The sequence below is a fragment of the Aphelocoma coerulescens genome, chromosome 13, assembly GCF_041296385.1.
Source record: "Aphelocoma coerulescens isolate FSJ_1873_10779 chromosome 13, UR_Acoe_1.0, whole genome shotgun sequence".
NCBI lineage: Eukaryota > Metazoa > Chordata > Aves > Passeriformes > Corvidae > Aphelocoma > Aphelocoma coerulescens.
The window spans coordinates 14068022-15018528 of NC_091027.1; the positions used below are offsets into that span (position 1 = coordinate 14068022).

Here is a 950507-nt window from a genome sequence, read left to right on the forward strand (position 1 = left end):
AATCTGTGGATAAAGAAGGTGAAAACTTAGAGATTAACACAGAAGTTCAACAGGTTTCATTATGGTGAGCCTCGTTCTGTGTTTGAAGTGTGGTGCAAAATGCCAAGCAGGAAGTTGCAGTGGAGATCAGAAGGGGACAAATGCTATTCAGAGCACTTTCCGTACAAGAGCTTCTGACAAACCCATTCCTTTCATTTCGGTGGAACTGTTGGCTCAACAAGCTGAGTTTCTATTTAATCACTTAGAAATTATATTTGTAAAGAAGAAATGAGAAAGGGGACTCTGCCTTTGCAGTACTGAAATGTGTTCATTGACATCACAATAATTTTTCTAAGTCCTTTTCACCAGTTCCAATAAAAAGTCATGCACTTAAAATACTACCTTTTTAAAATGAAGTTGAATAACAGCCAGCTTTCAGAGATATCTGTAGTAGAAAATGAAATAGATAGAAAATTCTGAAACTTGGTCAGATAGCCGTATCTGTAGCCCATGACCTATCTCATCAAGATAGGTGAGTATATTAGCAACAGTCCAATATTTGGGAATTGCAATGTATAATTAGCTGAATCCCAGCTGCCATGCAGTGTCCTGGGAAAAAGGATGCATGTAATTCTTGGGGTGTAAATAAAGGAAGATCATGTTACAGAGGGATAAAATGTTAGTTCTGTGTCTTATTTTTCTGACTCTGAATCAATTTCTTCATTATTTCATGCCTCTGCTGGCAATATATAAAAGGGATATAATATATTGAAATTAACCTATCCTGTTTCTTGAAGTTCTGGAGTTTCTCAGAGTACAGCTCTGGGATATTCTACTCTTTATTAATACATCCTTTTCAAGCAGGTGGTAAAGCTAGTGTAGTCCCTGAGCATGAGAGGCTGCAAACAGAATTTTCCTTTCAAATTTAAAAGAAGGCCTCTGATCATCTGCTATTATTTTACTCTTCAAATAAACTTCTTTTATTCCTCACTTATATAATCCTTTGTTACACTGTGAATAGAGTCTGACATCTCTTGGATGAGTTGCTTTGCCTCTGGGTTAGTCATCTTCCAAGACTACCAGGTTTCTGTATCATGGGTTAATTTATACCATTCCTGATTATCCCAACCTGAGGCCATTCTTTCAGGGACAAAGGCTTTCCCAGCAGCTCAATTAGCATAATTTTAAATGCCTTCTAGCCTTTTGGAGCATTCTGCTTGTTATAGGCCACTTGATTGAATTCCAGATATCTTTTAAGTCTAGCTATACTAGTTTTAGCTGTCTTTCACACATTTCTCAGTTCATAGAATTTTATCTTTTATTTAGGTAACAGTCTGTTACTGTGTCCATCTTTGCTAATAACCAGGGCTTTTTTTCTGTGAGTTTATACCCTTCTAGTTCTGCAGACCAATGTCCCCTTGTATTAGTGTTCCTTTGAATAAACCATTCATTATGATACATGCATAAAGACCAAAAATCAAGTCTTACATGCTGCCATTGATGTTCAAGTGTTCCCTGAAGTATTCTGCTATGAGAAATTTTTCTTTTAACACAGTGTGACAGTTGGAGACAATTCCCTTGGTCCTGATCTTTGTCTTAGCCTGTTCTTTGTGATGCTTCCATAGATTTTATTGTCAGGTTCTCCATTAAGCATCTTTAAGAGCACTTTTTGATACTCTGAGGACCAGGCTTGGAAACCCAGAACCTGGATGTTGGGATGTTCTGGTGCTCAGTTTGTAGATATGTACCCCCTGATGTTGGGAACACCTCATTCTTCCCTAACCATTTTGGAATCACCCTTGATTTGCAGTAGCTTCGAGTCAAGTTCAAAGAAAACAAGTTTCTCACAGTATCCAAACCCCCCCCCGCCAACTGTTTGTGGCGTATGCAAAAGTTAAAGAAATAAAATAAGCAAAGAAACATGTCATTTTACTTAAAAACACAATTTTCTTACCCTAAACTTACACTGGAAAGTTTTCTCTGTGTTTATCCAAAGGTTTTCTTCACACTACTATGGCAGGGATATTCTTCACTGCTTCACTACTATGGCAGGGATAAAGAAAAACACAAAAGTAACTGTTCTTGTGAATGACACCTGCCATTGTATTTCAAGGAACATGGTGAAGAGGAGAAGTCTTAACACACCTTTTGGGGGAGGATATCTCCTAGTGAGATAAGTCTTGTCTTTGGTGTTCATTTTACAGTTGTGAAAAGAGAACTCTGTCTCTGCTGAATCACTCCAGCAGAAAATCTCATGTTTTCCTTTGATGGTTCAAACTTGCATATGATTTCTTTCTAGATTGTTCCCAGCAACCACAGACATTGTCTTTCTGATATATTCATCCTGTTGCATTTATTGCACTGGTGTGGACTGTGATGCTTATCTCTTGGCTAAACCTTCCTGTACTGTTTCTTTCTTGAATAAAAGTTAAAAGAAATTTATCAAGGATGATTTTTAATTATAAAAGTGCTTTGAAAAGATTTTTTTACCTGTATAATTAGAAGACATTTTAAAAGAAAATTTTCCAGTCAATTAGTCCCTAATGAAGCTCAATTTGTTTTACAAATTAACCTTTTCTTAAAATAACAGGATGATTTAATGCAAGAGTTATTCTGCTTCTTTCAGTCTGTACTAAGAGTTCTCTCTTCCACAGATGTACATCCCTCTGAAGTCAATAGGAGGTACAATTTAAGTTAATAGGGTTTTGTTCCCTATAGCTTAACTTAAGCTTATATGTTGACTATGCATCACTGGAATACTAAAGCTGTTTCCAGAACTTTGGGTTGAGCTCTGGATCAAAAAAAAAAAAAAAAAAAAAAAAATTGTTTAATCTTGTTGCTGAATACTTCCCATGCATATTGGCAGCTGTAGCAACTTAGAGGCCACATTACTTTTTTGAAAGTGAACACATGATGCTCCTTCTGTATCCCATTGTGGTTGTGTGATGGTATGCAGGGGGGAAAATGAGGAAGGACAGTGGTGCCTCACCTCTGCTCTGTCAAGGTGGCAATGTGGTTCACTTCAGTTGTTTTTAATGCTGGAGCGCTGCTGGGAACTAAATCTGGAAGAAAATGCTGGGGAAAAACTGATTTTGTTTTGTATTTGAGAAAATATGGCACATAGGAAAAGATCCTGGGACTCCGGCTTGCACATCTCTCCTATCGTTAGGAAAGACTGTAGCTGGACAAACATATCCTAAAGGCTTATTACACTATGCTATGAACAGAGGTGATGGTTGTAGGCAACCTGAATTCAGCTGGAGCTCTGCTGCCTGCAGGGAAAATACTGACTGAGCTTGATATTGAAAGCACCTCAGGAGGCTGAGGTAAGAAAGCCAGTCTGTGTATTACTCCCAAGTTATTCTGAAAACAAAACCCCAGCTAAGGGTTTTACTTTAAATGATCCCTTTCTGCAGCCAGCGATAATTTTGAAGTGGCTTAGAACAGGAGCTGGCCTTTTATTCATTTATTTTTTGATTTGTAATGGTAAGCCAGGTTTAGGCATAGCTATGAGCAAGTTCTATTGAAGTGAGGTGTCTGGGGTGGGCAGGTAGTTACAGGGACTTACATGTAGAGAGTTCTGGACAAAATCAGTGATTGGAGCACTTGTTTCCCTTGATCCAGTCTCCTACTGGCATTAGCTCATGCTCTGAAAGAAAGAAAATGCTGGTTAATGAGATTCTTAAGAGGTGGTTAAAACTGAAACCAGCAGAAGTATTGCAAAAGGGACTGATGACAATTTAAAATAGTTACCTGATGCCTATAGTGGAGCCTGTTGTCTTAGAGATTCACATTACCTCTACTCTGGATTTTCCACCATGTTCATTTGAGTGAGATTCTGTCTGACACATAAACCTGTTTATTTAGTGCAACATTCACATAATGTGCCTGTCTGTTTTAGTATGCAGGGTTTAGTGCTTCCTGGCTTTTCCCCCAGCATGTTCCCATTAGTAAAACTGCTCTATGTCCCTATACACTGCTCTGTTCTTGGCTATGTGGTCTGGGTGCCATGCTCAGCCAAGTATGGATTGGACTTGGATACTGCCTGACATGGTGTGGCCCTTACAGGCTCGGGGGTCAGGCATTAGCATCATCCTGAGGAAGGGATGGTGGCAGCACTTCAATGGAAATAGGAAATAGTTGCAAGTGTATGCAATATATCTGTTTAATGATCTTATCTCTCCTGTGGGATCTCTTCCAATATCTTAAAAAAGTTAGATCATTCACATTCAAGGGGGAAAACAGAGGAACAAATACAGTGCATCTCTCTATTAAGTATCCAGACTTCCCCAGCTCCCTGTTTCTATCAGAAACTCCAGGTCTTTCAGTGCTGTGTACCTTTTATTTGGGAATAAGTGCACTTTCACATTTTTTGCTCAGGGCCAAATAAGCTCTTCTGCGTAAGAACTGCAGTAAGTGGTGCTCCCTTGTTTCAACCCTCCTGGACTGAAGTGACTTTATATGCTGTATGTGAGCTGTTAGAGTTGGGTCAGTGCAAGGTTAGATATCTCACTGTGATTACCAACAGTGATTTTTCAAAAAATGAATTTACCATGGCAGTCAAAAATAAAATAACAAGCAATATTGTAATTTGTCTCACCAAAACAGTTTAAATGGGCAAGAAAGATGTCATTAACAAAGTATAGTTGCTTTAGGTGGCGCTGATAGAAATTTGAGAAAACTTCTATTATGTTGTAATTCTTCTATGTTCATTCTTCAATGCAAGTACTATACTTGGAACTAATTTTCATTTATTACACATTTCATAATACTATTAGTCTGATTAATTAATGCATAATACATCCTGGAGACTAATTTGTTTACTCCTAGAGGGCTCATTAGGAGTTTCTATATGAATGTGAGATGAGATTTTAAAGTGAGCCACCTTCTAAAGATTGAATCATATGTCTGCTTTGCAGTAAACTGGCAAATGAAAATCTGGTAATCTATATCCCTCATTGAGATGCAGAAGAGTGTTAAAAGTTTACTGAAGCCAGACACGTAGCTGGGCATTTCTCACAGCTAAAAAATACCTATTTCCTTATCACAGGTTCAGCTTTACATATTTTGAATTGAAATAATGATTTATTAGGACAATTTGTCACTCCTGTGAATCTGAATGGAGTAGTACATGCATTTTTATTTTGCATTTAAATGCATGCAGTATTCTCATAGGGTTTCAACTGTGTTATTTTAGTTTTTAATGATATTGTCTAACCAAATGAATTGTTAAGTCTGCACTGAAGTTCAGCATTTACCAAATACAGTAAAATTTGGTCCAGTTCCCTTGAGTGATGTGAGTCAGTCTAGGTTTTGTTCCCCACTGCTGTATAAAATTGTTACAAGGTTTTGCCCAAATGACTTAATGGGAAGTTTCATTTTTAAACCCTATTTTTTTGTCCTAGCATGAATTCTGAATGTTTTGTAATACTGGTGCAAGCAGAGTGAGAGGACTGAGTGTCATTACAGAGTCAGTGGTGGCTCCTCTAGGAGTATATATACTTATGTAATTATATGTAAGTTCTATATACATGTGTCTGGGTTTATTTATATTGTGTACATACATTCATAAATAAGCCTTATTTAGTGGGATCCTCCTAGTTCTGGACCAGTCATTAAAGCTGTTTTCTATTCTTTCTGTTTTCTATTACCCTTTCAAGTAGAACAGATCAATGCTTTTCCAAAAGCTTTATTTTAAGCCATGTTCTCCACAGACAGTTGATTTACAAATATTCTGAAGTTATTTATGGTCAAATTCTGAAAAAAAAAAAAAATCATTATGTCTTTTATTTCCAAAACTTGGATTGGAAAACAAACCAGTCAAGATTGTGTAATGACAGTTCCTGCTTTCTGTTAACTCTGTCTTTTTTACTGTGAGAGAACGCCACTTTTCACAATATTGGGGACCTCATGTTTGAGCTCTGCCTGGACTAGGAAAATGTGAATCCACAACATGAAGAGAATGAGTTACCTGAGTTTTTCTTTCATCCCCCTGCACAAAGAGTTCAAGCTAAAATAGGAATAACTTACAAGGCTTTGAGTTGTGATTTAACTGTCTTTATTCTTCTTTCAGGAAGAATATTTGCATTCCTCTTCATGGTACTGTGAAATCACAGATGGCCTTAAAGATTTTAGGTGGTGTCCCATTCTTTCTTTTCATCTTTTTTTTTCTCCTTGCATAACCTTTCATCTCACTGAATAGACATGATCTTCAAATCAGTCTTCAGACTGAGATCTTAGCCCCGCCAAAAGGAGATTTGTTATTTATTTTAGAGTCTAGATTCTGAGTGTTAGCCTTTTGTTGGTTACAAAATTTTCTATGGATCTGTGCCTTTCACTGATTTTGTGGATGCTTACCAGAAACACTTATTTACAGCCAATCAAGGAAATCCAGTTTTTGAATCATCCCAGGAAGACCAGCATACTGCTTCACACATTTGTTCTATGCTTCAGTAAATACAATGCCTGGATTTGAAAAAACTTCCCCTTGCAATGGGGTAAGTGTCCTTTGACAGGTGCACACACAAAACAGGACCCCCATCTTTTGCTAGTTGTTCGTTGTGTCGAATACACTCTGTAAATCCTTGGCACCAGTACTTTGCCCTTGTACTTCAAACAGAACAGGTTTGGGGAATAAAGAAAGACATGTTTCTTGAATTATGGAAAATGTAATGGCTCACTAATAGCTCTCAGTCTTATCCGTGAATTATATATTCCTTATAGATATATATCACTGAAAATCAGGTAGCAATAATCAATGTTTCTGGAATGTCACTGCACTCAAACTGATGGTCAGTTTAAAAGAAAAGGACTTATTGGGAATTGTCCTGTGTTCATTCCTCTGACCCTTTTGGGTCATTCTAGGGACATTCCAGCGATACCTGCACTGGAAATAGGACTATTGTGGCAAGGAAATGTAAGGACTAAGCTGATTGCCTAATTACTTAATATGGTACAAAACCTTTTGCTCTCAAAATTCCCTTTTTTCTCACCATCTGTAAACTCCAGCTTCAGTGACAGAGAAATACAAAACCACTTCTATTCTGAGGTTTGAATCTCTGCTTTGCTGCTGTTGTTGTATACAAACGATCTTGATCTATGCTACAAATTAACTTTGAGACCGAGTTTATGCACTTGTGATGCACTGGCAGCTGCCCAGCCAATACATCCAGAGGAGCACTGGCTCTTTAGGTGTCAGGGCAGGCATTGTGGAGAGAAGCATTTCTTGGATGCTTCTCCTTGACAACACTGTCGGAAACATTTAGAGTTAAACCTTGATCCCTGGAATGCAGTAGAATTTTGTTTTTTACTTCAGTGGGAAGAGAATGTGCCTCTGAAAGCAGTTAGTGAAGTGCCCAGCACAAGCTAATTTGTTTTGCTAACACAGTTCAGCTGTGTTAGAAAACACTTTTCAAAAAGAATTAAGCTTTCCTCTGGTATGGACAGGATTAATGAAACTTCCTTCAGAGCCCATCAGCACCATTCATTTATAATCAACCAGAGCCACTGCTGTCTTGTGACAGGAGGCACTGTCCAGTCCTGATGGAAACCAGTAGGATCTGCTGTGTCAGTGGGTAAGCAAAGCAGACAAGTTGAGATGTCTTGAGAGCTCTTTTGCAGCAGCAGGTATTTTATGTGATTCAAAACAGGGAAGGAAAAGCTTCCCATTATGAGTTTTCAGCATCTGTCCTTATCCGTAACTCCATGGGGCTGAGTAAAGTGTTTTACTTCAGCAATAGTGCTGCCTGTAAGTTCAAGTAATAAGACTCTGAATCTCTCTTGCATGACAGTTTTAAAGAAATGAATTCTTTATTATTAAGCACTTGTTTCCAAACTGCCCAAAACTGTGTAGAGGATAAGCAAAGCCTCTAACTGTCCTTCAGCACTGTTGATTAAAGCTTAGATTATTTCAACTGGTTAGAACAATTTATCTTGCCACTGACATTCCTGTGACAGAGACCAGAGCCCATGTGCAGAAAGCAGCATCATCCAGAAGGTTTTGTGTTCAGCACTCAGTAGTACTCTGTTCTGGGCTCCCTGGAAGCCATCAGGAAAGAAGGGAAAATTCAGCACTTTTCCTTCTATTTTACTGGTTTACAGTCTTTTAAAAATTACATTGTAAGTATTTGTTGATCAAGGAATGTTCTGCTAAGTCTTTTTGGGAAGCAGACATTTGTGGGTCACCTGCAAACAAGTTTTGGCAAGCTGCAGGTTTTACAGAGTTGTTTGCCTCTATTGCTGGGGTGAGGTAGTCAGCAGCAGCTGGAGCAAGGAATGCAGGCAAAAATGTACCTGTGTGGACACTGAGCAATGTGCACTACTTAGAATAAGTGCAATTTACAGGGACCTGGGAATCTTTCACCTGCAGAATTGAAGGATCCATAAGCAAGGAAGTAAACTGGCACATAAGACATTTCTGGCAATTCGTGACCCACTGTATTGCTTAGAGTCATATTTCTACTTATTTTGTGTTGCTTAGATTTGCCATGGAGATATATAGTGAGAATAATAACTAATTATCTCGTTTTCACTTCTTAATTCAAATTCACATTCAAACACTCACCACAGATTTTCTGGTTTTTTCCAACATCACAGCTAAGAAAAAGGCCTGAGATGTAAATAGAGGCCAGCATTGCAGGATTTTTTTTCCTTATTAATATTGCCGATGGAAAAAGAAAGTTTACTCCCCAGCTAACTCCTTAGAAGCTTTTCCAGTGTTCTTCCAGCCTAGTATGATCTGGGAAGTTGTATTCATCCTTTGAGATGAATAATGCGGTGATGAAGTGGAATAAAGAAGTGTTTGAATAATTTTTAATGAAGCATATTTAACAAATTTTGGATTTGGGTTTGACATTATGGCAATGAATGGCATTATATAGTGTTGAAAAGCATCATTCTCTTATGGGATGGAGGTTCAGAAGCATGTATCAGTGAGAAGGGAGTGGGTGTTTACAGTAGCGACCCATGGGATTAATTTAATGGCACTGGAGTTCCTGGAGTTCTAAATTATACAGCTGATTTAGAAAACCATAGTCAGCAATCTGCCAACAATTCCTGGATTCTAAAGATCACCTGTGCAGCTGATGAGGTGTGTTTCCAAAGGAAAATGACTCTTTTTGTTTTTTAGATACAGAGCACAATAAGTTGTAATGATCATGAGCACAGTAAACAGTTAATTTAATTAGCTTCCATAAGCGTAATACAGGAGGAATTCAAGGATAGTCAGCATTACCTGTGACTGATTTCAGATATGTTGCACCAGAATAAAAAGACTTAATGTTTTCAATTGCAGGATAACTTAGGTCACACATTCAGCATTGCTATGGAAAAAAGCTGTCCTCTCCTGTGTTTTCCAAGTTGGGCATCCATATCAGCCTCTTGCTCTCTGCCACTACAAGCATTTGTGCAGCTGTGCCATGAAGGGATAATGGAATTAATCTAGATAAAAAAATAATCTAGTATAATCTAATTTCAGAAAGCTTTATTTTATTCATTTATCCTTTTTAATAATAGCAAGACCTTAAAAAAACCATTGTCAAATGCAACGATGTTCTTCTCCTAAGTGTAGACATAAATGCTGCCTCTTACAGCAAAGGCATTGGATTTTGGCTCTTTCTGCACACAAAGCAGATTCCTTTCTGTGTTCTAGGGCACTTGTATGACACTGTATTAGAAAACCTGTTGTTTAAATCATCACTTGGCTTCTCATCCTAGTTCACCCCATATCATGTTAGTTTGTCAGCAGTTGGCTTTTACTCCCACCACAGTTTGTAAAAGTCTGAACATACCATGCCTGAAAACTGCTCCAGGTTCCGTTCTGTGGAGCACAGGCCGGGTTCTCTCGGTGCAGGGGGCAGTGCCCGTGCTGGGTGCCCGCTCGGGGGCAGGGGCTGCCTTCACCGCAGCTGGGCTCTCCTTTACTGTTCGCCTCGAATCCGATAATCTCAGGAGATTTTCTGTGGAATTATTCTGGGTTTAATTCATATAAGGCTCAGCTGCCTTACTGAAATTTTACCCAGAAAACGAGGCAGTGTGATGCCACTCCATCCAGTGTTGGAGGCACAGGGGCGAGTTTGTAGCTGAAAGCAGTGTTCCAAAAGGATGCTTTAAGTGCAGGCGGTTTTGTGCGAGCTCCAGGGAGGTCAGACCTGCTGCCCTGCAGGGCGATGCTCTCACTCTGCTTGTGCAGTCCTGGGGAAGTCCCTGCGTGTCTGTGCTGGCAGGAGGCACCGTGCCATGCTCCATCTGATGGGCATTTCAGAAGTGAAGCACCATCACTGAGCTCCTTGGGAACTGAGTGGACTTTTGAGTAGCTGCCTTCCCTCAAACTGCAGAGCCTCTAACAGGTGAATTGCTATGGCAATGAAGGAAAAAAATTCAGCCTGATGTTGTGTAAATCACTGAAGTGAGGCATAACCCTGACTGACTAAAGCCACAGAAACGTGGTCATTTACACCAATAAAGACAAGATTCTTTTCTCTAATCATGCAGTCCATGTACTAAATTAAGATGAACTGTAAGTGGCGTACTAATGAGAACATGACTTACATGTTCCTTTTAATTTAAAAACAAAATAATTAGTTGGATCTGAGTTATTGCTTGATTTGCATCCTTTAATGTGTATTATAAATTAAACCCTTTTTTTTTTTTTTTTAAATGTATTGAAATTTTTTCACTCTCTGTGCTTAACACTTTCACCTCTCTCCCAGGCTGCCTTCTCTTTGTCATTGAGTGCATTGCACAAGGACAGCTTCAGACAAGAAATATTCCCAGCTTTAAACAAGACTCTCCTTAAAAGTTCTCTTTGGGGAAAAAACATACATGGAACACGATCCTTCGTAATCACATTAGTAAGAGACTACCATCACTTCTTTTCACCTTGACAAATTAGGATTTCGTTAGCACGCTTTTAATTTCTTCCGAAGTTTGTCTTAATGAACACTCCAATCTGAGTTAGAGAAAATGGTAGAAATGTCGTCAGAAGATGTTGATTGCATTCAGCAGTAAGTATGCATTTGACAATAATATTTTGTGGTAACACAGGTGAACTCTAGATGGTGAGGTACCAAGGAAAAAAAAAGGGTAAAAAAATGTGATTCTGTAGAGAAGGATCTTTCTAAAGATTTTTGCATTTAAGAAATGTGAAGGAAGGCTGTAATTTTGCTTATCAATCGAGTCAATAATTTCCGATTTCCTTTATTTTGATGTTGATTTGGAGGGAAGGTGACAGGAGAAGAAGAAGGAGAGGGAACAGAAAAAAGTCTTTTTTTCATCACTACAAAACAGTAAAAATGTCATTTTTCTGCCTGTTGATAGACTAGCAATCCCTGAATGTTCAATAAAATTTCAAAAATGGAAACATAACAGAGAATCTTCACATCTTAATTTTTCTGAAGTACATGTTTTATGTAAAACTGTCACAATTTTTTTTTCATGGCAAAATACAAGGCTTATTCTACTAAAAAAAAAAACCAAACCAAAAAAGACAGAAGACACGTTCACTTCAGAGGGAGCAAAACTAAGTTTGTATTTTTTACAGGCATTACAATTTTTGAAGAAAACTTCCCCCCATTTGGCCACGCTTCCCGTGTGTGCCAGGAAGGCCCCAGTAGGATATAAGAACTTAGCTAAGATTTTCAGAAGTTACTCATAATTCTGTTTTCTTCATTTGTCAGACACTGAAAATTACATGCAAAAATACCTTGATGCCCCACATGCTTATTTTTTAGGTTATTTTTCTTCTCCTCCCTCCAGTATGAAAGTTTCTCAGAAAACTGCCTGTCAGTTTGCACAGCCAGATCCAGTTTCTTAAACGAGGTAAGAGGATTTTTCAGCTGACAGTTTTAATTGGTATCATTCTCCAGAGCAATGGCTTTCTTCACGTAGGTGTGGATCAAAGTTGGCAGGGCTAGACCTTAACACCACAGGGATGTTTTCCAACTGCGTAAAGTGCAGCAAAAGGGGTTAAAATGGAACATGAGCTGGACATCACCAGGCTTCTCACAAACCTGCTGTGGGTTAAGCCCTTTTTCTAATAACTTCCTGCATCTGGGGTGATAATTTAGCAGTGATTTTCAGAAGTTGCTTCTTCCCAAATCCCCTGTGTTGCTCTCTGCATTGTAGCTTGTGGAGCTAAATGGGGAATACTTTGGTAATGCTGAGTTTCCTCGAATACTCTTTAGAAACGTTTGGGTATCCAGTGCTTAAGGGTTGCTGCTTACATAGCAGCAGCATGTCTTATTTTCTGTTGTTTTGCTTCTACTGGTAAAGTACTACCAAAGTTAGTACAGACTGAGGTAAAGTTATTATTTATAAATTTGAAATTCTAAATATTTGAAAGAGCTGCTGGCTAGGACTTGCAAGACATGCAGTTAAACTATGTTTATCCAAAGATTGAATTCAAGAGGCCTCTCTCTGTCTTTATTGAATTTGGGCCTTACAGACAAACACATCCCCCCTCTGGTCAGGCTTTGTCACAGTACTCACACACCTTACACCCCCTGGGTGTGTTCACAGGAGAAAATGACACCTTAGCCACCCTGTGCTAAACTTCACATCCTCTGCATTTCTTAAATGCCTTTGTTACGTGTCACTGTGTAGATAATTTTTTTCTCCTTTCTTCCATTTTTTAATCCTTCAAAGATTTTCTGAATCTTTATTTTAGTCAAAAAGATTTGTTCCTTTTTCCTCTGTTTGCCCTGTCCTGGGAGCGCTCAAAGCCTGGGGGCACGTTCAGTTGCATTATTGCATCTCTAGCCAGATGTGGAACAGGATCAGTGATTAATTGCTGATGGGCTAATGGCTTTGCAGTGGCTTAGCCAGCTGTGCAGCAGAGTGCCCTCTACACAGGGATGGGTAGTGCTGAACTAAGTCCCTTTACATACCATTTTTAACAGTAATTTCTTTGCCATGTTTTAGATATTAACGTTTGGAATTAGTAGTAAATTCAGATCTGCTCATAAACATGCCCTGTAGATGCAGAGATACAGACATTTAACTGGTATGATATTCTGGAATGAGTGCTGGGAGGAATGTTAGACTGATAAGAGCTTGTTTGGACACTACAGCTGGTAAAAACACTTAGTTTTTCACAAAGGGAAAATAGAAATCAGAAGTAAGTGCTTTCTTTCTATGAGTATTCTATTTGGAGCTTACCTCAGAGACATGTGGGAAGTTAAAATGGAGACACTGCAAAAATAAAAATAAAAATAAATTAAATTTGAATTAGATACTATGCCAGTCTTTCCAAAAGGGTTCTTTTCAAAAGCCCTCCCTTTCCAAAATGGGAGCTTTGCTGGAAACCCAGATACAAGGTGAAGGACAGACTGAAGCATGCAGCCTGCTGATCCAATGCTTCAGTGAGAACAGATGGTATTCTGAAACAGTCCATTTGTGATCATTCCATAATAAAGATTAAAGTTGCATATTCCCCAACAGAGGTGCTTTCGGCAGCCTGCCAACTCATGAGCAAGTTCTTGGCCCTCCTCTTCCAGCATTTGACTCCTTTTTGTTTTTTTCATCTTATCTGAATCATACAATTTTCCAGTGATAAATCTTTCTATAAAAAGTCAAGATAAAGAAAAGGTTTTGTATTCCCATTATTTTCCCATTAGAATAGTCTATTAGGTACAGTCAGAAATAGTTTTATTGTTCCAGCCCATAATCTCACGGTAGTGTTTTTAGTCATACACATGTTGGAGCTTTCTCTGTTTCCAAGGTGTGTGAGGTTGATAATTACACAAAGAATGCAGGCCATTCTCTCATTGAACGTGTCCTTGTGAGCTGGGAAGTGTGGGGGTGTTATAACAAGGCAGCAGCTCTAACTGACGTTCTAATCACAGTTGGGAGTCAGAGATATATTTTTTTTTTTTTTTAATGGGCTGCAAATTGTTATTTTACTGGTTACAGTGGAGCTATCTCCTGCCAGGCTGTAGAGTAGCAGACAACCATCTAATAACCCAGGACAGCAACACTGAAAAACTTGTATGCTGCTCATAACTACCAGGTATACAGGTATTTGCATCACACTTTTTAGCTTAGTGTGACATGAATTTTGATGCATTTCCTGTAAAATTGATAAGTACATTTTCAGAGGTCCATTCTTTTATGTTAATGTTTTTAAATTTTGGTTATTTTGTTCTTTTTTGTTATTATGTCATGTCAGTTTTAGGACACTGTCCATGTATCATCTTATTGGTATTACATCTGAAAAACATATGTGTGCAAAACCAAAGTTTTTAAAGCAGGACTAGACCTTTGAATGCCCACACCAGTGTATTACAATACTGCATAAACACATAGATATTCAGGTCCTGATTCACTCCGAGCTGTCTGGAAGGCACTGAGTTCTTACGGTATTTTGATCAAAGTAGGTGTTCATTAAAATTGTAACAAATGCTTTGCTTTCACCCTTCTTCAGTTATTTATTGGTCAGTTACCATTCAGATGAGGAAGCTTTCTTTGAATTCTGTAATTCTTATAACACTTGCTGGAATTAAGCCAGTTTGCAATCTCTGAGATGGAGAATCCTGATCCACACATTTAGGGTGCAGCTGAGGTTACCAAGGATGGGATGTGCATAGTGCTGTGTTTCCTGCTCACCACAAATACTGTGTTTCCTATTATGGTACGTAAGGAATATAAATGCCTTCTTACTGTAAGTGCCATATATTATCTCTGATGAGATCTTCTGCCTTCCACTACTATTTTAGAAACCATTAGAGGAACCTTTTTAACATTTAATCCTTGGTTGCATTGCTGTGTCACTTGCAGAGATCCCTCACTCTGAGGCTGATGGCTCTGGCACCACAAGTGACTGGTAGGGCTTTTGTAAATAGCACTGAATACTTCTTGAGAACATGGCCCAGCATAAAAAAAGAATGCAGATAAATACATTTGAAGTAATTAATCAGTAAATAAGAGTTCTGGGTACTGTCTTTACTTGTCTTTATCTCTTGCAAGAGATAAGAGGAAACTAAAATGTACTTGGATGCTTCCACAGATTCTTGACTAGTGTAGCTTAAATGATGTTTGGTTAGAGTACATGGGTGTGCAGGACCAAATGTATTACTATATTATTTTATTGATGGCAATTCTGTAGCTTGAATATACCATGGCATGCTCACATCACAGGGGCAGGCAAAGAAGAAATTCCAAGTAGGCCATAGCCTTAGAACAGCAAGATCACTAAATAAGATTAAAAGATCTTTGAAGACAAGGCTTGAGGGGAATTGTAATATTTTGTGCTGTTGAGGTAAATTCCATTCAGTGCTAATCAGAGAGAATTTAACCATGTTAATAAAAATAGGATATGAAAATTTATTAGGTTTCTCTGTATGCTGTCATTTTCTAACCTAGAAGAAATAAACACTACTTTGCTTTAAATGTTTGAAACTGTTCACAACGGGTACCATTCTTTCTTCTTTGACTGTTACAGTCTGGAGATCCTTCCCAGAATCATTCTATAACCAGTTCTCCACTTAAGACATTTTGTGAAGAGGTGCAAAAGTGTGTCCTTTGAGACCAGACTCACATAAACAGTGCTGTTAACCAAACATGATTGACTCCTGATATCGAGATCCGTGCTGTAAGTGCAGCATCCATTCCTAGTGCTTCCTTTCTTTCTTTCTGAGAGCTAAGGGTCCCTACTAAAGTTGCAATGGGCCACATCATGAAAGGATTTGATACGTTTTTCCTAGCAATTACAATTTTCTTCCTTCGCAGTGGTTCCTTGCAGACTTCCTGCCCAAAAGTTGTCTTTAACCCTCTGTCACATGAGCACACGAGCTTTGTTATGTGTCCCTGAAATACGTCATTATCATCGGCAGGAAAGAGAACTTAACTGTTCTGCCATAAGAACTACATCCTGACATAGCTTAGTCCCTCTGGATGTCATAGAATACTCTGGTCTACAGACTTAAACATTTAAATTCCTTGTGGTTATAAGCTAGGAGAAACTCGGAAAGTACCCAACACCTCTGTTGGGCTGTACTTCTGGAGCAGTTAGAAAAAGCATCCTGTGAAGTTAGTACATGAGCTGAATTAAAGAAACAGTGTGTACGTACATATATTGCAACATGTGTACCTGTGTGTACATTCTTTTTTATTGTTAGATGTGAAACTAGAATTTTTCTTCTCCAGTGTAAACTTTGGGCCTCTTCATGCTTTGTTTCTGCTTTTCTTTCTTGTATTTTTAAACCACTGTTAAATAATAGAAAGGCAGAAGGAATTGTACTGCAGGATCTTTAGTGTTATGCTAGGAGATAGCAGCATTCCCACTTACTGGGTTTGGCATTCTTCTTCTTTTCTGTTTCTCTATCTGAAAACATTTGCTTTTGGACATAAACATAGTCATGTTGGTATCACATGAAATTTTAAGTATGGCAATATGGTTTGTGCAATTCCCAGAGGTGTGTGCTATGTCTAAAGCCAGCAGTGATCTAAACAACTGAAACCTGGGTAGGAGCGTGTCTTTGGAAATGACATGTAAAGATAAATAGTTTGACACCAGCTCTTTGGTGAATTTAAAATCAGTTAAAAGGCAGTAACAGATGTCTAGGAGAAGCAGGTCTGAAATGGTTGAAATGGTTTATATCTTCTGAGATTTTTAGTCCTGCATGTTTGGTTAGAGAGGGGTGGTAGAGAGGGAGTCACTGACGGCAGCAGCAAAATAAACTGACTGTCCACATCTTCACCTGCTGTTACTCAGGGGGAAGGTGGTGCTGTGACATCTTCCATACTTCTTTTTTAAATTCATCCAGGGTTACTCAGAAGAGAGACTACTTGAGTATCTTCATTTAAATGTGGGGAGTGGACAGTTGTCCTGTTGGGGGTGGGAGTGAAGGGAGCTTTCACTGTTAGAAATAATTTTCTCATGGCCATGCAAAGCAATTGCTTCTGTTCTCACACTCAGGCAGAGTCAGAGAAAGGCTGTAACACCATCAGAATACCCAAAGTGACAAGACTAAGGGACAAGAAAAACATTACAGAAATTCTTAACTATATGTTTGGTTTATTAATCTTCTTTTCCTCCCTTATTTAGTACTTCAGTTCTATCTCTCCTTTTTTGGCTGATTCATAATTGGTGTCATTTATGTCCTGATTTACGTCACATTTGGATTTTTTCTTACTGTATACCTTTCAGCTGCTGAGCAGAAGTAGATGTAAAACTGATACAAATAATGGAAAGAGCTGCTCCTCCCTGGATTTAGCAATCAGTTAGGCAAATGTTTACATAAAGAGTACCTGTATTTCTTCCGAGGTTTGGATCTCTACATAAAATCAAGACAGGAATTTCTCTGTGCCTTGAAGCAGATAGACACTGTTTAGCTACATTAAACAAAGTGTTTGCCAGGAACCCGGTGTGAAGCTTTCCCCTGTGTGCTTCTGTTCTTCATACAGCAGGTATCTGAGGAACTTGAAAGCAAAGGGATCTGCCTGGGAAGGGCTGCCCCGAGCTGGCAGTGGGAGATGTCCTCTGGGCAGCCACTGAGAGCACTGAACAGTAACTACAAATGGAAGGGTTTTGTTGCCTTCCTGTTTTGCACTGTTTGAGTGTCACTGCAAGACGAGTGGCAGTAGGGGCAAGACATTCCCCATTGCCTCTTTCTTGTGAAAGCTGTTAAACAGCTTTTGAATGTGCCTGTACCATTCTTGGTTTGTTTTCCTTTCACTTGGGCTTCTTTCTCATCCCTGTGATTTCATGACTTCGGTGAGATCACTCTGTGCAAAGAGTGATTTAATAAATGGAGGTAGGTCTTCAGCTGGTGTAAATCAGCCTTTAATGTTCTGGGGGTTTGACTGATTTACATCACGTTATGATTCAGTGTTCATCTCCAGGCTTAAAATTTAAAAACCAAAAACAATTTATGTTGTAACCATTTCACACTGGTTTACATAACAAATATTTTAAATCAACAGTCTCCTTGGATCCTAATTTTGGGGGAAGGTTTTCAGTTACATCCAGACAAATGACCACAGTGTTATTGATTGTTTGCTTTTCCAGACAGCTTTTAATTCATGAAGTTGCTTTAAACAAGAAGCACTTTGAAGAAGCTGTGTTTGCTGCTCCATGCCTTTGGCCATTGCAGCTAATTACCAAAATGTGTGCATAAGAAAAAGCATTTCTGTGCTCATCATCCTTTCCTGGCTGTGATTCATTCCAGGTTGCCACAATCAAGCATTTGTAGCATCAGAGTTCATTACTGCATAAGTGGGTTTGATGTCACAGAATCACTGTTTTCTTCCTGTGCCTGTAGCTGAGAAGGAACAGACAGTGATTAGGAGGGAAGTTGCTTCTGTGATGCACAGGCACATGTGAGGACTCGGAAATCAGAAGTGAATAAAGAAGATAATACACGAAAAGAAATAATTTTAAATAGAATTTTTAAAGAGACAATTGGAAGGAGATGACTGAAAAAAATTATTCAAATGTGATGCTATATTAAAGATAAAAGGCAATTTGTGTATCTAGGATATATTTGTCCTAAAGAGATGAAGTAGGATTTAGAGTATTTATACCCAACTTGAATTAGATGACAACTTCACTACAGAATATTTTGTTGACTTATAGATATATTCAAAGAGATTGAATTTCAGTGCTGAGGAAGAGCAAACACAAATCCAAGAGTTAACATTTAAGAAATCGTATCACAAGTCTGAAAACCATGTTGTTTTTCAGGGGTCCCTCCCTGCTAATCCTTGTCTGCCTCCTCGCTGGGCTGGTGCAGGTGCTTGTGGAGTTGCATCATAACCACACTATTCCATTCCCAGTTACAGTGTGACTACTAATGCAAATACTATTTTTTCAAAACCTCGTGAGGATTATATTATTCTTATCAGTGTTAGATGTCCAAATACTAACTTTGAAAATGTCAGAAGATGCTCACAGTCATATAATGATACTGAAAAGCCGTAACATATTTTGAAGGTTAAAATTTTAAGTTTATTTTAATTAATGCCAGCTCTTACTGAATATGTACTAATTTCTTTTACAGCATTGCCTGCAATTTTGCCAGTATTATTGTCAAATAGCAGTGACATTTAATTTTAGAAAGTATTTTTTACATTCATTATTTTACTTTTCCTTTCAAAACAAAACAAAAAGCCCCAAGCCAAACCAAGGAGATGGAATCATGCTAAGCCTTTCTGGACAGTTTTTAGGACCACTGGTACCACTAATAAAGAACATGAGGAAGTTCTCCAGTATTTTGCACACTAGCTGGAAGTTCATCAAGCTGTTTTCTTTTGATTCTACACCACTAAGGAGATATGTATTGAATTTCACAATCAGTTAATTGGCCTCATGATACCATGTTGAAGCTTATCAGCACTTTGAGAACTGTCTTTCCAAATGGTGTTTAGGCCAGATTCCAGGCCTGATGTTTCTGTGAAGGTCATCAGATGATTTCCATGGTGTCACAGGCTGGGTCTCACCAGTAGAACGGCTGTGGCTCAGTGGGCCCCTCTGTAGTTCATGTTCCTGCTGTGACTCCTTCATCTCTTGTTTTGATTTCCAGTCCCAGCTCCTGTGACAGGGATGATGAGCTGTACTGTAGGTAGTTGTTTGTTCAGGGTAACATCTGTTATGTCCAAAATTACATGGTGAAGTCTCAACAAGTAAGAAATGAGACAATCTCCATGTCCAATTGTGTGTATGGTACTAGTATATTATATTATACAAAATAACAAAAATTCCCACCAATTAGAATGATAATTAGTTTCCCCAGCTGTGCAGGTGGATTGGGCATTTGTTAAGGCATTAGAAAGCAGGGGAACATAGACATAGTCAGTCAAAATATGCTGTTGATCAGTGTCCCTAGGATGTGCATTTTTACTACTGGATTCAGTCCCAGAATTCTTTGGCTCTGTTTTATATAACATGGAGAACTTGGTTCTCTGGTCCTTGCTGCCTCACAGCATCACAGCCTCAGCTGGGTACCCCCTGCAGGAACGGCCAGAGCACATTCCAGGAGTGTCTGACTGAGGCAGAGCTGGTGCAGGTCACTGAAACACTGCCTGCAAATTAAGGCATCAGGATCTATTTTGTGTAGTACTACTGCTTTTATAAGGGTGCAAGAGGTGATGGAAGCACAGCCCACGTGTGGGTCCTGGCAGCTACCTGGAGTTTTTCCAGTAGGTTCTAATTTGTAGTGGGTTGTAAGGTGGGAGCCTGCAGAGGGGGAGAGGGAGGGTACAGCAGGTATTGAACAGCAATACAGACTGGTAGGAATACAAATTAGCTCGAAGTTAGACCTGGGTAGAATTTTGAAAGTGATAGAGATGAACTCTATAAAAATTCACTATGTTTCAGTAAGGTTCTTTGAAAATTATTCTTGTGTAGAGTATATATTGCTAACACTTCACAGTGAGAGCAAAAGCAGAAATATATAGACTTTTAAATAATTCTTCTGAGGTCAAATTAAAAGATTTCTCAAGCTCCTCAACTAATCACGCACTTATTTATTAAAAATCTATTTAAAGCATTCCATTGTTCTCTATAAATATTCATGTTTATTTTAATAAGTGCTTTACAGATTTATTTCAATTCTATCTAAAACCCTCCAGTGGCTAGAAAACTTCATATTCAAGTCCAGGTGTACAGGCAAATCCAGAATGTATTTCTAAGATGTGGTAGCACAGTTATTAATAGTATTATTAATGACAGCTATTTTTGTTGTTGTTTTTGATGGCCACAAGAGAACAGCAAAGCTTGCAGCTGGGATTCTTTGAAGCAATGTTCCACTCCTTAGGGAGCTGTTATTTCTATAAAAACAATGAAATGAGTTAGCATAGGTAATAAAATAATTATACTAATTTATTTTGGCTGTTAAGTGTTGAATCCCTTTAGCTAATCCTCCACTTGAAGCTGTTACTCACACTGCCCTGGTTGCTTTTGCCTTGAGGTTAAACATCACGAATTCTTATTCACTGATAAATCTATTTTTAATAAATTCCTGCAGTGCTTTTCTTCTAGTGTTAATTTGAACGTTATCAGTAATCTAAGGTATTGTTACCCAAAACTAGTAAATGTATTTCCCACTGTCCTATCAAAGACAACAGCCATTCCTTGACTTGTTTGTACCTGGTTACAAATGTACTTGAGGCTCACCTGCTTCCAGTTAGGAAAAGCTGGCTGCTCACAGAGTGGTATGACAGAGACTTTGTTCATGGGGTGTTGAGGAAACCATCTGTGAGCTGGCTCAACATCCTTCCACAGAAGGGCCCATCCTCCAGTACAGGAGGAGCCCAGTATTTGCTGTGCTGAAACCAGTATAAATTTTTCTCTTTGATTAATTTAAACTTCATTTAATTTTGCGTCGTTTTGGCTCCCAATAAGCCCTTTAAATGACCAAAAGCAAAACAAAGGTCAATTTCTGTCTTAACTCAGAAAATGTTGTTAGTCTTGCTTAAGAGAAGAACTCTAGGTCTGTCTTTATTTTATAAGGCAAGAGTCCAGGGAATCTGTAAAAACTCTGATTCTCACTCCTCTTTACAGAGCACCTAATTATTTACAGATATCAGGATTTGATCCTTCAGAATGTTACTGCTAAAGTACTGTTGGATAAATTGATCATTTTATAAAAGTGACAACATTCAAACTCCAGAGAACACATAATTCTTTGTGATTTAACATCCTTTCCCTCGAACTGACCCAACTGTTCCTTTCCTCAGTAGACACCGATTTGCTTTGGACTGGGCACTTTGTGTGACATAGATAAACACGTGTATCTCTAGAAGTGAGATACTATCAACCTGTATATGAATGTATGACCTAAAATCATTTGAAATCAGTCAAAACTGTTCCAAAAACTTCACAAAACATAAAGTCCATGTCCAGTAGGAGATACAAACATGACCAAGTCCAAGTGTGTGAATGGTTCCAGTGAGGTTTGCCCTCATGTAAAGCAATCTTACTCCTTTTCTTGAAGTCAGAGCCTTACAAGCATATGAAAAAATGAAAAATGTCTATCTGTAGCAGCAATCTATATTGAAGCTGGGACTGCAGTGGTAATTTTAGCTACTTTACAATCAGGCCACAAAAAGCAGCAGTTTCTAAAGTTGTAAATCCCCTCAAAGAATAAAGTTGATTTTTTATATAAGTGGAAGAGAGATTCTAGGATTTGGGTAATCCAGAGTGTGCTTTCTTAGGTGTATGTGCTTCGTGGTGATCATATGGGTTAGGAAAGGTGTTTGAGATGGCAGGTTTTGGGTTTTTCTCTTTGTTTCTATGTTTGTTTGTATTTTGCCTCATAATGTTTAATAGCAGTGACTGTTTTTAGGCAGTTTCACTGTTTGATACTCCTGAGAAGTGCTGGGGCAATCTTTCTTTCGAGAGGCCTCTGAATCTAAGAAGAAACCAATGTGCATTTTATTTAATTAAATGTAAATAAGGAAGAGGTAAGATGTATTGGAAAAGCAAAAAAAAACCCCCAAACCTTTTCTAGTAATTAATCTGCTTCAAAAAATGAAAATTTAAAGTCTAATTGGATAAATACAGGTGTGATTAAATTATGGTACAGTTAGTAACTTATTTGACTTCATTGGGATTAATAAAATGTTAAATACATGTACAATTGTTCATTGCTTTAAAATATAAACTAGTTACTTTAATAGTTTACAGAATGGCTTCCATATTCTGTTATTTGTAATTTTGTTGGATAGAAAAGTGCAGGTTTTTATTAACTCTGCAGTAGCAATACAAGTGGCAAGACAAAAGTTAATCATACATTATGCCATGGTTTCCTTAAAGCCTCTGCTGTGGAGATTATTTGATTATTGAGCATCAAAGCTTTCACATGCATAGTAGAGAAAAAAGCTTGAAAATGAACTCAAAATATTGTATAGAGGCGAAATAAATAAGATTACAAAAAGGGCTTGTTTAGAGGTTGAACTTTGTAATTGTAAAGACAGCTTCATGTTGTCAAACAGCTTGCTAATGGTTTTGACTGCTTTTGTTCATCAGTAGATAATTCAAGGTTTTCTTCAAATCTTAGACCTTCTTTATTTTCTATTTTGACACATGTAGACAATAGGAAAGTAAGTAGTACAAAAATAAGAGTTTTCAGGTCAGGGATTGTGTTAATGTGGTAGCAAATTTAGGAATATTACTGTACAAAATCTTACATTAAATAAAATTAGAACCAAGACTCTAAGCTCACAGTCAAACAGTACAGTGCCCACAGACTTTTTCAGTCACCATGAAACTTTTCCTCTCTCAAAATGCAGCAAAATCTGTTCATTTAGAAGCAAGAAAAAAATTCTGTAAGTGATGGATTTAACACACTGGATAACCTTTTCATTAGACAATTATGTGTTTCAGTCCATGGGATATGAAGTGTATATTTTTTGTAGTACGTTTTCAGATGTCAGTGACCCCATTTCATGGAATATAAGTCACACTGTGAATTTAAAGATCTGAAGAAAATCAATAGATGAGACATTGAAGACTCTTATATCAACTGAAAATATTTTTTGCCATTTTTTTCTCTCTCTTTTTTAATCTTCTTGCCAGAAGCTCAACCCAAACATCAAAAAATCACTGAAAGACTTGGATAACAATTACTAGAGTCTTGGATTTTACTGTGAAAAGCTTTTTTGTCCTCAAAGTATTTGAAGTCCTAATCCACTAGGTACAATACCTGTGGGTAAGACACCAGTGATGTGAGAGAGAGTTAATCCGTGGAGCAATAATAAATATCGCTCTACATCAATATTGAAAATCTTCTCTTACCTCCACAACCAATAATATCCAAACTGTACAGACACAATCCACATTAAATTAATTAATTAAGGTAATTACATTTATAATAATGTGTGCTTTTGGTATTAATAATAGGAGAGACATTTTCACAACCATACCTTTCCTTAGAGCTTTAAGCAGAGCTGAAGAAATTGGGCCATCCTTTAGTATCCTTCTCCCCATCATCCCCATATATGTGTGCCAAGCAGTCACCTTGTTCCTGTTTCTCACCTATCCCATAGATTTGAAAGTCCAGTGTTGGACACCCAAAATTTTAAGAGCCAGAGCCATTCTCAGAAGTGCATGATTAGGCGTCTAAACACAAGTTCCTCAGAAAAAAAGCCTGGCTCACCATATGCACTGATTGTATGTAATCCAGTGGGTTTAATCCTGAAAAAAGATGACGTTTATGAATACTTTAGTATTGTGGGGATGCAATTTTATATTCTCTTATTAAAGCTGTTTAGGATTTGCACAGAGTCAGAGCTTTGGAGCTCTCTGCTTAATTCTCTCCAGTGCATGGATATAAACTATGAAAGTCACTTTGATAGTGGAACATGAGAGAAAGTGAAGAATACAACAAAGCGGAACAACAGCCCCAATCAAACTATCATAGATTTCAAGGACACTTACTCTGCTACTTAGTCACAATTAATAATGATTTAACCTTTTTGAATGAACAAAACACGAGAAAAAAAGGCAATTCTTAATGCAATATAAATTTAAACAGAAAATTAAGGAAAATCAATCAGTGCAGGTTTGCAAAGTAAATATTTATCAAATATTATTTGTTCAATTTGCTTCTACTCAAGTTGAATTGTGCACAAAAAAATGGTAAGAATTCATCTTAAGGCTATATTCAGCTTAATGATGCACATGAGAGTGATTATGCATCTCCAGAATTGCTGACAAGGTAATTAAAAAGTTTAAAAATCTAAAAAAAATGAACCATAAGTCTCAGACTGACTTGGCAAGCTTTTTGACTCAAAAAATTTGCCTGGGCTTTTCTTCTTTTCGTCTAGTTTGGAGCAACTATTCATAGTTAACTTTCATCTTTAATGCAGTACTGTAACAATCTGGTTTGGTTTACTAAGTGCCATCCTCCCTTGAGGTACTTTAGAGTCTCTTAAGAGGTTTTCTGAAAGGCCTTTAGGGTACAGGCAGGGACTGCTGCTGCCTGACAGGCCATTCTGGGAGCTATGTGGACAACAGGGATTGTCAAAAAACAGTTGTAGGATACACACAGTTTAGTGCTGCACATTCTTCAAGCTGAGAATTTATAATGCAAAACCTCATTTTGAGCACCAAGTTGTAGAACATGATAAAAAGTTCTGTTAGATTTGTGTCAAGAAGAACAATGTGAGCATCAGATAGAAGTGGATTACATTAAGAAAGAATGTCTCAAACATCTCTGTGGCTGTGGAAACTGTGACCAAGGAACATCAAGGAACTGGCTTAAGGACTTGGCTCTCCTGTGCAACCATCTCTATGCTCCACCTCTCACACAACACTTCCTAAATCTTATGTGCCCAAGTTACCCACTTTGACTTATTTAGTTGATCTAATAAAATCTGGGTAGTTTTCAGTATTGATTGGTGTAAGTGTGGCTTAGTGGCAGAATCATTACTTTTTTAATTTTGGAACTGCCAGCCCTTACTAATCTAAACTGAAATTCAGCTTCTTCGATTAAGGCCTGCCATTACTAATTGTTTTAAAATGTTCCTTGGATGGTTCTAGTTCAAAAAGTTTAGTTCTTTGGAAATATCTTATAGTTCTACACTCTTAGTAATTCATTAAAACTCTATGTTCTGAGGCATGACCAAACTGAGGAAAGGAATGGTGTTGGAAAATCCAGGAACAAAAGCTGGGACTTGGAAGATAACTTTCAGAAAATAGTGGCTTAATGACTTCCTGTGCTGCACATGAGCTGCATCTTTGTCCATTCATTCTTTGCATTAAACTGATGCATGCTGGGTGGCAGGCAGGACTGAGCTTGCCTGCCAACCTCACATCTACTCGTGCAGTTCTGGAGGAAAGGTCAGATAAGGATAATATGTCAAAAGGGTGTAATTAAGATTCAGAAAGATTAATACCTGTGGTATTTAGTGAAATTGCCTTCTAGTGGAATGCTCATCTATTATTTTGATATTTAACATTTCTGCTGTTAAAATGTTAGTGCTTGTAAAAGTACAAAATTGGTGGCAGACATTTGGTTTATATACTCTTCTATATAAAAAAGGAACCCTGTAGGAGAAGCAATCAGGTTGGGGTTTTTTTAACCTGAAACTTTTCTGTGTAAGTAAGTCTTTGAGTATTTCCACTGTAAATTTGTATTTGATAAGGTTATTTAAATTATGTCGATCAGTTTGACAAGTGGTGCCAGTTTGGGAGGACAGAGGAGAATGTACTGCTAACAGTATCTGAGATATGTGGAATGGTCTCCAGTGAAATGAAAATGATACATCTGTAGGATGAAGAGGAATAAATGTATTTAATTCAACATTAAGGGAAAGATCTTTTTAACATGATTCAGCACATACTTAATACATAATTGAAAGCAGATGAGCAGCCTCACTGGATTTTTTGGTACGTAGGAGTTACAGTTCCTCCAACTATTCCAGCTACTACACAAACACAAAAAAGATGGCACACTTGCCAAAAAGTTCAGTTAAGGTGAGAAGAATAGCGCAAACTGGCAACCCAAAGGAGCTAAGGTTAAAATAGTAACTAGACAGGTAGGAATATAATAAAGGCATAACTTTTCCTTACTCATTATGAACATCAAAAGTAGTTTTTTCTTTTACACATTTCCTTTAAGTCTAAAATATATGCACAGTACACTGCTGAAATTTTTAGCAAAACAAATTGGAATGAAAATGGGCACTATTTTCCTGAATTCTTGTCCACTTTTTAATCTTTACTTTCAAAAATAAATGGAAATTTTGCTTTATTGAGAAATAGGTCCTGCAAGACATTTCCATGAATTATCCTTCCACAGATGAAGCTGATAATAGTGAGTCATACGTAGAGACCTTTTAGATTTAATCAGTAAACTTCTACATGACTTTGCTACAAGTTAAACAAGTCAGGGTTTAGAGTACTGGCAGTACTAAATATTCTGCATTATTTGTTATGACACAACATGTCCAGCCGTTAAACTGTAGAATTTCCGTTAGTATAAAAATAGGATCTTAAATTGCTTTCAAAGCAACGGAATTCAGAACAGTCACTGACATCACCACTAGAGTAAATTGTGTAAGAATTTACAAGATGGCATCCCAAAATTTCTGCAGTTCTGAAGAGAGTATAATTACAGTGTCATATCACTCCTTCATGCATTTAATTGTGGGTGCATTTTATTTACAAAATCACAGCTATGTTTAGTAAATGTAATGAACAGTGTGTGTCTATCTGTCTTGGCCTGGGCCTGTCTATAGGTCAGCAGAGCACAGAGGGATATTCAGCTGTTTCAGGATATTTCTGTTTTAAAGGAACTTTCCTTAGATATATTCCAAAGCTTTGAGAAGGTCTTTTTACTCAACAATCATGTAGGAAAGTAATTTATCTATTGGTAGAATTTTAATCCTTCTCTTATACTAGGAAGAAGTGTTCAGCCTTCTAAAACTGAAATACAATTTTTAATTTCTCTTGTGAGTCTGAAAACTGGATAAAACTTTGATAATTTGTTCATATAATCACATTATAAGCCGCAACAATACTTTTAGTAAGCAGCTAGGATGCATATAGGTTAGACAAGGTGACGTAGGAATTCAGAAGACAGCATCTCTAGGAGTTTTTAAATAAGTACATTGTTTAGCTTACTGGAGGTTTCATTGTGTAAATCTGGTGGTTGAATGATATGTGATGAGTTCTTTTTCTGATCATTGAAAACAGATGTGAAATCAGGAACCAAAACAATTACTTTGATGTCTTGTAAGACTCTGACAAAGCTAATAACTTTGTATTCATATAAAAGACAAGGTTATTCCCCAGGCCATTTTGAGAAAAATGTGCTGTTTGTTCACAATTGTGCTGTAAAGACTAGGAGCAGGAAATATGGTGTTCTTTTGGGTTCCATGTTTGTTGTTTGGGTTATTCTTCATATTTGAATATATAGAACTACTGACTCTATTAAAATAGTTCACATAACAGTTTGTGGGATCACACCTGAAGGATTTTGCTGTTTTGTGCAATTGCTATGGCTGTTACATTCCAGACTGCCCTTTATTCCTCTATATCCTCAGAAGGCTCTTGCTGTAATCTGCAAGTCTCCTGTACATGCTCACAACTGCAGTGTAACCCAGGGACTGCATTCCCTGTTACTGCTATGTGACTGCATTTGAAAAAGTGGAATATATTTAGGGTTGCCTTCAGATCCACAGCTGCTTTCACAGGAGTCTTCCTGAGACCACAATTTAGCTGGCACGGCTCATGTAAAGTTTCCTGTTTAGCCTCACTAGGTTGTTTTGTAACTACTAGGTGCTGCTTTGTTTAAAATGCATGGAAATTACTTATTCATCTTCATCGTGGTTTGATGCTGGCCCAACGCCAGGCACCCACGAAAGAGGCACACTCATTCTCCCCTGCCACAGCTGGGCTGAGGAGAGAAAAAAAATTAACGAAGGGTTCATGAGTTAAGGACCAGAAGAAAACACTCCAAGGGCAAAACAGGTTCAGCGTAAAGTTACAAAATTAATTTATTACTAACAGAGTTAGAGGAGGATAATGAGAAGTAAAATAAGCCCTTGAAACACCTTTTCCCCCCAGCCCCTCCCTCCTTCCCACCAACAGCGCAGGGAGGCAGCGCATGGGGGTTTGGTCAGTTCGTCGCCTGAGGTTTTCTTCCGCTGCTCTGAGAGAGGAGTCCTTGACCCTGGGGAGGCCGTGGGATCCCTCCCACGGGAGACAGTTCTCCATGAACTTCTCCAGCATGGTTCCACTCTCACAAGCAGCAGTCCTACTGCACCTGCTGCAACATGAGTCCCTCCCACGGGCACACAGTGCAAAACTGCTGTGCCATGGCTCTCTCTTTCCACAGGGTGCTCCAGCCTGGAAGCAGGGCCCTCTCTCTCCATTGGGTCTTCCACTGGATCACAGCCTCCTCCAGGCACCCACCCGCTCCGGCACGGGCACCTCCCACACGGGCTGTGGGTGGATCTCTGCATCCCCCGTGGATCCCCACGGGCTGTGGGTGGATCTCTGCATCCCCCGTGGATCCCCACGGGCTGTGGGTGGATCTCTGCATCCCCCGTGGATCCCCACGGGCTGTGGGTGGATCTCTGCATCCCCCGTGGATCCCCATGGGCTGCAGGGGCACAGCTGCTTCACCATGGTCATCGCTACGGCCTGCAGAGGCACCTTGGCTCCAGTGCCTGGAGCACCTCCTGCCCCTCCTTCTTCACTGACCTTGGTGTGTCCATGTTGTCTCCCTCACATGTTCTCACCGCCTCCTCCTCTCTGACTAAAAGAAAAAAACTGTGTACACTTTGTTTTGATTTTTTTCTTAAAGATGTTATTACAGAAGCGTTACTGGCTTCTCTCATTGGCCCAGCTTTGGCCAGCAGCGTGTCCATCTTCAGAGTCAGGGATTGGCTCTGCTGGACATGGTGGAAGCTTCCAGCAGCTTTTCAGAGAAGCCACCTCTGTGGCTGCCCCACTACTAAAAACCAGGCCCTGCAAAACCAACACAATCTTTTATGGCTTACTGGAAGAGGGTAACAAAAAAAGAATTAAGGCATTAAGGACTAAGAGAACAGTAAAAGGAAAGAGAGTAAGCTGAGAAAGGGGAGATATGACAGTTTGTTTGGAATAAACACAGGTGTGTTGTTCAGTATTCTTTCAGCCGGGTGTAATGGAATGTTGTGACCACAGAGGCTTTGATGGAGATCATGGCTGAGTGGGGAGAAAAAGTGGAAAAATATTGTGCGTGGGGTGAGATGGGGGATCAGCTCTAGCTGAAAAGGGCCAAGGCAATCATTAGAGCTCAAAGTAAGTTACAACTGATGGGTGCTGAAGATACAAGGAGCTTTAAAGGATTTGCAGCCTTTCTTGTTGCCATTTATATTAGTGATTTTGGAACAGAGGGGAGATAAAAGGATGGGGCTATAGCGTGGAAGCTGTTCTAGACTCTGCATCATCCCAGAGTATAAAGGCCAAACGTGTCTTTTCCTTTCTGCTGCTGGCCAGAAAGGAAATGTTGGAGCTGGACCTTTCTGCTCTAGACACAACACTGTGCTACTCTGGAACTGGCTAATACAAATAGTAAAGCAAATTATTAAAAACCTTGTTGAATTTTTTTTTTGTCAGCATTTGATGGCAAAAGATAAATGTTAAGTGTCACAAATAACTCATTTTTAATAATAAAGTAGACTGGACAAAACAGCTAAAACACAAAAGTTTAAAATTCATTGTCTTTACTCAAGCAGAATATCCAGTGAAGAGGGAAGAGTAAGGATTGAGCGAGCAGTAAAAATGTCTTTACTTTAGCAAATTTGGTCTCTCTGAGAAGTAGCTAAAACATAAACTCAAACTGTGGTTTTAATTGCCAGATATTTGCAGAATAAGGATAAACTCTGTAAGTACACCTGCTGGAATAATGGATTCTTTCACCCCTCCTTTTTACGTAGAAACAAGAAACAGAAATACTAGCCCAGGCATCTTAGCCATTTAGAATCAGAGATGCTTTATATGCACATACCTACATTTTCTATGTATGAAGCAACAACTCTTTGAATTATGGGAGTACTTGCTGGTTTCTTGTTACTTCTGTTATCTACTTAATTAACTAGTTGTGTCTCTTAGCTTGTTATAAACTTTTTTTTTTTTTTTTTTTTGTGGCAACAAAGGCAATTGCATTGAAGACTTAAGAGGCAAATAGAGGATTTTTGTCACTCATGAAGGCATGATTTGCCTTTGTAAACTGCAGGTATCAAAGCGGTTTTTCTATTCTGTTTGGACACACTGTGTAGTAACAGGGGGATAAGAGGCAGCTGTGCCTCAGACCACATGAGGTAATTTGCAGACACATTTTAATTGCCTTTTAGAGAGCATGAAGGAGTTCCAAATAGTCTAATGAGTTACAGCAAACACCTGTGAAATGCTTTTAGCCCACCATGTAAAACAGAAATTAAGGAAGAAATAAAGCAGAAATCTAGCATGTATGTTCAAATGGAGGTAAGGGAAGAAAAATAGATTTCCTTATTCACCGCATTCTGTAAGTTAGAAATAAAGAAGACTACAAACCATTCTGTACATTCATACCAACAAAAAGCTAAAGAGATGAATTTCAGGAAATGGTCTTTGTAGGTCAGTTAATATATGAGCCTTAGGAGCAGAGGCTTGTTTGAGGTTGAATTATAAATTGTTTCAATGCATAAGTCTATTTTTAAGCATTATGTTGCAACTCAGCAAAGCAATTTTGGCTAGTCTTAACTTCAAGTGTAAGGGAATGTACCCACTTAAATCAGAGGTGTTCTGAAGCGATTTTGCTCCTTTGGGGCTTAAAAATAGCAGTGGAATCTTACTGCAAAGATCCTGCAAATGAGTTAACATCAATTATATTTATGCCTATGTAGTGTTCTGTATACATGTATTTTTGTTGGAATTGTGGGTTGAAAACCTCTGGTGATAGTGCATTTGTTGTTTGTGTTCAATATTTTAACAGTTTAATGAAAATAGTACATGAAATCCTCAATGAAGTTGATCCTTGAGTTGGAGCTTTGAATAACACGAGTTATTTATCCCTGTTATGCTTCATCTGTATGAAATACAACTTATCACCCCATCAAGAGTGCCATGAGATTTTGAATGCATAAAGATGAGGGATTTTCCCAAGTAGATTTTTCAAAATAAAGTTCAGAAATTTAGAAAAAAATATTCCAAACCCTAAATAGTTGTAAGCATTAGAGAAGGGAGAGATTGTGGACATTGCTGTGCGGTGGCTTGTCTTTCAAAATCTATACTGGCAGAATTTGCAGAAGGAAATTTTCTAAAATGTTTTTCTTTGATATTTAAAAAAATGCCTAACAGTAACTCCTTTTTTCCCCCAAGAAATCCAGCAAGTTAATGGAAGGTATATAAGTTGTACCTTAAACATACAGTAGAAGAATATTAATTTGACAAGAAAAAAAAAAAAGTTTAATATTTGGCATTTGATCATTTGAACTTCCAAGACTGATTTGTGGCATGCAATATGCTTTCTTAGGCCTCTTTGGAGATGTTATACTTCTCAAATGATGAGAACACTGAATGTTTGGTTTTATAGAGAAAGGAAGGAAAGTTTGCTCTTTGAAGGACATGAATGAAATGACAGGTCATCTCTAGAACTGTGCTGTAAGGCTGCTGTGTCATGACTTCCTTAGCAATGAAAAATTCCATTAAAAATAATCTCCATCACACACTTTGTGGTAACTTCTTCCTCACTGGCAAGGACAGAACTCTTTAGGGTACATGAGTTGAAGGAAAAATTTTGTTTGTACAGTGCATGCTATTGCTTAGCAGAGATACCAAACTGAGGGAGAAAGTGTAGAATATCCATTCCTCTCTTGTGGTTAATCCTTCAGGATTAATGTCCTCTGTTTTTCAGATGAGGTTCAGACATGAGTAGGAGATAAAGTAATCCATTTTCCATTTTTGATGCAATAGAGGCAGACTTGAGGAAAAAAGTCCCCATCAAGTACAAATTATACAGTGCCTTAGATCTGGAATTTTTTAATGGATTTGTATAGTTTTTCTCCAGTTGTCCAAAAGGGGTACCATGGATGGCATCAAGGAAGCACCAAGGCAGTGTTGAAGTGGTGTGAGTACAGTCAGCCTGCTACAGGATTGGCAGCACAGAGTCAGCAGCTGCCCAACACAGTCCCAGGGTGATCCTGAACACTTGGGATGAGTGACACAAAGGTGGAATGAAGGACATTAATACTGAGCAGTAATTAGCATTAAAGTTCCTGTTAAACAGCAACAAGCTGCAATACCAGGAATAATCTGTCCTGAAACCATAGAAACTGAAGGGGAGTCTCCACACCTCAGGTGTTGATATTTCCAATAAAACTTAGAAAAGCCTTACAGAATCATGGATTTCTTTCAGAAGTAAAATGCTACATCCTCTTTTGCATATAAAAAGGTCTCTAAATTTAAGAATGAGCAAGGGTTCTTATTTTTGTGGAAAGAGAAGAAGATTTATATTGACCAGTAGTGATGATTGAAAGTATAGAAGCCCTGTGGTCATACAAAAGAATTGAAGAATAAGAAGTTTTTTAATTATATTGAACTCAAGGAATCTTAAAGTTAATGAGTCTTTTAAAATGCTGGTTTTGAGATAACTTAATGCTTTATACTTAGTAACTTTTTGTGGCATTTTGAAAGGGAACAATTAATCTGAGTAATTTATATTCTGTTTAATTTCAGTATTAAATATATTTTACTTTAAAATTTTCAATAATTTTGGTTTACATGTTAATATAATTGTTTATTTAATATTATGTGTCCTATTTTATAATACTTCCAAGTTATTCCTGCTCAAGCATTCGAGTCCTTTGATAAAGTTGATTTAAACCTGATTTTCTATGGTGTTTGCAAAAATACTGCCAGTGATGTAATCATAAAATCCACACTGAGCAGTATGGAAATTAAAAATAATAAAGTAACATGGTAATAAAGATCTGGCCAAGAACATTGCATGTCATTTAAGCTAAGGCTTTGCAAGGTCTGTACTTTAAAAACAATAAACTTCACTAGAAATACTAACAGCCAGGGTTAACATTTTTATACTCATTCCATCCCCATCCACCCCAGTTTCATTTTCCTTTCATTTTTATCTACTTAGTGTGTTTTTTCCTCTCCTCCCTTCCTTCTCTGTGCTTTGAACAGATTCTTGTGTATGAAGACTGCTCTCTCTGTTCTTGGTTAAAAATTGAGGAACTCTTATAAAAGATTTCTCTCTTTCATCCAAGCATTTCTTTTGTTTACCCCCTCCTCCTCCTCTGGCAGGTCTGAACATCTTTTACTACCTTTCTCAAGACTTAGTAAAGCATCAGAGCACACTTTGCTCCAGCCATACCTCTTTATATCTCCAAGAATTTCCATTCTCTTGCTCTTATGTACTTTCTAAAGGGCCTAACACTGCAAGAACATTAAAGATCAGTAAAACCATTATTCAGAATTTCATTATACGAGTACTTGAGGTAGGCAGGTTTGGGAGGCAGCTGGACTCTGCTTGTTTTTCATTACTTAAATAAATACATATATTTATTTCCTAGTATCTTTTAGATACGAGTGTTTTATCTCATTATCATCATAAATACACTGCGGCATTACCAAGCACCATTCAAAAACATTACCTCCCCTTCATAATGGCATTACCACTTTTGAGGATAGCCTGAGGAGTTCCCTGCAGCTGGAATGTGCTGGAATTCTAAGGAAAGCTTTACTTTGGTCTGTGTTTGCCAGCAAATTGTCTGTGCATATGGTGACTTTTGAATTGTTTTCTTTAAGCTGTCCATGCTCAATACTTGGATAGTCCTAAAGAGATTTAAGAGCTTTTTAAACAAAAACGGTTGATATCTCCTAGTCATGTTTGTGAATAAAAATAGGAAGTTTATTTTGAAACTTAAGCTTTCCTTTCGTTTTTCTCTGAAATTACAGTAGAATCTGTCGAGATTACAGTACTCTGTAACAGAAAGATAGTCCTAATTTCAGAAAGATGCTGGCTCTCTAGAATCTGTGGACTGTGAAATTCAGTCAGGAAAAATAAGCTGATACACATTTGATAGGTATTGCCCAGGCTGAAGAATTGCTGTCCTGTGCTGGGAGCCTGGTTCAGCAATTCTTGCTCTGGTCCTGCCAAGTAGCAGATGTACCTGTTCTACTGCTCAGGACTCAGGGAAAGGAGAGATTATTTGAGAGGACGAATACTTTTACTGTTAAAGTAGGAGCTGAAGAAAGAAAAACTCACCATCCAGAAAGCCCAGTAGAACGTTAAGTAATCAAACTTGAAAAGTAATCAAGGACCAAGAAAAAAAGCTTTAAAATACTTTATACTTATTTGCCAAAATTCATAGCAGCAAAGGATTTGTAGCATTAGTGTCTTATGCATATTTATGTCAGTGTAGGGTACAGAAAAGGGACAAATAGATGGGAAAACGTAATGAAAAGCAGTAGCCTCTTTTTATTCCATGTACTTATGTACAGTTGCTAGTGATAGGTGCACAAAGCCAGAGGTGGGAAGAGAGGGAGGAGGTGTTAAACCATCTAATAGTGAAGTTTAGGTTGATCTAAACACAGCGTGCTCTATATATGCATCCTTAAACAGGATAGAAATATTTTTGTTTAGCAGTGCATAATTGCAAATAGTTGTAGCACTGTCCAGAAATTTGTGTATCTCTAAAGAGGGTACAGGAAAAAGCATGTTAGAATCACAATTATATCATTCCTCCTGAAATTTCTGATTGTGATAAACTGAGGAGAATCTGTTACTTGTTATGAAAATGCCTTGCTTTTCTATTTGCTTCTTTATTGTGCCCTACCTACTACAGAGTTGCCCCAAAAGAAATATTAAAGGAGTGGAGTAGGGAAGAGGAAAAAAGGATTTGTCCTGCTTTGTTAAGGCATGTTCTCTCTTTGGATTCCCTCCGGCTAGAATGGATTATTCTTTCCAGGGTTAAAGCCTGGCATCAAAGAGGAGCCTATGTCCATAGTAAAGACAGAGGGACTGAGTGAATTGAGTAAATAACTGCCAGGGTGTCAGTAGAAATCTGACACTTTGGCAAAAGTTTAGAGAGAGAGAAAGGCAGAAAATGAGCTGAAGCCATCTGCTGCCCTTTGCCATGGATGAAACAAAGTGGTGTAAGCGATAACCATCCTTGCTGGCCTTTGCCTGCTCATACCTTTTGTCTCCTTAATTTACATTTATATTTTTGAGTAAAGAGTAAATAACATTTTTCCCTGAAGAATCATGTCACTGCAAACCTACCACGGGCTCCTGGAAGGAAACCCTCACAAATGCCAAACCCCGACTGGAAGTTGTTCTCACAGACACTGTGGGGAGGTTCCTGTGGATGCCAAAACCCCAACTGAGACACTGTCACTGACATGACTGGAAACCAGACAGGTGTATTCCTGCATCAGAGAGGGCTTGGATCAGACAGACCTTTGCTGAGCACAGGACATGAAGCCAAGTGTCAGATTTACACTAAAATGGAACCAGGGAGAGAGGGGCAGATGAGAGAGAAGCTGCTGTTATACAGCCAGTCATAATTAGGAAAAGGATATAAATATGAATTACTGTTCATCATCTTAAGTAAAGAGTTCAATCATCTGACTTTTAAAAAAGTAACATGTTTTTCTATTAAAATCCATTTCTATTACAAATATACATAATGTTTATAACAAAAATTTAGGATGTGAACATTCTGCCTCTACATTTTTTGTTTAAATATGCTGTGACTCAGAACAAAGTAAATATTACTAAATGCTCTTAGTGAGAGCAAAGTAGAGCAAGTGTTTAGTGACATTTCATGTTATCATGACTGCTTTTTACCTCTGCATGAAATGTTAAAAGTTATAGTACATCTCTAACACAAAGCAAGGTGAATTTTATTTTAATCAAGGTAGAAAATTTGAGCTTTCTCAATTACAGGGATAATATTGTAAAAAGTTTGTGAAACTAGGTTGCTGTAATGTTTGAATTGGAGTCAGATCTCTGCTGCTGGCCTTCCACCCTCAGATGTTTGGATGTATCATTAAGAATTTATGAATAATTAAGCCAAACCAAAATATCATCTCACACTGTCCTAAATATGAGCCTCCTACTTCCATGGTCTTCATTTGTATAAAATTAGCTGTCCACGTATAGTCCTCTACCCACCATTGATTACCTAATTACACAATCACTCCATCAGTAAATCAGCACAATATCTGTGACCCTCCATGTCACTGCAGTACCCCCTGTGATTCCCCAGGAGCTTTGCTGAGGCGGTTCTGCTGACATAATATATTCATTATCCATTAGATCTGGCACACGCTCTGCAGTGCTCAATTACAATACAATCGAGCGCGGGGCCCGGTGTCAGCCCATGTAATGACTTTCTGATTATCTGTCTTTAAATGATGAATGAAATGAAAATGTACTATTCAAACCCAATGGAAGATTGCTAAAGATGCTAAATGAAAATTTTATATACACGCTTTATGGAAAGAGGGATGAGGTTAGAGGGCAAGGGTTTGCCTCACATTCAAAAATAAAAGGTAGGAATCTTAAGCCACTATAAAACCATCTGGTGAAACGGTGCTGCCTTCAAAGGTGTGGTCTTGTGCCCATGTATTCTTTGACCATCTCAGATGTTTTCAGTCTCACAGTAATTTACTGGAAGGTTTTAAATTTCAACAGTTTTTTACAATTTCATATTTCCCTTTTCATTGGAGAGACTTAATTGCTAGGGTTAACTCTGTATGTAAAACCATTTCTTTAGATGAAGTTTATTATAATAAAGACCTGTAATAAGGAGTCACTTCCAACTTATTTTTTAATTTTATGAGTTATGGGAAAAAATGCTCTGCACTGTTGCACTTTAAAATACATTTCTATGTGGAGCTCAGAAATTCACAGCTTATTTTTAGGGACATGTTTGGGAGCAACAGACCTGGCCTCCATTTTATCTTCGGATAACAAGATAAAATATATTCATCTTTTATGATGAACATCTGTATTGCTGTGCAGTGCTGTAAAACCTTTGATAACCAATAATGTAGATCACTGCCAGGTGTGGTTCCTTACATAATTTCTTAAAATCCCAACTTCACACAGTGTGTAAGCAAGTCTCGAAGAGTAGGCTGTTATCTCATAGAGCAAACACCACATATCAGTATGGGAAATAATATTTTAACTGAACAGTAACCCTCTAAGTAAACTAGAACAAATTGAGAGGTATCAATATATTCCAGGATTATAAATAGATGGGAGATTGTAAGCAATCTGCTGTTCAAACAATTATGAAGCAGATGTTTGATGATACAGTCATTTCTGTTTCTGTTTGCATCTTCAGTTATTTTGGTTATAAATGAAAATCTTAAAAAACCACAGGTTGGAGTGCTCTTTGACTCTTACATAAATTATAGCTTCCCATTTCACACCCTTAAATTGAATACTTCACGTTTTTGAGTGGTGTACAAGTCTGATGGGAAATGCAGCTCTGTTTTTTCAACCACAATGTGACCAGTGGAAGGGTTAATTTTTTGCCAGAATACCGGGGATATTATTTAAAACTTTTCAACTGCATCCAGATACGTTTATCAGCATCCTGATGTCTCTATTCTAGTAGTACTTTTAATACAAAATTATTTTCACCTGACACACACTGTGGAGAAATTAATTTTGCTCCTTTTAAATCTTGTGTGCACATTCTAAGTATACAATATGTGAACAATAAATATGATTGCAATACACACATTTATGCTGTACAAAAACAAAGAAAGGCAGTGGCAACCCTCTGGAATTGGTGACAATGTCCAGTTCAGTTACAAAACTTGATGCTGTAGAGCAGCTGAAATAAATTTGGGTTTAGAAATATTGCCCTGTTTGGAGAGCTTGAGGGAGGGAATCAAAATAAATGGTGTAGCTCACTGGTTCTTCATTATTTTTGACAAATTTATGATTAAATTCCAGATGGAAATGAATTTGGGTTGAAAGTGGCATCACTAACTGAAAAACTACCCAAAGATTTCATTGCACTCAGGTGTATGTTTGGGGTTGAGACAGCCCATTCCAGAGGCAGAAGCATTGAAAAGATTTGTAGCCCCTTAAGAACTTGGAACCTTCTATTTTCCCCAGGCTCTAGGGTCTCATTTTGAGTAGGTGTTCAATAATAAGCTTTCTGATAAAATACAGAGAAATATGCCAAGATAACGTGAGGTAGAGAGAGATGGTGTCAACAGAAAAAGAGACATTCATCCCTTACAAATACATTAGTTTAATCTAAACCAAGGGACAGAGTTGCTCTGGGCTGGTCTCAGGAATCCAGATGGATAATACAACCTCATGAAAGGAAATTGTGGAATCTATTAAATAGAAAGAGGAGATCTCCTGCTGAAATAACTTTAACACATACATTACTACTTTTCATACTGTTCATACTATTTTAGTCATCATCATAGGACCATCCGAGCCTCTCTTATTTTAGCTTATAAAAAAGCAAGGGCTGATGTTTTTGGAAGTCAGTACATTCTTTCAGTTGAGTAATACTTTGTCAGATGGCAAAAGAATTGTCTGCATTCAAACTTTTATTTTGAATAATAAAGATGTTTCCACCATATTTAGTTACAGTACAGTCCTGTCCCCCATTAAAAAAAAACCCTAAAAATGAAAATTCTCATGATTTAATATTTTTACTTGGTTGTAGAACCCAAAACGTATAAAAGGCTGAAATATCTGACAAGTAATTCTTGTTTTCTTCATTTAATTTTCTCCACTCTTTCCTCATTGGATATAATCCCCAGCAGCTCTGGAGATTTGTAGTATCAGGTAACAAAGCTGGGATAATGCAGCAGAGCGCAAACCTTAGGCTGTTTCTTAAAAAGAGGATAGAGATGACCTCTGGAAGAATAATGCAATTTAGTGCTGCTCCACTGGATTTACTCCTGTTTGTGCTTGTTAGCATTAGAAGGCAAAAAGCCAGACAGCAAGGAGAAAAAAAAATGTGAGGAAAGTCAAATAAAGGTAAATGCTCAGGAAGGTTGTAGTAATTTTAAGACCTTCTTAATAGATTAGAGAATGTGCAAGTTTACAAATTAATTGGCATAAATACACATACTAAAATAATTATGAATTATAATTATATTGAAGGCTAATTACAGTATCTCTTTCTTCTGTAAATCAGCTGCTGATCTTCTGTAAATAACTCTGGAGAAATCTCATGAACAACATATAGTTAGTATTTGTTAGTATTTTAATGTTAGACAATCAGAGAGAATACAGTTCAGAATGTTGTCGTTCCTAGTGATTTTTTTCTTCACTTCTTTCTTTCTTTCTTCCTTTGTGTTTCACACTGGAGCTTTTCCTTGCTGGGACAAGGGGCTCTCCCAGGATGCCAGCCCCTCTGGTTCCTGTGCCAGTGTCCAGCGAGTGAGATGCTGGATAGACAAATTCCATGGAGTGAACTGAGGAAATTTCACATCCATGGAAATTTCACTGTCAAACCCAAGGGCTTTGGAATGATGGAGAGTGAATGGAGAACAGACTGAAGCAGGACTTTCCTGCTCTCCTGTTCCTGACATTGCACCCACAAAAGAGCTCAAGATGTCGCCTTTGTTTTAAAGGAAGCCATCTAATGCTTGGATTTATCCTAGACTGGAATACAACTCCCCTTGGGCTTGGAATTACCTCAAGTGATTTACAGCTCATGCTGAAAGGCTCCATTATATTCCCAGGCTTTGTTAGTGGCGTGGGCTGGATGATTTAGGATGGAGGCTATCAGAGGTTATTGTGTTGTCTGGATAACGTGAGGAGATTTCTGCTTGTGTTTCCCACTCATGTAGTTTTCTCAACCTTTTATCTGCAGGGCATAGAGACTGAGCTTTCAGGAAAGAAAGAAAGGGAAATCCATTGTGGCAGCCTGGTAGAAATGGGAGTAATCTTTCAGTGGTCAGTTGTTATTTGCCTCCATTTTGTTTAACCAGGCACACATAGAAATATACTGCAGGTGTGTACACACACATATATATATATATGTATGTATGTATATGTATGATTTAATCACCTCATGACCACCTTCTGACATCTTCTGGCATGTGTTGCTGTGCAGACAGTGAGGCTGAGAAGCACAGCCTTCAAGGACAGTCTGAAAAGCTTAAGACATCTGCTTTCCATGATATCAACTACAGCTGCTCAAAGATGCTGGGGTCTGAAAAGAGTTTTTAATCTCCCACAAGTAGATGGAACGTGTGTTGATGCATTTCAGTGGCATTGGACGTCATCTGCTAGCCCTATTATTCTTCTTGCTAGTGATAATAAAATGCTATTTACCAACACAAGTAAAACTACAACTGTAAGGCTTTTCCCTGATCTTTGATAGAATAGTGATGTGCACATTACTGATCTATGTGTGTGGGCACATTTGAGAAACTCAGAAGAATGCACAGGTGCTTGCCAAAGGAGTTGTAAGCTTCTACTAAAATACATATTGATAATGCTGGGAAACACACAGGCTTTTAATTAGAAAACTTGCTTTGCTACTAACTGGAAGTAGAGTTTCAAGTCTCTTAGTAAAATAACTTTTTAATCTCAAGCCTCCTACAGTATTAAACAGTAATTTAAATACTCAACAACTGGAAGGCCAATGTTTTTGCAAGCCATGTGGGGTTTGTGTGAGTGTCTGTTAGTGGTTAATAGCTGTTCTCAGCAATCAGCACTTTTCAAAGCCAGGTTTAAAACACTGGGCAAGTCCAACCTTTCCTCCTCTCATTTTCATATTTGATCACTGTTTTCCTGCAGATAAATTACAAAGACAAGAGGGCCAAATAAAGTTTTCTGGTTTCAGTTACGATCTTTTAAAGCAATGCCTTATAATTTGATAAACACAGAAAGCATAACATGCCTCAAAAGCTTAAGAAATAAAGCTGGGTTCTTGTTTTTGTAGTAGCAGAGATTCCAGCCTCTCTTGGTTGTCAGGTTTTGATTGACAATGATTTTCCTACAGTTATCCCCTGCTTCAAAATACCATGGGAAGGATATTATGCATTCCCAACCTGTCAGCTTTGGCTGCCTTACAGTGTTCAATTATGCTCTAATCGAATAGCTGCCCAGTGTAGGCCACATAATGACTTCCTGATTATCTGACTTTAAATGATAAATGAAATGAATATGTAACATTCTTTTCAAACACAGGATAGTCACTGAGCCAAATGAAAACTGATTTTGTGCCCTTTTTTCTGAAAAAAAAATTATATTTTATTGTAATTCCATTCAACAGTTGTTCTGTTGCTTGTTTTGCCTTCATTAAGATAAACAGGGAATGAGTTATCTAGGAAAATGCTGGTCTTTTTGTTTTCAAACAGATGCTGAAGGTGCTAAACACTGTTTAGATTGTTCTCCTTCCTCTCTTTACATTGACTTTTTATAAAGAGCAAGGTCAGATTGATATGATCAGTTCCTATTGGGAATATTTCAATACTTGCTGGCACTGCAACAAGTCTGTTTGGAGTAATGTTGTATAGACAACATTAAGGTCTGCATAAATTATTTAGTGGCAATAGTGCTAGATGTTTTTCATTTCCAGTTTGTGGTATTAGTACCAAGCAACCAACACAGCATTTGAAATCAAATAAACCTCTACCACCTCATTGGGATAGCACACATTTATTATGCTGAAATCAAAGGCTTGTCGGGGAGGTTCTTCAGCCTCTTTAGCCAACAGCCCATGATGGGCAGCTCTCTGAAGCACTTCAGCTTAGTTTTAGGTATGATGGATTTTGCCAAAGTCATTTGTGAAAAGTTGCCTTGATACCAAGACTTTATATAAAGCAGACTCTGAGTTTTGAGCACAGTCTGATGCTTGGGGCTTCTATACCACTAGGAATATCATGTGATCTAATAGATAAAAAGAATACTTACGTGAAGTTGAGCTCATTTTGAACATTGTTAATTGGCTAAAGCACTGGCAGCCCAGGTCCAGTTCCTTGATGAAAGATGCACTTTGACCCCATTCTGAGCAATTCATTCCTAAGATCAGCTCCTGAACTCCTATTCTTTCTGATTTTCAGCCTAATGTGAACAGACAATAGCCATGTAAAATTCTCCAACTTGGCTGCAGCAGAACTGTCTTTTCAGTATAATAATTTTACCACTATTGTTCTTATTAGGCAGATCATGCCTGGGAGTAGGATCTCAAGGACCACTTAATTCTTGAAAATGCTTTAGTGATTGAAATATTTGAGAGAAACAACCCCTCTTCATAGGGCAGCATTTTGGGAATGACCCATTCCCTCAGAACTAAATCCCTGTTATGTAATGGAGACATCGACAATGATCCAGTCACAATCGTGTGTTGAGTGAGACACATTGTGTGCCTCTGTAGCAGAGCAGGTGACAGAGGGAGGCTGAACAGCCCCCTCACCTGCTGTGATTTCAGTCCCAGGTGCCAGGCAAGACCAATCGGGCAGACCTGAGCAGGAGGTCATTTCTGCAAAGCAGCAGGTCTGCTTCTGAAGTATCTCCTGTATGTTTATATTGCTGCTACAAGAATTGCCACAGTTTGCATTTCAGTAGGTAATGTTTACATGTTGCATGCTTTAAAATACTGTAACATAGTTCTTGCACTATTGCAGCTTTAAACCATGACAGGAGCTGTCATGCCAGCGAGGAGGAATGTGTTCTGGGAGGGAAGAGCTTAAGGACCAAGTCCATCGTGCTCTGAGAGCCTGTAAGAGGAGAGTGAGGCAGAAGAATGTGGTTGGCAGAGAGTCTGTGGATGTTGGTAACAACTTCATCACATCAGCAGCCTGCCAATAAGAGATGATAGTCCAGCTCAGCTTGACTTGATGTAGCAAAATTGTCTTCCTGTGTTATACAGCCCTGTTAGAGCGTGCAAAGTTAATTCAGCTTTAGACTCAGCTGTATTCCTCTAATTTTTACCCAGTTGCTCTCCATATTCCATTTCTAGGGGCTGGTAATATGTTTTACAAAATATGAGAATTGAATTACCTAAAGGAAACTATTTAAGGTTTGAAAACAAACCTTGTGGCTTAGTAGGTTGTGATTCAGGAGATCAGAACTCTTGTTGTAGTATTTTCTCCCGTAAAAGAAACAAAGTGACTTGAAAGGGACTAAAGTGATTTTATTTTAGGTATAAAATAACATCTATTTTGAAATGAAATAAGTAATTCCTGGATTCTGGAAATACATGGGGTTTCTAATTAAACTTCTTGGGGCTACATTATAACAGTCCTTCTAGCTACTACTTCACAGTTGGTACACACAACACCGGTGAAACTAAGGAGTACCTGAGCTCTTGCACAGTTAAAGTACTTTCAGCTGCCCAAGTTCACTTGATTTTGTACTGCTGTGTTTGTGATTCTTTAAATTAGCTACAGCTGAGCTGGCTGCAGCTAATGAATCACTGCTGTGAGCATTGTTGTTTCCTTAGTAGATCCGAAGCGAGATGGAGGAGATTTCTGGGTTTTGATCAGGTAAGGTAATATTTATACATAGAACAAAAAAAATTTAGTTAACTAAAGTATCTCTCTTCTTTTTATTTTCTTCTAATTTATCTTTTGTGGTTTTTCTGCACTAATTGTTATTATGCCATACTGAGGTAATTATAGTGTGTCTATACTGCTGCAGTGACACTTCTTAGTTACAATGCAGGCAGACCAGTTCACTGTCCCTAAGCCCTGCACTCTGCACTTCAGTACAGTCAACTGTCTGAGTGTTTGCCCTGGTTGTTTGGGGGTTTGTTGTTATTGTTTTCTGTCCTTTTCTATGCTTCTGTGTGTAGCTGCTGTGTTCATTTTAGCAGTGCTTGAGCTGCTTTCTTAGAAGTGATGTCTGTATGTCACACTCATACAGACATGCTTTCTCTTACTCTCTGGAATTCAGTAAAGAAGAAAGAAATAGATGTAGTTTAAAAGGTATTTTGAAAAATTAAATAATGTGAAATTAAGAAGAGAGAAAGCTTTCACTTGTTTCTTAGTTCATCTCTTGTAAAGACTTAGAGCATTCTTAGAGCAAGAAAGACTATAAACACAATTCTGAGAATTTTGTTTATTAAACAGATGAGAATAGGAAATGAATCAAAAATGCATTCTGTTTCTCTTCAAAAGTTCTTGTGGGAAGAATGTGCCAATATATTTTGCTATGCTTTATGAAGTATACTATTCCCTCTGCTTTGCTTTCTTTCATCCCTGTGTTTAAGTCACGCAGCCTCATGAACAGGTATTGCTGGTTATCTCTTAAAGAGGCAAATCCAGCTAAATGAAATCTTTCTTTTCTGAACTCAGACAATATAATATGAGTTGTTTTATAAAATGTCCAGTCTTGGAGCTAAAGTAGAAAGAAGGATAAAATAAAAGGTGGCAGCAGAAATACCTGTAACAGTCTATCTTCCCCCATTCTGCAGTATGAGAATCTCAAATAGACCAGCATTGTCTTATCCTTCTTAGTTGTGTAACATTTTATTGGGCCTTGAAAAGGGTAAGTGAAGATGGCATGCAAACAGCTCATCAAGACCAGTATGAACATAAAACAGAAAATTTTTTTCTGGACCTGTAATAGATGAGCATGTGCTCTGATGATGTTAGTCAGGTGGGCAACCTAAGATAAATTTTTCATTTTTGAAGTTTGATGTCACAGGAAGCACAGTTGGAGCAGACAGAACAGAATGGAAGTGTCTGTAAAGGAAAAGATGACCTATTGTTAATTCCTCAGAATAAAGGTGTGTTGCTCCTTAATGATCAACAGTGAGAGGTCAGAGATGATGATTCATTTAAGAGGATAGTTGCGCTTTTATTGACTCTCTGAATTTGGATGAGTTAAATTAAATATATAACTTAGGGTTGTGTCTGTTTGGAGGACTTGGAAATATTGCTGGGGTATGAGGCATAATGACTGGTAGAGCTGTGTTGGCAAGTTGTGCATTTCTAATTGTATCAAGATTGTTTCCTGTCAGGTTCAATTACTCCATGGAAAATTGAGGCACGAGCAGGAGTCCTGCGAGCTCACAGCAGCACTCCTTGAAGGCTCGGTACTGGCCGGCAGCAGTTTTCCCAGCAGTTAGCAGTTGTTTAATTTTTCACGTTGGGTTTTTGCGTTTTTTCCCTAGTATTGGTTACTCTGTATCAACATAAAATTATTGATTAGTGTTTGTGTGGTTGGTCCACGAAGTCCTGGGCATTCAGAGGGAGATTTTGGGTACTGACTGGAAATTGTGTGTTGGTAAGCAGGAAGCACAGGAGGCAGTGCAGCATATGGAATAATGGGAATGTTTTGAGGAATTTATTCTTGTGAAAGGAAAAAAAAAAAACCAAGGATGTCCCTGAGTCTTGATGCACATGGTATATGCAAGTTTGGTGGTTTTTAAAAAGAAACCCAGCATGTCTCCTCTCTCAGGCCCCTCTGGGATGTGGGCCAGTCTCTGGCGTGGTACCCACAGCACCTCTTCCTGTGCTCACTGGAAAGAACACACCAGCATGGGGATGTTTGCTGGTGTTGTCATTCTGGGGTAGAGAATGGCTGGATGGCTGTGAGGGCAGCAGCAACAAAAATGAAATTTTGGCTCAGTAATGAGAACTCTGAGGTATGTACCTGAGGATCATGAGATTGCACTGTGAGTTTGGAGCTTGTCAGCTGGACACAGGGCATGGGGCACAGGGGCTGCTCTGGGAGCTGCTCCCCCCCACAGCAACCTGCCCAGGATGTGCAGCTGGCAAAGGGTCTGCTATACACAGGGAAGTGTTAAAATGACCTTGCACTGGTGTAGTGTTTAAAATCTGCTCTTTCATGTTAAATAAATGGGGGCGGGGGAAGGATGGGTCAGATGCTGTACAATGACAATTAGGATAATGGGTAACCTGTCATGTAAATGAGTCTAAAAGGCCTTTAATCATTGGGCCCGCAGGAGAAAGGATCTGAATTTATAACTACTTGTTATAAATGCATTAAGAATAAATACTGAGAAAGGGAAAAGGACTATTTAACCTGAAGGAAAATGTGGATAAAAAGCCTGGAAGGTGCCATCTGGCCATGATCAAAGTGGATCTGTCCAGCTTACCAGGATTGAGATTCGCCTTTGAAAAGTTCCATGGGGTCAGCAGACCTGACTTATTTCAAGGCAGAGCGATGGCAGTTGGCAAAGACTGTAAGAATGGGGGTAATTCCAATAGCAAAGGATTGTCCAGTTATCCAGAATCTTTTCCCTTATAAAAGGATGCATCTAAGTCAAGACATTCTACCTCCTTTCACAAAACAGAAGTGTAGCCTTGCAGAATTAAATGTGGTGGGAGAGTAGTGGGTGGTATCATTGGGAGCAGAGAGGGGCTATAAATAATCATTACTGCCTTGTGAAACTCAAAGCACTTAAGAAAGAAGTGTGAGCTGAAATATTTCCTTTTTTTTCTTCAGCCCTGTCAGTGTTGACATTTGACATAAGGTAGGGGAAGGGCAGTGACCAAAACATAATGATTATAAGCAGCAGCAAAATATATTTCATTGCACAACAATGTTGAATGTGGATTTTCTCATCAGGTGTTTGTGGTACTCTAACTACTGAGAATCAGCAGGACAGCCACTGGACTCTGTTTTTAAAGAGGAAAGTATGGCTTAATGAAGTTTTTTGTTGTAGAAATTTTATCTGAAGCCAGTACCAGTCAGTATTGCATTTACCTTGTAGTAAACACAGTTATACACCTTGTCACTTTTGCACACTAACTCATCACTTTCCTGTGCTCAAGTCTGGTTGTGCTCTATGTAGACAGCATCTTTCAGATCAAATCAAATTATTTTTCTTTTTTCTGATGGTCATTTGGAAAATGTGTATTCAAGAATACATTTTTGATCAAAATGCTGTACATAATAGTTATACTTGGAAGCAGTTAGTCCAGGAAGATGCACAAGCTATGAAGCAGTTGCATCAGTAGTTGATGTTCTTTTAATGTGTTTCAAATCATCCATGAAAAATGCTCTACTTAAAAATCAAAGAGAAGATATGGTTATTCTTATGTGGGATATAAAAGTATCTGAGTAACGTAAAGTTAATACTGACTTTTAAAAAAATAATTCTGAAATTTTCTACCAGGTGTGCTTCTGTGTCCTGTCTGACTTAGCAAAGTTTGACTATTTCATTACAAACTTCTGTTTTGATTATTGGGAATGAAAACCAGTTAAGGCAGGAAATGCAGCTGGGCTATAGATACTGAACACTTTCTAGGCAACCAAAAGTAAATCTTCTAAAGCTAAATATATATAGTTTACCCTAAAGACATTTCTTCAGAGAATGGGATGTCATCTTGCAGTCCTTTATAACAGCCAATATATGAGAAAAAGCCAGGATATTCAAACACACAGAAAAGAACCCTAAAAGTCACTGTAGTTTCTGAATTTCAAATTAGGACAAAGGGAAGTGTTAAGTCAATGAAGCCATTTGGTGTTTGTTTTCTTAAGAAAGTGGTAGCAATGTACAGATAGATTGTACAAAGGAGGTCTGAGCTTTGTGCTGTGTGTCTGCCAATTTCAGAACAGGATACGTGATTTAACTCTGAAATATTTTCATACCTGCTCCTTCCAACCCTCCTGCCCCCTCTCCCTCCCCTTCTCTGGATGTATGTGATAAATGACAGATTCTCTCTGATGATATTCCTGTGGCACTCCAAAATAATTCTCCAGACATGGTAAAAGGTTTTAGAGACTGTAAAACTGATTATCTCTTCTGTAGCTCTTTTCATCTTCAAAGCACTTACCAACATTAACTAATTAATCCTCACAGCATCCCTCTGAATTAGATATCATTGCCATTATACAGATGGAGGAATTGAAGCAAACACTTTGTGAGCAACCAAGACAGTTTGTGACAGAGATGGAATTAGAATGCCCAGACCTGTATGTCCAGGTTCTCTGGCTGAACTGCCTCACCATTTCTCTCTTGAGAAATGTACCTATAGGTATTGGTTGTATAGTTTCTGTTAACGAAACCCTGTTAGGAATGGCTTTGATGGGAAATTTATTTATAGTCAGACAGACTATTTTCTGTTTAAATCTGCCTTCTGCAATATTTTCTGGCTGGTCCAAGTTAGTCAAAAGATAAATCTCTCCTATAGAATCACTGTCTGCTGACTGCAAAGTTCAAAATTAAAGATCAAGCAATTGTGGTGTTTAGGCAGGAAGCAGAAATTGGAAAACAAGCCTCATTCCTCTAGTCTGAATTTAGTGGCTTGTTTATCAACTATTGTCATACAATTGAACTTAAAAACATGCAAATTTACCCTGATGCTGTAATAAAATAATCTACACGCTAGAAAGCTTAAGTTTTGAAAGCTGAGAGGACAGACAGAAGTTCCAGGTGTGGTTGAGAACTCTCCCATCTCCTTTAGGGGTGTGGTTTTTAACTGTCTCGAGGCTGATGAGCCCTTGTCTGCATTTCTTTGATGTCTGTGGCAGCACTTGCCATTTGTGGGACCTTTTGCCAGAACAGCTCCTTAGGTGTAGAGCAAGTGCAGGGATTGGTGAGCAGATGCTGGAGTTGTTGGTGCCATGGCTTCAGCTCTCTCTGGTTGCCCACTGCTGTGTGTGATGGCTGTAGCTGGTCCTCAGCAGGGTGAGGGGGATTTTCTGCTCCTGTGTGAGCAAAGGGGGCTGCTCTGAGCAGGGCAGGGTGGGAGCTCAGGTGCTGTCAGTAAATACTGCTCAAAGTTCAGCAGACGTGCTCTTAAATTAATATTTAACCAGATTACTACATTTTGTCTGCTTCATTAATTTTTTATTAATTTAGGAAAATGATGTTGATGGAAGTAATATTGACAGGGTGTGTTGTCTGGTTTTGGATGCTGGGGGTTTTTTAATATCTTCTGGTAAATGGAAACTTATCTTCCTTATGAGCACAAACCATCTAACAAGCCATATGGGGCAAATGCTCTAATAAGACAACAATTATTAGGGCATGATGCATTAATGTTTTATGTTGTTCATAACTCAGCTTTAAGAGATTAATAATGGAGATGTGAGGGGAATGCTGTCTTAAGTGTTTATGATTATGTTAATATTAAGACATAGTGTAGGAGAGGAAATTGCTTTCAGGTAGTTACTGTTTGTAGAGAGAGTATTGTGAAGGAAATGTTCTTTCTATCTTCTTCCAATAATTCTTAAGGAGTTCTGCTGAACTGAATTTACAGGAGCAACCCTCCATGACTAGAAATCTATGGGAACCTCTTATAACTTAACTTCCTTAAAAAAATAATTCTAAAGTTGCCACAGCTGAAACTCTTTACCCCCACATTACTGGGGAGTAAGATTTCCAGAACTTTTAATTAATTTTGTAAATTTCACAATTTTTTTTCTTCTATGCCTGAAACAAATCCTAGTGGCTCAGAACTCTTTTTATGATCTGACCTGAGCATTTGCATTTGGCCCGTGCACTCAGATTAGCAAAGCCACTTATAGATAAGCAGCTGTCCTTTCAAAAGGCAGAAAAGAATGCTTGGAAAGTTTGGAGGTATTATTTAATCACAAGGATAGGGTGAACAAATGTAGTAAGGAGAAGGAAAAAAAAAAAAAGAGATGAGTTGAATTTTGTAATGCTGTTCAGTTGTGTGCATAAAAAAATTATTCTGAATGCAGATATTTTTTCTTAGCTCTTTTTTCAATCTTAAGCAACTGCTGAGTATTCTCCTTTCTTCTAAAAGTCACTAAAACAAAAGTACCTTTTGTAAGAGATGAGAGTTCTTTGCTATGTATTAGGAACCAGCGCTCTTCGAAGTGGTGGTTGTGTTACTTTGTCCCTGTAGGTAGAATGAAAACGTGGCATTCACACTTCAATGGAGTAATTCTGTCTGGCCCTCTTCTGTCACGGAGTAAATGTAGCTGTGTGGTCTTCACTTGGCTCCGTTCTTCTGTGTTGAATTTTTTTCTCTGCCCCTTCTCTTTAAGTCTCTATCATATTTTCTAATCAGAACCTGAACCCTGTAGCAGTTGAGTTGAGCTTATGAGATGCTGAAGTGAGATAGAGGTTAAGCAATAGAAGTTCACTTATGCAGAATTGCTCCTGCTCCCAGCACACTGCAAACTTCTTTGTGTCTCCCTCCTGCTCTCGAGTGCCTGCACGGGGACTGTCCCTGCTTCTACCCAGTGCATGAAACACACAGCTGTTTATCACAGCCCAGCAGGCAGGATACAGAGATTTTCAAACACCACTACTGTACCTTTATCTCAATAGCATTATCCCCTGCCAAGACAGATATGATATATTGAAGTATCTGTAACCGTTACAGGATCTCTGCATATTCCTTGAATTTAGCCTGCAGCAAGTCTGTCATCCATGGTGATCCTGATGTTGCAAGAAGCAGCTTTAAAATATCATCAGGGCATTGGTACTGACTTAAAAGCAGCATAGGCACTACTGACCTGTGAATTGAGACATGGCCATTAAAATAGGCTGTCTGCTTTTTCTCCTTCCCTACTGCTTCTTTATGTGCTGGTAGTAGTCCCCCATCCTGTTTGCAACCCCCTGTCAGATAGAGGTGGGGTTCAGATCATAGCCACAAAATAGCTAGGGTTCAAGATTATCTAATTTTTAAACAGTTAACAATAGTTAAGAAAATAGATTCCAACCCACCAAAGTCTGTTTAAGTTTTGAGAAAACTTTCCTTTATTTTTGCTGGCTGGATTAAACCTAGCACCATATGTAGGAAAAGGACCAGTCCAATACTGCAAACCTTTTTATGTTTTATTACCTACAATATTTGTGTACAGCAGTGCTCAGTTACACCACAACAGTGCAGAGATCCAATCTTCACAATGTAATGACTTCCTGATATCTGTCTTTAAATGATAAATGAAAAGAATATGTTGCCTTCTAGCTGCATATACAACAAAGTTTATTGCCACCCGAAATTGTTTTGTATTCCTTGGGTGGGTGGGGAGGTGTAGAAGGAAGGTTAAAACCAGACTTTTTCCTAACCTGTCCCCAGGTTATATTACTGGGATATATTTCCAGTGTTGTTCAATCTCCCTGAAATGCATCTCTCTGAAATTCAAAGGGGAGAAGTGGCTGTGTGGGGTTAATGTTGGGATTTTACAAAAGAGTTTAGATCAAATCAAAACCCTCAGCTATTGGTGAACCACAGGTTCTCCTTGATCGTGTAAGTCCTTCCATCACCCACTCCAGCATGGCACTTCTGAAATGCAGAAATCTGTCACTTCTGAGATAAAGCCACTAATCCACCTCTCTCCTTGACACATTCTCTGTTCAGTGGGCAGATTTCTTATATGGATATTTTCTGTCACTTTTGCCAGTACTGCCTCTGTGTCATAAGCTGATGGCTTTAACCAGTGATTTTCTGTTTTTCAGACTCAACGCAGAAATCCAAATACCTCTCTGTGAAGTGTTTTCAGAGTTTATCCCCTGCTGAAAGTCTCCTCAAGGTACTGGCTGTGAATGACAGCAGACACGTTATAAACTAAATTTTTGAAAAATGTTTCTTGCTCATCCCCAAAGAGCTTGTGAATTCTATAGTCTGCATTATTCCTCTCAGCACCAGCAGCAGTCTTGCTGCTTAAATATCCATAATTGTCTTTGTTCTGATTATTTTGGGTTAATTTTTTCAATCATACTTTCACTTTCCACGCTGTTGTGTAAATTTTGCAGTTTCATATCTCTCTACTATCTTTTCCTCCTTTGCAGTCACCTGATCTCAATATCCTGCTTGATTTTTTCTTTCTGAGAAGTCAACTTGATTATTGCCTTTGTCTGCTCTTAATTTTTTGCCGCATCTGCTCAAGTATTTAGTCTGTTTCTCTCTTAAAAATACATTTGGTGTTGTCATGAGCTTGTGCACTTTATTTCTGAAATAGCTCTCAATTTAGTTCCAGTGTGGTTTTCGTATTAACTCATTGTGTGGATTTCAAAAGGATTTCCAGTGCAATGGTTCCTTTTGGGTTCTTTAGTAGAAGGTTTATATGTTCACATCTTTAAGATTGTGTCTGTGCATATACATGTGAGTGCATCTGAACACCCACTTCTGTATGCATATGTAAAAATATGAATGTATATATCCATACTTGTATATATACACCTGGAACTTTCCCTACTACAGTGAAAACAAACCATATATATGTAGGCCTGTATCGCTGAGTGAGATTTTCTTCTGAGAAGAGAGGACATTGTGATGACTGTAAGGTTCCTTATAATCTGTTGATTTCCTTCCTGAGCTGTGGTGATGGTTTTGTGCTTGGCAGGATGAACAATATCTGTTGTATTATAGGCTGCAGTCGTGGGGCTTTGAGATTCCTACTGACACGTGCAGCAGTCTGGCTCCCTCTTCTTGGACTTCTTTTATCAGGAAGTCCTATTATTTAGGAAAATAAAAATTTCTATGTTATTCCCAGTGCTTTGGCTCCCTGGTGAAAATTCAAGACCTAGGATGTAATCAGAAGTCTTTTCAAGTGCTTGCACTGATTGCCGATACTGTCTTGCTTAGGTTTGGATGCAGCAAGATGGTCAGCTGCTCACCCTGCCTTGCCTCTGTGTCCACTAGGAGCAGTTCCCACTCAGCCCGGTCAGCTCGGGACACACCAGGCTGCGGGGGCCAGCCTCCAGTATCGGAACGACCAGAGGGCTGGCTCGTGGGCCCTTCCAAGGGACCTCAGGGATAAAGGCAGATGGCAGAGGAAAGGAGGCAGGCTCAGCGTTGGGTGAAATCCAGAATGTTTATTAGACCCCCTAACGGAGGACTTCACCTACCAGGGGTGCCCAGCTCTGAGCACTGAGACAGGCGTGTGCAAGGGGTTTTATGGGGGGGTGGCGGTCAAGGGAGGGATTACAAAGGGACCAATCGGGGAAGGGAAGGGTAGGGCAAACAAGGTGAGGGACACTTATAGGAACCAATGGCAACAAGGGAAGGGAGGGACTCCTATCCCAGGACCAATCACTTGGCCCCCTCGCTAGAACTTTCTAGATGCCTGGGAGGGGTGCCAGAGTGATGGACAGAGCCCTGGGAGGAGACAAAACTGATATATGGGGAGATTTACATAAAACAGGGAGGGCGCCAACTGGGATATACCAAACACACCAAACTTAAGGGGGGGACCCGGACTGAACCAAACAAACACACTCCCACACTGCCTCACTGGTTTGTAGTCTGCTGTTGTGAGGAGGGGTTTCTCTCTTCCTGTGGCTACCCTAGCACTAGTTAATTATTTATGTCTCTAGGTGTTTAGAGGCCTGTTTTACAATATGGTTCTTTATCACAGCAGAAAGATCTTATCAGCAGAAGATTATGGCACATGTAAACTGGTGACACGAGGGGTTGTGTCTGTCTACAGCTTCCCATTCTACTTACAAGTCAGAGATGTACTGAAAGACCTATTTCTGAGTTTTGAGAGTTAACATAGCAACACTCAAAGATGCTACTTCCATGATTTCACTGTCTGGATAGTTACAGATCACAGGGCTGCTCGTACATGCAGGTTACACAGAACTGCCAGATGAAAAATCTGCAGCACATACGTGGCACAGCCAGGCAAAATTGTGTTTAGAAGACTGAAAAATTTAGACTGATGATTCCAGAAAAGTAATAGTCAAATTAGAGAAAATTAACCTACATGTCAGGGGGAAGATAAAGTCAGAAACCTAGAGAAACATAAGAGTTACACTAATTGACAGTGGAAATTCCTAATCCTTTCACCTGACACATTTCATTTTGTCATTGTGTGTTGCCCTGTCCCCTTATCCCGATGACTGCCAGCTTCTTGTCCCAAAGGCTCTGGAATTTGTAATGCTAATGCACCACAACCTGTAAGCAAGTGGTTGGATCTGATCTCTCACTTTCTTACCTGAAAGGTCATCAGTCTCTAAGCAGGTCTCAAATATTCAAGTGCACTTTTCAGCTATGAACTCAGGTTTTGTGCATGTGTTAATTATTCAGCACTGTATAAGAAGGCGAGAAAAACAACTTGGGAAATTGATGTTTGTATCATAGGTCATCCCTTCAATTATATTAACTATATTTATTCCTAAATGAATTGGTCACATTGCTCAAGAGGACAAAAATTTGGAATAAAGAGTTCTACTAGTAGTTTTTTAATAATAAATGCATTAAAAGGAAGGCAATCCAGAAGATATACCCCCAACAACTGGATTAGAATATACAGTAGCAATTCACAGGGGATATTTTTACACACTGTGTATTGATGAGGTGTATTAATCCAGTTTCTCACGAGATGGTAATTATACTTAATGAAAATGTAACTTAAATTTCAGCAATTCAAAGCCACATTCTCTGTGGGTTTTTTGTTGAGATTCAGTTAATAGGCGAGCTCATGGTTTATGCAAAATTGTTACTTCATATCTTTCTTCTTCTTGGGAATTCTTCCTCTGCATGTTGAGTATCGCTAAATGAGATCAGTCAGTTTGAAACTGATGCCTTATTTTCAATCCCAGAGTTATTTAGGTTGTTTAGGTCCACAAACAACCTTGGAGGTCACTTGAGGAAGGGATATTGGGTAGTCAGTTTCTTTTGTCTCTAAAAGTTTCCACTGCTTCTGTCTTGCTTTGCTGTCTCATATAATGCAAAAAAACCACTTTCAGAAGTGTGTATTTGTGGAACTTCTTTAGAAACTTAAAGTATATTGTTTCAGAAACTATTGTAAAATAGCAGAAAATAACTTAAATACAAATGCAAATATTGAAGTTGGTACCTAGAGGGATTATAAACTAGGATTTTGCCAATCATGAATAAAAACCAAAGCTCCTGTAATTGCTGGTGTCCTGTGAAAACACTGGATGGAAAGAATAAAGAATTACTCAAGTAATTTGGGCTTCTCAGTGGTAGTCGATATTTGCTCACTAGTGGTGTTGGGGCTGTTTTTTTCATTTTGTAGTGGGGTTTGGTTTTTGTTTTTTTCAGATACATCAAATAGACTGTTTTATAATGATCTTCTTCTAACAGTGGTGTAGATTCCATGATAAAGCATTTGTGGATTTTTTTCCTCCTCAAAGCTTTTTTCCTGTTTATAAGTCTTTCAGGAAATATCTTGTTTCAGTTTAGTTCCTGCAAATTTACTGCTATTGTAGCAGGGCAGCCACTTTCAAGAAATTTTGACAAGAATACTTCACAGCCAGCTACAACTATTTATAAACTTGAGGTTGTCTTTGATCCTAAATCAGCTTTCAATTACCATTTTAGTTACACTGGGGGGAAAAAAAAAAAAAGAAAGATTTTATCATATCCAGGGTACAGCAAACTTGGGAGGATGGAGATATTTTAAGGCTTGGGTTACTAATTATAGCTAACTTATTACCACACATTGTTACTGGTATTCTACAATACTTGTTTATTTAGAACTTGTCTGGCCATTTAGCATGTTCTAGCATTGGTTCTTTCTTTAGCAATATATGACTTGCTCGATTACTTGAGTTGTGCTTTTTAATAATTGCTAAGATTTGGCTGTTGAATACTGTCAGATTTTCCTTTTTGTAAATGTTAATTGAAGAGGGTAAGGGGTTTTGGGATTTTTTATTTAGCTGGCTGGTGTTCCTCTTGTTCATTGAGTAAACAACAAAAAATCCAACTTGATATTTTAACTTCCCCTATTTTAACCTTTTCATCAATGCAGGGAAATTAATTGAAATAGTTGTTCTTCTCTCCAGTATTCCATCCTGTATTTTCGTGCCAGATACATCCTTGTGCCAATGTCTTTAGCAAAACAGAAAAGGGGGCTGTCCTTGTAGCAGAATATTGAGCACTAACGTTATTTTTTGCCATTAAGCCAATGGACATCTTAAAAGAAATGTTTTGAGGAATAGAATCTCTGTGACTTCTGTACCAAAGCCTGCAATGGTTATCACAGCAAGTACTCATTGGGAGACAGTGTTCTCACATTAGAGTCTCCAAACTGTTCATTTTCTTCCTTCAGTTTCCTTGTGCAATAGTGAGGTATCTTTTTCATGTCAGTAGAATAGGAACTTTATGATCAAAGGTTGCATTCATTTAATATTAGTCTCTGTTTTAAGTATAAAGAGAGAGACCTGACGTAGAATATGAAAGTCCTATGATGGTACTGTAATCTCTCAAGGTGTTAATCAGAAAGTGCCAGCAGAAATCTTGAAAGAGCAAAATGCAAATGAAGAAACTAGAGAGTGTTGTGTGAAAGTACCAGAGGATTGTGGGATATTGTATGTTCCTATTTTAGGTTCTGGGTAGATTTTTGGGAAAAGGTCTTAGAGCAACACTGCTTTGCCTGTTATGTTGGATCACTAGCTGTACCTCTGCATTTTGACTCCATGTTACTGAACACACCCGTTCTTCACCTGCTAATCTAGCAAATATCTATGATGGTGAGACTGAGTGCTAGGCAAAAACATGAATAAATTGATGGTTAGTTTCACAGCAACTTCAGTGTGAGTATTTTTGCATCCAGTGTGCATCTGCCTTCATGAAGATGCATATATGTAGAGAAGGGCAGGGGGATGTGTATTTCTAAATCCAGCCAGCAACCTTCATGTGCTTAGAGAGGACATGTGTCAAATAAAAAGGAAAAGCATTATATTCTTAATGTAATATTTAAGGTTATTTGCATTTAAATTCTTCTTTTTTAGAAAGCTGCATTTTCTCTAGCAGCAGTTACATATTTGAATATAAATGTCTTAATATATAAAATCCTTCCTGCTTTCTACAAACTGAAGAGTAAACTCTGCTCTAATTATTTGCTCAAAAATCTTCTATGTATATCTTGGCTGCAAGGCTGGTCATACCCAGGGTTCTTTAGGGAATGTTTACATAAATAGCTTGCTCACATATCTATTTATAAATATGATTTGTACAAATGCTGAAATAAATATTTGTTTTCCCTTACAGTACTACTCTTTCTATTTGGATTCGTAGAAGAATAATTAATGTGTAAATATCCTTCAGCTAATACAGTATAACTTTATACCTTCAAGTTTTAGTTTCAAATGAATAACCTTCAGTCAGTACAGTTTCTTTAAATGTCTAAAAGCTATAGATTGTTGCTTCGGTATGGTTACACCTTGGCCAAAAATGAATGGAAGAATGACACATGACTGATGCTCCCATATGCAATTATATTTTTGCCCATGAAATAAACCAATAGAAACAAGGAAATACACCCCAGAGCTGTAGCAGTCATTGTTTTTTTGGGTGAGGATCTTGTGCTTTATCCAAGAGATGTTGTACTGCAGCACAGTGTGGCTTTGAGAGACAGCTCATCATAATCTCTGGGGCCATGACCTAACAGATTAAATAGAACGATGAGTTTGTATTGTCAGAGCCATTCTGTCTAGAGGACAAAACATTTTATTTAGAGGGTAGATTGATGAGATTAAAGCTTTGCGTTTATTTCCTTTGCACACTCAAATTTATTGTCAGTTGTTTTTTATTAAACCAGACGGTGGATTGCTAAAGGAATTACTTTAAGACAGATGATTTCATTTAAATGAATATTGAAGGATCAAAACCCTAAGAATTTATTAGTAAACTCAGTCCCTGCCATTCCTTTGCTCAAAAAGCCGCTTAAACTTTTCTTATTTCATGTTTATTTTAACTTGCAGACTATTTACCAGAATTGGAGGCATGTAATTCTGTCTTTTCATTCCTTTTCAGCAGTAAATACACTTGGAATGCTGCAAGGTATTGGAATAATCAGAAATTCAAATTATTCTTAAGTCTGTTTTCTTTAAATGCTTTTGACAAATGGCACAAATAAATAGTATTTATTATTTGTCATCCCTTTTTGTAGCTACACAGCTCTGCAGAATAAACAGATAAATGCGCATGAAAGCATATAGCCTTTTCCCAAATTTAATTCCTCACTGTAAGAAAATTACCTAAATGTTTAAATAAACAGTTTACACGGAGAACCTTTTCATTGTCTTTCCCTTTTCCTGTAGCTCTCAGCAGGTGTTTAAATGTTTTATTTTTTTCACTTCAGACTATCAGTGTAAAGGAATACCAAAAAATGTGATAGTTTTAGATAATCCAAAATTCCCTTTGCTCAGCTTCTTAGTTCATAGTTATCTGTGTGAATTAGAAATCTATTACTGAGTGTTCATTTTTCACCCAAATCTATTCACCAAGCATCAAAACTCATCAGTGAGATTGAGTAATGCCATTTAATTAGTCTTTGATATACAGTTAAATTAGGTCTTAATAAGGGGTAGTGCATCCTAAAATCAATTATCTCACTCTTCTTAATAAGAGCAACTAATTAGTAGGTAAATCGCCACAGTTCCCCTTTTATCCTACAGTTTTTACAATCTTGTGGAGGAGATTAGGCTGAGGAAATTACTCCTTGATAGCTCTGAGAAATTTTAGGGCATACCTTAGAAAATGTTTTTCTAAATGAACTGCGGTACAGAAAAGAAACAAAAAATAAATGGGAAAAAAACATTCAATTTCTCGATAATTTTCCCCAAATTGCTTGCATGAGGACCAAAGCAAACAGAAACAAGGTTTTGCCCTGCCTGATGCATCCTATAAATGTACAGTGAGTGTCTGCCCTGGCGTTTTTTTCAATGCCATTGTCAATTACCCAAAATATCTATTTTCTTCATGGAAATTTGTCCAGCTGCTCACAAGGGTTACTTCATGGGCCTTAAGTAGTCTTTACAAAATATGGTTTTATGTGGAGAATGAGAATGGCCTTCTTTTAGATGGAATTCCAGAATTCCAAAGCTGAAAATTACAGCCATGCCATACGAAAATGACACGATGCTAATGGAAAAAGTCAGGTTTTATTTGTAGGTACCAAAAGTTTTACACATTTTGAGCAAAAATTTTTGCATTTGAGATTCCAGGCTTTTAGTTAAGACTTCTAGCTTCCTCAAATGAAAGTTTCTTCCATTTTTTTAATCTATATTCCCAGTTACAACAACCTAACTGCTAGAAGAAACTCGTGGCTAAAGGAGAGCATTTTGAGGATGCTCAGGTTTTCTCTGCAAGTTTCATCTGTCTGAAAATGCTACTCAACTTCTACTGACTTTGACAGCCCTTAATTTCATCCAGTCATGTAGGCCAATACACAGTATATTGCTGTAGGTTTGTCAAATTTGATGGTGCCCTGTTGATGTTTTGCTCTCAAAGCATGGTGTCATTCTCTTTCCTTGGATAATCTTTTTTTTTTTTTTTTTTAATGTCACAGTCAAAAGTTTGAAGGTAACTCAAGGACACCCTTGTGATTAATCAACAAATGCAGAGCCTTTTTTTCATTCTTTTTCTGCTGCTACTACATCCTGCATATACTAGTCCCTTCAAACTTCCTTGCCAAGCATGTCAGAGAGATGTTATAACTGTGAAAGTGTGATGTTATTGCTTCAGTTTCCCTTATGCTTATTGTTGCAGCTTTTCTAGACACTTTCTGGTGTTAGTCATTAATGACAACACAGTGCCCCCGTTTAGAGAGTGAGAGGTTGCCGTCTGTTCTTTGTTTTTCCTCCCTGCTGCATTACTCATACTTTCTGTGGAAGGAAATGTTCTGCAGGCAACCATTCCTCCCTGAGAGACTTGGAGAAACAATGTAGTCTTTGATACCTATTTCTGCTTCAAACGCTTATCCCAGCAGCTCAGTTCGTGATCTTAACAGGGCCAGAACCTGGGAGAAGCAGTCCTCCTGTTTGACTTCTAACTGCTCTGAGACAGGCAGCGAGAGGGGTGAATATCTGACTCTCTGGACAGTAACATTTGCAGCAGCATATCTGATGTTATGTTGGTGATCAGCTTAAGCAGCAGAGAGCACCAAACCAAACGTGTCCAGTTTCCTTCTGCGTTGTGTGGGTATAACCAACACAGAATGAATGCAAAGTGTTCCTAAGCCTTAATACAGTGTAGGTACCCATACCTGTGCTCTGTACACGTGCCAATGAAATCAGCACAAACTGGCTGAGCACACCCAGAAAATGCCTGTAGGTAGTGGGATGAGGGAGCCAAGACAACACAAGCAAAAACCCCAGTGAACACTATTTTAGTCTTGCCTTTGGTACCTCAGATGACTTCTCAAGTCTGTTTATCTTTTCTGACCCTCTCAGCAGTGGAAAGTTTAAGATGGGGTGGAGATTTTCATAATCTATCCAATCTAGGTGCAGTTTAAGCATCTGTGTTAAAACCTACTTCTGCTGATGACCTCATGTTAAGAGGACTGAAGGAAATAACATGACCTCATAATGTGGTTTCATGGCTGTGTTTTCTACATATGTGTGGGTGTCAAGCTTCTGGATGGACACTAGTAGCAAATGTTAAGATATTTTAAAAGCATACACTTCTTTGGTTTTTGTTTAATTGAAGTCAGAATGGTGGATTAAAATCATAGATTGGTTCAGATTGGAAAAGACCTTAAAAATAATCCAGTTCCAACCCCTCTGCCACGGGCAGGGACACCTTCCACTAGAAGTTAGACTAACTTGTAATTAGTAATGAAGCACTGGGCAGTTGGGGAAAAGCCACTAAGCTTATTCCTAGCATTCTTGTTTATATGCTGAATTTAGCATGTATGCAAATTCTCTTAAAAAAGTAGAAAAAGTCAACAGGCTTTGAAATACAGCTGGAGAATGCAAAATATCAGAAATTCTTCCCTTGATCTCTGCAGATTAGATGTGGTTCAAAATGGGGGCTAAAAGGTCATCACCTCCCACTCTTCCTTTTCCCCAGCTGTACATTTTCTGTGAAGGCCAAGCTGGAGCCCAAAGGGGTCACTGGGGTTTCAGGACCAGCTGTGCCCCACGCCTCAGAAGTGACTTTCTCTTACAGTATTTTGTGATTTGCAACAACAGGTTTAGATCAAACTGCTGTCACAATAAGTATTAACAAACTGTTTAAGTGGTAACAGAAGGTAGTTTTACAGACTGAAAATTAAGTTAATTATTAGTTTTTTTCAATTTAATGTAGCCCTGACAAAATTACTGTACCAGTTTTACGTTCTTCCACGTCTCTTTCCTGTTTGCAGTGGACCTGGTTCAGGTAAGAGTCTTTGTTCTTGCGAAATTTTGAAGGGTTGGTGGCGTGCACGTTTGAGAAAGTACCTAAGTCAGTATGTTTGCTTTTAAATGAAATTCATTTTTCCTTACTGAAGGCTAGGTGAAGAGAAATAAAAGATATCTTTGTCTTTTTGTCTACTCCCTATTATAATAGCAATGCATTTTTTCCCTGCCAAGGGGCATGGTGGACTCATGAAATCACCAGGCAGGACGAAATGTCATCTCCTAAGGCCCTCTTTCTTTGTTTGTCCTTTGACAGCTTTTGTTGCGTGACCCACAGCTCTGTGAAGTGAGGTGGGTTCTCCTCTTTGATTATCTTTGTAAATCGCTGAAGCGATTTTATGTAAAACTGAAAAAATAATGGCTAAAATTGGCAACCTATGGTTGATGTCAGGAATTATCAGCTGAGCAGGTCTGTTCTGTTCCCTGTCATCTTGTCTCCTCAAAGGAGCTCGGACATTTTGCTGCTGTCACATTGCCATGGTCGCATCATGATTTACATCTGCAGAGTGTAAACAGCAGCACTGAGAGCTGTTTGACAAGTGGCAGTTTCCCTGGTAAACAAATCAGGGCTGCACTTAGAGTGATTAACAGGGACTGCCAGCGTTTGAGTTGGGGTTGGTGCCTGAAACAGTTTGCCCTAAGCAGAGCTTCCTCTTTAGGATTGGTGGAAGAATGAAGAAACAAACAAAAAATTGCCTTGCTTCAAGTGTAATGCCTGTGTGAGGTTCATATTTAATCAGTAGCTTGTATGAAACTTTTGGTAGTGTTTGATCCACTGGCATTCTGTGGGTATTATTGCAAGATCTAAGACCCGGGATCTTTATTGAACAAGATTTTTCTGAGGCAGACAGTTGTTCTGCTGGGTAAGTAAAGGACAGGAAATGTTAATGTGACAATAAAACTTTTGCTACAGTTACAGCTGTGACTGGGTGCAGAACGAGGAAGAATGGCAACTTTGACATTGGGTGACAAACTTGCCCATGGGTACTTATTTTTGTCCTGTCTTTGATTATTTGTAATACAGATTCTTTTCATGCGTTCCAAAGGTAACAATGCTCACGTAACTCTGCTGTGATCTTGAGGTAACCTCTCAGAGCCTCACCCCCGGTGCCAGGGGCCTGCTTTTGAGCAATGCTTTGACTTAAAGAAACATACAGGTGCTAAAGCAAAAAGGAATTTGAAAAATTAAGACAAAATCTCCCTGACATCAAGGTGAAATGATCACATCTGTAACAGTTGTTTATCATAAACTTTTCAGAATCCCTCTCTTAACCTTACTATAATTCAAATTAAAATGTTATTTAAAACCACCAGACCTATTTGTGACCAGAGACCAGTGACTTTCCTGTCCTTTTCCTTATATGATTTGTTTAATCCTGCATCCGTGCAGTGTGTAAAACACCACCAAAGAAGAAACACTGCACAAGTATTTCAAAATAACTTTCTATTGATATAAAGCACTACACAGAGGAACTGGTGATAGAAATAACCTGTATGGCTGCATCCTGGTGTTTATTATTCATGAAGGGTTGTTAGTTCATCTAGAGATGTTCTTTGCTAGGTTCACTGCTTCCCCACATATGCCTGTGTGATTTGTCTTCCCATTCCATATCTTCTCCTCAGTGACAATGAGCTGTTCTGATTTAAAGGCTAAGATTGAGATCAGAACCAAGAGACATCACAGGTTGAATGTTTTTATGTATTCATCTTTTCAGGAAGAATTTGATTCCTGTCCTCCCTCTCTTCTAGGAGATAAAGCCTTCTAGCCTGTCTGGGAGTCTGGGGAAAAACAAAAATGTCAGCAGCTGTACAACAAATTATAAATTTCACCTGAATTTAAAATTTAATTTAAAATAATCTAACCTTGACTTTTTAAATGCTAGACAGTTTGATGTTTCTTACTACATGAACTTGAATTTACTTTCCACAATGATAGATGGCTATAAATATTCTTTACTCTGTTGGCTGTTTATCATTCTATGTTTCATGTCTGTGCTTTGGGTAAACAGAACCATGTAAAACAGTAACTGAGGAGTAACTTTCTTACCCTGTTGCTTCCTTGCTACTGCAAGTATTTAATTCCTTGGTAGGTTTTTTCCTATTGCTTCTTACTCATATCTGCAGTTTGTCTTCTTCTTTCCCCCTTCTCTTAATTTTCCCCTTTTACCTCTCAATTTCTTTTTAATTTTACAGCTCTCTCCTCAAAACACACCCCTGTACTAATATGAAAATGAAGCAACGTCTTCTCTGTTCACTTTTCTGCCCCAAGCCATGGGGATTTGCCCCTCTCCAGAGCTCATTACAATCTGAGCCAAGGGCAGCATGTGGCAGTTACAGTAAACTTAAACCTCTTCCCAGCCTCTCTGGCTCTCTCTGGCTGGGGAGGGTAAGTTCAGCAATACACTGCTTTGCTCAGTGAAATAATAACTTTTAGCCATGCTGCTCAAGCTCCTTGGCATTGGAGAGGAGGCTGGGGGGAGCAGGATGGAGGATGCACAGAGCAAAGCTGGGAAGGGAGATGACAGTGGCAATTCTCATGTTATTTTTCCACTCTCAGCAGCATTTTTCCCTTACACAAGTCTGTGCTCTACCTATGGCTACAGCTGTCATACAGCTGGCTAAATGTGTAAATAGTAATTGACTTATCTTGACCCATTGTTCCATTGCTGAAAGAGGTTATTTAACAAATGAATGTCAAATGCTTTCCCCTAATTCATGAATTGCACTGCTACTGCATGGGAAGTCACTGTGAGTATTTTACACAACAGAGTATTGTGAGTATTTTACCATCCATTATGGCCGTGATTAATCCTGGCTCCATCCTACATGCTCACACAGGAATCTTAGATTATCAGGATTTTTTCTTTTGGAAACAATATTAAGGATGGGCTGTACATTGACCAGTCCCATTTCATGTCACCAGGACAGTGAAAATAGTCCATACAATCCCAATTCCTATTTTAGCCTGAATGTTACCCCTACTGTTGTGGCTAGACTTTCATTTACAGAAAAACACTTATCAGGATAAGTAATTTATTCAATACTTTTCACTTCACATCACAATTATATTATCTGAAGGCAGGATACATAATGCACTCTCAGATATGAATGTGAATTGTTTTGCACGTGTGTGCTTTGCCATCAGATATGGGAAATGCAAAAACAAATGTAGAAGAGCAAATGTATGAGACCTAGAGTTTTTATCTTGCTAAGGAGTTCAGAAAAAAAGTAATTTTTGTTATTGTAGTTCATGTCCTTATTTTGATACGTTTCCATTTCTGTCAGTGGCCAGTTTTATCATCCGAGCACTGAACATGTGCATAGTTTTCTAAATGACACATATTTAAAGCTTGATACTCATCTTTCCTTTCCTGAAGATCCTAATGTCATGAAGGATCAAGGCATTCTGGACTGTTTTCATAGTACCACATCAAAAGATGCTTTCCTTTCCCAGCTTGTGGTGGCCTCAGCCCTCAGCTGGGCTCCTGAGTCACCGGGAGCTCGGAGAGGAGTTTTGCTGCCATCGATTTTGCCTTAGCTGCACGACAGTAATACTTTAAGCTTTCTAGGCTTCTGCTTTTTTTATCTTTTGAATACAGATGCAGATTACACATCTCTCCCTTCTCTTGTTCTTACAGTCTGCTGCAGAGAAGGGGGATGCACACTTCAACTAGTCATGAGCTAAAAGCTTCTGTCACAGCAAAGAACTTTTTAACCTGTCTGTATATACCCAAACTCAGAGAGGAAACACTTTAGTCTTTCAGTTCTGATGACTTTGAATCATTTATTTGCTGAAGCTCTGTGTCTGTCTGTCCTGCATTGCCTATTTCATTTTGAGGGCATTCTGGTAACAAGGAATCTCTCACCACTGTGAGCTGTGTGCAGTGCGGCTCCTACGTGTGGCCAAGTGATGTTGTTTATTCCTGTTCCAGTAATCTTTAGGCTATCATTGTGTTTAAAGAGGTTTTTACCCAAAGGGGAATTACAGTCTCATATTATAAGGCTCATTTGGGTCCTGATCCAAGGGAAATTATTACTCAGATGTTCTAAAGAACTGACAGATGTGACAGTATTGCTGTCCTCACTTGTACAAAATAATTTTCATATATTTGCCCCCTGACCTTTGTCTTTACCACTGATGTTGGATTTATCCTTGCCAGCTGCCCTGTCTGGAGTTCTCAGTTTCCTTTAAATGTTGCTTGACATTTTGTTCATTCTTTAACCAAGTCTGAAAGGTCAGGGACCACTAACACATTTAAGGTAATATTCTCCATATTTTTGGGTCAGAATCTTTCCTTCTTTCCTCTTTTGTTAGTACAGGATTTAGTGAGACAATATCGGATGCTGCCTCAGCACAGATGATCCTGTGTATTCAAATAAGAAACAAATGACTGTGAACTGTAACAGGTATGAAATTATGATTTGAATACTATGGGCTTATTTCCTTTTAGTTGTTTGAGACCTAGGTGTTCCCATTTCCTATTTTGTTTGCACAACCATGAAAACAAAACAACTTCTGTTTCTATCGTGCAAGTTTCTTGCACAGTTGTTGTGTAGGAGTCTTAAGAAATAAAACCCTCCACTTTTTGAATTTGTAATACCACGTGTGGAAAGGAAGCAGGTTCTGTCCTGCGCTAGGCTCTGGATTTTGTTTGTTTTACAAAATTAACAACATAGGCAGATCTGTGTCTTGAGTAAATTTGTACATTCATTCTAAACTTACCTCTTGTTTAGGTCAACACCACATGAAAGTTTTAAAATTTTTTCTTTTTTTATTATTATTTTTTATTCACAAATTAAGCACAGAGATACTTCTTTTATTATCTATGAGTTTTATGTTCAGCTCGAAAGTGAAAATATTATTGTGAATGAAATGAAGAGAAATTATATTTACTATAAAGTCTTAAACACAACGTTCTTATTGTTTGTGTAACACATTTATGCAAAATCTGAATATCTAAAATAACTTAGCCATATTTATTCTGTTTATTGGTTTGGAAAGAAATAATCTATAATTAATTAGGGTACTTAATTTAAATATCTCAAATTTAAAAATCAATTTAAAGTCAATTACTGCTGGTTACTTTTTGGCTTGGTTTTGTTGAGGTTGTTTTTGATGATTGGTTGGATTTCAGCATCCTTGATAACTATTCAAAAGATGTCTGCCCATTTTAAGCTACTAAATTTTATGCACAGGTCTACATATGATGCTGTTCTCTGAGTATTCTGTTGTGGAATATAGCAACAAACCATGAAAGAGAAGCTGCATTTCCCCAATAATTTTAACTGCATGTAGGTTTCTTCCACAGTTTTCTTGCAAAAAGTCATAATAATTGGCGTCCTTCCTGTGCAAGCCTTGCCGTTTCAGATTATGAAAGCAAGGATATGAGGGACTGTGTATTTGCTGTGGGATCATTGCCCATAGGATGTGGGAGGATTCCTTCTTTCATTAGTCAGTAACACCATTTGTAGGAAATAGGTGAATTAATGTCCATTAGCAATTAACAGAGTTTCAATCTTTAGATATCTACATCAAGCTTTAGATATCTGTATCAAGCTTCTTTAGTGTAATAAAGAAGCAGATACATGCTATTCACATAATCAGCAGTAATCATGCCAACAATTAGTTTGATTTTTTTTTTTTTTTTTTAGTATCTTTTTAATGGATTAGTTTGGCTTTAGGTGTCTTTATGAGGTAGGAATATTCTACAGTGTAAATCTAAATATGGAGACAAAATTATGCTGAACAATGAGGAACAGTATCTCTCATGTCACTGTAATGAAAACAACAATAAATTCTACTTGCCCCTTCTGACTGGCTGTAATTACAGCATTGGCTGCAATTCATTTGAAGAAAATTGTTTTGGGTGTTTTACCAATATAAATTATGACAAAAATATTTATGAAACTACTTAAGCAGCTTGTCAAAAATGTGCCTCCTCTGATAAAGAGAAAGAAACACTATTACAGCGTTCACATGGTGATTTTTAGGCTCTTCCTTTTCAGCACCCCTGTTCAGGAATTTAAAAAAAAAAAAGATTGTTTGTTGCTTTGTTTACCTTGTCAAAAGATTATCTTAGTAAAATTTCATAATGAACACAGAAAAGTTCATCAGGGGAAAATGAAAACTCATACAACTGAGAGGAAATGACTGTGGAGTAACAGCACTGAGAGACCTTGAGGTGATAGTGGGAGAACAAATGAGATGTTAATCTGCACTGAGATACCTGAGTGTGGTCAGTGCTACCAAAACCATAAACAGCACATACAAAGTGTTCTCAGCTTGGGGCAGGGGAAGAACCCTTTCAGCATGAGCTCATGAAATAATAAACTCAAGATACCACATTAATGATGAGTCTGATCAATTATAATCTGCTTAGAGAAAAGCACGGTAGATAAGGGAGCTAGAATCAGATTTAAAGAACAACAATGCTTGGGAAATAGCAGTTTCATTTGTCAGTTTAAGGGATGTATTGTTCATCTATTCAACTGCACTGCAATAAAATGACAAGCTTTGTTGTTACAGCATGAAGATGCTGAAGGCCACGTTTTTATAAACTTTATAGGCAGACAGTTTCTTTGAGATGTATAAGATGAGCTGCATGATATATTCCATTTTCATACAGTACCCTTAGAGTGTAGTTACATGCACAAGTATCTTCACAGTTTTCTTTTGTGTTTTAAAAGGAACTAAACATTCAATTAATGTTGACTATCTGGGCAACTTACCTGGTTTTGTTCAGAAGAAAGCAAATGGAAACCTCAATGAAGGCAACTCAGATCACACACACACATATATATTTTACAAACATGTTAAACTGTCACTCTTCCTACATGTGCCTGTGTTGGAAATTAAATTTTTCCAACAGTGTGCCAGGGAACTATAGAGTGCCAGGGAACTATATCCCCCAAAGGAATAGGCACAAACAAACTCTTAAAATTGAATCCATAAAAATAAAAAAAATTACAGTAATTACATCACTGAGAGTATCTTGAATCTCCTAATAAAGAACTTAAAAGATAAGGACCACAGGCATAGTTGTTACCCAGAAAAGAAAATATTTCTATAATCTTTTATCAGCAATCTCTTGAAGGAAACATTGATTTTCCTATGCTATTAACAAGAAGATTTAATCTCTTGGCACCATCTCTGGTAACTTGTTGGGCATTTCATCAAGCAATAGATACAGAAGTGGATCTATCTGACTCAGTTTGTCATGTCCCATGTTTGGCACACAGTGTTTGAGTTGCCTAGTGCTGTTTTATTAATTATATTCATTGTAATCCAGCAGTAGCAAACAGAAAGCATATTCACAGGGAATTCAGCTTCAGCTGAAGTACCATAAGCTGTTAGGTAAATGAAAACAACAGAGTTCAGGAAACATTAAAAATGTAGCTGTCAATTCTAGTTCTGTTCATCACAGAAAAATGCAGACTAATGAAACTGAGAGAAATGATGACGAATACGAGTATATCCATTTTAGAAGTCATCCAAAAAAGCTCCCACTCAGTAATTTCAGGACTGATTGAAAAAAGTATGTATAGTTCAGCAGAAATGAAGGTGATGGTAGCATTGTTTGGATAATTGGTGATGTCAGATATGAGGGGACTGTATATACAAATTTCTGTAAGCATGAATTATACCTTTGATTTTTTTTTCCTCAATCAATGCTCCTGAAAAGTAAAAGGAAATGAAAATCTTAAGAAAAATGAAGTATGAAAAGCCCCATTATACTATGTGAAAATATATTCTTGTATAAAAACTTGTCATACAAGAAGCAAAAGGGCACAGGTTTCCCTTCTGTTTGCTGAAGTGATGTGTAAAGCTGTAAGATTAACCGGTAAGCAGAACAGTTTATAGAAATCATTACAGACAGAGGGGCTTCTTACAAAAATACTTGTTCAAAACAAGCTTGTTCTGTAAAACAGGCTTGTTAGGAACAGAGGGACTGTTTGTCAGGCTTTGTCAGAAAAGGACTGAGATAGCAAATAAGCTCTGTGTTCACACCGTTCTTATAGGAAGATGCTTTGTCTAGAGTTTGAATTTACACTTTTTTAAAATGTGAATTCTGATAGTATAGAAGAAAAGGTGGTAGCAAACACTGGAAATAAAGATCCAAATAGCATTTTATAGTTTTAAATTGTATCTTTCACACTGAAATGTGTTGAATGGGTTATAGAAATAACAATCCTGTTCTGACCTTTCTTCTTTCACTGTATTTTTTCTGTCTCTGGTGTGTTTAATTGAATTTTTTTCAATATCAATCATAGCCAAAACAAATAAGGCAGTTAATATCTCAGCACTCCTCCCTCTTCTTCCTCACCCCTTTCAAAAAGGCAATTCTTGCCCAGATTTACAAGCCAGTTTGGGACTTGTCTTTTTAACTATTATGTTAAAATCTCACAGTATCTCCCTCAATGAAGTGTCTACCTGATTTGCTTCATCTTCACTGACATCATCTTTACTGATACAGCATTCTTTGATTTGGTTTCTCTTCAGTCTCTAATAAATGCAACAGATTACTTGTCTGACCTGGCAGTTTGTTAATATTATCTCAGTTATTTAGCTCTTAAGCTGTGTGATAGCAAACCCAGCCTCAATTCTGTGTTGTTCATGTAATTTTTCTCCCTTGAACCTGCCCCGCCTTCCTGCATGAAGCTTTCTTTTTGTTAGTTTTCTTTGTTCCTGAAGTTTTTTCCATTATCTGCTCTTTTTTGTGTCCCTCAGTGCAAAGCACCACTTCTTTCTGAATCTTTGGATGATACCACCCAGGTTTAATGTAAACAGTTGAGTATCAACAATTCCAGTCTCAACAGCTCTGCTGCCTTTGCCAGTTTAAGATAGAAAAGTGAAGAAGGATATTGTTTCCTTATAGAAAGGTTCTCTGTTCTGTACATAAGTCTTTTGGGATAGCAAATCATGTCCTGCACACCAAATTTTCATATCTCATTTCTATGCCAATGCAGTGGAATTTGACTTCTTTCAGTGTTAGCAATTAAGTCCCTGGGGGGAAAAAAAAAAAGATCGTAGAGCAATCCAAATTGGTCATTTCCACATTTATCAAAATGAAATCTTCAAAATTTATGCGGATCAAAATTGGATAAATCAGTTTCAGAATTTCCAATGAAAGCAAAGGAATGGCAGCAGACTGCATTCAAGTCTTCCAGAAAGCCTGCCTTTATCTAACAGTTCGAGGGATCATGAAGGAAAAAGTCTCAAATTCAACACCCTTTTGTCCCGTTCCATTGATCCAGAGGTGCTCTAGTTAGCTTTAAACACCCTTTACTTTCTTATAGTTTTCAACTATTATATCCATTTTCAGTACTTTTTGAAAGAGGTAAGGATAAGATGGGGTAAGGTTTGGGTTGTGGCTGTTGAGGAGCCAATTTGAATGTGTGATCAACAGTCCTTTCCACCCTCGTTTCTTTGAGGTTGGGATTCGCATGCGTACACACTCCCTGTCAGCTTCCACATCAAGCCCAAGGGGTCTTAAACAATATTTTAGGTAACATACTAAGCATTTAATTTTCTTTAGAAAAACCCAATTATTCTAGAAATTAATAATTAAAAATTATAAATAGAATAAAGAGGAAAACATGAATATTATATCCTAGGGCGACATTTTTCAGCGTGATGTGTGGGGAATTAGGTGCAAAAATCCCATTTATGTTAATGGATCTTGTGTGTCTAATTCTTCATATAGTACAGTGCAAATTTACCCCCTGGTGTCTTTGATGGTACAGAGGACCAGCACAGAGGGGGATAAGAGTGATTTATTTGATGATCTGTCAATCATAATGGCAACCGCAGAAAATTGCAAAGCTGATTTTAACCTCTCTAGAAACAGCTAGTTAGACCATATGCTTTTTTTCTCTTGCCAGATGTCATCATTCATCAATTTCTCATTAAGAAAATGGCACTGAAAAAAATATAAAAGGGGTATAGCTTTGTCTTTTTTTTTTTTTTCTTTTTTTTTTTTTTTAAAGTCCAGAAAATCAGACTGTAAAACCCAGGATGAGGTAACCTTTTTCTGAAATGGAAGTACTCTATGCCCTGTACGTTTTGCAACTACAGCTCAGTCTGAAGTGCTTAAACCTCTTGTGTAGTTTGTTAAAAAGGTCTTACATATTTACAATACTTCCAAAATCAGGGACCATTAAAAAAATCCATTTATTCTGATGACCCTTAATCCCACAGAGTAATCTAGATATTCAGGGTATCATCTCAAGTTTATATTTTCTTTCAGTGTCATTGGCTTGGATGTCACAGATACCTACTTAAGCTCATTCAACTCATGTGGATAATAGGGGTCTTCTCTGCCTGCTATTATGTGTTTGGTATTTTAAAATGAAGCAACCAATAAACAAAAATCACTGACAGGTAACAAAGATCTTAATAACAGAATAAGGCATTATTTGTTTTTATTTTTATGAAGGCTGTCACAAGTCAGTGTACAGACAAAGCTTTATAGCTAAGTAAATTGTCAAATTGTCATTTTTACTTCTACACAGGTTAAATTTAAATACAGTTAAATAGGGTTTTTTCCCCTCTCTCTTTTTTTTTTTTTTTTTTTTTTTTTTTAATTTTCAAATATGTGCTTAAAGCATCCTGGAGAGCCATAGGACATCATTTTCCAAATACGACATACCCTCACTTCTACATAACATCAACATGTTGTAATTGTTTGGTAGGCTGCCGTTAAACAGCTGTTTTGTTATTAATATTTTATTGCCCTACGTTTTCCAAGATATTTTGACACTTGCTATTATTTCAAATGCAGCTTTTCTTGGAGTTTTTAATGGTTTGTGTATATCTCTAGACAGTTTCAAGATCTTGAAGCTGTCATAACATGTTAAGTAGGCAAATCAGCTAACACAGTAGTTTCAAGAAAGATAATTTTCTTTGCATAACTTCAATCTGCATCGTTTTGCATGACTTATTAACAGGAGCTGACTCATTGACAAACAAGGCATATAGCTTATGGAATCGAGAATGGTTCAGAGTAAATGTCTTCAAAAAGCTAAGCACTGATCAAAATACTGCATTTTCTGTTGCTGACAGACAGTTCAAAATGTGCAGAGGCTGCTTGTGTTTGAGATTTCATTGGAAAGATTTCCATGAGTATATTACAGTTTTGATATATATAAAATGTTTATCTGTGCAACTCTCATGCCTTTATGCATGCAACCACACTCAGTACTTGAAATCTAAATTTCTGAAGGCCATATATGGGACTGTAGTTCCTTCAACATTTTAATTTTCTTTTTTTTTCATTTACTCCTTCCATTCCTGGAGTAAGTAGGACAGTGAAGGTCAGAGTGATGGTGAAAATAAAGAGTTGTGACTTTTATTCCTATAACCAGATCCTGTGCATCCAGTCAAAGACGTACACTGTCATTACATGGCATTGCTATTAACCTGTGCCCTTCTCCTGCTTAACACCCTTCCCAGGCTATGAGAGGATTCACAGCCTGTCAGAGCTTCAGGCTGAGTCTCTTCCAAAGACTGTTGATTGCTCTGACTGTGTGTGGTGATTGGGTTTCTGATATGAACTGCTATCATAAAGCAGAATGCCGAATTCTGTTTGTTTAGGAGCTTGTATTAGACAAAACATCTGTCCTAGAGGTGAAAGGATTAATGTTTTATCTACTGAAGCGGGCCTCAGTCTTACCTCTTTTATAAAATGAATCACAAAGCCAGTAAAGACTGAACAGTGTTTCCACTTCTTGTGCTTTATAGCAAAACAAAAGTAAGCAAGAACTATTGCTGCTCCTTTCTGTCTGGTTGTTTGTCAGGTGCTGTGATAGCGACTTCAGAAGAGTAACTGACTCTCCTCTCCACAACAGCAGATGGTAGCTGTTTTGAAGCTTCATAGGAAACTTTAGGAACAGCTATCCTAAATCTGTGTTTGAGACTTTTCAAGAAAAGCAAAGAAAAAGCTGCCTGCATCCTTTGAATTCAGTTAAGAAGGTAAAAGTTGATGCTAAATATTGGTTCTTTTTCAAGTAAAAGTCTGTATTAATTTCAAAGAAATTGTGCAGAAGTAAAATCTTGAAGATCGAATTTTTAGAAAATAAAGATTTTGATATTTAAATCTTTCTAACTGTCATTTTGCTTAGTAGAAAGGAAGCAGCTCTTCCCACTAAATAAGATTTATCAGGAGGACTGAAGTTTAAAAAATACAAATGAATACATTTGACTTTTTAAATATTTGAAGAACTAACATGACTTAAACTGCCTGCATGATGACACTTTGACTAAAGAGAGGTTGTCTGTCCCATGTGTATGCATTACAAGAACACACATAGAGCCCAGTTTCTCCCTGCTGTTGGGGTGCAGTGGGCTGCCTCAGTGACACAAAAAACAACCCTTTGGATGTTGAGCAATTGTAGGGGTTTTTGTTATAAAAGCTCTGTGCAAGCCCTAGAGCAGAAAGCATTCTTCAGCAGGAGAAGAGTGATTGTGGTACTGCCCCATTCAGCAATCCCCAGAGCCAGAGGGGGCCCTTGCAGCCATCAGTCACTGCAGCAGGCGTGGGCTGGGCTGGGTCTCAGTCCTCCTCAGAGGACTCACACATCTCACAGTCTAGTTTCCTCTACCACCCCCTATGTCTGACCTGGAGCCCAGGAAAGCTAAGAACTCAGCTGTGTGATGGGAAATGGGAATTATAAAACTGGAACAACTCTGATGTGAACATCCAGAGCTGCACCTGAGGTTCTGAGTGTCTGTAGAAGCATCTCAAGGTACAAGGGTCAGCGTGGCAGCATTAGGTTGCTCCTGTGGTCCAGGTGCAGCTGCAGCCTCGTGCTGACCTGGGCAGTGACACGAGCCTGGTTTGTTCTCTTGGCTCAATGAGGCTTTTGATTCAGAATATGATGTGTTGTTTGTTCTGTAGTGTGACTCTTACTGTGCTGCTTTCTGAGGACACCTGCAGTTTGTTTGCCTTTAAAGAACTCTTTGGCTTTTATTTCGTGCCCCTGCATTTTTACAGTTTGTATTATAGGCATGTAGGATACCTGTTGGCTTTTTGATCCTTGAGCATTTTATGAATTAAATCATTATTAAATGGAGTAGACAAGAAGAGAGAAAAGGAGAACACATTTTACTTAAAAGTAACATGTCAGGCTCATTTAGAAACATTTACTGGGTTTTACTAATTCACTTATGGGCCTAGCCTGTTGGCTCAGTGGAGAATTTGTGCAGTCTGTTAGCCCCCCTGCCCCTAAGGGATTCACCCCAGCAGTGATGTTGAGGTCAGTGCTTCATTTTTGTGTTGAGAGGTAAGCATCTGAATTTTGATTTTTTTTCTCTTTTGTTCTCATAAGTGGGGAAAAAAACCCTCAAGTTTCTGATGGCTGTCAGCAAACCAGTTCAAGTTATGTAGTTTACTGCCTGAATACAGGGACAGAGAAGACTCCAGTTAGTCAAGTTACTTCTCTGTTAGATGTTTATATGAATAAAGAATTCATCTGAATTTGATCTTGTGAAATTTATAAATCAACTGCCTCATTAAAACAATTTCTGAAAATTGGGAGGGAAAAAAATGGAGTAACAGCAGCAGTGTGCTCTTTTCTTTTCCTGAAATTAGATGTGCAGAGCAGATGAGCATCTCACAGATATATGTGCATATATATCTCACAGATACATATGCAGCAGTCTATAGAACAAAGAACAGTAGACTTTAAGTGCTGATATGTAATTTTGATGTCCCATTCATTCCACTTACTTGCCATTCCCCACCTAGAAATGCATAATCTCTACACAGAGATTAAAGCAGAATCAATACAAAGTAAATAGAATGGCCATTTTCATCTTTTATCCCAACTCTTTTCCATTCTACACTAATTTCAATGAATCACTTCTGACATTATGTTCTTGAAAGCAAGAGAAATTTTTCCTCTCATATTATTTTCTGAAGTCCATTGTTCAGGGGAGGTGGAAGATTCAAAATGATATAAAGGAAAATACCACACCACAAGTTGTACATAGGTGTAATAGCCTTGATTGATTATTTTTTTCTTTTAATGCATTTCAGCTAGAGATACAGGGACCTGAAGCATAAAGATTACTTGATATTCTATCATCAGTGACTTTTGAGAAACTTTGAACAAATATATCTATTCTTGCTATCCATTTAGACTGTTTTGTGATATGAATTATTTTTGACTGGAGTTTTGAGTTTAAAAAAAGTCCTTTGAGGTGAGAAATCCAGATGCCAAGGGTGATGAAGCCTATTCTACTCTAATAAATAATGAAGACATTTTTGTGGCTTGTTTACAGAGTAGTAGCTGCCTATTCACACTGCACATTTTATTTGAGGGTCACGATCACCAGAAGTGTTCCAAACACCTACCAAGTGTTAGCTGCAGTTAAGAGCAATTCATTTCCTCCTGTGTCAGCAGTGGTTTAGTTCCTCCAAGAAGGGGAGAGAAAAATACTGGAAATGTTTACTATTTTTAATTGCTCTCTGCAGCTGAATTACTTGTAAATGGAACAGTGTAAATACGAGTTGACTGACTCAGAGCTGTGTTTTACTGCCTAGCACTGGAGGGACTGGATTCACATAAAGACAATCCAAAATGGGAAGCAACAAAGGAACCTGGATACACAAGCTGTTTTTAATAGGGCCTATCACTGGGCTGTGGTTAGAGACACCTTCTGAACACATCAGCTTCAGGCATAGCTTTAGTACCATTACCTGCTTCAGTCTTCTCTTTCTGTGTTGGGATTGAGACTATGTGGCTGTGACCCACCTCTGGTGTTCTCTGCAGGCCCCTTCCAGGATTGTCACCTGCTGCCAGAGCTGTGGCTCCCTTGTGAGTGAGGGAACTATCTCAAATGCTGGTTCCAGATCCCAGTGCATGCCAGCTTAGATTAAGTGATTCTTAGGGTGTCCAGGCCTGGAACAGTCCCACCTTACTTTTTTTTCTGCCTTTAAACTGTGTTTTTACCTTTTCTGTATAGTGACAATCTAGTGACTGGATGTGGAGAGAATTTAGGGCATGTGTAATGAAAGAATTGCTGGGGAGAGAGGCTGTGTGATGAGGAGGATGAACGAGATCACTCCGTGTTTGTAAAAGCACAGAAGTAGCCCAAGGGAAGGGCACAAACAGTCAGGGAGGGTGTTCTGGTGGAATCCTCACTTAAATTGACCAAAACCACTGTGCAATCTCATGCTCAGCATGTCAGTCCTCATATGCATCAGCACAGTTCTTTCCTGGAGACTCAAGGGTAATGCAAGGACAGAGCTGAGGTTTGCCCCTTAAGGAGCCGAATATCATTTCACACTATCCAATGTTTAATTACCACCTGCAGATTAACATTTTCCAATAAAGAGCCCAGGAATAAACTGCAATCCCAGTCTTGAGTATAGTGAGTGCATTGCTTAGAGAAGCAAAGCTGTTACAGACAGAGAACACGAATCCCCTGAGAAAATGAATCTCAGGCTAAACTGTAAGCTACAACAATAAACCAGCAAAGCTGATTTGGGTGAATGTTATAAATAAATAAATAAATCTTCATTTCTAATTTGCATGAGGGATTAATAAAAAACCAAAACAAACAACTTAAAAAAGATGAGGCATAGATGCAATTTTATATCTTGGGATTATAAAATAAAATACACAATGGATATTCATCTAAAATTTTGCTTGCATAAGGTGATTCAGTGCTGTGTAATCCCTTCCAACCCACATAACTGTGGAAATACCAGACTTACAGGGCCAAGATATGCAAGTTAACATTCAGATCTCTTATATATGTTCCAATAATGCATTTAATTGAGAGTATGGTTAAGTCCTCTTTTATTTTTCTTTTTTTCTGCCTTTTTTTGTTAGACAAAGCAACAAAACAGTCTTTGCAGGACTCTAGGGATACGTGATACAAATGAAAGTGTAGATTTAAATATCCCTCCACTGCAAGAGACATACTGCTCTGTCAAGTCTCTGTGTGGATTGATCTCTGAAGGACAATACGAAAAATTTTATTTTTAAATGCTTTATTTTCATCCTAAATTAACTACTTCTTCTCTAACTTCTCTTGACTATTGAATGAACCCCAGGGTAAAATGCAGATTCTGTTTTAATCTTATTTTGCATAATACATTTATACATTGTGAGTCATGGTACCCAGAAGGAAAGAAGCAGTGTTTAATTATATAATTTTAGAATTCTTTCTGCTAACTTTAATATTTTGATTCTATTCATTTGTAGCATGTTAACAACAAAGCCATGTTTTGAAATATGTGTGGGCTAATAGGCACTTTCACATTGAAGAATACTGGTGTTAAGTGTTTTCGGTCTTTCAAAAACACTGCACAATTTCTGTTTATTTTTGTTGCAGCCAGACAACACAAATGACTACAAATATACATGTGTGTTTTTAAACAAAATTGTGCCTGCATATACATATTTGCTGTGCATGAGATCTCTGTGGCAGGCAAGATTTCTTGATACACAGATACAGTTGATCTTTGGTTTAATCAGATTTTGAACAAGTACAAAGTTTGAAGCTGTATGAATGCTTCCCTTTAAAGCTTCCCATATTTCAGAACAGCCAGTGCTGGTTAAGTGCTTTCACTGCAATATTTGATGAGGTGCAGAATGGTGTTCAGCCTGTGCTGGAGGCTGAGCGTGCCTGGTGCCTCACGTGCTCCTTCTTTGGTAGCATAAATGCAAAGACTGATGTGACAGATGGATTGTTGGGATTGGTGGGACTTCTGTCCACTAAACACTGCATCTGTGTTTTACTGAGCTGACTCAGTAAAAGGGTAAGAACTTGCCCAGTATGGTCAGGGTTCTTCATTCATGTCTGTGCCTAAGTTTAAATGTGCTTCTTACAAGCATTGAAACTGAAAACATCTAAATTTTGTTCTGTTTCTTGGTGCATTTGGTGAGTGCTCTCTACATTAACAAGTCTAACTGCTCTGAAGTAGAAGCTCTGAAACACTTTGCTGAATGGAATCCTTTGTGTCTGGGGTTCCCTCACACATGAGGGTGTGTGTGTATAAAATTAAAAAGAAAGTTATTTGGCACAGTATGCTGCATTTCAATTTAGCAAGGATCTAAAGCATTACTGTAGTCTGATTTATTGTAGAGGCTCTGAAAAACGAGGTTTATATTGTCTTGAGCTATTTCAATGGTGTTGCTGGCATGACACTATAATCCAAAGGACAGAATATCAATCAAGCTAGGATGTACAGGAATGTAAACAAGCTTTAGAAAAAGCATCCAACAGTTTGTTAAATAGACCACAACAAAACAAGTCCATTATCATTGCAAAAATAGCTCTGAACTTAGTATGTCTAATTATCTGAATAGCTTGGGAAAAACATAATTAATCCATCAGCAGTATACAGTATTCTAATTCGGATACTGGATGATGAGTTTTGTGATTATTCATATTTTTGTCAATATATTGGCATCTCCTAAAGATGAATAAACATAAGATTTTTCTTTTTTTTTCTCCTCATGGTATTCTTATTCTGGCAGAGTTTAGGAACGTAGTCCAAATCCCAAGATACTTTTTGTTTTATTAATATCAAATTATCTTTTTCTTTAATATCAAGGAAAGAGATTTTTCTTTTCATTAATCTAATATTGTTACCATTTTGGGAAGCCTTCTCAGATTATGTTTTGCTGCCTCACCTAACACACCTTTGTGTTGGATGCTTCAAATGTATTTTATTTACGTTTCAGTCATACTAAGTGAGCCCACAGATGCTCCAGTGATTTGTGTTGGGCTACCCAGTGCACTGCTGGTTTCTATGGAATGTGGGTTGTGTTATAAGGAGTTGAATGTGCTCCTTTGCAAAATGAGGGGGGAATGTGAAGGCACTGACCCTCCAGCTGGTTAACCCAGTTCCGAGGTCTCTGGGTATTTGCGGGTGGAGCAGGTGATGAAGCTCTTGAGTCACTGTGGCACCTGCTGCAGGAGCTGGTGGAGGAGTCAGTTTGCAGCTCTCTCTGGGACAGTATGACGTCTTTGCAGAGAGTTTACGTAGTTTCCAGGACCAGAAATTGTTCATTAGATTTATATATACACTCCCATTAAGCCTCTTTGTAAGTCCTTTTAAATCTGGTTTGTATTCCAGGTGGTACATTTTTTTAGCATTTGCTCTTTCTGTTTGCTGGAGTTTGCAAATCAAATAATATTGGGGAAGAAATCAATATTTATGTTTCTTCAAGTTATAAAAAATGTCAGTCAAGCCAATGCTGAAAAGTAGTTTTGAGTGCTTTCTTCTATTTGTATTTTATACCATATCCCTTTCTTTGCCTCTACCATACCTGTTACTGAATCTCATTGTTCTAATGGCACTAAGTGAGCACAAGGGAAAGTATTACAGAAGTTTATGCAGATGCTGGTGTAAATAAATTATCATTCACTTCACATTTGGCATCCATTGCTTCAGTTTGGCTTACAACCTCTGTGTACTTCCGTCTTCTGATATGACTGGCTCTGCTCTGTTTCCCCTGAGGTGTGCAAATTTCAGAGCCCTCGGCACTGTGTGGCATATAACAGATAGACAGTTCAGGAGAGCAGCAGCTCAACGAGATTCAACCTCTCCAAAATCAGCCAGCCATGGAGCTGTGTGTGGCGATGACACTTCATCTCTGCAAAGTGTTTTCCTAGTGGTTTACAGCTCTCATATCAGTTGGAGCCTTATCTAATTGCCCTGCTCAGAGTATCTGCATGTGTATCTATTTCTTTCCCCCAAATACTTGCACTAATGGCCAGTCCCTCTGTTTCTCAGTAGCTGAGACAACTGCACAGTTTTGCCCTTTGCTGCTTGTCTGATTTGTTTTTATGTGAGCTTCCTGGCTGTTGTGTATAAGATATCTTCAAGTCACAAACCTCTGAGAGGACTGTGAATTTGTTGAGAGCATTAACATTAATACAAGCTTTTTAAATTTTATGATATTAGGATAGTTCCCTCTTCTTTTCCTTTTTTTCCTTTTCCCTTTTTACTTCTGCCCCTCCTTTTTCTCTCCTTTTCCTATTTTGTTTTTGTCTTTCCAGAAACAGTATCCTTCCTTGAATTTCTGACATGTGTCCTTTTTTTTGTCATTGTCAGTATGATAAGGGAGATCATAGAATGGAAACCTGTACTGTGAACTGATTGGAAAAGTTAAACAACTTTCTTTATAATGAAGTAAACCTTGGCATTTTTTAAATCTGCAGTACTCTGTTAATAACTGACTTGAAGTTAGCCTGAATTTTGGAATAGAAAACCATGTATTTCACTGAATATATTCCTGAGGGACTTGAGTCTGTTCTCCATTGATGATATTCTCAATGCATTATCTGACTCTTGTTTCAACCTGTGAGTGATGTCCTGGCCCCAAAGCAATTAATTCAGGCACACAGCATTTTGATTGTTGCTTTGTGAAATACATGTGTTCTGCTCATAGCCAGCTCTGTCAAACTCCTTCCAAAATCTGTATTTCATCCTGCATGGATATCTCAATTGCAAGTTAAATCTCTCTTGCTGCATTTCCAGTGTTGGTTTCCTGTAAGCCTAAAGAACTTAGCAAGGTTTTGGATGTTTGTTTTTAGCTTTGGATTTACCAGCCATAGGCCACATGGTGAACGTGCATACCATAGGTCATTGTTTGAATGTCTTATCTCGTGTTGACACAGTGACATCCCATCTCAAAAGTACCATAAACACACACTGCATGTGCCAAATTGCTAGTGTTGGGATGACAAACAGGAGATTTGTATGGCAAAAACCACAGGGCTTCATGGCTTCTTTAATGGCCGAGGGGTTTATTTGCTCCTGTCTTAAATACAAGAGGACTTTGATTCAGCTCAGTCTGCTTTCTACAAACTTTGTTTTATGTAAACCCTCTTCCATGTCAGCAGCCCTGCTTTTTCCAGCCCCCCATGTGTAGTGTGCCTCTTGTCCAGAGAAATAGCATGTGTAGGCACCAGTGCCCCCATTCCTGATCATGAGCCATTTTTCCCTTTTTAGGATCCTTGCATTTTTATGGCAACAAGTTTAAACAGTATCTCATTAATTTCACTCTGGATTAATTGCTCAGCCTTTGATTTATTTAGTGGAATTGCCTCTGTGGTCTGAGGCAGCACCCAGCCAGAGTCAACTCCAGGCCCTGTTCCCACAATCTCGAGTCCAGCTCTGACTTTCAGACCCTCTCACTAGAAGTTAGAACCAATAACTGCTAGTGTACAATGTACAGGTGTAAAATATGGAGCTGTAGGTGCTTTGTTTTAATGCTAAAAAATCTCAGCTCCTTTCTTCTGAATGAGTGTTGTACTATATAATCTGTCCCCAAATAGGTGATAAGCCTTTTTAAAGAGGAAGATTTATTATTTAGGGAAAATGTACTGATATTAAATGTGTGGATGGGAATCCATAGTATTGTGGGAATACTGGAAAAAAAAAAAAAAAAAACCTTTGGCAAACTTTTTAAAAATAACAATCAGCAGTGGTTAAAAGTGTATGGTTTATTTCCCAGTAATCTGATCCATGGCAGCAGTTTAAGACTGTGGAAGTGAATTTTTAATCTAGATGGTGGATGAATGATGAAAATTTGATTTGATTACATTTCATTTAAGTGAATGAGTCACTGGTCCAACTATGAAAGCTCCTTTTTTTATCTGGTAGTTTAACTTGAGAACTATGTAGGCTAAAATGTCAGCATTTGCAGACTCACGGATAATGTGCAGGAAGTCTATAGGAGGCTGTTCTCAGTGCTTGGGCTCTTCATTTCCTATTCAGAGAAGTTCCTTTATTGCGTGCTTGGATAGTAACTGAACATAAATTTCAAGCAAGAAGGCAGCAAACTAAGTTGTGTTTTTATCCTTTTGAAATAGATTTGATATTAAGTTATTCCTGCCTTTTGTGTAGATATGGTTCAGCAGGTCTTCTGCATTGCAGATACTGTAAAATTCATGGGAAAAAAGAATTCCAGGCTTTGGAGAGGGTTTTTTCCCTGAATGACAGGGACAGGATTTCAGCTTGTAGTAAAACAAGAAAGTAATGGTTAAAGGAATATTTATACTACCTGATGTTTTAAGGGAAGTCTGGAATTGTGCAAGATCTTTTTAAAACATTAAGTTCTAGCAGTACATTTTTTTTACTGGTAAGTGGTAAATGTACCGATGATACTGACTTTCCACTAAATTTACAAGTGGCATTCAGTATTGTTGACATTTAAATTATTTTGTAAATTGAGTCTTTACGCCATGACTGATCAAGGCAAAAATACTTAGTATAAAAGTTTTGAGAAAAGGTCTGGTTCTTTAGTAGCCTAAATCCCAATAATAATGACTTTAGAATAAAACCCTGGGGCTTTATTAATATTTTTATTAGTTTTCCACTAAAAAATATTCATAATATCGCCTGTACAGGAAACAGAACCTTTTACTTGACTTTTTAAAACCAAAACAACAACAAACAAGCAATACCAAAGGGTTATTTTAAAATTTCAACAAAGGAATCTAACCATTTATTATTAGTAATCACTATGTGTTATTTTATTAATATCAACTGTTAAAGAATTTGATTCAACATTACTTACATTGGTATTACCTACGAGCTAAAGTTATATTATTCCTGAAGATAACAATATTTCTTTTCTAATCCAGTGTATGTGCAAGCTTCCACAAGAGCAGTGTTTAGATATTTCTTTTCCTGATATCAAATAAAATTAAAATAACTAAATATCATGGGAAAAAATGGCAATGCTAATGCATCCAAGCAGTGGATTGTAGAGCTCACTGTTCTGTGTGTATTTGAAGGTAACTTGTCTCCAGGGCTGGAAAGGTACTCATCAATAAGATTTTACATCTCTGGAGAACATTAATAACAGGGCTTTAGTCTTCTCAGTTGGAACAAAATGTATCAGCAAACACAAAGCAAAGCAAACTGAGGTGAAGGAAGGAGAACGGAGTGAAAAGAGTGGGCCATGGGTCCTATGTGTGATGGATATCTGGGGGATGTTTCCCAAATAACTGAGTGCATGTTAACTTTAAGTAGTAACAGGAGCAGTTTTTTTAGTCTTCTCCCACATTTCCTGATTAAATGTTCGTATAATGATTTGCACAAAATTAAGAGGGTGGGAGTTTTCTGGTACTTTTTCTTCCCAGTAGTTCTTTAAGTACAACTGCAGTTAGAAGGAGATTGTAAATCAACATGTTATTATTCCACATATCATGTATTCTGCTTTCTGCTGCTGAGTACAAACATTCAAGGGTTATACCTATTTGGTAAGAATGCATTGAAATCATGAGCAGCACAATACTTGGGTCTACACTTCACAGAGTTGCTCGTAGGCACTTGTTGCCATTCTGTTGTGCAAAGGGAAATCACATGAGCATGATGTTGTGATATTTTTTTCACAAAAGCATTTTGCTCTTCAGTGTAGGCTTTTTATACCCAATAGTTATGTCAAAAGCATTCATTTGGTATTATCCTGATTTTCAGAGTTGCTGAACACAGTCATTTTTTCACTGAAACTGAGGAGAATTCTCTATTTTTGTTATCTTCAAAAGTATGGCCAAACAGGCACAGTGGTGATCCTGCTGTACAAGAGTGAGCTTGTTACTCAGATTTTGCCTTCTGCAGTTCCTAAGTGTCTCTTAGTGGCTTGTGTCAGCTGTTCTGAAGGAACATCTGAGCAGTGGTCGGTTTTCTAATTGCCATTCTTCTCTAAATCATTTGCATCTGAGCTGAAGAAATCTTTGCTCTCTAAATACTCTGCAGGACTTGGTTTAAAATCAGATATTGTCAGAGCTGTTAAAGTGTAAACACTCTCAGGTGAAAAAGCATCAATTCACTCTACATGGCCAATCACATAGTGTTTACTTAAGGGAAAAAAACCCAAATACAAACCTAAGCCCCTATTTAAAAAAAAAAAAAAAAAAATTGAGTGTTCTCCAGAAAACAAAGGAACTGCCTGCATTATCCCTAATTACATACTGTGTACTTTGAAAGCCACCCAGAAAAATATCACACTAGAATTACAGAGAAACCAGTCCTCATTATCTCTCTTAGGGAATTAAAGAAATAGCAGTTTGCACAAAAATGTACAAATTTAAGGGGCATTTAAAATGGATCAAAAAGGGAAAAGCCAACCAACTTCACGTATATTGTTATATTTAGAAAATTAAGAAAATGGAAAAATATTTATTTACTTCTATGAAACTGTGTTTCATTTTCAAATGTCAATTCTGTAAAAAGAATACCTGCGCTGTGTAAAGGATTGGTTGGTGGATTCTCAGTGTTTGTATCTATTGAAACCAATGGACCCTGGAACCTGGGATTACTGCTGCCATTGTCTGTCCACTTTTCAGAACTGGCTTTAAAAAGAAGTGGTCTGTGCATGTTTAGAAAGCCACTGCTGCTGTTCTGAACTTGGAGATTTGATGTTTGCCTGCTCTGGGACTATGTTTAGCCAGGGGAATTAATGAAATAAAAAAAAACAACCAAAAGACTGAGAATGTAATAATTTAAATTAGAAGGACTGTTTAATTAGGATATTTTTATTATTGATTTTTTGGCAGCTCTTCTGTAATTATGATGCCTAGAAATACTTCAGAGTGATCTTTTTTTAATCAACAAATATTCCTAGCAAAAAAAGAAATGTAGGTAGTTCTTCAGCAGAATTTAAAAAGCATTCTATTCCAAGGAAACAGAGTTACCACAACCTTACCCCCAAATATTAGTCAGGGAGAAGTGGAACAGCCATAAACATATCAAGCATAGGAAAAGAGGATGTAAACATTGATTCTATTCTATTACTTTATGGACTGTTATTTAAAGACAATTTAATGATGAAATTAATTTGTTTCATTTTCTCTGAAGTCTTAGTTTTCAAGCATTTGTGGTTTTCTTTACTATTATGTAATTCTCAAAAAGGAATCACTTTAAACTCTTTTTTCCTTTTAATTTTTTTACACACCAGATATGGATATGTTTGTTCAAAATGTAGTTATTGAATTTGGGCTCTTTATATTAAATACAATGAGGTTTTCAGATCTTCAAGCAACAAGCTTATTCAAAATTTGAGCAAATACTCCTTCAGTGTAATAAAAGATGTGCAAATAATGCAAGGGTAATTCAATATATATTTGTCTCTGACAGCAATGCTGAAGACTCTCTAGTCAGCACGGCTTCAAGTGTGTACATCTGTGATTTTTAAGTTTTCATCATTTTACTTTCAATTTTTATCCACTTCTTTCCTCCCCCTTCTTTTTTTCCATTAACAAAGAAGATCATATAGAAAAGTCACCTTTCCTGTGGGTTCCCTGGGGTTATTAGGTTCCCTTGGGTTATTTGGTCAAAACAAGTAATATTGTAATTTCTGTTGAGGCTTTTTAGAACTAATGAAAATTATCAACATGTCACACAGCTGCATTTCAGTTTTGTTTGTCAAAGCCCAGAACAGAATTGATTTTATAAATAGATACTAAATGTGAGCACAGAATATGCATACTGATGAGCTCAGGATAAAACTTTGTTTAGAAATACTTTTACAATTTACCCATGAAGAGGAAAAAGAATTATATGTCAAACAGAACAATATAAAGCAATTTTTTTCTAAAGTCATTTATGCAATTTCATATCCTTTGCAATTTATTTTCCATAAGTGTTTTTTTCTTTCTGCTCCTTGGTGAGATAGAAAAAGGTTTCGTATGCAGTAGAAAGGAGTCACATGCTCGGAAAATAGAACATCTTGTTTGACTGTAGCACAGATTCAATGAGTCTGACAGGAGTTTTTTTAGATAAAGTTAGTTAAAATCAAGTTGATCTGGGCACCGTTTCCCTACTTAAAGCCACTTAAAGTGACTGGATAATTCCTACTGCTTGTAGAATGACTGAATTTTTGTTCAGCAACAGAGGAGGTTGAGTAGGGTTCTTCCAAAGTCTGGTTTGCAACACATTCTTCACGAGTCTTACAGACTTGTTGATCTTTTTGGTACAACTTCCAGGGGTGTCTTTAGGATTATCCAAATTCATCTGCTGCAGTGACCTGGAAATATTTTCTCTCTAATCTTATTATATTAATCAGACTATATGGTTGTTAATATATAAAAGCTGCTTGGATTGTGCTAATGTGGCACTGGTTAACAAAGCTATTTATATTGAGGGAAAAGAAGCAAATATCAGATATATAGCACGCTTTCTATCAAAGCTGAAGTGTGCTTTGCTGTTTTGAATTATAGAGCAGGTGTATGCCCACTATGTGTCATCCAGTTGCCAAGGTATGACTTCAGTGAATACATAAAATATGAGTTTGGGCAAACTGTGCTGATGATTAAGCTGTAAAGTGGCCCGGTGGTGTGGCTGGAATCAGAGGCGTCGCTCTCGAGAGTTCGTGCACTCCAGCTAATTCTGGGTGGCCTCTAAAGCCTGCCTGACATTAAAAAGGTTGTTGTCTAAATCACTGGTTGTAATAACCATTCTGGTTTGTGGTGTTTGGAAAATGATGTTTGTTCCATAGAACAGCTGAGGATAGCTCTGAAAAATCAACATCACTGACAGGGAAGGAAAAAGCTGCTTAGATTGACAGGTACTGGCCATTTGTATTGAGCATAACCACTGTGGCTGGTGGTGTTAGCAAGAACAGGAGCAAAAATTGAGAGATGTAAAACATTGGATCAGAACTGAAATAATGTTTGTAGCATGCATAAGTGTTGCAATAAAGTGAAAATAATTTTGCTGGGGTTTTTTTGTTTTGTTTTAAAATTTAATGTGTCTTATTTTCCCATTAGTTTTCATATTACATCAAGAACAGTCAGTCATTCATTTTCCTTTAAGTTATAGTTTGCCAGCTGTATTTTGCCACCAGGTTATTTTGTTACTGCTGTGCTACATACCCTTCTTAAAGTGATTTAACTTTGTAGTAAGTACTCAAAAATAATATGCATGGCTAAAAAATTTTGATTCAGCCATACTGCAGAAGTGAGCATCATCCTTGGCTTTGATTTTGACAGATTAATACCTCTGCCTTCATCTCTCTAAATATAAAATTGACAACATAGCTGATAGATTAGCCCTTAAGTCTGCTCCTAAAACCTCATTGCTAGCTATGAATTTGTGTTGTACAAAATTAATATGTAGAACAATGGCTGTCAGAGCATGGTTCAAAACTAAGCAGGTCCTTTTACTTTAGTTTCTTTGGAGAGATAAAATACATCTTCCATTTTTGAAGGAAAGAAAATTTTAAACACTTATCTCCATTCTCTAATTTTGAAAATTTCATTCTCAGTAGTTTAGGCCTGGGAGTTAGGGTAAATAGATGTATGGATGCAAATCCATGGTTTGATTTCAAGTTGGACTGGTCCTTGTTAATTCTGTGCCACAAATTTAACAGAAGGTGCCTTATACAAATTACATCTTGTTCAAAACGTAGCTGCCAGAATATTAATTTGAATAAAATATTCACAACCCACATTTTTTCCAACTTCTGGATCTTTTGCTGAATTTTCCAATCTGTTGATTATGTGCTTCTGTGTATTTCCTGATTAACTGGCAAGTTTTTGAAAAAAAGCCATCTTAGGGATTCCTTGTGTTCCTCTGAACCCAGGCTGAGTTCTGGCTCTTTTGTCACACTCTTTTGAATATCTGCTTGTTGGTCTATCACATACAAATGAGTGACTGGTATGACTGTGTTTATTTGTGAGTTATTTCATTTTGATACAGACTGAATCAATTCATTCCAGCTGATACACAGGAGATTTTTCCAGCTTCACTTAACTAGACTTGAGAGCCTTGGATTTTCTGAGGGATTGAAGTGTTTCTAAGTGGCAGACGATGGAAGCTGATGTGACTTTCACCCCTGAGCTGGACGTGACCCCTGTTCCACATTCTCAGCACTGCGTTCTCCTGCAGAGCAGCTCAGAGTACGGACCAGGAGCTGCATCCTGCCTGCCCCTCTGGCCAGCCTTTGGGATCAGACTCCTCACTTGTGAGGGCTGCTTGAGAGTAAACTGAAAGAGTCAGTAGCAGGTTAGAGTTAAAGAATAATGTGTAAGCATCTGTCATAGACTGGCAGAGGGATCTCTCTGCCTTCCATGGCAAGGGAACTCAAGACATAACAGAGCTGTCCCAGCGCTGTGAGGTCTGTGCCATGGGATGGGATGGGATGGGATGTGTCGCTCCTACCTCCCGTCTGTGTCCAGCTTTTCACAGTCTCCCACAGAACAGACTTCTAAACCAGTTACAAAGTTGGAGATCACTTTAACAGATAGTAATACACTGGTTTGATTGTATTTGGATTGCTTCCTAAGGAGAAAATGTTATTTATATTATAACTGTCAGAGAATAGAAGAAGAATTGCCTTAACAAACGCATTACATCCATGTGTTTATAGATCCAGACTCCCTTAGGGAATGCTGCCAAAGATTATATTCCTCACATTTGGTTTGTGTGTTGCATCTTACAGTAGAAAAATACACGCTGTAAAGGCATTATTATCCTCATAAATGAGGTCTGGATTAAAAAGAAAATTTAAACGTGTCCTTAAATCTCACTGAGGCCAGGGGGGCATAAAAATAAACTGAAAATTAAGTATACGTTCAGCATCTTTAATAACTTGACTATATTCTACTGCTGGGCCCAGAATTTTATGAAATGTATTTTTGAAATTATTCAGATGGGGTGCAGTGTATTTATGAAATAAAAATCCTTTTTCTTTCTTTTTTTTCCTGTTTGTTTTTTTTTCACAGTATACTAATTTCACAGGTTAGATTTAGCAGTATGTATGAAAGATTGAGTTTTTGCTGTGCTTTAATGGTGTCCTGGTTTTTAATAACGGAAAGTAAATGTAAAGTAGTCCTGTCCTTTTTCTTCCTTTCAGGATAAGATATTTTTCAGTGTAATCAAGGATAGCAAAATCTGGTGTCTACATTAGGAAAATACTGTGTACTTGCAGAGTTTTAGCTATGCTACCTTAGGAACAGGCTACTCCAGTGCTCATACCAGGACAGGGCTCATAGCTCTTGCTGCTGGTGTGGAGGTCAGTGCCCAGGTCCTTAGGTTTAATTTTCCTTTAAAATTAATTTCTGTGTAGGAAGTTTCCATAAAAGGCAGAGGGGAATGGGAGTGGCTGCTAAAGATGAAGCATCATGTTGGTAACATGAGACTTAGGCTCATGAAATCTTGATGCTATTTTGTAAAGTACTGTAAAATCCAATGTTCTATTAAAGTAATTTTCCACTCTGAGGTAAATACTAGGTTAAGAAAACATAGATAAAGAAATCGTTTTTATAACATATAATTCAGAAATATTTCTTACATAATTGATCTTTCCACATTGTTTAAATATGATGTCCTTATGCTTAATTAAAATAAAGTAAAATTCTGGAAAAAAAAATTTGGAAGTGTGTCCTGCTTGGACATGGGGGATGGATGTGCCAGTGGAGTGCAAATGTCTGTTCACAAACACACTGACTTAATTTTTTCTCTGCTAATAGATTAAATTGTATAAAACGTAAGGAAATACCATTACATTTGAAGCCTGTGTTTTCTCAACTTTAGTTGAGGTAAGATGTTAGAGATTCTTGAGGAGGAGCAAAGGAGGCTGGCAGCTTTCTGCAGTGCATTGTTGCTTCAGCAGCTGAGCGTAAAGGAGCACTTTGCTGCCCTCTCATTAGGAAGTTATTATCTATAGCTGCTTAAAAAGGGAGCAGCTCTAGGACTGGAGGGGCACTGTCTCCCTTCATCTTCCCAAGTGCAGTTTTCCTTGTTTCATCAAGGGTATCATCATAAATGTCAGTCCAAGTTACAGGGAAATGTCTGTTGGGCCAGCAGTGCTGGGGTACCGCAGTTAAAAGGTGAATTCTCACACAGTTTAAGGTGGACAGAAATGTACAGTGAAGTCCTGCAAGGAAAAATAGACTTAGGGCAACTCTTACATTTAGGAATGGAAGGTGTGGTTGTGAGCTCTAGTCTGCAGGAAGAAGGCAGATATCTTTTCTTGGTTTATGGTATGAAGTGTGTTTCAAATCACTTGGAAACTGTTAACTGATAAATAAACACCTTTTACTGGAAGCTTTTCATGTGAATTTTTGGATTGTGTATTACAAGCAATGAAAATCTCGTAACACTGGAATGCAAAAAGCAATGTACCTTATCAGCTTTTGTGAAAAATAAACCATATTACATGTATTTACACTAATTGTATAATTAGACATTCAAATTACAGTATGTAAATACTTAGTAATCAGCTGAAATTTGCTTTGAAAAACAAGATAATTCCCTCAACACAGACTACCTTAAAAGAATGTTAAGTTAGGAGAAACCCCACGAAAGTACAATGAGAAAATTAGCCTGCAGTAATCAAAACCTCAATAACAAGGGAGCAATGTGTAATTCCATCATTTTATTTTGTGTGCAGCTATTCTTAATGATTTGAAGCCTAATCAGGTGATGTGCTGAGCACTGTGAAATAAATAGGAGTTCTCAAGGATGTGTAAAAGCTAAAGCCTAGCTTACTCTAAGGATTTGCTTTATTCCATTAAAAAGGGGGAATCTCTCTTTTCCTTTGAGGAAACCTCTTGCTCTTTAGAAGATGTCTTGGAAGATACACACAGTGAGGAGTTGGATGTGGCAAAGAGCCACACAGTGAAAGTGCAGCCAAACATACTTTAAAAGGCAGTCCCAGGCTTGGGGAGTTTTGCTGAATTAGCAGAACCCGTAGTATTTGTTATGGTTACTCCATCTCAGCCTAAACCTGTTCTAGATACAGTGTGTAAATAAAAACACTTCTCCCTGTGGAATGTAACTCCTTCAGTGTTAAATAATCGAGCATCATTTTTGTAAATTGCTGGTTGTTGTTTTTGACTGACATGTTTACTCAGATAAAGTAACAGTTTTTCCTCAAAGAAATCTACTTAGTGTCTAGATGACATAAACACTTAGGGGTTTTTGTGGAAGAAAGAATTCCCAAGTGTTCTTTACAGTTATGCCTAATTCTCTTTCAGGCTTACAGCTTTATTTAATGTTTTTCTCTCCTTAGCACTGGCTCAGTTACAGTCTGTATTTTCCTGTATTTGGGAAAAAGTGTATTTGGGGAGTGTAGGACTGGTCTTTGCTTGGGCAACACCTTCTTGCTGTGTAGACTGAACCTCATGAATCAATTATAGCCTGCGCTGCTGCTGCTGCTGGTTTTGCTGGCTGGCATGAATGGATGTGATAAGCCACACACTTTGCTTGACACCAATTTTTGCAACTCTAGCTTGCTTTATTTTTCTAAATGTGGCCCTTGTGGCAGTGGAACGAGAGGTGAGGGGCTGTGGTCGCGTGACAGAAGTCAGCATGACTTTGATGTGAGAAAATGTTCTTCAGGGCTACTGACTCAGAAAACGATGGCTAAACCCTGTGTGCTGACACTTCTTCACTTCTGTGGTATGACAGTAAATACAAGGAGTGAAGGGCTGAGAGAATTTGGAGATGATGAGAATTTTGGGAAAGAGAGAGGGCGGCAAGAGTGTCATGAGATGTACCCCCATGCCAAGTTTTCTTAGCAGTTGGAAGGCTTCTAAAATTTAGTTCAGAATTACAATTAAATCTGAAGCAGCAATAAAAGAGCCAGCACAGCTACAGCACTAATGCCTTACTAAAATGATGACATGATTGTATAACCAGTATTATTAATTTATGCTAAGAAAAAAATTAAATAGTATAGTAACTACTGATGTTTAAGACCTTATTCCTGTTGGTCCCCAATATCTCAATGGAGAGATTTGCTCTTTGTGACAAAACCAGTAGATCTCAGACCATTTACCAGGCAGGGAACAACTCTATGTTCCTTTCTGGCTATCCATAGTAGGTAGGAGAGCCAGTAAAGAAAGTCCTCAGGTCTGTAATCTCACTGCCTGGATCACTGAGGAGCCCCTGGCAGGTGCTGCAGCCAAATGGGGTTTCCAGCCACCAAAAGGCAGTGCCAGAGCATGGCTTTCTTTCCCAAACATGAAGTTTGCTGCTAAGGACATTTAGCAGGTGTGAGAAATGCTGCCTCACACAGAAGTAGGATGGTAAGTGGATCAGCCTCATCCCCTGGCTGCAGTGGGAGTCTGGAGCAGCTGCTCAGCCCGGTGAGCCTTGACTGTGCCTTTGCCCTGGCATCTGCATTTCAGGGTGCTGAGCATCTGGTTGTAAAAGAGCACGAGATTATGTGTGGTAGCAACTTGGAAATGTTGAATCATGGTCATCTTGACCAGCTCCAGGCAGCCTGCTCTTGCAAGCTGCTCTTGCAGGTTATGTATTCAAAAGCTTGAGTTGGGTAAATTCACTGGTAAATTGAAGTAATCCAAGCATGGCAAGGGAACATCCTTTGTAATCCAAATGTGTGGTCAGGATAACCATGAATATGTTTTGCACTGAATACATAATGCAGCAGCTTAGAACACAGACTGGCTGCAAAGGCAGACGTGATGAGCAGTTTCTGGAGTGCAGCTGGTGGACACTCAGGCTCCAGCAGTGACTGAGAGGGTACCAATGCTGTTGTATTGTATTGCAAAGTTATATTGATTTGCTACTTGTGTGAAGACAACACTGATGAAAACCAACAAGTGACTTCTGGAAAGACTCTGGGCAGTGCTGTGATCCCAAAATAACATGCAGAGGCTGACAAGGCTGAGTCATTCCACTTAGTGTAGTCACTACTACTGATAAAGATGTTAAAAAGATTTCTTTGCCTTTTCTTATATTTGGATAATTCTATCAATTTCTATCCATTGACTCTTAAAGAAGATACCTGACTTTATAAAACTATAGAACTTGCATGCAATAGGTTCATGGTGGTATCTCTGGAGTTTTGGGCAGTTTCCAAATTTTACTAGGCAAACAATGAATTGTCACTCTCTAAAAGAGAGAACTACAGCCAAGAATTATAATAACCAAACAAATCCATAAGGATTTCCAAGAAATAACAATTGAACTCACCAGTCAAGATGGCAGTGGCTTTAAAAAAAACTTCATTCCAAGATGGGCAAAATTCCCAGGGTGACAGCAACAATTTCTCCAGAAACTCAGTTAAAGACAATTTAGATCCTTTGCTCTGAGACAAAAGAGCATATTTGAACATACCACAGTCATAGATCCAGGTACAAACAAAAAAGAGTGTCAGCTCTAAAATCCAGTGTAGTACTTCAGTGCTGTGCTCTTAGAGGGCCTCTTGCATAGAGTGGTTTTGGTTTTATGCCAGCCATCATGTATCCAAACTGCAGGCTCCTTACTTCATCACAAGCTGGAAATACACACAGGAAAATACTCTAATAGGTGTTAGAGATGAATTTAAAATTATTAGAAATTCAACAGCCAAAGCTTGCTATAATGATCTATTTCTGTATAAAACAGGACTTTCTGAAAGTGTTCATTTTTGTCCATTGCATATTATCTTATCATGTCAATGAAGATAATGGTTCTGTGTAGCTTTCCCTTATCTGAGGGGATATATTTGATCAAAAAACTCTTTAAGAATTCTTATGTTAACACTCTCTGTCTGAAGGGAAACTGATAGCTTAGTTTTCCTATGAGAGCTTATCATTGATCCCAATACGTGGACACATAGTAATGGGTTTCCCTTGAGCTTTGCTCATTTTTAATAGAACCAGATGGCTCAAATCATAGCAATTGGAGAAATCTGATTCTCCTTCTTGTAATTTAAGGTGTTGTCTTGTCATCCATGTATTTGGACAAATGCTGTGCATGGTTTGTATTCAGAGCAGTTCAGTGAAAAGCAGTGTCATTAATATTAGTCCCAACTCTGCTGCTCTCTTACCTCTTGTTTCTTGTGTACATAGCTGTCAGTGTTGCTGCTGACATCCTTCTTCGGGGAGACTTGATTAACATCAAGAAGTTATTGGGAAGTGCTCAGTTAGCAGTGTCTCACTGCTGGTGGTGGCACCTGCTAAGCCTCCTGTGCTTTAAGCACAGTATTTCTGCAGGACTTTTCAGGCCTGATGTTCATGAGTCAGTTCGTGAGGAGTGTGACAAGGAATGTTGGGTGCACTGGTGTGTCTTTGGTGGGACCCTGGCTGGGTGATGGCCGGGACAGTGACAGGCACAGGGAAGGGGAAGCCTGAAGTGCTGTGAATCTGCCGGGCACTTCAGTGGGTCAGAGAGACAGCGACTGGATGCCCACAGTTAAATAAAAGAGAATGAAAGGGAGCCAAGTGCTTTGTCCTTAGGGTTCAGCTCAGTCCTTTGTCTCTCCCCTTTTGTCCATGATAAACGATGATAGCAAAAGATTTTTTTTCTTTCCGCTCGGTTCAAGCCCACTGTGCAAACCAGGTTATTTTTCTGTGAGGGGAAATTTCAGGATTTCAATTTCATGGACACAGCTATAAAGTGCTGCCACTAAGAATTCCTGTCAGTTATTTGTACTAATTAATAATCCCTTTCTGCATCATTGTGTGCCAGTATTTCAATGCAAAAATATTCCTTCCCAATTTCCTTTTATTGACCACACCCTAAACCTCATTCTTACCAAATGAAAAGGACTGATTACTCAGGAATACAGTCTCTGTCGAACTGTCAAGCACTTACAGGAAAAGAGCAATTAAGCAAAGCTGGAAGCAGTTTGAAGGCAGTCTCAGATTGATGGGCAAAGGAGCTTTCCCAGACCTTTGGCTGGCCATGAGATGTTAGCACAGTGCAAGTGCCCTCTTTATTTTTTTGAGAATGCATTTTCTTTCTGTGCTTTTTGAAGGTGTTCATCACCTGGTATTTGATCCTCCATCTCATGAGGTACCTGGTTGATACATTGTTTTTTTCCAAGTTCTATATTATAGAGTACATGTGCATAGCTTGCCATACTTGGATGGGAGAAACAGAGTGTTTGGAATGAATTATTTCCAGTTTTAGTTATTTTCAAAGCACTGAATAGATTTATTTTTCCTGGTGTCTGAGTAACTCTTATTACCCCAGACTTGGGAGAGCCACTAACTGCTTTTTTGTGTGGGTGGCACAGACTCACTTCAGTAGCATTTGTTACTAGAAAGTACATGGAACGTGAAGAAAGTCACTTTTCTTGGCACTGTTAAAAATAAAATGAATAAAAATAAAGGCTTTCAAGCATCTACATGTACTTGTTTAGCTTATCAAAATATTAGCATTGCTTTGATTTTGGTAATTTCCAAATATATGCATGTGAAATGTGTGCTGTCTGCTGACTGTTCTGTACAGGGCTGCAGTGCCAAATTGAGATTGGCATGAAGGGTTTCAGCTCAGCACCTTCCCCAGTGCCATGGTACCCCAGCACAGCTGCCCTGAGCCACCTCTGGACCTCCCTGGTGGCCCCAAGGCTTTCTGAGGCCATCAGCCCTCTTGCCCTGGGGTTTCTTGAGTGCCCTTGTGGAGCCTCATGACTGCACCTGTGGGTTTGGGTGAGTTGGGAGTTGAGTGAGAAGTCAAGTCATGATGCCAGACTGAGGAAGAGCACATGTCCACTGTACCTTCTCTGACCCATTGTAGTTTATCCTGAAAGGCAGGAAAGCCGGGGACAACACAAATATCTTCTCCTTGAAGTCCCACCCCAAGGGTCTGAAGATCAGCTCTTTCAGGAGGCATTCCTCCTTGGACAGCCTGGACCCAACCCAGCTCTCAAAGCCAGAGATCATGCATTTTAGAGTTGTTGTTGTGGCATAAAAGTCACATAGATATGTCTTGGAAGTATCAGGGTGTCCCACATGTTTTCTCGTGGTTGGGATGAAGGGAAGGTAAGTCACAGTGGTTTCCATGATGAATTACATTTGCACTTCTCTAGTTGGAAAATGTGAGACTATGCATAGGAAAAAAAAATCTTCTAAGGCTTTATGCTCAGTGGAAATCAAAGGTGTGTTTTAGTTTGGATTAGGTATCACTAATTTCTCTTGGCCACTGTGTACTTCATTTCCTGCTTTCTCACTCATGTTGAATTTCCCTGTTAAAATTTTTAGGATTCATTCTCTATTCTGAAGTACTACCACCCCCTTCAATAATCTGTCATTTTCCACATTGATTTTTCTTTCTTCTTCTTTCATTAAAGTGCAACACTGTTACTTTGTTGACCTTATTTTTGGTTTCTCACCATCCTTTTTTCCTTCACTTGCTGTGTCTATGCCCACTGTTCTTTAACATGTTCATGCTCACAAACACACTCACACTCTCACCTTGTTTAATTGCTATTCCTTCTGAACTCTTCCAATTCTCACCTCCCTATTCTGGGTCCCATATTTCATCTGTGCCAGTTTTTATTACTGCCACTTTTATCAGTGTCTCCTTCAAGCTTCCATCGCCCTTTGTGTTACTGCAAACGAATGATCACGTGGGAAGTGTATCTGCTCTTTCATTTTTCCTTCTTTCAACACCAGTGTGATTAATCCTGGTCTTTCTGATTGGACCATGCAATGATGATTGAGCTGTCGCTCAGACTTTCACCCTGTCTTACCACTGGTATGAGATTGAGCTTCAAACCCGGAGAGATCCAGCACTGTCAGGAGAATGGGAGGCAGTAATTTACAAAGTGGTTCTGTGTCTCATGCACTTCCCCAACTTATGAATGCAGAAAATACTCTGCAGGACTCACTAATGAATCAGGATACAGCAGTGCCACTACATTACGTAATCTTGCATCCCTTGAGATGAATGAATTATGGATACAAAACCATTATCACTTCCTCTTGGCAACATTTTCACTCTCTGTCAAGCTGTATACCTGTGACTTGTTGGCAGTGCTTTATTTCCTTCCTCCCCCAGTATATTACAAAGCTCCTGGAAGCTTTGTATTTGTACTATTTTTGTAGATCTGCTTTAATTATCTTTCCTCTGTATTCCCTTTCTCTTTGCTATTACACCATTAACCTCTTACAGCTTTCATTTATTGCTTTATTAATTTTAATAATTTTAGTTTCATGAATAAGAAGCATCATATAATGCAAAGTGTTCTCAAAATCACTAAGAATTAAAATTGATAATATCAAGGTTCTACTATATTTATATTAGACTTTCTAATGTGGAAAATTCAAAAGTTCAGAGAGACCACAAGGAAAACTGCCTTTGTCAATAGTATGGGTACCTAATCAGAAATATGAACACATGGTCCAGGCCACCTTTAAAATTCTGATCATGATACTGGAAGAAGAACCTTATGAAAATGCAACTTTTCTTATTAATAAGTGAATTTTGCATCTCCAACTAGGATTTGAGACTTTTTTATTTTAATGCAAATGTCCTCTCTTCTGATCAAAAAGCTTATATGCCCTTCCCATGTGTGAACTTCTTTTAATGGCATCTTTTCAAATATATCATAGTGCATATTCAGTATAATTTATAAATAATGTGGTGTGTTAGGTCAAAGCATCTTACAACATTATATCAAGGAATGGGGATGTGCAATCTTCAAGGCTCTGCTCCTGTAGAGGCAGGCGCTGTATTAATCTCCTTTCGGCTTTCATTTTCACTCTTCCTTCTCTTTATAATCCATTTTCACAAGTGGGGTAACTAAAATGAACAGAGGATGGGAATATGCCTTTAAAAGGCCCAGTGAATTGGTTTCTTTTAAAGCTGCCTGTGTAGGAATGGGCCAGTGAAACTAGCACAAAGTCAAATAGGGGAGAGAGAGATTAATTCATTTTCTGTCACTCCTGAGAGCAGAGTTCAAACCAATCCAAGGAGACAAAAAAGACTTTTTGCATGTGTGCTTAGTATGTACAGCTGTCAGCAGCGAGGTGCTTCAAACTGCTCTGTCCCAGTTCTTGGTTTAGAGAAGTATCACAATGCCAAGCACAGGGGCTGGGGTGTGGAAGCCGCCCAGGAGCTGAGCTCGACAGGCTGGTGGTGCTTTGTTAGCAGCTGAGGGATAAGTCAAGGTGCTGCTGGAAGGGCCTGATTAAGGGATGCTACACCAGCAGACAAGTTTATTCTTCCAATGCAATAAAAATTAACCCTTCTTAATCAAATAGAATATGACAAAATGCATTTGTTAGTTTTCTAGAAATGTGTGCAACACCTGTAGAAAGCCATAATTTTTAACTTTTTAAACCACAAGACATATTTCTGTAATATTATTAAAGCAATTTTTTAAAGTTTTACAAAAAAAGAAAAAGTCTAGAGGTTTAATATTCTATTTTCCATTTTCTTCCATAGAATATTGAAATAAAGGCAGAGGGCAAGTTGTACTCTATTTAGCAGCAGTAAAATGGCAATATAGAAGAAAAATAAAGTGAATGATATGTCAGCAGGATTTAACTGGATGGCATGAGTAGCAGGTGAGCTTTTCTGCAGCACAACGAAGGAGATGAGGCCATGTTTTTTAATTATGGCAGTGTTAGCATGGACACTTTGTGCAACATCTACAAAAGATGTAATCTCTAATGACAAAAACCTCTAATACTCTGAGGACATCAGTTCAGTGTTGTTCCCAGAAAGATGCTATTCTCTGAATTTATGTAGCAACTTCCCAGAACAGTTATTTTGATTAAAACAAAAACTGAGGCAAGAAAAACCTGATTTTTCTGGTGAGCCACAGCAGTTGCTGGCTCTGTACAGCAAAGAAACTGAAATGACACGACACACCAGTACAGCTGTCATCAGTGGTCTGTGGGAAGACTGCATGATTTGTCTCCATGTGCTAAACCCAAAGATTCCAGTCCTTTAACAGCCCTGTAAGCACAATCAGTGTCTTTTATGCTAGTTTTGCATGTGGCAGAGATGAGAGCACAAAAATAGACAAATCTTGCATTTTTCTTGTTGCAAAAAATGTACAGGTTTTTTATCTGCTGACTGTTTTATGGACAGTTTTAGTTGTACTTTGCTTGAGCTCGGCTAAGGAGGCTGTGACTAGGCCAAGGACCCAGCAAAGCTCCCAGAACAGGGAGCAAGCACATGATTTAGTCTAAAGGCATCACTTGGACCCATTTTTGCTTTATTCTAAATACCTCTGCTTCTCTGTTGTTTTCCTCTTCGTGTTATCTTCTTGTATGATCCTTTGGCTGGATTCATGGAAGATTCTTTACCAAGTCTTTCTGGGATTACTTTGTTCTTTTAACAAGAAATGTCATATTGGGTCAAACAAATTCAGCACTGACTCTGTGTATGTATTTCTTCTCAGCACTTTGCCTGTAAGGCTTTTTTTCTCTCCATCTGTTAATTATATGTAGTGACTTATGAAGGATTACATTAAAACATTTAGAATAATTGGTATGATGGGGATGTTATTAGTCGCCATTATCACCAACAGGTGATTATTTTCTGCTTTGTCCCTTCTGTTTGGGGATAATGCAGGGGAATTCTGGTAATGGGGGCAGAAATGCTGACTGGATTAAAGAAATGTTGGACTTGATTCATTTCTCATGCACTGCATCTCCGCTGGTTCCACAGAGTCGCTCTTCATTTATATCAGTGTAATGTAGGGGAAAATAATTTTCTTAAACTATACTATTGTATGTGATTCATCTTGTTTTATCAGCCTAGAATGTATATATTGTATTTTCAATGTTGAGCTACATATCATTCAAATCATAATCCCATATTTAAACTAACTAAAATATTATCCATTACACCAGAGTGGTGTTTCTTTTTTTCTGGTGCTTCTTTATGATATGATTTGATCTTCATCTTTTCTGTTTCCTGTAAGACTTGAGATTTTTAATATATATATATTTAATATTCTTTGAGCAAATACTTTTATTCTCAATATACATCAGGCATTCTGATTCATGAGAGTAGAGTTGGGAACTTTAAAAGGTGTGGTCTAACACACTGGAAAATATAGAGTGTAATACAAATATAGTTAAATAAAAATAGAATTGTTCTTTTCTGAAACAATGGGTTTTCTCAACAGGGACAGATTATAAAGAGAACTTCGTGCAATTTTCTTAAGATTCTGAAGTTGGTGAAAAATGTAAAAATTACATTTGTGGATAAATAATTTTTAAAATTGCATAGTTTTCCTTAAGGAGAAGCAAAAATGTTTATAGTTGAAGGAGGGGATGTGATCTACAGCTGTGGCTGAAAGCCTGAGAAATAGCAGGCACATGGAAAGAGTGTTGGAAAGTTGTCTTTCATGAAGCCATGATAGATCGTTCTGGAGAGAAGCCCCAAAGCCTCTGTGTACACATTCATACCTGTCCAGTGTATCAAAGAGTTGAAAGAGTGGTAGCAGGTCAGTACTGTATTAGACAGCACAATTTAGTCCTTTATTCAGCTTGCCTTTTTCAGTAGCAGAACAGGTTTTATATTGATGCTTCATTCACACATGACCTTGAAGTCCTGAAGGATCAGGTTACCTTGTATTGAACTTGAATTTATCCTTGAGGCTGGCCCTGCTTTCACTGAAGGTCTCAATGAGGTGATTTCCAGAGGTTCTTTGTAGTCTTAATTATTCTATATGATAATATGATGCAGAGGCTTGTAATCAGCCTCTGTTGCCCATTTCTAGAGGCAACATAATTATTAAGGTGCAACGTCCCACTGAAGAGCTGAGTACATAATGAAAAACTAGTGATTAATTCATAAATTCTGTCTGAGATACAAATTGCAATATTGCTGTGTGTATGTTAAGGTACAGATGTTCCCAGATACTTCTCATGTTTGATGAAAAAGGTCTCCTGATCCTAAAAGCACCTAAACTGAAAGTGTACCGCAGCCTTGACCCTGGACTATTTATTATTTAATCACATGCTTTAAAAAAAAAAAAAAAATCATTTAACAGCAGTGACTGGCAATAGAAAAGTAAGCATGCATACATTTGTAATTAATGCCTTTCACTACAGACCTTCAACAGCTACAGGAAGAAAAGGAAAGAAGCTGTATTTAGGGTAGGGCTGCACAGAACCAGTGTAGTGTACTTAAACCCTCCTAAACGGCTTTCCTTATTCTTCTCTCCACCAAAAGACAGAAACAAAAAAAACACCACAAAATCCCACAAATAAGAAGCCCCAAGAAAATTTTTCAGCAGCTTTGGAATAATAAAGCTGCATTAGAAGAGAGTAAAATTACAGGACGGAGGACTGGGTGTAGGGGATGAATCTGAAGGAAGAGTCAGAAAGGTAAAGGCTCTAAAGAGGTACCATTAGTAAACTATGTAAAAGGCAGGAAGAGCATGCTTTTAAAATGCATAAGCCAGGGAATAACCAAAGGAATTGTCAGTCCTCTGCTTAAGAGAAATGTAAGTAGAAGAAAAAAGGCATGAAGAGAGCTGAATAGCTTAATAGCTATTTTGTGTTAGTCCTTCCACTAAAAAGATAGTAGTTAAAGGCTTAATGTGCTATTAGTAATAACAGAGAGGTGAGATGGAATCAGGAAGGAACAGGTTAAAAAGTGCCTACCAATTTAACATGGAACACATTAAAATAATCTCTGGAGAGCCAGACAAAATTCTCACTGGAGTGAAGTAGCATCAGTATCAAAGTCACTGGCAATTTAATTAGGGGGTTCATGGAGGGGAGGGAATTTCACAGGTGCTGGAAATGAATGTCATAGAATGAAATCAGGCAGGTATAAGATCCTCATACTCAAATTTCACTTTTTCAGTTTAGATTTGTAGGTCCGAAGGAGTACTCTGTGCTCTGCGAATCCATTGTTCAATGTGTGTGTGGCCCTGCCTGAGCAGCCTGTGAACGTGGCAGGCTATTCAGTACTTACTTTGGCTGTGGTCACTGCATGGCCACCAGCCAGCCTTGCAGGCTGTGGGGACACCGTCTGCAGAGACCTGGGCTTGGAGTGCCAAACGTGACATGGTATCATTTCCTACAACACTGAATCAACCTCCCAGTCGCCAGCAGTATGATCTGGTTGATAATTCACATTATTTTTTAAAGTTGAGGGACTCGACAATATTGTGCTAAACACACATGAAGGGGAAGCATGAAATCACTGTGGTTGCTGTCCAATCTTTTCTTTATAATTATTTCATAAGCTGCCATCTGTAATTAAGTTTAAAATGTCAGTGGTTCCATAGCGTAGTGGTGTCATCGATAATAACATGTACACAATTATATAATCCTTTCTGTTGAGAAACATCTAAAAACTATGGCTGGGAATGCATAATAGTTTTTTTTCAAATGAGAGCAGATAAAACAGAAATTTCAATAGGTTTCTATAACTGCATATTCTTATTCTTGTTTTCCTTCCTTTTTTCATTTTTTGTTTCTGCAAACAGGGTAGTTTTGAAACTAGAATATTTCTGTGTTTTCTTTGTCAAACAGTCATCCTCAGATAGTTCAGGTTCCCATTTTAGGCCGAGAAAGCCTAAACCGTGGGCAGGTACAGTTTTTTTTTCCAGAATAACACATGGGTCGTTTTCTCTGGGAAAATTTGTCCAGGTATTTCAGTCACCTATTCACACCCTTTCCAGTTTTCGTGATGTGGAGGAGGTATCCAAATCTGTCCTTTCTTTGGGGGAAGCTTACGCAAGTGAGCACATGATTCTTCTGGCCCTTGAGGCTGTCACTGTTAAAATGTTCCATCAAAGCTGAAAGCAGCTGCATATCAAGCCACGGCAGGAGCACAGCAGCAGCTCAAAAATGTTGCTGGCCCTCCTCAGAATAAAAGAGCATGTTCAATAAAAGGAGAATGACTAATTTCTCCAGGCTCCCCTTTCCCCTGGGGCCCCTGTGGGAAATCTGCCGTGCAGGAGTCGTTCTCACTCTGTGGACAAATCATCAGGTTGATCACCAAAGCACAAGAGGAATGAAGTGCAATTTGCTTCACTTTATTTCTGTGAAAGATGATGTAAATAATCCTGGGTTTATAGAATATACATAGCATACACAATAGCCATGTATGTATATGGTATGTATGGGTGTATATATGTATTTGTACAGAGTAAATAACTGCAGGCCTTTATAGTTTCAGTCACAAGAACCTCCACCACATTTGGCTCTTCCCTCCCTACCTGCCCTCCAAGCTGCTGGCCAAGACTATTTGTTTTCATCTCACCCACCTTTAGAGGCCACATGCTGTCATATTCCCTAGTTGTGATTCTGCTTGTAGATGGGAGATGATGCTCCCTGTCCAAATAACAGAGGAGGTAAAACTCTCTCTTCTAGGCTGTCTCTGGTGACTTCTCAGTCTCGTGTCCTCTTCTCAGCAATCATTTCTGAGAGCCTCTTATTCTGTTTGTGAACCCACCTGGGATTAGGAGTTAACACACAGTTATATGTCAGCCAAAGCCTTTGCAATTTCTCTGTAAATGATACAACAGATCTTCAGCTGTAGAGCAGCACCTTGGGAATGGGTAGGGTGCAGTCATGGCATGGAGGCCATGCCATTGCCAGGCTGCTGTTTACTGTCCTTGAAAAGTTGTGGTGAATGTGGAAAGTTCTTCATTGCAGGAAAAAGCAAATGTTATACCTGACTTGGTGAAAGGCAAGGAGGGTCCCCCAAGGAGAATCTGGGTGTCCTAGTGGAAAATAAGTTGACTGTAAGACAAATTAGCCCTCATTTTAAAGGGAAAATTTGGTAGATGGTGTTAAGGTGACCTTCTAAACTTAACTTTTCTATGATTTTTTGTATTTCTCTGACTTGGGTAGGTGTAGGATTCCCAGCTCTGGCCTTGTATGGCCTCAGGAGTTCATCCATCTTTATGTCCCTGTCCAGGAGCACTCCCAGAGCTGTGCATGCACCAAGTGCTGGGGAGCCCTGGGGAGGTCACCAGATTTGTTCCTTGCTGCCAGAAGGGCTGGGGGGTCCATGGAGATGGCATCAGGAAGCTGCCTGTGGTCTGGCTTTGTATGGTTCTGCTGAAGGTGCTGAAAAAGCCTGTGGCGTTTTCTGCCACCCGTGTGTGGAGAAACTGTGCTCCCTGCAGGGGGGCTCTGAAACACAGAGCAGGGTGATGTTCACTCAGGACCTGCTCTGGTTGGATTTATCTCTTATTCCTCTTTGCCAATACCATAAATTGTCTTGCAGCCATTTGGCACTTCCAGTGCTCCTTCAGTGGGCACTTGTGTTGTGTCAGGGAAGTTGGATTCCAGGACTCCTTTGAGTTCAGTCTGTTTAATGTGTGTTGATATTTCTGCCAGCACTATGCCATATTGGACTAATATTACAGAACATTTGGGAGTGACTGTAGCAGTGCTCACCTTTTCTTTAAGGAGGTAAAAGCAAGAGGGCTCATATAGCTGCAATATATATGTGATATTAGATCTGTGAGTTACACATAGTATAGATAGCAACTTCCCTGGAGACACAATGGGTGACAGTGAGGCCAGGGTGGCCTGAAGATAAGGGCTATCTGCTATCTCGCCATGAAATATTAGTAGCAAACTTTTAATGTCGTTCTGTTTCTGCACTTTATTTCAAAAGCAGAATCAAATGGGTTTTGTTGCATTAAAACAAATTAGTAACCCTGTCAATGCTTGCACTTTATATAACTTTTCTAGACAGTGAACCATGTCAGTGAGGACAGATCATTTTAAGAAGCTGCCTTAAAGAAAAAGCAGAAAAAGAAAACCTTTGTAATTATAAACACTGGTTATGTAAAGTAGTCAGATATGGGGTTTTTGGCTTGGGTTGTTGTTTCTCTTTTAGGATGACTTGTTTAGAAGTCCAAGTGTTAAAATGGAGGATTTTCACTTAGCATTTAAAATTAAATCAACCATCTGATTCCTTGTGTAGCTCTCTGTCTGCAGTCTTTAGGCTTAGCTGTACAGCAGCATTCCTGTTTGCTGGCTGGGTCTTTGAACCTCAGTGCTGCCCCTCCTCATTTTGTTATCATAAATTCAAAACACTTGACAAGGAAAAGGACTTCACAGACTACAGCACAATCATACTTCCCCAACATCAAAGTGAGGAAAGACTGAGATGAGCCATCTTGACCAACATGAAACAGGACTTTGACATTGTAATGCATTGACATCACTCCCGTTTAATCTTTTTTTCTCTTTTTTCTCTTTTCTTATTTTTCCTTCTTTTTTAAAAAATGTATTTAGGACAGTAAAAAGAGGATATCCTAAGGACATTTTACAACATACACAACCTGTAAGTGGCAGAGGTGTAAAAAGCATCTGTATCCACGCTTTTTCTTTGAAAACAGAATGAAATCTATCAAACAACATAGGCAGTGCCTGGCTGAATCATATACAGTGCCCAATAAGCTGAAGTTTCCTTGCTGGCCACTAAAATTGATTTATTATATCAGTTTACAGCAAATAAATCGTACTTGATCCTGGTAACACACTGGAACATGAAAAACACAAGCTTTATAGGGTATGTCAAATAAATTCAACTCTTGTTTAAAAATTATCTTCAATAATGACAAAAAATGAAAATATTCTTCTTTGCTATTCTAAATTCAGTTTCAGTAAGCTAATGTCATTATTACTGAGAAATATAGGTCCTTAAATACAAGTTGAAAAGAAATTATTAGAATCATATTTTCACTATAGGACAATGTAGTTATTTAGCACTTGGGAAATACCTGTGTTTGACCTGGAGTTCATGACAGGCAGGCATTTACACACTCAGGAAAACAGAGAAGTGCTTTGTGCAGTAAATGTCATAATGTCTCAGCTACTGGAAGATTATCATAAGTTTTGTATTAGGCAGCCTGAGGACAAGAGCTCTCTGCTAAATTCTAAAATATTTCACTTATTGTGCTTAAATATACGTTGTTGTGATTATTCAATAGACAAACATGCAAAATTCTTTATCCTCAGTGTGACACTGACAAAGAGTCTAAGTGCTACATTTTGAAAGTGTCATATTATTAAAAGCAAAATACTGAAAGAAAAAAAAAAAAAAAAAAAAAAACACAAAAAAAAACCATGAAAAAGGAAGACCTAAAGCTTGTTGGGGTATTTTCCAATGCTATCTGCAGCATGGCATGATGTCATGATGTTTAGGCTGGGTAAGCAGGGCTGTAAATGAAAATTGAAGTAATTGTATCTGAGGAAAAAACCCACAATTTTAGGATTATTGTAGTTCTAGTGTTTTGATGTCTTTAATATTTAACAAATAAGTTTAATGAACATATGTCTCACTGACAGTACATTTTTGAGCTAAATTGTGTATTTATAGACATAACTATATTTATTAAATATTGGACAGAGTATATTGATGAAAATAGTATGACCAGTGTTATGATTATATGATTAACAGATGATTATATTTTATTTCTCTAGGTTCCTCATGTTTTTTATTAAACAAGTATTTATTGTTGACTTAAATAGAAGTTTCTTTTAAACGCAATATGGTTTGCTGTGTATGGAATGTGTAGTCAAAAATTCACAGGAAAATATCAGTCCTTTAAATAATAATGTAAATGGCCTGCATAAGTCAGCTTGAACACAAGTCAGCACAACTCATATCAATAACTGAGTTTGGTTTTTTCTCAACTGCTTTGTCTCTGGATGCATGAGAACATCTCCATAGCACTGTTGTGATAAGTAATTATCTGTTGAATCATGTAGAGCTTGTGCAGTGAAGGTGGCACAGAGTGTACACCCCTGGCAGAACTGATAGGGAATGCTGTAGAGAAGAAAGGCAATGAACAAAAGTAGTAATATTTATCCTCTAGTTTTTTTATGACAAGCAGCTGCCTTTATCTCACCATCTCATCATCAGAACATTTATTGTATGTTATTCTGTGCTGTGACTTAGTCGTAATGCTGTGTGTTATGACAGGATATACATTAAAAGGGTATGAAATAAAGATGAAAAAGTGCATGAATTGTTAGTAAATACAGAAAAGGATCTTGCACCTCCTGCTCTCTGTGATGTAGCCACAAATAAGAAAGTCAAGTCCTGTTGTATTTTTCAAGTATGCTGAGGGTGTGCATGGAGAGAAGACGAGAATGCTGATGTATAGATAAGTGGTCACTGCTTTAGCTTTAAAAAGGACTTGGAGCAAGCAAAGGAGGAAAGTCTTTTCCTGCAGCAGTGCAGTGAAATCTGTTGTTGCTATGGTCTCAACTGGGTGCCTGGAAGCACTGATGTACATGTGAAATGTTTTCATATCACAAACATATTAGAAATTTACTTGATACCAAGCACAGAGAAAGAAACCCATACTGTTCATACATATTCTTGTTTTCCTCTTTTTTGTATGCTAGTGTTAAATGAGGATGTTGTTGGCAGCCAATTTGATGTCAGGTCTTTCTGTGATTCTTTCTTAGTGCTCATCAGGGTGCCCATAGACTAAAGCCATCCAGCATGAAGAGATTCTTCACATCACAGTTGCAGAAGCAAAGTGCTTCTTGCCAAGCACAGAAAATACCAACAAACATTACATATTCACATTTCCCTTTTGTTGTTTAATAAGGGAAAGGTGTCCTGGTGATTGCTCAGCCATCAAGCAGAAAAATCACAACTCCTTTTCTTCTGTTTTTGCTCTTTTGTCAACACAGTCTTCTTCCCTCAGCCTTCTGCTGTAAACTATACAGAGTCTCAATAGGAGACATAATGGGAAAATAGAAAATTGCCCAGCTCAGTCACCAGTCACAAATGAAGGCTCTTCTCCTCTTGGCTGCATGGGGGTTCCTTTGTCAGCCAGAATTGTTTCCCTGATGTTCAGAGGCCTGTTTATATATTTAGGATACATCTCTTTCTTCAAACACTGTGCTGTAAGATTTATTATTGAGTTGTATGTGTGCAACCTGGGTGTTCCCCTTGGTCTTTTTTTGTAGAGTTTTGCTGTACCAGCTCCCACCTCAGTGGGTGGGGGTGCAGGGCACTGCTCTGCAGTGTGGTCTGAGGGGCTGCCCTTGGAATAACCAATTCATAGAGTGTGTGTGTAAATGAAATTCTTTGTTTGGAAGTCCATTTTGCCTGATTTTAGTGCTGCCATCCTCTCCTTCTCACTACTTACACTGTGAGTTTCTGCTCATTGAGAGAAAGAAAATTTGCCCTCCCCCTTTTTTTTTTTTCTTTTTTCCCCTCCTTTTCAAGATGACAGAATCCAGATCATTGCAAAATATTTGTGGAAATTCCTCCTTCTTTAGGCCTGAAATATCTTTACTAATCTTTGAGTCTACTAACTTACTCTGTCTGCCAGCATGAATTTGGCTCAGTTCCTTACATGACACTAGACCACTACTAAACTACTGTTACTATCCTAATCTGGTTTTGTATGCCAGTAGTCATAATAAACCAGCAATAGAAATACCATCAGTAGACATAAATATTAATGATTTTCTGTTTTTTGGCTTGTTTTTGTTGTTTGGGTTTTTGGGGGATTTTTATCATTCGTAATAACACAGAATGGAAATTGAAATAAATATGAAGCCGTCTCATTATTTTGGACAGCTCTGCTCTCAGCCTTTGTGGTCATCTCTGTGGTAGGTGTGCACTTTTACTGCTTTCACTTTACAGAAGTGAACTGCAGTGTGCTGCAAATATCTATATCTAACCTATATCTGTATCTATATATCATCTATATCTATCTATTCTTTCCTTAAAATGGAATCCCTCTTCAAAGGATCTTGTAGTTTCAGACACTTGCTTATTTTCCAAGTATTTTGAGGTTAATTTCTTTCTTATAGATAGAAAATTGTAGATGTAAAAAATAAGGCAATGTTTCAACAGTGCTGTTTATGGAGTGTATCCCAGTGTTTTACTGAATATCCACTTCTATGTCTCTTTAAATGTGCAAGTTGGGCACAGCCTCCGTTGCTGGCAGACCCTTTAGAAACCATTACATCTCAATGTTTGTCAAAACATTCTTATACTTGGACTTCTTTAGCAAATGTAACATCCTGTACAGTATACAGATAAAATTTAACCTTTTTTTGTAGCACCTGTAACAAAAGTATCTAGGAAAAACATAAGAAACATATAGATGAACTCTCAAGCAGTCATCTAGTGCTATTTTTCTCAAATTCCAGGTATTTTCCCGGTAAATTTGGACAATAATTGTACTTAATACATTAATTTAAAAAGTATTTATACAAAAGCTTATAGATATTAATTTATATTTAGGATACTGGGAACAATCCTTATGTAGCTCCATATTAGACTACATTCTGATTTCTGTTTTCATTATAAGACATGAATTTATATGACTGGCTGCTCTGGGAAGTTCTGGTAAGAGTTTTCTAATATATTGCTTGGCAAAATAAACATACTGTATTGAATGAATTCATACATTAGCATGACTCACATACAAGGCTGAGCAGTTGCACAGTTAAGCCAGCCACTTCCAGTAAATGGAATTCAAAATCTCATGTTTATTTTAATTTTATTTACTGTATTGCATATGCATATTTTCATGTTTTTCCAAGTAAACATGATTACTCCCCCTGCCTGCACCACTCTAATTGGAAGATAGGGGTGGCACCTTCTCAGAAAAACAACTTTCTCCTGTGGAGTCATATTTTTCAGAAACTGCATATCCTTTAGAAAGCAGGTCCCTATATGTAAATCAGTATGGAAGGGTAATGTTGAAAACCTGCCTGGCAGAAAACAGTTAAAGCTGTTTGACCAGAAGGTCTGGACAAAATATAATTGTTCTGTACATGTTTTTCCATTAAAAAAAAAAAAAAAAAATAAAAGTTACCTGGAAAAAAAGGAAATATTAAGAGAGAAATTTAAGCCCACGATACCACCATATTTGGAGTCTTTGAGCTGTCCTATTCTCTTTAGGAAATATTGTAAGTCTTGTTGAAAGAAGTGCTTTTCATATCACTGTATGCAAAGAGGATTTCTATTTCAGATACTGGATTAAAATCTAAATGTTTTTCAGGATACAGGGTTACACTGAATCTCTTCCAACTCTTTTCTATATCTTAAGATTTCTGATTTAGAAAATTATAATTTAGCTTAACCTTTGGATATTTTTTTTTCTGTGGAATGGGGCACAAAGGGTTCACAACCATCTTCAAATATCCCATTTTTCAGTCCTCTCTCCTGTACAAGGTGGGATACTCGTCATCATCCACTCCTACCATCCGCCCTGCTTGAAGGAGAGGCATGGGCCAATATCTGGCAGTTCCCCAGATAAAGACTTGGACTTTAAAATGATATTCTGTGTAGGTGAGTGTAGCTCGAGTGAGGGTGAATTAGGGTGACACATAAATCACCACACAGCACATCAGCTTTCCTTCTCTGAGATTACAGCCATGCAGATTTATGTATTTTGGTTTTGCCAGTTAAAGCAAAGAGTAGTAAGGAGGTGACTTCTTACCTTCTGTGAAGACTCTCATTACACTCTGGTGGGATTCTTGCATATCATTCTGCTAATGGACCTTCCCTGCTGTGCTGAATAGCAAGCTTGTTAAGTAAGATCATACACAAATAAAGGACAAGTGGAATTTATTCTGTAATTTTTTTAAGTGATGGGCAGGAAGAGTCTTTCGCTGTAGTGTACATTAGAAAAACATTGTGGAGTTTCACACAGTTCCTAGCTGATGGGGAGGTGCAAAACATCACTGCAGCAGGGGATTTTGTAACACTCAGGGAAGGAAAGGTTTCTGGGATTAACATGTCGTTGCTGGGGATTAGAAATTTGTATTTTTGTCTCCAATCAGAGCCTTGTTCTCAGTTCAGCTGAAGTTAAGGTAATTTGGGGCAGTGAGTGCCATCAAAATCTTGTGTTTCTTAAACTTGCTTCTTGTTCATTTACCTTTTGCTATATTGTCTGGCATCTTGTAGGGTTTTTGTTTCTAATCCATTATCATCTCTGATAATAGCATCATATGATATTTTGGGCTGGCAGGGACCTCAGAAGGTTGCAAGTCCAAACCACCTGGTTGTAGCAGGGGCATCTCTAAGGTCAGCCCAGGCTCTGGTCTTGAAAACCTCCAAGGACAGGGACTTCACAGCTTGTTCAGTGCCTGAACACCCTATGACCCCCCCACCAGGTTCTGCTCTCCACAATGCCCAAGTGGGAACAGAGAAGAGTCTGAACTTTCTTTGCTGAAGGTTACTCGAGTTACAGTGTCACCTCCAAGATCTCAAACATTATTTAAGAAAGCATTTGTATCAGGAAAAAGAAAATCGAGGTGAAAGAGTCTGGTAAGAACATACCACATAACAATGAAATCAGTTTCTGTAGGGGGTTAGTTTGCAGTGTGGTTGTTTCACTTGAGTTTAATTCTGCTGGAGTTCCTCGTGTCACCTGGTGTTATTCAGATTGCCTCTGTGATGATCTTGTACCCAGGTGATTAGTCCTGGAAGATCTAAAGCACAGGGACAGAAGGGAAAACACGTTCTCTGGTTAAGAATCTGAACTAAGCATCTTAACCAGTGAATCAGTGTATTCCTTTACAGCAGCAACTCTCATGGGGTCTCTTGGTGGGTTTTGGGTCACTGACAACTTTCAAGCCTTCTCTTATCAGCAAAATTAGGAAGAGTTCAGTAGTCCCTAAAGGACTAAGAACTGATAACTTTTGTAAAGCATTAGGACAACTGGGGAAAGAGGAAGACAAGTAACAAGCAGAACAAGAACTATGCAAACAAAATATACAGGTGAGAAGTGATTTTCATGCTAAGTATATTACAATTATTTAGGATATGCCTATAACCTCATCCTAACTGGTTTTTTGTGTGTTATCCTATTATTTTTTTCATGCTCACAACTGAAAATCGACATACAACTGTCTTATAGCAGGGCCCAAATCAGAGTGCACACTGGAAATAACACCAGTTGGAGGTATCAGTCCTTAACTCCAAATCCCAAAATTCACTCAAGGTGATTTGTGAGCAGTTGCTGCAAAGCCTTCCTGGGGGTCATCACTGCTGTAGCACCAGTGCCAAGGCAGTAGTCCACACTCCCCTGTCAGCAGCCAATGCTTCTGTATTTCTTTCATTTTCAGACATATTAAAAATTTATCACAAACATTTAAAGGAGAAAAATGCATTGACTTTTCTGAAAGCAATTTGTTAATTAACATCAAAGGGATGAAATTTGCCTTGCATTGCCTGGTGAGTGGCATTCTTCCATCGTCCTGGTTGCTATGGGGATGAAGGAAACTCTTGTTGCGGGTCACTCCTAAATTTGCACATGAAAGCATTAGAGATTACTGCTGTCTAATCAAGTTATATGGAAAAGTTTAAAGGGAGGTACAGTATTTTACAGCCAGCAACCTTCAACAGAATAAAACACAATAGCTGTGAAAAAGGATTATCTCCTGCTTTTAAAAAACATACTAGGAAAGTTCAAAATGGTATGAAAGCTTTTTTAGCCAAAAATCTCGATTTTTTTTTTTTAATGCTATTTTACAAATGATGAATGTAGAATAACATTTCTAATAGAGAATTAGTGTATGCATTGCCCAACTCCAGAGCTGGATTCAGCATAATGAATAAGGGATGTGCTATGCATTCATTAAATGATTTTACTTTTGAACTTCAGATTCTTGTGTGTCAAAGTCCTTGGTATTGTCACATCAGTATTGAAGTACAAAAAAAAATTGTTCCTATGAGTATGAACTAAAATCTCAAAAGCAAAGAAGTCAGAACTGACACCAAACTTCCAAGAAGAAGCTTCAGGAGGAAGCTTCCTACATCCTGGTGCAGATCCTTCTTGGCAGCGGGGTCTGCAAGCAGCATGTGCAGACTGCCTTGTGCCTGTGTTGAAAGGTGTTCTGCAAGACTTTAGGAGGTGCCAGGTGCATTCCATGGTAGAGAAAGCTGTTTTTTGCATGAGCTTATATTTGTATTTTCATGTGTGGATTAGGGGTTTTTCTTTTCTTTTTTTTTTTTTTTTTTTTTTTTTTGGTTGGTTGGTTGGTTTTAGGGTTATTATTTTATTTTTGTTTATTTTTTCATTTTCATGACTTGTGGGTTCCAAATAACATGGCAATCATTTAAATGCTTTCTAAATGGAAAAGTCTAGAGCTTTGTTTAAATAAACAGCTCCATTACAGAACAGAACATGAAGTTACCTTAATTTTGGATATTTATGATTTAACAGTACTGCTGAGAATCCCCAACTGAAGAAACATGATGAGTTCTTCAAGTTGTCTTTTCAATTCAATATAAACAAGCATATAGCATCCTTAATTATATGAGGATACTCTTGCTATAAAATAGCATTGTTGTCATGGAAGCAATCAAGACTCAGCAACAAGGAAACTGTGTTTGATTGACCAAGGCTGGTTTTAACAATACGGTGAAAAAATACCCATTTTCAAGTGACTGCTGAAGAAATGGATCTGCTTAAATGTTGGCTTATTTTTCAGTACTAAACTGGCAATTTTCACTGGTAAACCAAAGTATAAAATATTTTTGTGATGGTACAAATAAGTACCACAAAAATATAGAAGGAGCCTCTGTCTACCCACACATCCTCACTAAAGAGGCCTGAACTGGCAGAACCCTGACATACACATTTGTGTTTGCCCAGATATGAGGAAGGGCCAATTAAAAAGGATGTATTAGTTGCATACATTTAGTAATCTGCATCTTTTATCATCCCATACTACCAGGAGATTCACATCCAAACCTTTTGATTCTCCTGATGCTTCCTTCTCGATATGAGATTTTTCTGTGTGACTCCCCGCATTACTTTCCTATGGAGCAGAAATATGATTATTTTTTAGATTAGTCTATCTGATCTATTTGTCTGATCCATGACCTAGGTCCAAAAACTTTGAATTTAGAGAGCTTTTCTGTTCTTTGTCTTATTGGCTATTTTTAAGCTGGGTTTGTTTGTGGAATGACTGTTCTTTGTATAAAAGTGGCCCCAAGCACTTAGAAGCAGAGATATTCTGACATGAGTAGGCATATTTTCCATTCTTCAGTTTGAAAGTGTTTTGTCTACACCAGGAACAAAAGTGATGCGGTGATTTTAGCTGACCAATTGCACATCATGAATAATGCAGAGTGAAATGAATAACTCATCAGGAACTCTGATGCTATATTCTCATCCAGGGTCCACTAATTGTGATCTGATTCATGTAAAGTAGTCTGCTTATAAATGTGTTGTGAACAGAAAAAGGAATACATTCTCAAATGGTATATTCAATAATTTTACCAACTTCAGTCATAACTTTTCATTTAAATTCAAAATCTTGTCCTTATTCTGTGCCCTATTTTGATCTGAAATGATAGAATTATTTTTTTTCCTTATTCAGCATTTAAGAACCATCCATTTCCCAATTCAGCTTCACAGCAAATCCCACTGTTGGTTACTTTTTAAGCACACAAGCGAAACTACTTCATGAAAATGTATCAGAAGGACTAGATATTTACAGTGATTGTTCTCCCTTTTTCTGAGTTGCTGAAGGGAGGAAAAGAGAAAAACATGTTATGTTCCCTTTAGCCCTTTTCATGTCCTTGAAATATACAATTTTATGTAATAAGCAATTGGCAATTCTCAGAAAAAGCTGTGGTTATGAATGCTGAATAACCATTGCATCATGTTGCATTTTCATTTTTATTTTGAAATTGTGATTCTACATTCAAAACTGAGTACAGAATGGATATATTGATAATTTAATAGGAGATGAAAAGAGGGTGCTTTTTTTCTTTTAAATCAGTGCAAGTAAGTAAGAATGGTTACTTAAGGAATGACTCTTTTTAGAAGACGCATTCTTAAGGAATGGAACCTGAGCAGCTTGCTAAACACATGGAGAGCAGAAGAGATGGAAAAGTTATTGAGAAAAAAGATGGGTTTTAAAAAGTAAGGAACAGAAAGATGACAGCTGGGGGCCCGGGTTTTCCTTCCAAAACGTGGATTCTGGGATTCCATGTGGGAGAATGAACATGGCCTGAATGCCACCTCCCTTCCTGCCTCACGTGCCTTCTTCCATAGTGTCAGGGTATGGGGAGATTCTTGAGAGGTGATTTTTTGGAGATTATTCACAGCACCCAGCAGCGAGGGACTTGGCTGATGAGTCTTCAGAGGCTGCTCAGGAATCAGTGGAATTGAGTAGGTTCATCCAGAGGTCACTGGGAGTATCAGTACTTGGTTGCTCTTGCACTGAAGCTGGGTGATCAATACATATCTCTTTTCACAGAAATTGCTTAAAACATTTTAAGCTCCTTTCATCCCTCTTTGTTCATATTCAGAGCAATTTTCACAATGTCAGTGTGGATATATCATCAAAATGGAGTGAGAGTATGTGGAGATGTCGTTTTTGTGCAGGATGGCACCAGCCTCTGTTGTCCCATCTTCACAACCCCTCGTCCAGCTGGAGCAGCTCAGAGTGGTTCACTTCATCCTTCCCACAGAGACAGTAATGCTCCCCATGCTCATCATTCTGAGGAGAAAATGAAGTCGGAGTAGTAATGTTCAGGGACCTTGGTGACAGTGGCTGGTGGAAATGTGAGGATTTCTACTTGTCATCATGGTTTTAAAGCTGGCGTAGGTTTGCAGCAATGCGAAAGTTCATTGCTAATAGGCAAGGGCTCACAAACCAAGCCTCAGGCTACACTGAGATATAATTAACACCCTTCGACAGTCTCAGAAGGGAGTACAAAGACCATCTGAGCTGGGGAGGCTGAAAAACCCAGTTTCTGTTTCAGCTGAGATCTTCAAGGCTGAGGAACTTTGCTGAGAGAATTGAGAAGTCAACACTAGTACTTTAGCTCTTCTGCTAGTAGTCTGGATATTGGGGACTGGGACTGTGGAATCTTCCACTAGCCTAAAAAACACCCTTTCCCTAATATTAAGTAAATTATTAGAAGAATAAAAATGTGGCATGTAAGTATGAAATGCATGAGAACCTTCACAGTTATTTAAATTAGTTTTGGTCCTCCTAAAAGGAAAAAAAAAAGGCAGAAAAAAATTGAAACAGCACTGTCTTGCAGTGTGAAATCTTTCTGGCATTGGTGAAGCAGGCTGTTTTCCACCTCTCCCAGTACTCATTGTTTTTTCCAGATTTGTTACAGTAATATTGCTTTTTCCAGCACTATATTGTTGTGATAAATGTGTGCATGTTTTCTTCAGCCCTGAGTTTTGGCTTCAAGGAATTGATTCATGGTGGTATTTTTCACAAATAAGCTATTATAAGAACTTCTGAGAGAGAAAATAATTTTAGCCTTCAAAATGAATTGGCTGCTGAGATCAGGAGCTGGAAATGTCAGGTGTGGCACCTGCAGTTACCTTGGACTTTCAGGGTCAGGTGCGGGCACAAAAGTGAGAAAGAGCTTGCCTGCCAAAGGTGCTGGAATTCCAGAGAGTTCTTAGCATTTCTGATTTATTTCTGGTGGTTATTTTAGGACTGAATTTTTAGCTTCTGAAAATATTTTATATGCCATTTAATTGCTGCAAATAGAATATAACTTGGCTGTTGGTTTGATTTCCTCTAAAAGCTGATGAATTTTATCAGACATGCAAACATTTCAAAAATACTCAGAAAAATGAAACATTCTCTAGTAGCTCCTTACCTTCTGAAACACTTATTTGCATGCCAAAAATCAGGTGGACTGTCCAGTTTTCTAAAGGTTTAATGGAACATAATCACTAATGATTTGGTAATTTTTCTCTTAAGTGTTTGTTTGTATGTCAGGCTGTGAGAATTAAATGGAAATAAAAATACAAGGGAGTGCTGTGAAGTGTTGCTACACTACACATACATACAGCATGTGTTGAATTCGCTGTCTCTGAATTTCCTGGCAGGTTCCATATTTCAGTTACTTTGCTTTCCTTAGTTCATTGGCCTGAAAGAGTAGAAGTAAAACTTCCAGTTTTACACAGTGGGAACAAGAATCGTAAGTTGCAAAATAGTGCATTAACTTTTAAGTTACTCCTAGGTATCAAATACACACACATCATTTCAGAGGCATCCCCCAGTTTTTTGTTCTCTGAACACTTCTCAACTCATTCTGAATGAAAGTGACTGGAAGTACACTCATGAATAATAATTTAAAATATAGTATTAAGAGCTAATCCAGTTAAATCTCTATCAGAGTCTCTAATTCTACCTATCTGTGATTCATGCAAAAGCAGATTTTTTTAGGCATAGCTTTCAAATGCCTCAGGTTCGTTTTCTACTCTTCCTTAGCTCATAGCCTCAGAATAAAGAAGGAAAAGTGCTGGTAATATAGACAGAAATGAAATGTGTTTGTTTCTCTCAGCTTTTTTCTGTACTGCGTGGCTCACAAACTGCTGTGTACTTGGCACTAAATCCACATGAGAAAGTGGAGTTATATTGTGAAATGGCAGCAGTTACTGCAGCATGGTTTCAGGACAAACTCACAGCTGTCAGTTTTTGGATCAGTCAAGTGTGGAGTTAGTGCAGGGAAAATGTTTAGCCTCAAGAGGGAGAAAGCCAGCTGCCATGTCCATTAGCACCCTTTGTTGACCATCCAAGAACTCCAGCAGCATCCAAGGCAGCTTTGTCCCAGCTCTCTTTGCTGGAGGAAATTATTGGAAGATGCCCAGTAAGTGAGCAGAGAATGCATGGGTGAAAATAAGGCAGAGGTAGAAATGCATTTAGATTTTGAGGTATAGGTCATTTGATTCTTTGGGCATCCTCAAGTGAGAGTTAATTTGCACCTGTCCTTTCAAAGAGAAAGGGATTATTGAAACACAAGACAAGAACAGAGAGCCCCTTTGCCCTGCATGGTGAATGCAGAAAGAACAGGCCCCTCCAACGGATAATCAAGGGAATGTGCTAATGTTTGAGCCAGCACTTTCAAAGTCCTCAATTAATTTTGGGGCTGAGGATATTGGGTGCTCAATCTGAGCACTCCAGCTGCACTTGAATTATCTGACAGCATAGATGCTTGGGATCTCCTAAAATGAGATCCCAGCTGTTTCTGGTTGATAAGTCTAAAATTAGTAATCACTTTTTTCAATTTTATTTTAAATTAAAAATTAAATGCTTTCATTCATTATTTGTATTACATCATAGCATTTGGGAGCCCAGTCACAAATCAGCATGCTGCATTATTCAGTACATACAGGCAAAGAACAAAAGATTGTTAATGTCCCAGACATCTTACAGTGTAACTATAAAACTCTTTATGGGAAAAAAAGTAAAGGATGCAGGGATATATGAGATCTGATTCATCAGGACTGGTTTAACATAACCAGCAGACTAACCAGTAATAACTTCTTCCTTTGTAAAATTATGTTGTTGTTGTTTTGTGGTTTTTTGTTTTGGTTTGTTTTTTTTTGTTTAAGGGGCAAAAGTTTAAGGAGAATTGAAAAGAAACAAACCAGTAGCTCTTTTGGATTACACGTCAAGCTGTGCATCTCTCATCCCAGGTATACCTTGCTGCAGCTGGTATGCACAGTTATCCTCATCCCTGCAATGGGTGGAAGTGGCTGGTTTAATTGCAATATGCTACCAGTTGTTCTTTTCCTAAACTTTTAACCATTTCCACAGTTTCCTTTTTTTTTTTTTTTTTTTAAACAATTCTTCCTGGGACTATAATCAACAGATGAAGCATTATTTTGTATAGATTATAGTTGTTGAGTTGACTAATAACATAAGGCATGACAGAGAAATTGCTATTGACGTCCAGATAAATATCACTCAATGAAAATTCTCGACTTTAAAAGTTAAGAGAAGTACTAAGGAGAAAGAGGTACAGCTGACACTGTGATCAAAACTCACATATTAACACAGTGCATTTGTATTCTGTAGTAATTTCCTCTAGAGAGTGTTTGTGTGTCTGTGTACATAGAGTTGTGTTTTCCTGGATTGTGTGGATAGACGAAAACAAAACATACAGGGAAATATCTGAGTACTTTGTTGTCCTTTTGTGTAAGCACTGTTATTATTCCCCAACTAATTCTTGTTATAAGACTGAAGCATTGTATTTCAATCTGTGAAAAAAGAAAAGCCATTGTTTAAAAAACAAAGTAGAGGCAGGAATCTGAGTCATGACAGAACATTGGATACACAAAGAATAAAATCCTTAGCAGGTTGCTTGAGTGTGGTTGTGTTGAGTCTCCTCAGCATGGATGGTGCATCCACACTGCTGTAAGTATGCACCAGATGAAGAGCATTTATGTGTGTACTTATAAAAAAAGGAGAAATTGTATTGACAATGTGGAAAAAGAATTTTTGAAGAGTTGTTTAGAGTTTGCTGGAGTAGAGGAATAGTACAAAACCTACTATAGTATATAAATGTGTATACTCACCATTTCTTCATAGTTTTTACTTTTTAATTAATTTTTTTTTATGAGTCCAAGCCAAATTTCTGAATCTGATCATCATATTTGGATGAGAGTAGGAAACAGATGTGAATTTTAGCATTCAGAGATATCCTAGCTATCTGACTGGCTCTCTGCTGGCTATTTTTTATGGGTTTAATCACTTTCTCAAGTACATGACACATTCTTGATTTGGGCCACCAACATTCTTCCATCTTGGCACTAAGTGATAAGGAATTATTTCTCTGTGTAGGTGCAGGTGCAATACAGAATTATCCTGAGTGCTCATGGCTTTCTAATTCAAATGAGACAATCATAGAAGGTTGTACAAATCCACTAACAGCTGAGAATACCTCTGAAATATCCATGTAAACATCCTACAAGAACTGTTGTCGCATTGACCCCAAGGGCACTTTTATAAATCTGAAAGTTTCTTGTAAAGCTCCATTTAAAATATTATCTTTTCTTCAGACTTTCTTGTCTTCTGCAGGACCCTCTAGCCCTGAAAAGCTTTATCCTCCTACACTCCATATTCAGCTTGCTCTTGATTACAGTTATTTCACCCCTGTAAGAATTCTACTTCCAAAAATACATATAAAAGCTTTTATTTCTGTGCTATTCATCAGAAAATAACCACAGCATGGAGGCTACAGAAAACTGTGGATCCTGTTCCCTGCATACTTGCATTAAACAGTAGAGAAGGCTGCTGAACCATTTCCATCCACCTCTGTGTGTCTCTCCTCTGGAGACCTGACATGGAGCTTTCTGTCTCTAATAAGCCCTTTCACTTGGTTTACAAAATCTGGTCATCTCCACACTCCAAAACAGCATTTTGTCTGATTACTTAGACAACTTGAGGCTGAATGTCTTTCACCATCACTTTCAGTGAGGGCCTTGTCCTGTCAGGAGGAAAGAAAAAAAGGAAAAATGCAGTTCTGGCTTTAAGTCCCTTTCATAAGCAAAAGGGCATAATAATTTAAAAACGGTTCTCTTCTAGATTATCAAGTTATGGCTGGGGAGCCTTGAGCCAGTCTTACAAAAACATTTTCAGGAACATTCACCAGTACTGTCTGATGTTGTCAGCTCCCAGAACTTCCAGAGGAGACACCAGTCCTGATTGTTCTCCATTCATGGAGAAGGGGACAATACAGCAAACTGCCAAAAGGTCAGGCTTATTTATTTGAACTTCTTTTCTTTTTCCTTCAGGAATTAGAATTCCTAGATTATCTTCAGCTGGTTAAGCAAGAAGGGGCAATTTCAGAGAATCTCTCAGCTGAAAGGAGACATTCCACTCCTTGATTTCCAGGGAGAGGTTGTTATTATAAATAAAACAAGTTATATTAAAACAAGTGTAAACAACAGGACAATGTATCAATAGTTAGATATAGCTTTAGTGTTTTTTATTTCCCATTAGGTTATTTGGGTACACTTTAATGGAATTAGACCTAAATATTTATTGTGAAAGTGCTGTCAATATAACAAATGTAAGGAGAATAAAACTGCAGGAAAATGTTGCCATGCTCATAATAATTAATGTCTTTACAAAGTAGAGACATAGTAAGTGGGTATACAGGGGGGTTTTTTTGGACATTCAACCAGACCTTACAGCAAACTTATCTCTTTTACAATTTTTAATATATTGACAGCAGGAAAATCAAAGTGATATATTTCTCTATGGAGTTGAATTTTCAGCAATTTCCTACTAATGGTTGAAAGTTTTCCCTCACATGGATGTTGATCATCACTGTATGTAGTTTTGAATGCAAGCATGATTTGTGAAATTAAATCTTAATATCTAAAAAATTTTGTGTAACATAATTTGTTTTTTTCTGCATGCATGATTTTTAAATATTCCCAATTAGTCACCTCTGCAACATATTAAGAGCTCCCCTTTTCCACAGCTGAATACCAGCATTTCCTGGCAGTTTATTTCCTCAGCAGCCTCACCCCAGCTGACGGAGTCCTCTCAGAGCACATCCTCTGGTCTGTGTGTCACAAATTAATTCCAGAACCTCCACAGTACAGAGAAGGGTGATAAATGAGGCTTTCTCTGGGTTCCACTTTTCTGAATGCTTTGTTCTTCAGTTTGATGGAGTTAGAGATGTGATTTTGAGTCAGAAAGGTCATGTAATCTGATTTCTGCATTTGTGCCCAGAGTAGGTCTTTATCTAATTATTCCTGTAAAAGAGGAATGACTTATTTTTATGAATAGTATATTTTTGAAAATCCATTTCGTCTGGGTCTAAAGATTTTAGGAAATGAGAATGTAAAAATTCACTTGGTCATTTTTTTTCAAGTGATTAATTGATGTTAATGTAACATGTCATTAGAGTAGAAAAAGAAAAAAAGATTCTGACACGACTATAATAGGAAAATTCTCAGCTTTAGAAAGAATAGATATTTCACTGTGTTCAATTTTCCTTTTTTTTATGAGTTACTGGAAATTTTTTGATAATCTGAATTGGAATTGGAGTAGGTTCTAGTAGCTCAAGTATTTAAAGAATAATAAATTCAATTAACTATTTTGTTTGCTATCTAAATAGCATCAGAATGAGACTCTTGGTTTGTTTTGAGGGTTTTTTTGTATATTATTTTAGGATTCTTTTTTTTTTTTCATTTTTGTTCCCTGTAATGGAAGTGATAGAACTAAGTGATACCTGTGGGGTTTTTTGAAATTCTTTACCATCTTGTAGACATGTTTTCAATGAAAAGGTGCACATATAAACAAACACAAGATGTATATTTAGGAAACAGGTGTTTCTGCAGAGCAGAGTCCTCTGAGATTTCAAAATCTAAGTGGGGTGTTTCAAGTAATGTTTAGGTTTTGAACTAAGACTTTGCACAGGATAAATTTCACTGCCAGAAATGCAGAACACCAAGAGGAACTCCAGTGTACATCTAGGAGGGCTTAATAAATAAGACTTGGGAAAAAATTGTTATTGTGTCATTCACAATTTAATGACAAACAATCAGCACCAACCCACAGTATCAGAAGAGTTTATTGCCTTAAATTTTATTATGTTTTCCTTACAAACTGTTAATTTTTTTCAGTTGAGTGAAAAAACCATCATGTATTCCCCTAATTCAAAACTTGTGAGACCAAGCAACTTTGTGGATTTTCTTCATCTTCTCATATTTTAATAATTTTCTTGCTGCTGTAGAGAAGATGGTAATAGAATGGGCACAACATTCTGGGAAAAGCATCTAAAATTTCAAATGGTGGTAGAAAACCCCTGAGGAAAAATATTTCCATCACAAAGTGTTCTCTTTTCAAGGAATCTTTGAAGTCTGTCATAGGACTCCACATTCAAAAATCTCCCTGCTTTGTTTCTTTTTTAAATTAATCATTTGAACATTTTGGGGGCTTCAAATGTTTACTGGTGATTATTAAGACACTGAAGTACTGAAGAAGACTCATGAGGCTGCATATTTACCCTCACAGCCTTTTTATATTTTATTTTGACAAACCATCAATTGGAATTTTTAATTTAAGCTATTCTCAAATGTTACAGCATTTTTACACAGTATATTATCAAAGTATCGAGTCCTTTGATTAGGGTAATTAAACATGCCAAGTTTGTTTCCATAGCCCTAAGTCTGCAATTGCTTCGTCTTCAGTTCATGACTGACTTCAGCTCTATTTATTCCCAGCAAAGCCAATGGCAATGCTCCATCCCACTAAATGGGGGTATATTTATATCAGAATTTATGATAAATGATTATTTTGGAGTAGATAATAAAGCAGTGGGGATTAGAAAGTGCAATCACAGATTTTAAAAAAAAGTCATTTTTACATTGATTATTGATGAGAGTTGTCTGATTAGAACAAGAGTGTTATTTGTCCTTGACTTGGGATGACAGAAGAAATAAAAAGAGCATCCCTATTTATCTGGAAAAAAATATTTGAATAAGTTACATGAAATGATTCTTTAAAAAAAAAAATTAAATGTAGTATAGACTTTGTACATTTTACCGAAGTTTAAATGTAGGTTTTGTGATGTTTCACAAACTCATACCTGCCACATGGTAAGTGGTTGTTTTGAAAGAAATTGTATTTTGAATTGGAAGCCAAATGTTAAGCTTGTGAAATCATTTCCCCTGTCCTTAAGCTGGCACTGAGTAAGGTGGTTTTTTTCTTTTTCTAGTCAGGGAATGGCAAGGAATTCTCTAACATTCTGTAATTGTCTTGGTTTCACAACATAGTACCAGTTTTGTGTCACACACCCTGGCTGATCCTTTTTATTTCCTTTCTCTTTGTCTGAGCATGCTGGAACATCCCATGCTGGGCCTTGAATTTGTCATTGGAATACATCCTAACAGAAATTTCAATTCACAGAACAGGGTCCTCTTTCTTTTAGATTTGTGTAGAAGTGAACAAATTACAAGTATTTTAATAAAGGCAGTAGTGGTAGGTCAGGAGTAAGGTTTAGACTTAGTGTCTGTGCCAGGGAGTACATTAGTGAAAAATAAAAGCATGTGAAATGGCATACTAGTGACATGAGCTGATTATGATAATGCCTTAGTACAAATTTTTGAAAATCAGATACTATAAAAATATACCATTAACTTTATGTTAATAAAATATTTTGCTTGATGCCTTTTAAATTATTCATTTGAAGTAGTCTAAAAATATAAAAGAACTCTTATTATCATTCAATTTACATGATTACTTTAAGTTCACTTTTTTGGTTTAACATAAACAGAGTATAAAATCCCCATCAAGGTTTTAGATATTTAAAATGTATCATTTTTATGCAAAAATTGGAGCCTGTTAGGATGTTAAGGTTGTCATTAGTATAACTATAACTCCAATTTCTGATTTGAAACTATTTTACACATAGAAATTACTGCGTTTGCTGATTTGTCTCATTATTTCTACTTTGATTATTCATATAGTCTTTTGAAAAACACAGTTTCACAAAATAAAAGCTAAAAATCTCTATAAATTAACTTAATATTGCTATGAGCCTTTCTTGCCAGTGACACAGGAATCAAGGTAGTCAGGGAAGGAGACATTTGGCTTGTTGAATATGGGAGTTGTTATTTTTTAAGTAAGCTGAGCTTTCTATGACCAGTGGCATCAATCCAAGTATGGCTGAGGCACACTAGGACTCACCAAAAATTTCAAGTGGGAAAGGTATCTCTTTCTGATAAGGAAGACCCCATGAGCCATAGCAGGGAGGCTGAGGGACGTCTCCGCATTATGTGAGGGTGGCTGAAATTTGGAGAAGGTATTACCTGACCTTTGGCTGTCTCTGATGGTGTGAGATCACAGATTCAATCAAGTTTCTGACATTTAGGATCACTCTTGTTTCCTAAAATTGGTGACAGCTTCTAGAGGATCAAATGATTTTTTTTCCCCCCTTTTATTTCTATTTGACTGTGAACTATTTCCTTTGGCTATAAAGACAATTTTAACAGTACAGACTTCTGAGTCTGATCTGTCCATCTTCAGGAACACTCAGTCCCATGAATACCAAGAGTCCCCCTCTGGGAGGACCCCAGGCTCAGCAAGTGATGGGAAAAGGATGATGGTTGCAAAAGCCAACTCTCAGCACTCAGTTTTGTAGTGATGAAAGGAATTTTATTTGGGACTTCCTATGGAGAGCTGTGTGCACAGAGGATTGAGAGACTGGGGAGATAAACCTTGGCACTGGAATGCAGCCACGAAATGAATAAGCCAGCTTTGCAGTCATTCACAAGGGATACGGCCTGAAATCAACTCAGGCCTGGATTGCCATCAGCCAGCATATGCAGGGGATTCTCACAGCTGCTGTGCTCAAGCCTTGTTTATTGTAGGAGGTCACAGAAAATAGATGGTTTCATTTCTTATTTCTAAGAGTCATCTCTGTTTTCTGTGCTACAGACTTAATCCCCACCAAAGCCACTCTGGCTGAGAAACACTAGACAGTGTTATTTCCCTCTGATTAGCACTTTTTCCCAAATGGTTGTTTAATCTCCATATCTGGGTTAATTTGAAATAGCAACTGAGAACACAGAGACTTCCAAGAAGGAAGGAAATATATTGTACTGCCTTGCTAAAAAATTATCTTCACAAGGTAAAAGCAGTTGGATGAGGTGTTAGCTGTTAAAAGGCACTTTCCAGGCCTCATACCACTCACTATATCAGAATTTACAGACAGAGAAAATGTAGTAATTCCTAAAGGGAGGTTCCAGAAGCAAGTTAGTGTAATATATGAGTCACTGAAACTCATAAAGCCTGTTGGGGGATCTTTTCTTTCTTTCAACTCAGAAGTCATCTTGTGGTGCATCATATCAGGTCATGTCAGCCAGAGACATGGTTTAGTGATGGCCTTGGCAGTGCTGGGTTAACATTTGGACTTGATGATCTTAAAGGTCTTTTCCAACCTAAGGGATACTATGATGATTCCCTATCATACCAGTTTGGATCCATCAGCAATTTTTTAAAAAAATTGACATAATAAGAAAAATAAAAAAACCTTCAGCAGAGGAATTTAATACCTATTTCCATATTCAGTTTTCATCTTGCATTGTACAACTGTCTTAGCCTAAAATAAAAAAAAATGCTAAATTTGGTGTTTGTACAGTACCTAACCCTCCTAGCTGGAGAGAAAGCAGGGTTTATGCAACAAAGAGTGGTTTTACTTTGTGCATTAGTTTCTAGCTTCAGGGTTTTTTTAAAGTTTAATTTAGTTTCTTTTTTAGCTCCTTTTTTCTTTGCTACCTTATTCCCCTTTTCTTTTGGTCAGCTCTCACAAGGCTCATGCCAAGGTGTGAAACGTTCAGCATTGTTTTGCAGCAGTACTTGTCTCTCTGGGAGGAATCAGAGTTTGTTTCACTGGCAACTCTGAAATCACCTCTGGGTCTGTCATGTGGTTAAGCTGCAGATGGTTTGCATGAGTTGCTTGTTTGAACTGCATGAAATATCCCTCTGGACTGTGCTGTGATTCTGAGGAATATATGCACTATCAGTCACATGAAAACCAATCCATGTTTTACTTTTCTGTGACATTAATCCTCACTAGCCATAGGTTTAGTTGTACAGTTCATCTGCTTCTTCAGGTGAGGGGAGAGGCACCGGTGGGATGCCATAGGAAGCTATAACAAGCAGGCATCACAGCCTACTTTAACCTCAGGAGATACCACTGCAGATAGTCAGGGATGGATGGGGAAGAAAATTCTCACACAGAAGTTGATGTCAAGTATCATATCATAAAGGAAACTTTTTTCCCCCCCTCAATGTATTGCCAATACAAGAAGGTTTCAAATAAATACAATAAGTAGGTTTTTGTTTTTTTTTTTTTTTTCTGTAGTTTTTAAAGGATGAATTCTCTTTTTCAGAGGAGTTTATATAAAACAGATGCTGTGGTGGTCAGGCTGCTTTTCTTCAGCACTGTAACATTTTTATATGCAGCCATGCTTGATGTGAAAGCCACAGGCAATGCTGCAGCTTGTTGATGGTTTGTCACTCATTGAATTTCCCTGGCACAATTTATGTATATGCAAATACAACGTCTTGTCATGCCGCTGGATATTTTAAATGTCAAAAAACCCTGGTTACCCTGTACAACAGCAGAGGATTACAATCCTTGCGTGGCATCCGTGGTTCAGAAAGAGATTACAGAGCAGCTGAAACAAGTCTAATATTTCACACTGAAAATAGTGAATACATTGAGGAGGAGAGGTTATTGTCTTCGTGAATTTAGGGCTCATGAAAGGTGTTCAGTTATCATTTCAGGAGTTTCATCTCTAATTTTTGGTAACCTAAGACACCAGCACATTGTGATTAGAGACAGCAGGGCAATATTTTCAAGAAATTTGTTCATCATTTAAATATTGAATGACCACACTTTCAAATATTCTCATTATATGAAATACTGACCACTTTTGAACACCTGGATAGAAATGCCAGAAGGGAAACACCTTGAGTGCTTAGTCCTTCTGAAAATCTCCCATTTACTCTTATCAAACTTCAAAAATCTCAGAATGTGTGGTTTCGTTACTCAGATTAATTATTTAGCTGGCTCACTGATTTTTAAATTAAATATATTCTATACTGTTTTAAAAATGCTGAATAATATTTTGGATTCCAGAGGCTGTCACTCTAACTGAATATTGGAATCCCGCTAAAATGGGATGTTTAATTTGATATAACATACTGTACTAGTTTGAAAACAAACCAGTGGGAGGCACCAAGTCAGAACAACAATTTAATGGAAATTAAAGAAAAGGAAAAAAAAAACTAAAAGAAAACACTGGTTCAAACTGACAGAGTCAAGATACAACCTGAGTCCCTGTTAGGCAGGGTGGTGGTAGCAGTCTGGTGGAATGGCCGCTGCAGCCCTCTGAAGCAGTGATCCTGTAGAAAAAGGGTCTGGCTCTTCCTCAGGAGGTCCAGTGGTGGCTGTGTAGCTCCTGTCCTCTGGAAATCTAGTGGAAGGGTTCTCTCTGGTGCTCAGAGTCCCAGATTATATCCACAATGGGATGCTTGGTTCCTCCCTCTGGGTGGAGCATCTCACAATGGGGTAATGAGTCATGAGGCCAAGTGTTGATTAGGCTCATTAACAGAAGATAGTCCGGAGGGAGTTATCTCTGAGTCATGCGGCAGGACAATGATGGGTCATTAACAGCAAGATAGTCTGGGGGGTGGAGGCAAGGAAACACTGCCCCACCTGATTTCCACTGCTCATGAGGATGGTAATAGAATACACTGCAACCCAGGACACCTGCATAAGTAGTTTGAACTGGATAGAAGGCCAGACTGTACAAACTGTGGGTAAATAAGGTGATAATGGAACTTCAAACATATCTGAGGTTAATTAGACTTTGTATTGTCAGTCCTGAATTGTAGATGAAATGCAAAAGTATTTTACTAATGAGTTGGTTTAAAGAAGAAGCAACAGCTTTGGTGTGAAGAACTGGAAGCCAGATTTGCTGCAATAGCTGGCTTTCCTACCTTAAAAAAAAGTTTACTTTCATTCTGTGGCACAACATTCAAATTGTAAGACTGAGAGTTGCATTTCTCCTCATCCTCATGCAAGACCCAACCTGATGGATCAGTTGTGAGTATCACAAGGCAGGCTGTGGTCAGCTGTCAGACCTCTGGGATGTTCTGGTGAGAGAATGTGAAACCATGGGCTCTAGCCAGCTATGGGATATGAATGTTGTATCTTCCTATTTCCTCCTTCTCCTCTAGGAAGAGGAAGTTGCAAACTAAAGAGAAAAGAAGAGCCTCTGCATTTTCTTGTGAAGTAAAAGTTCCTAACTTGAGCTGTTTAGTTTGCAAAAGGGGCGTGGGGGTCACTGTGAAGAGTTAAGCTTTGCCTTGCTGGGGAGTCACTGTTTGTAAGGGCAGAGCTTTGGTATCGGCTCGCGAGGGTCACAGCCCCTGCGAGGGTCACAGCCCCTGCGAGGGTCACAGCACCTGTGAGTGTCACAGCCCCTGCGAGTGTCACAGCCCCTGTGACTGTCACAGCCCCTGCGAGTGTCACAGCCCTGCGAGTGTCACAGCCCCTGCGAGTGTCACAGCCCCTGCGAGGGTCACAGCCCCTGCGAGGGTCACAGCCCCTGCGAGGGTCACAGCCCCTGTGACTGTCACAACCCCTGCGAGGGCCACAGCCCCTGCGAGGGTCACAGCCCCTGCGAGGGTCACAGCCCCTGTGAGGGTCACAGCCCCTGCGAGGGTCACAGCCCCTGCGAGGGCCACAGCCCCTGCGAGGGTCACAGCCCCTGCGAGGGTCACAGCCCCTGTGAGGGCCACAGCCCCTGCGAGGGTCACAACCCCTGCGAGGGCCACAGCCCCTGCGAGGGCCACAACCCCTGTGAGGGCCACAGCCCCTGTGACTGTCACAACCCCTGTGAGGGCCACAGCCCCTGTGACTGTCACAGCCCCTGCGAGGGTCACAGCCCCTGTGAGGGTCACAGCCCCTGCGAGTGTCACAGCCCCTGTGACTGTCACAACCCCTGCGAGGGTCACAGCCCCTGCGAGTGTCACAGCCCCTGTGAGGGTCACAGCCCCTGCGAGGGCCACAGCCCCTGTGAGTGTCACAGCCCCTGCGAGGGCCACAGCCCCTGCGAGGGCCACAGCCCCTGCGAGGGTCACAGCCCCTGCGAGGGCCACAGCCCCTGCGAGGGCCACAGCCCCTGCGAGGGTCACAGCCCCTGCGAGGGCCACAACCCCTGTGAGGGCCACAGCCCCTGTGACTGTCACAACCCCTGCGAGGGTCACAGCCCCTGTGAGGGTCACAGCCCCTGCGAGTGTCACAGCCCCTGCGAGGGCCACAGCCCCTGTGAGGGTCACAGCCCCTGCGAGGGCCACAACCCCTGTGAGGGTCACAGCCCCTGCGAGTGTCACAACCCCTGCTCCCTGTGGGGGTGACCTTGGGGCTGGGGCAGTGCTCGCAGCACTGCTCTGACACTGCAAGGCTGGAGCTGCTTGCCGATGGCAGCCTCACTTTATTTGTGTGGAAATCACTCAGCTCTGACAAATATTTGTAGTATGATTGCTGCTCTGCTCAGGTCCTTCCCTGATATATTGATTTGTGCTTTCCTGTCTGCTAAAAAAGTATTCCATCCTTACTTATAAATCCTTGAAATTAACAAAAGGCATCACCATAACGTTTTGGTATAAACTGGGGATTCACAAATTGCCGACAGGTCGTGATGCCTGTAGGAAAAAATGTGCTCTGGCCCCCAGTCCTGGCAGTGTTCATCCAAAAGGAGAGGCATCTCCCATGCAAGCCTAAAATGTGGGCTCGAGTTCTGAATTTGTTTTACCCTCTCATTAGCAGGGTTGGAAAAACTGTCAGGTTTGACAAAGAGCTGCCTTGCATAGTGCTGGAGAATGCAGTTTTTGATGCCATTCCACACTCTTTTGGGTGTGCAGTATGCTGGGAAATTATCCCACACTACCTGGGATCAGCTCGGGTGTCTCCTGTTGTACTACGACCAAACCAAGCCTAGGCAGGTCTGTCCTGAGGGAGGAGCCCTGTATGTCCCTCCTCTTCACCTTACAGAAATGTAGAAAAGTATATCATGTAGAAATTAAACTAGCAGTTTGTATGTCTAAAATATATTAAATATGATCTTTATAGATAATATTGAATAATATTAATATAACAGTAAATCCCAAATCAGTTTTTAATTTATAAGGAATTGGGTAATGATATCTTGCAGAAGTTGTACAGGTGCAGATCAAGGTGGCAGTGGCTAATTATTTTTTAATTTCAGCACTCATAATGTTTAGTGGCAGCTTTTTGAAAATGTTTTGGGAGCTGTAGTCCATCTCTCAGTTGATACATGTCTGTACTACCAAGAATAATGACAGATGTATTTTTTTCATATTTGCCAAGGAGAGAACCAGAAAAGCACTCAACAGTGAGTGAATGATTTCCATGCTAAATCCCATGCATTATCCTTCACTTCATTTGGAGAAGTGAAATTTCTCACTCATAAGAGACCAGGCTGTTGGGATGTACAAAATCTGTGCTGATCATGACGATAACAGACTGTGCAATACATGGAAAGATATTTTGCCAAAAGCTTTGCTAGCAAAAAGTTTTGCTTCATTTATAAATTTCAGACCTAAGACACTACTTAATGTTCTCTTAAGAAAAGAGATCCTGATTGAAATATAATATGGATTTCTTCAAACAAAATGGAGGATTAAGACAGTGGGAGAAAAGAGAAGTTTTACATGAACTGTTTATTTATTAACCAGGGCACATAGCTGGACTTGTGTACTCTGGAATGGATCAGACACTCTGGCAGATCATCAAGGATCATACAGAAGTTTAATATGGTTTGCCATTTTTATGTAGGATTCTGTCTCACAACTATTGAGAAGAAGTCAGTGATAGCAGCCATAAAGGAAGAGAGTCACTCCCCCAGCAGTAGAAATTAACAGTAGTATGCAAAAAATACTGGAATTCATTTTGGATGCCAACAAGTAAAAATAACAAAAACCAAGTATGAACGTATGAATAAAAAATTCTCATTGCTCTTTAAAAAAAAATTACTTTTAGAGACATTTCAAAATGCAGAGAATAATAGATGTGCTGTTTGGATATAAAATATTCTAAAAGGTATTTTCATCATCTTAGTCACTGTGGTAGCTCTGTCCCCTTTTGGAGACGTCTGGCTGCACATAGCATTATCCTTTTTTAGGTTCTCATTCCCCCAGAAAGAATATGTATTAATATTTTGAGTTGTATTTACATGTTGCCTGCTCTCACAAATGAACGTTTTAAGGTCGATTCAAAAGGAGGTGTGGTGATGCACCACCACACCTACACCAGAGCTGCTGGTGTTTGAATTTTCATAGGGCTTTCTTTTATAAGTGACAGATTCACAAAATGTCTCAGTAATTGTAGGTTGGGTCTCTGAATGTATCATGGCTACTCCTAGTGCAGTGTATTTTCTGTTGTAAACAAGATTCTGCTTACAAGGCCTGTCCCCCAGAAAACTGCAGTAAAAAATATATTGTCTCCATTTGAAAGACATGTAGCTATAAAAAAAAAAAAAAAAAAAAAAAAAAAAAAAAAAAAAAAAGGATGATAGATACCTGCTTGCTTTTCAGGTTTTTTCACCTTTTCTTTCTTCCTTTCTTTCTTAAACTGTGATGGAATTTCTCATGGTTTATTTTTCATCCACCTCTAATATGCTTCCATATTTTAATTTATTTAAGGCTCCTAAAATTACTGACTTGCAGAATATTCAGAATTTTTAGCTGAACACAGTGAGCAAAAGTCTCTGCTTGAATATATGACTGTACATATACTGCTAAACCAGCAGCACTCAGCTGAGTGTAATAGCCAAAAATTACTTGTGCAGTCACAGTTCATGAAGTCTTGTTCATTTGATGAGGAAACCTTCATTGTGAGCTTAATGCAAGAGAAATCTGAGCTGTTTAACATTACAAGTCCCTTAAATGCACTTTGAAGCAGCATCTGATTCTTTAACTGTCTTATAACCTGTACCAGACTCGAATTGTTGCGCTCACATGTGTTCAGTTTCTGCTTAGTATTTTCACTCAATAAATTTGAATTTAGCTTACATACATAGTAAATAAACTGTTTACCATTTATGTTCCTTTTGACTTTTTTTTTTTTCAATTTGAAACTTTTAAGTGTATTGAGGAAGAAAACTTACTTAGCATGAGCGGAGTTACTTCAATTGCATTTTCTATTGTCATCTAGGTGCCTGCAAGTCAATTTGCAAGAGTAGCATTTTAACTGTTAAGTGAACTTTTTAAACAGATGTGTGTATGCTCTGTGTGTGTGTTGAGAAAAAATTGAAAGTCCTCATCCCAGTTCTTGGAGAACTCATTGTGTAAATCTTCACCTGACTCAGATGGCCAAATTTCCCACGAGTAGTGATTCATCAAAAACCTCATGAAATTTCTAAGTTCCTATGTAAAATATCAAATTTTTTCCTACTGGAAAAATTGCTGATCGTAATTAGAATCCCAGGTATTTATCCATAATAAAGGGGCACTAAAAACTTCATGGTATTAAAATATTGTGACTTTGGAGGAGGAAGGGGTGATTGTTTTAATGAGGAAAAGCAGAAGAGCTATCCCCTGCCTCCATGTTTAGTTTACAGACTCTCTTTAGATGAAGTATTCTGCTCTGTTAAAAAAGATCATTTTTCTTAAAAATGTAGGAAGGAAAGAAAATGGTCAAAACCCAGCTATTATTATATGGGTAGCTAGCGAGAGGGATCAAATTCATACAAGTGCCCAAGTTTTATTAAAACTGCTAATGTCTTTTCTATTTAGATGCACATAAAATAAACAGCACATCAAATTTAATACATATATATAATCGATGATCTCAGATAAGCTCTAGCCTTTATTCCAAATGTACAAGCATTATTCTCATTTATAATTATATTCTCCATTGTGAGACAAACACAGTAGGAATTCTCATATTATTAAAAAAAAAAGATATCAAATCTAGAGAACAATTATTCACTGTAGTTGCCTGTAATCTTCCAGAATCTCTTTTTTTCTTTTTGTGCAGATACTCCCTTATAAGTACATTAATAAAGAGTAAATCTAAACAAGATAAGAAGAGAAAATTAGAAGCCTTCTCAATACATTTTCTTCCCTACAGCACAAATTACAAAATAATTTTGTTTCTCTTTTCCAGTTCTTTGCTGTTGCCCAGCCAACACCTGAGGGATCACAAACAAACCTGGGAGTAAGTAATTAAAATTCAAAGCTCCAGCATTCAGATAGTTTTTACACTTTCTTTTGCTTCCAACTAGCAAGGAATTTTCCAGACAAGCTTTTAATTAACAGGTGAGTTTAATTGATATGTGTGTATTCTGTAAATGGGAAGGATATCAGTGAGAAGCATGGCAGGACTCTTTCATACTCCCAGTTTAAGACTGTTTGCACATCGACAAATCTGTTTTCTTTAGTGAATAAATAAAACTGAAAATCCAAGTATTGGGAAGAGCTGAGGCAGAGTTAACTAGAATGATGCTGATTTTCGTAGCAACTCCTCAAAGGAAACTCTACCTCACCTGTACCTGGCAGAGATTAGCCTGTTGTCTGGAATAAAAAGCAAGTGATGGAAATTCATAGGCACCATAAGCAACCTGTTGTGCTTAAACCTTTTGTGATTTCATTAGGTTGGGTCTAATTTCACCTAAGTTTGCCATCTAAAACACGGGTGACCACCGGACTTGTGTTCCGGCAAGTGGAGATTCAGAGTGTTGTTGAATCCACCTGAAAATGAGAAGAGCCACCTTCTGTAGGTTGCTAAAACCTGGTTGCAATGTGCCTTTATGCCTATAAGTATTTATTTCTTTGGAATTAAACATGAGCAATGATTGCTACAGCAATGTTGTAGTCAAATACATAAAATTTGAGGTTCAGACAAGAACTTGAGAACTCAGCCACCCATCTAATTACCAAAACACCCATTTCTGTGCACTGACCAGCCAGGGAACATGCCTGTCTTTTCTTCTAGAACAGATGGTGCTTTCAGCGTGCTGTAAGGTCACCAAATTCAAGCTGTTACAAACCAAAAGCAAGTTCCAAAGTTTTGCAGCTCTCACAGAGATGGCTTTGCCAAGCAGCCCACTCAGCTGTAATGTGCAGGAACTGGTGGACTGGGCACAGTGGTGGTAGAGTATCACCGAGTGTCCAGGAGGCCGATCTAAGTCACTGCTTGGGACTGATCCAAGGATTGGAGAGCAAAGGCTTAAAGCCACCTTTAACTTCCCAGGAGTTGAATTTGGCATCATAATACCAACCCAAAGAGCTGGCTCAAAGCTTTATGAAATTGTAGAATATGTGAAAGCAAGCTGTGAAGATTTAATCCAGATAATATCACAGTGGTATAACGATGGGCTGGGGTAGCAACTGGGAGATTTGGCAGGGGCTCCGTTGCAAAATGGCCAGCATTTCCTTCTTCAGGATTATTTCTTTGTTAAAATAAAGGATAGGTTGTTAAAACAAATATTTTCAAAGTATTTCACCGTATACTGAACAGTGAGCACTGCTGTACACTGAGAAACAAATTAATGAATCAAACATTGCAGCACTATCCACAGGGGCTCGTTTAAAAGCAAATGCATGACAGAGCTGGAAACTGGCTTAAATGCAAATGAGTGAATGTGATGAAATCTGTAATGTTTGATTCATTAATTTGTCTCTCATCGTACAGCAGTGATCATTGTTTAGTGTGTGCTGCTAATGAAAGACTTTTATAGCCAAGGATTTCCAAATTTATAGATGAGCTTTATTTTAACAGAGAAGTTTTGTCACAAAACCCTTCATGGCCATGAGATTTTTGCATCTGTACTAATTAGTTAAAAAAAAAAGAATTTAATATTTATATTAATATATATATTAGTTTTTTTTTATTATGCAAGCTAGCAGATGGAAGGAGAGCCAGCATCATCTGATCCTCTAGTTTTCAAAGGCCACCAGCAGCTAATATGTTATAGTTAAAAGGAGAAAAATACTGGAAAAAATAAAATCTTGGCTGTGTGATGAAAAGAAAAGCCCCCCTCCCAGTTTTTAGAAACAATTACTTTCCAGATTTTAATCTACTGAACAAACATGACTGAATCCCCAAAAGGGTTGCAGGAGGGTGGTCAATGTTATTGTTTTCCTTTTATAGAAGTTAAACTATGGAATATCAGTCTGACAGATATAATGGTAATATATATTTAGTCTTGCACAGCAGTGACATCAGCCTCTATTTGTCTGCTTCTTGACTCTCAGCCTGTAGCTGTGATTCCCTTCTTGGTCATTCACATGACTCTAAATTGGGGCAGACAGGACAGAAAAGTATTATCAAAGTAAACAGCCATAAAATTTATCAATTTGGGTTCCAATGGCAAACAAAATTCTATCTCAGTCTCATGATTTACAGCTTTAACTGCAGCAATTTATCCAAGTTTCTTCAGCATGTGATGGCTTTGGTTAGTCAGGATCGCCACGTGGCATTTTGAGAGTTCTGTGGCACTAACCTCCCAGTATACCAGGAAAAAAAGAAAGACAGAAGTCTTTTGTAGCATATCAGCAGCATATAATAAAAAATTGGCTCAGTTAGGAACCACATTTCCAGGATTCCTGTTCCAAATCCAAACAACATGCACCAGGCCAATCTGTCTATTTATTTCCACTCTGTATTTACAGTGCGGTGACATTTAGGCAAGTACAGTGCTAATTGCCTTGCAGGTACCTCTTGGTATTGACATCTGCAATTAATCACTAAGCAGGCAACTCTTGATTCAAACATTCCGATTTTGATCACGTCGCCATAGAAATGGGATATATTTACCAGCTTCTGAAGCCATTCTTTTTCTGACAGGACAGTTTCTGTTCTCTTGGCTTTTTCTGAGATTGCAAACTAAGATGTCAAATATTGTCTGCTACAAAACAGCTAGGTCTTGAGGGCAGCTAGAGAGGGTTGTAATGTCATTAGTAATGACATGTAAAGGTTTTTCTGTGAAAATGACTGTCTAAAATAATAGAAAATCTGGTTCTGCTGTAAACAGAATTTGGTTTTTACAGCTTACTATATATTGAAGCAAAACAAACCACATTTTTTCTGTGGTTACCAAAATGATTTGAAAAAGAGGATTGAAATAGGCATTTAGAAGTGTATGAATCATGATAAATATTTCCTCAGCGAAAAGTTTCTGAAGCCTTGTCTCTGGAAGTCTTCTGTCTTTTCTTTTGTTGGCTGGAAAAACAGCCAACAAAAGAAAAGAAATCCACATGCGAAGATATCAAAAAGTAAATTCCATGAAAATTTCATTTCTGTTTTCATGTAGCATTAGACTTCAATCTTTCTTTTTGCTTAAATCTCTTTTTCTACGTACAGTTTTTCACGTTAGCCAGTTAGTTTTCAGCTTCCCCAGCACCATTTAAACTCCATTTCTCCATCCTATCTTACTGTAGACCAATGGCACTGTGTATTCTCTCAGGATTCAGAATTATTTTGAAATTTCCAAGAAGAAAACTTTTACTCCATTACTAGCTAGTTTTGTTCTGCTAAAGCCAGTGGCAAAAATCCTCCTCGTGTCAATGATTCAGAAACAAGACACAAGAATACTGCAATGTATTTTGCAAGAAACCATAGCTTTACCTGCTGTTTTACCTTAATCCAATTAAAAATATTTTTTGTAGCTGTTTCTGAGCTAAGAAACCTGGTATTTCATGTAATAGCTGCATCTTCTACCCTTATTAAATGACATTTAATTATCTATTCCGTGCCCCTCTTTTGAATACGTTGGTTCCTATTCTCTGTGATTAGAAATACAATATCAAGGGGGCTTTCCTCCCAGAGCCCAGTGATTCGTGTGGCTTCTCTCTGACGAGGCAGTTGTGCATTCTATGGGTCTGGCTGGGAGTAAAATGAAGATGGGCTGGGCAGGGGAGCTGCTGTGCCTTCCAGCTGGGAAGGGAAGTGCAGGAGCTGCCAGAGATACATCGAGGGGTGCAGGGTTGGAGAGCAGGCTCAGGAGCTGCCTGGAGGCAGCAACTGCTGTGGTGCTGAAATATTTACTGTCTTTGATCACTAAAATGGTTCCACAGCATTGGCATCAAAGGGTTAACAGGGTAATAGCAGGGACATAGAATAAGTTGATCTTGGTCTTAGTGGGATTTTTTTTTTTCTCTCTTCTTTTGTATTTTTTTGTATTGTTCATTTCTGTCTATTACAGTAAAGTCTTTGAAGTCCTACCTGCCATGCTGTTTTTTTCTTTAAAAACAATTTTTGCTTATTTTGAAATGCACAGCTCCTTTGTGGCTCTTATGTTGATAAAGCATTTTCTCGTGGTTATGTCTATTTCCATTTGTGGATCTATTGCTTCTCTCCTGAATGTTGTTCCATTTCTTAGCAGCCTCTTTTTACCATCTCTTTTAGCATGTCCAATCCTTTACATCAGACTTTTGGAGGGTTTAATTCCTCAATTCTTCATCTGATGGTATCAGACCTGTTTATGTTGCCAGGCACAGGCAAAGAATTATAACTTGTATGCCCTGTTCCGCTTCATGCACGTTTATTAGTAAGCTGGTAACGTTGTAAGAAGTTGCAGTAGCCATTGCCTGATGCAGTGTACAAAAATTACAGTGTAGTAATTCAAAAATGTGTTATCTCAAAAGAAGGTTGTTCTTAAGAACTTTTACTTGATTCAAGTTACAGCAGGTGGTTTTAGCTAGTTAGAGAAAACTTTTTAAACTTTCTTCTTTTAGCTTATTTTAGATATTGTAGAAGCTTTACAAATCCAAAGGTGTTATTGCTAAACAACTGAACTAACTACTTCACAAGCCACTAGAGATCTTATTTCAGTATTATCCAAGGTGTTTCTACTGAACAACAAAATGTTGCACTTTTCTCTTTAGTGACATTGTAATTTAATGTTATGTAAAGTGGCTTTCAAAAGGGACAGTCACTGCTTCTAGTCCACAGTCTATGTCCAAGGGCATTTTTAGTTTTTCCTTTAAGTGTTTAGGAAATAGCTTTGTAGTTTATGCACAGGCATGTGAAAACAACGAAAATGGAGCTAACAGAAGAGACTTGAAATTAATGAAAAAAGTTACAGTTACTTAAAAGTATTTCCAAGGCCACCGAGCTGTATGTTTAATATCTTGGAAGAGCACTGGGGTGGTTTGAAGGCTCTGATGTGATGTGGTTACTGCACCACCCCACAGAGAGACCCGTGGGAGGAGTGTGGTACGGGGATCTCAGCTCAGGAGTGGGTGTCTGTGACTCGGGAGCTCAGGATTCCTGGCAGGGCTGCAGCTGCCTGTGTACAGCACTCTCAGGCTGCCACTGTGCCCTGGCTGATGTAAAAGGGATTCTGTAATGCTGTTCCACAGGGTCCCAAGTGGCAGAGAGGTTTATTAGTTTTATTCTTGTCATTCTTCTTAGGGATTCTGCACTAAACAGACTAAGTATATGAAGAAAGGTTGAATGAGTAGTTTTCTTGGAGTGTAAATAAAACTTTCAATTTAAAATTTTCAATTTAAAAAATATATTTTTTTGATTGGAGCTGACCTGTGAAAGATGATGAGTAACATCTAAGCTCTAGTGAGAAATTCTGTTTTCCTGGCCACCTTCTCCATATCCACAGGCCTTGACATAAAGAAAAAGTCCTCAGGGCAGTGAGGGCAGTCCAGCACTGGAGCAGGTTTCCCAGGGAGGCTGTGGAGTGTCCATCCCCGTATTCTTTCAAGACTGGAATGACCTCTGTGTTGAGCTCAGGATTGGGTAGACAGCTCCCTCAGGTCTCATCCAGCCTCAGTTACTGTCCTCTCCTCTGTTTGTAACCCCATACATTGTTTGTGCTGCCTTTTCCAGCAGGGAGTTGTTCAGAAATAACAGCACTGCTTAACTCACAGCCAGCATCTTCCCATGAATGAATCTCCAAGTATCTCTGAAAGGAGATAGAGGTGATTTGGGAAATAACTGGGACAGAGTGAGCTGTTTAACCACTTGTTAAAGGTCACCCATGCAGGCAGTTGTAGAGTTGGTGACAGCCAACAAATCTGCTGCTCCCCAGTGGTGCTCCCTTTATCCATGACACACTCCTGTGTGATTGTGGAGGTGCATGAGCTGGCTGGAGGAGTGTCCTTGAGCCACATGGCATCGAGCTGGAGACCCAAAAGTAGAGCAGCTTCTGAAGCATGATCCTGTGACTTCTCAGCAGGGCTGATTGGTTTGGGGGCAGCATCAGGCTGCCACAGGCAGACTGGTTCCTCTTCTGGAGCTGGTTACCTTGTTCTGGTAACATAAGCCCACTGCACCATACTCAGTTCTGTGTCCTGGACTTGCCTGATGCTATTCCATAGGAGAGGCAATGTATTTTTGTGTTCCTATAATACAGAAGTTATTAGATATTTTTTAATCATATTTTTCATAAAGACTTCTGAGAAAATATGGAAACCCCATCAGTACTTTAGTCTCTTGTATGTCAGAGAAAGCACAGGAGCCAGGACTGGTCTCTGAACCAGTCACCTGAAAAGCTTAAACTGCATAAAAACCCCCTCAAAGTGAAGTTCACTATGAAGTACATAAAGCTAGATGAGCTGTAGCACCTTATCCCGGTATTCCTAGTGCCTTCTAGGTATTTCAGGAGAGTGCACAGGAGCTGGGACTGCTCCTGAGCGAAGCGTGTGCTCACAGCAAGGGTGCCTGTGTTACAGTGAGTTATGTTTGGTGTGTGGTGCTTCTTAGAGGCTGTTCCACCCTTAGTGTAAGTTATGGGTGTTATTAGCAACAGAAATTGATCCCCTGAAAGCAGCAGAACATGAATAGATCAGTTCTGAAGACTCATTACCAGGATAAGTGAATACAATGTGTTATGTTTTGTAATGGATTCTTTTATTTAATTTTTAAGTACCACATAGTTGATCAATCAAAAAGCGCTAGTACTGCCCATTTTCCTCTTGAGTAAAATTTAATTTAATTCCTGTGAAGAATCTTTAAGAAATAACATCAGGAATTGCAGTAAATGTTAAAGACATTGTAGAGAAAAGCCTCAGAGACTTTCTTAGTTAACTGGTGTTTCTTTAGATCTGAGTTTCCCCTCTTTGTGCTGTAAAACACAGGACTAAAACAATTTGGTGTTTAATCCCTAGAATATGCTGTGAACCTCACCTGTCTGTTTTTGTGTCAGTGCTTTCTTGACTATGACTACAGATGGGAAAAATTGAATAGTAATAAGTCTCTTGCTTATATTTGATATGCGATTTTTAGATGGTTTATGCTATTTCCATATATTCATTTGCCGAGAACTAGTCTTTAAAATTACTTTTTACTTATCTTCATGACTCTAGACTTTGAAGTAATACTTCAATGACAGCTGAACTGAGACATTTTAACAGGGTCTGGACAGACCTCTCAGTGTTCTGTACCATGCTAAAGAACTCCTTCCCTCTTGAAAGTTTTATCATGTAGGAGGCTATTAAAGTTACGAGTTCAGGCTGAAGCAGGAATAAATCCTGGGTCGTGCTGATGATGTCATTACAGCGGTCAATAAAATACATGGGAGCAAACGCTCCTCATGTTACTAAGATCAGCTAACCAAATCTGGATACACGAGCAATTAACTCTTTAATTAAGATGAATGGATGACATTAGCCCTCCTTAAACCCTGCTCGTCAGCATTTACAAATAGAAAAAGACGGATGTCTCCTTCCCAAGAAATCTAGCTTTTATTTTTCATTCTTTGACAGCATCTCATTCTTTCCACTTTGTAAACAAATTCACTGATGAGCACTGCCAGCCACAGAGATTGAAACAGCCCTGTTCAATCAGGGCTATTGCTCAGAGGTGATATATGTGGATTTCATTTATTTTCTAGGCAAGTTGCATTGAATCGTTGTTTCTAATTAAGAAAAAATACCAGGCTTTTGATGCCCAAATATATAAGTTCATATGAATTCAATCATCATGACATGTTAGAGGCCACATAATTAAGTACTATGAAACTTCTTGCCTTTGAAGTGGATTATTAGTTCTGACAAAGGTGTGTGTGTAAACTGAAGGAATGAAGTCTCAGTTTTCTGTCCTTGAAAATCAGAATAACCTGTCTGGAAGGAGATAGATTATCTCTCCCTACTTTTAATACATATATTGCAGTATATTTTCAGAAACATTTAAATTTCCCAGTGATTGAAATATTATTGCCCTTTTGTTATCCTAAAAAAATTCTAAGTTTCCCACTAATAAAGTCAATTTATTGCTATTTTCTATTTTAATGATATATGGTGCATTTGTAAATTCTGGAAAGAAATAGTCTTTTTCCTACTACCTGTATGCAAATAGGATACCCCTACATGTGGGACACAGATTGGAATCAACATAACTATTGAAAGTAGGAATTTATTAGTGTTTGCACCAAAAATCCTATGTTTTAAGGTACAATTTTTTTTCTGTATTGATGTTGCTGTTGCTAATTTTTGTGAAGCAGAATTTTGGGAAGCAATATGAGGATATTGCTTTTTACTTCTGTAACAAGTTCTTTGTTCAGAGTCAGAAATGCTGAGCGTGTATTTAAACCCAGCTTCTCTGAAGAACAGAACGTCTGTGTGATCTTTCCTCCCACAGTTGCATTGTCAACTGGAAAAAAAACCTGAAGTTCTTGTTTCAGGTGCAGCAGTGTAGGGTGCAGCAAAGAAACAGAAAAGTTCTTCTTTAAACACAGATTTTTGCACTGTTGTTGGTTTAACAACAGTTAAGCATAATGATGTTTTCAGTTTTCCTGTAAGCTCACCCACACATTAAAAATAGTAGTCCAAAATTTCTTGAAATATATCATCTCTCTGTCTTGAGCTAATGGATCTATAGCCATTCTATCTTCTGCTGGTGTCAGGTTCATGGAATTATTCAGATAATCTTCTGTGCTGTTCTGTTAGCCACAAACCCCATCCAATAGATAATTATTGAGATGCTTTGCCAAGTCTATTCTAGGGGGTTTTTATTAAAAAAAAAAACAACAAACAAAAAATAACCCCAACAACAAAAATCCCCAAAAACAAACAAACAACAAAAAACACCCCACAAAACAAAACAAAACAAAACAAAAAAAACCCAAAAAACAACAACAAAAAAACCCCAAACCCAAACAAAAAAAAAGAAAAACCAGCATAGTTTGAGAAGGTGGAGACGTACATATAGGAATGAAGAGGGAATTAGAAGGGTTAAGAGCAAATAGCTGATTACACAATGTGTGACTGTACCAGGATGTAGAGGAGTTGGTGGCAGTCGATGTCCTGGTGGTTTTACACCAGAGGTGTAGCAGAGGGATTTCCATTCATGGTCCAGATGCACCCAGAACTGGCTTTAACTTTGCTTAGCTAGATCCAACAAAGGAGAATTGAAATTTTGCCCCAACTTAAACAGCAGAAACAGGCATGGCAGTAGTAGAATATTTTTGATGCCCTTTTGTGGTTCAAAACCTATGGAGCCTTTTATGAAATGGCTTTTTGATCCCTTGACACAGCTGCACGTAGTGAGGCTACATGGGACATGGGGGAAGGACAGGACTGGAGGAGCAACGGTGTCATTTGCTTTGTGTAAACAGAAACTCCCATCTCTTTTGGAGTTATGATTTGCCCAGCAGTCTCCCCTGCAGTGCAGCCAGTAACCTGCATAGGCAAGTTCTGGCTCCAGTGTTTTTCCTGCTGTGTGGCTGCTGCCATGCAAGATTGGAATGTGGGGACATAATCCCTGCAAGCTATTTTTGCCATTCAGTACTCATGGCACAAGGCCTGGGAGTACCTGTGATATATTTATGACATTGTGCCTGCAGTACCCCGAGCCTGAGGCAGTCTCCCAGCAGTGTTGTCTGCAGCAGGACTGTCTCATCCACCATCAAAACACCCTCACTTAGCAGCTTGTAGCTCTTCCCTGAAAAAAGAAGGTGCAAAAGCTTCCCTACTCAGGGATACTGACACAGAGAATGTGGTTGAAATGGTGAGGAGATCAGCGGAGGAGGTGGATGATGACAGGGAAATAGCCATCTGTGTTTCAAGCAGATTTTTTGGATTCCTGACAGAAAATGGAATAATGCAGCTATTTGAACTGCCCCATGATTGTCTTACCCACAAGTCCAGTCAAGTGAGATATTCTTTCAAAAAGCTTCAGATAAAACCCTACAAGTACAGAGAAAGATTTATAAAGGGCACAAACCCAAACTACACAGATTTTGTAAGTGAACTCTTGCAGTTATTAAAATGTTTTGGCTTCGTAACAGGATACAAATCTGCAGTTTTGCCAAAACCTGGATGCAAGGCCTGTGTGGAGGTGACAGTGTCACTGTTAGGGCTGGGGGAGCAGTTTGGCACAGGGGGCTGCTGACGTGGGCAGAGCTGCCATGCACGTCTGTCTGCACTGGGGGGTATGGTGGGGAGCCATACATGCTCCTGTGATTCCTTTTGTTGTGCCATTGGAATCCAGACTGATGGATTTTCTAGCAAGCTTTTTAAAATGAGGAATGAAAACAATGTTTTATGAGTATTAATAGCTTTTCAGTGTGTCGATATGATGACTTTTCATACTTTTAATGCTTATTTATAGTTAAACTTTCCACCAAAGTCTCACATTTTGATTATAATTTTCACCATTTGGGGTTTAGAAGACTTGAGAGGATTTGCACTGGGATGTGAGGATGCTTTTAACCTCCAAGTCAGACTTCCCTAGGGTTATCCTGTCATGTATGTCAGTGCATGTCCAGTGCTGCTGAGTTGGTAGGCTGACCACACACCATGGCTGTGGTTATCTGTGTTCATTATTGGCTTTATCACAGATGGCTCGGATAGAAATACCAGTCAGGACACGCAGCACAGGCTGGTGCAGAGCAGGGGCCGGGGCAGGGCACGGGCCGGGGCAGAGCAGGGGCCGGGGGCAGAGCAGGGGCCGGGGCAGAGCAGGGGCCGGGGCAGAGCAGGGGCCGGGGGCAGAGCAGGGGCAGGGGGCAGAGCAGGGGCCGGGGCAGGGCACGGGCCGGGGGCAGAGCAGGGGCCGGGGGCAGAGCAGGGGCAGGGGGCAGAGCAGGGGCCGGGGCAGGGCACGGGCCGGGGGCAGAGCAGGGGCCGGGGCAGAGCAGGGGCCGGGGCAGGGCACGGGCCGGGGGCAGGGCAGGGGCCGGGGGCAGGGCAGGGGCCGGGGGCAGGGCAGGGGCCGGGGCAGAGCAGGGGCACGGGCCGGGGGCAGGGCAGGGGCCGGGGCAGAGCAGGGGCCGGGGCAGGGCAGGGGCCGGGGGCAGAGCAGGGGCCGGGGCAGGGCACGGGCCGGGGGCAGGGCAGGGGCCGGGGCAGAGCAGGGGCCGGGGCAGAGCAGGGGCCGGGGCAGGGCAGGGGCCGGGGCAGGGCAGGGGCCGGGGCAGAGCAGGGGCCGGGGCAGAGCAGGGGCCGGGGCAGGGCACGGGCCGGGGCAGGGCAGGGGCAGGGGCAGAGCAGGGGCCGGGGCAGAGCAGGGGCCGGGGCAGGGCACGGGCCGGGGCAGGGCAGGGGCAGGGGCAGAGCAGGGGCAGGGGGCAGGGCACGGGCCGGGGCAGGGCAGGGGCCGGGGCAGGGCAGGGGCAGGGGCAGAGCAGGGGCAGGGGGCAGGGCAGGGGCCGGGGGCAGAGCAGGGGCCGGGGGCAGAGCACGGGCCGGGGCAGGGCAGGGGCCGGGGCAGAGCAGGGGCCGGGGGCAGGGCAGGGGCCGGGGGCAGGGCAGGGGCCGGGGCAGAGCAGGGGCCGGGGCAGGGCAGGGGCCGGGGGCAGAGCAGGGGCCGGGGCAGGGCACGGGCCGGGGGCAGAGCAGGGGCCGGGGGCAGGGCAGGGGCCGGGGCAGAGCAGGGGCCGGGGCAGAGCAGGGGCCGGGGCAGAGCAGGGCACGGGCCGGGGCAGGGCACGGGGCAGGGCACGGGCCGGGGCAGAGCAGGGGCCGGGGCAGGGCACGGGCCGGGGCAGGGCACGGGCCGGGGCGGAGCAGGGCAGGGGCCGGGGGCAGAGCAGGGGCCGGGGCAGAGCAGGGGCCGGGGCAGGGCACGGGCCGGGGGCAGGGCACGGGCCGGGGGCAGGGCACGGGCCGGGGCGGAGCAGGGGCCGGGGCAGGGCACGGGCCGGGGCGGAGCAGGGCAGGGGCCGGGGCGGAGCAGGGGCCGGGGCAGGGCACGGGCCGGGGCAGAGCAGGGGCCGGGGGCAGGGCAGGGGCCGGGGGCAGGGCAGGGGCCGGGGCAGGGCACGGGCCGGGGCAGAGCAGGGGCCGGGGCAGAGCAGGGGCAGGGGGCAGGGCAGGGCACGGGCCGGGGCAGGGCAGGGGCCGGGGCAGGGCAGGGGCCGGGGGCAGAGCAGGGGCCGGGGCAGGGCAGGGGCCGGGGGCAGGGCACGGGGCAGGGCAGAGCACGGGCCGGGGCAGGGCACGGGGCAGGGCACGGGCCGGGGCAGAGCAGGGGCCGGGGCAGGGCACGGGCCGGGGGCAGAGCAGGGGCCGGGGCAGAGCAGGGGCCGGGGGCAGGGCAGGGGCCGGGGGCAGAGCAGGGGCCGGGGCAGGGCAGGGGCTGGGGCAGAGCACAGGCTGGCTCCCCACCACACAGCTCTGCTGGCAGGGCTGGGGACTGCTGCCACCTCCGGGTGCTCTGCTGCTGCCACCCACCTGCAGCACCAGCAGGGATTTGGGTAAAATAATTCTCTGTAGTTGTGACTTTGCTTTGAATATAAGTGTTGGTCACTGCTTCCAGCAAGGGCCACATCTTCAAGATGAGTTTGAAACATTTGGCCTCTATATCCACGTAATCATGTACCCAAAGTGATGCTCACATCTAGAGGCCAGGCCTGGAAAGAGGTTCTGAAGAAGAATTTAATTCTTTCCTGTCTCAATCTGAAGTCATTATGCTCCTTGAAATCTTTATAGAAAAACCACTGGAAATTTCATATGGAATCCTTCTTTAACAGAAAATCATTGATGACAATTAAAGATGGGCATGAGACTGTCAAAGCCCAAGCAACTCAGAAGTAAACCTGTTCAGAAATTAATGTAACTTATGCACCAGTTTCTTAAAAATTTTTGGCAATTCTATTGCATTTTAAGGCAGGAGTTTAAAATATTGTTATATATATACGTAAGCCTATGTTTCCCTATGGAGATGTAGATACAAAAATATTTTCAAATTCCTATATTTATATATATGGTTATAGGGAAAAGAAACTGAACTGTTCAAATTTTGTATCCAGCTGGTTGGGAAACTAGTGCTTATGAAAAGGCACTACTCACCACTTACATATTTGTAAAAAGGTAAAGTGGTGCTCTTTAAAATGGTAAGAGGACATTAAGATGGAAGACATGAAATAAATAAAAAGTCCATAGTGGAAATGGAGAATAATCAGAAAGAAACTTGATTACTTCATTTTACAGCTGACAATTCAGTGAAGTTTCTGTTTTAATATTATGTGCAAGCCAAACTGCCAGGTTTTATTTATCATCTGATATAACTCTAGCTCTGGTCCAGGGTACTGGAAAACCTCTCTTGTAGAGTTTTACCTCTTTAACCTCAAATGAAAACTGGCATTCCATCTGGATAGTGTCCAATGTGTCACATTTTGGTAGTCATCAACCAGCTCGCCTTATAAATCAAGAGCACTGATTAAATAATCAAGATTTTTGAAATGCCTTGAGGGAGCTGTACGTTTTTTGCATCAGTGATTAGTATTCAGTGGCAATACTGAAATCTATTTGAGCTGCAGCTATAAAACTGCATTTTGCATACTAGGCATAATCAGAGAGATTATATTCAGAAAGTGTGCTTCCCCTAAGACAGCAGAAGGTTATGACTTTTGCCATGGCTCCATTGTTAGCTTAAGTGAGCTTTGTCCTTGCTGTTGTTCAGCCCTTTATTCACCAGAATAAAATCATTTCTGCAGCTGTGTACTGGGAAAATGAAAACTTTAGGTAATAACTTTCATAGGGCAGCTGGTTAAAGAAAACTCTAGCCCCTGAATGGAAAGCAATTTTAATTAAAGATCTTTTTAGTTATTAAAGCCTAGTTTATATTGTGTCATTTCTTTTGTTGTTGCAAGTTAGCATTTTGTCATTTAAATCATTCCCCCAAATCACATATTACTGGCAACAAGAGGGGCTGCAGTTTACAAAAGAGACAATAGCTATTGGCTGCAAGAGAGACTGGCTAAGAAATAAGTTATTGTTCATATCAAAAAATAGAATCTAACCGTTAAATTCAGTAATGAACTTCTAAGAAGTATAACAATATAAATCAAAAAAAGCTTTCCTGAAAACCAATGCTCAGGTTGTGCAAAATGTTGCAGGTTGTTTCAGTTGTTTCTGCCTCTCTCCTCCTTTCTAATGGGTGGGTTCTGCTCCTCTGGGTACCCGCTGGGACCTGAGTGACGAGAGCAAACGGCCCCAAAGGCTGCAGTGGCAGTGTGCTGAGCTGCCTGGCAGCTCAGGGCTGTTCTTCACACATGGAGCCTTCCTGGGCGAGGCTGAGCATGCAACGCCCTCCCTCCCTGCAGACTCATCTTCCCAGCTCCCAGACAGACAGGTTTTAGCCAAGTCAAAGTGTATCTTGTTACCCTTGTGATGGGCTGGAGAGAATCCCTTGAACAGTGCTGTTTTTCCCCAGGCTTGTTAGGGTAGCATGCCCTGGTGTTAAGCAATTATATTTAAATTACCCTTACCTCAAACATGTAAAAAGTAAAAAAAAAAAAATTTAAAAAAAAAAAAAGTTTGTGCCTTGACATGGAGCTCTGCCATACATCAATCCATACATCTCATGTAACCTTGCAGTGTAATGTGTGATCATACTAAACACAGTCTGCATGAGTGGGCTTAATGCATGCTCATCACTGGCCTGGAGGTGATTTGGGATGATGATGTATAATGGAAGGGGGAATGGAATTATGATTTGGGGCTGATCTGTCTCACTTCCTAGCCCTGCCTTTGGTGGATACTCTGACATCCCTCCATATCAATTTGTCGCCCACTGGAAGGCAATGGTATCGGTACTGATGCTCACCTTCCCTACCAACAAACCTTCAGACCTGGAAAGAGTGGGGTTTTGGTGTCACTGCCTCAGTTAGCTTTAGAAAGAGAGTAACTTTTCCTGAAAGTTTTGCTTGTACCCTTAATTTATCATAACTACAATACCATTGTTTCATCTACAAAAACCAGAGCTTTCTCCCAGGAAGTAGAGAGCCTGAGTTCACAGTCCTTTCACTCATGTTACTCTCACCCTCCAGCTGGAGTTCTACCATGATGCAGAAGGGAATTCAAGCCTTATTCCACAGGTGGGAAAAGGCAGCAGAAGTAGCATGGTCTGTTCCACAGGAAGCCTTTCCTTTCAGTTTTGATACTTCTGCACAGGGTCTGTGCTTTGTGTTAAATGGTTACTGGGTAAACATGCATTACGTGAGGGTAGGGATCTGTATTGTAAAGCAAGTGGGATGAGCCTGGCATGGCACCTTTCTCAGGCACATGGACAGATTTCCATAGAGCCAAACCAGGCAAGCTGGGAGCTGGCTTTGCCCAGGGCTGTCACATCCGCTGTGTGCCGGGGCTGGCTGGGAGGATTTTGACCAAAGGCACACTGAAGATCAAGTTAAACACGTTCAGGCCCAAACCTGGCCCAAGTATAACCTCCACCCTCCTGTCTAGTGAAATCCTTACAAATCAGGTGGAAGGACTTCCCTGAATCTAGCCTTTAGGCAGAAAGCACTATTGCATACACTGCTGCAGAGGGGAGACTCAAAGCACGTGAAATATTATCAGATTCCACAATGAGAGGAAGTGCTGAAAGGTGGTGTTGCTGCATTGTTTTGGTAAATACATGAAAATGTTGTTATAGACACACACGAAATAAGGGCTAAAACCAGGAAAAGATTAGGATAAAAGTGTGGCTTCTAATAACCCTCTCTTCTCCTTGTCCCATTATAGAGATGGCATTGCCAAATAATCTCAACTGTGGTCAAAATCATACAGTCATTAAGATCCATTTCCTAGAGTCCTCAAGCAGAAGTTGATCTTAGGTAAAAAAAAAAAGGACTAGGATGTAAATGTAGATATTGTGCAATTTTAAACACGCTTTATATTTTTCTAAGTGAAATTCATCACTAGTTCCACTGGCATCTAATGTGTTAAGAGTATGTGGAATGGGATCTCAGCATGTTCCAATTGAATGCTTCTTCATTTCATACAGTAAATTGGAGATTAAAGATGTTTGACCCTCTCATAGCATACTTGTTTTGGTGTTTGATGAATATATGTCCTTCAAGTGCTCTGTTTGTCAGTTATCTGATATTGATGCAGACTTTGCTTGTCTTACTTCTTAAGACAGCTACATTTTTACCCTCTCCATTTCCCCCTTATACTTAAAAATAGATAGCGTACCTTGTGAGAAGTTAGGCTACTTACTTTTTAAGTTCATCATTATTCAGTGCTGCTAACTTCCAAGCTAGTGCAGTTACCAATTTACTGTTAATCAGTACACGATCTTCTAGTGTGGCTAAATCCTCCTTGTCTTTATTTTCCTAAAATTAATACCATATAATAATTTGTTATTGACTCCTGTTTTATCCCTTTCCTTTACTTGATTTCATCCTGTTGGCATCAAGCATTATCAAAAAAGCATTAGCTTTTGAGGTTTGGTTTTTTTTTTTTCAAGTATTTTTTGGGTCAAGCTTTACAGACTTGTCATTTAACTATTCTGCAATGCCACTTTTGTCCACAGTGGTTCCTTTCAGTTCCTTTTCATTCAGTAGATCCACTGTCTCCCTTACAGGCTTGCTGCTTTGCCTGGAAGTGTTTTTCACTGGTTGTTTTATGGCTGTGGCCAGCTGCTTTTCAAGTGTTTCCATGGGCTTCCAATTTGAGCATCCTATTTCACCTGAAATATATGTACTTCTCATAGGCTTTGAGTGTCTTTATTAAAGACTTAATTGAAAAAAATTTTTTTTTTTTGCTTTGCCCTAAACTGTGATATTTTCATTCTTTAGCTTTTAATTGAGTTACACCTTGGCATATGTAAGAGGTAAAGTACATGGGCAGAGAGGATTCTCAGCAGAAGGACAGAAAGACAGTTTTGTGGTTTGGTAGAAAAATCAACTTTAGAGATTTAAGGGCTCATTTACAGGGTACAAAATATTATTAGCTGATCTCAGGAAAATTCTCTGCTGAGGTTTGTGAATGTTTTGGTGGGAATGAGCAGGGAATACTGAGCTGAGCCCATTGATGTGGGTATTTTAATTTGTGTGCCTCTTAGCTTAATACAGAATATTAAATTACTCTGCTGAATAATTAGGCATTTGTCAAAGAAAATAGATACTTATTAATGGATGGTTTGCCATGTTTCATCCCCTCCACCACAGACATGCTTACTATTCTATTATTTAGCATGCAAAAAGTTCTCTGTATTCATCTATTCACTTATGCACCTGAAATCTGTATGAAACCCTTCATATCTGTATGTACAAACTTCTGACTCCACTTTTCCCAATTTTTTTTTAGCTATAAGTTCTCATAATTCATTTACATTGTGCTTTAGTTAATGTGTTATTGTGAGTAAATGTTATCCATGTAGTATCTGTCCAGTTCCACTCTCCCCAGTACAAAAGAGATCTGGAGGTACTGGAGAGAGTCCAGCAAAGGGCCATGAAGGTGATGAAGGGCCTGAATCATCTCCACAGGAGAGCTGGGACTGTTCAGCCTATCCAGCCTGTAGAAGGGAATGCTTGGGGATCTCAGGAATGTGTGTGAATTCTGGAAGGGAGGGTGGGACAAAGATGGAGCCAGGCTTTTTTTGGTGGCCTCCAGTGACAGGATGAGAGGCAATGGGCACGAAGTGAAACACAGGAGGCTCTGTGCTTTCCTGTGAGGGTGACAGAGCACTGGAGCAGGTCCCTGCAGGGGCTGTGGGGTGGTCACTCCTGGAGATACTCAGAAGTTGTCTGGGTGTGGTCCTGGGCAACAGCTCTGAGGTGCCTTGCTTGAGCAGGGACAAGATGATCCCCAGAGGTTTCTACCAACCTCAGCCAGTCTCTGATTCTGGGTGACTGTGTATGACACTGATCAAACTGACCAGGCATCGGCAAATGCAGTGAAAAGAGCAGATGCCACCTTTATGTTGACATGCATGTGGCTGTGGCTGTGTTGGGTACCTGCAGCTCTCAGCAAAATATGGCCACAGTGCAGTAGTTAATTTCATAAAACACCAGTGGCTAAGAGAGCATTTCTAAAATGAACATAAGAGATGTGATGCATTGTAGCTAAGAGCATGTGGAAGTCTTTCAGTGATATCACAGATATTTCTTCTTACTGGCAAACCACTTTTTTTCTCTGATGCTAGGGAAGCAGGGAGGCAGTAATAAACAGGATTTGAAAGAGTTGAAGAGGAAAACAACATGAATAAGTGGTCTGAGGTTTTTAAATGTTCTACCTATTGGTAGTTACTTGTAAAGAATTATCTAAGACATAATATATTCAGCAAGTAACATAAGTAATTGAATTATACAAGGATCAAGTGCTGTTCCATCAAGGGTTGAACTCCATGCCCACTGAATGCAATAGCCAGACTCTCACGGGCTTTACATCAAACCTTAAATAAAACAGTTTGATTAGTGCTATGTGACCAGTATAACTGCAAGTCTGTGTGAGCTTAGTCTCATGCTGTGTTTTCAGCGTATTTAAAATTATTTTAACATAACGCTGACATGCTGTAGAACTTCAGTTTAATAAATGCAGCGTATGTCAGTTTTAATTAATTAAAAAGCCCTCTTGCACTTTTTAAAAATATTGGTGGATGTTTGTATCTCCTTTTCCAATTCACATGACACAAATCTTTATCACCTTGCAAACTAATGTTCTCCATGATGACCTGACAGGGTAAGTTGTAAATGGGATGCAATGGGATCTGTCTTGTCACAAATGCAGCTGCTCAGGGCAGGTACAGTTCCCAGCTGCTCAATCCCTGGCAGAACGAGGAGAAAATTGTGCAGGTTGTACCCATACAGTAGCAGGTCAGTGCTCCTGTAGGAGGGAAAACAACCCCAACAACTGATAAAGTTTATAGAAGGATTGCAGTGATAGGAGCCTGAACTTCACCTGTGTGCTCCAGCCTGGCCAGGCACTGCTCTGGCAGCACTGCCTGAAGTGGTGGAATATGTTTCTGTCTCTGAGAATCATTCCAGCAGTAAAACACTGCAGTGGAATACCAGGGCATTTTGTGTGTTTGTGCTCACTTAGCTGGGTTGTTTCTCCACGGAGAGAGAAGGGATATCTCACCTCCCTAGGAACAACTACACTCCAGCTGGTAAACACTGCTCGAGCTGAACAACTCTGACAAGTATTTATAATAAGCTATTGCAGCTGTTCCAGCTCATTCTTTGCTTTTGTATATCAGATTTTGCATTTGGTATTTTCTTTTATGATTTCATCTGTTAACACGAGCTAGATTACTCACAGATTCACTCCAAATAGTAACAACAAATTATACTACCATTAACAGAATTGTATTATGTTTCTACTAGTAGTGAAATATTTTTCCACAATTTAGGCTACATAAAGTGGAATAAACAGATATTCTGCTATTCCTTGGTGGCCTTGCTTCTTCTCTGTAGGAGGCAGTGAGTCTTTCATTTCAGCTTGCTGTCCTCAAAGTTCATGCTATTTGGAGGCCAAGCTGTGGATGACAAACTGCAAAGCTGACAGGAAAACATGCAGGGTTGATATATAAAACAAGCCACACTGCTCGTGCTTTGACTGTCATCACTGCTTTCAGGAAAATAAATAATACTGCCTCGGTCTAAGGCTCCTTAAGAGTTTCTTCAGCTTCCATGGGGAATATTGCAAATTCCTTCAGTCTAAGTTTGGAACCTAAGAGCTCAGTTTTCTAAAACAAATTCAGAAAAAACTCTTTTTTCCCCCCAACCAAATTCATGGGAGAAAATAAGCTTGTATAACTTGTTCCCAAATTGAACAAAGCTAACAGAAATTGATGGTCCCTTTCATGAACTGTGAAAAATGCTGTGGATATTTCTCTGGTTTAACAACTGAGTGAAAACATTCTCTGTTCACCACTTGCTCTGCAAATTTTGCTGCGAGCACCAACAGCTTTACACCAAGAAGACCCAAAGGAATTTTCCATCAAAGCAGAACTGTGCATCACATGAGCAGGTGAAAATGTGATGGAGAAAGGTGTGATGTCTCTGTAAACTTAACCCACGCCAGTCTTCATCTAATGTGCAGTATTTTGTTTTATTTCCAAATTCCTGTGGATTTAGTAATTGAACATTATTCTTGTGATAAAGTATTTGGCGTTCATGTACATAATGATATGCTAATATATCCTTAAGAAAAAATAATCAGAATTCATCTTGGCTGTTAACATGCTTCGAATTGTGCATGTAATAGAAATGGATATTTAAAACATCTTTATTTCATTATCTCATTTATTATATTGTAGGTTGGCAACTAATTAGTATAGATATTTGAAGTTGCAGATCGAGGAAACTAAATTAGTGCACTATAATATAATTAATCATAGAAAACTTTTGTTCAGCTGCTAATCTATTAGCTACTTTGCTTCTTGTTGATACTTGTAACTTTGATTAAGATTTTCAGTGCTTTATTTAACATCATAGCTTACTAATATGAAATTCAGTGAAGTATCTACTATCTCTGAATAACAGTCCTGGAATAAACTTACAATGAAAATCCTCCTGGTGCTAGACTTCAACAAGAAATAGCCTATAGAGACCTCCAAGGGCCGCCGTGTGCCAGCAGTCCCTTGGCAAAGGATGCCTCAGGGTATCAGACATGCTTTCCATTTTTGCCCTCCCCTCTAGCTATCCTCCTGTGCTTTCACACGTTCCAGCCACTGAGTATTACATCCACAGCTGAACGTGCTGGAAGAAAGTAGCAATCCAAACCAAGACCAAGATTCTTGCTTTGGAAACCTGCAGCAGATGCAGAAACCTACCCAGGGCAGAAGTGGTGGTTTGTGAGCATCTCTGAAGTGCATGCAAGAGCAGGACGGGGTCTGTACGGGCACTGCATTCAAGGGGGGTAAGATATTCCTTACTTTTCTCCTAGAATTGCTGTGTTCTTCCTGTCCTTTCATCTACCTACTGAGAGGCAGAAATACATGGTAAGATTTCAGAATTGAGAATCAGTTATCTCTTAACAAAGTTCAGAAGAATTGTCCTGGGCTTCTCTGGTAGAGTGAGTACATCAGTGGGTGAGGGAAGGGCTACAGATGATGTTTATCTGGACTCCTCTAAAGCCCCCAACACACTCCTCAACTTCTTAAACAAATGTTTGCTGGTGTAACTGAAGCTACTCTTTCAGAAACAAGCCTTACCTTGCCTATTTCCATTGCTAGTATGATTATAAAGACTTACTAAACTATGAAACTAAACCTTTAAATGCTTAATCTGTATGGTTTTTAATCTGTAGGATTTTATCCAGTCAAATGGTTACCACTTGCTACTTTCAACATATGAATAAAGTATCTGAGCAATCCTTTGGAAATGCCAAGTAAACAAAATGACAGGCTATTGACCAGTCATTTAAAAACACTGTTTAGTCCATTTACAAAATATTAGAATATTTAAGTGAGTTGTTTTTACTGTAACATGGTTTTATTTAGAATAGTCCAACAGAAAATAACTATTTTTAAAATTGTACTTTCTGTTGGGGTAACATATTGGTAAATTCTAAAATACCTGGGTTTTGATTTCACTGAGTCTTTTGGTGCAATTTGACACAAATGCAACCTATATTTATACATTAACTGTGTATTTATGTTTGATAGTTATTTACAATTCATGCCTCAGTAGTCATTTTTATAATTTTACTTTCCCCATCAGCCAGCTTTGACATTATCACGACTCTGATTTGTTATTTGCTTTAACTAATGACCAGCAAACAGGTGAAGACTAAGCAAAGCAAATACCTTTTTAAGAATAACAAATCATAAACTGATAGAGTAGCAGTAAAATATGTATAGAAAACACTTCTTTTTAACCAAAATCCCCTTTATGGATGTTTGAAAATGTTACTGGACAGATTGCCTGCTAAAGCAATATTTCTGGCTCAAATAATGATATTAATACAATCGAACATGGGTATTTGTTATAGCAGACCATAAGTATTTAGAAAGTAAAACCAGTTTTCCTAACTTTTTTTTAGTAAAGGGATGGTATGTTTTCTGGTATATATTTGAAGTCTTTTTTCCCCCCCAAATATCATTATGCTGTGTTTCATTATGGAAAAAAAGTAGGAAACATCATACAAATAACCATTGTATACTGGTGAACAGCTTCAGGTATCTTTAGGGATTTTATTTTGAAAACTGGATAATGAGGAAAAGCTATCAAAACTCAACACCCAAAATATTTGTAAGAGCAGAAGGATATACATAATATAAACACAAGATTTTCCCTTCTGTATATTCAGATGGATTTTTAGTTGCATTGTGTTATTATCAAAAATTAATATTTGATATTACAAGTTTGCATGACACGGATTTCTTTAGACACCAGTTTTATTATGTGTGTATAAAATAAAATGCACATATGTGGAATAGTAGGCTCTGCTAGGCTGTAATACTTTATAGTTAGGTCTCCAGGATATTTGTATTGTAATTTACTAGTTTTCTTTTTTTCTTCATGTTGCTTGAAAGCAAAAAGTCAATGGCATCATTTTATGAAATACACAATAAATGTCCATTTTACAGCATCAGGAACCAGAATCAGAAATAGCTGAGCTCTGAACTATGCTCACACTTTATGACACTGTTTGATTTCTTTGTAAAAATTCATTTGACTTGCATGGAGATCATCTGTAAATCCTCATGAGTCAACACATTAATGGACTTCTTCTTATCAAAATTCCCAGTGACATCACCAGTCCATCCTTAGTGAGAGCCACGATGTGCATGTTAACATACAGCACAGTGCCAGTTTGTGGTCTCTGGAAAAACCCACAATTTTTGATGTTACAGTTACAGCTCCTGGGACTTTCCTGTTCCAGCTCTTTTACTGCTACAGAGAAGCTGCACTGGTAATACCAATGGTGGGAAACAGTGAACAAAAATGCACTTTATGCATTCCCATTAGGAAATTAATATGCCTGTTCTCCTCCTTAGGCCTTGCTCTTGCCATGAAACTAAAAACATGCAAGTCATAATTCTACTTAAACACATTTTCACTGACATAATTCATGGCCAGATGCTGTCAGTAATCATGCACAGGTATCATTACTGTGTATGGTCTCTTGCAAATAAATCAATAGTGGTACAGGAATTACAGACTTGCTGCAGGAGTAGGGTTTCACAGAATCACCTGCTGAGGGCCAAAGGGGATCATTACATTGTGTAACCTGACCTCCTCTCTAGCATATCCTGCCATTTCATCCATTTACTCTGTACTGATCCCAATAACTTATGTTTGACTAACACAGCTCTTCTCTGTTTGCCTTTATATTGAGTTTCTTGGCCAAAAATCCATTACCATTTTGGTCAGGTCTGCCATCATCCGAAAGAACTTCTGAGGATTTCTTTTACTCTATTAGAAACCTGTCATTGGGAGTGTGGGACCAAGTTCCTTTTAGTAGCAGTGATTATCCTCGAGTCTACAGCAGTGCCTGATCAGTAGTGTTTGTGCTGGGCTTTGGGATTCTTCTGAGTGAAGTATGCATTGAAACATAGGTGTATTACTGCCTGCCCTAGTTTCTTATTTGCAGGTTTTTTTAGGAAGTATTAACCATTTTTTAAGACAGTGGTCACATTAGTAAAAGCCCAGTGGTTCTGCAATTTTCAAAAGAAACATTATATACTCAAAACACATTCTGTCACCATGCAGAGCCTTCCTCCCAATCTTTTTTTCTTTATCCTGTGTAATTCATAACAACATCTGACATGCTTCTGCTAGCATCAGATGATTTGAGAAGGATTTTTAAACAGGAAAGGGAGATTTGGACAAACATACATTTGGACTGTGGTTGTTGCTACCAAGGTGGACATTGCCAGCATTCTTCAGCCTCCCAGATGTACACTGGCTCATTAAATCACTCTGTTTTGTTTAAAACAGCCATCTCCTCCAGGCTGTTAGAGAATTGCATTCCCAAAATTTACTGTTTGTCTGTAGTCAACTCTAATATGTATTTAGGAGAAATGTCTTTACATCACATACGTCACATATTTTTCTTCTTTTTTTTCCCCCAGGGGAAATTCTAGGCTAAACAAAAAACATTTTTGATCATCAATAAAAAAAATTAAACTATTTCTGTAAATTTGATTCCTGTAATATGTTCCTTATCTTCCCCATAAAAAACCCCCACAAAATAATAAAGCAAAGAGCAGATATCCCTCTTACAGATCTCCTTGTAACTGAAGAGAGGAGGCTTTTATCTTGCTGGCTGTCTCAGAGCTGCTCTTTACTCCCTGTAAAGGTAATGAAGACTGGAAAATACAGCTGGATCTTTTAAATTAGGAGTCTTATTCTCTTCCTCACAGTATAGTTTGTGTTCCTGTGGACACTTGAGCTCACTGGTGTGAGCACCTGTGGGGAGGCCGTTTGTGGCTGCAATTGCAGAAACCAGCCCCAGTTGCATGAAAGACACTGAAAGCACGAAATTAATTCCACAAACTGGCATTTTTTCTAAATTCTTTACACCCTCAGTCAGCAGTCGTACAATATTTTCAACAGCAATAAGGAAGACAATGGCACCTTCATGCACAGTCTGGGGAAGGTTTTATCTCCACAGATGAGCACGAGAGCTTTAAGCATCTTGTAAAATTAATTGGAGGGGAGCTAACAGTTTGTGAACACTTCTCATGCCTGCCATCACTTCTGAGAAGTTGTTTTGTTACTTATTTAAAGGTGATCATGCCTTTCTGGCAAACCTGCTGCTTTCAGGTATTTTTAATAAATTCACGGTACAAAGTACATGAAGTACACAGATGTTTATAATGAGCAGCAAAAATGAGAGGTATTTTATTAGGCTGTGTAACTATTGCTTGCTGATTGCTTTTAATTGGTGAAATAACAAATTGCTGGTTTATCTCTTTAAGCTCTTGACCTAATAACTGCATGGCTTTTCATGAAACATCCTTTTTGGATGCAGCTAAAGGCTTTCTCAGTGGTTTTGTTCACAAACTTTTAAATTACTCTCTGGTATTAGTTCAGAGAATCATAGAATAATCAAGTAGTTTGGGTGGGAAGAGACCTTTAAAGGCCATCTATGCCAACCCCCTGCCCTGAGCAGGGACATCTTCAACTACAGTAGACTGTATAGTTAATATACATCTCCAGCAGTGTATTTATGAGTCTCCAGTAAAATGCTGCTGGGTTTTTTTTCAGCTTTTTGTGTGACTTTTCAAATGAAAAAATATTTTTCTACTAGCTCCTAAACACCACTTCACATAGAAGTAATTGCATTACTATGATATGTATTATATATTATATATATATATATATATAAAACATCTGATATCCCTGAGAACAGTTGTCTCCAACAATCTGAGAAACAACTAATTGATTTAGTTATCTTTTTTTAATTAAAAAGATATTCACAGTATCACTGTGAAGTCAGACCTAATGAGTTACTACTTCAAATTATTTTCCCTTCTCAGACTGTTAGAATATTTATACAGAATTCTGTATATTTTCTTGCATCTAAATGAGACCATTCTTATTCATAACCTATTTAATATGAAAAACTATCCTCTGAAATTGATTCTAGTATAGAAAGGTGTACACGTGCACTGATGTCCTTTCCTTGAGCAAAGCAGAAATTACCTTATTAATCATATTCAAATGTTATGGGTCTCCACTTTGAAAGAAGTTAGCCCACATAGAAAACTGGGCTTCAGAGGAATAAATGCCTCTATAGAGATTTTCCTGGCAGAGAAAAAACACAGCTGCCACACTACAAAAAGATTTTGGTAGACCCAAGAAGAATGGATTTGTATCTGGGAAAAAAGAAAAGGACCTGAAACCTTTAAAAAAACAAACAAAACCCACCCACAAACAAACAAAAAAAAAAACTCCAAACAAACAAAAAATCTACCTTGGAGATATAATTTTATTTAGGCAAAGATTAGTCTCTTTATTTACCCAGTAATCTCTACAAATGCAGTACAAGTTCTATGGACAGGGGCATTACAAAGCTCAAAAGTCCTACCCCTAAAGCACTGGCATCTGGTTTTAGTCAAGTGTTGAAGACCACTTTAATTTAAATTATTTATTAATGAATTTATTTACCAGTCCTTTGAAAGTGTCATAAGATTTCCTTGTGGAAGTGCTCATTCTGAGGGAAGTAATGCCTTAATTTGGAATCCACATGGACATTAGTCTGCTGATATTCTCTTAGTAGAACAGAAATATTAGAAATAGCCCCTTCTAAAGAACCCATGAAGCCATGTCATCAACTCTACCCCTTCTAAAGAATAAAATTAACAGAAAAGAGCAGGCACCTGGATATTTTGTTAGTGGTTATTAACTCAAACCACCCTTCAACTCTTTACTGAAGTAATGATTGAGAACAAATTTCTGGCTTAATGAATGTAAGTGGGATTAAAAAAAAGATAAAAATAAGTTGGCTATCCCTTTTGTTTTGTGGCTTTTTAGAAATAGAAATAGGTTTGCTGGTTTGTCAGCGTTCATCCCTCCTGATTGGCTCTTCCTTGCATGGCCAAATTCAGCCCTTGGGTAAGTGATACGGATTCTTCCAAGTGAAGAGATTGCTCACTGATTTGGAGCTGCTCTGAGCTATGCTGACCTGTTTCCAGCTACATGTGATGTTTAAGCTGGAGTCTAAAACATCTTATTGGACAGTAACACAGACAAAAATAATCATAGGAAAAATCCTATTATCAGATAAATATTTTTAGTAATGAGAGAGCAGGATATAGTCATGCAAGATGCTTAATCTCAAGGCCAACAACTCTTCAAATCACAATACAGTTGTAACATTTTCCATTTCCAAACAATGAGCAATCAAACATTAGCTAATTAAATGCTTTCAGTGGTGAAAGAAAATATAAAAATACATGAAATTATCAAATAAAAAAACCAAGTGACTAATTTGTCAGCCTCAGCATCACTTTACAAATAGCAGCAGCCAAGTTATCCCTACACTGAATATCAATCAATTTTACTTTTTACAGCTGATAAGATATTCTCTAATTAAATTATGTTTTAATTGCCTTTGACTTTCAATGCAAGGAAAATGACAATATGCTTTCCATGGAAATACTCCCTACTCATTTCTGTATACTGTGACTGTCATTATGCAATTAACAGTTGTTCCACAGTGGTATCAAGAATCCACATTTCCTCCTGAAACTAGGATCCTGAAATAAATGTGATTTAGGAAGTGTTATTCTCTATATGCTAATATAATTCTTTTAATTGTTGGCAATGCTGAGGTCTGCCCACTTATAGTCTATTGTCATTCTCAGAGTTTTTTAAACAGCATCTCCAGAACCGTTTGATCCTACACGTGACTGCATTTACAATTAAAATGCCAGTCCTGGAAAACACAGCTTTCCAGTTTTCACACTGAGTTACTTACTAATTACCTTTCAAAATATTTGGGTTTTATAAGGCTACCATGAAGTGCATAGATTGAAATATTAATCCTGCTTTATGATATGATAATTAAGTTAATTATAGTACAAAAATGTGTGTCAGTAAGAATGTGCCAGGATTAGGGCAGGAGACCCAGCTCAGCCTCAGCACGGTGCACACAGTGCAAGGGTACGAGGGCGGCGCTGGCAAACAGACCAGGCCCAAGATGTCAAGGAGAGTGAGCACCCCTGTCTAAGTGTCTCTTCTGCATCTGCAAAGCAAAGGGTGGGAAAGAAGCAGCAAATGCCTTGATAGTTCCCACTCTACAATTATGAACACACAGGCGTGGTTTGGGTGAAGGCATTTTGGATGATTCAAATAAGACTTCATCTTAATTCAGCTCAGAAGTAAAGGAAGGTAAGCAAGCTGTAAACAGACACTGCTGCAAGATAGGAAAGCAAAACCAGAAAAACAATAAAGAAGAGACAACTTTTTTCTCTGGGCTTTGAGATAAGCAGATGGAAGGAAAACTTGAAGTGCAGCCATACTGCATTTAGTTTGCCCTCTTACCTAAAAATTAATTTCTACATCAGTTACAAAGAAAACATCACCTCAAGGTTGTACGTGAAGGATTTGGTCACACTGTGACACAATTACTCAACCTTTACCATTCACTCGTTGCCATATGGACCTGATATATGCTCCTTATCCTTGATTTACAAATAAAGTCAGAAGTGCTGCAGTTGTGTTTTCCAGCCATTCCTTCAATGAGCAGATAATGATATAGCCAGTGCTATTTGGTGTAAATAGTGGACATTTCAGTCACTGCGTGAATCCTTAATCTCCCTAGGATCCACAGGAAGAAAAGTATTTGATATGATAATGTTTGATATTATAAGTTGTATTTAACATTTTAAGGCTCATGTGAGTCAGCTTAGCTCACTGAACTGCTAAAGCACACAGGACAACACATTCTGTCCAGAGGAGAAACCTATAGATGTGTTTAGTAGCCTAAAGGTATATCACCAAAAAATGAGTTGCTGAAGATTAGGCCCAAAATTTTATTGGTGCTGTTCATTTCAGATGTGATCTGACAGCCAGGCCTGGTGCATTACAGAACAGAAGGGTGGATGGATCAGTAGCAGAAAATACTGCTGACGTCTCTGAGATGCACTGAGAACTTCTCATGACAGAAACTCTGTTATGACCCACAAATACCTGTAGAGCACAAGACATGAAATTTCATATGGATGCAAAAATACTGTATTATAACACTATATCCTGATTTATTTTCCTCTGTTGTAATCCATTAGGATGCTAGAAAACTTGAGTTTTTAGTAGTGATGTGCAGCAGTAACATCTGCCTCCTGTGCCTTGGCAAAGGACTAAAGGCTGTTGCAAAACACTTTCTGTAAGCATTCAGCCAGGTTTCTGCCCACAGCAAATAAATGAATAAGGATGTTTTTAGTGCTACCCCTGTTAACACAGTGTTTTGTAACCTCAGTATAAAATAGAAACAAAGAATAATTTCAGGGGTTGTATATTTTGTGGTACATTGAGGATGGAATCCTAAACAGAAGGTTTTATGCCATTAGAAAAGTGTGTTTGTACTTCTCAAAGAGCTTGGTGTCTAAATACAGCACTGATGCTTTCCGAGTGCTTTCTGCAGGTCTCTAACAAAGGGCGTGCTGATAAAGGAGAGGCAATCCTGAGGCTTTTCTTGGGTGGCCCATTCTCAGTGACCCATTGGGATAGATTTTGCCAGGGGCTTGTTTCTGTTAAGAGGCCTGAAGGGTTAAACTTGCATTTATTTTCTAAGACCAGACAGCTTTGGACACTTATTTCTGCTGGTGGTATCAAGTGATAGCAAAGAAAAGACAGGATACAATGTGCACATTTTCTTCTCGTGGTGTTTCTTAGAGAGACAACATGAGTCGGTGGTCTAAGAATCAAAATTTCACAAAATTCAGTGAAAAAAAAGATATATATTCTAGAGAAAGTCAGACTGCCTGATGTATAAGCTTGTATTTGTAGAAAGAATAATTCTATGCAAGAGTGGTACCTCTTAGGAAGCACAAAAGGATACAGGGATACATCACCCAGTTCCTGCAGGGGAAGGTCTGCTTTAGGCTCTGAAAAGTCTGTAAGATTCTCTCTGTTAATTCTAATCAATTGTGGGTCATGTCCTAGATTTATAATAATTACATTTAAAGTGTTGTGATTAAAAACGAGCCCTAGCTTTTATAAATACAATGGGAATTAATACATACCTTAAAAGATCTTTCACAAATGCAGTCAATGTGCATGGGTTTAATTTTTTTATATGTGGCTTTTTTTTTTTTTAGGCAATAATCAGAACCCAGAGAAAAAGGTTGCAATCTACAGGAAGCTGGTAGGTCAAATTTTAAAATTATCTAAACTCCAGTACAATTAGAGACTAAAAAAATGTAAGCGGTAAAGTAATGAAACTTGCATTTACTGGATATTCAGAGAATATGCAAAATCATTTAAATTTACATACTGAGGGGGTGAAAATGTGGTTTAGCAGAGGCAATTAACATGAGAAAGTAAGACAGATGTTGTGCAAATAATTCATAATGAATAATTTCTTTGCTCCATTATGTGTTTGCAAGTTTTCCAAACAAACTAGTTTTTCTGATGTATATGTTCAAACTGTTTGCTGAATAATATCTATGCATAATTTTTTATGTAATTCATTCATAAGCAGAGCTTTTTGAATATTCAAGCTCTTTTTGAGTGGATACGTAGGTTGTGCAACACATTTCTCTTTTCCAATTGGAGAAACATGACTTATAGGTTCCGCTATGAATAATCACAATATTTAACAATATTTGCTTCATTATTTTACCAAACATTCCTGCTAGTAAACTCATTTGTTAAGATAATCATGGAAAAGGAGATGCAAACAAAAGCAAATAAATTAGTCTGGCATCCTCTCTTTTCTTTCTCACTTGAGAAAAATAATTTGCACTGTCCATAATTCTGTTTGTCTTTCATTAAAATATATGAGGAAGCTGAAAATGCAAATCATAGTCTTAAATAGACTTGGGTTTCCTATGGCTGTGGAGGAATTACATTTAATGCAGAGTGCCAGCCCAGCCCTTTGGAGCTGGGGCTGCCTTTGGCTCCCTCCCCGAGGGGCAGCGCCTGTGCCTGTCCCTGTGTCCCTCCCATGGAATCTGCGTCCCTTGGCAGCCAAACGGGGCCTTTAGAGCTCCTGCTCTACAGCATAAAGGAAAGGCTCCCGTGCAGGAAGCTAATGAAGATAAATATACTATTTGTTGGCAGTCAAGGTGATTAATTGCCAGAGGCAAGTTAATTATGCCAGGAGTAACAATCAGCATCACAGACAGACACCAAGTTTTGTGTGGCCCATTGTTAGACATGTGTTGGAGTTTGAATTTGAGCACATGAATGAATTAGTATGGATTGTGTCTTCTTACATAACAGCCACATATTCTTAATTATATTTAGAGTCATATTTATTTGGAAGACTGGAAAAGACAGTTTTTCTTTAAGTGAAACAGGTCATCAGACCTGAGAAACTGCAGCATTCCTAGGATAAATTGGGTATGATGAACTCAATGATGGGTGAATTGCAGTTCCAGAATCTTATTAGCAATGTAAAGACTGCATTTGATTTTATATATTTAATTTTATTTTGTGCATGTTTTTATATTGAATATATTATATTTCAGAGTTTCTATTTCAGTTTACTATTTCAATAGTGATAATTAAGAAAAAGGTAATATTGGTATTAGTAAAATAACTTTCACATTCCTCAGGAGACAGTGAGAGAATTTTAAGTTCTCTTTTGAGGTACCTTAATATCCCGTATATATCCTCTCATTGAGGATCTGACAGTCTCAGCTTACACCTTCTTTTTTTCCTGAAATCAGAAATTAGCCTGGGAATAGCTTATGACAGGAATAGTACAGAGGATCCCCTGCACCTTTCTAACACTAACAGGACAGGAGAATGCAGAGAACATATAAATACAGTTTCACGAATATCAGTTCTGCAAAAGTGTGTCAGTGTGAAAGTTCTGCCATCCTCATGTTTTACACTGAATAATGTGAGAGCAGCAAGACAAGTATTTTTAAAAAGTGAAGTATACCTACACGTCTTTGGAAGAGAATGGGAAGAATAAAATATAAAATAACTCGCTTAGCAAATGCTGCTGTCATAGTGTGTTAACCAGCATTTACTAGTTCCTTTGGGAGCAAAGAAATGATGTCTTTAATGAGCACAGAAAACTAAACAACTGTTTGAAAATACAGAAAAATTATAGTGAAGTGACATTAAACCGAGAAGGAAATTGTAGATCATTAAGCTGGCAGATTTTATATGGCAAGCATGACATTTTTTAAAATGAGATATATATATTTAAGAAAGAAAACAACAGAAAACATGCATTAAACTAATCTAGTTGAGTAAATATTCTGGTTGTTCCTTGGATTACTTGCATTCTCTTCTTTTCCCTTTTTCAGCACTTTAAATTTCAACTTTATAAAACATCTAGACATAATAAACGTTTCAATTCAGTTTTTGGTTTGTTCTTTCCTATTTATCTACAGTTAAAACCCCCTTATTTTAGCATTTAGGCATTTCATTAGTCATTCCTGGTATTTTCATAACCTTAAAACAGACACTAGATTATACAGCCCTGAAAACTTATTTCTAGCTCAAACTTGCCATTCTTCTATGGCTGCCTTAATTTCTTTCTGCACTGCAGGAGTTCATACTGGTAGAAGTGATAAATGGACATGTTTCTTTGCATTATACATATTTACAGCAAGTAAACTGTGTCTACCATATCACTTTATAAATCTATTGCCCAGTGCTGCTATAGCCAATGCATTAAATATTGGGCTTCTCAGGGACTGCTCAGTGCAGTTTAACACAACAGATAATGAAAGGAGATCAGGCATGAAAAGTTCCTCTTTATCTTGCACCTTTCCTCACACAAAGTAGCTGATAACAGCTAAGTTCATCATCCTTCTTTCATACAGTATTCAGGAAATCAGGCACTTAAACCACGACCTTCACAGAGAAAGGACTGTGTCATCCTCTTTAGTCAGTAGAAAAAAAAGGGCTCTGATCCTGAATGGAGTTGTTGGATTCTGTCAGAAGATAAATTAAGCAGCTGAATAATTTTGTGTGCTTGTATGGAACTTCTTTTCAAGGAAATACTTTGCATTAAAAGAAAAGAGGGCATAAGAAGGCACAGAACATAAAAGTCAGTAATGAAAGATGGGGTAAAATTAAGGTTGAACAGAGCAAAAGTAAAATTAACTTGTAGCTTACTTAAAGACCTATCTCTAGTATTTAAGTATCGTATTAAAAATGCTGTGCAATAACAAAGAACTCATGGTACCTGTTGGGGGAAAAAGAAAATTCTGAAAATTTATGTTGGTTTATTAATATTTAATATTTCTCGTTCTCTTGATAGTTCTTGTGTACTAAAAAAATGAAAAAAATATTGTTCTATTATATTTTGTAATGGTAGGCGAGCCTATGAAAGCTAAAATATTCACTTATCTGTGAAAGTATTTTTAGATAACAAATTCCGCTTTCCCCCCCTCTACTTCCTCCCTCAGTCTCCAGAGTGGTCTTACTTAAAAGGAACAAACTCTGTTGGTGAAGTTTGCATTGGCATTTCATATAGGGGTCAACATGTATCATTCAGAAGGTAAACTGAGGTAAACTTTCACAAACTGCACATCCTGTTTTATATACTGGGCATTTCTAGTTTCTCTTTTTTTTTTTTTCCCCCCACATGTACCTTCCAGGAGATGATTTGTCTGATTTGTCTGTACCAGTTCACAGGCTCTCTGCTGCAGCAGACTGCAAACTTAACATTGATTTTGAGGGAGGCTTCAAATCTTGGACTGACTGGGGTAATTTCCATCTTATACAAAATAGCTACTGCATCCTTTACACCTTGCTACTTGCCGTTTTTTTTTTTTCTCTGTGTAGTTTTCCAGATATATTATTCTACCACTTCTTGTGGCAAAACAAATGTAAGTGACCTTTCACCTAGACTAGGTACTAGAACTGTCTGTGGGCAGTGCCATTTACCTAAAATCAGCCTGTGGGGTACCTCATCCACACCAATACCACTTCATGCAGAGCTGAGAGAAAACTACTTCTGACATCAGAAATAAATGTTGATTTTATCCTCAGCTTACTTTGTCAGTGAACTCATTGTTACCACCCAGAATGCTCCCTGACCTCCATGGTTTTTATCATAATCACCTGGTGGTATTTTCTCCCACTCTCAAAAAGCAAAGGCATTTTTATATACAGACAACTACAGAAAGCAAATAGTTTTTCTTTAATGTAATGGCTACAACCTCTCAGTAATTGCTGCAGGAATACAAGTGCAACTGTTCATCCTCTGTCGTGTCAGAGTCATTAAAATGGCTGAGAGAATTAACATTGCAATTACACTCAGCAGACAGGAGCTTGCAAAACCAAACTAAGGACTAGTTAACAACCGTGTCTTCCATTTATGTTACAACAGCAATGACAATACAGATTTCAGTCTTTGGGAACTGGAATCTAAAAAGTCTTTAGAAACCAGTATGACTCCAGCAACTGGGTGGGCCAGAGGAGGTAAGAGACCTGGGTCCTGATTCACAGAGTAAGAATGGCCCTGACATTTATGTCTTTAGTTTAACATTTGTATAAGTGGTTTAGGATTATCATATAAGCATTCTTAGCACAGTACTGTGTGAGCAGGGCATCCCACCAACTCTTAAACAGTGACACCCAATTGTAACACCCACAAGGTGTGTTTTCCTGTGAGCTGGACAAGTTAAACACAAAAATTCTTCTCAGTGACCAGTGAATTCACCTCTTGGTCAGCCAGATGAGCAGAGAGTCATCATTTGTTTACAGCTGGTACTAATCCACTTTACAGTTGGTTGACAGCCATATTCTTCCAAATGCCTTTGAACCCTTTGTGGTCAGCTGTAGGGAAAAAAGAGGTTAGGTGTGCAAGTCTAGAGTTTCCTGTATGCAGAACACACATCATGGCACACAGGTGGTGTTCTGGTGAGTTTTGCATCCGCTAGGGATAGCTGTGCATACTGAACATGCTCATTTGAAGACAGCAGTTCCTCAAAGCACAACAGAGTTCCCAAAGTCTTCACATTTTCTTAACTTTCCATTGAGCAGGTATTACCTACAAAGATTTTCCATCTTTTTTTTCCTCGTCTTCTTCTTCCAAAACTGCAGCCTTGTTGATGGCTTTGCATTGTTGAGAGCTGTTCAAGCATATAGCAAGTGGCTTTCTACCTGCTCAGTGCTTCCATTTGAGCCACTTCAAAGACAGGCTATAATTCTTACAAGGTGGGTGGGCTGCCTATAATAGAGAAGGGGAAAAAAAGATGCTAAAGAGACTGAAAACTACCTGAAAATTCTGGTACAATTTCAACACCTTTCTTTTCTTTTTGTTTGACAAATTACACACGGCTTCTGGCAATATTTAGGAGGTGACACAAACTCTCTTATTGCAATGTCAAACATACACCACACCTACTGAATTACCAAAGATGGTAATTCCAGTGTGTTAAAATTCTGTATCATGCCACTGCTTCTCTGCTGGGTGCTCACTGCATGATACACAGCAACTTCTCCCATAACCATGGTGTGGTTACTTCCTTGGAAGAGATAGAAAATCACATGTGTGTCTTTTTGTCTGTTTTTTTCTTTATTTCTTACTATGCAATCGCAGTCATAGGATAAAGAAGGAAAACTGGACATTTAAATAAGGCAGTTGCATGACTGACTAATGATATTCCAGTATACATAATAAATGTAGGAAATTGTACCAATTAATTAAAATAATCCTCTTTATAACACATTAAAACATTTGAGAGGCATTGTTCAGGAAGATAAGCTCTCTCTTTGTTCTGAAGAGTCCAATGTTGTTACAATGGATCATTGCCTTTCACAATTTCCAGCCTACAGGGTTGGAAAAAATTATGGTTATCAGCCAGAGTGACCTCTTGTGTGATGCCAGCCAGTGAACTTCCCCCAAGTAACCACTCCATCAATCCCATAACTTACATTTGAGATGCAATATAACTTTCAGAAAGATCCTATTTAGAGTCTTAAGCAACACCAGAATGCACATTCCATAGGTAAAATGTTCCTATTATTAATCAGCTGCACTCCTAAAATTTCACCTTCATTGTACAATGTATTTATATAGCATCAGCTTCCAGAAATTCTTTTATCATGCCTGTTTTGATCAAGCTATAGCAATGTGTGTGGTGGAGCACCTACATACTAATAGAGAAATAATGATGTATAGGGACACATTGAAAAACCAGCAGTTCCAGGTTAGAAAATTCAAACGTGTGCTTAAAAGGCAAGGGGACAACATCCAGCAGTTACCACCAGTAAACTGCTAATCTTTCTTGTTGCCTCTTTTCTTCTTTCCTTTCAAATCACACTGAAGGTCAATTTTTCAAAGAAATGTGAAAAGAGAGAGCCATGGCCCTTCTGAAAGTGGACAAGATGCTTTCGTGTCAGCAGGCTCTGTAAGTGACAAGGTGATTCTGAGAGAGCCCCTGAAGGCATTGGGGACCGAAGCTGGTAACACGTGCAGGCTCCAGGCTGTGCCTTTTCAGCAGCTCAGCCATGGAGCAGTGGCTGATGCAGCCAGCAGGGCAGTGACACAGCTGCAGTCCCATTCCTCGGGCACCTTAATAAAAGCTGAAGAAATACGCTTATATTCACTTCAGATTCACTGCTTGGAACTTGTTTGTGAAGGTAGGCATGCACATTCTTTCCTCCAAAGAACTAAGCAGAGCTAATGTACTTAAAATATGCTCAAGGAGGAGTAGCCTGTGGTCACAGTATACTGACTAATCCGGTATTTGGAGACCTAACCCAAGAAATGAGGTATTTGGGTTATTCTCTGCAGCCTCATGCATATTCAGTCTCACGTCTCCCACTCCCAGGAGAGTACCCTTACCTCCAGATTAAAGGGATGGGAACAAACCTGTCTTCCACTGAAGCTGTACCACCACATCTAAAGGAATCCAAGATCAATTTAAACAGAGAACAAGAGGAAGAGAGAGCATGGTTCCCTATCTTGTTAGGACTCTCACTTTAGGGAGAAGACACAGCTATCCTTCATTAATTGTCTACACATTAATTGTCATTAATTGCCTCTCAAATATTCTAGATTTATATAGTTAACATTAATCCTGAATGTGGACACAAAGTGAGTATTTCCACATTGGTCTTACTGACACTGCCTCGACATGTAACTTCTGGTTATTTTTGTTTTGATACTCTCTCTGCCACCCATCCACTCCCAGCTGTCATCCTCACTAACCCGTAGCAGTGGGAGCATGTACTCAGTTAATCACCAGGACAAACTAATGCTGCTTATCGTAAACTGCCTTCCAGAAAACAATCCCCCAACCTGAAATGTCACCCGTGTTCTTTTTCACTGGATGCCTGACCTTGACTTCAACAGCTCTGTTGAACAAATGAGGCCACCTTACCAAGGCAGCTGGATTGGTCTGTGCCATTAACCCGTATCCATCATAACTGACCAGCAACAAATCCTTGCTGCGTGGCATTTAATAAGCCTTTTGCTTGTTCTCTCTCAAATCACTGGTCTGTTTAAGTAGCTTTGTAATATTCTGTATGCCACTCCAATGAGGTGAAGATTTCCAAATATCTTTAGATTGTATGAGCTGAATGAATTCTGAATTTTGTTAATTTGCTTAATCATCATAAGCATCAAGTTCCACACTTTATGGACTGCTATTACACACTTTCCATTACCTTTTTCACTGACGCCTGCCTCCACCAAAATGTAGTTTGACAAGATTTGCTTCCAAGCTCAGTGTAATTCTGTCTTTCTTTCCTGATAGGGAAAACTCATTACTTAACTGCAACAGCCTTTTAAAGACTTCTCTAACATTCATTTTTGCAATCTAGTTTACTTCCAAGCAGAAATATTATTTCTAGTAAAATGACTGTCACAGTATATCTGTACACAAGTTTCTCTGCAGAATCAACACATCACCGTGCATATATTAAAATCTTGACCACAGCTTTAGAGACAAGGACACATCTTGAAATCTGTGAAATGCCATGGAAAAGGATGAGGCCAGGGAGAAGTTATGGCTCTGTGGATCTTCTTCACTCCTGTGAATAGATGCAGTCCTCAAGCGACAGCATTGCATGTAATTTACCGAGCTCTACCAGTACACTAGGCTCTCCCCTTTTCTCAATTAACCTTGAAAAGCTGAGAGATGCTTCCCTGCTGGTTTCTGGATTACCCCTTAAAATTCTTGCTCTTTGTTGACAGTTACAAAACTACAGTTACAGTTGGGAAATTAACTCTGCTGTAGTTTCTCTCTAATCAGAAATTTACAGTGCACTTTTCCCAACTACAGCTAATCCAATGTGCTCCAGTTTACTTCATTTCTCTACAGAGATTTTCTATGGTATGGAATATATACATGAAGTTGTTAAGTGGCACCATTAGCCCTGCTGCCATGCATTACCCATGCCCAAGGCTCCTTTTCGCTTCTGTTTCTGATTTCTGGCTAATTTCAGTTGCTACTTTCCTCTTGGCCTTGGCAAGAATATCTACAAAGTTTTACAGGTTGACATCAGCTTGTGCCTTGTACCTTGTCACTCTCTTGTTTCCTGATCTACTTTGCTTTAGTGCTCCGGTTTTTGGTGCTGCTGGTGATCTGACAGATATGTAGCAATGTGGAGGGAGAAATTAAAGGTTCAGTAATAGTCAACATCTAGTTATTTCAGTGAAAAGATAAGTATTCTGCACACAGTTCGGAAGTAACGTTATATAGAACGTGATGTTGGAGGCTAAAGCAGTTCCGTTCTGCAGAAGTGACAACAGTTGTTGGAACGGTTCTAACTTGTGGCAAAAAGATGGAAGCGATTTTTTAACAATTTTTTTTTCCCCTGCTCAGATTTTGTTGTTGTCTCTGCGCGCTCCTCGGGCTGCGCAGCGGCGGCGGCGGCGGGCCCCCCCTTGGGAAGGGACCCTCCCCTCCCGACCCGCATCGCCTCCCGACCTGCATCGCCTCGCCGGGGCGGCGGGACGAGCATCCTGACGCCGGAGACCCGGGGCGTCTCCGGCTCCCGCGCCTCTGCGGCAGCGCCCGGCCGGGGCAGCCGCCCGCTGTGCGCAGGGTCGGTCAGGGGAACAAGGACGCGCTCGCGGTGGCGGTGGCGGTGGCAGTGCTGCCGCTCCCGCTCCCGTCCCCGTCCCCGTCCCCTCTCCGCCGCCGCCCCCCGCCCGCCCCGGTCCCCGCGCGGCCGCCGCGCGCCCCCGGCGGCGCGCGCCCTTGCGCCGAGCGCGGGGATTGGCTGCGGCGCGCGCGGCACCCGCGGGGAGAGGCGCGCGCGTCGGGGCCGCGGCGCGCGCTCCCTCAGCCGGGCGCGCTCCCCCCGCGGCCGCGGCTCCCGCGCTCCCCGGGGGCGGCGCGAGGCTGCGGCGCTTCCCGGCGCTTCCCGGCGCTTCCCGGCGCTTCTTCCTGGCGCTTCCCGGCGCTCCGCTCCTGGCGGGAGGGACGGGTCGCGCAGCGAGAGCAGAGCGAAGGCGGGGAAGGGCAGGGAAGGAAGGGGTGTCCCCTCCGCACTGAAGGAATCCGCACCGGTGCGAAGTTATCGCCCAGAGACGGTGAGAGGCGCTCGGGCTGCTCAACCTGCTGCTGCCGCCGCTGCTGCTGGTAAATGCTCTTCACTTCTTACTTGCCGACATGCTCAGGGCTCTCCTCCCCTCTCCGCTGCGCTCCGCGCTCGGCAGAGCCGCAGCTCGCGGGGCTCTGTGGCTCCTGCCTCCCCCGCTGTAATTGCGTTCGCGGAGTTGACAAGTTGGGATGTGTGTGTGTGTCACAGCCGGCAGTGCGCGGGCTTGTGCCGAGCCGGGGAATTCAGCACTTGGAGAGGTCATTAGTTGCATGAGTTCCAGGGAAGGAGGATTCTCTGTGCCTCTGCAATAAGTGCCGCTGCTGCTTTTCTGCCCATTAATCCTCATCCTTGACGGCTGGTATTTCTTATATTTTCACGATGTTTTAATGTTGTCTTTGTTTTTTAAGCTGCTGGTTATTAATTTATTTATTTACTTTCTTTTCCCTTTTCCTTCTGGGATTGTAGCGCAATGTTATTATTTATTTCTTCAGTGTTTGCCAACAGTGTGGGAAGGTATCGCTGATTCAGAAACTATTGTCCACAGTGCGTCTCGGTTAGGAAAAGGCAGCAATAGGAGAAGGCAGGCATTTGTATTCCGAAAGGGAATTTAAAAAAAAAAAAAAAAATGCTGCTTTGCATCATTGCTGCAGATTTGCGGGAAGCACTGAGGGACGGTGATATTTTGTTGTTTGCAAAGGTAATAAACGTAGAAGCGCTTTGGTGTTTCACATAGCCCTGCGATTGAGCTGTTTCAGAATTGCTGTTAATAATAAATTCCTGGCTGTGGAGGCAGAGATTGCTGGCGTGTATCACATCCAGCGCCGAGACAATGTACCAGCGTGTGCTAACACCGGAGCGCGTCCCTGCTAGACCTGCCGTGGAGTGGCACTTTGACAAGATGCTGGTTTGTCTCCTGCATACACCCAGACTGAAATTTTAATAAGGTGCTTCATGGGTGCGAATTGAGCTCTAAACTCTCTGTCTTTGGACCAGACTCCTTTTTCAACACTTCTTGTTAGGATGCTTGTAAATGCTTGTGTAAACATTTATTTGTAGCAATTTTAAGGGATTTAATAGTACTGATGTCTTAATATGTGCTTTTTATGCCTTTATTTTTTAATTTCATGCTTAAGTGTTCTGTTCTTCTAAAAGGCTCAGAATGTAATGGCAAGTACTCTCTGTGTGTGTGCATATGTGTGTGCATAAATATTTAAATATTTATATATAATGTTTGGTTTGTACTTGTTTAAATTTACCGAATCTTCTATTATGTGGAGGAAACAGGTATTATAGCAAATTGAAATGCAGGAACACAGACTTAAAGGAGACTTTCTTTATAAGATTTAGTTGTGTAGTTAGAAGATTATGTAAGATCAAAGACATTCAAAATGCATATGTCCTAGAGAAGTAAAGTCTAGAAGTAGTAGCATTCTAGCAATTTAAGAATACAAAGCTTTCCTGAAACAATACAGAATGAAAGCTGTCAATAAGTCTGTGTAGCCATCTAACATCCTCACAGGGTACTTTATTAAATGCTATTTAAAATCTGTTGTAGTTAAACCACAGTCTCTGTTAAGGGCAGAGTTCATGAAAAAGTAGCATCACCTGTTAGCGTGGTAACTTTATCTAAGGGTAATAGTTTACATTGGTTGTACAGACTCAGAAGTTTTTCTTCAAACTTCAGAGGAATTGAGAAAGATGGTTCTTTCTTCAAGACACTTCTATTTGTCATTCAATGGGTACACAACCACTGTACAGAATAATGACTGGTACTTTTCTAAGGGGCTTATATAAGTGCTAGGGAAAGTCAATTTTTACAAGGGGATGACAACCTAAAGATAAGGAACATTTCTTGCTTTGTCAAGATTTAAAACATACACAAACAATGTATTTGAGCATCATTTTTCTGTGTATTGGCAAATCAGTGGCCAGGCTGATGATTAATTTGGCTTGGCCCATATGCTGAGGTTTCTAGTTGCTGAGTAATAAATGAAAACTAGTCTTACATTACACCCATATAGATTGTGTGGTATTCAAAAAGCCAACTGTGAGGTCTGAGCTTTAATTCATTTTGAGAGGAAACTTTTCTGGCTGTGGTTTCTTAGTGTCCTGGCAACGTCTGAGAACTCAAAGAAGTAATTTTTAATCCAATTGTTAACACGTTTACAGCATGTTATTTTTTAAAAAAAAAAAGTTTTGTCCAGATAATGTTTGAATTTTCATTCTGCTTTTTAAAAAAAACCTTTCCCACTAAGACAGCGCTTCTAGGAAGCAATAACATTTTAGTCCTCTATGTGCTTATTTTTTATAGGGATAATTAAAATAATGGTTTTTCTGTGTCATTAGATTTCAACTGCTTGTGTAGCATGGGGAGAATTAACACGTGAACATCATTAGTGATGTTTTCCTGTAATTAAATTGAACTGTATTTTCAGTTTTAATATTTCACACTGAAAGTCAAAGGTGCATGAAGGAATTGAGGAGGCGCTTTCTCTTATTAGGTCGCAGAGATTTGCAGTGGTTATTGACTTGAGGGGGCTGATAGTTATTTTTCTTTGCCTTTTTAAAGAACAGTTTCATTTCTGAAATATATATATATATATATATATCTATATATCTCAGCGTTTCATATATGGACATGGTTTTGGCATTTTCCTGTCAAATACTGACGTTTTTGGTTCTGCAGTCAAAGAAAATTTCCTGTGAACAGTTTTATTGTTAGTCATGGTGCTAGCTGTATTACTGATTGTGTGCTTAAAATTATTTAGAACAACCTAGAAAAGGGAAAATGTTGAGTTCAATCAAGGGCAATGTCTAGACTTTCTTGTCTGAGAGGTCAAACTAAACTGAAGGTCAAATTAGATGGAGACAAAGCTCAAGCCACTATTAGACTACTCAAGTCAATATACCAATGTTTGAAAAGCTGTTTTGTGTTTGTTTGCAGTTTACTGTGAATTTAATCCCTCAATCCTTAATGTTTTTGGCAAAAGATGCACATAGAAGCACCACTGAAGTCCATGCTTAAAGATAAGACCAAAAAATTATTGGACTGATCCTTTAAACAATAATATTCTTTTATATAAATGGATAGTTCTAAAAAGTTTGCCCTTCCCTGCCCTGGATCTGTAATAGAAAATATAACCTTACAATATAAATTAAATTCGTTTCTACTAAACTAATTAAGATAAGAGATGCTTTAGTCCTGACTTGCTCTTTCAGAAGGTTAATATTTAATGGAAATGGCAAGTTTTTTTCCCAGGCTTTTTTTTTTTTTTTTTAACTATACTTACAATTTCACAAGATCCTTATCAGGAAGAACAGTTTTATATAATACTGCTGTGCTACAACAGACAAGAAGGTTTTGCTGATATTCACTACATGTAGAGCTGGTCCACACTTTCTGACCAGAGGTGTCACAACCCAGAGCCTTCATGCCAACTGATGGTGACTCATCTTTCTAATTTCTTACTGCACAAAGCAGCTCCTGCACAGAGTGCTTTTAGTGATGTACGAAATGACTCTGGCTGTGTCAGACTGTTCCAGCCACAGACTGGACCAACTTTGTATCCTGGTTGTGTCTGCAGCCTGGAAGAGCCCCTGCTTCCTTCTGCTCCTCACTGAGAGTGGCTGAGCTGAGCGGTTGCAGCAGCGTGGAATGTGTTCCCTGCAATACAGCCTCCCCTAATCCACACACGGATTGAGAAGAGACTTTGGGGCATTCTCTGTTAGCTCAATTTTGTCTCACAATTATTGGTCTGCATTGGGATCTCATAATGCTGGTGAAGTTCAAATACATTGTTTTAAATCCACCTTGCTGACTAACTCAATATAATCAGATAGACTTTTCGGATAAGTAGGAAGCGTGCTAGGCTTAGATATTATTCATTTTTTATTATTTTTTAAATAGGTTCTTTTTAGTTCAATTGATTGACGTTCAGTGCCAAATAGTAATAAATTGTCTACTTTCATCTTTATTGCTGAACATTAATAACCCAGTAGTCATCCAAATAGGGGTGTAATTATAAGATTTTCAGTGACAAGCTGCACAACACCGGATTACAAACTTAGGTTTAGCTGAGCAGGTTGTGAATGGATATGTGGTGCACACACTGCCTTACACCAATGGCTGTATTCAGATTCATTCTGGGCAATAGTTAGGGAAGCAACTGATCTTAAGCCATGCCATTTTTTTTCCCCTCAGGAACAGGTTTTATAGAAGATACATTTTATTCTCTGATGAATGGAAATAAAGTTTCACTGAGGAAGGGTGGTGTGGCTTTGGGGATATTTTTGGTTTGCATTTGTTTGCTTTGAGTTGTTTTGGGTTTTTTAAATGATCATGCAAGTCAGTATGGCAAAATTAAGAATAGAGTATCACCCTTTTTGGTTTTGGATAATAGGGTCTTCATTCTATTTTTGTTTTGAAGAGACTTCTTAGCCAAAACACATTTAGCCAAAATATTAATTGTAACCCTTCAGAACTACAAATATGTGTTAAAATAGTATAAAATATATAAATAGATGCTCTTGAAGGATTTTCCTAGTAGTTTGGGGCACCCTGCCTTTACCTTTAGTAGCTGCCTTTGAAGCTTTGTATTGGTTTCAGTCCCCCAGATTTAGCTGCTGTTTCTCAGCTCACAAGGCAAGGAAAGCACCAGGGCTTATTCAGAGGGGTGGGTGCGAGCCTATCTAAAATCCTTAATGGACATATCAGTGAACATTTGAGGAGGATAGAAATAGCTTCTGGATAAAGGCTTTGTGGGAGATGGCACGTGAAGTACGTGGAGAGGCAGCAGTGGAAGCCCAGGCCTGGACCTCTGCACTGGAAGAGGCACCATAAGCACATCGTTTAATCTCAGGCGCTGCCTGGGGGGAGCAGTTTTATTTCAGTTGCTGTTTGGGGGGAGCAGTGAAAGTGACAGAAACAAAACTGTCTTCTCCTGCTTTTCCTGGGCCGTGTAAGGGCACAGGGATAGCAGCCAGTGTAAATTTTTTGAACCACAGTCTGAAAGACCCAGAGAAGCTTTTTATACCAGTGTGCACATGTACAAAAGCAAAGCCTAGCTCCATGTAAGTACTTCTGTGCTTAGCTATGTAAGAGTCTCAATGCCTCCTGGGAACTTTTAGGTGTGTTCCCTTAATTCTGAACAGGACTTTTTCTTTTTTTTACTTATTATTATTTTTTGGGATAATTTTTAGGAAAGTCACTTTTCCTAAATAGTTGAGTTAGGAATGTTGGTTCTGCTGTGGTTTTGAGTTGCTCTGTACAGTGTTGTCAGCTGTGTTGTAGAAAACTATCTTGTATTAAGTTTAAGAGGTATGGATGACTGTATGTAAGTGGAAACTACAAAAATTATTTTATAAAGCCATTGTGTAGGAGTGGAGGGCTTAGATGTAAAAATGCAAAATACAGAAAGTCCTACTAAATATAAATACTAGATTTTCCCCAAGCTTTTTGTGTGTGCAGTGGCCTAGTGACTTTTCTAATATCTCTAAAAAAAGAAGAAATAAGTTATCATAATAGTGTGCTCCAGTATTGTACCACATGCTAAACCAATGGTAAGCACCTTTTCCAACAATGACAACAAAAAAAGTTTAATATTTAGAAAGGCAGAAGACCAGATGTTGAAATATAACAATGACACTAGAGAGAAGCTTTTTGATCTTGAAAATAAGGTTCCATTTACTTGCTACACTTGCCAGTGTTTCAGGAAATACTCTGATTCAGATTCTGGAGGAAAAGTAAGTCAATTGAAATAAAGTAAATAATAAATTCCTCCTAGCATATAAAAATACATTCCCAAGGGAGAAGTGTTGTACACTTCATACTTGTAACATTAAATGAGTTTTCTGAACCAAATAAAGCAAGTAATATGCAGTTCTGCTGTCACTGTGTGGATACCTAATTGACCATTACTAGGGAATTAGGCATTAAAAAAAAAAAAAAGATACTTTAAAGATACTTTTCATCCTAGTTCCTAATTATAGATGCTAGAGGGTTGGATGTGCAGGTGCAGGCTCTTGCTGCATTTGGTTTTGGTTCTGTGCTCAAGGACATTCAGAAAGTCGTGGTCCATCAGGAGGTGGCAAGAGCATAGTCTGGAACACAGATCTTTCTTTTATGAGATGTTTTCTAGGGTGGGCATTTCTTCTAACTTCTCCACATAGTTTCGACACAAAGAAAATGCTTTAACGTTGTCTATGGTTTTTGGGAGAGTGAGCTGTGGTTGGTGTGTTGGTTTTGCATGAGAATGTACAAATATGAGCATCCACAAGAGCATAAGCCTTGAAAGGATACGGAAATAGTTTTCGCTCCTACTTTAATAAAGCTGACTGAGCATTGAAATCAAAAGGATTATTACTGGGTCTCACAAAAAAGATTATTTTGTCAGACCCCTTCCAATCAGGGTAACGTTTTAGGTAAATCTTCTTTTATAGAAGAATATTTGAATGAGTTGAAACTTGATACATTTAACAACAGCTGTAAGTAAATACAAAAGTACCATGGAAGTGGATTAGCAATTTCAAAAATCTTGTAGCAGTTTGATTTGTTTATGGTGTTTTTATAACATGTTTATAGTTACCTAAAACATGATTGAGTTTATGCAAACATACATGTGACACATGGAGGTCTAGGTAGCAATGAAGATACTGAAAATTCCCATGGTGAATGGCTTTGATCAGTTTCTTCTGTTTTGGGAACATGTGGCCTAAATATCAGCTAAAGAGCAGTTAAGGGAAACTGTAAATTGCTATTGAGAGTGACGCAGTACAGAACAGGTTTTTAAAGAAAGTTGACTGTTTAGAGATGCGTGGATGCCTATAAGAGGATGAAAAATTCTTATTAGCTGTACTCTAAGTTTAATTCTTAATGGCCCTCTGGACTTGGTCTTGGATCTCTGGCTGTGGAAAATCCTTGAGGAAAAAAAAACCTGTATAAAGGTATTTCTTTTAAGTCACCTGAAATAAATGCATATGTTTGGTAGTTGAATCTTTTCAGGAAAGGTTTATAAGAAGCAGACTGTCAGGCAGATTATTAATAATCTAAAAAGCAAGGATAGTAATAAAGATTTATGTATAGCCTTGGTCACAAAAGGAACTAAACCTTTTTTGTTTTGCAGAGAAGTCAGCTAGCTTTAGTCATCTCCTTGCATAGTGACTAACCTAAGTCTTCTCTTTTTCCCTGTCTCTCCAGCTGCTTGTTGTGGGCACAGAGCAGCCTGAGAAGAAGTCTCTTAGTGCAGTGCTAAATTTAGAGGTCGCAGCTTTATTAACCAGTTCTGATGTATGTGGTATTCCAGTGCAAATCTTAGCTGACACCAATGGCCTCAGCTGTGGAATAAAAAATAAGCTTATTCAGCTCTCTTTTCTTTCAGCTTTTTTACCTGCCAAGGAATGCTGACTGAAATCCAGAACATTGTCACCTTCTTTCCTCTGTGCAACATACCTGAGGCTGAGAGATGACATGAGAGTGGAGCTGCACATAACATATTTCAGAATCATGGCACTGGTCAGGACCAGTGCTGAAGTGGCTGAACATGCAGCACAATTCGGTGCAGCATTTTTCTAGGCCATCAAAGTCACAATTATTTCAGTATTCCTTATAAAGCAGGCCCTCTCGGAGGTGGAAGTATCTTCATGGTCCTTTGTTTCATCATTGCAGGGTAAAGGAGAGACACAGTGTTTTTGAGATCACAATGTAGATAACCAAAATGCCTTGCACAGGAAAAAAGCTGAGATAGTGAATCCTCAGTGGATTGCTGTCATTGCTCTCTTCCTCCTGCTCCTTTCAGATCATTCCCCAGCAAGGTGCTACCCTTGCTTCAGCAGCCTGCCTATAAACAGCAGTCTCTTTCCCTCTGGGGCATGAAGAAGGGGAGAAGGAGAAAAACGCAGGGAAAAAAGTAACCTGAATAATGCCTCAGCTGCCCTGGGGTGTGTCTTTCTCTCTCGAAGTGTACTCAGGGCCTGTGGCTCCACCAGTGCATCACTGTTACTGGGTGAGTGCCTACGAGACCCCACGCCCTGCGCTTGCCTCGGAGCAGTGGAGGGAAGAGCTGGCAGCTCCTCCTGGTAGTGTGTCCCTTGTTGTGTTTCCAGTGAGGATTAGTAACTAATGAGTTGAATGAGAGAGACCTTTCCCTTGGCTTTCACAAGCAGATGTCACTGCTGGAGAGAAGAAGTGGTGAGAGGTGAGTAGAACCTGTGGATTGCCTGTGGAATATATATTCTTCTATTGAAGCTCTAATTACCTTACTGCAACTCTTCTTCCATCTCTCCAGTAATCCCAGGGGCCTCCGTTAGTTCCTCTAGTTCAGCTGGCATTCTGTATCAGCTACCTCCAGGCTTAAATTGCCTTTCTTTTTCCTTTAAAGGAGCAGTAATCACTTCCCTCTGTGTTTCTCAATCCAAAATATAAGCCCTTATAGATTTCTCTTTTACAGAGCATCTTATGCATTACCTCCCATGCCTGTCACTCTGCCCATAACCTGTGAACATTGTGACTGTGAACATTGGAGTTTATACATTGTCAGTTCTGTAGATCTTGTGTTACAAGATTAGAATTTACAGTTGTACCCCAGTTACTTTAAGGCCAGCTTCCATATGACCTTTTCCCACGCAAGGATACTGGGATAGAGAGATCTGTGTCATTCTCTTTGTCTCAGTAGTCTTCTTGGGAAAAGTCATAATTTGGAGTCTGTTGATATTCCCCACATCGATGGCCATTCCCTACTTCCCTGGTGATCCCTTGCAAAGGAGACAGCCTTTCTCATTCCTCTGCTCTTGCAGAAGAGAAGCACTATGAAGTGTGGGGTTTAGATCCTTTGTAAAGCTGCTATGATTGCTACTTTGTTCTGCCTCCATTTGCCAAAGGTTTTCCATCTAGCCCTGGATACAAAAGAGTCTCTGATTATTGAAAATTTCCTGGCCCCTGGAATGAAGTGTTAGAAGTCTGATGTATAGTTAGACTGGGTTAGTCCTTGTCAGGATGAAACCTGGTGGGTATTCAAAAAATATTCAAGCAGCTTTTATGAAAACAAGTATTTAATCTCATGTATTATAGGAAGGTCTTTAAATTTGCAATATAAAAACACTTTGATAAAATGACAGTTAAGCCTGAATTAGGTACGTTTGACTATTAGGGTCTGATCCTGAAAATAGTCATTATTGCCCTGCTGTTGTTCAAATGACTGTGCATGAGAAAGAATCACCTGCTTAGGGCAGCCTCTACTAGAACACATTTTCCCTATTGTTGTCCATTTGCAGTTTAGTTTAATTGATACATTTGAAAGAAGGACACTTAAAAGATGGTCAGATGTCACTTCAATTTTGCTAATGAAATGCTGTTTTGTACTGAGTAGACCCTACTATTGGCATAGCAGAACCTATCATTTATAGCTAGTAGGTATTATTTTCAAACTAAGCAGAAACAAACATATATATGAGCTTGAACTTGTGGTAGTTGAACTTAATTTATCCCTAGCAGCGATTGTAGTGGCTTGGGATCAAACCTTGCTTATACATGCTACAGTTTTAGCTGGGTAGGGAGGCTCACTTCTTGTTTCTAGCTGTTTTTCTTTAATGAAAAAAAAAAAAAAGAGTCTTGGCACCACACATTGCGTAAAGAATTGCTGAGGTTAAAGAAAAAGGTGCTCAATACTTGGTTTGAGATTGCTTTCCATTTCAGCAGCGCGAGCAGAAGTGAAACCCGGGGCTCTCATGGTAGTTCAAGAGCAGCTATGTCCTACTCCATCTGTGTCTTGCCTCATTTGCAAAAAAGGATCTTGGCAGGCATGGCAGATGGAAGCACTGTGGCTGGTGTGCTGTTTACTGGGTCTGGATAGTAAACTAGCAAAAATACGCTTTAAAAATGTCTTGCTGTCCTCCTTCTTGTATCACTTTTGTACTCTACATTTAGGTCTGACACAGCTGGATGTAAAGCTCCAGGGTGCAAGCTCCATAACCAAGGGTTATTTGACTTCATTCAGTCAATTCCTGAATATTATGGACTGTAATTCCCCAAATTTATTATGAACAGGTCTGTCTGTGTCAGAAGTCATCGTAAGAATATTCCTGTGTACTTTTCCATAATGCTTTCTGTGTTGGGTGGTTGGGTTATTTATTTTCTGTGTCAGGTGGTGGTCATTTATGCTATGACCCTAAAAGGAATCTCTTTGTTGGATGGTGGTACTTTTTCTCCCTTCCACCTTCCTTTCTCCCTGTTCCCTACCCTGCTCCCCTCAGCCATGACATTACTGGGGAAGGTTTTACAAGTATAGTTTAAAGTTTGTAGTTGACTAATTATCTTATTGCCAGAAGTTGTGTGTATACTTGGTGACATTTCTTCTGTTGTGTATGAACTCTTATTTGTATCCACAACCAGTAGATTATAGCTAAATGCTCAATGTTAAGAATTGATGTTTATTCCCACTTTGATTACTTGTAAGTCCATAGAGCTGTTTATTCATCTTCTCTACTTGGCAATTGTTTAATGTCCCAGTTTGCTCACATAGTAAATCTGTAATAGCTTTTTGTATTATGGATAACTTATCCTTCCTTGAATAAGGAAACAGTGCTGCAGGATAAGCTAATGCATTGAAAAATAAGTTTATTTTCCACTTAGAAAAAAGAGCTGTTGCAGTCCTGCAGATAAGGGTCTGGATCTGTTGCCTCTGAAGAGCAGACAAAATTCTGCTGGTCAGTTCACCCACTCAGCTCACAAACTCTGCCTTCCTTCCAGACCTGCTGTAGTAGGTCCATTTGCGAACTGGATTTACTGCCAGAAATGTATCAGTTTTGTGGGAAGATGTGCATCTTTGGGGTTGCTAATTAAGCACCTTTTGCAATTGTGATTTTTTTTATTAGCTTTTAATTGTAAATGTTTCAATTAGAAAGTATTTTGGAAGATGATAGAAGTTGGATGATGTTTGAGTAGCGTAGGAGGGAAAAAAAATTAATCCAATTTTTAATTTCAGATAAACAGCTTTATTATAGAGGCTATCTTCTCTCTTTGTGATTAGTCTGAACATGGACAAGAGTGTTTTGAAAAAAAACTAAGCCAGCTGTATTATTTTGGAAGTACGGGGCAGCAAGATGGCCCATTCACTGATGGCTTTTACCACACTATGGAACCATATTCTTCTTTCAGTTACCAAGGCTCAGGTTTGGTCGAATAATGTTTAGTCAGTTTAGCCCTTCTCTTTAAAATTCTCCAAGGCTGAAATTCTTTGGTGAGCAGGGTGGATGTACCTCCCTGCTGACCAGGACCATGCCATAGAGGTGCCTCCCCCAAATTAAAACTGGGTGGTAGGCAGCACTAAAATCCCAGTGTCACTTTGTCTTCCATTTCCTCCTCATGTCTGCAGTCCTAAAAGCTGACTAAAAGCTGAAATTCTGGAATGGAAGAGCTGCGCTTCTCTAAACTCCTGGGACACACCTGACAAGGACTATTTCAGTCTTCTCCTACGACTTCATCCATTATCCCCGTGAATAACGGAATACAGTGTCTCACAGTGGAATATGGTGTCTCAATGGGAAGCATGTTTTTGGGAAAACTGAGTAAGTTAGACTTTGGAGCTGCCTGCTTTTTAAGTGGTTTATTTATAGCTGTCTCTGAGTCTGGTGTCTGTGAGTTATCAAAGACTTTGCAAGATGAGTTTGCAGTTTTATTGCAGAGAGTAGTTTCTTTCACCATGAGATGGACTTTCTTTCCCCCTCCTCTTTACTGTGTCTGTGTGTTATGGTTAAGGCTTGTTTTCAGGACACTGTTATCTTCTCTTTTGAGTGTCATGACTTACAATGGCAGAGACAGTACACCTACATGGAAACATAGCTGGAATGGAATGCTTAACCTGGCTGCTCAGTTCCCAGCTACCATTTTACAGCTTTTGCATTCTTTCATCACAGTTTTAAAGTCCACAGGACTTCTCTTCAGACCTTCTCATCCTTCTTCTTTTCCCACTTTCTTGCAGGAATTCCAGCCCAGAAAGATTTGTTCTTTACCACAGTTGGCAAAGCTGTTTACTTCATGTACCCTTTGAACAACCCTGCTCTCCCATGGGACTTCTGTAAAGCTTTCACCAAGTGAGACTGAGTTAGAAATTAGAGAAAACAAATAAACCCAAAACCCCAAATCCCCTTTCAAATGATAACAATAGTAAAGCATAGTATATCTGCAGTGGCTGTGAAATCCTCACCATTACTGATATTACAGTGCAGACTAGCCAGCCATCCATCTGGGATGATAGCATTACCATTGATATTGTCCTGCACTAAGGGGACAGGTTAGACAACTTTGCAGTGGGAACTCTCCCAGCTGTATTTTTCTGCAATGTACTGGACTAGCACTTCATAATAGAAATAGGTAGATTTAAACAGATGGCTACCAAAAACCCTCCAACTTTTCTCAAAGTATGTTTCCTAGAAATCGAAAGTATTTCTCAAGTGACTGAACTCAAATTTTCAGTTAGGACAGCTGAGTAGGACAGGGTAGTTAGAGAAGGGTAAAAATTTTGTTCCTGGATACAAAAAGCCTTGCAATGACAAGGTAGGCTATTGTGTTGTTTCCATTAAACTGTTTTTTTCCTTTTCAGGCTTCCTATCTAAGCAAGCCCTTACTGTATGGAAAGAGGCTAGGATCATAAGATAGCTGTTTTACTGAGCTGTTCTATACGTGCTGCAGCAGCCTTCTAACTCCACAGTTGAAATTTTGCAGTAATAATTATCTGTATATTCCAAACAATTCATTTGGCATCACATATCCTAAGAACAGCATCCAAATAGCTGCTGAGACTTCACCAAATGCCATGTAAAGACAATGCCAGTGTCCTTCCTTATTTGGTGACGGACGTGATGTGAGAAATAAAAGCCCAGAAAAGTAGATCATGATTTACATCATACAGGGACAATGTGAGGAGAGGATAATAGGAGCAAAGTCTTCATGGTAGTCCCTGGAACACACATGAAGTAGAGCAAGATGAAAGATGTAAGCTATAACAGCTTTGTGAGGGAATCTCTCCTTGTTTCCCTGTATTGCATCAGTACTGATCTTTTAAAAAGTGGAAATAGGTGCCCTTTGTGAGTACCACTGTATCAGTACTGCAGAATGGCTCCTTGAACTCTGAATTCCACTGAGGTATCCCCGGATGCCCTAGATATTGCTGAGGCTTTCCCTAGAAAACAAAATGGCTCAGAAAAAATGACCGATTATCCAGGCTGGCATAACCTTCCCACATACTTTTCAAATATAAATTACAGTAGAATTAGCAAGTAAAATATTGGATATCGTCTCTTTTAATGCTGTCCTTTGAAATTAATGGTAATGATGATTCTTGAATTTGGAGTACATGGCAGCAGCTTTCTAGTGACTAATTGCCTCAGTCAGTATTATAATAGATTTTTGCAACATGATAGTGAAGAAAATTCTAATGAAGGTCACATAGCAAATGGCTACTGAATTGTTAGTTTTAAAAATCTGTCAAAATGTGTAATAATTTCTTCAGGTTTTTTAGGAAGGATTTTCCACCCCTGGTGACAGATATGTGATCATTGAAGGTATATCAGTGATTTTGTGGGAAAAACACACCTATTCTGTCAGGCTTTTGAAGAAGGGAATTTATGGTGCTTAGCTTGATGCATGATGTTGAAGTCCAGTTGGGTTTTCAGACTTGTTAGGGAAGAGGCATTTTTGAACCCGAAAGTGCAGCCAGGGCTGTGAAGTCTCATTGGCTGAACAGCCATCACAGGCAACCCAAGGGCATGATGCAAGGGAATGTATCACTGTGGAAAGACAGATGTTTTCCACTAAGTGCCTTCACTGTAGATGACTAAATCAGCAACACAGTGATGCAAGAATACCTGCCTTTGAGACACAAGTTTGGCTTTGTAAGTTTGTAGGGTTTTTTTTGTTTGCAATATTGTGAGCTGTTACAGTGCTGGTATTCTGCAGGGAGTGGTGGTAGTGTTGATTTGGATTAATGGATCAGGCTTTTCATGTTCAGGTAAAGGACTTTTACAAGGACATTGGAAGGAAGGTGTCATGTCTTGTAAACAATCTTGTAAATGCATTTCTAAATTGTGGCTAAAATCAAATGTGTTACTGTAGAATATTTTTTCCTCATTTGCATTTGTGAATCATTCATCTGTTTATCATCAACTGGTGGTGTTTTTGTAGTAAGTGAGTTTCCAATAGAAAACTCATGATGAAGCTACCTTTTCCTGTGAATCAGTAGTTTAGAGTGAAGGTATTACTAAAAAAGTATATTTCAAGTGAAGGCTTGGTCAGCAATCCTACATAAAACCCTTGCTTCTCAGGACGTGTTTTGGAGAAGCACACCACCACACCGGCTGTTATTTTGTTCTGGTGTTGAGATAAATTTGTTTGGCTTTTGGAAGGATATGCATGTATACATATGATTTCCTTCAAAAAAAGTTTCTGATTATTGGTTCTGTGAAGATAGAAGAGAGAGTCTCAAACAAATTTGTGTTAAGAGGAGGTATTAGCTATAAGATTATTATTGAATTAGATAATTCCTATCATGTCTACTGAGCTTTTTAATACTAAAATATTGTTGCCTAGTTTGAGATTGGTATCTGAAAACTGGAAAGAAATACAGATATTTACTGTATTAAAAAGACCCTAGCTCTTCATCAGATACTAAGAGGCTTTTAATGGTTGATTTGAAAAAAATTATTTTTTATTCAATGAATTGGAAAAGGGGGTTACGCCTTATTTCCAGATAGAAAACAAAACCACAATATAGTACAAAGTACAGTATAGTATTTGATTGTACTATATGTGCAAAATATTGTTTTAAGATTAGGTTTCTTCAAATTAAAAATAAATCAGGTTAGAACTACTGCAGAAAAAAATCTGTGTACTTCATTATGTTTCATTTAGTAATATGTTTCATTTTGCTGTTGCAAAACTACACAAATGAATACCTGCAGTCTGCAAGTCTTAAGTAATTCTATTATGTTAGAGAATTTAGAAAAAAAACGCTTAAAGCTTTATTAATTTAGTTGCTCATTTTATAAAACATTTCTCTCTTTAATTTGCTTTCCTGTTACACTTTCACAATATGCGTTTTTGGGGCAAAACCCATCTGAGCAGATTTCTCATACATCTTTAGTGTAGCGATTATTTCTGTGCAGTGACTGTTAAATCCTTGATTATGCTGTGGGAAAAATGTAATAAAGTTACCCAGTACCTCTTCTGAGAAGGAGTAGCTGTTGTGTTCTTAATAGGTTTGGTGTGGTGCTTATGGAGCTGTCCGAGGTGAGATGTAAAGCAGGAAATTTGTATATTGCTCAGCTGCTGCACTGAAGGTTACAAATTCATAGCTGTTGCTCGGTGTGTTTGCTTGTTGCAGCCATGCAGAGTGACAGGAATGCAGGTTAGAGGGCACAGAGTTAATGGTCCTGCTGGCTCTGAATTGGTTATGGTCCTAATCTCTGTGATTTTTCTTGTCTGTGATGCAGAAAACTAGAGAACGTGTTTTGTCTGTTGAGCAGTTCACACTGCTGCCTGATGACCAAAGCATGTCAAAACCAGCTGCATAACATGGTGTTATTATCTAATATTTACCTTTTGCTGGTGCAGCATGAGCCAGGCCCGGGTGTTGGCGGAACTGCTTGGGTCAGTTGTGTGCAACAGCAGGAGTCACTTCAGTTTAGTCTCTGTTGCCTTTATAATGCCCTTTATAAGAGAAAAGGCTGTCATCCTGCAGCTGGGGGTGTAGCCCTTGCTGGGTCTATGGTGTGAATCACAGAATCAGTAAGGTTGGAAGAGACCTCCAAGGTCATTGAGTCCAACCTTTGACTGATCCCCACTGTGTCCAGAGCACTGAGCACTGAGTGCCACATTTGGTTGTTCCTTGCACGTCTCCAGGGATGGGGACTCCACCACCTCCCTGGGCAGCCCATTCTGATGCCTGACCACCGTTTCTGTGAGAAATTCTTCCTAATGTCCAACCTGAACTTCCTCTGGCACAGCTTGAAGCCATTTCTCCTTGTCCTGTTGATGGTTCCCTGGGAGCAGGCCCCAAACCCCCCAGCTGCACCCTCCTGGGAGTTGTAGAGAGTGTGAAGGTCCCCCCTGAGCCTCCTTTTCTCCAGGCTGATCCCCCACAGCTCCCTCAGTTGCTCCTCATATACTTAATCACTACAGCACAGGTACTAGTTGAATGGATTATGCTGATTCAGAAGGGTAGGAATTCTTAGATTTGGTATCGGGGTGACTTGTTTTCTCCTCTCACTTGAAGCGGGGATGGTATGGTACCCAGTGTGAGAAATTAAAAGTGGATGCTGATTCATAAGAACAGAGTTTTCATTTTGTAATCTGTGACAAGCTGACAGAACAAGAGAAAACATGATGGCCTTTCTGCTTCAGACATATCTGTCTGTCTGGGCGTGAGTACACAGCCTGTGACAGCAGCCTGTGCAGATAAAGTACATGTGATGATTGGATACACAGGGATATGCCTGGGCATCTCCAAATTAGATGTATAAAGTATCGTGAGTGAACTTTTAAAAGCAAATGTGTTGTCACAGGTCTTTCCTACACACTGTGTGAACTTTAATACTTGATCTCAATCTACTGGCACTTTGAATTCTGGGCTTGTCCAAGCTGTATGGAATGGTGAAGCAAGGTTTATTCAATTTTTCTCAATGCCACATTCTCTGTTAGTGGACTTTTCATTTATTGCGTGTGCTTTGAAGTGGAATATTGAAGCCCAGATAGTTGTACCCTGGTACCTTCCCACAGCTGAAAATGCAGGTTCCCCCTTAGCCATGATTTCTCTCTCACTAAGGATGTGGTAAGTGTAGCAAATGCCATGAATGAACTTAAAAACCTCATCTCATCGGCAGCCAACTCTTTTGATAGATCTGAAGAAAATGAGGTATTTCTTTACCCTGGCCACTTGAAAGTATCATCTATATCATCTAAAATTTGCATAGTAAGCACATCATTTCGGGGGAGCTTAGTAATAAAAGGTGTGTGGTTTATCACCTTGGTTAAAGGTGATACAGTTCAGAAACAAGAAGTACAAGAAATAGGAATTCTGTGTGTGATTCAGAATGCACGTACTATGGATTTCTTTCATTCTTTCACAGTTCACAGAAAATATATTCTCAAAGAGACTGTACTTTATAATACTAAAAAAGAAAAGCTGCAATAGCTATATGGATTTTTAAGTCAGCTTTGATTCCTGCCCTGCTGAATAGAAATGAGCAGTCTGATGTGGAGTCTTCAGAATGCTTCACAAGTGATGGTCAAACACCTGGTGTTATATCGAAATATATGGCAATAGCTCTGCCTCAGACAAGTGCTCGTTATTTGACCAAAGAACCTATTTTTTGGTATGGTCTCTTATGCAGAATTGTTGAGGCACACGAGAAGCTTTTCTTTCATATTTCCTTCCCAGTATTTGAGACAGATGATGGAGAAGCGAACATTTCATGGTCTTGCTGCACTTTCTGTTGCAGGAGATTTGAATGATTGCATCCCCATCTGGTCATTTGATGGGAACATTCTGAAGCTTTAACAGTCTGTTTAGATTTGATAACATTTCACAGCTTGGAGAGATCTTCCCCAGCATTACTGCGCTGTCTGATTGAGTCTGCATTTACTAGAGATTACAGTTGTGATTCTATAACCAAGAGATCTGGACAGATAGATAAAGATGAAAATCCTTTGTATTATTTGGCTTTGATTTTGTTTTGTTGTGGGTTGTTTTGTTTTGCTTTTCCCTCACAGATTGGAGTTGAATGCAGGAACTTGAGAGAAAGAACTAGAACACAGACTGGGGAAAGGAAGACAGTAAACTGCAGTTGGAAACCATATAAATCAGGGGTTTGGAGAGGGTGCATTGTCTTTACTATATATATAGATCGACATAAATATATATATATTTGTTTATGTGTCTACACACATATGTGGAAAGGCTTACAATGCAGATGCCCTTGCTGTGATTTAAGAATATTTTTTCTTAAAGAAGAACAAAATGTTCTTCTTTGTTAATTGTTAATTTTTATCTGACCATTTTTTATTTGGGTGAAGATGGTAGTGGTAAGTAGTTGTTTTGCAGTAGAAGAATTCAAACTTCATTAGGAAAACACAAAGCTATCTTCTTTGCCATCTTATTCTTGATGGAAGTAGGATTTTATACAGAGCCACATTAATTACAATTAACTATAGCATTCTAATTTGTTTATTTATTCAGAACTCTATTAGTGTTAAACAATTAATGGTAAGTTGAACTTTAAAGTGGATAAGAACGTCATTCTAAGCTGTAATAGCTTAGTGGATGAGCATATTGTCCTAAATTGGCTTAGCTGCATCGTTCAGTGGTTGTTGTATACAGTCTGTGTAATTATGCGATGACTGAATGCTATTAAACCTATCTCTCTTTCAGGTACATGTCATGATATCATAGCAAATGTTCCTAAAACTTCCAGTTATGAAAAATTGTTGTTGTAAGCACTATCTTTAAATGTTCACTGGATTAATTCTAGATCAATTTGCAAAAATATACAGGTCAGAGGATTTAACTTATTCCCTAAATCTGGTTTTGCAGGTGTGTTTACTGTTTGGCAGCATTGCTTTCCAATTGTGCTGGGAGAAAAATTATTTTACCATTTGCTCAATAGCTTTATTCTTTTTCTATATGCTTTCACTTACAGAGGATTTGCATTTGTAACACGTTTTTCCATTTAACATGCTTTATATTATTGTAGGAAATGGGAAAGAAAAATTGCCAAGCTGTTTAAAAATTCAAATAAATACTTGTTTGTCCTGTGAGTTACATTTGAATTCATATTTTTTTTCCCCAAACTGCTAAGTGCAGTGAGGACACAATCCATTGATGAAGTAATCAGTTTTCTAAAATAAAAATATGCTAGCACACACAGTTTAAAATAAATGTCTGTAGGAAGGATATTTTCTCTTTGCATTTGCATTAATGTGCGTGGGAAGGATATTTTCTCCTTACTTCTGCATTACAACCAGATGCACACATGCACTCAGACACAGCTATTTATCTCTCTGTATTTATAAATATAGGCAACTCCTTTCAAGCCGTAGTAAGGCAGTGTGTGTAGTGGGAGCAGTCCAAGGCAGAAGAAGTGTGACTGAAAACAGCTGTTGCATCCTGGTGCCCCTACTTGCTCCCTGGAGAAATAAAATGTTGCTTATCTCCAGACAGTAGTTGATTATTTTCTCCTACACGTTGCTTGGCTGTTAGTGGGCTCATGGACGAGATGAGGCAGAATCACAGCACCACGTGCGTCTACTTAACTCGGAGAGAGGGAATAGTGCCCTTTGTAGGCTGTGCTTCCCCATCAGGCAGCCAGCAGTGGCCTACACAGGAGAGTGACTAATTCGTGCTCTCTGACCTTCTGCATGTAAAACAAGCAATATTATCATCCTCATTTGCACTTCTTTATTATTTGCTATGGTGATAAAATCAGAGGTTCGCAGATGGGTTTGAAGTGCCGCTGTCCTGGGTTCTGCTGTGCAGGAGCTGGCAGTTCCTGCCCGTGGGGATGAGGGGGGATGTAAACAGACTCCCGAGGGATTCCGGAGCTCAGGTGTGTTCCCTGCTGCCTTGCTCCATGCCCCAGTGCTGCTGTGCTTCCCTCCTGCTCTCCAGCAGCACTGGCTGCTCCCCTGTCCCTGGGGATGCCATCACCCCTCCAGGGCTCCTGCACAGACAAGGTCAGCCTCTGATTTTCTGGCTTACCCTGTGGAATATCATGTACTAGGGAGCTAAGAGGTGTCTTACCTCCCGCCTCATTTCATAGACTGCCACAGCCTTGAGAGGGGATTATTTTGTGTTTAACCTGCTGTCTTCAAATCACCCTTAGCTCAGGTCAGGCAAGGGACAAAATGCTGACTGAAAGCAGTCGCAGCATCCAAACAAAACAACAGCAGTGTTGCCAAAAGGGTGTAAATAAGGAGAAAGATTCTTAATCAGTTTTTAACTAAATGATTTCCGGAAGTTCTCTGTCACCTTCCAGCTGTCAGCTGACCTGCAGGTTTTCCTGGCCGTTCCTCCTTTTGCATCAAGTATCTTATGACAGCTGTTGCAGAGAACAACTTCTTGGTGAAACATAGCATTTACTGCCTATCCTGTTTGTCCTTGGCCTTAATGGAGAAAGTTCTTCTCTTTCTCTCCAAAACTAGTTTATTTCTTACACCAGAAAACAGTGCAGCTGTTCCTGTAAATTAATGGGTTTTGTGACTTCTAGAAGCTCCCTGTCTGTTACTCGTGTTGTGTTCCCTGTACTTACCTGCCTGTTGGTGACTCCTCCCTTCCGCTTTTAGTGATTCAGTGTTTGTTTCCCAGCGTGAACTCTCTTGTTGATTTTTTTTCTGAACTTAGGATTCTCTGTCTGTTCATCCTTAAACAAGCATAGTTGGTATAAATGTCAAAAGAAGGTGAGCGTAGGTGGCTCTAGATTGAGCTGAGTACCGTGGTAATCACCATTCTATGACCACCAGGGGCTTGGAGCAATTGACCTCCATCATCACGATTTCAGAGTACAGAAACACAGGGTTTCAGAGGCAAGGCAGAAGCACAAAACAGTGGGTCTGAATTAATTGCCATTTTAAATGATACCTTTCCAAGTTTTCTTTTGACTCTGGGCCTCCCTGGCCTTTGTTGAGCAGCTTTCCAGAGCTCTCTGTCAGTATGACTAAGGATGCTGAACGTCATCTTTACCAGATTTAATTGTCTTGAACAAATCACCCTTACTATGAGCGCAGTTACACTCCACTGTCAGTGGTCTATCAATAGCATCTTCATTAGGAAACCATTTTATATCGAGGTTTTGGTGTTTTTTCTTTTTGCCTGTTTACAACTGACACAACAGCTCTACTTTTCTCTTTGGACGTATATGGCATATCATATAAGAAGTTACTCCTGAGGCTCAAGATGGAGCTGGTTTTGCCACATAACAAGTCTTTTGTGGTCCAAAATCAGTCTGTGTTGATCCATAGTCAGCTTGTGGGTGTTCCCTGTGGATTCAGATTTGGAGGAAAAGGCAGGCTAGATGTGGCATCATGACCCCACACTCCTTTATTGCATAAGAGGGAAAACTAAGCATGTGTGCTCAGAGGGAACAGATGTGGACAGTTAATTCTGTTGCCCTGACCAAGTGATTAAGGGAATTAAACCTGGCCCATTCCATTATGCTGAGTGTCCTTACACCCACTCCTGTTTAGAAGCAAAATGCTGCTTAAAGTGAAGAGTTATTGAAAAGCAGAGCACAAAACAAACATTATCAATCACACAAGTGACATCTAACCTCTGTGCCTAAACACATGCCTTGATGAATACGAGATTTCATTGCTGTGATCCATTGAATTAGACAATTCAAAAAAAGAATAGAGCGAGACACCCATTTGAGTTGTGCTTTGTGATTAGACTTCATGAAAATTGCATCTGTTAAAAAGGAGTAGGGGAATAAATGCATACAAAAATTACAGTGTGTTTTCTTTATAGTGTTAGGATATATTTTGATACTGGTTTTAAAGAGTATTGCTCTACACTTTTCTATCAGGTTTTGCTCTAGGGTGATGGTTTAGAATTTTTAATTTAACTTTGTCTGTCATAACAAATGTAGAGAACTAGACAGCTGGGAAACTGTAAAGTTGGTTTGAAAGGGAATTATCAAGTACCGCCACTCCAGTGGATTTAGCAAACCAAATTTTACCAGTGTACCATTGATTCTCCTTGCTGAAGTAAAAGCTCAGGGTTATTTGTAAAATATGGCCATGCTAATTATTTTTAATTTTTCATAATTAAAGGACCATAATATTCCAGAACTGCTCTCCTGTAATATTAATAGATGATTAAAGATGGGCTGCAACTTTGAACTTCAAGCTTTGGCTTCAATGTTTGGAACTTTGTATAATGTGGTAAATATAAAAGGAAGGGTTACCAGCAGCTTGACTGGCTTTTCAAAACCAGCAGTGGTTTTAGTTAAAACCCAAATTCTGATAACTGTATAACTCATAAAATGTTCTTATTTATTAGGATAGAAAATTGATGTGCTCAGCCAAAAATAGATGAAAGGCAGGAAAAGGGTGAAAGTGGACAGCAGTAAGTTCAGCAGCAGCACTTTATAAAGACTTTACCTCTTCCATCAGAAGAGAGAGCCCTGTGATGTTTCTGCCATACCACACCATCACTGTGTAGCCACCCCAGACAGGTGGGTGATCAAGAAATGTGATGGTTCAAGGAAAGCACAATGGCCTCTCCTACTTGGACTCAAAATCTGTGAGGATGCACAACTACTGTCATGTCTTCACCCTGTCTTCAAAGCCTCCTGCCTACAGGTGAGGGCAGCAAAAGATAGATATCCTATTCTCTCTGTTCTTCACACTCGCTGCTTCTCAGGGAAGTATTGGAGTTCAGCCCTATGACTTTCTGAAGCTGTAGCTGCAGCATAAAAAATAAATTGCGAAACCTCCCACATGTTTCTGAACAAGAGCTGTGAAACTTATCTTTGCCAGTTGTTTCATTCTAATACTCATCAATATCCTGAGCTAAAGGAGACGGGCTGGAACTGCCCATAGATTGAGGAAAGGAATGTTGTAGCTGTTAACTCCCTGAACTGTTAACTAAGTGGTGTCATTGAAGCTCTGTGGATGGAAATGTTGGTGTTTGAATTTTACAGAAGCTGATAGCTTAGGCCACTGCTCACTAGGGAAGCATGTTCGAGTGTGTTTTTCAAGTGTTGATACATTAGACTGCTTAATTTTATGGTCCTGTGACTGAATGTAATTAATATTTTTAAATTAATTTAAAGCAACCTACTTAGTGTTCTGTATTAGCAAGAACTAATGCTAGTATCTATTTAGTTTTTCTGTGCAGTTACTTTGCAAATATTTGTTTTTGTTGCTGCATTTTGTAAACAAAATGAAAGCCTTTTATTTAAAATGGAAAAAAAGTTTCTGTTTTTCAAAACTAAATTAAGTCTAATGAGAATATTTGAACAGGAACTATATTTCAGCATTAAGGAACTAAAACAATTTTTTTTTTCCTTGCTTATAATAGGCTGCAAAGTAGTTATTGTCAGACACATTTTTTTCAAGACATTGAACCATGTTGGTTCTCTTTTACTACAGCAATACCTACAGCCTATGTTTTTGGGCATATCTTAGACTTGTTCCCATCATACCTTTTGAGCTCTTCAAGGTGCAATGGTATTTGTCAGTCTTTGAATCAAAGGTGTTTCTAAACAAATCTTAACTTTACATATCAGGAGCAATTGTATGCTAATATAGTTGGGGTTTCACTGATTTTTGGGCTCATCTGTTTTGATTCTGGCTATCCTTTATTTCTGCAAGCTTTACAGCACCATGTATATTCTTATGTGATCTTTCAGCCTGCTGCTTGCAGAAAACCTGGTAGAGGGAAGACTGAATTTAATAATGATGAATGCAAATTCAACAGGCTGTTCCTCTCTGTTCTTAGTTGGAGGATTTGTGAAGCTGAATCAGCTCTTCTCTACTCCTCCATCTTCTTCCCAGTGCTGCACCCATTGCTGGAACAAACTAGAGACCCCCTGGAATCTCCTCCCCTAGGCCATGGAGGGATGGCCCCTGACTGATGAAAGGCCTGGGTGTGTACACATGTTATGTCTGTTCTACCATTTGTCTGAGACCCACAGGCAGACACAAGAGTTGTACAGGGAATGGATCAAAATAGAAAAAAAAAATGAAGTGAGATTCAGAAGTATGAATTTTGTTTTTCTAACCTGTGAAGCAGTATGGACTTATTTTCCTTTCTCCTTGTGCAGACTTTTAGATAATATTCTTGGTTTCTAACAGAGCAGGATGACCCAGCAAGCCTGACAGTGGCCCAATGGGCACGTTCCTTCCAGTGTCCACCTTCTCTGAGAAGGTAGGAGTGTTGTGAAGCTGTGTGTAGTGATTAGTGTGGAAGGCTAGAAAGGTTAGGGGGGTGCATTTATGTGTGTGTCAGTGTATTTATTTCTGATAACATTAGTTGTCATGGAAAAGATACAATTCCCCAGTATAAATTCTAGGGGGTTTTGGTTTAATTACCAGGTTTTTCTGGTTTCCAGGCAATTTCACTTTGAAGTGTCCAGCTGATGTTACACATGGGTGGTCTCTCCTAACTTTTAGTTGCTGCCTTTTGCCACACGACTGTTGGTGTGTTCTATTAATCTTGCAGTCGTTGCCCTTCTGGTGGAGCACTGTTTGATTTGTATCCTGCAGGATGTTGGAAAGAACGGCAGAAGGAAAGACAAAATGCAAAGTTAGAAGAATGAGATGAAAGAAGAATCTTGGATCAAATGCTGCAGTAGCAAGCAGCATTTTCTTTTTATGTCATCCTAAGTCAAACACAAGGTAGAAATACCTGGGATACTTCTTGTCTAATAAACTAAACCATGAAACCACTGCAGATCTATTCATCTGCTGCAAAGAATCCTCTCTGCTGGTTATTGTTACTATACTGGGGAAAGGAAGGAAAAAGAAAAGAGAAAATGCTTCATTTTTTTTCACTGCTGTCATCACTCATCCTAATGAGGAGAAAAAAGGTTACCTCTACTAGGAGCATGATGCTTTCATGTACTCTGAAACCCACCTGCTCACTTCCTAATGAGAATGTGAGGTTTGGAGATACTGTGATCGTGTTAGGTTATTTCTGAAATACATTACACAAGAAGTAACTGTCAGCTGCCTATTTGGTAACCAAGACTTTTAAAATTCAGACATCTTGTGAAATGCTCTTGAAATAAATGTTGAAATCTTTTATTCCTACTGGTTTAAACCTTGTCAAGTGTCAGGCATCAGCAGTATTTGAGTCTTGGGGGTTTACAAGTTGCACTTTATACAACCATTTTTCAGCATCTGCACATATAATACGCAGTATATATGTATGTATATGTAAATAAATATTCAGATCAGCATCGTGGTTTGAATTTAGAGAAGATGTGACAATGTCTGTGAGCTTTCAGAGATTATCAGTAAGATGAAACAATTTTTCATAAGGTATTTTGACATATCTGACCCATAAATTTCACCTGGTGTTCTGTTTCTGAGTTTGTGTACGTACCTTGGAGTTGAAGTGTCATCACCATCCTGTGCTTTACAGCTGGGGTGCAAAGGGGAGTCTGATATTATTGAGATGAGCGGGATGTAGTTTTATTTTGAGACTGAAAGCTGTGGGTGAATTTAGAGAGGCTTTTTTTTTTTAATTTTTCTCTTTGGAAGTTAGGGCATACTGCACACCATATTTCATACAAAACAAGACATACAGCTTGTTTTTTTTTTGCACCTGTGTGTTACTCCTCTTGCTGCTAAGTGTATAAAGCATAAAAAGTCTGTCTGTAAACTTCAGTGGTTAAAACTGTCTTGAAACTGATAGAAACAATGTGTTACAACCTCATTTGTGGTCACTGGAACCAAACAACTGCAAGAAAACTTTAGCTTTGGAGCTTTGTCAGTGATCATAAAGTTATCCTTAAGCTTTCTCAAGTCCTGACTGAACATCTTTAAGCACAGGATGTTTTGCTCCATTCTCCATTTTGTTCATGTGAGTATTTCTCCTGTTAGAAGCTGCACACAGAGGAAATAGATCCTCTATAGGCAGCTGCCAGATCATTTCAGCATTTCAGGGAAAACCCAACACTTGGACTTCCTCAAGCACTTTTACGTAGAGTAAATTCGAGTTGGGACCAGTTAGTATAGTTATGTCTGTAGGTCATTTAGATTAGGCAGTTCATGGCTGCTTCTAGTATTTATAGTTTTGTTTCATTTAATTAGTCTGCTTTATAACCTGACCTTGTGACTTCCAGTGAAACACAAGGGTTTTTTCAGCTTACTTGATAACAGATAGATCTGGCTGTTCACAGTCAGTGTGTGGGGGTTGGTTTGTTTGCTTTTTGGTTACTTACATGGTGTATGATAAGAAATCAGCTTGCCTGGGAGGTGCAGGTTTACAGTAGTAATCAATTGCTTCCTCTAACACAACACAGTTAAACTTGATGGAAGAATTGCTTAAGTTGATTTGTGCTGAATAGCTGTCTGTTGTCAAAAATTCATTATGGTCATTGGCCTGTTAATAAAAGTAGCTCATAGAGCAAAGTAATTTTGAGTTAGAGAAGCAGATGTAGGCTCATTAGTGTCAAGGAGTTCACCATCAGGAGTTCAAGCTGAGTAATGATTAGCCAGTGGAAAGTATGACTTAAAATCTTAACATTCTTTTAACCCCTGTACATACGTATCTTTTGAGGGCCAAATTGACTTGCTAATTTACAATGCAGTCTGTGTATCAGACTGCTCAAAAAACTGCTCAAGAGGTGGCAGCTGGGGTTAGTGGAAACTTGGAGAGACCAAGTTAATGCTCAGTGAGGAGAGGGCAAAGTGGGGGCACATCATCCTGCCCCCTCCTCCCCCATTTTAGCAAGAATTGGGAGTGGGATTCATGCTCTTTGCCCCTTGAATTTTTTGAAGGTCCTTAAGCAGTAGCCATGGGCTTCACCCTAACTCTGAAAGTAATCTGTCTCTGTGCTTTTAGATTCTTTTATCTTTTATAGTTTCATTTGAAGGGAGTAGAAGGAAGACTGCTGACATGGCAAGATTTGGCTGTTACAGGGTTGAAAAAATCTGTCCTTGCCTATGGCTGCTGGTATTTAACAGAATTTTAGGCTGATTCCAGATTAGTCACCTGATGTTTCTGATACAGGAGTTCTTCTCTTGCCTCTTGAGTCTTCTACCAGCTGTCCAGCACTTGGAAAGGAGCACACCCTCAGGTGCTGGGGCTCCCATCATCTCACTGTTCTGTGATGCAACACCTTTGCTGGGACCTTGGAATAACAGGGAAATGATTACAATACTTTGTAATTATAGTTTGTTCCAGAGGGTTCTCGCTTCCTCCAGTGAGTGAGTTGTGCTGTTGGTCTATCTGGGGGAAGTTAAAAGGCCACGGCATAATGCCCATCATTTTTTTACTTATTCAATTGTGTTTAAACCTGGACATCAACTTGGAATTACTGAATGAAGAAACAAATGAAGATTCCTAATATGATTGCAGTATATTCCCTCAGGTCATAATAGAAAGATTAGTGTTACATAAAGACTTTCATAATAAAAATTCATATTCTGATGAAAAAGAGATTGTGTTAATGACATGAAACTACTGGAAGAGAGCCCTACATGGCCACGTTAAGAGAAGTGTAACATTTTATCCTTCAACTTATTTTCCTTCCTAATGTGTATTTTTTGTTCACTTTCACATAAATGTTTCCTGTATTTGGTAGATAAACTCAAATAAGATGTTTGATAGGTATACATTGGACAGAAATGCTTCTAATCTGAAACATCAGCATAGCTGTATCTTCTCATCTGCCTTTTAACTGTGATTTAGCTGAGAGCTGAAGCACAGTTGGTTCCATTAATCAGTGTTGAATCAAGTCTGCAAGCTTTAGACTAAGATTTAAGTGTAGAAACCTTTATTTTGAATGTTGCCAAACTTCACGCCTGAATTTTCTTTCTCTTGTGGGAGTTGATAACATCACTAACACCTCAGTAGAATTGGAACAGTATTTCTTGTGGTGATTTAAGTGATAGTGATAATCTCTCTTCCTGCTAGACAGACAGAATGCTCTAAGCTTAGGTCAGCACATAGAAATAAAAAGAATATTTCAAATGCATTGTTTGGAAATATGTGGCTATTGTTTAAAATTTTTCTTCTATAAGGATTTAATACAGCTCTTCTATGAATAGAAAGTTGTTTGGGGTTATCCAGGCTATAAAGACAGAGAGGGACACAGCAGTGGGAGGTTCATTTGGTGCTCACTGAAAATGGAAATTATCACAATTCCCATTATTAGAAAACTTCAAAATGAAACTGTTAATGTATAGCAAAACACATTTGCAAAAATAAAAAAAAAAAGCTGTGAACTGCAAAATAGATAAATATTGAAGATAGTTGTAGATGGAGTTTGTCCACATTTTTGAGAAAAACATTATCTTTTAGCTCAAAGATATGATAAATAACTTTATGATTTCCTCCCCTCAACTGTTTGTCTGTATTTATCAATATAAGTGCAAATATCTTATTTTTTAATAAACTTCCTTGCAGAACATGTGCTTTAGCCATATTTGTGTTCCCATGTGGTCACCTGGGTGTCTTTTTGTGCTTGTTACAGCACTTCTGTGACAACCACCTATACTGATTTCTGATGAAAAAGGAGACTTACGATTAGATGATGGTTTTGTAAGAAGTGTCTTTTCTTCAGTCTACTTTATCACCATGTTGCAGCTTAATTTTGCACTTCAAAAAGCCCATTTGTTGGCCCAGAATAAAACTGTCATGAGCACAGATGTTGAAAAGTATCTTTGAAAAAATAAGACAGATCATGACCTTTTCCATCTAGGTAGTGAGAACATCACTCCGTCCCATTCCACTGGTCTCTGGGTCTTCCTCTTTGGTCTCAGCTCTAAGGATGTAACAGGATGAAAGTTCTATAGGACGAGGAGACCACAATTTTTATTCTTTCCCATTTTGACTTTTAGGTAGGCAATGTGGGAAATGTTAAGGAAGAGAAATTATGGGTCACTGGAGAAATTCCTGTAATAGGATTTTGTGACGTGAGGAAGTATAAACCCATCATCTTCCAGGCATAACAAAAATGGGAAGATAAAATTAACTAGTAAGACACTGCTTTATTCTCTATTTTTAATAATTTTTCAATTGTTATCCCAGGCTCTTCTGGCTTACACATCATAAACTGTTAAATAAAATGAAGAATAGCATCAATGTACACTATTATTATAATGTGAAGTAAAATTTGGCTCAATAAATGAACTGTTATCTATTACAGGATCCGTCAAAGATAGGGACAAATGTGTTTCGCCTACCGGTCTGTGTATGGTGCTCCAAAGAGAATTTCAAGTATGCATGTGCCTGAATTTTTAATTCTCTATTTACAGATCTGAATTTGTAAGAAAAAAAAGAAAAAGTATGAGTACATTCATATTTTAAAGATATTTTTATAGAGTAAGCTTTCAGCATTCAATCAGGCTAGAATTCTACATTCAATTTTCCAGTTTTATTAAAGCAGGGAGAACTGTATAAATCACAGCTAGATGCTCAATTTACCCCTGAAATCCATATGCTCTGGGCTTACTTGCTGAACCTGTGGTGCTGTTTGTGGTGTCTGCCTTGCCTGAGCCATTTTATTTAGCCCTTATCCTGCTGTGCTCAGATGGGGGCGGTGGGGCAGATGGGAACAGGAGCCATTGGCAAGGGCACCCGGACACAGAGAGTCCTGCACAGGGTTCTGGATTTTGTGTGGAGGCCCACCTTCAAGGATCCTGCACTTTGAAGAACAACCAGGCTGCTCAGTGACTAAAAGGGCTGCAGAGTGCATTTCCTTTGGGAAGTTGGAGGGTTTCTTATGAAAAAGACTTCTTATTTGGTGCTTGACTGGCAGACCTGGAGAGTAAGTTAGCGCTGGGAATATGCTTCTGGACATCTAAAATCTGTCTGTGTTTGGAGTATTAATAAGCTTTTTTGAAAAACTGTGCTGTGGAAGTGCAGGCTGAGATGTAACATTGTCACAGACATGACAGTCGGTGCCACTTGGCTTTCTTAGGCTGGATGGGGATGGGGATGGGGATGGGGATGGGGATGGGGATGGGGATGTGCTGCCTTCCTTGAGCTTGGGGCTGTGGCTGCTTCCAGCTGCTCAGGTCTGCTACAGCCAGAGCTGGAATCACCTTGCCTATGCTGCTGGAGTAGGAGTTCCTGTGGCTGGGGAGGCAGTGGTTTGGCACTGTGGAGCTCCTTGAGGATTAGTTTCTATTACTTCTTTGAGGAGGAAGCTGTGGTGGTATCTCCAAAGCAAGTAATACCAGATGTAAATAATTTAAAGTTGGTACTAGCAAACTTCAGTCAAACACTGATGGAGTTATTTCCTGCATTCCTGGTCCCAGAAAAATGTCCATTACAAATATCTGGCTGTGCACCATGAAGAAAGGACAGAATCTGAGAGAAGTTGGGACAGGAAGTCGTTTACTGGCTGTATCGTACTACAATAGTGGACTTGTTTAGGATCATAAAAAAAGCTTTATTTTTCTCAGTTTCATCCTTCTTTTAGTAGTCTCGGTAATACTCTCCTGAATAATTTTATGCTTGTCAATTGTACTGTGCTGCTCTTTCATTAACAGAGAAATGAATATTATTCTTGTTACAAAAAGAGCTGAAGTCTTATATGGGTCACAAATCCTGTTGCAGTTTCTGGAATTCAGACCTAGTTGTCAGATCAAAGCATTTAAATTCCACCAAGGTACTCCTCCTTAACTTTGACTTTGTTTTTGCCAAGGCTGCATATGTAGCAAAGAGTCATGCTAGACTATCTGGATATTCTCTCACTAAATGTTGGCAGTGATCCATGTTAGCTGATATTTACATATCTGTATTTAAATTTTGGTGATAATATGTCTTGTTCTGTTAACCTTTCCACTAACTAAAATAATTGTATTTTAATGTTGTTTTTTTACTTTACACCTTATTCAGCTTCTGATGTTTGTTTTAAACAAATCCTTTCTTTGCTTCAGCAGCACTGCAATAGTATATACAAAGTATTTTATTTATATATATATACATAAAACTAGTTAGGTTAGCCCAGTGTAGTAAGACCCATGGAAGTTAATGCTCACCTCTAAAGCAGAAGGTGCCTCTAGGGCCATTTTAAAGACACAAGTTTATTTGCAGTCTTCTTTGCTCCTCTCAGAGGTCTTTCAGAATTAGCTTGGAACAGTGCTTTCTGAGGAAAGAATGGGATTTTTAATATTATTTCTGTGGACAATAATTTTTTCATAATTAAAATATTTTATTACTTGATTCCAAATGCCATTTTCCTCTTGACATTAAAAGGGATGAGGGGATCTCCAAGTGAAGCAAAAAACTGTAATTTGAAGGTAATATTTGATTCACTTCACACTATTATGAATTTTTACTTTTTTCTTTTGTGCAAAAAAATTTAAAATACTTAATTACAGTTAAAGTCAAGATTAACCTCTCCCCACATGATTCAGACACTGGTCCCACCATCCTGACTCCTCATTAAAGTGTTTTCTTAGACCTACTCACAAGACAGAGCAGTGGAATCAGTTCTTGGGCTCTTGCTGGATGATCAGGTAGCTGTGATTGCCAAGAAAGTTTGATTTTTAATTTATTTTTAAAAAATAGTAAGTTGGTCTTAGTTATTTTTCCATTACAGGCAGCAACTACTGGAGGGTGTTTTCCCAAGGCATGTATTTAAGATGATCTAGAAGAGTAAGATGTTGGAGTAGCACTGGCTACCACTGAGGATCTTGCCTACCTCATTGCTTCATCTTTGTGTGTTTCTCCAGCCCTGGAGTTTTATTCTTTATCAAACTTCCAGCTGGTGGCAGCGGAATGCCTTCACCTCTGCTACTTTTCCCTGTGTTTTACTTCTTTGAAAGCCCTTTGATGAAGAGAGCCTAAAGTTCAGAGTGTGATGCAAGCTCTTTCTTTGCCCTTATGGAGGGAGCTATCTGACCCCTGGGGAGGAGGGTGCAACTCAGTCAAATCTTGGAGACTTGGTGTAAAATGTTTCTGGCTCTTAGGTGACTCTGGTCTGTTGTCTTTTATGCTTAATATAATAGTCTATTTACACAAGTATTTTGAAGTTAGCTCAAAAAGAAAGGTTATAAAGTAGATAGATTATTTATGATTAATAATTCTGCCCTCTATGTAAATAGTAGAAGAATATTGGCATCTGTTAGTGAGGTAGCAGAGAAACAAATTATATATATGATTAATAGTGATGCTTACCTGGAGGTTATGGTAATATGAGCAGAATTTTTTATGAATGAAGCTTTTTTTCCTGAGGAGCTGAGATAGATAACCAGATTTCTTTGGGATTTAAATTAAGTATCTCACTATTTCTGTTAACACAGTATGCCCAGTTCTGCTATGATAGTTTATCACAGAGTTCCGTGGTGCTGAATATTTTTGTCTGAGCTTCAACCTTGAACATGGGTTATGCTGTTACAATTTTCATTATAAATGATTATGCAGAATTGTTGATATTCACTAATGAAAAATCAAGTTCTTGAATAGCCACAAAAGTACGTTTAATTTACACGTCTTTTATGTACTCCTGTCAAATTAATACCTGTACATTAATGTGCTCATTAATGCCATCAAAATGAAATTTTACGTCTGGATATTTTACATTCCTAGAGTTTTGCTTTGTATTGTTCTTTACATTAACCTTGTTAAAAGCAATGAACTTGTGCATAACAGTTCTGTTATTGCACTGAAATTCTGTTAACTATTACATGTCTGTTTCAGAGAAGCTGAACTACTACCTACTACTATGTCTACAGCAGTGAACCAATGCACAGCCCTCAGCCTTGTAATTTTAGAATTTGGTGTCTTAATAAGATCAAATGAGTAATTACACACAGCTCAGTCTGCTGCCTTCACTCACGTTGAGTTGCAGTCTACGCTAGGATTGATTATAGGGGAGGGAAGTGCAACGCAGCATTTAGAGAGTTAGCCTGTTTTGCTGTCTTTTTTTCAAAAATCAACAGCACTGGGTAGTGAAAACTTGTTGGTAACTATTAGAATCAATCAAATTAATCATATATGGATAGCTCTGTGGTATTTTTTCTTTTCATACTTAATAATGTTTTCACATAAATCTCTTTGTGCTGTTCTTTTGCTGAGCTGGAGGTTACAGTTCCCTGGAGAGGTGGAAAGACAACAGCCTTGGCTCTGTCACAGAGCAGTTGGATTTGTAGATTGGGGGTGTCAATAGCCAAGTACTGTCATCAGGGTCACTGCCACTACCCTTGGCTACTGCCTGTGGCCAGAGATACAGAGCAGGGCTAAATGGGCTAGGGTGGCTGGGTTTGTTTCTTTGTTTAAGATGGAATGTTAATTGAGCTGTGTTGCTGCAGTTTTGGCATATGCACAACCCTTTAGACAGCTGGTACCCAGAGCCAAGGTGTTTGATCCATGGCAGTTCTCTGAAAATCTTCCTGCCTTCCATCAGTTCTGGACTTTAGGTTCAGGTGTTCACTTTGGTGGTTCTCTTCACCAGGATTGTCACAGCAGTACAGAGTGAAATTCTGGGGCAAGAAATGTGTGAATGGTACTGAAGAGCAGTATTTGAATGCTGTTCAGCATCTGAAATTCAGAAAAATGAGGAACGTGACTTTTGCAGAAATTGTTGCCGAGTTACCGCAGTCTCGTTTCTAAAGGTAACTAAGGATGGTAAAATCCTATAGTTGCCTCTGTAAAGGCAGAATCCAAAAAATTTGGTGAGAAGCAGAAGAGAACCTCTTTTGTCTACAGTGGATTTAAATTTGAAAGGCATTTTTCTGTATCTTAATATCCTAAGACTTTAATAAAAAAAGGTCATTAAACTCTGTTAATGCATGAGCACTTGCCCCATGAACTCCTCTTACTGTGTTTCAGTTCTGGAGAGGACATGGTTAATGTCATGGTACCATGAGTTCATACATGGTTAATGGCAAGGACGTGGTAAGATCAGATACTCAATCCATAATTAATTCCAAGTCTCTCCATGTTTGCTTCTGTAGAGAAATCTTCTGTTCTGGAGACAGACTTGGAATAACTGCAGGTTGAACATCCAGACATCAGTGCTGGGAAGGATACTGTGAATCTTTCAAAAGACTCATTTACAAAGAAATAAGCAATAGGGATGTAATTCTCAGTATGTGCAGCTTTACAGGAAATGAATCATGAGCAAGCTTAATTTCAGTATTTAAAGAAGTTCAAAGGTTTGGCTGACAAAGGTGAAGGTGTAGCTGTAACAGCCCTTTTAGAAAGACAGTTCTTTGCATTGCATGACATTCCAGTTTGAAAAATAGCACTGCCCTGTATCAGTGAAGCACAAGTTAAAAGGATTAAGAACTGGCCAACTGACAAACCTAAAAAATTAGTCATAATAATAGAGTGCAGCTCCATAGGGATCAGCACTGTGCCTGACACCATTTAACAGTTTCAGCATTGATCTGGAGTACATGGAACTGTGGTAAAATTTGCAAATGACTCAGAGATTACCAAAGCGGTAAATAATGAGGGCAGGGAGTAATACAGAATTATCTCTACTGATCCTGCCTGTATTCAGCCATAACTTTGATTCAGTCAGATGCTAAGCTTTACAGCTAAGAAGAAAAGGCATTTTAAGTGATGCTAATAAGAAATTAAATAATGAGAGACTTCAGGAATGAGGCATCAGCACAAGTTTTATCCAACTGCAAGAAAGGCCCCAAACCATCCTTACCTGCATAGACAGAGAAATGGGGAATAATGGACTGACCTGTAAGCACTAGAATCAAGTACCAAAGGAAATGGTGTTGTCCATCTCTCTCAATCTTTACATCAAGAGTAGGAGTTTAGCCATTGCTTAACATGGATTCTTGGCCTCAAACCAGGAGTCATCAAATGCCACAGCATGTTGTTGTGTAGGAGGTCAGGCTATATGAATTAGAATTGCCCCTTGACCTCAAACTAGAAAAAAAGTGCTAAGTTGACTCACAAAATTGTTTGACAGACTGCTCTTGGGAAGCTGTTGTATCTAATGGGAAATTACTTGTCCCTTTAATATAAGGTTGAAGCTTTATTTTTAGGCTCCACTAAAATGAGCCTTTTCCCACATACTAAATTTAGACAAATTAAATTGTCTTTTTTTCTGGCACAATAATATGGGCATTTTTTTGTTGTTGTTTGTTTTTCCTTTTAGCTTTGAGGCAAAATGTGTATACAAATTAAAGGCTTCCCAGAATGAGATATGCTTTTCATATACTTTTGTGACTTGTGATAAGAAGACATTTTGACCTAAGAATGAAGCTTATTTTTGGCATAGAGAGTGAACTTCTTTCAAGACATGGAAAGTAGGAATATTTATTTCAAAATGTTTTAAGAGCAGATTTAGAGTTGAAACCTGAACACCTGTTGTCAGGCTTATACTAATCACCTGTGAACTTTTAAGTAGGGTGACAGTGCTGTGTTGTGGTGCTCACATTCTTAAGGATCTTCACAGGGACTGAAATTCTGTTGTGGCAGTACTGGAAATGTGGAGGCTCTTGCCACTCTTTTCCAACACGTTTTGTGGTGGCAGATATGCTGCACAGTCCCTGCTGTCTCAGTATTTTACCTTGTACTTTCTGTGCATCAGCCCCCACATGGAGCCTCCCCAGCAGTGGGGATGGAGCAGCATCACGTAGGGACTGACAAATCCCTCCCAGGTGAGGCTCAGCCTTAGCAGCACTCACTGTCTGTGCAATCGTGCAACTGCTCTGAAGTGCAGACAGAGGATCTGTGTGCTTCCCCTCTTTTCCCAGCTGCCTTCCCCAGTGCCTTTCAGGCTGATGGTCCCTCATGTTGCTCAGTACTGGGGGGCATTCATGTCCCATAATAAGAAGCTGCCAGCTTCACTTGTTAAGAGGTTACTCCTATAGTCAGTGAAATATTTCAGGAATGATTCAGACTTGGATGTAGGTTAAGGAAATATTCTTTAGAAGTTTTACAGGGAGTGTAAGTGCCTATGGCTTGTCTGCCTTTAAACTCCTAAGATTTGTGTTACCATTCCATCCAGTATAAAAAGTTTTCTATAAAGTAGGAGTTATATTTTTAGATACAAAGATGAACTGATCTCATCTCCAACTTGAAATTTTTTTGTAGTCATCGAATAAAGCAAAAATCAAGGCTGTTTTATTCACCTTTCTGCATGTTTTGTTTTGTTGTGAGCTTTTTTGAAGTGTGGCCTGGATTTTTTGTTTCCCAGTCCTGACAAAATTTTAATTTGCTTTTTAAGTTAAATTGCAGTGTTCTTTCAAATCACTTTCCAAAAGAAGGTTTAGTTAGATAGTAGCTATCCAGAGAGCACCTGTGTGTGGCAGTGGTATTTGTGGAAGGGGAGGGAGTGGCAGGGTGGGAGAGATGCTTTCTGTTTTTCTAGTTAATCTTTGGTATATTTCCATGCGATGTGATGATTTGAGCTGCTATAGAAAAAAAAAATGGTGTCCATGTTTTGCAAGACAGCAATGAAGGTGTCCTGCTGCTGAAAACTACAGGTGGAATATTGCAAGGTCATTACCTCAGTAGCCTTTAAATGAAGTGCACAGTAATAAGATGTGCTTTGTTTTCTATAGACTGCACAAAAAAACTATTGGAAGCCATTGGAATGACAGGGCAAACGCATGATGGGATTAGTATTATGTTCAGAAGAACAGTAAAAAAATATGTTCCCTCAGGAAAATTGGAGTTGCATAGTGTGAGATTGTAATACAGCCATGAAAGAGCAGAGCCAAGCAGGAATTTTCTGCTCTCATTGAATAAGGCTCTACAGATCTTTTATCTTGATTCAGGCTCAGACATATGGTTATTATGCTGACTCACTTGGTAGTCGTATGATATGAGGCCTGTTAACATGAAGCCAGACTTGTAAAAACACTCAAGTTATTCTTTAAGGTACGGGGGAACTCGGGACAAAGAATTTGATAACAACAAAGCACCAACTGTAGAATGAAGGTGTAGAATTGGGTGGCAAAGGTCAGAAGAATATTCTTGGTTCTCTTGTGTGAATTAGGGCAAAAAGAAAATTCTTGGAAATAGGACGCTGGGAATTATGTCTTTGAGAAGAGGTTTTTTTATGGTGTTCCAGTAAAGAGCATAAAGTAAATCTGGCTTGGAGTGCTTGTGTCAGCCATTAGCAGCATGGAGGTGCTTGGAGCATAGACTGAGAAATTTGTGAAATTCACACCCAAAGTAGGGGTTTGAAGGCCAAATAACCTGAACAGGTGAAAATAAAAGGCACACAGCATGAATGAGGAAAGAGGAAGTTCTTCATTTCACACGTGGTGACCCCAGATGAAGAAGGCAAATGAGCTCGCACACAACAGCTGTGCTGCTGCAGCATGTGCTCCAGCTTGCAGTTCTGACAAGTGAATCTTGTCAAGACCCAAAACCTCATCATTTTAATGCAAGTCATTGCTTTAATCAAGGGGAAAAGGAGAATATTCAGATTTTTGGATTAAGACTATTAAAGATTCAGTTTCTGCATGATTCCCTTCATAACTAAGAGATGTGTGATAAACCTTCCAACCCCCTCTGCCACTTGCATGCCTGTGCAATGCTTTGAGGTGGTATAAAATCCTCATGGCTGAACATGAGCATTTGACTATTGCACGAAATCAGGGTTGATCCAACAATGCACAACAGTGCATTTTCCCACCCAGCACCATTCTCTGAGTTTTAGGATGTGACATCAGTGGGTTTTGCACTGGACTTTACCCATTAACCTCTCTCTGTATGAGGTCTGCCAGTGGTTTACTGGGATTCAGGGTATGCTTTAATGACATCAATGGCAGGAAACTTGCTATTGGAGGGGAGGGCTTTAAGGGCAGGTAATAGCAAGCAAAATCAAGTCATAGTTGCAGTTACTCATACACTGTTAGATAACATGGCCAACTCCAGCCAAGCAGAAATGATAGGATCTACAAAAATAGGACTGGAGATGACTCTAAGAGGGACTTTGGTTCATTTCTTGCCTGAGGACAAGATACAATCTCCTTAATGGCGCTGGCATCAGGTATTTAGCTAAGCCATTTTTAAAGGCCTCAAATGATGGTCAATCTATGAAACCTCTGTCCCACCCATCCAGGTCATTCTCTGTCATTAAAAAGTGTTTCATAACCTCAGCCTTTACTTTGGTTTGTGCAATTTGCATGCTGTTGCTGACTTCATGAATATGAATATACCTATTTCTTTTCTTTTTACTTTTGCATTATCTGCAGCTGAAAGTGTTTTATCTTATCCTATTCCCTTCTTCTACCACATCAACTCCTCTTTAGACTAAATAATTTGAGATTTTTTCAGTCTGGTTTTATGTAGGTCATGTTTTCTCTGATTATCCTTGTGGCATTCTTCTGGACCTTGTCTGGCTTTCCTTGTTCTTGAAGTGCAAAGCTGCAAACTGTGCAGAACTGTGACTGAGCAAAGTTGGAAGGATTATTTCAGTCTGTGGTCTTGTTTATACAGCCCTATATAAATATAAACATAGTATATATTTAGAGTGAGGAACAGCATGATATTGTTGATTCATGTGCAGCTTGTGATCTGCCGCAGCCAACAGCTTTTTTTACTGCAGAATTACTTGTTTCTCATCTGTTTGTGTGAAGTTGAGTATTTTTGCATAAAGGAAAGATCTTGCCTATTTTCTCGCTGTCATGGGTTCTTTTTTTCTGAGACATTTTGACCATATGTCAAGTTGAATTTTAATTTGAAACCTGTCTGGTAGCACACCACCTCCTCATCTTTATGTTGTTTCTAGATTTAAATACTCCATATTTTATTTTGAATAATACTAGAATAGTTTAGTTTGGAAGGTTGGTTGTGCAAGCCCTTGCTGCAGCTGCTCAGTGAAGGTGTTGGTTGCACTAGATCCAGCACACATCCCTACAGATCTTGACACAATGCGTGGTGTTTGGACTGTGATTCTTTGGAGTATTCTGGAAATAGCTTTCTCCCTTTTCCCTGTACTTGTCTAACTCGACTGTGCTTCACTAGCTTGGCCAGCTTGTCCCTTCTGTTGTCAGTTAGGAGGTCAAACTGTGAGATTTTCAGAAGAAAAACACTTTAGTTTCTCAGTACAGCTTTACTTCAGGGTTAAACAAAAGCTTTAGGTAGTCCCTGTAAGCATTAACAGGCTCCTGCCTGGGGGGTTTAAATTTGGCTTTTCGTTGAAGCAGTACCTGGTTGTGAGTTGCATATTGTCAGGGCATGGCTTTACTATTTAGAATATAAAGCAATTCGAGCTGCATCTGCCACTAAGTTGGGAGAAGTCCTCTCCCTTCAGACTGACAGGCTTTGACATTATGGGAAGAAAGGGTGTTTGGAAAAAAGTAGAATTGGTAATAGTTGTTGCTATAAATCCCTTGTTTTGATCAAATGTCCCTTAGTTCAAGGTAAATCGAGCTGCCTGACGAGCAGCTGAGTTCGGGCGCAGAGGGGCTGATGCTGAGTTCTGTGGGAGGTGTGTCAAAGGGAAGAGGGAGGTGCAGCTGGGGTGAGATGTGTTGCAGTTGGGCTAACCCAGCAAGGAGAGGTTATGCAGCTTTATCCTGCAGGAGTAATGGTCAGATATGGTTGGTGACTCGAGAAAAGCCTTGGCCACGTGTGCTGTCATGATCTGGGTCAGGGACTGCGTTAGGATTTGGTCCTGAGGCTGTGAGAGACCGTGGGACAGGTTGTGATGGTGACATCTGGCTAGATAAGCAAACTCATTTAAAATCAGAATTACAGATTTTTTTAACATAGACCAAGTTAGAGCTACTTAATGGATTAAACCAATGTCTACTCCTGTACTTTTTTTTGGTACAAAATGTTCTGTGTGCTAAGCATGCAAAAGGAGCTTAATGGCAAGGTTTGATTTAAAAAAAAAAAAAATTAATAAGGTGTGATTCATCTTTGCTATTCTCTGGTCTAATTAAAGATTAAAAATCCACCACAGAATACAAAATTGTAACATCGTTCTACAGTTGCATAATCTTGTAGCACTTAAAAAACATAGTTTCTAGTTCCTACACTACAAGTAAAGTATTTGGATGAGTATGAGTATCCTGTACTGCCCCATGGTACAGCCTGCAGTGCTCATACTTTGCTCAGGTCAAATTCCTTGGTAACGCTGCTGCCCTAGAGGTGGAAGTCAAGGGGACTTGATGGAAAAGGTTTTCAGTAACTTGGGAAGTTTGGGATCAGGTCCGAAAAGCACAGCCCTTTCTCATGTATATTCCTGTGTGCTCAGAAAAAATGGATGTTTTGCTTTTCTGGAAACCTGGTATATTCTTGCTGATGTGAGGTGATAAACACTGCCTTGCCACCAGGTGATTTCACTGTGAAACAGAAGGCAGAAGTATCAAGACCTTTAGCAGTAATATCTGCAGATTAGCAAAGCTCACTATTGATGTGTTTTGGGGTGGGGGACAAATGGTGAGCAGAGAAAAGCTGAAGTGTCTGAGGGAAATTATTAGTCTTTACAGCCTGTATCTTTCTCTGAAAGACTGTTCTGAGAAACTTAGCTTTCTCTATGTAGTGTTTTTTCTAGCATGGTCTTTTAGGAGATCCTTCCTTGCTATTACTAAAATAAAAAATTTGGCAGAGAAGGACATCAGTCCATGTAGATGAAAAGATTTTTTTAAATACCTGAATGGGCAAAAAAGCTGGAGTTTTGTTTTGGTTTGTTTTTTTTTTTTTTTAATCTGGTTACAGATAGCAGTGTTTATCATTCAGCCAACCAGAGAGCCTTTCTACAGACATCCTAACAAAAAAGCCCTAATAATATTTTTAAAGCAGATTAGAAATAATCTTCCTGCATGACCTTGCCTTGGTGACCTCCTGGTCTGTTGCTTTCTAGTTGGGCTGTGCTTCATCAAAGCAGCGTTTTGCTGCTGAATACAGAGTGTGTGAGGTGGCACTGGACCTTTATCTCGATGTGCTCACCACAGAGCCACGGCAGGCAGGGCAGTGCCCTGCACGGAGCCTGCCTGCTTGCTGTGGCACACTCTGGGAGATAATGACATGCTCGGTGACACTGCAGCAGACGGCAGCAAAAGAGAAAAAGACAATACAGAGGATCTTAAAAACTTCTTTTGGTTTAATTTAATATGATCTCAGTGTATAATTATTTAGTATGATTCCCTTGTTTACCAAGTAATTATAGCTTTAAAATCTGTTTGGGTTAGCATTTAGCTTCTCTCCATCCAAGGGGATCATAATATTGATGGAATATGTATTAGCCTGTTCTTGTGAGCAAAAGTAATTAAAAATATATCTTTATTATTCTCAGTATGATAGCAACCTATAATAAATTTTGAAATTAGCTGCTCAAACAAAATACCCAAGTAATGTGCTTCTCTTCCTTTGCATATAGAAAATGAAGTCAAACCTCCTTAGTTTTACAAGATTTTAATTAAATTAAGGGCTTCTAAAATGACATAAATTACAGAAGTGAAGCATGAGTGGTTTAGTACTGGGAAAAAAAGTCTTGACACCAAAATTTAAACAGTCTAACACAAACATTAAAGTGGCCTTCAACAATGACTTGAGGATTAGAACTGTGGATATCAAGAATTAAAGGATTTTAAAGGAATAATCTTTCTGTTTTGATTATTAAAAGCTAGTACTGATATATTTGACCTAAGGAAAAGCTTTTTCCTTTAGCTATGTGCCACCTAATAGCTTTTATTGTTGTTCTCATTATAAAGAGAAGGTCTGTAATGAGTGCTTGAATGTTTGCTATTTTTCTCATTTGTCTGTGGTAACATTGGCAGTTAAATACAGAAAAGTAATTATTATTCCAACTTATTAATACAAGCTTGTTTTTAATGTACACACTTCCTAGATTGCAGTAGATGAAGATTTATATTCTAAAATACTAATTGCTGTAAATCATCTTTTGAGGCTTCAAACATGGTATATGATACATAGACAAACCAGAAGACACTTAATGGTGTACTAACTTACTCTGAAAGTAGCTGAAGTGATAAGGTAGATTCAAAGATAATTCTTATCTTTCTAAGCTCCTATAATATATGGAACCCTGACATTCTTAAACTGACAGTTATTGTTTTACAACATTTATATTAGGCTTTTTGAAGGGAGGTATTTTATTACTCCATATCTGTATACTCAGACATACAGGCATGCTGTAGGAGAAAATTCTAAATTTAAATTCTAATGATTTTTTTTAATAGCCTGGAAAATTCATGAGGTCAGTTTCTGGACTCTAAAACTGAATGAGAATTTGAGACTTGCATTACAATTGTGAAGAGTCTGAGCAAAGAAAGTGTGCAGTGAGGCAGCAGTTAAAAATATCCTTAGCTTTTTTGGTGTTTATTTTTTTTAAATTTCTTTTCTCCCTTGCTGGGAGGTAGCACAGACATGGTCATTTAATTGTTCTATTTACAGGTTATGCAGTACCCAGAGAAGAGGAGTGCTCAGTAACTCTGCTTATTCTGTACTCCCCCTGCCTCTGTCCTCCATAATGATATTCAGGCTGTGGAGGGGTTGAAATATCAACCTCATATCTGAAGACAAATTTACATTTCACTCCAAACACCTTAATTTAATGAAGGTATTATGCTGTTGGTGGGTATTTAATTATGCTAGAGGCAGAGCTGAAATTTAATACTGTTCCACATGCAGGGAAGATTTACTAGTAGCTGATTTTCAAAAGTCCTCTAAAAGACTAATGCTTATGCAGTCTACTCTTGTTTTTTAAAGCAGATTAGAATAAACCAAACTTCCATAAATAAAATTTCATTTTAATTGCTCAATGAAGATAATATATGTCTTTTTAGATTATGGGTTTTTGAGGAGCTATCTGGATTAGCTGGTTCTGCAGCAATGATCAATGCAACGTTTACTGCCCTTAGCATCTAAACCTTGATGATTTACACATAAACAAATGTAATAATTCAGGACAAGTAATGCTGTACATGCTCATCTTATATATAAATCAAGGTGGCAATTTGAAAATTATTGCAGAGCACACCTGTTGGTTTCTCTGTAACAGTTCCTCTCTGGCACAGCAGAAATCTGCCTTTTCAATCTCAGTTTACCGTGTTCTTTCTAATAAGAGGACACTACTCTGAGACATCATTTCTCAGCTTTGAGTCATGGCACTTTTCTTTTTCGAGGCTGTGGGGCGGAAGGTGTGGTGGCTGTCATTGTTAGGGCACTTGAAGGGGGGGTGTCATTGTGATGGGACGTTTCTGAGAGACTGAGACTCCAGGAAACGTCAAACAAGCATTGGTTTATGTACAACTGCTAGGCAATCTCTGATTACAGTGAAAAACAATCAGGAATTAGGAATATTAGCCAAGCCAGCCCGAGCTATGTTACACCAGGCTGGCTGCGATGGTTGCTCAGTGTGAAATGCCCATGCTTGAGGGCTCTGTCTGGGAGGGAGTGGGGCCAAAGTGGGTGTCACAGCTCTACTGCTGCTCTGCAAACACAGTTTGTGCAGATCAAGCCCAGCTTATCTCTCTTTATGGGTCAGAGTCAGTCTGCTCTGGCACAGCTGTTCTGGCTGGAGGTCAGTCCCACCCAGCTGCAGCTTGAGGGTCACTCAGGTGAGGCCTTTAGGTAATTGCAGGCTGGATGTTGTTGATATGCATTTCCTGTGTTTTTACACCTACACCGAGGTGGTTTTACTTGTGGCACTGAATGAAGCTGTCTGGAGATATGTCTGGGGCCAGGGCAAACAGAATGTTTTAGAGGATGCTACAATACACAGCTTAAATTTACACAGGACAGTAATGTGAAAATATAAGGGGGAATGCTGATTGGAGATGTCACAGTAGGATTTATTGATGACATAGAGGCAGTGTAACTGAGAACTCAGTGAAGCAAAAGTTGATGTAATTAATATCAGCTAGTAATTTTATCTTAATTACAATTTCTGCCCAGTGCATCAAGATACTATACTGGGGTTTTGAGTTTTTTACTGCTACTGCTCTGTTGCCAAGGTAGTGAGATGTGCCTGTTTGCTTTGCTTTGTTCAACTAAACTTGACAGAACTGTTTCTTCAGTTCCGACTTCTTTTAATGAAGCCTTTAAAACAAAATACACTGCCATTTTGGGGGGTACATTTTTTTTCAAAGCTATCATCTAATTTAAAACATGTGACAGTTTCACGCCTGATAACTTTGCTAGCACTAATTCCTTTTCACTGAGAACCTAAATATGACAGTTCTCGAGTCCTGAGATGTCCTGTTTCTTGTCACTGGGCAAGAGAATTAGACTGAGTGACTTCAGCTGGGGAAACATCTGCTGTAGTTCTGAGCTGATTGCTGGCTTTTGGCTACCTCAGCTGTAAATTGTTCTGTAGTTAAAAGAATCCATGTTGGAGTTTTAGGAAAAAAACCCTTACAGGAGCACTAAGTTCTAAAGCAGAATTATTTTTAAAAGGTGAGAAAACTTTCTAGCAATTTCAGATGTGTTTGACTATTACTGGAACTGTTTATATTTGGGGGATTTCTTGGTAGAAGGAATTTTTCAGTACAGCAGAATGTAGAGCCAGTGTTTCTGAGATCACAGTGAGTTTGGTACAGTAAGGGAGGTGCTATTTCATTTGGGCTGCTTGCCCCTTGCTTAAAAACATATTTACTTTCTGCCTTCACCCAGTTGGGGAAGGAAATAAGTTGCTCCAAAGCAGAAGGCACGTGCTGTGAGTTTCAGCCACAAGAAGCTCTGCAGCAAAGCAGGTTAGTCCCAGGTGGAGGCTGAGGGTGTCGTCGTTGTGCAGGAACAGGAGCCGAGGTGATGAACAGCTGAGGGCAGGGGACAATGGACAGTGCAGGATGAAACACATCCTGTCAGTGCACTGCCAGTGGAGTCTGGGCGTGCTCCACATCAGAAAGTGGAGTGAAATAGCAGGGATGTGGCTGCTCTGTGCAGAAAGAGTAGAAGGTTGCCTAATGGAATGTCGTGCTTTTAAGACTGATTTAATGCTTTTGCCATAATAACCAAAAGACTTAAGCAAACAGCTTTGATGTTTAATTCCTGCTTTGCTTTGAGACAACTGGTTGTTGTTTCTGGGCTTCCAGCACATTTTACATTGAAATAAAAGAAATTAAAATCCTAAAGAGAATTAGTCTGATACACTTTTCTTTCTGGTGAAGCATATCCCTTATGTAAACAGCTTAGGTGAGGAGCATGTTATATTGGAGTTGGGACTTCAAAAATTACACTGGAGAAGTGGCAAGTCTCAAAAACAATATTATGTACATGATCAGCCTTGTAAACAGTGAGCTCAGGATTCTGGCTCTGTTTGCAGTTGTTAAGCATCTTCTGTGAAATCAGCTGCAGAGCCAGTGTAGCACTAGTGGAGAAGAAAAGATATCAGCACGTAGAGGGAATGCTGCAGAGAGCATGAATCTGGTGAGTTTGGAAGAAAGGGAGAGGTGGTGAATAAGCTGAAGGGACAGAGTAGCCAGCTGTTTATTTTGCAAGCTAAGAGATGTGCCATTTGCCAACCATGAATATTATCTACAAATCTGGGGAAATATGGAAATGGAAAGATTTTAACAGGTCACAAAAAGTGAGATGAAAGTGCTGAGGTAATCCCTGTTTAACACTGCATTTTGGTATATTTTTTGTAAATATTAGTATTATCGTACAGATTGCTGGAGCATGTGGCATGTTTGTTTGCTTGCCACTTGTCTAAAGCAGCATACTCTTCAAAACATGAACAGCATATTTCTCTCGACTTTTTAACTGTCATAAAAATGTTTTTAAGCAGTTTAAAACAGGGAATGAAACAACTGCAAGATGTAATCTTTGTCCTGTTTAGGGGAAGCAGAAAGGAAAATAACTTTAGCCACATTTCCCTGCAGATGTTCCACTTGACTATTGAATGATATGGTGCACAAGGGATTCTTATGCAAGTGATATTTGACAGTGCCACCTATTGCTAGAAAAGCAGAACTCAAATGAGTATTTTTGTTATGAGCATGCCTAAATTGAGCAGAAAAATGAATTCATCTTTTAATTATTTCAAGGTAATTTAGCTATATAGGTATAAGCTCACCTTTGTCTTTATGGCTATGAAATGGACTGCACTTTTAAAAAATGGATTTATCATACAGTTGCATCAGATGGTGAAATAAGTTTCTATTCCAGAAAACTTGCAACTGTTGGCATGTGGTTGAATGCCAGTGACTGTATTTTCGTGATTGTTCCTCCCCCTTTAATTGATGATAGAAGATTAATCTTAGAAGTCCTCAAATTGCTTTAGATTTAGCAAAACATAGGAAGTTAGTTTTTTCCAGTGCTTGCAGTTTATGTTAACGTGAAGAGAACAAAATGTTTTTTAAGATGCTTCCAAAATTTCTATGAAAAGTAACTGGAAAATGATGAAAATTCTTTGAAGACAAAGGCTTAATGATCTGGATGCATCTTAATGCTTAGTATCCTTTATCAGGTCTTTTGGTTAGCAAGCATGAAAGCTGATTTCTCTACCTGCCCTTTCAAGGATGGTATTTGTTTTATTATAGAAGTCTAACTAATGCTAATGGTAGGAATAATGAAAGATTTATAGGGGCAGCTTGAGATCAATTTTAAGTTTTAATTGTGGTTTTTATTACCGATCCTTCTTACTGCCTCAGTCCTGTTGCTCATCTCTGTTAGGGAAACACCCAGCCCTAAACCTCCCCTCCCATTTTTGGCTTGTAGTCTTTAATGGAAAGAAAAAAATTTTTTTTTCTCTGTGTGTTTTTCTCTTAAAGGATCTAAATGGCAAGGTAAGAGCAGGAAAAGATGGAGCAGCTGGGGAGTAATTTGCTCTTTCTCAGGTCCAGGCAGGTATCTCTTAGGAGTTTATTGCTGCTTCCATAACTAATATTCTTTGGCTGAAGCTGTCCTCCTTCCTCAAAGATAGACCAGTCTCCTGTTACCCTGCTGAGCTTCTGAAGAACTGGATTGCTGTAAAGCATAAGGGAATCAAAGGAAGCAGCTCTTGAGTCTATAGGTGTCTGTAGATTTAGAGAAGGTTCAGAAGTGTCACCTACCCACCTCTCGACCAGAGAAATGGTGTGGAGAAATTTGATTTCATCGTCCTAGTTAAGTTCAATCTAATTTAGCCAAAGTGAAAATAGCTTGCTTATTTCATGGATGGATTTCTGTATGCTCTCTCTTCTTGAATCTCCTTGCTCAATCTCCTCTGCAGTCTGTTCCTATACATTTAATCTTCTATTTTATCTTTGTATCTACCTGCTCTCTTGGTGTACCTTAGCATCAGTCCACCTGTTTGGTCATTCTCTTGTTCATTTAATCTGCCTGTGACACATCCACAGAATTAGAGCATCTGAGCCAAGCCAACCAACCTTCAATTCTTGCTGCAAAGTTTAAACCCCCTTTGTAACTTTCCCTTACGCAGATTCTGTAGACTTAAAAAGGAAAACAACTTTCAGCAATTAAGTTAGGTGTCTTTGAAGGAGTCTGTATGCCATCTTGTAGTGAAGTTTCCTGTTAAAAAGTGACACACAATGTGCGAGCGAAGGCATCTGGACGCGTGTCCGGTGAGCGCGGGGCCAGCAGAGGGCACTTCAAACTGGGAATGGGAATGTGCGCCGAGCTGGCATCCAAATCCCGCAGAACGGACTCTCTTTGATTAGAAATGGGATTTTTTTTCTTTTAAGCGTTAATGAGAACCCTTTAGGCAAGGGGTATTTCTGTCGTGATTGGTGCTTTGTTGGCAATGTCTTCTACAAACTCTCTGTGGCCAAACACTGTTGTACAGTGGAAGAATTTGGGAACTGGAGGAGAAAAAACATGTTCCCCATATTGTTTAAGGTGTGACTTTACTGAAAGAAATGATACCTTTGTTGTGACCTTGTATCATCTAAAATTGAGCATAATGGTGGATGTTAAAACAATCCTTGAAAAACTTTTTTCCCCAATGTGATGCTTCTAATTTCTTTTTAGTTGTGATTTGATTTATTCTTTTAATTGAAAAGCAACTGAAATTGGAGAACACTACAGCCAGCTAACTGATTTTTGTGGGTGATGGTGTAAGTTACTTAACAACAAATCACAATCTATTTCCCCTTCCAGTCCAGTGCCGATATTGTTGTCTTGTAATACAATACTAACAGATGATTGCATCTGCCATTAATGCATTTAACAGGAGACGACAAATTATATTAGGATAAGAAGCACCTCATGCTCTTTCATTTGCCCTGGTGTAGATCAGAAGTTACTGTCTTGGATAGAAAAGATTTGTTCTTGTGTAAGAGCTTACTGGTGTAAATGAGGATAGTCAAGCCTGACATGTGGTGATGTACCAAATTATGTTACGGGATATTTAAATTCTGTCTCCCACTGTGAACAGCAGGATACCATTTTTATCCTTCCTGTTGAATGCAGAATCACTTTTCCATTTATAAATTGAGCCTGAACAGAGTGCTCTTGGTATTGGCTGTTCCTCTGTTACTCCACATGCAGAGTATATTAAGACACCTGTTCATCCTTGTAAGGCAAACAACAAACAAACCAAAATACTCTCCTAAAAACAAATTGTTCTGTGATAAGTGAAACTAATGAAGCTTCACTGCCTGCAGGTTTCTGTCCTTTTTCCCCGATCCACTCAGCAAGCCTCCCACCAGAAGGCTTTACTAGTTTCTATTTGCCCATATTTCATGTGATCTTCCCTTTGTCCTTTTTGCCCTGCAGTAATGCCAGTTCCTGTTTCTCTCTATCCTGTAACCTTTCTGCAGTACCTTCCTCAGGTTCCTCCTGCCCTGTCACCATCAGCAGTGCCCTGGGTGCCTGGGGTGCCCGGTGGGAGCTGCTCAGGTAGCCAAGTTATTAGCCTCAGATATCTCAGAGGGGAGGATAATTCAAGCCCCTTGTTTTACTACCTGACAGATTTTCCCAGCGCTCAGGGGAATTTAATATCTTCAAGGAGCCTGCCTTCTGTTAAATTTCTTAGAAATGCACCAGCAGATATTAAAAGTGTGTCTTTATTCCCTACTCCTTGTTCTGGTGATCGGTCTTTGTGAGACTAATTTTGGTTTATTTTTGTTGAACTGTTGCTCTTTTTCTGTCTTACCTCTTGTTTTGCAAGTCAAGTGCAAGTGGTTACCAGTGATGTTGTTAACTGGATAGAAAGCAAGCACAGATTAGGAAAGGAGAGTTTAGCTCCTTGTTATTTTTTAAGAGCATGTATGCAACTTATCTTGTAGATCTTGCACTTGAGGACAGTATGAAGTGATTGCCTTTAGGTGTACCAAAATCAAAAGTGGAAGATGAATGCTGAAAGTTTTAGCTGGAAGTTTTAGCTACCAGTTCCTTGTGCTTCCAGAGTCCCTCTGGAATTCTGGTCTGGCTCCCTGCTCAAGCAGAGTGTACCAGAGCAGGTTGCTCAGGATGCATCCAGTTGGGTTTGGAATATCTCCACAGGGTCTCCACAGATGGAGACACCACAGCCCCTCTGAGTGACCAGTGCCAGTGTTGGGACACCTGTGCTGGAAAGCAGCGTTTAGGTGGTGTCTGTGCCTGCTGCTCCTTGTCCTGTCAGTGGGTTCTGTGCAGGTGCACCCTCCCTCCAGGTGTGTGTGGTTCTTCTGGCAGATTTTGGTAGCCAGAGCTACATAAGGCACCATGTTGGAATTTTTTTTTGTCATGTTACAAATGGTCAGCCCCTCTGTTCATAAAGTTTTGTACTTTGTATATCACCTTTTTTTTTTTTTTTTTTCACCAGCAGTATTTGTTTGAATTTCTGAACACCTACGTGCTAGTCACGGTATTCTTTCTAATCCAAATATTTTTCAAAAGGCGACTTGAAATTCCATACTTTGAAATTTAGGTACTAGTTGCCTTTTCTAGGGGTTTATTATCTAGAAGTTGAGCTGCCCTTGTATGTATGGGCATTACAGGTTTTTCATTGTAAAGGGGAAACCATTCAAACTTCTTGCCTGTTATTAAGTTAGCAAAGCCAGGAGCAATCGGTGTCCTTTTAAGCTCTGCTTTATTCAGTGGCTATGTATAGATTCCCTGTCTTAGCTTTTAATACTTGAAAATCCTATCTGAGTGTATTTATGCTCACTTAGGTGCTATTCAGTATTCAAATACCAGTACTCTTAAGTGAGGTCTTTAAGCTCATTGGTGCATTGAGTCTTTTCTGTTTTGTGAAAAGGAAAACATGTACAGTACTTTTTATCAATATGTGTTTAATGAAAACACCTGCAGGTTTTAAAATTGTTCTGTTTGCTCAATGCAGAGTGATAGAGATGGCTGGGAGAAGAAGAATTACACCAAATCTCCTGGTGGATATCAAATTTGCTCTTTGTGTTACTTTCCCAAAGGCTTATTAAAAAAAAACCAAACAAGAAACTTACCAGCCAAAAAAACCAAAACAAACAAAACAAGTATCTTGAGAAATACTTTTTTTGAATGAAAAAAAATTTTAGATTGCAATAGTTACCATATAAACATACTGAAAATAAATGTTTTGCAAACAAATAAACTACAGTCAGTAGTTGGATGCTGCTGAAGAAGGTGCATGTTGCTCTTTAGGGATTAATGAACAAACATAGTTATAAATGAGGGACTGTGGATAAACCATAAGCATTTACACATGGTGTGTTTTATTGCTGTGTTGTATCAAGGGCCTAAGCTGAGGAGTTGACAGGTACTGTAAGAGATGAAGACAAAATAAACAGAACCTACACAGACAAAGTAAATCCATCTTAAAACTACAATTTGTAAAAGTATGTGGACTGTAGTTTTATGATAAAGAACCCTTATCTGAAAGACAACTGGAAAAGTGCTGCTTACTTCCCTGAATATTTGGTACTACTTATTTTGAGATCATTTTGGAAGAAATATCCAATACATAGGCCAGATTTTTTTATCATAATTTTGAGGGGTTTTAATTTTTAATTAACTGTGAAGGCTCTTGCCTTTTCTCTTGCATAGCTGAAGAAATGTAATACTAAAATATTTTATGATTTCAAAAGACTTTATGTATTTATATACATCATTCTGTAAAAGTAATTAGATAAAAAGACCCGATGAAAAGAAGTAAGAATTTCTCTAAACTGCTTTAATGAGACCTAATATAAATCTGCATTTCAGATCACATTAGGGTTGTCTTATGCCCTAATTTCCAATGACAGCTCTGGCTTGCCACTCAGTTGGCCTTTTATTTTGTGTCACGAATTAACCAACCGTGTGTTCTTATGTCACCGTTTTATCAGAGCTGCACTTAAAGAGGGGAAAATTTCATTACACTAAGTTATATGAGAACACAAGTTACAGTAGGGGGAATAAAGGCAGTTTCAGACCATATTTAGATATTTCAAATATGGATAAATATAGAGGAATGAAAAGCTCCTAGTTTTCTGCACTTCCTAACAATACAGTGCAGTGTAAAGTGCAGTTTATGCTCATTAGCAGCAATGTATCAGCACCAACGTGCTGTGCTGATCTTGCAGCTGTTTCTGTTAATGGGTGACTAATGTATTCTCTGGCAGAGAATACATTCACAGGTGAAACAGTTCTGGAAAACGTGGTGTTTGTGACACTTTTTAAAACAGAGTATCTGCAGTTTGTAGTTGAAGAAAGGGAATCTACTGAAAACATGAAAGGGCAAAAAACAACTGAATGTTGCAGGGCTTTTTATTGGTGGGGTTTTCTGTTTGGTTGGTGGTTTTTTGGTTGGTTTTGTTTTTTTTTTTTATTTGTTTGTTTGTTTGGTTTTTTATTTGCTGTTTACTGAAGGGGATTAAGATCTCATAATGCCTCTTTTTTAGTGCTGTGGTTTGATTCTGTGTCTTTGAATCGTACCACCTAAATAAATTAGGAAATACGTAGTGCCTGATGTACCAACAATATTCTGGGGTTGTATTAACATCTTGGGGAAAGACGAAAATATGACTTCTTGTCTTCATTTGCCAGTGCAGAAGGCATTATCAAAATGAGGTGTTAGTGATCTGCCAAATCATTGTTGTCTGTCTCTGTCCAGAGTTGGATGCCAGAAGGAACTAGAAATAGGATAGGCTGCACTGGCTGAGATCGATGGCCGCAAGTGGATGCCTGGGGACAGTACCAAGAGGCAATCATAATTGAAATGCCACTTAGGCTTTCCCAGGCTTGCAGCCCTTTTGGTCTGGGGACTTTTGGAGCTGGATGTGGCCTTGGCTGCTTGGGAAGCCTCAGTGGGGCTCTCTGAGGAGCTTTCTTGCCATTGCTTAAATCCTTGTAAACCTGTGGCCTCCGCAGCATTCCCTAGCAAATGTGCATTTGCTGCCTAAAGAACCATCTTTTTTAAGGAGAGAAGAAAGAAGGGGGGAAAAAAGAATTTTGAACCAGACTACTGCTAGTTCTGTTTGTCTCCTGGTTCTCATATGAAAAGAGTCAGGAAGGTCAGGATAACATGCCTTGCAGCTTTCTCTGTGGTGTCCTTTCTTCAGAGTGGTGGGCTTTGGTCAAAGGGAAGTAAATTCAGTGCATTGTGGTGTTTGCCGTGCTGCTGTTTTCAGTGCTCTGCCGGGTGGGGAGAGGTGATGCTGCCCTGGGGCTTTGGGAGGGAATCTTTTCTTCGGAAGTGCCCAGGCAGGGGAGGGGAAGGTGGTGGCTGATGTATTGCTGCTTCTCTTCAGATCTAATCAAAGCATGCCAGGACTTAGACCATTTAATATAAAGGGCTGAATCACGGTGGTGGTGCTGTGCTGGTCTGGAGAGCTTATAGAATATGCTCCTGTGCAAGATTGCACAAAGCCAGAGGCATTTTCAAGTGCACGTGTCTGCAGCAGCTCAGTTTAGCTGCCCTTCATATAGAGAAGGGAATGTGTATTTATACATACACACAATTATATATCTGAATGAGAGAGAGACTCTCCTGATGTAACTTTATTCATCCCTTTTAAAGAGACAATATACTGCTTATCTCAGTAAGCCTGTAAATAATAATGCTTATCCAAAGACAGTGGTTGGAATTGCAATTACTATTGATTTTTCATAAAATACTGCTGGAAGAGTTCTTCATTCAGTGGAATATTAAGCTTTGCTTATATCCAGACCCAGTTACACTTGTGTTTCAGTGGTGCCTGGTGATGGTGCTGTGAATGGGTGCAGAGTTTCATTTCCTTTATCCCCCCTAAAGAATGCTTTCCAATGCTTGAGGCTGCTTCAGGTGCCTCTGCCTTAGTGTCTGGTGCAATGTAAGGAAGGACTTGACTTGCAGGGTGTTTTACGATTCAAGGCTGCAGATCCACCTCAGATGTTGTCCAGCTGCTGCTCCTAGCAGCACTAAAGGGCTGATAGAGACAGCTCTTCTCCCTGCCCTGATGATATTCCCTTCGCTTTCTGGTAGCCCTTGTTCCTTTCATCCTCAGGTGAGCTGTGTTTGGCCTAGTGAGATCACCCACCTTGTCTGTTCCCTCTCCTGATGTTTTCACCTTAAATTACTGTCTCTTGCTCTTTGGTTGTGGTTACCATGATGCCCATCTTTGAAGCTCTGCAGTAATTCTGGAAGTTCATGATACTCTGGCATTTTCACTGTATGTTTTATTGTTTTCTCCATTTTATTTTATCCTTTTAAATTGGAAACTCAGTGTAAAGTAATGGTAAATACAGTTGTATTTATTTTCAGGCTTACAAGCAAAGCTCCTGACTAATTTTTCTGGTTATTATCTACTTGGCTGTTTGTTTCTATCACTTCTTTGAATCCCCTGGATTCAGTGGAGGCACTGTGAGTTGTGGTGTTTATGTGTGCGTGGATACAAAGACTTTGCACCTTTCAGTATTTGCTGAGATTTATGCTGTGGTCTGTACTCTGTGGAGACACTGATTAGAGTTTTGGTTAGTTGAGCTACTTAAAAAGAAAATCTAACCCAAAACTCAGTATCGAGAGAGAGTGGTTTTCTCGTTGGTTGTACGGCCTGGGGCCTTACTGGGTCACCAGCTGTGGTGTGCACAGCCCCAGATGTTTTGTGCTGCTCTCCTGCCCAACACCAGAGTGCCTTTCATGCATCTCACTCAGACATTTTCCTTCCTCCTTCCAACACCTTTTTTTTCCTCTTGAGAAATGAATGAATTCTTCATTGTTGGTCTCTTGTTTACTCTCCAAATTATTGATAGATGTTTCCTGTTTACCTGATGCTGTTTCAGTCCTTTGTTTTGTTAGTAAACAAGAAATATTATTTGTAGGTGTTAAATACACACTGTACCTGTTCTGGGGGGGGAAAAAAACCACAACAACCTTTCAGATTTTGTCTTTTTTTTAAATATGCAGGAAAATACTTAGTTTAGTCATTTCTCCTCTAGAGATGTTTGTGTCTTTTTCTTTCAGGTTCTTCCTCTTGCAGTTTTAGGACCTCCTGACACCCTTGAACAGGACAGAGTCTTTGAAGTTTGTTATCCAGGGGTTGTAATCCATCCAAAGCTCTGGTTTGTAACTAGATATAGACCATGGATGAACCACCCAGCAGTGGTGGTAAATGATGCAGTTTTTCACTGAGCACGATTTTGCTTTATTTGTGTTCTGATTTGTGTGGTGCAGAGGCTTCTTCCTACAGCTGTTGCTTGTTAAACACCAACTTTTACTGTTATTCTTTTGTAGCACTTTTAATTTCTTTGTGAAATCATGGTCTCCTTTATGTTTGGATGACCATAGTGCTTCCCTTCAGCTTCTGCATTCTTTCCTCCTGGTCTCAGGGTTGCGTATTTCAGTAGGCATGTCAGACTGGTATGTTTTTTATTTTTCCTGCTTTGCTTTTTATTTGGATTAAGGTTGCTGTGTCTCTGAAGATGTTACAGAGTTACTTCACTGGTATATTGGGGTTTTTATTCTGCTATGATTCAGCTGCAATTTTTGCTCTCTGCCTCTTGAAAGTAGTGATATTAGACTTTGGCCATGATCTTTTTTTATCTGTTACTATCAAAGACTGCATTCCCATTCTTGCCAACTTTATCCAATATTTCTCTTGAAAATATAAAGTGTTGTCTTCAGCTAGTACTAATATTCGTTAGAAAAAATGATGCTGTTTTTAATCTAGACATTTGGAAATATGTCAGTTATGAAGTACAAAACTTACATACTTGAGAAATCCATGATTTCTTCCTTTTTGTAATTTCATTTCTTTTTTTGTTCTACAGCTGTAATATATTGAAAAAACTTATGTTTATGATTTCATGGCTGTTAAAAGCTTTATTATTATTATTTTTCATTACCCAGAATTCAGTTAATTTCCATCTACTAATTCACCACTCTATCTCGTATCTTTTGCTGGCTAATAGGAAGAAGAAATATTTTTACTTTCAAGTTTGGCCTACAGCTCATAAACCTGATTTCCATTATATGTATTGATGTCAGGATGAGGAAAAACATATTTTGAAAGTTTTACTCCAATTTGTCAAGGGTGCTATGTTGTGATCATTATATGTATTGATGTCAGGAAGAGGAAAAACATATTTTGAAAGTTTTACTCCAATTTGTCAAGGGTGCTGTGTTGTGATCAGTATCACTTCAAGTAATTGGCATTTATGTTAAATATTAACTGAATAGAAATTCTAGATATTCCCTAGTTTGTTGGAATGTTCAGAATTTTATAAATCATTAATTTATTTAGGTTTCTGGAGGATGAATACGCTATACATTGAATATAAAGTGTGCTCTGTGCATATGAAGTGAGTTGATGTGAAAGTACTAGATTTGTTTTTTGAATACTGCGTACCAGTTTTTCTTTCAAGTAATCTCTCTGCAAGCATCCCTCTGTCTTTATTGAAATGCTGGCTACATTGCAAGGCAATTATTCAAGTTGCCAAAGAAAAAGAGATATTTGTGTGGGGGTGGAGCAGTGAGAAAAGTCAAGGACTTAATGGCCAAAACACAGATCTTTAATTTGAATTTGTCCTGGCCTTTGGGTGAAGTTGCATGATGATATATTTTCTTAAGAACCATTGGTGCAGTGCTTTGATCAGATGCAGTCTAAGAACAATTCAGTCTTGGGAAGTCACGTAGGGTGGTGTTTGTAAGATCAGTGCTGTGGATTTGTTTTGCTGGGGTGCAGTCCATGAAGCAGGTTGTTCAGGAGGGGGATATAATATAATGCAAATGGTTTGTGTTGTCTCACACTACAGTTCTGCTATCAGCTGTCAGCACCTGATCAGGACATTCCTGTGCGTTCCCACTCCTGTCCCATGTGCTGGCACTGCCTCCTCACCTGGCAATACATGGAGCCAAAGTGAGGAACTGATGCAGCCTAAACCGTGGCAGGAGGAGACATAAGAAACAGGAATATTTTGGTGAGGTGCCCAGCCAGGCTCATTGAGTAACCCATCAGTCCTGTGCTGGCTCAGAGGAGGGCAGGTATTGCCCAGCTGGCTGCTGAGGTAAGAAGCGACTTGGTGCTGGGAGCAGTGCTGCCTCTTCAGCCTGAACACAAAGCTGGTGACTGCTACTGATGTGTTCCTGTGGCTGCAGCCTTGAGGAGAGAGGGGAACTGGAATTGCTGTGTCCCCCAGGTGCCTGCATGGTGATAGATTCCTGCTTAAGCAGGCTGTGGCATGGCCAGTAAATGTGTACTTGTCCCTTATTTACCGGGCATGTAAAAATGCTTATCCCTCTGAGCTTGCACTGAAGGCACCCAGATCTGTCCTGTTACATGCAAAGTGCTGTATAACGTGAAGTGCAAGGAAAATTTGGCACGTGGTATTCACAGACACTTCTTTCATCTTCTTGTGCCAAGATCTCAGTCAGTTAAAGCGCAGTAGTGTCCTCTGGGGAGTGATGAGCAGGGAGGGGTTGGTGCTGAGCGGCAGCGGGGGCCGAGTCGGGGAGGCTCCCTGGCCTGGGGCCAGCAGTGTCAAAAACGAGCAGGAAATTGATTTAGTGATGCTCTCAGTACCTTGTGCTAAATCATCTACTGACTAAAAAAAGTAAAATTAAAAATACTACTAATAAAATACAACATAGGGTGTGTACCAACCAGGACAAGTTGTCTGTGTTATGTAGATTTTGGTGTTCCCTGGCTTTTATATACTTGCAGCTGTGATATTTAATTTCTGTCATTACTGTATGTGTAATCTATAACCTTCATCTAAGAAACACGACTCATTAATTAATCATTACCAAGGGCAAGACATGGAACAGCATCAAGTGTGCCAAATCCTCTCTCAAAGTTTTTAAGTGTCTGGATGCTCATAGATACCATCTTGGCAGTCCTGGCAGATTACTCTAAAGGACCAGATCTTGCAGCACATAGCAAATTCATGGGTTTTTATATCAGTTCTTCCAATGACACTCCAAATAATTTACAACCCTGCCTTCCATTTATTTAACCCTCTTTGTACTGCTGCTCCATGCCCTGCTGCTGTGGCTCCTAGCACTGCTGGAGTAGCTGGGATGTGAATGGCAGCACAGACCTGAGCGTGGCACTGGTGCAGACAGGCAGCCCTGCAGTTTTTAATGCTCACTGTGCCTCATTGGCACTGCTGTGGAGAGGCATTATGGAAATGGGCAAACTGCTGCAGTGGTGTGGCCACTGTGACTTCTCTTCTGAGAAACAGTGCACTCTATACTGCTTGTGTAGTACCTGCCAAAATTATTTTAAAAGTATCCAGTAGTATTGTAAGAGATGCCTGAAAGGAGCAACTTCATTCCCTTTGGCTTTGCTTCTTTTCTTGCTTGGTTTGGCTTGTTTGTAAATACTGGTAGATGTTTACAAACACTTTCCCCCTGCTCTCTTACAGAAAGGCACTTCAAGGCAAAATAAATATTAGAACTTGTCAGATTGTACTTTTAGTCAGTTTTGGTAACAAATACTTAATTGAAAACCCTGTAATGAAACATGAAACCTGTTTTTATTTTTGTTAATTAATTTACTACATGCATTTATGATGGGGGTTTTTTTGTTTGGCTTGTTTGGGTTTTGTGGTTTTTTTGGTTTTTTGTTTTTTAAATTCTGTTATAGCTAGACAGTTTAATCTTTCTTTGGACCTCCCACATGTAAAACAGGACAGAGGAAAAATTGAGAATGTAGCTCTACTGTTCTTTTTTTACAGTGTCATATGCTTTTACATCTTCTATGAGTTTGAAAAGCTCTGTACTTACTTTAGCCTTATTTTTAAAGTCATTTTTGTATGATCTTGTCTCTTCCCTATGCGTTGCTCCATGAGAAGAGGTGACTCCAGCAGCACAGTGAGGGTGACAGGCTGGCGGTGCCTGGGCAGGGGGCTGGGCTGGACCTGTCCCCTCCTGGGGGAGCAGGAGCTGGGCCATAGCAGAGGCCTGAGCACGGGCACCGTGGGCTCTGGTTTGGCTTTCAAAGCCAAAATACTTCTCAACTTGAGTCGCAAAGTAGCCGCGTGTCCTTTTGTTAATCAACAGCTCCCCGTGATCAGTTCTAAAAGCCTGAGTGAGGTAGGCTTTCCTGAGGTGTAAAGGTGTTTTCTTATGAGGTAGATCTTAGCTCTCACAAATGACTTGCTCTTTTTCTTGGTAGTTTATCAGTGTTTGTATCTCTGTAACCCAACACTATTCTTATGGATCTTGCTGTTCAAATCCAGCAGCTCCTGAAACAGTGATATACAAACAGGGAAGGTATAAAAGAATTAACAATTACAAGCAAATACTGTAAAAGGCACAGAATTACCAAAGCAGGAGGTGGGTATTAGAAGTGTAATTTGCACTTAGGCATAGGTTGATAGGATTGCATAAAAGAAAGTAAGCATAGTAGTGAAAATAAGGAGATTATGAAAGTAAAGACTGCATCCCAAACCCTAATTAGTCAGGTTATCTGTATTTCAGCTTTCACATTTGCTCATTAAAAGCACTGGGGGTTTTTTTCACCTTGATTCATATTCTTAGAAAATCTTATGCCAGGATTCTGGCCATAAAGATTTTACATTATACTAATGTACAATGTGTATCAAATTCTTTGTCTTATTCAAATAATTGATGCTTTATGGAAAGCTGTTGGCCTGAAATACAATTATGCCTATTCATTTCCAGGGAGATAAACCTCAGCAGTTAAGCAGTGCTAGTACATCAAGCTTCTTTTTTAACCAAAAATAAGTACCATTAATTTAAATTCAGTGAAAGCTGTGGATAAAGCAGTGTTAAATGCTCTCAGTGTGAAAAGAAAGTAGCTTAAAAGTTTCATGTGTAACAGTGAAAAGCATTAGCTTGGCTTAATAGATTTTTGTACATACTTATGAAACATTTGACTCTAATATTGATGGTTAACATGTCTGTTCCCCCCTCCAGCCTGTGAGGATTTTGTATTTTTTTGAGTGGGCTCCATCAACTATTTGAATTTCTTTGGCAGAATGACCAACTACTTCTTCACCATTATTTCTTACTGTTCAGTTTCATGATGCAATGTGAAACATATATTTTTATCAAAGTCATCTTACAAATGGTTTTGGCCCTGCCCAGATCATTTCATTGACCGGGCAGAAATTGCTGAGGCTATGGACATAGTAAGTAATATTTGTTTTTCCAAAAATACTTCTGTGGCTAATAGAAACTCTGAAGAAAATATGGGAATCAACAGGTGTTAGAAGGTATTGCGTACTGAGAAAGACAAGAATAAATTGACAGAAAAAGCAACAAACGGTCTGTGAAGTGGTGACATCTAAGAGTATTTTAATTTAAACATTTTTGTAATAAAAATGCTTAGTGGGAAAAGTGTCTTGATGCAAAAGTTTTGAGGAATGCTGTTTAAGATCATTGTGTCTTTTTGTTCTTTTGAACTGAGTAGAGGAGATGTGGTCCCTTCTAATTTACTAGTGTAAAAATTAAATTACTAAGCAATCTCTGCTTGAGTGTCTGCATTTGGGACAGGGAGTAGGGGGAAAATAGGAGGCATAAGGAAAGAGGAATATAGAAGGTCTATTTCTTACATCCTGGTGTTGTTAGATTGTGGGGTCCTTTTGGCAGTTAAAAACTGTAAAAGATGAGTACTAAAACACTGTTAAAGCCTTTGCTTACTGTTAGTATTTTACAGATTTTTTTTTTTCTGAAAGTTATACTTTTTTCTTTCTGACAGATCCTTCTTGCTTTTCACTGCCCACTGCAGTAAGAATTCCCTCTCACCTGATGAGCTAAAGACACGACCCCTAACGACTGCAAGACTGAGCACTGCCGACCTCCCGGTCAGTGAGTACTCACAACTTGAGTTTTGGTACTGTTTTGCTCAGAGATGTGTTTATATTGTCGACCAAAATGGTTCCATCTATGCTTGAAAAGTGCCTGGGAAGATCTCTGCAGGAAAGTGTTTTTGCAGAGGAAAGCAATTTGTCTCAGCACTTTCCTTTAAAGCATCTACTTCAGTCTTTTCCAGCCCAACTGAATTACCTCAGAAGGCCTCACTAAAAGAAATGTGCCTTTTTCCTATCTACCTGCATGTTCATTTGCTGGACTTGCTCATTCTGACAAATTCAGGATCAAATGAGGATGTTAGGAGTTTATTGCTCCTGGCATCAAAGGCAATTTTTCTTCACTCAAATGAGGCTTTTGTTCAGATTCTGAACACAACAAATACATAGTCTGTAGGATTGGCTACATACCATGAAGTTCTGTGTCTGTGTATAGAGCATATAGGCTGTGCAGAGAAAAGACAAAGAGAAGAAACTTTCCCATTATCTGCCCTTTGGTGGTGTCTCTAACTGCTGGTCAGAATGCTCACAAGACACCCTACAATTTAATTACCGTTGTACATATGCTCTGGGAGTTCAGGTAATTAAAGTGCCACACTTATCCTGGTGTGTCCAGCAGTGGAAATGGGCTGTCCTGCTTAGAAGTGGCTGAAGAGTGAAGGAAACATAACCTTTGGTTGATAGATTCCCATAAGGAAATAAGACAAAACCAAACCAAACTTACTTAAAAAAATTTTTTTTTCTTTTCTTTTGGATTTTAATTTTACTGAGTATAATTTTTGGTGATACACCTGAGAATTCATACTCGAGTCATTAAATTCAGTGGCAGTATTTCACAGGAAGCTACTTCTAGATTGTGTCTTTTGTAAAATAAGTCTCTCATTTGGAGTTAGTTTAATATAGCATTTTAAATTGTTTCACTTGTCTTGAAAAGCATGGCAAAATTGTGGGGTTTAGATATGGCAAGCACCAAATTCTGAGGGAATTCTTTTATTCACGCTGAAAAAAATCAGCACATTCTTCTGCATTGTTTGCAATGGGTCATTTGGTTGTCATTACATGTTTTCTGCTGGAAGGTTAATTTCTGACTGCAGGACCATACTTGTTCAGTCTTTAGGCCATTGAGATCCATGCTCTATGCTTACAAAGTAAATACCTCTAAGGGCCTGAACTCTTAAATTTTCAAAATTTATGTAGTGCAAGAAAATGAAAATGAGAAAAACAAGATACTTCAATATAAATAATGCTTTATACTGAGAAAGCAAATCTGGTGGGATTCTGGAGGTTTTAAAATTTATTTTTATTGTTTTATGAGTCTAAGTTTCATGACAGTTTTCTGTCAGTTCTGTATAATTAGAAAAATGAAATAGGGGATTCCTGAAATCTATTTTGACTGTTATAAATGTATCTACATAGTCTATGTATAAGTTATTTGTATATGCTCTGTGTATAAATTCATGTGTTTAAGGGATCTTCATAGCCCATCTTCAAATAGTTAAGGAACAGATTGAACTTCCCACACCAAGTTCCAGGAGAAAAAACATTAAGTGATAAAAAATACTGGTCCAGAAGCTCTCACTTTTGCTGTGTATCTCAACAGCAGTTTGTCAGGGAAAGGTTGCAGAAGTAGGTCCTTGGTGAAAATTTGAAAACACCTGATAGCTCGATCCCAAAATCCCCTGCTCTAATTTTGGTTTGTTTGTTTTTGCTGTCTGTTTTTTAAAATAACAGCAAGCATTAGGTTCCAACAACCAAGTGATCTCCCAGGGTCAGACAGTAGGTCAGTAGCAAAGCTGAACGTGAAATCAAATTCATAATTCCCTGCAGTAATTGAGGTTGAGAATGTGCCTTCTTAAACTTTTAAAATGGTGGCTAGATCCTGTACATTACTTATTTTCATTGCTCTAGAGAATACTGAGGCCAGGAAGGATTTTCAGGGCCTGAAGAAAAAGCTTTTCTCATTGCTCCCCATCATATGTCTGGGGCAGTTTGCTCTGCGTTTGAAGTGTTTGCCTTAGAGGATCTGCAGCTGTTCCTCCAGCTCCGAGAGGGCTCCTCTCAGAGCCCAAGGACAGGGGAGGAACACCAGCACTACGAGATCACACACAGTGTGATACATCAGCTGATCTGGGGTTTCATTTTGGGGCTTTAGGGTTTTGGGGGATGTTCTGTCTTTACGTACCATGTGAGTTTTCTTTAGCTGCAGGTTTGGGGTTGGGGATTTGCCCTGGGTTCTGTCCCAGGTGCCAGTGGCATCACTTGTTTTCAGCCTGCTGTAGGTTCCATTGTTGACTTTACATTTTTGAGCTGGTACTGTCTGTTCTTTATTGCACTCCTTAAACTTGTGTTCCTGTGGATTTTCTGGTGTGATGAGGAAGTGCTGGTAACTTCCCATTTAGTGGAAACCCTTTTGTGTGGTTTGCCCAGCCCTTCAGCACTGCCTGTTTCTGCCTTTTGTTCTTTATGCTCTGTCAAAGACTCACCATCAGTTCCCAAAGAACTATCGAGACTCATTTCTCTCCATTGTCCTTCTCCAGCATCCTCTGTGTTCTTCAGAGGTCATGGCTGTGACATCAATATTTCAGCATATTTGTTAGGTTTGCTGTTTTTAAAACTTCCTTTCTTTTCAACAAAGGCTGCTATCATCCCATCATGGTGGATCAAAGCCTTTAGAAAGTAACTACCTTAGAGAAAAAAACAAGTTTAACTTCTTGAACAAAACCCTTCTGGACTTATCCTCAAGGGAGGACTCAGTTTCTTAGCTTTATGCAACTTGACAGTAAATTCCCTTTTTCTGTGGGATTTGGAAGAAAACAGCCTGTTCATCATGCCAGCTTCTGTGCTCTTAGTTCTGGGTTTGGAGGATTCAAAATTTTTTTCAATTTTAGTGCTGCCACTCTGTATAAAAGAGCATATTCTGTATGGTTTGAAAACCTGCTGTAAATTCCCATTGGTATGAATAGTCAAAACTACTTGAACAAATAGCTGAAGAAGCCCTCTTTTCACTGTCAGACTTGGATGCCTCTACCATGTTGGATTTATTAGTTTGCAACGATTTTTAAAGGGAAAAAAGTTTACAAATAATGTGTTCTTGAGTATTTGTATCTTTTATTTCTTAAGCAGCAAACTCACAGCTAGAGCTTGATAAGTTAAAATAGTAGCACTCAGAAATGGAGCCACAAAACCAATGCAACTTCTGCTATTGATTTTTCTCCTGAGTAACTCTTTTGGCAGCAAAGGCAGATTACCATCCTGTGTAAATAAAACTTACTTGAATTGCTCTAAATTATAAACTAACCAATAAATCAGCATTGCTACAGTGTTGTCCTCCCATTCCTTGCCCCATACCTGAAGTCCGTATCCCAAATAAGAAACAATGCATCAGAAAATTGTTTTAATTTTATTTTTTAAATAAATACAGAAAAATGGACACTGTCCTGGAATTATCAGCAAAAATTAAGCATGATGAAAGAGCAGGGACATATATGCAGTTAAAATAAGTCACTGTAATGTGGTAATTACAGAAGTAGAATTAAAGTGTTGCCATGCTTTTGAAAATTATGCCATAGCACCAAGTACCATTTCTTTACATTTTTGTCTTTGTTATGAAGTTCAGGAGAATATTAATGGGGCTTAACCTATCTACTTTTAGGAGTGGTTTTAAATTTATCAGGACATATGCCCACACGTTGGCCTTAGCACTGCAAATATATTTGTTGGGAGAGAAATTTATTTGGCAGCATTCTCTAAGACACAAGATTTGATAGGAGGAAATGAAGCACTGCCATTTCTCAAGAACTACATGAGCAGATGAGGAATTGAATATTACTATGGATAAATTCAGGCCTCTGTCAGATGTATGGAATATGGGAATAATTCAAGCAGAGTAGTAAGTCTAGGATAATTAAAAAAATAAATTACTGTATCTTAGAACATTTTAATGGACTCTAGATATAAGTGTTCAGACTGAGAAGGATGTAGTGAAAAAACTAACTATATAAAAATACCAAATTATCACTAAAGATCAAGTAAAAATGTACTGGAAAAGATAACTGGATATTTGAAGTCCTGCTGTTTGGTTTGTGGGTTTTCGGTTTTTTTATTAACTGACTACTATGTAGCATACAAAGTTGAGAGTTGACAAATAGATGCTGATAATATTTGCTATTTTGTAAGAATACTCTTGCAGTCAGGTACAAATTTTGTTAACAGTAATCTGCATTCTGTGCCATGACATTCCGTAATTCATATATTCTTCAAATACTTCGGTGGTATATGAGGTATTGTGTGAAAAAGGACATTGTATAATTAATATATTTTTTATAAACTTGAGTAGGATATGAACCTCTGTGTGAAAAAGGCTCTGTGGGGAAAAAAATACTTGAGCTTTGACCTTTGATTTTTCTCACAAAGGGCAAGCTTTAATATATGTCATACTCATTTTAAAAAGAAAACTCCTCTTTTGCCTTCTATGGGAATATGAGACTGTGGGTGAAAGGGTGGGGGAAAATTCTGTAGGTATTCAGACTGGCCTAGAGTGGAAGGTTGTGGGAAATGTTAGGATAACCACCTGAATGCTTCTTGAAGTGAGACTGAAGGGGACAGGTCTTGCCTGGAAACTCTAGAAATGACATTCTGTGCATTCTGGGGCTGTCCTTAGAGAGCCCAAAGAAAACAGTTACAGCTTGTGACAGATTGTTCTCTATGAAATAGTCTGTATAACCTGCTGCAGGCACTGAATAGGGGCATCTGACGTGAAGGAAGATGTAAAATCCTGTCTGTGGTGCTCTTGGTAATCTTTCCTTTACTTAAAGTTTTATCCCTTTCCTGTACTGAAAACTCAGCAATGGCAATTCTAGATTTTCATGCAACCGATTCTGAAGTCTTCCTAGAAACTTGGTGGGGTTTCAAAACAAGTTCTGTGTGTTGAGATTGATGTAGCCCTTCTTGTTTGATGATGAATCCTGGGCTGAACTATTTCAGAGCTACCTTGTGAAAAGGGAAAGGTTCTCAGTCAGCATCTGTCGTGGAAGAAACCCGGTTTGTAATTACTTCATGACTGGTGTTTGAGATGGTGTGACTGTGTAGGTGTCTGATAAATGTTTTTGGTGGAATAGAGCACACATATGAAGAATGAATGGATAAAGCTACTCTCAGTTCCATTCGTTCCAGTCCAGGCTGGTGCCTTTGCCTTCATGAGCAGGTTATTTTTGTGTATTTAAGGAAAAAGAAAAAAAGAGATCTTTAAGATAAGGGAATATTGATAAATAGATGTTTTCTTTCAGGTTTTTCTTTTGCTTTTTATTGTGCTCTTTGTGTTTCTAGAAGTAGCAGGTACAAATAAAAAATGAAGTTATAAAATACAGTCAGACTGAATCAGTCTGAAATTAAATCACAACTTCTAGTCAGCAACCTGTGTCTGCTTGGATAGGATCTTCAAAAATCAGGTGCAATAGAAAGAAAACAGAAGTAGATAAAAACTGAACTGCCATCACAGTGGGAATCAAAACATTCATCGTTCCCTGCCATTGTTTGTAGGGGAAGCACTACTCCATCACTACTGACAGCCACGTGTGCTTGTGGCTGAAGCTGGGACATGAATCAGGGACAGTGAGCCTGAAGAAAGGCTCGGGTGTCATCCTGGTATTGACTGCAGGAAAGGAGTCACGGAGTGAGCAGGACACCTTGCAGGAATAAATGAGTTTTGCATCATAGGGAGGCCTCCAAGGGTGCTAATGATGCAGTAGAGGAGCGTGTCAGTAGGACTATGGAGAGCGACAGGGCTGTGCTGCACTGCAGCCCTGTGCCATTCCAGGAGGTCTATGAGCCAAGATGAGCCATAACACAAATATTTTGTGTTCTACACTCTTATTCTGCATTTAAACTTGAAGCTGTGTGCAAGGGAGGTTGTGGTTTGCTAGTTGTCTTCAAGCTATTATTTATCATCAGTGTCGCTGGGCCTCTTACTAGTTTGTATTTGCATAAATATGTCTCAGAGTGTTGGTGCCTTTACAGCGACCTGAAATGGAAAACAGCATGACTACTATTGTCTTACGTGATCTACTATAGAAAACCAAAACATACCTAAGCATGAATTTCATCAGATTAATTTAAAATTATAAACTCAATATAACTGGATTTTTATTTTATTTTACCTTGTACCTGCCCACCTATTTTACTGGCAGCTGGGTCTCACTTTTTTGAGCATGTGCAGCAGAAGCAGCTTTGCTTCATGCAGGTCCTTACTGACCCAGCTTTTTATACCCCCTGGCAGTCTGCTCCGTGCTTGTACAACACCAGGTTAATCACCAGTCCTGTGAACATGTGCATTAAAACAATCTGCCTACTGGTAGAGATACATTGTTTTTTTCTTTTGCTTTACAAGACTTCTTATTTTTTAATATTAGCTTTGTCCTAACTGTCATGTGGCACATTTCACGGACAGTTGAAGTTTCCCTCACTTTAGCAGAAATCCAGCTTATTTTGCAGATACCCACTTTTGAGAATAAGCATCTGCAGCTACTCAAGACACAGAGATGCTGGTGAATGTGTCTAGGCATCTTCATTTGTTGTTCTGTGCTGCCTCTGAATAAATATGCAGAATATCTGGCAGTTGAGCAGTCACAATGCAAAAAGAGAATCACACTGGTGTTTTGTTATGTGATAGCGGGCTGTGCTGCTGATTGTAAAGCACGTAGTTGAACCCAAGTGGAAGGAATTTTTCTTTTTTCAAAAAATTCCTAAATATTTGTATTATCTCTTTTTTTTTTTGAGTCGATCTCCTTAGCAACAGAAACAGATGTTTCTTTTCTCTTAGTCATGCATTCAAAGAAAGTAGCTGCTTCAAAAATAATGAAAGCAATTTCTATGAATTGGGTAGCTATTAATTGTTGCCAAGATGTTTTAGGATGATAATAAGATATGCAACAATTGGCTTTTTTCTTTAATTGAAATATAGCTATCTAGTTAACCTGTGCTGGTTAGGTGAGCTATAATCTATCTGCTCTTATAGTGCAGTTGTTGTGTGATAAAGACAAGAGTGAGCTTGACTATTTCTGGTTTCTTGAGGAGATACACAGTATCAATGTGCACCTAATGTTTTATTAATTTATGACTTCAAAGCAAGTCAGTGAAGAGTTTGCCTTTAAGACAACGAACTAAATATGCATGGCCTTACAAATATATATTTTTGTGTGTCAATTTACAATATGAAATGTTATAATTAATTCTAAACATGGACTTCGTTTTACAGTGATGCTCTTTTTTCATATTACTGTATATTTTTCTCTGGATTTTGATTGTACAATTTAAAGCTGTTATTTGGTTTCAAAAGGGTTTAATGATCCGTAATCTTCATCTGTATCGCCAGGACTGCATTCCTAATTCACAAGAAATTGGCACATGTAGGTGAAATGTAGAAAGAAATGAGTTAGGACTGCAACAGCAGAATATGGACTGGTCTCTCTAAGCCAAGAGAAGCAGAGTTACCTCTGCAACTGGGAGAGGGAAGGACCTTTGCTGCTCCCCTAGTCCTGAGTGATTGTCATTTAGGATAACTGCATGTGCATGGACCCACAATGCACGAAAACCAGCGCAAAAAATGAACCTTCATTCTTGATGGTATTGATCTACTTAGTTCATCACATGGCGATTTAGTAGCAGTGTAGAGGGGAAAAAACTCTTGTTCAGATGGGTGAAACTGGGAAGCCTTAATCTCAGCTGGAGCTAAACTAGCTGGTCTTCTTTTACAAGCACATTCTCCTGCAGCATGCATGTGCACAGCAGGAAAAAGAAAACAGAGCCTTTGACAAGAATTTACCAGCAAAACTTGGAGAAGGAAAAGGTGAAGAGGATTAGTGTTCTGCCACAACCTTTAATCACGTTTGCACTCTTCCTGATGCTTTCCTTTTTTCTTTGTCTCCCTCCAACCCTGAAAATAATAATTCTGGTTGAGACTACTTTGCCACGTGTCAGTGGCAAAAATGGTTTTAAGAAGCTTTACAAAAGAACCATCTGGAGCATATATGAGGGCCAAGAACACTGAGAACTTCCTCCATGGCAGAACTGATGAGCTGGGAGGAGCAGTGAGAAGGAAACCCTGGCTGTAATCCTTTTACCTGGCCAGCACATCAGACAGATGGGCAGGCTGCCCAAGTGCTGTTTCCCCGGTGTTTTGGGTATCAGGTCATTCTCCCCTTTAGGTTTTGCTAAAGCCGTAGTGGAACCATCTGCATTCCAGTTGGATGTGCAGAGTAATCAAAAATACAAATATGAAACCGTCCCTGATTCCTCAGTAAGCGCAGAATCTTTGTTGTATGCTGGAGGTGGGGCTGGTTATCGCAGCTCCTCGGGGATGAGAGTGCTGAAGGAAGGCGAAGCAGCATGATTTGGGCGGGGCTGAAAGGGGAGAGGCTGAGTTTCAGAGAAGATGGACACGGTTACCTGTTCACCCCAGTGTATGTACCCATATGTACATGTACCCACTTCTGTACATGGGTGAGGAGCAAAGGTGTCTTGTGGGAGGACCTCAGAAGGGAAGGCTTTCAGCTGTTGTGGCCAGGGACAATGTTGCAAAAATGACAGGTATTTTTGATGCAGGAAGGAATCTTAGAAAAGAACAAAACCTTGGTGTCTGGTGTGTAGGCAGGGAGGCAGCCTGCAATGGGTGGCTGTTTCTCTGTAGGCAGTCCTTGCTTGGTGCTGGCTGCTAAAGTGAGTTATTAAAGTAAGTTAAATGTTATTCCTACTCAGTGTTGAGTTTACTCCATTTATTGTAGGTGAAACAAATATTGACACTATAAAATAAGAGTAGTTAAATGAAATCTTACTGCCAGTGTCATCTTCTGTAAATGTAATTAAAACATGTATATGAACTCTTTAGTCAGGCATTTCATCCAGGCTTTGGTTCATTGGGTTGCTGCTGACTCTCTCCTAGTTGAAGTCTTGGAGTAGGAGGCCTTTTCTGGGAAGCAGGAGATGGTGCAAATTCTTTCACGGCAGCTGCAAATAAGGCAGTGAGGAAGCCCTTTGTCACTTGGAGAAATAATGAGCATGGCTCTTTGCAAGATGCCCTGTTCTGCAGGAGTGCCTGAAAGCTGGGGACTGCAAAGTGGAAAAAGAGTAAGGTGGTTTGTGATGAGAGCAAAAATTCACTTAGCTGGTGTCTCCTCTGCTGACCATCCAGCCTTTCAAATATTTCCCTTGGCACCAGCTGTCCTGGTGTTTCCTGGATTTTGGAATATCACTGCTTACATATTGGTGCTCTTTTTGAATAAATGTGGATGATTCCTACAGGGTATTTTAGAGGAAAATGCAGATATTTCTTTTGTCTTCCCTGTGTGTTTGTTTCATGTGCAAGCTGTCTGTTACTGTCCATAGATTTACTTACTTGCTTAAGAGAGAATTTAGAAGAAAATTGCTAATTCTTTTATCATGAAAGTGGACTAAAAAAATAACACTGTCTAAAAAAGGAAGTGTTCCAAATGTCTACACAGTTTAATGGGCACAGCTCTTCAAATGCTCCTGTAGCAAATGGGGGCCTTTTTAACCTTCCTGGTAAATTACCCTTTACGGTAAAATAGCTGATAATTCTGCAGCTCTTCATGATGTCTGTCCACAAGTTATTTTTAAAGACAGGCTTGTCATGAAGAATACTTCTTTGATATTGAAATAATGAATTCCACTCAGTTTAATGCTAATGAGAATGAGACATGATTTTTTTGTTTCAAGTCAAATTCTGATTTAACTTGAAATGACTACAGTTGGTAACAGAGAAGAGAAATTACACATGTAAAGTTAGTATTTTGAATTATATATGAAAATATAGGGGTTAAATATGCACTTTAATTGGACTGTTTGTGCATAATATCTGTTGGGGTTTTTTTTCCTGCATGAAAAATGTGTGAAGGTAATTTGTTGAATCAATATTCTTGACAGGACTGTTTCAACTGTGGTTTGTGTGTGGTTTGTCAGGGGCCAGGAGAGGATTGTTTTGGTTAGTTTTTTTGTAGTCTGATTTTAATAAACAATCTGAATTAATTGCTTTAGGTTGGTTCTGCCACAAAGTTAGAACAGGCCCTTTGTCTGTGACACTATATAGAGGGTAGTGACACTGTTCTCCTGGAATGAAAGAAAATATATCAGAAAGAAAGCAATGAGGAGTAATTGTCTTCAAATGTTTGGCAACAACCACTCTGAGGCTTCATAGTTACTCTAAGTTGAGGGTAAGTTTTCAGTAAAAATATTGCATACATTAGAATCACAGAACCTCAAATTACTTAGACAGTGATTTACTATTTTTTAAATGATTACTGTAATGATTATTAATTACTGTGACAGATCACAATCACCCAGATATCAACACTGAAGACCACTTTTCATTATATATTCCAGGTGTACTCTTAAAAATCTTACTATATTTAAATAAACTTGTAATACACACACCTTCACAGAACTTACTGTTGTGTGGAATTCATTGTGCTCTCTAGAGAAGTGTAGAATCTGTGGAAAAATGCTTTTCATCCACCAAAGGAAATAGGAAATTTGACAACATGCATTTGTCTACAAAATGGGAAGCAATATCTGATGAAATATGCTTTGTCAATAAAATAAATTGCCAAACAAAATGTAATCCTTCCTCAAAATATGTTTAGCCTACACAGTGAAATAAGCCACTTCCACAAAGTGCATTTGGTTTCTTGAATTATTTTCATTTGCTGTCTATCAGAATCTGTAGATAGTGTGGTGTCTTTTTTTTTTTTTTTTTTTTTTTTTTTGTCAGACACTGTATATCAACCTTTTTTTACTCCATATAGCTAAAATATATTTAATTTGAAGGCAGGCATTGATAGGACAGCTGAAGCTGTTGTTGGTTTAGGTGAAGTGATGCTCGGCAGACAGGCGGGTGTATTTCAAGTATCGCCTCTGAGTGGGGGATTCTGCTGCTCTTGCCGTGCCTTGGGTGTGTTTGGCTTCCCTGTGGGGAGTGGTTCCTGTGAACCTCTGGCTGCAGCAAAGCCAGGTGTGGCACTGTTTGTCTGCGGGATGCCGCTGGGAGCCCCTGGTCAGGTTCCCGGGCAGGCTCTGGTGCCTGTCTGTACTCCCTGTGCCCCTCGGGGCCTCAGCGGAGCCTTTCCCGGACTGCGGCACAGCCCAACCAGGGTCCGAGCCAGACTCGGCCACATGGGCAGGGGGAATGTCTAAGCTGAGGAATAGCTCTTCAGTGTCTAATTAAAAGTTCTGCAGTATTGTAATTCTATTAGACAATACATACATTTTTGTTTTTCAATGACAATTTTTAATGATTTCAAATTTAGAATATTCTCATTGCATATACGGAAACACATATATGTATGGAGTTGGTTATAATTTTAAAGGAAACTTGAGGCCTGTTAAAAATAAATGTATTTGGCTAAACAGAAATTCATTGCTAAGCTTTTGCATCTCATGGAAACAAAAATACACAGTGCTAAAATTGGAAAAGACATCACAGGTCTGGCTCCTTCAAAAATATTTTCCCTGTTGTGTCAGGAAAAACAGAGAGAAATGTGTTAATTCTTGTATGTCACAAAGTAGAAATTCCTTCTAAAATGTTATTTAATGTTCACTGAATTAGCAGCTCTATAACTCTACAATGCATGTTTGTATAGAAATGGGTGAATTGGCCCACTGATATTACCTGGACATTGTGCAGTGTTCCAGGAAGTGTTCGCCTCCTTCCTTTCTCCTTCCAACCAGGATGCTTCTGTTGGTAACTTTATTTGAATGGAGTGTGACTGCCTGAATTAAATAATTAATGCAACACTTGTTGAGATATTTTTACATTAATTTGGAGGGTATTATTTCTCCTGCCCTTTCAGCTGCCATGTTTCTGAGCTAACACAATAGTAATACATTAAAAAATACACATGGGCATAGGACATTGGAAGATTTGACAGAAAGCAGCAGACTAATCTATATGTGACATATAGGAGCTGTTTTTCTCTGAACAACTTAATCATTGAAATGAGAGATGAGCCCAAGTACCTGAGGATAACTTGGGTACTTGGGTAAATGTCAGAGCTGTTGCATTTTCCTCTATTTTAATGTAAATCAGGATTGTTCACTCTTTCCTCGTGTGATTTAATGCAGTAAATCTTTATGGGAGCTGTCTGAAAATTAATAGCTGTTGTAGAAAAAACTAATAGTAATAGAGCTTTAAATTATGTTTTTGAATTATGTATCATTTAATATTGTATTTCATAATTGTATATAGCACAATTAATGAAATACCAATTAAAAAAAGAAGTCGTTATTTTTAAATGTAGCTGTTGCACATCAATCCATTCTTTTTGCTTCAGCTTGTTAGTGCACCAGTGATTAAATTACAGTTACAATTCCCCCTAATATATTTTGCAGTCTAAATAACCTGAATAACATTATTCTGAGTTTGGGAGACAGGGGTACTAGAAGAGATTAGGACTGAAAATTAGGTCTTGAGGCATTTGTAGCTTCTGTGTATGAGATAAGAAGTTTTATGAATTGGTGTTTTCTGCATCTCTGTCAACTTCAACGTAGATTTTGAACTTTTTCACCATGTCTGCTGACTTTGATTAAGGGCTAAGAGATCTCAAAGATAATTAATTTCCTGTAAGATGGCAGAGAATTTTCAATGCTTGTATTATGGGGACCTCTTAGAAAAGAGAACAGATTTCAAACTGCCTCAGCTCTAGAAAAGTGTCCATTGGTGAATGTAGCTGGGAGGGCAGCAAAGTCAATCAAACACAGACAAACATATATGCAATCAGCAACTGAATTTCATCGCTTCCATTGCTCACAGAATTAATAGCTTTTGTTGAGAAATTAGCAATGCATGGTTTCATCACAGAGGGTTTAAAAATATATATAGTGTTTGGCTTTTGTGGGGTTTTTTGTAGCTTGCACGTCTTGCTTTTTATGAAATTTTCTGCAGTATCTCGCTTTAAATGACTACGTTGAGTCTTCATGAAAAATTAATATAAAGAGTAGGGAAAATTAAGTGAAAATGTGTACGGGCCTGATAAAATTTGGTGAGGTTGTAGTATAACTGTAGATAATTTTATATCCCGTCTCTGAGGTAGTCTCTTGCAGACTGTGCTGTGTATTTGCCCTTGGATGAAGAAATAAAGTATCGAATTCTTTCCCATTATATTGAAATTGATTAGAGATAAACAATATTTGAGTTTAATTAGTTTTAAGGAAGCCTAATAATTGGAAGGCAAAAATGACTGCTATTTGAATCCCAGCATTCAAAGTGTATAGAAAATGCTGGAATTTTCTCCAGGTTAACATTGTATTTAAGCATTCTAGTTGTTTCATAAAGAGAAAGGCAATGTGCCTGTTCATTTGGGTTTATTCATACGGTGGTATTACAGACAGAAAAATGGATGCACTTCAGGAATAAAATGTCCTGCATAAATTTTTAAAATACATTTCTAAAATCCTGAAATGATGAATATTAAAGCAGTTTTATACACACTGTGTTAGTGTTCCATAGCAGCTGGCTAAAGTGATAGCGACCAATATTTTTATTCTTATTTTGTTTGGTCCTTTGTCGTTCTGTGTTAATGTGCTGTCCCAAGGCCTTGAGTGCAGCAGTTCCTTATGCTTAGGTTATGTCCTTTGAAGGAAAGGAACCAGCCTTTTTCTCAGTGATACCCAGCAATAGCTCATCTCTTGATCACTGCATGAAGAGCAGTATTAAGAGTTGCTGGCCCTGAGCATTGTTGCTGCAGAGCACAAAAAAGCAAGGAGTGGATGGTGGTGTTTAGTCCTGGGCTCCTGCATCGCGTCACCTGCTCTCATCATCCATCATCACCAACCGCAAACCTCTTCACATCACCTCTCGCTAACAGGAGGATAAATTGACTTATAAATCTTACTTGCCATTAAAAATTATTAAATTACTGAATTTGTGTATATTACTGTAAGAATAATAGCATTTCTAGATGAACTTGTATAAAACTCTGCAGGTAACTTACTGGAAACCTGTCCTCGAAGACTTGTATAGGTTCCTGCAAGGATTTTGGCATTCAAAGATACTCTGTACCTATTTCTGTTGGGTTTTTAGTGCATTTTTTATTATCTGACGTGCTGGAGTGATTTCTGTCAGTTTTGGTTTTCAGTGCACTTTCTCTGTGCTTTATGCTACAGCCTCTTCCCTGAAGCTGGTAGCCCGCTCTTTTAATCTGAACTTTTCACTGTGGTGCCTTTGCAGCTTCTTCAGCCATGAGCTGTTGACACAGACGAGCTGCATTTGTGGTACAAGCCTGTGTTTGCTCCTCAGCAGTGAGCAAATTATATATACAACATGGAAAGTGCCTCAAACTGCAGTTTTTGGTGTGCACTTGAAATTTTCTTTTCTTTGATTGTGACATTTTTTTGTCACGAAAGTTGTCAGGGACCAGTGGTCCTTGAAGTGATGCAGCTTAGTGCTTTGGTTTGCTCTGTCTGAATAAGCTCCCACTATCCATTGTGGATACAGGAATGATATGCCATCAAATTGGCACAGTGATAACACACACCTTTGGAATTTCTCTCTTTCTGTAGTGTGTGTGCCATGCTTCAGTTGCTGCAGATACGTTTGGGTTTTTTTTGTTGTTTTGGTTTTTTTTTAAGTGCTTTGGTGTATTTAAATGGCTATGTTCTCAAAAGGCTGTTTTTTAATTTTCCTTCTGTGTGACTGTGTAGGAAGGGGGCCCAGGGAGCAGTGCCTCACAGCATAATTCTCCTGACTTCCCTTGTTTCTCAGCATTAATTGTCAGAGTTGATTTGGAAAGAGTTACCAAAACCAGGAGTTACAGACACCACAACTGAGACAGTTCCATTTTCAATCTTTCTCTGCCAGTCAAGGGGGCTCTGGTTACACTGGAGTAAAATTATGTGATAGTTTTCTTAATATAAACCTTACAGTGTGTGTTGAAGAAAATTGTAGTTCTAACACTCTTTGAGACAATTTGCTTTGTTTCTTTTTATATCAAGATCCTTTATGAAAAATGGTTGTTTAAAAGTAGAGAAAATGTATAATATTTGTGAAAATCAAATGATTTTTGATAGAGCTGGGAGGATTCATTTCTTGGGAAGGGTAACTGCAGTCTTAATCCATAACTTAGAAAGATGAATCATTTGGAAAAGAAAGTCATAATAAATGTTCATTTAATTAGTTTTGCAGAGGAACAAACTATAGCAAGAAACATTGACATTAAAAGAAGTATAATTTTAAATTAAGTTCTAAATGAGAATTGCTGTATTGATAAGTTGAACAAAAGCAACTGTCTAAGGAGGATTCAAAAAGCAATGTGTACAACTTATCAGAGTGAAATAGCTTTGTGCAAACACGTATTTTGGTAAATTATTGAAGTGAGCATTATGAATGCTTTTTTGAGTGGAGTGATGATGCAAGCCTTCATCTAGGAGTTAATATATCACCTGGAAAAAGTACCAGTTATCTCCATGCAATTTTCAACAATATGAGTATAACTGCAGAAAAACCAAAGCACAGCCTTCAAATTAAGGCAGTGAGCTTCCAAGAAAAATTAAACAACCAGAATATAAATGGATTAGCAGAAGAGATGAACTTAAATATAAAGGAATGGAAATTAGTTCACATGAGGTTGCTCACTCTATGAGTTTTATATTAATAAGAGGTTATTATGTACTGATTGGTACATGAATGCATTTATTTTTTAAAAATAAATTTGATCTCAAGGAGTTTCATTGACCTTGTGTCCTGAGGTGTTGCATGTTGTGTTCTTTAAAATGTGAGACTGTAGAAGCAGTATGATGCAAGCCCACAGTTAAGTGCTCAAGAAAGCAATCTGTTAAACTAAGCAAGACTTGTATCTTTTAAATGTTTTATTATCAAAACCTACCAAAGAATATAAATACATACCAATGCTTGCTGTTCTGATCCTTACAGTTTTGGTCCATTTTTTTTAAAGATGTTTGGTTTGTATAGGGAGAGTACAATTGATGCCATGTTCAGGTGCAACATCTCAGTTTGCATCTCTAGTTTAAAAAGAAATATTTCCAACTCAAAATAAAATTCCTTCTAGTATGGATAATTAAGTTCATGGCTGCAAATGACAGAGGCTCAACCAAACCAAGATATTGCATATCTGAAGTATTGTAGTAAAGGGAAGCAGTGGAATAACATCTGCCCTGTGTAATACAAGGGAAGGTAGTTTGAAGTCTTGAAAGCAGGAGGGATGTGAAATAGTTATTGACATGAATGAGTAATTGATTGATCAGGTAATAACTATCCTAATTTAAACCTGACAAAGAAATTGATACTTGATATCGTTAAATATCCTCTAATAAAGCAGAAAGGAGATGGAAGAAAGGTGAGGGTGGTTGTGAGTGGCTTTGATAAACAAATGCAATATGGAATGACTGAGAAACAATAGGAGACAATTAAAGGTACAATTTTCTAGTCATTTTTTAGACTGTAGGCATTATGTCCAGCTTTAACAATGGAGGAAAATGAGGGAAATTACTGAAACTAGGAAAACATGGCATTATCCTGTGTTTGCAGAGGGTCTGTGTGCCCTACGCAGTTATTACATTGTAATTATTTTAAATGAGCTCTATAAAAGCATTATGTCATTCCTAAACTTTTTGATGAGTTTAAGAATCTGTGTTCTGATTTTTTTTGTGTGTGTGTTTGTGTGTTTTTTGGTTTGTTTTTTTCCCACATCACATACATGGGATTTGCAACTAATTAATAGATTTAACACTTTTAAAAATGTTTGTGTGCGATTTCCACTTCTAGGTAAGTTCTTGCACAGAACTGTGTACATGAAAGAGATCATAAAAACAACAATAACCTGAATTCGCAGATTATTTGCTTTTGCTTATATTATTGTTGGTGAACTGTCAAAATACCAGAGAAAAGAAGGCAAAAGTTATTGCTTTTTGCTGTTGTCTAATACGTGCTTGTAATTTGGTAACCTGCTCTCCAGGGTAATTAAAGATGTAGTTTATTCCCACAATTCTAAGGGAAAAGATCAGAAACATTTCACTGAAGGACCAGACTATGTGCATTAGCCCTTAAGTATAGGAAAATAAGTTTATGGTTTGTAATAATTGTGATAATCATTGTGTTTAGGTAACTTAGAACCCTTTATTGATCACGTTAATTATTAACAGCTCCTGAAGATGCATTCTAAAAGTGTTCACAAAATTAATCTACTGTACCAAGTTTTTGTTTTCTGGATTTCTTAATGAAAATGAAGCAATATTTGAGTTAAAAATCAAATATCATTTCAATGATTATTAAAAAAAAGAAGTACTCAGTTGCATAACTTTAGGACTAAAGAGCCTGCACTCCATCAGAATTTCTGCATAGATAGCAAAAAGAAAAGGAAAAGCAGTCCTAATTAGGATGATCTTCTGTCCCATGTGGTTAGAATTTTTTTTGACCCCAATGTAAATTCCAATTGCTTGAAATTGAAGTTTTGTGTGTTTCTAAAATTAACCAAAGCTAACCTGTGTTTTTCTAAGATAGAATATTTAACGTTTATTTAATGTATGTTATCACGCTACATTTTTTTTGTAACTATTGCTTTGGAAAAATGAGGATTTTGAGTAGTTTTTATAGGGTGCTCCACTGGGGCTTAATGTAATTAAAAAACATCACTGTGATACAGATCACACTCAATTATAACAGTGGCCATTAAGGAGGCAGAGAATGCTAAAAATAAAGTAGTTAGGCTCCAATCTTATGTTCAGAGTAGAAAGAACAAATACCATGGAAGTAGTATGTATCCATAGGATATTGAAAAATTATTTGATAATCATGAAAATATGCTCTGATGGCAAAGTTACTCAAGATCTTTGGTGCCACAGAACTTAATAATTTGGACTACAAAAGTCTTAATATTTTTGAGGAGTTTCATATAGAAATTTGTGTGCAAGAGGACATGGCTTCTTTAACTGAGCCCAGTGAGTGCAACTGTAAAACAAGGTATCATATGTCAACTTTAATAGAAAGCCTCTTGCAAGAGAAAAAGAGGATGTTCTAGAGAAAGTGAACCAAGTCAAGTAAGGAAGCACATGCTCAGATATGCACATTATTGGAAATTACATGAACAAGGAAAAAATTATGGTGATATATCAGTTGCTTCCATCATCTGTTGGTCTGAAATTATTTTGTCAATTCATTTTTTTAGAGATAATGACATCTCCTGAACCAATCAGTTCCTATTGCCAGTGGCACTTAGCTCCTGTTAGCACCCTGTGGAACCATCAGATCAGATCAAGTGAATTAATCTGTGACAGGCACAGTAAAGGACAGCAGCATTTATCATCTCTGAGGTCATCCTTCACAGCAGCACTGCCAGGGCTGCAGTCCTTGCTCAGCAAAGCACTTTTCACTGAGTGAATGATCTGGATGGGCCATGTGTGCCTCCTTTGTGTCACATGTTTAGCTTTTAGAGCATCTGTGATAATGAGGGGTGCCCAGAAGTGGCACAGCATAACAGACTGGTTTGGCTTTTACATTTGGAATGGAACGTCCTGTTGGAACACGGAATTTTAGAACTAGAGGTGAGAAAATTCAGGCTGTAAATAAAAAGACATCCTGGAAGACTGCAAGATCAGGAAGAAAAGAAAATACAAAACATGAACCCCAACAAACCACAAAATTTTCTTTATATGGTAAAAAACACCATAGGCAGGTTAATTAAGTAGGCATAGTTGACATGGACTTGAAAAGACCATGACTCTTCCTCGTTACTCAGTAGGCAGCTGTAGTATTTGTTCTGCTTAACCTTGTAACTGGGGCACTTGTAAGAGCAGAGGATAAGGGATGTTTATTTAAGGATGTTTCTCCTTGGGTCTCAGTGTGATGAAGCTCTTAGTCTGTGCTGTTTTCCTTGCTTCTGCTGCTCCTTTCCTGTCCTCACTTCTAAATTTGAGACTTTCTCCACATTTGACAAAATCCTAAAGACAGTTAAATTATGCCAGTCTATAGGACAGACATCCTATAACCTTGAAGGAGGGCTGGCATTATTTTTCCCAGTGGTCCAAAATGGAAAATTTATTGGAATTTAGTGCACATTCTCTCTGTTTCCTCATATGTATTTTCTTTGGATGGTTCTTGTAAGGCATCCTGTCACTGGCAGAGATTGCAGATATGTGGCAGTGCTGAGGTCATGATTGCCTCAGGTCAGCATCCTGTAGCCTGCAGACCTCCATGAAGAGTCCTGCAGACCAAGAGCAAGTCTAAGCTGTTGGAAGTGTGTGTACCAACAGTTAAAAAAAAAAAAAAGTCTTGAGACTTAACCACATCCTACCCAAGCAGTGTCTATTTCTTTTGAATGGTTCTGTTGTAGAAAGGCTCCCTCATCCACAGCATCTCTGGAATGAAGCCTGCTTTCCTGGATTACATGGTCTCACTGTATTTTATTTTGTTTATTTTTCCCCTTTTTCTTTTTTCCCTTGTGGTTGGAGCATTTATTAAGTTTCCCTCGAAGGAAATGCCCGATTTTTCATAAGAAGAGGTATCAGGTCTAATGTGATCATCATCATAGGAAGATCTGTGATTATGAAAGTCTTAAGTACCATTGGTCCTTAATGGTCTGCTTCTCTTAAGTACAAAAAGAACAAATGATCTCCCTCATAGTATGCATAAGTTTCAAAGAAATCAAACTATGCTGTAATTTGTCTCAAATAGCAGAGAATTCAGTTATAATATATCTAGCTCGTTAAAACTGCACTTTTTGATAGAAATTTTAACATTTGAAATATAATGATAAAAGATGAGGAAAAGCTGAGATAAAGTTACTGTTGGTTTTGAGTTTGTTGGTTTTTTTGTTTTTTTTTTTTCTATTGAGCTTTTGGCTTGTTACAGCTGGACTGTGGAACAGTGAGAGAGGGGAATGGATTTCTTCAGCATCTGTTATGCCTGTGCTTTTTCCTTACAGAGCTCATTTAGTGTCAGTGGCTGTCTTTGATTGCATATATCTTTTAGCTCACGTGCTTTGTTTCAGTCTGGTGGCTAATTTAGTCTTTGTATTTTAGTCCTCCTTCCTTATTCAGGAAAAGTTTGATTGTCTGTGTTGCTCTGTGTATGTGAAGGATGAGCGCAATCTGCAGTTGTTGGAGGGTGCTCTTGTATTGCATAGATTAATGCACATCTGTGTTATAGGTGACTCACAGCACTGACATCTCTTTGACCACTAATGATATCTCATAGGGTTGTTTTTGTAGCAAAACCTATCTATATAATGATTTAATTATGTTTTTGGTCAGGGTCTGTCTGTCAAGTGATTTGCTGCTCTAATATCAATCATTTGAATACAAGTTCAATACCTTCTAAGTAGATAATGTCAAAGTATCAGGCTTGTAATCAAGCTGAATTGAACAAATTATCAAATTATCAAGTCACTCTATCAAGGGGCACTTGCAATTCAGTTAAAAAACCCCTCAATTTTTATGGCATAGCCTTTAAACAATTTATGAGCTGTCTTGGATTCCTGTGTTTGTGTATGGTTGAGGGTTTTTTTTAAGACAAACAATCTCTTTGACATTTGTAAGCTTTTTATCAGGGCTCTTAGCAGGCTGATGATCGTGTAACTTGCCATTTCCAGGGGTGCGTTTTCGCCCTCAGTTGACAAGTGCACAGAGATGAGAAATAAATAAATGGTTCTTTAATTTGCAGTTATCTTTTGCAATCATATTTCAGTGATCTGGGAAAGACTGTGGCCTTTGGTGTAGCTGTAACCAGAATTTAACCAAGTATTCAAGAAAGTGCTGTAAACCTGGTGGAGATGCCTGTATTCTACAAAACCCTGGAACATGGTCCTAAGTTTGCGTTCTGCAGGATGTTACTCTGTTCATCAGTTAACTGTTGTTCAGATAGTGAATAGAGTTTGATATCAAGACTGGCAGTAATTGTGATTGTAATGAATGGATCAATGATTTTCAGTGGGCTGATGCTGTATGGGAAAATAATAATGCAAACAAATTGAGAAAAAATACTGCCTCAACTTCAATGGATGCAGTTACTGTCATAGTTAAAAGAACCAAATGGAGCTCATTTATTTTGTGAGAACTTGAGAAAGGACTTTCTTGGCAGTGTTGCCTTTCCCTGTGCTGATAATGACCATTGAAAAACCTTGCATTGAGACACCCACATCTGAGTCCTTTATTGGCCAAAATACCAACAGTGCAGGTAATTTAGTAAAACCAAAATTAACTTTTTCCTTTTGTTCATGATGTTCTTACACCTTTATTATAAATCATTATTTCTTCAGTAGTACACATAGCTTGAATTAAGCTACATGCCATGGTGTGGAGAGGGATTCGTTTCGTGTGTATTGTTTCATTCTTTTGCAGTTGGTAGTAGTTCATTTCCCACGTACTACAACAAAGGAGATACTCTTAAATGGTGTAGATTTGGCTTAAAGTTAAATATTTTGGACGTTTGTTTGATTCATGGCATCAGTACTTTCTTAATTTTTCTAAGCCTTCTCGCTACAGCTAAGCAGGCAGAGAATGAAGGCTGTAAATATCAATTCTGTATTCACAGCAGGATTTGCTTGTCCCTAGCACTAGGTTTAAAGGAATCTATATACATCAAAGAATTTGCATGTATAAAGGCAGCTCTCAGCTTTTTTTAAAATGCATTTTGCACTGTAAATTATATTCTAGTTCTTAGTTTGACATTTCAACCCTATGATCCATGTCTTGGGCAATGCCAGAAATTGCTCAGTCCAAGTTGAATGGAAGGATGGAAGGAGGGAAATTGTGCCTGAAGAAGTCTGTGCTCTTCTGTTCACCAAACACTCTGTGCTAATGGGTAGTTACTCCTGTGATTGCTGTTTTTCCCCGTATCCAGCTTAGCATCCCTTCTTGGCATGGATACAATGGATTGTGCTCAGCCTTTTGCAGTTAGATGTTAAATGTTACCAAGTGTGACATGTGGAAGAGGCAGTGTTCAGAACCTGCTGTTGAATCCGGCCACATAATCAATCTTTACTTTATTAGTAGATACTTAAATTATAAATAAACTGAATTATTTGATGCATTGTCCAATACTATTGTTTAAATACCACGTTCTTGACATGCTGAATAAATCTTGTGACTATAATAGTGTGCTTGATTTTGCTTTGGAATGACTGGGTTCATTTGTAGAGAGCCATTTCATGATACAAACTATGCATGTGCTTGGACACATGAACCTCAGTCTTTTATATGTGCATTTTCAGACTAGGTTCATTGGCTTTTAAGTAGTCCTTAGCTTGTCTTCTCCCAGTTAAGGGCTAACAATCTCAAGTGTTTCCTGGCCCCGTGTGTCTTTATGGAAGTAAGATCAGCAGAATGCATTGTTTGGAGCACCTCTGCCCTTGCTGAGTTGCTGTAGCATGTCCTGAACACCATTGATTAACATAGAATTGACTTCTGTCTTCTTTCTGCTACTTTGTGAGTTTGAAACAGAATATGTTCATATATCCTCATTACAGATTTCTTATAGATGAAATTCTGCAACAAATAAGGCAGCAAGTGCATGGTCAAATGGAAGGAATGGTTAAATAAAGGAGAAGGCATCTAGGTAGCGGGCCTGAATCAAGTAGGAGCTGCTGATTTTTTTTTTTAAGGATTTGATCAACAGAATCTGATTTTTGACCCATCTCTGTTGAGGAAGTCAAACAAATCCTTATGCTGTAAGAATCAAGTAGTGGTGGCATTGAAACTGAAAACTATCTGTAAAACTGACACCCTTTCTATCACTAGAAACTGGTTCGTGAGTTAAGTGAGCAAAATCTTCATTATTTCTGTTGCATTTTACAAACTGACCAATCCATATGTCTTGCTAAATGTACTTTAAAAACATGTTGAGACAAATGCATTTGCCCAAAACTATTCAAGAAGGAAGTAAAGACTATACGAAATAAAATAACTCCTCTGTTTGAGCAGCATCTAAAATGAATTTGCCCTCATTTTCTCATCAAGTATTTGTGCCATTTACAATTGCAAAATGACTGTGGAACTTGCTAAACAAAATGGCATGAAGTCCTGCATTTGAAGTACTATTTTTTGTTTTTTCCTGTGGAAACATTCTTGTACTTTAGAGGAAAACATTAATTTCCCCATTTACAATGCTGAATGTGCATGGCCGTGGCCTCCCAGGAACTCAGGAGAGCCAGATTTCTGATTCTGTCCTCTGAAAACAGAACAGATAATGTGCTCTGCTGTTTTTCAGCAGTAGGCACAAAACCCAGATGTTAAATTGTGGCCAGGGAAGCACAAAGTCTCCATTGGCCATATGGTCCTCTGGGGATCTGACTGTTTGCCTCTTGATTCTGTACCCTACTCAGTGCTTGCCACTCCAGAAATTAACCTACCTTTTCTGAAACTCCTCCAACTATATTTGTTCCTAGACTGGAGAAGAATTCTGATAAGGATATGTATTTTGTAAGGCCTGCTTGCTTCCACGATTCAGAGCTTGTTGGCACTTCTTTAAAAGAAGGATCAAGTAGAAGCCCTCTGGCACATCCTGCCAAACCTTTGATGCCACTGTCTGTCACAATCCGAGAGCACACTGACATCCCTTTAAAGTGGGCCAGGAACAGCATCCCACACCTGCTTCCTCCTGGTGCTAGTCACTCTCACATAGTGACATGCTTCTTGCCTGGCAACAGTGGCTTCTGCTAGCATTAAAAATTTACCTGGGGCAGTTGCTCTGAATGTCTCTGGTTGTTTGAACATGACTTTTGAAGCTCCTTTTACCTCATGACTCAGGAACCGAAGAGCATTTCTGTTATCCTGAGAGAATGCAAAGGGTGCTTTGCCTGGTGTTTAGCTTGAGTCTGAAGTCAGGCAGGGTATAAGTTCTTTTGCTGGATATTTTTAATAATGCATTTTTTGTTGCATCTCTTCCACTCTTGAAGGCTGTTGAGAGACTGACACTTTGCCAGTTCACTTACAAGCAAACAGAATATTGCTGTAATACTACTTTGAGTGCCACTACTGCTGTTTTCTGTAATAAAGCAGAGTCTAGGAGCATGTGACCCACAGCCTGGGAATGTCTGGGTGGCCAAAGTCATTGGCATTTGCTCAGCATTGTGTATGGGTGGCATCCTGTAGCCTGGATTGGGTGATATCTTGTGCCTCAGTTTCTGTATTGAGACAGATCTCTCACTTGGATGAAAAAATAAATCTTTATCATGTGAGTGTAGATTTTAGAATGGCCTGAATTACTCTGCACTTTTAAAATATGAACCTCTACCAAAGCATCAAAATGTTATTGGAGATTTAGTCTCTGAATTGCCAACCATCTTTTATGACTGTCTTTTTATTTGCTTTCCCCCGATGCACTCCCTGGCACCCCCTCGCCATTCTCACGTCTGTGAGGTGTTGATGTCCTGGCTCAGGCACTGCCACGTGAGTTCTGCAGCTCCAGGTGCTTGCTGGGCTGTGCTGGAGCTCAGCCCCTGTTCCTGCCCTGCCTGCCTTTCACCTCTACCCAAACCTGCACTGGCATCTGCAGCCACACATGGCATAGGCTGCTGTGTTTGGCAGAGCCAAACAAAAATCAACACCATTTTTAAAGCACTGCTGACTAGGAGATCTCAAAAATGGTGCTCACGCAGACGTGGTGTTCAAAGAACGTTTTCTCTCGTCAACCTTCCTTCCTTTCATGGGTGAATCCAAAGAGGGTGGAAGTTAAGGTAGTGTTGATTGCTGATGCTCTCGGGAAACATTAGATTTTAAAACTGAGGATAGTTCTCTTCCCTAAACTGCCATTTGGATAGACCTACTTACCTTCACCAAGTACTTTAATGAGATATGCAGTGTATTTTATTTTTTCTTAATGCAAGAAATCTCTATGGCATAATTAGAAACACAGTTGCACTTCCTGTTGTGACATTGGAAGGAGAAGCGTAAGCATTGCTTACCTAATGGAAATTGGCAGCCCTTCTGTTGCTGTATTTTCAGTCTGTTTTACTTTAAGTCTAACCAAAAATAAAATTGAGGTATTTTCAGGCTGTTTTATTTTGAGTCAAACTGAAAATAAAATTGAGGTATTTTCCTAAAAACATCCAAACTTTCTAGTGATGAAATGATGAAACTTCAGCTGAATTTCAATGGCCTCACATTTAGATGAGTAGTTTTTTCTTTGAAACTGAGGGTTTGATCCATTCTTTCTCATAAAAATTAGTTTAAAAATATAAAAAGGAAAAAAAAGCTTCCTTTAAAGGATTGTGTTTCTGGGAGGAACATAGGCTAACACCTTTTATTCAAATACACTGATTTTCCAGGGATCATGAGTTTTCTCATTAAAAATTAAATTAATCACCTTTTTTCATCATTCACCACTCTCTTGTGTCTAAGGCTTTCTCGTTTTATTAAAAAAAATATCTACGTGTATGTGAAGGTTTGTACGCAGAGTTTGCATGTGTAGGTACCTAATTTTGGTAGTAATGACTTTACCTGGAAATGTTCAAGAGCATTTTCTTTATTCTTTCTGGAGTGTTGCAGTCAAATGTGCTCAAGTTAGTATGTGTGCGTCATGCATTTTCTCATGTTAAATCTACTTCTTTTTTCCTTTTTCCCTAAAACGGATTTCAGGGAGCGTGGGTCTTCTTGGTAGACACAATTACCCAATTTGGAGCCTTATAAATATATATATATATATATATGTAAAGAAAATAGTGGGTATCATTGCAGCCACAGCATAAACTCATTTTCAATCCTGGGAAGTTCCTCTGTGTGCTGAATGAAGATTGAGACGTGTGGTAGTGTCTCTTTAAGGTTATTGTGAGGAGTAAGGACGTATGAAAATGATTCACCAGGGCTGCCACTTTTCTCCAGGTTCCTATAACAGGGAGATGATCTCAATCTGCCTTCATGCTGTTAAAATGATTCATAAGCCTCCCAGCATTCTCAAATGATGGAGTATTATTGCACCCTCTTATAGTTGGGCACTGAGATAATTTGGCTGATGTTGGAGAAAGAATGTACCATAACCCCTGTGGCTCAACTTTCATTGAATAAATATGGCACGCTGCTGCTTCTGTTCTCCTTGTGTATGGAAGAACAATTAACATGTCAGAAAAGAAGAATCACAGAATGTTCTGGCTCCTTCCTGGAAAAGTGCAATTCCACACTGAGCTGTGTTTTTGAAGTTGCTGAGCAAGATTCAAGGTTTTATCTCTAAAATATCAGAGGAAGTCAGACTTATGCTTCATATGGAAAGTTGGAAGAACTTTATCACTATATTACTTTAGCACTGTCATATGTCTTAACAGGACATATTTTTATTGCTAGAGGTAAACAGGATCTGCAATATGATTACAGCAGTGGAGTTGTAAAAAAAAGAAAGGCTTTTGCGTAGATGGTATGATCGTGATTTCCTTTTCTTTTTTAGTTAAACAAAAATAAGCTTTATCGGCTGTCCACAAAAACTCAGGGAGGACTGTTTATGAGCTGAAGATTTCCCTTCTTTTTGGTTGTAGGAGTGATACCATGAGAGATATTGAAAACTTCGTAAGACTTGGTTACACATTGGCATACCTTGAGTCTTCTGACATTTATGACCTTAACTGAAATGATACCTTCTTTCTGTGTTTTCTCCTTTGTTTTGTTTTGTTAATGCTCTACCCCCAGTTGTTGAGGGGACTTTGCTGGTGCGTCCTGCAGTTTAAAAAGCTACGGTGAAATACAATTATTTCAAGTTTCTAATCCATAGTCTGAAATTTGCATGAGAGAAGCTGTGGAGAGCAGACTCATTAGGTGTTTCTATTGAAAAACTGGTGTTAATTTTTGAGCAGATGTTTCTGACTGGGGAATACCTTTCTAACAGCAATGTGGAAATTCAAATTTGGTGTAACATGAAATCAATAGAAAGCTACTGTTATAATTTCTTGTTCTCCAAGTGAGAATGAGCAGTGAGTGATTGGTTCTTTTTAGGGCTGTTTGGATTTCATTCTAATACAGATAGAGTTTGCCAATGTCAAAACAGTGATCAGAAGTTAGGTAGTAGTGAATGAGAAGCAAGTGTAGGTTCATGTTAGTAAATGTCTTGTAGAAAGCAAGTGGATTAGCCTGGTTTTCGTAAACTAAATCTATTTGCAAGTAAAATGGTTGTGCAATGTACTATTTTGTTAAAAAATTGGAAATTAGAAGTCTTAGAATTTGAAAAAAGGCAATAGTAGGCGACAGGATGCAGCTAATAACTCTTTGCCACATCTTGAAATAATCTGTGCAAAATGCTAACAATATCTAATTTGGCAGAGCAGCAGTCTTTTCAGACAGCAGTTCAAGTGGAGTTTGTGGAACTGTAGCATACTCTTATCTTTGCTAACACCTCTCTGTCTTGAAGCATACTTTCTAAGTCATCTAGTTCAAAGACAGTTCTCTTCTGAAATACATTACAGGATGTCTTTTACCTTCACTTCTACTTGTGTTTAACCCAGAGGACCCTGAGAATCATAATTTCTATAAATCAGAGCATGCATTTTAACAGTAACATGATTGCATCTATCTTGAGAAGGACTTGTTACTTCTTAAGGGCTTTCTTAGTGCAAGTGCAGCTGCAAGTTGCCCTTGTTTGGGGCTGTATGTTGTACCGTGCTCCTGATGCAGCTGAAGTGCTCAGTGCCACGGAGAGAGAAGAGATAGACGTGCCCTTAGTTTATATTGTGCTGTCACTGAAAGAAAAAACCAAGATAAATATGTGCCTTTGTAGTGATAAGGAAGTGTCCACAGCGTGTACTCAATCTTTTAACTTGACTGCTGTGATGTACCCTGCTTATTAGGTCTTACCTTTCCTCTGGCCTGAGTGCAAGTCTGAAATCCAATAGTTTTGCCTAAGACAAATCAGGTAATTCTGAACTCCTGTGGCAATACCATACCTTCTGTTTTGTGAGAAATATTTCCCGTTGTACCCTCTTTCAGTCTGAGGAAGAACATGACGTTATATAATCACACTGGATCAAAAATTGCTTTATCTTCTTTTGGTAGCATCCCTTTCTGCATCATGTGCATGGTAAAATTTGGGTTCTGGAGTCTTCAAAATACAAAGTGTTTGGAGTTTCTTCACTTCAATCATAGTGATCGTGTACTTTTTTTTATCTGATTAGCAGTTTTTGACAGTCCTGTCTTTCTGAAATTTAGCCTGAAAACTCCCAACCTCAGAACTGTGCCTGAAAATGCAGTGCTTTGAAGGAGTCAAGGTTTTGCCTCTCAATTTCCAGATGAATGTAGATTCCTGAGAGCTTCCTTTCAAGTCTGATCAGAAATTTCTGCCTCACTGGATTTTTGACTTATGCATTTCCCACCCTTGATTGCTTGGAGGGCAATTCTTGCAGCTGCTGGCACTGATTGGTTTCTAAATATAGGGAAATCTTGCTGCAGGAAATTTTGAGACAGATCTGATAAAAGAAAAGGTGAGAAACTCTGTTATCAGAAAGTGGTGGTTGAAGGTCAATTTTATGTGGGCTTCTGTAATTTATCTAGCTGCTGCAACTTGAATGAAAGCTTAAATTTACCCTTTTCTGCACAAATCTCGAGTAATCAGTCTTTGGGTGAGGAATTAGACCAGATTTGTAGAATTTGTATTTGTCTTTTCACTTTTGATTAAGGTGGATGGCTAAGTAGCATTGGAATTCTTCTGGGATTCAAATGATGAGTAAAAGCAGGGCTGTGGCTTTTCCCTTTCCCCCATAGGACCTTGCAGGGTTGTTTGTCACCTCAGACTGGCTTTCAGGGTGGACCCTGTGTCACTCGTTCTCTTTCTTCACAGAACTTTAGTTCTGCATTAGTCAATAATTTACAACTTTTTCCTCCAAGTGCTTGCTCCCCCCACCAGCTGAAGTCGCTGCAGCTGAAGTTACCCCTGCAGCAAATGTCTTTGTGGCTACATTGCAGAGATGTTTAGTTAAATGCAAAATTATTACTCCAGTGTGATAATTTTACAATCTTTTGTAGCAGGAGAAAATCTTGTGCATTAGCCCCAGTTGCTTTGGCACCTTGTGTGTAACAGTGGCTGCTTCTCCCTCTTTCAGAGGTTTTGTTTTGCAAAGGAGGCAGACATCACCTATTATCAGAGAATAGATCAGAATTAAATTCAGATGGTTTATATATAGAAAACCACAACAGTCAGGAGTTTTTATCCATGTCACAGCTTGGGAGTTTGATTACAATTACTCTGTACTTAACCATGAAGCATCATCCCATTATTTTTCTTGTACCATAGAAGTATAAAAAAGAAATACATTATTGTCTAAACATAAGAGGACAGAAAAATGTTAAAAATGTTCAAGAATAAGCCTATTGCATGAGGACTAGAACCTTCTCATTCCTGGTCACAGGAACTGTGAAAGCAGCATTTTCTTCTGTTCCCTGCTCTAAGGGACGCTTGGAACAGTTCATGTCTGGGTTTTCAAACACAGAGACTTCTGAATGAGGAGCCTTGAAGCAGCTTCCTGTAGTGGATCAGTCGAATTAACCACTTCTGGGAAGCATTACATAAAGCTTACTTTAAGGGCTTAGAAGAATGTAGTGCAGTCTGAATTGGTGCTCAGGACAATTGTGATGAAAGGTTGCCTTAATCAGAAAGAGGTGTCCACTCTCTGGAAGATAACTGGAAAGAGAGCTAGAAGATGAGTATTATCTTGAGCACTGAGTAGATGCTTCTGGGCTTGAATGGCAAAGCTTGAAATTTGATTAGAAATGAACTTTAAGAATTTTGATACCTGTGATCTATGTGTTACTACCAAGGAAGAATAAGGCCAAGGTTTATAAAATTATTGCAATGTTTTATGAGACTGTTGGAGAATATTCAAATGTTGTCCCTCACTAAATTGCTTGCTTCCTAACTTTAAATATAATTTTCTCTTTGAAGGATATTGCAGTCTATTTTGCATTGTAACTTAAATGTTAATTCTTTTATAGTTTTCTTTATTGTCAGTTATATGCTTTCTTTTAAAAGTTTATTTCAGTCCCTAATGCAGTTTCATTTGTTGGACAGTAAGGTATATTCTGTCAAAAAAAAAGGATAATATCCTCATAATTAAAAGACTAGAGGAGCAAGATTCATGAAAATGGTGTCATCCAGGGTGTTTTCTGCCACAAATTTCTGTCTTTGTCCATTCATACTGTTATCTAGAGCAATAAAGGGGGTCTCACATTTGCAGGGAAAAGGAGGAAAAAGGTGTGTCAATGTGTCCATAAATACACATGTATATATCAGACTCGGATAAACTAGGGACAAGCCTTGTGAATAAACTAAAATAAATCCTAGAATGAGACAGTCATATAAGTACTACCATTATTTCCCTTACTTTGCCTTTTATCTTCCTTTTCTCATCATCTACAAGAAATGTTTCATATCTAATACCAGATCTTAATCATTTACTATTTGATAAAACACTTTAATGTTCTCAGTGTTTATCAGGACTGCAAAAGGAATGCAACCATCTCTGATTTAGTCACAATTTTGGTTGGTTTCCCTTTCTGTAAATTTTTCCTAAAGCACCATGCAGTCCTTTCTGTGTATTTTTTCACCCCTGGAGCGGTGTTCCCTTTTCTGCTACAAAGATCAATGCCAGAAGCTTGATGCTCACGAGCAATCCTATTATAGCAAACCAGTATTCACACACACTGCGAGGAAACACTTCAGTAAAGAAACAGATTTAAGTTTAAAGCTTGCAAAGGATTACTACATACAGCATAGAAAAATCTTTTTTTTTTTTAAATAATTACAAGTATCATAAAATTATCCCTTTAATGTGATTTGAGCACGTCTTTGTGTCTGTAATAAGTATACATTTAATTTTGATGAGCTACTTGCAAATGAATTTACGACTGTTAGAAATGAGGATGCTTTTTTCAGTCACTTGTGTCAATTGCAGGGTAATTGGCTGGTTCTTCAGAGGACTTGTGGGAAAAGCATTGGAGTACTGTCAGCATTTGACTATGCTGTTTTATTTCCTTACTGTAAAGTACCCATAATTCAGCATAAGTTGCAGGCTCTAACCACAAAGATTATTTTATGCTAAATTGCCTCCAAAAGCAAGGTCAAAATGCTGCCATGTGGACTGGGTGGAAATGTCAGCTACAACCTGTGTAAAAGCTGAAAAAGAGAGCAAAATGAAATGTATGCTAAACAGAATCTCTTGGTGCATGTCGTGTGCTCATGTTGATAGAATGAATGCATTAATCAATGAGAATATACAGATGAACTAAAATGGAGCTCTATTTTTACTGACTGTCGTGCTATTATGTGAAAGTGATGATTGATACAGCTGAAAAGGCAAAGTTGTGCAGCTCATCTTTAAATCCAGATGTGCTGCTTCAAGACAGGCAGCTATCAAAAATACTGAGGTGATCGGTGTTTGTGTACATGCAGTGCAGCAAGAGCATTTAGGGGAAAGCTGGACAGATACTCTTATTTTCATCTAAGCTATTGTGCCTGGTGGAGGCAGGGGGTGTGTATGTTGCACAGCAGTAGAGGTCCATAATAAAGTGTCAGCATGAATTTTTGTCCCTACTTTTATCTGTTTAAGACAGAGCATTAATGTTATTTTAATAAACTGTTCTGTGGTTGAATGTGCTGTTACAAATGCAAGTTGAAATACGCTGTGATACAGTGTGCTCTGGAGGAATATGAAATGGTTGGATAAACTTGGGTACTTGGAAATAATCAATCTTCCATTCTGATTTTGAGACAAATAGTGTTAAATAAGGCTTTCATTAGTTGTGAGTTAATTTGGGGCAAACTACTGCACTTAATATTTAGTAAATGGAAATGAAGGTGTCTCATGCTGATTGATTTTATTTTGCTTATATATTTTGGTCATTGCTCAAGCTGTGGCATTTTTGATACCAGATAATTAGGTTCATTCTGGGTAGATGGACAGCCCAAGTGACTCAGCAGGGCAGAGTTAAATTACTTCCGTCCATCCTGCTAGGTTTGTTAGCATCATGAATATCCTGATTATTTTCCTTTTTATTATTTGCTATGTATGTCTCAGTATTTTCTTCTTGTAACTCATAGGCTAAAAATTATACTACAAGAAGGTTTTAGATATGTTGCATTATCTTTCTCCTTTGAAATATCCCATAAACTAGCACTGAAGGTTAGTGGAAAGGTGGGTTAATGAGCTGAAGTATGGCAGCTTTGTGCTAAAAATTCTTTGCAAAACTTTGCTGTGTGAAGACCAGTGATATAATTAATCTGCCTTAGAATAATTTCTGTATTTCATAACTGGTTTAAAAAATGAAATGTTAGAGAGTTGTTAACCATGTAAAATCTTTGAGAATTAGAATCCTTTGGAACCAGGAAAAGGTGCAAAAGGTAGAGGATTTCGCAGGATGACAATATTTGGTCTATGTTAGGGATTGCAGGAACAGAACTGGTTTTACTAGGAACACAGTGAAATAGATGCTTTTGAGGGACAAAATGTTTTTCTATTAAACATAACCATAGTTTACATAGACAAACTAGTCTTACAAACCAAGCACTAAAAGCCATGCTCCTAATTTCTTTCTCAAGAGAGGCTTTTATGATTTTGCATTGTATTTTCCTTTAGCATTCATCTAAGGTACTTCCAACACCTAGGACACTAATTGTTCAATAAGCAGCAGCTGTTCCAAATGAGTAACACTCCAAGAATATTTGCTTTTATTTACATTTCTTCCTGGATCTTGCTAACTAACTAGTCACGTGGTTTGCTAAGCAATCTCTTTGATTCTTCCATGTATTACCTTAAATATCAGTTGGGTAAGAAAAGCTGCAGTGGTGCCTCAGGGGTTTGCTGAGATATCTGAGATCTCAGCTTGTTGGTGAGCCATGGTAACTGTGGCAGAGGCTCCTGACTCTGAATTTCCTGTTCACATTAATTAGGTAGAGATGTGAGGTTAGCTGGAGCAAAATGAGTCAGTGCTGGTCCTCAGCTCACAGCTCCCTGTGAAAAATCTCATTCTGCTGCTGGGCTCTTAGCACACCAAAGAATTTTTTCTTTTGAGTTGAAATTGTTCTGGTTTTTCAAGTATGACTCAGTAAATTTCCAAAGCAGATGTGCCTGGTACTCACCCATACACACACACAGGCCTCTCTGTAACCAGCATTTGCATAACGTCTGCATGTTCAAGGCCTACTTGATGATCTTTTAAGATGATGAGGGGTTTTATTTTAAACTAAATATAAAGCCACTTTGAACTATGAGCATAAAATATTTAATCAAACTGAAATGCCTGGTGTGATAGATTCTGCAGGCATAAGATACATTTGCGTAGATGCTGGTTTATGTTCACAGGTGGAATTTATTTAAACTTAATGTTGTTTGCTTCAAAAGATGGCTGTTTTTTTCAGGGAAGTGTTTTTTTTTTTTTTTTTTTTTTTTTTTAAGTATTTTTGACAGTTTCTCTCAGTGAATGTTAGCTATTTCCAGAATCCTAACTTAAAGAAATCCTAACTTAAAGAATCTTTGGTGAAAGTATGTTTTAAACATTTCGAGCACACAGGAAGGTGCTGTGGCTGCAGATCTGCTTTGGAACCCCCTGGTTATGTGGAACAGACGGTTTTCCTACAAACTGCTCAACTAATGGATTTAATGTTATTAATCCTAGAATACTACATTTCTTGTTTACCCAGGGGTAGATCTTTCTCCTGTTTTTAAGAGGAGACTGTGAAGAGGGAAAGATGTGCAGACCGAATTGCAATGCAGATAAAGGTTTCGACAGCATAAATAACACAACTGCAAATACAGAAATCAAAATGGCCACTCTGCTCCCCATGTTTCAGTGGTTTGGAAATATTGTCTTTATCGAGCCATGTATTTAGGAAACAATAACAGATAACTGCAATCATTGCTTTATTTTTCTCAGTTTATTTATCTCAACTAACACTGAATGGGTTGTTATGCCCCACAATTTTCTTTGTTCTAGCAGGATTGATGAAATCTGATGAAATATTACTCAGCCCAATTTCAATACTCAGCTTCTGGTAATTGCTTTGGTTACTAAATACCTGACATGAACTTTTTGTTTCCCAAATGGATTAGATTATCTAAGCAATGGGTTCCCTGTGGGCATTGAATTTTTCAGCTCATTTCCATCTGGATTTTAATGCTTTTGTAACAATGAAAAAAGTTGGTTGAACTGAAAATGATTGATATGACTAAAAAGATGTCTGAACCTTGGAGGGTTTTTTAGTTTTATTTTGTATTTTTTTTTCTAACTTCTTACATGGCTGTATGAGAAATGCCTTCTAGACTTAATGAAGGAAAAGCGAAGTTCTACTTCTTATCATATTAATACAGTTTGGGGTTTCCCAAGAGAGAATTTCTCATTTGTCTCAAGGTGATTTTTTGTGTTGTACTTAGGTTGTCTGAATGATAAATAGTGCCCTACGTAAGTTGCTGGCTGTGTATGTAACAACGAGTAATATGGCATTTGAAAGTTTTCTGATAAAGTGGAATCCAATTTTGCATGGAAAAGCTAAGATGAATTTTAACCACTTTTCGCTGAAATTTCATCAATCTGGACTTATTAGGAAATGAGAAATTATTCATTTAAACCTTCAGTGATTAAGGACTGACAAGATGGCTTTTCTTTTGAGCAAAGGTACAAATTATCATAACTTATTTACCTTATTTTAAAAAAAAATCTCTGTATAAATATCTATTACATACAGATATATTTGCATGCATATAGGTACTTACCCAGTGATCTATGTAGTTTAATAAAAAATTCTGCATTGTTTAGCATGAGGAGATCTTGAGATTAATTCTGAATTGGTTGGTAACTAACATGCAATTATTTCAGTCAAAATGTTTTTAGATAATTTTGTTATTTTAATTGGTTCAATTTAAGAAGATAGCAGATAGAATTTAACTGGCTTAGCTTTACCTACAGCACAGTTCATCCTCAGCGAGACCATGACACCCAATCCCACATGTAAACTAGATGACACACGTGGTTTTACAGTGGCTACAAAGAAAGCTGCTCGTGCCACCTGCACTGACTTGGATGGGCAGTTTAATAATTTGCTCATAAACTGAGAGTTCTGCATATCAGTAAATGATAAAATACTCTCCAAAGCTCTGAAAGCATGCATAAGAAACAGGGCAGGCTAAAAAGGACAAAGTTGTTTTATGTGTGCAATATCAAAGTATGTTTCCCACAGTTAAATCTAGGGAGAGAAGGAATATGGTGGCTGCTTTATACAACACTTAGCTAAAGAGCTGGGATGAAAAATAACTGCCACGTTGTTTCCCATTGTGTTGCAATGGGGTGTATGTCCTGAAAGTGAGTAAATGTGATGTATATTAAAAATACTGGCTATGAGCATGAAAAAAAATCATCTGAGCCTATTTTTTATTGTCCTCATGCAATAATTATATCATTAACAATTTGCAATATTTTTACATGTAGTTGCACTTAGTTTTCCAGATTACTTTACTCACCAATTGCTCTAGTAACTAGAACAATTTTGCATTAGTAAATCTAAATTCTGAATATGTTACGGTAGAAACACCTGATAATGAAGATGTCTTACAGGATTGTTGTGTCAAACAAGGTGGTTTTTTCTTTATCTTGCAGAAAGCTTTGCTTATGGCAGGACAGAGTGGTTGGCAGAAGCTCTGGTAGGGTGGGGAGAGCTGAGCTTGGGAAAGCCTTCAGTTCAGCGGGAAACATTCAGCATTGTACCCTGGCTGCTACACCTGGGACTTGGAGCAGTTCCTGCTCTTACAGCCAAACCCTGCAGGCTGATTCACAGCCTGGCTGTGCCAAGGGCAGGTTCCTGTAGGGTTTGGATCAGGCAGGGTGGTCAGTCAGAGGGACAGGGATGTGCTCAGACATCTCCCATGCTCAGGAGCAGCGGGGGTGCCGTGGCCTCCCGAGCCTTCAAAGAGCTCGCCATCTGCTCTGTTGTCTGGAGATAAGAGCGTGCCTGTTCTTTGGCCCAGACAGAGCAAGTGGTTGCAGGTGAAAAACCTGAAACCTACTGCATGCCCAGAGCCAGCTTCAAGTGTAACCTCATGGGATTTAGGTGTGGCTGCAGGCAAAGGTGGGAAAGGGAAGCGTGCAGAGATACAGATTACGGATTTGGTGGTGTGGGAGGGAAAAAAACAGATTCGAAGGGGAAATGACAGCTCTTGTAAGTGGTGAGAGCAGAGATGCAAATTTACATGATATCTTTCCAACCAAACCTGGGTAGTTTTGGGGCCTCTGGAGTTAATTGGTGTTATTTCCATGCCTCCTTTTATGTAAACTGCTTTGGCATTTGTCTGTCTCGGTCTCCAAATGAATAATTTACTTTTTCCACCTGCTGCTATCACCTGTTTAACTCTTCTGCTTCCAATTTCATGCTTACATCACTTCCACTTTAAATTCTTTATTAGCTTGCACCATTTTAGAGAAACTCAAAAGAAGTTTCTGATCTCAAACTCCAAATAGTCTGTGCGAATATAAAACACACATTATGTGTCACTTTTCAAGGACACACTGTACGAGTGGCTTGCTGTAATCTGTTCTAGGATGCTTAAATTTTAAAAGGCACAAGATTTTGATAGCTGATTTTGTTTCTGTATGTGCCTATTTATATTTTTAGCACATTTGATAAAGTACCATTACACAACCGCCTCTTGGCTCTGGTGTAAGGCTTTGTACCAATGTTTTTTAATGCTTCGCAATGTGATTATATGGCAATCTCTAGGTGTATTAAAAGCAGGTTCCCTTTCTACTGCAATAGCTAAGTCATCTCCACCCTTGTATCCTCTACCTGACAGACCCTTCGTGTCTGACTCAAGTTTAAAACACTTGTCCTAATTTCTGAAACTTTTCTTCTAAACTGTATTTAAAACTTTCTGTTTTTAACATCCTCCTCTTTTATTCTCTGCTGACTTTGTTCCAGTCTTCATCTTATGTCTGACCCACTTAAGTGCCTGTGACTTTCCCATTCTACTGCCTATAATTGAAGCTGTTTACTTTGCTTTGTGCCCAAAATACCCCTGTCTCTTCAGATCTGTTTTCAGACAGCAAGAACCCTCTTTACATGTAAGTCAGATTCTCCCACAGAGAACTTGTCATCACCACAGCCCAGTGGCCACGCTCAAATCACCCGCACGTGATTTCCAACAGCCCAGTTTGTGCTAAAACAGAAATTCTTTCATGTTTCATGTTTCTGTAGCACCAAAGAGATTTGTAATGTGGTGATATTCATGGTGTACTTCTGCTGCCTTTTTTTTTTTTTTTTTTTTGTGTGTGTGTGTGTGATGCTGTTAAAATGAAAATTATAACCTATTGCTTGAGCACTGTGTTCAGCAGGTCTTGGGAATATTTTTTTGTCTTAATAAACAAACCCTGTAATTTAACAAAACTTCTATTTTTTTTTTTTGTTTTATGACATTTACAGCAAGGTAGCAACTGTAGGGCAGGGAACAGGAGGGGGATTTTTACACACCTCTCCTTGCCTTGTAAGTCCATCACTGTGTTTTAGCCTATTCTCCCAGTGGGAAAGTGTGAAGTGTAAGTGCAGGCAACAGAGTTAAGCTGGAATGTCCTGCAGAGATTCACTATCACAAAGGGTAATGCTGCTTTATCGATCCTTTCCATACCGTCTCCCACAGTTGTGTTACGCCCGTAGCAAGTGCAACCTTTACAAAACAAGATCAAGAGATATGCCTTACCATTTAAGTTGAATACTGGCTTTAAAATAGGATAAAAGGATGTTTCTTAGGTATGACATATTGTTGGCATTTTAGTGTATACATGATAAAAAATCCACAGAGTAGAAGTTAGCATTTATTGGAATAATTCTTTTTTTGAGCCCTACATCTGTGAATGTAAGTGATAGGGCTAACTTAACTTTATATAAAGCATAGCTTAGAAGAGGAAAACTATTTTTAACTTTGACCAGACATTCCTAGAGAATTCGAATTCCCATTTCTCCTCATATTCTGCAATATATTACTTAGTCATAATTTTGTCACTTATACTGTAGGAGTGAAAAAATATTGTCTAAAATTTAACAAAGACCATCACACATTTTTTTCTAAATATTTTTGTATTATTACCACTTGTCTGCTTTACTCAATTTCATTGCCACAGCAGTTGCCAAAGATGTTGATAAAATTTTTCACTAGAGCTTGGTTAGAGTATTAGCACCCCAGGCTTTCAAGAGTGCTAGAAGGCTTTCAGTTTTCAGTGCAGATTCTTGCTTCCAGTGTTGGTCTGTACATAGAGAAATACATTAGTGAGATAGACCTTAATTTCTATTTCGAATTTCACCAGGAAAGCATCGAGTGCTATAGATCTGACTGGACTCTGTATCTTAGGGGACTGCATGTTATCTTCAGATGACTGAGGCAGAGCTGGGGCCATTTTAAAAAAACAAATGAAATTGGGAGACCATTCTGTTCAGGTTCAAGTAGTGGAATTTTGTTATGCTGTCTCAGCCCAGCCTCAGTGCCTGTCTCTGTAACCAAAGGCCCTTTGTCCTTGAGCGCAGTGCCCAGGCTTGGCAATGCAGACCTTTACAGCTGTGGCAGGAGCTCTTCTACAGCTTGGCCTTGAGGCAAACCTAAGCACCTTCTGTTTTCATTTTAAAGTTATTGCAGTGACTGACTTGAAGAGAATGCTCTCATCCACCAAAACCAACAGCAATGGTAAAAAAGAAAAGAAACAACAAAGAAACAACCAACCAAAACCCTTAACCAAAACACTACACCAAACCTAGATACCAACAAGTCTTTATTTCTTCACTTTCCTTACTACAATTATGCTAATGTTTGTGTTCTCTAGCAAGGTGAAAACAAGTAATATGTGACCTGGATTATAAAAAAGTTATGGATTTTCTGTATTCACGATATGGAAGCAGAATTACGAAGACTGCTGGGAAATGATAAAAGTGCGAATAAAACTCTGGTGATCTCAGTTCTGTCTCTTGTGATTAACACTGCTTGTCACATAGAGGATTTATCCAGATGAGGAACTCAGCAATAAATTAGGAAGAATTTGGCAGCAAACTTCAGTCAGGAGTAAGAGGAAATACCTGTCAGGAAACCATATCTCCAATAACCCCCTCTGACTCCCTCAGCATGGTTCCATCTTAGACCCTTCTGTCTGAAAGTTGTTATAATGAATAACATGAATAAACGTTAAAATTCCTCATATTCAATTCTAGATAGAATGAAAATAGTGAAGTACATTGATTGCAGTGCAGTGATCCTCTGACCACATTGTCTACAGAGGTTACTATTTTCTAGTAAAGCAATAAGATGCAAACAGGTGATTGACTGTCAGTGAAGTCAGGCTTAGCACCACACTCTTCTTTTTGTTTCACATGCTATAGATGTATTTTTAGGGGGAAAAAAAATTTCTAGATTAAATGAGTTGTCATAAAAATCAATTTTGAGGGCAAACCCCCCAGGTAATACTATTTTTTTGTATTATTTTAACAATGAATAGATTAAAAAAAAGATCTCTGGTATGCACATGCCACATGAATGGAATGCACAGAGCTTAGAAAATACATTTCCTGCTATGAAGGAACTGATAAATAAGAACAGAATTCCCTATATCCTGAAATAATTTTAACACAATCATGAAGAAATTGAGAGAAGTGTTTAATTGTTTTGAAACTTTTGATTCTCTGATGCTAATGACATAACCATTAAATCAGTATTTTAGTATCTAATTATTATAATGTTGTATAGTATGAACATAATAACATTAAAATATTTTATTTCTATATTTAAGTAAAGAAAAAAGACGCCTTAATAAAGCTCTCCCTTTTGTTTATGGTCCAGATTGCAGGTCTGATAAGTTCTAGCAGAATTAATTAAAGTCTGAGGATGAACTCAGACCTGGAAGGGTGGACTGGAGAGATACTGTCTTAAAATGCAACATGTAGCTGACAGATAAGTTCCTTGTTAATTTAATTAGTTGGAACTTTTTAAAGGGTGGTTGATAGAAAAAAATCAAAGCCTGTTTTCAAACAGGCAGCTGTCAAATATGGGTACTTAAGTGAGAAATGTTCCTGAGAATGTACTAATTTTTACCAGTGTTTATAAACCATGTATGGCTGTTGTCTCTTTTTAGTTTATCTACCTCTGCAATGTAATTAGGAATATTTAGAGAGAGGGAAAAAAAGGAGGATAGGATGTTTGGATTGGCAAATTGCAACCAAGACAGTTGTTGTTTTTGCCACTGTTTCATCAAAAAGTTGTGGGTGTGCCAGTTAAAAGGACTGTGCTGGAAAAGTAAAACTAAATAAATGAAAACCCCCAATGCTTTTCAAAGTTACTAAACTGTAATGAGACTTTGGATAAAAACACATTATGTGGTAATTTTAACAAAAATCATTAAATTGATGCCACCACATTAAAACCAGTCATACAATACATCATAGTCACAATATGGTACAGTTGCTAAAATACAGGAATTCAGGCTTTAGGGAAGAAATGTACTGTGTTATTAAGTCTGCATTTGGTAATGCACAGTAATGTGCAGTACTTTCCTGATCCCCCAGAACCTTTCACCAAGCCATTAGTTTTTCATATTGTTAGAGAGAGCCACACACAAGTAGTCTTGCTAATCCATGGCTGGAAATTATTCCTCCTTCAAGTACTTGGCGTGTTGTACATGTGCTGTACATCTTGTGCACTTGGGTTGCTTTGTGAAAGGCAGTAGCTGGAAGTAAGGAGATGACACCAGGAATTTTATCCATCCTATTGCCAGGCACACTGTTTCCCACATTGTCCCCTCCCAGGTTTGTAAGGGAGATGCTGCAGTGAATGATGGCACTTGTGAATGGGCAGATACTGGTGCCAGTTCACTAATCTGTACTTCTGACCGTCTTTGTCCTGAAAAAAGCTTTCCACGTGAAGAGCATGGGCCAAGAGGAGTAATTCCAGCAGACTGGAGGTAACGTGTGTCCTACAGGTTAAGCACTTCTGTAGAACAGTTGCTCCAAAGCCACTGACAATGCTTCAGCTGTTTATTTAAGAAAGGGTGCACTTCACATGGAACTGTGTTTAGGGTTCAGTGCTTGATTTTTAATTCGTACTCACGGCACACAAAAGTATTAATGATTTCCTAATAAATGGAGAGGTGGTAATCACTGGATCAATGGCATACTTGTGTTTCAGAGAAGCACTCTGAATAATTACTCCATTCTGATATTCTGGTTAATTCAAGTTGGGGTTTTTTTCCATCTGGATTATTTATAGGTAGCACAAGGCACATCCTTTTGAGACATCCCAGTCTATTATGTGTGTATTATGCTTTTATGTAGGAGTATAGTAATAATCATTTAAATTTGTGTAAATAATATTCTAGAGTCATGATATATTGAGGGAATGCTTTGGGTTTTCTGATGTGGTGGCTTTCAGAGAGGTGTCTGTATGTGTTTGCATTTCAAGGATTGCAAAATATAGATAAGGTAAAAGAACTGATGGATGCATAGACTTAAAGCTCACCCTGACCCTGAGTCAAATCGCTTTTGAGATTAGGAATGGAAAAAAAGTTCCATATTATCATTTTTGCACAGCTTTGCTATTTGCTTCCATTAGGGATTGGAAATGTGGAAATATGGAGTAGTTGCTGTCAATCTGAGCAAAATGGAAATCTCATTAGCCTCTCTATCAGGTGAGATCTAAAACAGAGGTCTTGGACACTTGGGGTCATTAAAGAACTCACTCACTGCTCACAGGAGTAAAGGTGTTGCATACAGTGTCTTGGATAAATTCCAGCTTGTGAAATTAGGTTTGGCCTAAATTCCCTGCCAGTTTAGTACTTTCCTTCTTATTCTTAACTAAAGTGTAATAATGTTTTGAGTTACTAAATGGATCCTCACGTGTTCTAAGCACGTCTGCTTTTCAGTGACAGGAAAACTTTGATGTTAGTGTATGTTAGACCTTAATGGAGTAATATAAACAAAAAAGTTACAGCAGTCTTAATTGGAAACTACAGTGTCAAGGCTTTACTATGCACCAATTTGGTCATGTATTGCCAAAAATGTATATGCTGTGTTAGGGGAATAAAAGTCAATTGATTTCAGCTTCCTTTTTTCTGTAGCTCAGATAAGTTAGAGCTGTAGGAAATAGCAGGAGAAACATGTAACGAAACAGAAGTTTGGAAGAGCAGAATCACTGCAGTCAGGACCACGGGAGTGGTGTAACTGTGTCCCTGATGTGTACAAGGAAAGAGCTGTCTCATTTCAAGTATTCAGAAATGTACCAAACCTGTGTGCTTGAGCATCTCCTTGCACTTCAGACATGGGCACACCTTACCAGGTTATTGCTGGGTAAGTCAGGCTGTTTCCACAAGTCATCTGCTCTGCCGTGACTGACTAATCATGTTCTTAGATTAGGTCTTATTTTTTTGTCATTTATGGACAAACTATTGTATATCTTCATGGAATACAAGTAATCACACAGTAATATCAGACTTTTGATGCAGCATATTTACACCAGAATTTACTTTCCTTAGTTTGAATGTCCCTTTCAATTATATATATATATATATTAATTATATAGGATGCTTCTCTTTATTTTTTACCTTTTACCTTTTTTTTTTTTTAAAGTAATATCCTAATTTTTCATACATTGCTGGTTTTCTACATCCATCCAAGTACTTTTTAGTTCAGGCTGATTTAGTCTTTGAATTATGCATACTCAGCTTGTCAGTCAGGGCAGCACTTGCAACGTTTCAGTAGAAATTACTTCTCTTAAGTCTTTTCCTCAAAGACCTATTTCTGCTACATTAGAGTCTGCTTTGAAATCCAGTGAGAATAGCTATAGAGTCAGGCAGCAAACACATAGATAAGTTAAAAATGATATATGAGTATCTGTTGTTAATAGTCGTAATTTTGTAATACTCATAGGAATCCAAACTGTTGTTTCTCACATGTTTACAAAATTTCATGCATTTCCTTCTTAATCTTTCTTTAATGTTAATATATATGTTTCCAAACATACTTTATAGAGAACATATAGCTTCTTCAATATGCTGTTGTTCTCCCCATCTCTTTGTACATAATAACTTGGTAAGGCAGGTGAAAAATAAGCCAATATTATTGTGAGAGCTGTAAAAATACTGGGGGTGGGGGTGTGTATTTTATGATTTTGAAAGTTGATTTGAAAGTATTCAAATATACAATTATAATTGTTTAATTTTACACTAAATTTAATGTTTGAAAAAGTGAGGGAGAGTGAAGTGGTTGGGAGTTTGAAGCATGGGAGGGGAAAAAAGTCAATAGCTGCTTTTTTTGCCTGTCACGGGTGAACACTGCGTGTCAGGACAGGTCCTGAGCTGGTTCTCCAGCAAAAGTGAGAAGTAATTGCTGCACTTCTATTCTACAGCCACTTAGATAGTTGGCCTTCATCCCAAAGAGACATAACTCAGGAAAGCAGCAGTCAGCTCTCCCTAAATGCAGTGAGAATTTTACTTTTTTGAGGGATGACAAATATACCTCTGAACCTCTGCCTCATTAGGAGCTCATCGTGATGGATCTCAAGCAGAATTGCATTCTCCTCTCATAGGATCGAGTTGGACATTATGCCCATATTTTGGTAGATTCAAAACTGGTCTTGTTCTAACTGGTTTTAGAAAATATTTTCTTAGTCATTCCCTTTCCTATTTGATGAGAAAAATAGCAAATATAGTGTAAGATTTAGGAAGTTGTATGATATTTAAAGCAGCCAGAATTTGTCTTGCTCAGGTTTCTGTTCATTCACGACAGCCATGGCCAACTGTGCTGGGTTTCAGTCTGCGACTCAAAAAGCTTAAAATTTACCAGAGGAGGTTTGGCTGTGTGCCTCCAGGAACTGTTGTGCTGCCACTGATCTAAATCATGTTGTCTAAGCCAGGCAGATGAAAATGTTCACATGTACTTTTTCAGGTACTCCATCAGAAGCTAGACCTTTTACATATATAAAAATATATATAAATACATGTGTGTATGTGTGATTAGTTGATCAATTTTTAATAGCTGCCATCTGATATATTTTTGTCCAGTTCTCTGCTTCAAGAATAAATCTATTTTTTAATTTAAAATTCCAAACTATATCCAGCAATTTCTTTGTTGAACAAAACAATATTATTTCAGCTGCAATCCAGCTAATTTACTAACTCCAAGCTGAAATCATGTTGCCTTTCCTCATTTTCTGAATTAAATCCTGTTTTAGACAGATTTTCACATAAAATCAGCACCTCTAAAAAGCAGGGACACGTTGGATGTTTAAATTAAGCTGGGCTTAAAGTGAAAATACCCTCCAATATGTAAAATATTTACTATCTTGTCACCATGTGAACACATGAAGGTAATAAATGGTAGTGTTATAATGTAGGAATAATATTTCCAGTGCAAACAGATGTAAATGTATTTTTATTCATTTTAATAAATTTAATGTCCAGGGTTCAGTAAATAATTTGCCACATTCTTAGGAGTAGTTAATATCCCTGCTAGGTAAATTAGGACTATTAACCTAATATTTAGATTTAGATTCCAAGAAATAGTTAAATGTGTATGTGTTGGCATCACTGGTAAAATAATTGGGCAGTAAGTTGTACACATTAAACTGTATGTTCAATACCTGACATAGGTATTGGATAGCTAAAAAAAAAATTGTGAAAATCTAGGACTAAGTCTTGAAGAGAAGTGAGAGCAGAGGCCAACCTTCCTGGGGATATTCACATGGGGGAAGGCTGGCAGAAGTGGTGGGCTAGAAAGCAAAGCAGAAAAGACACTTTCTAGGCATGGGGAAACATGAGTCCTGTGAAACACAGCTGTGAAACTGTTCTACCTTTAATCCTCGTTTGAGTGGCCTCATACTATGGGTAGGATCTGTGTAGAATCTGCTGCTCAAGCTTGGTGATTAAAGATTTCTATTTGACTGTACAATTGTGCAGTCTCAAATCTACTGAAATGAAGGCATGTTGTAGTTTTTCTGTGCAGAAAAATTCTCCTTGAGGCAGAGATCCCAGAGTTCAAGTAACTAAAGTTAACTAGAAGGTTCCTCTAGACACAAACACCCACACTCCACCCTACCCTCAGTTTTCTACGTTTGCATAGTGATTGACAAAGGTGTTACTTTATTTCACTTTTAAAAATAGTAGAAGCTGAAGAATAAAGGTTATGTCTTGGTTCTGTTACAACATCTGCTGACTAGGACACCTCTTTTCCATGGTTAGTCATTGAGATGCTTTGACTGATTTGGGAAATATGGCTCAAAAATTCTGTGAAATAGCTTGTCAGCATCAGAGTAGTGAGTCCCAAGTCTCTTCATTTCTTGATTGCACAAATTAGACATGGATACAGCAGGCCGACAATGATTTTACTGCAGAAAGGGCAATAATGATAGGTTAATTTTAAACATATTTAAATCAACATTAAAAACTGGGATTTTCATCGTACTCACAGTCAATGTTTTCTGATCAAAATCTGAAATGGAAATTACATGGGACAGAGTGGTGGTGTCCTTGAGAGCCAGCCTGTAGAAGAGTAGAAGTTTATGGGCTGTGAATGGATGGGCCAACGAGGGCTTGAACATGGCCGAGTTGCAGAACCCCACAGTCAAAGGTGCTAAAGCCGACTGACATAAAATTTCTAGGAAGTCTTAAATGCTAAGTATTTCTGTTAACATGAGTTCTTTACAATATGTGTATTGTCTTTACAAGGTTTCACAACGCAGAACTTGCTTTCACTACTGTGGCAATTCAGAAGGAAAAGAGTAAGGATCCAAAGCTCCTGAAAGTTTTGCAGGAGGTACTGGATCATCGTGATTTCCATCAGATGCAGCATTATCCTCTGTTGCAATGGGGACATTGCAACACGTGTATCAGACAACGAGGCCCATGGAAAAGAAATACAAGGACTGATTCTTGATAGATGTTTCAGAGATGTTTATTTCTCCAGCCGCATGGCTGAGGATCTGCTGAGGAACTGCTCAGTCACGGGACCCGAGGGTCCTTCCCCGTGCAGGGGAACACAAAGCATCCAATGGGGAACGAGGCTGACCAGGGGCAGGGAAACCCCATGCCTCCCCTCAGGGCTCCTCTCCCAGGACCCCACGGCAGGGGGGAAGGGACCCTGACAATCTTCATCTTATTTTCATGAGGAGTTTGGTTGGTTTGTCCTTCCAGTGTGAATTTGTGGGGTGGAGCTGCTGGTACATCATTTATATATGCCTGTAATACCTGAGTAGTCCATGTTTTATCTTCTTTTCTGCTAAATTCTACTGACTCTTATATTTAAATATTGACTAAATTTAAAGAATGCTGGATCAGAGTTTTTGAGATGTATCAGTTATTTTGGGATTAGAAAGTGAGTTATAGCTGGTGCTTTGCTGCCAGGCCTGTGGGGCTTTGTGTCTCCTCATTAACATGCTTATGAAATAGAACCAAATGTGCGGAAACTTGTAATTAGTCTTTCTCCTCTATGTTAAACAAGTGTTGCTGTTGCCTTTCAAGGGAGTGTGGTTTATTGCTGCCTTGGGGACACAGGAGAAGGATGGAAGGAGTCAGTGGCCAGGCAAAGGATGGTGGTCAGTTCATACTAGATGTCAGATGGAAAGACCTTTGGAAGAGTGAGACTGGTGAACTACACCAAAAAGGCCTAAATGTGCCAGACACTGGAAACTGTCAGCTATGTGCTTACAATGAGGTGCATAAAACATAAAGCAATATTAGCTTGTATTGTCAGGGCTTTACAAACTACTTTGTCATAGCCACCCCAAGCTCCAGGAGAAAGCTCATGGTCCCAGCTGTCTCATTGATCATATGCCACTAGTTGTTGCAGCACACACAATTGAATTGCTTTTCCCTCAGGGAAACAGTGTCTCCAGGTGTGCTAATAATAAAATTAATAGCTTAGAGAAACTGCTTGCCACAGCAGCTGTGGCTTTACAATGAGAGGATCGATTCCAGTGTTTAACTGTCCTAATTCCATAGTGGATACCAGACTCAGCCACCGCTGAGATACGTTCGGTCTCACAGTTAATCAATACATCCCTGATTTAAAACAAAAAGCCAGGATTCAGGATTAGAAGTCTTTCTGAATAAAAGGATGTAGGCTAAAACTGTCAACACCTTTCAACTATTATCTTAACATAAAAGTTAGGAGTGCTTTAGCTAGTGCCTCCACAGGAAGTGGATGTGATGCTACTGACTATATCCCACTCATTTTGTGAAGCATTAGCTTGTAAATATTAGGATGTAAAATGGCACTTAAATCATCTTGACCTGCCATTTTGTAGAGCTTCATGAATTCTGATTGTAATTGATAATATTACTTTAGTGTGAATAATGCATGTAGTCATACACCGTAGTTATTACTCTGTCATAGAATGCTGCTGTCAGTAGCCACAGATTTGACTGCCAGCAATGTGTCTTGAGGGGCACAAATGCTTTTCATATTGGATTTTGTGAAGATCCTGATTCTGAATGCTTATAAATGTCAAGGTTTAGCTTGTGTATGAAAGGAAATATACATTTTTATAAGTCGATAGTGGAAAGTGAAAGAGCATTAAATATTATTGGACATGGGGCTGAAATTCCAGTGACAGCTTCTTAGTTGCAAGAGAAATGAGAAAGACATTGAAAATCACAGCTTGTTTGCCAAAGCTGGGTAGGGTTGGTTGGTTTGTTTGTTTGTTTTATTAAACTTGCAATTTGGGCTGATCATAGCCATTATTGTTCCTTGTCTTGCTTATGTCCTTAGATGACAACCGCTCCACCACAGCTACCTACCACAATTTAGCACAGCGAGGGAGGGAGCTCTGAGACATTTCTGTCAGCCATTAAGCACAGCAGTTCCCTGCAGAGGGAAAGTAAATTCTCCTTTCCTCTCCCCTGGAGTTCTGTGAAAGGGATCAAAATCACCTCTCCCTATTGCATTTGATACCACTAGAAGAGTGTGGCTTCATTTGATTCTTTTGAATTTAAAAAATCTAAAGCTAACCATAAGAAGAAGGTTGAGATTGAGATTGCTGCCCTAATCTAGTGGAGGCTTTGTAGGTAATGGGCAATTGGAAGTGGTACCAGACCTGAAAAAGAATGAAGCATTTAGGGAAGGAAAGACTTCTAAACAAATAAAAGTGTTAAAATGCTGTTCATACCCTAGCATAACCAGACCAAAACCAAGCCTCTGTGGTGTGTTTCTGAGGCAGATTACTTTAGATGGTTGCTGAGAGATATTGGTAGGAATAGATGCAGACCTCTGTGGTTTTGATTGTTTGAATAAATAAATTTGTTTGGAAAAACGTGCTTTGAGTTACTTAGATACACTGCTGGACAGAGGCTTCCAAGGGGGAAGCTCTTAAAGGTGAAAAAATTTGCTAAGCAGCAACCAAGTTTTCCCTAAATGGTGAGCATGGCCTGCTTAGGAGGGCAGGCAGGCTGCAAACGAGCCTGCGTGCTGTGTTTCTGAGGCTTTAGATGGTTGCTGAGAAATATTGGGGTACTGTATCATCATCTCCCAAAAGATCTCACCACCACTCTCAAAGTTCAGCTGCTGTCCTTGGCAATGAGGACACTTGGCAGGGAAAGATGACAGGGATGAAAAGACCCAATAAAAATGCACTTTAAAAAGGGACTTCAGCCACCTCCATTTTATACCAGCAGGTAAAGCATTGCTTGTATGGATGGGGAGCATCAACACCAAAGAAGTGCTGGTGGTTTTTGCAGGCCTGAGATGTGCACACTGCTGTTTGTCTCAGACATTGCTTTTTGTCTAGTGACTCTGGCCTTTATTTGCATTGCTTATTCTGACAGATGTGGGAGAGGTCTGCATTTATATTTTTTTCAAGTGTGTTTCAGTGACTTTGCTTTATAATAAATTGCTTTAATTTTTTCAGCCTCTTAATGAATTAAACAACGTCCAGAGATAAAATGTCTCAGGATAAATAGTTTCAAGAGACTGTCTAGGGCCACGACTAGATCACTAATTAGTTGTTTCTTCTTTTCTTCTCTGTGTCCCAGTGCCACACACTTTGTACACAAAGGTTGAAGGCAAGAGAGATGAAGATAAATGTTAAGCAGCAACCAAGTTTTCCCTAAATGGGGAGCATGGCCTAGTTAGGAGGGCAGGCAGACTGAGAACAGGCCTATGTTTCTGAGGCAGTAACTTTAGAAGATTTCTGGGATATATTGGTGGGAATGAAGGCAGACCCTTGTGGTTTTGATTGTTTGAATAAATAAATTTGTTAGGAAAAATGTGCTTTGAGTTACTTAGATACGCTGCTGGACACAGGCTTCCAATGGGGAAGCTCTTAAAGGTGCAAATTAGAGTTTGGTCTGTTGCTTCAATGCATTTGCAAGTAGTGGGGCTGAGAGTCTGAGAAGCGTTAGGAGATCTGTAGGATTGTGTTTTGGAAGAAGTCCAAGAAATTGGTTTCATCTGAAGAACAAAGTTCAAATGGAGATTAAAGAAATCATGTCTCTACTACTGCATGAGGGTGTCCGTCTGAACGAGAAATCTGTCTGAACATGAGCAGAGAAGCTTAGAGGTCTCACAGAGATTTTTAATTTTTTTTTTCCAGTGGGTGTCATTGCAGGTGAAGTTTTCCACTGATCTGTGGAAAATTTGGACTGCATTTCCAGTCTTTTCTTAACAGCTGTGAGCATTCAGCTCTTTATTTATTAAAAGCTTTAATTTTCAAGAGATGAGCATATACTGCAGAGAATTTTGTTCTAAAGCTCTTTCAGGTAAAGCATATCCTTCCAACATATGACTACAAGTTTCTTCCTCAGTCCAAGTCACATGGATTTTTATTAAACAATAATATTGTTGTTAAACCTCTTAAGCTATTGTTAAATCTGTTAAACCTCCTAGTTGTGTGAGAGTCATTTTTGTGTAAGAAAATGTGGTGGTGGTGTGTCCGTCACATTGCAGTAGTGCCAGTCCATGGTATTGGCCTAACTGGTTTTTGTTCCATTAGCAAATGCCATTGAGTTTTTTATGGTGCTTTAAAAAATATTCAGCTTTAAGAGAACTAGTTTTATAAGCTGCAGAGAAGCATCAGTAACTGACTAATAAAGAGACATAATTTAGTTTTCATTAATATTACACTTACTAGATTAAAACAATGAATTTTTATTAAATAGACTTGTATAAGAAGTCATTTTGATTAAGACACTGTCTTTGTATAATGGATGTTGGTTCCATGCAGAGTAATGGATGAAAATTGCCTCTAGGGGAAAAAAAAAAAAAAGAAAAAAGTGTAGAAAGAGATGAAGGCAAAGGTTTTCCTCCATTGATTGCCAATACTCACAAACTTGATTTAACAATTCTTTTGTCTGCTTTTAATTTTAAGGAATTAATAGTTGGCTTAGAGTCATGAAGTATATTTAATTTTTTAAAGAACATCTTTAGATGTTTTGCTTTAGACCTAATAATTTTTCTTAGTTTTTTTGAAAATAAATTTCAACTAACTAGAGGGTTTTAATGTCATGGTGTATCTTGAAAAATGCTAACAGTACGTTTAAAACCACAAAAAAAAATCCTGAGGAGTTTCATTGGATTAATTAGGATTGAGTATGTCTGCGTGTAAATAAGAACCAATGTGTGGAAGTGCTTATAAGTTGGTGTCAAGGAAAGTCCCACAAACACAGTGCAGTGTAAGATACACATTTGTAATAAGCCCTGTCAGAATTCTTCGTGCATCAAACCCTTGCATTTCTGTGTGGTGGAGCTGATGTGAGGCTGGCTGGCGTGGCAGGAAGGCAGGGGATGGGCTGGAGGGCAGGTGCCATTTCAGGGGACATCCGGAGGGTCCCTCTAGGTCCCTGTTCCCCTGTGTGTTGTCTGGAGCAGGAGGAGGAAGGACAGCTGCTCCACTGCTGCTGCAAAGCTGGGAGTTCAGTTCTCACATTTTAAAAAGGGAGAAGGCAGAAGCTCTGCAGGAAGTGTTTTGCTGCTCCCTCCATCTCTCTGTCTCTCTGTACCCCCTCTGCATTCCCGAGGCCTTGGTTGGGGCAGCAGAGAGAGGACCTGTCTCGAGAAAGTTCATTCTAAATGACCCTTATTGCTCCTGTGCTGCCATCATCTGTGTGAGCCAAGGGACAGGGATGCAGGTGGGAAGCAAAATTCTGTGCTAAAGCCCTGCTGAAACTAAATAAGGGGTGAAGTCATGTTTTGTTTAACCCTTAGGCTATCTCCTTGATAAATTTCAAAGGTTTGCTGTGAGCAACAGAGGTGTTAGTACTTTGTAAGTATCTTGTAAAATATGAAGCTAAGCCTTGAATTAAGTTGGCAAGCTTTGTACAAGTCATTTTATCAATCCCTCCTGTAGCATCCCAGTGTAACTTCCCAAAATTGAAGGTTTTAGTTTGTGATGCCATTAAGAAGATAGTTCCACACAAGTGCAATTGTCTGTCTTTGGTTTTTATTTTGATAATTTATTTAGCAATAACCTAAGTGCTATTTTGGCATGGAAGAGCAACTGTGTTGTGTAAAAGCAGAGTATTTTCTTTCATTTTTAGGCTTGGGCTCTAGGAAAAAGGTGTTTCCAGGGATTAAGTGTAATCATATTTCAACTCTCATCTCTTAAAAAGTAATTAAACAAAGGAATGAAGGACAGAAAATATTTTCAGTCATTTCTACAATATGTGGCTTTGTGTTGCATTGAAAATACCAATAAGCTACAGTCTCAGAACAAAAGCATGGAAAATAAATATAAGTTCATAATACTTCCAAGGCCATGGTCTTTATTATCCTTTTAATGAATAGATGAATTACACTGCAATTTTATAAGCCTTCTGTGAACATTTTTTTTTCTTACACAATGGCTGTTTATTTTCACTTGAATTCAATGAAATTTTATGAGGGGTAAATGTAATTTTTAGTTACAATCTGAAATACTTTTTGATCAATGTTGTTACTTTACTTTTCCTGTTGTTCAAACTCATCTTGCTGGAGAATATAAGGCTATAATACTTTTGTAGGTTTTTTTACTTCTTTGTTTCCTGCTACAGTTTTCATCTTCCACTGGAGAGCCAGAACTTAGAGAAGGAGGATCTTCTCAGATTCTCTCCATCCCTAATTTCTTTGCCAATTGTCTTATTTACTTTCTGTCATATACAAATGCTGTTGCTTGATTGCACATCAGAGCTTTCGTCCATCAAAATTAAAGGATGTGTAATCCATCCTGTTACTGGAATACTTCCAGGAAAAGCAGTGCTGCCAACATAGATGCTCAAAAGGCAGAGATTCAAACTACTTAAGTGTTGTTGCACTAAGTAACCAGGAAGAGTCTTTCTTAGGTGGTTACAGAAAGTCTGTAAAAATATTTTTGAAATAATAGTAATATTTGTTAGATAATGTACAAAAGATACAGGTGGCATGTAATTTCATATGTATATTCCCAAGACTCTTATGGAATGCGAGCATCGTAGGAAAGGAAAATAATTTATGTAGAAGCTTTAGGTCATAAATGTGAAATAAACCCTCTATCATTAATACCAGCTGATGTCAATCACTTTTCTCTTGCAAATAATCTCTATAAATAGAGCAATTACTACATAAGCAGTCAATTATAAACTGTTGCATTGTGGAAAAAAGCCACAGTACATTGGCTTGCTGTCATTTCCAGAAAGGCTTTAACCTTTTACTAAAAAATAAATAAGTGATTATGATTCAGTGGGAAGGATCTAGAAAAGCAGTTAAAAGAGGAAAAGAAGAAAGTGGTGCTGCATAGGTTCCCTTACACAGGATTTAAGAATTCCAGTGTTCCTTAGCTGAGTTCTGTTTTCTGATGATTTGGATTGAGATGCTGGATTGAAATGCAGAGCCGTGGTCTTTGCAGGGCCACAGGGGCCACAATTACTATTTGAGTAGTGAGAGGAAATGGGTTTTTTGAGAAAAATGTTCCCAGCTGCAGTTGAGTTCCTCAAGCCTTCGTTCAGCAGGGCCGAACAACACCAGGGGTTACAGGACTGACGCAGCTCTACAGCAGATGTGGATTGTTTACAAACTTCTTTTTGTTGTTCCTGAGTAATTTTCCTCACATGGCTTAGAAGAATTCAGGTAGTCACATTACTGAGCGATGGACCACAGTTGCAGAAATTAGCACTCTCGTGTGTAAGTGTTAATATGATACACTAAAATAGAACCACCCTATTATTTAATATTTCTGCAGATTAAATTGCTGTTATGGGAAGGTACTTGGGTAAGTAGTTCTTCCTGTGTTCCAGTGACACAATTGGTTTCTTCCCACTGTGTTGCAGAATTGGGAGCAACCAATCTGTGTGTTGGAAACACTCAGACTCTGTCATGGTTGAGGATTCTGTAGATACAGCTGGACACAGGGTGTCCCCATGCTGCACTAGAAGTTCCCAATATGAATAGCATGTTTGAATATCAAAACGTGGAGTGATGTCTCTACTACCTGGAAAGAAGGAGCATGTGATACACATCCTAGAACATCAAATCAACTTCCTAGAAAGGGGGAGAGTAAGGTCAGTTAGATACAAAAACTGTTTTTGAGGGCCCCCTCTGACATCAGATGTGTTTGCAACCAGACTCAAGAAGTTTTGGTCAAGTTTATTCAGTATAGTGAGGGAGCAGCCACATGTTCCTACTTTCATGTACAAGTCTCTGTGCTGTGATTTTGAGGCCTCTTAATCAACTGCTCTGCTTTTATATTGAATTGGGACTCTGTACATCTCAGCCAGTAAGTACTCTGTAATGAGTGCAGTAAATGTATGTGCATCACTAGTAAAATCCAGGAAGAGAGATCTGATACCTCTTCGTGCATAATCAGTGATTCTTGGGTCCTTAAATGTCTGTTTCACAGTAGAAACAACTGTGTTGTTCTTGTATTAATATTACAGTAAGATCTCTTCTGCCTCTGCGTTTGGGTGCGTGTTTAAATGAGAAAGAAACCTCACTGTATTATTTACATACACTGTATAATATATAAGTAGTTCTCACTGTGGAATAAGCTGACTATAACTGACATGGTTTGTTCTTATATTTATTGTAGACATGACTGTGCAGAACCTTTCCCTGCCAGCTCTGTGTCAGTGATGCTTTTGCAGGAGGCTGACTTGTCTTACTTGGCAACCCTTTTGGAATTGTAATTCAAGCGATGCTGGGAACCAAACAAGTTTTCTTTCTAGAAATAAACATTGTGCAAAGTGAGACACATTCCCAAAATTCTGTCTAGGAAAATATGTGTAACCTTTGTTTATCTGTGGTAGCTACAAATAATTGTAACTACTCCGTGGTGAACATGTAACTTGTTAAAAGCGGTAGCACTTAAAGGGATCAAATGATTAAAGTGAGCTCTTCAATCAAATATATCTGGAGACTAAAACAGGCTTTGGAAGTACATACCTCAAACAAGAGCTAATTCTGTTTCTGAGATGCAGAGAAAAGTGAGGTCAGAACCTACAGAGAAGTTAGAAATCGTGCAATGCCAGAGCATGGGGTGTAGTACTGCAGTCTGCCTCCTGTTTTGTGAGCGGTTTCCCATAACACTGCTCTGCTGGGAACACAGGTTTATGAATAGGAAACTTAATTTTGAAACCTTTTGTGTATAAGGAATGATGTTCTGAAGAGGTGAAAGTAAAGGGAAAAAGAGATGTGTTTGTTGTTTAAATTATTATTCAAAATGTTCGAGTTGGTTGTTTTGAAAAATGCCCGGAGTGAATGAGATGCAGGGAAGTGGTTGGTGTTTAATTACACAGGACTGCCACCTAGCATCAGCTCACAGCTCTGAGCAGCGGCAGAGAGTTGCAGCAGCATCACTCTCGGGCTTTCACTGAAATTCGTTTTTCCATCCAACCTTGTTATCAGAGTATAAATGTCTATGCTAAAAAAAGACAGTTCTTACATGGTAAACCTCTGATATTAACATTAAAAGCTTTTTAATTCGGACAAATGGAAACAGGACTAGTAAAAGCTTTTTTGTTAAATAGATATAATTATATTATAGCTAATATTAATGGCTTCCAAGTTTGTCTAGGTAGATGCCATGTTAATAAATGTTACTATTTCAGCAGCTCTCAAAAATCAAATTTTGCACTTAGTATTTTTACTGTTCTTTCAAATTCAAGCATAAACTGGAAAATGAAGAAATCTCTTCATGGCATTAGTGCACATACCCCAGATTTACATACTTCTAAAAGGAAGAACATCTGTGGGGTCATAACAAAGAGGGCCACAGTGATCAAGATGTGACTGATTCTGTATGTGGCAGCAACTAGATACTTTGTGTTTGAAAATTTGTGACATTTGTCAGGACATTTGATGCTGACAAAAAAGGGAAATGCCAGGTCTCAGTCATATATCCTTTCAGTTTGAGTACAGGACAGAGTGAATTAATCCTTCATATTGCTCTCAAGTGCAGTATGAAGCCAGCACACCAATCAAAAACCTACTTTACCTGAATAATCTGTTAGTGCTTTTTTCTATTTTCTTACACCTTATAGTAAGTAAAATATAAAAAAAAAATCTAAGAAATACAAAATATTGCATTTTGATTGATCTTGTATTTAATGAGTCCTTTATAGGATGTAATACCAAGTGTTAATCAATAGACATGCCAGAATAACTTCCAATACAACCTTGTAGAGTTTTTAAAATTAATTCTTATTAAAATTATTGACTTGTTGTGACTTACTGGGGTTGCAACTGGAGCAGTTTTTCATCCTAATTAGGAGGTTAGGTTCCACTACTCAAACTGCAGATAATAGTGTAATGATTGTCATCTGGAAACATAAAAATCAATGTGAGATACCATCAAAATCTGCCGACTGTCACAAATTATGGAAATTGCTCACGGTTTTAAAACCACTGCTGAACGGTGTTTCCTTTTATTCTTTATAACATATTCAAGCACAGCTACTCAAGAGAGTGTTTATTAATATAAAGCAAGTATCAAGTGGTGCTCAGATAGTTAGGGCCACCTCTTAAGCTGTGATGTAATTTAAAAATATTTTAGGAACAATATGGAATAGTCTTCTTTTTATAGTATTAAAAATCAAATATCTTGTTACAAATTATGTAGCAGGATTGTATTGTAAAAACTGCTCTGTTTTCTGCTCAATTATATTTGTTGACGCAGTAAAGAAACTGGAATGTGAAGATAATGGCCACACACATGGCTGTACATTTCACTCACTGGTAACAGCATGAGAATTGGAAATTTTTAGGTCATTCTGTATATATATATTCCATCTTTTCTTTTACAGTCTTCACACTGCAGTGTCAAGGGGCAAAAATGAGAGAAAAAGAAAAAAAGAATGTTAGTTGTCACTGGGGCTGTGCTTCAGTTAGAGGTTATTTATAGTGATTTTGTTTTTAATATTTGATGTACACAGACCTTTCCATTTATATTTCAGGTGTAACTCTGAAAACTCCTCTGCTATAATTGCTTTTGGAGGTCTATGGGAGGTTATAAAAACATGATACATGCTGTTTGATTAGCCCATTATAAATTACTATATATTTTCCTATTCTATCTGCCCTGTCTGTAGAATTTATTCTCCCATTTTCTTATAGTCATTAAGGAAAAAATAGCGTTCTTCATTTGAGTGTTAGTATATGTCATGTGTAAGGGGAAATGAGCAAAATCTTTGGATTCAAATGGAAACTAAGCTGATGCTTGCATGCAAATATTCACCAACTTGCCAGGGTGTTGGTCCTTGTCTCCTTGGAAGTACCTTAAAGCAACTAATTTAAAGTTTTGTGATGAAGCTCTACAGGTTCTGGGTCCAAATCTTGTATCTTATTTTTCATTTCTATTTCATCATCTATGTGCAGGTGGAATTGCTGACAGTCCTTCATAATGATCTCTTAAAAGAAATGTACAGCTTTAGAGATAAAAAGCACGGAGTCCCAGATGTTGAGGGCCAGTGACATACATGTTCAGGGACGTGGAGATATTATTCACTTTTGCTCAGAAATTTAGAATCAACTGATTTGTAATGTGTACTCTGATGAGTTGACTGATATTTTAAGTGGTGTATTTAAATTTTAATGCAAACAAATTTTTGACAAAACCAAGACTTTTACTGGTATGCAGCTTTGTGTTTTCACTGAAAAAGAGCTTTGAAAATCATGATTCTACCCCTCCTTGGGGCAGAAACTGGCAGAATCCCCAGCTCTGATGCAAATCAACATATCTCCATCAACTCAGGTGATTTATGGGAGCTGCAGAGATAATCATCATTACCTTTGTGTGAAGAAGATAAAACTGGTTCTGAAGATCTACACAGTAGATTATGATATTATTTGAAAAGTGTTTATTAACCTTGCACTGTTAAACAGAAAATAGCTTCTGGTATCTGATATAAAAGAAGGTAAGATTTAAAACACTTGAGAGGGAAACAATAAACAGCTGTGCCTGTGGTGGGCTTTGGAGAACATGCAGTTGTGTGCACATCTGGATTCAAACCTGCATGCTGCTGGGGTTAACTCATTGGTCAAAAATTCTTCAAATTGCTCGGATGGTGAATCAGAATTTTTTGGAAGAAATCCTCTTCTACAGAAGTAGTGCTATATTTCAAAATTTAGGTCACATTAAATTCTTTCTGATATAAAACAAAGAAAATTGTGAGTATAATAATTAGAAGCACAAGCTGCTTTTCTCCATTAAAGTGTCAAATTCAATCCTCAATGTGAAAACAAAGCAAAATGTAATTTTAGTGAAATGTTTGTGAATAAAAGAAGAAATATTTTTGTTTGCAGACTCCTTAGAAACAATTAAGCATTAGCTCTGTCAAATACTGAATTATAGGTGAATTCAGTTTAAATTATGTGAACTGTACATTCTTTGAGATTTGCCTAAAAAGACCTAATATAAAACTAATGCTGTGAAAAAGCACTTCTTTTCACACTGGGTAAAGCTCCTGAACACTTATTGTAAGTGGCTGCACATGTTTTGTGAAAGCATTCTAGTAATGCCTAAGACCTTCCAAAGTACCTTTCAAGCAGCAAATCTCATATTCAGCACATCTGTGTTCCTACAAGACTTGCAGTAATAATCAGATTGGTTAACTATGCTGGTTTTTTTTAAGATTGATTTTAATATTTTCATCAATTTGAGGCAGATAAACTCAGTTGTGTGTAAAATCTTATTTATTTTGGGACAAAAGGGAATTGAGTCTTGATAGGAAAAAAAATTTACCTTCCAGAGAAGAAAAGTTCTTAGGCTCCACTTTTTAAGACATATTCAGTATACTTAGAAATTCGTAATGTTGGTCAGCATTACTCATTGGATATGGATTTTACTCTATTTTAGTGCATTTTGGATCCAGGATTGCAGTTACAAGTGTTGAAAAGTAGTGTAGGTACAGGGATAGTGTATTAGTTATTTTTCTTTCATCAATCCATTTCTTCAATCGACTTCTCTTGGCTAGTAATGATTACTTCAAAGAGCTGCATATAAATGGACACAGTAGAAACTCATTAATTTTCAGTAATTTTGGAAATGCACGGGAGGAACAGATGAATTCTGAAAATCTGTGCTCTTGCCCCATGCTGCATTCATTTATAAGGAGAATCATAGATTGTTGCAAATGCACTCCACCTAGAATATGTGAAACCAAGAGAAGAAAGGAGAACAGTTTCTAGAAGTGCAGATGGGTTTGGGGAACCATCAAAATTAAGAAGCTTATGAAAGCTCAGGTGCAAAAATGGGTCAAAATAAACTGAAACCCCCAAAATGTTAATGAAGTTCTGATTGCAAACAGGGAAAAAGAAAGTCTTGTAATCTTGTCAGTTCACTGCTGTGAAATGTGTGTGTCATACTCTGACCTTTATTTGTTGAGGGGTTTATTTATTTATTTATTTATTTATTTGAAATCTTTTTGTTTTACCTGCTGCACTACAAATTTTGTCCCTTGAATCTCTTTTGGGCACCTCCTGTGTTACTGCTTTTGTTACACACACCTTAATCTGGAGCAAAACTCTGCTGCCCCAAATTTTCCATTGTTGTTCCTTTGTTTGCTATTACTGTACCAGGTTCTCATGTGAATCACAGAGGTTTGGTTTAACTGTGGAGCTTGAGAACAGCATTTGTAATCTTGTGTGTGTGTGTTTTAGTAGAAATTTTGGGTGTTCTTCATGATATGACACTTTTCCTAGTTAATTCTTAGTGGGAATGATAAAGAAATCTGCTTTTGGTCCCTCTGGTAAATGATGCTATTTAGCAAAGTGAGGATTAGTCTGGTTCTACATAGATAAGTAGACTTATCCTTAGATCTATCTAATTTCTGGAATTCTCAGGAAGTATGGACAAATCTCTCTATATGAAGAAATAACTTTTAAAAGCATTCTGATTCTTCATTAAAAAAAAAAATCTAATTAACTGATATGTCACAATTTCATGTTGAATTACAATTTTTAAGTCACATATATTTGAAGCCCTGATCTGACCATCTGTCTGGTGATGCACTTGCACTGTGCAACTAACATTAGTGCAGTCTAAATGGAGGCATGGCTCTATAGACCAGTTTGTAATTCATTCTCATCACTCAAAACTCAATTCCTAAATTTCCTAATTCTGTAGTCTTGATTATTGGAAATTATTCCAGTAGCCTCCTATAAGTTCTTTATACTGACTATAAAAAACATTTCAGATGGATAAATGACTTAAAGAAAGCCACATATCTATGATTTTTCACCTGTGCAAAAGAGAAGAGAGACATTGCTCATTCAGTCTGGAATTTCTAAGATGCTTTCAAAATTTAAGCCAGCCCACCTGGAAAACTGAGAATTCCATCAAGATATTATGTAAGTATATAGACTTCCTTGAACATGTTTATAGGAAATGAGATATAACTATTTTATTTTATGTTTAAGAATCACTCTTTTCAGTTAAAGGTTATTCCACTTCCACAAATTCACTTGCAATTTAGGTTACTACAGGTCTTTCTCTTGAGGAGTTGCCCCAGGCACTGAGATCTGTGTGTTGTAGAATCTCTCCTTTGCAGATCTTCTAATATATAAATGTTACCATCAATTCAAAATTGCAGAGATAACCCCAATCTGTAAGCTACTCTTAAGAAGTTTATTTCTTTTCCTTTTACTCTTTTTTTCATTTTATTATTTTCATTCAGGACTATGCTGTCAGGCTACTTTTAAAAAGTATTGAAAATTGAAGTAGAAAGTTGACCAGAAGTTGAAAACTAAAACTAAATAATTTAAAAATATATATTACATGAACAAGGATTCATGCAAACTGCTTTGTCCTTGACAATATTTTTATGAGAATGATAAAAGGGACTAAATGCCAAACTAAATAAATATCATGTTTATTTATTTAAGAGAATATCCACCGCAGAAGTTCAAGCAAAGGAATTTGTAAGTTGTGTATGTGTATCTGATCTTGACTAAAAATTACTTTTCAATCAAAATTGTGAAGCTGGACAGTCTTGTTAAATTGATGAAGCTTGATTTCTGTTCCCAGTAGTTAACTCTTAGTGTGCTTGCTCAGTCTGGGGATTTTAATTTTTTTTATCTTGGCTCTCAGGAAGTGGGAATGAAACTGGACAGCTGAGGTGATGGAAATGGAAATCCTTTTTTCCTATGGTAGCTGAAATAAAAAATAATGGATCATGTATCTTTAATGCAGTTAGAATTGAAACTGAAAGTATTAGTGGTTTAAACACAGACTTAGTTTGGTGTTGGTTGTCTCGTTTTGCTTTTTTCCCCACTCTGATTGAACAAATACTTGTTTTCTTTTTCTGGTTGAAATTCCAGCTGCTTCTCTAAGCACAGAACTCTTGTCTGTAGGAAGCTGTCTGGTTCAGGGAGTGCTTTTTCCTGGAGGAGTAGGAATTCCTGGTCAGGGGGTGTTCCTTCCTGCTGCCTAATGCACTGCACTGCACATCACCTGTTCCTCTGTGTTAGTGCACGGAGAGAACGAGCCTTGTCCAGGGTCAAGGATTGCTGTTGTGCAAGGAATCTCTGTGGGAGTGCTGGAAGAGATGGCACTTCAAGTGGCTTTGGCTATGCCACTGACCAAACACCCAACTACACACTTGTCAATCCTGCTCTTTCTTGGATAGGAGACTCTTTTTGGTGAGTATGAGGGACCACCACCTCCCCCTGTCGTAGGCTGAGCTCACGGATCCACCCTTCTGGGAGCTGCTTGTCACAGTCTCCACCTCTGTGCAAAATCTGCTTTTGAGGAGCAACATGTGCATATCACTGACAATGGCATCAAGGAAGAGATCTCTTTTCTCTCCTTTACCTTTTATTTTTTATTTTAATAATTCATGTAGGTTTTCATGCGAATTAGAATTTACTGAGGTAATTTGGGCAACTGAGTAAATCGGTAATGGTATATGGATCATTTTACTCTAGGTCATTGTGTGTCTCGATATTGACCTGAAATTACAATCTGATGGCTCTTAATGTATATGAAAAGCTTTGTCAGATATCTTTTCAGTTCTGTTTGCTTGTAAATTAGGTTACAACTGTTCATAGTTTATTGATTTCAGTTAAGGATAATAAAGCATTTATAGTATTTATTTCCAGTTTCCTTCCTGCCCTGAGACACACCGATAGAGGAGACTCTTCTACCCACTGCCTGTATGGGAGAATGACCTATTGCACCAAGGGAGGCTTTAAATAGCAGGGCTGCTGCCCTTTGCTCTTCTCTGCCTCAGTCACTTTTGTATTAAAATGGGGCATTGCAGTGCTTATCTTGGGAAGAGGAGCACCTCCTTAAAGGGTGGAGCATTAGTAAAATCACTGGTGGAAGGTGCAGTAGCTTGTTACTTAGAGCACTCTTTGTCCAGGGAACTGAGATGCAGCTGTGACTGCTGCTAGAGCCAGATGTGGGAGTGGGGTGAGTTCCTGAGCTTAGAAATAAAGTGTGAAATTCTGGGTATCTCAGCATGGGTGGGAACTCACCTGGGCCACAACTGCCAAAAGGGGAATTACAAAGGAGGTGGTTAGTTAGGACACTTTATGGACTTTGCACACCTCAACAACAACCAGCACCAATTCACATCATGGATACCAGTAAAGGATTCCTTCCTTCAGTTTCTGCTGGCCAATTGCTCTCTCTCTGTTCCTAGGCCTAGTAGCTCTTGTTCTCCATACCCCTGATTTGGCTTAAATACAGGAGAAAGTTAACATTAGCTGCACCCACCAGCCCAGCTGAGCCAAAATGCCAGTTGATTTTAGCCCATATTGGCTAAAATCAATGAGCCTTTTGAAGTTTGGCAGACAAGATTGTACAGGAAGAGAAAACACCACTGACTTCTGTGGGGTTGTGGGTTCACACCTACTGTCTGTGCCATACTCAGCAATGGCAATAGAAATGGAAGGATTTTGTTGGTAAATCACTATAACAATTTAAGTTTTGATTTTCTTTCTTTTTTTTTTTTCCAAATTCTGTTTTACAACAATCTTTAGATTTCCAGACAGAATAATGTACCATATGTCTGAGTACCACACACAGATCTCAAGTTGGTCATTGGCCACATAACTGTAGGATAGGCCCAGATGAATACCATGGCTCCTGGACTTCCAAACAAAAGACAAAATCTTCAGTGGGAAAAGAATAGGCCTTGTTTTGATTTATGTGACACAGGAATGTGGCTCTGACTGGTGGGGAGGTGAGTGTTAGAGGTTACAATTCCTTCTCATGTGTTGTTTTCTTTAGATTTATGGTAGTGTCATCATAACATATGGCAGAGTTGTTTTCTTCTGGGTTTGTTTTCACATTTTTAAGGGACTGTTTCAAAGTCAGCACTGTCAAATGACATGTTTGGAAACGTATGAGCTTGCAGCAGTATCTTGGGAATTGTGATAGAGCTTGTGCTTCTTACTTTGGTTAAATTGTGCTTTTAGTTCCTGTGTGTTTTCTTCACTCTAGAACTGTATTTCAGGCATTTTTTGTTCCCTCAATGGTCTGTACTGTGAAACTGAAGAGGGAACAAAGCCCATTCATTTTTCCCTGACATGCCACTTCTGTGTGTCATCAGTGTGACTGTAGCAGGACCCCACTGCAGTGGTTTCTGGTCCTCTGCAGGCTGCACGTGTGTGCAGATGGAATGCAGCCTCTACCTTTATTGTGCTGCTCAAGCTTGGAATTGAGCTTTAAACCTGCAAGCTTAGATGATTTTTTACTTTAAAACCTCTGACCTTTTAAGCCTACATACTCAGCTTACAAAGCTTGCATCATCATGTGCATTTACTTTGTGGGCTTGTTTCCAAAATAAATGTTGTTTTTTTTGTTTGTTTGGTTTTTTTTTGGTTTGTTTGGTTTTTGTTTGTTTTTTTTTTTTTTTTTTGTTTGTTTTGTTTTTTTTTGTTTTTTTTTTTTTTTTTGTTTGGTTGGTTTTTTTTTCTTTTTTCTACTTTTTAATGGCTATGGAACTTTTCCTAAATTAAGAATATCATAGTCACAGACCGCTGAGGCTGGAAAGGACCTCTGGAGCTCACCTAATCCAAGTGTCAGTGTTTAACTAGACTAGGTTGCAAAGGGCTTTGTGTAGTTGAGTCTTGAAAATGAGCAAAATTCCCCAGCCCCTGCAGCAACCTCTCTAGTGTGTATTTGTCCCCAGAGTGATTTTTACTCACTTCATTTCTGTTCAGAACTTCCTGTGCTTCAGTTTGCCTGGTGGTTTCTCACTTCCCTTTGGTTGCCCCCAGTAAAGCCCCGTCTCCCACTTCTCCGTAGCCTCACAGAAACAGCAAGGCCCCTGCTGGCCATTTCTGCAGTTGAACAAGTCCAGTTCCTTCATCTCTCCATGTAGATCCCATGTTCCAGTCCCATGAGACACTGGCATCCTTCCCTGGTCTTGCTCCCATTTGTGAACATCTTTCTTGTTTGTAGGAGGAGAACTTGGTGCAGTATTATTGCCATCTGTAAAGTACTGCTAAAAATAATGGTACTAAGAAATCTTTTAGCTTGGTAGGTAATACAGCATTGGAACAGAGAGCATTCTAAGGCTTGTGTTTAACTTGCAACAAGTTGGTTATGGCTGCAGAGAATTCTGGTTTCACAAGGTAAGTTTTGTTAAACTGTATTATTAATTTTGTTCTTTATACTTAACATCCTTAGAAAAAGAACCGACTAAGCTTTGGACCTCTAGTTAATTCTCTGTTTTGATAAACAAAGCTATAAACTTCGTTCAAGCTGTCCAATATCTTTGGAGAATAGGCAATTTTAAAAGACTACCAATTTCATATTCTGTGGATGTAGATCAGGACGTCTGTATAGCTGTACGGATACAATAAATACTTGAAATCAAGTGTCTTCATTGAAATGATAAATTTTGTTTTGCAAGACTCAGTGATAGAACTGAATGTGGTAGGTGAAACAGAATTTGCTTTAAATTTGCTTTAAATCCTTCTTGCCAAGTTCTCTTAGGTTTGATCTCTGTCCTTGTCACAGAGTGCTGAGGCTTTTGTCTGGGAAGTTTGACCATGGCAGTTGAAGAATGTAGGGAACTCTGTGCTGGATGCACGGCAATCTAGGCAGCAGATGGCAAAATTGTGGGGGCTGGCTTCAATGCAGTGAGCTTAGACTCGTGAAGAAATTAGACACTGCAGCTTGGTTATTGTTCAATCTGTGAAAGGGCAACAGAAAGAAAGGACCAAATAGATTTTGCCAAGATTCCATGCACTTTTAAGAGCATTTTTAAACTTGTTTCTCCTTTCTGACTGTTCTTGCTTGGTAAAACTCTGCCACAGGTGATGAATAGGAGATGGTTGTTGCATTTCTCATGCAGTAGCTTATCTGAGATACCCCCACGTGAGCTTCCCATCCTGGCCTGGTGCAGCTTCAGCCCTTGCTGTCCCCAGCTGCCTTCAGGCACCCGCTGTGGGGTGTTGAATGAGGATCTCAGAGAGGGCTGAGGAGCCAGGATGGGATCCTGTGACAACTCAGCCCCGTGAGCAGGGACTGCTGACAGAGTGACACAGAGGAAACCCCTTATCCACCAGCAAATCCCAGGCTTTCTTTGGAGACACTCACAGCTAGAAGATGGTAAGCAAAATGATGCTCCTGTCTGAGAAACCTGCAGAAGGAAGTTGCAGTGTGAGAGTAAATATTGGAGTACATGTTCTGTCCTGAATGATTAGGTAGATAACAGAAGATAATGTCTGCTGGAGCATGTGGCCTTTTCTCCTGAGAGATTTTCCTCCAGAGGGATTTGGGACTTTTTCTTCATGATTTGAGATGGAACAGGGGATGTAGTGATGTCTGTACAGTGACTGTACAATATTATGAGGTATTTGCTGCTTTTTGTGATCTTGGATTAGTTGATTTCCTAGAAGTGTATTTTTCTTTACTGAAGTTATTTAAAAAAATTCCGTTAATCAAGATAACACTCTGTGTCCTCTTCTGCTATGATAATAGACAAGTAAACCTTGCACTGCAGATTTGGGTGGACCAGCTTTCAGGGTGACAAGGTCTCAGTTCCATCCCTGATGACTCCTTGATGTGTGGAAACTGGAAATTCACTTCAGAGATTTTTGAGTTACAGCTGGTCATTTTTTATAATGGTTGTGTTCATTGTATCCATCACTGCAAAGTTTAATTAATTTATGTAAAGCAATTCATTTTCCTTTATTGAAAGATGGAGCAACACTTGTAGCTGAGAATCTTCCCGTGGAGCTTTCTTACTTCATCACGTGAAGTTTCATTGCTGGCTGAGGCAGCCTACAATTTAAAGTACTTCAGCAAATACTTGTATGGAAGCTGTTGAGATATAATGTCATCCATTTCGTGTTCCTTATCACGATGTTCTGTTGTTTTCCATTCCTATTTATTTTTTCTTTTAACTTTTTCTTCGCTTACCTTGAACCTTTTAAAACAAAGAATTGCTTTAGGAAGCTGTTATTTCTGATAAAATCTGTGTGTTTACAAAGGTGGAGAACTCACAAGGAATAAGGCTACCAGTTTACACAAATAAACTCATTTTTCCCCCCTTTTTTCCCTTTTATTTTTTCCCTTTTTTTCCCCTCTAATAGATAATCAGAGCTTAGCTGAGTGGACTATTCACTTGTGTCATTTGGAATAGCTTTATTGAAATTCTGCTGAATACTATTAGGCATTTTAAAATATTGTTGATTTTTCTTACCATATGAGTTTATACAGCCTTAAGAGTGGTCTCTAGTAAAGCCTTCTGCAAGGAATATTTTTATAGCTTGACACTACTAGCAAGGAGAAAGTGTATTAAAGCCTCTTGTTAATAAGCAAAAATTGTTAGTATTAAATTGAGGCAAGAGAGGTTCTGTGGAAGCTTTAAAGAAAGAAGGGGACTGTTTCCTAGAGTGAGAGAAAATGATGTAAGTGCGGAGGGAAAAGCAGGTGGTGTTCTTGACTGAAGTGACAAGTAAAGTACCTAAACCCATAACTGCTTGCATGATTTCTACATTTGATGAGTTTTGAGAATAGTCTTGTAAAGGTTTGAAAATAGCTAAGAAACTTCTTCAGCAACACGATCATCTCACAGTAGGATGAGATGTGCACAGGAGCTTTGCTGATCTCAGATTCTGGCAGAGTTCCCCTGCACAGTGTATTCATCTGTAAACAAGAAATGAAAGGCACATTCCTGATGTTTTTCTCTTGGCTGATCTTGTACCCAGTGGTACAGGTTTTGCTGTTGCCAGCAGGAGTGGAGGTGCCCAATGGGTGTAGAATTCCAGAGTGTTTTAACATAAGTAAGTGAAAAAGAATGAGGAAGGAACTGTCTTAAAATTCTTGGCATTGGACTCGCTTGGGTGCAAGAGAAATAGCAAGTCCTTTGATATTACGTTTCTACAACTTGATAGCACAGTTATTTATTTAAAATCAAAATCCTTGAGTCTAATATGGAAGCACCATGCCCAGGAGCACCCAGAGACAGCTGATGGATTAGCGTGGGTGGGAAGGAAAAGGCTTGTGGATATGGACAGTATTCAAATCCATAACTGAAACTCTAGGCATAAATAAGGTTTTTGCGAAAATGAAAAGATAAAGGAGCCTGACAAGAGAACAGAATACTGGAAAATGCTGGTGAATAATTAGATGAACTAATGGCCAAGTGTTGTTGAAAGCAAAACAGAGGGGAAATGGCTGGAGCACAACTTGTGCTCCTACCAGCTTGATGTCTTGGCTCTGTGCTGGTAAGGTTAAAAATCCCATTATGTTAATTAAAGACAGCATTTTACCTAGGATTAGAATAAAAAAGGTGCGTCACCAGTGGACAATTAAATAAATCAAGTTGTCACTCCTTGTATGGGCATTTAGATCTGTCTCACTGCTATAAATGTGGATCAGTTTGATCAAGGACTTAATCAAAAATTATTTAGACAATTACTCCCTGTTTCAAAAGTATTCTCTAGTGATAGGAAACTATTATACAGAATCGTTAAAGCATGCTTAATGGCATTGTCTTCATTATACAATGATAAATTATTCTACCTTTCTTCATTAATAGCATTTAGCAGTAGATAATATTATTGTTTATTCTTTCTAGGCAATAAAAGAGTAACAGTGTTCTTTAGGCAATTAGTTCTAGCAAACTTAGTCTTCTGAAGTGGCCAGTTTGATCTTTAAATCGTTATCGTGAATTTGTTCAGCTATACTAATTTTAAGTAATTATATTAATTGAGACCTTGGCTTGTTGTGTTGTTTTATGGTGGCTTGATTTTTTTTTTTCCCCCCTCATCTGACTGCACAGACTGATGGAAGTATGTAGATAACAATTATACTGAGAGCAGGAAGCCGAGCACTGGAACTCAGGGTTTCAAGTGTGCAGCAAACTCACTGTGTGACCTCAGGTGGGACTCTTATCCTTATGGTGTTTAACTTTTGCTGTAGAATAATACAGATTTAGCTCACAGGGCTGTTCAAAAGCCTTATAAATATCTGTAAACAGCTTTGAGTTAGTGGTGGAAATATGTTATTTTTTTTCTTTTTCTGGAATGAGAGGATTGTTAAGGCGTCATCCAGAAAAGAAGGAAGAACACTCTCTGATAGGAAAAACTTTAAAACTTTGCATGGTTTTGCCTCTGGGAAGAAAGGATGTCATTTCAGCCTCCTTGTGTAAGTGTTCTGCTTAGTACCGCTTTGGGGGATTTTTAAGCCTTTCACTGAAAAATGAGCTTTTCTAAAGCATGGCCACCTCTGAGTCACTGTGACACAATCCTTGTAATGGCTGCTGTAGCTTCTAGGATGGGAATCAACATGATAGTTGATGATCACTTACTGAATTGTGTACTATCCAAACAATATTTTAGAGAAGGTAAAATAATTTTCAAGAAAAATCAACTAAATATACTCTGTGGGCTATTGAGGCACTAAGTGAATTTTGTTTGTGAAGTTTGCCATTTCTCACGCTCTCAGAGAGGGAAAAGCACTTGGTTTGTAGCAGCTGAACACAAAGACTTGGGTGGTTCATGTGTGCCACGCTCTACCTCAGACCTGGGACACTGCAGATGCTTTGCTGATAGTGAAATTTTTCTGGTGTGGTTTCCAAATCTGCAGTGGTCCCCAGCTTGTGAGCTGCATTAACCAGCAGCCACATTTAAGAACATTTATGACTTTGTACCTGAATTTGTCTAGCTGCTTTTTCAGCTGACTTCTGAGAAAGAAACTCTCCATTTGGCCTCGGTGTCAGCTGTGATTCTGAGGCCCCTCGGGACAGGCAAGAGGCTGGGCTCACATCTACCAACCTTCTCTGCCCAATGGAAAGGGGAATAAATTCAGTGAAGAATAAGGGGTTAATCCTTAGCAGTCAGTGAACGATGGGAGACTGTTAGAGCACTGTCTCGTAGCTCCTGGGCTTTTCATCAGTTCTTGATGGCATGTTATTTTCTTAATGGAATGCTATTTTCATAATAGATTTAAACAGTTCTGGGATTTATAAGAAGTTCCAGGAGTACAGAAATCTCCAAAGATAGTCTAGAAATAAAAACATGTATATTTAAATAGATAAAAATACATATATGAGATAAATATTTGGCTCAGTTCTTGATTTTGTTGTTGTGTGTACCATTTTCACTGCCCTTAGCCTGAAATAATTCCTAGAGCTTTTGTTTATTACAAGGAAAAAATAAAGCAGGTTTTGTCTGCAGTAAAGCAGAACACAGAATGCCTTTTAGCATTGTATATCTTGTACTACTTAACTTGAATCATTCATCACAACTGCTCTGAAATAGCTATTTACCATGTCATACTAAATACATCTAATTTTCAACTTCATGTAGAGTGGCTCACTAAAATGAAAATTCATTATTTGGACAGAAAAAAAAAAAAGAAAATTCAGAAGAACAATTTATCAATGAAAAATGAGGCTACACCAAACAGACTGTCCAAATATACTTTCATTTTTGGTGCAAATCAAAACCAGCATACTTGTCATCAACATTATTTCATCTAACAAAGTGCACATACTATGGTGTACTTAGTGGTAGTATTTAGTTTAAAATTGCACTTTATTTATTGCCTCTTTTTTTTAACGGGCAGAGGTGATCCAGAAGTAGAGATGTACTTTTTTACTAATATTAAAATCAGGAATAAGTACAGCAGTTAAATAACCACTTTAAATTTTGCCTGAAAATTTGTACTGCACCAAAGCTAAATTGTTGCATTTTCTCATTTCAAAAATAGTTTTTGCATAAAATAATGAACAGCATTTGAATCCTGAATCACAAGCTTATTTCCAATTGCTGCTCCTGAAAAAGAGTCCAAGCTTTTAAGATACTTTTTTTTTTTTTTTTAATGAACAGAATGGTACACGGTGTGCTACTTCTTTAAATTAAAAAAAAAGGAAGAAAAAGGTGCGTTTCCAACACTGTCTGCCCTATTGTAATGTTTTGATTTAGCTGTGCCAGGTGATTTAGGGGCACAATGCAAATGTGAGGTGCTTTGTTTCCCTTGAACTTCCAAGTGATTCCTGGGCTCTTTGTGGCATGAGGGGCAGTTCTAATGGCCTTGTACACTGTAATCGTGTCAAGATAGTTTGAAAATGCAGGAAACAAGCCCGTAACTTTAGATAAATGTGTGAATCAACTTTAAATTTACAGAGAGTTTTAGCATAAGCTTTGCTAAGCCATGAAAATTCATGTTGAGCTGTCCCTCCATGCCTCCTATTGACTTGGCTGTGCTAACACAAAAAGAAATGGTCAATTTTTTTAAACGTCCTAAACAAAAACCTGTTTTTCATTTCTCATCTCCTCAGCTTTTTCTTCTCTTATCCTCTCTGCTCTTTTTCCCCTTGTCTCTCTTTTCCCTCTAGGACGTGCAGTGTTTTAATGTCCTTGGACTGCCCACAGTTACACTTAGGGTAACCCTCATTACCCCTGCTGTAGTCATGTTCAGGTAAACAGCTGCTTCACAGAAACACAGTAAATGTTATAGTGAGTGAACAGTGAGTCAGAAGTGTATTACACACGTATGCCTTGGGGCACATGGGATCTGTGTACATCAGCAGCAAATACATGAGCTGTTTATTGCTTTACATTGACTACTATGGTGGGTCCAGATCAGCTGAGACTGAATTCCTGTGAAACTTGACCAGCCCTTTAGCAGGCCATTATAAATAATAAATATTTTCTGAATAAACACCTTTCTCAGCAAGTTAGACAGAGCTCCTGTGTTTCTGAAATAATTAAACCAAAACTAGATGAGAAAAACAGTTGAAGTCACTTGTTAGTGGTTGTACTGCTCTGTAGTGTAAGTGGGTCAGAATGAGCAGTATTAGTTAAATCCTTTGAAACAAAAGGAATTGTTAAATCAGTTATGATTTAGGTCAATTACTCAAAATAAACTGTTCACAGAGTGCCCTTGGGACAGGCAAGTCAAAGAGTATCAGGAGTTCTGAACTCAAATTGCATCTCACCATTATTCTCTGAGCAAAGCTATCACACCTTGCCTTTCCAGGAATACATTACATAAAGATTTCACTATCTGACAGGGAAGGTGCTTAGCACTGAATTGGATCCATGTTTCATCTATTTAAGATAAGCATGAAAAAAATGTGAAACAGATTTTCTAGGAGTGTTTCACAGCTTAATTAACTGTGTTCTAAGCCATGTCTGGTGATACCGATGTCTCAATTTCAAGAATGGTTTGGGCATGATGCTCTGGAACTGGTTTTTGCCTGGCTGCTTTGAGTTCATAGAAATCCCCAAAGCACAGGTGAGGAGGAGAGAAGAATCTCTGAGAATATTTCATTGTGTTTAGGTCGATGTATTTAGTTTCAGATGCTTGGGATTCGTCCTCAAGCAATGGAAAATAAGGAAAACAAAAATTAAAACTACTCTAATAAATGTGAACATGACATTGAACAACAGTTCTAGTAAAAATGTTATCATTTTATCGATAGTATTTTAAGGACCTACTAAAATTAGTAGAGTTCAAGAAATTTTTAATAGTCTGGTTTATAAAAATCAAGTTATTCACCAAATTATTCTGATGTCTAATTCTTGTAACAAGGTTTTCCTTATGAAAGATCAAAGTAAAGATCTTGGGACATTTCTACATTTATTTTCTTGTGTTAGCCAGATGGAGTTTCTGTAGTGCAGACATTGTGCCTCACGTTCTGCACATGTAGATGACTGAGGAATGTTTCCAGGCATGATCAGCAGTGGAACACTGTCTTACCATTTCCTTTTATTTTGGTATTTGTAGGGGAATTGCACAAAACTCTACAAAAGAATGGTTATTGAGGGAACAATTTCAAAAACTCTTGTCTGTCTGAGAAGATGCTTTAAGAAGCTAATGTCCTGGATATACTCAGAAGTTTTATCTCAGTCATAGCAAATCCTTCTTTTAACTACAGTAACAAGGAATTAAATGTTCTTTCAGGAACAATAGAAATCAGGCCAGACAGCTTTAAGTTCAGCAGTCATAAAAACAAAAAGCTGTTTGTTTGTCTGAACTGACAGACAATATAGAATTCATATGGAATAACAGGCTTTGTGCTGAATAGCAGCATGAGGACTCCAAGAGAGTAACTGGCAGGTTTTGCTCAATGCTGTTGTGCATTTATCTGTTTCTGTCTTTATAATTGTGATATATTGATATCTAAATTTGATGAGAGAGTATTAAAATGGGATTAAAGAGCCAGGCATTGTTAATCTAAATGATTGTGCGTCTCCTGAAACTACAAGAAACTGTTTGTGCCACCAGTGTTAATATACTTTACCAGTTAACGTGCTTTCCAGTTCAATAAATATTACAGGACCAAAGAATTGAAGTGACAAATTCAGATATAAAGGAGTCAGCATAGCCACTATATGTTCAGAGAGATGAGAAACAGGAATGTGTGTTGAATATTTCTTTCTCTTTAATCTGAAGTTATAAAACGAACCTTGACAGTTTGAAGTGCCAAATGTCTCTGCTTTTGTTTTGGCTTTTCTGTATGTGTTGTTTTGTGACTTTTTTTCCCCTCTGAAATGTTAAAAATAAATGAAAAAGAAGAAAAAAGTAAGCATGTTTACAGTTCTTATTCCTCACAGAATGCAGAGTACCTGTGGGTGGCTTAAAGCAGCTGTTTCTCGTGGTTACCTAACTTTCTTCTTTAACATACAGAAAGAAAAAAAAAACCAAAAACCACAACAAGGCTAAATGTCAAATCTAAATGAAGCCAAGAAACCTTTTCTCTAGGTCACCAGCTCCTCTGGCCAAGTACATTTATTCTCTCTTAGGGCCATAATCTGTTTCAAAGAGCATTGATTTAGCCAATACTTATGCCAGTGCTGTGACCTCTTCTCCTGCAGGTGCAAACAAGTACCACAATGAAAGGCTTGGCTGCCTTCTGCATGTTTTATCATCTTTTGCTGCAGTTTGTTCCTTTGGTGGCAGAGATGGCACAAGGAATCACTGCTGAAATGCTTTAGTGGTTTGAGCAAAGCTTCTGGCCTGGGCACATTCTGTTGGGTGGGCTTGGGAGAGGGAACCTGGACTGAGAGGGGACAGGGCAAGGAAAAGGTCTTCAACCATCCCAGCTAAATTCACCCAAACCATTCCTTCACCTCCTTAGCCATGTATAGAAAAGCAGGATGTTTTCTTCCAGTTTTTGCTTGTTAGCAAATCTGAGTATTTTTCTATGTGGGAAGATTTAATTTCCAGCAAAAAAATTTGTCATGAGGATTTCTCAGGACTAGCACAGACCTGGGCATAGTATGTCACGAGAGAAAGACATACATACTAATACCAACTGAAAATAATTAGTACCCCAGTGGTTACTGTTTGGTGTTTGTGGGTGTTTGTGCTTACTGTATTTCTTCCTTTCTACAGTATCTTTCATTTTGCAGTTTATGCATGCTAACGATGCATATGTTAACGTCTGTGTGCCACAGGAAGGGTGTCCTAATTAAGCACACTGTAAGAAACTCTCTTTCTGGTCCAGTGAACAAGAAGAGATTTAGACAGTTTTCAAGAGCTCCAAGTGCTGAGTTGGATAAACTGGCCATCTTGAGGGGTTGTGAAGAAGCTCATTTAGTCACGTTCTGAGGTGCACAAGAGCAGCCAATCCCCAGAGTGTGCTCAGGCACTCATAGCCATGCAGGAATGTCAGGGTTGGGTTGGACCTCTGGAGACACCTGGTCCACCTTCAGAGCAGAGCCTTGGATTATGTTAACCTTGCTGCTGCTTGTGAACACGTCGTTAAAGGATAATGTACAGCTTTGTAATGCATTAACGCTGAATGGGAATAATCTCCTCTATGGAGCTCTCTTGCATGCTTCAGTCTTAATTGCAAGTCCTCCTGCAGGAAGAATGAAAATAATTAAAGCTGGTTTGAGTCTACTTTCCTTCTGTTGTATAACAGAGACAAATATCATTCTGTCAGTTCTGTGTTGTTACCAGAGTTCATTCAGAAATCAAAAGATGACAGTGTTTTTGTTTTATCATTATTTTTTAAACTCTTTGATGGTACAATAATTTAGATAGAATGCAATTATCTTACTGCGTTCAATTTTTTTCTCCCCACTGATTCAGGTCAATTATTTCAATTTCTAGAGGATGCATCATGTGGGTCTTCCCTTTCTTCTCAATCTGTGCCACATTGTTCTTCAAGGACAAGTCAGGGGAAGTAGAATAAAACAAAATGTAGTGACAGCATTACTTACTGTTTTGTTTTCCTTTCATGGTTTTAGGTGCCAGTGCCTGACCCCAAATAGAAGAGTGGCTTTTCTGGAACCACTGTTGCTGGCTGAGAATAATGGATATAAAGGACAGACGGCACCGCTCTCTGACCAGGGGCCGCTGTGGGAAGGAGTGTCGCTACACGAGTTCCTCGCTGGACAGCGAGGACTGCAGAGTGCCCACTCAGAAATCCTACAGCTCCAGTGAGACACTGAAGGCATATGATCATGACACCAGGATGCACTATGGAAATCGAGTGTCTGATCTGGTGCACAGGGAGTCAGATGAGTTTCCAAGACAAGGTATGTTTAAAGTCAGAACTGGTTTCTTTTATGGTAATCCTCGGTAGACAGTCTCTGTTCCTTGTTAAAGCATCTCAGTGTTACAAGGAGTTTTAATGAAAGAACTGCAGGAGAATGGATATTATCTTACCATTATTTCCACTGCTTTGTGCTAAATTAGAAAGTTCTTTCTTTTCTCAGAGTTCTGGTACTTTTGAAATTCATAATTTGTAAATGAGGCAAACTGAGATTCACTGTTCAAAACGTCTGATAGACACAAGTGCCGTGACCCTTAACCAGAGTGTGTCTTTTGCACAAATCTTGGGGTTAGCCAATGTGCTAACTTGGTATCCTGTTTCCTAGGTTAATTTTGGGAATGAGAATGGCATTTTCACCTAAATGTGACTCTTTTTAACACAGTATCTGTACTGAAAAGACAACTAAAACACTGTTATGGTAAAAACCCCCTATAGCCAACATACATTCATTATTCATCACGTGCCTTGGAATTCCTTTTCTCTTCTTAAATGCTGTGGAATTGAACTGTGGGAATGGGAGTGCTGGTTCCTTTTACTTCATTTTGTCACTGCTTACCCATATTGCTTACTCTTGACCTTATAAAAACTGAAAGGAGGAAACCCATCTGATGTCTTTTGTAATTGGCTGTAATACATTCTCACAGCATTGAGGCCTAGAACTAATATTTGAAATAACCTGCCTTTGTAAACTTGTAAGCAAGGGGAGTAAGCAATCTCTTTTTTTATAAAATGGTTCTTGCTAGGTCCAATGGATTAATGAATTAAAAATATAAGTGTTTTTAGTTGAAAAACCTGTAAATGTCCACTATACACACATAGGTTTATTCTCATTCAGGTATGTGCTTGTCTCAGTAAATTGTAAGCCTCTCTGCTGAAACCATTAGTGAACATTGCTTCATAGGAACTGTGTTTAATCATCTGGTTTACTTGTCCAAATAGCCAGATTAAATTGGCATTCAATCAACAATTCGATACGGCATTTGAATAAAAAGCCTTGGTTTAGTGTCAGTTAAGAATCAGGTATGGTTCATACCAGGTAAGATACAGGCAGGCTTGAGGGATAAATGTATAGGTTTTGTGCCCCTCTCAATGGAAGGTAAATCATCTGGTACATAATTTAAATGCAGAAACTCTACTGGTTTGTATATGTGCTTGTTGACAGCATGTGATAGTTCTCTGCTACACATTTCTAATGTTATAACTCAGGGAATGGGAAGTTATCTCACTTGTGGAAATCATTCAATGGAAGGTCATTCCTTATACCTGATATCCTGTCATACATCTTGTTTAAAACATTCTGACAGCAGTCAGTGTCTGTCTTCACCTTTAAATCAAACTGTCTAATAATTAATGTTGATAATTAACCCCTTGTCTAATCCCTCGTTTCTCTGACATTTGTGTGCAGGCATGTGGGAGTGTTTGCATTGTGCTTGTCTGTCAAACACCCAGTTCTGTTTTCTGGGGTAATCTCTGTTCTTGGAGGATCTTTCTTTGCTTAGAGGTGTTTACCTATGATAAAGCATCAAAGTGCACCTCGAACCTCTGAGCTACTGGAGCCATTTTCACTGCAGTTTGTTCTGCTTTACTGTACAGGAGTCATCTAAATATTACTTTTCCCTATCAGGATGATTGATGCTTCAGCTCAAGTGCCTCATTTTAGTTTGCAGGTCATTATTCAGCATTTCATAATGGTCTTTTTCTCTTGATTACTGATTTGACAACTGTTCGTCCTCCCCCTGCTCTTGATGTGTTCTTATCTGCCCTCTTTATGAACGGGAATGCAAATTGTTGGTAACTGAATTGAAACACTCAGATTTTTTTTTTTATTGTTATTTTTTCCCCTACTAGTCTGTGGTGTTGTGTCTAAATAAATGGTGTTTATTTTAGAGAGCCAAAGTAATTTTTTTGTTAGATAATGAGCAGCAACTCCTTATTTTCCTGTTTTTAAGTTAAGTTTAGAAAGCAATTTTTTAGAAAATAAGTTGGTATGATGATTCTTGGCATTTGAAAGCTGGATATTTTTCTGATTGAACAGTTTTACTGACATGAAATTTGAGATAATGTGACAAGTAGATCCAGATTAAGATTTGGTAGCTGTTCTCACTTTCTATATTAACATTAGATGGATAAAAATGTGATTCATATAGTAGGAAGTTCTGTTTGTTACATCTCATGCATGCAGTTTCCAGCTGCAGACATCTAGTAATTTATACACTTAAATTTATTGTAACTTTGACTGGGTGTTAGGATGGGATTCAATTCTGTAGGAAATAAACATGCTTAAAATAAATAGTCTTTAGAGGCTTTTTGTTCTTCTATTATAAAAAAGCTTGACTTTTTTTTAAGGAATTGTAGATATTTTCCTCAGTATTTTGTCTCTTCTATTAGAAAAGCTAAATACTTTTGACTTACTGCGAAGTATTTGGTTTTACTATGGCACTGCAACTGCTCACACAGTTGTTTTGAGCTGCTCCTGGTGGCACATTTCTGGGTTTGGAAACCTGTTAAGACAAAGTTGCACTCATTCTGTTTTTGCTTATCATGCTTTGTCAGTGAAATACTAATAAAGAAAACCCCTATATTCAGAGTTCAGAAGTCTGAAACAGTTCTTGCTGTGTTGCTTTCATCTTTTCCTTAGAGGGATGAAGCTTGTTCAGACTTAAAACAAGGTTTTAACTGTTCACAGTGACTGATAGGCTGCTACTTAGAAGCTACAGCCACTCTTACAGGTGCTTGGGCTGACCAGACTTTCTCTCACTGCTCATATTTCCAATAACACCAAGATGAGATCTTTGATCATCCTGTCGTCAACCCTGAGTCATCCTCAACTCTTCGGTTAAAATTAATGTATCCCTTCCAAATTCAACTGAGTTTTGGAAATTACAGTTCTAATACTTCTTTCCAGAACCTGTGACCTTTTGAAAATGAAATGTTTTGATACATAGATTTGGATTAAAGACATTAAATAAAACTTTTTCTTGTATTCTGTCTGGAGTGAGAGCACATTCTTAGTTTTCCTTTGTCGTGCCAGGTTTTTGAGTGGCATTCTGCAATCTGTTGATTTTCATTATAGCTGTATGGTTACATAATCAAAGGAAATTGGAGAAGCTTAAGGAGGAAGCCCTTAGAATGGAATCAGATGTAGGGTAGCTTGTGTGAGAAAGGGCCTCAAGGCAACTTTCCTGTTCTAGCCAGGACATATAGGCACTTCCCTTGAATCAAAGCTTACTTTGGTTTTAATGGTGACCTAAGAGAAACTCCATCCCAGTGTAAAATATTTATTAGGGTGAGACAACTGCCTTCTATTTCTCCTATCTAGAAAGCACAGTCTTATTGAGAAATAAAAAAATTATAATTTGTGTACCTTATTTAATAAAGATGCTGAATAAAACTTCCTTCCCTTACCCTCTCCCTCCCCAGGTCATAAAAGATGATAAGGTTCTTATTGTTAAGTGATTTAAAAACATGAAAGCACTTTTCATCTGTGCTCTCATCTGTGGTGAAGTTGTTAATAATGGAGCAGTGTAGCAGCATTACTAGACTAGCAAATAAATAAAAGTGCAAACCTTTACAGCAGCCTTCTGTAAGTATGCTTTTAGGAAAGGAAAAGGTAAGAAAGTTGAACCCAAACCTAACATTCCTCCTCTGATTTATACTCTAATATCAGTCAAGTGCCCTTTTGAGCTGTAATAGCAAGATGATCTGATAAACAGGAATTAAACCAAAACTTTGTTATATTAGATCTGAGTCACAATAAAAACCAGAAGGAAGTCTCCTTAGAAGTGGTTTTTCAGGGAAACATCATGGGATTGACTTTCAATCTTTTGGGTACTTCTATTTAAATATGCATAAATTGTTTTCTCTTGGTATTCTGTGGATTTTGTTATTTTTTGGGGGTTGGTTTGTAATGTTTGGGGATATGTGTTGTTTTGATTTTTTTTTTTTTTTTTGCTTTGAGCAACAAGCTCTCTGGTTTGCAAATGCTATTTTAAATCAGTTGTGATAATCTCTTCCTTCTCACTACCCTTTCATTCCCCTTCCATCCTATTTTTTTGCCATTTTAGCACTTTATATCTTCATTCATTGTGACTTTGCTGGGCGTGGTTGGGTGCTCAGACCATCTGGACTGACCATTGAGTCAGAGTGTCTGACACAGACTTGCTGAACAAAGGTTCATCTTCATCTCTTCTCACCTGCTGGACCAGTTAGGAAGCTGTGATGCTGACAGAGGACTCCAGTAATAATTAATAACAACAGTGCTGACAATCACAGTGCTATTCTAATATTAATATGTATTTGTAGAATAAACAACAGCTAGACATAATATGTGAATTCTCTGTACACACAGTTTCTCTCAGGGAATAACTTTTTATTCTTGGCAGTTTCTCTCAACTGATCATTATTAAAAATCAGCATTTATTTACAGTTTAAATTAGAGACTCAGAATGCAGGGATTTCTGATGCTAATATATAAGTATATATAGATTTATGGTCCTTTTTTTCCTTTTTTGCTCCTTTATTTAGCTTTCAAAAAGAACTTCTATTTTTACTGCTTGTCTGCTGGACTCCTCATTAGCTGATGATTAAGTTAAACTAGGTTCTTTTTCTTTTAACCATTTTCAAAGTTACATGCACATTATGTAAACTACATATAAAAGGATAACGTCTAAAAAGTAGGTGTTATCAACATGGAGTAAGCCCAGACTGAATAAAAGAAAATTTTAAAAACCTCAGGTCTACTCTAAAATAGGCTTAGTAACCATTTTCATGCAAATACCTTTTCAGAAGAACTTCAAAATTAATACAAATTATGCTTTCTATACTTCATAGTTTCAAATTTCTATCAAGCAAAAAGATCCCGTGCTTCAACTAAAGTCCTGTTTGCACGTCTTGTAGTGCTGGGGCCTGAGTGTTGAACAAAATCTTTTTTTTGTGTATTTTTTCCCCTCATCCCTTTACTCTGCTATGTAATAGAATTCTAAGACTTTGGATACTGAAAATGATAATTTTTGATCCTATAAACCCTTCTCCATTTTCTCATACACACATGTGCACACACTCTTCTAAGAAGTTTGTAATATTTACGCACATCTGTGGATGCTCTTTCTCATATTAAAATCTACTGTAAAGGGAAATAATGTACTCCACGGAGATGACATAATAATTTTATTTTAAAAAAAAGGTATTTAAAATGAAAATAATTCTTGGTTAATTCTAATAATGAAAATGGCTAACATTGAGCAAATGGTGTAAATTTTTTCCACCATCTACATCTTCTTTTCTTCAAAAGGATCTGCAGTTCAACTGATATTTTTTAGGATCTGGTTTTCAGCAAGAAGTGTTTGGAAGGGAGGCTGATTACTTGTGAGTGTTCTCAAACTGGAAGATACTTAGATGCTTTTCTAATCCGTCTATTAACACTGAAATGTCGGATTTAAAAAGCCTTTACATTTGATCTGGATTTGAACTGGGCATCTCTGTCCCTGCATCCAAGGCATGTTCTAGAAAATTATTCTTTAGATGTAGTCCTGAATTTCCATTAGTGAATATCGTTTTGTTTCTGTGAACTTGGGAGCCCCTCTAAAGCTTGTTTTTTGGGAAGGAGACATTAGGCCATTTTCCTTCTCCTCCTCTTCTCTCATAATACAGGAAGAAAGAACTATTTAAATAAAACAGAGTTCAGCAAATATTTAACTGACAACAGCATTTATTTTGGATTATACATTGTTGAACTCTCCAGTGCCCCATGTTTTTAAGGTCTGCATCTTCAGAAAAAATAAGGAAAGGATTAGATACTTGTATTTTAGTGGAGTGTGGGGAAGATGGGTTAAGCACCAGAGGGTATTCACTGCTCCAATGCACAAGTCAGTTTTCAGTTCAAACCTTGGGGACAGGTTTAAGGTGTTTTTGTTTACTCTGTAATTGTCTTTTGTGCTTTATTTTTTTTCCCCCCATGTTCTTTTGAAATGTCTTACTACTATGGACTAAATTTTAGACTCTGGACAGCTGGTTGATCTGTGGTGATGATTGCTGTGTTTATACTTGCTCTGTCCTCCCTGTTTGTTCTCCTAATACCTTCAATGGATTATGTGATTTTTAGAAGCTTTTAAAATATTATGGCTGGACCTAAATGCACACACTTCACACAGTAAGAAAAACATATGGAAACTTTCAAACAAACAAAAACACCACCCAAAACTCATTGTCTTCCTTCGAGAACCACAGGGGTTTTGGAATTGAGTCAAAGTGCTGATGACCAATTCATTTAAAGGCTATAAATCAGTAGAAAAACAAAATAATAAGGAAGTATAATTGGATAAGCAGGGCCCAGCATTTGTTCTTTTTGTTTTATATTATTTGTCTCCGGATTCAGAGTTCCAGGTCAGAGGATCTGCCAGTTTTGGCCTTCTATGGAGTTGCTCATTAACTTTCATCAGATTATTTCTACATTGATCCCAGTAATCTGTCCTTGAATTAAGCATATTCTGAAGTTCTGGAAACATCAGTAGACAGAAAATCTATGATTTCCACTGATTGGCAGTGACTGTGAGAATTCAGCCTCCATGTTAAAAGCAGATGCCAGCTTCTCTCTGGGTTTTGGAAACTGGCTTCGGTTTCTAGCCATTAGGTCTGGTGATGCCCTTTTCTATGTTCTTGAAACACCCATGATACCCAGTGTTTTTCTGTACAGATTTAATTAGATGCTGCATTTAAGTCTGTTCTGTGAACTGTCAATCTAAGTAGAGCTCTTCAAGCATCTGCCTGTATAATGTCATCTTCTGTCATGAATTTTGACTTAGTGGTGGTTTCTAAGCCCTTTCCTACCTTTTAGTTTATCTCTAATGGAAACAAAATATGCCACAGCAATACCCTGTATGCCCCAGTGATGTGGATAAAGACAGGCTGAAGAGACAGTGACTTGTATAAACACTATTTCATGTTTTTACATCCAACTTCAAATTAGCTTTTGCTGGTAGCAGTCAGTTCCTGTTGAGGTGCTGATTGATCCTTTAAGGTTCTGAAATTGTTTCAGAGTCCAGATAGCTGATTAGACAAAATAGCATGCAGATATCTTTATATATTGCCTTTTTTTTTTTTTTTCCTATATGAGTGCTTAGCTGGAAGTGACTTACAGTGAGTGCAAAAGTACATGTCTGTGAATGTAGACCATATTGGAAACAGAGATTTACTGTCCCGAAGTGTAATGCTTACTCAGCCATCTGATGAGATTTGAGCACTAAACAGTTTGAGAGGGATGCATAAAGCTGTTTTATTACAAGATGCTGTTATGAATTGTAGCAGCTTTCCTTATGCTATGCTGCTGTTGCCAAACAAGTTGCATGAATGTAAGCAGTTTTATTTGTGATTACTTGCTTACATTTCCTTAGAATAGTTGGGTTATAGCTGTTTGTGATTTCTGCTCCTCCACTGGTGGCAATCCCTACATCCTGTTTAATTCAGAACGAAAAGATACCTTTTTAAAACTGTTTGGAGAAAAGCCTCTCTGAGGAATGCTATTGCTAATGTGTGAGGTGGAGTGGGGCTCAGATGTTTGTGTGTGTGGTAGAATCTAGTTAAAAAGGATGCAGAAAGCTCAAAAAAACAGTTGGCTGTTTCTTCATAATTCAGTGAAAAGTAAAGAGATTTCATTTTAGCTGAATTTAAGCCGGTCCAGAAATTAGAGAAATAAATCACTCACGTAAAGAAATGTTTTGGGAAATACAGTAGTTAAGACCTATACTGTTTTCTAAACTTTAGTCAAAACCTGGATGTTGCAAACTGAATTTAACACTTGAAACTGTTCTTGACGGAGCAGTGAAGGCAGTTCCCGTGGTCTTGCTTATGGGCAGCTACAGTTGCTTTTGATGATACTGCTGAGCTCTGTTTTCCTGATGGCAGTCAAGTGTGTTCCTTATGACAATCACTACTTTAACAAAGATACTTGTTTGAAGTAGATTGCAAGAGAAGAACAGTTTGATCATCAATGCTGAAACGTCTCTTCAGTGTAGTTTGTCCAGTGTAATTCTGAATGTCAAGTCTTGGTCTTCTGTTGATTGCTACGGAAGATTCTTCCTCTTAAAAAAAAAAAAAAAATTGCTTGGAAGACCTTCCTGATATCTATCTGTTTTATTCTTAGCATTGCTCTTTCTATCCAAGTTCTGAGCCCAGGTATGCCCTGCCAATCCTAGTATTGTTAGACATCCTTTAGGTACGTGTCCATCACTCTTATTCCTTCTTTCCTTATCACCTCATTTATCCACTCTTAAGTTTGGAATCTTGGTAGTTGCTGTTTGCTGTGTTTCTTCTCTTGGCATGTTATTCCAATATATTCATATGTCACCTAAACCTCATGGAAATTTTCCATGTGTCAACAATGGGTTGACACTGAGCACTGCAGCTGAGGGGTTTTGGTTTGGCAGTTCCACCAGCACTTGTAGAAGATAAAGAAATGTCTAACGTTAAGGCACTTTGAACAGCCAGTTCAGCTGAATTTTTTCCACTATTCCACATGAAAAACATAAAATAGCAGGTGGTCAGTTTTTACCTAGAAGTGAGCAAGTTGTCTGCTGTCTGTGGAAACAAGTTGAAATTTTGATTATGAAACTGATATGCATAATCATATTTGATTATATGAAATGGTAAAGGCTCACTTGCAGGATGAGTCAGTTCAGTATAAATTTGTCTTCTCAAATACATTAATCAACTCAATTTGTTTAAATATTGAAGTAAAAATTACCAGTATTTTAGGTTTTGCTACTTAAGCCAGAAGCAATGTTAGTCAGATAATTAAAAAAAAAAAAAAGACTGTCATGTAGGACAAATTGCATAAATGTTATTTCTTCAAGCAAATGGCCACTCTGTGGTAGCTGGTCTAGAACTGTATACTCACTTTTTAAAATTACTTCCAGTAGAGTACTGTGTTTTAAGGATGGCGGTTTAATATGGCATATGAAATATTATAAATATAATATTAATATGTCACATTATGTAGTTAGAGTACCAAAAAAACTTTTTATAGAGGGTAGTCAATTTGATTTCATAGCAATATCTGATTTTCTTTTGAAGTTTTTCAGTCCCTAAGGTAGGCATTTGAATGATATTGAAGAAAAGCTAAAATGGTACTTAGTCTCTGTGGGGGAAGTATTACCTTTGACTAAAATTATTCCCAATGTGCTAAAAGTTTACCACGCAAAAAGTGATTATGTGGACTTCATTCTTGCTTAGGTAATCTTACCAAAGAGAGAGGCAGAAAGAGTAGTATTAGTCACATAGTTTCTCTTTTTGGTGGGTTGGGTTTTAGTTTCTACTGTGTCTGCTAAACTTGCTGCTAATATATTTTGACAGTAATATTAAAGTCATTACAGCAAATAAAATTTTGTGTATGACTAGGCAACTAAGTATGTGTGCTCCTATTAAGTTCATTTCTAAATTCTTACAAAAACAAAACTCATAAGGCATTATTACCAGTATGTGCTTCAAGCACTGAATTTATAAAGTAGATGGTTAATAATATGAGCAATGATATATCACAGCTGTAATGCCATGTCTTTCAAAGTTAATGAATACTTACAATTTTCATAATGAAAAATTAAAATAAGGTTAAAGTGGTTTATAAGACTGCCTACAGATCCAGCAGAAGTCTAATTAGACGAAAGAACATTAAATTTGAAGGACTTGGAAATATGTATTACCTGGTATTATATATGGACTAAAATCCTGCACTTGTATTTAGGGTTGGTCAAATGTGGACGATTCAACCAGAACACAGCACAGAAAAATGAAATGTTATTTGCTCTCTGAAATCACTGTGTACACAACAGATTGTGGGTTTAGATGTCTTCAGCACTTCAGTTATGTGAATCTCTCTTATTGACTCAGTGCAACAATCTCTCATCTCTGTTTGCCTGTTTCTTTACCATTTCTGAAGTAAAATGAACCTTTGTGCTTGTTTTTCCTACTAACAAAGCGTAATGAAGCTTTTGTTACTGTGCCCTGGCGGTTCTGGGGCAGCTGCCACAAAGCCACGCAAATGAGGTGCTGGTTTAAGGTCTGTTTGAAAGAGGCCACTGCCTGCAGCTGCTTGGTTTTGAGAGATGCTACCACACAGGTGAGGCTCAGCTGCATTTTTAGAATTCACCCTCAAAGAAAACCTTGAACTTCCATGGTGATGTTTGGCTTCAGAGCACAAGAAGCTGCTGTGACGTGTTCCATGTTCCTGTCGCAGGGCAGGGGTGGGAAGTGTGAGGCACTGCTGGAAGAGAGGAAACTGCCTTCTCTTCCCACAGGTGTTTGCCCAGGCAGGAGCTGGGAAGACTGACAACACAGAAACTGAGATGAGCATTGTGATACTGCACTTCCCTGAACTTGTTTTTCCGTTTTGTGTAATGCAGAATGACTGTAATTGAGAGTGTATTTGGAATAACCTGCCTTTGTGGTTATCAAATATGTCAGCTTTGCTTTTCATGTTTGTTTGTCAGGTTTGTAACTCTTATAAGCTGTTACTGCACGACAGACTCCTCCATCTTAATTTCAGTCTCTTAAATTCATCTTCTTCCTTCATTTTTTTGACAGCATAACAATGTTACACCTTGATCCCAGTGTATCTATCCCACAGGGGGTTTGCTGTGTGGTGTTTTTTGTGGCCATCACTACACTAGCAGAACAGTTTAACAAAATTCCTCTGAAATATTGTTTTAGAGTGGATTTTTTGTTGATCTCTTTTCTCATTACATCTACAGCTTGCAAAAGCATAATGGAATAGAATGTATCTAGTTTTTCTCCAGCATCTCTTTTACTCCTGAGGATTTTAGTGTCCAGTTTAGGGAAATGTATACCAAAAACTGTTTCAGAAGCGTGGCAACTTATTCTCTTAACCATACAGATGTGATGTTTATAAAACAGAAACTTTGGCATTTCAAAACGTGATGATGATCTGTAGAATAAGATGGCAAAGGAAGAGCTTGGAATAAACAGAATGACTTGAGAGAATAAAGAAACCTGAAGTTGAGGTCATTTTTACAGTTGTAATATTGTGTTGTAAGATATAAAAATATTGATTAAGAGTACTGATTCAGTTATTGAATCTAAAGTATCCATTTGCTCAACTGTGGAGTAGTGAAGAATAGAGATTTAATTTAGATTCAATTTTTTCCCTGAAAATTATGATTTTTTATATCATATGGTTTTGAATTAGAATTTAATTTAAATTTAATTTAAATTATTTTAATTACCCCACCATCATGATTTTTTGTATCCTTATTGTTTATAGTTGGAGCAGGTGAAGTTGATAATCCTTTTTATGGAATGGTTTGAATTGGAGGGGACATTAAAACCATCTAGTTCCAAGTCCCCTGCCATGGGCAGGGACACCTTCCACCAGACCATGTTGCTCATACTCCATCCAACCTGGCCTCAGAAATTTCCATGGAAGGGAACCACAGCTTCCCTGGGCAACCTTTCTATTTAGAAGAGGGAATGACCATTCCAGATAATAGAGAAAATACAGTTCGTAGTGTATTTGCCAGGCATGGGAAAGACTTGTTTACTTGTGTTTGCACCAGGGATGTACAAACCAATAAATGGCTCAAACTGATGGAGATTTACCTTAGATCCTCTTCAGGTGGTGGAAATAACATGCTGCAAGAGAGGAGTTATGCTCGCATATCAAAAAAGGCTGCTGCAGAGATGCACAGTAAATTTCCACAAACGATTGAATAAATTAAGCCCCTGGACACGTTTATGGTACTGTTTTCAAAACAGAAATTAAAATCTATGTCTCTGGAGGTCGTATGACTACTTAGCAGGGAAACAGACTCAATGTTATTGGTAGCGTCAGTGAATACCAAATATGCTTTTTTAAAAATAAGATGTATTGTACCTCATATGTTTACTACATTTAGTCCAGCAGTATAATTTGCTTAATGCTCTGCAATATTCCTGAAAAAAAAAAAGCCAAATTGTTTGGCTTGAATTCATCTTGTTCATATGTAATAAGATGACTAAAGTAAGTACTTCATTTATTTTTTGCTCTTGTAAGGGAATGTCTTACAGAGATGATGCATCTCAGAGGCCTTTATCACTTCATCTTTCAAGACAGAGGGTGAAGTTGTGCTAAATCTCTGCACAAACTTTACTTCCTACAGCCTTTTTACTGAAAGGTGTTTTTCTGTAGTCAGCAGCTCCAAGAACTGAGTTCTGTGGTTTGGTCCTGCACTTGGTCTTTGGCAGACACAAACCTCGCCATGAAAGAACCAAAAGAAAACTTTTAGCAGGGTGAGCAGCTAAAGGAAGAAGTAGACCCTGTTGCATGAGAGGGCACACTGCGATTTCTTATCATTTAACTTCCTCCTGTTCCACTTAAAAACGTTTTTCTACGGACTATCTTAAATTCCTTATGACTCCAGGTTGTAAATTAACATACGGCATAATCTGAAATGCAGATGAGGGGAGAGAGGGCACTTGTGGAAAGTGGCTTCTTGTCTTACTGTCAAGGAGACTGTTATGCTTGAAGTTTTATATTTCTGCTGAAATCCATAGATATTTTTGGATATGCAGGTGGTAGAGTGTGTCTGTCAAATTTTCTATTTTTTTTTTCTTTCAATGAATTCTTTGCAAGAATCTTGGCAAAATATTTTGAATGCATTTGTGGGTTTTTTTTCCTTTTTTTCTCTATATTCACTATTCAATTACATCTTTTTTTTGATTTTCTTATCTCAGTGATCCTTTCTTAAAGACTTCTAAGCTGTGTAGAAGGATACTGGTAAATAAAGGCTTGTAAAATGACAGAAAAAAAATAAATCTAGTGAATTTAGTAGAAGTGACAGTATCTTCTGTGTTGAAAAGGCAAAGTAAATTTTGAGATGTAAGGATTGAAGTGGAAGAGATTTACCAAGATAAAGAGAAGATGAACAAGGCTGGTCAGGAATAGTGCTGAAAGAGGCTAAAGAAAAAAAGATGTCATTGTGGGCTTTTCGGTGCCAGCTCTGGGCAGAAGCAGCAAGAAGAGAGAGCATTACTAGAACCTTAGGAATGAGCTCTTATCTAAATCAATATTATACAAAAGATACAAAAAAAAAGTATACTGAGGTACCTGAGTTTATTGGAGGCAGAGTCAGTGTGTGGTGCTTCATTCATTGCTCAGACTGTGCTGAGCACACCAGGCAGTGTTTGCACAGCCCTGGATGGATTTGGAATTGTGCTTGTGGCGTCATCTTTCCCCACCTAAATTTTCCTTTTTCCCCTTTTTTTTTCTGTGTTTGTCATGTGTGTCACTGAACTCTGAGAGACTGGAGCTTGAAGTGCTATGCTGATGCAGGGCCCCCTGCCTATTTTAATTCTTTTTCCTTCTAATAATTAACCCTTAGTAATTAATGGATTATACATATATACCAGCCATGGTACATCTGAGTTCTCAGTAAAAAGCTGTCACTTTATTTTTTAGCATTTTCATTATGACATCATTAATGCTTGATTACAATGATTTTGGGTCTTTTTGGCCACCACTACTTCCCATGGATTTGAATTCTCACTTTACAGTTTTCTGATGTTGGGGCTGTATTAAAGCAAATGGCATTTTCCTAATGGGAAGTGAAATTTCATGTCAGCAGGACATTCATGTGTTGAGCTTGGCTTTATTTCTTCCATAAGAATGTAATATTTTATTCTTCTAGATAGTGTCATATATATTCATACCATAGTTTTATGTATATAATTGCATTTTCTATTTATTTTATATAGACATCATTCTTACCTTCAGAAAGCAACTCTTATTGTATTTTCTGACAATGAGCATTTACTTACTGAGAAAATAATTTTTACTTTCAGAGCTTTTCGATTAGAAAGGAAGAAAAGCAAACTGATTATTATGAACTATAAAATTATTCAGTACTGAATACCAGCAGATAATCCAGGGCACTTTAAGATGCAGTTCTTTTTTCATCTATTTAACAGGCCTCTAAATGATAATGAATTTGTCTTGATGTGCATGTTAATTTGTGGTGAAAGCTGGTAAATAAGAAGTTACCCGAGATTTAAAGTCTAAGAAAAACAACTTGAAATGCCTCTGCTTCATCCTTTATGTAGCTAAAAATGTTTTAAAATGGAAGAAGACAGAGGTGAAATGCTTAAGAGTGAAAAATGTCTCGATTTTAAGTAATTCATAGGTTTTTTTCCCGAAGAGAACAAAAGCTAAGATTATATGTGTCATTCTGATGTACCAAATCCTATTGAAATAATTGAGATGTTTGGGTTTTGTTATTTTTTTGTCTTACTCTAACTCACATATTACGCCAGTGGGATAAATTATGTTGGTTCATTCCCATTTTACAGACAAAGTGCATGAGAAAAAAGATTAAGTGAGTTGCTCAGGGGCATGAATAACATTGTGAGCTGAAAAAGGCAAAAAAATCTTTGCACTTAGATTAGTAATCCATTTTTATTTGTATTAGCTAATATTTCCACTGTTGTTTTTTTCCTTCCCTTTCTGTTGTCTGTGTAGCATGTATTCTTAACTAATCAGAAATTATTTTACGAGCTTCTCTGATTAGTGAAACTTCGAGGCATCAATCACAAGGGAGAGTTCCACTTCAGTTAATTCCATGTGTCTTGTTTCCATCTAATTTTCCGGTATTTCTGGAAAATACATATTGCCTTTATCCATCACAAAAACGTAATAATAATTTAGAAAAATAAAGATTAGAGTGCCTTATTTGTTGCTACAAAATAGAATTAAAAAATATGAAGGTGAAGTCAAAGACATGCTTTTCCTGGGTTTTATTAACATAGGAATTACCCCTGTTCAAGCAGTTTGACAGCTTTATTAATATAATTTATTTAATAAAGATGTCTGAAACTGCTGGATTGGGGAGAACAAAAGACAGTCAAAGAAATAGGAAAGGTAGGCATCAAGAGAAACAATAGTGAAGGCTCAATGAGGGCTCTCAAACCTTAGATATGAGATGTGAAATAAATGGGAGGAGGGAAAAAGAGGAAATATGACCTGAATTTGCAAAAATTTTTCGGAGTGAGTCATCTAACTTTGACTTACATGTGTGAATAACACCTCAGAAGTCAGTGATAACCATGTCTTTCATTGTGAATCCAAGTTTATTATCTCCCTAGGGTGACTCCTAGAAAAATGTCAATAGTACTTGACTGAGCATGTTTGGAGACTTTGCCTTGTTGGCTAAACCCAGGATTCACTATGGAGGATCTTTTCCAGAGACAGAATTCTTTATTGATTCTCTGAGTGTTACTCTGAAAATTGACCACAGTCTTCATGACAGTGGCACTCTCTTACTTGTGGGTGTCCTGTGGTGCCAGGAGATCTAATAATAAATCAGTTTTCCATTAGGAAAAGGCCAGAGGTGAAGTGCAGCCCCTGAGAACCACATGGATCTCCTTGTTTCATGAGGAAAGAAAAGAGGCCCTGTTTATGGATATGGCCCCCTTCACACTGGGAAGGTCTGGCACCAGATTTTCACCCACTCTTGGTCTGTCTCAGAGGAATTTTTGTCGTAATAATCAATGAGTTCCTTCATGGTTGAAGTGCACAAGAAAAAATGTGTTTGGAGTGTGCTGTTGTGGTCACTTGATTCTTTCTAATACTGTTATTGATAGCAATTTAGATTGCTTGTACCAGTATAATTTGCAGTTCGATGAGCAACTTTTATAGTGTTCAGCAAAAAAATGAAGTAGCTAAGTCTTCTAGATGGGCTTATTCAGATTATACTATCCTTCTAAGCACTGTAAATCATTGCATAAATTAAAAAACCTGAAACAAGATGATTTTCTGATTTTCTGAAATTCAGGGTACATCTCCCTGTCAAAAAGAAGCATTCCTTTTAGAAACTTATGGAGCCAACCTTGATTTAAAACATGAAGTGAAAATACAGGGTTTGAGTTTGTTTTTGTCCTTCTTTGGTCAATAATCCGTCTCTCTTCTGACCTGTTGGTAGTGGTAGGAATCTCTTCTCTGTGTGGTACTTCAGTATATTCACAAAGCATGATAGAGCTAAAATATGGACTAAATATGCATGTAAGGATTATATGTGTGGTGGCCAGTCTGATCTGTCTGTGGGGAGGAGTTTCCTTTTCCATTCATTTATATTGAGAAAGCAAGAAAATATGAGTTATCCTCAGGTAACTTTTCAGCATTTGATAAAGCCTTTAGAATTCATGGAACTTTAGAAAAAAATGCATGCAAGAAGTATTTTAAAATCCAGGTAATTTGAAATGTTCATGGTTAAACAAAGCACCTCATTCATACGTAATCCAGTTAATTTAAAAATATGTTCATAAAAGTCGAAACATTTTACATGGAGACAGTGCTTGTAATTATCAGTGCCACCAAGAAAATTAAAGTATAGGTGTATCTAAATGAAGACACTGAGGGGAAAAAAAAAATCACAGGAGTTTAAAATAGTAGTTAAACTGCATTAATTCAGTTTGTGGACACTTTTATTCATTATTTTGGTGACCTTACTTCAGTTTCATTAGTTCATTTTTGGTAGTCATTACATCAAAGTAAAGCTATTACATTTCTAAAAATCAGTGTTTGTATAGGTATACTTAGTAGTTTAATCTTTACTTTTTAACTTTTTGAGGTTTGTGCAGTTAAACTCTAGCCCAGATACATTCATACAGATAATCAAGTTTTTAAAGATCCTGGCTGTCAAACGTTCGAAGGCAGCAATTCCATGCACACGTCCCAACAGAAGTCAGGCTCCCATTCCCATGTAGCAGTTGTGGCTGGTCTGGTGTCACAGGGTGGGGGCCAAATATTTATTCAGGTGCTTGCAAATAATAATGAAATATGTTCTGAGTAACTAAATGTCCAATAAGTAATCACTTTATTGGCACTGCTCTATGAAGGGGATATGTTCTGACACATTTTATGTGACTTTTGATGATTTTTATTTTTTTTTTTTATTCAGAACATATATTACAAAACTGAAATCTAAGTCAGAGGTCTTTGTCATGCCCATTATATTGTAATTTACCATTAATTTCTCTTCTAGCCTGAAAAAAAAAAAAACAGCTTGTTACTCTCAGTTTGGAGGTGCCATTAACAAATTCAGGTCCAAGGGTCACTGCCTCTTTTCAATTCTTGTACATGCAGCAGAAGGAGTCAAAGCACATCTGATCCAGTCCTACATAAGTTAGGACTTGTGTGTATAACAGTTGTAGGTTCACAGCAGCCATTAGCTTGTTCTTCCCTAGCCAGGAAACTTTGCCCCAGAGAAGGTCAGGCTGTCATAGGAGGGTGCAGCAGAAGTCAACTTTATAGTTTAATACTGACCTCCCTCCCTTTTCTGTCTTGAACCATCCCCTTCATGAAATGTGGTATCATATAAGTGGTATGTTGTGGCTCATTTTTTATGTTTCTGCTGAACTGGACCAAGAGACTGGAATCATGTAGCTGCTTTTTTTCCCAGCATTTCTTCTGCTGGAATTGTGTTTTCCTTGTGTTTACAGTTTTTTGATGCACGGGGCAAGGGCTGTTTCAGTCCAGGTGAATGTGATGTAGCTGCTCACAAAGTGACTGTTTCTGCACCATGCTGCCTTTAAAATGGATGTTCGGAATTTAGCCGAAACGTGACCTTTGAGTAATGGTTAATCTGAGTAAAAATTAATCTAATGGATATTTTTTCATATCAGGGTTTCTTTTAATTCTAAAGCAGGAGGGAAGGTTTGCACAGTGCTTGGTAAGTTTCCTCCCCCACTTGAAAGGATTGCAGGTTAAATGGGAAGGGAGCCAACTCCTGGTTTCACGTCGTTGCAATTTCAGCTGGACTGTTCCTGTCAGGTTATAGCAGATATTGTCATACGTAAATGGATTCAAATCAAATAGAAATTACTTTAGATTTTTTTTATATGGGTGTAATTCACAAAGCTGAGTCCCTATAAAATCCTATTAAATTCTGAAGTCTTTTTTTTCACATGTACTGATACATTGAGCATTACAAGCCTTCATTTTTTTTTGTAATGGGAAAATGTTTGGGGAGATAAAACCATAAGCTGTAACTGATCAAATGTTGGCAGATGAGGATTTTGTTTCCTAGTTGATTCACCTCCCTGTCCTTTTTTTAGGCTTGAGAAATCACTTAGAGGTGGCTTGAGAGTAGAATATGGCTCACTGATAGGGAGGATTTTGTGGAATTTATGGTGAGAAACTGAAAATGTGCTTCAACAAGTGAGAAAAAACAAGGGGAGTAAGGAGAGGAGACTGAGGTGTGGGAGCAGATGTGTTTTTACTTGGGTCCATCCAACCGTTAATAAGCTCAGATTTGAGTCCTACTGGACTTTAATTAATAGCCCTCTGCTGGGAAACATAGACTCACTAAACCAGTGGTTAGGAATTCCAAAAAAAAAGAGCTAATCTGACAAGTATTATCTCTACAGGCATACAGAGAAATAAATGCTTTGTTGTAAGAAATACACTCTAACTGATCTGTGACTTTCCTTGCTAAAGCAACAGCCTAGGGAGGTTATTTTTGACTCTCAAAATGAGTGCTGTACTATCATTGCTGCTCTCTGTGCTGCAGCTCACAAGACTTGTTTCCTAATGTAATTTTACCTATAGAAGAAATTGAGAAAGCTGTTCTTGAAGTTAGCTTCATGGAATGAAACAGATATGATCTGGGATTTCGTAGTGTTACCAGGGTTTACCTATAGTAGGAAAAAAATCGGAATACTTGGTAATTTCGTCTTGATGAAATCTCTACCACTGAGTCTTGACTAGTAAACACATAATACTCTATTTTTGTAACTGAAGATGATGTTCTGGCTGCTTGGCTTTACAGCTCAAGTAAGGCAGGACTCTGGGTAGGCTATATTGACTATAACTGTATCATGCACGTGAGATGAAGGAAATTCACCCCTATATGCTTATTCTTTTACAATACCTTTAAAATTCTTTTAAGAGGAGCAAAGATTGAATTTATTCTATTAAGAAATTGCGTAGTGTATTTTCTCTTTGTGCTTTCTTTCTGCAGAATATTTTCCCTGTGCTTTTTCATATTTAGAACATGTCTGAGTTGGAAATGGAAGCCTAAAGGTTTTTCTGACAAATTGCTGAGGTCTATTAATTTGTATGGTTCGTTTGTGCTCTCCATAGTCAAGCAGAATTTGCTGGTGCATACTTTGTGTCGGAAATGCAGTTCTATTTTAAAGTGATATCTAGCCCCTGTAATATTTTTTTCTATCAGTGTCAATGTATTTGGAAGACTGAGTCCCTGTAAGGTTGAAAAGAGTCACTTCAGGAAATAAAAATAAATTGTATGTGAGGAGTTTGTGAAGAGAAGCTTCAGTGGCTGGTGAAGGCTCTTCCAGGAGTACTGAGGGGAGGAGAGGAGCTGTTTAATGCCAGCTCTTCCTGTAGCCTGTCAATTTATTCATGCAGTGGACCTTGCAAGCCCAATCCACAGATGCTATTTTCTGCTCCTTACTGAATAAAACTCAGTGCTGGGTCCTGAGTGTAAAGATTAATTAGTCAGTGAGTGTTAAAGGTCTGTTAAAGCCATTATGGTGTGTGTCCACAGAGACAAATAGGGGCTATAAAACACTGTGTTCGAAACCTAATTTTACATGTGTATTTTTCATTAATAATAATGATGGTAGTAATAATTATGGTCTTTTCATTCTGAAAGCTCTCCAAGGACTAAATGCATAGTGCAGTGCATACCTTGTAGGAAGGATCATGCTTTCCATCACTGAAATGCAGGCTGTCAGAAGGCAGCCTTCGAGTGACGTGGAGCTCAGGCTGTTGTTGGCCATTGCTCAGCTGTGCAGTGCAGCTCCTCCAAAGAAGCTTCTTGTGTCCAAAACTAATTGTTTCCTGAGCTGAGGGGCTAAATGTGTATGTCACTGTTGAAAATGGCAATCAAAGAAATGTGTACAGTTATCTGTATTCTACTTTTATTTTTTTGTTTGACTTCACAAACATATCCTTACATTTGGTTGCCAGCTTTCAAATAAGCTTGGACTTACAACATTGTTGAATGCTTGACTTGTTATCAGAAATTTTTAGCTAAGATAATAATTTTTAGCAATTGGCATAAATGGGAAGAATATTTTGTAAATATAAACATACGCATGAGTTGAAAATACTCTTGCTCATTTCTCAGGACTAAGCTGCAACTGAAAATGAACATCAGCATTACCAGCACCTTCAAAAGTGAAATGTTCCCCTTTGCATATTTTGCAGAGTTCTGTGGGGTTTAGTGGCATTTTTGTGTATATTTTTGGTTTTTGGAAAACTGGTGAAGCTTAAGGGGACTGAGATGAGTGAACTATCAGATAGGGCCTATCTCTTACACTTAAAACTGTTCCAGCATGCAAATCTAGAATTGATTATAATACTTATAAGAGTATTCCTTCTTTTTTTAGGATGAGACTTAAGCAGGGAAGGAAGCCGCTATAGATGTTCCCAAAATTTGGGTTTGTTTACCCCATTATGTCCAGCTATGGGGTAGTTGTTTGATTAACACAACAATTTACAAAACTGACTATATATATTCTCTATCTGGTTACAAATGAAGAAAATTGTCAACATGATTGGAAGGGAACTTCCTGTTCTAGTTTGGACACTTGCTTTGTACAGTGTTTTCATCACAGTGCCATACTTGGATCAGAAGATGCCAAGATATATTAGATCTGAAATACAGAAGAAAAAAAGATGGTGTTTTTCATGTAAAAGCAATGGACTGTCAGGTCAGATTCCCACTGTTTTTGTCAGAATGCTTTCCAGACTCCTTGTTACGCACTGACATCTTAGAAAACTTAAAATATTTGTTGTTTCCATCCAGCAGTGAAGGGAAGAACTTGCATTCAGCAGTGTGTGCAAAAGTGTTCTGAGGTTTCTTCCTCTCTGAGGTTGTCTAATTCCTGCAGTGTTTAAGGGAAGTTGTAGCGGGTTCGGTTTGTAACCAGACGGAAACACCAATTTCGTGTAGTGGTTTGGCCCAAAATACTCATTGCTGTTTATCTTCTGTGAGATAAGAATTAGGAGAAATGCAAAGCAGGCACCAAACTTGAAAGAATATAAAGAAGTTTATTAACAGACCTAAAAGAAGAAAAAAAAAAAAATTGTACCATACCTTCATAACTTTCCTCCTCCCCCCCTTCCTCCCTTCTCCCACTGACAATGTAAAAAGACAACCCTTAAGATGTTCAGTCTGTTTACCACTTCCATAATAACCTTGTTCAGTCCATCTAGAAAGAGAAGTCTCTTCTTGCTCATGCTATGAAAACAGTATCACACCGAGACAGCCGCCCACTTCCAAATACTGTTCAGTCCATTTAGGAAGAGGTCTCTCTGCTCGCATGAGAGTCCTTTCCCCTGACTTGCAGCTTTTCCCACAACTGCTTTCGAGGGTCCACTCTTGAAGTTTTTTGGGGTACAATTTTAAGGTTGAGCCGTTCATAAACAAAAGTTCTCTTCACCCATCTCTGGGAGCATTTCATCTCTAAGAACAGAGGCCCTTCTCCTTCCCTGGGAGCAAAGGGTCTTCTTCAGCTTCATATTTAGGACTATCTCTGGGAGCATCTCTAGGGACTGAGGTTTTCTCCTTTCCCATTTGGAGCAAAAGTCCTCATCACTTTCATCTCTCCCTGTTCAAATTTCTCATGAAATTACAGCTGCATCAGCATCTGCCTATCTCAGCACAGGTGCTTTTGCTCACAAGTACAAGTTGAACGCTCCACTCCCGATATCTTCATGAAGTTACAACGGGATACTCTGATATATCATAGCTTCACAGCAGAATTTCAGCTTTAAGCATCTCCTCTCTCTCTCTTCCCTCAGGTTTTCAGCTCTTCACAGCACTAAAAGGGTTAATCTCACCCAGGCCTTGCAGCTGGAATGTGGCTTATCGCTGTTGGTCATCTGACCTCTGCCGGACAGAGGTGCCGCTTCAGCTGAATCTTGGCCGCAGGGGGGGGGGGGAGCCGGTCCGGCTGCCCACAGCCACAGCCCTGCTGGGGGGGGGTTCCATGGCTGGAACAGGAGGTCCATCGGCTCCAGGCTGGCTGTGGCCCGGCCTGGCCTGGCCTGAGCAGGGCCTGGGCCGGGCCTGCTGGCCCCCACACGGGGCCTGCAGCCACCTGTCCCAGTGCTGGAAATGAGAGAGAGCCTGGGGGGGAGTTTGTCTATTCTTAAGTGTGTATCACAGAGGCGGTCACAACTTTAAGTGGCTTAAAGAATTGTCCATATTCAAACTGGCCAGCTGATAGGTTCTGTCAGGTCATGGGGAAAGCTGTAAGCACCCCTTTGTGAGAACATCACTTGTGAGACTATGCTTGCTAGCCCATGACAGAAGTCTTGTTCCTTCAGGGGAACGGTAAGCTGTTGTTTCAGCTGTTGTGTTGATGTCAAACCTGGGAAGCGCAGAAAAGAAGTGGAAAGATGTTGATTTGTTGAACAGGCTTCCAGCACAACGATGACTGAATAAAAATGGATAGAGATGATGATTTTTTTGGTGTCTATGTTACATGAAACTATGGTGCAGCAAGAAAAGGTTATTCTTGGAGAGAGGTTGAAGAGGGAAAAAGAAACAGCAACTTAGTGGCCCTTGCCAGATTTCTAACTACAATTGATAGATAACCAGTTATGTTTTGGAACCTTCATGGGCAGTCATTCTAGAGGCTTCAAGAATTTAGCACTCTTGCCAAAGAAATGGAATTAATCCCTCACTTTAGCAGTGCATTTCTATTAGCCAGTGAATGAATGAAGTCAAAGGGCTAATAGATCTAGTGAGCAAAATACTTGCCTTTCAGCTGCAGGTCAAGCAGCAATTGCAGATCTCTGAGGAGCTCTTATCCCAGAGACAACTTGGTTTCCGTGTCCTGAAGTGACTGACAGAGTCAGGGGTGTGACTGGCAGCTGTGCTTGTTCACCTCCTCAGAATACCTAATGCTGCTTGAAGCCCTATCCAAACATTTCACATCTTGTAATGAAAGCTCAGTAACTGTGATGTAATCTCTTAAAATAACATTAGTTTATAGAAACATGTTTTATTCTAAGATAGTTATAATCAAAAAAAGTCTTTATTTTAGGCCCTAGTTCATTTTTGAAGTAAGTAACTTTGCACATATGTGTAATATTAATTGTGTAGGAATTGTGAGGGCTGCAGAAGGTCTTGTGAAGACTGAGTAATTCAGAATATTTTAGATGTCTTATTTGCCTTTTATTTGGCAATCCATCAACACTACACTGGAATAATACATGTGTGAAAATTAATACTTGGGTGCAACAGTTATTTCAGATATGTGCCAAGGTACATAGTTCTGCGTATGTTAATGATTCTTCACAAATATTCAAAATAGTTACAAACAGTTGTAATTAGGGCAAAAATTTGTAATTTACATAGGGCAGCCCATAATCAAAAATTGTAAAATGGAAGAATGCCTGTTAATAGTCATAAGCTTTGATTTAGTTCTTGGCTTTTTCAAGCACTTGCCCATTTTGCTCTACATTTGTTGCAATTCATGGTTTTGTATTTTGATGGCAATCTTCACTGCTTATCAGTGATTAGAGAAGCCAGTGCAGTCCATTAAGATGTCTGAGAAGAGCGCTCGCAATATAGCAGGGTCAGAACGTGTTTGCAATTTGCAAACAATAAGTAACAACAGTAAAAGTTTTTAACAAGAAACATTTCAGAGGGAAAAATAATGTCTGAGTGATCTCAGTGACTGAGGATTGAGAAGAGGCAGCGATGTTCTTTGTCGATGGAGGGCAATACCACATTGTGGCTTTTTCATCATCCTAAGCTTCTAAATCTCCCTTTCAGTCTTTCGCTGCAAAATTAGACTTTAATGTTTCATTATTTACATGTAATATGAATTCAGCTCTTTTAATATTTAGTCTTTTCTCCATTTCATTGTTTTACTCTGTGCTTTTTATAGATATTAGCCTTTTATTTTTATTGGCAAAATAATAAAAAAAAAGAGTGCATTTTGAACACCACAAATTAAACTGATTTTTTACTGTTGCCTTTTAAATCTTAATGATGTATGTATTATTGTATAAATCATGTGAATGGCTCATGTAGAACACTAATAATAGCACTTCCACTAACAAAAAAAAGCCAAGTTGTGAGTGGTGGATCTTGTATACTTTATGTATGATTATTTCATAGGGAGTAGAGACTAACAAAAGCCAGTAACGATGTATAATTTAATGCATACAGCATGGCTAGCAAATAAAGTGCCAGAAGTTGCATCTTAATTTAGGCAGATATTTTCTGTATTCCTTCTAAAAACCTCCACAAATACTACAAATGCAGGTTGTGAATATAACGTTGTGGATGTAACATTGTAGGGTAGCAATTTATTGCACCGTAGTTTTGTTTATGGCACTACTGATCAGCAGTTTCACTGTAGTGGCTTAAAGCTCGACTTTTATTGGAATAGACATTTTGTGGAATAGCAATGACCAACAATTACACAGTTTTTGTCATTTTCATGTGGATATCATTTATTAACAGCTATATCCAAATTAGCATTTCAGAGGTTTTTCAGGCTAGATGGTTTTAACCGCTCCTTCTCACATGAAAGTCTTAATTTCCTTCACAGCACGGACCTGTGAACTGTAGGAAATGACTGTGGGGGTCTGTACCTGATAAATCTGCCTACTAATGAGGGTCTTAGCAATGTGGAGTTCCTTGCGGTGGGAGCATCCTTGACAGCCCCCTCTGGCCCCAAGGCGTGGCGTGTCCAGAGGGCAGAGCCGGGCAGGAGGGGCTCTGTGCCACCCGTGCAGGAGGGGCAGTTCTGCTGGAGCTCCTTGTGCCAATACCTGAGGGAAGGGAAGGTGCCAGGCTCCGAGCTGGAGTAGCCCAAGCCACAAGGGCTCACCCTTGTTCCTCGTGAGGCTCCACCAGGAAAGAGCTGTTCCTGGCTCGGGATGGAGCTGCTGCTGCCCAGGCTCACAGAGGGGGCCTGGGGATGGGCACGGGACAGTGCCCAGCTCAGCACAAGCTCTTGTGGCTCTGGGAGCTCTCCTTTGTGGTCCTGTGTTACCATGTCCGTGATAATGAGATAAGATGGACATCTTGGGTTTGACCTCCTTTAACAGGGTTAGATGCTGGGGCCTGTTCATGGCTTTGGAGTCAATCTTTGACATGTGTCACAGTTGTTAAGGAAGGTATTAATATAAAATATTACATTTGTGTAGTGTTCAACTTTCCTGTAGCTGTCTATCAGAAAGTTCTGAAGTGGATTTCTTTAAAGACTCCCCGTCTCCTGAGGAAAAGGGGATAAGGCAGTGTGTCCCTGGACAGGATCTATGACTCATTATGTCAATCAAATTCCACTTCAGAGGGGAATAAAGAGATTTGTATCTCAAAGCTGTGCATAACGACTTCTTGGCTTTTCATTTCATATTTATGAGCGGTTTACTTTGAAGTGTTTATCAGGCAATACGCAGAAACATGAGAGAGCATTGCCTGAAACCATGTTCAAGTGTCTAATCTGTTAAATGCTTGCTGAGCAGGCTAGTTCATCAGTGCATGCAATGCAAAAAAGAGAGGAAAAAAATAAACTTTCTGGGGTTTTGAAGCAGAATCTTTATATTAACAATATAAAAAGGATTAATAATGCCAGGCATTTTGAAATAAATGTAATATATGAAACTTACAAAAGTTGGTTACGTTCTGTGTTAAGTAGATAAATAGTTTTTTGCTTGAAAGGAACCTTGACAGTACTTAATACCAAAACTATACAGTGCCACATCTGCTTTTAAGACAGGCGTATACAGTATCCACAGGATTCTCACTGCTAATTTTGAAGGCTTGTGGAATTCATAAGAGAAGGCTGGTGTAGGTTTCTTTTTCCCCTCTAAAAAGGGCATTTCCTGATAACATGAATGTTAAAAGCTGATTAAAAAAAAACCAAAAAAAAACCCAAAAGCGGTGGTATTAGTCTGCAATGGAATCAAATTTTGAGCAGTATTACCCATTTGCTGTGTGCTGTGCCTGCAGTGGGACTCTGAAGAGGCAAGTATTGTTAAATAGGTCAAAAATTAAACCCCATAATTTTAGGTAAAATGGAAACAAAATGGCAGTGCTTTTCTCATTTTCCTATAGCTCCAGTGGGTTTGTTAGAAGAGACCATATGCTTTGTGGTGCTTGTTCCAGTTTCCTATTCACAGATTTTCTGCTACCAGTGCACTCAAGTCAGGTTGTACTAAATCTGGCTGGATGTGACTGGTCCAGGGAACCCTGTGAGAGGGAGGCACAGACACTGCAGCCCCAGCCTGCAAACCCCCCCAGCAGTTCTGATGTGCACGTGGGCAGGGCAGTGTTTACCTGGGTGAGCACATCCTCAGGGCTTGTGGTCCATGCTTTCTGTGCATTTAATTTGGAAAGCAACTTCACTTCCAAGCTCATTTTCAAACATTTTCCTACATATAAGTAATATTAAGAAGGGTCAACAGGAATATCATTAGTTTGGTGCTTATTTTTACCAAAAATGCTTTAAACAAAAGAAGTATCTTTTCCACCTACAGAGAACATATTTGACTTTGAATGGCTTGATTTGTGGGTTCCTGCTTTGGACTTCTTAAAGTTATCCCTAAAATGACTTAGACACCACTGCTAGTCTCAACTGTACACTTGTGATGATTTTAACTATAGATTTCTGCTTTGACTTTCCAGGTCAGAAATCGTTGGAAACTTTTGGATTGTTCACTTTTCTGGATTGAGGGTTCTTTCCTCAGGCTTTCCTGTTCAACGATGAAATGGCTCTCTCCTTGATTTTATTTCCATGCACACTGTTCACCAAATTCCCAGCTTAAAATGAACGAACAAACAAAAAAAAAAACTATGCAAAAAAAGACCCCAAAGCCCTATAAAACTTATTCTGTGTTCAGTTCCCATAACAAAAGTAAGTTGTAGAAGAACTTTAATCCAAGGGTAGTTTTGTGACATGTATCCCTGTTCTCTGTTCTGAAGTCTTTAAAGAGATAACAAAAAAGAAAATAGAACAAGAAAATGCCTTTGAGAACCACAAATCTGAAATTTAAATAGAGGTGTTGGCAAGCTTTAATATGCTTAGCCGAATCAGAGTTCATCAGTCTGAAAGTGATGGATAAATCTGTGAGTATCCAGAGCCTGTCATGGTGGCTTAAGCCACCTGAAGCCACCGGCCAGCTTAGCTCATGTGCCCTATCACACTGGTAATTAAGAACACATTTTTTTCTGATAAGACAGTGACTGCAAGGCCACAGGCAGGAGATGTCCAACAGTACCAGACAGTGCTGCTGTCAGTATTCACATCATGGGCAGAGAGTCTGGGAGCAGAATGGACAAGCTCTCATCCAAGGCATCCTGTAAGCAGCAGAGAGGAGTGGGTTTTTCCCATCCGTATTCTCCAGTGCTGTCCTTACAGACTCCATACTGCCTTTCAAAGAAACCCTGATTTTAGGTTCAGAACTGCCTGTGAGTCCCATATTACCAAAAGGGAATTACATGAACTAGCCTAAAATGCTTCTTTGCAAAATGTTGGAAGGCTAAAAAGTGTGAGCTAGTGGGAGGATTAATGAATAATCCAATCTAATCTCTCTCTTGTTAAATCCAAAGAGTTCTTTAATTGGAGTCTGCAGACTCAAAAATAATAATGATGATGATGATCAAAAAAAAAAAAATAATGTAATCGTATGATGCCTAGGCATACTTGACCTTTATCAGTGAGATGTGAATTTATCATTTCACCTGATCTGCAAGGCACTTATGAAGCAAGTAAAGGCACTTAGCAATTGAGATGACGTGTGTGTCAAAAATAGTCAGATAACACTGTAATTCTGTTTCAAACCAACTGAATTTTGGTCTGGTTTTGTAGTATTTGCTCTATTATCTTTTAAAAATAATGCCTCACAAAGATTTTGGGGTTAGGCTGAAATTTTTTTAATGCAGAACTAAGTGACAGACAAGTACAGTGTTTTTTAATTACAGCTGGTTCTTGTGTAGAATATTTGATCTAGTGGGGGAAAATCATTCTTTTTAAAGTCAGTTTGTGAAAATCAGGGTCAACGTTTTCCCATACATAAAAGATTATTTGACAAAATTGTTGTTCTAATTGAGATATCTTGATAGCTCCTCTTCAGAGAATTGCACACTGCCACCTGTTAAGCTCAATGCAAAGTGATGGTAGGAGCTTGACTTGCTCTTTGGCACACTTGCATGTCCCTCTATTATTAACCAATAAAGTCAGTGCTGGCAGTCCTTCAAATCTTAGACAAAAGTGGAAGGGAAGGGACAACAGAAGTGCAACAACTGGCCTTATTATTCCAATGGAGTTTTATAAAACAAAGATGTAGTTTCAGACAGCAAAATATTTGAATAAACAGAATCTATAACCTATTTACAACATAACACAGATCTTCTCTGATCATTGAAGAAGGGAAAAGTAGTCTAAATTAAAACACTTGTACTGAAATTCTAGACCACTGGAACGGAGAGAAGTGTAGATGAAATACAGAAACAGTTTGGAGGGGGAGCTGTGCTGCTGAGGTGGGAAAAGAATCTTGGAACAGCCCGTGCCTGCCAGCGCTGCTGCCGAGTGCAACAGGCTGAAATCATGGTCTTGAACTTGGGTACACAGGGACCAGGAAAAGAAAATCAGAATAGCAGCATGTTGTGAGTGTGTGGAAAACACCACAAGGTAGGGAAGGAAAAGAGGTGCATGGGACCAGGTCATATTTCTTCCTTCAGTTCCTCAGATGCCTGGCCAGACCAGTGAGTTCCAGCAATGGAGCTGGTGGCTGTGCAGTGCTGTTGCCGTAGCCCTGCAGCCACTGGATGTGCAGCAAGGCAATTCACTGCATTTCTTTGTGCAGTGTGCAAACAATAGTCATTGGTAGAATGAAAGAAATCCCGTATTAAGGGTGCGTATTTCATCTGTAGCAAAGTTCAGGACTGAGAGTGATCTGGATTGGTGCCAACTGATGCATTCATAGTACCACAACTGACTGGCCAGTGAAAATAATTTATTATTTAGCTAGGATTAAAAATGAAAAGCTGAAAGCAGTTTATAATTTAGTCAAATAAATACAGATGTTTCCTGATCTTCTTGTATAATGAAGGCAAGTGGTGAATAAAAGAAAATGTGGTTGTTAGTAGGTAAAGTTCTCAAAGAGCTTCATCTGTTTCCCTTGATACCTGATTGTAAGATATTTACCTTTTACTCTGAAATTATAGTGCTCAAATGATTCTAATTTCATTATTCTCTAAGTTTGGCATGAAGTTTATGTGGATTTTTTGAATATGCTTTTTCAATTCATGTGGTTCTCAGTTTAAAATGTTTGATTTTTTTGCGAAGCTCTTAATTTTAGGTGTATTCTTTTCTCAGTCCTCAAAGTAATTCATATTGGTCTACTGATGGTGCTCCTAGTAGGATTAGAAATGCAGAGTTAAAGGCTGGCATCTCTGTCATTTCTAAAACTGTTAGGAGCAACAGCATTCCGAATATAAACACACGTTCTCAGCCAAGTAGTGGTTTAAACTTTTTATTCTACTGTACAGGTTACGATTTACTTTACCATTATTTCTAAGTGACATGGTATTTACAGTGAAGAAGCACCTTTTGACTAAAGAGCTGACAGCTGCTAGTGCTCAGAAATCTTTATATGTGCCTGGGGACCTTCATAAAATATAGAGTATCCGTGTTCCTAGCTTGTGAAGCAAGGTATAGAGAAACAATTAAGATTTTGTCTGTGTTGACAGCTGATTCAGGTTTTTTGAGAGTTCCCAATTAAACAGTTATGGAAGTATGAAAGCTTATTACCTGTGACTTCCACTGTTTCTTGAGAGCACAGTTAATTTATCAAATCATGAACAGCAGTTTATTTTTTGTCACCTTTTAAATCTTGTTTTAAGAGTATGAAAATAAGAAAAAGGCTTTTCATTAATTCAGCAAAGTATCAACAGCTCATTTATCCCCTGGTTGTTTACTGCAGATTTTTGTAGACCTTTTTCTTAATAATTGAACTCAGTTTAGTGTATCAGTGAAGATAAACAGCCATACAGTGATTTTATCAAAAAAGTACTTTATATGTGTGTGTATATAGATATATAGTCAACTGGACACCAAGGAGAATTCACTGTCCTTTTCTGACATAACTGTAAAAACTTTAACTACAGGAGACCTAAATCTTTTGAGCTAGACTAGAATGAAAATGATGTTTTTTTAGCGGTGAAAACTTGTGACTTTGAGTTTTGTGGGACCATGGTGTAATTATTGTACTGCTTTGTGCCAAATGAGCCTAAGTGTGCATTGCAAACATGGGAAGTCAATACAAATACTAAGTGGTAGCTCTTCTCTATTGGGATTGTACTTCATACTTTCCTTATATTGTCTTTAAAACTGACTACTCTTCAAAGTTTGCATTTTTCATGGAGCTGCAGTTGTTATTCCTTCATAGGAAAATACTGTGCTTGTGTGACAGGAAATAGTATCAGGTGTTGAGCAGGTTAGTTAACATAAAAAGGCAAATTGAAAATCATTCTTTCTGTGTTCTTTATGCTAGATATCGCTTTAAGTACACAAAAATTCCTAATCTCTTCATGTGTGTCTGGGATGGATTTTATTTAGAAATTCACTATCTCTTAAAAGGGAACAGGCATTTAACAAAATTATTCCATAGTATCATCCATTTTGAGGATCTAACCCTTTTTCATAAGATTCTGTTATAATACCCCAAACAAACAAAAAAACCCAAACACCACCTCCAAAACCCAGTATTACTTTGATGGCATTTGGACTGGAGATGGGGAGTTTACAAGAACTTCATTACTTGCCATGAAGCTTCACATTCTGTTCTTTCTCTGCTGCTTGTAAAGGAAAAAGTCACAGGAACTGAATTTTAGTGTCTTGGGGTTGTTTGGGTTTGCTTGGAGATGGGACAGGGAGTCTCTGACCTAAGATGGGTGCTGGAGAAAATCCCTCACGTTGCCTTCAGTGACTGTTGTGTTGGTTAAACCAAAGTGTCTCCATGCTTTGAATCGGAGATTCCACATCTGGGAGTCTTTCTCCTCTATCTGTCTGTGCATCTCTGCTGAAATACAATAGAATTACTGGGGTCTGAGTGCAGAAGTGCTGGAAGCTCTCAGGTGTGCCCAGGAGCTGCTGCCTGCTGCTGGCCCAGGGGTCAGCTCTGAGCAGGACTTTCCCAGTGTTCTGCTGCCTGACAGGGGATAGTAGGGGAGGCTCAGCCTGGAATTTTCTTTCTGCTGGCACTTAATCAGTGAGGAGGAGGAGGAGAGGTGTGTCCAGGGAGAGCACAGAAGCACAGAGGAGAGCAGAGCAATTGCTTACAGAATTGCGTACATCTGTCTCCTTCAGGTTTGAGAATGGACAGTCGGTAGGAATAGCACATCCCTTTATAATAAATGAAACAGTACTTCTTTTACCATTCCTCAGAGCTTGGAAAAGTTGGAAAGATTGGCTAGGAAGCTAAAGTGTTAGCCTGAAGAGTTGCATTTCAATGTGGACTGTGTGGGGTAGATAATAGCCTTGTTTCCCACCTAGCTCCATCCTCTTGTCCTCTCAAATCTGATTTTGTCTTTAATCAACATCAGCACTTGAGGAGAAAGCAATAAATGCATGCTTTCCCTAAGACAGCATATCATCAAAATCAAGTTCATCACCCTAAGGTGATGCCAGAAGTACTGTGGGTGGGATAGAGTGGAAAAGGCCCTGACTCTGTGTAAGAACACTCAGCAGTAGCTGAAACCTCACAGTCCCATACCAGCTGCAGTGAAGAAAATCAACAAAAGCCAAAAGCAGCCCAGCATGGGCATCTCAGAGTCAGAAACAAGCAAGGCAGATTATAAAGGACTATTAAAGAATGCTTCTGTCATTGATGAGAGAAGCTAGGAAATGAACTTTACATTCAAACCACGTGTTGCAATGAGCACAAACATTTCTGTTTGCTGCTTCTAGTCAGTTCGCTGCAGAAGGGACCAAGGCCGACTGAATTTATAAAGAATTGAGCAAAATAAAGTCTGCATCCGTTTTTAAACCTCTTCCAGAGACCTCTTCTTTTTAGACCTCTTCCAGAGATTGGACCTAAATTGTGGTACTCCTGCCAGCAAAATCATTATAGCTCTGAACATAACAAAAACTTGAAAAAGGATGGGATATCTTAAACAGATATATTTTTGTTATTCTTACTTTCTGTAATTGATTGTAGTAGCAAAGACTGTGAGTGATATTTATCCTTTTGATTTTAGACTTAGCCCAGTCTTGAACTTGATGTTGTGTTGAAGGCAAATTTACCTTATCTGTGCATTACTGGTTTCAGAAATCTTCTTCTGAGGCATCTTGTAGCGATCACAGCTGGGTTAGATTAATCTTCAGAAAGGCAATTCATGTAGTTTGTGATGACCCAAATGAGACCTCTGCCTAGGGGTTAGGTGAAAGTAACCTTTGCTTAAATGGTGATGCTTTCTAGGCTTAGCAGGGATAATGAGTACAGTAGTACATCATTGAATTCAACACATTTAATAAGTGTTTATATCCTAAATAACTGAAACAGTAAATTTCTGTACAAGGAAGTGCACTGAGGAGATAATAGAAGTAATGTCCTCATTTAAAGGAAAACATCTATTCTATTGAGAGACTATTCACAGCGTGTAGATTATGGGCAATGATGATCAAGTACATAACATTATATTACACTTCTAAACTAGAATACTGCTGATCTATTTTTGTATGAGATTATGTACACCTTAAGGGAGCAGCTGGTTTTAACTGCCTTTCTTTAATGAAAATCATCTAGTGGTTTCTGCAGGTGGGGATGAAGGGACTGGGGATGGAGACCACTAAGTTCTGTTTCACATGAAAAAGGAAAAACCTTGTGACTTTCTGGTTTTGGTTCTGTGTTCTTTAAGAGAAAGAAGTTTCTTTCTTTTCCATCAATAAGGATCTGATGTTATTTATCTCCCTTCACTTAGTGTCACCAGCAAGGTAGTAGATGCTACAAGAGTCTGAAAGAAAGTTTTCAGTGTGCAAGAACGGATTCTGCCTGCACATTTCAGTCCTGCTTTGCAAGTGACATCTCAGGGAAGTGCAGTTCCGTTCCTCTCAGCTCCATGCAAGCCCCAGGTGTAGAGAGCACTGTCTCACACTGCAAGAAGCCACCCTTGCCTGTCTGCTCATGCAGGCAGTGCAGTTTGGCTCGTGGCCCAGCGTTCTCTCTGTGGACACACAGCAGCGTAGTCTGACTGGCCAGGGCATGGCAAACAGTGGGACTGCTGCCCCTCTGCCTTCACTTGTCCCCTATGAGGTCTTGCTGTGCCTGAGCTCCCAATACCACTTAGAGCTCTAAGGATGGTTCTCCTTGAAGGAGACACTAAACCTTAACCCCAGGCCAGGCTGTGCCTGCGTTTCCTCACTCCAGTTCCTAAGTGCTGTAGTTTGTACTGGCACTGGGCAAGGAGGGCTGTGTTGTTCTTGCTGAACTTTGTCACCAGGATTCCACATGGAGTATTCTGGCAGGCTGAGTGGATATGAAATGACTGAGGTATTTTTTCATCTTTTGTGAGACTTCATCTTCAAAGTGCTAGTAGGGTGCCCAAAGGAGGGCAGCCAGGATGGGGAAGGGCTTTGAGGGGAAGCTAAGCTGTGTGAGGAGCTGCTGAGGGCACTTGGTCTGTACAGCTGGAGAAGAGGAGAGTGAGGAGAGAGCTCACTCAGAACACAGCAGGATACAGCTTTCTTGTGAGGGGAAGAGGAGGGGCAGACACTGATCTCTTCTCTCTGGTGACCAGTGACAGGACCCGAGGGAATGGCCTGAAGTTGTGTCAGGGGAGGTTTAGGTTTGATTCAGGAAAAGATTCTTTACCCAGGGCATGGTTGGGCACAGGACCAGGCTCCTCAAGGAAGTGGCCACAGTGCCAACCTGACAGAGTTCAAGAGGTGTTTGGACAATACTCTCAGGCACAAGGTGTGCTGGTTGGAATGTCCTGTGCAGGGCCAGGAGCTGGAATCTATGATCCCTGTGGGTCCCTTCCAATTCAGCATATTCTCTGATTCTGTGAATAACTGTGCATGCAGATTATATTTATCCTCTGTGTGAATGTACAGGGATGGTCTACTGATGCCATTAATACGTTAATAGGCAGTACTGGCTGAGTAAATGAGAGGGGAATATGTTAGTTGAAGCAGTTCATTGTTCAGGACATATGGGCAGCTTCATTTTAGGAAAACAAGGCATGTAGGAGAACATGGTCCAGATCAAGAAAAGGTCTAGAGAATATAACTGTAGTATTTCCATCTTCCTTTCCTCAGATTTGACAGTAAATTAAGGGTTATGAAGGTATCAGGAATTATAAATATAGAGATACATTTCTATATATTTGGATGTAAAATACATATCTGAAAACCTCTTTTATGTATGTATGTATGTATGTATGTATGTATATTTGAAAAAATGATTATCCAAGGACAAGTTATTCTGTTGCTATATGCTGCCTTACAGAACAGTCTCAAATAATATTTTACAGAAGCAAATGCCAAAAGTTAGTATATAAAACTAATTTAAAATCTACCAGATTTCCTGTCTTTACTAGACAGGAAAATTTCTAGAATATTTCATGTCTACCATCAGATCATAAGACTATAAAGGGATTTCTGAGAAGCAGCGTAGAAAATCCTTTCCCAGAGGTTCAGGAGCTGATTCCATTTGTGCTCTTGATATGATCCACTTCTCAATTTTTAAAAATTTGGTCAGTTACTGAAAAATGCCAAGTTCCCAGATAATAAAACTCAAATGGGTGAATGAGTTTTGTAAATACTGTATTTCACTTCCAGTGCCTTTACCATTTTCCTCAGACAAATAAAGTAAGAACAGGATGCTAATCAAAGTGAAATCATCTGGGCTTGTAAGGGCTGTTAAAATCCACAGAATATCATCGAAATGTCTTACTGTGTATGTATAACAGCTTGATTAAGCTAATATAGTCATAATTTGTGTGTATTTGTAGACATGCCACCAGCAAACAAGAAAATTTGAAAAACTTCATTTTCACAATGAGTTTAGCAATTTTAATGTAGCTAAAGTCAACATGTACTCTACCTGGGGGGCAGGGGGCTACTAAGCTTCAGTTCAGTCCATTTTTTATATTTATTTTGGTTTGATTTTGACCTTTTTATTAATAAGTCTAAGGTTAATTTGTTAACATGTCTGAAGCAAAATTCTAATCAATCAAACTGTTTTTGTTAAATGTCTTCTACTGAAATTGTGCATGATTAAAGTTTACATTTTCCTTAAAAGTAGCTTTATCTGTCATGCTAGAGCTCTTCACTTATTACAAACAGAAAAGTAAAAAATCTCTAGACTGAAATGCACTTGAGAAGCTCATTTTTAGGACTGTTGAGTTCCCTGCTTTTGACTAAACCCCTAAATTTCTGATTGCTACATTAAATATTAGAAGGCAGGTAAAATATGCTCCTAACTAGAAGGGTTCGGGTTAATTTGGTGTTGATGGAAGCGAGCTGGCTTTTTTAATGTCAGCCTTTTTATATTCTTCTTACCTGTTGCCACTAAATGCTTCATTTCTTGAGAAGCATTGTCTGGTGATAGTTCTTTTCCTTGGGCTGTGGCCACTGTCTTGGTGCTGGCCTGTTTGCAGGTTGACCTCAGGGTGACAGAGCCACACCCAAGCTTGGTCATTGCTGGCTGAAGACATAAGTCAGGCTTCCAGAAGAAATCCATCCCCTTCCTTTAACAGATGAGCTCTAGGAGTAAATTTAAAGTGGGGCCCAGTTTTACTTTGTACATGTGTGCATACACCCCTTATCCAAAAGTGCTTTGGCTGTTAGAGATGAGACTGGAGAGAGCTGATACAGGAAGGTGAACCAGATAGATTTAAAAGTCTATGAGGTTTCCTGGCTAATCTGTGAAAGAATTTCTAATTAAAAAAAAAAAAAATCTAGTTACCTTCTTTATTAATAGAAGACACTTATTTGTGTGTTTTATTTAGTGTATGAATTTCCATTGTAGAGCTTCATTCTGAGAAATATATAATGGAAGAAGAGAAAATATAAACTGATTTTGGATGAAATAAAACTACTGTTTTAGAAACACAGACCCCAGATCTGGTTTCCCTGTGAATTAAGAAATTAATTAAGTAATTGGCAGTTATATTGCCAGCAACTTCAGTCTGGTTTTTGTTTTTAGCCCAATGTAATGAAGCTCAAATTACTTTGCGTTATGAAATCTTTGAAAGACTTAGAGAGCAGTGAATATTTCCCTTTATTTTTTTACTGCCCTGTTACTGTAGGAAACAAGTACATAAGCAGAAATCAGGCAGCAACTCTGGACTTCCTGAGAACCTTGGGGGACTCTATGTGCTTTAAAAATGTATAAGATTTTTTTCCACTGAGTCGTTATTAACTGCTAAAGGTCATGTGTTTTGACATTGTCTCAGAAAGTTTGCCTTTAAACCAAATGACCTCCTGATTTTGGTCTTGATGCATTCTTTCTTCTGGAATAAGGGAATAAAGGTAGAAAACAGTTACAATGTAAGGTCTGTCTTGGTTTCTTTAGCAGATATTAAATTACCAATTGTACCAAATGTAAATATAAAATTGGTGACAAAGTTTCATGTTACTTCACTGATGGATTTACATTCTCGCATTATCTCTGTGAAAGACTTGTGTATATGAAAATGAGTTTCATTAAAATTTCTCTTTTTGAGTAATCGAATGCTCAACTTCAAAGCTCATGGTCTGTCCTACGCATACAAGGTTAGATACACACTAAAGCGGGTCATGTCATTAGCACTTGTCATGAGGTTGATGTTAATCACACACCTAAGTGATTAATTATTTGGGGCAAAAATAGTAACCTAAATTTTAGAGACCTTTCCTACCTTTGTTTTGTATATTTCATCCATTTTAGATAGATACATTCAATATTTTTAAGGTTAAGTCTTGCTAGACCAGTGCACCAGAGATCTCTGTAAGTAATTCATTGGTATACAGCAGACCTGAGCAAAATTTAAAAGGTCTGGTATTTTCAAGCGGAAAAGAAATCTCCTAGCTTTTAAATTACTTAATTTTTTTTGTGTGTGTGTCCTTCCAGGAACAAACTTCACCCTTGCAGAACTAGGGATCTGTGAGCCCTCTCCCCACCGAAGTGGCTACTGCTCAGACATAGGAATTCTCCACCAAGGCTATTCCTTGAGCACGGGCTCTGACGCCGACTCGGACACAGAGGGAGGGATGTCCCCGGAGCATGCCATCAGGCTGTGGGGCAGAGGGATCAAATCCAGGAGAAGTTCCGGCCTGTCAAGCCGTGAGAACTCGGCTCTCACGCTTACCGACTCCGACAACGAGAATAAGTCAGACGAGGAGAATGGTAGGCCTTTTGCTTCTGTGTATTCCTAACCTACAAGTGTGAGAACGTGAGCATACTTAAAAACACATGAGTCTTCTTTTAAAGGTGAAGTTTGCACTTTCTCAGTTTGACTAAAGCTGGTTTCTTACGTGTTTTGGGTTTTTTTTAGCATCACTATCAGGAAACTATTATATGTGCATCATATTATAGGTATTATGTTTGATCTTACAATTTACTTTTCATGCCATAATCTGTCACAGAAGTTTGTGCTCGGAGTATCTTAAATTAAATTAATGATGAGAAGCAGAAAGAAATTTCCAAAGAGAAATAGTTTTTATATGTGATTTTTCTACACAGCTTGAAGTAATATTAATAATGCAGAATGTGCTGGTAGCTGTAACACCGATGCTAATTCGTAAAAATCAGATTTAATTTTATGTCCTTTTTTCCGTGGTTTCGGAGTTGTAAAAACAATTGTTTTGGTCTTTTTATTACTGGTATTGGGGGGCTTTTAGAAAGCAAATCTATGCATCGGACTGAGGCACAACACTTGTGTTTAGTGTAGTTTATTAAGGTCACAGGAATGAGACTTTGGGCACAGCACCAATCACTTGTGACCTTAGCACAGCTTGGCAGTGGCAGAGTCTGAGTTTCCTGTGTTCAGCACTGTCCTCTCAGGTGCACATACCCAGAGTCAGGTTCTTCATATAGATCACCTTAAAGTTCTTACCTGGGGAATTTTCTGTGCTCACATAGGTTTAAATTGAACTCAAGAGGGAAAATAGTAGAAAAGGATTTGCAGGAATTTGTCCTCTATCCTATAGGGTGATGAAAGTGCAAACTCAGTTTTGTTAAAATAGAAGCTAGGGGGTTTGGATCTTGTCATTCTGAGGAGGTGAAGAGGAACCTCCCTAAGATCATGCCCTCAGAGCAACTGTTCCAGCAGCTGATACCAGCCTGTGACATCAGCTCTCTGCTAAGCATATTGTGATAATATTCTGTTTGATACATGTTGGGTGCCACTCAGAAGAGGATTTTTGTAGGTGTTTATTTTGGGCTCCTCCTGTACTTACTGGCAGTTGTCTTGGTTTCAGCAAAGCGGGTGTGCCAGGCTCTGGAAACACAAGCAACTGCTTGTCAAAGCAAACAGGGCAAAACCAAATTACAGTTTATATAGATAGAAAGAACAGCAAAGTGCAATTTTGTTTGTAACACCAGTCTTTTTTGTTGTTGATTTAAATTGAATCTTCAAGTAATATATCCTCTCCATAGGCATAGCAGGATACATTTCTTCATCAAAACCAAGGAGGGAATGTGCATTTACTAATAATGGTTTGTACAAGGAAGCCCATATTTTAAAAAGAATTCAGTGACTGGTTACTTGATTTTTCCTTTTAATAATAACTTTCACAGAAAATATGGCAACTTGCATTGATTTTAGTACAGTTTTGGTAAGGCTTCTGAGCATAATTTCAAAAAAAAAACCTGACTAATAGAATTCTGCCGTTATGGAATGATTGGGCTTCAGTGCTGTAGCAGGAATTCATTCTCTGAAGGTGGTTGTCTCCATTTCAGTGGCAGCAGTGTGTCACACCTTTTGTCTAAGAAAACATGATCTCAGAACCTACTTCTATACACACTGTCACAGACTGGTAAAAGAATGAGTCTGTTCACTTGTTTCTCATTGACCTCCCTATAAGAAGTGAATTATTATGTAATTGAAAATACAGTGCAGTGAATCCATTTTGCATATTTCTAACAATGGTGTTATTAGGAGAAAGAAAAACACAATCAAACAGCAAGCAAGTAACAAACCAGGATGTGGAATTAATTTTAGGTTTCTGTGAGAAGGGTTTCTGTGTTGATTTAGAAGGTTTGGTTGATTTAAAAAAACATCATGTGAGCATGAAGCAACTGTTGTATACACAGAGGTGTTAACTTCAGTAAACTTTTTAGCCTTACTCTCTCACAAATCCTGGTTAGCTCAAAAATCAATGCTTCTTCACATCACTGATTTTATGAAGTTTTGGGATGCATTATCATATAGATTGACAGTTGCCCCACTGGTTCAGCACCACAGTGTGGACACTTACAAAGCCATCATTAATTTCTCACACTTGTGCCCAGCAGTGGTTTCCTACATAATAAACACTGTGTCCTTCAGAAGCAGATCAATAACCTGCTAGGTGCTCATCTTGAGAGGAAGTAACAAGAATCTATATTTCATGAGAAATTTGTGCTCTGATATGGTTTCATATTTTCAGGATACCAGCATAAAGCAAGACATTACTTGGTATGAGACTTTGCCTATTTATGCTGAGCAATTTTAGAGGGAACTCATGATGCTTAGACTTCTCAATTTATTGAAAGTACTGTTAAAGCTTTTTTCCTGATACAGCTCAAGTGTTATGAAAGAGTAGTTAAACTCCAAAAGATGATTTTTTTTTTTTTTTTTTCAAATATTGAGATGCTATCACAATTTCAACTTAAAAAAAACCCCAACCAACCAAACAGGCCATACCTCTCGTCTTTTTTTTGTATCAATAAATCCATTTTGTCATTTTTAGTACATCTCCAAGCAGCACAGAAGAAGCTTAATTTCTAAAAATTGCTCCAATTCAAATCCATTCACAAAGCTTGTGACCATTTTGTGTGCTTGTAGATTTAGTATGATTTAATTTTATCATAAACCAGAATGCTGTGAACCTTGAAATATTATCAGGCTTGGAATGCCTACAGATAAATTGAAATAATGCAAACTCATTAAGTTCCATGTTTTACTTGGTATACTGAAATTCTTCCTAACAAAACACCTACTGATATTTTAAAAACACTTTTATTTTCAGAAGTCTGATTAGGCTCTAAATTCTTACTGTATCTCATAGCTTTTGCTACTGTCTAGATGCGGCCATCTCTTCTTTACACAAGTCAGTTGTGAATATGTAACATAAATCTGTCATCAGATTGTTACTCAACATGATGTACTGAGTTGTGAGATTTAAGTATATTAATCTTTTTGTGATTCATACAAATGTAAAAGGCCAGTTAGAAATACAATACCTCTGATGTCACGTGCCAGCTTTGTAGAGAGAATTACCTGTGGGGATGCAAGGTGTGAGCTAAAGGGGATACACCACTGTTCCTGAATGCTTATTTTTTCTGTGATTAAATCTTGTAACTATTTATTCCAAAACATCATGGCTAACTTTTCAAAAGGAGGTTTTTCATCAGTTGCCATGTTCTTTCCTAAGCCTACAGTATTTCTATTTCCAGAGTAAAGCTTAGAGGCTGGTCATGTTTAGGTAGTGACCTTGAAGCAAGTACTCTTTCAGGGTTGGTTTTTGCTGTTCTTTTTTAAGTTGAACTGAAAATTATGTTCTTCTGAAAAATATAAAACATTGTAAAATAAGGTAACTTTCAGTTTAAAAATCCATGAAAACAGAATGATCATAATTAAGAAGCATTTATGCACAGAATCCTTTTGCAACAGATCTGCAATTTTCTCTTTTCCTGGCTTCACTGTTATTGAATGACCAGTTGCAGGCTGTTAGGAAGGCAACGAAATTCAAGTGACATTAGGCAGATGGTAGTGAAAAGCTGAACAGACCAATAACAGAGAAGAGATAACCCTCAGTAGAGGAAAGGAGAATGGAAATGTAGACTGTAAACTCAGGGCAAATCTTGGTTTGAGTGCTGAAATGAACTCATAGGCTCAAAGTGAACCCAGAAGGAGGGTTTTCAGTTTGATGTGAATCTAAATCCTGTTAATTAGCCTGTTGTCAAAGAGAAAATGTCTGGAATGATGTTGGTGGCTTTTCTTTTCGTGGTAGAGAAGGTTGTTACCTTGACACTTTTAGTACTGTATGTAGTGTACATATTAGTATTGTATATAATGGATAGAGAATGGGACATAACATAAAATGCTTATCATGAGATTTCTACTCTGATATTGTAATATCAAAGACTTGAGATGTTTCTGGTTTACGTTTGTGTGTCAGAAAAGAAAAAAAAAAAAGAGTGTCTTGAGAGAGGAGGAGAAATTCCAGGATGAAGCCATGTTATTAAAATAATGTCAGACCAAAACAAATATATTATCAAGGCATGCTTTTATCTGAGTAGCAGCAATTCTGAAATGAACAGCAAGACAAGAATGAATGAAGAGGAATAAAGCAATCCCAAACTTGAGCAGAGCAAGGGAGAGTTCAAGGTCATGCTGTGATGATCTGGGCACATGTTTGAAAGAAATCTACCCCAAAACACTGTGGTTGTGGCAGCTCTTTTTAGATAATGCCTATGAGAAGCAAATAGTTTTGCTCATAAAGAACCATTTCTGTGTCGATAGCCCAGCTTGGGAGGTGTGGGAAAGTGGTGCTTTATTGGCATCAACATGGGGAGTCCTAACAGGGACTCCTGTAGGGCTGTGCACTCTCCTCACGTCACCTCCTTTTCTTCCTGGAGAAAACCTTCCATTCTTCACTGACTGTCCAGCATCAGGTGTGACAATTCAAGTCAGGGGGAAGGGTGCTGTAGGAAGCTGCACTGATATTTTCAGGTTAATATCCATCAGTGTTTGCTATTTTAGACATACTGGTGACAATGACTTTTGTTGATTTTTCTGTGCTGCTTTGATGGTGCTTTTTATTGTAGTAATTAAAAGTTTGAATATCAGACAGTACCTTGTGTGCATATCACTTACTAAATGAAAGAGTGCCATGAATAAAGAAAATAAAGTTGGAAAAATTATGAGGTAAAATATGAAAATCTGTATTTGTGTTGTACTTCTGATTGAATCTTACGAAAATTAGGTAAATTATATTTTTCTTTCTTTTTTTCCCTGCTATGAAGTTTTCAGTGGTGATTTCCTGTAGTAATTTCCCAAATGCATATGTAAATCTTAAAATCAAACCCCACCTCATAATTCAAATGACCTCACAGTTTATCATTGTTTCAGTTTTATAAGCAGTATAATCTGAGCTTTTCCTGGGATGTTGTTGAATAGCAAACTTAGAATTACAATAGAACAGAAAAGATGTTATTGCATCAGAGGAGTTTACTAAAAGGCACCAGACAGATGACAGCCGAGGAGTTTATTTTCTTACTTTTAGTGTTGTAATTTTGACATGTTGTTATCAATATTTCATTTTTTTAAATTTTTTTTCAGCTTTCTATTTCACACTTCATAATTTGCAGGAAAGATTATAGCAACACTATGGTTCTGCTCTTGAGACTATTTTGGGTTTGTCGTGCGCATGCTAATGTCTCTGAGTTGTAAGGGAGTAGAAAGTAGACATTTTTTATGTTGTTGCTCCCAGAATTCTGTTTGGGTTAAACAAGTGGGAGATTAAGCTCACTTTATCGAGTTTCCCACTAAGAAATATTCACTTTCACCAGTAGAAAATACTTTCCTTGTTAAAAGGGAATGTGGTGATGCAGCTGGAGCAGATCTGTGTCATCTTTAACTGCATGTGTGTGGGAAATATAATATGGCCTCATAATTCTGGGATAGAGTATCGATGTTTTGGGTACAAGGAGCAGCAGGGAAGCTGGAGCTCCACTCTATATGTCATAGTGGAGTGCTGGTTTCTGCAGGTAGCACTGTCTGGGAATGCTGTGCCTGTTTCTCTTCCAGAGCAACCCAGGTAGCTTGGAAACAACAGGAGGGATGGATCTGAAAGAGAAGAGAGGAAGAGCTGCCACAGTTGTATGATCTGTTTGTAGCTGAGAAAGTGGCCAGATGGTCCCAAGGAAATGATGAGATTTAAATGAAATGTCATATACTCAGAAAATGGCACCGCACACGTCATACGTCACCGAGGCTCCTGAAAGAGGAGAGCTGGGAAGGTTAGCTCCTGCCTGGGCAGACTTCAGCTCTTCTTTAGGAAGGCTTGTAAAGTACTTTGTAAATGACAAATTTAGAAAGTCATTAAGCGCAGTATCAAAGCTCGGTTGTTTAAGTGGATCCAATTTTGATGTGCTCTCAAAACCTGAGGGCACTTCTGATAGGAAGTGGTTTCCTAATGAGGGAATTGACTAGCAGGGATGACTTTTAAAGACTTAACTACACATAAACTCAATTTTATCCAGGTAAATGGCTTATGTATTCAGTGCAGAGGGAGTCTAGATGATGGGGTTAAAGACAAAAAATGGATATGTAGTACTGGTAAACTTTAAAGCCTTGTGTAAGACAGGAATATGAAATGACAGTATTAAAAAGCTTAAACATTTGTTGCAATTTTAATATAACACAGCGAGACTGTAGTGTAGGTTGGCAGGATGATGTGATGAATTACTGCTACACTGTCTGGTACATATTGAAAGAGCTCAATAAATACTATCTGGAACAGAGTGCTTGATGATATTCTAGAAATTAAGGATGGAGATGTGGCAAGACAGCTCTGCTTTGGTGGCCTAAAAGGGCCATCTTGACTTTCAGTACTCGTGGCTGCCATTCAGCACTTGGGCAGCCATTAGATTTTCCATTCAGGTCAGTGTTGACCTGAGAGACGTACATCAGGATCTTGGGTTTCATCTTCCCAGAGATACAGGTGTTTCTTAGAGGAGGAATGTATGCAATGCTAATGCAAACAAGCAGAAAACCCAACTCAAACCCACAAAAACCTCAAACCAAAGCAAAAAAGCCTCTTATGTATGGTGGGGTGAGGTCTTACACCATGAATGTCCGTACTGTTCTCCCCCATTCATGTCAGTCCGGGCTTCAGCACCTGTAAAATTTTCCATTGCCTCTGAGGTGTCAGTGACTTCAGTCCCACATTCTGTGCCCTGCTCTGGCACAGCATCATTGGGCTTTTTGTCCATATCCCATACGAGGGCCTGGCTGAAGCTGTATCCTGTTTGCAGTCTCTCTCTTCATGGTGTTTTTTTTGGATTATATGAATGGCCCCCTCATAACTGAATGAACTAAGGCAATCAGGAATTGAGACCTAGGAATTGAAGTCCAGTATTTAGCCAGGAAACTGAGGAAAACAGAAATATGGGCTGATGAATTAAGGCTATCAGGAAAATAGTGCAGCAGCTGGGTTCATAAACTGCTGAGGCTAGCTGGGATCTTCCTTTTTCCTGAATTCTAAGGGAAAGAGCTTTTGCCTGCAGCTGTATCTACATCATTGTGTGAAGGTCACAACATGGAGAGCTTTAAAAAAAAAACCTCTCAAAATAACCACAAGATTTTTCAATTATTATTTAATCATGAGCCTTTCCATCTAGTAGAGAGAAATGATGAAACTATGTTTAACAAGAACTCCATTACAGCACATTATTCAGTTTGTCAATTATTAGTTTTATAAAAGAAAACTTAGATGATATAGGTCACCCAGGTAAGCTAGCAGCAGTGCCTCTGTTCAAACCATAACTGAGTTAGAATAATGCCTTTTTATTCTTTTCTATAAAAGAGATTTGTGTCTGATAAAGTCAATCCAGCTTGGTGCTAAATGCATTGTGTGTGGCTGATGAGTGATAAAACCTTTGCAGGAAGGTTTGCAAGTTTGTCTGTACTTGGTGTTTAACTAAATTTATTAAGGTGAAACAAAACCCTATATGTTTTACACTTCCCTTGTAAACTGAAGCGCAGATCACAGGAATCCATACGCTGAATTTATTTTGTCTTGCCTTTCAAAGTGAGAAATTGTACCAAAAGCTTCCTCTGAATTTATCACACCAGAGACTTGTACCTTTCCTCATGTATGGTATGCCACTATTAATAATTTCCCTCATTACAAAGACTTGCATACTTCACTGACTAGTGCATAATCAAGGTACACTGTGTTTTTTCTAGTCAATACTTCATTTATAAAGCTCAACCTGAGTCTGGCCAATCAGCTCTGGTGGTGCAGTGAATGCCTATTGTCACATGTATAAAGTGACACGTGTAGATGGATGTTTAAGTGTCATTACATTTTCTAAATATTTCATGGGATGTGCTTTGTGTTTATGCTCTGCACACTGTTCTTTTCAAGGAATCTGTCAGCTTGTCGAAGGCGATGGATTTGAATTGATTGTTAATGTGATGTTGAAGTATAACATTTTACTCAGGTAGGATAGAATTCCTCTTCAGTTGGAAAATGGATAGGAAATGGTGCCTTAGCTCTGTTAGTGCCAACGTTTTCGTATGTATATATTAGAATAATCAGAGCTTGTTGGAAATTAAATTATACCATAACTAATGGGCTTTTAAAGAGATTGTTATTATTTTACTGTCTTTTATTATAAAACTTTTTTCGCTTAGTTTTTAAGTAGTAAGTTATAAAAGATGTTTCCTAAATTCTGTTCCTTAGGTCAAAGGAGAGAAAATCTAATTAATGAGCCCAATTTTGTTGTTGTTGTTTGGGTTTTTTGTTTGGCTAGATTTTACCCATAAAGTTTTTTTGTGACTTGACTTTTTGCCAAAGCTCCAGGCAGAATTGAATGGTTTCTGTCAGATACTCTAGGAGCAACCTGAACATCAATTCTTTTCTTTGCCTTTAATTTCCTTATATTTCACACAGGTTGAAGATGACTTTCTGCTTAATTTAAGCTTTTACAAGTTCTACGGCACTCTCCTTCCTTGGCAGTGATAAGGAAGTACTTTTATCTATTTGTTCAGCCTCTCTGTAGTATTAGGAATCGCTGACTCTCTCCTCTACATTCTTCCTGTAAGAAGCTCAGGGGATGATTGGCAATGATTCAGGAAGGCTGAAGCTCTGCCTCTTGAATCAAGTGAGAGATCTCTTATGAGCAGCTGTTTGTCCACTTCCCTGTTTAGTCTTTGGCTCACAGACCTCTCATCAAAGTTCTTCAACACCTCCAAAGCTGTCGGTAGCACCACAGAGACCATGCTGAAATCTTAACCATCTGTGAACAAGAAATACTGTCTCTGGTAAAAGAAGAGGACCGTTTTTTCAATTTATGTTTCGTCTATCTCATGGTTAAAGAACATTGGATGAGACTAAACCCAAAAAAGAAAGATATGACGATACTGGGGAGATGAAAATACCATGAAGAACTTTTCCTAAAGTTACCTGCTCTTGAAGGCTGGTTATCATTGCTTAAGCTAACTCCCTGCATTTTTCAGCTTGCAGTAGGAATCCTTTCCATGTAACATTACTTGAAGTAGCTTTAAATGTTTTTCCAGGCTGATTATTGACCCCCATTATGTGCTGCTGTTTGTCACCAGAGGGTGCCATTGCTGTGATCTTCCACATTCTTGTGCAACCCCACTGACTTTTGGAAGAGGTACTGCTTCTATATGGTACCACTTCTTTTAGTTGTGCAAAGAAATGGCAAGAAAAGTGGCCTTATGGAGAAAACTGGCCAAAGAGCTATGTGTAGATTAAAACAGTAGTTGGAACAACCCAGTCCTAAAATGGGGCTGTTTTCCTGGTGTCCATTTGGGTTCCTTGCATTTAATCAGCACCACTTATGCTGTAGTTGTGTGCAAACCCATTTCTTACCATGAAAATAACCACAAGTTTCTGGATACTTAGTACTGTGCAGCAGAAGAGAGCAGGTGTCAGAAGAAGAGGCAGTTTTATTTGTGAGTGAAGTCACAGAAGGAGGTGTAGCTACTACAGAGTAAGTTGCTGGTGTATTCCGTGCTGGCTCCTGGAAGCACCTGTCCTTATATTGGACATGTGTAAGATCCTTAGGCTTGCATGAACTATTTGTTCATTAGCTGTGTTTGCACAGTGATTGTCCATCTGTGCTCAGGTCTGAAAAAGAGATTTACACAAGCTGGACTCTAAGAAACATAGTTCATTCCTGGAATGTATCACAGGCACAGTTCATCCCCAGAGCATATCAGACTGTGTCTAGATGCCATATGAACTCATATTTATACCTTCTGTCCTTCGGTATTTTCTTTGGTCTTCCAAATACATAATGCAGCAATCTGGGTAAATGAAATAAAGATGTGAACTTACCAAGCTTGATTTCCTATGGGCTGAGATGGAAGGAGCAGCTCTGGTAGTTTTTTACTTTCCATATTATTAAGAACCATGCTGGTATTATTGAGGGCCTTCAAATAGCATCTCCCTGGGTCAGATCTTGCAGCTGAGCAACTATTCAGTGGGAAGGATGACTTTTGTGGTTTCTGAAGTTGTTATAAATATCTCAGGAATTGCTGACTGTTCAAGTCATTCAGGCTTTTCAGTAGTGTGTTGCTGATAGGGAGAAGATCATCACTGAGTTGGTGAAATTGTACTTGCCTGAAAGTCCAAGGAGCCTATGAAAACTGAAACTTCCTTGCCATGTTTGCCCTACTGAAACTGAGATACCATCTTGTAAAAAGGCATAATATCATTCCATTACAGCAACATGCCTGTAGGCAAGGCACAATATGTGAGCATCATTTGTTTGCTCAGAGCCATGACTGTCATTCAGAAATATTGAAAGGTAGCAGTTGGATTTTTTCACACAAATGGTTAAGGGACTTTTCTCAACATCAAATTAGCGTTCAAGAGTGAAAATATAGCTTCTGTTTCCTCAGATGCTGAGTTGTAAGAATGAGTAATCGTGATTCCTGGGGGATTTTTTTTTTTTTTTAACTTGAGTGGTACTAGATAAATAGGTTTATCAGTTTTCCACAGAACACTTATATTTAGTAAACTTGAAATGAGATGAATTACAGTGAAGTTACTCCTCTTTCCATCTTTCTTTGAGAGGGGAATTATTTTAAGGAGGCGTATGCTATTTATGTCTCCCACATAATGCTATAGCCTCAAGCTATGTTATGCAGTGTGGATATGGACAAAACAAGGGAATGGCTGTAATTGCTTAACTGACTTAACCTAAAGGAGTTTAACTCCTTAACTGACTGGAGTTTGTCTTTTGTAGCTCTTTATTTTTCCTATCTAAACTTCTTTTGCTCAGTGAAAACAGGACATCACTAACTCTCGTGTTAAAAACTTGTGTCTGATCAGTTTAGTTCAGTGCATAGAAAGTGTGGTGTGGGAAGGATAGGTCAAGGTTAGGACTGTGGGCAAAAGAAAGAGGAGTCCAAGGAGGCTCTGAGTTTGGGGCAGCCAATGGAGCACCACAGGAAGCGACTGTCCTGCTTCCCAGCTGTGCAGAGAAGTAGGAATCTGCCATCCAAAGCAACTTTGCTCACCATGTGCTGGGTGTGCTGCTTTTCAAAAGCAACCCAGAGCAATTTGGAGAATAAGTTCTGAATGTTTTCATCTGTATATAGATGCTGGTGTTCACTTTAAAGCCTCTTTTAGTATAGCAAACCTTCCAAGCTGTATTTCTGAAGCTAATAATATATGTAAAGCAGTTCGTTTTCTTCTTGTGCAGAGTTCTCTACATTTTCAGTATTAAATAGTGAAATAATAATCCTTATGTGCCCAGTCCTGTCAATATATCCCTGGGCAGCTTCTCAAAGACTCCTTGAGTCTCAATCATCTATATTCATTTGCCAGTTCTAATTTTCTGGATAATTACTGCATATTTCAAGACCACTTCTGTTGTGATACTTAGCCAGATTTAATTTTTTCAGATACTTTATTTCTTAACCTATAATTTGACTTCGCTAAGAGTATTTGAAGATGGGTATGCATATTCAGTTTAGTCCTAAATTTTGGGATTGAATCACTCTCCAAGCATGTCCTGTCTCAATCAGGACTTGCTGTCCTGTCCCCTGAAGTCTCTCTATTTGTGAACTAAATGTCCTTTCACAGGAATAAGGACACTCAGTATGTAATGGAGCCCGGTATCAGCTCTTGTGGGTGACAGAGTGCCATCTAATCTTTCCAAATGAAGGGTTTCTATTAATTTAAAGCAGAATTTCTCACATGTTTTCACATTTTTTGCGTGGTTTGAATTAATTAATTACATTTTTACCTTTCTAGATAGCAGGACAAATGAAGACAGTCTGGTGTGATGACTATTATGTGGGGGTTTTGGGTTTTTTAAGGAAAAAAGATAAAGAGGCCTGTGATAAATGCTAGGAGACTGACCTATAACCACGGCAGGCAGACGTCAATAATCAGTGTTTTCTGTGTTACTGGCAGTCCAGCTGTTTTGCTAAAGATCCTGAGAAAACACTCTGGGAACAGTCAGAACTGCAGTGCTTCAGCTTGAAGACTGGAGTTGAGGGGGAGGATTTGGACAGAATTCTGAGGACTTCACAGTCAGCATCATGAAGATAAATAATTCTACATGGTGAAGAGTAAAGGAGGTAGAGCAGGCATCAGTATGCTTTTTCTGGCTTTGGTCAGTTCCCTGATATTTTATACTAAAGGGATTTTTCTAGCTGCTTTTTTTTTTTTTTTTTTTTTTTTTTTTTTTTTTTTTTAACTATTACATTTCACCATCTTTTTCCCTCATCACTTTCAATCTTGGTAAAAATATTATGGCATTTGCTTGACTTTGTCTGAAAGATCATTTATTCCATCTTCCTACAATTTTTCCTAATGTAACATAGTGCCTTGAGCTTAAGACATTAATGTGGTTCCAGATAATCTCCTAGTCTTGTTTGACATGTGATGGCTTAAAAGCACTCTTTATAAAGCAGTATATTACAGTATTCATGTGCAAAGTGAGGGTTATTCTCTTTCTCTACATCTGATGAATTCTTTGCATGGCTTAAAACAAATGGAGGAACAGATCGTCTTACAGAAATAATGATCATCTTAGAAAAACGATCTGAAGAAATCAATATTTTTCTTTTCTTGACTTTTGTCCCTCCTTATTTGAGTCTAGTTCATGAAGTAATGGAATGTTAAAAATGCTTCAGATCACTTCTGTGGTGATAAATTTGGACACTCTTTCAAATATTGGTTTCATATATTTCCTCTTTGTTAGTCTTCTTGTGCCATATGTATTGCAATATACTCTCATTTCTTCTTAGCTTGAAAGAGATGTTGCTTTTTTTTTTTTTCCAAACAAAATCTTTTCAAACCATTTTAAATGTGATTTGAAGTATTTCTTGGGCTTTGCTGCTACGTCTCAGAGGAGTAGAACATATGTGGCAACTTCTCCAGAAAGAACCTCTCAAAAGAACATATTAAAGATGAAATATAAGGATTTTTAGATCAAAAGGATAATGATTTTTTAAAATCTTTACTATGTGATAAATTAATCAGAAGGTATTATAAAGATGTACAAACTTGCACAAGGAGAGAGAAGAGAAGGAAGACAGTGACTTTGAAATTAATGTAGATACAGACCTAAAGACACTGTCAGAAGCTGGTTATAAACCAGCAGACAGAACTGTAACATATGCACTTGTTAGAAATCTGAGCTGTGTCAGAGTGAGCATGATGAGAGAAATCATTGGTATGATCTCAAAAACCTCATTTATCACAAATTTTATTGTATTTGCAGAGGTGCTGGGATGCTGTGACATGAAATAACCAGGAGTGATGCAGGGGCTGTTCAGAAGCCCAGCATCAGCCTTTGGTGTCTCTCAGGCCCCCTGGGCACTGTGAGCTGTGGGCTGAGCTGGGGAATATGGTTTTACCTTCCTGTGATGCTTAAAGTTGAAAGAAATCAGCTCACATACATCAATATGAACCAAAGTTGTGTATTTCTGACAGGAATTTTAACAGACTTGACTCTATAACTGTGAAAAAAAAATGTTATTTAATAAAAGCCCAACAGATTTTCAGAGCAACTAGACATATGTATCTAACAGAAATGCTGGACCAAAACACCTCACACTATGATAATTTCTGTTTCAGATTTCATATGTGAGCATGTATATGACTCATTCATGCTTTAAATGCAATTGTGAATGCATTTATTATTTGGTTAGTTAATATTTTTTGCATCAGAATACAAACATAGTGAAACCCGTTTTAACAGATCAGCTGCAAGAAAAGCCAGCAGCAGGAAAGGAGAATGTACTGGAGATTCTGACATGAGGTTCATAGATCAGCCATGCCTATACCCCCAAAACAAAGATACACTGTTATTAAATTTATAGTCTTTATTACAGTCTATCTAATTTTTCAAGATCTATTTTACTTATTTATGAGACAGGTTGAATTCCACAACTCTTTGAGCTGTTATGATGCTTGTGTTGTAAGCACAAAATAGGTTGTAATCGAGTTTAGTAAATCTCAACATTCAAAGGAATTCTTCAAGAACTAGAAACTAAAATCTTGGTTCTGCAAGTCCATGTAAGCTTTAATGAAACAATACTAATGATATTTCAAAAATAATTTTGAGAAATAATCAGAGAGCAAGTTAGTTATTTTGATTGATCAATAATAATGAAGGAAAGTTCTGGTTTGCATGCATAGAAACTGTGAATTTATGGCAGTGCTACCAAAATGTGATGATTGTAGGTCTGGAACCTGGAATGAGCCTGCACAGCTCTAGAAGTGCTTGGTGTACCAGAGTGTAGTCCATACTCCATTTATTTGTGCCCAATAAAGCATTCACCAGTCTGGGAAATGGTTGCAAACTTGATGTAGTTTGTTCTGTAATGCTGACGGTCTGAAAATACTGACTTACCTTTTAAAGAGTTTCAGAAGTCTGAGGAATGAAAATTTCACAGGCATATTTTTTATAGACTCTTTCTTATCTAATTGAAACATAAAGTCCAGAAAGTGAATTGTGATAATTTTGTACAGGGGCTTCTCTGAAAGATCCATCCCATTAGGTAAATGTGTTTTCAGCTGCTGTTATTGAGGTGCTAATACAGAGCCCTTGCCAAGCAGCCCTTTTTAGCAATAGCTAAAATAGCTAAATTTACATGAACTTAGTTCATGTAAACAGCTAAATTCATGTATGTTGAACACATGCTTGAGTTCTGCTTCATAATCTGAATCAAGCATTTGGGAGAAAAATTAGGGTAATTTTGTTACCTAAGGATTATTGGTCATCCAGGTGTACTCTCACATGGGACTATAACAGGCAGCACCTGAACTGCCTTCACAACACATGCTTGATGAACACCTGAAGTGGTTTCTTGTGAGCCTCTGAGCATTCCTGCTATCAGTGGGGAGCTGGAACCAGTGAGGAGCTGTGCCTTCCCTGTTTGACCTCACTCTTCCTCAGTGTTTTCCCAGTTCTTGTCCTCCTCCCCCAAAAGCAAGGATCTCATCTACTCCTAGCATAACACATCTTCCTTTTGACCATGTTCCTCTGGATATCCTTGCTGCTTGTTTTGCAACTCTTATCTGTCAGATTTTGGTTCTCACACATTTTCCTGTGTCCCATTTGTCAAGCTGTATCACAACTCTGCTTTGGCCCCTGTGGGGTTATATATTATTTATGTACTTAATTGAACTGCATCACAAAATGCTTCAGCCTTATTGCTGTTTGTGCTTCTTGCAAAGTTAAAATGTGAAAAAGTGTTCCTGTGCTGCTGGCACGTTGTACCGGTGTTATCCAGAGCTGCTCTGGCAGAAGGCAGGCAGCCTGCCTGAGGGAGACAGCAGCCTCTGCTTTGACTGGGCTGTCCCAGGACAAAAGAAAAAAAAAACAACCTAGCTTAAAATGCAGTTTTTAAAACCCTTTGTGTTACATCTTTACAACCTTTATATAACCCATTTCTGTCTGTAGTGTCCAGAAAAGGGAGTGTCACAGGGATGGTGGCCAGGGGCACAAGGGACAGCACCACATGTGCATGTTTCACTGTTTTAGGGGTGTGGGTTAGGAGCCAGGGTAGGGTTTGGGGTCCAGTTCTCATTCAAAAGTGCTTTGGTTAATACTATGATTGATACAGTCAAGTGTTGTAGCAATAAATCAGTTCAATAATATACATAGGACTTGGGTGCTGGATCCTGTTTTTTTATTTATTTTGGTGGTTTTACCACTTGCAGATTTCTGCCATGCCTGTCGCTGTATATCGGGTTTATTTTTGTTCAGCTCTGTTCTAAGGTGCTGAACATAATATGCCCCAGAGTCACAGCTGAGGCTTCCTGTGATTTCAGTGAGCAGTGGTGCTCACCCTGTGAGTCAGAACCTCCCCGTGCAGTGTTCCTGCAGCAGCCATGCCGAGTTATCCCACGGGTCCCCAGGACTGATCAGGGGCCATTAATCCATCGATTGCTGTCCCTGGGCTGCTCTCCCGCTTCACACAGGGCTTGAAAGAGATACTCAGGGACTTGGGAAGTAGATGCAGAATCTGAACATTTATCAGTGGGAATGAAAGAATCGTTTTTGTTCAGACACAGGTGAGTTACTGCTTGTGTGGGCTTGAAGGCTACTGGCAAAAAAAGATTTCCCTAGAAAATAACTAGACAAGAAAAATGAGCTGGGCTTCTGAGGATCTGAAGTATAAAATATGCAAATTACAAGAATTTGGCATACTGTCAGACTTAGACTTTTTCCCTTGATACACAGAATTTGTGTGACCTGCTCAGTCAAGCATCCTATTTGCAATAGATTTTTACAATGAAATTTGCAAGTGGCTTCCTTTTTTATTTTCTCTTTCTTTAGTGTGAGCCTTTCATGACAGAAATTCCAAGTCCAGTTTGGAGCGTTATGTTATGCTTTAGACATCTGTCTCCTTAAAAGCTGAGTGAAAATACAAGATGCCTCTTTGAATAACACGGTGTCACCAACAGTGCTTGAAAGTGATGCAAGAGGTGATGGTGCTTCCTTATGCTTCTCTCATCACACATCATGTAGTACATTTGGGCACGTATGTGGGTAGTTCTTTGAAAAAGAATAATAAAACAGGTCCAAGATGTGATGTCAGATCTAGTTAATCAGTGTACTAGAAATACATTACCCTAAATCTTGGTTAGGAAAATAGTAATCAAAGTCTTGAGTTTCTTTTCATTTGGGGAGACAGATGGCATATCTGCTTAACGGCAAATATCCAAAAGAAATTTTTTTAAAATCCTATCTTTCAAAACATGGCAATCAGAATCATCTTGGAGAGGAACTATTAAATTTAATAAGCCATATGTTCAGTGAATTTACTTATTTTGTTCAAAGATGTAGACATAGAATTCACCTCTGTGTCCTTTTGTGTAAATTAAGTGCCTTATTCTATGCTACACAATTAAGGTATTTAACAAAGTTCCAAATGTGCAACATATTATTAGCCAAACACAGCTACTAGTTTTCATGTTGCTGAAATAAATGCATTTAGGTGAACAGTCTGCAGTTTACTAGAATTCCCTCTGTGGAGTTCAGCGTGTTTGAAGATCAGATTGACTGGCAGCTTCCTTGGTATACATAAAACAGATCTAAAATTATTTCAAATAGAAATTCTCTGAGGATTCTATCATCTTTGCCATTCTGTTGTACTGAAGATGCAGATGTGCCAAACTGTTCTGCAGGATTATAAATGCATTAGTGAAACCCTAATACACTCTCTAACAAATATATGCAGTGCAAGAGGTTTTCTTAGCCATCTTGTACCCACTCATTTTATTTATTTCATGTAATTGGCATGTTGTTCTGCTTTTATAGCTTGTTAAAATGAGATGTGAAAATGGCTGTAGCTAATGGCTGCTGGAAATCTTTTCCCATGGTAGGCAGGAGGAAAAAAAAATGCATTGCAGATTTTAAAGCACAGAGCTCTCCCAATGAGAATCAAAGATTAAAAAAGATGGATAAAATGCATTGCTGTGTATGGTAGAAGCAAGTTTTAATGACCTTGGATACATAAATGGACATTGTAGACCAGTGCCCAAGAGCTGAAGGGGCTTCCTGTGGTAGGGGCAGGGGCACTGGGTTGAGGCAGGGCTGCTCTGTGCTGGGGTGCTGATACTGAGACAGGTGTGCTGTGAAGAGTCTGGTGGTGGTGAAGGGGTTTTTCTTTCCTTCTGCAGAGAAGATGATAATGTATATGTGATAATGAGAATACGTGGAATGAGGTGTTCTGAGTGTCTTCCCTTGCAAAGTGCAGGACTTGGCTCCAAGAAACTTAGACAAGGTAAACTGTGGGCAGACGTCATCTCCTCCTTCCCTGGAGTCAGGACACTCCAGCCCAGTGGCTGGACATAAATTAACCTGGTTTTATTCTGATTTAGCAATGAACTGTTGAGGTCTGACTAGATAGAAATCCCTGTAAATGCCCAGTGTATACATCATTAGTTTTAAAGAAAAGCTTTCTTGTTTTTCTCCTGGACTACACTGTAGGTACTGTCACATTATTTTATGTTATTTGAATTGCTGTCAGGAGAAACACACAGTCTGTCCTGTGATTCTTAAACATTTAGATTTTAAACTTTAGTGGCTTTAAAAAAATTAAAATTACAGTGCTGCACAGCATGATTTTAAATGGCTGTTCTAGTCTTTAGCAGCTCTTAGAACATGAAAGGATTTTAGCTTCAGGATTTGACCTGAGAAAGTGGAAAACAGCAGAGGAATTTTGGTGCATCAATAGTCTTCTCTGTCACTAAGGGCATTGCACTGTCTCACCATATTTAATGAAATGAGCAAACAATCTATATTTCCACCTGATCTAGGAACCTCTGTTTCTTCCATGGCAAGACATTAAATTGCAAACAGAAATAAAAACAAAATTTCCCCTTTAAAAATGTGTGTCTTGCAGAGCACCTGTCTTCTGGTTTATTATACAAGAAAAAATTTATTTGGATACTTAAAAAAACACCAACAAATTAAGAATTTTTTCCATTATTAAAACATTTTAAAAGCTGCTGAGAAAGTGCTTGAGTTTTGTTCTGTATATCAATATCCATTTCTTTAAAAAATCTTTTCAGTGTATCATTAGATTTCTATACAATAGCATAGCACCTGCTAGATGTGTTCCAGGGAATGATCAACTGTTGTGTGCCCGTTCCTGTGTAAAATATTGGTAAGATGAAGTGTATCAAACACATTTATCTGCTGCAAATCAGTTTGTCTCAGAAAAGACTTAGTTAAATTATATGGAACCTAATTTTTCTACTGATACACCTTCTGAATTTTATCTGATATACTGTATTTTTCTTCCCCAATAGGTCAAATGAATCATCCTTTACTTTCTTTTTTAGAACGGACAGTAAAAGTAAATTCAGCACATGCCATTTGTGTATAACTGGCATGATTTACTGCACGGCTGAATATAAAATCATAAAACTTACAGGACATGGTTAATACATAACCATCAAAATAACAGAGTGCAATTCTAAATTTATGAGGCTGAACTTAACACTGAATATCAAATAAGAACCACATTGATTTCTGTAGCGCATGGCTTAAAAACACATTAGGTGGCATAACTGCAAGACAGTACATTGATTTAAGCGTAAAATGCATAGCACTCAATACTTCACCACCTAACGTTTCCCAGTAATGAACAAAGCTGTTGTATATTGATGAAAGGAAAATTATTTGTTTTGTTAGATTATGGTACTCAAGCAGATGCCTTGCTTTTAGACTGGGTTGGAATAATTGGAATTGCACTTAGTAACAAATGACGTTGGACACCTGAAAGAGAGAGTACACGGTGAACTTTGCATAATGTGTGTTAAGAAATATGTATTTAGTCTGGACTTAATGTAAGTCTGAATTCAGGCTCCCTCATTTCAGGGAGGGTACTTTGGCAGGTACAGAAGATTAATTGCGTTTTGGAGGCCTCTAATTGCCTTTAAAATGTTAAACATTTGCCTTCCTGAATCATGGCCAGAGAGTAAGTCTATAAATTTCTATCACCCTTCCTCACTGACTTTTGCCAAAATTAACTCTATTTACATCAGGAAACACACTTTTTGCCATATTTTTGGTCTCAATACACAAACTGGCTTAGCAAGTGAAGAGTTACATTGACTTTAGTCTAAGGTCCCCAAAAGATAAATTGAACTGACATTGGCAGTTCCTCTAGATTTAGTCCTCAGTAGGAAATTCTGTGTGGGGGTTGAAATTGGGTCTTTTGAACATGATTTACTTACAATGCACTATATCCAGGCATCCTTGTCCTTTTTAATGCTCCAGTGGTGCAAAGGGTACTTGAAGCAGCACAGCCAGAAGCTTCAGGTGAGTGTGGTCCCTGGGCTCTTCCCGGAGTGGGAACAGCCAGGAACTGCTCAGTGACTTCTGCCCTTGGTGCCACGTCTGAGAGAGTGCTGCTCCTCAGCCTGTGAGAACAGGACAGCAGAAACACCTTGGGCTTGAAGGGCTTGAACTATTTAGAATGTACAGGTCTGCATATTAGCTCCAGTTGTGCACACATACACACGTGTGTGTTTTGGAGTCGTTGTACAAAGTGGGGCTACTCCCATGTTCAGTCCGTGGCCTCTGGGGCAGGATGTGCCCTTTGGGCTGTGGGCATTTTGTAGCTGAAGTGAGCAGATATCAGCTCCAAGTCTGTGTTGCACATTCAAAAATTTCACAGGGTGTTATGTTGATAGTGAATTTTTTAGAAGACAAATTGGATGCAGTTGTGTTCTAGTCTTGCTTACATTTTGGGTTACTTTTTTTTTTCAATCCTGCAAAGTTTAAGTATTAGTCTTCATGACATGCAAAACGGTCTGAGGTGTTAGAGAATAATGTTTTAATCATCATTGACATTTTCAGAGAAGATTAAAATTTAATAAAATTAATTGTCCATTTTTGAATGGCTCACTTTGCAGTTAATCACACACTTTTAGCTTCCACTGCAGACAGATATTTCTTTCCTGCAGTATTTTTTTACCTTGAAACTTACCTGTAATGATGATAATTGATTAAGTAGTTGGTTATAATTTTTTCTTCAAATTAATGCAATGTAATTTTAAGTTATGCTTAGTGTGAAATAAACTGCTTTTTTAATCTTGCTGAAAGAACCTTTTCTAAATGTGTAAAAATATTTTTTCTTTCCCTTTTAAAGGAAAATCTCCAACTGAGTAAAAGAATATAACGTACTGGGGTTATATTTAATGGAAAGTATAGAATACATTGTTTTCACTGCTGTGCATCTCTAGTAATATAATTTGAAGTGCTAGGGCCCTTTGCATCCATTTCTGAATCTATTATTAGTTGATTAAATTAACTGGCTGGATCAGTACAGTGAGAAGAGACACAGTAATGATATTACAGAATTAGTATGCTATGATGAATTGTCAGGAAAAGTAACTGTGACAGCCCTGTGGCCATATGCACTTAGCCATGCAATTTATAGTCATTTGAAAAGCCAAGGACTTTTCAGTTTTGGTTAGGAAATTTGTTCTTGCTTTTGACAGAAGTTGAGGGATATGTGTGTCTCGAACAAGAGGGGGTTTACAGTGCCAACGTGAAAAGAAACCAAAGGCTCTCCTCAACTGCTAGCATTTGGGTAATTTACAAAGAACAAGCTACAAAAAAGGATGATTTTTATTGTAGCTGTGCCAGTTCTTTTAAATAGATTATAATATGATAGTGCATAGTATATAATAGTGTGGTTCCTTTGCAGTTGTAGAAAATAGTATTGCTTAGGGTAAGGTAAAAGTGAATGCGATCTTGTATCACAATTTCAGTAGTTATAGAGCACCACAAATTTTGGTACAGCAGCAGTAGGGCCTTTTTAGGAGGACAGTAAATACAGCTGGGTTTTATTCTTACAACTGATTTGAGGCTATTTAAAATGCCTTATTTTGCCTTTATGCAAGTATTTGTAAGTAAAATAAAGATTGCCAAACACCACCAAAATTACTGGTAGTTACAGTAGGTAATCAGCATGTAAGAGTTGACTCATGGCCAATGCTGTAGCAATTCCCACTCTTTTCATCTTGCCCTGCTTAGCTGCTGGACACTTGATATCTAAATTTAAAATCTTGCCATTTTCACATTTACCATATTGTGGGTTGGCTCTCTCTGTAATATTCTTAATCATTAAAGCCAATTACACAAATATATTTTCAAAGTAGTAACAGGCAGAGCCTGAATATAAAAGCAAGTGGACTAAGACAAAAGACAGCAGATTGTGTGGTTAACTCATTCTTTTTGTGAGCCTAATAAATGGTGTATCAGTAGTACTGTGGACCTGTAATCTTCGCTGAACGTAAGACTAAAATTCTTGCTGAGCTTTATGAAGTGGAGTGTTAAGTCATTTTTCTCAATATTGGTTATGTCAGTTAAAATGTCTATAAAGAAAAGGAAATTATGAAATAGGTTTTTAGTAGTTAAATGAAAGGATGTAAGAGGAATTCTTAATCTTACAGGAAACCACTACACAAGTTTTTACTCCTCCTGGGACCTCTTCCTGGTACGTAAGTGCTGGAGATGATTCTTCAGACTGCTCTGTTTGGTACCTGGTGCCCTGAGAGCAGATCCTTGTGTCTGCTCCAGCAGGTTTTCCTTCGTGCACGTTGTTTTAAGCTTTAGGAGGAAATGCAACTTTTCATTTTCATAAAATAATTTCACTTTCCAATTTTAATTAGAGGAACATTTTCCTAGCTGCAGTCTGAGGCTGACCTCTAAAGGTTACTTAGTCCATAGGTATGACATATCAGTTTATACACTATTGGATCAATTCCACTCATCTCTTCCTCTGCTTTGCTTTCTTTGTCATTAGAAAGTTTCTCTGAGTGTGAGTCTTTTCCACCACAGTTGAAGCCCACTCTTTATTGTTTTTTAACGAAGAATGGATTTTTCCTGCTGTTTAAAATCTTGTCTCTTAATTTAATTATTAGATTAATTTAAAATCTTGTGTTTCAGTTACATTAATTTTTCAGAGTTAATACATTAAAAAAAACATGTAGTATAAATATATTCAGAAAAATAATGGCCCCATAACCGTTTTTAGTAACAAGAACCTGCAGCAGTTTTGTTATTTTACTGGGAGAGGTCTTAATATTAATAAAGAGTTAAATACTGCTGTTAATGCTGGTGTTAAATAAGAAAAACATTTCTACAGTTCCTCAGTTTAAGCAAATAGTCCCTTGACTTCAAAGTAAAATAGCTCAAAAATTTAAATGTTAGTAGCTTACATACTTAATTTTGTAGACCTAGATAAAGGTATTTGTCAACTATCAAAACAAGTTCTTAGGTGTCTGTATTTGTGTGGACTGACCTGAACAGAATCTTCCCTGAAGTTATAACCTAATACTAATAATGGTGGTTGCTGGGGTTTTGTTTTGTGTTTTGTCTTTACCTTTATTATACATATATTTAAAGCCATAGTCTGGTAAGGTAATATTTCCATAATTATTGCATTTAACTCTTCAGATATTGATCAGCTCATGTTTCAGTGAGATTTTGGCTTGGTCTCATGCTTTATTTTTGCATTTTGTGAGCTCTGTACTGTTACCTGCATGCAGCCTCTGTAATAAACACTGCTGTCACATAATTGCCTAATCTTCCTGATCTATGTATTCATAACAATTAGTACTAAGTTACTCTCATGCTTATTTGCAACGGTAAGCTCTGAACGTTGGAAAAAAATCAACAAAAAACAAAGCCAAAAAACCCCCTCCCTCCACCCTTACTAAAACCTAACAGACAAGATAGTATTTTGAGTTGTTCTTTTTGCCACATTTACAGCATTATTATTTTAAAATTCTTTTTTGGTGTTACTATAGAAGCAGCTTCTGAGAATAGATGATCAAAAGTTGCCCTTGCAGGCTGCTGTTGGTTTCACTGGGTGTTAGTTGGTATAGGGCTAGAGCCAAAATTTAAGCTAAGTAAAATTGGAGGAGCCTGAGATGAAAATAATTCTATTTTTTATTTGCCTTGCTTTTTATGGCAGGGAGTTTTTGCAGTTAGGGTATTTGATTTGGGGTCATGTTACCTGAAGTGATTAAATTTTGGTTCTGATCTCTGATTCACCCAATACAGGGGCAGATAAGCTTTTAAGATCTTGCTTCTGAGTGTGCACACAGAAGTGCTTGGTCCCTTTTGTAGCGTGTAGTCACACTTTGGAGTATTTGTGTTTGGCAGTAACTTTTCATAGACAGAGACCACCAGCTAGGAAAGAGCAAAACATTATTTTGTTTAAAAAGAGCTTTGCTAGCAGGAGCTGTTTGGAATACGGACAGTGCAAATCCGGGAGCTCCAGGCCTGTGACAGGCATCTGCTCCGTACTGATGGATGTCATGTGCCGTGACCCAGCAAAGAGCCTCTCAGCTCTGCGGTGCCTGGACCACTGTGCTAACCACTCCTCAGAAATAACAGCGAGTCAGGATGCTCTGAAAAATATTGCCCAGGATATTTTGTCACCGTATTCGGTATTTGGAATCTAAAGAGCACTTAAACCTGAGCGGGCTGATGATAGTTGCTCTGAAGAGTCCACTCTTGCTGCCCGTGGAAATGAATGCCTTTGATGTCCGTGCACTGCAGAGAAACGCAGTAAGCAGCTAAATGCCTTAATGCATTCTGCCGCTGAGCGATCTAAAAGCTTCCATGTGCATCGTGGAGCTTGTGCAGGAAGGTTTTCACTGTCAGCAAAGCAAAATGAATGCCTTTAGCTTTAAAGTTTAAATGCCTTGCTCAGCAGGGAGCCCAGAGAGATTTGTTCAACTGAAATGAGCTTATAATAAGGCTTTCATCCTAAGATAAGTAAGGACAACATTCAGTAGCTCTGTACTCCCTCACCAGAAAATACAAATAGGTTTCTCTATATGTTATGATGCTGTTATTGTCTTTCATGTGATATGTTGCAATTCATGCTAATAGACATTTTCCATCGTGGGCTGCGGTAACGCCATGTTGTAACTACGTTACATTTAGAAGTTCAAAAAAATAAGAGTTGCAGCGTTGCAGCTTACATATTAATTGGTTTGTTTATTTTACCCCCAGAAATGAGCACTAGGATAATATCTACAGAAGGATTTGCAGTAGCAAGGTATTTTAAACCATTTAATTGTGCTCAAGTATTACAGAGGTTCAAAATGCATTTAGAGAGATTCATAGCAAAAGAAAATCCATCACTGGCTATTAAACATGAAACACCACTCCTGGCTTAGGCAGTCCCAGAGTTGCAGATTGCTTGAGGCTGAGAGGATGTGTGGGAGCTATCCCTGTGCTTGCTGCTGCTGGAGACGAGAAACTGGGCAGGGTGGACCATTTGTCTGACCTGGTGTGGCTGTTTGTATATTCTCACTCCTGTATCTGTTGATTTTCTAGCCCCACCCCTGTCATAATTATTTCTTTTGCAATCAAGAGGCAGTATTTGATCTGCAGGTTTCAGTTGGGATTATTAAAATAGCACTTATGGCTCAAGCCTCTGTCCACTCTTGTTTTTCGTGTGATGTTTGTTACAGGGTTTCTGAGTCCCTAATAAGCTGTTAACAAGCTGTCAATTATAGTGCTCATGCAAATTAGTGAAACAGACAGTGAGCGGCTGATGTGTACAGTATGCTATCTCAGAGGAGGTAAACTAAACCCTTCTAATTTTCATCATTGTCCTTGCAAAGCCATCTTCATAACATCTATAAAACATTCATCTTGTCTTTTCCTTTTTATCATGTTTACAAATTGAATATAGTAGTTAAATATCAATTATTACAGGTCATATTTTGTGTTAAATACCAGGCATCTAAAAATAGAACAATGACATTTAGATACCAAGGACTTCAATGAATCTGTCTTCATGCTGGTTTTAATGCCTTATTTACAATTTGCTGGATTTCTGGGTTCACCAGAATCATCCTGCTTTTATTTCCACCACCCCCTCTGTATTTTCTATTCACTTGTTTTCAATATATCACATTTTTGCTTGAAAATCCATTATTTCTTGGACTCTTTTTAACTCTTCCCCAAGGACTGCAAGCCAGGTATAAGTCTCTGTATACCACTCATCAAAACTTCTCTGGCTGCTTATTTTTTTTTTTTTTCCAAGTAATTCTCAGAAATGAAGTCTCATAGCTCATACTCCTTATCTTGGTCAGGGTTCCCTCAGGAGCATACTATAAACCTAATCTCTTTCAAATTCTCCATCAAAATATCAACATAAATTTATTTGTGTCCCCCTTGGTATCCATTAACTCTTGGAATACTCATGCAATGTCATTTCATACCCTGTGTTACTCGACTTGGCTGTGTAAGCACAGATCATTTTGACCTTACTAGTTCCAGTTAAAATTCAAATGCTTCTGGTTTGTGCTTACTACTGCAAAATGTTTTTCATCTGTTTTGAGGAAGTAGAACAAAGTAGCAATTGGTTGACTTTGCTGTTTGAGTGGGGAAAGTGAAATTACTGGTGGAGTACAAGTATCCAACATGACTGCGATGTTTAGCAAGATTTCTGTTTAATAAAAATGACTGGAAGATTTTGAAGGGAGTCACATAGAAAACTCTACTTTTCTGGTGAATTCTAAAGCTAAAATGATCATCAAAAGCCTCCTCATTTGTGAGTTTCTCTTAAGTCCATGTGTAATTATAACTGAGGAGGAAAAAGGCAGGTAACCTGGGATACAGTTGTGAACGGAATTAAGTCCATGCCTCATTGTTCTCATCTCAATTGGAAGTGTAAAAATTTTAGACACTTGGCACTTCACAGACAATTATGTTTTGGGGGGGCTGCATAAATAAATCAGATTTCAAAAGGCACAGTTCTATTCTGGCTTTGAAAGGTCCTTTTGAACAGCCAGTTCTATTTGTGGGCTCATACTGGAGCTATCTAGATCATTTTATTTAGCTATGCTTTAAAAAGGCAATTGGTGTCCTGGGCTTAAGCCTGTGTTAGGGAACCACAGAGCATTTTAGTTGGGAGGAAGGGATGGAGATCATCTGGAGGTCACTGTTTTCTTCAGAATGTCCATTTTATGTCCTGCCACATGTCCCCCAGCACTGTACAGACTGTCTGCTGCCTCCAGCACAGTGACTGCAGTGGAAGGGCCTCGGCACCTCAGTGCCAGAATGATTTGGTCATCTTGACTCAAACCTGTCACCAGCTGTAGGACAGCTGGATCAGAATGGAGTCATCTTTCAGCGTGTAGTATTTGGCTCTTGAATTTCAAATATTTAAACTGAATCTTAGGAGTGCATAGGCATTAATTTAACTAGAGTTAAATACTCTTAACTGAGTATTCTGTAGAAATTGAGTGGGTTATGTGCCTGCCGACTTGATTCTACTGCATTAATATCAAGGACTGTTTTTCTTCTGTGAGCTGAATGGAATCAGGATCAAGAGCTAAGTAAAGTTAAACAGGCATTCATATTCATTCAGGAGCAGTACAAAGTATGTATTCAACTTGGTGCCATAATTTTCGTGTGATATCTGGTAAGCTTATTACTTAGCAAGAGCTATTAGATGAAGTTAGGCTCACAATTACAAGGAGACCCAATCAGGCTTTTGCTTCACAGAGCATGGATGACTGTAGGAAGCTGATTAGGATATTTGTAGGATATTAGTGGGAGGCTGAGGAGTTGTCATTCCCTTTTCTGAAAAGATAGATTTATTCAAAAAGCAATCTAATTGGATAGATAATTGATTAACTGAGAAATTATATTTTCAACAAAAAGCTGTCACTAGTCTGATAAAAAGCTTGTCCTTTACAGATTTTTGGAATATAGGGACAGATGTCTTGCAGTTATCATTTCCCAGCTGGAACTCTAAGAAACAAAAGAGTTGTAAGAGATCATCATACTGTCAGGATGTGTTCAAAATTACTTTTTTTTTTTTTTTAATAGTCAACAACAACTGGCTGCAGCATCTGGCATTACTGTAGAGTTTTAGAATTGTTAATTCTACCAACTCTAGGTTGGAATAGCATTACAGACTGAAAACAACACAGTTTCTCATTGCTTTTCTTTTTTCTTGAAAACTTGTTTTATTGGTTCCAAATGTGCATTTTGTAGTTAAAACAGGAGCCTCAGAGTTACTGATTAAATGCTTTGGGGCAACTGAAGAGAGCCAGGTATGGTGATAGCGTTGCTTGTGTGGAAATAGGCAGCAGGAATTCTGTGTCTCCTCTCATCTCTCGTGGCTGCAGCCCCCACGGAACTGCTGCAGGGAACCAGGGGCAGCTCTTTGCCCTTCTCTCACAGAACTGCAGGACTCTTGCTCACAACAGCAACACCTTCAGTTTTAACTGGTTCAATGTCCTCTGAACATCTTGAGAGGCTTTCTTCGATTCTCGTTACCGTGGGGTTTGGGTGGGGTGTGTGTTTGGATTTTAGAGTGCTGATTTCAAGGGATTCTGACCCTGCTGATGATTTAGATCATAATGCACGACAGACTGGGATTAAGTCCATGACTGGTTAGGCCTTCTAGTACTCCAGAAAAAGAGAACTAAATAATACTTTTTTGGGGCATTCCACTTTTCTTTTGAGTAATCCAGTCTCCAGTCCTGTTTATGGTGAGTCTCTGGGGTCTAGTGCTTCATATTCTTATGTTCTGTGTGGTACCTGGCTGCTTTTCATGCATATGCTAATTCCCATTTCAGATCCAGCCAGCAAATATGTGTATAGTTCAAGGCACAAATTTAAAGTCTGGATTTGAAAGTTTGGTTTGGGGTTTTTTGTTGTTTTGGTTTGATTTTTGTTTGTTATTTGGGGTTTTTTGTTTGTTTGTTTTTTGTTTGTATGTTTTTGTTGGGTTTTTGGTTTTGTTTTTTGGGGGGGTTGTTCTTTTGAGAGGGGGTTGTTTGGTTGGTTTTTGGTTTTTTGTTTGGTTGGTTTTGTTTTGCTTTTCTCCTGTTAAACCATCAGAGTTAATTTAAAATTTCACACACAGAGTTGGAATGCCTTGCTGTAAATCAAAAATAGCTGCGTTCAAATGAGTGAAGTTGTGAATAGAAATTCAGATAAGTAATAGAAAACATAAAGAATGTTCTCAAAAAATGAATGTTATAGAATCTCCCTCTAATTTTCTGCAGAAGACTGCTTAGTTCTTAAGACATTAACCAAAAAAATAAAGTTAACTACACTGGGGATTTTACATGTTTTATGCTTCTTGAACATGGACTAAATCAGCTGTGGTAAACATACTTATTAGTATTCAATTTATTTCCCAGTGTCTTGAAGGAACCATGCTAATGTTTGGACTTCTTAGTTTGTTTTGATTTCATAGCAGGAAATTGTATCCACGTAAGTGAGCATGCACTGAACAGCAATAAATCATCATTTCTCAGATGACCAATATCAGCAGGAATCTCATACACTTCCCTGCTGGAGTTGATTTCTAAATTCATTGAATAATTATTGGTGCTGCTTTTCATATGTGACAAACATTCTTCTCTCTGATTCTGTTAAGTCTTACAGCGCTGTTCACACACATCCCAACATGCAGAGATACTTATTTTTGGGATGTGGTAAAAAGAAGAATAAAGAACCTACATACATTTAAAAAGAACAATTTATAATATACTGGGAACTTTGTACTATGTAGTTTAAGAAAAAAAAAGAAATCTGACTCAGATTATTTTAATAAGTTTTTAAACATTGTGGTTTATCAAAATGCAGATATTTTATTGAAATGTTAATATTCATGTAATATCATGAACTGTTTCTGTCATTAAGAATAATGTTGTCAATTTTAAATTATCATAACAAAAATGCAGTGGTACAGGGTAAAGTGTCTCTACTGATCTCAAAATTCGGTGAAGCTCCCAAGGTTTTAGCAACAATTATGCAGATGGGAATGATCAGTGGCTGCATGAAATTTTATCTTTTGCTGTAGATCTAACACCAATTGTGTCCATGTCTTTTGGGGAACAGCAATTGTTTGTATAATCTGGACCAGAAAAGCAATCTGAATTCCAGCTGGGCTACGTGTCTGTGGGATTATGTTCACAAAGCAGGGATGGGAACTGAGGGGCTCTGGAGGTGGGGCTGAGGAGGCTGAATTTACCCAGATCTCAGGTGATGCCTTAGGTTTTAACTTTTGTATTTTTCAAATCCTGCACTGCCTAGTGTGTAACTCTGAAGTTTCGTGTAGCCTGTTAACAACTGTTCTCTCGTGCTGGTTAGACATAACAAACCCTCTCTGGGTTTGCTTTTCAAGGACACCAGGCCCTAAAATGTGTAAACTAAAGCCTCTAAAGGGGGGGTGGGGCAAACTTGGAGTAATTACATCATTAACTGAGGTTATAATTGGAGAATTAACCCTGATATGCAAGTGGACCAAACTTATAAAAGTGTGAAGAACCCGTGACCCAGCGTCCATCTTAGATGTAGCTTTTTGACTGCCCAGGGTGTACCTTTGAAGGCCTTTCAAATAAATACCTACTTTTATTCTCTTATTCTTGTCCAGTCTCTGTTTTTGGGTGGCCATCTCAGGCATCACAGGGATGTTCATTCACTTCAGCTGCAGTGAATGTCACCCCATCACTGATGTGCTACCAGCTAGAATTGGGGAAAAGTGATTGGTTCTCAAAATAAAATTAAAAGGACAGTTCTTCACAATTTAAAAATAGATCTGTTATAAATGTTAGTTAAGTCCATAACATCTTTGCCTGTCAGAACAATACAACAAATTACTGTTTCATTAATCAAAGGGTTAATTGAATTTTTAAATAAAACACTGCAGAAGTTCTCTATGGAAGTGAGACATCAATTCGTTAGAGGGCAGAAATCCTTTAATAGCCTGTAATTTAAATAATTTTCCACCAAAATGAATTTATTGGGTATTGATTGCCTCCCAACTCAATTTTAATACTGATTAAATATTACAACTTCGTTTTAGCACTCCTGCTATCTCTTTTTTCCCTTCCCTCTTTTTTTTTTTTTTCATATAAAAACCTGAGTAATTGGGTTAAATTAATTTTAGAAGTCATGTTTAGGATAAGATAGGTTCAGTGAGAAAGGCCAGTCTGTTTGCAATTACTTTCCTTTCTTCCTTGTGAAATACTGTTCCTTTCTTAGCCCATGGCTTGTGCCTTACAACCAGAGAGAGCAATTTTGCAGATTCCCTCTTCTGGAAGCTGCTTCACTTAAAACAATGCCATGTTTTTCCATGTATTTACCATATTATCTTTTGCTCTCAAAGCCAAATCTTTTGAAACCAAAGCAAAATTTAGTTTTCTCAGGGATCTTAACTGTTTTACATTTAAGGATTTTAAACTGGCTTCCATAAACTGAAATGTTGTGGAGTTGATTTATCATCAGTTAATGTATTGTCCTCCTGAGTGACAGAGGTGGAATGTTTCAGAGAGTGCTGGTCCCTGGGTTTTTTTCCCTCCCTGTATGGCCTGTGTTGCTGGCATCACCTGTCTACGTGCAACTAATTCATCAAATAGCAAAAATAAATCTTATTTTATTTCTCAGATTATTTCATAAATTTCCAGATATCTTTTTAGTCACACTTTGGGAATGAAAAGAGGAAAGAGAAGGTATATACATATATGTGTTATACATCCCCACAGGTGCACACCTGTCAGCCTCAGGCAAGTTGTATCCATTAAAAAACTTGAAACTTAACTTTGCCCTTGTATCTTCTCAAGCAGTAATGCCTGCAGTGCCAAAAAGGAGGGATTTGGTCCCCCCTCTGCAGAGCCAGGCAGCACAGCTGGTACTGCAGGGGCTGGAGAGCTCCTGGAGAGGTCCAAGGCAGGGAAAGCAGAGATGGGGCTGCTCTTAGTGAGACGTATGAGAAACGAGATTGAGGTAGAGCTCTGAGGTGTTTGGTAAGGCTGAGGAACCATCCTGGCTGCACAGAGTACATGTCTGCTTCTTCAAGCTTTCTTTGTGCAAATGCAGCTATATTATGATGGAACTCAATTTCTTTTTCTTTTTTTGTAATCATCTGTAGAAGGTATGGAAGTGTTTATTAAGAAAAGCTGTCATTGTTAAAACTTTAATTAAATCACAGTTAAGAGTATTTGCATTTGATGGATCTGTTAGGTTAATAATGACTCAGAATGAATGTTGTTGTTTGTTCCTTGAGCATTCAGCATAATGGTAATTTTTCTTTTTTTCTTCAGGTGTTTAGACTCCAAGATACACTTTTTGTATTAGAGGGTGGTTAACGCTTGTGGTACAGGTAAAATAATTCCTAAATGGACACTGTGACGTAGGTTTTTTTTTCCATTTGCTCACAAATGACTGACCCTCTCACCCTGGCTCAGCGTTGCATTCCCCTGGAAAGCTGACTGTGCATGGATAGGTGGTCAGGGGTACCCACATCACCTCACTGGACTGGCTAAGAAGGTGGATGAGGCAGCTAACAAAGCCCAGAGCTAAACAGTCATGGTTGAAACGTTCAGGTTTAGTGCTGGGCTGTGGTGAACAGCAGTGTTTGACACCTTTAAGCGCTGTCATTCTGTGTGACTGTTCAACAAAATATTCTTGGGTCTGGATAATATGTGAAGGTTAAGGTAGCCCTTCTAGTTGTGATCACAAAGAGTTTTTTAAACTTACACTTTTTAGTACAGTTATGCAGGAAGGTTTTTAAAACATTCAGATATGTGGAATGTGCATCTGCTTCTGCCCACAGTACGTTGGTGACCCCATGCTGTGAGAAACTCCTATCTGTATAATTTTAATAGCTATAATTAAAGTATCAGCAATTCAAATAACATTAGCTTATACAACTTATACCTATGCATTTTTTGTTGCTTTTTGCCTACGTTTACGTGACTCTACGTTTCTACTTTCTGTATAATATCTTACACCTAATTGATGTGTTGGAAAGAGCTCTGAAATAAAAGGTTACCATAACTTCCAGCATCCTACAAGCATCCCTAAAGAGAGCCACTCTTCCCAGGCAAGGCTGTTGCTCCTTATCCCTTTGGCCTCAAAGTCATTGATAAAAAGTTGCAGGGGTTTTGTTTCGTTTTTATGAGGGAATGAATATTTACATTTTGCTTTCTTTCATGCAGGCAGATAAACATATAGAATGGCATTTCTTATCTCCTTTACATAGCGCCGTATTGCAGACACTCAGTGTTCCTGGGATGCTCAGGTTTGTGATACTTTTGGAAATAAATTTGGCAGCATTTCTTCGTACATCTTTTCCAGTAACAGCTGCAGCTTCTTTGCCTGTTGTGTTTTCCTTCTGTGATGGGTTGCAGTCAAGTGTCGTTATGGGAGATGGCTGCTTCCGCTTGTAAGTGTCGAAGCCAAGCAAGTTTTGGCTAAGTTTTTGCTCTTCTTTCTTCTTTCTCTTTTCTTGTCATTCTCTCCTCTCTTGTATTTTGGCAGTGTGCTGTGGGAGCAATAGCTTCAGCAAATTTGCTGAAGGGGAAAAAGCAGAAGATTCCATTGCTGAGAATAACATAGTTAAAACTGATGGACTTTTTCTGACAGTAAAGAGCATTTCAGGTGTTAAATCTGTTGTGCAGTTTTATAAATATTTGTGGTTTGCATGGAGGCTGAAGTCTTTTTCATGTCCTGTTTTTGAGGGTAGGACTAGGGGCTGTATGGTGGATGCAGAACAGTGGGACCTGTCAGATGGGTGTGTTTGGCAGGTTCCTTTCCTCACAGGGTTCCATGTTCCCTGGAAGGAGAGGCAGTCAGGAGTGAGCGTGGCTGTGCTGAAGGGCTGCAGGTAGAGCCCAGCTCCCCTCAGGATGCTGGTGGGGACAGGGGCTGCTGAGCTGAGGGCCTGAGCTCAGCATGGACGATGTGGAAGCAGTGACCTTCAGAAGGGTGCAGGGGTTTGATGGCTGGGTGGTGGTGCCTGACATTTAGGGCAGTGTCAAGGTTGAAGGCACACAGTGCTGCACATGGTGACTGCAGTCCCTGCTAGAAAGGATGCTTAACTCAAAATTTAATATCTGATGCTTTTAGCTCTGGGTGTGTGTTAATCAGCCATGTGTGTAAACCAGGATGATGACTTTCACAAAACCCTCAGCCATTAGTTAATTCAAACAAACAAAATGTTTGACCACTCACAAATACTGCAGAGGTTGAATGGGTGAAAAGGAAGGAGATTATAAGTTTTATGTGTGTGTAGAAATCACCAAGTTTAGAATAGTAATGCTATTCAAATGATTAATTTGCATCCAGATGGAAAGAGTTCTTTTTTATGCATAAAGCTACTGTGACATACCAATTTATGCCCGAAAGCACAGGTGTGACAGGGAGCACCAGGTTCATGGGGTTTGTAATTGCTAGGGGTCTGTTTGTTTTGGTTTCGTATTTTCTCACTTAAAATACAGATAATAAGAATAATGTCTTTATCAGTGACTAGGGTGTCTTCATAGTGATACATTTTTTAATCCAAGAATTAGGAAATCCAGGCAAGTTGCTTATCTAGTACGCTAACTATGTGTGTATATATATTTTTTTTAAATGTACTGTACCAGCAGATAAGAAATCAAGCTCACCTTCTGGTTCAGATTTAATGGTTTACGTCAAGGTAAAATTTTCACAGTACTTAAGTGAGATTTTTTACATGCCATCAAATGCAGACAGGAATTTCAGACTCCCACTAAAATTGATCTGTTTCCAGAATGAACATTGCCAAGTCATGTAGGTGCTTCAGAGCATTTTACCCTGTTCCTTCCCATACTTTATTGTTTGTGTGCAGTGACTTGCTTGAATAAATCTATTTCTATGAATTCTTATTCTTTCCAGAAAGATCTCTGTCAGAGGCCTCTCTCTTGTCCTGTACCATTATTCCAGATCGTCTTCCCTCTTCCCTGCATAGCCTAAGTGGGGAATACCTCTGCAAAACCATCTCTCCAAAGCAGTTTGGATCTATCCAAGCAGCCCTTCTTCCCTGTGTAAGCTCTGCCTTTTCTTAATCCATCTCTCAAATGGGGCAAAGCCAGCAGTCCCCCTTTTTCTCCTCTCTACCCAGGCACTCCGCTCCCTCTCTTTGACCAGTGGAGGCTGAATGGGACCAGTGATTCTGATCCCTCCCTTCAGGCAGCCCCTGAAGCATCACAGGGAGGGAACTGCCCCGAGCTGGTGGCTCAAACAGGCTGGGTTTGTCTTGGGGTGGAAGAGCAGGAGATGCTGCCTGTCAGCACTTACAGCAAACCTCATGGGATGGGGAGGCAGAGGCTTGGAGGAGTTTGTCTTTACTCACAGGCTTTTTAAGCTGTGCAGATACTACACTGTCTGGTGACTGGGAAAAAGCTGCACACTGCAACTGAGAGTCATGAAGACAACCTGAAATTTAAAACAGTAGCTTCCTTTTACCTGCATTGCTTGTGAAGATTTTGGCAGTGTAGATTAGGTAATGGCTTATAGTCATTTTTTGTCTAGGGTTTAGCCTAGTGTTGGAAATTTGTCCCTGATGTGCTCTTACTTCCACCATTTTTATTCAAGTAATTAAATTAATTAAATAAATTGTACTTCTTAATATAGAAATTTACATATTAACAGTCCTCTGCAACTAAATTTTAGTAAACATTAAATATCTTCTGACTTCACAAAACTAGAAGCCTAATGATAAGCAAATATCTTGAAAAGCCTCACAGTATTTAGGAGTCCTTACATTTTTAGCAAGCTCTTTTCACTATAATTGGTAAGCTGCATTCTGCCTTTGATTTACTTTCTCTAACTACATTGATTTCCGTAGCCTAATATATATTTAATTTGTAGGGATGTGATTGCAACTAATATTACAGAGCTTTTAAAGGACAATAAATTCCAGACTATGTTTTATAGATTTTTTTATTATTTTTTCTACTCCAAGTATTTTAACGACTGAGGAAGGTATAATTTATCTCATGGTTAGATTTCCATGCATTTTTTATTTATTGCAACTTAGGTTGCATTGAGATGGAGTGGTATGCTTACATTTTTCAGACCACATTCCAACATAGTTCTCTATTTGTAAACTGCCACCTTATTTATAAACTAGTTTTTTAAGGGAAATTCAGGCTAAGACACAGTTCCTGAAGTTCCTTATAGCTCAGTTGACTCGCAGACATTGAGTGTACAGCTGATGGAGCCCTTCCTTGCAAGGAAGGAGAGAAAAACTGCAGGATACTGAAAAAATAATTTGTCCTTTAGATTGTTTGGGATGTAACCTACAAGAAGGAGTTTGTTCCCAAATCTAAAGATGGACAGAGAAAAGTGGAGGCGAGTGTTGCAGCCATAACTGCTGTGGATATCCAAGGTCATTCCAGCATTCTATACATGTTGATTAGCTTTTGTACCCACCTACCTGTTTTCCTTAGGGTCATAATGAAGTTTCGACTACCTTCGTTCTGCCTCGGAATTCTTCTTTTGAGTGTTGATGATTCAAGCTGTGGTGGATTTAACAAAGGCTGTGGATACCACAGGATATAATGACAATTTTATGGAATCGTACTGAAATTTGCATTTTGTACTTCAGATGTCTTAGCAATAAGATAACATATGCCTTAGATTGTGGATTCCTATTGTATGGGAATTCTTATAGCTGTGTTGATAAAGAGTATTGACATAGGCTGTGTCTTTCCCTAAGAAAGGATAACCAAAGGAAAGTTAAATACCCCTTTCTGACAGCAAGAGAGAGCTCCCAATTGGAGGAGTGAGAAGGAACTTTGAAAGGAGGAGGTTTGTTATTTAGCATGACTAATGATAGTTTGTATTTCGGAAAAGAGATGAGGAAGTTACTCTAAGCAGAGGGGCTACACATGGCAAATGTACTAGATCAGTTATTACTGAGTATTGTAGAGAAAATGAAGAAAGAAAGAAAAAGTGGCTTAGAAATTTCTTTTCCAGTCTCTGCTTATCAACATGAAACATCTGCTTCAGCAGCAGCAGCTCCCCCTGACACCAGGTACCAACACGGGGAAGCTGCTGCTCACACCAGCACAGCCCCCTGAGCTGCCCTGCAGTGATTTATTGTTCGTCTGGGAGGTGTGGGATGCTGCAGGTTAAAATGTAAATGGTTCCAGTGAACTTGGATGAGCATCACATATGGAAATTAATGTTGGCACAATTAATTTTTGTTTGTTATAGTCTTAATGTTGCTAAGCTACAGAAAGAAATGGATGACGCTGAGGAAGTCTACAAGTTGCTGACTGTTTGCACAGAATCTTTTAAATATTACACTAATCCTGTGCTATAGCTTAGCTTTTATTTAGTGTAAATAAAATGGGTACTTTATGAAAAGCCACCATCTTAGTTTTAAAATATTCCTGTCTTTACTTGCTATGAAAATACTTGTACCTATAAATAGCAAAACAGCTTTGCTTAGATCAGCTGGTTCATCAGAGGAGTTCTTGGTCAGACATGTACAGGCATGAATATGATCAAATCCTCTATAGTGCCAAAGAACAATACATTTTTATTTAAGACTTGCATAAGCTTCCATTTATAGCTGAATAAAGTAATTTCACAGACAACACAGCCCAGGTTCAAACCCACAAATAAATACAACTGAACTATGTCATGTTAATAAGATTGCTTCCTAAGATGAAGTGCTTAACTTACTCCCCCCCATGAATTCCCAGGGCAGACGTGGATTATTAGAGCTTGAAATATTGAAGGTAAGTGCTTATGGTTTCATAGGCTGATGGAACAGCCAAAAGAAGAAAGGTGAAACCTTGACCTCAGGATGGAATAGAAGTCATCTATGAATGCTCCTTTTCCTCTACATCCCTCTCCCCCACTCTCCAACCTTAGAATATCTTTTGATACTTCAGTAAAACTAAAGAGAGGAGCTTGATTTTTCCTTTTTTTCTTCTCGCATTGACCATAAATTTAGTTGATTTGCATGATGACCTAAGCCCATTTAATGTTGGAGATTGAAAAACGTTTTAGGGAGGGAGTAAAGACAGACCTTTGATGTTTCTGTTTTTACTTAATCCTCATGTTTTGAACTGTTTATGAAAGCATTACAAAGCCTTACTATAGAGAGCAGAATTTGTCATATGATAGTAAACAAGTTTCAGTGTTTAAGAGTAGCAGTAAACGCATCAAATGCATGAAGTACTTTTGTTGTTTATACTTCTGAAAAAAAGTAGCATTAGAGCCTGAAAGTATAGTATTTGTTCTGAAAACCTCTTGCTGTTCTCCAGACAAAATCTGCAGCTCTCTTGCACTGCAGAGACCTGTGTCTTTGTATTTTTCTGTTGCCTCAGCTTATTTGGCAGTGCCTTACTTTAGAGGACAAGGAGTATTCTGAACAGTCACAGAATTTTCACCTGTGTTTCCCTAATGAAAGTTTACTCATTAGCTTAGAAGTGTTACAAAGTATAATGAAATAGATATAATTGTGTTAAATTCTACAGAAGTGTCATTATCAGACTTTAATTTTATATATTGCATCAAATATATGGGTTTCATTTCAGGGCATATTAGAGGAGATAGTTAGATGGTATCTCCTCCAGAAGTAATTAAAATTATACTTAATATTAAAATCATATATTAATTATTTCTGGGCAGAGTACTTCCTTCTAAAATGCATTCATTCTTTTTAGCAGTGGAAAGCTAGTACTCAGCAGATAAGGACTTGCAGTAAACTCAGTATTTATCATATAGCAAAGTATTACAAATCAATTATTTAAACCATTGTTATATTTTAATTCTGTGAATATAATATTTTCCCAGGTGATTTATTTTGCAGATGCTTAGACATGCCATTCACTATCCCATGGGAGCTGGACTTGGAAATCAATTTGTGGCTCTTAAATATTAGATAATTTTAACATCCTAGAAGGAATAAGAACCCATATGTACTAACAAATACATAGGTGAAGAGTCCTTGACTCTAAGTATGCAAAAAATCAGTCCATGGTTAGCACATGAGACAGCTCAGTCAGAGCCAGTAATGAACCCACTACACACACGGCGTGGTTTCAATTACAGCTTTATGTGAGTAGACGGCATGGTGCCAGAAACAAAAGATTGAAACAATTTAAATGCTTCTCTTCATGGTTCAGATACTTGAGCCTCTGGTTTCTGTTCCCTTATTAATGTTCACTTTTATCTGTGCAGAACTCAGGCTTGGAAAATAGGAATTCACTGCTTGAATATGTAGAATGTCATCTTGTTAAAGGACGCTGTAGTATGATCTCGTAATATATCACTTAGTTAATTATTTGCTGTGTGATAGTTGCCTTCAAGGTTTATGTGTTCAAGGTCAAGAACTATATCTAGAAATTGCTAATTTGTCCTAGTCAAAATTACAGAAGTTCTTCTAATAGACAGTTAGCAAAATAAAGGTCGTAGTCCCCTCTTCATATAATTACTTAGCAGTTAAATCACTTACACCTCCAGTGGTGTCATCTCTTCACCACCTCCACAACCTGAGGGAGGGAGGGAGGGAGGCAAGTACTTGTGTCTGTAGGAAACTGTAATCTCTGTAGCTCTTGTTGAAGGTGTCTCACTGCCCGGTGCTCTCTGAGAAATAAGAGCAGTCACTGTTGCAGTGTGTGGAGATGCACTGAGCAGCCCTTGCTGCTGCCCTGTCAGGCTGCCAGCCACACGCTGGCCTCGGGTTCGCCTCGGGTCAGGCCAGCGGGCAGTGGGAGCCAGTCACCACAGTGCTCCAGCTCCTGCAGGTTATTTTGGGCATGGCTTATGGGAAAGCCCGGAATTGGAACATCTTTGCAGGCTCTGTGCCATCAACCATTAGCTTTTCCAGGCTTCTACCTCCATGGGTGTGATGGGACACTAAGGCTGCAGAGCAACTGTTTACTGGCATTGCCAAGCACTCTGTGGAGGAGACTCTGTGCAGAGCCTCCTGTCCTGGGATGCCCAGCAAAGAGGGATGTGATGGCATTCCAGTGTGCAAGTCTGTCCTGTAGACCTCTGCTCTGTGCATCTCTATTACAGAGCCGATGGCTCAGGAATGGAAAGAGAATTAATCACTTTGTTAAGCACTCTGAGATGTTTTCTAAAGACTTTGAGCACACTTTTAATGGAAACAAGGCTTTCTAATAGCTTCAATTTATTTATTTTTTTTTTTAACAGGCTGTTTAGGCATAAGAGACTTTCAGTTGTAAAGCTTATTAAAATGGAAGAATAATATAGTCAGGTTTCCAATTGCCACTACACTAAATTATTATTGTAATGATTAAGCAAAGTAGGAATTGTAGAGTATTTAGTACTTTTCTTCCAATGAGATAATTAAATGTAACTGAAGGTATGCAGATGTGAGCAGAAGGTTTGCCTTGATGTGTAGGTTGGTAGCTAGTGAAGCTTATTTGCTTTGTACAGTTAAAGCAAATTAATAAAAAGATATTGGAAAGGTAGTCATCTATTTGTCTACCTGTATTAGCATTTTACAACAACACTTGCTTTATAAAATAAACTGTGTTGATGCTTATTAAATGCAGTGATCCGTATTTGCTTTAAAAAGTTATATTGTATTCCATCCAGCTCATTTGTCAGTCACTCAGAGTTGTTTCTGTTTAATTGCCACCATTATAAAGGACTTCTTCAAGATTTTCTAGGAATCACTCATGGGCTTGCCATTCCAACATGCCTTCTGTTATCACTATTGCACTGGTTTGGCTTCTCATCCTGGAAGATTTGCTTGCCACATATGACCTATCTCATAAAACCATTCTACATTCTTGAGCCAGCTTTCTTGGCCAGGATGCATCTTAACTCTGTATAAAATGCTTCTTACTGCCAGAAAGTATTTGTTTCTTAAAATACTTCCTCCCTCCCCCCCAAAACAGCAGTAAAATATCATAAATGCCTGAATTAATATGGGTTTGGGGATGCAACCTATTGTAAATATTAATGCTGCCAGAAATAACATCATCTTTTCAAAATCTGATTTCCATTTTATTAACCTTGCAACAGCATGCCTTGTCTTCAATATTGCTGTTCTTTTATTCTTTTTTTGTAAGACCAGGCTATAACCCAACATCTAAATTTTTTCAGTCTTGATTTCTTGTTCTCTAGTTATCACAATTGTTTATTCAAATCATGGTGGTTGCTTCCTTGAGCTTATTGTCTCTGTTTTGTAAATTGACATCTATCATTGTTAAGTACTGCAACTTCAATTTGATATGAATTTTCCTATCTTGAAATGGGGAATCAGGATGAGAACTCTGGTTCATCTTTGCTAATTTAAACTAGATCCAACTAATTTTTTCTTGTTCTTATGTGTAAAATATAAAATAAGTAATTTAACTATGTGGTTCTTTCTGTTCTGTAAAGTAGTTTTGACTTCTGGAAAAGGTTGAGAGTGAAAATATATAAGTGAACTGGATTGTGGAGGTCCTTGTGGAATGTGAAGTGTGTTTGGAATTGACTTACACCTTCATATCAAACTTATGTCTAAACTTTCTGCAGTAACCTTCCTTTCACAGTATTTATTGCAGTCAGGCAAAAAAGTTTGGCATAAAACACATAATTCTCAGTTTAACTTTGGGGGGAAAAAATTACTTTTACTTTATAAAGTAAAACATCAGTTTAATTTTTACTAGAAATATCAAATTAAGATAAAATGGATTCATCTGTACTTCCTAAAACCAGAGAGGGAAATAACAGAGAAACAAGTCTCTTTGTTCTGTGTGAAAGAGAATACTTAATCACACATCAGCACAGAATTAAAAAACATAGCAATACATGAAAGTATTCTTTTTTTCTTCACTGAACAAATTAATTGCCAGCAGTGGAAAGAAACTACAAAGTGCTGTTTAAAAATAAAAAATACATATCTTAAATTTAATAAACAGGAGCTAACACAGACAAAATGAAGCTCCAAAAATCAGCTAGGAACTAGCAATTGGTTTTGGGTCTCATCAGCTTGAAACACATATCAAACAACTTTCTTGTAAAGGAAAATTTGAAAGAGTAATTCTACATGCACGATTTTCTGAGACAGACTTGGTGCAAAAGCTGCTGTATAAATGTCAAATGGACACTCTTCCAGCTTACTTCATTTCATAGCTGAAATCTGGCCAAAGTGGAGGTCTTAAGCCAACTAATAATATTCCTTGTAATGTTCCTCGTAATATTGTTGTTATGCTTTTGTAAAATAGGTAGGAATAATCTTCAGTATTCACAGGGAAGTAGCATTTGTCTATTGCTAGATATGCTGACAAGTGTAGAAAGGGGATAAAGGGAAGAAATTATTACCAAGTGTGTGAGAAGGATGCACGATAATTACCTCCTTATCCCCTTCTACTGACCTACAAGACAGCAGGATGTTGCACAAATATAAGGGATATAAGCTTATCTTGCAACTGGAGGTCTCTGAGAAATTGCAACATTTATGCTGTGTAGTCATATCCTTCTGCCTTTTTTGGGGGGTAGAATGACCTTAAACATGATATTCAAGGAATGATCATTGAAGTTAATTCTGCCCTGCTGACACATTCATTCAAATCCGCTTGTAAAAGAATGGTTTTGTTTTCTAAGATTGGCGATATAAAATATAAAATGTTTTCACAAAATTCAGGACTGTGGACAGGGCTGAAAAAGGTTCTTCAGGAAAAAAAAAAAATCATTCAGAATTCCTGATGAACATATTGCTGCTATATGCTTTACACCTCCAACTTCCCAAAATGGGACAGTAATGAGAGGGGAGGTATAGCTGGGGCAGGGCTGGCCTGGGAAGCATTGAATGTAAAATAACCCCAGGGAGACAGGGAGTTGATCTGCAACTTATGGAGATGAAAATTAGAATTGAATATTGGAACGTTTTGGAACTTACTCTTGTTTCTGTGTCTTACTGATTGTAATGGGAGTAAGTTGTTGGTCATATTCATCTTCTGGTTGTATTCAAATGCAGAGAACATCTTTCAATAACAGTAACGTGAGATGCACATAAAAAGAATTTGAGCTGCTGCAAATTTCCCCCTAAACACATAAATAGAGAAATGCACATTTAATTAGCTTTCTTTCTTTTTTTAAGCACTTTTTGCAGCTTAAATGCTTATCTCTAACATGGTGCTAGTATTTTTAGCAGCATAGTAAGGGGGTTTTTACTCACTGTCACCACTACACATGGTTCATCACACTGCAACAGATCAGGATAGATCAGATCTAGCTGCATGACTAAAATTTTGCGCCAGATTAGCCTGTCTGAGATGGCAGTTTAATTGTCCTGAACCACCTTTATACTTGAAGATAGTAGTTTATTAAAGAAAAAAAAAAAAAACAAAATGGAGCTTTGTGTGTTGTTCACAGGCTGGATGACTAATGGGGATTCACCTTTCTATTTTAATCTGTTTCTCTTCACTGAGCACCACCCATCAGCTCTCTAAGATGTGTGTTTTTTGTGGTCTTCAGTCAATACTATTTATAGCAAATCAAAATTTTGCTGTGTGGTTTAGTTTCAAGTATTTGTTTTAAACTAGCAAGTGGGTTGGTTGTGACTTCCACTAGTAAGGGCTGGTAGCAACTGATGAGAAACAGATTAGATTACTGCTTAATGATGACGTCTTCAAAAGCCCTTGAGTGACTGAGGAAGATAAGTCCCAGGGAAAATCAATGGACTCAGGCTCTGGAGACAGTTAGGTGAGAAGAATATGTTTCTGTAATGACCTAAATGGTCGTTCTCTCTCATGGTCTCTCAGCTGTAATATACAAGAGAGAATGGGTCTGTGTAAAAATACCCAGCATCTCTGAACATTTTAAGGCTGTTAAAAGTCTGAGTGCTGGATGTTTATCTGATTACTATGTCCTGCTCTTACCTAACTTCAGCAGCGATGGACTAAAGCATTTCTAATGTGGAAGCTCCAGGGAAAAGAACAATGAAAAAAACCACAAGCCCCCAAAACAAAACAAAGAAATACCCCTTTAATAAAAGTAGTGGCTGTGCTGGTGACAAAGCATAAAATACGTATTAAAACCATGCACATAATTAGCTAGTTCTTTGGTTTCTTGGTTTTATCATCTTTAAAAGGTTGGGATTTTGTAATGGTGATCATTTTAGACATACATTTGGGGTTTGTTCACATCATACTAAAAGGACATGATTTGCTCTTAAAATTTGCAAGGCATCACAGACCTTATTTCTAGGTGGTCGTTTTCAGTTCACTCCCCTTAATCATTTATGTGGTTCTTAGGTTGGTTTTCTGTGAACCCTTTGAGGAATTCATTGTTCTCCTTCCTGGCCTATTAAGTATCAAAAATAAATGTTCACTGTTACTGGGCTGATGGCTCAGCATTCAGAAAATGAGGGGGAAAAGGAGGAGGAGGAAGCTAATTTCAGTCCTGGTAATATTTTTCAAGAGAGAAGTGATCAGTCATGTGTGTGATGCTGGACAGTGGTACCAGCATTCTGTTACCTTGATGTTTATCTCTGCCTCATGAGGTTCTTTGAGTCACACTCCTGTCTCACAGAAGTTGAATAAATAATGGCTTACAACTGTATTTTCTGCCCTTTTTCAATGGGGTACAGCACAGGAACTGTTTTTAGTCTTCCATGTTCTCTGAATTTCTGTCTTTTTCTTGGTTTATATCTTTGTACCATGTTGAGTTCCTGTCAGCCACCTATTGGATATTTGAGGTTAGGGTTATTAAGCCTATATTTGAACTCATGCTGTGGGATTTTCTTCCATTACAATGACCCAGAAAAGCTCTGTGGACAGATAAAATATTAATTCATTGGTTTCTCCATAGGATTAGAAACAAGAAGATGGGGCCCTGGCTGAGTAAGGTGCTCTACTGGAATATGAGGATTTGCATAAAAAGAAATGCTCATAAACTGGGTGAGAGTAGTCCCCGTGGCGTGGTGGTTGAATACCATCAAAATTGATGAATAAATTTTCTTGCTGCAGTATCACTTTGATCCATTGTGATGAACCCTTGTGTTACAGACTGGAGAGGGCGACAGAGATCTGGGAAGAGATTTGTCCGGGCTGCATTGAGTTGGGAAGGGAAGCTGGGAGTTAGTCTTCAGTTGTAGCTGAGTGTGCTGCTGCTCAGAGCATCCTCTGTCCTTGCACCAGATCAGCTCCGTGACAGAATGAAAAAGCTGTACTTTCTGATAGTGTTTTATGTATTGTTGTGATGAACATTTTGAACTGATGCTTCTAACAACAGGGGAAAGTGTGTGCAGCCTCAGAGATCCAACTGAAGGGCCTGATCTGGAAAAATAAATCTTATCTTAATTGCTGCTTGCTTGTCAAGGATTGATGCTTGAAACAGAATGTTCAATGGCTGTTCAGGTGTCTTCTTTTTTGTCTAGCTTCATACATTGACCTTCTTATCCTTTTTGTTATGAATTCAAATTCTACTGGGATAGGACTTGCAGTGAAGATTGTGACTAATTTCATGATCTTGCTAGTAGAAATCATTCCATGTCATTACCAAGGGATGAGAGCATCAGAATTTGTGATTTTAGTCACTGTATCAAGTCATCTGGCTACCTGAGTATTAGCTACGATAAACTTGCTGTTACTGCACTGTTGCCCTTCTGTAACATTTTAAATGCTCTTGTAGTAAAGGTAAATGCAGTTATAAAAATGGGCACAAAAGTGAACAAGAATGTTGAGGATTTTTTTTTTTTTTTCAAAGAAATGCTTAAGACTTTTCTTTCTGTGTTAAAAATAACATTTTTATTTTAAGTTTGAGGGGACAAATTTGTTTCAGTGTAATTGTAGTCTACTCTTTTAGAAAAAAGGATGACTCTGGAGAAACACTTCTGGTAAACGTAGGGATTCCTCTTAGATCAGGAGTACAAAAGCTAACATTTGTTGAAATGTAATGATTCATTTGAATGACCAATTTTCTTAATAGTTTTTTGGGCTTTTTTTTTTTTTTTTTTTTTTTTGAAGATCACAAAATGATTAATAGGTTGATCCAGGCTGCATTCATATTACAGTTTAATTCTGCATTATATATTCTCCAGTGTCAAAGAGCTAAAAGTTCAAATTGGACTCATTTTCATTATCAAGTTAGGGGTGGGGAACTGTAAATTATTCACCTCCACTGAGGAGACCAGATTCATAAATCTGTTCAAAGGAAAGTGAAGAAAGGTTTCTAACATGTCTTGAAGATTCTAATTCATATAATAATTTCAGTATGTGGAGCTGACAGCCAATAGCAGTTTTCAGACTAAGGCTAGGTATCCTTTCACCATTCACATTCCTTTCACTGGTATTAGCAAGAGACTGATTTCCTTCAAAGTAAATTACCCTAAAATGTCTGTAATTCTATTTTTGCTGGAAATATGGACAAACTAGTTAAATTTAATATGAGAACCAGTATGGATATGCTGTGTGTGTGAGCATGTGCTGTGATCCAGAGCACGATCCTCTGTCATGGTGTTCCCTATGGTTCTCATGTGTCATGGTGGTCAGGCACCTCTCTGGGGTTTGTGGTAGATATTAAAAATATGTGTTGGGAAAGTAATAAGAGGATGAGTCTTGTTTCAACAGTTCATACATCCTTTTAAAAATACCTGATACATGTGTGGAACAGGAGAAATTAATTCAAACCACAGTTTGTGTGTGTTTTCCTTCATTTCCCTTGAAACATTTATCCTATTTTGTCATAATTTAAACATGAGTTAAATGCTCTGCTTTCTTGAAAATCAAGCAAGCGAAGCATGCAGATTTGTTTCTCACCATGTACATTTTCTGACCAACTGTCATCAACACAGTTAAACTGTGCTTCATGTTGGATTGAATTAGAGATTATATTCGTGCATAACACTGAGATCAGTTAGGCTGTGTTCTGAGCTCAGATTTTCTTAAAACTTTGGTAATTCTGTTGATTTAATGCAGAATACTCAGAGGAAAAAAGAGTCAGTTTATCTTAGACCACACGTGGATATTGTAGAACTGTCCAAAGCCATGTAGAGAAGATATTTAACAAAATAAGAAGCTCTGAAATAAAAACAAAGCAGAAAATACCTTATTTTTTTGTAAGGTAAAGTGAGCTATGAATTTATTCTTACACACATGATATTTTAAATGCCTGCCTATTCAGCTTTCTGTGAGTCACTTAAGTGTTCTGTTCCAGATTTGAATATCAATAATGACAAGTTTCCTGACATCTGGGTTAAGGTGAAGCTATTGTATCTGTCAGTTAACCTCTTTTTTTTGTCAGCCTGCCATACTGATAATTTTGTGTATGTGGCACAGTCATTAAGGTATTCACTGTCCTCTGGCAGAATGAAAATTTAGGTTTTCCATTCAGTATGAAGACATGTTTTATTTTCTATGCAAAATCTGTATGCTAATCTAATTCTAATACATAAACTGTATCCTAAGCTGTCCGACAGAGGCATAGAAAACATTTTCCCTTCCTCACGAGTGATGTAAATTTTGCAAACTTTATTGGTAAGTACAGCAATAACTATTTATTTAGCAGATATTATCATGCAAAGTTCATTTCAGTGACAATATTAATGAGAAAATGAAACTTTGAATGCCATAAGTATATTGCAAGGTATTTCATAAATATATAAAATACTTGTGTCACTTTATACTTGTTTTCAACATATTTCACTTCTTTACAGCTTGCATAATAAATTAGTGACTTTTAAATGTGTTCTCCCATTGCTTGTGGCATCGTGGAGGTTATTTGGTTTAAAGCAATTATGCTTCATCACAGATTTATGTTCCGGTCAGAGATCCAAACACTGTTGAGCTCTACGGTGTATGAGTGATTGCAAATTTTCAAAAGAGAAGAGTTTTTGAAGGTGTCTGTGTGTTAAGTTAAATTTTTGAATTAATAGGAACATCAAAGCTCCAGCATCTGGGTCAGAGAAGGAGCTCCACAGAACGGCTGTTTGAAGCCTTTCATTCTTGACCTCCAGGACTGTAATAAACTTTTAAATAATTTTCAAGGACACTTCAGATGCTCTGTCAATTAAACTGCCATGCCAGCCGTTTTCCTGTTGGCCTGTAGCCATTATTTAATACAGTCATTAAAATTTAGTTTTAGGAGATATGGTATGACACATGAACTGTTTTCATTAAATGGATTTCCTACCAAAAAAAAAAAAAAAGGCAAAAATAAAGGAGGTAGAATAATTATTTTTAAAAAAAAGAACTAAAAAACCCAACCAAAAATACTGTGATCTTCTAAAGGAGCATTTTAAGAGAATGTACTTCTTGGCTACACTGTGCTTTTGTAATCAGTTCATAGGTGGGATATGATGAAAGTAAACAATGAGCTTAGAAGGACATGTAATACTAAAAGAGCCCACAAAATTAAAAATCTCATAGTGAATTCTCTTGCCATTCTGGAAATCCCCATGAGGAGCATGCAGTGCTGTGGACACAATGAAAGATGGGGCTACTGAAGACTCAGTTGTTTTGAGATGTATTTCCAATATTGCAAACCAGAATATTATGACGAAAACAGAATTCTTTCTTCTGGAAATAACTTTTTGAGGTGCTGTGTGCACCAGTATAGAAGGCAGTGTTGTCTCACTGCTCTTGCAAGAGTTGATAATGACCAAAGAAGAAGAGGAGGAGTTGGGTGCTGTTCCTTCTTTTGTGACTCTTGTGACTTCAGGGATATTTTTTAGTCTTTTTATTTCTTCTCCCCCTTGTCTGAGTTGTAGGGTGGCAGGAGCAGCAGTGATATCTGCTAACCACAAGATTGCTTTGGGCTCTAAGACATTGGTGTGTAAATTTGTTCAGTGTCCTTTAGTGGACTGTGCTGTGCATCTGCACACTACTGGTGTTGTCCATGGTTAAAGGGCTTCAAACACATCTGCCAAGGGTGCTGAAGTGCTGGTTCCCCTCACAGGCCTGTAGGAGTTCTCTGTGAGAGTGTAATACCCCTCCAACTCACCTCTGGCCCTGGGTAAGAGTACTTCACCTTCAGTTCAAACACTGGTGGCACTATCCGAGTAATGATGGGGAGACATCTGATAATGTGCCAGTAATGTTACCTGTGCTCTGTTTTCAGCAGAAGTTGAATTTTATTGAGGCTCAATGTTGCTTGGGCAGATAGTTTGATTTAAAGAGAGAAAGAGATGATACTGTCAGGAAGAGAGGGGGTGGTATGACAGCACACATAGCTGAGAGAATCTTTCAGCAGCTGGTTCTCTTGTCCTCTTGGACAGAAAAAACCCTAAAACAACAAAATAAACAAACCCCACCAAACCAAACAAACCCCCATAACACTGGCACTTGTTTTCAAAGTTTGGCCTTTATTTCTGGGCACAACTGACAGCATGTATGAAGAGGATTCTATGAAGCTTGCACTCTGCCTTATGATCTTGATAAAGTTCTCTTCAGTTGCGTGTGTGTGTGTTTATGAAGGCCACAGTTTCTAAACTTTAAAATTGAAATCAATAAAGGTATATCCGTGGTTCTGAAATAGCAGCAGCTGATATCCCATTCATTTGGGAATGGAAATCTTACTTCCTTTCTGGATTTATGGGAGCTCTTGAGTGGTGAACCCCATCATGCTGATCTCCTCAGATCGGCTTCAGAGTTGAGGCCCTATGTTTTATTTCCTGTACCTAACACTTAAGTTTGTTGTGCAGGATAGCAGAGGTTATACAGTCAAGTTACCAGGAATTGTGTCAGGTTGTTGTGCATTGCCTCCTCCCTCTCTCTCCTGCCCACTGAGACTCAGATACCTGGATCCTACCTTCTGCAATAAGTGCAACCTTCTGTCATTTGCTGCACAGCAGAAAACCTGCTTTATGCTGGATACCACCGAATTGGTTTTATTTTCTTTTATTTTTTGGTTTGCTGCTCAGTCATTCAATTGGTTGATTTTCAAAGACAATATGGAGGAGTGTGACTTTGTCCATATGTATGTATTTATTATTGCAGGCATTAATCTCTTGCTTAGTGTAGTTTAGTTCACACCAGCCTGCCTCTCCACTAAGTTATCTTTCCTTAAGCGATCAGGTTCTGCAATCTGCTGCTTATTGCATCCTCAAAAGCGTGATATAAATTCAAGTCAGGGACATTGTACTCTAGTTAAGGGACTGAGAGGATCGTAAAGAAAAATGAGAGGTATAGCAAATGTGTTTCCAATCTCTGTAGTATATATAATAGAAGATTTTATTCTGCAATTGTCAGAGAGGATCTCATTAGAGCTCAGACTTTCCTGTTCCTGAAAAAGTTCTCATGTTGGGTACTTTAAAGGGAAGAGTTCACAGAGTTAAGATTTAAGGGCATAGGCTCCCTTCTAATACAGGGAACTGTGATCACAATGGACTGAAAAGTTCATAAGCTGTTTTGAAGGCAGTACTAATATGTACAGTTTGCTTTATTCAGAAGCTCCTTCATGATGCAAGTGCACCTGCAGAGCTGCAGGAGGAAAGGAATTTTCCATTCCATTGTCATCCGCTGCCTCCAAAGGCAGCAGCCTAAAAATAATGGACTGGATCAGCTTTAACTTGATGACTTTTTCTTTTCCTTTTTTTTTTTAAGTAAACTTTCCAAGGCAGGCTGAAAGGTTTAGGAACACAAACCCCTCAATTTAAGTAGCCCAGTGGAGGGGAGTTTTAGCCTTTGAGGTGTCCAGAGCTGCCAGCTGTCCCCGTGCTCTGAGTCAGAGCCCCTCTGCAGCTGGGGAACTGTGCTCACCTCTGCTCCTGCAGCCAGGGACAAGGCTTCCCCATGCTAACCTGCATCCATTGTGTGTGCTGGAAGTATTAATAAGGTTGTTACATGTTTTAGAAAACCAGGAAAAACTAACAGAGAAATCTGAAAAAAACCCGTGTTTTGATCTCTTGTTCTAAGTCTGACAACTGGAATAAATCAATTGGCCCTTAAAATCTGACTCCCAGCAGTGTTTCAAAGAGAAACAGGTGTCCCCAAACAGTACAGGTTTGAGTTCTTAAAGAACATATTGAAATGGAAGCCAATTCAATAATTAGATATATAAACCGAGAAAGGGAAATGATCATTGGAGTTTCTGGCCCAAGTTCAGGAAGGCTTCTATCTCTGAAAATTGCATTTTTCAATTTTTATCATTTTAGTCTACTATTTTTTTCTTGCTTTCCTTTTTCTGTTCCTTGTCTCTTCTGTTGACTTGCTGAAATGGTTTATTCATAATATTTTTTCCCCTTTTATTTAAAATCCCAAAGTTTCCTTTTTGAAACCCTTTTATTTTTCAATATTTAGAAATATTAAAGCTCTTTGTCCCAAAGCAAGCTGTCCTTTCCCAGCTGGGTGGATGTCTGTTTAGAGGGAAGATACTTTATGCTGGTGCTGTTGTTTGGAATTGGTTCACATCAGAACACAGCAAAATATTACTGACTAAGCCGAGTAGCTGGGCCTTCTTCTTTAGTTTGGCTGTTCTTCCAAAAAAAACGTTAAAACATCATTTTTCTCCTTGCAATAGGCAACTTTTTATCAGTATGGTGCTTATTTTTCTAAACTAAAAATAAAAAGAAAAGCATACTTTTCTGATCTGCGTTTAACTGTTCTTTCAGGTCTTACACATATTCATGTTATGATCTTGTTAAACCTTTTCAACAAATTAACATTATGGAAAAAAAAAAAATCAGAACCCAAACCAGGAGATTGGTCAGCTTTGGAGAGGCCCAGCTCCAGCCTGACAGAGTGAACACTTACCATATGTTTGATTTTAAGGAACATTTTGATAGTTTCCTATGCTAGTTTCCTAAATGTATTTATTTTAATTCACAGATGGGTATCATATTTAGGCAGTGTGAGAATAATCTTTGAAAAATCTGTTGCTTTTAAAAATCAAATTTCTGAACTTGAAATATACTGACAACACATCCGACAGAATCCTGGAAGCTGATCCTGGTAGATTAGGTCACCGTGTTCTAATATGGAAAATAGTTTTAAAATTCCTAATTCAGTGTATTTTGGGATAACAATTAAATGCTGTTTGGGCTTATAGTGATACATCTAATTATTTACTTAGAGATCTCTTAGCTATTCGTCCTAACTGCAGGATGAAGCCGTTATTGCAATCATTTCTGAAGTTCTAAAGGACAATTTTCACTTATTTTACTAATTTATTTTTATTCTAATTTCTTGCTGTAATACCTTTAGAAAAACACCAAAATGCTTTGTGTTGGAGTAATGAGCTGCTCTTAGTTGGTTTATGGTCATAGCTACTGAGGTAAATTTTCTTGAATATGCAAAATAATATGAAATAAGACCATCTTAACTAGGGCTAGAAAGCAAATAATTGCTTCTAGATGACATCAAAGCTGAAGACCTGAGCTGGAGCAAATCCTCTGTCCACGTCTCATAAATGTGTGACAGTCTGCTGGGAAATGTGCTTGGTTCTGGCACGGGGGGGGGGGCAGTGGCACCTCTGCTGAGAGCTTTCCCCACGGGAAATATGTGCACATGTATCATTTGCTATGCACACAGATGAAATGAGGATCTTTCTTGCTCCACAATGCTGCATGTTAGTCTTGAGTAACTTCCTCATTTTAGCTAAGGGAATGAAGGCTCAGAGTGTTACTGTGAACATTGGATTGGTCAGCAAGTGTCAGACTCATTGCTGTTGGAAGGTACTTCTGTAGGAAATGACTAAATCCAGAGAGAAGAGCCTGGACGGGGACCAGGACTGACATTTGGGCTTGATGATATAATGAGACTTTAATAAGCCAATAACAGGCAGCCTCACAAAATGAAATGAGCAAAGACTGCAAACACAGAGATCAGTTCCTTGGATCTTAAATACAGAAATTGTATTAATCTGTATTGATAAAAATTAATTGCTTATTTTATATGGTCCAGATGTAATTATAGATCAAGATAACATTTCTTAATAAGGCAACATAGCCTTTCATTTTTCAAACCTCGTGAACTGTTGCAGCCATGGCTTTGGGAGAGCTGAAGCACAAGTTCTATTCCTTCTTTACTCGTTCTGGCTTTCCCCCTGCCCTCTCCCTCTCATGTGCTGCCTGTGCCCTTTCTGCCTTGATTCTATTTGTTCTGAACTGCTATACTGGCTCTGGGGTCCTTGTATTTAGGCCTGAGTTTAAAGTCTCTCAGTACTGAAGGTTTATGGTACAGTGTTTTGATGGCCATATCAGGCCTCCAGAAACTTATATTTCCAAATTTAAGTTCAGTAAACTGACTTTACTGCAACACATGTATAAGTGTGCACAGGTTTATGGTTGGAAATTTGCTCTGCAGACCCAGGTTTACTGCAGTCCCTTGAAAGACAGTGGTACTGGAATCCTTCCCCAGAACAAATCAATGTCACAGGGACTTCAGTCAGCAAAATAAGGAAAATAAAGAAGTGAAACTTTTGTAATAATGTACCATTTCTTGCCTACTAATTTCGAAGATGTCATCTCAGGTTGTTGTAATGTTATTTTATCATAGCATTTTTACTGTGAAATGTATAGGAGGACTGCACTGTGAGCTGTTAATTATTATTTTTTAATAATGCTTGGTTTTTTTGTTTTTTTTTTTCTCTCACCAAGTATCAAGTCTTCTAATTCAGGTCTTGTTTGCTCTGATTCTGGTTTATCTGGACAATAACTGATGGAATTGCAGGTAAACATAGTCCTAAAAAAATGAACAGGTCTTTTTTTTTTAAAACAAACAAACAAAACCTGTCCAAAATTTAGGTCTTAATTTATAGCAAACAGGTCTGAGGAAAACAACAAACAGATGCCCTACACAGATCACTGAAGATCCTTTTTCCTCTCTGTTGCTCAGCTTCAATTTTCTGTGAAGTCACTGTTGCACTTCTTTTCTGATTGCCCTGGTATTTTAAGCTTTCTGCCAAAATAGGTGCTAAAGATCTTTTGTAGAACAGAATGTGAAAGAAAAATAACACTTCGAGGTACACTAAAGAAGAAAAAGGATCATAACCAACACTTTCTACTGGGCTTGAAAAAACTCTTTTTTGTGCACATTAACCTCAGCACACCCTGTATGTGCTGTGCACGTGAGCTCTTTGGGAAGGCAGGGCTTGTTCAGAAGGTTCTGCCTGGGGTTTTGCAATATGTATTTTACATGTAACACCTTGAGTTTGTGTGTTTCCTACATGTGTAAAAGCTATACCTGAAAAACAGGAAGGATATATTTTTAAAAACACCAAAAGTTCCTTTAATTTGGTTTACAACATTTTATTCCAAAATTGATGTAAAAAGTGCATCTTCTTAGTCACATATTTATTTGACATCTCTAAGACATCTTCTCCCTGAAATAGTACAGGTGTATCAAGGAAAAATAGGGATTTTGAAAAATATTTTTTTTCAATTTGTGGAATTATTGTGTACTTGCTTTTTCTAAAATCTCAGACCTCTCTGACTTCACCAAATAAATTATGAAAAAAAAAGAAAAAGAAAAGCTTACAAAAACAGAAGTGATGTGACACATGAGTTTAACATAAGATAACTGGAATAAGTTTCATATCCCCGTTCACCATTCCCACTTGACTAGACATTTTCGTAGTTCAGATGAGGCTCTAATAACCTTCCTGAGCTCTGCTGGTTCTAATGATGTCCATTCAATAAATGAGATTTGAGCACAGCTGCCATGCTAAACAGTATACTTGTACATAATTGCAGGGAAAAAAAAGCTGCCATGAGAACGAATATTTGGCATTCTAGTCAAAAATAGAATCAAAAATACATTTTTTAATAACAAGTACAGTTGCCTTGATAGATTTTTTTTTCCCTTTGAAACTTGATTATTTTGCTGACATCCCTATTTGCTCCTTTGTCTTAAAGTGATAGTGATTCAGAAAACTTGCTGATGTGATAACTCAGTTTCATGTTGGCATTACCTGTGTCTTTGACAGCATAAGCTGTGGACCTGCAGAAAGAAGGCCATGAGCACTGCAGAGTTTAAAGCCTGTCTGGCCCTGTAGAAAAATAGACTAAAAATTAGTATAGACAAAATAGGCAAAATATTTTAAAAAAAATATACAGTAGTTCTGCATATTTTTTTTTAGTAATTTTTACACTTTTGTTTCAATTCTTTTTCATGCTCTACTAAATGATGTCTTCAGGAAAGACACCAAAAGATATTTTTACTGTACAACTAAATGTGGAAAGAATCTAAGTGGCGGAGAATGCTCCTGGAGAGAAAATGAGAGAATAGATGCTCCATCTGTGAGGATTTTCTTGTTTGCCACAGCACTCTGTCAGGCCTTTTTATTTCTGATGTTCCGTGTTTGTAAACTGGTAACTTTTTGTAAATCGTTCAGATGGAGCAAAGAACCCTTTAGCCAATATTTGTTTCCAAACACCAAGAGCTGATGGTGAACATGTTGGTGACCTTTAGTGGCTCCTGGAAATGCAGAAACTGAGTGAGCAGTGAGTGGCAAAGGCACTTGGGGTATGCTGGGAATGTGTGACAGCATGTGCTCCCAGCAGCTGAGCTGCAGGATGCCTGCAGTGATGGCATTTCCTACTCCCTGTGTTGTTGTTGCAGGGGGAGTTGAATGCAGAACTCTCTCCTTGGAGTGAGCAGGAGAAACTCAGCTCAGCTCTCACACAGGTTGGGCAATGGGGTCCCCCTACCCCACTGCCCAGTTTGCCAGACTGGTGGAAGATGTTTGTATGAGCAGCTCTGTAGCCGTACCTGGAGCTGTGATCAATCCAGCAGATTTAATCACATTATTCTCTGGGACAGGTTCTCCTCTGGTGTAAGGCAGTGTGTACACTCACACACACACACATATATATGTAGTGGGAGTTTATAGAGCACATAGTATATAGTGGGAGTATCTAAACTGGCCCAGCAATCACAAATAATTTCTGTAAAAATGGATTTTCTTCAGATCACAAGATAAGAGAAAACAGAATTCAGAAAACAGAAACTCAAAATTCAGAAAAATATCCCACTAGAGATCACATTCCCTTTCTGATACCCGGCCATATTAGTCAGTAACACATTGATAGTGGAAATGCCTGGCTGGGTGCTGGTTTCCTCCATAGATTGGCTGCATGTGGAGCTTTTGCCTCAGATGTCTCAGTTTACACTGTAGAGCAAGAATTGTAATGATAGGAGTAAAACTGGGTCTTGCTTCAGCAGAGTCAATGCCAAAAACTGGCTGGTTTAAATTGGAGCTCCTAACTTGAGGAAGAGCACCCATGTGGTGAGAAGGTGGCATGGAGGAATGCTGGAAATTTTACATTCCCATTGACATGGAAATTTTGGCAGTTCTGAGGGTCGAAGGGTGGGGAAGAACCTTCAAACTGCAGAGACCATGTAAGGAAATAACCGGTGTGAGTGTTATGTGGGGTGAACCCAAACCAGTGACCCTTTTCTGTCTACATCAGCACTCTGAATTTTAGTGTAATTAATGAGTTTGGGCTTGAATGGCTGTGTTTGGGTAGAATTGGGATATCAGTTGGCACCTAACTATTTGAGCAGCTCTAAAAATATGACAATATTGAGACAGACCTAAGCTTGAAATGGTAAGAAGTGTTTCTTTATAAAGACAAAGACAGACTCGGAGATAATTTATGTGTTTGTTTAATAGAAAAAACAAAGCATTTTTAACAGCTAGTGAATTACTGCCTTGTTTAGAAGCACAATTGTTTTTTACATCCTCTGCCTGGGCATGGCAGCAGCTTCTCCCAATGATATTTATATGTTAATAAAATAGTGAAAGAATAAAACAAAGACAAGGGTGCATTTTTAACTTATATTGCTTGTACTAGATCCTGCATACAGACAGTTAATGGTTTTCTTTCCCCTTTCCAGCTTTATACAATGAAAAATAGTTTCAAGAATAATAAGAAAGCTTCCTAAAATTTGTTTTCAGTAAGTTATGTTCACCATTTAAAAAAATAGTCTGTAATTTGTTAATCTCCTTTCCCTGCCAAACTGGTTGTCTTATTCAACAATAAATTGAATACAAATCTTCCCCCAGGCAGAGAGACAGAATACCAACCCCTGAAAGTCTGGCAGCTTAACTGACATTTGGTGGTAGCCTTAGGCACAAGTTAATTCCTACCCTGTTTATATATACACATACACTTTTCATAAAGCATGCAGGCAGTACTGCAGATAAATTAAGAGTAATTCATATTGTAGTTCCCAGGTACACACTTGTTGAACTGACATGAAGCCATTTCATTTTATGAGTGAAAGAGTTCCTCACAATTAACCAAATCTGTCAACCTTGCAGGAACAGTGTGTTTTCCAGGCAGCTGTGTGAGGTTTACAGAGCACTATTTTTATTCAATTGCCATCAAGTGAATACAGCAATCTCAAGAAATGAAGCTGTAGGTTTCAGACCTTATTCCCAGAAGATGTCCCACCTACCTGAAGGCTGCTATTCATGACTAAGGATTACTAGACAGGCTGTTGGGGCAAGCGTAAACTTTATTCATAAAAGAAGTTCTAGATATGCCTAACTTGGGTTCAAGTGAGTGCCAGGAAAGCTTCCTTAATAATGCATAATCCACAGTCAGGTAAGAATAGCAATACCAGGGCATTCAAAGTTAAATGGAGAATTTATTTACATTATTTAAATTACATTTTTAATTCTGATCTTTCTCTTTTGCCTAAGTAAACTGAAGTCAGGTAGTGAAGTCTAAGCTGCAGTAGTAAAACCTGAGGCTTTGCAAAGCAATTGTTATGCTCAGTTCCAGCTGTGGAGTTTGTCCATTTCAATTCCTGTACCAGTGAAGGTTCTGGTTTGTAAGGCTAATCCACTGGAGCTATTTGATTATACCTATCAGTGCTATAGGCAGAGAAAATATTTGTGAAATTACTAATGTAAAGTGCAGTATTGAAATAGATGTGCACAATGTTTTTTTTTTAGTCAGTGAGACTCTGTGTGCTGCTGAGTATGGGGACAATGGCAGGAAGAAAAACAAATATATTTTTTCAAGTCCTTTAATGTACGTACCATTGAAAATCACATTCCTAAGTGACAAGAAAGCAACAACTTTGAATTGCTCTAGTTCTTCGAGTGAACTTACTTTTTCTTTGATTTCACAATACATATTGCGTTATTTTGAAGAAGTTCTATGTGAGAAAACTGTTTTGATGATACAGGTCATCAGCTACAATAAAATTCTTTAGTAAAGATTCGTGGGGTTTGGGCATTTTTGAACTATTCAGGAATGACGAGAGGCAGGTATTGCAGAAACCCTGTAGGAGCAGCACTTTTACTCAGAAACAGCCACAAAGCTGGAAATCTGCTTGATGATCAGAGCTGCAATAGCAGCAAATAATTTCTAGAGACTTGCTTGTAGGTAGAGTCACAGGAAATGGGGATGTGCTTGGCAGCAGTTGGGATTTGAGAGTCTCCTGCTGGGGGCAGTGGAACCAGGTGTTGTTCCCACGCAGCATCAGGATCTAGAGGGTGAAGTGGCAACTGCATCATTCCACCAACTCACTGAAAGTTCTCCCTTAGTTCTCACTTTGTATAACACTCATACTCTGTGATAGTATTCATCAGCATACCTTTGACTAGTCTTGCTTAAAGATGCAAAGGAAAAGAATTCTCTGAAGTGGCAGGTGATGAAAAGAGAAGTCGGGCAGTTCCCTAGCACGGATGTGGCACCAGCTGTGTCCCCAGCTCTCTCTGAGTTCAGCCTTTCTCTCCATTTTAATCTAAAGAGCAGGGTGGCACAGAGAGGTTACTCCTCTGAGCTGGTGCTGTCAGTGGGGTTTAGTCGCTCCTCACTGATGCTGTTCCCCAAGGAAAGGTGCCAGCAGTGCCTGCGAGAGCGTGCTCGATACCCCAGAGCTGCCCACAGCAAACCACCTGCAGGTGATCCACAAAGCCCTCTGTGCTCTGCTGCTAAAATTAAGATTATGGATAATTTATTACCTACTTATCTCTTGAATAAATTACACATACAAATGAAGACAGAAAAACTGTAACAAGTGTTGCTTTTGGCTCTGGCAAACAGGCATGTATGAATCTCTTATCAAATATCTCACAGACTGTTCTATTTAGCAACTCCTGGTTGTGAACAAGTGATTCATTCTTGTAGCTCTTGTCTTTTTAGTACAAACATTAAATATTCTTTCACTTCCATGACAATTTAGAAATTATCTATTATATTTGGTATGTCAAAACAAACCCTGATGTATAAAAAAATATCAGAATTTTGTTTCAGTGAAACTGTATCTGTGGATAAAAATTCACAGTTATTTTGCTTTCATTTAGTGGATTTTGCAACTTTCCCATGTATCTTTAACATAAAGATGTTACATTATGTTATAAATATGCTGCATGTTTACTAAGGTGTTTTCTTCCAGTTTCCTCTCAAAGAGGAATTTTCAGGATGTTTTTGTGGTGTTTGTCTTGTTTACAAATGCCCTTGTAGGTTTCTTAAATGTAAATAATGACAAAGGAACCAAATGAAATTAACTTTGGAAATTGCCAAGGTAATAAATGCCCCATTGATTTTTGTATTAAGCTCCACATGTACATTTTACAATACTTCATTAATCAATAGATTTTTTTTTTTTCTTAATTTAACTTTTCTAAAATCTCACTTCTCCTGGATGTCCATGTGCTGTGCCTGGGTTTCCTTTAACTCCCTGGTGCTGCACTAGGTCTGTCATCACAAGGATGAGAAACGTGAAGGGAATGCTCGAAATTCTAAAAGTAGGTACAAGATTGGATCCCTTTCTGTGCTGAAAACTTGAGGTGCTTTTTTTTTAAGATATTTAAAACGCTTTAATGTTAAAGTTTTTTTGGCTTTTTTTCCTTGAATTGTGGTAGCCTTTGGCCAGTTCAGGTGTTTGGGCTCCTTTCCAGGTGTGCCAGGCTGCTGCTGTTCCCCGGCTCCGCAGCTCCAGCATCACACGGAGCTGGGCACGGGCACTGCAGAGCTCTCAGCAAAGCTGCTGCAGCTGCTCAGGTGCACATTAACCCTCCCACTCACTCATTTCAGTCCAAAATGTCAAAAATCACAGGAAGCTTTCAAAAAAAATACACCCCTTAAAAATAATGGACTCGGATTCTTGCTGTGGCAAATACATGAAGTTAATGGTTGGTTTCCACAAGTAATTATACTGTTAATGGAGCAGAGCAAAAACCCCTCAGCTTATACAACTGGATCAAATCACCTTAGTTTTAACAATGTTGATGCTATTAAAGCACCTTATGCCAGCTTTCTTTTTTTTTTTTTGTGGGGGGGTGGGAGAGAAGTGCATTTTATTTTGAGTTTCTCATTTCAATATAAATTTTATAGTTTAATTCACATAATAAATTTTAGTTTAATTCACAAATAGAGGAGTAGACAGTACATGATAAATAATTGCAGTTATTCAAAGTAAATATTTTTAGGAAAAAATGTAATAATATCTTTGAGAAAATATGTTTCAATCTCTGCAGAAAACCTGAAATTTAAACTTTTTATCATAAATCATGCTTACAAGGAATTTAATGCATTAATTATCTACAGTACCCTTTTGTTAGTGCCATCTATATTCAAAGGGAAATAATGTAATTACATAGCCAGTACATCATTCTTTTATAACATACTCTCAATTACAGTAGATTTATACCATTTCTTTTCAGATTTACTAGCAGTTGGTAGAGATTCCCTAATTTGCTACATAGTAAATGTTCTTTCTATATAGTATCTCTCTCTATTGGAATTTCATAGAGAAAAAAAAGTAAAAAGAAGAAAGGCTTTTATAATGAAGAGGTTTCTATGTGCTCTGCTAGTGGAGTGGGGGAGACAAGCAGTCTAAAAAAAATCCAATTATGTGTAATTTGTGTTATTGCTAATATAACTGTTATGAGTAGGATTTGAAGCTGAGCCCATGCAGAATGCTACAGTAAAATCTAGCTAATGTATTTCTGTGAGAAAAGTATTCTGACAGTTTAAACTGTGCTGACGTTTGTATCATAAAGTTTCTAATAAAAGAGGGTTCAGTGGGATAAAATTTCCTGAGCAGGAGTTTGTGTAATATTTAGAAGTAGGGATTTGTCTGCTGAGGAGTTAGTGAAGCTTCTTCTACAGTGTGGTTGTCCTTCTCAAATTCATAGTAATCCACAAGTGTAGAACCAGCTAGGATTTTAATAAGACACATAATACCAGGATTAAACATTGCTTGATTCCTCAAGCAATGCATTTTCAAAAACAAATCAAAGGTAACCATCTGGTAAAATTTCTAGTCAATATAACAATGACTGTGATCTTTCAATCTGAATCTCGGTGTGTTGTTTTTATTTTCTTTCTTTTCATGTTGATTTGAAGATTATGTAGATTTAGGTATCCAGTGTTCTCCCTTTTCTTCTTGTAAGAAGGACGGGTTTTTTTTAACATGAGGGGCTGGGGTATCAATCCTGTCCCTAAAAATTTTCCTATCCCAAGTCTTGACTGAACTGTTCTCAGTCTGTAGTGCTCTAAGTGCTTTGTCTTCCTTTAGGATACACAGCTTTACAAAATACTAGTGCAAAAGCTACCATAAAATTCATGCCGTTTTAGGGTTGAGAAATCAAGCAGAGCGGTTGGAGAGATCTAAGCTAACACATCAAGCCTTTCACAGAGGCACAGCATGTCCTGTGTACCTATATGATGTTTCTCAGGTATCAACATTTAAGGTACTTGAAACATTTCTTTTTTTCTTCCCTCTTAATGTTACAGTAAGCATGAAAACATTGCAATGTTTGTCTTAACTGCTGAGGCTGGTCAAAGGAGGCACAAGCAAGCCAAGTCCTTTGATTTCAGTGTTATGTTTTTAATTTGGGACTGTATATTATTCAGGCCAAGGGTTATGCACAGTTTGCACAGAAATATGCTGAGGCAGTTATCCTGAGTCATTTTAAGGCATGGTATCAGTTTCATGCATGTACCATTTCTATCAGGCATCATAACTGGAGAACGAAAAAATTTAGGCAAGGAAAAACCAGAAATTACCCACTTTCTTTCCCCCTAAAATTCTGTATGCTCACGTTTTCCTCCTAGATTAAGTAAAAACTCCAACTGAGAAATCCTGGCTGCAGAATGCTTTCTCTCTCTCAGGGAGCTCTTCAGGCAGGAGACACGAGGCCACGAACATTGGCACACTTAACTTGCTGTGTGTAGATAGCTTTATGTAAACCAGATTGAAAATACACTTTTAAGCATCACAACTTCTGCTCAAGCTCTTCATAATCTGTGAACATTAATACCATTTTCTCTTTAGATTTGGTTAGGATTTTGTTGAAAATGTTGCCCACACGAGGCTGGGGAAATCTCTGTCCCTGCAGGCACCTGGTAGAGCCCTGGGCAGGTCTGTGCTGACCCAAGCTGAGCAGCAGCTCTTGGGAGGTTATCTCTGGAGAGCCCTGCTAACCTGACTGGTCCTGCAGCTCTCTTATCTCAGCTCTGTCAGTGGAAAAGGAAGTAAAAGGAGGATTAAGTATCAACAATAAAATAAATCAGAACCCAAATCAACTGGAAGCATTTCTGTTCTTTTTCAGTACTCTCATAACATGTTAATTAATTATTGTGTACCTGGTGAGATCTTCTCTGTTCTATCAACTTGAGCTTGAAGTTGTTCCTTTTCTAGGTGCTTCTCTGTCATCTTGATGAACAAAATTTTTATGTGAAATTGGTGACCTCCGCTTTTCTACTAATCTCTATTTCTTTAGTTCAGATTTTTGTTGTACTTGTGAGTACTTGTACTTCGTCTGTACTTTTCTTTTTCTGCTATGCCATAGGGTTTTTTGAATGAATAATACTACTTTGCAATTCCTAGTGATGTGTCTTAATTTTACCTTTTAAGAATCTATTCCATCATACAAAACTAGCAGTACTGGGCATTTTGGTCATCTGTAAAGACTGCACTGGGGAATTTTTTGACATCCTGAAGTGTCTACTCTCTCTTTAGGCTTTACAAGTTTTCAGAGGCAAAGAAAATAGATTTGCATGAGGCTTAACCCTGTACCCTCCTATTTGAGACAACTTCATTTCCTTTACTAAGAGAAATCAAAGAAACAAATTTCAAAATGGAGTAAGATCCCCCTTCACAAATAGCTGGTGGGGTTTTTTTGGTTGTTGGGGTTTTCTTTAGTTCTGAGTACACTGATCTATTACTGCTGTTGCAACCTTCCCACAAGCTTTCCCAGTCCCTCTGGCCTGTCCAGGGCTATGCTTTTGAAGATGGATTCTTTACTTCCCAGAAGGAATCATGATTACCCATCTCACAGCCATGCCTTTGTAACTAACGTCCTTGAACTTTTGCCACTCTGGCCCTTCAGGGAGCTGCGTGGTGTGGGCTGGCATTGAGGGGCACTGGGAGAGCTCTGGCAGTTTTTCGGGACCTTTTACCTGCATTTTGCACAGTTATTGTTCACATGCAATCACAAACTCTGTGATACTGACATGGGATGCTGGATGGTGTTACTGACCACGTCTGGGTGTGAAATGAATCCATTGCAAATCATTTAAGTGTATAGACCATGTAATTTGTTTTCTATTCTTGTTATCAGTTCAGGGGAAAAAAAGAAGGCTCAGGCAAAAATGTCACAGAAAATGTGGTGTTGTTAATGACGTTGCTGTCTAGTTATGGGAACTGGGAAAATGACTGATATTGGTGAATGTGCTTTGATGTCTTGTGTCCAAGGTCTTGGAGGATGTGTGCATGACAGGTGTGTCAGGAATGGAGCATCAGGAATGGAGCTCTGGTTTCTGGCATTTGTTCATGAGTTACCTTGTTCTTAGGGGTTGTATTTAGGAACAAAAGCTAAAATATAGACAAGCAGGAGTGGTAATGGGAGCAAGGAGAAAGTGAAGAACAGAAAGGCAAAGGTTTTAGAAGATTGGCAGAGAAAACAGTGGTCTGAACAGGCACAAAGTAGGATAGAAGATAAGGCAGAAAAGGAACGTGGTTGTGAGGCTGTTGAAGGAAGGATTTATCTCACCAAATGCAATACAGTTTGTCAGTCTCTGTATTTGCTGAAGCTCATTCAGTATTTGTGATGATATATGGAAATAATAGTAGAGGGAAGAGGAACACTTAAGAGTGTGAGACTTTCCTTTCAGCTGTGTTTATTTAAATGAATGGGAAACCCTGCCATGTGGTAGACTTCTCAGATGAGCTTCTTACGAATTACTTAGTACTCCATAACTTAGTACTGATGCAGTAATTCTTTCTCTAAAAGCAATTATTTGTATGTATGAAAGTGTCAGCAGCTTGTGATGCATTACAGGCAAATGTAGTATGCTGCTAATAGAAGTTAGTCTGCCAAATTAGCAAGGCAGAGCAGTATGAGAACTGGTATTTCTGCATTTCTTACAGGAATTCAAACAGAGGAGTAGCTGTAAGAAAATCTTAGACCCCAGCATTGCTTTCATAATCAACTCCCAAGCAGTGGGATATGTAAGATACCAGCTCACATGGGAAGAGAACAATAAACAGGATTTGTGTGTGTCACTTGTAACTGTAGCTGTCGGGAATATTCTTTCTGAATTCATTTCTGCTTCTCATTTTCAAGAGATTAGGTTGTTGTTAATATGTTGACAGCTACTGCTTTATTTATTTTACTCTAGTATTTATGCTACAAATTTCATCTCTCCTTCATTGTCTGTGCTGTCTAGAGTGAAAACAGTGTTTTGTGTAATGCATTTCTGTATGGATTTCTGGCCATGTGAACAAGTATCAGCTTACCTACTGTAACAGAAACTTGCATAGATGGGAACCAAGGTAATAATAAGGTAATAACTGAAAATACTGCTACTGTTGTAGTTTATTAAGGTGTTGACTTCAGTTGCAAAATGCTAATAAAGTACAATACTACTAGAGGTTTTCAGATTTTAGAAAGCAAAGCTAAGCCTATCATAAAGCCAGGTGGAATTGTGCAGCAGAATTGTCTCTTGCTTTTTTATTCCATAATTTTTCAAGGATTTTTATTTTTTTCCCCTTTTCCTGTTGCAGGTTTCAGAGTAGTGAATACTGTAGGTGGAGGTCTGGCAGCACATCTCTGACAACTTGTGTGTGTTTCCAATGCTTTATGGTGGTAGAGAAAGGAATTGGGATATGGAAAGTTCTTTGGGATTATTATGGGGTGAAAATACATTTGAGAAACATTTTAAGCATCTCTTAATTAATCGGGAACTCAAAAATAGCTGGAGAAAATGCCTTCCAATCTCCACATGATTAAATAACCCTTAATGAGAAGTAGGTCCTTCGTTAGACACTATGTCTGGCTAATTGAAGAAATCATTTCTGAATACACTCCAGAGCACAGGAATGAGCAAGCATGGCCTATACAGGAAGATGTTTCCCTGTTACTGGTATTTAAGAGTTGCTAAATGAATCTTATTTAACTGGCTGTGCACAGCCAAAATAGTGTTATGGTAATTGTACTCTATAACTTCAGGGGGTTATTCTGCTTCAATGTAGAATTTTAAAGTTCAATGTATTTTTTGACTTTTTTCCTTGCAGATCATTGTTGCTGTGATTAATTCATCATGGCTACTTAGATATGTAGAATCTAAATACGATACAACATTGGTTTTCCTTTTTGTTGTGTTTCCTGGATATGAAGCTTGTTGTAAAGCCGCAGGATAAAAACTCACGGGCATTCTGAAGGATAAAATACTGCTTTAGCCTGGCAGTGAGCAGCAGTGACTAAGGGCTCCATTACAGAACAAGACTGTAGAAATCCTGAAGTTGGACAAATCTGGGAAACACCCCCAAGCACAATCTCTGGTTGAAACAGATTTTATTTTTCTTCCATGTCCATGCTTTTGATCAGAAGGAATTCCTTTGGGTTTCCTTTCTCCCTTGGTTGTTTTGTTTAACTGAATTCCACTTCCTTATTTCTCCTTATTTCTTCTTACAATTGTGTGGACTGGAGCACACAGTGTGTATTGAAGTATGAGGCTGGGTGTGATTTGGTCATTTCTGTGTTCATGTCATTGTGGTTCTCCCAGTAACCAAAACGCTGTAGCTGGGGGGGAGACAATGGCTGGCAGCAAATCCTAAGCAGGTCATGAACTGGGGGGAATGTTTTGAACATGAGTGTGCCTCTTTGCCGGTCATTTGACCAGTAGTTTTCACTGGGAAAAATCCTTGAACTGGTACAAGAATGCGAGGTTGAAGAGGAGAAGCAGTCATTTTCCTCTATGAGGGTTGGGATAATCACTGAGACCACAATCACCAAGACCATTGCAAATCCTGGATTCAGAACACTTGCACTAATAGTTAATAATAAATTAAGATGTATTGGAAAAACATCACAGAGGTTAAGAAAAATTCATAACCACCACAGGCTGTCTGGTATTTCCCTGTTGGAAAAGAATGAGGGGTGAGGTTGAGAGTTTAATATCATACTAGCAGAGGTTAAACCAAGATGCTTATTAAAATAGAATATAATTAACCTGTTGCAGCAGTGCTACAATGTAGCCTTACGAAAAGCAAAACGCTGTAACACAAACCAACAAAACAGAGGAAAACAAACCCTTTGTATCCAGGGGAATGCAGTGCCCGTATTTGTCAGGCAGGGAAATTGGGCAGCAGAGCTGTTTTACTTTTCTTCGTGAAATTGGTGATTGATACCAGAGGTCGCGTTCCAGAGCTGCGTGTGCTGGGGGAAGAGAAGAGCACTGGGCAGCATCACCTGCAAGGTGCTGCCTTCCCTTGCCGGGAGGGGAAATAGCTCCTGGTGTTAATTACCTGTTAATGGGCAAAGATTCTTCCTAGAAGGAGGCATTGCCAGGCCAATGTGACTCATTCGTGCTTCCATTTCTCAAGCAGCAAGAGGAAGCCCCTTTGGAGCAGCTGAAAAGGCAGCCAAAAGAGGGGGAGTTTCTCTCACCGAAGAGGTGTCTGAGATTCTGACGGGACTTTCTCTGCCCTGCAGCTAATTGTCAGTTCTGGCTGGCTGCTTTCCTGCCCTCATTACCCTGGCTTCCTTCTAGTCTTCCTTCGGCCTGTTAATGCTGCTGGTTTTCAGCTGGTTTTCTCTCCTTTGACTTTTCGTGGCTGTATCCCTCTTGCACAAACTTGTGCTCTTGCTCACAACAGGTCAGGGAGGAGCTGTGTCCTGCCCTTCTTCCTCTCCTGTTCCCCGTGCAGCACCGTGACTCCAGCAGTGCTGTGATGGGCGTGAGGAGTCCCGCTACAGGCAGGCACCAGCGGCTGGTTGTTGTGGTTGTGCTGCTGTTTGATTTCATCTTCTGTGCAGACAGATGCTGGGTGTTTCCCTGAGGTGAGTATCCCTTAGTAAAGAAGGGGCAGCAGGTGGTTCTGTGCCTTTTCTTCCAAAGACACCTCTCCTTTGTATGGTGACTGGGTTCTAATCTTGCTTGGTCCTAAGGAAATACTCTGATGAACGGGCATAGCAATCGAAGCAACCATTAATGTACTAATTATCTGGTATTTTTATTGACATGCAAAGCACAACAGTGCCTGTAGTTCCTCTCACCTTCACACACCAACAGATTTCAGTTACCATTTTTCCACTCCAGCTCTCCTACACATGGAAGTGTGAAGTACAAGCAATGCTTTGTGAGAGTGGTGAAAAGGTTTATGCTTCTGGGATCCCAGAATAATAGGGGCAGTCAGTGTTTCTCGGTCCTCATTTGAATGTAGTTTTTGCAAGTGTTTCAGTTTGAAAAGTTCTTACTGATCCATGGAAACAAACGTGGATACTCTGTCCAGGTTCTTCTGGTACTGGTTGCTCAGATTACTTCGAAGTATGTAAACCTGATATTTTGCATGAACTGGGGATTGTGAGAAGTATGAACCAACCAGCTGTCATTTCATAATAAAGCCGCTTTCTATTCTGAAGTGTTTTGGCAAACACTAATTTAGTTTGAAAAATAAATAAATAAACAAAAAATAATCAAGCAACTGATTTCCTGATATCAAAATTGCTTCCTATAACAAGAGTCAAGGATTCTCTTGAATACAAGGGACTTTAACGATGTCTGGCTTGGTATTAAGATAAGTGTTTATATTCAAATGCAGAAAGAAGAGTTGCTCTTAAAGCTGCCGCTTTAATGGTTTTGTCTAATTGAATTCTTGTTTAATTCTTAGGATGAAGAAGTGATTGGCTTAGGTTAATTCAGAAATTGTGCAAATGTTACTGTTTGAAACCATTTTAGGATTTTATTTTCACATTGCTAATTAGCATTTTGAACACTATACACGCTCTTGATTCTAAATGAACTAAAATAATGAATGCCGAGTTAAATTTGTTTAAGTTTGGGCCTGCACCTGTTTAATCATTCAGTCAGAAGATGTATATGGGTTTTACTGCATTTAAAATTGCTACTTAATTATTAGTACTATTAAAATGTTATTAAAAGATAGCAAGTTGCTAGAAGCCCTTTCAAAAGGTATTATTGAATCTTTAAAAACATTTGATAAGAAGTTGGGATTGCATTCTGCTCAGTTCATTTCGGTGCAGTGAAGCCTGCTTCTGGTTTCAGGTAGCAACACTGCTGCCCATGTCTGAAGAAGTTTCTAATACTATGAGAAGATCACTGGTGGTAATGTTTCTAGTACAGTACCAAGAGCAAGGAAAGGACAGTAAGATGGTGACTTTAATTACGTGTATAAATTAAACTCTTTGCTAGAGTCCTGTGATTGAAACTCATTACTCTATTGTTTGTTGTGAGTGTAAACTACAACCCAATTAAATTAGAAAGGATGGCTTGATAAATGCTCACAATCTATGGCTTTTGGAAGGAAAAAAACCCTGTCAAATAGTTCAAGATGATCTTGTTGGCTGTGCTTTCTAGTCTCTAACCCAAAACAAGTTAATGGATTTAACTCTGCAGCAGGAAAAAAAGAATTCTGCATGGGATGGGGTGTACTGAAGCCTTCAAGAAGTAGACTGTCTCATTTTTTTCTGTCTGGATGGAATGATGCTGTGTCTTTTCTTATGAGTGGGTATGACCTTCTTGAGGTGACACAGAAAATTAGTCATTTGGGATGTCCCCAAACTTCACATTGGGCAGCATCAGGACCTTCTGTGGCATAGGAGCGTAAAGCTCTGACGTACCCTAATATCTTCTACCTGGTTGGACTGGCCATGCCATTCTTAGATTTTTTTTTTTTTTTTTAATGGCTTTTTAAATGTAGGTGCCGAGGAGTAATGCTGGCTTTGCTTTCAGCATGTTCCCTACACCATTACTGAACAGGTTCCTCTGGGTGGCTCCAGGGCTGTACTACACCTTGTGAGGTCCTTGCTTGTACCATGGATAGGTAGGTCCAGGGTTTCACATGAGTCATTTATTTGAAAAGATGCAAGATGATGTCAAAGCCTTGTACAAGCAGTATTATGGGACACTGATGTGGGCAGAATGAGTTTTTCCCCTCCTTCCTCTTTCTCAAACCTGTGTCTATGCTGACACTAAACTTGTGCCTCATTAGCCTTAGTCATTAAGGTTGGTGGGAAATCACTTGAAAAAAGTTACCTCATTCTTTCAGTAGATCCATTTTTAGTCTCCTTTTGCTGGAGTGTAACACCAATCCTTGTGGTTATAAAGGTATTTGAAGTCCAGATTTCCTTCTTGTTAGAGGAAAAAGTGGCTGCGACTCAGTGATCAGTTCATATGGGGTTGCTCTGCAAACAAGATCCTCCTTAGGATATGATGACCATATTTTGATCTGGATCTTTGTGTCAACTCAAAATAGTCATCAAAGGAAGTTGCAGAAAGCTTCTCTAGTTTTAACCTCCCAACAATAATTGAAAAATTTGTCAGTCTCCTGAATAACTTCGATACACCTACCATATGTTCTATACATGAGTTTTATTTGTAGTGGTTTGAATGATGTATTAATTTGCTTGTGAAATAAATGGTTGAGAAATAATGAACTCCAAATACTTAACTGCAAAGTACTGCTGTGGCATAGACTTATCTATCGTTGAGGTGCATCTTCTCCAGCGTGGCCTTCTCTGTCTATGGGCCACAGTGCCTTCAGGGATGGACCTGCTGCTCCACAGACACAGCCAGGGCCACATGCTTTGAGATGTACCTGCTCTGGTCTGGGCTTGGTTAGGGCCACAGGCGCTTCAGGGTGCCCCACTCCCACCTGGACTCACCCACTGGTCACAGTCCCTTGGACTGGAGTTCACAGAGGAGTTCCAGCCTGTCCAGCACAGGCATAGCAGCAATGCCCTGGCCACCTGCCAGCCCAGGTGTGTGGCCACTGCTGTTATCAAATGTTCCTAGGCACAGCAGTGAGGTGATAAGAGCACAGCACAGCAGCAAGAGCAAAATGCAGCCACTAACAAGCACTGGACTCTAAGAGACAGGCAGGCAAGAGAGCCCCATGGCAAGCACAGGAGCCTGCTGATTAATAGCTAAGCTGCAATGACAGCTATAAATTCCACCTGACACATTCCAATCAAATCTGTCGTTATCTCAAACCCTTCGAGCCTCACATTGGGCACCAAAAACGACTGTCATAGTTTAACCCCAATTAACAACTAAACCTCACATAGCTCTCTACCCACCGGTGGGATGGGGGAGAGGATGGGAAGGGTAAAAGAGAGAAAACTTGTGGTTTGAGATAGAAACAGTTTCATAGCAAAAGCAAAACCTGTGCAGGAGCAAAGCAATACAAGGAATTCATTCACCACTTCCTATGGGCAGGCAAAAAATGTATCATTTCCTGAGGACAGCAAGAACCCCACCACACATTGGTGCTTTGGGAAGACAAATGCCATCACTCTGAACATCCCCACTTCCTTCTTTGGGAAGGGTTTATACACTGAGCATGATTCCATGCAGTCTGGGGTATCCCTGTGGTCACTCAGGGTCAGCTGTCCCAGCTGTGTCCCCCCCCAGCTCCATGGACACCCCCAGGCTCCTCGCTCCTGGCGTGGGGTGAGGAGCAGGAAAGGCCTTGACTCTGTGTGAGCCCTGCTCAGCAGTAAGGAAAACATCCCTGTGATAGCAAACAATTTCCAGCACAAATCCAAAACTCAGCCCATACTGTACTTACAGAAAATTAGCTCTACACCAGCCAAAACTAGCACGGTCATTTATGAAAAGTGTTGGGGTTTATTGCTTCTTTCCAGTCTGTAAATGTTCAAACAACTTCATTTTTTTTTCTTCTAATCATGAGAATCTCAGCTTCCTCAATAGATTCATTCCTCAATCCCATATCCATTTAAGTAGTCTTTTAAAATATGCATTTACTCCAAGCTTATAGATGGGTTTACAAAGATGATCTTCCTCATATTCTAAACAGTTTCTGTTACCCACTGCATATTTTAAGCAATTAAATTCTCCTATATGGATTTGTTCATTTTAAGGTATATTTGGATATGTATTTAAAAGAAATGGTTCCTAGAAATGACAACAGAATTTATAGCATCTAGTAACTGTAAACAACTCAATATTGCAATTGTACCATTTGTATCCAAGAAACCTGAGAAAGAAACTAATATTTTAAGTGCCAAGACTATTTATGGCTTTGCAAGAATGATGGCAATAATTGCAGCTAAATAAAATAATTGAGCCTGTCATGGCTATAAGGCAGCTGCAGCATGAGTGATGGCCCTAAGTGCATGATGATACTTTTGGAAACGAAGCACCATGTTTCTGTTTGGTTTTTACGGTTTTCTGACTGATGCTAATGTAAGCAAGTAGCAAGGAAAGGACTGTGACAAACAACAGAGGCCCTTACCCTGAGAGCATTTGCATTCCTCAGCCAACGTGCTGAGCTCCATGGAGGGCAGTCACATACAAGTCTTGTTTGCAGTAGGGTTGCCAGATGCTTTCATGATGGGGCCTCGAGTCTAGCAGAGCCATTAGCTGTACATTTTACTCAAACGTCTCCCCAGAGCCTCTGCAGTGCCCTGTGCATGCTGCAGTGGAGAACATGCTGATGCACCATGCTGGGCAGGGTGCTCAGTGTGTCCATCTCGCTCTCTGTGGGTCCCCTGGTCCTCAAGGATTTTCCCAGCACACATCCCTGTGAGTGCATGGCATGTCTGTGTGGGGTCTCACTGCAGTGGGCAGTCTGCACTGCCCAGTGCTAAAGCTGATGAGGAACATGAGCTTTCCTGATGTGGGCAATGGGCATTGGGACAGAATTACCTTGGCAGCTGCTTCCTTGCCTCTTTTGCCCAGGCATAAGAAAAGCATGGTGTATGACTTCTGTAGGGTTTCTAAACCCACCACAGAAGACCATGTTTGCGTGTGTGAGCCATGCAGGATTAGCTGAGCAGCAGGTTTAGGTTTGTCCTGAGTATTCAGCTGTGAAAATAAGAAGCAGGAAACATCTGACATTTAGGAGGAAAAAAGACAATATAATATGAGCTTCTGAAATCTTGCCTTCCATTGAGAGAAGGAAGAATGCAGCTTTTTTTTAAATAATTTGAATGTAGTTTAATACTTATTTAATATAGATATCTCTGAGTTTGTTCTCCTGTGTTACTTTTCTGAGTTTTCTAGGGCTGAAAAATTGTCCATTCAATGGAAGTAGAGCACATTAGTACAGGCTTTACAGGCCTTGTGGAGCTTCTGTAACCCAAGTGAGAACTTGAAGTTGTCGCTAAATACGCAATATGCACTAATTAACGAACTGTAAAGTCAGTAACTTTCTCAATTGACAGTTTTCCAGGAGAGAGGGTAGAAGGCAGAGAGGCCTGGTTTTATTTGGTATTAGTTGTCTGTGCGCTGTACACATGCATTCACAGCCAAGTCCCATCTTTACCCAGTGCAGTGTTGAATCTCTTTCTTTACATTCTTGCTGTGTAACTTTTATTAGTCTTTTGTGCACACTTCTTTTTTAGAGTGCTGGAAAATAATGAAGTTGCTCTGATTTCATTGCTCTGTGAGTGCTCTGTCTAACCGGGAAGCTGGTTCATCTTAATCTTCATTCTAAAGGGGTTTTTCTTTATAGAAACTACCAAAGGAAGACCTACATACAATCTCTATTGGAAGCTTTCACATCATTCCATTGCTTCATGAAGAATTTATTAATTTTATAAAGTATGTCTAAGCAATGCATCAGTAATTTATGAAGCTTTCATCATCATTTTTGCAGACTGAGGGCATGTGGGAAATATCATTTGTGCCACTGGAATGATGCTCAGAAAACAAAAATGAATACATCCACCAGGCTGTGTTACAGCTGTTTCCTACTGCACCATTTTGGCTACGCTTCAAATATGGAAATCCTCTGGATGCTATTTGTTCTTGTGAATGTAGTATCTGCAAAAAATGAGAGGGATGGGTTTTTACATCTTTCTGTATGGTTTCCTTTATTTGAGGACAAACTTTGGTGGTGGACCATTTAGTTCAGTTGTAACTGGAACAGGGAACTTTGTATGCTTGCTAGTCTGATGGCATTATTACACCAATGTCAATGAGTCTGTTGCCTCTACCTCTTTTTCCAAGTCACTGAAAGCCATGCAAAATGCCCTGCGTGGCCAGGTGATGCTGTGCTCAGCCTCTCTGTGGTCCAAGGGGAGATCTATGGGGTCCCTGTTTCCCAGCTGAGCTGTACAGCTCCCACTTGGGGCTCTGGGACCCAGCACAAAGTTATTTTATATGGATGAAGGAAAGACAATAGAGTTCTGATATCAATTGTAAATTCATCTCTCTGGCCTGGGGCATACTGGTTTTTACAAGGTCAGCATCTGATAAATTTGTTATTGGAAAGAAGGTGTGTGTGTGCCATTTTCAGTTCTATCGCAGTGAGCAAGGGAAGAAAAGCTAAAGATTCCCTTGGGACAATTAAACATTTCTCTTTAGTTAGTTGCCTGGATTGAGTCTTTGAAGCAATTGATTTATAGACATGCTCGTGCACTGGTTATTGCCAAGCAATCAATTTGAAAAAAGAAAAGAAAAATGTATATGGTTCTTTTTTGCTCTGGTTCTTCTTTTATGTGCTATGGAAGACATTAAGATTATTTCCTTGAAGACCTGAGCATTCGGAACCTAATTGAGGAATTGGTAGGGTGTAAACTATTAAACCTCATGCATTATAATTTTAAAGGGCCATTGCACTACTACTGTCATTTAAATATTTCAAATGTTTTGTTTTCAAACCTAAAGGGTTAACTTTCAGTTCCTGATTATTTGGTGTTTACTACACAAAGGCTGTAACTTCTGTGCAATAATTAGAAGGTTTATTGTTCTCCAACTGAAAATGTAGGCACTTACTTTTCATTTACTGACATTTCTTTGGCAACACTGTCAAACTCCTACCTACTCTCTGTAGGCAAGTGATAAATATGCAACGTTTACAATGGAGCTATTTTAAAATGTAACTTAAACGGTACCTATAGCAAGCTAACACAAAAACTTCAGTGTTTACATGCACTGAGCCCAGGCCTCACTCCTGGAAACTTCTGTGGCTGAAGTCAGTAAGAACACATTGAACACATTTTCCATTAAGCTGGAAAAGGGCTTCCTTTCCTTTGGTTCACCTTGGCTCTGAAAAAGAGAAGCTTCTAAGAAGTTGTGGTTAGAGCAGGTTTCATTTGATGGCGAGACTAAAGTATGCATGAAAGCCATCTGTTGATAACTGAAACAGTAATATCTGTTCTTAACACTTCAGCTGGATTATACTAATAGTGATTTGAGAGAACAGGGAGGTAGGTGAAACAGGTTTAGAAGCAGAGACATTTATCCAACTAAAGCAAGCTTGTAGAATAGCAATTTTTATGATTCATTTTTACACATTGAAATACAAATCCCAGTGAAAATAGAGCCCATGTTAGAAAGATATTTATGAAGCTTCTTTTATTTTCATTAAAATAAGATACAATTCTAATGGCTCATGTTTTCTGGCTGTGTATGTGTATAAATACATGCCTTGAAAATGTCCAGTATCTGCAGGAATATCCATACAGGAACCAAAATACCCTTTTTCAAGCTATTCTTTGATATCTTTTTAGAACATATGTTTTGCAGTAGGTTGTAAAGAGCTGACAAGTATCCACTTGGTATAGAAATCCCTAATTATACATTAAAAAGCTTAATAAGAGAAAAATTCTGAAAGTGCTCAGAGATGATCTTGTGTTCATGGCTGAATGAATATCCTTGGCACCAGTGATCTTCAGTTCACTGAAAGGGGAAATCAGGAGCGCTAAATAATTAGCTGAAGGTGCTCAGCAGGTTATAGATTGAAAGCTTGTGATACAGATGTACCCAATGCCTGTGTTGTATTGTTCATGAGCATTGCAAATAAGTCACATAAATTGTATTTCTAGCGCAGAAAGTGTGTTCAGGTCACAGGTTTTCTGCATCATGAATTATTTTGATTGTGATTGGGAGAGGTGGGTGTGTGGAATAATTTAAAGGTATTCATCCCAATGTACTCTGGTTTTTCCAGTTTCTTATCGTCGTGGGTTTTTTTCTTCTAAAGAAAGACCAGAGTATACGGCCAAGGAAAATGAAACTCTAGTCACCTTTCCCACCACCAACGTGTATGCTTTAAGCTATAATAATAGAGGCATTTTCTGTGTGGGCTGATACTTCACTGTAAGTCAGGGTAGTTTCATTATATTTGTACTTACTAAGGCGTTGGTGCACACATTTTAGTTTAGATCCTTTCTCTGCTTGTAGGGATGCAGACTGGAATTTCAACATGCTTTCCCTTTCAATTGCTTGTTCCTTTTTTTTTAATACAATTCTTGAACTTCCTGATTTTCTTAATTAGGTTTTGCCAAATTCCATCTAAATGTATAACTTTTAAAGTTACAATAGCAGGGAGAAGAGTAAAAATGTCGCTGTTGCCCCCAGGGACGGCGAGAATAACAACACGGAATTCCAGGATAAAGGGCATTATTTAATTAATTACCACCTCGTTTATATAACTTGATTCACAATAGAGAAATGGCATTATTGGGTGCTTGACCATACACCTCCTAGAGTGATTGGCTGAATGCTATGATGCCTATTTCAAAATATTTTCTTCAGTGAACCAAAACAATATCCACTGCATTCTCACAACACCCTCCACCTGCAAATAGTTTACAAAATTGTCTTTCACTGTTTCTCAGCTAAAGCATGAGAAGGGAAAACTTCACATAATGCTTCAGCAGCTGGAAAACGCCTCTGCTCCTGCTTTTTAGCATCCACATAAAAATACACAGGAAACATCCTTAAACTTTTTATAAGATTATCTAAATATGGAGAAATTTAATTTGGCATAGTTCTAAAAATGTGTAAATTCATCCAGAAGAAATACAGAACCAAAACTCGTCTGACAGAAAATAACACAAGGTATACAGTCTGAAGGGTAAAGGCTTAATGAAAGGATTAAAGTACTCCTAGATGTATTCTGTAGGCACTTGCCCTATGTTTTGTGAGTTCTGCTGTTGAGAAATGCACCCCAGGTTTACCCCTGCTAGGGAATATTTTGTGTTGAAGCTGATGCTTTCATTTATATATCCACAGGATTTATAGTCCCACGTACATACAAATATATCACACACACATTCTTTGATGGATTCATATGTCCACATGAGCATCAGAAGATCACAGTTTCCCCCACAAATAATGTGACTACATTTTTAAAGCAACTTTTGACACTTTGGGTTTCAAATCTGGCATTCTGGATTTTTACATTTTCTAGGGCCCTTGAAGGTGCTGGCCAGCCAAGCCAGTAATACTGTCAGCCTGACTTTCCCAAGGATATCTCTTATTCAGACATCCTGGAAATTCTCACCTGCCTTTTCATAAGTTTTTTGGAGTTCCCCCATTGTTGAGCCATTTTACCTTCTCTCCTTCAGGAAAATAGTTAAAACCTTGTCCCTCTCTAGTGCAAACTAATAGAGCCAAGTTGATCAGACTGTTCTGCATTTGTATTCAAGACTGTAGATCCTCATTCTGTGTTAGAAATCACGTATCTGGTGTTGTCAGAAGATGTTGCCCATCGGTTTTACAATGGACCTTATGAAGGGAGACTGATGCTCTGTTTGTTGTTCCGACTGCTATACCTGATATTCTTAAGGTAGCCCTTACAGAAAGGAGTAGCTCCCTCCCTTTGTTAATGCTCTGTCATTTCTCATTGGCTTTCAATGGCAGAAACCCAAGTGGATGTTGCTTCTAAGGCTGAGCTAAAGAAATCCTCTGTGTAGAAGTAATTTTCTATGCTCACTTTTTGGAGTTTAAAAAGTAAACAGCATATGTCCAAAGTGTGTGGGAGGCAAAAAATGCATACGCTTAACAACTTGTGTGCTTCACAAAGCATGGACCAGCTAGCTGCAGAACACAGTGCTGCTAGTGATAGCATGTGCTTGACAGAAAGAGAATAACCTTAATAAAGTGTGTGAATCATTAACAGTCTAATGGAATTCTACTGAAATAGTTAATTCATATAAATCAAATGTCATATTTTTTTCCCAAAATATTTCTTCTGTATATTTTGCACATGGGTTTATATCTGATGCAGTCCTCCTACTAAAGATCCACTCCTGTATTTACATTCAGGCTTAACTTGAAGCTCACAGATACCAAAACAAACGCTGTTGCAAACTGGGTATAAGTGCAAGTGCTCATTTATACCGCAGATAGAGATGTGATATTTTTTCCCTCACCCACTCCTTTGGTTTAATCATGTGAGGAAAACTAAAGGGCACTTGGGGTGGTGTCAGTTTGGGAGACCACTTTCACTCCTTTTCATTCCCCGCCAGATGTTCTCCTCTTAGTAATGCCTGGGTTTCGTTTTAAACTGGCAATTTCTTTATCAGAGAAAACTTTTCTGAGATGTGGGGCTTGCAAGAATAATTTTTTTAAAATTATTTTTTCAAAATTACTTTGTTCCTAAATGCCAATCAGAGAATGTCTTTGTTTATAGTCTTTTTAAACTGTTGGAAAGGATCTGTGCAAATGTCATGATCGGAGTGATTTGGGTGGTTTTCTGATATGATAAGGATGCTTTTAGCTCCTGTTTTGGGAAGGTCTCTGAGCACACGTCAGCAAGCCCACACAGAGGCTCTGTGCCATCTGCTGCTCACACCGGAGGAGATGGAGACTGGGGGCTGGATTAGGTGCTCGGTGGAGATTTTTCTGCTGTTGTTACTGTAAGGTCAGACTTGCCCTTCGCACAGCCAAGCAAATCATTAAATCTGCATGTTTTAGCAGCAGGAGTTGGACAGACCAAAGGCGAGAATGATGAATCCCCCTTTGAACCAGGCAACCCCACCCCTGAGGGCTTGTCCGGAGCCTCTCCCTCCTCTCCCGTAGACCTCCCGGTCACCGGTGCCTTACAAAACCTGACTTAATGACTTGCTGCACCACATTGGCTTGCTGTACATTAAGGAGGATTTTTTAGTTGTGTTCCTGCTTTTTGTCTCTTTTAAGACTACTTTCAGTGTTTTAGCATCATGTTCAAAAGGCTAGTCAGACTCGTGTGCTCGCAGCCTCATTAAAATTCTGTTCTGCACATCCTCTGACTCACACTTTATAATCTATCAGAACACCTGTTTTCTTTACAATGGCCACAAGGCAGCTCAAAACACTGTGGTATTTATCATTTAATAATGAGCACAAGATATGTATTTTTTGACACTTAAAATTTCCTTTAGAAAAGTGTATGAATAAAATTCTGGTTTGAATGAATTATCTGAGTTCTCTTGTCCTCCCTCCCTTCCTCCCCATGTTTCGTTATTTGAATTTTGAAAAACTCAGTAATTCTGTGGCAAATGGAGAACTCGTGCATGACATTAGGCAGTGGTCATGAGGAACTCTGGTGGAATCTATGGAGCAATCGCTTTCCCCGCAGTATTAGCAGTTTTTAAATTTCTTAGGGCAGGAAGTGATTGAGATTTGTATCTACATTTAAATAAGAGCCTTTCACAAGCAGTACATTGTAACTCTACCCCTATGAGGATGCTTAGAAGCTTAAGTATATTGTTAACATCTGTCTCTTTATCATTCCATTACTTAAATCAATAGCGGGCATTGCAAACATTTTTTTCTTTTAGTTACAGGCTTTTAGAATTGTAGTATTTAGCTTAATATTAGCCATTTGATATAGAAGCCGTTTGAGGGCTCAGTATGGGGTGAAAAATGTGATCTCAAAGGGCAAAAGCCCGTCACTGTTATGTAAGTGAAGAATCATTTCCCAGTGGATATGAAATTCTCTATCTTTAGTGCTCTTATAGAGGACATACTGCAAGTTGATTATTGTAATCCTACAGTGTTATCTCATCAGTGAGCGGATTAAGGGAGTTCTTTCTGCTGAGGGGTCAGAATAAACATTTTCATTTACTCCCTGCTGTGTCACAGACAAATAGAGGTGTTATCGAAGAACGTTTTGCCACACACGGTAAACATAAGTAATGTATCAGTGATTCTTCTTGCAGCTTTCCACTGTCATAAAGAGTAGAATGGATGCTGACAGTAAAGTCAAGAAACGGTCACTAGGAAGGGAAAAATGTATTATCATACTTAATGTAGAGGGTTCTAGTCTTCTCTAATAAATTATCTCATCTTGGTTCAGATTAATAAAGTTTCAAGTATGGGATACTGGATGTAATTTTTAGCAGGAAAGTGAGTTCACTGCTTCGGCTGGTCCAAGAATCAAGGATGTTGTAAAGTATTTTAAAGGAGTGAGCTGAAAAGGTAAGGAAAAAATTGTGCAGGTGGAGGAGAGGAGGATCATAGGCAGATTTAACATCCTGCCTTGCTGGAGAACAAAGTTTCTGCCGCGGTGCCGTGCCGGCTAGCACGCTGTCCCGGCTCCGGGAATGTTCTGCCCGCTCCGAGCAGGGCGGACGGAAACCGAACCGCGGCGCGGGAGGGCCGGCGAAGCTGCGGCTCGGGCTCGCCTTGGGCTCGCCTTGCCCACCGGTGTCGAGGGCACGTGAAGGAGGCAGGAAAGAAGCAGAGGGACTCCTTCGTGGAGGGACAGGGTTTACTGGAAAGAAAAATCCACGGAGAAAGCCGAAGCCGTGTGGCTTGCAGGGAGTCTTGTATCCCCCCGAAACGGGCGTGGAAAACACACAGTAACCAATGGAACATGAGCCAGGGGCTGTTACCAAGGCGGGGAGAAGGAATTACAGCAAATGGGAGAAGGGGTAACAAGGACCAATTAACAACCGAAGAACATAGAACTCTCTGGAAATACAACCAAATATGAGAAATAAGGGGCGGGGAAGGCTGCGGCCAGTGGTAAGGCACGGATTTATATATTTTTCACAGCCTTTTGAATGCTCAAGGGTTTTGGGCTGTGGAAGCATCAAACCAATGGACCTTTGGGTCCACTTGATCCGGCTGACCCTGGGGTTGGTCATGGTTCACCGCAACAAGTTTCCTAGGAATCCTGTACTTAAAAAGGCATTATGCATAAGTTGTTTACCCCATATACTCTTCCAGGGAATTTTCATAAAGTACCATAAAGAGCAGTGATTTGTCTTTTCCTGCTAAACGTTGTTCTTTTTGAAAACTGTTGCTCCCAGGAAACCTTCTCTGAACAGAACGATTGCAGGGCACATTTCAGTCGAAGAGCTGTTCTTGGTAAGCCAGCAGCCAAATTGTGTGTGGCATCAGAGCACTGGGAGCATCGAGGGTGACAGCAAAAGCAAATGGAGAACCAGTATCACATGAAAGGAAAAGACCTGGAGGTGCCTAATGCAGAGGGTTCCTGAGTCTTGTAAAGCAGGTGTCAGCTTGGCTCTGTGGTCTGAATCACTCAGTAGGTACTGCAGGGATTTTATAAATGGAAGAACCACTCTCTTAGATGACTATGGAGTTGTTAGCTTCCAGTAATTCTTAGAATGGATTTCTTCCCTATATGGCTTATATATCTGAAAGATATTTTAAAAATAAATAGGTAATTTTTATGGACAATACATAGAGAAAAAAGCAACAGAATGCAAAATTGCTGTGGAGTAGTGCCAAGATTCCGTAACCCGCAGAGTGTATGCCTGTATTCCTTCAAACAAAATAAGAGGATGGATGTCTTGATACATAGTGAATAAAGTATACAAAGGCAACTGAGCTCAAAATTATGTCTCTATAGAGGAAGAAATCTTGAGCAAATTCTCTTCTTTGTGAAAGGTACAGGATCATGACCTTTCTCTTCTAAGGCGCCTGTTTCCCCCCATCACCCCCCTTCCCTGCCAGCAGAGGTCTGCACAATGATCAATTCCAGCAAGGCTGGTGCAAGACCTCCCTGCTCGGCTCCTGCCCCTCTTCTTCCTCCCACATCCCGTGACAGTTCCTGGAGTTGTGTGGGTGAAATTGCACGGTGGAGTTCCCACATCAGTTTATAAATGATGCTCAGTTTGGGGTTTCTTTGTCTTTGGTTGGGTTTGGGGATTTTTGGAGGGGCATTTTGTTTGTTTGTTTTGTTGGGGTTTTTTTTCAGACTGGAGCAGTTCCCCTAAGTCAGCTCCTCAGCCCCTGTGTTTGCAGTTGTGTTTGAGCGGGGGAGAGCTGGCAGGCTGGGCAGGGATGAGTGGGTGCGAGAGGAGGAGGGCAGGATCTGTTTACACCGGGTTCAGCGCTAGCAAAAATTACAGCATGGAACTGCACTCTCAGCAGACAATTTGATTACTGAGGCACTGCTCCAAGCACATGATTTATCCACGTAGCTCAAAACAGATAGGAATAGAGCCAGTGTGCTAATGCAAAGTAAGAGTTTCAAATGGAGCTTAATCAGATGTGACAAAATAAAATGGAATATAGACAGAATTAAACAAAACATGTGAGTGTTGTATAAAAGAGTGAACTTAAACCACTAAACAGAATAAAACATAAAATGCTAGTTACATGACACACTAAAATCTGTTTGAATGTGGTTTGCCACATGACAGGTTTCATTATATCATTCATTTGACAAAAACAAAGAAGTTTTCTCCAGAGTCTAAAAGCAGGAGTATAACCAAGGTCACTGTGTATTAGATTTGCCAGTGCAGCAGAGCATGGCTGTGACCGCTGGGGCTGGAGAAGCTCTGAGGACATCACACACACACTCCTGGGTGAGTGCTGAGGCTCCAGCAGTGACTGGCACAACAGTTTGCTGGATAACTTCTGATGCAGGAATCAAAACTTCACCTAAGCTGATCTAGCTGCCAGCTCTTGGTCTTTCCAGATCCTATCAGAGAAATGCTTATGGAGTACTGTGTTGGCATAAAACAAACCTTGTCAAGATTTCTCTGTGTGAGATTTATGCAGAGTGAAATAAAAGTGTGACATGGACACCTGATGCGTGAGTCTTCTGTATGAAGCATGACACTTGGCAAGAGAGACAGTGCTGAGCTCTGCAGACCTGCCAATTCGCACTCGTTTGGAGTGACTCAGGCATTTTTTCCTGTTGGTTGTGCGCAAATATCCAGCTAAACAGCTCCTGAAGTTAGAGGGGGGTTTATGCAATCAAACACTTTTCTAAAGTAATTTTTTAACAGTGTTTCTTTAGACGTATGTTTTCCTTCTGTTCTTTAATCACAGCCTTTCAAAACAAAATCTATATGGATTTTGAGTATGAATAATTAAAAGAATACATTCTGCCTTTGTCTCCTTGTCTTACAGAAGCATAAGGTGATTTGGATCATCATTTTTCCTCAAAGCTCACTGTTTCACTGGGAAACAGGGGACCTAACCTTAACTCCAGGTTAGCAAGTCTTAGTTATGGGCAAAAGAGAAAGACAACCAGATGTAAAGTCAAGAATTTGTTGTTAATGTAATAGAGCAGGCTAATCAAAAAATTACTGTTAGGCCACATGCAGCTGTTACAGGAAAAGGAGGAAAGGGAGAGGGGAGAAAGCCATTACACAAAAAGTCTCAATAAATAAAAATGTAATACAAGTAATAAATTTAAAGTTGTTGCGTACATGACCAAGCACCTACCCCTTCCTGTTTCCCATTGTGCCACATTCCCATTGCCCCTGCCTCCAAGGGCTGCAGATTTCAGCCTGGAGGGAGGTTTTGGTGAGTCATTCCTGTTGCAGGAGGGGTATGGCACTGCTGGCCAGGGGTTCCTCTTTCTCTTTGGCTCGAAAAAGCATGATGCTGCTGTTGGGGATTTTTCATCCTTCTCACTTTGGGAATGCTTGGGGCTCCCATTAAGTTTCTGACGTGTTTTTGCACCTTGCCCCTTCTCAACAGATCTGCAGCTCTGTGTAACATCTGCATTTGCTGTCTGAGCAGTCTCTGCTGTGTGTCACAGACTGTTCCCTGTTTTCTTCCTTACCCTTAGAAACTGTTCTGCCCTCCCAGGCCTGGACCCCTGCACGTTCACAGTGCTGGTGTTCCCCATGTCACCCTGTGCTCCCTCTCTGCAGTCAGCCTGGCGCTGGAGCGTCACAGTGGGGTCAGAAATAGGGAATGGTGCCCAGACTGACCACTGGTCATAACAGTTTCTTTTAAAATTATGGTTATTTCACGTGTCTGTACAAAGCTGAGGCCAAGTCACACTGATCAGACAATAGTCACTTGGTTATTAAAAAAAGTCATCATTAGAGCTAAAAGCAAAGCTCCAGTGAGACAGGACAAGGCTGGCATGTCCAGAGGCACAGGCTGTTGGGCAGCATGGAGCCTGCTACTGCACAAACACTGCCAGAGCCTCTTCTACCTAAACAGGTCAGCAAGAGTTCTGCTGTCTGGTTCCCACAGAATTGTCCATTGGTTCTGTCTTCCCCGTGTGCACTTATTTATACTGATGAGGGGATCATACTCATCCACCTGAGCATGACAGGATAGAACAGTCTCACATCTCCATGGAATTCAACTATGTGAGAGTTTTGAAGAGATGGAAAGTGAATGCATATCTTTTCTTAAACGCAAATAATTTCTGAGTAGAGACTGACATTAATCCTTTGAGTGCACTGAGTGTAAAAACAGTAAAGGTTAAGGAAGTTTGAAATAACAAAAATGCCATGAAAAATTGCTATTGATCACCAGAGTGACTCCTTCAAAATCTATCACATTGAAGTTACAAAAGGAAAATCAGTCATGTTTGGAGAAGCATCCTGTCAATACAGCTGTGTTTTAGAATCCTGGTGCTGGCAGAACTGCTGTGCACCCTTGGTAGCAGTATCTGGAGCCATGTTGACACTGCTGCTTTAGGGGCCAGTCTTTGTCATGCAACTTATTACCATGGGAATTTTACTGTTAGGTTGGAGTTCAGTGTGACCAGTCAAGCTTCTCTTTCTATTGGTCCTGTGTCACTGGAATAGGTAACAATCTGTTTTTAAATATACATGTATATATAATATGTAAATTATTAAGGGGAAAAATTGAAGCCATGGAGAGTTATTGGTGGCAGCATGAGGATTTATACAGTTCAGCATTTTTATTTAGATTAGATTTTAGAAAGGAATTCTTCCCTGTGAGGGTGGTGAGGCCCTGGCACTGGTTGCCCAGAGAAGCTGTGGCTGCCCCATCCCTGGCAGTGTCCAAGACCAGGCTGGACAGGGCTTGGAGCAACCTGGGATGGTGGGAGGTGTCCCTGCCCATGGCAGGGGTGGGATGGGCTTTAAGGACCCTTTGAACCCAAACCATGGCTGGGATTCCATGATATGAATGTACGTGATTTTTAATCAGTTTCTTTTTTTTCTCCAGAGCAGTTGCTACCATTGCCCTTCTCATGAGTGTGACAGGATAGAACAGACTCACAGCTCCCCAGAGTTAACCTCTGGGAGGTCAGGCTTAGAAAGAGCTGTGCTGTAACAGGGGTGCAGATATTTACTTCATTTCCTGAACACAAGCTTTCTGATTTTTTTGTTTTTTGTTTGTTTGGTTTTTAACCCATCCTCCATTTGATCCATTAGGAGGAACATTAAAGCAGAATGTTCAGCTCATTAAGTTTCAATCATGCAAGACTTTCATTCTCAGAATAAAAGCTCATGCACTTGGAAATATTTGAAAAAAAAGAGAGAATGTAGAAACTTGAACTGTTCCAAGGTACAATGGACTTGTGTGAAGGACTAAAATTCATTTGATAAAAAATAGCAGGTTCCATGTGCCAGGAAACATTAGGAGAGCATGCAAATGCAACTGGGTTTTCAGGCTTTTCACCAAGGTGTAGAAAGATCTGCAGCTATGTGAATCCAGGCTATTAAATACTTTTAATACCTACTGTTATTCTTTGACAGGTGTATAAAATCAGTCTTCTGACAAATTCTTCTCCATTTTTTATTTAGATAAAAAGTTCAATAATTAAACTTTGCCAATGAATGTCAAATTTCAGTTAGTGAAAGAGAGAGAGAATGCAGAAACAATCATTTATTACACAATATAATGCCATTTCATTTTCATAGAAAGTGAGTTTCATTATCTTAGAACTTAAGCTATTACTCTTTCCCCAGACATTTAAATGAAGAAATGTTTAGTCATAACAGAAACAGTTTTAAAAATTTGTTTTTATTTTAAGAAAGGCATTTTTCTGCTCTGATTTTCTCTATGTTCTTTCGGAACAAATTCCCTGCTAAATAGGTGAAGCATAAGAAGTTTGCCTTTCTAGAGATTCAGTTAATTCAGTATTTTGCAAGGAAATGCCAGAAACAGCACAGAAAGTGGTGAGCTTCTGAGTTACTAGACAAGCCTTTTCCTAAGCATAGAGATGATGGCTCAGAAAACAAGTCTTATGAAATATTCATTTTAATTAGTGGGGGTTTTTTAAGCCATACAGTGAGGTTGATTAGCCCTACACTACAATTCCATACATCTGTGCTATAAGAGTGTCAAGAAAGCAGGTAAAATTAAAAGAATTAGATACTGAATATTAAATATTTTTATATATTAATGAAATACCCTTAACAGGTTGTAAGACTGATGTAAAACAGAAGAATACAAAGGTGCAGATTATTAGTATTCCACACATGAATGATGTAGGTTTTCTTTGAAGTTGTCTGTTAAAAAAAAGAGGCCGTGTTGCTTGAGCTACATGTGCTCTGAAAATAGATACATTCCTGCCCTTCCAACACTTCTGCTATTTTTGCATAAGTAAAAGTAGCTTGAAGGAAAGTCTGATTTGTCCCTTGATCATCCCTGGTAAAAATGTTTCTTATGGACAGCTCTAGGACAGCAGCTGCTCCTACTCCATTGATGATAAAGTGGGCACATTTTAGTGATGAGATAGGATCAATTCTTTTAGGACCATAATGATTTCTGCAAGAAATAGCAACCTGTGCTTACCTCAGCCTGCACAGGTGCTTGACTTGACTTCTCAGCTGGGGCTGCTGCATGACCTGACTGAACTCTGGAAGTACTGGCAAAACTTTCATCAGAAATATGCTAGCACAGACTTTTTCAGTCATTCTGTACTGCTTCAGAATACCCAGCGATTCATTTCAGTTTCAGAAGTCATGTGTTTGAATCAGAGTCAGTTTCTGTATTGGAAAGATCCTCGTTGTATCCAAAGCAGAGAAAAACTGGATGATGGCTGTGCTCAGTACCAGTTGTACATCCCTGAACACAGCAACTTGTTCAAGTTGAGTGACTATTACAGTCTTTTTTGTTCCTAACAATTTCTCCATTTGTCCAAGTACCTAAACTTCCTTGCCTTTTCCCTCCCTTGTAGATGCACCATAAGCACTGTATTTGTGAGATGTTTGACTCTAGCCAGTCATTTATTTTACAGATCAAGGAAACAAATATGTTGTGTTTCTTTTTTACTTCACAGTGTCAGCAGAGCATGAATAGATTAATACGTACAGAACTCAGAAATGTAAAGTTTAATTATTTACAAGCATTTTAGCTCATGTTAATTGGCAGCTGAGTGCAAACCCTTTGTTGCCCAGCCAAGCAGGTCTTGACTCTACAAGAATGGTGACTGCACTTATCAGCCAAGGAGAGAACTCGGTGCTCTTTACAGTGAGTTGCTTTTGGTGACTGCTGTCACTTTTGTCATGGACTGGGAAGGAGAATGACTCCTAAGGCAAAGCTGGGGACGGTTTGCCCTGTGTAAGGGAGTGTGTAATAGGAACCCTGACACTCAGTGTACCAAAAAAACCCCACTGACATATGGATGTGCTGTATCATGTCATATACATCTGTCTTCATTGGTCCTTGCTGCTCTCTGTAATCCCAGGGAAAGCAGTCACTGTCTGTGTTAGGCTTCTGTCCACCTCCACGGACCACTTGGATGCAGCTTTAATCAGAACTCTTTTGTATCCCTATTGCTGTCTGTTACCACAGTGATCTTTAGGGTTATAAAAGGCAAAACGTGTCAGTAGGGGCTAGAAGATAACCCATAATGTTTGTCAAGGAGGGAACAGTAGTTAAAGGTAGAAGGCATAGCCATTGTAGTTGACGTTAATATGTTTACATCAGCAAACAAACAAATTTAAATGAAATCAGAATTTGCCCCTGAACATCAGTGTGAATCATATTGTGATGCTTTAATTATTTGAAGTTAGATAAAAGTATCAAGCTAATGTGAAGTGTAAATTACTGTCTCAGGATAAATAGATATTGAAGAGCTTATTCTTCTGTTGAATACATGAAAAATGAAAAGCACAGTGTATTGGTAGAAAAGGCGGTTTCTATTTCAGAAACACCTTTGGGACTCGTGAACTGCCTAACTTCAATCTGAAACGAAGAAATTTCATTGAAAAAAGTGAAATGCAAAATTGTAGCTTCACTTGTCATGTATTATCTTGCCTATGTCTGTTTTATTCTTTTCCTTAGAACTTGCCTTTTATTATCGTTTTAATCACCTTGATGGATGTTATTATAATCGCAAAATGTCAGCCTGGGGAAAGTGATAATCATTATCGTCATTATTTTGTTTCAATGTCACCTTTGTCAATTCATGCTTAGCTACTATTTAAAACGTTGGTGTCAATCCTGTGATTTGATACCAGGTGTGATGTGGCCAGTATTTACAGGTGAACAGTGCTTCAGTGTTCCTAATTGGAATTAACTTCTTCATCAGGAATTATTCACCTTAATGATTTTTTTCCTTTGAATTTTTTTCTTAGATCTTAATATTCTGATAGATAAATAGTTTTGTATCATTAAATGACACCAGTAACCCTCCCTGGAAGTTTGGAGCAATTTTCTGTGCATGATCACAGGTGGATATTGTTCAAAGATCTCTAATATGAATTAAGAAGTTACTTTTCAAGACATTATTCCTTTTTAACTATCGTAACATTCCAAAACCTTTCCTGGAAATGATCATCACAGACACTAATTTGATGTTCTCAGTATCCGCTTAAGAAAAAAACTATTTCATCATTTGTATTTTATTTGGGATACATTTGAAATGAGATAAGTTTAGTAAATTATTCAGAATTGTAAAAGATTACTCAATAAAGTTTTGCATTCTTAGTTTCAGTGCATTAAACTATTAAAAAGAGGGCCCAGTTAACACAGCATAAAGATGATGCATGAAATGTGACATCTCTTTAACATAGAGAGAAAACACTTCCCTCCATTGAGTGCTTTACAGCTAATGCAAAATATTGACACAGCCCTATTATACCAAACAATAGACTGCTTTCAGAAAGATAATTTTATAGAAGGGGTAGTATCATGTGATCTTATTAATATTTATGAAATATGATAACAGAAAAGAGGGAATTGGGATAGCGCTGCTATCTTTATAGACCCTATCCATTTCAGCTTCAAAATGTTTTTCATTTCACACATCAGACACTAATTAGCAAATATCTAATTAGTGTTAGAAGAGTAATCGCTCATGGGAGTTGTTGAGGCTTTGAGCTTTCATGCATGCAAAAATAGTGCCACTTTAGGTACATTTGTTAAGGTACAGTAACTTTAACTTTTATTTTTCTCTGAGCTGCGTGAATTAAAATAAAAAGCAAAATTAAGCTCCAATAATTGGGGGTGGGAAAATGAATGCATTCATAAAGAGTGAGGCAAGATCCAGAAAAATTAAAATTTAGGTATTTTGAAACTTCTGCAGATGCTGGTAAATTCACTAGCCCAAACAGAATATAATATTAATTCGATTTGATTCTACTTTCCAGGTGAAAGACTATCTGTAATGTTGCTCTTTACAAAACAGATAACTATATATACCCCAAATGAGTGGAACACACAATGCAGCCAAGGATGGAATAATCAAAATGCTATCAGAATTCTATTGTTCTTAAGTTTTATAGTTCAAGTGTGTCATGGTGATAAGTTTCTTGTTATGAATATTAATTATTAAGTTATGTGGGTTTTATTTTGCATTTTCTTATATGAGAGACATAAATTCTATATGAACAGAATCTACCTTAGTAGTTATTTTGTCACAGAGAGGATAAATACATCTTAGCTAGAAACAGAGTGTTCAGTACAGAGCATTGTGCTTCTGTCAGCATCAAAATTACCAGTGTGAAGGAGGAAATAAAACCAACTATTCCTCACACCTGGTTTTAGCAACACTTCTAAGTTCACTCTAAAATAATACAAGCAGGAGCCTGATTTTGAAAATAGACAGACTGTAGGAAATGTATGAAAATAATATTAATGATAAAATATTTAGATACTGTTTAAATATGCAACAAAATATTGAAAAATGCTGGAGGACTGAAGAATTAGTCTTTTTTGATTCTGCTGCATTTAATAGCACAACCCTTTTTGCTCAACTTCCTGAAAATGAAATGTCTGTCTATCAAATCTGGGTGCATTCTAATTCATATTCATAAATATTTTTCAATAACTGTTTGCTATCAGTTTAATTTTAAAGATAATGTGGGTTCAAACTGTAGCTTTTAGATGGAGAAAAAGCAATTCATCTGTGATCTCCACTAAATTGATTTCCATTTCAGTGGAAATGGCTTGTCCTGAAGTTTCAGCTGTCCTCAGTGGAATGTTTCCTCCTAATGATGCAATATTTACACAGTATCAGATTGTCATACTCTCCAGAATCTGGTTCCTAAATATTAGAGAAATTGAATAGTCTATTTTGTTGAAGGAGCTGAATGGAAAACAGATGTAAATAAACAGCATAAAGGCTGAGTGTACCTAATTTTTCTCCTGTTCAGGCAGCCAGATCTGCATGGGGTTAACACCTAAATCACAAATTTATTAATAAAGCCACCAGTAGGTCAACAACACAAGAGAAGTGTCTATCAACTGTTTGATCAAGTGTCAGCTTTTTAAAAATCTTACCCATCGTATTGCTAAGCAAAGTATTTATTCCCCAGACTCAATCCCAGTGAACTCAATTTCAGGGTTTTTTTTACCTTTTGTTGGTTTCTGTCTTAGCTTTTTTAAAACCACCTTGAATTCCTAAGCTTGGGTTACTGAGTACAGCTGAAATTTTTAAACACGTGAATGAAAATGAAGTGTGAAAAATAGTGCTTAGATTACTGTGTGAGGACTTAATAGAAATGTTAGGGGGAGAAAAAAGAAAAGTTTTGAAAGAGACCTCTGGAAAATGAAGGAGATGGTATTTCTGTGCACTGAATCTGTGAAAATGGAAAAATGAGTGTGTTTTATAGAAGCCTCCATGCGTGGCTTAACAGCATTATTGGAAATGGACTGATTTACACTGGTATGGTCTGCTGATGTTCCTTGGAACTTAAGGGGGCATATCAGCACATTTTTTTCATCATCAGAATGCTGCTCAAATAGTTTGCCTAATGGCAGTTTTCCATATATTGTGACTTTTCTAATTCCAGCCTCTGTTTACGGTAATGATGCTCAGCTCTGACACGCGGCTTGGAATGGCAGAGTGTTTCCCTGGGAAAGGTTACTGCCACCAGCTTCAGCTACAGATGAGAACATTAAAGAAGAGGCAGGCAAATTACTTGAAGCAAATTCAAGAATACATCTTTCTTTTCCAAACCCCAGTCTGCTCCTCCAGTCACTTGTCCTCACTATCATATTATCTGTACCAGAAATGAGAATCTTACTAAAATATTAAAGCATATACTGCTGAGTTTAGGTAAAAAATCTTACTTTAGAGGTTTTTCCTTGCTTTAAGTCCGTAGTTGGTCAGGAATTGCTATAAAAGTGAATACATAATGCTTTTAGCATTTTGAATTTATTTTTTTAGTGTTTATTTAGTTTAAATTTATTAGGTGCTGGAAAAATTCAACACAGGAAGGTTTTCTTCTGTTGAATAGTATTGTTGTTGTTGTTGTTGTTAGGTTGTGGGGTTTATTTTTATGTTTCTTTAAACATGGGAGGAGTCTTTTATTTATTTTGAATTCCTCACATTTGTCAAAGCAGGGCAGGTTTTGTCAGGACAAGAATTTTGTCATGTAACTTTCAGAGAATGTCTGTCTTAAAATTCCACTGAGAGATGAAAGAAGAACCAGCTGATAGCAGGAATGCTGTAGGACTCTGACTTTCTTCTGTCCTCAAAGACTGAGCTAATCACCCCTCTGTCAATTTGAGTGTCCTAATTTATAACTCAACACCTGTAGGCTTTATTCCTGCTCCCCTTCCAAGTAAGGTGACATAAAGGAAAATGCAGGAGCAACCCCTCCATGGGTAACACAGATACTGAGGCACTGCTCTTACCCTCTCTTCAGAGGATATCTGGAAATGCCTTCAGTGGATCCATTCCTTTGTGCCATCTTTTAGTTTGTGTCAGTCCAGAGCAAGGGGGTGTTATTTCATTTTAAGCCCTTTTTTTTAATCAATGTGAGGTGTGCTCCATCTATACAGACTTACTGGTCTGTAGGGACTATACATAGCAGAATAATAAGCAAAATGAAAATAGTGAAAATTGTGGAATTGTTACAATAGACAAAACAAAAATAATGATAAATATCTTCATTAGTAATGTTTTCCAGTATTTGTACGAAGATTTCTGTTAAGTCAAGCAGATGGAATCAGGCTTGTGAACATCAGTTTATGGACTATTTTGCAGGTGTTTAACATCTGTCTCAAACAGTGGATAGTATTTCCACACAGCCTAATTAGCAAGGTCAAAAATCAAAGATGTGTTTATAAAGCAACAGTAACCAGATCATAAATATGGATCATAAGCAGATTCTTGCTATGCCATGATGATTTACTGCTTGTGGAAAAACTTCATCTCATTTTATTTATTCTTTTCTGTTATTCTAAAGATATACTAAAAAATAATATTTTGTGCTTGATGTGGTGACATAGTTAAGACAGTTAAGGCAAAACCATTCCTTTGGGGTCCTGATTTATTTATTTCTTACATTTAGATTATGTTAACCTTGTGGGTTTACCTTTCTCTGTTACAATATGTTACCCTGTAGAAGCATTTCCATAAATCTCAAAACTTCTCTTTAAGTCACTCCAGGGCACGGCTTCACCAGAGAAAGAAACTTCATCATTCCTTAACTTAATTTTTTGATTTTGGTTCTTGAGAAAGTTGGTTTTGAATAATCTGAATGTACTTAGACTTTTTGTAACTCTGTGTACGTTGAAGAAAAACAATCTTCAAAGTAAAATACTTCGTCTTCCAGAATTCATGGAGGTGTCATTAAGGTTATTCAGCTTGTGGAAGTTATGTGTTGCAATGTCATGTCTTAGCAAAAGAAAAAAAAAAAAAAAAAAAAAAAAAAAGGGATATATTCCAAATTAAGAAAAAACTGGATCTTTTGATCTAACCCAAATGCTTGTTTGAAAAAGAGTTAAAACTGTGTTGGGGTTGTGAAATAACAGGTGTCTACTTATTGAAGGTGCTAAACTTGCTAAGGAAGCAGGAGCAGATGAATGTTGTCTCTGGGGAAGCATGTTTGCCCTTTTCAAACACACAGGTTTTAGGTCTGGAATCAATCGCAGAAATGCCTTGGCTTGCAGTGATATGTAGATCACAACTACAACAGGTAAATGCAATTTGTGTAAGCATATAAATCAGAGAGTGTGATTTTATGTACCCTTAAATGAATTAGATTTGTCTCATAATATTCCTATTAAGTAGGTAAATATCACTGATCCTCATTATTTAGAGATCAGGTGGCATTAGCAAACACATTTTATATTTCAGCAACAGAGTTTCCAGCTTGTCAGTTTGAATGTAAGGATTGTTTTGAAATCAGCAGTGAGTAGTTCTCAATCTCCCATGTAATTAAATCTCTTTATTTTCTATTTCCTTTTCTGTAAAGTGAGAACAGTAATACTATGTGCAAATTCAATATAGAAATTCACAGACCAGCTCTTGCTGCTTTTGAGATCCCAAATGGATATAGCCATCTGTGTGGTACTGTTCTGAGGAAAAATTCTCCCTGTGTAAAACTTCTGCACTGTATAACCCTCTGGAGTCGTGAAAGCACCAAAATGGGTTTGCTGATGATGACTGAATCCCAAAGCTTTCTAAGACTGTAGGTGACTGTGCTAGCAGCACCAGCTTTACTATAGTTATTTCAGTTTCTTCTACAATCAATACAGAACCACAGTTAAACTCTTTTGCAGAAGCATATATGGAGTATGACAGTATACTCAGCATACAAAGATTTGTATTTAAGACGTGCCAAACAGAATAAAAAAATCCTTGGTTTATATATATCCACAGGATAATTAGTTTTGCAGGAATTTATTTGAGTTTTAGGAGACCACCTTATTTATTTTTCTCATGTAAATTAATGCTTTTAACATACAGTCTCAAATAAAGCCCCCTTATTCCAGACTGTAATGTAGTGACAATGTATTGGTTTCATTATCCCTGGATGTGTTTACTTGCTTGATCAGAAGTACAACCAGGTGGTACCATCTTCTTAAAACAATTTTACTTCCCTTTCAATGAGAATGGTTTGTTTGAAGTTTGTGAAAGGCCTATCTGTATGGAATTCATAGGATTTCATGTTGTGATACAGCAAGGAGACTTGCTAGAAATTGCCAGTTTAGGCTGATGATGCAGAACTAGGCATCTGTTAAATTAACATCTATCTAACATTTTTGCCTTTCAGGAAAATGCATTAAAAAAATTTAAATGTTTTTTAGCTGTCAAAACAATCTGTCACAAGATATTTATTTTTTTTTTTGTAAAATGGGTTGCTTAAGGAAAGCAGCATATGGTTGAGTAAGCTGCACCTATGCTGCAGCTTCCCTCACTCTGTACTACCTATGAACTACTGGAAGATGCACAGACTTAAATTATTACTTTTTAAAAATTAAATAAATAAATTAGAACTTTATACTTTCTAACCTGTTGGATTCCTTTATAATTTGCGTTTCAAATAAAAAACAAAACCGATTTTGGTAAAGAAACCTGAGAAAATGTTGCCCTGCCTTTCTGTCCTAGAACAGTCCATAGGATGATAAGTAAATCCTGCAATAAATCACAGTGGGAACAAGCCTGCGTTCACCTACAGGCTTGTTTCTTTCCTTAATTTAGACTATTCATTACTTCTCACGTAGAGGAGGATATAATAACACATTAGCAATTACAATTATGCATAATTTTAATGAAAACCTGTAATAACAGGTCCTAATAATGACCAAAACCAAAAAGCCTTTAATGCAATACATAGTGCTGCATTGTACTGGGTTCTCATTCATCAAACTATGGCTTGTGTGTCTTGGTGACTTTCTGGGTCTGCTTTTATGTGTCCCTTTCAGTCATGTAGCACTGTGCCCTGCCCTATCCTGCAAGAATAGTCAGCTGTGATTTTTCCAGATTAAATTCACTGTGAAATCCTGGCCTCATTAAAGTCAATGGGTCTGCTACCTCCAAGTCAGTGAAACCTGAACTGACTGCTTGCATTAGTATTTTCTGACAGATAGACACACTAGAAGTCCAGTGTTAAAGCTGTTTAAATTATTTCTTTCAGAATTTATTTGTATACATTTCTTCTACTCTTAGGTTTTGATTTGTGTATGCTTGAAAAATGGGGGTTTGTTTTGCTTTTTTTAGTCCCACAGCACATAAAGCATGTGTGAATTAGATATTTCACTCTTGGACTAGTCAGCAGCTTTGCAGAGGGGTGAGATTGGAAGATCTCAGGATGTGATGTACTTCACCTCTAGGGAGATGAGAAATGTGTCACCCACACCATACAGCCCTTCAGGGAGCATCTTGCGTTGTTCATTCATGGTTTAGTCTGGATTAGGTTCAAGGCAAGAGGAGTATATTATAAAACTATTGCTGTAAGTCACTGTATTTCATTAGTTACTAACACAAAACTGCCCATCCCCCCGGAAGGAATTCTGTGGGCTTCCGTGTCACTGCGGTGTTTCCAGAGAGGCAGCATTTGAACATGGAAACATATGGGGACAGACTATGGAAATCATTCACTTAAATGTCACTTCTGTCTTAGATTTGTCATCTAATTTTAATATGTTGAATGCCATGAATATGTTTGATTGTAGTTCGCTTCACAGCGAGCTGTATGTCTTACTACTGACTGTGGCCAAAATACATCCATGTTTATTATAATTATAGGGGAATTTTTAAAAGCTAGTTATTTTATTTTTTGTTTGACAAATACGCTATGTGTATTACAGGTGCAGAAACTGTTTTAGGGTTTTCGGGAGAGTTTAGAAACAAGTTTACTCTAGTAAAGACTTGATTACAGTGAGGTAAATGGTGCTAGTATCAGAGAAAAATGCAAATTTTAAAGATTACATTGTAAGCTAGTGTACATTGCTAGAGTCCTGTGGACTTCAGTGGAGCTTGTAGCACTTTAGGATTTTGGCAAGTGGGAATAAAAAACCCCATCCAACCCACTGAGCATCTCTAGGCAGCAGTACCCTCTGTTCCCCCACACCTGCTCAGAGTTTCCTCCTTTCCCCTCCCTCCTCCTGCCCCAGCTCTAGCAGGACACAGGCAGGCTAACCCAGCCGGATCTGATGGAACAGGCAATTCCTGGCTTCTGTCAGAACCCTTCTGGCTAAAGGGTCCTGTTCTCTATTCATTTGAGGGAATTTGTGAAACTTTTAGGCATTTCAGAGCTTTGAGATTCACACAAGTGTGTGTGTACCCAGCTATTTCAAGCAAGGACTGACAGAGAAGGAGATTTGCTCAGAGACACAGGAAAAATGTACCAATGTTACTTAATGTTTGATTTCTAAAGCCCGTGGTCTAGAAACTAGAACTTTGTTTTTCCTCTGCATTGCTATTGTGTCTATTCTTTAGGAGTCATGAGGTACTTTGAATATATGATAACTTTAAAGTGTTGATACTTTTAGTCAGACTGTGACAAGCTGAAGCATGAGCCTTGCCTTTTCTGGGCAGTGGTAGATTGGCAATTATCTTTAGTAAAGGTGACAATAATCATTACAGCCTCAGGGCTGTACTGCAAGTCCACTAGAGGAGCAGGAGGCGTAGGTATTAACAGGTTGGTTTTTTCCTACACTGCTTAATGAAATGAAACATGTGCTTTTGTTTGATATGCTAATAGCAGTCCCTTTTGTTTATTAGGGAAATCCTTAGTATGCTGCAGCTTCCTGCTGATCTGACACACCCCTAAGCTAATCATTGGCAAGTTGATCCTAATATCCCACGATGCCAGTCAGTCCCCTAAAAGTGAAGGGTCACTCAAAGTCCCCAGCGTACCCTGCTCCCACCCTGCGCTGCTGCTGTCATCCCGGTTTTCTCTCATCCTCCCCTCATAAGCCTCAGCCTGTGGCTTCCTCTGCACGTTCCTCCCTCCTCTGCAGAGGGTACCCTGGCCAAAGGCAGAGTGGGCTTTTCTAGAAACTCGCCTGGGAAATGGGTGGTGTGGGGGTTTTCCCAGTTTGAAATTGAGATTGTGTCGTTCCCACCTGGCCGGCCAGTCAACGGAGGGTTTTTTGCGGGCCCTGTTTGTACTGGCCCAGTAAAAGCCATGCAAGCAGCAGAGCCCAAGAACCTCCAGTGTTAGAGAATGTGGACAATGAACCTCCAGGCTTAGTTATAAAAAATCTGAAGAGTAAGAAAATGGTTTTAAAGTGCTTTTGCCTTAAAATGTGTTCTTGGCTTTCCCTTTATCTCTCTCTTCTTTTTTCTTTTTCTTAAATGAAAACTGTTCTGAAGAGGCAGATTTTGGGAGCATTGTGCCGGGAACAAAAGGATTCTTTCAAAGACTTGTTGCTCAATCTTGTTTACAGGATTTTTCTTTTCCTGAAGCCTTCTAAAGTAGTCTCAATTATTCTCTTCCCTAATGTATTCATATTTGCTGGAATAAAACTTGCTCTATTCTGAGGAGGACTACACCAAGTGCAGTTGTTCCCGGTGTTTTCTGGGTGAAACGTTAGCTGAGAAAACTGGCAATGGCACTTCTTTCCACAGATCTCCCTCCCATTCTCACCATGACTCCTGCTGCTTTCTCTCTTCTTCCTCTGTGTCAGGACTGCTGCAGCCACTTCCTTGGCCGGCTCTGCTGGGGCTCCTGCTGCTTTCTCCTTGAGCTCCCAGCTCTGCCCTGCCCGAGAGCTGAACCAGCAAGCCACACTGGAGTCTGAATGATTCAGATTGACTCTAAACTGGGCTTTTTAAGGCATTTCAGACTGTGTTGTGAGCATATTTTCCTTCCAGTATTTCCTGTTCTAGCATAGTTGTAACTTCTGAGGCGCCCTGCCTCTGCTGCCAGGTGCCAGGTGTGTCACACACAGCTCAAACCTGGGTGGGCGAGGAACAATTACATTTGTCCATGTGGCATTAATAATAATCATTATCATAATCATCTTTGGGAATACATTAATATTGTTTTCTTACATATGCATTAGGTTAACACTTAGCTAAATAATCATGATTAGCAACTTGAAAATTTTGTGTAAGCATTAGTTATTAAACCCTTAAATGAGTCCTATGAGGTATCATTACCACCATTATATAAACTAAAAAAAATTGACCACATCAAAGATAATTGTCTTTCCCAAGATCCAGCAATGAATCTCAGACTGAGACGTGATTTGATCTCCAAGGCTCTGTTTCAGTCATGGATTTTGCATGCTTTAAAACACTGACTCCCAGGAGTTCAATGTAACTTGTCTGAACAATAAAAATATTATTGTTTACATTCTATTTTCTAGTCAGCATAGAAGAAATAAGTTGCCAGTACTAGCCCTGTGGTTTTGGGGGGATCCCTACTGCAAATAAAAAAATATTTTTGGGGATTTAGGATGGCTTCTGTATAACTCTATTAGTAGTTGTAACCTTAGGTGTTGTTTTCTACTTTGAAATAGAATTACTGAAGCAAGATATTACCTGAAAAATGACAAGCTCTGTTAGAATGCTGTTGAAAGTTAACCCAAATGGCACAGAAATGTCATACATAGCTGATTATAATCATGCTCTGTGTAGAATGTTATTTTTGTATATTGCTCTGGTCTGTTTATAACCATTAAGAAGGGAATTATGCACAGTAATGTGTCTAGATTCCAAGGAAGTTATTTGGCCTGTACATTATGATTTTTATTTGTTGCTTGGCTGCAGGACAGCATATGGAGTCATTATCCACTTAATAACCGAAATAGATGCAACCTCCCTTCCCCCTGGTGAGCGTGGGGATGGGAGGAGGCAGCAGCTGTCACCTGTGCAGACAGACTGAGAGGGGCAGGGTCAGGCAGGGCTCTCATCTCTGCCTTTTCCAAGAAGAGTTGTTTGCTTGTGCATTTTTGTTGGTTTTTTCTTTTTAATTTTACTACCTGGAATATCAATTTTCTAGGAAGGTGTAGGTGCTGCGATGGGAATGTCTCTTTGCACTCCTGCTCTTTGTGGCCCATAGAGGTGAGGCTCAGCAGTGCCCCAGGGACAGTAGGGCATCTTTGGGTTCTGGGAAATTTATGTGCCAAAGTATGAAAGATGAGTTTGATGTACTTTGAGGCCAAAGAGGAGTTTGCCGAGTTAAGATTCCAAGCAAGTGATTTGCTTTCAGACTTAAACAGTCACATATTGAGTGAGGTCTTTGTAGCCAGAGCAAAAGTATTTCCATGTTTGCATATTGTTCTTTGGAATATGTACTGATTCTGCATGTCCCTGTCTCCCTCTGTTGTTCAATTTCCTACTCTTTTTTTGGATTTTTTTGGTCTTGCTGAATTGTAATCGAGTCGCTAATGAGGCAACTAAATTTTAATAAGGTTTGATTATAACTTAAAGTGTTCAGCTCAGACTCATGTAAAAGGTGGTTTTGGTTTGGTTTTTTTTTTTTTTTTTTCATTCAGTGGCAGTGTAGCTAAAAATTCACTGGAATCCTGTGTTTAAAATTGTTAATTTAAAGTGAAAACTATAGTCCTTAATTGTTCACATTACTAGCAGCCATCAGCTGTCCTAATTTTGGGTTTTATGCATGAGCTAAGCCCATAGTCTGTACCTGGGTCTCTGAGAAAATAAAAGATCTGTTTCTTCAGGCACCTACGGCATCAGCCTTGTCATGCTGATGACTGTGGCGAGACAGACTTGCCATTAGTGTTGGCCCTTTGGCATCTCTTTTTGATCGGTGAGCCCAGCCGGGCTGCTCAGGAATTCATAGCACATCACAGCCGCAACTGGTATCCGAAGAATCTCTGCTCTCCTCTGGCTGGAGCTGTGTCTCTGCTCAGCCGCTGTCAGTTCTGGTTTGTATCACATCCCGCTCCTCTCTCCTCTGACCTTCCCTCAGCAGGGCCGGCCGGCAGGTGCTGCCCGCAGCCCTCCGGCTGCAGCGTCAGGCGGGTCCCGGCCGCGCTCGGAGCTCGCCCGAGGGGCTGCCGTGGGTGCTGCGAGGCGTTCGTGGGCTCTGCCGTGCCGCTGCCGCCGGCCCAGGACGGTCACCTCCTCTCGCTCCAAAGAGAAGCCGTGTGCCGGACCCCGGGGGGGGGGTGGGGGGTCCTGTCCGTGCCTCTCCATGCAAGTGCCTTCCCGAGCGCCCCAGGTGCGGCTCGGCCGTGCGGGGGCAGCGCCCGCGCATCTCCGGCCCGCCAGGGCCGTGCTGCGGGGCTGCGGGGGCACCGCCCGCTCCCCCAGGGCCGGGAGGGAGGCTGGGCGAGGCGGGGCTGGCAGCGGGAGCGGCTCCGCTCCGGCCGGGGCTCCGGCGGGGCACGGCCTCGGGAGCCGGGCTGCTCGGGCAGCTGCTGGGGGCCGAGCTCCAGGTGAAAAGAAAAGCAACTACAGCAACAACGCTGCTTCCCTCCGCCCAAAAAACCAACAAACCAAAAGAACCAACAAAAGCCCTCCTCAGGTGGAAGGTGTGTGCCTGCCGAAGGGAGGGGGATTGGGACTAGATGATCTTTAAGGTCCCTTCCAACCCAAACCATTCTGTGACTGAAAAAAACCCACAGCCATAGCAAAATCGGGAATTTCCTGTCTTCTCCTTGCTTTACCCCCTGGGGCAGCTGGCTGCAGCTAGGCCGGGCAGGGGAGAGGGAGCATTGGGTTCCCCTGTCCCGAGCACCTTTGTGTCTAGAAAGATTCGGTCTGCAAAGGGCCCCAGCCTTAAGCGAGTGCTGTGTTAGAGACGAACATCCCTGGAGTGAAACCACCAGCCTGCCATCCCTCGGTGTAGATGCCACCTCTCCAGCTAAGTGTTAAACTCAGTTTTAATGGTTTGGGGGGGCAAAGCACTGTGTTTGTAGCTGAATAGCTCCAGCAGTGACATCCTCCTTATTTGATGTCTTAGTAAATATTGGATGTCATAACAAAACCTGTAGATGTGTTACAGGGTTAGTGAGTGGTGCAGCTCTAGTTTGGCAGGCTCAGCCTTCCTGCTGACCCTTCTGGCAGAGGAAGGTCACTGGGTACATGTGAGCACAGTCAGCTTGGTAAGAACAGGTTTCTCAGTGTGTAACATAGCAGAGCACTGGGGTGTTTGTCTAATTCCATGAGCTGCTTTGAGACCTGTAGGTGCAGTCCTACAGGTGGTACTGCACTACAGCAGTGTGGCTGGGCAAGGTCTGAGAGGAGAGAGTGGCTGATGGACCTGGGCAGTGGGGAAGGGCCGTGGTTTCCCTGCCCAGGTGTCCCTGTAGTGGAGAGTGGTGATTGCTGTCACTGACGGTCAGCCGAGGGAGGCACAGCTAACGGGGCACAGGTGTTGGCACTTGCCAGCTCTCCTCCCCTGCAGTCTGGACTTCCCCAGAGCTGGTCTGTGCAGCCCAAAAGCTTCTGGGTCACCATCGCAGCCAGAGCTATGTGAGGGTGGTATGAGGCTCCAGAAATGCAAGGCTGGCTGCTGTTTTTCCATGGATGTCATTTTAACACTGTAAGCAAGAGAAATGCATGTGTGTCTTTAGTGTTGGGTGGTTTATCCAGGACTAACATTTTCCTCCTTCTATCTTTGTGGTAAACATTTGTTTTATCTTGTGGACTTTAAGCATCAGCAGGTGTTGAATGTATTTCAATAACATCCTTTCATTGTTCTTAAAGGACTTCTTGATAAGCATAAAGAAATATTTCTATTCTGGTGAATACCAGAAGATATGTTGGAACTACTTAGGCCTTGGATCAGACATTACTTATAATGTTACAGTGGGTTTGGCTAATTCTTAAACTGAGAAGCATTTTGAAAATGAAATTCACAGTACTAGGTGTTTCTTCACACATTTTGTTTCTTTGTTGTGAACATGTATTGGTTGATGACAATTAATAGTCTGTGAATTTGGCTGACAGGAAACCTGTTAGTTGAGACAAAAACTAGGTGCTACAGTAGAGATAAAGGCAACAGAATGCATATAACGTTTTATGATTTATGCTTTGTCTGGCTCATATCCTTTATGCTAAAAACCCCCCAAACAGCAGCAGCATGGTATTGCTTTACATTATTATAGTTACTTTGAAGCCTTAATCAGCAGAAAAATCTATAATGAATAAGGTTATATAAAATATCATCAGGGATCCAAGTGTTTTTCTATTGAGTTCATCAAGCACAGTTTAAAGGGAGAAAAATGGAGAGAAAAAAAAACAAACCAGGAGGCTCAGAGAAAGAGGAAATGGAGGTTATTAGACAATGTGAGGCACTCTAAGATTGTCTCTCTGCTTTGTTGTTTGGGGGTTTTTTGTTGTGTTTTTTGATGTTTTTTCAAAATTGTTAATGTTAATTAACAATTAATTGTTAATGTTGAGCACTTAAATGTTGTGCTTTTGGTGTGCATTAAGACGAGCACTTTCTGGGAAGTGTATGTGGTGACTGACATGTTGTATAGTGTCATTAATATCTCTTCCTGGCAGCTTCTAGAGGTTTTTTTATAGGTATTCAGTACCTGAAGTTGTACCATTTTATCCCAGATTTCCTAAGTAAGGATGAGGTAATTGTAAAAGAGCGTTGGCTGATAAGTAAAGTTTTGAATTGCGTCCATGATTGTCACAGAAGAGAGCATGTCAAAAATGACAATGCCTGTAATAAACTGGCTGGGTGAAAAATAGTAAAAGTAAAAATAGTTCTCTCTTCTTTTTGTGTTAATTACTTTTTCACTTTGTCAGAAACTGTTTGTGGGAAAGCTTTTGCTTTAATGAGTCTCTCTTCATAAAGTTGAAGAACATTTCAAATAACAGCCAGATAGTTCACCCATGCTCTCAGTCAGCTGTATGAAAGATGTGGCACAGTCTCAACTGAGTTTCCATGGAATCAAAATCTGTATATTCTACAGAAAAAAAAAACCACATTTAGGGGAAAAAAAGAAGAATGTTATTATTAAATTGGGATTATTTTTAAATACATCGAATTACTTATTATCGATAACTTTAAGAAAATGAATATATCTAAAAAGTCATATCTTGCTATTTATAATTTGATCAGGTTGCGTTTCAGAACTGTGAATCAGTTGTAAAACCAGACCTAAAATGTGCATTTTTTTTTTTTTTACATTTTAGTCATTTGTAATGTCATACTCACTTTTTATAGCATTTTTAATATGCATATGCTTTTTTGAACATTTCTGTCACTTTTTAACAATTTAGTTAAAATACTATATCTTAAAGGTCTCAAGAGTCAATCATGTCAAGCTCTTGCTGTTCTCAACATTCTAATCAGCACTTCACATTTACCTTTTTTTTCTTTCACTTCAGTGTGCATTCTCTTAGTGGTATGACAGGGATAAAGGCAGGAACAGCTGTTGTGGTTCATACCACAGGTTCACCAAAACCAGTATCCTGTGTCTGATGAAAGCTGAGAAGATGCCAAATTAAGGGTGGTTTTTTATGCTTTTCTTTCAATCCTTGTTGGTGGAATTTTACTCTGTGTGCTGTACCAAAACAGATGGGGAGTAAACCAGACTTTCTTGAACTTGACTTCCCTTTTTCTTATTAACTCGTTCACTTGAGTCACAGCCTACATGCAGCATGAAAGTGTTTAATAAAAGAACCTCTTGACTCACGTGGTGAGTAGGGCTCTGCATGTGGGATCATGCACTGCTTTTTATACCCTGTTGTTATGGAATTGCTGGTTTAGCAGTCCCTCCAGTGTTCCTGCTCATCACAGCTCTGGGATATCTGTGCAGGAATGGAAGTCTTCCAAGTTCTCACGGGGTCTTTGAGCTGACTTAGTAAACTCAGAGGGCTTGACAATTTTGTTTAGTGAGATAAGTAGCATTTTAGGTGTTCTATTATAGTATATATGTCCTCTTGATCATTATGTGAAACAATTTGAAGCACTTAACGAATTGTCAGGTGTTACTAGTAGGGTGAGACCTTATCCTGTAAGACCTTTGTGCTGTCCATATAGTAGAAAAGTGGAGTTCTGGTACAAAAATTGTGGATCAGAACATGAGTAAACAAGAGCAAGTTTTAAAAAGGTAAGACTTTTGCTTCCTCTGCTGTGTCCTGTATTAGAGATGGAGAGCCATTTTTCTGTTTTCATCTTGGAACTTTTCTCTGAAAATAAAAAGTTACTCATTTCCCTGTCTCCATTTTTGTCATCTCTTGCAGTTTTTGGCATCCTTGGCTCATGCCACAGATCAAACCTCAGTCCAGCAGGGCAGCAGGTCTTTGGACCCTGACATAAAAGCAAACAATTTAAAAAGGTTTATAGATTTGGTTCTGTGCTTCCACATTATCGAGGAAATATGCTTGTGTCAAGATCAGCTTACAAAAAAAAGGGTTTTTTGATTACCCTTGTTGTTAGGCAATGACAGCAGTGGCCTTTTAATTTGTTGACATCCTTCTGCTTTTTGCCATCTGTATCACAGGTGTAGCAAAGCAGTGTATGTAGAGGCTGGAATTGAATTCACAGCAGAAATAATCTCAGAATAGAAGTCAGCCTGAATATAGGTCAAGTTAGTGCATAGGAAACCAACACATCTTCAAAGCTGTGGCTCAGAGAATGCTCAAGGGTATACTTAAGGCATGAATGTTGCATATTAATTTAGGGGACTGGGCAGTAAAACTAGGCTTTGTTCAGTTTCTAAGTGTGTTCCCCTGTACTCTGAAATAAATTGTGCACTCAGTGAAGCTGTGCACTCTGTTGTCTCAGCGTAGATTTGTATTTCATGTAGAGAACTTAAATTACCTAGTTGTGAAGAAAATGCTTTACGAGCCTCACAGTGCTCTCCTGGAAGCCAGCCTTTGTCTTTGCTAGCAGAATGTGCCTGCACAGCGTGGTGGAGCTCTCAGCCCATGGCAGGAAGAAATCAGGTACACCTGAACCTTGTAGGTAAATGATTCTTCCCATCCCTGATGTTAATTGAGGCATAGGAGGTTCACATGCACTGGCTGCCATTTAGGCACAGATGAAAGTAATCGGTTTACTGCAGGTTTAAAAAATGTAAATCTTCTGTGGGAGATACTTTAGGAATTGTTTGAGGTACTGAGGAGTCTTGGAAGGCCTTAGCATGTGTGACTATAATTGGAGTAAAAAGTCTGAATGTAAATGTATGGAGCAGACAAGAAGTTGGTGCCACAGAAGTGTGACTCTTGAAATGTTGTTTAAATGCATATTCCTCTATGGTTTTACAAATAAATACAAGGGTGGGGTGGAATTACATGTTCTTTGAAAATTTTATACCCAAATAATCAAGAACATACTGATTATCTCCTATTCTAGTATTTTAGCAGAATTTATAGAAGTACTGATTTCCATTCATTCATTAAATGATAGGTTTCAAAACATTAACACTTATTTTTATGAAATAGAGAAAAATAGAAATTAACTATGTAAATAAAATAAGAACTTAGGTATTAGTTATTATCACTCACTGAGTTGACAATGATAGGATTCAAAGATTATTTTCAGTAGCCATTGAGAAATCTGCATGAGTCATTACAAGCTGCTTTTGCTGGGATTTTCTTTTTGTTTCCTTTTCAGAAACTTGGCTATCCCTTCTATCGCATAACACAGGCAGTCATAGATCAGTTTGTTCAACCATGCATATAGTGAGTAAGGTTGTAGTGTTTGGACCAAATGGAGGTCATAAACAGTTTTAATTTATAATGATGTTATCACATGTATTCAGTTATGCTCAAAAAGCAGCATTTAAGGGGTTTTATAATTCTTACCAGCAATAGCATCACAGTTTTTCCTCACCCTGTCAGGATGTTGTGTGTAGCTTATTCTTGTGCAATGTCTTTATTTCATGCCTCTCACCAGTAAAATCATGTCTGATCCTTTACCACACCAATTGCATTTCTCATTGTAAATTGGGTGCTGGGAAGTTAAGTATAGGCAATACATGACACAAGGGACTTTCTTGTATGCTTTGCCTCACTTCTAGCCCTTGTGCTCCTCCTCTATTCCCTCTGAGCAGTGAACAGATCCATTCTAGGGAATGGAGTCTGGGGAGAGATGAAGGGCCACACCATGCCCTTCTACTTTTATAGTGCTTGTGGTGTTAGAGATCCAAAGGTGATATTGGAACAGGGTTTGTGACAGAAAAAAGTGGTATGTTTTATTAAACCAACAGATGTAACCGAAAAAAAAAATAATAGATGCTCTCAGATACAGTCTGTCTTCAGGTCAGAAACAGAAGAAACAAAACCAAAAGGCTGGAAAAATTAGTTCTGTGTTTGTGTCACCCAGCTAGATAATTGGCAAAGAAAGTCTTTGCCAGATGTAAAATAAAGAAGGATATTGCTAAGAGGGTCATTGACCCTTCTGCATAACCAGAGCCTTTCCTTAAACTCCAGAGGACTTGCAGTCAATCATTGTTTCTGGCCAGTAGTCCCCGTGACAGGTGTGAGTGCTTTTGTAGTCGTTTGCCACTTTATTTCCCCATGATGTGCTGTGTGATGCTCCCTGTTCTAGAAGACACTGTGTTTGCTGGGAGAGGATTGTAGGGGATGGGTTGGACTCGGCATCATTGACACAACGCAGTGTGGTGAATGTTCTAACACCGTTCTGTTACTGCAGAAGTTTGAGGTCACAAAGGATGTGTTTGCATGGGGACTAAGGATTTCTTAGACCTAAAACACACAGGAGAATAATCCAGATTTCTAACAGAGTAGACAAGTATGGTATCAAGAGGTTTTCTGTGATTAAACTTAAACTTGGCTTCTTCAGGTAAGATTGAGGGGAAAGCTCTGGTTTAGTTATTTTCTCTGTAATGGTGAAAGTGTGGAAAAAAAGGCTGGAAATCAGCTATTTATATCTCTGCACAAAATGGCATTACTGGTACATTTCTGTGTGTAGTTATTTTGTAATGTTCTCTGGCATAGTGCTGGTGTGCTTCTGGAGTACTGCTTGAGGAAGCTTAAGTGGAAGCACATTTAACAGCAGTAAAATACAGTTTTCACGTTCATGTTCGTCAAAGCCTCACCTGTCTTATGAAAATGTGGCTGATTTATAGAGTAACTTCCATAGGAGAACGACTTGTCTTGCTCACTGGAGCTGTAAGGAGTCAAGCAGTTCAGTGTCCAAACACTTTTAGTTCAAACATAAGGTCAGTTCTTGTAAAAACCAATTTATTTTTTTCAGTGTATAAGCTCATGCTTAGTTTTAGCCACACAGTCTTATGTCTTCCATGAAAACAAACAAGCTGCATGCAAGTTTTCAAGTGTTTTGTTGACCTTGGATGCAAATGTAGGCATTTGAGTCCATTGTGAATTTGTAGATAGGCCTGCGAGAATGAATAAATACTTCTAGAAGTATGTATGTATGTGTTTGCATTTTCTGAAAGTTGTTGTCATGGATATAATCTAGTACGTTATAAGAGATGTGGAAACTTCTTATCAAGACCTGCATGAGAAAAGCAATTTACCAATAAGGTTGAGAAAATACAAAATGAATGGGAAACAGGAAAGATCTCTCCCCTAATTGTTCCCATTACTCATTCTAGGTGTGCACAGGCCTGTGCCTGTGCACACACTGCATAGACAGAGGGGCTTCTTATAGGGCTTGGGACTTATTTTTGCTTGTTTTCTTTTCAAAAGGTAGTGAGGCAGTTCCTTTAGAGTATTTGCTAATAATACTCTGGAAAAAAATGCAATAACTAAACTCATGAATCTCTATTTCTGCTTCATCTTTCTGTCCCCCTGAATTTTCACGTGGTGTTATTTCCATAAAACAGGAGGCTTTTAAAACAGTGTAAGGAATCCATTGGACTCCTTAAACCAGCAGAGCATGAAGGAATACTTAATCCATCACACAAACTGCTCCTGTGCTAGGTCAGCTAGTGGTGCACTGATACACATACAGAGAGATTTAAAAGCCTAGTGTACTCACTAGTGTTCTTGTGGTAAGTTTACTCTTAAGTTCACATGATGAAGGCTGCTTTAGAAAGTTAGTGAGAATCTGATTTCAATGGATCCATATTTATGTCAGTGTATTCCCAGTCCCCAGGGGACAAAAAATAAGAGGTGAAATGCTGAAGCAATCACAAATTTATCAATAGGTTGGGGTTTGCAACTTTAAAGAGTTGTTTTGCAAGTGTTGCTATACAAATATGAAAGCTGGATTCCATCTGTCCAGAGCTTACTATGATGGTTTCTGGTGTGATTCTTGAGGCAAACATTCATAGAAAAGCATCAATTCTTAAAAGTTTTGTGGTATAATAATGATATAGAATTACTTGGGGTTGAAACTGACCCCATATTCCCTGATAATCATTTGTGAACTCATCTTTATAACCTCCTCTCTGGAACTGGAAAACCCTTACAAAAGAGGATGCCGGGTTATGCAAAGCTATTGAAATATTCTTTTAAGGTACCTGAGTACCTTAAGACCCAGATGCCAGAACGTAGCACTGTGTGACTTGCATGAGCTACCACAGCACTACTCTGTACAGTCCAGATGTAGATCCAGATTTCCAGCATCTTAAGTCACTGACTTTGTCCTTCCTTTTCCCTAATGCAGTTGAGGTGGTCAGATCCAACAGCCCAAATAGGGCGCTGCAGCAAGGAAAATATATCTTCTTTTTTAGGTTTGTTCCTATTGCATGTTGGCTCCTTGTAAATCTGACTCTGGTTGTGGACTTGTGTCAGTTCTGCAGACAGGTACCTTGTGTGCTTTGGGCCAGCTGACCAATTGCTAGTTGGCAAAAAGCCCATTTGCCTTGCCCGTGTAAAGGTAGAAGGTTTGAACAAAGCAAATTACAGAAGCTGCCTTGATGTTACGTGTTCGTAGTTAGGAAAAAACCTCCAACCAACCAACCAAAGACCCAAACAATCCACACACCCATCCTACACCCATCTTGCATGAAAATGAACCCTACTTGTATGAGGACTTAGTGTGTGCATCTTTTCTGAATGGGTAGGAATTCAAAATTAAATTTGAAATTTGGGGGTTAGCTTGTAATTGTTTTTTAATAACATTGGAAATATGAACGTATCTCTGATGCATTCCTTTAAAAATGTTAGTTCTGGGTCAAGTTTCTTCTTCTTCTACCACTTAGAGCAACTTCATCTAGAAATTACAGGCTAAATAAAATAGTGTCTGTAATACTTTTTCTTAAAAACAGATTTATCAATACTAATATGTTGCTATGATAACTCAGTTATCAACATCAAACATTTGTTCAGTCATTTGTTTATCAGTGGCAGTTTGTTAGTAGTTATAAGTAGAATTCCATCTGCCAGTTAAACTACATTGTAAATTGAAGTAGAAATTAGCAGCTCCTGTTTTTTGGGGGCACGGGGGGTGTCTCTCCTAATGAATATATGAAGTTAATTGCACATAAATGCATTTCCAGAAGATGGTTGGGGGGCATCTCAGGTATACTGCACACAAGTGTGCCAGTCAGGCGAAAACAGGCACACACTGTGATTATCTCAGTTTTCAAACCTGGAAGAGACAAGAATGTGTTGCTAAATGAGAGAGGCAGTATGTCATGCTCACTGAGATAAAAACAGAAGCTGCCAGACACTTTGGCTTTATTCTGCGAATTCTTTGCTTCAAAACTCTCCTCTTTTCTTCAGGCTTATTCTGCCTCCCATTCTCATTCTTCCTCCTTCCCTCGTTGCTGTCGCGATCTCTCTCTCATTGTTCTCTCCCTCTTCCCCGTCTTTGATGCACATACGTTGTCACATTTCATTGACTCTCCCCTCTTCTCTGTTCTTACACTCACGCCTAGTGGTGCTTCAGCCAGAGCTCGCAGCCTCTCCGCCGAGTTTTAGTCATGTGTGAAGCTCAGTTTGATCGAGCGCTCCTTTTCTGCCTTTTCACTCTCGCAAAAGATTAAAAGGTGGCGTCACATCGCTCCCCGGCTTTTTCCTGCAGGAGGGACTTAAAAGGGACAACAAAAACTAATCACTTTCAATAAGCGTTTTCTTGCAAAAAAGGGACTTAGCGGTGCAATTTGAGGCCGGTGCTAAGGATTGGGAAGGCTGGAGAATGCTTCATACTGCTAACAAGGGAAGGAAGCCTTCAACTGAGGCAGGTAAGAAGTGTCTGAATCCGAATGGTTTATGGAGTGCTTGGTCGGAGCGGTGGATTTTCAGCGTTCTGTAACTGAGGCAGGCAACTGCAGCAAGAGGCAGCATCGGTGTTGTATCAGATTCCTTTTGTTTAAGATGTAAAGTATGTGCTATAAATTGAATTAGAAATGGGGTCTGAGGATGCTGTATTCACAATGAGTGCTTGTTTTTCCCCCCTTTTCTCTGTGTGTCAGAATAAATCAGAGAGTCAGCTTTTATGAAAGCTGGACTTTGCTTGAGGTTAAATTCAGTGCTTAAATCTCAGTGTAAGAAAAGCTTTAGAGTCTTACAACCCTCAGGGAGCTTGCATTCTGCAATTTGATTGCAACAGCTAAATTTTAAAAAAAATTACTTATTTACTATTTATTGTGTAAGGTAAAATCTAGCATTGAGTTTAGGTCTAGGTGAATATGGTTTGTTTGCCTGGCATTTTGTCAGATGAGTAGCTATACCCTTTTAGACATACTGTAAAACCTATTTCGTGTTTATGTTTTGTAAATTGAGATTAAGTAGCATCCTGAATGAAATACGTGACTAAAACTCATAAAATGCATCTGTGTTTAGTAAAGCAATCACCAAATTAGAATAATGGATTTATGTCAGTTGTCAAATGGAGTTAACTCTGAAAGTGCTGTCCGCAAGTGCACTTGGATTACAATAAAGGGCTTTCTGTTTAACTGTTACTGAGAGGAGCTAATTTAGCAGGCAAAGCCTATAAACTTAAGTCTTGTGATAATATAAAATTCTGTAGCCTAAAGGGGTTGTGGTTTTGGGAAACGTGCCCTTTTATTCTCTATAAAAATACATTGAGGTTTTATAGGGACTCCAAAGGCAGAAATAATTTTAGTAAGTGCTTTTTATTCACAACTGGAATATTTAACTATTGGGGCGCCTGTTTCTGGTCGTCACTGGCTTTGGTGCCTTTTTTCTCTCCCTGCATTTTACAGTTGCTCTCTGTATCAGCAAACTGACTCAAAATAGGAGGAAGGGATTCTGAGCAACAGTGACATTCTGAATTTCATTGTCACACTGAAGAGTGAACAGGCAGTCAAGGATAGTTAGACTATTATTAGGGCTCTAAAAGAAAGCAAATAGTATTGTAGTGATCAGTTATTTGTAAAGTGGAGCACTTACTGGCTGGCTGTAAGCAGAGCTGGGAAAAGCGAACTTTGTAAGCTGTCATAGAGTAAACATTGTTTGATAGGCACAATTCAGTGTTGCAGACCTACAGATGAGCACCCTGCACAGTGAAATGAATATGTTTACTTGAGAACTTTGGTCTTTATGCAAGTTTCCCCAAATGGCTCGTTCCTGCCTGCAGCCATCCGAATGCGCAGTGCTCGTGCCGTGTGAATTCCGGGGCAGTGCTGTGTGTACCTTTGCAGGAGCTGGTGGTACGAGATAGGCAGTGACAAGGCACCACACAGCTGAGAGGGATCGAGCCCCCAGGCAAGCAGCGTCTCCCATCAGTGAAAGGGGACTTCAAACCATGCTCCTTACCTTCAGTGGGAGTTAATCACGCACTTTCATTCTCATACAGAGGGACAGATTTTTTTCTTTTCTGAGGACTTGAAATCAGAACTTGTAAATGTTTCACTGTTTTGCTGTGGATAATTTTACTTTTATTTTTACTTTTTAACTATGGTTTTGCTGAACTTGTTTATTTTTTTGGCATTGGAATTGCCATTCCACCTCTGTTTCACCTTTCAAAACATTTCTGTATGTTCTTCCGAGCTCTTTTAATGCTTCAGTTCTGTTTGGATCAAACCGAAATTAGGAGTAACTTCTCTGACAAAAATGGAAGTCCTGGATGTAATTTGGTACTTTAAATGATATTTGGGGACTTAAATAAAGTATGTCTGAGTATAAATGGTAGATGACTTCTGGTAGCAATTAGTCATGAAGACTTTGGTCCTTATGAAATGGCAGAAAAGTAAAAGGCTGAAGCTGAGCCACCTTGATGTGCTTGAGCCCACAATGCAGGATCTGAATTGCAGAGCATTTATCTCTGCTTTTGGCATTTGCTAACTCTGCCCTACTAGATGTTAAATGGGTGATTAATAGAAATAGCAGCATTTTACTGATGTTCCAGTAGATGTTGCTGGAGAGCAATGTAAAGATTACTTCATCTAGAGAAAGAAATGCAGTGAGATTACAAAAACCAAAGAAAAACCTCAAGGCTGTTGGTAGTTCCATAATATGAGATCAATATTTTTTACATCATTATTGTAGGTGCTATTCTATCTGAAAACCTAAAGAGACACGTGCTGAAATGAGACACATGTAGATAAACCATTTGTCTTCTTTTAAGGCTTTTAGTTTTTACTCACCTCTTAAAATTTTATCACTAGTATTAACATTGTTTGATCTGTGTTGTCTTAGAGGAAGGGCTGAAAGAATGTCCCTAAAAGTTATGGGTTTGTTTTTTGTTTTTTAAATACAGCCACAAAATACAGATGTTTTATTATAAATTAAGAAAATAAATGCACGTCACCTCAAAATTAGAATTCTAGTACAGTGAAGTTGCTTTTCTTTCAGAATAGCAAGAGCTTACCAAATCAACACATAAAAGACAAAAAACACACCCCTCTTAATGTGTATGCTATTTTATGTGTACTTTTTTTAGGTACCATCTTCTTAAGTGGTTAAATTCTGAGAAAAGCCCTATGATGAGTCTCAGATCAATAAATTGTAAGCACCTAATGGCAAATGTGTGAATAGAAAACTGTGATGTTCTATGCTAAAACTACTGTTTTAATTAATCTGATAATATGATAAAGCAGTCCCAAAGGAGTGGAGGATCAGGCACTAACTGATGCAATTTCAGGCAACCACTGACCTCTATCTGTGGGAATATTTATTTTTGGAGATGATCATCAACCGTAACGGATTTCAAATTCAAAACCCTAATGTGTGTTGTTTTTCTTTAATCCTAGCTTTTCATGTAAAGCAGGATAAACATGCAAAACTTAGGCTAGTGATGCTAAAAATATGATCTCTCTGTGTGCAACTGGTTTGTATCTATTTGTACCTTGACTAAAAAAGGAAAAACAAGAATTATTTGAAGACCTTTTAGAGAAGAGATTTCAGTTTTTTGAACTAAAATTGTTTGACTGAATTTTATAATACATAGGAGCATGCCTTTATTTTGTTTGCCACTTAATGTGTAAGAAAATTTCAACTTCTGCTTATAATTGGGGAAAAATGCAGATTAAAAATGAGTGGCAGATATCTACAGTCCTCTCATGTAATTAGCATTGTAGGCTATTTATTTATTGTGGCTTAGGTTTAGCATTTTTATGGGTTTTTGCAGCTGTGTGTGCCAAAATTTCTTTAATCTGACAAGCTTTAGGTTGGTTGTGGGTTCTTTTTGTTGTTTATTTGGTTTGGGGGTTTTTTTCCCATATAGGTTTGCTATTGCCCGTAGGAGTTTCCTTGATGTTCTGCTTCTTTAATTTCTCAAGTTGTGCATGCCCACAATTGTGTACATTAGGTAAGATAATTCCTTCACCTTCAGGAAACTGTCTGTGTCCTCGATATGCAGAGGAAGTAAAATCTTTCTGCATTTCAGGAGTATGGTTTAGGAAATGTAATGCTGTATGTATTTATTGAATGGTGGTGTAGTTTTTCTTCTCAAACTTAGTAGTTCCTACTGTTTTAGAGACCATTAGCCATGGCCATTGAATGTTGTGCATCTCAGTTGGCCATGGCCAAAAGTTCATGAGCACTTTCCCATTTTTAAAATTCTGTGTCATTCAGAAAAATAAGCCCGACTGTTGGCAGTGAGAACATCACCAGAATTATGTTCTCGTACCTTCCTCATTCTCAGACTTGTCAATTCAATGAAATGGTACATAATTTAGTTTAAAAGATTCTAATATGTCACCAGTTTCTAAAGAGAATTCCCTGTTGAAAACATTGGCAAATTCAGTTTAAAGGCTTATGACACAATATAGCCCTAAGGAATAAACTTTTATCTTTGTATTTCTCAGTTCTCAAAGTCAGGAAGAGAAAAGCAAGCATACTTGTATACTGGAATTTTATTTAGGAGTACACTCCTGAAAGCTCAGAATAGCTGCATAGGGTCAATAATTCTGGCCACAACTGAGTTTAGGGCCATATTTCTCAGTAGCAGCAATAGTGTATTTCTAGGTTTGTCTCTGGATGCTTATTTATGTACAAACAACAGCAAAAATCTGAATCCATGTATTTTAATTTAAGCCCATTAGAAATTTAAAATTACATATCTAGTCTCACATTATTGGAACTCAGGAGGAATATATGTCTAGGAGTCTGCAGGAAATTATTGAAATATAAAGCTGGGATGTGTGCACAGGAAAATGTACTGCAGATAACAGTAATTTAATGACTTATTTGTGAGGCTTGCATCTATATCAGAGACTGTGATAGTATCATTAAAATAGGTAAATAAAAATATGAATAAAAATAATTTTAAAACTAGAAATATGATTTGGTGATGAAATCATCTTAAGAATCTTCTAAAGGAGGACATGGTTGTATATATTTTCCTCATTAATGATGCATTAACTCCCAAGTAATTCAAAGCAGGGGATGTAAGTCCTTTTAGCTGTATTGTGTAGAATATATTTAGCTAGCGCAGTTCTTACTCTATGCATGCAATTTTTGAAGATATGGAGCTCAGTTGCTATCTATAGCTTACTCTTATTTAATAAAATTCAACCTGTGGCTCATAGCTGATTCCAAATCAAATAAAATTTGTATTGTTATCACATGAAATGTGATTATAACACGGTAAAACATTGCATTAGAGGGCTTTATCCCCCTGACCTCCAAAATAAATTATTTTTAAAAAGTGAAAAAGCTTTTCAGAGAAAGGTTTTTTGAAGTAGGACTGTTCTTCTAAACTTGTCGGTGAGATTTCAGGAATAAAATCACATGAAAGTGTCTGATAAGTGGGCCTTCTCTATGAAACGTTGACAGTGTTAGAAAACCCAATACAGGTTTTCTGGGAATTTTGATAGGGAACCGAATAACAACTATTTTCAGTTGGAGAATGTGCCTTTGAAATGCCACCTATTAATTTTGTACATATTTGTGGCAATACCTCTTGTTGTACTTGACCACGCAGTACCACCAAGTAATGGCTCTTAACGGTGTCAGTTATTCTAATGTTGTTAGGGAAGAACACAGTCTCTTCTGTTCCCCTCATTTCTCTTTGTTACTGGATTAATGTCTATTTTGAATAGATTTTAGCTGACAAATTCAACCACTTCAGTCCTTTCTGTTTGGTCTAAATGTCAAACCTAACACAGGCTTTTGTAGACAGTTTTTTTCCCTGGCAGCAGAATGGAAACAAGGAATCTGCTGCAAGATGTTATCATTTGGTGGGGGAACAAGTGTTGATACTGGGCTGGGAGAGACTGGTCTCCTCTCCCCACATACAATAATGTCTGTTTTTCAGGTACTCAGAGTGTCTGACCTGTGGCACTCCCCTCCCCAACAGGTATTAATGCTTAAATGAAACCTGGATTATCTCAGTATTTATATTGATATTTGTAGTTGTAGCCTAATTCTGTACATAACTGATAAGGCATAGTGGGTTTGTGTTGGTAGGACACAAAGAGAAGAGGGGGGGGAAATAGCAAGAGATTTCTGCAGGAAAGAAAAACGTTTCTGAGAACAGTGTGGGATTAAAGTCAAAACTGTAACATCAGATGCTGAATGCAGATTTCTCCTAAAGTCACCCTATTGTACTGTTGCTCTGGTATGTGTACGTGGACATAAATAATGTATATGTGCTATACATATATACATGCAGTCTCTAGAGGTCAGTAGAATGTAAGGAATGGACAGATGTTCAGTTTTCTAATATGAGACTTCGAGATGCAGCATATCAGCTGTTGCAACCTAGAAAAGATGAATATGTTTCTAATGAAATTTGGAAGTAAAGTAATTAATCAGAGTTAACAAAGAGCTGAATGGAAGAGAATCAAGTCTGTTGTGTTGCAGAAATGAGTGTAAATTATTTGTTTTGGGCAAATTCCTGATAAATGCTCATTTGTGTTCTGAGGAATTTGACAGAGATCCAGACCATGATTATTGTATTATAGCTCATTATATTGCATCTCCTTGCTACCTTTTCTGAGAGGATCTTTTAGAATGACTGAAATAAAAATGAAAATGGTGTTTTGAGACAGCACGTGTCAAATGTGAAGCAGATCGGGCTCCAGTGCAGGCAGCATATTTTCTCTTCATGTTTACCCCATTAGCCATGGTCAGCCTTAAGAAATTATTTCATCCTCGTTCACCACCACCTAACGTGAAATCTTCTGAATTAACAGATCACTTGTGGTTGAAGGTTCTGTTTTCTCTTTGAAAACTGTATTCACACAATCACACAATCATTTAGGCTGGAAAAGACCTTGAAGATCATTGACTCCAAGCTGTGACTGAGTCCCACCGTGTCAACCAGACCAGAGCACTGAGTGCCACACCCAGCTGTTTCCTGAACACCTCCAGGGATGGTGACTGCACCACCTCCCTGGGCAGCCCCTTCCAATGCCTGACAGCCCTCTTAGTGAAGAAATTCTTCTCGATGTCCAACCTGCACCTCCCCCGGTGCAGCCTGAGGCCATTGCTTCTGGTGCTGTCCCTTGTTCCCTGGGGGAGAGCCTGACCCCCAGTTGGCTGCTCCCTTCTGTCAGGGAGCTGTGGAGAGCCAGAAGGTCCCCCCTGAGCCCCCTTTTCTCCAGGACAAACACCCCCAGCTCCCTCACATGACTGACTCTCCAGACCCTTCTGCAGCTCCATTTCCTTCTCTGGACATGCTTCAGCACCACATTATCTGGACTTGAAAGGAATCCTGACTCCAGAGCCAGGCTGTGCCACAATGACATATATGCATTGTTCTATTATAAACAGTGTGGTTAGTTAAGTGGAATTAGATGTTAAATTTACATATATATGTGTGTGTGTATATATATAAAGGTCCTTCAGAAATTAATGGTTCATATGCTCTCTGTTTCTCTCATTAAAGAGGCTATTTGGGTGGTATTTGACTCTTCTGTTCATGTTGTCGTTCTGCTTTGCATTGTAAAATATTGATAGGACAACTCCTGTCATAGAATTAGTTAGAGCATCAGTTCCCTTTTTATTTGGCTTCTGGTTATTTTTGTTAGTTTGCCTGGAAGCTATGCTTCAAAAACCTCTGATCTCCCTAGATATTCTGGAAGGCATCTTTCAAAGTAGTTTACAAAACTTGTTTCAGTAGTGAGCTTAACAGAGTCAATTGTTGAAGGAATCACTGTGGTTTCCCTCCCCCACTGTTCTTTGAGTGTACTGAAAACTTTCTTTAAGCATTAGATGTGACAAAACAAAGTTGTGGAAGTGGATCTCAAACTTCAGTGTTTTCAGCAGGAAAACTACCAGCTCAGTTTTTATTAAGTTTATGCTTTTAACATAAAATTGTGGTGGTCATAAAAGATGTACTTGGATTCATTATTAACACGTCGTGATAAATAGTGAATATGCATGGATGTTAATGAAGTCTAGTAGTTCTCCACATAAACAGCACATAAAACTTTGAAGATCAGCCTGATTCTGGTGTGTGAAGTTGCAATATCTGATTATATGAAAACATCACCTCTATAGATGGTGGAGAACTGGCTTCCTCAATTTGAAATGATGGCAGGCCTTTGGGTTTAATTGTTTTATGGTCATATATTTTATTTTGCTTTCCTCTTGTTTTGTTTGTGTGATTATGAGCTCTAAGGCACAAAATAATTATTTTAAACAGCAGTGGTCCATATTTTTAGATACAGTGCCTCTTACATACCTGACTGAGAACTGTATTAATGTTTGTGGGGGTAAAACTGAGTTCCAGAATTATCACTTCTAAAAAACACGTCTGTTTTCATCGGGATTTTTTTTCCCCCTGTAAGAAGTATGTGGAGGCGTATCTTTGGGTTCAGGAGATGCAAGGAGTGGACTGTTCTTTATATCTCCAGCCAGTTACACAAGGGAATGGGGAATAACTGGATACAACAAAAATATAGATAAGATGATTGTGTTTTAAAAGGACCTAAGAAAATCTTCAGCACATTTGCCTTTCAAAAATACATTAACCAGTGTTTTTAAAGAACAGTAAACAGCAGGAGAGTTAGTTTGTATTGTGCACCCTACGTTTCAAGACATGCTATTAGAAAATGATGGGTTCTTTTGAATCTACAGCCTAGTAGGCAATCCAGTTGTAGGTGATCATAACATCAAAAGATTGTCTGTGTGGTTATCTGCGATTGTGGAGAACATGATTTCATTACTTACTTGGTCCCATAGTTCTTTGTTGAGTGTTTTATTTCTTTGTGAGGAGAGGTGGATGCTTAGAAAACAGGACAAAAGTACTTGTCTTCTACAACAAACACCACGTAACTCTGAATTATGTGCAAACTTGAGTAACCATGAGATCTGGATATAGAGAAATATGAAATGACAGTAATAACCAGTATCACTGTAAAATTACAAATTATTTCAATTTAAGTGATTTCATTTTCCTACACACATTTTTAAAGTCTGTCACCATAAGCTGTTGACTTCATCTTGAATGCATTCTGCAGTCTTGGCAGTTGAGGATTTGTTAATACTAAATCGGTAATTGTGTTGGCTTTGAAGAGGGATCCAGCATCTTCAGCAAGAGCTTATTAAACTGTAAAATATGGATTGCCTTTACCCTAATGGCCTCTGAATCCTATTACCATCCCATTAGAGAGTGTGGGATTTTAGTAATTCTGTTGTTGTTTTCAGTGGGCAGCAAGTACAATGGGGAAGGGCAGGGGTTAATGCAATTCATCTCCTGTAATAGTGTAACAGTGAGTCCTTTATCATTCCATGGGAGTCTTTTCCTTCCTGCCGGGAGAGTGTCTGCAACCAGAACTAGTCCCCCACGCCCAAAAAGCCCACCAAAAACCCTGGAGATTGCCTTCATTAGCACCACTTTGTAAACACAATAGAAGTGAATAAGTTGATAAATAAGTGCCAAGAAGGCTGTGGTCTGAGAGTTTCCAGTTGCTGTCATTGTGCCAGGAGGTATATTGAAATACCTCTTCAGACAAGATCATTATATTTTTAATTATTTAGTTGCATCAAGGCCATAATATTTGGAGTGTTTTCGAAAAATATGAAAGCACCTTATTCCTTTCCCCATAAATTCAGTGTGAAAAGTGTAAACCAAAATATAAAACAAACAAGGAGAAAACAAGTGGTGTAAGGAGTAAGAGTGAAACTTTTGTGCATGAAATGATGGTTGCTTATTTTAATCTATCCAGTGATAGTAAGTCTTACTAGAGGAATAATTTCTGAAAATTTAAACTAGAAAGGAATGTGAAGCATTGGTAGTTGTTAAGAGGGAGTAGAAGAAGTCATGTGTGGGCGTTTTGTCTGCCTTCAGTTCTGCATGAGGCCAGTACATAACTTTTTCAGCACCTGGTGTGATTTTTTTTTTTTTCCAAATGTTCTGTGGAGATTGATTTGACAGCTAAATTCCAAATGCTGGAGGCAACTTGCTTCTGATTTCAGAACAGGATCAAAAAGGGGAAGATTTCAAACAGATATTGCAGGATGAGCTGAGAGGGGCTTGGCTTGTCAGTGTAACTTTTCAGATAAACAATATCTGATACACTGATGTGCATACCCTATTGAGTTAGGGTTAGTTTGATTCATGAGATGCTCCTAGCTAATAATTTTCTTTTCAAATAGAGATAAAATGGTTTGTTAGTCAGGGCAGTTACTTTACCTTTATTTATTTATTTATTTATTTAAGAAATTAGAAGATATTTGTATGGATTGGGGTCTTCATAATAGTTTTCCTTTTTCTCGTGTGTTTGTATTTGGTTCACTTGTAGTATTGCCTATAAATACAACACTTGGCTTTATTATGAATAACCAGGATCTTGTGTGCAAACAGTGAGAAGAGCTAGAGCAGAATCTGATAGGAGATGGATGACTACTGCTTAAAGCATAATGAGTAAAGGTCATGTGAGTAGCTTTTCATGTCCTACCTGTATTTATTTGTGCCTTTTGCATGTTTTGCAACAGAGCCCAAGAAAGCAAGAGAGACATCTTTATAGAAGCAAGATCTTTGAGATCAAGTTCTCTATAAATACTAATCAGTTCATCTTTGCAATCTTCCCTCATTAAGTTTGTGGGTCCTTGCAGTTGTTGTACACACACACACACACACACACACACACACACACACACTTGCTCATGTGTGGCCAGATCTGGTTTCTGACACTGGTAATGATGCGTCTTGGAGAAAATAGACTGGTTACCTCCTGGTCTTTCTGCATTCATTCCTTCCCAGAATGGGCTATCACAATTGCTCACCCTTCCCATGAGTGCTGGAAAGAGAGAGCCTGAATTCATCTGCTGTAGGAGTTGCACACAGATAATCTGCTCACTTCAACTTATAAAATCAGGGAGCGGTAACCCAGTTTGTTCCCTGTGGAATAGACAGGTTCTCTTTTACAGGCAGTGAAATTTAAATGCCTTGCAGTATGCTGTACAAGTAGGTCAGTGTTATAGCTGGAACCAAGTCAACTGATTTGTCAGAAAACTATTTTCCCTCCTGAAAGCACTCTCTTCTTGATCCTGTGTTGGGTAGAGTCCACAGGTCTCTGTAGGTCAGTCTAGTTCTGTTAAGTGCTGAACAAGTCTGTGGGAAGGTATGATCTCCTTCTTTGAGTTAATAATCTAATTATAGCCTACTTACATAAAGATGTAGTATCTAAAAATTTTAAGGGCTTTCTTCTTGCTTATGAATAAACTTAAGCAAGATTCTATTAGAAGAAATGTGCATACTTTAGAAAACAGCTTTGTTCTGTGAAATCTCAGAATGAATCTTTGTTCTAATCAGGTGATAGATAGGTGATAACAATGAAATGAGGGAGGATTTATTGCATTTCTTTATTTAAATTTTTTTGTCATTTCAGAAGGGCTAAGGCCTTTCAGAACACAGTGAAACAAAAAATCATGAAGCAGCTATACTGGAATGAATCCTAATTAATTTGCAGACTCTGATGTATATAAATGATGGCGATCAGTAAACAAGGTTTGACAATACAGGTGTTGCAAAAAAATTGTTTTAATCACAGAATTATAACAAAGGGCTGTGTTGCAGGACTTCTGCTCATGCTTTTGTGTGGATAAGGGAAATGTGCATCATGACCATCAGAAGAGTAGGAGAGTTTGACTGCCTTGTGCAGGTGCAAAGCACAGTGTGTGCTGGAGTGACTATGACCGTTTGAAAACTCAGTTTTTTTAGGGATGTAACGTCCAGTAGATACATGAATTGCCTCACTGCTGTTACCTTCAGCCTCGCTCCACTGGGTTAATGCTGTTTGTTTATCCAGCAGCGTGGTGCAGCCACTGTGATCACTTGAGATGTGGCAGTAGACTTGTGGGGTTTCATTGCTTCCTATGATACAACCAAGTTTTAATTTGAAACCCTTATTTTATATTGGATTGTGTTTTGTAGTGCTACAGCTTGTTAGGAATATAGTTAGTAGAAGGCCTTTTTTACAGAAGGCTTTTCATTGCAACTTTTGTTTCAAGCCTACACTGTTACATTTCGTTCATATACTTCTAAACTACTGATTTAGAATGCTTTAAAACTGGGAAGTGCTGGCATGGATTAGTGGGTTTTGGGAGTTGTTTCTCAAGTTATATTTTGATTTCAATACATTGTGATTAAACTAAAACTATATAAAGAAACTTTAAAACAATTAGTTTTATTTTAGTTTGCTTTTTGCATCTGAAAGCTGACCTTGTACTATAAGTACTAAAATTAATCTGCCATCAAAATAATATTGTTTAAACATTTGACATATGCTGGAGAGGTGGAGAGGGGAAACAACAAGCAAATAAAACATTTGTGCCAAAGAGCTGCTTCTTAAATTAACAAACAGCATTGGTGTCTCATCCCAAATAAGAGAGCAGAACCTAATAAAGCATGCAGTATTTTCATTTTAATCTGTAAAATAAAAATGGGGAAACACTCAGCAAAGGTGGAAGTAGCCAAACATAGAGGTAAAGAATTGCTTTGTCAGGAATAAAATAAATTTGATGCTGGTTTAGTGGTCAGTTGTTAAACCCTGGACTAATAACTTGGGTGAAAGGTTGCAATCTAGTTTCTGTAATGTAATGAAAGAGTGTACCTGACGGTTGAAAATCATTGATCTAATTAGTAATTGTTCTTTTGAATTGAAATTTGTTTCTCTCTGGGCTCAGTAACATTTTATACTTGGCTCAAAAGGAAGATTGAAATCTAAAAAAGTAGTTTAGACCTTTCAAAGTCTCCAAAAAATGTGATTGCTGGAAGCTGCAGCTGACACGATTTTTCTGTATACTTCTGTTACTAAACAGTTTTTTATTTCAATGACAGAAAAAAACTCTTTCCAGATATGGTTTCAGTTGCATGGGTTTGAATGAAGGATGGAGGCCCAACATGCCTGACTGCTGTGGGCAGTGTATGGGCTGTGACCTGCTGCCTCCAGTTACATTTTAGGAGCTGGACTGTGCTCTTCTCTGTGTACTTGGTTGAGTAGTTTTGTCTGCAATGGGCATATAAGCTAAGCAAGCTGATCTGTTGTTGTTTGGATCACAGGTTTACTCTTGGTCGCATTGGAAATAACTTCCTTACAAGAAATAATTTAGGAAGGATAGAGCCTTGTTATGCAAAGGCAGGTAACAGGAAAGGTTGAGCTTATAATCTAAAAAAAACCCCGTAAATTAATTAATTCTTGCTTTCAGGTTTTTTTATCCTGGCATACCACATGGGGGAAAAGCCAATAAGCTAAGTGAGTCAGGATTAGCTTTGTTCTAGCTGTAATCCAACAGAAATTTCTGTTATTTTTCTGAAAAGGTAATGTCAGGAGGCCCAGGATTGAAAGGTGTCATCCTGCTCCTGCCTCCCACCCCCCGTTGCTTTAAACAGCAGGAACTGCAGTTTCACACTGAACAGTGGAAAAGTCCATCCTGAAAAGTTTGAGAGATCTATTCCCAGGGGTGTTTATTTGAAATTGATGTTTTGAGGGCAGAAAATAATCTGCCCACCTGCAATTCTACTATTACATAAGAACTGGTGATTAGTTCTTGAGGTATTTTGTGTGTTGGTGATCAGCTAACAATCCTTTCACAGAAATGTGCAAATTGGAGTCCTGAGCTCAAGTTAGTTGAAGAGTGGGATTGGACTTTTTAGATATTTTCACAAAGGGCAGCAGTCTCTGTTCCTGTTTTTCCCAGTGATTTTACACAGGATATCCCTTTTCTCATTATGGGAACTTTAGCACTGTTTACCAGCCATACTTATCCCAAGTGCAACTTGTTTGTTTTCTTGCTAAAAGTTCTCATGAGCTTGTGTATGCAGGGAGCCTTTCTGACCTCAGAGTGGAAATTTCATTATTTTCATTTTATTCATGATGCTCTGAATTCATTCAGTGTTGTGAAATGCAATATCCTTTTTGCAAAGTAGAAGATGCTGCCTATGCAATCTCAGCATTGTGTTCCAAACCCATGCTCAGCTGCAGGTTTTGTACAATGTGTTTGCAATACCTGTATATTAAACTAGAGCTCTCCAGATATCAATAATTCTGTGTGGTAGCACATGTAGAGTGTTTTAATATTTATTCCTTCTCTACCTTCTGATGAAAAACCCCTTTCACCTACACTAACAAAAAGTCTGCCTGCATCAGAAGGTCTGCTTTTTTAATGAAAACATTGAGTTGAATTTGTGAATGAATTTGTATTCTGGTAACTCTGCCATTTGAGAGACAAAAGTGACACTGACTGAAGCAAGTATTTGATTCAGAGAGAAGGTTTGACTATTCCAGATGCCTCTGACTATGTGAAAGCCAGACATTGCATCTGAATTTTATATAATTCCAATGTTCTGACCATCAGAAAGTAGAAGAGTCACTGTTGGCTTCCCCACTATAATCTTTCTACTTGTTCCCTCAAAGTATATCTTAAGTACAAATACCACTGCTCCTGCAATGTAATTGTAAAGCAATATTCTAATATGTTCCTTGTACTTCCTTAACAAAATTATTAGCACAAGTTTATATTAACCACTTCCAGAATTGCTCTGTGATTATATGGAGAAAGGGGTACATAGAAATTACAAGCCAGATTTATAAAATGAGAACTGGGGGAATTGGTATTTCCTTTTCACTCTGAAGCCTGCTAATTCAGAGTGGTTATTCTGATCAGCGCTATATGGAGTTAAATCCTTCTCTGGATGTTTGCAGTACAGCATTTTCATTCTTCATTGCAATTTTGAATGCACCCTTCAACTAGTAGAGAATTAATTTGTTCTTTTGTGTGAGTGGGCATTGGTATGATATATAGTCTATTTTCCCACTGTCCCATCTGCTGACTGCAAAAGAATGGAATGTACCAGTGGCTGGTTTGATACACGAAAAGGAAAAGCTGCAGCTCTACTGCCACTACAGAAAATTGGAAGGGAAGGTGCTCTTTCTATAGTAGAGGTTTGTTCTGGTCCGTGTTGGCATTGTTGGCTGTGTGGTACTTTGCCTCCAGGACATGTTCCTGTGCTGCGCTGGCTTTTCCCAGAAAGTCCAGTTCAAAAGTTGGGAGCAGTGGTGAAGTCACTGCAGTACATTTGTACAAACTGCTGCCAGTTTTTGTGTGATATGTTGTGTATTAGTTTACAGATATACTCCTGATAAAAGATATATCCCTTGTCTCTCTGACACAGTTTAGGGAAAGGGGGGGAAAAAGAAGGAAAAAGCAACCAAACACCAAACATGGGCACTGTTGTGCTGTGCAGCAGAACTGTGGATTTTGGCATGTTGTGGTTGTAGGGAAAATCTTCATCTCATGCCTGAAACTAAGATCTAAAGGGATCTGAAGAACTCTGGAATCTTTTTACTCAAACTTTGTTTTCATATGGGTTGTTTTTCATACTCCAGTCCGTTGACAGCACTTTCCCATGTATCCAGCAAACTGCAGGACCTTGCTTTTTGGTGTGAGTAAAGTGGATTTCACCTTGAAATAATAAACACATTAGGAATTGTTTGTCTGTTTAGGAAACTGTATGCTTCTAAGGTTTTGGGGGTTTTGTTCAAGTTCTTTAACATCAAATTAGCAAAAATAAAAGGTATATTAAAATCATTAGAGAGAGAGAATTCCTGCTTTTACGTGAGCTCAATTTTCTCCTGTGCTAAGTCTCCTGGGATCTGTAGACAGTCAGTGCCAAGATAACATTGGCACCATTTTCTTATTGCCATGGTGATCTTCAGCTCTGCTGAATACTCAAGGGAGACTATGGTATTTTAAAGCAAGTAGAATTTTGGTAATTAAAAAGGCTGGAAGGAAGGATCTTTCTAAATTTTGCCGGCATGGGTAAATAAGGATAATGAATTATGTCTGAATAGGAAAGTTATTAGTCTGCTTTACTTGATTAGTATAGCATAATAGTCAACTAAAAAGGTTCTGAGGGTCCAAGGGGGGCAGGTGGGGTCTCCAGTGTCCATCAGAGTTCAGTATCCGAGCGAGATCTCGAGCAGTTCCCCCCGAGCAGCGGCTGTGCCTGCACAGGAACAACGCTGCCCTTTGTCGGAGCGGGACTGGCAGGAGCCCTCCTCCTCTTGTCTCTCATCTGCACTGGGATTTAAGGGCAGGAATGCATTCCAGAAGATTTTCAAATTAAGGCTCTTTCTTGGAAGTTGGACTCCTCCTTTGTGTGCTGTTTTATTGGATGCCAGTTTTACACTTTACTAGTGGCAGTGGATCTTTCAGGCTCTCCATCGTTTCTCCATCACGGCCCAGTTTTCATTTCTCTCTGGCTACAGCATGAGTCAGCTCCTGGGATTGTTTCATAATGCTCTGATATTCCCTCCACTTTTTGTTTTTTTTTTTTTTTTTTTTTTTTTTTTTTTTTTTTTTTGTCCTTTCTCTTTTATGACCCTTTCAGGCTCACCAGTCAGTGCACAAAGGCAGTGTAAAGCATGCAGACAGGAAGGGTGGTGAGACACCTGTTATGCTGATATGTTGGGGTCAAAAAAAAAGTTACAAAATCTTTCTACTAGCATGATTTCAACCCTTTATTTCAGGTCAAATTTAGCCCTTCAGCCACAGTAGCTGTTTTTGCAGAGCTGGGTATTGTCTTGAACACTTTTGCAAAATATGCTTTTGGCAAGCAAATAAGCACTTAAAATGAAATTTAAATTGTTTTGTGTTAAGTTTCTTGGATAGTTTGTCAGAAATACAAATAATTGTGTCGATTTTTTAACTCCATCCATGTGCTTTTACTCATTGTTATTTCTTAATACTTCTTGTGATTTGGGGCAGGGGTCATTCTTAAATACTTTTTTCATAATAGACAATATTAAAGATTAAGTTCCAAAGTAGAAAAAGCAAGCTGGATTCTCCTTCAGTGTACAGTTTAGTCATGGCACACCTGAAAGCTGCCCATTATGCTTATTAAATGTTAAAAGAGATTTCAGTCCATTTTGTATGTTAAAAACCAATTTCCTTAACAAGCCATATTTTAAGCAGAACTCCAGCTGCCCTGGTGACTTCAGAAATGCATAAATGTGGTTCCTGCAAAACAGAATCACTGTGCAGTTCCATATTGATACTGTGAGGTAAATTGTGAAGAAAACTTACTTGAAAGATTTGGGATTAAACAGGAGATTTGTATTTGGTGTCCAATGTGTACATGCATATTTACTGTTTTTCTTATTTGGATGTGTCCGCAAAATTAGCTGTATCCAGGGGATAGACTTCTACTTCCTTCAGTGGTCTCCATATTGGAGCTCTGGAACAGCATTGCTACTGTGGAAGTAAAGGCTTGGCAGCTTTGAACAATCTCCAGCACAGGCAGCTAATGAAAAAAAGTAGTGGCATTCTGGGGGGAATACAGAGCAGGTGCTGTGCATGTGTACAGACACCCACCCTGATCCCCCAGTTCATCTGGAATCTCCTGATCAGCACTGGATGCTGCTGCCTCATCCCATCCTGTGCCAAGATGTGTAACACAGCAATTTCACTTCTGAAGAGGTAGGTGGATTTGGACAGCTCTGTATCAACTCCTGAGGACACAGAGTAACTTTCCCCAAATGGTTCACTCTCTAATTAGTGGGCACAGAGCCTTGCCAAGAAATGTATTTCTGGCAGAGCTCCACTTCACTGAGTGGGTCAGGATTTTCCTGACTTTTATTGCTGTACTCTATATGTGATTGATTTTGTTCAACTGAATGTAACCCCCTGCTTTGTTTGTTTTGTCATATCAGCATAAGTAAATTTAATCTTTGGGGTAATCGTTTTAGGTTTGTTTTTTTTATGGCATTTTAGTTTTGTGGTGGGTTTATGTGTTTTCAGATATTTTCATGGATGTATCCATTTAGGTAAATTAGAAGCATACCAGCTTTTTTACTTATTTGCATTTAGTTTTTATTATTTAAAAACTATAGTCTAAATATGCTCTAAATTTACCTTCTTTTAGAAAGGATAAACCTGTTACTTGCCTGGATCTGAGCAAGGATTACAGGAAATAAACAAGCCCAAGACTCTATCTAGTTATTTTTAGCTTAACTATACTACTTTTCTTCTTATTTCAGTTCACGATGAGATGAGAACTGCAAATAGCCTAAATTAGTCTGTAGCATTTATATCTTGTTAAGTTTCCTGCTTTGGAAAATATGCAGGAAAATGATTATACGTGGTATTCATCTAGAGGCTGATGAGTTTGTTATAATTATGAAGGTAGATGTAATGAGATGAAAACATCTTTCTTTAGGCTCTCTGAGGAATTCCTTCCCTCCATATTGCTGTTGGGTTAACTATTTTCTTACCAACGTGTTCCTCAGCATTCACTTCTCATATTTGGGGTTTCCTCAGTTGCTGTTTAGGAGATTGATTGATTGACAGCTCTGCTATTAGCATGTATAGGTGATAACTAATTAAATTCTACATGCACATGAGTGGATAATAAAGACCCCTTCGCATCTCATTTATTAACACAAATCTCCAGTGTAATTATCATTTTACCATTATTTAGCATGCTTAATAACTCTTTGTTGAGTAATTTTCTAGTTCCTTCTAAAAGGCACTGAGATACAAGTGTATCTAAAATCTTCATCTTGCACAAAGTTATAATATAGTAGCTTTGGGTTTGGTTTATGCTTCCTTTTATCTTTCAGAAAGTAAATCTCTGGGTTTTTTCAGCTCAGAGTTTTTCAAATAACTTTATAATTCCTAAATTGTGTTCAAATATTTAATAGGCATTATGAAGCACTTAGCTGAGGAGACTGGAAGATGTGTGTGGGTTCAGTTTATCGTTTCCTTTACAGAGAATAGTGTCAGCAAGGAACTGATGAAAATGGGACTATGAATATTTAGTATTTGAGAAGGAGTGCTGAGTTTGCTTGATATCACTGTCAGAGTAGATTAGAAACTGCTCTTTTTATTTTGTTTGTTTTCATGATGATGGTTTTTGTTTGTGTGGTGGTAATATTATTTCAAGGCTGTGTCCAAAGTCCTCCTTTCCCCAAAGGATATTTTTCCATATGCTTTTATTTATGTGTAACATGTATGTGTATATTTACACACAATTGTTCAAATAAAATCTGTGCAAGTAGCTATGTTTGAGAACTGGTTATGATACCCTTGTTTTCATGTGAAGAGAGATCTGGACAGATGAAACAGATTAGCAAAAGTTTTCCTTCAGGGTGGTTGATAAAATTGTAGCATTTTTATTACGTGATTTGTCTGTGTGTATATATATAATTTCTGTAAATGCCTACTGTTACTGTAATTCACAAAGGTTTAGTTGACTTTACGTGGCAATACCAATTTCTAAGGAATGCAGGGTTTGGGGGTATCCTTCTGTTATTCTTTTGTTCATTTGTACTGTACCTGTAGAAGTGGTAGTTTTTGGAGAGTCATACGCTGACTATTTTGCTGTGAACTTTTATGACAGCAGAAGTTTCACCCACAGTTGCAGTTTAACTCTCCTGTAATGTGGTGATATTCAAGATTTGAACGTAAGAAACAGGACAAGTTCTTTCTTCACAAGAAACTGTCCTTTCCCTGAACTGTAATCCCAGATCCTGCTGTCACAGTTTTCTATCATTAGTCATTATTCACCTTTAATGCTTATAGTAATGCCAAGCCACATTTTGCAGCCAAACACAGGCCTTCTGGCACAGAAGGCATGTTTGCATTTTTTACAAGTTGAGATCACCACCTGATCCAAATTTTTGTTAAAGAAATTGTCAGAAGGAAAGGAGACCTTTAAAGAGAAACTAGTCAAATGTCCTGGTGGGTTTTTAACATGTTCTATTATGAGACAGCAATTCTTGGGCTAGACCAATTTAGAACTAAAGATATAAACCGTGCCTGCCTTTTTTGGTTTCTTGACTTTCCAACATCCCTTTTCCTTAATCCTTGAGTCTCTCTTGATGTGATGATATGCTATAGAAAAAGGGAGAGGGCAGTTTTTCTGTAGTAACTAAGACAGTAAATGTGTATTCACTTTCCAGTCATAGAGTGAATGTCCACTCAGGTTAGAGACAGTACATTTACAGTGTGTGAAGGATTTATCAAACAGCTTGGAGGTCTCTGCAGTTTAGGATGTGAGCAGCAGGGTTGTGAGTGACTTTGCATTAGTGGAGGCTTTCTCAGCTGTTGTCAGTTCTTAAGGAGCTCTGGAGAAATGCACAGCAAAAAAAGCCACATAGTATCAACATTTGTGAACTAGATTCTCTCACTTTCATCTTGTCAATCCTTGAAAACAGAAATAAGTGTCAATAAGATTGGGGTGGATTCAGCTGTGAGAGTAACCTGGTGCAGGGCTACCCACCTTGTTCAGGCTTTTGTAGTCGGCAGAAGATGAGTGTGGTTTGATTTCTCTCCTTTTCAGTTAATACAGCTACTTTCTGCCTGTGTATCTTAAGGGATTTTTTATCTTGAATGGTATTTTCTTACAGGCTTTGGGTTTTGGCAGCAAATATTCAAGATCTAGGAAGGCAATGTGGGCAAGTGCATGCGTGCTGATTTGTATTCTGCCTCATGGACTAACTCATGTTTCTTTAAGTGAAAGAGTGACTTACATATTGCATTCTGTCTTGGTCTGTACGAGACTGTTCTTCAGGAAGCTGTTACTTGTTACTTCACAAATGCCTTTGCTATAACCTTCCTCTCACATTGTGTATTAAACTCCTCAGCTAATTTTTTAAAATTCTTTACTCCCTGAAGACTGTGCATTTATATAAGTGACTGAACATGGAGTTAACTTATTTTTAAAATGTGTAAGCATCTAAATCTCATGGGTGTGTTTATATTTTGAGTGTTGGTACAAAAAAAAAAAAAGGAAAATCATTAAAAAAAAAAATTGGAGGCTGCTAAGCTCCTATATGGCAAAAACAACAAAAAAGTTTATAATATGCTTTTAGATGCAATTAGTGCAGAAAAAGTTACTCCTTTTCTACATTTTAAACGGTCGAGAATAAGGGTCCTCCTTTTCTCTGGTTTTCTTTATATATGTGTTTTGAAAGCTCTAGTTTATTCAAAATTTCATGATGATACACAGGTATATTTTGTAGATATGCCACTTTGATTGTTTAATCATTCTTCAGTTCTGTGCTGTCTATATATTTTAAGGTGTTCTGGTGACAAAAGTCCTTGGAATGTTAAATAATTCTTAAATTAACTCTGTCTTGTGAGAACCTGACAAGAAGGGCTTTACCGTAAACCTGCATCTCTGAAACTCCCAATTTGTATTGATAGCTAGCTGTGCAACTTTTTCTTCCACGTGCTTTTATTTTCATCTTTTAATTTAGCATTTAATAACACAGATATTTTTCAAGAACTTTAAAGAACTGCTAGAAATAAACTAAATGCCTTGAAGACCAAGCCATTCACGCAACCAGTAAGGATGAAAATTTCATTGTGAGTTCTCCTGTCGCTGCCAAAGTGACCTTGGTTGGTGGAAAGATGACAGAGTGCTTTCCTGGCTGTGCCTGACAGCAGCGCGATAGCGGCACATTTGACAAATCGCTCACATTAAAATGGGGGGCACTTTCGGCAGCACCAGCGTCCCAATCCATCAGTCCTGATTACTACACAAACGTCAGCCGTGGCACAGAGCACATTTGTCAGGGGGAGTAAAAAGCAGTTGTTAGTAGGAGCACTCCCTGTCACAGTAATGGACTGAGGCTCGCTGTGGTGACTCGCAGCAACCAGTGTATTTGCAAATGGCCTGACCAGGACTTGGAGAAAACACTTTATTTACACAGAACAATGGGATAATTAAACAGGCAGAATTAGAAACTTTATATAGGGATGACTGAAAAGTTTCCTGAGTGCTTGAGGCTACCTGAAGAGTATCAGAGAGAGTGTGTTCCATAGAAGGCTCTATGCAGCAGGGAATCGAAATGCATACTGTAAAAATTCTTTGAAATGCCTAATTCAGATGAGTTCAGGTTTGGGGTTTTTTTAATGCTAATGAAGAAATTATGCAATAGGAATTCAGTCAGAAATATAAGTAATTGTAGAATTGAATATGAATTAATATTTTCAGTCATAGCTACTTATTCATGCATCTTTCACCCATTTTTCACAGTTGTTGTATATGTGCATAACTGAGGAATTCTACAGAAAGACTATCATTTAGAGTAAAAGAAATCGCTGGAAATGGTGGTCTCTATATAGAACAGCTGATTTTATTTTTATTGAAGAGAGTAGGACTATCCCATAAAGAAACAGCATTGCTCTAGTGTGCCTTATGTATTGTAAAACTGATACTCCTAAGAGCTTGTTAGAAACAAAATTGTTCTCATTTTCACTCACTGATTACTCAGTGTTGAGTGGATAATAGATTTAATAAACCTTCAGATAATTATTCCAGAAATAATGAGTCATTTAAGTTCAAATGTGTTTACATTTGATTTGTTTTGGGTTTTTTGGAGGGAATCAGTACTTTTATTAATGTCAATACTGTTTTCAACACAGCTTTTCTGTAGAAGAATTTCTATTTCATATTTCAGATCTTTTGTCTTGACTTGAAATAGAATGCAAAATACATGATAGAGAATACCTCACAGTGAATGAATAAAATACTGTTGCAATTGAGAGAACTTAAAAGCCATCAATTGGTATTTTTTTTTTTTTTTTACCCATGTGGAGTTTTTGTGATCTGTTTTTTTCAGAAGTTTCACCTCACAGTTGTCCTACCCTAATTATTACTAATTTAAAAAACAAATCCTTCTGCCAAGCACTGTAAATGCTGTAAAGAAGATGGGCTGGGGGAAAGCTGCATTTGATTTTTCAGTTGCACTTAGGTTCTTGTGTGGGAAACATTTTAATTATTAGTTTACTTTTTAGGAGATGGTTAAACTTGTATTCATCAGAAAAGAGAAAATGAGGTTCATCTGAAATGGCAGAAACTTGAGTATTTCTTTGGCTCTCTGAGATACTTCTGACTTCATGTTCTGAATTAGAGTTTAGTATGCCAAAGTCAATATACACATCTTTCAGTGTTTTGACTTAAACCTCTCTTCTGCTAAATATAAATTACCTGTTTCTTACATGGCACAAAAGAACTGGGAGCTCTCTTGTCCCTCCTCTAGCACTTTAAATTACATTTAGATCATTTGATTGAGTGCAGCATTTGCTACCGAGTTGAAACAATGGAGAGATGGGTTTGAAATATGGGTCTTCTTCTTTGGGATCTCTGATCACCTCCTGGATTACCAGTAAATGTCTCAGGTGTGTTACCTGGGCACATCGTTGCTTTATTTCCTCACAATCTCTGTGCTTTGGGAAGTATTAGTGTGTTTATGCTCACTGACTTAATGAAATTAAGAGTGTATAACTAGGATCAAAGCTTTCCTTGAAAGGGTAGTAGCAGTGTGTTCCAAAATGTAACTGTTTTTAGCTATTGAGATTTCATTCAAACACTGTTGTAAGCCTTTCTTACCTCAGCAGATGTGTGGCAGCAGTTCTGTTCTGAAACCTCCAAACACGTTTTTGTGTGTGTTACTAGAAAGATCCCTTTAATATTAGGTTGTGGTGAATTTCAGTTACTGAAGATTCTTTTGAACCTGTGGAATTAAATGAAAGGTTATCTAGCTGTACTATTTTGCTAAGCATGAAAATGTTGATTTCTGTGCTTCAGTATTGATAAAACAGTGGCTTGAGGAGATAAACATTCCTTCCATCCTTATTGCTTTACTGCTTTGCCATTCCCTTCTTTTTTCCTGCTGAATAGACAGGATCAGTTGTATCTGTACTTGCATCAACAACTGTAGGCCACGCATAGTTCACCAAGCTTGCTAAAGACTGTCTCTAACTGTTATTTATTACTAGAATTTGCACACAGCTGAGAACGTCCAATATAAAATGTTCACAGAGTTAATCCACATCTCCAGTTATCTCTTCAAATTTGATCTACTTCCAAACCAGACTGAAAAGTCTGGTTGTTTTTCAGTTTTCTGGAAAATGGAAATTTCTGTAACATTCTCTTCCCAAATCACACCAGTTTGGGTAAGAAATGAAATTCTCAATCGTTTCATGACTTCTCAGCATGACCTCTGAGCAGTCCATCAGGTTTCCAAGGAAGCCAGTGCCTTAGGAGGAAGGTAGGTAGAGTTTGCAACCTGTGGGCATTCTGTGGAGTTTTTTCTGTTAAGGCAGCATGGAACAATTTGTAAGGCAAATTCTGGCAGGCTCTCATGGCATCTGTTGGAAATAATGAGCTGTGACAGTTGGGTTTTCCAGCTAACTCTGATCTTACCCAGTGACCTCCTCTAACAATATTTTTACTGCATTCCACTGCAGATTGGAATACAATGGCAGGGATCTGTGAGGAATGGCCAACTTAATGATTTTTCTAGAGACTGTTCAGGAGGGCCTGAGGTTTATAGATTATAGCATCATTATGTCTCAGAAGTTAATAGGAGAGGGGTGTGATCAATAGATCATTTCAGGGTTTTTAAGGCGAGTTCAATAGTGCAGCACAGAAACAGGATCAGTCCACACTTTGGATCTGGGTCATGACAAGTCCTGCTTTGGCAGAGCTATATAAAGCTGGCAAAGGAATGATCCCTAAATAGGGAGGTTCTCAGAACTTTTCTGCTACAGCAATGGGAGGGATCTTCCCCTACAATCCTTTGTGTTAATGAAGTTGTACTTCATCTTATTAATGATTATTTTATTTATATGTGGTTTATGGATATTGTTGCTTGCACACCTCATCCACTTTGCATGTGCTTGATGTATTTGCATACTCATCACAGAACGCAAATAGGATCATCCGTTTGCACATGGTTTATATGGATAAATGCTTTCATTAAATTATCTCTCTGGTACAACCAGCAATAGTGTGCTAAGGCATGAGAGACTGCCTTCATTCAAGTGTCAAAAATGGAAGTTTAGGCTCACCTGATGTTTCTTACTCTAAATCTATATGTGTGTCTGCTTTTTCAGGCTTTCCTATCTATATTAAATTTTCAAGGAGACAGGGCAATACTGAATGTGTCAGAGTTCACTGCTCAAAATTGATATGTTGTAGAGGACAAGCCCTTTTTTTTCAATATACTCTATTTTGAACAAATACTAGTACAATCATAAAAATTTGTACACTTACGTTAGTACATAACTTTGTTGTTTCTTTGAAAAGAACACCCCTTTCTTGCAGGTCTCATTTTTTCATTTGGAAAATTCACTGGTCCCCTACCTTGCCAGTGCACTTCTCTTTTTCTAGAGGCTGCCAAAAAATAATGAAACAATGGACACTGCCACTGTCTGAGTTCAAGTCCTCTTTAGCTTTTGAGGAGAAATACTGCTTGCATATCTTCAGAATTTCATGCTGTGCTCAAAATGTTTCATAAAGAACTATTAGACAAAGTTGAGAAAATGCATTAGACATTCCAACCATCAGCAATATTCTCTAAACCATTGGCATACTTATCCTTAGTCACACTATATTAGCTTGCTGTCTCTCTCAACAGTGTAAGTTTATACTTTATGAACATGATGAATTAAGGAAGTTGATAATGCTTGCTTTTCCTTGTACAGGTTGACCTCCCTGATGAGATAATAGTAAGATATTGCTTCAAGGGGATAAAGAAATAAATACTTTATTTATCTGTACTTTAAAATGTATGTGTATGAAAGAATTCTATCAATAGATTTAAAGCTGAGTGACAATTTTGCTCTATACCATTCTAGTTCAAGCTTTATAGTGCTTTTTGTTAAAAGTAACAGCTAGAGGAGGCAAAGGGATCTTCAGACATGAAATTGCTTGAAGTGATGGAAAAGACAGCAGTTCCCCAAGGAAGGAAAAACAACCTTACAGTTATTTTATTTTCTGTATGTACACATCTGAACAGCTGGAGAGGAGCTTGAGTTGGGAATCATCACTTTTGTTGATGTTTGTTTTGGCTTTTATTTATCTCTTTCTGTATTCCAAAACTGCTGCTAACTTGCCAATATCTTTGGGTTTTGGTTTGTTTGTTTTAATGAGATAGTATGGAACTTTTTACTTCTTTTTCCCCCCAGCAAAATAAAAGAGACTATTCTGGATAAAATGAAATTAAATTTTACTTGAATACTGACCTCTTCAATATTTTGCTCATCATTCCTCTGCTGTGGAATCATGTACCACCCATGTCCATGAGCCAGCAGTGTGTCCTCATGGCCAAGGAGACCTATCCTGGGGTGCAACAGGAAGAGCATTGCCAGCAGATCAGGGAGGTGATCCTGCCCCTCTCCTCAGCCCTGCTGAGGCCTCACCTGGAATATTTTGTCCAGCTTCAGGTTCCCCAGTACAAGACACATGGAGCTTCTGGAGCAGGTCCAGCAGGGGATTTCAAAGATGATTAATGGAGTGGAGCATCTTGGTTATGAGGAGGGGCTGAGAGAGTTGGGCATGTTTAGCCAGAAAAGATGGGTGAGAGGGGACCTCATCCCTGTCTGTCAGTATATGCAGGGAGTTAAAGCAGTCATTTGTATCTGGAAGAGCAAGCCATGATCAAAGAAGACTTAGAATAGATGCCTCTTTTTTCTTTTCTAATTTCACAAATTTACATCTCAAGAAAGGACAGATGTTTCAAATGTGAAAAGGAGAGGGTTGTTTGGCTTTGGTTTTGTTTGACATTTGATACACTAAGGAGAAATAAGGAATAATAAATAAGAGTCCAGCACAGGCCCCTCTCTACATGAGCATTAACAAAACAGGGTGATGGAAGTTTTTACAGGTGTGGTGTATTTTATTGGATTTGCAAACACCTATGTAAGCATATTAAAAAAAAATCAGTTTTCTGAACTACTGAAAACCTCAATAGCTAAGTTAAATATTAATTAGATTATACATTGGTTATGAATAAGGAGCTTTGGTACTAAAATCTTTTGGTGCCCAATTTGAACATAAGGGTGCACAGTTTACCTTTAGCAAGAACAGAGTCTAAGGTGACTAGCTGCCAGCAGGGATGACTTGACTTGAGAGACCAGAGTGGAGGAACAGGACTTCAGATTGACTCATCTGAGACTAGGGATTCTGAAATGACACACTCAATCCCTGTGGATAAGGTACTTGACAGTGCAGTTTACATATTCCCCCCCAGTAATCTGAAAAGAAGCCATGACATTGGCTCCGGAGGGAGCTGCTTGGCAGCTTTTCCTGTGTGTGAGAGAGAGAGAGAAGGTGCTGCAATTAGAGACAATAGGATGTGGAGCAGGAACACAGAGGAAAAGGCTGAATTTTATTAAAGTGAATGTTTTAATCAATAGCCAAGCAACAACCCCCATGTAACACTGTGAATTAATTGTGGAGAATATTTGTTGTTCTGCCGCACGCTTGCTGTGTAAATACTGCTACCAGCAGTACAGGCAGCTCTGTGTTGTATTTAACAATGCTGTGAAATACAGGTGTGTGAAAAGGGGAGAGCAAAATTTCTGCTTATTTTATTTCTCTCCTTGCTAATTGTTCTTTCTCTTTGAAGAGGAGAAAATAAGCTTGAGGCTCTTTGCTACGTGTGCACCTCACATAGTTCCATGTATCAAATCTGTAAGTTTTGAAGGGTTTGTGAGATTTTGTTTGATTGCTTTGGGTTTGTTTTGGTTTGTTTTTTTTGGGGGGGTTTTGTGTTTACTTTAGGCCTTCCAAATAGTACAAAGGTGTTTGTAAATAATGGTTCCCCATACAGAAGCCCTAAAAATACAGCATGATTCATTACAAAAACTGGCAATGATTTTCATAGTAGGAAAATAGAAATGGCTTATTAGCTAATTTAGCATTGAAATATATTTGAGATTGGAGGGCTGTTAAAGCTGGGATAGGGACGTCATTCCATGTGTTCTGAAATACTGTTTGGTTTTTGTGATTTTTGGGGGTTTTTTTCTGATTTTTAAATACCGAGTTCATTTTCTAAAGTAGCATCTGCACGGCAGGCCGTGTATTTTTATGATGCTTATTTCAGTTCTTGGGCTTTATAATGCTACCCAAAGGCATGCTGTGCTAACCTAGAAATTCGCTTTTTATGTCTTGTTGTGTCTGAATAACTAGATGAACTAATAATAGCCTGAAAGTACATCAAAAGTGAGCTTACGGTTTGCAAGGTAATGGTGTCTTCGTATTTTACTTGAAAATTTTTGATTTGTGAATTAAGCACATAAGTAGCAGCTGAGATGTTTTATAGAAGGAGTTATGTGAGCCTGGAATGGGCAGACTGGGTGTACAGCACAGGAGGAGCTTTACATCTGCTACCATCTTTTCAGTGCAATAAAGAAACAGGGTTCTCATGCTTCAGAGGAAGTGTCAGGTCTTAAACTTTGAAAGTAGCTCTCAAATTAGGCTTCTCTAGTGAAAAATAAATGTAATCGAGTGCCTGATTCTCAGTGTGTGCGTTCTGAAGTCAGAGAGCATTATTTGCACAGTGCTGAGTGCGAATGGAGACTGACAGGTTTTTTCTGTGTCCAGATGATGTTAAACAAGAGCTAAGTTAGAATATATGGCACACAGCACTGAGTGTTTAAAGCCTATACTTGGGATAACAAGGCTGCAGTAACTGCATAGTATCTCTTATTTGGGTATTAACAACTGACTTCACTTTTCAGTCAGTCCCTTTTTTGCTTCCTGAGAAAACGGAGAAGGTCGTGCATGCGGAATGTCGGTGTCTCGGTTCCCTTTCACACCTGAAGTTTAGTTCTGGGATTTCTCACCCAGGCTGAGGCTACTATTTGACCATCACAACAAGGACTTCCTAAATTTGTGACAAATAGTATAATGCATAATAAGACCCCCTTAATACTGTTCTCTAACTGTAGCTACAGATGTGGAAGGAAGATTTGTAACTAATATTCCTAGAAATATGCTGTCTATGGCTTTTGGAAGGATTTGTTCCTCTTCAGTTAGTCTGTTTGCAAACAATTTTAAAAATGTGGCACATCTGTTTTCCTGTCACTTTAAAATAAGTTTGAGAAGTGCAGGATAGCAGGGATTGCTTTCCTTTTTATCACATGTATTTATCAAGACTACGGATTCTCTAGCAAGTCTCATTTTTCTTCATGTTTTTCTGAAACTTTTTTTTATGCTTTTCAGCTGGAATCTCCACTGTAAGAACTGTCATTAGTAATATTTATATCATAATCTCGTATTGATAGAGTAATTTTTAAATGTAGTGTAGCTTTGTGGTCAAAATGATCAAGACATACAGCTGAGTTTTGAGTTAGGTCAGATTTTACTTTTTCATTTACTGGGTGATTTCTGAAAGACTTAGTGAAAGTTCTTAAAAACCTACAAAGTAAAATCTGCATACCAGTGTCTCTTAGGATAACCAGCTCTCAAGTTTATGGTCCTTCCAGGAGTGACTTGTTAGTCCTCCATTGGGCCAGGCATCTTTCCATTGCCTTTTCACAGTGAAGATTAAATTGCTGTAAAATGTATCATCTGGTACACCATGCTGAAATCCTTTCCAAGAGTGCCAAATCCCTTTTAGCTAAAGAAACAAATTTGAATTTGTTCTTAATTCACTCATAACAAATTTATGTTGCCTGCTTCTTATCTTCATTTCTTATCTTCACAAAACTCGTGTTTGGCAATTGGTTCCATGTCATTTGATATCAGAGTTAAGCTGACAGGTCTATTAATTTCTTTTTCCTCCCCTACCCCTCACTTTGCAAAGGCAGGTATTGCTTTGTGTTCCTCTGGGATGCTTCGTCCTCTCCAAGTGTTCTGAGATGATCACAAATTGGTTAGAGATTTTTGTTGTTGTTGTTGTTTTCTCAAGTATTTTCTCAAAAGCTGTAGGCTCAACTTTTGATATTATTGATGTGAGGATATCTGTGATGCCTAAATATTCTTTACTCATTGATTTAAAAAAAAAAATACAGTTTTTCCTTTTAATTGTAAGTTTGTTATAATACAGTGCCTTTTTGAAGATAAAATCAAAATCTCTGTTAAGAATTCATCCAGTTTTAGCACAACTTTGCTTCTTTTTTTCCTCCCTTATACTTAAGGGGTTTTTTATTTTTTCTCTTCCTTACAGTTTCTGACTCATGTTGTGCTTTACATTTCTAATGATCAGGAATAAAAGTACAATGTATAATCTTATTCTGTTATTAACAGAATTAGCATAAAAAACCCACAAAGAAATCATGAAAAAATTAATATAAGATGTTGTCAAGATTGAAATGAAAAGCGTCTCTAACAATTAGAGTTCATAACACACAGCATGAATGTAGCAATTGTTCTGTTATGGCAGCTGACTTGATTTGATGTATATACAATTAAAACCCTGAAAAACTAATTTTTAAACATTCTTTGCGTATGTGAAATACTTTGCTATCTACAGTGCTTTTGTTTGGACTTGCTAAAAAGCTCTCATATATAGTAAAATAACTTTAATGGAAAGAAATAAAAGCCAGAAAATGGTACTTTTTTTTTTTTAGCCAAGTGCCGAACGTGCACATTTAATCCCCTTGTGATTAAAACACTTAAAGGTGCACTTACCTTCATGTGTGAGTATTCCCATTCTCTGAAATGAGGCTGCTTATGCTTAAAACCTTTAGCAAGGCCATATGAAAGAACAGGTTTTGTGCATTGTTCACTAAATAGTACTGATGACTCCATTAAAATGAACATGCATACAGTATCTTTGAATTTATGCTCTTATTGCTCCCATTTTTCAAATTTGAAATATTAAAAGGAAGGCAAAGCTATCTTCAGCCTTTAGAGTAAAGCAAAGGAAAAGAAGCCTCTCATCATAAATATCATTACTTCAATTGCATTTCTCCACCAAACTGGGTAATTCTGAAGACACATCCTATAACTCATGCAAAGGAGAGGAGTGAAGAAAGAAATCACACTGGGTCTGCTGTGCCAGCCATACCATCATAGTTTTAAGGTTGTATTTTATACATGTCTACTTGCTGGTTTTTAAACCTTACATTTGTAATAAGGTTTTCATTCAGCTCCAGTGAAGTGTTGTAAGGCTCAGTTACCTGCCATACTGTACCTATTCCAAGTTGAAGGTTTTAATCCTTCCTTAGCTTTTTTGGTAAATATATTGCCACTGTATTATTTAAAAATATTCATAGCAGTGCTCAGGTACTTGTTGAGCTCCAGATAGGCTTTGAGACCGTATTTTTGTTATGTACTGAATAAACATAAGTTGTCCTCACATCCTATCAGAACAATATGTAGTATTGATTCTACACGTAATCTTTCAGAATATTTACAAGGGAAGTGTAAATCACCTGTACTTGGTATGGGTGGCATGTTTTTAAATCTGTTCATGAAAGTTTTGCACTGAGTTCTTAATATGTTTTTTGAGGTCTGTCAGTTGTTAGTAATTATTATGTAAGTATACCAATCCATGTCAAAGCTTATAAATTCAGTCTCTACACCTGCACTCTCCTGCAATGACTTCACACATATGAATATGCTGGTAATTTCCATGTGATTTTCCCCTTAGTTATTATTTTGAGTTATTCATGTTTATAAAATTGAATAGAGGTCTTGAAGTATCAGTGGCAAGAGAAGACTGAGGAGATTATACCAGCATTTTAGTGTGCGTTTATGAACACTGTAATTTTCTGTCCTTATTTTTCTTATGTGCTCTAAAGCTTTGCCCCAACCAAGCCAATAAGGTTGCCTGACACCACACTGTGAGGTGAAGGACTGAGCTGGTGAGGTCTTTGGCTGTTTGCTAAAATCAAGTGATGTCTATTAAGTTGTTGCTTCATGTGGGTTACAGATCTCAGCATTCGCTTGAAAATGTTAATCTCACTCTAAAAAGTTTCTTCATGACTGTTCTTTTTAATGAGGACAAGTCCTTCATTTTTAAATATCCAATGAAGGTGCATAGACAGTAAAACTGTAGTTATGTTGGTGCTTACTTTCCTCATGCTGCTGTATTCACACTTGGAAACCTTTTGAGTCTTTTTCTTGTTTTGCAGTCTGAGTTGTGGAAACATGTCCTTATTTAGGTATTCCAATATCCAGCAGCTTGTGGTTAATAGCTTTATCCCACATTTTTATCCAAAGCCTTAAATATTTGCCGTCGTGGTTTTGATTAGGGCATGGGAGTAGATGAGCTTTGAGTGCCTTTGAACCCAAACCATTCTGTAGATAGTTGTGTGAAGAGGTTCTTTCATTTGTCAGTCCTCATCTAATTTCTGTGAACAAAGCATGTAGGACTCTCAGGAAAGTGCAGGGCAAGGAAAAAGGGCTTAACTTTCTTAAAACAGGCTTGCTCTTATTTATTGGTGTCAACAATCAGGAATTCTTGCATGCCTAGCAAGAATCAGCTGGGTGAAAGAAAAGCACCGCTTTTGCCATAAGATTTTAATCCCAGATGATAACACCCTAAACAGGATACAGTTTACAGAAGTACAGAAATGACCACATATACACATTCTTCAATCTTGTTCCTTTTTCAAGCCCAGAACAGGTATTCAGTGGGGAAGTAACTTGCCATGCCTAGTGAATTTTAGAATCATTGTGTCATTTGGAAGAGCTCAAATGTCACTGTAAGGAAATAAACAGGAAGAGGTACTACAGAGAAGCAATATTGAATGGAAATGGGCTAAGAGGATATAAATGTAATTTGCGAAACACATTTTCATGACTAGTAAAATTAGCACCCATTTATACATGTTATACACTTGAACCCTTGTTGACACCTGAGGCTGGGAAAATATATCTGCTAATCAAAACATGTAATTATATCCTATGAAGCTGAAGTAACGCACTGAATCCTTGCTCTTCATGTTGTTAATGATTTGTGAAACTCATTTACCCGATCACCTCAGTTTGTCCTTTCTTGCTGTATTTCTGTTCCCCAAAATAGTGAGGTCAGGGACATTATAAAGCAATTAGATCTATGGAGAGCGAACATTGCATAAATTGTTAGATGGCATTGATATTAGAGAACAAGATGCTCTCAGTAGTGGGGGAAAATTCTCTGGTTATAAAACAAGCAAAGCAAGATAAAGTATTAACTTGCTGGAGAACTAAAATTTCTGTGGACTTGTAGTGGGGTGGTTGGTAACTTGTAATTTCCCACTGGCGTGACCTTACTTTGCTGTCTTCAGAGCCCATATCTACATCTAATTGAAGAACATTATGGTCTGACACAAACATGAAGGGGAAAATGTATCAGTGATTGGTTTTTCTAGTGGCTTGGGTCTATACAGGAGAAATACTGAGGAAAAAATGGGATATAAAAAATGTTTACTAAGTTTCATGATACAACAACAGATGAATTTATTTTGGTTTACAGCCCAATTCTAAAGTAGCATTGTGGAGATGTGAGAGATGAATCAACCTAATGTAGAAGAACAATTTATTTAGTCAGGCAATAGTGAAGTGTGTTGCTTCAGTGGAAGGGGTGCTGCCATAGCCATGGATGCAGTTCTCTTGCAGCTTTTGGGTTCTGTGTGTAGGTAGCACAAGTGAGAATTGGAAGGGGGAAAGGCGGGTTTAGATAAGAGTTTTTTGATGATGAAAAGTAAAACCAGAAATTAACTTATTCACAATAGCATTAAAATCTTCTTTAGTTCCTGCAGTTCAACAAAACCTTCAGGCTAGTTAAATTATAAAGATGACTGTACAAGGGAGAAATGCATCTGCTGTAGCATGAATGTTATCCATCTTCATTTAGCAGCTCTGGCAGGTACTTTTGAATAACCAATCCTAAATACTCTTTTTAACCACTTTCAGTTTCTATATCTGGCTGTCTTAGATGAACCAAACAAGAAGAATTTTTATAACAATGCTACTTTACCATTCTTCACTTGCACCATTTTTACTGACATTCAGTGGGAATGTTTTCTTTCTCTGAAAGACAAGATAATTAAAATTTAAAACTGAATAAACGTAGTATACATAATGTTTATTTATCAGGAGGGTCTGTGAAGAACAGTTTAGTACAAAAGCGCATTAACTAGTACAGATGCATTAATGCATTTAGTATTAAGAGATTTCTTAGAAAACTGGAAATGAGAGAAAAATTTACTGCTTCTAATATTTGAAGGTAAATTAATTCAATGTATCATAGTTCTGTTGATATAATCTTCCTTTGTACAATGATTTCATGTAAGGGAAACTGTGGCAATATTTACATATTGTATTTGCTGTATGCAATGTAGTTACTGTCCTAAATTTCCCACTTAGATGTATTAATCTTATGGTTTTAGGTGAAGACTCATGGAACACTATAGATGTTCAGGAAAAATCCACAATTTAAGTCAACAAAATTTATTTTAAAAAACTTGCTCTGCCTGCCTTGAGATAAGATTGGAGAGTCTAAATAAATTACCAATTAAATAGGAATGGTATAATAATATACAATGCTGCATTGAATCTGCACATAAGTCATCTATGCAGGAATGTTCTGTTAATTACTATTGTGCATCTCATTGAATTGTTGTAGTTGTTCTTTCAGTGTGTTCTATTTGTGATAGGATATCTGGCAAATCCTCTAAGTTGTAACATTAACTGAAAAAGTCCATCTTATTTCAATATCGACATGATTCTAGTTCACCATTTAAAGTCCTTACGTATGACTTTTGAGTATGATTTTAAAACTTTCTGTCCCTTTAGACACTGCTCACCTCAAACCAGTGATGTGTTGTGGAATCAGAATACCTGTGTAAGGAGTGGACTGCTTGGACATTCAGAATGCAGGAACAATGCCAGAGGAATTAGGTGAAAAGTAGTGGAAGCTCAGTCACAGACTCCAAGTTCTCTTCAGAGTGAATTGCTGTCTGGGCTGCACTACTCATGCCTTAACACAGTCAGGGGTTGCTCATGCTTAGTGACATTTAAATTTAACATTTTTCCTTGCTTTATCAATTTATATTACCAAGTCATGCAAGAACTTCTTTTTTAGGGAGGCTGTTTTTGCACTCTGTTCTGAGGATTAAAAGAGCCAAGTGTCAATGCACAGCTCTAGGATGAGGGCCTCGGTGGATGGATGGATGGATGGATGGATGGATGGATGGATGGATGGATGGATGGATGGATGGATGGATGGATGGATGGATGGATGCCCTGTTGGTCCCTGCTGGGTCCCTCGTGGCCCGCTCAGGCGGCGCTCTCCCGGCACCTCCGCGTGCGCACACTCTCACCTGCGCAGGTGGTCACCAAGAGCCGCTCACAGCCCCAGGCTGTGCACCAACCGCAGACAGAGAGGCGAGAGGGGCTCTCTGCATGCGATTCCAAGGTGTTTAACAGCAACAGCCCCAAGGGAACAGAGGCAAGAAAGAACCACCACACCAACAGCCCGTGCCAGTTTTATCCCAAAAATTCCCAAAGGCGGGCAAAGCATCCAAAACCAATGGTCTGAGGGCTCGGGGGCAGAGGCGAGGTTGAATGGCATAACAGGGGCCAATGGGAAAAGGGATGGGAGGGGGAGAGGGCCAGTGACCAGCAGGATCTAGACAAAGGGAGAACTTTCTAGCACAGTGTTGTAATGAGAGAGCACTTTTAAGGCAACTTGGGGGGTGTAAAGTGGACTTAGCCACCACAGCACAGAGCTTTAATTCACTCAGTTCTGTGCCTACATTGTGCTTAATGAAGCTGTTTTGTAACTGAAGTGCTTGGTTTTCCTCTTGGAGTCAGCAGAGAGTGGCAGAGGCTTTTGGATACTTTCCAGAGGAAGACCATTCTGTCGTGAATTCACTCACTTAAGTTAGGTGGACAAGACCATCCTCTGAACACATCTCAGGAGTGCTTATTTCTCTCCCCCAGCTGCAGAGAATAGGTTTGGCTTCTTTGTAAAGAATCTGGCTGTGGTCTAAGTGCCTAATTTAGGTAGAGAAGATCCCACCCATATGTTTTTTTAATGCATGCTGAACATGTTGACCAGTAAGTAACAGCTTAAAAGGGTTTTTGTCAGTGTTAGATGATAAAAGGAAAGGTCATAAAGGTGAACTTTGAAATATTTGTTTGGGAAAAGTCTGCTTCAGCTGAGACATTGCTCACTTGAACCTTCCAGAAGTGAGATGTTCCACCTTGTAGTTGTCCCTTTCTGTGAAATACTGCCATAGGTGTGATTTGCCTGATGGCCTCTGTGTACCAGATATCTAGGGTTGGTCACGACTGACAGATAGGATTTGATATGTGGAAATTTAAATAGTTCCAAATGCTTGAGTAAGACCACCAAGTAATTGGGAGGGACTAGATAAAATGTCAGAGTGCCCTTGGTTACTTCATCAAGAAATGTGTGAATTGTATCCTGATACCCTACTTGGAAATTCTTACAGCCAGAGGTGAACTAGTGAATTTGCAACTTCCTCTATGAAACAGAGGTTCTGCTTTGCCATAACTCCAAGCTCTGTTTGCTCTCTCCTTCAGAAGAATGCTGGTTTTACAGCTCAGCACTTCTCTGTGTTGGAACAGGGTCAGCATCTGTATGGATTTTATCAGTGGTACACATAAATGTGTCCAGTAAAGATCCGGGTTTCAATTCTATTTTCTAAAACACGCCTTTGCTCCCAGATGATTGAGTACAGCTCTTGGCCATGGGTGACTGGTGGCATGTTTAATGTCCCGAATTAATGACCCCTCAGTCCCTAGCTAGCTGCATCAGAGGTGTTGTGATAAAAGCAATGATGATTGGGGGACTACTGCTGGGCTAAGGCACAGTCTGTCCACTTGGAGAAAACAGGTTTCTAGCGACCCTTCACTTGACTCATCTCCTCCTGCCTTTGTGTCATCTTCTCTTATTTGGCAGATATTACATACATTGAAAGCAGAAAATCATGTTTTCTGACTGATGTAACTTGGTCCCATGGCTAGTACTAAAAAAGAAAGTCTAAAAAAAATTACTGGCATGTGAAAATTCTTATTATGTTCTTAAGTTTATCTCTTGTCATGTTTTTACATCAGCTGGCAAACTAGAAGCTGTGTGCAGTGAGCACATGAGCATGCTTTCCATCCATCCTAATGCACTTTTTGGATCTGCTGACAACAGGGATGTGTTCAGGAGTTGTGCCCTGCACAAAGAGAAGGGAGAAGCTTGTACAGAGAGTGCCATGCCAGGAGTGAAAGGAAAGGAAATATGACCTCTGGACAGGGCCAGCCCTCTCCCGTCCCATATTCTAAATAGAACCTTAGTGTTTGGACAATATATAATCCTTAATCTGAAAGGATGTGTGAGGTGTTCGGTTTATTTACCTTGGAGGAATAAAATGCACAGCTGCACCTATTACAGTCTGAACGTATTTCTTCAGGACAGTCCTCTCTGCTTCTTGGTCCTTCTGAGTTGTTTTTTTTTTCCAGGTCTAACAGAACTGTAACCAGTTTTGTTTGTTTTCTCACCTTCCTGGCTGTCTTTTCAAGTCATTTACTCCAACTTTTCCTGAAGGTTTTGTAGTTTGTTGCTCCATTATATGCAAGTGTGGAGTGTGCAATGCAAAACCAGCTGTGAACATGAGGTAGTTTCTGTAGGAACATCTCAACTTGAGACTCAGATTTCTATTTACACCTAAGGTCATCCTTGTGTTATTTGTATTTTTTATCTCTGACTTCATCCTGTGCTCCTACTCTTGTCTCCAGCTCTGCTTCTAACCTCTCATGCTGAGATTGGCAATGAGACACTGTGTTAAGGCAGTTTGATGGCTCCTCTTCATATCCTAATGATTTTTCTCTTATTTTTGAGATTACTCTGACCCATTTATTGCTTTGTTCTTTTTTATATGACATTTATGGACAATGATGGACACTTAAAAGATGGACAACAATTGAAAATTTTCAAATGTCAGCCTGTTTCAAATACTATTTAACACTCCTAAAGTTCAAGTCACTACTTGGCCTTTTTCATGTTTCCTCTTTAATGAAGACTGAAAATTTCTTCATTCTGTTCCCTTTAAAGCAGAAGTGTTTGATGTAGATTAACACTGAATCTACTGTTCAAACTCCCTTCTTCATCCTTCAACAGACCATGTATGGGATCAAATGGCATCATTTTGATCAACTAAAATATTTGGAGATAAGCTGTCTGAGAACTGTCTTACGCTTTTGGCATTTCCATGGTAATATATGTGGAGGAGGAAAAAATCTGACTTATACATGTTTTCCCAGTCATGATTTGTCATTATAAGTGAAGATTCTTTTAGGTAATGTAGTCAACACAATTAAAGCTAAAAGGCAAGTCTGGCATAATCCCAGTTTTAGCCTTTCTGAAATATCATTTATACAGAGTGAGATTACATTAAGTTCTTAATTGCCAGGATTGATAAGATATTACTTCAGTCTGCACTGATATTTCACTGTATACACAAATAGTTGTGTATGATGCCATAATTGTGTGTATGTGTGTAACAGAGGGCAGAGGTTTTTTCTGGAATTTTTTGTGGGAAGTCTGGAGATTCTGTGTAATAGCACTGTCTTGTGCTATGGTTTAGATGGCTTTTATCTATCCAGTAGAAGCTATTTCAGGATAAATTGACAACTTTGCACTGTGTCTTTTTACTCAATCACCTCTATGTGCAGAGTGCCAGTAGTGTTTTCAGAACAGCACTTATGATAAGGAAAAAGTAGGCATAAATGTGCTGCTGAGAATTTATTGGGAGTCCTCGTTCTGTTGATCAGGAGCTCTGCCAACACAGTGACTCCACTGACTGTTTAGTGAACAGGTAGAGCCTTTTCTAGCCACAGTATTTCTCCTCCTCAGAGATAAAAAGGGTAGAATGAACAGGAGCTGAGACAGCTTGTCACTGCTGAATCTTGTCCTGACAGCTGCCTTAGCAGAATGCATTTGATAAACTGTGATTGACAAAATACTTGAAAACTGCAGCTTAAAACTGAATTTCTGGAGAGTGTGAAAGTAGACAGGATAAAGTAAGAATAGTCTTATGAGCACGCAGAGCTGTCATCATGCACATAACTCTCTTCAAGTTTGAAAAATAGAAAGCTGTAGGGAAACCTAGACTGTCCTAATATAATTATCAAGATAATTACTGAAATTGAGCCTTTGTTTGAAGCTAGATGCTTATGCAGTATTTTGCTACACAAAATCTAATGTTGAAACTTAATTCAGTGGTAGACAAGGGGCAGAACAAGCAAAAAAAAAAAAAATCATGGTTTGCTCTGAACCTTTGGATTGCATACATAAATTTTGAAGTTTTATAGTTCATTCTCATACTAAAGAAAGAATTGGTAACAGTGGCCTTGCTTTCCCTGACTTTACATTTGTGGTCTGAGAACAATTAGTTTCCACTTACTGTAAATTAAGCTCATCATTTCCCAAAAAGAAAACCCTTCTAATGCATCTTCTACATGATTGGAGGCACTCAGAGGGCTCTTTTCTTAGGTGGGTTTGCTGTTCTATTTCAAATCAATATAATCTCATTAATAGCCTATATAACATGTTATATGTCGTCCCACAAAACTCTGAAAATTAATTACATCACTCCTGTATAAATACTGGGATGATTTTCAAAGTACTTCTGTGTATATTCAGTTGTAAAGAGCAGATAGGGGTCACTGCCAGTCCTGCTGACTGCAGAGTGCTGTGGCAGTGAGCAGAGCACAGACTGTTGGTTGTAGTCATTAGACTGCACCACCACTTGATGCAATTCTTGGTGTTTGTTCTATTTTTCATTTGCATTTAAATTCCTGAGAAGGAAAGATAAGATAGAGGTAAACAAATGATGCTTATTTGCTCTTCAGTTAAGCTCCTACTAGAATGTGACTTTAGGAGAGAAAACATTGGGGAAAAATGCCTAGGCATCCTTTGCAAAGCATCATACCTCCATTCATCCTCCAGCAGGCTTCAAAAGACACATCCCTCAGGTTTTAATGAAAACATAAGTTAACAAGGAGTAACTAAAAATACACTTAACAGGAAACTAGGTCAGTCACCACATGACTCAGTATTTGTAGCTTAGGTAAAATACGTTGCAATGTTTTTCACATCATAAATATCCTTCTGGTACATGCAGAAGGTGTTGACCGTGTTTATTTCCTCCAACACATTATCCCTTTTGAGTCAGGGAGTGTAATGCTCTAGCATGAAGCTGTGATGTGTTTGGGTGTGGCTGTCTTGTCCAGGGCAGTTTTTCTGCCCCAGCCATGAACCGCTTTTTGTGCAAGCTGGGTGCTGAGGGCTCCATTCCATCAGGAAGAAGATGAGTGTGTTTGTTGTCAGCCCATGTTGTGTTCAGAGGGGAGCAGCTGCCATCATGTGTGAGGTAACATTTGTTCTTACAGAAAAGAGCTGAATTTATCTGGGTTTTTTTTCTGAGTGTCACAGCCTCTTCCTGCACTTTGTTGTTGTGTCCATGGGACAAACTTAATTTTGGTGGTTTTTAGAATGAGCTGGAGAAACAGAAACGTACTGAAGTGATTGATTTCTCTATGGCAGTGTAGTGAAGACAAAGATGTTGAAAATTTCCTGAATAATCTCACAATGTGAGTGGGTAGGATAGAAAACAGGTGAAATGGATATTATTGAGGAATTATGATGGGCTTTGAATTATCTGTTAAGATTCAGGAAAGTTATGTTAGTACAACAGTGGACAATCCTGTGAAAGGATATCCATGTCATATTCCAATAATGGAAACAAACTTCTTCTTATAACAAAAAAAGGAACCAGTGGAAAGTTTATTTAGAGAAGAAACCAGAAAATATTGTCACTGCCACTGTATAAAGGTGTGGAAGGTCCATAAACATTGAACAATATGTTGAGTTCTCGTTCTTTCATTTAAAGAATGATGCAGGTGAACTGCAAAAGGTAGGAGCTGGTGAGCTGAGTTACCCAAGGTATGGCATATTTTCCATATGAAGTATAACTTTAATATTCTTTAGTGTAAAAACAACTGGTTTTTACACCAGTTGGTGTACAATGGTTTACACATGACCGGAGCCTCTGCAGTGGTGACTGACTAACGACTGTGAATAAGGAATGGTTGCTCACTGCCTTTTACCTGTATGGAAACCATACAGCATCAAATTAGCAAATGGCACTTCCAAAATTAGCAAAAATCTACCTTATATACATCCAGGACTTCTTATCCCTGGACTTTGTAAATACTAACAATTTACACTGGTTCAGAGCCAGACTTGAGAAAGTGGTGGAAGAATAATCCAACCAGAGCTGTTGAATAAAATCTTTAGGAAACAGGAGAGGTGAGCTCCTGGAGTTAGAGATGATATTCTCAAGTTAGGAAACAGGAGAGGCAAGCTCCTGGAGTTAGAGATGATATTCTCAAGTATTATTTTTGTGTATTTATTCTAGTTTTGTACTTTTCCCTGGGCTAGAGAAGTGATAAAATATCTTTGATATGATTCACTACAGGTTGTACTTACATTCTTTATCAAAGAATGCTGAGAATAGCTTTGTTTCAAAGCTATAGGTGATCTCATTATAGAAGCTGAACAGATATTTGGTAAAGTTTGAGAGAGAAATCTTGTTCTTCCTATCTTTTTCTCCAGCAAAAAGCACAATGAAACAGTAAGCTTGTCTTCTTGTAAGTTGTGTGTCAGTTCTGAGTTCTTCAAAATTGTTTACAGGCACAGATGACAGGATCTTACCAGCTTAATTACTTGAAAACTGTAATTTGATTTTTTTTCACTAATAGAACTTGCTGTAGAAAGACAAGAGAGATCAGTAAGTAAAAGTAGGTTTAAAGGTGGTTGAGGCTTATCAATTAACTTGCCATAGCAATTTAAAAACAAACAATAATTCTTAACAGTGAAGAACATAAACGAGTAATGAGGAAGACAGATGCTGAAGTTATTACTTCAAGAGCTTTGTTTTGTTTTGTGAGGCACTGCTATTGCTAGAACACTGATCTCAATCACTTTCTTTGTATTTTAAGGGGCTTCCTTGGTTTTAAATGAGTAATGAGCTACAAGGTTAGAGGCAGACAGGATGTTGCAGTGCCTGTGGAATATTCAGGTTGTTGGAAAAAATCAAGAGCAGCTAACTAATTTTTCCCTAATTTTACAAAAGAAGTAGGAAATTAGTATGGTCAGATAACTTTTACTGGTTGACTTATCCTTTCTTTATGCTTTCAAGCTGAAAAATACATATCCCACAATAAGGAGAAAAATTATTTTTTTGGAATTGCTTCTAGGATTTAAAGTGGTTTTACCCTTTTCCATAAAGCTTTTATTTATACAGTTTTGTGTGCTGCCACAAGCGAGGAGAAAAAGTAGTGGGTGCCTTAGTTTAAGTGTTGACTGGTTTGGGTACAGTGCATGTGGTCTCCTCTACATTTTAAACTTTTACCTGGCAGCTTCTATTGTAAAATTCCATTCATGTGAATCTTGTCACCATATTTATGTAAGGATACCAGGTTCAGAGATTTAATTTTGTTTTTAACAGATTTGAAAAAAATCATTTTGTAAAAGAGTTATTGGTCTTTCCAGGTGTTACATTTTTGATCTAAAAACGCAGTCATTGGCACAGAGAGTGACCTGAGGGTAAAGTGTTATTTGTGAGAAGCTTGCATGGAAAAGGTATTAAAGAAAGAGAAAGCAACCACAGAGAACATTCAGTTGCTGTTCAAAGATTTTATTAATTTTTAATAAATTATTCCCATGAGAATTGTGACTTATATCTCCATAATTATTAAATCATGACTTGTAGCTGAGTCATTGGTCTGTATGGGGCTACTAAACCATTCCTAACAGCATGAAGTAATAGTTGTTGAATTGACCTTTACTTCAAAAGGCAAAGTAAAACCAGAAGGAAAAAATGTTGGGAAGTTTCAGTTAGAGTTTTACTTTTTGTGTGAGTCAATGACCATGTTGAATTAAGAGGCAGTTATGAGTATTTTAGATGTTAGGGCTTGGCTGTTCAGGGGAATTTGAGAATATTTAAAATTACCAGATGTAGTGGCATGATCTTAATGTGATATTGTGAAATTGATTGACACTCCTGTGTAGACATAATCATTTGGACTTAATAGGGCTGTATTTAATTCTTTTGGGAGATAAGACTAAGAGAAATAATTTCATTTGACTTAAATACATCTACTTGAAATTTAGGTTCAATTATCTTTGACTTCATAGTCGTAACAGACTTGTACACAAATAAATAGACACATCTCTGTACTCTTAAGTGCTGATCTGAATTATGCATATCCCTGTGATTCTTATGGTAGAAAGACATCCCAATGCTTTTAGTATTCCATAGGAAATGAAAACAAAAAATGTAAGTATTTTTCATTTAAAGTTCTGTGTTGTTGTGTTTAATGTAGCTAAATACTTGTTTTATTCTCTAGAAAAGGCATGGATACTGCCCTTGGAAAACCCAGCTCCTGGTATGGTAGATCTGTTGCTGGTCATACTGGTAACATTTAGGAGGTTTTAAATTACAGTGCAAGTCAAAAATTCTTCTGACTCCCATTTTGTAACCTTACCTTTAGGCTGAGGAGAGGGGAAAATGGTGTATTTGCTGTGGAGTTCACTGAGCTAAAATACACTTTCAGATGTACTTGAACTGCATTAGAGCATTTTCCTTTGTAGTGTTTGTCAATTCTTCATGAATGTTTGGTGTTGTGTTAGCATTTTATTTGTGGAAGTATACTCTTAAATGTCTTGTGGGTGTTTTGCATTGGAGAATAATTGTGCTTGAGAGCTGCCAGTACAATATGAAGGTAAAGCTTTTAAAGTCTAATTGACTTGTTGAATGTGCTTCAGGGGAGAGAAAACTGAACACAACTTTTACAAAAGCTCAAACAAAACACTGGATGTAAAATGTGCAATAGAACATAATAGAGTAATACAGGAGAGAGTAATTCTGTCAAGACAATACAGGAAAAGAAAAACTGTGTGGCCTTTTTGTTGCAGAACAGTTCTTATTCCCATACCTTTGTGCATGACTTTTGTATTACTGAGTTATTTTTCGAACTGGACATTGTGCACGTAGAGGTTGAGTGCTGCACTTGTTACATCTGCCCACCCAGGCATGGTCTGAGGTATTAGGGTGGAATGTGATGGGGGAAAAAAGCCTGGTTTTGAGGGCAAAGTAGAGCATTGACCTGCCTGGTACTGAGAAAGTGTTCTGTCAGTTGCTACAGGTTTTGTCCTTTTCCTCAAAAATCATAATGATCAGCAATAATTGTGAGCAAATGGCAGTGAAAATATGCTGAGATATCAACAGAAGAGAAACTTGTGCTCACAGAAAGTAGTCAGTAGGGAGGAAATCAGAGATATTTGGGACCAGTCTGAGCCACACAGGTGTGACAGGAAAGGAGCAGGTGTTTGTTACTGGATGTTTTTGTGTGAATATAGGGAGGGAGGGAAAGCAGCTTGAGAAATTCAGGCTATTTATTTGTGAGGGGTTTTTTTCAAGGTTTCTGAAGTGCTAATTTATGAAAATAAGCCATCTTTTTATTGTATATTACTAGTAAAAATTGGGTTATGCCACTTAGATAAATAGAAGAGGAAAAATGAGAACAGAGCTTAGGAGGCTGTTTAGGCTCTGGTCACATTTAATGTTCCACAGTTATATTCTAGATCAGTGTTGACTGAGAGGCACAAGAATTAAGGGTGGAGGAAGCAACTCTTATAAAATGTAAGGAAGTTTTCATATGTACAAACACCCCCAAACAACCCAACCATAAACAATGTGCTGTTGTCTGAAAGGGTGGAGCACATCTTATGTGATTGGTTGCCAAGATTTTAGTGATGCCTGTTGGAAAATGCTAAACAGCAAAATGCCAGAATACCTGTGAACTAATAAGATTGGGAATTTATAGTGCATAGCAGGAAGCATCTATTTAAACTATGAAGGGGAGAATTTCAAAGGAAGGAAACAACTGGGAATGAGGGAAGAGAGAAGAGAGAGGAGTGATGCTTGTTCCTGGATGGCTGATGGTTAAGAGCAGTAGCTAGGACAGCTCAAAAGAGGAACTAGAACTAAGAACAGGATATTTGGTGGTCAGCCTCCTTCCCAGCACAAAGACATGTCCTGTGGGGCCCAGGCTTGCTCTGCAGTGGGATCCTGAGGAGTGGAGCCCCTGGCTGCTGCTGTCCAGAGGTGCCTCCCAATTGTGGGGGAGAATGGATCTCCTCAGGGTGGTAGGTTCCCTGGGAGACTGTTGGGGTGAGAGGGAAATTAGAGAAATATTTAAAATATGCAGAAGGCAAGGAGCTAGTCGGAACTCTGTATTCCTCACGGGAGAGCAGGTCAGGAATTGCAGTGCCTGTTTTCTCAGTTCTCAAAAGGTGTTGCTAGGATTTATACTGGTATCTAAAATCACCTGTATCAACAGTGGTTTTTAGCTTAAAATGGGGCTTGAGACATCAAGCAAAAACTGCTACTTGCTCATCTTTGCAAGGCAAGGACAGAAAGCAGGTTTCTTTCTCCCTGTGGGAGGAGAAGTATTTTAGGGCAGTATATAGGAGGAGCACAGGAAATTCACACAGGTTTTACCTTTCCAGATATAACTGCAGTGTCTGATAGGGATTAAAATTAACTTAAAGATCTAAAGATTTACTTACAAAAGGTTTCTTTTTCCTAATTTTTGGTAAGGCCAAAGACCGTAGGTCATACTCTGCTCTTTCCTGTCTGATAATTGCAAAATCCATTACTATCCCTTCGAGATGTTTTTTTATAAAAGGCTGTACTAAATCTGAATAAAAGCCTAATAAGTAGATTAGTTAGAACAATAGTCCTCCTGAGGATAGTTGATTCCAAGTGTAGCTGCTAGAGATAACCCTAAATGCAATTAGGTTTAACTCCCTGTGAGTGTCAAAGGAAGGTAATACCCACAGAGACTTCCCTTCAGATGACACTATTTTAAAGTGTCTTAACATTTCAATATTCTTTCCTTTGGGCACTGGTGACAAACCTTTTCTTTTTTTTTTTAATTCTTGGAGAAACAGGGCTTGGAAACTTGAGCTTTAGCCATTAGTTTTAGGTGCTTCCCACAAAAAGAGGGATGGTTCAGCTTCCTTGGGGTGAACACTTTGTTGTCCTCGTCTGTGTCCATTATAAGGATCAAATATCCCAAGGTGGCCATGGACAGGTGAAAGAGAAAATAGCAGATTCAGTAACATACACAAGCTTAAAGGGTAATGTGGTAAAATGTCAATAGATGAACTGTTGATGGATTAATTCTGTTTTTCCTCATAAAAGAGAAATGAAAGCTAAAGCTTATATTAAAACAAATAGAGACAGTAAAGATTTCAAAACTTTGCATAGTATAGAATGGGATATAACAGAAATAGTATAATTGCAAACTACTAAAATGGTTTAATTTAGCTGTAAGTACTGCAGAACAATTGCACTGTATTTAAGAGTTTGGTTCCATTTTCACATAGAAAAAGAAAAGAAAAAAAAGCTTACTGAAACAATTCCATTACTTCCTCTTTGATATATGCCTGCAATGCATGTGTTTATGTATATTTAATTTCTCCCATTTTTAAAATACGAAAATAATACCAACTTTTAGTATTTTGGGGGGGGGGGGAATTGCTGGTAATACTAAAACAAGACATTTGCAATATTTTTTTATTATTATTTACCAGCATTTTTACATTGCTATTCACTGTGCTCTGCCCTTCACATTTCTTTACTTCACTTGTATGTTGTTCTTTGAATTATATTGATAAGTGAAGCGTTCCTGAAAAACTTTTTTTGTTCTTTGTTTTTAAATCAAAAGTCTGTATCATCAAAATAAAACTGAACTAATTAGATGTGAGCCAAAGTACCCAAAAATGTCTTCTAGTTGCACCTTATCAAAATTTAACTTCCTGTGTGGCAAGGAGACATTGGGCCAGTTTAGTAAATTCTGCCTGGTTTTTATTGTTTGTAACTTTTCCCTTGAAATTCCTTTCTCCCCAAAGCCAGAGATGTAAGACTCAGTTGCTGTCATTCTTTCACATTATTCCACTTGAATTAAGGTATTTTTGCTCCTAACAAATAGCTAATTTGTTGTCTAGTATGTAAAGTGGTTTATTTTCTATTGTCTTGGTCAACTCTTTTTTTATTTGTGTCAATGTGTTGCCTTTTTTCTTTGCATATAATAAATTGCTGTGTTTACAGAACACATTTTCACTGTTGATTTTATTTGAGTGTTGGGTGAAAGAATCAATTATTATCTTATAAATATTATGAAGGATTTGAACCTGAGATGCACCAAGTAAAATTATTTTCCAGTGAAAACTTAGAGAAAAACAAGAATCAGAGTGACCATACATTAATTATTGGGCCTCTTGTCTGGCTGGTTTTTGCAAGGCAAATCATGTAAATAAATAAAAACAGGTTTTATGTTTCCTGTTTACTACATCTTAAAATTCTCCTGATGTTATTATGAAATTCAATAATAATTTGCAATTGATTTTGAGCTTTTCAAATGTAAGAGGACTCCCTACTTATGTCATGTGTTCAAAATCCAGGATTATTTTAGTTCTTCTTAGTCTAAGAGAGAGATGATTCAAAACTAAAGGGGTTTTTTTTGTATGTTTTTATTAAAATCTGTTTTCCTAAAGCTGAAGTTTTTATGAGACAAAAAAGAAAAGAGAATGCTCCTTGCAACAGTGGAGTTTCATTGGTTCCTGTTTAGTTAAGATGCTGCAGAATGAGCCTGAGTATGTTGAGTCAATGTAAAAGTCATAGTGCTGCTGCAATAAACATGTAAGAAGTGATTTATTACAGCTGAGAATGTCCATTTTCCAAATGTATCCTAGGAGTCTGGTTTTAGATAACAAAAAATATATTTTACAAGGATGTAATGATATTTGGCTATAGGAGGAATGGATAGCATACTGAAAATAAGTTAGTATGAACTTAAGCACGTCTTGTACAGCCTGTATGGAAATTCTGCTGGCCTTTGGATTAAGTTCTACCCAAAGAGAGATTTTAGAGAGATTTTGTGCACTCAGGCCTTTTTTTGGTTAATGATGCTGGCAGTGGGAATATGGACTTCCTGCAAAGCAAGATTGCACCAAACTACTGCTACTCAATATGCCTTTTTATGTCATTGATAACAAGATAAAAGAATTCCTAATCTCTAGATAATAACGAGTAATGTATTTTACTTACTGTTGAGGAATGCTTTGGGTGGGAGGAGGTGAAACATTCTGTTGGCTGTATTGCACCAAAGGTGAATGGAATGAAGGAAAAGAAGGAGAAGAGCCATCTCTAAAATGTTATTTGTTTTATTTCATTTAGATTTTCACACACACCTTTCTGAGAAATTGAAAGACAGACAGACAAGCTGGCAGCAGCTGGCTGAGACAAAGAACTCTCTCATACGTAAGGTTTTTATTTTGCTTAAACTGTATTCCTTGTAAACTTAGAACCTAGTTTAGACCTTGTGTGTTGTGCAATGCTTTATCTTGTTCTGTGTATGTTCTGTTTATTATGTGTTGTGGGGTGTTGGTTGGTTGGTTGTTTTTTTTCTTCCTGGGTATTTATATTCTGATGAATAAACCTGATCTCTACTACTTATTTCTATCTCATTGTTGAGTATTACCTTCCTGGTTGGATTGAACTAATTTAGGGGTGTTTTTTTCACTGGGAGACTTGGTTGGGTGGTGAAGAAGCTGTTTTCCCTGAGCTGATCTTGCTTCATGGGGTGGGGCTTGTTCCATGAGAGGAGAGCTAAGACATGGAAGAGATGGCAGACCTGGGTACACACAGGCATAAATTTAAAACAAAATGGTACCTGTACCTGTATTTTCACAAAAGCAATTGCAAATGTTGTCTTCCACTGGTAAAGGTTTGCATGGAACACATGTTTCTTCAGAGATTCTTAAATCAAGCTTTCGAGTGAAAGATTTAGTGATGACTCTGTTCATCTTCAGTCTTGATTTCAAATTTTTTTTAATCTAAGATTTTGAGATTCAGGCAGTCACACTTGATGTGCCACTGAAGTTTTTTATCTTAGGGGCTGTGCAGAACAATCAGGGAGTTGTGTTGGGTTTTGTGGTTTTGTAGGGAATCGTGTCATTGCTGGACAGGGGTTTTTGAAGTGCTTCCCACACACATACACACACACACACTTCTGCTTCCCTGAGAGCAAAACTCCTTTGGGAGGAAGAGGATTTTTTTGGGAAAAAAGCCTGCAATGTACTTTTTTAGCAAAAGAAAAAATTGCCAGGCTGTAGTAATACAAATCAAACTCAAGGAGTTTTAGTACAAAGGTAATGATTCAGTGACAGCTTCCTCTTGATATTTCTTGAAATCAAAATTTATTTTCATTCATTGGATATGTGCACTTACACCAACTAGAGTATCAGCACATGCCCTTATGCAATTAGTAAGGGCTGTTTTTATAAAGTATTTTGTCTTCAACTTGGCAAATTTTACCTTGTATTTGATTGCCTAATGAGATGAAAGATGCGTTCTGTTATTTCATTCTTTTCTTCCATTGCACCTCTGACTTAGTGCATACACGAAACACACCTTTCTGTTTGGGCTTTTTTTTTTAAGCACTTACTTAAGTGCTTTTCAAGGTTAGGGCCCTCACCAGGAATAATACTCTGCTTGCTTAATATTTAAATGAGACCTAAACCAAGGTTTCCTCATCAACCCCATTTTCTGATGTACTTCCTTCCATAATTGCTTGATTGTTGGTAAAAACTAGTAAATGGCATTATTCTTTGATTCTCACAGTGTTTGAGCAAATACTGGAGCAGTTTCTTAAATCAAATGCTGGAAGGTACTGAGCAGCTGTGACCATTTCCTAGTTAATGCAGCCCACGAGTGTTCAGTGTGTTTTCAAACTGGAGATGAGGACTGCTTGTTGTGTTTCCACGCTGCTTAGAAGAGTGGGAACCAGAGCTTTTGGTAATTAAATTTCTGTAATGCTGATGCATAATGTTAAAACTGCCCAAAGTGGTGTGTATGGTTGGTAATAAAGATGGAATTAATAAAGAACGGAAATGATCCTGTACATATCTCTGCATTTCTGAAGCATTTATGATTATTGGTGCTGCAGGAGGATTTTGGCACAGGTGATATGAGTGGGTTATGCTCTTTAGGCTGTACTAAATCTCAGAGAATAATACTTGAATCCATTTTCCAGGCTCACAGAAAAGTTTTTGCCTAGCAAATTACATCCAACTGAACAATGTCTTTCCTCATTTGAAGCTTTGAGGCTTTTCATCAAATATTTTTTCTCTTTGGTTTACTTCTTTTTCACTTGCAACCTGATACTCTTCCCAATTCAAACAAATTAGATTGATATATTGCTTTCAGTTTTTGGTACTGTGCTTGTTCAGGGCTCTAGAAATTAGGAAGAATGTAAGAATGTATTACTAGCTACATCTCAACTCAAAAATACTTGATAGCATTAATCCTTGATTTAACATGCATCTAAGAAAATAATTGAACTGAGAAAAGCAATTGAAAAACTTAGTACTTTTTATGACTTTTATGAGTCTTAATTTCTTGGACATGCTACATCTGAGTTGTGAAATAGTTTGTTGAATGCTCTAAATGTGGTAAGAAAGGTGCAGTGAGCTTATTGACTCAGATGTGCTGTCTGGCCTTGGTATCAGCCACATCTTTTATGTTAATAATTGGAGGGAATTGACCAAAAGCAAGCTTTATCTCTGTTCCTTTTAAACAGTGCCATAGGATTTTTTACATCAATCTGGATGCTGCCAAAACCAGACAGATGGCACCAACCTTGGTTTAAAGCCTCAGCTGGCTGAGAACGCACCTAAATAGTGTTGCAAGGTTTTCAGTGTGCACGTTGTGCCAACAGAAGAGAACTCTTTGTATCACCATAAGTAGGGCCCTTAGACTTTGCATTTCAAAGGTATCCAGTTCTCATGTGTGCTCATCTAGAGCACGGATTGCTTTGCTGTGCTCTAATAAAATGATAGGTTTCTTGATCTGCTCTGCCTTTTCTTTGCTAAGGACAGAGATGCCACTGGTGCAGCCAGACAAAAAAGGAGGTGAAGGGTTGAACATGGATGTCAGAATGGTCAGTGGTTCAGAAATACAGGCAGAAGGATTGTTGTCAGAGTCATGGTCAGACTCTGGAAGGAAAGAGAATAAAAGTGTCTTACAGAAAAAATATCTCCACTCTCTAGTATTTGGAGTAGTCCTAAATCTCTCCATTTCTGAATGCTCTCTGAAAGAAGAATTCTTAGTAGATGTAAAAAACTACAACAAGCAGCCCGCTCAACCACCCACCCCCCCCCCCCAAAAAAAAAAAATCTTAAATCTATGTCATTGTAAGAATTTAGAATTAAAAACAAAATCCAACAAACAAAATAACCAGACCACCCTTGGTTTCTTTTCAGAGCTGTAAAATAATGCAACAAAAGTTCAGTGATTTATCAAAATAATGAATGCTTTTTAAGCATTCCATAGGTATGATGTTGAGTAATATATATATATATATAAAAAAAGAAGTGTACAAGTGAACTGCTTAGGGTATGATTTGAATAGAACACTGAGGGGCCTCATTAAATGGCAAAGGCAAAAGGATCAGCTCCTGGTATAGTGAGTGCAAGCCAACCTGAATTGGAGTGCAGTAGAAGACTTGACAGGGAGGGAGAAAGGATTGAGTCAATCAAACCATGTTGCAGTGCACTAACAGGGGATTTTTAGGTTCAAATTCTAGTGCACATTCTTTCAAAAATACATGAGCAAGACCTGGGTTTATCAGGAGATTTTAGCAGTGATTTCTTTAGGCAGCCAAGTCCAGGTTGTGCAATTACTCTTCATGCAACTGTTTTGTTAAGAAACTGTCAGCCAGAGAATGGAAACCACACAGCCAAAAGTGTGTGATAAAATAAAATACAGAGAATATAGGAAATTCTGAGGGAGAAGTAAAAGTCTCTTGCATAGTGGGTCCTAGAAGAAAAGAAGCTGACAGTTGTACCAGGTGCCTCTTCTAGGAGCAATGTTACAGAATTTGTCTGAACAGCACCAGTAGTGGAAATAAAGGATTGGAAATTTGCTTAAGAAACAAAAGAGGTTGTGTGATGAAAAGCTGAGCTACTGGCAAAATACTTGATCACCTCAGATTTATACACATCGATCTCCTGTGTAATGCACCATGTCCTAAAAACTGGAAGCCATGAACAGAAGACATTTTATTTTAAGGAATCCTGTGGCAGCTTAGAATAAATAGCTTTTCCACTTTTTGCATGAAGCCTCTACCTTAAAGATACTGATGAAATAGGTGACAATTTTTAACACAAGCAGTGACAAAATAAACACCATCTGCTAGTGTTGGCTTATCCCATAGTCTTCTCATGCTGGGTGATTTTATTTCACCTTTTTTCAGAAATAGTTAATGACACATCTGCTGTGTGGTGGAGGTGCATTTTCAGTGATTAAGTGTGGACATAGGATTAGAGAAAACAGTAACAAAACTTTGTCAGGAAACTGAAGAAAATATTAGTGCTGTAAGGAACTAACTGGCTAACTGTGTTGATGGCTTTTGGTTTTTTATTTTGACCTGGTTTATTGTTGGATCAGAAATTTCAAATTATATTTGTTCTTTCAGAATACATGTTTATTGTGGAAAACTGCTCATTTAGCCTTTATTTTACCAAATCAAAAACCTTGCCACTATGACATTTGTAGTCCTCCAAGCAAGCCTGGTTTTGTAGCACATTCGTGAGTCTGGGGATGTGGAGTCAGAGCGGGTTTGGGTGTCCTGAGGGATGAGGGTCAGATTTGTTTACATAGGAGAATATGTTTAAGGGAGCATAATGTACAGTGGGGCCTGGAGAACAGAATAATGAGTTTATCTCAAGGTCCATTTGAGTACTGACAATACAAAATTGTACAGACATGCAGAGTTGTTTACTGGTATAGAGTATGTCTTTATCCTGTAAAGCTCCGTGAATCCATCTTCCTCCCAAACACCATTGTAGGGCAAAGTGTCATTGTCTGGAGTCCCTGGGTTATGCAGACAAAGTTGTAATTCCTGATGTTTTGTGTCAGGCTGTGCTTTCTTCCCTGTAGCAGAGCTCGGTAGTCCTGTGGGTTTGAAAATCCCTTTCCTGTGTCCCTGAAGAGCAGTCTCTTTCCATCACCCCAGGATGTCCCAGCTTTCCCTTCTCAGTCAGTCTTTGTGATGGGAATTCCAATTTAGCACTTTACTGCAGAGTCATTAGCATAATGATCCACAAAAAATCCAAGCAATTAGGCTGCTAAACCTGTGTTTACCGTGCCAAATCATACATCCCTATGCTGTTACCAGTATGAGTAGATGTTAGTAAATCAAAAAAACTAAATGTCTGCATCTCCATATGGATGGGTGGATATTTAATTTTAATATTTAATATTTAATTTTAAGATAGAAATTAAAGCCATGGAAACCCTAGGAAGAAAACCACTTTTGGCTACTTTGTCTCTGGTAGGTGAAAAACCGGGATGGAGTGCAAGAGGCATTAATTCTGACTCTGTCTAAAAATTCCAAGCAAAAATAAAATCATTGTCTTCCCTTCCTGCCACCAAGGTCTGTTTAAGGGTATGAAATCCTTGTCCTCATTTTACAGTTTCACAAAACCACAAAAACTAAGTTATGTAAGTAAAGCTGTGTACAGTCCAAGAGCAAAATTACATCTGGAAACAGCCCCAACATGCTACAAATATTTTGGAAAGAAATTGCTGTCTCTTTATTGTTTGTTTGGTTTTTTGTTTTGTTAAACCTTTTATCAGCTCCTGATGAACACTGGCTAAGGAAATATTAATAGAAAAATATGTAAGGGTAAACATCTCTACCTGTAGTTATTTTAATACTTTTGCTCAAACTTCATTCAATTTATTATTTTAATAATGAATGTGTAGCAGTGCCTGTGAAGTAACGTGTCATTAATGTTAATTGTTCTGATAAAAGAAAAAGAGAGCAATCTGACTCTTGATTTTTTGTCTTTACAGACTGCATAGTAATTAAAAATTGGAATGAGAATTCTTGCAAGTTGCTCTAAATGTGTACCGAGTACATTCAATAGTGAATATTTGAAGTCATCTCATGTTCCTTCACAGTGATAAACAGATTTACATAAGTTAAATACTTTTAATATAAACCTTTTGGCTTGACCTCATCACTGTAAACATTTCATTTACAAATTATCAAACCTCTTTGAAAGACAGCCTTATGTACGTGAATTATCATTTATGTTAATCGGAAATATTTTTCAAGCTGCTGTGCATAAAGTGAGGGTGAAAAATCCCTTGCTTATTCATACCCATATGTATGCTGTGAAACTTGAATAAGGAGGGAGACAAAAAGGACTGATTTAAAAAATAAATTATATACATATTTTTTTATGCTCATGCCATATTTCCATAGTTCAGGTGTACTTAAATCCAGTGGTAGGGGTAAAAGTGTGGTGAGTCAGAGCAGAGCTTTTTTGATTAGTGTCCATAGCTTGCTTTTATAAAAACTCTTTTGTTTATATAATGAACTGGAAAGGAAGGTGCTTCTTTACTCCAACTGGATTTGCATCTGTGGCAAAACTTTTATAGTCTCTAACAGATTACATGTTATATTACAGTGCATTTTTAATATGGGGAAGCAATAAGGAAATTATGACTGTACATGATTTTAACCTGTTCCTTGCAAACCCTTCTGCTTATTAAAGAATTTTACTTTGGCAATGCATAACTGCACTCAGAAGTTGTCAGTGGAAGGCCAAGTATTTTGATAGAAATGTAGTGGATGATTGTATCTGAAGATTGAAATCTGTTTGGGATAATAAGTAGAGGTGAAAAGCTGACTCACAGAGGCCATGTCTTTATATCCATTTCCATACTGGCATAAGTGAGAGTTCAGTATTTGCAACCAACTTCAAAGTATTTCTCCTGTTATTAAGACTTACAGACACAGCTGATAAAAGGTTTTCATGCTTCTTCAAAGTTAATGTCCTTAAACAGCATTGTTAGGAGTTAGCATTTGATCCTGTATCACTGTTTAGATTTAGAGTGATGGTTCAGCAGTGTGAATGTGCTTCACAGACAGGCTTTGCTCTAGTGCATATGCTCAGAATCTGCCCGTGCTTGATTGTACTTAGTTCCTTTTTTATTTAGAATGAAAGCTTTGCTTTCTCAGTTAAAATCTGGGGTAGGGAAATACTGTGCCTCAAATCCCATGTGGCCTGAACTACCTGGTCCCAATTAATGAAAATATTGAATGTGGTGTTAATGCCAGGAGGGCCCTGAAAGGACTTACTGAAAATTACTGACATAATCCTTTTCTAAAATAAAAGGATTTTTATATGATTAAATAGAATGTGGAAGGGGGAAATGGAGTGCATTTTGGAAAAGTAAATGATCTGCAATGAAAAAAAAAAATCAGGTGTTTTGTTTCTCATTACAAACCAAAAATTGTCGTCTCTTACCTATCCAGCCTGGAAAATCTTCAGCCTTCGAGCACTGTAGAATATTCATTTTTAGGGGAAAACTCTACTGCTGCCTTGCCTTCTCTTTCCACTCAAAGGATAGTTGGTCATTCTTAGGATTAGTTGGAGGTGTTGCCCCTGAGTTTGGATTCTGAATTTGACTTTGTGTATCCTGTGATGAGATCACTATTTAGGTGAACATCTATTGGTTCTTTCAGTAGTAAAAACCGCTTGTGCACCCTCCCTGACAGCTTCTTACACAGCAGCCGTGCTGAGAATTCATCAAGTGCCTGCTTTAGAGTTTAGAGTTGACATATACAGAGTAATAAAAGGCATCTCTTCTTTTAGTCACCGTCAGTCCTCGTTCTCATAGAAAGCCTCATCAAAATAACAGCTGTGCACTTGCAGTCAAACTTCTTGTTGTCTTGTACTCACGGCAGTAAGGATTGAATCCTTCCCTTTTTGATCTGACTCAGAACTAGCTTCACTCTAGGTTGGTTTCTGAACATTGTCTGATTTAAATTCTGTAAAAAACATGTGAGCTCCATGTCTTACAGGCAGATACCAGCATTTTCACAGCTTAAATTTAGACTGTACCAACAGTCTCTTGAATACAGGAAGAAATTAAGACTAAACCAGGAAATCAAGGCCATTAGTGCCATGATTGTGCAGTACTGCTACATGTAATAAAGGCTCTAAGATGCAAATTCTGCAGAGGTAGAATTGAGATAACCATGGACAGATTTAGGACTTAGATAGATAAGGATAGATTTAGATAAGGAAGATAGATAGGACTGATGTGTTTTGTATCGATTTCTTCATTTTCTAAGTCACTTGTGTGATATGCATTATTGGCATTCCATTTCAGGTGACTCAGAGAGGCCAAGTCTGTAGTGTGAGGAAGCAGCTTCATGTCAGGCGTGTGTAGTTCTCAGAGTGGTTAATACAATACTGCTGCTTAGGTAATGAAGCAGTAATAATGTGAAAAGCATGGCAGATGTTAACAATTACAAAAAATTTAAATGATACTTGCCTTCCTCTACTGTGCTATTTCAGATCTGTCCTTCTAAAGCTATGGTGATAGAAGAAACTAAATTGTCTTGATGTTAAATGTGAAGTAAGGGCAAAGGATAGAAATACCTCTTAGGTGTGGGTACACAGTTACGCTAAATACTTACAGAGATCTGTGTAAACAAAATTTGAAATCACTAAAAATCTGAGCGCTTGAGCTGCTTCATATGAATCAAGAAATGTTATGTAAAAACAGCTGCTGCTGTTGCAGAATCTTTCTAGCTCTGTTTTCCTCATCAAATTAATATGGAAAAACGTCGTTTTCTATGCTGAATATGTGCACATAGTTGAATTCCTTGTTCAGCTTTTAGTTAAATGAAGTTCTAAATTTGGTTCTCTGTCCAGGTCTTATGACCATTGTTTTACATGACAATCAAATTAGCATTTAGAAATTCCTTTTCCTTCATTGTTCTCAATATAGAAATACCTGCTTTAATTCTTCTTTTGTTCGTGCTTTTTTCTAACCTGAACCTGATGTTCAGCTGTGCTGTGTGAGCCTGTGCTGAGAGAAACCCTTCTTGCCTTACAGTCTTAGAGCAGAGAAACACAGGCACTGTTCTTGAAGTGGTTTCACTTAATAGTGACAGAGGAACTTATTTTAGTTGGAGGGCAGCGTGTAATAGAATTTCTGTTTTATTTTTCAGATACGTATGCAATGAGTTCCATTCTTGTGTTATTTCTGATAGAAAAGCGTACAGTATGTAACTTCCTGAACTCCCAGCAAGACTTAAACTTTTGAACCTAATCTCTGTCAGCTTTTTCTCTTTACTCCATAGTAACTGCGTGTCTCCTTTTCCGCTGTGTCTTGTATGTGGCAATTATTACTCTCTGAGACATAAGGTAATTAAGTTGAATTTCATATTGAGGGATATGGGCTAAAAATAAATAAACAATCTGATTTCATAGTTTGCTTCTTGATAAACTCCAGCTATCAGAAGTTGGAGTTATTTTTTTTTTTCTATTTCACCTTGCATTTTTCAGCTCCCCTGTGTCATCTCCTGGCTGGGTGCTCTCTGGCAGAGCTCAGCTGCTGCTCCTGTGCAGGCAGTGTCTCCTGCAGGCAGGTTTGTGAGTGTCAGCAAACGCCCGGCTGTGGTTCAGTGCACGGGTAATTCTCAGTCATTAATTTGTTGAAGCAGTGTTTGAACCTATCAGCTTAAACGTAAATCACTTCTCGGGCATGAGGCACCAGAAGGTGCAATTAAAGAGGCAGTAAAATTAGATTGGGTTTAAACTGTTGCTTTTTCATAACTGAAGGATGCAAACACAAAGTTTTTCTTCTATTATGAGAAAAGGTTACATGTCCAGAAATACCCTGAAGTGTATTATGCTGAGTGTGCTTCCTAAAGAGAGCAGGGGAGTTGAGAACAATCGTTTTTTTCAAGCTCTTAACATTTCTGATGTATTCTTTCAGTTCTTTGATGAATGTTATGGAAATGCAGAATTCGAGTAAGTTAGCCTCTTTAACAGGTGCTTTGTTGAAGGTTGGGTAGGAATAAACTCTGTGGCACTTCTTTCCTAGCTGAAAACCGGCATCAATGTGGTATCCAAAAGGCTGCAAGCACCCTGACAAGAAAAATAAATTCCATCAAAGAAAAGCTAAGTTGTGGGTTTAGTGAATTTGCGTTGTTAAGTATGAGATGTGCATGTTCTTTATGCCCACTTCACAAAATCCACTGCCTTTGCAGTGCTTCTCATTGCTCAGTGCAGTTCACCTGATCGAAGGTTGGTGTAGGGTGATGAGATGTTGAGTGTTCCCAAATGCCCATAGAAGGGGAGGCCAAGGACACTAAATCTGGTGTACAGAACAAGTTCTGCTTTGCTGAGTGACCATGCCAAGAGCCACAGTATGTAAGGAATCCATGATAAGCATGCACAACATGCACAAGATGCAAACTGAGTGCTAAATGTACTCCAGCAGCTGTTTCAGTGTAATCCCTTCTTCAATAAACCGAAGCATTTGTTGAAAAGGAGTGCAGCATACACTTTGTATTGGATTCTAATCAGCCAGTTAAGACACTCAACAATTAATACTCTAGAGCTGAAAATTAATCCAGAGTGAACAGAACTGTGTTGAAAGAAAACAGTTTCTATATTGATTGAAAGAGCACTGAACTGAAGGGGTTGTTTTTTTTTTTTTTGCCTGTGAATATAATATATATGGTTCTTTTAGTTCAGTGCACAAGCAAAGCACATAAATCATTCTCCTGGATGCGTTTAAGGACAGCATCTGCCCTTCCTGGATAGTGCTGCCTAAAGTAGCTTTATCTACAATGTTTTCTTGGTGTTCCAGAAGCCCTGGAAGCATAGGATATTTGATCCTCACAAGTCGTAACCACCTGCCAGATCTTAAGTTAATCCAAGGTGTTTTATTCCTGCAGCTAGGTCAGGATGTGGTTTTCTTTGACAGAATTTTTTCTTGGTTTTGGAGTTCTGCTGTAGTGTTTTTTGTTTTTTTGGTTTTTTTTTAAATTTTCCACTGAGGTGTTCATACACTTCATTGTTTTCTTGACTGTATGTTGTACTTCGAGCTTTCAAATATCCTTGGCAGTGTTTTTATTTTTTTTTCTAGAATGTTACTACTTATAATATTCCCATGACATTGCATGAGTTGGCTTTTGCAGGTTAATATGTTTTGTATAACTGTAACTTTAATCATGTTTCTTCCAAATTTGTCTGTTCTTAAACTTCTGTAACCCTGGAGTTCCATAGCTTGGTGAGGTTGTTCAATCCCACTTTTAATTTTCATCTTGATGTATTATAAATTTTACCTGGCAAGTAGTAGCAGGAGGGAGTTCTTCAGGAAGCAGCGCACTGCTGATCTGTGTTGGTGTAAGTGTCACATATTTCAGTCGAGTGATGTGACAAATTACTATTGCTTAATTTCTTTCTTAAAAAAAAAAAATCTGACCTCAAAGAAATGTCAGTATTAGAATTTACAATTTCTTGTAAATGTAGTAGCTCATTTTGAAAAAATGCAAGATTTGCATTTAGATACCAATAGAAGATTGAAGACAGAGTATTAGTTAATGCACAAGAATTGCTCAAAACATCATAAATGGAGAAGGCAAATCATTATTTTTGTCACAGTTTTCAAAGCTATTTTATTATGTGAAAATAGCAACTATTTATTTTATATATGCTTATACATGTTTACATTTCCCTTCCTTCCCCCTCCATGTCACACACTGATTGGGACAGTCAGGATTTCTGGCAGATTTCTTGTTAGTGATAAGTGGTGACACTTCTTTTATGTTCATTAAAGGCTTTCTTCTGATGGAGATAAATAGATAAATGACATGCTAGGGGTTACCAGGAAGATGTGATTTCATCATTCAGTAAACAAGCTTTGAAACAGTCTTCCTGATTTACAAGGAAGTTACGATCACGCCAGCTCTAACAGAAGCGTTTATTCGAATGCCTGAAGCTCTGACGCTGGAGTCACTTGAACATTGTGCCTTGCTTCAGCTATTTCGGATAGATTTTGGTAAATAACAAATTTCTAAGCTCTAGAAATAATCTCTATTATTCACATGAAAGCGCATTGCATAATTTGTCTGAACATAGTAACATAACGTACATAGGGTAGAAGGCTGATTATTGCCAAAGTCTGCGTGTGTGCAGAGGATCTGATGTGCTTGTGCCAGCAAAATTTACACTCCTTATGTCACTGGTAGGAAAGGTGGGGGCTCTCAGCTCATCTCTTCCTCGTTCTGCTCCTATTCAAGGCACCAAAAATAGGTATCTGAAGTTTCAAAATGTGGGTATTCCTATCAAGAATGAAACTGAGTGAAACTTGTGTAACTTCAAGATTGGCTTTTGAGGTCAGAGCATTGTACTGGATGACCTCGAGAGGTTCCTTTCAAACTTAATTGTTCTGCAAGTCTGTATTAATAATCTCCCTGTGATATGGAAAGGAGATAATTAATTTGTGTGAGACCTGTAATTTGTTTCCTGAAATCCTAATAATCTTGACCTAAGTATAGGCACCTGTTACTGAGCCTTTTGATATCATTTTTGGAACTTCTCATCTATTCAGAACCCAGATCATTGCTTGGTCTGTTGTGACTGCTGCAGGTTATTCCAGCAGCGTGAGTAGGAGACACCCACCATTCTGAAATAAATCCCAAATTCAGAGTGTTTCCCAGCACTGATCTTTAAAATACCATCAAAAAATCTTATCTGATCACTGAGTGCTGTGCTGCCCGTGAGACAGCACTACTGCAGCTTCTGTACTAGTCAAACATTAAACTGTCTGAGGATGCCAGATGATAAAGCAGTTGTTTTTTCCTAGATCCGCAGGCTTTAAAGGCAGCACTGTTATGGAGCCTGTTGCTATTTGCAACAAAAGGTTCAGTGCCTCAGAATGTGATGTCAGTTCCATACATAAGCGGGATTAAAAATACTAAAAATTACTCAGTAAGTAATTAACAAGCTGTAAATCTTCCTCTCCCTCCATGTTGTACTGGAGAGAATCAGCTGATCTTTGTGTGCGTGGCACATATTTGGTACACGTGCAAGGTGCGAGGCAAGGTCAGCAGTGATAATTGCATTACAAACTGGCAGCCTGCCACCACTGGGAATGTTTTGTGGGAATTTGCAATGGAGAGTTTGGTGCTGTGCTGTGTTTCACAAGACACTAACACACTGTTTCCTTCATTCTCTTTACATTCTGTGCCAGAGATGTTCCTTTACATACCTGAATGTAAGGGGATTATGGCAAAGATTGGTAATTTCTTGTTATTTATCAGGCAATAACAATACACAGCTGATGAATTCTCATGCTGGTGTCCCATCCAAAATGGATGGCCACGTGTACTTTGGGGATGTGTTACTGAAAAGATAAGTAGGTCTGTAGGAAATCAAGCCAAAATGTTTTGCCTGTGTTCTTCTCCCTTGCATTGGGAAGGGTTTCTTAGCTTTCAGGATTTGGTGAGGCTCTTCAGACCATATTTTATGGTTTCATTGTTATTCATAGGAATTTCTTTCCATTGAAATGAGTAGCTATGGTTACTGGATGGCTACTGCAGCCCCATGCAGTGAGGCTGTGAGAGGGGTTAATTGTTGTGTGATGTATGTTTTCAAACTGTAGTAAGAATCCTTCACCTTCTAGTCTGAACTCTTATTTCTTGGGAAAATAAAATTTGATTGCATAAGTTCCATAAGCCTGCCTGAAACAAGGGAATTTGGTAAAAGGTGATGTTTTAATAATGATGTTAAGCCTTTTGTGAAGAAGCATGTATTCTCTTTCCATATCCTGTTCCCTTGGCAAAAGGAAGTTGTTTTAGTAAACCTTGTCCCAGTTGCAGGTTACCATGAGAAATTGAAAACTTGCTCAAAATAAATGCAGTAGTGGCTAGACTACAGTGGGCAAGAGTGTTTGGGAGAACTCACATTTGTCTGATGGGGAAAGGACTTGAAAGAAAACTGAATTAACAGTGTCCATAAGACATTTCTCAGGGCTTTTAAGTTTAAAAGAGAAATTTGAATTTAAATTGTTGGGCCCATGTTCACCATAATCTAAAGCAAAACAGCTGTTATGCATCCTGTATGCAAAGGGTTTGGAATCAATCATCTGAGCTCCTGTGTTCTGTCTTATATTTTGCCTACAGAGCCATGAGATCGATTTAAAAAGAAAATAAGGAATATTATGTAAACCACTAGGGCTCCTCTGCATTCCTTTGTGAGCAAAGCAGCAACAAACATCAGCATCCACATGGGGTGCCTGATAACACCAGATATTCTCCAGGATTAATCATGTTCTGGCATGGGGAGTGTAAGGCTGCTGTTCTGTGCCACACGGTTCTGTTGCTTTTGGTGCAAGGTGGCACGACATGGAAACAGTGTATATCAGAGACTTGATGATACCCTGTTATTGTCTGGCTGCCAGAGCACCTTGTCGGAGCTGCAGGAGTCTACATTTAAATCAAGGAAGTCATTAAGCTATTATACATTAGAAGAGCAGCAAATAATTTCAGTGAATTTTGTATTTTTATATTGTGCATGTACACTCATACAAAATTCACAATAATCTAGTTGCTTTTATGTTGTTTTTATACGTATTTCTGATCTTTATTGGAAAAAAAATCCTGAGTAGTTAGTATACATAATTGCATTCTTGTTCATTGATTAGTAGCTAGAAAACAGCAAAAGTAAACAATGAGATTTCTCCTAATGTGTATCTGTTGATTTATTGGTAATCAGCAAAGCAAATATTTAGAAGTTTAATTGTTGATAAATAACCTATATTATTGTTTTAATGCATCAATTGATGTGTAGTGTTTTGCTGCAGGCTGCCTGATCAATGCCTTCACTGTACATTCTGGTTTAGGTTTTTTAAACATGTACAATATGATAAGAAGGTAAGAAATTGAGGAAAGGAGATACACTTATGCTGAAGGAACATAAATAAACTTGAGTTCAAGGGAGGGATGACTATTCAGAAGCAGAACATATTGGATGCAGGACATTTTGTCAAAGGTAACGGGTACAGCAGTTACTGAACACAAAGCTGCCTGGGACAAATAATAGAAGAGTTTTTATGGTGTTAGAAAAATCTTCCCATTAACTGAACACAATATGCAGGAGCAAACATATGGATTGGTCTCATTAAGAACAAAGACATTTGTTTGAGATGAGCCTCAAAAGGAAGAAGAGAAGTGGCATTTCACTTTGGGAAAGACAAAAGAATAATGAGGTTAAATTAGAGCAACATCACATTATCACACTGGTGGAGTTTGGACAAAGACAGAGTACAATAATCTCACTCTGTGTGGAAAAAAAAGGAAAAGGATTGAGTGTTATAGGCACAATAAAGTTTTGTTTGGTTGGTTTTTCCATGTTTCAATGTTAGAAAGCTTTTTCCAGTTTGTTTGGTGCTGTCATTCTGTGCAGTTTGGGCACTCCTGGTTCCACAGTCAGTGCTGTCACGCAGAATATCCAGAAGAAATCCTGAGCTTTGAGTGTAATGGTTCTCTTGCTCCTCTCATGAATTTGCTTTTCTTTTCTTTTTTCAAACGCGTTGGTTGTCAAAGCCTTTATGTAATCTTTGGTCTTGATTCTTGGAGCTGAATGCCTCAGCTTTAACTGGTGAACTGCAGGTGTTGTTCCTTGTTCTGCTTTTTTAGTTAGGGGGACGTTGGTAACCTGTGTGTCAGAACAGCTGTTCTCACTGAAACTCCTGTTTCTGTGCCTGACTGAGGGCGCTGACAGAAGTCACCGTGCAGTGTTCATACACTGTGTAGGGAATGCGAGTGCCTCGATCCGTCTTCAAGTGGCACCTTTAACGCAGAGCACAAAAAAAACTTGTTTATAGGTTACCATCTGAGTTTCCACTGGTGCTAACTCTGTACAACGTGGTTATCCTGATGTCAGTAAACAGAACAGGGAAAAGAAGTAACAAAATGAAAATATAAAAGAAGCTCCTGTGTTGCCTTTGTCTCCTTCTTTTCAACAGGTCTGTGAATGCTACGAGATACTTGTAAGGTAGGGTTTGCTGTGTCTGATGCAAGACAGAATTTCTCAGCCAGGTAGGCTTGTGTTTTTCACATTGATCCCTGAGTCAAGCAGACAGGTACTCTTCATCATCCTCTGGTTAAAACAAATAAATAAGTCTCAGCTTTTCCTTCACTGTGTTTTTTTAGCTCCCTTGTCAACAAGTCTGGGTATCTCATGTGCTGTGTTCCTTTCTTTTGCTGAACTCTCCAGTTCACTTCTTTCTCTCCCGCTCCCCCACAGTTGTATTCCCCTGCATTTTAAATAGTTCATTTAAAAAGTAGCAGACTTACAGAGGAATTTTAATATGATCTCCCATTATGGAGATTTCAATCTGTTCCACAATCACGATTCAATCTGTTAGCTAGATAGGAGTTTAAGAAATTTTTAGGCTTTGAGAACTTTGTAACAAAACGAAGCAGTTTAATATGCAGTTAGCAATAAAGTGTAATATTTACAGTAATGTAATGCCAAGGGAAGATATTGCTCAAATTGAGATAATAATTTAAATGAATCAAAGATATAAGTTAAAAACAAATCAGTTATATTTAAGTCTTATAAGAAATATATGCCTTTAATATTAAAAAGAAAAGAGGGGAATGGAAGAAGAGAAATTAATTCTTTTAGTTCCTGAGAGTCCTGTGATGTGCAAAATCACTTTCCAGTAGCTGGGATACGTGGTGTTACATTATAATGCAGGGTGCTGCAATATCATACTGCATGCAGCAGGACTGGCCAGTGCAAAATAAGGCAGAAATGGCACCTGTTGTACACCAGTGTAGTGCTAGTGTGGATCCACTACCTGGCCTGAGATTGTGACCAGGAGGAATGATAAAACTGATTGTATTCATTTATTTGTTTATTTACAGAAGACAGTAAGACGTTTTCTGGGGAGTAGTAAGCACATTAGGAGACTAATGAAATCAATCTTTACCAGAAAAAGTCTCTAAAATAACTTCACTTTTTGTCTTCCGCCAGTATAGGATACAGTTCACATACTGGTAGTGTTTGAATGTCCTAAGTATGTTCAGTGGTAAACATCTGATAATTTTGGTAGCTTCAGAATTAGTTGAATGCATGGTTATACTGTCTCTAGCACAGAAACAGATTGACAAGACAGATCAGATAAATAAACTTTATTAACCTCCTCTAAGTGTTAGGGTATTCACAGTCCCAGAAGTGACATAGGACTGGAATCAGTCAGTTATGAAATTTTGTTAAAAATTAAAGCTTTTGGTAAACTTCTAAACCAGGTTAATCCAGAAAGTATTTCTTAGGAAAGAAAGCAGGAATAAAAAATAGCCACAATGAAGGCTAAGTCGTTGTGTCTATAGCCAAGAACAATCACAAGCTAAGTCTAGCTGGTGAGTCAGAGTGGTGGTCTGGAAGGTGGGCAGTTCAGAACAGGGTACCAAATGTTGGATCCTGAGAGGGGAAAAAAGGAATTCAACTCTTAAAGAGCATGTCTTCAATGTGATGCTGTCTTGGTCTTGAACCTGAGGCCAGTCTGAAGGCACTCTGTCCTCTCTCATGTTTGCTTTTCTTTCAAGGGTATTGAGCTGGGTTATCTTCTGTTAAGTGGAATGATAAACTTCATTTCTTTTATTTATTCATGAGAAATATTTTGAAATATTGTGATTTCAGTTCAAGTGAGAAATACTTTGATGACAATGTTTGCCATCCTCTTTATAACTCTGTCAGTGTCTATTGTGAGTTAGAAGGAAAAATGAGTAGTTGTGGCTGGGTCAGATAGCAGGAATTTACAGAGAACTCGCTGTTCTGTATTGCATCCAACAAGGTCTGTCTTCCTTTGAAACTGGGATGACCTCTCTGACTGAATACCAAGGAAGTTCAAAACCCTCTAATTTTCCTTGAAATCTATTTTTATCATGATCAGGGACAGGCAAAGTTAAAAAGTACAAGACTGACAGTTCAGAAAGGGAAAAATGCCTTTACTGAATGGTGCAGGTATTCTATAGTGGAGCTGAAAATTCTTTTGGTTTTCTGGTCTTCATCACATCTCTTGTGTGCAGCATGTTTCCGAGGATTCTTTATTTATTCAATTGAACATCTAAAAGAAATTATAGTAATTAATGAAACCCACTGCGAAATCATAAAATTACATTAGCATCAGTGGCTGTTACTGTCATTGACAATATCATAATTATTGAGAGAAAAATGTATACTTAATGAGGAGAAATTATTTCAAATTTGAATTCAAAAGCATATATAAAACATATGTGTAAATGTGTGTAGATATATGTTAGAACTCTTTTACATGAAGCCAGGTACAGAACAAGGGTCTCTCCAGGTGACTTAGATAAAATCCCTTTCCATGATTCCCATTTTGAAGCTGAGCACTGACCTACTCTCCAGAAGTATTTTGGAAGTTCCAAGAAAAATTAATACAATGCCCATTGTGTGTAATGCCCAAAGACTTGTGGAAGGTGTGCACAGAATCTGTTCAGCAGGTGTTAGTGCTGCACTTTTGCAAATGCCTGCTGCTCTTAAGAAAAATGGTTGTAGTGACTCAACTACAGCAGTTGATGCACCAGTTCTGTGTCTGTGCCAGATCCCACTTTGGTTTTTAAAAGTTCCCAACTGGGAACTCACACTGGCATGGGAAAAAAATAGAAGTAGTGAAGAAATACCTTTAACATTTGAAAGTTTTGCAGATTTTCCCAAGGTCTCCTACTGCAAAGAATAACAACATTAAAGAAGGTAGGGTGTTAAAATATTTTCAGTGCTGCCCATGTTAAATGTGTCAATCATGTTGAGTCTTCTCAGTTTTTCACAGTTTTGTTTGTTTGAAGAAGATCAAATTTGCACTTTTTATACCATCCATCAACTGAAATATACCCATTGATTCCAAAAAGGAATTTGACCCTGAAAAAGCAATTACTTCTACTCAAATCAAAAGACAAATGTGGAGGTGTTTCCATGAGTAAAATAGCATTTTAAAGCATTATAAAGCGGAGATAGGAAGGTAGCAATAAAAACACATTTTAAAAGACATATATTTTTAAGCACTTGTCAGAAACATGAACCTGGTGAGATGTGGAAATGTCAGACACATTACATGTGCAGGACGTGCATTTGGCATTTTGCTGTCAGCAGGGGAGTTCTTCTACAACTAATTCCTCAGGAACCACACGCTGAGTCTGTCTGCAGGGAGGAAGGAGGGCTAGGGGTAGAAGCATATATTGTTTATTTTGTGGAGGGTGTATTAACAGGATTTTTTTCTCTTTAGGAGGAGACCATGAGTTATGTCAGTCACGCTGTATGATAATTTTCTGGAGTTGGAATAAATTCCATATTTTATGCAAAAATGAGTCAAGCTGTGCAGCTCACTAGTACAGGTACAAATGGGCACTTTCTAGTACACTGCATGTAAAATCAATTAAAAATCCTATCTTGCAATTCACACATGTTTAATAAATATTATCTACTGATGAGTTACTGGCTTTTGCAGAGGAACCTGTATGGCAGTGTTTTATTGGGCTCTCCTCTCAGACATAAGGAAGGGGTGCAGGGACTGATTCTCTGATTTTGCCATTTTAGTTCATCTCCCTCTCCCTTCCCCTCAGTTCTGCCAAATAATGACCCCCTGTTTGTTGTGCTATTGACTGGAACAGGGACTGTTGGCCCCCAGAACACGTTCAGTCCCAGCAGGGCTATTGATGCTGCTCCCGTTGTTGATTTCAGCTGTGGATGTTTAATTTGACACAGCTGTTATAGCACATAGCCTTAAAAGCATGGTAGGGAGATGGAATTTAAGTATCACTGTAAACTCAAAACCAAATTTCCTGCAGGACAGCATCACATGAAACCAATATATTCATGAATACACAGAACATAGGAGGTAGTTATAATTTGTTTATACACTGTTTCCCGTAGAGACCTTCATAAACAGACCAAAAATGCAATCAGTTATGATTTTTATCCTCTTTTAGGCTATAAACTCTAAATGGTGGAATCAATATTGTCCAAATTTAGCAGCAGTATTAAATAGAGAAGCAACAGTGAATGGAAATTCAGATTCATAACAGTTTCCTTTCCTTAGTGGTTTTTTTTTTTTCAAAATTTTAATGTTTATTATGGTTATTTCATGCATTTGCAGTTGCCACTGATAGGCAGGTTTTTTTGTAATATGATCAGAATGTGGTAAAAAATAAGACCTAGTTTATAATAAGAAAAATTAGATACGGTGTTTTAAATATTCCTTTGGTTCAGGTAGATATGATTTTAAAGTTTAACCTGCATGAACAAAAATTATATAGACTTGAAAGTTGAAAAAAATTTTTTTCAAGTTAGTGTGATGTTCTGTTACTAATTTTTCTCTCATTAAGACAGTGTTCTTCTTATGTGAATAAACTACAGTAATTGAGTGCATATTCTTGTTATGAATCCAGAGAAGGCAGAAACTGAAAGGGGAAAAAAAGAACCAAACCCTTTTTGTTTCCTTTTTTTTTTTTTTCAGGATTAGGCTGAAATTCTGATTACTGTGCAATACAGCATCACTGACATCAAACAGATGCAAATGCTGAACCACACTTACTCCAGCAGTAATCACTTTTTGACTTTACATGTTCTGCAGCAGCACTGTTTTTGCTGTACTTAGCTATAGTTAACTACATAAGGAAAATACAAGTAGGAGACAATGAAATCTTTTAATCTTCCAAAATAGTTCATTAGTAGATGAAGGAGAAATTCTTTCTTGCAGAAGTTTTTAAACTATATGCTTAAAGATGTGTAACTTACTGGACAGCACATCATTGTCAGAGGAGGATATAAAAGCTGAATTATCCCCATGCTTCATTTGAGACAGCATCACTGGTCCATATTAGTAAAAAATGTTTGACATTCTTCATAAAGTCACCAGTGCATTGTCAAGCACTGATGCTCTGTTCAGTGAGTGCCCTTGGTCCCTGTACACCTGTATTCCTGATCCCACCTCTGCTACACCAGTGTACCTGGAAAACAGTGGGGATTGTGATGGGTTATTGGGCTGCTGTGTCAGCTGCTCCTTGTGAAGCTCATTCTGTCATTCCCCTGAAAATCCCTTTGGATTGGTGAGTGCAAGGTCAGCGTTCCCACATCCAGGTGCCTCCTCTAGGATGTCACTGTACCTTTTCTGTGCCACCCTTCTTCCCATGTTTATAACTTGGTGTCATTGCTATCACGTTATGCAGCAAGGGCTGCAGAGGGACTGTGCCTTCTGCAGCAGAGGTGACTCAAGTATAAAGATACACTTCATTTTTACCCAGAGTGTTGCAGTTACAGATCTCTGAGCACTGGGCAAAGAAAAGCGCAGGGTGGTGAAACAGGACCATATACTCTATGTCAGGCAGTAATTATTTGTAGCCTTACTGTGGAATAGAATTAGATTCATATTCTTGGGGTTACTCTTAAGTTTTCTTAAATGGGAAACATTAACAGTTATTAATACTTTTCATTCTTATGTCACATGAGGATGTAAAATGTAAAGCAAGTGATTCTGTCCAAACTTTGTCGCTGTCTCTGAGCAAAGGACGTGCAATGACACATAGGAGAAGGTGGGGAAAAGATTTAGTAATTGCATTTTATATATGAAATTGTCATTTCATGGAAACACATCTTAATTTTTTTTTCTTAATTGTAAGCTGCATAATTTCACTTTGTTTTATAGTCTTTCTCAAATGAAACCTAAGCACAACTGTAAGTAGTGCACTTATCGAGGAAAAAAATTCACCAGCTGTAGTTCTTCAGTGTGCTTGGGGCTAGCCTGAGGACCTGACTGTTCCTTTGAACCATACTTTGATTCCCACTCTGTCTGTTGGGTTTGGAAATGAAAGTAATTTTGACCATTTAAACTTCTGGGTAGAGAAAAGTCTTTATTCTTTGGCGCCGTTAAAGGAGGAAGAGAATTTGATCATTTTGGGATGCCTCCTGAGAATTTCAGTGACGCCTCTAGATCCTCTCAACTTTTTATCTGGATGTTGAAATTTTTCCTTGGAATCTCAGTATTTGTTGCAATGTGCAAATATGCTTAGGGTAATATTAAGAAATAAATGGTAGGGTATGGGGCTGGACTTTTTCAGTAGTTGGTTGTAGGGTTTTTTTTGGTTTCTTATTTTCTGAGAAAGACATCTAGTACTCCTATACTAATGCATCAGCATGGAAGTGCACCTGTAGCTATATGTGCTGGTAATGGACACTGAGCATCAGTGAAGAGAAGGAGTAAATAGAAAAGTGTTTTGAATCCTTTAATGTTTAAAAGTAATGTCATTTTCATGAAGCTTTCTGTAACTTTTCTGAATGATGGTCTGAGTCAGCGTTAATGGGATTTGAAGATGCGATTTCATGGTGCTCTAATTATTTCAATCCTCATTTTCAGACAATGTTTTATTAATGGCATTGTGTTAAAAGCCTGATAAGTTACTCTTAAGTGTTGCAGGAAGAGGGGCCTAATTAAAAAAAAAAAAGAGAGGGAAATATTGTTTGCACTGATGATTTCATAGGGGGGTTGTTTTTTTTTTTAGTGGGAAATATTACCATTTAAGACATTCAGTGAAAGAAAAAGAACTTCAGTGAGCACAACTAAACCCTAGTGCTTGATCCTTGAATTGCGCATGTTTATGTCTCAAGTTATTTAATAGAGTGCTGAAATGGCTGCTTTGTTCCTCCAGACTCATGGTGCTGGTATTTGATTTTTTCTTTCTTTAGTTTTGTCTTTCTGCAACTTAGAACTTGCAATGTTGAGCTTACCAGATGATCAGTAAATGGCAAACAAATCAAAGTGTTGCTGCCAGCAGAGCTATTCAAGTGCCACATTCTGAATGTGACTGTTTTTAATTGATTCCTGAGAGGTCGAAATAGAAAGTGCCAATGCAGGAGCATCAGGGGTTCATGGAAACAGGCCCTGGCAGTCCAGCTTTTGTTCTCCATGTACCTTATCCATGTCTCCTTACCTTGAGCAGATGGGAGCACCTGCTTATGCTCAAAGATATAATCACCCTAAGAAGTGCTTAACGTTGTAATGTAGCTTTAATTTTGCAGGGAATTACCTGATCTCAATTCTGAGAAGACATTTCAGGAGAACATTCCCTAAAATTGAGAGGGAAAGACATTTAACTGAGTAGCACCCATCCTTCAGAAACAGCAGGGGCATGCTGCAGGCTCTGAGCTACCAGCATAAGGTGTCAGTGGTGTTCCCTGCTTTTCCCTCGCCTGCGTTCCCCCTTCATCTCAGTGACGGCAGCTTCCTCTTTGCTCATCTGCTGGGATGAGAAGGATTGCATGTGCTACGTGGCCCATGTTTTCTCCTCCTTGCCAGTCTGTAAGTGGTTTTTTGGTAGGCCAACTGTCAGGCAGGGCACTCTGGAATGTGGTGATGAGATTCCTGTGTTCCAGCCCCTAGAAGTCAAGTGCAGTCCCAGCAGCGCTGCCCAGCCAGGAGATGTGTCCTGTGAGTCAGCCCACTGCCTCTTCTGTAAAACATGGCATAATTATGGCTCAGCAGAGAAACAGGGGCAAGAAAAGGGTGGTATTTACTATTCTTCACATGTAGTGTCCTTTGAATTGGTAGCAAATGGCTTCTGTGTTGTTTTATTTTCTAGAGTCCTTTCAAGTTTTAACTTCTCTGCCTCTCTGTTGGCTCTCTCTATTCTTTTTACTCTTTTAAACTATGCATATAATTTTGCTTTTCCCAAGGTTACAAAAATATTAGTCCTAGGAAGTTTCAATTTAAAGAGAAGAATTTTTGATCCACCGTGCAAAACATGGTTTTCGTGTTTTATGTCTCCACTTTGCAACCTGCCTGTAGACAGCAGATAACCATACAGTCCATCACAGCTTCCTTACTAAAAAATAGGGTCAAATCAACTTAAGCTAAAATACAACTTTTTGTATTTTGATGCTACTTCCCACTCTGATTTATCAGAATAGTCATGTCAGATGCAGAAAGATGATGATCCCAAAAATCAGGCTTACTCATCTGTGTAATCATTTTTGAGCATTTTCTAATCAGAGGTGCTTTCTGCATTAGCATTGGTGATTTTCAGTTGCACTGATATGTTTGTTCTGTATCTGTGATTAATAAGCTGCTTGGAATATTTTTCCACTTGACTGTGAGTTTTCACCTGTACAAAAAAAAGCATTGTTACAGAGACTCCAGATTATGTCCTGTGTTTGTTCTTAGTTATTTCATATGCCTGAAAAATACTTGGAAGCTGTGGGTTTCTGAGGGTCTGTTTCAGTACTCTTTGCTATTCTTGTCTCCCCTTGCTAGTGGGATGGAATAATACATATTTATGACTGCTGGATAAATGTTCATGCTCGGTGTGTCAATGGAGAGCTCTACCAATCCTATGCTATTTTTTCTACAACTGACTCAAACGTGCATGCAAATAAATATGTAGATGAATTCTTCCGTGCCACAGTAAACATCCACAGTGAGCTTTATCTACTACAGGCATAGAATGATAAAGCTTTGGCAGAGTAATTTCACCCCCAGCCTGAGATTACCGTCTTGGCACTTGTGCAGTGCCATGTGTATGCCCAAATTCCAAAGGTGGTGGTGGAAGGAGCTGGGTTTGTATTTGCTGGTGTAGCAGAGCAGCCTTTGTGTGCAGACTTCAGTCTCAGTGGAGTTTGGCAGGTGGGTGGAACTGTGCCTGTTAGAAACTTCCCCACACAGGAAAACAATGGAAACAAAGAATGGCCTAAAAATACCCAGAGCAGTCATTAAAATGCTCTGACACTGCCAGGGAGGTTACTGGGTAGAAGAAACCCTCATGTTTCAATGTATAATACTAGGAAACATGCAAATTAGATGTTGGTGTTTTGTCTAGATGGTTCTGTGGCTGTCATATTTCCTTCCATCAACAAGGTTAAAATATATGTACAGTTAAATAACAGATCTAAAAATAAGAAGAATTTTGAAGGGCAGGTTATGGACTAAGTCTGACAGTATCAATGAGCTTATTTTCTATAAATGGATTATTTTTATAGGCCTTTTAATTTTACATCCTTAGGCTACACCCGCATCCTTTTTAAAAAAGCCTTTTCATGGAGTTTGGGGGATTGTAACGCTAAGAATTTCAAATCATCAGCCCCTTCTAGGAGTGGGAGCTTGAAGCAAAATACTGAATAAGGAGGTTAGTCATATTAACAGAACAGAACATACGTGACTCAGGAGATGTAAATAGCACCTGATTCAGCAGGGTAATAAAGACTGGCCTATGCTAATATGTTAGAGATTAAGGGAGGTGGCACAAGTGACATGCTAAGGCAAATGACATTGTTCTGCTGTTCTATAGGCTCCAAATAACCTCTGGCCCGAGGGCTTAAGATTCTTATTACTTGAAAATAAGGATATAAAGATAGAATTAATCTTGTCTAATTTGCACTAATATAAATGATACGCTATTAATCAAAGTTAATCATCAGTAAAATAAGACAAGCACTTACAGAGTGATCCATCCTGCATTCTTCATCTGGGGATGGCATGGGAGAAATGCCCTTGCTTTGGTGTGTATCTCTGTCCATTAACTGCAGAGGTACCTACTGGACTAGTTATGATTACATAACTATTTTTAAATTAGTTGAATCAGTAGAATTAGTTGAAGCTCATCCTAAACATCTGCGTTAAGATAGAAAAGTGTGTTTCATTTTGAATTATCTCACTAGTTAATTTCTCTGCTCTGTCCTTTGGCATCTGTTGTCTTGTTGTCATCTGCTTCTCCATGGAGGGCACCAGGAGATCAGAGGTGCTAATTTTTCACTGCTGTCACTTGAAGGCTCTTTGGATTCATAGCCTAAATTTGGATATTCCCGAGACTTGTCTCACCTTGCAGATATTCTTAGGAAATTGGATAAGAAAGAGTAACCTGACTTGTAATCTTCTCTTCACTTAGCTTTTATGGTAGATCAGTTTAACAACTGCAAACAAACAATTTTCAAAGCAACAGAATTGCTAACCTAGAAATGGATTTCTTAAAGTGAAGAATTAAAATACTTTTGGACAACGGCATTTATTGTGGTTGTCATGTAAAGATTTTTTTGAAACAAATCTTGACCACAGGAGCAGTAGCTTGGTAGAACTTCAAGAAGTCCTGTGCTGGGGGCATGGTCTCCACAGCTGTGCTTCTCAAAAGACCACTCAGGCTAATGCAGGAGAGTTCTTCTGAAGAAATTCTTTGTGGCTTGAAGACAACATAGACACACATAACCCTTCTTGAGTTTATCTGACAGTCTGTTCCCTGAAGTTTAGCTGAGAATTCTTTGAAGAAATGTTTTTAGTGATCTGGGGCTGCTTTGTCTTAGGGATGTTTACATATGGGGAATCAGACTGTAGTTATGGACTCACATGGGCTGCAAAGGCTCAGGTCACAGAATAGAGCGCTGTGAATTTCATAGACCTAAAGAAAGTAGGCTTTAGTAGGGCTGCCACTCAGCTGTTCACTTCCCAGGTTGTGACTGGCAGTGATTTTTCCCAAATGGGTCTCACTTTATCTGTACCCTTTTTCAGCTGTCTTGGCAAGCCCTATCCAATGCTGTGCATCCATCCCTGCCTCAGTGCCCCCTCGCTGTGTGCCACAGCTGCTGCACATCACCTTCATGGCTCTGCCCCAGGACGTTCTGTGTAGCCACTGCTTGGTTACACCAAAGCCTACACTCGGGAGTCCCAAATCTTTGCCAGTTGCCTTCCCAGGCTTTCTCAGGATCCCAAACTCGGTCATTTCAGGATGTCTTCAAACGGATACTTTGTGCAGTCAGGTGGTATTCCCTTCCTTTTTCATCCTTGCTCTTCCTCTGTAAATCAGCGGCCCTTTTTTCCAGTCATGCACAACTTTCTGATCATGATCATGTCGCAGATTACTGAATTAACTTGAATTTGTTCCTGATTGTTGCCCAAACTCTGCACAGTGGTAGACAAACACCTGAGGAAGGTGTCTGAAGGCCCTCCCTTAAGAGCAGGAATGTGGAAAGTGCCTCTTGTTTTCCTTTGCATTTGATTCCTCCACTTGCAGCTCCTCCTTCTTTACATTTGTTTCAGTCTGTGTTGTGTGCTTGTACCCCCAGGCTATGTTAATATATTTACTGACAGCTATGGTAAAAATTGAGTTTTACAGATGTGCATGAGCACATGTGCATGTATAACATTATACTGTATTACTTCAGTTTGTCATTTTCAGCCTTGTATTATCTATAAACAAACACAGCTCATACTTAGTTGCTTGACAAATTTTAGTTGCAATTATAAAGCATAAATGTAATTGAAATGAAAATTCATAGCCAAGACTGTAAGGCAGGTGTCAGGCACTATTTTGCATTCCTTCCCTCCACCCGAACCGGCCACAGCTCTTGGGTTGGAAATGTGTATCAGGAACAGTGGCAGCATTTCCAAATGCTCCTCTGGAGCTTTTTAGAACTTAGAGAAATTAACTTTGGAAATTAAGCTTTGAAAGGAGAAATTGTATTTTATTTGAAAGTCTTTTAGTGCATTTAACAGTCTGGAATAATTTTTTTGCTGTTCAATAAAAACAAAATGTCTCTGGTTTATAAACCTACTTCAGGGTTTGGTTTGTTTTTGTTGTTTTTGAGGTTTTTTCTTTCCTCCCCAACATTCCCTTTGAAGCTTACCACTTGATAGATTAGCCCATTGCTAAATAAAATGCCCCTTTTTATGTGTGTAAGCTTGGTAATTATTGCCAGAAGATTCTTAGTGGCTCATAATATACATATAATCAGATTAGTCTTGAATTCTGTCTCAGCTGAGGCTGTAGGGGTAATCCAGTTGGAGCTCGTTTACCTCTGCCTTTCCTGGTGCCTCCAAGGGTGCCAGTGGTCCAGGGCAGCACAGCAGCCCGGGAAGGAGAGCAGCAGGGTCTGTGCTCTGGGGCTGTGCCTCTGAGGGGGATGTGAGACCAATCCCAGAGAATTTGGTGTCTGTCTCTCAAAACTCCCAGGCCTGCCTGGGCAGTTCAGCTCTCGAGTCTCTCACAGTTAGAGTGAGAAACCCTTCCTAAAAATTGTGTGGCTGTCTCTGATCCACAGCTGAGTCCATCACGTAGGACTTACAAATGCTGCTTTTCAAGGCCCCAATGGTCAAATGTGTGAGTTTCAAACATGCCTGAGCAGAGATTAAACTGCTGGGGGTTTGCACACTCTGTGTGTAACATGGAAGGTTGAGTGAAGACCAAATCCATGGCATCTTTGGGTTTTTCAGGAATACTTTTACTACTTTCCTAGGATTTATACCTTTATGGTAATAATTAGGAGATTGAGGGCAGCTCAAAGGTCAGCTATAGCTTTTAAAGTATTCTATTTTCTTCTCCAGCTCCTTCAAAGGAGTCCCAGACATCATTATATTTAAAAAGCATTTAACAATTCTTTCTTTTAGTAGTTCTCTCGCATCTTTCCCAGGCCTCATGTTTTGTTATAGTTGCATCTTCATCTATTGTAGCACAATGTTGATTGGTGCGGGTCCTGATCTTATAATTAAATGAAATTAGAGTTACAGCAGGGGAAAGGCAGGCAGGAAGTAGCCATTTTGTTATGCTAGCATGTATATATAATATACATTTAAATGAAATTCAAACTGTAATTATCCAGTCCTCACTAAGGATTCAATCTGCTTTCAGTAATAATCAAATGTACATATATTTATTAAATGTAATGTGTGTGAATTCGTATGCATCAGTACATGTATACAGTGATGTTTAATGCCTTTTGAAACTTACATATTGGGCATCTGTTCCCACTGCCTCAGGATTATATCTCAAGGAATATACTTGTAAACGGTGTATTTTTATAAATGTCCATTCTTTGGTACTTTCTATGAAATGTTTGGTAAAAGAAGAGCAGCTCTCTGGCTCTCAGAGTGCAACTGAGGGTGTCATAATGTGGTTGGGGCAGGTTTCCCCAGTACTGCCCACAAGGCCTGTACAGGTACATGTCCTAGCAAAGGGTGCAGTAGAGGGACTATTAAGATTTTTAAAAAGCAAACATTTCCACATACCTATTTGTTAGAGTGTCTTAAGCTTTAATATGAAAGTTTTTCATTTTTCTTGAACAATGGGTTTTAAAACATATAAAATTTTAGCTGCTACCAAGTGTTTGGAAGTGTAGAAACTAAAATCACAAAATGTGAAATTAAAATGTCATGGTAAATATCTGCTTCGTTGTGTTTCATGTTCATCAAGAGATAAAATAGGTCTTGTTCATAAGGATGAAGGGATTCATTGTTTCAGTTTACTTGGTATGCTAGCCAAAAAAAAAAATTCAGCAGATATTTGAAGCATTCTTTATAATACTTGAAGAGGGATGTGTGGTTTTTGTAGTAGAATTTGGGTTTTCAAACTTGGTTAGACTTCTTGCATAATTTGAAGTTACTTAAATTGGATTTAAAAAAATACAGAAATTTATATTCTGCCTACATGGACTATATTTTAAAGATACCAGCACTTCAAAGGGAATTACTGCAAGGTACCAACCTGTATCCAGCCTAGCAAAAAAGTTCAAGGTTTCCTGGGGTAATGCTAAATGAAAATGGTATTTGTGGTGTCAGAGCACACAAAAATGGTTACTAATGTATTCTTTCTTTTAGGAAAGATGTAAAAGTATTTCCTTTTAGGCAGCAAGGTAACATTAAACAGTATTACTGGATAGATGTTTGATGAGATACTCAGTGTAAGATTCCTGTCTGAAGATGTGCTGATTTTCAGTCTGCTGGAGCTGCTGTGATTGACACAGGGGGTCTCTTTTAGCAGTCCAGAGTCTCTTTTCTTACTGCAGGATAAATTAGGTCTCGGAAACAGTGACGTATGCACGAGTTCTGGATGTGGGAAGCATTTTGGGGGTGGGGTGAGGAGTAAGGTTCTGTGGGTTTTTTTTTAATGAAGCCAGAGAGATGGAGAGATCTGCTTGATAATAAAGCTTAACTTCAGTGCCAGCGCCGTGCTGTTACAGCATATTACCACGCAGCAAGAAATGTGGCACAGATGTTGTGGCAGCCATATTTTACACCCTCCAAAAGGTCATGTCGCTTGTTATTACATTCAGAATCAATATTAAGTGAGCGTTCCAAATTTCAGCTGTCAGTTGAATTTATTGCTGCAAACCAAGGCTGAAAGGTTTTCAACTGTGATTCGAGCAAGCTAACAAATTAATAATACAGAAGTATGCGTGGTGGAGCAGGTGATCCATGTTCCAGAAGAAAAGGAAATTTAATTGAAAATCATAGAAATCAGAGCTGAGATGTTCAGTCCATTGGCTCTAGCACAGGGGACTTGTAGTGTCTGTGAGGACTCATGTGATGGTCACTGGCAGGGAGGGTTTGCAAACGGTCAGTTGTGTGCTGCACAGTGAGGTATTGCCTGTATGTGTGGTACCTTTATGTGTCTATCTTGGAAAATATTTTCATCTCTGTCATGTGGAAGTCATTTGCATATTCCTGTGTTCTGTGCATGTCTGACAATTCTGCCTTTTTGTCGCCGTCTCTGGTAGCAGCAAAAGGGAACAGGTCTGGGTGGGGAAGGTGCTCGGTGGTGATCCAGGAGAGCTGCAGCTTTGAAGGCTGAGTCTGTACCTGTGTTTTCACTTTCTTCAGGGTAAAGATAAATTCCAACTCCAAAACACTTTTTGGAACAGAAACATTCCTGTTGTTCAGTGGGGATTGGCTTCTGGGAAGGGACCTCATGCCCTTCAGTAACCACAGTGCTCACAATTCAAATCTCTCTAGTTTGGTAGTGTGTTAGAATTTTTTAAAGCTTCTAGATGTTTTGTATTTCTGGTGCTGCTTTACAGTGCTAGATTCTCAGAGATCAGAAGGAAGAGAGCCCCTTGCAGTCTGGAATGTCTTTCTTTTTTTCAGTAGGTGTTGAAGTGACCTTAGCTGGATGAACAGCACGATTTTCACCTGATTTTTCTCATTTCTTTCTTTCTTCCCGATATTCACATAGTTTCATTCTGCCAGTTTGCATTTTCTTAAGGACTTTCCTACAATATGTGCAGTACCTCTGTGGCTTTGTTGCTTTTCCTCCTTCTGTTCAAAAATAGTGGATTTTGTTTCACACATCTGTGAAGGATTTTCCTCCTTTTTAGAGTACAACTGATCAAAATTACAGATAATCTGCAGCAATTCTCCTACATTTCACATAAATTTGACGTTATTCATGCTACTTAATATAAATTCTTCAGATAGAAGTTTATGGTTCTTGAAGGTAAATGTGAAAACAAGGAAAAATTGTAAAGGAACTGTCGAATTGAAATGAGACCAATAAGAGAGACAACATGCCTCCACATCTGCCTGTTGTGTACTTTTTTCCTTCAAATTGTGTGGGGGGGGTTTCACTTTTAAATTTTAAACTACCTTCTTCTCATTTGTGCTAGTGCCAAGAAAAAAGCTACAGTGCAAAAAATGTAAATACTGTCTGGCTTTAGGGACAAAACCAATATCTTTTCTTAAAAATAAGTAACTGATATAGGGAAAGCTTATCAGTTTATTCAGTATAGAGCTTTGAAAAATAAAGGGTTAATATGAAGGAGATCAAAGACCGAAGGGGGGAGCAATGGGGCAAATGTATTCATATGCCAGAGGTATTTTGCTGCACCACTGTGCACTATTTTGGACAAAGCATAAATCATGGTTATTTAAAATTGACTGTGAGGTTCAGAGAGCTGATTGAAGTTACCCTCAGTGTTACATGACTTAATATTGCAAAACAGAGCTGGTTCCAGCCTTCCTGCTGCAGGGAACATAATTTCTGTCACCGCCACTGCTATTCTTATTCTTCTCATTGTTTCTGTTTCCTCAGTAACATCTACAGCTATTTGCATTTGCAATGGTCTTTTGAGACTACAAGCCCTGAAAGGATCAGGCATGTGTATGTACCTTCAGTTTTAGTGAAATGGCATTTTCAAACCTTTGTAAAAATCCACATGCTTGTTTTCTTCTAAAATGCAGAAAGGAAGCTATGGAGACATCAAGAGACAACCAGGGCTTGGTTTTTTTTCATCAGAACATCTCTACAGAGATGAGACATTTACTTCAGTGCTTAAGTTTAAATGGTGAAACTGTAGCATAAACTGATTTTATCTAGTGCTGTCACTTAAATCTAGATAAAAAACTTCTTATGTCCTTTTTTCCTTCTGTGTACCTCAGTGAAGTAAATACTTTAAGTTGCATGGCAGCCAAAATCTGGTACATTAAAATTTACAGATGGTAAAAGGCATGTCTTTTCATCTGCCAGTGTGTGATTCAGATAGCACAAGCAGACTTCCATCCGCTTGACCGCAACAGAGTTGGCACAGCCTTCCTTCTCACTCCATTCCCAGGCGTGTTTGGTAAAGCAAAAGCAGTGATGCTTCTGTGCAAAGAGGAGTGTAGCTTTTAGATCTAAGGTAATTAAAAATACTTAAGAAGTATTTATAGAAAGATTAATTTTTGCGTGTTTTCAATTCTGTGTTTGCCAGGAGAATGCATCGTGACTTGTTTGAATCTCTGTCTTTCTTAGAAGATAATACCATCTTCTAAGTAATTGACATGTCAGAATCTGAGGTCAGGTACACATTAAAATAGATAGAACATCTTAATTCCACTAAATTAAGTCAAAATTGTAGAGCTAAAACTATAACAGTATCAAATAATGTAATTTGTGTTAGCAGTTTATAGAATGCATGTTTAACCCTATTAGAGTAAGCAGAGACTGTTGTGACATCCAATTATGAAGCTCCAAAAAGAAAAGTTTGTGGTGGTTTGGTTTTTTGGTTAGTTTGCTTAAGAAATTGATAGAAATTTTGTGGGACAGTTTTTTGCAGTATAGGGTTTTTGTACATTTAGGAAAAAGGTTTTCCTAAGCAGTGGAGGGTAAGCACGTGGATTATTATAGTTCCAAAGGACTCTGCACACCATTCTTAGAGCCCTGAAGTTCTTTTCACAAAGGTCAATTGTTCATTCAGCAATACACATCAGTCTCTGTGGTCTGATTTGTGTAAGGAATTGAGATTTCTAAGATGTAGACTTTTATTTGATGGAGCCCAATGGGGTGCTTGTATCATGTAGAGCAGCCCTTCTCAAGATTTAACAATCAGCATGCCACATGGAAAATTCAGAAGCACTTACTATACCACCTGTAAGATTTTGATTAGTTTAATTATAAATCACTGTTGTTCTGATTTTTACTGACTTGCACACGGGCTGATTGCAGCTCACCACTAGTGTATGTAATACAGTGATATATTGTACTCCAAATTCAGATAACCACTTTTGCAAAAAGACCTGTCTGCCTGCTTTGGACAATTACATATGTTGGTAATCTGCTCTTTCTGGTGTTCTTTTTGTTACTTAAATAGCTCTGTGATAACAATGAATTTTTATTAGATCAGAGGTGTACCTAAGTGATAGTAGGACCATGAGCAGGAAATCTTGAGAAAATGAGACTAAATTGAATTTAAAAGGTGAAAAGCAAGGAGTCTGTAATGTCTGCAGCCCTGATTATGTTGAATCTAGGGGCAGGAACCAGAGTCCCAACTGCTTCCTCTGTTCATAGAGTTCTTGAAGGCAGAAGTGTTCTCCTTCCTCCTGCTAACCAGCCTCTGCCTTCCTGCCTCTCCTCTTATGTAGGAAAGTTCTGTCATTAATCTTTGCCCCCACACTTCCCAAGCAAAACACTCATTTCCACGTCTTTGTGCACAGCCTCGAGGCCAGTAATTCTGCCCTTCATAACAGAGTTTGGTAGAGGTCAGTCGGTCCTTTACAGAAACCATTTGGACTCAAGAGGGAATAAACACTTGTAACAATGATGTGTTGTCATTTCAGATGTGCTGGACTTGAGTCAGGAATTGTGCATCAATAGTTAGGTTTTTTGTGTTCTTCTCTTCTAACCTTTCTCTGAAGAGAATCCAGGTACTACTTCCCACCCACCTCATTCTGGAAGCACTTTCTGGTTTTATAGATTTCTCCAAGAGTTAAGGCTTTAACAGCCCAGAAGCCCATTGTTCACAGTAGCACAGACTGCTCCACAATAGCTTTTCTTCAAGAACTCTGTGATTAAAGATAGTCAGTTCTTTTGGAAGACTTGATAAGTATGGCCCTTACTATTTATGCTTGGATTTGCACTGGGCTTTCAAGGATGGGATCCATACAGTTTTCAGAAAAAGTGTCATTTACTGCAGGCCCACAGGTTACGTCCCAAAAGCATGACAAAACAGATTAAAAACCCCACTGTTTTTCAGTAAATTTAATCACTTGTGATTTCTTTTTAATTAGAATTTTTATTCTGTTTTGTGCTGGTGGGTTTCAGTGTTCAGGCTGATCAGCTCTGACACTTGTCTCTTGAGCCCCACTCTCTTGCCATTGATTGGCATCATTATTCCAGCAGGTGCTGAAGGGACACCATAAATTTATGGAAACTTGTGAACTTCCTGGGTTATCCTGTAGCTAATACATATAAATGATCGAAAGAAAAATTTTAACTGAATGATGTCAATGTGGTATTCTGGAAGTTCCTGTGTTACTATATTTCTATACTAATTTTGAATATTCTGAGGGGGGTTCAATCTTTTCAGGGGTTTGTTTTGTTTTGTTTTCTGTTTTCCCAAATTTACTCAATGTTTTCTCAACTAAATCACACAAACATTCTGCTTTTGACAGTTCAGCACTAGACATTCACCTCATTTCTTGAGGTGTTTATAGGCAACACTCCATGCCAAGCTTCTAGCAGCCTGTGTTGTGGCAGTAGTAGTTTTGTTGCCAAAAAATTCACCACTGTCAGCCTGTCAGGAGCAAGATGAAATTGCTCATGGTTCCCTGTCTGTAGGAAAGTCAAATGCCAAAGATCACTGGGAGGATTTGGAAGGAAAGCAAATGTCTTTTTTTTCAATTATAATTTCACAAAAAAGGGTGTGAAGCAAGAAACTAGAAACAAGTAACTAATTGAAAGTGCATCTGTCTCTTCATGGGGGTGTAACAATCTAGTGGTAGCTGTGGCACTGCGTCGAAAATGGTCAGTGACCATTGGTTGCAATTAAATAGAAAATGTAATAATGTGGTAGTAAAAATGTATATAGTGTACAGGGAGAGGGAAGGAAATTATCAAAACATCTAAGAAATGTCTGGGGGAAAAAAGGAAAAGAAATTAAGCTTGCTGCCAGTAATGTTATTATTCAGAGACAGTCCAAAATTCTTTCTGTCCCCAGATTGCATTAAAGGACTCATAAAAGCAATTAACATGTAGACTATTTTTCTAAGTCACTGGAATTTTCAGCATCTAATTACCCATTATGTAATAGCTTGAAGCCAGCAGATAATCTCAAATTATTGATGCCCTAGGATAATTTAAAATACTTTGGTAGTAGTTTGGTTTAAAAAAAACCAAAACCCAAATGAAAAAACAACCAAAAGCTTTTTTAAATGTATGGACATTCCTTTAGCATGAACATGTTCAGTTGAAATTATTTAGTCTCAGACTGAACATCAAATGATTCTGATTACCTTGGTGTTACTGGCTTTTGATCTTGTTCTAGTGAATTAGAACTGATGCCTTGTTGAAATGCACTGCACCTAGAAAAGGTACAGGAAAAAACAGAGCTTGTTTAACTGACATCAGAAATTGATAGAATGCAGCTGGGTAAAAATTATTCTGTCCCATGCACTCTATTTAGTACCTGAAACAAGGTAAGAGATTTCAGTGGGTTATTCTTGCTGTAAGTTTTAGCTTAGTGGTATCATTAGTGGTATCATCATTATATGTCAGGCCTTGACTCTCTAATGACTTAAAAGAGAGAGAAATGATCTAATGACAAGCTCTGTAAATCAAAAAGGTAATTGAAATGATAAAGTTAATTTTGTGATCTTTTTCAATATTCATAGTCCAGTTTTCCAGCTTTCCGTAGCGTGTTTTTGTTACGAAGCTACTGCTTTCCATCCTCAATAAAATATCAATTTGGTTTCATTCTAAAGAGTAGTTTTTATCTCAGTGCTTATAAACAGTATTTTTGAAATCACCTATAGTTTTTTATATTTTGATTAGTGCTGCTATTGTCCTCATTCACTGAACTATTTAAACATATTAGAAATATATTCCAAAAGTTTAATAAATGCGTACATACCTGCTGAATATGACTGAAAGCTACTCTTGTATGTTTATATAATACTTACAAAAAACTCATCCTTTATTGCCAAGAACTCTGTTTCTTTTCCTTTATGTTTTCTGGGGGTTTTAGGGTTTTTTTGTGCTCAATTATAAGTTCATAAGTCCTTTTTTTCCCCATTAAAAGTAAAGCTTTGAAAGTAACAAAGATGAATGAGCCTGATAGTGGCCATTTATTTTCTATTTAAAACCTTTGTTTTCTTATTAGATTTCTGTCTAAAAGAGTACAGTGAAGAGGTTATGATGTCCAAATATTAAGATGCTTGTTTGGGAGTCTAAAGACATTTTCTGGCCACGTCTGCCCACGTGTAAGGATCACTAATGGCGTGATGGGTGTGGAGTGTTCTAGCACAGTCAGGGACATGGGAACCAGGAACTGGACTCAGTGATCCTGATGGGTCCTTTAAACTCAGCACATTCTCTGATTCTGTAGGTGCTGGCCTGCCACCTTTATTCTCAGGCATGAGAACAGTTAGCTCTCAGACACATGGTAAGCATTTTTTTCATCAGCACTACGAGTGAAAAATAGGAAGCTTTCAAAGTAGTGGCTAATGATTAATATTTATTGTAACACTTAGTCACTCTGTGTGTAAAACTTAGGCTTAGGTTGTGTACTGAAGGCCAGTTCATGAAATCAGTTGTTTCCTTGCTGCTTCTTATTTTTCCTGCATCTTCAGACAACTGAACTCCCAAATGTCAGAATGCTTTTGGAAACTTCCTACTTCCTAAAGTATGTGTCATCCTACGTGTGTGATGGCTTTGCAAAAGAGGTCCAGAAGAGCATCTTCAGCCTCCCTAAACTAATGATGTGTGAACAAGTGTATTGCTTTACTTGCTGATCCAGTGCAGTACTGGTGGCTGTTGCGAAGAACAGCATTGCTGCACACTTTGTGTTGAGAAATACACTGAGAGGACAAATGCTTGAAGGAAAAAGCAGGCAGGGGAATAAGATGTATTTGTGAAGTATCTCACAAAGGCCTAAGTGAATCAGGGAACTCTATTACAACTTCTCATTCAAGAGCTAAGGGGATAGGAATTAGTGTAAGTATTGATTTATTAATAGTTTTTAAACCACTGCTCCTGAAAGGTTCACACAGCTTCCATTGTGACTTGCTATTTCTTCATCATCTCTGCTTCATGGAGGTAACTAAGCTCATGTTAATGTTCCTCAGCTGTATCTTGTTTTCACCTCATGACCTGGAGAGTTGTTGCATTATTTATTCACCCTGTATATGGTACTAAGAGCTTTTCAGTGGCTGGTCCCTGCCCTGGTGGGCTTGTGGGCTACGTCAGACACAGGGACAGCGAGGAAGAGGACTGGTTCCCAGACTACCTAGGAATATCTTTAATTGACTTCCACTTTCATAGCAGAAGGTTCCAACGAGTTGATTTGTTTGATTCTCCGTCTCTTTGCTTTTGATGGCTGTGTTTTGTAAACAGTTGTGAAAAGAGAAATTAAAGAACAGGATTATTTAAAAAAAAAAAAAAACAAAACAGCAAGTGGCAAATGATTAAGATCCAGTGGAAGAAATGGCTATTCACTTTTCTGCCAGAATGTGAGTTGCTTTCCATGAAGCAGAATAATACCAATTTTTTTAAATATGAACTGAAGTTATAATATTGACAAAGAACATGGAGTCATGTTCCTCATTTGAAACATTCTTATGAATATTACAGTAGTTCTAACACTTTAATATTAAATTTCTTGGATTGATTCAAAGTTATAATGGTTTATGTTTTCAGGGTTTTGATAGCAGGTGAATTTAGCTTAGCATTTGCTACTGTTAATAAGTCCCAAATAAGATTTTATTAATTCTAAAAGAAAATTCTAGTGATTAATTTTAAGCCTAGAACAGTAAACTTTCATATAAGTAACAGTCAAATCAGAAATTAAATTAATCCCCATATTTAAAACATGGGACTGTATCCAACTGCAAACATAACAGTAATTGTTCCATGCCTTGCAGGGGTTGCAGGTCCTAGTATAGGTTAATGTATCTTAGTCACAACGTTCACTCAGACTATGATATTATGCTCAAGGTGCACACTGAGCTGTGACCTGTTTAGGGAAGGCAAGTGCTGCTCCTATTGAGAAGTACAAAATTATGATGAAAGCAAGAAACTTGTACTTGAGCTGGAAGCTTGTAGTGCATATGACACCAAATATGTAAGGAGAATTTTGAGATTAAATTTTGAGTTGGTAGAGGGAGGTTGCATTATGGAGGCAGTAAACATTCTGAAACATAGACTGAGAAAGATGAAAAAAAAAAAAAGAGAGAATAAATCCCTGGAAGCAAAATAAGATGTAGATTTGAGAAGGTTGGGAATTTCTGCATTATCCAAGTGCCATGTTTACAAGTTTCTCTCCATCTGTAAGCAGTGGATAGAGGATGCAGGTCAGATCTCTGGCAGACAGCAGCTCTCAGGAAGCAGTAATCCTCTCTGTCACTCTTCTCTAAACGCTATTGTTCATCTAAACTAAAATGGTGCTAAACTACAGCCTGCCGGCATTTCAAATATAAAGATTATCAAAAGATCTTAAGCTAAAGACTGGAGAAGATTGACAAGTGCAAAAGCACACATCATTCAGGATTCATTCCTCCAGGCGTTCACTCATAAACTATTTTCTATTAAAAGAATGAAACATAAGCTGACAACATGAAGACAAGAAATGGCACGGGTAAGCACAACAAATGAAGCCAAAATTACAAAGGTACATAGACATCAATAATGAGACTGAGAAGAGGTGTGGCAGTATTTCTGTATCGTCTCAGAGGCCTCCAGTGAGAACATTGAGAACATTTCTCAGCCTCTCTGGAAACAGATACAGAACGTGGCCTTTCTGAGTTTCAGGTCATGATGGGGCTGTGACAACCAGGAGGTGGTTCTACTCTTTATCATGGTTTCACCTTGAGGGAGGTGGAGAAATGTTATGTTTATCTGTGCAAATCTTCTGCAATGTCAGTGTACAGCAGTGTCAGTTAAATGCAAATTTTGAGCAGAAAATGAGTAGCATGCCAGTAGACACAGAGTGAGGCCTGAATAGAACGTACTCGTGGAATAGGAGGATGTCAGGGGACAAATAGGATAAAAATGAAAGGGGGAGCAGCTCTGTAAAGCACTGTAAGGCAAAGCCCGTAACTGGGTCCAGTTTGTGCCATTGTATCTTTGTGACTTGAAATTCCTTGCTCAAGTTGTAAGCACACAGGATGAGGGCTGTACTTCTGCCATCTAACTAGCATGAGGATTGACTGCTAAATGTCAAGGAAGATGAGAGACTTTCATGCAGGTGAAAAGCAGTGTAATGATGGTTATAAAATGCTCTGTAGATTAAGTCCCAAATGATAAAAAGACTGGGCATTTTAGATGCCCCAGATTACTGCTGCTTGGAATCCACTGAAGCTTTTACTTTAGCTTTGGGTTGTGCTTGAACTGCTTCAAGATGGGGATATGATAGGGAAGCTTCCTATAAGGGCGACTGGACCTTGCTTAAGCTGTCTTTATTTCAGAATGGTTTTACATGTTCCCAGAATACTTCAACAGCCTCACACAGGTTTAAGGGTCTTAGTTTGGAGAATCGTTTGCTATTTGATGGGGAACAGGAAGGCAAAGAAGGGGTTACCAGCAGAGGTTGGACAGGGAGGGGATGGGCTGGATGATTTGTCAGCTGTAGTCCACTTTTCTATCACCGACTACTCCGTGAGCTACAGGAATTGGAACTGAAGAACTCAAGGTGATACCTTCTAAATGCAGCAAATCTTTTATACCACATAGCTGTGCTGACAGCACCACTAAAGAAATTGGCTGTGACTGTGAGCACCTCTGTGGAGGTGAGCAGGGTAAAATATGTGCATAGTTTTCTTGATCACATTTCAGCATAAAATCTTCTAGAAAGAAGTGTGCCCTGTGGATTTTTTAGGACATTATGCTAGGATCTTTGAAGAAATGGGTAACTCAGCTTTCTGTTTCCTTCCTGTCTTTCTACTAGAAGTGTCTCTATGTAATACAGGCTTCAAGTGAGTGCAGTGAAAAGTAGGGCTTCTCAAACAGCTCATTGTCAAAGATTGAACTTTGATGATATTTTTTCTTCTGTTTGTTTCTCGTAGAATACACAGGGCAAAATAAAATAATAATGATTTTTCATGGGTTTTTTCCTAGTTGTGACACTGCTAACACTTTGTCATTAATACTCCTCCTAATGAAAGTGTTAGATTTAGTGTTTACAAAGGGACTTTCCTCCTGGGGGACCCTTTCCATTATCAATTCACATACCTTTTATTATGCTTCTAACAAATCCCTGCCATATATGCTAACCGTGTAATAGAGCTGAGATTAAAATAAAGTAGTATCACCTCTTGTGCTACTCCTTAATTTGAGACAAATAAGAAGGAGCCACTACAAGGCAGTAGAACTTCAGATCCATTGAAAGACCTGGTTCTCCATGTTGCCTTCTCAGTGTAAGCTTTGTGTGGCTGGAACCATTCTTTGCCTGGTTTACAGCTTTGAACATGTTTAATAATACCTCTGTCCAGCTAAGAGCCCCTTTTTGTGTGTAAGACATTCTAAATGCGAGTTTTTTCTCAACTATATGACGAAATCAAATAAAATGGCTGCAGAAATAATGATGTTCTGTGCATCCTTTGAAAATTTGATGTAACATAGTAACAAGTTACTTGCTGTCAATTGCTACTGTTGAACAAATACACATTTTTTCCAGGATATTGCTCATCTATTTTTTCTCCTAGTGTGTGCATATATATATATATGTGTGTGTGTGTGTGTGTGTGTATTTATGAAGTGAAAATTGTCCTTATGGAATAGTGTGATATTAGTGTCTAACTATTATTATTAGGATAAATTATGAAGTTAATAAGCAGCACAACACTAAAAAGATGGGGATGGTCAGATCTGCTCTTTGTTCTGCCGTGGGGTGGTTTTGCATCCTTGACCTAGTATTTTTTCTTTTTTTATACAAAACTAAGGTACCAAAGTGTACATACCAGAGGGATACAGAAATAGCAGCACTCAAAAGACTTTTTAAGGCAGAAACAGCCTCTGTACCTTTTAAATTAAAGTACTATTCTACTGCAATTCTTCAGCTGAAGAGAAGAAAAACAGTTTTCTTTTTTAAACAGGAGAAGAAGAGCCATTTTCCTTCCAGGGTAGAGTTGGTTGGAAAGCTGTGAAACCTCATCAGTTGGATGAACTTTATGCTTTTGAGTAATACTGTACAATTTCTTTATTCCTGTGCGTTTCCAAGGGCTGCGACTAAAGGGCAAAATCAATACTTCTATCTAGCATTAATTTGTTAGTAATTGTGTGGAAATACTAATTAAATCCAGTCTAAATAGCTTATTTTTCATTTTGCACCCATATATCCCTAAGTGTTTTTTTAAGACTTCTGGTGCACAGCATGAGCAAGTTCTGTGTGTGTCAGCAGAGCAGCGACCTCATCACTGGTGTGAAACTGAGTAATTGTTGGTTTGTTTATAGAACATGTTTCTGTTTGCAGGTTTTCTGGCAGATATATATTGGCCTTGTTATGTTTTGACCAGAAAACCCCAGATTACTGTTTGGTAATGAGAAAACTACAAATAATATGACCCACCCACATGCAAAAAAAGGAACTCTTGTAATATGGTTCTGTGAGTGTTATTGGATCATTGTGTCCTTGGCCCACAGAAAACAGGTTTGATGTATTTGACATTGGATTGACTCATAGCTTTCATCATCTAACCAATAATTGCCTTTCAGATATTTATGTTTTAATTTGCATTACTTTGTGCTTTCTGACTCATGGAAAAGAAGATATGGAAAGGTAGGATATGGAGAGGTATTCATGTGGCTTGTATTGGGTGTGTTTTTCCCTGAGAGGTCACGAAGGCAGTGGTACCAAACTTAAATCAGAAGCTGTGCCATAAACTTATGGCTCACAGACGAGCCAGGTTTCATTGCAGTTCATCTTGGAAGGACCTTCCCATATCTAGGCTTTTTAACATGCCTTACTGGTATGGCAGAACATGCTTTATTTTGCAGAAAAGCTGCATGTGATACCCTCTAACAGAAACTTATTGTAAAGGAAAATTTCATGTCACTGAGATGAGAAAAACAGGTGACACCAAAGACAGATCCCAAATGGATCTGTTATGTACAGGCTTTTCCTTCCCAGTCATGCCATCTCTTTAATTTCGACTGGCATTAGCAAGACTCTAGATTATGCGAACAGTGTAGCAATCACTGCAAATAATAATAATAATAATAATAATAATAATAATAATAATAATGAAAAATCAGCAGATTCCTTCTTGAAAATCAGGTTTGAGACATTCTTTACAAGAATGGGAATGGTTCCATTTATTCAGTGGTGGTTTGCAGAGGCACCTGGAGGAACATCACGTTCCTCCTTCCAAGTTTCAGAAGGATTTTGTGTGAGCAAAGAGCTCACATGTTATAACTGTAATTTACTTCAGTCAGCTTTATAGATACAGAATGAGATACCTAAGTCTCAGGGGTGGTAAATAGCTGCAGAAATGTGGCAAAGATAATTTATTGTTGTATCTTAATTAAAACTATAATTAACAAATAAACATTTTGCTAATAACATGCTAACAAATTTTCTGAAAGGTAATATAATCAGAGACTTGATTCCTATTTTTCCTTTACAGTCGTGTGTTTCCGTTGGCATAGATGAAAAGACTTGTAGGCTTGGGTTTGGGTTTTTTTTATTTATTATTATCATAGTCAGACTCTGGACCAGATTTTCTAATTAAAGATTTGAAAGTTTCTTGGATTTGAGCACCTGTTGGCTTTTTCTCTCTTCAGTGTGTGTTTTGAATGAGTAGTAAATGTTCTGGTGCAGCCTAAAGTCAGAATGCAGCCTTTTTACACACTTTGAACAGAAATAAAAGGAATGGGTATCTGATCTCCACTACACTAACTCTAAGAAATATAAAGTACTTACAGGTGGCTCAGTCAACTGACAATTAGATAGTTCCAGTCCTTTGTAAAAAAAGGAGTTGTATTCTAAGATATTTTTACATAAATTATATTTTGAAACAGTGGAAGACTTGGATAAAATGGTGCATTTGTACTGTGGCTGCAAAAACAAATTGGTAAATCAAATTTTTTTCATAGTACAGTGTTACCTGATTTTCAGAGATTATTCAGTTTTAAAAACACGATTGTTCAATTAAGCCACTTAGAACTGTTTATTTTGAAAATCTTTTACATGTGTAAATGGCTTTGTGATTCTAAGCAAATTGGAGCTCTGGGAGTGTAATGCATATTTATTAAATGTTTTGGCCTGTAGAAAATGTTTTCAAAAGCCTTGTTCTCCCACAACATTCTGAAAGTACATGCCAATAAAAGAGCATCCTCCTCTGACTGCATGGTGCTAAGAAACGAAGTGACCTGGAGGAATTAGAAGAGGTGATAGAAGGACATATTTTGGCTGGCAAAGTCAGGGCTTCATGTATAATTTACAAAAACATTAAACTTTTCATGTTTAATTGAAAGGAACAGTAGAATGTTGGGATTTGTAATCCCAGTGATGCTATGTCAGAGCTACATGATGGTGGCACGGCTGCTGTACGGGCTGCAGATGTATGGAAACATTTTACTAAATATGCCTTTATTTTTGTTTCTGAGGGGAAAAAAGGAGAAAACAGCTAAGGCAGCAACAACAAAAACAACACATTAGGCATGCACTACTAGTCTAGCTAATTCTAGCAGTGCTATTAGCAGACATTTAGGCAAATCTATTAACATTTAGCATCAGCACAAATGCGATTGCATTCCTACTTTTCCTCTTTCTGGCAAAATATGCATGGCCCTTCAAGGGAGAAAAAGGATATTGAGGCTGTTTCTTAGGTAGTACAGCCTAAATGGGGACAGAGGTTTTAGGAGATTGTGGACTTGAAAAAGAAACTTGACAAACCTTAATCAATAATCTCACTTAAAAAGGGAGTGAGATGTCCGAAAGAATAATGCTGATCAGGTGTTTGGTCGGCATGTTCTGTGCATCACTGCTGGTTTTAATTTTTAGCTAGGTATTCATCTTCCAGCTTTTCTAAGCCTTCATTTTGGGTTTGTTTTTTTTTAGACTTGGAATTTGGGAATGCCTTTTCCAGCTGTATACAAAGTAGTCTTTTTCAACTGCATCCATTGTGCAGTTCAGGTTAAAAATACTAAAACCAAAGTTCATCTTCTAAGATATACCAGACAACCATACAGCAGGACAGGCTAAATTGGTACTGCAGTAGTTATCTTATCTTTGACAGTGACAAAGGGCAAATGCTTTATTATAAGTCATAAAAAATCAATAGAGTACACATATTGTAATGTGATGCTGTAAACAGGAAAATTTTTCCTAACACTAGCTGAGGTGTTTTGTGGGTTGGCTGACATCAAAAATTATATGAGAGAAAATTTCTCTTGAACTTTGCAATTAAAGGAAAATATTTGGGGGGAAAAAAGTTGTCATGAATTCTAAGTATTGCAATTATTTTTAAGGGCTGAAGTGCATATGTTTTAGTCAAAGACTCAACATTTTTTAAATGGCTGGCTGTGTAGCCCTTATAAATTTATCATCACTGATGTTACATCTCCTGTTTAAAAAAGAAAACAAGCAAACCATCATTATTCAACTGTTGCTACTTTTCATCATTTCAGTTTGCATTTTGTTGGTTATCTTGTTCTTTGAGCTACCCAAGTAGCAACTTGGCATCAGGAAGGAGAATGTGTGAGCCAAAATAGAAGAGTCTCTGTGTGTACTGAGTTATTACAGATACTTCTGTTACCTGGTCTCCCTGCTCTTCTCCTCAGGGGCTGTAACTGGTGTTAATTTAGTGTGACCTCTTGGTCTTTTGGAGACCCTAGAGCTCCCAGGGATGTCCAGAAAGCTTGGTGCCTGCTCAGGCCCTTTAGTTTTTTCCAGCTGTGTAAAGCACTCATTTGTAGAGAAAAGATTTCTGACCAAGTGTAGCATGAATTTTTCCTATAGTGAGAGTACTCTATATTAATTTCTGCTATTTTTCTCTGTCTCCTACTCCAGTATGTGGGCAGGCCTGATTTTCCACTTCATTTCAGTTCTGTATTTTGAGTAATAAGTAGAGGTGCAGCAAATGAAATACCAGGTCTTGTCTGGGGTTTTTATTATGTTGATTTAGGAACAGGTTTTGTAGTAGGATTATGCTGTTAGAGTGTCTGAGGTCTACTATAGCAGAAAGGTATGGATTTTGACTGATTTTACAACTCTGCACTTTTGTTTTGCCCTTTTCACCTTTACCACTGTGGTTTGCAAGTCTTTCCCCCACCCAATACCCCTTTGCATCCTTCAGCCCCAAGGAAAGGTTCATGATTCAGGGTAACCCAGGTCTCAGGGCTGTCACCTGGAGGGACCCATGGCCAGGAAAGGGGGGATCCCTTTGGTGCTCTGTCACCATCTCCCCACCAAGCCTTGGTTGCCTGGTCCTCTCCCACACCTCCAGGGTCAGACTGGGGACCCAGCTGCAGGAGGAAGGGCTGGAACCCGATGGGGAAGAGGGAGCAGAAGCTTGTGAGCCCAGGGGGGTCTTAAATTCCCTTCAAGCACTGAAGGGTTCCAGGGTCATTGACAGTGGCAAGGGGAGGAGTGCAGAGTTTCTGAGCTGAAGTGAGGGGCGCTCGCTGCATCTTCTTCCACTGACTGCACTCCAGATGAGTCCATTGCTTAGGTCCTTATGCACCTTTTTATACTTTTATTACTAAAATTCTGTGTGACTTGTGGGCATAAGATGCTGTAGCCATTCTAAATTTTTTCTAGTAAATATACTGCTTTTGCTTGCTTAGCTATTTACTTCCTCAAGCCATTGCTTTGTTTTATATATTTTTTTAATCGTTTCTTCTCTTTCAGTGAGGAAGGCAAAAATCGCATTTCTATGAACCAGATACTTTGTTATGCTAACACATATTTTGTACTTAACAAGTACAGATTTAAGTGATTATTTATATAAAACGTGTGAGAATAAATTCTTTCTCTGCTTGTCTCTTGAGACTGATTCACAATTCTGAATTTTTCTACATCTAGCAGTTAATGATTTAATTTGTATTGGTGGCAGTTTAAATCCTGTCACTGCTCAAATGGCATTGACTGCTGCTACAAAAATACACAACCATCAAACTTTCCCAGATTGTTGTTTAAAAAAAAGTAAAGATTTAAATACTTAATTTCTCAATTAGATACTAATCTTGTAAAGTGAACTGTTCAAATGTAAAAGAAGAGTAAATACACTATTCTTCTACAGAATCCTTCAATGTATCTCTCAAAAGTCAAATTTGTTCTGCAATGCTAATGTTATATTCTGGGTTTCAGAGGATTTGGGACCTTTTAAGCTGTCTTAAATTTTCTCTGCTACCTTTTGACACATTTTGGAAAGGCATAATGAACTTCTGTTGAAGGCAGCAGAATTCGAAAGTGTTCGGCAGTGTCAAGCATGATGCCAGAAAGAGTGCAAAGTCTTTTAAGTGATCATAACAAAAGTTGATCTAGAAGTACCCCCCAAAGTTTTCTGATTTTTTTTTTTTTTTTTTTTTTTGAGGCATATTTCACATAGGAGCTGATTTTCTTCCAGCACCCTGTAACGCATTTCAGGGATTGTTCTGACACCATCATAGAGACCCCAGAAATTGAAGCCCACCTGAGAGCATGGCATGAAGTTATTGCTGGTTTTAAAACCTTTGAAGAAGTAAGAGGAGACTTTGGGGGAAATTCCTTGTTCTGGAGAGAAGGCAGTACCTGCAGACCTCCCCACGCCGCTGAGGCACAACACCCGGTTAAGCCTCTGTGTGTGGGGTAATCGTGGGCAGAGGCAGCAGCCACTGGAGTTACACAATGTCATAAAGACTTTCAGCTGCTCATCTGAACCTGCTTGTTGTCTACAGGCAAAAACATGTTAAAACAGTAATTTTCCTCTGTAGGAAGTCAGCGTATCAAATTTTAACCACATGGAAAGTTTGAAATGTCAGCTTGATTCCGTTGTTTCACGCAGTTGGGCCAGAGCAGACACGGAGGGTGGTGTTACCCTGTGTTGTAGCTGCTGTCTTGAGGGTGGCCAGGCCCTGGAACATCTTCCTGGACAGGCCCAGGCCTGGCACTGCTTGGGGACAATGCCCTCAGCAAGGGGCTGTGACTCCATCAGCCCCGAGTCCCTCAGGCAGCTGGACCAGATGAGCACTGAGGGTCCCTTCCCACGGAATAGTCCCATCCACTGGAGTGCTCCTTCTTTGGGGTCACCTTGCTCGTAGTGGCAAGGCAATGTATCACCTGTAGCACATCCTGGCTTTAATTGCTGACCAGAAGCAACACAAATGAGCAGGTTAATGCAGAAAGGCATCCTTAGTTACTTTTAGGTTGAGAAAAAGCCCTGAATGGCCTTGTTCCAGGAAAATGTGGCTGGTTTTGACTTGTTTGTGTAAATATTTAAATTTGAATGCTGCTCTGTTAGAGGTTGTTCAGGTTGATGGAACAAACTGAGCTTTGACTTACATAAGAGGCAAACTCCAGCTGAATGTTACCAATCTAAATATCAGAACAGTTCTGCAATCACAGGTGTCAGCTTTTCCTGAGCCATGTACCTGTAATATTAAACATAACATCATTGTAATAATGAAACCTCTTTTCTGGCTGCTGTCCTCATCTGCAGTAGTGGCAGAAGTTAAATATTCATGGCTAAGTTTTAATAGTACAGGGCAAAGAATGAGCTGGATACTATAAACATTTTCTGTCCTAATAATTTCTGTAGATAGGAAGGACATAGCTATTGATGTAGTTGTTAATTACTTTGGGGTTTTTAAACCCCTATCAGGGGTATAGTTACTTTAACAAATCTTAATCATGTCTTTCAGTGGCAATATTGAATTTTAAAAGTAATAGTTACTGGTTGCAGCATGACTTCGTTAGTATACAGGAAAATCATTCCGTGGTGATTAACATCTATTCACATCTTGGAATGCATTATGGGCTCTAAATTATCATAGAAATTAATGCAATCTTCTTAAAAGGGTTTAAAATATGGTAATAGATACAGCATACCAGCACCTGCAGCTCAAGGTTCCAAAGTTATTTAAGTTGGATATAATTATATTTATTTTGCAAGCATCTAAATGAGGGGGAGAATAAGATACAGAGTTTAATAAAAATTTAAAATATAGGCACTCAATTAGAGGTCAAGACAGACTTTTAAAAATTCTCTTTTATTTAACCAAGATATTGCTATTCCTGATGCATATGAAACACTTTGTCCATTTTAAAGTTTGAAACCTATGACAGAATTGTGACATTCCTTGTACTGACTTCATATTAGTGAATTCAGTCAACTGGGTTTCTTGTGATTTTCACCATTAAATCAAGGAGGAAAATTTATTACACAAATTTAATTTTTCAGGGCTGCTGCTTCTCACTTGTGCACTGTGCTCGTATATTTTTTTTAAGGGTCATTTGCAGATTAATTTTCCAGCAGTCTAAAAGAACAGGATATATAAAAACCAAAATAGGGCAGTTGCTTGAAACTCAGCTTCTAGTTCATCCTGTTGGAGTAGCAGGGAGCAAACAGGAAAATGTGCAGGTACAATTAACCTGGGGCTGATGTCCTGCAGAGATGTGGTGCATGGGTACATAAGTAACTTGATCTAAACTTCACTTCAGCTCCCATTCTGCAGTTAAATTAAAGGAGCTAGCCAAAAAAGAATAGTGTTTTTCTTTCCATAAGATATGATTATTTCCCCAGTGTAAAAGGGGAAAAAAAAAAAATGTAAATGTGTGTGTATATATGTGTGTTTGTGTTGAGTATCTGTGGCACAAGAAGTAAATATCTCCATATTCCTTATCTTCTTGCTCTCTAGATGTTTCATTGAGTGAATCCCTGCCTATCTTTAAGATAACAAGAAGACACGCTGACGTTTGATGGCAGTGTTCATTGTGCATAAAGTGGAGCGTGTACAGCACATTAAGTGCAGAGTTGGAATGCCAAGAGAGATTTACAGATAACAGAAATCAGCAGAAAATGCTTCTTATTACCAGTAGAGAAAAGCTGTATTTTAAATGACAGCCAGATGCTTGTTTACTGTGATTATAATGTGATGGTAATATTCTGTTCTGTGCCGTGGCAGCCGCTGAGGGCCTGGGGAATTCAGGGACACTTCAACCCCATCCTTTTTTTTTTTCTCTATTACTTTTTCTGAAGTAAAATGATGAACTCCTGCTCACAGTGCCAAACAGTAAGAAGTAACATAAAAATGGTATCTGTTTAATGGCAGGTTTTGGCTTTTGGTGGAGGGACTGTTGGGATATGTGTCTTTTGCTAGATGTAATACAGAAAAGTGAAGTCTTTGCAGTATCATTAGATTATCATTCATAAGTACTTCTGTTTCAATTTTCTCAACAGTTCCTTCAGCACTAGAGGCTTTTAAGCATCTGTTGATATTGTATGATGATCTTAATGAGATAGAAAAACAAGTGTTTTCTGCATAGGAATGAGTTCAGAATATTTTTGTCCCATTTGGAATGAAGTTTGAATTACAATATAGTCCTTATGTAGATATCTTTGTCCAGCTGTAACACTTGAGATTTACTTTAGCTGTAAGTTTGAGACTAAAAGTGAAAGAAGTAAATGAGAAAAGGGAATAAAAATGAGGGGATTAAAAAAATGCCAACACACTACATCCTACAACAAAACAGAAAACAAGGAAGGTCAATAAAGAGTGTAATTACTAAGTCATTCAGAAATGGAAGTAATGTTTTTTTAAAGTGAAATGGCTAAAACCAATAACTAACACTTCATTAGGCCAATTTTACTAGTATTTTTATCTCTCTTAATTGGTTTTAACCTTTCCTTTTGTGTGGAGCTATTAAAAAATTAAGGGAGGGAATATTTAAAGAGACAGATTTATGTTAACTTATGGTTTGCACTGTTTCAATGAGGCCAAAGCAATAAAGACTCTCAACACATCCTGAGGTCTGGATGGTGAGTGGCTGTCTTCCACACATGAGTCATGGTGTCGTGCTTCAATCTTTGAGTTGCTGTTTAAATATGGAAATACTAATTTCTGCAGTTAGCAACTATTCTCGAATGATTTACTCTTTCTGAGTAATATGTGTGCAAATGTATTTGAATAGAAATCAAAGAAGTCTTTTTTCTTTGCAGGAAGAAGGTTGAATTGGCTGGATTAGAGAAAATGTTTTTAAGGTGTTGCCAATTTGGAAATAAATAAATAAAACACATGTGCACGTGTGTTCCAGTACATTTTTGCAGGTGGTTCAGGCATGTCTCCAGTAAATTGATCATTAATCATATGTAGTAAAGTTACAATGAGAATTTAACAATTGCCAGCTGGGCTGTTTACCTAATGCAAGGTTAACATGTGGTCGGTAAGTAAGTGCTAGCTTTAGTGAAGTGTGGATAGTAATTATTGCCAATTGATCTTTCTGTAATGGCTTCATTTGTTATTTGTTTTACTTGATTTGGTAGAAATCTACTGTGAATCAAGCTCATAATTGAAAGATGATGCTTAGGATTCATCATGTCATGATCCTCAAGATTTCTTATTTTAGACCTTAATTTTTCCATTTTTTTGCCTTGAAAAGTATGTGAAAGAGCAATCTAAAAGTGGGCAAGCAGTGATACCTCTGGTTCACATCCACATATGCATTAAAGTGTATATAGTGAGCTGCAGAATCTAAAAATAGACTTGGTAAAGACATGTATGATTGCTGAGTGTCTTCCTAAAGGAAGTTGAAGTTGCTCAAGAAAGAAATATTGCTCCTCTTCCACTTAGGAGCACCGTGAGAAAAAAATCCCCTGTAGTTACCTTCTCTTCGCTCACAATTCACGTATCATTCACAAGGGAAAAAGCACCATCCAAAAAAAAATAGGTATTACTTTCTGTGACACAGCTACATTGTTGGTCTGAAAGTTTTATTAACAACTCACATTTATATATTTTTATGATACTTTTAAAATAGTGAATTATGAACGATTGAAAATACCCTCCAGCTTAATTGAGAACCATTATGTCTAGTAATTGCCAGTGATTTCAGAAACAGCCGTTGTTCTCTGGCCTATTAACATAATTTGAATTTTTTATTGCACTTCATAATTATCTGTTGGAGTTAAAAAACAGGCCCATTTACTGAAGTGTTTAAGAACAAAAGCCCCAAATGGGCTGGATTGTGATGTATTATTTCTATTAACCAACCTTGCTGGAACCATTTTGTACATCAGTTTTTGATGGGGTCATGACTTCTGATAGAAGAAGAGGGTGGATTCTCTAGTTTTCATTTCACTAAGTGTAGGTAAAATGGCATCTTTTAAAATTGTCTTTGACTCTTCCTTACATATCTCCTCCATTTAGTCCTCAATCCCACTTCTACATGATCTCCATGATAGCTGAGAGAAGCACTATTTCAGCCTTACACACTTAACAAATTTCATCTGTTTGCCATGGCAAGTTAGCAAGGACAGAAGAAATTTGTCCCCTGCTTAGTTCATAATAGTTTTAGATCAAGACTTCCTTTCAGTTCTGTGATTTGTAGTGAAAACAAGCTCCTTGTCTATCACTTACCCTTCTATGTAATGCAATAAAAAATCACTGAAACTTGCTGCGTTATTGCTGGTTTTCCCAACACATGATAACATACAGCATGCTCTCATTTGTGGTTATAAAAGCCTGCACTGACAGGAAGATCTCCTAGTTGTTCCTATTTCTGTCAGCATTCTTTGTCAAAATCATTTTAAGCAGGTTTTTCTTTCTCGAGCGTTTAGACCTCAAGCCTTCAGGTAATCTTCTCAATTAGTCCCTGGGGCTGTAGAGAGACAGGAAAGTGAAGTTCTCTTAGCAGCTAAAATTGCAGGTGCTTGTTAAAATTAAGGTTTTAAAGAATCTGGTATTGGAGGGGAAAAAAAAAAAAGAGGGTAGGAAGAGATAGAAGTCCTGGACTCTTGCCTGATGGTAAGGATAGTAAAATATGTGATCACCTTTTTGGAGAGAATCGTAACTATTTGTAACCCGCTGGCAGTGTGCACTGCTTCTCTCTATATTGAGCCTCTCTGTCTTACTAACTTCGTCTACATTCTCCTAAAATCCATCAGACCTTGGGTTTAGCCTTTGTAGGGCCCTAATAGAAAATCTGAGAACATTTGGAGGATAGAGGACGTGGGGCTGGGCAGAGAGGGGACAGGCTGTGAATTTCTCTGACCTTAACCAGTTGCTTATTTAGGGCATTCAGTTAATAAATAACTGCACTCATCACCTACTGCTTCCTTCTGTGGCAGAAAAATTTTACATTGCCTTTTATATTCATAGTCAGAAAGCACACACCAGAAAATTGGTACAGCTTGTTGGGGAAACATCCTACTGATGAAAAGACAGGCTTTGCTGTGAGCCAAGAGAAACACTTCCTAAGCAGGTGTAGGGAGTTTGTTTGTTGTGTTTGAGTTTATTCTGGAGAAAATGCTTTTCCAGTAACTTGACCAAGCCCAGCTGTAAACCTGAATTCCAGACATGAGCTTTCTGCAAACTCTAAGTAGCATTGATGTAGCTGAGAGGACTGTAAAAATCTTATGCATGCCTTGGCCTGTGGCAAATTTTAGATTTGAATAAGCCCAGAGCTTTCTGAGGATTTTTTTTCCCTAGGAATGTTTTTGGTAGGTGCAATGGAATGAAAGGGAAATTTCGTGATTTGTAAGTGATCTCCTATCATTGAAAATTCTAAAATAAATGTTATGTAAGTGTGGTTCTTCGTGCTTTAGTGTAGGAGGCATCTTTTGGAAGACGGCAGGAAAATCACCCTTAATTAAAACTGGGAATCAGGTATTGCTATACTACTTTTATGATAGTTTTTACTGTGGGATCCTGGCTATTGTTACTGAAGTAGATCTTAAATTATATTGGCATAAGTCAGGCTAACTGGTTTTGCCATGCAGGACATACTTTTTAATCCCTCCAGCTTGCTGGTTTGCTGGTTTTGTTTTTGTTTGTTTTAGTGGCATCAATGTCAAGTAAAACACATAACTTCCTTCTCATGAGTAATGAGAATATTTTTCTGAAAATAACTCAAAGATCAAGTCTTGGAAGTGTTAGGACCCCACGTATCCCAGGATGCATACACATATACTTGTGTGCGTATGTCTATATTTGTATGTGTTTATATAACATCCCTATACGTGGTATACTCATAGCTCTTATATATGGAGTGAATTTTTGGGGCTTTTTTCACCTATTACTTGCAGCAAAGTAAAGGAAGATCCTTAGATAGGGGCCAGCCTGAGAAGGGTAGACCCTTGAGGAGGATAAACAGCAGAGGTTTTTCCTTCTTAAGAGACTTAATACTCTAAACTATTTAACATTTATTTTATTATAATTAATCTGGAGATCTGGAGCATTCTTTACCCAAAAGATAGTGAAATGCATCCCATTTGAGTTGTAGCATTTGTTATGCTGGTAGAATGTAAGGATTTTTTAAATACACTGCTCAGGATGGGACTGGTGATTGTATATGCCTTGTAACACACTTGGATTAAAACATACTTGTTTTATTTTTCACTCAGTCTCTGACTCTGTCACAGGCATTTTATCTATTTCCTTCTGTGTGCTATAGATCAAGAAGATATTAGGTCTCGTACAAAAGTACAAGCAAATGACCAAGGATCTTCTTGGCATTAAATTTTACAAGGTGTTAATTACAGGCAATTTTGAGAGTTTTTGCAAATTCCTAAGTTGTTGACCAGAGAAGAAACTGAGAATTTTTTCTCTCTTAATGGCCATTCATTTTTTAGCATAAAGAGAGTGATGTATTTACTCTCATATGTGTGTGTATATATATATGTAATATCTATAAAATAATATGTAGTCTATGTATGCTAGCCCATGTGTGTGTGAGCTTGTGGGGTTCTGAATGTCTCGTCCTTTTGTATCTTTTAGAATTAAGGGGAGGAGTGGATGGTCTTACTAATAACAGTAACACAGTCACTGTCTTTCACTTCAGTATTAAAGGAGTATGACCTGTGTTACCCATAAGAGATTACTCCTTTGGGGATCTTAGTGCTTGGTCTGACTTGCATTTTCTCTTGTTGCTCTTGTACATTGTTGGATTTAGCATATGGGCTTAATAAATAATGGTATTAAACGTAATAAATCGATGCCAGTCTCTGTAGTCGTAGCACCTAAACGTGTGGCTCAGTATTTAATGGCTGTTCTACTTCAGAACCAGTAGTTCTGTGTGCCACTGTTGTGAATTGTCATGGGGTTAATTCTGCAGTCTGTGACAAACCTAAAAACTGAAACAGCGTCGTGCCCAGTAGAAAAGTTTTGTAGGTATTGTTTGTGAAACCAAGTTACTGTGCAGAAGCAAATTCCAAGTTTTAAATGTTCAGGTGTTGCCTACTGTAAGTGCATATTGTTTCAGTTGTTTACCTTAAAAATTATGTAATGCAAAGGATGTTCTTTCTGCCCTATTTCTCTGCCTCGATGCTTACAGGTGGTGCCAAGGTAGTGCCAAAATTAGATGTGATGTGACCTGGGATTGTTCTGCGATTGTTTCATCTGGGTGTGAGAGGGAAGCTGCCAGTGTGTTTAACACTGGGACCAAGTTCTAAGTTGGGAGAATTTTTTTTTTCATATATTTATTTGTAAGATGCAAAGTTGAGCTCCCTCTTACCTTAAAATACCAGCATAAATGGATATTTGAAATAATTATCCAGAGTTAAGAAATTCAGACAAGTTAGAAGTTGTTTTTATGATGTTGAGACCTGTCTTCAAGCAAGGGTGAAAAAGAAACAATCCCAGATTATTTAAGTACTTTTTAATGTCCTCTGTCTCCATTGATAGCCTGAATTTTTGACAGCAAAAGCATATACAGTTATATGCAGTTCATCTTCCTTGACTGATTTCTCCATAAGCCTTTGGCTGAGTTTAGTTATGACTTATAGCTTGAGCATGGCATTTGGGAAAAACAGAAAAAGTAGTATAAATGTAAATGTGAAGAGCTACAGCTCATTCTGTTTTTGAAATTGTTGGTGTGAAAAGAACTCAACAGTGTTTTATTTAAACAAGGTCTGCTTCAACCTTGATTGACTTGCAGTAAATTGCCTGGTACAAGAGGCAAAAGGAAGTGGATAGAAAAATGGCAATCAACACCAAATGTTTCACATACTGATTGACAAGCACCAGAGATGTGCTAGAGTAAGATAAATTGGCTAACAGAGCCCATCTTGACAGCTCCTGAGATGGGAAAATTGTTCCTGTTAATTTGCTGCTGGGACCTTGTCATTTATGGGGATATATATTTGAGTGCCTTCTAATGGTGTAAACAAACTTTGGATTCCTAAGTAGCGTATTTCAGCTTCAGTTGCTTTAATTTCTCCCTGTCCATGTATTTCCGGGCTGTAGTTTTAAAATGCTTTAAGATTGAAAAGATGGGAGAAACTGTCATTATTTTAAAGATACAGTTTGTGCTGAAATACAGAATGGTACATTCAAACTATTCTGTAGCCTGTTTGATTTTCAGTGGGGTTTTTGCTTTACCAAAAAGCATGGAACAGAGCCCATTTGTTGCAGGGGAAGAACAAGTATCTTTATTCCTTCATTCTAGCAACTTAAGCTGTAACTATAATGAAAAAAATTCTTACCTTTTTAACACACCTGGTTTTGTGCTTCCAAATGCCTTTTAATCAGGTTACAGGTTTTTTTTAGTACTGCAGAATCAAGATCCCTTTTTCATATAGTGGCCTTTCATGTCTGCAATTTCTTTTCATTAAAAGGAAATGTTATCTTTTTAATTTCCTGTATTGGTCTCACGGAGTACCATTAATTATGGCAATACACAGCAGTGGTAAAATAATTAATGGTCTGATCACTGTTGTTGCAATCTGCCACTCAGGTTTTATTTTGGCTAAATCTTTTCACATAAAGTGAAATTTGACATAAACCTTCTCACTTAAATATTTTTCAGTTTTCATGTAAGCAAAGTGAGCCGATTCCAGTGTTCAGCTCAAGTGTGGCCTACAAACAGTAATTTATATTCTGTTTCTTTATTTGAGTCTACTTCCCAAACTCTGAACTGGAAATCACCTTTACAAAGATGGAAATATTTCAAACCTTGTTCAATGCTAGGTGAGAACAAAATTTTATCTACTTATCATCTTCAGGGAATAGTTAGCTCTACCAGAAGACATCAGAGAGATTTTAAAGGGTTAATTAGGCCTAGTTCACCATTAGGGATGGTATTTCACTTCCCCTTAGATTTTAAACTGTGGTTTGGGTCCAGTCTGTATTCCTAGGTCTGAGCAGAGGGGATCATCCTGCATTGAATGAACACAGCAGCCTGGTATTCCAGTCAGGAAAGGACTGTGGCTGGGGGAGCTTATCCCTGTTCAGAAGTTTTGCAGGACTTCAGAAAGCTGCAGAAACCCTGGCTGTGCTGAAAGCAAAAATAGAGTTTGCATTGACTTACATGGAGGTTTCATTGTGGTTTGCTGTTAAATGCTGGGATGATTGTTCAGTCTGGAAGGAGGATGTGTTACAGGCATGGTAACTTCTTGTAAGGGCACACAAAAGTTCATTGTAAAATGTCATTAACAGTCTTAAACTTTTGTAGCACCTGTAAAATGTATAAGGAAAAGGATGTTTAGCTACCTGAAGTGCAGTAAGACAGAGGGAAATTAAATGCTGACATGCTTTTGTGCTTTGGAAAATCCCACCAGTGACAGAGAGGACTGAAAAGTCAAACCATCAGTTTGCTTGTGCACCCAAAACTCCTGCTAAGTCACTATGGATGGTGTAAGAAATGCAAGGCTGGATGTTGAGAGAAAAAAACAGATGAAGCAAGAAAAATGTAAATCTTAAGATTATGTCGTCTAACTTTAAGTATCAGTATCAAGTATAATGGAAGATTATTTCCCATCATCCTGATGCTTCTCTGACTACACCTCACTATCTGCCAGCATGAAGATACAAACACCTCTAGAGTGTCACAGCAGTGGGATAGCTCTAATTCAGCAGTGTGTTCACCACACATTTAGAAAGCAAATAGAAACACCATATTTTAACTGTAGGTGGAACTAAGAAAAGTAGACTTTAATAGCCTGAAGCAGAATTAGCCAGAATATAGCACTGGCACATGATACAGCAGATTTTAAGCATATTATTTAAATTATTTGGCCATTTACATAATGTAGGTCATATGAAGCCTTGTTTTCATTTCTCATTTGTCCACCAGAAAACAGAGCTGCTTTTTTTGGTAGGCTTCAAAGAGTTAACACAAATTACCCAATCATTATCCAACTCCCACCAGTTAGTACTATGTACAGCTCTCACAGAGTTTGGTAAATAATTACAGGTTGGAGTTTCCTCATGTTTGTTCAAGATAGTGTTATTTTTCCCACCTATTAGTGACTCCAGGCACTTGAATCCCTAAGTGTTGCAATGTTCCTGGAAATAAATTTCTCTAATAGACATAAAGCCAACATTCAGGGGGATATGCAGTGGAGATGGTGTGAGTGGTTGTTTAACAGTACTTAGAATTTCACTAAAATAAGGTGAAGATAAACAGAAGGTGTTTGGATAGTAGAAACAAGTTTGTGACCCAGTTTAGTCTGAACTCCAGGTGTCCCCAGAATAAAGATCAAATCAAGTACTTCTAGATTGATCTGAGAGGGTAGATTTCACAGGGTGCCTGCTAATTACCTACCCAGGGCCTAATTACAACCCCTTTGTTAGTGGGATTCCCTGACATGTAAGATTGATAAACAGGGAATTTTCTTTCTTCCCAGTTTTTAAAAGCTGCACATATTATTAAGTTACCATAAAATTCATTCACATATGGTTTGGATCTTCCAATAAGTTTATTCTAAATACATTCCTAATCTTAGAATGTTATTTCTGTCCCACAAGGAACTGGCAGTTGATAAGTTGTTACAATTTAATGCTGGTTATAGTTAGTTCAGTAGAACCTTTTTTTAGGAAAGTTAAATTAATTGTGGTTGGTGTGAGTTTTTCTCCCATGGATTTGTCTGTTTTTCCTGGCTGAATCAGAGGTAGGGTAATATTAGAGGAGACATTTTGACTTTATGAGTGATGGGAAAAAATCATTGAAACAAATTACTGTTTTCCAGCTATGAAAGTATCAAACATATGCCAAGTAATCAGCTTGCTAGTGTAATAGGTTCATGAAGGAAAAGGGTTTTCTAATCTTATTCACTGATGTTTTTCCCAAGACAGCAACAGCTTTTATAAAATGAGGCTTGTAACTTCTCATTACAGAATCTAATCTGCCCAGAAGACATTGAACAGCTGCAGAACCCTAACATCTTCTAGCTGTAAATTGCTTTTATTATTTATCTTTGTTTAACTAAAAAAGAAAGGGACATCAGATGATTTAACTAGACAAGAATTAAGTGACATTAGCTTTTGACAGCAGCAAATTATTCCTTTACATACTGAATTGGTTTAGATAATTCTGAAGTCATGACTGTCTCCTTATTTTTAATATCCAAATTTCATAAAACTGGTACATTTTGTAGATGGATTGCTTAGAAAAATTAATTTAACTTTAACACTGGAAGTCAGAAGTGATTGATTTCCAAGTCAGTCTCACTCTCCTGCAGAGTTTTGCAATGATAATATCTTGCATTGGTACAGTGATTTCCATATTCAAAGATTACACATGCGCAGTACTGCAGAAAATATTAATCACATACAGAGGTCAAATGGTTTAAGGAAGATAACGAAGCTTAAACAAGCTTGTAGAATGGATCTGTAATAAAAAAAAACAGAGATCAGGACTTGCTGGTGGTTCTTCATCTTTCCCTTTTCTATTATCTACAGTTCTCAGACTGTATTCCTGGTTGTTGAGTAAATGGTTTTACTTCAGAGGAGAGGGAGAAGGAACGTATTAAAGATTAATATATTTTAATGGTTTGTTGTTCTGTTTTGTTTTTTGTAAAATAAATAATTTTAAAATTTTTTGTAACAAGTTTTGAGAAAACTAAGCAAGATGTAGGGAGTGATTAATTTTTTTAAATGGGAAAAACAGACCTGTGGTACTGAATTGCCTTTGCTGACTCACTGTTGTATAAATCACAGGTGATGACTTACTGTGTCTAAATCTCTCTTTTGCCATTCTCTTTTAATTGCTTCAGAGGCATTCTCTGTCTTGCTCTGGTATGATATGGTGGTATCAGCTGCATCCTTAGTGGCCCTTACTGTCCATTTTGACGCAGAAAAATACCTGAACCCATCAGCAAACAGGTCTGGGCTTTTAGAAAGACCTTGTTTTCTCCTTTGACTTTTGTGAAATAGACTGTGTGAAAACCTTTTTCTTAGCTTGGCTGGTTTTGTGCCTGTTTGCTTTTGGAGATACGAGCTTCAGGAGGACTGGAAGTACCTTTCTTCAGTGATAACTCTCTGTCATCCAAATCCTGATTTATATCTTTATCTTTTGCTCTTTTGAATCCTGTTTGCCTTAGAGAAAAAATGCAGCAGTTTAGGCAAGAGAAAACAACTTGGTGCTGAAGAAAACGATCACAGACTGTTAGATTCCTTTCCCTCTTTTTCTTGCATACTTCATTTGGGGCTTTTGTCTTGCCCCCTTGAAGTGTGGTCTGCAGAGTCACGAGTTAACCGAGTGCTCTGCACAGCTGGCTGAGCATTGCTGCTTGCTCCTGGGTAACTCCTGGGTGCTGTGTCCCTCTCTCCTGGGAGCTGGCAGCGCAGGATGCTTGGCTCTAGGGGGAATAACTTTCTCCCCTGAGCAGAGCTTTGCCTGCTGGGGCTCTGCTGGCCCCCAGTGTGTGGAAGCACAAATGCCAGTTGAGCTATAAAATCATACATTGTGCTGTTCCCCACCCCTGTCAGTTAACTGCAGTAATTTCACCAAATATGAAATATTTATGTTCCTCATGCCAGTTAGGACAATATGTATTTAATTTATTAAATATAACACTGCTTAAGAGTGCCCAGGCCAGTGGTGAGCAGTGCTATGCATACATATTAGAAGGAGATTTTTTTTTTTTCTTTTGCAGAAGGCAGTTTTCCTGGGGAGCAAAGGGAGAGTCTGCTGAATGTGCTGTAGCTCAGCAAAGCTTCACCTTCATCAACTGTCTGCTCAATTTATAGTGCTTTGCACTGCAAAAACGTGCATCTTACGTTATCTAGCTGTTTCCTGACACATTTAGCAGCTCTTCTCACTCTTTAAAGTGAACTTAGCAATGCTGACAGTGCAGGTGCTTCAGTTTAGGCTGACTTGAAAGCCTAGTGCGAATGTGTTAAGTGGAGGAGGGCTGTGAGCTGTTACAGGGTCCTGCCTGTGGTCCTTGTACTGGTTCTGTCCAGCTTTCCTGACTGAAGGGAGCAAAGGAGGCCAATATCTGGTCCTTCTCTTTTATCACCTCTAGTTAATATCCACCCAGTTCCGTTGCTAGATAGCCTTCTGGGTATAATTTTGGTATATATGAGCAATGCAGCAACTGCAGTTAATGATCCTGTCCATCATGTAAGTCACTAACATAATTTTATGGGATTACTTTGCACAGGGTCCTATGCTTTGTATTGGTGTAACATGAATATCAGCAGCTTCAATCAGTAAATGTCAAAGTCTTAATTGCCAATTAAGTATTTTACACAGTGTTTCTGATGCCATCAGTTATGGAGAAACAACTCTTCTGCTTTCACCCTTTACTTCCTTAGCTTCCTGCAGTAATACTTGAACGCTGCTACATCTTCTGAAGAGCTGGTTTTTAAAAACATAGTTATCTTAAAGTTTCCCTTCTTTCTGCAGTCTAACCTGCCAAGGGTTGCACAGGGAGACATTGGCTTGTGTGGATCTTTTCTGTCTGAGTCCTGGTCCTTATGACCAGAGCTGTAGAACGAAGGGGCTTTGCTGATAGCAATATATGTGACTAACTGTAACTATTACAGGTCATTTATGTTTATTGGCTGCTTGACTAGCAGATAGCCTTAGAGAAGAGCAGAACAGTTATATAATAACCCCTTGATTGTGAAGACTATCAGCTGTTTAAAATTTTGAAAGCTGATATTGCTTATAAAAGCCTCTACATATAGGAAGATTTTCTGTCATAAATATAAATTATCAATGAAGATATGCTGCTTAGGAATATGAAATTCATGCTGAAAATGCGTGGGGTCGAACAATCTACACAGGTATTTGCTACACATGTCTAACCTTAGAAGAGAGATTCTCCTGATGGGAAAAGCTTGAGAATTCCATTCCAGATACAATGAGCTTTGAGATCAGTATTTACCACCCCTGCGAATGAGCTACCTTCTAATGACAGGACTTACTGAAATGAGTAACTTAAGAGTGTGAGATGGCAACACACAGGTTGTGATCTTCCCTCCTGAACAAATTAATGGCAAAATAGCTATTTAAGGAGTCTGGATTAATCTTTAGACCTGTTAAAATAATGTATGTTTTTGGATATTATGCATGTCTGTCTAGAGGTGTGTGGGTAATATACTTCAGTATATAAAAAAGTATATAAATAGATGCACGCACATTTGGAATGCATATCTATATGCTTACTGCTCAAAATTGTTAAATTCCAGGGGGGGGTTTATTGGTTCCCTGTTTCCTGTCATGCACCTGGGTGCAATATAGAGATCAGGGTTTTACGTACACGTGGGCTTTATTTATCCACAAAACTCTGTAGGTCCTTTAAAGGAGAAAGAATAACAGAGGGAGTATGGAAAGAGTATCTCAAATATCCTTCAGTAACTGATGAGCAGCTTGCACATCTTCTTTGATTGTGTCTCTTGTTTATGTATATTCATGCTGGGAGTGATTGCAGACAGTCTTTTATCTTTTGTATTTTTTTTTTTTCCTTCTGGTGATGGTGTGGTCTTTCAGGCTAAATAGCAACTGAAGTATCTCTTTTCCCAATGTGTTACTGTGATTGAGATGAACAGAACTCCCCTTCCCTGTCCGGCCTTGAGACATTACCAGCTGTGAGCATGGCCTGATTTCTAAATGTAGGTTCTACAGCAGATTTTACGCCTTAAGGACTTAAAGTGTAGCTGTAACTGAGGAATGGTTTCATAAAAGCTCCTGAGCTGGTGAAGAAACATGAGACTCTGATTTAAATGGAAAAAGGAATATAAGGGATAAGAGGGTAAAGAAGGCCCTTGCAGACTGAGGTGCTGTGTGGTGTGAAAGCCCAAAGCAAGCCCAAATCTGAATTAAGAGTTACCAAGTTTCTTCCTTCACTTTAAAAAGGAAGATAAGATAAATGGCAGGAGAAAGGGGTAGGAGGAGAGGAAATTTGTTTTTTTCTTCTTGGCTGCTTGCTCTTTTTGAAGAATGCCTTACAACTGCTCTATTCAGTATCTGTACAAGTCTTTGTCATGCATGAGTATATGCAGTATGAACATGCATATGAACAGATACTGCAAAAAGAACTAATACAATCCCCCATTGAAAATGTAATGTATCAGCTTTAAGTCTGGTTCCCTTTCTAGCATTTGTATCTGGTTTATGTTTCTTTGACTATGTCACACAATTACATTATTGCTGTCACTGTAAGTATCCATTACATAGGGGTCTGTCAATACACAACTAGATAAAAAACTTATTCACAGAAGCTTTAATATATTACTATATGAAGACCAGACACAAATTCGAGGAACTTCTATTATGATTTAACTTTTGAAAACAGCAGTGTAATAGAACACTGATGTTATCATAAGTCACAGTAGTTTTATAGACTGTAGGGTATTGCAAATCCCATTGTGAAGCAATGGAAATTTAGAATCTTTTAAAGAGCTGGGAAGTTTAAAAATATGAGTGTTGAGATATCCGTAGGCACATGAATGGGTCTGACAAGGAGCTCAGGTTTGTAGAACCTGCAAAGCTTAGTTTGTTCTTTTAAATGTTACATTTAACGTATTTGACCAAGATATTCATATAAGTATGAATCAAAGCCCTTATTTCTCACTTAAGAGTGGATAGTAACAAATAAATTACATTTATGGTGCTCTTTATAGCCTAACTGCATTCCCACACTTCTCTTTGGTACTTTCACAAGCCATTCTCTTAACTGTGATGCTGCAGATAGTTACCCCTTAGATTAATTTCTTAAGGCAAAAAAGCTTACTGGTGTCTTTCTGTTCCTGTTAAGTAATTTTTCAATTCATTTCCCACCATATTTTACAAAAGACTGGGTGTCTTAAGAGATGCTGTGTGTTTCAGGGGCTGGGAGTGGAGAAAGAGAACATGATTTTTTAGAGAGCCTCAAAGAGGGAAAGGCTGTAGTGGAAAGTTTAAGGTTAAGTAGATGTAAAAAAATCAACTTGATAGAAAGATCAAGAATGCCCCAACCACAAGAAAAGTTTTAATTAAATTTGGCTGTTTATTAGGCAGTCTAACCAGAGGATGGATTTGCAGTAGGTTCTGTGACTCACAGACATCTCTGTTTTCCCATTAGTGCGTGACTGTGGACAGATCTTCCTCAGGAGCCAACTTCCCACCAAAATGATGCAACATTTAACAGCTTCATACCTTCTGTTTCCTCTAAACTACAAACAGAGTTGCAGTAATTAGACATTTTGCCTTTTCTTTAGGGATTTGGGCTGTATTATTTCATGATGGTAACAATGTCATTAGCATTCCTGACAAAGGAATTCTTAAGGTTTGGGGGTTTTATCATTTTTCAATGTATTCTACAAAAATATTCCTAAATTGCTCTAAAATACCATATGCAGTTTCCACAAAAGGAAAAAATCTTTTCTTTCATCTCATACCCTCACACATCTAACAGTTTTATATTATAGTAATATATTTCCATATGATATATGCAGTAAATGCAGATTTAGAATTTATAAAGCTGCTGCTTTCAACTTCACAGTGCTGAAGCAGAGCCAGCATATGTGAAAATTAAATGCACACAGTGGGCACGAGTGTCACGTTCCTGTCAGAGGTGTGTCAAACCTCAGCCTCTCTGGTTCTTTGCAACACATTGCAAAGAGATAATTAGAAGCTGGTCTTGCTCAAACTTCCCTTGAATGTTTAGGATATTCATGGTAGTATTTCATAAGAATAGCATAAGCATGAATAATAACAGTAATTATTCCTATCATCAATATTAAAATTATTTCCTCTCAAATGCAAGTCCACAATGAAAGTATTCAATGCATATTTAATTTTCTGTAGCATAAAAGATTGTAGATGGGAGTTACTATGGAGTAGCTTAAATCCATTTTTGTCTTACAATAACTTGGTCATTCAGTCTTATCAATTTATCCAGTGCTAAAAATATAGTAAAAAATAATGATGAAAGTCACTTGCCTATGTTCTGGTATTTATTTTATTTCAAAAGTTTTTGAAGGGACGGAAGTACTTCATGCTATTTGCTGGTACCAGGGAGTGCAAAGTTGGTGGTTTTCAGTATCTACATGTGCCCTTGGTTGATTGCTGCATCCCAAATATAATTTATACGTGGGAGCTGTAACTTTTCATTTTCTTGCCTTTTTTCACCCCCATTTGGAGTTTCTTGTGTGATTACGTAAGTTTACCTAATGGTACAAACCCAAGGATAATTCATATAAAGTGCGGGGTCCTTGATTCAAAAGTGAAGATGTAACTAGTGAGCAAATCAGTGTGTATTTTCTCTGCTACTCTTTCTTTAAGAATGATGGCAATAAGGATACACCATTTGATGTAGTTTTGCTGTGTTTTAACATTTGTAGCAGATCTCTGCCTTACAGACTTTGGCAGTATCACAAAGGTCATATTTTCTTACATTTAAATTATTCATGAAGGATTTCTTCAATGCACTAGATAAACTTGCAATGCAAAACAAAAAAAAGCCCAAAAAACCTGTCTTCATCTCTGTGCATTTGATGGAATGGGTTGGTGTAAGGTTCTGGGACTTCACAAAAGAATAGGATACATGAGTATGAATGTTGTTGTTGACTTGATGCCATTGCTTTAGGTGACCAAGACCATGTTGTTGCTGTGGGCTGAGGTATTGTACCCGTTAGGGTTTGGCCTTCAGGGTTGGAACTAACCTGTCTGGGCAGGAAATTCTGCTCCTACAGCTCTGGTGCAGAAGGCAGTGGGTGAGGAAGGACAGCAGTGCTGAGAGAGCCAGCCCAGATTCCAGCTTTAACCCATCTCTAAAGTGGAATAATTGCCTTTCAGTCCTGCTGTCCCCTGTGCCTCCTGTCACATCTCTTCAGTGGGTTCTGGGAAGATCTGCGGCATCACAGGAAGAACCTTAGCTTGGAGAAAGCCCTGCTATGGTTGTTTAATGCCTCAGAGATTCCTGTGCTGGAGCAATTTTCCTGGTTAAAAAAAAGTAAAATATCAATCAGCCCATTACTATAAGAGATTTACAGATGTGATGTAAATTCAGGAAATGTGATACAAAGGGACAGGTTGGTACCAGGGCAGAGATTGAGGGGCTGTGCACAGCAGTAATCGAGTGTAACCATGGGCAGTTACAGTGCAATTACTTGGCTGGTGGGGTTTTTCATTACATTCATTGCTGATCTTTGATCCCTGTGTCCTCTTTCCCAGGTCGTCCCATTCCACCTACATCCTCGTCTAGCCTTCTCCCATCTGCTCAGCTGCCCAGTTCTCATAATCCTCCACCAGTTAGCTGCCAGATGCCATTGCTAGACAGCAACACGTCCCATCAAATCATGGACACCAATCCTGATGAGGAGTTCTCTCCCAATTCATATCTGCTGAGAGCGTGTTCAGGGCCACAGCAGGCTTCCAGCAGTGGTAAGAAAATTACAAACATATGGAGTTTGTTTGTGACATGTTTGTGCCAATTTTATGCATTCTTTTTTAATGTGCAAATGTGTTCTTGCATCAGCACAAAACTGAGAGCATCTATGGAAATGGGGCAAAGAAAATCTCACTGGTTCATTTAATGGAAAATTCCTGGAAACACAATCCATCATATATGGTGTTCCATCATTTTACTATAGAGAGATTTTTTAGTCTGAAGTATGGTAGAAGCAGCATAAAAAATACTACTGAATTCTTGTCATCAGTGGGATTTATTTTTCAAAGTAGGTTTCCTGCTCCTCGTTGCATCTGGTAGGAGAGAAATGTACACACAATGGTTCTTCGTTCTGCATGAGCTAATCTAGTATATCATTTGGTGATGAGGTTTTGTATCTAAAAATGCACGTTGCTTCTGCCAGTCTGTGTCTGTTCTTGTTTCCAAATCTGTCTGCTTCTATACTTATAATGTCGCATTTAACTAAGATCTGCTATTTTTCAGCAAATTAATCCTTGTCTTTCAGGCCACTATTTTAAAACACTTGCAGCTCTATCAGTCGTGGAATCTGTAGTGCCTAGGGCTTGCTTTCTTCTTTTTTTCTCTTCTCTTCTCTTTTTTTTTTTTTTAATTTTAGTTTTTATTAGTGGGTGCTGACTTTTCATTTTGACAGCCAAAAACTGAAGGATGAAGATGCAATCCCTTTTTAGAAATACAGGCAAATCAAAAGAAGCTGTTCTAGCTCCCCTTTTTTTTTTTTTTTATCATAGATACATGTTGGGTGTTATTTAACTAAACATGATAGGTTTAGAGCTTCTGTGCAGTTTCTGGTCTGCCTGAGGGGTCTCTTTGCTGTAACAAGGCAGCTCTGACCAACACTGGAAGTTCTGTGTGGCATGGGACTGCTGGGGTGCACACAGCACACCTGAACACCCCCTCTTTAACAGGGGCTGGGGGTGTGTGCTGGGAGGGTGAGACAGGGAGCAGAAGCTGAAACAGAACATTCAGAGTGGATATTAGGTATAAAGTCTTCCCTAAGCATTGGGTTAGAACAGGTGGCCCTGGGAGCCTGTCCAGTCTCTGTCCTTGGAGCTTTCCAAGAACACTTTGGCTGAAATCCTGAGCTGCTTGTTCTGAGCTCAGAGCTGCCTTTGCTTGGCAGGACACTGGACTAGGCACCTCCTGGGGTTCCTTCCATCCTGAATTATCCTTTAACCCTGTTCAGGTATGCTAAAATATAATTGCACAAAGAAATAATAATTCAGAGATTGAGTGTGCTTCCTTACTCCTCGAGTTTATTATTATGGAAAAAATGATACCACTTTTGAGGGGCTTTTAAGAGATTCAGAGAGTGATCTGGGAGCTGCAGACCTCACAATCTGTAATGGGCAACTCTGTAGAAACCATGGAAATGGGGAGAGGGTCAGGAAGTGAGTGGGTGTGATTAATCTTTGAGTCAGTGTAGCTTCAAGGGTCCTTTGCAGGGCTCAGCCATTTCTGAATAAGGGTGATCCAGCTGATTGAAGGGTCTTTGTGTTGTCAAAAACGTCTCAGCAAAATCTGTCAATAAATGCTTTCAAGGAAGCATTTCACCTAACAAAGAGTAAGAGGGAAGGTTCCTGCATGGTGAGCAGTTACTTGAAAGACAGTGAGCACAAGTTGGAGCTCTCCAATGAATTTTCACAGGACATTAAAATACTCAGAGAAGATGGTGGCGTAGGAAAGTAGGTGATGGCAGGGTGCTAAGAATGAGATCAGCTTGTGGAGAACCACAAAAGCACCTGTGAGTCCAAGTAACAGAGAAATAAAATGACAAGGGGACCTTAGGGCAGAGAAATGCAAAGGGGTATTCATGGAAAAAGCAGCTCTGCTTCCTGGGTTGGTGTTGGATCGTTACCTATGAGAGGAGGAGCTGGGGAATGCTTGCCTCATCTCAGGAACAGGGAATGTTCACGGCTCAAGAACAGAATAAAGAACAAGAGAGAACATTGTCTAAAGGATGTGGTGGATCAAGCAGTTGATGAGATTTTAAAAGGGACTGGGAAAAGTAAATGGGAGAGGGATGAAATAAGTAGAAAAGAATTAAGGTCAGGGAACGTGAACTAAAAAAAGAGACTTGGAGGATCCTTGAGTACGTGGTAATTACAGCCACTGCTGGGACTGAGGGAACCAGCATGGCTTTTCTTAGGAAGCCAAATGAAGGAAGTAGCAATAAAAGAACATCAGAAAATTTGATGGAAGAGCTCTTTATGTTTCATTTTAAATCATAATCATTGTTTCTTTCTATCCTTAAAAGCTTCGTGTTTAACAATTGTTACTGAAGGCTGACCGAAGGAACCTTTTTGGCATCCTCTGATAGGCTTTGCTTTGTCCATTCTCCATTTTAACACTTTTCTCCCCCCATATCCCATTTACTTCTTTATGAAACAGTCACATAATATATAATGATTTTAAATTTTCAGGGTATAAGGTGCAGGTGTCCTTTTTTAGTATTTTTTTACCACAGACACATGCATAATTGCTTGATCACCACAGAGGGTTCTGTAGCATGAGTTCTTCTGGACTTAATGCATCCTCTGGAAAATAATGACCCTTTCCTAATGGTGTCATTTCTTTTGTTTAGTTCTCACAATGTTTCTTTAGAGAGTTTATAAGAAAATACCACAGATAATGACTTATACACGAAATTGGAGAAGGTTACTACTTTTTATGGCTTATCGTTATCCCTGAAAGATTTGCAGAGTAGCTTTTACCATCTACATGACAAGAAAAGGTTGATCAGGCTCTGGTCGTGGTTTTTTTATATTTTTCTTTTTTAATTTTTTTTTTTTTTAATATTTTCCCATGTCTTCTACTAATTACACAATAGAAGTGTCCTCTTGTTTGTCTGATTGGATACTTCTCTTGCTCCAAGCTCTGTAATTACAGGATGGCTCCTCAACAGCTTCATCCTTTTTGGATATGACACTCATCCACGTGTGTTGCCCTGTGCCCTTCACAAGAGCCATTCTTAATATATATGAAAGAAATCATTTGCTTAAAAAAATTACCTAATCAAATATTCTATCAAATGAGCAATCTATTGTTGATATTATGAAGGCCTTTAATCTATAATAAATCTTTGTTAGAACTCATCAGAACTCCCAGTTTGAGAGAAATGTGATTATAGCACTCTTAAAATGACATTACATCATCGGGGTGATTGGTTTATCATTTGGAGAAGCGACATCAATCATAACTAGCATAACCACACAGTAAATGAATTCAACCTTTCTACTGCAGAACAATGACACAATAATTGCTCAAAATCAGGCTTGAAATGAAATCAGAAAATGCACTTTCTTTAAATATGATGTTAACCTAATGGAATATATTATTAAAAATCATGTTCGAGAAAGTTCTATGTAATTAAAAATATGTGAAAATGTATTCCTTTTTTCTCTCATTAGAACCTGTTTCAGTTGCAGAATCATTTTCTATGCAACGAGATATTATGCTGGTTTTAATTGAACTCCCATCACTTACATTCCTCTGCTTGTATTTCTTAATATAATATGCAGCACAATTATATGTGATGAAGGACAAGAGGTTTTTGAAATCTAGTGCACCTGCTGATAGTATTTTGAAAAACACAAACATTGTAGAAGGAAATGAGACCTTTTACCTAAGAAAAGTTAGTGGATTTTTTTTTTTTTCTTTTGAAAGAAGGTCAGTTCCTGTCATACCATTTTCTGAGATGGTTTCTTACAGCAGTAGGAATAGGTTTATTTCTTCTTCTTGTATGTGTTTCATATATTTTTTTCTGGTAATGTAAGGTGACTCAGCTTGTTGAAATGCCATCTTAATGTCTTCAGTCAAAATACAATAAAACAGGCTGTTTTTCAACCTTACATGGAAAAAAGAGAAGGGTTCTGTTATCTGCACCTTTGCCTTTACTGTAGAGGATTTACTGCTATTAAACCAAATTTTGAACTCACAACACAAAAACTGTTTGTTCATTTTTCAACCTGAGTAAAAGCCATAGGATGTACCTACTCACATATTAGGTTTTCATATAGTGGATCCATAATTGGACACATGCATCAGCTTCTTCCATTCTAACAATGAGAAAGTAGAAGCAGAACGATGGCTGGAGTATTTTGGTTTGGGGGAGATTCTAATCTGTGGTTTAGATATTGTCATGATTCCCAAGAACTTGCTGAAGTTTGACTGGAAGGGAGATGGTGCCCATTTTTTCGGTCTTTGTGTCTTTTTGGCTCAGAAAAATGATACAAATCATTTGCCTCAATGTAACAATATCTGCCCATGGAGTAGTTTGGACGCTGCTTAGAAGACAAGATTTGCTTCGATTTTTTATCAAGCAGTTTTTGGCAGCAAGGAGAGAAGAAAAGAGAAACAGGTTGGCTTGAAGGAAATAATTGTTGTTCTTTAATGATGTCTGTTAGTTAGAGTTGAAATAAAGAATAAGATTCCTCTTGCTTATGACCCTATTGGGTGGAAATCTTGTGTAAAATATCAGTTTTCATTTTACATTCAGTATAATTATCTAGATGCATCTCCTGCATTCAGCAGATACTACCTGTCGATAGAATTTCATTATTATTAATGTGTAATTACCACCACCTACATGCAGTTTAATCCAGTTTGTAAAAATCTTTTCTGAAAGAAGCCAGAACTTGAACTAATGCACTGTAGCTGGGGGACTTATTTTAGATCCTCTGCTGGGAGTGCTTGGAAGTGTTTGTTTTTTAGCCCTCTTACAATCTGGCATCAAGTAAAGAATTATTTCCAGTTTCTACTCTATAATGCTAACCAATATATAGAAGTATAGTCATCTTTAAGAAATAAATGAATCCAATAGAAAAATAATTACATGCCTTCAGGTGATTAAGCATCACTCCCTACTGAACTAAGACCTCAATTTTCTGTACCTATCAACATACAGGATAGAAAATACAGTAGTGGCCAGAAAAATCTAGAATCCATAGCTTTTTCTTTTTTTTTTTTTTTTTTTAAATCCTCATGTAGGATTGACTTTGGTTTGTGTAAGAGACTGAATAAAAGAGTTTGGGTAGCTCAGTAGGTAATGAAAGAAAAGCAGCAACAAGAGAGACAAGGAATTGGAATCTTCCTCTCCTTGTCAATATTGTAGCTGGGGCCAGGAGAAAGTGTGTTGTTTTCTCTGGTGCTTGTTGGTTGTTCTTGTGTTTGTTTACTTTTGGTTTTGTTTCATTTGATGTCTGTTCATCACTTCTGAGATCAGGTAGGGAGGAACAGTTAATCAGAAAGAAAATGTTGGCCTCCTCCACCATCTTCCTGTCCTAACTGCTGTATATGATTAAGAGTTCAGCAGCATCTTTTGGAACCTCTTTCAGAATATCCCATTGTAGAATTTGTCAAGTTATGCTTAGAGCAGCAACAGTTAAAATCAGTTTAGGTTCCAGATTTGCGTTTTCTAAATTACTTCATGTAGTTCCTATAACTGTCTCCAAAAGGCAGCCCTGCATTACAGCTGTGTATATAATTCTCCTGAGAAAGGGTACTTCTTATTCAGTATATTCCCAAGGAAATGCCATAAGGAATTTTCTTCTGATGACATTTTACAGCAATGCAAAAAAAGGGTGGTAGATTGATCATTTTCATTTCTGTTTCCAAATTCAAAGTAAATAATGTATTTGTTTCTGCTCTGGAGCCTGGTCTAGCTTTGAGGCTGTAAGCAAGGGTGTCTTTGTATACATATTATTTAAACAGTGTGTGGATGTAGCAGTAAGGCCTTTAAATAAATAATTTTTCTCCAAATTTGTTTCTAACACTCACTTAAATTCTCTAAATCCTTAATGTCCGGTTTCATTCTCATTCTGTTGCATCTCTTGAGCACTGAGTCTAATTTTAGAGCTTAGAACTGGAATTAAAAATGGAGGAAACAGCATGAACAATGTTTTCCCATTGAAACCGAAGAGTGTGCTTTTTCTAAAGTATTGGCTCCATGTTGCTGCAACTATTACTGATATTATTGCTGCTGCTAATCTCTGTACCCTGTGTTGATGATGCCTGCAGATGTCTGAATTTCAGCCAGAAGACATGATTCTAGATATTAAGATATTGCAGAAACATTCTATTTATTAATGTATGAATTCATAATAACAGCAATCAAATCTCAAACAGAAGGTTCTATGGTAATAAAAATGATAATGAATTACAAAAAGCTATAGAATTGAGAACAGACTTGAATTCTGTTGTTTACATATTTTTCTTAAGCTCACCATGGTTTTGAGAACTGGAGAGGTTTTTTATCAGCTGCTTTTCATTGTTTAAGGTTTGTAAATGTGTTGAACTGGGAACCCCTGTAGCAATAAAAGCCCCCCAGCAAAGCAGCTGCAGCACTGAATTTCCAAGTTTCCATTTCTCTGTGTATTGCTCTGCTTTCTGACAGCTTCCCTGATGGCTGGGACACAACCCGGTGACTGTGGCCAGTCAGGCCTTTTCTCATTTCCAATGCATGTTCTGTCTCATGGCAGCTACTTAAAAATCACCAATAACTGTGAAACTTTGGAAAGCTTTTGAAGCTTTTGAAACTTAAAACCTCAATATTGCTGCTCTGTTTCATTGCACCAAGAAGATCAGTGCCTAGACTTGGTACCTTGCTCGAAAACTGAAAGGCACTGAGGATACTACAATATAAGCAGAAAATATCCTTTTTTTTTCTTCTCTTTCTTTCATATGCTGAGTCCAGATGCTGCTTGTGTGTTTTTCCTTTGTGTGTAGAAAAGGCTAAAACTGTTCTTGCTAACTCTCTCTGCTGTAAGTCATGCTGTATGGGAAGAATTTTTCAGGCCTTCTAATAATTTTTTCTTTCGCTACAAAGTTTTTTATCTCCTGAACTGCATCTCCTTTTCATTGGCCATGGCACAGTCCTGACAATTTCCATAGTGGGTCGTGCTGCTGTTCATGTGGAAAGGCAACATTTAGAAAACAGTTCATGTTTTTAGCTGCTACCAACACAATTTGGTAGTTGATTGAAAGTGAAGAGTTGAACATATTCAAGCTTGCACTTCATGGGCTACAAAGCAGAGAACCTCAAATTTAGGACATCATGGTTTCAAAATATTTTGCAATATTTGTACACAGAAGGTTCTGTGGGCAGCTTGGTTGGTTGGATTTGTAATAGCCAACAGTTTAATAACTTCCTTCTTTCTCCCTATAAATCCAAATAAGTGCCATTACAAACACTTGAAGGCAAGGAGGCATTTTTCATCTGAGTCAATATCTTGTCTTATGGATTTTCTGATTTTGATATGCCATACACTTCTGGTTTATTTAAATGATAAACTGTGCATTTATCTAGTGCTTAATTATTACTCCTAGTTATAAAATTATATTAATAGATTTACAGTTTTGATACCTGTTTCTAATATGATTATAAATATTAGCATCTTATCAGGCAAACTGTAAATATATTTCACCTATTTATCACATTAGCATCTGTAGAAACTGAGTTTATCTTCATATACAGTATAATGAAATCAATAGAAATTAGGACTTTTTTTTCCTTCAGAAGGTATTCAGTCTTATTTTAAAAAGTACAAGAGATGGGAAACTTCAGCACAGCACTGGAGAAACTGATCAGTGGTTACTAATCATTCTCAGTGTTATTTTTTTTTTTTTTTCCCTATTAATGCCTGACTCTTTGCCTGGCAGTTCTCCCATGCATGTCTGCAACATCCCTTCAGCATAAACAGAAAGAAATCTGTACTCTGTCATTTTACTCAGAATATTTTTCCCTTTGTATTTCCCTGCCACAGCCCTGTTGCCCTCTGGGAGCATGTGCCCTAAAAGAGTTTGCAGAGAGAGCTTTATTGATGAAACCTCTGCTGAAAACAGAGTTCAGCCAAGCAAAATATCCTTTCCTGTTACTTCCTAACCCAGCTCTTCAAATGCCCTAAGCCTTCTTGTAAGGATGTGCCTGCCTCACTGCATCTTCTGCAGGTGAACGCTTTTGCAGACCAGCATTTTCTTACAGCCTCAACTTTAGCTACCTTGTGCAGACACTGCTGCAGTGGGAATGTAATAGAGATCTGGGGTTCCTCCACTAAACAACTGCTTTATTTTGGTGCGGGGTTACTCAAATTTCTCTTGGGAGAACAAGCAGATGTTCAGATGGGCTGCACTCTGAGCTGAGCATGGTGTTTCATGGGGCTCTCTGTGGTGATGCTCTTTGCTTGCACCGTGTCTGCCCTGGTGTGGCCCATGCACAGCTGACACTGCAAGACTCCAAGGACTCAGGAACTCCAGTGCAAGTCTTGAACTGACCAGTTCCTGTGGAGTTTGTAATTCCCACAATGTTTGAAGTTATTATGGACTAAAACTATAGATGAGGGGTTGTTTATTCTCATGGAAGCAAATCAACCAAACAACATTGCCTTTTCTATTACATTGCAAATATGCATAATTTATGTTTCTGACAGATTGTTACACAGAGAAGTCAAGGACTTTGAATGTTTGTAGAAGTTAATTACTGGCCTGAGTAAATGCTTCATTTTCAGATGGTTTTACATCAAGGCATAGAGGGAATCTTTTTCCATTTTGTCAGCTCCCAAAATGATTCCACAACTCAGTCTGACATTCACACGTGAAGGAAGTTTTGTCTCTTGCTCTGTTCCATTTGTTTGGATTTTGTGTTTTCTTCCAGTCTGTAGCAACACTGCACTTGCTCCCAGTTCCCCAGGTTGCTTTTATTGCAGTGACCTTTTCCATCCATGTAGGATGCTATTTGTCATTCCTCTCTCCTTGGATCCCTGCCTCGCCCCACCAAGGTATTGCCTCACACGTCGTTCCTGTACAATGGTTCCTTTCTGCCTAATGCACCTGTGCTGGGTGTCATGGGGCTGGAACAGTGGGATTTTCAGAAACTGAGTTTTTCTCTCCTTTTATTCATGTCGGGGGTAATGATTTGTGAAATAAATAGATACACACCTACAAGCAGAACCATAACAGCATCCTTACGGTTATAGTGATAACCGGTGTTTATCTTGCATAGTTTGGATTTGAAAAAAACAACCTAAATCAAAAGGAAGGGAAACTGGCAGCTTAATATGGAAATTGGATTGTTTTGAGAAGATTCCTTGTACCTGATGCTCTGCATATTTAGGAGCAATAACTAGAACACTGGAGAAAATGAGAATGACTTTTTATAAATGATAAAAAATGTGTGGGCATAGAAGCCTATGTACACCAAACCCCTGAAAGCTGGGACTCTTACTGTGCTGATAGATCTTTCAAAATCTGCAAAAGAGGGACTGGTTTGCTGTGAACTGCCATGCCCCAAAATCTCCGTTTGTAATAACAGAAAAGTTCAGTATTGTCTCAATACTCCCTAAGAAAAAGATTTCTGACCCTGCTATTTTGAAAGGTCTTCAGTCTTCAGACCTGGAGAACAGTTGTTAGTATGGAATGAAATGGGAAGTCCCAACTGCAAATCCACGTGATTCGGGAAGAACTCGGAAATCTGGACTTTAATATTGCATAGTGAGTAATTAAATCTGTAATGTGTATGACATGGGAATTATTTTTTGGGTAAACAAATAGCTTATTCTACTGGAATCAGCAAGAATTTTGTACACTGAACACCAGGCTAACTCCTCAGTTAAGTAATGAGGTGTGAAATGTTCTGCCTAACGAAACAGTGTTGAGCATGTTTGTTAATACTTTTTCCTGCAAACAGGTGGATAATTGTTTTACTTGACAGAAACCTGTCAGTTATGGGGACTAGCAAACAGGGAAAAGTGTAAAATCTTTGTTAGCTTGTGAGCTTCAGTTTTCTGAAAACATAATGTGAAAAAATAAAATAATTATAATAATTTATAAATTTGAGAGGAGGGAGTTTGGGGAGTTGGAGCTCAAGTAGTAGAGGATGGCTCTGAGTGATTCTCTCAGGTGCTGAGACTGAGGACAGGGACTGGGCATCTAAAACCTTCCTGACCCTGCCACGAAGATTTTGTTCACTCCTGGCACCTGCGTCTCCAGCTTACCTGAAAAAACTTGCTGCAAAACCAGAAAGGAGTAATGTGGAGGCCAAACAAGTAAAAAGGCCATTGGTAAGACTTAGAAGAGATGAAAGAAGAAATTTGGCATTTTCCAATTGGAAAATTTGTTTAGGAAGGGCAATATGAATCACTTCAGTCTACAGGAAAATGCAGGTTAGGCTTTTTCTCACTCTAAGTTTCAACCTTTTTGTTTTACTTTTCAGTGTGGGTTAAAAAAAAAAAAAGGAAAAGCAGACTGAAATCCTCAAAATGAAAGGTGAAAATATTTGCTTTAAGGTCTTCAAAATAAAATGGTTCCAAATTTCAAAAACTGAATCATTATTGTTTCTGCATTTTCCAAATCTTTTGTCTCTTCTCTATCTTTTTTCAGCGAAAAATGTAGCAAAATTCAGTTAGATATTTGTGAATAGTTTGTCTCCTTGTGGTCTGAAGCAGGCACTGGGCAGAAGCCAGTTAAAAAAAAAAAACAGCTATTATTCTCTGAATTTAGTGGATATGTTAAGGCCAGTCAGTTATACTTGTGAGCACTGTCTGCAGCTGGAGAAGATGGCAAAGAGAAAAACAGGGAGCCTTGAAGAAATGGAGGAATTTCCAAGACTTAAGTTTCTACTTTGAGTCTGACAGGAAAGCATGATGGGATTAGGAGATTATGGAGATTGCTGTGTGTGACCAGGCTGAGAACTGGTGGTTCTGGTACTGCAGAAAGGCTGGTGAGGGACTGTCCTTACAAAACCAATCTAAGGAAAAGACTTGGGACTGGCTGGAAACTCACCTTGCCTAAGAGCCCTGTCAGCAGCTGAAGGCCAGCCTGTCTCACAGGTGGCACAGCCATCCTTCCAAATGATTTACAGGAGAAAGGGAGATAATACAAATCACTACCAGTTGTCATCCAGACTCACAAAAAGGGCCACAAAACTTAGTTCTTCCTTTGCTTTCCAACTACAGGCCAGTTCTAAGTATCTTTTTCCTTCTCTTTATTTTCTATTGTTGACAGCTGGAAGGATTCCACAGTCTCGATTCCTCAGTTCCTCTGAGATCATGCCAGAAATGCAAATGCATTAGAGAGCCTTGTTTCGATTTCTTTTTTTGGAAGACTTTCCATTAATAGCCTGCTGTCACAAAGCAACTGGGGCTGTTTCACAGCTCTTTATCAAGGCAGTTTTATTCTGGGGAGCTCCAGCAACTGCTCCTTGAGACCAGGAGCCCCCCAGTGCAGCTGACTCTTCTGGGGAACACTGAGCAGTCACTTTGGGTTCAGCTGATGCCAACTGCTTCATGTTTAACATTGACATTTCCTTGAGCAAATGAGTACTGGTGGATCCTGCTGGATCAACAACCTCTGCATCCAGTGGTTTCTTCACAGCATAGTATAGACTGGCTTATAGAGTGATAGTGTCTTTATAGAACAGGCAGATTCAATTCAAATTTCTAAATTCTTAAGGGATGTAGAGGCACGAATTCAAAGTCTGGATAGCTGGTTTGATGTTTGATTGGTTTGGGGAGAAGGGTAGGATACCTGGGGGTTTGTGTTGGGTTTTTGGGGGATGATTGTTTTTCCTTTTTAACTAGATGTTTGAATATACATATTAAATACTTGCTCTTTTTTCTGAGAATCTTAATTGGTTTTGAATAACCAATCTGTTAGGTTCATTTGATTAACAAAAAAGTTGCTAAGTTTCTGTTGGTTTTTTTCAGAAAATCATGCTCTGTCATTATAGGCTTATATTGAGAGGATCTATAGAAATATGACCATTAGGTTTAAGTCTGTGCAGAAATTTTGCTATTAAATTAATTCTAATTTCCACAAATGCTCTCAGGTGGTTTGATGAGAAAGCATCTAAAAAGTTTGAGAAAACAGTATGGAAATTGTATTATTTCAGATTGTGGTTTCAGTGTAGTGTTATCAAAAACAGAATAATAGGTAAAGAGAAAGATATAAAGGAGAACTTCCCCCTCAAGTTTTTCTAACCCCATCATGTGTTTTCTAACCAAAACTCTCTGTATCTCCCCCCATTAGTCTCCAGTCTGAGCCACTGTTAGATTTTTATTCCTTTTTTGAGGTCTATGTTTTTGTTTTCTCACTGCAGGGCAAACACAGAGCAAATGTCTCAGGTGGGAGCAGGGAGTGCTGCCCACAGCAGCTCAGCCATGAGAGTGGCTCTCCAGGCTGCTGTGCTCCTGTAGAAACTGCCCAGTTCATATTTTCATCAGATTTAATGCTTTCTCCACCTTAGATTTGCACTTTGAGATTTGTTGCAGGTATGAGACGTGGTTAAATTAATAGTATCACAACAATATGTGTGTGAGTGGCACTCACAGGGATGGAGAATGTTTAGGGCAGACACAGAGCCAATTGCTCAGACAGGGAAGGAGCTGTGGCTGGGCTCTGCCTGCTCTGGCAGCCTTCATGGAATGAAAGGGAACCGATTTTTCTTACAGCTCTCCCAGGTGCTTTTATTAGTTTGTGTTATTAGATGATGGTTAAAGGCTCTCTAATGATTTCTTGTTTGCACCCTATTCATCAAAATTCACGTAATGAAGCTGCTTGCCTGCTTTTATTTGTTCTTAAATCTTGTTTGATTCTCTAACTCGATGCCTAGTGCTACTTTTGGCACCTTTTCATGTGGCAGTCTCTGTTTCACAGTTACAAAATGTAAACCAACAAAAGGATTCTCCAAGCTGAATTCTCACTGCTAAGCAACTTGCTATAGGACATTAAAACCACTCATACTTACAGGTGATGTATATCAGAATATGGATAGGTTTTGTGTAGACTTCATGTAAACCTTAAGATTCTTCTTCAAGAAACTTTTATGCCACATTTTTTTTTTTAGCTGAAAGTGTTAAAAGCTTATTACAGGATCTGAAATGAATTGATAAGCAAGCTTGAAATAGTAGATTTATTTACTGGTCCATAAACATTATATATTAGTCAAGACAGAGACAGTATTATGAAGAACTTTTGAATTTAGAAACAAACTTCCTGCACCTCCATTGAGCTTGGTTGAATCCTTTTCATGAGGCATTAGAGATTCAATATTGATAAAAATTAAATCACCAGGGGGAAAAAAAGTTGAATTTTCTCAAAGATGAGACAAAAAAAAGCAATATAATGCTGTTGTTTTTAATAACAGCAAAGTTAGGTCCCTCTTTTGAATATTGGAAGAGCTCAAAAAAAGCCATTGGCACTCACTTTGGGAATACTTAAATACCAGTGGCTCAGAGCAACATAGAGTTCTGCTGTGTTATTATAGAGGATTGTTATGCCTCACGTAGGCATTATTGTACTAATCAATTAAGCAGGAATTTGCATATAATTAAAACTGCATTGTAAAGGTTTCTGGAAATAAAATTGTGTCTCCACTTATAAACACAACACACGTGAGGAAAAACTTTTGTGTAATGAAGCAAATTAAAATAGCAGTGGATTTCTAATTGAACTTGGGATATCCATGTTTCTTCTAGAAAAGTAATGGAATTTCCCAAGTGAAGTTTACTGGCACCTTCTGAGTAGATATCACTGTGTTCAAATCTGACATTGCCCAGCATGTCATATGATGAAGTGTGCCTTTTTTTATCCTCTGGAGAGAGTAATGGAAAATTCTGACAGCTGTCAGTTAAGCAAATATTGTCCAATAGAAAATGATGCTCATTAGGAAGAACAGGGCAATTAACACCTGTGCTTGCAGCTTTCACTGCTCCAGAAAATGGGTCCAGTAGAGATGGTGTGCAGTTAAATAGGTGCACGTCAGCATTGGTTTTGTTTCTTAAATCTTCAAAATCATGAAGCCATTACTCTTTAAGGTGATCATTACCTTAAAACTTTTATCTGTAATGTGATAGAAAATTTTTAAAGAATTGGGCAGAATTACACCATAGAAAACAAAAAACAAACAAAAAAACCCCCCTGTTCTGTAGAATTGTTATTTTATTAAAGTGGTTGATTTTGACAGTTAAGAATATGTTGGAGGAGTCTTTCAAGATGAGTCGATTTTCAAATAGGATGGATTTTAGAGCACTGCTCTTATATGCAGCCAATAGTTTAGGAAAAAAGAAATCTATTTATTTTGAATACTTACTTTTTTTCTCATGAGGAGAAGAAGCTAATCCCTCGTTTCAAACCATTAATGACTGTTTTTAACTCCTTTGTTGAATTATTTCAAGGCTATTATAGCATTTGCTACCAGTAGTATTTCAGCAGATATTCAATAGATATTTATATTGCTAGATGTGTATGGTTATTATCCATATCCTGGAAATCTGTATTGTTTATAGGTGATTTTTATACAGAACATGTATATATGCATATATACATGAACATAACCTCCATGGGTCACCTTCTCCTTCCCATCTGTACAGGTACATAAATGATGTTACCCAGAGTGGGTGAAACACGTTCCACTGCACAGTTTATTTGTCTTGTATTTTGGCAGTGCCCAGCAGATGGTGGAGACTGCATGTCTTAAGTTAATGGAAACAAAAATTGCATGAAAAATACTACATCCAGAGAAATAAGTCATGCCAACTTAAAAAAAAAAAAAAAAATCAATTAATAGGAGCCAAGAAATGATGGAAAGGTGGGTGATGACAGACATTAGTGATGGCAGGACTTTGAGGCATTTTTAAAAATTATATTCTCTGCCAGATTTCTCATGACTTGCAGCTGTCATTTAATCACTTGAATCAGCTTTTAGAGTTTCAGAGGGTCAGAGCAGAGAGAGTTATAGTTCATTTTGAAAATGTGCTCATTGTTCAGGCAATTGCTCTTAAAAAAACCTTACTACACAGTATTGAAGAAGCTGAGATTTGCAATTTTCAGATTTCTGCCTGAAATAATCTTTGGAGGAGTTTTACTTAAGTCTTATATTGCTCTTTATTGAAGGGAATAAGGAGTCATGTAAAATTGTTCCCAGATCTTTTCATGTCAGAGATGATGTGAAAGCATTTTATACATACTTTATTTCCACTGTCGGGTGTTGGCCAGGAATTATATCTTACACTTGGTAATATAACCTTGAAATTCATTAGTCTGGTAGCTGGGAAATGTACAGATGGTGGGGTTTGGCAAGCCAGTGAATTTGGTAAAGGTCTTCTCTGTTTGAAGTCAGTGATTTGATCATTGATTTATTTATCACTGGTTTAGTGTAATTTAAATGAAAACTTAATTAAGTGAGCTTTGATTTAAATTCCATATGAAGAATGAAAATGGTAAATGATAATTAATCTCAGAATTGCTAAAGTTTTGAAAATAACAGAATGTCTCCTATTACCTGTCTGGCTGCTTTTTTTAGCAGTACCTCTCCAGCTCCTCTGCTGTCTTTTTTCAGGAAGTACTTTTATGTAATAGTGTTCTGTCCTACCAAATTATAGACTGGTTTAATTACAAGCAGCTCTTCAAAACCCCAGAGTGAACCTCGAATTTTCACAATTATATGTATTAGTTCTTAGGCATTTCTACTGTTGTCTTTTATTGAGGGCTTGAACTCACTCAGCATCAATAAACAGCATCCTGGCTGTAAATGAGGGCAGGTTGATGTTTGGGTTTAATGATGGAAATGTGAGCAAGAGGCTTAAGGGTAGAGAGCCAAAGCCCTTGAGTTTATTAAAGAGGGAGGGACAGCAGAAATAAGGAAATGTTCTTTGGGGCAGTGTGGGGCTGAAATAGAAATGCTGCAGAGTGCACTCATAATGCATTTGAAGTTTCCTCCAAGGCTCAGTCCCTGAGTAAAATCCTTGCTCAGAGTGAGCACTTAGTGCTACTTAACATTTATAGCTGCATTTGACTGAGCCAGTATCAGCTGTAAATTATCTCTGTATGTGTTGGTGTGCCTGTACACATCTGTCCACGCTCACACGTTATTAATAGATAATGTACAGTATATATTTATATATTACACATATATATATATTAGAATGTGTGTAACAAAAATGAAGGTGCAGAAATCAGTTTGTTGGGCTTTCTTTTTTTAAATTAGGAAGAGTCTGGGTATTTGGGAAATTGTTCTGGACAAAGCAAGGAAAAGGGCATTATCTGTAATTAGAAATAATAATCTATAATTGGTTCATTTGCCATATTTCTGCAGTTCTGATTTAGTTGAACAATGTGATCATTATGCCACCAGTTTTCAGTAGAGGTGTCACAATGAAAAATAATTGCAATATTCCACAATATTAACTGTACCCTAATTGCAAAAGTTTTGAAATATAATTACCATGAAAGCTAATGCGACAGGGAACATTAAGCATAATTAGTGTATTTTAAAAAAGGGGAAAACTGTTAGAAGCTTGTTATTGTCTCATAAGGTAGCTTCAAATTAGCTGGATGCAGAGCATTTTCATCTAGGTTTTCTATAATTCTGGTGATTAGCACAGACTGCAATAAATTTGTTTGACATAGCCCACACCTGCTAACCCTGCAGGAAGGAATTTCTAATGTGCACGGGACCCAGGTTTCTCACAGAATCTGTCACAATTTCCTGGGAGACAGCACTGGGTAAGATTTAGGGGGGGAGTTGGCTGTGGGGGTGTTTTTTGTTTGTTGTGAGGTTTGGGTTTTTTTCATATAGACAGTCAGCTACACTGCTCCAATTTCACTGTGTTTTAAGAGATTTCTGCAAAAAGCCTTGTAAAAATGCTGTTATGAAGCACTTTAAACAAAACATTCATTACACATCAAAAACATGTTCTGAAAAAATATATTGTATATTACTTATCTGTTTTCTCTACAGAACAACTGCATGCTTTTACATAGAGCATGAATGTTCACCCATATAATTAGAATTTATTTTTTGAAGCAAAGGAAAACAATATATCACACCACTTGCACAGAAATGTTTTTGTGCCTGAATAGCAGGGGAGAGGATCCAAGCCATAAGAAGCAGTGCTGGCTTTCTGTAAGATCAAATTTTCTCTAAGAAATATGTCAAAGATTTTCCTGTGGTTTTTTGGTAATATTTTTCAAGTAGAAAATCAGTATTTTTCTGGTTTTGCTGTGTTTCAATATGACTGAAACTGGTTTGGGAATAAGCTAGATCCAAACAAATTTACAGAGGAGCACCATTACTTTAAGTATTGTTAGTGGACACTGTTTTAAAAAACACTTCTGATGCTTGTTCTTAAATTACTATGAAGTATTGAGGCTACTTTTTATCATCTTTATTTGTTGTTATTGCAGATATGTAACATATTTATTTTTAGAAAGAAATTATGTTATATATTGGATAAAGTTTTGGACTGGATAGTGCAAATCATTTTTCCCTACAATCTTCTCAAATTAGCATCTGATGCTTACGTTTGAAAGTGTAATTTATGACAATGTTTTGTTTTCAGTTTAACTCCAGTGACTTTTAATCTCTTCAGTGTCTATCAGCAGCAAGTGCTCTAACATTGCTTCTAGGGCGTTTAAGATCTTATGAAAACTTGTAAGAAAGGTCCTTGGTTTTGGGGGTTTTTTTCCACTCAAAAGTAATTCTTAATTTAAACCTTGAACAGAGATTTTTTCTGTGGAAGTAATGGAAAGTTTAAAACTGAGGAAAGGTGTGGAAATCCAAGTGATGTCTGCAGAGAGCCTTATGGATGTCAGCCATCTGAAAGCAAGTAGGGAGAATAGAAACCTATTTTTTCTTTCAGAAGTTAAACTGATTCATTTATTCAGCCTAGCCCCATTTTCTGTCATTTTCTGTTCTACAAGGGTGAGGTGGTTTTTTTAAAGTTCTGTTAAACTGTGGACATGGAAATCTGCAGATATTTTTGAGTAGCCATTTGGTATATATGTTCTGGAAGTTAAAAAGTCTTCCTAGAATTCTTCCAGCTGGGAAACAGCACTGCAGAGCTATCAAAGCAGGGGGGCCAGGATCCGAGCAGGAAGTGGGAATGTGTCATGTAACACTCGGAACTGAGAGCCAGCCCACAGAAAAATTAAGTTAGACAATACTAGGAAGCATGCTGTGTTCTCACTTATATTAGTTAAATTTACTTTAATAGAGTAGACTACAGACTGTTCAGGGTTGTGCTTAAAGAAAGTTAGTCACAATTTTTAACTTACAGTAGAAGACAGCAAAAAGCCTACTTGAGCTACAGAAGAGTGCGCTTACATTTTTTAAAAGGAAAAGCATGAGCTGTAATATGTAGGGCTGGAATGCCTTTATCCCTTCATTTAACTGGCTATAACCCCATTTTATTTTATTACTGTGACCTTTACACTATTTCTCTCAAAGTGCAGAAATACAACCCCAATTCAGAAGTTCCTCCCTACCCTGCTCCAGCCCCTGCTCCTTCCTGCCCAGAAGGTGGGATGCCTCAGCATGGAGACACGTGGAGGTTAATCAGTGGTGCTGACAAGCAGCAAGCCTCAGATGGAGGCTTTTCCAAAAGGCCCCTTTTCCAAGTGTCTCAGTAATGATGCCTACATTGAGAGCTTTTTCGTTCGATTATTCACCAGAGCTGAGACTTACGGACAAAACATTGCCTTCATTTGGCAGCACAAGTCAGCCCTGCCTTAGCTCAAACTGAGCTCATTGCTGTGAGCAGCCACGGCTGAACCGCCCTGTCCCTCCCGAAAAGGAGCTGACTGATGTCACTTCCACAGCAGACTGACAGCTTTGACTTAAAATGCATTAATGTTTATAAAGCACCTCGTTTTCATCAAAGTGATACACAGCTTCAAGGGGTTATACCTGTAAGTGCAGCCTGCATATGTCACCTGCCAAAATGCAGTACAGACTTGGCTAAAAATCATGTTTGGTAAAGGAAGAGAGTCTTTGTGATCACTCAGAGAGTGCCATAGCCAGCTGTGAAAGAGTTCATTCATGTACACAGGCTGTCACGGTCTTAGTTTGGAGTCTCTTTTCATCACTGGTTGCCATCAGCCCAACACTGCTGCCTTCTCTGCCCCTGGCTCCACGCTGCCACTGCTCTCCCTCCCTTTGTGCCAGCTCCAGCAGCTCTGTGTTAGCTGGATCATCAAAGCTCCTGCCTGGCAGCTCGACCAGCCCGGTACAAGGCTTGGTCCCAGCTGGGTTGGCGGGCTGGTGTCACTCAGAGCACACTGCTGGTGTCACTTGCCAACAGCAAGGGAAGGGGCTGGGGCAGGAGGGCTGGGGCTGAACTGCCTCTTTTGTCAGCGCTCTGGACTTTGTCAAAAACAGCTGGAAAGCTGCACTCCTCGAGATAATTTGTGCAAAGATGAGGTTCTAATTAGCTCTGCTTCAGGTCCACTGTCAGTGTGTCCTTTGGAGAATGTCCTGCCGTGCTGAGAGGTGCTGTTCCTTCTTGGCCTTTTCAAGTGTAAGTCTAAACTGATTCTCATTGCTGACCTCTCTGGAGCACATGCCACACTGTGCCTCTTGCTAGTCCTTTCTCTGATGAAGAATTCTGTACTTTGCTCTGTGTCTTCTATTTTTTGCCTTTCTGTGATGGTTTTGGATTTTTCTTTCTTCTCACCTCCTCTTATTCTTCCTTCTTCCAGTTATCAGTAAATGGTTCAGTTCTTATTGCAGCCATGGCAGAATCACAGGGCCTTCTGCCAGCAGGTACAAAATAAGAGAGATCACCCTTCCCAAGTAACTTAGGGCTCTGCTTCCTTTTTAAAGATCAAATCTGATGTATTTCTTTTGCAAACAACTTTAAGCTATGCGCCAGACTTGCATTGATTCATTATTTAGTGCTTACTGTTAACTCCTTGGCTTAATTCCCCTGTTATTTATTATATAAAGCATTATTTCATTAACTAGATTGAAACAGATGAGTGTGGAAAACAGAGCTCTGTCAGACAAATTTAAATGAGTATTCAATATCTAAAATCAAGCTTTGGATTTTCACAAATTAATCTCCATTTAAGCTCCTATATGAAAAAGAATAATTTCCTTCTTTTTGCCTTCACTCTTAAACATGTACACAACTATTCATGCATACAAAGCAACGTCAATGCTGAAAAGTACAGAATTTTTCTTTTTAAATTGAGCATTTTTTTATAGCAAAGGAGCCTCATGACTACCACGACAAACATCTGTGCTTACTACTGCTCAGCATATCTATATATGAGATGTGCTTTCTTGCCTGTTGAAATTGTCTTTGAAAATGAATATTTGGAATTGTGGTGCTTAGAGTTTGTGTTTTTGGAAGGTTTGCTTTGGTGGGAGCCTCAGCCCAGGGAGCTGCTGTGCTTGTAGGAACACTCACAGCACTTCTGAACATTCCTGCAATCTTTGTTGGAGCATTTCTGGATAAAGTGAGAAGAATTTTGTTCCTGAGAAGATTTGGGTAGGGTGGATTGTGGATCTTTAACTCACTATATTTCACTTTTCTCAGTGGTTTGGAACAGAAGAGAACAGACTGATAGAAAGAAAAAAAAATCATGTTATGTCTGTGAGTCAGGCATCTACACCTGCCATTCCCCACAAAACCTTTGCCACTGGGTTATTGGGGATGTTCTTCAGTTCCCTGAAGAGTTCACAATGTGTCCCTACTGTTTGTAGCAAAAGAAAAAGTAGGCACTTGAATCTTCTTCAGTCTTTCCTTTCTTTTGTCCCTTTCCAACATAGTTTACATTGAGAGGATATTAAGATGCCAAAATCAGTTTGCTTCACTCTCTCTGTTGAGCGGGGGGGATGCCTTTGTTAATTATCATGAGAATTAGTTTAGTTATTACCCTTAGCTCCTAAAACATACAGGTATAAGGGAATATCAGTAACTAATTTGTGTTCTCTGCTTCACACTGTATAGGAATGCACAGTCCTCTTCTCATTAAGCTTTTCTACTTATTTTTCATGGGGGTTTCAAGTCAGACATTTCCTGTTGGGATTTTCAGCCATAAATAGCTGTCCATTTTTTATTCCCACCAGCTGTGCATTTGAGGAGCAGGCAGCAAAGTTTATGAATCACTTCTCCCTGACAGATCACAACAATCACAATATTCTGCCACACAGCCAACAGCAGCAAGTGAATGATATTAGCTCTTAACTCTCCAGAAAACTCTATTCAGTAATTAAACATTGAGCTTCTGATGCCTATCATCATTCACTGCCGAGACCCTTTACAATCCAGGTTTTCTATGTTCAGGTAATGATATTAGAGATGATCATTTATTCTGGAAATGTAGCTGAGAAGAATGAATCTGCTGAAATCAGAATTTCATTTATGAGCTGGCTTTTCAGGACTTTTCTCCTAATGCTGACAGTCACCACACACAAATATTTATTTAGTTAAAAACTACTCTGAACATAGGATAACTGACAAAGAGTGATGAAAAGAACAATATTTAAAACCGTGGCACCAGTAGCAGTGTGTAATATAATGTAGAAATCTGCCTTCATTCAATAAGGACAAATGATCCAACAGCACTTCAAGCTTTGGGCATCATTTCCAAGTTAATCTGCTCTGCTTTGGTGTCAGCATAAAATTGAGATCAACTCTCTAGCTAACAAAGCAGCTCTGGAAACTTCAAATGAAAATTCAAACTTGTAACACACACAGCACTATTGACAGAAACTGTGAAGTCTGTTTTCCATCAGTGTATGAACATAAATCATTTAATGTTATTGTGATGAGAAATAATAAGAATAACCCTCAAATAAATTAATAGCTGTGTGTTGTTTGGTGGTGGCCACAGTTCCTGCTCACCAGCTGAAGCTGTCAGTCTCTGTTCACTGAGAGTAATTTTCTATTTTATAACAAAATGGCCAAAGAAAATAAAACACACAGAACTTTAAAAGATCTGAAGCTTAAGCTGCATAATCAAGTCTGGAGAAGCCTCTGATTTTCAGAAATAAGGCTGGCTGTGCCCAGTCTCTTACTCTGTAAAGCATTGTACCAGAAGCTGGAGCACTGCTCTGGCCCCCCAGCCCCCAGCTTTGTGACCAGCCTGGGAATGTGCCCCAGGGTAGCAGGGCACCCTTCCCACCATTCTCCTCGTGGTCCTTTTCTAGCTTCACTATTTTATTCAGTGCACAGTCTGCTTGTCTGTGTAGTCCTAATCATCGTTTCCCTTGCTCATCTTCTAGTGATTTTTGTGAACTGACTTTCACCCTTTAATTTTTCTAGGTCTGTTTCAGGTTTTGTTTTGTTTTTTGTCTCACCTTTCTCAATAATTTTTATTTCTTCTTTCCTCTACTGGGAACTCCAAATATCTCTTTTTCTCCCTTCTGTTAGGTCTACCTTTCTGTCTTGTTTCTCTCAGAACCTCCTTGTGTTCTCTTGTTGGTTTCATCCCCCGATGGACAGCTTCCCATTTCCCAGCTCCTCATCCTGCCTCAATCTTTTTTAGCCCTCAGTCCTCGGCTTCCTACTTTCATGACTAAAGTGCCAACATCAGCCAGCCTGAGATCCTCAGTCTTTGTGGATCCCACACATTCAGGTGCTTCTCCCTGCTGCAGTAGATGGCTGAAGAAAAAGGACTGCAGCTCTCTGAGCAGGTGGGAGCACAGTGTTCACCACTTCCAGGCTTTCCTGCCTGTTCCATCACCTCTGCAGAAGGTCTTTGTTGGTGATTTCATCCCCAGTCCCTATAGCAGAGACAGCAAGGGGAGAGTATGAGGCTGCTGCTGCTGCTGCCAGTTTCTCATTATTTTGTTTGTATTTGTTCTCATGTGTCTTGGACAATGTGATGTTCGTGTGGGTTTGTTTTACTGCCTGTCACAGCCAGGGTTTAGAGTAGGAGCCCCCACTGCAGGAGAGAGAGGAAAGCCTTTGATCCTGGCAGCAACTGGCTGCAGAGTCTTTGGGAATGTGAAATTCGGGAAGCAAAATGAAGCTGTGGTGTCCATGGACACAGGGATGGCAGGAAGCATTTCACCAGTGGTCACTGCAGCTCCGCGGGCCATGTCTGTGCTGCTCAAACAGAATATTCCTCTGCTCTCTGGCAAACCAGAACATTCCTGCTGCCTGACACTTCCCAAAGCAAGACTAGGCCAATTTTTGTAGAACGATGGCCAGGTTATCTGGGGCAGTTCTAAAGAAGAAAACCAGAATATTCAAGTAGGCAACACAGAAAAGTTTAATAATTGGTGGAATTTGTAGTGCATGGGGTGGATGTATAGATGGAAAATTGTCAAACAAAATCAGTAGACATGTAAATTAATATATTCTTTTGTCATTCAAATTCTTTTATCAGTTTTATTAATCTTTAGAAAAATGGCAGAGGAGAAGCTACATTGAAATGAATCTTTATTTACATCTTTAAAAATAGGACAAGTATTAAAAAATCCCTATGCAGAAAATAATAGAATGCTTACAAAATAAATATACATTTCTGCTTGGAATGATGATGAACAGATGCAGTATTTCAAACAGCTCTATTGCATATTTAGATCTCCTTTTAATATATTTCTAGGATAGAAGCAAAAAGGAAAATATTGAAAATACAAAGAATCAGTGTTGGTTTTTTGTTTGTAAATAAAAAGGAAGTTGACGTTACTAGAATACAGAATAGTTGTGAATGGAAACCTTAGATTATAAGGCAGATTTGGCAGCTCATGTTTCTAAAAAGAATACTTGAAAGGCAAATATTATGTCTTTCATAAAATGAGATTAACACAGCTAATTCTTAATGCCCAAAAGTGAGATTGCCTTGCAAGATGTTAGATGTCAGGCAGTATAATTGCCTCATAACAGAGTTTTGAACAGTAACTTCCCCTAGTTATGGAGAGCCTCCTGAAGGACTCAAATGCAGCAGCAGTCATGCCATATTTTATTAATCTAAAATTATTCACCTAGTGTTTGGGGACTGTATTTCAAATAGGAGTTGCATTTCAGACTTGGAGGAATAAAATGTACGTTCTCATTTTTCCCCACCTTTTCTCACCTCTAAATGTTTGAAGGCATGGGTTTGAAATGTTAAACTAAGGAGAGAGTTGAGGTGGCAGGGAACTGTGCTGATGGCCACCGTTATCATATATTAGTGCAGTCTGTAGCGTGACACTACCTCCAGGCACCTGGAATGTATCATTATTTAAATGCACAACGTGATGGAGCATCAGTTGTGTCACAGCTGCTGTGTAACTACACTGACTGCAGTTGTTTGTGTGGAGCTGTGTATGTCTGTATATGCACATTTTTTGGTTAATTTGGTTTTGTGTTGATTTTTGCTCACATCAAAAAATCGCTGTTGACAGGTGGATGGGACAACCCCAGATACAGGTCAAAATCTTAACTGGGTTCTCTCCCAGTTGAGTGGCACTGTGAAAATCTTTTTTTGTACTGGGCTGTGCTTTACCAACTGATTCCTACATGTAGCTCTTGATAATTTCATTTGTATTTGTGACCTTTTTTCATTAAGTTAAATTTAACCTTCTTCCCATAAAAAAATAAATGTTTGGTTCATCCAACAGTATCAGGTAGATTTTAGCTGACTGTGGTAAGTAAATCTTGGGTAGGTCTTTGATCTGTGTGACTGGTTATTAGGTCACAGGTTGGGTGAAACTATTTGGGTTTTTTTCACCAGGGCTAGAATAGGTGTAAGATTATTTAAATGAGCTTTGAAACATTATAGTTCATCGGGCAAACTGCTGTAGGGGACTAGAAAATGTGAAGGGAAAAGACAGAGGAAATTCTGAAAGCAATTAGAGAACCCTTTTGACAGTTCTTTCAGCAGATAAAAAGCCATCTTCTTGTGAGAAAGGAAAGCATCTCCTGGCACTGGCTTGTGTCTTATGGACAGTTGTGTCGTTAATAATTAAATGTAGTGTGTAGGGGAAAGCATGTGTTGAGGCACTTGCAGATTATTCAAAATTAAAATAAAATTACCAGGAGTATAAATAAGACCTTTTTTTTCCTTCAAATCTAGCAGTCAAACTTTTTAAAAATGGTTCAGTATTTTGCTCTAAAATCTAGTTACTTGAGCCATCAATCCAGTGATTTGAATTTTTCCGTATGCATATTCATGCATGTGTTTACATATTTGTTTGTTTATTGCATCTGGTACTTGGGTAATGTGTAATTTCTATTTCTCCCTTTTGTCTGGGGGCCTCTCATATTACATTTAGATTGTATCCTTTATCATTCTAAATTGACATTTATGCTTTTACTGCTATTGTTTGCCTAGCTCCTCTCTGGTATGGCTCAACAATTTGTTTTAATCTGTGTCACTGCTCTTATCTCCCCGCGCGCAGAGCTGCAGTCACTCCGCTCCCGCGCACGCCCACAGAGATTGTGTTCGCAGCAGCGCGGCGCTGCCCCCGCCCCAAAATCCCGGGGATCTTAATTGCTTTTCCAGTTCGTTTATAAGAGCGCAGAGACAACAGTATGTGCGAGACCGGCTTTGACAAAAGTAATGGTATGCCAGTGCCTATGAATAAATAAATCCCATTTACATAGAGGAATACTGTGGCAACAGAAGGGAAGTCGCAGAATGAAAGCTAATGATGGTTTAAAAACATTATTCCTTGTTCTTAGCAGGGAGCCGAGCAAAGTCCAGAGAGCTGCAGAGCATGGGCTGCTCTACAGGTACTGCTCTCTTTGTAAACAATAGTTTTGGTTTTAATTTTCTCAGCTGACTGGCTTGAAAACTTTGCGGTATAAATGGGAATTAAACAAGAAATGTTTAAATTTCCAGTGGCCTCAGGAAGCTGTTATGCTTCCTGTGGATTTTTTGCTTTTTAATAACCATTTTAACAGTTTGTATTCCATTCCTTCCCTCTATTCCTTCCCCTGTTCAGTTAAAAGCTGTGATGTCAAGCAGTTTAGGAAGTAAGAAATAGTGGCATAATCTGTGTGTGGTGACAGATTTGGCGCTATAAGCAAAGGGCTGGAGCGAGTCAGTTTTACGCATTGAGTAATGAATCTCTCTCTGTTGGAAAGAGGAATAATGAGGGCAATCAGAATAGGCTGGCAGAGAGCAGGCGTGGAAACAGGCTCTGCAGTTCTCAATAGATCAATTTAGGTGTGGAGGCTGATAATGGGAACCTAATAAAATAATCAGAGGTGAGCAGGGACGTAGAAATGAGATAGCTGGGGCACCTGCCTGCTCCCTTTTCCTGTCTACAAACCAATGCCTGTGACCCCATAGAGAGCCTTCCAATGCTTCAGTGACCCTTCTGTTTCGCTTGGGGCAAATTCCACACACCACGAGTTCCCCATTTGTTACAAAGTCTGATGGTGGCACACTCTGCCTTCTCGGGAGGGAAACAAGCTGCACCTTGCAGAAGAGCATGGCGTGGGAGGAAAAAGCTGTTTGCATTCCTGTGTATCCCAGGATAAATGCCAACTGATTAGAAGGTGACAGTCACCAGCTTGGGAGGAAACAGTACTGATGGATATGTTTAGGAAGGAAGAAATCTATGTCAGAATTTGAAGGAGTAATTGGAGAAATGTCATAAGAAAGTGCGGTGTGCGTTTAAACTGTTTATTGAGTTACTGATGATAGCAGTGATATATGTATATGCATATATATATATATATATAAAGACAAACAAAGATAATAATCACCTGCCTTGTTCAGGTCTGGAAGCTCTACCATCATGAAACATCAAAGCAAGCGAATACATTTTGTGTGTTTCTTTCAGCAGTGTGTCTCAGTGACAGTCTTTCCACTTCCATCTCCTTCCCTTATTTTTTTTCTTGGCTCATGTAACCATTATCGTTGGTTTTACTTCAAGAAAATAAATACAGTTTTGGGGAGTACATGATGTTTAGAAAGAAAAGTAGAAAGGAAAGAGATTGTCCTTTTTCAGAGGTGTCCTGCTCTGTGGGGTGGGAGCAAAGGCAGCCCAGCAGCGTGCCTGTGCAGGCCTGACAGCAGACAGATAATTCAGGGACCACAAATAAATGATAAGCTATTTCTAGCTCTTATGTATTGGGGGATTCTTTTTTCTTTCCCACATCCCCCATAAAAACTGAGGCAGGTAGCATGCCTGTCTATTCCAGCCTTCTCAAATGTGAATAAACAATGCCTGTAGTACTGTAGTTCTTTAATTTTTGATCTTGAGAAGCTTTATTCTGTTTTTACTACGCTATGTTTCCTTGACCAGCAGCTTTGTTTGCAGTGCACTGGGCTTCTAATTGCTTGGAGTTAAAAAAATCAGATGTGTAAACTAATAATATCTGAAGAACAAATTTGTTATAATTGTTTGTGAACTGGTTAGTATGAGCCTTGTGAATTACCAAGAAATAAGAGCAGAAGAGTATTGTCTATTTCACTGAAAAATTATGAAACGTTAGAAAATTGAAGACAGTGTATTATTGTTTATCATTTATGACAGTAATATCAGTACTTAGGCTGTGCCTAAGTGATGCCTTTTTTATTATTTTGCTCTGATGATGCTGCAGTTCATTTGAGCGATATCCAGCAATAACTGGTTTGACTCACAAGTGAAGAGAATAATTTATATAATGCACAGTAGCTGGTTTTAACAGGAAGCTGCACCTTCTTTTAGTTTATGTCCAGCTATGAACTGTGCTTAGGATGTGGACACAGGACCCCTGCATTTGGAGATGGAGATACCTCATTCCCTTGGACAACTTAGGGATCCTTTGGGGTGAACCAGAGGGAAACTGAGCTACCAAATGCCTCCAGTCACTGCAGAGCTCACAGTGTCCCAGGCTGGCCTCTGCCCTCTTCCCTGGGCACTGGCTCTTGACCATACTGCCCACATGGGAAAAGCCACGGGAGTGTGGTAGGTGCTGTCAGACACAGCTTCCAAGAAATGTTGCCAAGACACTCAGTTGGAAAGCATCCAGGCAGGAATCTGATCCCTGCACAGTAAGTGTGCCTTTTTGAAACAGCTCTTGACACTTGGGAAATTACACCTTGGGCTTGATCAACAGGTTATTGTAACCTGGTGTTTGGGTTTCCCACACAATTGTGACTACATGCCAGAAGAGGAGTGTGTTTCTGCATGTTTTGGCAGCGTGGGTGATCTCCCAAGAGAAATGCTGAGCTGTGACTGCTGGAAGAACAGCCATCCTGAGCCAGGAGCAGTGTACCTGACTGTCAGGTCTGAAACCACTGATTGTACTCATGGCTGTGTCTAGGGAGACAATCCCAAGCCACCTCTTGGCTACCTGACCCTTTTTGGCAGCTTTCTTTTCTTTATTAGTCCAAGGCATATCAAAGTATGGCCAAATTCTGTGCTTGTCATCCGATGCTGACCTTACAGTAATGTTCCCTGCTGCCTTAGTCAGATCTGCACGTGTGTCTTGCTAAAATACCAGTGTAAGGATTCACTGAAGACATTATGGACTGATTTTGAAACACTGACTTCACTCAGCTGAGACTTGAGCAACAAATATGTGTGTCTGCACACCTTGTTTTTTCAATTCTTAGTTTTCTAACAGAATAAGATGTCTTATCTGAGTCCACATTGAGACAGAGGAAAAAGTTTTCAGGGGCATAGTCAATAAAGAAATGCTGGGATTGTATTCTGTAAGGCCCAAGTGCAAATGAAGATCTCTGGGAGTCTCAGGGAACACATTTGTCCCCAGGTCCCAGCAGCCAGGGTGGGTGTTAGGGTCCTTGTGAGTTCTGTGCTTCCTCTGCTCCCAGAGAGCACAGCTCAGCTCTGACTGCAGGGAGCACACGGGGAAGTTCCCAGGCTAAATGCTAATCTGGGTTTACAGACAGCTGTTGTGTTCAGTAGACACTTTAAATCTTTTCAGCTGGTTTCACAAGGCTAAGGAGGAATGAGGCAGGATGGATGTGGGATAGCACAGAGCACCTTTCAGCCAGTGTGAGTGAATGACACTGTGTTTCCCAGCTTGGCTTATTTCTGATGTTTGCACAAGGCACGTTGTAAGTGAGCCCCTGGCTGTCTCTCCTCTATAACAGGGTGCAGCACTTGGTGGCAGAGCTTAGCAGATATGCTACATTTTTATTTTCCTCCATTGTTATGCTTTTAGAAATGTCATCCTGGAATATTTACTGCATTATGCTTTTTTCCTTGGTCTGCTCACAAAAATTCATCCTTCCACACCTTTTTTCTTCTTGATGTTCAGTTAAGCAATCCACATTTAGTAGAAGAATTTTAAGTTGCTCTTGCATTTGTCAACACTGAATGGTGTCTTCTGTCCCATCACCTGTTCCATAGCCCTACTTGCCTTTGAAGGACTGTCTAGTGCATTGTATTTTAAGTATGTTTTAAGAAAATGTTCCCTCTATATCTTCTCAGTTTTCAAGACCTTTTGTTAAGTACTCTTTTCTAGACTTTTTCCATTCCTTAGACATTTTCTATCTAAAAATGTTGAATTCGCTATTACTTTTTTTTTAACAGCTATCTATTCCTATTGTAAATTCCTGATCTGCATGTTTGAATCTAATTTTAGTGGGCATTACAACTCATGTATCAATACAGAAGAGCTCCTTGATCTCCAAAATACCTACTTTTTCATTTTTTATATGCTAATGCATGTAATATAGCTCTGCCCTGTGATACTGTAGTGGTTTTTAATTAAGTGATCCTTAATTCTTATTCTTTGAGCAGCTTAGCCATCTTGTTCTCAAACTTGCTCAATATTCTTGGTTTTTAGATTGTGTAGGCCTTTGACATCCTTCTCAAATTGGCAGTGCTATGCCTGCTGTGTTCTCTGCTCTAGCTTAGTTTTGGAGTCTCTTGAATTTGTCTTTATTTCTGCTACTATAAAAAAAAAAAGAGGTGGATTTCTGAGTATTAGTGTTTAGGAATTCAATTAATATGACACCTGATATTTTCTGAAAGTATTAGCATCTGGTGGCTTTCCTGTTTCCCTGTCTCCCTGCTAAGGGAGAAGAAACATTTGAACAAGTCATTGAAGTTACTGATTGCACTTGTCACATTACTTGATCATAGTATTGTTTCCTTATGATTAAATTCATTGGCTTGCTCATGCCTGTCAAATATATGAATTTACAAACCCTGTATTTCTTGGCCTTCTAATATAAAACCTGATTTGGAACCTGGAGTCCCTACTGGATGTATTTTTCACAATATTTAACCTGATTTATTTGTGATGTGGAACAATCTCATGCTGTTCCTTGCATGTTTGACCTGTCATTTAGAACTGCTGTATCACCAGCACAAACAAAATCTGATATTAACTCTTAGACCATGAAATATTTCTGTTGTTCCAATCTACAATTTCTGCTCCTAATGAAGCAACGCCAGTAACAAACCAGAGAAGAGATTGCATTCTCAGTTTGACACCAGCAGCTGTATCAGACTCTTTGCTTAAGTTTGCATTTTCTTTAACCAGTGAAGCCATACCTTGAAATACAGTTAGGTAAATTTAATTATTTTTGCTTGCTTCCTGTAATATTTCAAGATATGTGAAAATGAATCACAATGGGGGTTATCACCTGCTTTCCAAAAATCTATAAAGTTTATAATGGGTAGATATTGCTTTATTGCATCACACAATTTATTATCCTCCATTCACACCATAAGTCCTTTTATTTCTTTCATTTTGACTTGAAAAGCTCTGCCTAGCTTGAATTATTTTGTTTAAACCTTACCTTTTTGCCTTCACACAGTTACGATTTTTTTTATTAATCACAGTTATGATTAATTCTTTGTTCCCATTGAGAAGTTTGGGTTGTAAACAGCTTGATTGACACCACCCATTTTGGGTGGCAGAGGGACACGTGGAAACACAGTCCCATCCAGGGAGTCCTGTTTGGGATTGGATGCGGCTCAGAAAGCTCAAAAAGCAGTAAAACTGTGGGGGCATGAAGCACTGGGCATGCAGAGTGCTGCAGTGGGTGGGATAGAAGTCCCAAACACTCCTTACAGCTGCCATGAACTGAATGTGAAATAATGTTCAAATGTCTTGAAGGAAAAATAGAAGATCCATATGTGCAGCCTCTGTAGGAAGGTAACTTCTGGGGAGAAGAAGAGGGAAGAAGAAATGCATTTTTACCCTAGGGAATCTTTTCTGTGTAATGCCATAAAAAAAACCTGCAAGGAATCTTGCAGCCGACAGAGTGTTCTCATTGGTGGGAGCACATGCCCCTGGAACTGGGAACACAGACTGCACACTGGGAAAGCAGGAAACCAAGCAAATATTGTTAATCTTAATCAGAAACATGCAGTCATGATCAGGTAAAATACTGAAGGCATATGTGCTATTCATAGTTTGCCCCGTTGATGCAATTTTTGCATTCAAGTCTCAAGAAAATTTCTTTTACTACCCAATTAGTTTTTATTTTATTTCTCGTGAAGATTTGTAATATTAATTACCAACAAAAAACCAAAGATGCAGTGCACTGAAACAAATGGATGTGTTTTTATACTTAGATTAAAACATTACTTGTAATTGTTTACAGTGAAATCTCCTCGCTGTCACACTGGTCTTAACAGGGTTATAAACTTTTAAGTTCTTAGAAGGAAACACAAAAGTATTTTATCTTCTAGCTGTGGTGTAATCCACCATTAGCTACCCAAATATTGCTTCATTTATACTGTATCATGTACTTATCAAACATCTACATGACTCCTTAACTATTTCCAAAACAAAAGAGTCATTATTTACCCACTGTGAAAATAGCCTTGTGTTAGTGGTATTAGAAATCATTAGCTCTATTAAGTCCGTTATCAGCTCTGCTAGCAGCTGGAAATACCCTGCAGCTCAGGAGGGCTCCAAAATGTTCCCCACTCATTATATTCTAGATCACTTTGTTTTCTTGTGTGCTGGAAACAGATTATAATCACATTCACAGGCAAAAATAGAAGCTGACAACAGTGGTAGAAAAAAGATTTATGGAAGTTTTCGTTGCTTGGGGCAGTATTTTGAACATGATAGCAGTGTTGTCCCTTAGATAGTGAACAGTTCAGCTATGTCTTTCTATCATCTTGGTGTTCTGTATCTCAAAATGACAATTATCACACCATAAATATAGCCCAAAGCATTACAGATGTCTGTAAGCAGAATCCATATTAATTGTTAATGCATAAAAAAGAGGGCTCAGTTTGTTAGCTTAGGAAATAAGAGTCTGGTTTTTTATCGGTATAGAATAACATAGAAATATTAGTTTTGTCTTTTCATTGGTTGCTTTGAATAGGATTGACTTAAAAAATGGTATCTTGAAATGTCTGGGGTTAAAAGAATTCCTTTATTAGTCTTTGCTCCTTTGGGTGAAGCTGGCCCTCCAAACAGTATGTATTAAGTAGCAGAATTTAAATAATTTGTTTAACATGGCTTAAGATCGTGGATTTGGTTTTTTCCCTTAATAGAAGCATTGTTTGCAAAAACTGCTCCTTCTTGAGAAAGAAAAATAATTTACTTTTGCAAAAGCTACTGTGGTGAAAGAGTAATGATATCTCCATGAAAGTATCTTTTTAATTTGCTGTTTTACATGTGCATAGCTGTGGACTCCCTATTTTCCAAACCCTCTGAAATAGTACTGAGGTTTAAGAAGGATATATCTTAGGACCTTGCAGTAATGTCTCTGAATTGGGAAACAAGCTGGTATTACTGGGACTGAGGGGAAGGCATACGTAACCCAGACTGCTGCTCATCTGTAGCACTAATCAAAAGGGAATGGATTTGTATCTATAATTACAGATATAGATATGTCTGCAATATGGGAGCTGGCTATATGTGATGCAGCTCCCAAGGCATGCCTGAAGTGGGAGGCACAGTTTACCCTGCTCGATACTCATTCCTCCTGCCCATGCAATTCCCTTGTCCTGTCTTTCACAGCTCTCCTGGTTGTTTCCCTCGCTTTTAATTTCCCCTAAATCTTACCTAAAGAGAATGCAACTGTCTTGGAGCTCTGCCCCTTTTTATTTCCTTCTTTTCCAACTCTCCTGATCTGCCCTCATGGTTGCGTCCCTTTGTAGCTCCCTCTCACCTGAGGAAGGTGCAGCCAGTGGATCCTGCAGTGCCTTGGCCACCCCGCTCCTCTCCCCCTGGCCACATTCCTACTGACTCCTCTTCTCTGCCTGTGCTGGCTCTGGGCTGGCAGGGCCAATGCTGTCCTGGGGCAGGGCTGTACCTGCCCCAACAGCCCAGTCTGGCTCCACCAAGAGCCCCATGCAGGATTATTTGCTTCACCTGCTCATCATTTGTTCCTATTTTTGTACATCAGAGTGTTGTCCTGTGTAGAGCTGTATACCCAGTACCTGTGAATGTCCAGATACCTCTGTGTGCCTAATAAGTTTTGATGTGATAGGTATAAATTCTGTCACTTCAGAAATTCTATTTTAGCTATGCTCCCCTTTTTTTGATCATCTGAGTTAAATTAGTATAGGACCAAATCAAAATGAATCTGTAACTCTCCCTATTGTTCATGTGAAGAGCTGAAATCTGCATCACTTGAGTTTCTGTCTGAGCATCATCTGAAGTATTTATAACCAAGGCTCTAAAAATCTTACAAAGATAGTAGCATGCCATTTCTTTTTATGCAAAACCCATTTTGGTATGACATATCTGGAGCAGGGAAAAGGCTAACATGCTTATTTTGCCAGCTAACCTAAGTGAACAAATAGGTATAGAAAGATTGGAGTGGGAATTGTTATATTTTATGTGATGAATCAGGTTTTGAAGGAGGCTGAGAGTAATTTGGTATTGTACAGGGATGTCAGAATTCCTGCCAGTTATGCAAGATGTTTGAATCAGTGCAAGAATTGGAGTAACGATTTTAAGCAGAATTATTTGATTAAGAAACAACCTATTTTGTCTTTTTGATGTAAAGATACTTCACACACGTGGGGAAATATGGGAAGGAGGATGGCATTAAGGGAGGAAAATTCCTATCAATTTTTTAACTAACTAGGAAGTAAGTTTGTCCAAAATTAAGATGGAGCATCTGATTTTGTGTTTCTGTGTCACAAAACCTTTATGGACCTTGATGTTATTTGAAAAAATTTCTCAAACATCTAGAACAAGGCATGCCAGTGAGTGGGGATTTCATATTTCAGCAGATGCTACAGAAATGGTTGGGGTTTTTTGCTGTAGACATGTTTTAAGGATACTATCTTTAAAGAACACAGATCATACTTGTCACTAATTATGTATTTCAGGAATGGAATCATAAGAGGTCCTTTGTGTTGCTGTGGGTCAGAGCTGGTTTATCAGTGGTTTTTCTTTGTTAGACCAGGTGGGTTATCTTGGAGGATAGATTGTAAGAGGTGAGGAGCTGAGGGGAAGATCTCCTGAACTACTGATGGCAGGAGAGGGAAAGCATTAAAAACAACAAAAGGAGAGTATGAGAAAAAACACAGGCTTAAATAACCCCACAATCCTAAAAAAGGTAGGTAGCAGACAGAGAGGGATGAGAAGGAAAGGAGCAATGGTATTTCATGAAGAGTTTTTTAGACCCCCTCAGAGCTCTGGCCCTGCACCAGCCTGTTGGAGCAGGGTCTACTTTCTTTGCATGTTCTGGTTCAACTTCATAAAAAACATTGCACCAAAGTGGTGTCTCTCTCTTCCCTTTCTTATTCCCTTTCCTTCTCTTCTCCACCTCTGAAAGACTTTCTATGTCTCTAACATGATACAGTTCCTTTTTTAGCACCTGCACCATCGCAGCCTCAAAGGAGGAATATCCCTTCCTGCCCACAGGTGGTTGTTACCCACTGTGCAGATGGGCAGTGCTCATGTTCAGCACATCCACAGGACCTGCTGCTGCTTGGGAAACCTCCCAGTATGTACCAGTGCCCCTTTGGGGTCTGCAGCTTTGCTGTTTGATAAACAAAGGATGTGAGGCAGCAGCATGGGGTGACTCAGTGACCTGGACACCATTCTCACCACTGGGCTCTGTGCTCAACTGTTGTCTTATTTGGTACAAATAACATCTTTCCTAGAGTTTTAAGCTAATTTCTTTGTAGTCTGGTGCATCAGCACAAAGTTGCCAGAGGCTGAGGCAGCTTTCATGTCATGTTGTGTCTCCAAAGTACAATAAAGTCACATCACCTCTTTGCCAGGAGCAGGGGGTGTGCAGCTCACACCAGCCACACACTGCTACCCAGAGTACACCACCTTGCTCCTCACATCAGCGTGTCTTTGTCACTTGCTCCTAAATTTGACTCTGAGGCTGCTTTAGCAGCAGGTTTCCTCTGTTCCGAGGGTATTTTGCTGCCAAAACATACTTTTAATGAGAAGACCAGCTGTTCTCCCTCAGGACCAAGCTTCCACTTGCTCCTTAGTTTGCTTCTTAATTGTCTTATCACTGATGAATAATTTAATAATTTTTCTTGAGTATTTCATAAATTTAGAGTTTTGTGGAGTCTCTGTTAATAAAAACATAATGTACAGCAACAGAGAGTTGGTTCTGCTCCCTTCCCTTCGTGGCACAGCTTGTCATATTTCCCTGAGTAGTATAAAACAATATGCAACTAAATTGAAATAGTGAAACCAGATCAAGATGTCTATCAGCATCCTACACTGATGTGCAGTTTGGGTTTTATTCCAGACTACTTTATGATGCAGAAAATATGCATAGGTCAGTCTTCAAGCTTTAAGGATGACTGGCTTGCATGCCCTGTATGGGTATGGGGGCTGGTTTTTGCTCTTGCATTTCTGTTAAAATACACTATTTGGACATTAGCTTAAAAGTCTAAACCTCCCCAATGGGCAGGACTTGGGTTATGTATCAGTTGGAAAAGTCTTTGATCAGCTGTGTGAGGTTTTTTTGAGGGTTGTTTGTTGTTTTTTAACAGCTGTAAGAGATCTGGCAGAACAAAACTGCATGTCTAGATCTTCATCCAGTGTAGAAATTGCCTCATTTGGTTTTGCTTTCTGAGAGGTGTTATTGAAATATTCTGCTTTAAACAAACAAACAAACCAAACCTGTTTGAAACAGTAGTTAAACTGGGACACTTTGTCAGCACCCACTGGAATTAATTTTCACGTGTTTTAGTTTGTTGTGACTGGAGAAACGTGTCAGATGGACACGTGGAAGAAGAAAAAGTCCAGGGTGAAACCAGTGGACCAGGGTTTGGTCACACAATTCCGTATGAGTTCTCTGCTCTGTGTTTCAGTTTGTCACATAAAATTCTGGTAAGATCTTTACCTTACTGGGCTTTGTTTGTGAAATGCATTGAAAGAACACACAGCAGATACTGTAGAGAACACTAAGCGTTCCCACTGTTGTTGCTTTGTGGTTATTGGTATTGATAATTTCCATGTATGTGACATTGACTGCAAACACTTTTCAGAGATAAAAACGCCACAGACGACGTTGTCAGAGTACAACATTACTTGGTTTAAGATCCCATTCTATACCATGTTTAACTGCCCAGTTAAAGGCAGTTCTCCTCTGCCTTCCCATGTTTGTGAATATTTCTTTCAGATACATTCATTTGAAATAAAACTTTTCTGTGTGGGTGTTCATATTCCTTTAGAGCTATGTATAAGAAAACCCTCATTTTTAAGAGTTGTGTTAAAAAATGATACTTATTCCTGGTCCAGGTGCCATGTGCATGTACCCATCTTCTGATAACCTTCTGAAAGTGGAGTTTGATTTTTGTTATCAGAATAAATTCCTCCATTAGTGAAGTTGTCTGAGTTGATAAATGAGTGTAAATTAAAATCTTTCACACATAACAGATGCAAGAAAATTACTAAAAATGAATGGATATCTTAATATTTTTTTTTTAATTTGTACGGTAACTGTTGTTGGTGTGGAGAGTCATCACTAGCCAACAGCAATAATTTAGTCAGATAACTTTATTTTTAGAAGTAATTTGGTGTTTGTTCATTCCATTATAAGTATGGACACCTAGTAAGTATCCCACTACCTAAAACTATAGATATTTGTAATTTGCTGGTAACAATATAACAAAAATAACTTTCACTTTAATCACTACACATGTTTAGGAGAAAAAATTCTCTTTGCTTTGGAATTTCTTAAGCTTGACAACACATCTGTTCCTAAATGTTCCTCTGAAAGTGTGGTTCACAGAAGGTCCATGAAGAAAAGTCTTGATGTACTAAGTATGTCTCTATAGAAGACTTAACACAGATCTTTCTTGCATATTAATTTAGAAATAGGAAGAGTGTGTGCTGTCATTCTGTATCCTAGTTGTGATATCAAATTAAAATAATAATTGGATTTTTCATATAGAGAATTGCGATTTAATATCTGCAGTATTAGAAGTGTTGACAAATTAATGCAAATGGGCTCATTCTTCTAGTGGGCTCATGAGAGGAGGAAAAAACGACTGGTCCATGGCACTGCTTCAAAGCATGTGCAGGGGAAGACTCTTGATCCAGGTGTATCAGATGAACTCTAATCCAAAGTTACTGCCCAACACTGTCCAAACATTCTCTGTATAGACCAGGGTGTCAAAGGGCTTCTAATCCCATCTACTGATAATTCCTTGCTGATCTGCATGGGGATTATACATGTAACACACATGATTGTCAAAAGCTTCATTTCTCTGTGGAAGAAGCTTCTGCAAGAGCTCTTAGGACAGGTTTATATAGTGTCTTTTCCCCTTCTCTTCTGCTGACTCTTTCCTTGCCCCCCACGTCTCAAAGAAGTCAAACTGTCTGACTCATTTCAGAATGCTCATCTTTTCTCCTCTGCCATGAGTTCACAAGGCATCTTTAGTATCAAAAACTTTTGTTCCTTGGTCTGTGGGTTTGTTCAAATATATCTATTGCATTATGGCTTTACCTGAACCTTTTCTGTCCAAGGGATTCCAGCAGTCCACACTTAAAGCAGAGATTTCAGGCACAGGTTTTGATTGCTTCACATCATTAGAAAAAGCTGCTAGCAATTTTTGCAGGGTGAGGTTTTTACCCAAATTGCAATCTTGATATTTAACTACTCTCTAGATTCCTATGACTTTAGTTGGATAAAATATTGTGGTCATCCTCTTTTCCTATTTTTGAATTCTTCTTTAATATTGCCACTGTCATTGTTATCAATACAGCATGGCACTTGACAGGTGTTTTTTCCACTTTCTTTTCATGGTATTAAACACCACTTAGTTCTGTGGCAGCCTCAGACATTCTGAAGGAAGAAACAGCATATAATGCAATTACGATAGCTGTTCTTGCACCTTAAGCAGGAAATGGTATGTTCTTTCATTTCTCGATTAATAGCATATTTCTGTGGCTTTTTACTGGAGTACTTTTACTTTGTGTTGCTGGGCTCAGAAAAATAAAGCCATGGCCTTGAGACAAAGCAGGCCTTTAAAGCTGGTGTTGGTGTGAGTAGCTGGGGTGAGGCTGTGCTTTCAGAAATGTATTCAGTGGAGGTGATGGGTAGGGCTGTGCTGTTCACTCTCCCCTTGACACTGGGAGCAAGCAGCATTGCTGAAAGGCATTACAGTTCCCTGCCTTCTGTTTGTTCTGGTAATGTGGGAACACTTCAGTGTTTGGTATCTGCCAGGATGATTACACACGCTCTTCAGGCTGGGAATTCGATTGCCTTCCCCATGCTGGCAAGGGAAGAGCAGTGCGTATTTAAAGTGGCAGCCCAGAGCACGGCTGCACTGTGATGGTGCTGTGGGAGACAGGCTGTGGGAACTGGGCAGAGGGTGTCAGGTAGGCAAACAGCACCGTCCCAGGAGATGAGTAGTGATGGTGCTTCCTATTTCACTAATTGTAAATGATTAGACAGGTTTATTTAATTTTTTTTCAAAATGGAAAAGACCCATAGCCTTGTTCTGAGACTCTCTTCAAGCTCACGTAAGAGAATTGCATGGAGGTTTAACGTCTCAGTAAGGATTAAGTCTCTGCAAGATGTTAGTAATGCTATTTAGAGAAGACAACACGTGATCTTGAGCAAAGTTCTCAGTGGGCTGTTTCCTTTCTGCTGTGCTGCAGAGTGAGTTTCTAGCTTGCAGTGAATTTTTCCATGGTAAATGCAGTAGTAGTGAAGTATTTGCTGCAGTGCTGTTGAGAGGATCGCTGGCCAGCACAAGCTCCGTGGGTGCCTCATCACGCTGGTGTTGCTCAGTTAATTTTCTGGTCTCCAAGCAGACTGAGAGCCAGCTGCAGGCAGGGCTGTTTGGCCATGGGGATGGAGCTGTTCCTGAGGCAGCACTCCCAGCAGCTCGCTGTGGGACTGCTTCCCAAACCAGCACTGACCTTCCCCACGCTGAGCTCGGCTCAGCTGCAGCTCCCTCTGCCCTGCACTGAGTCCTTCATCCCTGGGCAGTGCCTGGCAGCATCCCCTGGGGCTTGTCTGTCCCTGAGCTCTGCCACACCCAGGGCCAAGGAGGGTTGGCACTGAGGCTGTGGGTGGTGGGAACTGGGATCAGCCCCTGCAGAGTCACATCAGGCATTTTACTTTGAGAAGTTCCCAGTGAGAGGGGCCCATCATTCTCACAGCTGAAATCATCTTGTATTGATTTTTCTCTTTTACTGTGTGTGACTGAGGGGTTACAGTTGGTTTTTAGTTGTTCATTGTCCTTTTTTTTTTTTTGCCCTTCACACAAAAAAAACCTCTCTATTTAAAGAATTGTGTAAGATTTGCTGGTTTAATGTGCTGAGTGAAGCTGTGTGAGGGCTTTCATACACCACTTTATGATAATCTGTATTTTATTCATTAACCCATGGTTTCATCTGAGTAACAGAACTTTTTCCTTGTAGTAGCTGAAGGTAACATCTCTGGTACCTTGAAAAGTCAGGAAACTTCAACAGGACTTCTTATCTGAAAGCTTTGACTCTCTTCTTTTAGTCCAGTAACAACCAATAAAGAATTCAAACGAAATCTCACTGTGAAAGAAATGCCAGTCATGTAGTATTGCAGCTTGCAGTACCCTGGAGCAAGACAAATCCTTGTTTCTGTCTTGTACTTGCTTGTATCTTGCCTGCTTTTAAAAAGAGAAATAACCCATCGAAAAGCCTGATCCAGTGCAACTTGTACATTGCATTGGCTTTTCTTTACTCTAGAATTATGCAACATTCCTCTTACTTTTTCCATAAATTCTACACAAATTATTTTTACCTGTTCTGCATGTTGGGAAACAGATGGTCCAGGTAGTAAATAAGTGGCTCCCAGGAGCTATGAAATTGAATTCTCCCAGGTAGCTCCTCCAGGAACCTTGTGTTTACTGGTATATGTCAGTGAGCCTTCATGTTAACTATGCTTATATATCAGTGTTTATTTCCATCGTTTGATTATCACTTGGTTCAGCCTAAAAGTAAAACTTTTTAAAATTACTATTTTCATGCTTTTTGGGGGCCAAAATATTGTAAGTATTTCTGGGAAAAAAAATGCTCAAACCCTGAAAACCCATTGAGGAACACTGTATTAAGATAGAACTTTTTTTTCCTTTTAGACAAGAAAAATATCATATTTTTGTTGATCCTGCTGTTGAACTGAAAAAAAATCTAGATTGGTGTGCACTGTGCATTATGGTGAGTTGTCCTAAGGCCAGTAGTATAAGATGGAATAAGAAAAAATTCAGAAGTTGAAAAATAGTTAGTGCTGCTGGGAAGACATGATAATACTGCCTCAGAAACAGAGAAATTACGTGATGCTGAAAGCCTTGTTCAATATATTTAGTTTCATTAGTAGTTCAGCTGCCAAATTTGTCAGTGGTGCAGCTTGACCTTACAGAGTCTTCAAACAACAGAAAGATTCAAAATCATTACTCTGCTGATAGACCATTCCTTCTCTTAAAGATCTGCAGCACCTGGAAGGCTGATTTATTAAAAATCTCAGTTTCCTATTAGATCTTCTCTCTGACACAATTACTTTAGTAATTTATTTTGAGAGATTTCTGGTATAAACTTTTAGGAGGTTGGGTTTAACAAAAAAAGTGTTTTGGATGACATGTAACATTCTGTGATGCTTCTGAAATAATCAAGGTTGTGCATTGCATTAAACCACTCATGACTGACATTTCTTTTGCCCCTTGGAAACCAAATGTGTTCAGCTCACTCAGTGATGCAAGATCCTAAGTGCTGCTGTAACAGCTTCAGGGATGACTCCAGACTCACAATGAATCAGAAATTATGGCACAGTTATTCTTATGTCACCATGAAAATTATCAGGCTCCCCCACAGACTATCCAGAGAAGCAGCAGTTTTCAGGCCGTAATCCTATGAGGAAAATGTCACCAGGTTCCACTGCTGGCCTAAATATTTCTGTTCAGAAATTTCTGTCTGTTGTTCAGAAAAATCTGTGTCTTCATTTTCACTTTGGTGGGATTCCCAGTGCTTCAAATTGTGTGAGCTTAGGCAAGAATTTGTCTGAGTCTTTAGACAGGGTCCAGCTCTTTCCCATTCTGCAGAACCAAGTCTAGAGAACGTTTACCTTTCTGCACTAAAATGTTCCATGGTAGCAATGACAGTAATAATGAAATTCTTTGCTTAGAAATATATATGCCTGCTTTTCTTTTTAGTTCTTCTTACATTAGTGCCTTCTTCAAACAATAGTCATGTACCTGAGCTGCAGAAGATAAAGACATCCTTAAATTCTCTGAGATATGTTTTATTGGGAAACTAAATTAAAAGATTGTTTGAAAAATATGTGAGATGATTGTTTTTCAATTAGAAGGAAGAAAACTCCAGCTTCTCTGTGACTCATTTTTAGGTTAAGCAAAATTTGAAATAGTGTGCCTACCTTTTCATATATGTATAACATACACACATACACATATATAAAAGTACCACAGGATACTGAGGCTGCATAAAGCATTATTATTGAAGTGATGTGATTTTCCATTGACCAGACATTATTTTATGCAGCCTGTGCACCTCATGCAGTGCAATAATGAATATTTAAGTGATGTATTTCAGCAACAATAATTAGTACATGGTGTCTGAGATAATAATATTTTGTAGGGCAGTGAGTTTTAAGCTTTTTGCAGGTGACCCTCACTTGAGAGAAGTGGTTATATGACTGTAATCCCTTAGGTTTGACTTCTGGTGAAGGGTCCAACTTTGCCTTTGCTTGTATGACTGTGCACACTGGATATTGTGGGTAAGCAATGGGGTATTTTTTCCTTGGTTTGTTTTTTTGTTGTTGTTTTTCGGGGGCTTTTTTGTTTTTTTTTTGTTTGGTTTGGAGTTTTTGTTTGTTTAATTTTTTGCCACAGCAACATTTAATTTTCTACTGTAATATTGTGCTGGGGACATGGCTGCAATGCACTGGCAGACTCTGATAAGTGACTTACCGTTTCGTATCACACATTTACTGAATTTTCAGTTTGAAATGTACAGTCTGGGATGACAGCCAGTCATTCAACCTATTCGTGCTTCAAAGAGTGTAAAAAACAGGCAGACAAAAGAAGGAACACCTGGCAAATGTCTTGGGTTTAAAACAACAAGAGAGAGAGGTAATAGTATCCATGGTTAGGAGTGAGATACCTTTCTTCTTTACTGAATGTGCTGAAAACATTTTCAGAACATTGAGATAGCATTTAGCTACAGCCTTGCACAAAATAATGTAGAGAATTAAGCAAACAAACAGGAGAAGTGAAGCAGACCCAGCACAAAGCCCAGGCTGTGTTGCTGGGCAGGAGCCCTGGTCCCACCCCAGCTCGCTGAGGGCTGCAGTGCCAGGCTGGAGGCTGGTGCTGGAGAGGGAGCTCCTGTGGCACTTTGGCATTCCTGGGCGTTCCAGTGCTCTCTGCTCTCCCTTACTCAGAGTAATGTGAGCTGCCTTTGAAGATGAATTTAGCTTGGAAGGTGGCCCTGTGGTTCTGTGAAACACCCGTTACTCATTGTGATGGCAGATGATGTGGTTTCCTTGAGAAAACAGTGTGGCAGAGGTATTTGAATAAAGAACCAGGAGTGCTGCAGACTAGGTTTCTAATGCTGGCTGACAAGGGTTGTCTGTGGGCTTTTTAATTATTTTCTTTCAATGCATCAGCTTCGGTTTTGGGGGATTTTTTTGTTTAGTATTTGTATTGTTTAAAGCATGAGGAAAAAGTTGTGTCATTGTTCATTTCAGAAAAATAATACGTTTGGGTTTTTTCTCCTAGTTCTTTTGTGAAAAAGAATGATGAGGAGGTGTTTATGTCTCTTTAGCATTTAATAATGTCATGGAGGATAATTCAGCACAACTAAGATACAATCTCCACTACTTTTTTGAGGTAGTATTGACAAAGAACTGGGATGCAGGGAAGCGATTGCTTTGCTTAGATTAGGGATGCTGCCTTTTCTGCTTTGTATTTCATCTCTGAGGTGGGAGATTAACTTGTTCTCCTCGGATCATTGTGTTGCTTGGATTTAGTGCATGTGTTAAGTGAGTGTACCAAAGCCTGGGAAGAGCTATGAAAAAGACCATGTTAAAGCAGATCTGAAGTTTCACTTTGTATTTTAGTCAACATTTGAACTGTAAAAAAGGCCGAGCAGTGATGTTTGGAAGGGTGTGCTCAGGAGCACTTGGCCATTGCTGATGTGCCTGTAGTGCTGGGAGATCCAGGGGCTCTCTCTGATCCCTGGGACTGCCAGGCTGGGCCACAATAGGACTGTTATGGTGCACAGGCTCCTGAAGGATGTGCACCCTGCTTCCCATGGCAGCCCTGCCTTCACCTGCCCTGTGCTCAGCAGGGCGCAGCCACAGGCTGGGCTTTGGGCTGCACATTCTTTGCTCTTTCTTTGCATGCAAGGGAAGGGAAGATCATAGTAGCCACTCAGGTTTAGGGTTTTGGTGGGGTTTTTGTTCATTTTCAAGGAGAAAAGTGCTATTTTGCATCTCATTTCAGCTGAGTGTTACCTCTGTGCTAGCCTGGTTTGTTTAAATGTTTCACCAGATAGAAGAATGAATTGAGCAAAATATTTTTTTTCTTTTTTTATTATTTTGGTTCTGATTAAACCCAAATAAGTCAATTGGATAGCTTATGATTGCTTCAAAACTACATAGAGCAGACTTTTTATTCTCAGATTACTTAATTACAACACCATTTCCCCTCACTCAGCTTCTAATTTGAAATGAGTGCTGCTGATATTCTTGACTGCAGTAAGATCTCTTGAAGAATCAGGTTGATTATGTGGACACTAGGCTGTGATTTTTTGAAAATGCTCAGGACAATCATGTGTACTAAAATTGATTGGAATTAGATATATTGTATGTTTGTGAATTTAAATGAGAAATTTAAAAAATTAAAAAGCCAAAGTGTGGAGAGTACCAGTATTTCAGATTTCCAGGTCTCTGATTGTCGTTATGGTTTTAAAAGACTTTTCCTTGAATCCTAAATGTTTGAACTTTCATAGTGCATCCTGGTGAAATGACTAATTCAGCTAATAATTGAGAAAAGGCATCATTTCCTCAGTATTCTCCCCCAAACCAATACTGGCTACTGCTATATCAAAAATAAAATCTATTTCCCGATGTAAAAAGCCAGATGTACTCTATCAAGACACTCATTGTGTTTAAGCTTCCAAATAAAAAGCAATTTCCGAGGGGCCTCAGAGCGTGTCGTGCCGTAGGATCCTTCGGGCCAATCCCTTCGGATCCTTTATTACAGGACAAGTGATTTACTCCTCTGAACTTCAGAGCTCAGCAGATTTGCAGGTACTGCTGGTGAAGTTTTAATTTAGGCAAAGATGCTCATAAAGAAGTGCTCAGATGTTCAGATGTGAATCCAATTTTATATCCCTGGCAAGTTCAATAGTGTTCGGCTCCTGCTTTTGATTCATTTGAACAGGTTTATGAAGAAGCAGCGTATTATGCTTTTATCTCTCACATAGACACAAGTGTGTGCATGCTCCCTAGTTAGTACTTTATATATATAAGCTTTTGTATGTTTTAATATAAGCTATATAATATCTATACGATAATATTGGTATTTGTTTGTTTTTCTATATTAAATGCTACATTTGTCTTGCAGCAGGTTTCAGAGTTTTTGCGGCTGCAGTGTGTGCTCAGTTACCCCTGCGTGGCTTATTTTGCACAGTGTCTTACATTTACTGTGTGGGAACAGAGTCCTGAGGCAGATTAAATAATTTGTGGTAATTTGATTTCAGCTCTTGCTTCCTTCATCTCAAAGAAATGCTGTTCATTCTTATTGATGCAGACTTGGCTCACTTTTAAGAACAACGTCCATGATATTGTGGTGACAAGATTCAGAGTCTTTATTTAACTGGTGCTACTGTGGCTCTCAGAGCAAAACTGTTTTGTTTATGTGGGTATGACTTTTTCATACTTATCCTTGAGAAGGAAAAGCTGCATCTAAAGTAAAGAAGCACATGAATCTTTTGAAGTAACTATTAACATAAGGGCACATATTTGTATTTTATCACTCATAAATATTCACTTATTGAAATCCAAGCATGCTTTGTTTAAAGTCAGAACACAGACTAGGAGAGTAATTCCCCTTAAGCTTCTGTGTATGTGGATATTGTCCAAACACATTTTCTTCCTGCTGTGTCTTGCTCTGCATGCTCTTGTGGAATGGCACAGGACCTAGTATAGACTAGAGAGTTGATGTTCTTGGTGGTCCAAATGGGGGTTTTAAATATAAAACTTCATTGGCTAAACAGTCTTTTTTATGCTTAGATAAGACATAGCCAAGGATAGTAAGAGGAGCTGCACATATGATGGCCTTAAAATTTAGGAGGTGTTCATGAAAGGTGACTTTGTATTCAAAGCAGTTGACATACCCACAGGGTGCACATTTGGGCAACAGACATTCAAGAAAGATAAAAAATCTGCTGTGTAGATTTAGGGCAACATGTGGAGGATGCAGAATTTATTATAATTCATTTCTTAAAGTTTCTTGTCAGAGGACAAGTTGTACTTGCCCTATGTAAGTCCCAGTAAACCTGTCTGTCTGTTCTTCACCAGCCTGCGCTCCCCCAAGCCCACAGAGGCGCTGAAGAAAATGAACGGCCTCTCTCCAAAAACGCTGTTCTCTTTCTGTTCCCTGGTCATATTGCTGTTAGGAAGAGGTGCTTGCACTGCTTCTCCCTGGGGCAGGCAGTCTGCAGAGCAGTGCCAGGAGCTGCCCCTGGGGGTGGTGCACTGAATCAGTTGGGTTGGAAAAGCCTCCCAAGATCCTCAAGTTTGACCCCTAAGCCAGCACTGGGACCTCACCACTAACCCATGTCCCTAAGTGCTGCTACAGCTCAGGGTTCCGTACCAGTGAAATACCCTCCTGGTATTTGGGGGTTTGGGCTCTGGGGTTTGGGGTGTTATTTTGTCTCTTGGATTTTTTTGTTTATTTTGGGTTTTTTATAAATATTGGCCGTAATTAAGTTACAGTAATTACTCAGTTCAGCAGCTTTTCTAGACTTTTTTGTTTCATATGACAAAGATCAATCTTGCTGCAAATGATGTTTTGTAATGTTTTCTTTTATTATTTGATTCATTAAGTACAGAATTTGCTTCAGTTTCTAAAAACAAACATGCATCATTAGAATTATGATTTCTCTAGTAGTAGATTAATGTTCACTAGAAAACTACAACTTGATACAATGTCTAAAGCTTGCAGTTCATAATTGTGTTTGTTTTCTTTATTCTTTTGCTGGTTTTATTAGACATAAATTATTGCCATGTGTGGAATTTCATGTGAACTTATTTACCAGTCTGCATTGGTTTAGAAAAGTGACAATGTTAGAATGACACCTGCTTATCAGATTTTCTTTTCATGTGCTGTTATTTTAATCCATTTGCCTTACTGATTAGAAAAAAATATTTTTCATTATCGATGCAAACATGTCAGTACTCAAAGAATGAGAAAAGGTTTTTTTCCTTCTTTATCACAAAAAAAATCATTTTTCAATGAAAGAGACTGAAAGAGTTGCATAATTTCCAGATCTTGCTGTGTGTTTGTTGCATTACTAAATAGAAAAATACAGGCCAAATCCTGACCACATGGAATAACATGAAAGATACCATCACTGCCTTGTTGCTCTTTTTTCATATTTGGAGTTTAATCTTCTTGTGCGGGCACAAATCCTGTTCATTTGAAGCTGATTGGTAAAATAGCAGTGGATGAAACAAGATTGATTTCTCTGATTAAGTTTTATAGGGGCCTAAAGACCATATTCTCAAAAGCTATTTTTAATCCATTAAGGTTCATCTGCTCAAAGCCCCTGACAGAAACAGAGGGGGGCAAAGTTCCTGTCAGTAGCTGTAGGGAATGGTCAAGCTAGGCTTCTGTCCTGGCTGCCCCACTGAGGAGACTTTCTCCAGGGAGAATCCATAAGGAAGCATTTTTAAATTTAAATACAATCTTTGTCAACATGCCAGCTGTGCAGGCTGGAAGCACTGTTTTATGTTGCTGATCTCAAATAATCACTGATCTGATTTGCCCACAGTTTGATGCCCACAGGTCCAAGAGGCAGTGGCCCCTTGAAAATGCAGAGGAGAGCAGTGTCGTCACACACAGTTGTGATTTGTTTTTCTTTTCTGTTTTAGGCCCTTCAAATCATCACAGCCAGTCAACGCTGAGGCCACCTCTCCCTCCTCCTCACAACCATTCCCTGTCCCATCATCATTCCTCTGCCAACTCCCTCAACAGGAACTCGCTCACCAATCGCCGGAACCAGATCCACGCACCCGCTCCGGCGCCCAATGACCTGGCCACCACCCCCGAGTCCGTGCAGCTCCAGGACAGCTGGGTGCTCAACAGCAACGTCCCGCTCGAGACCAGGTGGGTGGCGTGGATGGACACCTTGGGGGATGCCACTGATGGTCCTCCAAAGGGCACAGAGAAAACCCTTGGCTTGTTGGGAGATGGGGTTTGGTGTCCTGTGCGACAGGGGTGGTTTTTCTGACACAGCATGGGGAGCGAGTGGCATTAGAACACCCAACAGCCCCAATCTGCTTTGCACTGGGAGGTAGACAGTGAATAGCTCTGCTCACATCCTGTTTTAAAGCCTTTTATTCACTTGGACCTTCCTTGCATACACAGCTCATGCGATTAGTACAGCACATTTATATCACAGGCTCAGGGACAACTTACTTAGAATTCATATTGACTGTGCTGCTGAAAAATTATACATTTTGCCTTTCCTGAAGCAACAAACAGAGGCTCACTTGACATTATGCATTTTGGGAGACTTTGAGAAACAATCCGAGATTCAAGACTGACAGTACTATAATTTTAATTTATACCTCATCCAGCATGCAAGTTCATTTTAATCTCTTCTGTACGTGTTAACAGCTTGATGCCTGTGGGGCAAACAGCAGCATATAAATGAAAAGGTGCAGCACTTAGGCCTGACAGAGAAATAAATAAATAAATGCCTGACATGCTGCTGGTCTAAATATTCTGGTTTGTTGTCATTTGGGGTATGGAATGTCAAACATATTTAACTTGCACTTTAAATAGCAGAGTTGGCAGAGCTGATCTCTCAGAATTTAAAATTAGCCATTGTGGTGCTGAATAAAGTGCTTGGAATAGCAGGGTGGTGTTGCTTGCCCAGATAGTGATAAACACAGCGAGCAGGTGGAGGAGCTGGGCTGCTGGGAGCACTGGCTCCTGCCAGGGTTTCAGCTGCCTGGTTGCCACAGCTTCTGGGATGTTACATTTGGTTTGCAGCCTCCCGGGACTGTAATGCCGCTCTGCTGGATTACACCCCGAGTAGCCACATACGGGGTAGTTACACCCCCCTGCAGCCTCAGCCCAGGCCCTCCAACATTTGATTAAAGACTGGTCGTCTGGTGTGGAGCTCTGGAAGGGGCTGGGTTGGAGCTGACAACACCGAGGCTGTTGTTACTCAGCAGTTGGGTACAGCTCCATGGGGAGGGAGCAAATGAGATGGGAAAGGGCAGGGAGCCTGTGCCAGTCTGTGCTGGGCTGGGATGTGCACAAGGGGCTGCCCTCACATTGTCCTGCTCTGATAAAATGGGAACGTGGGTGCCATGAAGAAGTGGGGTGCTGAAAAGCAAATACAGGATATCCAAAGCCAAGATGGCCAAAAAAGGAAAGGAAGGGGATTCTTGCTTACTGAAGGTTTGGAGCTAACTTTCCCAAAAAAAAAACCCATCCAAAACCACACAAAAAACCCCATGATGCTGACCTCTGAACTGCTGCTCCTGTGAGAAGCTCTGCTATTTTATAGAACTTAATTTGGACATCCTGAATTTGTTATTTATTGCTAAGAATCACAAGATGGAGATGTTGGTCCTGTTCAGCCCAGACTGGTTCTTGCTGTGTGTTTCATTGCCCAGGATTAGTACTTACTTTTAATTCTGGTGTCGAGTGGCCAGCTCTGTGCCTGGTCTGCCTCTTTCTGTATGGAGTTGTTCTTGGGTACAACAATACTTAAATCTGTCCTTTCTGAAGGCTCAAGATTGTCCCAATTTACCAGTAACTTTACCTGGAGGGAATTCCTTGGATATTCACAAAAGGATTATTTGCCGTAATGCTGGTGTCTCTGAGCCACAGCAGGGGGCATTTTGTCTGGCTGGGGTTTTACTGTCTGATTTTGTACCTATTCCCAGCCAGAGGTGACTGTGATTTCCATTATTTGATTCTTCTCTTTCTTGCTACCATGAAACCTGTGGGTGTGTCATGTTGATGACAAAAGGTTACTCTGTGAGTACTGTTATTTTTGGAGGTTGCAGGATGCCCGACAGTTAATTGGAGCTTTTTGGAAGACAGGTTTGTCACAGGCAAGTATTAAGCTATTAGAAAATGTCCTGGCAGAATTGCTGTGTTCCAAGTCTATTCCAGAGCTGCTTCAGGATCGATTTTAGTTCTTTTCTGAAATTACACACCTGACAGGGCTTGATGACAAGTTTCATCACAAGAATATTAACTCAGAAGATGACTGAAATTGATGCTTGTAAAATCATTGAGACTTTCAGAATTAGCCTGTAATTTTTTCATTTTAAAACTGGCATTTCATCTACATTCATACCAATAGCCATACACAAAAAAACCCAAAAACATCTTTTTGGGAACTTTTTACTTCAGTCTTTACTTCATAGCTTTAGCTTGTTGCAAAACACTGACCCCTCTCATACTGCCTCTTCACAGTGCACTTCTCTAATTTTTTTATCTTGTTATCTGTTTATTAATCTCCATAGTGGAGTGCTCAGGAGGCAAAGCCAGCACTGACAGCACCTTCTTTATCAAGAGAGGGTTTCATAACTTTGCGTTTTCATCTCTCAGTTGTCTTCAGTAGATTTTGCTCTCAACTGAAAATGATGTGCAAGTGGTCACGTTACTGATTATGAAACAAAAAGTGGCACCTGAGCTGTCTGAAGGGAATGCTTTGTGTCAGCCCTACAAAACTCAGATCACAATTTAGATTCCAGATATCTCTTTATTTAACAGTACCAAGTGCTGAAATCATTGAATAATACAACACGTGTCTGCATGTTGGTTTTTTGTTTTTTTTTTCCCTGCTAAGAATATTTTAACCTTCCCTTTGTTCCTTTGGTGTCTTAGGCAGTTTGGGCTAAATTCAGACTGGAGACATCTCATTTCACAAATACATCCTTTCTCTATCTCTTGTTTCAATATTGATTGGGGATTGTTAATCACATTTGGTTTATTTTCTTTATGATGTAAAGGAAGCTTTGACTGCTTGCACATGTTTTCATGTGGCCTTTTCAGGCAACTGTACCCAAATCTTTGTGTATCCTTTGTGGTGCTGTATTTTTTACACAATTATGTTTAGCTGTATTGCAGCAGCTCGTTGCTTCTAGTGGAGTTATGAGTTTGCAAAATGCCTATGCAGAGTTCCTAATTGTACTTTTTTAGAGTCATAGAATGGAATGGGTTGGAAGGAGCTTTAAGGATCATCATGGGCAGGGACACCTTCCACTAGATCAAGTTGCTCAAAGCCCTGACTAACCTGACCTGGAACACTTCCAGTGATGTGTGCTTGATTTTAGTGTGCTTATTCCTGGTTCAAGGCAAACAAATTGGGGCTGTGCCTTCCCGAGTCTGCTGCTGCTTTATGGCTGCACATGCTCCCAGGCTGGCTGCATAATCATTCTGTTTTCTTTGAAATAAGGGTCTGTAATGGAAGGGTTGAAATATCTCTAAGTAAGGACACAGTAATGCATGGCTGTAGCACTTTTATGGTGCTATTTTTATGGTTCATTTCTGCAGTATTTAGCCGCTTTACCTTTAGGCTCGGAGCTGCTGTTTAATGCTCTTTAACTTTTATTGTCCTCTTGCAGTCTGTCTCAAAGCATCTCCTCCTCCTCCTAACAAAGTGCTGGTTTCTACCTTCTCCAGTTGAGAGGTGTTCCTTTATTGCTGCTTTAATCATTGCTTTCCAAGGGGATGTGTGATGAAAATACTGCCTTTGAACATCCCACTGTGGGTCTCGTTCCTTCCTGACAGCCAGAGAGGCAGCGCTCTGCTTTAAAGCTGAGCATGCTTTGAGGGCACAGGGAGAAAGGAATGGCTTTGCAGGGGAGGTTCCCAGGGCTCCTCACACAGCAGGAGTCCTCTGGTGTGGGAACCTCAGACAGGCACTGGGCATAATGGGATGGCTGGTGAGGGAGAACAGAGGAGCTTTCATGGATGGATGTTTCACTGAGATTGCCTGATTTACTAATGCCTCTTTCATTACTTTATATTGATGTAAAATTAATTGATACCATTATAATTAATAATACTTAATTTGGGAGAAAAAAAGACTTGAATTAAATAGAAATTACTCTTATTCTTCAGTTCTCATAATTAGTCTCGTAATTTGAAATATTTTCAGTCCGAATCTTTCAGTTGTAAAGATAATTTTGTATCTATGTCTATAATTTCTTTGTGCTTGCTCACAAGGAGCTGATGCTAGGCTTTAAGGAAGACTGTAACATCCTAATGCTTCTTCTGTGTTTCAGGAGAAAGGATGATGGCTGCTCTTCTGGTGATTATGAAATCATTGTCTTTAGATCTTGTGGGCTGTAGTATGAGACCAGTGGTCCAAATCTGGGGTCATTTGTGCAAAGTTCAGTTTAAAGATTGAGAAATCTGAAAATTTAACCTGAAAAGAATTCCTATGAACCCTAAAAGAACTCCCATGTTGCACTTCAAAATATTTGCCTTTTCCTGGGTTTCAGGCTGCATTTTTTACTTTGCCAGTGTGATTCCAGCACGGTCACTCTGGGTGAGCCTGAGGACAGCAATGAGAGATAAACAGATGGAGCAGCAATGTGAGCTGTATCCCAGTCTGCACCATGCAGGGCTTGAACTCAAAATCATGGGGTAACACAGCTGGGAAACATCTGCACCCAGTGCTCCTGGAGCTGCAGCCTTGCAGGGCAGCAATGAACAGTGCCCTGTGCCTGTGCATAGGCTATGGCAGTCCAGAATAGGGCGCATGAGGAGAGGGATTTAATTGTGGGGGACAGCACTATTAATTTTTTGAGCAAGAAATTAAATATCTGAAGTGTTGTTAATACTGCATTCACATTTTGTACCATGTTTGGGTGCCAAGATCAGCTGCAGAACTTCTGAACTGAATATGTAAACTTGAAGTTTCTGAATGTGCTGAAGTTCCAAGCTACAGCTGCTCTCTGCAATTGTCTGCCTATTTTCAATGATGTCTCAATATTTTGATATCTTCGTACATGATGCAAAATGTTCTGGAACAGAACAGTGAAACAAAATTTCTTTTCCTTTTGTTAATGCAAATTCCTAGGATATATTGGGCATAACAAACAACTGCGTGGAACAGTGAAGCGAGTCCTTACTCTAATTTTGCATTGTCTTTTGTGGCTTTCTCTTACCATTTACTTGCAGCTACAGGTACATGTGCTAGAGCAGGTTATTCCCCTGAGACCGAAGGTTGGGGCAGGAACTGACTCCTTCATTCTCTTGTTCCTGCATGTGAAGGTTGCAGAAAGGTTGTGGGGATTTTCCAAATAATTGGGATCTGCATAGATAGATTCTGGACCTGTCTAAAAATCAAAAGCATTTTAGAGAGTTAAGGAAAGCACAGTCAAAAGCATCCCCAAGGACTTTAAACACATTTGGGCCATGTACTTGGAAGAATTCCAAAAGCACTGTAGAAAGGTCATTTTTAGCAGGCTACTGGAATATCATTTTCATAACTAATATAGGCATGAATAGGAGAGAGAAGAGGGTGAAGGGAAACACTACAAAAGCAGGATACATAATGACGATTCAGAAAATCAGTCTAGATGTACTCCCACTCACGTACACATAAGCTCAAAGAAGTTTTTACTGATTGCAGATAATTGCATGTTTTCATGATCTTGTTTTAACTTCTGGGTTGTGCAGAGTGAACAGGCAGCGTGAGTGACTGCACAGGAAGAGACAGGCACGTTTAGGGTCTTTATGAAAAAAAAGTCTAGAGTTAGGAGATTTTGGTTCCTCTTCTTTTAAGTTTAGGCGTCAGCTGATAAAGTTCTCTCAGAGTTCTGAGTTTTATTATTCTGTTCTGTTACTTATAGACTTGAAATAGCACTGTTAGTACTTTTTCTTTTTTTCTTGTTAAGTGAGTGGTTGAATTAAGAGGTAGTGAAGAGCTTACATGTATGCCTTTTAAAATAGAAGTGTTTTGAAATTATGTTCATTAACTGATGTAGAAATTTAAATCTGCATGGACCCATTGAAATGCAATACACTGTTATCATTATCCTCACCACTGGAATAACAAATGGAGGCATTATTGTACTTTATCACTTGGAACCATGCAACAACCACTCAGAACCCTATGGCAAAAAAAGACATTAGGTTTTCTGCTTAAGAAGAGAAAGTTCCTGTAGTTGAGCAGGTTCAGAGCTGCCTAAATGTTCCAGGATCTGCTGATTGATCCTGCTACACTTTCATGTAAGTGCATCTGCAAAGACCCTGATTTTTTGTGTTTGTAGCTGTGCTGTTACTCTTTACTAGGAGTTAACCAGCAGTTTCATTGCTGCATTCCTGGGGAATAAACAATAGTGCAAGAAAGAGATTCATAAATTTAAAGGGCAAAGCAGTTGTTGACTGGCTAACTCCCACAAAAGCTAACTAGGATTCAAGCAGACAGGCTGAGTGAGTGGGCTCACCACCTCTTGCAGAGTACCTGGAATCTTGTTGACCACACAGGCATCAGTCAGGAAGGTGATGGGTGGCTCCTGTAGCTCGTGTAGCCGTGTGCCAGGAGCTCCTCTCCCTTGCTGGCCTTCCTGGGTTTTCCCTTTCTGGAGTTTATGCCTTTTGAAGTTGGTGTTCTCCATCTCAAACTCTCGAGCTGCTCACAATCCCCATTTCAGCAGTCTCTGAAATATTTTCAGAGACTCTCCATATTTTCCACCTTACCTTTCTACAGCCTCTCTCACAGCTCTGCAGTGTCACAGCTCAGCAGCTTCTGAGCAGCTGGGGACAGGGCAGTGCCATGAGGACATGCCAGAGCCAGGCCAGGAGCACATGGTGAGACCCCCAGAGAACGCTCCAGGGGTCAGCTCGCAGTGGGATTAGGGAGAGAGAAGCTTGTAAGAGTTTATCCAAGAGTATCTCAGTCTCACAGATGAAGAGCAGGTGTCCTGTGGAGAGGGGCCCAGCACAGAGCTGTCGCTGTCACGCAGTGCAGGTGTTTTGCCTTTGTGGCTTTGTGAGCGATGCCTGCTTGGTTTTGTTTAATAATATGACAGATCAAGGTGCCCAAAGGTTGGCACCTGCCTTTCTGTACAACACCCTGCCTGGCTGTCAGGCAGTGTTCAATTACTGTGCTTCACATGTCCAGCTGTGTCTTTGTTAGAGGGTGGCAGTGGCGGTGACAAGCCAACAACTCGCAGCAACCTCGGTGACATTGCTTTACACTCCGTGGTTTTTAGAACACTTTGCCTGGGGATGTGAAGAACCCAGCCTTTAAGGAATCATCAGCCTTTCAAGAGCTGAGGAGCTGGAATTGGAGCTGCTCTGGGTGCTGGAGGGCTGCTGCGAGGATCAGCAGGTTACAGTGGGTACAAGTGTTGCATTGATACTGATGTCTTCATCCTGAATTACTGTTTCCATGCCTAACAGAGTGTCCTTAGTTACTGCATCAGTATCTGCAGCAGGCTGAAAATCACTGAAATAGGGTCTTGTCATGGAGTGTCCTTTGTTTCCACAGGCATTTGGGTGTGGGGGTGCACAACACACAGGTGTGTAAAATGGCCAGTTGGTTTATATAAGTGTGTATTTGAAATAGCTTTCCATTGAAAAATCTGTCTTTCTGAGTTTAGTCTGTGGATTTGACATGATTGAGACAATTTCTTGTAACTGTACAATTTAAACACAAATAGATAACACTTGTTAAGCTTTATTGCTGGCTTTAGAGTTCTAGGCACTCAAAAGGAAACTTCTGTGCAGTTTTACTACATCAGAGAGCCCTCAGCTGTGGAAACGTGGCTGATGGTCCCATGTTTTCTGCAAGAACCTGAGAGAACATGCAATTAAATCCCATTTGGGGAAAGACTGTGAAATAGGTAACCAAAGCTTGCACCAGTCTATCACTCAGAGTTCATTTTTTTCATAACAGGCATAAGAACAGCTTATAGTTTTCTTCAGAATTGGTTTCTTTTTGTTTGGAAGCTAGAAATCTTCCATAAAACTTCACTATCTGAATTTGGTAGCCACTTCAAGGCTTCCACTGACATAAAATGACTCATGGCTACTTTTATGGCAGACTTTGAAAACTGCAGAAGATATTTTTTATCACAATGAAAGCCAGCATACTATGTTCTGTAGTCCATTGTTTCTTTTCTGCTAAGAATAAATGTCCAATAAAATTATAGACAGATGTGATTTTACCACAGCTTGAAGGTATTTTTAAGTCCTAGAACAACTAAATTGAGCAGTTACTATTCGTTTGGCATGTAGCTTTTTTTTTTAATTACTATTAAAAACCCTGTAAAATAAAAAAAAAGACAATTTAAGCATTACAATTCTATGTATGCCTTTTTTTTTCCATACAGAAGAAGTTTAGGACAGTATGAGGAGGGAAAGAAGCAATTTATGTTAGAAAATGTCTTGTTCTTCCTTTCTATTACAGTTTTTCATCGCAAAACCAATTTTTTTTTTCTCCTCATTCTTGCAGTGTGCTGCCATGACAATCTGTCCAGAAAGGAGGGGGGGAAAAGCTGATTGTTCTCTCAAAAAATATGGAAGTTAATACAGTCTGTCAGACCACTATTCCCTGAACAGCAGAGGTCCTTTTGACCTGTGGGAAAGCACATGCTAGAGAGAGCTCTGAATTAATGAAGAAAGCAAAATATAGCTTTTTCCATTTACCATTAGTGCAGAGAACAGTGGTCAAATGTCCCCTTGCAAGCTCAACTTTCACAGATGTCACCTTTGTGGTGGTGTCAGCGATGAGGTGCACGGGTGTGACCCCCCACAGCAGCAGTGCTGAAAACAGAGGGGGTGAATCCTGAATCCTGTAGCCTGGATCCGGAGCCTGTGAGCAGGAGAGGAGAGCACAGAGTGAGCTGCAGGGTTAACTTATGTTCTGTGGGCAGCACCCAAGCTCCTTCCACAGCTTTTCAAGGACACTGAAATTACAGGATCATTGTAGGCTGGCAACCATATTTTGTGATTATTTTCAGTATGGAATTGTCTTATTGATCCACAGAAATCAGGGAGACTGGGCTGAGACTTAGCAAATTTACTCCCATATTTTCAAAATATTAGATTAGTCCTAGTCTGATTCAAATTGCTAACACTTAATTGTGAGCTAGAAAATGTGTTTTTCTTAATTGTGTTTGATAGGTGAACACGTAAGACAGAGAATACAATTTTTTAATTCTTATATGGAGTGTATTTGAAATTAAGTGAACTGGTATAAATCAGATCATTTCTTTTCATAAGCAGGCATTGTACAATGCTCCCAGCTTTACCACTGTGAGGCTGTAATTAATGTTGATAAATGCTCATGTTCTCTCTGTGCAGCTTCAGCCCACAGACAATTGGTTGTACCAGAGCATGTCAAATCTCACATAAAAATATGGCTATAGATCATTGGGTTTAGGGATAGAGTTGAGACAAGTCAATTTATTTCCATTAGTAGCTGAATCTAGATTTAAAACTCTGGGGGTCCAAGTGTTTTTGTCCATTATGTTCTCAGTCTTTCTGGTGTGCTGTGCTATGATTTAAGGTATGCCTGCTAATCTGGCCCCCAGCTTTGGAATGCAGTGTCCATTTCCAAAGTGTCTTGGGGGATATTTAACATGTCTTTAGTTAAATGTCTTTTTTAAACTTTTGAAGGCAGAACTTGTGTACTTGTGTACAGAAGATGGTGTGATATCTTCTGATAGCTGCCACTTTGTCAGGGTCCATATTGAGACAATGAACTTTCAGCTTTCAAAATGCATGGGTAGGACAAAATTCAGGGTTTATCCAGTGACATTCTTTCTTTTTGGCTTTGATAATGCCATCGTCTCATGTAGCCTTTTCAGTCAGCTTTTTTTGCTTCTACAAAGTTCTGATTAGTTTTAACAATATCACAGAGATCCTGTTTGTATGGACAAGTGTTTTGGTTTTCTTTATATAGTTTATGTATCTCAAAGAGGATCACAGTGGAACTGCTTTTTTGTTCTACTTTTTTTGTCTTCTCACATGCAACAGTATATGATTGACATGTTCTATTAAAGCATATCTAGATATTCATTAATTCAATTTTAATGGGAGCAGAGTTTCATTATATATCTGAGTTTACTTTAACAATGCTTTATATTAAAATTTCTGTTGGTGCTGTAGCTGCCTTCTCAGCTAAAGAGGACATAAAATTCCTGGGTTTAAAAGTATTTCAGATAAAGGCAGTTCCAAGGACTCTAATTTCCAGTTTCATTCTAAAAGATCTGCTTTTGGGCAGGGAAAGGGTAAGCACTGTTTGTTACAGACCCTTATGTCCAAAGCTAAGAGGGTCGTTCCTGCCGTGGGGATTCTGGAGGAGAAGGGGTCCTGGGCTGAGGCAGACGCAGAGTTACCCTGAATAAGAGGAGCTTTCCTGCCTGCCTTTGTCTCACCAGCTCCATCTTCCTTCTGGCTTTCCCTTGTTCCTAACTCTCCGTGTCATTTCAATCCCTAGGTCCAATCATGGAAGTGGTCTTGTGCTCCCAACACTGGAGAGCAAGCAGAAAGGACTAAACCTGCTTCTGCTGACAAGTTAATCAGGTTCTACCCAGACAGAGGGAGCAGAAGAGTCAATAGGTCTGGTGCGACACAACAAGCCCCATAGTATCATTTACCCATCAGTTACTTTAATTGAACTGTTGCAAAGTAAAGAAACATTTAAAATGAAGGGTTCAAGACATCAGTCTGCCATTATTTCTTGCTTTCCTTTAACTGAAATATGTTTTTCATAATTTAAAAGTCTGGGTAATTTTAAGAGGAAGTGTTTTAGCATTTGCCTTTATTGCTTTTTCTCATAGATCACCTATGATGTGCAGAAAAGAAGCAATTCTAACCTCTAATGTGCCTCTCTGATGAAGAAAAAAGAAGGGCAGATTTATTTGTTAAAGAAACCCCAATGTTTCTATTAAGTAACTGGTTAGAATTAATCTGTTTGAGTTTGATTGTGTTTCTGAAGTCTCCAAAGTTCAAAGAAAAAGTTTTGATGGTGGATACTGCCACTGTCTTTGTGTATTTTCTGCAACAAACTAGATTTTGGTCACCGTTGAAAGGTATGTACAAGGCTACTTGGAGTTTAAAAATCAATAACAAAGGCAGTGTCAAAGTGATTGTTCATGTTTGTTAATAGAGTTTATTAACTGATTCATTTAAAAAAAACAAAAAAAAAACCCAAAACACGCCACATATTTTCAGAGGCTGTCTTCAACTATAAATGTTTAATCAGAAATCTGGGGAGCCTAGCCAGCCTTCCTTTTACTGTCTTTTAGCTGTGTGCAAGTTCTGTGCAATCTCTTGTACTCTGAGTTTTATTTCAAAACTAATGTTTTTAAAAATGCCTTTTAAATCACTTCTGGTATTCTGTAGAATAGGTATACACTGATCTATGCTTGACAGTAGGCACATTCATGATCGTGGGCTGGAAAACATACTTGGGAAACACATTTCAGCCTCAAACTTCCAAATTGTTGTTGTCAGTGAGTGACATGGATTTTAAAGCTCTAACAGGTGGTTTGAGAGTGACATACTGGATTGTATCTGAATAAAAATGTTAAAACATATTTTACATTGGAAGTAAGACCTGCGTTATTTTAGGCTGTGATTTTGATTTTGGAGATTACTGAGTGTCTTCATTCTGTTTGATTCCAAGAAGCACTTGTGTGTCAGAGCTGTGAAGGGAGAGGGTATGGAGCAAGTCTTCAGAGCTCTCTGTCTTAAGCCAAGTGACTTTCTGTAAGACCACAGCCTGTATTCTGTGCTTCTCCTTTCATTGTCTACTGGAACATGCTTGTAGTCAGTTCTTCCTGACTGTGAGAAGTTAATCTAAAGAAACCAGTCTTACAGTTTGCTTTCTCCATTTCTTCTGTCTGGAATGTGTTGACAGCATTTTCTGAGATTCATTAGAGAGTGTATTCTGTCCTAACAAATGTATGGGCAGTTGAAATCCTCTTTTTATCTGCTGAATCATGTGCTTTTGGTAATTGTCTTAGGTGTTCAAACGAAACCTGTGTACTATTAAACCACAAAATCATGCTTAATTCTAGTTCTGGCAAGATCTTTTCCTACAGGACTATGGGTTTTGCTCAGTATGTTCTTACAGTTTTGCTGGGAGCTTTTGCCAAGAGTGTAAATGAGACTCAGAGTGTGGTTTTCTTAGAATATTTTGAGTGGCGGATTCCAAAGGGAACTCCCAGACATTTCATGGGTCATGCTGGTGTTTTAGCTAGTATGTGGTCAAGTTGCCTCTAATTACAGAAAAGATTAAGAAAGATATCCTGACACTGTATTTTAGTGCCAGTTGTTAAGATCTGGTAGCAAAAAGACTGAGAATTTTCATCTCCCTATTTTCTTCCTACAAAATCCTTTTTCTTTTTGGTTGAATTTACCAGGCTGTGGCAGCTGGAATGGTATAGGAGTAGGAGATGTTCTTTCTTAACTGCAGGACTTGCCATTTTCAACTATGTTCCATTTTATGTTTTTCAGGCATTTCTTGTTTAAGACATCTTCTGGAACTACTCCGCTGTTCAGTAGTTCTTCCCCTGGTTACCCGTTGACCTCAGGAACGGTTTATACTCCACCTCCCAGACTGTTACCTAGAAATACATTCTCCAGGAATGCATTCAAGCTGAAAAAACCCTCCAAGTACTGTAGCTGGAAGTGTGCTGCTTTATCTGCAATTGCTGCTGCAGTCCTGCTTGCCATCTTGCTAGCATATTTCATAGGTAAGGCCGTGTTTTCTCTGTCAAATCACATGGCTGTGTCAGAAAATGAAAGTTCAGCAGATGAAAGGATGGTCACTGTGTTTCACAAATGTGTGTTCTTAGTGAGCAAAGAATATTATTATTCCTTATTCTGATTAATGAGGAAAAATAAAATGTTCAAGTCACGTTCACTGTCATAAGAGCAGTGGAAGCAAGAAATTGATTCAGGATTCTTAATGTGCAGTGTTAACTTTAGGTGTCAGATATGCACATCTCATAGATGGTCCAAACAGAGTGATTTAATGACTTTTTGATGTAGTGCCATATGTTTAAAAAGTATTTAGAAAAAAATGTGATAGGTGGTGAATTCACATAAATAACAGAAGCTAGTGGCATTTGAATTCAAATATTACCATCACACGCTGCCTTTAGATAAAAAAAAGAAACAAAATAATTTTGATTACTAGATCTCAGTCTGTATGGGTCTGTGTGCCTAAATCCTGGTGGTGTTAAATTTGAATCATTAGATGGTTCCATTTTGCATGCAGTTATTTTCCATATTCCACTCATCCTTAGCATTTTGTAAGGAAAAATACAGAAACTCTGAATGTTGCATTTATTTCCCATGATTCATATATTAATAGCGACCACACTGTGTCCTAATCTGTTCTGTGTTTTTTTGAGATGTTTTTAACATGCTGCTGAGATTTTGTTTTTCGTAATTCAATTAATTTTGGATTTCCTCCCCCTCCCCCGGTACCTCTCTCAATCTCTGTTGTTGTAGAGGTTTATCTAAGTGTCTACACAAACTACCAGTGTATTTTGCACCTTTTTCAGGGCCTTTAACAATATGCTGATGACAGTGATGTGCTGCACAAACTCTTTAGCTTCTCTGACTAAATGGCAAAATTATGGTAGCTTGACAATATTTTCTGTTAATACTTTCCAGACCTATTCTTTGTAGGATTTATTTCATCTGTGAAGCTATTCTCACATATGGCACTCAAAAGATCTATAATGATGTGCTGAATTTTCTCTCTCTTTTTTTTTTTTTTTTTTTTTTTGATCCTATGTAACCTGACTCTTCAGGATAGACACCTGAAAATCCCATTTTTCATACTAATGAGCTTCCATATGTGATTAATATATACAGTAGTAGGAAAGAGCTGGCTGAATATTCCTGCTGTCTGTTTAGTCCAGACCTACATCCCAGCATACTGAATACTACAGATCTAACCATCTTTCTGTATTTCCCCTGTAGAAAGCCTCAGAAGAATAACAAGCTTAGTTTGGTATATAAATGAAAAGATTGGAAAGCACATGATTCATTGAACTTGACAGTTATCATACAGCAGCTCCCTGTTAGAGTGATTATGCACATGGGAAATGATATACTGCGAGTTGAACATTTTATTCATGTGCATAACTTTGAAGTGATGGATTATGAAATGTGTTTTTCCTTGGTATTTAGGTTACTGTAATCTTAAGCAAAGCTTTGCAATGTGGTTATTGCTTTTTACACTTTCATATGTAAGACAAGAGAGAATGTAAGGCAATGTATTGACTCTTAATAATTGATGAATGATCTATCATTTCAAGTAACTACATAACGGATTCATTTTGACAGAAGTTTTTGAGGTCGTCTTTCCTGTTGAGAGAATGATGAGCACAATAGAGTTGGTAGTGAACACAACAAAGCAGGGTTTAGGAGTGTTGGCTCAAGGTTTAAATAATGAGAAGTTACCTGACAAGCTTCATGCCATACACAGAAAAGAATAAGTATATGTCAAACCCAGAAAATAGCTGAAATTAATCCAATGAATAAATTTGATAGATCCACTGTGATCATAATTTAGAGTGATGGAAGAGAGAGAAAAGAAAAAACAAAATAGCAGTGGTGTAGCCTTGGATGCATGAGAACAACAGAAAGGTAAAAGCAAAGTGCTTAAGTTAGGCCATTTATTAAATTAATTCCTTCACTTTCAGCAAAAAATCATACAATTCATTGCACATGACAAAGAGCAGGTGTAAACCATGAGCTATAAACTAATCCTTGCTGTCCTCCAGCAGTGTGAGTTAAGGTGCTAAATCATCTCCTGATTTGAAAAAAGGAAAGGCTTGGAAGGTGCTGCTATTGTATTTCTGCCTTACATGTCCACAATGAAAATTTCTTGCTCTCTAACAGAGCAGAGGTTCCATCGCCGGGGTTACATTAGCTAAAAGTAAGAGTTATGGAAAAAGTCATCAAAATTTGCAGCAAATGGTTCTGCTCCTTAGGCTTGTCAGTGTATCTGGACTGTGTGAACGTGATGTATCAATGCTGATCAAGACTCTTGCAGGGCCAAATGCAAAAGGCAGTGATGGCAAATATGGGGTAAATTATACTGAAAGAGTAATTTGAAGTTGTCATATTCTTCAGGATTTCTAAATGAATTTTCCTATCATTAAAGAGATGGGAGAATTGACATGGATGGATCATTGAAAACATAATGTCTACAGGTTTAAACACGGAACTTTGAGACTGCAAAAGATTATGGCTGGCACGAAAAAATTTCTAATGAGGATGATTTAAATAGAGAAGCAAAAAAAAAAATCTCGTAACTGATGGAAAAGATAAAATATTTAAAAACTTATTAGGCATTCCTATTGCCTTTCCTCCAACACACAACTAAAAATACAGTGAATGAAATGAAAAGGCAGTATGTTTAAAGCTTTAAAAATAAATTCATAGTGCATAAATAACCTTTGGAACTTCTTGCCACACTACATAATTGATGTTAAATAAAGATACTACTGAGATTTTAAGTTAAACATTTGTCAAAATAATGGCAATATGCCTTGTTAGAAGGTAACTTCGGGTTTTCTTTTCTTTTTAAAGATACATATAGATTGATGGTTTATATCATAATATGTCATCAAAGTCTAGCTATTTAGATAGACTCTTCCTTTATAGGCCAGTCAGTACCACAGTTATCTGAAATTTCCTAAATCTTTCTCTGCAAACTACCCTGACTGATGTCTGGGAAAAATTCCTGCAGATCTGCATTGCACTGGTCCAGTGTGATAGGACAGGTGTTTGTGCAGAATATGCTTGGTTCTGTGTGCAGACATTTTGCCACCTTAGACATACTGGTCTATGTGTGAATTCCTTTACACTAGGAGGGTTTCTGCAGAAACTTTAACACAGATCAAACTCAACAGATTGAAAATAAATCAAGCTACTTTTGGTCTTCTTGTTAAAGGAATAGACCATGGAAAAAAGTTCAAATGGTGTGTATGAAAGAGCACTTTAAGATGTTTCTATGGCTGATTGTTATACTATTTTTAATAGCAGAGAATAGGAAAGAAGTCACTTCAGTTAACTTTTCCATTACATGGTGTACACAAGGCTGTCTGCACATTTAAAGCCAAGTTTGTCACTTCTCCCTGTTTCCTCAATAGCCAGATGTGAATAAAATGCAGAGTATTAGTTTCTAGTATTGCACAGCCTTTTGGTAAATTCCAGCACGCAGGATGGAAATAAAATTGTCCCACAGTCCTTTCTGAGACTTGTGCCATTTCACAAAGCCCAGGAGTTATTCCTATTATCCAGGGGTGACATATGAAGAATGTAGAACCAGCCATTCAAATTAGGACATCCTGAAGATATTGGGCTGGTGGTAAAACCCAGTTACAAGAAAGTAATTTATAAAGTGTCAAAAGGAAAGCATATACCACACATATTGTCTTTGTCAGAGTGTTCACTTCAGAGGTTAACGGAGTGATGAAAGCATTTGTCATGTTAAATTAGTTTTTAGCTCTTTTGATTCATGCCAAACTTGGAGGAGAAAAATATAAAAAAGAAGAAAGAAGGAGCATAAAAAGAGTCACCTTGTATTTTTCACAAAGTAATTGCTGCCAAACATAAATACCACGTTTTTGTAAGCCCCTATGCTGCTCTGATTTCTGCCAATCTATCTTTGAGCATCAAAGAACATCTGACCATCAACATGTCAGTACATTAAAAATATGGTAATTTAAATATTTAGACTTTCCTGTGGGGGAAAAAAACCTGCACTGTTACTTCCTGTGGAAATTAAAAACTGTGATGGGTTTAAAGATGTTTCACTTGCAAACAATATCTTGATACTCATACTGCAACTTTTAGATATTGATGCTCTTTTATCTACTATCATATGCAAGAAGATACAGGAAAAAAAAAAAGAAAAATAACAGACTATGAGAGCAGCATGGTTGCACTGCCCCTTTAGTGCCTATGTTGCACATGAAAGTATTAGTCATTTATTCCTCAGTGTTATTTGACCTTAAATACACAGGAGGTTTAAGATAAATTTCAGGTTTCTGCATAAACTTGAAATATATTCACTTCAGTGCCACAGAAAGGACTGAATTGCCAAAGCGTCTGGCAGTTAATTAAGCAAATAAAAATGTCTTTTTTTTTTTTTTAATTTGAAATTAGAACCTGAAAAATAGCTATTCACAGAACATAAGATATAGGGAAATAAATGCTTAATTTATGTAGTTATTCCTCTTGTACCCCCAGAAGTATTCCTTTGTTTGTGTGGCAGACAAAAAAATCTATAGGATTTCTGACTTGGAAGTAGAAGTCTCATCTTTACTCTGCATCACATATCTGTACATGGTACAGTTTGCATAAAATCTTATCCTTTAGGTGTTGATATCAATTTATTTTCTTCCCACAATTTTTTGCTAATGTAAGTGCTTGGATGAAGTTTGTTGTTCACTCATGTTTGTAAGTTCTTCCACTTCTAAGCCAAGTTGTCTTTTTGACTCTGATTCCACAGATGAGGATTCATCAAAATGGGTTGCTCAAGTGCCTGTCTTATGTACCTATTGATTTCTTTTTCCTCTCTCTGAGTTGTATTTGACAAACAGGAACTTACATTTAGTTTGACTTCTTATATTGCATTTGTTTTTAACTTGTGGAGTCAGAAAACCACGGCCTTTGTCTTGTCCAGACTTCACTGAAATCAAATATGCTAGACATTCTGGAAAGCAAGACTGAAAAAGGGAAAATCATGCAAAGCTGGAACCTCTGAGAGGCAGAGGGCATCTGGCTGCCAATCACTGCGATCAGATTCGCTTGAAATCAATGTAAACCAAGGGAACGCTGCATCTTGCAAGATTAGCTGATGACAGAAGGTTCTGTTCTTAAATTTGCATTGAAAATAGGTGTCAGTTAGGGGCAATAATTAAATTTTAGAATATGCCTGTCATATTCTAAATGTCACACATTCAGTGATTCTTATTGACTGCTATCAGTCAATCTGAGGAAGAAAAGCATGGTAGTAGCTCAATAAGCCTGTCTGACGCTACCTCTGAGAAGTTTTGAGCCTTTTAGGAAAAAGCATCTGGCTTCATTCCAGAAGAAAACTATGCACTAGTGTTGGCAATTTTGGTGCTCATGTCCAGGAAATTTAGATGTGGCTTTCTAGCTAACAAGTGTCCCTATTCCACAGTCCAAAGGTGTGAGAGATTGGTAAAGTGAACGAGACACTTTTCCTGGAGACAAGATGCTCCAGCTGCACTATATGCTTAATGCCACAAAGAACTGGAGGACTTTGACATGAAATTACTTGGGTGTCGTTTTCCTGGGCTTTTCCTGAGTCAAAAGTGAAAACTTGATCTGCAGATTTGTTCCCAGAAAAGCCAATGTACAATTGTTTCACCTAGCAGAGATCTCAGGCACAGTGGGAGTGGGAGGATTTCTTTGTGGAGGGGCAGTCTTACAGCTTGGTCAGTTGTACATTTTCATACCATAAACCTCAGCACTTGAAACTAGAGTGAGACTAATGTTCCCATAACTCTCAAAGTGCTATCATGTGCTTAGCTTAGCTCTTGCAATTAAAAACCTTTCTTGCTCAGCTCCAGGCTGAACATACTCTGAAGCCTTGGCAAGAGACAGGGGACAGAGAGGATCATAGAATGTCTTCTTTCGTGTGTTACTGGAGTTGTGTTTTCAGGGCACGTTTTGGGTTGTTAATGCAAATTGCCCAGCACAATCTCGGATGGGTCTGAGGAAACATTTTTCACACATGCTGGTAATGCTCCCCAGGAGCTGTTAAAATGTATTGCTTTGAACTTGAGTAAAGAAACAACTGCCTGGCTGGTGCTCGCTGTCCTGGCTGGGGCTGCCCTGCTCAAAACATCTGCTTGGCCAAGGTTAGTGCCACAGAAAGGAGCAGTGTGATGTGACAGGACAGAAATGGCTCACCTAGACATTACAGAGAGATGCTGTTTAAAATCAGTAATTTATTAGTACAGTTATTATTTATATAGTAGAAACTTTGGGGTTTTTTAGTTATAGCTGCAAGAATGGCTTCCTCAGAGGTGCTTTCTCTTTTTTCTCTCAGTTGTGAAGTACAGGTTGTGCTTCATGTGCCCTTGCCATCCTCCCATGCACAAACTAGAAAATATGCTGAATTTCATGGTGGCTGTGTGACAGAGCCTATTCTCACTTTCATCAGTTCAAATACCTAATATTACGAATTTTTTAGTAGTCTAGGATTTAATCCTGGAATCACAGGTATGAGGTCTTGTCAGGCCAAAGAGATAGCAGAGAAAAGTAGATGCAAAATGAGACTTACAGGAAGTCAGGGGGAAAAAATGATGAAAAAGCATTGAGATATTTTTGTGAGACATGCTTTATAACCCAGCCCAACAAACTGAGATGAGGCCATTTTTCAGGGGAAGGGTAAGCATAAGGGATATTGAAGATTAAATTTTGCTAATATAATGCCAAGTCAGAGATACCTATCAAATAAACCTGTGGTCATTGTCTCTGAAAAGTCAATGTTCAATATCAGTGTAAAATGTCTCATTTCTTCCTAGGGAAACATTGCTCACTTAGCAGTTATTTAGATTGAGATCACCAGTTGATCGTTTATAGATTCATTTATATTGATTATTTGTTGCTGTGTTTCTTTGTTGACTCACTGTGTTGTTTTGCACTTAGCATGCTTATGGATTTTATTTAAGTATAGCGGTACATATTTGTCTTTAGGAATAGAACTATTGCTCTATGGGTTCATAGAGGATTGAGAGATTTGACATGGATTTTTAAGTGTGGCTAATGTAGCTCTTAAAGCAGCATTAAGAATGCCATGGAAAAAAACAAAACACATACGTACTTAAGTGTACTAAAGAGACAAGAGAATATTCAAGGAATATTCAAGGACCTTGAAGGAAGGCAAAACAAAAAATTGGAATTAAATTCAACTAGTGGAAATAATAAGATAGGGTAACAGAGTAGGGAACTTACAGAGCAAAAGAAGTTGAACAGGGGGAAGAGAAATGATCTATCACTAACAGAAAACTTTACTCTCCATATAATATAATGGGATGAATCCATCTCAGTGATTTAAAAGCTGTTTAAGAAACAGTTTTCAGGATCATTTCAGCTTTTGCTTATTCAGGGTTTAATTTTATGTAGTCTTGCTGCATTACACTTTGACCTGCCTTCTCATGTCACTGCTGAGATCCCAGCCATCGTATATATTCTGTATGTCCAGTAATAAAGTCATTGACTTGCCAAGGTCAGCGAGTTTGAACACCTAATACACCATATTCATGTGATGTTGTGCCTTGTTAGTAATTCCTTACATGATAGCCTTGTAGCTATAAACAGGAAAAATGACATCTTCCGTGACAACCTGTCTGACCCCTGGGACAAATTTTGCACTCCAGATTTGGGTTTGCAAGGTTAGAGGATGATTTGTGTTGGAAGGGACCTCTGGATGTCTCTTCTGCTCCAAATGGGTCATCTCTTATGTCCACTCTGCTCTTGAAGACCTCCAAGGACAGAGATTGCACGTGGCTTTATCTTCTTCAGGACCTGTAGGTTCTGACAGGCTGCTTTGAAGCCCCCCAGCCATCTCTTCCCCTTCCCCCAACAGCAGGTGCTCCAGCCCCTAACTGTCCTGCTGACAGCCCCTGCACTTACTCTGGTTTATTGATGTCCTTGTTGTATTGGAAGGTTCCAAACTGGAAGCACTTATCCTAGAAGTAGCCTAATGAGAGCGGATGGGGATAACCCTCTCCCAGTTCCCTGGCCATGCTCTGTTCCTGCAGCCCAAGATGCTGCTGCCAGACCATGGTGCTGGCTCAAGTTTGTCTGGGGGGCAAAGACCCCAGGGCCTTTCACACAGAGCCCTCCCCAGCCAGGCCGTTCCTCTTTGGTACCACTGCAAGACGTTTATCCCATTTCTAGTGATCTGAAAAATGTAGTCCTTTTCCTGAGTGTGAGTGAATGTCTGTTTTCCAGAACAGAATTAGACCATGATGGGTAGAGGCAGGCCAAAGATTATTTTATTTATTAGAGCAATGTGTTGTCATGGTTTAGCATAGTTTGGATTTTTAGAGAAAGAGGGCTCCATCAGCCACGGAAGTGATTCTTATGCAAAGAGGTGCTTACAGCTTCCTCCAGACCCAACAGAACCAATCAATTTGCTACTTTGAATATTGGCAACTTTTTAAAGCCACCTAAGAAGCTTGACACGCCTCTGTGATCCACATTTAAGAACAAACAAATCCCGGGAAAGCTCTCTTGTTTCCAGCTTTCGGACAGGTGTCTGGGGGCCCGCGGCGCAGCCCAGCGGGGCCGGGCTGGGCCCTGCTCGGCGCGGCTTGGCTGAGATCTCAGCTGCTTCTGCTCGCTGGACAGCCGGTGCAGCCCCCTCAGTGCAAGCCGGGCCGGCCGGGAGACAGCCACCCAGAGCCCCCGCAGCCCCCGCAGCCCTGCTCCGTGCGGGCCAGCCCCCGCAGCCCCCGCAGCCCTGCTCCGTGCGGGCCAGCCCCCACAGCCCCCGCAGCCCCCGCAGCCCTGCTCCGTGCGGGCCAGCCCCCGCAGCCCCCGCAGCCCCCACAGCCCTGCTCCGTGCGGGCCAGCCCCCGCAGCCCCCACAGCCCTGCTCCGTGCGGGCCAGCCCCCGCAGCCCCCACAGCCCTGCTCCGTGCGGGCCAGCCCCCACAGCCCCCGCAGCCCCCACAGCCCTGCTCCGTGCGGGCCAGCCCCCACAGCCCCCACAGCCCCCGCAGCCCTGCTCCGTGCGGGCCAGCCCCCGCAGCCCCCACAGCCCTGCTCCGTGCGGGCCAGTCCCCGCAGCCCCCACAGCCCTGCTCCGTGCGGGCCAGCCCCCACAGCCCCCACAGCCCCCGCAGCCCTGCTCCGTGCGGGCCAGCCCCCGCAGCCCCCACAGCCCTGCTCCGTGCGGGCCAGTCCCCGCAGCCCCCGCAGCCCCCACAGCCCTGCTCCGTGCGGGCCAGCCCCCGCAGCCCCCACAGCCCTGCTCCGTGCGGGCCAGCCCCCGCAGCCCCCGCAGCCCTGCTCCGTGCGGGCCAGCCCCCACAGCCCCCGCAGCCCCCACAGCCCTGCTCCGTGCGGGCCAGTCCCCCCAGCCCCCACAGCCCCCACAGCTCTGCTCCGTGCGGGCCAGCCCCCGCAGCCCCCACAGCCCCCACAGCCCTGCTCCGTGCGGGCCAGCCCCCACAGCCCCCACAGTCCTGCTCCGTGCAGGCGGCCCCATGGCGCGGCCAGGCCAGCCCCCACCCAGTGCGGCCGACATTCATCTGAGGCCGCTGCCCGGCAAAGACCATGTGCCCAATAACGAGAAGTGAATTCCAGCTGCGGGGCCTGGGTGCGATTAACCCTTTTACTGCTGTAAGTTTTCTCCAGAACAGATGAAGCCTGCAGACATCAATCCTCTCCCAAGTCAAAAGAAAAGGAAGGGTTGAGGGCACGTGAAGAAAACACCCATAAAGACACCAAAGTCAGTGAAAAAGGAAGAGCTGAAACCCCGAGAGAGGAGAAAGAGGAGATGCTTCAAAGCCTAGAAGCTGAAATTCTGTTGTAAAGCTATGGTGATGGACTATGATACATCAGAGTACCTGTTGTAATTCCATGAAGCATGGGAGGTGGAGCGTTCAAACTGCAATTGTGAGCAAAAGTACCTGTGCTGAAACAAGCAAATGTTGAAGTTGCTGTGATTTGATGATAAGCTTGAACAGAGAGAGATGAAAGTGATGAAGACCCTTGCTCCCAGGGAAGAAGACCTCTGTTCCTAGAGCTGAAGATGCTCCCAGAGATAGGTGAAGAGAGCCTTTGCTTTTGAAGAGCTCAACCTTAAAATGGTACCCCAGTAGCTCCAGATTGGGTCCTCGAAAGCTGTTGTGGGGAAAGCTGCAAGTCGGGGGAAGGGACTCTCACATGTGAGCAGAGAACCAACCCGGGCGGCTGTCTCATTGTGATACTGCACCGTGAGAGAACTCTTTCTTGTGGAGATGTCTCCATAGCATGAGCAAGAGAGACTCCTCTTCTAAGTGAAGTGAAAAAGATTATTATAGTGGTGGTAAACTGACTGAAAATCTCAAGGGTTGTCTTCTTACATTGTCAGTGGGAGAAGGGAGAAAGGTGGGGGGAGGAGAAGTGTTCTGGAGATTTAGTCTTGACTTTTTTTCCTTCCTTTAAGGTCTGTTAATAAACTCCTTTATATTCTTTTAAGTTTGTGCCTGCTTTGCTTTCTCCTAATTCTTATCTCACAGAAGGAAAATAAGTAAGTAATGGATATTTCAAACCAAATCACTACACTTAATTGGTGTTTCTGCCTGGTGTACGAACTGAACCCGCTACATGTGTGTAGGAAGGAGAGGCTCCTGTTTGGACTGCTGCATGTATACTTTATAGTCAGCAAACTCTCTCTTAATTTCTCATAATCATTTCTGACATCAGAAGCTTGAATTACAATGCCAAAATGAAGAATGTAGTTGGTTAGAAAAATCCTGTTTTGACTTGTATGTTGAGCAGATTTGATAATGAGAGAATCACTACTGAACCCCACTGTGTGATTATGAAGCACTCTTAATGTCTTTGTCTTGGCTATTACTAAATAATTACTAGAAAAGGCAAGCATTTGTATTAATGCAGTTCCTGAATGGAAAAGGAATTTCATTCTCTAATGTTGATCTAACAGAACCTTACCTAAAACTGTAAATATGCTCTAGGTTTAGTTTGTTTTCTTCTCTGGGGTGTCCAGATTTATCCCTCTGTGTCATATTTGATTTTTAAAAGATATTGTACATAATTCATAACAGTGCCGCAGTTAATTGAATTTTAAGCTTTATTTTAATTTGCTGGTTGGTTGATCAGCTGATTTCCTCCAACATTTTTCTTACTAAATACTTTCTGAGAAAAGCCACAGAAGAGAGGATCTTTTCACATCCTGATGCCATCGTGGCAGAGCAGGTTCCCCATGTGCTGGATGACAAGGTGTGTCTCCAGCACCTTACTCGCCTTGCAGGAATCAGCCTGGAGTAGACAAGACTCTTGGAAAGGTCAGACAGACTATTCCACATATTCTGCTCATCCCTGCATGTTAACAGTTGTGTCATTTAAATTTGGGTGTAGTGCACTATTCTCGCACTTCTCTTTCATATTTTCTGTAGATTTGCATCTTCTTTCAATTCACTTATTTCTCCTGCAAGAGTCTTCCTGCATTCTGCGAGGTGCAGGTGGCTGCAAATCTCAAATATAGGGATCAGAGAGTGAGGAATGACCTGAGGATGCAGGAGCTGGGCAGAAGGCCCCATGTGTGCTGACTGCAGCAGTGGGGATCCACTGCTGGTGCTCAGGATCCCAACTTCACATAAACTGACTTAAGTGCAATTGTATCTACAGCGAGTCCAAAGCCAGCCTGCTATAATCAAGAGATGTCATTTTTCAGTTAGGATCTTTTTGCTACAGTTTTGTCTCCTAAATATGGAAACCATGAAACCCCTCTGTAATTCCACAGGAGCTAGTTCAATCCAAGGCAGGTCGTTTGTCAACAAACTCGGGTTTTGCTCCTCATAGTTGGAATTGGAGTTGTGAGGATAATGTTTTCTTTTGCAGAAGGAAGGAGATATTCCTTCTGTCAGACTGTACTGTCACTAGAGGATTTCTCTGTTCAGTTATTAAAGGCTTTAAAATTGAGGTAAACAGTGCTTGATACGCTGAGAAAATTAATGAATGCTAGAAAAATGTCAGGAGTACATAGCAAGGTAATACAAGAGTAGCTATGAACTTGTGACATCTTTGCTGGTCTGTGAAAAATGCAAAAGAACCTTAAACTGAAAGAGAAATTAAACAATTTCACAGCAGGCACCCTAACAATTACCAGAGACAGGAAATGCAACACCATAGCCGCATGTACCTGGCAGTGATGGGTTACTGTGCCTTTAGCATCCAAGCCTCTTCCAAGGAGACATGTGCCTCTTGGTAGGAATGTGGTGCAGAGCTGGGACCTGAAAATAGAGAATCCTGTTAAAACTGGCCACAAGGTAGCAGGGAGCAGCAAGAGAAAAGAGATGCAATTTAGGCTTGTATGATTTATTGAGCCAAAAATTTATTTCACCTGTTGTTTATTTCATCATATATATCCCCCTTTTACATCTCGAGACTCCCTTAATCACTGAAATGCAAAACTCCAACCACATGAGAAAAGAGAGACCATAATGGAGTCTGCTCATTAAGAAAAGCTCAGGGATCTGGTTAGTCCTACTCTTGCAGGGGGAGTTTTAACTTTTTTTAAAAGCATTTTTATGTCATTTTAACTCTCTTATCATGTTACTGTCTTCATGGCCAGAATCTGAACGTTAAAAACATCAAAGTTCTTATACAAGGGTTTAGGGATTTGGGGCTCTGTTCATGAAGAGTATTAGAGTCTTTTCCAACCAGAAGAATTTTTCTGCACCTCTGGAGGCTTCCTGAAAATCCTAAAACAAATAATAGAAAAATAGTGATTTAAAACCTAATTTCTAATACAAACCAGCTCTGGCTGTCTAGATGAAGAATAAGCTTCAATAAATGGGAGACAGACGCAGCCTCTTCAGTATGAAGAGTAGCGAGGATGCAGAAATAGAAATAGGTTTTTCATTACTTGAGGGATTATGCTTGGGCCAGAAATGCCAAATATTCTGTGGACCGCAGCTGCACTTTCAGTCTGCTGTTGTATTAGCTGGTAATAGTAAAACAATGATGTGGTGGTAGAGACAGCTATTTGTTCTCAGAAGTACAGAAAAGCTGTTTTCCCTTTCTTTGCTCGGATTGCCGTCTTGTCCTCCATGGCATGTCTTAAACTTCTGTCCTATTGCAGTAAGTGGGCTACAAATTAAAATATACATTCTCCTTGAGCACCACCTGAGGATGCTCCTCCAGCTGCTGATGTGCTCCCTTAGACAGTTTTTTCTTCTGTCCTTGTGACACTCCTTAGTCAATTCAGGGGCTCGTTATTTCCTTGAACAACTGGGTCAGGGCAATTGCCTGAGCAGCTGTGGGCAAGTGCCATCCATTAGACCTGTGGCAAGGAAGGAAGGGGCTTACTGTCCCTGGCAGCAGGGAATTCAGAGACATTCAGGAAAACAGCGGGATGCATCCTACCCCTCAATTGTTTTTCTGTCACCTGATCAGCACTGCCTACTCTCATATTAATACCGAGACTGGAAATAGTTTGGTTTTCAGGATGTAGCTGGGTGGAGGGTTTCACTCAATCTCATCTGAGAATATTTGTAAAGGGGAATTACTTAAGTTAAAAGGCTGTGGGTTTCATCTCTTTAGATTTTAGATCTCTGACAGAATGAGTTTTATCTTTTGCTTAAGGCCAAATAAATAAAGGTTTAACAACATTTAACACCATTCTCTTCATCATTAGATTTTTTTTCCCTGTCAAAAATCTATGCATTTCCTTTCTATAAAAATCACCATGAAAGTGGTCTGCTTAACTCCATTTCCCCATGCTATGAAGCATTGTTTTAATATGTTGTTTGACTTTTTACAGTGAGCATTCATAAATCATTCATCTTTTCTCCCATATTTACCATTAGAAAGCTGTAAACAGCTAGAACAGAAAAAGGCTTTTTAACACAGTGCAATTTGCTTAACATTGCTCTGGCACTCCTGGAGTACCAAATACACAGCAGGCTCCTTAGCAGTGAGAGTTTTCTCTGCTTTGCTTGTGTGTTCATTTCCATGTACAGTTTTCCTGTGTTGCCCATGATTTGAGAAGTCACTATTTAGTATGGAATTCACTATTTCAATGAATTTGGAATTCCTGGATACCATTTCAAAGCTGTCAGCCTCCCAACCTGCGTTTCAACTCAAGTCTGAAGGAGGAGACCTTTTAGTAGCTACTTTTAGCAGAGTGGTGGAGTTTTGAGGCGAGTAGTTCCCAGTGCAGTGCAGCTGAAGGGCTCAGGTCACCAGGCAGGGCAGCCTGCTAGAACAGTCCATGCAGTCCCAAGGCTCATTCTGGAACTCTTTTTTCCAGGGCCACAGAGTCACAGGAAAAGCATGAACTACAGGTTGTGGATGGTGCTGCAAATCCGCTCTGGCAGCTCTGCTGCTGGGACCTTGGATTTCCAGTTTGCACAGTGGGTGCCTTTGCCTGGGACCTGAGACCAGTGTGGGTCATTGATGATGGATCATTTCCCAGGGATGGGGCAGCACAAGGCCATGGGTTGCCTTCATAAGATCCATCTTATTTTTTAGCTTTCGAGTATGGATCCTTATTTTGAGCACAGATCTTTGCTTTTGTAAATAGAAAGGTCCAAAGCAAAGCTCAGGGCCTAAAGTTCAGGAATTCCAGTTCTCTTAATATATTTCCATTCTTTAGCTGTAAGCAATCCTTTACATACTTTCAGCAGATTTTGTTTTAAATGCTCTCCATTAAGAGCTTCTGCTGAGTGCTACAACTTGCATACTCTGACAATCCCAGAGCAGTTTGCAGAAGAGGTAATGGCTGCATGTACTGCACACCTTGCTTTTTCTTGGGTATAGTGGTGACTTTGGAATCGTCAATATTTTTTATAGCTGTACAAAGCAGTTTCCTGAGTTCAGTGTTCAGGAGTTTGACACATGAGTAAATTACTGAACATAGCAAGTCACCAGTAAGTGTCTGTGTGGATGCTTTTAGCCAAAATTTGCAATTTTTTAAAAATTCAGTTGTACTGTGTGGCCCCAAATCTTTCTGTTTCCAGAGACAAAATATTTTTGTAATTCCTTGCAAGGGAAAACAGGCCTTAAACACCAAAGTTTAAGATTTGGGGGTTTGGAGATGGCAGAAATTCAGGTTTTCACTTTGCTTAGTAACGTTGCTCACAAAAATCTTCTGATGAAAGAGTTACTGATCAGAGGGCAGGAGAAGGGCTTTGGAAGCAAGTTGGTTCTTCTCAATGCTCACTGCTCAGCTGGTCTCAATCCCAGTGCTCAGGCACGTGGTACTGGTAGGTAAAGGTGAAAGTTTACAATTGTGTGGAAGGTAATGGTGAATCTTGGTTTCCTTTGACTCAAAAATTAAAACCAGTCATGTCCTTTCTTGGCTGAAGGAAAACACCAATCCTAGATGCTTTCTCCTCACTCGCAGGGCTGTAAGACTGTGGAGCTTCTTCCCACTGCCCTCTGCTGGGGTATCCTTTGTTAGATACGATTTATGTCAACGAGCACTGGGCAATGTGTGTTCAGTCTTTAGTAAGTCACGCGATTTATCAGCGCCAGCTCTGGGCTGGGGGAGGCCTCTGAAACCCGTGCGTGCCACCTCCATGAAAGTATCCCCTTTGTCAGCTGGAGAACTGGAAATCCTGCGGTCATTAATCCCTGGTTTTCAGTGCTATAAATGCCCCACATGCCATTTACCAATAGAGACATTATTGCTTAGCATGAAATGCCATTTCAGTTTGAACTCTCTGACTCGTCTGCTGAGATAAAGATAATGTTATTCTATGGTAGTTTTACCTTTCAAAGCTTTTTCTAAATATAAGCAGTTTTTCCCTAAAGCCTTTTTGTGGAAGTCAAAGGTCTGGATTGAAATGGCAAAAGCATAATAGAGTTTGGGCTGCAGATTATGAAAAGGCCAAATTTGTAGTAGACAGAATTATATTTTACGTGTCTTTAGGTTGCTTATTGTTTGTGTTTGTGTATTGATATGTACAAACTGAACTGATTTCTCTATAGATTTTACTGATTTCTTTCATCTACTTTTTGTTGTGTGCTACTAGATGCTCTTAAGTCATATCTAGATAATACTTTGTGATGTATTAAAAGAAATAATATTACTACAAGCTGACAGAAACTATGAGAATATTTCCCCTACTTTTTAGCTTGCTTATTTCATGTATTTTTTCAGAGTTTTACCCTAGGCCCATTCTTGAAAATAGCCCATGTGTACTGTTCTGAAGTTTGTTAGAAATGCACATGTCAGTGAAGTCAGGAATGGGAAAATTTGTCATAGTTTGTCTAAACTTTTCTGAAGCAGGGGAGAAGTTTACAAAAACAGCTGAGACAGTAACTGGAGGTAGTTTTATTTTTTGGGGTAAAATTTACAGTATCTTGAAGTGTTCCGTATTTTGAAGGCATCTAGTATGTATTGCCACCAATACTTGTAATTAATAGTAAAATTGTACTCTTTTATGAGGAGAAGTGTTTCTCAGACCGTTTGTTACTGCAGGTTGTGTAAGTTTTAGTGTGACATGAGGGTCACTGAACACTAAATCCAGACTCTCCCAAGGGATGTGCAGATCAGCTGGGTCTGCACAAAGCCACCCTTCCCTGTGCAGGCTGTTGTGAAGGAGGGCACCAGGGAAGGTCTTTAGGCACTTAGCCTAAAGCCATTTAGGACAAAGCAGTTTGTCCCTCTAAATCTCACCTTGACAGAATGGGTTTAAAAGCAGCCCATGGCTGGGCAAAACTCGAGCTGAAAGTATTCTTGGACACCTCTGAAGCTTTGAAGTCAAGTTTGCTCTCTGTTCCCTGGCTGAAGGTCAGATGCAGCCTCCCGTGAGCCAGGGCTGGGGGGGAAGGCAGGAGACAGTGCAGATTTTTCACTTCCTCATCCCTTAATTCAAGATCATCTGGATGTGACCATCCGTTCCTGTGTGCCCTTGGCAGTGGAGCAGGCACCACTTCACGGTGTCTCTCTGGCACCATCAATCTGTTGTATGGGCTGGGATGCCATGCTAGGAAAACAAATAGCATGGGTGTCCTGGCCAAGGACTAACAGATGGGGCGAATTCTGCTGTCCTCTCACTAAATCTAGCTAGAAAATTGATAACCAGCTTTTCCAACTTAAACTGAAATAAGCGAGTCCCAGATCTATGAAAGGAATCCATGTACCACTTCATAGCACTTGCCTTAAGGTTGATAGATTTCTTTTAATCTTTTTTTTCTTCCTCTACCCCCCAGATTGTATTTCCTTATGGGTGTTTTAATTTTTAACAGTCTGGAAATCTTCTTTATGACCCAGCTATTGCTGTTTCTTTTAAGAAAATGCAGTTTTATTTATACCCTTTGATTTTATTGAGCAAAAGCTCACATTCTGTGGTGCTCTCATAATTAAACAAAAGTTTGTGTAGAAGCCAGTATTGTAAATTTTATTTTCCTTAAGAATAAAAAACAGCATCTGATTTAAGAGCAGTAAAAATTTTTGTAAGTTTTATTTATTTGTAAAGCGATAGCTGCTGTGATTGAAATTAAACATGGTATCATGCTGCTTCTGATTAATTCTAGCACAGAGGAGCCAAAAAATAACTTGATTTTTCTGTAAATAGGCTAAATTAGCATCTGGTAAATAATGATAGTTGGAGGAATTGAAAAGAAAGACAAAAGTTTTATTTTCTGCTCAATGAAATTACTTAGTCATTTTTAAAAAAATAACGCTTGAAGTTAAGGCTATGATTCACTGTTTTGCAGAATTGAGATGAATAATAGTTAATGCTAATTTAGCTTAGAAGCATTTTACTGCAGGGAAAGTAAATGTTATTATTCCTGCATTCCAGATGGCTAAATTGAGTTTCAGTAATGTATATATTTTACATTACTGTAAAAAATGGATCTTAGGTCTGCTGGTTTTGAGTGTCTTTTGAGTAGTGTCAGGCTCTATATTCTGGTGTTTAAAAGTAACATAATAACTGAATGTAAGGAAGAACACTAGGTTTCAGAAAGAAATCACCGCACAAGGTGGTAAAGTGTGATAGACAATTCGTGCCTATTGAGACAGCAAAGCATGACAGGCAATTCATGCCTGTTCCCAGGTAGCTCAGGAGGAGAGATCTGTGTATGTGAGTGTTTGTGTGTGTGGATAATGAAGAGACTTCTTCACCAAGCATGGAATGATAACGTGAGCCGCACTTTATTCACTTCCCAAAGAATCCTACACGTTCACATCACATTTGAAGTAACGTTTTCACATTGTTTTCCCTGATGGTAGGCAAAATCATTTGTTCTGGCTAACATCTCACCACCTTTACTTGAGAATCATTAGCATTTTGTAGTTATTTTGTTGAAGAACATCAGTATATACGTTTTGAGTTCTAATATTCTATTAAAACTTAATGAGGGTCAGCAGAAGTTTGGGGATCTGCGTGTCAGAGTGCTTCTCCCAGTGTCCTGCTCTGCCTAACCACTTGTTCCCAGCTCATTTGATTTTCCCAGGTAACTGTGCAAGGAGAGGGCTGTAGCCTTGGGTGTTACCAAATCAATTAAAACCTTCCTCTGCTCTCTCAGGATGCAGGACTTGCTCTCCAAGCACAACCTCATCTATCCAGTTTTATTTCAGGACCCCAAGTTACTGCCCCTGTGGGACAAGGTGTTGCTCTTCAGGCTGTTTTCTGGGAAATTCTGCTTCCTGGGGAGGTGCAGCTATTACTGCATCATTTTCCTTCCATAAGCTGAGCAGAGGGGAAGTAGAAATCAGCACTGCCCAGCTCTGAGCTGGTTCTGTTGTGGGGAACAAAGCCTGTGGTGTTCCGTGAATTATTGTAGCAGCCAGAATATCAGGTATGACACTCTCAGCCCACACTCAGTGCTAAGTCACTTTTTACTATTGTTTTAGCTGAGGTATATCCTTTATAGGTATAAAGGAGCAATTTCTTCAGGGTAGGAGTGAAGCTGGACCACTTGAAGAACTTTTCAGTGCTATTCCTATTCTGAGAATAAATGGCAAATATCAGGTTCTGGGGCCATCAATCCAGTGCCTTTTATTAGCAGAATGGTCAACTTAAAAAATAGAAAAAGTTAAAGTACAATCTAATGTGGCAGAAGCTGTAAAAATAATAAAATATTTTACAATAATGCTGTGATCTGAAAGGAAGAAGACAAGCTTTATTCTGTTTTCTGTACAACTTGATCAAAAGGACTTTACAAAACAAGGACAAAGAACAGTGTGTTATTTCTGTTCTCTGGTTTTCTTTTAGAAGCAACAGACCCCAGCCCCCTAGTAAAGCTTTCAAAATTAGTCTGCCTGAACAGTAATCTGCTTTTTCCCACCTTTGGTTTACTCATCTATATTCTAATGCTGATACTCCATACTTCCCCTTTCAGTGCTGTCAGCTGTAGGAGTAGTGTGTTTTGTTTGTGTTACTGTTAGTGGTGATAACGTGTTTTCTCATTTAAGAATCTGCAGGAATCTTCATTCTGATTCCAAGGAAAGCAATTTGTATGTTACTACTGGAAAAAAAATAATATTGGGCCTTGAAAAAGAAAGATAAAATATAATGAGATGTGACTGTTAGCAGTACCTGTTTGAGTGTGATGTCGACAATTGTCAACATTTCCAAATTGCTTTTAAAAATTTTAATAGTGGTTTTGTGGAGAAGACAGTGAATATTTTGATCTTGACAAATATGATTGTGATTTCCTCCAAATAACCTGATACAGATTAAACTGCAGAGATGTTGCAAAGGTGCTTTAAATCACTTGTGTTTCCATGATACAGATTAATAAAACCAGATTTATTTTTCTTGGTTGCTAGTGTTTGTAGAATTTTATTCACTTTTTCGATAGCTTTTTATTATTTGATTTCTCTGTGGAATTACTGTAAAAATTACATGTTTTCTTGTTGATGTATATGAATGGAAACACAGCTGGGTATGTCTTATTTTAGTGCTTTGAAGATTGCTCTTTAAGTGCTCGTGTTCTGGCGCCACAGCAAAGTTATGCCATGTATTGTGCTACTGAAAAATTCAATAGCTTCAATCTACAGCGTTTGTATGCCACTGCCTGAGCCCTTTCTGCCAGTAGGTCACATGTGCAAAGATAGTCAGATTCCTCCTCCTTCCTCTCTTTCCTCATCCTCTCCCCAGGTTCCATATATTTTGTCCGTTGTCACCACAGCAGGTGTCTTATGGCAGATAGAGGCCCAAAAAACATGAATGAAGTAGCACATAATTTAATGATTGATTTACAAAGCAGGCACTGAAGGGAAAAACGCTTCTCCCTCTGATACCAGCGGGCAACCACTAAATCATCAGCCTACACAAAAGTGTAGTACAGCCATCCACGAGGAAAATTTAAGGCAAACTAGGGTAAGCAGCATGCCATGGCTTGCAGCTGGGAGCTGGCAAAGGAGGGTGACCGAGCAGAGCCTGCTTCTGTGCTGGGAGCAATCCCAGGATCTGGGGGCAGGACCACACGCACCCTCCTCGCCCCCTCACTATACTGGGTTTGCATCTCCGCCACAGCCACTGTCCTTCACAGTGCTTGTGTCAAGAAAACTTCTCACTAATGGCAAATTCATATTAGTCTTCTAGAAAAACAGGGTTTTCCTGGCTTATTGTGTCACTTTCTGCCACCTCAGTCTCCAGGGTGCCAGTGCACCTGGGCAGTGCTGCTGGGGACGCTGAGAACTGTTCAGATTTTTGGCTGCAGCATTTGTCAGTGTTTCTGATGAACCCAACATGAGGATATTTAACTGCAGACATTGCTAAAATCCTGTTTTACACATCTGCTGCATTGATATTTACATTTGCTGAACATTTGTGCCCCTTCCCAAGTTTATTATACAGGGTTTGGTTACATTTCTGGAGTGCCAGGGCTCATGTGTCTCCTGTTTTTCTTGGGGAATAGGGAGCCTTTGACAGGGCTTGAGGCAGCATGGCAAAAGCCCTCACTGTGCCAGTGCCTTGCCAGGCCAGGGGTGAGCAGCAAGGGAGCTATCTTGAGTTACAGCTGCGGGGGTTAGCCCCAGATTTCTTACTTCAGTCTCATATCAGTCGGACACAGCCCTGGTGACTCTGTGCTCTCCCTTGTGTCACACAGCTGGCAGTGGCTGTCCCTTCCTGGGCAGAGCTGAGCTGCTGCTTGGCCCTTACATGGGAAAACTGCAGGCTGCTTTAGTATAAACCAGTTTTCCATAAAATATTAAGGATTGATTGCCATCTATCTAACATATGGCTAGGGCTGGCACAGACCAGCTCCTCTGGTTTTCTTACAGTCTCTTTGCATTTTTCCATGAGGATTTAAGTTTCCTTTCCCTGTCCTGCAGTCCAGCTGTTGAACTCCAGTTAGATAGCACTGTTCTTGACTCACACAATCGCAGGATCATCAAGGTTGGAAAAGGTCTCTAAAATCATTAAGTCCAGCCTCTAACCCAGCACTGCCATGTCCCCACTAAACCAAGTCCCTAACTGCCACATGCACCTTTCTTTTGTCCACGAGGTGGGATGGTTTCATATTCAGGCATGGTGTGTGTGCAGGACTCTGTTGGGCAGGGCTGGTCCCAGAAAGGAAGCTGGTGCTGTGAAGGGAGGAGGCAGTGCCACAGGACATTCCTGCAGCTCGCTTTGGGCACTGTTAGTGAAACCACTGGAAACCATGAAACATGTGACAGGTGGCCATGGAACACTTAAGCTATTGAGGGATACTTTTATTTTGGTATGTCCTGTGATGAAACCTTAATATCCTTGCCATTGAATTTACATGACAGATCTAGCGAATAGCCTAAAAAATGCTACCATTAATAAAGGAATTCCATAAGGACTGGGTGTAGATACAGGAAAATGTGCATTATGGCACCATTCAGCAAAATTTATTCTTGCAATTATGGCCCTCAGTGCTGGCACACCTATTCTTAAAATTCAAGTTTGCATTTGTAGACTTCAGAGGCTTGTTTCCAGCATTCTCATTTTGTAAGGATTGCTAAGTTGCTAAGATACAGGCAGAAAGGTAAGTTTATTTAATACATTTTGTTGAATAAATTTTATAAAATATTACTGTGATCTGTGGTTTACTAGGTTATATCTGAGGCTTTGCTCAAGTGGAATTGTCATGAAGAATAGTATGGACTTGATTCATGATTGCATTATTCCTCTTCCACACTGATATAGCTACATTGAAAATAATTGGCTTAAACCAATGGGGCATGAAAAAGATGCAGGGATGAATTTGGCTCTGTTTCTTGAAATGAAATATGTGCCATTTTCTGTTCGGCATTTGCTGTACCTTAAGAAAAATCATAAGGCAAATTACATCAAATCACACTTTTAAGGGAAACATTTTCTTGTTCTGTGCAGTTGAACAGATCTGAAACATTTATGTGTTCAGAATTTTCTCAAAAGCACACTTTTTATCCTTGCCTTACATTTAAAAATTGATAACCAAGGGGAAAAGCTGTTGAGTTATAAAAACAGGGGTTTTTTTATTGTAATTGTGTCATCTTCTGCTAAAACATAATTGAACTCAAGGTTTGCATTTGCAAATGACCTTGACTAAAGTTTTGCAATTCAAAGAATTCCTGTAATGACTTGGACTGTCTAGAATTTCAGAATCCCTTTGTGGGGCAAAACCTCTGTAGCTCCTAGTGAGGACCCTGTGTTTGAGAAAGTGACTCTTTCTGCCTCTCACAGGATGATTTTAGACTCTGTTTACAGAGAAGATCAGTACGGGACAGCAGTTTGGAGAAGGCTGAATGATCTTAGGAGTCTTGTTCTCACCTGTGGCTCAAAGAACCAGCTTATCAACTCTCTGGGGATACCTGGCTCCCCAACCTTCTCGAACCAGTAGCCCTTTACTGGCCCCAGCTTTGGGAATAATCTTCACTCCATTGCTTTCTGCATATGGAGACTGGTCTACGTCATGAGGATGACATTGCTGGGTTTTGTGGATGCTGCATCTTCTACGCACTGAAACAGTCCCTACCAGGGCAGAGATGGCTGGAGCACGTGTGCCTGGGCACAGAATTCCCTGGCTCACACCACTGTGCTGCCTTGGAAAGAGTAAATAATATATTTCTGCCTGTCAGTCCCCTTTGCTCCCTCCTTTCTTCTTTCTCCCTGAAGGGAGGCTGCAGGCTTAGGTTTTCTCCTTGATTCAAGTTCTTAAACTTTTTTGGATATATCTGAATGCAAGAGGAGGGAGAAGAATGAGGGAATGATTTACATACCTTTAAGGGCCTGAAGATGAAAATCCTCAGTCTTAATTTCTCATCTTTAAGCCACTATTAATTTGCTTCTTGAGTCAATATTTTCCCAGAAGCATAAGTGACAAAAGCAGCTGCCTGGGTGGATGTCCCCTTATGTTCCTTGGGTCTCGTCCCAGTGGTGCTTACCCAGATGTGCATCACAGGCTGGCTCGGGAGAGGGACTGTTCACTGCACATTTGAAGTACAATCACAAGTTGATTGGAATATATGTTTTTCTTTCCAGCCAGTTCTTTATAGTTTATTCGTCAGGGATCTTTTAAAAGGCACAAATCATTGCCTTATGATTGCTATTCAGAGTAAGCTGCCTGACTGTATCTGACAGTGCCCTTCCCCAGATTCCTCTTTTCTGTCTAGCTCCCTCACCAAGCTGTATCTTTCTGTGGGTGTGCTCAGGTAGGACAACAGAATGAGGAGAAGAGGATGAAAATAATTTCTCTCTTGAAGAATACTGATACTACCCAAGTAGGGTAGTTCCTCATAGAAATAACATGTGTGCTGTTAAACCCCACAGGCAGGAGAAGTAGGCACTGGTTATCTGCTCCATCATTGCTCCAGGCAGGGTTGTCTTTACAGACACAGGACAAGGAAATGACAGAAGGACCACAACCACCTTGACAGAGTTCTTGTTGCTGGAGGGCTTTGACTGACAGGCTCTGCTTCCTCTGCCTGAGGCTCTGCCTCCTGGTTTCATACCCAGCCAGGTACGTCCCAGTAGTTTTTCAGCTTGCACCTGTCTGTCAGGCATATTTAGATGGACCATGGCTGTGGAAAACTGCTGGATGGGGAATTTGCTCTTTTGCCTCTGCTTGCTCAAAGAAGAATTGGATGGCATTAAGAGGCTTCAATCTTCTAGATGTTTGTTTCTGTGTTTCTTAATAAACTCTCTTATTAAGAGTTCATGTTCATCAAAGTCTGCTTTTTATCTCCACTCATATAGATGCTTGAAAATAAATGAAACTCAGTGATCAAATAAATGCTTCATTTTAACCTGAAAAAAAAAATACATTATTTTTAAAATAATTTAATATGGAGCTTCCCATTATTCCTAGTGCTATTGTGAGAATTGGGCTGAAAGCCATACAGTTCCTTCCTCGCCAAAATGGTGCATAACCAAGTTTGTTTAGCAAGCTTTTCATGAGAGTCAGTCCTTACACTGAAAGCTCCTATCCTGTCACCTGTTTTTAAATGCTTCAAATGTAGGGAGCCTGCTGCAGGTGGTATCAGTAGTTTTACTGATCTGAGGCCTTGGGCAAATTCATTTGAATTGCTTTGAAACTGCATATTCAAAATTCAATAAAATAAGAGGGTCTGATGGTGCAGCTGCAGCATATCCCCTCCAGCTGGGTTAGCTGAGATGTTTCAAGGCCCTGGACTAGCAAAGCCTGGGTGTGATGTACAGATTATACAGATAGCTGCCAGGGAAGAGGTTTTGGCAGGCTGGGTACAGCAATAGCCCCTGCCAGCAGACTTGGGAGTGAGTAACAGTGGCTTTTGTGCTATGTGGCATCTTTTGCTGGCTTTCCTAGACAAAAATTTGTTGGTGCAATAGTGGCAGCAGGCCAGGGGGAGGGGATTGCCTCAAGGGTAAAGAGATGGAATGTGGGAAAAACAATAAATCCAAAAAGCTCCAGTGGTTTTGAAAGCGACTGGCTATCCTGAATGCCTTGGTCTGGCTCCAAAATGAACTGTTCTGTGGGCGGGTTTCGTTAAATTGCATTCAGAAATCATATTTGCCCTTGGGCAGATACCCTTGCTTTTATGCACACTAGGCAAGTCACATGCACCAAAATGGAATTCACATGGTGCTTTAGTCAAAAAGCTAATGTCACTCATCATACCTTTTATGCATATCCAGTCCCATGGTTCTTTATGCCCATTTAAATATGCAGAAGTGCTTTTTATTATTACACTGCCTGTAAAGTATGGAGATATAGATATATAGGCCATGTAATTTATTGCCCTGTAGACTCTTCTCTGCATATGTATTCATCACATAAATTAAAACCATAGGCATAAAACATTTTGGTTGGTGGGTTCTGATTTTCTCAGATTTCTGCTGTTAGACAGTGGAAGTAATTCCTTTATGTGCCGTGCATCCATGCTTTCCAAATGACTCCTTCAGTAACAGTACATGGCTTATCTTTGTAGCATTGTAATGCTGGTATCCTTGTGAGCATCACAGCACTGGCACAACCAGCACAGTGCCTAAAGGTGAGATAATCAGAGAATACACGCAGGGACGTTATTTGAGCACCGTATCGTTGGACTGCACAGTATGTCCCTCGTTACTGAAAGGGCTACCATGAAATTTAATTTAGGGTTTTACAGACACATTTTGAATTGGAAATCTCTGTAATAACTTTCCCTTTGCTCAGCCTTTTAACTGTGAAATTCAGTTGGGGAGTTTTGAAGCAGCAGGTAGTGTCTCAGCACTCTAGAGGGATTTCGCCAGGATTCAGCTAAAGTGCTTGCAAGTGTCATTTCCATATTTAACTAATTTCAGTTTTTAATTAGCTCCATGTGAAAAATGAGAGTTCATGCTGAGCTAAGCTGTCAGCATAGAGGCTTGTTTCCTTTCTAGCCTCTCAGGACAATTACGCAGCATCCCCTGGTTTTTTCAGTGAGAGTGCTTAGCCACTGCACGCTCCGTCCCTCCATTGTTCCCTGCCAGGAGCAGGGGAGTGTGTTGTGTCTAGCTTGCTAAAATGGAGAAGACAAGTTCTGACAATATTTCAAATTGGTTCAGTAAAGATTCAAAGAACTTCAGAGGTCTGGCTCTGAAACATCCAGCAGCACGGAGCGCGTTGCCGGCTCGGAGCTCCCTGGCACTGTGCAGTCGGTGACTGTTCCGAGCAGTGTCTGATCCCTCCAGCTCCATTCCTGCTGCGCTGGGCAGTGCTGCCTTCCAGCCAGCACAGGGGGAAAGCAGCTTTTCCATGGGCTTTCTGGAGCCCAACAGTGAACAATGCAGTGCTGCCTTCCAGCCAGCACAGGGGGAAAGCAGCTTTTCCATGGGCTTTCTGGAGCCCAACAGTGAACAATGCAGTGCTGCCTTCCAGCCAGCACAGGGGGAAAGCAGCTTTTCCATGGGCTTTCTGGAGCCCAACAGTGAACAATGCAGTGCTGCCTTCCAGCCAGCACAGGGGGAAAGCAGCTTTTCCATGGGCTTTCTGGAGCCCAACAGTGAACAATGCAGTGCTCCAGAGGCCGCCCATCCCAAGGCCTGCGGGCCTCCAGGAGAAAAGAGCTGCCTTTGTGTAAAATTCCACCTTACAGGATAGGTGGGGAAACTTGGGAATCCTGCATCTCGGCTGAAAACTTACCTCTGAGGACCTGAATGCAAATTGCTAAAATACTGTTTTTGAGAACAAAGTGAGAGGTGCAGTTCATGTAAACTCTGCAAAGCCATAGGAGGTGAACAGATTTCTGAAATAATTTTATGAAGTGATAGCAATCCTCAGTTACATTTATATGCCAGTCATATAATGACGTTGTTATTGTTGAAAGAATGCAGTTAGTAATTTTTTAAAATTACATTTAAATGGAAAAATTGGTGTAGATGTTACCTCAGGGTTGGTTTTGAGTTGTTTGTGGCTTTTTAAACCTGTCCTATAAGGTGAGATTTTTAAAGAGTTATGAATAGGTTTGGTTGTATCTTCATTTTCATTTTGGTTTATATCCTAGCGAAATAGAGGTTGTGTGTATTTTATTCCTCACTAATTAGTACGGACAGCCACTTCCAGCAGGCAGAAGCAGATTTTCTCTATTAGACCATAAAATCAAATGCATCTTTTTCAAATCAAAGATGGATGAGGAAAAAAAATCTCAGCTGTGGCACTTTTTGGGTTCTTAATGTTCATAGTGTTGTGAAAGCAGAAGGTAAATACATTGCAGAAACTTGTCAGAGATGGTGACACTGAGGAGTTCCTAGTCATTTTTCTTTTAAGATATTGAGGAGCTGCTTTGATACGTGCTTTCAAGCTGAAGCAAATTCTTGAAAGGGGAAAAAAAAAAAGAAAATAAATTTCATAGTGAAGAGTGAAGCTGAAATGGTAGATAGATTTTCAATATAGTTTAGGGTTTGGGGTTTCTTTAAAATACAGTATTTACTGTTTCATCCATCAGATAAAAAAGATATATAATCCTGGTTTGATTGCCAGCCTACTGGGTATAACAAGAAGTAGAACTTGAGTGTTAGCAATGAAGTACCAGTGTGTAGTTCTAGCTACCATATATATATTATTTTCTGCCCCTTGTAGTGTGAGTATCCTCTTTGAAGGATAATTCCTGGTTATTTTATTGATATTACTAAGTAAAGTTATTATATATATTAAAATTTATTGTATTACTCATTTAACATAACTCAGTTGTGCCTTACAAAATGCATGTAATTGAAGGCAAAGATTTCTGAGGGTATGTAATCTACCTTGTATTTTATCCTATGATTCCTTAATTAGTTGCATACAGTAATGCATATGCTAATGCATTACAGCTCATGTCCAATTCACCCTGCAGTTTAAACCATTGACTCCAGAGGGTAGAGTTTTTGATGGGTTGCATTGCTGTTGCCTGTAGAAAACACTGTTTTTTCAGGCATTGTTACGATACTTGCAGTCTCAAATACTTAAACTAAATAGAGGAGTTCTGAAGAGAAGCTCTCGCCACTGAAGTCAGTGACAATTTTGACCTTGATTACAATGGGCCTTGATTTTAACCAGCTCTAAATGGGCTGCTGATGAGCATTCTGCATTGCTGACCTCAGACAGTGCAGGTGGCTCCTGCAGCATTTCGTATGCAAGACGGAAGGCTTCATTAGAGTGATCAGGTATCAGATGCTCTGTACATTAAACTGGCATCATTTTTCTGTTGTGGACAGCAGCTCCATCTGTAGCAGTGATTTCTGCAGTCTCTGCAGTGATTAGTTTTGTCACATCAAGAAGATCAAACCGAGCTAGTTCTTAAAACCCCATCTTCTAAAAGGCAATTTGAGACATAAGAGATAAAGAAAATTAATACAAATATTAATATTTATGTGTATGTTATGAAGTTCCTTAAATTAATCAGGATGTAGGTGTCCAAATTAAATAAAAATGTTTTCCATTATTCATGGTACACAGTGCTTGAAGTGGACTTAGGCACACTGGTGTGCTGTCATGGTGTCTCTTGGGACTTCAGATGCATAGGCAAGCTCTTGTTCCTGTATTGGCTGATGAAACTGTGTAGCAGGTGTTTTGGTGATGCAACTCATAATCATATATGAGCACACACACACAGAGGAATTCCTTGTGAAATGTCTATTGCTGCAGTCTGAAAGCTTGCAAGTCTGGCACTTCAAAATAAAGCAGTGATCTGAAATGAAAATCCTGGCACCATGAAACTCTTCACTGGTTTCTCGTGTACTTCCATATTGGTGTGATCACACAGAAGTCCTGTCCTCACTTGCAGCTTGTATTCCCTTACCAGCTCTACAATTCTAGATGACAAGGCACAGATGCAGGAGGGCCAGCTTTTAGTCTCTGAAAGCTATAAAATTTTACTATAAAACTTGTTTTTCCTGTGAAGGCGATATGATCAAACTTCAGAATAAGACCGGTGAAAGATTGAAAATAGTTATAGTAAACCCATTATGGGAAATGATTAACAGGAATAATGTAAGGACAATGAGAAAAAAAATTCTCAAAAATGTAACTGAAGTCCAATTTGATAATTGCTTATTTCTTTCAAAATTACCACTTAAAAAGCAACCTACACAAAGAAATATGAGTTACAAGGCTGTAACTGATTGACTATATAAGATACTTACCATATCTGTACATTTTCTTTTCATAGGTTTCTATTCTGGCTCAGTAGGACATCTAAATCACAATACATTAATAATGTCAGTCTTTCAAGGCTTATAGAAAGTCTCGATCTGCACAGATGCTAAATATAAGCTGTACCTTCATGTCAGTATCAAGATATGATTTAGGCTAGGTTTACATATACACCTTTTGAAGCACACTGTGAAAGAAATATAAACAGCTTATAGTGTTGAAAATGAATGAGGAGCTTTGGGAGAAGAAATCATATTTGCTTTTCATCTTTGGATTTATTTCCTCTTTGTAATGAACTTTTAACTCCAATAATTACTTCGCATAGAGAGTAAAACCTTAAACTTTATCATTCGTGCAGTGTTTTAAATTGTGATTTTATCAGGTGATTAAATTAAGCTATTCTGTATCATTTCTATTAAGGGAAGAATATACTTTATGATTAGAAATTACACTTTTTTTGTACTGTGGACAGAAATTTGGCCATTCATAATAATGCAGTTTCACTTCATTTAGTGTATGCAAAGGAGTAATAAAGGTAAAAACTATTTTCTTATCAGTGTGGCTAACAGAGGTTGAGTCAAGGTCTGAATGCTTTGGAACAGTGAGATTATGAAAGTCTTGTTCAACATGTTTGTAGAAATTAGGGCAGTAGCTATTTCAGAAGATGAACAAAGTCAAATAAATGTTTGACATGATATCCCTTAGGTTTATGATCAGTATTAAAAGTAAAGCTGTTATTTTAATTCTTGTAAGTTCAGGCCTCAGTGATTTTCAAGAGTATATTTGTGTCTATGTTCCTTGAAACACCAGTTTCAAGTCTCATCTAGGTTCTTCCTCCTCTTGGAAGCAGAATAAAGACAAGCTGGGTATTTTGTTCATGATAATGGTGTCTTTTAGGTGTGAAATTAAAATTGGATTCAATTTGCTTTGTATTAACATTGAATGCTCACAATTGCTCAAAAATACAGCAAAATTGAGTTAAGAGCATCCCTTTCTGCTCTTCTAAGCCTGTTTCAAAAGTGGCAGTGTTTTGGCAGTGCTGGTAAAGTGGATGTTGTATAATGTGATCTGGGATCCTCCAGGCTGAAAGATGCTGTATTGGGTAAGTAAAAATATATACACTTTTCTTATTAGTTACAGCCATCTAGTTCAGATGCAAGACCAAAAAGATTGCAGCCTTGACTCGTGAAATTGCCATAAGAAGTGAGTTCACGTTACACAGTCTCAGGAACTGATTAATCGTGTGCCAGTTCTCTACGCTCTGTACAATCTAAGGCCTGTCATGAGAATAAATGAGGAGTGCACTGTATTCTGCTTCTCTTTTAAGGTCTTTGTCATGAGATTCCAGATTCTGAAGGCAGCATGCAATGCTGTTACCCTTCTTGTGACAAAAAGATTGCTCAAAGTGGCACAAAATCAAAACATTTCTGTAAAGAGGACTGAGACGAGCAAAGTCGAGGCCTAAGCCAGGGATCCTTTCTATCCCATCACGGTGGTGATGGGGGAACAAACGCCACCCAAGGTACAGCTCATGTTCCTGGGCTGCAGCTCTGCTTGCCTGGAATTATCCTGGGAATTGGGCACCAGCATCCTCCACTTCTCCCTACGCCCAAAGTAGCTGCAAGTGTGTGTAAGCTTTTCAACTATTTTTGGAAGTAGAAAAACTGAAGATGGAAATAGAAGAATGAACTTTCAAAGCATTGCATGGCAGATAAGCACACAAATCACATTACTCCTAATGGGATTTGTGGGTATATCTTTCATGCTGTGCTTTGAAAATCCATTCCATTCAGTTTATTGACGTGCACAGGGAAAGAAATCAGTCAGCTTGGAGGGGGGGTGATCAATTTGAAAAAAAAAAAAAAAAAAAAAAAAATTACTTTTTTAGGGTTCCCCTATTTCTTCTGTGTGAACACAGTGACAATGAAGCATCTTATATAGCCTTTCTTCCATCTCCTTTTCAATCTTTAATAACATTTATTCCAAAGAAAGCAGTTAATTCCTAGCAGAAGTTTTGCTGCTGCTGACAACAATACGCTCGCTCATAGATCCTTTATGATATTTCTATAAAACTTTTCTTGGGCTGGATGCTTTAAAGCAAACATCTTGTTCTAAACAGTTTATTATCTAAAAGAGTTTACATGCTGAGGGTGAAATTATACCTAAGGATTTATTTCTGATGTTTGAGATTGTGTGAAGTCAGCTCTCCTTTCCATTGTGTTTTCCAAGGCACAATGTGTCCTGAGTTTCCCTGGTGAGCAGAAGGAGCACAGCTGACACTGAGTTCATCCCTCTTCCACAGCAAGAACTGTCCAAAGCTGAGGGTCTGCCTCCTTTCACTTGGTTCATGTCCCAGAAATGTAGGTGCTGGAATTCACATTTCCTGTATCTGTTTTTATAGGAACGCTCTGGGTGAGAGAAGCCCAGAGCTGCATTCTCCCTGCAGCAGTGAGGAGGCCAGTGGGAATGACAGCCTGAGATTCCTTACACTGATTGTTTCATAAACCTCCTGGTTTTTTTCATAAACCTCCATGGCTTTCCTCCCGAACCCAGAAAATACACTGTCTTTCTGTTTCAAAAGTTAAAAAATGCTGTTGTTGTTGTTATTTTAAGTATAAAACTATTGCAGAGCTAAGGCACAATTAGCAAGAGTATAAACCTGGGGCTGGGTAACAGATAGAAGCTTATATGTGGGTAACAATATGAGCTTAATTCAATTGATAGAGAAGTGGGAAAAAACCATGCAACAAGATGTAAAAATACGCAGCAGTGCCATTATAGTTAATGGAATTTTCCATTTTCGGCATTTTAAACTACAAAAAGTGACTCTGAGAAGTGAGAGGTCTTGTTCATTGTTATGGGCAGGATAAATAAGACAGTGAAATGGTTCTTTATTGTGCTCTCTAGATCTAATACAGGCAGGCCTATTGTTTTATTGAAAATAGTGGGATCTGTAAATTCTTGAAGTTGTGGATTTTGATGTTTTATATGGAGTTCCAAAATGAACTTTTAATTTAAATTTATTAGGAAAACATAGTGCAGAGCAAATAGCAGACTGACGATTAAGATGAATTGCTGAGAATGAATGACCTTGAAAGTAAGCCATCTATTTATTGTTGAGCTTCAATGGTCACAGTCAATAAGCAGGAATTTTTGCATATATTTCACAAAAGAAGTATTACATTTAGATCAAATGATCTATTTTTGGAATGCAACTTTAACCTTGCCTACAGACAATTGAATGGCCACAAGCTGAAAAGGCAATATAATCAGGAATACATCCAAATGTGTTATATGAGCTCTGTAGGATTCTTAGTCATTAGTATTAAAACACAAGTTCATAAATACCCTAAGTACTGGTATTCCAGAGAATTATGGGGTTTTTTTAGCTGATCTTTGATCTCTGCTATCAACCCTGTAGAAATTAAATCCTTATCTGCTGTGTCCCTGAGATCTCCAACAAGATATTTTGAAAATGCACCTCTCATAATTATAACTAACTCTGCTGTGCTATTAATTAGAGTATTTACCATTGTACTGATGAATAGCTACACTGGGTTGAGACACCTGCACAAACGTTGTGGCATGTCAGCAATTGCCATTTATATACTGCATTCTCTGCCTAAAAGTCATGCTGCTTCTAGGAAATGCTTTATGGCATAAAAATCCCAGGGTTTGCCTGTGATGTGTCCTACCAAACATTCCCTGGATTGCCAGGTCTGGTGGATAGGTAGGGACCTGCTGTGGTACTGTGTAGGGGGGAAATACTGGGACTAGTGGATACACTCTGGAGTGTTGTGTGCGTGTAGGAGCAGCTGTGTTGGGTTAGATACAAGTCAAGTTATTGGTTCATTTGTCTCCAGCACCCAAAAATGGTTATCTTGTAAGAAGAACAAATCATGTATGTACTTTTCCCTACTCATCCTCCAACCTCTGGTCACTCTGGGTCTTTTCTGAGAGGAGGGGTAGCAGCATAACAATATTCCTTGCTTTGTTTACCCTCCCCATAATGATTCAATGTTTACTTACTTGAAATTATCATCTAGCCCAAAATTTTCCTTCTGTTTGATATTAGTCAGATCAGAAGTCATTATTTTACATATGGAGTTAAAATTACTCCTCTCCAGCATATGTTATTTTGCAGGTTTGAATTTCATCTGCCAATTTCTGGCCCAGTTGCTCAGTTATTTTATGTCCTTGTGCAGCTCTCGGTCAGGCCTCTTCTTGAATAATGCATTAGCAGGAGCAGACTGCTTCCCTGCATGGCCTGTTTTCCATTTGGAATTCTATCATATATACGATGGGTTTGGATTTTTTTAAATGGTACTTTAGACTTTGCTGTAGATAATATATCAAAAGTGGCAGATGTCCACCCAGCAAGCCATGTGGCTTTTGTTTTGTTTTAGAACAAGGCGTGGGAATGTGATCAATTTTTGTGACATCTCTTGGATACCCTCAGGAGAACTCTGGCATCCTTGTCACAGTCACACGAGGTATTCAAGGGAGAATAGAAAGTTCTGACAGTTCTGAATTTTAGGAGAGACATCATTGTTTCTCTAGCAAGGAAAGGTGCTACTTGCTCACATTGTTTATTTTAAGACTGCTCCTTTTAAGTAGCAGTACTCAAATTCTTTGGTAATGGTATTTCAAGCACTTTAATATATGTTTAACAGGTGGATTGCAGGTTGGAGCTCCTGAAGCCACTGTCCCTTTCTGCCAGTAGCAGAATATGAAAGGGCATTAGTGTAATTGTGAGCTTTCTCTGACACCTTGCTCAGCCCTTGTCAAGGACTCCTGTCCCATCCCAGCTTCATTCTGACAGTGCTTGTACTGCTCCTGCTGCAAACATGGCTGAAGGCTGCCCACCAAAGCTATCGAGCAGAGAGTGGTGCCAGCCACTGTAAATCACCTGTGATTTATTGAAATCTTTGTCTGGTTTATTTGTTGCCTAGTCCAGGTTTTGTGGGAGAGGACTTTTACAGATTGTCCCCAGTGGGGACATACTTTGTACAGAAACGAGCACTTGCAGCACTGCCCATCCAACAAAGCCTCCCCGTCCTCTGTGTTCAGTGCCTGTTATTGTAAGACATGTTAGCAAAGTGTGGATCTCAGCTGAGATTTAGTTCAGTAAATTCTGATTGTTTGTGTGTTCATGAACTGTCTTTCAACTTCTTCAGATATGAGAGGAGCTGGGGAAGGCTTCTTACTTGCCTTGTTACAGCGGCCAAGAATCCGTGCTCCTCTGCAGAGTCCTGAAAGCACTAGTTAGAATCAAGTGGAGTGTTTGCAGCGCTGTGCAAGTTTTTCCCGTGTAGTTCCCCCATTGCTCTTTCCTGACTTTCAGCCCCCTGCTATTCCTTTCTCGAGCATCTCTTGAGGAGAGGTTGTCAGCTGTGATGGATTGTGCATTCATTCTATAATGGGGGCAAGTAATCACTGGGGAATAGGCCTAATGCACTCGTTTCACTTGTGGCTTGGGTTGAACTTGAACCTCTTTCTCCAGAGGAACAGTAGAACTTTAAATTACTATGTTTCTAATCTTTTAAATAACTGTTATTTTATGAATAATAATTGAGATCAGTAAGATCAATTTCTGGTATTCCTCAAGTTCTTCTGCTTGATCAAGAAGTAGTAACTAATAAAGGACCATGAGTCTCAGCTTAGTAACATTTAATACAAGTAAGCATGCAATAATGTTTAATTATTTCTTAATTTTTTGGGGAATACATTTATTCTTTTCAGGTTGTTTGGGTACCCATTTAAATGCACGCAGAAGTGCAAAACACTGAATCTATTTTGCTTCATACAAACATTGTGGTGCATTAAAACAATATCCAGACCATACAAAATAAAAAAATAGATGTGCAGATAGGTCTTCGAATATAGATGCTATGAAATTAACATTATGCTAAGATTTATTAGGTACAAACCTTTTGTTTCGTCATGTCTGTGATTCATTAGACCTGGCTTGGAAATTAATTTGATGTTGCGAAAACTACATAATAAATAACAAGAGTTGCATCATTGTTCACCTCATGAGTGGATGGAAAGGAAACTTTGAACATTTCTGCTCCTATAACACAATGGCCTTTGAACAGCAAATGTGCTTTTAGTGTTAATTTGTTCATGTTGTTTGTGATATAATGGAGTGATTTCTTGTTTATATGAAAAGAGGTTGGCCTGCTCCAGACAAACACTGGATATATCCTGACAAAGTGAAGTCACAGTTTGATGGGTTCATTGTGGATGGCGATAATTCAGGGGTTAGTAAGCACGAGTAGCTGGAAATTAAACTATGGAAATATTCTTAATGCTGTTCACTTGTATAATCTTCCCATCTTTTTTAGTTGCTTAGGGAATACTGAATTTTCCAACAAGCAAGCAGAGTGTGTTTTACAGACCCTAACTGGGAAGATGCAGAAGGAATGGAGAAAATGGTGGATCATTAGTCTGCATATTTCTCCCTTTAAGAAAGAATATTATCAAGTAAAGGGATAAGTGAAAAGCCTCATTCTGCTCTGCTTATTGGCAGACACTGAGTTGTACTACAGGGAGATTTCCAGCTCAGAGACACCAGAGGTCTCTCCTTTTAAAAGTACAAGGTCAAGAGTGACAGGAGCACAAAGACAAGGCAGAGAGCTTCATGAGCTTGGAAACCATTGTCCTTTAGACCAAACTCTGAATGGAGTGGGCAGTGGGTTCATGGCCAGAATGGGAGAAGACCAGTGAGAGAGGAATGTGAGGACACTACTGAGTTTGGAGAATTTCAAGATAATTTGCATGTAAGTTTTATCAATTTTCTGTGGATTTGTGTACCTTTTGGGACTTCTTAAAATAATATATGATTCACTCTAGCAACCTCTATCTTATGTAAGTCTTAGACTGATCCTTGGCAGCTCTGCCACCTGGAGTGATGAACTAGGTCTCTGCTTTTGTTCTTGCTGCGCATGCGGGTCTAGCTTCCAGGTCCTTTTGCTCTCTGTATGTGTATGGTGCTCGAGTGGGAGTGAGCAGCTGATTATTATTTTTTACCTAAACCTCAAAAGTTGTACTTAAAAATTTCTTGTTTCTAAATTCTCATGGTTTACAGAATATAAATACACTATTCTGAGTTACTAGATGTGTTAAACGAACCATATAAATTCTGACAAGCTCAGTGTTTGAAAATCAAGTATCAAGAGAAGAACTTTTAAGATATGCTTAAATGTTTAGGGGGAAAAAAGCAAACGCACAAAAATAATACCTGTAAGTGCTCTGTAAAATATAATTTGTAGATACACAAATTGTTGTTGGGAAAAAAAGTCAGTTTCAAAATAGAAAAGAAAAACAGAAAAAACAGCGAACAGGCACAAATTCACTAGCCCAAATTTCTCCTCTGAGACACATCCACTCAGCTTCTGAGTGGATCCCCACATTTCTAATTAAACGGGCTTCTACTTATTCCTTTGCTGGAGGCATTTTGTTTGATTAACAGAACAAAAGGTTAATCATATAAATTTGCCATCTCACAGCGTTGTGAAGCAGCAGAGAGAAGGTATCTCCTTGTTCCCCCTGCTCGGCTGCCAGTCAGCTCTGCTCGATGCAAACACAGAGCTTTCCCCTCAGGCCCCTGTGACACACTTTTCTCAACTCATTCTTGGTGGAAGGTGAACGTTCCTCCTGTTTGTGACTGCGGCTGTCAGAGAGGAGGTTTGTAGATCACTTCATGGATGTGTGAGCTGGGCAGGAGATTCTCAGTCTCCATGAGGGATGGAGCAGAAATGCAAATCCCTGCCCCGTTAGGAAGGAGCTCTAATTGCTCCTACCTAACGTGCATCTATGATTAAAACACAGAGCAATGAAGTTATTAATGAAACCATGGTGTGCTTGGAAGCAGATGGATCACAGGGTTTTTTTAATACCATGTTAATAAGATCTTTTATAATTCCTTGTCTGAATTTACCTGGTAATTATAAGGTAGCAACTATAATTCTCTTGGACAGACTATTAGTTATGATTTCTTTATCTCTCAGTTGTAAGGACTGGTTCACACTTGAAGCAGCAGGCTTTCATCTCTGCAGGTGACCTACATTTATGGTTACGCTTGCAATAAAATTTAAAAAAATGGCAACTTTGAATAGACACGCAAAGAGTATAAAACACAAAAGTCTAATTCTCCTCTGTGACTTGATTTCATTTTGGAGATTTGAAATTCACCTAATCTTTATGCACTCTTGGCTTTTGGGGCTGGTCCAGCTGAATCTGGTGCCTGGGCAGGGTGTGGGAGTTGCTGAAAGCACAAACAGGCCCCGAGCTGCTCCTCTGCTGTGCCAGCCCCAGCACAGCTGTCTCTGTTCGGTGGGGACAGTTTGGATAAGCTGCAATGTGGTGGGGTTTGAGCTTTGTGAATGATTTTTCAGTTTCATTTGCTGTACTGGAAAAAAAAAAAAAAAATTGGTTTCTTGAGAATTAGACTGGAAAAGCCTTTTAAACTGTTTATTTTGGCAAGACAAAAAAAGTTGTAATTGAATAAATCATTTGATCCCACAAATTTTTTGTATGTTTTCCGAGGATTCTTAAACATTCTTTAGAAATAAATTGTGAGTAGTTTCTTCTCAAAACATCCTTTTCAGGTTCATGTCTGGTATTTAACATACCAGAGGCTTTAATGGATTTTTGTTTGTTTGTTTTTGTGAGGTATTTTGACATAATAGAAACAAAATTTGCGAATTCAGCATGAATAAGAAATCTGGCAACTGCCCTCTTCACACAAAATGTCTCCTGATTTTAGTTACCATTCTTAGACATCTGCTTAGTCCATAGGATGTCCAGGGGAAGATGGTGTTAGGAAAGCTGTCTTGCTCCCCAGCTGCATTTCTCAAAAATACAGAGGTTAAACTCTGCATAGATTGTGTGCTGAGAGATTTCCAGGGGTTGAGATAGATGGATTCTGGGGGTGGGGAGTGCTTTTTGTTTTCTTGGGTCTTAGGAATACACATAGGAATCAGCCACATCTAAATGGATTCCCTGTATTCAGAGATTATCTGAGATTATTATCTGAAACTATAAATGGCTGTTTTTGAGAAGTGTTTTGCCTCTCCTATCCCTAACATTTACTCTTTCAACATTTAGTATGTGGCCACTGCTGGGCTGTTTGTGACCACTCTAGTCACTTGGAACTGGATGCAAAATCTCTGATAGTCTCGTGTGGATCTGACACTGCAGAAGAGAACAGTTCTAAGGGTGCCCTTAATCATATTCTTTTCCTGCCCTCACATTGACAGTGAATCCTCTCAAACACCTTTTGACATAACTAGAAACGCTATTCTCTGTGCTGTATAGGTTTACACACATCCTGTGTAAGCAGGAAAATATAAAGAAAGGGGAAAAAGCAGCTTGGTGGGCTTTATCCCTCACCACTGCTCTGTATTGTGAGAGTGCCATGGGGCTAATGTGATGAGACTACGGAGATGTATGCAGGTAGCTGTTTATACAAGGTGAAGATGCACATAAATCCACTGGCTGAATGATTCAGACCTGTCAAGTCTCATGCATTATGCACAGGACTTATTCAATTAGCCGTGCCACAGTGCCTGTAACTCCGGCACTTGTGCGGGCCGTGCCTTGGCCTTGCTCCCGCTCCTCAGCTCGTGTTCCAGGCGCAGCTGCACAGCCTCTGACGTGGCCACACGGACCTGCCTCCAGCACAGGCAAACCTTCCCTGCCCAGGACTGTGCAGGGCTTGGGGCTGTTGGTTCAGAAAATGGTGAGGTGAAAGGGTTGGCAAAGCCCTGGGCTTGTCAGGGAAGCTCCATCTACAGAATGAAGACAGAGGCTCTATAAAGGCTTCAAACTGAGAGTAGGTTTAGGTTGGGTATTAGGAAGAAATTCATCCCTGTGAGAGTGGTGAGGCCCTGGCACAGGTTGCTCGAGGAACAGGGGATGCCCCAGTCCTGGAAGTGTTCAAGGTGAGGTTGGACAAGGCTTGGAGCAACCTGGTCTAGTGAAAAGTGTCCCTCCCCATGGCAGGGGATCAGAAGTGGATGGTCTTTCAGGTTGCTTTCAGTTCATTCTGTGATTCTATTATTCTAATGTATTGATTTAAGTAAGTTGTACTAAACATAAAATAATTGCATTACCAAGTCACTACTTTACATAGGGCTAAAGCCAATTTTATAATCAACATATAAATTACCACCTGTAATTTAAACTCGGAGCTAGTACTTGCAGCAAGTGCTTTTGTTTCCCGATTTGTTGTCCCCCGCACTGTGTGAGTTGGGAACGTGGTGCGTGGTGCCCGGGTGTGCCCAGAACGCTTGTTGTGAGCATTTTTGCCTTCTGTATTTCAGTGCCAGACAGATGTGTGTGAGTCACCAGGGCTCGCTTTTGTTTATTTGGCGTTTCGCGGTGGGAGGGTGTTTTGTTGTCTCTGTTGCCGTTTCTTTTAGCACATCCCCATCCCTCCGAGCCGAGCGGCTTAGGGCTGTTCCCCTGAGCCGCTCGGGTGTCAGTAGCCGCGCTGACCGCTGTCTGTCTCCCCTGTGTCCGCAGCGATGCATCTCCTGGGGCTGAACTGGCAGCTGCAGCCGGCCGAGGCTCCGACCTTCAACAACGGGCTGCGCCCGGCGCGCCCGCCCGCCGACGACGGCCCGCCCGCGCCCCCTGCCGGCAGAGGTGGGTCCGCGCCGCGCCCCCGAACCCAGCCGCGACAGAGCGCCCCAAAACGCCGCCGAACCGCCCCAAAACGCCGCCCGTTCTCTCGCTCCCGCGGCTTTCGGCACACCCCGTGCCGGCCGGGTGCTCGGGTGCGCCGCTTCGCGTTTCTAGGTTATCGCTAATGAAGCTGTGCTGCTGCGGACCCTGGCGAAGTGCTCACAGAAATGTGCTGTGTTTACTGGCTGCGTGTCCTTTCTCCAGGTATAGCTTCGAGATCTCAAAGAAAGAGGAAGCTGAGGGAGCTGGGGCTGTTCAGCTCCGAGGGGTGACTGAGAGACACCTCATTAATTGTTGAAATATCTGCAGGGAGGGGTCAGAACACGGACCAGGCTCTCCTCGGTGGTGCCAGCCAATACAACAGGAGGCTACAGGAAGGTGATGCTCAGAAAGCTCCACCTGAACATGAGGCAGAACTTCTTTCCTGTGCCTTGATTGAGCACTGGATCATATTGCCCAGAGAGGGTGTTGATGCCTTCTTCTGGTCTTAAAATCAAGAGTCAAACACGGTTAGAAGGGGAAAAGGGATTTTACCTTGGTATTTATTTCAAGGATCTTGGGTGCACATGTCCAGGTCAAATGCACCGAAATGCACCCCGCAGTGCACACCCCCAAAAGATCGGGTGTAACATTATAGGTGTTACTAATTAGCAGATCTGTCAAAGATTCCCCAATGAGAGGCTTGAATGAGCCCCCCTCCCCAAGGAGCCTTCCCCTGGATGGTTCTATCTCAGTTTACAGAATGTGTTCTGGAGAGGACCTTGGGGGCTGGGGCACACTGATCCCTGGCTACAAAGCTTCTAAAATGTTTCGTCTCTTAGCTTAACAAACAAGTCCAAGAATGTAGGCAAAAAGCACTAGGAATACACAAGTTCTAAAAAAGGTATAACAGGGGTATAAAAGAAAAGGCAAAAAATCTTCATGGCATCAGTGTGGAGTCCAGAACCTTTAGGACACAATCCTGTGCCCTGTGCTCTGGATTGACCCTGCTTGAGCAACTTGGACCAGATGACTCAGTGTGATCCTTTCCTACCTGACCCATTCTGGGATTCTGTGAAAATCTTGATTTAGCAGAAGTGCATTGCAGTGCAGCCAGGACCACATCCTTGGTTCTTCTCTCAGATGAATTCTAATAGCAAACACCAAGGACAGCAGAATCTGTCCCATGGAAAACAATCTGTCCTGTGATATTAATGTGAGAAATGCAGACAACAAATGGTTTATTTTTCTCTTAAAGAAAAACTGTGTTCCAGTGGAGGATGACAAAGACATGGCAATTGAAAGAAAAAATAAGTAAAACGTAGAACCAGAAGTACTTTCTTAAACTGAGAAAATGTATGTTAAAAACACAGAGAAGTTACATGTCACAAAAAGGATTTTAATCATTTAAATTGAATGCCTTTTATTGGTGAGGTTCAGGGGTTTTCTTTGCTGCATCACATAAGGTCTTCTCTGATTATTACAACAATTATGGGGAGAAGGCAGAACAGAATGTTACAATTAGACAGAGCACCTCCCACGTTTTAGTGTGCTGAGATGGTGGGATGGCATGACTGGAACAGGAGAAGTCTGAGCACTTGATTTTTGTCAGCTAAATAGTTCTGTAGAGAGGCTGAGCATTGTCTTGCTCTCAGGACCTGTAGCTCATGTTAAACCTGATAATTGCCAAAGCAAGTGTTAGGAGCAAATGCTGACACAGGATACTTGTATTGGGAAAACAGTCAGTTAAAATAGAGTTGGGAGAGGAAACTGAGTTGTTCTTTTATGAGGTTGATAATTTAATGGATTTGCTTCTGTTTTCAATGAATGGTGCTGCTGCTGCACCTCAGCTTCTCCATGTTTTCCATGGAGGGTCTAGTTTGGACTTCCTCCTTGTCATGAATTCCTACATCCTGGTGGTGCCAAAAACCTGAAGATTTTTAGACAAACGTTCGCTGGTTTGGCTTTCATCTCTTGACTGGCTGTAGGTCAACGTGGATGAACAGCACATCCCTAAGTGCAAGGTAGAATGTTTGTATTGCTGCTGAACTGCCTCCAGGTTGTGCACAGGTGAGAGACCCGATGGTGTTGGGCAGGAAGCTGAAGGGCTCAGGTCGGCAACTACAGTCATTTAGCAGACAACTGCGGGGCTTTAACACCTTTCCCAGTTCCCTCCCTGCAGCTTTTTGTTGCCATCTCTGTGCAAATATAGGGCAGCAGGACTGTTGAATTGGAATATGCTCATCTGCCTGGGGCACTTCAGTGCGAATTCTGGCAGTTTATGCCAGCCCCACTCTAATTAGCTTTGCACATTTCAAGAGGCTGAGATGCTGTTTTGGGAGTGGTAACCTCCCGTAGAGGAGACAAGGAGACAGAACTGCTGGTTGTGTCTCAAATTGCTGCAGTTAGCTTTCCTCAGAGCATGTTGGAAAAGTTTACTTGTTCTTCTGGCATTTTATGGAAGGTTACTGAAATGCTGATAACGTGGGGGAAGGAGGAAGAACAGTATTTAGGCAAGTAATCTTCCACAGTGGAATAAAATGAGTGACAGGTTTGGATGAACACAAGGAATATCAAAAAGACAAATTCTTAGAGCAGGGAAGGGTAAAAAGTTTTTCTGCCTCACCTTTCTTTTTATTATGTCCAAGCTAATATTGCTATCCCAGCAGTTTTTAGGAAAGCCTCTGACAGCTTTTAACACAACAACCATTTCAGGGCTCTGGCTGTGGAGAGTGACCTTTCTATAATTGACACAACTCAGGATGAAGCCATTCTTTTCAAAACATGGGTCTCCCAAAGAAACCTTTAACCCCTAGTCTGAGAAGGGCCACTTAAACACAAGCTGTGCCTACTCAGCAAGCAAAGCATTTTAAAGTAGAGCAATTTGAAAGGAGGGGGGAAAAAAAAAAAAAGAAAGTCAGGTATTCAATTTGATCTGCGTGTTCCTTATTAAGAGACTAAATTCTGGTGCGAAATAATAAAACTGCAGTTTAAGAGGAATGTAAATTACTTTATTACTGCATTTTCCTATCTGAATGAAAACAAAATTCACTATTAAGATAACACAGTTGCAGGTTTTTTTGTAATTACACACTACATCTCACTAATACTGGGTATGTCTGAAAGGAGGAGGCAAGTGCAACGGGCAGAAAAATCCTCAGTGCTGCTGTAAAACTGCAAGTGAAATCCACCATGCTGTGAAAGTTGTGTTGACCTAGGGATTTAAATTAGGAGACAAAAATTCCTTTCTTAATACAAACTGTAAGGCAGTATCCCTTGAAGGTGCATAAAACCCCAAAAATTGATACTGCCTTGGAATTTCTGCAGGATATGAGATAGATTGTAATGACATTTTAAAAGCTTTCTGAGAGTGAAACCCATTTATCTCTCACGTATCTCTTACGTTGCGTAAGGATAATGTTAGAATTTTGGTGTAATAAATCTAAATTAAGGGGAAAAGTGGGGAAAAAAAGAGGCATGTTTGGGAATAATTGCTTCTTCACAAAGAAGTGAAATAGATGACCTTATGGGATTTATCTGTGCCTAAATTCTGTTAGTCTATGCCAGAAGTTTTCTACATTTACAATTATGTGGTAGGCTAGACATACATTTCCATAAAATCTGTGACTATGTGCTGGTTCCTTTTTAATTGACAGAATATACCATAAATTCAACTTTATTCATTTCAGAGGAGACCTAAGATAACCTACAATTTATGTGAAAATATCCAAACTAACCCCAGCTGAAAATCCATATAAAGAATGCTTTGGTGTCAACTTTTTTGCTTAGGACATATTGTCTTTGACGTGCTCACAAGTTTAGCAAATTTTCTCATCATTCAAAATTGACTTAGTATTTCTTATCTTGTTTGCTGTTGGAATGTCCTAGAAAGCTGAAAAACACAGTAAGAGACTGTGATCTCTGATTCTAGAAATCCCCATTTTAAAAGATAGCTAAAGTAATTGTGGACAGTTGTGGACCTGAAAGATCACTTTAGGTACAATAAATATTCTGACTCTTGGGAAAAAGTTGATAGGAATTTGTGTTTTGATACTCACATAATCCAGGGTTTGCTTCTCTTTGGACGAAGTAAACTTGATCCAAGTTCGTGCTCAGTTTGAGATATTTTGCAAAGTCTGTCACAGTGTATGTGGATTTCAGAAAGACTTTTTCAAAAATATTACAGTTATTAAATATTAAAGTACTGAAGTGTCATGAAAAAATACTTGTTTCCAGATATCAAATTCAGAATCGCAAATATAATGGCAGTAATGAAACAAAGTTAGTTTAATTAGTTGTTAAATTTGGCACCATCTCGCTTGAGATGAGAGAGAGGAAAAACAGATTTGTACTGATGTAGCAGAAATTTTCCTTGGATAGATGTGGAGAGCTGAGCTCAGCAGTCATTGTGAATTTGTACAGGTTGTCTTCAGCTCTCTCCAAATGATGTTGAGAGCTCTGCCAGATGCTGCAGCTGTGAGTCACATTCTGGTTTGCACACAAATTATTTTGTAATAGTTAAGATATTTTATTAGCAATGGAGCAGACAGGCAATGCTAAAGGAGTAAGAGAATTCTGAGATGGGAGGATGTGCCACGCTTACAGAGGGATGAGTTGGGGTTCAGATGCAAACAGAGCAGCTCCTGACTGACTGCCTGAGGCACCCGTGCCACCCCCAGCTGTGCTCCTGCTGAAACCGACCCAGCCCACAGTGTAAGGACTCGGCAGCAGCTGCAGGGAGCTCTTTGTCGTTTTGTAAAAGATAAACTCATCCCTCATTAACAATGTAAACAACATGAATCTTTTGGTTTCTACTATTTCCTTTCAGACGCTTTGAAACAGACGATCAAAATGTAATAACACTCAATGTATTTTAAATGTCACTTCTGTTTCCTTCATTCAGTTTAATCAAGACAAGCCATCATTTTCCAGGTGGATTAATCTTATTGAGTAGTTATGTGACTAATGTAATGTAGATCTTAATTAACACGTTAGCTAGCAGAAGTGTTAAGATGGAGGCTATGAAGGCTTGCAGATGTGGTCTTCTGAATATACACCAGACTCAGGGGCTGGCTTAGAAAAGCAAAGGATTTGGCTAAATTCAACAGCAGAGGAGTTTTAGATTTGTGGCTGTGTTAATGGTGATAGCATGAGTTGCTCTGTTCAAAGTTAGGTGATGAAGTTTGGTAAATACCATCAGAGGTGATTGTTATCCTGATTTAGAAATTCAAAATAGTATTTATTTGCTCTTTGTGAAATGCAGTGAACCAACAGATCTTAATTTTATTTCAGTTATAATTTGCTTCTCATTCTGAAAGCGATGACTCTTGTGAAGTCATGCTCACATAATTGTCAAGATGTGCCTAAATTTTAGGTGTATCAGGTGTCATATTTTACTAAAAGCAAGATGTTTAATTTCACTGCCACATTGATTGCCTGCAGCTGAGCCAGAGTCTTATGCATACACTCCCTTTGACAATTTCTTTCCTCTTGCCACAACAGAAAATTAGGATGATGACCAGACAACCTGAGATTTTGTTTTTGTACCAGAAGCTGTTTTCCTGGATTTCTGAAAGCTCATACACTCAGCAGTTTCCTTCCTCCTTCCTTCCCAAAACAGCTCATTGGTACCTCAGCATCTTCAGCAGAACTGAAGTTCAAGATGTGCCTCAGCAGCTCCTCCAGACAAATTCTCATTGCCTGGCTTTTTAGCTCATTGTAGCTGAGGGAGTTTGTTTTGCAGTAGCAGTCAATCTATTGTACACATTCCAGAAATAATCTGTTCTCACTTGAGTCCTAGGGCACTTAGGTGATAGTAGATAATTTGAAGTGTAAGTTCATATGGGGAGCTGTCAGTGTGGTAACAGTGCATAGCACTGATTTTTCCACTGAAGACATTTGTACAGAAAAGACATTTTCTACTTTATTTTATTTGCCTTTCTGGAACAATAAGACATGTCTGGTCATATAAGTAGCAAATTTACCTAAGGAAAAAAGTTAAATTATCATGGAGAACCATAGTAATTCTCACATGGTCTTTTTTGGCAAAAAGTCAGTGGAGTCTATTTTTATATTGAATGGTTTCCTTTACACAGCTGTACCATAAATTTCTTCAGAATTCCAAGTCATCTGTGAAAATCCCTGGCTATATAAAAAGAACAACAGAAAAATAAGCTAGATAAAAAGATAAAGTAAGCTATATCTGTAGCAGTGATTTATATGAAATATAGAATTACAGGAAAAGAAGGTGAAGAGAATTTAACCAACTCCTTATATATTAGGGGTTTTATTAGGTTATATTAGGGGTGATATTTCTTCCTCGTATTTAATTTGAGGTTGTCCACATTATTTTGGTAGTTCATTTATGATCCACTGGAATGGTTTTTCTGCTAGATGTTTTTCAAGAGTGCCATCAAGATGCAATTTGCAGTCATCCCCGTGATGGAGGCACACAGCCACAGCACTGGAGTTAATTGCTGTTTAAATGTGATGTCTGTAGTGTGACACTGCTGGTAGCCAGATTTCATTTTTATTTTTAATTTTAGCTACAGTGTAGGATACTGTAGTTATAAATAATCAAGTATATCTGGTTTCAGTGTAAATACAGTTCGGCCTCCATAGCTGACACTGCTTGACATCAGTTAAATTAAAGGCTGACTGGGCATGTCCCATCCGCTGCCACCTTGAATCTGACCTCCAGCTCACAGATGAGACCTGCTGACAACTTAGCAGGGGGAGTTTGCACTGCTGTTGTCATGGATTGCCTGTCTGATAGCTTCAAAGGCAAATATACTTGAATGCTAAAACAGTCTTTTCAAATGTATATGCCAAAATAGTAATTCAGCTGGGTAAATAAAACAGCAGTTTAAATGAATAAGTGTTATTTAGTTGATGAATATATGTTTGACTGAGTGATTGAAATGGCTCCCCTGGGTAAGATGAAGAAGTGTGCTTTTAAAACTCTTTTGTAGATGTTTATAGAGAGAAAATGACAGGGGAAAAAAATCGAGTATCTATGGGGTTATGAGATAAACATGGAACTTTACAACAGTCACCCACAACAGAGAGAATGATCTTGGGATTCATTTGTTCACAGCAGTATGAGTAGTTTGGGTTAGTCTTTCTTCACAGATTTGTCAGTTTGTCACATCTGTAACTTCACTTAAATGCAGTTGATGCTCTTTGAATGTGATCTGAAGTGGTCCATCACATGGAAGAGCTTCTAAAAATACTTGGAGGGGAGTGAGTCAGGTGGCAAGATACATTCTCTGCATTAGGAGGTGAGGACTGAAGGGAGCTATAAAAAAGTTTGAGTCTCTAGTGACAGGGTTTGCCAGTGAAGCTGTTAGTGCAGAAAAAGGCACTGCAAATACCAAAGCTAGGATGATGGTCTGCTTTTCAGGTTAAAAAAAATAAACTTAAGCCTATTAACTAAGAAAAGAGATTCAGTGGTCATATCTGCTTTGCACTTCCTCTCTGTATTTATATCCTGGGGAGGAAGGAACATGAAGAGGCCAGTGCTGAGATACCTCCTGTAATATTTTTATTTACTGCTCTGCCTTCCTCATCTTCAAAGTGAGAATTGTTAAGAATTCTGTCATTATTAAGAATTCTGTTTCACAAGTAGGCATCTGAGAGCAGCAAGATCATGACCAACCCAGGTGCACTGGCAGTGTCAGAGCAAGGAGTAGAACCAAGATGCTGTCACTAGTTTTGTGTCTCATACCAACAAGGGTAACTCAGCAGGAATTTATGATTCAATAATGCATAATCTTTAGAGTTTTTTGATATTGTGCTGGACTTAAAACTTTATAAGTTGTTAGCTAAATTTGCTATAAATATGAAACCTATATTTTAGTACAACTTTGAGCATTTCTACATTTTGTTATTTCAGCATTGTAATGTAGATCCATAAAAAGAGGATGTCATGAATCAGATTCTTAAAAGCAAAAGGAAAGGATCCTTTCAGCATGCTAGAGGTGAGGCAGCAGCTGTTCCTGGCAGATGTGGCACAGGCTGGGTATAGAGCGTGCTGTGCTACAGAAATACAGACTGAAAAGAGTCACCCATCTGCCCCATTCTTTGCTGCAGGTTAAATATATCTCGATCACTTGTGAGAGCTGATCATCTAACCTGCTCTTAAAATCCTCTGCTGTGTTGAAGCCATCACAGTTCCCTTCCCGGGGAGATTTTCCTAAGATGCTCCAGAAGGAGTGGTTTGGAGAACTAGAAACCAGGTCATTTGTGTTGTAGAGAAAAATAAGAGAGCATCTGTGGGGAGATGCTTCCAAAGATAATACCAAACTGAACTGAATCTTTCGGTATTAGAAACCTGAATCATGTCTCTAGGCTCACTGATACCTGCAAATTCAATTGTCTTATCTGCAGTTTTCACCAATTTTCAACATCGTCACTTCAAAATTTTGATGAGAAATACAAAGGAATGGTCATCTTCTAGTAATTGTTTTGGGGAAAGTCTGACATCCAATGTAATTTTTATCTTTGCATGCTGAAGTAGTAGGAATGTAGCTCTGGTTCTCCTGATCACTGGAATTTTATCATTTTAGCTTAATTGAGGTATTTGAGGATTCTTGAGTCCTTTCCCAGATAAAAATACAAAGCAGAATTTTGGATATCCAAAGGAGGCTGAGGCTAAATTTATCCAGAAATATTAACCTTGATCCTCCATTAGAATTAAATTTACTTACAAAGTTACAGTTCTAGAGAATATATACTCAACAGATTTAGAAGCAACATAATTAGTAAAAGTCACTGACAGTTTTGGAGTTGCTTTAATAGCCAATGGAACTATAACTGCCAACAGAGACTATTGTGGCCTTCCCATTCACATGCTCAGTACATTTGCTGCACTGGGTAATAATAATTCCTGGAAATAGCTTTTTCTTTGACTGGTTGGCTATGGATATATTGCTGCTGAAAAACAAGGTTCTTTAGAGTGTGTCAAGGAGCCTTTTTCAGATTAGGTACAGTTGATGTTCATTAAAGAATGCACAGTCTGCTTCCAAAGAAATTATTTACAGCGCACTTTTTAAGAATATTGAAAAAATATTCATCATTTATTACCATGTCTTGGAACTGTGAAGTAAATAAAATGTTCTCAAAGGAGGTGAAGGAGCCTGCAGTCTTATGCTGACTCCCCAGCTCTGCCAGTGATTCCAGTATAACATGGAACAAGTGATTTTTTGTGTGTTCTCTGTCCCTGGTTTTCCTCTCCGTGTGACCTTACCCACTAAGGCCTGATTTAAATTCCAGTGAGGTGGTGCCTGCCTTCATTGAGATAGGAACCTTGAGATACCCTCTGTTGCATAATCCATTAGAAATGAAATCCTGTCGTTTCCATGAAGCAGGACATGTTTGGATCTGGTTGCTCTCTGTGCTCCTGGTGGCTCTAAGGGCACTTTGCTTGACACTCTCAGCCATTTTTCCTTTCTTTGTAGCCTGTGGTTGCAGCTCCTTCTGCTTTCTCTTTCTTTGTTAGTGCTGTGATGTTATTGTAGACCCATTAACACAGAAAATGAAAAAACAAACAAGTTGCCAAAAACTATGTAGCAGTTGGTATTCAGAGCATTCTTTTACCATTTCAAAACACTGCCAACACGGTATCTGTTTCATTATGTACAAGTGTAAGTGCTGCTAACAGATAATTTAGAATCTATAATTGAAACCGTGCTTTTGCAGCTCTCTCAATTAAAGACAGTCAAGACAGAAAAGCTGTTATGTACTTACCTGCTGGAATTATATGTTATTCTGTGCCATCCCATTACATTCATACAGTGCTGGAGTATATTTCAAAAGTAACTTGCCATTTATTGAAAATAGCATTACACCATGGCAAAAAAAAAAAAAAAAGGCGTGAAGTAAACATTGAGCTTTTTACAAATGCTATCAGGTTGTAGCAGAGTTATCACTACCATCCAGTGTGTTTTAATAGTGGTATTAGTGATACCTTTAAATTTCTGTGACTGTTAACAGATATTTTCAGTGGTTTTCTGGTTATTATAGTGTCTGTTGTAAGAATTTTTAAGTGGATTTCTCCCCATGTTGTTTGGGAATACAGAACACAAAATCAAACGTTGCCACATATTGTAGCTTAAAAGCACTGCTAACTCCATGTTCTGCACTCCATGTTTAAAATATGTGTAGCCTCAGAACCTGTTCAGCTGAGAAGAGAAGGGATTTGCGCCATGTTTTAAAAGCTGACTATTTCATGGGCTGGAAGCCAGAGCACTCAACCAGAAAGGTCTTGTGTCTTGTCTTCAATAATGCATGCTGGAAAACCAATGATGGTTTTTTAACTAACCACAACCCGAGGGAAAAAGACTTGTAGATAGACCCTGCTTCAGGCAGAGAGAATTTAAAAGGCACCGCATTGAGTTGTGCTAACTTTGTTTAAAGGAGAGGATGCATGTTAGAGTACAGAAATTGTCCTCTAAACCCTTCTGTGTGCATTTCATTTCTTCTGCCAACTCTCTTGTCTGTGACCTAAAGTCTGTTGGACTACTTCAGTGAAGAAAACAGTAGTAATAAAAATTTTCAATTAGTTAATTTAGATTGAAGTTACCCTTCAGTTGACCTTTCTGGCTATTTTTTTATAGCCCAGTTGTGTACAAGATGCAACTGAAAAGAGCACAGGGAGATAGATTCACATGTGCTTAATTGACTCTCTATTGTTGCTATTTGATCAGTGAGGAGCAATCACAAAATAAAGGGTTTGAGGAATGAGAAGATTGCTGATGCTCCACAGAAAAAAAAGGGTGGCAGAGTTTTCACTTTTAATATAAGCGCCAAATTCTTCCATACTTATTGAAACAGCAGGCAGATTGCATCTGGATAAGAAAGTTACAGCTCAATTTAAGAGGTGTCACTGCCACAGATGTTCATCTTGAATGAATAAAACTACCTGTATTAAAACCAGTTATCTCATTGGATTTATCTTTGCTTTTGTTTTATAGGACCATGGGTCACTAGGAATAGCAGCATAGATAGCGGAGAAACTGAAGTTGGCCACAGGGTCACCCAGGAGGTGCCCCCCGGAGTTTTTTGGAGGTCTCAGATCCATATCAGCCAGCCACAGTTCCTGAAGTTCAACATATCCTTAGGAAAGGATGCTCTTTTTGGTGTTTATATAAGAAGAGGACTCCCACCATCACATGCCCAGGTATTTTACCAGTGTGTTTGTTGGCTTTGAATGTCAGAATGCAAAAGTCTGGAACATCTTTGTTGGGTTTATGTTAGAGTTTACAGAATTCAAGTTTAGGGATTCCTGTGAATTCCTTCATTTGTGGTATTTGACTGAACACCTTGGTATTAACATTTTTAAGTTGTTACATACTTCAGCAATACATTTATAAAAGAAGTAATTATGTCCTTGCCATTCAAACAAGGTTTTAAATCTCTGATATAATCGTGGCACGAATTGGGATAAAACTATCCAGTTATCCATGAGACAAAAATGATGAGCTGAGGACCAAAATCTTTGATCAGTTAGGAGTAAAGGAATGAGGAGGTTTACATGGGTTTATTACCTCTGCTTCTAAGAATTTATGAAGAAGAAGTTTGGCTGCGCAAAATCCATCACCTTACTGTAGTAAGCTGTTCTAAAATGTTCTGTGAGTTACTGAAGGGATGTGTTTGAGTGGTAAGAAATCAGGAGCAGCAGGGCAGAGCCCAAGGAGGGGAGGACATGTGGTCAGTTTTCCGTGAACTACACATTAGCACGTGGTGTCTGAAATCTGATACAAAGACTACAAAAATTGGGAAATTGCAGAGGGGTGTTGACTGATTTTCAGTCATTTCCAGCCATCCAGGCAACACAAAAAATGTATCTACAGAGAATATGTTCCAGGGTGGGAGCCTTTCTCAAGAGTGTTTTGATTTTGGCTGTAATGCTTCATTCAATATGCTGTCTTGAGGGTGAAATTGTGTCTGTGGATCTTCAGCTGTTCCAGTGAGGTAATGGCACCATTCATTGCGCATGTCTCATTTAATTCAGAATTCTGGTGCTCACTTTCCCTATTCCGTCATGAATAAAATGGCAATTTAGCTGAGGAAAACAAACAGAAGTATAAATCATGAAATGAAAATTACTTAGGGCAACCAAAGCTCCAAAGCAATCATCAAAGTTTGCTATAAATACAGGTTAATTTTAATTTTTTGACAAAGACATGATGGAGGTATGCCTGTATCTTTTACAAGAAATCCAGTTGGGAGTAGCTGGTAGCACAAAATATTTTTTTTTAGTTCAAGGTGAACTTTATATTGCAGTATGATCAGATGTATTTGTTCTAGGTTTCATTATGATGTTCTCATCTGAGAAGGCTGTGATCAGGCAAAGTTTTTTTTTCTTTCATTCCACCTCACATGGATAGAATATAAATTTTGTGACCTTTCTGTTAAATTAAATAATGAGAAATATCATCTGTGTTTCCTCTTGAGCTGAATTCCTCCTCAGAGGACCTGTTTTCCAATCTTCAAAGGAAGCAGTTCTAAACCTCTTCATAAGTGGGGTTAATGAAATCCACTGGATATAAACTGGTATACATCTGGTCTGAATCTGCAGTATAAACCAGCATAAACTTTCCCACATTCAGCAGGGTCCTGGTGCTTGTTAATAGGGTGATACAGCAGGAGATTCCTTGGCATTTTTGCCCAGCAATCAAAATGCAGTCAAGCTGCTACCAAGAGAAATGATTTTAGAATGAGAGAGGCAAGCTGTTACAGACCTGAGTTAGTGAAAAGAAGCCTTGTTCTGACAGAAAGGAGCACAATACTTTTGTGTGAATGAAAATAGTCTGAGGTTGACACCAGACGATATTTTAAAATTGAAATTTAAAATCCTTGTTTCTGTAGGTTAGGGACATGAGCTCTAAAGCAGTGAACAGCTTGACAGTTCATCACTGATCAGTGCTCATATGTCAAGCCGAGTAAAATCCTTTGTGGGAACAAGTCAATAATCAGCAAATTAGGTACATGATTAACCTGAGACAACAAGATGCAGTTCCTGTCTGAGAGCCCTGCTGAGATTTAACCTTCTCAGTATTACTGTTTAGCAAATATTCCAAATGCCTGGTTTAGTCAGTCAAACGGATGTAGCTGTAAACTTGTCTGGATGCAGCCTGTGTGCCATGTGCATGGGGAGTGGAGCTCTAGAGGAGAGGCAAATACACAGCTTTGAGTGGTACACAGACTACAAACAGGAATGCAGAGCTTCTGAGCAAAATCCTTCCAACCTGTACTGTGCTATGCAGAAAGAACAAAATGCACATCGCAGGCTTGAATGATCAATAGGAATTTAGTAGAAGAGAGTCATATAAATAGAATTGATAATGTATAGAAAACAAACTGTAAATGTCAAATAATGCATGACGCGACTCTGCAGAGCTTACAGCAATTATGATGTTGCTACATGCTGGTAGCAGGTTCCAAATGATGCATGAAATGAGGTAACCTGATAGGAACTTCACTGGAATGTCTGGAGAAGGCAGTGCATGGAGCTGTATTGTTTTCATTTCCAGCAGAGTGTTTTATACTTACAAATTTTTCACATCAAAATGAAAACTCTTTTCATTCAGAACTGGAAATGGCTTTATTTGAAAAAAAAACTGGAGAGCAGGGGAGCGTCAGTGTTCCTTTGGTTTTTAGCAGGTGCTCAAACACTTCTGGGTGCTCTGAGCACCTCAGAGTTACCTGATGGCCACCGGGCTGTGAGTGCTGGGTGCTGGCCTGAGCTGGCTGTGACACATCCAAATGTGGGAACAAACCGGTTGGCTGCCATCGTGGGTGTCAGATGTTTTGTGGCTGTATTTTAATGAATAATTACCAACTGGATTTTATGAAGAACTAATTTTAGAGCACTTTGCAAACAAATTTCCCTGCCATATGTTTTCCCGGCTGCTTAGATCCTACAGGGCTTTGGCATAAAGGCGAATGCTCGCCACAATGCCAAGCGTGCTCCCTCTCTCCTGTTGAATATGCATCCCTTATTGAGACAAGAGCTCTAGGAGATCTTTCTTTTCAATTCCTAATCTCAAAAACTCTTAGGCATTTTGTGGAGGCATGCAAATTGTTTCAAATCTAAGAAAATCCCTGAAGATTATGCTGGCTCTCTGCATTTCTGGTCCTGAGCCCTGCGAGCTCTCTCTGCATCGCAGTGGGCACAAGGGGTTCCCTTCCTCTGTGTGTGACTGGGCTCAGTGGGTCTGTGCTGGATGAATGGGCTTGTGCAGTGGTGGAGTCACAACCGTAGGTGTAAAGTTCCCAAACTGTTTTGCTAACTCCCCACGGTTACTGGAAAAAGAAAGTCCTTATTAGCCTATGAATAAAATGCATCAGAGGGTAGAAAGCACTGAATGGAGAAATTATAAAAATAAATTGCCCAGAAAGAACTTAGCATGAGATTTTAGGTTTGTAAATAAAAGTAAGCAGTAGGATTTCAGTATGCTGGGTAGTAAAAATAAACAAGCTCACCAAGAGAGTGAATTTGGAATTTGTTCAGCGATGTAGGCTGGCAAGTCACTTGCTTATATTGAGCTTTAATCATAGCAAGTACTCCCTGCTGCAAAATTGAACTCTGATGATGTAGTCATTTGGGATTTCTGCTGCATGTTGTTCCTGAGCAGTTTTAGCCATTTTTATGTGACTTTCAGTATGAAGCCGTGAAATATAAAGGATCATAAAAAAAGAAAACAAAAAAGCCAAAACTCAGTGAAACTTCCAAATAACTTCAGAGGCTTAGTTTGGTTTGACATGTCTGTTCCCTAATTCATGTGATTTAGTGACCTCTTCCTTAGCAGTTGTGTGTGTGTGTGTTAGATTAAGAATTCCACTGTTGCTTTTTAATGATCATGAAATTACTTTCCTCCTTTTCCTAGATGGGTCTTCTAATCTATTCATATATGCCAATAAGTAGCTTTAAAGCAAGAGTGATATCTTCAGCACAACATTATGTAAAATTAATTAATCATGCATGGGTGGTAAATCAGAAAATCAACAGGGCTGTGAAAAGCAAAATGATTATTCAGCCAAGCATGTGAAGAAATCTTATCTGCTTATGAATTCACGGTGTCATCTTGGTGACCCTTCAGTCAGGGATTTTCGATTTTGGGGCACATATACCTAGTCCTTACTCACATATTAAGATTAATACACCCAGGGAACCACCAGCAGATACATTAACTTCCTTCTTTTTTTCCCCTCAGTCCTGAGAAATCCAAAGAGGGATAAAAACGTGTTGTTGTTTTCTGCATCTCTTTGCACCGGTACTTCAGCATTCACTGAGTTATCCAGGTTCAGTCATTTTGCTTTTGCCTGAGCATTAAATTATTTGTCATAGTTTGATTAAAGAGGGGAAATACTGGTCTTAACTGTACCAAAGTTAATATTGTTGTGCCAAGGGACCTGCTCTCACTAGGTCACGCCCCATCGTCGTGAAGAGAGATTCTGCAGCTGAAACTACTTCAAGCAGTTTCAGGCTGAAAACTCTTCCCCTTCGATCTGGCCAACTGCTGAGCCTTCTCTACTATATGAGGTAGAATCAGCATCAAACAGAGGGAGGCAGAGGAACCTGCCAGCACAAGCAGAGACGAACAGCGTGTTGCCAGTGAGAAATGTCAGCTTTTATTGCTACTTCCTTAGTTGACCCTTTGTGAACAATCGTTCTGAAGAGCACAATTTCTTTTTCCCTAGATGTTGCCCAAGTAATAACATTTCCCAAGGAGGTGATGAGTCTGTCCTTAACCTCTGACTGTTAGACAGTGGGCTTTAGCAATCTTTCCAAATGTCATTGATTTCAGAGATAGATATATGTGTGTTTGGTACCTCAGATATGCTGAAAGTTACTGGCATGCCAGAATTCTCTACATCTCCAGCATGGTTTGCCTGAATTTTACTAATTTCTGATTTACCTTTCCCTATAAACATCATATGTGGAAACTGGCTCAAGTTGATGGCAATCTGATAGTGAGTGAAACTTTTTGTTCCACTTCTCTTGCTTTGTCCCTCGTTTGAAAGCATAGGATAACAGAGTGGATAATGCACACACTGTGATGATGGCTCTCAGCATTAGTAGATTTGGGCTCAAATTCCTCCCTGCCATGGGTTTCCTTTGTGGCTGTAGGTCAGTGTCAGTTCCACATGTTTACCAGGAAGACAATAGTTCTTCCAGACACTTCTCTTTGTTGTAAGGCTGAGCATACCAGGGCTCTATATTGCTGGTAGGTAAGAAGTTTTCAGCTAGAAAGGTGAGGTTTTACACCCCAGTTTTAGATAGCCGTGATGGCACTAGAGTGTTAAATTCATCTGTCTCTTCCACTAGAAGGAAAAAGCTTCATTATTTAACTGCATATCATGAATAATTTGCTAGGACTCACAGTTAATGAGTGGAATACAGTGTGCAAGGCAGCCCTCTCTGGGTGTTTATTCTATTTAGGAGGCAAGATTACAGTTTTCTGTTGAAACTAAAAGCAAGGGAAGGTGGATGTTTTCTCATAGCTGTTGTGGCACAGCCTGTAAGTGTTAGAGATAATGGAGGGAAATGTAATGAAGCTACTGGCAAGCAAGCACGTACTATTACTGCATTTTATTGAACACATACGTCTTTCTTTAGACATGTCTATCTATCTCTATCTACTCCTACACAGATAAATGTGTCTAAAACAAGATGTGTTTTCATAGGGGACTTGTTATACAGCTATCAAAAGATTAGATGTATTGTTTTTGTTGTTTCTTATGGGCTTCCCTTAGATAGGGACTATGAGATCTACTCAGTTGAGCTTGAAAGCTCCAGAATCACAGACATTAAACACAGAAAAAAAACCTATTAGGACAGCTAGTCCAGCTGCTTTGTTATGCAGAGTTATTCCCTGTTGTAGACTAACCAATATTTCTTCCAGTCCTGTTTAATTGTGGCATCTCCATTGGGAGGCTATTTACTGAGCTTAATAGATAAGAAGCTTATCTGACATTCATCTTAGATTTCTTTCTTTCTTTTTTTAGTTTCATGCCATTAATGGTGCCATCACTCTTATACTCTAAATAATCACTTGCTCTTTTTGATCCCTTTTCCAAAGATTAATGCAATTTTCTACCTTACTTGGAAACCATCCAAACAGACATTCTCAGTTTTCCTTAGTATAAGTTCAATTCCCTTATTTGTGTTATTCCTTTCCATGCTCCCTCTGGTTTTTGTATCACACTTGCCCTGATTGTTCCACATACAACCTCAGGTAAGCAACTTTTACTCTGTGACGTAAAACTTGTGCAGTGTATTTTTATCTGGTGATGAGTTATATTAGACAAACCCATTTCCTGTCTGTGCTATTCCTGTTTCACATTCTGGGGGCTTCCATTCAATGATATGTCTGGAGTTACATCTCAGATGTCAATTCCTGTTGCAAAAAGAATTTATTGTAGGTGATTGCTTAGAAAAGGGTTTGGGTCTCCTGGGTCTCTGTGCTGTGTAGGAACCTAAAATTAATGGGTCAAATAGTAGATTTCAAATTATTTCTCAAAAAACAGCCTGTCAATTTTTACATTTTATGATCATCTATGCAGAGGAAAGATGCATAATTCTAGGTCACTATTTAAGAAGGAATAAAAGTCACAGAATCTCTATATGTTCCATAGTCAACTAGCAAATGTTAGTTTCACATTTCTCCCAGAAATACCGTTTTATGACAAAGTAGAGGAGAAAATAGAGGGTCATATTTTGAGCTCAAATATTCTGTATTCAGGTCTGTTTGTTTGGGGTTTTGTTTGTGTTCTCTTTTTTTTTTTTCCCCTTGTTTTTTTTTTTTTCCCCCTGCAGTATGATTTCATGGAACGTTTGGACGGGAAGGAGAAGTGGAGCGTGGTGGAGGCGCCACGGGAGCGCCGGAGCATCCAGACCCTGGTGCAGAACGAGGCTGTGTTTGTTCAGTACTTGGATGTGGGCTTGTGGCACCTGGCCTTTTACAACGATGGCAAGGACAAAGAAGTGGTCTCCTTCAGTACAGTCATTTTGGGTAGGTATTTCCACAAGCTGGGCATTTTTCCTCTCTGTTTATATCTTCCCTTACCGAAAGCTGTAATATTTTCCTGCAGTCCTCAGTATTTGGCCTGTTTGTCCTTATGTTATGCTGTGCATTTTTTTTCTCAACACTACTCTGGCAAAGAGTCAGTAATGGGGTGTGGTGACTTTAATTCATTCATTTTTTTCTTAGTATTTTAGCATTCTCATAGATCTCAAGTTCAGTTTTGGAAAAAAAGGCTCAGATAAGTTCAGTGTGGTTTGAAGCATTCCCCAGCTAACAGTCCTTTCCCTTATCTCTGTCATTTTGATACTTTTTATTTGCTTCTCTGAAGAAGCTTCTTTACACCCAGGTGGAATAGTATCCAACAGGAGAGCTGTTTAATCTTGGTGGAAAGACAGCTCAAGAAACTGATACCTGCAAATGAGATTATTGTTTGCAGCCACCCTAGAGATTAATTGAGTCAGTTAATTAGCTGTATGTAGTTTTACAGCTTACTACTCACCTTATAGTGAGTCATCTCCTCAACGTGGTGGAAGAACATCCAGCTGCAGTTTTGTTAGAATAGGATTACTTTCAGTTGAAAATCAAACTGAGTCTAAATTCTCCAAGCTTTATTGGATTTGTTGACCTTTGAAACGTTTAATGAACTTTGCTGACCATCTTTTCACAGTGGTATAACAAATTCTGAGATGTCCTAAGTGATATTCTGTCCTGGCTGGTGAAGTGTTAAATGGCACTGTGTTGTATAAATCTGTAATTGCTGTTAGTTTAGGGAAAGAGAAATTGTAAAAAGTACGAGTGAGTTTTTAGACTTGATGAAAAGTAGTCAGAGGTGTTTTCTAGTCTTGCCTGATTAATAATACGAAGCTTAGGGTTTTTTTTTTCCTTTTACATTAGAATAACATTCAGTCTGTTGGCTTAAGTCCCAAAGGGTGCAAGAGTGTAGGTGGATAATCAATACTGTCATTAAGCACAAACATAATTGTTTCTGGTAACCTGAATTAAGATGAAAAAGAAATACTTTTCTATGAATGTTGAAATATATATATTTATATATTTGCATATTTCCCCATAGAAGGCTTTTTCCACTTCTCTAAAAACAAGAACATTTGTGCTTCTATCGTGCTATGCCCCTGTTGTGCTTAGAAAACCTTAGAATATTATAAGCTGCCCTTAAAAAAGGTGCCTGGTCAAGGCTATAGCTTTCAAGAGCATCAAAGGTCTAATAGCCAGGTAGGCTGCTTGATAGTGCAATGATAGTAATTGAAATGAAATCTGGAGAAAAGTATAGTGTTTTATCTGGTTCAGACATGGTTCTACACACACCTTGTATCAGATGCCTCATAATGAAAGGCTCTGAGACAGCTGAACATCTCTCTGGTGTGGAAGAGGAGAAAGAATAACAGAAATTATGTTAACTCCCAGACAATACTAAATTTACCATGGTTTTGAATACACAGAAAATGTATTTGTGTGCCATGAAGCAAAATAATGAATAAATCTATAAACAAGCTTCTTCATGAGACGAATTGATATCTTTGAGCATTACATTTCAATTTTTCTTTTCATTGTTTGCATGAATCATTTCAAGTGGCCAAGCTAATGACATCTCTTTGAAATTTTTCTTTAGACTTTTTCTATTTGGTGTCCTGCAACTGTGAAATTAGATTTTAAGTTCTACTTGAATCCTTTTCTTCTTTGCAGTTTAATTTGACAAATAAAAATACTCTCTGTAGTTCTGCGAGTTCCAAATCCATATTTTATTTTCTGTGCTGTACAGCAGCTTGGTTTGGTGCCTGGGAATGACAGAACCATTTAGTTTGGAACCACAGGTCCCACAACAACAGGGAGTGGTAGTGAAGAGTAATACTCCAATTAGATTTTTGTTCCAATAATTTAGTGTTGAAAATATGTTCTGCTGAAATCCAACAGCTTTCAAATTAAAATCATTTTAAGAATTAATTTCAAAAATGAAATTTTATTTTAGGTTGTTATTATGCAAAGTAGTGTATGTTTTATCCAAATGATAACAGAAATTGTGGAAAATAAGTATTTTGGTACAGCTGAAATGTTATCAGGCTGATGTGTCTACTCATGTTATTGAAGTCATCAACATTTCAGTCAGTCACTCAAACTCTAATATTAAACTTTGTCCTCTTTTTACAGAACTCTTCTTCATCCTCTTGCACAGTCACTTGCACCTTTTTATTTCATTTTTTCAAGGCTCAAGTAAATTTGCCAGAGCAAAAGAGCTCCTCTTTGTCATGTTCAGCAGATATTTTTGTCAGCTTAACTAATGAGGCTTTAGATGCCTGTAGAAGGAAAAGAAGACACAGTCCTTGGGATAATCAGTTTCCCATGGCTGAGTGGTTGTGCAAGAACAAAGTCTCATTGCAAAAGGGAGAGTGTTGATTTTCCTGATGAAGTGTTGTGTTTGCTGCATAATGTAAACTCAAACATGGCTGTAGAGGTCTTAAGAGGTCATGCCTATTTTTGGAGCAGAGGATTTGAGCACTACCAGAAGACTTTGGGTTCTAATAGTGCCCAGAACTTAATATGTGACTTTAGTATGTCACTAGATCTCTACACTTACTCATGCTGCCATGAAACCTGGTGCCTTCTGCTTCACCTGAGCCTTGTGGTGTTAATATTGTTAGGGGTTGTTCTTCTAAGTATTGAAGACAAATTAAAATGGAGAAAAATTAAACCAAAATCTGTAGCCTTAACAGTTAATGTGCTTGTGATGCTTTAATTTCAGACTCAGTGCAAGACTGCCCACGTCACTGCCATGGGAATGGCGAGTGTGTATCAGGGGTCTGCCACTGTTTTCCAGGATTTCATGGAGCAGATTGTGCTAAAGGTATCATTTTCCCTATATTTACAAATAACCACAGTGTGTGTTTGTGATCTATTGATCTACAGTGCCTGCTAGCTAGCATGGGTCTGAGCTAGATTCAAATAGAACAGTTTGGGTTTTTTTTCTTATATCTTGAGTTCAGTATGATCAACAGGAAGTACTGCCATGTTGCCAATGAGCTTGCATAGCTACAGCTTTTTTTGTGGCTAAGGTAGTAGACAGAAAGGCAGAAAATATTTATTTTCTGGAAAAGTGGATGAATTATCAATGCTTTCTGATAATCATTAGCTGGTCTGCAAGAAAAGACTGATTGTCTTTATTGATAGAATGTAGTATGTATTCTGGCTTGCCTGAGCCTTACTTCTAGTACAAAGCATTTTTCTTGCATATAAAATTACTCTTTGACCAAAGGAACTTTGCCTTTTGTAGAAAAATAGGTAGGACCTGATGAAATCCTAGAATAAAAATTTTCTGAAATGTCAATTGTAAATTTTAACAACTAAAACTGGGAAATACATTGCTATCAAGGATTAAGCAGAAATCTAAATGAGACATCTAAGGATTGGTAGTATGTGTTTATCAAGTTTTTCCGAGAGTTTCAGATAGCAGTCTTAGGGAAAAGATTAATAAAGGAGGACCTCTTTAGTTTGTACAGCCAGTAGCAGATATGTTGTCTAAATTCAATGGCTTGGTTGTATTCCCCTCTGCTCATGACCACACTCAGAATATTTCACAATTTGCTTCCTTCTTAGTTTGTGTGAGATTTAGGCACACTATCAATATCATGCTGACAGTTATTTTCCACAGGGTTGTTAGTGTTCCAAGGGGGAAAGCCTGGTGTTTGAAAGCTTTTTGAAATAATTTGAAGGGCCTTAGAAATTTGCTCATTTCTTCTTAGACTCCTGATGCAGAAGTGAGGAGAGTTCATTGTGCCCCACCTCTCTCACTGCAGTAGCATATCAGTGTGTCTGTGAAATACTCCTTGAGTAGCTGTTCCAGTTGTACTGGAGTGAGTAATTTTTGTCTCCACATTTGGCTCTTGAAGGTGCCCCAGTACCAAAAAAAAAAAAAAAAAATAGAGACCCCAAGGGCCTTGAAAAGCTAAGGCTGATATTTCAGTGCTCACCCTGCTCATTTTACAGAACACTTCAAATACAGTGTGCATGTTGTTTGATTACCTGAGAAATTAAGACAGCTGGTAAATACAGAGAGGAGATATCTGTATTCGACAAAGTAAATGGTGTGATAATGTGAGCTATAAATACAGACTGACAGCTCTGTGCATTTCTGTGGTGTTAACCTGTGAAAGTATGCATGCAGTGACTGTGTGCTTCACTGCCACCCTTCACACATACATGGCCATTATATCAACTCATTTGCATTTTGAGTTGTGGAGCAATCCTGCATTGTCTACTGAACCTCTGTGTAACACTGTATGCTGTGTTAGTGCGAGCAAATACTTTGTTCAGGCTGTGACAGATAAATAGCTTTTTTATAGGGTGCTTGTCAAACTGTATCTGTCAGGCTTCTGCCCCTCAGTGCATTCCCTCTGCTTCCTGCTTTGTCCTTTCTGTGTTGTCTCTTTCCCCTCAAAAGCAGAAATGGTTTCATGGAAGCTTCCTTCAACTCTTCTACTATTTTCTTGTCAGACATCATGGTATTTCTAAAGAACAAAGAAGCTTGAAAAACTACACAAAATGAGAACATGGGTGTGTTGACAGAACTCACGTTTCTGTGCAGGCAGAGCTGCACAGCGTTACCCTGAGAGCTGGATGTTAGGGCTCTTTGCCTCACCTGTTTCACTGTCATGCCTGTTCTCACAGCCACACATTTTTCTGCTTACTTGAATGCTCTTCATATGTGAGAGCAGTTTCAGAAGACAGAAATCAAAATTGGGATTCTGTGTATGGTAAACCACAGAAAAACAAGATAGAGAATGACATCTTTTCCAGCATATTATGTGTATGGACACATGCTTAATGTACATCTACCATAATGTTAAATTTATGTTTAAACTGCCACAAGTATGGAAGGATAATGTTTTTTTCAATTTGATTTTTTTCTTCATTATTATTTCCCTAGCAATGCATCTTTCAATATCTCATTTCTCCGCCATAGAATAATTTGAGGCAAGACTCAAATAGGGAAATGTGGAGAAAATGTGAACAAGCTGCTCAGATGGCTTTTAGAACTTGGTCCATGCAGTAACAGCAGTCTGAGAGCTTCCCTTTGTGTGAACCTGATAGTCTGATAGGAAACACAATCCTTATACCACAACTACCCTGTTACAGGGCTGACCTTGAGGCCATCAGAGGCAGAGTCATCAGGGCAGTCTCTACAAGCCATTTGTAGGCAGTGCACAGGGACCCCTCCATCCATGTGGTTCTAAAAGATAAAAATGAAGGAAAGCTGTGAGAGACAGCACAGATTTGACTTCAGATCCATTAGCTATGAAAATTATTGGAAAGAGATGAACTTTTGGCTCAACCCACAGGCTGTAACACACTTTCATACCCTGACTGAAATGGAACAAACTTCACCCTCTCAAACACTCCTGCCAAACACTGTGTGGGGTTTTTCTCACCATTCTGTGGAAATAGCTTATTATCAGGTGTTCAGTATCTGCAGATTTACTCCATTCTTGCTTAGGCAAGATTCCCTTTGGAGTTTAACCTTATTAAGGTTTAAGAATTTCATCTAACATGCAAAAAAGGTAATGATACATTTTTGATTTCATGTGGATAAGATATGGCATACAAAGAAAAAGAAAATCTGATAATCAAAAGATAATTCCATGTGGAGATGTGTCCTGATAAAGCAAGTGTGTACAGTTAAAGCCAGTGGAAGATTTGCTGTGGATTGAACTGCACTGGGGGTAACCTCTTGTCCACAATTATGTGTAGGAGTTATTGGTGAAAAGTGATGCTCTGGCCAAGGATCAATTAAAGAATCAGACATGCAGCTGTGATTATCTCATTTTCTGGTGTGTTGTCACCTTTATTCTGTTCATCTCTATTTTTCTGTAACCTCTATGATAAAACCACTGAAGTATATCAAGAGGTCCTTCTTGCTTAGAGCTCTTGCTGTTTATGTCTGATCATAGTCTGGATTTTCCAGGTCTGTGGTGAATCTGTGAGCAGACATCCTTTGTCATGTCCTGCCTTTCACCACTCGAGAATAGAGTTCAGTGTTAAAATGACTTGAGTTCCTAGAAGTGACTCAGAGCTGGCTATAATTTCATTTCATCTCTCAAGATATTTGAAGGGCATGCAACTCTTCCACTCCTTTAACAAAACCACTTCCAAAGACACTGTCAAAACTGTTTTGCAACTGTGAGCAGAGCCTCCTTTAATTTTGCATTTTAAAATACTTGGATTTGCATCATAAGCATCTTTAGCTAATCTGAAAAGGTGAACAATGCAGCATCACATGGGATTTCTACATTGATATGATGAGCATAGCCTTCTAAGAGATGGTGTCCAATTTGTGAAAGAAAGACAAAAATGGAGTCAAGTAGCTTATGTCAACTGCCATGAAGTTGCCATTTAGCAGATACTTTCAGTTAATTATGCAATGTAATAAGAAACATGTTTAATATTTTAATCTAAATGAAATTAAGGCTTTTGGATTTTTTTAAACCAGAAATTTGTGCGATGTTTGATCAGTTGACTTTTTAATCTGATTTTAAGAACTAATTATTCAGATTTATGTTATTCGCAATTTCTTTTCCTGTTCTCCTTGTGTGGGTTTTTCATTATTTTATTTTCATTCTGTTTGTTTTTGGCTTACTGGCAAAGGACGGCGCCACTTTAATAAGTATAAAAAGAAGGGTAGGTTTTTTAAAATTTCTTTTTATTTCTTTTGCAACATCTATTTAGTTTGAAATAGTTACTAAGCTGTAAAGTGTAGTCTCTCTCTCTTTAAATTTATTCTAATGGATTTGCTGTTTGCACCACATTAAGAGTTCCTACCACTGCCATTTTCTTTGTTATGTGTGGGCTATTAATCTCTGTATAAAAAAATGTAAAAAGCTGTCAATTATTAGGTAAGTAAGGTATAATTGCTAGAAGTAGCAACTCTTGCTTTTTCTCAGTTGTTATTCTAATTTCAGTTGCTTGAGACTCGTCCTGCTCTGAGTCTTTTCAAAGGCTTCTTGCTTGGACAACAGTGCATAAAGTAATGTTTTTTCATCCATTGACTACAGTGCTTGAAACTGCTGTCTTTGTGCCGTGTCCAGAATGCTCCCAGTGGCAAAAAATGTTCTGGGAGTGATTGCAATGAGGAAAATACAAAATTTGGGGTGCATCCTGCAGAATAATTCAGTACTTGGTTCATTGCTGTAGAGCACATGGCCCACTGGAATGAATGAAGTCCAGCACATGCTGGTTATGTATAGGAGAATGTATTTCCTCTCTATGTGAGTCAGGGAAACAGTGTTCGACTTCATAACTTGGCTCAAAATTTTAGGGGCTGAAAATAGCTTAAGCAGACAGAAGCTCCCTGGACTCTGAAGGGAAAGGTGGGGGGGTGGTAAATAGCCTTTTTCCTCTGCCTGTCCTGCACGTGGCCATGGCCTCACAGAAGAGATGGGACCTGAGGTGCACTGAGGAGCACCTTGGGCCTTCCATGGCACAGTCAAACTGGGGTATACATCTTGAACTATTCAAGTGACTCCCTGCAAGAGTCTGCACTAACAGGTTGTAGATCAGACAAGTGAAGGAGGGTGGATCAAACATGATGATGCCATCGCCAGATGGGTCTGCAGAGCAAAGAGCTGGAGAGGACCAGTAGTGTAGGAAAAATGCCAGGTTTGTGGCATGATTAAGATATTGTCCTGAGCAATAATATAAGTTAAAGCTGATCTATTACTGTTAATCCTTTGCATGCAAAGCAAATAAATAAAAGCAGCACCTGACTCCAGGGATGTACCACCTCAATAAAGGGAACGAATGGGAACTGATTAACAGATACGAAGATATGGGGGAAATGGTGACAATGCACTGTTATAAACACACCAGCAGTGTGACTGTTGTCAGCTTGGGGGAACACTGTGGTAAAGGCAGTTTTAAAGAGGGGTAATGGGGCAGATAACAGCTTGTGGATAATGGTGGGCAAATGGGGCCTTCAAAGGGGAGACTGAGCATGGGGAACAGTTCAAAAAAAAAAGCAGTTCTAAAATTTGACTTTCAAAAGCATCCTAAGTCCTAGAAAGGTTGAAGTCAGAATTCAAGCAGTGAGCAGTGCGAGGTGAAGGGGGGGTCTGTAAATGAAGTTAGAATATGAAGCTCATGTTCCATGAGATAAAAGATCTGAAACAAGACTGGGAAAGAAGAGCCACACAGCTGAAGGTTAGATTAATAAATCAACAATATGATTACTGAAGCACTCTTTCACATAAACATGACTGAAGAAGACTGAATTTATCAATGCAGAAAAAAAGGTGTTTAGTTAATATAGATTTTATTTATTGGAAGCCAGGGCAGAATTCTGGCCAAGAGATGGAATGCAGAAAAACATCTGTAAAACTGTCAAAGCCTGAATGTGAGGCAGGAAAACAAGTTAAAAAAAAAAAAATCCAGATTATGAACCTTAATGAAAGGTAGAATTATGGTATTTTCCACTTTGATTGAGCAAGAATGCAGGGCAGGACTGAGAAGTGAGATAGAGAAAAAATCAAAGAATAACTATTGGTAAGCATTTTAGATGTTCATAATCATAGCATGTTGAAGGAAGAAAAAAGTGTGCTTTTCTTTGGAAATGCTGCATTCCTGACTTGTCACCCACACATATCTCACATCCTTTCTTGCAGTTGACAGAATTCAGCATGTTCAGCTTCTCCCTTTGAATCTCTCTCTGGGTGGGTTTGTTTTTGGGTTTTATGTGTTTATGTGTGTATGTGTGCCAACTTATGTGTGTGCTGCAGCAGCAGCACAGCCCTGGCTTGTCACTCAAATCTTCTCTCACAGTGGGTGGAAGCATCATTTTGATATTGAACAGGGCTGTCTTTGGCAGTGTTCCCCTCCAGCAGTTCCCACCTCTCTGACGCAGTACCTTAAAATGCTTTTGGTTATAAATTTTCTTCTCGTTTTCCCAGTCTCATATTTTATTAGCAGGCTATTTTCATTTCTTGCAAACTGGTCATGTCCTCAGTTGCCTTCCAGTGATTTTATGTACAGGGCAGTGATCACCTGCCTGCTCTCATTTTTCTTAGTTTTGTAGAACTGCATTGCACTCTAAAAAGGGGTTTGTGCCATTAACTCTGCCTAAAATTAATTAGAGAATAAATAAATAGACATGTAACCCATTTTGACAATGACTGACAGCCACTGCTGTCTATCAGCTGCTAGCTTGCCTGCATGAAATGAGATAGCAGCTTTGATCCAGTGTCAGGTAGACAAGGAGAGCCAACACAAAATCCATCACTGCAACTCTTTCTAATTGGCAATTTAAGCAGGAGCCAAGGGCTGAAGGGGTCACAGGCTGAATTCTTTCAGACTGTTAGTGGTCATGGCTCCAGAAGAGGCTTGGAGCACCCAGACAATAGGGGCTATCACATCTAGTCTGCAGCTTCCCTTATCAATCCTCATGGATTCTCTTGGAGATTAGAAATAAGAACAGGGGACTGGAGGGTCTGGACTCCAGAATTCGACAACAGATGCCTTGTTAAATGTCTGTTACAACACAAGTCATTTAACATCCAGACATTTCACTGCTGCTTAGGAATATGTACCTGTCCCTCTAGTACGGTGTCGATTGAGCAGGAGGATTAGCAGCACTTGGATTGCTCCCTTTTCTGCACCAGGCTGGAACTGGTGCTCATACCCTTTGCATTCTTTGTAAGAGAATATTTCCAAAGTTGAAATAGAACTCAGAAGCTACTTGTAGCACTGGGAATACCTGAGAAAACAGACTTCAAGAATATAGGTTTCAACATGCAAAATATTAACTTCTCATTGTTCTTACAGTTTTTACAGTTTCTGCTGATTCCAGCATTGAATTTATGGTTATAAAGAATTTACCTACAAAAGATCTTGTCCTGAATCCTTTTATGTGGGGATTCTCCTGTTGTTTAGAAGCACGTCCTTCCTTCTTTTTGTTATATTTGGGCCTCTACACGGCAACAAAAATGCTTTACATTTTTTAAAGATGTGTATTAAATGTTATTAAATATACCTGATAGTTGCATCTAGTGTAGCAATTTATTAGCATGTTTTCTGTATTAAACCACCAGTAAACATGCAGGCAAATTTGTTCATGTGAAATACGTTGTCCTTTCATGTTTCTGAACTCATGCTGCAGCCTATGAACTTGAAATTATGTCTGATTCCTTTTCCCAAAGAGCTTGTAGGAAAGTGGTGCAGCTAAGAAGGCAGATTTATTCTGTAGGAGAAAATTTTAGACAAAACTAAAAGGATTAAGAAAAAAGAAGTGGGGAATGCTGAGAAATTCAGTAATGAAGGAAGAATAAAATAATTGACAGAAGTCACTAATGCCACTGATGGACAACATGATAGGTAAAAAGTGGCCGTGTGAGGAGTTATAAGTCTGTGATTTCAGCAAACACTCGGCTATCTTTATGTGATCATTTACTACCCCAACCTGGAGAAACTCAGAGACCAAAGAGAGCCACAGGCAGTACTGTAGCTGAGTTGGAACCAAATTTTATTGGCCTAGTATGATAAGAAAGTTTGTTTTGCTTATGCCCAAGGTGGAAAGCACATGGAAACAGTAAAATCTTATTTATAGATTTTTCTTCAACAGCATTATATAATATTTTCATACTTAATAAAAACTGGGTACATTCATTTGATCTCTCACAGCTGCCTTCGAAGACTGCTGTATTATCAGATACTTCTCTATCTTTCTTCCCTTCTTATACATGTGCAGCACAAACACACCTATTTGCACAAATATTTTCTGTTTCAGTGGGGTTCCAATAAGTAGAATATTTCAAAAGGTTCTGAGTGGAGAAAGGAAGTGGAAATGCATATAAATACACGCAGGACACAAACCATTGTGCAGCTTAGTTCTGGCAAGCCATTTTTTTTTTCCTTTATATTACTTCCATTGGTGGCCAAGAATTTCTCTGCTCCAACTCTGCTCTGCTGAATTGTGCTTGCTGTGCTGTACGCTTGGTAATTTGTTTTTGTGTTTAATTAGTTAGCTTATTTAATTGTGTTGCAATCTATATTTTGGTTTTACTTTGCTTTGTCTCCGTGGAATTGTACTGGTGTTTGTTTATTTCATTAAGTTCTGAGAGTTCATATTTGCAGTTGTGTTGGGATCATCTTGCAGTCCTTGTGATGCTGGTAAATGTCACTGAAGCAACTATGATTAAGTAGTATTGTAAATCACATTATAGAAATACAGCTGTTGTAAGACATCCTTAGACATTTGCCATCCCTGATTAACAGAAACAGCCCTGATTCACAGCTTCAGATTTCAGTATGCATGACTTTTTTCACACCTACACTATATCTGGATTTGAACCTGTAATTTAGATATTTTTCTATGTTTAGTCCCTATTTCAGTGAGATTAAATTCAGTTAACTGTCATCCCCTTTCACTTTCTCAAACAAACAAAAAAATCTCTAATTCAAATGTAGAAAACTGTTTAAATATCTGCAGCTAATGTGGAAGTGTGCAGTTAAACATGTTATGATCTAACTTTTCTGGTAAATTTAACAAGGCAAATAATAGTAACTGAGACCAAACCAGCCTGTATTTTAAATACCCTGAGCTCTGCAGCCTGTGGGTGCAGTCCTGCATCTACTGCACTGCTGTTTAGCCAGAGCTAAGCCATTACCAGAGAAGCAATAGTTTTTACAGCATTCACTGGGAATGGTGTAAAACTTACCAAAATATTTGAAGAAACATTTCACTTTTTTGTTCCTTCTTCTAGAAGCATAAGTGACTTCGTGCTGTTAGTGCTTCTCTGTTATGGATCACAACACATATGTTTGGAAGGAAATTTCTGGTATTTGATGTTTGTCCTTACTGCTGCTTTTTGTGAGCTTGAAGCATCATCTCTTTGATTCTTCACTGACTCTTTCCACTGGGATAGCAACTGAAACCTCTGAAATAGTTTAGTTTTCCCTTCCTCCACAGTTTTCCTAGTGATGAAGTTATCAAAACATACGAATGAAGATCTACTTTCTTGTCTATGACAGTAGCTGATTTCAACATCTGTTGGTTTCCATCTGTTGGTAGGAAGAAAAACTTGTTTCTCTGCGTGGTCTTGTATCAACTTCACTGCTTATATCTAAAGCAGGAATTTCACAGCTCTGATTCTGTGTTACTAACAGAAAAAGAGTTGGTATGGTTGGTTTGGGTTTTTTCCTTTCTTTTCAAAGGCATAAAATAAGTGGCAAACTGATCAGTCTCATTCTTCAGTGGTAAATCAGAACCAGAGCAAGGGAACTTCCATTCCCTTGAATGCACTGATGCATGTGAAAAGAGTTTGAACTGTGCTGCTCTTAAACGATGTAGCAGAGAGGGAGGACCTGAGCTGGATTGGCTGCAAATCACATTCATGTACTTTGTGGAGAACTGCAGTCTTCCTTTAGCACAGGCAGTGACAGTGGCACAGCTTCTGCAATGGTGGAGAAAGAAACAACCAGGCTGACCAACAGCTGAATCCAGAATGTACTGACAGGACAAAGTCCTCAAGACATTTGACTCCTGGCTCAGCTAGCTGATTTATCAAGTGTCAGTGCACTCAAATATCCTCTTTTGTCTCTGTCTCCAATTTGTAGTTTGTTTTATGCCACTTGAAATTCTTTTTTTTATGTGCAGCTGTGACTTCTCCAGTGAGACAGTACAGTGGTGTCTTTCTCTCCCCCTGAAGCACTCCAATATCTTAGTATCTAAGATCTTTGTTGGTGGTTAGTGAGATTGTCTAAGCTCATCTTCACAAAAGCAGTAATGGGGCTTCAGTCCTTTCAATCCACCATTAAAATAGTTCCGAAGTGTTTGATATTGGCTTAGTTTTGATTTCCCTGTTCTTACAGACTGCATTGTTATTGTTGTTGAAAATATTATAGGGGTCAAATAATCAAGCAAAATTTACTTGTGCCAAGTGAGCAGTCTCAAAGAGATCATTTTTAAAAATTGCTTTGTTTCTGGAAATTGGTGCTAGTATGGGAAGAGATGTTTGTATTCCATACATAGATTTTTTGTAACAGTTGTTAAGCAGAGCAATTATCTAATGGAAATAGATACTTTGTACAATGGTAGAGGAGGGAACAGCAAGTGTTTTCTCTTTGACAGATAGGCTCACACTGAAGGTGTGAGAACAAATATGACCTTTGTGATAAATTTGGGCCAAAGTAAAAGTTTGCTGAGTGTTCAGAAGAATGTAAATATTAATTGTGCAGTTAATGCTGTCCAGTCACTTCTATAAAAATCATGCCATTTTTTTTGTAGAGCAGCTTAAGTACTTATCGATTGAGAACTTCTGTAACTCCCAAAATGGAGGCAACCCCATATCTCTACAGGTATTTTAAATGACTTGAATTAATCATAGGCTTAAAAGTCTCTAGTGATCTTCGTTAAGTTTCCTGGGTTTAATTAAAACATCTGTGCAGTTTTAATTTATCGATTCATCCAACTCATATGTCATGTTTTTAACACACCCCAGCATGCTCTGCATCATTTTTAACCCGATTTCCACTTAACTAAAGCAATTAAATTCACCCCGGATTAATTAAAGCATCCATACTTTAGTGCTTAAGTCAGCGTGTACTGCTTTCCCCAAATGGTTTCTGAATGTCAGAGATTTGACACACCTGATAGGTTTTTTGTCCTTCTGGAAATTCTTCTATGGATTTCTTCCTCACTTGCTAATGTGCAGTTTGGCAGAACTTGGGAGCTTGGTGATGCTGGGGTTGGGCAACTGAGGTAGGGAGAGCAGAGCCAGACTGCTGTGAGGGACATTCCCTCTTAATGCTGACCTGATGCCTGCCAGGGCAGAGTAGCACTGCTCTTAAACCATTTAAATTAGTTCTATGTTCTGTAGTCAAAGCAAACAGTTTCATGAAGTAACTACTAAACCACTCCATGTCAGTGACAGTTTTTCACAGTTGTTCATTCTCCTACTGGGTGAATTTCTAGAAGATGACTTCTGCTTGGAAGAGCCTGAGCTCTTAGAGCAACCTAAAAGATGTTGTAGATCTTTCTAATTGTCACTTAGAACTTGTTCTTAAGCACTTCCATCAGCCTGATGGAAGTTAGTGAAATTAGTGATCTCTGAAGAGCTGTCAGACCAGTCAAACACCATTCTTCCTGACCATGCAAATAGCATGTTTGTGAGGCACAAAGAGCAGGTGAGAGAAAACAGTCTTGGATTCATTCAATCTCCCATTCCAGAATGATTTTCTTGGGCCTAATGTTTGCTAGGAGTGGAGCAGCTTCTCAGAAGGAAAGTAGTATCAAAATAGTGTAAACTAGTAAAAGAGAAACAACATAAACCATGAAGTGGTCTTAAAAGTTATTTCAGATTTTCGTATCCACAAATGAACTTCAGTAAAAGCAAATAGGTTTGCAGACAAGTAGTGAAATGTGCAGCCAACTGATTAAAATATATTTAAACAGAAAATATGAAAGAAAGTGTTGTCAAACAAAACCATTGTATTTTCAGACTACAACTAAGTAGATTTATATGTCTTCTAATTTTTAGAAATGTCTTGTGGGCAAATACTTGGTGTAAAAAGGGATACGATAATTAAGGGCAAATATTTGGTGTAATAAGGGATGCGTAATAAAATAAGGGATGTCTCAGTACTTTTTTGTTTATAATAGTAATGTAAAGTCTAAAGCTAACATTTTGAATCAAGTTGACAGCAATTAATTTATTTAATAACTGGGCTGATTTTCTAAAATGCAAATGCTTTCAATTCCTTTGGGTATAGTGATTTTGTGGATTTTAAGCCATTTAGATTAAGATTGTTCACATATAAATATTGCTCACATATTTCATTTTAGGAGAACAGGAACTTGATTGTAGCTTTTGCAGTGAATCTAAAATTATTTGGGGCTTTGGTAGACAGTTGTAGGATTTAACTCTAGCATCAGTAAAACACATCTTCACCTGCTTACTTATTAATCTAATTTGTCCATTGAAGAGAAATTAACGTGTAATCTAAATGCTGCAGACGCATCACCAACATAAAGGCCAATAAGAGAAAAATGCCAGTACAGTGTGACTTTACTCTCATCTATCAGGTTAGGAACCAGGCAGTTGTACACAACATTTGTCTTGGATCTTTCATCTATTTCTACTCCAGTCTGGAGCTGACCTCGAGTGCATTTATGGGCTTCAGATTGGACTGTCAAAAACTGGGATCCATCTTCTTTATATATTGGCAAAATTGTGCATAATCTCTCAGCAGTAGCAGCTTAATCTCTGCTAAAAGGAAGTCTGAGTGTGAGGTATTATGGAGTCTGAATTGATTATCCCCTAGAGGAACTGCACCCAGAAGGGTCACTGGTAGGGCTCAATGCTAAGAAGTTTGACCTACATCTTCAGTCTTCAGTTCCTGGTGATCAGTGAAAAAAAGAACAACTTCAGTTTCATTATGCAATGGTGCATTTCAGTTCTTTATGTAACTAGGAATTTGTGCAACTCCATGTCCAAAGAGCATAGCAAGACTGCCCAGTCAGTTCAGTGAATTTTTGTGACTGAAATTCACTTCCTCCTCCTAAACAGGAGCACCTACAGATAAAAATAAATATTTTTCTTAGGTGTGGCAAAATTCTGTACTGTTCAACAAGGGCTGAACATATCTTACATAGGAGTATAAATAGTGTCTCTTCAGAATGTTTTGTTGGTTTTTTTCCCTGAATATGTGTGTTTGTTTAGAGGGAAGTAAAGCTGTAATGGTTGAGACCAAAATTCCATTTCACCCAGGATTTCAGCTATGATGGTGGCGTACAGCAGATAGTTGGGGGAGAGTAAAAATTTTACTTGTCTTTGTTGCTTCTCCATTAAATTCTACTGGTTCCAGAGATAATGTGTGCTAGGACTTCCTACAATAGATGAAGCCTCTTTGTGTTCAGTAGCCTTCGTAGATTTTCATTCCATGAATTTGTATAATTCTATGATCAATCACAGAATGTTCTTCCATGAGTTTTAACGTGTCGATTAATTTTGTTAAAATTGTTTCATGGAGCAGTCAGCAGTATTCAGGCTCTGTGGCTGATTTTCAAGTGCTCTCTTAGTTCAGTCTCAAGCTCACACTTGAACACTCAGTCCTGATTTTCCATCCTGTTTGCATTGTGAACAGACAGCCAAGCTCATCTTTTTTGCACACCAGCTTGTGGTAAGAAGAATGTGGTTTATACACAAGATTGGGGCTTGCAAGCATTATGGATACAACCATTCTGGCCCTTACCCAAATACCACCCCTTGGTGCAGTTTTCTCATGGGCATCTCACCACAAAATTCTGTGGTACACATTAAAAAATTAGATGGCACCAGAAATTATATTCTTCCTCTGCCATGTTTGAAAATTTACATTTGAATGTAAAGCTGAGCTGCTTGCAAAATAAGAGTAATATAAGGGCATTGCTTGTGACCTGGTGCAGGACAGGGAAGCATTGTAGGTACAAATTCAAAAACCTTTCCAGTCTGCGTATATTTGTGCCCAGAGACTCAAATAACTTTGAAGAGAAGTATACCAATTTGTCTGTTTTATGAGGAGGAACCAAAAACAGTCTGCAGTAGCGAACTGACAGCCTAGATCCTAGTGGTACAGGACTCTCTCTGCACCAGGGTAATGTTTGCTCTACAGCAAGAGAAACCAAGCCAGAACTCTGCCTTCTCATCCTGTTTGGAGCTTCAAGTAGCAGGCGAAGGCCTCTCAACCCAGCAGCTGTGTAACTAATGCAAGTTCTTCAACAGCCTCCAAGAGTTTGTCTCCTCAGATATCCTTTGCTGGTTTCTTGCCATGCTCTAGAAGAACTGCTCTGGTGAGTATGTGTGTGTGAACACTGGAAGGGGGGTGCAAGGAGTGTGTACACATACGGCAGCTGGGATACCCGTGGGTTGTCACTGGACAAAGTGGTGGCTTTTGATGCCAGACCTTTTGGGCATTATCCCTGGCCATCTCCTCTCCTCGTCCATGTGTTGTTACCAAATCACCTTTCCTCATGCATCAGGGAATATGAACATTAGTCCAAAATAACGTCTAGAAAGAGAAATTTGAGAGGGATGTTTGGCTTGTCTTCCCTGCTCAATTAATGTTCTCAAATGTGTGAAGCCCACAGGACTCAGAGGTCTGTAGTGTCTGTTCATCAGCTGAGCCCCATGTTAAAAACTTAGTCTGATTTTGTTCAAATAACAGTGAAGGGCATAATCCCATACCCAAAGAAACGTTTGGGGTTAATAGCTGTTGTGCTTATCCAGTCTTCATTCACGTTATATACCCTTGTGCCTAAGTTGCTTGAGTGTTGCTGTAACTGCTCCTGAAGACCTCTGTCCCCTTTTAGCCAGTGCTGGTGTGAGATATGCAATCAATCTCTCCACAGAAATGAGATGGAACTTGGTTGTTCCATTACATAAACTGCCTGCCTTTATTGCTTCAATAGACTTTGAGCAATCAGTTCTGTCCTGGACCAGGGGCCGTCCACTTCACATGAGGAAACACGAGCAGTCCTAGATAATAAGAACTCCAGAAAGTACTTGAGGAGTTTGCACATCAGCTGAAGATGCCAGGATGTAAAATGAGGGTGAACTAGTTTGGGTCTCATTCTGCAGCTATATGATCTAGCAAATAGGCATTGCAGAACTCTTTCTAAGGCTACCTGCTCCTGTCCTCTATAGAAAAGCATCTTGAGTCTCTCTCTTTCTCAGGCAGAACAGACTATAAACCCATACCATAAACAGCCATGAAGACCAATTCCTTGCAGCAGTGAAAAGCCAGCTTCTTATAATAACCTACACTTTCCTGCATTCTTGCTTACATGTTTCTCCTGAAATCGTAGTGAGATAGCAGTCTTGGAAATGCTAAAATCTGACCCAGAATCTCTGACATTTTTCTTATTCTCAAAGTGAGATTCCTATTACATAGCTTGTAGAATAACTCCAGCAGTGGGTTGTAGATTAACTGTGGCTTTAAATTGCAAGTGTTTTAATCTTAACTATATCCCCTTCATCCCTAAGGTTAAGTGACAGATTCTCTTGTTTGTCCAAAGTCAGTTCTGGTGTCATTGGCATCATGACCGCCCTGGCAAACCCCTGAAGGCAGATCGCTGTTCAACTTATAGACAAGCTTCACAAGGACTGAACAGATTTGTGAACCATAGGAAGACCTCTGACCTGATAGAAACGTGAAGAGAGGAATGAAAAGCTGTGACATGGCTTTCAGCTTTTCTTAAATTCCTGAAGCACCATAGCAGAGTCAGGGAGCACTAAAAAACTGCTGTGGGAGTTCTTTAGCCCAAGACCCACCACCATCCAGTAACCTTTCTTCTGCCATGCCAGGCTCTGGTATCCCAGAAGCTGAACCCTGAAATCCAGGTCAAAAGTAGGAGCTAAGAGTGGCTTACTCATAGAAAAGTTCCAAATAGCAGATACACATCACCTTTAGCTGGACTGCAGTTACCCACTGCTTAATGAGACTTAGGGGCAAAGCAAGCAAAGAAGTGATCTTACAGCAGGTGTCTGGCACAGAATTATGGGTCCAGACCACTCTACCTGGGTCTAGAGAGGTCACAGTTAAGTGTCTTGGAGGTTTTTGTTGGTTTGGTTTTCTCTTTTTATTTATTTTAGTAATGGGTTTATTTCTGCTCAGTCCCTCTTTCAAGGGAGTGTGCTGTTTAAATAGAGTTATTGTCTTTATTTGAGTTTTCACTCCAGAGGAGAGGTTTGCAGAACAGAAATCCTTTCAGGAGTTGAGTGACACGTTGATCTGCAAAGCAACAAAACAAAAAGAGCTGTTCCTCACTCATATCCAGCTTGCAAGTCAGCTTCAAGTTTTTGTTTTTATAACTACTTGAACAAATGTGGTTTGTCCAAAGAAACTGTCTAATGCCCACGGATTCATCTAGCCTTCCTGGGACCTGTTATTCCATGCAGCTTTGTCACAGCATGGTGAGGAGTTGGGTGGGCAGAATCAAGTGTGTCCTGGTGCAGCTGGGGAATCCACACTGAGAAACCATCAGTAATGACAACTTTGAGTCTCTGCAGGGGCATGGAAGCATGTAGAGAATTTGCATCGAGCAATATTCCTTTATTCCTTCCTTCTGTGGTGGACTTGACCAAAGAGACTGCAGGCTTCACCACCACACACCAGAGCTGAGGGTTGCCTTGTCCTAGAGAGAGATTTTTGTGTTAAAGTGAGTTCCAAATAAAGGGCCAGGGTCTGGTCAATGTTTCAGGGTGTGCAAGATGACACCAAGAAACTTGCCACTCGTGATCACTCCAGGTCTTCAGGACAGGCTGCCTTCTGATCACCTGCCCAACATCCTCAACACTGTGGCAAATAAGGAGAGCAGGACAGAAATTATTACCTTTCTTACACTGATGTGAGAAAATGTATCAGTGTCAGCCCAAAATAAGCTTTTAAACTGCAGTGAAATGGAGAGTTGTGGACAAAGGAATTGTGCCCCCAGGTCTTCATAGCTAAAAAGTGGAAGTGGTGCCAGGTTGATCCCTTTCTTCCTGGCTCACCTGGTGACTTGCAGGAGCAGTAGCTGCACACCTGGGCAGGGAAAGGCTGTGCTGGGAACTGAGCCAGGCTCCACAGTAGAATGTGCAGGCAGAAAGAACAGTCACAGAGCATTCACACTGCTGTTAGTTCAGTGTGTGGTACTTCAGGGAAAGCTGTTTGATGGTGAGGTGCAAAAAGATGTCAGATAGGCTGTCCTAGAGTGCAGTGTGGGGACAGTTTGTCTGTGTGCTATTTCAATACAGCTGGCTCAGTGAGCTTAGTTCTGAAACCAACTGCTGAAAGGAAAACCAGTAGAAATTTAGCATAACCTTTTTCACTGAACTCAGTAAAGCACTTATGAAGATATATCACATCTGAAATGAAAATGTTGCTGATGGAAATTATATTTTATTCAAATTTCGGTTCATTTTTGCAGTGCATAAGAAAGCAACTGGACAAAACTTACAGTAAGAGACAATACCAGGAATGCAGTAGAATGAAGTCCTCTTGTTACCAAAGGATGGACAATATGGACCTAAGACCCAGGAGCAGTAGCAAACCCCAAACTTCAGCATGCCGACTTTGATATTGTTCTACTGTAGAAGAAAAATAGGCCAAAAAATATTATACATATTATATGACATGTGGCCCGTGTAGTCTTAATTGAAGTAATTCTCAGCACTCTAAATTTTAGCTAACATTTCAGGTTGGAAATCTGATTTTTTCTTTTTTCGGATCAATTTTTTCCCATCTCAAATAAGAAAATTCATAAGAAAATCTATCCTGAAGTGTGTTTTTGCAGGAGATCAATGGGACAGCTAAGGTTAATAAGCATTGCAGGACTGGACAGTGGAGAAGTTGGATAACTGGACCATTGCACATTTCTTTGTAGGAAATCAATTACTTGGGTTCTTCTTGATCATTCAGGTTAAAGGGATAATAGAAGCCAAGAAGACATTAGGACCTTTTAATGATTAATAGTAGCTTTTGAGTATATTTTTGGCACTGAAAAACTGGGTATTCATTTCTAATTACTTTGAAGAGGAAAAAGACAGGGAAATACTTTTCTGTCTTTATCAAACTGCATCAGAGGGAAGAGCACAAAAGGACTCCAAGGTTTTCTCTAAGACTCACTTCATTACTCCCATTTTCTGTTATTTCTATGTTATTTTCTCCATTTCTCTGGCTGGTGACCACACATCCAGTCTTTGACAGGCATGAAAGTTCACAGATTGCCACGTTCCCAAGGGAGACGTGAGCACGCAGGAGTGAATATGACTTAGTGGAACATTTATATGCACCTGGGTTTTAATAAACTACTTGTTTCTTTCCATTGCTCTGCATATGTACAACATCTGATTCCTGGCACCCAAGACCTACTGACTACTTTTATTATTCATAGGCTTCACTTAATTTGCATAAATGAATATTTGCTCAGAATGTGTCTTACCCCCTTGAATAATACAATGGTGAGGGGTAAGGGTTAATGATGCTTTCTTGCCAATACACACAGGGTAAAAGCTGTCACTGGGATTCAGGGAAACAGGGTTCAGCAGGGACAGTGGTGGCAAGGTGCGTTTGTAGTATCTGAAAGCTTGTGTCATTCTTGTGTTCAAGATTCTTACACTGAAAACCAAAGGGTCTAAAAAAGTTTGGGGACATTACATTAAAGAAGTGTTATGGTAGAAGAAAGATGCCATATAATAAGCTGTTGTGGGAACTGAACGTGTTGTGTTCCATCTGTGAAAATCGGATGTTACCTAGAGAAACAAAGCAGAGTAATGCCAGACTCAGATCTGTTCACATCAGTTATACCAAGCACTATCAGTATTCTATAAAGCATAGGAGCTGTATTCTCAGAATGCCCAACACATATGTGCTTTATTAAATAGCAATCAAATTATTTCTTTGGGAAATGAAGAGCTCAACCACTACGAATTATCTCAGATTTTTTTTTACCAGTACATGAATGTATTTAAGTGTTTGATAGTGGATTTTTGGTGCACTTTTACACAACTACATGCATGACCCTGTGTGCTGTTTTTCTTTCGTTCCATTTTCCAGCTGCCTGCCCGGTTCTGTGCAGTGGCAATGGTCAGTACTCCAAGGGCACCTGCTTGTGCTACAGTGGCTGGAAAGGTCCAGAATGTGACGTACCCATCAGCCAGTGCATTGACCCCTCATGTGGAGGTCATGGTTCCTGCATCGAAGGGAACTGTGTCTGTTCTGTGGGCTATAAAGGAGAAAACTGTGAGGAAGGTAGGATATTTATTTTCTGTGTTGTGAGTTTGTTTTCTGGGTTTGGGGGTTATTTAATGGGTAGGAAAAAAGGAAAGAACATAATAAAAATCTAAGCATAAAACTGCTGTAGCAGATTATTTTAAAAGAGGGTAAAAATATAGTCCATCACAATTTTACTGAGCTATGAGAGTTCAGACAGAACTTCTGGCCTTCTGTATACATTGCTTTGCAGTATTAAGAGTGTCTGCCACAAGTAAACCTGAATAATTCCTTTGTTGAAGAGCGAAGAAAAATCTTACAGATTATGTTTACCAAACAATTTAGATGTGAAATGCAGAGGAAAAAGGAGCAGTAGTAGACAAAATTGTATAGCTTCAACTTCACACAAAACACATATCAATCACTATTAAGACAGAAGCTGATGAAAAATATTTGAATGACTTAGATATCCATGTTGGTTACAGACTTAATGTGGGGCAAATTACTCCTGTTGGCTGCAATCATATGGGATTAAGGAAAGGTAGATGGCACACATGAACAATAACTGTCCTTTAAATGCAGAAAAGCTTTTCAGGTTGAAAAGTGTCCAATTTCTTGAGTATGTAGAATGAGGAAATTTTAAAAAATAATCCATGCAAAATGTGGTCATAGATTAAGCTCACTACTGGTTGTATTCACAGAGTTTTCTGTTAGAATGCATAACATAAATTGGAGTGCTTTTCTTTTTAAAATATATTACTATGCTCCAGAGTTTATTAATCCTCCAAATGGAGAAGCAGCTTGAGTACTGAAGTGATAGGGCTGGGATGTCATGCTGCTAGGATTTAGGAATCTCTCTGGATTATTCTGAATGGGTTGCAGAGCTTTACTGATACTATGTGTATCAATTTTTATTTTACCCTATAGTAAACAGTTGTCTCTCCCACCAGAAAACAAAGGGAAGAAAACTGTAGATAAACAAACCACTAAGGGTTTTATTTTCAAGACTACAGTCATCACCTTTAGGACAAGATCTTGCATTAGTCTGAGTGAACTTGTGGTAAAAGGGAAAAAAAAAACAAACCAAGGATCCTCACTGGTGGGACTGCAATTGTTTGTTCAGTTTATTCCTGTAGTCTCCTTCCACTGAATACTCTCAACACTGGTTATTAGAGCTTTTCTCCAGAATTCAGTTGAAGTCAAGAGTTTTTGTATTGTTTTTAATGGATTACATTTTAAACTATATCCAGAAAATGCTGTAATGTCCTTTTTTTTCTCCTTAGAATTGATAGTTCTCAGTTCACCCTCAGTGTATGATACTAGGAGATATTCAGAAATTATCTGAAATGCCTTGTTTTAACTATCATACTCATCAAAATCAAAGATGGAAAAGACTGTCTTTAACATGGTCTGCAGCATCCAATCCATTCCCCAGGAATGCAGAACCTCTCTTTCTGGTACTAACTGCAATTGTTTGCTTGGTCTCATTGAGTTTTATACATTTAATCATGTATTCTGTTGTTGTATAAATGCTTGTGTTATTAGAGAGATTATGGTAGATGGCCTAAAATGGTCTTTATTTCATTTAATTCTGGAAACTTTACCTTGCAAGCCATTCCTCCCTCATTCTGATTGTAATTTCCAGCTACTTGTAGGGAATTCTCTCTCTGCTTTCAGTTCTCTAGAATGGCTGTGGTCTATCTGGGCCAGACACCTTGGATGCCCAAACTCTGTAAGAGAAATAGGTTCCCATAGTGCTCAATCCATGTTATCCTCAGGTGAATGGAGTGGTGAAGCAAAGACATCAGCAGCTCCAGAGAAGTTTGTAGAACAAGCCAGTGCAGACCTTTTTGCAAAAGTGTTAACTCCAGCCAAAACTGGGAGCATGACAAAACTGTCAATCAACAAAGCTTTTTGGGAGGTGAATTGCTATGTGAGATGAAAGTATATGCATTATTTAATCAACACTGTGCTTGGAAGGATACGTTTTTTCTTTAAAAGATAAATGGGTTACAAAGGCAGGAGGTATTGATTACAAACTTGGAAGGGGCCAATAACATGGCAAGAAAGGTTAAAGTAACCTTTTGCATATGTGATTGGGCAATAAATAAGTCAATAAATAATTCTTCATATAAATAAAAATCAACCGCCATGTTTCTAGTGTGAAATTCCATTTTTTTTTACATATTTCTTACATTTATTCGAGTGCTATGGGAGAAAGGGTGTACTATGAAGTAAGTGGTGTTTCTCTAATTAATCATCGAGTCATAGTTAAAGTTTTTGCATGAATTGAAATTTTACACTTTTAATGGCAGAATGATAGAAATAATATTTCTGTATTTATATATAATATGTGAAATCTCCTCTATTGATTTGAACTTCCAAAAAAGAATGGCAAAGGTTGATTCATTTGCCATTTGCCAACTAGGATATTGAATTAGAATAAGTGGGTCAGCAATTTTTTTTTCCCCAATAGCTTTTTATTTCTGATATTCATCATGGTCATATTGTTCAAACAATTTACCTGAAATGAAAGTGACACCAAAATCAATATTTTTGATGCACAATTTTTGCAGCATAAACACTGTTTTTTCTATTAACAAATTTGCACAGAAGATGAAGTGGGGTATTTGTCAGGCTTCATTCAGTCCGCTTTGGGGGGAACACAAGTGAAATTGCCAAATTAGGTTAAGTTAAGGGTGGTTTTCTTGTCACTTTCCTGGTCGAGTCATTTTTCAATGACATTTAACTTCATAAGTGTAATTCATGGCTCTTTGGGGACTTCATGGTACATATTGTTCTGAAAACTCCTTGACCTCCTTTTTTGTCCTTAAGGATATAAATTGCTTTCAGTACCCTTTTTGTCAAATCTCCAGAGGGCCCAATACTAAATGAGCTCTAATGATCTGAGCTGCCAGGGGGCTGTGAGTTCCAAGCCTAACGTACTTGCTAAGGCGCATTCTCCTTTGTTTAAACACCAAAGATGGTCCATTTACAAATCCTGATTAAATACCATTGTAAACCTTGCTACACCTCAGGGCCAGAACCTTTGCAACACAAGTCAGAGCAGTTCTATTGCAGGTAATCACATTATGCTAATTTCAACAGCCGAGGATCTGGCCCCAGATGATAACTCTGAGCATGTATTAAAATAGACCAAGATTGGAGCTCAGAATAAAAACTCTCCTCAGTTTAAACTTTGAAAGCTACTACTTACCCAGATGATAGAACAAAACAGCTGTAAAGCACATTGGTCTAGAACAAAGGTGTTTAGTGTGTTATCCTGTAAAACAAGGGAGGCTGGGGGCTTAGGGGCATTGATAGGCTCATTCTGTAGAAATAAATCAAAGCTGCATGAGCACTGTAATTCAGGATAGGTGGAAGACAGTTAATTTAGTAGCAGAAGGTGGTGTTTTTCATATGCTCCACATTCCTTTCATTAGTGCTTTTGTTTGAGAAGGAAGATGATACATTCCTGACAAGGAGAGTACATTATGACTTATCATTATCTCCTAGAGTTAGCTGTCCTATAACAATGTTATACACGTGTTACCCTTCTACATTTTCTGTTAAAATATATATTCTAAAAAAGCCCAGAATAGACCAAATGTAGGGGGGAAGCAACCTTCATCCTAAAAGTAAATGAACCTAAGTTTTTGTGTACTTTGGTTCTTTATTCAATCAGACTCTTTTATCACTGCTCTGTGTCCATTGGGCACAGAAGTTGTATGAAAGACACATTTTAAATTTCAGACAGGTTATAATTTGGCTAAGCACAAAGAAGGGGTGACAATATGGGACAAGCAGTCTGTATAATTTAAAACAGTTGATGAATTTATCAGCTTTGAGGTGAAGCACAAGCCAATCTTGGTTTACCTATAAATATGAAATTGCTTTCTAATATCTTCATGTCTGACTAACTCAGCTTTAAATCTTAAAGAAAAAAAGGAAAAACAAACCCAAAACTATAGCCAATGTCATCATTAAAATGAAAATCTTATAAGAAATTTTACAGTAATTTATTCCTATACTACTGTAGTTTGATAACTCATGTTATTGCATCTCTAAATGTCCCCGTCTCAATCCTCTGCCTGTATCTAATCTATATACTTGCTTTAAATGTTCTGCAACTAAATAACATAGTTTGACAAGGCTCTATTTTTATAGAAAAGTTGAAATTTGAAAGATCAAGTATTGTTCACATCAGGTAGAGTGAAAATGTCTCTGCCTTAATTTAGAAGGATCAATTTGGAAAAGATGAGAGATAAATCACTTTCATTATAAACTCAGATCTTCCTGAAGCAGCAAGAGGGAATGCCAATCATTCTTGGTCCTGCTGTTGTGAGCTAATATATACCAGTCATGAGATGAATTCAAGTTATTTCAGACATGAATTTGACCTTGGCCTTCAATTCCACAGCAAAAGGCACTTGGTAAAGCCTCCATGTGGGTACTGGCAGTAAAGCATAGTATTCTTATACAGATTCATGATATAAGATGAAAATTTGGAAACTCATAATGTTACTGATAAAGTTTATTTGAAAGACAGCTTGTAACATTCCTTTATAGGACTGAAATAGCAACTGAAATTTCATTGCATCATTTTCCATCGTAACTATTTTCACTTTGTTGTTTCTGGGTTGAGATCCATATCTGTATCTGGTTTTACTTCTTTAAGAGAAATAATCTGCTGGTTTAGAATATGGGTTGAAGTAACCAGGGCTCTCAGTTTCACATCTCAGCTACTAAGGGACCATGGAGCAAACATTTCAGAAGTGCCTGAAAGATCAGGAGTCTAATGAAGCTGAAGCCACTGACATTTTGACTTCAAGGTACTTGAAGTGGCTGTCCTAACGTTGTTCTCACAATGCTCTGGTATTTCAATAGTAATAATAGCAGTTTTTATAGAGGTACTCCAAATAAAAAAATCCTTTAAATCTGCAAATTATTAACTTATTTTATAATTTAAATACAGTTCATGAGTCATTGGAGCTTCAGTGTATTTCAGGAGATATGTCTCCAGGTTTATGTGTGAAACTCTGACTATATATATTTAAGTGCTATTTTTAAGTCTTCATGCTTCTCCACCACAGCATTCCTGCAGTAAGCTGTCATTGTACAGTCAAACCCTGCTTGATTTATTTAATATAAAATGTAAAAGACTTCACTTCCCAATTCTCAGACCAGGTATTAATATGACTTGGAGAACTACCTCAAGCTGCTTTATTTATCCCCGTGGTACAGACTTCTCAGAGCACGTTTTCCAAACATCCCCTTGTGTGAAGTGACCCTTCTCTGCATTGTTTTTGTGTTCTCCCGCAGTGGATTGCTTAGACCCGACGTGCTCCAACCACGGGGTGTGTGTGAACGGGGAGTGTCTGTGCAGCCCGGGCTGGGGAGGAGTGAACTGTGAGCTGCCCAGAGCGCAGTGCCCTGACCAGTGCAGCGGGCACGGCTCCTACCTGGCCGACACCGGGCTCTGCAGCTGTGACCCCAACTGGATGGGCCCCGACTGCTCCGTTGGTAAGAAAAAGAGTTTTTCCTGATTTTCCAAGATTGTTGCTATTCTGTTAAAATGTTAAGACCTACGGAAAGTTTGAAATGAAGTAATGATTTAGAAAGTTGTCTTCGTTACGCATTTGGTCTTGTTTAATTTTGTTGGGAAGAGATGTGTAAGTATCTCTATATATATTTTCATGGCATTCTTAATTTGGGACTGTCAGCTGAGGGTGAGGTGGGTGCAGATTAGGAGTTTGTGTTTTGTTCTAACACTGATTCTCTTTTAGAGTGAAAAAGTTACATAAGTGTACTTCTGTTTCCCAACTGTAAATGAAAATGTCCATCATTTATGGGAAAAAAATACAAGGAATTTTGCTTTTACATTGTCAGCTGAACCTTGAGATGGTACTGTAGGTCAAGTCTCTCAAAATAATATTTACATTTTTCACAGTTATTCAGTTATTTTCTAAGATTGATCAGCTAGAATACCCCACCAGTGACATGAATATCAAGATGTGTTTTCTGCTTCATGGATAAGCAGTCAGAAAATTCATGAATGAGAGTTTCACTGACACTTTCTTTGGTGATGCATGGGGCAAAAGACCCTTCTGCTTATCTGCAATTTCAGCTAGCAGAGAGCAGTAGAATTTTTGGAGTGGGACATTGGATAACTGACCATGTTAGTAATAGGAATCTAAAATCTCTCCTTGGAAAGTAACTTCTACCCATCATTCTAAATGACCCTGAATTGCTGCCATTCTCTGCCAAATGAGTTTTAGGTGAGTTTCAGTCTTATTCTTAGCAAATCAATATCTCTCAAAATCACCCGAGGTCCAGGTTTGAGTAAAGCAGAGCCACCTGCTCCCTTCCTTTGCTGCTGGCAGGTGTTGGGGACACCACCTCTGACATGTGTTTGTATCTGCGTGGAGGATGCACCTCTACAGGTCTGTCCAGCATACATTAGCAGATTTTTTTTTTTAAACAACTTTTTAACAGAATTGAGTTTGCTTTGAAATAAAAATTAAATGCCGGTCTCCATCAGAGTATGAGCAGGCCAGCTTTTGAGAGGCTGTAGTTTTGAGCAAAAGCATTGCTGTTGTGCTCCCTTTCCCTCCAGGGCGCAGGGCTGGCTGTAACTGCTGTTCTCTCTCCTAGAAGTGTGCTCCGTGGACTGTGGCACCCACGGCGTGTGCATCGGCGGAGCCTGTCGCTGCGAGGAGGGCTGGACAGGAGCGGCCTGTGACCAGCGTGTGTGCCACCCCCGCTGCACGGAGCACGGGACTTGTAAAGATGGGAAGTGTGAATGCAGAGAGGGCTGGAATGGGGAGCACTGCACCATTGGTAGGCAAACGACAGGCACCGAAACAGGCACATATTGCTTTCTTTTCATAAATCGTAGAGACATAGTTACTGTCGTGGACTGTAATGGGCTGTTCCCTTAAGGACCCACGTGCTCTCAGATAGTAACCCTGACTCAAAATGTGTTGGGAGAAATGCAGATAGGCTCTTGGAATCACTTCAAATCAGTAACGAAGCAGTTCGTAGAGAAAAAAAACCTCAACAAATTCCACATTATTAAGTAAAGATGTAGCAAATGGTCCATCTCAGTATCATTCGAGCCTGAATGATTTTCAGACTTAACTAAGCATGCCTTTGTGTGAATGGCCTCTTTTTTAATTTCCTGGTCTGATGCGTCAGTGCTCTCGTGCTGTTGTACATCACATCTGAAACACAGCCCCACCAGCACCACCCAGAGCAGGGGTCAGGTGGTGGGGGAATGTGTGTTCCTGGTGGTACAGGAACAGCTCCCTGCCCCTGTCCCATGCTGTGCTGTGACAGTGGCCGTGGTGTTTGCATGGAGGCAGTGCCAGCACGGGAGGGCCCGTGGGCTGCTGTGAGCCCCTTCCCTAAGAGCCTGCTGCTCACTGCAGCATCAGCATCACAGTCTCAGCTGGGCTCTGTCAGCCTGGGAAGTTCAAAAGGATCATACTTACACAAAGCAATGATGTTCTATCCTCTCGATTACCGTGCTTGAAAATTTACTCTGAAGAGGAATTAATTGTTCCTAAATTAAGTTTGTCTCTACAAGCAGTCAGACAGTCTATTTGGATTGTTTTGAAAAGTGACTCAAAGCAAAGGAGAAAACTATTATTTTGCCTGAGCTGTAATCAAAAAAGGGAAATTCTCAGTGATCACATCCCTTCTGAGAAATCTGAGCAAATTCATTTGGAACAAGAGTATCCCATCTACTGAGCCTGTGAGGTACAAGCAAGTCTGCTTTTCTCCAGAGAATTTTTGGAGAACTGTGAAATATACCTTAGAAGAAATCTGGTGAGTCCAAATCCAAAGTCGTGTTGTTTTCCTTATCTTAAGGTGGTGAATTTAACAAAGAAAAGAGTAGGTCACTTGAGATTTTCATGGCAATCAGGGACCCTAATGGGACAGTCCTATTACAAGTGAATTGTTATTTCTTTACTTAAAAGTATGGTGAGATTCTTGCATCCCTCAAGCTGTTTTTCTTTTTCATTCCCCTCTGATTTCTCTCTGGATATATAAACCATTTCTGATACACACATGAGTTGGAAACTAAAAGTGTACTCTCATTGGAGAGTCAAAAAAAAAAGAAAAATTAATACATATTTTCAGGGCATATCCTTTGATGTGGTGCTGCATGCTTCCACCACACTGTGCTAATATGATTTAAATCAAAGCTTTTATGACTGAACACTTTGTGACCAGCACAGATGCAGAGTGTTTTTGTCATAATTGCTTTCAATCTTCCATCATACCAACATACCTCTGCTAGATTAATCCAGGCATTTTGTTTTCATATTAAGTTCTTCCCAGGTCTTTACAAAATGCCTAGTATGCATTTTTTTCATTAAATTCTGTAATAATTGCTTATTTCAGAAGTTGATGCTTTGCACAAAATTTGTTTTGCTTTATAATCTCTTAGTAATGTGCCGATGTTTAGAAGTAATTAGTGTATGTAAAGTCTTCATTACTGTGCAGACAAAAAGATGCCTTTTACCAAGATCTCAAAAGTATTGCAAGCTGAACTAGTGAACTCTGAAGTGAGATTTTAAGTCTAATTTTCAGTGCTTTGAACAAGATATCTTCCTTGCTATTGATGTACATAATCAATTCTTTCCAGAGGAAGGGTGATACTTCTAAAGTGATTAAAATATGCATAAGCTTTTTTTGTTTGGTACATATTAGAAAGATTTCCTTGAAACTTAGTGTGGTCCTGCCTGTGGGAAAGATCAAACTAGTGAAAAAAATTCAGATATGCCCTTCTAGTTATTGTGGTTCAAATTTGTGCAGTCAGAAGTTGTCTGTTGCATGCAGACAGATATTCTTGTGACAGGCTTGTATTAGTAAGAATTTTAACATGGTCATTTCCTGAGGCCATTTACAAAAGCATAAAGGCTGATGCCAGGAATGGCATTGAGTTCAGAGGAATAACTCAGCATGACCCCAGTGGTTCGTGTTACATGGGGCAAACACAGAGTTCAGAGGAAAAGGATGGTAAAAGTGATTTTTGTCAGTATTGGTATGAAAAATGCTAGAAGTTACCACTGGAAACTTTGTGCTTAGAGTGAATTGATAGTTTGGTACAACGATGAGTTGCTCAAGATGTTTTAAACACTGCTGCGAAGAACTAAAGTGCAGTTAAATTTTACAGAAACTCACTGTAATTTAGAGTATTGCCTTTATGGTTTCATTTTCAGCTGAAAGTTTGACACACCATTTAATGTCAGAATTACTGAGGAGTGTCCACCTAAAAAAATGCCACAAATTAGTCCTCTCTGGAAGGTACCTGACAAACTGCACAGTCAGTTTGTCCCAAGGCAGAAAATGCAAATCCTGTAGGAGAGGTTATTTACTCTGAATTTCCATTTTTGTTACACCTAGTCTGAAATGAAGTCAGCAGAAGAACTTGCTTTCGTTCAAGTGACTTTAGGGCAAGTGCACTTGGAATAAATATCTGTGAGGAAGAGAAGGAGATTTCTATATACAAACAATTTTCTTTGTGCTTCTTTGCCAGTTTCATGTGTTATATTTACATGGCAGTGGAAAAGAAATCATCATAGCAACCTGCAGGTATCCAAGTTCATTCAGGATATTTTATTCTATTTAATATCAAATGAGGCTTTAATAGATGTTTGACAGAATGTGCACTCCTTATCATTTCATTGTTGAGTATCTAAGCTCAAAGTTTTAGTAGAACTGGTTTGTTTCTCTCTGAATTACCTGGTTTAAGGAAAGCACTCAGAAAATCCTCACAGAACTGCAGTGTGAGCTCAGTGTTAGCACAGTGCAAAGCAGCTTTTGCTGTGTGCAATAGAATTATGTGTAAGAATCAATGCAAATAAAAATGCATGCATCTTCCAAGTTACACAGATTTTGATAAATCTATATCCAAATAATATAAAAGTGAAAGGACTGGGTGTCTGGTCTTGCTCAGATGCTTTTCCTAGCAGACCAGAACTTCAGTTCACTTTGCTACTTCAGGTAAGAAAAGAAATTGCTTACTGGAGTGGTGATAAAGAAAATTAATCTTTTTCCAGTGCAAAAATAGACCTGTCAGGATATGTTTATTAAGTGATTACTATTCATTGATTGCAATTATGGAGGAAGTTATAACTAAATAATAGAGGGTAATCTAGATGAGGGAAAAAATATTGAAAAACTAATAACAAAGTGAAAGAAAGGTATAGAAGTTGTTAATCTTGAATCCATTTCATGACAGAAATTCAAGATGGAGAACTTAGCTTTTCTTGAATCATCTGAATGTTGTTAAAGCATGCTGTTATAAAACAGATCTGTTACTTTCACTGAAAATATATGGATGTTAAAAACTGTTGTTTTTAAATGCTTGCAGAGGGTGTTCTGCACATAAACTGTCAAGATAATATTCCAAGGACAGTGTGATATATATGGAGATCTTATGAAACAGTCAGAAATACCATTTTTAAAGTGTAATTCCATCTGTAGTTCATATCCCTGCAGCATGGACTCCTATTAAGTTTTTGGTAAAAATCTCACTGGGAGACCGGTGAAACCAGGAATGAATCCTAAATATTTACAAGTAAAATTTAAATGTCTGCAAATGGATCTTTTAAGGTGGTCTCTGACCAGAAGGTGATACATGAGGTTTTCTTTGTGGCTGCCTGTCATATTCCCAAGCCTTGCTCTTGTCTGCTCATGTCCTCCATCAGATGTAGGTTAAGCACTCCTTTTTAGACAGAAAGTGGGCAAAGATTATTCTCAAGGCTATTTAGTAATATGGATACTCTGCTGCAGATTTTGATCCAGACAGTTCTTACATTTTATGTTCCTTTCTTTATTTTTCTATACAAATGAGCTATAGCCCTGGTACAGACATTGAAGCTGGATCTCCACCTGCCTGCCTGCCAAAACACAAACAGGTGATGTGTCCCTCTCTGCAGGCTCTGCTTAGGTTCATTTATCTTGGAAAAGACCCTTAAGATCATCGAGTCCAGCCATAAACCTCACACTGTTCCTGGCCTTGGTACTGCTTTCTGAAATCTAACTCCAGAGTCAGGGATCAGCTGCTCTCTTTCCCCCAATGAGTCCTTGGCCCCTGTAGTAAAACTGTCAAAATTGTAGGACAAGTTCCTTAGTAAAGAAGGGGTTTGGAAATCTCTATTAGCTCTGTATCTTCTGTGTTTTCAGGCCCTTGAATAAAGATTTGAGAAAAGCTAGGATTCTGTCACCTACATGGTGGAAAATAACTTAATATTTTCAGATGCATAAAAATGTACAGGAAAAAGTAAGGACTCTGTGTCCAGGATGATTAAGAAGTTTAAGTTACAGTATAAGATATTTGTGTTAGGTTCTAGGAAAAACCATGTTAGCAGTAAATGAAAAACTGAAGGAGATTGTCCAAGCAAGTTGTGAATTCCTCATCAATGAAGTTTTTATCGAGCATTTAGACAAACATCTGTCAGGAATAACAAAGGTAATTCATCCTGCCCTGGGGCAGCAGGCTCACCAGGAAATCATTGCACTCTATGAACTCTCTTCCAGTCGTCTCTTAAATGAGCTGAAGAGGAAGCATTCCTTCTAAGGGCTTTATTTTATAATGGCCTCCCTTAAGAGTTGTACTGTCATTCCCTTTAAGAATCCAATGCCACTGTTAGAAGTAAAATTGATAATTTATCCAGCCAAGGAGACTAGTCTATGTGTTCTGTATTTGCAGAACAATGGGTTGTCAATGTGCATATTGAGCCACTCTGAAACATCCAAACAAACTTACACCCAGTAGGTAAATACTTTAAATACTCTCCCTTTAAAGGTGAACACTAGGTGGACCATATTCCACCTCTGGTTTTAATAAGAAATTGTTTACTAAAAACTTTTCCCCCCGAGTGCTTTGGGATGACCTTTCCAGCTTTTAGACATGTTTATATTTTCTGTCAACTCGATGGAATACCACAAGTGTAAAGATTTAGTTCTTTACCTTATCATGGACTCAGTAATCAATAGAAACATGAATAATGTGGCATTGTGTTATCTTTGGATGTAGCAAGATATTTTTGTCCCATGATAATGCTCTTTGTGTCAAAGATTTTTTTTCTTCTACTACTGATTTCTCTTGTTGTAATTACAACGGTAATGATTCAAAGATGAGGCAATTTTCAGGAGAGATGGAAAGTGTGTGGGAGGAGGCAGTGGAAAGCCATCGTATCTGACAAAGAGCAATTTAGAAGGAGCTAGATATATTAGACTTCTCCAATGCATTTCTAACTTAAAATTAATCTGTAACAGTTTATAACCTATCAAGGCATAAAAAACCCTCTAACAATGATGACAGGAATTTAGATTGCATGCTCTGAGGAGGGAGGAACACATTTTTTCATTTCATTTGAAAAATGTATAGACTATTTGGGTCATGACCACTTTTCATTACTGCTGCTATAGAGATATGTTGGTTATATATATATATATGATGACATGACCAAAAATGTTCGAGATGTTGGCTGTTCCTGAATGTGCAGATTCTAGTTCATCACCTGTATCACACAGTTATCCCACTGTTTTTACACCTGGAAGCAGATTTCTCATGATGCAGCCTTTTAGGTATGTGGTGCCAAGCTTTCATTGGAGCTAAGGTGTTGTTCCCCCTGTGCCTCTTCAGCAAAGCACAAGAGCAGCAGGTACCTCATGAGGCAACTGGAGAGATTCTCAATGATTTCTCTCACTCGCTGCACATCATTCACATTTTCACTTCTATCAAACACAAAAGGTAGAACATTCTACTCAAAACATGGAAATTTTCCTTATAGGGTGGAATTTTGGTAACATGTTATGTCATGTTACATTTTATAACCAAAGCCAAGGAAAGGTACTTGTCACTTATATAAATGGTCATCTAGTCCAGCATCTCTGTGCTTCAGTAAAGGTGCAAGTTTGGTAAAGAAACATCTGGTAAATAAATTTCTTCCTGGAAAGCTGATGCTTCTTATTTATCCCAGCTACATTTGCTACTGAGGTGCTTTGTTGGTTGTCTCATCTTTGTCATCTTCTATTTCACTTGGAAAACTTCTGAATAAAATCTCTTGGCTGTAGAGTCCCCAGGTTCCATACTATGTAGATGGCTCTTACTTGGGATTTCTGGTTCTGGTTTGTAACTTGGCAAATTCCTATGCCCAACACTGAAATAATACCGGCTACTTTTGTGGATCAGGGATGAGTAAACTTTCTAAACTATTTCTGTAGCACTAAGGAATCCAGAACTACAATATGCAACCACTTAATTTTATCACAGCCAAACAAGGTAGCTGATTATGAATACTTGGAAGAAAATATTCTGTGTAGAGATTTATGTATAGTGAGAGTGGTTTGACTTTCAAGGAGTTTAGAAACAGAATTCCTTTTCGTTTGCAGAATTTTCAGGGGGCAGCTGGGGATCTTTTTTGGCTGAAAGGCAAGCTTATTCATGAGGAAGAACTTTCCTGTTTGCATTCTTTGCTGAGGGCTTCCTGTAAATGATTGAAACGTGTCACAGCTTGGTATCAGAACACTTGAGTGGCTTTTTTCTTTCTCTTTTTACAGGATATTTGTGGAACATGACCTTATTTCTTTCCTTTCTAGCCCAAAAAATTTAATGAGTATGTTTTCAGCATAACTTCCTGCATTTTGTCTGGTACTTCAAAGGTGCACCCAGAAGATACTGGTGAATAGTTTCCCAAACTAAAACCACATTTCTTTTTTCTCCTTTTGGAGGGGCTTCTTCATGAGTTATATTGATTTTCTGGCCAATTCTTGAACTCTTAAAAGACCACAAAAAGAGAGGGAGGGCAATCAATCAGGGAGCTGATCTAACTTTTGAAAGGGCAGAGCCGATTATGCTGTTCATAGCAGTATTCCCAGAGTCAGACAATCTTCTCTTCTCCTGCAGATAATATTTTCTGTATTATTTTGTACCCTGTGGTGTCAAGCAGAGCTTCAGCAAGTGACTGAATTACACAGTGTTGCTGGAAACAAAACAAAGACATGGGAATGCTTGTAAGAGGTCAGTGACATGGGTTGTATAGAGATAGAAAGGCAGTACTGGATCTTGAGAAATAGATATGTATATACATATATGTCATATTTATACTTATTAAGAAAGAAATACAAAGGAGAACAATACCTGCCCATCCTTTGAGACTGCTGTTCGTGTTCCTGTTAAAGATACCTTTTTCTTGATCACTTCCATTCTTGCTTATACATTCTCAAGGTATCGTTCTTGCATCTTCAGTATCAGTTTCACATAATCTTTCATGCTTGAAGATGCAAATAAAGCCAAATGTGTTTTGACTGACTGCTGCAAACTCTGTGGAATAATATTTCAGATGCAAAGCTTTGCAAACTTTTTTTTTCCAGCTTCTTGCCAATTTAGTATCAAATTAACAGTAGGATGCATTAGAAGTTAGAAACTTGTTTTCCTAAGATATTTGACGCGTTTGAAATTCTCTACTCAATATTTTCTTAGTTTAATGTTGTATTAAAAATATTAATGTCAGAAATAAAAAGGAAAAAATGGTCTCTGTAGCACCTCTGAGGTGTCAGTTCAGGATTTTGCTGTGTGATCTATTTAGGGCTTCAGGGAAAAATGAAACTATTGAAAGCCTTCTCTTTAAGCTGTCAGTTCTCTCCTGTGCAGTAACTGCTCACTGAGGATGAATACACACTGATGCTGAATATTGATACATCCTTCTTTCACTAAAAGTCCTTACTTAGACAGTTTTTTAAAAGATCTTAAGGAATGAATATGGGGACTTGTTCAGGGCACAAGTTATGAGGTATCATGAGCCATTCTTATTGAAGAAAGTTTTTACAAAATTTATGTTATCCAGCTCTTTTCTCTTGTTCCTTCTTTCTTTCTTTCCATCCCTGTTCTGACCTGCTTATGAAATGCTCAGTAGGATAACGATGCTTCTGGAGATTATTCCTGTGTGTAGCCTCAGCCTGTTTCCTTTTACATGTAGTTTTTCTGTACATATAAAAAGAAGCAAAGTTTGCTGTCCAGCAGAAATCATCGTATAATATAATATATCTCATTTGTCCAAAGAAATTACAAACATAATTTGAGTTACTGAAATGTAAGAGCTAAATACAAACTTGAGTATTCTTAAAGGCATTTGGGTCTGATGTTTCAGTCCATGTTCATCTCTTCATGTTGAAAGTGAAAATAATTGGAATAATCCTGAGTTGCTATTACCTGATTTATAGCTGCCAAGAAATTGTGACCAACTGTGTAGATTTCTACAATTTCCAGCACATTCTGCTGTCGTGTTTTCAGTGATGTAGTGTTGATTGACATATAACTGTCCATCTCAGGCTGCCAGTTGTCTTCAAAACACATCCATGCTGGGATAGATGGAGACAAAGCAGTGCTGGTGTCTCATTAATCAGCAGTTCACAGTCATGCTGCTGAAAGCCAAAGGAAAAGCAGGACATGATATATTAAGCTTGCTGTGTTTGTCGTCATCCCCTCTTCATTCACTAACTGGATTAGAGCAGCAAGGATTCATGGCCCAGCTGTTCCCTGAGGATTTTCGACTCTGGGAGCTGACCACGAGCACTGCACACTGCACACTTAAATATTTCACTCAAAAAGAGGACCTCTCTTAAACAGTTAAGCAGTTTTCATGGAAGAGTAGCAGGTTTGCTTTCACAAAGGCTTCGGTGTGACATGCATCATAACATTATCCTTAATGAAAATTTAGGCAGAGGAGATGTGGCTCTCTGCTTATCCATGTGAAGCTTTTCTCCCTCTCGCTCTACTACACTTAAAAGTTCTTTTTACCCCTGCCTTACTCTGATCAGCTATTTGTGTGGCCCATGAGTGGTGTCTGACATCTGGGATGGATTTTCTTGTGGTGGCTCACTGGTTTTTGGGAGCTGTGCAGCTGTGAGCCCCAGATGTTCAAGTGTCAGACAGTCTCTGGGTTCTCTCAAGCACGGTTCTCAAAGCAGCCCCCAAAGTCCTGCCCACCTCACTTGCACTTCCTCTGTTCCACAGTGCCTTTTCAAAGGCCATGGGTGTCCTGCATTCTGGACCTAGGAGCCATAATTTTGACAACCAACCATCTAAATTCATTGCTTTTTTCCTAATTCCACTGTATTTTTAGTTTCTATTTGCAGTTTTTAATAGTCCAGTGCAAAGCAAGTTGATCAAATTCAGCATCAATAGACTGTGGCTTGCTTTCAAAGTGCTGTAAAATAAGATACCATCAAAATAGCTGCTAGAAAAGATTGAGGTATTTCTTTTTTAAATGTTCCGGCTTGATTAGGGTAGATTGAACTACATGAGCTAATAGTTAATTGTTCATATATTTGAAAAGTATAAACACTTCTAAAATTTTAATATATTTTTACATGAACCCATATAAAAATGAGTTTCTTCTCTGTTTAATTATAAAATTTCAGATGAGTATTTTTTTAGGTGGATGTTGGAAGACTAAAGTTATTTAAGAGTCTGAAAAATGAGTAAGATTCAGAATTCTTCTAGACCACATATGTTTTAATTTGCCTTCAACTAGTTTTTTGTAGCATTGAACAACTGAGCTAAAGAACCACAGTTCATCAAGATGCAGTCCCCGTTCTGAAAAGAATTAGTAGGGATAATAACTTTGGTATCTAAGAAGTGAATATAATGGTGTAATTGTAATTAAAACCATTCTTTTTAATTAAAAACTAAATCAGTTTGTAGTGAAAAATATTACTAGGTTGCTATGTTGTGATTTTAGGTTAGAAGCAATACTAAAAGGACAATTATCCAAAAGCACAAATTATCAAAGAAAAAAAAATATCAGTTTAGGAATAGCATTTTTTGCCTAGTTCGTGGTGGTTTATTGATTTTAAAAGTAGTGCTGCTTCAAATACTGTGATTTTCCAATTGTTAGGAATCAAACATACTTGCTGAGTTTCTTGTGGAAGGAGTTCCTCAAGAATAGCACTGGAGCTATTTTTGTAAATTTACCATGTACAAACACAAACCCCTAAATGCCCCAGAAGATGCTGATTCTCCTAAAAACAGAGACACATTAGTACAGATGAGAGAACTGACTTTTTGTTTTAACCACTGGGAATTCCAGAGAGTAGAACTCAGTCAACACAGTTTAAATATAAACTGATCTGTCTGCTTTCCATTCCACAAAGCAAGGCAAAATGCATGTATGCTGGGTTACAGATCACTTATCTCTCAAATGAACAGAGGAATTTGCATTATAGCATTCAGTCTCACAGTGGAAGATAGTGTGCTCAGAATTAAGTAGTTCTATAAAAAGAAGGGTGTTTCCACTTCCCCTTCCCTATTTTATTTTTAAATTGTAGAATCCCTTGGATTTGAACCATAAAAGTATCACTGTAAGCAAGAAGCCATGAATCATTATTTACTGTTGATAAGTGAAAAACACAATATGAATTTGTTAAAATGTTTGCAGATTCTGATTAATCCCTACCTCTTTTGTTTGTTTTTTTTTTTTTTTTTAGGAGTAGTTTGGTAACAGTACAGGAAAAGCAGTAGCAATGTGCCTTTTCTTGTTTCAAAAAAAATTGAGAAGATGTTTTAGGTTTAAGACAGAAAATCACTGCATAGGAGTTTTTAGGATTCTGAAATGGAGGTTAACATTGCTCCCATGTGGCATTGCTAATAGCTGAATCAGGGTGGGGGGAGTGTAGTGACACAGATTTTTAGATATAATTCATCTTCTTGTTGGTTTTGGAAACTAGGGGTAAAACTGCTTTTTTGTTACTGTCTCCCTTGGATCATTATTAATTGATTCTTTATCATGAAACCAATCCATATATATCTTCATTGTGTCCTGTGAATGTTTGAAACTTTTATTTTTTTTGTAAAGTAAGTCAGAAATATTGATTTAGAATGGAGAAAGCCTTCCATATTTAGAGAACAGAGTATCAGAGTCAAGGTCACCCTGTTTGTGAAGGCTGAATGGACAACAGTCACTTGAAGGGAGTAGTGGGTGAGTGACACAGCCACTGTTGAGTTACAGAGCCAGTATTAAACTGTTCTGCAAAATCCTCGCAGAGGTGGTCATGGACCAGAAACCCAAACAGTGCCCAGACCGTGTTGTTCTTGCACTGAAGGGGAAATGAAAAAGTCTCCATGGTTGTCTGAGCATTGCCTTGCTGTTGCAGCTTTCCCTAATTCAGATCCAGAGGGGCCCGGAGATGTTATCAACTGTATGATTTTTCATTGGAATCTTTTGTTGTATATTCCATAACAATTCTGATTGCTTCTATGCTGAGTGAAAAAGTGAATCAAAATCGCTCAGACTCTTAATTACAAACAGTCATTCATATACTTAATCAAAAGGGTTAATTAGCAATGAAACAGACTTTTTGGATACTAAAGACAGTATCCAAAAGATACAGGAGACTGAAATTGTCCTAAAATTGTCAATATTTCCTAATTATCCTAAAATTGTCAATATTTCCATACCACATGAAAGGTTTTTGTCAAAAAATACAATTAAGACAATGTTTATTACAATCTAATTATATCCCCATTCCTTTTAATCTTTCAATCTTCCATACACAAAGAATTTGCTAAGTAAAATCTGTCATCTTTGACCAATATTTGTGTTTCTAGTTACCATGAAATTCCAAAGATCCTCATTAACGAATTTAAAAGCATTGCTGCATGGAAAGTTTAAAGTATGAGATGCTTTGTAAAGGGAAATATTTATTCAGCAGAACTGGGGGAATTTAACACGTGTGCCTTCCATTAAAGACTGCATCTATTTATTCAACTTTTATAGTTACAGTTTCCCCTACTCTATTAAGGATTTTTGTCAGAATTTCTGAGATAAAACACTTCAGTTTTAAAAATTCCTAGCAAGTTGTATATAATGTATCTGATTTCTTAAGGTGAGCATTCCTATTGATACTAAATGGGAGATTTCATGAAGTTATTTTGAGAGTATGTCCCCAGATCTTAATTATTTTGTCTATTTTCTGTATTTTAATGCTTGAGATAAAGATTTATGAAATGCGAAGAGAGATGTCACTCCAAAGTGAACAAAGGACAGTGAAGTGGAAAGGAAAATGTCATCTCTATCAAGCATTGCTTCTGATTTTTTTGTCCTGGGACTAAAGATTATAGGTTTATTAAAGATGAACTTTCACAGGGCTACTGCTACTGATCCCTTACTTGAATTAGGTAACTTCATTCCAGCCTAGGAAATAATTGCAATTAGTAAGTTGTTTCCTTCAGAGCAAGAAGCAGGGATTCATGCTGGAGAACCCACATAAAAGTCTTGTGTTGACAGATTTGTACCTTGAGGAGCAAGGCTGGGTCACTAACTGCAGGAGAGCTTTTCCAGTGAGTGACACCATTAAGAAGGATTTTTGCAGCAACTTCCTGACTGCTTACAGCAGTTTTAGAGTAAATTGGATATGCACTGTGCCTGATTAAACACATTCCCACATACGTGTTCACCCTGAAAGCCAGAGCTGTCCCCAGGTTCACTTTGCTTGGTTGTGGATCTTACAGAGTCAAACTGCATCAAAGCTCAGGGGACATTCTGATGTTGCAAGGTGTTCTCTTGTCCTCTGCTCATGGCACACGAGTGGAACCTGCTGGAAATCCTCTGCAGCTCCAGTCCAGGCAGGATTGTCTTGCTGCTCCCAGTTTAAGAACTGCTGCTGAGCAGTGGGAAAAGGCTGCACCCTGCTCGGGCTCACAGCTCTGAACAAATGGTCATTAGCTAAAGGAAAGCCTAATTAGTATGTTTCTAGCATGTTCCTTGAAATGTGATGGCAGTTCAGCTATGTGTAAGCAATGAACAGTGACACCATAACCCACTGAAATTATGGGAAACAGGCAGAGTGTGGTAACCTAAATTATGATTTTATTTGAATGCTGAGGGTCAGTAATGCTGGTCTTTCAGGGCAATCTCATATCTGGTACCTGTCTCCTGAAACTTTTCTAAGATAAGTAATAACCTAGATAGAAAAGAAAAATTCCTTTGACATCTGTTTGTTATGTTTAGAGATACTGTGAGCTACTCACATGTATTTTCAGCATGGCAAAGAAAGAGTTAATTACACAAAACTCTAGCAAATTGTTTTTTAGCTATCCCTTGCATAGACCTTAGATTTTTCTTTATTATTATTATTTGTTATGAAATTCCTTTTAATTTGTTTCTGCTTTTCCATGTTTGTTTGGGATTTTTTTTTTAAACTTAAGCAAATATCCTGACAGTACCTAGCTGTGCACCTTTTTGCTTGACATGAATCAGTGAATGAGGTTTATTAATTCAATATACTGATTGTTCTGGTCATACAATCCTGTTGCAGCTGAGGTGGAGTGGCTGCATCTCCCACTCCCTTACCTTGTGTTTCTCCTCCTAAGTGCTCCTGGGAAACAGTCCCAGCATAAGAAGTGACAACCTGCCTGCCCCAGGATGGCTTCCAAACTGCCAAATGGAGATGCAAGGCAATCAAGTTAAAAGTCTCATTGGTGCTTCTGATGGCTTCAACAGAGAAATGGAAAAGAAATGCTCTGCCCAGCAGCAGAAAGACTTAAGTATTCGTTCCAGAGAATTAAGGCCACTTCTAGTGAGACGAGGGGAGGAGCAGAGCCATCAGTTGCCTGGTAGTAAATATGTTTAATGTAAAGCAAGCAGAGCTTAAAGAGCTCGTTTCTCTTGCAAATTTCTTCCCAAGTGCAGATTAAATACTCTTGGCTTTCTTGGGGTGAGATGGAGAAGGTGATCTCCCTAATAAATCAAAATCACTTTCACAGATTATTTAGAATTTAAATATCAAAGCAACTGGCTGTATCGGAAGGATTATGAGGTTTCTTCCTTCACCATGTAAACAGATAGAAAAAGGAACAAAAAGAGAACTGTTTTATGCATGCAGGATTTAAACCAGTTCATTTGTGAACACTACAGTTTTATTTCTGTAGCTTTTATTAGTTATTTGTGCGGTTGGTAGATATAAAAATTGGAAAATGGCATGGTATTCATGAGGCTTATGTATATTGACAAGGGATGCAGAATGGTGCCTTGCACTTTGGAATTAAAGGGATGTTTATAAAGTATATTTTACGTCCTGAAATATTCATCCTCTATCCTATATCTGCCAAACAACTCAGCATACACAAATACTCACATAGCTCAGAATGCAATGCTTATCTGTTTTAATTTGTTTTGCATACATTGCCTATGTGGTGGAATACTGCTCCTAGGTCATGAGCATTATTTCATACTTTATATTTGTGGATATTCAAACTCCATAAATTCTATCCTCAACAAACACGTGAGGTATATTTATCTTAATATTCAAATAACCATTATTTTTGGTCACTTGTAATCATATTTTACTGTCATGAAGATTTAGGATTGCTGCAAGCCAGAAGGCATATGAGAAGCATTTAGTGTATTGCTAACATTTTTCATTCCAAACTATTCCAAAATGCTTCATAAAAACTTCTGGTTTTTTCTTTGGCCCTTTCTTTGGATTTTTCTTTGGGACAGATGGAATGTTGGAACTCTGAAGTCCAAACCCATGCAGTGTGCAGCCATTTAATGGAATCAATGTGACTAGTACTTTAAGAAGATCAGCTGCAAAATATAATGCACGTGTCTATATAGTGCTTTTCATCCTGAAGGGATTCCAAAGTCCTGTACCAAATTTAGGGGACAGAACGTGCTAATCTGGCACACAGTAATAGAGGGAACTGCCTACTTATGGTAAGGCTCATATTTATTCTTCTGTTAGAGATAACCTGCACACTTACACAGGATCAGCATTTGCATACCTGAAAGTTAATTGCTAAATTATAAATTCTATGCAGGCATTAATATCTAATGAATAGCAAGCAATTATATTTTAATAATGCCTGAGAAAACTGGGATTCCCTGCCCTGAGAATTATGAAATAAAAAGCTCTAAAGCCAAAGGGATCATAGGTCATTCAGTTTAGAAGGGATGTGAGGAGGTCAACTGGCCCAACCTCTCCTTCAAAGCAGGGTGGTTATGAGGTCAGACATCAGACTTGGGCCCGTAGTTTTTAGGGCAGACTCCTTACAAGCCCCCTGTTCCACTGGACAGGCTGTTACCACTCAGTGCCCTTGCTGTGCATCTTCTGCAGTGTGTTGAGCTGCTGTAGTAGTTTATAACCTCTGCTTGTTCTCACTGCAATTCCCTATTTGTGTATTTGTGTGTGTGTGCACGAATCCCATTCCCTCACACTACTGAACTCAAACTGAATTTGAAATACTGATGAAAATTACTAAGTAGCACTGATGTAGGGGGAGCAGTTCTGTTTGGTCACTCTGAGTGCTAACTTGGCTTACTGGGCATTTTGATTGACTTAAACTCCGCTATTTTTTCAAGTTTTTTTGTATGTTAAAGGAGTTGTGGTCAAAGAAATGCAATTAGCATTTGGAGAAAAAGTGTGTAATACGTGATTTTTATTTTTTATCTATATGTGGAGGTTCTCAGCGAAGGAGTAAAGAAATACATTGCTCCTCTATGCCATATATGGAGGATTTGTGAAGTGAAAAAAAGTAGTTTGAAGCTAATGACTGAACTGAGAATGTCTTCCTCCAAAAATCCTAAATTGCATTAAGTCTAGATTACACTGCAATTAGGTTAGATATTTTAAATATGAAATCAGTGTTTTGCTTGTTGCCCTTCAATTGACTGAATTTACACATCATGTCTGATAGGTTACTATCATTACACTGCCACAAAACTATTTATATAGATGTTATTTTAGAGATAAATCCAACTTGAGAAGGCATCTTTCTCAGAAAGGATATTACATATTACAAAGGATGATGCCAGTGCTTGTATGTGATATCAGGAACATTAATACAGTAAAAGATTATGGTTGTGGTAGTAGTTTTATGAATGCAATTTCACCTGGAATTATATTCTAAATGGATTTTGTTAGAGTAAGATTAATTTGAAAGACCCAGCTATCTTAAGTACAAATTTTACTGCATCTTTTATGTATCTTTTTATGGGGTGTATGAATAGGAGTTGGATATGAGTCTTGTTTGAAAAGAATACACTGTGTAACTCAAATGAGCTGGTAGAGTCAAATTTTAGCTCCTGCTCAAAATTTCAGCAAATAACCTGCTTGGCCTCTAGAAAGAACTGTGTGGCTCTGCTACAGCTTTTGGGCTGCAGCGGTTTCTTAACTTATATTTGATATAACTTCTTTGCTCGTGCTGGTGCACCCTTGAAACTTGTCACCTGGTCCTGGCAAAGCCATGGGACATGGCATTGGGTTCTGTGCAGGAGGTGAGGTGTCTTTGTGCACACATTCACAATTTTGGGGTGCAGAGAGAACTTTGTCTGGTTGTCACAGAGCACTTTAACTTCAGCATTGCAGAGGCTTCTCAGTCTGATGACTGAACTTCCCTAAGACAGTCTCCCTTCCTTCTGGAAACTGTCTTTTCTATGTATAAGTAGCCCAAATTCTGGGCTCAGCTGAAGCTGTGTGTGCCTACTCAGCCTTCTGAGCAGACATGGACTTTTTGATTATTGGTCTGTTTGGTTTCCTCAAGTCTCAGGACAGTGTAGTACAAACTGTGCCCTCTTTTCCCTGCCCAGCTGTTGGCAGCTTGGAGCAGGGGTCACACCAAAAGCTGTGACAGAGAACTCTGTTGGTTGTGCACAAGAGGGAGATCTTGAGGGTGTCTCCCCCCAAGTCACAGGAGCCCACCTGCTTGAGTCACTTAACATGAAGTTGGATGACATGGAATGTTCTGGGAGCAGTCCCCTGTTAACAAGGCATGCAGGTCTTGAATCCCTGGGGTTTTCTTCAATCTCAAATTTTTGTGACCTACACTGCAACATGAGCTTCCCACTCTTTTTGTTTGTGTGTGTCTCTGTAGCTCTTTTGTTCTTTTTCTTCAGAATGATGCAAGTGACTTTTCTTGAGACTTTTTCATACCAGCAGTTCCCTTTTGTGTGAGCTTTACTTCTAAACAGCCACACATGGTTTTTTCTCCTATTTCTCTGTTTTGTTTGGAAAGCTGGATATTCCCTCAGTTCCTGCCTTTATGTGTAAAGACTGGAATTGCATGGATAGATAGTAGATAGAATTTAGGGAGAAATTCTGTTATGACATACATATCCCAGGCAATTTAAGGAATCTTACTTAAAACTACTGGTTGTTTGTCTGCACAGGAGGTAGAGTGGAGGATTTCAGGGCTCTTTAAACATACTTCTTGGCCTTTCTTTTTTTTTCAGCCTGTTCAATAAATAAAATTGTATCTGGGCCAGTCTGTAGTTCTAACTCAGGCATGTATTCATCTGCACAGCACATCAGCAAGTAGATATTTATTCTTTACTCCTTTTTTTGATGTGTAGCTTAAAGAGATATTTAGGGTGTTGAGTAGTTTTAAACAAAATATTTTCTCAAAAAAAAAAAAAAAGGAAGAAAAGAAGCAGCAAGGCAGGCAGGCAGGCAGGCAGAGCACTCTGGTGACAAACACTTCAGTGCCACGGAGAAGCTCCTGCTCCTCTGGAAAGCAGCAGCTCCGCTGTGGTGCATGAGCAGCGAGGCTGGGCTTTGTGCTGCACTGAGAGCCTGGGTTCATTCTTAGCAATTTGTCAATCAGTGTCACTACCCTGCTTCAGAGACCTGGGCTGGTGCCTCTGCATGGCTCCAGCCTGTTCTGGAACTGTCCAAACTCATGCAAAGGGGCCTCACCTCTTGCTCAACCAACACTCTGTTTCACTGACATGTGTTTAGTTATGTGTTTGGGGTTTGAGTTTATTTCAGTTGAAGTATTACTCTGTAGAGAATGACTTGTGCATGTGCCTACCATAACACTGTGTCATTTTTATTTGTATGCCCTTTCTTTGGCTTTAACTAAGCCCTGCAGGCTTTGGAATTGAAGGATTAAAAAATAACAATAGCAAATAAAAAGCATAATTCTATTTTCAATGTTGCTAGGTACCTCATTCTATGTACCTCATTTATTATTTGCTAGATAGCTGTAGGCATACCAGCAGCTCACTGAAGGAATGAACAGAAAATACGAAAACTGTGATTATCCTCTAAAATCCAAATTAAACAGGCTATTGTCATTACTGCTTTTATATCATTTCTCTAAATTCTTTAGGTGCCATCATATCCCAGACTACTTTTATTTGCTACAGTTCTGTAGTTAACAGCTGTAATGAGAAGAGGAGGATTGAAATGTAATTTAAATGTTCCCCTTGAAACTCGTGTGCATCCTGTGATTGAGAAAACACTGTGCTGTAGAACACTCTTCACTGCAGGGCTTCTTCACCCACAGGACCACCTGGTCCAGCCTCAGCTGAAGTCACTGGGAAGGCTCCAGTGGCTGCCAGCAGGCTTTGATCAGGATGTGTGAAACGAGGTAATGTGGAAAGATGAGATACCATATTCCAGACTGTAGCTGCACCACATGTGCACTAAATGGGGAGAGCTGCTGGGAACCCATTCTGCTGGAAGATGCTGTTTGGAGAATAAATGGCTGATTGCATAGGATCAGAAGGACTCAAAAGACACAAGATCTTGATTTACTTCTGTCTTTCCATGTACAAACTTGAGCAGAGGCTAAAAGCATCATCCTTTTCTCTATGTGCTTACAAGATGCCACTTAGATTTTTTTTCCTTCATCTCTCCCATTCTCTTTTTTTCCTTTAGTTATACTGAGAGGCTACCTCTCCCATCAGAGTTTGGAAACTTTAAAAAGAGCAAGGTTTCTCTAACTTCTCTTTCCCTGTCTGCCCTTTCCCTTTCTTTTTTTTCAGAAAGATTTTCCTCACCGTAAGTGGGAGTTCTGATGATTCTGACTGAAACCACGTATTAGTTGGGCAGACTTTATGTTTTAGTTTAGTTAAAATGTTTGGTGTGGAGTTTAAAGTAGTTTATGCAATGGAAGATCTATATATGTGTGGGAAGCTGGACATGTGTATTTGTATACCTGGACTTCGGGAGTACCAGAGTGAAAAGAAGCTCTGTGCAGCATTTATCCAAAATTGGATTAGAATTCTTGATGTCCTGCCTAGATACTGGAAATTATTTTTCCAAGTTCAAAAATGAAGTAATCATTTTACAATTTAATCTAAGAATAATTTCACTGTCGGTGAAACCTGGAAGTATTCTCTTATATAAATATATATATGTAAATATATCCAGCACTCTCCATTTTTGAACCAAGCACTGGCCATATTATGATTTTTGCTATTCGTAGTGATTCTGACTCTGGTGTCTCTCATATGCTCATCACAGATTCCTGATGCAACACTGGAAAATGTACTGAAATCTTCCTTGCTATTTTAATTGTAAATTCATATGTACTTGTAGTAAAGCTCCCAATTTCCAATCCCACAGGCAAGTTGGAGATAGAGAGAAGGGAGGCTGCATTAGTGTTTCACCTTTAGCAGCAGCTAGAAAAGTGTGAGACATTTGAACGGCTGTTGCCTGTACTCTGCCTGTTCTGTGAATAAATAGGTTGTCAATCTAGCACTTTAAACAAGCACTTTCTTCTTTTTTAACCTTGCTTCTTGACATTTTCCATTAAGCATACTGTAATGGAAAAGATGAGGAGAATTTCTCTACACACCAGGAATAGCAACCTGTCTGCTTAGCACGAAAGGCCCTTTTCCATGTGGTGACTGGGAGCTTCATCCCACACTGGATTGCTTCTTGAGATTAGATGCTGATAGCCCTTCCCTCTGTGACTGTGACTGCCTGGCTCTGGGAGAATTCCCCAGCCAGCCAGGAGGCAGCACACTGCTGAGTGTGGCTGCACAGTGAAAGCAGGCTCTGACAAAGCACTGAGTGCTGGGTGTGCTTCCTGCAGTGAGCGTGTCCAGCAAAGGCCATCTGTCCAGCTGTGGCACTGAGCCTTGGCTGAGGCTCTGAAGGCTCCTCAGGCAGGCACTTTGTCACCTTGTCTACTCCCCAAACCGCTTGATGGCCACCAAGCCCATGAGATATGTGGAAATCCTGTGTGTGCAGAGGATGTTCATCAGTACTAATCACTGCTCACATGCACAGGCAGGAAGAGTTAAATAGAGATAGTCGGTGTAATTCCTAAATATAAGCCTTTTTTAGAAGAAAACTGGTTATTACTAGATCATAATGGAGCTCTGATTTCTGGTTGGTCTAACAGACTAGAATGCTGTATAGATATTTGCTTGAAGAAAGGCGAAACCAGAAATCGGTATATATACATAGGCATGTACAGAGACATAACCATGCAAAATGCCTAAGTAGTTGTCCATTACTTAAAGCTGTTTCAAAGCTAACTCATCATTAACTTAATAGATCTTTTTAAGGAAGATATTATTGTCCAAGTACTTGGATCCTATTGTAGTCTACCGCTGTTCATTCCCTTCCTTCTGATATTTATGCTATTCAAACACCAGCTCTGTCTGTGGAAGGCTGCAGTTAAATAGGCTCTGTGGAGGTAGCATAGTGTTTCCTAGCAACACCATGTCCATGGCAGTGATGCTGCCTTCCCTCTCTACACTAAACGCAAAGTCATGTCCATTAATCCCCAGCTGCACTTAAAACTTTTCAGGGATTTTGCTAGCTCCCTACTGGTCATGTTTTCATCTTGCTCATACGCTGCAAGGCAAACTGCTTCAGTGATTTAATTCTCTTCGGTGCCTCAGTATAAAACCAACCGTGTGTGTATATTCACAATTACTATTTGTTCTTTGTTTAAAACAAATAATTTGTCCTATACTGTGATGCCTCCCCTCAAACATTATCATTTTGGTCATTCAAACAACCTGACAAATGAAAGAGATAAACTAAATGTCTTGAAAATCTATTACCTGTGCTGCAAAAGTAACTGAATTTTTTTAAGCTAAAATACGTAGTGGCAAAATAACCCTAAATTTAAGTGTAAGGAGCATTTTATTTTTTTAATACACAACAACATTGAAATAAAACTCATAGGACTTGTTTCTATCTGCTGACAGCTTTCTGTGTAACATGAACTGAATAGTGTTTGACCTGTTATGATACCAGCTGAGTGAGTTCCAGGGTTATCACTTTGTTGGATAGGAAACTCCTGCAGCATTGTGAGAATGAATCTGGGGTCAGAGAAACTGCTCTCTGACTTCACCTGGCTACAGCCAAGGCAGCTGGGAGGAGCAGGAAGAGACAAACTCCGAGCTGTGGTTTATAAAAACACACACCCATTGTCAGGCAGCACAGCCTTGTCCTCCTGCTCAGGCTCATGAAGAGCTGCTGTGAGAGGTTTGCTGCAGGCCTCAAATCTTCTGTCACCCCACAGACAAATACTCATGCTTGTGTGGATTGAGTGTTGATAGATGCTATTGTATATACCAAGGCTGCAGTTTGGTTTCCTTACCCTTTTTCATAATGAATATTCAGTAAGATACAAGAGTGTCTCCTGAGACTCATTTACTTCCCGGAAAGAGGAGTCGAGGTATTCTATCACCTATGGACATTTGTTAGAACATGTAAGCAGCTTAGCTAATTAATATTTTTGTTCCTAATTTGGCTCTTGCTATACAATAAGTCATGTCATATTCATAATCAACTCAAAACATACATCTTTGGGGGGCTATCTCTTCTAATAAGTTTTTCAGAAAGTGTAAGATGTTACACCAAAATATAAGTAAACTTAGTGTTAAATAAGTAGGTATTCTAAAAGTACTGTCAATGAAGGAAAATATTTTCAAAACTATTTATTTAAACTTTATGTTTAGAGACATTCTGGAGAATGCTGCAACACAGTACAAAAAGTCCTCTGAGCATTGACGAGCTTGTTGAAGGAGGTGTTCTCCCTCCTGTGTGCACACACATACAGTGAGAAAAATAAGAGACAGATCTTCTGTAAGCAGACTGTCATTTCTATCAGCTCAAGGTCTGAGCCTTTACAAGGTTCTTAAAACGTGCTATAGGAGGTAGGGCTCTTCCTCCCTTCGGCTTGAGCTAGATCCCCGTTTCTCCAGGGTGTCCCCTTCCTTTACCAAGAGTGTTCCTGCCAAGTGGCAGGGCCGAGCCTTTTTGTCTGCACAGTAGCACGGCCTGAGCGCAGCGGGATGGGAGTGCCCTGGGCTCACCTTCTCCGTTTGTCCTCCCAGATGGCTGCCCGGACCTGTGCAATGGCAACGGGAGGTGCACGCTGGGCCAGAACAGCTGGCAGTGCGTCTGCCAGAGCGGCTGGAGGGGGCCGGGATGCAGCGTCGCCATGGAAACCGCCTGTGCCGACAACAAGGATAACGAAGGAGGTGAGCAAAGGCTTTCGATCGAAGTCCGAAAGAGCAGAGGGCTGCGCACACCCTCGGGAGTCATTGTCCTGCAGAAGGGCTGGGGCTGTCACTGCTGTCAGGTGTTCCATTCCTCTCCAGCAAAGGAGAGGGAGCTGCGGCCGTGCGGGACACGAAGGGACGCCCGGGCGGGAGGCTCGGTCCCAGCCAAGCCCTCGGTGGGGGCACGGCACGGCCCGGCCGAGCAGAGCTGCCTGCTGCGGGCTCCCCTGTGCCCGTGTGCCCCTCGGAGCAGCTGACAGAGCCACCTTGTACTGTCCGTGCTGGGGGCCAGCACCGCGCTGTCCTGGGCACAGCCCCTGTCAGGCTGTCCCCTGCTGTCACACAGCCCCTGTCAGGCTGTCCCCTGCTGTCACACTGCACAGTTCACGTGCCAGACTCTGAAGGGTTGGGTGAGATCTGCTGAATGGGCACGTATGGTGTAAGGGGCTGACATCCCTGCTTTTTTTCCCCTGCCCTTTATCGGGCATTTCCCTATTAAATACAGGATGTGTCCTGTGTTTCCCTTCAAAGCTGTTTTTCTGGTTTTGTAGAGCCTTCCGTGGTGGCCTGAAAGCAGTTCTGAGATGTTGTTTTTTCTAAACAAGATCGGTTAATTTGCTCCTTCATTTAAAGGAACTTTCCTATTCCTTTCAATATAATGTCTTTAGTAAATCACAGAGATTCTTTTTCATGGGCATCTGCTCTCTGTTATAAACCAAACATCACACACAGCTTTCTTCCTTGAGACTCCTTCCCTTTTCTTTGGCCAATAATTAATCTAAAAAAAGCATCTGCTGTTTGCTGATTAATAAATATTTTATAAATGTATTTCCTAAAACTGCAAAGGAACATTGGGCTGTATCAAGGGTAAAATTGTCATTAGGATGTGTTTTAATTCTATGTAAGATTTCAGGGTTTAGAAACTGTTTTAAGTCCCAAACTGAGAAAAAGGTGTATTTGGTTTTGATTACATGATATTAACCACACCTGAATATCATCAGCTAGTTTTAATTCGTAAATCCTCCGTTAGTTCCTTGGTTCCACATGCTCAGTGCTTAGAGGAGTATTTTAGAAGTTCTAAAGCTAATTCAGTTTCAGAGAACTAGAGCTTGCTTTACAGCTGTTACAGAATTATAAAGAGCAGAATCTAACTGCCAAAGTACGTTAATTGGCATTTAAGTATACAACAAAACCCACTAAACTTGTGTTAATATTCAGTGTAAGAAACTAAGAGGTTAAATGCTTGGGTTTGCCGTTTTTACAGGCTTTGAAGGTTATAAAGGGAAATTTGAAAATGGATGTATTACTAGAATTTCCTCAAATAAAGGAAAAAGTTTGGAAATGTTTGTGGAAATGCCAGAACAAGAAGTTTATTTATATATCTAGGACAGTATTTTGCACTTGTAAAACAGACAGACAAGCAGGGCTAAAAATGACCAGTGACACTATTCAGCTGCTCATCCTAATGAAAAATTGTAGAATTGTAAACCTTACTCAAGGAAGGCAGACAGTAGCTTATCAAAGGCAAAGAATGCAGAGAGAATATGCCATACAACAGATATATAATATTACAAATTAATAATTAATGCAGAATTGTATATTCCATTATCGTGCAAGTTGCATGGATTTTGTTTTACCATAGTAAAGTACCTGAAAGAAAATTAGATGGTCTAGCTGAAGGCTGGAGAGGTTTAGGGGAGAACTCTTCAGATGTTCTCAATGTTCGCATTTTAAGTAATTTTTTTTCCAGAGACTAGAGTGGTTACTGCTCCTTGGTTCTTGTGCATGTAAACAGTTTGAAAATTTAAGCTTGAGCCAAGATCCAAACAACCTGAGAAGTCCCTTTGACCCACACATTTTCATATGGGGATTTTATGATAAAGGCAGAAATGAATCTCTTGTCTTCTGACCCTTTGCTCAGTACTTTAATTCAATGATCATTCCTGCTCTTAATAGTCTCATCCTTATTAATTCCTGTAGAATGTTTGTATAAGGGAAGTCAGGTGCTGTTCAGCACCTGTTCAGCTGCTGTTTCTCCACAAGCTTGCCAGGCACTCCTGAAAAACGAAAGAGAGACTTTGAGCCACGGTGTGTTTCCTACCCAGAGCTCCCCACAGGCTGTGCCACTGCAGCGCTCTCGCCCTCCCTCATGCCTTGGTGATTTGTGCAGCTGCAGTTTGCTTGATTATATTTTGGGTTTCAGATTTCTTTGAGATGTCATGGGGTCCTTTCCCATGTGCACTGTGAGGACAGAGACGTTGTCCTCACCATCAGTTTGTCAAACTGACAGTCACAAGAACTACAACAAAACTCAAACAACGAATGTAATGTTAATCACTTAATGCTCGGTATCTCAGAGTGCAGTCCTGCCTTTGCCTAAGATGTGCTGCTCTGTACGTGCCTGGTTCACTGCACACCTGGCCAGGAATGTGTCCTGTGACCTCTGTGTTTATAGGGGAGTGTGCAGGAATGGAGAGGCTGGAAGGGATGTGTGTTCTGTGCTTCCAGCTGCACCTTTATGTAATTGTGACTCTATATATAAAGGAACAGATAAAATTAAGTTTTCTCATTAGACAAAGCTGAAAACTGTACTATGGGAATCAATATTAAAGATCCAGCGAGTTACCACAACCCCAAGTTTCACATAAAATGCAAGTTTATTAGAAGTTAAAGAAATTGCCTCTCCTCCCAGTCACTCTTTCCATTTGAAACTCAGCAGAGTTTATTTGCAGCAAAGTGTTGAACTCATTTGCTGCTCCATTGCCAACATTGCTCGGTTAACATAAGCAAGTAGTTCTGGGGTAGTACAGAACAAACAAGCTGTTCTTTCAGAAGGCAGTAGGGTAGCTAAAAATACTTTTTTTTCCTAAATGAGGTCCTTCTCTGGACAGTTTAACCTCCTTCCTTTCTTCATGTTGTTAAAATACAGTTCCTTCAGCATGTCACTGAAAGGGAACTATCATTTCCTGTCTTCTGTGGCAGCAGATTTAAATATTTTGGAGCTTTTTCCCTGTTCAGCCATTCTTATTGCAATTGTATCTCACAATCAGATTCAAAGGCCTTGGGCCAAGTCTTCATTTTATGAATGTCAAGGAGAGCATTGCCACTGACTCCAGAGGGTTTCCCATTTGTCCTGCTTTGTCTTATTATCTGCCACAATGCAAACTCCATACCATAGTTCAAAAAGAGAAAAATGAAAGATTATACTTAATATTTTCTTTCCATTTCAGATCAATGTCCTTTAGTTGGTTTATTCCTAGAAGAGGCAGATGAGTCCCCCTCTCTTTTAGACTTACAAATCTTCATTTTAAATGAGATGTCAGTGTGGATTACTGGCATAAATGGAATGTGATTCCAGAGCATCAAGAGAAGAGAGTCTCCAAATCTGTTTCCTCCTCTTAGGGCTATTCAGGTGGAGCTGTGAGGTAACACTGGGAAATTCACCTGCTTTTGTCCTTACCACCACATGTCAAATCAAGACATGAGCTTAACTAAGTCTTTCTCCTGGAAGTGTCCAAGGCCAAGTTGGAGGGGCTTGGAGCAACCTGGGACAGTGGAAGGGTGTCCCTGCCCATGGCAGGGGGTGGCACTGGACGAGTTTTAAGGTCCCTTCCAACCCAAACCAGCCTGTGGTTCCGTGATTCATTCTGAACCTGTTTAGGGTTACTCTGGTGCACAAGCTACTATGCTGAAAAAACTCGAAAGTCTCTTATTTATCTTTTCGTTCTTTTTTTTTTTTTTTCATCCTTTTTCTTTAAGGAGGAAGCCTAACTGAAAAGTAAGGGCATTCTGGCATTGACTCACTTTTAAGATCTCTTTAAATTGGAAAGTGCTTCTGTTTTCCAAACCATGTTTGAATTACATAATTTGCTCACTGTGGCTGCTTCTAAAGCTACTATCTTCCCTTAATCAGTCCCTCAGTAATCTAATCATTATTAAGCATCTTTTGGAGGGATTAGAAACAGCTTTATTTTAAGACCTGTAATTGTGATTACAATATATAATCCCCCTAATAGACACATATAACCCATTTAATTCACCGTGGCTTTATTTTAGGAAATTAGGCATTACAGATGGTATTTTGAGGAACAGCAGAGGATATGCTACTTTTTAAGTTCCTATTTCTTTTGGCATATTGCATAAGGAAATCACTACTGTGGCTGTTTATACCCATCATTTTGCAATAACTATTTTATAATAATTTGCTTGTTCTTAAATAGAAAAATGTTTTTAGTATCTCAAAACAGTCTCCTGCTTAACTAGATTTCACCTTAGATGTTCCAGTGCCTCCAGGTGCATGAGACAATTGGATACACAGCAAAACTCAGATGTCTTTTCTAAAGTATAGTTTCACTAAATGTTGGATGCAGCTGATATCCATCACATTTGAGGAATCTTTGTCCTGAGTGCCTTGGGATAATTTGGGAGGCAGATTTAAAAATCCTGTCGTCTGCAGAGGCAGCCTTGGCAGAAGCCCATACTGCCCACCAGGCTTGCTCTTTCTAGGCTTTTCTTTTCCTTCTTTCTCTCTTCTCCCACCTTTTGCATCCATTCACAATTGCTCATTTTTATAGTTTTTGTTGGCAAGGCAGTTAAATTATGTAATCTCAGAGAAAGTAAAACAGAAAATAAGCAAAATTTTGCTAAATTTGTTTGTTTCAGATTTGATCAGGATGGATAGGACAGGTGCAGGCAGGTTAAAAAAATAAAAAGCTTAAATGCAATCACGGCTTCTATCACTTCCCAGATCACATTTCTCCTCACAATGTAATTATCTGGTCTAAAATTGAAAGGAAAAGGAAAGGAAGCAACCCATAACTATATAGAATACTAAGCTAAATAGAAATGAGGAATTTCTGATTTGTTATGCAAAGTGGGACACTCTTTTTAAAATACACTTTAATGTCTTTTCCACTTGGCTTTCCAAAGAGGCATGAGCATCTCTCAGAAGGCAAATTTTGCCCTTCAGTTTGTTATTCTATATCTTTAACCCCACCAGGAAGTACAGTTGGTGGTAATTCTGTTTGACACAATACATTAAAGATAACGAATTAGAGAAAGCCAGCTATCTGCTCCAGTATGAAATCTCTTCAATTCACAAGAAAAATACATTTCTAGTGAAGTTCACTGTCAGGACAGTGCACTTGACTGATTGAAAGGCTGTTTATTTGAGTTGTCTTAGAAAACTCATCTCTGAAATTAGACAGAAGGAAAATAGAAAGAAAAGTGTCTTCCTGCAATAAACATTTAGAAAAAAATTGCTTTTAGAAAATTACAAATCCTGTGACTTGATACTGCATCAGGCTCGTGACATTTAAGATAATACAAGTATTTCACAGCACAAAAGCAAATCATGTAATTTAGCTTGCCTCAACAAGCATTGCCTCAGCGGGGGTCTCTAATTCAGCACAGACAAAAGATTTTATGAAGTTCTCAATATAAATACCCAGAATACTCTTGGCACAGAAAATACCTTCCTGGAGCCTGTACAATAGTCAGTTGTGGAACATTAAATGCAATCAGGAGATGAAATCTGTTGTGGATGGGGGCCAGAGTGAGTCACGTGGGCTCAGGTATAAAATCTCTATCAAAAGTAGGCACTCAAAGTTTGACAAGAGCTAATGAGTGTGCTTGTTTGTGATTGTGTTACAACTTCATGTCAGCCTTTAATCACCTTACACACATTAGCCAGCTTATCCTTTCCCTGTCCCTCAGGGGACGTGGTACTACAGTAACTCCCTCTCACAGCCCGGGCAGAAGCGAAAGCAAGAAGCTCAGCGACTGCAAATTCCATGGTTTGAAAAGGCACCAGGATCCGTGGAGGTGGCTGTGTACACTGGAGCTGGACAAACTCTTTTTTTCAAGGTTGTTCTCATCTTACAGCCCTTTGGGTCAGCCTGGCTCGAGCAAGGAGTGGTTTGGAGTTGGAGCATCAATAATCCACAGGTTCTGAGAGACCCCCAAGCTCATGCATTGCTGGAGCTACACCTGCAGTGGGTTCTTCCAGCTGGTGCTCTCAGGAATGAGGCTTTTCCTGACTGCCAGAGCTCCAGGCAGCACGGGGATACTTGAGTGGGCCAGGGAAGTGGGGCTGGTGCTTCACCACTCTCATCTTCCAGGGTACTTTAAAGCCTCATTGGGGAGGTTTTGGGGCATTTGAAGGCACAACCAATCTCCTGGTTCATTCTACTTTACCACAACTTGGGATTTACAATCCAGCTTGTCCTGAGAGGTTTGGGTTTTGGGTTACAAAATATTCTGTTGTGCTCACAGTTAGTTACAAAAGCCAGTGGTGTAATGAGTGTCCTGATAGTTTACAAGGAGTCTTTACAGGGCTGGAGCAGAATTCCTGGAGCTACACGAATAGAAGCATTTCCTTTCTTGTTAGCACCAGGAACTTCTGAGGAATTATTTTGAATGACACATGCCAATATAGATCACAGTAATTAGATCTAAAGTGTGAAAATTTGGGTTAAATATTAGATAAACTTCCTGGTAATAAGATATACTGGGCTGTGGCATAGCCTGCCTGTGGAAGCAGTTTTGCATGCAGTTTTAGAGCTCAATTAAAATATTTCTGTGTTGGCAGAGAGAAGGCCTACTCTTTTGATAATCTGATAGAGCATCTCTAATTCTTTCACCTTGGGTATATTAATACTGCACATAATTAAAATTGGATCATGATAAATTAACTAATTTGCCCTCAGAGTGATCAAAGACCCTTTTGCCCTCAGGGTTCATAGTAGCTTCTGTTCCCCCCTCCCCACCTCCATTTTAATCATCAGTCTGAAATGTTTATTGGAAGAAGAAAAATTTCCAGGAATTAGGCTTTGAAAGTCCCCAGCTCCTGCAGCTAGTGAAGTGTAAGGATGCCCTCTGCTGAGCGTGGGCTCGGGAGTTGTGGGTTGGAAACAGAATTGTCCCTTGCTGGGTACAGAAAGCATTGTCTTAGAGAGCTGGATGTCAGGTCAATGTTGACTCATTCTGATATGCATCGTGAATTGAACCTGAAGCACAACCTGCAAGTGCTTGAAGAAGTGTGGAAACTGTAGATAATTTAGTCATTGAGGTTTAAAAAACCCCAATAGCTCAAGCATCAACTTTCTGCAGAAAGGTGTAGCACCTTTCTAATTCTGCAATCCAGTAACCAGGACATGGTGAGAAATACATTCAGTGACAAAGGAACACTGATGCTGAGAGGTTCTAAATACATTAGAATATTAATGGGGTGAAATATATCACTATTCCTCCTGAGAGCTTTTAGTCCTTCTAATGATGGTCAGGAGGAATAAAATAATAAGGCAGTCACAAATATGACATGCATGAGTAGGTTAATCTACTTTCAAGTAATTCTTTAAAGTTTTCTCTTTCCTGTGTAGTTAAGTCTGCCAAAAAGCTTGTGGAACAGTTCACAGAAAGTTGGGAAATGTATGTATTCATTAGCAAAGTGAACTCTTCAAGAGGGATAGCATGTCACTTGCTTCATTTCTGAAAAGATTTGAGAATTCAGAAAAACCATGAACAGCAATGGAGAGCTAATCCTGTGCTGCCAGTTGAAATCAGATCAAAATTTCCTATTTCTTTCTTCTCAGTTAAGGCCAAGTCAGGACTTGTTTTGTTCTCAGATTGTTGGAGAAGGTTCAGCACCATCTTAGCTCCCTCTCCAGCCTCCCCCCTCTAGCATGCAGAGTATCAGAGAGGTCACTGCCCACTTGAAACTCAGCTGTGTATGCCATGAAAAGCAGCAATATTTTGGTGAGGCAAGTGGTGAGGGTTTGTCATGGAATTAACCATATAAATAATTCAGCATACCTGAGGAAATTTGGAGGATGACAAGCTCTGAACTGTGTATTAAAACCCGAAGTACTGAATTCTAATTAAAATTTATGCTAATAGCAGAATTTTCTTTTACAGAAGGTACTTTTTTTCTAGCTCTGGTTTTAATCAGCTGAGTCTAATGCAAATAAATGATTCTGTAACAATTTACTTCATATGTAACAGTATAGTATGGCTGGAAAAATGGGCTAAGAGAAACCTCATGAAGTGCAAGGTCCTGCACCTGAGGAGGAACAACGCCAGGCACAAATGTATGCTGGGAGACACTTCTTTGTCCAGTGACTGAACACTGGAGCAGGGTGACCAGCAAGGCTGTGGAGTCTCCGTCCTCAGAGTCATTCAAAAGCTGTCTGAGCATGGACCTGGGAAACCAGCATCTGGTAGCCTTGCTTGAGCAGGGGGCCGGACCTGATCACCTCCAGGTGTCCTTGCCAGTCACAGCCATTCTGTGATAAGAGTCCAGATAGCAAATTAGGCAAACGGGAACTAAACCCAGGTATATTCTGACAGAAACCAATTCTCTTTCATGCATGGAGTCAGAGTTTTCAGAGCAGCAAAGTCAATAATAGCAGCAGCTGTGGATGTGAGCAGCACAGTGGTGTCTAAGATACCGAGCAGCAGTGTGCAGGGCCTGGCTGTGTGTGCTGAACAGACCCAGACCTTGGTGCTGCTGTACAACCTGGATCAACTAGTTCACATAAGGCAAAAATATCCTCAATCCTGAATCCTGCCATCTGAGAATAAATTAATACAGGGGAATAAAGCCATATAAGCAATAATGTTCTAAAAAGTAAATTGTGTTATGCTCTATGCCTGTCTTTTCAAAATACTGTTGTAAGCATCTGAAAGCATCTGAGTCTGAATTCACAGAACTGCAGCAAAACCTTCTTACATGGAAGGAATCACAGGCAGGTTTCTCCCTGCTGTTGAATGGAGATGTTTCCAGCCTCCCAGGTCCTGAACTGGCAATTCAGAGCAGTTTGATTGCCTGCTTGATTGTTTGTGAGATAACGGTGAGATTGGCAGTGGCAGGGTAATTTACTGAAGATTGCAATGTCAGACAATATCCAAGGGGGTTCGCGAGCATAAAGATGTGATTCGCATGACTGACAGGAGCCTAAGGGATTGATATGCCCATTCCCAGTTCATGGTGTCATCACAAGTGTTTGGCTACAGCATCCCATAATCTGCTGCATGATGAGGTCATTACAGACATAACTTATGCTCACCTCTAATAACAGGTATAGCAAAAATATGATGCAGCTTGAATAGGTAAATGTAAATTCGTCAAAGGGAGTAATTTATATCCTGTGTTTTTCCTCTGTTATTTCTAGTGTGTTGATAGGATTTTCTTGCCTGGCGGTCATCTGACTAACAGAACTGAGTGGACTAAACAGTGGGCAAATCTCAGTTCATACTTGTAGAGGTCTCACAGACTGAGGAAGAATGCAGGATGCTGAGAATTTCTTAGAGCTTAATAGGAAAACTGCCTTTAGTTATACCCTGAAGCTAATGATGTCCTTAGAATGATTATATAAATTGGGTAGAAAATGAACTGTAGCTAGACAGAAAGTTCCTACAGCCACGTTGGAGAGGATTTCAAGATGTATGGAGCTCTTAATGTGAATAGGTGAGTGACCTTAAAGCAACATATAGTTTTCACAACAAGGTAGTTTGTCTGACTTAAATCTCCTTAGAGGCCTGAATGAAACATTGTCAGCATACCTTGGCAATTTTGTTTTTAAATCACGTCAGGCACAGTCATTTCAGGCACACACAATGGGTTGGATATACAAGGCTAATTGTAAAAAAAGGAAGTTTTCAAAGTTTTAGATTGTTTTTTTTTCCTTTAGGTTGTTGTTTTTCCAGTTATTGCTGTGCTGGTCTGTTGTGCACTTGAAAATCCTGAAAATGCATGAGTCATGATCTTAGCCTAAGGGACTTTTGTCTGCTTCCCTGCTGGAATGCTCTGTCTTGTGTATGATGCTCAGTGTATGCCCAGGCCATATTTGTATTCAAAAATCAGATTGGTGCACCTTGGGAAGTCTCTGAAGGTTTACAGACATAAGTGGATTGCAGACTGATCTCCTGATTCTTGCCAGAGTAGGTGAACAAATGTTTCTAAATTGTTAGAGATGATATTTTAAAGCAAATGGTTATTAATTTCTAAATCATAGTAGAACTCCATTGAGAGAACATATTTCAGTTAAATAATGATACCCAATGAAGAGATGACAATAGAATCGTTACTGTAAGTGCTAAAAATAGTCAGTTATTTATCTAAGTATACAGATTGATCTCCCCCTTGATTCCCTTTTAATTTCTGGTGTTAAGATTCTATTTTTTTTCTTAAAGATGCATCTTAAGAAATATTCTTGATGGACAACCTAATCTGTAATATGATGATTGAACCCACCAACTTTGTGACTGATCCTTCCTTACCCAAGCATGCACACAAGTTGTGAGCCAGGTATCCATGGGAGGTGGGAGTTCCAGCAGCCCTTCCCTAGGAACTGCCAACATGGCTGCAATGTGATTTTTATTTTACTTAGGTAACCATGACTTTGTCATCCCCATCTCCTCTCAGCTCCGCAAACAGAACAAATGAAATCAAACAGCATAATTCTCAAGACAGAAAAAAAAACCAGACAAACAAGCAAATAACCTAAACAAAAATCCTTTATTCCTTCCACTTCCTTTTGCCTAATGTCAGCCCTTGACAGATTTCTTGGGATTTATTCTCATCTAACACTGGTTTACATGAATGGTAGTGGTTTTTAACCAGTGTGCTCAAAAGCATCGTCCTCATGGCACTGTTGACTGAATCACCAGGTTTAGGGTGTAGGGATGGTACCAAGAGTGAGCTTTAACAGTTTTTCCCCGTGCACGGAGATTTCCACGGGTATTATTGCTCCACAGCACTGTGCTGGATCTCAGTGCCTGTTACCTTTCAGATGGCCTGGTGGACTGCCTGGACCCAGACTGCTGCCTGCAGGCCACCTGCCAGAACAGCCTCCTGTGCCGGGGCTCGCGGGACCCGCTGGACATCATCCAGCAGAGCCACACCGGCGCTCCCGCTGTGAAGTCGTTCTATGATCGCATCAAGCTCCTGGTGGGGAAGGACAGCACTCACATCATCCCCGGAGAAAATCCCTTCAACAGCAGGTAGCAGCTGTGACTGTGACACCGGGTCTGTGCAGTTGCACTGTATGGGAGAATTTCTGCCAGCGATTTTATTTGTGTTTTAACAGGAGAGGCTGCTTTCAGGAGCTCCATCTCAGGAGCTGATCACACTGAGATCACACTGAGGCCACGCTGTTGCAGTTTATGATGTAGCCTCTGTTTTATAACACTGAGTTTTATTAGCATTTTAACATTTTGGTAACACCCAGAAGAAGGTTTCTTCCACTGAGTAGGAGCTTCTGAGGTTTATATTTTATGAAGACTGCAGTCTAGAAAAAGGGAAAATGCAAACTAGTTTCCAGTTAAAAGAGATTGAATTTTATGTAGTTCCACTAACACAAATTTCAATAATGGAATAGCATTTCAAATAATTTTAAAGTTACATTGATTTATGGAGTTTTATTATTTATTCCTTACATAAGGCCATTTTACTTGTATCATTGATCCGTCTGACTAAGTTTTCTTTTTCTTCTTGTTTTTTTCTTTTTCTATGCTTGTTCTTCCTAAGATTATTAATTATATATTTGTAATGAATCTAAAAGCTAGCAAATCATTAATTGATATTTGATGCCATTGTATGCTTACAAGAAGATTGGTATTTATCAATATTACATAAATAGGTCTCCATGGAAAGATGCTAAGAAATTGATGAGTATGTTAATTATGTTCATATCACCAAAGTTAAAACTGAAGAAAGAGCTTCATTTGAGGTAACACCCAAAAGATTGCACTTCATTACAGGAAACTGTTTTCTCAGTCAGGATTCCATTACAGGCTTAGTGGGTAATGTAGAGCATGTCCCTAAATATTTGTCTGTAAAAAGAGGATCACAGTGTTTCTGGATACACCAGGCAGGTCCCCGTTGTATTCACCCTTGTGCTGCACACAATCATTTCCATATTCTATCAGGAAACCCCTGTCAGACCCTACCCTATATAATTACTATTCTGTAAAACACTCCATGCATACACACAGGGAGTTGTTAAAAAAAATAGAAAAAAATTGTTCTGTTTTCACCTAAATTTGTGGTGATTTTGTTTTGGTTTTTTTTAATCGCTGGAAGTGTTTAAGGCCAGGTTGGATGGGGCTTGGAGCAACCTGGGATAGTGGAAAGTGACCCTGCCAAGCAGGAGGTTGGAACAAAATGATCTTAAGGTCCCTTCTTCAAACCCATTCTGTGAGTCTATGAATTAATGCTCTAGACTAAACAGGAGCTGAGCATTTCAATCCTGAGGCTCCTTTAAAAAAAAACTCATTGGAAACTTTGGATTTTTATTTTTAGGGCTCCTCATGGTAGGAGTCTTAGTTGTTTTATTCATCTGAACTACACTGCAGATTTTAACGTCTTTGCAAATGACCTATTAATGATATTAAAATTGGCCTTCCCCTCTAAGTTTTGAAGGTACTTCTGATAATTCTGCAGCTCAGCTGTTATTTTTGGTACCAATTTTAGGCAAATCTAATGTATAGTGTCAAATTTTAAGTTTTAAAACTAATGGCTTTGTCTTTTAAAAGTGCCACAAGGTTCAACTGCCAGGTTTTCCATATACTGAAGCTGCCATAATCTCAATAAGTAGCTCCCATGTTTGTAAGCTCTGTTTCCTTAGCTCAGTCTGTCATTACATTGAAAGGCATGAAAAAGAAGGACAAAATAATGGTTTGGGGTTTTTTTCCACTCTCAGTATAAGAAAAAGAAGTTATTTCCTACTCTGCTAAAGCAATAAAGAACAAAATGTATTGATTGCAAAAATAGTTAAAACTCACTGATTTTTTCTGTGCAGAAATGAGATGAAATGAAGTTTTCAGGGGAAAAAAGCTACATGCTTTTACATATTTAAATTCCTTGTTTTTTTAAAAAAAGTAATTCTTGTATCAGTTTAATTTGTCTGTTACACTTTTGAAATGATTTAGTCAAAACAATGATTCTTATAAATCCAGATTTTAGCTACATTTTAGCTTATTCTAATATCCATTGTATTCCTTATTTTAGCACTTCAGAAATAAAAAGGAAGATTGTTGGCCAAAATATTTTTATTCAAATTATTTCCTGAAATATTAAAATTGAAAGTAGAAAAAATTAAGTCATGGGCATTATTAGTGTTCTTCCGCCATCTGACAGTTTCTCTCTAAATCTACTTTCTGCACAGTTTCCCTAGAGAAGCTTGAGTGACTTTTTCCCTGCAACTATTTCTGTGTGTTTGTCACATAAAATAATTCAAGCAAAATGAATAATGCCAAGACAATTATCTTGGTCCAATGTGTTCCCAAGTAGATTTTTCTCAACAGGTTTCAATTTCTATTAAATTCCATATTCTTTTAGAAAATGTTGAGTTTTCAAATTAGAATTTGACCTGAAGGGTCAAGAAGCACTTGAAAGTTCTAAAAGAAAAGTAACAGAAATGGCTGTTTTTTTAATTTGATTTTTTCATGTAATATTGAAGAAAATATTGCACCCTGTTTGGAATAAAAATAGAGGAGATAGTTGTTGAACAGCTGATATAATACAGTTAGAAAGGTACATCACAGCCCCTGAACATCTCAGAGTCGGCAGAAAGGACCTGAAAATGATCCCTGGTATGGCTGATGAAAGGAGCTGTTCTCTGGCAGGGGGCCCTCCCAGAGCCCACCACAATTTGTCAGTGTTCAGCAAAGCTCAGCCCAGCTTCATCCCCTTGTCCTGCAGCTCAGCCTGGGGCCAGACATCCCTGGGTCAGGGTGCTGTGCCTGGTGTGAGCCTGGAGCCTGCTGAGCTTCGGGAGCAGCCCTAGTCCTGCTGGGAAGGGGCTCTTCATTCCCTGGCTCTCAGCAGAGCAGAGTTGGTGGCTCATACTGGAAGCACAGACTGATGAATAAATAAATCTTTTCATCTGTGACTACAGCAAAGTGCAATTTTACCATCCCTGAGATTGTGGGCTAAGAGGACTTCACTCTCTCCCTGTTTCCCAGGTCACCTTCTCCTGTTTTCACATTTCCAGTGCAGAAGTGGAAGCCATCTACAAGGAGCTTTTCCTTTTCCATCGCCCTTTTACCAAGCAGCTTCCCCCCTCCCCAATCTGCTTCTCTCAGGGTACAGGGAAGATGGAAGGGAAAGGAGCCAGGGGCTGGAAACTCCTCTCCAGCTGGGAGCAGCAGCACTTTGTGCCCGCTGTGCACTTAGCAGCAGCAAAGCACTTGCCAAAGAGAAAAAACTGACTGTGCCTTGCAGAGGAATAACTCATCTTCATCTCCCTTAGGTTAAGCAAAGCTGCTTATCCTGCTGGCCAAAGAAACGTTTTGTCTTGCCTGTGTGTAAAGCTGGACTTGAAACCAAATCCTTCCCTTGGCAAAGTGCAAGGGCTCCAAATCAGGACTGAATGCAGTGTACAAACATCAGTCATTCCCTAAGATGAGGGAATTTGAACCTTGATGTAAAGAATTGGTGGTATAAAACGGAGATATGGCATTGCACCATGTTTGTCAAGTGTGTGAGGCACCCACAGGCGTGGTGTTGTACCCTCAGGGAGTTTTGGGAGTTTCAGTGTCAGCTGCTTTGGCCTGGCTGAATGTGAGGGAGCTTTGTGCTCTGCAAAGCTTTGTTAGACAAGGAAAGCAAGCACTGACTGCCCTTCTGTATACACCTCTCACGGTGTAGACAAGCAGTTTCTTGATTTAGGTGTATAGAGGGAGCTGGGCAATATTGTGGTTCCTCAGTATTCTAAAAACCTTTGGAGTAAACTGGATTTAGAGTAAATGAGGTACAAGTGTTCCACTGCTTCACTTATAAACAACATAACTTTGCTTTTGTCATTCGCTTTAATACCTTTAATTCTCTTTCTTTTTCAGTCTTGTGTCTCTCATAAGAGGCCAAGTGGTGACTACAGATGGGACTCCTCTAGTTGGGGTCAACGTGTCGTTTGTCAAGTATCCAAAGTACGGCTACACCATCACTCGTCAGGATGGCACGTGAGTGTCCCTGCTTCACTGAGCCCCTGTTTGCTGTGGAGTGTCTTTGCTGATTAACAGATGGTGTGATCTAATGGAACCATGTGGTACCAGGCATTGCCTCCCTCCCAGGGCAAAGAGCTATTAAGTAAACACAAAAGTAATTTTTCACGCGGCATTTTGAATACTAACTGCATGTAAATATGAGCAGGCTGACTTCTGATAATGACGTGTTAGCAGGCAAACTCCTTTCAAATAAATTGCTCTGTATCTATGAAAACATTTGTGGGCTACGGCAGTATCCAGCTGAGACAAGAAATATTTTATTTTAAAATGCAGTGCAGGCTAACACTTCTAGGAAGAAAGAAAGCATCATTATAGAATAGTATATTTTGTTAAAATTTCCCTTCTGCTTCTCTTTGCTTTTGAAGATACACTCTCTTTTGAGTTTCTTCAGGGTAGAATGCAATCAAAAGATTCTAATTGAATATATTTAGACAATTTCCTGCTGTGCAAAAAAGTGCTTTTTCCCCCTTGTATCAGCTTATTTGAAATGCACACAAATTCAGATAAACAAAAGTCAGTATGTCATGGTTTATCTGGTTTACTGGCTGTGGTAACTAAAACAGTCTATCTGACACAGGCATTGTAAACATTTGCCATTTTATCTTGATCTTGCAGAAAAACAATTGAATTGAAATAATTATTAGGAGTCAGCTGAACTGTAGGGAGTATTTAAGTTCCATATTTTCCAGAATATTAATTTGTTATAATAGAAGTATAATGTTGATTTCAGTGGTTCAGAGTTGCAGTAAATGGTGAGCTGAACTGTATTTAAATCTGAATAGATTATTGAAGCCATTGAGTAATTTGTTACATTGCCAGCATTTACATGGAACAACTGACACCTATTTCTGTTGTCAGAACAACCTGGAAGCATTTCTCATTTAGGCCAGGTTTCAAATGCCTGTGCAGCTCCATGTTACCGCTGTGATTGTGCAGGTGTTTGGGAGTAAACACCTAGTATCTCTGAAAAATGATAGATCAGTTATCTTGGAGACAGGAAATCTTACTTGTATTACACTTCTCATTACTATTCTCTTACTGCCATGTGTCCCATTCTATGTTTGATGGACAGGATCTTTTAGGAAAGGGATAATTCAGTGTCCAGCTCAGACTGAACTTGGCTTCTCTGCTGTTTCTATATAAAGGTGACTGGTAATAATGAATGTGGTGGTTTGTTTGTTGGGTATTTTTTTAATTACTTAATACAGAATTTATAATGTCATCGGAATGAGCTTCGTCCAGTTGACTTCAAATCATTGCTTGTCTTGGCTGGTTTTTAGCTGTTTAGTTGTCAGAGGTTCACATCCCACTATTGATCATTGGAACCATGACATTTAAAACATAATCACAGTCTGCTCACTCTCCCTGCCTCGGAGGTGTGGGGAGAGAATCACAAGGGTAAAAGTAAGAAAACTCTCACGTTGAGATAAAAACAGTTTAATAACTGAAATCATGATTACAAAAACTAATGAAAAGGAAAATAATAAAAAGATAAAGGAATTCTCAGCCAGATTCTGAGCAGCTTTCCCCCTAGTTTATATAACAAGAATGGCACCGTATGATCTGGGATGTCCCTTAGCAGGGGACAGCTGTCCCAGCTGTGTCCCCTCCCAGCCCCCATTCTGCTCCCTGGTGTGGTGGGGAGAAGAGGAGGAAAGGCCCTGACTCTTTGTAAGCACTGCCTTGCAATAATAAATGCAACCCTGTGTTATCAACATTCTCATCCCGAATCCAAAACTCAGCACTCTGCCAGCTACTAGGAAGAAAATTAACTCTATCCCACCCCAAACCAGACAAATATTCATCACTACTGGTATGCCTCTATACCTATCTCATTAGCCAGGAATGTTATTACTGGAATTACTCAGTCTTGCCACTTCTAAAGGCCACACTTTTCTAGGTTTGACTTGGTTGCAAATGGTGGAGCATCCCTAACGCTGCACTTTGAACGGGCCCCATTTATGAGCCAGGAAAGGACAGTCTGGCTGCCATGGAACAGCTTCTATGCCATGGACACCCTGGTGATGAAGACAGAGGAGAACTCCATTCCCAGCTGTGATCTCAGTGGGTTTGTCCGTCCTGACCCAGTCATCATTTCATCACCACTTTCAACTTTCTTCAGTGACACTCCCAGCCGCAATCCCATTGTGCCAGAAACCCAGGTAAGAACAGTGTGAGTGAAAAGGGTACAGAAATCAGGGCTCAGCTGACAGTTCTGACCTGAGCACACAGCCACCATGTTCCCTGCAATTGCTACAGCAGGTATCTCTGCAGAGCTGCATTCGTTCTGACAGGTACCAGGTTTTCCAATGAGGGCTGCAGGAGATATCCCAGGTTTGTATCACCCAGACTCATTTATCTTTGATTACCTTGCACCCTACTATTATCATATACCATATCAACTATATCTGTGTATTTGAGATGCCAGCTTAGGCATTTCAAGAGAATTTTGCAAAGGCTTGGCATGTGGTGCTGACCACAGACTGGTTCCTTATTTCCTTCTTAGGACAAAAGAAAACTCTATTGGTACTATTTTTTCACTGCTGTATTCAGTTAGGCTTTACACTGTTAGTGGAAGTTGTGGGTTCCTATGATTTTTCTTATGTTTCCCTTGCATATAACTTGCAGTAAAAATGGTTGTGCTTATTTGCCCTTTTGCCAGCAGTGAGCTCTTAAAAAGATGTGTACACAGACACCAAATAATTATTTGTCAGAAATGTCAGCTGAACTGTGTTGCTTTGAGGATATCCACTCCCAGTAATAGAAAGACATAAGTTTATAAGAATACACAAGGTGATACATTAAAAAAAAAAAATCATTAATGTAAAATATTTGATCTCTTTCCTATCCAGGTTCTTCATGAAGAAATTGAGATCCCTGGCTCTAGTATAAAGCTCAGCTACCTGAGTTCCCGCACTGCTGGATACAAATCCTTACTGAAGATCATAATGACTCAGACACTTGTGCCACTGAATCTGATCAAAGTTCATTTGATGGTAGCAGTAGAAGGGCATTTGTTTCAAAAGTCATTTCAGGCATCTCCCAACTTGGCATATACGTTTATCTGGGACAAAACAGATGCCTACGGTCAGAAGGTTTATGGGTTGTCGGATGCTGTAGGTAAGTCAGCGAATACAAGCTCCAAAACTTTCCAAGTAACACCTGTAATTCTAAATAAGAAAACTTCAAACTTCCTTATGGAGGAGCAAATATAGACTGAACCATTCTTGTCTCCCTGACACAATTTATCTTTGTATTACGGTTCTTTTACACATTAAAGATCATATTCAGAGGGTCTAAACTCATCAGCATGCCTGGGTTGCCTGATCAGTACCTGACTTTGAAGGTTTAGACCAGGCAATAGAAAAAACTGGCCACAGAAACTTAGGTGGAACCTAATCCATCATTACAATTTTATTTTCTTTAGTTATAAAATGATCCTCATTCTGGACTGGTTGGCAGTCTGCAGTGCATTTGGGTTTTCACACATGGTCTTATTGTAGTCTCTTGTGGTATTACACATTTGAAATGAAAATGCTGTTCCTCTGATGCTGTTCAGTCTTGTAGTTCTATAGCTATTTTTAGTTAGCTTGATTCTAGTGGGTGGGAAAAAGAGCGATCATCATAATATTTTTCAGTTTCCATTGAATATCTGAATAACTTTGATACAACAGTGTTAAAAATGAGCATCAGAGCTGTGCCAGTGTGGATAGAGCAGATTTTTTTTTAAGTCTTAATTATTTTCTATATTTTCTAAATTCTTCTTTGCTGTAGCTTTTCTTTCTTACATTACTACATGGCATATTGCTGTCCTGTGTAATGCTTGCGGTGCAATTGTGCTTAAATGCACACAAAGTTTTCACTGCCCTTTGGTATATGGTATGTAGAATGAATACACTAAATAAATGCTGTGAACATCTGGCAAATTAAGAATTTATCTTGTCCTGTTATCTGATATTTTTAATTATTTAATATAATTTTACTCTATTTTAAAAAATTTATTTCTTACTCTCCTCTCACCAAACCCATCACTTCCCAATGTGAGCTATTAAAGTAGAAGTGATCAGATCCCTGCAGAGTACATGTGAATGAAGTTTCAAATTTGTGTCTAGTCAAAGATCTGAATATAATACTGTAGAATAAAAGTGAGGAATATAATCACTCCATCTTCTTGAGAGGGCTGGGGGACTGGAATGCTCAATGATTTGAATAGGGTCTGGACATTTAATTCAGTGTTTGTTCAGCAAGTATATTAGATTTTATTTTATTTCAGTGTCTGTGGGTTTTGAATATGAGACTTGCCCCAGTCTCATTTTATGGGAGAAGAGGACAGCATTGCTGCAAGGATTTGAACTGGATCCTTCAAACTTAGGAGGATGGTCTCTGGATAAACATCATGTACTTAATGTCAAGAGTGGTGAGTTAGTTAATTCCATGTGTTTGCTGTCCTGTATAGAGTCCTATCTGCAAAAACTTTTTATTTGCATTATACTTACCCTTCCAAAAATTCAATTTCTCCACTCTTTTTGTTTCATCTTTAGCTCAGTAAGGTATGAGACATATTTCAGTTGTCAGAAATTTTTTTTGTAAATTTCAACACATTTTTTACTGTGTTTACTGTTTACTGCACAGCATGAATTTCTTGAAGTCCTAATCTTTATCCTCTATTCTGTTTTTCATTTATTCCCCTGTAATATCTTTCTGTCTTCCCTGTTTTTCTCATGTTAACCACATCTGATCCTGGTTCCTTTTGCTTGACCTTTTTTTCCCCTAACCTGAGATGGATTTTACAAGGAGTATAAGTCTGTGACAAGATACTGAGTCTCCTTTGTCTTTCTCCTTTGTCACCTTTTTGTTTTTTCCTCACTTTTTTTGGTCTTTCCATATGCTAAGCTGAATCTTTGTGATCTTCATATTTTACCAACAGCTCTTTGGGAGCTGAATGCTTAGCCTACATTTTATTTGTTCCCTGCAAAGTGTTGTTTGCAGCCTTCCTGCTGATCATTACCAAAGTGTATTTCTGCTTAATAAATCTAAAGTATTGTTCAGAATTGGCAAGATCAGGCTATTTGAATTCACTTCCACCACCGGGCAGTGGATCCACATTTGGGTAGTACATGGCAACAGCGAGTGTTGTCGCCAGTGGGGAACCAGTTTTGTTACAATTTCATTTCCAGAAGAACATGAGGCTGAAAGTTTCCAGCCAGATTTCCACAGTTTTTGATGACCAAGGATGTGGTCACACTGTCAGAAAATCCACTGCCCTCTTGGAGCAGGGGTCTGCTCTTTGAACAAATATTTTGAAAATAAATCCTATCTTGAAGGTACCACAAGCTTCCCTCTTGCCTTTTATCATTGATCCTTAGCAGCCTTTCTGGGAGTTTCATCTTTCTCCTATCTTTTCATTTTCTGTGCCATCATCCTCTCTGGTGCCTCCATTTCTCATTTTTCATTTTCCATTAAAAAAGTGTGAAAGACTGAGAGGTGGAAAGAGAACAGTAAGGTTGGCACAGAATTCCAAACAAAACATGATACAGGAAACTGGAGTGAGACACAAATAAGGAACAGCTCTTCTCCACCCACTCAGAAACGATCTAAACCACAGTCCCAGGCCAGAGCTATGTGGCAGGGTTTTCTTTCATGACGAATACCAAAGGACTCTGGGTGTAGGTTTGGGTCTGTAGCTGTGTATGTGTGTGGGTTTTAACACTGAATCTTCATTACACCTTTATTTTTACTCCTGCAAAATCCTTCTGCTCATTTTGCACCGTTGAAAAACCAAATGGTGGAGTCATTTCATTATAACTGTCCTTAAAAGCAGCTGTTGAAATGAAAACAGCCTGAAGTCCCCTGCAATGAATGGTGGTAATAACCACTTCTTCTCCTCTCTGTCCTTAGGTATATTGCACAAAGGCAACGGAGAAAATCAGTTTCTCACCCAGCAGCCGGCTGTGATAACCAGCATTATGGGGAACGGGCGCCGCAGAAGCATCTCCTGTCCGAGCTGCAATGGTCTGGCAGAAGGAAATAAGCTCTTGGCCCCTGTAGCACTGGCAGTGGGTATTGATGGAAGTCTCTTTGTTGGGGATTTTAACTATATTCGGCGTATCTTCCCCTCCAGGAATGTCACTAGCATACTGGAGCTGAGGTAAGGCTTAACCTCAGCGCTTCGCTTCTGGAGCCTGTGCTCAAATCAGCCTTTACCATTACTTTTTATAATTTTGAAAAACATTGTCACTTTCAACCTATTTAAATTCCAGTGGAGAAATGGGGCACAGAAATGCATAGCTCAAAGTCTGTAACTTACCAGAGCAGTGACTGAAGGGCTTAAGAGTACAAATTAATTTGTACAGAAAGTACAAACTATCTCTTTCTGTCTCATTAGTAATCACTGATTCAGTTCTCCCTCAGTGCATCTTCTAGTTTTGTTTTGAAAACTATGGAATTGACTGCCCTTAGGTACTGAGCCACAGTGACAGGCAGAGGTGTAACAGTCTCTTGAGATCAGAGGGAAGGTTCTCCTGCCAGTGGTTTTGAGATCCACTTTCACATTTCTTTTCCATGCTTGTGAGTCTATTTCTGTAGGTTGCCAAGTGCAGTTCAGGTTGACATACTGAGTTATTTTGCATCATCAGAACTCTTTTTAAGATTGTAACTCTTTCCCCCTGTCCCATGCCCCCTTCCAACCTTAAGATTTGATCACGTAATAGGGAAGGCATGAGTGTAGAGTGTACCACTTCACACATTTCTGTTCCATCTCCTTTTTTCATTCTTCTAGGAGAGGCAAGAGCTATTGCTTCAAACCCTAGCTCATGTAACTGTACCTTATACTTACAGCACTACTGAGTATTTGGAGAAAAATGAGGAATACAGCGTGCCCTGGCTGTCTGCTGACCCTCCTGGAGCCCACTCAGGCAGGAGCAGTAGTGCTCCTGGAAATTGGATATAGCTGCAAAGTACATTGAGTGAAATTAGGTCACAAGTCTTTTTTTAAATGATATGACCAATAACCAATTCCTCTGTTTCCACTGTACATTTAATTTTTAATTAGTGGGAAAAAGTGCAAAATGATTGGACTGTTAAAGAATAGGAGGCTTAGCTCTATTTTACACCTCTCTTCCATTCATGTCATTCTGTTGATGTCACTATTGTGAATTCTGATTCTATAGAGAAGGAAGGAGGTCTGATTCAGGCCAATTCAACTCTGAAATCACTCTCTGACACCTGCCTCATACACCATCAGGCTGCCTCATTATATTTTTTTAAAAAAGTCATGGATCATCCAGTGCTCTCTGCTAGCAGCTCAGTTTAAACCACAGAAGGTAGCTGGCGTGGAAGTGTGACCTGCTATAAATATTTATATCAATATGCACTATAACTCTGCATTATATAGAATATGCTAATTATTTTTTTTCTAAGTTGTTCAGATCTTTTTTGCTTTCTCGTAAATAGGACTACAGCTTTATATGTGAAAAGAAACATTTTCAGATTAGGATACTTCTTAATAATGCATTTTTATGCACCTCACTTACCAGTATCAGCCAGTGACAGTTTCCTAGCCCACCTGATGTTTGAAAATGTTGCCTCAAAGTTTACAATAGTATTAGTGTGAATACTTTGCTTTCTCTCTCTGAGAGAGAGATTGAGAGGGAACTTGGGTTTTCGTCATGTGTCAGGTAAAATTGGAAAGGACATCAGTAAAGAAATAGAAGATGGACTTTTATCTGCTGTTGTCCACTTTCTCCTTTATGAAAGTCTGTTTTCCATAGCATAGTTTCTTTAGCTTCTGTTATAACTAGAAGCAATTAACAATGAAGCTACTGCATTGTGAGTGCTGTTGGACAGCTGCAAAGGACTCGACACACAGATTTTTAGGATTTACAGACTTCAGGATTACATTATGATGTCTTTTACCCCCGTTCCTCTAAAGGGAATTAAGGTCCATTCCAGCAAACATAATCTATAGCAATAATTGTAATTCATTGCTCATCTTGAAATCTGCATGAGTTACACGGGTAAGAGTTTGAAGATTTGAGCCATTTCAGTGTGAACAAGAGCAGAGTCATCAGCTCATACCAAGCAGTTTGGATTATGTTGCAACCAGTACATCCACAAGTATGACAAACCAAATACATCGCTTTGTTTAGATTTCACAGCTGATGTAATTTTGGTTTCACATAAGCCCTTAAAACCTCGAGTGCCTTTATACATCAGAACATCCCAGTGTGCATATTTCTTTCGCACTGTCCTTTGTGAAGGTGCCTGGTTGGAATGGCCAGTAGGAATTTGGATTCAAGTGCTGCATGTTGGGCTTCACGCTGGGGCTGTAAGTTGGGGGCTGTGCCTGGACTGCTGCAGCTCAGGAGTCACAAACCTCTTTGCTCTGTTCAGTGCCTATTCCTAAATGGAAATTACATCACAGTGAAATGCTGTGGGAGCGGAGAATGTGTTAATTTTCTTGTGGGAAGTAGAGAGCACTTTTCCTTTGGCTTTGTGTCTGGGCAGTAAGCTGTGGGTCAGTTAATGCTGTTTATCTCCCATTGTACAGTACCTTACTGTTCACTTAGAAGGGGCTTTTTTTACCCTAACATTGGCTTTGGTAGGCTTAAACAGATACCAAGGAGCATCTTGCTTTAAGCAATTATTTTAGAGACTGGGAGGAGAGAAAAACAAACTGCATAGTAAAAATTTGTCTAGAAATAGCCTGTTGGAAAACTATTTTGATTAAAGAGGTTGCCTCCAACTGGCAGACAATATCTCTAAGCTCAGTGCTTCCCCCTGCCCAGTTCTGTATTCAGAGAACTGCCAGTTTCTCTCACTCCTAGCCCCGAGGCTACATGTATTTCCATGTGAAAATTCTTTCAGTGGTTCAGAAAGTTTCCTAAATATGAGGGGAGGGGGGTGAGGGGAGGGGTATCCTATAGGGAATTAGCTTGCAGCTCTATCCCTCCCAGTCACTCTTCATCTGTAAACTAAGCTAAGGCTAGTGCTGAAAAGAGATATCTTCTCCTGTGTCCTTTTGTAAAATAAAACAAATACTATGTTTGCTTTACCATCTATTCTTCAGCTAACTGTTTGTTCTTTTTTCTTCTGTTCCCTTTCAATAAAGAAATAAAGAGTTTAAACATAGGTAAGACATGAGCTCTTTCCCATATAATTTGATATGGTTTGTTTGCTTCATTGTGTTTGCTTTTTGTGTTGTGCTTCTTGTGTAATGTTATGTTCTTCATGTACCATATATAGAAACATTTTTATGTGCTAATTGTGTGTTATGAATATGATAAGCATTAGCAATTATGAAATGCTGTGAAAAAGCAGCCAATGAGTTCTGAAAGTAATTAGAAATTTCTAGTAGAATGCAAATATAATGAACCCCAAGCTAACTTCTAGATAAACACCTTTCCCTGGTGTCTATAATTGGTCTAAATGGTCAAGGTAAACTACAACAGCATTTTCACAAATGCCAGAAAGGTTCACAAAAGCACTAATGACTGCATATAGGTCAAAAACTCATTTTCTGGTCATTAATGATTTTCTGAACCCGCTGTCCTTTGCCATAATTTAGTTTATATTTCTTTTGTCAAACACATTTAATAGCCAACCTGTGGGGCTGGCTGTGTGCAACCACTAGATGAAGTCACTGTGAGATTCAGGAGGGAGGCGTAATTTTCCTGGATGTCAGGAGGAGAACACCAGGTCTTCTGGATGGCTGCAGCATAGGGAACACTTGTGCCTCCTTTCATGCCACATCTGGGACAGGGAGGATGTTCACCCTGGAGAAAATCAAAGGCAAGAACAAGAACAGCTCTTGTAAACTATTCCATAGTGTCCTGTGCATTACCCTTTTAAAACCATACTTTCCATTTCTGTGATGCAAGTTGATGCAATAGATGGTTTGGACTAAACAGGATCATTTCCCCTTAACAGTATATTTTGGCATAGTAAGTGTAACACCCCTAACTATTCTTATCTGGATGAATTCATTCACAATTTGCTAATGATTATTGGTGATGCCGGAGGTTCCTCATTTGCTTCAACTAAGCCTAGTTCATTTTTCAGCTGCTTAGAGATTTGCTCTGGACAGCTTCTCTTTTGGTTAAACTTAAAGAAAAGCTGGTTTTGCACTGTTGTGAATTTGATGCACCTGTGAGAAGAACAGGGAGAATGAGCTGCACTTGCTGCCAGGCCCCAGGCTCCCTCAGAGAGCAGAGAGAGGCTGCAGGTGGGTGTGACCACACATTCACTGGGGGGCTGGAGGCACAGACATTATTGGCAGAGGCCTCTAAGCAACAATGAATGCCATGGAAAATCTTTTAAAACAAGGTGCAACCCTTGGCCTCCTATAATTCAAGTGAAAGATTACAACAGCGAGGAGAAAAGAGAGGCAGAGGTCTTTAATTGCTCAGATGGCAGTTCGAGAATTATTGAGTACTCATTTATAAAACAAGTCCCTGTTGGAGGTAATGGTCTCATCGATTCTTTGGGAGCACAGTGAGTGCATGTTACCTTCCAGCAGTCATTCTCCCTCAGAAATTTGCTTAAAGTCTTCCACTATCTGTTCCCTTACCTAGCTCAGGAAAGAGGGAAGGAGTATGGAACAGGTCTGCAGCTTGCTGCTCTCTGATCTGGAATCAAAGCTTGTGACTGACTCCTTGGCACAACTGCCCTGGGCGAGATTTCAGAGGAGAAAGGCAGGGTGAGCTCCATGGGTGCACCATGACTGCAGGAGAGGAGAGGGAAATAAGCCCATGTTCTGCCATTGCTCTTTACCCTGACTCATTTCTTATCCCATCCTGGTAGCAGCAGGGCACACCTAGGGCTGGCTGAGGGCAGAGGGGAGGCAGAGGTGGGCACAGGCTGGCAAAAATCATGTGTGAAAACTAGAGAGACCCTTCCATTCCTGCAGGGTGGCTGCTGCTCTGCTGGGCCCTGTGTGAGCAGCTCTCACCACTGAGTCCAGCAGGGCCCTCACTTCCAGCTGCAAGCAGCAGTGTCTGTGCCCAGCTCCAGTCTGTGCCCAGCTCCTGTCTGTGCCCAGCTCCAGTCTGTGCCCAGCTCCTGTCTGTGCCCAGCTCCAGTCTGTGCCTGCCTCAGGTCCGCGTTTGGCCAGGGTGGGGGAGTGTGCCTTGTTTCAGAAGGGCCTTGCAAAAGGCACCAGCTGCAGGGCAGCCTTGAGCTGAGTTTGGGTGTATTTGTGAGGTACAGCACAATGCAGTGCCACAGCAGAGCGTGATCTTCAGCGTGAGGGGGAAGCGTGGTGGGAGAACAGAGCAGAATTCCAAAGCAATGACAAACGTGCAGGTGTATGTATGGCTCAGATACCTGAGAGACTGGAGGAATCTCTAAAGTGGAAAGAACTATTTTTCTATGTTGCAGAGAAGATTGAGCATTATTTTGGAGGGATGAGAAGGAATGTGATAAGGGAGTAGTGAAGAGGTGCAGTCTGCTGCTGAAGATAAGGAGAGGAATTTGGGGAATAATGAGATTGTGCTCTAATCTCTAGATGTCACTAGCATGTCACTAGTTTCCCTGCATAACTTTGTCTACACCACTTAACCTCTCTGTGCCTCAGTTTCCTCCTCTGTAAAATGGGTGCTACACCCATCTTTTTAAAGTACTTTGAGATCCATGCATGAAATAAACCTGCCAGTATTTTTTGTTTATTGTATTTCTTCATCTCTAATTTCTACACTCCTAGACTTCAGCAGATGCTATTGCCACTGCCAACTGAATTGCAATCAAACCAATCTCCTTTCTACTTTCTACAGTCTTAGAACAAACCATTATTGACCTAAACCCATGGCATGTCAAAGACTGGCATAGAGGAAATTAACTGTAGAAAGTGATATATTGGGGCCTCCTCATTCCTCCAAATCTGGTCATGACCCCACGACCACAGTCACCTTTGTGTGCCAATGGATCCATCTGCCGAAAGTGGCTTTATTGTAGTTTCAGCGATTCTGATCAAGAAATGGCTTATGTCCATCATAACTTACCTCTGTGTATCCTCACTCTTGGAGATGGGCACTTTTGCCACATGAAACTAGGAGTGTGGATATTTGGAGGCAAATATCTCTGGTTACTGGTAAGTAACCTTCATTTTTTTTCTTCCTGTCTTCATTTGTCTTCTATGCTTCGAAACCACCATTGACCTTATTTACGCTCACCCATAGGCTCCAAAGGCTGGAAAATTCACATCATGCTTAAAATCCAAATAAACTGAGTAAAACTAGCCAGGCAAGATTTTGAAAATATTTCTGCACTGCAGTTCTGTGTGTGTGAATGTATATATATTGTGAAGATTGACATTTCTCAATTTGCAGATGATTTGCTAAAGTAGTTCCAAAATGTGACAAGCTGTCAAAAAACATATATTTCAGAAGAGAAGTAGCTTTCCATATGAGCGCCCATTCCAATCACAAACTGAGGACCAGTTTTTCAATGACAGAAGGTTTGGAGTTAAAGTCAGACACTTGGGGTCTCTGGCTCTAGTTATATAACCAACTTCATCTGCTGTAAATGAAATTCTTGATAAGAATGAATGAGAACAAATTTCCTTTAGAAATAAATTTGTTATGCCTCTGCCTCCTATTTATACAAAACCTCACAAATCTTGTGACTAAGTAATCTAAGTAACTCAGAGCTGATTCTTTGATCTTACTCCTATGACTTCTGCTTCCAAAGGAAGTTAAACAAGGTAGCGGGGAAACAGATAAGCCGAAGAGAATTGACCTGGAGCAGATCTAAAGGGCTAAAGAGATCAAGAGGAAAGACTGCTGTGCAGCTCTGGCTTATTGGGCTCTGCTGTGCAAGGTTCAGTGTAGAAGGATGAGTGAGATTTAAAATTACAATCCCTCTGACCAGGCCCTAATCAAGTTAGGTCCTCAGGTGATGGTCCTTCAGACCTCACCTCTGTACGAAGGTGTCAGACTTTCTTTCCAGATCTTTCTGTGCCTGATGAGTATCCAAGCTCTGAAAGCCTGTGAAGTTTCTAGACTGCTCAGCTGTTTTCTGTTTTATGCTTTCTTTTTCTCTAAAGCAACAATCCCGCTCATAAATACTATCTGGCCGTGGACCCTGTTTCAGGCTCACTCTACGTGTCGGACACCAATAGCCGACGGATTTACAAAGTCAAGTCCCTCACGGGCACGAAGGACCTTGCTGGTAACTCTGAAGTGGTGGCAGGGACAGGAGAGCAGTGCCTGCCCTTTGACGAAGCCAGATGTGGGGATGGAGGGAAGGCAGTGGACGCAACCCTAATGAGCCCTCGAGGTAAAGGAGGAAAAGAAGCCGGAGAAAATGACTGCGTGCAGCTAGGCTGGATGTGGAAATAATTATCTGGCAATTAAATCACTCCTTGCTCGGTGATTTTTATTCTGGGCTTTAATTACAGTGGATTGGCAAGTGTTCGTGCTTTGTTTAGTTAAAGCAAACTTTATTACCCCGACACTGGGTGCTGCAAAAGGAGAACAGAACACAAATTAGCAGGGTACTGCTCCCTCCAAGAAGGAAGCGTGTAAACTGGAAAACTGATTACTGTTTGAGATGCAGTCTTTGGGGAGAGGAACTGCTTTCTGTGGCTTTTCTCTGAGTTTTTTCTCTATGTATCTCCTTTTTCTTAAGAGTCAGAGAAAAAATAAAAGGATTTTTGCCCTTTCCAGTTTCTAATTTTTGACAAGAAGTTTCCAAGGTGATACAGAGATTTGGGGATGTGTTTCTTTTTAAGGCTTTTTTTTCTCTGTTGTTTCTTCTTAATTGTAAGGATGAATTAATCAGGTGTCTTGCCAGGTGTTTCAAACATCTCTGGTTTTTTTTCAGTGGCTGAAAATAACTAGATGATCAAAGAGATACACAAAAATGGAAAGTCCAGTTTCTTTGTATAGGGAGTACTTTCACTTAACACATAGAAATTTTAAAAATGAAGCTGTATCTTCCCTCACTGCCCAATAGGATGGGCACTGCAACCATTTGAAGACAGAATTTTTTTAGATCAATATTTTATTTTCAGCCTGAGAAATGGACAAGGCAGTGCACCAAATCAAAGCAGGAAAGGCAAGTGAGAAAAAGGCTGCCCTCCTTCCCAAACAGCAGGAGCATCCGTGTGTTCCTCGGAGGGAGCACCCTTTCATTCTGTGCCTTTCCTCTCTAAGGACTCACAATGCGACAGGCATTGAACCTTCCCTTTTTATTTTAGGCTGGCAACCCCTGTGTCTTCATCTGGAAACACCAGATGTTCTTTCTGTATTTTTACTGCAACAGGTCAAAGAATTAAAAAACATCCAGAAATAATACAATGTCCTGCTAGTTTTCAAAAAATTTTGAAGGTATTTTAAAAGATTTCTAAAAATTCTTCATCCTCATTAGATTCTTCAGGTGAAGAAAGCAATGCCTCGAATTTCTGAGTAAAATTAGGAGACAATTTTTTATTTGGGTTTATGTAATATACAGAATGTGAATCTAGAAATAACCTGATGCATTCTGCTCGGTCTTTGGCTTGTTTGGGGATTTCTGTGGTTTTCTTTAAAGCCCTGAAGGATAAACCTGCTTGATGCTATTTCTTTGGCAGAACTGTGGGTTGTTGGAGGGTTCCAGGACCTGTGCTCAGGTTGGGAGGGAGGAAAGAACGGGGGAAGTGAACAAATTTCACCATCTTGTAAACAAGACAAAGCCTGCCTTGAAGGCAGGAGCCTCGCTGCTGCACTGATGCCTGGGTTTTATATTTGCAGGAATTGCAGTGGATAAGTATGGACTCATGTATTTTGTTGACGCCACTATGATTAGAAAAGTGGATCAGAACGGAATTATATCAACCCTGCTGGGCTCCAATGACCTCACTGCTGTTCGACCTCTCAGCTGTGATTCCAGCATGGATGTCACCCAGGTAGATTCTTACTGCATTTATTTTCTTCTCTGCCTTAGAAGAGATGGGCATCTATTTTGGATGACTGCCTGGCCACTTAAGAAATACATCGCGCAGCACAAGATGATAACGTATTTGATTTGTTACTGAAATGAGTGAACCATCCTTTTTACTGTGGCTAACACAGTTTATTTATGCAACTAGAGAGAAATAAGGTTGAGATAATGGGAGTTATTGTCTTAATTGCCTGTTTTTCTGTAATTATTGTAGAGCTTCCACAATGTAGCATTCATTCTTGCACAGAAACACAATTAGGCAAAGTTACAACTGCACGTAGCTTTAATATTGCTGAAAAACAAAATCATTGTTTGAAATAGTTGCCGTTCATGACTTGGTTTCATGATTTACGCTGATAAACCCCTCACTAATTTGCTGTTGTTACACGTGGAATTTTAAGCACTAGGAGTGTACTTTTCAGTTTCGAGTTTTACAGTAATAATTTGTGCAACTCATAGGTACGGCTGGAGTGGCCTACTGATCTCGCTGTCAATCCCATGGACAACTCCCTTTATGTCCTAGAGAACAATGTTATTTTACGGATCACAGAAAACCATCAAGTTAGCATTATTGCTGGACGCCCCATGCACTGCCAGGTTCCTGGTATAGACTACTCTCTTAGCAAACTGGCTATTCATTCTGCACTTGAATCAGCCAGTGCCATTGCCATCTCACACACAGGAGTTCTTTACATCAGTGAGACAGATGAAAAAAAAATTAATCGGCTACGCCAGGTAACTACCAATGGAGAAATATGCCTTCTTGCAGGGGCAGCTTCAGACTGTGATTGCAAAAATGATGTCAACTGTAATTGCTATGCTGGGGATGATGGGTATGCCACTGATGCCATCTTAAATTCACCATCTTCCTTAGCTGTGGCCCCAGATGGTACCATCTACATAGCTGATCTTGGAAATATCCGCATTAGGGCTGTCAGTAAAAACAGGCCCATTCTTAATTCCTTTAACCAATATGAAGCTGCATCTCCAGGAGAACAGGAGCTGTATGTCTTCAATGCTGATGGGATTCACCAGTACACTCTCAGCCTCGTTACCGGGGAATACTTGTACAATTTCACCTATAGCAGCGATAACGATGTCACGGAGGTGATGGACAACAATGGCAACTCCTTGAAGGTGCGTCGGGATGCCAGTGGGATGCCCCGCCATTTACTGATGCCGGATAATCAGATTGTCACGCTGGCTGTTGGCACTAATGGTGGACTCAAGCTGGTCTCAACACAGACCCTGGAGCTCGGATTAATGACATATAATGGAAACAGTGGTCTCTTAGCAACGAAGAGTGATGAAACAGGATGGACAACATTTTATGAGTAAGAATGTTTTTGGATATATTAAGCATACATTTATTTTTCAAATGGTAGTGAGTAGGTCCTAGACTGACCCTGCTGCAATTTGTTGTAGGTCTTTCACTGATACTGAGTAAGGCCATTGTGCCTCAATCCAGTGCGATGCTGGACGTGGTTCAGTGGCTTTGTGATGGGGTCAGCTGTGCTGGGTCCTTTGGGTGGGTGCTGATCCACCTAAATCCCTGCCGGGCTTTGGGTTTGAGGCAGCTCATCCCTGTCCAGCACAAAGGACCGTGTGCCACAGCCAGAATCCCAGCTTAGTTAATCTGGTCCTTGTGGTCAGCACAGCTGCCCACAGCCCCCAGCCAGAGCAGCCCAGCACTCCCACTGCAGCCCACACTGAGCTGCCTCTCTCTAGCAACCCTCACGCTGCAGCTTCTTTTGGAACTCAAATTATCTCTCTTTCTGTTCAGCCTCGTATATTACTCATGGTTGTTAAAATGTTGATTAACTTCACTGATTGTTCATTCCTGAGACAAGTGAGGAAATTAGATCCCCAGCTATCTGTCAGACCCCTGGTGTAACTTCCATAATTTGTAGATAACCCAAAAGCACACTGGTGTTCATGAGCATATAGATTAAATAGGCAGAACTTCCTCTTTAAATGAAATTCATCTCAAGAGATGAGGTTCAAAAGTATATTAAAAATCTAGAAAAACTAGTCAGATTTTTATTAATATTTATCCTATTCTTAGTAGTCTTACTGCCATTTTTTGATCAAAACAATTTTTAAAAGAGAAGCTAAATGACATATTGAAAAAATATATTTAAATATGGCAAGTCTGATGCCATATATTTTGTCTGAATTAGTTAATCATTAATAAATACCATTCCCCAAATCAGTGAGTAGAAAATAGGAATAGGGCTTTATATTTAATTTTAAATGGCAGGCTTATTTTCAAGGTTGCAGACTAGCAATGGCGCACACCTCTTAATTTACTGATGCCTTCAGCTTGGCCACCTGTTTTCTCTGTTTAGAGGGAACGTAAGAAATGCAGGAATAGAAGGAAACTGCTCGGTGTGCTCGGAGCGTCCGCCCTGCACAGCCGGACTGCTGCAGCCGGCTCCCGTTCGAAGGAAAGCAGTGCCCTCTCGTGGGGCCCTGCATGCCCAGCCACTGCCTCCTCCAGCCCGGGGCTTCACGTGGGGAGTGGCTTCTTTCTCCTTAGTATTTTGCAAATATTATTTCTTTACCACAAATTCGGTACAAAACCAGTTCAGTTACATGACTGCATGAAGGTATTACCTGCTGATTGCAAGCTCACGTAACAGCTCACTGGACTAGACAGAATAAAATTTCATATTATTGCTGAGGAGATGTGGATGCCCTTCTAGGAAGGTTTTTGTTGTTTTTTCCTCAGCAGGTAGCCCAAGATTCAGTCATATAAATTAGTTATTTCTCAAAACACCAGTAATTAATTATAGAAAACTAAACAGCAAAGTAATTTAAAACTCTACGTGGAAAATCAGTGAAACATTAAAGAAAGGTCATCAGAAGTTACCAGTTACTAAACTGGTAGAACTGGTGTCCGAGAGTCACACCAAGTGCTAAGTTAGCATAGTTAATTAGAAAAATTGTATTATGATTCCTAAGGAAATACAGAAGGTACGGGCTTTGATGTCTTACTGAGATCAGCTGAAAATAGCAGTTAACATGTACATAGGGCTGCACATTTTTTTCCAAGATCAAATAAGAAAAGATGCACAACCTTTGCCTCAGGTCAGTGGAAGTTAAATACCATATTTAGCTCTAAATATTACAGCCTGAGGTACTGTCTTAGATAATTAGTAACTTTGATGAGGCAGCAGAAGTAACTTACTTTCTCTCAGATTTGTACATACATTCTCATAAGCATAGGAGCACAGAGATGAGAGAACCATAAAGACATTATTTAAATCTAATATACAAACTTAAACAGTCACAGTCCACAGTCACTCATTGCTGGTTTCTGGTTTCTGTTTTCTTGTTGTTCTTTGAAACAGCTCCTAAGAGAAAATTCTGTATTCATCATTCTGCAATTTTTTTGGTAGCTGTAAGTTAATATAAATTGAAGATGGAAGAAGTATTTAGCCAATGAGAGTTTATAAGGACAACAAAATAATTTTTTGTGCAGTTACATTCATGCATTCATACAGACATAACCAGCACTCAAAATTGTTAATATGGCAGCAGAACTGGAAAAGAACAGAGGTCTTTAAGTGGTAAAATACTACATGAGCTAAAGTTCTTATGAAAAATTTATTTCAGTGCATTTATATCAACCAGACACTGGAGTGCCGTGTTACCTTATTGGGTATATTCCTTTCATTTATCTGAAACTTTACCCTAAAAATGCTCTCAGAATTAAATTTGTGCAGTTGATCTAGGTGTGCATCTGCATATGCAGAGAGCTGCAGACACAAGCTGGTTTTGTGTGTGTGCACACTCCATACGTGAATTCTATAGATAGCATCTGTGCATGTGCATGCAGCTCATTTGCAGTAGGAACAGCCAAGGCTCTTCAATAATAGAACAGCTACCAGCAGGCTCACATGGGGTAATTTAAGCTTGGCTTGGGCGTGAAGCACAGATCTTTGAAGCAGTTCCACTTGGTCTAGGGAGCATCCTGAGAGAAAGCTGCAGTTTTCTTCTTGAATCAGTTTTAAAAGGGAGAGAAGATGGGGATATATGTAAATGTATGTGGATCTGTGCCTTGCCCAGCTCTGTGTGAAGTCAGAAGCTGCTGTCCCTCCTTTTTTGCAGTGCTGGGTATGGCATTGTCCTTCCTGCTCCCACCCACGAGCTTTTGGGAGCACGACTCAAACCTCAGAGACCAGGATGCTGCTCATAAAAGTTGCCTAAGGAATAGAGGGGCCACAGTAGTGGACAAGGGAGAGCAGCCCTCAGGGCACTGTCACAAGCACACTGAAGGGATGCATGGATGCTTGTAGCTACCTGAGAAGGTGCCACGTGCTCAGCTGTGTCCCACAGTCGAGGTTGAGCTATAGGTGTGGGCATGGGCTGGCCATGGCCAGCTCAGAGCCACCAGGCTGGCAGAGACAGCCACCAGCTTTGTGCCTGGTGTCACCCAGATCTGTCCTGGGAAACCTTTGCCTGCTGACAAGGGAGACTTGGTCACAGTTAGCAAAGTATTGGTGAGGTAGCAGTGGGGAGATGCTGTTGTTTGTTGGTTTTTAAGATACTGGGATTAAGAAAGGTTATCTGCCCTTGTAATTTTATTAGTAGAAAAACTTGGGATGAAGCCTTACTCTTAAGTGAAGTCAGTAACAAAAGCTCAGAGATTTCAGTGTAGCCAGAGCCCACCTCATTTGAAAACGTAAAGGTTGCCTTATCAGATCTGGTTCATCCAGGCTGATGCTGTGTCACAGACTGCAACAGGTAGAGACTGCTTCTGAAGAAGACACAGGGTCAATTAATGTATTTTTCATTGTAAATTTTGTTTTTTACTTCATTAGACCCAGGTTCATGACATGAAGAAGGGACATATATAATCATTTAATTCATATATAGTTTATTCTTATTATTCAGAGAAATGTCTGGGTGTTGTATTCTACTGAGCACTTGCTCTCACATAATACATACATTTTAAAAAACCCTCAGGAATATTTCACTTAAATTTTGTGGTACATGAAAGGTTTCTGTTATATTCTTTTTTTTTTTTTACCTTTAAGGTATTTTTTAAATAAGATTTTATTTTGATACAATGGACAAAGTAGAAATGCCTTTATATATTGGTATCACAGTGTGTATATATCATTTAAGTAGTGATTTTTTTATATATCTAACTCGTAAACGAAATGGTCTGCAGATCTTCAAGGAGAGTACTTTTGTATGTATTTTGTTAAGTGTATCCATCACTTGCTTATAAACTCTTTTAGTCTCCACTGTTGCTGATTCCAAATCTATGACCAGCACTGAGGAATACGCCCCATGGCAGGGGTAAAGCAATGATTTCTTGAAATAGCACTGGAATATTTTCATTTTTCTGCTTCAGTCTCTGTACATCCACATCCATATTTACTTTTTAGGCTGCCCTTACACTTTGAACAGAGATTTCCAGTGAGTAGCCCACAGCAATCCCCAGGAATTTTTCCTAGGTTAATTAAAAACCCAGCAATGTGAATGAAGAGTTTAAATTAATGTCTCATTTGCATTGCCTAAAATATATTTGCTGATGGGGAATTTCACCAGCCGTTTTTGTGGAAGTTCACCGAGTGCTGCAGAGTCACACTGGAGATACTCACAGACTTTTCCAGTTTGTCCTAAATACCACTGTCTCTGCTGTAAGATTTGACATCTAATTGTTCTCTTCCTCACTCTGCTTGTCACGAAACACACCACATACAGACTCTTAATGGGTACCATTAACCTTTAAGATTTTTGAAATTGTCCATTTTCTGTATTTTTCTTTTCCCTTGCCAGACAGATGCTTGGCTGGATCAAGTTCTTCCTTTAGCTATTCTTTCTGAGTAATTTTCAATATTTTTTTGTGAAGACCTTTATTAAGACTTAACTAAACCCACTTTCATAGATTATCTCAACATATTATCTTTTATTCAGTATCTTGCTGATGTGATAATATAGATATATATAAAAATATATGTATCTGTGGAGAGAAACTTGTAACTATATTGAGAAAAATCATGCTGCTTAATCTTTCTTTGATCCTGAACTACTTAAATGAACACAATGTATTATTGGTCCCTTTTAGGTCGCATGATGCTTTGTTTAATTGATTTCCTTCTTTGCCTAATACTTCCATTGGTTCTGGTAAGACTCGTTGCTCCACAGGTGATTTTTTTCCTTCCTCCCCAATATTCAGTTGAATGGGTGAAGCCATTTGCAATGGATTTGAAAGTCATATATTTTGTTTGTCTTAACTGAGGAGCCAATCTTTGTATTAATTTTTTAGATATGCTGTACAGTTGAGGTGGCCTAGTCTGAGGTTTCTTGAGTGTTTTAATTGTAAAGCCATGTTGAGAGCTCTGATTTTTTTTCATCTTTACAGCTAACCACAGCCTACAATGAACTGAGCTAGCTCCATGACACTCAATGTGCTCCTCTCCTCTTCTGTTACTCTCAGGCAATGCAATGGATTTACCAGTTCTCTTCCAGGCTTCCTGCTCCCTGGATCTCTACATTCAAAGGACAACCAGTTGGTTTCAATCTCTACCTAAACTTTTCCCTTTATCTACACAGGACATTTTTTCTTGCCTTTCTGCTCCCTAGAAGCACGCGCACTCTGGTAGCGGCTGGGTGAGAGACTCTTGCACGAGTAGAGAATTGCAGCAAGCAGAGTGTCAGACTGGAATGCTGATTTTGTTTCAGGTCCCCATTTCTCACCCCTAAGATCCAAGGGATTGCTTCTTTAGCAAACGTATGCACACAGAGCATACTGAAGGACAGGGGGAAAGGGTATGATTTGATTTCCAGCAGCATTCCTTCCTTCCCCCCTCCTCAGCCTTTATACCTCTAAAGAAACTTAATAAAATAATGGAAAGCCCTTTTTTTTCTTTTTTTTTTTTTTTCCTTTTTTTTTCATCTTTATGCCTCTGGAGCATTTAACTCATCTTCTAAGGTCTATTCTGAGTGCTGACTGCTGCCCTTTGTGCAACTCCAACCTATCCTGTGCTTTTCATCTTTCATCTTTATGAGCCAAAATACTGACCCCAAAATGCAGTTCAATACCACAGATAAGATCTAAATGAAATTATTATTATGTTGTCAAGATGATGTCTTTTTTAATCCTTTATGGCAAGTTTATTCCTTGATATGTCACTTAAGACCATACTTAGTTTCCACTAAGTATTCAAAAGCAAATGTGCAGTTTATGCAATTGTTTATTGCAGTGTCCATCAGAAGTCCACTTCTTTAGAGTGAAATGCAACTATTAAAATGCAGACTAATTTACTAATTATAGTTGTTTGAGCCAAATATCACTCCGTATATTCATAGTAATTTAATTACTTTAATAATTTAAAATATGCTAGCCTGGATTTGCACCCATGTAGTTGAGATCAGTATCTCTAAAAAATACTATTTCATCATTATAAACTCTTTCAAGAACAGAGAAATAGATATGGCCAGGATGTTCTTGAAAATCTGTTTCAGTCTGGGTTTTTTGCACTAATGTGGTGCATTATTAATACATTGGGTATTGAAATGAACATATATCCTCATGCTTTTTTGCTCTCACTAACTTTTCTATTAGCTATGATCATGAAGGGCGTCTGACCAATGTAACACGTCCCACTGGAGTGGTAACTAGCCTTCATCGAGAAATGGAAAAGTCTATTACCATCGACATTGAGAATTCTAATCGGGATGACGATGTCACGGTCATCACAAATCTCTCCTCTGTGGAGGCTTCCTATACAGTTGTTCAAGGTACCAAAGCACACTTCTCAGCACACCTGCTAACCACACACACAGCCTGAGAAAGCAATTCGCTAACGATTCGTGTCATTAGTGCACTTATGAGCAGGGGGAAACCATATAAGGTTTGCAAGAAAAACTCCCATAAAGCTTATTCCTAAAATGACAGGTCTTCAGGACAGGTAAGAGCCATTTTGCAGTCCTGCTTTGTGTCAAGTAGGTATGGTCACTATCTGCTGGGGAAAGTTAGTCCTGCCACTGCCTCCTGGGTCAGGGTCACCTCACCCACTGGCATATTTCTCTGTACTTTCCTGCAAAATTGGTCCTGACTTCAGTGCCACAGAGATGCAACCTGACTGCTGGATATGGCTGCCTGGGGGGGGGAAATCCTTCTGGAGAGGCTCAGGAAACCTTCTAGTAGAAGAAATCTTCCAAATTTTTACATTGCCATCAATCAGAGTGTAGAACAATCAGGGCAGTGGATGGTGTGGTGCCAGAGATGGCCCTTCCAAGAACAGTGTTACAGTCTGAGCATGGCAGGAGGCAGCAGCAACAGAGGTTCAGAGTTTGTGTAGAGCTTTCCAGCACCACCCAGGCATTGTATCTGTTGGAGTGAAGTCAGTTATCAAAGACAGACTGAAAGGAATTTGGTGAGTGATGGGGCTTTTTAATTAAGATAAAATGTCACTGGAATGAGAATATCATCATCAAACAATAGTCTCCTCCTGACATAAATGTCAACATTTATAGACTATTCTGCTGTGACAGGTCTGGTTACAAAGACTTAATTTCTCTTACACCAGATGATTAATTATGTAGATGCTGTCCTTCTGTCAGGCAGATATTGATGTGTTGCTGACAGCTGCACACTGTGGCGCTCCATCCTGGCTGAGAGTGGACTTGGCTGTGTCCAACAGCTGGAGAACTGCTCGGCCAGAGGAGCACGGGATTGTTTCTGTAACTCTTCTCTGACAGAGGCCGGGTGTGCACATCAGGCCAGTGTGGTTCTGCTGGGGAGGCAAGGAGGCAGGAGAGGGAACCACTGTGGCTGCCAGCTTGCACTGCTGGAGCCTCACACCTTGAGGATTTAAAGCCACGCTGTAATTCTGTACAAAGCCTCTGCTTGGAGACAGTTTTTAAACAGAGGGAAACAAAAAGAAGAGGCACTTACTTCTTCCTACTTATAAAGAGTCCAGCAATCTTCTTCTTTTTCTTTTTGTCCTGGAGTTTAATGCTTTGTTGTTTATCCAGCAGTTCAGTTTTCAGGAGTTTTTGTTCATATCAGAAATAAATTACGTGGTTCAACACATATCACTGTGCATTTTGATTCACAATTAAGACTGAAGGGAAAACATAATGAAATAAACACAGTATCTCTCTGCAGGCTCACTGCTACACTACTTTTTTTTACATGAATCAGTAACATCTGTAATTTCCACCATAGTACCACGTAAATGGTAATTGCAGGCTGACTTCATTTAACATCAACAGGAGTGCAATAAAAAACCAATCAAATTAAGCTATATGTTTTCTTTATGACTGGAGTAGCTAAATTATTTTCTTTTCATTATTGCTGTAGATCAAGTGAGGAACAGCTACCAGCTCTGTAATAATGGTACTTTGAGAGTGATGTATGCCAATGGCATGAGCATTAGCTTTCACAGCGAACCTCATGTCCTGGCTGGGACTGTGACTCCCACCATAGGACGATGTAATATTTCTCTACCCATGGAAAATGGTTTAAACTCAATTGAATGGCGCCTGAGGAAGGAGCAGATTAAAGGCAAAGTGACAGTGTTTGGAAGAAAGCTCAGGGTAAGTAGAACCTGTTGTTACAATAATCACCTTTTCCTTTTCGGGCAGAAAATTAATTTTTCATTTTGAAGGACATTATTTGTTAAAAATGTACAACTCTGGGATTGTCTTTGGTGTGACACTGTTTGAGAGCTCAGTTGGCTGCATCAGATCATCTACTGCCATCAGCTATAGAGCTTTGTTACTAAAAGTATTCCAAAAGAGATTGGTAAATATACCTAGAATATTACAGATTCACGGAATCATCAATGTTGGAAGAGACCTTCGAGATCCTTTAGTCCAGCCATTAACCCAGCCCCACCATAATTGCCCTAAACTGTATCCCCAAATGCCATATCCAGGTGCTTCTTGAATACATCCAGAGATGGTGACTCCACCACCTCCCTGGGCAACTTATTCCAATGCCTGAACACTCTTCCAGTAAAAAAAACATTTTAATGTATCTAATCTGGACCTCCCCTGGTGGAACTTAAGGCCATTTCCTCATCCTTTCGTTTGAGATATGGCAGAAGAGATCAACCCCCAGCCTGCTACTGCCTTTCAGGGACTTGCAGAGAGCAATTAGGTCTCCCCGAACCAACTTTTCTCCAGATTGAACACCCCCAGCTCCCTCAGCCACTCCTCAAAAGATGTATTCTAGAGCCTCCCCCTTGGTTGGCCCATTCCTGCAGAACACTCTGCCTCTCAAGGGGGTGGGTGGGAATCTGAGCCCTCAGCACTTGTAAAACTGCCAGGGCAGACTTATCCCAGCTGGTGCTGGGGAGCAAACACAACTACAGCTTGAGCTGCTGCTGTAAAATCCCCCTACAGACTCACTGAGACAGGCATGTTGTGTTTATTCCCTTTCCCAAATGTCACAATGGGAAAATAATTGCCATAATTACAGAATCGTAAGCACAGGATAAGGAAGACAGTCAGGTCATGTAATCCATCCCCTGCCAAATTAAAGATCTGCTGCATCTGGATTAATCCCATTCTGTGCTTTGCTGGCCTGATTTTCACTGATTTTTTTGACTGGGTTACTTCAGTATGTGCAGTTTTGGAAGGGCTTTGAGATACTGGGCAGAAAACAAGTGTAAGTGCTGACCAAGTCCTCATTCTTTTAGCAATTCTTTCACCATCACTGAACATAAGATACAGTTTAGTGTGTTCAAGATCATATAGCAAATACAATATATGTAAACAATTATGTAATGACTTACAAAAAAACCCATAATTACTTGGCTGTAAATTTTTATATTTTCCTATTGCATAACATCTAATTCCCAGGGTTGAGTTAACAAGTCTTTCTTTATTCTCACAAATGCTCAGAATGTACTTCTTGGGGAGAGGGGGAAGGTTAGACAAAAAATTGAATGAGACTAGCAGCTAATCCTTAATGACTAAATTTCATGGCTGTGTAATTGATTTTTGATGTGTTGACCTGCAGCAGTTGATTAGAAGTGGAAAATAGATCAGCTCTGCATTTTGACTGTGTTCAAAATAAAAATAAATAGGATGCTGAAATGAAATTGCAGTAATCCTAACTCTCAATACGAAAAATCTAATAGAGGTACTTGTGGTAATTAGCTGAAGTTAAACACATCTTAGTGCTGAAGCCTTGCCTGAGATAGGTTTTCTTGCATCATGTTTATGCAAATCAAAACAATGTTTTATCTAGCAACACCTCAACATTTAATTGTCTGGTGTTAGTTCCTGTAACAATAATCACATACCCATTTAGCTCTTTTAAATGAAAATCACTATGAGATTATCACAAGTTGAGTGGACTAAAAATGAAATTTGAAAACGAGGGAGAAAGCATAGAATTTATTTGCATCTCATTTATTCTAATTCATCTTTATAAATTGTTTAGTGAATGAAGCAGAGCAAGTGTGTTGGAACATTGTGGGGAGCAGGTGGCAGGCAGGGGCAGCTGTGGCACACAGTGACACCGAGCAGGGCACTGCTGCAGAACTGACAGAGCACCAGGGCCATCTCCTGGAGCCCCAGTTCAGATCCAGTGTGCCTGGAGGGGTGGGCATTCTGTGGGATTCACCTCTTAGCAGAGTACTTCACCTCGCAGTACTCTTGAGAAGTGTTTGCTGGAGCCTATGCCCCTGTGCTTCAGTCGTGAAAGGGGGCTTATAAAAAAGATGGGGACAGACTTTTTTAGGGTCTGTTGTGATAGGACAAGGCATGGCAGCTTTAAACTAAGAGAGGGTAGATTTAAACTAGGTATACAGAAGAAATTTTTTCTGCTGAGGGTGGTGAGGCACTGGCACAGGTTGCCCGGGGCGGTCGTAGATGCCCCATTCCTGGAAGCATTGAAGGTCAGGTTGGCAGGGCTCTGCACAGCCTGTTCCAGTTGAAGATGTCCCTGCTCAGTGCAGAGGGGTTGTACTGGGTGATCTTTGAAGGTCCCATCCAACCCAAAGTATTGGATGATTCTGTGATTGCTCAGGCAGTGGTGCTGCCTGAGCCCAGGCTCTGCCCATCCGTGCTTTAGGCACGTCCCAGCAGGATGTGTTGGTCTCTTCACACCTGCCTGGGCACATTTCATGAACATGAGAAAGGAACTGCACTTCACCTTTAACTTACCTCACTCACTGTCTGCTGCTGTTTGATGCACCACACGTTCAGTGTCTTGCAGCAGTTTCAGATAAAGTCTTGATAAGATTCCTGTCTGAAGAGTTTTTATTATGGTGCAGCATCATGTAAGTGATTTCTGTGGCCAGACCTTTCCAAGGCACAAAGGGCTCGTCCCTACAGCCTCTTCAGCAGCAGCCGAGGGAGAACCAGATGTGCACGTGGGTAGTGAACAAAAGAGAAAGGGCTTGTTGGGTAATCTGCAGTCCTGATACTTGTGACTGCTATTAGTGTTCCCAGGAAGGGTGGGGATTTGTCAGCCTGTTTGGGTTTCTGTATAATTAATATGATACTGCAATTACAGTCTCTGGTTTTACTTATTTTACAAATGCAAATGAAGTTACTGAATTATCCAAGCAGGTGATACTCGTGTGTGCATCTCCAAGTGATGTTTGCGTGTCTGCACAGCTCTTGTCTGTGTAATCATTTTTAAAACCCTATTTTTAAAACTAATTTTGTTTTCTATGGCAAAACCAAATAACTGTTATTATGTTTTTGAGAAAAGAGAGGCTACCTGGAGTCAGACTTTCCTTCACACAAATTACTGTTGCAGTTACTGTAATGGAGGGAATGAACCCCAGAAATCCTGGCTGATTTATGAAGCTTCAGAAGTTACAAAAAACCAAAACAAACAAATTCCCCAAAGCTAAAATTCAGTTCATAATCTCTCTGAAAGACATTTTTTTCTCTTTTTAGAAAATCTACTCAACCTTAAGAACTTGGACTATTTCAGGCATACACTAACCCTTTAATTCTATAGCTAAATGGTTTTGAGAAGTGAAAGCTCTCTTCTGCTGATGAAAAGGGGGTTTTTTATGTCTCTGCCATCAGGGTTGATCCTTCAAAACAAGAGCAATCAGTTGAGAAACTACTGATGTTGAGTTTGGCTTCCCTGGCTTTGTTTTCATTACAAGGGGAGAGCAGAATATGACTTGTTTTGCCACAAGGTGTTTTAAAAAAAATATTCTATCTTTTCTGTGAATCACAGGGCAAGCTGTTGCTGGGATAACCTTAGGGAAAACCCACAGAAAAGAGCTTTTTTTCCTAGTAATTGCCCACTGAGGAAATGCAAACTGTTAAAGAGATTAATTTCATTAATGGAAAAAATTAGGATAATGAGCGATAATTTGAAATAATTATTTCTTTACAAACACAAAATTGTATTAATTTCAAATGTGTCTGTATAACTGAATTTCTACTGAGTTGGTTGTGGTGGGAATTGGGTTTACCCCTGCTAGTGAATATATCTCAGAATAACTTTTATGTCCTCAAGAAAGGCTCAGGGTTAATTTACATATTTTTTGATGTACAGTTTAATTTTGGATAAGAGGAAACGTTGCTTAATCAAAGCCACTGGAAAATATAAGCTAAAGAACAAATTCCCAGAAAACTGATGAATACTTTTTAAGCAGTCATTGCACTGAAATTATATCTAATTTAAAAACTACTTTCTTAATGATGCACCTACAATTAAATTACTTAAGAAGCTTTATCAGATTACAGCATTAGCCTGAATTCTTTGGCTTACCCCCCAGTGCATATATTTATGTACCTCTCATTATAGAACTCTCACTAGGAGCCTCCTCATTTGGCATTCTTATTCTCCTTTGCCTCTGTTTTGCTCTGTTATTAAAAAAAAAAAAAATCTAGCACTGAAACACTTCTTGCTGTACTTTGAATGAAATTTTTTAAAAAAGAGGAGTTGGGGGTGAAGAAAAATACTTAACCTAATTATTTAGCACCTTTGCTTTCAATGCTTAAAGTCCATCTTTCCCAACCTGTATGATCAGGATATTTAAGCCCATCCCACGTGAAGAATCTATTGAATATTTGGAAAGTAAACGAAGAAAATAGTAAATGAACAAATTCTAAGCAGGGTGTTGCAATTACAGAAGCCAAGTGGCTAAACCTCAATGAAGACACAAAAATTTCTTCTGTTGTTCTTAAAGTGATTGTAGGGGAAAAGGGAAAAGAAATTTGATGGCAGAAATACAAAACCAAAAGAAAAATAGTAGAAAAGTAAAACAGAATAAGTAGAAAAATATTCCATGCAGAATAATTTGTTTCTCTGCACTTTAAGACCAAGGTGTGCACAGTGTCTGTCTGTTCTGACCATAAGAGAAGCCTTTTTCTGTAGGATATCATCTCCCACGTTGCAGGAGATGGGAAATATCCCACTAGAAACTCAAAAATATTTGAATACACTACCAAGTAGAAAGCAAAAGCCAGTGAACAGGAATCCTACACTTTTCCCAAAGGATTTCCCTGTTGTGCATCCTATTTTCCCGCTGTAAATCCGGAGGGACGGCGTGCCCACCGCGCACTGAGTGCAGCCTCCTCTCCTTCCGCAGGTGCACGGCAGGAACTTGCTGTCCATCGACTACGACCGCAACATCCGCACGGAGAAGATCTACGACGACCACCGGAAATTCACGCTGCGCATCATTTACGACCAGCTGGGCCGGCCCTTCCTGTGGCTGCCCAGCAGTGGCCTGGCTGCTGTCAATGTGTCCTATTTCTTCAACGGGCGCCTGGCGGGGCTGCAGCGCGGGGCCATGAGCGAGAGGACGGATATCGATAAGCAGGGCAGGATCGTGTCGCGCATGTTCGCCGACGGCAAAGTGTGGAGCTACACCTACCTGGAAAACGTAGGTGCTGGTGTGTCACCTCCTGACACGAGCTACGAGGACACAAAGTTCTATCCGGCTTCATAACACGTAACACACACACACACAAGCTAGCTACAAATTGATGTATCCCAGCTGTTAACAATCCCTTTGTACCTGGTCCCAAAATTCCTTATTTTTCAATTAGTCAACTGAATATGACTAATTCTTAATGGGAGATACTTTGTTCATGGTTTCTGTCTTTTAATATTTTCGTGCCATAGAATGGCAATAAATTAACACAATGAAATATGCTTAATTAAGCCCAAAAATGCATGACTAAACCTGACAAAAGGTTCATGTAGAAACAGGAAATTCATCTCTAATTGTTTATTAAATGAAAGTATGGTAGTGCATTTTTACTTAGCCTAATTAGCACACTTCAGTCATAAAAGTGTCTTAAATAATGCAAAGTCACATATTGTTTTTCTTTTCCTTTCTTGTTGTTCTAAATAAACCAGAGCTGATGTTCTCTGCTTAGTTTCTCACATATTTCACAGTAACAGTTGTGAATTACAACTGCTGGCAGAAAGATAAATCAAGCCATTTATCTAGCTCCTCTGCATTCCCAGGAAAAAAAAAATAAAAAAAAGTCCTCCTACAGGGAGGACAGCTCACAGGTTGCTAACCTACACTTTCTCTGGAGCATCAGCATATTGATTTCCAAGGAGCAGATCCTCTCATCTGGCAATGTGACAATATTCCTGAGCAGCTCTGTGCCTCTGATTAATCTATGTGATTCTCTTTGCGCTCATTTAACATTAGTGCCTCTCCAGTAAACTTTTCTTCAGTGCCCTCTCTCAGGCCACATGCTGATAGCTGGTAAGTGTTTGTTGTTGTTTTCCCTGCAGTCGATGGTGCTGCTGCTGCAGAGTCAGCGACAGTACATCTTCGAGTACGACTCCTCGGACCGCCTGCACGCCGTCACCATGCCCAGCGTGGCTCGGCACAGCATGTCCACTCACACCTCCGTCGGCTACATCAGGAATATCTATAACCCCCCCGAAAGCAACGCCTCCGTCATTTTTGATTACAGCGATGACGGGAGGATTCTGAAAACATCGTTTTTAGGTACTGGCCGACAAGTCTTCTACAAGTATGGAAAGCTATCCAAGCTGTCTGAAATTGTTTATGACAGCACGGCAGTTACTTTTGGATATGACGAAACTACAGGTGTCCTAAAAATGGTGAATTTGCAAAGTGGAGGATTTTCTTGTACAATTCGCTATCGGAAAATTGGTCCTCTTGTTGACAAACAAATCTACAGGTTCTCTGAAGAAGGAATGGTCAATGCAAGGTTTGATTACACATATCACGACAACAGCTTCCGAATCGCAAGCATCAAACCCATCATAAGTGAGACGCCTCTTCCAGTTGACCTTTACCGTTACGATGAGATTTCTGGCAAAGTAGAGCATTTTGGCAAATTTGGAGTTATTTATTATGATATAAACCAAATTATCACTACAGCAGTTATGACGCTGAGCAAGCACTTTGATACCCACGGGCGCATTAAAGAAGTGCAGTACGAAATGTTCCGGTCCCTGATGTACTGGATGACTGTGCAGTATGACAGCATGGGAAGGGTCACCAAAAGGGAGCTCAAACTTGGCCCCTACGCCAACACGACCAAGTACACCTATGACTACGATGGAGACGGGCAGCTGCAGAGCGTGGCAGTCAATGACAGGCCCACCTGGCGCTACAGCTACGACCTGAACGGGAACCTCCACCTCCTGAATCCTGGAAACAGCGTCCGACTGATGCCGCTGCGCTACGACCTCAGGGACAGGATCACGCGCCTGGGGGACATCCCGTACAAGATCGATGACGACGGGTTCCTGTGGCAGCGGGGCGCGGATGTGTTTGAGTACAACTCCAAAGGGCTCCTGACGAGAGCTTACAACAAAGCAAACGGGTGGAGCGTTCAGTACCGCTACGATGGACTGGGCCGAAGGGCTTCCTGCAAGACCAACCTGGGGCATCATCTACAGTACTTCTATGCTGATCTTCACAACCCAACAAGGGTAACTCATGTCTACAACCATTCCAACTCTGAAATTACCTCTTTGTACTACGATCTGCAAGGCCACCTCTTTGCAATGGAGAGCAGCAGTGGGGAAGAGTATTACGTGGCCTCTGATAACACAGGCACTCCATTAGCTGTGTTCAGCATCAATGGCCTCATGATCAAACAGCTCCAGTACACGGCCTATGGGGAGATCTATTATGACTCTAATCCAGATTTCCAGCTGGTCATTGGGTTCCATGGAGGGCTGTACGATCCTTTAACCAAACTTGTGCACTTTACCCAGAGGGACTATGATGTATTGGCTGGGCGCTGGACATCTCCTGATTACACCATGTGGAAAAATATCGGCAAGGAACCCGCTCCTTTCAATCTGTACATGTTCAAGAGTAACAACCCTCTCAGCAATGAACTGGATCTAAAGAATTATGTAACAGGTGAGACTTCTTCACATTGATCATACATAGCACTACAGCTTGGAAGCTGATTTGGAAAAAAAATCCAGCTTCTCCTTATTAGCCCTTTGCTCAATCCTCCCATCACGTTTGAGTCATTTTCCTTTCTTGTGCTATGCAAAGGACTGGATATTTCTGATTCCTTGATACTGCCCTTCCCTGAACGAAGGGCTCTAAGTCAGAAGCTATGATGAATTATGGAGGGGAAAAAAAAAATAAGTTTGCCTGAATATAAAATTTCAGCACAGCCATAATGCTCTTCGTATTGAATTAGTACTGTATAAAGATGTGTTCATTCTAATTCTGTATTGAGAAAAGTGAAGTCATGTATAGAAATCACTGTCAGGTTGGTTCAGAATCACAAACCAGAACTGCTCTGATCCCCTTCTTTCAGGGCTACTTTCAAAATTAACTACTGACTGAGCCCATGGGCACATTATGAATTAGCACCAATAATGGATTTAATTAAACCTCTTTTTTCCATTTAATATGCAAACAGTCTTCAGTCTTTAAAATGAAATCCTTGATGTTTTTAAAGATTATTTCATCCTGAAAGACTAATAAATGTTATGGATCGTGCAGAGCCGAGAAACAAAAGTAATTTTGATCACACATGTTAGAATTGGGTAAAACTTGTAACCCTTTCTGAATTAGGAATAATTTTTCACTTAGTAACACCACACAGTACTTGAACTAACTGCTGGCAGTTTCTAAAAGGAGAGGTAATTAATATGTCTTCAGGAAAAGCTTTTTTTCAGAATAGAATATGCAGTATACAATAATTAGAGTAGTGATACCATTTTTAAAAAGGAATTATCTTAATTTTAGCAGTAATTTGAATTTCAAGAAAAGTGTGCATCTCCTTCAAAGAAAATCATAGCAAGTTTCATTAGTACATTGCAACCTAATAGTAGGTGTAACACACCACAGGTTCTAGTGGAGCTACTTTGCAGTTAGGAGATAATGCAATTTGTATCTGATAGTGTGAAAATACTGGTGACTAAAATTACCTTGGGATCAAATTCTGTTTTCCTAAATTCAACAAAAGTCCTATTTTCATCCACCACCCTTTGATTTTGATTTTCAATATCATCTTATTGTATTTTGCTACATTGTGAAATTGTATTTATTTAATTTATCCATCCACTAGATGAAATCTAGTAAGATAAATTGCATTTAGGAACAACACACACTTTGTAGTCTGTAAAAATACTTCATCGGTGATGCAGATATTTGTTGCTGTAGGACCAAACAGATTCTCTTCGACAAGAAGTGATTATGGTGGCACCTTTGTTGTCATAGTTTAAAAAGAAAACAGAGAACAAAAAAAAAACCACCAAAAACCCTCCCCTCCATCCATTCTTACTGTTAACCCTGACACTGCTTTATTTACAGGTTTTGCTGAAAACAAATTTCTGTAGCAAGTGCAGTGCTGCAAAGCACATTAGCTCTGCAAAACAGTAACTGTTTTGTATATAGGTCCTCCTCTGGTTTCTGTGGAATTAGAGCAGCCTACTGAATTGTTCAGGAGATGCCATCTTACCATAAATGAGATTGAAGCCTTACAAGGAGCAGTAAGCCTGTGCTGTCCAAAGGTTCAGGAAAAATACAGTCATCACCGTGTGATGGGAGGTGGATACAGTTACCTTTGTAGAGGCAGAGTATTTTACTACTTTTTTAGAATAAGAATGGCTAAGAAAAAAAGGATTTTTGGGGAAAATAGGCTTTGCAACAGCTCAGCTCACAAAAGTGGCAATAGCAGCATCAGGAGCCAGTGTAGGCCAGTGAGAAGAGATGGCCACTGGGAAAGACAGGAGAGGTTTTTAAGAAAAAGTGCTCATGAATTCAGGAAACTGGAATGTAAAATGGGGTCATAGACTCTTTTCTTTTTTGTTAAAAGCATCATTTGGATAGCTAAAATACATCATTAGTTCTTAATACCTGCTGAGTGAGAATTACTGTTATTAACTTAGTTACTTAACTTTTTCAGCTAGATCTGAGGGCAGAGTTTTCCCGGTTGAACCCACATCTGCAACTTGCCGAGGCTCACCTCAGAGCTGAGCTGTAACCCTCCACACAGCTCCTGCTTTCCCTGGAGGGATGGGGAGGATACTCTTGGTGCCTAAATTTAGACATCTGATTTACAAGTCTAGCTTCTCACTGCTTTTAATGGAGCCTCCTGAGAGCCGATGACAGCTGATAGAAGTAGGACATAGAAGAGAAGCCATGACTTTCCCCAAAGGACTTTGCAGATGTTTTTAAAGTGTTAACCTAATAAAACATCATTATACAATACAGTTTATAGGTTACATATAGTAACCAGATCAGAAGGGTTCAGAGATGGAACAAGTACTGCATACTGTAAAATGTTTGGATAATTCATGTGCTCTAATGGAAAAGAATGAAAGAGCTGGTATATCCCTGATGAATTATTTAGGGTAAATTCAACCCAGTATTTCCTGTGCCTGTTCAAGGTGGATTTCTACAGTTCTGTAAAGTTCCACACTATAATATTAATTGTGACTTCGTTGCTACTTTAAATTAAGGATGTCAGAGGTGGATTTCCTAATTTGTTTTATTTCCTCTATTTGTTACACATGTGTGTTTCTTACTTGGCTGCTTTCTTTTGATTTTTAGATGTCAAGAGCTGGTTGGTGATGTTTGGATTTCAGCTTAGCAACATCATTCCTGGTTTCCCCAGAGCAAAAATGTACTTTGTGTCACCACCATACGAGCTGTCTGAGAGTCAAGCGTGTGAAAATGGACAGGTAGGCAGAACTATTAAGTTACTTTTTTGGATAAATCTGCCCCACTCTATGGACAGAATTGCTGGCTCTTCTGTAGTTACACAGAAGGCCAAGCATTTAATTCAGTGTAAAGTGAAGTGGGTATAGCTAGATTTTATACTAATGAACATATGCCTTTCTTGCCAGCCTTCGTTGTTATCATAATTACCGTGTCATTAGTTTGTCTTAAATTAAGTTATTCCTTGATTAACAAGTTGTAACTTGATTGACTTGATTAGCAATGACAAAGGGAGACATTGTCAGGGTGATTTATCATCTCTTGTACCTCTGGTAAAACCATCCTAATAATGTGTTGCAATAAGCTTAGGTTGGTACTTGTTTTACTGGTAAAAAAGGGTTCTTTCTACTTCTCATCCTGTAAGAGGTTTTCTTACCATTTTTTGTCATTTTTCTAGTTAGAGGTTTTGATTTGCTACTCCATTTAACTTCAGTTACAGCATTTGTAGTTACTTGTCAGGTTAAGGGTGCACAATAGTATATGGGTTTAACTTTTATAATAAATTCCAATCCATTAATAAACTTCAGAAGAGTACTAGGCCAATTCCAAACCTACTCTTTGCTAGACTTATTTCATTTTTGTGGTAATACAATGGAAATTATCATATAAACCTGGGCATACCACCTCCTCAGGCTTCTAAGTCATTTGAGAGTCCAAACCCCCTCTTCAGGAATTGCTTTGGCGCTTTTGGGCCCAAATTTCATCTATTTTCAAAAAAAATTTACATTCATAAGCATTTTACTTATATATACTGGTTGAAATCTCTGGGGAAAAGTGTCCACAAATTAAATGCCACCTTTTAATACATTAATTCTGTTTGCTTTCAGCTCTGATTAAAATTGTGCTAGACTTGGGTCTTTCTTATTCTTGTACTGGGCATTATATGATTGGCCAAAATTGCAGAGTGTGGTGCATATATGCTACAGAGGGTGATGAGAAATATTTTATTTGGTCTTACAGATGACAGAATAATTTGCTGAATGAGTATTTACCTGATTCTGAACAAGAGATGGATGGATGGATGGATGGATGGATGGATGGATGGATGGATGGATGGATGGATGGATGGATGGATGGATGGATGGATGGGTGGATGGGTGGGTGGGTGGGTGGATGGATGGATGGATGGATGGATGGATGGATGGATGGATGGATGGATGGATGGATGGATGGATGGATGGATAACTGAGGGTGGTCTTTCAAAGTATAGAATTTATCTCTGCATGTCTTTCCTTTAAAAAAGCAAAGCAAAGATCATTATTTGTCTCTGAAATGAGTATTGTTCAGACCTGCATCTTCTTTGGTGTTTTGTTTTGTTTTGTTTTGCTCTCCCCAGCTAATTACAGGAGTGCAGCAGACAACAGAACGACACAACCAGGCTTTCATGGCTCTGGAGGGACAGGTCATATCTAAAAGATTACATGCCAAAATTAGAGAAAAAGCAGGTCACTGGTTCGCCACAAGCACTCCCATCGTGGGGAAAGGAATCATGTTTGCCGTGAAGGAAGGCCGTGTAACCACTGGCGTTTCCAGCATAGCCACAGACGACAGCAGGAAAATCGCCTCAGTCCTGAACGGCGCTCACTACCTGGAGAAGATGCACTACAGCATCGAGGGCAAGGACACCCACTACTTCGTGAAGGTCGGCTCGGCCGACAGCGACCTCGTCACCCTGGCCATGACCAGCGGGAGGAAGGTCCTGGACAGCGGCATCAACGTCACCGTCTCCCAGCCCACGCTGCTCGTCAACGGGAGGACTCGAAGGTTTACGAATGTTGAGTTTCAGTATTCCACCCTGCTGATCAACATCCGCTACGGACTGACCGCCGACACGCTGGACGAGGAGAAGGCCAGAGTGTTAGACCAGGCTCGGCAGCGAGCCCTGGCCTCGGCCTGGGCCAAGGAGCAGCAGAAGGCGCGGGACGGACGAGAGGGCAGCCGCGTATGGACAGACGGAGAGAGGCAGCAGCTCCTGAACACGGGAAGGGTTCAAGGTTACGAGGGATATTATGTCCTGCCCGTGGAGCAGTACCCAGAGCTAGCAGACAGTAGCAGCAACATCCAGTTTTTAAGACAGAATGAAATGGGAAAGAGGTAACAAATTAACCTGCTGTCATCCTTTGCTGGATGAATCAGTAGTCATAACTGTTATCTCCTCTCCTAAGGAGATGAAGACCTAAATGGGGCACTAGGCTGAGCTACTCTGGGATAGTAAGTGGCAAAAAAGCTCATATTTTTTGAGTTAAATGCTACTGTTCAAGTGATTAAAAACCACATCCTGAAGTGGACTAAAGCCAGACTGAAAACTCTTAACCGTACAAATTAAAAAGTACCCCTGAAATATTACCCACTTGTTCTGGGTCTAAAGAAAAACAAAAAGAAGGCCTCGTATTGTATTACCTCACTCCATTCACACGTGAGCAAACTAAGAAATCCAAGTGGGCCACTTTCACTAACCAGCTGATGAAACACAGATGATTCAGACTGCTTGTTTGATAAATATCCAAGAGGTTTTCATTTAAAGCAAAATACAGGTGCATTTAAAACATGACTTTGGGGTGATTTGTGTGTAGCAACTGGAGGACAAATGAAATGCAAGTGAGAGCGCACTGGAAATAGCAAAGGAAAATATATTTAAAAGTAACAAAACCACACTTGCACTCTGACCCTCCACTTGTCTGGCCTGAAGCTTAACTTATTCAAAGAGGGCAGAGTGTAAAGTTACATTCAAAATGGTGGCTATAAATCACTACAGATAAATTTCATACTCTGTTTGTCTTTGAAGATTTCCATTGTGGACAGTATAACACAGTTACAGGGTGTAGTCTGTTTAGATTCAGTAGTTTGTTGGTATCAGTTCCAGTAGAGCTGTGGGCATTGTGTTACACTATTGCAAATGGGCACCACGTCAGATCACCCTGTACATACATCAGCCAGAAGGCACAATCACTGTTTCAGATTTAAAAATTATTAGTGTGTTTGTTTGGTCGAGAAACTGAGACAATCACATTACGGTCACCACAAAAAAAAAAAAAAAAGAAAAAAAAAAGAAAAAAAAAGTCTAATAAGAACTTTGGTACAAGAACTTTTTTGTAATATACATGTATGAATTGTTCATTGAGTTTTTATATTAATTTTAATTTGCTGCTAAGCAAAGACTAGAGACAGGCAAAGATAATTTATGGCAAAGTGTTTAAATTGTTTATACATAAATAAAGTCTCTAAAACTCCTGTGAATTAGTTGTCTTCCATTGCAAAATCTTGTAAAAGTGATTCATGTCTGGCTGTCGTCTAATGCACACAGCATTTTATATGTGGAAATGACTTCTTGTGGTTCCATGGATCCTGCAGGCGGCTGCTCCTTTGATCTCTGGGCAAGCAAAGTCCTTCACACACATCACCCAAAAATCTCCTTAGGACACAGGAGAAAATTAGTAAATGCTTTAAAAACTCTCTCTCTGTACCTCATGACTAGCAACCCTCAAACTGCTGTGTTTCAATTCTGGAATTAGTTTAATTGCACTGAAGTAACCTCTAAACAGTTTGAAAGAGTAGTAACATAATATTAAATGGTACATGCAAGACTGTGCTGTGAGCCAGGAAGTCTCCATGAAATCTGTCTTCTTTGGGAGATTGCTTATTTCTACCACATTTAAAAATGGGAGGTAAGATCAAAGACCCTCTCCTAAGCAAACAGTCACTCCTGGTGATGATAAAAGGGAGCCATCCATCACCCAGAGCCCTGCCGCTTTAATCTCATTTAAGTATGTAGCTGGGGAGCTCTACTTAATTTTGAGAACAGTTTTGCTTTTGGGGTTGCAAATGAGGTTTTTAATGATTCATGATACCAACAGAGATGCTCGAGTTGATTATGGGCATAAATTCACTCCAGTGCATTTTTAAAGCCGAACAGTTCAGTGCCTGTGTGGTGCAACACTCAGAAAGCACATTCAATTTTTTCTGTGCAAACAAGAGCCACACTGCTCTGACCAGGGGTTACACCTACACGCCATGGGCAACCCCAGCCCTGTTACTCATCCTCTGAAGAGGAAGTCTGGCTGCATTTTCTGATTTAAGTCCTGATTGTCCCTCAAGGCAGGTTTTTCTTTGCTGAAGGGCTTGGAGTGCTGTTACATTAGTCTGTTCTTTACAAGTGAAATCTCTTAAGGAAGTGTTTTTTTAATGGAGGCATAAAACATGAAATCACAAGGTGGAGACACTTTACATTACTGCAGTTTGTCTGGATTACCTGGTAAACTGCTCAGCTCATTTTTTGGGATAGAATTTTTCTTGCAGTTTGAGAGGGTTGAAATGAGAACCCGTTGCACAGTCCCCAGTGTCCTTCATTCTGTTACCATTCTCCTAAAGCTGAAACTCTTCAGAACTGGAGATTCTGCTACTTCAAAAGGGAACTCAGTTAAGCTAAAAGAGAAGCATCCTTTGAATATTAATGGCTATCAGAGGAGATGTAACAAATTTCAGGGGACGCACTCCCTACTCATCTCCTTTGCAGCTAACATACACCATCAGGATGTTCCTAAACACAGTTTTGGGAGGTGCTGCTAAATTCTCACCAGAGATCATCAGTCCAGGGCTAGCTGTAGTTTCCAAAACCTGTGTGCAGCTTAGTACAGGTCCTGTGGGAAGCCCCAGCAAGATACTTGAGCTCTGAGGCCCAGCTTCCCATCGTGCTGGAGCTGACCGAGGTCACTCCCAGCTCTGCCCCTCAGCTCTGCTGCTTCACTTGCCTTGTGTCCCATACAGTACATGGACTACCCAGCCTGTCCTTTTGGCAAGTAAACTGCACTGTGTCTAGTGACTTAGAGAACCTTGTGTGGTGCACCAAAGAGACTGGAGGAATGGCTGTATTTTTTGTAATTATGACAAAACAGCAAAATTCTCTCATGTCTGGGAAAAACAGCTGACTGGTAGAGCCCATCCTAAAGGGGTTTTCACTGAACAAATGAGGGAGATAACTGGACCAGTGTGGCCATGGCTAGCTCTCTTGTGGTCCCATCTGGGTTTCCAATTTCTTGAGACATCTGTTTCTCCCTCTTTCTTTCTATAACCTTCCCTTTCCTCACCTCCCTCAAACTGGTATCTCCTGTTTCTCTCAAAGCTCTTGCTTTTCCTCTCTCTTCCTTGCTAAACTTTTCTGTATGGAATAGATGCTTTATCTAAAGCACTGCCAAAGAGACATGAACTGCATTCTTCATATGAGGGAGTATTTAAGTGGTGGCTTTAACAGTGACATTGTGTCTGTGTCCCCAGTAGCACCATGACCAGGACAGAGTAAGGGCACCCATCAAAGGACCTGGCCTGGGAAGCACTCCTAGCAGTGGGAAGGCACAGAGCATGAGCTCAGGCCAGCCTAAGCACCATGAACATGGGTTTGCTCTCCCAACTCACTCAAGTGCAAGCTGAGTTGTTTGCAGAGAGAGCAAGAATCCAAGAACAGGCTTCTGTTTGACACTAAAACCAGATGGAGAATCAGCATTAGAGTACATTTCCTTTTTTCCTATTGGATTGCTGTAACTGAAGGAATTTAGTATTTATAACTTTGCATTTCAGCTTGGAAAAAAAGCCTTGTATTGTTTCCTGACTTAGCTCAAAAAGTAGACTGGCTGTGGGGGTAGGCACGTGTCTCAGCACACCCTGCTCCTCACCACCACAGGTGTTTTGCCTCTCGGCATGGCACCCGTGGCACTTTGGCCACATGATGGCAGTTCTGCCCACGAGACACCCAGAGGCACCACCTTTGCTTCCTGGCACTGTCTTGCCCACACCAGTCCCCAGCAGTGCCCTGACAGCCTTCCTTAGTGTTGCTGCCTCCCAGATTAAGGCACACACAGACATTCTTCCTAAAGCTGGGCCAGACAGTGGATCCACAGTATTCTTTTGGGAATAAATAAAGAGAAGGAAGCATTTAGGCCTTTTTTTTTTTTTTTTTGCTACCTATAGTGCAGTGGCTGACACAACAGCACACACTGGGCACTCAGAGTGCACAGAGCCAGACTGAAACCAGCATGGGAGCCTGGCTCTGGTACTTCCAGTTTTCACCTCCCATCCCTTGGGAAATGCAGCCTCTCAGAAGTTTCCTGATAGAAATGACTGTGCCTGATAGAAATGACATTCTGCCTCTGTAAGCCAAGCCTCTGACCTTCATGTAGTCCAGGCTCATCACTGCTTTAAGAACAGAAGAGCCAGATATCCCTCACTTGCCCCACACATGACTATAACACTGCCTTTCAATGCTCTTCATGTTTGTCAGCCATTTCCTGTTTAGGAATCCAAGAAAACCACACTGGGATACAATGCCACTGAATGATTTGCATTAACTGCTTTGTGCTGTAATTTCTGTAAGGTTGACCCCTTTGACAACAGTTTCACAACAGTTCTCAAATAAGCACTCAGTAATGATCAGACCTGGGAATATGTTCAACACACAGCCTTGAGGGTACAGCCCTAGGAAACTCCAAAGGTAAAGTTTCAGTCGCTGAATTGTACTGTCCTATGTTCATCTAGTGATCTTGCATGAGAACCCCACGTGAAGGTCGTTCATACACTCAGGTGACCTTTGCTTGAACTGTGACTCTGTTCAAAGGGGAGATTTTACCTTACAAACTAAGGCAGGTGTAATGAAGGAGTACCAGGACCTCTCTGCCTCTGAGCTGCTTCCAGACTTTTATGCCAACAATAAAAGTTCCTTCCCAGCCTCTTCAAGTACAGCCTGCAGCATAAAAGTTCCTTATTTACAAGGATTGCTTAGTTTAAACCTTACTCACTGCATTTGAAACCTGCTACTCCTCTGGAACCAAACTCACTTCTCCACCTCTGTGGCACCAGGTTCCTAGGTCAGCAGAAGAGGGTCAGCATCCATCACAGTACAGATGCTGACACAGCTTCAGATGTTTTACTCTGCACATCTCTGTATTAGCAGCAAGATCTCAGAGCCTTACAGCCACTTTCAGCCCACAGAAAACACTGAAGGAGCATGGGCAGGTGGCTCCACTGGCAGGGTCTGTCTCTGAAGGCTCTGCTGCTGGCTGTTCCAATATACAGACATATATTGTATGCTGTAACTGCTTGTTTAGGTCAATAATATCAGAATAATTCTCTCTCCCTCCCCCTGTATGTCTGTCATCTCCCTAATGAGCATAGTTACATGCAACGTTTGAGCATGACTAAGAGCTCTAGGAAGGCAAATACCATTGCCAGTGTCAAAGCACCAACTCCCCAGTGTTGTTAAAGCCTTTTCTGCTTCTGCCTAACCCAGCACAGCAGTGCTGGGTACAGCTGGAGTGGTGGTCATGAGCTGTGTGTGTCTACAGCAACACCTGGCAGGTGATTGATTACCTGGGCTGCTGGAAGAGCAAGTGGCATTTAACAAGCAGCCGAGACTGGGTCACACAAATTCATCACAGAGTGCTTTACAGCACCCTCACAGCTGGGCCCATCACACTCAGGGGTTAGGTTGGTAATTTTAATCTCAGCTGACCCAGAGCTCACTGTGTCAGCTCAGCCTCCCCCCCACAATCACCAAAAATAAGCAAAATCACAGAGGTGGAGGCACCTTGTGATGTGCTCAGGTACCCCAGCCAGGCGTTCAGCCAGATAACCAGCAAGGAAACAGCTTGGCAGGAATGGCAGGTTCTGGACCCTGCCAGCCTCTCCCACACACAGTTTAGGGTCTGCCTGCCAGCACCCTGCAGGCTTCCCAGTCTTCTCCACTGCCAGCCCCAGGAGCCTCTTCTCACCTGGTGAATGTGGGGATTGCACCAGGGCAAGAGTCAGTGCCCAGCAGATGCCCTGCACCCACCCATGTGCTCCATTCACCTGTAGCTCAGCAGGTGCTACAGCCCTGCCCAGGCTTCCCCACACCTCCTGCAGCAGGAATGGGGTGTTGTTCTTCAAAACATAACATCTAATGTCACAGGCGAGACTTCCCCTCATTTCCTTGTTCATTAAAGTATTTGAGTAGCACCTTAGGAGGATTTAATGGTTAGAGTCAGACTAATTCTGAGCCAAGGAAGGGGACCAAAAAAAAGCAAGTAATAAAGCAAAATGTGGTAAAAACACCATGAGAGAGAGTTGTGTGCCAACTTTCAGACAAGCAAATGAATGCAGCCAATTTATAAATCCTTAACAAATAGGATTTACAATGGAAGTGGCAGTTAAGCCATCATGAGTACAGAAGGTGGCAGGCAGTGCTCTGTAACACTGTCCGTGCTCTGCTACAGCAGCTCAGCAGCATTGCTATTGGAGAAATTGTATTTACAAAAGTTTTTCATCTTTAGATGACAGCTTTTGGCAGGCTTTAGTCTAATTTGGTGGTTGCGTACAAAAAGAAAATCTGCCAGCAGGACTCTGGGCTGTGCCACGGACTATGCTGCTGAAGCCCAGGCCTTGTGACTGTGTCAAATACCTCTCCCTCCTCAAACTCCACTAGCTGCACAAATGAAAGTAAAATATTAAGAAATATTAGTGCTATAAATCAGTAATTCACCCATCTCATTTTCAGTTGTTGGCAGTAGTCACTGACTCAATAGGCTCTACCTGATAAATCTTTTTCATCTGTCAGAAGTTCCCCATAGCGATAAAAACCAGATTTCTGCTTGCCTCTGAAGGCTGCAGTGATCTTTTAGAAAACATTCCCATCTCAATGCCTTGGTCTCTACCCAGGTAGGGAAGGCAGGTCATTAAAAACCTTGGGACAAAGCACACGAGGGGAGAGTTTTCACACTTAGCACAGCACAGGACCCTTATTGAAAAGCAGGGGTTGATGTGGGTGGAGGCTGCTGGAGAGCTTGGAGTCCAGCTCTTTCTTTGGTTCCAGAGTGTCCCAGGACAGGTGAGGATAATTCCCTGTTAAGAGCATGTCCAGCTGAATTATGAGTATCTTCACGGTTGGTTACAGCAACCTATTCCAGTGCTCAGTCACCCTCACAGCAAAATTAGTATTTCTTACATTTAACCAGAACTCTCTGTATTTCTTCCTTTGCCTTTGCTGTTTGTCCTGTCACTGGGCGCCACTGAGACAATCCTGGCTCTCTTGTCATTACTCCTCCTCTCAGATACTCGTACACAATGATTAGATCACCCCTGAGCCACCTCCTCTCCAGGTGGAACAGCCTCAGCTCCCTCCGCCTCCCCCCTATTCCAGATGCTCCAGTCCCTTCACCATCTTACTGCCCTTTGCTGGGCTCTCTCCAGCAGGTCCGTGTCTGTCTTCCACAGGGTCACTCAGAACCAGACCCAGCACTCCCAGTGGTCCGTCTCCACCACTCAGCACTCCACCAGTGCCACGTCTCACTGGTGCTGAGCAGAGGGGAGGGATCACCTCAGCCCCTTGGTGATGCCGTGGCTAATCCAGCCCAAGGTGTTGGTGGTTCGCTCTGCCACAAAAACATATTGCGGGCTCAGGGTCAACTACTTGTCCCCCAGGTCCTGTTCTGGAAAGTTCCTTTACACCTGGCTGGCCTCCAGTTCATACTGGTGCTTGGAATTGTTCCCCCCCAGGTGCAGGACTCTGAATTTCCATTTGCTGATCCCCATGAGGCTCCCATCAGCCCCTTTCTCCAGCCTGTGCCCCTGGATGGCAGAAGACCCGGTGGTCAGCTGCTCTGCCTAGAACCTCCCCCAGTTGCCACGACACTTCCAAGCCAGCAGGGAGCAGCCCGGCAGTGCCATCAGCCAGCCCTCGGCTCTCCTGGGTGCATCCCTGCAAGTCACAGGGATGTCCATGTTCCTTTTGTTGCTCCCTTACCTGATCCTGCTCCACCGACACCCATGGCACCCCACGGAGGGCAGGACCCTGTGCCCTGCCCTTGGCAGCTGCAGACGTGCCACTGGACAGATTGCCGAGGCAGCAGGACAGGCTGCCAAGGCACCTGGCTCCTGTCGCAGCAGCAGCCTGCTCACGGGAGCAGCCCTGGTGTCCCCTCGCCCGGCTGCTTCCCACGTGGAGAGACGATGGCCCCTGTCCCTTCGCCATTCAGTGCTCCCAGCTGCTGCCCCCACCTCGGCCGCTGAAACTGCTCCTTCACACGAACGGGAGGCGGAGGTTTCGCAGTGCTTCTGCTGGACAACACAAATCCCACCTGCAGTGCCCTGTTGCCGCCATCGCAGTGTAAAATGAGCCTCCCTCAACAGAAAAATCCCATCTGTCAGGTTAGAAACACAAACCGCGTTGGCAAAACCGAGTCTCTTTTGCTCCCCTTGCCCTGGGTCAGGCACATGCTGGGCTGGGGGCCCAGCGGTGCCTGCGCAGCTCCGCTCCGCGGATCCCTCCCCCAGCTGGTTTTGGGGACGCACGGTGGTGGCACTGGGCTGTTTGTGCAGCTCAAGGTGCAGTACCAGTGTCAGTGCGCTGGGCACATTTCCCATCACAAGCCCGCACACGTGCAGGAATTCCCTTCTCGTGCGCAGCAAAGGACACTTGTCACACTCGGTACGGGGGAGCTCCGGCCACGCCCCGCCCCGCTGCTGCGGGACACCCGCTCGGCTGGCAGGGGACTCTGGCTCCGGGTCACACGTCATGCTGCCAGGAATGCGAAACTTCTCATTTTCAGGGCAGAAAGGTGGAGCGCTGTGGCTCCGGAGCTGACATGTGACCAGGACAGTCCCGTTGGGGGGAGGAGCTCTCCCTGACTTCTGAGCCAATAATGGGCCAGTGAAAAAAGCAATAGATACCAAACCAATTGATTTTTTTTTTCTGCCGGGTGTGTTCTCCATGACAGGTTGATGGGAATTTATTAACCGTTTTTATGAACTTTTATAAGTGAGAGTGACTACCTGGCCCCGTTCCTCGCTCTGATCCGCAGGGCCGGGGCTGGCAGCCGACGGCAGACCTGGCTCTGCCTCTGCTGAGGAGCTCGGTGCCGGCACCACGGCCACACGTGAGGGCTGGGTGGCACCTGGGTGACACCTGGGTGGCAGCTGCCAAGAGCTGCTGATGCCCCGCAGGGGACAGCCGGGCACGAACAGCTCCGGTTTCACCGGGGTGGTCTCCCAGCTGGGATAAGCAGCTCCCAATTATTTCAAGGGAGAAGATCCACAGACACACACTCATCTCCTAGGCTATGTGACATACACGCACACTCTCGGGGAAAACAGACACCCGAACTTCCCGGCAAAGTCTGGGAATTATTACAGTGCTTCCAGTGAGCACACAAGGGTCTAATAAAGCAATAGAGATAAGGGTTATTTTGGGGTAAAAAAACACCCAAACCTGTTTTGTTTGTAGGTGAAAAAAACTCAGAGCACCTAAAGGTCATAGTCAGGAATTTATTCCCTCGCTGCAGGCTTGTTTGCTGAAAGATAAAGATCTTTGATGCAGGTGTACAAAGTGCCAAGGATCGGAAAGGCAGCGCAGGGTAAACCCATGGCAGAGTGATGTGTTTGTGGCAGGAATCACAAGAGCTGTCAGAGGTGTCCTGCAATGTATCCTGTTCTCCCGAGGCAGAGCCCAGCTGACAGAGAAAGCGGTTTCGGGCTCTGTTAACGATGCTGCCAACGATGCTGCCCTGTTAGAGCCAGCCTTGCCTCTGGCAGGGGATGGCCTGAACATTTGCCCTGGTGTAAATACTGACCCGTGGCTTGGTAGTACCCTGACTCGGGAGTGGCTGGGGACTGTCCCACAGACTGCAGTATCTGACCCCGGGCCATAACAGCCCTGTGTAATGAATGGCCTCGCCAATGGGGACTTCACCACCTTAAGGGTCTTTTCCAGCCTCAACGAGTCTATAATCATGGGATTCTCCAGCATGTTGTTTCATGAACAAACTAGTCCGGGACCTCTTATGACCCACTTTCAAGAAGAAAAACATACAGGTATCCAGCCAGCAGATTTCCTGGGGTACTGGGAAACCCAGCTGCTGCACGGCTCCTGTTTAATGGTCACCTTGCCACAGGAAGCTGTGACTCTCCCCATCCCTCACGTCCCTCCTCGGCCACACTGCACGGTGTTGGGAGCCCTGTGCCACACGTTCCCTGTGCACTGAACACAAGGACAGATGCCTCGTCTGGAATGAGGGGTGCCAGGACCAGCGGGACAGCGGGCATGGCACAGCCAACACCTGCCAGAGCAACAGGATGGCTTTGCGGATGTCAGCTGCCTCTTTTTTTTATTTAAGGCCTCCAGCAACGGGTCTTTAAAGGAGTAGTTTGAAAGAAAACAATGAAGTGGCTTTGCCAATGTTTACAGAAAGTCCCTTTCATGTTGGGACTGGAAAGTACAGCAGGTTGTGTGCACTCTTCCCTGCTTCCTGGGCACCTCTGCTCTTCCCGCTGGGCTGGAAACAGCTTCTGAAAGCGGGAAGGCTTCAGGTTGCCTCCACAATGAAAGTTCCATTGCTCCAAACCCGGTTTTGACCGTTCTAAAAAATAAAATTCCATTTGGAAACTGAAAAATATTGACATACAGTTTGGCGATGGGCAGGATAGGGAAAAGGCTTTCTAGAACAGTAAGGGAGCTCTCACAGAAACTGTACTGTGTTTCAAGTTGAAAAATACTGGAGGTTTTAAATAAAAAGTAGTATTTTGGCTAAATGTTGTGTTTCCTGGTAGTTGAATTTACACTTGTTTTTCCTCCTATTTCAGTTCAGATATCTGAAGGTGTTGGCTAAGAGACCAATGTTGTGCCTCAGCCACTTTTCACCTTTGAGTTTTTGTTATTTGCACTCAATTAAGAGTAGAGCTTGAAGTGTCGAGTACAAAATTGGGCACTTTTGAATGTACTAGGGAAAAAGAAACCGGAGTAGCAAGGAACCAGCTCCTCTAAAACAGAGACCACCAACAGATAAAGGCAGCTCCTGTTGCTGAGCAGTTTGTAACCAGCCTGTTGTGGACTCTGGTGGGATTGAGGGGTGCAGCACACAAAGTCATGCTGGAGATGTTGATCCCAGGGCAAAAAAAAAGAGAGTTTTCTGCAGACTTTGTTCTCTGTGCTATTCTTCCTTTTCACAGGAAGAACAGTGCAGGTTTCTTTCAGGTAAGAGCTTACCTACAAACCAAACCTTCCTCTTCTTTGCTCATGAGAAAACAATCACCTGTTTGTTTATTGTTTTACAGTTCAAACAGACTCTGATAACGCTGAATTCTTTTGTTGTGAGTGTAAGTGGTAAAAGGGAGTAAGTTACCATATGCACATTCCTGATTACATTTATAAATTCATACGGTTCAGTGACAGGTTGGGGTTTTTCTGAGTTAATAAAGAGGAGTGGACAAATAAAATCTTTTGACTTGAGTCAGAACTACCTGAAAATACTTTCTGAGGTATTTATTTCAAAAGCAATTACCTTAAAAATTTTTCCAAAATTACTTTCTTCCTAAATAGAGTTCACGATATCTGGAAAATAAAGAGTATTTGGTCAGCTTCTTTACATAAAGGCTTTTGCTATATGATCTACATATGCTCTGAAAATTTGAAAAAAAGCTTTAAAATAAACATGCCTTTTGGAAATATCTCTGTGCTGGAACATAAGACCACAAATACAGGACCATGAAAATATACATTAATTTGTTATCACTTTGCTGTTTACTTTTTCTTTTGTAATATTTAAAAACATTGGTTGCTGCTGATTTTTTTCCTATTGCCACAGTTGCCCTTTTGAAATGTCTTAAACACTTTACTGAGTGTTTTACAAAGAGAGAAACACCATTATCCACGAAATTAAAAGCAGAAAAGAGAAAATGACAGCCCCAGTGAGTAGCCCAGTGCCCTGCAGAAATCCACTGCCCTCCGCTGGCGTGGGCCCAGGACTCCCGGCGCTCCCGGTGTCTGCTCACTGGAGCGGCACTTCCCAGTGCTCCCAGTCTTCCCTGCCGAAAGAAACCACAAGCCTCACTTAGAGTTGTGGACAGATACAGTGTTTATTCCTTTATTCTTCATTTATTATTAATTTAAAAGCCTTGTGTATAGTCCTGTTCATAAAAGCAACTTATTTAGTAGCCCACAGCAAGTTTGGCTTCAGATAAAATGGGATTAAACCAGGCTATTTTCCAAATGCCTCACTTTCAGTTTTACTTGTCTTCATTTTCTTCCCTGCTCAACCACTCCATCAGCCAACTGCTACTACATTCTGCTTCGGCCTCCAGAGAATTAGCAGTTCTGACTCCCAGCAGGTTGTCAGAAAGCCTGAGAGAAAAAAATCCCACAAAATCTGGCACAAAAATGAGATGTTATTTCTAATTGTCTTTTTCACTTTTCCTCTCCAGCCCTTCGAGGCTGCCCTCTTCCCATCCTCCAGTTTCCTTTTCCACCCCTGTGCTTGGCAGGGATCCCTGCTCCATTCTGCTGTTTCAACAGCTGCAGCTCTACAAAACTTCTTGCTTTCCCCCCACCCTCGACAGTAGGAAAGCGGCGTTGGCTGGTGCTCACCAGGGAAAGTGCCTCCTCACACAAAACTCCCCTCATGCCACGCTGGGCACATCACCCGCCTCAGCTCACGGCCTCATCGCGTGCCACTGCATGAGCTCTTATTGTGGTATTTTGTCATGGGCTGTCTGTTCAAGCCTAAATGACTGAAATGTGGGGACAGAAGACTGCGGAGGGCACGTCCTCATAGCTGCTTCCATACTGCACGGCAGCTGTGCCAGGGCCACGCTCAGGAAGCGACAGCGGCTGCTCAGGAAGGGTCCGTGCCCGCGGGGTGGGCACCATCACCCGCCCTGCGGCGTACGGCTGTACCTGGGGCTGTCTGCGCCACCCTAGCTACTCTCACAACCCAATGGCTTCCCCACGGTCCGAAGTGCATTCACGCTCCAGCTGCCACGAGCTTTCCCTCTGGAACCCACAAAAAGTCATCCCTGTCACCCCCATGGGCTGCTCCGGTGGCTCGTGGCTCCCCGCCAGCCCCTGCGGGGAGCCCACCACGGCTGAGCCGGGCCACCCGAGGGCATTGCACCGGGAGCAGGGGCACCTCATGGCCCAGGGGCGCCCGAGCTGCTGCGCTCGTCCGTCTGATGCCAGCACCGGCACCCCACGGCCGTGTCCCCCAGAGCACCGAGTACCCCCGATCCGCTCCCTGCCACCCGCGCTGTGCCCTCGGTGCTTCCCCTCGGAGAGGCCGAGCAGGGCAGCGCTTATGGCGGCTGTCCCGGCCCTGGGCCGGTGCTCCGGCCCCGCGGGGCCCCCGAACCCCAGCACCGGCACCTTCCCGGGACCCGCGGGACCGCGCCCGGCGCCGCCGCCACGGGGCGCTCTGGGGCGCCTTCGGGAGGCACCCGGGGCCCGGGGAGAGCGGCCGTGGGTGCGCCCGGCGGGCGTGACTACGGGCGGGGACAGGCGGTGGGTGTGGCCGGGGCGCGGCTATGGGTGTGGCCGGAGGCGTGGCCGGGCCGTAGGCGGTGCTGCCGCGGGACTCGCGGTGCGGCCGCCGGCGGAGCAGGAAATGGAGGCGTGAGCGGGCGGAGCGGCCGGGGCTCCGCGCCCAGCGCTGACCGCGGGCTCGCCGCCGCCCTCCCGCACCGCCCCGGCCCGCCCCCGCCGCGGGGCCGGCATGTGAGGCTGCCCGGCGGCGGCGCCTCCCTGCGCGGCTGGGCCGGCGCGGCCCCCGCACCGCTGCGCGCCGCCCGCGGGAGGGGAGCCCCGGCGCGGCCCCCGGAGCGCAGCGCGGCGGTGCATGGGGCGGCGCGGCCGGCGGTGCGGACCATGCCGCGGAAGGAGCTGCCGCTGCCCGAGGGCTGGGAGGAGGCGCGGGACTACGACGGGAAGGTGTATTACATCGACCACGGCAGCCGCACCACCAGCTGGGTCGACCCCCGCGACAGGTGGGCGGCGGGGCGGGGGCGGGCGGGGACCCCGCGGTCGCGGTGTGCGCGCAGAGCCCGGCGCGGCTCCCCGTGAGCCCGGCCGGTACCTGCTGCCGTCCCCCAGCTCCGCTCGGGCTCCGCGGCACGGGAGGGCAGGGCGGGACGGCGGTGGCGTTACCTGCGGGCCTGGCCGGGCAGTGGCGCCTGCCGGCTGCACGGGAGGGGAGGGGAGAGATGGAGGGGGCTCAGCGAGTTGTGTTGTTGCAGTTGTGGTCTCTCCTTGGCCGGCCCCAGCCGTGCTGCGGACCCGCAGCGCACGCTGCTCCAACGCTGCGGTCGGCGCGGCCATGCGGCCCTGGCAGGGCTGGGAGCCCGCCCGGGACACGCCGGGGGAGCGGCGGTGGCTCGGAGCGGTGCGGAGGCACAAGGGGGGTCGCAGAGGTGTCGGCGGGCCCTGCCCTGCATCGGGGCCCACCTCTGCGAACAGCTGCGTGGCCTTATCGAGCTTGGCCATCGCGGAGGTCACTGACTTCAGGGTGTGTCTCTGATCGCCCCTCTTTGCCGCCTTCTTCCCCTGCGGTATCCCTTTGCTCCTACTTGCTCTGAGTAGTTCTTTTCCTGCATCGCTCACTTAAAAAAAAGTAAGATAAACAGAAAACAGGGTGCTGCTCAAGACGAGGTCGTTTTCCAAGCAACACTCTGTCCTAGCATGTTGTAGTTCCATGCTTGAGGCAGTCATGGTGAGCCAGAGCACGGGAGCTTGAACATGCAGGAAGCTCAATTACTGGATCACGGTTGAAATAAGAAGTTTTTAAATTTCTCGTTTAATGCTTTTTTAGCTGAAGTTCCCAGAAACAGGAACCGGAAAATCCATCCTAGTGAGTTGGAAATGCCAACCGTCTGAACTATGCAGTTTGTCATTGATAAATTTCACATGCTTCCCCATCTGACAGTGAGTGTTTGCCTTGTTATGGGGCAGAAAGTGCGATTTCTGAATTTGTGTTCCTTTCTTCCCCTTGCTTCAGCGATCAGCTCCTTGAAGGGGCTTCCATTCTTGGTGGGATGTCAGGACTTTGCCTTCGCTCCGTTTGCTTAGATGGGTTTTTCATTAAGCATGGAAGTGAATGATTGTCCAGTTTTACAAGATTTCAAGGAGTGTTCTGCATTCCAGGAATAATCCTTGTGTGTACTATACACAAATGTAACCTGCTGCCAGCCAGGGCTTTGGAACTTGTCTTGGGGTTCAGTTTTAGGAATGTGGTTGAGAAGGGCCAGTAACAGTTTTGTTCCAAGGTGTTTCTTTAACCTGCGTAAAAGCTGATGGAAGCTTAAATTAGGAATGCTTTCCTGGCATCCTTACGTTCAGAGAATGAAGACAAGTGAGAAATCTAATAGGCCTAATGCAGGCTTATAAAAATTCCTGTATGTCCTTGGTTAGTGATTCAAGAATGACAGAAATGACTAAATGGGTGCCTTATTTAGCCATGTGTACTGCTGAGCTGTCACAGAATCATTACCTGCTCACCACTGCTAGAGGAGAATAATCAAACACATACTGATAACTTCTATCACATGACACTTGTTGTACACATAAAAATACACTTGAATACACGTGGCCCTGACAAGCTTTGTATCTGAGTCATCTTCCAGTAGTGCTGCCAAGGAAACAGCCTGCATTGGACACTGCCCCTGAAGATCTGCAAGGTTTTGAAGATTTTATTGGCCCACACTAGAACCACTATGTGACACAACACTTACCCATCATCTGGTGGACCATGAGCTTTTATAGGTTGAAATTCTCCTTTGCTATACAGGAAAGAAGTTTCTCTTCCAAGTAATTACCACTTGCAGTGAAAACCAGGGGATGGGGGATTTCTGAGCAGCTCAGGTCATAAGATGTCTGCTCCATGCAGGGGAGTGAACTTGGATTTACACACTGAGCACTGATCTTTATCACTGTATTTTAAGTTTAAATGTTTGAAAGCATAGCCTTTTACAAGTTGTATTTAATATTGCTGCAGCTGAGATGTTTGTTTGTGAATTTGCTATAGTGCTCTGGGTGCTGTGCTTACACATTCTCTGTAACCCAGCAAAAAGCAATAGATATTGGGTAACATGGCTGTAGAAATGCAAGTTTGAGGAATGTGGAGGAGATGTGTGTGTTAGGGCTCACTCTGAACCCAGTGTCAGTGGGGACCTTTGTAAATCTGATCAGTTTATTCAGCAAGTAGCAACTGGTAATGAAAGAACACAGGTTTTTAAACCTTCCCTAAATCTTTAATTCTAGCTTAATTTAGTGGAAATTAACATGAGCAGGGATACATACCATCTAGCTTCAGGGCCTGGGCCATCCCATTGTTTGTGACAGCAGGTTTGTAGTCCTGCTGAGGTTGGTTTAACAGGCTGCCGGGGAAGTAGACCTAACTGTGGGATCTGCAGCAGGGAAGGGGAGGCAGGGGGTGAAAGGTGGGACCTCCGCTGGCCTTGGGCTGTGAAATCAAAAGCTGGGCTGGTGCTTTTCCACTCCAGTCCTGCTGATGGGCTCTTGGTGAGAGGGGCTGTTAGGCTTTGCCAGGAAGAGGTCGCTGGCACCTGGTGGCATTTCAGTGTCCTGTAGAGCTGACCTGAGCGATGCTCAGGTACCTGGAATCTTGGTTGGAGCAGCTGCACGTCAGAGCACTTTTACCTCCTGCCTTTTAAGACTCAAGGCAGTCCTGGGAAACCTGTGGATGTTGGAGCATTTTGGGAAATCATCTAAGATTAAATAATCTGAAGAATTTTGTGATTTAACTGTTGCTGTCCCTGTGGTGTGGTGTAACAGAAAAGAATCAAGGTACTTCATATTACAGGAATTTCAGGTTAAAAAGCTCTAAGGCAATTCTTCTGAACAGGTGGGGGAAAAACCAAAACCCTGCTGTGTTTTCCCTTTTGAAAGAGGAAGCTCACATAGCTGACTTTTTTTTGTAGATCTGTTTGAAATTAGATGATTCAGGAATTGAATACAGTGTGATGGGAAATCAAACCTTACTGAGCTGGGCCAGAAAATTTGTCATTCTTAGTTTTAAAGCTAAGCACAGCCTTTCAGGTCTGCACCAGTACATACCAATTGGTAAACCATGCCAGAGAGCTGTCTCAGTTGCTTTCTTAACACGGAGGGTGCATCTGCTCTGGAAGCTGCTGTGCTGGTGGCCAAAGAGAAAATACCAGTGATATCTCAAGACTTTAGCACCAGCTACTGCCTGTTCTTAAGCATCAGCATGAGCAGCACTTGAACAACAGAGTGCCCTGAGTGAGTTTTCAGCTTTCATCAGAAGTGAGGATTAGAGATGGGAATCTCTCTTCCAGTGCTGTGCTGTCCTTGGGCTCTTTACACTAGGTTTAGGTGAGCTTCTATTCTCCTTCACACTGTAAGTAAGTATCCTCTTGTAAGAGGATAAAATTTTTTACTTCTCCTTGCCATTCAACACAGAAACTTCAGGATGCACTGAAAATTTGGTGATGCCTGATAATGTCCCACTCTTGAATATTTGTGTTGTACTCTCCTACTGGCCTGATGGTGTAAGTGGCTTTTTCTAGGTTATTTTAAATGGAGCTGACTGAACTTCTCATTTCACTTCTATCACTGGACTCCTGCTGAGAATGAAAGCTATTGAAATAGGAGCAATTGTAGCTTAAATTTGGTGAAGTTACTAAACAGCATCAGATATTATCAGTTTTGGGAGGCAGCAGTACCTTAGCTGACAGCCCTTCATTTCTTTGAAGGCTTTTGTTGCTATAAAGGACTGGGAGATTTTCGTTAAATGAAAGCCCAGATTCTGCATTTGCTACATAAATTCCCTTCCTACTCCACGTGGAGGTTTTTCCAGTCTGCACCTCCAAAGCAGAGCTTTGATGGACAGATTTGCCAAGGTTGAGGGGCAATGCATGTGGCATCATGTGTATTTAAAATAGTTAGGGCCACCTATTTACTCAGGAAGATTCAGCTTTGCTGAGCCCAAGGATTTTAGTGGAGAAAAGCCAGGTATATCATAGAGAGAGCACCATCATCTAGCCATGCCCTTCTAGGCTTTATGTGAAATGCTGCAGAGTATTGTCTCCTCTACATTATTCTGATCTTTAAGCTTTTCATCCCCAGTCTGCTCTGCACACTTGGTCTACAAACTGCCTTTATTAAAGATTTAGAAATGTGAGCGTTGTGCTAAAATTTCCTATGTAACTGTCTACTCCTTGGATTACTTGCTTAAATGTAGAATAACTTTAATGACTGGAATAAAGCTGCTATAGCCAACTTAAATGTGAGAATCCTTCAAAATAAAAGGGCTGAAAGAAGGGAGGGCAATGAAAGGCAGCAGGAACAAAAGGCGCTGTGCTCTTCTGTAGATGAAAATCAGTAAGCATAAGGAGAAGAGAGAAAAATTCTCCAAGATAGAAAGACCAGGGGAGAGAAATGCTCTTTCATCAGTGCCAACAGCATAGGTCATGCAGCTGAAGGCTGCTAGTTTGATGCCTGTTGTTGCCTTTCTTTGCTGATATCTAGCTAAGCACCCTGTCATATATATGTGAATCTGCTGCTTTCTCGTGTTTGCATTCCCCAAAATAGCTGACTGCTTTATAAGGAACAGGCAGCTCAGTGTGTGCCCATAGAAACTGCTGCTGACCATTTTGCACGAGTACAGAAGTGAGTGACAAAAACGCAGTCTTCAAAGTCATCCAAATGCCATCCCTGGGAACAGGTGTCCTAATGTGTAGGATTTGTGCTGTTCTTACTTTTTTCCATAGCCACTGGTTTATGTAGGTGCTAATATAGAGGGGGGCAAGGACAGCAAGTAAGATTATTGTGACATTTGAAATTATTTTAATTTATTAATACCAAGATGAGTTAGCTCAGGATGTACCTGCAGCTGGGAAAAGTGAGTTGGAGCTGAAATCCATAACATTGCAGTTATAAAAAATCAGACTTTATTATTTTGGGGTTTTTTTTTTCCCCTGAACTCCCCAGACAAGCCTGGTTTAGGTTGTCTTGGATGCTTTGGTGACTGCAGGGACTACCTTCAGAGCCAGTGTGCGTCCTCAGTTGTGTAAGCTCACCTCACACTGGGGAGGGAACTGGAAACAACAGGCATGATGGTTTTTAACAAGGGCATCACTGCTAAACGTGTGGTATGCACACGTGTATAGAGACAGAGGATGTTGGTAGTGACTTTAGAATGACAAAAAGCATTATTTTATCTTCCCTATGGAACATGAGGAAAAAAAAAAGAAAAATGTGAGGCTTTGTTCAGCTCAGAAGCTTTTTAATGCATCTTGGGGAATTCTGATCTTAAAAGATCAGAAAGGCTTTTGAAGAAATCTTCATAAATCACATTGTTTAGAAATATGTAGGTTGAGCTTCATCTTCTGCTCTGGCAAGGTCATCTTGCTCACAAGTTCACTCCTTTAATTTAGCGTCAAAAACTGACAGCATGTGAAGTTAGTGACATTGCCACTGACTGGAAACTTATTTGGCAATGGAATCAACAGTTCCATCCCTATGTAGGTCATATATTTTCATATCAGAGTAGTTATCTTGATCTCCATCCAGTGGAATGGCAGGAAATTGGCCAGTAAATTCCAGAAGATGTGGTATGACAGGGTAGAGGTGGCTGCAGTGTTGTGCACCTGGGGCAGGTGCTTGGTGCTGTTGCTGTTGGGACACCTTAAGCTGCTGCTGCCAGGGTAAAATTCTGTATCAGTGCAGGGAGTGAGGTGTGCAAGCTGGTCTGGCTGAAAAATGTCATTTTGCTGTCTGGGTTCATTTTACAGAAACAGTTGATCCAGGCCGTGCATGCTTGTGCAGAAGCTTGTGGTGGCACAGCTGGGGCTGAGCCGGGAGGCTTGGAGCAGTGGGAGTGGGGCTGGCTCTGGTGGCAACCCAGGAATGCTGCTGAGGGTGCACTTGTGAAACTGTCCCCAGGCACTTGACCTGGTCGGGCTCTCTGCCAGCCCAGCTGAGGAGGTGTTCCCAGGTGCTTAGCTTTGCCCCATGATTGCTGATCAAGTTTTACAGGAAGAATGGATTTTCACTTGCTGGAACCCATGTGAAACCAGCAGTGAGGCAGAGCATCTCCTGAAGATACTCTTCACAGGACAGCTTCATAGCTAGCACAGTTATGGGAAGATGAGTTTGCAGCAAAATTTTCCATGTCTGAGTTTGATTTAAATTCCTCTAGATTGTGCCAGAAAATTTATTGGAAGACATGGGAAGATTTGCCCAAAGGAGTTTAATGAAATAACTTGTACGTAAAGAAGTGATGTTCGCTAGGTGGCTCAGGGGGGTCCTGTCACTGATTCACCACTCCACCTTTTGGGACTGGCTCTAATCTCAGTTGCTGGAGGAGTCTATTAGTAAACGATTGCTGTTGTGTGCTCCTGGAGGTGGCTGCAGGCTGCCAGGGCTGTCCTTGCTCTGTGCTCAGATTCCGAGCAGCGTCCCTGCCCCACAGCGTGTTCCTGCATGCGTCACGGGCACTGCTGAGCTCACGTCTGACACGAGGGAAATGTCCTGGGCTGGGCTTGACGCTCGATTGTGTTGTATGGGACACCTTCAAGTCTTTCTCAGAGAGAGGGAGAGACCATACAGCTGGCTTGGAAAAGCCTTGCTGATCTCTCTGTGCTGGGGCTGCCTGAACCTGGCGGCCTTGAGTGCTGCACCAGCAGGGCAAGTGTTAGCTGGAATAATTAATCAATAAAGAGGGGTGGCAGCAGCTTGGCAGAGTCAGGTGAGGTATGTAGACTAGTGCTACTGCCTACACCTGTAGGAGAGCTATGCAGATTGACCACTTCCTTGGAGAGAAGTACTTCTTACGCTGGCTGGTTGCCATCCATGAGACCTGTTTAGTAAGGTTACGTGCTTTGCTTGTGGTAATGAGGACTTGGCTTTATTTGAGCAGTTTAAGCTCAGTTCTTGTTCACAGAGCCTAAGGTTACTGCTCCCTCCTCCCTTTAAAGCTACGTGCATAGATAATTGGCTGAACAAACAGTGGGCAAAACTGCTCCCTGAAGAAAAATAACTGCTTTTCACTGCCACTCATTCAGTGAAGTGGCATCTGGAAGACTTTCCAGATAGTCACAGGAGGTTTGGTGTGTAATAGGGAGATGCAAAGAAGCCAAATCCTACAGCTGTCAGTGTTCTCTGGTTTTTTCATGCTCTTGGATGGGTTCTCCTGGCTTGGTTTGTTCTCAGTTTGTGCTGATACTTACGGCTTCCACCCCAGCCATGATGTTCTGCAGCATAAGTACCCAACACATTTGAAAAACAGATGAATTGCTTTCTCAATCTCATAGAGGTGCTGTAGGGATTAATTAGTTCTCAAAAAGTGCTTTCTGGCTGAGATGTCAAACTGATGTTTCAGGACTAATGGTATTGTTTAGTGAAACTGTTCAGTTCTCCTCAAATGCCTAATTACTATTTTAGAAGAACATACTCTATGGAGGGAGCTTTATTGATTTAAAGCACGCAATAAACAGTATTGATTTGCAAGAGGCAGTCATTCATATCTGCTCTGTGCAGAGTTGAGATGTAAGGTGGTCACACAGCTACTTTGAACTGAAATGTAAGTGAAACTGTTGCTTAAATGACCCTGCAACATCTTGCAGATTTCTCATATGTGACTTTCAACTGCCTTAATAGCCTTGTACTCAGAACGAGGGCAGTCCCCTGCCAAGGAGAGGGCTCTCTGCTATTTCATCCTTCACAGCAGGAGCCACATCCACGGGGAGGATGACCTGCAGAGGAACAGCAGTGGGTAAAATAACCTTCTGGACCCTTCAAGCAGCAGAGGAAAATGTAGGTAGCCATACTGTGGATAGTTTTGCTTGTGCTAGGCACAGCTTTGGATGTCATGAGCCAGCTGAGCCTCTGCAGCTGCTAGAAGACATGCTGTTGGCATAGCTGCACAGGCCATCCCCTTGGCCATGCAGCCTCCAGGCTATCCAGTGCATGAATCCCATGGGACATCCTTTGAGGAGCTCAGGCAGGCTGGCTCCATGGCTTGGCAGCAGAAGCCTGTTACACCACGGCACCTGACCCCTGAGTGAACAGGAGGAGTCATCTCCTGACATCTTCATCCTGGACACTTGCTCCATTGTTGGACTGTTTGAAACACTGAGTATATATTTGAGCTGCTTATCCAAATTATCTCAAAGGGGATTTGGGTGGGGATGATAATGGAGAGTATTTGGCTGTCACATGTGATGCAGCTCTGCAAATTATCCAGCCTGTTTCCTATGAGGTATCTCAGTCTGGTGGCCTGTCTTGGGTGGTGCTGGGTATTTTTAGAAAAAATTGTAAGACTTAAATTAGGATGACCTATACTGTATCTAATTCCAGGTGAGCTTTTCATACTGATTGTGTCTTTTAAAAAAAAAAATAAATATTCTTAGCATGAATAATATTTGGTATTGCAGGGTTTTGGTGTGGTTAAACTTGAAATTAAATCATCCCTTTGAACAGGCTTTTTGTTGGAGCATGGATGTGGTGATGCTCAGGTGTATTTGATTAGTGGTGTGTTAACCCTGCAGAGAGTAAGGAGGTTAAACTCTCCTGTTCAGTATATTATTCAACATTGCTCAACATCTGGTCTCTCTCCCCTTCAGCTGTCAGTTGACCCACTTGTTTAGATTTTTCTGAAATTCCTTGAAGTCTTCTCCACATCCAGCTAACCTAAATATCTTGTCAGCCAGCAAGGCAGTAAGCCAGGTTTGCTATTTGTCTCTTCTTATGTCACTGGTAAGGATTTCACACCACAAGGTCTAAGCATCAGAACTAACACAAGTTATTGCCTCGATGGGACTGTTTAATTCTTGTACAGACACATGCATAGAAGGCTTTAGGCTGTTTGACAGCTAGTTCTCAAAATGTTTTTCAGTATTCTAGACCTAGGCAGATATGTCTGGCAAAGAGATCTCTTTGCAGTCCTCTGTGAGTATTATTCTGTCTTATTTTAAGCTGTGTGTGCAGGGAAGTGAAACGTCATGGCTGCTGCCATGTGCCATGGTTTTCTGTGGCACTAAAGTTTTGTAAGATATCTTAAGACTTAACTTTTCTATGTTTTGCTTTTTAAATTTGGATGTGAAAACTCAGCTGAGTTGGTCTGTAATTCTGAATAAAGGCAGATACACTGCCATCTGTTAATTAGTCATAGACTGTTGTGTGGCAGCCATGGTGAGTTTCTCATACAACTGGCTTACTAATGTTTCAGTTTAGAAGGTACCTGCCATCATCTGCCTGGTGCTAATGAAAGCATAACCTAAATGTGAAAACTTTCTTAAAACACATCTTGTTTGCTTGTCTTATATTCCTTGGGCAGTACTCCTCACTTCCTTTTTAAGATGTCTTTTCAGGAGAAGATTGTGTGTATGGAAGGGGAGAGGTGCATGGCAGAAGCCTGGTGTGGTCATTTGCAAAAGGGTTGCATGGATAAAAGTCTTAGTTTGCAAAGACAAATTTGCAACTGGTCACACAGAGTCCTCCACTCAGGCTTGTTTTCACACATCTTTTGTAAATGCCACTCTTATCCCTAAAGCAAATGTTCTGTGTTGAGTTTTCTCATCTTTATTCTCTATTTGTCCAGTAGTCTGTAGCTAATACCCCAGAGTGCTTCCTGGTTTCTTTTCTATCTGCTCCCCAGATGCAGGCTCCTGCAGGTTTGGATGGTAGCTCTGACAAGTGTTGCATCTTCAGTAGCTTGGCCGGGCTGGGGCTCCTTTCCAGTGGGGTTTGGGTCAGGTGCTGTGGTTGTTCTTCCTTCCCGTCGGGAGAAGATCCCTCGAGTGGTGGAGGAATACATGCCTGCAGCTGAGCACGCTGCAGTTCACAGCCTGCTCTAGACCTGCCTGTTTGGGGCTGGCAGGATTTGGTCTTGTGTCATTCAGTGTCCCATCGTGTGTCCGTGGCTGCTGTTAGAGGCCCAGGCAGCAAGATGGGCATGGAGACTGCTCTGGTTTTCTGAACAGAGCCAGGTGGCACCAGGTCCTTGAAAGAAGGTGGCGTTTGGTGCAGTTGGCTCCTGCATGTTGGGGTTTTGCTGTGGGTAGTAACAAAAATGAGAACACACCCCTAAACCTTCTGCTTGGAAATTTGCTTGTGGCTCTTGCTTCTGATGGAGTGTGGCATGTTGGTTAAGTGTTCCTTTGCAGTCAGATTTAATACAGAACAGGTTTGCAGTGAAATAACCGAAGTTTAATGATTTTAACAATGCCCATTAAAGGCTTTATTGTTTGAATTACTTGTCTGGAGTAGTTGGGCAGCTGCGTGGCAACAACTCTCTGAATGACAGTACTGTCTCTTACCTCTTTTTGTTGAACACAGGCTGAAATGCTGTGTTGGTCCAGCTGCTTTGTGACCAGCCTAGATGCCTGTTCAAAGGTGTAGGAAATAATGGAGTTATGTCAGTATGAATTAGGGATTTCACAAGAACAGTTTTATCATTTATGTTGTATTCTCCATCTTTATGGAGGGTTTATTCCCCCCTAGCTAGTGTCTTTGCAGTCAAAGGCAAGCTGTTGGCCTGTCATTTTATACCTCTATGCTCCCAGCTCTGGTACACTCCTTTTTCCAGTGATTGTTTCTTCAACTTTTTCTCTCCCAAGCTGTATAACACTATTGCTTATTTCCCTTATGGCCATGTTTACAGGGTCTTTAAAGCCTTTTATAAGTAAGCACTTTGCCTGATGGGAGAAGGAGGTTTATGGAGTTAAAAAAAAAAAAAAGGCAAGAAATACGCTGTAGGTAATAGATTCCAAAAATGCAAATTTGTTTAAGCAACTTCTTAAAAAGAAGGGAGGGAGGAAAGAAGTGAAGATTAAAACCTGTGTTTATATACATGTAGAAGCTGGAGGCAAAGCAATCCATTCATAAATATACAATAGGATTTATGTCACGGCGAGAAGTGCTACATGCATATTCATGTGTAATTTGCAAATCCTTTGGTGATTAAATACTTTACTCCAAGCTCAAGAACTAAATAACCTTCTTGTTGAAATGAGATGTCCAAAGGCTCTAATGCTTCTCCAGTGGAGGGGAAAGGCTGGGTGGTGTAATAGATCTGATACTTTAATTTTGACTCTATTAAAAGATTTTTGGTGTGCTTTGGGCTTTATTTTATTAGTATAATCAGGAAATTTTGAACAAAGCATGAAGCAGAGAATTGCAAGAAGTATTGTAAAGCCTGTCATGGTAAGAAAAGCAAATAGGCTTAGGAACTTGTTAGGATGTTTTTCTCAACTGATTTTAATGTCAAATACCTTTATCTAAACTTTCATATCCCACAGGTAAGTAAAGAATCAAACTAGTAACAGCCAAAGTATAAAGTTTCTAACATCATGAATGGGGAAAAATACTGCTGCAAATAACTGTTTCCTGCACCTTGTGTTGCAGCCGGTGAGAGCTCAGGGACGGTGCTGTGTTCCTGGGTAGGGTGTGGTGATGCGACTGGTTTATCTTGCCTGTCAGTCATCGCACTAAATGATAGTCTGCAAATGGGACGGCAACTGCCAGGCATCCTGCTGAACAAACAGAGCTCAGCCTGTGCCTCTAACACCACTGTGATAAGATAAGGTTGGGACTTGTGCGATTCTGTGCTCTGTGCCTGCCCTCACCTTCCTCGGGATCCGTTCACAGCTGGAAGTGGCAGCCCCATGTCCCCTCTACAGCCACCAGCTGCTCTGCTCGTGCAGCAGTGATGGCCACCTAGCGCTGGACCTCTGTGGGGGCTGGTGTTTGTGTATTGCTTTGGGCAATCACTAATGAACCAGAGCTGTTCTCAGTTCTTAAAACTGGAGCTAAGCCTGTTCAGTTCCATCTAGGTAAATTCCCTGTATACCCTTTGGGGAAGCTGTGGTTTATTCTTGTATCTGGACCATCACAAAGTGTTTCTTACTGTCCTCTCTTGGTGTTCCTGATGGCTCATTTTGGAATTGCTCCTTTTTGTAGCTTTATGAGCTCTTTATCCTTTGTGCACAGTTTTGTGTTGGGAGAATATAAAGTACATCGATGCTGGATGGGAGAAGCCAGCAGAGTTCTTGTGTACTTTCTTCCCCACTGAGGTTAGTCCCTCGTTGAAAATTGTGTTGTCTGATTTAGTTTTCCTGCTCCTGTTCTGTAACAGCCCACCTGCGGGATGCTTTGATTGAGCTGAACAAGAAGACAGAGCAGTGCACTCAACTCACTAAGGACTATATATGCATTTTTCTGGCTGGCACAAGTGTAGCAAATTGCCCTTTTAGTCCTGTTTACTTGTTTTTCTCATTCAGCCACAGGTAGTTTCTGCTCCTTGGTGATCAGAGAAGAGCCCTGGATCCCCCTGTTGCTGTCTTGTGCTGTGATCAGGGGGCATGTGGCAGAGGCACTGTCCCTTCTGTGCCTGGGGGCTCTGCTGTACAAAGCTGTACTTCAGCTGATTTGAAATTGTGTTTCCAGGTAACTGTGAAAAGCTGTTGCTTTTACAATGAGCAGGGAGAATTTGTATCCTCTGCCATGTCAGAGCAGCAGTGTGTCTAAGCTGGTGGCTGGTCACAAAAGGGTGTGAAGATGTAGCACTGAATACTTGAAGAATATGAATGGCTGTCGTTCTGTAGAAAGCACAAAATTGAGCTAAACAAACCCAGTTCTCCTTAAGCTAACTCCAGAGTTGAGGATTTCTTGGCTTCATAGGGTGGACACTTCACCCATCAAGCAGTTCAGATGCACACAGGGGAATGGCTGGTGTGAGGTGTGTGTTTCTGGTTACTGTGACCAGATGTATGAGCTGGTTTTATTTCAGTATTTTTTCTTATATGTTGATGAGGAAAGCTAGAAGAGGTAAAATTATTAACAAATCCCGTGTTTTAAATGAGTGCTGTTCAGGTAGAGGCTGGGTGGGAGGTGAATTTGATTTCCCCCCATTTTAGTAACCATAAGTGGTTGCCTCTGGATTGATCTCAGAAGGGTGCAGTGAACCATTGCTTACAGTATTGTAACCACTTGTAATTTTGCTGGTGGAAGAAGTAAAAATCTTTGCCCTAGAGGTTGGTTCTGGCTGTGGGATTGAGCACAAGTCCCACTGGCAGGGCTGGAGTAGTGAGGAGTGACTGAGCCATCCTGCTGTGGGAGGTGGCCATTCCTTTAGCCCAGGTGCCCATCTGACTCCTCACTTGAGTTTGCTGGCACGCAGAAAACTGCTCCCTCTCTTTCTGGACACAGTTTCTGTTGCTGCAGTAAGCTGGAACAGCCCAAGGACTCTCTGGCAGCAGCAACATGTTGGGGTGGGAGTGACCTTCCTACCAAGCATGGTTCCCCTGGAAAGTCATGGCTCACTCCTGAGCTGCTGTCAGTGCAGTTGTGCTGTGCTTGCCTGGCAGCACGGGTGGTGAGTGTGGGTTCAGCCAGGCAGCTGTGTCACTTGTAGTTTGTCTTTCAAAGCAGACAGCTTAAATATCAGATTGATGCTTTCTCAGTGCTGCGCTGTGGGCTGTAATTCCATCTGCTGCGACACGATGAAGGTGACACCTGGAAAGGTATGTGCTGCTTTCTGGATGTCCTCCCTGTATCTTCTGCATGCATAACTGGAGGCACCATTTTACCTGCTTGTTGGCCTTGCTCAGCGTGTGGTTGCTTGGGAGCCTAGCAAAACACTCAATATTTTCTCTGAAGTGCTGCTAGAATTTCAGTGTCACATTTCATTCATCCTGAGCACTGCTGTTTCTGCAGTACCACTGCCCTTTGTCTTCACTGCTTTGGAACAGTAGAAGCATCTGTTTATGCCATTGATTTGGCAGTTGGTAGAAGGACATTGAATAAAGGACGTTATTAGTGAAAAGGAGGAGTGTTCAAATACCTCTGCCCTTAAGGTCTGTGTTTTTAATAGTTCTGCAGATTCATCACTGATTTTGGAACTTGATAGCAAGTTGGCTCTCTGGATCAGTCTCTAGATTAGATTAAAGTTAGTAGACAAGGTAAGGGCAGTACTTCGTCAGAGAATTTCAGCTTGGTCTTTGCAGGTGAGCTGAACTGTGGATAATGATTATTTAGCTGAGCTGGTGGGAGTAAGATAATATACATGTTGTGAATTCTGCATTGGTGGTGCAGATCAGCGTTTGGGTAGAAATGAATAAAAAGGGTAACATGGTGAAACTGCTGAAAAAAAAAATTGCTGGCATGGGAGCTGCATTTCATTCAGGTGCTGATGGTGAAGCAGTACTGAGTTAAGCAGCAAATTTCAAACCTGTAAGCTCTCATGATGGCTTGCTTAATAGCAGGTGTACGGTACTGTAAGGCACAGTGTCAGATCCATTAACCACAGCTTTGACGTAAGGATGAAAATGAATAGCTGAGATATTTTAGGTAATTGCCTTGAGCAACAGTGATGGTTGTATTGGAGCAGCTTCAGTGAGTTATAAACAAGCTTCAGCTGAGGCCAGATCAAGCAACTGATGACTTGCACAGTGCCTGGTGTGGTTTGCCTGAAGAGCAGCACACATGGTGTGTGCAGGCTGTACTCCTGAATTCCTCGTTTTCTGTACCCACAGAAGAGTGGGTGTTCAGATAACACTTTCCACCTCCCCAGCTGCTTTAGTTTTACCTCAAGTGTCTTGCAACAAATACTGGTTTTGACTGAGGGAGACTGACTCATTCAGCTCCTTCTTATCCCTTGGCATATATAAAGGCTACAAAACCTGGTAGTGATGGAGAAAAAGTGTTACTGAGGGATCTTGGCAAGAAATACTATTTTACACGGTCTGAAAAAAAACCCCAACAGCTTCTTCCTTTTTTCACTTGGATGGAAGAAGGGAAAGCACAACTGAGGTAAGCTGGACAGGAATGTATTTCTAACAATGTGAGCTATAAAAAAATTGGATTATGCATAGAGAAGACTAGCTTTGAAGTAGCTTGTTTTGCAGAACCTTGCTTTCCAAATTTTAGGGGAAGGTGCTGGTGGCCTGGGGCATTCTAGGTCCCCAAGAAAATCTCAGGAGTAAAATGTCTTGTGTCTTAAGGCACCTGCAGATCCTGCAACTTGTTTTCTAGGCTGCTTTACAAAGAGGGCTTTTTTTTTGTGAGGAGAGAATAGGTGTAGCTCACCCTCTTCTTTTCCTGACTACATCCCATGCATTGAAAACTGAGAGAAGGAAAATACCTTGTTACAGATGAACAGGAGCTGGGGTTTGATATGGCACAACACAAAGAAACGTGATTTTCCTGCTGTGCTAGGTTTGTGTGGTTTCTACTAGATTTTAAGATCTTATTTTGACCAACTTTTATTTTCCAAGACAAAGCTGAGGCTCTTAGAGATTTGTGCCTTCTGCTGCTTCCCTCAACTTGCAGGGAAGAAAGACATGTGAAAATGGAGGTGGTTTGGCTTCACTTGTTACAAAGCCCCAAAATAATATTCTGTGCCTTACGCACCAAATGCTTAAAACCCTATTTTGGAGTTCACATTAAATAATAGGCAGTATGGCAATACATAGAAGGTAAAAATGGAAAATCCAGTGCCAAATACATTCTTTTGAAAGTTAGCATAAGCTCTAGGTATGTGATTGCTTGGAATAGGGCTGTCCATAGGATGTAGCCATGATGTGTGGATGAAGCCAGTTGGGGTGGTTAGAGCTCCTTGGCATGTTATGTTGGATATTTAGTGATTTGGGAAGCTGAAATGAAATCCTCAGCAGAAGAAATTCCAAGAATTGCCAGAAACATGATATAATCCATGAAAAACATAGCTAATGCTCTCAGTTTTTGCATAAGAAGCACCTGGATGATTTGGCCACGTGCAGTGTGGAAGGGAGCCCACATCTGAGCCGAGACCTGGGGCCACTGGGCACTTCACCTGGGGTGCTCCGAGGAGAGCTGCTGCCTTGCAGAGCAAAACTGGGCACCAGGAAATGAACTGGTGATGACTGAAGGGAGCAGACATCTCTGGTGTGCTGCAGCATTCTCTGTCTGGCAAACACCTAGGGCAGGGATCTCCATCTGGCGTGGGCTCAGCCCTCGAGGAGTGGCTGCTGCCATAGGAACCACGGTCCCTCTGACCCTTCTGCCGGGATTAAACCCGGGACAACCCCATTGTGGGGCTCTGATGTCGAGCTCTTTGTCCTGACAACCCATCACCTGCACTGCTGCTGTGTCCTCTCTAACATCCCTATTACAGCTTCAGAATATGGCTTAAACATTATGCTGCAGTCTGCTTCCAGATGCTCAGAGTGATAAAAAAGGGAGTAAGGATTTTACCCATCTTTGGGGAAGTGATATGTGCAACTGAGGGTCACGGCAGCCAGTCTGAGCCTTGCAGGGCTCAGCTTTGTATTCAGATGCGCTGGCCTGCGAGCTGCAGACATTCCAGATACTTGTGTTCATTTTGGCTGTATCCAGGCACGCACTCACAAAGAGCAAGATGCGTGCAGTGAAGTATAAATCCCGTCCTCTAATGACTCAAAGCACTGTTGTGTGCGCATACATGCTTAACAGATTGTATAATTAGCTGGCTTTGTAAGCTGGCAGTGTGTGTGATTCTCCAGTAGCTCCCTAAAAATCCTGTGTGGTGTAGGGAGTGTATGCGGGTCCTTAAGCTTCTTGTATCCATGCAGTGATGAGTGCTGGGCATACGAGAGGGGGCTGCATCCTTTGTGCCCGGAGGAGAACGGCTTCCCAGGCCCAGTGCCACCACCTCTGCCTTTGCCTGAGCCCTGGGCTGGCAGCAGCTCTTCCCCCTTGGCTGCTGATGCTGGGCTGGTTTGGCTGGCTGCTCTGGGCTGTGGGGACAGGGGCTGTCCCAAAGGCAGTCCCCACGCAGTGCCCTTGAAGACAGGCTCAGCAGATCGTGCAGCCAAGTGCTTCAGTGTGCACAGCCTGAGCTACCGCTAGAGCCCCTCTCCTGGCCCGTGAGTTTGATTAGGCATCGGCCCAGACTGGAACCTGGTTTTATTTGGAATACTTAATTCAGAAGTGTTAATCGTGGCGGTCACAAGGCTCACTGCCGAGCTCTCCCAGCCCTGCAGCACAGGGACAGAGGTGTTGCTGCCCCGGGAGCAGAGCGGGTGCCGGCAGAGGGAAGGCTGGGCTGTGCTGCCGCCAGGAATGCGACAGGTTGTGCCGGTGTCCGGGAGACGCCGAGGGTGGGAGCAGCGCCGGGGCCCACGGCTGCGTGCTTGGGATTTCATTGGAGCCGGGGAGGAGCGGGCAGGGGAGCGAACATGACCTTGAAAATCCTTATCGAGATGAAAAGGTGCAGTGAGGGAGCACATTCCTCCGCGCACAGCGCCCGGCCGGCCGGGCTGACAGCGAGCGCTGCGGCTGCACGGCCACAGCCCCGGCCACAGCCCCGGCCACGGCTCCGGGAGATGCTTTCCCACAGCCCGGCTGTCCCCACAAGGGCTGCCGGGGGGCTCAGGCTCTGTGAATCGAAGGGATCGGCTTCTGGAGTTGACTGTTTCTGTGCATTTATAAGTAATAATGAGCCCGAAGGTGGTAGCAAGGCGAGTGCTGGCAGCCGGAGGAGGTGGGCCGCTTGAGAGGAGCAGGTTCAATTATGATTCTGTGGCAGGTGAACCTTATCTATGGGTTTGGAGCCCAGAAATCTGTTGAGCAGCCAGACAGCTCATCACAACCAGCAAGGGGGTTCTGGTTTTCCCCGGTGCTTCTTCTGTTCCTGACACTCGTCTGTCCTGGCACGCTGTCCACTGCTGAGTCCCCCTAACCCAACTGGGAATGCACTGGTCAGGACGGTCTGGGTGCTGCTCTGCTCTACTGCTCTACAGCTTGTGGGAGGGCTTGGAGGGTGCAGAGCTGCTGGTCTGGGAAGAGGAGCAAGGAAAAGCTGTGTAGGTTGTAAGGTGGGAAAGATGCTTTTTACAGAAGCAACAAACCATTAGCCTGGCTCAGTTGCAGATGTCTTTGTGCTGTGGATCCAACACAATTCTCCCTCCCTCCCCTGTGCTAGCACGTGTACTTGTACAGTCACATGCTAATTCAGGTTAAATAACTGCATCTCCTAGAAACTGATCCTTTTCTAAGATGCTTTTTGGGTGCTTCTAATCCTGAAGCATGTCCCAGGAAAGTGACACTGTACAGATAAAGCAATCCTTGCAGTGCAAAAAAGCAATCAACACTTACTACTATGAATATGTGCTGTAAAATGAAAAATGCTGCATTCCTGAAGAAATCTAAGTATTGTTGCAGCTTGATTGTAACTGTGGCACTTCAGTTGCTGAGGCTGCGCTGCAGCTTTGGAGGCAGATACTTAAAATTCATTGGTTTGTGGTGGATTTTTTTTCCTCTTGACAAGGATAGAATAAAACCTGTCTTTCTCCATGGCTATATAGGAACATACCCTTGTATACTGTGTATTTTTTGTTGAAGAAATTCAGGCACTTACTGGTGTCTTCAATAATTCCTTTCTAAATGCTTAGCTTAGGGCATTTGCATAAAACATCTCACGTAAGAAATTCTGGGGGGAGTTTTTTTCAGTTTTAGAGGATCTAGGTATGTACTAGGAATTTGGATGTGTATTAGTGACCTTGGGACATTTGTTTCTAGGTCCTGTGGAATGGTGTGGCCTCAGCCTAAGGGAGGTGGAACTTGCCCCTGCTGACGGGGGCAGTCCCATTGCTTAGTACATGAAGACTCATTTCCCTGTCGAATGAGCTGAATCAGCTTGCTGAGGAGTGCAATGAGTAGTCTTGCCACCACCTCTGATGTTCCTGTGGAAATAGTATGTGTTCTTCTTGAGTGGCAGAGTTGTCAGGGTTGGTACAGGCTGGCATGTGCTGTATCTAGTGGGGTGACAGAGATTGTGCTGCATGTCCAGAGCCTGCTTCTGAACAAAGCACAGGATGGTGTGAACACACCTTTTCTGTCAAAGCTGGTGGCCTTACTGGCCAGCTTCTTCATTGCTCTGAGCTTTGTGCCATGGCTTCAGCTGTTGTTTGCCACGATACTTGATTAAGACAAATCTGGCACCTCTGGCCTTTTTTTGGGTTATTTGGCTTGTAAAGCTGGGATGAAATGCAACCTGTTTGTTGGGATTCACCTCCTTCACTTTTTAACGTGGAGCAGTTAGGATGGTGGTAGTGAAGCTGGTGTCTCTGCTGTCAGACAAACCCGGAGCTGGACTGAGGCACGTAGCTACTACGTACGTATGGGAGAAGGGGAGTACAGAGATAGGAAAAAGATACAATCAATCTGTGGGTTTAGCCACCTTCACCAGGGTTACACTGGAAAGAGGAAGATCCTTCCTTTGGAAGGAAGGAGGGTCCTGTGCTCTTGGTCATAAACTGAAGTAAAATAGTAGCTAAATATTACTAATGAGACTATGTAAGGTGTGTCTCTGACACATATCTGGAGCATGAAGTGTGAGCAGCGGTGATGAAGTGATATGTATGCTGAGTCTTTGCTTACTGGAAAGAAATGCTGTCTGTTTTGAGCTGAGGAATAACTAAAAAAACCAAATCCTCAGCTGGCTTGTGCCATTTCTGAGCTGGCAGAAGGACTGTTAAAAGTGGGCTTTAAACTACCCAAGACAGGTGGGAAAGGGGAATGCAAGAGAGCAAGTGGCATTATAACTTCCATGTTAACACAAGTTTGATCTGTTGGCAAAATATGTTCATAGTGGATCATTAGAAATGAACGATGTTTGTAAGAGTAAATCAATCAAACTCACTTGGTGATGCAAATCTCACTTTTGCTGTCCTCAGATGCATGAGCAGCCTTCAATAGTTGTTGATTTGTATCGACTTCCTTGCAATGTGTGAAGTACTGAGCTATGTTTAGTGCTTTGCACAGTTCTGCCTATAAACACAGTTTGGCATGATTTTTTTTTTTTTGTGGATTAACTACATGGTAAATCAAGGCTTTGTTACTTTGGATGAAAAAGATACTAAACCTATTAATTTTATACTCTTACCTTCTAACCCTACATCTCCTAAAACTTTACTCTCACCAGATGTCCAGGTTGTTCTGGACATCTGTTCTTGTTCTGACATTTCTGTTCATGTTTATACAGTATGGCTTTTCAGGGTCTGAGAACACATTGCCTCAACACTTACAGCAACAGTAGCAGGTCGTAAAGCTCAAATTGTGAATTCCAGGTGCTTCTGTGCTTCAGCAGTGCTGCATTCATGAGCTGAGGGCTGTGCAACCTGGGCTTTCTCTTTGGATCAGAAGTGAGTTGCCATGCTTTCTTTTCCAAAGGCTCTCCTCAGTGCTAACTCACAAGGCTGAGTCTGTTGAAATAATTTTGGTTTGCCCCTCTTGCGGGAATGGCATGGATTGCAGTCTGCAGGGCTGTGCTTATGCTCAGGTAAGTATTCTGTATCTTGAATTCACAGTTGCTTTTCAAGCAGAAGGATTTTTGTTCTTCTGTGTTCTCCACTGCTCTGATATCATCTTGACCAGGCATCTCCTCTGATTCTTGCAGGCAGCCAGAAATACTCCTGTTCATGCCTGCTACTGCTGAGTTTCCAGTGGCATTGCAGGGGCCCTGTGAGTGCCCTGAGACCCCTTGGGGGTGGTTCATGTGACTTGGCAGTTTCCTCTGTGCAGCAGGATTCTGCTCTATCTGGCTCTGATTTCTGAGGGGGCAGGCTGATGTCAGATCAGAGCCATCCAGTGATGTTTTCTGAACTAGGCATTGCATAAGAGCTGAGTGGCTTCAGCTGATCTGACTTAGGGCAAGGAGCAGAAGATGCTCTGGTGATGCCCTGCTGCTTGCCTAGACTGTGTTCTGCAAGGGTGCAGACCAGAGAGCCTGCTAACGTTGCTGTTTGGGATTGGGACCATCAAATAGCTGTATAACTCAGTCAGAACGTTTATAATGCAGAAGGAGCAAGCAGGCAGCCCTGCCAAAGCTGCTGTATGGATGAGCAATTAGCCCAGTCCTAGCAGGAGGTGAACCAGGGAGCAGCATGCAAACCATGTGCATGTAAAACAAACTCCTGTGCTTCACTTGTCTTTTCCAAATAGGTTTCCATACTAGCAGTGCTTGTTTTCTGCACTGGGGAGATTAGATGAGTCTAGTGATGCCATCCTAGGGTTGTCTATTGTCACTTCAAATGTCATGTGAATAAAGGGTAAAGGAGCTGACAGTGTTGCAGGAGGCATTTGCTGTTCACGGATAGAACATGCTGGTGAGAAGTACAGCAGCATGCTTTTCTTCTGAAAGAATTCAGTTTGTAATCACTGTACATGAAGTGTAAATTCAGTGTCTGATGAAGCCCAGTTGTGGAGTGAATCCCCAATCTGTTCCCCATCATCCCTGTCCGTATGGTCAGCCCAGTGCTCACTGCACTGCACTGCACATGTTCCTGCATGCTGAGGTAGGGCAATCGTTCCATACTTACCTCCTTGCTGAGATCTCAAATATTTATCTTTTTCTGACAGTAGCTATTGGTTCCCTGCTCTAGGAGCTGTACTGTGGGGGGAGTTTGTCCTATACACCTCCTTATCTTGAGGCATCTTGCCAATATAAACTGCTGCCACCCACACTCGGCAGCCTTTCAGGGAAGCAGGAATGCAGGCTGTGAGAGCAGAGATGAGCCTTCCCGTTCATAATCTCCCAAATATGTCAAGGAACTAGTCTGACTGCTCTGGATGCTTGGTAGGCAATTTACCCCATACTCCGAAGTGACCAGTCCCCTTATTCAGGAACAGTTGAGCTTCCAAGTGAAGAGCAAGCTGACTTATTTTTAGTTAATCTACTCAGGCTGTGCAGGTGACAAGGCTGCTTCTCATCCTAGAAGATCTGAAAGCAAACTTAAAAACCAATTTCAGCTACTTAAAATTAAAGATGTTTGAATTATTTGCATGGTTAAATTCCAGCTCTTGCATGTTTTTAATTCAGTAGTGTTGTCCTGTTCTCATCAAGTTGTACCTCACTCTTTTATATATTTTCTGCTTAATTGGTTCAGGAAAGCATGCAGGATATAGAGGCTGGCAGGCAAGTTAATGTTGTGAGAAGCCTCATCTCCCATTTCCTGACTTTTTAACCTTGAACTATCCCAGGAATTTTTGCATTTGAGTGATTAAGAAGGTATGACTGACCTCCTGCTTGCAGAACCGGTTTGTTAATCACTGGGAATGATCTAAAATCTGCAAGTGGTTTTTGATAGCCTTCTCCTTGCAAATAACTTAGTTGTTCTTTGCTTCCAGAGGTAAATGATCTGTACTGAAAAGAAATACACAGGCAAACAGACTGTCAGTGTATGCAAAGTAGAGCTTGTAAACGTGCAAGCCTTTTCAGATGTGGATAGAACAAACAAGCAGCTGACTGTACTGGTGTTTTAGGCATACTTTTTGTGCCTGATGGGGTCATAAATTGTGTATTATATAGCTTAATGCTTCTGTGAATCTATTTGACTAATAGAAATGTATTGCTATTAAAGATATAAATGCATTTGTGTTCAGAATACCTGAAATATAGACTGGTGCCTGACTTTCAGGTGTCTTTGGTGTCTCCTGATTTCTTTTGTGGAGAATCTACTTGGGCAGTATGTGACTAATTTCAGTATAAAAGAAGAATTTGGGTGTTACCTGCTCATGTGAAAGCAGTAGAGGGTCTAACTGGCAAATTACACACAGCTCAAGATCACGTTAACGAGGTACAGAGGTTACCCTCATGGCCTGGCCAAAGAACGTCATTGAGTTCTCGAGTGTCAATAGAAATGTTTAAAATGATGATAGCTTGGAAAATAAGCTCTGGAGATAGATGTTGGACTTTCTTATCCTAGAGGTGGCCGAATGCGTGAAGCATCAGGGGCCAGGAGGAAATACAAGATGAAAGAGCTCTTCGGGAGGCTGAGAAGATGCTCAATAACCACAGCAACGAAGGCAACCACTTCTGAAAAGCAAACAGCTCTGCAGTTTGAGTAGATGTGTTGTTTATTTTAAGCCATTTCTCTTGGTAATATGTTGTAGTTTAAGCAAATTTGTTTGGTTTATACTTAGTGCCTCAAATACGCTGTTTTTCTCAGACTTGACCCCATTTTACCGTAAGAGTGTAATTCTGTTCCCTGTTATCCTTTATTCACAGCAAGACCAGGACCACACACTGGCAGTCACTGAAATGACTTGTGTTTGAGGCAACTCTAAGTTTAAGGTGACTGGGCCTTTGTGTGGGCTTTGGCATAATGTCTGCCTTCCAAAACTTTGAAATGTCATGTTTGATAGCTCATGAGACTCCTTGGAGTATACTTTTGAAATTTGTGACCACTTCGTAGAAGCTTCTTGTTACCTGGCAAGCGCGTTCCTGTTCATGGTTCCCCTCTGCTAATGGTGGTCCTGAATTGGGCTTTTCTGCTCCTCTGGGTGTAGAGGTCTCCCCCTCCAACTCCCCTGCAGTTGGTGAGGTTTTGGTGCAACTGAGGTGTCACTTGGCCTGGAGCTGCTTGCTGTGTCACTGCTGAGGATCCTGGCTGTTAGGGGTGAGCTGTTCCCATCGCCTCTTGCCTAAACTGCCATTGGAGTGGGAATCCGAGGGAGCATTTTGTCATGCACAGGTGTGTGGAGATGGGGGGAGAAAAGCTTTGCCAGCAAGATCATAAAACAGGGCCTCTTCACGGCCACACCTCCAGCCTCCAAAGGCAATCCTCCCTGCAGCGAGAGAAGATGCTCCCAGGGAAAATAGTTACTATAGTGATGAATAGCCCCGGTGTGTTTGAGGGCTGGATCACCAAGTTGAGTAATAAATGTGTAGGAGTCTATTTTTAAAAGCTTTTGTGAGGAGGAGATTGCAGACAAATTTTCTAGGGCTACAGCAAAGTGATACGTTTTTCTGTGCTAAAGTTTAAAAATAATCATCGTCTGTCTTGAGAATGGGATGACCTCATTAAAAACAAAGAAGCTTGTATGTCATCATGTGGAGCCTCCTGGCAGGGATTCTTGCAGCAGTCTTCTGAGTTCCAGTAGCAGCTCTGCTGGAAGTTTTGAGTTCCTCAAAACTCCTTATGTACAGCTACCCCAGTGTCACAGCTGGAACCAAGGTGCCTTTAGCTCATTTCCTATCCTGGTCTGTGTAGCACATCCTGACACATAATGAGCACTGAGTTTTATTCAAACAAGAAATGAAGAAATGCTGTGTAAAGAAAAAATAAAATTGAAGCATAGAAGACATTGAAAATAAAACCTGACTCCAAGGTTCTCCTGCAAAATGCTGGGTTGAAAAACTATTTGGTTTTGTAAGAGAAATGGTATGAGTGGAAGCATCTGCCACAACTCATAATTATGTCATCTGGCTTGACTTCTTGCCCATGAGGCCTGTGTGCCCCACACACTAGATGTGTACCTGTGAGTGCAGGAGGGAAGGGGAGAGCTCAGCAGGGCTAATAGGGTGTTTGTAGGGTTTGGTGGCTCATGCTGTAGCTGTAAGAGGAGCTGGCATGATGGTCCTGAGCGATCCAGGTGCTGCCTTTGTTCCTTGTGCGGTGAGCTGCTGCTATAGGTACAGCAAACTGGGAAATCCCCTGGTCTGTGCTCTCGCCCATAGAGACTCATGAAGGATTTCATAGGAGGCCATGTGATCTGTCCTGAACTGATTAAAATAAGGCTCCCCTGTTTAAATGGCTTTACTTTGTTCCAGGGTCTGAGGAGCCCTGCAAACACAGGGATTAGGTGGTTTTATGCATGGTGTAGAAGCTTGGCACTGCACTGTTGGTTTATAAACCTTCTCATCTCTGTGACCCAAGCACAGTGTTTGCTGAGTGCACATCTACCTATGTGCACTTACGTCCTCATGGCTGTGAGCCTCACCAGGGCCTGGTTTACTGCTCGTGGGCCTGGTTTACTGCTGTAGGCCCCCATAGGGTACCCGGTAGGTTGATACCGAAATGCAGTAATTACAAAAATAACATTTCTTGGTTTAGGAAGTTCAGAATTGATTTCTGTTACCATTGTGGTATTAACTCCAGATTTGTAAGTGGCACAGGTCGCCCATCTCCAGCTCCCGCCAGGAACCTCTGTACAGCCATGTTTAACAAACCTTCTGTCAATCAAAAACTGGTTATACAAGGATTATTTGCCTTCAGTTTCCTGTGTAATGAGGTTTTTGATTGACAACAGTGGAGTTAAAGAATATAGAAAGGCTTTCTGAATCTAAGATGAGCAAGCTTCCATTTAATACTGTTTGCTCATGATAACATTGGCTTTCAGTTTTATCTGTGATAGAAACTGGAGGTGATCAAAAATAAGAAATATAGAAACCCTTCTCATTTTAATATAATATGACTTTCTATTTCCTGCTGTGGGAGTGGGATTTGGACATCATTTGCTGTACAAATAGTTGAGCTACTGTGGGCAAACATTTTGCAAAGATGGAAGTGTCTTGGAATGTTCACCATGGCTGGTGGGTGAGCAGTGGCTTTACCCTTGTCCTGCCTCTGCCTGAAGACTGTCAGGTGCTCCTCAGATTAGGAAGTTGGGCAATGCTGTTCTCTTTTCCCTCTGTTACCAGGATTAGTTTCTGAAACAGTGACCTTCACCTGCTGTGTGTGGTGGTTGCTGTGGGTATCTGTTTTCCAGGTGTCCTTGTGAGCAGTTGCACTTGTTCAAGTAAATTTGAATTTCTTGAATGAAATTAAATTTAAAAATTTCATACTGGAAGCTAAGAAAATATGATGGAAGTGGATAAATGTAGGTTGATATGTCTTTTTCAAAATACTAAATATTCCTAATGATGACCCCAATTAAAACATACCTATGGGGAAATGGCAGTCACAGGTGTTATGAATGTGGTATATGGGTGAGTTCCTATGAGGTGAACATAGGGGTGACTTTTGGGTGAGCTAGAAGGCCAGAGTTAGGCCTTTAAAAGTATCTTCTCTAGTTCAGGCTAGTTTCTCTTGTAGAGCTCGTACACTAAGCTCAGCCTCTGTCTTAGAAGCAGATGAAGCACTTGAGGAGTAGTTCAGGTCTAACTGATGTCTGATGGGTGTCAAAGCAAAGCGAGCATGGCTGGAAGATGCAAACAAACTCTTGTCCCAAAGTGTCATCTCTTTTAACTAGGCCAGTTTGGGTTTCATAAAAAGTGCTGTGTGTGCAGGCCTTAAGTTTTCCCCCTTGATTCCCTCTTTGTGACTGGAGATCAGAAGTCATAGTCAGGATTTTCTGAGATTTTGGGTGCATTGCTTTCCTGTAAAAACTGGGTGAGTGAATCTGAAGGTTTCCCTGAGGAAGGAGGGCAAGGAACACACAAACCATTTTGCAGGTTTCCTTCCTTAGTTATGAGCACAGTGGTGAAAGGGGTCCATTTTTGTGCATTGCTGCTTTGAGTCCAGCTACAGGGAGGACCTGTTATGTGGTAATGTGGTTTGACTGAGTTGATGAGATTTTTTCAAGGCAGCTAGGAAGCTTTGTGAATTGTAAAGGAGACGTTTCAAAGGAACAGTCCTGCAGATGTGTCCTAGCTTTAACTTCCCACATGCAGAGGTACAGTCCTGTTTTATGCAGCAGTAATGCACTAACTAAATCATGTCCTGCTGTGAGAAAGAAGCTTCTCCTCTTGCTCTTTAATCCATCATTGTGAGTATGCTCAGGACGACACTGCATTTTTGGACCCCTTCTGGAAAATTGGTTTATTTTAGTCTTCATAACAACCCCTAAAATCATATCTTAAAACAAGGAAATAATCTCTTTTTTCTTTCTATGCTGTATTCAAAGGCTTGCTACACAACATATTACATGTCTTTCATCTAATTGTACCATTGCTACTTTGATTTGTGCCAGTTTTCCCCAAAACAGCTAGGGAAAGGAGCTTAAAAAGGCAAGTAATACGGTTATGAAGCTGCAGTTACTTGGGGAAATAGCTATTTTGTCTATAACAAATGGAATTACACTCTTAGTCATAAAACTAATTATTCTTCTGTTTGCTAGTTGAATGACAGATTACTCCTCTGTACAAATGGGATAGTTGGAAGCTTGTGGGCAGCCATGGAGGAGGGCACTAGTCTGTACTTGGTGATGGGTGCTCCTTGTGAGATATGCTGAAAATATGAGACTCAAAAGTGAAATAATTGTCTTTTTCTGAGCCCTAGTAACTGGCAAGTCTCCAGTTGGCTTGTGTCATTGCTATAGCAGGCTGATCCTGCCTTGCTTTTTTTCTTTTTTCCAAAACTCTAACTGAAAGAATTGGCTGGATGTAGTTCATGCATTGCATTTCATATGGAAAATAGGAATAAGCATCCTTCAGTTGCTTGGTCCTGGCTTCCTATTGAATCTGACAGTTTCTGAGCACTTTTATAAGGAATTCAGCTGCTTCTAACAAAATAGGGTTGGACAAAAGCTGAACAGAAGCTTTATAAGTTTGGTGTTACACTTTGGAGCACCAAAGTTGGCACTACAGTGCCATTCCCTGATGAAAGTATTCCCAAGACCTAGGGCTGGTAGTGCAGCTCCACACTGGTTTTTGTTTTTTACCAAGAAAGAGTTTAATATTAATGTTAGGTGTGATTCTTGAGCAGAATTCTGCAAGAAACTCTACTCAGTGTGTAATTCAAATTAATTTACTGAGGTATGTTTTATGTCTGCAGCACACCCTCACGTAATGTGCTTTAAGTGTGGGTTTAATAACTGCTCCATGTTGAGGGATTCTTGCTTGGATCCCTCACCAAAAATGTTGAGCACTGTAGCTGGGACGTGGGAGGTGCATGGCTGCTGGTTTAATCTCTCTGTGGGGCTGAAGGGAAGCTGGTGTGCAGTGCTGGGGACTGCAGACACAGGATGGAATTGCACCTCTTCTTACAAAGCTCTCTACAAAAGTGGCAGAACAGCAATCATGCCACCAATTCACAGCAATATTTAGGGTGTTAATAGCCAAATAATGCACTGGAAAATATCCCTTGGCTTTCCTGTGGCCTAGCAGCCCCACCTTGATTCCTGAGGGCAGCTGTGGGCACCACAATATTAACAAAGACATTAAACCATTAGAGAGCATCCAAAGGAGGGCCACAAGGATGGTGGAGGGTCTGGGAGGGGAAGCTGTGTGAGGAGTGGCTGAGGGCACTTGGTTTGCTCAGCCTGGAGGAGACTGAGGGGAGGCCTCATTGTGGTCTGCAGCTTCTTCGTGAGGGAAGCAGAGGGGCAGGTACTGATGTCTTCACTCCTATGACCAGTGACAGGACTCACGGAAGCAGCATGAGGCTGAGCTGGGGAGGTTCAGGTTGGATATAGGGGAAAAGTTTTCTCAGCCAGAGGCTGGTGGGACACTGCCCAGGCTCCCCAGGGAATGGCCCCAAGGCTGCCAGAGCTCCAGGAGCATTTGGACAACACTCTCAGGGATGCACAGGGTGGGATTGTTGGGGTGTGTGTGCAGGGCCAGGAGCTGGACAGGATGATCCCTGTGAGCCCCTTCCAACTCAGCATATTTCATGGTTTTATGATCCCAGCATGACTGTGTCCCTCTTGGGGATGGGAGCAGGTCCACCTAGTTCAGCATTTAGCACTGTGCCCTCCCTTTTCCCTACCTGTCCTGCTTCCGCATGAACTGCTATCGTTAAATAAAAGCAGATGCCATTTTCAGAGAGGGTGAAAGTGTTAACCCCGGTGTTTAACTTAATATTGCTGACACATTTGCTATGGTGCTTTCATCTCTGTTATCTCCAAAGAGTGGCTTCTATCTGACCTTGCTCTGCATTTTTACCCTTGTGCATCTTTGATTTGATCAACTCAGAGCAGCACATATACTCACATACTCAGGCTGGGAAAACAGCTTGATGCACAGGGAAGAGCATGGGATAAGGCATAGCAATCACAAGCACTGAGATTCTATTTTATTTTCAGATAATCTATTTTCTATACAAACACACTTTTGGTACACAGTCTAGATTAAGAACTGTAAAAATAAACCCTTCAGTGAAACTTCATTGGAAAAGTTTCACAGTTGTATTTTGTGAAGCTCCGAGTTCTTTTGCACTGCAGAGCTTTAAAGTAAATTGAAATTTTCTGAGAAAATAGTGGTTGAAACACTGCTTCGTATGGCAAAGGCAGTGTGTTGAAAGGGAAATGCAACAGCAGGTAAATTAGAGGTGTTAGTGGCTTACATGGCTTTTACAAAAATGTTCCCACCCCATTCTTACTGCATACCAAACTTATGGGTCATATTTAGGGGGGAATTACATTAGCTGTTAAACGTTGATTTTATGCTGAACCCCTTCTGGTTGGAGTCTTTTTTCCTAAAATTCCTCTTAACAATGAGTGACTGTAAGATGTTAGTATGGAGTACCAGCTGGTTGCTCAGTGCCTACAGATGACCTCTGCTCAGAACTTAGTAAAACTCTTTGTCTGCCAGCCCTCCTCAATTACCTTTGGATAGGGAAGACTTGCTGGAAACCTGTTCAGTCTCTTGCAGTGGGTTGCAGACCTGCTCTGTGTCCCCCTTTGCCTCCCTGCGCCGTGCTGCTCGTGTGTGGCAGAGCTGGGTGCAGCTCTGTGTGTGCTTGTTCACCCCTTTGCTCTCAGTGTGTGCCTGCCTAAAGGGCCTGTGGTGTTGTACAGTGTGTGCTGTGCTTTCTGCCACGAGGGCTTCTCTGGGAAGCCAGACTCAGCCCCCAACATGAAGTCACGGCCCTCCTTCCACAGACACCATGCAGAGCACTGGGGTTGTGTGATGGATCGATGGGCCTCTGGCACATTGTGCTTTTGGCAGCTGGGGATGTAAGGCACCTGCAAGATTAATTCCTCCTGGCTTTTGCCTCCCTGCAGTGCTGTTTGGTTTGTAGTTTTGTTGGTGCAAGCTGAACCTCATTAACTCTTAATCAAAGGGAGGAAAGGGACGTGGTTTCGGTGATTAAAATCTGTGGGGTCACTCAAGGAGTGGGTACTCTAAGCTTTGTGTTTAGCCATACAAGCCTTCAGAGTGTTGCTGGATGTGGTCTGTAACAGAAAAACTCATCAGAGCAGTGCTGTGGAAATACTTCCTTGTTTGGACGGAGTGGGTTACACGTTTTCATGATACTGAGAAACTAATCTCGTTTGTCATTAATGAAACACAGCATATTGCAATGCAAATGAGAGACGTTGCATGACAAGTGGTCCCACAGTCCTCAGCACTTGCTATTGATTGTTCAGTCTTACTTATTCATGCTATGCAAATTGCATTTCTCATCTTGCTCCTTCTTGTCTACATATTTTTGGTACTGGATTTGCCTGCAAACAGTCTTGTTCTTTCACTTGAGAGACAGGGATTGTTTCTGGCAAAGTTCTTAATGTTCCTTTGTCGAGCAAGTACTGGCTGAGCTGGGCAAGGCTCTGGAGCTCTGTCAGAATGAATTCATCTTGCTCTAACTTCAGATGGAGAAAGGGAAGAGGTGGTGGTATGTTATTTGATTAAAACAAAAGCTTTAAAGTAGTTTTCAACTCTCTTTGTTTTTGATACTGAAGCCATTGTGGCATTTGTTTTCTGGCCAGTTGTTTGGAACAGACATATGTGAGTGTTTTTTTATTTGTGCTAAATGTTATTTTGCATTTCAGGTATACTAAACCACTGACCTTTGCTGACTGCATCAGTGATGAATTGCCCTTAGGATGGGAAGAAGCTTATGACCCTCAGGTCGGAGTCTATTACATAGACCACAATACCAGTAAGTGACAAGCCACTGTGTTTTTGCAGGGTGATTTGTGCCTGTATTAAAATATACTGAACACAAAACCACAAAGTTACTAATAGCATGTTTTAGAGTAGGTGAGATCTGCAGCTTGTGAAATCAAATCCTGTCCTTCTCCATCATACAAGTACTTCTCTTTCTAAACAGGAATTTGAGACCTTTTGGATTGCAGTCTTCAAATTGGCAGCCACACTCAAGCCAATACTATGGACACACCTCTGTAAGATTTGGTTCTGCTGAGGAGTCCAACTGGGTAGCAGTGATCTGGAGTTTGTTCTTAGCCTGGAATTTGTCCCTGTGGCAAGACCATCAGAAACAGTGCAAAGGTCTTGTGTTTGTTCCCCTGGCAGGGGTAGCTCCCTTGGCTGCAGGAGCTCACACTGCCTTTGCTGGAGACAAAACCCTCAAGTAAGCTTGGGATATCCCGTCCAGGGTTCAGGTTTGTGGTGTCTTTATCCTCAAGCTAAGCCACTGCTTACACCCTTTGCTAGATTGCTCGATAGACCAAAAGAGTTAACTTTATAAGCTCATTTGAATTATAAGAAAATACAGCATTTGATATATCATTACAGACATTGCTAGAATAACTGTAATGGGTTATGCTAGAACAAATCCCCTGAAAAAGTAATAAGCAAAATAAATCAGTGACTTTGATTCTCTTTACAGAACCGCTCCAGCTGCAGCCCAGAAGTTTACAGCAGAACTATGTCCAGGCCCTTTTAGGGGAGCTTGCAACTTGTGCTAAGACAGAAACTTTTAAAAGACAAAAGTGCCTTGAAGTTGTGGGTTTTTTAAAATCCACTTCTAGGACTTCAACTGAGAACTTAAACCTTTTTTTTTTTTCTTTTAGAAAATTACAGGATTTTAAAAAAATAAAAATATGGAAGTCTGGTGCATTTCTTTCCTCTGTGAATTTTTTTTTCCCCTTGGGTATTTTCATCTTCACACCCTCCCCTTTTTCAAAACTGCCACAACTTCACCTGGCCTGAGACTGCACCTTTCAGGCTTTAGCAACTTCTCTTGGGTATTAAAAATGCAGAATGAAAAAAGCCTATTCCCAAAAAGCACTAACTACTGACCTCTGCAATACAAGGAGCAGAAGCTTCCAGATTTAAAGGTGACACAAATATTTTTATTTAGAACTCATGTCATCCTAAAGTCACTGGATTTACATATCTTTACATGGCTCCATCCTAAGTATTTTTCTGTGAGGTAGGGGGCACTGATTTTTCTTTTTATAGGAAAGTGGGAAAGGGTAGGCGAGTCTACAGAATCACGCAAAGGAGATCTGCAGGGGAGAGGAGTGGAGAAACTTTGCTTTAGAAGGTGCTATGTTCCAAGGCACAAATTTGGATCTCCTACAGGTCTGTAAGACCATGTCTGGTGTCTGTTTCACAGTCTAGGAATGGGAAAACAGCCTTGACCTGGAGCTGTGGGACATAGAAGCCTGTTGGACCCCTGGTTCAGTTAGCAGAAACTCCAGCATCATTAAGTTCATGGTTGGATTCCCTGATCCAAAAGGTCTTTTCCAACCTAAATGGTTGAATGTAGTTGGGACAAACCAAACATGGTCTTATTTATCCATTTGAGTTGGCTCAGGGTGAGTATGCAAAAGTCTGTTGCAGATCTGGGGCGGTTGCCCTGGTCTGTGCCACTCACAGGCACCACAGGATTCAGGGGCATGCAGAGAAGCCTTCAAACTGTGCTGACACCTGGTTAACAACTTTTCGTTTTTAAAAGTTCCACTTCTATGGGATGTCAGAGGCTGCAATAGTTAAATGAGAATTTCAGCTAAAAGGTTAAAAAAAAGAGAAACAAACTCATGACATATTTCTTATGCCAGCTCTAATCCAAATCATGATAGAGCAGACTATATCCATTTACCTTAGTCTAATCAGGCTGCTCATCTTTGTGGTTTATGTTGAAGTATCCTCTGGAGAGTGTCCAAAACCACCTTCCTCTCCAAGGTCTCTCACAGATTCCCTGGCAGGAAGGAATTGCTGAGGGTGGGAAGGGGATGGAGCCATGTTGGGTCTTGCTCATACTGCACAAGTATTTGAGACTAGTTCTCAGAAACAAGCCCAAGGACAGACTTAAATTAAATCTAAAGCCAGGAGCCATTAAAAGAAGTGAGATGGAGAACAATTGTAACCACCTCTCTGAGAGAAAATACAATTAAATGGAATTGAGTACCCAGAATATTCCTAATACAGCATTAATGCATATAGCCTTGAGTGTGTCTCTCTGGGAGACCTTTGGAATGTGATTTGCACAAAGAAATTATGCTGATGCAAGCACTGTAAGGCTACATTCCTCCAACATCAAACAACCAGATTTATTTATGACAAGCTCAACATTAAATTAAGAATTCACAAGACAACAAATGATGTAATAGCCTGAGTTTCTAAAGTTCTTTCATCTCACTTCTGAATGTATTTTGCATTTCTCAGTAGCTGGGGCTCAATGAGAGTCCTTGGCCACCATTTTCATTGATTGGTTTTACATGTTTGAAAACCAAAGCTGAAAGCTGCAATCAAGGGGTTACAGTTAGTGCTGTGAGTACTGAAAAGGTTGAGAGATGAATATTTAGAATAAATCTGGGCACAAAGCATTTCAATACCTCAGTGTGTTGTCCATCCTCTCTGTGAGCTGTCTGCTGAGCTTTCTCTGGGTCAGATTCTGTCTGGGCTTGGAGCACTGGCAGTGCTTCACCACCCTGCAGAGCTGCTCAGGATTGTAGGCTTTTGCAGTCTTCCTCCTCATTGCTTATAATAGAGGAATTTTCCTGCAGCAGCTTCCCCCACCTTTTTTGGGATTACAGGAAGAACATGCTGCTAGTCTAAGGAAAAACTGGAAATGACCAGGCTTGAAGACTTATGTTGGGGTTGACTGATGAGCCAGTATCCTGAATCAGACTTCAAGAGCCATGGGTACTTTGCCAACATACTTTTTATGCTGGAAATTAGAGGGCCCTAAGTCACAGTGGCTGGTGACTGTGCAGGTGTGTCCAGGGAAGCTGCATGTCTGGGAATGTGGGGGCATTCCTGGGTAACTCACAGCAGACTTTCCCCTTCTGGTTCAACTGTGGAGTAAAGGCAGTTATTTCATCTGGGTGTGGGTAATGGTTATCTGGAAAATGGGATTTGGGACAAGAATTGAGGCAGGAGCCTGGAGATTTCATAATCGTACAGATTCTGTGTCCTCCTGGTCTCTCTTTTGCTCTCTCTAAGACAGACCACAGTGCTATCTGTGAGGGCACCAGCACTTACAGTTGGCACAAGCAGCTGCTTTTTCCTCAAGTTATTTTGGGGCAGTTTTTCAGGTCCAGACTTAGCTTCAATGTAATATCAGCTGAAATGTTGCTTCTGCTTGCAGGACCTGTAAAGGACTCTTTGTTGAAATGCTTCTGCAAACTATACTGGGGTTTTTTGATTGCATTTTGTGGCTTCTCCAAGTTTTGCCATGCAATTTGAAGTGCCATGTGTTCTTTTGGGTCTTGAGATATTGTTAAAAACAACTTATTGGTGGAGTAGCCAGTTAATTTTCTCCTCAGCATGATCATAGACAGCTTGTGAAAAGGGTTGAGTGTCCATCCCTTGGGTAAACCCCTTTATTTCTAGTTCTGCTGCTAAGAATATTGTCTAGCTTCTCTTCCCCACATCCTGTGTACTGCAGTGTTGGTCTTACGCCTGACTCACTTAGGAGCTGCTCGTACCTTCCACTCTGGCAGCTTTTACTAAATATTTAAAGAGGCTCTTAAGATATGCAGATTAGATTCCCACTGATAGTTTCAAGCAAGTCCTTCCTATTAATAATTCATTATGTGGTAACTAGGCATCCTTATTCAAGCATGTTGGTTTAGACAGTTCAGAGCACTTGGTCGACTAAATATTGGAACCTGTTCCAAACAAGAACGGGGAATAGCCTTGAAATAGAAATGAAAAATGTTTTGGGCACTTCTTCACAGAACAGAGACAAACACTGACAATAAATTTGCCTCATTAGTATTAGGACTAGCTGCATATCTGTGACCTTATGCCTTTTTCACAATTAGAAGCCTGGAAAGCAATGTATTGGTTGTGTTGGGGTAACGGAGATGGGAGTGCTGTAACTGCTCATGGCTGCATTCCCTATGTACCCTAAACTCCACCTCCCATATTCTTCAGTGATTTACTGCTGTGCCTGCTTTCCCTAAAGGAAATGTTTACTCCCACTCTGAGATGCTGTTCATATAATGTCATTTAAGATGCTTTCACGAATACATTTTGTGATTTAATCAGACTTTATTTTTACTTATCTCTGGAATCCGAGTGAGCAGGTTTTCTTTCCCCTCTGCAATAAAAGCCACTTGGCAGCCAAAGAGGATGGGCAGAGTTGTAATTGCTTTCATGTTGTCAGGTGCAGTATAATGCAGTCATGTGGCAATGATATTTTCTGAAAGTTTTTATAACAGTGAAATAGTAGAGGTATTTTATTAGTAATGTTATAAAGCAGTTGCAATAAAGATAAGTCTAACAGTCAGTGTCAGTTTCTTAGAGCTATGTGTGCATGTTCTTGGGTGGATGTTTTTAAGAGCCAGAACCAGGGTGGCTTCAGCAGCAGAGGAGTTGGAGAGTTGTATGACAGTTTTGTTGTGAATTGTTCTATTCAGCATGGCAGAACTCATTGGAATTCATTGTGGATCAACAGTCACCTCCTTAGAAAAAAGGAAAATATCTTTATTCCACTTTTTTATTACAGGGATGGGGCAAGAGACTATTTTAAAATGTCACAAACGGTGGAGCTTTTCCAAGCAGCAGAACAAACCTGCATTGGGTTGATCTTGGTGCCTTCTGTTTTCTCTCCAAGAAACTACTCAGATAGAAGACCCTCGTGTGCAATGGCGGCGGGAGCAGGAGCACATGCTGAAGGATTACCTTGTCCTGGCCCAGGAGGCCATTGCTGCACAGAAGGAGATCTATCAAGTGAAGCAGCAGAGGCTTGAGCTGGCCCAGCAGGAGTATCGGCAGCTGCACGATGTTTGGGAGCACAAACTGGGCTCTCAGACCAGCTGTGAGTAGTTAGTGAACTCTTAACCAGTGACTTCCTCAGCTGTGCACCCAGTAGGACAGTAAAAGGCATGAAGCTGGTCTTTGGATGGAGTGTTGGGATGATGTGCCATGTCACTGGCCACTTTTGATCAGTTTGTCCCAAAAGCAGTATCTGCCCAGCACCTGTTTGGTAAAGGCTGATTGTTATGAAGCACTCCTGTGTGTGGCTCAGTCACTGGAGTCAACGTGCAGATTTTCTGCATGGGCTTCAACAAATGTTAAAAAATGTGGTGGTTGGCTCTGTGTGAAAACGTTAAGTTATATGGTATTTTCCTTGATTGCCCTATTTAAAGTACAGAAACAATGCAAGAAGATCCATCTTGGATAGTATTCCCAGGCCCTTTTGTAGTTTTATATCCCAGGTAGTTGAGTGATGGTCTGGTGGAGCTGAGGGTCTGTTTTATGCCATGTTCCAAGTCACCATTGGTGGATTGCCTCTCTGTGTGTGAAGAACAGCAGTTTGTGCTCCATATTCTTCATCACACAGAAAGCATCAATACCAGTGTTGCTTCAAGATTTGCTGCAGAAATGTTTTTAGAATGCTGTATTTCCTCCTTAGGGGTACTAGTTAGGAGCTGGAAAATGTCCAGAACAGGATTTATTTCCTGCATGTGTTCCAGATTTTTTTTTTAATCCTCAGTATTGCAGATTTTCTGTGTTCTTGCCAGCCACATCAGTGGACTAACCTCCCCCTGCTTCACTCTTTTGAGTTATGTCTGATGGTGGAGAATTCCACCAGCTAATCCTGTGTCTGATGTTAAAAATTTTTAAGTAGTTTCTGTCAGCTGAGGGATTCTTGTTTGACAAGGGTTCCATCCCTCACCTCTAAAGAACTGGGTTTGATCTTTTCTTAGGAGTACTCTACCCAAGTACTGGTGTTCCAGAGCAATGCCCTGAGAACATGAGTTATATTGGTGAGATGTGATCTGTCCTGAAAAAATACAACCAAACAGAAATAACTAGAAATGCTTTCCCATGTTTTATAGGGCATAAACTGATGGCTGCAAGGATCAAAATATCTCCCTTGCCTACAGCTACCCTAATAACATTGCACATTGGGGAGCTTCTGTACCTTCTGAGGCAGAAGGGGTTTAACTGCTGCTGAGAAGAGAGTTCTGCTCTTAATGGGGCATTGATTTAATCTGGTGTGACACATTGTATGGCTGGTCATGTCCTCAAGGCTGTGAAAAGGCTTGCATCACATTTTTCAGTTTCTTCTCATTCTTTGCTTTTCTTTGTTTCTAAACATTCAGTGGGTTGTTTGCTCAATGAGGAAGTCTGAAAACAATTATTAAGTAAACCTTCATGCAATGCCTGTCCCTTCAGTTCTGTTAAATGCCTTTGGAAATGCAGGAGGTCACACTATAGAATGGAGTGAACGTGTTTGGGAGTTTGAGTTAAGTGTGTTAACCTGGAACAAATCCTGACTTTGGAGATGCAGGACATGGTTTGGCTCCTTCAGTCTATACATTTGTGGAGTACTTGACTGCACTGTTGCCTTTCCCTGTCTTTGAGCAGTGAGATGTGGGAATTGGGTAACAGGCCTACACCAGCAACGTGTGGCGATCTGGGCGTGCAGGAGTGATGGGAGATCTCGGTCTGTGGTGGGGCTGGTAAAAGCATAGGGAGGAAGGCAGAGCTGCTAAACTGGCTGCTGTATTTGTTCCAGTGCTCTCTGGCTCATCATCAAGTTCCAAGTATGACCCTGAGATCCTCAAAGCAGAGATTGCCACTACAAAATCCAGGGTGAGTAGTACGAATGGACCTTTGCTTGCCATGAGTAATGTTCAGATATTTCCAAACCTCATGGCAAATACTGAAAGGAGATGCCAAAACAGTTGGAAGAGCTAATGTTGACATTTTTAATCTAGGAGGTCATTTATCATAATTTTCTAACATTGCAATCTTAGGAATTTGAAACAGGTTTGTTTTTCACCTTAGACTTTAGCCTGGCTTGGCAGCTGGCAGTGCAGGATCCGCTGTGGGATGTGAAGCCACGTGTTGGCTCTGCCAAGTGCTGGAGAGCTGTGGGTCCTCCCCAGGGACTGGCAGCTGCTGTGTGCCGGGCTTAGTGCGGGCTGTCAGCAGGGGAGGGTGTGCTCTCACGCAGAGCTCACTTTGGGAGGAAGAAAGGACTAAAGTAAAGTAGGTCAGTGTGGCCTCTGTGGAGGAATATAAAACAGCAAGCTGTAGGGTCAGTGGATTTACAGTGTGTATTATCATCCTGCTGTATTACTCGTGCAGTGGGGCCCTTTAGATTGGGAGCTTGGAGGGTGGCTTCAGTTGCTGCAGCGTGACTCCTGTCCTGATGCTTAGCAGTTTTTGTAATGACAGGGAAGGTTTTAAACATTTCTGAGTAAAGTTGATATGTGTTTCATTGCTGTCTTTTTCGAATTTTTCTCAACTTTTCCACTTATGTGGTTGGTACTTCCCTTGAGCCCCTTGTTAAGAGGTATAATAGCAGCTACTGGATAAAGCCGTAGGCAGTGATAAAGTCCTGATGAGGAGGCAGTCAGGGCTGCTTGCTGCTCTTAAGATGAGCTGATTACCTGGAAACTTTGTTTAGAGAACTGTCTACACTGAATAAGTTTTGAATTGAATGGGTAGTGCTGCACCTAAATACTCATATAAAGTATGATTTTAAAAATGTGACACCTTGCTGCAGGTTAATAAACTCAAGAGAGAAGTAGCTCACATGAAGCAAGAACTCCAGTACAAAGAGCATGGATTTCAAACACTGAAGAAGTAAGTGTGTTCTCAAGATCTTTTTTTTCAGAACATCTCTGGCTTGCAATGCATCCCCCACTACATTTATAAATAGCTGCCTAAATAACATAAGCTGAAATATGCTGCTGATAATATCTTTAGGCTGAAAGCAGTACACAGCCATGGGGGAGTTCTATCAAATCACTGCCTGTATGGGATTGACCACATTAGAACTGACTTCATGGCAAAAAGGTTTTGGACCAGGATCTGGTCAGTTAACTGATGCTCTGTTTTACTCTGTATTGCTCAATATGGATGACAGGACAGCCTGTTGTCTTAATTATAAGAGCCGTTGATTTAGGACACTGAGGAAAAACTGGAGGTGGAGTGCAAGGGGAGGAAGAGTTTCAGGTACTTACCTTTGTGTGACGAGACATCTGGCATCTTTTAGATAAATGTTTATTATAAGGGTCAACTGTGGTAGAATTCTTTTGAGGAAAGGGAAGGATGAGGTGGCTTGTAATTAGGTTGTGCAAGCAAATACATCTGTGCATGAGAGTCTGTGTTTTTTGAAATCATGACTGAAAATAAGGTAATTCTCATAGATGGCTAAGCTGATCCTCTCTAGGTTAGAAACAAGGCAGCTAGCAGCAGTCTGCCCTAATGCACTGTTTTGGGGGGGTTGTGTGCACCTTTGTCCTCCCTAAGGAGTCAAAGAGATGATGATATCGCTGAAATCAGAGTTCTGAAGCTTAATGTACTGCTGAGTGGAGTGACTTAGGCAGTGGTGAGTGGGGTCCTTTGTTCCTTCTGTTGTCCTTGTTACACTTTGGAGTGTGTTTTTCTTGAAAGTCCATGTCAAGATGCATGCATCTAGGATGATTCAGTTAACTGGAGGTTGTTAAGTGTTAGCTCACTGTTTTCTTGAAATTTCTCTACAGAATTGACATGAAAATGTCTGATACTCAAGGTGGCTACAAACTTGATGAGGCACAAGCCATTTTAAGTGAAATGAAGGCTCTCAAGAAGGCCATCACATCAGGGGAGAAGGAAAAACAAGACCTCATTCAGGTATTGAAACAGGATGACTTTATAGTGTTTTGTGTTACCACTGCTAGAAGATTGAATTTCTGAGAAGTAATTTAAGGATTTTGTATTTCAGATACATAATTGAGATTTTTATTAACATAAACTAGTTCTGTGTTGTGGTTGGACTGCAGTCTCTGCAGTTGTTCAGATCCTGGAAGTGAGAGGTATAAAATACAGTCCAGCCATGGCTGTGGGAGGTGCAGACCAGCCATGCCTGGCCTCGGGTTTGCAGAGTCTGAGTGGGCACAGCAGACATGGTCAGATCTGAGTCATGGGCTTAGGCTAAAGTTATGTAGCTGCTGAGGTACTTTGGGCAGAAGTGAGCTCATCTCATGACTTTTTGTGGTTTTAGAGCTTGGCCAGGTTAAAAGACAGCTTTGTGAATGACAGAGGATCCCAGTCAGACCTGTGGGCCAGCAGCATGTCTGTGGAAAGCTCCAGCCCCCTGCTGCCCCGGCAGTACCTGGATGTCAGCTCCCAGACAGATGTTTCAGGAAATGTGAGTAATGTGTGAGAGGCCCTGTGCATGTGGAGACATTCCTCTGAACTGTGTGTAGTACTGCCTCACTATGAGTCTCCAAGCATGGACAAGTTTCTGTGAAATCATTCCTTCTCCTGCTTTAAACTGCAGCATGACTTTGTTTTTGTGTGCAGTGTTAATGTATCTCTAAGGGCAACTCAGTGTTTCCCCACACTGTCTCTATTAGAGCAACCCAGGTGGGAATAAAAGGGAAGGAAGTTTGATTTTGCCTGTAGGTGTAGCATCTTGGGATGCAAATATTCCCGTGGCTCTTTCTAGCGATGATAAGATACGAGACAAGAAACGTTCAGCAGGTCTGTATGGGCTAAGCTCAAATGAGGACTCTTCCCCTAAGAGTGTTTGGCTTTCATGGGATGGCAAGTGAGAGCAAGAGCTTATGTGTGGATATTTTGATGCCCCCAAAGTTGTAGTGCTCATAAACCTTCAGTCCCACACATGCAAGGAGATCAGAAGTGTCGGGTTGGTCCCAGCCTTGGTAAGCACTCAGTCAGTGCTGGGGGTACATCTCATTCCTCACAGGACAGCACAGAACCTCTCCTGTGAACCTTTATTAAATGTTTGCAGCCGCTTTTGGTCAGGGCCACACATGTTAGTAAAGATCTGCAGATTTGGGCATGATGGGATGTCCCTTGTCTTTAAGACTTTACAGCCAAAGCAAGATGTCATCCAAGCCAAATTACAATGCAGCACTTAAGGATGGAAAGAGCATTTAAGAAGAAGGATTGCAAAGGTATTTGTGTGTGCATAGAAATAGAAGCCCAAGACAGATGTGGTGGATTTTCTCTTTTTTCTAGGCCAGAAAGAGCCTTTGAATCTTGTTGGGGTTTAAGTATTTGAAGAAAACATGAAAAATGTAATCGAGTATGTTCCTGTTCTGTGATTGGTTTAGCTAGGAAATGACTTTGACAAAATCAAGTGTCACTTGTAACAGTGTAAAGCAAATATCAAAAGAGGAGTGGTTCCTAAGTTGCTGATTTGATGTTTTGTATCTCAGTTTATTGCCAGCAGCAGTAACCAGTTGGCTGAGAAGGTGCGATTACGGCTGCAGTATGAAGAGGCAAAGAGAAGGTAATTCTTTGGCCCATTGCTCCTTTTGCTTGTCACACAGCTTATTCTGAGGACATGTTTCACTAGAAGAGGTGCCACCAGACTGAAACCCAGCATTACTGCTATGTAAATATGGTAATTTTTGAGCCAGTGGGACAATAGGCTTTTTGGGCCAGGGTTATCTTTCACGAAATAAATAACCATCCTATAAATTACTAAGGCATGACTAATACATAAGGAATTCAGTCTGGCCACACCTATGGGGACTTAAGTTGTTCTGCTACCTGTTGCCAATGCTTCCCTCTTCCTAATAAGGAGACTGCACTGCAAGGCATCTCCTTACCTTATTTAAAATGAATGAATGTTTGCATGCCTAGGTGTGATAAGGAGAAATGTATATTGTGTTAACACCTTACATCAAAATATGGTCAATGGCTGCAGTTCCAGAGCTTATCTGTAAGAATGTAAATTTTCACCTTTACCCTCTGATCTCAGATGAATGAAGAACATATTTTAAAAAAAAATATTCTATCTACTTAACAGGCCAATTTAAGCAAAAGCTTTCCAGGATTTACTTTTTAATAGATAATAGCTAACACAACTGTGTAGGTAAATGAAAAACCACCAAGAATTATTACTTAGAGTTTGGCTGGCCTAGTCTTTCTTCAGTGATGTAACCATTGCTGGAGGTGACTTCTTTCTTCACTTTTAACTGCTCTAGAGGGACTTTGCAACTCCAGAATAACAAAGTCCAGACGCATGGTACAATCTGTGCTTGGGATATATGCAAAGAGAAGGCTTTTTCTCCAGCCTCTGGTTAGAAATAAGAGCCTTAAGGCTGAGGTTACTCATAATGCTCTCATGTTGGTGTATTGGCATGGTCAGTAGGCCATGTTTCTTAGTGGCATAAAATTTGGTCTGTGTCTGTGGCAGTCATCAAAGACTGTGTGCCCAGCTGCTTTTGACACGAATTTACACTTCTCTTTGTAGGTGGTGCAACTTTATCAGAACTATTTATTTTGCCAGTCCAACATTTGCCAAACTACCTTGACATTCAAATCATTCACTGACTTTCTAAGGCAACATTAAAAATATCTTTCCTTCTGATGCGGTGGTTAATTTTGCAGTGTTAAAATTGCTTTTTTACTTCTAAGCTTTGCTGAAGGCTGCATTTCAACTCACATTGACTTTACACCTTCAGATTGAAGAGGAATACTCTTACTTTATCCTGTATCTTTTCCAAGGAGGGGCAGGTGAACAGTGAGAAGCCTGAGAACATATTTAATATGCTCTTTATAGACAGCACAGTAGTTCATTTTAAGTGACAATGAGGGGCATACAACACCCCTGCAGTTAAAGAATACTTGCTGCTCATACCCCATGTTTGTCTTAGGTTATCTGTAGGTTTTGCTCAAAGTTTAAAAAACATTGTCATGAGGAAAGATGGATCTAAGTGGACATGAATAGTTGATGCTAAAGTGAAATGATCTCCAACTATCAGAGCACTGTGGTTTTAGTGCAGTATTTAGTAGAAGCTGCAGAAACAAATACCTCAACTGGTTTAAAACTGGAACAATACTATGGATATAGTGACTCACAAGGAACCTTCTGTTCCTGTGAAAATTCTTCCTTGTGATGTTAGAAGTGTTTCCTGTCCCCACAGCAGCTTTAAAATGTTCCAAAAACACAATAGAAGACTAAGTACTTTGCCCACGCATGTACTGTGAAGGAGCCAAGTGATGGAAATACATGTGTTTTATTGGCTTTGCTGTATCTGGAAAGGTGAAACTTAAGGCTTGAAATCAAGATAGTCCCAATATTAATTAGTGTAGAACTACTAGATCTGTAAGGGGCTGGTGCTTTTGGAAACTGGCTCTGGCGGACACTGCACCATCGCCGTGGAGCAGACTGAAAGGTCAGATGTAGGTGAATATCTGACTGAACTTCACCACACCAGAGCTGCCAGGACCCAGTGCCCTTCCCCACCACTACGTCCTTTCCTGCCACAGCTCGGCGAGACAACAGAGCCCGAGAGCAGATAATGTAAAATCTGCAAAAGAGGGTGCAGGGCAGCTACAGTGACAAACCTTTGGCTTAATTATATTCAAAACTGATAATGGGTATCATGTCAAAAAGGTTGTCATTGCAACATCTCAGAAAGGAGATAGCTGCTGCAGCATAAATGGAATCAGAGATGCAACTAAACTATATTGTACAATTCCAGACATGTAGCAGTAACTCAGTTGTGTAGCACTCGCACCCTGCACTGTTCTAGTTTCTTTAGCAGTTAAACTTTCAGCTTGGGTTCTTTGTGACTGGTGGTAACTCAGAGATTTTAGAAGCATGTTTTTTAATCTCCTAAAATGAAATATTTTAATGTCACATTAGGCAGCATTACAACAATGGTGGGTATTTGACTGGTCGGTTTTTAAACCACACCTCCCACTTAGTTTGTGGGGTTTTTTTCTCAAGAACAGAAGCTTATCTGATACAGGATTGTTAATTACTGGCTGTAGATACACATCTTAGTGTATGCTCCTGTGGAGATGCATGTGCTCTGAACAATCTCCAGAGAGACAAAAAATTTTACGTGCTATGCCTGTGTTGCATAACAATAGAAAGTACTAACTTTCCCTAATTAACAAAAAAGAGACTCGTTATTACAATGAATAAATCATCTATCTGCCTTTTCTAGGTAGAAAGAGAACAATTAAATAAAACTTGAGCTTCCTGTTCTGTATTTGTTCAGTCTGGTGGCCATTCAGAAAGATGGTGTGACCTGAGCCCAGCACTGCAAGCCCAGCCTGGCTCAGCAGTGATGCAGTTCAGACTCAGGCAGTGAATGCTGAAGGGCCAGAGTGTTCAGCCAAGTGCAGACTTTCTGCAGCATGTTTCTTTTGTAATGGTGCTGTTTTATTGGAAAAATAGAATAATAAACCTCCTTTTAGCTGAGAAGGGGAAAAATAATGATCGTGTACCAAGGTAAAACTGGAGGTTAGTTTAACAAAGCTTTTAGACTCAGAAATGCATAGAGAACAAATTCCAGTGGAAAAGCCATATCCATGCAAATGTACGCCAAAAGTGATCAGATTTATGCCAGCCAATCCTCTTAGACTCATATCCCTTCAAAATGCACAGAGGAATTCTTGGATTATGAATTAATGCCACTGTTAATTCTTCGTTGGAGCACAGTATTGCACTTAATCAGGCACCCAAAAACAAAACAGCTCTTAAGACGACCTAAAAATAGTTGAGCTGAATATCTATCAATTATGGAACTTTAATTAGAGTAAGCAACCTGCTGTGGGAAATGGGTTTACAGAAAGCGATGCTTCTCTTCAGAAGGGTGATCTCTGGTCTGTCTCCTGCGATGGTGGAGGCAGGTCAGTGTGTGTGAGCCTAATCCTTCACAGGCTCTCTTGGGGCTCGAGTTCCTCTTGGCCTCTGCAGCTTGGAAGACAAAGCTTTATTCTTCAAGGCCATTCAGGAGCCTTGTAGCTGCTGCTGCATCTTACTGCTTACTCCACACGCTTCGATTTTGCTGGTTGGCACTGAATTTGCTCTGTGTGCTGGTTTGCTGAAGGAAGCACACACCATCCTCTGCACTTTTGCAGCATAAACCAAATTCTAGAGAGGTTAATCCAGAACAGTACCTGCAACTCTTTGCTGTGCCCCATTTAAGTCCAGTAACTGTCACCAGATCACAAAGCCCTCTTCAAAGAGAGATGCATATTGGACATTCATTTTACATGTCACTTCCATTTCTTATGTATTTACTAAACCCAAGTGAGGGATTAACCTGAGTTCATCATGTGAAGGGGAACATATGCCTTGACTCTCCGGTGTTCTGTCAGGTGAATTATTTTTGCAAATATCTTACAAAATACTTTTTCTCCTTGTTTGCCTTCCAAGCTTTTCCATTTTTTTTCACCCCAGCCCATTGTGCCCTTCCCATTCCCTGCTTCCCACTTGATTTTTTGGATTGTGTTGAGTTCAGAAACAACAAGTCCTTGGTAATTCTTATTCAGCTTTATCTGTACTATTGTTTCTCATCAAACTACCATGATCAGCCTGTCAGGTCTTGAAGAGTTGTAGGTCAGTGAGTGCAAAGGAGGCAGCTTCCTTTGGGAGGACTGACATTACTGCCCTTGGCTGTGTATCCGGGCCTACTGCTGGTTTTCTGCTTCCCTCTGTATGTTGCATTGCAAAGCTGACCATTTGTGGACCTAAGTGAGCAGCTCAGATATTTGGGAAATTGGGAATAGGCAGATATTTGGAGTGAGCAGCTTCCTTACCTGCCACAAGTTGTGCTCTCCTCCGCTGTCAATCAAAGCTCTTGCTAAATTCTACATCTGTATTGCTGTTGCTTTTAGTCATTATCTTCCTGCCTGAGCTGGGTGGTGTGGTGCTGAAAGACTGGTGATAATGGGCTTTAAACTGAAATCTGGAGTGATACCTCTAATGAAAATAGGCTTTGATTCTGATGCAAATAAAGCAGCTCTGGATTTTGGTAGGATCACATTGCCTCTCCAACTACTCACATCCTCAAGTGCAAGTTGCACCAGAAGTAGAGTAGCTCCTTAATGTGTCCAAAATGCTTACTGTTGTCAACAGGTGAATTCTTGCAGCAGCAGCAGCATGGAGATATGATTAACTTCCTCATTGTAAAGATGAAACAGAGTTTCCAAGCTTCTGACTAACCACTGATCTTTATCTGAATCTTATATGGGGAGTACACGGTTATTTTCCATGAAAGTGATTAAAGAGTAGGTAATTACCTCATCATACCCTCCACACAAACTGCTCTGAGGTCATAGCTGTAATGCACATGAAACACCTATAATATATCTGATAGCTTCTTCTGAGATCCAGACTTTTTGTTGTATTATTCCCTGACTGATGGACACTGCATATTAGGTAGAAACTTCATTTTCCATTGTGAACACACCTGAGTTAAAATCCCATTCTGCATGTCTACATCCCAGGGGTGCTGTCACTTGACACCATTTTGGTAAGGGGCACAGGAGGGTGGTTGTCCCTGAGCTGAGATCCTTCCTCAGGGCAGTGGAAGATGTGGTGGGTGGTGAAACACTTTTGCATGTCTGGAGCAGGAGATCATGCACTCCTCTGCTTTTTTTTCTCCTGCAGAATAGCAAACCTGAAAATCCAACTGGCTAAGCTTGACAGCGAGGCCTGGCCTGGCGTGCTGGACTCTGAGCGGGATCGTCTGATACTGATTAATGAGAAGGAGGAGCTCTTAAAAGAAATGCGGTTTATTAGCCCCAGAAAATGGACTCGAGGAGAGGTGGAGAGACTGGAGACAGAGAGGAGGCGCCTGGAGGAAGACCTTCAGGCTGCCAGAGACACTCAGAGCAAAGCTCTCACTGAGAGGTAGGTTAGTGGGCACAGGGCTGTGCCTTCTTGGACAAGAGGTAACTGGGAGCAAGCACCAACGTCCCCTGGCTGACTGCCCACAGCAGTGCCCTTGCATTCCCAGGACACTCTACTCAGAGGGCTGCTGAAAGCATCTCCCAAACAACCCATCTGCAAGTCTTACTGTCCCTGTGGGGAAGGGTTGCTGTTCCTACAATGGATCCTTTATGGGAATGTAAAAAATGTTCAAAATAGCCCAGTGTAGTGTTAGTGTAGTGTAACATTTCAGTATGCAGCCAGCACCTCACAGCAGCTTCTACACTTGCTGTGCAGTCTGGGCCTTGGTAAATGTCAGCAGATGGAATTTTAAATTTTTTAAATTTGCTGTTTGTTCTGAGCATCCTTGTATGTGATTCCTGTAGGATCTGGTATTTGACAGGGCTGTAGGGCTTGCAGGGAATATCCTGTGAATCTAAACTAGCTGAAAAAATGACAACTTTCCTCCCTAATTTTACCTGTGTTGCAGGGGGATATCTCACGGGAATGTACAGTGAGGATGAATACTGCATTAGGCATTGCCTACAGGTGTTTTACGGTCTGGATGTATTAATGTGGGTGGCTCAGCAATGTTTTGGCAGTCTCTTGAACATGTATGGGATAGGCACACTGCATTCACTCTCTCTTTGGCTCTGTATTTTCATTTCTTCGACACGGTCAGTGTCCAGATGACACCAGTTTTCTACACAGGCTTTTCATGGTTTTATCATGCTGGAAGAAATGTAAATGTCTCTGCTGTGAGACTTTTAACTGCATGAAGTATCTGTGGTTTGACAAATGTTTCTGGTCTTGCCATAAGGTGAACACATTCACTGGGGATTTGTGGGAATATGGTGACATTCTAGAGTGCCAAAGAAGTAGCACATTTATGGAGAAGGATTTTGTGTCCAGAGGCCTGTTCAGCTAGGGTGTGAGCACCCAAGTGCACGTGTTTGTCTCAAACCAATTCAGGTGGGAAATAAAGCTGAGATGTTGCTAAAGTCAATAATGTAAAGCTGTAATGGGATGGCTAATAACTAAATTAAGTAACCCTTAATCATCCATAGACTTTAGTGAAAGGAAATTAAGACATTTATACTTTTTACTAGCACAGTAACTATAGGACTGCAATCGTGTATAGTGAGTAAAATCTGCCCAACTCTTTTGAGGCCTGATCCTAGAGACATTAACTTTTATGGTACCAGCTGTAATTATTTTCTCCTGTTGTGAATGTTTTCAGGATTGAGTTCTGCATTTTAAAAGTTTCTGAAGTTGGTAAACACCTACACAGCTTGACCAAATTCTATCCTGTGTATTCCTATCAACTTTTGTAGGATTTTACAGCAAAAAAGTAGATTTTTCCTTACTCCTTATTTAAAATTGTAAATGCTTCTTTAGCTCATCTCTTTCTTCGATCTTCTCTTAGGTTGAAGTTGAACAGCAAAAGAAATCAGCTTGTCCGAGAGCTGGAGGAAACCACACGGTTGGTTGCCATGTTGCACACCCAGCTGAAGAGGTAGGTGACCCTTTCCAGAAGCTATGGGTGCTTTTGTTGCACATTGTGCCATGGCCTTTCTCTGCTAACAATTCCAGCTCCCAGCTGAGAGGGCTAAAAGGCTTTTCAGTTCCAGCAGTGACCTAAGGCCCCTGTGTAGTCAGTGGAAGGAGAAGCCTTAGGGTCATACATCAGTTCAATGGGTGCTTTTCAATGGGCTGAGCAACCTCGTGGTGGTGCCTCTGTCTCACAACAGGAGTTTGCTCAGTTCCTTCTATTTCAGAAATATTTAGCTGACATAGGATAGCTGAGAATTTTTCACTAAAGTTTGAATTATTGAAGTATTACATTAATAAAGTATGTTAAAGACAGCTTAACACACAGCAAGTGGAGTGAATCTTACTAATGCAACTACACGTTACTGTACAAATGATAAGTATTTCTCTAATTCCAAGCGTGCTGTTGCTTGCAATGTGACAATATATAAAGATATCCCTGCATCTATTGTGGTTCATATCATGTAAAGAATGGCTTCTAGTTCAGGCTGTAGTTTCAGAAGACCACAGGATTGCTATTTGCAGACTAATGCATGACTGCAGGCAGTAAGGCCAAATCATTTTGCTAAAACTGTATTTTTATCATTCTATGACAGCAAGAAAGTTTGGTGGGGTTTTTGCTTGGTTGAGGTTTTTTCCTACCAGTGTGTACTGAATTTACTCTGTTTGTAGCTTCTGCTCCACTTGGATTCTGTTTCATTTTATGAAGATGACACCGAAAAGACTGGAAAGAAATCATAGTGCAAGACTGACATGTAAATAAGCCAGCATGGAGAATAGCTATCTGTGAGGCTTTTAATGCAGTGGAAATGCATCATATTCTCATTTCACCTAGCTGATTAGGGATCTTTTGAGGTGACCAAGAAGCATGTGAAACTAATTTCTTCCTAACCATGTGCCCAGTGTTCTTGGCATGCTCCTTCATAAGAATAAGTGTTTGTTATTAACCCCATAATGCAAAATGTCTGGCATTCAAAGGCATGAACAAAAAGAAGTTGAGCCCAGTTTTTTGCTATGGAAAAGATTAATTTAAAACCCCTCCCTTTTCTCAGTAAAGTACACTGAAAAGCTGTAAATTCGTTAGGCTTCAACAGATGTATGTATACTGCCAATATGCAAAAACATCTATCAGAAGCTTTTTTGGACAAATGTGGTTCAGTGCACATCTGTCATACAAATGCAGAAGATGTTTTCTGCCAAAATTATACTAAATACAGCATACTTGCCTTTTTCTCATAAGGTCAAGGACATAATTATACAAATGTAGCATCCAGCTTTTACCCTATAAATAATAAATAAGGGATTATTAGGCTTATTAATATCTCACTGTTTTTCAGTGGGGCAACTTAAGCCACTTAATACATATTCAGAAATTTTTCAATAGCTAATCCCTATCTGAAGTGAGGGTCAGTAATGACCAAGGTCTTCAATATGCAGAGCAGGAGTGTTTGTTTAAAAGGAGTTTCTAGAGGTGGTACATGTTGTAGTCACTACTGGAATACTTGCTGGGTCTCCTGAGCAGAAAACTGTGCTGTTCTCATCTGAACAGACTTCTATTCAGCACCTGCTTAAAATTAATTTTGTTGTCAGTTATGTTCTGAACCTAGAACTCGAGGGATAAATAAGGCATGTGCATTGATTGCACAGCCCAGCCCCAACTTTTTCCCTTGCTCTGTTGGCCCTGGATTCCATGTAGCAGTCTTCCACATGGATAAATCCTGCCAGCTTTCTGGGAACTGCTGGCTGTTGTGATCTCTGAGGGCCAGTTCCAGGCAGCTGTGATACTGCCTTTTGGCTGCAGGTCCAGGATTGAGGCAAATGGAAGAAAATTTCCATATGGTCAGACAGTTCATTGCAATAACTTCATCTTCTTGCATGGGCCTTGCTGGTTTTTGTGATCTGCTTTGGAGATTAACAGGAGCCTTAGATACTTTCCAGAGAGGTGCGGGAGGAGGGGGATGTCACTAATTTTAATTGGTTTGAAACTGTTCATTGGAGCTGTTTTGGCTAAACAAGGACTCGTAATTGCGAGTCTGATGTGGTGAGTAGAAAAATGTGTATGATTGATACTGTTTTATTGAGCAGTGACCCACTGTTTCTGCTGTGTAGACTGTGGTTCTGGATTGCTCTGGGGACTAATGCGTGTGGCCTGAGCTAACAAAGCAACACCCTGTGGGCTTAGAGATGTGATGACATTGCAGTGTTTTCAGGAGAAATCAGAAGATACAGTGTCATGGTTTTCTGACTTGTTTCCTTCAGTCTCTCCACCAGCATGCTTTCCCTCTCCTCGAGCAGCAGCCCTGGTTCTCTTGCATCTAGCAGAGGATCTCTTGCCACCTCCAGCCAGGATTCGTCCACCTCAGCCAGTTTCACTGATCTCTACTACGAGCACCTGGAGCAGTTGGAGCAGTTGGACTCGGAATATCAAAACAAGCTTGACTTGCTCTTAGAAGGAGCCACTGGGTTTAGGCCATCAGGCTGTATCACCACTATTCACGAGAATGAAGTAGCAAAAACTCAAAAAGCAGATACAACGAGTCGCATGCAGGCTCTGAGGTCCTTGTCTGGTACTCCCAAATCCATGACATCACTGTCCCCAAGGTCATCCCTCTCTTCTCCATCTCCACCTTGCTCTCCGCTGGTGATAGACCCACTCCTAACTGGTGATGCCTTTTCAAGCCATATGGATTTTGATGATGCAGAGATAAGTGCAAATCTGTCAGAACTCACACTAAACACTGGGAGTGGCAACTGTAGACTGGAAGAGCCTCGAGCAGGAGAAAAACATCTAGGTCAAGGTATGGTAGGAAAAGATCTGCATGCACTGCATGCATTTATATTTAATGTTGTTCATAAAGCATTGAGAAGCACATGTTTCAAAAGCTGTCATCTTGTTATCTTTATGTTGAAAAATGTTTTCAACTCTGTGTTCTGTCTTGTTCGGGAGGGAGGGTTGGTATTTTAATTTGTACGTGAAAAATACTGATCTAATGAGTCTTGCAGGAGACTGATTAAGGTGTGCTTTTATTGTACACAGATGCATGTGTACACAAATCACAGGGATTTCGTGTGCAAATATAAATGGTGGTGGTGGGATTCCTGGTTTGATTTGGCACTTAATTATTCAGAATGTCTTCTGTTGTTTTGGGTCTGGGAGACACAGAGTGCCATACTGATGGAAAGTTTTTGACCAAGCTTTTGAGGAGGGCTGGAAAAGCCATTTAGCTTAATAGTTAACAAATTATAGTAATAATAATCCTTCCCCACCACCTCGGTATGCATAAGATCCTGCTCTGGTTCCCAGTAATCAGTGGCAATGAATTTATTAATTTCAGCTGAGCAGACATGTCAAGGCTGTGCTCGAATTCTGCTGTTTTGGTCTCTTAGCAACAAAAACGTGTTTAGATTGTGAGCATGATAAAACAAGACATTTAGAGACAGTGGATGTTCTCATATATGCATATGGCTTGTTGGTTGGGTGGGAAGGGTTCATCCTTTTTTGGAATGGATGGTCTGAAGTGGATGGAAAGCAGTTGGCACAGCCAGGACACAGTGCTAGGGCCTGTCTGAAGCCCTTGTGACTGAAGTTGGGTTAAATCCAATGAGTGAAAGGACTGGATTTGTAGCTGCAGTGAGGAAGAGCTTTAAAGGCAATATAAACTTGCAAGCTATAGCCCTGTGAACCAGCAGTACAGTTTGTTTCTGTTTTTCATAGGATTATTGAACAGCCTGTGTGAATAAAGGGAGCTAGTACCATGTTATCACCACCTTCTGCATTAAGAATGCTGACACTATTTAAAACACAGTGAAAAACACAAGTGCAAATCTTCCCCTTTGAGCTGCCATTTTCCTACAAGCAAGAGGTATTATGCATTTGAGTAGGAAACACTAATTATTCGTATTAGAACTAGGCGCTGATTAGTTTTAACCTTTTTAGCTCTTCAAGATTTGCCAAGGCTGTTAAAGTGAAAGCTCAGGTGTTAAGCAGATTAAGTGATTACTGCTGTTAGCCAGTCAGCAGACAAAATAATCACCATAAGTAGTTTATTTCAGGGCAATAACGAGATAAGATTTTACTCCTCAGGCATTTTGGGAGTGGGGGGTTCAGTGTAACACCCGAAATGCAGGGGCTGGCTCTGGGGTGGTCAGTCCTGGGCAAAGCACGCTCACATGTCCTGTAAGCACAGCTGAACAATGTATCTGAGGGCTTTGCTGCTGCTTTCTGTTAGAGCAGAACCTCTGCCACCTTCAAGACCTGAAGAATACCTGAGCAATTCAGGGGAAACTAATAGCAAAACCTGGAATCTGGCAGAGTCCAGCATTCTCTGATTAAATGGTCTGCATGTGAGGACAGTGCATGACATGGCTCTTCAAGGCCCATGGAAGGGAAAATGGCAGGAAGAGAAGAGCAAACTTCAAGTTCTTGATGAGAGTGGAAAAAAAAAGTGAAAAAACACAGGTAGTGTTATCCACCTGCTTGGAAAAATGGAAGAGAGTTGAGTCAGTTCTGAACTCTTCCATAAACTTCCTTATTAGCGTGATATTTCTTCAGAGACTTAAGGCTAAAAACTGGAAGTCCAAATTTTGTGTTAATTAGCTGCATGAAAGGGCTGAACTTTCCAAGTCCTTTGCAAAACCAGTAAGGAAAGGGATGGCTGGAATTGTTGTCAGGGAACCATTCATCTTTATTCAGCTTTACACTTTAGCACTCCACTGTACAGAGCTCACTTCATTGTTGTGCACTTTCTGTACTCACCCCCTTGGCCCCGAGGTGCTCAAGGGAGGTGGTCAGGAGTGAGGCTTTCTGGGTTGAAATTCCTATATAGCATTGGGAACTGAGGGAGTTTTAAAAAGAGGTTTGGTGTGTGGAGGCCAACCTGCAGTGCCTTTCCCAGTGAGCCAGTCCCGTGTAAAGGGATTCCCAGAGCAGCATTTGGTTTGTAAAACTCAAAAGAACGAAATTTAGGAAGCCAGCCAGTGGGGAAGAAGTTATTTTCCTGTTAAAACCATGGACTAGGAGGTACGAAGGAGTGTTAAGGAAAGAAGTTTTGACCCTGCCCACATACCTCCAGCACAGCCTATGATCCAGAGCACTGCAGGGACCTGGCCCTGGCACGTGGCAGGAGGGAGGATGGATTAAACCAGGAATGCTGGTGTTAAATGGATCCACTTGTTTCAGTTAATGACTGTTACATTGTGTTACAGGTGCTAACTTCTGTTCATGTGGGTTGGCCTATGGAGAAAAGGTCTGGACATTCTATTTCTGTCCAGTGGTTCCATGGGAGTACCAAGATGAGAAATGCCATTTGGTGGTAGTGTCAAAAAATCGGTGGATAAAGGGTCCCAAATGGCCCAGGTGTCTCAAAGGATGAGGGTTACCTGTAGCACCCTCTACTGTTGGCTTGCAAGTTCTTATGTCCTCACAAGTCCTTATGGTATTCCATAACCCTTGCACACTTTTCCACCAGTTTATTCAAAGCTGGTTTTAATTCTATAAGTGGCTTTGTGAGACTGTGAAGAAAACAACACCAAAAAAATCTGAAAAAAACAAACTCAAACCCCAGAAAACCAACCAAGGCCCAAACTTGCTTTGTAATAAAGAAAATATACACTGGAAATCATGTATTGCTGGGGGGCATGTGCTTTTCTAAGTCTATGGGAAAGAGGGGCCTCTTCTGAAAATCAAAAGCCTCTTGGAGAGGAGTGTGTTGCTGTGCTGCTATGGGGTTCCAGCTGCTCCCAGGGTGACACATGGCACCTCCTCACTCTTGGAGCAGGTCTCCCACATCCCTGACAGAGGTGGAGAGCCAAGAGCTGGGTACAGCCCAGCATTCGTTAGCCACGTTGGCAGATGGAGTTAGATGGAGTTCTCCAGATTCTTGGCTGTAGCTCCTCTCTACTGAAATGCTCAAGTGGAAAGATGGCAGAATTTGCAGGTTTCCAGGGAGAATCTTTCCCTGTTTTGTAGCACAAGAAATTTATGTGAGAGAACACCTCTGTGCCAAATTCCTTGCTTTACCTTCTTTGGTTTCTCTTCCCTGTCTCCTTTTCCCTGTATTCCTGCATATGACTGCTCTTTTAAATCCTATAACCTCTTCTTCTCTCCATGTTCAGCTAGTTAACCAGGTCCTTCTGGACCTACCTTTTGTCCTGTGTACACAAACCTTTTGGGTTTAGGGGTAGGCCAGTGGTGGTTTTTTTGCTATTCCACTCCTGAAGCTAAACTTGGTATAAGCTCTCCAGGTGGGATATGCAGCTCTACATGATCCATACCTGGCCAGAGCTTGGTCAGCAGTGCTTGCCCTGCCACTGCTCTCTGGGTGGCTGGGAGCAGAACAACTGCTACCTGCCTAAGGGTGCCTTGCAGTCAGAGCTGGTTTATTGGCTCCTATTTAAAAGTTTGCTAGAGTTTCGAAGTCCTGCTGCTTCTGAATGTTGCCCATCATGTCATGGGTGCCTCCCTGCCTTTCCAGGGGTGTGGAAGCCTTTCCTGGCATTGCCTGCCTGTGCCCAGGGAGGTGTTGGGCAGGCAGCTGTAACACACTCAGCACAATCCGTGTGTCCTCAGCCTTCACACTGCTGCAGGTCCCAGGGATTAAATGGGCATTGAATGTGCAATGAAACCCTCTCTCACCTCCACCACACAGACTGTTCCTCCCGTTTTCCCAGGACTTCTTGTTCTCCAGGGCAGTTGGGCATATTCCCTCACTTCATGGCCACCTTTGAGCTCAGCCTGCCCTACCTGGGTCCTCTCTATCTTCAGAAATGTGCAGTTGCTTAACAATACCTGAGTGGGAAAAAAAATGCAATTCAAGGGGAGGATAAGAAGAAAAGCTTCTGCTTATCCAGACATTTTGTTTTCATTAACACCTGCTTTTGGTTTTCCTCTGTGCTTTTCTGATAGGTCTAAATACAGCTGGAGGGACAGCACTGAAGGTGGCGGGTGTGTCAGCTGCAGTGTCTGATGAATCTGTTGCTGGAGATAGTGGGGTGTACGAGGCGTCTGTACAAAGGTAGGCATCAGATCTCTCTCCAGGATGAAACCAATGACTCAGCTTTGCACAAAAGTCAGCTGGAATACTGCTGGTTATGACCTTTTTTTGTAATTCAGTGGCTAAAGTTCTCAATCTCAGGTTTCTTAATACTTCTGAAAAAACTATGAGCAGGTTGAATTTGATTATCAAAATGACCGATGCTTCCCATAATAGAAGTAGCTGGGAGCAAGCTCACAGAGAGCTGTTTGAACAGCTGGCCTGTTTGTGAAGGTGCTGGTAAGCTGTGGCTGCTGCCTTGGTGGGGGAGCGGAGCCATCTGGCAGGTGTAAAGCTGCCCTCCTCTCAGTCAGTGACAGCCCTCAGTCAGCATGAGAGGACTTTGGGATGTTTAAGGAAGAGAGCAGAAGCACCTTGAACTGCCTGATGGATGTGCACGTGCTATGTGATGCAGTTCCCAAGTGCTTGGAGCAAGAGCAGGATGTGATGCCCGCAGGACTTCTCCCACTAAGGGCACTGCTGGGAGTCACTGCTCTTGCTGGCTTTCTGGATTGTCTGTGGGGGCTTTGTCAAAAAGTTCAGTGGAAGGTACTGATCTTATTGGCACCTGGTTTGGCTGCCACTAAATGGGTTCTACTGTTTTTATTAACGTTGAGGTGAATTGTAGGGTTGTCAGTTGCAAAACACAACTGTAGAGGTGACAAACGGCTCATCTCTGATTCCTCCCACTCATTAGTTACCTTTATTAATTCTCTAGGTAAATGGGTAATTTTTATGTTTACAGCACAATTCACTTTGACAAGGGAGTGCAATGCTTCTGTAAGTTAGAGCTGCTGGGCTCAAGCAGTCAGACAGCTGGGTGTCCCAGGGCCCCTGTGTCCCCTCAGCGGGGTAGCGAGCTCTGTGGAGAGGGGAGTGGGACACTCACAGAAGGCATCCCATGCACACTCACAGGTCTGATGTTAGTGTTGCTTGGGTTATCAGCTTACCAACCCCTGTGGTGCCCACAGTGCCGTTGTGGTGCCTGTCCAAGTGGTGAGAGTGGGATGAGCCACCCTCTGCAGCTGAGATGTAATGAAATGCAAGAGAGTGCTAAGCAGTAATATGGAAAACACTTAGAAGAGAAGAATGCTAATCCTGTTTTCATGTGCTACAGCATAGCCTCTTGAGTCAATTAGACCATGAATGTAGTTTTGGGGACTTTGAGTGCATAAAACTTGGGAGGAGGAATACATTGGGAGGGAAATGATGCAGAATAGCTGTTTCTAGCAAGGCCAGTCAGTGTACTCTGTCACTTTGAATGTGCTTAAGAAAGTTTGATTTCTTAAAGAAACAAAGGAATTACTTAAATCTAATAAAAGTTGAGAATTTTTGCTGTCATGATGCAGGACAGGATTGCAGTTGTTAAGTCTTATTTCTCTTGCTGGGCAGTCAGCCGTTTTTACTGAAAACCAGTCAAGGGAACCCTTTAAAAATCCCCCACTGCCTTATTTTTGCAGGCTTTTGTGTAGCTTTTCTTTTTTTTTTTTTTGGCAGTGAAGAGGGAAGACATATGACTTTCTGCTGATAAGCACTGTAATACATACCTCTAAGGCTGATTGCACTTATTTCTCAAATGGGCTTTCTTTTAGCTGCTAATTTTACAAAAGCTATGTACACAACACCTGAATGGAAGGGAAAAGATCTTGTATCACCTAAATGCAAACACTTCAATAAGAGGCAAATCAAATCCTTAATTGTCATTGATTCCTTTCAGACCATGTGTGTCAGAAGTGATGGTGTTTGACAGTGATGATACAGAAGCAGTTGGAACAGCCAAAGTGCAAATTGCAATGAGGTATGTGCAACATATTTTACTGGATTTGCCTTCCAATAGAAAGAATGATATCTGGTATTTAAAAGATAGTGCTTTCTGTGCTGTTTTCTTATCCTGTCCTGTTAGTATTAATTAACTAATGCCCTTTTTTAGTGTAATTAAGAGTTACACTTGACTCCAGGAGGTTCTTGGCCCAGTTGCCCTCTTTCATGTCAGTGGAAATCAACTGGTGATACTGTGGTGTGAGGGTGCTAACCAGCAATGGGAGCACTGGCAGTGCTGGGCCAGAGAAAGCCTTTGTCTGGATTGCAGAATCCTTAAGGATGCAGCTTGGGTGGGGAAAACTGCTGAGAATAAGTGGCAGTCACAATCCCTGACCTCACGTGGATCCCACAGTAGTGGGTCAGGTGTAGGAAGGCAGCCACAGAGGCATCCTCCTTAAATGACTTTTTGGAAGTTATGTGGGATTTGAGAAAACGAAGTCCTACAAAACTCGTTTGTCATGGCCATTCAAAGTAAAGGGTTGCTCATAGCATCCTCACTGTTGTACTGCAAGTATTTTTACTTGTAACTTTTCTATATTGCAGCCATTAAGGTCTCTCAAAAAATTGTAGCTACACTGTAGCAATTTAACTAGAACCCAGGAAAAGCAGTGTATGTTAGGTCAAACCTACAGTCCACTGTATCTGAATTCTTAAGGTCTGGATGCTCTGGACTGTTCCATATTCTGGGTGTTCTGGTAGCAAAACTTCATGTAATGTAAGACTGGTTTTCTTTTAAACTATGAGCAAGTCATGGTCCCATTATGGTGTTTTCTTGTTTGTAAATTTTTAGTATCGTTTGTGTTAATGAAACAAGTGAAATACTCATCCACAGAGTCCAAGGCAGACTTCTCTAATAGTAATGCTTTTCTTTGTCTTTCCAATTCAGATATGATGACAAAAATAAACAATTTGCAATACTGGTCATCCAGCTGAGTAATGTTCCAGCACTGCTGTTACAACAAGATCAAAAAGTGTAAGTGGGTGAAATAAACATACTTGATATATGTATTAGTGTTGGATCCCAGTGAGAATGAAAGTGAGATTGGCTTATGATTTTTCACACTCTTAAAAATCTACCCTTCCTGAAATGTTTCTGTACTTTCTGTGGTGACACTTATAAACTAACAAACTTGTAAACTGAAGTGAGGTGCAGTTTCTTCCTCAAAAGTCTGTATTTGATCAGAAAAGACTTGCCTGGAATTAGCACTGGCTGGTGAGGCTCTTAATTATAGCAGTGCCCCGAGCACCTGCATCAAGTGGAGGGGGAGTTTGTCCTGCTGCAGAACTCCTTGGACACCTGCACAGGGGTGACAAAATGTGCAGCTACTGCTAGACTCATTCCAAGCACAAGGTCTTTAAATTCAGCTGTGTGCTGAATAAGCTGCCAAAAATTTGATTCATGTTTGCTGTTCCTACCTACAGAAGGGTATGGGCAGTGTGACAGGTTGCACAGATGTAAACAACCATGTAAAACAGGATCCCATGATGTCTGATTACAAGATTCAGAAGGATGATGTCTGTGGCAACTCGTGCCACTTCACATCTCTGATGCTGTGACGAGATGTTCCTTTTTTCTCAGTTGACTGCTACTCCAAAGAATAGGAAAGGACAGCAGTGTCCACAGGGCTTAGGATGACTTTCACTGAGGGATTTGTGGGGGGAGCTGCACCCCTGTAGGGCAGTCCTGAGCGCAGTGCTGTTCCCACAGGAACATTCGTGTGGCTGTCCTGCCCTGCTCGGAGAGCACGAGCTGCCTGTTCCGCACGAGGCCGGTGGAAGCTTCAGACAATCTTGTGTACAATGAAGTATTTTGGGTCTCCATCTCCTACCCGGCTTTACGCCAGAAGACTTTAAGAGTCGATGTTTGCACTGTAGATAAGTCTCACCTTGAAGAATGTTTGGTGAGTATCCAGCTCTGTTTTAATAACTTTCTGTTTGTTTCCTCTTTTTGATTAAACACGATGTTACACTCTTGAGGTACAGCAATTTCTGTGAAAGCCTTCCTGATAATCTTCAGCCATGTGGTCTCTCCCCCACAGCATTCTTTGCAATGACAATTTTCATCAGGAAAAACAATTATGAGATAAATGTTTTGTAACAGAGCTACCTTGTCAGACCACAGCTATTTCTCCTTCATGATTTGATGTCAAACTCTAACTAGTTTTTTTCCTTTTGGAAACATTTTTGGTATTGTAATTGAGAACCAATTCCTTTGGTCTGGTTGTGTACTAAATGTAATGCATTAAAAAATGACAAAGCAGATGAAGAGAAATGGGATATACAAAACTAAAACATCTGGGTTTGGGCAGTGATTTTTGTCAGCCTTGCAAATTTCTTGAAAGGGAGTCATCCTCTCCTGTTCCTTTCTCTTTTTCTTTGAAGCTCTGGCTGTAATTTCTCCCTGCTGCAGTAGCACTGTTCATACTTCTGGATTCTTGTACACTGGAGCTGTAGTGGAACACTTGCTACTTAGATTGGAAGCCCTTGGCAATGCTAAAAATAATTAACATAAAGCATTACTAGTGGTGTTGAAATGGGATAAACAGGCAATTTTTCTTTTTGTCAAATTTGCCAAAATCAAACAGTCTTGGATTTTCACTCTGATTTCTTATGACTGCTGTGGTAGTTGTTCATTTTAGTATTACACTAAAACTGTGTTTTTGCTCTCAACAGGGTGGAGCACAAATTAGCCTTGCTGAAATATGTAGATCCGGAGAGAAATCAACCCGTTGGTATAACCTCCTTAGTTATAAATATCAGCAGAAGCAAAACAGGAAAAGTAAACAAGGAAACAGCCACTCTGAAGTACCCTGCACTGAAAAAACAGTAAGAACAACTGCTTAAACTGAACAAATCTCTTCTAAACAGGACTAGCAAGAGGGTTTGTGTGGCTGTTAGAATAGAGGAGTAGTGAAGGCTGGTGTGTTTATATTTACTGCTTGAACACGTCGTTAAGTGCAGCAAAATAATTAACATGTTGATTCCAGATGTGCCCTTGTCCTGGGCTAAGTACTTACTGAAATCTGCTGCTCAGGAAGCTGAGGATGTGGTATGTGGTGTGGTTAAGTGATGTGTGAGCTCCAGCCTTTTCTGCCCACCAGGCAGTTCCCACTGCTGCCATGAACTTGCTGGGCAAGTCAAGGTAGAGTTTGCAGATGCAGGGCACAGAAGGGGCTCAGCCTGGAGCTGCACACCTGCACACGCTGGGGGAGCTGGGCCAGCTGTGCTCATGGGGCTGCACTGAGCTCTGTGTGTGCAGCAGGGCTGGGGGCTGCTCTGGGGCTGTTCTCACCACAGAGGCTGGGCACTGCAGTCTGTCAGAGTCATTTCTTCACAAGAAGCCTCTTGATTTCCTCAGGACTCTGTCTCAGCACTCTTAGAGCAGACAGCTGTTGAACTGGAAGCTGTGGAGAAGAAACTGGAGGAAAGCAGAAGCACTTTAACTAGTGGAGAGAGCTGGTAGGTTGCATCCCACCATCTTGTTGTGGAGTAATCAGAGCATTTGTGTGCTGAGGAAGGAGCAGATGATACTGAGCTGTGGGAGGCTGCTTCTTTCTCTGTTTTGGTGAAAAATCCTGTTTCTTCTGTTCTGGAGGTTGTGCTTAGAAAATGAGAACAAAGCTGATAAATGTTGAAAATTGTCAGTAGCACCATGCTAATTTTATTATTTGTACAGTCTTCTATGGATGTCCTGAAAACTCCGCTCTGTGGTGCAAGGCTTTGCTTGAATTTTACTGTGGCTGTTCTTTAAATGGTTCAGATTCAGATTTCCTTAAAGAAGTCCAACATTTGAAACAGAAAGCAAGCCTGACCAATGGGATTGATGGAGAGGCCTGCTGTGAGTTCAAAGGAGCTGAAAAGGGTGTTAAAACAATGCTTCAGTTTTGTCCAGTATCACTAAGATTAATGGCATCCTGAGAGCTCCCCTCAAGATGCTCTTGCCTTAAGCTCAGACCACGTGGATGAACCCTCATCGTGCTTCTTTTGAAGCCAGATCAGGATGAAGTTTTTGGCAGTAATGTGGTTTTCTGGTGCAGCTTCTCTCCTTTCTAAGCCTGTTGTTTGTGTAATCTTAGTGGCTGCAGGGCCTGCCAGGTACACCTGGCTGCCTTGGGGACGTGTTTCTGTCCAGCAGCTTACAGGAGGTACCTCCTGCTCCAGCACCACAGTATTGTGCACAACAGGCCAGTTCAATAACAAAGCTGTTCCTTTCAGGCAAGATGAAGAGGTTCCTGACCTGGAAGAACAGGATGAGATCAGTGAAAATGAAGCAGAGGAGGAGGAAGAATTCTGTGCTGGAAAATTGCTGTGGGAAACAGAAGAAAGTCTGAATTCCCAGCTGCACACAGAGATAGCAGTGAAGGTACAGTCAAGGGCCTTTGGAACAGAAAGATGTGTTAAGCTTCCCATTGCTCAGCTGACTGGGTTGTTACTGAGCTGAGCAAGGCTACAACAATTACTTGAAAGTTCACCATTGATGATTAAATGTTTATCTACCTGAAATCTTTGCAAATAACTCTGTGACCATTTTGTCCCACAGTTAGTACAGCACTGTTTCATGCCTTCTTTTTGCTGCTCATGAAAACTCTTTTCATTAATGTGACAGTGGTTTTGGCCTTGTTTAATTTTGAATGTAGCAGTAGTCAAACGGGTGTGTTGTACACAGCTCTCTGTACATCGATTTGGATCTTTGCTGCAGATGCACAACGAGTAAGATAATGGTCTTTAAAATCATACCTGCTTTCTGTGGGATTGCCAGGTAACAGTGATGTGTGATCCACAGGCAATGCCCATTGGAATCAATTGTGTTGTACAGCAATCAGTGGATGCAGAGCCCTTAGGGAGCAATCCACTTAATGCAGCAGAGCTCCTGGAGCGATGTGTCAGGACACCCTGCACAAGAAGGGCTAAACAGTGTCTGGGTTTGAATGTAACAAGTGCACACGTGGCACAGGTTAGACACGTGTTAGACAGCCCTGGGGGTGTGTCCTGGGCACATGGAAAGCTGGCATTGACTGCACTGTGTGTCTTTCAGGTGGATAAGGAGACCAACACAGAGAGCCTTGCACAGTCCTCGACTGTAGTTCGTCCAAAAGACAAAAGAGCAGCAAATCCACCCCAAACTCAGTTTGTCAGGGGTAGCACCATCATCCGCTCTAAAACATTTTCCCCAGGACCGCAGAGTCAGTACGTGTGTCGGGTAAGGAAAATGAAACCCTGAGCTTGTAAGTGCTTGTTTTCACTCAGTCTGAATTTCTCACAGAAACCAAACAGTGTTTTCTTCTCTCCACCTGTGACTTCAGAATTTGCTCTGTCCTCACCTCCTGGACAGTATCTTCCCTTAGAACTTAACAGTATTAAGCACAAATTTATCAGATCTGTATGTGCATGTATATTTGTGGTACATGCAGCTTGTTGAGATGCCCAAACTGACCTGGAAGGGCTGCTGTAAGACAGTGATGAATACACTGCATATTAAACAGTTCCTGCTGCTTGAAGTGTTCTGTGCTAACTCAGTTAGCTCTGTCCACCTGACTTTAGATGAGGTGAACATAAAACCTTGATAGAAATGGAAAGGTAAGTACTTGATAATAGCAGAAAAAAAACTGTGGAAACCTGAAAGTCACCAGGGTGCTTTGTCTGAAGGTAACTGAACAGGCCATGTGTTGAGTCAGATGTCACTTCCCCTGCTTTGAAATGTTTGTTCACAATTATGTCCTGAATTGAGGGTCAGAATAAACTATAAATATCTCATCTTTTAAGTGGAATTGGCAAACAAGCAAGCACTGTCTTTTACCACGCATGACCTGTCCCAAGTGGGCAAACTCTTACTACAGCTGAGCCAGATTTGCTGTGTAGGTTCTCCCTGGTTCAGAGGCAGGTGCTCCCAGAGAAACAAACCCTACTCACTCTGCAGCAGTGGCCTTGAGTGGTACAGGTGCCATGTCCCAGTACACACAGATCCCAGTGCCTGTTCCCCTCCTGCCCCAGCTTTGAGAAGGGACATGTGAAGGGAATTAAACCCTGCTTGAGCTGAGCTCTTTGTAAGGGTCTACAGACAACCACAAAACAAGGCAGGCTGTGTGTAACATGGCAGCTCTTCAGCTGATAAACCCAGGGCTAGAGCTTTCAGTTAAACCTGCCTCTTCCATCACTAGATTAAAGTACAGGTTATAGAAAAATGCAGATTAGAGAAAACAGAAATCTCCAATAAAATAGTCCCATGTTTTACATATGCTAGGAAAGAGTAATAAGATGATGATGATGATGATTATTAGTAGTAGTATTATTATTGCTACTTACAGCTTATTTTTCTGGGCTGTTTTGCCCAGCCTAGTTACTTGCACAGGAGAAGAGCAGTGGGGTTGAGTCCCATATCATAGCCTAACTTGGTGTCTCTCTTTGCTCACAGCCTATTCCCAAAAAGGGACAGAGTTCAAGGCTTGTGGCAGGATCTGGCTGTGCCGAGTGCATGTTCTGTGCTCAGACTGGGGTGACAGCTGTCTGCCTTTCACAAAACTTCGTAGTTCTGCTTACAACAACCTCTGCTCTGGCTCATTGTGTGTGTGTGTGCACTGCTTGTATTGCTTTCATGACAAATTTGTGGTTTTCACCTTGCTTTTCAGCTGAATCGCAGTGATAGTGACAGTTCCACACTATCCAAAAAGCCCCCTTTCGTTCGGAATGCGATGGAGAGACGAAGTGTCAGAGTGAAACGGGTAACAACATCACCACTTCTTTTCCTCTAACACAGACACAGAAAACTGTTTTAAAGGAAAAGTTTGCAAACATAAATCAGTTGCCACGTGCTTTCGTTCACAACCTTTTCTTTGTGTGCGAGAAGTCTCTCAAGGATTCTTTGAAATACCAGATTATGACAGGAACGTTTAAGTTGGAACTCATTTAAAACAATTAATTGAGGAAGTTGGTTCCTGGTATTTCCATCTTGTCAGAGAAGTAGCACGAACAGTTTTACTGTGTTTATTGTTGTGAGATTCTTAAGTATTTATAATAAATTTGAGATGGAAAAGAAGATGAGGAGAACAGTGTCTCAGATGCTCAGGTGACCCCGTTGTAGTGATGCCATGGCACACAATAAACCCCTGTGCCCATTGTGATGGCAGTCACTAAAATTCCCCCAGGATACCGACACTGAACTCCTAAGGAGATAGTTTTCTTGGGACAGCTTGTGTTTAAAACTAGCAGAAGGCAATATGTTACTGGAAAAAGCAATCACAGGTGTTTCTTCAGCACTGTGAATTCATCTGAAGATGAGACACTAAACTTAGGAGGAAGGTGTGCAAGCAAGACTTGTTTGATTTGGAGAAGCTGCCAAGGAAGAACTTGGGTGGAAGCACAGAAATCAAAACACTTAGCTGTAAGACTTCCTTGAGTTCGTGGTATCTGTCTCGAGACAGACTTGAAAGCAGGATCAATAGAGATGGTTTGTGTGAAGAGAAGCTTTGGAAGGATGGGTCTCATGATGTGTTGGCACTGTCTGGGTGGAGTGGTTGGGAAGTTCTCCTCAGTGTGTTCATACACCCCTTCTTTTCCAGCCTTCAGTCAAGTCCTTCGGCACAGAGCGCCTGATCCGCACCTCCCTGGACCTGGAGCTGGACCTGCAGGCTTCAAAAACCTGGCACGACCAGCTGGTTCAGGAGATCTCAGTGCTGAGGGAACTGAAGGAACAGCTTGAACAAGCTCAAAGTCAGGGTGAAAAAGAGTTGCCGCAGTGGGTGAAGGACGATGAGAGGTTTCGACTGCTGCTGAGGCTTGTGGAGAAACGAGTAAGTAATACCTGCCTTGGGGTTTCATTCCACTTGTTGGAGTGAATGGGATTTTGGAAATGGGGGACTTCAGACAGTAAATGAAACCTCAGCACTGTTAGTCACTCTTGTCTGCCATGGCTCCATCAAGCTGTTAGTCCTGAGCCCTTGCATTCACCAGCACAGGGATTTGCTACCCTAGCAGAGGTGCAAATACAAGATGTCACAAATGCCATCTGTTCCGCCAAGTGTGTCCCCTCAGTCTGCAGGAGGTGTGGTGTGTGCTGGTTGGCACTTACCTTACTCTACATCACACCCTCCCCCATGTACAGGGCTCCTTCTCGGCTTCTGGGATTTGTCAGGCACCTCTGCTGGCACCAGGCACAGACCGAGGAGGGAACTGGTGTGAGGTGCTCTTTGGGGTGCTGTGTTCTTGTGTGTGCTGTTCTTCTGCCTTGAAAGATATATCAAGGAGATATAAAGAGTACTGACAGAAGCCATTGTTCTTACCATGGGCTGGAAGGAGACCTTACAAAAAGCTCTCTCCATTAGAATGGTTAGTTGACAAGCTTCAGTTCAGCTTCTGTGGCTTGTGACTTCCAGGGTCAACAGTTTCCAAACCCTTCAGACCTGCAGCTGAAATACTGCTGTGTTTGGAGATCAGTTAGGGTAAGATAATTCCTCCTGGAAACACAAACGATGCTTCTCCATTATTCATTTAGGTGCAAAATCCAGAACACAAATGTGAGCTCAAGGCTGATAAAATGATGAGAGCTGCTGCCAAGGATGTCCACAGGCTGCGAGGGCAGAGTCGGAAGGAACCTCTGGAAGTACAGTCATTCAGGTAATTACAGGTAAAGGGGAGGAAAAATTGACTGCCACCATGATTTTTCTGTTGATGACTGAGATGCTGATGAGGAAGACTAATCTCTGCAAAGTAGTTAACTGTTCTGCTTAAACAAGAAATTCCGTATTTTCATATCGAAGTATAAAGGCTGAGTCAGGGAAATTGGTTGCAGCACTGCACATGATCAAAGCAACCACCATTCTCCAAATCATTTCCCACCTAGCAACAAATTCTTTAGCACAGAAGCCGCTCTTTGCTTCCCTAAGTAACAGACCCAGAAAGGAAAAAGCCCTGAGCCTTTCTGAAATGGCTTTTGGTAAGGTCGGTGTTGTAGGTTTAACTCATGTCTGATAAGTAAATAAAAGGTGCAGGTTGTAAGAGGATGTACATCTGCTCGTTGTGGGGACAGCTGGTGGGATAAATTCTCATGTGGATGATGGGCATTTCTGGCAGGATTTCTGTTGCGTTAACAACTGATAATCTTTTTTCAGAGAGAAAATGGCATTTTTCACACGGCCAAGAATAAACATCCCAACACTCTCTGCGGATGATGTGTGATCACCATAAAGTATTTGCTTTCTGGACAATTCTACAAATGCAGATTGGGTTTTGAAGTTATTTATGTGGTATTACGAAGGTACCAAGGCATTTGTATATTAGAGCTTTTGTCAGTATGTGGATGTTTTGAAGATTTTTAGGTTAAAGTTATATCATCACAGAAACCAGCATTAAAGTGACAAGATTGTATAGTTTGTATATTTAGGAATGTATTTTTGGGAAATAGACTTTTAAATAAGAACAAATGCAGCGTAAGGTGCTGTTATTCTTAAATAATGCTGTTTAGACTTTTTGTACAGCTCTACCTTTTAGAGGTTTTACTGCAATAAAATAAATTTGAAGGAACCTCACCCCTACCTTCTATGATGTTCTGCATTGGACTCTCCTCTGAGTGATGTATTTTGTACCCTGTGGGGAATGCTGGGAGCCAGCTGGGACTCCCAAGTGCTGTGAATGAATTCTCTGTGAGCTGTGAAGCGTTTGTGTTTCCTGCCAGGTCATAAAAGTAGGTGTGAAGTTCAGAATACTTGCACTTTTAACATTTGTACTGCAGCTCATGTCTGTAATGGGTCTGTTAAGGTAACGTGGGGAGCCCGTTGAAACCACTGCTGTGGGAGGAGGGCTGCAGGTTTAAAGTCCATTTTAGGTTTTTCCAATAAAGTGACCTTTCTGGACAAAGCTGCCTTCTTGCTTTTTGTCTTGTGTGACTCTTCTCATCCCCTGGCACCTAAACTGGGGTTCTTCTCTGTCACCAGCTAGAAGCATACAGCTTTTCACATGTCTTGTCACATGAGATGCTGTAATTGACACATTTCATACAATCATGGAATATCCTGAGCTGGAAGAGACCCACAAGGACCATTCAGTCCAGCCCCTGGCCCTGCACACACACCCCAACAATCCCACCCTCTGCATCCCTGGGAGCCGTGTCCAAACGCTCCTGGAGCTCTGGCAGCCTCGGGGCCGGGACCATTCCCTGGGGAGCCTGGGCAGTGCCCAGCACCCTCTGGGGGAAGAACCTTTCCCTGATATCCAACCTAAATCCCCCTGACACAGCTCCAGCCGCTCCCTGGGTCCTGTCACTTGCTGGTTTTCCTCCCTGCCTGAACGTTCCCTGCCCATTTTGTACCCACCTGCTGGGGACAGGACACGTGTCACCCGTGAAAATGCTGGGTGGTGACACAACGAAGGGTTGGGGACGATGTGGGTCTGCCCTTCTCTTCCCTTTTTCCCATCCCTTTCCTTCCCTCTTCCCCTTGCTGCGCTTTGTCCTATGTTGCCCTCTCCTTCCTTTTCCTCCTTTTCCTCTTTTTCCCCCTTTTCCCTTCTCTTTTCCCTCTCCTGGTCGCAGTCGGCGTTCCCGTCCCGCTGAAGCTGTGGGTGCCAGCCGCGGGGCCCCGTTCCCCGGGCAGCATTCCCGCCTGGAGCGCTCCAGCCCCGCCTGGGTCCTCCCCGCCGCCCGGGGGCGCTGCCGCCGTGGCCGCGCCGCTCCAGCCGCCTTCCGGTTCCCGCGGCGCCAGTCCCGGTTCCGGCCGCCGAGGATGGAGGCGCGCGTGGCGCAGTCCGCGGCGAGGCTGGCGCGGCAGGTGCGGGGCGGGGCGGGACAGCCGGGCACGGTAGGGCACGGTATGGCACGGTATGGCACGGCACGGCACGGGCCGGGACAGCCGCGGCGCTCCGCGGGGCGCAGGTGGCGGGCGAGCCCCGGGAGCACTCCCCCGGTACCGAAGCCCTCGCAGTGCCCGGAGCCGCGGGCGGGTCGCTGGGCCCCGCGAGAGCGGAGGGTCTGTCTGGGAGGGGAAGGCGGAGAGCCGGCAGGGCTGAAGCGCTTCCTGGGCTGCTCGCGTCTCTCCCGGGACTGAGGGCAGAGCTGCAGCGCTGCCTCGTCTCACACCCCGGGCATGAGGGCGGATCGTGAGAGCGTTCCGCACAAGCTTCCCGGAAAAGTCAGTGGGAACCGGCCCCACACGGGCTGGTGGTACCGCCCCGTTCCTCGTGCTGTGGCTTCTTCTGGCCGGGCAGGGATCACCCGGCGAGGCCATGGGCGGCAGCAGCGCCGGCTCCGGGGGCCCGAGAGCCCAGAGCAGCCTCCTCTGCGGCTGGCACCCTGGCCTCCTCGAACAGGCTTATTGCAGCCATAAAGCGCTTAGGCTTGGGAAAAGATGGTGACAACCCTCTCCTTTTTCAGTGACAATAGTAATAAAAGATAAAACTGCCAGGTCTGTCCTAGTCAGTGACCAGTATTGACAGTAGAGTGCAGAGGCAGCTTCGGGAAAGCTTTGACTCTTCCAGGTTCACTTCTCATACATTGCCCCAGGAACATTCAGCTGAGAGGTTCTGGACATTTGGTTTTTGGGTTTTTGCCTGACATACTTGTGTGCTCTCGAGCAACTTTTCAGTGTGCTTTCTGCTCACAAATAGGACAGGCACTGAGATAATAAATCTAGCTGTTGAATCTCTGCAGCTCCTTCTTGCCTTTGATTTTCCCTTTCTCCCTTGTTGCTGCTATTAGAGGAAGGACATCTCAGGTATTCTGGCAAGGTGGTTCTCTCTTTGCTGTCACTACTGTTTGGTCTTTAGTCCATGAGCAGATTCCAGGCACTCACAGCAAAGCAGGAGGGACGGTGTTCAGCTCTGACTCCGGGAGGCTGCAGGAGGCCATGCAGAATTACTGAGCCTCACTCTGCCTGTCAGTCCCAGCCACATGCTCACTGTTTCCAGCTGCAGCATGCCCTGGAGCCTGTGGGGAGCCAGCCTGCAGGAAAATAACCCAACAAAAGAGCAAGCAGTGTGTGCTCAGCCGGCTCAGCAGGGCTTGGCAGAGTAGGAGTAGAGATAAAACCAAGAAGGAGGCAAGGAGGGGAAGGAAAAGAGGTGTTGTTCTGCTCCCTTTGCCATGCTTTCTCAGGCCATTTTCCCTCCTTGATGATTTTTTCTTTTAAGCATGATGGAGAAGAGCTCTGTCATATTAAAGCCCAGAGACAGAAGCCTGTGCAAGTTCCATGTTACCTACCTACTCAAGCAGGCTTCTTGGAAGACAGTCTTATGTGCTAAGGGAAGGTGTAAGGATGATTTTGGTCCTCTTGAAAAAGCTGTAGTTTTTTTGTATTCACAGGTGAGGGGAAGATTACTAGTACTCAGCTGACCAAAGAGCCCTTGGAGATGTCAGCATGGCCTCATGTCACTCCCACAGCTTCTCATGAGGTGGTCATCAGGTATGACCCTTTACTGACAAGTTGTGCTAGACAGTGCAGGTGGAATAAACCGGGGGGTGACACTTCATCACCTGAACAGCAGGTTTTTCCTCCCTTTTCTCAGTCAGAGATGTATTGGCATTGTCTCACTTCCTCACTTGCATGGTACCATGAGAGAGGCGTTACAAGGCTTATCTGTAGTTTTGTAGAGTAGTTTCTTTTTTAGAAAGAATGTAGAATTTATAATATCCTTTGAATAGAATTCACGGATCTTTACTAGAGAATTAGCTTTTTCACAGGCTGCTGTGATAAGGGGCATTTATGATGTAAGCATCTAAAGACCTTTTTTCCAGGCAAGCTCAGCAACATGGTTATGGGAGTGGGGGTCACAGAATCATAGCATACCTCAAGTTGGAAGGGACCCATGGATCATCTGGTCCACCTCCCCACTCCTCACAGGACTACCTAAAACTAAACCATATTGTTAAGAGCATATTCCAGATGCTCCTTGAACTCTTGACAGATTTGATGCCACAACCACTTCCCAGGAGAGCCTGTTCCAGTGCACCAGCACCCTCCCAGTGAAGAACCTTTCTGAACCAATGTGAACTTCCCCTGACACAGCTTCATTTCATTTCCCTGTCTCCTGTCACTGGTCACCAGAGAGAGGAGAGTGCTGAGCGATGTTCCCTGAACAGGGGTGCTCCGATGTTCCCTGAACAGGAGTGCTGAGCGATGTTCCCTGAACAGGGGTGCTGAAAGCTGTACTCAGCTGTGTGGCTCTCCCAGCCCAGCTGTTGGGATCTCAACCCCATCAGTTTTGGAACCCAGTGTAAGCATTGCTGAGTTCAGGCTTTTCTGCTGGGTCATTTTGAATGAAAACTTAATTTCATCTGTATAAGTGTTGATGAGCACAAAAAAAGGGAGACTGAAATGACACAAGCAACACTGGGGTCAACAGGCAGCTGGGCCACCATGGTGAAACCTTTTCCTCTCAGTTCACACTTGAGTAGCAACATAAGGACTGCTGCTGGAACTTTCTGAAGAAGAGGAGCACTAAACAGGATGGACAAATGTGACAGTCTGGGGTGACACGTTGGGCTTGGTCACATCTGAAATGAGACCATCCCAAATGCTTCCAGGTGCCAGTGCTGTGAATTTGCTGTTTTGGTGCAGTCATGGGAAAAAAGTAGATGAAGCTTGCTGAACTGTGGCATTGTTTTAGAGTTCTTTACCTCCTGGCCAAATCCAAGTGATTACAGTGCTAGTTGTCACCCTGCATTCGGGTGGGAAAAGCTGTTTGGGCCAGATGTCTGCCCGGGGTCCATGATTTCTGGGCACCGTGGTTCTGGATTCTGACCATGCACACAGATAAACCTCTTTCCTTGTCCTCACTTGTAGTGTAGCAGTATGGAAAGAAGCTCCAGTAGGATACCGGTCATCTCACCTCCTGTTAGTATGCCCTTGGGTGGCCAGAGGTGTGTGTGATTATGGAGGAAAATCCAACTCAAATTCCTCTTCTGTAAAGCTTGCCAGTGGTACTGAAGTATCCCAGTGGTATAGCTTTGGGGGAATTTTTTAATGCAGGAGGAATACTTGTGAGCTGCTTGTTGTCTTGGACATGCAGGGATTTTAGTTTCAAAAGCAGAACATGATCTTCTGGTTCTGGAGAACGTTTGCCTTTGATGAAGAACTCTCCTTGGGGGCCTGTCCTGAAGCTGGTGACTTCACTAGAGGGGAGATAATACTGTGTGAGCACAGAATTTACAGATTATGTGATCTTAGGGATAGAAGATACTTTTGCCCTTATTTTCAAAGCACATTCTAGGCTTGGGGGCTTGAGTTACGTATGTCACTGCTCTGATGTTTGTAACAATAATGGTCATTGAAATTGACAGTGACACAGCTGTGAAAACACAGTTAAATCTCTTGTGCTGTTTTTTAACTTGAGGTACAGAAGACTTTTCAAATGGGTCTATAAATTATGTGAAATGCTACCAGGTCAGGCCAGGAAGAAAAGTTGAAAGTAAACAAATCTATTTGCTGTTGCTTATATGGGGGAAGGTTTGTGTATGTTTGTAAATGAGGGGAAAAACTCTGATTTTTGTGATACCTGCCTTGGGTTTTGAAAAGAAAAGCTGAAATGGGACTATTTGAAGTGAGTTGCTAATAAGGTACAGCTGTGATGTTCAATGAATTTAGTTATCTAAATGCCAAACCAGAGGATTTGATACAGGTTTCATTATTTTTCTCAAAGTCCTGTTTCTTCACATTTGAACCACAGGAAGCAGCATTGTGTTCTCCTGTAGCAGAGGAGACCTTGAGGCTGTAACAGAAGTGTGCCATAAACTGAAGCACAACTGAAGAATGACCTCAAAAGTACTGATTTTTAGCTTGGCCCACAAATAGGCCAATCTTCAGATTGTTTTGCCTCAGACTAGGTTTTTCAGCATGTGCAGTTAGTTACAGCAGCGTTCCTGGGAGCTGTTGTTCAGGTGGACATACAAGACCAAGAGATTCAATGGCCCAGTTTTTTTCCTAATTAAATAGTCTGATTGTTTGAGGAGCACCAAAGTAAATGAGCCCTTTTTGATAAGGTTTGGTGGCCTACAATAATAGCCTGAGCTGTGTCCTGCTGTGGAAGTGCTGGCAGAGGAGAGCCTGGATGAGGGAGCCGAGGGGGTGGTGAGCCAGGGTGGGCAGTGCTCACTGCCTCCCTCCATAGCAGCACCAAGTCCCTCAAACCTTCAGTAGCCCCAGGATTCTGTGTCAGAGCCAGCTTTGTGGCTCAGAGCACAAAGCCTGTTATGGGGGAGGACAAGAGATGGACGACAGAAATGAAAGTTCAGCTATTTGGTTTCTTTAGGGCGTGAGGTGAGGAAGATTCCTGCTTCTTACAGCAGCTTCCAACCGTTTTGCTGCTGACGCATTTGTCTGAGTTGGGGCTGTGAAGTCTGGAGGGCCCTGGGGAAGTTTGTTTGGAACATAGAGGCCCTCCTGAAATTCCCAAGTGCTCCTGAATGTGTTGTTTCAGTTTTAAGGGAGAAGTCATACATTTCCTTCCTGGGCAGGGCAGCAAAGGTTGTGTGGCCAGGTGAGTGCACCCTGCAGAAACGCCCCTGTGAAGCAGCACACTGTACTTCTGGTATGCCTGTCTCTAGGTGGGGTTTGAGCTTGTTGGGGTTGTGTGAGTGGTTGTGGTTTCCTCCTCTGAAAGAGAAACTGTGGCCTGTGAGATAGTGAAACAGGCTTTAAGAAATTTCGAGTCAAATCATTTGATATGTTCATTAGATTAGAAAAGCTGGAGAAAGTGCTTATTTGGGGAATATCTTTTAATAGCATGACCTGTTGTCTTTCTTGTACTTCTGTCTTAGTGACTTTATTTTCTCACTGCCTTTTTAAAAGAATGTTTCAGAATCCCTGTTTTCCACACAAGTAGAAACAACCTTTGAATGTTAATTGTTTGGAATTATTCAACTTACATGTCACTGCTGTTACCTTTACAAGGCAGACTAGCACTGTGCCCAAGATCTTGCAGCTCCTCACTTGCTGTCCCCTCTCCAGGAATTACTGTGTGACAACTCAATTTGCTTTTCAGGAAAACGAGATCAAGTTTTTAACTGCAGAAATTGAGCGTCTGAAGAACTTTGGGTGCTTGGGAGTCTCCCCGAGTTTGGAAGGGTTGCGAGACGAAAACGCAAAACTCAAGTACCGGTTAAACTTCCTTAAGAAGGTAAATGAATAAAAAATTATTGTTGTACAATGGTTTTTGTTCTCATTAGGACAAGCTAAATAAATGGTGTGAGTTTGTTACAGCTACTGATGTGTGACAGCATGCTCACTCTGCATTCTGACACCTTAATTGGTGGCACACCAGATATTTCTTGTTTCCTTAAACAGAAACCTATTTTAGGGAAAATGTTAGTAGGTCAATAAGCCCACATGGTCATGTCTTGGGCACTGTTGTACCAGATGGCCCAGCTGAGGTCTGTCCCAGGCTCAGCCACACAGGTGTGAGGAGTAATGCAGCCCTGCAGTCAGGGGAAGGTTTGTGCTGGGAGGTTCAGCAGGAGAATCATGTGTTTTTTATGTTATATATGCTGCTCCTGTGCCTGGAGGTGTCAGCCAAATCTGTCAGCTGTGCTTTGCCAGGCAGCCAAGGAGAAAAGTGGGATGTAACAGCTCCTCAGATGTTGTGAATTTAGCCTTCTGGATTTTGGTGGTTTTCTTTTTCAGAGCCTTCAAGAGGAAAGAAGTAAATCAACTAAAAGCATGATTAATATCAACAGCTGTCTCCAGGAGATCTTTGGAGCTGCCATTCAGGCTGCCTACCCAGACTTAGAAAACCCTCCTCTGGTGGTGACACCAAGTCAGCAGCCGAAATTTGGGGACTACCAGTGTAACAGTGCCATGGGCATATCACAGGTAAATGATGTAAACAATCTCGACAAAGAAGCAAAAATGGGGATGTTGTCTGTTGGAAACTAAAGGATAGACAGCACAGTGAGAGTTGCAATACTGGACTTGTTCTGGGCTTGCTGCAGGTGCCTGGGTTGAGAATTGAGTGAGTATTTAATGGCATTTTAAGGGAAGCATTGGCCTTTACAGAGCTGGCCTTTAAACCTCTGTTCAGATGCCTGGTATGAGAGAGTTAATGTGTGTGACACAGAAAAACTGCTCGGTTCGTGGGATCTAAATCAAATCAGGATTTAAGTGCTGCATCGATTTACTAATGATGTGCAATTAACTACCAATTAGTGAGTTGTATGTTTGGAACTGAAAACAGCAAAACAATAAATCACAATTCTGGAGAATTTCAAAATGTTGAGAAACACCTGCATATCTCTAACTACTCTTCTCTAGTGCCAGGAAAGTGTAATATCCCCACATTCATTTGTGTGCACACACCCTCTTCTCACAGGGCAGCTGACAAACGGGCATCTCCAGCTTCCCCTCCTGGTTTGCACCTCCCGTTGCTGTGGGTGCATTAAAGGCTACTGAGGTTTGCTTTTCTTGCTATTTTTAAGCCTTTACCATCTCGTTAAGGATCCTGTGTATGACAGATTAAACAGAAAGCTGAAACTTTAGTACCTCTGTACCCCTTCGGCTCAGTCGTTTGTTTAACATCTCTTGTTAATTCTGTGGATACAAGGATTTCGACCAAAGAGGACCCAGACAGGATCAGAGACACTTCAGCAGTTGCTCAGCCTGTGGGCTGAGATTGTGCTGAAGTAAAACCAGGAGGTGTGGGAGAAAGAAGGTAGTGGGTTCTAGCTTAGGTGCTGAAATGCATAAACTTTCAATGCACTGATGCCCTTGGGTGACTAGGTAGACTTCGTAATTGTAGATCTTTTATCTGGCAATCTCAACAGAAGCAACTCCTTTTTTTTTCATGTCCTGTTGTCATTTCACCTTTGTTAACCCATTAGACTGGCAGTTTTGACACAGAGCTTGCACCGCCATGCATGGAACTCTGCTGTCCCAGGCTGTCCCGGTCCAACGAGCGTGACTCGGGCAGCATGGATACGAGACGTGCCAGCCAGCAGGCTCTGGGCTGCAGTGCCAGGCGGAAACAGCCCTCACAGATCCTGTGTCTCCCCTCGGTCTCATTAGCATATTGTGACTGTGGTGCCGCCCTGGGTGACTGCACTGACACGGGATTCAGGGCGCTGCCACTTCTCTGACCGCCGCGTTACCCCAATTAAGTCGCGGTTGGGATTCTCCAGTAGTCCAGGCTTCCCTGTGTCAACGTGATTCACGTAACTCTGTGTCTGAACGGTTCTCTTCCAGCCAGGGTTTCGAGTTCCAGGTCGTCAGCAGTGGTGGTGAATAAGGGTTCCTAGTGCTGGGCTTGGCTGTGGAGTTTGTTCCCTGGGCAGGAAGGCTGTGCACTGGGCTGGAGCTTGGCTGTGCTCACACAGGCAGTGTGTCAGCACGGTGGAGCCAGGGGATGAGAGCAGCAACTTGGGGACTTTCTTTCAGCCTGTTTTAGGGGCTTGGCTGTGGTGCAGGTCTTCCCAGGGTGTCCCCTGGGCAGAGCTGGAACAGGGGTCAGGGTCACTGGGACTGCCATCAGAGTGGGAAGTGCCTTGCCTGGGGCAGCACTGGTACGTGCCAGGCAGCAGCCTCTCACTGCAGCTCGCTGATGTGGAAAGGACCCTCACAAATGCCTATTGTTTTCCTCGGAGCTCATTAGCATATTAATGCCTGGGGTTTCAGCCAGGAGCCTTGCTTGCTCCTTAGAGTAATAGGAGTGTGGTAACTGTTTCTGGAATGGTTCAGATAACACATCTATAATCTGGTGTAACATGCCCATAATCTGGGTCTGCATTTATTTTCCCATAGTGTACACTTTGAGTAGCATTAAAGGCTACTGAGGTTTGCTTTTCTTGCTATTTTTAAGCCTTTACCATCTCGTTGAGGATCCTGTGTATGACAGGTTAAACAGAAAGCTGAAACTTTAGTAGAAATACATTTTACAGCAAACTGCAAGTTAGCAAACACCAGCAGTAGTGTAAATTCTGAGTTGACAAAGAGGTACACGATCTTTGTGGCCTCAGTGGGATTGTTTTCAAACACATCACAATAATACCGGAAAATCATGTGCTCAGAAACAAATACTTGTGGGTGCTTTTATAGAATGTGAATGTCATGTTTTGCAAGGGGTGGGTTGGGCTAGCTCACAGAATCCTCCTAAAGGACGTTTTTGTAAGGTTTGCAAAAAGCTACGTGAGAATATGCCTTGGGAATGGACAGGGAAGTTGTGTAGTTGCACTAGGTGATCTTCAAAGGTCTGTTCCAACCCAAACCACTCTGATGCTATCATTGTGTGTAAACTTGTGTCCTGTTCTTTGAGTTCCTCACAGTGGGCCATTCATGTCTCTAGGGAAAAGGAGAGCTACTTCAACAGCAGTTTTTCTGATGCTCTTTGAAGAAAATTGGGTAGTGCTGGGATTATCTTTGTTTGCTTGGGTTGTTGGATTTTATTTATTTATTCACTTACTAATCTGTTTGCTTATTTATTTATTAAGCTCAAGAGTAAGACAGGACTGAAGGCAGTTTGCTTTGCTTGTGTTTAATCATAAATAAACAGACCTGCTCTCAGACCACACTCAGCATCTGCTGGAGGCACTACTCAGAACTTAAGATGTGAATGTGGTAGAGCTGAGGACATCCATGAGACTGATCAACAGGACTGTGCAGCAGTGAAGGACTGTGTTGATTTTTAAAGGGTTTGTCCCTCTCACTAGCTTAGAAAAATACAGATTTGCCAAACCAATTAACAGGCTTTGAAAAATAGCCTGGGAGATCTTTTTCTGACATAGGGACTGCTCTGAGTGGAAGGAGGTGAACGTGTTGGGTCTAGTCAGGTTTGTGCTGTGGAGAACTGATCTAATCTATAAAATTTGCTAGCCATGTTTCTCTTTGTGTGTGTCTCTGTATTATGAAGCTGAAGGACCATGAGGATCTTTCAGTGCCTCAGTACCTGTGCTCTCTGTTTTGCTGTCCAGAATGTTTCAGAGGATTGAATTTTACTTGATCTTGTTGTTTTCCAGATACTGCTCAAAACCAGGGAACAGAAGGTTATACCACGAGAAATCGCGGAGAAAATAGCAAAAAATATTCCTGCCAATGAATGCATTGAGAAGGTCGAAATTGCTGGTCCTGGTGAGATAGTTTTATTTTACACACTATATTTTAAAGCAAAAAGGGCAATTTTATAGTGAGAGGGATGCTGAGTTGAGTTCTGCTGCTTTGTGATTTAAAACGGCACTTACAAGGTGAATTAGCTTCTTCTGTCTTGGTGAGCTTTGTAGCACTCAGACTTGTGCAGCAGCAGCAAATATACTTCTATATTAGAATTGGCAGGTATGATCCTGAGCCCTTTAATTAGCAATTTTTCCACTGATCCTTAAGGGACCAGCTTTTCCTCTTTCAATATTGGTGATGGGAATCAAGCCACAGGCATGAAATCACAGCAAAAATCAACAGCCCTTCTCACTGTTGCTTGCATGGTGAGACCTTGTCATCTCAGAACTGAGAGGCTGGAGTAGCATGGAGGCTATTAATTGCTGCACCTGTTTTGTCCCTGTGACCCAGGGAAAAGCACAAGGACTTATATTACTTAGGGCTTCAGCATAAACACAAAAATCCCATGGCGCAGCCCTTCTAGGGCTAGGGCTTGTTCATTGGCTCTGTGAAGCAGAAGTAAGACAGTGTCATACCATGAGCACGAATTATCCTGTGTGAAACCTGTATGTTTTAGGATATTAATTTTTTAAGAAAGATCAAGCAGGATTTGATTTTGTATTCTGGAAACCAAATTATTTATTTTCTCATAAAAAATTGTTTTATAAATCCACTGTTGAGTGACAGTGTACAAAAAGGAGTTATGTCAATGGCGTAGCTTGCAGCATCTGACTGCTGCAGTAAAGGCTGTAGTGGTGTGAACAGACTCTTCTAAACTGGGAACAGAAATTGTCTTCTAGTGACAGTTTTGTTGTCCTGTGACTGAAAAATGTTCTGTCAAGCTGACTTCATGTGCTCTTGTGCTTGATGCTTGAAAACAGAAATCCAGGGGGGAAAGAAGCAAAAAATGGTTTGAGGCGCTTCTGCAGCCCCAGCACTCATTGCTGTTTTATTCCTGCAAAGGTTTTATCAATGTCCACTTGAGAAAGGATTTTGTGTCGAAGCAGCTGAGCAGTTTATTGATCAGTGGAGTTCAACCACCAGCTATTGGCAAAAGGAAAAAGGTACATCAGTAAGCACACAGCCATCCTGCTACAGGGGAAATGTTCGGGACTGCAGGTAGCTTTGAAATTCCCCCCTGAAGTGATGTGCTGAGCAGATGTCTGTGTCAGCGGGTTGTTAGAGCAGTTGTGGGATGTGGCTTAGGAACTGGGGACCATGGGGCAGGGCACCTGTACTTGGTGTGGTCTCTGGCGGGTGAGGGATTTGGTGAGGACTCCCTAGGGGTGGGTGTTGTGCCCAAGTCAGTCTGGAAGTGATCTCTGACCCTCGGCTGGGCTGCAGCAAATCCCAGGCTGAAGCCTCTGATGTTCCCTGCTGAGGGTCAGCAGAGGTGATCCTCATTCCCCCTGCTCCCCCAACAAAACCCAGATCAAACACATGAGGTGTGGTAATGACCTTTTATTCATGTGTTCCTTTGGTGCCATGTCCAAGGTGGTGGTGGATTTTTCCTCCCCCAACATTGCAAAGGAGATGCACGTTGGCCACCTGCGCTCTACCATCATCGGGGAGAGCATGTGCCGGCTCTTCGAGTTCGCAGGTTATGATGTTCTGAGGTGAGACTCAGTGCCTGGGTGTGATGGACTTGTGGGCTGTTTGTGCAGTCCCTGTCTCTCTGTTCTGGTCTATATTGGACTTGGTTTATAAGCACATAGCAAATAACCCTTTATATGTAGTAGATAACTAAGCTGAGCAAGTGTAGCAGGGTTAGGAATCAAGGTGGGCAGCAGCTTCAGTGCAGTGAAATTGGGGGAGCTTGCCTGGCCTGGGTTTCTGGTATTATATGTGGTTTTTTTAGAATATATATTTTTAAAATGCGTGTATCTTAAAGCATATGTTTAAGAGATGATTATTGTCCTCTTCAATTGCTCCAAGGTTGAACCATTTAGGAGATTGGGGCACCCAGTTTGGAATGCTCATTGCTCACCTCCAGGACAAATTTCCGGATTACTTAACTGTTTCTCCTCCCATTGGGGACCTCCAAGCTTTTTACAAGGTATGTGTAGCAGATAAGTGTGATGTTTATGTCAGCATCTGGAAAGCAGGTTGAGGAGCTTTACAAATTGCAACATAGTTTTGGAGAAATGAAAGAATCAAATCACTGTTAGTAGATTATTGCAATAACCAGCCAGGGGGTGATGGATTGTGATATCTGGTATTGAACTGTCTGTATGGGGCATGGTCAAAGGGCTGTGTAAGCATGCAGCCTTCCTGTTTTGAGATGAGCATGCTTGGAGAACCTGTTAGGAGTGGTGGTTTGTTTCAGGGGAGAAAGCAGTGCTTGTCCATGTGTTTCCCTGTAGGAATCCAAGCGGAGGTTTGACACAGAGGAGGAGTTCAAGAAGCGAGCCTACCAATGTGTGGTGCTGCTGCAGAGCAAAAACCCTGACTTCATTAAAGCCTGGAATCTTATCTGTGACGTGTCACGCAGAGGTGACTTTGCCACATCTGGAATCATGTCTCAGCCATAGAACAGTGTGGCTTTCCTCTCTTTATGCCTGAGCACACCCTTCTGTTTTCTCTTGAAAATCACTGCCACGCTGCTAAGAGAAGCTGAAAGCAAAAAGCCAGTACAACCAAAGTACTGGGCTGTCTTAAGTGGAGACTTTCAGCTGAATCTTTTGTCTCTTGAGTCCTAGTCTGACAGCTTGACCAAGAGATGGATAATGCCTTTTGGGCCTTGCTGTACCCACTGGTAAAACATTTGCCACTGGTTTCCACTGTGTGCCTTTAATGTAAGTACTTTGTTCTGTTTCCCTCAAGAATTCCAGAAAATCTACAACTGTTTGGACATCACAATCATAGAGAGAGGAGAATCCTTCTACCATGAGATGATGAAAGACATTGTGAAAGAATTTGAAGATAAAGGTGAGGCTTTTGGTCTCAGGTCAGTTGTTCTGCAGCTGTGAGGATGAGCATGGTAACCTCAATCCTATTCAGCAAGGCTTAGGGCTGATGCTTTCCAAGTTGCATGTTCCCCACCTTTGCTTTTTTTCTCAGCTGCGTTTCCTAAGTGGATCTTTTGTGGCTTTTCCTTATTCCAGAAAGCCTGAATCTTTCTTGCTGACATCAAAAGCAGTTTGTCTGTGATATCTGTAGGCAGTAACACAGGGTACTACTAGAATTATTGTATCCTGAGTAAATAGTCAAGGAGCAATGTATGACAGACTTCCTGGTCTTAGTGTTGTGACTGTGTGGGAACTTTGAGAAATCTCTGTGAAGACAGTGGGGATTTTTGGATCATGTTGACTTTGAAACTCGCAAGAAGCCAACTGCAGCATAAAAAGTCTCTGGTTTTCTTTGTTCCTGTCCAGATTTGGCAGTTCTTGAGTCTCACCATCTGAAGTGTTCTGACTGTCTCACCTCAGAAAGACTCCCTGCAAAGTCCTCATTTTATCTCCATAGAGTTTCTGTTGCCTTTAATGCCATATTTTGTGGTGGGCTTGTGACTGTACAGGTAGATCTGGATGCCAGTGATGGGAGTTTTTGAATTAGGCCTTTTCTGGTAAGGCCGCATTTGTGCAGATCTGCTTCCTTGTGTGTCGTTCCGGAAGCGCTGTACAGAATGGGACTTGGCTGGTTCACAAGGGAGTTCTCATATAGGTTTTTTCATATTTTTGATTATGTGAGTGTATGGCCTGTTCCTCCTGATAGCAGCAGGGAAGGGAAGTGTTGCTGCTGGCCCAGAAACCTCCTTATTGTGATCCAACACAGAATGTTTTTCATTGCTTTTGTAGGATTTGTCCAGGTTGATGATGGGCGGAAGGTCGTGTTCGTCCCGGGTTTCCCTGTCCCGCTGACTATCATGAAATCTGACGGAGGTTACACGTATGACACATCAGACCTGGCTGCTCTGAAGCACAGGCTGTGTGAAGAGAAGGGTGATATCCTTATCTACGTTGTTGATAGTGGCCAGGTGAGTATGCCACCCTCTGCTGTAACTGGTGGTGCAGGTCATCACAAAGTGTGTGAAATGATGGATGCAGCAGTAGCACAGGTAGAAAACCACAGGGTCTTAAGTGTGATTGGCATATTTACTCCTTATCTGAGCAGTGATGGGAATTAGCTAGTTGCTGCTTCTGTAAAGCTGGAAAACTCTTCTAAAGGTTGAACTTTTTGAAGTGGAATTTGTTGTGGAGCTGGAAACATTTTAATTCTTATTGTGAGAGCATCGTTGTGAATAGAATAAACTAGGAAGAAACTGCACCTGGAGGAGTGGGTTGAGAACCAGTTGTTGGTGTTTATTCCTTGCAGTCTGTGCATTTCCAAACAGTGTTTGCAGCTGGACAGATGATTGGCTGGTATGATCCCAAAGTCACCAGAGTGGCCCATGCTGCCTTTGGAGTGGTGCTGGGAGAAGACAAGTAAGTGTCTGGGTGTAGTTTTTCCTCTATATGTGCCTTGGAGAGAAAGTCTGAGTGAATGCAGGACATTTGCTCTCATTTGTTGACAAGTATGTACGTGGCACACCAAAAAAACCCCAAAAGAAAGTACTGCATCCTGTGCTGTTACCTGTAACTGATTCATTTTGTTCAGTGTCATTGTCCTTGACCCACACAGTCACTGGTGCACGTTCTCTCTCAGGCCTGGCTTCTGCTGCCTGACATTTGGGCTGGTGGAAGCTAATGTGGTACTGGGAGATGGCAGTGGTAAAGGCCACGATTTCCATTACTTTCTACCTGCTTCATGGTAGATGAAACAAAAGTTGGGAAAAGTCTGGCACAGGTATTGTGTCCTGCTTAATACCTGGAACTGGACAGTTCTGACTGTTGAATCCTTCCTGGCCGTTCCTGCTGACCACACTGTGGGTGTTCTCTCAGTTTTGTAGCTCTCTGTGTGATTGCAGTTTCTCCAATACGGAGGGCTTTGCCATGTGCTTTTTTCATAAGCTTACTGGGCACTAGGCAGAGGGTGGAAGTGTTTTGCCTCTTAGGCAGGTGGTCATTTTGGCTGTGTGTTTTCAGGAAGAAGTTCAAAACTCGTTCAGGGGACACAGTGCGTCTCATAGACCTGCTGGAGGAAGGGCTGAAACGAGCCATGGACAAGCTGAAAGACAAGGAACGGGACAAGGTAGTTGTGAGAAATTGCTTGTCTTTGCTGAGAACTTCCCAGGTGTGTTCACAGACTTTCGGTCTCTGCATTGCCTAGTGAGATTTCTGTCTGTCTTGCTTCCTGATGGCCTGCAGAGAACTGGACAGTGTGGGACATGGAATGTAACAGAAGGACCAAACTCTGTCCAAGCACAGTGTGAGGCAGTGGAATTGGGAAATGCAGTGTAAGGTGAAAGTGAAAAGTCCCTTTTTAAACAGAAACACAAGGAAGCACAGGAAAAAAAAATCACCTTGAAAACTCCAGAGTGCTCATAGGAGTCAGGCACAAAGTGCTTTGCCCAGCTGCCACTGTTCCAGCAGAGAGGGGTTTGCAAATGTTTGGACTGTCCAAAATGCTCCGTAAGGGTAGGAGGACTGGACATTTGTTACGTGTACATGCAGTTTGTAAGAAGCAGGAGCACAGCACATCACACCTGGCAAGTTGTGGGGCACAGAGGTCCTGTGGGCTGTCAGAAGAGGGAGTCAGCCCTAACCTGAGCAGGGCTGTGGTGCCAGTGGATTGCAGGAGAAGCGAGGGGTGGGTGTGGGGTTGTCTGGTGCCCTGAAGCAGAGAGGTGTGTGTGAACTGAGAGACCAGGGCTGTGTGTTGTGCTTTGTTCTTCCTCCTGACTGCTGCCTGTTTGGAAATTGCACCAGGTGCTGACGCCAGAAGAGCTGAAAGCTGCCCAGACGTCGGTGGCTTTTGGATGCATTAAATATGCAGATCTGTCCCACAACAGACTGAACGATTACGTGTTCTCCTTCGACAAGATGCTGGATGACCGAGGGAACACCGCTGCCTATTTGCTCTATGCCTTCACACGGATCAGGTGTGTGGGGTGCAGGGAGCTGCTGGAGTTGGTGCTGGTGCTCTCTGCACCTGTGTCACAAAGGGACCTGTGGGCAAAGGGGTGACAGTCGCATCTGTGCTGTTGGGGGTGTTTGGTAAGAGAAGCCAGCTACACTGGTATGCACCACAGACAAGATTTTATTTGTCATTGCACACAATGTGTCCAGTGCCACCTGAAATGGCTCCTCTGTGTGACACACAGCCTGGGAGGGGAACTGTGGGAGTTTCTGGTAATCAGAGGATTTAGGTGGTTAGAAAAGGGTGCCATCTGTGTTCCAGCTGCTGCTCAGCTCAGGTATTGCCACACCCCACAGTTTTTCTGGCACCCTGAGCCCTGGTTTGCTTGGCAGCATCATCTGTCCTTAATGATGCAGGTGCCCACAGCCCATCCCTCCTTGTTTCTCTGTAGTGCCCTGCTGCACCTCCCTGAGGGCATCCCCAGGGCTGACTGTTCTCTTTGGCCTGGTCAACCAGGACTGGGCAAGGGAGACCAGGCTGGCCCTGGACAGGCTGGGCAGTGGGACCCTCACAAGCAGACTCTGTTTTGGACCATCCCAGGGCTATTGCTCGCCTGGCCAATATCGATGAGCAGATGCTGCGGAAGGCAGCCAGGGAGGAGGTGCTTATCCTTGATCATGAGAAGGAGTGGAAACTGGGCAAGTGCATCCTGAGGTTTCCTGAGATCCTGCAGAAGATCCTGGAGGACTTGTTATTGCACACACTCTGTGACTACCTGTATGAGCTGGCCACCACCTTCACTGAGTTCTACGACAGCTGCTACTGCGTTGAGAAGGACAGGCAGACCGGTGAGTGTTGGCCATGGGGTGCTGGGTGTGCCTGTGTCACAGCCTGTGGTGCAGGCACTCTCCGGGGTGTTGGAAGGGCTGTTGTCATTCTACTGTGTCCATGTGAGAGGATTGACACAGACTGGCAGAGCCTATGTTGTCACTGAGCTGGAAGATTGAGTAGAGTTGGAAGCAGCCAGGCACCTAGAAACAGGAGGGCTGGTCAGTCTGCCTAGCTTGGGGAGAGCAGGAAGGGCTCCATGTGCCAGTCCAGGGCCAGGCTGTGGGTGGAGGGGCCTCCCCTGTGGAAGGTACTGTTTTTCTGAGCAGCTACTCCAGCTCCTCTGTCTGTGTTTTCCAGGCCAGATTGTGAAGGTGAACATGTGGAGGCTGCTGCTGTGCGAAGCCACTGCCACCGTCATGGCCAAAGGATTCGACATCCTGGGGATTAAGCCCGTGCAGAGGATGTAGCAGTTCCCTGTGGAATGACAATAAAGGGACTAAACAACTGGAGTTGTCTCTGTCTGTTGGAGAGGGGTTGTGGTACGAGAAAATAAAGAATAGAGGGGGAGGAAGGAGTGCAAAGGAGAGAAAAGGAGTGTGGCTTCAGCAGGTGCAAGTGCAAAGGCAGATGAGTGGCTGTGCACACAGCTCAGAGCAATTCTCGGTGCAGGAGCCAAAGCCCATGAACTCAGAACACCCAAGGGTACCTGCAGGAAACCCTCTCGCCATGGTAACAGCCACCCACACTCCCAGAGCCAACCATACTCTGATCCATACTCCCTCCATCCACTCTACCTTATGTGCCCGGTATGAGCAGGTCACCCAGCCTTTAAAGTCATCTCTGATGGTGTGGGGAGGCAGGCAGCAGTTTTACCTGGAGGAGCAGGAAGCCCAGGGGAGGAGCAGATCAGTTAAACTACATTCCCTCTGAGGAAAACACAAGGGAAATGCCTTTCCCCTCAGCAGCAATGTTCTGAATCCCTGCGGAGTTGGCAAACCTCTTTGTGCAGTGTATATCAATCTTGGGCAACTACAAGGAGCCACAGCTCCTGCCTTTGCCTTGGGGTTTGTTGGAGGCTCTGCTCTGAGCCTCCTAAAAAATCTTCCAGCATCCTAAGGCAGCACAGAAATGCAGCTGTGCTACCACTGGAGAGGAGGTGTTGCATTGATGCACGTGCTCACTGACATGTGTATGTGTGTATATCTGTACATACATTTATCTATCTGCATACAGAGATAGAAGAGATCTGTATCAGGTTCTTCCATGTACAGAGGGCTGGGGAGGGCTCAGCTCTCACAGCTGGTCAGTGTCCAGCACCTCGTGTGGTGGGCAGCAGCTGGCACTTGACCAAGCAGACCTGTGCAAACACACTCCCGGTGGCTGAGCACTGCCCACGGCCTGGCGCCGGTGCCACAGTGGCAGCAGCGTGACAGCCACGTGTGCTGGGGCATTCACCAGCTGCCCAGGCCCCGTGCTGTGCTCCTGTCCCCCACCTGCACCCACACCCGTGCCATGGCTGTGCTCTCCCTGCTCAGCCCGGGGCAGGGCTGGGCAGTGCCTCGCCAGCCAGGGCCCGTCCCGCCCTACCTGGGGCCACGCCGGGCAGGCTGGGGGTGGCAGTGGTGACGAGTCCTGCTCGTGGGGCCACACACGCTCGCGTTCAGTGGCGGAAGCAGCGTCAGCCGCAGTCCAGTGGTGGCCACAGTGACCAGTCTGGGTCTGGGTCCAGAGCAGCAGACCCGGGTGTTCCTCCAGGCACGGGCATGGCAGAGGCTGCCACACTGAGCTGTGGCCTCCAGCGGAAGGGGGACAGCCCTCTCCAGGCAATCCCTCAGTCTCAGCACCAAATGCCTCTCCTGGCAGGGTGGGGGTCACACCAGCAGGACCCCAGAACCCCTGGGTGAGGGGCAGCCCCACAGCTCAGGGCTGGAGCCAGCAGTGGTCATAGCAGGGGTGTGTGGAATGTCCATGTGTGCAAGGGTAGCTCAGAGTCCCCATGGGGCTATTCCATGAGGCCATGCAGCTGGGAACAGGGTCAGCTCCCATGCTGCCAGGACTGACCAGAGGGTACAGGGCAGGCAGCAATGTCAGGGCATCCCAAGGGGCCTCAGAGCTGGGCAGAGGGGCACTTAGGAGCCCTATCGAGGTTGGAGACTGATGCCACGCAGGGATCAGACTCCTGGGAACCCCAGGTGTCCTGGGGTGGGGGGTCACTCAGAAGCCAGGCACTGGTGGTGGAATCAGTGCTGGGGGAGCCCTGGGGCAGGGCCATGTGTCAGTGCAGGGGAGCCATGGTACAGCAGCTCCTGCCCAGACAAGAACCTGGAGCAGAGCATGAGCTGACTGTTGGAGTGTGGACAGCATCCCTGAGGGAAAGGGGCCAGAGGTCAAGTGGGACAAGAGGGCTGGCAGGGCAGCTGCCCTGTCCCACAGTGCCAGATCTGGGCCAGAGATGGCAGCCAAGGTCAGCCAGGAGTAAAGATCATCAGACACATCCATGGCGATGAGGTCCGACGTAGAGCCAGGAAGGTGAGTCAGCAAGGGAGGTCGGGATCAGGTCCAGGGACAGCAACCAGGGTCAGCCACAGTCTAAGGATCACTAGGCAAGTCCATAATGATGGGCAAAGGCTGCGGTCAAGCTGGGAAGTCAGTCTGTGGGCCAAGGTCCAGGTTCAGATTACTGGGGTCAATGGCCAGGCACAGGTGTGGCTGTTGCTCTGGCCAGGCCCCAGCAGCAAAACTTCAACCCACCATCCTGTGCCTCCCTGCCCAGGCACAAGGCAGCCACTGCCCCACAGGTGCTCTCTAAGCTGGCCCCAAGCCCATGGAGCCAAAGCCCATCATCGCTGGGGATGGAGGGGGGAACGGAGGAGTGCTCGCAATGACACTCATTTTCTCTTTGGTGGCAGCAGCAGGACTGGGACCTCTGCAGGACAATGGCCCAGCTGGTGCTCCAAGCCACCCACCCACCCCGGGCTGCCCAGAGCTGTTGCTTGGTGACAATGAGGGACGTACCTGGAAGAGCCTGTTGCACTCCATTATCATGTGGGCCAAGCCCTGCGTTGCTGCCAGGTTCTCACTCAGCTCCCTCTGGTCTGGCTTCCCCAAGCTGCACTTCCTCTGACTGGATCTAGGAGAGGGGGAGGTGAAAGGAAGGCTGAGCGAGCAAAGTGCTGGGAACCACACACAAACACTGCACGGAAGGACCTGTCTGTGCCATGCAGGGCTAACTCTATGTGACTGCAGAAAGTCTGCCGGGAGAATTCCCTCCCAGCACATCCCAAAGGTGTCCAGGGCACTACTGACCAGTAGTAATAGACACCCAAGAAAGGCAAGTCAAGGAATTTATTCCCCAAACACATCATCACATACTTGGCCAAGGACAACAATGACCCCAAACTTATTTGTGTGTAACTTTCAATATCAAGCTCCTTTGATAACTGCAAAGCCCATGTAGAACCTTTAAAATCCTTTGGCCCAAACCACACCCAACACATTTCAAAAACAGTCCCCTCTTTTAATTTGTGCTCATGGTATTACATCATTAGTCCTGGCTTCTGAAACTTTTATCTATGTGCATTCCTGCCAAATGGCTTGAAAATTGGGTGGAAGATAATAGTCTTCAGCACTGCTCCTTAGAGTCAGACCTGTCAGCTTGTACCCTTTGAAGTGGGAACCCTGCACCAAGGCATTAATGCACAGTTACAGCAGAGCTAAAGCTTCAAAGCATCCTGGCTCCCAAACACTGACAACAAAGAGAAAACTCCATTGCTATCTTTGGTCCTAACATTTCAGAGCAGTGTTGATGTAAAGCAACTCCCAGAGTGTAGCTCCCAGGAGCTCTAACAGCACAGCAATCCAGCAGGACCTGCTGCTGCTGCCACTCCATCGCATCCCCAGGTGCCCTCGCAGTGGCCCTGTGGCTCCCTCACCATGTGCCAGCTCAGCACAGGGATGCCTGAGGCATTTTCTGCTGTTTTGCGACATTCAAAAGAAAATCCTTGGTTTTCTTTCCCTTCCCTGTGCTATCCAGAGCCTGAAAGATGCCAACAGCTCATCTGACAGCTGCTTTGGGACTGGTCCTCCCCTGCAGATCCCCAGGTGAGGTGTTCAGCTCACCACGCTGTCAGGAGCACAATGCTTCCCGCACAGCCAGCTGTGCTCTCCTGCCCTGACCCATCTGTCCACAGCCCAGGAGCACGAGCAGAGCAAACAGCCCTGCCTCAGGAGGCCAGATAAGGCATGAATGCTTTCGGAGATTATTTGTCTACTTTGGCTCAAGGGCACCTTCCTCCCTGCACGTACAAACAGGGGATGTTATGCAACCCAGATACTTTTACTTATTAAGATAAATTTACAGAATCCCCACGGCTCGACTTGGCAGGAATGTTCCCCTTATCACCCAGCAGAACCAGTGCCAGTAGCTGCTTCAATCTGCCAGGTATCTGCAGGGCCTGAAGGCTGCACCTGGGCTCAGGTTGCCAGTGCAGGAGCACATTTCCAATGGCCAATGCCACTTTATGCAAGCAGTGGGCCACATGCTGGGCTCCTGGGCAACCAGGGGAGCACAGCAGTGGTGAGGGACACACACAGACTGGTCAGGAGCATGGCAATGGGGCCTTACCACTGCCCTCTGCACTGGGCAATGAGCAGCCGCAGAGAGCTCCTGCTGCACCTGAGCAACCAGATCTAAGGCAGGCCCCAAGGCACACACAGTCTGTTTCCCCCTCAAAATCAGACACTGAGCCTAGACCAGCTACAGAAAGCATTGCTCCAGCAAGGAACACTGTGGACAGCTGCAGTACCAGCACCAAGATGCCAATACCTGGTTGAGGAGGAGCTGTCCCGCCTCAGGGTGTTGAGGTGAAACAAAGAAGGTGCAAGACAGACAGCAATGTTGGTTGGGGTCATCTGGTTTTCCTCAACAAAAGCCACCACATCTCGCAGGAAGAACAGGAGGATTTTCAAAGCTTCTCGGTTTTCCTTTGGGAGAAGGAGAATAGCAGCCTGGACAGCCTGAAACTGCTCATCCTTTGGCACGTCTGAAAACAAGAACAATGACAAAAATCACGTGTGACTTGCACAAGGAGCATCCATCAGCAGGGTCCCAATCAGGGCACTGAGCTTGTAGGTTCATCCACTTCCTTGTCCCAAGCTCACAGCAGACAAGGAAAGGCTATTATCCCATCAAACATGTCCCATTTCTCCTACTGTCTGTCAAGTGCATGTTCACACCCAGGGATGCTGCTGCCTGACTTGCAATTTATCTTGAACACCATGCTAATGAACTAATCTGAACTGAGTTACAATCCAAATAAGGGCCTGTCTCCCCATAAAATATTACTCTGCAGTGATACTTTGGAGCAGGTAGCTGCTCTACTGTCTTTTCCTTTCAGCTTCAAGCAAGAACAGAACAGATGCTCTCAGGTAACTCAATTCAGAGACCAGTGTTTTGCCAACAGATTTTAATTCACACTAACCCCCAGTGAGACTGTCTGCCCAAACAGCTCCTGCAGGAGACTGAGTCTGGTTCATCCTGCCGCACATCCCCACCACAAGGATTTCTCCAATTAACACCACTGCAAAGAGTAGATCTCTTCTCCTTCCCTTCAGGTAGAAGCACATATATAGAACACACAAAACACACTTCTTGGTGAAAGCAGCACAATTCTTATCTCCAAAAGAGTAATTTAATCTGTGCACTGCCTCCAGTCAATCTGGCAGAAGATGGGTGAGTGGGGTGAGTGGAATTTGGGCATTTGCTGTTTCTCTCCCAAAACAAGAGACAGGAGGTGGACAGTGGCCAGATTACAATAATTGGAGGAAAACTGTTATACATCCTTTGGACATGGGAACTGCGGACCTCCTTACAGAGGAGGATTTGTGAATGCAAAAAGAAAACTTGCTTCAAACAAATAAATAATTTTTAGACAAAATTTTAAAGCCCTGACAGGTGATGAAATAAAACCCAAATGGACTTTCATGAACCCACACCATACACAAGACAGCAGCTGCTCGTTGACCTATGTCAGTAAAAGTCACACAGGTTGGGCTGCAAAGCCAGTCCTCTCAGAAAGCTGACACTCTGCCCTTCAAAACCTTTTCTCAAAAGCAGAAGAAACTTGTCTGTCCTAAGAACATTATTAGCCCTACTTCAAGTTCTTTCCCTGACCCATCTGCTTTTTGAAAGTGAATTCCTTGAGGGTAAAGCACAGGAGATAGAACCTGTTTAAACTGTAATAAATGTGGTATTTCAGCTTCATGTTTCCTTTTTTGGGTTGAGTCTCAAGGACAGTAACAGTGCAAGCACAGGCAGAAAGCTGCTGGTATTTCTCCACTGTTTCACAGCAGCTGTTCTTGGGCACCTTAATAAAGAAATGTCATCAATATAACAGGATTTCTCACTCAACGAGCTTTGCCATGCTGTGAACAAGGGGACCAGGTTATTTCTTAATTTTGCATACGGAAATAACTGTTTAAAAACACAGTTTAAGGGGGCTGCTGCAGCACTTCACTACACTGATCCTTCAAGAAAGAGAACCAGCAGCTTCATAGGATGCAGATGGGAAGCTCTCAAGTCCAGAGCCACAATGAACTCGTCAGAAATGTCCTGCCTGACTTGTCTCCTCTGACTACAGGGGGACATGGCACTAGGCCTAGTCTGGCCACTGCCTTGTACAGCTGAATATTAAGATATTCAGATGAGGTTTTGGTACCTACATTGGTAGATGTGGAGGAAGGATTCACAGAGCCTGCTAGTAAATATAGGCTCAGGAAGGTCTCGGAAATACTGCTTCACCATATCTGCCACGTCAAATGCTGACTGCCCTTCGTAACAGACATTGTTTGGGTTGGTTTCATTCATCTCTCTTAAAGACAGAATCCTGGATTTAACACCAGATTTTCGGAACAGGCCAACCTGTGGGTAAAAGAAATCATTAGAGACAAAGAGAGGAGCCATCAAGAATCAAAGTTCTGACAAATAAGTGAACCTTCACCTTCCCTATAATAGCAAATATTCTATGGCAGTGGGATTGAACACCAAAATACTTTTGTATCATCAGAAGCCACAAGGACATTTCTCCGAGGCAAACCATGCCTGATGCCCACAGAACCAGCTGTGACATACCAATTTTCATGTTTGTTTGGCTTTTATTTAATTCAAAAGTACTCATTTTGCCTTTTAAAATCACTACCACTGATGTATGTCCAGTTTCTTTGGCAGGCTGTGTTTATGCATGGCAACTCCAAGTTTCAAATTCGTCAATGTGTGTCCACCAAATGCAAACATACATCGAGTGCTGGCTCACACAAACTGACTGTGAGATCCACATGGCTCCTTGTAACACCTGGTACATCTGATGCATCTAATCCTTCCACAGGCTGGCAAAGGGCAGTTGCCATTTTGAGGGAAACTTTGTTTTTCTTTTTAATGTGATTGTCAATTGAGTTTTGGACAAAAGTGAGATTTAGGAGTTTCCCATGAGCTCGACCCCACCAAAGCTTCTGGTGACAGCTTTACTCTGTGCCACTGAGACAGTATTTATACTCTTTGGTTTATTTATGTGAACTGAGTGGATACCATAACCTCAAGATGAAAAACACTTGCATTGTCACTTCACAGAACTCACACACTTTTGCACTTTGGCGTGATATTACAGAACTAGACAGTGGCAAAGCACAGGACAAAAAGTCCTCTCTTTAACTAATATGTCTCATGTCACAAGGTCCTCCATTTCTGCAGCTATGCTGTGGAAATACCATATGCAGCACACACGTCCACTGCCATCTCCATTTAGGGGATAAATAGAGCTGAGATCCAGAAAGAGTTGTTAGAAGCACTGCTGTAATGTTTCCTCTCTGCTTAGTGGTGCATTTCAGCTGAAACAGGATTAATTTTCACATTAGGTCTGGCACTACCAGCAGCCACAGAACAGAGGGAACAATGACATTGTCTGGCAGATTTGCCTCCTTAGGGAGCAGAGACACGACACCTCCCCAGGCAAAGACAGCCTGACTGTCTGCACCAAGAGACCTGACTGCAGAGGGTTTCAGTGAGGGAAGGCACAAAAATACAGTACAGGGCTAAAGGCATTCCTAGAGGGAATCAGCACTGCCAATTCCCTGCAGGCCGCCAGCTCAGACCTATACCTTTCTGCCTATTCAGAGACTTAGGGGGCAAGAAAGTCCTTCACAAAAGTTAGAAACAGAGTCTGGTTTCCTGGAGCAGATCTGTTCATGGTCCAGAGCTGCCCTGGGCTGCCTTGAGTTCATACCTGGTCAAGAAAGTGGCTTCTCAGATACTCCAGGGCTTGCAGGATGCCATTGGGCAGGGGGTGGCTTGTTCGCTGCACATTCAGAAGTAAAGGAACCCCAAACACATTTTTGTCCTTGTAGTCTGAGGCTTTTGGTTTTTTAATGAACTTTGGTATGGTCCTGGAAACAAAAACCAGCACATGCAGCTTACTAGCTGTCCAGCACATCCCACCTGCTGCTTTACACTCATCAGAAAGGGTTGAGCTGTACCTTGTCACAGCCCCAAATTCTGCCACATACCTGTACACACAGCATCAGGAGGGAGAGAAGATCAGCAAAGGCAATTACAGGGATGACTTCCTCATTTCATTGCTGAAATTAACTTTAATAAAGCCTCCTCATGGGAAATACATTCCATCCCTTTATGACACTGGAGGGGTTTTCATTCTTTCTATATTCAAGTACCAGCTCCCTATCACAAAATGCTGACTGATGTATCTAAGTCCTCCGAGTGTCTGAATTTGTCACTGGTTTAGTTCAAACAGACACTCAGAGCTGAAGGGCTGGATTCTCAGCCCAGCCAACTCTCCCCTCAGGTCCTACAAACCCTGCAAAGGCCCTCTGAAAAAGCCCTGCAATTGGGCAAATTTAAAGAGAAACTATGATGTGCCTTAAAATCAGTAACAGCATGACCACCAGTAAGGGCCAAAAGTGCAGCCCACAGCAGAGGAAGTCCTGGAGCCATAGAAATAACCCTGAAGCTGCCAGCAATTTAATAGGATGAAATTCTTCATCTTGAACATGTGCAATGCAGGCAGACAAGGAAACTCACATGCTTACGTCAACTCTGCTCTGTCCAGTTCAGGTTGCTTTAATATCAGACAACTTACCAGTTCCAGCCCTGCTTACTGGAAGGGGAGTATCTGTCCATTAAAGCTGTGAGCTTCAACAATGCCAGCTTTTGTGTGCGGGCCAGCTGGGCAGCTGACTGGCCATCAGTCTGGAGGGAAAGGCTTTCCAGGTTCATGCTCTCTTCCACAGACCAGTGTTGCTTCCCGTGCCTATGGGATAAATATTGTTTAAGCTTAGGACCATTTCCACCACCCCTGTTTTCTACCTGCATTGGTGAAGCACCTAAGACTCTAAATGACCTGCAGTTAGTTGCACTTAAACAAGGTACTTCCCATCCAGGAGGACCTCTGGCAATACAAACTGTTTCCCTGATTCCAATGCCTGAGTGCTCATGCAGATTACGAGTGTCCTACTTTCAGCAGAGGTCAGATGTTGGTACCTGTGGTACCTGCCACCAGCAGTGCACACCCTGCTACCTAGGACAGACTTCAGAATACTTTGTTCTGGCAATGCAATTATATTTCAAGTGGACAGAATCAAAGGCAAACCCAAGGATGGCTGACCTGCTGGTCTTTTGAGAGTCTGTGATGTATGTCAGGTCTGCAGAACCAATCTCCTTGCCCAGGCCACAGCTGCTGTCTCCCTCAGCCTCCCCTGCTGTCTTGTCTTCTGAGCCCTCTGTTTCAAGAGAGCTTTCTTTAGGGGAAGGTGGATACAAAGAGCTCAAGTCACTGGCAAAGTCAGAATCCCTATCATCTGAGAACTTCTCTGTCCACTGATCAACCAACTTTTTGAGACCATTGACATCTGCTATGACACTGTTCAGTTCTGAGAACACATCGTCATCACCAACTTGTGCTGCCTCCAAAGTCTCAAGGTCAATGTTGGGCATGTTGTCATACACGCTCCGCCTGTTATCCCCGCCCGACAGGGGATTCCTGGGGGCTTTGGGGTCCTTGGAACCGCTTCTGCTCCAGCTCCTCCTGCACCCATGGAAACTCCCAGTTCTCCAGTTAACAGAAGAGTTGTCTGCTGGAGACAGGGAGCTATCTGTAAGTACTGTGGGGAAAGTGCCAGGTTTATGGCCTTGTGGAATTTGAAACATCTGGTTCTTTTGTAACATTATGTCATTTTTTAGGTTTTGCTGAGATAGATCATTCCCCAGCAAGAGATTGCTGGAGTCCATGTGCTCTGCATACGTCCCCCTTCCTTCACAGGGGCTGCCTGGTTTTATAACAGGACTTGGAGTGCTCTCTGTGCTGCTATTTGCAGACTGATTGCTGCTATTGCAGCTCCGGGGAGAAAAGGAAGAATTGCTCTTTGTTCGGATGCCAGAAAGGTCAGAAATATTTACACAGTTCAGCATCTTCATCTTTTCTTCATTAAGTCCTTCCAGAAGAACAGGTTCACTTATTATGGGTTTGGCCTTTGACTGACCACTCCTTAAGTTGCAGCTCCTTAAGTGCAGCTTCTCCATTTTCTTTAGAAGGCTCTTCCTCTTTTTAGATGGTGACTTATCCAAAAGCTTCTCCTCACTGGTGATATTTAAAAATTCACTGAGGGGAGGAGAACAACTAAAAGCAGAGTCCAGTGAAGGTACCTTAACTGAGGAACATCTTGAGGAACTCGTGCTGGTTTCCACATCTTCAAAAGGTTTTTGGGAGTTAACAACGTCACTGTCAGCACTGCTGGTGCTGTGAATTGAGGACACATCGTGCTTATCACCATGATCCAGAAAGACACTGTCCTCGTTGCTGGTGATCTTCAGTACTGGGCTGCCTGGGGTGGAGGCACCAGCACCTTCCTCTGCTGGAAAACCTGCCAGGCTCTCGATGCGAGACCACCGCTGACTGCACCTCTCGTAAGCCCATCTGTCACTTATTGCACAGGGCTCATCATCTTCAGAGTCATCACTCTTAGAAGGAGAAAAAAAAAAAACAAAAACAGTTCAAGGGCAAAGTTAGGCAAATTATAAATTACAAAAACCAATTTAACATAAAAAGGAGACTTAAATTTTCTGCCAACTTCCAAAACCCCCAAGACCAGCATATGGAAATGGGACCATTCAGTCACTGAACGTCTGCCCTGAGAGATTTGAAAAACATACTGACAAATGACTCCCAAGCATGCTGACAAATCTGGGAAGTTTACCACAGGAAAAGGTGACAGATTTGATCTAAGGTTGAAAAATCCTGATCTGTGGCAAATCCAAGGGGTTTGAAAGATAATTATATTGGGTTTAGATGGCCTCTCCTAAAGCCAAACAAATCAAACACTCTCACACTTCTGTGACCAAAACTCATCCATTTTCAGGTAAAGAGGTGTTTAGCTGTGGGACTGTGGCAGCATCAATACTTGTAGCATCTTTTGGAGCCCTCAGCCTCCCTTGCCACCTGCCCCAGGTGCCCCCTTTGCTGGATTGTCCCCATTCTGAGGGAACACAGGGACAGCAAAATGCTGGAGAGATGGGAGCTGCCTGTCTCTTCCCTGTGGGCTCTCTTGCCCCACTCTTCCCTAATGACAGAGCAGAACTCTCAAAAACCCAGACATTTTCTCCAGAAGATGGCATTATTTTCTTGCTAGTCCTGCAGTTATTCCATGGTACCTCAGAGGCTTTGTAGGCCTGGCGTTGCCCAGCCAAGCTGTGGCTACCACTCTGATTTAGCTGCAGCATTTTTGTGGCAGAGCACAAAGACAGCACAGCTAAAACCTACCCAGCTTGTATTTGCTGAACACTTGCATTGCCCATTTATTTCTTTGTTGAGTCAATAGGAGTGAGCTTTCAGCATTTAAATAAAGTGGGAAACTACTTAGGAGAGCAATGATAGTCATGTTGAGATGGGGCTTTGGGGCAACTGTAGGACAGTAACATGTGTTAAGTCAAATTTTAAAAGTGTTTCAAAAGCCACCCCTAATCTACCTTGCAAAGTTTCAAACATTATGTCGTTTCAATCTCCATCCTTGCATTTATGTTCCTCAACATAAAATGCAAATAGCAGAGCTTTGCAGGATGGAATAGAATAGAAAGTTCAGAAATTGCTAATCCTTCATGCACTTTTAAACCCCAATGTTTGATACAGTAACTAAACACATCTTTAATTAGAACAGGAACTGTTACAAACATACCCGTTTCCTATCACGGCTTATTTCCACTTTCATTGATGCATACTTGTTCAATGTGTTCAACCTTCTAGGGTATAGAAAAAACCAGGAGTTTTAAATTTCAACTATTTTATTTCTTGAAAACAAACATGCACCAAACTAGTTGTGATCTTCTACCACGGAGTCTTCATTATTGGTGTCAAAGACTGACATTCTGTTAGAGGCTCCCATACACTGGTCCCCAAACCAGCACCAATAACCACCCCATGATGTTCATGCTTTCAGTTCTGCCATCTTAAAACTGGAGAAGACAACAATAATCAATCATTTAATTAAAAAAAATCATATTATTAGCTTCAATGATTGTGAAAAATACCATGTTGATTTAAGATTTTGAAAATAAATGAAACTCTGTGTAGGCTTCTTGAAAAAGAAAAAATAAAATATCAAGATGTTAACCTGTATCCCTGGAAGTACTGTATTATCTATCATTTTAATTAAAGCTTGTGCAATCAATAAGGTCCCAAATTAGTCAATCACTTAATCGTCAAACAATAGGTGGCATCAACAGGAGGCACACTGAGAGTCCCCAAGGAGCACTCAAGATAGAAGTCATACCAAGAAATAAAATATACCCAAAGTTCTCTAATATCTGCTGTGTGTGAACAACTCCTCCTGGTGCTCTGGTACAGGCAGAGCTGGAATTCAGGTGACCTGACAGGACAGAAAAGGACCAGAACACCTCACTAGGAGGTGAACTTTCCAGTGCCCTAAGTGTTAGAAATCATAATTTCTGCTAAAGAAACTCTGCTAAACAATCTCATAATGAGAAGGCAACTGCAGTACCAAGTGAAGCAAAAGCCTTACACTACCCTGGCACTCTTCCATGGGGAAATTCCAAAGGGCTGTGAGTCTGACTTGGTACTGACAGTGCAGTTCACTTGTGTGCTCTGAACAGCTGTGGCAAAGCAATAACTTCAAATCAATACCTTTGCTTCTCACTCGAAAAATATTCAGGAAAACAGAACAGATCTCATGCAGATAATTTTTTTCTGTCTATCTGCTGGAACAGAAATTGGAGGAAATTCTTCCACTCCATTTCATTATATGTCATCCTAGAGAGCATCCTGCCATGCTTGCAGGGAATTGGTTATTTTTTATCAGTTTGCAGACATTTCACATTACAAAAAATATATTTAATGCTCAGTGTAACATCCCTGAGAGCTTGGATGAAGAAGTGCAGACACATGCTTACTTTACCTTTTACTTCTTAAAACAACCAACTTCAGTGGTACTAAACTGTGTGCTTAAGTGATTTCCTTCAGTCACAACATTGGTGACTCTTAGTCTCTGACAAAAACAAAGGCATGAGAAGATGACTGACAAAGAACTGTGGGGCCTGGGAGCATTAAAGAGGATTCATTATTAATGTTTACCTGAACAGTGACTCAATTGCATCTCCATCTAAAAATTCATGATCTCTCCTTACAGTTTTCACATCAATGGGAAACTGCATCTCTGTGAACAAAGAAGTTGAATCTGAAATCTGAGTTGTAATTGCAAAGACTTTCAATTCTGCAACTTCTTGATCATAGGTGAAATGAAACTAATTCTATTTCTGTAGCTGTACATTCATGCAAACATCCTTCCAGCAAGTGAGGATCAGTTCCTTAGAGCAAGTGGGAGAATAAATGCAGGGATCTGCTTGCTGCTGTTATTACAGGTGGACAAGCACTTCTGCATTTCCAGGAGCTTGCAGTCACCAAGTGCCATAGACAAGAAATACAAGATTGATAAATACAGTATAAAACTGGGATTATTTTCCACAAGCCTTTGTCATGGTGAGGTGCAATGCAGCACATGACATACACTCTCTGAGCTGTAGTGAGCCTGACACATCATGCTGGGCTGGAAGCTGAAGAGTTCAATGTTTCAGCTCCTGAGATTTAGCCTTGAAGGTGAGGGAACCATTGAGATCCATATGTATTTTCTTAGCTTATTCTATAAGCTAATTTTCCTAGCCACGTCAGGACACTGTATAAACAGCGAGGTAATGCAGAGGATTCATTTTCCAGAAGCATGGCAATGCACATTTCCAACAAACAGATTACAGAATAAAATCTGCTGTAGGCAGACAGGAAGCATTTCCAGGGACAGCAGGTTTCATGAAATACAGCTTTCAAATCCAGCTCTATGGCTTGACTTCAAATTTTCAATTTTGCAGTGACTGGGGGAGGTGGGAATGAGAGCAGTTAATGCTGTTCTTTCAACTGTACTCCTTTGATAAAATCTTTCTTAAAAATAGATTGGCTTTTGTTACTTTCAATGTTTGTAACAAAAAATACATTTTAAAGAAGAACAGTTTTAAGATATATGCACAAGTGTGACCTGAAAAATTATACAAGTTCTCAGCAAATCCATACCTCCCCCCAAGAAATAAGCACTCTTTGTAGTTATAACAACATGAAAACATGCTGAAATTGCATTTTTGACTGGCTGGCTGCTGTTGAGTATTTCCTCTAAACACTTATGATTGCAAGATGATTTTTCCAACATTCTTTTTCAAAACTCCAATAAAGCAATCTCACTCAGACCACAGGCTGGAGAGCCTCAGAGGGGTTTGGGTTGCCATCAGTGGTTGGAAACATCACTTCCAGCACTCCAAGAAAAAGAGCCTGAAAAAATTATAAGCAACTAAAAATAACAAAAGCAGAAATTTGACTGAGTTACAGTCTAACAATAGGAAAAGAAAACCGGGGAAGATTTGGTCCTTTATAGAATTCTACTGAGTCCCTGCTGAGATGTCCCTTCTGCAAGAAAACACACCAGGTCACTATTTTTCTACAGGTTTTCATGAAGATATAACAGAATTTGGAAGTGCTTCCATCAAAAGTGTCAGGTTCTGAAATATATTATTTATGTGAACAATTCCACTCGAATTCCATGTCAGCTGCTTGACAAGTCTTTGTGATCATACCTTCAAACAGCTGAGCATACTGGGGAAATCCAGCAGCTCTCAGCCAGTCGCAGGCTTCTCTGGCTTCAATTTCTGCAATGAGAACACACAATTGTTCATGGACAGTGCTCACCAGAGTCAGTGCTTTCACAGGATAAGCTAATTTCACCTGGACATTCTCTGAGAATCCTGTATGTTAATGCTTTGTTAGGATATTGCTAAAAAGGAATAAATTCTTGCATCCGATGCACTTACACGCACATAGCTCTGCAATAGTCATTCCACCATACAACAGATAAGCAAACAAAGAAGAGAATAGATATGAGCACACACTTGGGATGTCACACCTCAGTGTAAACCAGCTATCCCTGAGCTGGGGGCAGTGGAACAACTGCTACAAGTTGGAATGAGTCACCAGAGCAGGGTGTAGGACACACATCTGTGCCCTCACACAGCAAAGCCTATTTGTGCATTCCAGTGCTGAGAGATGGTGATAAGACACCAACAAATCCTATAAATAAACTCAAAATGCTCTCACAACTTTAATAACACTGGACACAGCCTAAGCATTCCCAGAACAAGAGTTCTCAGGAGTACCTGTTGCTAAGGTCTATCAATATTTATTTCCTTGCCAACTACCTACGCAGCTTGGCAGCCACTGCAGCACAGCAGATGTCAACTGCTGTAACTGCTCACTTTGTGACAACTGGTAAAGGCCTGTGGCCAGCTCTGTGACATTCCCACAGGAGCAGAGCAGAACACAACCTCACAGAATCACACAATACCAGACTCCTCAAAAGCACAGGCAGGTCAGCATGAGTACACGGCTTCAGGCTCTAATTTCTGCCAACACTAGAAATGTCTGGGTCTGTGGAGGAGGAGAGGACTCCCATGTACACTTTCTGCAGGTTTTTGTGCACTCCAGCTCACGTTACACCAGACAGAAACCTAAAGGCAAAGACTTCTTTGAAAGGAACATTTTTGAGCTACCTTAAAATCCAGTGTGCTCACTAGAGAGAAATGTTTTTAAAGCATCTTGAAGTGTAGCATGATAGGCCAGAGGAACAGAGCTGTTCCTTAAAACTATTTTCTTTACACATACAGATTAGGATTCCAAGGCACTTCACACACATACCTGTTCAAATTCACTGCTTGCTTTGCTCAGACTTCTCAGTTGTAAGTCATCAGTGCAACAGACTGAAGACACTAACCAAAAAAATCATAAAACTTCCATGATTTTATTTTTCTACTTTAAAACTTCAAATTGTTTCCATTATCACTTGGTCAAATTGGATAATGCCATTCTAACACAGGCTTCCCTGCACAAAACTGTACAGCTTTTTCATCTGAGAATAAAGTGATACTACAGGAAGACCAGGATATTTTTACACAAAACAGATGGATGAGTCTTCTTCTCTTTTCACACTGCAGAACAGAAACTAATTTCTTCTACAATAGCCTATATACACTATGCCTATATTTATTGCTATACTTAGAGCCATAATTTATCATAATCTTTACCACAACACAGCATGTACTGAGTACCAAGAGAGGAGACAAAAAAGACAAGCACTGCACTCACAGAGCAAAAAAAGGAAAGAAAAGCTATTTGTAGAAAAGAGCCAGGAGGATGACCAGTCTAACACCAAAATTCTTCACAAAGACCAAGTGATTTTCATTTAGAAAAACCCAGTAGATTCACTCAGCCACCTCAGCTGTGGAGAAACTGTAGCTGTCCTCATTCCAGACCTCAGCCTACTCAGCCAGAGCCTGTGTACAGCAATCCTGAGCTCAGACAGGGACTCTGTAGGAGCTGAAGCTTCCCCACTTCCCAACATGTTAAAAGCACAACTGCATTTTTAGACCAAACCAAGCCATGAACAGTGATGCAAAAAAGAACACAAAGATAAGGCAGAAAAATTTTTTGCATCTAGTGAGGATATTTTCAATGAATATGACTGAAAATACAACGACATTGTCACACTTACAGATGGCCTCTTCCATAGAACAAGGACAAAGGAGCTGGGGGAATTTTCTTTGCTGATTTAAATCTTCAGGCCTTCTAACATACCTTTGCACAATCACAAGGCATGTTTGGATTGGATATTAGGAAGAAATTCTTCCCTGGGAGGGTGTTGAGGCCTTGGCACAGGTTGCCCAAAGAAGCTGTGGCTGTCCCATCCCTGGAAGTGTCCAAGGCCAGGCTGGACAGGGCTTGGAGCAACCTGGGATAGATGAGTGGATGGCAACTTTTTGACATCTTTTGGGTGCTCTCTGCACAACTGAAATAGCAGAGCAACCTAAATGTGTCACCTCCCTCTCCTGAACTGATTTCATAATTAAGCAGATGAAAAAAAAAAAAAATCCTGCAAAGCTTAATATTCCTAGATTAGAGGCTGGCAGCAACTTTTCCATGCCAAGCCAGCTATTTCCCCATGGGCTACAGGTGGTAGGTTACTAGCAGATGTTTATGAGAAACAGCACAGAGTACACAGCCTGTGCCACCCTTTGGCTGTACCACGTCCCACAGGTACGTTCTGTGCTGAAGGCTCAGTCCAGTCCCCCTGCAAACAGCATTCAGAGTCGTGGCTGTGCCCAGCCTGCCCGTCCCAGCAGCCCCAGCACAGCCGCCCTCCACAGCTGCTGCCCCCTTCCCCATTGCTCCCTTCTCCCTGGAGCCCCAGCACCTCATCAGCTGGGCTGTGACACCTCTCCTGCAGCCACTGGGATTAAAAAACTGTGTCCCCCCATCACCTCATCAGCTGGGCTGTGACACCTCTCCTGCAGCCACTGGGATTAAAAAACTGTGTCCCCCCATCACCTCATCAGCTGGGCTGTGACACCTCTCCTGCAGCCACTTGGGTTAAAAAACTGTGTCCCCCCATCTGAGCACTGTCCTGTTTGCAGACTGCAGGGCCCACACTCGTCAGGTACTTGAAAAGCAGATGCTACAGCATGAATTAAATCCCTATCAGAATGAACATCAGTGTTAACCAGACCGTTTGCAATAAAGAAAAGACATCTGTGCTGAGATTTGGGCATTGTCTCTGAGATGTTTTCCTCACCAGAAGCAGCACTTTCCTAACAACAAGGCAGAGGCAGCAACCAAAACCAGTGACAGCTGGTATCAAACAGGCCAGTCAGCCTTACTATGAGGTGATCAGAAACTTCAGCTAAAGAAGAATGTCAAACTGTACTTTAAATAAATACTCTAAATAAAATGGGAGGATATCAATTTCTGTTTGAAAGCATCAGCACAGTGAACCTCGCTGCCAGGATGCAGTGTGACTTTCAGTTCCTGCCAAAGCAGGAGACCTCCTCCTTCCCCCAGCTGCGAGTTCCTACCCTTCCTCACTGACAGCCCGAGCCTATGCCAGCAGGTCCTGTCAGCCAAACTGGCAGGAAATCAGTCACTTTTGTTTGGCAAGATGAGATTTATGAAGTTTTAGCTTTCTGAATCGGCTACTGCATGTTCTGCTAGGTTCCAGGGGCAGGACACGGGCAGTGGTGGGTACATGCAGGGACAGATGTGGGAACATGCACCTGCCTGCCCAGGCCAGGGAGTTCAGCCTACTGTGAAACCTTTACCTAAATGTACCGCTTTTTAAAAGAGGTGTCTCATTGTTTCCCTATTTCAAAGAAATTTTTAAACAGATTTTTAAAACCAATGGTACACACATTACTTCTATCTCCCTCCAAAATAGTTTTCCAGTTTCAACAGGTAGGAATCACATGCTGATCAGGACTTCATTAATTAAGGGGATTTGTGTTTAAGTCTGAATGCCTTCCAAAACCATGGCAGGAAGAAGAACAGTTGGAGAGGTTTTCTTGCTATTTGCAGCACTCCTGCATTAGTTACTGCAGGATCCTCCTTGTCCCCTTTTCTGTAGGATACAAGTGTGGTACTTGTGGCAAAGAAAGGATTTCTCTAGATGCCCAGCACAGAGCCACACTCTTGCAGACAGGAGAACAGATCACAGGGTAGGACCGACTCCTCGCTTTGGCAGCACATTGCCTCACTCTGTAGAGAAACAGAAAAAAATCCAAAGGATTTTGCTCTTTCCCAACCTCTGCCATTATACAGGAAGAGCTTTTTTCTCTCTAAATGGCAGTAATCCTCCTCAACAGCCGCAGACAAGCAGGTGCCCAGGGTCCCCACCTGATGTGCCACAGCAGGGACAACTGTACCTCATGGGGAAATGCTGCTGCCTCCTCCTGTCACTGACAATCCCAGGCTGGCACCCCCCTCAGCCTCTCCAGAGCTGGAGTCAGCAGGCCCCATGCATGCTTGGCATCCACACATCAAACTCTGCCACACATTTTTCCTACAGCTCACGAGCCGTGGGCTGTGAACTGACAGGTCCTTTACACACTGACTTAGATCCCGTCATTCCTGCTTGTGCTGGCAGTGGTGGAAGCGACAAGGGGTTTTCAGGTTCTGTTTCAAGATCAAATGATGAGTTTCCCATCGCATCTTTCTGGTTTGTGCATCTTCCTAGGGCTATAAGAATTGATGTAACTTCCCTGTGACTTACAGCTGCTAATGAGGCATTTCATTTTATACACACCCTGTGAAAAATGCATTTGCTGTGCTAGAACTCTGACTTCTGGAGGGCGTTCAGAACTGCATTTTACCTGTGACAGGATTTTTAATAACTGTTTTTATTTACATTATATCCTTTTACCTAAAAAGAGAGTAGGGACATGATATCTACTCCATGTTGAAGGTTCAAACGTGATGCTTTCAAAGCAGGGTGTTTGCATTGACCAAGATAAGCAGTCAGGGACTTGTAAAACTGTCAAACTCTCCAAAAGCTAAGATGGATCATAAATAAGTGGAAATATTTATTCTGTTTTCCCTTGTGCAATGCAAAATATCAAAGCTTAATTGTACTTTACTAACCCACTTGAGGAAGAGGGGGAAAAAAAAGAGATTAAAGCTTGGAATTTAGCCAGGATAATTTAGGCTCCATGCAGATAGTGAACATAAATGTCTGGAAAATGAAAAGGCCAAGATATTTGTCCTTTCATTCCTACTTTACTATCATGCTGGTGTTTTGGAACTGCAGCCAACTCTTCAGTTATCACAGCTGGGAACTGCAATATATCCCAGAACTTTGTGGCAACCTTAACTGCATCTTTATCCAGCTCCTTGGCATCAGCTCCCAAGCTGATTACTAGGAGTCCCAATCTGACAGTAAGATCATTACTCAGGTCCTTGTCATTAGCCTCCTCTGTTGGTTTCTGGGACCCAGACAAGTTTAAAGGCATTTTCTTTGCAGATCACATTAACTTGCTTGTCAATGCTGGCTGATCTTTTAATTGCTTCTATGCATGTTAGAGAAGGTACTGTTGGCTCTACGGCAATTTCAAAGGTCTCATGGAAAGTAGGTACCTAATTCACAGCAACTTTAGGAGAAATGAGAGTGTAACTCTCTGATTTCCAATCCACATTGGAAATTCCTTACCCAAGGAAGTGGGGTGAGAGAGGGGATTTATCTCCCTGCAATCTAATCCCAGACATGCTGCTTCTCCATGCTTCGGCCCTGCTGGCTGCGAAGCGGGAACAGATCCCACATTTCTCTGACGTAGAAGCTCCTTATGGATGTTTTTTTCACAGGACCCTTGTACGTGATTGAGAAACACTTGATGCAAGATTCCTGGGTGGAATTTTAGCAGGGAGGGTACTGCTTGCTGCCACTAGAGCTAGTATCAATAAACCTACAGCACACAAGTAACAAACCCCAAAACAAGTGAATTGTCTGTGCTCTTTCACTGAGTAGCACTAAGTTTTCTTTAATTATGCAAAAGGCCAATAACACCACAGTGTGTGATACAGGTTCAACCTACGTGTAAGGAACTATTTAACTATTTAACCCAACAAAGACTGCCCAGTAAGTTGTTATATCTAAAAGCAAGATGGTTTATTGGCCCTGCTAAGGCTGTGCTTTGCTGAGCCTGCTGAGCCTAGGCCAGTGGACAATCTTTACTGGGTCACTCTACCCTGATGGAATGAGATATGCAACAAAGTCAGACAATCTACCTGGAACTTTGCAAATGCATCCAACAAGTCAGCAAAAGCAGCAGCTACTGGAAGAGCACGATCCAAAGTATTGACAGCCTGAGAGCTGCTGTCACACTAACAAAGCAGTGGTAGGAGACAGCAGCCCCCGCCCGGACCCTCACCCGGGGATGCCATGTGCCACAGCCCCCACCGGGACCCTCACCCGGGGATGCCATGTGCCACAGCCCCCACCGGGACCCTCACCCGGGGATGCCATCCGCCACAGCCCCCACCCGGACCCTCACCCGGGGATGCCATGTGCCACAGCCCCACCGGGACCCTCACCCGGGGATGCCATGTGCCACAGCCCCCACCCGGACCCTCACCCGGGGATGCCATGTGCCACAGCCCCACCGGGACCCTCACCCGGGGATGCCATGTGCCACAGCCCCACCCGGACCCTCACCCGGGGATGCCATGTGCCACAGCCCCCACCGGGACCCTCACCCGGGGATGCCATGTGCCACAGCACCCACCGGGACCCTCACCCGGGGATGCCATGTGCCACAGCCCCCACCCGGACCCTCACCCGGGGATGCCATGTGCCACAGCCCCCACCGGGACCCTCACCCGGGGATGCCATGTGCCACAGCCCCACCCGGACCCTCACCCGGGGATGCCATGTGCCACAGCCCCCACCGGGACCCTCACCCGGGGATGCCATCCGCCACAGCACCCACCGGGACCCTCACCCGGGGATGCCATGTGCCACAGCCCTCACCGGGACCCTCACCCGGGGATGCCATGTGCCACAGCACCCACCCGGACCCTCACCCGGGGATGCCATGTGCCACAGCACCCACCCGGACCCTCACCCGGGGATGCCATGTGCCACAGCACCCACCGGGACCCTCACCCGGGGATGCCATGTGCCACAGCCCCCACCGGGACCCTCACCCGGGGATGCCATGTGCCACAGCCCTCACCGGGACCCTCACCCGGGGATGCCATGTGCCACAGCCCCCACCGGGACCCTCACCCGGGGATGCCATCCGCCTCAGCACCCACCCGGACCCTCACCCGGGGATGCCATGTGCCACAGCCCCCGCCCGGACCCTCACCCGGGGATGCCATGTGCCACAGCCCCCGCCCGGACCCTCACCCGGGGATGCCATGTGCCACAGCACCCACCCGGACCCTCACCCGGGGATGCCATGTGCCACAGCCCCACCCGGACCCTCACCCGGGGATGCCATCCGCCGCAGCCCCCACCGGGACCCTCACCCGGGGATGCCATGTGCCATAGCCCCACCCGGACCCTCACCCGGGGATGCCATGTGCCACAGCCCCCACCGGGACCCTCACCCGGGGATGCCATGTGCCACAGCCCCCGCCCGGACCCTCACCCGGGGATGCCATCCGCCGCAGCCCCACCCGGACCCTCACCCGGGGATGCCATGTGCCACAGCCCCACCCGGACCCTCACCCGGGGATGCCATGTGCCACAGCCCCCACCCGGACCCTCACCCGGGGATGCCATGTGCCACAGCCCCACCGGGACCCTCACCCGGGGATGCCATGTGCCACAGCACCCACCGGGACCCTCACCCGGGGATGCCATGTGCCACAGCCCCCACTGGGACCCTCACCCGGGGATGCCATGTGCCACAGCCCCACCCGGACCCTCACCCGGGGATGCCATGTGCCACAGCCCCCACCGGGACCCTCACCCGGGGATGCCATGTGCCACAGCACCCACCGGGACCCTCACCCGGGGATGCCATGTGCCACAGCCCCCACCCGGACCCTCACCCGGGGATGCCATGTGCCACAGCCCCCACCGGGACCCTCACCCGGGGATGCCATGTGCCACAGCCCCACCCGGACCCTCACCCGGGGATGCCATGTGCCACAGCCCCCACCGGGACCCTCACCCGGGGATGCCATCCGCCACAGCACCCACCGGGACCCTCACCCGGGGATGCCATGTGCCACAGCCCTCACCGGGACCCTCACCCGGGGATGCCATGTGCCACAGCACCCACCCGGACCCTCACCCGGGGATGCCATGTGCCACAGCACCCACCCGGACCCTCACCCGGGGATGCCATGTGCCACAGCACCCACCGGGACCCTCACCCGGGGATGCCATGTGCCACAGCCCCACCCGGACCCTCACCCGGGGATGCCATGTGCCACAGCCCCCACCGGGACCCTCACCCGGGGATGCCATGTGCCACAGCACCCACCCGGACCCTCACCCGGGGATGCCATGTGCCACAGCCCCCACCGGGACCCTCACCCGGGGATGCCATCCGCCTCAGCACCCACCCGGACCCTCACCCGGGGATGCCATCCACCACAGCCCCCACCCGGACCCTCACCCGGGGATGCCATGTGCCACAGCCCCCGCCCGGACCCTCACCCGGGGATGCCATGTGCCACAGCCCCCGCCCGGACCCTCACCCGGGGATGCCATGTGCCACAGCCCCACCCGGACCCTCACCCGGGGATGCCATCCGCCGCAGCCCCCACCGGGACCCTCACCCGGGGATGCCATCCGCCGCAGCCCCACCCGGACCCTCACCCGGGGATGCCATGTGCCACAGCCCCACCCGGACCCTCACCCGGGGATGCCATCCGCCGCAGCCCCGCTCCGCTCCGCTCGCTGCGGTGGCACCGCCCTCCCCGGCCGGGCCCAGCCCCGCTGCCCCAGCCCGGCCGTGCCCGCCCCGGCCCGGGACAGCCCCGCCCGGGCCCGTAGCCCGGGTACCTGCCCGTCCCTGGCCAGTGTCCCTGCCTGTCCCTGGCTGTTCGGAGCCGCTGTCCCGCCCCAGTGCCCCGCACTCGCTCAGACGAAGGAGTATCGGAAGGCAAATGGACACCCTCTGGTGCCGCTGCTGGCTTACCCCCATGTTTTAAAGTTTTGCCGATGTCATTCCTCAAAGTTTTACAAACTTAGCTACTTTTTTCACTTTTTCCCCCCCTTTCTAACAAATACACAGAACACTCCTACCTCTACCCTCCAAATAAAAATGGGCCGACGCTGCATCCCGCAAAGGAGACGCTGTGCCCAGCAGCACAGAAGGAACAGAGCAGAGCTGGGATTCACCCCTAAAACGGACCTGTCATCCCCGCTGCCGAGAGTGACCCAGCCTCACGATGTTTTGCAGTGTTGGTTTGCAGTGAGGTCCCTCGCCACAGTGGTTTTCATGGGTCAGACAGAACCTGTACTTTTATTTTGCTTATATGGACTTAGTCTAGACTAAAAAGGGTTTGTGGTCCGAAAAGCTCACATGCAGTTGATCAATGAATCTGGCTGCTAAAATCATATTAGCATGTTTTTCAACCTCTGCAACAGACTCAACTTCTTTGCATTTGCTGTAGTTCATTGCTGCTATGATTTGACTTTCTGCTTTTAATGATGGGGTACAAAATCTAGTAAAAAACCATGATCAGTCTTTGCAGCCTGAACAACCATCAACAGGTACAGAGCGGCATGTAGGCTGGTCTCAGAAGAACATATCAAAAGTTTTAAATAATTTCCCTACAAGTTAACTTTAAATCCCTATTAATTTTATATCTGCTGGACTGTCAGGCATTACAGTTCAATAGGGCAGATGGAAGGGTGGGATGCTGTGTTAATTTACAGAGGTTGAAAGATAATTCAGACTCCATGAACCACTCCAGGAAGCCAGACCAGGCTCTAAATTTCTGTAGAACGGTTCTTGCAGTGTTTAGACTCTTACTGTTTGGAGCCTAAAACAGAGCAGGAAAAATGAGAACTTGCATGAAGTGGATAAGCAAATTATTCTAATTAAAATAAGAATTCTTATAGATGAAGAAAACACCTTTTCCTAATCTCATTTAGGAACATTATACCCTAATGAAGTTATAATTTATGGGTGTACTTCATTATCACTAGTTTTCTGTATAACAACCAATTGCAAAATTTGCACAGACCTATGATTTATTTTTGTGCAATTGCTTCCTAGATGGACAGTTTGTATGGCAATGAAAAAGATGTTTGATATTGGCACTGGGTGACACAATACAAAAGAAATTAGGGTAGTGTGATATATGGCATTAGCTATGATTACCTAAGAAAATACTTTTTGCCAGACCCACCCAAAGCCGTATAAAAAGTACACACCCTGGTCCGATTAAATTTGCAGCTATATGCTTGGATTAGGGAGACAGAAAGTATCGTTTAAATCTGGGGATAACATCAGTAGACTGCTCCCATCCCACAGAAATACTCCAACCAGAGCATGCAGTTTCCCTTTCCCACCCATTTTCCTTTGGGCGTTTCCCACGGGAGGACAGCGCACAACCCTAAAATGCTCATTTTCTTTCTCTTTGACAGTAAACTACCATCAAGCTCCCTCACATTGTGTGGGTCACCAGCCATGGAAAGGCCCACAGAAAATCTTAGGGGTGAACTCCTCCAGTACAACACAGCATTCAGTGGAGAATTTTGGAAGGCTTTTCAGGAAGGAATCACATTCCTCCATTTTGATCATTTTATGTATCCTATAGGACAATGAACCCAGGGAGCCCTGGCATCTGCCTCTCATTAGAGGATGTTCAGCCCACACACAGGAAGCTTACATGCTGGAGTAAGGGTGTCTGGAGTAAGGATGTCTCAGGTTCAGAAGGGGCAGCTGACGACTTGTGGGGCTGCTGCTGGAGGTTTCCAAGACAGAGAAAAAGACAAGAAAACCTTTCCTGCTCACCTGGGCTTTTCAGTTCCCAGCTCTGCAGCTTGCCAAGGAGCACCCAGTAACATTACTAGAGCCTCAAAGCTTATGCCAGTGCTTGGGACTGATGCCTGGAAAATGGGATCTTTTTCTCCAAATGGTCATTGTTGCTTGATTTCCTCTTTTCTGGAACCACTGACCCTTGCTGAAGACTCTCCAGAACCTTTCTGATGGGTTTCATTCCAAGCTTTGATCAAACCCCTGACTGTAGTCAGCACATGCAGGGATTCTGCCCAGAGTGGCTCCAAACCAGTCACATTCCACCTTGCTCAAATGTGGTGAAAACAATCCTAGAGTGGGTCATTTTTAAACAACTTCACAAAGTACTGCATGACCAAAATGAATTGTTTTTAGAAATGACCCCACTGCTTCTTAATTCCTCACTCATGCTTAACCAAAACTGTGCAGAACCCCCAAGTCACCAAAGTTATTTCAGACAGGCAAGCAGTGCCAAGACTGTTATTTCAGAAGTGCCAAGCAGTGGAGTCACTTCCCATTCAAGCCAAGCTCTCTTCATATTTTAATTCCTGTCACTGGAATATTTCCGATACACTTACCAGAGATCTCCTCCCTCCTTTCTTCCCCTCTCTCCCTTCTACCACCTCCCTCAATGCTTTTCATGAATTAAAGCTGAGTGAAATTTCATTTCTAACTTTCTCTTGGTAAGATCCCAACATAATTGTTTTCTGTTCTCTGATGATCTTGAGTTAACATAGGAGATCAAGGAATCTAACTTCAGCTGTGACTATACTAGGAGGCATCAAGAAAGATATTTCTATGGAGACAAGTTGTTCAGAGAGAAGCCACATGATTAATTAACAAGTTAGACCAACTGGGAGGAAAAATGCAGAATAAAATATAGGCAATACATGAAGACAGTTAAAAGAGGGGGATGTTAAAGGTGGTGGGAAATAACTGTCAGTTAGAAAGATGAAAATTAATAAGCTCCCTAGATAAGGATTTAAAATAAAAAATAATTAGATGAAATTAAGGGAAAAAAGAGATAGGTTTACAAAACCAAAAATTCCTGAGAAGGAAATCCATTGGTTAAAAAGTATTTTTCTAGGGACAAAGACTGAAACTTTATCATCTGTGATGCAAGAGAGGTTAGACATATGTGTATTGCAGGGAGATAAACTGCACAAACTGCACATATGTGTATCACAGGGAGAAAGATGTACAAACAGAAACCTGGACTGTGTCACTATTTTTCTTCTCTTGTGACAAGAGCGAGCTCAATAAAGTCTTTAACCTTTTTTGAAAGGAGGAAAATAATATTGTTAAATATAGACTCTTGAATATGCTGAAGTGCTGTTGAGGTGAAGTCAAAACATTAACCCATCATATTATAGAAGTAGCATCTTGTAGACTCTGGTCTTCCTATCAGAAAGCATCTGTGTAAGAACAGAAGTATGAGAAAATAAGCACATTCAGTGGTCCCCTGAAATTAACAGCAGGTTTTTTCCCTGAAAATCAAGATAGAATGGTTTGGCTCCAAGTCATTCAAGAAGCTCTTGGATTACAGGAAGTCCATTCTCGTGGTTTGTCCCTCTGTAACCATTCAAAACCATTTAGACCTGATTTTCCAGTCTTCACCATCAAAATCTTAAAACATGATTAAAAACTTTCAAATGGTTTTCATGTTATTGTCTCCACTTCCCAATGAACTTTGCTTGGCTGCTTTCACTGGGACATTCCAGTGAAACCTGCAGCAGATAAAGCATTATCCCATTTCCAAGCTTACTTTCACAGGCCTGAACTCTAGAAAATGCTGCTATGGATTTTAGTCCCTGACAAGGTCTGGCAATTATTAATTCTAATTTTTATGTCTTCCTTTCTAAACTCAGCCTTCAATAAAAAGGTCACAGAAACACAAAATGGTAGGGAATTATCCATGCCCTACCCTCCCTTACGTCTTCTGGAAATTCCTGCAAAATAAAATCCAGCGAGAATTCCCCTTCTAATACCCGGTACCAGAACTGAGATTCAAAGACAAATCCTTTTTTAAAATGGAAAGGTATAAGGTCCTTGCCATTCCTGTATCCCTTAGCAGTTGGTCCTTTTATATGGCTGTTTGCCTGCTCCTATGATAATCACAACTACTCCATGATGTTATGAAAGGAAATATTGTGGAATTGTTAATTATAAAAAACAACACAATGTTGCCTCAGCCAGTAGGTGTCAATGACTTGATTTGATCTTCCCTCCTTTAAATTCCAATGCCCCAATTTTCATTAAAACTGTAATCTGCTTCTCATTAGAGCAGGTCAAATCTCAAGCTGGAATTTAGCTTTTGCTTTCTGTTGTTAAAAGTCAAGCATTTTTAAGAGGAAAACACTATGCTATTGTGATGAATTCCGGGGATTTTCTCAGGAACTTTTAGGGTTAGACTAAACAAATTGAAGAATTCTTACAGAGCTAGTGAAGTTCCTAAAATGTGGGTGAGAGAATGTAGCAACAAAACCCTTAACTTCTTGTTTCATAAATTCACCAAGACCACTTAGCATGAAAAAGCTCAGGAGAAATGTAGTGGATGCATGGAGTCGGAAATCTGTGTCCAACCTTCATGCCTAGGAACAGAGCCTGGAGGAGTTTAACTGCCTAGTGCAGGGAACAGGGTACCCAGAGTGAAATCACAGCTCTGACCCCCTGACAGCCAAGAAAAATGAGCAGAGTAAGCACTTTGATTTTCTCAATCTCTTAACTTCTTCTCCTATCTCAAGAGTCACTTAAAAGGAAAAGTGACATTGAAGGCAGAGCCACAGACACTTCTGAAGTCTGTACATGAAAGCTTTAACCTGCAGAGCCTTGGCCAGGGTGCTTGAGGAACAGAGCAAAATCAGTGCTCACAAACAGACCTTCCTGAGGAAGGAAAGCACTCGATCGATAACGCAGCCTTGGAGGCTTCGTTTCAGTTCTCTCTTCCAAAATGTAGTCAATGCTTTGGATAAATATAACTGGATTGAAGGCATTCTGCAAAAAAAGTTCAAGTTAAAGTCAACATCTTACTGCTGAAGCTTAAAAAAACACTTCTGCATAAGTTGGAGGGAAAAAAAAGATTATTGCTTGTAATCTCTTACACTTCCTACTCCCAGTAAAGAATAGTCCCTAAAAGCTTTTGTCATCTCTGTTATTAAAATGCATTTCTACAATCATAAGAGAACTTGGGCTTGGTTTATTTACACTCCAGCAAGAGCAGGCCCTGCATAGTGGAACAAATAAGCTGCTGAAATGGTCCTGAAGAACCTTTTAGATTGCACCTGCTTATATTTGGACCTGAGATACTTGTGAATAGATAACTCTTACCTCTTTTCACATGCACCACACAGAGGCACTGTCAGTAATGCTTGGGTTTTTATTCAAAGTAACATTATTTCAGAAATGACAAAATGTTTTTTCAAGCAAAGCAGTCAGGCTAGACTCCACTACTCTCCAGAGTAAATTTTTGAGACTAATGTTCCTTAGAAGGAAAATCTTGAGGGTTTTCATGTGAGAAACAAATCCAAAAGAGTAAGATCACGCATGATCAGCATGTATCCCAGGCATTAGTGAACACAGTGTCCTGCCTTGCACAGTGCTGGTCATTGCCAAAGACATTACATGATGTGGGAGAGCCAGACAAACACATGGGAGGGGACAGAACATCACAAAATATATGAAGTTCCTCTAAGTAATATGGGTGGAACTGTATGGAAAAGTATCTTCTTTCAACTGCTCCCACATAAGAAGCCACAGATTTTAACTGGCTTTGATTCACAAAGCCTTGTTTCACAGCCCTCTGCCCCCTGCCTGCTTCTGGTGACCTGGATGGGAGTTCCACACAGCCCTCACTGCCACTGTTCAGCATGGACATTTTACACAGAGGGAGAAATTAGGGACAGAAGCAGCTCACCTCCATCTCAACATTGAGACCCAATATACAGTCAGTGATGTCCTCTGTCTTCTGAAGGGGTTCTGCAGCCTAGGCACCCCCGGGGGACCTCATTCCTGCTCGGAGTCACTGTCAGTTCAGCATCACATAAAGAGAATAAACTCACCAGGACATTTTCAGCTCTTTAAATAAATAAACCAACCCAGACTGCTCACTCTGTGTCTTACCAGTACACCTCCAAAGGGCTGATACAGGGACATGGATGGATAATCCATTCTAGAAATGACACTTTGACACTTGAGAAATAAAACCCTTTGTGTAAAATAACCAACAGGAATCACTTCTGTGCTGCTGTGTCCCCCTGACACATGAGCAGGCCTGCAGGTGTGAAGTTGTTCACAAACCCACACCTGCAGTTCCTTTCCCCAGCCGGTGCAGCGTGAGCCAAGTGCCTTGGCACAAACAGGAAGCCTCCCCTCAGATGCAGCCCCACCATTTCACCAGGGTTTGAGTTTGGTGTGTGGGCAAACAGAGCCACAGTGGAAAGTCCCTCAAGAGACTAAGGCATCCCTGGCTAAGCAGGTGACGTGACTCAGAGACTGACAGAGAGCTCAGCCCTTTCCTCTGGAGATCAGACATTGCTGTGATTCTGCTGTGAACCAAGACTGAGTGAAATGAGATCTGTATCCAAATTCTGCATCCTCTTTCAGTCATGGTTTTTGAAAAGTAGTGGTTTCTTGGCTGACCAGAAAAGCAGAGCACTACCTTGTGCTTACCTTTCTTCCTATCTTCACTATAGCTGTTGAACAAAGTGGTTGGACAGAGGATTCTTCAAGGGTCCAGTGGATGCTCATTCCAGCAACAAATCAAAGCAGCTGGACAGATCAATTTTTTGCCAATCAGCCAAAGCCAGTACTTCCTAATTTTAGCAGATTGATTTTGTACATGAAAAGACAGTTTCTGTTTCTAACTGTTAACTGTGTTAACAGTTCAGGAAGCAGAAACAGGCAAGTGCCATATTGGAGCAAAGACTATCCTGAGTTTATCTGTGCCTACAGTCAGATCTGGAAATCCCCTGAGAACAGGTTTGCTTGTGAGTGTTTTCAAGAGCTCCTTGCTTTTGAGCTAAATAGATGCCAGAGAAATAAAGCCATCTAAATGTCAGAGCTTGGGAACTGGTGGTCCAGAGTTATTACCAATGGTGTGGAGTTGCCATGGATGTGAGCAATGGGATGCAAAGGAACATGGAGTGTTTTGTTACAAGACAGCAAGGTATGGTGACTCCCATAGATATGAAGCACTAGAATGTATAAACTTTGGAAATTTTAGCAATTTATTGGTGAAATTGAATATTAGAATAGTAAAATCTGAAAGGTAATTAGGTTTTGATAGAATAATGATTAAATAGGTTTAGCAAATACTGGCTAGAATTCTCCACAGTTTGGCCACGGTCACATCCTTGCTTCATTATTTTCAAGCATTTGTGAAGCCATAATTTTGTCCAGATGAATAATTGGGGACCAATAGATCTTACTTATAGTTCTGCTGTTTGGTATGAGCAACTAATCCCACAGTGATCTTGACCAGTTTGCATTCCCCCATAAGCTGAAACTGTTTTCAAAGGTATTTACTTGTCAAGTATTAACCAGTCTGTTTCCAGGGATGTGACAATAACAGAGAAGGAAAAAGTAATGGTGGTCAATTTGAGCCAAATCAATCATTATGGATTATGCACTGATTTTATGATACAATTGATGCTCTTTGCTCTTTTCCTGGCTCAAATTTATCATCAGCAAATAATTCCTTGAAATCTTTGAGACCTTCCCAGAAAACACCGCTGTTCTATTTCTGTGGGTTTTTTATATGTGCTCATTTCTATGACAGATGCTTAAGCTTTTCGTTTGAATCATTAATGGTAATGGTAAAGGCCAATGGTAAACTTCTGAAAATGCAACTGTTGTTTGGGAGAAATAACAGCCAAAAGATTTTGATAAATAGCCTCAACAGATTCCATAAGTATATGTAGCATTTTCATCTCAAAAGCAGCACAGTTTGTATCTGGACCTCAGAGAAGCTAAGACTCATTTTGGCTTTTCACTCTGGCACTTTAAATGAGAAGAAGATGTCAAAGGGAACAAGAATAAAGCAACCAATGAGGAGGAAAAAAAAAAAAAGGAACCTGGAGATCAGTATCTATAAGGCAAAGTGTAAAATTGCAGTAGTAACTTTCAAATCCATTTTCCAAATGTACAAGATGTGCTGTCTAGTCAGGGAACTACAGAGGAGCTCCCCTTGCAGCCATGCTATGGATTGTGACAAGAGCCAAGAAACAGGTCAATATTCTGAGTGCTTTGAAAATCATTTCCTTTGCAGCAACACTAAAAAGTGGAAATACCTCGGAAAGATGACAGTGTTGCTCTAATCATGTATCTCATTTTTACAATAGGCCTGGAATTGATGTCAAATCAATTTAAAGGCAACATAAAAGCAGATTCATGTTATAGTAGGCTTAGGCTACAATGTATCTCAGCAATGCCTGGGAGCTTGTTTTATTCTCTGCATGATAATTGTTTACTGAAAGAAAGGAATAGAGTTGACATATAAAATCAGCTCTTAAAATATTTTAGGAGTATATTAGAGCTCTGGAAATAAATATTTAAAATAATGAATAGATAATGTCCAGCTCTCTTGTCTATCACAGAAGTCCATTTCCCCTCTGTCCAGCACCCACCTCTACTGACCTAAAATGCTGTGTCTGATAATACTGAGAAGAAACTACTGAAAGAGTTCAGTCATGGTTGGATGGAAAATTCACTCCCCATTCCTAAAATGTAGTCCTCTAGATATACAGATGGGCACCAAGCAGGGGAGCTATTAAGAGAGCCTAAAGAGCTCAGAATGGGGTGGGGATGCTGGCACAGTGTTCCCCGTCCTCCAGGTCGCAGAAAGCATTTCTGTTTCCACAACCCAAGTGTCCCAGCTCCCGGGAACCAGGGCGTGGCCAAACCCCAGGCAGCACCTCCTGCCCCAGCCACGGACCTGCTCGAGGCCAGAGCATCAAGACCGACTGCAGCCACTGTGTGCCCTTGCTCAGGACCCCCTGCACGGGGGCTCTCCAGCAGCCTCTGGCTTTTAGGGATGCAGCGTGTCTCTCGTCAGGGCCTCAGTTGTGTACATAACTCGTGCTGACCTCTTCCTTCTCCACCAAGGCACTTGTCCGAGCCAGAGATCTGTCGGGCGTCACCAGGCTGCTTATTTGACGCACTATTTTTAAATAACTCACAAATATTTAAACAACATTTCTATCAGCATTACATGTTTAGAAGACATCCAGGAATGTCAAGAGTACCCGAGCTGGCTGGCCCACATGGAGCACAGCCCTGCAGCAGTGCCGAGTGATCGAGTGGCCTGCAGCTCACACCAGCTCATGCAAAGCCCCTGGCAAGCGACACGGAGCTTTCAGCACCCCGGCGAGAGGGCTTTTGTGAGACAAGCTGGGAATGCACAGCGTGACTGTCTGAGACACCAAGCCTTAGTGGCCTTTGTTATGGTTTAGTTGTGATTTGGTTTTAGGGAATAACAAAGAATGCAAAGTCACTACTGAAGACATCAATATCCAAGTTTTGGTCCTTTTATCTCTGTGACATCTCTCAGCTGCTTGCAGGTCCTCTCTTGGAGGAGCTGACAGCACCCATTCTGGCTAACAAACCTTCACTGGTTCTGAGAAAGGCTGTGAGCCCAAGTCTGGAGACTAACTGAGCCAGTGCTCCTGTCACACAGCAGTGTAAAGACAAAAGCCAGTTGGATTTTAGTTCTAATTTAATGCACATTTAGGATACATGGCTGTATCTTCCGTAACATCTCCACTATCAGGTGATGAGTGTAAAGGCATCCACTATCCAAGCAATACTGCAAACCAATTTAATTATCAATTTCTGTTTTGAAAAAGGAGCAAGGCCAGTAAAGCTTGGTTTTAACACCTCAAAGCCTTTGTGTCGATTATTTTACTGCTAGGCTATAATAGACTTTCAAATCTCAACAGAAGAGCGTTTCACACGTTCTGAATTTGAAGAAGACTGCTGCTAAGATGTTCAAAATAGAAATACTTGCACTGAAGCACCCAAACCAATAAAACCTGTTCATAAAAGCACTTCACATCAAAAGACATCGATGTGTTTTAGCTCACTTCAGATTTCAGCAGCCCTCAGTCCTTGCCTAAGACTGGAGCAAAGCTTGCTGCCTGTGATGGGAGGCTGCATCCATTCTTTGGTGTGTCCAGGCATAACACAGCCCCTTTATTGAGCCAAACAGTTTTTCCTTGGATGCTTGGCTGTGTAGGCTATTAGAGGACATGGACTTGACAGGTCACAACAGCGTTGTCTTGAGAGAGGGCTGGCAAGAAGCATGAAGCACACTGTGAATCTTCACCTTCTATTTTAAGCAATGGTGGCTAAGTCAGACTGGCAGGAAACACACACATTTCCTTTGCTTGCCAAATACCCACAACATTGCTTGGGAGGAATGTCATAGGCTAGAGCAGAGTTAGGTTTGGAAGGAACAAGGTACACATTAGCTACCTAGGCAAGGTAACAAGTCAAGTATGCATTCCCTATGTAAAAGGCTTTAGAAGGACCAAAAAAAAGCACATTTTTCTGTCAATATTAGGACGCCAGCACACATAAACACCTGCAAGTTGTGGCCTGCAGAAAAGCAATTTCTCACTTTCTGCAAAACATCTTTACCTAATATTTTGCATATTATAAGGCCATCTCAGTAAGATCTAAATCTCTTTTGCAGAGAAGACACCATCCCTATGTCTGCCAGTGGCAGAGAAGTAAAAGGATTCAGGCTGCCTGATTCCAAACACCCTTTCCAACATGCTGCCACTACAGACAAAGTAGGAACCCAGATCTCAGCCAGGGCCAGAGGTTGGATGTGCCCTTTTCTGTAGGTGTCGAATGAATGGGTAGGTGTGTGCTGCAGTTCATGTGTTGCTAAGTTTAGGGACATTTACCTTTGCCTACAAAGCACTGACACATATTTCTGTGACAGGAGGCTTTGCCTTGTCTCCCCACATTTAAGAATAACTGTTGTTGTCAGGTTCCAGCTGGACACAGGAATGCTGTGCAGTTTCTAGCTGTGGCATTCAGATAGTCCTTACCTCTGATAAAGAGAGTGAGGGAGTGCCTGGGCTGATAGGACCTGATGGGTTGGTTTACATCAACACCACTTACTCAACTTCACTATAACTTTTTCCAGTTCTTCTAAAGGAGGCAGTATAGAAAAACAAATATTCATACACAGCCTTTTTGCTCCTCTCCAGAACTGCCCCACTTCATCTTTAAGAAGTAAAAGCAGCAAAAGGGAAAGGAAAAAAAACAAAGGAAAGGACACTGCTCTGTTGCAACATCAAGCCAGCGTAAGCAGTGACAGCACCCACATGAAATATTTTACCATTAATGGCTCCAATAGCAATCTTTCTGGATGATCTATGGAAGCCCTGCAATCAGAAATAGCTAAGCTTTGCTCGGCCCCATTTCAAAATCATGGTTCTCTGATGAGAAGGGAGTTGCCCTCATATGTACCATCAAATTTAGAAATCCATTTAAGTCCTTTTGATGTTATTTGAATGATTACTTCTGAAAGGTTATAAAATAAAATGCAGCTAAACCATATTTGTTTTTTCTGCGATGTTTGGAAAGTGTAAACACTTAAATCATCAACCAAGTGCATATCATTCATATTCACCATACCTTTTAAAAGCATACTTAGCATACCGCTGAGAAAGATTACTCTGCTGACAAAAATCAAGTGTCTGGATTAATTTAAAGGAGTGCATTTCACAATCCATCATTCCAGAGTAAGAGAACAAGGAACTGCTCAGTTAAATTAAATTGTGAGTTGCTCTGGAACAAATTAAAGGAAATTAATCTCTGCACTGTGTCTAGTCCAGACGTGTAATTCGGGGCTGGTGCTATTAAAAGCCAAACAGTCTATCTGGGTTTCATAAAGACTGAATCATTTTACAACTAATATTTATTTGCACTCTTGCACAACATGAGAAGCAGCAGGATTTGTGGCTTGTAAGACGAGCTGGCAGTTTCAGGCCAGCACTCTTCAAGGACTTTTTGAAGGAGAACAGGTGTGGGAAACCAGCCTGGGAATGGTGGGGCAGAAGCAAAGCCCTCTGAGCCAGGAGGTCAGCAAAGAGAGAGGATGCTCATTGCTCCCACCATGATGTGTTTGAACAGCAGGGCCTTCCCCAGGACACCTTGGTGGCCACCAGGGCTGGATTTGGTCCATGTGGGTCAGCTCAAGGGTTCCATGTCACACCTGCCCGGCCCCAGCTGGTTCATTGGGAGCCTTCTGGGCTGGAGGGGGTTTGCCCTCTGAGAAAAGGATTTTATTTGATAACCTCAGAGCCCACATGCAGACACAGCCCAGCTCAGCAGAACAGATGATCTCCTGAGGAGACTTTACAAACAATAGAGGGAATGAAGAAACTTAATAGGAGAGTGTAATAAGGAATATACATCCATGTAAAACTCCTTGTGGTACTAGTCAGCTCTAACTTTGCATGTGTTACCCACAGCCCATTTCTCTAAGTGTGTTTTTACTCTTTTCTCCCTTTTCCCCCCCCCAATCTTTAAAATAACCATTTACTATCAACTGCCTCCTTAATTTTCACTTTAAACTTTCAGTTTCTTTCCTCCCTGACTTTGTATAGATATATTTAATCTAAACTTTTCATAGCAGAAGAAAGAGTAGTTTGAAAAACAATGTTCCAATGGGATGGAGACCCCTTTATTACCAGTTACCCTTAAAAAGGAAATCAGAATATTATCCTCATATACCTGACAGCATTCCAGGGAAAACATGAGCTTATTTAGTTTATGCTAATTTCCCTAACTAGGTCGTTTAGGCAGTAGTGGCTGCGACCAGGGGAGGAACCAGCTGAGCACTGAGAACCTGAAAGGTTTAGTGACCTGGAAGGTTTAATGGCAGAGCATGAGTTCAGCCAGTGTGAAGCATTACAGAAATCTCAGGGCACAGAGCTCCCTTTTTCCAGGTGGTGCAGACACTGGAGGGAGAGTGGAGCTGTGCCTTTGGGCTGGAGCTGAGAGGAAACCTGCAGGAGAGCCAGCAGTGCTGCTCTGGCTTCTCTCCCTGCAGACTGAGGTTGTGCAACTCTTCTCCTCCGAAATGCATACCCACAGGCTGGTGTGCTGGGACAGGCTGTGGCTCTGAGCTGAGGAGTCAGGCTGTGAGTCAGACCTCTACAGCCTCGAAGCCATGAAGCAGCAGCCACAAGCTGTGACCTGAAGCTGGTTCTGGTGCTGCCACCAGCAAACAGGTCAAGTGGATTTCATCTCTGGCAGCAACAGCTTATTCCTCTCTTGTGTCCAACCTGATGTGGTTATCCCTAGCTTGTAAATCCACACACTAATCAGCTTGGGAGTTAGTATTTCCATAAATTCTGATTTCCAACATGCTCTACTTCTCCATAGCAAAAGAGGCATCTTGTTTCTTAGGTTCTATCTGCACACTCCAGAAAGGACCAAAATACAGGGGAAGGTGCTCCTCTGCTGAAAGGGAGAAGGCAAAGTCAGAGAGGAGATATGCACATGGTCATACAGCAAGTGAATGAATGGGCAAATCCAAATACAAAAGCTCTTACAGGACCTCACCCTTCAGGCCAGCCATCGCTGTCTCTTCTGAAATCAGAAAAAATGAGCACGGGAGATCATTTCCATCATCTGAGTGTGATTAATCCTACTCTGCTGTAACCGCTGAAATACCAACCATTTGTTTTTATACATTTGGCAAAACACCTTTTCCTTTTATTGCCTCGGCCAAATCAGCCCAATTTTTCAGGCTGATTGTGCGTTTGGCAGTAATGCACCTAAATGGCTCTGCTGCCGCAGGGCACCGAGCACTGGCACAGGGAGATTTATAGCACTGAGCCCCAGGTAAGGATGCTCCATTTTCCTGCAGACTGATTCGTACTGTCTATTGCAGCGATTTAAGTGTTTTTTCAAAGAGCACATTTGAAGAGCTGAAATGGATACACACTGTCAGCTCCTGGCAGTTTAAGTGCAAACAGCTGCCCTGAAAGCTCTGTGCAGCACCACAAAGAGATGAGCCTCTGTGAAAGCTAGTCAATCAAAGAAGATAAATCTTTGTGTCAGTTCCAATTATTGAGATACTCCAGTTAACTCAGGGAATCACAGACATTAGACTGGCTTTAAATGCCCACGTGGTTGAGACTATACCATTGCTCCTGAGAGGTAATTTCACTGTCTGACAGATCAAGAGGCTTTTCTCAGCTAGTTAATTCCAATTAAGTTTTTCCTCTCAATTTCATCCTACTATCCATTATCCTCAGTCAGCTACCCTTCACAATTCCTCTCCTGCCATGCTGCTCATGCCAAGACTTCTGGAAATAGTGACATTATTACAAGTACCTGGTGATGACACCCATGAGGCCTCCTAGTGCCTCCCAGGCCTCAGAAAAAAGATGGTTTCTGTCTTAAACAGCTCTTTCCAGCTTCTACAGCCTTTAAATAAAGCTCTACACTTTAATTTAGGTATGTCAGTAACCTCCCCTCCTTGTGCTTTGCCTCTTGTCCTCTGATAAACTTTGTTTCTCCTGGCTCCCCTGACTTCAGGCAGCAATCCAAGTGTAAAGGAGATGTGTTTAGATGGTGTAGGACTAGAAAAGAGATGCTGCTGCAGAATTACCTCCTGATATTTTTCTAGAAGTCCACAAGCACCGGTGTCCTGGAAGATGTCGTCAGAATAGATAACAAAACACAAAACGTTACACTGCTGCCTCATGAACTTTATATAAAGCAAAATTATAGGGGATTCCAGTAAATAATTCCTTTCCTTCCTCCTCTAAAAATGGGAATGGCTGTACCCTTCAAAGTGGATGGGATTCATCAGTGTCTTGTCTCTGATATCAAAAGAGACTGGTCACACAGCACAGCTCCCCTTCCCTTAACCACATTGCTGTCCCTCTCACACGCTCAGGAAGACAAATGGAATTAAACAATCTGTAAACATATTCCTCCAGCTCAGGAAGGTCAAGGGGTTTGCAAGTTTATTTCAAGAAACAAGAGGAATTTAGCCCTTTATTCAACACAGCAGTGAGCATCAAAGGATGGCAAGCTCCTCTGAGGAAGCAGGTCCCCTTATCCGACACAGGGGTGCCAGGGATAAAGTGTGTGCATGGCCAGGTCAAGGTTGGAGCTCCAGCCTAGATTTACACCAGTGTAAAGGAAAGCATTCCCCAGCCCAGTATTTACATTATTCAGGCCAAGGAAAAAATGTAGTGGCAGCTGTGAACAGCCCTGATGGGAGGACCTTCATGCAGGGGTTTGGTTTGTTGTTGCAGCTGACTCTCTGCATCTCCTTTATCTTTTTTTTTTCCCCCTCCTTTCAGAGATGTTTGACCTTAAATGCAAAAGGATAACGTGGGTCAGGAGGAGTGTTTGTTATGTATGAGTTATTTTCTTTCATGTTAGCAAAATCCTTTTGTAAAAGTTGGCAGAAGTCCCTGTTACAGCTAAATTTTGGACCCATGGGTGATCTGGAATTTAAGATTATTTATGTCTCAGTATAAAAAAAAGCAGTGGAAAGGAAGCAAATTCAAAGAAAATAATCAGAGCACAGCTGAAGTCTGTAGCTTTACTTGTTTAAAGCATTCAAGTCTATCACTGCCCTCCTCTTCACTGACGTTGGGTGACTGTTCCAGTGGTTTGAGGCTTGTGTGTAGAAGCTGGAGCATTTGTAGAAACGACACATCACACTGCTTCAGTGTTGTTTCACAAGGCAAGGAGCATGAAGCACTTTACAGATTCAAAGAACGAACTTGCACAGCAGAGCTCCTGTGTACAGGTGTGCTGACATTACCTGCAACTCATGTTGCAGTTTAACTTTGCACTACAGGTACACAGGGGAACAGCAAGTGGGGAGCAAATCCTGCTGCTGCTGTCACTCCCATCTCCTGTCCATGGCTTTCACTGGGCTGGGGTGACAGGCAGAGACTCTGCAGTCCTCACTCACTCTGGTGCATGGCTCCTCAACAAACCACCTCTGACTCCAGGGAGCTGTTTGCACTGTAAAAAGGAACTGCTGAGTGTGAACCAGAGCTGAAGTTCAGCCCTGGTCTGCCAGTGCTGTCCAGGCTGGGGTTATTGCAGGGAAGATCATTCCTGAAGGGTGGGGCTCTAAAGAACATTTTTAGGAAAGGGTTATTTTTTATGTACTTATTCCCAGAATGGTCCCAGGGTAAATCCATACTGGCCGTTTTTCCAAGTCTCATTTACTCTTAATCAACATAAAACCAAGGCAAAAGTTCCTAAAATATTCAGAAAACAGCTTTGCCTCTTGACCATGTTATTTCACAGCCATCTTCCAACAAAGGTAAAGGGAAAACCACAGTTGTTCCTCATACAAACATGCAAAGAGACGACTCTCAAAACCTTGTATCATCAGTCAGGGGTCAACCCCAGTGACAAGATAGGCTCTGTCCACACTTCTCCTTTGGCTGCTCATTGTTCCAGCAGACCTCTCTGCAAACAGACACCATTCCTTGATTCCACCCCTCCAGTGCACGGAACAGGGGAGAAAGCAGCACCCCACAGCCCCTCCAAATTGTGCCCCAGTAGCCAGGGGTAGCTGTTATTAGTCGGCTTGAGGCTGAGCAGACCTGTCCTAGTTTTGAAGAACACATTTGAATGCACAGCAGTTTTCACTTTGAGGCGTCCTCCCCCTCCAGCACGAGTGGACATTAAATATGTGCATATTTAATACTCTGCCAGCCCTGCAGCCATCAGGCTGGATCAGCAAGGGGAACTCGCCTGAGTAATTCAGGTGTCTGCAGAATGTCAGAGCCTGCAGGTACAGCTAGGGTGACATTTTCAGAAGTATCTACATTTCTTAGGCTCTTCAAGCTCCATTGAAACTTGCTTGAGGTGAATTTGAATGGAACACAGGCCCCCAGATCTCTTTTGTATTTTAGGTTAGCTTCTATCCTTAAATTTTGCAATAAATAACATGTAGACACTGCTTGGAAAGATGGGAGCAGAGTAGGAGTTTAGCATGATCACAGTCATAAATGAACAAAATTACTTTGAATATTGAAAGTATATTTAATGTGGTGCTCAAGGTCACACAGCACATCAATGGGCAAAACTGAACCAAAGCCCTGAGGGTATTTTACTTGCAATCAGATGCAGGAGTAATTGAGTAATTGCACAGACTTAGCAGCAGCATTACATCAACTTAACATATGGCTAGAAAGGGGCTTGGGGAGCTTCCGTGATCTGCTGAAGGGGAGAGAGAGTCAAGAGCAGGGAGGACATTAGATTTGAACAGCTAATATCACACAGGTAACCTGGCACGGGAAGTCTGCTGCTATTTATACTCCATAAAAATTCTGATTTTAGTGCCTTAGTTTTCAGTATATCCACTGCTGGAAACATAGGGAGTCCTCCACTTGAAGGACACATCTTGCTGACTGTTGGCACTGTGTTGGGAGACCCTGAGGTGAAAGACACCCAGTGACTTGGCTCTGGCACCTGCTGGGTAGGTGTGTCCCTGTGCCTGGCAGTGAGAACCTGCCCCTTGGCTGCTGAGCTTCCCCACCAGCTGCTGGCCCAGCAGCCTCTTTACAAGTCCTACCTGGCAACCACTTGCCGCTCATTCAGCTGTCAAAATTATATTTATGCTAGTGCAGTATTTCCTGTTTCTTAATTTGGATGGTTCCCTCAGTCATTTTTCCACTAAAATGCTCAAGCATTTTTTGAAAACATCTAAACAGGAAGAGACCTGACCTCTCCTCCCTGAACATAGTGTGCTCCCTTCTCCTGGCAGCAGCAGATCGCTCCTGTGCCAGCTGCTGCAGCGACTCCAGGACATGCTGAGGGTGGGTCCCATACCTTGGGATGCACGTGGGCTCTGCTTGTGTGCACTCCTGGTGTCAGAGACTGAAATATTATAGTCTATGACTTAAACATTTTCTTAAAGGACTTTTAAAACTGTGTTACAAAGGTGCAAAGGAGACTACCGAAGCCTGAATGGGGCCCTGACTGAGGCCTTACACTGCTCGATGATGAAGATAAGATAAAGTAACAACTCAGAGCTGGGGACATTCACAAAGCACAAGCTTAACACCTCCAAGGTGGAGGTGACAGGCCCAGGGCTATCAGCTGCCAGGCTCACACAGACCCCCTGCACCAAAGGGTGGAGGGAGGAGAGGCTTTGGGTGTGTGTTGGAAAGGCCTCTGGTCAGAGGCGCAGTGACTGCCCATCCTCCACTGTGCAGAGGAGCCCAGCCGAGGGATCCTCACTGGCAGGGGGAAGCTTATCCACAGCAGGAGGGGGTGACATGGCCCATCACAGGGGCCCCCCTCAAAGGGGTCCCCAGACCCTGCACCAGAGATGATGCAGCAGACCCTCAGTGTTGCAAGGGACAGTGTCAAGCCAGCCCCTGCAAGAGGAGGCACGTGGGCGTTCCCACCTGGCCCAAAGTGTGTATTCATCCACGGGATTCTGTACTCTTTGGCGTGTGGTGTGGTGTGGTGGGTGTGGCAGCATGGCCATGGCAGCGATGGGGGACACTCACCACCAGCAGACCAGACGGAGGGGAGCAACGAGACATCGTTGGGACCCTCAGATGGGTGATATGCTCCCACCTAACCCCTGTCACCTCTCCTTGTCCCCACACCCCCCACGCACACTTTCTTTCTTTCTTTCTTTCTTTCTTTCTTTCTTTCTTTCTTTCTTTCTTTCTTTCTTTCTTTCTTTCTTTCATTAAATAAAATACATAAATTTTTTGGCATCAACATCTAACCTCGTTTGGTTTTAATCTCGTTTCTGGGAATATTTTGAGCCTTCCAAGTTCTTTCCAGTTTATGCACAGAGACTTAGCTTGCTTTGCTTTTCTGAGTTTAAACTGGATCGTAACACATGGGTTGCCCTGAAAAGCTCAGCAGTCTTGGGATCCCAGGCAAAGTCCTTCTTATTCACACCCAACTGGCCCCCTCATTCCAGCTCACTGCCCTGCCTGACTGTGCAGATGGATCCCAGGTTCTAGTCGGCTGGTCGTCCCCAGAAAGGGAAAATGCCCATTGACACAAATGGTTTGATGGTGGTGAGCCAGATACTTCAGGCAGACATTGGGCTGCTCCTCTCCTGTGCACTTTCCTTGGGAACAGAATGGTTTGAGGAGTTTTCCCAGCTGGAAAGCTGCAGGGTGTGGGGCATCCATCATCACTGCCCCTCACCTGGGAAGGTGCAGCTGCTGGGGCAGAGCCTTCGCAATCCTTGCCCTCCAGCTGCTTCCAGCAAAGGCCCCAGGGAGGAATTTCCCTTTCCCTGAGCTGGACAAGCTCTACACCCCAGGAGCCAGGTCTGTGCTTGCACTCCCTTGCTGTTGGGACACTGGATGCAGCAGGTGCATCCAGCCCAGCCCAGCCCCACTGCAGGACCCACAGACACTCGTGGGCTGCTGGGATGGGGGCCCAAGGGCACTGCCCACTGCAGGCTCCAGCTCCTCTCCTTGGGAGAGCAGTGCTGCCCTCAACAGACATCATACACCAGGGATTTAGACAGACAAACTCCCTGCACGTGACTAGGATGTTAAGGAGTTGGGCAGCTCTGAGGCAGAGCCCAGAAGCAATGAGGAGGCACTTTCCTTACTGCTGGCAGTGCAGAGCTCCCTGGAACCAGCAGATCCCAGCTCTGGGGCGCTGCACTCAGCCATGGGGAACGCAGCATCAGTCTGTGCTGCATTCCCAGCCAACAGGGGAGCGGGATAAATGGGAAAAAGTTGGTTCTGCCTTTAGGAGGTGGAGAAGCAAATGCACTTCATTTCCAGGAGCACCCACACAGCCCCAGGGAAGGAGAGAAGCAGTGCCAAAGCCTCTGTCAAACCCTCTGGCTGTGAGTACGGATGAGCTGTGGGACACTGAGGGACCTGCCCTGCGGCCCCAGTGCAGGGTCCTCCCCAGAGCTGGGCTAACAGCCACGCTGCCCTGGGCTTGCCTTGCACGGGTTTAATGGCCAGGCTCCAAATCAGCTCTTTGCTGGTGCAAATCAAAAGCTGACACACCTGAGGGTGACAGGACAGAAAAAAAGTGAAAAAAAACCAACAAGTGAAAGGAAACTCAGGGCCCTGCATGTGTCTGTGCCCACAGATTGCTCCTGCAGAGCTCTTGGGCAGCTGCCTCCCAGCACGCCCTTATCTGCACTCTCCTCCAGAAGCCCTCAGTGTCTGGAAATCACATTCGATGCATACAGTGGGACATATTTAACATACTACTGTGTGGCCTTGCAGCAGTTTGGCCATGCTGCAGAATTTAACTGAGATTGGTGATAACTGCAGAAAATTAGATTTATGTTAATTTTTTTAATGTTGGGTGTTTTTCTCAAAAAGTTGTTGTTCCAAGGCCCGGCACTATCCTACAGCAGTGAATCTGTAATGCCACCCTCCTATGCCACACGTACCTCCAGGAAGGAGCACTCTGGGGTGTCTTTGGGGCTTGGTCAGGTGGCCTCACCTGGCACTGGCTGCTTGGAGCAGGAGCCAGCTTGTGGCGACGCTTTTATGGAATGCTGTGAGGCTACACCACTTCCCCAGAGCTGGAACTGGGCTCCAGCCCTGCAGCACAGCAAATCTCCCTTCCTTCTCCGGGGGAGCACCTGGCTCTGCTCAAGCACCTTCTGCTGTGATGGCTACTGCTGGTGGGTGGCAATGACAGTGTGGTCAGCTCTCGTTCTCTGAGGAAAGAGCAGCACATGGAGTATTTCAGGAGACTCCTGATATTAAGGCACAGTCATTAACTGTGACTAAGTAAGATTTGTAGATATTCTGGATTGGTGCCAGGGAAGGGGGGAAAGGCAATCCCAGACAAAGGAAAGCAATAATGTGTTATTGGTCAGGAAGATTCATGTGGTGAAAATTAATAGCAGCGAGTGGCTTGCAGGGATAGCCCATCCATCTTGTCTGTGGCAGGGAGCACGCACATCTCGGTGCCTGGGTAGCACGGTGTCTGGCAGCCAGGTCACTAGCTGCTATTTACATTTCTCCAGGTTCAGGGGTACAGGCAGTGGCTCCCCCTGCACACACGGAGCACAGCTCTGCTTCCCCTCACTGCACATCAGAGTCCACCCAACGTCCCGTACCCAGGGAGCAGCGAGGGAGCACCGGGCTGCCTGGGGAGCTGCTCTCCAGGCTGGGCCAGTGTCCAAGGCACAACATCCCTGCTCAAGCCGGGCAGACCCTGATCTCAAGATCAGAGATGCCACAGAACACAAGGAAGGAATCCCACTGTACACCCCTGGCTGTGTCATTTGTTCAGTCTTAGACTGGCAAAGCCATGCTCGATTTTGGTGGCGAATGAAAGCCACAGCGTGATGCCGTCATTAATTCAACAGCTACACCTCGCCAGGGTGCAGCACGTGGGGTGGCCTTGCCACTCTGGGTCTGTACATAAACCACTTCAAACAGGAGGCTTTAAATTCTGTCATTGCTTTAGTTATTCAGCAAATGCTTCTCACTCTAATATACTCCTAGCCTTTTAATAGCATACCAAGTGTTTTATAGATCTGTAACAAGTTCAGAAGATGACTTGCCTATCCCATCACCAGCCCGCCCAAAGCTGACCACGTACGTATTGTACCCCTGCTCAGCACAATGCTCAATGGAAAAACACACAAAATTTATGCTCCCTGTGCTACCCAGCTAACTAAAGATTCAGCTCGGATGGGAGAGGAAGTGCAGGGTCCGGCATGGTTTCCTGTGTGCCTATAAATATCCATTTGGGATGGTTTAGGCAGAGGTCAGCCCCAGGCAGCTGTACGAGTGCCGGCCTCCATTCGCCTTGTGCTGGTGGAGTGGCAGAACTTGTCCCCCTTGGAGCAAGAGCTTTGGGACACAGACCGTGAGCTCCTGCTACCTCACTGATGTTAATGAGGGTTCAACATTGCCTGCAGTGGGAGCAGGGCCACTGTGTGCCTGCCAGGGCAGGGGTCCCACCAAGGTCACCCCCTGGGCTGGCACCATGCGAACCTCTCCAGTCACCTGTTGTTCTCTCAGACTTTGCTGAGTGGCACATGAAAGCTAGAAATGTTTCCAAAATGCTCTAGAAGACAAGAACAGACAGAAAGATGCTATTCCTGTGCTTTGGTCCAACAAAGGGACCTTAGGGAGCAGTTTTGTCCTGCTCAGGGTGGGTTGGTTGGGGGTCCCCAGCACAAGTGGCACTCCCGGTCCCCGCAAACCCAAGCACACTGTGACATCTAGTGGCAAGTTACCCCAGAGCCCAGGGAGAGCCGTGTCTGACAGGCCTTTCCCACAGCTCCTGGACAGCCAGCCCAGACTGTTGCTTTGTGACACGTTCTTGAGGTGCCTCTGTACACCCAAACCTGTATTTACGTGTAACAGAGAGTGTTGCACATATGTGTGAGTATGGGTGAGAGGACGTATGACAGCTCATTGCTCAGGCTGAGGTGTGCAGGTGACAGGGACCATATTTTGTGTGCAGCTTGGGCCATATTTGGCATGGCTTTCAACCAGTGTCCCCCAGCAGTGACCAGTGCTGGTTTTTGACCAGCTCAGGTGGCCTTGCCAACATTTCCCAGAAGCCAGGGGCACACAGCCTTTGTACGACCAGAGAGGTGGAGCAGCAGACACTGCACCCTGTACCCTTCCTGCACATTCACCTCCACCTCCTCCCCCTCCTTCGGCAAGGTTTATTTAATATTTCACCCTTTTTTCCAGACTCCATTCAATTTCATGCACCACCATCAGTGACACATTCCATATTAGCTGAATAATGATACAGAAATTAAATCAATAGGCTTTTTCTAGCAAGTAGAAAGGCCGCATCATGCACGTCTGGGCAGCATGAGTCAGGGATGTCATCTGATTACTGGGCTGCTCTGTGAAAGAAGGGACAAACAGATACCAAATATGGGGAGTAAAACTGAAAAAAAAAGGTCACATTTCAAGAAGATCCTCATTCCTGTGTGAGATATCAGAACTGGGCAGGAAAGTGGAAGCTGCTGTGCAGCACATGAGCACTGGCCTCTTCACACAAGCACCCTCTGCGCACCCACCACAGGCCTGCCCCCCACAAATTCCCTGCTCCTGGAGGACGATGGAAACAACAGCAAAGTCTGCAGTGTCAGAGCCCTGGGAAGGTGAAGCCAGGGTGGGCAGCACCCACCCTGCTTCAGGTACTTCGGGTCTCTGAAGCAGGCTGAGACCCACAGGTGGTGCCCAGGCTCCAGTGCCAGGAGATGTCAGCCACCACAATGAAACCCCCCGAGCTGTCAGCAGGGCCTCTCCTTTGTATCTGCCTTTCATAAAGTTTTGTTTAATGCACAAAATGGTTACGTATTCTATATGATTTATTCACCAGAGAAGCCAAGTTCCCTTCCCACACAAGCATTCCTTCCAACAGCTCCAGGTCCTGCCTTTTCCCAGGAGCACTGAAGGAAGCAGGATGAGGTGGAGGAGGGATGGGAACAGCAGGCAGTGTGTGTGCTCAGCCCCCTGCTGCACAAGGCTTGCTGGACCAGTTTTTGGCAAGTGTCAGACTTTTTGGAGGGCCAGGTTTTTGGCAGGTGTCAGATAACGTTAACCCTGGAAGTGTGAACCCTGGAAATGGTGAACTCAGAAGCTGGAACAGCAAATTTATGCCAAAAAGAACAGCAATCCACTCAAAAACACTCCCAGAAACACCTCCCCCTTTCTTAACAGCTCTCTGACCACAGGGTGAGAGCTGGGGACAGGGGGGACCCTTGCTGCCAGCCAGGGCTGGCCCCAGCAGCCCCACTGACCCTCTGCTGCACCCCAGCAGTTTCCTCACCACTGCACGGCCCCTGTGGGTACTGCTGGGACCTGGGTGGTCCTGCTGCCCACCTCAAGCTGGGTTTCATGCCTGGCATTCCTACTGGCTCTGCCAGTAGCTGTCACCAAGGAATGGGCCCACAGGAGAGCAGGAGGATGGTGGCTTCTCCCTTCCCAGTGCCCCCGAGGCACAGCAGTCATGGGTAAAGGAGGGTCCTCCCCTGGGGCTTGACCCCTTCTGCCCTCTAGCCAGCATCCCTCTGGTCACTTCCCACAGTGGTCATTGCATCAGCACTCCAGGGCATAGTGCTCTTATGGTGAATACCTGGCAACACAACCCATTCCTGTCTCATGACTCTTAGCTTACGTCAACAATTTATTAATTTCCAAAACACAAGTAATTTTCTACCTTAAAAAGTACACCTTTACTACTGCCTGGGAGACCTGTATGTACCAACAGATGGATGCTCACCCCTGGCCTGAAATGCAGCAAACTAATTGTGTTTCTCCCCAGTTCTCGTGCTCGGCGCATTGCCAGGGTGACGCAGAGCAATGAGAAATAAATTGACTCGAAACTTGGCCAGGGAGCATCAGCAAACAGAGGTTTGAAAACTCAGCTTGATTTATTTTATAGAGAGGCAAAGGACAAGAAATGCAGTACTATTCCCAGTTGTGGTCCTGGCAAACAGTCCTTCAAGATCCATGTGAGAGCAGAGCTGCTGGTGAGGCTGGGCAGCCACGGCCCCAGGGTCTGTCTGACAGGGGAGCATCGCTGGGAAGGGACAACATGACACTAATTCCCTTTCTGAAAACATTCACTGAAACCCTTGCCTCTCCTGCCCAGAGAATAGACAGTGTTTTACATGAAGCAATAAAATAAAGGCCACCTTCTGACATGCAGATGCTTAATACCCTCCTACAGAGCTGTTGGAGTTGCTGTAGGATTGTTTTGGCATTACAAAGCAAACCTTTGGCAAAGGCAGGAGCTGGGGCTGGCCAACTGATGGCCAGAGAAATGCCAGGACTGCCCCAGCATGGGGCTCCATCTCCCATGGGCTGAGGGTTGCTGTCAAGGAGCTCCAGCCCTGGCGAAGGGACCTGGGCGCAGCAGAGCAAGGCAAGAGAGGAACCGAGGGGCTGAGCCAGCTGAGACAGAAACCACCCTGGGGGACACGAGTAGGACGTGGGAGCACAACTGAGCCCAGAGGCCTGGAGCATCAGCACTGCCCTCTCCAGCCCCTGCTCATGCTGGGTGACAGGCAGCCACACACTGCTGCAGGCTCAGGCACACCCCCCAAAGGCCCCTCTCGCCTTCTTTCCTCCCAGAAAACAGATCACTTTTGCTATTGCTTTTCAGGAAAAGGCATTATTGCTCAGGGTGACCTCCTCTGATGCTGGAGGTCTGACATGCTGTCCCACAGTGTCCCCACTGCTGCTGTTTTCCCAGCTCTGCCACCCGACTCGGTCCCTACGGGAAAGCCGTTCCCTGCTCTGGCTGTGCCCACACTGCAGGGACAAGACTCCTGTGGGAGCACTGAGGGTCCTGCTGATCCCTGGGGAGCAGCAGGGCTGGAGCCAGTTGGGGAGCAGCAGGAGGGGTGGCTGCTCCCCTCGAGAGGACAAACCTCGGCTAGGCAGGGACCTTCTGCCACACTGCCTCTCTCCAGGGACAGCTGTGCTGTACCACTGAATGCCCACTGCGGGACTTGCAGATGCTGAAGTGTTGGATCTCAAAATTTCTAGTAACTAATTTTTTTCTTCCAAATTCTAAACATAATATATCATGGAAAAACTTTTCTGTTTTCCGTTAAGTGAGCCCAAATAAAAGCAGCACATCCCAGGAGGGAACAGCCAGACCCGCACCTTTGCTGTCCCTCCCGAGTTTGTGCCTTGTTTTCTGGCTAATTGCATTATAATTTAATTGCTGGTTTAAAAACCTTAAAGAAATAGAGTAACCAAGGAAAGAAAACAAACCTCCTCCTACCTTCCATGGGGAGAGGGAATTGCAGCGGGTCACTGCCCTGTGCAGAAGTTACTCCTGTGTCCCCGCAAGCAAGCAAGTCCTGCAAGCAACCAACCCCATCTGCTCGGCTTTAAGCAGGACGGCTGAGATCCCACCCAGGACGGGGTGGAGAATCCTCCCTGGGAAAGAGCAGCTCGGTCACAGCTCCTTCCAGCCTCTCTGCGCATCCCGGCGGGGCTCTGACACGCCGCTTCCTTTCTCTCCCCCTCGGTATTCAGCAGCAGCCTCATCGACAGCCATCTCACATCAGCATCTGCAGCTGAGCCTGCCACAGGGATCGTGTTTGGCAGTGCCAAAGGTGTGGGTGGCATGGGTCCCACCAAGGAATACTGGCAGGATAAATACAGGATACACACAGTTTAAATCTGCTGCGGATGGAGAGGAATGGAGCACACACTCGAAGCACTACGGTTACATCAGGGAGAAATCCTCGATGAACTGGAGCACGGCCCAGCAGAGTGAGCTCAGTGCAAAGCACACTGCGGAGTGCTACAATGCGGACACCACCCTGACCCTGCTGCACTTTTGCCAGAGGCGATGGGAAAAGCATGTGAAATCCAGTGCTTTTGCACCAGAACTGTTTGAGACTGAAACGCTTTTGTACAGCCAAGGTTGTTTTCTTTAAAACAATGTCTCTATGGAATTCATTCTGTCTGGAGAAGAGGCAGCTGAGCATGGTTTGAATTTCCCTCGCAGTGAACAGTCCGTAGGGTGATGTGGCTGGGCCCTGCCACACCAGGCAGGGGGTGCATGGAAGGCAGCACCCACCTTCATGCCAGCTCACCCAAGTGCTCAGTGGCTTGGAGTTCCCTTGGGTTGTGGGCAGGTAGAGGATGCCAGTGGTGTGTTTGGGCCTTAAAGTGTTTATTGCCCATCACATGAACTTACTCAGCTCTGAACCAATTCCCTCTTTGCCTGTGACTGAACTGCCCAGCACCAGGCAGCTCCCACAGCCCAGCCCTGGCTCCCACTGCCACAGCTCCCATACACATCTCTACATTACAGTGGAGAGATGGGGATGGAGAAGGCAGAAAGGGTACAACTGCCTAGACCACAGCAGAGACCACAGCTGTCATTGCTACAAGATCAGTGCTGAGCCCTGGTCTGTGTTTTCAGCACTCACAGCACACAGAGGACTCCTGACAGGGCACTGGTGCTCTTTGCTGACTCACTCTATGCCACGCAGCCTCACACCAGCTAACAAGGTTAAGCACTAATGAAGCAAAACATAAGAATATTCCAGGTCTTAATGCCTACAAAACATATGAATCAAACTGAAATTTTGCTACCCCTGATGAGATTTCTGGTTGGAACACGCTTCTGTGTCATTGGAGGGGGACATTCAGACTTGGGTCATGGTGGCTCTCACCAGGGTGTGGTTAGGATAGTCACATCCCTTAACGAGGTACATGGGTGTGGTGAGAACAGAAATTAGCTTCTGATGCCTTCTGAAATAGGATGTCTGAAGGAATAGGCTTTTCTGACTTCCTTTCCCAGAGGATATAGAGACACAAGCCTCACACAGGGCACCCTCAGCAAAGGGGCCCAGCAGACGGTGTTACCCCAGCTGACCGGGGTGGCAGTGCCTGGAGAAGCCAGCACTCTGCAGGACCTGCACCCCCAAACCCAGCACATGCAATTATTGTACAGAAAAGACAAGAATTCCTCTTCAAAAGGGGAGCACAAAGCCCTGGGGCTGTGTCACATCTCGCGCACTTGCACACCATGAACACTGATCCGAGGAGAGCTGGCACCGCCGGCTCAGCAGGGCCAGGGCAGCAGGACGCCGGTGCTGTGGCTGATGTGCCACCTCCCTTTCCAGCCAGCCCCCACTCGTGCAGCGCCGGAGGGAACCATCCTGTGGCTCTGTGCCTCCATGTGACGCCCGCTCCCCGGAGGCTGCCTGACCCCAGCTTCCTTCCCAGCCTCTCTGAACTCCCGGGCCCTCCAAGGAGCAGCACCACGGTATTTTTAGCCTGTTTACAAAGGCAGAGCAGTACATTTGTGTGCAGCTTGCAGCAAGCAAGCACAAGCCATGCAGGCAGCGGGGCAGCTGGCAGCCATCTGGGCAGCAGTGTGGAGGTGGTTGGCCAGGGCAAATGATTGCTTCAGAGATGGAAAGAGAACCAGAAGGAGCATCAGGAAAACATGACCATTTTGTCTTTCCTTTAATAAGCACTTGATAAATTTCCTTTAATAAAAATTTAGTATATTTTAAAGGCCTTCTTCTGGGGCTCCTTCAAGTGCTGAGAATTTCAGCACCCACCCAAGTGGCAGCCCAGTGCAGAAGCACTACAGGCTCCTACTGCTCTCCTCTGTCATTGCTGGACACCACGTGGTCCGAAGGAATCACAGGGACCCAGCAGCTGGATCTATTATGCAGTCTGCAGTGGAAGCATTATCCACTTTACCAATTTCTTTCCTGAACTGTGATGTTTGAGCTGAGGACAGCAGTCCAGGAGCAATGGGATCAGTTGTTGTCGAAAAACGTAGCCAACCCTTGCCAGCTCCTCCAGGAAGTCACCTGGAGTTGCTGCACACAAATGATATCAGCAACTGGGTGTGCTGTCACCTCACAGAGTCCGTGGCAAACCAAGAAGCAGCCATATTACAGCTCTTGCACCTGGTGCAGGGTGGCAAATACCAGCCACTACTCTGTCCCTTGTAGTTATGAAGATATGTCCACACTGCTTTCTCACAGCCCAGCCCAAAAGGCTCCCTGATGGTGCTGAGCCTTATTCACATCACCTGGAGGGAAGAGCTGCAATTTCAAAGAAAGAGACCATCCACCTGGCAGAACTTGTGTTACTCAGCTCCTCAGTAACAGCCATGCCTGACACTCCTCCTGACCAACACATCCTGTTCCAGTACGTGATGAAACCCCCACTGCTTCCAGTGGACTGTAGTGCTGGTCTGATGGTATGGGCTCCACAGCTGCCAGCAAGTGACTGGGTTTGGTGCTGCTCTTCAGCCCAGCACAAAAGCCCCGAGGCATAACCAGCACACTTGAATTAAATCTAGGATTTTCAAAGTGGTTTGAGGACCTCGGAGGCACAAAACTCATAGATCTTGTACACAAAAGCAATTCCCAATGTCCTGTTCCCTCACTGAAAGTCCCCAGTTAATCTGACAGCCTCTTTGCTCCTTGCTAGTTGTAAACTGAAAGACAACCTCAGCCCAAAGGGTAACTTGGCTTTTGCTTTGACAGAGGAACAGGGATGTTTACAATAACAATCCAGCCCCTTGGCTCCTCTGAAAGGTCTGCTTATGACAAGTGAAGTGCATGTGGGCTCAGGGAAAAGACAAATACCTTTACTCATTTTGAACACTCTCTCAGGGATGTGGAGAGGGACACCCAGCTGGCCAGAGTCAAAATGCTGCTACAAAACCTCCTGTCTCCATGAGATGAACACAAGCCCCAGGTGGAAAGAGCTATGTACAGCCCACCCAGCTACTTGAAAGAAAAAGAATGTAGAAAGCCATTTTCAGTAACTGGAGCAGTTATTACTCTTGCCCTGGCTGGGATGCTGCCAGATCCCTGCTGGGCACCATGCACCCGAGAGGAGGAAGAGCTCAGGCCCTGCGCCCAGTGCTCACCATGGGATCCCTGCACAGCCCCACATCTTCCCCCCCCCAGCCCATCACCATCCCCACGCAGCCCCAGGGTCTGCTCTGCACACCTCTGCACATGCTAATACACAGCTGGAGAGCTCAGGGTGCAATGCTTGTGGGAAGGTGTTTGGACAGAGAGAAGTATTATTTCTGACACCCTAGAAAGGCTCCCTGAAAAACCACACATGTTCAAGTTCACAGGTTTCTGTAAGCACCAAAAATGAACCCTAAAAGTGACTCGGGTGCCTTGAGAAGAGGTTGTTGGGCACTGTGTGGCTGACTGACACTGTCATGTTTTAAAGTGTCTACAAATCTCCAGCTAAAGAAAAAGTATAAAATTTCATTCTATATAAATCTGATTATTCACAGCTCTACATACAAATCATCAGCTCAAAATACCCACTTGGTCCCACCAGTGAAAAAGCAGCCTGGGCAAAGGCAGCTCTGTAGTGTGACAGAAAATGCAGCAGCATTAAAGGAGCACCAAAAAAAGTAAAGGTATTTTCCTTCCTTGATCAAGGCTGTAGCCCTGATGCTTGAATCACACCAGTGTGGGATTGCAGCTGCCCTTGGACTGACCTGCGAGGCGTTTTTCCCTGGCTGTTCTCCAGAAGCCGTCCCAGGCCCAGCTGGTGGAGCCCCCGGGGTGGTCGCTGAGGCACCTCCTGAGGTGGGGCCTGCCCCGCGCCGCCATCCTCATCCTCACCTGCACCCCAACCCTCGCACAGGAGCCACAGGTCAGGACCAAAGCAAATCCATTCCCTCAGCTCCTGCCTCTTAAGCTGGACTGGAAAAGCTTCTGCCCAGAAGAAGCCTGCAGGTAACTCCTGAACATGGCTCTGGCAGGAGCAGGAAGCGGAGCCCAGGGCAGCAGCCCCCAGCAGGATCCCAGCACGGAGCACAGCCCAGCCAAGGCTCGGCTCCCACCTCCTGTAAACACAGCTGTTCCCTCCGACAGGGAGGATAAATAAGGAGCGAGGCCATGCACATCCCGGGAGCTCTGCACCTCTGCATTCCCAACCCCTGCGTCAGCTGCCTGCACACAGCTCTTAATTACATGGGATGGGTTCGGGATTTTTATTCTGATTCATTTTGAACAGAGCAGCCCCATCTAGAAGCAGAATAGGATGTTTCTCCTGTGTTAGGGGATTTGCCTGAGTGATCGTTTTGTGCAGAGACCATTTGAAAAGGACTTGGATTAAACACTCACCACAGAGAAACTCCACTCCAAAGGCACTTCTTTCCTGTGCTGCCCACTCTCTAAGCAGCAACAGAGATATAAAAAATCCTCTGCCACTTACCTGTTCAGTTACATGCCTGGAAATAGTGCCCACACAAGTATGTTCTTCCAAGCACATGCAACCACTAAATTTTGGTTTCCTCCCCATTTGGGATGTGACAATGAAACATCTTTACCATGGAAGTGTGTATGTACAAAAAGCAAATGCCTGACTCCTAGCTCAACACTGGTGAAGCTCCTTGGCAAAATCAGTCTTGGGAGAGAAACCAATGGGGAGGTGACTCGAATAGCAGGTGGATGCAGGTGGCAGCTGGTGTTACATGTCACACATCCACCACTGCAAGTGCTGGCAGCAGGTTTGGGTCAGCCTCTCACAGGAATGAGTTCCAGGGGTATTTACTGAAGCAAGTTCAGCACACAGGACCCTTCCCAGGCTGCGCCAGCACACACATGTCACTGCCACACACGTGTCACTGCCACACACATCACTGCCACACACATGTCACTGCCACACACGTGTCACTGCCACACGCGTCACTGCCACACACACACACATCACTGCCACACACGTGTCACTGCCACACACATCACTGCCACACACATGTCACTGCCACACACATGTCACTGCCACACACGTCACTGCCACACACACACACATCACTGCCACACACGTGTCACTGCCACACACATCACTGCCACACACATGTCACTGCCACACACATGTCACTGCCACACACACACATCACTGCCACACACGTCACTGCCACACACACACACATCACTGCCACACACGTGTCACTGCCACACACACACACATCACTGCCACACACACACACACACACATCACTGTCACACACACACACATCACTGTCATACACACACACCACTGACACACACACACATCACTGACACACACACACACATCACTGTCACACACACACATCACTGACACACACACACACACATCACTGCCACACACACACACGTCACTGCCACACACACACACATCACTGCCACACACACACACACACACATCACTGTCACACACACACACCACTGACACACACACATCACTGTCACACACACACACATCACTGCCACACACACACACATCACTGTCACACACACACACACCACTGACACACACACACATCACTGACACACACACACATCACTGCCACACACACACACACATCACTGCCACACACACACACGTCACTGCCACACACACACACATCACTGCCACACACACACACACACACATCACTGTCACACACACACACCACTGACACACACACATCACTGTCACACACACACACCACTGACACACACACATCACTGCCACACACACACACATCACTGCCACACACACACACGTCACTGTCACACACACACATCACTGTCACACACACATCACTGCCACACACACACACATCACTGACACACACACACACACATCACTGACACACACACACACACCACTGACACACACACACACCACTGACACACACACACACATCACTGCCACACACACACACATCACTGTCACACACACACATCACTGACACACACACACATCACTGACACACACACACACATCACTGACACACACACACACACATCACTGACACACACACACACACCACTGACACACACACACATCACTGACACACACACACACATCACTGTCACACACACACACATCACTGACACACACACACACACATCACTGACACACACACACACACCACTGACACACACACACATCACTGACACACACACACACATCACTGTCACACACACACACATCACTGACACACACACACACATCACTGTCACACACACACATCACTGACACACACACACACACATCACTGACACACACACACACACATCACTGTCATACACACACACATCACTGCCACACACACACACGTCACTGCTACACCACTACCTCAGCAGGTACATCACCAGCCCCCCAGAGCTGGATGGATGCTCCTCACTGAGCGCATCCTGCATCCAGGAGAGGTCTGAGAGCACCCGGGGAGTCTCTAAAGCTGTCTCCTTATGTTGTGGACTGATGCTGCAAGTCTGCATCCTGATTAAGACAACTTAATTACTGTCCCCCAGAGGAAGGAAACCCAAGGCTGACAGGCACGGTGGCTGCTCTGAGCTGTGAGCTGCAGCACTGAGCATCCTCCCCCTCAGAGTCCTGGGGGACCAGGACCCCTCCTCAGAGACCTGCAGAACACACCTGGTAGCTCTCAGCCGCATGTAATGCATTTGATACAACAAACTGACATGCAGGACTGATTTTTTTTCTAGAACACCTGAAGTTAGCATCAGGATGAGAAGAAAGCATTAAGTACATGTTTCCATTACAGAAAGTTCTTGGGGTTTGGACAAATGCAATCCCCAGCTATGACTGCAGGAGTGTCCAGGCCATGCAAGGAGCCATCCCCCTCTCCTCCCTGATGTCTCCCTTGGGAAATGCTCAGGGCAGGAAGCTTGTCCTGCACAGGGTGACACATCTGTGGCCACATCCAGGATGCATCAGAGGGAATTACACTTTCACAAGGATGACACTTACCATGACAAAGGCATTTAGGTTTTAAAAAATTACATCAATGGCCACCTGAAGAGCACTGGCAGACACACATATGGAAGAGGCTGTTTTCCACCCCAGTGCTCAGTGAGCTGCATGGGGGGACACAGGGACAAGCTGAACCCTCTAAGGGCAAAGCAGAGCTCCTTGGCAGGGCCATGGCAGCTGGGGACGTCACACAGCCTTTGGACATGGCTGCTGCTCAGAGGAAAGGAAAAGCATCATGAGAAGCTGGGGCTGAGACAGAAAAGTAACAATATTATGCTCATTTCAGTTCATTTTGGGACACTAAATGCTTAATCCCTTTAGTGTCACCTCCCACTGTAGTTATGCTAACAAAACCCAGAGTGTTTTGATTCTAAAAGTGGTGAAATGCATTTTGTGCCTCCTGCAGAGCTCTGCTGCGAGCCTGATCCCAGGGAAGTGTAGTTATCCATCTGCTGATGAGAAAAGGTCGTGTGAGTTTGAAGAGGGCAGGAAGGAGCCATCAGAGGCTCAGTGGCCATGGCTGACCTGCCTTCTCCCACGGCAGCTTTTCTCCAGACTGTGCTCTCCCCTGTGCTGCAGGCAGGGCTGGGGCAGTGCTGGGCACTGGGCACGTGCTCCTGACTGCCCCATATACGTCTGCTGTGGGCAGCTGGCACCTTCCATGTGGGGACAGCAAGCGCAGGATGAGCTTCAGGTTTGATGCCTCTCAGAGCTCAGATTTGTCCTGCTTAATTTCATTTTTAACTCTCTGAGTCTGTGGCCATCACCTACAATTTCATGGAGCTATTGCAGCTGTAAAGAAGAAAATCTGTTTCATGAAGCCAAAAAAAAATCAAGAATGAGCAGTCAGGCTGTTCATAGAAAGGAGTTAAAGTACCTCCTGTTGTTTGCCAGACACGGCCCTTAAACATGAGGCGTGCTAAAAATAAAGCTGTGCTAGGAAAAAGCAGCAAAGAGCTCCACATTCCTAGAAGCTTCTCACACTCACATCTCCGCCTTGGGACTCCTGTGAGGCCCGAGACATTTCCCGAAACATCAGGCCATTTCGAGATGAAGCAAACATCCTCCCTCAGCAGATGCATTTCAGTAATGTTGGCATTTTTAAATTATCCAAAATGGTAAAACAACATACTTAAAAAAAAAAGAAAAAAAGTTAGCAACTAGTCATTAGGGTTCCTGCAAAAATAATCTGAATATGTCCATAGCATTAAAGGCCAAGATAGAACTGGTTTTATGCACCATTTAGCATTTCCCATGTGGAGAACTCAAGTGTTCGGGCATCTGGATTTCATCTGCACCTGAAGAGACTGTGGGTGTGATGTTTTAACTGCTGGCTGCAGCTGGTAACCATGTGTTTGGATACTGCCACTCTCTCTCAGGAAGATTTAAAGGACTGTATGATCATGAGCATGCTGTTAAAAAAAAGATAAAGAATGACTTAACAGCTAAGGTTGAACTCAAGTCATTCTTTTGCCCAAACAGACAACTTTATTAGCCAGCACAGAGGAGTATTTATTCAGAGTAAATAAAAAATGGACGGTTTGAAGATAAGCAGCTTATCAGTGAGCCAAAGGCCTCTGGCAGCACTCATGGTAATGCTGTTTGAGCGAGCCCAGGGGTGCCCTGTGTTTCTGCCATGGCAGGGCTGGGCATCAGAGCATGCTGAAAGTCTTGAGGAAAAGGCATTTCTGATTTTTCTTTACACGCAGAATTTGGCCATTTCAACTGCTAGAAACCAACATGAGAGATTTCCTTCCCACTCTAGTCTAGCAGCTAAAGCCATCCTTTCCCAAGAGAGGCCATGCCAAGGGAGAGGTTTCCCTGGCAGAGGGAGGCTGTAGCTCGGTCAGATATCCCCAGTTAATGTCCACTGTCAGAGCACAGAGCAAACCTGCTGTCTGCTGTCCATAACACCAGTCACAATCCCACAGAGGTAAAAGCAGCCCGTGTCTCTTAGCCACATTCCTCCTCTGCTACAAATAGAAACACGGATGTTACTTCTTCCCTGCCCTGGAGGAGTTTTCAACCAAGATTTTAAGACTATTTAACAAGGCAGGACAAACAGCTCTGTGTGACTGCAGACAGGTACACTGGCAGTCATTTTCTTGGGCAAGTCACCCGTCCCCTGCGAGGGACCAGCCTCACACAGTCTCACAGGGGCTGGCACCTCCCTCCCACCCTCTGGGCAGGCTCTGGGTGGTGGGGCAGGGCTGGGGGACTGCACCCATCAAGTCCATGTGTCCTGTTTTGGATTCATTGCTTCCAAAAACCACAAGCCAGCACGTGTTCTCTCCTGTGTGCCAGAGCAGAGGGGTGGCAGGCACCAGCAGGGAGCCTGTGGGAGCCGTGGTGCTTGGCTCTCAGCCGTGGAGTCCTGGCAGGGCAGACACAGGCAATGCTCACACACAGGCCACCATTCCCCTTTCTTCCCAAGCAAGCACAGGCTTTACTGGCAAGGGTGAGATACCTCCAGGGGTCAGTGAGTGAGAACCAAGGTACAGAGGGCAGTGGTCACAACCCTCCCAGTTTGGTACGTCTGCAGGCAGGAACTCCCAGCAGGGACAGGTCAGACCTTCTTCAGCTTCGCTCTCGGGAGCACAGAGCCTGGAGCAGCGACTGCTGGAAAAAGGGAGCCCTGAACAGGCCCAAGCCGGGGCTGCTAAGATGAGGGGTGGGCTCAGCCTGTCCGTGTGAGAAGACCTGTGCCATGAACTTGCCAAGGCCCATCTCCCTGCCCCAGGATGAGCTCCCACAGCTGAGCTGCTGGGAGCAAACACTCAGCGGGTCCTGTAACCCATCTCCCTGCTTCCTCCTTCCTTCACTCAGGAAAATTTACATTATGTATTACATTCCGGGAACATGCAGAACCTGGAAATAGTGCAGCTATTTGTAGTTTATACAAAAAAAATTGTCATTTAATGCCTATAAAAAATTGTGGAAATCGATGGTGATGCTATAATGGAACACTCTGAAGCCAAGGTAGTCATTCATGGACACCTGGTTGCTCGTCAGTTCTGATTTTTAAATCAGCCTGTTACTCTGACACGCTTAAGGTATGGATTTCCTTCTAAATGATAACTGCCATATAGCCTTGGTTGTTTAAAATTTTGCTCTTCCATAATTGTTCTCTGGAACATATGAAACTTCCACACCAGGAGAACAGCAGACAGCCTTCCAATAAGGCTGGGAGTCCGTGCCAGCACAGGGATTTTCACGCTATTTTAAGCATTTACAAGTTGTCTCAAGCCTTAAACGATAAAAACATCAAGTAGTGAGAGTGCACTGAACTCAATATTTTGCTGTTGAGGCAGCCTAGTGGGAACACGCTAGTGCAAACATTTGAATGTAAGCACCAGCTGGAGGCACTTCCTTCAGCTCTGCCACGAGGCATCACCGGGTGAGAACCAGAAGCCCTGGCCGTGTGCAGGAGCTGCTGCCCTAGAAGGAAAGGTATTAGCTCTGGGAGGGCGCCGATGCTGAGGGAACACTGAGCCACATCAGTGACAGCGCCGGGGCTGAAGGTGGCAATAGACGACTTTAAAGGACCAGGGTTTGTGGGAGCAATTTAGAGGCTTAAGGAAGATTCTATTAAGCCTCAGTCATTAATGAGAACTTGTTTGGGCGGGTTGATTTCATCACCCTGCCAAGGGCAGGGTTTGTGGGGAGGGGAGGTGCCCAGGGTTACCAAAGCGCAGCACATCCCCCTGCTCTATTTACACACATCCAGTGCTTTACTGGCACCATGGCACAAATAATTCCTTGTGTGTGACAGCAGCACAGCCGGACCAGGCACAGGGAGCACCGAGGGGTGTTTGGTCCCCGCAGGACCAGCTGGCCCACCTACACACCGCACTCCTGTGTGCCACCACCGCCCGGGCTCGGGCACAGCCCGGCTCTGGAGGCACCCTGGAGGGTGCTGAGAGTGGCTCTGGGCTCCAGTGGGGCCAGATCTGAGTTCAACAGCCCTCGTGAGCATTGGGACGTGTGTCCTGCCAAGCCCAAAAATGCAGTGCTGCAGGCACTCAGGCTTTGCTGGCTTTCAGGAGCAGCTACAGCTTGAGATGATAAACTGGGACAGATGTAGTGCTCAGCAGCCCCACAGCAGCCATTCTGCCCTTCAGGAGAGGCTGTGCCCTGCAGAGCTGCTCCACGAAGGCATGAGGGTGTCACCCGACAAAAAACCCCCAACACCTTTTTAATAAAAAGGGATTGAAAATTAATACTTTAAGAATGAAGGCATGTCTTCCAGTTATTTACACAAATATTATTCATAGCCAAGTAGCAGGGAAGAGTCCAGAGCTCAGGGAATGACTTCTTTATTTTTAAAATAAGATGCACTCAGTTTCCCATGAAATTTTCTGAAAGGAAAATATTGTGCAAAAAAACTCAACACACTTTAGTGTTCAGAGTCTCAGAATGATACATTTATAAGCATATACCAGGCTAAAAGTTGGCAGCTCAAGAGGATCACGTCTCTGAAGACAGAGAATGAGGAGCCAAGCAGCCCATTATTAGAGTCTGAAAGAGATACTCCCTTTGAATAAAATACTGTTGTTGTAGGCGTGGGAGCTGGAGAGGAGAGGAGAGGACAGCAATCTCCTATTTCTTCAGGGAACGCAGGCATTTGAATGAAATCATGAATGATACTCTAAATGAGAATCATATTTCAAACAAACATGTAAGTGACAAGTGTTATTTCAACATGTCTAGTTTTGTATCTGTTGAAAAGGCTGTTAGGAAATCTCTCTAAAAATGCTGGAATTTTTTTTACTCCAGCAACACTTGCCATCAGCATGAGCTGCAGCAACTGGGAAGGAGGCTTCAAGTGTGATATTTATCTTACTATTTTGTTGACACCCTCTGATTTGGAAAAATATGTTCCAATAATTACAGTGACTAGAGACCAGTGATGTGTTAATTAAATATTGCAAGGAGAGACCAAAAGCCTTACTGTGCCATCAAAACTCATTGTAACATGGTTTTTAGGTTAAACGGCGTGTCCTAGACACAAGAGCCCAGGAAGTGTGAAACCCAACTTTGCCTCTCACGAGCAGATGTGGTGTTGAAGGTTGAATCTCTAAGCCAGATCCACCTTCTAACTCAACCTTTCCTCCAGAGCTGTTTCTACTGAGGCTGTGCAGGGCTTGCTGCCAGCAGGAACACGAGCAGCAGCACAGGTCACCTGTGCTCACACGTCCTGCAGGGCTGCCCCAGCCTGCCCCAAAGAGAAATTAAACATGTTGCTGGATCATTAATGAGCAGGTGCTGCTGCTGACTGTCTGCACCATCCCTGCGGAGGTGGAAGAGGCTCCCCAGGGCCAGTGCAAGGTGCAGCCCCCCTGTGCCCTCAGCTGCACTGGGCTGCAGGCTGGGGCACACACCAGGGATGCCCCAACCCCAGGGTCCTTGGAAATGCTCCCAGATCAAGCAGCTGTCCCAGAGTACTGTCTAGGTTGGATAAAACGTAGCAAATATATTTGAAAATAACCTTAGGATGGTTCTGAGGTAGGTTAAATTCTTTAGTGGTTTCCACCTTTCAGCAAAGCCTTGGAACAAACCAGAGCTGCAGAATTTGGCACAAACTAACAGGTGATCTCTGAGGTGGTCATTGAGGCAAATTGGGCTTTCCTTGCTCTAGAAGAGCAACAACAACCACTGCAAATACAAAGGGACATGCCAGTTTTCAGGCAGAACTCTAGAACTGGGGCTATAGCTGTGACTCCTTTTGCAAACACTTTGCTTGGAGTAATACAATCAAACTCCTGCTTATCAAGAAACTTTGAGTATTTTTTCTGCACAAGATGTTTAATAATTCTCCCTGAAAGTTACAGGGACATTTGTGGAGAGCTGGTGACTCAAAGGGACCTGGGTGTGCTGCAGGGACCCCCACAAGCAGCACCTGCAGCTGACCCAGCCTGGATTCAGTTTCAGTCAGAATCACACATTTGCAGTCCCATGTACCAGTATTGGTCACTACCTGCAAAGGTGATGAAAACTCCAGAAGCAAAAGCAAGAAAACTCTAGGAGAGGTGGGGGATTATTAGGAGTCATGTATGTTTACTGGGCTGGTTAAACCCCCCCAGTTTTGATGTGAGAGTTTGCTTTCAAAAATGTGTTTTGGATGAAGTTTAAATGCCTCTGATGGTCAGCACATAATAATGGAGATGATGATACGGAGATGAAGACTTGAAATAGGGTACCCAAGTGTAACAATAAGGGTAATTGAGGTCTCACACAAATTATCCTGGATTGTAGTGAATCACTATATATTTTTAACACCTATGGTTAGGTATCTTCTAGCAGATGTGCTAGAGGCAGCTAAATTAGAAATACATGTGCCTCTGGGTCGAGTCCAACCATTGACCCAGCACTGCCAAGCCCATCACCGAAGCCATGTCCCCAGGTGCCACATCTGTGTGTGACAAAACCACACAGGGGGAGCATCCAGTGTCACTGTCCTGGGCTACAGGCAAGAGGGGACTCCCAGTCACCCAAACACATCCTATGGGGGAAATGATGGCGGTGAGGCAGAGCCTATGGAGCCTTGGGGGGGAAATGAGCAGTTATTTTCGTGTCAAGATTAATCTTGGGGTTGTTAGTTGTTACAGAGGAAATGGACACAGAGCTGAAGTGCAACCACAGCCAGTGAACTGTCACCAATCAGGCTAAAATAAATACTGTGTTAATGTCTGAGGCTGGAACATGCTGCGGAGCGTTTTGTAACGGTATCTGTGAGCTCAGGGAGCCTCCTGCATACTGCAGTGTTTGCCTAAAGCTCCTCTCTTGGTCTGGCAGCAGAGCTGTTTGCATTGGCATATCTGCCCCTCTTCAAGTTCCCAGTGTGAGGGAGAAAAGCATCTGAAAATGGAGAGCTTGAAATCACACCCCTCTTATGAGATCCCCAGAGGTCTCATTCTCACCCTTCAGAGCAAAGAGCAGCAGTATTTGGTGTGAAAGATGCTTATAACATCTATAACACATTCCTGGTGGGAGCTGGAACACATTTTTTACAACTGCCCTACAGCAGGACTGAATATCTATTTGTCTGAAGGTTTTTTTCACTCTGTCCTTCTCCATGTTGTCTGTTTTCCCATGGTAGCAGAACCAAACCCTAATCCTCAAAGGATATGAGAACTGCGGAACAAAATGTTTTCCTGTCTCATGCGGGTCTCAGTTTGAGCTGACAAACACCCCAAAAATACCAGAAACACCTGGGGTGTTTACCCAGAGGTAAAGGGATTAATTGGAAAAAGCTGAGAGAGTTACAGCCCCCAGCTGTCAGCAACACACCTCATGCAAAGGATGGCTACAGAGGCTGGAAAGGATCAGTTGATCCCTTTTATAAGCAAAATGTCTCAGGCTGTTGGAATTCCTCACCTTTCCTGATGTTTCCTCAGCCTAAAACTGCACCTCTGGCCCTGCCTGTGGGCCACCCCCACCAACAGCTGTGGGACAATGGACTTGGGAAAGGCAGTGGTGGAAAGCAGACGGGTTTCCAGAGGATGGTGAATGTCTTAAAAACTGGCTGCCATTGAAAACCCCAGAAATGGCCAGAAAAGAGATCGGTTTATCAGATGCTGCACCCTTGCAATTCCCCTGGTGTCACCTTACAAAGCATGTGGGGACTTTGGTGTGGGTCTGGGTTGTACTTCCCCCCCCCTTACCCTTCTGTGCTCTACTCCCGGGTGTTTGTGCACACCAGCAGCTCAGCAACTTCATGAAGGGCAAATCCTCCACTGAAGTCTCTGCTTAACCAGGGGATGAAGGAGTCACAGCAACACACTTGGTGGAAAGCAGGGAGGGAGGTGTCTGTGGGAGGGTCCAAAGCAGCAGCTCAGCATTCCCCTTCCCCTGCGAGCAGCTCTCCAACAGGCACCTGAAAAGCGATGCCTTTTCCTCAAATTACTGCTGTGAATCCTGGTACACCTGCAAGGGAATTTTCCCTGGGAAGTTTTATTCTCTGCTATCAAATGATACCACTAACTCTCTGTTGAGCTTTTGATGGGATACCCTTCCTTCTTGGACCAGGGTAAGAGAGCAGAGGAGACTGCTGTTCTGCTAAGTTCTTTATTTCATAGTCTCATAGCTTTCTTGAAGGCAGAGTTTGAAGGGGTTACATGATAAAGGCAAGCAGCAACAGCAGGCAAAACCAGCTTCTTCTTCTTCTATATGCTCCACGTATTTTTTCTTACAGAACTGTGGATTGTATTTGCTAACTGACCAATAAGAATAATACACAATTCTAGTTTTTCTTTTCTTAACCTATCCTGGTCTAACAATCATAAGCCTTACACAAGTGTTACATAGGTATTACACAGATTTGCATATACAGTTTCTATCAGCTCTTATTGTTTATGTGAAAACTGTCTAAAAAATGTGAACAGTATAATTCTATCTATATTTTGTCTAAAGTAAAGAATTCTGTGAAAAGGTAACACTGCTGCAGCAAGAACTGTGTTCAAGGTCTCTGCTACAGCTTTTTAATGTTTAAGGCACTCAGCATATATTTCTACTAAAAGTTAAAAAAATCTGTATTTCTATTTCACTTTGGTGTGGCTTCATGTATCTCAGCTTGTCCAAAGGTTTTAATTCAACCCCCGTGCTTTGGCTTCCCTCTGGGCCTGAGTCCAGAGGAGCTTTCACTCCCAACAACTTTCCACAAATAGCAAGCCAGACCAAAGCCTGGGATATAAAATACATGAACAGATTATGTTTGAGGCAGCTCAGTAATTTACGTATCTGGACACATGTGGGTTATGAAAGACTCAACCTTTGATACATTTAACACAGCCCCCCCAGGAAAGTGAGGAGAACATTCATTAGTCAGGGATTGCATGGGGCTCTCTGCACTGACAAAGCACCCATAAACCTGTAGATCTTGGTTGACACCTGCCTGCTCCCTCTAGCCTGGGAACAGCACAACAGGGCCAACGCTGGTATTCCCCACACTTCTGTACTGTACCCCAAAATGGCAGAAAGTCAAAAAACTTATTGAACACTTGTTAAACAGACAGGCCTTTGGAGC

General features: G+C 40.2%; 4 protein-coding genes across 12 annotated transcripts; 3 read left to right on the top strand and 1 right to left on the bottom strand.

Annotated features, from left to right (window-relative positions):
• The first annotated feature begins 43819 nt into the window (after positions 1–43819).
• TENM2 (teneurin transmembrane protein 2) lies at positions 43820–788147 on the top strand. Of its 2 annotated transcripts, XM_069029269.1 has the most exons (35): positions 43820–43894; positions 51760–51833; positions 133473–133523; positions 163209–163255; positions 232187–232292; positions 306325–306615; positions 343717–343992; positions 500418–500501; positions 565826–566035; positions 613254–613488; positions 625837–626075; positions 665638–665760; positions 676752–676957; positions 683603–683798; positions 686566–686667; positions 705378–705572; positions 710856–711056; positions 712188–712373; positions 734639–734785; positions 745597–745807; positions 749648–749767; positions 751713–751974; positions 752665–752932; positions 754086–754229; positions 755711–755960; positions 758922–758942; positions 762852–763084; positions 764539–764693; positions 765188–766062; positions 772311–772486; positions 774054–774289; positions 779269–779565; positions 780435–782049; positions 784705–784835; positions 786209–788147. In XM_069029269.1, exons 6-35 carry the CDS (start codon positions 306390–306392, stop codon positions 786968–786970), a joined length of 8382 nt encoding a protein of 2793 aa, XP_068885370.1. In that variant the 5' UTR covers positions 43820–43894; positions 51760–51833; positions 133473–133523; positions 163209–163255; positions 232187–232292; positions 306325–306389; the 3' UTR covers positions 786971–788147. The 2 variants fall into 2 exon arrangements, with proteins under 2 accessions (XP_068885370.1, XP_068885371.1); XM_069029270.1 differs by lacking the exons at positions 43820–43894; positions 51760–51833; positions 133473–133523; ... (2 more) ...; positions 306325–306615; positions 343717–343992 and adding an exon at positions 452674–452743 and having other exon boundaries at positions 712188–712400.
• Positions 788148–800434: 12287 nt separating this feature from the next.
• Positions 800435–867356, top strand: WWC1 (WW and C2 domain containing 1). Of its 4 annotated transcripts, none has more exons than XM_069028623.1 (23): positions 800435–800643; positions 831089–831198; positions 836071–836274; positions 837982–838058; positions 838978–839057; positions 839960–840089; positions 840460–840606; positions 841643–841716; positions 846844–847086; positions 848531–848620; positions 850915–851453; positions 855560–855668; positions 857404–857484; positions 858394–858480; positions 859216–859408; positions 860181–860333; positions 860866–860966; positions 861723–861870; positions 862543–862707; positions 864134–864226; positions 865064–865294; positions 865996–866117; positions 866612–867356. In XM_069028623.1, exons 1-23 carry the CDS (start codon positions 800525–800527, stop codon positions 866676–866678), a joined length of 3363 nt encoding a protein of 1120 aa, XP_068884724.1. In that variant the 5' UTR covers positions 800435–800524; the 3' UTR covers positions 866679–867356. The 4 variants fall into 4 exon arrangements, with proteins under 4 accessions (XP_068884724.1, XP_068884726.1, XP_068884725.1 ...); XM_069028625.1 differs by lacking the exon at positions 800435–800643 and adding an exon at positions 815097–815446; XM_069028624.1 differs by lacking the exon at positions 800435–800643 and adding an exon at positions 830447–830549.
• Positions 867357–868193: 837 nt separating this feature from the next.
• RARS1 (arginyl-tRNA synthetase 1) lies at positions 868194–884855 on the top strand. 2 transcript variants are annotated; one of them, XM_069028634.1, is made up of 16 exons: positions 868195–868264; positions 869794–869893; positions 873471–873605; positions 874109–874297; positions 877429–877540; positions 878525–878625; positions 879056–879177; positions 879497–879617; positions 879925–880054; positions 880385–880489; positions 881359–881537; positions 881876–881985; positions 882586–882691; positions 883369–883541; positions 884120–884367; positions 884708–884855. In XM_069028634.1, exons 4-16 carry the CDS (start codon positions 874145–874147, stop codon positions 884815–884817), a joined length of 1770 nt encoding a protein of 589 aa, XP_068884735.1. In that variant the 5' UTR covers positions 868195–868264; positions 869794–869893; positions 873471–873605; positions 874109–874144; the 3' UTR covers positions 884818–884855. The 2 variants fall into 2 exon arrangements, with proteins under 2 accessions (XP_068884734.1, XP_068884735.1); XM_069028633.1 differs by lacking the exon at positions 869794–869893 and having other exon boundaries at positions 868194–868264.
• LOC138117945 (rho GTPase-activating protein 7-like) lies at positions 884738–934051 on the bottom strand. Of its 4 annotated transcripts, none has more exons than XM_069028630.1 (12): positions 933999–934051; positions 899538–899609; positions 897997–898078; positions 896585–896648; positions 894022–895373; positions 893497–893667; positions 892627–892786; positions 891071–891269; positions 889176–889392; positions 887366–887480; positions 885145–885223; positions 884738–884824 (listed from the first exon to the last, which is right to left on the bottom strand). In XM_069028630.1, exons 1-11 carry the CDS (start codon positions 934003–934005, stop codon positions 885185–885187), a joined length of 2478 nt encoding a protein of 825 aa, XP_068884731.1. In that variant the 5' UTR covers positions 934006–934051; the 3' UTR covers positions 884738–884824; positions 885145–885184. The 4 variants fall into 4 exon arrangements, with proteins under 4 accessions (XP_068884731.1, XP_068884730.1, XP_068884729.1 ...); XM_069028629.1 differs by lacking the exon at positions 933999–934051 and adding an exon at positions 908148–908198; XM_069028628.1 differs by lacking the exon at positions 933999–934051 and adding an exon at positions 906764–906830.
• Between the last annotated feature and the right edge of the window lie 16456 nt (positions 934052–950507).

Bases quoted from the DNA above. Each gene is read 5' to 3' on its own strand.
- TENM2 (XM_069029269.1), top strand. From the start codon at position 306,390: ATGGATATAAAGGACAGACGGCACCGCTCTCTGACCAGGGGCCGCTGT. The intron at 754,230-755,710 runs GTGAGTTAGTTA...CTCTGTCCTTAG, and splicing joins TGTACTTAATGTCAAGAGTG to GTATATTGCACAAAGGCAAC. The intron at 763,085-764,538 runs GTAAAGGAGGAA...TTATATTTGCAG, and splicing joins AACCCTAATGAGCCCTCGAG to GAATTGCAGTGGATAAGTAT.
- WWC1 (XM_069028623.1), top strand. From the start codon at position 800,525: ATGCCGCGGAAGGAGCTGCCGCTGCCCGAGGGCTGGGAGGAGGCGCGG. The intron at 800,644-831,088 runs GTGGGCGGCGGG...TTTGCATTTCAG, and splicing joins TGGGTCGACCCCCGCGACAG to GTATACTAAACCACTGACCT. The intron at 860,334-860,865 runs GTAAGAACAACT...TGATTTCCTCAG, and splicing joins TACCCTGCACTGAAAAAACA to GACTCTGTCTCAGCACTCTT.
- RARS1 (XM_069028633.1), top strand. From the start codon at position 868,220: ATGGAGGCGCGCGTGGCGCAGTCCGCGGCGAGGCTGGCGCGGCAG. The intron at 879,178-879,496 runs GTGAGACTCAGT...AATTGCTCCAAG, and splicing joins GCAGGTTATGATGTTCTGAG to GTTGAACCATTTAGGAGATT. The intron at 880,055-880,384 runs GTGACTTTGCCA...GTTTCCCTCAAG, and splicing joins CTGTGACGTGTCACGCAGAG to AATTCCAGAAAATCTACAAC.
- LOC138117945 (XM_069028629.1), bottom strand. The intron at 892,787-893,496 runs GTAAGTTGTCTG...TTTTGTTTCCAG, and splicing joins AGTAAGCAGGGCTGGAACTG to GACCATACCAAAGTTCATTA. The intron at 889,393-891,070 runs GTAGGTACCAAA...TCTTGTTTTCAG, and splicing joins CTTCCTCCACATCTACCAAT to ACGTGCCAAAGGATGAGCAG.